At 39.3% G+C, this 1,153,433-nt stretch overlaps 2 protein-coding genes and 4 long non-coding RNA genes across 11 annotated transcripts in view; 2 read left to right on the top strand and 4 right to left on the bottom strand.

The window, feature by feature from the left end:
• TPRG1 (tumor protein p63 regulated 1) overlaps window positions 1-42,181 on the bottom strand; it is a 142,041-nt gene extending 99,860 nt beyond the window's left edge. For both annotated transcript variants that reach the window (XM_090275265.1, XM_090275257.1), the window contains exons 1-3: window positions 41,956-42,181; window positions 33,436-33,527; window positions 7,934-8,110 (exon numbers count right to left, since the gene is read on the bottom strand). In XM_090275265.1, coding sequence (XP_090131391.1) covers window positions 7,934-8,110; window positions 33,436-33,527; window positions 41,956-42,177 — 491 coding nt within the window. In that variant the 5' untranslated portion in view covers window positions 42,178-42,181. The remainder of the gene's footprint in view (window positions 1-7,933; window positions 8,111-33,435; window positions 33,528-41,955) is intronic.
• A 213,207-nt stretch (window positions 42,182-255,388) lies between these two features.
• Window positions 255,389-383,824, top strand: LOC150021066 (uncharacterized). The gene is made up of 4 exons (XR_016510624.1): window positions 255,389-255,513; window positions 344,345-344,440; window positions 370,368-370,459; window positions 383,699-383,824. It is a non-coding gene; the product is annotated as an uncharacterized LOC150021066 (long non-coding RNA).
• LPP (LIM domain containing preferred translocation partner in lipoma) lies at window positions 309,978-956,065 on the bottom strand. Of its 4 annotated transcripts, none has more exons than XM_090275238.1 (13): window positions 956,011-956,065; window positions 908,671-908,780; window positions 895,126-895,249; window positions 799,282-799,343; window positions 745,608-745,809; window positions 683,163-683,275; window positions 657,675-657,797; window positions 572,541-573,230; window positions 481,203-481,329; window positions 424,008-424,177; window positions 330,936-331,114; window positions 325,023-325,143; window positions 309,978-311,252 (listed from the first exon to the last, which is right to left on the bottom strand). In XM_090275238.1, the coding sequence occupies exons 5-13, from the start codon at window positions 745,798-745,800 to the stop codon at window positions 311,124-311,126; spliced, it is 1,845 nt and encodes a 614-aa protein (XP_090131364.1). In that variant the 5' UTR covers window positions 745,801-745,809; window positions 799,282-799,343; window positions 895,126-895,249; window positions 908,671-908,780; window positions 956,011-956,065; the 3' UTR covers window positions 309,978-311,123. The 4 variants fall into 4 exon arrangements, with proteins under 4 accessions (XP_090131364.1, XP_090131369.1, XP_090131370.1 ...); XM_090275243.1 differs by lacking the exon at window positions 956,011-956,065 and adding an exon at window positions 952,573-952,684; XM_090275244.1 differs by lacking the exons at window positions 908,671-908,780; window positions 956,011-956,065 and adding an exon at window positions 904,540-904,663.
• On the top strand, window positions 955,742-957,313 carry LOC150021064 (uncharacterized). The gene is made up of 2 exons (XR_016510623.1): window positions 955,742-956,307; window positions 956,825-957,313. It is a non-coding gene; the product is annotated as an uncharacterized LOC150021064 (long non-coding RNA).
• Window positions 957,314-1,031,161: 73,848 nt separating this feature from the next.
• Window positions 1,031,162-1,042,337, bottom strand: LOC150021063 (uncharacterized). Its single transcript, XR_016511846.1, has 3 exons — window positions 1,042,226-1,042,337; window positions 1,033,452-1,033,594; window positions 1,031,162-1,031,343 (listed from the first exon to the last, which is right to left on the bottom strand). It is a non-coding gene; the product is annotated as an uncharacterized LOC150021063 (long non-coding RNA).
• A 77,475-nt stretch (window positions 1,042,338-1,119,812) lies between these two features.
• LOC150021062 (uncharacterized) lies at window positions 1,119,813-1,139,995 on the bottom strand. 2 transcript variants are annotated; one of them, XR_016511831.1, is made up of 3 exons: window positions 1,139,823-1,139,995; window positions 1,137,725-1,137,778; window positions 1,119,813-1,119,879 (listed from the first exon to the last, which is right to left on the bottom strand). It is a non-coding gene; the product is annotated as an uncharacterized LOC150021062 (long non-coding RNA). The 2 variants fall into 2 exon arrangements; XR_016511828.1 differs by lacking the exon at window positions 1,119,813-1,119,879 and adding an exon at window positions 1,122,339-1,122,719.
• Between the last annotated feature and the right edge of the window lie 13,438 nt (window positions 1,139,996-1,153,433).

Here is a 1,153,433-nt window from a genome sequence, read left to right as displayed (position 1 = left end):
TTAAAAAAAAAAAAAAAAGCTGGCTGCATATGTTTTCCCTTATTTAAGGTAAATTCTAAATGGAAAATAAATTTAACTATTTTTAAAAACAAAATTAGGCTTAAAATCAAATAGCCTGCATTATTAAAAGGACTGAGGTTGAACTATACATGATTATATAATAAAGTTTCCAAGGCGTATCATTGGATAAAATCACTTGAAGCAAGACAGTTTATGACAAGTGTACACATTGGGTAAAATAATTTGTGTGTGTAAAATACAAATGTGGACAAACACACATATATCCATATAAAGGCATTTTTAGTCTTATACAGTTATAGACTATGTCTTACAATAACACATATAGAGATTATTGCTTTGAAAGTGCTAGGCTAAGAAGGGAGATGAGATCCAAGATGGTGGAGGAGTAAGTGAAAGCTACACTAACCTCCTCCCAGGACCAATCTGGATTTACAGCTTAGTTGTGGAGAAATCATCTGGAATATCAACTGAACAATAGCTGGAGAGAAGTCTCATAGCCACAGGGAGACAGGAAAGGTCACTTAATCACAACATGACTGGCAGGAAGTGCAGAGACACGAAAGGGCTGGCTGGACTCCTATGGGTGGAAGCTGAAGGGACTGAGAAAACAGCTCAGCAGCCAGGGGTTTCCCCTGAAGGGCAGGGTCTAAACCTCCAGCTCTGCTTCCCAGACTACATCAATAGAGTGGAAGGTAAAAGAGCATCCAGCTGTGAAAAATGAAAAGCACAGGTTTTTTTGCTGGCCTCAAAGAAACAGCTGGAGACAAAGAGCTCTTAAACAGATCATGTATGAAAATATTTTGGCACCCACTTACACTGGACTCAAGCAGAGGGAGGGTAGAGAGGACTAGAGACACTTGGGGAGAATTTGGGTGGTGGCTTTGAGGAGAGAACTGAGGGAGCAGCTGACTGGGTCCCAGTGCTGATTCATTCCGCATATTGCAGGAAGACCATTCCCCTCCAAGTGGTGCCAGCCTAAGGTGAAGCAAAAGCCCTGCCCACAGGAATTAATCTGCCCCATCCTCAGTGCTTAAGCCTGACGGCTGATCACAGATTGAATAGATTAACAACTAAAGAAGAGAGACAAAGGCAGTAGATCTCTGGTAGTCTCCAACAAGCTGCCTAGGCCCAGTCTGGTACACGATCTGATACAACCAGGAGCAGATCCAGGAAGTACAGATCAATCTAAGAAGCAGCAACAAACAAGATGAGTCACAAAAATGGGGAGATGGGGAAACAACCCACCATCGAAAGGAAAGGAGGGATCCCTGGAAAGAATGCTAAATGAAATAGAGGAAAGCAAACTATCGGACATGGAATTCAAAACATGGATTATAGAGAAGCTCAATGAGATCAGTGAGCTCAAAGAAAACTACAAAGAACTCCAGGGAAACTACAAGGAACTTACCGAGAATTGCACCAGCATGAAAAAGGACATAGACGCTATCAATAAAATCCAGGAGAAAATAAAGAATACAATCTGAATTGAAGAACACAGTAGAAGGAATTACAAGCAGGCTAGAGGAAACAGAAGATCGTATCAGTGAGTTGGAGGAGAACAAAGAAAAAAATTCCCAGACTGTGCAACAAAATGATAAAAGACTGAAAAGAATGAAGACATTTTAAGAGAGCTGCAGGACAACATGAAATGTAATAATATCCATATCATAGTAATTCCAGAAAAAGAAGAGGAGCAAGGGATAGAAAACCTGTTTGAAAAACTAATGACAGAAAACTTCCCTAACTTGATGAGAGAAAAAGTCATGCAAGTCCAGGAAGCACAGAGGGTCCCAATGAAGATGAATCCCAACAGGCCCACTTCAAGGTACATCATAATTAGAATGGCCACATTCAAAGATAAAGAGAGTATCTTAAAAGCAGCAAGAGAAAAACAACTAATAACACACAAGGCAGCTCCAATAAGACTAGCATCAAATTTCTCAGCAGAAACACTACAAGCCAGAAGGGAATGGCAAAAAAAAAATATTCCAAGCAATGAGAAACAAAGGCCTACAACCTAGAATACTCTATCCGGCAAGGCTCTCATTCAAAGTGGAAGGAGAAATAAGGGGTTTCCAAGAAAAAAAGAAGGTTAAAACAATACATTTCCACCAAACCAGCATTGCAAGAGATGCTAAAGGGTCTGCTTTAAGAAGGTGAAGAAACAGAGAGAGACAGAGAGAAACACATGTACAAAGGGGGGAAATGACAATGAATAAGTACCTATCGATAATAACCTTAAATGTAAATGGATTAAATGCTCCAATCAAAAGACATAAGGTAGCCAAATGGATTAGAAAGCATGACCCACATATATGCTGTCTACAAGAAACACATCTTAGAACAAAAGATCTACACAAACTAAAAGTGAAGAGATGAATATATATATTTCAAGCAAATGGACATGAACAAAAAACTGGGGTGGCAATACTCATATCAGACAAAACAGATTTCACAGCAAAAGCCATAAAAAGAGACAAAGAAGAACATTACATAATACTTAAGGGAAAAATCCATCAAGAAGATATAACCCTTGTAAACATATATGCACCCAACACAGGAGCACCAAATATGTAAGGAAAATTTTGAAAGACTCCAAGAAAGATATAGACAACAACACACTCATAGTAGGGGACCTTAACACCCCATTGTCAACAATGGACAGATCTTTGAAGCAAAGAAACACCAAAGATATTGAGGCACTGAACAACACCATAGATCAAATGGACTTAGTTGATATATATAGAACTTTCCCCCCAAAGAATCAAAATATACATTTTTTTCAAGTGCACATAGAACATTTTCAAAGATAGACCACATGGCAGGAAGCAAAACAAACCTCAACAAATTCAAGAAAATTGAAATTATATCAAGCATCTTCTCAGATCATAAGGGCTTGAAACTGGAAATCAGCCTCAAGGAAAAAATTCAAAAACATTCAAAATCAGGGAGAATGAATAACATGCTATTAAATAATAAATGGGTTAACAATGACATCAAGGAAGAAATAAAAAAGTTTCTGGAAACAAATGATAATGAACTCACAACAACCCAAAATCTATGGGATACAGCAAAAGCAGTCCTGAGAGGAAAGTTCATAGCAATACAGGCCTACCTAAAAAGGATAGAAGGATCTCTAATAAAAAAAAATATAGAACACTACTACTACAAGAACTAGAGGAACAACAGACAAAGCCCAGTGCAAGTAGAAGGAAAAAAATCATCAAGATCAGAACAGAATTAAATGACATAGAGACTAAACAAATAATTCAAAAGATCAATAAAACCAAGAGCTGGTTCTTTGAAAAGATAAACAAACTTGACAAGCCCTTAACGAGGCTCATCAAGAAAAAAGAGAGAGGACCCAAATAAATAAAATCAGAATTTAAAAAGGAGAAATCACAACTGATACCACAGAAATACAAAGAATTGTAAGAAATTATTATGAACAACTGTATCACAAGAACTTTGACAACCTAGATGAAACGGACAAATTTCTGGAAACATATAATCTTCCAAAACTGAATCAAGAAGAAGCAGAAGGCCTGAACAGACCAATAACAACTAGTAAAACTGAAACAGTAATCAAAAAACTCCTGGCACACAAAAGCCCTGGACCGAATGGCTTCACAGCTGAATTTTACAAAACATTTAGGAAAGAAATAACTCCTATCCTTCTCAGACTATTACAAAAAATCCAGGAAGAGGGAAGACTCCCAAACTCTTTCTATGAAGCCAGTATTACCCTAATCCCAAAACCAGGTCAAGACACAACAAAGAAAGAAAACTTCAGGCCAATATCACTCATGAACATAGATGCTAAAATCCTCAACAAAATATTGGCAAACTGGATCCAGCAACACATGAGAAAGATCATACACCACGATCAAGTGGGATTCATCCCAGGGATGCAAGGATGGTTTAATATTCTCAAATCAATAAACATAATACATCACATAAGCAAAGTGAAAGACAAAAACCACATGATCATACCAATAGATGCTGAAAAAGCATTTGATAAAGTACAACATCCATCTATGATGAAAACACTCAGCAAAATGGGAATAGAGGGAGCATACCTCAACATAATAAAGGCTATATATAAGAAACTTGAATCCAACATTACACTGAATTGGCAAAAACTGAAAGCATTCCCCCTGAGTTCAGGAACAAGACAAGAATGTCCACTCTCTCCACTCCTATTCAACATAGTCTTGGAAGTTCTAGCTACAGCAATCAGACAAGAAATAGAAATAAAAGGCATCAAAATTGGAAAAGAGGAAGTAAAAATGTCACTGTTTGAAGATGACATGATGTTGTACACAGAAAACCCTATAGACTCCACAAAAAAAACTACTCGACCTAATAAGTGAATTTGGCAAAATAGCAGGGTACAAAGTCAATACGGTAGTCCCACTCTATATCACGGTTCACTTATTGTGGTCTCACTTTATCATGGGGTTTTAAAAAATATTATATTTAATTATTTCTTGCAAATTTTTCACTATATCACAGGATTTTGTGGTACTGTATACATATGTTGTTAAAGTTATGTAGATTTAAGAGTGTAGAATAAGTGTAAGGTTCCTATTTTGTGGGGGTGTCTAGAACATAATACTTGTGATAAGTGAGGGAATACTGTATTCAGAAATTGAAGGCATTTCTGTACACCAACAATAAAATATCAGAGACAGAAACTAGAAAAAAAAATCCCATTCAATATAGCAACAAGAAAAATAAAGTACCTAGAAATAAACTTAACCAAGGAGATAGAAGACCTGTTCTCAGAAAACTACATAACACTGAAGAAAGAAATTAAGGAAGATACAAATAAATGGAAGCATATACCATGTTCATGGATGGGAAGAATTAACATCATTAAAATGTCCTTACTACCCTAAGCAATTTATAGATTCAATGCAATCTTTATTAAAATACCAATGACATTTTTCACAGACCTAGAATAAATACTTCAAAATTTTATATGGAACCAAAAAAGACCCCTAATACCCACAGCAATCTTGAGACAGAAGAACACAGTAGGAGGAATCACAATACCTAATACCAAACTATACTACAAAGCCACTGTGATCAAAACAGTCTGGTACCGGCATGAGAACAGGCATATAGATCAATGGAACAGAATAGAGAGCCCAGAAATAAACTCAGGTCTATGTGGTCAACTAATATTTGACAAAGGGGGAAAGAACATAAAATGGAGTGAAAAGAGCCTCTTCAACAAATGGTGTTGGGAGAACTGGACAGGGACATGCAAAAAAATGAAAGTAGATCACCAACTTACACCATACACCAGAATAAACTCAAAATTGATTAAAGACTTAAATGTAAGCCAGGACACCATAAAAGTCCTAGAGGAAAACATAGCCAGGAAAATTTCAGATATCCCATGTAGCAATATCTTCATGGATACATCTCCTAAGGCAAGGGAAATAAAGGAAAGAATAAACAAACGGGACTACATCAAACTAAAGAGTTTCTGTCAGCAAAAGAAAACATCAGCAAGATGAAAAGGGAACCAACCATATGGGAAAACATATTTGCCAATGATACCCCAGACAAGAGATTGATCTCCAAAATATATAAAGAACTTACACAGCTCAACACCAAGAAGATAGACAACCCAATTAAGAAATGGGCAAAGGATCTGAACAAATACTTCTCCAAAGAGGGCATACAGAGGGTCCAAAGGCATATGAAAAAATGCTCAACATCACTAGCCATGAGAGAGATTCAAATAAAAGCCACAATGAGATACCACCTCACACCAGTCATCAACAAATCAGCAAACAATAAGTGCTGGCGAGGATGTGGAGAAAAAGGAAACCTAGTGTACTTTTGGTGGGAATGTAGAATGGTACAGCCACTATGGAAAACAGTATGGAATTTCCTCAAAAAACTAAAAATGAAACCACCTTTTGAGCCAGCAATTCCATTGCTAGGATTATATCTGAAGAATCCTAAAACATCAATTGAAAAGAACCTAAGCACCCCTATGTTCATAGCAGCATTGTTTATAATAGCCAAGTGCTGGAAACAACCAAAGTACTCATCTGTAAATGAGTGGATCAAAAAACTGTGGTACATTTGCACAATGGAGTACTATGTAGCAGAAAGAAAGAAGGAACTTCTACCATTTGTAACAACATGGATGAAACTGGAGAGAATTATGCTAAGTGAAATAAGCCAGGCAATGAAAGAAAAATATCATATGACATCACCTAATACAGGAATCTAATGAACAACACAAACAAATGAGCAAATCTGAACCAGTGGGCATAAGCCTATGATCTCATTACTTGAGTGATTATCTGTATGTATAGGCCTCACTTAATCTTGTCTGCATCGCTGCCTCCTGAGACTCAACGGTTTGGCTGAACTAAGTGGATGGAATACAACAAGGATGCCAGCCTGTTAAACTAAGCAGGCCATTGTCCGGGGACAGCCAACTGACCTGGAGTCTGAAAGATCCTTCCCCATATGGGAAGGTCATCCTCTCCACTACATCCCCACTCTTATTAGGGATTTCTGGACCCAAGGGTAGGTAGGATGACAACCATGTCCAGCTTGAAGTAGCTAGAGGAGCACGAGACCTTTGCCCATTGTCTTTTATAAGATTATAAAGGGTCTTAAGTCTGAGAGGGGGGAATTGTTATTTTTTATTGTTATAAAAAATCAATCAATTAATTAATTTAAAATAATAATATAGGAAAGGGTGAAGCCAAGGACTTATATGCACAACCAATGGACATGAACTAAGGGTGGTGGGATTGCTGGGGGAAGGGTGTTACTGGGCAGAGGGGAGCAAAGGAGAAAAATTGGAACTATTGTAACATAGTCAATAAAATATACTTAAAAAAAACATATATAACTGCTATCACCTATAAAAATAATTCTGAGGAACTGAAAATCTGGAATGGGAGAAATATTTTCTGTGATGTTTAAATATATGCTTACAATGTGCACATATTTTTAGAAAATTCTGCCAGTTCAAAAAGTTAATGAACTAAATCAATTACTAACTTCTTGTTTCCATGAAAAGAATAAATAAAAAATAGGTCTTTGGTATGGCAGGTTTTGTGTAAGGAAAACCAATAACTTGATTGAGCTCTTCTTTTTTCACTCTTCTAGAAAGATTTTTCAGTTCCTATTATGTGCCAGGCCCAATACCAGGTACTTTAGGACAAAAAAAGTATACCTGACTTCAAGAAGCCCACAGTTTAATGGGAAGAGTTCACATTCAGAAGTTAGAGGAAGACTGCAGGCTTTTTGGCTTATTTCTAAAATGTTAGCTCTAAATATCTCTTTCTGAGACTGTAACAAGATCTTACTCATTTCAGCAATCCTCCTCTGTAGACCTCACCCGATCTCTGGGTAACTGTTAACATCTCTGAGGCAGTTGATGCCTCCTCTACTAAGCTTTCAGAGGAGATCCAAAGAGACTTCTTTTGAGAAGAGCTATTAGCCATTATGGATTCTGTCCATGTGTATAACTTGAATTTCCAAAAGCATTATATATTTTTCTACTTCCATGCCTTTGGTTGTGCTGTTCCTTCTACTTGGAATGTCCTAGAACTTTTGTTATCCTTCTTTGGCTGATTCTCTCCCCAATAAATGGGTTGAGAACCTTTCCTAGCATGCTCCCACAGCTCTTTCCATCCTGCATTTGACCATTTACTTATCAGGTTTTCATAGTAAAGTAAAAATTTCCTCAAAATATTATCCCTGTCTAACACAGAGTAAGGACTCAATGGTTGATGAATTAAACTGTAGAGCTCCACAGTTCTCCCCTGGGTTGTCCCAGCTTACAGAACTGAAATGACTTTGTAATTGTTTTCCCTAAATGATCCACCCCCACTGCACCTCTTTCCCAAGCCTCAGACATCATACTCACTTGTCCAGGGACATCCCAGGGAAGGCAAACTTGCCCAGGCAGATGCGATGGATAGCACTCAGGGGGATTTGCTGCAACTGCACACAGCTGAGCATAATGAAGTCATATTTGCAGATCAAGAGAGTCTTGTCTGTGACCACCAAAATCTTTTCCTTTTCATTGTTCCAGTGATCTATCCTGTAAGAATCATCACAGAGAAGTATAGTTGATGGCATAATCTTTCCAAGTTAAAGATAATGACATTTACTGAAACATCTCTAGTAACAAAGAATATGGTGAGGTTTGATCATTCAGTAAAAGAGGGGTTGAGGAATACCATCTCTTCTCTCTTTCATTCTGGCTCCATGAGCAAGATAGGAGAAGGGTAAAAGACCAGAGGGAAATGTTTTATTGCCACAGAGCTCAGAGATGATTACCGATGATGGGATCCATTAGGGGAATAGTAAGTTTGTATTTATCATGATGGGAGTCAGTTGATTCATGCTCCTCCATGCCTTCCCAGTTCTCCAGGAAACATTCATAAAGCGTGTCTTCCTTCAAGGATTCCAGAAACATCTATTTGTTCTAACACAATCTGCACCACAAGTTTTACTACGCACTAGTTTGTGCTGCTATCCAAAGATTGTATTGCTGACTAGAGGTAAAATGAGGACTTGAACATAGGTCCACTGATCCCCAAGCCATCACTACTTTAAGCTCATCCATCCTATCACATCCTTCTGGTAGAAATATAGGTAGCTGAGGACAAACTAGACACTAAATAAGTTTTTATTGAATTGTTTTGCTTCAGACTTGAGAGCATTCCAGTGCATGCATGGAAAATTCTGAGTATTCTCTCCGGCAGGGAGAACAAGAAGGAATCAGAACAATGACTTCTGGTTATGAGAAAGAGAGCATGGTCTATGATTGCTCTCACCCACGGCACTTTTCCTGTCTATTTACTATAGCCTTTAGTATATAGCACTTCATGACTTTTGTGACAATTGTTTTAGTACATGTATTGTCTTCCCTAAGAGACTAAAAAGGGTGACTTGTGATTAAGTTATATCTGAATCCCCACTACACAGAATCAATCTAATGTAAAGATAGTATGGGCACCCACTCCCATCTATGCACAGTAATGACAGTGCTATTCTGAAAATACAAAAGGAATAATATCACTCCATGTTCACCTTACTAAATAGCCTATTTTTTATCAAATTAAATCCAAGTTATCCAACTGGGCTACAGGTCCCTTAATTATCTGGCCTCTACCAAGCATCATCTCATAGCAGGCTGAGAAAACTCCTTGTCCGAGTCTCTGTTCAAGTGCCTCATCCAAAGATGATTTTATAACTCCTATATAAACTTGTCCCCCTATTACACTCTCTCAAAGCATCCTGATTTTTTTTTTCTTTATGGTACTTACCACTATTTTTAAGAAAGAATTATACGTAAAATGTTTAGTAACAGGTACCACATGGACACTGCCAAATCAGAATAGAAACCATAGTACAGAGGGTAGAGCAATGACAATAGATGGACTGAGTAACATCCATGTGTGTGTGTGTGTATGTGTGTATTTTCCATGAGGTCAGAGACCATGTCTGTTGGTCTACTCACTCTATGCAGTTCCTACCAAGTAACCTGCACCGACTAAATATCTGTAGAGTAAATAAGTGAGTGGTATTCATAATCATTTTGGAGACCTTTGGACTGGGTGAGGATGGAGATGGAAACTTTCAGCTCTATCACCTGTCTTTGGCTCATGTTCTTTATTTGTGAAATGGAGACAAGACTAGTATTCATCTCATTAGTTCTGGGAGAGGATTAAAAGACCTGATTCTTAATCAGTGTTCTACAAATCAACTTATTATTACTGGCAGTGACCTAAGTTACTAAATAATTTTGGGTAACCTAAATATATACCATTCCTCAGTATAATCTGAAGGAAAAGTGAGGTGTTAAATCAATGGGAAGAAGAATAAAAGGAGACACAAAGGAGAGAAAAAGGGAGAAAGACAAAGAAAGAGGAAGAAGCAGAAGAAGAAAGATAAGAAGGATGAGATCACTGATGGAGGTCTCATTATATGCTGGCTGTTATGTATGTATGTATAACTAGTAACTCTACATCTCTCCACAACCCTTTGAAGAAAGTCATATCTAAAGCCGCCACTTATGTTGGAGCTGTTGTTCCCAAATATTATCTCCTATTCAGTCAGTTGCCTCTTCACTTAATATCCCAAATATATAAAGAACTCATAAAATTCAACACCAAACAAACAAACAATTCAATTAAAAATGGGCAGAGGAACTGAACAGATACTTCTCCCAACAATACATACAAATGGCCAATATATATATGAAAAGATGTTTAGCCTCACTAGCTATTAGGGAGATGCAAATCAAAACTACAATGAGATACCATACGGCACCTGTTAGAATGGCTGCTATCAACAGGACAAGCGTTGGACAAGTTGTAGAGAAAAGGGAACCCTCATTCACTGCTGGTAGGAATGTATACTGGTATAGCCACTATGGAAAATGGTCTGGTGGTTCTTCAAAAAATTGAGAATAGAGTTGCTATATGATCCAGCATCTTTCTCCTGAATATATACCCCAAAACCTCAAAAACTTATATTCACAAAGATATATGCACCCCAATGTTTATTGCAGTATCATTCATGGTGGCCTAGACATGGAGATAACCAAAGTGTCCTTCAGTAGAGGATTGGATAAAGAAGATGCACATATGCACATGGAATACTACTCAGCGATGAGAAAGGACAAAATACTGCCATTTTCAACAACACAGATGGACCTTGAGAATATTATGCTAAGTGAAATGTCAGTCAGAAAAAGCTATTTGATTTTTCTCATGTGTGGAATGTAAAACTAAAACTTGTAGACACAGACAGCAATGTGGTGGTTGCCAGAGAGAAAGAGGTGGGGGGTGGTGCGGGGAGGACTAATATATGGGGAAGGAAGATAGTTTGACTTTAGGTGGCGGACACACAGTGCTCTATACAGATCTGGTACCATAGAAATGTACAATTGAAATCTATATGATCCTACTAACCAACATCACCTTAATAAATTTAATAAAAATTATTTTTAAAAATAAAGCCACCACTTAGCTAGAACATGCTGGTAGATTTAGCGGTGCAGAGTCTGAGAGGCCTGGTTTAAATCTTGGTTCCAAAGTTCCCGTCTACTTCAACAACATCACAACACATCACCGACTGAAGGAGAGAATTCTTAATGCTCTGTTTAACACTCTCAGTGTTAGTCAGAAAGAGAAGGAGACTTTGAAATGTCTTACCAAATATCTACATAAATCTCTCTAAATAGATTGCATCTACTTAGCAGCAAGTTATAAGCTTCTGCCTAATAAACCAGACTTGTTTTTAGTCTAAAAAAACCACAGCTTTTGGTTGAATGGTTTTATTGAAAATGTCAGCACTCCATAATGAGATTTATTTTAAAAGGTAAAGGATTTAGGGGGAAAAGAAAATTCTTTTTAGGAACACAGAGTGCTCTGCTTTGACACAGACTCTGCATAATTTACATTTTGGGAAATTCTGAATTTAAGTAAACACTCAGGCTTATAAATAGTTTGGGGTCATCATCTCTTGCTCCTAGATGGTGGGTGTATTTATTTAGGTTTCAATCACACCATTTTTTTCAAAGAACTTATGAAGAAAACATTAAATTTCAAATTCCTAATATTAATATAATTTGAGTTTGGTTGGTGATAATATTCAGAGCAAATACAGTAGAAATAAAAATAATATATTGTATTTGTACAGCTTGTGGGAGTTTACAAAGTCCTTGATTATCAATGCTCTCATTTAATTCTCACAACAACCCTTTGGACTAGATGCTATTACCCTCTTTTTAAAGACAATAAAACTATGATCCAGAGACCCTTAAAATGACTCTCCCAATGTTTTACATCTAGCAAGCAGTAGTGCAGTAACCTTAAATAGGTAGTGATATACCAAATTTAACCATAGTGTTGGCTTCCTCCCTAGTTTTACCCACCTCTCAATAGAGGACCCTTTAGTATGATGTAAAAATGTGGCGAAATCCACCTGTGGAAGGAGCCGCTGTGATGATATGTATCAGTCCTTGAATTGTTCTCTCTGAGAAACTTCTCCCCAGGAATTGTCCTTCTCAAACCTTATCCTCATCTAATACTTTCTGTCTTGGGGAAGAACCCTTCTTCCATTCAGTTAAGCAAGCGAGCAATATAGGAGTCACTCTGAACTTAATCCTGTCTCCTCATCTCACGTGCCAAGTCACAGACATTTTCCTCCCAGATATCTGTCAAAACCACACACTCCTCTCCTTCTCTACTTTTGCCATCCTGATCCAGTCTTCCTTCATCTCCTGCCTGGACCATTGCTTGGGCTACTGGTTCCTAGACTGGTTTACCTGTACCTGTTCTTGTTCCCTTCTGACCACTTCACCATACTGCAAGGAGGTGGACCTTCTGAAAAACCAAATCTTCTCTTTACCTCCCCTACTCTGGCTTCAACATTTAAACAGCTGTGCAAACACACTTCAACTGTTCCCCAGCATTGTTATGAACAATGAGAAAAATTATTCCCCTCGTCTAAGAGGATTTGCAGGGTTAGGCCCTATCTACTTCTACAAGCTCATTACAGGCCAAGTCTCTTCACTTCATTCTCCTTGAGTTCCTTTCAGTTTCTCGTATTCACCATGCCCACTCCTACTAAAGGGCCTTTGAACATACTCTTCCTTCTGCTGTTTCTCATCTTCTTTACTTAGTTACCTCTTATAGTGGTGAGTTCAATTATCGCTTACTCAAGCAAGTGTTCCCAGACCTCTGTGACTACTTCTCTTCTTGCCGACAGACACTTTTCAGAGCACTTCACGTTGCTCCTTCATGGTATTGTGCTTATCCCAGCTGCAGTTTTACAGTCATTTCTATGATTATCTAAGTAATGTCTGTTTCTCCTTCTATACTGCAGACTCCACAAAGACAGAGTCAGATCTTAGCATTGTGTCCCCAAGGTTGTAAAGGTCCAAAAAGTATTTCTTAAAAGAATTAATGAAGAATGAACAGTCCTTGTGTTGTACAACCCATAGCCTTGGCTCATAGAGGAATCCTATCCTCAGGTTTATACACTAAAAAACTCCCCCATAAAATAGGACATTTTCAAAAAAGAATCAGTAACATCGGAAATATGTTTATTCCATAATAGCGAAAAAGTGCAGGATAAAAAATATTACCTTTAGTGTACTTTCAGTTTTGTAATAACAGCCATAAAACACATAAGATCAAAACATTAATGCATTAGTTTGTGTGGTGAGATTTCAAGTGACTTATTTCTTTTCATGCTTTTATAAGCCAGTTTAACTTTTTTACAATGAACATATTGTACTTATATGATAAAAAAAATTGTTTAAAAAATAATAACTTTCACCCATCCTACCAGTTCTCTGCTTAAGTGCCATCTGTTCCATGGAGCCTCACCCTTACCTCCCTCTCCCCCAAAGTGGATGCCACCTCTCTCTTCTTTTAAATACACACAAGCCTTTATCAGTGCCTCAGTTGTGGCTCTAGTCACAATCTTCTCTATATTAAGTGATTTTTGTGCTTTTCCTATCATTTCCCCCACATCTGGTGCAGAGATGGTGGTGCCTTAGTCTCATCTGGGTCCCCTCGCTGTGCTCAGTAGAGAGCCAAAGAGAGAGCAGGGTCTTTCTTAGCAAGTGAGCAGAGCATGGGATAGAAAACTGGAACCATAAGATTCATTCCCTCAGTTGTGAGAGCCAGTCTTTCCTGGAAGAGCGTTTGCCACATCTCCTCTGCCCATCAGTGTTCCTCAGCACTAGTGTCATTGCCCTACTTGACAAGGAAGGGATCCTATACCCCCAATATAGGAGGGAACCTAGGAGCTTGGTGAAATTTGCAGTTTCCTGGGATGACAACAGTTTTGCCAGCAGAGGGCAACAGTGAACTAACAATGACAGGAAGGACCTGCCTGAGCAAGTTTCCAGAACCTCCACCCAGTTACTCAAACCACTCCAGATGCCTTCCCAGAGCCCCAGCCCAACACCCAACAATACTTACAGTTGCTCTTTGAAAGCTGTGTCAGATCAGTTTGTGGTTTGGAAATGATTTTCTTCCAAAAAAGATTTTTTTTCTAATGTTATCTCCCCACACACATACACACACGTACGTGCACAAACACACACCACTCAGTAGAGACATCTTTGTTGATGCTGAACAGAGTGATTACCTGATTGACGAATCTACCTTTCTTTGTGGGCCCCTCCAGCCTCTTAGCACGGCTCGACCCTTGAAAGAGGAAGACAGTATCTTGGCTAGTCAGGAATCAGCAACCCAGGGGAAAAACACTGAATCATTCACTCCACACATATTCCCTCAGTACCCACTGGGTCCCAGGCCCTGAAGAGAATCTAATTTGGGTTTGCTCTTCAAACACTAACAGATGAAAAATGCATGGCACTGAAGCAAAGCAGCCTCCCGCCCCCCATGAATTAAGAGAAGACTTATAAAACCTTTAGCTAAATAATCATTTGGTTACTCTTTCCAAGCCTTCTCCAATGTGTTTAAAACAGAGGATGCTCCAAGTAAGCACAGTGTTCTAATAAAAAGCCCATGTCCATAAGCCTTCCCTGTTACAGGTCCCCAGACTTGACTTGCTGTGGCTCACTCTTCCTCCCTGCTCCCCCAAGCAGCCAGGCATGTACCAGAGTCTATGCTCACTACTGGGGATACTGAGCATTCTGCTCTTAAGGGATATACAATTCTCTAAGATGTGGGTGAAGTCATGTAAGGAAGAGTAGTTAAAGTAGTACCCACAACTGAGATGAGACTTGATCATGGTAGCACAAGACCACAGACTCAGGCCTCACGGTTTGTAGTTCATTGCCCACAGGTGTGAGACAAAAGGAGCCCCTGGCATTTTGTTGGTGCCCTTTAAGAAGGTGCTCATCAACACTTCTTTCCTGCTGTTTGGTGAACATTTAAGTGCTGGAAATGCACAGGTTACCAATTACAAACGATTCTTTTGGAACGTACACCAAAAACAAGTGCCAGGATTATTTATTTCTTCAATACTTCCTTAATGTGCACCTCTATAGGACAGACAGAATGCCTCCATAAAACAGATAGGATGGGCCTGGAAACATCCATTTATGTATCCACAGGATTTCCTGAGTAAAAAAAATCCTATTATGAGATTTCATATTGTTCCAGTTAACTGTAGGGAAAAAAATCTATTTTTTCCTCATAACACAAAGATATATATGAGTTTAGGCACATATATATATTTGTATATTTATGTATATACATATGTATGTGTTTGTATGCCTCGTCTAAACCCTCTGAGTTCTATGCATATATGAATAATTCTGCCATACATTTTTCTTAAATTATAATAAGAGAAACCTCCATTTATGGAGTTCTTCTCTGAATCAGATCCTGTGGCAAATACTAGGTACATGTTATCTCTTTTAATCCTCACCAAAAATAATCCTGATGAAGACAGGTGCGGAAACTGAGGCTCAGAGAGGTGTTTTAGACTGAATGTTTGTCCTCACCTGATTCATATGTTAAAGCCCTAGCCCTCAATGTAACAGGACTAAGAGGTGTAGCCTTTGGCAGGTGACTAGGTTTAAATGAGTGTAGACTACCATGATGGGATTAGTACCCTTATAAGAAGAAAAAGAAACAACAGAGCATCCTCTCTTTGGGATGTGAGGACACAGTAGAAAGGCAAACTAGGAAGACACCGCTCATCAAGATCCAATCTATAGGTATCTTGATCTCAGATTTCTAGCATCCAGAACTGTGAGAAATAAATGTCTCTTGTTTAAGCCACCAAGTCTCTGCTATTTTGTTATAGCAGAGCCACCTGACTAATACAGGATGTTAAATTGTTCCAACTGACATAGCTAAAATTCATTTAAGGTAAATTTCACTTTAAACCCTTGAACTTTCTACGTTACCAAACTGCCATCCATTAGAAAGGTAATGAAATCTCTCCAATTAATCAATAAATACTGCTGAGTATCTATACTATATTAAATATATTATATAGATTCTTACCTGACTGGTTTGGCTCAGTGGATTGAGCGTCGGCCTGCGAGCAAAGTGTCGCTGGTTCGATCTTCCAGTCAGGGCACATCAGAGAAGGAAAACTCTGACTCCAAAAAACCTCCGCTGCCTTGCGGCATACCTCTTCAGGGGAAAGGCTAAGGGAGTAAACCCCGACAGAAAATCCGGAGCCGGAGTCCCTAAGGCGGTTTGACGTTGTAGTCAACACCGGCAACTCCTGCGGCGCACCTGAAGCCAAGCTGTATTGACTCCGTCTTTCCCTTGGACCCTTCAGCTGCGAAGAGAGGGGGGGCCTGCTGCATGGGCAACAGCAGACCCTCCATATCACCCTGCCCAGGCTCTGTAGCTTCAGCTTCACTGGAGAGGACACTCCAGCGTCATCGCAAGATGTCGATTCAACATGGGAGGAGACAGATACCGTGTCACTCCCGAGTCGGACTGCACAGCCATTCTCGGCGGTGCAGATAGACTCTTAAGAAGCTACACCATCGTCTCTCGAGACGGATGGCTGCCTGTGTGGATATAGATTCTCAAGACTATAAAGTTATCTACAATCGTCTTTGCCCTTAAGAAGCTTATAATCTAATATAGGAGATTAATAAATCAAGTATTATTGAATAAGAAAAAATGAGACTTCCAGCCAAGATGGAGGCGTAGACAGACACACTGCATCTCCCTACACAACTAAGAAGAAATATAACTACCTCAAAACTAGAGAAAACCAGAAATTCTAGAAAAATCAAACTGCATGGAAGTCCAGCAAACAAAGATATAAAGAAGAAACACTCATCCAGACAGGTAGGAGGGGTGGAGCCGGTGGCAGCAGTGGCAATGGGGGTGGCAGGCTGGCAGTTTGTGCAGTCACATGTTTTAAAGTCAGGAGGAGCATACCCTCTTGGGGAGCATACCCAACTCCTCATCAGGCCTAGCAGCTCATGGTCCCAGCACCTGTGAATATCAAGCCTCATAGCTTCTGACTGTGCAGACCAGTGGGGGTTGGGGTGGAGGCAGAAACTGCCAGTGTCTCAGCAGAGTCCACTTGTTTAAAGGGCCCCCACAGTCCTAGAACATCCACAGACCCACACAGTCTGGAAACAACAGCCAGGGCAACAGCTAGAGGAGTGCCAGTCCAGTGCGGAAGTAAGAGAGGTGCCTGGAAAAAGTGGTGAGTGCTGGGAAGGTGGCATTGTTCACTCTCGGACCCCTCCCCCACATACAGTGCCACAACATGGTGAAACAGGTCGCCCTGTACTGACGAATCCCTAAGGCTCCACCCCTTACAACATAACAGGAGTGACAGCTCTACCTGGGATGCAGAGGCAAACAAACACAGGAGCCTGTCAGAATGAGGAGACAGAGAAGTATGGACCAAAAGGGGAAATGAATCAAGGTTTCAGTGGGAGAACTACGTGACGATGAGATAGCCAACCTAATAGATGAGGAGATAAACAGATGCAGAATTCAGAACAGTGGTGATAAAGATGCTCACAGGTTTGACAGATATGCTTGAGTACAGCAAACGCATAAGAGAAGAAGTAAAGACTATGCTTAGTGAAATGAAGGAAAATCCACACAAAACCAATGGTGAAGGGAAGGAATGATTTGTTCCTTCCAAATGATTTGGAACATAAGGAAGAAAAAAACAGTCAACCAGTGCAGAATGAGGAAGCAAGAATTGAAAAAAATGAGGAAAAATTTCCAAATTTTTTGAAGGAAATGCACATACAGGTCTGGGAAGCATGGAGGGTCCCAGGCAAGCTGGACCCAGAGGAGACCACACCAGAACACATCATGACTGAGATGCCAAAGATGAAAGATAGAGAGGGTCCTGGGGGCAGCAAGAGAGAGGCAAAGAGTTGCCTACAGGGGGTGCCTATAGGACTATCACCTGATTTCTCAGAGGACACTTTGCAGGCAGGAAGGGATTAGCAGGCAGTATTCAATGTGATGAAAGGCAATGTGCAACCACGACTATTCTGTACAGCAAGGCTATCATTTGTAATGGAAGGGCAGATGAAGTCCTTTCCAGACAAGGTAAAGCTAAAGGAGTTCATCATCACCAAGCCATTATTATATGAAATGTCAAAAGGACTTACTTAAAGAAAAAGAAGATCAAAACTGTGAACATTAAAATGACAACAAATTCACAACTATCAACAACTTAATCTAAAAAATAAAAACAAAATCCAACTAAGCAAACCATAATAGCAACAAAATCATAGTTATGGGGATCATTTGAAGGGTTCTCAGCTGGGAGGGGGGAGGGGAAGAAATGGGGATATGGTGCCGGAATTAAGAAGAATAATTGGTACAAAATAGACAGGGGGAAGTTGAGAATAATATAGGGAAGGGTGAGGCCAAAGAACTTATACACACAACACATGGACATGAACTAAGGGGGGTGGGATTGCTGGAAGAGAGAGGGGTACTGGGGAGAGGGGAGCAAAGGGGAAAAAACTGGAACTACTGTAACAACATAGTCAATAAAATATACTTTAAAGAAGTAGTGTTCTATAGAGTGATAAACAATATGGTGGGAATTTTTACACAGTATTATAGAAGTCATGATTAATGGCTAATATTCAGTGTTTACTTTATATGAGTTTTTGCTCTAAGTGCTTCATATGCATTACCTCATTTATGATCCCAGCAACCCTCTGAGGAAGGTAGTGTCATTATCCCCATTTTAAAGGTAAGAAATGAAAGACTTAAAAGATTAAATAACCTTTCCAAAGTCATACAGCCAAGATCTGAAATTAATTCAAACTTAGAGAGTCTTCCACCAGAGCCCAGGCTTTTAATTAAACACCTTGCTCTACTGAAAGGCATCTTAAAGCACCCAGGAAGTCAGGTAAGTCTCGAGGTAAAAAATGTAGGTTTTGAAGGATGAGCAGAAGATAGCTTGATGGAGGAATCAGAATGATTAATTTTAGACAGAGGTAACAGCATATGCAAACACGTACAGGGATTGCACATGCAAACATGTATAGCAACATGTACAGAATGACTTATTAGATGAAACATGTTTATAAATTAAATAGTATGTAAATTAAAATTATGAAAATAGAATTTCCCTTAAAAAGGAGGATAATACCCATGAAGATTTTGATTCAGGATTGCTGAGATGGGATCCCAGACACCTATATCCTCTTAAAAGCTAGCAGATGCAGGTCAAGGTTTTGAAGACAAGGACATTTTCAGGAACTGATCTAGGAATTCGGGCTGATCTAGGAAAGGTGTAGGACATTTCAGTCACTCGGGTGCATCCTCTATGAGTTTAGACCTGAAGAATTTTTAGGTGGCACTGGAAGGTGTGTGGTTTACCCAATATTTTACATTGGAATACCTCAGAGTATTTGCAATGAATGCTTGTCTCATCTAGATAATCAGTCCTGACCACTTTTATTTTATCAAAAGTTTCTTAAACTCCAGGAATGAACCTCTTGTGCTCCTTATTCTCCCAGCCAGGATAACCAAGACCAGAGAGCATAATTAAATCATGTCATAGTCCCTGCCTGGTCCTGGCACAGAGACATTGCTTTGTGAATATTAATTTATTTTCTTATGTCCCTAAAAACAAACTGCAATTGACCAGCAGTTTTATTAAAACTCTTGTGAGCCTAGGGCTCATTTTAACCATATGTAAGACTTTATTTTATCTTACATTTCAAGTCCTGGGTTCCTGAGCAATCATAAGCTTCCTATCACATAGGCCCAAGGGTGGAGATGTTGCTCTGTCTTTTACTAGTTCTAAGATCTTTCATAAGTTACTTATCATTCCTAAAGTTTATTTTCCACATCTTCAAATAATAATAGTACATACCTTATAGGATTGTTGTGAACTTAAAAAATAGTGCATATAGAGCACTTAATAAAATACAAAGCACATAAAATACTTCATTATTGTTGGCTACCAATATGTAATGATGATGACCATGAACTCCTCTAAATCCCCTTTAAACAATTTTGCAACATTTATTGAATTAACAAATAAATTAATGATTGAAGTAAATTGCTTAATGAGAATTCCTATAACCTATTACATTTTCAGATAAACAAAATACCTTTATTTAAATGTCCAAAAATTAAAAGAGTAGTCATTAATGTCACATACATAAGACAGGTTCTGCCTGTTTGCCTGCTTATGTGTCTGACATAGCTGGATGTATTTGCATTATATGGGGAGTTATGTTTGAGTTACCTGGCCTTAAAATATAGACCATAATGATATGTGACATTGCCTTTATAAATGGCTGTTGCAGGAGACCAGAAGTTAAAATAAACCCAATAGGAAACCCATGAGAGCATCAACTGCAGGAGTCATGTCACATTCACTTAGATATCCTGGCCAAAGAAGCCAGCAGTGGATGCAAATATGAGCCCCAGCCAGAAGTTGCCAGGGAAGCAGCGAAGAATTATAGCTCACAGTAAAGTCATTGATTTTCAACTGAATATGCTCTCTCTGTGGCGATAGGAAGGTTTGTCTTTACAAGAGCAATACCAGGTAACAAGTCTAGAAATTACGCCCTTTAGTGATCTAACACATATTTATTAAGCAACTTCTACACTCCGAGCTCTAGTGGGATAGTGGTGAACAAAACAAGCACTTGTTCCTCTTATACTTACATTCTAGGAAGGATGTAAACCAAAGGAAACAGACACATAGAGAGAGAGATCTAGATAAAAGGGAGATGGGGAAATCTGTGAGAATAGTATCCAGGTAAAGTGAAGACCTAGTACAAAGTCCCCAAGATGGGATCCACCATGTTCATGAAACAGCAAGGCAGTGGGTGTGACTGAAGCAAAAGAAACAAGGAGACTGGAGAGAGATTGAAAGCAGAAGCCAAATCACCTGCTGGAACAACCACTTCTTTGCAGTTTATGAATGTTTTTTTACATCGAATGGTTATTCTTCCCCACTTTACAGATGAAGGAAGCAAGCCTCAATAAATGACATGCATCTGATACTGAGTGACAAAGCCAAGGCCAGAATCCTGCTCTCTGACCCCCTGCCCAGGCCACATACATTCCATCCAGCTGCTTCTCCCACTTATTTTCCTACACAGCCAGACAATTTTGCCCTCCCTACCATGCTCCCATCAGTAAGAGGATATTTTGAAAGCTACACGAAAGAAAAGAATAGGCACACCTCATCTTTCTCGTTCCCACAAATGACTGAATAGCTGTTAAATAGCTCCAGTCCACAGCACACCAGAAGCTAACAAGAGGCCCACCCCTGATTGACTTTCCTCTCTTGAATTCATTTTAGGGGATTCACTTGATCAGAAGCCAAGGAAGCTGGCATGAGAACAACACCTGATTTTGAGGAGGTGGCAGAAAGGGAAGAAATGGGGGACAAGACACAACAAATGCTCACATCTTGCCATGTCTGTTGTTTTAATTTTTTTTTTTTTTTTTTAATGAGAGAGATGTGTGCTCACTCTGTTAGTTACAGCTCTTTGGATACAGGGAACACAGGCAAACCCAAGAAGAGGAGAAGTGTTATGAAAATACTCTAAGGAATTCCACAGAAGTCCAAGAACAGGATTTATGGTTGGGCTTATGAAACCAGGAAAGCCACAAGGAATTAAAGCTACCATCCCAGGGGCTGCCTCTCATGATTCCTGTGTGTCTCTCTACACATCTCATCTCTTTTCTGTGAACCAGTGTGCTCTTTCTCCTTACTAACCATGTTTCTTCCTCTTTAATTCCACCTTGCCTTTGACCTATAATCATTTTCTTTATCTTGACTATATATGAATATTTATATCCACTCTCATAGCTAACTGGTCTCTGTAGCTCTACAGATCCAAGTTCAAATTCTCATGAGAGGGAATTCTTTTATTCCAAATCATTCCTTAGAGGTATCTTTTGGGTGGTCATAGGCCAGCTAATGAATTAACCTCTCTTTGCCTAATCAGTCATGGCCAGGGCTGAAGTTACATTGTAGAAAATAGGAACTGCCAGTGAAATGCACTATATTCTCTTTCAGAATTGTTCTACCTATTCTAATTTTTTTGTCTCTCCATAAAAATGTTAGAATAATCTTGTTTAAACCTATAAAAAAATCTTGCTGAGATTTTGAAAGCAATTATGTTAAACCTGTATATCAAATTTGTGGAGCATTGACATCTTTACAATATTGACACAGTATGACTTAGCCATTTATTAGATCTTCCTTCATTTCTTTCATGATAATTTTGTAGTTTTTAACATCTAAATCCTGTACACATTTTATTTGATTTACACCTAAGTATGTCTTCTTTCTTTGAGTAATGCTGTTGAGTGAGCATGTGTACTGAGTGGCCATCGTGTTCAAAATGACTGAGCAAGTAGAACAACAAATATGCATCAAATTTTGTCTTAATCTTGAATGCTTGTCTACAGAAACCATTTGGATGATCCAGAAGGCCACAGCTATGGGCAGGATGTTACAGGATTAAGTGCTCATGCATCATGTCTCGTGCAGAGCTTTTTGGCAAAACATCGAATCACCCGGGTGACTCAGTTCTCCTACCAGCCAGATTTGGTGACCTGCTACTTCTGTATTTTCCCAAAACTGAAATCACCTTTGAAAGGGAAGATATTTTAGAGTGTCGATGAGATTCAGGAAAATACTACAGGACAGCTGATGGTGAAAGGGAGAACTGTATGAGGTCCCAAGGTGCCTACTTTGAAGGGGACTGAGGCTTCATTGTGCTATATACAATGTTTCTTATATCTTGTAACTTCTTCAATAAAAGTTCCTATTTTTCACATTACATGGCTAGATACCTCTAGACAGACCTTCTACAATTGATTTTTTATATGTTGATCTTGAACCCTGCAATTTCCTTAAGCTCATTTATTAGTTCTGGAAAATTTTTTGTAGATTCCTTACATTTTTCTACAAAGACTAGTATACCATCTACAATTAGACCATTCTTATTTCTTCTTCTCTGATCTGCATGCATTTTATTTTATTTTCTTGCCTTATTATACTTGCTAAATATTCTAGTACTATGTTGAATAGGAGTAATAGGAGTGAACACTTATGTCTTGTTCCAAATCTTAGAGCAAAAACATAAGTCTTTTACTAATTGTATATGTTAAGTATAGGTTTTATGTAGCTGTTCCTAATCAAATTTTAAAAGTTATATTCTATTATTTGTTTGAGAGTTTTTATCATGAATGGCTGTACTGAATTTTGTCAAATGCTTTCTGTGCATGAATTGATTGAATCATGTGATTTCTCTTTTTTAGCCTATTAATATGGTGGATTACAGTGATTAATTTTCCAATACTGAATTAGCCTTTCATCCCTAGAATAAACCCCAATTAGTCATGGCATATAATTTTTTTATATATGCTGAATTCTATTTGCCAATATTTTGTTAAGAATTTTTACATTTATATTCATTATGTATATTGGTTTGTAGCTTTACGTTTGTTCTATCTTTGTCTAGATTTAGTATCAGGTTAATACTGACCTCATAGAATAAGCTGGGAAATATTCCCTTCTCTTCTATATTCTGGAAAAGTTTTTGTAAATTGGTGTTTATTCTTCTCTATAGAATTCTTCAGTGAAACCATCTGGGCCTGGAAAATTCTTTCTGGGGTTGTTTTAATTACAAATGCAATTTACTAATTGTTATAGGACTATTAAAATTATTCACTTCATATTGAGTGCGTTGTGGTCCATTACATCTAAGATGTAGAGTTGGTAGCTATAATCACTTGTTATCCCTTTGTTGTTTGCAGGGTATGTAGTGATCCCATCGTCTCATTTCTAATACTGGCAATTTGTTTTTTTCTCTCTTCATTGCTGGCAATCTTGCTAAAACTTCGTCAATTTTATTAAACTTTTTAGAGAACTAGATTTTTGCTTCATTAATTTTATGCATGGTTTTGTTTTTTTCCATTGATTTCTACTCTTATCTTTATTATTTCCTTTCTTCTCGCTTTGAGTTTGGTCTTCTTTTTATAGTTTTTTGATGAAGAGCTTAGATTGTTGTTTAAAGACTTTTCTTCAATTGATTTGAGCACTTTTCCTTTAGTGCTATAAATTTATCACTCAGAACAGCTTAGGTGTATCCCACACATAGTAATATTTTGTATTTTTATTTGATTTTGACTCAATGTGCTTTTTATTTTCTTTAAAGTCCTTCTTTGACCCTGAGTTATTTATAATTATGCTGCTTTGTTTCTAAGTATTTGGAGATTTTTCCTTTATCTTTCTGTTATTAATTTCTTGTTTGCTTCCAGTATAGTCAGAGAACATACTCTGTATGACTTCAGTTCTATTCAATTTTGTGAGGTTTGTTTTGTGTCTCAGGATATATTGGATCTTGGTTTATTTTCTGTGGGTGCCTGAAAAGAGCATGTATTCTGCTATCACAGGGCGAAGTGTTCTGTAAATGTTAATTGGGTCCTGTTGAGTTCTTATAAACCCTGCTGACTTTCTGCCTATTTGTAATATTAATTATTGACAAAATGGTGTTGAAGTACTCGACTATAATCATGGACTTATTTTTTTCTCCTTTCAGTTCTATCACTTTTTATTTTGTATATTTTTCAGCTCTGTTGTTTGGTGCATACACATTTAGAATTTCTCTCTCTTTATGGTGGATTGGTCCTTTAATCAATATACAATTCCCTCTCTTTGCCTGGTAATTTTCTCTGCTCAAGAGCTTATATTTTTATTAATTCACAAAGTACAGCACTTCAGAAGCCACAGCAACTCCTAAACTTTGTAGTTCTTTCTACTGAACAGACCCATGGAAACAGAGACTCCCTTCTCTTCACATCAATTACTCCTCCTAGACCCACTCTATTTTCCCTAATTTAGGGCATTTTGGGACAACCTAGAGACCCCATAGAGAGGAGACAATTTACTGTTTGTGATCAGGCAGCATGTTTATTCATAAGCGTCTATAACAGTTGTTTGTATAACAGCTGTATCATCTTAAATATTAATATTGATGTCTTATTTGTTTTCTTTAATAAAACACATATTGGCAGGCCCCTAAATAATCAAGATTAAGTTTAAATTATTGCAAATTATTTCCATAACCTACTGCTTTTCTAAAAATGCCAGTATCCTATTTTATACCATACAGTAACTCAAGAGAAAAAAATATGCCGATAGAGGTCATGAAGAAAACATAAATGCAGTAGTGTGTTCTAAATGGTAAACACATTCTAAAATAATAATAGTGATGATAATGCCCTGCTTTCACTTCCTTGACATAAACTTCCATACCACAACTGAATTCAGTATGCCAATGTGTGGTCATTGAACATATGGTTGAAAGGGATGCACATAGGAAGCTCTCACATGCTGGTGAGCCCACCATACAGCACTGCATCATGGGAATGAAGAGGAGCCTATGCAAGGCAATGAGGAATGGCAAGATATTGGTAAAATGGGGACACACACCCTATCCAAAAGCCTACAAGTGGCCTATGGCTCTCCGATTTGTGACTCCAGGAAAGAAGTATGATCTAAATTATTTAGGCTGTTATTCAGAATTCTTGACTTTCTGGCTCTTTTGTACTTTTCTAGCTTGTTTCTAGGTCTCTGACTCTTGATCATTATCATTCAGCCACACTGAACTGCTGTGGTTCCCTGTTCCTGTGTTCATGACTATGCATGTATTTCCTCTACTTAAATGTTCTTTCTCATTATATCTTTTTGAAATTTTCTCTTCCTTCTTTAAATCTGTCTATCCGCTTTGAGTTCTGTGTTCCTATAATCATTTGTAGGGCTATATATCAGCATGTATCACATTAATTGTGAGTGCATTTACCTGTCTCCTTCTCCACAAGACTGAGAGCTCCTATCCTGGCCAGTATGGTTCAGTTGGTTGGAGCATCATCCCATACACCAAAAGGTTACAAGTTTGATTCCCGGTCAGTGCACGTACATATGTTGCAGGTTCAGTCCCCAGTCAGTTCACATATGGGCGGCAATTGAGCAATGTTTCTCTCTCACACATATGTCTCCCCCCTAAAATTAATAAAGATACCTTTGGCTGAAGGTTTAAAAAAAAAGACTGAGAACTCCTTGAAGACAGAAATTTTGTCTTATTTGCCTCTGTATTTTTGTTGGTTAGGGTAGAGACTGGCATATAGAACAAGCTCAGTAAATACTTAAATGAATATTTGAATTAGTGAATGTGAAAAAATAATAACAATAATAAAAGTCAACTCTTATGAGGCACAAACAATGTGGTGAAAAATGTTGTATTTTATATATAAGTAATTTAATTTTTAAATTAATAACCCTTTTTTACCCCCATTTTATAAATGATAAAACTAAGGCCTAGAGAATGTAAGATATTTATACAACCAAAGTCACTTAGCTATTAAGTGATAGTGCATTTAGCACTGTGCATTTAGCTGCATCAATTTTTTCACATCTTGGCTCTTTCTAGCTCCTCCCTACTTGGTAGCAGTCTTGGGAAAACAAACATTACCAAGTACATTTGTGACTGTAGTAACTAAATGCCCTCACTGTCCTATAATTCAGGTCACTTGGGGACCATTAGCTATCTGGATAAAGCAGCTGCCATGGGGAATTAATAGAGAAAAGCAATGTGTTTAATTAAGTAGTTGTCAAGAACACCCACCCAGTATAAATGGATTCTGGCAATGAAGGTGCTTTCCTTCCTGCCAGAGTCCTGCCACAGGTCATTAACATCATGATTGATCTGAGTCACTTTTCAGCCTGAGTGCTTTCACCCAAGGACGGAGGAAGTCTCTTTGGGCTTTGAGCTGCTTGGAGGTCCAAGGAAACGGAGGCAGAACTCAATAGATGGACCCTGCTCATGTCAGTGGAACGTTTCAAACAGTTGATGACTCTATCAGAATTAAATTTAAGTCAAGTCCATGATAGGTTCTGAGATCGACCACGTGCTAGACACCATATTAAGCACTGAGAGGTAGGCACAGATAGGCCTGGAGAAAATTGAATCAGAAACAGGAATTCTTCACAATGTGCACATGAACTTTACTATGGAGTATAACATGAGCACAAAGAAGGTAGAGAAAATTATTCTGGTTGAATTATTGGAAGGCTTTATGGACATAACATTCCTGAAGGATGGGAAGGATCTGGATGAACAGAAAGGAGATTAAGGCATATAAAATAGAGCACAATGGATGAGTTCAGTAATGAGACCAAAAATTGTGTCAGGAGATTTTGGGGACAGCAAGCAGTTTAATTGTAAGTCCATGACATGCAGGGTCTTAAGAGAGAAGAAAAAGAGCATGCAGGCAATGAGGACCCACTGAAGTCCTCAGACCATAGCATGACAGTAATCTGGACTAGTACTTCTCAAATTTTAATGCACAAAGAAATCAACTGAGGATTCTGTGAAAATTCAGATTCAGGTCCTGAGGGTCAGCATTGCTAACAAGTTCCTAGGTGGTGTTGATTCCAAAACCACACTTTGAGTTACAAGCATCTACAATACATAAATGGAAGTACATAAAATTAATGGAATTGGGTAGGAGATACATTTAAGAATGTTAACTTAATTTTCATAGTATGTTTATGACTCATGACTAAAAGAATGAGAAATCCCTGATTTCCAGGTTTTTTAATTTTTAACTTTTAAATTATGAGTAGTAATACTTTTCATTATAACAATTATTTAGTGTGCTGTATAACAGAATTAGACTGTGCCAAGATAAAGTGTGATTGGCCTATCCATTAGTGACACCACCATCTCCTACAGGAATTTGACTTTTTAGTTAATTCCAGGAAAATACTGAATAAAGTCAAATAAACAGCAAAAGGCAGAGCATGATCTGGCGAGGAAAAAAGAAAAAGTTCTCTGAACCTGTCCAGTGAATCTCAAAGGTCATTTAACCAATTCAAACTGTGGTGATCACTGTGTTGGGGAATGAACAATCACAAAAGGCAGCAAGAACAGTGCTATGAGAAGACAATAAGGCTGGGTGGGAGGTCTTGTGACCTTCCTATGACCCTTAATAAGTGATTGCCATTAGATAGGTCATTTCGTCTCTGGATTTCTTTATCCATAAAATGAAGCCAATAGTTAGTTCCTGCTTGCTTTCTCCCATGGGTCTGGTTGAGGATCAAATGTAAAAGCATGTGTAAAAACAATCACATGCAATGCTGCTTTAGGGATCAGTGTACTCCAAGAGGCACCCGGTACCTAGAAAATAGTCCCCAGTCCCTGTTCCTCAACATCCCTTTGTCTCCCAGGATGCTTTTCTTTTTATTTAAACATCTAGGATGGAAGATTCTTCGAGGGAATCTTTCTAAATTAGGAAGAGATGCTCTGCCAAATACCCCACCAAGCCCAAGAATCAGAATTTTCAGTTTATCCAACATGTGTCTTTCAGAAGAACCACACACTACAATTTAATAAGAGGCACATGTGGAATCTTTGCAAAATAGCTGCAGGACAATTTTAACAAAAGTCGGTCCAGCATAGTGTGTTGGAACCCTACCTCTGCTACTTTAGAATTGATTACTCTTCTGAGCTTTGATTTCCTCAAGTGTAAATTCTAGGTAACATTTTCTACCTCAGACAATCACTATGAAAATTGACTTAAATAAAAAGCATTTTTTAAACTATAAAGTCCTATAGAAATATTATTATTTTATCCAAAATAAATGGGGAGTGCCTTACATATTTTACCTCTATTTCTAATAATGTAGTTTTACTCTGCCCACTGGTAAATATTTCTTACTTTGTGCTTCAATTTTAAAAGAATAATATAAACCCTTAAATGTGTATAGTCATTGACAATTGAGGAAATAACTGTCCAATAACAGGTGAATGATTGAGTCACTTTACAAAAATGACACGATAACCAGGAATAATACAAGGAAAAACCCAAAAGAAGTACCATTTAGAAATCATCACTTTTGTACGTATTATACTAATATAATGGCAAATGCATTGAAAGCACTTATCATGGTATTGTACTTGGGACAATTTAAGTGCTCAATAAATGTTACCTATTCTAACAATCTTTGACAAAAATACATGGAGAAAATCTGCAATAATATATACCGCAAATTAACAGTGGCAGTACTTTTTTCAAGAAGAGTGAATTTCTAGCGAACTGAGAACATATTTAAACAAATTCACTAATTAAAAAGAACAAGACAAAACCTACTCAAGTTCCACCCAGCTGCACTAATAGTAAGTAGTAGAGCAAGGATTCAAACCCAAGTCTCTGATTTCAAATTCAGCATTCTTTCTATGACACCAGGCTGCCTCATTGACTTCACTTTTATTCTACTGTCCATATATTTGATGTAGATAGTTAATTCAATTTCAAGTATTTATTATACCAAAGTCCTCAGATAGAAAACTTAGACAGATTCAGGGGAAGGTACACAATGAAACATGGTGTATTTTCTACAATGAAAAGCTAGAGTTACTTGATCCCAACCACTAAAGGCAAATCTTGTTTATGAATAAGAGGAATGAGCACAACAACCCCCATTACCACTTCACACTAACGTGCATGGAGGGAAGATCCCATCTCCTCTTGCCTCCTTAACAACTGCAGACAAAGACACCTTGAGTACTTTCCATTGAGGAGCCACTTTATCACCATCATATCACACTTTTTGAGACTCCATAGTGTCAAGATGTTCTCCTTGGTTCTGATTTAATGGATCACTTCTAAAAGGGTACACAAAATTTCTTTTAAAAGTCCTTTCCCAGATCTGGTCAAGATGGCCATGTAGGCAGATATGGCTCACCTCTTAACACAACTACATCAAAATTACAACTAAAATGTAGAACCATCAAAAATTAAGTTGATTGGAAGTCTGAATTAAAGAAACCCCATCCATCAAGATGAATAGGAGGGACCCAGACACAGAACAGGCTGGTCTCTCACCCGCATGTGGTGGATAAAATTCAGGAGGGATATCTCAGAAGTGAGGACTCCCAGTCCCACACCAGGTCTTCAGCCCAGGGTTCCAGTGCCAGGAAAATAAGTTCCCAAAACTTCTGGCTTCAAAACCCAGCAGGGACTGAGTCAGTGGAAGAAACTGCTAGAGCCCCAAGCAGTTCATCTTAAAGAACTCACACACAGACTCACCTACTCGGACTCAGTCCTTTTGAGCTTCAGCACTGGGATAGAAGCTTGAAAGGCACCGGTGGTACACAGGGAGATACTGAAGTGCCTGGCATCAAGGCAAGCAGATGCCATTGTTTCTTTTCTAAACCATCCCCTCACCAAGCCAGCAAGCTGGTGCCAGATCTGAGATTCCATAAACCTGGCTAACACTGTTTGACTCGCCTTGGACATCCTCAGAATGTCCTCCCCTCCCAAGCTGCTTACAGGCTCTCCCAAGCTGCTTTTCCATATCAATGGCTGGTCTTGGCTTATGCTTCACAACTTTCTAAATTCTATCAAACAAGTAACAGCTGGCCTCAGTGAGCTCTAGGCCTAGCAGTACCAGCAGACAGCTTAGATTCACAGCTTGGCTTTGCCTGGGAATCTCAAGCCCAGCACAAGCAGCAGCCATCTCAGATTGCTTTATTGCTCAGGCAGGTGGCCCTGAGCAAAACACAGGTTGAGGCTGACCTTGGCCTGCACCACTTGGGAAAGCCTAGGACAAGCACACCCAGTGGATAGCTATAGACCAAATTGGAGCACACCACCCTGCCATCACACAGCTGACCTTCCATGGAGGGCAGAGGTTGGGGTCAGTGGTCACAGCAAGTCCTTGCAGCTCACTGGCTGAGTATATCCTTCCCATTGATCTGCCAACAGCAACCAAGGCTCAACTGCAAGAGGAGATATATTCAGCCCACACAAAGGGTGCACCTCAATAAGCCAGCTTGGGTGATAGGGAAGACTGTCACTGGACCCTACAGGACACATAACACATTAGGCCACACTACCAAGACACAGAGTCAAAGCAGCTCTACCCAATACACAGAAACAAACACAGGGTAGCTGACAAATTGAGGAGGCAAATAAATATGGCCCAGATGAAACAACAGAACAAAACCCCAGAAAAAGAACTAAATGAAATGGAGATAGTCATCTTATCAGATGCAGAGTTCAAAACACTGGTGGTCAGGATGCTCAGAGAAATGATTGAGTATGGCCACAAATAAAGGAAGAAATGAAGGTTATACAAAATGAAATAAAGAAAAATATATAGGTAACCAACAGTGATGAGACGGAACCTGGGATTCAAATTAATGATTTGGAACAAAAGGAAGAAATTAACATTCACCCAAAACAGAAAAAAAGAAACAAGAATTGAAAAAAATGAGGAGAGCCTTAGGAACCTCTGGGACAACTTTAAATGTACCAACACAATACCTAAATCATAGGCATGCCAGAATGAGAAAAGAAAGAGCAAGAGATGGAAAACATATTTGAAAAAATAATGAGAGGTAACTTCCCTAATTTGCAAAGGAAATAGACATACAAGTCCAGGAAGCACAGAGAGGCCCAAACAAGTTGGGCCTGAAGAGGACCACACCAAGACACATCATAATTAAAATGCCAAAGGTGAAAGACAAAGAGAGAATTAAAAGCAGCAAGAGAAAAGTAGATAGTTACCTACAAAAGTATCCCCATAAGACTATCAGCTCATTTGTCAAAAGAAATTTTGCAGGCAAGAAGGGACTGGCAATAAGTATTCAAAGTGATTAAAAGGCCCAAACCCAAGAGTTATCCTGGACTCCTTCCTCATAGAGGATTAAACTCAAAGATCCACCAAGCCCAGTTATCATTTTATTGCCTCTCAGCTCTAAGTGCACTCTTTAGTTTGCCTTGGCCAGGTAGCTCAGTTGGTTAGAGTGCTGTCCTGATATGCTAAGGTTGTGGGTTTGATCCCTAGTCAGGGCACATACAAGAATCAACCAATGAATGAATAAATATGTTGAGGTGTGTGCAGGAGGCAACTGATCGATGTCTCTCTCTCTCTCTCTCTCTCTCTCTCTCTCTCCAATTAATAAATAAATGAACCCTTTAGTATGTGCACTATGATAAACAACAGAATTCTTTTAAGCATGTCTCCTTTAAAGTGTGCACCATATTATTATTTTACAGTAAAGAATGCTAGACAGATAGAACAGAAAGAAGTCCAGGCAATCCAAACAATAAATCAAGCTCTGATCTCTGGTATTTGCTGATTTCCATAATGTGATCCCTGCTACCAGGATTAAGTCTAAGCTGCCAACATGGCACCCCTGAGTTTGCAGCTGGGAAGAGACATACAGTCGCACACTACCATATAGTATTTCCACCACACAAATGTTATGGGCATAAATAACACCAAGAAGGTACATAACAACAAAAGTAAAATAATCAGAGGTATTTTGAGTGTATTACCTTTGCTTTAAACTTAATTTACTTGGTTAGAAATATTGTACCATTTAATTTTAATAATAAACAACTGACTCTCAAAATCCCTGAAGCTGTACCATTCACCTCTCATAGCCAGTGTAAAGCATGGGCGTGCTGCAGGATCAGACCCACTTCTCTCAACACACAAGAATCACTGAGCTGCTCCGCTGGAGCTTTCGGTGACCATCTTGACAAGACAGAAAACTCACTGAACCAATTAAGCCTCTGAAATGGAGTTCTAATTTTATTCTCCATTTATTATTATGGATATTGTATCAGAAAAGAGGTGTCTTTTTCCCTTAGTACATAAATATTTTATTTATTATAAAGACAATGGTATTCCTAATATTTTCTTGGTTGTTGAGGAAAAGGTCACGCAGACACTAGTTTCAGGGAAGGACAAATAGGTAACTGCCTTCATGGTTTCTTTTGCAGTGAAAGCCCTTACAGATGACATAAGATGTGGGGGTAAATGGAGCAGTTATTAAAGTGATAATGACTAAGTTTAGCCTTGGGGTTTTTTTTGTTTGTTTGTTTTTAATCCTAAATGGGCATGTGGTCTGTCTTTTCTATTCTGCATGATTTTCTTGGTTTTGCTGTTCTTGTTATCGTACACAACATAAAATTCGAACTGTATATATTGACCTTATTCATCCTATTTCTCAAATCTTTCTTTCCATTCTACTCAGAGTGGGATGGGTAGTAGCCTTATGTGGTTGAAGAGAGAGTTTTTGTAAGAGACAGAGATTGGAACCAGAGAGTTCAGTTAGGAAGTTAATGAAACAGTCCTTGATATCAATAATGAGGGCCTACCCTAAGGTAGCCACGGTAATGGTTGAGTGAAGGGACTAGCCTGGGAAACAGCTGTGGGAGTCAAACCTAGTCATACCATTGTCACGGGGCACTGTGAAACTTTACTTTCTAACTGGGTATGTCAATCAATTATCTTACATAACTACTAGAAAAAAATTATTCCAAAGGTCTATGTCCTATTCTGTTGTAATTGTGTCAAGGTAAGTGCTAGATTTCCACTTCGCTTCACTGAACCGTAACTACTCACTCTGTCAAGAGCCAGAAGCCTTGAATTTTCTCTCCAGAAGTCTTGGCTATGTGGTCTTCCAAGTCTTCCATGGCAGTCTCAATGGTCCCTGGCTGAGTAGGAAAAAGAAAATACCTATTTTAGAAAAGACTGAGTCCTCTTTTTGCTTGTGATTAGTTGTATTTCTGCAGCTTCTCAAAAGCTGAGCAAAAAGGTAGTTCTTGCACTTGCCAGTTTGTTCTAGGCACTGCTTGTTGGAGAGCTTAGCCTTGAACTCTGATTATTTACTAAACTGTTCTCCGTGGTTGGGACAAAAGCAATCCAAATACTGTCTTTCATAGTCTTAGACTTTCTCGTAGAAAGGAAGACAACCATTGCAGAGTACCAGTTTTTCTAAACAAACATTTCTCCAGTAAGTTCAAAGTATCTAGCTAGCAATCTATACATTTTTTTAAATCAAACATTTCTCTGTTCCAAGAGCACAGAATAGAGAACTTCTTCTAATATTTTGAACATAATTTTAACTGTCTTTATGAATAAACTTTTTTGTCTTCTTACCTCACTTTCTTCACCCTTCTCCAGGCAGGTATTCCTACTCATGGGCTTACCTCTAGCTTAAAAATTAATTAATTCCTGTTCTAATCAGAAATTTGTAGATCTGCCAGCTCAGTGGTTTTTTAAACATCAGTGCGCATCAGAATTACCTGAAGAGTGTTTTAAATCACAGATGCCTGGGCCATGTCCCAGCATCTCTGATTCATTAGGTCTGAAGTGGGTGTGAGAATTGACATTTTTGTCAAGTTCCCAAATGCTATTGTTGGTGTGTGACCCTGCTGTAAGAACCATTGATCTCTAGACAGTCCTTCTCAACCTTGGCTGCACATCAAAATCACCAAGGAAGCTTTGAAAAATTCTAATGCCCAGGCTGTGCACCAGGCCAATTATATCAGATACTTAGTGTATGGGACTCACACATCATTACATCAGTATTTTTTTAAAGCATCCCAGATGATGCCAATGTCTAGCCAAAGTTGATAACAACTTGGGCTTATTTAATCTAAGTCATTTCATTTTATAGTTGTAGCAACAGGGACCAGTGTGGGGAAGTAACTTGTCAAGTTCACTCAGTTAGGAAGTGGCAGAAACAAGGAAACTAGATCTTCAATTTCCAGACCTACAGTGCAGCATTAGCATCATTGCCAAGTCTGGGCTACTGACACGTAGCTTGCAAATTTTCATATATTCTCTATATGATAAAGCTTTAATACTAAACACCTTATCTTCTCTATTTATTATATTCTTAATACTCTCAGCCTGAGATCTTCTCTCACAAAGGAGGACAGGAACACTAGCCTGGCTAGGACCCATTCAAATACCTTTTCCTCTTTGAGGTGGGGTGGTGGTAGGATTTTGATTTGTTTGTCTTTTCAGTCTATAATAAAAGGCTTTGAAATATTTTGGCCACAGAGTCCATTGGTCAAGAATAATTTTATATAAGAATTCATACAATACAAATAGGAAGAGAATGGGCTGCTTCAAACAAGTGGGGGTAAAGGTATAGATAGAACTTTACCTACTTGGTTCCCTGTTTCCTCCAGTTTACTGAGCACAGCCCAACTTAGCCAGCAAAGACACAGGTCAACTCCTAAACAGAGTTCAGTGATCTGGGATCTTTATCCATATCTGTTATGAATGAATTCTGTGACTTAGGCCTTTCTTTGGCCTCTGTTTCCTCATCTTTGTAGACAAAACCAAAGCTTTCTAGGCCAACCTGGTGACCAAAACCTCCCTAACATCTTTAAGAATATGTGATCATAGCCCTTATACCAAGTTTTCTACTGAATTGGATGGTCAGACAGTGGATTGAATGATTTCTGACTCCCTTGCCATCTCCTGCTGCTAGTTAAAGGGTTGACAGAAAGATCATATGGTACTTCATGCCTACTGAAACATGCATGTCATGAAATCAGTAAGTTCTGGGACATTAATCAAATATTCTTTGAGCTCCCTCTCAAAGAGGAGGTTATGCCAACAGTTCTAGTTTCCAGTGACCCTGCTGGAAGGACTGGAGGGAAATTTCCTGTAATTCCATGACAGTTCTCCTGTCACACAATCTCAGTGCCCTGCAATGTAGCCTCACTCAACCAGGCCCACAGATCCAATTCTCTCAAAAACAATACTGTACTTTATAGGATGACATACAATGGGGATTCTTCCTTTCTCTCTTTCTATCATATAATTTATGCTGCAGCTAATATAATTTGATGAGGAGAAAACACAAATAGAATGGAAGAATAATAAAATAATCATAAAATAAGTATTTTGTTGAATGCTTTATGCCAGGCACTTTGACAAAAATATTTGAAAATAAATATAATAATGTAAAAATTTTTCAAGCCTTACTTTTCTTTATGGAAAGCAATTGGCAGGATCTACCAAAATGATCTGTTCTTTGATTTACACATTCTATCTCTGTGGAGTTATACTATAGATATTCTTGCACAGATCCAAAATGATGTGTATAAAGTATTATTTGCAGTCTTGTTGTGGATAGCAGAAATTTGAAAGCAACCCAAATATTTATCAATAGGGGACTAGGTATATATATCATGGGGCACATCTATACAATGAAATATGTAAAATATATTTAAAAATGAGGAAATATATTAACATGTAGTTATTTCAAAATATATTATTAAATGAAAGAAAAAATATTCAGAAGAGAGGGTAGATATATCAACTTTCTTGTAAAAAGAAGGAGACTGGATAAGAATAAATATTTTTGGTTGCTTGCATATGCCTAAAGTAACTTTTAAAAAGATATATAGAAATGTTAGCAATGGTTCCCGCAGGTTGGGGAAAGAATTTGATGGGTAAAAATAAAGTATGTCTTTACCAAATGGTTTGGAAGTCTCTGGAGTGATGTAAATGTCCTCACTGTCAGTGATGTTATTGGTACTATAATAAATTAACTTCAGACACTTAATATCAGAAATGAAGTAAAAGTGTGTGAACAAGTTGACTTGTGTTGAGGATGAGGTATAAATATCAGGCTTTCTGCTTGCTGTGAGACCCATGTTGAATCATTTTGTCATATATCAGTTTAACCATTTGTTAGGTGGATAAGATTACATTAGTTGTAACAACTGTTGGGAGATGTCAAAAACATTTAACAACACTGAGTAGTAAAGTACTTTATTATAATTCTTATCGATAATATAAATGGAAGGTAAATAGTTATACCAGGATTTGGGGATCAAATTGTTGCTACAATGGAACAATTAGCTCTGAGACTCCTTATAGCCTAATAGAAAATAATGAGAAAAGAATATGTACTCATCCTGTAATAAAAGAAAGCTCATCAAGGCAATACACATATAAACATATATTTCTAATTCTAAATTTTAACAAAAAACATTGGGGGTATCCTTATTTTTAAGTCACTATATAGCATAATAGATAATATTTTCTCTAATAATCTAGCACTGAATATCTTCAGTCAAAACAAATCTACTGAGAAAATTTCAAAGACATATGTCTTTGTTCCCTTGCTTTTCCTTGAACTAGACTAGCCTGAGGCCAGTTGTCACACAAACAATACTCATGTCTGCTGCTAATTTTTTCCCATGTACTGGACTCCCTAAATAGATAGTGAGAGGAGGGACTAGGAAGGAATGCACCTAGGGACTCAGACACAAAATCTGTCTTGTGACTGTCATCGTGTCAGCATGCCCAGGATAGGATTTTATTTTTATTTTTGTAAATACATAAGGTAAGAAAACCAGCTCTAAATTTCATGTGATTTATAAAGTCTAATCAAATGTGTCTTTCCCTGAATATGAAGGAAATGCATCTTATTTTATTATTGTTAACGATCTGCCCTTCAAGGGATTTTAGTACAAGGATGAAAGTTGAGAAACCTTCTGCCCAGTGAGATATATAATTCTAGACCAGAAAGAAGCTCACACAGATAATAACAATACAACTAATACATTTAGTTGTTCCCAGTGCAAGAGCAAGACACGGGGAACCCTACAGTAAGAGAAGAGAGAAAGAGAGGGAGTTCGAAAGCTGAATTAGAGTCATGAAAGCAACAACATCTTGCTACACAATGGGAAGTCTAAAACCTGCTTATTAAAGTCTCGTTGCTCACAATAGAACACAGGCTATAAAAAGGCCATGAGGAACCATTAATTAAATATTAAAAGATCAAATAGTTTTAGTCCCAGTAGTTTATATGTAATTTACATTCTCAAGTATAAATTTAGAGATAATTCCCCATCCCTAATCTCTTTCAACTTTCTGATAAGGTATCTGCAAATAGAGTCCTACAGGAAGTTTAAAAATATCTTCCCCCATGTGGATCAAGTATTGTTTCTTTTATAAGAAGTTGCCTTTGAATATCTCTTCAAAATAAAGTGATTATCATAATATACCTTGAGTTATTAGCCTTGAGGGGTACTTTTGTTCAGAGAAGGCACTGTGCCTTTTTTAGATGTGGCTAAGCAATAACAACAGAATGAAAAGGCTAGTCAAGCAGACTGAGAACAAGTGGTTCAGACCTTTATTACTGTGACCTCCCATTCATAGTCCAAGGTTAGAGACAGTGGAAGGGTGGTGGAAAGTGTCAAGAGTCCAGTCTTGGCATAGCCTCTAACTTTTTGGTTGACCTTGGGCAAGTCACATCTCCTTTGTGTGTTTCAGGGGTTGGACTAGATATCTCAGAGGCCTTTTCTGACTGAGTAAAAATGTTGTTAAACTATATCAAAAAGGCAGTGTTTCAGTAAATACATCATAGGCCGGAAGCCTGAGGGAAGGAAGCAATGTCTTGGAGTGATGTCGAAAAGGACACATGAGGTTTAAGGCACCACACTGACTCCTTTTATAATCCAGTATTCTTAACTGTGATGTAATGCATGAGGTTATGATGTTAAAAATGCCTTTGTTTGTCCAGAATTAATTTATACTTCCATATCAGTCACATCACTAAATATCCATCTTGAAACTCACATAATTGATTCCCCTTCTCATTATAGCATTAGGTATGTACTGCTGGCCTCAGAGACACTGAGTATCATTCTGTCACAGCAAGCCAAGAATTAACTTTCCCTTTCAGGTTAAAAGATATAAACAGGAAACAATCTAAATACCCAGCAAATGCTAACTTAATTGTGGTATATCTCCTTGGTGGTATAATTATGGATTTGTTAAATATGATATTTTGGAAGTACTACATTAATTGACATAGGAAGTAATATTTGCCATATAATCTTATTTTTGCACACAATGAGCATGTAAGAAAAAAAATTAAGAATGATATGTACCAAGATGTATAAATACACATTCAATATATTTTGGTTAACTTTGAGCATGGGGATTATGGTGACTTTTATTTTGATTATCCACATTTTCCAATTTTTTAAATAAACCACCTACTGTAAAATGGTTCTAAACCTTTTAATAAAATAAAATGCTTGACCAAGGAATTTCTCCACTGAATTAGGGACTGTTCTTCTGAATTTGCAACATACATGCTTTCAATTCTTATACTGTAATAAATTGATTTAGTTTTAACTGCTACATGGGATCAAAGACCTATAAACTGGGGTTTGGGAAACTGGTTCGAAACCTAGCTTTGCAATTCACTCTGCATCTTGGGCAAGTCGGTGCTCACTAACTATTAAGACATTGGACAAGTACAACCCCTCTCTGGACCTTAGCTGCCTCTGAGACTGAGTATCGTCTAGCTCCTTGGTGCTCAAAGTGTAGTCTCTGGACAGAGAGCACCAGCATTGCCAGACAGTTTACATAAATGCAGCATCGAAGGTCTCACCCCAGACCTGCTGAATCAGAATCAGCATTTTAAAAAGACCTCCAAATCATTGATTCATCTGCACAATAAAGATTAAGCAGCACTGGGCTAGATCATCTGTAGACCTCATTTCACCTCTAAGAAGTGATAATTTATAAATAATCTTTCATAGATATGAATCATTCAGAACCTTGGTCTTATATACTTATCCTTTGAGAAAATGAATTAGGCTTCTTTACTTAAACTTTTTTACTGCTGCAGATTCTATATATCTACATTTATATCTTACCCTGAAGGCCATGGTAAGGTCATGGTCAACTTAATGTCATTCATTGTGTATGACCAATTATAGAAGTGTAAATGTCAAATCAACAAAACGAAAGAGAAGGCATTTATAATAGCAATGAGATACCACTTATGAAATGTGAATAGACATGGCATGCTTTGTACTAAGAACTCTTACAAAGTTAACTTATTAAAAACTCTATATAAAACTGGTATTTTATCCACACTTGGCGGATGAGAAATTTATATATACACACACACGTATTCTCCCCATTTTCTCAAGTCCCACCACATTAGCAGATTTGTCATTTACAAGGTAGTAAAAGTGGGTCATCCCTTTATTTATTAAAAAAGAAATATTTCTCACTATAAGTTTCAGTTGAGCCAGCAGTTGCATTTTCATTATCTTCACATGCATTAAAGCACAGTCATTATACTCACAAGCTATAAGAACCCTTCATATTCTGTCCTTTGGTCTGAAAGAGAGTAAATACTCAATACCTTGGGAATTTCGCCCTCAGCACTCTTTAAAAAAGTCCTCACATCTACTTTAAACTCATTGAAAAGATTAGAAGAATGTTTTCCTTCTCAAGCTCTTGAGAACTTAGGGTTGTCTTCTACATGCCCGATGGAGATGTTCTTCACATGGATCAGAGTCAGTCACTAAAAACCCTTATAAAGGAGTCATAAACTCAATTATATATTTTAGCAGGGAGAGCACTCGATGGACAGACAGGAGATACAGAGTCTAGCCAGCTCTTTGAAAGTTGGAAGTGAAATATCAGTCATTTCCCTTACTGAAGATCAGTGCAGGCCACCAGGCACTGGGCAGCTCATCTTCACAGCAGCTGATCTCCGGGTCCAGATGACGGCATGGGGCAGCACCTGGACTTACAGATTCTTCTTGTTACAGTCAGACCTTCTCCCTCAGAGTCTCCTTCCCCTGGTCTGGGTCAGTGGAAAAAGACACCAGCTTCTCATGAAAGTGATTCATATCTTCAAGTTTAGACTTTGGAGATAGGTTCCAGTTTGTCTTTATTCTGTATTACCTATTCCCACTTCACAACTGCCAGGTGGTTGACCTCGGCAACTCCAGGCCATCACAAGATACAGAGACAGCATCTTTGCATAGATTTCTCAGCCAGTTCTCATAATTGCACCATCTTCCAAAGATAAACCCCTTCTTCTATAACGTTCATGGTTGTCTTTCTCTCATCAAACCCAGGCTATCACATCATCGATATCAAAAATAAGACACATTTAGGGGATGCCTTGATTTTCTTCACAGCTACATCTTATATTTTGTCATATTTAATCAAGTCCACATACTTTAGAAAACAAACCATATGCTCTACGTGTGCAAAAGTGCTCACACAAACACACATAATGTAGCAGCTGCCAAAGAACTTTACACATAAAAGTCCCTGAATATAGATGATATTAGTGTATGTAATCTTCAAACACACACATATACACACACCAAACACACTGAGTTGCTTTAGTTAAAACTTTATCTTCGCCAAAGATATATTTTAAAAGCTACCAAATCAGGATTCATTAGTTAAAGTTTTGTAAATAAAGTCTTGGCCACAATTTATTTATGAAATAGAGTTGAAAAAAAGATGTTAACAATGAGAGGCTCCATGTACACTAGAAAAAGAAGATGGTCTCTTTTGCCACAGCACAAAATCCTTGATTTTGACCCGAGTTGTTGCAGTCAATGAACTAACCACTGTTGTGTTGACAAGAATGTTGAAGTATTGGGAAAGAAGTATGAAGGAGAGTTCAAGACAGAGGCAGGTACTAGGAGCCGGTGAAGTACTCTCCACTGATTCAAATGCTGTAAGATTAAAATATCATTTTTCTTCATCTAGATATACAAACCCTATCCTTATTAACCCACCCATCCATTTACTTTCCCAGCTCCAATGCATAGGAAAGAGGGCTCAGCGCCACACTGCATTTACAAGTCTGAGCTTTAAAATTTCCTGCTTCTACACTGTAATATCAGCATCCCAGTATAGACCCTAGACACTCATTCAGCACATTCTCAGCAAGCCTTTCCACTCCACCACCCCAGTTTACAAAATATAACAAATACCCACTCTGGGCTCATAGTTTTTTCTTCTAGCTGCTCTGGTTCTCTCTCCATAGAACATTAACTTGTTGAGGTCAGGTTTAACCTAACACAGGACTGAGGAGACAAAGATCCATGGAGAATGGAAGACCTGCTTCTCCTTGGTTCTATCAATTGGTGATCAAAAATACACTCCCTGAAATTCAGATCCTTCATATATAAAATGGAGACAAAGATACCTGCTTCACAGTTATTATTACTATTACATGAGATAAGAAATGTGAAGAGAGTAAAAGGTGTGCTATATAAAAAGACATTAGGATTTTTAAAAGTCTTATGTAACATTTAAGAGCATAAATGATTTTACCCGTGTAACGAAGTACTTCCGTGAGATATAAGGCCGGTGATAAGGATTGGGGTAGAGTGTTGATTTGGTCACACTTGGCTGCCTTGACATCTGCCTTGGTGCTGGGTCCTTGCCTGGGTCCCCCTCCTCCATAGAGAGGTGGTCAGTCTCTGAGGATTGGTCATCTCCCTCTTGCTTCAGAGACACAGGCTGGAATCCTTCATAACTGCCTATCGCTGACATTTCTTTACCTAAAACAAGGGAAGAAACAATTTTTTCAATTACAAAAAATAATAATAATAATAAGTTACCTGGCAAAATAGTACATGAGCAAACGGTGTTTCTGAAACTGACAACCCCTCCCTCCATTAACTAAACAGAAGCATTGATGGATACAATTCCATAACTCAGACTCCACAATCCTAGAGAGCTATTCTCTGGAGAGAGAAAAGGAGGATGCAAGTAATTTCATTTTTTCATCTTTAATTCCCCCAGACAGGAAGCTGAACAAGGAAAGAGCTGTATGAAATAATCATCAGACAACTGTGTTCAAAATTTCATAGCACTTTTGCCTGAAAACACACCAGCTTGCAAGCTTATTTGAGTTAAAAGCAATGATAATGCTCCTTCTTATGTGCTTCATGGGGAGTATTAAGTGCACAAAGATAAACACTTTCTTTTAGCTGAACCATCACAATTCTAAAAATATATCCTAAGGAAATAATTTCGACAACTGCTGAAAGATATAAATACAGAGGCTGTTCTAATAGCAGAAAACTATGCAACTTTAGGTCTAATAACAAAACATTGTATACAATAGCAACATTATGTACACACAACACATTGTATTTAATACCAAAAAGGAAAAAAATATAGTGAAACTAAGTACTGTTAGTAAGGAATTGGCTAAATAAGATATATTATATCATGCTGTGAAATACAATGTGGTCATTGAAAATGTAAGTGTATATTTTTATCATGGAAAGATGTCCAAAATATATTGTTAATGAGAAAAGTTATAAAATATTGTGAATAATGTTATTCAAATTGGTAAAATAATTCAGAAAGCAAGAAAGTAAGAGAGAGAAATAAAAAAAGAAAGAAATTAAGTAAGAAAGAATGCTCAGGTGTACATACACACACACACACATACACACATACATATGATATGAGAGAGTTTAGAAAAAATCTAAAAAGAAGTAAAATGAAACATTAACAATTATTATCTCTGGATGATAGAGTTACAAATGATTTTTATTTTCTGTGTTGATATATCTCTAGTGCTTAAAAAGATAATACAGGGATGAGCAAAAGTGTTACAGAAGGGGTGTCCAAAAACCCCTAGAGCTTGCAGCTGGGGGATGGGGAGAAGGAAGCAGCATTCAGGATGCCTTCACATGCCTAGGGCTAGTGGCTAATAACTTTGTTGCACAAATGGCTTTGAAACGTCCAAGGCACAGAAAGATGGGAGGGGTCTTGGCCCGTGGGATGGTGCTGAAATAGTGGACAGAACCTGCATAGGGTTCTGTGAATGGTCAGAACTGGTTGTCACACCCATTGGGTCAGAGGACGCAGTCAGGGATTTAAAAAGCAGCTGCAGACATTTTAGCGGGGCTCTCGCCATGCGGTTTTGAGAAGGAGAGGAGATCCATGTGGTTTGCATGAAGAAGGCACTCTCTCCCCATGTGGATTAAAGAAGCTGAGTTCTCCATGCTGTTTTGAGAGGGAAACACCATGAGACTTTGAGAAAGCAGTTTACAAGGAGGCTGAGAATCCATGTGGTTCTGCATTGAAATCTGGCGGGCACCACAACACAGAAAGACCTCCCCAATCAGAATTGAATGATTGGCAGCTACCGGTAAAGCTGAACTGTGTCTAGGAAGTAGGGAAACAGTATTTCTAACTTTTCTAAAACTAGCCTGGTTTGGTAGGGGGAGGCAGAACTATGTGTTTGTGGATGTTTTAAAGAACATAAGACTTAACAGCAGAAATCCGCAAATAATCTAAATCTATATAACTGTTAAATAAACAGTTCTTTTTCTTTTCACTAAACTCTGGTATTGAGAGCTATAATTCTGGTGGCAGGCAATAGGGCCCCTAACTAAATAGCCTGTGGGTTCTGTTTTAAATGAGAGCAGCCCAGGTGTTCTGTTACAAAAATAGGTTTACAGTTGTTCATATGGGAAAAGACAATACAAATAAATAATGCAATAATTAAAAATAATACAAGAATAAACTATAAACCTATAGATGACCTAAAATAAAAACAAAATAAATTTATTTATATTTTGTTAATAAAAGTAACACAATGCAAAACAAAAGGCACATGCTAACATAGTAAAAGTGCTTCTAAATCAGGTCTCCATTTTCCATCTGAGGCCACATAGTCATCCCTATAGTAAGCACACTACTCCTAATGCCACATGGAAGGAGGGTCTCACACCAGCTTCAGCTTTTACTTGGAGCACCATCCTATTCTCAGGGATGCCTCAGTATTCTTAACCAGACAAATTCATTCTCCTTGGTTCTTGTGAAATACCAGAAAAATGAGTAACAGCCCCGATTCCCAGCAAGTTTACATTCGTGAAATAGGAATTAATTAAAGTGTCCAAGAGAGATAAAAATAGTATGAAGATATAATCCGTTGCCTAAATCTGACACTTTTGAGGATGCAAAGGGTGCTATTAACAATTATGCGAGGATGGTGGGAGAAACTGGGATTATCTCAGGTAAATGTGGACCTAGAGTCATCCTGAGGGGTGGGAAGGTAGGAGTAAACACAGCTGGTTAGAACTCAAGAGTGAAAAGCCCCCTGCAGGTCACATCACAAATCACCTCCTCTGATCCACACAGCAAGCAGCAGAGGGTGAGTTCATCTCCATTTCATCTCTGGGGAGCCCAGGATTGAATAATTCCAGAAACACTTGGGTAATTATGGCAGCACCTGGACTCCCACCCAGGACTCCCATCATGATGCATGCTATTTTACAATAGGAGGGAATTTGCTGGATTTTCACGTAATTTTGTTCAAGTTAGTTGCACAAAAGGTAGAGATTAAGTAGACCTGGCTTTTGAGAAATACAAAGCATTCACAAAGAAGCAGAAAAACGTGTGGTGTATGAGAGGAGTGGGGAGAGAGAGAGGGAGAGAGAGAAGAGGAAGAAGAAGGAGGAGGAAGAGAAGAAGGTGAGGAAAAGGAGGAAGATGAAAGAGAAGGAGGAAGAGGAGAAGGAGAAGAAAGAAGAATGAAGAAGGAGGTGGAGAGGAGGAGGAGGAGGAGAAAGGAGAAGAAAATGGAGAGAGAGATCAGTGAGACACTGGCCTCCCTGGCAGTTACTTGCTCTATTTATGCAGGTCTGCCACCTCTGCAACAGTGGGTGTTGGAAGGAAGTGCATCTCCAGAGTTCCCTGTGGCCCGTGAAGGAAGGTCTGTGCCTTTGGGGAAGGAAAGCCTGCTTCTGTATTTGCTGCACTCTGTGAACACCCGCCTAACAACAGACATCTGCGAAAGACTCCTGTGCCTGGAAAACAGAGGGAGGATTTAATTAGCACCAATTCCTCTCCCTCAGGCTGTCTTCTCTGGAAACAGTTGAGAAGGAGCAGAGCAATTTGAGACTGAGTTGTTCTGATAGCTGGGAAAGGAGGAAATTCAGCTTTAGTTAAATTCTTACAGCCGTGACTAGTGGGAAGGTTGAATCCAGTCACTTCAATCCAAAATGATCCCAGCTCTATCCCAGTCATGGGGACATCTTTTCAAGGACATGTAACTTCATCAACAACCTCCCCCATACCAGAGGAACAACATGCACCTAAGCAACCTGCTCCATTCCTCATCACCACCTGCCCAGACAATGTTTATTCCCAATTCAATAAAATGTGCCCTTTTCTTGCTGCTTAAATAGACTATTACATTCAAATACTAAAAGTGCTTTGATAGTGAAAAACATACCTTTTCACCTAATTTTCTCATTCCAGAGAATTCATGCAATGAAAATTATCCTAAAGAAGCAAAGAATTACAATATTTCTTGCTGTGGGTAGTAATAAAAAATTGAAAATCAACTAAAGACCTAATGGCCAAGAAATTGCTAAGTCTATCCAATTGATATTGTGCAGATGTTTAAAGTAACATGGGCAAGTGCTGCCTTTGCTTGGGGGTAAAGGACATTATCTTCTTGGGTGGATAAAAAAGTGAAAAAAATTTTCCTCTGGTAATGATGATTTGAATAACATTTACAGTGGTAAACACTAGGAGAGAAATGCTAAGATTTATTGAGGTAGTTATATTGTAAGTGAATTTTTTCTTTTAAAAAAAATTTTAAAAGTTTGTGCTGCCTTTCTAATAAAAAATAAATGTATGAATAAATGTGTTGGTTTGCAAACTTTGGAGCTTCCTGGATGAAATCTAAAAATGGCCCTACATGGAGGACAAAGATGGATCAAAAAAGGGACAGATCACTCCAGATTGGTAGGTGACAGATTTAACAAGCAAGGGAACTTACATAAGAGTCTTGTCTTGGGAGACCACAAGAAGAGTAGATCTTTCCACCCACACGCTAGAATCTTTACAGTTTATGTAGAGGCCTTGACTGGGTTCAGGCACATACACCATCAAGATGGTCTCAGCAACACATTGTTCTCTCAATGTCTCGTCCTTTAAAATATCTTCTACCGTGGAAACAGTGAGCAGAATGTCATTCCGAGGACAGAGAAGGGAGTGAGGGGCCTCTAATTGCTCAGATCACATCCTCTCCATGACCTTCTTCAAAAAAATTCCAAATAAACCCTTTCCTTAGGTCAGACAACAAGAATTCTATATTTCTCAGCTGCCAGCAAATTCAGAGCTAAATGTAATACTGTATTGCAGTAAATAACTTCTTTCTGGGCCCTGACCTAATTATACCTCCTCCCTTTATACATGCTTTCATTAATCTCTCTGTGACTTTTTTCTAGAAATACTTAAGAAGCATATAGGGCATAAACTACAGCTAGAGAATTAATGTCTAGTCCTACTCAGTTCATTTTAAGTATTTTAAAATACTGAGGTGAAGGGCGGTCACACAGCTAAATATAATAAATAAAAAAAAAAAAAAAAAAATGAAAACAAACTCCTGGAACTCCAGTTCACTGCTCCCTGTTGTAACATTTAGAAAAAAAAAGCAGATAAGCAGTCAACAGACACATGCATTGGTAAACTGAAGACACCTTTGCCAAATGTCTGCTTTGCTCTGGGATGGGAGATACAGCTCCCATGAAGCAGGACTCCTCCCCAGGTTCTCCTGCCTCAGCAGCCTTATACCCTGTGCTCCAGTCTTAAGCTTTCTCCTTCACCAGGGGCCAGAATACTTATCCATTAGCACAGGAGGGGCAGTGCCTGCGGTCCAAATGTATTTAGGGGCTTGGGAAATGTTTTAATTTATTTTAAAACCAGTAGAGGAAAAATTAAATCTTACAGTGGAAAGAATGTTTTAATATTTTTTCTCATATCAGAAAAAAAAAGGGAAATTTGTAGGGTACCCAATATCTACTACACCTTGCCTAAAATCAAATCCAATACAATACTGAACCATTTAAAGTTATAGAAATATATGTTTTAATATTGCTATTATTACAGTGAAGAGGTCTACAAAGGCCAACAAGTCTGGGCCTAAGGAAGTTGTAAAGCAGCCCTGACTTGAATCCACAGCATACGATTCACATCCCCTGCTTAATATTCCATTCTGGGGTTTTATCTGAGAGCATTAGAGCTTAAGGTTTCCCTAATTTCTGTTTTGGTGAATTCTATTCCACTATGTACTAGAAGATGTGGACAAGCTGTGCAACCTTAAGATAATGATTTTTGCTTTCTTAAAATCAAAGAGAGACTCAGCACAATTGACCTCAAATAATTATTTGTCTGTCCCCTGGGGAGGTGGATAAATAACTACCCTGAGATCTTTTCTCATCAGCTTGAAAGGAGAAGCTGCCCACACTAAGTGGCCACAATTCCAGCCAGAGGCAAAGAAAGAAGGAGTTTATAATAAGGAACAGTTTGGACATAACAAAAAGCATCATAGCCTTGATCAAGAAAACAGGATTGACATTAAACAGAGATACTGGTGAAACTCGGGGCTATTTCATGATAAGCCTCTTCTCAAGGGCCCTGGTGTTTTCCATTTCTTCAGCACTACTTCCTTCATTTTCCATCCCATTTTAAGAAGTCCCTGGGTTCTGCCCCCCCCTTCCTTTCTCTCTTTCTCTCGCCTACCCCCTTCCTTCCTCTCTCTCTCCCCCATCCTCTCTCTCTCTCTCTCTCTCCCTCCCCCCCCCCCCCCCGCCCTCTGGCAACCTTGCACAGTCAGGTCTCCTTTGCTTTCTTCACTTGCCCAGTGTGTCTCCTGATGTCTCCCTAAGTCTCCATGAAGTTTGTTCTAATCCTCTGCAGTCCTACTGTGGTCATGTGTGATCTCCACAAAGCTTTTGGAATATTAGTAACTGCTTCAGGGTCCTCGTACTACCTCTCTGACTCCTCAGAAAGATAGAATCCCTAGTTAGAAAACACTCATGTATTCTTACCTCCACATTTTGTAAGTAAGGAGCCTGAGGCTCAGATGGGTTATGCATCTCCATTTTGAACTTTCAGTTTAGTCACTTAATATTTAATTAAAACCAATAAAGAATGAAGTTATGGCCACCACGGGATTAAATATATTGTCTCCAGAAAAACACATGTAGGCAGGCCAAGAGCTTAGGAAGGTCTATGGGTTGTTAACAAGAATTGCTACCCTCTTACAGGTGGGGTAGTGCTGGGTGGGAAAGGGAGTGTGGGAGTTAGTTCTTATGGTTTGTGTTGAATTCAAAGATTTCACCTGGGTTTTTCTGATGTTGTCATCTCTATCCACCTGAAGGGGTTAACATTCTCCAGGCATATCCCCAAAATAAAAATCCACTTTTAATTTTGACATTTTGTAAAGGTAATTTATGTGAATTTATGTGTGCAGCCTTTCCTGAATCTCTGTGCGAACAGCTACGGGATGTGCAGTGGATAAATAACAATACTCTAACACCTCAAAACTCTCCAACAAGCCCTCCTTTGTGCCAGCTGAGATAAGAAAATTGGCAAACAATTCATCACAATTTCACATTTTGTGTATCAGTGATAACAAGCTAGCTGGGCTGCTCTGTGTCCAGGGGAAAGTGAAATTGACGGAGGGTCTCTTCCCTCCCAGCTTCTCCCTTTTGGTCAGGGCCCTCTGCTCTGCTATTAGTGCTTCAATGCCGCAAGGGGTGGGGTGAGATTATAGGGCTAAGATAAATAAATGTGGGTCCCCACTCCTGCACTTACTCACAGGGTTACCCTCGGTAAGTGGCTCCCTTCTCTGCACCACAGGCTTTATGGTTTGCAAATTATACTCCTAGAAATAACCAACTCATTTTAATCAATGGAGATCCATTTATCTGTTTCTGGACATCTTCTGAAGCTTTCATGGAGGGTGGGTGTCAAATGTATTAAAACTGGAAAGCTGTTGGACTACATTATTCCTAAGTTTTCTTCCAACTCAATCAATTCCTTAGATTTGATTAATTTTTCTTCAGTGCTCAGAATATTCTAGGTTTAAGTCTGTAGAGGTTGTTCATATAGGGTTTCCCGATCTCATCTTCATCATGCGACTCTTACTGACCCAAGAGTTCCCTTGCGATTCAAAGGCCGTGGGGTCAGAGGAAGAGAATTGCAATGGTAATCACAAATTTGTGCACCCATTGTGAAGATACCGGAGTGTTTGGCTTCTGACCTTTTGCTAACACACATGAAAATCCACATTTCTCAGAGTTGATAGGGACATCAATAACAGGACACTGAGCACCTCATCTCTGTGAGGCCAGGGCCAGACACATGATAGAGCCCAATAACTATTCTTACATTGAAGAAGGAAATAAATTAGAGGTTAGCTGAGCTCCTCAGGCATGCTATTGATTTTCAGAGTAGTTTCACCAAAAATATATATGAAAAAAAAGAATAAATACAAGAATATTGAATAGAGAACTTTGTGAGACTATAGACCCCTTGTGACTCCCTGAGATTAAATCTCCACATTTCCACTGCTCACCCAGTTGGGGTTCTAATGGCAGTTGAGTCCATGCTGTTCTGTAATCAGCATTTGCTTTCCTCTCTTTACTCCTAGGCTACGAACAACTCTGGAGCAGAAACTGTGCGATATTCATCTTTATAGCCAGTACTTGGCATGGGCATGGTACAGAGCAGGCACTCAGGACAAGTTCTCAGACAGATGAATGGATGCCCTGCTTGTCTCTCTGTCAGGTCTGAAATCTGAAGGGCAAGGCTCACACCTGATCCTTGTTGTTTCCATATTACTGCATACCTCAGACAGGAGTGATCAGTAAATGTTTGCAGACTGAGTAATGGAACTCTGTGCGAGGCATGAACGGAAACATCTTCTTTTCACACACTTACACTCACACAGATACACAACTACCCAAGTGCATAGTCTAGTGGAGGCAATGGGTGTGAGCAGATAATTACACACTTACATGATAGAGACATAGTAGGAAAGAACATGCAAAAAACACAGTAGAAACCAATGAGGGACAGGGTAGAGAGAGGGCGTTGAGGGTGTGGAGACTGCGAGGTGTGGAGAAAGGCACCTCAGATCTGAGTGTGTATCAAAGGATGGGAGAGGACATTCCAGATGAAGGAGTGAGATGTGAAGAGGAGGGTGTGTTCTGAAGCTGGTAGGTAATGTGCTATGTATCACTGAGATGTCTCCTGCCCACCTCCAGCCCCAACCCCTTGAAGAGCTGGTAACAGTTTCTCAAAACTACTGCTCTCTAACAGGGTAAACATCTCAAATTCTCCTTGCACCTCCTCTGTATCCTCCTGTCCTCTGTCACCCTCTATCCCTGCTGGAACAGTTCCCTCAGAGTCAGTCCTCATGCAGTTTGGGATCACACCGTAAGGATCCCAATGGCCTCAAGAACATCATAAGATTAACAACTTCATTAAAGCTTTGGAGACATCAGGCAGAGGTGAGTCATACTCTGTGTAGTATAACTTTGCATCATCTGTTTCTCTCTCTTTCCAGGACAACAACTTCTCTTTTGTTTGTGTCTTTGTTTAGTATTTGAAATACTATGTCTTTTACCCACATATTGAGGTCTCTCAGTTTCTCTTCTTCAACCTCCCAAATAAATGTAGTCCCTGTCCCCAAAGATAAGTCATGGAGGTGGTTATTAATATAACCTTGTACCAGGATGTGTGAGTCAGGGGGGAGCTGGCTGGAGATGTATCTAAAAAGTACAATAGAAGAAAGCCAACCTGCAAGGCGGGCATCAGTGTAGTGACTCATCTCAGGCAGCAGCCCAGGTTGTCCTACTTTGCAATCGGTGGCGAGAATCATTCAGATTAAATCACCAGCTTCCCCACCACCCTCCAAAGAAAAAAGAGAGAGAGAGAAGAGAGAGAGAGGAGAAAGAAAAGAAAGAAAGAAAGAAAGAAAGAAAGAAAGAAAGAAAGAAAGAAAGAAAGAAAGAAAGAAAGAAAGAAAGAAAGAAAGAAAGAAAGAAAGAAAGAAGAAAGGAAGGAAGAAAGAAAAGGAAGGAAGAAAGAAAGGAAGAAAGAAGAAAGAGGAGAAAGGAAAAGGGAAAAAAATAGAAAAAAAAAAGAGAAAAGAAGAGAAAAGAAAAGAAAGGAGCTGCCCAGGCTAAAGCTGTTAGTCCTGATGAAGTATTTCAGGGGCCTCTGAGTACTCAAGTATTTTTTCCATGAACAAGGGGAAAAGAAAGTAGCAGAGAAATCAAAGAATCACCCCAGGCCAACAATGCTGACTGCAGCTATCACCTTTCTTCTCTCTCCAAAGTAAATTGGATCCTTGGGTTTGAATCTGATTATTCAGAAACTAGTTGGTGACAATACTTAGACATTAGAACAAGCCTCTTTCCCAGGTATGGAGACAGCCCAGGGGAGTGTGTGGATTCTGTCCAGCAGGGATTACTGCCTACCTACCGAGCGCTAGTCCTGGTGCCAGGTGGGACCTCTAGCCCACATTCCTCAACCAGACGCTCCTGCCTGCCGGGGAGCTTTGTTCCAGGAAGTCACACAACAGCCTGGGTTTCCTGCTAGGCCAACTGTGACTCCTCATGTCCAGATTTCATGAAATTCAGGGAAAGATAGTCAACCAAATGTTGATAACATCATCCCCCTCCAAACATAAAAATTAAAGCTACATCCCTTATTATTTTAATGAGATTTTTATTAAAGTATAACATGCACTCAAAAAATCATCAATGTACTGACTAATGAAGTATCATAAAATAAGCACACCCATGGAACCATCCCATAGGTCCAGAAACACCGTGTTACTGGCACCCTTACAGGATTCTTTTTCTCCGAGTGAATGTGCAGTTGGTGTCATGTGACAGCATTGGAGCGTGCTGCCAGGCATCTTGGAGGTCATCTAACTCAACACTCTCACATTACAAAACAGAAACCAGGTGTCCAGGGTTTAGGCTTCTCTTTCCTGTCCTTATTGCTTCAGATTCCTAGGAAGGCTCAGAAGGCCTGTGGAGCAAGAGAAACCAGCTCTGCATGCAGACTTCTTTCTCCAGGTTAGCTCTCTCCTCTCCCCCCTAAAGCCAAACTCCGAAGAGCTGTCCCGAAGACATAGCTCTGAAGCTCACACGAACATCGCTTTTCCTCAGAATCATGGTATCAATGGGTGTTTTTCAAATTCCCCTTTTTTCTATTTCTATGATCTGACTGATCGTTTTGACTTGTAGCCTGTGAGATGACCATCCCCTCTTCTAAAGAGGTCTTCACTCGGATAGCGAGTGACTCCTGATTGTCACATAAGGAACTGTAGAGAAAACTAGAGAAATTCAGTTAAGAAGTGAGAAAATGTGGAGGACACTGATCACTCTCTTCAGATACTTAAAATTTCCCAGAAGGAGAAGAGCACATTTATTCCATTTGATTTTAGAAAGCACCAGGGGATGATTGGATCTCTTGTTTTTCATGACCAACCTTCTCAAAAAATGGTTACCCTTGCTATCTCGATTTTCTTTTATCTTATTCATATCTTAATCCACAGAAATCTTCTTTTTAGTGCCAGCATATCTTTGAAATATTCTCAACAGAGCTCGTGTGACTAAATCCCATGGATAACTCCCACTCTTTATTTTCCTTGATCACTTTGGCACTGTGGATTGCTGACATCACCCCTGAAATTTTTGTTTTCTTATTTTCCTTGGAATTGTAGGTTCCCATTTTTCTACTTCCATGTTCATGGATTAGAGCTCCCTTCATGGAGACTCTCTATTTCTCACAGGCTGATGTTTATCAGAGTACTCTGATGCTTTCATTAGGCAATACCCTTTTTTCTCATTTTTAAACAATTATCTACAGATCTGTGACTCCTGTGTTGTATCCCCAGCCAGCCCCCTCTCTCGAGCCACAAATTCACCTGCTCAGCCGTCTCCTAGACACGTCATCTTAGTTTACTTACATTTACTTCTAGCTCATCATATCCAAAGGTGAAATTACCATCTTCTTACCTCCCCCATAATCTTGCTCCTCTTTTTATTCCAATATCAAGGTTCCTAAGCCAGAGACCTTCCTGATTCCCTCTTCTTGCCCAATACCAACAAATCAGGTACCTAGTCCTATAGGTTTTAGATCCTTAATATCTACTTGAGTCTCTGCTTTGCTCCACTCTTACTGCCACAGCTTTAGCTCATCTCTTGAGGATCATTATAAAGACCTTCTAACTGGTATCACTCCAACATTACTCTCTCAAATTTATGCAGCACAACAGAAAAATAATCTTCGTAAAATACGAATTGGATTACATCACTGATTACTTAATCTTCCACAAATCCCATTGCACTCTAAATAAAATCTGAATTCCTGAGCATGGTAGGCAAGCCCTTTAAGATGTAAACTCCTACTAACCTGTGAAGGTTCATATCTTACCTTCTCTTCCTTCCCTTTTCTTCTCCCATCTATGTTTCAGCAGTACTGTTGTACCTTTAGTTCCAAAAACCCACCAAGCTCTGTCTCATTTCATTTACCTGATAACTCCCACTGTCTTTCACTCAACTTAGAAAGGAGCTAGGGGCTTCCCTTATCAACTGTGTCTCATGAGTTACTTGGCTTCCACTCCTTCCCCTTGTACAATACTCTTATCCTTATAATAGTACTTATCATACTATATTGTAGCTTCCTATTAGCTTGCCTTAACTTTCACATTTTGTCCACTAGTACATAAGATCTGGTAATAGAGGTAGACTTCTGCTTTCTGTGGTGTTCTTAGCACTAAGTATAGCATATAGAAAGTGATGTGTGTGTGTGTGTTTGTGTGTGTGTGTATGCTGGACAAATGTACCAGTAATTAATATCTTCACTCCATTGAGTACTCATGACAGAAAATGCAAAGGAGATATAGCTTAGAGAATCTTTCTCTTCAGATGTGATGGAACCAAACCTGAGAAGAGAAGATTTGAAACCCTTTTTTCTAAACCAGGTTACAAATTCACCAGTTTCCACAAGCTTAACATGAATGGTCATTTAGAAATGAATTTCTTCTATGTTCTGAAGACACCATGATCTTTCATCACCCAGTTCTTTAGTCGCTGCCTGTGATTGGTCTTCATGAGTAAGTTGCAAGCTCTGTGAGGGAAAGGAACCATGCCCTTATGTGTCCCCTCAGATGCCCACAGAATACTTAACCTTTTGTGCAACACAGTAAAATCAGTCATAGCCGATGTCACAGAAGGTGTCTGTACCGCTAGCGATAGACAGAACATGAAAAAACTCACTGCTTCCTGACGCAATCCTGAAGAGTAAGTAACAAATATGAAAGCCTTTTGTGAGAGCAAGCCTAGGGATCAAGGGAAGAGAGGAGAGAGGCTTATCCTGAAACCAAAGAAAAATATTCATTTACAGGCACTTAGAAGGCATGAAGCAAGACCAGGAAGGGGAGCCAATAATTTTAAAAACAGATGCGGTCTACTTCTCATCTTATTGGTCACCATAACTGAAGGGCAATTTGTGTTTTAATAGTGAAATATACGTTGAGCTCCTAAAATGAATGCTAAACAAGACACCAAATTGGGCAAAATAACTAGATATAAGAAAGTGTTAGACTAATGCAACATTGATTCATTTCCACTCCACCTAGGTGAGAATGTTAACACCTGAAATTCAGCTGGCTCTATGAGATGCCAAGAGGATTTAAATAAGTCCAGGGAGCTCACTACCTAGAGAGAGAGAAAAGGCAAGAGAGCTAGAGCAAAGGGATATGTATTTCTCATGAAAATAATGGATAGCAAAGTATAAGTATGGAGAAATAAGAGCAGTTTTATTTTATTTTATTTTTTAAGATTGACATTCAAATTCATCTGAGGTGATTTAAGAGAAGTGGAGAGTTCAAATTGCCAGAGGACAAAAAGGTTTTTTTTCTAATGTTTATATTAGCTTGTGAAGTTTGTATGGTACAAAGAACTGATGAGGAACCATAATATCTATAACAAAAAGGCCTTTTTTTCTGTATTTCAGTAAGAAAGTAAAAAGCAAAAAAACAAGTGTCTAAGAAAAAATATATAAGCACATAAGTACATAAATCAGTCTAGAATATTAAAGGATAAATGTATATTTATTTATGTGTAACTCACTACAACTACTATTAAAGCAATGAGCCACATTAGCTAGAGTAGATAGTAAATACACTAAGAAAATAAAAAATGCTAACTGTGATATATGAACATGAATCTCAATGCTGGCTTTCGGGGGGTGGTGGTAATGTTTGATAAGTAAATGTATAGCTTCACTCATAAAGCAATCGAGAGAGGAGTAGGAGTATGGACCAGAGAAACATTTATCAAAACAGTCATCAAGTGTGGTCAGTAATGCCATCTTCATACACGACATTAAATGTATATACATATATTGCAATAATACATCTCACCTTCTTTATCTGTGAAAATATGCATGTTAATGCCTGCCCAGAGTATTTCATAAAATTTTGTGAAGATCAAATGAAAAGATTGTGAAAGCACTTTGTAAATGATGGAGTGCCTTGATCTTGTATCTTTTGAAGAGCCATTAGTCTATTATCATAGAAGAAGGAGGAGGCAATAAAATAATATTGGAGCAGGGGCTCTTAGCAGTCCCTGGAAGATACCAAAGGGAAAGTGCCCCTGCCCAAACCTTTTAGGAAGGCAGATTTCTATCTTGATGAAGTCAAAACCCCTATGAAGGTGTGGAGAGTGATAGTGAGGAGAGGCAATGTGTCTAGATCAGTAATGTGCCAGATCTTCCCAGGAAGCAATTGTTTCACCTTGCCCAGGGGGCCAGATAGGAACTGAAGCCCACAGGGCCATATTGATGCTGCCCAAGCCACCTGTAAACACACTTCCTGTGTCAGTTCCTGCCTCTAGAGTATCCCTTCAGAATACAAAAACAGTGAAAGAACATCTGAGGCTTATATAATGTGGCCTATTTGTGAATGGAGAAATTCAACTGAGTGGGTAAATCTGACCGCTCCTTATTGCTTCTCTTTTGAGATGTGTCACCAAAAGTAGATTAGCCCACAGTATTACTGTTTGGCAATATCTCCATATCTAAGAACCTCAACTGTGACTCTCCATGGTGTTTAAAGAGATCACTGAAATGTTGGCATGTCTCCAAAAATATATTCTCTGCTAACCATGTTTCCTTCTCAATGTACTGGGGCCGATCTCTACTATGCAGTATTGTTCCTAGTTAATATTATCCCACCTAAATAGGCAATGTCAGGCTCCAAATGCCAATAATGTTTGACTATGGAGCATCTGTAATTCTCTCACCAAAGCCCAGACAGTGGATGAACTCTTTAGGAAGTTCTGCAGAGAGTTACTGAAACCAGCTCTCCTGTTGGGAGTGACTAAATGTAGAATCTTCAATTTAGGAGGAACCTTACTTATGCTAGTTCAATATCATATCCAATATAGGCATCTCTCAGATTGTTACTTTGATTCACTAATAATGTTACCTATCTATAGATTTAAGTTTCATGGTGAAGTGGAATTAATCATTAGAAGCTGTGTTGGTATATTTTAACACACAAAATAAAGAGATCATTTAAAACAAGTGATATTTCTAGCTATCTTTTTAACTCATCATCTTCTAGTGGCAAATCAAAGTGCATCCCTTGTGCCAATGCTCTTTTAAAAATAGCCATGCATACTACTGGGTTGGCCAAAAAGTCCATTTTTGTGTTGTTGTTATTGTTGTTCATAAAATAAAAGACATATTTTTTCCATTTTCACCAATAATTTTATTTATTTGGATATTTTGAGTATGTCAGCCATCTCCTGCTATTGACTTCTATTGGGTAGAGGCCAAGGGTGCTGTTAAACATCTTCCAATGCATAAGACAGTCACAGCAAAGAATTATTTGGCCAAAATATCAATAGTACCAAGAAACTTCACAAATTACTTTTGATACATTTGATCAATTATAGCACCTTCTCCATACACTACACAAATATTTTCTTCTATTTCAGTTGCACTTTTACCTTTGTTGAAATAATAAAGCATAATATGCCAAAAATATTGCGTATCTTCTTCCATCTTCAATATTAAAATAGCTACACAAAAGTTCACCAATTTTGAAAAATGTTTTTAATGTACACTGATATGATAGCTGTCATAATATAATCTAACAAAATTGTTTCAGATGAAGTTAAAGACAACTAAGCACTACTAGAGACACCATATGAGGAAAAATTAACTAAATTAACTTTTTGGCCAACCTAATGCTATTTTAAAACATATTTATAATAGATAAACTACCTAAGTGTATTTTAGATAAAATATGATATAGCCATTGCAATTAACACTGTACAAATATAATAGAAAGACACCTAAGGGGTGTGTATGTGTGTGTGTGATAGCATGATCTTAGTTTTTTAAAAAATAAAATATGGATATGTATACAAGAAAGTTTACAAGAACAGACACCAAAATGTTAACACTGTTTTTGGGGGGGAGGGGGACCGAGTAGGGGGGAGAGGGTCCGAGTATGGGGGAGGGGGAGGAGGTAAGCAGTAATGGATCATGGTGTATTTTCCTAATTATATTTTTTAAGTTTCTACAGTAAAATATTATAAAGATGATAAAATGAGAAAATAAAGTATTAGTTCTATTCATACCATTTGAAAACTTATTTTTTTAAGCACTCACATTTTCATCACAGATGCCTCATTTTCTAGCACCCGTCATCAAATAAATAAATTCTGTTTCATACAGAAAACATACCCAAAGACGGCCTTCAGAAATTCTATAACAATTAGAGTAATAAAAAGACTACAATTTTACCCAAATGGTGACTGCTCCTTGTACATGGATAGCTGGGCTATTAGGCAATGACTTTTATCTGCCCACTCATATGCAAAGGCTGCATTCAGGAAACAAAATCAAAAGAAGCTTTGAGAGATGGAGAAACGCACTGCCTCTTGAGCAAGCTGTATTACAAGAAATGATGAAACTGCTATATAGGCCAAGACATTATAAACTTGTTATGTAAATTACATAAGGGAAAAAGCTGGAGGAAATACCTGTCTTAGAGAAAAGTCCAATGTACTTCCAATAAATAGATTCTCTGAGAGCAAATCCCTAGTTATAGATGAACTGGACAGAGTGAGTAACTTGACAGAAGTTCTAGTTTTTGTCACAAAAGTTCATAGCAAATGATGTCCTTACTTTTGATTTAAACACAACCTTGTGGGTGATGTATCAAGATCATGTACCTATAAATCAAAGGCACAAGTGTTTGGAGAATCAGGCCAAGACTTCCACAAGATAATGGATAAGGAACAGTAATGACATAAATTGATTCATCTTATGTAATCAACTCCTGTATTGAGAATTAGATTGACAGAGTAGAGAGACATTTGGAGTCAGAGAGATCTGGGTTTTGATCCAGACTCCACAAGTTACCAGCTGCCTGATGTTGGTAGCAATTAAAAAATCCTTAGCCTCAGTTTTTTTCAACTGTGTAGTGGATCTAGTACTTTGCAAGACAGTATAAAAGTTAGAGGAGCTAATGAATCAAAAGGTTAGTGAAGAACCTATAAATTAGTAGAATTTTAAAATATAGTTTTAAAGGTTGGAGAAAAAAGGAAAGCTAGGGGAGTCTAATAATCAACTGAATCTATTTTAGAAGAACTTAAATAATTAGGAATAGAGTATATGATAACTAGTGATAGTGGGGAAAGCCTTGAAGCAGTAGGAGTCAGGAAATGTGGGTTCAGAACTAAGTCATTTCTTCTCTTTTGGGCACTTTATTTTTCAACATGGTCCAGGAGGGTATTGAACCATTTGGTCCCCAAGATTCCCTATAGTTCTACTAGTCTAGGACTCCACATGGGCCTGGCACAGAGCTGCCATTCTGAACCAAGGTGGAGAGCTAGGAAGTCATTTATAAAGTCAAATACTAAAAACAACAAGCTGGAATGTATTTATTTTTATCAACTTTATCCTAATGTAAATAAAAGCTTTACAGTCTTTGTTTATATGTACTCATATATTTAAAAATTACAAATTTAAGAGTAACAGAGATAATAAATCAATTAGATGAACAAAGTATTAGCTTGTCTTTGTTTCTGATTTCAACAAGCCAGAAAACACTGAATGGTAGGAACTTCATGTCTGTTATTAGCTGCCCCCACAACCAATGAGAGTTGCACTTCAGAGAGAACTGACCAACCTGGCATGAGGTTTCATCTAGTTAAACATGGTTGACGTGAAGTAAAATTCTCCCTCCCTCCCACCCAAACCAACATATCATTGTGGATTGTGGCTTCTTCTCTAGTCTCTGAAAGGACCCAGCTATAAGCTTCCCAGATTGCTTCACTTATGAAAATGACCATTTAAAGTTCATCTCACATAGAATGAATGGTTGTCTTTGTTAATTGACTATGCAACTATAATTCAAAGATGAATCCAAAAATAAATCTTCTTGCATGGAGTTTAGAGCCTAAGAGAGGGCATAATAATTTAAGCATCGATCCTAAATTAGAGATATTTAAACTTAAAGGTACTTATTGTATCACACTGTGTGTACAGACCCATGATGAAATATAATGCAATGCTTAAAAATCATATTTTGAAAACAATTGCATGATAGATATTGTTAAGTGAAAAAGCAGGATCTGAAGTGACACCTACTCAATGGTTTTATTTTCAAAACCTAAAGTACATATAAATAAGCAAATAAAAATACTAGAATTAACATGTTAAGATGTTAAAAGAAGTTTATCTCTGAGACAGGGAGGTTGTAAAATATGTCTGAGAATAATCCTGTAGACAAATATTAATTGACTTGAAAAAGATATGTCATTATGAGGCAGAAATAATGATTATAAAATACTATATTAAAAAAAACACACCCACACATGCATTGGAGGCACATGCACCAAAATGTTATGATTATCTTTGAATGACTGGCTTATGGATGATTTTTACTTTATATTTTTACATTTTAATTTTTTTTTCACATTGAACATATGTTATACTTATGATTGAAGGAAAAATTGTTAAGACAATGTTTTTAAAAAAGGATACCAAGTGAATATCAATTATACCTAAGGCTGTGGGCACAAAAGGAGTTTATTGAAATACAAGAGTAAAAACCTAAGACCTGAGCAATAGTGAATAAAGAGACAATTGTATAAGAAATTTCATCAAAGATAATGGAGACACAAGGAGTTTGGTAGGGTTCCATCTTAGTCAAAGATCACTATACCTGTGGACAAGGCAAATACTTGAATTTCAGGTCCACCTAATAGTTCAGTTACCCCCACTAAAGGAAGCTCTCCTTAGCCACCAAACCTCACTTAGACAGAAGGACGTCCTCAACAAAATGAAGCATTCATTGCATGCAACACAAGCAGGAGCCCTGTCCCTCCAGAGGTGCTATAAGCAACCCCAGGTCAGAAACCATCCTCTGTGCTGCTTTGCATCTCACTCCCACTGCCAACGCTGAGTGTTCTGAACAGAACAGATGCTTAATAAATGTTTCGGGTGTATACCACATATGTTACAGCAGAAGGTCAAGGGGAGAGGAGCAAGGGAACCTGGGAGTAATTAGCCTAGCACTGTCAGTGGTTCAGCAAGACTTTTGTGACTTGACAATGAGAAGAACAGTGATAACACAGGCTAAGAACTTCATTGACAGATGTTCATTTTGGGGACTGATACTAATCATTATTTGGACACATTTAACTTTGTTAATTATGTTGTAGGCCACACGTAAAAACCAAAAGAAGGAAAAGAAATCTTCCCTAGACAGTCAGCCAGTCAGCCAGTCAGAGAAAGACAAGTACCATGTGATTTCACTCATATGTGGAATCTAATAAAGAAATCTAAACTAACAAGCAAAATAGAGACAGACTCATAGATGGAGAGCAGGCTGACAGCTTTAGGTGCAGGGGGAATGTGGTGAGGTCGAGGGATCAAGCCAAAAAAAAAAAAAAAAACTTCATGGAGATGAACCACAGTTTGGTGATTGTGGTGAGGTGCAGTGGAGGTGGGAAAGGGTGTAAAGGTAATAACTGGTAATGAAAAACGATACAATAAAAAATGAGCTATTAAAAAATTATATTAAATTTTAAATAATCTACCATGCAGAGCAAATGAAAGTAAATAATTTTGATGTAAGTTCTTTCAGACTTCTACATTTTTTTGTCGATAATATCAATTTTCTACTTCAAAAATGGAGTTATGTTGTAAATATTATTTCAAAAGCTTCTTTTTCACTTATATTGAGGAGGACATTGATATTGACAATGGTGGCCAAAGCTTATTAAGAATTCACTGTGTGCCAAACACTTGGCTTTAACTGCATTGGCTAATTTCAAATTCACCGCAGCCCTAGGGTTCAGGTATAATAATTCATCTCATTTTACAGATTAGAACACTGAAACTTAGAAAAGTTGAGAAATTTGCTCAAGGTCACATAATAGTTGATAAAAGCTCTACATGATCAAAGGTCTCTGAGACCTGAAGCCTGTTTGTGCCCCTGTGCTACATCACACGGTAAATGATTTCTTACAGCAGCATATTAGAGGCTGTAGTTTTAGTTACCATAGTCAACTGCAATCTAAAAATATACACAGAAAATTCCAGAAATAAACAATTTATAAATTGTAAATCACATCCTCTTCTGAGTAGTGTCATGAAATATTGTGCTGTCTTTCTCTGTCCTGCCCAGGACCTGAATCATCTCTTTGTCCATAGAGGACTTAATAATAGCTCCAAAACCATTCACAAAACACTTATTACATAATATTATTATAATTGTTTTATTTTATTATCAGTTATTATTGTTAATATTATCCTTAACTTCTTATTGTGTCTAATTTATAAATTAAACTTTATAGGCATGTGTGTTTAAGAAAAAACATAATATATATTAGATGATAGATAGATAGATAGATAGACAGACAGACATATTTCAGACATCCACTGGGTACCTGGTGGGTCTTAGAGTATCCTCCCCCTGGATTAGGGGAGAATATGGTATGTCAATTATACCGCAATTTAAAAAAATGAAAAAAATATATATATAAAGCTCATTTTTCTTTAAATCAGAAGACAGTTTTATAACTTTAAAATATTATAATTAATGGTTTAAATGAATCCAATATTTGTTTTAATTTGTAATATATATATATTTTTTAGTTGTGAGATTGAAGGGTTGGAGTGTTTATGTATGTCTGGACATTTTATTAGTTGCATGTTCTTTGTTTTACTGATTCACAAGTTCTTCATTTATTAAATACATCAACAATGAAACCAATGTTTACCATATCAACAGCTGTTAGCAATTAATCTGGCACTACTGAGGATTGATTATAGGATGAGTAATGATAATGTGAAATTTTCAAAATGGATACATCCATTATACAAGCTTATGTACCCCTGACTACAGAGCAAAATGAACCATACCAGTTGGCTTCTATGGTTGTAAATTTTACTTGCCTAATTCATTAATTCTGCATCTAAGAATAACTTGAACTTGGGTATTCCAGTTTTGTTCCTGTGTGACAGATTAACTCTACATGCTACCAAATAAAAAATGCTCAATTTAACTCATTAATTTAAACACATTTTGGGAAAAACTTGTCTCTGTCAAGCGCTGAGCTAGGGAAAAGTGAGAGGTGGAGAGTAGAAGAAAAGAAGCAGATGCAATTTCTGATGTTAAGTAGTACACTGCCTGTGAAAGAGAAGTTCTGTAAATAGGTAATTACAGAAGGCAGGATAAAGCCCTCGATTGAATCTGCGCCAAGTGAAACAGGAGCATTCCAGGGGCACTGTAGTGTCACACTGAGCTGTCTGGATACATATGCATCTAAAAGCCCTTGCACAAAACCAAACACTAAACAGACACAGTATGACCTGCTGTGGAAGGACAATGGTTATATTGATGTTTTACTCCAGGAGCTGCCTTTTGATAGTGACAATGATGTGAGAGAACAGCTGTCACTTTAGGGGGATGGTGACAAATCTTGTGCAAACTTTTTATTCTGGACATACTGTCCAGATCAAATAATGTGTATTTCAATGTACCCCTGTTTTAAAAGGAGCAGAGTCCCAACTGAGAACAAGGTAGGTTTGAAAACCAAGAAATCTAGGTTTGGAGCTCCACGTAAACTGAAAGAACTTGAACAGAAAGAAGCAGGCAGTATTAAGGACAGACACAAATTCACCACTAGAGGAAGAGATTAACGTGAAACTCAGTCTGAGATTATACACATAAGAAATTGCATTCCCAACCTTCAGCATGCAGAGGTTCACCCTGAAGGCCTGTGTTGAGCATACTTGGAAGATTCTTCCTAAATATTGCAACTTTTCATTGATGCAAAGCCGAGTTAGTTTCCTCCCTGGGCTCCAAACACTCTTCATCTGGTATGATAGCACGTGCAGTTCGGCAGACATTGCTGGGAACTGTGAATCTCTTGGGGTTTGTGAGAGGTCCTTAAACAATGACAAAGTGAAAGTTTTATAGGGCTCTTTAGAGCAGCAGTTCTCAACCTGTGGGTCACGACCCCTTTGGGGGTCAAACGACCCTTTCGCAGGGGTCACCGAAGACCATCGGAAAACACGTATATAATTACGTATTGTTTTTGTGATTAATCACTATGCTTTAATTATGTTCAATTTGTAACAATGAAAATGCATAATGCATATCAGATATTTACATTACTATTCATAACAGTAGCAAAATTACAGTTATGAAGTAGCAGCAAAAATAATTTTATGGTTGGGGGTCACCACAACATGAGGAACTGTATTAAAGGGTCATGGCATTAGGAAGGTTGAAGACCACTGCTCTAGAGGGTTCTAAAGCTGTAAAACATATCTGTCTAGTATAAAGTAATGACACTGAAGAGAGAAATAAACTTGACTTTTAGAACCCAGCTTTGAGTTCCATCTGCTATTAATATGATCTATGATTTTGGGAGGATAACTTCAACTCTTTGACGCTTATTTTCCTTTTCTGAAAAAAAAAAAAGTAAGACCATAACCATTACCAAGGACAACTTCACAGGAGTGAAGTTACAATGTCTACAAAAGTACATTTCTGTCAGCTTGTGCCCATTTCTCTGGGTCTCTTCACAAGTAAGCTCCTTAAAAGGAATGTGCACCATCACCAACTCCAATTCCTCTTCTCCCATTATCACTCGAACCCACACCAGCCATTTGCTGCATGTTCAGATCTTCTGACAACATGTCATTCCTCCTCTGGGTAGCATCTGGGCTGCCTGACCACCCTCCCCTCCTTGGAAGATTTCTTCACTTTGCCACCAGAACACACCACACTCACCTGGAGTTTGCCCACCACTCTGGCTGCTCCTCCTCTATCTCTTTTTGCGGTTCCTGTGGAACCCGAGAGAGTAAGAGAGCTATGGGAGAGGTAGGTATGACCTGATAAAGGGGTGCATTGTTTACGGAAAATGTAAATGAAAAACGCTTTTCATTATACCACGCACTGAGGATTTTAAAGCATTTCAGTGATAAAATCCTCTTCTCTGCTGCCATGGACCGAGCCCACTGTGTCCTTTCCCCTTTGGTACATGATTAACTACATTCTCCTTGCCTCCCTGACCTAAAACCTTACAGCACCTCAAGTCAGTCATTCAACTTCTTTTTTGTCTACAATAACTCCTTTGGTGATATAATTTAATTTCATTGCTGTAAATATCAAGTCTATTGATGACTCCTGCTTTTTATGTTCAGCTCAGATAGCCTCACTGAATCCCTTTTTCATATATTAACTCACTACTTGACATCTCTAACTTAACCTGTCCAAAAGGAAGCTCCTACTGCTTCTTCAAAACCTGTTTCTCTCATGGGCTTCTCCCTCTCAGATAAATGCCCCTCCTTTCTACTAGCTGCTCCGCAAAAAACCTCGGAGTCATCCTTGGCTGCTTCCTGTCTTCCCCATTCACTTCATTACAGATCCTATCACTTGTCATCACCTCCACCATGGCCTGCTTGTCCAGGCTTCCACATCACTCATTCGGTCTACAGCAATAACTCCCTGCTGGATCTCCCTGCTTCTGCCTGCCCTCTCTCCACCACACCCTCATCTATTCTCAACACACAGGGGGATCTCTTTGAAATGTAAGTCAGACCATGTCATTTTCAAATGGTTCCCATCTTACTTGGGGTGAAAGTCAAAATCCTTATTAGGTCTTTCAGAGTCCTTCATTATTGCTGCCCCCCGCCCCCCACCATTTTTCTAACTTTATTTTCAAAGGTTTTCCCACTCAATTCAATCTAAACCTCATGCTTTGAGGTTTAGAATCATGTTCCAAGCTTCAGCACATTTGCACTGGCTGTTGCCACTGCCTGGAATACTGTTTCTCCAGTTACTTACATGGCTCACTCCCTGGTATCATTAGGATCTTTACTCAAATAACACCTTAATCTTCTCTAAGCACCCTCTCTAAAATTTCAACTTTCCAAGACTTCCTAACTCCTTTCCTGTTCTATTTTTCTCTAAATCTCATATCTTACATATTTTACTGATTGGTTCTGTTTATTTCCCATCCGTCTCATTGGGAATGTAAACTGCTTGAGGGCAGAGATTATTTCTTTTTGTTCAAGGATGTTGTTTTTTCAAACTTCAGAACACATTTAATGGATAGCTGTGAATGAATGAGACTTGAAAAGATGTCTGTATTAAACAGATGTGAAATAGTTTTAAATGAATGAACCTTGTGCACATGGCTCACTTTACTCTGTGGCATATCACCACCTACCTACTTCCCTTGAGATATAGGTACAATTCCAAGCCAATATCCTGCACAGCTCTGCATGAAAATGAGAAAAGGTTGGTTAGTTATGCAAATACCTTGGGGTATGTGTGTAAACATTGTGTGTGTGGGTGTGTGTGTGACTAGTGCAGTCCTTCACAAAACCAGAACCTTCCTTTCAACCCATGAGGAATTCAGTAAGCCACAATGGAGCACTCACATATTTGTGGAATTTTCCAGCTGTGTTTATTATGGAAGAGTCTAATGCCAGAACATTCAAGAATCCTCTATACCTCTTTGGTAAGAGGTGACTATTTCCCAGACCAAAGGTCAAAACTCATCAACTGAACGTAACTCTCTACATCCCACAAGTTTGGAATTTATACATCACATTTCTAAACAAAAGACTAGATTTTATTTTAAAAATACTTAACTATATTTTTATCCAAAATGTTTTTTACATTTGCTCAATGTATGATGAAAATATTTTTATCTTTCTAATTTAATTATATATTACCACCTTATCTCTCTCACTAAGCACCTGACACTCTCCACTGTGTTTAGAAGTGCTCAGTTCTGTTTTCTTTCCTCTTAATTCTTCTGAAACACTTAATGCCAAGCTAAGTGATATCTATACAGATTTTCTGTCACTACCAAATTATGGACTTGGATAGTCATGAGCTTGGACAAAATGTTTGGTCAATACTTGTAATGCTCTCAAGTTCACAATGCTGTGCCTGATCACTCAACACCCAGGATCTGCTGCAGACCAAATGCCAGCCTCATTCTCCCTTCAGTCTGATAGGCCCGTAAACAACCAGAGAATTCTCTCCATCCCTCAAGTACACGTCAGAGAGTACTGACTTATGAGTTCGCTTAAATTCTTCTTTTGCTGGAAGCTCATCTCATTGCTACCTATTGAAAGCTCAGATCAAATGCCATTTCCTCCTTACAGCCATCCCTGATGAAAACCTATCTAGTTGCCATGAATATATTCTTACTTAATAAAACCAACAGTAGTTGCTTGTTTTCTCTTGCAGGATTTATCCTATTTTGTCCTGTGTTATAGTTATTTGTTTATGCATTTTCAGTATTAGTAAGCTTTTTGGGGGAAGGGTTATTGCTTTTCATCCTTAAATCCCCAGGCTTAGCATGGTGTACACCATAAATGATTAAGAGGTAATTACTTTATTAGTGAATAAATTATAGAAAACACAATATTTGGCTAGTTTTAGGATTTGAGCAATTTGTTCTGAATTCAGGGCCAGGCATGTGTTAACATACATCCTAATTTCCTTCCTTGTTTTATATCATTGATCTCTTTAGTAAAAAGTGCTACCTTGTACTTGTCAAATTTCCTTTCTTTTCTCTTGGCAGGCACCTGGAGATTATGCTGAAGCTGTGTCAGCTTGATTAACACTTTATCTTTCAAGTCACTGAGACTCAGAACCTGGTTTAATATCCTGAATAGGTATCAAGGTCAATGGCATATCTTGCTGAGGTCATCATTTCTCCTCCTCCTACCCCTTAAATAATGAGAGGTTAAGGACAAAGAGTTAATTTCATCTCCTCCCAGTTCCATTGATCTGTGGCCTAGTGTAGCATCATATAGATCTAGGTTTCCTTTGAAAGAGAGTGGTTTGAACACTTAAAAGATTAGAAGAGATCAGTATTAACAAATTCAAATACCTGGTAGTTTAAATATGATCCATGGGGACTGTGGAAAATTGGGAAATACCTGCTCCATCTACAGGGTACACATGCTGCCCAGATCTAGACAATATGTTTCCCATGTGGGAATGTGGGTTCACTATGACCAGATCTCATCTCACTGAAAAATGAGATCACTGATTTTTATAATTAAGTTCCCGGATGTTAAATATTTGCAACTTGTTCAATTTTGTTTACCCCTGCAGTGCAAACAAAACACATTTGCATGCCAGACTCACTTGTGGCTGTTGGTCTGCAATCCCTAGATTTAAGAAACTCTCAAGGTCAACCCTGCCATTAGATTCTACAACTCTAAATAAAGACCAATTAGCATTACAAGATTTGCAATGGGTGAAACCTCTTTAGAAGGATCCTAGGAGATAGAAGGAAAGATCTAGATTGGTTGAATAAAATAAAGACATCATCACTGCATGCTCATCTCCCAACACTACCCATAAGGAGAAGTTCCACAATTTTTTTTTCTTTTTTTTAAAAAATTTTATTTTTTGGTTATTCAATTACAGTTGTCCCATTTTTCCCCCATTGCTCCCCCCTCCCAGCCCATCCCTTCTCCCACAATTATATCCCTCCCCATTGTCCATGTCCATGAATCATTCATATACGTTCCTTGACTAGACCCTTCGCTTACTTATCCCCCTTCTCTCCCTCCTCCCTCCCCCAAGTTCCACAATTTGACTGAAACAAGTATTCTACAAGAACCGAGTTGATAAGAAAGTGGGTTTTTATGGATAACTTCCCTACTCTACAGGGTATGATAGTTCCTCTAGATGTTAAGAAAAAGTCAAAGTTCCCTAAAACTTTTAATTAAAAGGAATCTTAAAAGCTATAGGGCACAATCCCTAAAGTGACACAGCTAATGCTTCTGTTTAAGAATGCACACACCATTCACTCCATGTCATGGGCAGTAAAGGAATCAGAGACCTGCATTTGACTTGCAGCTCTAACGATCACTGGCTGGTGGCCTTGTGCACATTATGTCATCTTTCTGGGCTTCAGTTTCTCTATTTTGAATAAGATAATTGAGTATGTAATTTCTTCAAGATCGTTACAGCTAGACAGACACTAAGAATAGTATACAGCAGTCTGCCAAAGATTATGTAGCATTTCAGCCCATGGGATGAATATTAGTACTGTCATAACAAACTCAAACACATACACAGAGAGAAAATATTTCCTTCCACAACTAAGAATAATGCAACCTTTTTGAGCATGAAGGAAAAATGATTGCTAAAATTAGCATCTTAAAAAATAAACTATGTAATCACTGAAGATGAGACCATCCTAAAACTGTAGAACAATAAGATATAATGATAGCTGTCATAAGAGAGGAAATTGCAGGAGTCAATTTGAAGGGATATAGGGGGTGTTTTTTCCTCCTGTTGAGATTTGCTTTTCCACATATCAGTCTAAGACTCAAAAGCTTAATATTTCCCCAGGACCTTTGTGATCTATGCCTCATAAAGCTGCTGCTGACATCAGGAGAGTGTCATTCAGCCCAAAGGGAAGCCTCCTAACACAGAGAGCCACAGCATGTGTTAGGCTGCACATAGTCATCTTCCTGCATTTGCATATCACTTTCCAGTTTACAATGCCCCTTTACATACATATTCTCACTTGTTCTCTAAAAATAGCCCTATTTGATCGATCCTAATCATTATAAAACCTTTTCAGATAAATTCAAACATATTTCTCCCAGCCTGCCAGCAATGAAACAGTATCTTTGGTTTGCCATTTGACAGTTCAGGAAGCCCTTCCACTTCTTTTGGCTTTTTGAGATAAGATATGACCTGCTGGGTGGTATAGTAGAGGGAGAAAGAAGGAGGGAGCAAATCTAATCCTGGCCCTCGCCTGCTGATCAGACTTGAACTAATCTTTCCAATTCACCAAGCCTCAGTTCACTAAGCCACTGAATGGAGAAAATTATACCTATGCTACTGCTTTTAAAGAACAGTTAAGATCAAAATCAATATATACATAAGTATGTCAAGTAACTGAATACAAGGAGAAATGCTGGTCTACAAATCTCATTAACCCTAGGTAGTGAGGAAGAGTGGTCACAGTAAATGATGGGCCTACCAGGAACTGCAAGGTGGTAGAAGTGACCAGCAATTCAAGTTAAGGGACAGGAGCAATCAGTTCATAGAGAGAAACCCTATCTCTTTGCAGAACTGGTGACAAGCCATCTGGCCTTACCTGACTAGGTTGTGGCTGGTCACCAAGGCTCTTCTTTCCCTTCTTGGATAAAGGGGCTCAGACCACGGGCAGCGGCTGGTAGAGGTGTGGTTGACACAGACAAAGCCACACAGGAGGGTGCCCTGGTGCTGTCACTCTCTCAGCATGAATCTCGACTCACTGAGCGGGCTGAGAGGTAAGCGCTCAGTCACGTAGGTCAATAAAAGGACTGAGGATGTTTAAAGGGTGGAACTCAACCTGTCAGGGACAGGGAACTGGGTTTGTGGGTGGGGCATTTCTCATTCTACAGTGACACACCTCTATCTCCTGTCCTCTCCTTCAAGGACTCCTGTATTCTTCTGCCACCTTCCTGTTTCATTGAAAATTTTTCAAGGGGTGAGCAGAACTAGCCTTCTGTCCATTCCTCCCTGGCATATGTGTGCCCCCAGTAAGCTGTAAGGAAGCTTAAGTCTGAAGCCTACAATCCTATTTTTAAAAAAATTTGATGATGACTTGACTCATTAGATATTTGTGATTTTGAGCATCATCATCACTTTTGTATCAGAAGTTTAGAGGACATGTAGAGTAGTTTATCTTTATGAGAATAAACACAAAAACCTACATAAGCACTTGGAATCTCTGGGCAGTAATCCTAATAAAATATTTGCTCCATGATATTGTTTTCCATTTAAGTATATGTCCCTTTCACTAGACTGTGAGCCTCTTGAAGGTAATCACTACATCATATTCTCCCATATACTCCCCAAGAAGATTAACATGTAGTAAGTACTAAATAAACACATATTGAATTAATGATGATCAATTAATACCCATTTAATGAACCCTGATCTGCCATTTAGTGGCTTTACACCCTATGGCAAGTCATGTTTTTACCATTCTGAGCTGATATTTTTGGGAGTATCAATTCTCCTTCAGAGACATTGAATTTGAAAGGAAGCATATAAAAATGAACCTAGAGTGACAATGACATAGCAACAATTGCTAGAAAATGTAACTGAAACTTAATGAATTGATTTCAAAACGCAAATAAGAGTTTTCTGTATAAGAGTCAGTATAAAGCGTAAACTGTGAAATGACATCACAAGTCCATCTGCCTTTTACATACCTCCACAATGTCTAGGACATCAGCTGATACTTTCACTCAACAGGTAGTTAACTGAGCAACTATCTTGGCCATTCTCAGTTTTTAAAATAGATAACAATAGAAAAAAAATGAGTGAGATGTAGTCACTGGCATAGATGGATTTTTGGAACAAAGAAGAGGACAGAAAAAAAAAGTGCTGTATATGTATAATTGAATTTTTATATGTTCCATCCTAAATCCTCTATCCATTCAGCAGACTCTGGCCAAGTCAGATGGTATTTATTTGGTGACTGAAGAAACTGGGGTATACTAGGAAACTACTCTGGTTGGATTCCATGCTGTTGTTTTCCTCTTTTCAAAAGGAACTTAACGGACACTCACCCCTCAAAAAATGTTGTGCAGTTTTGGGCACACTGAGGTCATGAAGAGATATTGTAAGAAATAAGGTTCAAACTGTCCAAGTAAGTGAACAGTCTACTTACATGCCTTCACAATGGCTAGGATATAATCATTTATGTTTTTATTCAATGAGTACTTAACTGAGCAACTAGGTTGGCAATTCTCAGTTTTCTGAGTAGAGAAGAAAAAAAAATGAATTAGATATTATCTCTGTCATGAGGAGTTCAAAAAGATATTTAGAAAATAATAAGCACCCAAAATAGGATAAGAACAAGAACTGTGGGAATCCAAAGGAGGGGACAATCCAGGCAGGCTTCACAGAGGAAGAGGCAACCTTAGATCTGCCCTGTTAAGGAGATCTGGCAATTTGACAGGTGAAGACATGGAGCTACATATAAATGTTAACTGGGAGATGCACGGAATCACTTGTTCCATGATCTAACTGATTTACCTTCTTCTTAACACAGACCCCTAGGATGAAAAAGGAATTTCACATAACTGATATCTAGGTCACTTCACTTCTACAGCACAAAACTACAAGGCAATTAGAAGTAATTGCAAGATAAATACTGTTCCCACTCAGCTCCAAGAGTCTTTATGATGGCTCAGGATGGTGCAAAAATGGGGGGGGGGGGGCGCGGTGCTGAGAGATGCTGGATTACAGCCTAGTCTCCTAAGAGTGGGACCAACCGATGAATTGCTGTTCAAAGTGTGTTATTTTAAAGGGCAAGAGACTCTGTGAAAAGGCATCACATGTCCACATGGCAGCTATTTCATTATCGTTACATCTCCAGTGGCTGCTGAATAATTTTCCCAGCTCATGCTGTGCACCTGTCATGCTGTACCTGGGCAATAACTGGAGCAAGGCACAATGTGTCCAGAAGAGGCACCAATGGTAGAAAGAATGCCACACAGAAAACCTGGGCCTGGTCCCTCATCTGCCACTCACTGGGATCAGCAGCTAGTAGCTTAGTCTCCCCCAAACCTCAGTTGCTTCTTTTGTGCAATGGGAATTATAATGCAGATCCCACCCACCTCCTTTCTGTCGAGGGAGAAAATGAGATACTGGAGGTGATGAATGCTTTGTAAACATGAAGTATTGGCATGAATACTCAACCCTATTATGATGGGGCCTATGATGACACATAGGATTCACCTCGTGTCTACTATTCCCAGTCATGTCATAGGCTGTGTACAGATCTGGTGAGTGATGTGCTCAATGGCTGAGGAGCAGACAATCACAGAAAAATTTTACTACATAGCTTCCTTGAGATCATTCCTCTTGGAGTCTTGTCCTTCCTCTGACTTCTGTGACAGCCTTTGCAATATATTTTGCTTCCTTTTCTACTTCAATCCTGCTGTCACTAAGAGAGAATATAGGTGTTACTTATTTAGGTTAGAAAACACTGGTTTATGGGACCCCCTTTTCTCCTGACATTTTTCAGATGGGTACTGAATGACACCTCAGTGATCACACAGCTAGCCCTCTACCTGGCCCTAGCAAAGCTGTTCTCTTACCTACATGTCTAGGGCAGCACATGGGTAAGAGAAAGTACCAGTAGGCACAGACCCTCACCAGGTCTGATCCAGAACCACCTCCACCCCAGGTTTTCCCCCTAGAGGATCATGCAAAGAAGGATTGATTCATAGACATGCATCACCAAGGGTAAATGGGCACTGTCTATAAGAATCCTTCATCCCCAGGAGTTCTTTGGGAAGAGGATCGCCATGATGGTGAATGGGTACAGGCTCCAGTTGTGGAAGCAAACAAAACCCTGCAGGCAGGTTATCAGCTGAGAGCTGTAAGCAGTATGGATGGAGTTCACAAACAAGGCAACCTGTCCTGTCCTTTTGAGCTGCCAAGGCACACAGCATGCATCACTAGTATTACACTTTATTGTGATGACTTTTCTCCCCTGATACATATCTATTGTCCTTAAAGGTAGGGGCCATGTCTTAACCATTCTTTTAGGATCTAGCACAGTAAAATGCTAATAGAGGTACTCAACAAATGTCGAATGGATGGACAAATGAACACACAAAAATATGAATTATTTTGTTTTCCTTTATAGCCCCATCAGGCCACTGGAGGGAGAACAAGCAGAAGAAGGAGAAACAATTAGTTTCTCTGTGATTTTGACAAGGGACTAAATTCAGCCCAAAGCATCTTTTATTTTCATCTCTCTATTTACTCTGGACAATCTGTCCCTTATCAGATGAGCTCAAGGCTGGTGGGAAATATGCGTATTTTATTTGAAAATATCTTCTTCGTGCAGTTTTGTTTTGCTGCCCAGACATTTGTCTGCTTTGCTGTATGTTGTATATCAGATAGGACTCAGACAAACTGCTTTGGCTTTCTAAACTGTTTTGTTTTCTACATTCAATTATGATTTATCTCATGTCCCTTCCTGCATCTCACTCTTATTTCCAAGTTCCAATTTAGCCCACAATGACACAGAACAATTTCATTGTTACTTAGCTTCACCGAGGGCTAAAGAAGGTAGGATAGATAAAAGGCTTAAGATTTAGTTCCCACCTGCCACTAACAAGCAGTATGATTGTCTGTTAATTACCTTTCCTACCTTGGTCTGCTTATCCTTTGCAAAATATAGTCTGCTCTTGACTGCCACTGGATTTAAGTGTAATTGCCTGAAACTCTCTGGGCACCAAGCCTCAATAACCAATGTGACATTTTTCACATTCAGTGTGGCTGGAGAAGAATTCTCATCATTTTTGGCTTTGGTTCCAGGCAATGGTCTGGTGTCTGTAGCCCCAGGGAAGCTCCACCTCACTTTCCACCCCAGATCCCCAACTTACTCCCCGATCCACACTGACCTGGGATGACTTCACGGGTGTGCAATGTGTGTAGCTGCACAGGACCCTGAATACAGAGAGGCCTCATGCTTGCTTTTGCTTTGCTATCACCATCTTGAAATTCTTAATAATTTTTGAACAAGGAGCCTGCCTTTTTATTTTGTACTGGGTTCACAAACTAGGTAGCCTGTCCTGCCCCCACTCCTTATACCCCAACTTCCCCAAAGCAATATAGAACTAAGAAGCATTAGGCAGAGGAAATCAATGTGCAGCTTTGCCAGCCACTAATGAAGGGCTCCCATAGCTGAGCCTTATCATGAAACTATAAAACCAAAAAAAGGGCAAGGTGGGAGAATACGAAACTTGCCACGGTCCCCACCCCTGTCAACCTTCCCCGTCTGTCTTGGGTGTATTAGAGGCCTGACTCACACCCAGGGTGTGGCTCACCATTCCTGCTAAGCAGTGGGCCAGTCCTTGCTCATTGAGCTGAGAAGGAAACGTGGGTTGCCCTAGAGTGGATGTGAAAGACACCCAGTCACCACCCCACATCACAGAGCTGGCCAGGATCTTCAGGCAGACTGCAGGCAGCCATCACAGCCCACGTTCCTTTATCAGTGAAACAACCTCTCCAGATTAGAGACTGGCCTGGCCAAGTTCACACAGTGAGTCAGTGTCCCATGTTCCCCTTGGCATTAATCCTCTTGTGGATTTCTTCTTCTTTCTATATATTTGGGTCCACAAGGAAAGAACCTAGTCCTCTGTCACACAGGTAACACAGTTCCACACCCAGGGCAGTAACCAGCAGATTCTGATGCTCAATATATTGGCCAAATTAAATTGGAGATAACCCTGATATTTTAAAACCACAATATAATGAAATAATTAGCATCAGCTATTTCTCCTATCCAAAGTTCTTCTTCTAATAGCCTGAGTCATTTTGCATGTATCAGCATGTCTCAGCAGGGTAAAACTCAAAGGAGAAAGGCAAACCTTGATAAAATTTAAACATATGAATAAAGAGTGTATCATAAAATATACAAATAAGACAAGCTTTTGAAACATTGGGACTCTAAGCAAAATCTGAAGGGCACTAGTTAGAATGAAAGGTAGCACCCGTCTGTTTGGGTATAGGGAGTTACTTCTGAGCCCTTATTCACTACCTCTCCAGGTGTACTTGGACAAGTAGACACTTGGGAATGTTTCCCTGTCTGGCCTTTGGCTTTCTTGTTGACCAGGTAAAGAGATTTGGATGTGCTCCAAGTGAGGACCCTTCCAGGGCTGGCATTTTGTGCTTCTAGTAAAAAACTGTTATCATCTTCATACCAGCACCATGACTAAAAGACTGATTTTCAGGGTTATATTATATTTTAGAATGTATGTTGGCATGGTAAAATAATAAAAACAAGAAAATAATTTAATTAAAAAGATTGAGTTCTGACTATAAAAGATGACTCAAAGAGGAAGCTGCTATAGGTTTTCTGATGCCAAATAGACAAGGCCATAACTCTGAGGTGCCAGAAACATATCAGGGTGGGTAGGTCCCAAATATCCAATAAGGGGCACAAGAACAATGTGTTTTCCCCTTCCAAGTGACTTCGTTTATACTGAACCCCATTCCAAGCACAGTTGTTTGAACAGTCATTCTGCTCTGTTGGGATGCGTGAAGAATAAAGGGGATGGTAGACCCTAAAACCAAGACCATATTACTGACGTTCTTAAACACTAAGTCAAGCATTTGTACCTTATTTTCAGCTTTATTACATGCTAGGAACTGTGCTTTGTGATTCTGTTTTGAGCTGTAATCAGACCTCAAACACACAGCTTCAGATAGTTGCCCCAGTCACATGGAGATGGAGCAGGAGTATTTTTTTACTTTTTATTGTCTGTCTTAGTTCCAGACCCAGCCACACTCCTGCCTTTGCTTGTGCAACATACAGAATTTTGCACATTGCTAACAACACTCTATAGCCATCTGGACCTTTATGCCAGGGTATCCTTTAGTGCAGAGTCCAAGGAAGACAACCTGAAGATAATATCGGGTGTGCAGGCAGTCCCTGAGCCACCAGACCCCATTCTTGTTTTACTAGGCTACAGTCTCTGGGGTTGGACTCAGGATTCTCCATATTCAGAAACTCTACCAGATGCCTCTTAAGAATCTCAAAGTTTGAGAACTTAAGTGTCACTCTTTCTCAATCTCCCACCCTAACCCTAACCCTAATATGAAAGAGGCTGTGTAAGACCCAGGGGGTAGGAACTTGTAGGATGAATCAGCCCTGCTGTGAGAAGGCTGTGGTGAAACTTGTGTGTCTGGGACATGGGCTGGCAGACCGAGTGGAGTGTGTGCTAAAGTTAGAAGACAAGTACTTTGTGCACAGGTGACCCACGACCCTTTTATTGCTGCCTTGCAATAAAAGATATGAGTTATCAGGTGAATTCTGAGTTTCAGTAGTTTTCGTCCCACATCCCAGTAACTCTCACTGACTTATTCCCACATAAGTGAGGTACTCCCTTAATAGCAATAATGGGATGGGTTGGGGAGGGGGTGGGGGTGGGGGAGAATGTAAAGGGACTGGGGCCAGAGCTAGCTGCATTATGCAAAGGTCCACAAAAGAGAAAGCATGAATGGTTTTATGAAGACAAGGTGTTAGCAAAGGCCGCCCTCACTCCCAGGGAGGCTCCCTGACATGCGAAGGCCAAGCACCCACTCCTAGAGTTTTCTTAAAGCACGTTTGGGACCCCAGGTGCTGTGGGAACTGCAGAGGGAACCTGCCATGCAACATGCCATATCCGTTTGCAGAGGGTGTTGACACCCTCCTCCCCACACCTGCTGTTGCGAAATACCAGCCTGATTTTTTTCTCCAGCCTCCTGTCTTGATGATGATGATTAAATATTCATAGAATGCTGTGATGCCAGCATACTTTGTGAAATTTCAGATACCTTTTTTTTTTTTTTTTTTTTAATGGAAGCTTCATTTTTTCTTTCTGATTATCCCAATTTTGAAGAGAGGTAAAAGAATGACAAATGTCAGTAACTCAAAAAGTAGAACCTAAACAAAAAGCCAGCATCCTAAGTTTTCACAGTTGTGTTTTAAGCCCAAGGTGTTTGCCACTTTAAAAAGAATAAAGCACAGAATTTAGAAAACATTCTAAATTTTGTTGTTCATACAGCAAAAGAATTTTCCATTTCACTGTAGGGTTCATTTAAATAGCTGTCTCCAACTCTGTAAAATACAAGTAAATGCATGTATGTATGCATGTGTCTTATTTATTATGTTAAAATAAGTTTACTTCATTTGAAAAAATGTATTTTTAAAAAATATTTAGAATCACAGACTTTTAGCTAAGAGTGAATGGTCTCATCTTAACTCAGCTGTTTTCAGAATGAGTTTCAGGGAGCCCTGAGGGTCCCCCAGAGATGCCTCGGGGCTACCGTGTCCTTCGAGAAAGGCTGAGCCCAAGAGCACAGAGTTAACAGGCACCTACCCCAGTTCAACCACAGCAACTCTACTGCTACCTGGGTACGTACTAAATGTTCTCATAATATTTAATTTTTAAGAAGTTGGTAGAAGGAGGCCCTGGTAGAACACACAGAAGCCTAATTCCTTAAGTTTACATTTTAGAGAAAAGACAAGGCACAGAGAAAAGTAACTGTCCCAAAGTCATATAATAAGTTTCAGCTTGAGCTCAGTATTTACTTTTTCATTGTAACTTGGTGCCCCATGGAACGCTTATACTTTTATTAAGGAAGCTAATTCATCTCCTAGAAATGTTATGGCTTAAGCCTAAAACTGGCAAATCATTAAAATTGCCGGGACAACTGTCTATGAAATAATCATAAACTAAAGATAAGATGCAAACCTTTTTGCTTCTCAAACAAGTCTGACATTCTCAAAGGTCTCCAGAATAGCTGAATATTGTCAGTGTTGATCACAGCTCTGTCTTGAATCATAACACAGTTAAGTTGGGCTAGCACATTCTAAAACTGTATTTAAATTGCCAACTAAAGAAAGGTGTCATCAAGCTGAATCAATGCTTCAGTGAGAAGTAGTCACTCAGAGAAAAAAGTATCAATAAGAACCCTATGTTGGATCAACTCATGTCTTAATATTTATTTATTCTAATTATTTATGTAATACCATATGCCAGGAACTGTTGTATAATGCCTTTCAAATATTAATCATTTAATCCCCGCAATGACTACATGGGGAAGGTACTATATATAATTGCCATTTTACTGGTGGGAAAACTGGGCACAAAGAGATTAAGTAACTTGACAACTCTCACAAAGCTCTTTAGTGTGACAAGTTTAAGACACTCTCCTAGAGCATATTCAGCATAAAGAGTACTAGATCTCTATCAAGATTATTTCACCAAACATCCTTGAAGTTACTCCAAGACCTTCAAAAGAGCAGAACCAGTTTGAATCTGTGCCATTAATATCATTATTAACATGTGATAATATTACCTAATACTATCACCTTGTATTCTGCCAACACAGTGTTGATGCTTTACATACATGACAATTCTATTACGGTGAAATTGTCCTTAGACCCATTTTGCAGATGAGAGAAGAGACTCAGTGAGGTGACAGAATATGCCAAAAATCATGGGAATCTAAAGGATGTTGCTGGCAGTCAAATGTACATCGTGTATATTAATAGAGGTCTTTGATTAACTCTTGGAGATTTGTTTTGTCCACAATGTTTTACTAGTTTTCTTTAACAAAATGCTAAAATCTAATAATTGAGAGGTTTCACTGAAAAATCTAGAGTTCTATTTTTCTCTCTTTAGGTGAGGCATGCATTTTTCCAAGATGCCAGAGTTCCCACCTCTTACCATCATTTCACAGCCAGCCGCTTTGTGCATTTATTTATTAGCCTGGCTCCTTGAAGCACCTTAACTATTGGGCAAAATACTTCATGAGTATCCTTTCACCGCAAGTGACCTTGGTAGCAGGCTCAGAGTTTTTCAAACTTCAGGAATGCATGGATATCTTTTACAAGGCAATAGTGCCATGAACCTCTTAGATTTTGCAGAGCCCTATTCAAGAATCTTTGAGTTAAAATGCAGCTGGATAGTTTAACTTCAATTTATTATTACATATATAAAAATGAGGTTTATATTTCAATTGGTAATTTTTATTAACATTGAAATAAGAACAAAATTAAAACTTAAATAGCATAATGTTTTCAAGGTTCATCCAGTTGTAGCATCTATTGATACTCCATTATTTTTTATGGCCAAATAATATTCTATTGTATGGCTAAACCACATTTTGTTTATCCATTAATCTATCTTTGTTTGCCAGGGGCTGGGGAAGGGAAAAATGGGGAGTAACTGCTTAATAGTTACAGATTTCTTTTGTAGCTGATGAAAAGGTCCTGGAACTAAAGAGTGGTGATGGTTGCACAACATGTGAATGTACTTAATAATTAAAATGGTATTTTTATGTTACATATATTTACCACAATAAAACAAAAACTTTAATCGCACATGAACCTTCCAAGAAACCAGACTTCAAAGCATCAGTAATCAAAGCAAGCTCATTTAGACTGTTTGATAGTCTTACAAGTACTCTGATCCCCTTTAGGATGGAAACCAACATCGTTGATATAAACCTTTGGGATCCTATCATGATATTTCCTTTAACGTTATCTTCCCAAATTTTCCTACTTATATTTGATGCTCATAGCAGCCTGGAATAATTCATTTTCACATGATTTTTGAGACTTTCCTACCTCCATGTCCTTACCCTCCTGTTGGTGTAGAATTTGGGATGCTACCATCCTCTCCCATATTAGCCATCAAAGACCCAGACAATGCCATTATCTGGCCATTGTAGAGCCAGATGTAAATACCACTTCTGATATAACTTATTGTATGTTCCTTGTCATATTATTTATTCCTGTGCTCAAAAAAACTCTCAATGTTTCTTCATTACAAACCAAACTGAGTACAAAATTATTAACCTGTCATTAAAGACTCTTAATGACAATGTTTTACCCTTATCCCTCATTTCCCTTTACATATCATATACTCCAGTCAAATTGTCACCATTCCCTAATATGTTCTCACATGCATCTACACCAGTGCTTTTTCTGAGAATGTTCTCTCTGCCTGAAGTCCCAGCCATCACTTCCATCTAGAAAGACTTCAGAGCCCCAGTACTCTATTCCAAACTTGCCTTCCCCATGAGGCTTCCTCCAGTTGTTACCAGCCTTTCACCACTCAGATGCTACCTCCCTTGACATTGATTCTTCATATCCTTTAACATCTTTCACATACATACAGTATCTGTCTTATTGTTTCTAGACTGTGTCATTCCCTGACTAATCTGTTAGCTTTTTGAGAGCAAGAACTATACCATTAATCACTGCAAGTCTCATTGTTCCTGGCATTTAATAGGTACTCAACATTTATTCCATGGAATAAAATGGTATAAAATAAACAGATAAAAGGTGAAAAAATGAATATTGCATTTAGATCTACCACCAGCCTTTTGGGTCTCGAAAATAGAATATCACATCCAGTGGTGGCACCTGAAAAAAGTCATTGGTGAGGGCAGGCAGGCAGATGTGGATAAGAAAAACAATAAGGAGAACTTGCTATTTATTAAACAGGGGGAAATACTCTGTTAGGCACTTAATGTATTTGACATTTGTATCATTTGGTTCTCACAATACCTGTCCACTTGATGGCCAAAGGAACTGAGGAGAAGCATGAGTGAATAACTTTTGCGAAGTTGCACAGGTATTTTGATTCTAAAGCCTATGCACACTGCTTCTATGGCAAACGAAAAGTGAAAGAAGCCATGCCTATTTCCTCTAACCCTATCCCATAATGATTTTACACTAGATCACCTCAGCAGTGCACTGTTGGTGGGAATGCAGACTGGTGCAGCCACTGTGGAGAGCAGCATGGAGACACCTCAAAAAATTAAAAAATGAGTCTGCCTTTTCACCTAATGATCCCACTTCTGGGAATATATCTGAAGGAGCCCAAAACATTAATTTGAAAGAACATAAGCATTCCTATGTTAATTGCAGCATTATTTATAATCATCAAGACATGGAAGCAGCCCAAATGTCCATCAGTAGATGAAGAGATAAAACAACTACAAGACATGTACACAATGGAATACTAATCGACCATAAAAAAGAAAGAACATTTTACCCTTTGAGACAGTATGATGGACCTGAAGAACATTATACTCAGTGAAATAAGCCAGTCAGAGAAAAACAAATACCACATGATTTCATTTATATGCGGAATCTAATGATCAAGCTAAACTCACAAGCAAAATAGAGACAGACTCATAGAAAGCAGGAACAGCTATTGAGGAGGAGAGGTGAAGAGGTGGAGGGATTAAGCAAAAAGATAGAAAGTCTCATGAACATGGACAGCAGTGTGGTGATTGCTGGGGGGGGGGGGAGGAGGGTATAAGGAAACTAAATGACAATGGAAAAGTTACAATAAAGTTTAAATTTTTTAAAAATGATAACAATAAAAGATAATGCCTCCTAAATGCCTATGATGTACCAATCAATTAATAGGTATATTACACACATTGTCCCAAGTTCTCCCAATCATCCCTTGAAGTGAATATTACACATCTCAAGACAGGGAATGAAAATGAAGTTTAGAGATATATCCAAGGTCATGCCACAATATAAAGCCAAAATGCAACCTAGATCTCTGTAAGATGCCATTTCAATTATGCCTCATTGCCTCTTTTGTACAGACCCAAGCCATAGGAGTATATTAAAAAGATTATCAAAAAAGCACCACCTTGAAAGGAATTGCTAGGTTAAATATGAAGAGCACAATAAGAATTTTCCAGAGACTTCTGACCAAGATGGAGGCGTAGACAGACACGCTGTGTCTCCCTCCACAATTAAGAAGGAATACAACTACCTCAAAACTAGAAACAACCAGAAGTTCCAGGAAATCAAACTGCATGAAAGTCCAGCCAACAAAGATATAAAGAAGAAATACTCATCCAGACAGGTAGGAGGGGCGGAGCCAGGGCGGAAAGGATGCAGTGTGGTGGTGGCAGCAGCGGTGGCAGAGGCAGTGGCAGGCCAGCAGAAGGCACAGTCACACATTTCGAAAAGTTGAAAGGGACACCTGGGGAGCATTCCCAGCTCCTCACCAGACCTCGCAGCTCACCATCCCAACACCAGGGAAAATCAGGCCTCATTGCTTCTGACTGTGCAGACCAGTGGGGGTTGGGGTGGAGGCAGACTGCTGGTCTCAGCAGAGTCCACTTGTTTAAAGGGCCCCCACAATCCTAGAACATCCACAGATCCACCCACTCCGGGAATGACGGCCACGGCAGCAGCTAGAGGGGCACCAGTCCAGTGTAGAAGTGGGAGAGGTACCTAAAAAAGGGGTGAGTGCTTGGCAGGCAGCACTGTTTCCTCTTGGACCCCTCCCCCACATACAGGCCACAATGTGGTGAAACAGGTCACCCTATACTGTTGAATTCCTAAAGCTCTGCCCCTTACAATAGAATAGGAGTGACAGCTCTACCTGGGATACAGAGGCAGGCAAACACAGGAGCCTGTCAGAATGAGGAGACAGAGAAGTATGGCCCTAAAGGGGGAACAGATCAAGGTTCCAGTGGGAGAACTAATCGACGAGGAGATAGCCAACCTCACAGATGAGGAGACAGATAACCTAACAGATGAAGAATTCAAAACACTGGTGATAAAGATGCTCACAGGCTTGACAGATATGCTTGAGTATGGCAAATGCATAAAAGAAGAAGTAAAGGATATGCTAAGTGAAACGAAGGAAAATCTACACAAAACTAATGGTGAAGGGAAGGAAAACAGGGTTCAAATCAATGATTTGGAACATAAGGAAGAAAAAAACAGTCAACCAGTACAGAATGAGGAAGCAAGAATTGAAAAAAATGAGAAAAACTTCCCAAATATTGTTAAGAAGATGGACATACAGGTTCGGGAAGCATGGAGGGTCCCGGGAGAGCTGGACCCAGAATGGTCCACACCAGGATGCATCATGATTGAGATGCCAAAGGTGAAAGATAAAGAGAGAGTCCTGGGGGCAGCAAGAGAGAGGCAGAGAGTTCCCTACAGGGGGGTGCCTTTAGGACTATCAGCTAATTTCTCAGAGGACACTTTGCAGGCAGGAAGGGACTGGCAAGCAGTAGTCAATGTGATGAAAGGCAACCTGCAACCAGGATTACTCTCTCCAGCAAGGCTATCATTTGGAATGGAAGGGCAGATGAAGTGCTTCCCAGACAAGGTGAAGCTAAAGGAGCTCATCATCACCAAGCCATTATTATATGAAATGTCAAAGGGACTTACTTAAGAAAAAGAAGATCAAAACTATGAACACCAAAATGATAACAAACTCTCAACTATCAACAACTGAATCTAAAAAATAAAAACAAAATCCAACTAAGCAAACCAGAATAGGAACAGAATCATAGGTATGGGGGTCATTTGGAGGGTTATCAGCTGGGAGGGTGGAGGGGGAGAAATGGGGAAATGGTGAAGGGACTAAGAAGCATAACTGGTTGGTACAAAATAGACAGGAGGATGTTAAGAATAATATAGGAAAGGGTGAAGCCAAAGAACTTAAATGCACAATCCATGGACATGAACTAAGGGGGTGGGATTGTTGGAGGGAAGGAGGGTACTGGGCAGAGGGGAGCAAAGGGCAAAAAATTGGAACTACTGTAACAACATAATCAATAAAATAAACTTTAAAAAAAAAAAGAAAAGAATTTTCCATTTGGTAGTCTAAAAGTTCATCTCCCGCAGAGAAGACTATACCTGGAAACAGGTTTGGCAGGTGAAGAAGGTAGGGCAGCACCAGCACCCCAACATTCCCCCTGAGCTTTTACCTTTCCCTGGAGTTCTTTTGTTTTGATTTCTGTTGCCACCACCAAGCTACGTCCTCATCTCCCAGGGCTGAGGAGGAGGGGGAATGAGAGAGAAGTACTTTGCTTCTTTTTCTTCTTGGTTTAAGGTAAACCTAATCTTTCTAATTGTTTTTCTCAGCATATCTGAGACAGGGTGACATATTCAAAATGAAATTTACCAAACACTGAGAAAAAATCCTAAATGGAAATGAAGAAAATAATAAGAGCACAAAACAGATGACTAATCCCAAGACTTCTAATTAAAGAAGGGATTTACTGAGCACCAAATTCTATCACATTTCCTCAGCCAAAGATCATCTTAAACAATTTACAGGCACCTTCCAGGGGGCTGTCTTGACTCCCATGTGAAATCAGTTTCCCACCATGAAAAATAAATCACCCAGTCAGATCCCCAGAGTCAACTTGCAGACTGCCTACATTTCTTCCATTCAAATTCTACTTTAGTTTCAGAAAATTCAACTCATAGGTCATTTACCAAGAGTTGCTAACTGACATCCCTCAGTCCCAGAGAGGTCTGCAGCTGACCTCAGCTCAGACTAACAACTCTGCCCACTTCCTCCTAAGCATTCAGTTGTCCCCACCCCCTGCCACCTACCCACTCATCCACCAAGAGATGTTCCTCTGGAATTTGAATTTTAGTATCTATCCTGACATTAAACATAAGAGTGTCAATCTCTGAGAAGGCCACGCTCTGTTCTCCTCTACAATACTCTCCCAGGCTGCAGACAGCATATCTTTGCAGCTCGTGAACACTACAGTAAGACACTCCATCAAACATCACCTACCATAAGAGTGTTTACCCAAGGGCTGTGGGTATGAATATGCTGGGTCTGAGTAAAATACATGTCTTATTTCTCATTTCCCATCCCACATTGCACTCTGAAGACCGAGAACAACATACAAGATAATTAAACCACACCAGCCAGTGAATCAGATCATTCCTGTTTGGGATTCTTGTCTGGCATCAGGTTGTTGGTAGTGACAAGAATACATAAGTGACAGCACAGCATTGACAGACACTGCTGCCTTACATCAGACCAGTGCTCTCTAGTTCGTGAACACTCCCCATCTCTCACAGCCATTGGGCCTCCGGTCAGTTCTAAGAAATCACCAGGACAGCAGTTATAACTCTGCCTTTCTCTCTTCCCAAATTACCCCTCCAGAATGCTTTTTTCTCACTTTCCCCCAGCTTACCCCTCTCCATTACCTTGATGCACCACACCTGTGTACGCTTCTCTACTTTTGTCTTTTCTGGTCCCCCTACCTGAGATACCACCACCATCTCTCCCTTCACCTGGTGACATCTGCCTCTCCCTGAGACCCATCCCTTGGTAAACCTTTTGTAATTCTCAGAACTGGGTCTGCCCTCACTCATCTCTTTATTAAAAAAAACAAAACCTAGAAAGAAGCTATTATCTTTTTCAAGTGTATTTCTCAGAGCAATTATCATTTTGAATATTTTTAAATGTATACTTGATGGTAACAAACATTTGTGGTACGGGATGACAGAAACCCAAGACAGCAGGGTGTCCAGGTAGTGTGAGAGGAGCACATTTTTGTCATTATAAGAATATCTGCCAGCTACTTAGAAGAAAATCCTGGAGACAATACACATTATTATCTTAACAGCTTTCACAATAAATCTTTTTAAAAAAGAAAATTGCCTTTGTCTAGGGCAAAAAGAAAAAAAGTGCCTTGATAAGCTATTGGGATAGAAAACGTGCTTTTGAGGACAGCTTCAGAGAAGTGAGCAAACATCTGTGGTGAAAATGAGAGTAATTTGGTTTTACTCCTTAGAAGAGGGAGTGTGAAAAGAAGACAGCTGAACTGTGAAGTGAAAGGAAAGAGACATCCAACAAGGTGAAGACAAACTGAACTAAACAGGGGGAGATGAGTGAAACTAGATGTTGATTGGGAAAGCCACAAGATATTTTTAAAAAGGTGATGCCTGCTCTTGCCATTTTAAGGTCTTGCAAGGCTAGAGAGCTGCTCAATCTCTCAGAGTCTCAGTTCCCCCAAATGAACAAAGTGAATAATAATGAAACCTAGTTCACAGGGCTGTTTGGAGGACTGAGTGATAAAAATGGGTAGGAGATAAGCTTAAAAACCATAGTGATGGTTATTATCTCCCATACGAGATTGTTTGTGGAATTCTCTCATGTGGATGGTGAATGACTATAATGTTGACATTCAATGTTTTTTTGATTATATTAGGTTTGGCGAGTCTTTGTTTTATAAATGGGGCCCCTGAGAACTAAACAGTGATGTAACATTTATAGAGTTCCATGGTAAACAAATAATATTCTTTTAATGCATTTACTTATTTATTCAAGCCTTTATTAGTCTATGTAGCATACATTGCACAATACATGGAACTAGTAATTCAGTCTTTGGTGTTATGAGACAGGTCAGGTTCCCTACAGTCAGAAAGAAGAGAGAACAGCAGAACTTAAGAGAACTCCTGTCACATAGACCCATCAGGTTTCCACTCGTTAACCTGGCCCAGGTTGGAAGATGTGAGTGTGGTCACCAAGCAGATCTGCCCAGCCCCCTGGGAGGCAGCAATACAGTGTTTTGTTTTATTTTCATGGAAACTTCCTCCCAAAGGATAAAGAATGCCTGCCACACTTCCTTATCCTCTAATCAGTTCCTCCTTTTCTTTTTCTGTTCTTCCTTGTCTTTGGCCAAAGGCATCATAAGGCAAACCAGAACAGAAGGTAGCCGGAACCTGGCCTGTGTGTCCGCCTCACAGAGCTCCAAGCCAGAAGGAGGGTGCCCCTCACTGAGTTCCTGACATTTGAGATTCGGTATGGAGAGGAAGCGTGGCCATCTGCCTTGGACTCTATCAAATGGAGTCTGTCTCTACTGCCCTATCCTGTGGACATGAGAATCATGAACCAATTGAAATAGAAACAAGCTGCCTAATGCAGCTTAAGCAGGAAAGGGAAGACAAGAGGAGTAGATCAGTGCCTGCTCCTCAGGACCCAAGGCATGCTGGTGGGCCCTGAGACCCTGTCTGGCTCAACACACATGCCAGCTTCTTCAGAGAGAACCAGATAAGCAGGCTCAAGGGCGCTCATGGAAAACACTGGTTCAATCACCCCCAATTTATGGATGAGGAAACTGAGGCTCAAAAACAAGAGAGTGAGAAAAGATTAATAGCAAAGCCAGAGTCAGAATCGGGCAGTCCATCTCCCTGGCTTATGGCTCCCTTCTCCACACTGATGACTGTCCTCACTGGCAGAGGATAGCCAGAGAAATGTGGTGGTTAAGTGACCCTCAGCAACGCTCAGTGTAAGAAATCTATCCCCCGGCCTGAGAACCCCATCAGTGGACTATCCACAGGCCTCTAGATAATACAGTTTATGTCAAAACAACTTTTATTTCCCAAGTGTTTTCTCAGCTGTGCCTTAAAATAAATTCTATGTGTCTAATCTCATCCAGCTCCATGCTGCCGTGCCATTACAAAGCAGTGAGGGCGTGCTGATAGAAGAGGCTTCAGAGAGAGTGTGAAACTCGGCTAGGGAAACAGGGGAGGGTAATGGCAGTGGAAACCATCTGACCCGCTGAGCTAGGGTCATGAAGCTAGTCATGAACGTTGTTCTGACTCAGTCTCTTAGCGCAGTAAAAGCGGAAAGGCCATGGCCAAGTGGATGTGGTCTCAATGTCACCCTGAATAGGTCTTCCCCATCACAGTAAAAGACATACCATCCTTCCAGTTAGTTGCTCTATCACAAATTCTAATGTTATCCTTAACTCTCTTTTCTCACACTTTGCATTCAATCAGTCAGTAAGCACTGCTGACCATAACTCCCTACTGCAGTAACCAATCAGCGCAAATGCAGTGGCTTAGAGCAACACCTGCCATTTATCTTATATTTTGGATGGCCAAATGTCTGCAAGACTGCATTTCTTCTGGAACTTCAAGGGGAAAACTTTTTTCCTTGACTTTTCTGGTTTCTAGAAGCCAGCTACATTCATTCCTAGGCTCACGACCCCTTCTTCTGTCATCAAAGCCAGAGCCTGGCATTTTCTCTCTGCTTCTTCCATCATCACATCATTGTCCCTCTTTCTAACTCTACTGCCTCCCTCTAATAAGTACTAGAGTAACCTCCCCATCTCAAGATCTTCCACTGAACCACATCCACACGGTCCCATTTGCCTGAAGGCTCCAGGGCTTAGGAAGTGAACATTTGTTTGGGGGTCATTATACAGCCTACTACACAGCCAATCATGACAACTTTCTCAGGACCTCCACAGCTGCCCCGACCTATCGTCACTCCCCTGCTTTATGGCAGTAAGCTCCCAACCATCTGCTTCTGCAGTCCCTCTCCTGACACCTCCCTCCACACGCATGGTCCCTTTTAGATACAGCAGTCAAAGTGACTTATTAGAAATGTCCATCATATCACGTCAATCTTCTGCTCAAAACACCTAATGGCCTCTGCATCCCCACATTCTAGCCGCAGTTCCATCTGGCTCTTACCTCTTCCTGCTGCTCACCCCCTTGTTCACTTGACCCCCAATCACACTGGTCATGATGTGGGTCTTTGAGCATGCTGGGTGCACTCAGGCCTCACAGCATTGCCACTTGCTCATCCCTCTCTCCGGGACACTTTCCCAGATGTTCACATGCCCATTCTCTTCTCTCCTTCAGGTCTGTGATCAAATGTCAAATGTCTTAGAGAGACTTGTTTGACTGCCCAAATTGAAATTGCAACATCTCCATAATGCAGTCCCTTTACTACTCTCCTTCCCTAATTTATTTTTCTTTCTGGTATTTATCTTCATTTGATATTCTACATGTTTTACTTATCTGTTATTTTCTGCCTCACTCCTCTTCTCTCCCCTATGCCCCACACACACATGCATAAAGAAAGGGATTTTTGCCTAGTTTTCTCACAGCTAAAACCACAGCACCTAGAATAGTGCCTATCACATAGTAGACACACAACAAATATTTGAAGAATAAATGAATGAAGGTGTTTAACCTCTCTAAATCAATAATTGAAATTATTTCTCTGAGTCTCAGTTCCCATAACTATGAAATGAGGATAACAATATCCACTTTGTGAGCTTCTCAGGAGGTGTTCCAGATATCCCTAAAGGTTTGCTGTCCCACATTCAGTCTTCCTATTTCTGAAAAATATTCTGTGTTGTGAGTTATTGATGAGATGAAGTGCCTTCCTCCCATCTAAGGATAAAAAGGTCTTCCTCACCCTCTCTCCACTTTTAGGTGCACAGATAATGAACACATGGTCTGGACTTGGTCAGCAGGTGCTTATACTCAGAGGACTGGCTTTGGAGGGATGATAAAAATTTACTGATGGTGACTATGATGATGTTCAGTGGCATCAGCCATGCTGTTGACCTGCTCAGTCAATGATGGCTAAAAGATACTCACTACACTCAGGGTCTTCTGAGACCTGGTTCTCTGGGCTCTCTAAGACTGCCTGGGCTTCTGCCTCTGGTCCAAATCTGGTCCTCCTATTACTCCTCAAATCAGTCAGTGCTCTCAACCTTTCAATCTGTTTATTTATTTATTTTTTCTTTCCTTTCCTTTTCTTTTATTTTTTCTTTTCCTTTTCTTTTTCTTTTTTTCTTACTCTAGCCTGACTCTCTGTTCCCTGCAGCCAGGCTCCCTATAGTAGCCTTGGGGGTGCTGGGCGCACTGGAGTAGATGTTGCTGGTGCCCCACCCAGATCCCATTGGCCAGCCGGTGCACCCATCTTGCAGCCACTGCAGGTGCTACAGCCAACAGCTTACACACTCAAGTTACAGAAAACTGCCCTGGGCTGATGAGAGCTGTCTCACTGGAGACACTTGGGGGTTACAATACTCCTCACTCCTTACATGCAATAACTGACTGATACAGGAGTCATAAAGTCCAGACCCTCTGCTTCAAGTTGGGACAACTCTCCAGTATAAATTATACTCTAGACCTCTGCTGAATCAGAACAAGACTAGACGTCACCTGCAATCACATTGCTACCCGCTCCTTTCTTCCCTGTCCTGTTTTCTTCATTCTTTTGGAAATCTTTTTTCTGAAGATCATGCCTTCAATAACCCATGTGTACCCAAATCCCTTTTCAGGTTCTACTTGTAGGGAACCTCAATTAAGGCAGATCTCAATGGGAGCCAGATGGTGAGAAATAAAATATTTATTTAAAACCATACTAGCCAGTGCCTGGCACATAATTCTCCACAAGTGGTAATGATGATAATTGTAAAAGTCTGGCAATGACAAACTTGCTCAGTGCTCTATCTCTGAAAAATAAAAATATTTTTCTATGGTTAAAATTATTTTCCATATTGGTTCTATTTCTCTCCTTTAGAGTGATCTAAAGACACCTGATATCCTTTCATAAAATAGCCATGCAAATATAAAAATTGCAATCCTACTCCTTTTTAGGTTTTCCCAGTAGAGTAGACATAACTGTCCTACCATCACACACCCCTTTGTAAAGGCAGCTGCCCATGTACAGTCTTTGCTGGGGCATGGGATTTCCTCCAGCTTAGAAGTAGATCTTGTTTCTGGCCAAAGATTTTTGGACCAGGAAGTAAGTATACATGGCACAAGGGTTGCCAAAGTATAGGCTAATCAGAAACTATGGCATGACATAAAGGAAAAATCTACCCAAGCAGGGGCTATGATAATTAACCACAGCAATCAGAATATGTCTCTCCATATTTTATAATATACAGTGAATGGTGAATCCTGGCAGCATGAAGAGAAAATTATAGCTTCTAAGAGAAGCAGAAACTGACAAGAGTAGCTGAGCTGCACTGAAGGTGAAGCATGGGCTTGTGTGCTTGTGTGCCCTCGGTCCCTGGAGCACATCAAAGTTCATCTGTTGGATTTAGACCACCTAGCCATTCCAGGAGCTATGAGGCCTGATGGGTAAGGTTTTCTTGACATTGAAAACCCACCGAAAAAGTAATTATTGATCATGTACTGTGAGCCAGGTCCAAAGCCAAGAGTGGGAGGTTTTTTTGTCCTTCAGAAGTTTAGAATTTAATGCATGGAGACCAACAGTCACAACTAAGTGAGGTAAGTGAGCCCTAGACATCTATACAAAGTGTGCAAAGACACTCCCGACTCTCTGCTCTTTGTCAAAGCCAGTAGGCTGTTACATTTCCATTTCCTCTAATAAAACATGGAACAGCCCCAACCCATTCATTCTAAAGTGTGATATTCACTCAGTTAATGTTTATTGAACTTGGCATTGGAAACATGAAAGGACACTGATCTGTGTGCCCTCAGGAAAATAGCAATTAACCTAAGTAATGCAGGCAAGTTTCAATGCTGAAGTAGTTGTTCAACCATGTGGACAATGCTGTGTACATAATCAAGTACTAGGGCAGGTCTTTTTGTGAAGGCCTCTAAGAAAAGATGAGGGCTGCCCTGAAAATCTGTGGCAGATGTCAGCTGCCAGATGGCAAGAAGGAGTCAGTTCTGGACACAGGCTTGAAGCAGAGAAATTAGTGTAGAAAAGTGAGAGTTCATTGACCCCATTGTGCACAGAGTGGGCAAGGCATTAGGAAAGACAAGGAGCATGGAAAGGAATTGGAGGAAATGCCTTTGAGTGGGTGGAATTTGTGTTCGGCATCTGAAAGTGTGGATTTAGAAGGGCAGGAAGATAGCCACATTGGTGGAACAAACAGTCTTCACCATCAGAGGACCAGTCACTCTCAATCAGTTTTTGGACTGAAATCACTCTCCTTGGAGTAATTGTCATCCAAGGGTGGTATTTCTTCACAGAACAGAGAGACCAGCAGATCTTGATAATTCAGACACTTATCAGAAGGCCCCTGAATACTTTCCCAGAATGCAGTTCTTGAAATGAAAGCAATAATTTCCATGCCATTAATATGAGTCAAAGAGTTCCTTCTTGGAACTCCATCATAGATGATGTGTGGGTTGAGGATGGCACGTATGTTGTAGATACTGAATGTACGTTAACACATTGGGAGACAGACAAGTGTTGCTGCATTAACACTGCGGAAATACATGGTCTCTATCCACCTCTCCACATATGCTCTCTGGCAATATAAAGCTGGTGGCTGGGCCCCAGGTGATATAGGTTGTGTGTTTAAGAAACTTAATTCATCCATAAAATTGGGGTCACCATAAAATGGGGTCTCCAGAACTCTAAGTCGCTCTAGCAAAAAGGATAAAAATGATGTCAGGCTGAGCAGTCTCTACCCTGTATGATTTAGATTATATGACATTTTGAAAAAGGCAAAACTATGGAGACAGTAAAAAGATCAGTGCTTGCCAGGGAGCTGGGTTGCGGGGAGGGATGAATAGACAGAGCACAGAAGACATTTAGGGCAGTGTAAATACTCTGTATGATATTAGAGTGATGAATACATGCTATTATACATTTGTCCAAACTCATAGAATGTACAATACTGAGTAAATCCTAATGTCAGCTCTGGGCTTGGGGTGATACTGTGTCAATGCAGGATGCACCATTTTGGTTCCAGCAAAATGGATTTATTTGGAAAGAGCAGAGAATTTCATTTCAGGACAAGCAAGCTTGGAAAAACCATAATAAGCAAGTCCAAAGAACAAAGGAGAAGGGCTTGTTTTCATTAGGTTTTAGGAGAAAATGAAGGAAGGATATTTTGGACAAAGGTTCATTGGAGAAGCACAGAGTTTAAGGTTGTGGCAATTTATCATTGGCTGCAAACGGTGGCTAGTGTGTTGTTTCTGGGGCAGGGAGGGATCTACCTCCCTTTTTCTTAAAAGCAGGAGATGAAATTTTCATGTGATTAATGTCCTCCCTTGTTAAAATAATTTCTATCTTTTTTCTTCCTGCTGATTATGCAGACTGCAACCAGCTCTACTTGTGGGAGGTGTTCCACCTTTGGGGCTTCCCACTCCATTTTAAATGAGGTTTCTTTTATTTATTTTCATACCTGCTTCAAGGACCCCAGAGAGAGGTTCTTTGCTTTGGTAACACTTGGCACCTTTTCCTTAAAATGGTGCCTTTTAAGTTATAATTATTTGTTGACATGTCTATTTCTTCCATTATACTGGAGTCCCCCAAAGGCAGAAACCTGCTTTGTTCATTGCTACTTTGTTAAACTGGCAGAGAGCCTGGACCCTTCTAAGTGTTGAGTGAACTTTTTCATTCCAACAGTAGTGACCAGTAGTGACCAGCAGTGCCCAGCAGATGGCAGTATGTAGACATTTTTCTCTTACCAATCAAAAGGCCGGGGAAGGGTTTATAGCAAGTTGACTTTCATCTCTGTCCTTTCAGACAGACAAACAAATCTCTGCAGACACCAGGATATTTGACTGGGCAGTAGAATTCCACCGCTGAACCAGAACCTCGGGAAGCCATTTCATTCCCTAGATAATGTTCACTTTCTGAAAATATTTCTCATGTAAGCTGAAAAACGATTACAGTGTTCTGTGTTGCAGGACAGGGCAGAGAAACTTGGAGTTGAGTCTGATTGTCGCAGGCACAAGGTGACCATCTTTTCAGGACTTATGAAAAACAGGCACCAACACCCACTGATTGCTGCCATCTGTTGAGTTTCTTTAACCTCTTGCCCACCTTCATCTGTCAGACCCAGACAGCAAGAAAAGTCAGCCAAACATGTCTTTTGAGTACAGCACCTCTCCTGAGTTTCTTTCTCTCTCCCCTCTTAAGAGCGCTGGGCTAGCCCCAGTAGACCTACAGGTGCTCTAAGCACCTGCTGCTTTACCTGGGACCCTGTGCTGGGCTCTGGAGCTCCTCAGAGGTGAAGGGCTCCCAAAACGGAACACATCCCCAGTGCAAACAAAAAACAGAGAGAATTTCCCAAAGCACCTCCCAGATTTAAAAAGCCCAAAGGCAAAAGGGCCTCACCTTTCCACTTCTTACCGTTTCTGTGTATCTCTCCTCACTACAGTGGGGAGAGCGGCGAACTTTCCCTCGTGCTACGTTGTCATCTCTCCTGTTGTCTTCACCACCACCCACCAGGCTGTAGCTGCTCCAAACTGGTCCTGTTCCCACAGACTTCTCCTTTCTCCTGTACTAAAGCAGAAGTTATAATGGCATAAAAGGGAAGAAGATTCCAGAAAGTTCAACTTCATTTATTCAAACAGGACTCTGAGTTCTAAGGGATCTACCCTAGAGATGGGACTCACTGGCTAACTAACACCATTTTGGGCAAAACGCTTCGTTTGGTAGATAGTAGAGTGGTTAAGACACAGGCTTGAAGTCAGCAGAATGTGGTCAGATTCTGGTTCTGTCACATCCTAACTACGTGACCTTGGGTGAGTTACTTAACCTCTCTAAATCTTAGCTTCTTCATCTATGAAATAAGGAAAATATATACATAACCTTAGAGAGACATTATACTGATTAAATGATAAGGCATGCAAAGTATTTAGCACAGTTCCAGTGCATGTAAAAATAAATGTTAGCAGTTACTCTTAGCATTAGCAGACATACCCTGCAGAAGGCACAGATCTCTGGAAGTAGATCTCATTGTTACATTCAGCACAGGTTCAGAAACTCTTAAGAACCCAGAACCTCTTCTGAAAGCACACTGGAACCCCTATTTTAAAGAAGATCCATATTGCTTTCATTTACTTATTCTTCCATTCAGTAGAACTTATGGAGTATATAAGCTGTGGCAAGCTCAGGGAAGGTTACAAAGATACAAGGATGTACAACTCATGATCTCTGCTTCAAGGAGCTCACAGTGCATTGAGGAGGCCCACCCACAAGCAATTATAATACAGCAGGATCCAGGCTTTAGAATGGGTACTCACCAGACACAACAGATGCCAAGGGAAGGTGCCTGAGCCCTCACACAGCTTCCAAGGCATTGCAGGTCCTTCATGACCTAACCCTTGCCTCCCTAACAATGTCTACTCCTAGAAATAATTGTCCTTCTGAGAAAAGAATTATGATAGTTCATACCTCTTACCTTGGCATTGACTATTATCTGTAAATGGAATACTCCCCTGTGGGAAAACTCCTTACTAACCCCACCAGGTCTCTGCCTGAAGGTAGCAGCTATGCAAAGTCTTTCTCAGCTTCTCCAAGGAGATGTAGGGGCTCCTTCTTGCCACTGGCTGTGATCTCATTGAAAGTAGAAACCACATGCTTTTACATTGGCCCCAACATTTGACCCAGTGCCCAACCAAAAACTGACACTGTTTAATTGGGGCTCACAAATGAAGCCCTCCCATGATGCACTCCTCTGCCACCATCATGGCCCAGGTGTCAGTCAGAAAGCCAGCTGAGCCCACAGAAGATCTCTGGTCCCACAGGTCACAGAGTCCCATTTTAGGACAGTTCAACAGCTACAGAAAGTTTTCTAATGTCCTCTGATGTTTCTTTTCTTTTATGCTCTACCAATTTTGGTATGGTTTTGCTATTTAGAACAGTGCAGAATAAATATGTCCATATTCTCTTCAATATAGCAGTTCTTTGTGTATATGAAGACATCAAACACATAGAACAAAAACAGCTAATTAAGCCATCATTAACACACATTTTAAGTGCCTAACATATGCTGAAGACTTCTTAGAATCTTCGAGTGTCGTAAATTTAGTCCTGATACATCCAACACCACCCACATACACATACCTTAAGTTTTTATTTGTTTTATCATATCAGATTTCATTCTGTGTTCTAAAGCTCCAGATCATTTTAGATATTAATCCTTTATTATCGGTATTAACATTGCATTAATTTATTGAAAACCTATGCCAAGCATGATATTGGGCCTTTTAAAAAATTCTCATGCAGAATAAAAACAAAAGCAACCATATTTCTTCTTTGTACAGGTGATGAGACTCAACTGTCAGAGAGAATAGCCCCTGTTCAATGTTACTTTGTGGATCAGCATCAGAGACAAGAGACAAGGTCATCCCAGCCCTCCTTCAAGGCCAGATAACACCAGGCCACCTCTTTGTACCAGATGTGGTGTTTGCTTTTCATTTTAGTTTGGTGTTATCTGCAAATCTGGGTATTCCTTCTTCTAGATAACCTTTCAAGTCATGAATTAAAAATATTGACCAGAAAAAAAGGATATTCACCAGGAAAAAAAAAAAAAAGAGGTTTTGATCCTCTCCTGAGATCTCTTTCTAGTTTACATGGAGCTGTGAGCAGCCATTTTTGTTACCCAGCTGTGAAACTAAGTGAATGTGCCATGATCCTGCTCACATTTCACTGTTGTGTGACAATCACATCACAGGAGGTTGTGTTAAGTCCATTGCTAACATTTCCTCATCCTACTGATTTACCACATTAGTGGCATAATAAGAAAAGGAAATGTGGTATGTGTTGTGTCTAGCCTAACCTGTTGGTGGTAAACGTGCATTAAGTTCTAAGGATCAGTGCCTTTTCTTCAGAATGCCCACAGATCAATTGTATAATGATAGGTTCCCAAATTTTAGCAGGAACCAAGATAAAATGCATACGATTTTCTGGCTTCTGTGTTTAGTCCTGTGATAAGGTACAAAGTAAATCCCTTTATTTAAAAAAAAAAACTGTATTTTTAATTTCTAAAGACTGTATTTATTTAATTTTAGAGAGAGAAGAAGAAAGGAAAAGGGAGAGAGAAAGAGAAACCTCGATTGGTTTCCTCTTGCATGGCCCCAATCAGAGATCTGGCCCACAACCCAGGTATGTGCCCTGATGGGGAATCGAACCAGCGACCTTTCAATTTGTGGTATGATGCCCAACCCACTGAGCCACACCAGTCAAGGCAAGAAGAAACTTTTAAGAACCTTCCAAAATATGATCAGTTCTCATATTCAGAGGCATCTTCTCCCACAGCCTCAGTTACATTATAATGCTCAGTTTGACTGAAAAACCTTCCACTTCTTTGTTTTGGAGTATGAGACACATTGGTATTTCATGTACTTTTTTCTCTTCAATAACTATATGTCACCTGGCAGAGTGCTTGGCTAAATATTCCTAACTCCAAGTTTAAAGGTTAAAATTCCTTTAAATTGTAGGAACAAATGGTTTTCTTTGAGATATGTGGATCTCAGAAGTCCACTTGCAAGAAACACCTTTTATGTCACAAACATCTTAATCTAGAAGGACACAGGTAATGTCTGGTAACCCATCATGTATTCCCAGTGCCAGGAGCATACTAAATTCTCAGAAAGTATTTGCTACAGCAAAGGATGAGAAGATGGTCATGGAAATATGCATACCTTTAGGAGAGGGAACTCAAAGTCTTAAATTCATACTAAACCGTGTATGATTGATATGAGAACCCTTTGAGAAAGCAGATCCAAGCAGAAGACCACAGGAAGAGTTTCCAAAGATGCCTAAAGGAGTATGGGAGAGCCATAGAGAGAGAAAAGGGAAGAGAAACACTGAAAGGTCAGGGGCTGAGCTGAAAGAAGTGGAACAGCCATGATGCTGAAGACAGGGGTCCCAGGTTGAAGCCCCTGATGTTCCAGCATTAGCTATTTGCCATTAATAACTCTCACACCTTAACAGAGTTCCATTTCCTATGTGCAGTGACAGAGACAAGAAGTTACATCTCACAGAAGTGCTGTGAGCATCATGTGAGGTAAAGAATGTGAGAGCATGTTATCAAGTCAGTATTATCTACACTTCAATCCGTGTCGGGGTGAGCTTGACTTGAAGACCTGAATAGAAGGACAGTGCATGACAAGGCAATATTCAGGATGGAATAAGAGACTGCCTCCTAAACTATGGACTCTTCAGCAAAGTTAAACTCTTTCTGACTTAGGAGAAACATTGACCTCCATCAGGTTGAGAAGACAGTGCTTATGCAATATGGGTGCAGCTGAGAGACAAAGCCATACAAATGCTTATCAGGCTTTGGTTCTATAGAGCTAATACTCAGCATACCCGAAGCAGAATTCAGCCTCTTTTGCAGAGAGCCAGTCATCCCTATTTCTGGTATGGACAGAAAAATATCTCAAGCCACTTGGTCCTGAAATCTGTGTCTTCACTGTCAACCCTTCTATCACTCTAAGGGCAGGGGAAGGAATGGACTTCATGCACATACCTGTCATCCTGAGAAACCTTTAACTGCTCTCAGCCCAATATTCTCATTTGTCAAATGAAGATAATGCCATCTGCCCTACTTTGTTTCAGTACTTTAGGAGAATTAACTGATTAATGTAAAAGCTTTTTAAAAACTGTAAAATGCTATGAAAAACAAAGATGTCTTAATAATTACAATACTATAGAACTAAACCTGAATCACTGCCTTCTAGCCTGTACATAGACAATTCAGACAAAATATCTTATATTTAGTAATATCAAAGATATTGCTTCAAAGAATTGTGACTATCACTTGTTAATTGTTCTACTTGTCCTCTAGCTAAATAGCTTGAATCTATGGAGTCTGATGCTGAAAGAATTAAGAAAATCATTACCACATTAAAGGTGCAAAATTTTTAGGAAATATATTAATGAGGCTGTGGGAACTGAGCTGACAGAAAAATAGGTTTGGGAGTATTTGAGATCCCTTATTAAATGGAGCTAATGAGTTTCTCCACTGAGCCTAGGTGCTGGGCTAAACAGTCTAGCAAGCTTGGATTTCTGTGATCTCAACAAGGAATGGCCAACTGGCTGCTGAAAGTATCTGCATCATGGTGTGATTCATCCTTCACACCTTTAAGTGAAGGCTTTCCAGCAGAACGCAGAATCGGGTCACCAGCCTATGCGGGGCTGAAGTTAGATCCTCCTGGGAGCTTCAGAAGCTGCTGACTCCTCATGTCAAGAGACCTTAGGAGGTCAGAAATTGCAAAGAGAAAGCCACCACAAATCACAAATCAGAGCTGGGAACAAAGTGGCAAAGAGGAGATGGGATTTAATTTAACCAACAATAGTTGAGAATGAAGGTAGGAGTGGGACACAGATACAAAATTATGCCCCTGCCCTCCTTGTAAACCTTATGAACAAGTCAAGGTGCTAGATATAATTTTAAAAAATTAAAAGATGGTTTAAAACACCCTCAGTGCTTCTGTGGCATCTCCAGATACAATCAATCCCTTGACATAGTTTCTGAAGCCATTTATGACATAACTCAGCCCCCTCTTCATTTCTGGTCATGCCCTGAACTCTTCACCCCACATGCACAATGACCATGGATGGAGCTTCCCCCAGACCTGGTGTATACTCTTGGGCATCCACCCTTCTGAATGTGCTGTTTTTCCTTCCTGAAGTGCTCTGTCTTTCCCTCTGGACATGGTCAATCTTCCTTTGTGGGACCACCTTGTCCATGGAGTATTTATGACCTCTTCCTTCCTGCCATTGTTCCTTTTGGTTCCTCAGACTCTCTAAGCTCATTTCCTCTTAGGGATCTTTGCACACTCACTTTCCTTCATCTTGTTCATTCTTATTTCTACTCATCTCTCATGTCTCCACTTACATACAACTTGGAGAAGCATTCCTGGATATCCCACCTACATTTAATTAGGACTTCATCTAACTTTTTTTAATTGAATCCTGTTTTCTTCCTTCATGACACTTATCACGGTTGTTCAGGAGGTAACAAAGAAACAATAAATTCCATGTGTACTTGTCTAAAGTTCATACCCGCAAATACTCAACTGTAACTTAGGTAAATATCAAGTGCTATCTGTTTTGTTCTTCATTTACAATTCCATCACATAATGATGCTCAATAAATATTTGTTGAACAAATTATTTCCTCAAAGTCCTCAGAACACTTTGTGTAATCTTTAATACTTCTTCCATAGGAAGACAATTGTTTATTTGCATATTTATTGCCTCTGAATTTTTGAGCAACTCAAGATGGGTTAGGTGGTCTCCCAGAGCATCCTGCATTGCCTCATACTGTAGATGTCACCACCCTGTATCTTAATTGGCTTCAACCTGTCTGCCAGCATCTTTATGGCAGGAACAGATAATTTACCTCTACATCCCAAGTACTGAGCACTGCATCTGGCATACAAATAGTTTTCGAGAGAATGAATAAATAAAATTTATTTTCTCACTTTGTCCTGATCCTCCAAAGTACTCTTCAGATGTTGGAAAAATATTATGTCCCAGGACTCTGGCATCTCATAGACCTTTCTGCTTGGAACATATCCAATAAAACCAATACAATGTCTCTAAAAGAAAGGTGTAGAGGCCTGTAAGCATGAAGGCCCTTCCATTGAATTTAAAGTATTACACGATTTATTAAAAACTGTTATTTGTAAATTTCCAAGAAGAGGTCCATTTTTTAAGGCTTGACGTAATCAAGCAAATTGTCTCCCATCACCAGGTAGGACCTCGCTGGTAACATGTCCCCTCTGAATACTGCACTCTATGCAGCATGGATACGCCCAAGCCACCCCAAGAAGGAAGCCAGGCTAGTAAGGGTCTCACTAGGAGTTGAAGGGATAAGAAGTGTGAGTGAGAATAGAGAATGCTTACAGGGTGCAGGCAGCCTCCCCAGATACCCAAAGGTTTACCACCAAATTAGAATTTTTCTGTGAGTCCCAGAAAAAAGGCTCATGGTGAGGGTAAGATTTATGTTTAAGGTCAGGAAAATCTGCTTAACAGAGTTGTTTAGGAGAGAATGAGCTGCCTTAGAAGGAATTGACATCCCAGACACCAAGGAATACAAGACCAGAGCAAGAGAACAATGGTGAGTGATGTTGTAGAGGTTATTTAAGCATCTCAAAAGGAATGGTGGGGAAGAGGTACTGAATACTATTGGCCATGGTTGACTGAGCCAGGTGCTGTGCTTAGGCATTGAACCCCCCACATCCTAACAACATCTCCATTTCACTGATGAAGAAATGGAGGCATACAGAGCTTCAGAATGTGTCCAAGGTCACCAAGCTAGGGATGGCATCAGGATTTAAGCCCAAGTTCAGCTGACTTCAGAACCTGTGCTTTTAGCAGCCAAAACTACCAAACTAATATTCTGGAACTCTAACTATTAAGATATCAGGAAAAAAAAAAAAAACAGTAAACCAGTTTCAATTGATCTAAGGGGGCTGGGTCCTTTTCCTTTTCCTTTTCCTTTGTCCCCCTACACTTACTTGTGAGTACAGAGCATCTCACGAGGTTTCGAGTTTACTGTGTGTCTCTTTGTATAGGTGAACATAGATCTGACAGAGCTATTTCATTTCAAGTAACAAAGCATGACTTTGGACAGCTCTTGTCAAGATCCAATAGAAGAGCCAATTCCAAAAATATGTTCCTTTAGTGGTTTTTTAGGGTTCTCTGCTCTGCACGGATTGACAATGTGGTAACAAGAGACATTCTGGAGACTGGATTTAATGCAACCATATGCTAGACAGAATGAGAACCCATATTGCAGCAGACCAGCCGGTATATTTCCATGTTAACAGAAGCTTGATTGCAAATTACATTTAGTCTCAACAGCTCAGTTCACTGCACACAGATGCCATGGGGGACTGTAAAGTTAGCGAGATGTGGGGGAGTACAACTAACATTTTTTTTTTTTGAAAAAAGAAATCCTTCAGCTGATAGAATGCCAACGAGCGTCAGCGCTGATGCTGAAAAGAAAATGCTGCTGTATTAGTTTTGCCAGGAAAGGAAAAATAATCATTGTCGCGAGTTGTTAGTCTAATTATGAAGACGAGCTCAGCTGGTAATTGTCTGATAATACAAACAGTGATATTAGGGCTGTCAGATGTTGCATGTGCTGTTTGACAGCTAACATGTACACTCTCTGAACGAGGAGTTGGTTCACTGATTCCAAAAGTCAGGCAGGCAGAAGGGTGGGTGATTGAGGAGAATTTCTCCCAGAATCCTGGCCTCGTGTCTAGGGCTGAATCTGGGTCAACTTCCCAAAGTGGGTCAGCAGCACCCCCATGCAGAGAAGGATCCATGGAGTAGTGAAAAGAATACAGTATGGGTCTGAGTTGCAGGTCTGTCTCTGATTTGCTATGAAACCCTTGGGTACGTCATTTAATTTCTCTGGGTACAGGTTTCTCCACTTCTAAAATGGGAATGGTAATTCTCAACTAGGTTCTCCTCCCAAGAGTATTGTGAAGAGCACAGCTAAGAATAGTAAACACCAAGTACTCTAGAAATGCTGGAACTGTCTATTTGGTTGGATTTCTTTTTGTTCCCATTTTAAGAACCCAGCTGAAATAATTTCTTGTTCATTTACTCATGGATGGAGCAGAATTTTTCTGTCTGGATACAAGTATCTTTCACATTCTTTATTCTGAGGAGTCTGGCTACAGGCACCTCTTACCTAGAGCCCATCCTGACTCCTTCATCACATGCTTTCCCCCCCAGGAAGCTAGAAGGCTTTAATCAGGTCTCCACAGGTATGCATAGTGCCCTTATTTTTTTCCACCCTCCTATTCACCAGACTCCAACCTAAGGTAGAGAATGCTCTGCTCAACAATATGTGTTCTCCTCTTACCCTCTAAATCCCAGGACACTTTGCAGTCAGGTGTGGCCATGTGGCTAGGTTCCAGCCAAAGAGATATAAATAGGGGTGAAGTATACAGGTTTCTGGACTTACCTTTAAATTACGTGTACATGATCCATCCTCATTCTCTCCGTCCATCTACCAGTAGAGCAGCAAAGACTCAAAGACCTCTGAGAGGGCAGAGCCACAGAATGGAAGGAATTTGGGGCCCTGAATGACTGTCTGGAGCATAACCCCGTGCCAACTTCATAAAATGACTGAGAAATCAAAGTCTACCCTTTTAAGCCACTGGGGTTAGTTGGATGGTTGTAAAAGTAGCTAGCCTACCTTAAAGAATAAGCAATCACCTATTTTATCTCACTTCACAAATATGTTGTTACCAGAAACACAATCAGAACCACATCAGACACTCCTGACACATCGTGTACTTTTATACCTCCAAGCTGTGACTCACATGGTGATTTTTCCCCGTGCCACCCACTTTTCTCAACTCCAACTACACTTTTCTACTGAGGAAAAACTCCTACCCTCAAGGTCCAGTTCTGAAGCTCCACCCCAATGGAGTTCTTTGTTTTCTCCTTTGGCTTTTACAAAATGTGTACATGCCTCTTATTTGGTTATAATGGAATTGTGGTTTACATAAGGCTCCCTCCTCTTGAGCCAGGGTCCCTGCCTCATTCAAACCCTTAATGAATGTCTGCAAAAGTGTTCTCTCTTCTTTTGCACTGTCTGTGGGATTAGGTGCCCAGAGCTATGAAGTGAGTGAGAAATCTTTTCTAGCTTAAAGATGGAGGGGCACAGAGGTGCATGTAAATGGCCACTGAAGTTTATAAGATCTCTTATGACGGGTCAGGGGGAAAAAAAAATCACGTCTTCCTTTCTATGCATCTACCAACCATGGCCTGCACTTGATACACACAGAGATGTGAGGAGGGGAGGGTGCAGGCCTGAGAAGTGCAGTCACGATATGTTGTGGGCATTGTGGACACCCTGATGAATGGAGGCCTCCTCCCTCTCCCTGCTCACCTCATTCTTCCTTGTCATCCTTCCACAGGCAGGAGGCGAAGCTGAGGCCATTCACTTCTGAGTCCAGCTCAGCTGGTCAATCAGAACTGCCTCTTGAAAGATACAAATGTAGAGTTCTGTTCACAGACCACGATGCTCACATCACACACTGTTTTATACAACTTATGGACACCCTTCTGGGTTCTAGCTTTTAGGGAACAAACAGCTTTTGGTTTTGTTTTCCAGTGACTACTGCCTCTCTGTAATTCCTGTTTGGGTTTTGAATCTGTTCCCTTCCCCTAATTCTGGAGTTTTCAGAACCCCGTTTATTTCCTTACTTTCTTATATTTGATCATTTCAGCTTCTCTATGTGTCATCCAGACATCCTCTTTGGCATTAGCTTTTTTAGTTAACTCCTAGAGAATGCTCAGGGTGTATCCAATGACAGTGAAGCAGAATGGTGACAGAATTAGACACCTGAATTGCAAATGGGGAGTCCATGTGAGTCCCAGTTCTACCATCCATCTGGGACAAGTCATTTCATCTTAGCCTCTTTGTCTCTTTTTAAATATATTTTATTGATCATGCTGTTCCAGTTCTCCCAGTTTTTCCCCCTCTGCCCCTCTTCTGCCTGGTACCCCTCTTCCCTCTAGCGATTCCCCTCTTAGTTAATGTCCATGGGTTGTGTGTGTAAGTTCTTTGGCTTCGCCCTTTCCTATACTATTCTTAACATCCCCATCTATTTTGTTGCTCTTAATCCCTGCACCATCTCCCTCATTCTCCCCCTTTCTCTTCCTCCTCCCTCCCAGCTGATAACCCTCCCAATGATCTCCATACCTATGATTCTGTTCCTGTTCTTGTTGTTTGCTTAGTTTGTTTTTGTTTTTCTGATTCAGTTTTTGATAGAAGTGAGTCTATTGATATTTTAATGTTCATAGTTTTGACATTTATCTTTTTCTTAAATAAGTCCCTTTAACATTTGTATAATAATGGCTTGGTGATGATGAACTCCTTTAGCTTTACTTTGGGAAGCACTTTATCTATTCTGTTCTTCAATTCTAAGTGAGAGTGTGGGTGGATCGAGTAATCTAGGTCATAGGTCCTTGCTTTTCATCACATTGAATACTTCTTGCCAGATGCTTCTTGCCTGCAAAGTTTATTTTGACAAATCAGCTGATAGTCTTATGGGAACTCCTTTGTAAGTAACTCTCTGCTTTTAAGATGCTCTCTTTATCTTTAACCTTTGGCATTTTAATTATGATGTGTCTTGGTGTGGTCTTCTTTGGGTACAGTTTGTTTGGGACTCTCTGTGCTTCCTGGACTTGTATATCTATTTCCTTCACCAAATTAGGAAAGTTTTCTTTCATTATTATTTCAAATATGTTTTCAATTTCTTGCTCTTCCTCTTATCCTTCAGCATCCCTATGATTCAGATTTTGGTATGTTTAAAGTTGTCCCAGAAGTTCCTAAGCCTCTCCATTTTCTTTTTTTAATTTGGCAAAAAATATAAAGGAAGAAATGAAGGTTACACAAAGTGAAAAGAAGAAAAATATACAGAGAACCAACAATGTAAGCTTCAGGTCAACAATTTGGAACAAAAGGAAAAAAAAGAAACATTCAACTAGAATAGAAGGAAGAAACAAGAATGCAAAAAAAATGAGGCAAGGCTTAGTCTCTTTGTCTTTAAAATAGGAACAAAAGATGATCTCTGTCCCTCTAGATTGTCAGCTCCATCAGAGCAGGGATCATGTCCACCTTGTTCACTATCATAATCCTGTACTTGTTCTGGTTCCTGGTATATTGTAGGCCCTAAATAAAAATAGTTGAGTTACTGATTGAGTGAAAGATTGTCAACTGACTGACTACTGAGCAGATCAAACAAGGTAATAGACGTAAAAATACTTTGTAAGCCCTGGAGTGAAATACACAGAGAAGTATTATTAATAAACAGTTAGGGAATGTATGGACTATCCCCAAACTGAAGAGTTACTTAGCTATATTAAGGTATTGGAAGATATTTTGGCAAATATATCTCAAATACACATGTATCCTTAGTGTACCCCAGGGTTGCAATTCAAATGGGAGATAGGGTAGAGCAGTAATTGCTGTCCTAACAGAGATGAAGAGAGGAGAAGGCAGTGGTGGTAGAAAGGTCTGGAATATTCCTAGGCCAAAAAGAGTTACACATCAGAGAGGAATCTTACAACTCGTTACAACAAAACAGCTTTTATTGTCTGGCCAAGGTCATTGGAATCCAGAGTTGGATGTGAATTTTCCCAAGAAGTCATTATTTCCTCATGTGTTTTATATTTATTTATAATTTCATCAAGTCTGAAAAATGACTTAAGATAGAACTTGTCAAAATAGACCATTCCAGATTACATATGAACAGGTCAAATAATTCATCTCATAGGTAGGAGAATGAGAGAAAGGATGTGTCTAAGGTAACTATGCTAAAGGGGATATGCAGTGCTAGCCACATTCCTAACATGGCTTTCTGAATCATACATAGGTAGAAACACTAAAAATACTGACCTATAGCAAGAATGAAAAATGAACAGATACATAGAGACAGTAAAGGCAAAAGTAGAACCACTTCTTGGATCTCCTATAGCTCTCCATCTTATGGTCTAGCTCAATTCAAGGTTTAGTTACTTTCCCTTGGGTTCTGATACCCCATATCCTTAAAATGAATTTCTCTTTGTAGCTTAGCTAGCAGTTGTTTTTTTCTTCATGGGAACTGGAAGTCATAAGCAATCCAATTACAAACTAGAAGTTCCTTTAGGGTTCATGTTTTTCCATAGCCCCTAGCCCAATGCCCTTCACAGATGGGGTACTTAGCAAATTTAAGATGTTGATACTGAAGCTTCAGGAATCTTCCCTAATATCTGCTTTCTAAAAGCAGGCCTTCTTTTCCAGATATCCTTTCCCATAAGGATCTGTACTGAAATTGCCAATATGCTTGTCCCATCTCCCTCTCTAAACTAATGTTCTCAGCATAACCCCTAGTGGTTCCCATCTAGACCCAGGCAGTGGGGGAGATGAAGAGGCTGGAGACCTCTGTACTAGAACTTTAAGCTTGCTTATTGCATCCAGTTCATCAAGCACCAACCATAAGTTATTCTACCAATCTTAAAGGAAGTGAAAGAGAACAGAATCACCACTCTAGACTTGCGACAGAAAGATGATTAGAATATACGTCCGGCCCTTAAAATGCTTAGAATATGTTGGGAGATGGATACAAACACAACAAAATAGAATATAATTTAAATGTTATAATAGACAAAAGTACTCAGTCCTCTAAGAGTTTGGGGATTATGCTGGGACTTAGGAGAATAGGAGACACTGGAATTGCATGGGATTTTCCCATATGGCAAGAGTCAGGAAGAAGGACATTTGGAACAGGAAGTAACAAATGCAGTGACAAAGAGGGGTGGATAGATATGACAATAACCAGGGATTCTAATACTTCTGGAATGGCTAGACTAGCATGTCTCAGAAGAAGCTCTGGAAGCAAAAATGTTCCATGGTCAATAAGTGTGGAAAGGCATTCTATATTCCCATTTAGAAATTTGAAATGCATGTGTGCCTATCAGGAGGCTACAAGGATAGTCAGAAAAGTATGGTGAAGGACCTGAAGGGAGACAGCGGACATGAGTACAAAAGGGGATGCATGTGAGAAAGTTCGAGGGAGCATAATTAGATTTTCCAAATGCAGAAGAACAGGTTTAAAAAGGGTGGGCTTTAGCTTGTTGGAGTGAATTCATGGCAATGCAATGTGAGAAGAAAAGAGAAGTATTTGGGGAAGAGAACACAGAGACCATGAGGCAATTGTGCAAAGATGTCAACAGATGGCTGACAATATAGGTCAGGTTCCAGAAGCGATGTTGTAGTTCAAGAAGATGGTGGACAAACATTACAAACATTATAGAAACAATCAAACACTAGACAAGGCAGTGGATTAGATAATCTCCAAGGTCCCTTTTGGTCCCTTTTGGTCCCTAGGTGGTCTCCACAACAATCATCAGAGGGACCCACACTGATGAATGTAGATGGTCTGTCCTCTTCCTGCTGACCACATACAAGTGCATAAAACCTCCTGCAGCTGGTAATGGAAGTAATGGCTGTAAATGGGAACTTGACACCTATACATCCCAACAAAACGAGGTGGTTTTTAAAGAAATGTCTTTCACAAGTAAAACTTTGTAGTGATTCTGGTAAAATGGTTCCCTTTCTTTGACATGGCCACCTTGAGGAGAGAAAATGGAAATACAAGGTATTTAGAAACAATCATATTATTTGAAATGTACCTCACTGATCCTTGCGAGGTATCGGTACAGTCTGTGAACATGGAGAGAGCACTTGGGCTGGGAGTCAGGTGGCTAAGTATCTAGTCTTGACTATGTCAATAAATCACTGTTATGTCCTTCTGAAAATTATTTTCCTCCTATGTGTTTCTATGCCTCTATTTACACATCTTTTAAGATGTGTTTAAATAATGATACCTGCATTGCTTATTCCTAGGGCCAACAGGAGGGTTCAATAAAATGGGTTTGTTTTGTGAAAGATAATGTTGGTAATGGAAACTGCATGTTCTAAATATACATTCTTAACTGTTGGATTTGGAAGGGACCCTGGACACTGAATAATGTAATATGCACATTTTGCAAGTAGAAAACCAAGGCCCAGAGAGGGCAGGTGATTTATCCAAGGTCAGACAGGCAGCAAAGTGGAGCCAACATATGGATAGGTGGATGGTCTTCCTTCCAAGGACCACTGCTTTCTAAAGACCAAGAGCAAGGAGCATGGCTGGAAAGAAATCATAGGCTGGAAAGAAAATGTAGTTGAGTAGCCAACCTGTTGAATTCAGAACCCCAAGCAGCAAACAGCCTGCAGTACGAGTAGGCCAGCTAAAACCATTTACCCCAAATTTCTCTATAAAGTGGGCAATCTGCTTTTGTTTGTGTTCAGCTGAGTTGGCCACAGCTGAGTCTGTCTGATCCCTCAGCTCAATAACTTTAACAGACACTAAACCATTTTGTGATGGTGAATGTTTTTATAATGATATCCTCAGTAACTCAATTAAAAGTTCAGACACAGTAACTTCATCCTCTCCTCTGATACCAGAAGAAAAGTTCTAGGTGGGGGACAGTGGGCTGCTTTTATTCACAAAACTTCTGACAGCAAATGTGTGTGGGAGGGTTTCCCATACCAACAAATGCTCTAATCCTCTAACCATAACTACTCAGTCAGTATAGACCCCACAGGCTCAGAACTGGTTTTCACAAGACACCCCCACTTCAGAGGCCAGCCTTGCCACCTGTACTTCTGACCAAACTCTCCTCAGCTTTGTTAATTTGCTAGAACAACTCACAAGACTCTGGAAAATGCTTTACTTATGATTACTAGTCAGGAAGAGCCAGATGGAAGAGATATAGAGGGCGACATACAGGGGAAGGAGCGTGGAGCTTCCGTGTCCTCTGAGCACACTACCTCGATGTGTTCATCAACCCAGAAGCTCACCAACCCCATTGCTTAGGGGTTGTGTTGGGGGTTTTGTTACTTTGGCATGATTGACTAAATCATTGTATTGGTGATTAAGTTGAGCTCCAGGCCCTCTCTCCTCTCCCCTCTCCAGAGGCTGGGAGATGGAGCTGAAAGTTCCAACCCTCTAATCGTTCCTTGATCTTTCTGGCGACTTGCCCAAGAGTCCCAGTTATCTCATTAGAAAAAAAAAAAAAAAAAACAACAACAATAACAACAAAACAGACATTCCTATCACCCAGAGAATCCCAGGGGATTTAAGGTCTCTGTCAGAAGATCGAAAGATGCTCTTATCAACCATTTCACTTTCAAAATTGTAAGGGTTTCAGAAGCTCCACGCCAAGAACCATGGACAATGACAAAATATATATCTCTTATTATGCCATAGAAACCATAATTTCTTTCTTTCCCGAATGGTGACAATAGTCTCCTAACTGATCTTTCTGGATTTTGCTTCTCCTTCAGCTTTTCCTCCTCACAGTTGGCATTATCTTCCCATAGAATAACTGCTTCTCCTTCTCCCCTCCCCATCTTCAGAGCATGCTGAACAAAGCCCCAAAGTCTTCATCCTGGCATTTAAATGCCTTCTAGGTCTGGTCCCAATCTCTCTGCTGAGCTTCATTTTTTCTACTCTTTGCTTATTCACTACACACCCAGCTAAACATGGACTCATTGCTAAATCTTGATGCACGTAGGCCTTTCTTCCCACTATTCTCTCAATCTGGTAGAACGTTTGTCAAGGTTCACCCCTGTCATCGATGCGTCCTAATGGTCTCATGCTTTTCCTGTTTTTATTGCCTTTTTTTTTTATTTATTGTGATACATGTACTTGTCTCACTTCTTCATTAGATGGTCCTCATGTCAATTCATCACTCCATCCTCCACAATGCTCAGCCAAGAGCCTAGAAACCAAGTCTCAGCCAGAAAAACAACTTACATTATTTGAGGAAAATTAAATACATATACACATACACTACACCAGAACTGAAGACCACTATACAAAACAAAAAATAAAATAAACACAAACAAACCAACAAAAGCACCAGCATTGGCTAAAGATGAAAGCATTTCTAGACAGCTTCAAATTGGAAATCAGAGGTGAGTAGTAGCTGGTTCTCCAGACAAACACTTGGAAAAATGGTTTTACCTATTCCCCATCTTGTCTGTTCAGTTGCTTTGAAGTCTGTAAAATGGCCAATTTCTCCAATCAGAGCAGTGTTTCCTTTCCAGACAGGAAGACTGCTACTAAGTAGAGAAGCCACACTTGTTTTTGAGGTCTGGGCAGCAACAGTGACTCATCCAGTAAAGCCAGAGGCTGTCTATTTTGATCTTTCTATGTTCAGAGTCTATTTACGGTTGTAATTTTCTTCCTTTCTTTTTCTCCCTTCCCTCCTCCAGTGACTTATCGGAATGGTCACACACATTTGACAAGCGGAACCTGTATAAAAAGAGGGAGAGAGAGCACGATGGAACATGCTTTCAGCTAAAGCCCACAAATAAATGCTTGTGTTTACAGCTCGGATGATAGGGTTCCGGTAATGACTTGGCCTTTTTCTCCTTGATTGAATATTCCCCTGAGCTTGCCAGTCTGGGCTCCTGTTATTTAATGAGGACATTGGAGCATAACCTCAAGATGTCTGCAGAAATGACCTTTTCTTTGGGCTTTTTCCAAATGCAAAGAAAAGTAGAGCCCGAGTTAGACAGGGTGCTTCTGGGACACAGCTTTGTAACGCACTCTTTCCCCCAGAAGCTCAGAAGCCCAGAATCAGATACTGTCAGAGCCGAGAGAACCATAGAGATGATCTGGCTACACATTTTCATTCTGCAGCTGGATAAACCCAGAGCCGGAGGGGAAAAGCAAGTCGCCATAAATCACATGTGGCAGGCACAGTCGCAACACACGCATACTTGGAATCTAAGTCTCTAAGTCGCAGTCAGTGTTCTTTGGAATGGTTTGAGATAAAATCTAACAGCTGACTAAATGGCTACTGAAATAAAGGGAGAGCTTCTCCTGCTTTTCTGATCACACTGTGGCAGCTTCAGGCTCTCCTTTCCCTGTGCTCAAGATGAAAGACTAGCAGCAAGAGCAAAGGAATTAGTATCTCATTATAAGCTCAGTTTCTCACTGTAGCTTTGACAACCATTACAGGATTAGTATAAGAGTCAGTGGTAGAAGGTCTTAACTAGGACTCCCTCAGAGTCCCAGATCTGCCTCATTCACTGTATATCTATCTGCATTTGGCTTCAACTGTAATATACAGAATAAGTTTATGACTGGGAACATTCTTCTAAAGTTTAAGTGAGAACATACAGTCAGAAAGTTCTTGATAATATACAGCTCTGTTCAACTTGTGAGAAGAATTATTATGTTGTTAGACTCATATCTACGGGTTTTTTTCTCCAAGATGGCAATTTTGTATTTTCATGTTAATAGAGATCCTGTAATTCTAAATGAGAGATTTTAAAGAAATTTTTTTTTGGCCATAAATTTTTCACATGATCATTGTAGTCTACTTGGAATTGAGAAACATATTTTTAAAAATAATTTGTAATCTCATTACCTAGATGTAATGACTTGTATATGCAATTAGAATTAAATTATTACAATTTTGTCTTTTTTGAGAGCTTTTTTATCAGTTCATTAAATATTTTATATATATGTATGTGTGTGTACATGTGTGAATTATATATCTGTGTACTATTCCAACATCAGAATGCATTATAATATATTGAAATAACAATTATTTCTTAACATTTAGGTGGTTTATTAGTGACTTCCTTAACATGAGTTTAAAGATTGAATGCAGCCCACTGTAATTTCTCTGAGCCTTACTATAAATAGGATGATCATAGGTTTTCTGGTCCAAACCAGAGCATTTTTTAGAGTAGAAAGTCATAACATTGATAATTATGCTGTGACAAAAAGCATAAGTATGAACTGTCTAGGACAAAGTGAGACATATGACCAGTCTACTTATAGTCATAAAAATTTTTAGAACTATTACGTACAGAGGCAACATAGCATAAGGTCAAAATCACACTCTAGAATCCGAGAAATTGGGTCCAAGATCTAGATCCATCATTTTTAGTAAAATGGCATAATGGAAATGAATCTCATTTTCTTCATCTCTAAAATACAGGCAATTACCTGCATCTCAACCTTCCTCCATTTGAATAAGACTGTTAATGAAAGCCTGTTTTAGTTGGAATAAGCTTTATTGTTTTTTGTTTTGTTTTGTTTTGTTTTGTTTTAGTGGTATTGGTGTAATGGAGCTAAGTTCTCTTCACATCAGTTTTCCTCACATGCAAATGACTGCTTCACAGGAGGTAGCCACTGACCCACAGAAGGAGAACCTACATTTACCCCTAGTTGGATCTCATGACACTTCACACAAAGGGACAATCAGTGTTCTCTTTAAAGCTGTCTTTTTGCTTTATTGACTACTGGTTAGGCAACAGTTTGAAAATCTTTGGACCATGCCAGTCCTTTATCTTCTCATGATATTTGGTCACTCGGATTATACTTTTATGGTATGTTGCAGTTACCTGTTAAGAAAAAAAGCACCAAGAATAGAAGTTTAACTTTTCCAGGTACTATGTATAATTTAATTCTCAATTTCCAAATGAGAAACCACGCTTGAATTCTCTGAGGTCCCATAACCTCTTCCAGGCAGGAAAGAAATTATGAGTCCCAAATACAATCCAACAATTATCTTCTAGCTGAGTTATTCTCTCTATAAGTTAGGAGAAAGAGGCTATAATACTTATAACCCTATGAGCTGAGGCATCAGGATCTCATATATATCATGATCATCTGGTTTGGGATGTTCTGCACCACACACTCACCTTGTCATGAGGACTAAATAATCACATTATGATGCACTGGTCCTGGACACAATCATCAATGTAATCATTTAGCACAGCGGTTCTCAACCTGTGGGTCACGACCCCTGTGGAGGTCGAATGACCCTTTCACAGGGGTCGCCTAAGACCATCGGAAAACACATATATAATTACATATTGTTTTTGTGATTAATCACTATGCTTTAATTATGTTCAATTTGTAACAATGAAAATACATCCTGCATATCAGATATTTACATTACGATTCATAACAGTAGCAAAATTACAGTTATGAAGTAGCAACAAAAATAATTTTATGGTTGGGGGTCACCACAACATGAGGAACTGTATTAAAGGGTCGGGGCACTAGGAAGGTTGAGAACCACTGATTTAGCAGTTCAATATTCAGTTGAGAAGTTTCATTACCCTTTATATAAAGAGAGCCTTAAGTATAAATCTTTGATTTATTGACCTCCTTGGGATTTTTTGTGTGTTTTCCTTTTTTTTACAGTACCTTATACAATGCTTTGTATGGAAATATATGTTTGGTCAATACTTGAGAAATGAACAAATTATTCCCATCCCCTTTCCTCTGCCCACCTGAAAAAAATCACACCTTTACAGTAACCCAAACTCTTACTTTTTTCTTCACCTGTGTTTTAGCAAAAAGAACAATAAACTTGAAATTACAATAACTGATTTTAAATGGGAGTGAAACAATAACTCTTTCCTTCAGAAGAATCCAATTAATACATGTGGAAGGAATGAGAAAAATAGAAAATAACTAGAGGACCACAGTAATTATAACAGCAAGCAAGATCCACCCATAGATACTAAAAATAGTGAGTTAGAGCTTAAGTAGAAACAGGATATTTGTGTAGTCTCAAAGTATCACCTCTCATAATGTTTAGTAATCACAAAAGGAAAGTAATGCATTTACAATGGAGAAACCCAGCAGATGCCATATTTACCAAGTGATCAGGATTAATTTCACCAATAGTGCATATCGACATAATCTGATATGTCCTGAGAATGACACATCATTTCTGTGGTATCCTTCCCAATGCCTTCAATATAATTACAAGAAAACATCAGACAAGCTGGAACTGAAGGACATTCTACAAAGTAACTCATCAGTAATCTTCAAAAGTGTTAAGATCATTAAAAACAATGAAAAGCTGTGAGGAACTGTTCCAGATGGTACAATTTTAGGAGACTAAGGAGACATGACAACTGACAATAATGTGGGCATCAGAATTGGATCCTGAGAAAGAAAAGGGACATCACTGGAAAAACTGGAGAAATCTTAATAAAGTCTGTACTTGAATGGCTAGTTCTGTACCAAGGTTAATTTTTTAGTTTGGATATTGTTCTATAATTATATAAGATGTTAATATTAGAGGGGTTGGATGAAAGGTTTATAGGAATACTCTGCATGATTTTTGTAATTTTTTGTGAGCCTAAATAATCTCAAAATAAGTTTAAAAAATGACTGAGGTAGAGCACTTAACATGGCCACCATCCGTGGCATGTCTGTAAGTAAATCACTTAACCTCTCTGAACCTCACCTTTTATCATCTTTCAAGTTAACGGAACAGTACTTATCTTTTGTTAATGTGGGGGTCAAAATAAAATAAGAAACCTGAAACACTTTTAAAACTATAAACTGTTTCTTTAAAAAATATATCATTTTTATTACTATTTAACCCCCTGGCCTTCCAGCCCCATCCACCTAGGATAGCCAGGTGAAACACAGGATGTTCAGTTAAATTTGAATTTCAGATAAACAATAATGTTTAGTATGAGTATGCCCCATATGGTGTTTGAGACATTAAAAATCACATGTTTGTTCATGTGAAATTCAAATTCTGTATTTTTATTAGATCTGGTGATCCTACCTCCACATAACTTCCAACACTTTGTCTCTTTATTTAACAGCCCCTCCTTCCCTTTTCAGCCACCTGCTGATGCTTTCAGCTCTGAGAACCCCCTGGCACCAGGATTCTACCTAAACACTATGGCAGCCCATGCTTCAGGAGCGATGACAACAGGACTCTGACTCGGGAAAAGTGAGTTCATGGGGAACGTGTGACTCAGAGGAATTTCCTCTTTCTGATTGCAAGTGTGCAAAACTTAGTTTAAAATTCTCAGGGTATGTTTATTAGCCACCTCTGATAACTGCCCAATGGCATGTCTTATGCAGGTTTTTAAGCCATAAGGACAAATTAGAACCACCAACAGCCCAGAAGACAGAACAATCTTTGGGATCTGTGGTGTGGTTTGGGTGAGGAGACGAGAGAGAAAAAGGAAGGATTTGAGCAGAATGCGTTCATGAACATCAGCTAACCCTAGAGGGAAAGAAGGCCTACTTTCACTTTCCTGAGAAATTGAGGCTGAGGGAAGACAAAGAACTTAGAACTACCTCATAAAGAAATGATCATGTTTTTTCTTACAGTCACTGACTGCATCTACTTCTTATTTTGTGTCCATAGCATCTGATCATCGAGGTTGTGCTCAAAGGCCCCTCTTGTTAGTTTTCACAACTAAATCTCCAAACAAGAGATGCTTTGTTATACTCTGACTCTCCACATCATTTGGAAAAGAACAAAGATCTTCACTTGCGGTTATAGCCACGTGTCCACATTTTATCTCCTTTTTCAGCTTTGAGGGCAAATATTGTGTCATGTTTATGTCAAGATTTCCTACATCATCTCCAAAGCAAAGATGAGACTTTCTAAATTGGGAGGTGAGAGGCCCAAATCCCGGTCCTGATTAACCACTAACATGGCATATTGGTTACAGCGCAAATGGCTGCAGGTACAGTCTTAACATTGGTAAATAGCTTCTGTTTATTCACATACATAATTGCCGAGGTGATGTCTAAGCCCCTCCCAGTTCTGACATGTGAGTAATGGTCTTGTGCTACCAACACCTAACTCAGCTCTGAGGACAACTTACCACGGGCATCACATTTCCCTTTTTGGTTGGCATACCCTTCTTTCCTTCTTCCCACCTTGGAGGTGTATCAGAAACATTAAAAGCAAGGAATTGTGCAGGGGATGTCTCAGACTCCAAGGGCTCCACTGAGCTAACAGTAACAGGATTTCTGTGAAGCAACAGCATAAAATCTTGGGGCATCTTCTCGCCCAGATCACCTTCAGGAATGATGTTTGCCGACACGAAGGGGAGATGCAATGGTAGTCGTCACAGGTACATATGTGGCTTTACAGGATGTTCCTGCTAGAGTTAAGTAGAGTAACACTTCATCTTTCCAGGCCTCCGGTTACCAGCTGTTTCACAGTGGAAACCATGCGAGTAAGAGTTGCTCTTCTTTTCTCACAGTCTGGTAGAAAACAAATATGATACAATGAGCAACCAGTTATAAAGTGCATGCCACATGCCTGGTACCAAGCACTTTACATGTATCATTTAATTTTTCTAACAGCCTTTCTAACATTGATACTATAATTCCCACTTGAACAATGAGGATACCTATGCTCAGTAAGTTTAAGCAAACTATACAAGGTCTCAGAGCTAGAAAATAACCAGTTATTATAACCCAAAACACCCATGCTCTTAACTGAATACTTCCCACTTCTCATGTGAAAATGCTTTAAAATCAGAAAGCATCAGGCACATAAAAGAATTGTCCCTTAATCCTCACAATGGACCAGAGGATGATAGGGCAGGTATTTTTATTCCCACTGTATAAATAAACCAGACCTCTAGTCTGCCAGCTAGTAAATGACAAAACTAAGAGTCAAGCCGTTTGTCTGCTTCTGTGACCAGATCTCCTCAAATAAAGAGGCATACCCTTCCAGTTCTGTCTGAAAGCAGAAAGGTTTCTTTTTAATATTATAATAAGGTCATGCCAGCTTCGAAGAGTATTCCTACACTATCAATGTGTCTTCTGAGTGAAATTGACTTATTTTATCTGGAACAAGGAGTTTTCCCCATGTCAGCAGCTCATAGTCCAAAATGGACTTTTCTCTGTCTCATGCATCATCCCCCAAATGAAAATTGCTAGCAAAGACCTGCTTCCAGAATTTTGATTGTCTATAATGACACCGTGAAACAAGGGAAAGAGCCAAGCTCTGTTCCAGGCATCAGCAGCGCTTATCATGTGGCAGCAAGAAATCTACCTTGCACTTTGTTCAGACAGTTCATCTCATATGAGACAGTAAAGATGGAATGCCATCAGGGTGATGCTGTGGCAGAAGCACTTTGCTGATCATTAAAGACATTTTTAAAAATAAAACAAAATAGAAACAGAGACCCTGTTTTCTAAGCAAGTGATGAAATTGCTCACTGAAAAAAAAAAAAGTCTGCCACAGAGAAGGATGGTCTTCTCTGAGATCTGAGACTGCCAAGCTGGCAGAATCCGAATGTTGGGCTGAAAGGTGTTGCTTCATTTGTGGCTTGTGATTAAGAAGATGTATGAATAGGGGGACCAAAGAAGGACTAAGTGGGAGAGAAGTTGTTTACATGAAAGCTGTGGCTTTTTATTTCTTTGCCAGTTTCCCACCTCTGTGGACCTCAAAAAGTAGGCAAGGTGGGACGGGAGCAGGAATTAATCAACTATAAACAAACAACCCTGGAAAAAGATCATATGATCTGACAGGTCCAGGGCTCAACAAATAATAAGCACCTTCATTTATGTGGCACTTTATAGTTCACCATACACTATCAATTAGATAATTTCTTTTGATCCTCAAAAACAGTAAGAGGAGGTCAGCTGGGATTAGTATCCCTATTTTAAACCTGAGCAAACTAAAGCCAAGAGAAGGAAATAAACGTTTCCAGGATTACACAGCTTGTGTGTAGCAGAAAAAGAATTTGAACTGCTGTTTCTGACTCTAGAATTGTTACCCCTCATTGTGCCACATTGATATCATAATGGAAATGTTGAAAAGAATAACACCATTGTTTGAATATAAGCAGACTTCTTTTTAAACTGTATACTTTTATTAATGGATACACCCATCTGATTCAGATATAAGACATTTCTACCAGCCTAGAAAGTTCCCCCAGGTTCCTTCAGGGTCAATCCACCCCTTCCCCAAGCAACCAGTGTTTTGTTGGATTCACTATCCATTAGTTTTGTCTGTTCTAGAACTTAATTTAAAAGGAATCATAAAGTATATATTCCTTTGTGCCCAGCTCAGCATAATTCCTGTGAGAGTCAACCATTAGTTAGACTTCTTTATGTAATTATAGAGAAATTAATTAAGTAAATAAAGTCTCTCCTTCCCATCCGAGGTTGGACAACAAAACTGTAAGCACACAAGTGTGGGCAGGCTCCTGAAACGTCACACACTACACTGAATCAAAGTGCATCATTTAGGGTCTCAATGTAGACTCAATTATTGCTTAGGTAGGGAATTTATTTAACTTTCAGGATAACAAACTAATGTTATAGTTTCTTTCACATGGGTATTCTATACAAACATGGGCCTAGTGTCTGCCGTTGTTCACCCCTTCTACAAATATTTAACTAGCTCTGTGCCAGTTGGTCTCATGGAGTTCATGGAGAAAGAAATAAGGAGGACTAGTCTTATCATTGGCCATAAAATAACAAATGTTTACTTAAGATAAACATTTTCCTCATATGTAAAATGGGGAAGGCATTGCCTCCTGCTACCAGGATTATTTATTGAAACATTAAAGTAGTTCATAAAGACCATTTATGTGGTCCATCTGTATTTTTTTAGTAAAGTCCTGAGTTCTGAAAAGCTTTTATGGGATATATATATATATATATATATATATATATATATATATATATATATATGAAACAAATAAAAGAAGTCTCCATTTGAGGAAAAGTGCTGTCAGAGGTCGTATGGAGTAAAAAGCCCTCCTAATCACCCACAACACCAGCCTCCCCTGGCCAGAGGCCAGTTAAAGGACCACCGCTTTGTTCACTATATAAGAGAGAGTTCTTGCCACCCTCTGAGCTCCCAGTGCACTTTGTACTTGCTTCTTTTCTAAGCTGCCATGATTTATTGTCATTAGGAATTTCCCTGTGAACCGGTTCAGAAAGATCTCCCCAAGATGTGCCACTTTGGAATGAGGATTATTTTGAGTTGAAGGTAATCGAGACCCTGCAGGCTCAAGAGTAACTTTTACCTCCCCCTTAAAGAATCTAAATTGGGACCTTTCCCATATTAAGAGTTAACACCAGAAATAACTTTTTATGATCTATCTATAGGGCAGGTCAAACTACTAATTACTTAACATCTGCTTGTCATATTGCCCTGTAAGAGGCTCGCCTTCCCTCTGAAGCTCCAGGACATCATCCTACCTCATTCCTTAGCTCAGGATGCCATATATACCTAATTTTACCTTTATGTCTCTGAACTTGTCATGAATGTGGGGTTCCAATATATACATATCTAATTAAATTTGCTTTTCTTTTTTGGGGGGTTAATCTGTCTCATTGAAATTCAATTATTAGACCAGCTGAAAGAAGCTATAAGAGTAGCATAAAATGTCTTCTTCACCACACCTATCTGCTGCCTCTACTGGACTGAGCTCTCCTTGAGGACAACTATCAGGTCTTATTCAATACCTCCATTGTCTTCCTTTCCCACACCGTCTCTGACACACTGGAGCTCATTAATTCATGTATTCTTGATAAATGCATAAATTAGCGAGTGAGAAAATGAACAATAAGGATCTTTAAGAAGGTAATAGTCTTGAAAAATTCCATCAGAACAAATACAATTAAGATAATATTCAGTTGCATTACTCTAATGCATTTCAAAACTTAAACATCATAGGGTAACACCTCTATGTTGTAAACGGAGGTGAGGCCAGCTTTGATGGGACTGCCAAGGCCAGCAAGTCAAGGTCCAAGTGAGAAAGGCCCAGAAGTATAGTTCTCAGGCACATTCCCCATCCCAAAGAGAACTGGTACTGTCAAATTATCAGCCAAATTTCTCTAATCATCAGAGGTCAAGAGCTCATACAGCAAACCATTTCTCCACTGACTTAGGCCGAGGAGTGACTTGATAGAGTGCCAGGAAGTACGATGAATGTTTTACCTTATAAGTGCTGTAGAAACAGCATGTTCCTTTTAGCATTAATTGCTTCATTCAAAATAAGCCATTTAGCATCTGAGTCTGGTCTTTTTCCTTGATGAGCAATTTCAGGCTGCCAACCAAGGCTTTTGTTTGTTGGGAAGAGAGAGGAAGAGACAGCATTTTGTTAAGGCATTTTAATTTTCATATTTAATGAAACAGATTGGGTAGCAGGTTCCTTTAATTTTATTTTTCTGTTCCCTGAATACCTCCTTGTATATTACATATTCTTCTGGAGCTTCCTGTAAGAACTTTTCTACATTTCACAAGTTAAGGTTTTTCAAATGTTACCCACTGAATCAAATATATTTCTTGCGCCAATATGCAGTTGTTAGTAATATTGTAACAGACCGATCATAAATCTCAAAGATGGAAAGGGAACATGTACTAATGTTTCCCCATATTCTCTTGAGCACATAAAATTATATAACTCTCTAAAGTCCTCTTTTTGCTGCTGCATCTAAATGTTTTGCATTCTTTACAGGAGAAATTCTTTAAAGGGGTTACTTCTCCTTAGTAAAAGAGAATTTAGCCAATCAATCTGAAATTTTATTTGTTTTTAATTAATTAAAAATGTAAAGATAAACACTACTGGATTGGCATCAGGACACAAGCTCGCTCATTTCAGCTATTATTTATCATAATGTTTTCTCTCTTTTTTTTCCTGATTAAGAAGGGCAGAGGCTTTGTCTGTTTTGTTATTATTTAGAACAAAATGAGGATGGTGCCTAGCTTACAATCAGTACCTGTGGAATAAACGTATAAAATAATTCAAGGATTTGACTTGGTTTTTCTGGGCCTCAATTTCATTGTTTATTAAAAAAAAAAAAAAAAGGAAAGAGTTGCTAATGTCTGTGTTACCTGACTCTCGTAGTTATTGTAAGGTTCAGATGAGATAAATGATGACTTTATAAAACTGTTGAGTGATGCACATAATAAAAGAAGTATCATTAAAAAGAGCAGCAGGTTTGCACCTAATCAGCTGTATGACCTTGGCCAAAACATTTCTATTCTTTATGATTTTCCTCTTCAATAAATGCACAGAATTAGACTAGATGCCCTAGATTCCTTTCCAGTGCAAATCAAGATCTTTAAACTAGTCAACAAAAACTGACTTAGTACCCATTGCATGCAAAATGCTCTTCTAGGAAAAAAACACCAAGGGATAATCAAAGAGATTTTAACTAAAAATAAAAACAATAACTCTTCTAAAATACTCTTCCTGATTTTTTGTTTGTTTGTTTGTTTTTGTTTTTGTTTGTTTTTTTAAATACACAAGCAGACCAACAGGGGTAAGCATGGGAAGATGTGACAACCAGATTTCACAAGAAAAGTTATTTGGGGTAATGAAAAATTGAGTTAGCTGCTGGTATGCATCTTGTGGGGATCATTCTGACCTTCCAAACTGCTTGTGCTACAAACTTGGATTTGACATTTGGTATTGGCTTTTACAATCAACCTAATGAGAAATATCTTCACGAAGAGCAAGTGCATGCTGTACAAAAGAGTTCAGAAAAATGTAGATCTGGGGGGAGAGGAAGCCAAGAAAAGAAGCAGCATAAATATGCCATTGTGAGTTAAACAAATTACTTTCTTTGGGTATGTAGACAACTCAAGGCAATTCCAGGCACAAAAAGAATAAGCATCTTCAGAACTCTCAGGGGAATTTATTTACTCAAGGGATGAGAAAATTTTCTCCAGAATTCAGCTGATCCAATGAACGATCAATAAATCAATAAATATGGTATAAATGATATGTAGATACTAGATATTATAGGAAATTAAATGTATAAGACAATAAAATTTACCCTCAAGAATATTTATAAGATTATCTATGATATAAAGCTAAATATCTTTCTAGCACATTTCTAACATCAATTTCATAACTTTAATTCTCAAACCTACTTTTCTCCATTGACCTATCTTGAAAAATTACATCTTAATATACTACTTTATGTATACAAACCAAAGAACACAAAAGCTTTTATTGATTCCTGGTCTCTCACTTCCTATGACCAATGAGTTATCAAGACCTATTTTCATAAATGACTCTCACAAAATCCAAAGGAGGGCATGCAAAGACCTCTAGAAGGAAAAGTATATTTGTAAGAATAAATCAGGTTTTGTATGCCTCAATAACAAATAACCCCTGAAACATCAGTGGCTTAACATAACAAACTTTTTGTTCATGTTACAGTCTGATGTACATTGACTTCTTCCAAGCCATGATTCAAGGATTCAAGATGTTTCTGCTTTTTAGCTGCAAAAAATATACTACTGTCTTCCATATTCAGTATAATATTATCATCCATATCCATCATAAAAAGAGAAAGGAAACCAGTATAGATGAGATATTTTTATTTTTATTTATTTTTTGTTTGTTTGTTTTTTTTTAATCCTCACACAAGGACTTTTTTTTTTCATTGATTTTAGGGAGAGAGGGAGAGAGGGGGGGAGAGAGAGAGGAAGAGAGAGAGAACATCTATTGGTTGCCTTCTATATGTGTTTCAACCAGGGATCGAACCCACAACCTAAGTATGTGCCCGACTGGAAATCAAACCTGCAACCTTTTTGTTACCGAACAATGCTGCAACCAAAAGAGCCAAACCAAACAGGGCATATATAAATATTTTTAAGGGCCAAGTGTATAAGTGATCTTCTACTATATAAGGCCACCTCACCAAGATTGGGAGACATAGCAGTTCTAGTGTAATAGCACCTGCATTATAGGGGTACCAGAAAGATAAGAGAGAGCAATGGATTAAGAACCTATTTTCAGGGAGAAAAAAAAAATGACTGCAAGCTTTCCTAACTTAATTGTAGAAAAAGATAACTGCAAACTTTCCTAACCTGGTGAAAATAAAAATAACACAGAAGTCTGAGAAGGGCTGAGAGTCCCAAATGAGATGAACCAAAGAAGCCCAATCAAGACACATAATAATTAGAATGGCAAAAGTTAAAGACAAAGAGAGAGTGTTGAAAACAACAAGAGAAAGACAGCTGGTTACCCACAAGGGAACTTCCATAGACTGTTAGCTGGTTTCTTAACAGAAACATTTCAGGCCAGAAAGGATTGGCAAGAAATAGTCAAAGTGCTGAAAGGAAAGAGATACAACCAAGATACTCTACCCAGCAAGTCTATCATTGAAAATTGAAAGCAAAGCAATAGCTTCCAAGATGAGAAAAAGCTAAAGGAGTTCATTACCACCAAAACAATATTACAAGAAATGTTAAAGGGATTAACTTCTTAAAGAAGGAAAAGAAGAAGGAAAGGAAAGGAAAGGAAAGGAAAGGGAAGGAAGGAAGGAAGGAAGGAAGGATGGAAGGAAGGAAGGAAGGAAGGAAGGAAGGAAGGAAGGGAGGAAGAAAAGATAAAATGGCAATGACTGCATACCTATCAATAGTCACTTTAAATGTAAATTGATTAAATGTTCCAATCAAAAGACACAGGGTAGCTAAATGAATTTTTTTTTTAAAGACATATATATGTTATCTGCAAGAGACCCACTTTAAATGAAAAGGTATACACAGAGTAAAAGTAAGGGGATGGAGAAATATATTTGATGCAAACAAAAAAGAGCTGAGATATCAATATTTATAACAAACAAAATAGACTTTAAAACCAAGGCCATAATAAGAGACAAAGAAGAACATTACATAATGATAAAGGGATCAATCCAACAGAAGGATATGACCCTTGTAAACATCTATACACCCAACATAGGAGCACCTAAATATATAAAGCAAATACTAATGGACATACAGAGAGATTGACAGTCATATAGTCACAGTAAGGGACTTTAACACCCAACTGACACCGGGAAATGGATATGTAAAAAGGAAATAGCAGCTTTAAATGACACATTAAACCAAATTGACTTAATTGATATTTTAATAGCACTTTATCCCAAAGCAGCAGATTATACTTTTTTTCAAGTGTATATGGAACATTTTCTAGGATAGATCACATATTAGGCCTCTAAACAACTCAATTCATTTCAAAAGATTGAAATCATATCAAGCATTTTCTCCAACTACAACGATATGAAACAAGAAGTTAATTACAGGGGAAAAAAACAAAAAACACACAAACATTGGAAGCTAAATAACATATTACTAAACAATGAATGTATTAACAATGAGATCAAGAAATAAATCAAAAGATATATTGAGACAAATAAAAATGGAAACACAAGAACCTATGGGACACAGCAAAAGTAGTCCTAAGAGAGAAATTCACGGCAATATAGGTCTACCTCAAAAAACAAGAAAAATCTCAAATAATCTAAACTTATACCTAGACGAACTAGAGAAAGAACAACAAACAACACCCAAAATGTATAGATTAAGGGAAATAAAGAAAATAGAGTTTAAGAAAAGAACACAACAGATCAATGACACCCAGAGGGGTGTGGGAACTGGCTTTCCTGAAGCGAGTGGATAACGCCTACAAGTACAAGGAAATCTAACTACAATAAGTTTGACCATTGAATGATGGGTGATGATATGAAACTGGCAAGTAAATTCTTCTCCTCTTTCTCTGCTCCTCCTTCCAGAGACAACCCACATGACTGAACAACCATTGGTGATTTTTATAAAGATGTAGCCAGTTTGGTACCTATCACCTTGTATTTACTTATCCCTCTTTTTCTCTTTACCCTCTTTTCTCTCACTCTCCCTGCCTGAGATTGTAACTCCCAATTAAGTATTTGTACTAAACTTTGCCTCAGGTAAAGGAAGCAAGACTGAACTGGAGAAGGAGAGATTTCCTTAAGGGAAAGTTTGAGATCTTGGAGGACAGACTACTGATTTGGGGGGGAAAAAAGATACAGCCAAGTCTCGCTCCTTTTTGAAAGGAATATATTTAGTGCTTTTAAAATATTTTTATTTTAAATTATGTTAAAATATGTATAACATAAAATTTATCATCTTAACCATTTTTAAGTGCACAGCTCAGGAGTGTTAAGTACATTCACATTGTGCAACCAATCAGAACCCTTTTCATCTTGCAAAACTGAAACTACACTCATTAAACAACTCTACATTTCTCACTCCCCCCAGCCTCTGGCAACCACAATCTACTTTCTGTCTCTGTGAATTTGACTATACTAGAGAACTTATATAAATAGAAGTATAAAGTATTTGTCTTTTTGTGACAGGCTTATTTCACTTAGCATGAAGTCCTCAAGGTTCATGCATGTTGTAGCATGTATTAAAATTTTCTTATTTTTAAGGCTGAATGATATTCCATTGTATATATATACATACCACATGTGGTTTATTCATTCACCTGTCAGTGAACACTTCAGCTATTGAGAATCATACTATGTGGACACAAGTGTACAAATATCTCTTTGACACCTTGTTTTCAATTCTTTGGGATATATAGTGAGAAGTGGAATTGCTGGATCATGTATTAATTCTATTTTTTATCTTTTGAGGAACTGTCACACCATTTTCTGTAGTGGTTGCCCCATTTTACATTCCCACCACTGTGTACAAGGGTCTCAATTTCTCCACATTATTGCATAACCTTATTATTTTCTGTGTTTTTGTTTGCTTGTTTTATTATTGTAGACAAGCTAATAGGTGCAAGATAGAATCTCAGTGTGGTTTTGCTTTGCATTTTCCTGAGAGGGATTTTTAAAAGAGATTATTTTGTTGTTAGTAGATTAAATAGGTAAGAATCTCAAGGAAGTTCCAGAGAGAAAGAGGGATAATAAGAAATAGAAGTCTTCTTTTCTTCTCCCCTGATTGTTTGCTTAGTTTGTTTTTGTTTTTATTTTCTAGATTCTGTTTTGATGGTTGTGAGTTTGTTGTCATTTTAATGCTCATAGTTTTGATCTTCTTTTTCTTAAGTAAATCCCTTTAACATTTCATATTATAATGGCTTAGTGATGATTAACACCTTTAGTTTTACCTTGCCTAGGAAGCACTTTATCTGCCCTTCAATTCTAAATGATAGCTTTGCTGAATAGAATTATTTTGGTTTTAGGTACTTGCTTTTCATCACTTTGAATACTTCTTGCCAGTCCCTTCTTACCTACAAAGTTTCTTTTGCAAAATCAGCAAATAGTTTTATAGGAATCCCTTTCTAGGTGACTCTCTTCTTTTCTCTTGCAGATTTTAAGATTCTCTCTTTATCTTTAACCTTTGGCATTTTAATTATGATATGTCTTGGTGTGGTCCTGTTTGGGTCTAGCTTGTTTGGGACTCTGTGTTTCCTGGACTTGTATGCCTAGTTCCTTCACCAAATTAAGGAAGTTTTCCTTCATTATTTTTTACCATAAGTTTTCAATTTGTTGCTTTTTCTCCTCTCCTTCTGGCACCCTTATGATTTGGTTGTTGGTACATTTAAACTTTCCCCACAGGTTTCTAAGCCTCTTCTCATTTTTTTTTCAATTCTTATTTCTTCATTCTGTACTGGTTGACTGTTTATTTATTTCTTATGTTCCAAATCATTGATATGAATCCTGACTTCCTTCCCTTCATCATTGGTTTCATGTGGGTTTTTCTTTGTTTCACCTACTTTAGCCTTCACTTCTTCCCTTATGCATTTGCCATACTCAATCATGTCTGTCAAGTCTGTGAGCGTCATTATCACCAGGGTTTTGAACTCCACCTCTGTTAGGTTGGCTATCTCCTTATCACTTAGTTCTCCCACTGGAACCTTGAACTCCTCCCTCTTTTGAGTCATACTTCTCTGTCTCCTCAACTTGACAGCTTCTTGTCTCTGTGTCTTAGGTAGAGCTCTCACACATGTTATGTTGTAAGGGACAGCGCCTTAGGTATTAGTCAGTGTGGGGTGACTCATTTCATCATACTATGGCACTATATGTAGGGGAGGTGTCTGACAAGGGACAATGCTGCTTTCTCAGCACTTTCCCCCTTTCCAGGCACTTCTCCCATTTCCCATATGGAACTGGTGCCCCTCTAGCTTTTGTCCTTGTTGTGGTTCACAGAGTGACTGGGTTTGCAGATGTTCTAGGACCATGGGTGCCCTCTAAACAAACAGACTTTGTTGAGAGACAGGCAGTTTCTTCCACTGCCCCTACCCCCACTGGATTTCACAGTCAGAAGTAATAAATCTTTATTCTCACTGGTGCTAGAACCATGAGCTCCATGGTCTGGTCTGGGGTTGTGATCACTCCCCATGTGTCCCTTCTGACTTTTATAATGTGTGATGGCACTTTTGACCAGCCAGCCACAGCCACTGCCTTGCTGCTGCTGCTGCCACAACCACCTCTACTGCTGCCACACTGTATTGTCTCTGCCCCAGCTCCACCCCTTCTACCTATCTGACTAAGTATTATTTCTTTATATATTTGTTTGCTGGACTTCCATGCAGTTCAATTTTCTGGTAGTTCTGGTTGTTTTTAGTTTTGAGGTAGTTGTATTTCTTCTTCTGGTTGTGGAGGGAGGTGAAGCATGTCTACTTATGCCTCCATCTTGGCTGGAAGTCCAGAAATATAACTCCTGTTCTCTGTTTGGCCTTAGAACTAAATGCAATTCCAAACACAATAAAGTATAACCAAATTTAGGCAAGTTTATCTAATGCTAACTGCTAATTTTGAATACAATTTAGAGACTACATCTCATCCACTCTAACTTTGTGGAACTTAGTTTTCACTTCTGTAGTTTTAAAGCCCAGACCTACAATCCTGGTAGAATAGGTAGATCAGGGAAACCTTGGTCAACCACTAATATATTAGGTGCTTGTATAATGAAGCACAACTGTATTGAACAAGTGGATGTCTTCTCTGGTCCAAGGTGAGCTACTGAGGTCCATTCTAATGCAAATCTAACTGTATGGATAAAACATGAGCCACTGCCAACCACCTACATCAAATACCTAAGATAATTTGGCTTAATAAAGTGTCAAAGCCTATACCTATTGCTCAACTATTGTGTAATATTCAATTTCTTCTAAAGGTCAGCTTCCAAATATCAACCCTTGGGACTATTTCTCAAGGTTCACAGCCCATGTACCAATGTATGGAGTTTATAGTGGGAGGCAATAAATAACACTCCTCTTTCCTTTTAGGAACTGATCTACTTGAGAAATAACTCAGGAGTTATGCAAGATAAAAAAATAGCATTTTTACTACATAGAAATGCTGTTTCTTCCTCTTCAGTTAAATGTTATATTCCCTGAATTGAGCACATACATCCTACCTTAAGCAAAGCTGGACAATATAACCAAAAACTTCTACCAAGCAAAGTGTATGTCTGTCCTTAAATCAAGTCTCTCCAAGAGTGAGTGAAGTGAAGATAAATGCTCTTTTTTTTTTTTTTACTTCTGCAAACAACAGAAATTCTTACTTCATGTACTAAGAGAGCTGCAATAGGAATAGAGCTCTCTTTATACCTTCCTTCAGCCACAGCTATGGTTTAGCTAAATAGTCCTATTGTAGTTGAGATTTTTCTGTGAGTTTTGCAGCCTATTAATGTTATAAGAAAAAAAATCTAATCAATAACTTAGTTGATTCTCACATATGCCTAATCTTTGTAGGGTTTCTGTCATCTTCCATTTTGGGGGCCAAATAACAGAAACCAAGGCCTAGTGGAAGATGGCTTACTGGGCCTCTCTCAGTGACATAGATCAAGCATGAATCTATTGTTGGCATCAATAGTTCTCTTCTTTCTGACCTTGTCAAACTCTTATTTCCAGGAAGATGGAGATGGGAAAAAAGCTCTTACCCTGGGTGTCATTCATGGAATAAAGTTAATGATCTGAATTCTCCGGACTTTACCTCTAGTTATTTAAAGAAGATATTTGAACTTAAAACACACATACACTTTATTTTCTCAAAGTATTGTCTTTGTGTTTCATGGAAAGTCATCTCCAGTACCTAAATGGTGGGAAAGGGCTCTGAAAAGCATAAGGGAGAAAGAAATATTTCTCATTTTAACATCTCAAAATACTATTTTGCTGCATATGGAAATAATATTAGAAGTTTCTAGTTGATAAAATTTATGAATTAGTTTTAATTTTTATTTAAATTTTATATAACAGCCATGACTTATCTTTAAACTTAAAAAAGAACACTGGATTTTTTTTTTTTAATTACGGTGTAGTGCTATCACTTGATCAAGTTCTTAAAGAAAATTACCAGGTTTTATGAGGCACTGTTTTCTCATCTATGAAATTAGAGAAGTACTCATATCTACTGCTTACTTTTTTAAGACATAAAGAATACCCTAGGGGAACAATGGGGAAAAAATGGGACAACTATAATTGAAAAACCAAAAATAAAATAAAATAAAAATAACAAAAACAAAACAAACAAAAAAAGAATACCCTGAATGCCTAGCACCTAGGTGTTTAGCACAAAGTCTGTGCCCAACAAATTGGTTTCTCCCTCCAAAATTATCAAAGCTTGCCTTAGAGCTGGTGCCACTGGAGCTGCATTCACTAGTTACCTCTGAAAATACACCACAGTAACATTATCTTGACAGAAGCTCCCACATGTAATAAGAGGTTTGGGTATTTTACTGCCAGGTAAGTGCAAATTCATAACAGACAAATATCTGGAACTTTTATTGTAAAAAAAATAGTTCTTAAGCAAGAAATATTACCAATTCTACATAAGTCCTTCCATCACATAGAATAGAAGGAAACACCTTCAACTAATTTTATAAGATTAGAATTACCCTGATACTAAAATCATACCTAAAAAACATAAAAAAGGAAAAGATATATACCACTATCTCTCATAAACAGAGAAAAAAAGATCAAAGATTTCCATTAAATACTATAAAATAAAATCCAATAGCATAATATATTGTGGCCAAGTGGAATTTATCACAAGCATGCAGGTGAGGCTGGTTCAACATTTAAATATTAGTCAATGTAATTCTTCATACCAACAGAGTAAAAAGGAAAAAACAATAGATACTCTTAATAGACACAGAGAAAGCTTTAGACAAAATCTGACACCTATTCTTGATAAACACTCTCAGTAAACTAGGAACAAAAGGGAACTTCCAAAACCTGATAAAGGGTGCCTACAAGAGCTAAGCTAGCACCATGCTTAATGGTAGAACACTGAATGCTTTCCCCTAAGACCAGGAGGAATGTCTTTTTTCATAACTCCTATTCAACATTGTACTAAAAGTACAAACCAAGACAACAGGCAAAAAACCAAAAACAAACAAACAAACAAACAAACAAAAAAAAGACAAAAATAAAAGTCTATTTACAGGTAACATAATTGTATAAAGAGAGAATCTAAAATATCTATTAAAAAAGTATAAAATATGTAGAAATATTTCAAAATATTTGCAAGACCTTTATGCTGAAAACTACATAATAGTGATGAAAGAAATTAAAGGACATTTAAATAAACAGAGATATATATTATGTTCATGCTTCAGATAACTCAACATTGTTAAGATGTTAATTTTCCCTATACAGACCTGCAGATTCAATACAAACCCAGTCAAAACTACAGTAGGAATTTTTTAATTGAGAAGCTGATTCTAAAATTTACAGAGAAAGGCAATAAAACAAGGGAAGTTAAAGAATTAAAAGAGAAAACAAATCTGGAGAACTTATTCTTCCTAATTTTTAGACTTACTATAAAGCTAAAATAGTCAAAACAGTTTGGTATTAGAGAAAATTACACATACAGGTCAGTGGAACACAAAGGAGTCCAAAAACAGACTTACGCATGCTCAACTGAGTTTCAATAAAAGTATTAAGTCAATTCAACAGAGAAAGGGTAACCCTTTCAACAAATATTACTGGAACAGTTATGTCTAGCTGCGAAAACAACAGAAAAGAACCTAGATCCCTTGTATCCTATGCAAAACTTAAGTCAATATGGACCACAGACATAAATGTTAAAATCTATAAAATTTCTAAAACAAAAAAAGAGGGAAAACATTGTAACTTTTGAACAAAGAGTTCTTAGATATTACACAAAAGCATAAGTCATAAAAGACAATTTGATCTATTGGACTTTATCGAATGTAAGGTCTTTTGGTCTTTAAGCCACCTGATGAGAGAATAATACGAGTATGAGGCACAGACTGGGAAACAATGTTTCTGAATAATATGTCTGATTATGAACTTATAGCCAGAATATATAAAAAATTCTCAAAATTTAGCAATTGAATTTAAAAAATTAAAAGTGGGCAAAACATTTGAACAGATAATTTATCAAAAATATAAAATGGTAAATAAGCCATGCAAATTAAAACCATTACATACCTATTAGGATAACAAATAAAAATTGACAATGCAAAGTGAAGCAAGTAGAACTCATATAGTGCTGATAAGAAAGAAAATCATTACAGTCACTTTAGAAATGAACTTGACAGTATCTTATAAATTAAGCTTAAACCACACAATATAGCAATCCTACTCCTATTTACACAAGTAAAACGAAAACCTACATTCACACAAAAACCTGCATGTAACTGTTTATAACCAGCTTTATTTGCAATCACAAAAACTGGAAACAATCATGGTACATGTCTATAGTCAAATACTACTTAGTAATAAAAAGGAACAAACTACTGATACACACAACAATTTGGATAAACCTGAATGCATTATTCTAAATGAAAGAAACTAAACTCAAAAGGCTTCAGTAGTGTATGATTCCATTTATATGACATTCTTGCAAAGCCAAAACTATAGGGACAAAAACAAATCAATAGTTGCCAGGGGATTAACTACAAAGAAGCTCTGGGGACTTTGGGGGAGAGAATTGTTCTATATCATGATTGTGGTTGGTGGTTACAGACAAATATGTTTGCCCAGACTTGCAGAACTGTGTATTAAAAAGATGCATTTTACTGTATGTAAATATTTCCTTAATTTTTTTAAACCCTCACCCAACGATATGCTCATCGATTTTAGAGAGAGAAGGGATGGAGAGAAAGAGCAAGAGAAACATTGATGTGAGAAAGAAACATTGATCAGTTGCCTCTGTAGCAGCCCCAACCAGGGACTGAACCTGTAGCCTAGGCACATGCCCTGACTGGGAATTGAACCCACAACAATTTGATTTATGGGACAATGCTCCAACCCACTGAGCTACACTGGCTGGGCTCCTTAATATCTGGAAGTGGGGGGTGGTCTTGATTATATAGCAACTAGGCCCCTCAGACACACACTTAGATGTATTATAAACATGTATTTTCTGTAATTCAGTGTAATATTTCTATCCTGAGTTTCTATCCTGCTGGGTTGGTGGACAAACATCCTGAGTTCTTTCTAAGACTTATCCCCTATTCCTATAGGTAGCTATGCCACAGGTAGGATCCCACATGCAGCAGCAAGGTGGGAGCACATCTGCAATAATCCATAGCCACAGGTCCACACGGGTTGCTGTATCCATTGTCCCATGCTCCATGGCCCAAAACATCTGGTAACTCCCCATGGTTTCCCTGTCACTCTTGGGGAAAGGGAATTTTTCCTACAAGGCTGTTGCGTATCAGTTCTCATGTTGTATTCCAGCATGAGGCAGCCATTTCCTCTTTTGGGTATAGTTACTGCTACATCGGCACTGTGGGGAAGCAGGGGTCGGGATCCCTCACTCTGGACTACAGAGCTCTCTGAGTCATATTCTCTCTCTCTCTCTCTCTCTCTCTCTCTCTCTCTCTCTCTCTCTCTCTCTGTCTCTCTCTCTCTCTCTCTCTCTCTGTCTCTCTCTCTCTCTCCCCCTACCCACCCCCGCCCCATGGGTGTGCTTTTTCCTCTCACCCCAACCCCCTCCTCCCAACCCTCTCAAATATGCACAGTGCCCAGAGGAATACTCTGCTCTCTCCTCTGCTTGCTTCTGGCCATTTTGTCTGTACCTTTAAATACCAACCTTTTACCTTCTCCACAAAACTCTCAAAATTCCCCCGAGGGCTCAGGCTTTTCCATGACAAATGTCAGAAAGACAAGTAGGCTATTTCTGAATTCAGCCCTTCATTACCTCCCCCGAGGCAATCAAACACAGAGCTATGTTGAGAAGCTGGAGCTAGTATATTGAACTAAGAATATGCAGATTATGGGATATCTGTAATAGTGTCAACAATGAAAATAAGGGGAAAAAAGAATATGCAGATTGTGACCTGAATGAAGGGCACAAGCCACCCTCCGAGGGTTTGGAGGTGGCTCCCTCAGCATTCCAGCTCCCAATTTGAGAAAGTGAAACCTACAGGGTCATTTCTATTAAAGGTGCAGTTTCAATATTCCCACACAAAGGAAGGAGAGTCACAAGCTTTATTACTTATAGATACCAGAAGCAAGGAAAGGGGCAGAGGTGCTATGGAGGGCAGTCCCCATACCCGGTCCCACATAAGCCAGAGAGAGAGGGCAGGGTAGCAGTCAATCTCCTATTACTTAATAACACTTACAAGGTGGTTGGGGTGAAGGTCACTAACTTTTCAGGGGCTTAACTCTAAGTGGTTATTTTATAAGGTATCTAAATGTCCAGACTCTGGGTGTGAGTAGGGTTATCATATTGTAAAATACCTAGACAGCAACTCAGTTTTTCTCATCACAAGGGTTAACTACACCACAAGGGTGCCGATAGAGGTGGGGGCGATGGAAATGTTACAGAAACAGGGGTGTTCCAAAAAACCCCAGAGTTTGCAGCTGGAGGATGGGGAGAAGGAAGCAGCTTTTCAGAGTGCCTCCACATGCCTGAGGCCGGTGGCTAGTGTCTTTTTTATGCAAAATGGCTTTAATGCATCCAAAGCCTCAGGTAGATGGGAGGAGTCTTGAACCAGGGGATGGTATGGAGAAAGCACACAGAACCTGCGTAAGGTTCTGTGAATGGTCAGAACTGGTTACCGCACCCACTACATCAGAGGACGTAGTCAGGGATTTAAAAATAAGCGGCAGACATTTTAGCCGGACTGACTGTGCGGATTTAACTAAGGTTAAGGCGGACTGTGCGGATTACAAAAGGACTAACTATACAGTTTACAAGGAGGCTGAGAATCCATGAGGTTCTGGATTAAAAGCTGGTGGACCCCATAACACAGACGAGGTCTCCTCAATCAGGATTGAATGATTGGCAGCTACTGGTAAAGCTGAACTGTGTTTGGAAAGTAGGGAAAGGGTTTCTCTGACTTTTCTAAAACTAGCCTGGTTTGGTAGGGGGGAGGCAAGGATATGTGTTTATGGGTGTTTTAAAGAACATAAGACTTAACAACAGAAATCCGCAAATAACTAAATCTATATAACTGTTAAATAAACTATTCTTTTTCTTTTCACTAAACTCTGGTATTGAGTTATAATTTTGGCGGCGGGCAATCGGGCCCCTAACTAAAGAGCCCGCGGGTTTGTTTTCAACTGGAGCAGCCCAGGGGTTCTGTAACAATTTGGCGACCCAGATGGGACGTTAATAATTGCCCATGGCAGGTTGACCCCCTTGAGAGACACCCTCTGAGGGCGCCGACCGCCTAAGCACGCCAGTGTGGTGAAAAGAAAATAGAACCGAGAAGGAATTAGAGAAGTAAGATTGTTTGCTAAAACTTATTTCTGAAGTATTTCTGAAATAATGGCATTGTGGATACTAGATTTGTTTGTCCGATTAGGAGAATTCCTGGAAGTAATAGAACTATGGATGCCTGAGTGGTATATATGCTTTCTGGTCTTTGGGGTTTTTCTGGTTATAGCCATTGTCATGTATGTCTGGGTCAATAAAAGCAGTTCTTGGCAAGCCCCTGAGTGCAGTCCACTAAAGAGAATTTTGGAAAATTGGGATATGTACTGTCGTTATCCTATGACTAAGAAAATGTTAATTTATTACTGTAACACTGTTTGGCCTGAGTACATTCTGGATGGTAAGAAAAGGTGGCCTGTGAATGGTTCTCTGAATTACCTTATGATTAATCAATTAAAGAAGTACTGTTTGCAATCGGGAAATTGGGAAGATGTTTATTATCTAGATGCATTTGTAGAGTTGCATAATAAGACCTTAGCAAAAATAGAGGGCCAAATAATGGTGCAGAGGGAAGAAGAGGCCAAAAAGCCTTTTCCTGAGAGTCAAACGCCGGAAGAAAGGGAAAATGAGGAGGTAGCCCTCTTTAACTCTCTAAATCTGGGAGACAAAGGCCCTAATTTGGCGCCAAGCCAGGCACAGGTGGCGGCGGTTCAGGAGGCCGGAGCTTCCGCAGCAGTGGCTCCACCCCCTCTGCAGGGGGCCCAGGCTTCCGCGACTGTGGCGCCAGCGGCAGCTCCCGGGGTTTCAGAGACGGTGGCTACCGAGGCTCAGCGCCTTTTGCAGGTGGCCGCAGCTCTTGCTGTACCACCTTCACAGGTGGAAATGCCTTCCGCGGCGCCCGCCCCTTTGCAAGCTCAAGGGACTTCTCTCGCGCCACCCTTTTTGGAGCCAGCCTCTGAAGTGACTGCAAGGTCAATAACTCCATCCTTACAGGAGGAGGAGTGGGTCTCCCCTGCCAGAACCCGCCAAGGAACTCAGTATAGTCAGGGGACCTCCCAATTCGGAGCAGGTCAATTCCCTCTACGGCAGTACCCGATAGGTGGAATAAATCAGCAAGGCCAGCCCTCTGGCTACTATTGGGCCCATACTCCGTTTTCCACTTCAGACTTGCTAAATTGGAAAAATTCTAACCCCTCATATAGGGAAGATCCTCAGAAAATGGCAGAGCTTGTTGCCTCCATTTTTGCCACTCATAACCCGAACTGGGCAGATGTACAGGCTCTCCTAAATATTCTTCTAACTGGGGATGAGAGGCGACTGGTTACAAGTAAGGCTAATGAAGAGGCTCAGCGGCTCCATAGAGAGGATCCCCATGGGACACCCGACCCAACTGTAGCAATTCCTTGGGCAGAGCCTAACTGGGACCCAAATGGTGGAGGCCTAGTCCCTTTGAAACACTACAGGAAGTGTATATTGGAAGGACTTAGAAAAGGGGTACCCAAGTCAAAAAGCCTGAATATGGTACAGACTATTCAGCAAAAACCAGATGAGGATCCTTCTGAGTTCTTAGAGAGGATCTATCAAGCCTATAGAAAGTACACTGATGTTGATCCAGAGGCACAAGAGAACATAAGAATGGTGAACATGACATTTATTGGGCAGAGTGCCCCAGATATTAGACGGAAACTCCAGCGTATAGATAGAGTATTAGGAATGAGCCCCTCTCAGTTAGTGGACATCGCATTTAAAGTTTACCATGCAAGGGGAGTAGAAAAGAGAAGACAGGACCTGATGTTCTTTAAGACAAGCTGGAAAGGCCAAAGGAAGAGACAGGACCCTAAAGAGAAGGAAAAAGAGCCATTGGGCAGGGACCAATGTGCCTATTGCAGAAAGGAGGGCCATTGGAAGAATGAGTGTCCAGATCGCAAGAAGGGAAGTAGAAATGAAAACTCTGGCCAGGCAATGTTCGGAAGGAGAAAGCAGGACAATGATGAATAAGGAAACCCAGGGGCTCCATTGGACATCTCTCAACCTATTACTATTTCCCCACGGGAGCCCCGGGTAAAGATGAAAGTGGGGAATCAGCAAGTTGACTTTCTCGTAGATACAGGAGCAACGTATTCAGTATTGAATACAAAATTAGCAAAAAAAGGTCTGAATGAAGTAACAGTTACTGGGGTGACTGGCCAGTTACAAAAACAAACATTCCTTCAACCTTTGGAATGCCAGCTTGGGGATCAAAAATTAATACATAGTTTTCTCTATATGCCAGATTGTCCCATTCCATTACTAGGCCGAGATTTACTTTGTAAGTTACATGCACAAATAACGTTTTCTCCTGAAAAACAGCAGCTATGTGTAGAAGTCCCGCTGGAGCATGCTTTTCGACTACAGGCAGTTTTGACCTATCCAGAAGATCCCAGAGGTGAACCATTCCCACCTGAGATCAATGAGCAGGTTAACAAAACTGTTTGGGCTGATGGAACCCCAGGTAAAGCAGTTAATGTGCAACCTGTTAAGATTAATCTAAAAGAAGGGGCAAAGGTCCCACGAAAGAAGCAGTACCCCCTCAAGAAGGAGGCATTAGAAGGAATCCAGCCAGTGTTGCAAAAGTTTTTAAAATCAGGACTAATTCGACCATGTCAGTCACCCTACAACACCCCCATTTTGCCAGTTAAAAAGCCACATTCTGATGAGTATCGGTTTGTACAGGATCTGAGAGCCATTAATGATATTGTACAGGATATCCATCCTACAGTGCCTAATCCTTACACCCTGTTGACCATGGTACCTGGGGACAGTAAATGGTTTTCAGTCCTAGACTTGAAGGATGCCTTCTTTTGCATCCCAATAGATGAACAGGCTCAGCAACTATTTGCCTTTGAATGGCAAAACCCAGAAACTAAAGCCACACTCCAATACTGCTGGACTGTGCTGCCGCAAGGATTTAAAAACTCCCCAACTATATTTGGGGAAGTGTTGGCAAAGGACCTAAGGGATGTTCAATTGAAGTCAGGAGTCCTTTTACAATATGTGGATGACCTATTAATAACCAGCAGCAGCTATGAGGACTGTTTGCACAATACCATTACAGTCCTAAACCATTTGGCAGAAAAAGGATATAAGGTATCACCTCACAAGGCCCAGATTTGCAAACAGGAGGTGGCGTACCTAGGATTTCAACTGAAACAGGGTACCAGAAGCCTAATGGCAAACAGAAGGCAAGCCATTGCTATATTAAAAGTCCCAGAGAACAGAAGGCAGCTTCGCGGGTTCTTAGGAATCACAGGGTTTTGTCGGATTTGGATTCCAAACTTTGGACTCATAGCGAAACCACTGTATAATTCCTTGAAAGGACTGGACTCTGAACCCCTAGAATGGACAGGGGATTGTCAGGTAGCATTTGATACCTTGAAGGAAAAGCTAGTTTCATCCCCGGCACTAGGATTGCCTAACTTACAGAAGCCTTTCAAGTTGTATGTTCATGAAAGGCAGGGAATTGGACTAGGGGTACTAACCCAGACTCTGGGAAGTATACCCCAACCCATAGCTTATCTCTCAAAGAAGTTGGATCATACAACAAAGGGATGGCCACCATGCCTCAGGGCAGTGGCAGCTACTTGTGACATGCTACAGGAAGCTGAGAAATTTACTTTGGGACAGCCCACTACAGTACTGGTACCACATCAGGTATTAACTCTGTTGGAACAAAAAGGAGGGTACTGGCTGACGGCAGGGCGCATGGGGAAATATCAGGCCATTCTGCTGGACAATCCGAATGTCACCTTACAGGTTACCACAACACTGAACCCAGCCACTCTACTTCCAGATGTAGAGGAGGACTCAGCCCTTCAGCATAATTGCTTAGAAGTTATTGAGCAAGTTTATTCCAGCAGGCCAGATCTGCTGGACCAACCGCTGGCAGCACCAGACTGGGAGCTGTATACAGATGGGAGCAGCTTCATGGACAATGGCCAGCGACGAGCTGGATATGCAGTGGTCACCATCGACAAGGTAATCGAAGCCCAAGCCCTGGCACCAGGAACTTCAGCACAAAAGGCTGAACTAATAGCCCTCGCCAGAGCCTTAATGCTGTCCCAAGGAAAGAAGGCTAACATATACACAGACTCCAGATATGCCTTCATGGTAGTCCATGCCCATGGAGCAATATGGAGGGAAAGGGGACTTTTAACTGCAGGTAACAAGGATGTTAAGCATGCAGAAGAAATCTTGCAGCTGCTGGAGGCAGTGAATCTACCAGACCAGGTTGCCATAATGCACTGCCCAGGACACCAGAGAGATGGATCCCAAACGAGCCAGGGAAACCAAGCTGCAGATAAAGCAGCCAGACAAGCAGCCAGAGAGCCGCCATGCCTAGGGGCTTTAGTTCCCCATCTAGACTTGTCAGAGTTTAAACCTCATTACACAGAACGGGATGAGGAACGGGCCTGTGAATGGGGGTTCACTAACACGGACCCCAATTCTGTGTGGAAGGTCAACAACCATGGTATGATTTTACTCCCTGAAGCTCTAGTGTATCCTGTCCTTAAACACTTGCATGAAGGGACCCATTATGGAAGGGATGCTTTAATGAACTTCATTAGGCCCTATCTAAGTGGCCCATATTTACAAAGGACTGTTCAGAGGATCACACACACCTGTCAAATATGTGCCAAGAACAATCCTAAAACAGAGTGTGTCCCAATGGAAAGGGGCATACAATATAAAGGGAAGTGCCCATTTGAGGACTGGCAGGTAGACTTCACACAAATGCCTAAGACCAGGGGCAATTTCAAATTTCTGTTAGTTTTTGTAGATACCTTCTCTGGATGGGTAGAGGCATACCCAACTAGAACTGAAAAGGCAACTGAGGTAGCAAAACTGTTGCTTAAAGAAATAATTCCTAGGTTTGGACTTCCTCGCAGCATTCAAAGTGACAACGGACCATCGTTTACTTCGGAAATCTCCCAGAAAGTTGGACAAGCATTACAAATACGGTGGAAATTACATGCATCTTGGAGACCTCAATCTACAGGAAAGACTGAAAAAATGAATCATACAATAAAGAAAACTCTGGCAAAAATATGTCAAGAAACACATTTACAATGGGACCAGGTACTTTCCATTGCTCTGCTCCGAATTAGGGTGGCACCCAGAAGTGGGCTTAAACTGAGCCCTTTTGAAATTGTTTATGGGAGACCCCTCCAAATCTCCAGTTTAGGAACACCCCCTCTGGATTTGGAACACAAGGCAAGAATTAAGCAATATGTACAACATTTAGGGCAAACACTGACCACTTTTCAAAGTTTGCTCATCGCAGATCAGTATATCCATCCGATGAACCCTTGCACCCATTCGGACCTGGGGACAGAGTCTTACTGAAGACCTGGAAGACGCAAGGTCCTGAGCAGCAACTGGCTGAACAATGGACTGGTCCCTATGATGTTTTGCTAACAACACATGCTTCGTTGAAGCTGGTAGGAATCAAGTCCTGGATACACCACACACGGGTAAAACGAGCACCGCCTGAGGAGGACACAGACCCTGCTGCTAAGATTGACACAGAAAGGGAAAGCTGGACCTGCACTCCGGAAGAAGATTTGAAATTACTCTTTCGAAAAAAAGGACAGTGAACTGAAACACAGATTAAAAGTGTTTCTTTTGCTTTAGGCATGTGCTTGCAAATCTAGAGAAATTTTAGCTGCCAAATACTGAGTTTGGGTAGAGTCCTTTACAGTGTGGAAAAGAATTGGAAATGGGTTATGGTTAAATCTGAATGGGTAAATATATGGAAAGTTTGTGAATGTTGCAGAAGGTCTGTGGAAAGTCATAAAATATGTAGAAAGGTTGTGAAAGTTTTAAACCTGGGAAAAGGGAAACCTCAACTACTTGTGGTCTAATTGTATGGTTACTGTACCCCTGTGTTGGCATTTAGCCTTGGGACCTATGAAAGGTCATTTGGAATTCCCTGTGTTGGGATTGGCTTTAGCCATTGGTGACCTAGGAAAGGTCGTCTGGAATTCCCTGGATTGGCATTAGCCATTGGGGACCTATGTAAGGTCTAGAATTCTCTGAGACCTAGGAAGGTCTGGAATTCTCTGGTTTGGCATTAGCCATTGGAGACCTATGTAAGGTCTAGAATTCTTGGGGACCTAAGAAAGGTCTGGAATTCTCTGTATTGGTACTGGCCATATAATCTGAAAGGAAAATTGAGATTTCCCAGAGAAAGTTAAAACTTCACATGTAGAAAAGTGAACAAAAGAAAGTATAAGGCATGGAAATGCAATTTTAGGGAATATTAGAAGGACAAGGATTTTCCTTCACACTGTATATTTTTCTCCCTACCTGATCCCTCCAGAATTTGGCAATTTAAAGGAGTAAGTAATTACATTAGATTTCTTTGCATAAAACTAAAAAGACCAGTTGTTAATAAAGGTATTGTTAACCAAGACTTTTGACTGGAATAACATGCCTGAAGGAGGCATGCATGGGCTCTGGTTGTCATCAGAAAGCCCTGAGGAACTGGACTTGACTTTTGAAACTACGGAAAGCCCAGAAGAGGAAAAAGGCCTGACACCTTGGTTGGTTCTGCGGTTCATGGCAGTCTTTCCAGGGAAGGAACGAAGGTTGCTTTCCTGAAGGATGGCTAGGAAGAACCTAAGATACAATGGAAAACCCAAAGGACTTGGGAAAACAGGTGTTTGCAGGCAAGGCTGAATGGCAGGTGTGTGGCTCAACTTCTGTGCCCTGATGGGCAGACTAAAGTCAACATGAAGTTTCCTTGTATAAGTTCCAGCAAAGTAGACTTAAAGATCATATGTTATCAATCACTGCTCTTGTTGTGTTTATGCAAATGAACAGGCTAAATTAAAAACTGGACTTAATGCAGTCCCTTTACTGACAAGGAGGGTGATCTTAAGGAGAAAAATTGTGACTCAAGGAAAATCACAATGCTCAGTGCAGCTGTCTATAAAGTTTGTTTTTCATTTGAAAGTTAAACCAGGTCTGTGACATTATAAAGGATGTTTAATTTACAGGCAAGAAGAATGTCAAGTGCCTTGCAACTGGATGTCTTCCCGATAAGACAGTCTCTCAGGTTTGAAGACTGGTTTGTCAATTGTGTTGTGTGATTTAACATGCATGTTCTTTCTGTTTTCATAGGGCGTAAGCCTATGATCTCTACCTGAGTGATTATCTGTACATATAGGCCTCACTTAAGAAGCCCATCTGCATTGCCACCTCCTGAGACTCAACGGTTTGGCTGAACTAAGTAGTTGAGTTGGTGAAGTATGGGGTGGTCTGCGGGCTTCACTTTAAAACTGGTTTCTTTTCTGTCCTAATGGCTTGGACAGAAAGGGCCCAGAGGTCTGAGAGGGGGGAAATCAAAAATTTATACCCCTCAGCCCAAGCTAAGTGAATTGGGCAAAAAGGCTTTGGACAGGTGTGACATGCCCTGCACACCTTCCTCCAAAGAAGCCATTCTTTTTTCTAATGTGGGACATTGAAAAATTAACTCCTGCCTTTTGTATATAGTGGTTGTAGGTTGAATTGTGTTTTTTTAACCCTGTTGCCAAATCTGTTGCCTCCAGAATACGACAAGAATGTCAGCTTGTCCAGCAGTGCCAGCCCTTGGAAACTGAGCATGCTGCTACCCAGGAACAGCCAACTGACCTGGACTCTGCAAGATTCTTCCCCATGTGGGAAGGCCACCCTCCCCTACATCCCCACTCTTATTAGGGATTTCTAGACCCAAGGGTAGGCAGGACAACGACCACGTCCAGCAGGAAGCAGTTAGAGGAGCATGAGACCTTCGCCCATTGTCCTTTATAAGATTATAGAGGGTCTAAGTCTGAGAGGGGGGAAACTGTTACAGAAACAGGGGTGTTCCAAAAAACCCCAGAGTTTGCAGCTGGAGGATGGGGAGAAGGAAGCAGCTTTTCAGAGTGCCTCCACATGCCTGAGGCCGGTGGCTAGTGTCTTTTTTATGCAAAATGGCTTTAATGCATCCAAAGCCTCAGGTAGATGGGAGGAGTCTTGAACCAGGGGATGGTATGGAGAAAGCACACAGAACCTGCGTAAGGTTCTGTGAATGGTCAGAACTGGTTACCGCACCCACTACATCAGAGGACGTAGTCAGGGATTTAAAAATAAGCGGCAGACATTTTAGCCGGACTGACTGTGCGGATTTAACTAAGGTTAAGGCTGACTGTGCGGATTTAACTAAGGTTAAGGCGGACTGTGCGGATTACAAAAGGACTAACTATACAGTTTACAAGGAGGCTGAGAATCCATGAGGTTCTGGATTAAAAGCTGGTGGACCCCATAACACAGACGAGGTCTCCTCAATCAGGATTGAATGATTGGCAGCTACTGGTAAAGCTGAACTGTGTTTGGAAAGTAGGGAAAGGGTTTCTCTGACTTTTCTAAAACTAGCCTGGTTTGGTAGGGGGGAGGCAAGGATATGTGTTTATGGGTGTTTTAAAGAACATAAGACTTAACAACAGAAATCCGCAAATAACTAAATCTATATAACTGTTAAATAAACTATTCTTTTTCTTTTCACTAAACTCTGGTATTGAGAGTTATAATTTTGGCGGCGGGCAATCAGGCCCCTAACTAAAGAGCCCCCGGGTTTGTTTTCAACTGGAGCAGCCCAGGGGTTCTGTAACAGAAACATTGGGAGAAAGAAAAAAGAGGTTGATATCTTAAAATATTAATCCACCTCATTTGGATACAACATTTTAATGGTGCTACTTTTATGGCAGTTTTCTTGCAAGAAATACCTGAGCAAACTATGCCATTTCACAAGGTACCATAATGTTGGGTTTTTATCGACTGTTAACATTATGCTATGAAATTGTTATTCTACAGAATGCAGAAACAGAAAGATTTCTGAATGTAAGGAATGATGTGTGAACCAACAAGTGAAAAGAATGTGCATAAAATTATACTGAGAAAAATTGTGGGTCTATCAGCATTCTGGTCAGTTGTTTTGAAGAAAAAAAGAGTCTAAAAAATAAAATGTGTAAAAAACATGCTGCCAAATGTTAAGTAAAAAAATAAAATCAGTGAAAAAGAGTAATTGTCTTATATTACATATTCTCCTTTTTTATCCTCTCCAATGGCAGTTGTGTATTTTTGAGGGGGACATCTGGAGACCTAAGCCCACATAAAACATTCTCTTTCTAACAAGCAGCTGGCCAGGAATCTTCATGCACTGAAAGCTGCTGTCAGCTTGCCCCTGCCTTCTGCCCCAAATGAAGTCAGCCTGCCTTGTACCAGACAGTTGAAACAATCGCACATTTGCTCCAATTGCCTGGAACACTCTCCAGAGGTCCAGTTTGCAGGGAAGCTACTGTTCAGATGTAAATGAAGCCCCATTTCACATGCTAGCACCCTGCTGGTGAGTTAAGAGGGAGCACATTCCCTCGGGCAGGCAACCATCCTGGTTTACCCCAGTGGGCATACATTGGAAGTGAGGTGGTGACTTCTCCATCACAGCAAGTATTCAAGCAGAGGACAGATGACTTTGGAGAGCATATTTCAGAGGGGATTTCAAGGCAATTGCTCTAACTTGCCTATAAAATCTCCTGCCACCCTGACCTTATGATTCTATGAAACTCCCTGTTTTCAAGGAAGTAAGAAAAAATAAACTACATTATGAAAAAGCTGTCTTCCTCAATGTATCAAAGGTTGACTGATTCCTTAGAGAAATAAAAATAAATATTTCCATATTTAGAAATTATGTAACTTGAGATATAAATCAGAGAAAGTCAACAAATTAGGGAATATTTTCAAATTATATGTCAGTTCAGTAAACTCCTTATAGTGATGTACACAATTTTTTCTTTGAATTAAGTTTGTGTTATATGACTATACTGGGATTCTATGACTTTCTGAATGCAGGAAAGTGAATAAAAAACCTTACTAACCTGAAATAATGAAAGAAGAGCAGTATGATTCAGCAGAGGAAAGAAAAGGCTAATGCATGAAATTTCTATAAAGGAAGGATGTTGCTTTGCTTTCAAGTCTACATGTTATTGCAAAGATTGTGACTAATATGTAACGTAAGTCAACAGAAAAAAAAATTTATAATAGACAAATTAGGAAACAAAAGTTATATTAGAGGAAATTTTTAATTTTTAAGCCACTGGCTTGACAAGAAAAAGTTTTTGTTGACCAATTGCTCACGTAGGAAATATGTTAAATTTGTTGAGATGGAGAAATTGTTTTCTGCCTTTAATCAATATATGTTATGAACAGCCTCTCTGAAGTTCTGTGAACCCAAAGTAATGGGTGCAGTGAGTTCTTCCCTTCAAGTGGGTCACATGAAGAAATCAAATAATAAAACTTATGGCATTGCAGGGGGCTTATTGAAAATCTCTGTATCTTTTTTTAAAATAATTTATTTGTTTGTTTTTTTAGAGAGAGGGGAAAGGACAAAGAGAGGGAGAGAAAAATCACTGAGTGGTTGCCTCTCACTTGCACCCCCAACTGGGGACCTGACATGCAACCTAGTCATGTGCACTGACTGGGAATTGAACCAGCAACACTTGGCTCGCAGGCCAACGCTCAATCCACTGAGCCACAGCAGCCAGGGCTTGAAAATTTCTGTATCTTTTATTCAACTTTGCTGTAAACCTAAAGCTGGTCTAAAAACCAAAGTGTACTAAAAAAGTTTAAAAATTTTAAAATAAAACGTCAGAAGATTGTCTTTTACTTAGATCTTTCCAGGAAGCAGATACTCGTTTATCCCAAGATTAAAAAGAAAGAAGTTACATCATGTGCATTTAAATTATTTCTAGAAGAAATTCTGTAACTTTATTTTTTAATGGCTAATGAAAAGAGCACTAGACTAAGAATCAATATTCAGTCTCATCTTGATCACAGCTCCATATGCCACCAGCTAATTGAATGTGTGTTAGTTCATTTTCCTGGACCCTTGTTTCATCAGATGGAAATTGAGACAATAATAACCACCCTTCCACACCTAAAATGACAGGAACATAAAAACCATTTGAAAACAAAAAAGCTATATACAAATGTAAGAGGGGAAGAAAAAAATAGTATGCTGCAGGAATCATACGTTCATTCATTCATTCATTCATTCATTCAGCACATATTATGTGAATTTCCACCATAAACCAGGCTCTCTGCCAGGTGCTGGGAATTTCACAGTAAACAAAGCAGACAGAATTTCAACCCTTCCAGAGTTTGCAGTCTAGTGGAGAAGACAGGTGCTAAATAATCATGCAAATAAACATATTTAAAATTGTGATGTTTGCCATAGGAGAGTTAAAAGCAGGTTGGAAAATGATGGGTGACCTGATTTAGATGAGGACTGGGGTGGAGGGTAAAAAAATCAAGAAAATTTTTCTCAGACACTTGAAGCATGGGGAGTTGAAAAGCAAACATTTGAGGTTGCAGAGAGAATTCCAGGCAAAGGGAAAAGCACAAGCAAAGACCTTGAAGTGACAGATGCTTCACATATTCAAAGCACTAGCAGAAGGCCAGGGTGGCCATTGATGGTTTTTGTTCATGTCACCATAATCATGACCTCATAGTGTTTTTGAAAATAGAACAATTATGAATATGGACACACTAATTTTTACCTAGGCTAAACTTTCTATCTTCAACAAGTTTTTTCAATTTAGAATGTCCCTATATCCAAGGCAAATTCCTAATTCTGATATATTTGGTATTTATGATGCCTAATAAACATCCTCTACTCTGTAGGTGTCAAAGGGAGTCAGCTTATTAAAATTCAGACTTTTAAAAAGAAAATGAATGGAACAGAATCTATCCTAAACAAAGAATAAACATTGATCCAGTAGCTCAGGGATTTTTAACCTTGAGTTTCTGCTAGCCTTCTGAATATGTAAGTATAGTCTCTGATTGGTGCAGATAAGGATTTTGTTCTGTGATGCCCTAAAGTCTCTCTTAGGGAATGTGGCATCTCAAATGGAGCCAAGGGAGGAGTCCTGGGCTTTATTTAGATTGATCTAGGTGTGATTAGAAGGCAAGAGGAGACAGAGTCTGATAGAGGTTTTATCAGATCATCAGATGAAATATTAAAAAGTGATCTGCTAGGATAAAGTCTCCTTAATCCCTCTCCCAATTCCAACCCACATAAGGGACTGGACATTGAAATAGCATTTACTGAGTGTTTATTATCTGCTAAGCACTACATAAGAGCTTTATTCTCAACACAAGCTTGTAAGGGAAGAAGAGACTCAAATAACTTAACTCTTTTATTCATTTCAATCATTCATTTATTGATCAACATATATTGATTAAATACCTCTTATGTGCTACAATAGGAGAGATCTATCAGGAGCTACACTAGGGCACACCAATTGTTTTATCTGTCCAATATCCCTCCCACTTAAAACAGTACCACTTCTCTTTTTTGAACTTTCCCTTTCTTCAGTCTATACGTATCATCATAATTTCCATATTCTCACCTGAGTCTACTTCCTGATCATAAGTAATGGTCAACTGACTTAGTATCTGGGGATTTGGAACTAAGGGAATAGCACGATAAGGTCTGGTCAATGGCTAAAAACTGTAAGATAAAATATTCAAGAGCTGTGATGGGTCATGATGTTTTCCAACTGAAGGACGTCCACAGTGCAAAAGAAAACTGAGGCTGACTCTATGCAAAACAGAGGAGACTGGATCCTTACAGCAGTCATATATCTGACCCATCATGTGCTTTTCCCAAGGACTTGTTATTCACCTCTTCCTTAGATTCCAGGCATTCATCCAAGGACCTAACAAAAATTGTTTCTTCTAAAGTGTACTTTTTTTGCCACGGTAGATGTGGAAGACACAAAGATGAAAAACACACAGCCCCTGCCTTATGACACGTTTAAGAGGAGTTTCATAAGGACCCATGTATGGACATAGATCATTACAACATTTTCAGTGGGATGGGGTGAGGACATGACTCACTACTGTGTGTGTGTAAATCATCCAGCTACTCCTTTTCTTCCCACTCATCCTCTGCAAAATCTTGATCCACTTCTTCTCTCTAGGCATGGACATCTTTAAGAATTTGGCTACTCCTCCAGAACTGTCTTTCACTTTTTCTCTGCTTTTCTACCTCTGTTACCTTGAAGATACAAGGACGAGGAAAGAACTGCTAGACCAAAGTTCTTGGGGAAAATAAGTAGGTGATGAGATCCGGAGCTCGGGGGGAAATTGGCCTGAAAGGCAAAGAGACGCCTCTTCCATAGAAGCAAATGTAGACAAGATAAAAAATGATCATAGCTATAATTCTCATCTGAGAACATGTACATCACTGTGAGATAGCATATATGGTGCATTGCTTAGAGTGATAGAGCCACGGGACAGAGTATTTTGGCTTTTAGAAAACTGTAAAATGTCCATTGTAAGGGTCAACTTTTGGAGACATAAAAGGTGTATCTTACAGATGTCACTGAGGGCCAGACTGAGGTTGCAACCATGAATTTATAGCAGCTCCAATATACATGGTGGCATAATTTTCCCTAATTGGCTCAGTGGTCTAAGTTCAGCATCACAGAAAAGTAGAGAGTGGAGTTGATTCAGAATGTGCAATGGCCTGGAAAGGGATTTGTGATACCAACAGGAGAATGGCCACCTAGGCTGGCCTGGATGCGCAGATGAACAGGAAAAGTGAAAAGGCTTGTTGCAGGTGGGGGAAGGTAGCCCCAGACAACACAAGCTGTCTCAAAGACATAAGAGAACCCATGAAGGGAGTGAGAGACAGAATAATAGAGATTTGTGATCAGAGAAGAAAATGCTGAAGTTTGTGAAAGTCAAGGAATTGGATAGTCCTCTGAATACTGATCACACAGAACAGCGGTAGGACATGGGGAAGGAGAGAAAACTGCATGTCATGTGCCTGAGTCTTCAGCAAAGGTGGAGACAGACTAAGAGGGTAATGTTTGACAGTGGGGATATGGGACTGGAATGTGGAGGATCAAATGGCATAATAGAACACCAGTCTTCTTTAAGAGAAACAGGAGCTTGGAGAAATAATAATGATTTGGAATGAATAGTGTATAGATATGGGAAAGTCACATTACTCTAACGTCAGGGTAAGATTTAAGAAAAATGTGTTGGTACAGCAGTCCCTCAAAATTTAAAAATAAAGGTACCATATGATCCAGCAATTTCACTTCTGAAACATAATCAAAGGAAATGAAAACACTAATTTGAAAAGATATTTGAAAACCCATGATCACAGCATCACTATTTATTATAGCCAAGACATGAAAACAACCTAAGTGTCTATCAGTGGTTGAGTAGATAAAGATGTTATGGAATATACAACATAATATTATACAGCCATAAGAAAAGGAATTCTATAATTTGTGAAGACATAAACTGACTTTGAAGGCATTATGCTAAGTGAAGTAAACCAGACAAAGACAGACTGTATAAGCTCACTTATCTGTAGAATAGAATTTTTAAAAACATCACATTCATAGGAAAAAGAGATCAGATTTGTGGTTATCAGTGTGGGTGGGTTGGAGAAGGGGTAATTGGAAGAAGGTTGTCAAAATATACAAACTCCTAATTTTAAGATACGTAAGTACAAGGGATGTAATGTACTACAACATGACTAGAGTTAACAGTGCTGTATCATATATAGAAAAGGTAAGAGAGTAGATCCTAAGAGTTCTCTTCATAATGAGAATGATTTTATTGTTTTATTTTTACAATACTTTATCTATATGAATGCTGAATGTTAACTAAATCCATTGTGGTAATCATTTCATAATAGCATATTTAATTCAAACCATCATGCTGTGCACCTTAAACTTATACAGTGCTATATTTCAATTATTTTTCAGTAAAAATGAAAAGTAAATGAATGAAAATAGTAACGATGGTAAAAAAGAAAAGAAAAGAAAAAGGTTTTGGAAGTTCACGTAAAGGAACCTTCAGACAAGTGATATCCCCCAGGGAAACTAGGTTTCATTTAGGGCAGAAGATAAGGAAAAAAACTATAAAACGACTAAGAAAATGAGAGACTACGTGGGCATGGACAGGAAGGCTCCAAGGGTGCACTGCAGAGGTTGGAAGGGCGGTACTCAGAAGGGAAAGGGAAAAGGAATCAAAGCAGAATGGGGATGTGACTAGAGGAGCAGTAATGACCCAAAGGCATGGTTGCCAAGGAGAACTGTGATGTGAAGTCTGGCAAAGTTCACTGCCTTCAAATGTCCAAAAGAAATTTTGTAATAAAGTTGTTTTGATTCTAGAAATTCACAGCATTTGCTCAGGATTTCAAACAGCATGTTGGTCAAAATATGATGCTGTCAAATTTTTTTTTTTTTTTTTTACTAAAAATGTAGCTCATGGTGGAAGCTACAGACTCTGCTGACAAATAAGAGGGCACAGAGCTCCCGTGGTGCCACCAGCTGCTGTCTGAACTGGTCAAGCAAGCTGTCCCAGCTCACAGTCAGCCAATGATAAAGCTTCTATTCAAAGCCTTACCTGATGGAATCAAAGTCTGTGCTTTCTGTACCATTTTGGTACTAAACAAATCAGACTATCAGTAACTGTTCCAGGGTCATTATTGAGAAAAAAAAAGATGAGTTAATATTTGCAAAAGTAATACATTTTGCTAGTGAAGATACACCATATAAATATTAGTCACTATCATTACCAAGTAATTTATCATATGACAGTTAGAGATGTCTACTCAAATTAAAATATGAAGTCAATGGAGTTGGGTGGAGAGGTGGATGGAGCTCATGAGGAGTGATTTGGAAGGGTTCTTGGAGGAGGTCAAATTGAACCTGGCCTTCCAAAGATGTTTCATCTCCCCCCAAAGATACTTCTTCTCAAGGCTCTCAGACACAGCCTTCTTATTGCCATTTCAGCTAAGCCTAGGTAGTTTGGCTTTCAGTAGAGAATGGAGGGAAAACCGGCAAGGCCTCACTAAGCTAACCTAAACCGGGTGTGGGAGAGAGGAAGAGAGCCCACTTACCTCACAGGCCATCATCTTCCCTTGGCAAAAACACCCCTCACCGCTCAAGCTCAGCTCTTGGGGCCTGACCTCCTTTTCCAGCCTGTGGTCAGCCTGCTTATCGGGGCTGACCTCCTCCAGCTGGATCTTGTTTTTGACTTGGCTTCTTTCTTCTCAGCTGTTTCCATTTTAGGTCTCCGTTCCTAATTCTTGAAAGTAAAAGTAGCCAAGCCCCTTCTCTCTGGTCAGACCGAGGCACAAAGATTGTTTTAGGGCACCATTGATCTGTGTGAGACAAAAGATAGGTGTCCATCATTGGTCTTCTGGTAGAGGCTTCATTTGGGTACTGCTGAGCCTCCCCTGGGAGTCTGGGATTCAGAAGAACAGTACTAGATAACCCAACAGGTAAGATCAAGCTGAACTGAGATTTCAGCAGAAAGGAAACAGCAAACACCTTATTTTCTCAGAGACTAAACATAGTGGAACCCTAAGCATCCATCGTCTACTTTTTTTCTTCTTCCAATTTTGAGCTGTTGAACTACTGAGGGAACATCAAGTCAAGCCACATTTACTACACAGCTTTTATCCAGCTATGAGGCCCAGTATGTACCTAGCCAGAAACACACAGGTACATCCTGCCAACACAGAGAAACCTTTCCCTGCATTTCTGTGCTGCCACAGATTCGAGGGTGTGCCTCCACCCCCATGAGCAAGTGGCTTCCTAAAAGACTGAAGGGAAATTTTAAAAAGCAAGACTGATTCTCCTTATTGCCCACTCTCATGCCACTGCCTTGCCTGCTCCCGCCCCCTTCCCACTCCCACCCTCTCCTTATCCCCCAGGGGCCATTGTGGAGCCAAAATCTACTTTGTCAGCGCAAGAGCAGCCTTGCTTTCTCTTGCTCCACACCCCATGTGACCCTGGAGAGCCTCCAGGGCATATTTCATCTGGCATCAGCATTAGATGTCACCGTGACCCAAAACTTCCTGCATTCTTAGGCCTGGTAGCGCCTGCCAAAGCCAGCCATGGCGGGGGAAGGAACGCCGCTTGGGGGGGGAGCTGACCAAGTGTGGTGTCGGATGCCCCGTTTGCCAGCAGACAGCAGCACTGGTTTTCCACTGCTGGCCATTCATTGGTCTTGGCCAGCTTTGCTCCTTCCCTGGGACCAAGTCAACAAGCTGAGAGCAGAGGAGCTACAGCTCTGGCACACACAGGAAGCCCTTTCTGTTTGTATGCACACCATGCAGCTGTGCTCGGTGGCCCTGGGGACTGACTTCCCACATGCCCTACATGCCCCCCCCCACACACACACTGCAGTGGGACAGGATTCAGTGGGACTCCCAGAGATTGTTGCTTCTTTTATTTATTTATTTTTCCAATGGGCGGAGGGCAACAATCATTATAGAGGCCATAAGCTTTATGTTGAATATGCTCAGAGTCAAAGACAGTGAGAGTGAACTATTGAGGCCAGAAAATGATTTTAGTATTAGTTTACAGGGTCCTCTTCCATGTAAGAATCATAAAGTTCTAGGGTTAGAAAAGATCATAAACCACACAAGTCAGTGGTTCTTCATTTAGTTTGGTGGAAAGACATTTGAGTAACCAATTAAAACAACCCACTCTCTGAAAAAAAAAAAAAAAAAAGAAAAGAAAAGAAAAAAATTCCAGGGACACACAAGATTTGGCTCATAATTTTGAAAGTAGAGGGACTGCTGGAGCCATCAGCAGATATTCTTGTCTGCCACGAGTACGATCCCTTCCCCTCTCATTTTGTGGAAGGGGAAGCATGAGACCCAGAAAGGATGTTGGCTTTTGCAGAGATCAAGGCTAGATGTGGTCCTGCTGAACGCAGATCTCCTCTCTCAGGGCTTTTCTAACAGAACGCATCAACTTCTCTCACCCCTAGAACCCATCTTTCCTTTGTCTTAGTTTCTTTACTCCTACTGTCTCTCTTTTCTTCATTTTTCCCCTTCCTAATTTATCTCTTTAGTTTTGCTAACTTTCATTCTCATATTCTTTTTGTTTGTTTGTTTTCAAACCTTTTTTACTCTCATGCTTTTTCTCACCCCACTCTTGTTTCTTCTCTCTTTCTGCACCCAATCAATTGATCACTCTTAGCTTTGTGGTTTCTCAATAGGTCACTGGCTTCTACTGAATTAAATGGCAGAATGTTTATCCCTGGTCTGGTGGCTCAGTTGGTTGGAGCATTGTCCCATGCACCAAAAGGTTGGGGGTTCCATCCCCAGTAGGGGTGTGTGCAGGAGGCAACTGATCAATGTCTCTCTCTCTCTCTCTCTCTCTCTCTCTCTCTCTCTCTCTCTCAAATTAATAAATATAACCTTGGGTGAGGATTTTTTTTTTTTAAGATAGAATGTTTAAACAGAGGAAAAAAGGAAACTGCAGAAAGTAGTGAACTCAAGAAAAAAATCTTGTTACTCTCCTCAAATCTTCAATATAGAAGTAGCACAAATTGGTCTTTCCATCCTTAGTAAAGATGGCCACATATAGGGAAAGAAATACAGAAACCAATCCTGTAGCTCAGTGGTTCTGAGTACCATCCAAGGACCCCTGGGTCTCTGAGGCACTTTGAGGGAGTTCACAAGGTCAGAATTGTTTTCACCATAATGCCATTTTTTAATTTTATTAATTAAATTTAAAATATTATTTGCCATTTTCACTGTGTTAACATTGGAACTGATGGTACCAAAACTACAGTGTGCGTTATAAAATTTTGAGTGCCTCATTATATATTCAAGCCATTGAAACCAAATTGGACCCATGGTCATTGGAATATTTACTACCATGAACAACAGTTTTAAAATAAGTAAACTTCACTTAAGAATACCCTTAAAGAAGCTGTTAAAATTATTTATTTTATTACATTTAGAAACCTGAGTACATATGTTTTTCTATTCCATGATAAAATGGGAAATGTGTATAAGGCATATGTGCTGTATACTTAAATATGATAGTTGTCTTAAAGAAAAAGTAGTTTTGCAACTGAGATATAAGCTACACCAATTACTTTTTCTAGTTTTACCTGGAAAAATGGCTGACGACTCTGGTAGTTTTAACCCATGTATTAGCAGACACTTTCTTAATAATGAACAAAGTGAGGCTGTCACTTCATAGGTACAGTTGAGGATATCATTTGCCAATCATAAAGTCAAGCTTTTGATCAAAAATTAGAATGTTGGGAAATACGTATCCACCACCATAAGTTTAACAGCTTCTCAATATATAGAACTTTCCCAGTTAGATCAGTGGTGATATTAACAGATGTGATTATTTAATTTTAGAATGAATGCATCACCATTTGAAATATCCGTATAAGTCAATGGACTAGTATGTTCCAAGTGATCAATACATGGTGTTACAAAACCATACTTTGGAAAAATATTCACTTAAAATTCAAGACACACTAGTGGGTTTTAATATAATTGAGCAGGAAATATGTATTAATGTGATTCCAGATTCCATAAAGCATCTAAACTACCATGTTTTGAGTTTTGATGTAGTAGCAAAGAAAAATATCTACAATGACCTGAAAACATCATTAAAATATTTCAGCCTTTTCCAACTATTAATATATATGTGTATAAGACAAAATTTTATGTGTCTACTCTAACTGACCAAAATATTACATATTTAATAAAATAGAAGACAAATGCCAAGTACCATGAAAAGTCTTGCAGACCTCCCAGGCTAGTAGGAAAATAAGACTTTCAGGTCAATAGCTGCACATGTGCGGAACGCTACTGGAGAGAAGAAATGCACTGCTCCACTTTGGTTGGGGAGAAGAGGAGCTATAAAAACCTTTACAGGGGAAATAACAGTTGAAAGTCTGAATAAAAACTGAGCATTCAGAAAACAAAACCAAAAGAGAAGCAGAGAAGATGGAGAGGGGCTTGTGCCTGCCAAGAAGAGGAAAAGGTATAGGGATGGAGAGCTGAAGGTATGTTAAGTGTTGAGCAAGTGTTCCACTAGGCATCACTGAGATATGGCATGCAAAGCCTCATGGGAGAAGCTTCTTATACCATTAGAGCTCAATAAATATTTGCCAGATGAATCTATGTGTGAAAACAATGATAAATAAGTCTTGGGTAGACTTAGCTGTGTCTTATCACTCCCCTCTCTCCATGGTGTACGTGAGAAAATTTTGTGGATAAAGTTGATAAAGGCCAAGAGAAGTGAAATGATTCACACCAAGTGCAAGTGAAAGGCAGAGTGGGGCCTGGAGCAAAATCCCCTCTCCTGGCTTCAACATCTCCTTCACCAGACAATTTCTTCTGAAGTCAGGCCTTGCCCCAACTTTGGAAGAACAATGAATGAATAAGAGGATTACAGACACAAGCCTTGAGATTCATCATTTAAAGCATCTCTTCTAAATACACACTCCCTGACAGGAGCAATGAGAATGCAGAAATGAAAAAGATTTTGCTCTTATCTTCACAGTCTCTTGAACAAGAAGTTCAGGGAAGAGAGATCTATGTGACCATGACTGAGAGAGCATAGTGCTACCCTAAGTACAGAGCACAGAGAAGATCTTCAATTAAAAGATGGTGAGGCTTTCAAGAAGGGATGGAGAATACGGCACTGCTTCAAGAGATCATTAAATGATGAAGACTGATTAGATGCAGAACACTCATTCATGAATTCAAAAGCTCCTCAAGGGCTGTGAGTCTGTCTTTGTCTCTGGGTCCCCAACACCCAGCACAATGCCTGTTACAGTAATGGCATTACATAAATATCTGATGAGCTACTCTGAATACAGAGGTGAAGAAGAGATTTGCTGCCAAGACCCAATTTTTTTTCACCTTGATTGAGATATAACATATGTAAGTTTAAGGTGCACAATGTGATGTTCATGCACATCTATCTTACAAAATGATTACCACAATATGGTTTGTTATATATACTTCCATTTCCTCATATAAATACCTTTCTTTGTGTGTGATGAGAACACACACATATATATGACATGTTCTTTGTCCATATATCCATCACTGGATATTTAGGTTGTTTCCATGTCTTGGCTAGTGTGAATAATACTGCAAATGATCATGGGGGATATCAGGTATTATATCCTTTAGATATACACAGAAGTGGAGTTGCTGGATCATATGATAGCTCTTTTTTATTTTTTATTTTATTTTTTTGAGGAATCTCCCATACAATTTTCCATACTGTGTGGCCCAATTTACGTTGTCACCAACAGTGCACAAGGGTGCCCTTTTCTTCACAAGCTCACCAATACTAGTTTTTATCTCTTGAAATAGCCACCCTAACAAGTGGGAAATGACATCTAATTGTGGTTTTGGTTTGCATTTTCTTTATGATTCATGATGTTGAACATCTTTTCATATGCCAGTTGGCCATTTTCAAGACCCAGTTTTGAATAAACCACATAGTATCTATGTTCTGGTCTGTGACTCCCTATTGCTCTCCCCTTCTCCACCATTGGCAACCATGTCAGTCATTGGTACCCAGAGCTTCCCTTGGCAGACAGCCTCTCTTCGACTAGTAATCAAAAGGTAAAAATGCTTCTGTTTCATCGTAGGCAGAGCCTTAGAGTCTGCCTCCCTACAGAACTCTGATGGCCCCTGAACTCAGGGATTTGATATAATTATCTTTGTGTCCCAAGGCTTGAGCCTAGACTAGGCACTTGGTATGAGGTCAGTTTGTTCAGGGCCTATATTTTGAGTGAAAAAATGAAAAATGAGCAATTGATTGAAAGTTGAGGTAGACCTGAACAAAGCCAATGTCCCAAGGGCTGCTCTGGCTGTGTCCTTTCTCTTAGTCTGCTTTCTTTACCAAGAATAATACTACCCAATCTTAATTAAAGACAATTAGCGTGGCTCCTGGGGGCACACTAAATATAAAACTCCAAATAAACAGATAAATATTAAAAAATTGGGAATGTTTTTGTTTTGCAAAACAAATACCTTTAAAAAGAGGAAAAATGTTTCTAAGGGTGTCAGCTTCCAATTTTCTACATACCAATATGTAGAAAATTAGTGGACTGAGCCCGAAATATAGATAGCTTCACCTGTCTTTCCATTGTCCATCTAAATTCTAAAACTGATGCAAAAAAACAAAAAACAAAAAAAAAAACAAAAAAAAAAAAGAAAACCTTGAGGTGAAAGATTATATTAAGCGCTATAATTAAATCAGTCAGAGTTCAAGTTTTAAATGGCTTCCTCTTTAGCTTCTAAGTAAATATTGCCAATAAAATCCTTGTAAGTAAAAAAGGTCCTTGTAAGCCCACAAAATAATAGACTATTTTGCTCAGGTCATAGAAACAACCCATACAACACAGAACAAAATGTCTCTCCAACACACTTGTGAAAATCTGCCTTCCCTTATTGTGAGCCAAAATTAATATTCCGCCTGTTCTCCTGGGTTAGATCTGCAAGGTCACTACAGCCAGAGCTCTGTCTCTCTCTGAATGTAGAAGACTCCTCAATTAATCTTGTTGTTTGCCAAGATTTGAAAATATTTAAGGAAGAATAAAAAACTAACACCAAGTAAAATCTAACTAAATTCCCCAATGTTGGGCACGTTTTGCCATCACTCATGTTCTCCTTCCCTTTTCCTTTGTTTCTTTATTCATTTTTTCTCCTCAAATTCTCATTTTTATTTTCCTCTTTCTTTTTTTTCTCTCTCTCATTTTTCTTACTCTGCTCCTTTCTCATTACACAAGGTTTGGCTGTGGGGTATTACCCAATTTTCCTTGAGTATTTGAGTTATTTTAACCAGACAAATGCCTGTATCTTCACTATCCTTCCATTTACTCACAGAAATGAAGAAAGAAAAGAGGATATGATTGGAATAAATTGTGTTCCTCAATCTAAGATGGGAATCACTGAAAACACAGAGAGGAGGAGTTGTTTAGATTTTCAGTTTGACAAGTTCTATCCATTAAATGATTTGATATATATCATACTTAAAACAGTGTCCTAGGCACTCAAAAAAAAATGTTATTTCATTGTTTCTATCATCATGGTCATTATTAGCTATGCTGATCAACCCTACCCCAACTTGCACAAAACAGTTGGTAGCAGTGGTTTTGCCCAGAAGCTAAAAGTGGGGAACGCCAGCTCTGAAGTTAGGAGGACAAGATAGAGAACCTCCACGCCTGCTACTCAAGTGTCTGTGCACTCCCCTGAGCTACATGCCTGCTCCTCACTCACAGGCATGGGAGCAGATAAGCAACAGGCAACTCTGACAACCAAGAATTCTAAAAGAAGGGAAAAAATAAAAGGAAAAGAGAGAAAAAGAAAAAATTGGAGAAAATGAATATCAGAAGAGAGACAACACAAACTTAACAAATACAGGTAATAACACTCAAGAAATAGAATGAATAGAGGATGCAGAGGAAGACATTTAAGATTCATGATTACTATCTTCATAAAGATTAAAGATGCTGTCATATCCATAGCGAGGTAGCAGCTAGAGCTGGATTTTCAAAGTGTGGTCCACCAGCATGACCTGGGAGCTTGTTAGAAATGTGATATCTCAGGCCTTGACACAGAATGACTAAAACAGAACCTTTGTCTTTACAAGATCCACAGATGATTTGTATGCCCTCAGTGTGTGTAAAACACTGTGCTAGGGAGCTTGGTGTTTGAAATTCTGATTATTGAAAGAAAGTAAGTGGTGGACAGAAAAGCAGTAATAGATTCAGTTAAATTGAAAATTAGTCAAAATCCCTGGTTGAGGTCATCATTTTTAGTACATCTGAGCTCACTGGCAAAATTAGACAGAAGAAAATGAAGGAAAATAAAATCTTCTTAGAATCCTATACTTAGCATATAAATTATTAATGAAATAAGAGCAAAATAAAGTTGTAATTAGCATTGCAAAAATTTAGAAAAGTTACCACTCTCATGCCTGTGTTGGGCCATGGGGACCTGAGAGAATTACATGAAGCACTAAGATAATAAATCAAAGAATAGATCATATATAAGGCACAAGAAAGAGTGGTGAGCAAATGAAGGAGAAAATCTAGAGTAGATTTAAATAACTATTGATGCATAATATTAAAATATTTATAACTAAATATCACAGAAAATCTCAAAGTGGCAGGTCATAGATTGAAGAGAGAGAGGGAGAAAGAGAAAAACTACTCATGTTCCTGTCTCATTTAGGGAAGAATAGAGGTATTGAAGAACTCTAGATAACACTAGCAAAACATGTTTAAATGTGTATATGCCATAAAAGACTACATGCTCCATGATTCCATTTATATTTAAGTCTAGAAAAGACAAATCTGATCCATAGTGACAGGAGGCATATTAATGGCCACCCAGAGCTGGAGAGGGTTAGGAAGTGAACAATGGGAGATACAGTACATGGAAAGTGGTGCAAGGAATTTTGGGGGTGATGAACATGTTTTTTATCTCACTTGTGGTAGCGATTAAATGAGTGTAAAATTTTAAGTGCACATTTATTTGTAGATTGATATTATCTGTTATTAGAATATCTAATTAGTAATACAATAAAAGTGTGCACCACTCATTAAACACCTACTATATGCCCAATGCATTGTATGTTGTTCCTTAATGACTCTGACAGGAGGTGTTACTATCCTCACTATACAGATGAGGAAACTGAGGATGACAGAGGTGAAGAAATTTGTTCAAAGTCACATTGCCAGTGAATGATAAAAGGATTTGAAGCTGGACCTGCCAACCCTCACAAGTAATGACATCATTATAATTTTGTGTCTAGAATCTATCAATAGAAACTTGACATAGGCCCTTCAAAGATATTTAATTAACTGACAATAGAATCATAACTTTACGAGATTTAGGAGGGATCGTTCAGATCAAATCCAAAACCTCATTTCACAGACTACAATATATAGATCTAGAGAGGGAAGATGACTTGTCCAAGGCAACAGAGTAAGCCTGTGGTAAAGCTGATATGAAAATGTGAGTCTGCTGACTTCCACTCCAGCTCCTTCTGAGGGTCCTTGGTCAGACTAGGCATCCAGCCTGTGAACTAGTCAATCAGGTAGAGTGAGCGTGAGGCACCTACCCTGGCTTTCACTCTTCTCTGAGTCCTGCTAGGTCTGCTGTCTACAAACTTCCAAAGAGAAGCCTCACTGCTACTGCTCCAGCCCTCGTCAGAACTTGACATCCAAACCAGATACGTAAAAATTTCCAGGCCTCTGTCTCCACCTCTGTGTTGGCATCCAGGCAGCACCAGTTAGAAGTGCCTCCTCCCCAGCTCAGTGCCACCCTTAGTCACCTGGACTCCAGTGGCTCCGCTTATGCCAAGAATCTCACAAAATATTTTTTAAACAGATCTGTCAGCCTCCGCCAGGCCCCCTCTCCAGCCCACACTAATTATAGGCACTCAAACCCAGTCAATGGAAAAATATAAGAAATGAGCTGTGCCATCTTCTGTCAGTTTCTTTTCTTTCTTTTTCCCAGGCTCTGTCCCTACCCAAACTTCATCTTTCTTTCCCCATCTATACATAGGACTGAATGTAAAAACAGGTATTTGCTTCATGTGTGCATGTGTGTATGTGTGTGTGTGTGTGCATGTGTGTGTGTGTGTGTGTGGTGTGTGTGTAAATCGTCGGCGGCGGCAGCCGTCCGTCTCGAGAGACTATGGTGTAGCTTCTTAAGAGTCTATCTGCACCGCCGAGAATGGTTGTGCAGTCCGACTCGGGAGTGGTCTCCTCCCGTGTTGAATCGACATCTTGCGATGACGCTGGAGTGTCCTCTCCAGTGAAGCTGAAGCTACAGAGCCTGGGCAGGGTGATATGGAGGGTCTGCTGTTGCCCATGCAGCAGACCCTGTGTGTGTAAATACAGCAAGGATATTGTAAGCAGTCAAATATTCTGCTGTGCTGAGAATTAATTTTCTGGCCTTTTTAAGTGCCAGTCACACAGTTAATGGCTGCTACAACTGCATTTATAAAAGTTGTAACCACCATAATTTACCTCTCTGAGTTCAAAAATATTCAAGGTAAATTGTAAAGCCTGAAACAAAATCAGTCCCACCAAATCTCTGGGAGCAGCAGGGCACCTGAGAGTACCTGTCTCTGTTGCTCAAGCATAAAATGTCATGGTCTTGAACTGGACTTGCAATCAGTTGTAGAAACTCCATTTAAAGGAATGTGTACAGATAAAGCCTTGAGGAGTTAGGTAACAGAATCCACCCACTGTTAACAGCCTGGCCTTATATCAAGATGCCTAATAGGTTTCTAGGTTTTGGCCTTCTTGGATGAAGTATATTAAAGAAAAGAAAATGTATATGCTTCATGTTCCACACATTTACGTTCTCTTGGTTAATCTTCCCAAAATCCATGTAAGGCCCAGAATAATTTATGATCTGTCCCAAATCATGCAGCCAGGAATGGCAAAGCCAGGCAAGGACCCAGGTCTTCTCATTAAATAGTTTGCCTTTCCAGTGCACATACTTTCTTGGTCAACTGCTTGTCCCAGACACCTTTCCACATATGAGAAGACACACCCTCTCATATTTTCACCTTGTGTGTCTCCCTTCTTGTCACTCACCACTGACACACTGCTCCTTGGGGAGATAGATAGATGGTCTGCTGTTGACAATGAGTTGAAGCCAGATGGATAGCTTATTTTCAAATGGCACCCAACTTTTTTATAAATAAATTTAACACCCTCCTAAATCTCTTTTGATCTCAAAAGAGTGATGAGTTGAACCTAGATGACTACCAGGCAAATGACCTCCGGGCAAATCCCAACCTTCACAACAGATAAATAATTCTACAAAAAGAAAATTTCATCACTATGAAATTACAGACAAGAACACCTAAAATATGTTAACACCACTAACATTCTAGGACATGACATAAATTGTGATACACTGTTTTCACAAGGAAAGAAGCAGTAGAAGAGAAGATATCTATACTGAGTGGGTGTATATGTGTGTTGGACTTTTTTAAATGAAGAAAAAATGACATTCCATTTTAAGAAAGCTTGAGAATAGAGAGGTAATCTTCATTACTAAATGATACAGAGCGAACCTAGGGAGGTGTTTTCTTGGTCTGTATTTTTCATCAGTGTTTCCATATCATTTAACACTTTACACCATACTTTTTTTCTTCTGTTCTTTCATTGAAGCACAAATTTTGGACTGCCCATTACGTGAGCCAACCTTGCCTGGTGAGCCATCTTTTCTTTCCCTGCACAGTACTGACTACGCAACATGTCTGACTTGTCTCTTCACTTTTCTTTCCATATTTCTACCTGACTTTCTACCTTTTAATTGGACTATGTTCCCTTCATTGACTCCTCTTCCTTCTTTTGTCTCTTGCCTCTTCAATGACATTTGCCAAGGCTAGTCCTTTACTGTCACAACAATCCCAACCCTTTGCCTGCTTCCTCATTCATTTTTATGGCCAGCTGAGGCCCTCCAAAACCACATCTCCATTTCTATTCTTTCAACCACATTCCGGTAATATGTCTTTATTGTTCTTTCAGATTTGTCTCTTCATATCTTGCCTTTATCTCAAACAGCTTATCTAAAGAGGAACTAAACATCTCTTACCAGAATATCTCAATCACAGTTATTATTCCAGTTATCCAGGCTGAAAATTTGGCATTATTTTTCAACTTGCTCTTCATCTTTACCTCCTAATATTTAAAAATTTTGCTAAACACTTAATCTGTTTGTTCTTCTCTATACCTGCTGTCATGACCTTGACAAGACTTCCTAGTCCACATGTGAATTATTGCAGTGACTTCCTTTGTAGCTTCCCTGTCTCTGGTTTCTTCTCACTCCAATTCTTCCTGCCTGCCCCTGCCAGAAAGTCTTTCCACACCATTTGTATCATGTCACTCTTCTACTCAAAAGTCTTCAATGATTTTTTTTTTTTTTTTTTTTCTCGCTTAACTATTCTTAAGCCCTTGGTCTGGTTTCAAAGCACAACCTATCGTGATCTAACCCCATTTGACTGGTTTAATCCAAGGACTACTCAACATGTACTCCCTAATCTACCCAGGCTGACCTTTCCACACTGCCACAGACATGCCTCAAACCTCTTTGTATTTGCTCATATGGATCTTGTTTTTAACAAATGCTTTAGTTTTGCCCCATCAAGTCTTAAAAGTCAACTTATCCTTCAAGATCTAGCCCACGTTCCCTTCACCTAGGAATGTCTGCCTGTAAATTGCCAGTTTGCCCTCAGTTCCATTTCTTCTCTTCCCTGATCTCTCTCTGTATTAGATGGAACTAAGCTCCCTGGCCCTCTAACTTTTACGTAGATTTGACCTGCAGAATGCATGGGAAATTATTCAAGAAGAATAAAAGCCAGTATTTTTCTTTTTCTAGGCTTTCTATGATGGCTCCAACAATGGCTGTATTTCCTCCATGGCTCCAGATCCTATTGACAGTCCCAGCTTTTGAGCCCCAGAAACAGTACCTCCTCCCTTTGGTCCTTCCACTCTAGGAATGGTTCTCATCCTGTGGGTTGCCTTTTTGGTTTCTCAGCTCTTCCACCACAGGTATGACCAAATTCCTACATTAAAATTTCTTCTATCTAGCATGGTTTCTGTTCCCCTGTCTAGACTTAAGAAGGGTTGAAATAGATAACTTTAAACATCCTTTCCAGCTTTGACAGGCTTTGTTCATTACCACATAATATAATCCTTTATTACGTACAGGCTAGAAGTGTGTAATATTTTTCTCATTTGTTCATTCATTCAATAAATGTCTATTTAGCTATATAATATACATTCAACCACATTAGGTCTTGAAAACTAAAAAAGGTGGGGGCACAAAAGGATGTCAGACACAAAGCATTTGTAATCTTTGTGGTAGGAAAAGATATCCACGAACAACTCAAACATCAACATAAGGCAGTACTTGGTTAAGGACCAGGTGAATGCCACAGAAAAAGCAACTGTTCTATATCTGAACTTTTTGGCCTCAGAGATGAGGTCTTAAATATGTGCTGGGAGGACTGAGTTTACAAAAGTCAATAAATATCTACTAGTTTAATTTTGCATAAATCATAAAGTGCATATGGTAATGCTGGGGCATAGAGAGTGTAGAATGTTAGTCAAGACCTTGAGAAACAAAAATATTTTTGAGAACACAAAAAATCCTTCTTTAAATGGTTATTAAGATATATTGATATAGGATTAACAATAAAAAGAGATCCCCCAAATTTAAAAAAATAGATTTATTTACCATTTATTGTTAAACTATGCTAGGTGATGATAAAAAAAAAAAAAAAAAACATACAAGTCATGGTCTCTGCTCTTGAGAAACTTATAATCTAGTATAGATAAATAAGTAAACAATAACAGTACAGCTTAATGATAATTATGCCACCTACCATGTACCAAACATCACACAGTTGTTTTACTTAAGTATAGAAACAAAACCTTTTAGGTAGAGATTATCACATATAATAATATAGCACATATTGTTATTGTACAAAAATAAATAAATAAAAACATAAAATTAGAAACAAAAAAAATGTATTTAAAGTGCCATCGGTAATATGTGGTGAAGTCAAGATGTTTAAAAACAAGTATGCCTAAATTCAGAGCCATGAGTTACTAACTAGATAATGCAGCCAAATATATTTATCTCCACTAGATCATCATCTTTTTTACAGCCCTGCATTTATACAGCAGTAAGTAGTTTACAGAACTTATTATGACAAAGGAGTTTAGATGGATGCCTTGCCAGGGCAAAGAGCCTTCACTGCTAACCTAATTTTTCTGCTTTTCTCCTCATTCAGTAGGAGTTACGTTAAAAAATTAAGAATGCATCTTTCGGATGTTTTAACTATAGAAACACATTTTTAAGGAAAAGGATTTCAGGAGGAATGTAATGAGACCAACAGTGCTTCTCAAAGCAAATTAGTTGGTGGCCGGCTTCCTGAGCATCTCTGTTGGGAAAAGGTACTGACTTTGTTTGAGGCATACTATTGAACTTGAACCACAGTACATTTGGTTCAGTTCAGGTACAAAGCCAGTAACACCATTTCTCAGTTTTTCAACTAAAAGTCCAATATTTAGTAAGAAATGCTTTGCATTTATGGGCAGGGAAATAACTATCTAACCCAATACTGAGTGCTAGAATAGTGTAAGGTGAATATTTCCTAGCCATAGATAGGTGTCACTGGATTCAGAACCTGGAACAAATCAGTTTCTCTATAGTAACTTTTTAATTGGGATATAACTAACATACAACAAACTGCACAGATCTTAAGTGTTCAGTTCAATAAGTTTTGACAGTTTTATATATCTATATAATCACTCTAACAAAATATAAAAGCAGAAACAGGCCCAGGGCTTAACAGAAATTTTCTATATGGAATTATTAAACCACTTACTAAACAGCTCTTCATGGTAATGAACCCATTTTGTTTTATTATGGAGTATCTTTTTATTTGTAAAAAACAGTATCTATAACAAATAATATATAATACATAATAATATCTTTAAAATATAAGTGATATTCAATCAGCAACCAATATCTTGTTGAGAATGGGGCAGACAAAATCTTCACTCAAAGACTATTAGAGCTGAATGGGGACCTATGGTTCATCTCAGCCAAACCACTTAGTGTTGTAGAAGAGAAGACGGAGGCCCAGAGACTTAGCTAACTTTCCAGCTAAGAATAGAACCCAGGTAAGTTTACTTACAGCCCAACATCCCTTCCATCATGTCATGATGTCTTTAGAGAGGAAAAGTGCTCTCATTCATTTACAGTCTAAATTAGAAAAGAAAGTCCAAAATCAATAGAAGTTTAGAAAAATACCAAATGGAAAAAATAAAAGCTAACAAAAAGACTGTTTGGAGTCACTAAAAAAACATGGAATTTGATGCCAAGAAAACTGGATTTGAGTCTCAGCACTTTCACTCATTAACCATGTGGCTTTAAACAAGACATTTCATCTTAATATTTTAATATCCTCAACTGAAAATTGGGGTTGAAGATAATAATTATGTTGTTATATTCAGAAACAGAACATAAGTATAAACTGGGAAGGGTATTTGAAAAAGAGCACCTGCTGCCCTCCAGAGCTAGAAACTAAAAGCAGCAGTCACAGAATAATGGGATGTAAGTGTTCCATGCAAGATGTGTGACAAAGACTAGGCTCACTGCTTGAGGCTAGTGATTTGCTATGTGTGGGGGTATATTCATGCATACAGAGGATAGAAAAAATGCCAATTTTATCTCTGGTACTGTGGTTTATAGAAAGCTGTAGTTTCAACAAAGTAAGATTACAAAAACACAACCTGATGTGAAACTGAGTTAGGCAACCCACTGACCCAAATGTTGGATCTCATTGTCTTTAAAATAACCATACAGATGAAAACTAAATTGCCATCATAAAATTAGGCTCAGAACTGGAGTTATAGGGAAGTAGTTTTAAATGCCTGCAAAACTACTGACCAGGGAAGAAGACAGATGATCCCTCTGACCCAAAATAGGCTCATCTGCCCTAATTTTAAAGTTGATTTAAAAAATATGGAGATAAGAAAGACAACCAATGAAATCAACAATTAGAATATTAACTTACTCCTTCTGAAAATAATTTTAAGAGACAGTATGACAAAGACTTTAAAATAAAAATATTAGGCTAGAAAGAGATAAATGAAGAAATAACAATTAAAATAATCCAAAGATATTTTAAAAAGCGTAAATAATGCAAGAATAGGTAGAAATGACAATAGGATCAATAAGTGAATATGGTTAAAGAGAGAGCAACACAGAAATAAAGAAATAGAAATAGGAACAATTCAGGACCATGGAGAATAAATTGAGATGTTCCATCATATACCTAATATGAGTTAGAAAAGAGGAGAATGAACTAAAATCAAGTAAAACATCAGAGAAATTTTCAGACTTAAAAATAACTTCTTAGAATTAAAAAAAAAAAACATTCAAATACCAATGTGAATTAATAAAGACAAATCTACACTACAGAACATCTTAATGAGCCAGTAGAACTCCAAGAACTAAGAGAAAGGCCAAATTCTACAGATAACGATTACAGTGATGAAAGTTTTATCATCAGTATGAATAGATTCTAAAAGTAATACGGTAATATATTAAAAGTGCTGGTGAAAATTAACTGTCAATTTACAACTGTAATCACTATTAATATATCATTCAAAAATAAGGAGACTTCCGGCCAAGATGGAGGCTTAGATGGACACGCTCGGTCTCCTTCTACAACTAGAGAGGAATACAACTACTTCAAAACAAAAGATAACTAGAAATTCCAGAAAATAAAACTACACGGAAGCCCAACATACAAAGTTATAAACCAGCAGCACCCTTTGGGCAGGTAAGAGCGAAAGGGGGCGGAGCTGTTTGCAGTAGCACCAGGGACAGCGGCATGGAGAGCAGTCTCAGCTGCAGTCTAACCCCGGCAGCTTGCGACCCCAACGCTTGGAAAAGCAACCACCAAATCGCCCCGAACAGTGAGGCTCAGAGGGCGGGAGGACGGATCAGAGTCTCCTAGCGGAATAACTGTGAGAATTCATCTTGGACCCCTGCCCTCACACAAAGCGCCACAGCGCTGCGAAATAGGCTGCGGGTAGCCACTGGTTGCTGGGCAGTGACGACAAAGTGCCACAGCGCGGCGAGAAAGGTTGCTGGACCACCGCCACCAGTCGCTGGGTTGTGACGAGTACACAGGCACAGCCCCCTATAGCCAGCCCAAGAAAACAAAACGCATCTGTCAAAATGAGGCAGACAACTATAGAAATCCCGGTGGCGCAGCTCACCAGGCAACAGATGAAGAATCTGACAGATGAACAAATAAGAAACCTGTCAGAGGCTCAGTTCAGGGCCATTGTTATCAGGTGGCTTACAGAATTAACAAAAGATCTGGAAAAAGATGAGAAAGAATTGAAAAACACTCATACTGAAAGGAACAAAACCTCATACGAGACAGATGGTGAGGAAATAAAATCCAGAGTTCAAACCAACAAACCAGAACATAGAGAAGAAGCAAACAGTCAACCAGTGCAGAGAGAGGAAATGGAAAGCAAGGAAAATGATGAGAGGATCAGAAACCTCTGGGACAGCTATAAGAGATCGAATATACGGATGATCAGGTTGCCAGAGGACGAAGAAGAAGAACTAGAAATTGAAAAATTAAGTGAAAATATAATAAAGCAGAACTTCCCAAACTTGGGGAAGGAAATAGACTTACAGGTCCAGGAAGCACAGAGAGTTCCAAAAAAACTGGACCCAGGGAGAACCACTCCAAGACACATTATAACCAAAATGTCAAAAGTTAAAGATAAAGAGAGAATCTTAAAAGCAGCAAGAGAGAAGAAAAGAATCATGTACAAAGGGGTCCCAATTAGACTATCAGCTGACTTCTCAAGGGAGACCCTGCAGGCAAGAAGGGACTGGCAAGAAATATTCAAAGTAATGAAAAGCAAAAACCTACAACCACGAATACTTTATCCAGCGAAGCTGTCATTCAGAATAGAAGGGCAGAGAAAGTGTTTCCAGGACAAAATAAAACTGAAGGAGTTCATTAGATCCAAACTACTGTTATATGAGATGTTAAAGGGACTGGTTTAGAAGAAGGAGGATCAAAACTATGAACACTAAAATGAAAACTGCATCACAAGAAACAACAACAGAAGCTAGGGAATTGAAGCAAAGGCAAACTAAATAGGCAATGAGAGTGGAAAAAGAACTATAGGTATGGGGAGCATATTGGGGGGAGGTCAGCAGGGAGGGGGAAGGGGGAGAGGGAGGGAGATGGTATAGGAATTAAGAAACATCGTAGGAGGGAATGGAATAGACAGAGAGAGGTTGAGAAGAACTATAGGTACAACCAATGGACATGGACTAAAAGGGGGGGGCAAGGGGAGGGAGGGAGGCCACCGGGTGGAGGGGAGCAGAGGGAAGGGAAATTGGAACAAATGTAACACTGTAATCAATAAAGCACATTAAAAAAAAAAAAGGATAAATTATATGAAGTAAAATGGAGTATAAATGGAATATGTTGGTAAATATAAAAAGGAAAGCACAAAAGAGAATAATGGTGACATATATGCTATTTTTAGTATACATAACAGCATACATATTAATTTTGTGAATATTTTGCATGAGAATAAAGGAGAAGTAACACATTATTGTGTCCTTATTTTTACTAAAATAACACTCTACAATGGGTGTTAAAGGACAGGGGAGAATGTGGCACTTCTTCTGAGATTACCTTTTTATAATGTTTAACATAGGAAATCATGTTAATTATCTTCAAATTAAAAACAGAATTAAATCAATAAGAATGGGAACGAAAACAGTAACACTAAATACAAACAGAAACAAATGAACATAAGTGTGGATCAAATGAGTAACATAACCACAGTAAATAGACGAGAAAAAGAACTATTCAAGTAACTTTTAATACTGTACTGTCTATATATTTTTTATATGAATAAAAGGAAGACCCATAAGAAAATCATTTTAAAATTGATTTGTTTTCACAATGTTTAAGTATAGCATTATAGAGATAATTTTGTGTGTTGCAGGATTGAACAAAAGAGTAAAAATATTAATACTTCTGTAAGGAATACAAATATGGAATGAGAAAAGGCTAGGAAGAACTCTTTGGGGGTGGAAGAAATTGAAGAACATCTTGTTGTGCCAGAAAGTTAAAAAGTACCTAACAGTTATGGAGACATATACCACAAACACACAAGCCTGCCTGAAAGGGACCCAAATACAAGATCTAGTGCAATTTCAGGACCATTGTGGATTATAACCAGCTAACCATTATAAAAATTAATGAGTCCATCCTAATAATAAATAGATGGATAAAATATCTGAGTGGGGGTGGTAGGCAGAAAGAGAGAGGGAGAAGGGAGGGAGGAAATGCTGGGAATGTTTCCTTATGGATGAAGGCCAACTAATAAATATAGAAGGGACGATGAAATTAGGAAATAATGATTTGTAGCCATTATAGTAAAAAATAAGTTCAGGCAACAAACAAACAAGCAGCAACAAAAACACACGCATTGGATCCCAGTTAGAGGAAGGTACTTTTATGAAAAAACAGATATTTTCAAAGTCTAGAGGTATGTAACTACAAATTACTTATAAATTTTAAAAGGAAAAAACTGAGGAAACTGAACAGTTTCACCAAATGATCAAAATTAACATTACAAATGAAGAGCAAACACACATAATGTGCCTCTGGATATAATGCCACAAGAGAGGCACAATATTATTTATGAAGTAAACAAGCCAAAAAATAATATCTGCATTTTATCATGAGGAAACATCAGACAAAACCACGCTGAAGAACAACCTTTAACACAGCAGACCTGTATTTTTCAACATTATCAATGACATAAAAAATAAAAAACAGCTGAAGATCTGTTTCTGATTAAAGGAAAATAAAGAAACATGACACCTAAATGCAATGCATGGCTCTGAACTGAGGGAATATAATAGTTAGAACATTATAGGGTGATTGATAATTTTGAAATACAATCTGTAGATAAAAGTATTGTATCAATGTTAAATTTTCACAAGACATTGATGAAAGAAGGACAATCCTTGAGTGATAGTCCCATTTATTATGCATCTTCCTCCAGATATTTTAGAATCCATGTTCACTGAGAATATTAAATATGTGTTTTTTCCTCCTCCGTCACTCTTCAGTCTGCCTGATGACTAGGCCCAGTATGGCCAACAATTCGCATTCCCTAATTACTCTTCCTCAGCTAATTGAGGGTTAACTTCATTCTTCATGCATATGCCAAGGAGGTGAGGAATGATACCAGACTCTACCAATGCTACAACCTGCCTGAACCCAGCTCCATGGAGACTCCTTCATAGACATCCAGGTCCTCATTGTATTTGTGGGAAATGAAACTGTAGTGAATTGAGCACACAACCTAATTAGCAGATTTTGAACTTTAGAAATCTTCATTATGTTATAATCCCACATCATCTTTTGAAACCCCAAAACAGTGTAGCTCTCTTCATTAATTTACCACAATAAGTGCATCATCCCTGCCTTTGAATACTCTGAGGCTAATGATATGCCCAAAGGTGTGGTGCAGAAGATGACTCATAAAAGGTTTCCTTCTGGGAAGATTACTCTGTATGTGCACACATATGCCACTGTGAATGAATTTTCCTGTACCTGTGTGATTGCCTCTTTCAGTAGTGTGCATGCTTGTGTGTGTGTTTGTGTATGTGTACAGGTGCACACTGGTGCTTGTAGGTATAGGTTTATGCCTCTGCGGAGGTGTATGGACATGCTCTTGTGGATAAGGCCTCTGCATTGCTATACTTCTACGTGCGGATATATATAACTTACACACTGATGAGTATAAAATTGATGAACAATTTTCCTGTTAAGGACCTCTGAATTGCAAGTGACATGAAAATGAACTAAAAATTGTTCAGCAAAAAGGAACTGTATTGGAAATAAAGAAAATTTTACTGAATTGCCCAGGGTTAGCTTTAATTTCTCATATGAAAAAAATTCTCAACATCATTAGTTATGAGAAATGCAAATTAAAAGCACAATGAGATACTACCTCACACCTGTTAGAGTGGATGATATCAATAAGACAAGAAATAACAAGTGTTAGAGAGAATATGGAACCCTTATGTACTGTTGATGGAATGTAAATTGGTATAGCCACTATGGAAAATGGAATGAAGTTCTGGAAAAAATTAAAAGTATAGCTACCCTATGTCCCAGCAATCTCTTTTCTGGTTATCTACCTGAAAAAAGTTTGAAAACACTTATTCATAAAAATACATGGGCACATGTTCATTGTAACATTATGTACAATAACTAATACATAAATACAACCTAACTGTCCTTCAACAGATGATTAGTACATATATACAATAAAGATAATGATGTAGTACATATACACCATGGATATTACTCAGACATAAAAAAAAAGATGAAATACGTGTATTGCTGTTTACAGCAACATGGAAAAATCTTGAGAGGGTATGCTAAGTGAAATGTCAGACAGAAAAGGACAAGAACTGTATGATTTCCCTCATATATGGGATATAGAACAAAAAGCAACAAACAAATAAACCAAACAAACGAACACATATACAGACAACACAAAGGTGGCTGCTAGGGAGGAAGGGTATTAGAGTGAGAATGAAGAGAATAAAGGGGGTCAAATATAGTCAGACACAAGGAGGCTAGACTGCAGGTGGTGAGCACACAATAGAGTTTACAGATGCCATAAAACTGTACACCTGAAACTCATACAATGTTATTAACCAAAGTTATCCCAATAAATTTCATTTTTAAAACACTTAAGTAAAAAATCCCACTTGGGAAAAGGAGAAGTGGGGAACCACACCTGTCAGCGACTGCTCCTCGGGAATGCTCAGGGTTCGCTGACCGCAGATCCTCACGTTGGTCAGCTCATCCAGGTGCCTCCAATGAACTCTTTCCAGACACTTTCTTTTTTTGGGTTTGAGTCTGTTTGCTTCTAAGCAATTCCAGGGGCAAATAATAAATCTAGAAGTCCTTTCAAGTCACCACATTTGAACCCAGGAGCTGATCTGGGAATTTCCGTTTCCTAGTAACAGGTGTCTCTTCAGCCACTTCCCCCTCAGCTTTGTGGCCTGTATCTTGGTTAATCAAAGGACAATTTGAAACAATGGGCACCCAGGGAATCAAATCTCCAAGCCTTAATTCAATCTCTTACCATGTTACTTGTTCATACTGACTGTAGATTACAGTGAAAAGCTCCTTTTTTTTTTTTTTTTTTTTTTTTTTTTAACACTGTTAGACACTAGAATACCTGGGTGTTCAGATATCTTAGATTTCATATTAAAGTAAAAAAGGACCTTCTTAGCAAAACTATATTGTCATTCTCTCTTTTTACTACATGTTCTTATCATTTAAATTTGTATTGAGATTATTGTTGATTTACCTGGAGTTGTAAGATGTAATACTGAGGTATCCCTTAGAAACTTTTCCCCATTTCCCCCAGTAAAAGCATTTTGCAAACTTATAGTATAATATCACAACCAGAATTTTGACATTAATACAATCTACCAATCTTATTCATATTCTCCTAGTTTTACTTGTAATTATTTGTGTGCTGTGTGTGTGCATGTCTGTTTATGACGGCTCTTCTTAGTTCCATTTCCAAAAGCTGTTCCTGAGCTGAGGCCCTGCACTCACCTTCCTTTGTAGAAAGAAGATGCGATGTGAGATGATACCCAAAGTGTTTGAGTTAATCCATGTGAAGTGCCTAGAATTTTGCCTCAGACATAGAAAGTGTCCAATATATACATTCTTATTGCCATTTTGGAGAACTCCTTATGTGCTGGACACTTACAATAATTTTGTGAATTAGAAAATATCAGTATATTAGAAAAATGAGGCTTCAAGAGATTAAATAACTTGCCCCAAATCACAAGGCTAGTAAGTCATCAAGGCAAAACTGGTACCTATCTGCCCTAGGACACTGTAATGACCCTTGGAATCTCAATGCTACTCAGAGGGAAAGACTAGATATGCTCACAGAAGGAATATTATCTAATCAGCTCTACCTTTCTTGGGAACTGCTCTCTGTGCAAATGGGCCTTTCTCAATGCCTCTGAATGTGCCTTCTAGTTAATATATTTTGAGGTCCATTTCACCAATTCAGCTTGAGCAGCAAAAGCATAAATCATCCTCAGCCTCCAGGATAAAGGCTGAGTGTGTGTTTTAAATACAGCTGTTGTAAGTTAGCCACATCCTAGGTAAATCACCTTTACAGACAACCTGCTGCTTTCCCAAGAAAGCATCAGTTTTAAGAAACAGGTATTAAGAATTGTTTTTCCTAAAACAGTTTTATGATGCATGCCTCTTTGTTGGGAATCTTTATTTGTGGAGACTGGATTAATCCTAACAGTGCCATAACACTTTCAGATCCATGGACCTACTGAGATGTTTGCTGGGCCTCACAACAGAATATATACACAGTTATAAATATACCAAATAAAAGCTAAATTTTTCACTTCCTACCTGAATATTATATTGTCCTTTGAGGTTAAATTACATTGTGGAGACTTTCTGTATCCCAAGATTACAGCTCTTGGTCACACAGATGTGACCGTTTTTTGTTTTTGTTTTTAATGGTCAGAGAAGGATTCAAGGAAAGAAAGATACCAGGTAATAGAAAGGTCCTAGGGTATTAAGTTAAAACCTTGACAATGGAAAATATTTAAATTAATACCATCCATGGGGTTTTATTTTTGTACAGCTCATGTAGGTGAGAGTGTGTTATATACTTTCTAAGGCCCCTTTCTGGCCAAAAGTCTGTGGTTACAGGTAATGGTAGCCCAAATTAAATTGGTTTCAATTAACCTGCAATGCAAAGAACAACTTTGGAGGTTGACAATAAAAATTTGACATACATATATTCTTTTGTTAATATACATGCAGAAATATGAACTGTGCTTTAGAAATGAGAATAACCTCCTCTTACCTTCTTCAGTAGGTCGTTTTGTGTGTGTGTTAATTTTTTTTTCAGTGAAAATATTGCTCAGAGTCATTAACATTTTTTCCCTTTGGGACACAAAGAGTTGCTGAAGAATTTTCAGAAGATGATAGGATTGTAGAAATGAGGACACAGAATGTAGAAGGAAAGAAAGAAAGAAGAAAGAAAGAAAGAAAGAAAGAAAGAAAGAAAGAAAGAAAGAAAGAAAGAAAGAAAGAAAGAAAGAAAGAAAGAAAGAAAGAAAGAAAGAAAGAAAGAGAAAGAAAGAAAGAAAGAAAGAAAGAAAGAAAGAAAGAAAGAAAGAAAGAAAGAAAGGAAGGAAGGAAGGAAGGAAGGAAGGAAGGAAGGAAGGAAGGAAGGAAGGAAGGAAGGAAGGAAGGAAGGAAGAAAGGAAAGAAGGAAGGAAGGAAGAAAGGAATAAAGAAAAGAAAAAAAAAGAAAAGAAAAAGCAATCATGGTATCCTCTTGCATGTGCTATCTTATTATCATGTCTGATGATTTTCTCTCCTTTTTTTCCTCTTCTGTCTAGACAAAATAGAACTGCTGAAGGTTTATAAAATAATTTCCAATCCAAAAATATTTTTTCTGTTATAGCCCAATGGGGGCATTTTCCCCTTTAATGAATGAGACCTTGAGGGATATGGTACCAGTGCAAACACAAGTAAGCACCTCATGGCTGAAGCATACATCATGTGTTGGCAAGACAAACAGTAAAAGTCCAGGGCCTTGAATGCCACTGTGGATGGAACATTTTTTGATTCACTCACTGATTCCCAAGGAATATTTTCTTACTTAGCCTGAACTGTGTTCCCAGCAACTCCCCAATCTTAATGGGCCTTAGAGGGCTTTGAGAAAGCATGATAGATGTGATGTCAAGCTGTTAATTTAGCAATGCTTCAAGGAGAAAGCAAGAGTGATTAATTCCTACACTTCAGAAATTATCCCCTTTGGGAGGGGGGAAATTCAAGATACCATTGGAAGAGAAAAGAATGTGTTGAGGTAAAACATATCAGGCACTTGGGATTATACATCTTTGATATTCACATGACATTGATGCTTTCCAAAGGATCTACCATTACTGTGATTGGTAGCGCAGACAGTGTGTCCCAAAGGAGTAAGCGTGAACAAGAATGAAAACTATAAATTCCATTCTGGTCCAGGACTATGTATTCAAGCTGTTCATCTGTTGGCAGTGGTACAATATTCCAACCATTCCAATTAGCATTTTGTGAGCCCCTACCAACCCATACTAGGTTCTATAATGGGGAATCCAACATGATTCTTGACCACAAGTTGCTTAAAATCCATCAGGGGACTTAGCACATGCATATAAATAGTTATGATTCAAAGGAAAATGATGTAATCGCAGCGGGTTTATAGGAGAGAAAGATTACTTCAACTGGAAGGAGGTTTGAAGTTCTATTCATTCATGTACTCAACATTTACTGAGGCCCATTTATTGGGCCCATCTTTTTGCTGAGAAGTCACACCCAAATAAGGATAAAGAAGAAAAAAAGAGCAAAAATATGTCTGATAATACAATAATAGAAGTAGACATGAAGAACCGTGGCTTGGTCTCATCTTTCAGGTCCTGCTTTCCTGCTGCCCTTCTAGTTGTCCCTGGGAATGTTTCCTTAAAACTGGCTTGCACATGAATTCTTGCCTCAGGGTCTTCTTCAGGGACCCAACCTATTAAGCAACATGGCAGAGTTTTTTAGAAAGAAGAAGATGGAATGTGAGACGACACCTGAAGTAAGACAGCCTCCTGTGGCAGTGATACCTTCAGAGTGAGAGTAAGGAGATGTGATCCCATAGCTACATGGTAACCTTGGAAAAGAGCTCCTTATTTCTGGCCTAAGTGTCCATACACAAAACTTTTCATTTGGTCACAGAGGAACTATATAACTCAATGCCAAGTATGATTTCATTTTAAAGAACAGTTTAGTTAAGGCAAATAGATATACTTTTAAAAGACTACACACACGCATGCGCGCATCTTGGTAACACAATAAATCTCTTCTTTTAACATCAGTTTTTATAGCATCTTTCTTCATCTACTTGGTCTTAACAGAAAGAACCACATCAGTATTTTCAGAAATAAATAAATAAAGCTTCCTGGATTCCAGGATCATCCTCTGCCTTAAATAGTAGACCTACTGGTTCCAATTCTCTTCTTCTTCTCTGGGTTCAGTAAAGAGTCATGTTTTTTGTATTGGTTTTTCTTAATGATAGTCAGAGATGTTGGTGAGGGAGGCGGTGGAACTAGTTGACTAAGAGCCATAAAACAAACATTACCTCCTCTGTGCTACTTCCACTACAGGAAAAAGAGAATGGAAATATCTTTAATTTTAAAACTGTGTAAAGGACACCAGTAAATCTTGTAGAGAAGCCCTGTTGTGATGTTTCTGTTTCACAATCTTTCAATTTTCCCTGGTTGGTCAGATGACTCATTCCCCTTTCACTGTATTTCCCTGTTGGGTTTTTGACCTAAAGAATTCCCTGCATAACAATCCCCTATGATCAAGCCAGGAAAATTTTCCTAGATACTTTCCAGAGAAATAGCTAGCTTTGCCTCATATATTCAATTGGATCTTTGCAACCATCCTGAACAGCAGACCTGACAATGATAATGATTAAAATAGCTACAGTTTAATGGATATTCTGTGCCAACTTCTATTTCATGTACTATACAGATATTTTCCCCACTTAACTGATTAAGAACTAAGTTTAGAGAGGTCAATTATCCTGTTTTAATGTCACTACTAATAACTGACGCAGTCAAAATAGAATCCAACCATCTAATTCCAATAGCTGTTTTCTTTTCCACTAATACCATAAAAAGTATAAATCCTGATCCCATTATTTTGAAAAACTTTTTTGAGACACATAGTCCTTCTTTTCCTTTACTGATGAACAGCAATTATATGTTATTCATGCAGATGAAATGGAAATTGAACCAGGATGTAGATGAATCTACAGTAATTCTTACAGTAGAGTGCTATGGAATTGTCAACTAGATCGTATTAATGCTGAAAATAAAATCATATCCATTTGGGAAGTTCTTAAGTGTTCTTAGAACTGAAACCTCATGTTTGCCACACAAGACTTTTAGTGTACTGCTTTAAAATATATATATAGGAGCATTGATTAAAAATAGGCCTTCACCAACTTATGGCATGGTTAAATAAACTCTCTAAGGGAAAATTCCTGTTTATGCTAGATAAATTAGATCCTCCAGGATAGAAGAGTTTTATTAGGTCTTTTTCCAGAAATATTAATGACTCTGACCAACTGAAAGAGTTTATTTTCTTCACTTAGGATGAGTGTTACACTTTCAAAGAGTGATTCACACTTTTACATAAAATATAACATCATGGCCCTTTTGTGCTGTACATTTACTATAGGTTGAAATGAATCAACTCAAATCCTTTGCTCTGATCATATCATGTTCCTTCTGAACATATCCAGTGGTTCTTTATTTTCTACTGAAGCCCAAAGAGTTTGTCATTCCGGTTTCTTTCCAAGAATACCATAAACTGACCTTTCAGAACTTCTTCTCTACTTCATGCATCCTAGACCATGGCTCTTTTCTACACGTATTAGTTATTTCCTGCCTTTCCTTATGCCTTTCTTAATCTGGGCATTCTCTCACTACTCCTTATCATCCTTAAATTTAAAAAATATACCTCTCCTTCAAGGCTCAGCTCAAATTCCTTTTTCTTTTCTTTTTTTTTTTTCCATGATGTCCCATCTCATCTCTCCAGCTCTGAGGTCCCTGTGATACTTAACTTATCCTCTTCTTATTGCACAGGTCACAGGCTACCTTGTATTATTAATTTATATACGTATCTCCTTTCTTTCTTTTTTTTTTTATAAGATTTTATTTATTTATTTTTAGAGAGGGGGGGGAGGGAGAAAGAGAGGGAGAGAAGCACAATGTGTGGTTGCCTCTTGTGTGCCCCCAACTGGGGACCTGGTGTGCAACCCAGGCATGTGCCCTGACCAGGATCCTTTTTTTCTTTACTATTAATTCTTTGAGGAGGTGGGCTGATTTTAGACATCAAGGTTCTTTTTTTTATCAAACATTTCCTGACATCTGCTTTGTGCTTCCTATTTATAAGAGACATTGACGCCAGTAAAACATTGATATTGGATTATTAGAAGAAAAACGAGACATGGAAAAAACAAGTTCCTTGTGAAAAGTCCTCACTACTGGGTATAGCTCAAATGCTGTAGATGGCGCTCATCATTCATACACCTTATGATTTGGAGAGAGCTGGCTTTCTCCACTGGTAATGAAAGTCACTTCTCTTAATGACATCCTTGTGGAAACTTTTGGCTCCAGTCAGTAGCCATCTTTGGATCACAACCCAACTACTAGTTTTAAAGGGTGATTCAACCACTAGCCCCAAGAGAAATGCCAATGTCACTGTGCCCTTCTCCAATTCAAAAGAGTGGGCATCACAGAATTCCAGTGCCGTTCCAGCCTGAAATTGAGGTGGTAAATGGCATGCTCTCAAGATACACAATCCAGTCCCTGAAGGCAGTTGTCGCCCAAAAAGTTTCAACGGGCTAAGAAGAGGATTGACTTTGGTGTGGGACTGCTTCTTAGTAAATCAACAAATTGTTCTTTCACCTGGGGTGAAAATATGAAAAATAACGAGAACACTTAATGTCACAGAAGGTCAAGTCCTATAAAGGGCCTGTGTGATATGTGGTCCAACTTGTTATTTTGGCACATGGAAAAACTGAGGCTTAGAAAGAAATTGCTTGTACCAGGTCACAAAGAAAGCCAATGAGAAGTGTAGAGATGGAGACTGAACAGCCTAATGCCCCTAATTCCCAGTCTCAGGGTCTTTGCAGTGCCCCCTTTTTACTCCCTTTTATCCTGTCTATATTTTTCCTCCAAGAAAAGAATGTCTTTTTCATAAAAACTTAGATACAACTAGGAATTATATTTGAGTCAAGGTTTTGTGCTTTGAGTGTACATTAAGTCTTGATTTGAATTTAGTCTGCATGTACTTTCTTCTCTTTTCTGAACAGGACCCATTTACTTGTGGCTTTAGAAGCCAGGTGAACATAGAAGAGCCTGTTGTTAGTAGATGTCACAATATTCTCCTTTGCATTACAAAGTAGTTAGAGAATAAGCAATGGATTAACAGCATGGTTAATGTCACTAGTCCCAAATGGTGATGGGTATCAGGCAATGGGTACCTCTGGCTTGTACATGTAGTTCTTGGGCCAATACCAGGTTCCAATGCCAGTTTTACTGATGAGTCACGGTGCTTCTCATGTGCTCCTCGGTCTGAAATCAGATTTCTCATTTGTAACATAAGTATCCAACCAGCCTTAGCAGGTTACATAATGTGATGTGATGTTTTATCTTAATGCTTAAAGAAACAATCTTGTTTTCTATTTCATTGCACACTCTTCTTCAAGTCAAACTGAGTGTATCAGGTTGGTGCAAAAGTAATGTCTGACTTTTTTACAAGAAAGTTTTAGGTAGTTCTTATTAAATTTGTGCCTCATCTTATAGTTTTTTGATGTCACAGTGACTAATTTATACCTTATTTTTTCAGAATATCAAAGTATTGTTCATAATCATCTGCAATATTTGCACACATGCTCATCCCATCTAAAGACCACATTAGAAATGTTTTACTCTATGGGTTTCATAAAGGTGCCAATGCAAGTACAGCAGCAAAGTCTATTCAGAGCACTTATGGGGATGATGCAGTGACTGAAAGAAGTTGCAGGAGGTGGTTTTCCCACTTCCAAAGTGGGGACTTCAGTTTGAAAAATGATCCAAAAGAGGGTCATCCAAAAAAACTTGATTATGAAATTTTGGAAGCTGTTGTCACAGAAAACTCCACCATTACCTTTAAGGAACTTGCAGAACAATTTAACATAGCCCATACAACCATGCTATGCCAACTGAAAAGGATCGGAAAGATTTCAGTAGTTGGAAAATGGGTCCCACACAAACTGTCTCCAGAGCATCTGCAACAGCGTGTTACTTGTTGTGAATCATTGCTTTTGCGACACCTTCAGGCACCATTTTTAGGTAGGTTTGTTACAGGTGCTGAGAAGTGGATCCTTTACCATAACATTAAATGCCACTGATTGTGGATCAGTCGAGGAGGAAGAAAAGTTCAACAACCAAGAGGAGGACTTCATCCAAAGAAGACTATGTTGAGTGCATGGTGGGATATGGAAGGAATTGTCCATTATGAACTGCTAGACAACAATGAAACAATTACTGCTAACCTTTACTGTGAACAACTTCACCATTTGAAAGCAGTTTTAACCAAAAGTGACCCTCTTTAGTCAACAGAAAGGGTGTCATCTTCCATCATGATAATGCTCATTCTCACACATCTGAACTCACCAAAAAATTCTTAAAAGAGCTTGGTTTGGAAATATTGCTTCATCCTCCATATTCTTCTGACCTTGCTCCTTCTGATTATCACTTGTTTCGGGGACTACAGAACCATTTTGATGGTCTTAGGTTGACATCAAGAGAAGAGATTGAAAATGAGTTGGATTCATATTTTGCTTCAAAACATAAAGAATTTTACAAGTGTGGCATTTATTATCTAGTTGACAGATGGAATGAGGTTCTAGAAAGCAAAGAAGATTATGTTAACAAATAAATATTTTCATACTTGTGGGCTTTTTCATTTTTAAAATAGACCTTGAAATCGGACATTATTTTTGCACCAACCTTATATTTTCATCAGGATCATCAACTGTGCCCCAATCATTTGAGATTGTAAAGAAGTAGTCAGACAACCCGGACCTGTGGGCCAGTTCTGACATTGCTAGCCCAGTGATTTATATAACTTCTCCAGGACTCTAGTTGCTCATCTACAGAAATAAGATAACACCTTCCCCTTGTTCTTTCATCAAAACCCATTTTCTGAAAATCTCAAATGGATCAAGGTCAACGTTAAGTTTTTGAGATCTAACAGCTATCTAAGCAATCTATAAATTATGAAGCACATTGTAGATGGAACATATTCCCAACATTTTTATTCACTCTGACTTAAAACTTCTTAGCATCTAACATATTTGGATGACCCAAAGGGGAATAAAGCATACACTAAAGCAGTAGAAAAGTGGATGCAACTTAAAAACAGAGAATCAGGGAAGAAATTTATTCTTAACAGTTCAAAAAACACATTAAAGTTACCATCATGGTGGAAAGTTCATCTTCCTTTCACTTTCTGATCCTTAATTTATGACTTAAAGAGTTTTTCCAATTTCTAAATTGAAAAATTTTGTTATAATTTTTCAATACTTAAGGCCTCTTAATAACTTAATCAGTCCTGATAGCCAGCAAGGAACTTAATTCACATCAGCCTTTGTTTATGGAGTGCCCCACTAGTTCAGAAACAGGCCCCTAGTGTCAGCACTAACTGCCCAGAACGAACAAAGGTTAGGGGAAGAAGAAGTTGATTTTTACATTGGAATCTAAATTATTAGCCTTGGGATTTATTTCTTATTTGCTATTTGACATTCAGCATCCTAAGAAAATACAGAGCTGCAGCAAAAGGGTCAAAATGGCTCAGTGTGCAAATTGAAGGGCTCTGCGCAGGGCAGGTGCTGAATCAGCTGGGTTCGCCCATTTGAAAGCAGATCAAAGCTCAGGCTGTCCAAAAGAAATTACACTCTCTTCTGCCACTAGAGGGCCCCATCACCAGGTAATAGGGCAGAAAATTCCTGTCATCTGAGTGAATGTCTCAGACCAAGAAGCTTCCACCTCCTCACTTGAAGGTGGCAGTTGAAGCTGTTATCACCTCAGCTGTGCCTTGTGTGTGCTTTGTGTTAGCTCCCTAATTAGTAACAGTAGTACCCACCACATATGGGATGTTAAATTACATACACTACTTACGTAATCCTCACAATAGTCCTGTGAAATAGGTATGATTGCCGTTCTTATTTTACAGATAGGGAAACTGAGACTGAGAGTGATTGAACAATTTAGCCAAAACCCTCAGCCAGAAAGAGACAGAGCTGGGATTTGAACCTGAGACTCTCTGATTTTAAGTTCAAATTCTTAGCTGCAATGCTCTATTTTCCCTGACTTGGTAACTCAAGCAGCTTTGAGCTCATTTTCTTGAGTTTGGCAGTGAGTTTAAAGACTGTAAGGGCCATGCTAAGTGAGAATCCAGATTGTGAAATTATCCAGTTTCTAGGGGGAGGTGGACTCCTCCTTAACTAAGAGGTGAACAAAAAGTGGGGAGAAGGCAGGAAGAGGAAGTAGAAGAGCCCAATGTGTGGCCGGTCTGTACTGGGAGTGTTTCCTAATTTTGTTTTCTTCCATTCATCTATTGCTGTGATATTATCCAGATGAGTGAAAAGGGGTCCCATACAATCTTCAAGGTGCTCTGAGCCTAGAATTGAGGCAAGTCTGGAGAAGCCCAGAGGACCTGCAGAGGAAGTGCTTAGAACTGTACAGACCTGAGGAGTCTCCTGGGACATAGCTAGTCTAAGAAATAGCTGCCAAAGCCCAGGTAAAGATGCCTGAAACTGCCTCTGAGCTGGAGAGGAGGAATGATTCTGAGAACCACCCAGTGTTTCTCCCTTATAACTTATCCAGCTCAGTTCCTAGGGACATATGCCCAAATCCTGGGGAAGGAAAACCTGCCATCAAGCCCTGAATCTTGGGTGTTTTTACCCTATTTTCTCTTTAAGGTTTTGGAAGTAAGGTGTCACACCACTGTGGGACCAGTGTAGCAAACAATGGCACAGAGGAGAGAAAAAGCTTTTGCTCATTTCGCAGACATCAGCAGCAATAGCACCAGTATCAGCAGGGAGGTACTGCAGTGTTCTTAATGGTGGGCTGAATGGCATTGCGATTCCATTGGAAGATGCCAAGGGCCTTAGCCACATAGCCACAGCAGGAAGCAGAGCAGTGGCCCAAGGTCGGATTAAGAGAGCAAGAGAGGACAGATCCCTCGGTATAACCCTTTTGGCACCACACAATGGGCACACAAGCAGCAGGGACAGTGATGAAATTACCAGGGAAACAGATACTTTGTCAACCAAGATTAAGGAGGCTTATTTGTGCATGAATATAGGTGTACCTCTAGGGGTACATGAAAATAATTGAAGGGATAGTTATCAAGAACTAGAGGCCCAACATTTTACTTTAAAAAAAAAAAATTCTAAGGGGGGAGAAAATGCTATTTAATTTTTATTAAAATTGATTTGTGTTGATGAAAAACTATTTCATTCATCCACCACAATGAAGACACCCCAGAGAAGACAAGATTTGTAAGAAATATGACCTCTCACTTCTTAGTTTCATGGAGAGAGGCAAGATCCAAGAGTTATAACCTGACCCCGGAGTAGCAAGGAGGCAGTTTTCCCATCATAGCCTCTATCAGGAAGCCCTTACACAGGTTTTTTAAGGATGGGATGATGTGTCTCAGGATGATCCATGACCTGTTTTCAATGGATTCTTGAAGTTAATTCATTAGGGAATGGATGTTTTTGTACAGAAAATTCCATAGTAGGCTTAAGTTATATTACTTGACTTTTGAGAAGCTACTTCAGCTCTAATGTTCTGTGGTTCTTTGAACACTCAAAAAACCTTGGGATGAGAGAGATATATCTGAGAATGATCTTTCTGAGGTGGCATCTGGATTGGATCAAGCTTTACCTGTTTTCCCCTTCCTGGAAATAACAGGAAAACAAGTGAACATTCTCTATTAATAACTTGGTGTTGAAAACTAGAATTATGCTAAAATTGCAAAATCATTGTGGCTCTTGGTACATGTTTTTACTGCCATATTCACTTATGGAATTGCTTTCCTTTCACTGCGTAAGGGGAAAGAGCAAAAATGTGTCTCTAAACTTCCATGAAACCTCACTCAGTGATGTCATAGATTTCTTATTTGACTGTCACTGAAACCCATATTCTACCATTTTTCCCTTTGGTTAAGAATTACTCTCATCCTATAATAACATATACTTTTTAAAGTGCTCCAATGAATTCCTAACACTTTTCATGCATTTAACTTCCTAGCTAGTTCTCACCATGGCACTGAAAATTATGCAGCATGCCAGGGATGGGAGAGTGTCTGGACCTCGACACTGCCCTAGGGCAGAGGTGAATTGGGCAATTGTTGCTTCCTGTATAGTGAAGATTCAGCAAGGAGGACAAGCCTGAATACACAGAAAGTTGGCTCTGGCTTTACTATGCTCTATTTCTCTCTGGGTGTTTCCACAGAGCAATATCTCCCTGCCTAAACTATAATGCTCTGACTCTCCTGTGTATGTCACCTATGACCCTGTGTAAGTTTCTCTAGAATATAGATCAGGAGAGAAATTTCTGGGTCATGGGATATATATGCACTCATTTTCATGACAGATTGCTCTCCAGAATGGCTCCCACCAGCAATGCATAAGGAGTCTCATTGTCCCCCATCTGTGCCAGCAATGGTCTCATCTGACTTTGTAACTCTACCAATCTGATGGGTGTGAAATTAGTCTCATTGTGGTTTTAATCTAAATCTCTCTGACTACTTGTGATATTGGGGATCTAGTCATGAGCGTGTAGGTAATTTGCATTTCCCCTTCTGTGAATTGCCTATTCAGGTTCTTTGCCAAATCGTCTCTTTTTCCTGTTGATTTTGCAGGAATTGCTCAATTATTTTAGATATTCCTTGTCAGTTTTAAATATAATTATATTCTATTAGCCTGTCCTCCATTTATTACCTTAATGTACAGTGTCTTTTATTGAACAGAAATTCTTAATTTTTATGTAGTCAGATTCATCCATTTTTCCCACTATGGTTTACTTTTTGGGTGCGGCTCAAGAAATCATTTCCCACCCCAAAGTCACCAGGGTGTTTTCCAATATTTTCTTACTGGTTTATAATTTATCTCACACCTGTGAGAATGGTTATCATTGGTAAATCAACAAACAAGTGCTGACGAGGATGTGGAGAAAGAGAACCCTAGTGCACTGTTGGTGGGAATGCAGACTGGTGCAGCCACTGTGGAAAACAGTATGGAATTACCTCAAAAAATTAAAAATGAATGTACTTTTTGACCCAGCAAACCCATTTCTGTGCATAGACCCAAAGGAACCCATAATACTAATTCAAAAGAACATAAGCACTCTTATGTTCATTGCAGCATTATTTACAATAGCCAAGATAATGGAAGCAGCCCAAGTGTACATCAGTAGATGAGTGAATAAAACAACTATGGGACATTTGCACAATGGAACACTACTTGGCTGTGAAAAAGAAGAAAATTTGACCTTTTGTGACAGTACAGATGGACCTGGAGAATGTTATCCTAAGTGAACTAAGTCAGTCTGAGAAATACAAATGCCATGTGATTTCACTCATATGTGGAATCTAATGAAGAAACTGAACTAACAGGCAAAACAGAGACAGACTCACAGAAAAAGAGTAGGATGACAGCTAAGCAGGGTGGGAGGAGGTTAGGAGGTGGAGGGATTAAGCAAAAAGGAAAACAGGCTCATAGACAGGGACAGCAGCATGTTGATTGTTGGAGGGCAATATAAGGGAACTAAATGGTAATGAAGAAACAAACAAACGTTCAGAAACAAAGAAGAAAAGAAAATTATTTCCAAAAAAAGAATATATATATATATATATATATATATACACACACACACACACACACACACACACACACACACACACACACAGTTTCTTTTTTAAATAGATGTTTGCTGGAAATTTTTTATCTGTAGCCTTCAACTAGTTAATGAGATTTTATTCTATGCCTGTTTCTGTAAATATTGTACTATTAATAGGAATTAAATTTTATAAGTATTTTTTATCTTTGCAGAATTAAGCACATAATTTGGTGCCTTAGTAAATGAATGTGCTAGTGTTTTGAATGTGGGAAACTTCTTGTGGTGCTGAGATAAAGCATATAAGATCATTATTCATTGTTTTTTTTTTTTAATAATATTTTAAGTTGTGATCTAGTGAACACTTTAGACTTTCACATCTATGTTTATAAATAAAAAAAGAGCTACAATTTTCTTTACCGTTAACCTTTTTATATGGTCTGACATCAGTATTATACTACCCTCTTTTCTTCTGTCATTGTCTAGGACAAGCTAAATAAGAAGTGGTTTTTTTTGTTTGTTTGTTTCTTTAAGCTTTATAATGTTTGTTAAAAAATCACTTACAAAGCATTTGGTCCTGGGATTGTGTGTGATGGAGCATAAAAGAGAGGTTTGGGCTGAGGAGTTTTCTAATTATTTCAGTTACTTTTATAATTTTTGAATTTGAAAATTTTTAATTTAAAATTTTTTATTTCTTCTGCTGGTTCTGGAATATTTTTTCAAAAATGTATCTATAGCACCTAGGTTTACCAACTTATAGGTATTATTAATAATGTTCATAGTTTTGTAATCTTCATCACACCTGCAATTATAATTATACAATTGGACATTACATCTATGGCTCTATCTTCTTCTTGTAACTTTTTATCTATATTTCTTTTTTTTTTATTTTTTTTTATTTTATTTTATTTTTAAATATATTTTATTGATTATGCTGTTACAGTAGTTCCAATTTTTTCCCCTTTACTCCCCTCCACCCAGTATCTCCCTCCCCCAGCATCCCCCCCAAGTCCATACCCATGGTTCGTAAAAAATAACTATCCCTCCCTCTCAGATATTAAGACCCTATGTAATCTTGTAAAGGACAATGGGCGAAGGTCTCAAGCTCCTCTAGCTGCTTCAAGCTGGACATGGTCGTCGTCCTACCTACCCTTGGGTCCAGAAATCCCTAATAAGAGTGGGGGTGTGGAGGGGAGGGTGGCCTTCCCACATGGGGAAGGATCATGCAGACTCCAGGTCAGTTGGCTGTCTCCGGACAACGGCGTGCTTGGTTTAGCAGGCTGGCATCCTTGTTGTGTTCTGGGGGCAACAGATTTGGCAAAAAGGGTTAAAAAGCATCATTCAATCCATAACTACTAGGTGGCAAAAGGCAGGGATTAATTTTTCAATGTTCCACATTAGGAGAAAAAAAAAAAAAAAAAAAGGGCTTCTTTGGAGGAAGGTGTGCTAGGCACATCTCTCCTGTCCAAAACCCTTTTGCCCATTTTATTTAGTTTGGGCTGAGGGAAATAGTTTATGTTTCCCCCCTCTCAGACCTCTGGGCCCTTTCTGTCCAAGCCATTAGGATAGAAAAGAGAATTCAGTTTTAAAGTGAAGCCCACAGACCACCCCATTCTTCACCAACTCAGCCATTTAGTTCAGCCAAACTGTTGAGTCTCCGGAGGCAGCGCTGCAGAGAGGATTAAGTGAGGCTTATGCGTACAGACAATCACTCAGGTAATGCGGTCATAGGCTTATGCCCTTTGAAAACAGAAAACACATGTTAATTTATGTAACATAACCAACAAAAAAGTCTCTAAATCTGTAAGACTGTCTTATTGGGAAGACATACAGTTGCAAGGCACTTGACATTCTACTTGCCTGCAACTTGAATCTCTTTGGTGATATCACAGATATGGTTTAATTTTCAAGTGAAACCATTTTTTAAATGAGAAGAAACTTTTAAGACGGTTAGCTGCCCTACTTTACAGTCTGCCACTGATCATTGTGATTTTCCTTGAATACTGATTTTTCTCCCTAAGATTACTCTCCTTGTCTTTAAAGGGACTACATTAAGTCCATTTTTAATTTATCCTGTTCATTTGCATAAGCATAACAAGAGCAGCAAATGATCACTTATGATCTTTAGTTCTGTTTTGCTGGAACTTACCCAAGGAACATTTAGGGTGGCCCTCAGTCTGCTCTTCAGTGCACAGAAGCTGGGCCACATACCTGGCATTCATCCTTGCCTGTACACACCTGTCCTTTCCAAGTCTTTCTGGTTTTCCATTGTGCCTTAAGGTCCCTTCTAGCCATCTTTCAGGAAAACAACCTTCGTTCCTTCCCTGGAGAGATTGCTGTGGACCGCACAACCAACCATGGCAGCAGGCCTTTTATTTCGCGGGCTTTTGTTACCTTTGAAAGTCATTCCCAGTTCCTTAGGGCTTTTTGGTAACAACATGAGCCCAAGCATGTCTCCTTTAGGCTTGACATTCCAGTCAAAGGCTTGTTCAGAAAAAGGAACCTCTATTAACAACTGGTCTTATTAGGTCTATGCAAAGAAACTTAAGTCATTACTTACTTGCTTAGAATGCCAAACTCTGGAGAGATCAAATAGGGAGAAAAATATACAACGTGAAGGAAAATCTTTGTCCTAATATTCACTGAACTGGCATTTCCATTCTTCATATTTTCATTTTCCCCCACTAAAAAAATTTTTTTTGTTTGTTTTTCCATTACAGTTGTCTCTCTTTTTTTTTTTTTTCCCCTTTTGCTTCCCTGTATCCTGCCCCTCCCTTCCCCCACATTCAGTCCCCACTCAGTTGCCCATGTCTGTGGGTCATTTATACATGTTCTTTGATTTTACACTTCCCCTTCTTACCCCCTTTTCTCCCTCCCCCCTCCCCCCTTGTTACTGTTAGTCTACTCCTTGTTTACATACCTCTGGTTCAATTTTGCTCATTTGTTTGTGTTGTTCATTAGTTTCCTGTAATAGGTGACAGCATAACGTATTTTTCTTTCGTTGCCTGGCTTATTTCGCTAAGCATAATTCTCTCTAGTTCCATCCATGTTGTTGCAAATGGTAGAAGTTCCTTCTTTCTTTCTGCTACATAGAACTCCATTGTGTAAATGTACCACAGTTTTTTGATCCACTCATCTACAGATGGGCATTTAGGTTGTTTCCAGCACTTGGCTATTGTAAATAGTGCTGCTATGAACATTGGAGTGCATAGGTTCTTTTGAATTGGTGTTTCAGGATTTTTCGGATATAATCCCAGTAATGGAATTGCTGGTTCAAAAGGCAGTTCCATTTTTAGTTTTTTGAGGAAATTCCAAACTGTTTTCCATAGTGGCTGCACCAGTCTGCATTCCCACCAGCAATGCACCAGGGTTCCCATTTCTCCGCATCCTCTCCAGCACAAGTTGTTTGTTGATTTGTTGATGATGGCCATTCTGACTGGTGTGAGGTGGTATCTCATTGTGGTTTTTATTTGCATCTCTCTGATGGCTAGTGATGTTGAGCATATTTTCATATGTCTATGGGCCCTCTGTATGTCTTCTTTGGAGAAGTGTTTGTTCAGGTCCTTTGCCCATTTTTTAATTGGGTTGTCTGTCTTCTTGGTGTTGAGTCGTATGAGTTCTTTATATATTTTGGAGATCAATCCCTTGTCTGAGATGTCATTGGCGAATATATTTTCCCATATGGTTGGTTTCCTTTTCATCTTGCTGATGTTTTCTTTAGCTGAGCAGAAACTTTTTAGTTTGATGTAGTCCCATTTGTTTATTCTTTCCTTTATTTCCCTTGCCTTAGGAGATATATCAGTGAAAATGTTGCTACGTGGGATATCTGAAATTTTCCTGCCTATTTTTTCCTCTAGGACTTTTATGGTATCACGGCTTACATTTAAGTCTTTGATCCATTTTGAGTTTATTCTGGTGTATGGTGTAAGTTGGTGGTCTAGTTTCATTTTTTTGCATGTCCCTGTCCAGTTCTCCCAACACCATTTGTTGAAGAGGCTCTTTTCACTCCATTTGATGTTCTTTATCTATATTTCTTTCTCTTTTTTTCTTGATCAGAAGTTCCAGTATTACCAGGTATCTACATATCTTATTCATCTTTCCAAAGATTCCAAATTGATTTGTTTGTTTGTGCTCACTTATATATTGTTATTGTTTCTTATTTTATTAATTTTATTTTATTGTTTCTTCAAAAAATTGAAATAATGTTATGCTGTTGCTGTTTTTCTAGTTTCGTCAGTGGAAAACTTAATTTTTGTTGTTACAGATGTATTTAAAGCACTAAATTTTCTCTAAAGGATGCTATTCAAATCTTTTATCTTTGCTTCTTTTTATGTTTGAATGAATCATTTTCCAGGATTCTCGAACTCCAGATACTAATTTATTTTCATTCTGTTATGGTTTTGCCAGTTTTCACTTTGTGAAGTTTCAGCATACATTGAAATATTCTAAGCAAATATATTGATGATTACTTTGTATTCTTGATCTGCTGTTCATGTTTCCACTACGTTACATCTATCTTTTTTTTTTTTTCCGATGATGAGTTATCATTTTTCTAATTTAGTCAACTTTGAAATTGCTATTCTGATTTAGTATCAGATCATATTTGTCTGGTATCTTTCTTATGCTTTTATTTTTAATTCTCCTCTATGGTTTTGTTTAAATGCAGCTTATATACATGGATAACATAAGAGTGGCTCTTCTTTATAATTCAGCCTGAAAGGGTATGTTTTTGGTTGGTGATTACAATCCAATTATATGTAGTTTAATTATTACTTTGTTAGAACTTACTTCTACCAAATTGTTTTGTGTTTTCTATTTATACAAATTTTATCTGTTTTTTTTCCCTCCCAATTTTTCTTTTTATTAGATAGATCAAATTTTCTTCTGGTTGCTTGAAAATTATACATTCTATTTTATATACTGGGGCTATTCTTAAATTATCAACACATATATTTAAGTCACTAACATTTCAAAAGCTAATCAATATTTATATATTTTTTCTCAACCAGACAAGTGCTCATGTACCTCTTGTCTCTCCCTGTAGTCCCCAAAGCTTTATTGGTATTACCAAGTGAGGTCCCCAAAATTAACCAGAGCCTGCAGTTGGGGGATGAGGGAAGTGGACAGCTTTCAAGAAGCCTTTGCATATCTATAGCTGGTAGCTAGTGTCTTAGTTATGCAAATGGCTTTGGTTCTTCCAAGGCCCCAAGGAGATGGGAGGAGTTTTGACCATGAATGGTGAGGAAAGAGCATACAGGGCCTGCTCAAGGTTCTGTGAATGATCAGAACCTGTTACCACGCCCACTGTGTCACAGGCCACAGTCAGGGATTTAAAAATGAGGTGGCAGCCATTCGCAGGGAGAGAACCATGCAACTTTGAAAGGGAAGAGAGAACTCTGAGTGGTTCTGCATTAAAAGCTGAAGAACACTGTGACACAGGCAACGCCCCCGTCCCCAGTCAGGCATGAATGATTGGGAGCTGCCAGTAAAACTGAACTGTGTCTGGGAAGCAGGGAAATAGTATCTCTGACTTTTCTATTTTAAAACTAGCCTGGTTTGGCCAGAGGAGGCAGAACTATGTGTTCTGGGTGTTTTAAAGGAAGTAAGATTTAATGGCAGAAATCTGCCATTAATCTAAATCTGTATAACCTTTAAATAAACAATTCCTTTTCTTTTCACCAAACTATGGTATTAAGAATTATGCTTTTGTCAATGGGCAATCGAGCCCTTCATAACTGAACAGCCCATCGGTCTGTTTCAATCAGGACAGTCCATGGGCTCTGTTTCATTGGTATCATCAATGACATATAGTATAACTGATTCTATACCATTTTTTCTTTCTTTCTTTCTTCTTCTTCTTATTTTTTTTTTATTTTTTTTTTTTAGTAAGAGGGATACTAAGTTACTTCCTTTGTTGTCTCCAATATCCATTCTCCCTCTTTCTTACAGTGATAGAGCCCCTGGGTTTTAGCTTACCATGCACTCACAGAAAACAAAGACTAGACTTTCCAGCCTCTTTTGCAGCATGGCCAAGTGATAAAATTCTGGCCAAAGATATGTGTGAAGCAATGTATACAATTTCTGGAACATTTACTTCAAGAGAAAGGAGATGACCGTTTTTCCCTCTTTCTTCATTCAGCTGCTTGAAGCATATTGTAGTCGCCAGGCATTTTTGACCATCAATGAAATCAACACTTAAATGGGAAGATTAGCAAGACATAAACAGCCAGGATACGTGGCCACTTGATAGATCAAAACCCCCCCCACCAACCCTCGACCACTTGCCAACTGATTCTTAGGAGAGAAAGTAGTAACTCATCCCATGTGTGCTAGTTTTCTATTGCTCCTATAACTAATTATCACAAATTTAATCGCTTGTATAAATGTATTATACAGTTTTGGAGGTCAGAAGTCCTAAATTCAAGATGTAGGCAGGGTTGTATCTCATCTGGCTACTCTAGGAGAGAATCTGTTTCTTTGCTTTTTCCATCATCTAGAAGATACTCACATTTCTTGGGTTGTGGCTCCTTTCTTATATCACTTTATTCCCTTCTTTCATTATCACATCTCCTTTTCTGACTTTGACCCTTCCCTCTTTTTATAAGAAAGTTTGTGGTTACATTGGACCCAGGCAGATAACCCAGGGTAATCTCTTTATCTTAATCATGCCTGCAAAGTCCCTTTTGCCTTGTAGGTGACCATATTCATGAGTTCCACAGAATAGAAAGTGGACTTTTTTTTGGAAAGACTATTATTCCACTTATAACACCTTATTAAACTAACTGTTCTTTGGGTTAGTTTTATACATAGCTCAGCCTAAATTCTCATATTCCCTCTATCCCAAACTCTGTTAGTTTCTTATTATTGTTGCTTATTATTATTATTTTCATCATTTCTTTTCTTATTGAGACATTTCTTTCAAGAGTGTTTACAAAAAAAGGTCTTTGTTTGGAAAACTTGTCAATGTCCTATATACTCTCTGCCTCCCCACTTCCAAGGGTTGCCTGAAATTTTCTCTCTTGGTCTCAACCAGCTTTCCACAGAGCCAGCCATCAATGTTATTATTAAAGAACACTGTCTCGTACATATTAATATTTCATGGGCTTAGAACACAGTATTCACTTAGTAAAAGTTTCCTGCATGAACCACTGAATTGGTTTTTATGTGACAGCCACAACAAAAAGGGAAAAGCCAACAACATTAGGGATATGGCAAGACAGATATTAGAGAAAATGCTCATCTGCTACCCTGCATTCTTGCATTTCTTGACTTCCAGAAATATCAATGTCTTCACAAAATAAGCTTGATATAAATCTATATATAGCATTAATCATACATATATCAGGTATATCTGTCCCATATATCCTGTAAGGTAGGTAAAAACTGTCTTCCCCCTTTTCAACTTTACACAGTTTTCAGTGTCTTTTAACTTTTATTGATGTTTTTATCCAGCAGTCAGTGATAAAATGCAGGCATCGATGGCAAGATCCCTCTGTTGGATAAGACCACAGACAGTGGAGCTAAGCAGTCTGGGTTCAAGCGCTGACTTTCTCTTTTACTGGCTAATGTGACCTTAATTAAACAAATTATTCAACACATTTTTGCTTTAGTATCCTCATCTGTAAAATGGGATAATGATGATACTTAATTCATAGGGTCAATGAGTGAATTAAGTGAGTGAATAATAAAGTACTTAAATAGTTTCTGGCAAATAGTTTTATATGTGCTAGTTACTTTTCCAAAAAAATTTAAAAGGCATTTGCAAAGCCTTCGATCAAGATTAAATATATGACTTAAATCTTCTTCTTAAACTTTACTGTGAAGTTTGTAGGAGTAGCAGCAAAATGAAATCCATCTCATTCCTAGAGAGATGGTCACAGGTGTTATCTGTCATTAACACTTCTTCCTGCTTCTGGGAGTGGTCAACAACTCCTGCAACAGAACAAGGTGGGGTGGGTAGGGAGGCAGGATTGAAGTATCTCCTTTCTTCTTCCCCTAAGGGTGATTGCCAGCATTTAGTTTTTAGCAAATTCATTTGGGAATAATTGTTGGCAGAATGGCCACTGAATTTGGGTTTAACTTAAAGTCACATTATTTAATCCAGATTTACAAGGGAAAATAGACAGTTAAATCCAGTGTATTTTGATTCCTAAGTCCAGTGACTATTCATAACTTATATTAGAAAGAGGTATGATTGACACTTCAGAGCTAGATAAAATAGATAGTGCCCAGTTAAATTTGAATTTAAATTTAACCGTATGTTTGGTTTGTTAAATCTGACAACTCTACTCAAGAACCCCAATAATCATCTCTCCCAATTCCCTCATGTTATGATGAGGAAATTATGAAACTGGTAATGAAATGCAGTCTCCTACATCTAGTAAATGGAATCCAAGTGTCAAAGCCAGGTCTTATGATGTCTTTTCTTAAGTAAAATACAAAGAATGTCAGAGTGGTCAGGTAAAAGAAAAAAAAAAAAAAAGGAAAGAAAGAGGAGGAAAAATCTGTTTCTACTCTCCCTGACCCAGTTACATAAAAATATCTTACTTAAATTTGAAATCCAGTTTCCAAGTCATTTGTGAAGCCCTATATTATATTCACCACCTTTTTATTTTCTTCTTAACATCATTAACCCATTCATTATTATCGTGTGTGTCTGCTCTGGAAAAGCGTATTGAGTTGTTTTTGGTTTTTGTTTTTTTTTCTGTTGGACAACAAAGGACAGCACAGAGGCAGGTAGGCATAAATTACTTTAAATCACTGTTCATCTTTATTGATGTTAATTCAGGTAGAATGTTTTACAACATCAATAATTAACACTTTTTATTCCCTGCTCTTCTTGTGAGAAGCAGCAACATCATAAAATACTGTACATCTAAATGGACCACTTTTCTACATGTCTGTTTTTGACCGTGAAAATCACATCTCACACATAAACTGATTCTCTATTCTTTCCTCTTGAATGAATTTAAATTTCAAGAAAAAGGTATTAATTTTTCTCTTTTCCTTAGCACAGGATAGCAAACATTATCATATTAACAATTTCTGGTTTAAAGGAGAAAAGAAAGGCTCAATTTTCACTGAATCTCTTCCAAAACTGTTCAATTTTCCTAAAATAAATTCTCACATTTAACCCAATAAATCCCTCTTTTTTTTTTTTCTATTGGAAACACTCATTTAATTTAATCTTCAGTGGGAAATAGACTATGATTAGGGATAACGGGTAAGTTAAATAGTCTCACTTACCCCTCTATTTCAAGGCACTTGGTGTTATTAAAATGTGGATCATAACCTGTTGTATAGGCAAGTTATTTATGAATATGTCTGCCTTGTCTTCTGGATTGGAAGCTCTCTTAAGGCAGGGGCTAGGTTGAACCCCAACACATACACATACGGCAATAATAAATTACTACATTTGTTTAGCATTTCACAGTTTACAATGACAAATGATCATGCTAACTACCATTTATTAACCCTAACACACTTCAGGCAATGTGCTCATTACTTTGTCCCCAGTACATCACAACAATACTGAGTAGTAAGAAATATTATTAGCACACCTCAATTACAGGTAAAAAAAAAAAAAAAAAAAAAAGCTTGTGGAGAGGGATAATTAAAAACAGCTAGAAAATGCTAGAGTGGGAGTTTAAATCTAAATCTCCTTGTCCTGGAAGTTTCTTGTTTTCTTAGCCAATTAGCTATACTGCTTGAGGACCACAGATGGGACAGACTGTGACCATGATCCTCTTTATCCCCTGCTTCATACCAAGGAATACAGAAGCAATGCATGTTCTTCCAAGAGCATCAGGAAAGTGACCCTATGGCCCTGGAGAGCAGGTCATTAAGTGACACCACTGGTCATCTTCCAAGGCTTAATTATCTAATCTCTCACTGTTTTCCCCACAGTGAGCAATATGAAGAATACCTGAGGGTCTATCTCAAGTGCCTGAGTTATGTGGCAAATAGGGCACTGGAATGGGGGTCAGGGAGCTGGAAGCCTAGTTCCCACACATGATTTCCTGGGCCTCATTTTCCTCATATGTAAAGTCATGAATTTGAACTATATGATCAAAGTTTCTTTCTAGCTGTATCTTCCTATAAACCACTAGGATATGAGTTTCCTTACTGGCACACAATAAGTTCTCAATAATAAATATTGTATGAAAGAGTGAATAAATACCTGATGAAATAATGAATAAATAAATGGACAATGATAAAAAATGGCTCCAATCTCAGTTTGCAGGAATCATAAATAGGTGTCCCCTCACTTCAAGGAATGAGAGAGAAAGCAAGCTCACTCTTCATAATGCTAGCACTTTATGCCTTTCTACACAATTTCATCTGGCTCTGATATTTCATTTTCCCATTTTGGAACAACTTTTCTCATTCATTGGAATCACTTCCTTTCTTATGTTTACAAAACAGATAATTAGGGGATTTTGCATAATTCATCTTAAACATAGACTAACTCAAACTGAGTTCAAGTACCATACACCAGCAGCATGGAACATTGCACTGGATATAAAAGATGTTATTCTGTACGCCTCTAAAAACCTAGTCAAGATTGTCAACTAAATACATTCTTAAGAATAATTATGTTGCCTCTGTGGGCAGGTCCGCGTGCACCCTGCATGTATTTATATTTCTAATTTCTATGCAGAGTTTATAGCGTTTTGGTTCATTAAGTCTGGTCATTCAACTGAATGTAGAAAAATGAGATTTTTTAGCATAGTTCAGACTTCTTATTTACATACCCTACTTAGTCCAAATCTAAACTTTTAGAACAGCTGCATCCCTTCACCCAAATGATTTATTGTTTACTTATAGGCATTCTGAGTCTCAGTGGGGTATATTTTAGGTTGCTTTTGGCAGAGGCAGGGGAGGCAGAGTGGGGCAGGCTGAGTGGCAATCTAATTTTTTAATAAAAGTAGGTATGAGATATGAATGTAGTGGAAACCACAGGAGTTATTAGGTAAAAAATAATTATTTTAAGATTGTTTTTTTAAAAAAATGTGTATCTGAAATTTTTGTGTAGCGTTTTCCCACCTTTACTACATAAGCAAGCAGTTATACAGCATTACGTGTCAGGTACTTTTCTAAGCACCTTACATATATTGATTAATCTAAAGCTCATAGCATCTTCATCAACCCCTTAATACTTACAAAGAAACAAAATTCCAGAGAAGTAAAGTCATTTGACTAAAGTTATTCAACTATAAAAGTGGCATAAATCAGATCTGAAACCAGAATGCCTGGCTCTGGGGCCGATGTTCTTAAATCCACACCATCCTAAGTTGCCTCTGAAATATCTGTCCTTGATACCAGTGGCCTCCTAACTGGCCTCCTTACCTCCCATCTTATACCCCTACATTCCAACTCCTCCTTTATCATTGTGATCTTTCTGTAGTAAAGCTTTGACTCATGTTATTTGCCATGTCAAAATTCTTCAGTGGCTCACAGCTATCCTCTCAAATCCAGTGATTTGTCCTTAGCCTGCTCCTCTCATACTCCACAACATTGACCCAATCTTCCTTTTTGACCTATTTTCCAAATTTCTACCCCTTCCACAATCTTATCTTTCAGCTAAACTTAAACCCTACTTGCCATTCCCCAAACAGTTTTGACTTTTCTCTGTCCATGGTTTTATCCACATGGCATAAAAAACCCTCCCAAATACCAAGGCTAATATAAACCTCGCCTGCTTTCTAATGTACAAAAATCACATGTTCTCTCTATCCCCCCCAAAGTTTATATGTTGAAACCCTGGCCCACAATGTGGCTGTATTTGGAGATAGGGCCTTTAAGGAGGTAAGTAAAAGTTAAATTAGGTCATAATGGTGGCCTAATTCAATATAACCGGTGTGCCTATAAGAGGAGGAAGAGACATCAGGAAGCACAAACAGAGGAAAATGCATGTGAAGATATAGCAATGTGAAAATTAATAGCAAAAAACCTCATTTAAAATAGAATCAGCCTAGAAGAGAGAATTTTCATGCACACATATGTCACTCAATGTACACTACTGACCCCAACAGAAAGAGCTGGAACTTGTATCTTTGACAGAAAATGATGCTACATTACTACCTTGTCAAGAAAAAGAAAAGATTTCTCCTTCCTCAGAAACAGCTCAGCCTTTCTAGTCTTTGCCTATTTAGTTCGTTTGTTTGTGTTGCTCTTTAGTTTCCTGTATTGGGTGATATCATATGGTATTTTGCTTTCTTTGCCTGGCTTATTTCACTAAGCACAATTCTCTCTAGTTCCATCCATGTTGTCGCAAATGGCAGCAGTTCCTTCTTTCTTTCTGCTGCATAGTATAGTAGTCAGTAGGGGGGAGGGGGGAGGGAGAGAAGGGGGATAAGTAAGGAAAGGGTCAGGTCAAGGAACGTATATGAATGACTCATGGACATGGACAATGGGGAGGGATATAATTGTGGGAGAAGGGATGGGCTGGGAGGGGGGAGCAATGGGGGAAAAATGGGATAACTGTAATTGAATAACAAAAAATAAAATTAAAGAAAAAAAAAAGAAACAGCTCAGCTAATGGGAGACTTCCATAACTCAATCCATGAAAAGCCATTATACTTCAAACTTGCAGTTTTCTCCAACAGATTCTTCATTTTCAACAGCTTCTCCTAAATCTATAAAAAAGTGTTCCTCTCTTTTGTTTCTCTAGCACGTGGTTTTCCATTAGATTCATGTTCAAAATTTTAATTCTTTGTTGTTCACAAATAAACCCATTTGGCTGGAGAGATACCTGGCTGATTATTTGTTTAAGGTCAATAGTTAGAAGACATCTATCTGTAAGCCAAGAGAGTTCCTACCAGAAGCCACCCCTTGGACCTCCAGCCTCTGTAATTATGAGAAAATTTGACTATTGGTTAAGCCACATACTCTGTAGTTTTTTGTTATGGCAACCCAAACTGACTAATATACTTTCCCTTATTCCTTAGGGTGGGGACTCTCAATCCTGGGTTTAATAACTATTTCGAGCGCTACAAATTTTGATGATGTGCTAGTAAAGGACTAAAAAATTGAAATAAAAAGCTTTAAAAATTGCTTTTAATGACAAAAGCAATCACTTCTGTAAAATAATAATGCCTCTTAATGTTTAAAATTTACCCACAGCTATTGCACATTCCTGGGTCATTGAACAGCACTGTGTTATTATATTTTTATTGTAGACATGTTGACTGATATGATAGTGTTTTCCTAAATATTTGAAAGGCAACAATCAAATATTCTGGGGAATATTTTAGAAAGCAAGTACCAGCTTGATTATGTTATATCTCTTCCCTGTCAGTAAGTTACTCACTATTCTTCCCCTTATTTTAGGAGAGATGTCAATCATCAAAGTGTGTATGCTCAGTTATACCACAATTTAGTTAACATACTCTTCAAATTTCATCAGCACTCCTGAGAAGACACATCAGCAAACCAATTGAGAATTATTGTATTTGGGTATTGACTATTTGAGAGTCACAGGATAATACTATAGGTAAATATTAGTAATAAATATGAAATTATTTCTGTTGTAAAAGTATTTTGCATTAATAAATGAATAGCAACAGGGACTAGAAATGTTACTATGAGGAAAGATTGCAGAGTGACTTTAGTTTCATTTTTCTTATTTTTTCTCTGGATCTCCTTTTTTTTTTTTTTTTTTTCTTTCTGATGATCAGGTATTACTTTAGAATCAGGGGAAAACAGAAAGCAATTCTCACTGAATAGAATCCCTAGCTATCCAGCCTCATGGGTCCCTCCTTATAGGATACAGTTGCCTTCTCCAGTAAGCACCATTTTTGTCCTGCTCCTTGGTCCAGCATCCACCCTCTTCTTAAGCATCATTTACATTCACCAAGCCAATGTACTTCCTTCGGTCAGTCAAATAAATTAACCACATTAATAAGAGATGAAGAGTTAATAGTTATGTGCTTCACAACCCTAATTAATATATTTGAATTTTAATCATGTTTTTAGAAAATATCCTCTAAACTTGGATTCTTTAGCCCTGGTGTTAGCCAGTGGGCCATAAAAGCATAGGTGGGGCTAGACTAGCTCTCCAACCACTAACCAGAATGTGGTCGCTGATTCAGTAGCCCTACTCTGTGCTGGAGTAAATAATTAGTACTGTGTTTTCAAACAGACATCCATAGTACAATGTCAAAATGTGAAGACCAAATTTGTTCCCACACCTCTCTCAACCAACTTTACTGACTCACTTGTTCTCAAGTTGAAAGAGTAAAGAGGCTCTAGGAAAAAAAAAAAAAAAAAAAAAAAACATAAATATTGAGATGTCCATGCCTTACTCAGCTGAGAGTAAATATGAGTACAGAGTAATGTTTAAGAACCCTATTCAAACACATGGATCTTATTTTTTTGTTTTATTTTGCTTAGCCTATTTTAAATTCCAGATGGACTTGCTCCATGACCATTTCCTTTTCCATATCCATCTGGTGCTTTCCAGAGTCCATAAACTCTGCAATCCATTGTGCATGGAGCAAGAACAGTCTCTGAAATCAAACAGCAAACCCAAAATAAGAATGTCATTACTTTAAAGCCTCCCAGGCATCCTCCCAGTCCAAGTAAGACAATAAAAAGTCCTGTTTTAGAAAGAAGAAAGAATACCAATTTATTTCTCATTGAGACATTCCACTATTTAATTAAAATAGTGTTAGAGCTTGGGTTAGAGCTATATTTTAGAAACCCAGGCCAAGTTTATCCCCACTACAGTAATGACTCTCAAACTCGACTACACATTGGGATCACCTATAAAGCTTCAATAATTACCAATGTCCAGTCACACCCCAAGAGATTCTGATTTAATTGCTCTGGAGTAAGGCCTGAGCATCAAGAGTTTTTAAAGATCCCCAGGTGATTCTAACATGCAGAGGAGCTTGCAAACCACAGATCACAATGGGCTACCTCTCCTAGTGACTAACTGTCAACCAGCTGGTTCCCATGCATAGTGAACAAAGAAATAGATGGCACCCACACTGTTCAACCCTCCCTGCTTTCTCTCCCTACTCACATAATCCAGATAGATACTTAGCAAATAAGTTGTTTATTGAACCAATGGCCGCTGTGCTCTTTTCAGAGCAAGAGTCTTTGACATTTGCTTAAAGAGTCAGTCTGTATGTATATGTGCACAAAGAACTGTGCCATTGTAGCAGAAAGTAGCTATAGAGAATGTCTAAGTAATGGGAATGTCTATATTCCAACAAAACTTTATTTATAAAAACAGGTACCCCAGCCCACAGGCTACAGTTTGCTGATTTCCAATTCAGTCTCTAAAGTATATGAAACAATTACTATTATTTTTTAATTGGAATTGCAATGATTCTGAGCCAGTGGTCTTTAGAATTCCATTAGAGTTGTTGGGTATTTGCCTGCCAGAAGGAAAGATATGCTACAGAATACTTCACCTCTGCCTATTTCTGCTGTTGAATAAGGCCATTTCTTAGAGCAGATGCCATTGCAACATACCCACATATATTTAGTGCCTCCCTGATATCCCAGCAGGGAGATCTCTCCCTCGCTACACTTCCAGTTCTTTCTCTGTACCTGTAGGACATCACTTGTCATTTTCCACACTGTTATTTTACATGTGCTATTTCCCATTTTAGATCATAAGCAATTGGAAAATAGTTACTATAAGTAATACCACTATTAATTATTATTATTGTTATTTGCATATGTATGGTGCTTTGCAGCTCTCAGTTCCTGTCATATCTACTAGTTCCTTTGATTGGGATATCCTCATAGAAGAAAGGTGGAGCAATAGTGATTATCACCTGGATGTTAAGATGAGAAAACGGAGTCTCAACAAGATTATTAAGCATTAAGAGGCAGAGCCTAAACTTGAATCCAGATCCTGTGATTACAAGAAAAGTATATTTAGTGGCAACAGGGAAACTGTGTATGGATACAGAGAGAACTCTATTCAAATTCACTTGGTATAGGCCATGAACAGAAAAGAAGATAACATCCTTGAATTCACTGTGGATGTCAAAGCCAATGAGCACCATATCAACAGGCTGTGAAGAAATTCTAGTGCATTGACATGGCCAAAGTCATAACCCTCCTTGATCAGGCCTAATGGAGAGGAAAAGGCATATGTACGACTGGTTCCTGACTATGATGCTTTCGATATTGCCAACAAAATTCAGGTCATCTAAACTGAATCCAGATGGCTAATTATAAATATAAATATTATTAACATAAAAACAGAAATTCAATTGGTAGTTTCATAATCTTGAACAAATCATTCAAATTCAGAATTTGTGTTTCTTCAGTTGTAAAAATATGAATACCAGTTAATACTTACCTTTCAAGATTATTTTGAGAATTATACACAATGTAATTAATGTTTCTCACATTAAGTGCTCAATAATGGCTGCTACCATTACTAGCATAACTACACTGTTGCTGTTGCTGATTATCTAGGGTTCTTTTCATTTTGTGTATGTTTCTACTCCCTGTTACATGCTTCATTGTATTTGGTGCAGTGTCTTTAATTTAATACATGTTCAATTAATGCTAAGTGAACTTATTAATTAGTTAGTTTACTAATGACTTTGTTATATAGGCCTATATTTAAAAGTTTCTTCCAGGATAAGCCTTTTAAAAGGAATGAAAACATCCCCTAAGATAGAGAAAAACTAGATGACTCCCTTTTAAAAAGACAATACATAAAGTGAGTTTCCTTTCCATTTCAAAGTAAATCTCCTTAGCCAAGCGTACATGCCCAGCAACATTTTTGTTAACTACTTAAAATAAGAAAACATAACCCCCAACTGATTTTCTATTCTTTATGGAATCATTAATGCTTAAAAGTCAACAAAAGTAAAGCTGTCAGCAGGATTTTCTGGATTAGTAAATGCTTAAATTTGGCTGAATGATCAGTAATAATGATAAATTCCTCCTGATTTAGAATTTTTATTGGAAGATACTCCAAAAGACCCCCAGAGAGCTCTTGAGAGGGTCAAAAGTTCAGTCTCAGAGCTTGATTTAGAGATACCTAATTCAAGCTTCCCAATCACCTCTAATCTGCTCCCCTGGGGAGTCAATGAATTGATTACTTAAGACATACTAGCACCCACTATGTATCACACATTTTCCTGGGCACTGAAGTGATGAAAGAAGCAAAAGATGTGGTCTATGAATTCAAGCAGTTTATGATCTGCTGAGTAAGAACAGATGTACAATTCTGAAACAGACTCTAAATTATGCTATGGGGTATTGGCTTCAAATTCCAGAGAGTGAGGGAGAGAGAGAGACAGAGAGACAGAGAGACAGAGAGAGACAGAGAACAGTATGGGCCAGGATAAGTGAAGAAAGCTTCTAAGGGCAAATTCCCAGCTTCATACTTGTAAGTGGTGCATGTATTAGTATTGATATTGACATCTGGGCAAACATTCATGGAAGTAAAGTCTAGAAAAAAAAATGAAGAAACTTTACCAACTGGCTCAAAAGGAGGTCTGAAAAGCAAGTTCATGAGGAGTTCTCCATGCAGCCATTGAGGGTTCACACTATCTTGTGATTGTCCCCTCCTCTAAGTCCTTGGGGTTCTTACCATTCAGTCAGAGGGTAAGTTCTAAGAGAGAAGGAATCACATGGAAGGTTTTAATGGACCAAGCTTGGAAGTGGGCATATCACTTCTCTTCTTATTCTATTGGTCAGAACTCAGTCATGTGGTCACCCTGACCCACGAGGAAGATGAAAAGAAAAAAAATGTATCTGTATGAGAATCAAAGAATATTAAAGAGCATTAGCAGCTTTCACTACAGTGTGCTGTTCCGGTCATCAAACTTCTGGTTGGCTCTCTTTTCAACAATTACTTCTTCCCCAAAAGACAGAACAAAAAGTCCCATCCAGTCACTGAACCAAACTCGAAGTCCAGGATGTCTGAATCTATTCTCTCTGTCCAGTCTGGATATATCTCCTTATGGTCCAGTGACTACAAGCTACATATAATATATAATGGTGAGATAAAGAAGAATTACCAAAATAGAAATACTCATTCAGAAAAGAGAAGAATAAGAAACACATAGAAATGACTAGATGTTGGTACTGCCGTTGGGAGGAGTTTTCCTGCCCATTTGTTTCTGCGGCCGCTGGCCATCTTTCTGGAAAGTTCTTTCTCATCCACTATCTCTGGCTACATCTAAAGCGAATGTTTGTTCTTTTGTAGAGAACACCACATCTCATAGCCTATTTCTTGATGGTAAAAACGTGAGGACTTGAAGGAAATAGAACAGCATATCCGATCCTGGATCATAGTATTTTGATATTACAATGCACTAGAAAATTTGGTAGGTTTATGATCTCTTTGCTTCTTGTCAGTTCCCCATATACATATATACATTTAAAGTCCTTCCCAGACAGTGGAGAGATAAACATTAATAAGCATTACTGGTTTCTCCTATAACTATCCATTGTGTAAAAAAGGGGAGATTTAAGAATATGTATTTGTATTTGTTTCTAATTTTAAAAATAAACAGTAGAATCATAAATACAGTGAGAAAGGAAATACAGAGTGAATAGAGACAAGGTGGAAATTGTATTTTCAGTTTATAGCTATTAACAGTATTTGGATTTTTAAACCATATAACTACATTATTATCATTTCTAAAATATATTACCATTTCTAAAAAATAGCAACTTTTAAAATGAACATAAAGAAAACCTAGTGCTCTGTATTCCTTCAACTCTTCAGCAGCATCAGTTTTCCACATGGGCTTCGTCAATAATACTTAATTTCATCAAATTTTGCTTGGACAAATTGTGAGCAGATTGAAGCAGGGGCAAGAGACACATGGTAAGATTCACTCTTATGTGTTCAATTCAATAATATAACTCTCTCCTGCTCCTCTAAGGACAGATGACAAGAACTAGTCTAGTCATATAGTTATGTGCATGTTACATGCCATTGAGTTGGCTCCAACTCCTGGTGATTCTATGAATAATGTCTATAAAGTCATCCTCAATAGTCTTGCTTGGACACTGTAAATCCATATCAATGGCTTTTTTAGTGGAGTCCATCCATCTCATATGTGGTCTTCCTCATCTCCTGATGCCTTCTATTTTTCCTTGCATTATTGTCTTTTTCAAAGAATCCTGCTTTCTCATGATGTGCCCCAAGTAAGAGAGCTTCAGTTTTTTATGTTTGCCTTCAGCAATTCTTCAGGCTTAGTTTGCTATAGAAGCTACTTGACTGTTCTTCTGGCAATCCAGGTATTCTGTAGAACTCTCCTCTGACACCATATTTCAAATAAATCAATTTTCCCCATCATTCTCCCTCACTGTCTAATGTTCACATCCATACATAGTAATGGAGAATACAAGAGTATAGATGATCTTAGTCTTGGTCTTAATGACACACCTTTGATCTCAGTGATCTCTAACACTTTCATTGCTGCCCTTCTGAGTCTCAACCTTCTCTTGATTTCTTGGCTGCAATCTCCATTTGAATTGATTGCTGAACCAAGGTAAGCAAAATCTTTATCGATTTCAATGTTGTTGTTTTTTTTTTGTTGTTGTTTTTTTCTGTAATCATGGTTTTATAGGTACCTCTGAAAGAAGATTACAGCAAAGACAACTCTTAGAAAAAATAAATAAATATAAATATTGAGCCAGGGTATTCACTAGCCTTCAGGAAAGGTCTTTTAAAAGGGTCACATTCAGATACACAAAAGAATGAGCAAGGAATTCCCAGACCAATCTGCAAGAGAGAACTCTGTGTGTGTGTGTGTGTGTGTGTGTTTGAGAGAGAGAGAGAGAGAGAGAGAGAGATGCATGCAGCCAACCATGCAAAGATCAAACTAAATCTCTAGTTCATACCCAGCCAGCAAAATTTAAGCAGGAGACAAATTGGCTTTTGATGTCAGCCATTATAGAATTCACAACTCTACAACTGCATTTTAGAATGATCAGCTACAATAGGTCTCCATAAATCTCGAAGAGTACTCAAAGAAAAAGGAAGAAAATTGGTCTGTGTAGTACCCGAGAACAAACCTAAGAGCTTGGATGAAAATTTCAGTGTTAAATCTTGTCTCCAATTAAGAAAAAATTTCAACAGTTGTTCAGAGATGGAATGGACTGCTTTGTCATTTAGAGGAGGCAGTAGTGCAGAGATGGAGTAGGGGTACACTGACTGAAGGAGCTGTAGGAGCTCTTGGAACCAGAGGGCCTCTCAGTCAATTCCAACTCTGAAGCCCTGGGACTCAGTGACTTGAGGATGACTCTGACACTCATTCTCTCTCACCCTCTCCTTCTCTGTGCCACTGCTTGAACAATATGCATGGGACGTGTGTGGAGAAAATAGTAAGTAGTACACAAACACAATCATTGTCTCTGAAACCATAGCTTTGGGTGAAAGTAGCATGTGGAAAAATGTACTTGTTTTAAATTTAACACCTCCAAGATGATAAGCTGTAGGATACAAATTACAAAATTTCATTTGGAAGACTCAAAAGCCATTAAAATATTATAATAATAACAGCTAAAATTTATTGAATTTTAACACATATATACTGGGTGAGGTTAAGTGTTTTTCACATGTTGAGTGATTTAATCCTCTTGGAGGAGGTGGCCCTTGGCAATTGCTTAAAAAATGAACAAGGTATGGACATGTCAATATAGTGGGCAGGTAGAATGTAAGAACTGAGTTCAAGTTCTGGGTGAAGATTGTTGGTTCAGATAAGTGTCCCAATATTGTCCTCAAATTCTCTAACTATTAAAGAATTCTAGTTCAATATTCATTAGATGAAGGGTGATGTCTATAGACACAAATGATGTAGATTCAGAAAACTCATTAGGGTAATCATTCATCAACATACACCTTTAGGGAAAATAAAGTAATCATATTTTTTTAAGTTATAAACTTTGGAAAAACATTTAGAGAACTTAGAATTAAGTATTATGTTCTATAGCTGCAGCTGTTAAATCTTCAGGGATAGACTTAAATAATTTTGTTGTGGTAGTTGAGCATGAAGATAAATAAATTGAGCCAACCAAATTGGCAAGACTCTTCACATTTTAACAGCTCATCTCTAAGGAACAGAAATACTCCAACTCACAAACTCCTAAGAAAGAGTTTGAATGTTGAGAAAAAAAGGAGAATGGTAAACACAGGGGTTAGAAGCAAGGAAATCCTGATTTCAAGTCCATGTTATACCGTAAGTGTTGATAACACTGGGACACAATCTCCATTTATCACATTCAGCAAAGCTCTTGCAATGGACATGGAAAGGCACAACCTTCATTCCTTTCAAGGAAGGTCTTCTTGCCCAATGTGGAATTGCTGTCACAGACACTCATCAGCTGTCAACCCTTCAGAAATTGCCTCATGCAGAGCTGCCTTGCCCAAGGGGACTTCTTTCCTGGTGTCACATATAATCCAAGAATTGACAGAGAATGGCCTGTAAAGGCCTGGCCATTACAGTCAAAGTGGAACAAATCTAATAGACCCTTGTAGCTCCAGAGCTCTTTGTGGTGTTACTTGAAGAAGCTACCAGGCAACTAAGTTCCCCTATGGCAGGTCCACTTCTCCTTCTCCCCACTCCTGCATTTGACCCCTCCCTCCCACAGGCACAGATCCCAAGGACAATTTCCAGTAAACATCTTTACACACTAATCTCTGTATCTGCAGCTGCTTCCCAGAGAACTAAACCTTTCACAGATTGCTAGTATCTGAGCTAGAGGTTATCATCTTTCAATAAAACAAAGATCACCGTTTCATGGAATGACCTTGAAAAATTGGCTTACCTCTTTGGGCCTCCGTTCCCCACTTATAATATAAGGGTACAGGATATTAAATGCATTTCTATATTATATGCAATGCAATGCACCCAGTGGCAGGCAGAACACGAAAGCCCCACCTATACTATGTGAATCCAGAAACTAAAAAATTCATCCTGATTAAAATATTACATTTGCAACTTGGTTCTCTGGTGCCTACAGTGTTTCTGCTCCATGACTTAGATTTCAAATCTACCAACACGTGAAATACAAGGAAGTACCTGTGAAATTTACACAAGTATCAGATCTTTTATAAAAATGAGATCTGGAAGGGTCAAGTAACAAAAAGGGGGAAAAAAAGAGCTTTGGTATCTGCAGAAAAGAAAAAGATTCAAAATATGAAAAAAAAAAAAAAGTCCCGAAATAAGTATATGCATAAAAGGACATGAGAACATGAGACAGGGTGGCACATGTTTAATTCTCTTTTATCTAAATCCATCCTTTTCTTCATAACCAGAACACACTAGGCTGAGTAGCATTGTGGAGCAAGCACTAAAATGCAAATGATCTACTTTTGAGCTGAGAGTTGCATTAGCTAGCTGTGCCACCCAGGCCAAATTGGGCTCTCTGAGGTAAAGTGCTCTATGTAAAATAATCATTTCAGCAATTACGCCACCTTCCTTTAAGGGTTACTGGGAGGACAAAGTGACATGTGGCTACAAAAACACTTTGATATGTAAAATAGCAACACATACATGTAATATACATTTTGTCATTTATGTATGTCCAGTCCTCACAGTCAGGAGGGATTTCTAGTCATCGAGTTCATTTTATCTTCAACAACTTTTAGTAAAACAAAAGTCTAATTTTCTAAAGAGAGAGAGGGGATTCAGGGAAGATAATGAAACAGGAAGCAACAGGAAGCTTTTCTCCCCACTTAGACAACAACTGCATTGGCTAAATCTGTTTGATGTAACTATTTTGGAACTCCGGAGTCTATTGAAGGGTTGCAACTTCCAAGTGAAATCTTAGAAGATAAAGTAAATTAATTTCAGTCAATTTCAACTTTAGCACTGTAGCAGCCACCATCCCTCACCCTCAGCCTGGTGGCGGGCAGCTTTGAGTCTGTTCCTAGAGCAGCTTGCACACAACTTAACCCCACTAAAAGCCAGGATGGGCAAAAAAGACTCTCTTCTTTAAAGATCTGTAATCTGTGTTCTGATCACTTATTACTGTTTCTGTCAAAGTTATGAAGGGAAAGAGGTGGATGACCATTGTTGTAACATCTCCTCCCACTGTCATATGCTCCTCCCCTCCAGTTGAAGTGACTTTCAGAGGACTTAAGGGGCCAGTGTCTTTTTTTCTTTCCCTTTATCTTTCTTCTTACCTTATTTGGGGTGGGGGATGCAGACCAAACATAAAGATTGGGACATTTAAAAACAACTGAATATACTGGGAAAATAAAAAAGTGACTGTGCATGCGAAAGACATAGACTCAGAAGAGACCTGAGAAAATCTTAAATTCACATCTCCTGCTAATCCTTCCCATAGAGACAATTTGCAACAATCAAAAAACAAAATAAACAAAAATAATAGCAAAAATAAAACAAAGCCAGGGGGAAGGATATAATCTGATTTCCAGAGTTACCACATTATTAGATTTGACTGTCTTAAATTAAAAAAAAGAAAAAAGAAAAAGAAAGAAAAGAAAAGAAACCACAGGAAACAGGAAAGTATGGCATAGTTAAAGAAAAGAATTTAAAAAGCTCTCCTTGAAAAACACCTCAGACAGATATACTAGGCAAAGACTTACTTAAAACAATTATTTTAAAAATGCTCAAAGAACTAAATGATGATGTGGAAAAACCAAGAAAATGGATATAAACGCAATAAAAATATCCATAGAGAAAAATATTTTAAAAGAAATGAAAAAAAAATCTGGAGCTGAAAAGTATAATAACTCAAATAAAAATTCACCAAAAGGATTAACAAGAAATTTAATCAGGCAGAAGAAAGACTCAACAAACTTGAAGATAAAACAATGGAAATTATTGAACCTGAGGTACTGAAAGAAACAAAAGTAAAGAAAAATGAAAAGAGCCTAAGTGATACATATGTTGCATACCACCAAGCAAGCAACATACACATTGTGGGAGTCTAAGGATGAGAAAAGTCAAAGGGAGTATCTGAAAAAATAATGGTTAAAAACTTTCCAAATTCATGTAAGATGAACGCAAAGAGATCCACACAGAAAAACATTATAATTAAACATTTGAAAGACAAAGATGAAAGAATTTTGAAAACAGCAGAAGAGAATTGTCAGATACAAGAGATTCCCAACAACTTCTCATCAGGAATTTTGGAGGCCAGAAGGCAGTGAGCAGCCTATATACAGCCCATCCTCAACTTATGATTGTTCAATTTAAGATTTATCAACTTTACAATGGTGCAATATTGATACACATTCATACTAAAATATAATCTTTTCCTGAGCTAGCAATGCACAGTATGATACTTTCTCGAGATACTGGACATTATAAAACAGGCTTTCTGTTAGATGATTCTGCCCAAATATAGGATAATTTAAGTGTTCTGAACATGTGTTTAAGGTAGGCTAGGATAAGTTATAATATTCAGTAAATTAGATGTATTAAACTCATTTTTTATTTATAACATATTCAAGTTATGATGGGTTTATCTGAACATATCCCTACTGTAAGTCCAGGAACATCTGTATTCAAAGTGCTAAAAGAAAAATTTGTAAACAAGAACTCCATATCTGACAAAACGCTGCTTCAAAAGTAAGGGAGAAATTAAGCCATTCCCAAGTAAACAAAAGTTCAAGGAGTTCATTACCACTTGGCCTGCTCTGTAAAATATTCTCAGGGAAGTCCTGCATAGTATAATTTTAAAAATGCTAGACAGTAACTCTAAGCCATTTACAAAAATTAACATCTCAATAAAGGTAAATATACTGAGTAATTATAAAATTAGTATTATTATAGAGACAATTTATAACTCCTATTTTTGTTTTCTACATAACTTATGAAACTAACACATTAAAACTTATTAGTTTCAAAGGTAATGCTATTGTAATTTTGGTGCTTATTTCCACATTTTTCTTTCTACATAATTTAGAAGACTAATACATTTTTAAAAGGGATTACTTTATGTTTTGAGGCATACAATGTATAAGGATGTAAATTTGTGACAATGGTAGCCAAGAGGTAGAAACAGAGCTGTAAAGAGTAGAGGGTTTTTTTAAAAAAAATATTGACGTTGAATTGGATAAACTCAAATAAGAATATTATAACTTTAGGATGTTACATGTAATCTCCATGGTAACCACAAAGAAAATAGCTACAGAATATACAGAAAAATAAATGAGAAAAAAATTTAAATGTTTTATTACCCAAAATATCCCAAAACGTAATGCAGAAAATGAGGAACAAAAATGCTTAGGTCATATAGAAAACAAACAGCGAAGTTAGAGAAGTAAGTTCTTACTTATCAGTGATTAAATAAATTTAATTCTCCAATCAGAAGAGAGAGATTATCAGATAGATAATAAACACATGTTCCAATTATATACTGTCTACAGAAGACTCACTTCAAATACAAAAAGAAAAATAAGTTAAAAGTGAAAGAATGAAAAAAAGTTATCCCATGCAAATAGTAACCAAAAGAGATTGAAGTAGTTGCAATATATAAGACATAATAGACTTGAAATCAATAAGATTTACAAGAGAAAAAGAAGAACTTTCTATATTAATAAAAAGTTCAATACAGTAAGAAGATTTAACAGTGGTAAACATTTATGTACCTATGAAAGACCATAAAAAAAAAATTATGACTGACAGAATTGAAGGGAAAAATAGACATATATATGCAGTAATTGGAGATTTCAGTACTGCATTTTCTATAATATAGAGAACAATCAGAAAATAAGAAAATAGAGGACTCAACAAATTAAACTGACTAAATCTAACAGATACATACAGAACACTCAACAACAACAGCATGTGCATTCTTATCAAGTACAGAAAAACATCTTCCAGATAGACTATATGTTAACACAAATTGTTTTAATAGATTTTAAATGATAAATTTCATACATGTTACCTACTTAAACCACAGCAGGATGAAAATGAAGTTCGAAATCAATAGCAGAAGTAAAATGGAAAAATTAACAAATCTGTAGAAATTAAATGACAAACTAAAATGAATCAAAGGAGAAATCACAAGGAAATTAGAAAATACTTTAAATGAAAATGAAAACACAACATATTGAAATGTACAAGACAAACTGAAAGTAGCGCTAAGGGGAAATTTTATAGTTATACCATTTATATTTGAAAGTAAGAAAGATCTCAAATAAACAACCTAACTTTACAACTTAAGGAACTAGAAAAAGAAGAATAAACTAAACTAAAGGCTAGCAGAAGAAAAGAAATAATGAAGATTAGAACGGAGATAAATGAAATAGAAAATATAAAAAGAAAAAAACAATAAAAATTAATATAACCAAAAGTTGATCTTTTTGGTAAGGCCAAAATAATTGACAAACATTTAGCTAGTTGAACTAAAAAAAGAGAGAGAGAGAGAGAGAGAGAGAGAGAGAGAGAGAGAGAGGGAGAGAGAGAAAGAAGACTCAAATTACTAAAAACAAATATGAAAGTGAGGACATAACTACCTATTTTACAGAAATAAAAAGGATTATAAAAGAGTACTATGAACAATTGTGCACTAATAAATTTGATAACCTAGATGAAATGGAAAAATTGTAGACACAAAATCTATCAAGACTAAATTATGAAAAAGTAGGAAATCTATATAGATTATAACAACTAATGAGATTTAATTAGACTGAATTTTAAAATCACCCAACAAATAAAAGCACCAGAATGAGAGCTTCACTAATAAATTCTGGGACATCCGGCAAGATGGAGGCATAGACAGACACGCAGCGTCTCCCTCCACAACTAAGAAGAAATACAACTACCTCAAACTAGAAACAACCAGAAGTTCCAGAAAATCAAAGTGCATGGAAGTCCAGCAAACAAAGATATAAAAAAGAAATACTCATCCAGACAGGTAGGAAGGGTCGAGCTTGGGCAGAGAGGATGTGGTGTGGTGATGACAGCAGCGGCAGCAGCGGCAGCAGAGGCAGGCCAGCAGAAAGTACAGTCACACCTTTAAAAAAGTCAGGAAGGACACCTGGGGAGCGTTCCCAGCTCCTCACTGGACCTCGAAATTCACGGTCTCAGCACCAGGGAAAATCAAGCCTTATTGCTTCTGAATGTGCAGACCAGTGGGGGTTGCGGTGGAGGCAGAAACTGCCAGTCTCTCAGCAGAGTCTGCTTGTTTAAAGGGCCCCCATGATCCTAGAATATCCACAGACACACCCACTCTGGGAACAATGACCAGAAAGCAGCTCAAGAGGCACCAGTCCCATACAGAAGTGGGAGAAGTGCCTGGAAAAGGGGCAAGTGCTGGTCACGCGGCATTGTTCCCTCTCAGATCCCTCCCCCACATACAGCACCACAACGTGGTGAAACATGTTGCCCTGTATTGATGAATCCCTAAGGCTTTGCCCCTTACAACGTAATAGGAGTGACAGCTCTACCTAAGACACAGAGGCAAACAAAAACAGGAGCCTGCCAGAATGAAGAGACAAAGAAGTATGGCCCAAAACGGGGAATGGATCAAGGTTCCAGTGGGAGAACTAAGCGATGAGGAGATAGCCAACCTAACAAACAAGGAGATAGACAACCTAACAGATGCAGAATTCAAAACACTGGTGATAAAGATTCTCACAGGCTTGACAGATAGGCTTGAGTATGACAGATGCATAAGAGAAGAAGTGAAGGCTATGCTAAGTGAAACAAAGAAAAATCCACACAAAACCAATGGTGAAGAGAAGGAAACCAGGGTTCAAATCAATGATTTGCAACATAAGGAAGAAAAAAACAGTCAACCAGTGCAGAATCAGGAAGCAAGAATTGAAAAAAATGAGGAAAACTTCCCAAATTTTGTCAAAGAGATGAACATACAGGTCTGGGAAGCATGGAGGATCCCGGGTGAGCTGGACCCAGAGGAGACCACACCAGGATGCATCATGATAGAGATGCCAAAGGTGAAAGATAAAGACAGAGTCCTGGAGGCAGCAAGAGAGGAGGAGAGTTCCCTACATGGGGGGTGCCTATAGGACTATCAGCTGATTTCTCAGAGGACACTTTGCAGGCAGGTAGGGACTGGCAAGCAGTATTCAATGTGATGAAAGGCAACCTGCAACCAGGATTACTCTACCCAGCAAGGCTATCATTTGGAATGGAAGGGCAGATGAAGTGCTTCCAAGACAAGGTAAAGCTAAAGGAGTTCATCATCACCAAGCCTTTATTATATAAAATGTCAAAGGGACTTACTTAAAAAAAAAAAAAAAAAAAAAAAAAGGAGATCAAAACTATGAACACTAAAATGATAACCAACTCACAACTATCAACAACTGAATCTAAAAAATAAAAACAAAATCCAACTAAGAAAACCAGAATAGAAACAAAATCACAGGTATGGGGATCATGTGGAGGGTTATCAGCTGCGAGGGGGGAGGGGGAGAAGTGAGAAAATGGTTCAGGGATTAAGAAGCATAATTGGTTGGTACAAAATAGAGAGGAGGAAATTAAGAATAATATAGGAAAGGGTGAAACCAAAGAACTTAAATGCACGACCCATGGACATGAACTAAGGGGGGTGGGATTGCTGGAGGGAAAGGGGGTATTGGGCAGAGGGGAGCAATGGGGAAAAGAATTGGAACTACTGTAACAACATAATCAATAAAATATACTTTAAAAAATAAATAAATAAATTCTGTCAAACATTTAAACAACTAATACCAATTCTTCTCAAAACTTTCCAAAAAAAAAAAAAAGAATACTTTCTAACTCATTTTATAACTCCAGTGTTATCATGCTACCAAAGCAAAACAAAAACAATATGAGAAACAATATTCTTAATAACACTGATGTAAAAATCCTCAACAAAATACTAGCAAGCCAAATTCATCAACATATTAAAAGAGTTTCACACCGTAATCAGATGGAGTTTATTATTAGAATGCAAGGATGGCTCAATAGGTGAAAATTGTTTAGTATAATAAAACACATTGAAAATGAAGGAAAAAAATGTGATTATTTCACTTGATGCATGAAAAGCACTTGACAAAATTTAACACCCTTTTAATAGTAAAAACAGTAAAAAGCTAGGAATAAAAGGATACTATCTCAACATAATAAAATACATAAATAAAAAACTCAAAAGTGGCCATCATACTCAATGGTAAAAAAAATTGAAAGCTTTTCCTCTAAGATCAGAAACAAAAGAAAAATGTCTGTTTTTACCACTTCTATTTAACATAGAACTGGAAGTTCTAGCCAGAGCAATGAGGCAAGAGAGGGAAATCAAATGAAATCAAATTGGAAAAGAAGAAGTAAAATAATCTGTGTTCTCAGATCATATAATCTTTTAGGTAGAAAACCCTGAAGATTACACACATACACATACAAAATAAAACTATTAGAATTAAAAAATGAAATCAACAAAGTAACATGATACAAAATCAACAACAAAAACATTACATTTCTTTACACTAGCAATGACAAGTCCATTTACAATAGCATAATAAAAAGAAAACAACACTTAAGAATTAATTTAACCAAGGAGGTAAAAGATGTACAATGAAAGCTACAAATCATTACTGAAAGGAAGGGATTATATCTTTAACAGGAAACAAAATTTCCCCCAAATTCGCAGTAGACATCTATTTATATCTCCTTGGGCAGACTGTGAACAATTTTTACTGCAAGAGAGACTAGTAAATAATTTTTTAGAGCTACATTTTGTTGCCCTGAATAAATACCAGGCTTCTATTAATAAAAAGAGAAAGGGAGAAAAGATTATGTCTATACAACTAACAATGCTGGGTACTAAATCATTACATTTACACTTTATGGGAGACCTACTACATTTGATGGTATATAAAATAATAATGCAGATTATTTTATAAAATTTAGAGCACCTGGGGATTATATGTACTTAAAAATAAAGATAATTAATAATCATGGCAATTATTTACTCCAGGTAAAATGAAAAAAATTACAAAAACTCAAGAAATCATGATTTACTATTTATCTCAACAATAAAACCTACTTTTATAATCATAATAATGTAAACACTGAAATCTGTTTGATTGGGAAAAGAAAAAAACTCAATTTAAACACAACTTTTAGAGTTCGCATTTTTCTATTCTTGCTCACTTCCTGAACTTCCCTGAAGAGACTAATAACAAGGGTAATATCACAGACCCTCTGAGTTCAAATGGACTTCACATCAGTCAGAGAACTCTCCAGTTTAACCTTCTCTACATTATCCCTGACAAGTGGTTACTTGGCTTCTGCTTGAATATATCCACTAACAGGGAGCTCACTACTCCTCCAGAAAGTCCATTCCATTCCTGGACATCCCTAAAAATTGCCAAATCATTCCCTATAATAAGGTTAAGGTCAACCTACTATAACTTTACTCTATTCATTCTTTCCTACTCCTTAAAGTCCTACAGAACATATCAAACTCCTCTTTCACCAGAAAGCAGTCAGTTATTTGAACACTGTTGTCAAGCTACCTATTCATACTTTTCCCTGTTTCAAATTCTTCTTCAGGTTCTCCAACCATTTCTAAATAATATTGTTTCACATTTCAGTGACATTTTGGGCACCTCCTTTTGGATGCACTTCATCTGGTCAATATCCCTTTTTAAATGTGGCACCAGAACAGAGCATATGATTGCCAGATGGAGTGGGGAAAACACCAAAACAAATTTCTGATTTTGACATTACATTAGGAGGTATCTTGTAATATATTTCTTTTTGAAGTCCTTTTGGGAACCTTATGACAAAAGATAAAATAATTATTTTTATAAAACTTTATGGAAAATGATGCATCCCATCCCCCAGACCTTCCCAAAATACATCTGTCCCTATTCACTGTTCATAATAATAAAAATGAGCCGAAATCTAAGCATGAAGTAAGAAAGGATGAGGTCTGGGTGAGCCATCCTCTTTCAGGAATCAAAGGAGAATTGTAAACTAAGATTCTTTTAACAATCCTGATTATCAAATAACTCCAGATGAGATCCTTTTCCAATACTCTGCCCTACCCACAAGGAGAGCATGTCCCATTTTGCCAGATTCAAACAGCCAGGCTCTGTTTCTGATCTGCAATCTATGTTAGGTTCTTTTACTTCATATCTATCTACTCATTCCTCTTCTTTATACTCATTTAGAATACACTAATGGAAGGAGTCTGCCACGTGCCTTCCTTTTTTTGCCACTTTTTCTCAGGAAATGTGATTAAAGAACTTGGAGTGGGCTGTTTTATGCACAAATATTCAGACAGTCTCTTAGCAATAAATGGCTGTCGCTTCTATTATCTGTCTGGCTTTGAGTTCTATTATCTCTTGTGAATTGGTGCAGGGCTCTATGAAACAGTTTTTAGGCAGCCTCATTACTCCCTTCTACACCTTCTGCTCCATCTGAGAGTGTTGCCGCTGTGATTGCTGGATAATGTTTGCCATTAGACAAGGCATATAAAAGAATCAAGCTATGACTAATTCACTTGGTGGCTGTGTGCCCTGTGTCATGCTCATTAACACTGCTCGACTCCATTATTAAAGAGAATCACAGGCAGAGCTCAGCAGGCTCACATTTATACTACAGTATGCTTTATTTTCCCATCTGAGTCACATTCGGATCACCAACTTGTCCTTATCACCCTTACTTTCTACCCAAAGCCAATTTCACCCTGCCACACCTAACCAGGCTTTTCAGTGAATAAATAAAGGCTTATTAGAGTTTGTTGTCAAGACAGGCCTTCAGATTATATGGAAATGGGGGTTTATACCCTCTGAATAATTAATTATTCATTCGGTTTTCAGCTGAAAAGTCATCCAGAGATGCTCCTGGTAGAAGTCCAAAGAAAACAGTAATAATATCTTTTGTAACCATTATTTCACCTAAGATTTACAATAATCCTGTGTGGTAGGCTGCAAAAATAGTACTCTAGCATTAGTTTGAACACTAGATTTCCAACTCAGAAGACATATACAAAAGACAAATAAGTCATCTATAATGCTGGGCAAAAGCAGAGAGAGAGAGAGAGTATATTTTCCTAAGCACTGATTTACAATGTTCTGACATGAGACTATGCTGGCATGATAAGATAGTTAGCTATTTAGAGCCTTAATCATTAACTCTAACTAAATAGTGATAAATCCATATGATAACCATTACAATCATTCACCAATATCTAAGTATCCTCTACTTCTGAGTACATGGAGGAGGATTGCAGTAATCTAACTCTTGAGATTAGTTATGGCCATGTGATTTGATTTGACCATGAAATGTGAGTGAAAGTGATGTGTGGATTCCATGTGGAAGCATTTAATTGCAGATGCCTGAATCTATAGCTTGTCTCTTTCCTTGCCAAGGGAATTGTAAAAGTGTGTATTTATATGAATGTACCTTAAGATCTAAGTAGCCTAAGATACCAAGTTACTACATGGAAGACAGCTGCCATGGAGAAAGGCCTGGACTTTGAGTATAATTTCACTGATTATTCAAGAAAAATTTGTTATGCTAAATTACTAAAATTTTGAAGTTGTTTGTTACCATAGCATAACCCAGTCTATACTGACTGGTATAGACTTCACTTGTTATAGATGTATCATAAAATTAAGCCATTAGTGGAAATAAGAAACATGCAGAATGGCTGAATGAGAAAATAAATAACTGAACTTAAAGTAAAAAGGTCAAATCCAATCTAAGACATGAACTCTGTCAGGTACTATGCGATGGTTGCCAGTGTAGGTTTTTCACTGCATTTGGTGACAAGTGAAGTCTGAAGTCTGTTCCATGCTCTGTACACCAAGGTCCAAGCTACACATCCTGGTTGAGAGCTGTGCCAAACAGCAGGGTAAATTTCTTTAATTCACACAAAAGTCCTTTAGGTAAGAGCTAAATCCCTGAACTCACACCTTATTTACTTTTTGGATGACCTATGAAACATCATTTAACTTGTCTAAAGCTTCCATTTTTATTTTTTTAAAATTTTACCACTTTGGTTATTAAAAATTTTAAATTGAATAAAGTATACACAAGTGCACATGTAGTATCTACAATGTAGACAGCTAGCACTTAAACCTAATTTTGATGTTGAAAGATTACATCAGTGAATGTATAAGCAATATTTGTGAGTAGGACAAATGAACACTTCCCAAAATAAGTGATTTGGGCAGCTTCACTAATGCGAGTCATCGGGCACTTATTCCCATGTTATGATAATATATATTCTGAAGTGACGGAAATCTGGAATGAACTAGTTTAGTGAAAGAGAGAAAGAGAGAGAGAGAGAGATGTTATTGTTTCACATAAACAAAACAATGTTTGAGTAAGCAAACCATGAGAAAAGGAGCAATGAAGCACATTTTGGAACAATTAGAATCAGAGACTTAAAATGACCACACCCCTCTCTCTTTCTATGACTTTTTCTTTTCTCTTTGTGTCATTTCTCTTTTATCTCACTGTAAATATTTTGTTTCCAGATAATAGGAAACACAGCTGCCAAGAGTTCTTAACTTTTCCACCAAAAACAAACAGTAACCTTTTTTCTCAATTACAATTCAAGAAATTCTGGCAAGAATTTTGATTAACTGATCTGATCAGGGAAGCCACCTTTAGACCAATAAACTGCTTACAGGGAACAAAATATTTTGATTGGTCCAACTTGAGTAATACGCTATCCATAGACCAATAGACTCTGGCTAAAGATGGAATCAGGGTCATAGGAAATCATGGTAGCCCCAACTGAACCCAATTGGTTGGAATGGGAAAACAGTTACCAAAAGAAATGAATGGTGTAGATTAGATAATACTATAGATACCTTCGTTAGATAGTAATTTAGAGCGATCAGTTGCAAAGTGATGATAACAAAAACAAATTCATTATTCTTTTGGGAAAGGGAGACCAACGATCTCTATCATGGGTCCTGCGGCCGAATTTAGTAAGGATGTATTTCTATTTGAGTAACTTTCCAGAAAGAGAGATTGCCTGGGCCAGATGGATGTTTTCTCATTTACTGTCTCTCTTATTATAGTACACAATTCACTCATCGGGGAGATTTAGATAAACCAGAAACCATCTAACCACATTTCCTAGAGTCCTCTTTGTTATATGAGTCTAGATTAGAGTTTGCCAATAAGAAAAACTCACATGAGATTTTGAAAGGCAGAAATGATTTGGGAGGTTAAAGTAGACACGTGGCAAATCACATAAGTGACCGAAGGATTTTATTGGCACTTCCCCTAAGACTAAAGAGTTGCAGTAGTTTCCTGGTGAAATTTTTTTAAATACTCACTGTAGGGTTTCAGGCTGTCTCTCTGATATTTTGACTGCACCCTTCTTGACCTTCCTTTCTCAGATGATCCTTAATTTCTCTATTGAAATATTATTCTATATTTTATATAAAAATATTATTTTTGCATTACTTAGATTGATTCTGTTTTCCTACTCAAACAAAGGCTGATACAGGTAGAGATCTATTTAGATACAAGTAAGGGATTTTAGGCTGGTTGACTATAAAGTACCTACAATGAATTTGGTAAAGATAAAGAACAAGAGAGAAAGAGAATCGGGAGATTCATTGCCTGGTAAAACAACACAACAAATCTCAGAATCCAGTATGAGAGGACATACTTTTCTGAAGTCAAGCTGTATTGACTCCGTCTTTCCCTTGGACCCTTCAGCTGCGAAGAGAGGGGAGGTCTGCTGCATGGGCAACAGCAGACCCTCCATATCACCCTGCCCAGGCTCTGTAGCTTCAGCTTCACTGGAGAGGACACTCCAGCGTCATCGCAAGATGTCGATTCAACACGGGAGGAGACAGATACCGTGTCACTCCCGAGTCGGACTGCACAGCCATTCTCAGCGGTGCAGATAGACTCTTAAGAAGCTACACCATCGTCTCTCGAGACGGACGGGTGCCGCCGCCGCCGACGACGACTTTTCTTTAAAATGTTTGAGTTTATTTTTCTTGTGTTATTAAGGATCTACATGGAACAGTTGGTAACTGTAAGATTCAATAATATTCAATATGAATTTCCTAATTTTGACAAGTGTACCATGGTTATTAAAACAATTTTGTTTTTAGGACATATACACTGAGGTTGTTGGGTTTTGCAACTTATTTTCAAATGGTTCAAATAAGTTGGATGGATAGAAAGAAAAGAAAAAAAACTGGAACTTCAAATTTATCCTGTAGTAATCAGGAGCCCACCCCATCTTGGTAGTAATAATGCAGCACCCTCCCCTCTCCATGCCCAAGTGAAGTCATAAAAAGCCAGCTAAAACAGAGATTTGAATTAGATTTGGTTTCTCATAACAAAGAACCCAAAATATTCAGTTTCAATTAAAAAAAGCACTTACACCAAGTACCTAAAAGATCTCAAAATGAACAAAGAATGTGACCCCTGTGGATATAGACTGATGTGTATTGAGGAACATATCTAAAAGCAGAAGCAATCAATTAATCCTGATCTTTTCTCTGAATCATTTCTGATGTTGATCTCTTCAAAACTGATTACACTCAGGAAAATGAAGGCATCTCAACAATCATTACATTAAAAATAGTAATGCTAATGAGTAAGAGTATCTGTGACATTCCTCCTTCTTTCTTGTTAACCAAACCTCAATGTTGCCTGAGCATTAATATGCTAAATCCCAGAGGGCCAATTACATGGCTATTATGGGCTGCATTGTGTCTCCCCGGAATATACATATTAAAGTCCTAAACCCCATTACCTCAGAATGTGACTATATTTGGAGATACGGTCTTTTAAGAGGTAGTCAAGTTAAAATGAGGTCATTAAGGCTGATGTCCTCATAAGAAGAGGAGAGTAAGATGCATACTCACACACAGAAGTGACCATGTGAAGACACAGGTAAAAGACAATCATCTACAAGCCAAGAAGAAAGTTTTCAAAAAAAGAAACAAACAAAAAACTGCTAATGCCTTGATCTTTTACTTCTAGCCTCCAGAGTCATGAGAAAATAAATTTCTGTTGTTTAAGCAACCCAGAATCTGGTACTTCATGATAACAGCCTTAGGAAACTAATATAATGGGTCTAAGTAAATCCCAAAAATTTGTTTTTACTTTGCATTTGACACAGTTATAAAAAGTTAGATATAATGGGAAGTCTTTTAGGTCTTTCAAAATGTCTCATATTGTGCTTTAGATATTATTCTATGAAGAGATGATGCTTCAAACTTTAACAGCCATCTTGAAAGCATGAAAGAAAGAAAAATTCAGGGACATTGATCTTAACCTTTGATATTGATAAGTTGCTGATCCAACTGGAGAACTGCTACTCTTTGGCATCTTGTTTTGTAAGTGTTATCAATAAATCTGAATTATTTGAATTAGTTTTGACAAATACTTTCTTATCTGCAAGCAAAAACATCAAACTGTTATATTGAAAAGCATTGCATTATCTGTTTTCATATGAAGTCAATTCAATTCTTGCTCTGAAATCTAGAAGTCTCACTGTCAGAGGTGATATAATTATAGCAATCACAAGTATGAACTTCATCATATCAGGAAGTGGAGGAAAGTGGGTAGAGGAACACTAGAAGAATATCATTAAAATATATCTAACATAACTTGGTAGAAATTACTCTCTGTCTAGCTTTGGCATATTAATTTCTTCATTCAAGAAATATTTACTGAGCCTTGGCTGGTGTGACTCAGTGCATTGAGTGCTGGCCTATGAATCAAAAGGTCCCCAATTCGATTCCCAGTCAGGGCACATGCCTGGGTTTTGGGCCAGGTTCCCAGCTGGGGGTGCCTGAGAAGCAACCACACATTGAGGTTTCCCTCCCTCTCTTTCTCCCTCCCTTCCCCTCTCTCTAAAAATAAATAATTTTTGTTTTTTAAAAAAGGAACACTTACTGAGCATTGCCTAATTTTACTGTGCTTTGTGTCATCTCCTTTGAAAGGAATATTGGGCTTATTTATACTTTTTCCTGACTCCCATTCAAAATTGTTTATTGTGTATATGGAGATTAAGTGTTTTCCTAAGACCCACTTGGCTGACAGAACCAAATGAGTGAAGTAAAACCTGACCTGTTGCCTTTGGCTCCAGAAACAGCTGGACTCTGTCCCTTCCACTTTCTGCCCCACACCATGAGAGAGAGTCCACCTATAATTAAGAAAACTACTGGCCGTACCAGACAATACCTAAAGCAACAACATCAAATGGCAGAGACAGCTGTTAGCCACGGGGGGACAGTGCAGCTGCAAGTCTCTGCTCCAGAAAGCAGCCCCACGGGCACAGGCTGCTGTCCAGAGAGCAGTACAGTTCGGGGAAGCACGCTGGCGCCACGAAGACACGGTCAGCTGCCACTCCCCTTTGAGCCTTTCTGCTCCAGATGTGAAAGAACAGTTAGCACAATTGGTGGCGAGTTAAACCATCTTTCTGAACCAAGCAATTCATAACTGGAGTGAGGAGGGAAAGGTTTTTTTAAGCCTTGGGTTTTTGTTTTTGTGTGTATGCGTGTGATGACAGCCAAGGACTCATTATTTTCCTGCCAGGTGCCCAATAACTGAAAAGCCACTTTTGAGGGCGCCAATGCTACCATCCCAGTATTGTTGTTGCCCACTGCAGGGTGGATAGGGGCTGGCAGTGGGACAGGCGGTGTTTTAATTGGCTTCCTCCTGGAAGGGAAAGAGCCAACCGTTTGCGGGATGCTTATTGGAGCCAGTTTCAGAGTAATAAAAGTGCATCTTTGATACACAGAGAGTTTATGTTCTTCATAAAAATGCTAATTGCAATCTTTGCAGAAAGGAGTGGCAAGAATGCTTTCCCCTTCGGCTTTTTAATATGAATATGGTTGTACTATGTGGATGCCCTTGTATTCACTAAAGAGGGACAAAGCTTAAGTCCTCTCTACAGCCTTTCAAAACCCACTTTAAGGATTCTGCTACCATGAATCTGAGAGCATTCAAGTTCTTTTCATGGAAAATTGGAAAGCAATCTATTTGTTTCTTTAAAAAAATCTCTTAATACAAATACACAGGGGGAGCTTAGAATATTTTTTCCTTCAGCGAGTATGTTTTTCCAAGGTCAACTTGGAGGTTCTTCCTATTTGGCTGAGAAAAACTGGAGCCTTGGTAAGTACGTTCACAGCCCTCTCTGTGGCTTGGAAACCTTCCCCACCTACAGATGCTACAAGAAGTTGCTGATGTTTTTCCAGGGCCCCACTGTTTGCTTCTCTAGCTACAGAGAAGGAAGACAGGGTGATGAGTGAGGTTTTATTTGTCCTGCGGGATGACTCACTTAGCAAGAGTTTCCAGCCCAGAATTCTTGTCTTGCTTTGCTCTGCTCATCTCCCCACCTACCCGCCCAACCTTCTGCCCCAACCCCTTTTATTTTTTAGTTTTTGGTCAGGTAGGTTTTCATTCCCCATCTCCTATCATCCCCTCCCTCAAATCTTTAAAAAAAATACTTTTTTTAAAGTTAAATTTCTGACAATTGCACTCAGTTGACTCTGAGAACTCATTTAAAGGACAGGGGTTTTGAAACATGATCAACAAAGTAATTAGTTCTGAGTTATATTAAATGGCATCCTTCCAGACTGAGCCAAGCTTTAAGAGGGAAAGCAGCTCTCTTCAATCCCTCCCACCATGAATGACACTCTGTCTCAAACACTTTTTATTAAATATTTCCCGAAATGATGCCCGTCTTCCCAATAGGGAGAGTGTGCAGTGTTTCTCAGAACCCAGTACCATCTTCCGTCCAGTGGCAGCAGGTGTCACTCACCAGCCGTGGGATTCTCCGGTGCTCACAATGTCTCCATGGCACATGCTCTGCATGCTCAGAAAGGCAGATCACTTTTTGAAAAGGAGTGGGGTGAGGGGGCACTAAATATAAGGAATTCAAAACATAGTAAACTAACTGGACAAAACGTACCATCTAACCAATTATCACTGCAGCCGTACAAATCCAGAAGAACAAATATTGAAGTTTGTGTTCATAAAATCTGATTTCTAAATTTCTATCATTTCTTTTATTCATTATAACATGTACAAGATACCATTCTTTAAACATTGTCTTTCCCCATTTGCAAATCAGGCAAAGAGAAAGAAAAAACACAGAGAAGCAATATTTTTTTTTCACAAAGGTGCTGCTGCCCAGCTATATAATACATTGCCATTTTATTCAATGTCACATAATAGTCACATGGAAAATATCTCTTCTACAAGTTCTAAATCTGGCACAGTCCAAGGAGTCCCGGTTAATAGTAGCTTCTGTGTACTTCAGATTATAGGAGGTAGTTGCTACACCAGGCTAGAGTGACCAAGATTGGGAGGCACCAGCCAAATCAAAGACCATGTGTTAGTAAAACCAGGGGATTTAACTCACAGAAGACTTGCTACAAACACTAAGTTTAGGTCAAGGGTTGTGTCACAGAATTAAGAGTTCACAACCAGACTAATCAGCATGAAATGCTATGATGCTCTTCTAAAGGTATAAAGAGTGAACAGGTACCTAATGGGTGGGATGAGGGAATGGGGAAGATGCTGGTGAGCATGTCACACTTCTGTGATAAGTGGAGAGGTCTTCCTAGATGTGTTTACACCTGCATTAATGATGGTATCTCTTCAACTAACCAAGTGAAGAATGGCTGGCTGTAGTGAGGTGAAAAGAGAGTACCAAGGGCATGGAGACAATAAACAGCAAGGTATGCAGAAGAAGCACAAGAAAATATGAATGATGAGTGAATGAGTGAATGAATAAATGGCATGAAATTAGTACATAAATAGCAAAGGGCATTGATGGCATTTGAGAAGGCAAGTGACACAATCAGATAAGTGAATCTGGCAACAGAGAGATTTGTGACTTCCTGTTTTTCCCATATGGTCACACCAAACATGCCATTTGACAATTAAATTTTTAATGTGTATCTTCCCCTACGAGAGCAGGCACAGATTCTTTTCTATCTTGTCCATGTCTGTATCCCCAGAATCAGCTAGGCGTCTGATATATAAAAAGTATCCAATCAAAAAAAAAAAAAAAAGTATCCAATCAATCTGGTGTTGAATGAATGAGCATATGGTAGATGAATATATAAAATGTAAGGAAGTCTAGGGCATTGACCACTGGGATAGAAACAGAGATAGACCCATGTAAGTGTTTATGAGATTTTAAAATCAACAGCACTTGAGAGATATATTTGGGTCAAGAGAAAGGAGGAGTCAAAGGTGACATATTTAGGATGATGCTGGTTTGGATCAGGTGTGGGAGGTTACATTCACAGGAGCCAGGGTGGGACCAAATTCAAATGGAGATGAGGTTGGCTTTGGTCCTGTTGAGTTAAGGTAGTGATGGCTATCTTGCTGAAATGTCTAAAAAAGCAGAAAATACAGAACTGGGGCTCAGAAAAGAGGTTGAAGCTAAAGATTTTACCTGTTGAGTGGTGTCAGTTAAAGCTGTGGGCAAGGATGGACTTGTCCAGAAGAGAGGACAGAGAAGAGAAAACAAACAAAGGCAGAACCTTCGGGATGGTGACAAGATGATCTGGTATCTGAAGTTTGGGAACCACTTCTCTATCTCCTGATCCAGTTATCTGATCTCTTAGCCACCAGCAACCCAGAAAACACTGCAGATCTTTGTCCCACCTAGGGAGATGAAGCCTTTAAATATGTGCTGCATTCCATCCATTAACTACAATCACCAGTTCTTGCCTCGACCATTAACAGTTACAGAGCAGCTCAGAGATTACCACTGGAGGCTGTACATTGCAAACTTATTTTTCCCTCTGATGCTATTTAGTGTTTGATGATGTTATTAAAATAAAAGGATTTTTTTTTTTTTTAATGAGCTGGGAGGGAATCCACTTAACCAAATTGTTCGTGAAAGAAATAAAAACTCATCAAGACTCTGCTTTGTGTCAGTCCACAAATATAGGAACCTGCATCACAAGAACCTTCTTATGTAAATATTTACAAGAAGAATAAAACAGGAAAGTGGTTTGGGGAGCCACCAGAAGGAATAATACAAGAACAAACTTGAATACAGTCAAAATGGGTTCTGCCTACTACAGAGCATCCTCTCAGAAATCTACTATCGCCTGGGATGAGGAAAGAAGAATTTAGAGTTAAAGGGAAAAACAGCTTCTGGCAGAGTGTCTCTGGAGCCCCATTTCAGCTTTGAAAACTGAATTTTTGTTTTTATTAAAATCATGAAAAACTAATTTAATAGACTCCTTAATAATGTTTATAAATTAATTCATCATTCATCATTCCTCTATAATAAACTTCTACTCTTTCCCAATATCTTTCAAAAAATGCCATTTTTGTGCTTGAGACCCCAAGCTGGCCCCTTTGCATTCACTTTTGAGGATGGAAGCTCTGTTCCTGCTGCTTGCACAAGGCCAGGATGCTCTCTCAGTTTCTTTTTCTCCGTCTGCCTTGAGGGGCTTGACTACAGAGAAAGGATCATTAACATGTATATCTATTATATAATGTTTTTTTACTGCTCTCTTACCCTCCTCTCCCTTCTCTCTGGGCTCCCTGATGCAATCCTCTTCCAGCCCAGAGCCCATTTGAAGCAAACTTGGCTCACAATGCACTTTGCAACTCAACCACAGAATAACATGATTGTAAAAATGTTAGCTGCAAAAGTAATAAATAAATAAGTGTGTAACCACAGTGGCTTGTCTGGCTCCTTGACCCTTTGACCACAGGGGTCCTCTACTGTCTATCCTCACTTATGGGGAGGCCAGGAAGGTAGAAAGGCACCTCGTCCTTGCTGAAGTGTCTCATAGATGAAAGTTACACAGAAATAGACTCTTTAAAAAAAATCTCATTGTGAGATAGACAGTTCTATGTCAGAGTTATCCCACAATGAAAACACTTTCAGAGGGTGGGAGAAATGGGCTGCTTGTCACACTTACCATTTTAGAGTATATAATAAGGGTCAGGCTCTCAGTCTAGATCCATTTGTGTGACATCTCTTTAATAATCCTGGGAAGTTGATATGATTAGTTCCAATATGCAGATGAGGAAACTGAAGCCCATTAAGAAACAAGTAGAGCTTAAACTACAAGCTTTCAGAGATGCTATGAAATCTCCTTAATGACTGAAGTGCTGTGGGGTAGGGATGGGCATACTAGAGATGTGTGTGTGTGTGTGTGTGTGTGTATGTGCGTGTGTGTGTTCACTTATTCTCAAGCTCTTGAGATGTCCCCATTTTCAAAGATTTGGAGATTAAGACACCAAAGTCTAAATAGCAGACTTGCCAAGTTTTTTACTTACTGTTACTTTGAAATCCTGATAGTCCAAAACCCCTTTTTATCAGAAGACCTCTGTAACCTATGAATTCTGCTAAGGTTATGACCAGGTACAAGTCAATCAAAGATGAAGTGAGAGGCTGAATGCTGGTCCTGGAGCTGAATTAATAGAGTTCAGAATTTTTAATTCAGGGCCCAGAATCCAGTATTCAACATATTTTGTGCCTCAGGACAGGGTTTAAATGTTAAGAATAAAAAAGAGAGCCCCTGATGATTAATATTTGTAGAAACAGCAGCACATTGGGCACTTCAGTCATGGCTCCTGCATCACACAGCTTTCAAGGACCCTGTTCACACTACACCCATATGAACAATGGCCCTCCCCAGTGTTCTGCAGTGCACAGGAGCGGCAGAGCCATGGAACACAGCCTTTTCCAGGGAGGTGCAAAAAGAGCAAAGCAAAAGCAAAACACAAAATAAAACAATAAAGTACCACAGGAAGTGCACAGCCTCAAGTCAAAGTTAACAATCAACTGAAGGAGACAGATGAGCATGCAGGTGATAACTAGGGGTAGGGCTAGTTAGAAGTGCAGTGTGTGGACTAAGAATGGAACCACCGGTCAGTTTATCAGTATCCCATCCATTAATGTCTTTGGTTTCCACCACTCCCTAAGTTACAGTTATTATTCCCATTTTTCCAAGTGGGAAACAGAGGTTCAAAGAAGCCACATTGGAAATGCTGTAGAAGATGGACCAGCAATAGCTACGAGTCCAACTCAGAAGGGGAGCTGCTAAAAGACACAGTCAGGGAAGAAAAAAAGAAAAAACGCTTATCATCGAGATGATAAAAAGGAGACTGAAAAAGGGGTATATGACATAAAATGACCCGTAACATTTTTGGATTTATTAAAAGTCAAATTAGCCCTGTCTGGTGTGGCTCAGTAGACTGAGCACCGGCCTGAGAACTAGATGATCACCGGTTCAATTCCCAGTCAGGGTACATGCCAGAGTTGTGAGCCAGGTCCCCAGCTGGAGGTGCGCAAGAGGCAACCACACATGGATGTTTCTCTCCCTTTCTCCCTCTCTTCCCCTTTCTCTAAAAATAAATAAGTAATCTTCTAAAAATTATTTAAAATAGAAGTCAAACCAAATTATTTCTTCTCTAAGATGTAGCCTTCCAAATGCTGAAGTTCTCTGGTTTTAATACAAATTGTTAAAACTCATTCAGGATAAAACTATTTCAAGTATGCTGTTGTTTATATTCTAAAACAAGGCATAAACAATACAACCTAGCCTTTTTAGAGGGGAAACAATCTCCTATCACTGTCTTCAGGAACTCTAATGTAAGATAATCTAGAGGACACTACATTTTAAAGAACTCTTTGACTTCCACACTCAACCCAGACAGCTGCGATTTTTTTTTTTTTTTTTAATTCTTGAGGATCTGTGGTAGGGTTTAGTTTTGTTTTTCTGTCTCCTCTCTTTTTACCAACTCATCAACCTTGTACTTCACTCCATTTTCAGTAGCCTGCCTATGTCAGCCCCTTCTCTACCTCTGATCTGCTGGTTTGGGTCTCATATAGATTTGTAGGTGACCAAGTTTATTAGCAGTTTGTATACCCTAAAATTAATCAAGCTCTGAGTGAAGGACTATAGTCCATTAGCGAACTATGTAATATTGGACACTAAGCTCGAGAACTTCTTGTGACTGTGCTCATGTCCTTTGCTTACTTTCTAGATTGACTTGCGTTTTTTCAGTGAGTGATCTTCAAGACCTAATGCAAATAAAATATCCTTTAGAAAACATGCCATGAATCCCCAGCACAAATTACATCTGTTTTTGAACTCCAAAACTGCCCGATGTGCCTTTGTGGGGTGATATCACTGTCTTCCTTGGGTTTGTTGTCAGTGGGGGTGCTCCCCCTATTACAAAGAAGGACAAGATTTGCATTTTATTTGTCTTAATATCTTCCCCCAATAAGAGCTTTGTCTAGAATTGAGACATGAAGGGAATTTCATCCTTGTAGATGGGGCAGAACAGCTTCCACATGAGGTGCCTGCGACGCGTCCTGCCTGTCGCCTGGCAGGATAAGGTCCCCAACACCGAGGTGCTGAAGCGAGCCAACATGAGCAGTTTGCATGCAGTTCTTAGTGAGAGACGCCTCAGATGGCTCGGCCATGTCAAAAGAATGGATGCAGGCCGTATCCCCAAAGACCTCCTCTACGGCGAGCTAGCAGAAGGCAAGAGGATGACGGGGCGCCCAAAACTGCGGTTCAAAGACATCTGCAAAAAGGACATGACACAATGCTCCATCAATCTCAACACAGGGGAAGTTCAAGCAGACGACCGCCTAGCCTGGAGGCTCGCGGTCAGGCAAGGTACGTCACGTGCAGAGGCTGCGCGCAACGAGGAGGCGGTCCAGAAAAGATCGAGGCGGAAGCAGCGTCAACAGCAGCAACAACAGCCATCTGCCTTCACCTGTAAGAAGTGCGGCAGGGATTGTCACTCCCGAGTCGGACTGCACAGCCATTCTCGGCGGTGCAGATAGACTCTCAAGAAGCTACGCCATCGTCTCTCGAGACGGACGGCTGCCGATGAGATGGGGCAGATATAGGGGAGGAGAAAGAAGAAAAAGTTGGTGGGGAAAGAAGATAAGAAGGGTGATGGGGAAGGGGAGGAGAAGGAGAGCTGAAGACCTTCAGTCCCTTAGCTTCCAGCATTTCTCAAGAATCTCATTGAATTCTGTCCAGTGACTGCCAGCCAAACTAGCCAACTGCTACCAGAGCTAAGACTGAGGAACCCAGGCACCCAAATGAGTCCCCAGCCATGTGCACCAGAAAAGACACCAAAAGCTGGGAGGCCCTACTGCCCGGAGGCTCATGGGAGGAGGGAGCAGCCCCAGCTGGCAGGAGACAATGCACTCCTGTGGCTGTGGGCTCTGCCCTTTCCTGTCTCCCGGCAGCCTGGCTCCATAGCTGAGCTTGTCCCGGGGTGAACTCCTCACAGGCCCTCCTCCTCTCAGACAGGTATTCAAATGAGCAAATGTTTTATTTAAAAATATTTTGTTTAAAAAAGTGATCTTAGAACTTTCTCTGTTCCTCTTGCTCTCACGCGCAGCAATGCCAGTATAAGAAAACTAGGCAAGTTTGAAATCAACAGTATCAGAGCAATTAAGCATTGGTTAGACTCCCAATATATGCCCTATGAATACCCCTGCGTAGGAACTTTCCACAACCTGTCTTCCTTTAGATTTGTTGTTGAGTGAATTGATATACCTAATGCAACATGGATTCTGATTCATCACAATATTGTCCCAAGGTGTGCAGCATACTGCAGCCACAGGGAGTGGTTGCCCTTTTAATATCTCAGAGCTTTTATTCCACCACCATCCCCCCCCTTTTTTTTTAAATAGAATTTATTGGGTTGACACTGGTTAACAAAATTATACAGGTTTCAGTTGCGTTCTTTCACAAAACGTGTGAGTTCACCCCAAGTCAAGTTTCCTTCCACCTCCTGCTACCCACGTCCCCTCAGCAATCACCACAGTGTAGTCTCTGTCCATGAGGTTTCTCTCTCCCCCTCTCTCTCTCTCTCTCTCTCTCTCTCTCTCTCTCTTTATGCTCAACCGTCCACTCCCACCCAACCCAGCCCCACAACTCTAATAACACTGCAATGAACATAAGGATCCATATATTCTTTCAAACTAGTGTTTTATGTTTCCTTGGGTAAATTCTTAAAAGTGGAATTGCTGGGTCAAAGGTAGTTCCTTTTTATTTTTTATTTTTTTGAGTTAACTTCATACTGTTTTCCACAGTGGCTGCACCAGTCTGCATCCCCACCAACAGTGCACAGTTTCCCCTCTCTCCACATCCTCACCAGCATTTGTTGTTGACTTATTGATAATAGCCATTTTGACAGAATTGAGATGGTATCTCATTGTGGTTTTAATTTGCACTTCCCTAACAGTTAGGGACGTTGGGCATCTTTTCATATGTCTATAGGCCATGTGTATGTCCTCTTTGGAGAAGGGTCTATTCAGGTCCTTTGTCCATTTTTAAATTGGATTATTTGGAAGCAGCCCAAGTGCCCATCAATAGATGAGTGGGTAGAAAAAGCTGTGGCATTTTTATACAATGGAAAACTACTCAGCCATTAAAAAATGAGGAAATCTTACCCTTTGAGACAGTGTGGATACAACTGGAAAATATTATACTAAGTGAAATAAGCCAGTCATAGAAAGACAAAAACCATATGATTTCACTCATATGTGGAATCTAATGAACAAAATGAACAAACAAGCAAGATAAGGATCTCAGAGCTTTGATTGATGAGGCTACCATGGTAGATGCTGCAGAGCATCTCTGTCATCTTGGCCGTTCCAGCACCTACTTTCTCCTATTCTGGTAACAGCACTCGACATTTCCCTTAGAAAACCACCCCTCTCACTCTCTGTCTGTGTGGTTTATGAAGAACTGACCTTACGTCTCTAGACTAACTTGTAGAGCAAATCATTGTAGCTGATCTCCCTGAGTTAGAGATGGGCATGTGCCTATGTCAGTCCATTGAGTCAACTGTGGAATTTCTTCCAGAATTATTTGGGGGGAAAATAATGTTTGGTTAAGGTTTTTAAATTGATATAAACATATAGCAGCTGAAAAACACCAAGAAAAAGAAATGCTTGATAGGAAAACCAACATAGAGAAGAGTATAGCTGATAGAAGAGAAGCATAATTATGATTTTCTCAACTGACACTTGTAATTATTCAGTTATGTGCCCAAAACGGGATTTATTTTTTAACCTACTTTTAACTGGGTTTCTGTTAGTTGCAACCAAAAGAGTCCTGGTAAATACAGGCGCAGAAACAAATGTAATATAAGATTCCTATCTAATAATGCTTAACAGTTTACAAGGAGTCATCACATGCGTTATCTCATATGAATAGCATACAAATTCCAAACATTGGTCCTTATCATGCTCCCTATTTAATACATGAGAAAATGTTGGCTAATGTACCCAACCTCTGGTGGCCAGAACTGGAATCTTCTATTTCTGATCTAAATCCAGTGGCACTCATTCTTGTTTCAAGGTGTTTACAGTCAAGTGCAGGAGACAAACTGAGCCCATGTGTAAAGCTAAACAATACAAAAACAGACAGTCCATGCAATGGTAAAATAAACCTAATGAGGCAGCATTTGCTTGTCAGTAAACCTGATGGTCCTTAGAGTAAATGATCTGTGTGTTCAGAGGGGACAGAGTAGTGAGGCTTGGCCAGTGTTAGGGGCATGTATGGAAGAAAAGAGATTGCTCTGTTGTTAAATTTCTCTACAGAATTTTAAGGCATCTTGGACTATCAGATCTGGAAAGGCCTTTAAAAATTTTCTAGTCCAATACTATTTTTTTCAGAGAGAGAAAGAGAGAGAGAAATATTTGGTTAAAAAAAGTATTATTATTATTATTATTACGACGATTATTATTGACTTCCAAGTTCCAAGCTCTATTTTATGTTCATTATTGTCAATGTTCACATAAACATTGCAAGATAAATATTATTTAGATGTTTCAGCTTTGGAAAACAAAAGTCAAAATTTCTTCCTTTGGTTTCTTTGTACAAACTGAGCACTTACCTCAAATGTCCCTTCTTTTCTTATCCAAAAGAGAAGCACCTACTTGTCTTCTAAGACATCCCTGAAGACCCCATCCATAGAGACTTTCTGTTCTTCCCCTTTACTGTACTTTTCCTCCATTCAAGCCACAACGAGCCCTATCAAAGCACAAACAGTTCATTACACTTAGAAGTCTTTGTTCCCACATCTAGCTCCACTCTACCAGAGTATGGGTTTCTTGAGGTTAGATACTATGCTTTATTTGTCTTTGTAAACCCAGTGCTCACCATAAGAGCTGGCATTGGAGCTGATGAGAGGAAACAAAGAAGAGAAAACAGAAGACACAGACTTAGACTTAGGGAAATGTCCAAAATTATGAGTCTGTGAAAGAACTGGAGAAGGCCAGGGTAAAAGATGTAGAAGAACCAGAGTAATATTGGGTCTCAAGAAATCCAAGAGAAAAGATTGTCAAAAGTATGAAATGATGGAGAGAGATAGAAGAACTAGAGGAAAGGTCAGGCAATGGATAGCCATGCTGGTTTTACAACCCGCTGGTAATTTCTTGGAAAAAATTATCAGGGGGTTCAGATTTATCAAGAGAAATGTTTTTCTCTGCCAACAATCTGGAGGATCTATGAAGTTGAGCAATGGTGTAATTACCCTTTTATATCTGTCTTGCCTAAATGACCTAGGTTGAAAGACCTCCAGGGCATAAGATTTATGTCTTTTGAGCAAGGACAGGTTGTATCAGCTTAGCTCTCATAGGGGAAAACCCAGCACAATGATGGTGAAGCATAGTGTGCCAAGAAAATTAGGTTTTAAAAACAAAGTTCAAGCAGAATTGATAGTAAGCTTCATTGGGTTTAATTAAAGTCATAGGTAAGAGATTCTTAATGGATTGCTACAAGAAATCTAGAAATCTAGGAATGTAGGGGCTACTCTCCTAATTTGGGTTGTTGCAGTCAGGGAGACAAACCAGGCTCTTCTCCAGAATGGTCTCCATGGCCACTATCAGAGACCCAGCCCTGGGGTAGACTAGCCTTGGGTCTGTTTCCAGGAGGAAGAAAGAACAATGAGTCAGAAAAGATCTAACTTTAATGCTTCTACATACAGATGTGTGATAGGTTAGGCAAGACATTTCCCCTCTTTGAACCTCAATGTTTCTAACTATGAAACAGATAGTATACTAATATTAACACACCAAGTCTGGTGTAGAAATCTGATCAGATACTGGCTTCAAAAATTTTTTGTAAACTCTAAAGTGCTATACCAATATTACAAATTTCCAGCATGGTAAAAATGCTCTTGTTACTTGTAAAAATAAAAGATAGAAATAGCCCCAAGATTTGAAAACCCCACCACATAACTCAATTGTTTTCCATATCATTAACATTCATTAATCTCAGTATAAGTATCTGCTGATAGGGACCTTCTTTTATATCCTTTAATTAACCTATTTGTTGAGTAACTATTATATGCTAAACATTGCTATAGGCACTAAAGATATGAAAGAGAACAACAGCAATAATGATAATAAATACTTACTATTCCTTGAACACTTTCTATGTTTCAGGTTTTATACTAAGCCCTTGACATGTAAAATAGCCACCCCCCACCCCTTACCCACAAGAGATGCATTCTAAGACTCCCAATGGATGCCTGAAACTGCAGATAATACTGAACCCTATATACAAGGTCTGTCCAGAAGGTATCCAGCCATGTAATAGGAAAAATAGAGACATTTATTGAAGCAGATAAAAGATACAAGAAACATTGTACATATGACAATGACACATCAGTCCCCTTCAAGACACCTTGAGACTTCACACACTTCTCCCAATCTCCATCAGCTGCCCTTTCATATTTTCCTGAATCTCGTTAATGGTCTGAAGTATCTTCCTTTTCAAAGGTGATCTTAGTTTGGGGGAAAGCCAGAAGTTGCAGGGTGCTAGATCTGGGCTGTAGTGGGCCTAAGTCACATAGGGGATTTGATAGTTCCCCAAAACTCTGCTCAAGATGTGATGCATGAATTGTGAGTTGTTGTGATGAAGCTTCCAATCACCAGTTGCCCATAGCTGTGGCCTTCTGAATTATCCAAATAGTTTCCATGGAGGAATGTTCAAGCTTAACGCAAAATTTGATGCATTTTGTTATTCTATTCACTCAGTCATTTTGAATGTGATGGCCACACTGTACACATGCTCACTCAATGGCATCTACTATCCCCACTGACTAGTACAGTGAAGTCATCATTGTTCCCACATATGCATTCCAGTCCACTCTACTTGGCTGCCAGGTTACATCAATGTCATACAAACCTTTCTCGTCATATTAACAATGGCTAGACTTTTTTCGGGAAAGGTCTCGTATAACTATTTTGTCCTACAGATACATACTTTTTCACTTAAATGGAGCACCTTGTGGCTTTTTTTTGGGGGGGGGGGGCATGTTCAAATTTACAGCATCACTACTCTTTTGCTTTGGGGCCATTATTAAGTAAAATAAGAGTTACCTGAACACAAGCACTATGGTGCCTCAACAGTCAATCTGATCATCAAGAAGGCTACTAAGTGATGGGCAGGTAACATATACAGCATGAACACACTGTACAAAGGGATGATTCATGTCCCAGGTGGGACAAAGCAAGATTTCATCACACTATTCAGAATGACACACAATTTAAAACATGGAATATTTATTTCTGAAAGTTTCCATTTAATATTTTCAGACAGTGGTTGACCCCTGATAACCGAAACCATAGAAAACAAAATTGCATATAAGTAGATATTACTGTACTGACTCATTTCATCTTTTTAAGGTCACTATGAGGTAGGTATATTTATTTACTTCATATTATAGAAGAGAAAACTAAGACTTGAAGAGTTTCAATGATATGCCCGAAGTCACATAGTAAGTGGCAAAACCAGGACTAGAACTAGGACTGGCCCATGTTGCCTATCCCTAAATTTTGTACATTTACCAAAGTGCTAGACTGTCACAACGGGCAGGATACTTACTCTCACGGAACTTAGATTCACTGAGGATGCAGACAGATCAATGGGCAACAACAGTAACTGCATCCAGTGGGGAGCACCTTGGAAGAACAACTCCCCTCAGGGAATGGGAATAGGTAAGCCTGGTCATCAGAGCCTGGGAGCCAGGTCTGATGAATAAAGCAGAACCTAACCTTAACCATACCTTTTGAATACTGAATATCTTCTTCTGAAATATTCACAACCTTTTAGATCTCCTTATAATACTACCCCCTCACATTTTTGTAGGATTTTGTGACCTGTTTACAAGGTATTTTAATCTTATGATCTCAGTTGATCCTTCCAACAGTGATGTGAGTTGGGAGGGTGTGGGTCAATTATCCCCATTTTATGTATGAGGAAACCGAGTCCTGAAAGAGAAGGCTACTGGTCTCAAGTCATCTCCATAGTAAGTGGCAGCCAAGAGACTTTAAAGCAAATCACCAGGACTGGGTTCAGGCCTCTCTGACATCCAGGTTCAAGAAAACATTATCTAGCATCTTGATTCAGAAGATTTGACAAACTAAATGACTGCTCTGGTCAAACCTGCAAATATGTTACAAGAGATCTCAGGGTAGGGTTTTAAAGTTGTTTTCCATAAACATATAATTTTTTTTTTTTAAGTAAAGCTACTTTGTAATTATACAGTGTGTTTTGTCACTTACTTGTAAACACTTTCAGGCTCAGAGTTTAGAGAATTTTATACCCTTAGCCATTGACTTTGATTGCTCCTGATCTTGTCTAATATTAGTATCTAATGTGATCATGTTGGTCATTTTAAAACATTGCTGGTACAGTCCATATCACATAGGGAGGCCTGGCACACGCAGAGCATATTGGTATCAGAAATGAACATATTTGTTTCCCAGAGCAAGGAGAGCCCTCCAAGCAGATTCTTCCAAGGGCAAGAGTTTAAGAATAGCAAAAGGTATGAAATTGATTTCCAAGTATCATGAAAAAGTCTTCAGAGACTTTGAACATGTGTTCTACATGCTGAGTATAAACCATGTAGTTTTAAATTCCAGAAGAAGTTTTTGTGAAATAATTTTTATGGCTGTTACCCTTTTAATGGAGAAAGGTACAAAATGCATCAATGCAAACGTTTGTTTTGTATACTCATTGGCATCGTGATTAGTGTAAATTGAGGAATACACAGTGTGTTAAACCTCAAAAACTACAAAGTTTCCTGAAACCTAAGATAATGGAAAGGCTCCTTAAGTTTTTATTATCATGTTTGTTAAAGTTCTAGATGATGTCTGGGGGGAAGGGGACTAAAAATAATACAAGGCTTTTTTCAGCTGTGCTTCAAGAATTCCAGTGAAGCTGTATGGCAAATGATACTGTTAGACTGTGAAATTTCCCCAAAAGGGCTTTCTAAATCACAACATCACAAACTTTAAAAGTATTTCCAATACCATATATCAAGGCAAGCTGAGTAGGTTAATAGTTTATAGACCTAGAAAGCAGTTCTATCAGAGAATTTATAAACTTTATAAATCCCATTTTTCTCCTACAGAGAAACTTTTTAAAGAGTAAGTATGACTTTAAGGATATTGAGAAAACATCAGTTTCCATAAAGCTTTAATAAACACCCCAAGGCACAAGTGTTCACTAAAATGTCACTACAGTATGCTCTTAGAGGTGCAGGTACACGGTGCTTGCAGTAAAAGGACATTTTATTTATCCCTAGTTAAAAGCACCAGGTGTTAAGCTGAACAGAGTAAGGCACTCCGTCTGTCTGTCTGTCTCTCTCTCTCTCTCTGTCTCTGTCTCTCTCTCGATCCCTCTTTTCCTTCTTCACCAAAAAATGCCCAGCCATGTTGTCAGGAGAAAGTACACGAAGGCGGTTATCTTTGTAGTGATTGACACTTGGCTAGGGACAAAAATGGGTAAAACTGACTCTTGTGTGTTTCACTGGTTATAAAGGATAAAAGGTTATAAATGGGTTCTATAGGAAGGTTTGAAAATTATTAATTTGACTTTGAGGCCCATCCTCTTCAAAATTTTATCCTTGAGTTTGACCCCTGTTGTTCCTGGGTATGTCCGAGTTTCTGGGAATAACCAAACTAAACTAGGGATTTCTTTTTTTTAGGAGGCCCAGGCTGAAATATATTGTGATTTATTTATCAAGCTCAACATTTGGCTATGAGACCTAAAAACTATGAATATTTTTACAGTGTCAACAGAGCAGAAATCCAAAGCAATCTGTAAAACCCTACCATATGATGATCACCAGGAGGAGAGGGTTTGGAAGGGGGAGAACCAGCCAGGCTGCAATTTTCATGTTTGTCTTGAGGACTCAAGAATATCAAGGCAAGCCACTGGACATAACAGTGCAAAGGAGAGTTATTGAAATCCCTATCCCAACCTCCAAAGTTATCCTTTGAAAAACACAACTCTGATCACGAAACTCAATCATTTAAAATTAATTTCTTTCCATCTAACTCCTGAGTGGCATATGTTCCTCCCTGTCCCCAAGTCATAGTACATGCTATTCCATCTACCTGAAATGCCCCTGACAGACTTTTCCCTCCCTGGAAACCTCCCTACATCCTGATCTCTGGTAAGCTTAAATGTTACCTTCTCTGAGAAATCTTTCCTGACTATCAGTACAGTTAGTTCCTTCCTCTAGGCTCCCTTAACACTGGATACATACCTCTAGGGTAGCATTAAACATGTTGCATTGCAATTTTTTACAGGTTTTGTTCCTTTACTACATTAGTCTAAAAAGCATATTTTATATATTTTCAATGTCTCACCTTAGGACTGGTATATAGCAGGCACTTAAATATCTGACAGAAGAGAGAGGAAGGGAGAAAGAAGGAAGGAAGGAAGGGAGGAAGGAAGAAAGGAAGGAAGGAAGGAAGGAAGGAAGGAAGGAAGGAAGGAAGGAAGGAAGGAAGGGAGGGAGGGAGGGAAAAAAGGAAGGTAAAAGGAAGGGAAGGAAAGAAAGAAGGATGCAGGAAGAAATGAAAGATGGAATGAAAAGAGCTTTGGTTTCCCAACTGATAATACTCCTATGAATGATTTCTCCCCCTCTCACAGATATAGAGTCCATACTTATTTCACAGTCTCTCAATTAAGTTACTGATTTGGATCTAATAAGACATTTATTGACTCTTGGTTTTTTATTGATTCTGAAGAGGTCCCTAGGAAGATTTAATAAGTGTAGAAAAGATAAATAAGTATACAGGTAATAAACTCTAGATTACATAAGCAAAGCATTACTTAATTACATTCCTATTAATATACTGACTCTGTAATGAATTTTTGAGGCATTTAATTATCAATTTGACAAGATAATCTAGGGGTAGTTAATGATTATACCAGTAAATTGTTTTTAAAAATCACTGACAATTATTAAGTTTCGTAACAGACATCAAATTGACTTGCTAAACTGTCTGGGTAAATAGACAGCAGTTAATTATGAGGTACTTACACATGCCTCAAATTTTAATACTCAAGTCTTTTGAAATTGTGTAATGTGAAAAGTGTTGTGTAAGGGAACAGCTTACCCACGGGGAATGCTCATAGTCATGCAGTGTGACCACTGGACAAGCAGGAGCAGGATCTGTGATGCTTACCCTGGTTTGTCTCACTTTTCATCTTGAGCCAGAAAAGAGAACACTCCCAAAGAGACCAATAATTGTCATATGCAGTCGGACCTGTGGGGGTTATTTAAGCACTCTCCCAGAGGGAACTATGGAAAAGTGGGCAGATTACAAATGTTTAGGTTGGTGATGGTAATATCACCACCGTATGAGCACCAACTATGAACCAGAGACTGTGCAAAGTGCTTTATACAGGCTGTTTCTTGTAATGGTCAAAAGATAGAAAATTTCATCAATATGCAGGTTTTACTTGGAATGCCTAGTGGAAGAGGGGGAATAAGAAATTACACAGAATGTAACTGAGATGACTTTATGTAGCTTAAAATGGCAGCCCAAGGCTCTGGCCACATGATCTGAAACCAGACATATGCAATGGTCCCAGTGTTGAAGAGATAAACATAGTCAAATACCATTTACTTTTCAGGGGCCTAGAGTACCTGTTTTTTGCTCTTACTTTAGTTTTTTTAACTTTTATTGAATTTACTGGGGTGACATTGGTTAATAAAATTATATAGATTTCGGGTGTACAATTTGATAATATATCATCTGCATATTGTATTGTGTGTTCACCACCCCAAGTCAAGTCTTCTTTCATCACCATTTATCCCCCCTTTACCCTCTTCTATCTTCCCCACCCTTCTTTCCCTCGGGTAATCACTATATTACAGTCCGTGTCTATGAGTTTTTTTCTTTGTTCAATCTCTTCACTTTTTCAGTCAGCCCCCTGACCCCCTCTCCTCTGACTGACTTTCAGTTCTCTTCCTGCCCAGACTCTAGTTCTGGGAGACCTCTACCAAAGCCCAAGTTTCTTGGGTCCGACTCCTCTCTGTTAGCACTCACACTGCTTCGTGCAGTGCTTACTGTCACAAATTAAACACTGAAAAGAATGCTTCTTGAGTTGAACTGAATTAAATGGAATAGGATTGGATAGGATGGGACTGGATAGGATAGCATGGCATGGGATTGGATGGGAGGGAATGGGATGGGATTCCACTGGATTCCATTGCATTAGATTGAACCATACTGAACTGAACCTTGTAAGGAAGGAAAACAGACCCCCGAACCTTATGTAACTTAACTTTTAGGCCAAGGCATGTTCAGTGGTAATAAAGTAGCATGAGACCTGTCCAGAGTCCTACGTTCAAACTTCAGTCCCCTCACTTAGCAGTTCTATGATGCAGGGTAAATCCCTTAACCTCCTTGTGCCTTCCCAGATACAGTTAAGATATTAGGAATAACTGCTTTAGAGGACTAATATCAAGAGTCCATTCAATTAATTAATTTGTGTAAAGCCCTCAGAATAATACCTGACCCATACAACTCACTATCTAGCTGTTATAAAAGTTATTTTAAAACACACGATTACCACTGACTTGTGTTCCACTTTACGTTTTATATAGCCTTTTCACATGTGGCACCTCACAACACTTGTGCACAGGAAAGATTATTCCAACTAATCCCCATCTGGCCAATAAGGAAACTGAAGCTCACAAAGCAAGTGCAGATCAAGAGGCCAAGCAGAACATAAATGGTCAGAGAACTTGAGCCTACTTCTGTCTTATTTAAGGCTATTTTCAGTTCAGTTGGTTCCATCTTAATGTATCCCTGGCAGTTTCCACATGTAGTCCTGAAGACAGTGTCTGCCAATGGCCACCTGATGAGCAAGAGTTATGAGAAGTCATGGTATCCTCAGTACTGTTGGAATAGCCTTTTTGTTGCCAGGCTTTCAGCAAAGAAAAGGATTCCAGCCTGGATTCAGGTGAAAGGTCTGTGATGTGGTATGATAGAAAATAGCCCCAGGGAGGAAGCCAGGAAATCTGAATTTGGGCCCAAGCTGAGCTAGTGACTTTTATGATGTTAATAACAATTATTTACTGAGTGCTTACTCTGTGCCATGCCCTGCACTTATATCATTCAAACCTCACAACAAACCGCGGGTATAGCTACTTTCATATATTATTTTGCAGATGAAGAAACTGAGGTATAGTGTATATAAGTAACTTGTTCAGGTCAAGTTGCTGGTAAGTGTCCTAATAAATGTTATTTGTAGAATGAGGAGATCAGGTCCATGTAACCTCAAAGGCACTTTTCAATCCAGTCCACTTATAATTGAGTGAGCTCTTGCCTAATCCTCACTCCTCTGGGGGTAATTCTGTGTTCCTGGGGAACTCTACATCAAGACACAGACATCTCGAGGACTACCAAGATACCAAGGTTGAAAAACTGGTGAATCGTTGCATAATGTGGGATTTTCTAATCATTGAAAGACTGAGACATATGAGAAACTGGCAAAAGATAAAAACATCAAGTTTTCCCCAGTCCACCAATTTCATATATACATTTATTACATTTGTAATCATGAGGTTCATTCCATATTGCATTTTTCTTCACTTAATATACTATCATAAACATTCTTCCAATAATTATTGGTAAAATTCCTCATAATTATCACTTTACAACTATGTAAATAACCAGCCACAACTACCAAATGATAAAGGGTCAAAATAACATAATAAAATGATTACCCTGTTACTAGGTTTTTAAGTAGTTTTTGGTGTATTTACTATTACATATAATGCTGCATGAACATCTTTGCCCAGGTCTTTTTTTTTATCAGTCATATTGTTTGTATAACATGAACTCCCAAGTAGAAGTTAAGGCAAAGAGCTTGTCCGTGTTCAGAATGCTCATACATTCTGAAAAGAGAGCGCATAATATTGACAGACCACAAATGACCCTGAACAGTTGAAATCTTAAGGCACTGAACAATGGATCTGGTTCCAGATATTGAGGGAATATGATAGTTTGTTAAGGTGAACAAACATTAATTTAACAGAGGTTTTAAATGCTGAATTCTTGGCACCTGGATCCAAGGCAAAGCTTACTTACTGTCAAAGAGAAAAAGGTCTGTGAGAAGTGTCTGCAAGAAACAGACTTACAGCCATTAAATGAGATATTATGGGAATTTTTAAAACATCAAACCCTGAAGAAATTAGCACTTGGGGAAACACAAGTAAACCAATTTTCTTGGGCCTCACTTTGATATTTTAATTTTTTAAAGATTTTTAAAATTGTTATTCTATTACAGTTGTCCCAATTTTCCCCCTTTGCCATCCTCCCCCTATCCACCCCCCACTACCATAGTCAATTCCCACACCATAGTCCAAGCCCATGGGTCATTCATACATATATTTTAATCTTAATCCTAAAGAAATGTTGCCCTCAGTGTCAGCTAATCAGGACAGTTGGTTCAAGCTGGGAATCATATGAATACATATTATTAACTTATGACATTCACTTGCCAGTCAGCAGGCCTTTTCTTAAGCCCACATTTTCCACTTCCAGAGTTCTTTCTCATTTTTCTTGATGAAACCACTTCTATAACATATCCTCCATTATTTATAGTTTCAGGTATTTTTGCTTTTATCTGTCTGCTTTTGTTTTGTTTGTCTTAATGGAGGAAACTTTTAAAACATGCAGAATTTTTCTAGATGTTAATGTTTTGTAAAATTTCTTATGGATACCTCACTGACAAACTAATTTTAAAGTATTTTTCAGCACCTCATCCTTCTTGAGCCCTTCCAAAGCAATTAACTTAGTTTTCATTGAAGCAACTCTTTACTTTTGCATTCATACTTCATCTGTTTGCATAATATCTAAATTATAGGTATCCCCCGTATAACACAGCACTTCTATAACACGGTTTCACTCTAAGAGGATATGACTGTAGAAGATATCCAAGAATTGCTGGTAGAAGAAGAAACTGATGAAGCAGTTTTGGTGGAAATGACATCTGGAAGGTGCCAAGATAACTTCGGGGACGATAGCACTGATGAAAACGAAGAAGTTAAACAGCTTACTCTAAAAAGTGTAAAGAAAGGCCTAGACTTAGCCAAACAGTTAGACTCATATTTCTTAAATGAAGATCCTTGCACCGAAAGGAGCACAGTTTGAGAGAACTTCAAAAGTGATTAGCACAGTATAACGACTTTTATAAAGATCTCTCAGCTAAAAACAAGCAATTTAAAATAACAGATTTTTTACAAAAAGTAGAGCACAGAAATCAAGATAATGCTGAAGAAAGTTCAGAGGATGAGGCAGAGGCGGATTTAACAGCGCGTGCCCTGGGCCCCAACTTCTGAACGGCTCCACAAAAACCTCAACTTTATACTGTTTTCTAATGACACCAGGTTTGGTTTCATTACTACGCTACATAAAATATGGTTAACATGTATTTTATTTTCCCTGTTTCTCTCTTTTTTTTAAGGGGCCCAATATTTTCTTCTGCACCCGAGGCCTCAACTGACCTTAATCAGCCTCTGGGATGAGGATATCTTGTCAAAAAGATAATGTATTTGGTCAATGGAGCTTAGTGATGACAAAGGAAACATTACTTAATTCATATTAATATGTACTGCTTTGATGAAAATTGCTTTAATAAAGATATTTCTCTTAATTATAAAAATATAATTGTATGTCTTTTTAATTTTTAGAAGCTAACTGCCCTTTTTGTACTAGTTCTTTGTTTCATATAACACAGGTTTACATAACACGGCATTTGTTAGGAACCTAACAAACGTGTTTTATGGGGGTTACCTGTATATAATTATATGAAGTAATACAAGTGACATAAATAAGTGTTGGGGGGAAATCCATTGACTCTTGGTAAGCATTCAGCTCAACTGGTGGGAAGAGATGGGCACCAGGACACCAGAGAGCAACCTACCACTCATGAGTATTTGCTTTGCTAAGGTCATCTGTCAGAATACTTCGTAAAGGGAATAGAGGGCTTCTGTTAGCTAAGTGAAAGTTATATCTACTGAATATCAGTGTTCCCGCACACAAAAGAGAAGGAGAGAGTGAGCACCAGGTTCCTGTCCCCTGAGTGCTGTCTGCTGTCTCTATGTCAATAAGGGGATAAAGACAGAGTCTAACTCTATGGAATTAGAAGTAAGTGTCAGAGCTTATGCCCTTGACTTTCTTGAAAATCTAGCTTCACTGTCTATTTTAACTCAGGGATTTTATAAATTCTTATGTGGTCCTAGAGCCTTCTGATGAAACCTAAGGAGATTTTTCTCCAAGAAAATACACAGATGCCTTAACAACTATATGCCACTTCAGAGAACTCATAGATCTCCTCATGGAGCCTGATTCTCCAGGATTCCAGGGTCCCGGATTCAGAATCCCCATTCCGAAAGGGAGGAGTACTGTTGTAATGGTAGCAGTTCCATCATTTGCCATGAATTCTGAGCCAAGACAAAATGTGTGCTCGATAGCCTTAAACATTTGAGTCACACAAGCTCTTAGAGATCGTGCCATTTCCCTCTAGTTTAATAAATTGAGGCTCATAGAGGCCAGCAGTGTGTTGAGGTGGTCTGTCCAAGACACAACGCTCAAAGAGGAACAGATTATTTTTCTATGTTCTATTAGCTTAAAAAAATAATTTCTTTTTTAATGACAGGCCCATAGGTATACTTGAAGCCCGAATATCTGACCAGCCTCCAGCTTCCCGATTCACTTGAAAGGGAGAAACTCGGGAAGATGCAGGCATTGGATCTTGAACCTAGAGAGCCAGCAGAAGGTTCTGGGTTCCACTTCAACCTTTACTACGAAGTCATTGATGTCAGGACATCATTTCTGTTCATTTGGTGTAAGTCCTCTTGTTTATGAGATTAAATCATATGACTAGGAAATTTCTAAGGTTCATTTCCAATTTCGGAAACAAAGTCTGTTTGTCCTCATTTTCTTGGGCTATTTTCCATTCAGCGCAACCCAGAGATGGTGACCACTAGGGGTCAGGCTTGCCAGAAGAAACCTAAACTGGACTTTTTTTTTTTTTTTTTTTTTGAACTAGGAAGAAACAAGAGATCTTCTAGCTTGGCAAGTAGGGCCATATTTAAACTCTTTCATCATGTGAAACTATTGTATTTTTAAATATTTCTAAGAAATAGAAGTTTCACAACATTCTTTTCTAAGAAAGTCCTCCTTGTATTTAACCAGATCTCTCAAATATAATTTTCATTTACCTCTTATTCTGGTATCTCAGTGGAGACTGGTAATCAGTGGCTACTAATCCTTTGGGTGAAATGTGTCTTCTTCTGAGCAAGAATCAGCTCATGTCTTAGTTTTCATACCAGTAAAATCTGGGTCCAGGATTAGATTTATTCTTTCATAATTATCATCTTAGTACCTGTCAGTGTTCGTAGGAAACACAAACATGAGTCAGCCTTCAAGGAGCTTTGACGATCTCTAAGACCTCTGGTGTCAGCTCCAAATTTCAATTATCAAGTGAAATTAAATGTCATCTTCTTCAGTAGGGTCTCATTTTACAGCTTTCAAAATAAGGGAGTCACAGTAAATGTCCCTTGAAACCTCTTGCAGATCGATGGCTGTAGCAATCTACTGGCTCTACCTTTTGAGCTGTTCTCACTCTATTAGTTTATTTCAGAATTCTTTCTTTCAACCGTTTTAATTACCCTTTATACTATTTTTCCCCTCAAAACATGCCCATATTTTAAACCTCTGACGATCCTTTAATCTGAGTATTCCCATTCAGAGCCACTCATTTTTCAGGCTTCATTTATCTAGTAGCAGGGAGGGTACTTGGGCACAGGGCACCCCAGGAGACATGCCTGCTCCTTTTCCCAGGCAGCACAAGACCCTCAGCCCTCTTCTCATCCCACAAAGAGTTTAGTTTAGTTGTTTTGTTTTTAAATATTTTTATTTGTTTTCCATATTTTAATATTTTTATATATGTGTAAAAATTCAAATAATGTAAAAGTGTATATTCAAGAATAAAATCCCCCATTTCCTCCTCTTGCCTTCATTGCATATCTCAGAGATAAAGGGTATACACATTTTGATGACTATCCTTTGAGAATTTTTTCTGTTTGCACACACATGCAAGCTTTTTGTTTTTACCAATCAGTATTTTCTTGGGGGTATATGCACCACTCACTGAAGATAGCTTACTAGTGGAAACAAACAAACTGTCAGGACATGTAGTTAAAAGAATGAGTATCAAAAACATTATATGAGTAAAAGAGACTTATACAGACAGTACATACTATATTATTCCATTTGTATGAAGTTCTAGAACAGGTCAAACTAATCTATGGTGAAAAAAATAAGAACAGGGTCTTCCTGTAGTTGTGGAAGACAGAATTGACTGGGAGGAGATATAAAGAAACCTTGCAGGATGATAGTTAAATGCTATTGTATATATCCTAATAGAGGTTTGGAATACACAGATGTATACATTTGACAAAACTCAGTTAATATATAATTAAGACTATGGATTTCATTATATATAAATGTGTGTTAAACGAAAAAATGGTAAACAAGTATTAAACTTTAGCTAATGATATTCATGCTGAAGAATTTAAGGAGTACCTGATCTCTGCAAATTACCTTGAAATACATAAAAATGTGGATTGATAGATGGGTGAAGTAATGGATTAATTGATATATAAATGATAAAGCAAGTTCAGTAAATGTGGGTGAGTAGTAAAAAATTATCTTTGAAAATTTCACAACAAAATAGAAAAAAGCGCTTTGAAAAATTTTAAATACATAAATAGAATAGACTATTGTTGATCATAAAAATAAGAGCTCACATTGCTGATCCCTTAAGAAACAGTGTGAGGGCAAGAGGCCTAATGTTTTCCCCTATAACTTCACAAATTAGTAGTTAATCATATGCATAAGCTCCAGGAAAAAGAAAAAGCCCTTAAGAAATAATAATAACATCTATAATTTATTGGACTCTCCTGCATACTCTAAACTTCAAATATATTATGACATTAAATCCCTTTTCTTTGAAACAAATGAGTATTAGTATTCTTATTAAAAAATAAAAAAGTAAGGTTAAGAAGGCTCAGAGTTAAGCAACTAATTCAAAATCACATGACCAGTGAGTAGCTGGGCTAGGATTCAAAATGGGTCTTACATAACCACAAAACCCATGTTTTGCTCATTGGAATACACTGTCTCTCGCATCGTGCCCTTCCTGGCCTCTGCCTGCTAGGGAAAACCCTGGACCTTGCATCCAGGAATGTAGGGGATGAGGGGAGAGGGGTTCCCAAAATTGTAATGGAGCACTCTGTGGGGCAGGTGCCCTGGTCATCGTCACCGCTGTGGTGATGGGCTGGAGTTAGCTCCAGAAACCCTTGGCCTCTCTCAGTGTAGGCTTCAACACGCAGTGGCAAATGTCAGGCTTTGCCGAGGGAGCTAATGCAGTAAAAATCAAATGTGTTCTGATGTGCTGGATCAAAACCTGGGAACGTTGTCATGGGCTCCACCCTACACCCCTCCCCCCCCCCCCCGTAACAGCTGCAAATGTTTATTTCTCTAACATCTGGCTAGCCCATGTGTAAACAGAATGAAGGGTCAGCATGCAGAAAGGATCTGAATGCCCCATTTCTCAGCCTCTTAAGGATTAGTGAAATGGGACAGAGCCTGCTTTAGGAAACTCTTTTTAATTTCATTGGGACTTGGGCAACAATTTCCAAAGCCACTTGAGGATCTCTACCTTTGAGTCCTTTTTCATGCCATCGTAGAAAGGTAATGCTGGGGAGTGGAGAGAACTCTGGATAGAGAAGAGATGACCCAGATTCCAATTCAAGCTCCTCCAATAACTGCCTGTGAACTTTTGGGAAAATTTTTCTTTTTAGGTGTCAGTTTACCATTCGGGTTATATGAGGGTAAAGTCCTCTCTAAGGTTTCATCCAGCTTTAATCTTCAATTTTTTTGGCATAATTTTAGCAGCTACCATATTACTGTCTCTGTTTATTCAATAAGTATATTCCTAGCCTGTCCCAGTGCCCACATGACACTTCAAAGATTATTAATCCCCAAAACTTTTTTATGTCAAATGTTTCACCTTGTTTTCCCTCCTAAAGAGCATGTGCCAACTATCCTCAGTGCTAAAGATAGGATTCGATTTATCAATTATTGCTTCTTTTAAAGAAGCTAATTATTTAAGCAAGGTCTGCTGCCTCCTTCAAAATTATAAGCAGGTTAAGTATGTGCTGAGCCTAATTTTAATGTGAAACACATCACTTGATATTCAAAAATACTTTCAAAATTCTCATTACATTTTTATTTCTTGAAAACTAAAGCAAAGTAAAAATCTTGTTTCGAATAAACATTCTACTGGCTTTGATAAATGAAATGTAAACAAAATAATGCACTATGGATTTATAAATATACCTTGAATGCTAAGGTAAAGAATGTGGACATACTTTAGTAGGCAATGATTGGCTGCTGAAAGCCTTTAACCTAAGAGTGATATAATCTGAGATTAGAAATTGAGTTATTCCAAAAAATTGCTCTTCGTGACCCAGCAATTAGGCTTCAAGAAAAGGTAGAATTCATAATTTTGTGCCCATTTTACTAGACCTCGTTTCCTTTCTTTCAATTCTAATTTTTATCTCAAGGTGATATTCTAGGTTGAATTACTGCAGTGAATTCTTTCTCCCAAATATCAATCAGCAAGATGAGACAAAAGAAGGAAATAGAAAGGGATGGAATGATAAATGGAGAGGCAACAGAACCTCCTGGAATAGATCCGCCTATTTTGTACTTGTGTTTACATAGGGGCGGCTTAGCGCTTCCCTGAGTGGGAACCCAGAGCTCAAGGAAAACCAAACCTCCCTTTACAGATCTTCTGTTGGCCACACTTTCAAGATGTCCCAGGCTGTTGGGTCATGCTCCAATCCAGCAGAGGGCGCGCTTGGAGCAGAATTGGGGACGGTGGTGGGAACTTGGTAGGACCATCTCAACCTCTTTCACCAGAGGGCTGGCTTGGTTTTCTCTAGGCTTCAGTGCTGACCTAAGATGACAGATCATCGCTTCTTCTTGCCTTGCCTTATAGAATTCTGCTCATTAGTCCAGTTAAACTCTGTGAAAGACCCTGTTTTCCAGCTCTACCTTCCTTCCCCCTACCAAGAAAAAAAAAAAAAAAGACTCACTGATCTTCAAGAGATAGGAAATTAGTTTAAAAAATGTGACATCCAGACAATTGCACAGAAGAGCTGCTGAAAGGTGAGAAATCAGAGAAAGGTTAATCAGGATAGGTGTATTAGAAATAGTCAAATCGGCTTAAGTAAGATCACCTGTCTACCTCTACCTCACCATCTACAAGGCAATTCATAAATTTTTTAAAAAGTGGCAGCAGATATCATGGAGCCCAAATAATGACATAAAATTAACCTTGAACTAGCAATGGGTAGCAGAAATTCACAAAGGTTTTTGAGCCCAAGAGTGACATAATCAAAGCTTAGCAACTGGATCTCCTAAGAAAAGATTTCTTCGTTGCAACCCAGAGACTGAGCTCCATCTAGTACTAAAAGAAAGCACCAAGAAACAGTGTAGGTCTAGGCTCTAGCCCTGGCTCTGAGACTTGACTTGGTGTCTTGGGCCAATTCCCTTGGGCAAGTCTCTGTAAGCCTCAGTTTCCTCAACTATCAAGTGAGGGAGTTGAACATCTCAATGTTAGATTCATTTAACATTTTATATTGAGTGTATGGGTTTCTAGGATCTCAGAATTATAATTTAAATTTTCTTTAGGGAATCCCAATAAATAAGGTTAAGGATAGTTGTGCATTCAGTCAGTCATTACAATATTTAGTTAACACCATGTCCTTCAGGGGGAAGAAGAGCTTGTGTCAGAAACTTCCAGTCACATCCCTACTCTCCTTCACATATACCTTCAGCTACCAGCAGCGAGGGCTTGGTGTGGGGGCTACAGCAGATACAGAGCACATTAAGACCTGAGCTGGTTCGTGGACTCCAAAGGGGATTGGTAGAGTTTGATCAGCCAATGCATGTAGAGTCTGACTTTTAGACAAATAGAATACAAGCTCTAAAAGACATTTCAGAGCTCAACTGCTCTCCACTATCATTTAGTAAATGCTGAGACACAGATCTTGAGGCCACAGAGCAACTGGTAGAGTAAACCTGGATTACATTGTCCTTACAGGCCAAATGTAACTTCTACCACGCAACCTCCCCAACTGCCAATCCCATAACCCCACCGAGACTACTTATATTTTTTTCTTCCAATTATCATTGGGTTCTTGTGCTGCTAAGAGATAATCACAATCCTTTCAAACTTTCTCACACAAACACAACTCAAACATAAGAGCACTAAGTCAATAGTTTGAGTGAAAGCTACTTTACCTGTAGTGCTCTAAAACTTGGATCTTTCCTTCAATTAAAGTTTGGAGGGCTTCAGTCAGTTCACTATTCATAAGTGGACTCATTTCTCCACACACTAATTTGGCCCAACATAACCCTTATTTATTACTTAATTATATAAACCTATTTGAAGAAAAAAATTGAGGAAGCTTACAGGAGCATAAATGCAATTATCCCTGAATCTAAGGGAACAACTAGAAACACCAAAATGACCAAAAAATATTTTAATTATATATATACATAATATAATTAAAATAATTATATATATTACATATATATATATGAGTTCACTGGGGGATTTTCTATGTGAGTCTTTACATAAGAGCCATTCAATAACTTAACAGATAATATCTCAATAGTACCTTCATAATAAAGAAACTTCTATGCATCACACTTATAGCAGACCTTGGTAAATGTCTCCTAAGGCAGAATTCTGAAGCCCCAAGCCATGTAGCCCTGGTTGATAGAGAGCTTCCTCGGAACTTACATAGTGAGAGATCTGAAGCATCTTGAGAAACAACTGGTTAGCGTGAACCTCAATGCAGTCTCCTCAAATATCAGCTCTCTCAGCTGGACTAGGAAGTAGAGAACAGACAAGTCTATACATAGGAGGTTGAGCAGGCCCTAAAGGTCAGATGCACTGCTTTGGGGTCTGAAGAAAGTTATTTGGCTCTGGATACACAGGTTATCTTTCAGACCTGGCTCAGATTGCAAGACTGGTCAAGAATTCTTCTAAAAAACAAGGCTTTGAGTCTAACAGAGCAGTTTCTTCATTCCCACCTCTTCTCCTCACCCAAACACACATACACACACACACACACACACACACACACACCACACCACACACCATGCAAGCTGTTTCCTTATTGTCTTTACTGTACAATCACATCATGTTACAGCTGTTCAGGGCCATCTGACCCATTTATTTTAGAGATGGAAACTGAGGCTCAGATGAAGGTGAACCACCACTCTACTGAAGGCTAAACTGTGGTGTGACGGATGCCAGCTCCAGAGCCTGCCTCTTCCTCTAATAGTCACGTCTCACTGAACACACTACAGATCATGCTCTGCAGTCACCTCCATTGACATCCTGTGGCCCTCCGGAGAGAATCAAAATTCCCAGCCAGGATGGAAGGCCTCCAAAGAATAGCTTGTTTGCTCTTTATTTCTGCCTTCCTGTTTCTTTCCTGACTGCTATGGGACCCTTGCTCCCACTCAAACAGGCCAGACTCATTCCTACCTATCCTGAGACTGATTCTTCTGCCCATTTCCAATTCCTGAGAGGCTGTGCTCAGTGAATTGAAGTATCTCAGAAACTAAGGCAACCACATGAAATGGCCTCACATACTCTCCGTGTGTGCCTCTCCAGAGAGTCAAAAACACAGAGCACATTTTTACTTTTAACAATATTATTTTGTGTAATTACCAAGGCCTCCTAAAGCCTCAGCCCCCCTCCTCTCTGGTAGGAATGGCAAATACACCCATTTTATAGGAGAGATGAAGGAAGTGAGATCCAGTGCTGAGAAAGATCATATGATTCATCCTCCAGAAAGCAGTGAGTCAGAGGAGAAGGAGAAAAAAGACCCAGGCTTCCTGACACTGTGTTCTATTCACAAGGTCAGGCATCTTGCCTGCTATTATTTCCAAATGCTTGATATCTTCAAAAATAAGTCAACAAACACTGACCCCAATTGGCTTCCTTTGGGGAAAACTTTTTATTATGATGCAAATGGGCAAGGGACCTTGTCTTTCCTAACCTCTGAGCTGTACCTAGAATGTTAACATGGTTTATTGTAAACTAGCTCTCAGTCTTCCAAGCTGTGACCTTCTCTTGAGGCAACTATATAAATGAACGTAATTCTGAAGGGTTATACTGTTGAAGAAATTAGGCAAAGTCAAAAACTCCAACTGAGGTTGTACATGAGGGCTTTATCTCACAGACCAGGTGGCCTTGTCTTCTGTTTGATACCTATTCCCAACCTCTAGCTGCTGTCCTGCTGTGTAGGGGCTGAGAAAGATGGGAAGAGTTGCAGTAAACAACTTCTTGCTGGGTCAGAGAATTTTAAAATCCTGGAAAGGCTTGTCAAAAATAAAGTCCTGGGGTCTTCGGCTGTTCTTCCCCAGGGAAGAGGAACAAAGTGTAGTATGTCCCCAGGCTGGTGAAAAGGGGAGGAACAAGAGCCCTTGGGAACTGGATAAGGAACAGTTCTGACCTGTTTTTCAAAACAGGTCATCACATTTACAGAGTCCCTACTGATGTACTTGGATAGAGAACCTCAGTAAGGTAACCATGTATGTTATTATCCAAACCAGAATGCTTCAGGGTGAGAGAGAGAGAGAGCTATTAATGATGATACCAGGACAACAGGCATAAACTAGGAAGGCAAAGCAGGATGCACAGTTGCCAATAACAAAGGGTCCCCTATCCACAGAGAAACCTTTACTCCATAAGGATATAATAAGCATAAAGGTGGCATAAGCTGGTTATATTGAAACATTATAAAAACCCAAGGTAGACTTGAAGGAGATATAATATCTAGAGAGAGGAGATGACATTTGAGCTGAGTTTTGAGGATTTCAGTTTGTGTCACTGAGATTTTTTTTTTTTCAATAACCCAGGTGATTTTTCTTTAAAGCTTCAGCCAAGGCCCAGTGGCGGGGGGCATGGGTCCTCTGTGGGGCATGATGAGGAGGCAAAATAGATCCAATGTGGCTGCAGTGGAAGGTGCAGTGAGACCGGGAAGGGAGGACCCATGAAGGGTGCTGATACCCCAGCTGGATTTGTTCTGATTTTGTGAACACCACGAGGACTGAGCTGTCCTTTCATAAGTGGGGTTGCACAAATCAGGTTTCCCTGTCTTGGACTTTGGTTGAGACTCTCCAGATGTCTAGACTCATATTGCACAGGCTGCTGCTGGTCTAACAAGGCAACCAGCTTCCCTCTGACAAGTAGAGGAGTCTCATTATTTGAGGAACCAACTACAGGACATCTTCTGGTTTTAGTACCAAACACTTTCTCTCTCCATCCAGCCACTGGAGAAGGAGGAAGTGTCTGTTTAGCAATCCAACAAGGCTAGACAGCTTGAGGGGGTGGATTTTAGGGGCTATCCCTTGTGAATAATCAAACCTTCGAAACTTCATGGTAAGATGACCACTAGTATTCTTATTTTACAGGAGTACACACAAGTCTAAGCATAGCTTTGTAGTTTGTAAGTGACTTTCACATGTGGGTCTCACAATTTTTTGTAATGTAGGTTAGGAAGGTGTTATTACTGCACACAATTGATGTATAAGAGAATTAAAGAGTAGACAAATGGGTGACGCATCCAAGGTCACACAGCAAATGACAGAGCTCGTCTCCTGGAGCCAGGGCATGCCCTCACGTAACCACACAGCCTGCTCTCCGAAAGAAAGAAACAGGGAGAGGAAGAGGTGGAGAAGGAGGAAGCGCAGGCAGAGCCAGAGGGCAGGAAGAAGGGGGAGAAAGGGAGGAGGGGATGGCAAGATCCTTCAATGTAGTCGTGGGGTCCAGGATGGACCTCAAAACTTCTCCCTTAATCCTTTCTCCCCTACTCCCTGCTTTCCTTAACAGCACAAAAAAAATGGGCCCTAGGCTGTGCGGTAGGGAAGGGCTGCCCAGTTCTGTCTTTCCAGAGGTACAACCGTGGCCCTCAGGGGTTGCGGGGCTTTTAAAGGCCACTTGTACATTGGGACTCAGCGCAGGGACGGAAGAGAGCAGGGGCCAGGAGGAGGGGCTGGGCCTGCCTTTGGTGCCTAGAAATCAAAGCAGCCAACCTTGGGCTTTTTCTTCCCCTCACACTGAGGCATTTTATTGGCGAGATGAAGGGAGGCAGAGCGGGCCTACAGTCCTCGCTTTGCTTTTGGAGGTTAATGACCCAGTTAGCAGCTCTTGGCTGCGTTTCCGACATTTTGCAGACATCAAGCTCCGCGTCTCTGCCAAGTACATTCTGTTCCCTGGAGCTCATCCAATGCATCTCAGATTACTATGTAATGCGACAAAGAGGGAGAGGTGGCTGGGAGGGGTGGTGGGGAGAGGGCGGGATGCCGGAGCTGCAGGGCGGGGTTAGGGGGACGCCACTCTAAATATAGCTGCCCCCCTAGAACCGCCTCCACCAAGGTGTTTATTTACTGCGCTGCAGTTATCCCAAAGTGAGGATGCGGAGAGCCCTGGCGTCCTGGCAATATTACTTGCAGGAATCCTGCCGCTGAGGGCCGAGCCCCTGATCCAAGGCCAGGCCTCCGGTGACTTCGGGTAAGGAGGGCGGGGAAAGGGAATGACAAGGGGCGGAGCTAGAGAACTAGGCCCCGCCCCGAGGCCCTATCCTTGAACTGCCAGCGGCTGCTGCAGCCTACGTGCTAATTATAGATGTGAATGGAAAGCTGCAGCTTTTGAATGATCGTGTTGCTCGCACTGCCTTTGGAGGCTGAGGAGCAGGTGCTGCCCTGCTAGATGCGAAGTGATTCATTTAAAAGCCCTCTGTCAAGCACGCACATTCACCGATGTACACGAATGTTCTAGCTCGCCCCAGCACTGTCTGTTGGATTCCAGAACTGGTTTAAGATGCCTGGGCCAGGCGCCGCAGGACAGAGAGTGGGGCGGGTGGGGGTCCTTTTCCTATCTTTTTCACACCATCCGTAGGAAGCTCTGCGTGAATGAGAAGAACCTTATGCGTTTTCAAACTGTTGTGAAGTATGCAGTATCTTGTTTTACAATTAAAGAAACTGAGGCTGGGAGAAAAGATGGGATGTGCTTGGGGCACATGGTGAATCCACGCAAAACTGAGAGAGCCTGGTGTCCTGGCAGCCTCTCCGTTTGCCTTACCAGATTGGCACCAGAAGCAAGTTTCACTTCAATGACATTAATTTGCAGGAATGGATCGTTTGTGTAGGAACAGCGGCGCCCTTATTTCCTGGTTCAACTCCTCCCGCGTTCTACCCTGCGCCTAGGCGCTAATTATAGACGTGAATGGAAAGCCACAGCTTTTAAATAATCCCACACAGAAAATTTGCTAATGCCAGCTGATTTTCATTGGTAGGTAGTTCCAGGTCTGGAAACTGGGCAACATGCAAACTATGCCCATTTTTCTGACTGTTATGTGTGAGTCGATCTGGTGTGTCCTCGTAAGCATAATATTGTTGAGGAGGCAGAACCTAGACTTTTCTTCCTCAGCATCTTACATGCACCAAGCACTCCCAGTTAGCTAAGTGCTCTCATGAGTATCATGACTAATCCAGGCCACACAAGCACAGCAAAAAAAGCCTTATAACCATTTTAACAAATCCCAGTAGAAATGGAGTGTTGGGGAGCGGCGAGTGACTTGCTCACAGTCATCTGATGGTGACTGGCCAAGCTGGGAGCCAAACTGTGAACTCCCACACCATCCTGATCTGTGTCCAATACTCATGCTGTGGTCTGCAAGGTGGGAAGGGGGCGGGTGTAAGGATCCATCTAGTTATAGAGAGGGTTGTTCTAAGTGGCCAGGACTTCCTCTCTCCACAGGTTTAGGGTCACTGCTCTCATACCTCCCTCCCTCTCAGTCCACAGTATAAAACTGTGTATGAACAGCTGTTGTCTTCTCTGGGGACAGAAAAAAGTCTCCAATCACTGCCCCTGACTCCAAGTAACTAGGCCAGTCCTGCTCACCTCCTGGATCTGGCCACATCCCCTCACCTTTGGTGCCACTCCAGACTTAACTCTCCCATTCCTTCAAGATCTTTTCCAGGATAGATGGATAAAGAAGCAACATTAAGTACAATGCTGAAAAAGGAAGAGAGAGGAAGGAATAGATGTGAAGGATATTGCAATTGCTTTTATTTGTCTCTTGGAAGCAAGAAGTATGTCTTAGTCTTTATAAGTCCCCACCCTACCTAACATACACAGAGTCAAGCCCAAAGCACTGAGCATAGCAGACACACAGAAATGTTAAGGAGTCATAAAGCTTTTGAGTGCCCGAGGAAGTGTGTATACAGTATACCTAGACTCGCCATGGTCAGATCTCTCTGATGACACAGATGAATGGTTCAGAACATGGGCTTTGCAGATGCAAAACCAGGCTCTGCCCTCAGTTGTATAATATTGGAGGGTTGCTTAATATTTTCTAGGTTTTAGTTTTCTCATCTGTAAAATGGGCATAAATGTACCTCATAGAGGCAATACTGAGCAGGGCTGGCAGTGCTGAGGCAGGAAAGGAGGAAAATGCTCATATGTGAATGGGTGTCTCTACAGTCACAACCTAATTTAGAGGCCAAATTCATCTATGGGACTTAGGAAAGTTTTTTAACCTCCACATGCTACCATTTCATCATGTATAAGATGAGGATTACAAGTGTACCTATCTTATAGAGTTGTGTGAATTAAGTGAGTTAATAGATGTAGAAGGCTAGAAATAGTGCCTGGCACAGAGTAAGCACAGATGACTCTTGTTTTTAATTGGAAGTGGATAAAGATGGAATGATGTAACATGTGGAATGTTCTTAGAATAATGCCTACCAGAGAGTCAACACTCAGTAAAAAACTGTTACTTTTTCCTCATCTGTAAAACAGGATTATAATAATTTCTCTTGCACAGGATTGTTCTGAGGATTAATATAGATGATATATGTGAACACTCTTTGTAAAACTATAGAGAACTATTCAGATGTTTTATTATGAGCTTTAACATTGGGGCATTGATTCAACAAGTATTGTTGTGTGTTAATTGTGCCTGGTCCTATTTGAGGTACAGTGATAAATGATATCCATGTTTTCAAGGTGGGGATGGATAAGTAGGTAAGGTCTAGGATGGATATACAAATAACTAGATAACACCATGCAGAGGGTGATGAGCACTTTGAATAACATAATAAACCAAATGCCATGACACATCAGAGAAGGGGAAGGAGATATCCTGAGGTAGGGAGAAGAGTTCGGGAATGGCTGAAGCAAGGATAAAGGACCTTGAATAGAGCATGAAGAAAGGAGCAGAATTTGAACCTGTGGAGATGAAGGTGAGAGAAAGACATTCTTGGTAAAGGGAGATGAGCGAGAATGCCAGGCAGGAGAGTTCCAAGGACCCTCACTGAGGACATGGAGGTCAGAGAAGCTGGGGATAGTCTTGAGATGATGATTTTTGGTCTAACTGAAGAATCTCATGTAGCAGAAGTGGAGACAGAATGGAGGAATGTTTCTCCAGAGCCAGACCTGAAGTGGCGGAAATTGGGGTGTTTTTATAACTCCTTCATAGCACCTCTCAGGTTTCATAATTGCATGTTTACTTTTGTGTTTCATTCTTTACATTGACATGTAAGACCATGACAGATGGAAATGGGGGTTGTTTCTTCCTTATTTATCTTTAGGGCCTGGCACAGTGACTGGCACACAGTAGGAACTTGATTAAAACTTGCTAAATAAATGAATGCTTCCTGGATCCCGAGGCCAAAAAGACCACCCAAGTGGTCAAAAGCGGTCAAACAAATCTCCAAGAAGGCTTTTCTACCTTTAACTTCAGAAAAAACATGTGGTCTCAAGGTGGTGGAAAAGAGTTTAAAATTCATGAAACAGGAGTGCAGAGCTTATTTTATGATCTCTCAGCTATATCTGTTTTTTAGAAAATAAAATCGGAAAGAACTGAGAAGAAAGGGAAAAGAAGAAAGCTGGAGCAGAAATAAAATTCCTTTCTAACTCTCCATCTCTTATCTAGTTAATCAGTCATCTTCTATTTTTAATTTACTTTTTCTTTAAAAAGAGGAAAAATAAAAGAAGAAAGGAAAGGAAAAAATGAGAGAAGGAAAGAAATGACCCACGAAAGCTATGAGTGTGGGCAACTGGTTTGGCTGTCTTCTAAAACCCGCTGTGACCTGGATACCTTCTCAGCTCAAGTTGGGAAGTAGAAATGAAATCCAGCTCATTTTGGTTGTTAAGGATTTGGGACAAGCAGCTCAGCCTGAACCTCAGACAGTAGGTACAGAAGAGGGTTCCAGAATCCTGTAGGATACTAGATCCCTGTTTCGGCCCCCTTTGCTAGACACTGGACTGCAGAGGCACACTCTGCTTGCCATCAACTTGTTGGCACAAATGCAGGCATTGCTTTTGGATACCTGAAAATTGCCTTTCTACCTTGAAGACCTTCCAGACTCTCTCTCCTTCTGCTGGGCACGTCTAACCAGGGCACGTAGCCTCCCCAAACCTCGCCCATCCCATATTCCTCCAAGTAGCCACAGCTAAAATCCCCCTGGCCAGGCCAAGTAGAACCCTGTATCCTCATCAAGGAAAATGATGAACCTGGGAGAAAAAAAAAAATTCCACACAGAGCTAGAAAAAATTCTTTTCATAGTAGAAACGTTAGCTTTGACTGACAGAAAGATTACACTCCTAAGTGTTTCCAAACTTAAATAATAAAGAAAGCCAGCCAAGTGCCAGACCGGTGTGAAGAAATTTCCCAAAGTGAGGGGGAGCACACAGTTAGTTGGCCATGACAATAGACAGCATTGTTTCTCACCAGTCATCCAGGATCAGGCCTGGGGAAGGGTGCAGGCATGCTTAGCTCTCAAGGAGTTTTTCCTTGAAAGAGAAAAAAACAAAGGCAGGATGAGAACTCAACCAGCTGTTTCCTCCAGGAGACCTGCTGAGGCAGAATAGCCCCTCACAGATCTGCCAAGAACAAAGCTTTTAAACTACTACTGACCAGGACGCAGGGGCAGAAGTTCCTAGAATTACTTCCTGTTTGAGTCGAAGAAGCAAGGGGGAAGAAGGAGGTCTGCTATCAGGTGGGAGTGATTTTGAACCCTGACTCACACTCTGACCCTTCAAGAACCTGACTGCCTCTGGAGGGAAAGGGGGATACTGCCTTCTGACTGACAATCAACATGAGTCATTTGTTCTTTGTAATGCCCTGTAGTATTTAGCTGAAGCTTTCCATGGGAGCAAGAGCATCACTGTAAGGTGAACAGCCCTGGGACTGGCCCACAGCACCCTCCTCTGCCTCTTTTAAGGATGCCCATCATTTTTGTCTCAGTTTCAAAACTCTCTTACCTTTGATGTTGATACTCTTTTCACTGCTATGGGAGGCAGCAAAATTGATGGGAAATAGCCCAAGTTCAGAACCCGGCCTGTCACTTTCAGGCCTCTTGGTTTCCCTGGGCCTCATTTTCATTAGTGTCAAAATCAGAGGCAACCCTGGCCTAAGTGGTCTCAGGTTGTTATGAGGAATAGATATTTTGTGTATATGGGAAAGGGCTGTGTTCTCCTAAGCTCTCACACATCAGAGGTTGTAATCAGGCACTGACTAAACCTGTCAGGTGAACTTTCTTCTACCTCAAAGGCTGCTCCATTTTCCCTGAGAGTCACTTGCCTTTTCAGGCTGCTTTCCCTCTGTTTCTTCCCACAATGGAACTGACATGTCTATGGAGCACAAGGCTACTCAGCTCCTCTAGTCTGTGAGAGCTGCTTGCACTGCTTATGTTGGAGCAAATAAGACTGGAAAAGAATGCTAATTTACTCCCACTATTAATAATCCACAACAACGCATAGCCAACCTGATCAGAGAAAACTTGATCAACCAACCCTGCCTAGAACATTCTCAAAATAAGGGAGCTCATTCTGATGGGTGGGAACTTGGGACCAGTTTGTCCTGGGTTCTAGTCTCAGTGGGCCACTTCCTGGCTAGGGGACTTCAGTAAGGTCACCTAACTTCTCACAATTTCTTCATTGATATAATGTGGCTAATTTTAACAACCTATGAAAAGTTATCATTGTTAAATTAAATGAGGTAATAACTACAAAAGGGTCTGTCACATAGCAAGTCCCTGAACATATGGGTTTCCTTCCTTCACCATAGGGGCAGAGAAAAGAAGTTATTATAGTAACGACAGTAGTAGCTAATGTTTATGTGGCACTTCTGAAGAAGACACTGTTCTAGATTTACTTACATTGACTCAGACTTCTCAACAGCTGCTTTCATGCTCATGGGGCAGAATCAGCATTTAACACAGGAGACCTGACACGCAAAGCACCACAGTTGTGCCCATGCTCTAGTGCTTCCCATGACCATGGGTATTAACCCAGAAGTATTCGTCTAGGCCCTATTCTGAGATTCGATACTCAGGGTTTTTTTTTTTTTTTTTTTTTTTTTTTTTTTTTTTTTCCTTATTTATATAAAATGGCTTTCTATTTTAATTCATTTTTAATATTGCAAATGTGCTTTCCTGTCATTTATAATGACTCAGCTTCTGACAAGCTGGTTAATTGAGTGTTATTTTTTTTCCTGCCTAAACTACCTTTGCAAAGTTCACACACATCATGCAGCTACGTATGGCTTGCGGAAGAACATCATATATGTAAACTGAAGAATGTTTATGAGAGTTAGAATTAACAGTGATTGATTTGATTTCACTGATGAGGTAATTGGGGAAATGAACAGGTAATTGGGTATTTACAGAAGAAGGTCAGGAGCAGTTTCTGGGAGGGGCCCGTTAGAGTCATTCCAGAAACCTTAGCTCAGCCTTTGCCTCCTCTCAAAACCACCTCACTGAGGAGCAGGAAGGAAATCACCATGTCTCATTTGCTTATGGCTGATTGACTTTTCTTACTAAAGCTGCACTTTGATCTGATTTACTCTGGCACCTCTGATGGCTCAGAGTAAAACCAAACTTCGACTGGGCCTCAAGGGTACTCCACCCTTGCCCCGCTCCAGACCACTTCTCCAATACTCTCTTTCACCACCCTTCAGACCCTGCTCTTCCCCAATCACTCTCAGAGCCCCTCCATCCCTGGGCCTTTGCATAGGCAAGGCCTGCCCCCTTTCACTCTGCCAATGTTCCAGTATGCTTTCAGAACTGTTTAAACTGCACTTCCCCTACATGTATGTCCCAGATACCCCCAATTCACAATTCATCTTTTCTTCCTCGATTTTCTCACTGCATAGAATTATATCTCTATTTTAGTGTTAATCATCGATCACCTTGCATTAATTTTGTGCATATCTCTGCTCTTTCCACCACAGTAAGCCCTTATTGGTTAGTGTGAAGGTCACATTTATTTCTGAACACCACACAGTCCTTCAAAATAAACAATTTCTGGTAAGAGGATGCTTTCAGTAAAATTCAGTTTACTCAAATTGAGCTTCTCACACAACAGAGTGGAGTCACTTTGTGAGAGCCCACTCCAAAAGCTAAACCAGCCAATAACCTTTTCCCACAGTGACTCTAAGACAGTGCAAGCTATCTATCCATCCCTGAGAGTCAGAGGGAAAACTCAGCTTTAAGCATCTAGAGATTTACTTAACCAAAGGAATCATTCCACCAGAAAGTGTGATTGTGGTTTCTTTTATTATCCAGAGTATATGTAATAATCATAATAATAAATTAGTAGCAGGAGTCATTGATTTTTAGAAGGGAAAATTGATAATGTGCAATAAAATTGTATTTATAGACTCTTATTCAGGTATTCTTTGCACATACATCTTAATAATAAGATTTCACTCTATAGCAATTTACAGTTGGTATATCAACATATGATTTCATCCTCATACCAAAACAGAGAAGCTGGACTCGTCACCAATTCATAGATAAGAAAACAGAAGACCAGGCAGACAAAGAGACAAAGAATTATTTCACACTGAAATTAGATCTTGAACTCCAGATTCCTGTCTTATCCTAGGTTCTCTTCTCCCAGGCATTATGCTATAGACTGAATGGCTGTGGCCCCCAAAATGCATATGTTGAAATCTAACCTAAAATTTGGTGATATTGGGAGGTGGGCCTTTGGGAGGTGAATTGGACATGAAGGTGGCACCTTCATGAATGGGATTAGTGCCCTTAGAAAAGAGACCCCAGAGAGCTCCCTCACCCCTTCTGCATGTGAGGACATGGCTCTCTGTGAACCAGGAAGCAAGCCTCACCAGACAGTGGCTCTACCAACACATGTCCTTGGACTTTCCAGACCCTAGAACTATAAGAAATAAATGTTTGTTAAGCGCCTCTCCCTCCCCCACCACCATCCCCATCTATGGGATGTTTGTTATAGCAGCTTAAACAGACCAAGACACATTGACAAAGACCTCAGGAACCTCCTCAGGTAAGGTTTTCAGGTGAGCAGCTTTCTCTCCAGGCCTGGGGTTCCTTGTCAGAGGTCTGTGTGTATGTCTATGCCCCCCGACCCCAGCTACACTTGCTCGAGCACGTTTTAGGTGTGTCAGTGATCTGGAACTGTTCACTCAGGTGTGTTTTAATATCCATGGTTCTCTGACAACATTTCAGGGACTTGCAATGTTTTTAGCCAAGTCCCCTGCCTTCAAGAAATAACCTATGTCCTAACTCTCTAAACTGCTTCTCCCTGTTACCTCCACCCTGCATGATAAATGCCTTCTTATTCTTTTAAATCTTCTTGCAAAGTGAAATTGGTGACATAACTGTACTCAGAGGAGAGGATGTTCTAAGTGAGCTCAATCCTTTTCTATTCTAGTAAAACATTAAATGCCAATGCAAGCTCCCTGGTTGCCTAGAACAGAGCTTGGAACATGCACAGAAGGTGCTCAATGCCTATTTATTGTTGAATAAGAGGAATAAAACAAAAAATAATAATATAAATGAGCGTATCATTTAGAGTTGTGGAGGTAATCACAATAAACACTAGAGTAAGGATGGTTAGACATTACTGCCTGTGAGTAAAATGATTGCTGGGGAGAAGGGCATGTAACAGGGGACTGTTGCCTTTATTATATGCCTTCTGGAGGATTTAAATTCTGGGGAGAGTCAACCTAATCCAAACAGAAGCTTCTTGGCCTATCTACCTGCAAACTGCACCCGCACACACGCACCTGAAAACTGAAAACCACCCACTGGGGAACACAGAGGCCCAGGGTCTGCACTTGTTTCAAGATGTGACTTTATTACTTTAATAAAAATCCAAACATTAAGTATACTTTACAAATCAGGCAGTTTTAGATTCTTTGTGGCTTGTGGTTTCTGAGTTGCATAAACAAAGGACCTAAAGCCTCCAGCAAGAGTCCTGTCTCCCATTGTCCTTCCTATAGCCTAGAGCAACAAAGCCAAATGGAAGAAATCAACCAACAGATGCCAGCAGGGGACCTCAGAGCCCTTTCTACCTGAGCCACACTGTTTCTCATGAACCTGTCCTTCCAACCACCCCCCACTTCCCACCGCCTCTCCTGGTGTTCACGTTGAGTCTTGGGCAGCCTTAACCCTGGGCAGCACAGCTCTGTAGAGAGCAGGGGGAGATTCCCTCCTGCTGGTCTAGCAGAAAGAGCCTGGGACATGGCCCACCTGCCTTCTGATTAGCCCGGCACTGAGGCTGAGTGAGGATAACATCTTCCACTGGAAATGACACAACTGAAGCCAAAGCTCAAAATAAATGGTTAAACCTGAAACTGTAGAAGAGGGACATGAAGATGTGTGGTGGTGGGTCCCTGAACAAGTCACTTCTGTGAACTACAGGCAGCTCCCACGAGAGATGAGGACACAGTATGCTTTGCTAACCTCGTCGGGTAGTTGTAATAGACAGAGGGGACCCTGGGTTTTAAAAAGCTACAATACATGGTCCTGTATATTTTGAAATATTTTTGCTATCGTACGTTGGGCTGGAAGGTGGTGGAGAAATTGTTTTTCTCCCTGGTCTGAAACTTTTGAGTCACAGAGCAGCTAAGTCAGCGGCTTTGGGGCAGACATCAGGGAGGAATTCTGGCCTGCTGCCTCCTGTCCCAGTTGTTAAATCCCAGCCCGTTGCTCCAGAACAGAAGATATCATATAGATGTAATCTTTAAGGCAAACTCAGAGGGGCCTGTGTGCTGTTCTCCAGGCCTTCCCGCGGGACCCAGGGGAGCCGTGCTGACGCTGAAACCCGTGCTTTCTCCCAGAGGCTTAACGGAAAATATTCAGAAAATATGCATTGAGAGACTATTGTTCTCTGGGAAAAAATTCCTGGCATTTAGCTGAAGCCCAACAAGCCTGTGAGGCAAATGCTATCATCACCCCATTTTCAAGATGAGGACTGAGGCTGAGTAAGATAAAGTGAGTGACTCAAGCCTACACAGATTTCAAGGCCAGATCTCCTCTGTCTGAGCTCCTGGCCTCTGTGCTGATTAGATGTGGTGCCAGAACGCCAGGCTGTCCGGCGCCAGAACCCAAGCCTCAGGCTAGGTTAGGCCAAAGGTAGTTAGACATTCCACCATCCCCTCCTCCCGCCCTGTAAGGCATGTCCTCTCTAGGGAGGTTCTAGCGGCTTCCAGGGGGCTTCTGGAATCCTGTAACAATGCTGCCAGCTAGGAGGAAGATTTGACAACTTTGCCTTCTCAGATCTGTTCCCAGTTTTTCTGTGCCAGTGGGCCTTTGCAGGGAATTGTTACACCCACAATGAATCTTTAGGGTTGTTCCTGCAGCAGTGGATACTCTTCTGTGGCATACCCATCTCCACCTTACTTGGGCTGAGTAGGCACAGCCTGTGCAGTTTTCCTGCCAGCATGGTCAACTTGAGAGCATACTGGTTCCCCTACAGATGGCTGGGGACACCTGCTTATAGGTTCCAGAAGGGGTTGGCTCTTGGTCTCTGGTTAAGGCAGGATTCAGGAAAGATGGTTGTCATCCTGGAGGTCAGGCAATTGTTATATTCTCTAAGGATCTCCTGCAATCTTGGCCTCAGTATATTCTATCTATCACATCCCTTAATAATATAGGTTTTATTTCAAGATTAGAAGATACCCATAAGGCAGAAATTTCACTGAATCTTTGGATCTGGAGAAAACTCTGGAGCCGAGGCTGGATGGAGCAGAGTCCTCTACTGGTGGTGGGCATGGGAGCCCCTTGAGAAGTACCAGGCAGTTCCACTCCTTGTTTCCCCAGAAACTTCATGTGTTATGGTTATACACACTTCAGGGCAGCATAGGGGCCTATAGTTCCCACTCTGGGCTACGAGGGGAAATATGGGCCTCAGGGGGCCTCCCAGTTCATAGCCTCATCCTGCCTTTGTGCCCAGGCCTGGAGCTTCCTGGCCTGTGTTTGGAGGAGTCAGGCTCTGTTGCTGTAGGAGCCTTAAGCTCATAGACCAGACTGATTCTGATTCTGTTCACGGGCTGCAGAAAAGCACCAGACTATTGCCCGGGGCCAGGCATGGATGCTAAAGGGCTCCTGGAGGGGCTGGGGGCAGGAGGAAGCCAGCTAAGGGCCTCTGTGGGGAAGATGGGCAGAAGACACAGCTTAGGCTCCTCTGACCTCAGCCTCTTGTCATTCAGGGAAGACGAGGGCTGGCTTCCACAGCCCCTACCAGTGGGTTGGTAGGGATCTAATACTTAAAGGGCAGTTGAATGCAGTTGGGGCAGGCAGGGGGTCCTTGCTGGGCCTGTATATGCAGTCAGGAAAGGGATGGCTGGGGCTGGAAATGGGCAGGATCTGCCTCTCAGCAAAGTGAAGGCTGCAGGTTGGTGCAGTCACAGAACTTTAAGATGCTTCAGAATCTGAGGGTTCTGGCCACCAACCTGAACTGGACGTGGTTCAGAATACGTTAATCTTCTAGCACCAAGTGGAAGGAAAAGAATCTGGTATTGCCTGGAACATGATTGGGCTCAGTTGGAGAGTTATAGGAGTCACTTCCTTCCCTGAAGCCTCCGGGTCTCTTATTCTGGGCTCTTCTGGGTCAAGCAAGAGAGGCCACTGATGGTTTCTTTTTCACAGGTGGAAGGACTAAGTTGTGAGACTGTGGTTTTGAGTAGCTGTCCTGGCCAGACAGAGAGGGAATGAACATTCAAATTCAGTCAACCCCTTCCTCCTCCACATCCCCACCTCAAAGGCTACAAAAAGCCTAGACCTGTGGACAAAAAGGAACTTGTCAGGAGAATGTAAGTCTAGGCAAAAGGAGAAGACTGCCAGGCCAGGCGCTAACTTGAGAAGGTCTTAGGAGGCTCCGGGTGGCAAGCAGAGCATGGGATCATGGTTGGGGATAAGCAGTGATCAGAGATTCAGGTAGTTATTGGGTTTGGGGGACCTATGAGCAAGTATAAATTCCCACACCTGGGCCAGGCTCAGGGCAAGGCTAGGTCCTGTTAGCATGGAGAACAGGAAAAGAAAGGATGTTAGCAAAAGGTAGGATCCATTCCAAGAATTTCTAAAGGCAGGGCCTCAGGCAGAGGAACACGTTGAACCCAGGATTTAAGTGCCTGCAGAGGAATGGCAGCACCAGGACTAAGGGGGACAAGCAGCCAGGCTGGCATGGTGCTTATTTCCCAGAGATACTGGCCCAGGGCTTCTTAAACTCTAACTTACTTTTTTCTTAGTTTAAACAAGATTTACCTACCACAGAACCTAGGGTCAGACTGAGACTTTACCAGGCCTGCGTGGAATCTAGCACAAGTTACTGGACGGAGCCTAGAAAGCCAGGAGAGGCTCTGTAGAGCCGAACTCCATGGCAAAAATCCTTGTTTGACTTTTAACAAATCCCATCACCTCCTTGGGCCTTAGGAGCCCCGGTGCAAAATGAGGGTGTGGGGTTATAGCAGAAGCTTCCACACTGCTTCTGGGAACCCCAGTGATCTGAGGAGGGCCCTCACTGGTCTCTATGGGGTCAGAAAGGGAGACCAGGAACCCCCTACTCCAACTGCCTAGAGCAGTTCCATTTTTCAGTTTAATATGTTGAGTTTGTGCACAAGCTTGTAGGTGGGAGGCACAAGAAGAGAAGGAGTGGAAAGGAAAGGGCAGGGTGAATGAAGAACAGAAAAGGAAAGAAGAAGAGGAGAATGAGAGTGCTGAGCTACATGATCTCCACACTGTCTCAGTCCTGTGGTTCTCTGACTCACCACGATGCTCTTCTGCTCACATTTCAAGACCCACTTCTGTTCCTTTCTGCATTCTTTGCTTGGAAGGATGCATATATATGCCCAGAAAAAGCCCCTGGTTAGATCTCATTGCCCAGCCCAGAAGAGCGCTGGCACAGAGAAAAGGAAACTGGGGGGTTGATGTGGGCTGGGAGGAAGGAGATCTGAGGCCTGAGCTGTAAATCAGGCTCAGAGGTTTGGGCTCCCCGCTGCGTGGCTTCAGATGCCCCTCTCCACTCCGGAAACCTGCACCCTCACTCCCAGGCCAAGGAAGTATGCCCCGCTCCCAGGGCCCACTCTGAGGAGTTGTTTTTGATTTTTCAGGAAAAACTATTCAAAGCCAAACTTTCCCTCCCCAAGAACAACACAGGCAGGGATTTTTGATGCACTTGGGACATGATGGTTCTGGGAGGATCTTTGCCCTTGCCTGGCCATGGAGACCTACAGAAAAACATCCATGCTTGAATCAGTACGTAAGCTCCATAATCCTCTTCCTTTTAGTTCTAAATAGCTCCCACTCTTGCCAAGTCTCCGGGCTTCCTGATGTATTTTACATGGTTTTATTCTACCACGTTTCATTCTGATTGTGTTGTTGTATATCTCTCAATAACCAGCAAAGAGATGTGGCGAATCCAGAATGAACCAAGGATTCCCTTTATGTGCACACGCACGCCATCCCTTGAGAGCTCTCTGCTGCTCTCCCACACGAGAGGAGGATTACTCGAAACTGTCTGAGAATGTAGGATAGTGGAATGAGCAGTAATCTTGGAGTCCAGAGAGGAACTCCCCACCCCCCACCCCCACCCCCCACCCCGAGCAAGCCCACTGACCCACCCTATGTGTGAGCATGTGAGTCACCTCCTCTCCCCAGGCCTGCTTCCTTCTCTGTGAAATGAGGGAATCCTTCACTCACTCAGCTGACATTTACCACGTGCCTGCTCACTGGTGAAGTGGTTCTCCTTGACCAAGGTCACAGCTCGAGTAATGGCATGGAAGAAAGCCACATCAGACAAGTTAACTCTGGAGATGACTAGGATCTCCGATGTTCGTCAGTTTTGCCTCTGAAAAGGAAATGGATCCAGCGCGTTCTCGTCCCTCTGCACGCTCACAGTGCAGTGACGGGGAGCGTCGTGTGGAAGCACAGTCACTTAGTGCAGTAAATGCTTCGATAGCTGTTACCCGGCTATTGTGGGAATACAGAGGGGTGCTCCTACAGTGTGTCCCAGGAGAGGTGACAGCTAAGTTGAATTTTTAAAGGCTGAGCCCCAAAGAAAAAAGGGAAGGAAGGCAGCGGGAAGAATATGGAAAGGAGAGAGTTTGACGGGTTGGAGAATTTCAAGTAACTGCCTGATGACGAATCTTTGCGGGGAGAAGGGAAGAGGAAGTAAGACATTAGGTAAACACCTCCAGAAGCATGTGCATGTCAGCTTATGAGGTTTGGTTTTTATTTTTGTTATTCCCCTCCCCTCAAGTTCAATAGAAAAACACTGAAATACAGGGAATGACATATGACCTCTTCCAGCCATCTGATCCCGGCTGTCTGGGAGGGGATGGTGTGGACAGGAAAAGAAACGGAAGGCAGGGAGATCACTCAAGAAGCAAAGCCAGAGGTGATGGTGACGCCAGTAGGGTCAGGCGCCATGGGAATGAAGAAGAGGAAGTGAAATCAAAATGTATCGTAAGGGCTACGAATAGATGAGCGTGTTCCACTTCTAACTTTCTAGGACTCCACAGCTAAAGAAATCTCCGCACACGCATTTCACCTCCCGTTTTACCCACCCCTCCTCCCACCTCCCACACGCTCCAGTCTGGCTGGCCCCTCCATCTCAGAAGGTTGATAATAGGCGTGGCAGCGGGCCCAGGCGGTCCCACCATCTTCTCCACCAGCATGTTCTGCTGCCTGAGCAGTTGGCTGCCGCCGTGAGTGTTAATTGGGGAGACATCTGAAGTGACCAGACTGGTTACGCCGCCGCCATGATAGACACGCTCCATCTGCTCCAACAAGTCGCATCCCACCGCACACAGGAGGCCAGCCTGGTTCACTGTGCCCAGGGCTTGTTAAAAGTGAGACTCAGAGTTTGGATTCACAGGCTTTTAAACTGAAAACTGCCTCAGAGAATATTGAGTCCACTCCCTCTGGTTTGATGAAGAGGGAAATAAGGCCTAGTCTTGCCTAGAGTTATGCTCAGAGCTCCCATGGCCAGGTCTGCCCTTTGTAGGTGGGTAAGGAATGAAGCTGGGAAGTAAGCTTCTAAAATCATGAGCTGACGAATATAGTTCCCTGCAGAGATCTGCTCAAACTATCCACTAACTGGTAAGTGATAAAACAACTTTAGGATGAAATTTTGTACTGAATCAATCAATTTCTTAGAAAAATTTAATTTAACTTATTCTATTATTTAGCTGGAGGAGACTTTAGAAATAGTATGTTCAATGGTTTTCTCACTGGTACTTGCTTATTTGTTTTTGTTTTGTTTTTAGTAGCTGAGCCTTTCTTAGGTGATGAAATTGAGTCTCAGAAAGGGCAGCACTTGGGCAAGGTGACATAATAAATAAGTGACGAAGTGTGACTAGACCCAAGCTCTTGGAACCCCAAGCACATATTTCACATCCATCATTTTATTTGGTCTTCACATCAACCTCACTGCCACCCACACCCTGTCCACTCTTGGTGGGAACAGAGAAGAGGAAGGTTCTGTAGTGAGTATCTGTCTTATTTCAAGCCCTACAATCTTCCAGAATAGACTCTTTTCACATTACCGATTGTTGCATGGCATTTTTCTGATTATTTATTCACATTCACGTATATGTAATCCCATATTCACTGAGAAGAACATTGTGTATGCTCATTTCACCAAAGACAAAGAGAAATGAACTGCCACACAGTTGGTCAGTGGGAGGGCCAAGACACAGCTGTCTCGGTGCTTCAGCCCCATCCAGGGACCCCCAGGTCCCGTGTAGTTACCGCTTGTTTGGAGAATACCCACGCTACTCAGTTGCTTTTGTGGACCGAATTCCAGTGGTAAAAAAAAAAAAAAAAAAAAAAAAAACAGCCCCTGTTGCTAAGCTGCCAGATTACAAATAACACTGCAACTTCATGAATTGTAGTTCATCAGCAAGGGAGATGGAAGTCATTAAAGAGACCAATCTGGGACTTGTAATTAACTAGGAGCAAAAGCATGTTGAGGAACCAGCAGCAATTGGAGGTTTCAGTGAAGAAAAGAGGGACATTTCCCTTCTGATAGTCACACACTGTGCAGCACCTTCTTCACCTTCTCTCTGCCCTTAAGCTGAGAAACTCTATGAGCCTGAACCAGTCCTGTCAAAAGGACAAAGGAAAATCTATGGCCTTTGTCTAGAGGTGTTTATGTCAGCTCTTAGAAGATTCTGGTCATCTGTAGGCCCAAAGCATATCCTCCCTGTGGATGGGAGAGAGAGGACAGGCCTATAAGAGGCTCAGAATTGGGTCAAACCCTACCCCCACAAGCACTTTCATAATAGGTAAAATCTGGCTACAGCGATCCTGAGAGGGAAAGAAAAGCAGAAGAAAATTCAGTGACAGCAGTGCCATGGCTTTTTATGGAAGGGGGTTTCAAATGCATTCTAATTTAGCCTATTTTTGATTGTATAGTGATTGAGTCACTTGGTAATGACATGCTTGATTCTTGGAAGTAACTAACCACTCTCCTACGATAATGATAGTGATAAAAAAATAAGAATAGCAGCAATAATAATTAGTATAAATATTATATAAAATAACTATTGTTACTTTAAGGACAGGTAACAGACATAAACTATTTTTAGTCTGCCATATTCTTTACTTTTCATATTGCATTTGTTTTTCACAAAACCCATAGGAGGTAAGCAAGTCAGGAAAGCAACCACACCTATTTTACAGGAGAGGAAACTGAGACCAAAGACTAGGGATGGGCTGCCCAAATTACAGGGTAAATTTGTGGCAGAGCAGCCAGGATTTGGAGATGGGAGACTGGAGGAGGAAAGTTTATAGTTTGCACCTGCTAAGTCCCGGTAAAGCAGGTCCTGCTTTCTCCTGGGAAGGTATGCATATTGTTCATCCTTCTGGGCAAGGTGACATTGAAAGGCTATATCATTGTATGGGAAGTCAAGACTCCCAGGGATCCAGCTGTGTATGTAGAATGTGACTTGAGATACTTTAAAAGGGGAGATTCTGGCACCTGGGCCCAGCAGAGTGGATAACATTTACTGACGCCTTGGCCTCCGTTACATGACAAAAGCCACAGAACCAATGGAAAGAATTAATAATTGGCTGCGTATACACATACCTCTTGCATTGCTCTAAAAGGTCACACTTACATCTCTCCCTGTTCATCCCTTCCCAGTGCTGATGGGAGCTCCTTATTGTCTTGAACTTTAACTTTTTCTTCTCTGGGTGGCTGGTGCCTATTCCATTGCTGGGCACATAGTCCAATATATGTTGAATTCATGAACACATAAAGGAATAAACAAATGTGGCAAGAACCAAATGACTTTGGGACAGAGATGTTGATTGCAAGTTCTAACTGAAATAACCTGCTCCTTCCTGCAGAGAACTTGGTCTCTATGTGTCTTCCCCTGTTAGACCACTAACATTTACTCCCCTGGCAAGTTCAGTAAGAACAGAAACCATGTGGAGTCTGAGAGATGAAAAGTTAAATAGTAGCACAAGCCCCAAGGTACCACTGAGAGAGGCTGCCTAATAAATGACACAAATTCACCCACCACATTAGGTCTGGCAGCATTACTGACCTGAAAAAACCGACGACCTAAAACAATGCCCAGGTATCAATTCCAGCCCACCTAGATTCACGTTTATAACAATTCCAATCTAGTTCTGGGACTTTACTCAAAAGACCATTTGATTTAAAGGCAAATACCCCAAAGAAAGCATTTGATTTAAATTAAAAGGCCTATTATCCATTAACATGTGCAAAGCCCTGTATTAGGCACCCAGGGGAGAAGACAATCTAATTGGGTTTTTTCAAGGTGTTTATGGTAGTGTGCAAGACAAGACAGTACCAGGTAAAAATAAATAAATGCTAAGCTGAGAGTATTAGTTTCCTATTGCAGTTTTAGCAAATTTAGTGGCTTAAAATGACACAAACTTATTACACAGTTCTGGAGGACAGAAGTTTAAAATTAGTTCACAGGGTTCCTTCTGAAGGCTCGAGGGGACAATCTCTCTTTTTACCTTTTCCAGCTTCTAGAGAACACCTGTAGTACTTGGCTTCCCTTCAAAGCCAGCAGCAGTACAGCATCTTCTCTCCTCTCCAATCTCCTTCCCCCCTGTGATTACACTGGGCCCACCTGGATAATCTGAGGAAATTTTCCCATTTCAGGATCCTTAAGTTAATAACATCTGCAAAGATTCTTTTGCCATGTATGATAATATGGTCACAGGTTCTGGGGGTTAAGATATGGTCATTGTTGGAGCCATTATTTTTTGACCACATGAAGAAACAGTTCAATGCTTCAGAAGTACAAAGGAAGCCACAGTGAATTTCAAGAGGACCAGGAAAGACATGACAAAGGAAGTGACATTTAGACTGATCATAGAGAATAGGTAGGGTTTTATAGAACAAGAAGGCAGAGAAAAAGATGACAAATAATCTGATGAGTGTGGAATATTAGATATATGTGGGTGGGAAGCTCATGATATTGTCCAGGTCAAACGGAGTTGGACCATTAATGCCACCTGAAACCATGTGTCTTCCTTATGCAAAGAGAGACCTCAAACAATTTTGAGAAATACTTTTTCCTTCTGAAAGATGCTTCTAGTAATAGCATAAAGGATGTACAAGAGAGATAGGAAGCTAAAGGCAAGGTGACTAATTTGAAGTTGTTGCAGTAGCCAAACCAATAGATGATGACCGTAGCCTTTAGTCATGCGGCTGGAAAGGGGAAGAGTTAGAGACACTGAAGAAACAAATGTGTCAGGATTTCGAAACTAATTATATATAGAAAGTAAGAAATCTGGAAAAGACAGAGCTATAAATACAATTCCTCGAATTGATACCCTTGTATTGATCATTAGTTAGATGAACCAAAAAGTACATGAGAAAAGGAGCAGGTTTGGGGAAGAATGGGGATGAATTCAGTTTAGGACAGGCTGTTGAGTCCAAGGTGCCTATGAGGCTTCCAGATGGAGGTGCCAGCAGGTAGTTGGAGTTTCAGAACTGGACCTTAGCTGAGAGATTAGGACCCCCTACATCTGTCTGCCACCCATTTGTCTGGGATAAGGTCATAGTTAACATAAGTTTTAAAATGAGTCATTGGAAATTGTCATCAATCACATGGCAGAAATTTCAGTTCTTGAAATTGCAGAAAGCATGACAAGACCCACCACTACCCTCAAGCTAGTGATTTCCACACATGACATTTTGACATGACAAAATGAAGGAGCTATTATGGGTGTTTTTTTCAGAGAAACAAGAGTAGGAACACTCTGTCCTTGTGATCAAAGGCAGCCTATGTGGGGGCTCAGGCCTTTGAGCAGAGGCAGAAAAGCGTGGGTAAGAAGACAGAATTCTTTAGGGGGTGGACTTATCCCCCTCCATATATATGTATATGTACTAATGAAACCCTTCTTCTGCTTTTCTGCCTCCATTACTTATGACCATTCCTTCTACTTAGATTGTTCTTTCCTTTTTTCCATCAAGGCTCAGCTCAAATGCCACCTCCTCTGGGAAGCCTTCTGTGGTTCACATTAAAGGAATAATGTTCTCTCCATACCATTGGTTGTATTTCTTTTATGATTCTCTGCTTCTAGTATCTATTACTTTGTATTATAATCTTCTGGGTATTTAAGACTCTCTTCCTCACCCAACTCAGAATTTCTTAAAAATGCAGATTCTGCCTGATCTATTTCTGTGAACTTGCTAGCACCTCACACAATGCTTTACACTCTATCAGCACTCCATAAGTACAGGATGAATGAATAAAAAGGTCATTTGTGCATTTATGTTATCCCCTCCACTCTCTACTACTCTTTAATAAATAGACTTTGTGTGACCTTCTGGGCAAGGGTCAGTTCTTACTAAACACACAAAGTACCTCTCAGGGATACCTTTCATGTGACAGGTGTTCCATCAATCATTATTGAACTCAGTTGTACTGATAACACATGACTTACAAGAGAGAGACTTAGATATGATTGTGTTGAACTAGCATGCTATGAGAACTTAAGAATATTTCAATCTTGGACTAGGCTTGAGGGAAATAAGGCATCTTAGACCCTGGATAGAAGATCTGGGTAAGAAGCAGGTATACGTTGGTTAACTGGGCAGACATGTGGACTCATGATTCAGAAAGAAAACCAGCGTAGGTCACTGAGTAGAGCAAAGGAAGTCTCAAGTCCTAGCTTCTAGGCCAGGGCTAATTTCTGATTAGCTCTGTGACTTTGAGTAAACTTTTCTATGACTAACTTCTTCACGTTATTCAAGTTTCTACCTATGTGTTGTTTCCTTATAAAAGCCTCTACTGAGCATTCAAGCTATAAAAGTATCCCCCCCCCACACACAGTACCTTATTTTTTGATTTGTTATAACATGAGAAGAGTACATGATATTATTTTATCTAGTTGTTTGTGTGCTTACTACCTACTTTCCCTATTAGAATACAAACAGATAGGAAGGCAGGAATTCTGCCTGTCTAGGGCATATCAGTAGTCTAACATTTTGTGTTTGGAATATTCTAGATATTCAAAATTTGTTGAGCATTTGACTACCTATAAAAAAGAGATTGGAGAGCAAAAAGAGATAATTTCCAAGAAAGTTTTGTCTCTCCTAACTGTGCAACTGTACATTTCATTCTGTATACCTCTGATGCCCTTGGAGATTCTGAAATAAAACACAAAGTTAAGTCTCCATCAGTATTATAATGGCTTGCTCTTTGCTGTATAGTTGGTGGTCTAATCCTTTCACAAGGCTCTTAAACAGGATATCAATAATATCCATATTTTTGCTGAGGACTGTAATTTAAAATGCATTTTCTCACTTGATCTTACAGCCATCTATGGGGGAAGCTATTGTTATCCTATTTTACAAATGAGAAAACACAAAGCTCAGAGGGTCACACAGCTGAGCCATGGCAGAGACTCCAGGTGCCTTGATCCAAAGTCCTCTGCATTCCCACTAGACCTCACAACATCTTAACCAACCTGTAAAGTAAATTTCTGTACTGTATGAAAAACAGTTGTTTGGGAAGACAAATTCTCCAGTCTGCAGTTGCTGACTTTTCCACGCTTGCCATATGCAGGTGGATCCACTGAGCCAATTAATTATTCTTTTTGCCAATGAAAGATCAACTCAACTATGCCAAAACACTGGGCTGTGAGGCCCAGGGAGAAAGAGATTGTTACAGTGGAGGGTGGAGTAGCACCTAGGTAATCACCCACTTTCAGCTGTTTTGCAAAGAAATGGAGAAACTGAGCCCCAGAACAGAAAGTGACTTCCTTGAATCTGGATCTTCAACTCATTGCACCTTAAATATCATCAGTGTCTCATGAAGACAGAGGCCGTCAAAAGTGGATTTTGTGCTGTAGAAAGGGGTGGTCCTGGTCTGCATTTTCCAAGACGTGGCGTGAAAAGCCTGAACTGGGGAGGCAACAAGAAACAGGAGCCCTTCTCTCAGGAAGGTGAGCAGAGGGCAAACCTAGGGCCCTCAGAGCAAATCCCACAGCAAAGGTGCTCTCAGCAGTTCCAGGGAACAGAAGCCACTGTCCTCTTGAGGAGTGAGCGTGACAGCCTGAGGGTCTCTGACCCTAGTCACACTGCTGCCTTTACCTGCACAGCAGGGTGGGATACAGACAGGCCCATAGGTAAACCTGGGTGGTGCCCTCAGGGGAGGACCTACCCCGACAGTCCTAGATCAAGACAGCCTCCAGGGGACCCAGGTGCAGGATCTGATTCTCCCTAAAGTTGCTGAAAAAGATAAGCTCAAGCCTACCACTCCCTTCTCAGTACTGAGTGTGGCAGGACAGCCAGAGGAATTCAAAGTGATTTCATCTAAAAAAAGCATGGAGCACAAAGGAACATTACCGGGCTATCTTTACTTCTAAAGAAATGGACCACCTTATCAATAAGGTTTTGGTGTTGTACAGTATTTTCTCAGTGCTTAAAGCACAGTAAATACAATCAGCATTTTGTACATTATCAAATGTTTTCATGTTCATCAAATCACTGCATCCTGCGAATAACCCCATGAGGGAGGCAAACCGGGTACTCATTTATTCACCAGGCAATTGTCAGGCAATTGTGAAGATTCGACTCTGTGCCAGGAGCTGTGCTGGATGTAGGGAACATACGTGTAAAATGTGACAGAAGGGGAAACTGAGGCTCGGGAAGGGGAGGTGATTTTGCCAAAGAGTACAGAGCTATACACGGGAGGAACAGAAAGTTGCCCCCACATCTGCCATGCGACCTGAGGCTCTTCCTTGTGTACACAACCTCACCACCCATTCCCACAACATGGAAACTCATCCCTCTCCTGTCACTCTCTCCCTCTTCCTTTCTTTTCCTGATTTACATATCGCTAAATGATGAAATTATACAGTACATAATTCCACAGCAACTCTGCTGCTTAAAAAAAAAATGGGAATGGAGTAATTAGACAGAAAAGATTCTCAATTAGGCAGCGGATTCTGTTTCTAAAGCAGTAAATGGGGAAGAGATATTTTTTAACTGTCTCTTGAATATATTGCCACAAAATGCTGCTCTGGGAGCTGCAGAGAGGCTCTAAACTGTAACCTCTGCGATGGCTTCAAAGAACTATTCTGTACTTGAGTTTCCTGACTGGTTCTAGATTCAGATTTCAGAGGGAACTTCACACTTTAGGATCTCTGGCACCAAGATAGATAGTCAAGACCACCACCTAGTTCCAGGCATCTTCTCTAGTTTTCTTTGTTTGTTTCAAGGTGTGGAATGTGAAGAGGAACATACAGAGGTCTTGCCAGGATCCTCTAAGTTGGGCAACAGCAGAAAATGATGGAAAGTACTGGGCTCTCCAGGGCTGGTCCTGAATTCCTGTCAAGCCACTTTCACGTTGGGAAGCTCTGCAGAATTCCACGTTTCTGAGCTTTAGAGAGCTAATGAACATTAGATAATCCAGCACATACAATAATAGTGAGGATGATGGGAAATAATGCAAGGTGCGAGCATATGGTACAAGTTAAATGAAAAGTTCATTCTCTCCCTTAGGAGGGAATATTCACTATATTCAAATCAATGAAGGGCTGCTGTTGGGAGAAGGGGCAAATTGTTGAACTGACTTATTCTCCGTGGCATCAGAGGATGTAACTGGAATCAGGAGGCAGAAATTCAAGTCAATTAGACCTCAGCATAAAACATTATTTTTTGTAGAGTTCTTCAACAGTAGAGTTCATTAGAGAGTCAGTTTTTCATCACTGGAGATAACCAAGAAATGGTTCAACAATTATTTGGAAGAGATGCTTTAAAAAGAATACCAGTTGCCAGTAAAAATTGAACGATTTGACCTCTTAGGTCTTTTCCAAAGCTGAATTCCATAATTCTGACTATGGTCACTTTTCTTTTGTACAGTGAGGGAAAGACCAACACCTTTCATTTGCAAGGGGTTGTCTCTGCCCCAGGGAAAATGAACTCAGATGTACAAAGTTTCTGGTCTTCCACCATTATAACGCATTACTTCTATGCATTGGTTTAACATCAACAGCATCCCATTCTGTCTCTGGGCCGTAATTTTCAGGAGATTGTTAAAAGGAACCAAATTAAGACTGAAGGCAAAGGAGTAGGACTCCTGTGTCTTTTCATGCCGAATAAAATCTGAAGGACCCCTCTAACTATGCACAGTGGAATACTGGATCTGCTTATATTTTATTTACTTGGTTGTTTTCTGGAAGACAAGTCATTTCTTGGGTATGGACACCATGAGGGAGGCCACTACTCGTTATTACAAGCACTGTTGTTCTGTCTTTGCCACGGTACCCAGTAAAATCTTCTAATTGCCTTTAATGGGTAAGCCTCACAAACCTAATTGAGTTTGATGCCAGACTTTGAGTGAGACAGAAAACTTAACCAACTCTCTGAAATCAACACATCTTAATATTTGCATGAAAAGCAGAACTTTCCAATGAGTTTCTTGGCAAGGTTCAGTCAGACTTAAGCACATGATGGGAGAACCACTGACAAGAATAATCCCTCACGTGGGCTGTTATTTCAAAACTATGTTAATTAAAAATGTATAAATACCCCCATTTTATGGTTGGTTATAAGACTTCCCCAGGAAGGGATTATAGAGTCCACATATGTGAGAACTAAGAGAATCAGAAGTCATCTATGGTATTAGTCTAAATGGTTTAGAGAAATTAGAAATGCTTCTTTTATGGTGAAGTCTTATATAAAGCCAACTCTATGTAAAAAAAGGTAGAAGTGGAGCTGCTCTGGTGCATGTAGGTAGAAAGCCAGGTATTTGTACTGGAGGAAACTGAGTTAAGATGTGACTCATTTGGGATCAAAGAATGGCAGGATCAAATCTGAGACCGTTGTCTCCTGGGAAAGCATGAAGGAACTGGTGAAAATGAAAACTAAGAAGGAAAGCCCTGTGCTTACACTCCCTGGAAGCAATGGGCTCTCCAAGTGTGTGAGAATGTATCACACCCTTCAAAACCGTGGGCCCAGATTTAAAACATCTGCTATTGTAGAGAATGTAGAAATGGAACCTAGATATTCAGATTTTAAATGTTGGCTTGGCTGCACCAATGAGAAGATCTAGACAATCAGGGAAGAGCACCTCCCATAGGGAAAGAAGAGGCACCCCCCCACCCACCCCGCACCTTATACCAGACAATCAACACCTGTTCTTTAAGTAAGTACCTTCTCTAATAGCAGTAATGATACCTTACATTTGCATTGATCTGTAGCTTTCAAAGGACTCTCACATTCACTGTTTGGTTTGATCTTCACAATAATCCTGTAAATTATTGGGGGCTGGTGTCATTATCCTCATTTTACAGGAGAAGAAACCGAAGCCTGGAGAGGCTAAGTGATGAGACTCTGGTAAACAGTGGTTCTGAGCGATAACTCAGCTTTTAAACTCCCCGTGTCGTTCTCTTTTTACACACAGTCTCCTGCTGTGTTGGCGATATGTGGGAAACAGAAGGGAAGATGTTAGAAATCGTTCTAAACATGACCAGAGAATATCTCTGATATGCTGGGAAGGTTTACACCGCCCTTCATTCCTCCACACCAGAGGCCAATGTTGTTTAAACCAAGCGGTGACAAACACATGGGTGTCATGAAAACTAATTATTTTTTACTCTTTTCCCTAAATATTATTAAGGAGAGAATTGTAGAAGGATGTCTGGCAGGGGCAGTTGGGAGCAGGGATTATGTGAGGCTCATCAGTTTTTAGAGTTTATGAGTTTTAGTCACATTTTCCAAAGGGAATACAAGACAACATGTCTAATCTTCCTAGGAGATCATCCAAAAGAGCCATGATTCTTGCTCTAGTTGGAGGATATACAGTATGCATTCAGAAACAATTAGAAAACAGATATATGAAAAAATATGTATGTAAATATCAATGTGAAAATATATATATGAAAATGTCACATGCAGACAAAACAAGTCATTCTTAATGAAGGTAATGTCTTATAGTTTTGAACAAAGTAATTTACAGTATTTATGTGTCAGTATTATACATTTTTATAATGTTATATAACAGTTATGACTAATTATTATATGCTAGGCACTATACTGCAGGCTTTGAAAGTATTGATAATAATAATAACAGAACTCATGTTTTCCACATATCACACTAGCTTGGCACGTCTGGGGAAAATGGCTAGAATTCAGATGTCAGACAGCACAAGTCAGCTCCAGAAAGATCTGAAATAAAGAGAGAAATGCCCAAACAGGACCGTGGATGCAATATGGACAAATAAGGTCCAGGAAACTGAGTAGAGAAGCAGGTGGCTAAGCAGGACCACACATTAGGCAAGGTCCCCAAATGATGTGTATTTGGATGGGAACTGAACCAAGCCAGGCAGAAGGAGTGCACACAGGCATCAGGAAATCTACAGTACAGGTATGTGCATGGAGAAGGCTGGACTGACAGAGCCAAGAAAGCGGAAGGGGCAGCTGAGCCCCTTTGCTGGTTCGACAACCCTGTAGGGCCCTTTGCTGACTGGGATTTATTGTGTGATTCCAATCTGACAGTGCTCCAACGTGGGGGGCAGCTCTGAGTCACTTGATCAAGGTCATATCAAAGGAGATTTAGGGCTATAAATAGGGCCCTGGACTCCACAGATTGTCCCTGTTGTCTGAGGACTCCCAACTCGCCAGACGACAAGGCACAGAGGGCTCCCCTTAGATCCACAGACGTGATGAGGAAGTGGAAACCAAGCCATTCGGTGTGTTGTAGCATTCCCAGCTCTGGCTTAACACAAGGGATGTGTTTCCGCTCACAAACTGGCACTGAGAGCTCATTTACATTTAAATAAGAGGCTTGTTAATGCCAGCAGGAGGACGCTGTCAATGCCAAGCCTGGCTCAGGATTCCTGCCAAGGAGTTTCTAAGAGCATTGCTCTAGGAAACTCCCCCAGAAGAGAAGCAAGCATGCCTTCTCATTAAGACAACTCCACCACAGTGACATTTGCTTCAGAGCGGTAAGCCTTTGGCTGGGCTGGAAGCAAGTTGTGGAGTCCTAGAAAGTTATCTGTTGCCAAGACAGTTGTTTAGTTTGATTTGGCTCCACACACACTCGGAGTCCACCTGGCACATGTTGGGTGGCCTGGTCAGGAGGACAGCAGGCTCATTCCTGACCTCGGGGCCCTCCAGTCATTTGGGGAGGACTGAGTGTTACTGAGAAGCACATGCAGAAGACCATATTACAACACAGAGAGAGGGCTTACTCCATTGTCAGACAGCTCTTAACATTAGAAGCTTCTTCCTGACATTAACAAGATATTTGTCATTTGCAAGGATGGTGCACTCAAATCCTACAGATGCCAAGTAGTGAACCTAGAGGAGTGAGGCAGGCAGTTTATAAACCCTCAAAAGTTGTTGGGATTCTGGTAATGTAGAGGGTACCTGTCTAGTCTAATGATGAACGTGTTATTTAGCAAGAACTGGTCTTGGGCTTTACAAACATGGATCTAGTCCTATGTAGTGTAAAGACTGATGTGGGAGTTAAACATTAGACAAAAATTTACAACACAGTTAATGGGTACTATCACAGGAAATAAAAAGTGCTGTAAGAGCACATGGGAATAATAGGGGTATATAACCCAGAATTTAAAGGTCACAAAAGAGCCGATGTTTAAGTTTAAACTAAAGGTTAAGAGGAAGTTATCCCAGGCAAAGAGAGGTGGGAGAGAGGAAAGAGCAAGTGCAAAGGTCCTGAGGCAAGAGAGAAAGCAAAGGATACTTGAGAACTTATAGAAGACATTTTGTATGGTGAGAGCTCAAAATTCAAGGTAGGGAAAGGATGGAGAGGTAAGTAGAGACTAGATTGTGAAGGGTTTTCCAAGTCACTGAAAGAGTTTGGATTTTAACTTAAGAACAAAAAGAATTAAAAGATCAAGTCTGACACTGGCTGCATCTTCTAATCGTTAAATACTTCCGGTTCTGATAAAGGAGGCATCGTCATGGTGGATAAAGAACAGCTTGGGACTTGGAATCAGAAAGCTGTGGGTTCTGGTTTTAGCTTTATTACTCAGTGAACATAGGCAAGTCTCATGGAGCTCTCCTGTAAAATGGGAAGAACACAAAGCAATATTAGTGAAATAATGAAGTGGAAACTGTCATATTCTGTTAGTAGTATGGTAAAATCACAAATTATTATTAAAGGCTCGTCAGAGCTGTTTGACAACATCTATCAGAAGCCTTAAGAATGTGCATTCTCCCGGATGCAGCAATTCCATTTCTGATATTTAGTCTAAAGAAAAAATTAAACATTGTTTGCAAATGGTTAACTACAATAATATTCTATATAGTGTTGTTTGTAAGAAACACCCCACCACCACCTTTAAAAAGTGTAATTTCAGTGTCTGCCAACTGGATATTTCTTAGATCCTTTATTCTGCTGAGGCCATTTTGGCCTGTAACATTTAAACAAGATGGGCTCAGGTACTCATCTCATGCTCAGGAAAACCCGATGGCCCCAATCCCCGTATCTCTGGTGGTTCTTCTTTGTCCTAATGCCTCTGCCTCCCAAATCTGTTTCATTTTCCATCTCCACTCTGTATTTTGCACCTGCCCTGCTGCCCCTTTTCTGTAATGGACCGCTCTGCAAAACACAATCCTTTACTCCCCAGTGCCTTGGCCACAGGTAGAGAGAGTGGTTGAATTTTACCAAGGATTTGACAGTAAATGGGTTGACCTTCAGCAGACAACTACTTTTGTCACCCACCCCTTCCCCCATTCTAAGCCTCTTCTTATCTACTCTCCTCTTTGTTTTCCAGGATCCCTCATTCTTGGCCTCCTTGGCTAGCCACCCCTCAGCTATTTCCTTTCCCTTATATCTTTCAAATTCATTTGGCTCACTACTTCTCAATTCCTATGCCATACTAACCAGAGACTCATAAATGGATTCTACTTGGTATCTTACCCATGAACAGCATCTTAAGTTTTTTCTCCTTTTCTTGCTCTTCCGTTGGTCTCCATAAGTGGAAGGATGCAGCATGAGGACTTATTTCCCCATATATATACATTATGCCAACTTCTTTCCATTTAGAAGGCAAAAGAGGCACAATAACTTTGTTTGAATATTCTTTCTATGCTTGGAAATGATCTCTGTGTCCTCAAATTGAAGATTTAATAAGCCATGTTACAACTGTGCATTGGAGCACAATGGAGAGATTAAGATGATGTAGAATAGGCAGCAACATAGGCAAAGGTTCAGGATCTATGGTTAAGTAAAAGATGAAAATATAAAACATTATACATACTACGACTCATTTAAAAATATGTATTTACTTGCATACAGGCTGGAATAAAGACTGGAAAACGGCATCACTGGTAATCTCTGTTTGTTGGTAATCCCAGTGGTGCATACTAGGAATGATTTTGCCCCTAGGGGGAATGCAGCAGTGTCTGGTCACACTTTTTGTTGCTCCAGACATAGGGACAGTGTGCTAATGGCATCTGGTAGGTAGAGGCCAAGGGTGATGCTAAACCTCTTACAGTGCATAGGGCAGTCCTCACAACAAAGGTTTTCCAGCTCAAAATGTCAGTAGTGCTGAGGTTGAGAAATTCATCTCTAGATACTAAAACTTATTGTTATTCTTTGCTTGTTCGTATTTTCCACTTTTTCTACAATAGGCATGCAGTTCATGAAGATTTCTGAAAACTATCTGAGCAAACAGCTGTATTTTTGCTATGAGTTAACTCACATGAACATACTTAGCACAGTACCTCAGGTTTCCTCACTGCCATGGTGCCTCTCTCTAAACCCACCCCTTTAAATTGGGATGAGGAGAAGGGGACCTGAAACCCCAAAAGTAGTAGATGACTCTTTCCATAACTGGCTGTACTTCTAGTCACTCTCTCTACTTGGCTCCAAGCCTTTGGCCAGTATCATCGCATAGTCGTTCCAGTGAACTTACTGCACAACTTTGTCATGTTGTGGCCCCCCAAGGCATCGTGATAGAACCACAAGTGGAGCAGGGGTCTGACCAGAAGAGACGGGTACCTGTGCACACTCGAAGTTCCAGGTACTGACCCTCCCTTCACAGAGCCATGGCTTGGGTGTGCTATTGCCTTGCAGACCCTTTGCCAGAGAATGGTTCCTGTGGTAATCCAAGTGTGTGCTCTTGGAAGTTCAATCGCTTGAAGCAGTGTTTTATTGCCCCCACAGACTCCTGTGCTGTGAACATTAGACCTAATTAGTAACTAAAATAGTGATGATTTAGCATAACCTCCGCATTTGAAGGCTGTGGTTTCTGGGCCACCAATCGTAGTTGAAAAGGAAAAGGCAATCATCTCTGCCATGTAATGAATCCTTCTTCCCAATTCCCAGGGAGCTGAAAGGCCCTGTGAGGGCTGGCTTTTCCTTTGACCCTAAAGCTGGTGGAAACTCAGAGGTTATAGAAATGACTCATATCCTGAGAAAAGTGAATTCTTCAGTTGCAAGAGGCTTCGGTTGATGTTTGGAGAAACACCGTGACTTCCTGTGAATGCATCTAGCTTCATGCAATGAAACGAGCAAAAGCTCAGGGAGGGGAGATTCTCCTGTTTGTCCAGGGATAGCAAGCATTCTCTGAATGTAGCGAGGGATGTTAAAATCTCCGCCACCTGATTGGTTAGAGAAGAGGAGAAGCTGAGGCTGTTCACTGTACAGAACCAAGCCTAAAGGTGAAAATTAATGGGGACTGCAGCTGGCAGGACTTCAGTGAAGCAGGGGCTGGTATATTTACCGGTTTAGAAGGAGAAAAAAAGTGGAGAAAATATGAGAATGAAATGTTTGAATTAGACAATTTCAGCTCTCTATCACCTGTCACTGATGTGGGAGAAGGGACTCTTCTGATCTTCCAAAGTCAGATATGATAGGTATCCTTCCTCTCTGTTTCCTCCTTTGAAGACATTCCTAGAGCTTTGGTTTTACTCATTTCTTTATTTGCTCTCTGAGAGAAGTCATTACCAACCTGCCTCTAGAAATCTAGTCCACATGGAACAGCCTCTGAATCTCTTGATATCTTTGCAAATACCACCTGTTTCCCAGACAGCAGAACTGCAAGAAATAGTCTATAGGGAGGCAGAAGAAACTTCTGGCAGTCCAAAGATGCGAGGACTTGTTTTGGAGGAAACACTTCCCTAAGAAAGAGAACATTCGCATCTAGCCTGCCTGGCTTGGAGGGGATGTCATGGTGACAGCCAATCTCAGGACAAGCAGGGGAAGTGTTGGCTCCTCACTCAGTAGCCCCGGCAAGGTCCTTCCCAACTTGGAGTTCAATATTCTTTGTTACTTTTGTGAATAACCCAGGACAGCAAACACAAAAACAACAAAATCCAAGACCAAAAGGGCTTGCTAAACTTAAGGGAACTCTTGGGTTTTCTTCCCCTTTCATTTTTTCCCTCCTCTCTCAAGTGGTTATGATGTGCAGGAAGTCATTCTGTCCAGACAGCAAAGTATAACAACAGTCTGGAATTTTTCCATTCTACTGAGTCAAAAAAAAAAAAAAAAAAAAAAAAGTGCCAGAGGAAGTAATATTAGTCAGTACTTAGTCACACTTTAAAACAATGGGATAGTTTAGGTTGGCTTGACATCACACATTTGTGTCTGGTTAGGGCCAAGATGAAGCCTTTTCAATTGTCAAATTTTTGTCCTGTGTTTGAAGGGATTTGGGTCCTCCTTCATCCCCTCCTTACACTAAAGAATACAACAGCCCCTGAAAGGAAGAGGTATTGAATACTAACTTAGAAAGACTTGGGAAGGGAAAAGTGGAGTGGAAAATATCTCAGTGGTAAGAAAGGACAAGTATGTACTAGTCAGTCTTCCTCTCCTGGGGGAATGTAATTGCCTTCCTCCTACTCTGTAACCACACCGCTCAGTCTCCATTTACTTTAAGGGACAACTCTAGAAAGAGAGCACATCTTAACCCTTACCATCCCATACAGAAGCACTCATTCACTCATCCATTTCATCCTCCACTTATTCCACATCTATTCAAGGCCTATACTTGGCTCAATACATACAGAAGTGAGGAAACGCAATTTCCAACCTTGTCAGAGGTTAATACAGATGGAATTTAGACCAGAAGAAATGTACATTTTAATTGACTATAATAAATATCTTACTATATGTGTGTTCAAAGTTGTATGAGCTTACATATAAGAGTGACAAATACCATCCTAGAACTCAAGGAAGAAAATTTCCTGGAGGAGGTAACATGGAGGCTGGGTATTGGAATGTGAATAGTTTCAAAGGTAAGCAAAGCCAGAATTAGTTAATTTAAAGTGGATAAACATTTTATTCTGTAACTACTGACTAAGAGAAAGGGCTGGGCTTTATTCCCATTTGTGCAAGGGTGATTGGGATTTTAAAGGGAGAATGAGGTAATAGGGAAGGGGAGTGAACAGGGGTTCAACTAGAGTTAGGGAAGTGAAAAATTACAAAGAGGGAGTAAGAGGTTGGTCACTAAATGGGATTAGACCAGCTGTGTCTGTCAATCATGAAATTAGGATTCTGTCCTCCCACAGAGACCAGGCAACAGAGGCCCTATCGTTTCAGATGATTTAATTTCAAAAGAATGGCTTTCAGGTCCTTAAGAAAGACTCTCCTAGGCTGCACATAGCTCAAAGGGACAGAGGCGGGCTTTAAAATTCTAAGACCTTAGTAAATGCTCTAAGAAAGGGAGTCAGGCCTATCATCAGAACAAATGGTAAATTCTTCTGACAGCCTTGAGTTTTTCAGACAGAAAGTCAAAGGGGGCCCGGGTCCCAGGGATGTGGCCCTAGGCTGCCAGCAGCCATGCTGGGGTTGGCCAAGTCTTCTTCTTAGTGCATGGGTTTGGATGGAGTTAACTGCCAGAGTTCTTTCATAGGGCTCAATGGGTGCCAGACAGGGAGGAGAAGGGGCAGTCTAAACACAAGGAAGTGAGGACAAAGACAGGAGCAGTGAGAAAGCATGGTCTGTTTGGGAATGTTGTACGGTTTAATGGCAGGACGTTGGGGGAGGAGTGAGAGTAGATAAGTCTGGAAAGATAACCTACATACTTCAAGGTCATGCCAAGAAATTTGAATTCAGTCTTGGGGAATGTGGAGAGACAGTAAGCAGGGGAGCAGCGTGGTTCTACTTCTACCTTGGAAATAGATGGCTACACTGAAGGACTGTTTGAAGGTCATGGTGAGGCAGCACGTTCAGAAAGACTGAGACAGGAGGATATGTGCGGGTTCTGCAGAAAGCTTCTCGAAAGAAATGAAAGCCTGCCTAGACTATGGCAGGGTAGACGAAGTGAAGGAGAGGTGGGTTAAGGACAAAGAAGGGACAAAAGGCGGGGAGCCATTAGTTGATAAAGTGAGAGGGAAGAATTTGGAACAAAACTGAGGTTTGGGTCCTAGGTGACCTGAAGGATATGGCGGACTTTGTTGGCATGGCTGTCTGGTGTTCGTGCTTCTTTCTATCGACCTGAGTCATTCCCGTTATAAGAGAGTTGCGGGGGAGGTGGCTCTCTGACCTTAATTTAAGAATCTTGATTGTGGTTATTTCATGCAGAATTTTGTATCATTGCTAGTTTCACGTCACCATAGGGAAGTAATGAGTATATTGTTTCATTTCTGTGCAAAATAGCCAAGGGAGAAAAGGTAAAGGTGTTGCTTTAAACTTAAATCTGGGGTGAAGTTGAAAGAGGATCAATTTAATTGCATGAGATAAAGATTTTTTAGTAGGCTTTAAAGTTTTGCCTACATGAGGTAGGCACTGCATGTCATTTTACCCACATGAAAAACCATCTGCCTTCCACAGTGATCTGCAGTAGCATCCATGTCCAGTATTAAGTTACCATCAGCGAATGGTTTTGTTCTTTATTTGTCTTTTTTATATGGAAAATAACCTGTCATAATTATTATAGCTTTATAGAAAGTCTCATCTAGTAAAGAAAATTATCTTTTTTTTGTTCTTCAAAAATGTCTTGGGTATTTCAGCATTTGCTTTTCCAAGTAAATTTTCAAATCAGCTTGTCAAAATTAAAAAAAAATCTTGGTGAAATTTAGGTTATAATTCTATTAAACTTATGGATCAACTTAGGAGGAATTTACATTTTAATGATATTATTTCCCTACCTTAGAATATGGTGTATCTTTCCACTTATTCAGATCTACTTTAATGTTTTCGGTTAAGTTTTATAATTTTCTTTATTAAGGTCTTTTACATTTAAAAAAAGATATTCTTAGGTACTTTAGATTTTGTTAATATTATATATGGTTTACTCAGAAAAAGTCTCTGTGGCTGTTACACAGAAATAAAATGGGTTTTTGTTATGTTAATGTTATAGCTTACACACTTGTTAAACTTTTTTAACGTTAATTATTTGCTTATTGTCTCAGGTTTCTATATAAAGTTTTCTATAGTTATGATATCTATCATTAACAGCAGTTTAGTTAATTATATCCATTTTTTAAAAAGATTGTATTTACTCAGTCTTAGAGAGAGGGAAAGGGAGGGAGGAAGTGAGAGAGAGAAGCATCTATGTGCGAGGGATACATTGATTGGTTGCTTCTCGCACATCCCCAACTGGGGACCTGGCCTGCAACGCAGGCATGTGCCCTGACTGGGAATCGAACTGGCATCCTTTTGGTTCACAGACCGGCACTCAGTCCACTGAGTCACACCAGCCAGAGCCATTCTTTATACATTTTATTCATGGTTCTATTATAACTACTGGTTAGAGAGTCTTCAGTACAAAGTTGAACAGAAATGGTACTACTGAGTATCTTTCTCTTATGATTTAAAATAATGACTTCTAATGTTTTACCACTTGGGGTGATTTTTGCATAGTTTTTATTCAATTAAGCAAGTTTCTTGCTATCCCTCGTCTTCTAAGGAGTTGCTTTATTTTTTACTATATTTTAATTCATTATTATTTTTATGCATCTATTGACATAGTATAAGACTTTTGTATTTTGATCTGTGAAAGTGGGGAATTACATTAATAGACTTTCTAATGTCCAGCTGCTCTCATTCTTGAGATAAACCCACACTATTTGTGGTTGAATTGCACATTGCCATATTCTTTGCTCACTGGCCCTTGCTATTCCTCACTGATACTCCTTCTTGGTTTATTTTCATTCTTCCTGAGATAAATCTTCTGGAATTTCTTTTAGTTAGGGTCTATGAACATTAAGACCTTGCAGTTTTTGTTCATTTTATATGCCTTTATTTTTCCTAGAAATGAAAACTATTGATAGAACTGTTTTACTCTCATCTACATTATTGAAGTGTCACTATGGCAGGACTGGACTGGGATCAGGAGACCAGGACTCAAGATCCAGTCTTGTTATTAAATTATTCTGTGGCCTTGGGTAAATTCCTTCTTATCTCTACGACTTACTATCTCCTCCAACCCCCACCCCAATCAGGTAAATGTTGTCTAAGATCCTTTATTTTTTTTTTTTTTCAGATTTAATGTGTTTTATTGATTAAAATATTACATTTGTGCCACTTTCCCTTCCCTCTGCTCCCCTCCACCCGGTGGCCCCCTCCCTCCAGTTGTCCCCCCCTTTTAGATTATGTCCATTAGTTGTGCTTACAGTTCCTCCCAACCTCTCTCCGTCTATTCCATTCCCTCCTACCATGATCCCCAATTCCTATATCATCTCCCTCCCTCTCCCCACTCCCCCTCCCTGTTGGCCTCCCCCCACTATGTTTCCCTTACCCACAGTTCCTTTTCCACTCTCGTTGCCTGTTTAGTTTGCCTTTGTTTCATCTCCCTAGCTTCTGTTTTTTAAACCAGTCCCTTTAACTTCTCATATAACAGTGGTTTGGATCTAATGAACTCTTTCAGTTTTATTTTGTCCTGGAAACACTTTCTCTGTCCTTCTATTCTGAATGACAATTTCGCTGGATAGAGTATTCGTGGTTGTAGGTTTTGGATTTTCATTACTTTGAATATTTCTTGCCAGTCCCTTCTTGTCTGTAGGGTTTCCCTTGAGAAGTCAGCTGATAGTCTAATTGGGACCCCTTTGTACATAATTCTTTTCTTCTCTCTTGCTGCTTTTAAGATTCTCTCTTTATCTTTAATTTTTGACATTTTGATTATAATGTGTTTTGGAGTGGTTCTCCCTGGGTCCAGTCTCTTGGGAACTCTCCTTGCTTCCTGGACCTGCAAGTCTATTCCCTTCCCCAAGTCTGGGAAGTTCTCCTTTATTATATTTTCACTCAATTTTTCAAGTTCTAGTTCATCTTCCTCATTCTCTGGCAAACCAATGATTCTTATGTTGGGCCTTTTATAGCTGTCCCAGAGGTTTCTGATCCTCTCATTGTTGCTTGCCATTTCCTCTCGCTGCATTGGTTGACTGCTTGTTCCTTCTCCATATTCCAGTTTGTTGAAATGGACTCTGGATTCCTCACCATCTGTCTCGTATGTGGTTTTGTTCCTTTCGTTATGAAAGTTTTTCGCTTCTTTCATATCTTTTTCCTGCTCTTTTGTGAATTCTGTAAGCCACCTGATAACAATGGCCCAGAACTGAGCCTCTGACAGGTTTCTTATCTGTTCATCTGTCAGGTTCTCTATCTGCTGTCTGGTGAGTTGTGCCACCGGGATCTCTATATTTGTCTGCCACATTTTGACAGATGCGTTTTGTTTTCCTGGGCCGGCTGTCGGGGGCAGGGGGCAGTGCCTGCGTACGCGTCACAAATCAGCGACTGCTGGCGCCTGCCCGTCCGCGACCTATTTCGCAGCCCTGTGGTGCTTTCTGTGGGGGCGGGGGTCCAAGATGGATTCACACAGTTATTCAGCTAGGAGACCGGGATCCGTCCTCCCGCCCCCCTGGGCCTCACTGTTCAAGGCGATGCTGCGGCTGCTCCCCAGCGCCGGAGTCGGGCACGCCAGGGGCTTGATTGGAGTCGCGCACGCCAGGGACTTGATTGCCTCCAGGATTTTTCGCCGCCCCGCCCCGCCGCTCCGCAAACAGCTTTGCCTTCTTTAACTCTTACCTGCCCAAATGGCACCGCTGGTTTATAACTTCATATGTTGGGCTTCCGTGTAGCTTTATTTTCTGGAATTTCTAGTTATCCTTTGTTTTGAAGTAGTTGTATTCCACTATAGTTGTAGAGGGAGACCTAGCGTGTCCGTCTAAGCCTCCATCTTGGCCGGAAGTCAAAAACTGATTCTAAGATCCTTTATTGCTCACATAGTCTATAAATAAGAACAAATGAATGAATAGTTGGAACAGCAGTGTTAGAATACAGAGAGCAGAGAGCCAAAGGACCTAAAGTGAGTAATTTGAAAAAAATAGGAAAAGAGTAGGCAAGGTTACATATTATATGCACTTCTTTGTGTACGACTTTCTGGCAAGAGGCTATTAATACTCTGAATCCCAGTGATTTATCCATCATTTGTTTATTTATAGATATATCTTGTATCTGGCACCTTTAAAATTGGGTGCCTCTCACAGAATCCTCACATCTGTAGTACTCAGATCCCTCAGCATTAGGAGGCTGAAACTGATGTTGGAAAGCTAAAACCCAAGGCTTAAGTGGAAAAGAGAAGTGCTACTCTCTTTTTTTAAAAGTATATTTTATTGATTATGCTAATACAGTTGTCCTGATTTTTTCCCCATTTACCCCCTTCTGCCCAGTACCCCTCTTCCCTCCAGCAACCCCACCCCCCTTAGCTCATGTCCATGTGTCCTGCATGTAAGTTCTTTGGCTTCACACTTTCTTATGCTATTCTTAGCATCCCTCTGTCTATTTTGTACTTACCAATTACGCTTCTTAATCTCTGTACCATTTCCTCATTTCTCCCTCTGCTGCCTCCCGGCTCATAACCTTCCAAATGATTCCCATACCTATGATTCTGCTCCTATTCATGTTGTTTGCTTAGTTTAATTTTGTTTTTATTTTTTAGAGTCAGTTGTTAATAGTTGTGAGTTTGTTGTCATTTTAATGTTTATAGTTTTGATCTTCTTTTTCTTAAATAAGTCCCTTTAACATTTCATATAAGGGCTTGGTGATGATGAACTTCTTTAGCTTTATCTTGTCTGGGAAGCACTTTATCTGCCCTTCCATTTTAAATGACAACTTTGCTGGATAGAGTAATAATCTTGGTTGTAAGTCCTTGCTTTTCACTACTTTGAATACTTCTTGCCAGCCCCTTCTTGCCTGCAAAATTTCTTTTGAGAAATCAGCTGATAGTCTTATAGGAATCCCTTTGTAAGTAACTCTCTTTTTTGTTCTCTTGCTGCTTTTAAGATTCTCTTGTCATCTTTAATCTTTGGCATTTTAATTATGATGTGTCATGGTGTGGCCCTCTTTGGGTCTAGCTTGTTTGGAACTCTCTGTGATTCCTAGACTCGTATATCTATTTCCTTCACCAAATTAGGGAAGTTTTTCTTTATTATTATTTCAAATAAGTTTTCAAATTTTTGCTCCTGCTCTTCCTCTTCTCCTTCTGGCATTCCTATGATTAGGATATTGGCACATTTAAAGTTGTCCCAGAGGTTCCTAAGCCTCTCCTCATTTTTTTTCACTTCTTGTTTCTTCATTCTGTACTAGATGACTGTTTATTTCTTCCTTATGTTCCAAATTGTTGGTTTGAATCCCAGCTTCCCTCCCTTCACTATTGGTTTTGTGCAGATTTTCCTCTGTTTCACTTAGCATAGGCTTCACTTCTTCCCTTATGTGTTTGTGTACTGGAGCATATCTGTCAAGCCTGTGAGCATCTTTATCACCAGCATTTTGAACTCTGCATCTGTTAGGTGGGCTATCTCCTCATCACTTAGTTCTCCCACTGGAACCTTGATATGCTTTCTCTTTTGGGCCATACTTCTCTGTCTCCTCAACTTGACAGCCTCCTATGTTTGCCTCTATGTCTTAGGTAGAGCTGTCATGTTGTAAGGGGCAGAGCCTTAGGTATTCATCAGTGCAGGGTGACCTGTTTCACCACTTTGTGGCACTGTATGTGCAGGAGGGTCAGAGAGTGAACAATCCCGCTTGGTCAGCATTCACCCCTTTTCCAGGGACTTCACCAGCTCCCTGTATGGGACTGGTACCCCTCTAGCTGTTGCCCTGATTGTGGTCCCCAGAGTGGCTGGGTTTGTGGACCTTCTAGGACATTGGGGGAACTCTGCTGAGAGGCCAGCAGTTTCTTCTGCCACTCCAATCCCCACTGACTTTCACAGTCAGAAGCAATGAGGCTTTATTTTCCCTGGCTCTGGAACCATGAGCTGTGTGGTCTGGTCTGAGGCTCAGATCTCTCCCCAGGTGTGCTTCCCAAATTTTATAATGTGTGACTGCTCTTACCTCCAGCTGGCCACAGCCACTGCCTTGCTGCAGCCACTGCCATCACCACCACATCAGGTTCTCTCCACCTGTCTGGGTGAGTATTGCTTTATATCTTTGTTGGACTTCCATGCAGTTCAATCTTCTGGTAGTTCTGGTTATTTTTAGTTTTGAGGTAGTTGTATTTCTTTTCTTTCTTTTTTTAATATGCTTTATTGATTATGCTATTACAGTTGTCCCAATTTCTTTTCCCTTTGTTCCCCTCCACCCAGTGACCCCCTCCCCACCAGTCTCCCCCCCCCTTAGTCCATGCCCATTGATTGTGTATATAGTTCTTCTCAACATCTTCCTGTCTACTCCACTCCCTCCTACTATGCTTCTTAATTCCTGTACCATCTCTGTCCCTTTCCCTTCTTTCCCCTCCCTGCTGACCTTCCCACCAAATATTCACCATACCTATAATTCTTTTCCCACTCTTGTTGTCTACTTAGTTTGCCTTTGTTTCGATTCCCTAGCTTCTGTTATTGGATGATGTGATACAGTTTTCATTTTAATGTGCATAGTTTTGATGCTCTTTCTCCTAAACAAGTCCCTTTAACATTTCATATGACAGTGGTTTGGATCTGATGAACTCCTTCAGTTTTACTTTGTCCTGGAAGCACATTCTCTGCCCTTCTATTCTGAATGACAGCTTCACTGGATAGAGTAATAGTGGTTGTAGGTTTTTGCTCTTCATTACTTTGAATATTTCTTGACAGTCCCTTCTTGCGTGCAGAGTTTCTTTTGAGAAATCAGCTTTTGGTCTTATTGGGACCCCTTTATATGTAATTCTGTTCTCTCTTGCTGCTTTTAAGATTCTCTCTTTATCCTTAATTTTTGACATTTTGATTATAATGTGTCTTAGCGCGGTTCTCCCTGGGTCCTGTTTTTTTGGAACTCTCTGTGTTTCCTGGTCTGTAAGTCTGTTTCCTTCCCCGTTTGGGAAGTCCTGCTTCATTATTTTCTCACATTTTTCAATTTCTAGTTTTTCTTCTTCACCTTCGGGCAACCCTATGATTCGGATTCAGATGTTGGCCTGCTTATAGCTGTCCCATAGGTTTCTGAGCCTCTCCTCATTTTCCTCACTTTTCATTTCCTCTTTCTGCACTGGTTGACTGTTTTTCTCCCCTATGTTCCGATTTTTGATTTGACCCCTCGTTTTCCTTCCCTCACCACTTGTTTTGTACGTATTTTCATTAATTTCAGCAGAACTAGCCTTCATTCCTTCCTCATCTTGTTTAAGAGCTGCTGTTAGGTCTGTAAGCATTCGTATAACCAAAGCTCTGAATTGAGCCTCAGAAAGATTTTCTATCTGCTGGTCCGATAGATCATATATTTGCTGTCTGGTCAGCTGCGTGATTGGGATCTCTACTATGATCCCTGCCATCCTGACAGTTTTGTGTTTACCTTTGCTTCCTGTGTGGGGCTGTCACACCTCCTCCTCTATAGGGGGCAGAGCCCTGTGCTGTCATCACTACTGGGTGACCCTTTTCACCACACTGTGGCGCTTTGTGTGGGGGTGGGGGTCCAAGATGGATTCCTGCTGTTCACTCTCCACTGAGAGACTGGGAGCCTCTGTATTTCTTCTTATGGTTGTGGATGGAGGCAAAGCATGTCTACCTATGCCTTCACTTTGGCTGGAAGTCAGAGAAGTGATACTCTCCTCTGGATTTTGTGGAAGGAGTTTCATGTACCATCTACTTCTAGTTACTCATAAGGCTTAGTGAATAAACTACTGGACTGGGTGCTAGAAGTACTGGGTTTTATTGCACATGTTACTTTTTAAAAAATGTTTAGTGAATGAATAGTGATCTGGGGGTTAACTTTCTTTCTTACATTCTCAGCATTTTAATCTATAGTATGAGGGTAAAATAACTCCAGATCCCAGGGTTATTAAAAATAATATAATAAAGCCGTGATAGCATTGAAAATGCTGTTACTCTCCCATATGTTTGTCTTTTTTTCTCTTTCCCAGAGTTATTTGCATCCATATCTATCAGCTCTTTTGGAGTATAGGAAGCAGGAACTGTATGTCTGATTTATATCTGTATACTTTAAGGTGCCTTGTACAGAGCAGATTCCCAATGTTTGAAAAGTATACACAGTACCATTGGAATAGAAGTGTGAAAAAGTCATGCAGTTGTTGGTGAGGAGTGGAGAACCCCTTGCCCCATCTCTAGGGACCCATTTACTTAGATCCAGCTTTAAAAGAGACAATGCTTTACTTGCAATGTTAAGACACAAGGAGTGATCAAGTAATTTCAGAACACCTCCAACCTTAAGACCCTCTGTGCTAACAGTAGAGGAGATTGGGTACCTCATTCTCCTGTTGGCTTCATATTTGCTTTGAGAGGCATTGTTTCTCAGAGGACCACATGGAAAGCAAATGATACAAAGTAAATGTAATAAGAAGTTTATTGAGTTTCTAAGTATAATAAAGTAGTTGCAGTTCTTTTACAGAAAAAAGAATGATTTTCATAATTATTCTTACATAGCATTGGAAAAATATAATTGATAGAAAAAACCAATAGAAGGTAGATAGAACACATTTTAATATAATTTGACAATACATAAATACAAAATACCCAAATCATTTGCTTATAATAGGTTTTATTCTCTTATTTTCATAAGGCACCACATGGGTTATTTTGGATATGTCAGTAATGGTTCATGATGTAGTAGAGAAATGCAATTTGCTAAGAGTAAAATAACAAATGGAAACCTCCATTTTAGGAAAATCATGCCTTTGTCAGTATCACATATATGAAAAAAAGGCATAATTCCTATATATTTTTTGTGTGGCTTCCCCTAAGTCAGGGAATGTTATTCTGACTAGCAGGTGATCATGGTGGAGTTATTGATTGTACTTAGTGTGAAGTTCTTGTTCTTAGTAGACACAGGTAGCATAGAGAAAACCTGACTTCTCCCTGTCTCCCACTTTTCCTAGATCTCTTCAATTGTAAACATCATTCACCATTTACATAAAATTCTCTCTCACAGTCACCATTATCAGATTGAAACCTGGAGGAAAGCCATGTTCCTTTCCTGTTCATCTTGTTTCCAGGGTAGAAAACCTATATATCCCAATGCCTCCTCTGACATTGCACAGAGATTTTTGAACTCTTATCTAGCACTAAAATATGATTATCTATAAAAGGCAAAATGACTAGTGTTCAAACTGGGTAAGGTTAAGACAATAAAGAGGACATTACCAGTAGGGGTAGACGTTTTTAGTGAAAAAGTATCACTCCTTCTCCAAGGAGCAGCTGTTTTCATAAAATGATAACAACTGAAGCAGGGTGAAATCATGAAACCATAACCTCTCCACCCTCATCCCTAGTTTTTATAGTGGGCTCTTTAGATGGAGAATGTGACTGCAATGGCACATAAAGCATCCTCCATAGCTTGGGTCCCTTTACCTCAATTTGGTGAAAACTAGGTGGGGTAGGAGATGATTTTGTGATTAAGATGTCAAGAACTTCCTTGGAGAAAGGCTAACTGGAGGTGTCTCACTTTCCCAAAGCAGAGACATATTCGAGTGAACCTGGAGCCAACTGACTTAGAAGGGAAGAGAGCACCTTGGCAAGCGTAATTTGCCAGCTGGTTGAGTCAGACAACACATTGAGAAAGACCTTTTTTGGAAGCAAGTCCTCCCTTCAACCCTTTTCCAAATATCGTGCACTGTCTATCTTGTCCTGTGTACCTGGACCCTCGCCTATTGCCACACCTGGGCAAGAACCCATCTTTCCAGGCTGTGCTGCTGCTCCATCAAAAATATCTGTAGTTATAGTGTCAGTGACAGAATGAGGAAAATGAAAGCCATTAAGTAACACGTGCTAGTATTTTAGGAGTCAAAGTAAAGATGCTCTAAAGATCTGCCAAGGACATTTGGCACCCCGAGCCTTCAATCCTCACAGCCAACACTTTTTCTTTAGTTTTCCCTGATGTTAGCCTGAGAGATAGAAGAAGAAATGTGCTGACATTCTTAACTCACCAATGTTTAGTTTATAAAACATGCAGATGACACATATCCTAATACAGGCCCTAGCTCTATTCTCTTCAACAATTTTTTCCTTACTAAATGTTCCAGTTGCATAAAGCATATATTCCCTTGAAGCAGAGTACAAGAAACCTCAGCAATATGCCACCACCCAGTAGGATACAAATATAAAGTGGCTGTATCAGCAAGGAATGCTCAGGGAATGCGTTTGTAGCCCATTTCACGGTGCCACTTGAGAGGGCATATTGGAAATGAGTGACTTTCTTCCATTTGGCAAGGTTTCCTTATCTCAGCATCTACTCCTGTAGACAGTATGTGCTTCTGAAATCTGCACAGTAGGGCTCTGGGTGCCATGTGTACATATATACAGGGGAATAAAGTTCGTGTTTCCCAGAATAGGCACTTTTTGAAGGCAGTGAATCTAAAAGTAAAGTTAATAGAGCCTATATATAGGGCTCATCTTCTCACTTTGCTGATGTGTACACTGAGCAGAAGATCACAGATTTGAGTCCGTCTCGCAGAGGCCAGAGTCGGCAAATGGCTATATTCAGAACTGGGGATGTCTTGCCAACTCAAGTGAAGCTGTTAAAAAGGCAGATTTGGAGAAGGTGCAATCGTTTTTCTCAAAGGTGACGGCACAGAAGGAGAAAAGCCTGCAACAAAGCCGTGAAATAAAAGCACGTGTGTGCGGCTCAGAGAAAATTACTATCCTCAGACTCCCCATCTCCATGTCACGGACGCTTCACAGCACAGCTTTGCTGCTCAGAAAGTTCTTTCCTTCCTTTTTTTGAGTGCATCTCATAAGTGCATATATTCCCATGAGAGAGAGAGCCCCAAATCTGTTACACTATAGATAAAGGTGAAGTTGAAGAAACAACAAAATAAAAAGCCAGAGTAAATCATTGCATAGATGGCATGGCAAACATTCGATGCTACATTCGGCTGTCAAGTTTTGCATATAAGTTTCAATTTTCATCTAAGGCACATTAAATCACATGAAAATCTTACTCATGCAAAAGAGTCAGACAAGCCCGTGTTATCTTTAATTCTATTTGCTCTTTGATGTGTTTCCTGAAAAAGAATGAGGATATAATCCAGATTCTAGGTAGGCAATATTGACTTTAATAAGGAAATAATTATTGGATAATTTGCTCATCAGCTTTCCCAAGAGAATAAATAGGTATTAAAAGAAAGTAGTTAAAAAATAATTTTTGCAACTACTTCATTATAAACTACTGGTGACAAGATCTAGTTTCCAGGGTTTTAAATGTCTTTCATCAAAGATAAACCTTAGCTGAGTTAGGCAGTTGGCATCAGCTGTATCAGTTTCAAATTGCCACCTGATGAGGGAGGTATAAGGCATTTTAACTCTTTTTGGCAATTTCGCCTCATATGCTAGTGTATTTGATATTCATGTAAAAACTAAGCAGAGGGTATATAGAATTAGTATTGTGCAGCCACTGTCCACATATCAACTCACCTTTTACTATTAGAATGTTAAAATATGAAGCCATTTCTATTATTAGTATTTAAATGATAAAATCCCTTTTCCTCTCATAGTCCATGTTTGAAGGAATGAAACACATTGGCAGATTCATTATAACCTGGCTAGGCTATTCCCCTACTTTGGATTTATTGTTATTACTAAGTGATCATCAACTGTCACCAAAAGAGAAAGAGAAATTAGAAAAAACTGAATTTCCCCCCTTTATACATGTCTCCTAAGGGGGGGTGGGCAGAAAGAAGACATGTATGCAATAAAAACCAACTCTCCCTATTTTGCATTTTCTAAACTAGTTCAGAAATGGAGTTAAATAATTTGGTTAGGAAAGACATTCAGGCTTAAGATTTACTCTCTCCTGCTGGAGGAAACGGAGTCAAGAATGCAGCTATTCAAACCTATGCCTCAGTGTGAACCAAAGCAGACATTGTACAAAGTGGCAACACAATACATCAATAACAGCCCAAGAATAGTTCTTTCCCCTTTTCCCAACAGATAAAAATATAAAAAGTGAATAAAGCAGGAGAAAAATACCTTAGTTTCCAATACCATCTCAAATTGCTTTGGAATATTTTAAGAGATAATTGGATCCATACAAAATTTAAATAACTTTTCCTTTTTGGCAGCCACAAAAAAATGGGTCAGGTCTAGAAATTATTAATTTTCTGGCCTGAAAGTCCCTGTGTTTGAAAAATAAGATTTCTTTTTTGAAGGATCAGCTTGCTTGGAAGATGTTTGTACGTGCGTGTGTGTGAATGTGTGCATGTGTGCACACACATGCATGGGGGTGTGTTTTAAAGACAACACAATTCTATTTTCCCTAAACATGGGGGACTGTATTGTGTAGAAGACAAAGAACATTTTTTATTGATGATTTGCTTTACATTATGTAAAGCTACATCAGGGTTTGTAGCTCCCTTTAATTTTTTTTTTTTAGGGGCTGCTTTTTCATATTTACTGCCTCACTGTCCTATTATGTCCTTTAATAAGATGCCACAGGTTCCACCCAAGTGAGTCTCTACTCAGGTGTACTCACCTAGATAATTCTGCAAAGTTCTCAAAATGCTGCTTCTATTAACCTGCTCCTGGGTGAGGGTACTCCATCTATTCTAGAAGAATTATTCTCCAATTCATTAGCCATAACATTTATCAAACTTCACAGACTCTGAATGCTTCCATCTCAGCCAAGGTTACTATGCTGCTGGCCCGGCTGGCCCTTCCTGTATTTTCCAGTTGTGAAGACCAGAAACAAGTGAGAGGCCATTTGTTATTTAGCTTGGCCCTCATTAATCCCAGGGAATAAACGGAGAGATGATGAGACCAGATTGATGGATGCTAAAGTAGGAAGGAAAAATGCCTAGAAAGCTTATTAGATAACATCATTTTAAAGGTGTCCTGCAGTATATTTAACTCAGATGAAGAAAGAATATTTTTCAATCACAGTCACCGATTTTAACCAAAAGCCCAACAACTCTAAGAAAGAAATGGGATGAAATAAAGACCCAAGCACACACATCAAAAGGCACAACTTCCCAAGGGAAGCAGATCAAGAGAAAGAACAGCCAGCTATTGATTTGCTATGTAGAGCACCTTCTAGAATAACACAGAGGCTTCCCAGGAAGTGTCCTGGAAACACACAGTACCAAAGTCCTGTGATAGGGCACAAATCATAAAATTACAACAGCCTCGAGAGCCCAGTGTACCCAATGGCAAAGGCCAAATCTCAGAATGGCAATCAGTCCCATAGTCTCTGTCCACGGACATTTGAAGGTCATGGGTTGTTTGGCTGGTTTGGAAATGCCTAATGCAGTGACACACACTTAGTGAGCCTCAATCGGTGTGTACTGAGAGAGAGAGAGCAATCTGCATTGTTTGCCTCCAGCAGTTTCTCCCTCTATGGGGTATGCATTATAGTCCACAGGAGAGACACTTGTCTTAAGGATAAAGTCACCCGTGCACTGCACTGAATTCTAAATGACAAGACCTCGGCTGATATTCTGAACTTCACAGTCCCAGTGCGTTTTTCGTTAATGCAAAGTAAACCAATGGTCTCTGGGGAAATTTGCAGCAGTGTGCTTCAGTTGTTTTCTCGTCACGATGGCCCTTCTCCACTGGCTTCTTCACAGTGCTAATCAGACAGAATACCTAGTCCCACAAGATGTCACAATGTGCATGCCAGCTCTATGATCTCCAATAGTGTATGCGTGGGTTTGACCCCTGACAGCTAAATGGTGTAGAATGTCATTTCCTTGGGTGCCACAGAATGCGGGTGTACAATAGTCTGTGAGCAGCTTACACTGTGCTCTGGTATTTTGTGCCCTGAGAGTGGCCACTGAAGAGAACACTGGACTTGCAAGACTGGGTATGTCCCCAAATCTGTCACTTACCAGCTGTATCATTCTTGGCAAGTCACTTAACAAAACTGAGCCTCAGCTTTCACTTCTAGGATAAAGCTATTAATAACCTTCCTCCCAGGGCTGTTTTTATGTGTGAAAAGTTTGTAAGCTCTCTTAGGAATTATTATTTTAGACCTCAGAAATCCACCACCAGGTCCTGCCCAGGAGACTGATGGCACGTTCTGCCGATAGGGCTCTCTAATTTGAAACTGGGCTGGAAGAAGCTGCAAGGCTTGTCTTCCTATAGGCCAGACAATACTATTGAAACTAAATAGTAACTCAGGGCAATAATAAAACAATTTATGCCTTTCTACATAAAACCATAACATAATATTTCTCCTTTCTCCAAGAATAATTTCCTTTCGCGTGACCAGAAGTAATGAGTTTTAGCAGAACCAGTCTTTTGCTTTTGACTTTTTCCTTGTTAGAAATAGAGATCATACACTGACAATTCCTAACATTTTAAGATCATTATCAGCAGGCCAGATTACTAGAGTGTACTGTTTATGAGGTAGTTACGGGGGAAAGCATAAAGCTATATAACAACCGACAGAACTGTTTGTCTTTTGAATAAAACAGTAAACCAAAAAAACCCTCATAAACTCTAAACCTGACCTTCATAAGGTCCTTTCACTATTTTAAGAATTTTCAAAGAAGATTTTTATAATACTCAGCTAAATTTCAAAGCCGTTATTTTAAAAGTAAATTGTTGCCAAGAGCAAAAGATATATTTTAAATAAAAATGGAGGGATGAAGTAACATTTCATTTTGTACTAAAGATGATTTTTGTGTGGCACCAAGGAGAACATAAGCCACAAAGGCTGGTTCTGTCACGGTCAAGGGGGAACTTAGAACAAAGTGTGACAGAGGAAATGTAAGACCTTAGGAAGTGATGAGCTCATTGATGCAGGTGATGTTTATGTAGGTGATGCTTAAGCCGAGTCTGTATTATCACTTAGCAATTAACCTGTAGGGAAATTTTAACACTAAATGGAATAGGTGACTGTGGAGTCCTTTCTAATTATAGACCTAGAAGCAATAGGAAAATAGAGGTGCCTTGCTCCTTCTCTTGTGGGAGTTCAAAAGACAGTGTGTTTGCTGCAAGAGCATCCTGTTCATATTGCATGCATTGCATTACATTTTGGCAACTCATACTATTTTTCAGGGATAAAGAAATGACAAAGCAAATACAAATGGAATTAGGCTTCCTCTATGCCTTTTCCTTCCCACTGACCCAAAATATCTGGAAGTCTTTTCTCCTGTTAAAGAAGTTCCATAATCTGTGATACTTAAAGCAGAGGTTCGTGTCTAAATGTAGCCTCTGCTTTCTTGTTGTTTCTGGTGCCCTAAATATTCTTCCTTCAATTCTAAACCAGTCAATGCATCAATTCAAGAATTCTTACCGAATTTTACTCCATGAAGCCTTACTGATGCCATCAGGAAGAATTACTCTTCCTGACACTGTATTCTTTCCTGGGAGTACCAATGGAACATGTTTGATCTTATTGCAATTGGCCTGAATCGAAGTCACTCAGGGGCTGATTCTCTTACAGGGATTATTAAATTTAAAAAAAATGAGTAAGGTATAAAGATGTTAGAAGGACAAATGTAAAGAGAAAGTATGGACCTCTAAGGATAGTTCTTAATTGATCATGTAGAAAAACTGCTCACTTGGTCTGAACTGCAAAATCTCTGGGTATAAACATTTCAACTGAGAAAAATTAAAGTGACTCTCAAAACATATCAGCCAGGAAATGTTTATATTGAACCTATAAAGACTCCAGGAAAAAAGGAAAGAGTTGAAGAGACTTTATGAATGTTTACCAAGAAGTGGGAGTCTCATGCATGGTATATGTATTAACTCACATATTGTTTTCAGAATGACTTTGATTTTGGCAACATCAAAACCAGTACGAGACATAAAGTTTTATACACATGGGAGATCTGTCCTCATCTAGCATTCTCTCTCCTGGGTTTGAGTCCTGGAGGCAAATTTCCACATTCAATATCAGTTTGCTTTGGGTGATTCAAATTCCATTTACTTTCAACCCTGAAGAAAGTATTTTAACGTAGCTTGAACAAAAGTTATTGCTACATTTCACTGAGTAGATTGAAATAAAATTAGAAAATACTTTGGGGTCCAACTGTTCCAAGAAAAAGCAGAAAGTTAATTGGACTTGAAACCATGTCAATAAAGGAGGGAAAATTGAAAGAATTATAGATCTCTGACATAGAGGCAAATATCTAGACATTAGACTTGTTTTGCATAAGCCCTGGCACCAGATTTGTGTTCAACATGAGGAAGAAGTTTTGTAGAAAAGAGCTGCCCCGATGGTACAATAGTACTGCAGGTCTAAGATATGGATGGTGACTTGTCAGGAAAATAACAGGAGATTCAAGTACTTAAAGGGTCATGATTCTAAGAGTCATGTTGTTCCCAAAGGTCTAGGAACAACACTGGTGTTCGGGGTCAGCTATAGCCCTCCATAGGGAACAGAGTACAAGATGACATAGGGAAAGCTATCTCATTCTTCGTAGGTCATTCTATTCCTGGGGTTGAGAACTGAATTAGAAGTACCAAGTTAACTGAATTTGAAGTGCCAAGTTGACTGAATGCGTTTGTGGATTGTTTACTAAGGCTTTTATTTGGATATATTAGGTAAATGTTTATCAAAGTTAGATAAATGAAGTGGTTTCTTGCCCCCATATAGATGGGAACTTGGAAAAATTAACAAATACATATAGTAGGGAAGCATTAATTCAAGAATCTTCAAGTTTTACAGAAGAACTAGCTGTAGGGTTTCCTCCTCTAGTATACATTTTTGCTCTTAGAATATTAGTTTTTGCTTATAACAAAGGCTAGACATAGAGGTATTTCTTAGTGTTGTTAGAGACTTCTGTATATTAATCAGAAACAAAGAGCAAAGATTTTAGTAATTTTTTGGTAACATCAAGGAGGAAATGTCACTGAGTTTAGTAAAAATGCATCTTTCACATAACTTTCCCCAAAATAAGATAATAGCACGTTGGATAACTAAAATAAAGTCACAACATTTTGGAACAAGAGCCAGGAAAGTAAAATAGAGAAAAGAATAAGTGTCTTTCCTTTCAATATTGAAAGGAAAATATGTCATTTTATATTTAGTTTTCTGTGTTTGCAACTTAAAAGAGAAAAGAAGTACAAATCAATCATAGTTTAGTTGTTAGGCAAGACATTACAGAAAGATTTGAATGGAAGAACAACAGATAAAAAAAAACTACTACTTGTGCTCACCAGGTAAGTACATCAGAAAGGCATAAAACATTGTGCGAATAGAGAAGCCTCTAACCTGCAGAGATGCTTAGGGTGTAGTTCAGATTGTTTAAAAATATGTCAGAATATGTATCATCATCTCTCAGAAAGAGGTGAGCTATGCCCCGCTCTCCAAGGGGATAAGAGGTCATGTGTTATCAAATCTCTGCTGTAGTTATGGCCAGGCATGGGACCCAGCAGCAGCTCTCAATTTACTCTCTTCCGACAGAGGAAAAACATATTGTTAGCCATAATGATTTTTAAACACCTCATTTACTTTGAAATATCTATATTTTACCTTCTTAAACAACTGTGACTGCTGATCCCTAAAACCCTTATGAAGATTTTCAGAGTTACACTGTACAAGAACTGCGTTGCCACAGTTTTAATTGTAGACTGTCTCTCCTCTAAAATTCCTCCTTCTCCACCTGAATCCCACTCTTCTTGAAGACGGGTTAACAAACAAACAAAAGACTGCCTATATATCAAATACATACTCTCTGGGACTTTTCATTAATTCTTGGCAATTTCATTTATGTATTGAATTAAGTATTATGTATTATTATTATGTTTTACTTTCCTCATATGTAATCCTCTCCAAAAGGAAATTCAGTGTCAACCTTGTGAAAATGTGTAGAAAATGAAAGTGAGGATAGAAACCAAAAAATGGAAATATAGTCCTAGAGTTATGTGCTTTTTCCAAACAAACAAACAAAAGGATACAGAGGGCCTGTGCATATTTTTATCAATATTAGCCAGAGTTCAAAAGAATCTCAGACCCAAATTTTAACAAAATACTTCAATGAGAAACCGAGACTTGTTGTTCTTAGGTTGCTTTTGTAAACTATTAAGATTTAATATCATTGTCATGGGCAAAATATTGATATGTAAAAATTCCAGAGAGACAGTAGTTTTTCCTTGCCATATGAAAAATTATCAGGTCTCGGTGGAGTAAAATAACATGCCACTACTAAAAATAACATTGTTTTATTGGTCAAAAATGCTTTGGATTACAAAAAGAAAATAAAAAAAAAGAGCCCCGAGTCTTAGAAAGATCACTTTGCATTTAGTTGAGAAAATAGGGGCACTAATTAAAATAAAGCCCAAAGACTCTATTATCTCATCTCATTTTAGAAACAAACACAATCTGGAAAATAAACCCTTTGAAAGAAAGGGTTTAGGGATGTCACATGTATTTTGTGGTTGCTTTCTTTCCTTAATATGATCATAATACCATAAGGGCCATAATGCATTGATTTATTTATGAAAAGCCAAAGTAGTATAGCATTACTAGATAGGATGGAAAGGAGGGAGGAAAGAAGGTAAGAAAGTAAGGAAGAAGAAAAGAGGAGAGGGACAAAGAGATAGGGAGAGCGGTTAATAAATTTACCAAGTTGCATAGCTTTAATCAGATAATCTTCTAAACGTTTGAAATCATATGCTAACCAAACAACAGTGTCATGAGAAAAAATTCAGTCTAGTTATCTGTAAGTAGATAACTTGACCTAAAATATTCATGGTTGTCCTGTAATTACTCAGAACTAGAATTCTAAACTTGTTCTGTCCACTATTAAATAAACACATACACACACACACAAAAAAAAACGATGGCAATTTTTAAAAGTTAGATATGCTGAGTGGCTGTTACGGGTTCAAGGTGAACTCTTGTCTTCATTATCTGACTTAAACCAGAGAAAGACCAAACATAATCACTAACAACATCCAATACATCGCCCTGTGGCCATTAAGAACGTTTCCTTAATTTAAGAATCCCTAGATACTTCCAAGACATAAGGGAGAAAATAAATAGAATAGTTTAAGATGAAGAATTCAGTCCTCTCTAGATTTTGCTGGAATTTTCTGATGAGTGCATTTTTGAGATTTGGGGATTATTATTTATGCTACAGATGCTTCAGTAGAGTATTCATAGTAGTGTAAAGATTCTTGGAAAATAATGCTCTCTGATTGTGTCTCATGAGAGTGCACCAAAAGAGCAATCTCAGGAAAGGGACTCGAGGAACATTTCACAGAGGTATATCTTTTTCAGTCTACTGGTTTTCTACAGATGGCTAAAGCGGGGTATGGAACATGCTGTCATATTTCACAACACACATGTACTGTAACTCTAGGCAACAGATGGACAATCGCTTGTTTAAACTACAAATGTGAAATACTAAGGTAGCATAGCAATATTTCTAGAAATGTACATGGAGAAAAAGCCTTTCCAAGCCAAGAGGAATGGTGAGAGGCTGTGAGGTTACATCAGTGTTTCCCTGATCTCCCTAGCAGCTGCCGTAATTTCCCCAACACCCTCTAAAACTTGATAATGGAGGCATCAAAGGGCAGCTGACACAGATTTGACAAGAGATGCCCAAACCATATCAAATAGAAATAACACTGTTATTCCTGGCTGGTTCACATTAATAGGATTTTTGCTAACTAGGAAAGCTGTTGGAAGATGTGTTTTCTGAGTCCTTTCTGTATTTCATAAAACCCTGTACTATAGCCCCAGGGTAGAAGTGCTCTCTTTCTTCCTCTGAACCCAGATAAAAACACTTGTTTATATGTAGAGTTTTATAGACCTTAAACTTCACCACAAGCATCTCTAAAGAATGTTTCAGAATCAGAAAACAATTACAGTGTTGATAACTCCACCGCATCACTCAGAATATACCCAATGAAGTAATTTTGATCAGGGAAGTTGCTCCTAAAGAAACAATTTGTCAATGGTGAAAAAAAGAACCCACATCTTTGAGTTGCAGATTTCCAGCATCTCAAAGCCTTGATGCCTTATGCTGGAACACATGACTTATTTTTAAATTTTAAAGGCAATTTTGCTTGCACATGAGACTCCACGTTGAGTCAATATGAGCTGGGGATCAGGCAATGAAGAGCTCTGATTTTGAAATGATCTGCAGAGCCCATGGCACAGTGGGCTTTTCTCCTTTTCCTGTGTCTCTCATGTTATACAGAATTACCAAATATTTGTGTTCTTGACAATTTTTAAAAAAAAGTATATTTTTTACCAACATTCTTTTATAGACTCTATGATTTTTCTATCGTTTATGAATTTCAATGTCATCAATTAAGACAATATATCCAAAGACAATAGAATTATAAATCATTAAGGTAATATGATTTTTAAATCTCTGTTATAGGCAACATTTCATGTAACTAAAACAGCAAAGAGTGATTTGGCATTGTTTAAACCAAATAGTTAATAGAAAAGACAAGACAGCAATATAAATCATATATTTAAGAAATCCTGGAATAAAATATTGTAGGATCCTTTCCTTATTATACCTTGTGAAAGAAAAAAAATCTAAATCTAAATATTTCTGCATATGTATGTGTGCACATTCATTATTATATAAAAGTATAGTAAGTCTATATTAAAAAAGATTTACTTTAAAAATCTTTGGTAAAGATACTCTGAGGTTATGTGATAAAAATGCACTATAAAGACTGTAAGCAAGTAGTATTCTGGCAGTGCCACAGTGATGGCCCTGTGACAGTATTTTCTTATAACTTGCTTTTTTCTTTTTGCTTGTAAACATTCAGTTACATAAGGACTTAAATGTAACAAACAAGTAGAATGTTATTGCATTTCATAGTATAAATATTTAATAAATTCTTCCTTTTTTGGCAAAATTTCTAATAATATGACTGCTATTCAAGAGATAAAATCCACCTCTCAATAAATTGGGCTCTTTGCTTTTGGCCTAAAAAGTTTTTCCCAAGCATTTCATACAAAACGAAGTTACTGAAGCAATTCAAACAGAGTATATTATCACCCCAATTGTCTAACAGTAAGTGCTTTTTGAGGTCATCAGCATGGTCTGGCCTTTCATTTGGAAGACGGAAACGCAGACATGCAATCGCCATTTATGCTATAATTCACATGCTGCCCAACGTGAATCCCATCGCATTTCACATTATGAGAAACTGAACATCAAAGATGAGTAGTAAGGTGAGAAGAGGACAGTGGTAAAAAACCAAAAAACAAAAAAACACTACAACTTTGGCAGTTCTAAAACAAAACTGTTTGCTGACCCAAGCAAATGAACCACAAATTAACTTAAGTTAGATGAGCCATAGTGACCACAGACTTAAGAATTTCTTCTTGAAAAAAACAGAACTATTTTTATGATTATTCTAACTAAAGTAAAATAAATTTAATTGGAATACCTGAGGCAAGGGTTGCAATTTAAAACATGCCCAAATGTATATATATTTTTTTATTTCTGGGTGTTAACAAGTATTAAAAAAATCAGTCTAAAAAACAGACTTTATCATTTTATAATGATGAAAAATATATCTGTGGAACAAGGAAGGATAAATGGGGAATGTAACTATAGTTGTTATATTTGATTTCTTAAACTGGGTGTTACAGATATAGGAACCCATTATATTATTATTCATACTTTTGTGTATATTTAAAATACTACATAATTTAAAGGCATATAAGTGTGGAAGATTTGAAGAAAGGTTTAAGAAATCTCAATCCAAAATAATTAGTTTAAAAAGTGGCAATGTGCCATTATTAAGATAAGTGTCTCCTTAAAAGAAACATGCTAGAACCTAATGAATTCTGGCTCTGCAGTTGAAAAGCATGCATTTCACTGCCCAGTAGAGTGAATAAAGTTTCCAGGCAGAAACTCTGCATATTTTTAACTCAGAAAAGTGATTGTTTTTCCCGTGATTGTCTTTGAAAATGTGGTGTAACTGTCATAACAATGATATGAAAACGTCTCCTGTAATATGTATTTTAAGTTGCAGAAGGATTAAGAGAATAATGGAACTGTGGTTTCACAATCTTTTGAAAAGCTTTTCTGTATATTTAAAATAAACTATACAATTTTATTTTGTGTGCCCTGATTTGCAATTATCAGGCAAAAAGGGCCTGGGCCTGGGCACCAGGGAAATTGAACTGCTTCTTAAAGCTATCTCTCACTAGAGTCAGTCTTGGTAGTCATATTTGAATATTAGAAAAAAGTCAATATTTACGATATGAAAAACAGGGCAATACAGAAAAAAATTATGTTCTAGAGATAATCAAGTTTTTACTGTCTCCAGGTAGTATGGAAAAGGGAAATCTTAAGATAATATTGTGGGATAATAATGGGCTTTTCAAACATACCCTCAAACAGTTTTTCAGCATATCCCACCTGTAATTTCTTTTAAAAAAGATTGAAGTTTGAATGTCTCCTACTAGTATCTGTTTTCCAATGAGTTCTTGACCATTGGTCACTACAGATTTTGGATTTGGGTGGTTACAAATTTGGGCTTGTTTTAAACTATGTAATTTACAGCTTAAGTTCTTTACAGTCTAACATATAAATTGTGCATTTCCCCCCCCCAAGGGACATGACCAGTTTAGAGCCACGGAAAGGTATACTTTTTAATACACAAAGAAATAATGGTGATCTTTTATGATCACAGGCAATGTGGACGTGATAGGATGGAGGGACGTCAAGCCTAAAAGCACCTGTTGTATGACTCACTCAGGAAAATCTGTGTGACAGCAAATACCACACTAAAAAAAGCCATTCAACCAAATGAAAAGTGAGGCAAACAGGGATTAAAAGTTACAGGAATGCAGAAGTGAATGGGATGGAGCATAATCCTTGCAAAAATGTGGAAGTCCTTGGGAACAAAAGCACATCAAGGTCCTACATGATTAAATGTGAAATGTGTAGCTGGTTAAGAATTTAAAAAGAAATCTCATCATCTATGTGTTTCTACAGAAAAGTTACTACTACGTGAAGAACAGAGATCATCCCATAGCTTGATTGCCTTTCTTCTATTTTCCTATTGCTTTTCTTCTTCTTTTTTTTGTGTGTGTGCATGTGTGTGTTTCATTCTTCTCAGTGCCACCAACTAACCAGCTGAACGGGCCACTGAACTCAAAGGTCAGTGCTAGCCTTGGCGGTCAACACCCTGATGCGGGCAGAGTTGCAGGTCTTGCAGAGGATGTGCCCATCCAAAGGGTAGCAGCCTTGATTATCTCCTTCAGACAGGAGACCGCCACAATCCTAGAAAAATAAAGACAGATGGAAACAATGTAAGTGAAAATGTAAACTACATATGTAAAGATTATATTCTTTAGCTTTCCATTCAAGGCCTCTAAAATGGGGCCACTTACCTTTTTAGTTCATGTACTACAAGGTCCCTTCAATCCATCTCCAGTGTATAATACAGTATGTGTTGAATAAAACAATTAGACATTAAAGTCATATATAAAAAGGGTAAAATATCCCTCCTAAGGTGACTTAAAAGGAAATACAGGTTCAGAAAGAGAAAAATCCAAACCTCTGGGATCTCCAATAGTAGTTTTGTTCTCTAACCCAAATAACAAGTGCAAGAACAAAAGAAAGATAACAGGTCTCTGACCATTAATTCATCATTAGTATCAGTGTAAGGATCTCTCAAAAGGAATACACTTGTGTAGGGACAACATTTCTTGGCCATTCTGGGCAAAGGAAAAGCTGTAGATTGACTCCTCCAAAGCAGAAGGGCCACCATTGCATTCTGCATACTGACCTCAATTGTAGCAAAAATAAAACCCTAAGGATTTTAGGGACTAATGATATGTTGTACTGTCCAAAGGAGACATAGTGGTGTAGAGGAATGAGTGCTGGACAGGCAGATATTCCCCTTAGTGCTGACATTGCCTGTGTCACTGCCGGTAAGTCAGTTGCCTCTCTGAAAATAATTCCTGCATTTCCAACCTTATCAAACTGTTGGGAGGATCAAAGAACATACTTTGAAAAAAATGCAGAGCTACATACCTGTAAAGAATTATATTATTGTTAGTAGTACCTCTGAGTGTTCACTTTGGAAAGTGTTAAATAATTAAATGTTGGCCCTTACTTTTAGAGAAAACAGAAGTCTCTTTAGGAAAAAAAAAATGTAGTACTTCCTCTACAGGTGCATGCCCTTGCTAATTTCAGTAGACATTCTTTTAAAAGGCCACAATTGCTGCATACATTGCCTCTGCTCTCTACCATGACAGAAATGTCATTGGGGCTTATGTTTGCCTTTGACGAAGAATGAAATATAAGTTCGAAAAGGGTGTTGCCTGGAATGCAATGTCAACAGTCACAGCAGCCCTAGTTGGGCTTCCAAGCAAGGTTGGCTTTACCAAAATGAACAAGAAGATATTCTGCAGCTCTGGAAGCATTCAAGAAACTCGGTAGTGAAACCAAACTAAGTCTTTTAACCACAACAGAAAGAAAGGAGGATAACTCATAAATTATATGCTTTTAAGGATTTAATGAGGTAACTCCTACAGTTACTGGGACACTCTAAAGAGTCGACCAATGTTGGAACCATCAATGCGCTGAACCTTAGAGTCAAAAGGAGCCATACGGGGCATTCTGTACAACCTCGTTTTAGAGAAGGAGAGTGAGGAGCAGAGAGGGGAGTGATTTGTCCAGTGGTGCAGTGACTAGAACAATGATCTTCTCTCTTCTAATTTCATGTTTCTCCTAGTCTACAGGATTGTATCTAAAGAAATTCTCAGCATTTTAAAGCAAACTGAATTTGTACAGCTATCATTTAATCTGGAAGGAGAAAAGGTACATTTCAGGCAACTCTTAACATGAAAACAAAACCATTTAAAAGTTGAAGCCTGGCGCTGCCCGCTCCCAGCTCTCGCAACCAGATACGGACTGTACCTTCAGCTGCCTGCAGATTGGGCCAGAGCCACCGCAGCTGCTGCTGAAGAAGAAAAAGCAAACAGCACCCAGCCGCTGACTGGGCAGTCCGGCCCCAGCCCAACCTGGAGTGCGGAGCCTCCCAGGCTTCCCCAGAGAGGAGTCAGGAAGAGAGCGGATCTCTGGCCGCTGGCAGAGACAGGACTTGACTAGGTGGCATTGGCGCTGAAGGACAGGAGACAGCGTGCTGCTGTGCAAGTGAGAACGTAATTTTCCTTTATATTTTTCTCTTGTGGACTGTGGAGAGGGGTGGAAAGTTTGGGGTGGAAGGACATTCTTGAGGAGCATAGGCGCAGAGGCGTGCTCATCCACTCCCCAACCCTACCCTTGGGTCACAGGGGCGTGCATAGGGAAGTGCTCTCATTCACTGGCCCAGGTGCGCGGAGCCATGAGTCCAGGCGTCCCTCGGACACTCCCCAACAGACATAAGATAAGTGCCCTAACGGGCACAGGGAGGGCCCACTGAACACGCAGAGGACCGTGCACAAAAGCACCTCGGCAGGCTTCTATAGGCACCAATCTCTCACTTCCACTGTGCCCAAGTGTCTGGGGCCCTGCCCTGAGAGGCGAGAGACCAACCCCTGAACGCGGCTTGGCAAGCCTGAGGCAAGCTCCTGGGCCACCTTGCGTGCACAGGGATGCACGCGCAAAGGCATCTCGGCTAGCTCCAACAGGTGCCAAAGGAATACGCCCTGCCAGCCACCGTAGGTGCACACCGCTGCTGCAAGCAACAGGAACCTTTGACCCACCTCATTAGACTAGCTGTGGACACAGAGAAAGAAGACAACACACAAAGGCTGAACTGAGTAAAAACATTCCTTTTTTTTTTTTCCTTCCTTAAAAGGAAAAAGGAGGAAAAAGAAAAGGAAAGAAAAAACAAAACAAAACTATATCTCTAATCTGTTTCATATAATCTCTCCCTCTCATCCTTTCTCTTTAATTGTTGTTTATTTGTTTCTGTGTGTAGTTTAGCCTCCCTTTCACTCTAAATAAATAGAATATAACTATTATATAAATCCAATATTATACAATCCCACTTTCCTACTATATTCTGCATTCTTCCCTCCTTTTCTTCTATCATTATTAACATACAATGCAAATATTACCTACTGTCTTGCATAGTCTCAACTATTATTAATCTACCATCCCCTCTCTCAAAAATCATATTTTTCCTCCCTAAAAACAACTCATCTATTCTTCCTATAGTATAAAAGCTCTAATCTCTCTACATTTATATTAATACTGGCTGGTTGGCTGACGATAACGGGACTAGAGGGTGGGGGATATTTTTGAGGGTGTGGGTTTCCTGCCGGGGCTGTGTGTTTACGTTTTTAACAGCATCTCCACAAAAGAACTCAAGACAAAGTGGATAGAGTGACTCTCAATCAACTAGCCAGAAGGAAGATCCTACCAAAGAGCATCTGAAATATAACCAGACAGCATAAACAAACGACATAAAGGGTAACCCAGGAACATCAGGCTCAGGATATCAAAGAGACTGCACCACTGAAACCCCCAGTTCTCCTATAAAGAATCTCACACCACAAAGGTGGGAAGGCAAAGCAGACAAACCCAAAAAACAAAAACAAATAAGAAGAATCCAACATTGAGATGTAGGAATAACCTCTAAATGAAAAGAAAAGAGGAATCCCCAGAAAGAGAGGTAGATGGAATAGACATAGCCCAAATGTCAGACTCGGAATTCAAAACAATGGTGGTGAAAAAGCTCAATATACTTGACAACCTTAAAAACAACTATGACAACCTCCAAGAAAGTTACCAGCAGCTCCAAGAAAATTACAGAGAACTTGCAGAGAACTCCAGCAGCATAAAAAAGGACATAGAAACTATTAACAAGAACCAGGAAGAAATGAAGAATTCAATCTCTGAATTGAAAAACACAGTAGAATCAGTCAAAAGCAGACTAAACGAAGCAGAGGATCAGATTAGTGAGTTAGTTAGAAGATAATGTAGAGAAAAATTTCCAGACAATACAGCAAAATGAAAAAAGACTGAAAAAGTATGAAGAAGAAGTAAGGGAATTACAGGATAGCATAAGAAAAAACAATATCAGAATCATTGGAATTAAAGAGGGATCAGAAGAACAAGGAATAGAAAAACTGATAGGAGAAATAGTGACAGAAAATTTTCCTGACCTGATGAGAGAAAAAGTTATACAAGTTCGGGAAGCACAGAGAGTTCCAATGAAGAGGAACCCCAAAAAATCCACTCCAGGGCACATCATAATTAAAATGGCAACATTCCAAGACAAAGAGAGAATCCTAAAAGCAGCAAGAAAAAAACAGCAAATAACATACAAGGGAGCTCCGATAAGGCTATCGATCAATTTCCCAACAGAAACATTACAAGCCAGAAGGGAATGGTCAAAAATATTTCAAGCAACGAAAAACAAAGGCCTACAACCAAGAATACTCTACCCAGCAAGGCTCTCATTCAAAAAGAAAGGTGAAATAAGAAGTTTCTCTGACAAAGGAAGACTAAAAGAATACATCGCCACCAAACCAGCATTGCAAGAGATGCTAAAGGGAATGTTGTAAGAAAAAAGAAGAAGAAAAAAAAAAAGAGGAGAGGAACAGAGGTACAAAGGGAAATGAATAAATACACGTCAATAATAACCTTAAATGCAAATGGATTAAATGCTTCAATTAAAAGATATAGGGTAATGGAATGGATAAGAAAACAGGACCCATATACTTGCTGTCTACAAGAAACACACCTCAAAACAAAAGATTTACATAGACTGAAAGTAAAGGGATATAAAAAAGTATTCCAAGCAAACAGACCTGAAAAAAAAGCCGGTGTAGCAGTCCTCATATCAGACAAAATGGATTTCAAAGCAAGGGCAATAAAAAGAGATAAAGAAGGACATTTCATAATACTTAAAGGAACAATCCATCAAGATGATATAACACTGATAAACATATATGCACCCAACATAGGAGCACCAAAATACATAAAGCAAATACTAGAAGACCACAAGAAGGATATTAACAACAACACACTCATAGTAGGGGACTTCAACACTCCATTATCAACAATAGACAGATCATCGAAGCAAAGAAACACCAAGGATATATAGGCATTGAACAACACACTGAACCACATGGACTTAACTGATATATACAGAACTTTTCACCCCAAAGAAGCAAAATATACATTCTTTTCAAATGCACATGGGACATTTTCAAAGACAGACCACATGATAGGACACAAAACAAGCCTCAACAAATTCAAGTAAATTGAAATCATATCAAGCATCTTTTCAGACCACAATGCCTTGAAACTAAAAATCAACCACAGAAAAAAAAATCAAAGACACCCAAACTTATGGAGAATGAATAACATGCTATTAAATAATGAATGGGTTAACAATGACATCAAAGAAAAAATCAAGAAATTTCTAGAAACTAATGATAATGAACACACAACAGCCCAAAACCTATGGGACACAGCAAAAGCAGTCCTAAGAGGGAAGTTCATAGCAATACAGGCATATCTGAAAAGGATAGAAGAATCTCAAATAAAAAATCTAACCCTAAAGCTACAAGAACTAGAACAACAACAACAAACAAATCCTAGGGCAAGAAGAATGAAGGAAATCATCAAGGTCAGAGCAGAATTAAATGACATAGAGACTAAACAAACAATCCAAAAGATCAACGAAAATAGGAGCTGGTTCTTTGAAAAAATAAACAAAATCGAGAAGCCTCTAGACAGGTTCATCAAGAAAAAAAAGGGAGAAGACCCAAATAAACAAAATCAGAAATGAAAGAGAAATCACGACTGATACCTCAGAAATACAAATGATAGTAAGAAGTTAACTACAAACAACTGTATGGCAAGAAATTTGACAACCTAGAAGAAATGGACAAATTTCTAGAAACATATAACCTTCCAAAACTGAATCAAGAAGAAGTAGAAAGTCTCAACAGACCAATAACAAAGAAGGAAACCAAAACAGTAATCAAAACTCTCCCTGCACACAAAAGCCCTGGACTGGATGGCTTCACAGGAGAATTTTACAAAACTTTTAGGGAAGAACTAACTCCTACCCTCCTCAAACTATTCCAAAAAATCCAAGAAGAGGGAAAAACCCGAAACTCTTTCTATGAAGCCAGTATTACCCTAATCCCAAAACTAGGTCAAGACACAACAAAGAAAGAAAATTACAGGCCAATATCACTGATGAACATAGATGCTAAAATCCTCAATAAAATTTTGGCAAACAGGATCCAGCAATACATCAAAAAGATTATACACCACGATCAAGTGGGATTCATTCCAGGGATGCAAGGATGGTTTAATATTTGCAAATCAATAAATATAATACATCACCTAAACAAAATAAAAGACAAAAACCACATGATCATATCAATAGATGCAGAAAAAGCATTTCATAAAGTACAACACCCATTTATGATGAAAACACTCAGCAAAATGGGACTAGAGAGGGCATACCTTAACATAATTAAGGCTATATATGAGAAGCCTGAAGCCAACATCATACTCAATGGACAAAAACTGAAAGCATTCCCCCTGAAATCAGGAACTAGACAAGGCTGTCCTCTCTCTACACTCCTATTCAACATAGCGCTGGAAATCCTAGCCACAGCAATCAGACAAGAAAAAGAAATAAAAGGCATCCAAATTGGGAAAGAAGAAGTAAAACTATCATTATATGCAGATAACATGATAGTATACCTAGAAAACACTATAAACTCCACTAAAAGACTATTCGATATAATAAGTGAATTTGGCAAAATTGCAGGGTACAAAATAAATATACAGAAATCTAAGGCATTTCTGCATACCAACAATAAAATATCAGAGACAGAGACAAAAAATACCTTTACTATAGCAACAAGAAAAATAAAGTACCTAGGAGTAAACTTAACCAAAGAGATAAAAGACCTGTACTCTGAAAATTACGTAACATGAAGAAAGAAATTAAGGAAGATACAAATAAATGGAAGCAAATACCATGTTCCTGGATGGGAAGAATCAACATCATCAAAATAGCCATACTACCCAAAGCAATTTACAGATTTAATGGAATCCCTATTAAAATACCAATGACATATTTCACAGACATAGAACAAATACTCCAAAAATTCATATGGAACCAAAATAGACCCCAAATAGCAAAAGCAATCTTGAAACAGAAGAACACAGCAGGAGGAATCACAACACCAGATATCAAACAATACTACAAAGCCACTGTGATCAAAACAGTATGGTACTGGCATAAGAACAGACACATAGATCAGTGGAACAGAATAGAGTCCAAAAATCAACCCAGGCCTCTATGGTCAACTAATCTTTGATAAAGGAGGAAGGAACATAAAATGGAGTGAGAAGAGGCTCTTTAACAAATGGTGCTGGGAGAACTGGACAGGGACTTGCAAAAAATTGAAACTAGACCACCAACTTACACCACACACGAGAATAAACTCAAGATGGATCAAAGACTTAAATGTAAGCCGTGAAACCATAAAAGTCCTAGAAGAAAACATAGGCAGGAAAATTTCAGATATCTCACGTAACAATATCTTCATGGATACATCTCCTAAGGCAAAAGAAATAAAGGAAAAAATAAGCAAATGGGATTACATCAAACTAAAGAGTTTCTGCTCAGCAAAAGAAAACATCAGCAAGGTGAAAAGGAAACAAACCATATGGGAAAACATATTTGCCAATGACATCACAGACAGGGGACTGATTTCCAAAATATATTAAGAGCTTATATGACTCAACATCAAGAAAACAAACAACCCAATTAAAAAATGGGCAAAGGACCTGAACAAACACTTCTCCGAAGAGGACATACAGAAGGTCCATAGACACATGAAAAAATGCTCAACATCATTAGCCATCAGGGAGATGGAAATAAAAACCACAATGAGATACCATTTTACACCAGTCAGTATAGCCATCATCAACAAATCAACAAACAACAAGTGCTGGCGAGGATGTGGAGAAACGGGAACCCTACTGCACTGTTGGTGGGAATGCAGACTGGTGCAGCCACTATGGAGAACAGTATGGAATTACCTCAAAAGATTAAAAATGGAACTGCCTTTTGAACCAGCGATTCCACTGCTAGGACTATACCCGAAAAATCCTAAAACACTAATTCAAAAGAACTTATGCACCCCTATATTCATAGCAGCACTGTTTACAATAGCTAAGTGCTGGAAACAGCCTAAGTGCCCATCTGTAGATGAGTGGATTAAAAAACTGTGGTACATTTACACAATGGAATACTATGTAGCAGAAAGAAAGAAGGAACTCCTGCCGTTTGCAATAACATGGATGGAACTGGAGAGAATTATGCTTAGTGAAATAAGCCAGGCAAAGAAAGAAAAATACCATATGATATCACCTAATACAGGAAACTAAAGAACAACACAAACAAACAAACTAAATAGGACAAAGAGCAGAATAGCAGTCAATGGGTGGGGGTAGAAGGGGGATAAGTGAGGGAAGGGTTTAGTCAAAGAACGTGTATAAATGACTCATGGACATGGACAACGGGGAGGATATGATTGTGGGAGAAGGGGTGGGCTGGATGAGGGAGAGAAATGGGGGAAAAATGGGACAGCTGTAATTGAAAGACCGTCGTCGTCGGCAGCCGTCCGTCTGGAGAGACGATGGCGTAGCTTCCTGAGAGTCTATCTGCACCGCCGAGAATGGCTGTGCAGTCCGATTCGGGAGTGACAATCCCTGCCGCACTTGGTACAGGTGAAGGCAGATGGCTGTTGTTGCTGCTGCTGACGCTGCTTCCGCCTCGATCTTTTCTGGACCGCCTCCTCGTTGCGCGCAGCCTCCGCGCGTGACGTACCTTGCCTGACCGCGAGCCTCCAGGCTAGGCGGTCATCTGCTTGAACTTCCCATGTGTTGAGATTGATGGAGCATTGTGTCATGTCCTTTTTGCAGATGTCTTTGAACCGCAGTTTTGGGCGCCCTGTCATCCTCTTGCCTTCTGCTAGCTCGCCGTAGAGGAGGTCTTTGGGGATACGGCCTGCATCCATTCTTTTGACATGGCCAAGCCACCTGAGGCGTCTCTCGCTAAGAACTGCATGCAAACTGCTCATATTGGCTCGCTTCAGCACCTCGGTGTTGGGGACCTTATCCTGCCAGGCGACATGCAGGACGCGTCGCAGGCACCTCATGTGGAAGCTGTTGAGTTTCCTTTCGTGCCTTGCGTAGGTGGTCCACGTCTCGCTGCCATAGAGGAGAGTGCTGAGTACGCAGGCTTGGTAGATGCGCAGTCTGGTTTTCTCAGTGAGGCTGGAATTGTTCCACGCTCGCCGGTTCAGTCTGGCCATAACTGTGGCTGCCCTGGCGATTCTCCGGTTGACCTCCAAGTCGACTGACAGAGAGCTCGAGATGGTGGACCCGAGGTAAGTGAAGTCGTTGACAACCTCCAGGGTGTATCCGTCGATGGTGATGCATGGGGGAGTCCCCGTGCCTTGAGCCATAACATTCGTCTTCGTCAGGCTGATGGCTAGTCCGAACTCCTTGCATGCATGGGAAAGGCAAGTGACTAGCTGCTGGAGTCCCTCTTCGGAGTGTGATGTCAAAGCTGCGTCGTCGGCGAAGAGCATCTCACGGATGAGCACCTCTTTGACTTTGGTCTTGGCTCGTAGACGGGCCAGGTTGTAGAGCTTGCCATCGGATCTGGTGTGAATGAAGACACCCTCGCTGCAGTCCTTAAAGGCGTATTGGAGGAGCATGGAGAAGAAGATTCCGAACAGCGTAGGCGCGAGGACGCAGCCCTGCTTTACTCCACTGCTGACTGGGAAGGCCTCAGAGGTTGCGCCGTTGTAGGACACCGTGCTGTGCATGTTGTCGTGAAAGGACATGACCACAGCAAGCAGATGTGGTGGACAGCCAATCTTCCGTAGCAAGCTGAAGAGTCCGCTTCGACTGACCAGATCAAACGCCTTCGTGAGGTCAATAAAGGCGAGGTAGAGTGGTTTATGCTGCTCGTGACACTTCTCCTGCAGCTGGCGTAGGGAGAAGATCATGTCCACTGTTGAGCGGCCAGCTCTGAAGCCACACTGGGACTCTGGGTAGACGCGGGAAGCAAGGGTCTGCAGGCGGGCAAGAGCGACCCGAGCGAATACTTTGCCGACGACGCTGAGGAGAGAGATGCCCCGGTAGTTGTTGCAGTCGCTGCGGTCTCCTTTGTTCTTGTACATGGTGATAATGTTGGCGTCTCTCATATCCTGGGGGATGTAACCCTCCTTCCAGCAGCGACAGAGTAGATGGTGGAGCGGCTGTAGCAGGACTGGTTTCCCGCTCTTTAGGATTTCTGGAGGGATTCCGTCGCTTCCTGGTGCTTTCCCGCAAGCGAGGCGGTCGATGGCTTTGCCGAGCTCTGCCGCAGTAGGTGGGGTGTCTAGCTCCTCCATGACTGGTAGGTCTGGGATGGCGTTAAGAGCAGTGTCTGTTACGGTGTTCTTCGTTGCGTACAGCTCGAGGTAGTGCTCGGTCCACCGCCGCATTTGCTGTTCCTGGTCAGTGATGACCTCACCTGTCTTGGACTTAAGGGGGGCGATCTTGGAGGGGATTGGGCCTGTTGCCTTCTTGATACCCTCATACATTCCTCGTGCGTTGCCTATATCGGCGGCTTCCTGAATGCTTCTGCACAGGTTTAGCCAATAGGTGTTGGCACAGTGGCGGGCGGTCTTCTGGACTTTGTTCCTGGCAGCCCGTAGAGCTTGAAGTGTACTGGGAGTGGGCGTGACCTTGTAAGCCAGTAGGGCCTTCCTCTTAGCCTCGATCACGGGTTCCATTTCTTCCCAGTGAGCCTCGTACCAGTCAGCGTTCTTCCGCTCTTTCTTCCCGTAAGCAATAATGGCGGAGTTGTATATGGCGTCGCGGAGACGTGGCCAATTGGATTCGATAATGTCATCTGCCGCCACTCCCTCGCCGAGTGCATCTTCCATCTTGTTGATGAATTGCTGGGTCTTAACTGGGTTGCTGGCACAACTGGTGTTGATGCGTGGGCGACCCTTCATCTTGGAGTGGTGCAACCTCTTCGGCATTATGCGCACCTTGCTTACCACGAGGGCATGGTCCGTGTCGCAGTCTGCACTGTGGTAGCTGCGGGTGAGGAGGGTGCTGCCAATATCTGTTCTTCTGGTGATGACGAGGTCAAGCTGGTGCCAATGACGGGAGCGGGGGTGCCTCCATGACACCTGGTGGATCTCTTTGCACTTGAAGAATGTGTTTGTCACGCACAGGCCGTGGTGACACAAAAGCTCAAGCAGTCGCTGACCATTCTCATTGATCTTTCCTCTCCCAAAGTTTCCAAGGCAGGTGGGCCAGGCCATGTGGTCAGCTCCTACTCTTGCGTTGAAGTCTCCAAGGAGATAGAGAGCGTTACTTCTGGGAATCTTGGATAACGCTTCGTCCAGTGCATGGTAGAACTGTTCTTTCTCTTCGGTGGTGGCGCAGAGGGTTGGGGCATACGCGCTAAGAATGCTGACTGGGCCGAAAGTTGTTGACAATCGGAGGGTAAGTAATCTCTCTGTGCCTCCTGTGGGTGGCTCTATGGAGTTAACAAGCGTGTTCTTCACAGCGAACCCAACACCATGCTGTCTTGGTTGGTCCGGAGACTTCCCTTGCCAGTAGAAGGTGTAGTTGGTTTCTCTGATAGTTCCGTTGTCGGCCAACCGGGTCTCCTGTAGAGCCGCAATGTCGATGTTTAGTCGTGCCAGTTCCCTATCGATGACAGCGGTTTTCCTGGCACCCTTGATCCACGGAAGGTCTGCAGTAAGTCCGGGGCACATGGTCCTGATGTTCCAGCTAGCGAGGCGAAGAGCCGGAGGCTTCTTTCTTGTTGTTTGCTTGGAATTAACTGGTGCGGGTGTTTTGTGGCCCACTTTTCGAGAGGCGCCTCTCTGATCCCCACGCACCCAGTGGGGCAGGCGAGCCATGGCGAGACGGTAGCTGTCCAGTGAGGTGCGATGACCTCTCCCACCGTCAGAGGAGACCCCTGGTGCTCGTTTCCTTCGCCAATTGGATGAGCTTATAACCGGTATCTGTCTCCTCCCGTGTTGAGTCGACATCTTGCGATGACGCTGGAGTGTCCTCTCAAGTGAAACTGAAGCTACAGAGCCTGGGCAGGGTGATATGGAGGGTCTGCTGTTGCCCATGCAGCAGACCCCCCCTCTCTTCGCAGCTGAAGGGTCCAAGGGAAAGACAAAGTCAATACAGCTTGGCTTCAGGTGCGCCGCAGGAGTTGCCGGTGTTGACTACAATGTCAAACCGCCTTAGGGACTCCGGCTCCGGATTTTCTGTCGGGGTTTACTCCCTTAGCCTTTCCCCTGAAGAGGTATGCCGCAAGGCAGCGGAGGTTTTCTGGGGTCAGAGTTTTCCTTCTCTGATTTTAGAGATGTCCTTCCTCTTTCCTCCTTTACAGTCTTGAGGGCAGCATTTACAGGCTAAAATAGAAAACTGGCAGTGTAACCTTCTAAGCAGATACTACCAATACCCTGCTTGGGTATACTCACCCAACAATAAACATCTCTTAAATGTCCTCCAAGTGCCATGCCTCGAATTAGTAAATGGCAGTGCAATGGCAGCCAAACATTTGGATCAGTTTCACTAAGTAAACCACCAACACAAGTAGGTTTTTAAAACAATAGAATAGTGTCTCATTTTATTAAAAATAATAACTATTTTTAAGCAACTTACCAGCAACACTGAATAAAAACCTGAATTGAAAGACCAAAAAATAAAAAAAAATAAAATTGATTTTCAGACAAAAAAACAAACAAACAAAGAAACAAAAAACGTCAAAGCCTACTGGTATGTGTATGAAGGATGTCAGGAAGCCTTTCTTCTTTGAGCCTCAGTCTCTCCATCTGTAAAACGATCTCTAAAGTATCCATGAGCTCCTACATGCTTATGATTCAGGTCAATTTTAAAGGTGATGATTGGACATTGTTCCTTTTTTGTTATAAAACCTTGTGTAAAAGCTGGTTGTTTTTATTATCTTTTCTCATGTTAAGGCAACCTGGGCTCTAGGAGAAAATGAAGCTTAATGCATAGAATAGGTGGCCAGTTGTTGCTAAGGCAGAACAGGGGATGAATGCAGTCCCAGGGAGCTAGCCTGGGTCTTGGGGCGGATCTTCACAGTGGGGCTAGGAGATCCAGTCTCATGAAAATGCGGAGATGAGCAAGTACATATTATCCCTCAGATATAAGAGGAAGCTGAAAACTGTTGCACTCAGGAGAGCTAGCAGGAAAAATAGAAAAGAAAAGAAAAAAAAAAGAAAACTGCTTCAATAGAGGAAGTCTGGGTAGCTTACAGAACCAGGATAAGAAAACATTTTAAAATCATTTTCTGAAAGCGGTGCCCTTTTAAGACTCAGACTGTAGGGGAAAGACTTTCTGCCCTTTGCTGTATAAATGACTACATGTCCTTTGGGAAAGAAGTCTTCCTTGTCACTTCCAGCTGGGATTACAACATTTATCTATATATCCCCATGGCACCTTGTGCGTGACTCTCCTATAGCTCTTAGCAGTCACCTGACCTCTTGTGTGAAGTGTTCAGTCAGTGCCTGCTAACTTAATGAATCTCTATGACTTTGAACATGAAGTTCCAATCCCTCTGAAAGGAATAAATTCTTATCCTTCTCAATGGGAGACAATGATACCTTTGTCCTACAGGAGAATCAGAGCCAAAGTTACAGATCCAGTACAGTAATAACTGACAACAACAATAATAACAACAACAACAATGATTTTCCCCACTAACTTAGCACTTTATGATTTATAATGTCCTTTAATATGCAATTTTGCATTTTAGTCATACAGCCTTATTTGGGGAATATAAGAATGATTCCTTTTTGGAAATCAAGAGTGAGAGAGGTAAAGCGACATCCAACATCACTAGTATTAAATGCCCATGTCAGACCTAAAACCCAACTCCCAAGTACACATCCCTAGGAGCTGTCATAGATTTAATAATTACTATGTTTATGAAAACCTGGCTCTCATGGGCCTTTCAATGCCTGCAAATGCAGCAGTTTGGAGGTGCAGACCACTGACCTCACAACGGTAGCAGTGAACATGGAAATCGCGATCCAGAGCCACAATCCGGACAGTCTCCTCCTGGCCCGGGGCTGGCATGATAGGCTCCTTGCATACAGAACATCTCGGGGCAAATTTCCTGAAAACAAAGGCATAGTTTTGGTTAGATACTGAACATAAACAATGACAAAGAGGTGAGACACAAAGATTAAAATATAAAAATAAAGCCCTGGCTGCTATGGCTCAGTGGATTGAGCGTTGGACTATGAGCCAAGTGTCGCTGGTTCGATTCCCAGTCAGGGCACATGACGAGGTTACACGTCAGGTCCCCTGTTGGGGGCGCGAGTGAGAGGCAACCACACAGTGATGTTTCTCTCCCTCTCTTTCTCCTTTCCCCTCTCTCTGAAAATAAAATAAATAAACAAATTATTTAAAAAAACTCAAAAAGAAAATAATTAAAAAAAAATAAAATATAAGAATAAAAGGTGGAAACTGAGAAAACATCTGATCTACCGGTCTGTGACCTTGAGCAAGTTGTTTTCCTTCTCTAGGTCTGCTTCCTCAACCCTAAAATAAGAGAGTTAGACTAGGTGACTGTTGAGGTCCCTGCAGATCATAAACGATGTTGGGAGAGGTGGAGGAGTGACTGTGAATTGCTGATGCATGAGAGCACCTAGGAGCCACTGGCCATGTGGTATGTGACATGGAGTTCACCTGTGGATAGACTCCATACACAAGTCCTGGGATAGCCAAAGGGGAGAACAAAAGTCCTAGAGGTCCCTGCTTGTCCTGCCATTTGCTTCTAGACTTTTATACAGAACAGGCCTGACCTCACTGTTTTGATCTGGTAACTTTGCCTCATTTCCACTTATTAAAGTCTCTTTCTTTGAAATGTGTCTCGAATTCTATGAATTAAGCCTTAAATGACTATTTTTCAATGCAGCAGAAGTTAGTGCATTTAAATACTCTTTACATTAAACTTACTGTGGTCAAGATTGCAGTTCCTACATCTTGGTTGTTAAACTTTTGTTTAAAAAAAAAGGTAAAAAGTTGTCAAATTGTCTATCCTTTAAAGGATTACAACAGGTCTGAAAGGTAAATGTATATGAACACATATATATTTACACCTACTCACACACACCTACATATCATTTTGAGGTTCTCTGTTGGTAAGGAATTTTAATATTTATTAATATCTTAATATTTCTTACTACGAATGATAGGCCTAACATTCTCTTTCTCATAACAGATTAATAGGATGCAAATAGAGGCCATGTATCCATTTATATCTTCTGGAGATTAGGGGTGGTATTTGTGAAGGTGTGAAATGAGACATGATTTGAAATGGGCATAGATAAGGAGTGAAAAAATTCAAAATAAGAAAAACAGACTGTGCAACTCCGTTTATTCATGGTAATGGCTTTAAGATTGATGATGTTAAAATTTATTTATTTGTGGTGAGACTTAAAAAGAAATAATGATAGTAATCTAATACTTTACGGAGCACTTTATGGTTGTCAAAGCATTTTTACATATATTATGCTCTATATGTAATACATATTAATTTTCCTGACAGCGTCCAAAAGGCATCTGTATAGCTGCAATCTAAATAAATATGAATTAAACAGCAGATCAATTGATTGCTATGAAAGAAAAATTAAAAGGACCATGGTAAACTGCGGCAGTAATCAGTTACTATAATTGGTATTTTGTGCAAGAAGTTTATATTCAGCGGCAAAAAATTGTTTTGGACTATCTGATTATTTTTGAATCTGGGTCAGCTTTAGTGAAATGAGCAGGCTTCTAGAATCAACAGCAAAATCTCCTTTCCCCAGACTCATTGTGACTTGTAAATTCTGTGAGAAAAGTATGTCTTTCCTATCACTGAATCCATGAGCCTTACATAATTTCCCCAAGTAGGATTACTTACTGTAGGATATGTCATTGAATTTGCTTATTATGGTAGGAATTATTTGCATATCTTTGGGATTCACCAAACTGTAACCTTCCATAACATGGGATTTGATCCATTGCTGAGTCCCCCAGAACAACCACTATGACTATTGCAGAGCAGAAATGCAGGTTATAGCTAATGAAATGACGCATGTGCCACATTTCTCTATTAAAAAAAAATGTTACTTGGGCCTTTATGTTCAATCTCAAGGTCCTTCCTCTTTGGAAAGGCAAAAACTGTATTCTTGCTGAGTAACGATTCCTTCCTACCAATTGGCCTCATTTCCATGATGACAAGAAGTAAAGAGACAGGAAGTGGTTTCTACACTCCTCACTGTGTTCCTTGGCCAGCATTTCAAGGATTGTTCCAGATCTCAGGTGGATTATTTCAACTTTAGTTCACTGAGCAGATAATAATAATAATAATAATAATAATAATATAAATAAATTTGATAACATTTTTGATGGCTAAAATAGCTACCACTTATTGAGTGCCTATTATGTGCCAAGTCCTGTTAAGTACTTGACCTTATTTTCTGCTGACAGCAACGTTATGAGGAACCACTTTTATCATTTCTACTTTACAGCCACGGAAGCCAAGGCTCAGAGGGGGGTGGTCTTAATCATCCTGTGTCCTGGCACATTCCTGGCAATCAACAAATGGATGCTGATGAAACAAATAAATGGATGAGTATAACATACTTGATAAGAAAGCACAGATAGTGGAATAAAGGTTCAATACAATGAAAGGGTCAGTTAAATAGGCCTCCTTCTCTGGGCTCACTGTGCTGGCACTGGGAATACAGACAGAAACAAGGACTTCAGCAATCAGTGAGGGAGTTTTATCTATTTCTGTATTTGTTCTATTAACTTATATATACATATCCTATTATATTGCAAAAACAACTTAAGGTGGTTACTGCAATATTTTATGTGTGTGCACATGTGTATTTTTTTTTTTTTTATTACTAGTCAGACTCTGTGAGTGCTATCTATAGCCAATTTATAAAACTCTGTAGGTCAGAAGGGGATGTAAATTGGAACATGAGGATAAGGCGGGAATGAGATCAGGGAAAGCTTCTTGGGGAGATGGCAGTTAAGTTGTACCTTGAAAGATGGCCAAGGTGAAATGGGAAAGTGTGTATGTGTGTTGGGGTGAGATACAGTCAGTCTGCTCAAACTGAGTTTGAATAGTCCTCTGAAATTATATATGGGAAAGAGTTTCTCCCTTCTAGGCTGGAGGGCTTGAGCCAACCTGGACTGAAGGTGGTTATTTAAGGAATGGCCCATTCACAAGGCCTCAAAAATAGTACTTCAGAAGCTCATTAGTCAAAGTGCACACCAAGACCACCTAGGGGCTTGTCAGAAATTCAGAACCTTAGGGTCCACCCCAGACCTAAGCAATTAGAATCTGCAGTTTAATAAGATCCCCAAGTGACTTGTAAGCATATTGAAGTTTGGAAGGCACAGATTTAAAAGACAGAATTGTAAGCAGGTGAGATAATTCTTATTCATGGGCCTCCTCTATCTCATGGTAACTTCCACTCCCAAGGTGCTCTCATAACAGCCAAACAAATCTTCCTTGAATGTGGAGACGCCTTTCCTAACTCTAAACCCTTATTTATTGCCAGAGTTACTCATTCTGCCAGGAATCTCCTTGTTTCCTACTTAGGACACTGGAAATTCTACTTCTGGAAGCCTTCTCAGAGCCCAGGAACAAGTACTTGCTTTGACTCTGGCTCAAGCCTTTGCCTGTCCTTACTGCCTGGTTTTGAGCCCTTCTTGCCTCACAGCACACAACATTCTGCACCTTCCTCCTGACAAGCTCCTTGCTGACAGAGGCTTCTTTCTATTTATCTGTGCAATGTCACCCTATGCAACTTCTCTCCTTCTATCTCTCTCTTTTAGTATTTAGTGCAGTAAGGGGCACACAGAAACCTCTTTGTAGATGAGGTTGCCTTGAATTAAAATACATTTCCTAAAAGCTCACAAAGGAAGACCTATTCAGAATGGCCAAGAACAAGCCCCCGCCCCCCCGCCCCCAATTGCTTGCAGAAGAAGGCTGTAGTTCCCTAAACTACCCTCTCCCTAGCTTCGTAGTGCCCACCCTGGGTTGGACTTTTTAGCTGCCTTGTGTTCTAGTACTTTAAAGGCTCAGAGAGTTCTGTACACTGTTCTCATATTTTGCTTTGAGAAATGGGGAAAAGATTTTTTAAAAAGCATTCCCCTCTAAACACTTGCCAGTCATACAGACAACATTATTTTTAAAAAATAATTTGTGTTTTAACATGCCACTGCATCAGCAGTGGTGGTGGGGGAGACTGTTGGGGGCTAGAGATGATTTTCCTTTCCTATTGCTCAAGTCTGCTTTTCTGGGGCATTCAGAATCACACATTTATGTCACCAGTCGCAAGTCTCTAATTATGCTCCCCACTTCTAGAAATGGAAGATAAATGCATAGATATAAACTTACATTTGTCAGAATTGATTTTCTATTTTAATTGAGGGTGTAATATATCATTCTTTATCAGCAACAGAAACATGTGTGCTCTGATTATATCTGTCAGTCTTTCTTGGATTAGGGTGAATCTAAGAAAGGAGAGACGAAGTAACAGAAACATACTCCCCATTGGTATCTTTTCAGTTCCCTTGAATAGATGCAGATTTCCTTTTCTCATGTGTAATTACAGGCTAAAAATATCAATAACGTGAAGTACAATTTATGCTGTGACTGCCCTTTCAAAGTGAGCCCTTCCTTGTCTAATTCATGTGGAGAATTTCTGCCTCTGGGGTGTTTTAATTCATTCAGCCTCAGGTCTTTTGGTGAGGTTTTCACTTTCTTTGCTACTTGGAAATTGGTAAGGAAATTCATTTTTAAACTATGAGTCTCAGGTCCCCAAACTGCTTGTGGCAAGTACCTCTTGGTTGTTGACAATCAACAGAGTGGTGAAAATTAACCCACAAGACTGCATATCTGGAGGCCCTAGAATGGATATCCAAACTGGTGAGCCATACAAGCTTAATTTCTTTGAGAGCCTCAGACTACCTAAAAAGGCACTGCCCAGCAAAGAGTCTAGATATCATATCTAAGCTTTCATACAGTTCCTAAAAATGTGACTAACAAATTAACTAAGTGGCCAAATAAAAATAAGCAAAACACAAAACCATACAATTTTCATGAAGAACCCATGAAAAAGGGACCAGCAAGTGAAAAAATTGAGGAAGTGGGGACATATTTTTCCAGGCCCATGAGTAAGTGGTCTTGACCTTGAGGCTCTATTTTCTAATCCTCCTCAAAAGACTGCACAGTGCTGTATTTATTAATTTCATTAGAAAATATCCTGCAAAATAGAAGACCTGGCTGAGAGAAAAGGTGAGGGGAGGGTATGAATGTGTTGATAATGGCATTAAGCTGTCTCTGAGTATGTGAGAGGCTTGCATTAGTAAGGACGTAATTGTTCTCTACCCGTCCCCCTATAGCTCACTATCTGCAGAGTGGTAGGATGAAGAGGGAATCCTGAGCTCTAGAGAGAATGTTGGGCTGTTATAGCTGCAGAGGTTTAAAACAGGGCCTGGTTTAATGACCAAACTGAAGAGCTCAAGAGAAACTGAGCAATTGTTCAAAGTCACACACCTTGTTCACGTTCAGGCCAGGGAGGGCTAGCCCAGGATCCTGCCTCTTTCCACTACAAACACTCTGTGGCTGAGTGAACTTTCTCACAATTAGCACCACCCAAAAATGCCAGAAACCAACCCCTAGGGAAGCCCTGAAGCGGAGGCTAGGCTGGCAAGACCACATGGACCACCTGATAGCAATTCCTGCATTGCATGAGGGGGATCAATCAATTCTTTTTAAGGTCACATCAAATCCTGAGATTCCATAGCCCTGAGAGAGAAGACCAAGTGACCCAGCTGCCAGGCAGTGAGGACAGACTGCAGAAGACTGGTGGGCTGGAGTCAGGAGGGTAGATGGCTTACTTGTGGAAGTCCTCAATGCAGTGAATGAGGCCGCCAGCATCCACGGTGAACGGGATCCCATCCAGGCTGCGGTGGCACATCACACAGGTAAAGCAGTGAGGATGATAGGCCTTACCGGTGGCTCGGAGAATCCGCTCCATGATGGGCTTGGAGCACACACTGCACTGCTCCAGGGTATTCTGGGGAGGGAAAGAAAAATGCCAATGATGGGTAGGAACTAGAGATGCTTCACTTTTGCAGTAGTTTACAGCCTGATACGCACTGTCACAGGACACACTGGCTCAGGTGCTTGTCACAGTCAGTACTTTTACAAACTTGATTATAGAGAGAAGAAAATGTACTCAGATGCATCAAGTGGTTTTTCTCCAGTCCCCCAGGTAATAGGTGGCAGATGTTGAATTTAAAACACATCTTCTGATTCTTACCCTTGTTCCACTATAGCAGGGGTGATAACAAACTTTTCTGTAAAGACCCATTGAGTAAATATTTCTGGCTTTCTTGCAACACCACAATTATACCATTGTAATGCGAAGGCAGCCATAGACAGTACGTAAGCAAATAGGCATGGCTGTGTTTTAATGAGACTATATACAAAGCAGGTGGTGCACTGGATTTGGTCCATCCAACCCAGGTTCTCCATGGAAAGAACACTTCACTATTACTTCTAAAGTGTGCTTCATCATCAAAGACCTAGTAGGGTCACCAAGGACCCCAACATTTTAGAGTGGTCTGTCTGATAACTGATACTCACAGAGTATGGTAGCTGCAGATTTCAATCAGAGCTCATCACAATCAATGAGGCTTTGATCATTTAAAGCCTTGATTCAAACACTATCTCCAAGTTTAGTGCTGTAAACTCTTAATGGAAATGTTGAACCCAGATAAGGAGTTCCAGTTTTGAGAAGTCAATTAATAAAGTGAATTTGTCTGGCTTTAAAGGTATGCTCAGTTTTAAAAATACATATCTCCATTAAAGAGAATAGCATTCATTGACTCAGGACTCAGAAATATTGATAAAATTAGTTTACTTTTCATCCTTCCCTAAATCTCATGCTCTCTTACCAAAGAACCATGGTTCACATGTTTCTACTGAGATGTCTGGACTGACTCACTGAGTTTACATCTAGAATAAACCTGGGATGGGGATCTTGTTAGAAAGATGCAGAACTGGAAGAGTTGTGGAAATTAAAAATTAATTGCCCTCTTACCACAAGAATCTTTAAACGGGCATTAGGCAAGATGTACCTGTGGGGAGATAATAAGTGTGCTAATGTCTCAACTCGTCGTCGGCAGCCGTCCGTCTCGAGAGACGATGGTGTAGCTTCTTAAGAGTCTTTCTGCACCACCGAGAATGGCTGTGCAGTCCGACTCGGGAGTGACACGGTATCTGTCTCCTCCCGTGTTGAATCGACATCTTGCGATGACGCTGGAGTGTCCTCTCCAGTGAAGCTGAAGCTACAGAGCCTGGGCAGGGTGATATGGAGGGTCTGCTGTTGCCCATGCAGCAGACCCCCCCTCTCTTCGCAGCTGAAGGGTCCAAGGGAAAGACGGAGTCAATACAGCTTGGCTTCAGCCGCGCCGCAGGAGTTGCCGGTGTTGACTACAACGTCAAACTGCCTTAGGGACTCCGGCTCCGGATTTTCTGTCGGGGTTTACTCCCTTAGCCTTTCCCCTGAAGAGGTATGCCGCAAGGCAGCGGAGGTTTTTTGGAGTCAGAGTTTTCCTTCTCTGATGTGCCCTGACTGGAAGATCGAACCAGCGACACTTAGCTCGCAGGCCAATGCTCAATCCACTGCAGCAATGGTTTCTGCTGGGCTTCCTTATTTGCATCTCCCTTCTTCCGTAGTACATCCCTGTCCCCAAAGTGACTTCTAGTTTCCTTTCCAAACCACAGATGTGACCAGATAATTTTCCTATTAGCAAAAACTTATATGGCTCCACAATGTAAAAGAGAGATAGTTCCATATCTGGCATTCAACCTCCCTTTCTAGGCTGATTCCTCTAATGCCTCAGAATGCTCACACATGTTCAAAGCATGAAAGGTGTTCATACTCCTGTGTATTGGTTAATACTTGAAGTGACTTGCAATTTGCCATTTTGACCTTTTGAGGTATGGGCCAGAAGGCAACTTCACAGCGATCTTCCCTTGATGTCCTCATTTGAAATAAACGGCTTCTTTCTCTCCCCTTCCCAAGCACTTTAGATTGCTTACAGCACTTACCATCATTCACTGTATTAATGCTATTTGCACATACACCTATTTCCTCTCTCAGACTGCAATTTCTTTAAGGGCTGGGACTATGTCTTAGATGCATTTCTCTGTCCCATAGTAAACCTAGTATACTACCTGGAATAAAATAAGGCCAGGATGAATGCATGCTAGAAGAATGAATGAAGGAATACTGTGCACATCTCATCTTGCAGCACACTGCTGCCATGACTCCCCTGACTCAGGAATCAGTCAAGATGAGTTGGTAAATCCATCCCATCATCATCCTCTCCTCAAAGCTGCGGTTGCTGCGGGTTCTGAAATTGCTTAGTATGCCTCTGGTCACAGTCTAAACTCATGGAAACTATTAACCTATTTTCACTCTATTTTGAAGTGGTGAAATTAAAATAGCAGAAAAACATCAGATGAGATCCTGAAGACAACAATGGTCTGGACAATGAGGACCTTGCTATGTTTCTACTCTGGTGATCTGAGCTAATGTGGCCAGAAACTCTCTTCTTAGGACTTGTGTTTTGTTCCTCTGTGGGTTTTAACTTTATTTTTTCCTTTAAGGCAGCCCTGTAATAGAGTTGAACAAACCAGAAAATACTGGATCAGAAAATGTTTCTGTTTGCACTGAGGCTTGGCTGTGAGATTCAGCCCATTTACTTGAAACCATCAGCAACCTATAAGGTTGAGTCAATTTCTAAGGAAATTCTTCATGGTCTATGGAAGCCCTGTTTAAAGGACAGGTAATCTGAACATTTCTTCTATAAAGGCAAAAGTATAAAATATGTTTAAAGGGAGACTATGGTAAAATGGCCATAAATCAGAAAATAAAGGTTCCAAGAATGCAGCTGACTGTGAGCTTGGGCTCGCACATGGTGGAGAACAACTTGTCTAGCTGGCTCTCTTTACTGTACTCTTCTCCTTTCAATTTGCAATTGGTCTGTTAGGATCCTTAGACATATCTTCTATTTGAGAAAAGATAAATACTCTTGCAATGTCAGAGAGGCGAGCACTGAGCATTCCTCTTGTCCAGGACTCTGATGTCACAGGTGAGAAAACAGACCTGGAGCATTGATGCAGTTGGACCTACATCATGGAGTTCAACAGGGGCAGAGATGGACTGTATCATAATTTCCTTATTGCCAGTAGTTCAGAAAGGGATCTGATGAATTCATTATGTAGCCACAGAGAGGGAAAGTTGCTAGATAAATATATATATGTGTGTGTGTGTGTGTGTGTGTGTGTGTGTGTATAATCCTTCTGGCTTCGTCAACCTGTAGTGTATGACCTTGGGTAAATAATCTCTTCTCTCTAGACACCAGTTTTCTTATAAAGCACTGATTAACTCTAACTGCAATTTTATTACTCTGTGACACATCAGTGTTAAAAACAACAGAAAAAGACCAATGTCTCCATTACTAGATATACTCATATACTAGAAACAACTAGATAACCCTTCATCTGAGATTTTAAAGGAGGTTTCATATATTAGAAACCTGGATTATATAAACTTTACTATGTCTTTTCTCTTGGAATTCCAGAAATTGCTATTGGTAGAATTTCAAGCACCATAGATGATCTCTGTGCTTTCTTATAGATGTTTATTTTAAAGCCAGATGAAAATATGCAGTTTTCATATTTTCTAAAGTAGGTTAAAATTTTTGGAAAATAAAGCCTTCAAGCAAAAAAGTTGAAGAAAGATGTCTCAAAATGTATCCACTCAAATCACACTTGTAGGTGGAGCAGGGGTGCCATGAGTGGCCAGTGGGGAGGTAGGAGGGAACAGCACACTCCAGAATAAGACCCTCAAATCCAGTAGAGTAATTCACAGGATGGTCCAGTAGAGTAATTCATGGGATGGCTCTGGATAAACCTCTACTGAGCTTTCTGCTACAACTGTAATAAGCTATGTTCTTCTACACACCCAGAGATCCTTTTTTACCTAGATAGTAATTAGTCATTCTTCAAAGTTAAGCTCAAATGTTACCTCTTCAGCAAAACCTTTTCTAAATCTCCCTCTGCTTCATTCCAAACAAAATAAGTCACCTCTTTCACTCTCATAAGATTGTATAATGCTTCTCTTATGACACTGAATATAATGTACTTGATTTAATGGTTTATGTCAACATTCATTGACCAAACCGAGCCACCTCTCTGCCCCATGAAGCCACAGTCTTAGGTTGAGTTTCCTAGGAAGCAGATTCTCAAATAGAAACTTCCCTATGGGAAGTTACTGGACAGTGTCTTTGAGATCAAGACCTATGGGAGACTACAGGAAGTTTCTGATTAGAGTAGCTAAACTGAGATGTAGTTACCACAAAAGCTTCTGATGGTTCCATGGATTAGTCTGGGGCTGGAATGGCCCTGCAGAGTTGTTCTTTGAAATCAGGGGATAGGGCCTTTACATTCCTGCATCTACTAGTCAATGGATACAGATTGCTCGCAAGAGGGGGAGTGATCTTGGGTAAAGAGGTTTCCCTCAGTTGACTCAGCTCTGCACCATTAGCTGCTAATAATCCCAGCAGATGGAGGAATGAGAGCCTCAGTCCTGAAGAGGGATCTGGGCAGTGCATTATAGAACCCACAACAGTAACCATTGCTGCCCTAGGCCTGCATAGTCCATGGAACAAAGCAAGCAACTGGTAACCAGCTATGAAATACTTTATAGTTTACTCTAAATGAAGAGCTTAGATTTTCTTCTTAAAAAAAAAAAAAAGGCATTGTTTGAAAAACTTTACAGGGTTTTTAGAATTTGTCTTGGGCAGCTACTCCAATGAACATACAGTTAAAAGGAAAAGATATTATAGACTAGCAGAAAAAGACCCCCCCCCCAAAAAAAATTAGCAGCTCAAAGACACAGCTTATAAACTTTTCTGAAATGATGGTAATACAATTGTGATTAAAAAACAAACAAAAAAAGGTAAGCAGAAATAAAAATAAAATTGTAAAAAAAAAAAATCTTGTACACAAAACTTCCCAAAGCAACTGTTTTTAGAGATACAATCTGGTTGTATCTTTTCTATCCTTGGATATTGTATAAATAACTCCTCTAATTCACAGTCAGAAGAACTAGAAGAATCATCTGAATATAAATGAAGTATATAGATATCATAAGCATTAACTACTAGTTAGATTATAAAGAAAACAACATTTCTATAATTTATATATTGCAAAGGTCTATACATGTTCAATGTTAAGTATTTTACATAAAGAGACATAAGTATTTGAAGATTCAGAAAGCTATAAAGTGTTTCCATTTATAAATGTTAAAATTTTCATTTCATAAAATTAAAATGTAATCATATTCAGTCTTTAGTTTTTTTAAGGTATGAAAGCAATATTGAAACAGGAAAGACTCTTGGAAAGATAAGCGTGACATCTCATGTTCTGGGTACAATTTTGGTTTTTGTTGGGATAAGAATAAAAAGGAAAAAAGGAGAGTTAGAATATATTTAAGGCTTAAAAGTCTTTAGTGCACTGTTGGTGGGAATGCAGATTGGTGTAACCACTGCTACACCAATCTGCATTGGGATTTCCTCAAAAACTAAACATGGAACTGCCTTTTGACCCAGTGATTCCACTGCTGGGAATATACACTAAGAATCCTGAACCACCAATTCAAAAGAACTTAAACATCCCTCTGTTTATAGAAGCACTATTTTCCATAGCCAAATGCTGGAAAAAGTCTAAGTGCCCATCAGTAAGTGAGTGGATAAAAAAAAATGGTACATTTACACAATGGAATACTATGCACCAGAGAGAAGGAAGGAACCCCTACCTTTTGTGACAGCATGGATGGACCTGGAGAATATTATGCTAAGTTAAATAAGCCAGTGGGTGAAATACAGATACCATATATGATCTCACCTATAATCTAATGAACAAAATAAACTAATGGGCAAAATAGAACCAGAGACATGGAAACAGAGAACAGACTGACAGCCACCAGAAGGGAGAAGGGGAGGGAGATAAGTGGTAGAAAGAAGGGGAAGGGACTAGTCAAGGAGCATCTGTGAGTCATCCATAGGCATGGACAACAGTGTGGGTACTGACTGGGAGCTGTGGGGTGGGCTGGGCAGAGGAGAACAAAGGGGGAAAAATGGAACAACTGTAATAGAATAGCAACAAAAATTTTTATAACAGCCTTTAGCAATTATTCTACTACAGGAATTTTCAGCTTCCTACACTTTCTTCTTTTTCCTGCCATCCTTTGTTGAGGGAAATAATTTGTCAAGGAAACAAACACAACCAAAAGAGCCCCAAATCACTTCTGGATGAAGAGTGTGAAAGGATGGAGCTTGTGGGGGATCCATATTTTATAGTTTATAAACCACAATTCTAGTCTAACCATCAGATTCAAGAAGCAAAGAGACAGAGAGGGAAAAGAGCTAGTGACAGATTTGGAGTTAGAATATAGGTCTCCTCACAGACAGAGTATGGTGGTTACCAGAGGGAAGGAGCTCTGGGGTTGTAGAGAGTAAAGGGGACAAAATATATGGTTATGAAGGATTATTTGACTATGGGTGCTGGGCACACAATGCAATATATAGATCATGTATCATAGTAATGTATTCTTGAAACCTATATGACCTTATTAACCAATGTTACCTCAAAAAATTTAATAATAATAATAATGAAAGAATATAGGTAGGTCTCCTAATTCTCCAACAGTGGAAAATCCCTCTCCTGTATCATGCTATACAGAATTCACACCATACTGCAAATGTAAGGCATTCAGATGGACTACCTGCCAGTTATATCCATATAAATAAAGGAAGGGAATGTGTCCAGATCTCAAGACATTTTGTCTACTATCAATTTCAATGGTTCTCACAGGATAAGATAGAAAACTCATTGTTGGATCTCCAGCATCTACAACAGTATCCTCTCATAAAATTGATGCTCCACACATATGAACTTGATAACGAGTTAATAACTCAGGTTAAGTACTTTACATAAAGTAAAATTAATCTATTTAACCATGCAAAAACAATTCTCTAATCCCGATCTGGCATCTCAACTGACAGGCTAAGAAACAGTGACTCAGGAGAGTTCCAGGCATGCCACATTTAGGAGGGTTAAGTGGGGCAGAGGTTTCCATGGTCCTGGATGGTCACCTGGGGCCAGGCCAGGAGAAGCCTCATTCACTTACACCAGCGTGCTGAATGAATGCCAACATTTTCCACATGAATCATGATGTAACAAGGGTGGGGAAGCACAGCTTACATGTCATGTTCCCAGCAGAACAGCAATGTGGTACCATAAAAAGAGAACAAGGCTATGCATGACTTGACAAACCTCCAGTGAATTGCCAGTGCCATTATTTGAACTCAAGGAATTATATCACCTGACTTAAATTCGGAGGACAAATTTATTCCTCATTCTGGTCATCAAGAAGGCTTCCCTGATGACAACAGTACTTTTGGGTTCTTTTTGCAGATTGTGGCATCATTTTACCTTGATAGTTCTTCCAGTGAGCTACAGTACAAAGCCTCCCAACAGCTCTGCCTCTCAGTGAGTCATGCATTTCTTATCAAAAGTCTTCTTGTACTTTCTAAGTGTCCTTCACCTAAATCTAAACCCTAATCTTAATCTGTATCTTTATCTGTGTCTGTGTTTTAAAACAGACTGAAAATAAGAATGCTAGTCCCAGTGTCATCCATCCCTGTGACTATCATGTTCAAATCAGAATAAAAATGTCTACATTATAGATGAAAATTCTAATTTTTTTTTAAAAGAGGAAAATTTTCGAGTCAATTTATTAGGTGGCATCAAACCCTTAAAATGTATTTTCTTTTGATGTCATGACTCCGACAAAAAATGACAGTTATGAAACATGATACTAAAAGTTCAGTAAAAAAAAACTTCAACTTTCTTGTTTTTTGTTCATTTCCACTAATGTTTTTGAGCGCATCTTTTTGCATACAAAGCCTATATTGCCCTCAGCTTTTTATTGAATCCCTTTTAAAGAAACTTTTCACAGGCTTTTCTGCTGAGCAGAGCTGCCTCCCCACTATATTTAGCATTGCAGAAAGCCTAAGGAGTGGAACAAAGTGTTCAACATCCTGGCAGGTACAGGTGAAGAGAGAAAAGACAAAGACACTGTCCCTGCCTGCCCTCAGAAGTTCCTAGTGTAGTGAGAGAAGTAGACACTTCTATAAATAGCTGATCAGAGGCAAAGGGCACAACAAATTGCTGTTATAGAGGCATGAGTAATGTGTGATGGGAACACAGAGAAGAGAGTAATTACTTATGAATGGTGAGGGGCCGGCAATGTGCTAGTGGCATACGATTCTGGGAACCTATTCTAGGTGGGATTTGAATTAGCTCTTGAAATAAAAAAGCATAACACTCTTCGGAGTTAATGTTGTGTTATAAGAAGAGTCCTCGTTACCTAAGTTCCAGAAACACCTATGTTGAAACAAAATTCATTTCACAGGAAGAATGTTTTAACAAAATTAGTATATTGGGTAGCACTGGTGAAGGGGAACTCAACATTGTCAGAGATGAATATCTATGTGTCAAATGAACACAAACAAAAACACATGTATAACTAGGAAGATGGAATTAAGAAAAAAAAATTCTTACAAAATTTTGTTTATATCTGGACTAAAACCAAAATTCAAATTAACAAGTATGTCTTAAAACCACAGGAAAAAAGCCAGCAAGAACGACAAAAAGATTAGGACAATTAGGTCATTTTATTTAATTTTGCCATAAGCTGCAAATTACAGTCTTCACAAAGTAAATAATGCCCTGTTGTTTATTCTGAAGCACTTGGGTTGGGATTATGAGCTGAGCTTCAGTAAATGTTTTAAAAACTCCTCATTATAGAACATTTAGTTTGTTTATACCTCAAGGCCCAGAGAGATGCTCTTTTACTTTAAAATGTGTAGCCCTTGTAGTATGCTAATTCTTCTAAAACATTACTCTTGAATGCCTCCTAACCCCAAGAAACATGATGAGAATAGGGGCTGGGACTTGATGAATGTGTCAAACCTTCATGCCAGGAGCAAAATTACAAGATCACAGCACTCCGCTGAAATGTTTGTGAGAGGAAAAAGAAGAATAAAATTCCTTTCCTATTAAGCCAAGTCAGATCATAGATTTGGCTTTACAACAACTTCAAGGTACGGTCTGTTGGGACTTGTTAAGTCAGGAACTAGGGCGAAGTCTATCATATATGGGATGAGGATTGGTGATAGATTCAAGAGACCTGAGTTTGAAAGTCTAGGCAATTTTCTTGACTTCGCTGGCCTTTCATCTCCTCACCTACGAAACAAGACTGAAATGTCTACACTGCAGTGTCACCAAGACTCAAGAAGAACACATATATGAAAATAAATACCCAGTTTTGGGCTGTATAATAAATGTTAGTTTTGGGTAATTCTTACAGATTCTAAGGGGCCTAGAATATACATTTAATTAACTTGTCATTTTGATCATTAAGTTGAATTACTATATTTAAGCATTACTTTTATATTTTTTCCTTTTTTTTTCCCCATTCCTTGTGTATTTTCCTATATTTCACATCACTATTTAAAAAAAAAAAATAGATTACTTAAGGAATCTTGGTATGATACTCTGGGACAACTGGATAATGTCATAACATAAAATGAGCTAATGAATTCCTAAGAGATTTCCTCCTGTTTCCCTGGGAATTTTGTGGAAAAGCAGTCCTTACTTCTGTGTAAACATTATTATACCTCAAACCCTTAACTTTCTTTTAGCTCTTCATGAAAGTAATTTAAATTATTTTATACTCTCGAAACAAAAATTAACAGCTTGCTCTGGTATAGTATAAAGTTTACAAACAGGAGCTCATTTAATCTTCACAACAATATTATAGTAGGAAGAATGGTAGAACTCTTATATGCCACATGATTACAAACATGGTCAGGGTTTAAACCTATGTCTTCTAACTCTGAAGACTTGTTCTTGGAGTTAGAAGGTGTAGGTTCATTCTTCTACTTCACATTATCCTTCAACTAATAAGTTTCTCCTATATCTTTCTCTCCAGTTCCAAATAATGTAAATGACACTGAATGCAGTTGTTGATCTTCAGCAAATTGCTGTGCCATAATCTTTCACGAATCCATAGTTTGCTTGAACTTGAAAAAAATTTTAAAATCATCTTGTCTGACTCTCTCACCTTATATACTGGGACACTTCATTCAGGGAAGTTGATTGTCTAATGTTATAAATAGTCTAAAGGCTGAGTTCAGAACCTAGATGCTCTGGTTTCTATATAGTGCTCTTTTCCAAACCCCACACTAGGTTCTTTCTGGAATACCAAAACATCTCTGATATTTTGGCCATTGTTAGTGATAAGAATATGACAACTAATGTTGATTAGTTATTAACATAATTATTTGCCACCAGTGAAAAATCATTAGTCTGAGTCTATTATATTAGTTTGGTTTCTACTACTGTCAAAACAAGACTGTCGCAAATTGATAAATATGGAGGCTCTCTAGCCAATAATTCTGTGGAGCTAATCCTATTCTAAACTTCATGGCCTGATATCTTCAGTCCAGCTCCCATAATTCCTGCTACTAGTAACTTGTACAGAGAGGCTATTAATAGACACTTGTATCAGTGCACTGAGGATCACTTTGTAGAGTAGCTGAACAAAATTCCATAATCTGAGTGTCAATTTTCTCATCTGTAGAATGGGATACTAATTATTCTGCCTTGTCTACCTCTCAGAATTGGGAAAATTAAATAAGATAAATATAAAATGTACCATTTAAGAATGTAAAGAGATTAAATGTAGTGTTATAATATCTTTTCTCTGGGAAAAAACAATGTACCCTGTAAGGACTGACCTTGATTCTTGTTTCTCGAGTCTCTGACTAACCAGCTGAGCCTACTTGCCATTGCTCTTGTTATTGGAGAGAAACAGACAATATGAGATGCCCACCCAGACATCCATAGCCAATGCATAGTGAATTAGGGGAAATTTTCTTTTTCCTTTCATTTTTTATTGTTTTCAACTCTTTTTATTATGTTTTTCTTTAGTTTACATAGTTGGAACACCTAATAAATAATGGAGTAGATACATATCATTCATTTAGAGTGCAGAGAAGTCTCATGGAATACATAGTTTGTTGCAGAAATACTTGGCAGGATCCATTTTCTTGACGTAACTATAATTAAGGCCCATCTAAGCCCCTGATGCCAGTGCCCATGAGTCACCATCTTGACAGTGCTCAATTATGTTATCTTCAATTTGGAGTATACAAGAGGGTCCATTGGGAAAATGGCTTACCTTTGGGTGACAACACTAACCCAAGTACTGTTTTAAATCAGAATTGTTGAAATAGATGCTTATGGAGACCCTGCATGATATAGTGACAAGGAGAAATGCCCTTCAACCATGGGTTGTCTCCTATCTTGTGATGACAAGCTACTGGCAATGATGCTTATGCAAAGCCTTTCTTCTCTGGGCTGAAATTTATTCACCTGTACAATAAAGAGACTTAAGCAACTTCTTGGTCCCTTGAAGCTCTGTGATTGATTTGAGGATTAAACAGAAGTTTCAATAGGGTGAGGTCCTATCTCTTGTTTACTATTTCACCCCCGGAGTTCACTCAACAATGTCTACTACATAGAAGAAACTCAATGAAGACTTTACTAAGCAAATAAATGAATGAATGAAAACGAATGGTCCAAACAGTCATCCATTAGCACCTACTCCCATACACATACCCAAAATTTCATCACCATCCTCAGATGGCCTTCTGTCACCACTCTATTTAAGCAGTACCCTCTCCTGAGCCATACTCTATCTCATTACCCTGTTATTTTCTTCACAGTCCTTATCACTATCTGATATCACCTTCTGCACTCTGTTGTTGACTTGCTTATTGCTTATCTTCCCGCCAGTCTGTTTGAGACACCACTGCATTCACCTCTGAAGCAGTGCTTAGTACATAACAGGCACTTAATAAGTATTTGTTCAATGAAAAATGCAAATGCCATTCAACTACCTGACATCTAAATTCTCTTCCAACTCTTGGGTTCTTCAATTCTATCTCAGCAAGAGTGTATTTGTCAAAAGAAAAAAATTAGTGTTACAAATTTTGCTAAGGATATAAGTAAGCTGAAGTTAATCACACAACAAAGGTAGGGCAATTCTCTTTTTACTTACAGTATTTGTCTACTATGGATAACTGACCCGTCCAGGGACAAAATCTAAAATGAGGGTTTAAGCAATGGTGTTTTCAGCTATGCGTATACTGCCTGCTTACACATTTCAGATCACAATTAAATCCATTGTGAATCATCCATTAGAATCAAGATCTGCAAGCAGAGACTAGAAATGTTCCCAATACAATTTTGCACACATGTCGGTTCCCTTCAGAGCTGCCTGAAACTCAGCTCTGCCAAGATGTTTATTTCTACCTGGCTTTATGAATTGCAATAATTTCCTAAATTATAGCAAGCCACAAGTGGTCTGAGCCAAACAACTAGGGTCACAGAAGGTCTTTCCTTGTACTCCTGGGGATGACAGAAAAACTTGTTTGAATCAGACTTGATCCTCTTTCAAAAGAAAGGGAAAACTTTAAGCCTCTAACTCCTGGGAGTGGCAGAGAGAACAGCCAGAGGGCCATGAGCTAACATCAATTCTCTACAGATCAGTTGAACAGATTTGGCAATGATTTGGCTTCTGCTGAAAACAAGTTCTTCTAATTATATTTAAGCCAGAAGAAGACAAAAGACAGCACCAAAGCTTAGAAAGGCCATAAAGACATGCCAACATCATGACTGCAACTGTGTAGTTTCCTTCTGAGCACTGCACTGTTGACGTGTACAAACACCCAGATCTGGAACCCATTCACAAGACTGTAACCTACTGAAGGCACAAAGAGAAGTTAGAGACGTGATTTGCTTCCCTTAAACTGTATCTTGGCTGTAAAATAATTTCTGACACTAGAAATAAAATAATCCCATATTTTTGTTTCTCTCACCACTCCCACTGTGCCAAAGTGTTTTTACATTAAGTAGGTTTGAAAGGCACAGAAAACTAGTACAGGGTTTTCTGTCCTGTAGCTGCTGAAAGACAAAGGGGACAGAACATCCAGATGTTTTCTCTTTGCTGTTGCAAAAGGGTGGTTGGAGTAACTCTTTCAATTTCTCTGGAATACAAATTTTCTGTCACAGTTTAGTAGTCTTTTTTGGATTTCAGTGCAGTGAACTAACACTTTCCTGGATTCCAAGATCTCCAAAGAACCAGATGGATGAGAGGAATTGGGAAAAAAAGAACCCACACTACTTGAAAAAGGTATGAATTTCTCACTCTGCATCTAGCCAAAAGGTCTGAAAATGAGAAGAGTGAAATCACTTTTGGTTTGTTCAAATGCATGCCATCATAGCGTTGTTTGTGGTGGGAAAAAAGGGAAAAAAAACTAAAGTGATTCGATGCTTTAGAGTCTGCGTTCAGTTTAAGCTAGGAAGCAAACTTTCACAGAGATGATATGTTTACTATCAAAGGCAGGAAAGAACATAGATGGAATGGATTACTCAAGAGGAGCATTCTATCTACTATACGCCTGTGCTCTAAAGGCAATGACTACTCTCCAATGCCAGACTTTTTAACCTGACCCTCAAGGTTCTTCAGGATATCACCTTACTTCTCATTTCCAGGCACCTATCCCATCATTCCCCCAACACAGTCTTCATTCCCGTCAACCCAAACTATTTAACACTTTACTCCTGTTCTTGCAGGCCTTTACTTCCATGGTTGCCTCTGCCTTGAACATTTTTCTAAACAACTGAGATGGCTCAACTTCTCCAGGGCCCAGGGCATGTGAATGTTATCTCCTTTATTAATCATTTCCCTATTCTGTTCTTTCACAGCACTGTTCATACCTTCATTGTAGCAGAGAGCCTGTTTGTAGTGGTACCTGTTAATATACTGATGCGAAATGCATGGCAAAGTGCATTTGTCAGGATGATGACATCATTGCATATCCCATCCCACATTCTCTTCTTTCAACATGATCTGGATGGTCCACAAGGGAGTGGTGGGGGCCTGAAAGGACATTTGTAACTGCTGGCCAATGGAATGTGGTAGAGGTGACATTATATGACTCCTAATGTTGCTCATACTATGTGATACAGTTTTCTTGAGACACATACTTTTGAAGCCCTGAGTTGCCATGTTTGAAGCTGGGTTATCCTGAAGCTGCCATGATAGAAAGACTATGTTCAGATAGAGGAAAATGCCTGAAGACCCTCATTTATTCCAGAACACCAGTTCAAGTGTGCCCAGCCCAGGTGCCAGACGTGCAGGTAAAGAAGCCTTTGGGAGACCCTAGGCTCTGAAATCTCACAATAGGCCCTAAGCCAGAATTGCTCAGTTAGATGCTATCAAATTCCTGACCCATCAAATTGTAAGAGATAATAAATGATGATCTTTTCCGTCACTAAGTTTTGGAGTAGTTAGGCATGTAGCAAAGTAAACGAAATGTAGAAACAGCCTGCACAATTGATATCTTCAAAGACAAGGAATTTAAAAACTATTTTTCTAGCATAGAAGTGGGTGAATAAAATATGGAAGAGATTCTTTGTCGAATAAATGCTTGAAAAAATAAATACTAATTTTCTGTGACATAGACACAGAAAATTAATTCATTCTAACTTCACGAAACCAATCAGGTTTGTTCAGGTAGGGTATTTTGAGCAATAATAATATTCAAACTATATGACTGCAAAATACATCTTTCTCCTCCATAGAGGGGACAGTGTTTTCAAATTCTGTAAGCTATTGTTTGTGCCCAGTAATAGAATAAGAATACACTGGCATAATATATGTATAGAATTCCTTTTTCCTCAAAAGTAGCCCATATTATTCTTAATAACTCTACATGTGAAAAGACAACAGCTTTTTTTTTTTTTAGTGTGGGCATCAAGTAATAAAGGCAAATTATCTATTTAATTGTACAAATAAATTAAGGAGCTAGAATTCTGTGTAGAATCCTGGAGTGACACCAGAGTGAGGATGACCTTAGGGTCTTCTGACACAGTCAACCTGATGCACAAATTTCCTCCGTGGCATCCCCAGGCAGCCATCAGTGCCTGTGCAGCCCCTGGAGCTGTTCGCATCCCGTCAGAGCAGATTTTCTTGGGAAGTGTGCATTTTCCTGAGAGGTGTAATTGTAGATCTCTGTTACATTGATTTAAATACCTTCTACCTCATTAGTCTTACCTCTACCCACTAAAGACAAGTCTGTTGCCTTTTTTTTTTACATAATAGCCCTAGAAATTATTGAAAATATTGCCCCTCCCTCTCTTTATTGGGATAAACACCTGGACTCCTTCAACAATTCCTTATGGGACATGATTTCTGTCATCTTGCTTCCTGATCACCTTTCTCTTCAAAAGTTCCAGTTTTCCAGCCTCCTTTCAACATGTGGCACTCACAAATGAACACATTTTAGGACCTACTGCTTTTCTTGTTATGCACCCTCCTCTTCATATGCATGCAGCCAAAGAGTGCATTTACTGTTCTGTGGTTCTACATATTATTATTGATCTTGGGGTCAAACTGTCTTTCCCACAGGTCTTTTTTATTTTTGTATTTTAACATGAATAGCTGTCAAACTAAATGACCCATATATACTTGTATAGTTAATTTTTAAAGCTAGCAACAGAATTTCACTTTTGTCTCTCTTAGATTTTATCTCATTGGATTTGGATCACTGTTCCAGATAACTGAGAATTTTCATAGCAATAGTGACCATATTTTATATATTAAAATTCCTCCCATCTTTTACCTCAAACCTATAAGTTCAGATCAGGTAAACTTCAAGAGCTATAGTCTGGCTTCTGTTGAAAGATGTTTGACATCAGATTCAGCATCAAGTTCCCTTTTCCTATATCCCATCAGGCATCAAGTCATCTTGATTTTTGTCCACTAAATGTTTTACTTCCATCCATTTTCTGTCTCTACCATATTACTTCATCACCTCTCACTTAGGTAATCATGGAAATCTCCTAACTAGAGTCTTAGCCTCCCTCCTTCTCTCTGCACCAGTCTACCACCATAGTCATCTACCTACAACATAAGAACACACCAGACTCATCAGACAGCTGTAAAAACTTTAGATTCCTGGGTCATCCCCAGACATTAAATCATACTCTCTGAGGTTGGGGCACAGTCATTCATAAGTTAAACAATTCTCTATGATTATACCAGAGCTTTTTGATTCATTTAAGATTGGCTACATAATCTTATTATACAATGTCACCCCAATAAATTTTACAAAAAGATTGGCTAGAATTTGAGTTTTCCTAAAGTAAAGAAGAACACACTATACATCTAAACAAATTTATTATGGTTATCTTAAGAAAAGTTTTGTCAAGTATATCCAGATCCTTTTCAACTACTTTCTGGAAACCTATGTCATCTTAAGGTTGGAGGAAACCCAAGAAAGGAAAGAGAAAGGAGATAGCATTATTAGATACCTACTGGTTATTAAGCATTGGGATGGGCTCTTTCATGGGTATTTTCCATTTAATTCTTAAAACAATTCCATTTAATACTTATAACATTATCACTATTTTAGAGAATAAGATACTGAAGATAAGTTTACTTATATGCACACAAAGTCACAAATTGACACATGGGAATTAAATATGGGTTTCCCTGATTCTTATCTATAAGATATAGGGATTAATAAACACAACATTTTCATAAGCAAAGGAGAAATATTGCATCTAGTATAGGTATGCAAAATGATGAACTTGTATATATTCCAAGTGGTCTTTTAAAGATTACAGCTCTATGAGAAAAAAAATCTGTGATGTAGTAGAAAGAGCATTCAACTGGGAGTCAGGAAATTGAATATTAGTCCTGGAAATCACATTTTTTGCTGTGGTACACCTTTAAAGTTGTTTCCCTATAGCTGTCCTTTCCTTCTGTCTTTAGAACCTCCAAATTTTAGCTAGGTATATGGTTGCCCAGAATAAATATTACATTTTTACATCCTCTCTAAAGTTAGGTTTGGCCATGAGACTGAGTTCTGGCCAAAGGGTTGAAGGCAGAAGTGTCCCCAGAGAAAAGGGGCCTGACCTCAGTCCACTGGAATGAAGGAACAGCCATTTTGGATGCCTCAACAGATGCCCTACTGTGAGCATGGCAGAGGAACACAGAAGGAGACAGGGTCCTTGCCTACCATTGCCCTGGCCTTCTACTTCCTTCAGTGAGAGAAATTAACATCGTCTCATTTCATCATGACTGCAAGTCCTTTCTTCACTTCATCTGAACCTAATTCTAACTAATACACTTGTTTTGTGGTTCAAGTCCAGTTATTTCCCTTCTCTGTGTTTCAGTTTTCTTATTTCTATAACAAAGAGGTTGGGTTGGATGATACTTAAGGTCTCACATTCTCTATAAGTGAATGAGGAATGCCATAAGTAAAAGATTCTGAATTGAAATTAGGATCTTGAAGAGATATCTGCACTACCATATTCATTGCAGCACTAATCACAATAGCCAAGGTATAGAAACAACCCAAGTGTCCACTGACAGATGAGTGAATCAAGACAATGTGTATATCTACGATGGAATATAATTTAGTCTTTAAAAAGAAGGAAATCCTGCCATTCACAACAACATGGATGAACCTGGAGGACATTATGCCAAATGAAATATGAGTATGTCGGTCAAAGAAGAAGAACTTTGTGATTCCACTTACATAAGGTATCTATGATGGTCAAACGCATATAAGCAGAGACTATAAGAGCAGTTGCCAGGATCACAGAGGAGAGGAAATGGGGAGTTGCTATTCAATGGATGTAAAGCTTCAGTCATGCTAGACGAGTAAGTTCTAGAGATCTGCTATACAACACAACAACTATAACAATATGGTATTGCGCACTTTGAAATTTCTTAATAGGGTAGATCTCATGTTGTGTTCTTACCACAAAACAAAACAAAAACAAAACAAAAAACCAAAGGGACACAAAGAAACTCTGGGAGTTGTTGAACATATTACTTTGATGGTAGTAATGGTATCATGGATATTTTCATAGGTCCAAACTCATCAAATTGTACACATTAAATATGTGCAGTTCTTTGTATATCAATTATACCTCAATAAAACGGTTAAAGTAAATAAATAAATAAACAATGCAGCCCTAACATTAAAAAAAGAAAATGAAAACAAAAACTTCCTTCCTCCATCAACTTGGCATGCTGATCTGCTAGTGACTGACCCTCAAAATCCATGAGTGCTGCATCAGTATCAATGGATGCTGCTCCAGAGAGGGTTACCTCCATGCATGATGCCAGTATACACAGCTATCAAGCAATTGCCTATCATTGGATATTTCACTGATATTCCAGGTAGCTTGGCCCCACCTGGAAACTCACACGACAAGGCTTGAGGCTTTGATGGTATCCACAAGTCTCAACTCACAGCTTGTTCTACGTGTATCACTCCACAGTGGGGATATACATAAGAATTAAATAGGATTATACATCTCAAATGATTAGTTATAATCACACACATGGAATCTCATGGGATGGAGAATACAGTTTATGATTTACAATCATAAACATTTATGATTTGTTGATTTGCAAAAACTCCACATTATGGCCAGGACCTAGGGTGAGGCAAGTGAGGCCCTTAGCAAAATTTAAGAAGGTGCCCACTTTCAGGGCCTGAATATCCTACAATTGGTTCCCAGAAGCCTCACTTATCTTAGTCCTGGCTTTGCTTCTTGTTTTGTATTGACTTTTTCTTTTTTTCCTCCTAAGAGATTCTACCTAATGACTATAATGCATTTAAAATATACATTTTAACATGACCCATTTATTTTACATTGACTAAACTAAGGACTGTTTCTGCAGTTTCCACTATAAAATAACACTCATAGTTATAAACCCACTCTAGGCATTTTATGTGTCTCCATTTCTGTACATGTTTTCTTGGTTTCAAGAACTGATGTTTGCCTGATAAGTTGTTAGAATTGAATATAAAGTGCATAAGGCAGACATTGAATAAAAAGTATATGACTGCTTGGGTCATAATAAGCTTTCATCTTTTAGCACAGTACTTTCTAACCAACTAGACTACTAACTTACAAGTATATTTTCAACAGTCTTAGCAACATCTTTCAGAGCCTTGAACTACAAAGGGCCACACTGAATACCTTGACATTTTTCCAAAGCCTTTTCTTCCTACTGTGTTTCTGATTGTAGGGGAATTGGACTCACTTATTAAGCAAAATAAAAACAGCGGAGTCTTCTTTGACTTCCCATCTCTCTCATTCTTTACACATAAAAGCAATCAGCCAGCCAGTCCATCCTCGCCTTTCTATCCCTGTGGCCTGCAACCTAGTTCATCTTCATCATTCATCAACGATCTTTCTGGTACTGTTTCTGCATTTGTTTTACTCCAGAGGTCTTGCATTTATATGCAAGGCCTAGAGAGGTAACGTCAATGGGTGACATGTGTATTGTGTAAGCAATAAACATTGGGGGCCACTGTGGCAAATTATAGACTACACACCCCAACTGAAGTGGAAACTACTTCTCATTTCTAGCTGCTTGTTTCCAGGCAGAATTTGTAAACTCCACTTTTAAGCAGAAACTGGAAATCTAGATTTTTATGTGAAATCTCTGAAATTTAAAAAAGTTTACAGCCAGTTTCAATTTTTTAAAAAATATTTTGAATATAAAACAAAATATATCCACAGGTATCTGGTCTGACAGCAGCCAGTGTATGACCTGTTCTTTTATTTATTTTATCAACTATGCCACCCTGTCAGGGCATATTTCTAAAGCATAGCCAGCATCATATCTCTTCCTTGCCTAGAAACCATAAAACACTCCTCCCATGCCTGTGAGGGAAATATGACTCCTTGGCAGCATGGTTAGAACTTCGGTAACTTTGATCTGCCGAACACTCAGCCATTCCTGTTATGTACACCATACACTGCAGCCAAATCAGATTGGTTGCATTGTCCTGAATGTACCCTACACTGCTCCCCCTTGGAACCCCTCTTCATATTACCCTTCTCACTTTATCTATGACTGGACCACTCAGACTCCAGTCATATGTGCCTTCTGACCCCTTCCCGAGTTAGTCCCTCTCCAGCAAAATTTGTTGCTACCTCTTTCTTCATCCACACAACATTTGCAGGATATGCTTGTGGTATTTTTACATTGTGTTCTGGTTTTGAGTACATGTTTGCTTCTCCCATCCTATTTGGGCTGCATGAGATGGGACCAAGTCTCACCCATATTTTGCTTCCCCTGCTACAAAATATAGGTGTGCAGTAAGTGTTCCTTGACCAATGAATGACTACATAAAAGCACAAATGCAAGGCAGCCTTTAAGTGGGCTCCATTGAGGTTAACAATGGGAGTTCTTATTGAGTTTGGCTAAGACCAGGATTTATAGAGTAAAACTGGGTTTAGAAGACAGAGGGAACAGGTTGGGCATTTTGGCAATAGTTATAACCATTTTGCTTAGATGAGGTAAGCAATAATAATAAACAGTTAGTCGTTATGTAGCGTGTTCCTCAGACGAGGTCTTTACTTATTGCAGATCTCCTTCACCTTGTGAGTGAATCAACTCGCTCCAGAGTGAGAGTCAGTCTCTGGCCCAAAAAACAGAAGTAAGAACTCCCAGTTCCCACGTCGATGCAGCCTGTCCCCTGCATGAACACTGTTTCCCATGTCAAGGGTACATGGCACATTCACCAGAGGATATTTATGAAGGAAGTTGGCTGTGAGACCTGGTTAAATGTGCTCCTCACTCATGTTGCATCAAGGAGAGCAAATCACAGACACTCCAAATAGCTACCTGAAGAGAGTACCAGTCCAAAATTCTAGATACTGTCTCTTGGGGGAGAAAATCCCTTTATGGTATGGACATTTTTGGTTGCTCACTAATCCTCCCTCAAACCCATTGATTGAATTTTTAAATTTCTGTTAAGCCTTTTACCTGTTCCCCTACACTTTCTAGTTATGGGGGGGATGGATTGTAGATTCTGGGGCTGTCAGAACCTCAACTGCAGAATCAGGAGACATGTCTCCCTATACAGAGGTCTTATCTTTGCAATGCAGCTCAGAGTGTGGCCACTTAATAAAATTCTGATTATGCCCCTCTGGGTCCTTCACTGGAAAACAGCGTGTGCCAAGACTTTCACATGATTTTCTGGATCTAATCACATTTTGGTAAGATATAAGGCACTAGTGTAAGGTCTCAGAAGCTGTGAGTGTGAAAATGAAGTGTTATACATCATTTTAGAAGTACCAAAGTCAGAGTTTGGAACTTTGTGCTTTACTTTTGATGTTATAAGACCTAACAGAAATGACATCTCCAAAGTAATCATGTTGCCACCATTATTGTGTTCATAATTCATGCGTCATAATTTTTTTCTTTCTTTAAAAAATTTTTAATTGTTATTCTATTATAGTTGTCCCAATATGTCCCCCTTTGCCCTCTTCTACCCATCCCACCCCTGCTTCCACAGTCAATTCCTACACTGGTGACCATGTCCATGGGTCATTCATACATGTTCTTTGACTAGTTCCATACATTTTATATGTATTATCTAAGGTCCTCAAAACAGCCTTATTATCCCAATTTACAAAGAGCACTAAGACAGGCTAAGTGATTTTCCAAAGTTGTTCAGTTGGAATATAGCTGGGCCAAGATTAAAAATTAGCCTTTCTGTTTCTCCAAGTCCATGCTTCCTCCTACCCACTGTGCTGCAAAGAATATAGTCAAGAAGGTGGGTAATAAAAATGATAGATACCCCCAAATCTATTTTTGTTTAGAGTCAGAATTTTTCACTAAATATGGGCAAATATACTAAGCTCTAAACTCCCCTAGCATCCAAAACAATTCTACCACTGTCTTGAGAAGTTGGAAAAATAACCTCATTCACTATTCAACTCCCTCCAGTTTATTTCATGCTAAGCACAGATACCTCTCTTAAAGTCAAACAAAGTTTACCTTTAAAATAAAAAATTCATAGAAAGCATTTCCTATAGGGAGGGGGATCATATTTCAAAGGGTGTTTCTTCTAAGAATGGTGAAGAGAAGGAAAGGAGGTATTAATAAGTTGAGTGCTAAAATAAAATAGACATTGCTGAATTAATAACATTAGCCTAGGATTAGCTGAGAATAAACAGGCCAGCACTTTGACCATCTGGTGCTTAAACTCAGATCACACAAGTACTGTGACAAATCAGGAAGAAAGCACTCAAGTCAATAGTTTAGAATCTACTACCAGAGACAATGATTAAAGGTAAGAGGAAGACAGAAAGAACAAATCCATAATACAGTTTTGAAGCATGATAAAAAAGTATGATTGAGTGTTATATCCCTAATTAGCTTTGAAAATTAATAATATTCTAAGAATTTCACTAATAGGTGAAAATTTAAGACCCAGCACTTTTTTAGGGAAATCTTTCTTACAGCAAGCTCACTGGACAACATTTCTTCTCAATGTTTCAAGTTTACAAAAGGAAAGTGTGGGGCTTGGGAGAGGTGAGGGACCAGATATATATTTTTGAATAATCTGATACTTTGGATACTTTACCACAAAGATGCAGAAGAGAGAAATTCAAGGACTGACAAAGAATGAGGTGTCCAGAAGCCAGAGGAGGGATTTTCAAAGGACTCTAGGATGTCTACAATCATCTAGTCCAACCATTTTACTGATGGAGAAGCTGAGGCCTGGTGATGAGGTGGCCACTTACACTTCTGAGTGGGGGCAGAGCTGTCATTGGGACCCAGGTCTCTTGGCCCTCATGCCAGTGTTCCTCCCACATCCACTTGACACTCATGGAAAGGACAGGGATTAATGCTGACTAGAATAAGCAAAGGTATGTTTAATAGTTCAGGTTAGTGTCAGAGCCCCTAGTGATAAATAGCTAAGGCTCTCAAGACTAAACAGAAGAGGAATTTTACCCAAAGATTCAACACTTATATCCCCATGTTTTCTATTTAGATAAATTCATAAATTCATGACAAAATAAAAGAAGAGGAGAATGGATAAACTATTTGGGGGTATATTCATGCAATGGTGTACTGCTTGATAACAAAAAGGAACAGATCTGTGATACAACAACATGGGTGAATGGGCAAAAAACAAAAACTTACAGGTTGAATGAAAGAAACCAGACACAAAAATAAATATGGTATGGTTCCATTTATATGAATTAAAAGAACAGACAGAAATAATTTATAGTGACAGAAGTCAGGAAGGCGTTGCCTCTAAAGGTAGCAAGTGGGAATTAGTTGGAAAGAGTCATGAGGGAACTTTCTGGAGTGATATATACAATTGTCAAATCTCACGATAGTGTAGAGGACACCACCAGAGTTGCTCATGATTTGAGTATTTCATTGTATATAAATTAAATTTAAAAAAGGCAAGTGCTATTAATAAATATATTGTTATAATATATTAATATATAATATATAAAAATAAAAGCAAATAAATAAAAATAGGAAAAAGATAAGTTTTTGGCTTATTTAACATAGCGAATGTCCTAGATAGGCAAGGGTTTAACTCTCAAGGTACAAACTAAAATTCTGCCTTTTCTTTTTTTAAGAATGGACATCATTGAAAGCAATGCACTATATTTTTGTTGCCTTAAATAGCTCCTATTCACAACTTAACCTTTTTTCATAATGAGATCTGCAGCTCTTTCAGTCAGCTCTTTCAATCAACTCTGTACACAGAAGCAGTTAAGCAACCATTTCAGGGGAGAAAGAGATATTTAAAACCATGTAGTCCAAACACATAGTTGAGTAGTTGAGAAAACAGATTCAGAAAGGGCAGGTGACTTTACCAGAAGAGACAAGACTAAATCTAGTTTTCTAAGTTTTCAGGATGGTCTCTTTTCACTGCACCACATGCCACACAGCCTTGAGAGATGCCTTAAAGCTAGCCCGCCTTCAGACATCAACTTCATAAAGCACTATCCTCAAGTATACTAAAAGCATAAAGGTACAAACTATAGAGGTTGTTTTTCTAATGCGTCTTCTATGTGGCTGACAAAAAAGAGTCCACAGAGGCTGTGACTTACTAATGCATTATTGCTAGGTTAGTTGTAGTGAAGGACTGAAAGCACAACCACAGACCTATGCTCTCCTGATTCTCCTGACAGGTCAGGGACAGTCTGATGACCCCAGAGCCCACAGACACCTCTGTGTTGAGACCTGAGAGGAAGAAAAGCAACTCAAACAGAGGACCACTTTCCCAAGTGGTCTGGATGTTCACCACATCAGATTGCGTCACTGTTAGTACAGACTGAGGCCGAGGCTGCTCTGGAGGCCTGCAGAAGTCAGAAACAAGGCTGGAAGGGAGAAAGAATGGAACTGAATTTTGGAACAGGCCAGAATACTAGCACTGGCTCATGCAATTCATATCATAAACAAGTCACTTCACTTGTAAAATGAGGAGAATGATGTTCTTTTGTGGAGTTGAGAGAACTAAATGACATCACGGAAGTCAAAGTCCAGACCTCTACAAATTCAGGGATGCGCTTTTAGAAGGGGTGACATCATGTCTTCCCCTAACCTTGGGAATAGCAATAGCGCTTCTTTCCCCATTTTCAATATCTGATCCTCTAGGTCAGAGAGGAAGGTGTGGTTGTGTGCAGGTAAAACACAGCTTCAGTGACCCCCAACGCCTTCTTGAATTCACAAGTACCAGTTCCCAAATACACAAGAGGTACAACAAAGATCTGAACATATCACTCCATGCCCCCACCAATAGCTAGACAAAGTTTGAAGGGAATCTTTAGTTTCTTAGAAAATGAGAAAACAGAAAAACATGGGACTGGAAAAAAAATACCTCTGTCTAGTGATAAACCTTTATGTCTGTGGGCATTTTAAGAACTAGGACTGGAATATTACTAAGTACCCTAAATTAACTTAATTGGTGAATTTTTCTCATATCTTACATGTAAGGCTGCAGTTTATACTTTACTATTTGTGAGTGATAAAATGAAAGTTCAGAAAAGTTAAGTACTTATTCTCAATGAGTGTATATCATTAAAGTGGTAAAGCTGAGTTTTACTTTCAGGCCTGTCTGATTCAATGCCATGGCTTACTGCCACAACCCTCCTCCCCTCTCCCCCCTTGCTGTTTACTCAAATAAATAACCGTTTTAGAATATGTGTTAGCCCAGTCTTGGGAATAACTGCCACATTTAGAAATGATGTGTAAAATGTTTGTTGTAGCCTTGAGGGCTCTAACTATAGAATAAATATTATTTATCCTTGTTGACCTCATAAAGGAGCTGTGGGTCTTGAAATCTAACCTAGAGTAACAACTGACACTTGCAGAGAGCATTTAGATATTTAGATAAGACTCTATTAAAAGCACCAATAAAACTGTTTTTCTATTTATACACCAGACTGTCAGCCTGTTTCAGAGTTTAAAGCAGCTTCGTGCAGCCCAAATGCATTTCCCTACTTGCAGGTGCAGTCAGGATGCTTTCTTTCCATGAGAATTTTAGGTAAAGAAAGAAATCCTCTTTGGTGATTCTTATTAAATTGTGCGAAGAAGTGTGAAAGATTCCACTGCTGATTGTGACTCCTCTCTCCAGTTTCAGCTTCCTCAATCTTATAAGAAATGGCATTTCAGATTTTCAAACGGAGAATGAAAACCACTCATGTGGAATGCACTTGCTTCCAACCTCAGGCTGTACCTGTTCAAGGAGCCAAGTACGTTCTAGAGAATTTTGAGAAAGAGGACACAGTAAGGGGATTGGGGTAGGACAGGCCAAGGCTTTCTATCTGACTCTTGATTAGATCCAATGTTTGAGATCACCATAACTTGAAGGAAGGACATGGGTTTCAAAGTTTCAAGATCTCTCCCATTATTTGGAAGTAAACTTACGTCACAAAGTCATTTGTCCTGCTAAAATCTTTCATTCATCTATAAAATGCAGATTACAATGCATCCAACAGGAATAGTTAGAATACTAAAGTAAAACAAAATGCTTATTTTAATACTAAAACAATATTATACAATATCAGCAAGAAGGGAATAATAAAATGATCAAGTACAGTATAAGCCATAAACTGCTACATAAATACTGGGCATCATTTGAGATCGTTATTTATTGAAAGCTACCTGATTAAACAAGACTCAGGATAAGAACCAATAGGGATAGCAGTTTTTAACAGTAAGAGTGTGCACAGATTAATCTCTGGTCCAAAGCTGTTCTGCAGTTTCTCATACAAGATAAATAGAAAAGCAAGGTCTCCAGAGTGCCTGACTCTCCTAAAATCATAAAGCTAAAAGGACTCAGCACTGGAATTCAGGCCCAGCTGTTATAGAACCAAGGCAAGGCTCTGCTCATTTCATTATCATTCTACCTCTCTTCCCTGACACTGGAGCGATGATTCCTTTATATTTCCCAACTCATTCTTACTAAGTGTATTTTTTCTCAAAGTAATGACAATATTTAGAATGACCTCAAAAGCAGAAAATATTTTGAAAAGCAAGGCTTCTGGCATAGAAAAAGCACAGAATGGCTTTAATACTCAGTCCCTGGTCATCAAAGTTGAAATAGAGGTAATTTCAAGATTTATCACAAAATACAATTAAGGTCAACAGAATAGACTGAGTTTCTGAATTGGTTATGAAGGTGACATTTCTACCTTTTTCTTTCTTTCTTTCTTTTCTTTTTTCTTTTTTGCCAAACACAACCCAATTTAGCTGTGAACATAATGGTCTTGCCTATCAGTAAGAATAGCAAAGCACTTCTCTGCCTCTAGAACCAGCCAAAGAACAATCACAAAACAGAGTGATAATACATTTTTATTGAAAAAAGTAATTTGAATCATGCAAACTTCCAATTCATTCAGTAACCATGAAGAATGTAAATATGTCAGCTCCCTCATCTGTAAATGATAACAAGTTAGGAAGCCTGAGCAGCTCTGAGAGTTTAGGTTTTTATGCCACATGAACACAGTTAGGCAACCAAACTGATCATCAAACCCAGGGATTGAGTATCATAGACCCAACGTCATGTTGTGGAAAGGTATTGAAAAGATTAACTGGAAGTTTGTAACTGGAATTATTTCATTTTCTATTCATTTGGGCTCTACTGAAAATAACACAAACCATTTACAGTGTATTAAAAAGCAAAGAGACATATGTACCAATGAAGTGTCTTATGAAAGCCTAGGAGGTGCAAGTAATAGAATTAAGTAGCTCATGGAATCAAACTGGAAAAATCATCCATGCAGTCACTCATGCATGGAGCCTCTACTGTATGCAAAGCATAATTATAAGTGCTGCAGGGATAGAGTGAAGAATAAATCATGGATGCCACCCTTGTCAAGATAGTCACAGAAATAAGAAGACACTCCATAGAGGACTAGAAAACTGACAAAACTGAACAGTCATGGAACACCAAATACTTGTTGTATAAGGCTAGGGCAAATACGACAACCCTAAGACCAGCATCAATTATTGCTATAGAAATATGAACACACAGGAATGTTTTGTGTTTGCCCTCCTCCAAGCCTGTAGACCAAAGAGAATAATCTTTTATTTTATGCTTAAAGGGACAACATCAAAGAGTTTAAGGCTCAAGATGTGGGAAAGCCAAAGCTCACACAAAGAGATATCAAAACAGTAGTTTGGCAGAAGCTTTTGATACATTTTTCTTTATTCTCTCCCTTCTTTAAAGAAAATTAAAATAAACATTTCCTGGAGTTTTGAAAAACTTAACATGATCCCACAGTTGCGGACAGAAGTCATATATGAAATTTTACTGAAATAAAAGGCATATTGCCTGAAAGCATTTGTTGCAAACTCTGGCAGACAGGTGTTCACAGGATATGTAACAAAGCCCGTGTTTCCTCATCAAAGATACAAAGACATACACAAGATAAGATGCACACAGGAGACAATTATCGGTTTCCCTGCAACATAAATTATTGTCCTTTCTGTTAAGAAAGAGCCAAAGGCTGGCCCTTGATTCCAGAAGTGGTACCTACACTAATGAGAAAATTTCTGAAAAAGAAATAAAGAAATTGATCCTATTTACAATTACATCAAAAACAATGCAATTATTTAGGCAAAAATTTAACTAAAGAGGTTAAAATATCTACATGGAAAAGTGCAAGATTATGGTGAAAAAAATCAAAGAAGACACAAATAAATGGAAAGGTATCAACATTCATGTATAAGAAGAAATAATATTGTTAAAATGTCAACATTACCAAAGCCATGTGTAGATTTAATGCAATCCCTATCAAGATCCCAATGGTGTTTTTTATAGAAGTAGGGGAAAAAAAAGAAAAAAAACAACTTCTAAATTTATATTGAATCACTAAAGGTCTGAATAGCCAAAGAAACCCTGGGAAAGAAGAACAGGTTGCATCACAATCCTTGATTTCAAGTTATACTAAACAGTTACATTCATCAAAACATTATGGATCTGAGATAAGAAACAGACAAATAGACCAATGGGAGAGCATTAAGATTCCAGAGATGAACTCAAGAAAATATAATCAATTAATATTTGACAAGGGAACCAAAACTACTCAATGGAGAAAAGACACTTTCTTTAATAAATTAGTATTAAGATAATTGGATAGTCACATGTAAAAGAATAAAATCAGACCCCTGTCTTACACAACCCACAAAAATTAACTCAAAATGGACTAAATATTAAATGTAAGACTTGAAACTATGAACCTCCTAGAAGAAAAAATAGAAACAAAGTTCTTTGACATGGGGGTTGGTAATGATTTTTTAGATATAATGCCCAAAGCACAAGCAACAAAATAAAAAATAAACAAGTGGGACTACATCCAACTAAGAAGTTTCTGCACAGCTAAAGAAACCATCAACAAAATGAAAAGACAACCTATGAAATGGGAAAAATATCTGCAAACCATATATCTTATAAGGAGTTAATATTACAAAGTATAAAAATTAACACAACTCAATAGTAAGACAACAAATAACCCAATTAAAAAAAATAGAGGACCTCAATAGGCATTTCTTCAAAGAAAGTATACAAAAGGCCAACAGTACATGAAAAGATGCTCACCATCACTAGTCATTAGAAAAATGTAAATTCAAACCACAATGAGTTATCACCACATGCCCATTAGAATGGATACCATCAAAAAGGTAAGAGCCAATAAATGCTGTCAGAGATGTGGAGGAAAGGGAACCCTTGTACACTGTTGGCAGGAATGTAAATTGGTATAAACACTATGGAAAACCACATGGAGGCTTCCTCAAAAAATTAAAAATGGAATGGCCGTATGATCCAGCAACCCTATTTCTGAGTATACATCCAAAGAACAGAAAAACAGAATGTCAAAGAGATAATATCTGCATTTCCATGTTTATTGCAGCATTATTTACAAGAGCCGAGACATGGAAACTACCTAAGTGTCCATCAATGGCTGAATAAATAAAGAAGTTCTATTGTATATAATATACCATACAGTTTATTCAGCCATATAAAATGAGGAAATCCTACTATTTGCGACAACATGGATGGACCTGAAAGGCATTATGTCAAATGAGATAAGTCAGACAGAGAAAGACAAATACTGTACCATCTCACTTACAGGTAGGCTCTAAAACAAAATAAAACAAAAACCAAACACACAGAAAAACAGATTAGATATATGATAACCAGCCATGGAAGATTGGGGAAAGGGGGAATTGAAGAAAGATAATCAAAAAGTACAAACTTCCAGTAATATGATAAATAAGTACTAGGGATATAACATACAACACGATGACTCTAGCTAATATTACTGTATGATATATAGGAAAGGTGCTAAAAGAGTAAATCATAGAAGTTGTCATCAAAAGAAATGCTTTTCTTCTTTCTTTTCTTTTTACTGTATTATACAAAAAGATGGATTTTGGCTGAACCTACTGTGGTATCATTTCACAATATATGTAAATCAAACCACCATGCTGTGAAGTGTAAACTTATATAGTAATATATACTGATTATGTATCAATAAACTGGAAATAATGGGAAAAAAACCCACTACTTTATTCCAAACACCTGTCCCTTTAGGTTAGAAAGGCCACAGCCACCCGGCCCACACAATACCTCCACTGATATCCCAGCAGGTAAAGCTGTTTGTCACAGCAGTGGATGTCCTTTCTTGCCCTCACTACTGATGGCTGCTGGAGCTGTGTTTCATTTGCCTTTAGATTACCCTCTAGTAGTGTCAGGACCCCGTGAAGAATTATTTTATCTGACACTGGATTAAATGTACCTCCTGGTGGGCTGAAGGAGGCAACTAGTTGGTGCCTGTGTCTGTGCTAAAATGAGAATAGGCAGTAAGGAAAACACACTGAACAGGGTAAGGGTTTTAATTTTTTCCCAAACTCTTCTTGGGACCTTCAACAAGACAGTGGCCCTCTCAGGGTTGAGTTGCCTCATCTGTAAAATGGGAAGGCTAGGATGAATTCTGTTTAGCTTTATGAAATGTAATACCCATTCATCTTTGAACTAGTGGGATATAATCTATCTGGAACTTGGGATCTGCCCACTTGGATTTTTAATGATCATTGATATCCTCTCACGTGATATCCCGGGGTGATCTGGCAAGATCTAGACCTGCATTATCTGGTCCATGGGAAACATGTAACTTAGTAATATTCATTCACTTAAGAAACAGAGAGTTATGAGACATCAGCTTTCTGCAAGGCCTAGTGCTAGGCATGGGGTTATAATAAACAAAATAGGCAGGTCTCTGCATTGCAAGAGCTCATGACCTGGTGGAGGAAACTGAAAAATTAAATAGAGAAATTAAAATGTCAATGGTAGGTTTTATAGTCGGTTGATGGACAGGTCTCTAAGATTAAAAATTAAAAAGCCGGTAACTTTCTTCATAAAGAAGGCTGGTAGCATGACATCGAAACCACTGAGATAATCAGCCAGAGGAACTCCAAGGAACCAGGCTCAAATATTTAATACCAGCATTGAAATGAGCAGTGGATCTCAGGCCTAGATTGGAAATAAAAAACAACAAAAAACAAAAAATACAAATCACATAAAACAAGACTCCCCAAACAAACAAACAAACAAATAAACAAAAACAATGAAACTGAAATCATGGACAAAAACCAGATTTGCTGAAGGTTGAAGATACCAAATGCAGCCCTTGAAGCCCATTTCTGTAGGTTCCCGACACTTGCTGCATGTCATGTCTCATCATGCTGACAAAAGAATAGGGTGTGTGTAGATGTAAAAATTCAGATCATGGGTAAGAAACACTTTTGTGGGACCAAAGACAGAAGACATTTGGCTGGAGGAACAATTTTTAATCTAAGTTTTTAAAAGGAGGGATTATGGAGGATTTTGGGTTTGGAAATGAATCTTGGTCTTGTTCTTCTTAATGTGGGCAAAACAAATATACAAGAGAACAGTGATACTTTTAATAGCCATGTGAACAGTGTAACAACAGAATCATAGATATAAAATATGCCCTGAAAAATACATGTATAAACATATTTTTCTCTTCCAAATGAGGCAAGTCACAATATGTAAATTGTCTATACAAAAGGAAGTTAACAGTGCTCACTGGGACATCATCAAATGGACAGATTAAACATCCTCATAATTACTTGGCTCTTGAGGATTAATTTATTTCTTCGTGGTTTATGGTTGTAGGAAGATCTCTTAACAAAAATAAATGAATTCGAGGCTGCCTGAGAGTGTAATGTGGCTGGATTTCTAAGTGAAGACATTTTGTTTAGTCAAATCTTTCATCAGATAAACTGCCAAGGCTCCAACAGCCCTTCAAGAACACAGAAACATGTTCGAGCCAGTTTTGCCTGCAGACAGAGAGACGCTTATTTCTCTACCCAGATTCTCTTGAACCTTCTTGTAGGCAGAAGCATAAAAATAGTCAAGCTGTCTACAACGCCTGTAGGATCCAGCCCCCCACCTGTGGAAAGGAATTCAAGTTTCAACTGTGTCTTGCTGCCACAGGTTTGCTTTGGAGCCTAATTACCAACTAAGTTTGATGACAAGGTAACTGGCTCCAGGGGCTTCTTGTTCTTCCAAAACAAAACAAAAACAAATTCCTGAAGCAAGACCTGAAACATACCAGAATGAGTGATGCAATTCCAAACAGGCTAGTCTCCTCCTTATCTTCCCATCAGCAACTTCCCTGGAGAGCCTGTCTCTGTAAGTGTGGACCAGCTTTGACAATATTTACTGACAAATGACAATTATTTTAATAATCGCCATTTGCAATCATTTGCTGATTTACAGCCAACAATGCTCTCATGGCCACAACTCTGTGAGGAAAGTACACGGAGCAAGGCTTATTAACTTACTTAACTGAGTGAAAGTTTACACTGCTGCTGAGTAGTAAAACTGGGAAGTAGAGGTATAGTGTCACAGACCTGTGACATGAGTTCCTTTCCAGTCCCCCTTTTTTATGAAGGAGGAAGATTCTGGCTGGTTAGCCACTTGGGACAGTCTGGGGCCAAGAGAGCCAGGACTTGTCACACCTCCCCGGGAATCCATGGCACATTCTGGGCTGCTTCTGCAGGGTGTATGACCTGCAGGAGAGTGGGACTGAACATGCAAACTGGTTTAACACTGAAATGGGCCGCCCTGTGAAATGGTAGCTCCTGTCATTGAAGATGTGTAAGCTGAAACTTGATCATCACCAACCTGGAAACTGTAGAGGAGATTCCTTTATTGGGTGAGGTTTTTCTAAACAGTATCTGTTTAGAAGGTAGTAAAGAGTCTTGTTATGAACTTTCAGTTGCTGCCTAACAATCAGAGTGGCTTAAAACAACATATATTTATTACCTTATAATTTCAGAGGGCCCACACATGGCTTTGCTCACCCTTCTGCCCAGAGCCTTCCAGGCTGCAATCGGGGTGCTAGCTGAGATGCATTCTCATCTGGAGATAGACTGGGGAAGAAGCTCTTTCCAAACATATTCAGGTTCCTGGCAGAATTTGTTTCCTTTTAGCTGTATGACCCAGGACCCTGGTCAGCTGTTTGTTAGCTATTAGCTGCAGGCCACCCTTAGGTCTTAGAAGTAGCCCATGGTTCCTAGAGGCCTTGTTTCATCTCATACTTCCTCAAGTCTACATGAAGAGTGTCTCACTCCAGTCTGCTGAAATAAACTCTGATAGAATGTACTGTAACTATGCAAGTGATATCTCAATGCCTGTGCTATCTTCTATTGATCAGAAGCAGGGAATTATACATATAAATAAACACCAGGAGGTGCCACACTAGCATCCATCTTCAACAAGTATCTATGTAGAAAATCCAAGATTCTTCGTAATGTGCCTTCTAATGTCACAGAATAAATATTACACCTTTTCATCCATTGCAACCTCATCGTAATCCAAGAGACACATATTTAACACCATATTTATGAGACTCTCCTGCACTGGTCTGAGGCATGGCAGTCATAATGCATACCACATGCATCTCAGCAGCACTGTAATGGAGCCTGTGAGACCCAGCAAAGCCATGCATGGACCTTCTGAAACTAAAAGGTAAGAAATGTATGTTGTTTTAGGCTACTGTTTGTTAGGTAGAAAGTGAAGTGCTTAGCCCATATGACCTGCAAGAAGAATGCTTTCTGAATAATATTAGGCTTCATGAAGAATGTTAAGGGCCACATAGCTTGATACATTATCATAATACAAAGAGGTGCTGCTTTGCCACAGAGAATGAAAGAGACTGAGCATCAAGACTTGGGTTCTCATCTAGTTCTCCCATGAACTCACTGTGTGATCATGGGCAAGCCACATCCAAAATGTTATGATTCTAAAATTAAGTTGATGAAAAATCAGTAAGTGCTGATAGATCTCTCTGACCCGGATCTCCACCTAGTCTATGCAGGGAATACCATGAAGGAGGAGGCTGAGGGGCAGGCCCACAGGGCTCCCTGCTTGCCATCTAGGCTCCCTGCTTAGAAAGTGTATCCTTGTCAGATGGTACAGAGAGGGAATGTGCCTGGCTAAAGACCAAAAATATCATTTTAAATCCAGGCAGGTGGAACTGGGCTGAGGTCTGGCTGCTCATTCCTAAAAGAATCAGGAATCTTTAGCAGCTGTTGGGACAACAGATCTCCCCTGATGTTGGGCCTGAACCGCTTGAGCTCTAATCCCTAATTTTGCTTTCCAGATAGATGTCTAGATGACCTTATCCACTGTGCCCCATGACTCTTTTAGTCTTTGTCCTAGCTCTGGTTTTAAGGCTGTGGGGATGTTGCCATGTCTGTGAAGATATATTGCTCATTTCCCTCTTCTCCATCCTTGCCAACTTTGACGATCTAGATCAAAGTCCATGAAGATATGGTACTTTTTCTCCCAGCACCACCTTCTAGTAGTCCCTTGTGTTATGGAGAGCATAATAGAATGATGACAGAAAAATCTAAGCATCCACACACAGATTCTTTTCACACCCAGGCTACAAATACTTGCTTCAAATACTACTCAATTTAATTTTACATAAATCTATTGAGCTCCTATTATAAAATATAAACACTAGGGGTTTGAAATTCCACAAAACTCTCTACACACCTTTAGCATTTCCAAGTCCCAAAAGATAGTTGATTTGTGACATGTCAGTCAGTTCAACAACAATGTAGAATAACCACAGAATTTGAAAAGGTTCCTGGACTCTGCAATGAACTTGGCCCACAATGTTGAACCTCTTACTATAACAAGACAGATCAACACATCACTTAGTGTCACTGAGTTTTATAGGGTGACATAGAGACCTGTGGGGTTTGCTCACTGCAGCGAAAGAAACAACCAACTTCACTGTTCATCAAGTATGTGTGTTCCTCAGGAGGGGGGCTATTTTAAAATAATATTTAGACTCTGGGGGTTGTGCATGATCTAAAAAACCTTTCATGGATTCTATGTTCTTTTTATCTTTGCCGATGACACAGTCTTTTTAGTAGTTTATTTTTTATTGTAGTTCTCTTCCATTACCATTTCTACCTCTTCCACCCTCTTCCACCTCCACCCACACACACCCTCCCCATCACAGTCACCACACTGTTGTCTGTGTCCATGAGTTCTTTTCATTTTTTGTTAAATCTCTACACCCCCTACCAAGAATTCTATATTCTTTACCAGCAGTGGCAATGCTTAGATATGACTGATAATTCTGAAGAGCTTTTGGTTTTTTAGAGTGTGTTGAAATCACAAGAAGTGTTCATTTCTTCCCTTTGCATATATCAATCACTATATTTTTACAGAGCTTATTCATACCTCTGACATTTACACATGACAATTTATACTCTCTAAAATTTCTTAACATATCTCTTAATCCTCAAAATATTGTGAGTCAGGGAGTGTAAGAGTTACTTTTATCTTATAGAAGTGAAAACCAAGGCTTTAAGTCATTTTCCAGGGTCTGTGGTGAGTAAATAGCAAAGCTGAAGTGAGAATTCGGTCATCCAAGGGTCAAGCCTGAACATTTTCAACTCAGCATTATTGCTTCAGGTGACAGGAATTCAGGTGTTGACTCTGCCATTTTTAGCCATGTGTACTTGGAGTTTCACTTCACCTATCTGAGCTTCTGGTTCCTTATTAGAAACATGCCGTTGATAATATCAGAAGTGTAAACCTTACACAGTTGTTCTAAAGACCACGTGAGAAAATGTATAACATTGGGGCTTCTGCTAGACAGTGTTAAACATTTGCAGAAGAGCATAATTACTAAAGGTTTGGGGCATGCATATAGGATTTGGGAGGGGAATGGGAAAGTCCCACTGGACGGAATATGTTAAGATTGTGTGAAGGTGGAATGAGGCTATAGCAACTGGCTGGATCCACACTGTAAAATGATCTATGAAAAGCTTATGTGAAGGAGCAGAGGAATATGTGAGTCAGTGAAACAAGCATCATGAGTTGGGAATTCTGTCAGAGGAATGTTGACTAGAGGTATGAAGGGGAGGTAGACAGAATGAAGCTCTTGTCTAGATGTGACACAAGAATGATGAGAATTAGAGACGCGTTCTAAAAATGGGCTTCAACAAAAGAAAAGGGACATCCCATTTGTTACTGATTTAGCATGTACACAGAATCCTCTATGTATCAGGTGCTCTGAAGAATATAGAGATTAATGAGACGTGGTCCCTGTCTTCAAAAGTTCACAGTCTAGTGCGAAAAAGAGACACAGATGATAATACAGGTATTTTGAAAAAATGGAATATTACATGTTAGAGAATAATACTATATATATAGCATATACATGCACATAATATAATATATAACATTGTATAAGTAATAATACAAACTAACAAGTGTTTATAGGGAAGCAGGACTGTATTAAGCACTTTACCTGTATCAGATCAATTAATCTCCACAACCACCCAAGAAGATACCAGTTTCCCTTATGATTCTTAATACATATACAGATGAGGACACTGAGGCCCAGTGAGGTCCATTAACCTGTCCAAATCATATAACTGAGAGAGACAGATTTAGGATTCCAATTCCAGTTCAAGCTGTCTGACTGCAGTGAGACCAACATCCCTTTCTCCCCCAACATCCCCTTTTCCCTCCCAGCTTCTTTCTTTTCCAGCTCTTACTACATTTCAATATTCCATATAACTTATAAGTTCTTTTGTTTACTGTCTTCTCATTCAAATGGAAGCTCCAAAAGGGCAGGGATTTTTGTCTGTTTGCTTACTGTTGTATCCTCAACAACTAGAATGGTACCTGGGACATAGGATGTGCTCAGTAATATTTGTTGAAGATACATGAATAAATGTTAGATATCACATTATCCTAGTCTGCATCACATACCTAGGGGAAAATGGGGTCAGATGGAAACATTTAAAAAAAGAATGAGATGCACCATGAAAAGACAGACAGAAAAAATGGTAAGAGAATGGAAAAAATTATGTCGATAAAGAAAGACTGAAAAGCAGGTGGGAGGGAAGCTAATGGGAGGAATAGGGGTTGTGTGCAGGTCAGTAAGGAGCAGGATGATGAGAGATTTACAGTCCACATTCCAGCAGGCACTCAGCTCAGAACACACTCAGAGATCTGAATTCACTCACGTAATGCTCTGCTACATAGTTGGAGAAAGGAATCTTTCCCCCGCCCTAACATTTGGCTCCTGCCCTCATTTCTGGCTGAAGTGTAGGACTCCCAGTATTTTCTTCCTTTCTACTCCTCTCCAGCCAGCTAAACTCCCACTTCTGTTGTGCTGTGAATGACCTGACAGACTGAACTCAGTCATTAAGTCTTTTACCAAGTTTAAAATTGAGTAAGACTTACTTCCTTACCCAAGTTTCTGATTCAGCTGTGCAGAACTACCATAGATAATAGAAGTAGTCATGTTTGACTCTTAGGTTGTTCCCATTTTGTTTGTACTATGTATATCAGCAAAGAAATAAATGTCTGGACAACAGTATGTTTATGTCACTATTATTTTAGTTTTGTTTCAAAAAAACATTCTGGTTTGGATGCCAGATGAGTTACAAATCCTAGCTCTATTAATCTTTTACTATGTGATCTGGACCAGTCACATATAAACTTTAGTTTCCTCATTTGAAAATGAAGATGGCACGACAGGGGTGGGAGCAGCTACACTGAAAGTTCCTGCCAACTCTAATATTCTATCCTATTAAAATTTCTCAAATCTCCTATGCAATCAATCTCTCTTCAATAGGCTCTTTCTATGGAACTGGTTGCATCAGCATCTATACATGGTTTTTCTTATTATTCAATCTGTAAGTATTTTTTAAACAGATACAGTGTATGAGGAAAGAAATCTACCCTAAGCCTAAATAGGGAGGGGGCAGAATGAGATGAAACAGAACCTGGTCATCATCATGAAATTTTATATCTAGTAATAGAGATAAAGCATATTCAACTAAATAACACAGGCAAAACATGATTGAGAATATCAGAAGAGAGAAATATAGAGATGACAACAGGAGTTCAGAGGATAGACTTGCCACTTCCAGGACAACTAGGGAAATACCTTTTCAGAGGAAGAGGTATTTCAATTGAGTCTTAAAAGATAGAATATACAATGGTGGTGGTGGAGGTGGTGGTGGTGGCAGAGTTGGAGGAGGTGGTGTTGTTGGAGGTAGTGTTGGTGGTAAAGTTGGAAGTGGTAGTGTTGGTGGAGGTGGTGGTAGTGCAGGTGGTGGTTGTGGAAGTAGTGGTGATGACAGAGTTGGCGGTGGTGTCATTGTTGGAGATGGCAGTGTTGGTGGTGGTGGTGGAGGTGGAGGTGGTAGAAGAGGAGGAGGTAGTGGTGGAGGTGGTGGTAGTGATGGAGGTGGTAGTAGTGGAGGTGGTAGAGGTGGTAGAGGTGGAGGTGTTGATGATGGGAAAATCTATTGCTAATATGAAGAGACTGTGAAGGACTTAGGGGAAATGGAATTAGAAATCAGATCACGGAGAACCTAGAATAACAGGTCAGATTATGGAGAACTTAGAACATCAGTTCAAGATATCTAGATAGTACATAATAGATATCATCACATCGCACATTAAACCACATTCCTGTTTGTGTGCAGTCTTTGGCCTATTAAAATGTTTATCCTCAGACATACTGATCATGTAGGACTAATAGAGCGGAACTTTCCATATGAGACCTTGAACTAATTACTGATGAAAATTAATGGGGCAAGAATCTACACTGAGGATGGCAGGATGTCTCCAGTAAGTAAATGCAGAAGCCAGAATATTTTTTTAGCCCTCGTACCCAAACCAAACATAGATTGGATATAGTCACAAATGGCAAAAAGAAAGAAAGAAAGAAAGAAAGAAAGAAAGAAAGAAAGAAAGAAAGAAAGAAAGAAAGAAAGAAAGAAAGAAAGAGAGAAAGAAAGAAAGAAAGAACGAAAGAAAGAAAGAAAGACAGAAAGACAGAAAGAAAGAGAGAAAGAGAGAAAGAAAGAAAGAAAAAAAGAATGGAAAAACTCAGTGTATAAGAAAGTTGCTCTCAGGTGCAGTCTGTCCACTGGAGAGTCTGCAAGTGCTTGCAAGTACACTTGTTCTCACCAGTCAGACCTCTGGCAGCTTCTTTTGAACCAATATAAGTGACGCACTACAGAGTACAAGCTGTACTCCATGTAGAGTGGCACATAAGGACCCAGGGGAGGAGGTGAGGGTGAGAGCAGAGACTGAGGGGGCTGGAAAAAGAAAAGAAAGGCGAGGTATGATTATGTCGCCAGGTATCCTTGGTAACCACAAAATGTCTTGTGCATTTAGCTTGAGAGTTCAGTGGCACCGGGAGAAAGACGCACTCTACTCATTCCAACGTCAGCAGCACGGGAACAGGACATCTCTGTGCCTCAGTCAAGGTGAGAACAGAGATTTCCAAGGCCCTTAAATTTCAAGCATCTGGCAAAAAAAAAGCACAAAGAGCTGAAGTGAGTGCATGTGTGTGTGTTGAGGGTGTGATACTTGGTTTGGAGTATAAAGGTGAAGAAAATTCTGCGTGCAGAAGTTGACAGGGAGATATTGTGAAGGTCCCAGAGCACTGGGGTTAATTAGTTCTGAATGTGACACCCGATTAACTCAGTTGGGTGGATATCCTGCAAGGGAAGGGCTCGACCCAAGTGTCTTACACTCTCTAGAGACAGGACATGAAGACACCTGCTTTCATCCTCAGTTTGCTAGATGACAGGGTTCTCGGGGAGAGAGAGTAATGGACTTTTCATGTCCACCAATGAGCATATTAGTCTTTCAGTAATTATGGCTCCTTAATAGCTAACACTTAAATAGCACTCACACACACATATACTCATATATGTATGTATGTATCAATATGTGTGAGTATACATATATGTGCATGTAAACACACATTCTCGTTTAGTCCTTGTACCGATCCTGTTACAGGAACTCTTACTATCCTCATTTTAGATAAGAAAACTAAAATACAAATACAATAACTTGTCAGGATCACCTAAATCAGTGTGTGGTAGAACTGAAATTTGAATATAGCTCCAGAGTCCATGCTGGAAAAAACAGTTGAAACTGCCATCCGTAAATAAAAAACAAAACAAAACATACTTTCATATACAGGTGAGATCTAGTGTGAGTATGTACGTTTACAGACAAACATACTCAAAAAAGTCAAGCATCACTGCACCTGTAAAGAAATGAACCTTAGCTATAAAAGGAGCATAGGTGGTCACCCTCTATGACTTTATCATAATTTTGTAAAAAGTCATTTATTCATAATCAGTCTAACTTTGGTATTTGGTTTTATAGTTCCCAAAGAACTTTCAAAATCAGATATTTACACAGAATGTGCTGGGTTAGCAAACCATGAACCTAAGAGACAAATGTTTTCTGCTTATTATGCAGCTGCTCCTGGTCACTTAAGATGACTTTCCACCAATCTATTATAGCAACATGATCCTCAGATGTCCCCTCACTCCTCATTCCCAGCACCACTATCCCACTTCACTTCAGGCTTCTAAAGTTCAGGACAGCATCATCACCTTGGCCTGTGATGGCTAAATTTGTAAAGGAGACTGGCAGGTTTCATTTTGGAACTCATGAGAAGCCAGAGAGATGTACCAAAGATGACACTGGACACATGGTACTTAAACATGATTCTGGTGGAATCTGGAATAAGTATGCCCACTGATTCCATTTCTGCGGTGATGCAGCTGACATGCCATTCAACACAAAGAAACCACTCCCTTGTGGAGGCCAGGTCCATGATCTTGCTTGGGGTTCAAGGAGAGACAGAGTGCGCTGAGGATGCTATACTTCCCAGCAGCTCACAGAGCAACTTAAAGAGGTACCATTTAAACTCAAACAGCAACTCCCATAACTCTGGGAAGGGACTGTCATTCTACGTCAGTAGTCTCCTACAGACACTCTACAGTGATGAAATAGTCCTTCTGTGCTGTTCAATATGGTAGTCACTAGTTACATGTGACTACTGAGTAGTTGAAATGTGGCTAGTGGGCCTGAGAAGTTGAATTTTTAATTTAAAACATTAAATTTTAAATTTTATTTAAATTAATTTAAATAAACCACGTGGCTACCATATTACACAGTGCAGCTCTGAATTACCTAGACCAGCATATTTATTTGACTCCTACCATGAATCATCTCTTATCCCCAAATGAAAGCACTTTTCAGAGGATAACACTGAGGATACAGAGTATACATTAGTTTTTCAAAATCAGCCAGTCATTCCACAGCAGAGCCAGGATTACAATATAAACCTCCCGATTACTCTGATTGTTCTCCCACTCAAACACATATTTCCGAGATGACATTGTGATACTCATAAATGGATTATTGTGAGTCAAATCACAACGGTTAACCTCCTATTTTCTCCCTAAGATTAATGACTTTGGTAGTGGAGTGTACTTAAGATCTACTGGTTTCAGGAATTAGCAACAGCAGCAACAACAAAAAGTCTGCCACGGATATTGCGTAGATACATACAGGGTGGAATATAAGAGTTATGACTAACAATTAACAAAATGGGCAACTTCAAGACATAATTTGAGGATCCTACATTAAAAATGATTATTAATAACATAATCTTTTTGGAATAATAAAAAAACGCATTAGAATCTTTGCCAACTGACTGCTATAACTTGACATATCACCTCTGTTATTCACTGGCTTTATTTAACTTCACTGGTCTTCTGTCTTTCTGTACTAAAGCAGTTATAGGTTGCCATCAAATCCAAAAGTATTTTGGAGTCATGGGAATGCAAAAAAGCCTCATCAAAACAAACTATTTTAATTTGTTTTACTTGTTCTTTTTTTATTAACATTTACAACATAGAAATTGTGTTTGTTTTTTCCTCCCCCCCGCCCAAATCTGTACCCAATAAAAATGTTTCCAAACTGAGATGCCAAGTTTCCATTCAAATCCCATTTTATTTTATATCCCTGGGTGAACTCTCCTTAAAAAAAACCCCCCAAAACAGATTTGCACTGCAGCTTGGGGGCTTACTGTTGAAACTGAGATGAAACACCCTGTGGCTGAGGAGCTTTCCAAGCCTGGGGGGCATTGGGAGGGGCTCTTCAAGGGAAAAAGGACCAGCCTCGGCAAGGCCAGAGATGTTCTCTCTCTGGCTGCTAGAGAAAGTTGCTGCGGCCTGAAGACATTTATTCTCACCCATCTCTTCTAGAAAGACTTAACAATTTCACACCTCTTTGCCACATTATCTTGATTATTATCCTGGCTTGCAGATGGGCTGAGATTTTAAACAGGAGTCTGGGAAGGAAGTAATTAAATCATAACATGTCCAAGTAAGACCTTTACAGAAACAGACAGGTCATCGAACCTGTGCCCAGGCCTTTGTGCAGGACTGTTCCCCTCCTAAGAAAGTTATCCCAGGTTAAGGTTTACAGTTTTCAGCATATATATATATGGAAGGGGGATTTACTTTGGAGGGATTTCACATTGACATAAGAAAGAATTTCCTGTACATATGGTTCCCAATTTTAGACACAATACATTCCTGGAAATTTTATCATAGAGTATATCACCAGAATGAAAGCTGTGATTATGCCTGCTTCTTTCATTCAACAAACATCTACTGAATGCCCACTATGTCCCAGGCATAATGACAAACTCTGCCCCATTCACATGACTTAAAAAATGATTAATGGATCAGAATGGGTAAGAACAAAAATAAGTGTTAGAACTGGGCATCAGAACTTTAAAGTACTCAAGTAATTCTAAAGTATGTTTATTTCAACCATATTATTTATGTTAAATATATGCATTCAAATAAGAATTTTACTTTTACTACAATTAAGTCAAATTCATTGGAATTGTTGCAACTTGAATCTGAAAAAGGGGAAGAAATAACAAGAATAAAGACTACAGACAGGAATTAAAGAGAGAACTGTACCAGAAACCTAAAAAAAACATAATAGTTACTATAGCACAGCCCTAAATTTAGCTTTGAGTTTTCTGGCAGTCAGGATAAAGAAGAACACTTTAGATGAAATAAAAATAATTAATTTTTGTTAAATTCTATGAGGAAATTATCTTGTACATGTAAAAAATGACATTGACATAGTGAAAAACATCTTCAACAACAGTTTCACACAGAAAAAAAGTACAGAGAAACCTTTTCTTATAGAAGTTTCTTATACTGGCTTCTTATAATGACCAGAGGTTAAAAAATAAATAAAAGAAGGATATGAAGTGCTAGATTTTAATTTGGTAAAAGTATTTCAGTGGCATATTTAGCTAAATGATCTGGACTTAACTAATTATAGGTAACACTGAATAAGAAGGATTACTCAAAAACATTGAAAACTAAAATATATATCTTTTTTCATTGAAATCTATATCTCAGATTTGTATTTTCTGATAGGTAAATTGATCAGAGTTAGAAAATTTAAGTTGAAATATGATGGCGTGTAGGGTGTAGTGGAGAAAAGCAAACACAAAAATGCAATAATTCATATTGGCAAATATAGAAGTAGGTTTCTGGAATGAGTATTCAATGTGAACTTTTGAAAACTACCTTCCAAATTTTATACCAGTTAGCACACACAGATTCACAGAGACATGAATAAAAAGACACACTTTCACACTTTTTTTAGTGATAACTTCCAAAGTATATTTATGAACGTTTGTCTTAAAATAACTTGACATTTTCGACTTGAGTCTATTCTAGTCTTTACTCAAGTGAACACACACACATGTACACAGATACACACAAGTTTGGAGGACAGCAAAAACACACCAGGGAGTATAGTAAAGAAGCTCTAAGGAGGAAACATTTTGACCTTTAACACAGAAGCAATGATTTATTGCCAACAGTACTTAATGGAATGGCTTTAGCAATGCGCTTACCGCACTTCCTTGGGAGAAATCTTCTAAAAACAAAACTGAACTATTACACAACAGTGAAAATAACTCAAAGCCTTGTGGAAGATCCATGAATAGTTGAAGTCACAGACACTATGTAACCTTTTGAAATCTAGTTTGTTTCAAGTTAGGGCAAAAGCTTCCTTTTCAGATAATATGGCTATATATATATATATATATATATATATATATATACACACACTTTAATCTCTGTAAACATTAAAATGGATAGTTGGCAGAGTTTGTTGCTACTCAACTACAGGTTTGAGCATGCTACTCAAATGCTCATAAACCTTTCTGTACACGCCAGAGGTGAGCTCATCATTCAGGACCCTCCATGAACCAGCACTAGATGATCTTCTACCTTTATCCCTACTTCTATCCTTTAACATTCCTGCCCCACTGGCCTAATGATCACTACCCATGTGTTGATTTACTGTATTCTACCTCTAATCCTCGCATCAGTCTCTTCAATCTTTCTCCTCCTTTCCACCCAACATTATCTGTCCAACATGCTATTCAGTCCTTAAGACCCAGTTCGCACCTTCTCCAGAAAGTATTCCCTGATCGCCTTGTTAGAATACATTTCTTTCTCACCTAATTTTATATTTCTATTATAAAATCCTTCAGATTCAGCTTTTATTTTCTACCTAAGTTTTTTCATTCTTCTTACAAATTCCCAGAGGGCAAAGCCTTGTTGTCTGGGTCTTTGTAGTCCCTACAGTGAGGCATGTACTAGGTACTCGGTACGTATTTTTAAAAATGTACTTGGTTTTTAAGACCAGGCCAATCAAATAGTCATACAGAAATAATAGAAATGGCAAAAATTTTATAAATTATACATATATACAAATAACATATGTGCAGCAATTCTCTAGAGATTAGGGAAAATAAAACCTTAAATTATCATCAACTGAATTCTCACAATTATCAGACAATTATCCTCATGATGAATTATCTTCTTTTCTTCTTATAACTCAATCTGGGTTGAAAACAGATGCTGATCATAAAAGGCTGGGAAAGAAGCTGGCACATATTATGCATTTACAAGGAGTCGCGTGCAACACCTTTATAATCCAGTAGTAACAGTACAGACTTACCCCCGTTTTTTTTTTTTTTTTTATTTGAAGACACTGAGCCTCAGAAAGGTCAAAACTTTGCCCATGGAGACATTGCTAGAAAACGGTATGCATCATGGTCTGTAGGACTTTAAAGTCTATACTCTTTTCACCTCACCATTGCTGCCTCTTACATGTATATAGTTAAGAACTTAGCTGAAGATTAGGAAGAGTGGCTCTCATACCACCTTATTTTCTGCAGGGCTTTTAGAGGAACACGTATCCAATTGACATGGAACTACAAAGCTGTGGCACTTGCTTAGAGACAAGGGAAGAAAGAGCTCAAGAGACTAAATGGCAATAGAGACTACAATTGCACTCAGAAGAGTTTGAAAATCATATATTATAAAAATAAGCACACAAATTTCTATCACCTATTAAATAGTTCTGTTAGATTACACATGTTGTATGCCATTATTCACAAAAAGCATAAGTAGATATACTAGAAAAACCAAAAAAGCATTGATTAGAAGTCATGAAATCTAGAATTTAGTTCAGAAAACCATGGACTTGCTTTGGTATCCTGAGCAAGCCATTTCCTTCACTGGGTGGTTGTTTTGTCCATTTGTTCAATTACAAGAATTAATTACACAATTTACAATATACCCTTCACTTGTAACATTCGATAAGCCTGGGACTACTAACTGAAAGACCTACAAGATCTCACTAACAATGAAGAGACTCTTCTTATGTCTGCATGCTGAATATTATTCGATGGACATCAATTTATGACCCATACCACTTTCCTAAAAATATTTATAGCTAATTGAAGATACTAAGTTAAGACTCAGAAGGAAGAACCAAAATGCAAATGCTTAAAATAGGTGTGTGAATCAGGTGACTCCCTCCCTGCTTTCCTCTGAAGTGAGCCCAAGCATCTCTCTGCACTGTAGCATCTGCTTCTTCACTTTGCATTAAGAATCGGAATTTCAGTTTTAAGACAAACACAGGATCTGGTTTTCCATTTTTGTTCTATGTACAAAGTGGAGTTACAACCTTTTCAAATGCAAGCAGAACTCCTTTTCCATCCCACAGCCCACAATAATTCTAACAGGGCTGGGTTTTGTTTTGGGGTGGGGAGTAGCGGTAGCAGCAAAAATACTTGTAAAATCAAGAAGGTGTGATATGCTGCAGAAGAGGGAAGAACTGCCAGGAGCCACAAGAATGGGAAAACCTGGCATCCTAATTGAGACAGCTGCCGAAGAGGCATTCAGTTTGTCATATTCATTTGTGTATCTCCATACTATAGAGCTAAGTGCTTTAGCAGTCCTTTTGAAATCTGAAAATGGTTTTCCCATTCATTCAGAGCTGTGTATTGGCTCAAACAAGCTCTTGTTCGGGAAGGTCATCTGGCAGGTCACTGCCCATTGTACACTGGAGTGTGCATCCAACTTTGATAAAGCTCTGTGGAAACAGGGTAAGTGCTGCTGGGAAGATCTGTATGACTTCAACATCTGCTGCAACCCAACCGCTCTGGTAGCTGTGCCCAGAACACATGGTGTTCTTGCAAACAATTACAAATAATGATGAGATGACAGGGAAGACCCATTTCCCCTAAAAACTTTAAGATGGCTTCTGTATTAGCTTATTTCAAAGTTACTTAAAAACAGTCTTGCCTTTTCAAGGAGCCAAATCTCCCCCCCTTGATTATTTACAAGTGGCCATTTTCCTGCAAAAATCAAAAAGGCAAAGTAACAGCAGGGTACTGCTTGCTTCTCATTGCTTTGTCTTAAAGGAGAAGAAAGAGCAAAAGTCGGTTTTCCTCTGTCAGTGAAGTGGTTGTTATCAATGTTTTATAAATAATTCAGATTGTTGCAATATTCTGCACCCCTAATGAATACTAAGCACTATGCTAAGTGTTGGAGATTACATAAGATTTTTACAGTATTTAGGAACATGGGCTTACTTATTTCATATAATTTGATATTCACTTCCCAAATACATTCAAGCTCTGTTCACTACACAGCGAGTAAATACAAAACATTAATTTGTTAGGCACTGATTCCAAATGGCATAGGATTTCAGAGGAGAAGAGTGAATAAGGAAGTAGATCTCAGGAAATGTTTCATTACTGTTGATTTTAATATATATGGAATGAAGTACTCGTATAAGCTCTGCCTGATTTAGGAGGTGGAATTGGGAAAGCAAGTCAGAAAAACTTTCCAGCAGAAGAGAAAGCAACCTTTGAGTTCAAGCTTAGAAAAAGAGAGTAAAAGCATGGGCTGAGAGGCACCAAAGTTCCTACAGAGAATTTTATAGTTTACCAATTATAGGTTCTGATTTAATATCAATTATCTCATTTGAAGACAAGGTCAAAGGTGGGCAGAAACTTTACTCAGTTTAAATGAAAAAATGCAAACTAAAAACTTATATGGGTTATATATATATATATATGTATATATATATATATATATTCTTATAAAATGTATTCTTGGATTCTCTGAACACAACGAAAATAACAAGTGATCTATTGATGTGAAGACCTTTAGTAACGATGCATGCTTCCCTGTGGCCTGTAGGAGCCTGCCTGCAGCCCAACATTGGATTGAGGCAGAGGAAGCAGCTAGTCTATCCTGAACAGTTGCTAAGGGAACAGCCAGCGTTTTATGACATTATGGTCGGATTAGGGAGAAACAGACTGACATGTAACAATGCCAGGGGAAGACCAGCTGTTTGGAAAATCACAATGCTTATCCAAAGTATTCTTTCAAAATATGCACACAACAACAGAAAATTCAAACCAACACATACAACCATGAAAACATTTTCTTTTGCAACAAATCCATTGTGGAGTCCTGGCCTAAACATAAAAGTCAATTACTGCTTCTTCTTCTTCTTCTTTTTTTTTTTAAAGCAGTTAGAATCCCGTTATTTTGTCTTATTCAGAGACATAATCTTAAGCCCGGGCTTACATTATTTCAACCAACATCAGCCAGAGAGGAAACCAGTCTGTCAAAGTGTTTTAAGAGCAAAACCTATGCACACTCTATATTCCTTGAACATGTTGGCTCTCATCATAAAATACTCTTGGGAATAGATGCAAAATCTAATTATGTCAATGTGTTTATGGCAATACCAAAAAAGTTATCAGGTGGCATAGGACTGGCTTGAGTACAAGATATAGGCTTGATTTTGGAACTAAATCCAAATGGCATACGAAAACTTTGTTATCTATATGGTAATGTCAGCATGGTGCATTAGTTGCACTAAATTCTAGTGCATTGAATAAGTACTTATTTGGAGCCTGGATCTTTGTAGATGTTTAACAGATGTTGGCTGAGGATAATAATAATTAATGCTTATTAAAGCTCTTACTATGTGTGAAACACTGAGTTGGCTGCTTAGCATGTGTTTTCTCATTTAATTATTATAAATACCCAAAGGGAGGAAGACATGTGATCATTGTCCCTGTTCTACAGAAAGGAGCACTGAATCATGGAGAGGGGCAGAATCAGTTGCCCAGCACCCACGGCTCTTGTGAGCCCTGCTTTTAACCACTCTATAAGAGACTGAAACAATGCAAGGATCAGCTGCCCATAGTGGGTGACAGATGAATTACACACTGTTTCTGCCATCTAAGAGCTTACAAAATAGTCTGCATTTAAGTGCATACATGTTTTTGCACAACAGCAAAGGAGGGGTCGAGAATACACAAATGTGCAGACAACTCTCATCCAAGCCAGACAAATCCAATATTACAAGACAGGAAAGAAGAATTTGGGGAACAACACAAAAGAATTCTAATCCCACTTGACTTGGTGGAAGCCATTTAATTTATTTGAAGGAATGTGGAATCCAGGCAAGGAGGCAGCTGAATGGAATTTCAATTACTAGAAGTGAGTAGAAAAGCTGAATCCTTTAAACCAGAGCCATTTCCATGAGTGTGGACTTTACTACTGAGGGGGTATAAAGAGAAAAGGGGAGGAGAGATAGTAAATTTACTCCTGGGGTACTAATTAGCTTCACCTCCACTTCTGAACTGAGTCAGTACCATATAAACGCGACTGATGAGGTAAGGTTGTCAAATTGCTCCCAAGTTGACTTCTTATTGTGGCTGGCTTTCTCACTTACTGTCTCAGTGCATAGTTTTGAGCAATGTTCTCATCTATTTATGGAGAGACCTAGACCTGACGATCTCTCGATTCAAGGCCCCTTAGCATCTCCTAAGGTAACACTGGGATGAACTTCTCACTATAGAGATTAAATGAGTGTTTTGTTAAACAAATTCCCTCAGTTACTTAATTTATTTAAAATAAGCTAGGGTGTGTGTGTGTGTGTGTGTGTGTGTGTGTGTGTGTGTGTGTGTGTGTGTGAAGCCTGGTCTGATGGCTCCAAGAGTCAGAGTGCAGATGCTGTGTGGTATCTAGTGTTATATGGCTGGGAGCTTAAACATGCAAGCATAAACCTGGCAGTATTCTCTCCTTAATGTACCCCATGGTAGCCAAGGCTATGGACACAGTACTTCTGCCATGGTGTTTTATCAGTTACTTTTGATAGTTACTCTCATTTATATTAACTTTTAGCTTTTGAATATAATAACATTTTAAATGATTGTAATTCTAGTTAATATAAAATACATTTCTAGATTCATACTACTTTGTAAAGTATACTCAAATTTAAATTGACAAGAATCTCTTATACTTTTTAAAAGTTATTTTTTTTAAAGTTTCATTTATTTTTAGAGAGAGGGAAAAGGAAGGATAAAGTGAGGGAGAGAAACATCAATGTGAGAGAGAAACATAGATCAGTTGCCTCTTACATGCACCCCGACCAGGGACTGAACCTGCAACCCAAGCATATGCTTTGACTAGGAATTGAACAGCAAGCTTTTGCTTTGCAGAAGGAGGTCCAAACAACTGAGCCACACCAGTTGCTTAAAAGTTAATCTAAAAAATTTTCTTTCATTAATTTCTTTTTGTTTCTACTTAAAAAATTATTATTTTTATTACAGTTGTCCCATTTTCCCCCCATTGTTCCCTCCTACCCCACCCTCCCTCCCACAATCAATCCCCACCCTGTTGTCCATGTCCATGGGTCATTTATACTAGTTCCTTGACTACATCTTCCCCCCTCTTCCCCCACTTTTCCCCCTTCCCCCTCTTCCTGGTCACTGTCAGTCTGTTCCTTGTTTCCATGCCTCTGGTTCTATTTTGCACATTTGTTTGTTTTGTTCATTAGTTTCCTGTATTAGGTGAGATCATATGGTATTTGTCTTTTGCCACCTGGCTTATTTCACTAGGCATAATTCTCTCCAAAATGGAACTGCCTTTTGACCCAGCAATTCTACTGCTGAGATTATACCCAAAGAATCCTGAAATCCCAATTCAAAAGAATGTGTTCACCCCTATGTTCATAGCAGCGGTATTTACAATATACAAGTGCTAGAAACAGCCTAAGCACCCATCAGTAGATGAGTGGATCAAAAACATAATGGAATACTGTGCAGCAGAAAGAAAGAAGGAACTTCTACTTTTTGCAACAGCATGGGTGGAACTGGAGAGTATTATCTTCCATTAATTTCTCGATGAATAAAATGCCAATGTTGGTTCAAAAAAAAAAAAAATGCAACTAGAAGAGGGCCTAGAACTCTGCTTCACACATAGAGTTCAAATGCATGAGCAAATGAGTACTGATTAAGAATTCGCGTTCTGGAGGCATTACTTAGAATTAAATTTTACCATTACCTACTAGCCTTTTAACTCACCAGTAACCTACTTTTCTCTTTCACTGTCAAGTAAACAATCATAATGATACTGATTTAATAGGTCATTAATACAATTAACTAAGATTGGGTATGCAAAATGTAAAACACAAAAACTAGCACAGAATAAAGCATGCATTAAGTGATATTACTGAAGAACCCAGAAGGACATGCATGATGAAATAAATGAGTGTTGGCATTACTGTAATTAAATAACCAAGGGATTTGTTTATTTCACTAGAGGCTAATAGATCCATGCATGCAAGACTATACATAACATATAATTTTTATTATTCAATTTTTAAGTCCAATTTATTAACTTTGTATATATATCTGTGTAGCACATGTCTATAAACTAAATGGAGCACCTTTTACCAGGACTGGCTCTAGAAATGGGAGGGAACAATAGAAAACTTCACACTGATTTATAAGCAATGTCTTGTACATGATCATCCATTGATTCCCCTATTTGTTGGGGTTCATTCTCCTCCCCTAGTCTTGCCTTCACTGATTGGCACTTTAATTTAATGAAAGAACATAAAGGACATTGAGAGAAGTATAAATTTTTCTCTTGATTCAAACCTATGCCTTGAACATTAGGTGTGTGGAGTAAAATTTATTAGATATAATATATAAAAAATAAAATATAAATAGCTCCTAGGGTGAAGGGAATATTGAAAAGATTAATTATAAATAAGGGGAAAAATGTCACTCTGGGGTTAGGACCTTCAATTATTTAATAGTCATATCTACAAAGAACACACTAATTTTCCCCATCTGTGAACATTTTGGAAACTATTTACTTGGTTTTTAAAATATAATCTTAAAAAGCCTTCAATATGTACAAGAGAAAGAGAAAAGTAAACACAGATGTGAAAGAAACAAACTGAAATGTGCTTTTTTAGGTCCTCCTAGTCATCTTTGCAAATTCCTTCAAAGTATGCATTTAGATCTTTTTATGTTCTGATTACATTCCCATTAAAAACACTGGGCAAAATCCCCCACTGCTACTACTGTGGAATTGAAGGTTTATGCTAACTGCAAGGAATAAGTCTTCAGAATGCTTGGGTTGCATGAAGAATGCTGTTTACCCACTGGCAGTGTAAGCACCATTAAAAGGGAAGCACTATAATGAAGCATCTCATAGCTGAAACACACAGAGGAAAAAGAGTAACCATGATTCTCCAGATTTTAATTTCTTTCCTGTTGCATAGATCATCATCTGTCTGAACTACTCTTGTTTTTGGAAAACAAACATTTAACAAAGAAATATTTACAAACATGCTCACCTTTGCCCTGAGCCATGAAGAATATAAGGGAGTAAGAATTCCTTCCTTATTTCCACAGAGATTCACAAAGTGCACTATACAAGAGATGAGTAAGACAATGTTCAACCACTCAGAGCTTTGAGAATAGCTGGGAGATTTCAATAGTACTTATTTTAGCAGAGTGCAGCCTGAGACAAATCCCTGTACCCCTGTGGGCCTCAGTTTCCTCAGCTGTAAGTGAAAGTTTTGGATCTGCCATCCCTTAATGAAGACATCTAAGATTGTTTCTTCTCAGGAAAAGACTGAGATGTCCTCAGGAAATCCTGTAATACCAGGCTATATGTTTCTTTCCTGACACAATGACTCTAAGCTCTATGAAATCTCAGAAGAAGATGACTAAGAAAAAAATTGATGTAAGATGTTGATGATGATGATGGTAGATAAGATTTCTTAAGCACTTAAAATGTGCATGGTGGTACATTATGTTAATATTGGTTGGCCAAAAAGTCCGTATGATTTTTTTCTGTAAAATAAAAGACACAGTTTTTTCATTTTTACCAATAACTTTATTGATTCGAATATTTTGAGTATGTTGGCTATCTCCTGCATGGTATAACGTTGATCTCAATGAATGTCTCCATTAGATCACTATCAACTTCAACTGGTCTACTCGACTTTGGAGCATCATCCAGTGAGAAATCTCCAGCATGAAACTAAGAAACCATTTTTGACACATTTGATCAGTCACAGCATTTCCCCCATACACTGCACAAATCTTTTTTTCTGCTTTTCAGTAGCATTTTTACCTTTCTTGAAATAAAGCATAATATGCCAAAAAATGTTGTGTATTTTCTTCCATCTTCAATGTTAAAATAGCTACACAGAAGATCAACAATTTTGATTAGATTTTTTAAATGCACACTGATATGACAGCTACCATGACACAATCTAACAAAATTGTTTTGAATGAAATTAAAGACAGCTAAATGCCACTAGGGCTATGTTAGAGAAAAAGTCAAATGAACTTTTTGGACAACCTAATATTATAATTATTCACACTTTAGAGAAAGGAAAGCTGAGTTTTACAAGCTAGGATGTTCAAAACTGCAGTTCAAATCCAAATCTCCAGATTCCAATGTTTAGCTGATATCTACACTACTATATTTCAAAATAAAAGATAATTCACTATTTTAGGCAAACACAAATTAAGAGGGAATTCATTTCCAGTAGACATACACTGCAAGAAATGTTAAAGGATGTTCTTTCAGGCAGAAGAGGTATACCAGACAGAAGCTTGGATTTACACACACAAAACATGAAGAGTTCTAGATGAGCCTAAGTAAAAAATTTTTTTCTTATTTTTAATTGCTCTCAAACTGTTTAAAGTGAAATTAGCAGCAATATGCTGTGTGTTTATAGCATATGTACAAGTAAAAGGAGTGATGAGCATGAAAGATGGCAAGGAGATTGAGAGTAGACCGCTGTAAGGTCCTGACACTGCACATATAGAGATAAAATAGTATTTGAAGGTAGACTCTGGTTAATTAAAGACGTATACGGCAAATCAAATGTCAATGCTAACATTAAGGGGAGTATAGATAATAAACAAATAATAAAAATAAAATTGTGAAAAATGCACAATCTAAAGAAAGGCAGAAAAAAGAAAATGGAACAGATAGAAAAAACTTTAAAAGCTAATACGATAATGTATTTTAATCCCACTATGTCAATAAGAGACAGTTATAGTCATGGGATTTAGTACCCCTCTCTCAGTAATTGGGTAACCAGATAGAAAGACAGTAAAAACAGACCAAATTGAACATTATTATCAGTGTATTTATCATAATTGACACTTATACAACACTCCACTCAGCAACAGAATACAAATACTTTTGAAATGCATGAAATAGTCACCAAGATAGACCACATTCTGGAATATAATATAAACCTTTACAAACTTAAAAGAATTTAAGTAATACAAAGTATGTTCATAGACAATAAGGAAATAAAATAGAAGCCATTAATAGAAAGGAATAGAAAAAGAATTCAAGTATTTAGAAATCAAACCATATATCTCTAAGTAATCCATGGGTCCAAAAAAACCACAAGGGAAATTAAAAAATACCTGGACTGAAAACCAAAGCACAACACATCATAGGGCTTATTAACTAAATGTTTATATTAGAAAAACAGAAGACCTCAAATCAATGATTGAAGCTTTAAGTTTAAGGAAATAGAGAAGAGCAAATAAAACTCAAGTCAAGAAAGAGGAATAAAATAATAGAGCAGAAATCAATAAAGTTGACAGTAGGAAAACAATAGAGAAATCTACAGAACCAAAAGCTGATTCTTTTGAGAGAAAAAAAAAATTGATAAACCACATCCAGACTGATCAAGGAAAAAACTTAGATGAGACATAAATTATGAATATGACTGAGAGAGGGGACGATGCTGCACTATCTACACACATAATATGATAATAAGGGAATACTGTAAACCATCATTGTGCCTACAAATGCAACCACTTAAATAAAATAGACCAATTTCATAGGAGATATAAACTGTTAAAGTTCACTTAAGAATAAATTAAATTTGTAGATAAAAGCCTTCTGACAAAGAAAATTCCAGATCCAGATGGCTTCACTAGCAAAGTCTGCCAAACACTTAAAGAATAATACCAATTCCCACATATTTTTTCTAGGGTATAAGAATATAAGAGAGGAAGGAACAGTTGGCAATACCTTTTACGAGGCTAACATTACCCTGATGCCAAATCCAAACAAAGACATTACCCCCCCCCCCCAAAAAAAAAGAAGAAGAAAGAAAAACAAACTACAGTTGAACGTAGGAATTAGGGACACTGACCCCCTCCCATCTTTGTGCAGTTGAAAATCTGTACATAACTTCTTTTTAGAACATAGTAAAATTGTAATAGATATAGTGTTCTGGATAGAAGTAGAATACTACTAGGGAAGAACTATTTTTACCTCAGAAGTCTATGGTAGTATGGATTCAGATAAACCAAAGTTTAAGGTAGCCACTTCCCTATTCACATTTTTCATCAGCTTTCCTGTCTTGCCACATGGAGCATGGAGGCCCATACTTAAGTCAGACCAGCTGAGGACAGCTCATCTGCCTGATGGATGAGAGAATAAGAATCAACTCCTCAACTCACAGGAGGCCACTACCACTGTGATCAAGATAAGTAATGTGGAGCATTAAAGTCATGTGTTGATTGTATGGTTCATTTTCATATTTATTTAATTTAACATCATGTGAGGCAAATAGGTTTTCTTTTTTTTTTGATAATGTTTATTTATTGATTTTAGAGAGAGAGGAAGTGGGGGGGGGAGAGAGGTAACGATTTGTTGTTCCTCTTATTTATGTATTCATCGGTTGATTCTTGCATGTGCCCTGACTGCGAAGACCAAACTCACATGCAATCTTGGTAAGTCTGGATGATGCTCTAACCAACTGAACTGTTTGGTCAGGGCTAGAATGGTTTTTCAATGTGTATATAGTTGCAGGCAAAGAAAAAAAAACTAACCATAAAACTTGTTAATTTTAGTCATCAACAGTGTAAAGCAATGCTTAGCGTTTAGAGTGCGCTAGAATACCTTAAAACTGATGGTTGTCTTTAAAATTAAAGGTTTTTCTCCAGAAATGTTTGTACATGGAAGAGCTGCCCTGCTTTTTTACCCTATTGCCATGTATGATTGTTCCTTGTGAGATTACTTAGTTACTTGGGTTGAAGACTTGCCTAGGAAATTGAAGCTGCTGCCAGGCAACACCACTCACAGTAACTCAAAGAAATTATTTCTGATTAGAGGATCCTTCTCAAAATGGAAGGGAGATGGTGGGCAACTGTTCTTGTATATTCAGATCCTTAGCAGAAAATGACTGTTTATTTCAAACTATTCTTCACTTGTACATAACTTTTGACTCCCCCTGAACTTCAGTCCTCCTTCAGTATCCACAGGGAGTAGCTCCAGGACTGTCTCCTGTATCAAAATCCTCTTATGTGCAAGTCCTTAGATTAAATGACATAGAGCAATGCATACAGTTGGCTCTCTAAATCTATGAATTATCAACTGACAACTGAAAAGACTGTTCTGCACTTGCAGTTGATTGAATCTGGAGATATGAAACCTGGAGATACAGAGGGCCAATTGTACATTTATTGAAAAAAAAAATCTGTCTATAAGAGGACCCACACAGTCCAAACCCATGTTGTTCAAGGATTAACTGGACATACCTCATGAACATAGATACAAAAATCCTTAACAAACTACTAGCAAATCAAATTAACAAAATATACAGTAATGACTACAACATGACTGAGAGGGGTTTATCTTGGGAATGTAAGGCTAATACAACATTAAACAAATTAACCAATATTGTTCCCCGTATTAATAGCCTATAGAAGAAAAAAACCATTGTGATATCAACTGATGCAGAAATTCATTTGAAAAAAATTCATCATGCTTTCACGATTAAAATCTTCAGAAAACTAAAAGACTTCGTCAACTTGATTAAAGCATTTAAAATAACCCTGCATCTCACATTATACTTTAAAGGCAAAATACTCAATGCTTTCCCCTAACACTGGGGGACAAGGCAAGAATGTCCCCTCTCATTCTTTCTATTCAACATCTCACTGAAGTCTTAACCAGTACAAGAGGACAAGAAACAAAAAAGGCATGGATTTAAAAGAAAAAAATGAAATTGTCTCCGTTTACAGAGCATATGACATTTTCCATTAACCACCCCCTTACACTGGAAAAACTAAAAAGGCTTCTGGAATCAATAAACTAGGGTAGAGGGTCAAGATACAAAAAACCTGCCGGGTTGCTCTATGAATGCCATTTATACATAGTCTTTTCCCTTCTCTGTGACTCAGTTCTTCATATATAAAATGAGGTTCAACTAGACCATTTTTGTTCCTTTCTTAAAACAATGTGAAAGTGTGATACGTCTTACACTGACTTTAGTTGGTTGAATATTTTATACTTGAGATTGAGAGAATAAATAATTGGAATCTTTGTCACTGATTTTGTAAGTTGGAATAAAGAATTAAACCTCACATCATATAATATGCTCCTTAAATGGGTCCTTAAAAAGATCTAGAAGGGTTTTAGATATCAGTGCTCTGCCATCGGTCCTCTCTGATATCACCTACTGCTACTCCCCAGCTTGCTCACTTCTTCATGGACCCTCTGGTGTTCCTCCAACACTGAAGGCATGCTCCTGACTTACTGTTTTTAGTACATGACACCTGCCTCATGGTTTTCAACTCAGGTGTTCAGAGGTCATCTTCCAGAAAAAATCTACCCCACTCCCACCTAATGAAAAACTGCAGCCGCTCTGTGTGCTGCACTCTTGGTTCCACGTCCTACTTACTCTTCTTTCCGCTGTATACATCACCATCAAATATGTTACATGACTTATTTTCATTTAGGTTTATTGCCTGTTGCATGTCTTTTCTTGCTAGAATGTAATCATGAGAAGGCAGGGATTTCTGCTGTTTTATTCTCTAATGCATCCAAAGACCATGGAATATTTGCTGAAAGAATTGAATGAATAATTGAAATGACTATAGATAAGTAGAATTTTTTTTAAAGGGGATAAAGGATGTTTCTGAGTATGCAAGAGTAAAATATAAATATCTACTACTTTCCTATTTAAAAAATCTGTTTTGAATAGTTTTTGAACAAATCTGTTACAATAAGTATTATTTAATGATTAAACTGGTACAAAGAAAGTCTTGTAGGTTACTGAAAAAATTAGGTGCTTCCTAAAAGAAAAACACAGAAGGAAGCATTCAAAAGAATGCCCTTGATATTTAGAGTCATTATTCCTTTCTTATTTCAGAGAGAATGAAAGCCATAGCTACATCTTCTTTTTTTCCCCCTCTTTTAAATCTAAAAAAGAAAAAAGAAAAAAGATACTGTGAAAAAATCAAGCCCATTTTAGACAAGACCAGAGCTAAAAAATCAGTGCTGGTCTACATGATTGGGAATGTGCTAAAAACAAAACGTTTAATTACCATAGTGACTGTTCAAACTAGCAATTCTACTTTTAACACCATAATAAAGGCAGTGGGTGCTTGGACTGTTCCTCACATCTTTATAAGGTGCTATGCCATTCACAAAAGGTGAGAACAGAGAACATTCATATCCTACAAACTCTTCCCTAGTCAGGGTGACAGGGCACACATTAGTACTTTCACCGAAAGAGAAAAGAAAGAACTGAGGTTCAAAGATGTAAAAAAGATCCGCTCAAGAGTAACCAGCAAAGAATGATGAAGTGAGAAAAATACACTGCACCAGGAGTCAGCACACTAAGGATTAGGTACCGCTCTGTTATTGACTAGCTGAGTGTCCACAAGGATTCACTCTCCACTTACAAATTTGAAAGCTTGACCCAAATCAGCTACTTACAACTGTGGGCAGCAGATTCTTGCCATGCCGAGAATTAGCAAAGTCCTCAGATGAATGCATGATCTATAGACTAAATAACACAGTGGATAATAAATAAGTAAATAAGCATCAAAATAATAATAAATAAACCCTAGGCTTATTTATGCATACTTCGAGTTTCAAAAATCTGTTCAAGCTATTATAAAAAACAAGATGCATATTAGTATTAAGGTACACATATAATTATTATATATTAGTATTAAGGTATAAATTTGTAACAATTATCTGTCATCATTTTAAATATATTAACATATATAATAGTATAGTTGGTATGATATAGGTATGTGTAATAAAATAGAAACTTAATAGTTCATCTTTCAGGGCTCTTCCTCCCACAGCAGTGTTTTTGTGATTTGTTTTTATCCCCAGGAGCCTTTATTTAATGAAGCCCAAAGTCCAACATGAAATGCAGTTTAAAGTTGGGCTACCTTGTTGAATCAGTGTTTGTGTATGGTCAGAGTAAGGAGTTGGGGGTAGGACCCTGGAGAGTCCTGGGCATCAGGCCACTTCCACTACTTGGGGCCTTCTCCAAGGAACCCACAGGACTCTGCAGTACAGCTTCAAAATATCCACTGAGAAAATATTAAAACTCATATAAAATATGAATGACCCAGGCAATGAAATGCACAAAGGATGTAAATAGGCAGGTGGCTACTAAGCATATGAAATGATGTTAAACCCACTAAAAATTATAAAAATGTAAAAAAACAAAAAACAACCCAACAACCAATAAGATCCAATTTTTAATCTTTTTACAGAAATTTAAAAGATTAAACATGTTCAAATTTAGTGAGAGTAAGTGGAATCTTATATTCTTACACACCTTTGAGAAAAATGAAGAGGTACCCCCTCTTGAATGGCTATTTCAGTAGGTATCAAAATGGTAAGGCGCATATACTTTTGATTCAACAAACTCATTCTAAAAATCTATCCCACAGAAGGTCTCAAATGTCAAAAAGTAGAAACAATGTAAATACCCACCAGTAAAGAACGGACTAGGTTATAGCTCATGAATACTATGGTAACAATAAAGGACAAAGGTAAACCAATATGTACTATCATTTTCAGAAAGATGCCAAGCATACCCTGTTATGGGAAAAAATAGTGAGATATAGAACAATATGTATGCTACTGTCTGTATGTATACATATGTACATGTATGTGCTTATGTTGAATAAAAATTCTAGATTCTGAAAGTAGACACACAAAGTGTTTCAGTGACCTCATCTAGGGAGAGCAGTTTTTATTTCAGATATTTTTGTATAATTTGACTTTTTTACTAGAAGATACGTACTTTTATTATTAAAAATAAGAACTCTGTATTGTGTAGCATGCTGGCTTTCTCTATATAAGTTGCCTAAATGAGGAAAACTGAAGCCTAAGTTAGACCCAAGCGCAAGAGAGTATTCTGAACCCTATTTACATACCCGTTTACTTAGAAAGCCTATGAAGTGAAGGCAGAATGTACATTTATGGAAAGTTTAGCGCTTACATATTCTGAAGACAGAAAATATGAAATACTTCTAATGATGGAAAGAAAAAGGATTTCAATAACAATAAAAAAGGGTTTAGTGGTATTAATAAAGAAGTTCCTTAAAATAGCAAGTCAGTGCTAAAATAATTAATAGAGCAAAGAGGACATGAAAATGGAAAGCATTAATATTGAAGCTTGGAAGTTTGCACTGACCACACACATATCATGCTTCACAACTCTTGAGAAAATCTTCTCTGAGAAGAAGTGGATCGGGATACAACCCATAAAAAGAGAGGTTTAAATTTTAAGTGGTTTTGTATCTGTTGCAAATATATAAAGGTTAAACAGTTATTAAAAGAGCATGAATTCTTTCTGATTAAATATTTATCCAAAGATAAAATAAAATGTTCAATATGAAGTAAAGATTTTATTAACAGGAGATGCCATGAGCATTCAAAATCTGACTGAGTGGGAGCTTTCATTTTTTATTTTTTTAAGCTAAAGGTGATGCAAAATTGGAACTTTCTCGCTGTGCCAGACTGAATGAAAACCTGTTAAAAGGCATTTGACTAATTCTGGATTATGTCTATTATTGAGAAGACTTGGCTTACACTGAAGGGAAAGGAAGCAAAACAACTACACACATGTAGCTGAACTGGCAATTAAATAATTATTCATCACTAACAGTTAATCATCCTTTTAAGTGAAGAGGGCGGGACCCAAACTGCAGCTGTATTTTATGTTACTGAGCAAGAAAGTTCACCATCAAGTGACGGAGTTCATAAAATATAAACATGTAGAGGCTCCACAGAGGGGGAGATCTCCCTTCTCTTAGGCATCATTCCCTTATTTCTATTCAGCATCTTCCCGGCTTAGGATTCCCAAGTTATTATAAGTGCTTGACCCAAGTCAACACATTGGCAATAGTAAGGTCTCACTGAAGTGTTCCCCGACACCAGGAACCCTGTCTTCTCTTTCTCCCACTTCCCTGAGTAATATTTCAAAGAAGCTATATCTCATACTTTCAAAGGCAACTAACAGAATTGGAGCCTGTCTAGGGTGGGGAGACCAAGAGCTGAACATAGAGCTGAAAACCTGAACTGTGAGGCAACATAGAATGGACTTGGGATATTCCCCTTGCAGAGAAGGCAGCTTATTAGGTGAAAACTGAAATTTGTATTCAAATGTCTGGGAGATTAAACAGACTTTAATATGTCCATGGACAGGGTTAGATTTATGAGTTGCACTGTCTATTGGTGATAATTCAATATGGGAAAAGTACTAAGAAAGTCAGGTGAAGAGTACAGGTTCTGGAGTCTGATTGCCTGAGTTCAACTTGCATTTCCCTTGCTGTCGTGTCGCCTTGGACAAATTAAAAAACTTCTCTACGTCTCAGTTTTCTCTTCTATGAAATAGGATAGATCAGAGTATCCATCTCATGGGATGAAATATACATATGTGTGTTTGTTGAATATTGTTATCATTATTACTTACAGAATTTTTTCTTTCTTTTTTTTGGGGGGGGGATTTCAAATAAACATTACATACCAAACACAGACAGAAACATATGCAGGATATAAAGTACCTTTTCTGATTATCTACTATAAGTAAGGCCCCAGACCAGGAGTTCTAAAATTTTTCTCACTTATTCCTTACCCATGAGGTTTTCCCATTCTCCTAGAGAAAAATGTAGATAATTAAGATAAAGAAATTTGTCCAATGTCATAAATAAATGTTTTACTCATTCAGTTCAAGTTAAACTTAATTTTTATTGACCTCAAAACACTTTTTCCCGCTCCAGGAAACAAATACAAAAATAAGCTAAAGGTCCTCCTTTCAAAAGCTGCCCTTGGTAGAAAGCACGATATACACATATAAATGTATAAGTATATATAAAGTGACCAGAAGAGGGAGTGATTACTTCCAAATGATGAGACAAAGGGAAGCCTCAGGGATGAGGTAGTGGAGTTTAGACATAAAAATGTGAGGAAAGACATCTCAATGCACGGCACAGGGAGGCAAACAGAGGGTTGGAAAGAGTGGGACTTTGGGGGGCGGGGGATGATACAAAGCACGTCAGGACAGCTGCCGTGAGAATGTGTGAAATCAGATGAGACTGGATAAATGGGTCACATGTAAGGCTTTGATCTCTCCAACTCTTCTATATCTAGAAGTCTAGTAAGAGTCCATGATTTTAATCTGTAGGAATGAATGTCATTAGGCAGCCTGTACCGGATCAACTGGATTAACTGCAAAATGCCTTACCACAATTTTAATCATCATGAATCTCAACTCTTGCATGGGATATATTACTACATACGTATTGTAATAGGTGGGATATAATCAGCTTGTGTATGAACGAGTGGAGGAGAAGCGCTGAATAGGTTGACCATGGTTTTCTAGCAAATCCACGACAAAGACAGACTCCATGTCCTGTCAGCCTCTGTCTTCCCTTGCTTTGTTAAGTCATTAAAGCAAACAATCATGAGTCCGGAGCCTAGTGTCATGTTTCCAAGGAAATTCGCTCAAGATAGTTCCCTCAAGCAGCTTTTTTATTTAGTGACAAGAAAATGAAATCAATCCATTTGTTAGGGGAGATTCTGTGGAGATGAGAGCCCTGATTTCCAATTTTAAAGTTAGTTCAAGTTTTGGAAGGAAAAGAAAGATCATTTCAGTGAGGAGAAAAAGAGACGAAGAATAAGAGACCAAGTCTGATCAGAGATGTTTTTAAGATTATGGAGAAGGGAGAACTACATTTGGGTCTGTGAGGGCAGTGTACTGAAGGAGGAATCAGAAGTCTATAATCTAGACCCATTTCTGAAAATAACTGCTGGAAAGTTGTTGATAAGACGAAATTGGCTAGCAGAGGAAAGGCCTAGAAATGTGGTTCCGAATCCAATGTGTCTTCCTACTGCATTGTGTAGTAGAAAATGCAGACAGGGCTCCCATTTACAACAGGAAATGCTGTTTGCCCTCAAGCTTGTTTCCTTCAAGTTTGTCTTACTTTTAGCTCCAGAAAACAATAAGGAGCGCTGGAGAGATGGAGAATACGTGGTGTGTGGCTAAAAACCACACTTAGCGGAAAGGTTCCACCACTCCCTTAACTTATGATGCTGCTTCTGTGTCTTCCCTATTGTCAGAGACCTTTCAGGAAAAGCCTGTGGTGGAGGAGTAGGGCGGGAAGTAATGAAACGGTTGGGCTTTCCTTTCCATTTGGGAGAAAGGCCAAAATCCTTGGCGTGATCTAAGTTCTTCATAGTCTCTCCCTGAAAACTCGCCTCGCCTCATGCTTCTCCCCCCACCACTGAGCTCTAACCACATGGGCCTTCTTTCAGTTCCTCAAATCAGCAGGCACCACTGTCTGAGATGTCTGAACTACTACTCATTCCTCACTGCTCAGTGCAGTAGCACTTCCTCAGGAATGCTTTCTTGACCCCTATGTCTAGGCCAGATTCTTTTGTTTTAATTCTTTTAAGACAATACTCTTTTATTAAAAAGTACTCTGTCCATCTTTCTTCATAGAATACAGACTTCCCAAGATTTGGCTGCTTGGCTGTCTTTGCTCATCTCCACTGAGTATCCAGTCACTGAGGTGTGGTAGGCTCCCAACTGATAATATTTATTGAATAACTGAACAGATATTTTCTTCTACAAAAATAAGGTATATCCTCCAAGTTGTGGACATGGAGGAGTCAGAGTTTAAATTATCTAGTTGGTGCAAATTGAACCTTATTTGTTATTCATTATCTTAAAGCAGATCAAGATAGAAAACAAATAGAAATAAAATATAGAACATACATTGTAGAAGAAGAATCTTTTATGTACGTTGTTAAACTAAGTAACCCAAGACGTTGGATTTGGTAAATTCCAGGAAAGTACCCTGATTCAAACTGAGCTGTAACAGTTCACTGACGATGACAATGATGATGATTAAACATGGCAGAGACTAGCTAGATACCCATAAAAGCACTTCCTCTTTGTTTGGAGTATACTTACATTTTCAAGCATTTTCTGAAACTGTAGTCAAGTCCACAGAATATGAGTACAGAAGGAAGACAATGCCACATATCCCAGTCTGGCCCATAACTCTCTCCCTTCTACCTCATGAAATCCTTGATGCTCTTTTCCTCAGCTGCCAGACACAGCGAGTCTAGCATAGCACCTCCAGGCTTTGAGGAATGGTGGGGCCAGTAGATGAAGTCCCCTGGTTCCCCAAGCAGAATGCACCTGCCCCATATCCAGTTAGATTGCATCAGATGGAAATAAACTATTGTGTTAAGTTACTGAGATTTGGGGGGTTGTTTGCTATGGAAGTCAGCTGTAAGTGCCCAAACTAATACATAAGGTAAAACATTAAGAAATTGATATTTATTTTTGTAAGTTATCTTTCTTTATAATACTTGAGATGAGAGCATCATTAGATTTGATGACTCTGACCTTCTACCATGGCTTTTCTACCCAGTGTACTGCTTCATTTTTTTCAGCAGTTGTAGATTCCCAGGGTTGGACAAGACCTTGGGGCCATTTTGTCTAACTCCTAGCCAAGGTAGAGAGCTCTTGTCATCACAGGTCACCAATAGCCTCAGCTCTAGACCTTCTAAGAGAGAAGATAGGAGGACCTCTTGAAATAGCTCTTCTGAGCCTATATTAATTGTTTAAAAAGTTTTCCATTTGCTGACTCCCAAATCCCCTCAAAGGCCTTTTCCATGAATTTTCTTCTAACACTAAAAGAAGTGAGTTTTAAAAAGGTTACATTCTTCTATTTGCCCTTCCTTGCTTTTTAATATGAGTCCTGCTAAATATAAATTGGGAGCAAGATAAGAATGGTGGAGGACAACCACAGAGTCACAATTATAGCTATAGTTATAGAATATGTCAGAAAGTTTGAGGAAAAAAATCTAAATTCACTTGTTGTGCAGGTAGAACTTGGGGAATGGGAAATTATATTCCCTACAAATGAGTCATTAAATGTCAAACTTTTACATTATACTTCATTATTAAATGATTTGAAGTAATATATTGCCAGTGTCTAGGCCCTAAGTTTAAGGATTTTAGATTTTAGTGTTCCTAAGTGAGAACATGACCCGGGTTTTTTGTTTGTTTGTTTTCTTTTCTTTTTTTAATTGTCCTGGTGATTCTAATGTGAGGCCAGAATTGAGAAACAGTGAAATACATCTCTATGTATCAACTGTTAATATAATTATCCATATAGGCATACTGTAGGGAATAAAATGTAATGTTGCTTATAAAGACATCTGTCCACAACATCCTCTAAAGTCAAGCTGAATCCATTTCTTGACGAATTGAAAATTACTTTTCCTGTCATGCATTTCACTCACTGCATCCTATGTAGGAGGCTGATGAAGAGTCTTGGTGAGAAATGCAGGGCGGGAGGTCCACTCAAACAAGGACTCGTGCCTTGCACAACTCCTCCAAAGAAAACTGCACTATTGAAGTCACTTTATCTACTACACAGGAGAAGCCCAAAGCCCCTTTCAGACATGGGAAATGGGAACTTCACATGGGAAGGGACCAGTGCACCTTGTTACTGACTCTTTTCCAACACCCACAATACCGACCCCAGTGCCTAAGGGTGCAAATTCTCCTAAAAGGTTCTTTGGAAGATACTGAAACCAGTTGGATGGGAGATCGAAAATGCTGCCCACTCACCCACATGGGGAAGGGGACAGCCTCCAAGAGTCCCTGGCTACCCTTTGCTAATTCATAAGCTCAGATGTCCCCGTATGAGTAGGCTTCAATTAGAGGGTAGGATGGTGGTTACTCTGGCTTCAGAACATCAGTGAAATAACTGCTTAGAGTCCTCAACTGGGCCTCAGTTTCACTCAGTATAATGGGAAAGGGAGATTTGACTCCATTATCCGTATGATTTTTCATCTAGATTTCTAAGTTAAAAAACAAAACAAAACAAACAAACAAACAAATCTTCTCTGTGGCTCTGACTGCTGTCTGCCAGCTCTGTGAAGCTAACGGCCACCACAGCTGGGCTCCCTGTGATGTGGGCCAGTGCCCACCAGAGGGACTAGAGTCATATTTACTTGCAGTCCACAGCATTGACTTTTCCCTGCCACGGAAGCTTCAAGATGCTGCTACTTCTACTCTTTATAAAAATTTTTCCTCATTTCAAAAAGTCAGGCAGCTTTGGACTAAACGTAGCCTCTTCTCTATCTTACACTGTCCTGACAGCTAATACTTGAATGCAATTTCCTCATGTGTCCCAAAGGTTCTATTCGTAGAGTGGGATGACTGAGCAGAGAAACTCACTTTGATTTTACTTTATTTCTGATTATAACACACGCTATGAGTGTGGAAAAGGAGGGGCAAATTAATCTAATCTCTTCTTGTTTGCCCTTTGCTATATCTCCTCTGCCTTAGAATAGGCTGGGTAGTCTGTGAACTTCTAGAAGAAACCTGAAGACTTTTAGATGGTTTCCACAGCACTGGACTGCATCAGAGAAGGTGGACCTGCCAGAAAAACAGTGGTTCCCCCAAAGAAGAGAGAAGAAGCAATTCTCAAATTCTGCTGCTGCAAATAGGAATTCTTGTCTCAAGACTCTGAATGAGAGGTTTACCGAAAAACACAAAAACAGGACACACAGCCCTGCTTCTCCACAGTGGTGGAACTAGTAGGGCCTTGCACAATCGGAGGTGGAGACTGTAATCCTGTGGTAGGAGCGAGGAAGAAGCTTTACTATATGGTGTGCCCCCCAAAACCATCAATGTCGAACCCTCCTGATTGGAGATGAAACTATAAAAGCAATTCCCAAAGTGTGAACCATTCCAGGTATTCTATCCTTTCCCTGTGAAACAAAGTCTTTGAGGATGTTAAATTGATAACTGCTATCTTGTTCTAAAAACTCTGAGAATGGGATATACAGGATTAGGCTGCACACAGCGTTTGGCTTCGGGAACAGAACAAAGGGAAGGGAGTGGGAAGAAAGCCTGGCATAGAGACAGGAGCAGGGCGCTTGGGCTCAGCAGACATTGGGTCTGTCTAGCCCAGAGCTCATTCATTCAGTACACACTAATACAGCATCTACCAGGCATGAGGCACCAAGTTATAGCGGGGGAATACTAGTGTACCCAAAATAACAAAACTTTCCCTGTCCAGAAAAAGCGGGCTACAGACAAGTGAGACACAAATCTATACTCAGAAGTGATGTGTGTGATGAAGGAAGACCCACAGAGTGCTGTGAGCAGCATGTGTCAGCAGGACAAACAATGTGGAGAAGCCAGGGAGGCTCCACAGAGCACGTGAAAAATCAGCTGAGACCTGAAGGATGGGAAAGTGTTGGCCAGCTAAAAGTCTAGGAGAGAGTGTTCTAGGCAGAGAAACATTATGCATAAAGGGAGGTGGGTAGGCCGATCCTGGTACAATGGGGGAAACTGAAAGTAACCCAATGTGATTACAGTGTAGAGTGAAGAGACAAGACTGCAGAGATCCCAAAGGTCTGTTTTATCTCCTCCACTTAGTCTCAGGAGCTCATGCATTCAGTATGCCGTTCATCACCAGCTCAAGGCCAAGGACAAATGGTCACATTAACAGGGCATATTAATTTATGTTCAGAAGTTTTGCTTTTATATACAGAATAATAAGGGACAGGGTGCATTGGGAAGTAGAACACATTGAAGGGCTTTTAGATAGGAAAGTGACACAATGAGTTTTGAATTTCAGAAAGATGATTCATTCTTCATTTAATTCTATGTTAAAAAAATAATATTTGGTATATAAAGAGGAGAAGACATTTTGGCAAGTAGCATGACTGTAAGTGGCAAAGGGGCCTGAGGGAGCGAAGAGTGGACGGACACTCACTTCTCCCAGATGTAGGGTCCTGATCTGCAGACTAAGGCTATTGTTGAGAGGTGCTCGGTGGCCTCTCAGGGGTCCTACCACTCTTAGGTCTACAGTCCATGACTGTGGACAGATCACAAGGTACAGCAAAGACCAGCAATTAGTTCCTTGCTTTCTATTAGGTTTTAAGGCTGATGGTGGGAATTCTGACTTACTGAGTGGTAGTATTACACACTTCCAACTTGAAAAGTCATATAAATCTAAAGTTGCAGTTTTGTTTTTTTCTTTTTTTTCTTTAGGGTTTTTCTATTTGGGTCATTTAAGTTGGGCAAACCAATGAAAACAATTGTAGCTCACTAAAATAAAAATAATTGCTTATGCTAGATGCTAACTTTTCATATATATATGAATGTATAAGAATCAAACTGGGACAGAAGGATATAAAGTGAAAAGTAAAACTCTTCACCAGAAGTAACTACCAAAAAGTTAGCTATTCATACAATTTTTTCTATGCCTATATATATGTCTCTCTGTCTGTGTGTGTGTGTGGGGGGGGGTACATGCACACATATACACATACATTCACATGTAATACCCATTTTCAAAGTTTACCTTTAAACACAAATGATATCCTTTATGCACTGCTCTGTACCTTGTTTTTTCTTAAACTAGTTTTTCTTGAGTATCTTTTATAACACATACAGATTTACCTTATTTTCCTAGTAGCTTCCGTATTATCAGATGAATTTGCCATATCTTATTTATTTTTTAATTTTATTTAACTAGTCTCTTTATATTATTCAAATAATGCCACAATATGCATTCTTGAACAGGTATTACTGTGCCCTTATACAAATCTATCAAATAGAACATTACTGTTTGAAATTAAATCAGTGTCAAAATGTGTGTACAATAAAATTTTTAAAAGATAGTACTAAATTTTGTTTCCAAAGCTTGCATCAATTTGTACTCCAATTAAAGGCACATGAGAATACTACATGTTTCCCCATACTTTAGTCAAAACCAAGTGTCACAGCCATTCTGATCAGGGAGAACTAGTATTTTAAACTGAACTTCTTTCAATAAAACAAGGTTTGAACATCTTTTCATAGGTTTATTAGCTATTTTCATTGCCTCTTCTATGGGTTGTCAGTTGATGTCCTAACTCTTTTTGTCTCATGGACTGACATTTAAAAATTAATTTTCATGTGATCTTTATACGTAATGAAATTGTCGGCTCTACTGTTTATTATTTTTGTTCACGTGAAAAAGTCACTGAGCCTGTTTGGGAATATGTAAGGAGTAAATAAAATTATGGCTGGGAAAGCATGTGAGAACTGTAAAGCACTGTATAGACATAAGTCTTATATTTCATAGCAATTTCTTCACTGGTGTGTTTCAAATCACTTCACATGCAAAATCCAGTCACACAGTGGGACAGGATAGGTGCTTTCTGCCGTTATCATAAAAAGACCCTTTGAAGGTATCCTGGGCAGCTCTTTGTGAATTAAATGGACAGGCACAGTCAATCAAACCAGGCAGCCTCTAGTCATTAGAGTCAAGTGGATCCAGCTTTCATAGTTTCCAGTTTGATGTACTTTCCACTAAGCCAGACGTGTTATAATAACGGTTAAAAAGCAAAACAAAAAAACCCGACTCACTATGGATGAGGTAACTTATTAGGTTGAAATAACAACTGAGGTTAGAGGGACCGCAGACTGGGAGGATCAGTAGGTCCTCCTGCCATGAGCAGGCCAGCAGAGGAGCAGCCACAAACACTGAGAGGGGCTCCCAAGGCTGATGATGCAACACTTACAGTCAGCCTGGGCTGGACCCTGATTCATTCTGGTCTATACAATGTAAGAGAGAGCTTGAGAAAACAACTAAAAAGCGTACTGGCAAGATTCAGAGGAAATGACTAAAAGGCTGGAAATCAGGGGCTGTGCAGCAGGGTCATAAAAACTGGGATCCTTTATTCAAGACATGATCATTTACCCCATAGCCACCCTTTGGTGCCTATGCATATGGCTTTGCACCAAGTGATCCCCTCTTTGTTCAGTTCAGTATAATCTATCAGTCAAGAAATATTTACTGCGTGCTTTCTATGGCATGCTCTGAGGAATAAGATATCACCCCTGCCCTTAGGGAGAGTCTATAGCTAATGGGGTATATGAGAAGAAATAGGTAATTTAGATGCAATTTTCTAAGTGGTATGATAGGGAAAAGCAAAAGATGCTATCACAGAACACTGGGGAGGACAGGTGCAAGAACCACACTCACTTTGGAGGGGAAAGTGATGTCTGAATTGAGGCTGGGGGAGGAGAGTTCTCAACTATGCGATGGAGAAGGAAGTGAGAAAGTCTTCCATTTCAAGAAGGGAAAATATCAACCCAGCCCCAGAGGTAAGCAACAGTATCTCTATTTCAGAAGCAGGTGTGTATATATGTGTGCGCTTGGGCACATGCATATGCAAATGTGGGCAGAGGCTTTTTATATGCCAGTCTGAAGGCAATATAAAGTCACTGAAGGATTTCAAAGGACTTGCCATATAAATAAAGGTAGATATAAAGGGAGCCAAGTATTACATCAGAATTCCGTGAGTGAGTGGATACAAGAACAGAGGGAAAGAAGGTCAGGAATCCAGGACAACTCCCATGCCTTTGCTTGGGTGGTGCCATTCACTGAATAGGAACACACTGGGAGAAGGCCTGAAAGGAAGAATTGTGGGCTCTGTTTTGAAAGTGTGGAATCTGTGGGCCAATAAGCCCATTTATACAGACTGGTAAACAGATAGATATACAGTCCAAACCTCGGAGAGATACCTCAACTGCAGATCTCGGCCGTGGAGTTTTCAGCACATAGATGATATCTGTAATCATGGGAGCAGATAAAATCACTTAGGAGCGTGTATGCAAAGTGAGGCCAGAAGAGGGATTAGGGAAGAACTCAGAAAAAAATATGCAATTTAAGGAATGAAGAGAAGAAATGAAATAAGTTAATAAAAACAACAACAAAAAAAAAAACAGTGGGCGCTGTGAGTAGAGAGGCAGAAGGAAAGCCCAGGAGTGCACGGTGTTACAGAAGCCAAATGAAGAAACTGTTTCCAGGAGACAAGTGTCAACAGCTTTAAATGTTGGGCTCAAGAAAGATAAGAGCTGAAAAGCCCCCAGTGCTTTTAGCACCAGAGGCCAATGGTGATGTCGAGGAGTGCAGTGTAAGTGGACACGTGAAGACAGAAGCTGGAATGCAGGGAGCTCAATTATGAGTAGGAGGTGAGAGAGCAGAGAGAACAAAGCTTATGTGTGTGCGTGTGTGTCTACATGCATGTACAAGCATCCACACACACATATTTAGATCTAGGCAATTTTATTACATGCATAGATCCTATGTCTACCACCATAGCTAAGGTACAAGAGAGTTCAAGAGGATCCCTCTGCTAGCCCTTTAAAAACCACATCCACTCCCACCTGTTCTCAGCCCCTGACTCCTCCCCTCTACACTAACCCCTGACAACTACTCATCTGTTCTCCATTTCTATAATGTCATTTCAAGAATGTTATATAAATGGAATGATATAATATGTAATCTTTTGGGAATGGCTTTTACTACTCAGTATAATTCTCCAGATTCATCTAAGTTGTGTGTATCAGAAATTCATTCTTTTTTATTGCTGAATAGTAGTTCGCGGGAAGAACATACCATAGTTTGTTCACCTGTTGAAGAACATCTGGGTCACTTCTAATTTGGGGCTATATACAAATATAGAAGCTATGAACAGATATTTTGAGTAAACGTGTCTTCATTTCTCTGGGATAAATGCCTAGGAGTCAATTTCTGGGTCATATGGTCATTACAGGTTTAATTTTTAAAGAAACTCCCAAACTGTTTTCCAGTATATCTGTACCATTTTATAGTTCCTCCATCAAAGTATGAGCTTTTCCATATCCTTTCCAGCTCTGAGATTCAACACCATCAGCCATTAGGGAGATAGAAAATAAAAACATAAAATATCACTATATGTCTATCAGAATGTCTAAAATAAAAAAAAATAGTAACAACACTATCAAGGTATCTATTTGAGATATGTTGGCATAGTGATGGTATTTAAAAGCTTGGGAGGAAACAAGAGTGATTAAAGAGAGAATTGAGGGGGAAAAGTAGCTTAGAAAAACCAGAAAGTTTCAGGGTCATAAAAGAGGGAGCAAAACAACAAATGAAACTGAGAATTAGATTAAACAGAAAGTCAGAAGGCTGAAGATGCCAAGGAATCTGGGATGGGAGCTTTGCAGGATGACATGACCATGCCCTGTTGAGCTATCAGGTCAAACGAACGCTGGTATTGACCAAGGGTTTTGGAAATGTGGGAGCCACAAGTCACAGGCATCCTCAGTCAGGATGGCTGAGGTGAGGGTGGGGTGAGAGGGGCCAGGCAGAAGGACAGATGGAATTTGAGGTCAGGAAATGGAGGCAGCATATGTAATAAATCACTTTCTGGAGTCTAGCTGTGCAGAGGAGAGAAAACGATAGCTAGAGAGAGCTGTGCAGTCAATGGAAAGAAAATACAGGTCTGCTAGGAGGACACCATGGATGAGAAAAAGCCAATCAAGAGGGAAAGGTGGGGAAGATGCAAGATGAAGAACCCCGAGGCCCTGAGAGAGCAGAGAGATGGGATCAGCACACAGGATAGGTCACTTGGCCTTTGATAACCTGACAGACTGCTGCCGCTGGAATAGAAGGAACAGAGGGGACAGGCACAAATTTGACGGCAGAAGCTGAAGGAGTGTCTTCTAGTGGCTTCCATTTTTACCGTGAAGAATGAGGCAGGTGTCCCTTGAGGAGAAGGGAGTGGGGAGGGGTGATAGTCTGAAATCAGGGTAGAGTGGAGAATGGAAGATTATAAACCGTGAAGAGGGTCAAGGCATGCCTGGCTGTATACTTCTCTCCAGCAACATTCAGCTGCTTTGATAAGCAAAAGACAAATGGTTGGATTTATCCAGATTGACGTATTGCCAGGAGAGAAAAGCAAAGGACTGAGAGGAGGAATTATTATATAAATTCTCATATTTATAATCTCTTTGTCAGAGAAGGTATGATATGGTAAGAGACTTTAGGGTGAATCTCAGTAATAACAGCTAGTGCTTATTAAACATTAATTAGGAGGCAGGCACTGTGATTGGCCCTTAACCCACATGAACTCATTTAATCTTGGTAGTTTCACAAGATAAGTACTATCAACCTCTTTTTAGAGAGGAGAAACCCTTGTTTTAGAGAACCAAAGAACCTTAATCCCTGTCACAAAGAAAAAGTGGTTTAAATCAGTGTCTCTTTGAGTCAAAGGTCAAGTGCTATGTGATGCCTGCTAGCCTTCAGGTACACAGAAACTGAGTCAAGTGGCCAGGGTGGTCCTGAATGTCATGAGACACCATTTAGATTTTTGCATGCTGATATTCCCTGATATAAATTTGCAGCTGCAGGTGAAGCTAAGTGCCCTTTAATTGCAAAATGCATTAACTAGTGTTAATGTTATTTCTACCTAGGGTACATGAATAACTGTTACTCCCAAGGAGACAGTATATAGCATTTGGGCTATCAATGCAAGCATGCCAGGGGATTCACACACAAACTTCAGGTCCTTTTTCCGTGTTCCACTTTCATGTTGGAAAGACTAATACAGGTCCTTTTCTCCACTACCCTATCCTTGACAAGAGTCCTGTCCATCACATCTCCGTTGAGTGGTTAATCTAGTCTCTGTCCATTTCCTTTCCTTGACAGGATGTTCTTGTTTCAGACGGTGTGTCCAATCTGTTTAGATAACACTCAAGTGTCCATCTTCCCTTTAATGCTGAGAGCTGAGTATGTCCCACAAATGGCACTAGCCACTGTCTGAAAAAGTTTTATTTGATATTCATAAACCCTTATAAATGTTGTTATAGCTATTTTACATAATGAAGAAACTGAAAACCTTGTTTACCTCTCCCCGTGGGTTCTGCCCAATAAATGAATACACACAGGACCAGTCTAACTGCCCTTTCATCCAAAAGCTATTCAGTGCTGTCATTCTGGGTCCAGAAGGGCCTTTCAGCATCAAGATTCAAGCTTTAAATACAACTTGAAAAGGGGATTGCTCAACTCCTTTGAAAGTGTAACCCATTGCCTAACAGCTGAAAGTGTCTCCTCCATTACTGGAATTGGCTGCCCAGTACTGGGATTACTGGAAAGGAATGTTATGATTGAAACACTTCAATAAAATGCAAATTTTTTAGGAGAATTCTGAAAGGGACAGTGGGCTCCATTTGGTAAGGATGTGGCTGCAGAAACAGAATGGTGTGATGAGAAAGTGAGGGGGCACTATGAGATGGGATGGGTGCGGAGGGGTGGTGGTGAGGTCAGGGAGGCAGTGAGGAGGCATTTTTTTCACTAGGAGGGAGGAACAAATAGAAGCCTTGGACTTTTACTGAAAGCCCAGACAGAGCACATGTTTCGGCTTTTGTCAGACTGTATCAAGCTGGTCCAAGAACCTTGCTGGAGTCTCAGAGCCCCAAATCTGAGCTCTTTCCCTGATTCCATAGCTGATTTCACTGGGGAACATCACCCTGTTCACTGAACCTTCATTTCTACCATTTGTGCTTATGGATTTGGATATAAAATGAGACTCCTGCTGGGAACCCTTAAAGAGGTCTCCGTTGTTGCCTCAGTCCTGGCCCTCCGTGACTATCCTTTCTCACACGTTGAAGATTTATTTTGGATAGAGACTGTAATGCTCCAAAGAAATGCTGCTTTAACAGCTCTCGGAAACCCGAAGGATTACTTTCAAATTTACCAAAAGTCCTTGAATTCGAATAACACCTCTGACAAGGGTAAAAAATCAAAGCACTCTCTCCTCCCAAACCATTTACAAATATATCCTATTCAGGCAGAAACCAAGGAGGTGACAGGAAACTGAGTTACACATACTTTAGTCTAAATGACAGGTTAGAACCACAATGCCTTGCTTTCAAATCCTCTGACCAGCTCTGTGTTCTTGGGCAACTCCCCTTAGCCCTCTGAGCCTTGCTTTCCTCATATTAAAAGCAAAAACAAACAAAAACAAAAACCCTGCACACCAAGCTCAATTTTAGGTTGGAAGTGTTTTACAAACTGGAAAATATTAGTTATCATTATTATAGTTGTTCCTTAATTTAACAATTAATGGACATCACCACACCAAGGCAGTGCTGAGAGCTATCGTTACAAAGGAATTAGTAAGTTATTCCTGGACGGCAATGAAACACATAGTTTAATGTAAGTTAGAAAATGACAAATGTCATAAATCTCATTTTACTGATGCTTAGAATAGATTGAAGAGAATCAGATCTAATATGCAAACTTACTAGAATCAGGGATTGGGTTATAAACTTTTCCTTCGATTTTAAGACATGCAACATAACTCAGAATCTTCTTGTATTTCTTGCTTGTTTGTTTGTCTTTTAAATTAAGTTCTAAATGGCCCATGAGGTCAATTTCTTTATATAGGGCAACCAAAATGCTAAGCACTACACTAGAAGAACAAGTGAGACATTCTAGGGATCCACAAAGAAGGGGTCAAGGTGGTAAAAGGCCTTGATATCAGGACAGACAACAAATGGATGGAAGAACTAGAATTTATTCAGGACAAGGGAAGATTCAGATGGACTTGGGATCTTTAAGTAACTAAAAGGCTTTGAAGTGGAAAATGTATTAGTTGTCTTCTCAATGGACCCCAACGAGTAGATATTGTAAGGAAACAGACTTCTGTCCAAAATAAGAAATAACTATAACCTTTAGAGAATTCAACCAAGAAAGAAAGCTTCCTTGAGAGCTAGTAAGTTTCCTGTCACTGGAATTACCTTACTTAAAAGAATATAATGGTAAATCCATTAGAAAACAGTTTTGCAAACCCCATTGCAAAAAGACTCCTTTTGAAGTGAGTAAGCACCCCTCTGTTTGTTTCTTTTATAAAATTGGTCACTTGGCTAACTGGCCCAAAATGAAAGTGAGCCTTCATGTGCCAAGTCCCACCCATAGAAAGAGAACCAAAGGGCACACTTGACGGGTTTGAAGGGGCCTTTCATGCTACTCAGTGAGCCTCTGCCATCACCGGGGCTGTGTGCTCCAGTCCACATCTGATCCACATCCCTTCCTGATTCTCTGCTGTTGGTTGTACTAAATAAAATAATTCATCATCCATAAAGTCTGCCTTACAACCCAGTTTTACCTATCAAGGGAATGTGTCTACAATATACATACACTTTCTCCAACATTCTTACTTCTTGAGGACATTATCATCGGGTACTTTTTCAGAAGGGGAGGTGGCAAATTACTTCAAACTGCATGAATTTCTTTAAGGGCAATAACATTCCTCAGTTTCTAAAGGGCATCTTTTTTTTTAAAGTTGTCATTTAAATTCAAACTCTTTAGAAAACATGCATAATAATCTTAATGATCCCATTGAGCAGTTTACATTCAAATTGTGGAGCATTTGAAATACCATGCTGGCAGCATTTTCCATAAATTGCTCTCAAATTCAATACATCCCCACACACACACACACACACACACACACACACACACACACACACGCATGCAAGCACGCACGCATGCACACACTCACAGCAATACCACACTCAAAAATCTTTAAATTACAATTTCTTTTTCTCTTGTTCCATTTAAATTGTTATTTGGTTGATAAGTGAGTACCAGAGGGTCTGCTTATAAATTTCCACAATATTTTTCAAGAACATAATTTTGTGGTAGGCATACTTCATTTTGTGGTAGGGTTCCTGGCTCTGACTTTGGTATGAGCCTGTGTTTGAATGCAAACATGGGTGTGTGTCTTAGTGTTTGGTAATTCAAGTCTAATTTATTCGTTTACCTTGTACTTCACTGTGTACATGAGTGTTTTTAGGAAATCGATTCATGTATGTTCCAATGAACTCTGTATACTAGCGTTTTTAGGAAATGCTGGGGACTGAATCCAAAGGTCACTTCAGCTAGAGGGACAGCTCATCTAGAGTCTGTCTACAGAGCTCTTATCTACAGCAGATTTGGCTAACTGCATTTAGGGAATTTAATGATTAAAGGAAGCTCTTTTAGATATATGAAAGAAAAGATCTTATTTTCACTTTATTTCTAGTATTTTGGAAAATCACTATTTGTTCATAAGACTTATCAGTAAGAGCTGGGAAACACTGTAGTAAATGGCCCAGATAAAGCAATACAGAATTCAGGCATTGTATAGCAGAATTCCAGGCTTGTGCAATTCATAAATATAACCACAACTTTGCTCAGAGGAGAAATTTCCCCGATTTTGAACATGTGGGTGTTCTTTGCCACTGAATTGCACTGAAATCTATTCCTTCCAATGGAAAACAGTTGGAATGTTTGGTATCACTTACAACATCAATGAAAGAGTAATGATTAGCTACTTGGGAATAATTAGATAATTTTTTACTGATTAAAGGCTGTTTTGATGTGTTAACAGCCCTTAATGGAAGTTCCAATTCAGAGTCAAGAAGAGAACAGTTGATACTGCATACATTGGGCATTAACTGGTTAAAATATAGTATCATTGCTGTATTGAGTATATATTTAAAAGCAATCTCACAAAACTGTTTATTTTTCTTAGAGGTAATTTTTAAAAGGCTAACTAAAATTTGTGAATTAAAGTCTGTTCTACCCAAAGGACAACAGAACACCTCTCCAGTGTTCCAGAGATCAGAGCATAAAAAGGCAGCATAATTATCAACAAATATTGACGAATGCTCTAAGAGTTTGAGGCCTGTGCAAGGAGCTTCAGGGAGGCAGAGAGACACATGATGTGGTAAAACACTTAATGTCTACTTGGGGACACAGGACTGTGACATGCTTAGATAAATAGCTACAAAATTTATCCCTCAATCTTGTGTGTCTTGCCCTGTCCGACCCTCAAGGACAGTTCACACACCCACTATGAACTTGACATTCTACATGCTGTTTGGATGACTCTCTCTCCCCAATGGTGAGCTCCAACAAGGACTGGGGATTATGCCTTTTTCAACTTTATACCCCCAATGCCCACTACAATATGTAAAAGGTAGAGGTACTCAGTAAATACTCACTGGGTGGATAAATGACTTAAGATAATTTCGGTTGGCAACTGAAAAGCAGAGGTAAGAACTCTAGACTCATAGTCAGAAAATGGATATCAGAGTCCTGTTTTAGTTTCTTATCTCTACGGGCTACCTTCTCTGTGCCTCAGTTTTCTCACGTTTATCTAGAATAACACCTGCTTTGTGGGATTGTTGTGAATATCAAATGAAAAACAGTTATAAAAAAAGTACTTTGGGCACATGCATTTAAGTATAAGGTATTATTATGCTAAGCAATTGGTATGTACAGGTGGTAAATGCTAAAAAAGATATGTAATTGACATAGCTGGAAAATAGGTAGAGTGAAGTTGCCTACCACCATCCAATGGTAACTCGGAATTGGGAGTCGTTAATCTTTTTGGAAAAAGCCTAATTAATCATTCGATTCCATGTGAAGGTAACACAGATATCATATAACAAAGTGGTTGTTATACAATTTAGGAAATTCGCATGACTCTCTCTTACCTGGAAAAATTGCGTCTTACTGGGCTTCAGTTTACTTATCTGCAAAAAGTGGGGCCTGGGTTACAGCATGCTCAAGGTCTTTTCTAGCTTCAACAGCATCAATATTGACTTCCATTCAACTCTACAAGCAAAAAGGACTTCATCTGTCTAAAGTCCTGCTCCTTTCATAGCTTTTAAATATCCACTTTTTCAGAAAAAGAAGGACAGCAATCAACATGGCTTTTTCTTTTGTTGTTATTTCTTGTGGTCCCCAGAAAAAGGAATTTGGCCTTTGTAATCAATCCCATTAATATGCCAGAGGAAGGTGATGAATCCAAGATTATCTGTCATATATGCAGAAAATCCTATGAACCTAATATTTTTAACGCCCCCCCCCCCACTCCCAAATTTTCTGCAGAATAATACACATGTGTAAGAATGTTCAATAAACCTTAGTTACCAACAGGCTGATTTCTTCCCTTTAATTCCAGATGTTTGTAAAACATGGAAAATAAATGCTTAGAAATTAGAATTGTTCTCCCCCCAACCCATCCCATGCCGTTAAATCCTGCTTCACTTCAAGGCCTGGCTCAAATGCTGCATGATCACCTGCGAGTTCTTTGAGGATGTTGGTCCATTTCTCTCCCCAGCTTTTTCTCATAGCTCTCACCAATTTCCACCCTCTCTCACTGGTAGATTTTGCCTTGTATTACAGTTGTGTGCAATGTCCAGTGCTTCTCATTCATTTAAGGGCTTTGCAAGAGCATGGACTGAGTCTCACGCTCCTCTGTCTCTCAAAGCCTCGAAGTCAGTCCTTTGCACACAGAAGTTACTCACTTAATGCTCTTACAATCAGCAATAGATTTACTCTCCAGTGAAAAATATTCAAGAGGTAAAGTTTAAATGCTCACTTTTCCCAAGGCAAAGGAGACGGTAATCACCTCCATTTCCTGGATTCTCCTCTTTAAGAATTCAGAAACACCCTTGAGCAAAATCTGAGAGTGAGTTTCACAAAAACAACCTTCTTCCTTTTATTTTACTTTGACTTTAATTAATAGTAAGGCTTAACCTGTCACCTCTTAATTACATTGGCAAGTTGATGAGGCTTATTGATCCGTACATGAGGAGTTAATTCCAAAAGAGACTTTTTGAAAACAAGCACTTTATGGGAGAACACATCGTTATTCCAGCTTTGTTGGAATGACCTGCCGACTCTGCCCAGCCGGACTCAGACCAGTCTGGCTTCCTGCCACTTGTGCCAATTTCCTAATGATTTAACAGGAATGCACAACAACCCTCTAAAGAATCAAGCCTTTCTTTTTTCTCTGGTCTTAAAAATTAGGTAAGATCTAGTGGGTAAAAGTGTATCTTTAAAGGAAAATGCAGTAGGGCTGTACAATGATTTTAAACATGAACAGGGTCCTATTGAGTGTCTAGCGAAGGTCTTTAAAAGCCATAGGATGATTAATGCACACTTGTTAAATACTTCAATACCTAGTTTCTATACCTAGAAACATAGAATATTCTAATCATTACTTTATCAACCAATGCCAATAATATATTCACAGACCTATGGCCAAAAAGGTGTAATTCATTGTTATGAGCTACATTGTGCTCCCATCTCCCAAGTTTATTTCAAAACCTTGACTCCCAATGTGATAGGATTTGCAGATGGGTTCTTTGGGAGGCAATTAGGTGTACATGAATTTATGGTGGTGGAACTCTCATGATGGGGATAGTGCTCTTATAAGAGAGATACCAAAGACTCTGCTATCTCTCTTTCCCCCTGTCATGTGAAGACACAGTGAGAAGGTGACCCCGAAAGTCAGAAAGAGAGCTCTCACCAGAAATCCACCATGTCGACACCTACATTTTTGACTTTCTGCCTCCAGAATTATGAAAAATATGTTTTTATTGTTTCAATCACTCAGTCTATGGTATTTTGTTATAGCAACTTGAGCTGACTAATACATTCATTAAAAAAAAAGTACTACATACCCCTCAGTGTGAGAGATATTGCTCTAGGCACTATTTTAAGAGATATGCAGAAAGGCCTGTGGGTGAATAGGGAAAAGAGGCACAAAGAGCAACAGAAAAAGTGAGCTTGCTCCTAAGGTCTCAGTAGTCTATGTACACAAGGGTTAGGCTGTCTGCTAACGTAAGGTGGAGAGAGTAATGGGTTAAAATAAAGGTGAAAGGTGAAACAAAGGTATAGATAAAAGCTCTGGGGATACAGAGGTGGGTGTGCTTGTCTTCAATTAGAAAAGTCTATCGAAGGATTCTCAAAAGAGTGAAAAAGCATTGTTGATTTAAAAAAAAAAAAAAAGTCCTATCAGATGACAGGCCATCTGTTAGTTTGAATGTATTTAAGAGAAAGGTAGAGTCTAAGATTTAGAGAGCCAGAGCTCAGCATTCTTCTGTAATACTGAACCTATTCTTCATTTTCCAAAGTCCTTGGTTTTCTGAAGCTTGATTTTATTACTTTGTTGAAAGGGATAGTGAGAGTTCCCACTCATCTGTCAGGAGTGAGAAAGAATTAATGTGTGGCATTAGGAGAAAATAAGACTTACCATAGGACCCCCTAGTACACGTCTTTTCCTTCATGAAGACTTGATTGGTGTATTTCTCCCTTCCTACCAGACGTCCTTATTCCTTTCCCCCAGTTCCATCCTCTGAGGCCCCAGCACTTTCAGCACTATCTATCATGTGAAAAAAACATCTGTATACTTATCGTGATTTATAACAAAATTCAGACTCTTTGCCTAAATTAGATTAAAAATATAATTTTTCACATTTTTTTATGGATGAATTTTAGAAGGTTCAGCTTTATTTTAACTAATGTATCCCAATGGCTTTATTAATATAAATTGCCTCAAATATCTTTTAACATTATTTAAGAGTTCATAAAATAAAAATAACTTCTGTGGAAGATATTTACTATCCTTCAAAAATGTATTTGATATAACTTAAAAACATATTATATATGTATGTTTGAGTTCTCAGTGTATCCAGTCAGTTGTGTCCTGTACCCCACCCACTCAACCACACGTCTTTTCCCTCTCTTGGCATCCTATTTATCCATATTGTAAATACAGAAGACTGAATTATTAAATAATATTTTAGTTGGAAAGTAAGCAAATATTTTTGAAGACCTACAATATACCTTACTTGTCACTGTGAAGTGTTCAAAAAGAGCATCACCTCTCAGTAGTGATAACACCAACCTCAGCTGGCATCCCTTGACTCTGCAGGCAAGTGAGCAAAAGGCAGATCCAGGAAGCCTATTTTTTTCTTTAAATCTGAATGTGGATGGCAATTACCGTATCCCATTCAAACTGATGAGAACATCAGAGAACTTCCACTCAAACTGCCTGGCAATTTTTATCTGTGAGTCAGGTCTGTGTGTCTGACCTTGAATGCTGCAGCTCTTATAATAATTCTACAGCTGGAAACTGGACCGCTGGCTTCATGTTCACATTGTTCCCTTCAGTCCTTTCTATTTACATCTGAGCAATGACTGATCTCAGGTTCCCGGAGCCAAGTACTGTTTGCTTCCTATACACACGCAAGAGTCCCGGATCCAAGTCATATATAAGGGCAAAGAGTCAAAGACCATCTTAGAAAACACAGGGTTTCCCTTCGACCTTCCCTGCCCCATTCCCCATAAATAGTGAAGCACCTATTGTGACGAAAACTATGGGAAAATAAAGATGAATAAAACATGACACCTTCCTACCCCCACCTAACACACACACCCTCTAAGGGTTTCAAATCACTAAGAAAGTATGTCAAACATTCAAAAAATAAAAACTGTAACTCTAGTTGTAGAGGGTTACATCCTATGAGAGATGGAGAAACAAAAACCTTGCATGCTCAGGAAAGGCCACATCTATTAACTGAAGTTCCAGGAAAGCTTTTTAAGATTGGTTGATACAGATGTTCAAAAGATGGAGTTGGGAAGAAGCACAAAAGATGGAGACAGGTAGACAGCAACCTGGGACACACACAGAGACGCCTGAAGGTATCTGTGTCCAGGAGAAGAGAGTGCAGTTTGGCCAAGTGCGGTAAAAAGTATGTGCAGGAGAGAGATGGGAAATAAAAGTGAAGTATTTGGGGACTTCTTACATGAGCTGGGCTGGAAGGACAGATTAGTGGATCTCAAACCTGAGTGTGCACAACCAACCTCCCCAAGAGTATTGGGAAAGATGTAAATTTCCTGGCTCCTTGTGTATAAGTTCTGGGGAGTGGTCCAGAACTCCACTTTTTAAATGAGGACTTCGGGACCATTCCAAAGCAGGTGACCTCCTACATGATTTGGGGAACCAAGCTTCCGGAGTGTCATGAACTGCTGCTGCCCCTCAGAAGCCGAGCTCTCAAACCAGCAGCGTGCAGGTAACATTCCAGAGATGGAAACACTGACTAATAACTGCCGTTTGCTGATTCAAGTTAGGCAAAATTCTCCTTTGCTGATTTTGTATGTATGTCCCTGGGGCATGGCCCTATGCAGCTACTTATTGCTTAAAGCCCACGCATTTTGATTTTTAGCTCAGCTCTATCAGCCTCTCTGAACCCTTATTTAGCCACAGAGGTATGAAATACTACTTTCATTCTATTTGTGAAAAAATTTAAGTTTAAAGGAAAAGAGGTGAATGCAGAATAGTAGCTGGTCAAGCTGAGTGACAACCAGGTCTAATTTTAAGTTCCATATGCTTTTTAAAACATCATCTGCTGTCTCATACGAGACCCCTAGTTGAATATCTTAACTAGTACTTTTGAACTTATTTTCAGATTTATTTTAAAGATCAGTTGTAAAGCATAATCATACACACATACACATACACTTCCCTCTGCTGCCCCAATCTTTGTTCTTCTAATTGAAAGTGATATAAAGTTACGGACATTCTTTTTCATTTTCTGAGGGTACAGAGCAGTTCAGAAGACCCTACTAACACAGATTCCATGCTGTAGCTGCAAACTTATTGTTCCTTTATCCTTAAAGAGATATAAGATAAATATGCAAGAAAATGAGGAACAGGCTCCTTCCCTATTTTCTTTCCATCCTTTTATCTCTAAAGTAGGAAGTTTACTGAACCACTGCCAACAATTCACTCAGCCTAATGAAGTGTATAAGTAATAGGATTAAATAATCTTAAACCATTATTCCCGTGGCCTGACGCTGACATTCATCCAAACTCTGGCAAACACCGAGTGGTGAGTTCATGCTTGATTTAAAAATAAACAAACTAGGGTAGTGGGAAGGTTCTCGCATAAAGTTTCAGAGGCATTATTAACCTGGACATCTGAGACTCTCCATCTTGGTCAGGGTTGAAGCAAACACTGTCCTATTTCTACACTCTCCAACCAAAATTTATGAAATCCAACATTTGCTAAGGATGTTTTTCTGGAAGCTGTAGCCACATACGGTTAAACCTCTTAAACCTCTTCGTGTCACTCCCCAAGAAAGTAGTTTGAAGGTATCATCAAGGATTATGGTTTCTATTCCTGCCTCTGCCATTAATAAACCATAGAACCTCAGGCTAATCAGTCAGCTTTCTTCAGCTTTAGGTTTTCTCAGCTATAAATGACATTTTTTAATTTCTCAGCTTCCTCTTAGACCTTAAAACAATTCTAATTCTGTTACAACAGAAATTAATGTAGTTTAGGATTGGAACTGGAGGAAAAGATTATGTTTCGCTGGGTCTTTTTCCACTTACAAGTGTGTGAGTCACCCTCTTTACCTGGGGCCACCTTGGAGCCTGCAGGGATGTGATGAGCAAGTAACTAAGATCCGCAAAGGGCTGGGGGCTATTTGGGAGAAAGGGAAAAATAAAAAACATCAGCCCAGGACTGTGCAGTAGCTATTCTTCCCCTACTCAAGACTTGCTGTTGGATAATTATAGAGTGCTAATACAAATGTCTGTGAAAGTGAGAGGTGTTTTCCAAAGCATATTCAGTCCTCAGATTGTTTTGTTCATGAGTTAATCATCCCTGTGAAATTTTATAGCATTCTTAACTTAGATCACTTATACTCTTAAAGGTTTACCTAAGTATTTTACATCTTCTGTTAATTCTCTACAAGGTTTCCTTTTTCCCTGTTACATTTTCTAAACCTAAATTTAAATTTTTATTTTGTCAGCTCACTAAATCTTTGTTATTCTAATGCTTTAGACTTTTTGTCTCAGATTTTCTAGAGGGATAATCATATCATCTGTATTTATATATCCTAATCTTATAATACTGAGTGAAAAGTTCTCAGAATAAAAGGTATGATACATTATTTGGTTAAAATTAAGAAACATTACATGCAAACAGCACAATATATTCTTAGAGCTCAGTAGTAAAAATATAATGAAATATATAGATAAAATTTAAAATTTAAAATTTCCATAGTGGCTACCTCTGTACAGAAATTTTGAGAATGACATTAAGGACAAGAACTTAAAGGATTTCATCTGAATTGCTCATGTTTTATTTCTTAAATAGTGGCTACATGGAATTTAATTATATTATATTATATTATGTTTTATATTTCAACTTGTGTCAGAACTATTACATAATAAACTGAAATGTATATATCAAAGAAAATGTTTATTATATAAAATGTATATGACATTTGTATCCCAATTTCCAGTAGAAAGACTAGAATGTTAAGAACAATATTAATATAATAGCAGTGATCCTGTGCATAACTAGAAAGATTTAGGAAGAAGGCTGGCCATTAGCTTACTTTATCTTATTAAAAAATTTTTTTTCTTTTATTTTACTTACAGCTTCTTTTTTTATATTATTGCAATATTTTTAAAAACAAGAATGTGTGATAAATTTCTAATATCATTTTGACACCTATAAAGATAACTATCTACTTTTTAAAAATTTGATAAAGCAATACAATTAATTATGTTACAAATTCCTAACATTGCATCATGGAATAACCTGGGATGTTTCATTACATGATATTCAATTTGTTAACAGTGCATTTAGAATTTCTGCATTGGTTAAAGGTTAGCATAGTTATCTTCTGCAGGCAACTTAGAGCAGGCTACTTTTACGAAATAATGTGGGAAGTTTATCTTTTATTTGCCAGGTCTTGAAAGCTGAAACAACACAGGAATCTGTTTTTAAAATATGAAAAATCTTGTTAGTGAAATTTCTTGTTTTTTCTCAGTTAGTAGCTCTATATTCATGCTTTCGAGGTTATTAAAGTTTTCTTCTATATTTTAGCTTTGTACAGAAAACACCCTCTTTTATATTAAATTATACGTAATAATTTTTAAATGTATTATACAGCTATGTTAAGTGCTTGCTTTTCATACCTAATTTTCTCTAATTTCTGTTCCTCTCTTCCTTATCTTCACTGGATGTTTATTTCATTGCTCTTTTTAAAAAATCATCTCCTGTACCTAAAAGTTCCAGTATTTTTCAATTTATCAATAACTGCCTTTGTTTAACTGATTTCTTTTTTTCTTTAAGTTGATTTTGTTGTTTTTTTCTATTTTTTTCAGGTTAATATGTTTGCATTCTTTCTTGTTGCAAGTAATGATCGTAATTTTGCTTGGAATTCAACTTGGGCTGCATTTCTTTCTCACAGTCATGCAGTGTTATTGTCACTGCCTCTGAAAATTCTTTACCCCAAGAGTGTGTTTACTTGTTTATCCTTCTATAGATTTCTTGTCTTTCTTACTGCTATGTGCAATTCTGCCATCCAAAGTAGCAACTGTCTGCTTTTCCCTTTTAGACTGTGATATGATGTTTTTTAAAAATCTTCTATAGAGATTTAGAAGGAAGGTATAATCTCTTTGATTGCATAGATTAAATCAGTCATATTATTCAGCTTCTATAATTGGTTTGTCAAAAACTGCAAGAAATGTGTTAAAAATTTATAAAGAATATGGTTTTATCATTTTCATCTCATATTTCATCAATATTTTTGTATTATAAATTTCAATGTAATGACATTTAATAAAAAAAAAAAAGACTCAAAGACTGTTCTTCAGGAACTATGACATTTATAATAAAAAAATGTTCTTTGGCCTATTTGGTAGTATTATCTTGAATTGTACTTTAACTGCTATTAATACTATGGTTAGTAGATAATATTTTCTTTTGATCTGAATTTACTAATACATCTTTTCCTATCTCCTTACTTTAACTGTTAGTTTTATTGATTGATCACTTATCATCATTATATTTGCTCTGGGTTGCCCACTCCCCAATCCTTTATTTTGATTAATTTATTTCTCTGCTGAAATATTTGAGTCATTTTTTCAGAAAGGTAACATATAATCTTTTTCAATGTCCGTGGAATATTTAAAAGGCAAAGTCTGATACACTGTTAGGTAACAAAACTAGTTATTGTCCTAATTAGTACAAATGGTATGATTCCATTGTGTGTGTGTAATCACATGTGCAGAAATATGTGGTTAGAGCTATCAACATATATCCATACACAGATACATTGAAATAGAAAAGTATGTGGTAAAGTAAAAACTGTTATACTATTGAGATGGGAGAGTTATGTACCTTTTTATATTTTTTCTAATTTTTCTGTCCTAGGGATTTAATATTTAATTTTTTAAAATCACTACCATATGAAAGATTACACTGAACTCAGTATTTCTCTAAAAATAAGGCAAAAGCTGCATCTATAAAATTCAGAGTTTGGGTTAACTATGCATATATTTTAACTTGACATTGTAACAAAATGGTAATAGAAAACAAATTAATTAGGAAAGAGAAACCCAGTAATAAGAAATGAGATTTCCAATGAGTGTTTGGTTATGTGGGAAAACTAGACTTGAGAATCAAAGGCTGAAGTCAAGACTTGGATCTGACACTCTTGCTCTGTGGAATCAAGCAAGCTGACTTTTTCTAAAACTCTCACTCCTGGAAATGAAGGCAATTATAATCGTACCTATTTTTTAGGGTTATTCGCGGGTGGTGTGAGATAAAAGAAAAGTACTCTGTAAGAGTTAAAGCACTAAACAAGTGTTAGTTATTATTATGATTATTTTTAACTTTGCACCCCCCAGGGTTAAAAATAATCAGAAAGATTTCTGCTTTCAAAGCTGAGGCATTTCGGGAAAGCCACATATAAATGCTCAAGAAAAGACAGGGGCTTATTGGTTTTCATCTGCATAAGTTCAGCATTTCAGATTCTGTAATGCAATGAGGCATAATTCATGTGGTTATTGACTAAAAGGTTGGAAAAAAGAAGACGATAATCACAGGAAGCTGTCAGAATGTACATACCTTTAGGAAGCTGAACATTAGTTTCTGGGTGGTAGCATGAACCCAGCAATATGTGTAAGTTAGAAGATCTGTTCCTAAGCTTCATATTGTCTTTTACTTTGAAAATATCCAAGCTGCATGTACATAATAGACGCTCAGAAGCGTCTATAGTTGTTAGCATAAATCTCTCAAAATATTTGACAAATTTTCACCTTGCTTAAACCATTCTTTTTTTCTGGGAGCATACTTGAGGAGCAACAGTGTAATATAAAGAAGAAAATGCCTTTGTATGTGCACGTGTGTGTGTGTGCATGCATGTGTGTGTGCTGTGAAAGACAGAGACGGAGAATCCTTGGAGATGAAACAGCGGTGGTGGGCGATTAAGAAAAGACAAGGAGGGAAGTTCATGTGGTTTTTCAGGTTTAGTCCTAACTTGCAGTTCATTTCCCAATACCCACATAAAGCCCTGGCCATAACTGCCTTTAAAACATTTTATTAGAGAGAATTGAGCATAGAAAAGAACAACTTTCCAGAAGAGGCAGAATACCTACCTCTTAATGGAGGTTGAAAAGTTAGAATGTTTTAACTGTATCTGTTTAGTGACATACAGAAGCAAAAGGCCACTAGTGTGTCGGCCACTAATGTGTCAAATTCAGGAACCTCAAAATGTTTAGTCTCCTGTGGAGTTGGCCTCCTATTTCCTGAGGCTTTTTAATCATTTGGATCTTAACTCTAATAAAAATGTCTGTACAAACTTCCACTGCTGGAGAGTTAGGAGTTGGATTTGCTCCACTCTGGGTAAGAACCCTGGTTGAGGGGAAGATCCTTGGCTGCCATTCTATAAACAGACTTGCTGAGACTCTGATGTGCTGTGTTTGTAGGCCCAGACTCCTCAGCGATGCTAAGAATACAGAAATTCTTTTGTAAATTGACACATATGGGGTAAACCTATCTCATTAAGGGCAGAAGGACACACAAGTAGGAGGCTCTGCTACTGCTCTTCATACTCATACTAACATAAAAATCTTCTTAAGCAAAGCATGAAAGTCTTCTTATATATGTCCTCATAGTCCTTCTGTGACATCTATTTATTCAGCATTTCCATAGAAACTGCAGCTATGAAATTACCCCAAATTTAGAGGATTTCTAAATTATCTCAGATAATGCCAAGGGAAAAAGCAATGATAATAATGTTATCAAAGTAAACCCTTATATTAGTAAATGATTTCATGATATACAAAACATCATACTTGTTCATTCCTTCCCTTCAAATACAAGAAAGAAGTTAGTATCTCCCTTTAATAATGTGGGTCCTAGTACTCAGAGATTAAATGACTTACCCAAAGTCACACCAGGAGAGCAAGGACTTGAATCAATATACGTAGTCTACTTTATTTCCAAAGGAAGCTTAGTGTTTTTAATTTTAAGCCCTTCATTTATACAAATCCATAAGAATAACCAAAGCTAAGCCTTTAAGAGGTCTATTACCAAAGTAGAAAAGCCTCTCATTGATTTTGCTAATAAGTATACAAATTCCAACTAAAATAACTATTAAATAATGTACTTATTAAATTGATTCTAAATAAATATCAATAAGCTTTTTCAACAGTGGACAGGTTATAGTTTAACATATTGTTTCATCACTGTGATGGTTTTGTAAACTAAACAATCTTTCTAAACTGTGTAATATAAATAAAAAAACTTATGCTAAGAAAGTAAATCAAAATAAAATGATATAAAATTTTAGTTATTTATGGGCATGCTATTTACAGTACTAGAAGATTAGAACATACGCAATACCTTTCTAGTGCAAATGGCTTTAAAATTTAGTGTGTAAGTATAATGTAAAACTAAACATATAAAAAGTTAAAAATAATGATTGCTAGCCATAGAAAACTATATACATATTATATGAAGTCAATTATTAGAACAAATAAAACAAATATATATAAAATGATTAAAGAGAACTACCCATGCCATACAGCATCACATTTGTTTAATTATAGCTATGTCTGTGGAATGATTAATGGTTTAAGAGACTATAGAAAAATATGACTAATCATTGAAACAAATATTGAGACATTATTGGTATAGTTTCCCTCAAAATTATGTTCATGTTTAACTTAAATATGATTTAAAGTTGATCAATTTAGGCAACAATAAATTAAATTTATATTAGATTGGTCTCCTTCCTGGCCTCAGAACATCAGACATGGGTGGTCTTTACAGAATAATAAGTAAATAAACCACTATCTTCAATATTCTGATTTCATTAATTAAAATAAAAACACACTGACTGATGCCTAGGGCCTGGGTTTTCTCTGCTTTGTACAGGATCCCTTTCAGACAACAGTTTCCACCAATGGAACAAGAGGCAATTTGAATGATATTGCAGGTTCTTGTTCTAAGAGCTTAGGTTCCAAGAGGGATTCACACAGCTTTTCCAATCCCCACAAAAGAAAGCTCTCCGCATTTCTAATGTGGCAGTTTATTGGACTTATGAAAGTTCAGAAGAAATTAAAATGCCAGCACATCCTTCTGGGGGCTTGAGGGCTGGGTTGAACTCTAAAATCAATACTGAACTAGGTGTCTGAGTAAAGCTTAACTGAATTCTGATAAGAATTAAATTACATTTTAGAGTCACCATGGATAGATCTCATTAAAGAAAAATAATGATTAAGGTTTCTTATGAGGGAGAGAATTCAAACAGAATGGTAAGAATTTCCATTACTGGAATTTGCCCAGGTCTTCCAAGGGACATGACTATCCCTCAAAGTGTCCCTCGTCATAATCATAGCATAGTTATTGGGCCATGGAAGTAAACAGCTGCAGCCTGAAGAAGCACAAGCTCCTGTGCCCGGAATGGAGGTAGAAACCTGAGCTTGCGCACCACAGAAACCCATAATTTAACAAGATGAGACTTCCTTCAGTCTTATTACACACTCTGGGGAGCAAGCAAAGCATTTATACTGGGAGAGCGTTATGTCTGACAGGTTCAAACAATCTCCTAAAGTCTAATGAATCTCATTGCACATGTAAGGTCCTCATATTCAGAAATACCAACTAGGCCAGAAATCGTGTCAGAATTAATCTCAGAACAGCATTCATTTCATCACCATTCCTTGAGCAAGACAAATGTGCTTTATAAGGATATCCTCATTTCTTTCTTTCTTTCTTTTTTTTTTTAAATTTAGCTATCTATCTATCCATCCTCACCTGAGGACATGCATGTTGATTTTAGGGAGAGGGGAAGGGAGGGAGAGAAATATTGACCTGAGAAACACGGACGTGAGAGAGAAACATGGGGCAGTTGCCTGTGGCACATGCCCTCACCAGGGATTGAACCAGCAACCTAGACATGTGCCCTGACCAAGAATCGAACCCACAACATTTTGGTATACAGGATGAGGCTCCAACCAACTGAGCAACAGGGCATGATTGCCTCATTTTGTATTCACAAACCTTTGGGGACAATCCTGCAAGCACCCCACTATATAGATGAGGCAACTGAGGCTTAGAAAGATCAACTAGGTCTCCCAAGAGGACAAAGGATTCAGTGAAAGAACCAAATTCAGACCTGTGCTCTTCACATCATGTTACATTGTTCCCCATATTGTTTATATGATTCTTAGCTCATAAGGGATAAAAGAAAAACTGAAGGAGGCTGCCACAAGAGCTTCATTAAAGTAGCAAGAATCAATGGGCAGTCCCAAAAGGAACAGAAAAATAGACACAAGAGCTACAAAAAAACAAGTCTGTGGTCATTTAGCGTAAGGACAAACAGCCATACACAGTGATCTCTATAGGCTTTGCTGACCTCACTGCCACAGAGCACACTGTGATAACATAACTATTTCAATTTCATAGTGGTGGTCCTATGTGAATGTCATTGCAAATGACAGTCTGCACCATCTGTTGAAAAGGCAGGGAATTTGTGATTTTCTCTTTTCAACAAAGACTTCAAAGGGCGATATTTGAAATATTCTTATTTACTACAGAGGTAAGCTTTTGTTCACTAGATTTCCCCTGATATGCAATTGCTCCTTCCAAATCTGTGTTTCTGTTCTGGACAAACTAAAACTATGTGATGTCTGCAAAAATCATGGGACTATGAGTGCCAACAAGTGAACGGAGTCCTGTCTTGGGCACTAATGACATAAGATAAGAAGGCACTTTCTTCCGTTCTGTGTCTCTGTGTTCTCATTTCTAAAGAGTTTTAGACAAGTGACTTTAATAGTTTGTTTCCAGCTGTAACATTGTATGGAACTATAATGATGCTATGTATGCATTTAAATTGCCTTTGGGGGACAAAGGAAATAAAATTGAACCTAAGAAATGCAAAACATTAAATCCTGCAAGATCTTCATCTTGAAGAGATTTCAGATCTGTATTAGCATCTCCAGGGCTGCAACGAGTTCGAGCTGTCAGGTTATTGGAAAATGCCAATGAGGCCAGAAACTTCTGCAATAAACTTGAAACTTGGATATCTACAAAGCTATGTATAATTCTCAAAGTCTTACATCGAAAGCTTCTTTTATGTTGAAATACCTAGGCACCGAGGGCCAAACCATGGCTTTTTTGTGGGTTTGCAATAAAGCACTATTTTTTCCACTAAAGTGTTAAACAAACACGTTAACATCATGAAGGAGGATAACATAGAAATTTACTTTGTATTAAAAAAAAATATGTTCATCTATTAAATTGCTCTGTCATGCAGTAGTTTAATGTATAGACTTAAATAGCTTGGCAAAAAGCTAAGATAATGTGACTATGAGTGTTTTTTAGTCACCCAGTGATGTTATTAAAGTATGATTGTTGTGTTCTTAAAAAGAAAACAATTATTAGCTCAGTCAGCATTCCCTTTCAGGTGCTCTATAATAAAGGGTTTCTCTATTTGCATCATTGAAAATCCTCTGGGTATGATAGGAAAGAAATCTTCTGGATAGAAAAGAGGTGATTCAAAGGGCCAAGGAGTTTGAAAGTCCATTGAGAGTCCAGAGGTCCTATGACATTCCTCAATTAATATTGATGACATCAAAATTCAGGGTGAAACTTGATAAGAAGAGGTGTAATGTTGCTACTTGGGAAACTCTCTGATGCTACAGGGGCAACATGCTAGCTTACACATACATGCTTGAAATCCACAGGATGATGGTCTTCCCAGCAAACCACTCCTTAGTGCCCCATCCCAACACAACTTTCTGACTTCGTAGAAACACCCGGGGAAAATTAAGCTATGCCCATTGAAGTGCACACATATTTTGAAATCTGGAGAGAAGTAAAGATCTGATGGCTACATGCTATATGGAATGACTGACACTTTGCCAAAGAATATATCTTTTCCAAGTACCCGAGGACCAAATCTGAACTTACAATGTAGCAGGGCTCACAGTAGGCTTTTTTCTCCACAGCATAGAAGGGCTGCCCTCGGAGCTTGTTGCTGCAGATGATGCATGTGAAACAATCCACATGGAAGACCTGATCCATGGCAGTGCATCCTGTCCCTTCCCCAACCACATTTTCCCCACAGCGAGCACAGCGGCCTGAAAGAAAAAAGGAATCGGCTGTTAGGAACACACCAAGGAACACTTTTGGTTCTGCTACAGAAGACAACATGGGGGGACGGGGCAGACAGCAGATTCGCAAGGTCAGCAGCAGCAGCAATAGGACCACCACTGTCGCTGTCACCACCATAAGCAAGATCACCACTATCCTCTGCATGGCCAGCACGGTGGGAATTTTACATGACTCAGTTGAGGAGTGTGACAAGACCCCACAGAAAAAGACAGAGTAGAACTCAAGTCTCCCGATGTCACAGCCAGGGCCCTGACTCTGCCCTCAGGTGGACATCCAAGGAAGATGGCTCAGGACAGTAGGAGTCAAGGGCATTGTCTAAGAAAGACTTTCTCCTTTTTGGAGAGTCTACATGTCCAGTTAAACTGTGAGGGAACACGGTCCAAACTCAAACATGAACTTCTTTTACAAAAGCCCTTGTTGTGTGAAAGCTTTGCATCCAGCTCTCCATGACAGGCAGATCAAAAGGTCATCCCTTTTATTTCCAGACAGGTTTGACCACTAGGAAGTTCTTTCTCACACTGAGTTGGAATGGTTTCTCACTCTAACTGCTACCCAAAAGTTCTAGTTCTGTCTTCTGGAGACTCATGAAGCAATTCTCTCTCATACTCGACAATCTTTAAATTATTACAGGTCAGTTAATGTTGCCTCCAGGTCTGTTCTTAGTCTGAACATCCTTAAATCCTGCAACAGCTCCACATACTATAGGGTTTGAGTCCCTCATGGCCCTGCGTTCTGTAACTTTCATTATTTTTACATTGATTCATGGGGCATCTGGACCACATATGGATATCAGGTTTTGCTTGAAAGAATTCACATTAAGTTTTAAATGACAATAAAGCATAATTTAAAAATATTTTATGTCAGGGAGAGGCATTGTAGTGGTTGCAATCTGTATCTATAGCTGGTTCTGTCGTGGGAATGTTGAGTCAGAGATCAAATCCACATCCAGTTTTTCTTCTTATTCTTTATTTCTACTAAGAAATTACAGGTCACAGAGAATGTCAGCAAGAATCTTGTAGGCTTTTACAGATAAACTATAGCAAACCTAGTGCTTCATATGTGTCAGGCATTTTGTAGGTGCTTTTTATATATTAACTCATTTCATATTTACAACAAGGTATGTGATAGGTAATGTTATCTTTCTTATTTTACAGATGAGCAAACTGAGTCACAAAAATGATTAACTAACTTTAAACTCAAGCAGTCTAGTTTCAGCGTCTCTTGGCTTAACCACTATGTAACCTTGCTTCTGCCTGGTTCTGGGCATCAGGGTTGAACAAAGATCTGAAATTTTGGAGAAATTTCTCAACGTAGACTGCTATCAGCCCTCTGTCACATTGGATTGACAACCATTTCACACCCTAGGAGGACTAAATGCTTCAACTTGTGAGAAAGGAGGCAGATATATTTCTAATCATTTGTAGTAGTATTTGGCCCTGAAAAGTATTCCACATTCTGTTGCAGGATTTGAGTGTTTACAGTATAACCCATCATTTATCCCTAAGGAATAAGAAATATCAAGTGTTAGAAAAAGAGTAATTTCCATTATAACTGATATAATATGAAGTAAACATGTTCTTGGCATTTGCTCAAAACATTGTGGCTTAATTTGTGAACTTATATCCAAGAGTTAACCTGTACTTGTTTTTATTATAAGATGTATAACCTTAGAAAGGTGTGTTTAACATTTTGGATATTCATTGTTTTTAGTAACCAAAGTAGGTTATTTCATATGGCACTGTTTTTGTGATTATTCAGATTAATTGGTTTACTAGAAAGTTCACTGAACTATGTTTAAAAATGATGCAAAAATTCTGAGAGCTTCATGGTACTAGTTAACAACATCTCATTACAGAAAACATAGTAGGGATTACAGTCAATTCATAAAGTCTAGTTTTTAGAGTCATCATTCATACTCAGTACTTAAACTTTTCTTTTTCAACTGCTTGTGCAGAATCATCACATTCATCCCAGCATAAACTGATTCATTTCCTATATATAGGAGCCTGTCCATTAAAATTTACATTTGTAATATTAATCTGAAGTAGTATTTATGGTATTATCTTTATTACTACTTTTTTCCACTTCAATGAATCATATTCCAATCACTGATCTCTTTTGATTCATATGAATAAATAATGCAATACAATAGTAATAGTGAAAAATGTAGATTTAACAATCATAGAAAAAAATCATACTAATGACAAGAAAAAATAGTCTGATCTGAATGGCACTGTTACTGCATGTTGATTAAACACCATTCAAGAGAGGTTATATGGTACATGAGAGAGATTTTTAAGAATATCATGATTATTAATGGTATGTTGAATGCCTGAGAACATTGTAATTTTAAAACTTCAAATTTAACAAATTTTAAATTTGTGAAATCCAGATCAACAAAATTATTTTTAATCATTACTCCTTTCCTTTCTAGATGCCGAACAGGATTCTCTGATAGTCCATCAAGGACTACCAATGATCTGTGTACCACATTTTGGGGGAAAAAAGTTTCATGTTATTGATTGTTGGTCATGTTGGTCTACAAGGCACATAGAGGTAGCAATTATGATCTAGACTACAGCTGTCTGAAGTGTAATATCTGGAGTCTAAGAGTCTTAGCCTACATGACTGAAAGAGAGTTTGAAAACCTGGGGGCAGATTTCAATCACTGATTATGATGGAAAAATCAGAGTAGAGCCCTAAAGTTCAATATGAAAAGATAAGCATTACACTTTACATTCTAATCAAGACATTCCCAGGTATCTACTCTTTGTCCAGTACAATATTTGGCTTCTGTGTGATGTACATAAATGAGTAGGCAAATCAGTACATTTTATGGTCATTACAAGACCACATACATTCCACAATCACATAAGAAAGCGTCACATGACAAAATGCAATGGAAATGTGGAAGGGAAATCATATCTGAGAAGGCTCTAGAAAGTTTTTGTGGAGAAAGAGGTATTTGAGCCCAATCTTAAAGCATGGAATTTTGACAGATGGGAATGGAAGAGAAAAACAAAACAAAACAAAACAAAACTCGTTTTCCAAAGGCTTATTGAATCCAAAAACTCTGCAGTGATTTGGTGCTGGCACAACAAGATTTTGCCTTCTCAGCTGTGAAAGCAGATAAACTATGTTCATAAGGAACAATCTTCCTTTATGTTTTGGAGAATATTCTTTCAGAGTGGGTCAGGCTAATATGCTGGACCCAGACATGACCAGCTCTTCCACCTCCTGTATTTTTCCTATTCTTGGGAGAAATCAGGGACACTAGGCTCGAGGGCAGTCTGGCACCTTTAAAATCACAAGCACAGAAAAAGAAAGAACACAAATTAAAAATAGCCCTGCATGTCAACAGGACAGTAAAGGTGCCCGAATGTTCCCTTTTTTTACATTAACAAAAACTTACAAACTATGCCTTTCAGGGAGGCATTCAGAATGCAAAGAAAGTTACTCAAGCATAGTGCATCCTTGCCACTACAGGGGCTTATGCTACCCATCACTGAAAGCAGTGCTACACTTCTAATGTTCTCCTTTTAGACACGTATCTCAGCACTTTCAAATGAGGACGACAAGGGGAATGGTACCAGACTCGCAGGCATTGGAGCATGAAGGAAATGTAGTTGATTAGGGGCTGATAGGAATCCCAGGGTCAAGTTCAAATGTAGGGCTGGGATGAGGAGCTTCTTGGCAAGGCTTAGCACAGTAATTTAAAACAATTCAATAACAGAGGATCATACAGCCTGGGGAGAACGTTGTCAGTGCATTAAGACACCTGAACAACAATAACAATAAAAAAAAAGCTAGTTTATATAATATTGCTTGTTATATATGTTGTTTTATGTCAATTGTGGATACAGTCGTAAATCTTTCCTCTTAACTGTAGCAACTTCTGCAAGGCCTCTGAAATACTTCCTTCCCACCACATGTCTGCTACCTAAATTGGGCTTCATTATCTTTCATGGGCCCTTGCAATGGCTTCCTGAATGTTCTGCGATCTTCAATGTACTTCCTCTTACAAATGGAAAGGCTTTATGGAAGTCTTGGTACTTGAGCAAGTCTGGATGGTTACACCAGACTTGGTCATTTTCACGAATGGCATAGGTAGGGGGTAACATACACAGGCCAATCAACACATTGAGCCAGGGAAATGGAGTAGTGGGATATAAGTTTTCATATTTAATGGTTCCAGCTTTCTCTTTTTGTAATGTGAATTTATATATTCCCTTTATAATATGAAAATAAAATGTAATTTAAAAGTATTTTTCCTGGCATCAGTACACCAATAGGTCATAGACTCTCTTTGGTGAACGATGCTTGTTTTGGAGGTGGGACCTAAAATGTCCACAGTCATTTGGATTAGGGATGACGTACTCCCCAACTTTGATGTTATTCAATATCAAAAGTAAAATAGTAAATTTATGTAGACATCAAGCCAGATCACATTTGTCTTCATGTCCTCCTTGCTACTTGACTTATAATGAAAATTTCAGGCACAAGCAAAATTAATAAACTATCTTCAAACATTATAAAAATTGAAACTTTACAAGCCAATTGCATGATATATCAGCTTTCTCATTGGACACCTTCTAAAATATATTTTGAACTAAACCCTGTTCCAAAAGTTAAGTCAATAAGTTTATATCAGGGCAGTATAATGATGGTCAGGTATACCTGGAAACAAAGCTTGCACATAATTAATATATATGGTTTGTCCAGAATGTATCCAGTCACGTAATATGAAGAATAGGGGCATTTGTTGAAGAGGATACAAGATACATTGTACATAGGTCAATGACACCTCAATCCCCTTTGAGTAGCCATCTTGGGACCTCATAGAGTTTTCCCAGTATCTCTTCCACAGTTCAAAACACTCTGCAAAATCCTTTATTGGAATTGGCATCAGCTGCCCCATCGTATTTTCCTGAATCTCATCAACAGTCTGAAGTCTCTTCCATTTCAAAGGTGATTTTAATTTTGGGAAAAGCCAGAAGTTGCAGGGCACCAAATCTGGGCTGTAGGGAGGCTGAGTCAGCTAAGTCGCTTGTTGATTGCAGCCTGTACATGTTCAACATTCTCAGGTGTTCTGCTTATTGCAGGCTTTCCAGAATGCGGCTTACTTTCAACAAATTCTTGGCCACCTTTGAAGTATTTGTGCCACATTTTTATTTGTGCTGTATTCATTGTGTCATCCCTGAAAGCCTTCTGAATCATCTGAATAGTTTCCATGGAGGAATGTTCAAGCTTAACACAAAATCTGATGCAGATTCGTTGCTCTACTCACTCAGTCATTTTGAATGTGCCAGCCACACAGTACACATGCTCACTCAAGGGAGTCTACTGCCCCCACTGACTAGTACAGTGAAGTCATCATTGTTCATGCATGCGCATTCTAGTCCACTCTTCTTGGCTGCCAGGTTACACTGATATCACGCAAACCATTCTGGTTATATTAACAATGGTTGGATTTTTTCTGGACAGGCTTCGCATGTAGCCACTGGAGTTATTGTCCTAAAGCACAGCTTCCATTAAGCTGACTCAGAAATTATTTTTCACTGAAGATGCCAAAATATATTAGAACAAGTTTGCATTATTTTTGTGATATGTCCATATAAAATTCTCTGAAGATTCTAGGCCGATGGCATTATCTAATTGCCAAAGCTTTTATTTCATGGAACCCAGCAGCATCAATGCATGGAATAAGGGGGTCTTTAAACTGCTTAATTCTAGGACAGTGATTCTCAATCTTGACTGCGTGTTGGAATTATCTGGAAAACTATTTTTAAAAAAATACTGATCTCTGGGTCCCTGATCCAGATTCTGCATTCATTGGTCTAAGATGGGATGTCCTAGGGTGGAATTTTTAAAAGCTTACAAGTGATTCTAATGTTCAGCCAAGTTGAGCCCCTTCCCAAGGGTGCCTATTTCTGTACTGCTTGTCAGGAAAACAGCTGACATGTACCGCCCAAACAGGTTTCACCTGCATGCAAAACAGTTCAGAGGCAGACTGGCAACAATGGGTTGGCTGGAAAAAAAACAAATTCTGTGGCATTATAATATATGTTGCTTTTCACCAACAAGAGTAATCTCCCTTATGTTTCGGTCTGCAGAGTTTTCAATGGCTTTCCACCCATTGATAACTACATGAACAGAATCTGCTAAGTTTTCTCCTAAACTATTATACCAGCACTGTGGCAGAGAAGGCACTTCATTTATATTAATCAGAAGCACTCCAATGGAACAGGCTTCTTTTGTGTCACAAACGGCCTTGGACAATACAGAATCTACAAAGAATGTCAACTGGTAGCCATTTAAGTAAAGGTGTGGTGTCACAAGTTACACTGTGCATCAAATTTAGTCATTATTATTTTCTTGTACTCTGTCTTTAAATAATGTAGTGATATTTAGCCTCCTATGGTTAGTACTACTGAGATCTATGAATACTTGAATCATTATCAGATTTTAAAAGCTGGTCTCTAGGACATATCCACTGTTGTCACTCTGCTTGTATATATGAGGGAAGACTCCCTCAAAAAACTGGAATTTATTTATAAAAAATTGTGTATTTATTCTCACATGTTTAAACTTCAGTCACTTTCAAAGTACTCTCCATTTTGATGCAATACACACAATTGAGATGTTTTTTCCACTGCTCAAAAAAGTTTTTGAACTCCTCAATTTTGACTCCTTTTAGTATTTCTGCTGTTTTTTGTTTCACCTCTTTCACATTGGTAAATGGTTTCCCTCTGAGGACATTTTTCATTTGGGGAAACAAAGAAAAAGTCGCTCAGGGTGAGATTGGGTGAATAAGGAGGGTGGGGCATGGGGGTCATGCCGTTTTTTGTCAAAAACTGATGAACACTCAGAGTGGTGTGGGCAGGTGCACGTGTAAATCACCCGTCATGAAATGGGCAAATGCATTAAAAGAGTCTTCCAAAAAAATTCACTGAGTGCAGCCTCTCACAACAACATCAGCTGGTACACTGATACAGATTGGTTCCTAGGACACGCACCTAGTGGGGGAAACCTGTATGACAAGGGGCCTGCTCTCCAGAAGGTAATTCTCGGTTGTTGTTTTTTTATCCCCCCTGGTACATACCTGAATTATATTGTACTACTTCAGCTATGTTGTCACTTAGGTGCATCTTGCATAAATGCTTGCAGAGTAAATGGGTACATGGATAGCAGGGAGAAGGATGGGGCAGTTAGCTATTTTTCTTTCTTTTCTCTTCCCTATACAGCACACACACACTTCCCTATACAGTACACACACACACACACACACACACACACACACCAAGAAAAGGAGCAAGGACAGATCTATTTAGTACTACAACCAGTGGTAGACATGAGACACATGGCGAATGACAAACAGCTTACTGTCTCCTGTTTCATTGACAAATGAAAGACAAAGGTAAAAAACATTTTAAGTACAAAATAAGAAACTGAGCTAGGGTGACACCAAAACAAAATAAGACAAATCCCCAAATTGTTAAAGAGAGCAGTTCAAGAACTGGTGGAAAAAGGCCTCAGTAACAAATCTGATGTGAAGGAGTGAAGGCTGAGTGGCCTATTGATAAAAGGAAGTCATAATGAGGTGATTCATTTATAGATATATATTTGCTTAGGTTGGACCTTCAGGTAAAAAGGTAAATTGGAGGGGGAGTCCCACATAGGGTTGCAAAAGAAGCATGCTTCACTGATTTAAATATCCTGCACTGTGAAGATGTATTGCAAATATATAAAAGAAAACCACTGTATTGTTTTCTGTGCCAGGCACTGCCCTACACACTCTATGTATGTTCTTCCATTTAGCTCCATCATCCCTATCCTTATCTGATAGATAAGAAACACAAGGTTAACTGACCTGACTGAGGTCTCTAAGGTAGAATGAGGTGAGGCTGGGATTGGAACTAGTTCAGACTTTTAAAATTCATCTTCTTAATCAGCAGGGGTTTTCTTATGAATATATTTTACTATTCAATCATAACTCTGATTGTCTGGGAGTGGGGTCCATCCCTACTTCCAGGCGAAGAAGAAGAGCCAGCACAGCATCACTTCTCCCCCCACCTCCCACCACCCAAGTGTCAGGAGTGCTCAATACACATCAGTATTTGCTTATGAGGGGAAATCATTACAGGTCAGGGTCCTTCACAGAAAATCGTGAGGTTTTGAACCTCAAACTCTGGTTTTCTGCTGGGAAAACTTTTTAAAAAATCTGAAACCCGAGATCCACCTGCAGAGATTCCAATGTGTTTGGTCTGGGGTGGTGCTCTGAAATGGCAATGTTAACATGCAGTGGGTTTGAGAACAATTGCTCTAAAGGGAACTGTGTGTTTATGTGTTCCACAAAGTGTAGCTTGTCCTGGAATGTTCTTAGAAAGCAAGGATGCTAGGACCAAAAGTCTTGGCCTTAGGAGCTACATTCTAGGAAACTGCACTTTGATGGGACCATGTACCCCTGTCCCAACCTTCACTAAACTAATTAACACACACACACACAGTAGCCAGGACAATCATTTTCTGACAACTCCTCTTCTCAGGAAAAGCAGCACAAATCAACCCCAAAACCAGACGACAATAAGAGCAAATTACAAAACAACGCTGTTTTGCAGTTTTGGATAATGATACCCTTAAACAAAGTTATATATAATACAACAGGGTGTGAAGGCAATCAGACAGAACTGTGGGTGTTAACACATTAATTATGGGAGCCTGAACAAGTTTCCTAAATTTCTGAACCTGAGGTCCCTTGTTTTCAAAACAAGCAACTAAGTAGATACCCTTGAGGGACAGGTGGTCTTAGTGAGTCATTTATCCAGCCATTCCATCAAGCCTTCAACAAACAGACTGAGTTGCTATTCTCATGGTGGTCACCTTTTCTCAGCTTCTGAAAAAAGGAAAGATGATGGTGACAACCTTGAAGTTCAATGAAGGCAACAGCTACAAAGTTCCTAGTGCAGGCCCTTCTTCTTTCTCCCTCCCACAACAGGAGGTGCAGGACCACTTCAAAAGGAAGATCTCATTATGACTAGGACCAGAGAGGCTCTGGACCCTCCTCTAGAGATGGTGGTCAATGTGAGATAACAGAGACAGCTGCATCTGAAAGACAGTTACGTAAGATTTATATTTACCTGTATGGTGCTCATAGAATTTAGTGCTAGAAATTCAATCCCAAACCTGAAAAAAATTTGTGGATGCCACAGAGATGATCATTATCAATATTTATTCAGCACATATTATTTGCCAAGCATTTCTTTAAGAATCTGAATGTATTATTTCATGTAATCTTCCTAACAACCCCATGAAGTAGGTAGGTCCTATTATTATCTCTACTGTAGTGGAAGAAACGTCAGTCTAGAGAGATTAAGTAACTTGCCCCAAGGCCACAGAGTTAAATATTGAAACTGGAATTGGGGCCAGAGAGTCTGGCTCTAGAACCTTGCCCTCTAACCTGGCTTATTTCTTCAGAACTCCAAAATTCCTAAAAACTCCTGTCTGGCAGGAAGCTTGTGTAAACCTTGTAACATCCCTGACAGGAACATCAGTGTCTGTTTTGGCTATAGTAAGATTTCTCTTCAAATTAAATTTTACACATGAACATTTTCATATTTCCATTCTTAATTTTAAATCTCTTCTTGTATATTTAAAATTCACTTCATGATCAATCTGCTGACAGAAAAAAGTATCAATATCTACAAGGAGAGTTACAACTGCTGCTGCAATGATTATTTTTGACTTATGATTCGAATCTGGTGTGTGGTAGCTCACATGGGATTTTGTGTTCCTCAAGCTCCACTCCAAGATGGAAAAAAAAAAAATCTTTAAATTTGTGTGGATGCTTTTAGTTAGGTAGGTAGTTAGTTTGTTTGTTTTGGTGGGACATTTCCAAATATGTTCTGGTTATTTAAGAGCAAACCTAATGCTGAGGTAACTCAAGAGGGTATTTCTAAAGTCAATGAATTTCAATGTTCCACTATAGTCACGATCTTCTCCTTATGATGTTAGCAAGCACTCCTCATGTTTCCACAGTGCTTTATAATATTAAATGTAGTTCCCACCTGACACCACCAAAAAGAGCAAAAAGTCATAACTAACATTACTTCTTTAAATTTTTTGATACAAGTTCATGTAAAACATAATTTCCATGTTCTCATCTGAATCCTACAATAACTAAAAGCTAGTTAAGGCAATTATCCTCTTTTAACAAGTGAGTTAACATAGCAATAACCCTGTGCATGACTTGAGAGGTAGGTGGCAGAGCTGGAATTCAAGCTCAGTTCATCTGGTCCCGGGTCTTGTGGTCTTTGAGCTGGACCACGTTACCTGTGCACCTGGTGCTGGACAAAGAGATGGCTGACGGTCTCACCTGACACTACGTCCCACAGAAGCCAATTAGTCTTACTTGAGTTTGGTTTTCTACTTCATGCTTAAATGCCTATTATACATTATTAAGAGCATGTAAGAGCATGTGGAAAATAGCATCCAGCCCAACTTCCTTTCCAGATACAAAAGTAAAGGCTCAGAGACAGGCAGCGCCTTGATGAAGATCCTATAGCGAATGAAGAGCAGAGGTGAGGCCTGGATTCAAGACTTCAGGCTCTCAGTATGGTGCTCTTTCAGCTGCACAAACCATCTTCCAGGGGTGCCACCTCAGGTAGCAGTTTCTTCCCACGAGTAGGTGCTATTGCCTGAACATGAGAAATTTCTCCTTCCATGTAAGGTAAAATTTCGTGGCAAATGGGGATATTGTGTGGGACGCTTTAGTCCACAAGCATGACTCCCATGCGATTCTAGAACAAGGGTAACTCCATTTCCATCGGGACCAGCACAACCATTCGATCTCTGTCTGAAACACCCGACATGTGCTGCATTGGTCTACCTCTGTGTTCTGAAAATGGAAGGCATGGCAGCAAAGTGTGGGGTAGTGGGCTTTGCAAAGGTTACTTCATGGCCAGAGAAGGCCAGAGTCTGGTCCCTGTTTGACCAAAGCTGGTCTCAACTTAATTGTTTTGTACCTTCGGTTTGCATTTACTATTTTCTTGATAGGTTTCTGATTTTATTTTGCTATTTTATTCTTAAAGAATAAACACCACTTGAGTGGAGTAAGGAGTAGATTTATAGTTAGTAGAACTAGGCTCTGATACTAACTCTATCATATATATGATCTTTGACTTTGGGCAGGCTACTTAATCCATCTAAACCAGTTCTAGGTACCTCAAGAGTAATCCCAGCCCCTAGGGGACTCAACGTGCTACTGGGAGGAATATACATATTTAAAAAAAATTGTATATATATGTACTTATAAATGACAATAAAATGTTAGAACTTACTTCAACATGTATCACTGTCAAATTTTATTATGTGTATTGTTGCATATCATATGCACAATAGAGCAAAAGGTACTTAATGTATCTGAGGCTTCCACCCAGAAATTACACTCTAATGAATGCCTAAGCAAAATCCACAAGGCAAAACTCAGTACCGAATGGGAGTAGACAGATTTTGAGGGCCTAAGCTTCTTGAAAATACTGGCAGTGCCCTTTATTTTCTCAGAGTAGGTAGTTGGATATCATCAGTATTTGACACATCAGACCTCAGAGGGAGACCCAGGCATGAAGCCTTAGCGATCAGGCCATCCCCACCCTTGCATGTCTGTAAGCTCCTCCTTGCTAAGCTGCAGTCTGCATCAATTCCATTTCCGGCACTTGCATAGCAACACTGAGCTCTCTGAGCGCTGAAGTGACGTCTGTCTTGGAAACAGTTATTAATACACATATGTATGCACACAGTATGTGCAAATAGGCAAGATTGAAAGTGATTAGTGTATTACTTTTAGGCAATACTTCCCACTGGGAGTATGCTCCTGGAAAATTTTCTCTCTCTCTCCAGAAGCTTGCGTAGTCATCTGCTATCACTTACCAGCAAGTTTGGGATAAAAATGGTGTCAATTTTAAGGAAACACATTTTTCAATTTTCTTTGTTAACATCTGAATAAAACATGAGAAGCTTCCTACTTTTCCCTTCTCTTCTTTCATTCAGAGAATAAGTCCCTTCACAATCTTGCTTTGTGTGGAGAGGACAAAAATAGTCACCCTTGTTTGCCACCTCCAAATTAGCAGAATTCACTGGGTTTGAAAGTAGAAAAACTTAATTCTGTTCAAACCAACTCCACTAGCTATAAGTTCTGAGGGGAAGCCCAATGTTTTATAATAAGAACACAACTAGAAGTCATATTTCTACTTTGTCAGAGCTTATAGCCCGGTGTGATCATAAGATAGCAGCTGAAGGCAGGCACCAGAACATTCTACAGGCAGGATTTGGGTGGGATTGAGGGAAGACTTTCTGGACCATATAAAAGAGTTTGGAAAAATGAGGCATTTCTTAAAGAAGTCACGTACCCAGGCTGGACATATACTTTTCACCTCCCTCTGTTAAAGTGAATACACTGAGAATCAAGTGTTTTTCTAAACACCTTGAATTTTTCATCCTAAGATTAATTTTATAAGATGAATAAGCAACTTGAAGTTCAATTAAGCCTGCTTGAGGGTAAGGAGGATCTGCTCAATGGTGATCTTGGGACAGCACTTTAAGACCCAATTTTCTGAAATACTATAAATGTTAAGAAATAAATTCCATAAGAAAACCAGGCAACAGGCATGTTCTATTTATGTCAGCAAAGTATTTCTGGGAGATTCCTCTTGTACTAATGTAGTTTCCATTTCTAGATTATCATATTTGGTAAACACATTTAACTTTTATAGTATGACTAATATCCAAGTGCCTAATGACTAGTGAGATAAGTTAAGGGCTCTCCCTTCCTAAGGCTTATAGGGAGCTCCCAGAAACCATGTAAATCCACAGAAACTGCACAAAAAACAGATAAGCTCAGTAACGGGTTCTTGCATCAGCTCTTGCTACGTGCTTATTTGTAGTTCTGTCTTGGGCAAGAGATAGCACATGGGGGAATGCAAAGTTGAAGGTCTTTAGCAAAAATTTGGACTGTAAATACAGCTTGGCATTATTAGCATTCTGTTAAGTTCAAAGAAGAGATAGTTACAACAAATACAGCTTGCTTTATTTCTGAAACAAAACCGCGCACATATTTGTGGCCATACTACTAATTAACCTGTAGACTGTTCCTTTCATCTATTCAGTGTTTTTCTGCTCCCTGTTCCAACATGTTGGGGTTATTTTTTCCCATCTGGAACATAATCAAACTGTTCTCTTTATAGGTACTAGAGAGTAGAATTGTACAAATGGTGAAGAGAATAGAGGAAGCAACTTGTACAAAAAGATTAAAGGAGCTATCTGTCCATAAAATGTGGCTGAAGGATGACTAAGAAGTGCTATAGTGATGATTTATAAATAGCTGAAAGGTGTAAATGCCAAGGATAATTTGGCTTGGTGCAGGTGGTACATTTGGGAGCTATGGTGTATATTCAAGAAAAGGGGAGGTTAGTATTAAAGAAAAGTCTTTAAATGTGTAAGATGTTGTTCATGGCATATAACAAAATTGGAACAGAAGGGTAGTTGAGAAAGCAATGGAATGAGAGTCAGAAGTAATGAATTTAGGGGTTGGCTTTAGCATAGATAGATGTGTGGCCCTGGAAAGGTCATATAAGCAGCATGGGCCTCAGATCCCTCTTCTGTAAATAAGAGTTTGAAGCAGAATTAGAGATTTTTAAAGTGTGTTCCCAGAAAGCTTAAGCATTCTGAGGATTCAGCTATATTGGATTCTTAAAATAAGAAGAAGAGTGGAGGGGTGTGGTGACCGACGAGAGCCCCTTTATCAGTTTCATTTCTATATCATTAATTTCCTCAGAATAATTTTTCAGGAACTTATTGGCTCAAAAAAGTTTGCACAAGAAATTTACCACCTTCAAAAGTTTGAGAAAGGTATTAGAGATTGATTTTTAGACCTGTTCCTGTTCAAAAGACTCCCGAAAAGGCAGAAGACATTTAAGTTAAACTTTTACAAAATGCTTATTGAATACATACTATGGACCAACAGAGCTGAGAGAGCAGTAAGACAGATTTGCCCTTTGGAATTCACATTTCAAATACAACATTTAATGTGGAATTGCCAAAAATTCATAAATGAATAGAGGAATAACTCAAGTAATTCCCTGTAATATTAAACACAATTAATTGCATTTAATGTTTACTGAGAGCACCAAACTACCAATCTTTAAGGCTCATGATAATGGAGAAGATCCACATTTCAATTAAACAGATATTGAATGCTTGCTGTATGTCAGGTGTTATGTGTCAAACTAGGAATCCACAATTTACATCCAAGTGGCTCCTGAGTCATCTGTCTGTGTACAACCAACAAACATTGCTGTGAGCACAGACTGATCTCACTCCAACATGCTACTATAGTAAGCTGAACAGGATCCTAAACATACCCATACCATTAGAACTTGTTATTGTAATTATGTTATTTAAATTACTATCATGTAAATTAATAAAAAAGAGCAAAAATGTTTTAATTTTTAAAAATAACATCTTAATAGAATGCTTTGGAAAAGATCCATAAGTACACTTCACATAGGAAAAAAAAATAAGTTGTTAAATTATGTACAGGTAAGCAACTTTAAAATAAAAGAGAAAAATGTTTAAAAATCACAAGCATTCTGCATTCACCTTATTTTACAGGTGTCTTTAAGTACTTACTCTCCTTTAAAGAAAGCCATACTGGAAATTGGAGAGGCCTAATTATAACATGCATTGTAACTTGACTCAGACCCAAGGCAATAGCCCTTACTCAAATGGTCTTGGTCATTTTTTGTAAGTTGTAAAGTATGCATTTTGGTGTTTATTTATAAAAATAAACTTTATTAAAAGAAAATTTATGTGTAATTAATTAACCCATTTTAAGTGTGAATTTTGATAAATTAAGGAATACATAGTCCCTTGGAACTACCACCATGATCAAGTTCTACGACATTCCTTTACTGTCTCCACCCCCCAAATTCCCTTATGTCCCATTAGAGTCTAATCTTTCCCCCAGCCTCAGAAATCCACTGTTTCCTGTCACTATAAATTAAATTTGCCTTTTCTAATATTTTATAAAATGTAATTATATATTACATAGTGTTTTGGTGGTTAGGAGACTGGTCTGGATCCTCTCATTCAGCAAAATGTTTGTGAGGTTTTCCAATGTTGCTGTACTTACTATAGCTCATTTCTTTACTGCCGATGAGTAGCATTCCATTGTAAAAGCTAAGAGCATACTGTGTCCTTTCACTTGTTGATGGACATTTGAGTCGTTTCCAGTTTTTCGCTATTGCAAATAAAACTGCTATGAGCTTTTGGGTATAACTCTTAGTGTGAAAAAAGTTTTCATTTCCCTTGGGTCAATATACAAGAGGAGGAATGCTGAGTCATATGATAAACTTACGTTTAACTTTTTAAGACACTACCAAACTGTTTTCCAAAGTGGTTGTCCCATTTTACATCTTTACCAGCAGTGTCTGAGGATTACATCTGAACCTTCCTCTAGTTAACAGTTGGTAATGTCATTCTTTTATTTATTTATTTATTTTGTTCTTTTTTTTTTTCCTTTTAGTTTTTGGTTTTTCAATTACAGTTGTCCCATTTTTCCCCCATTGCTCCCCCCACCCAGCCCACCCCTGCTCCCACAATCATATCCCTCCCCATTGTCCACGTCCATGAGTCATTTATACACGTTCCTTGATCAATGTGTAGAGGTCCCTCATGTAGTTTTAATTTGCATTTCTCTTAAGACTAAAGATTTAAAGCATTTTTCGTTTGCTCATTGGTTACTTGTGTACTTTATTTCATGATGTGTCAATATTTTGCCTATTTTTAAATGGAATTGTTTGCCTTCCTTTTGTGTTCTAAAAGGATTTTTTGTTATGTTTTGTTTTTAATATTCTGGACACAGTCCTTTGTCAGATACATATATATTGCACTTGTTGTCCCCCAGTGTATGTCATTTACTTTTTTAAATGGTATCTTTTGAAAAGCAGAAGTTTTAAAATTTTTGTGTGATTCAATTTTATCATTTTTTGCCTTCATGTTTTTTTTACTCTCCCCTAGGAAATATTTGCTTCCCCCAATGTCATAAGAATTTTCCAGGCAAAATTTTATAGTTCAGCTTTTACATTTATATCTATGATCCAAAATATGTGCAAGACCTTTATAATGAGAACTGCAAAACATAATTGAGACAAATTAAATAAGATCTAAGTAAAGGAAGAGCCACACCATGTTCATGTACTGGAAAACAACACTGTTATCATTTCTTTCCAATTTGATTTATCAAATATTTTCTTGGTATAAATTGCCAGAGTGATGGTAAGATTTATATGGAAATGCAAAAAATGCAAAACATTCCAAACAATAATGAAAAGAACAAAGTAGAAGGACTCACATTACCTGATATCAAGATTGAAGTTACTGTAATTAAGACAGTGAGGGAGTGGCACAAGGATAGACATAAAGAGAAAAATATTACAATTAAGTTATGCAATTTCTCTCTCCCTCTTAATTGGAATTCCTCAATTCAAAGTCCATTCTGATTAGCTCATTGGGCCCAAATGCATTAAAGAAGGTTCTATTTTGACATAAAATTTCAAGGCTTTAGTTTAAATAACATGTTCAAGAAAACACAGTGTTTCCTTTAATCATTTCCTTTATTATGATATTAAAAACTAGTGGGATTTTTTTTTTTTTGATGGTGCATACCAGCAAAAGCATGCGAATACCTTTTTATTTATTTTCTCCTCCAGAAGTGCATTTGTACATATCTCATCGAATAAATTGATGTTTTGCTTCAAATTTGTTTATTGGTTAAAATCTGTAATTATGCATGGTCATGGAAACTAGGAAGAGGCAGAGGATAAGTAGAGAGATTTTACATTTTATCAAGAGATCAGAATTAGTACCTGGTTTTTGATGTTAAACAAACAAGAAAACCCACACATTTTTTTTCCCCGTGGTGGGGGAAAGATGATAATCATTTTGCAACTCACAAGAATCGATTTTAAAAGTGTTTCATTATGATGAAATCATCCCTCATGGATCACTACAGAAAGATATAAATTTTACAACCTGCTGAGCACATCAAATAAGTTTAACTGTACAGACATAATCTGAAAAAAAAAAGAAGACTTTTAAGTGGTTCTTACCATGTGAATTCAGGCCTCTGTTTCATTTCTTACCATTTATCGTGCCTGAAATATTTAAAGTTATTAGGTCCTAAAGTATAAAGCACTCCTCATAAATGAAATGTTCTTCACTAATAAGTGAAAGTAATTTTTCTAACTGTGTAATTAAATATTCATAATAGATTAATGTGAAAGGATAGAGACACAATTAAATGTAATTTGTCTTTATTAAAATTGATGTCAGACATTGGGCTTAGATAGGCATCCTAATAGAAAACACGAATGTAGCAAACCAGAAAACATATTACATTTTTCTTGCAGAACTAAAATGAAAAAGTATAATCTGAAGTCTACAGGTGGATCCATTTATTCATTGCTATTATCATGCACAAATTAAAGTGTAAAATGCATGAGGCAACATAGTCCCTATGGCAAAAAAAAAAAAAAAAAATTACTGAATTACAGCAACAGAGTAATTGGCTTGATGATGCCTCTGTTAATGTCCACATTCGCTCTATATGGACAACTTGGATAAAACAGCCTTACAGAGTCTGTTAGTACATATGCAGATACATTTTGGCCTTGGGTCGACATGGATGCCACTGATAATTTCTGTGACCATTCTGCCTGAGAAGCAGAAGGCATATTTTTTATAACTTTGTCATATCAACAAACTTAAGCCAATGATGGACTTTGAATGATAGTCATTAATCATTAACCTTCATGAAATGTGAGATACAGAAGACCTAAGAAGAAACTTTCAAATATTGTTGTATAAAATGGCATTTTTGTATTATTATCATTCAGGCATAGGGATTACTCCAAATTCTAGCCTTTAGCAAGAGATCAAGATAGGATGACTACCACTGAAAGGGCTACTGCAAATTCTGGCCTTTAGTGAGCTCACAGATAACAATGTTACATCCATGCAGAACTAGTTTACTAGGATATTTTGTGGCTCTAAAATAACTAACTCGCATCTTTAGTTAGGAAGTAGCCCATTCCCCTGGATGGTAACCAAGTTTTAAGAACTTCTAGATTTATCTTACCCCCCTCCCAAGTTCCCCCAGAATTTAATTTCCTAAGGAATTATGCATTGACACACCATTTAGGATTTAAAGCCCTCCATTATAGGACTACAAAATGTGTTCCCTGTACATATCCTAAGAACCAGTACAGATCCTCCAGTCTTAAGGAAATTAGATGAGTTTCCTTTATGACTTCTCTTTCTCGAGTGTTTTCCAATCTCTTTGTCTTTGCTTATGTCATTCTTACGTTCTTCATGCCTTGCATCCCATTTTCTCCAATCACAATCATTCATTACTATCCAATGCCAATCTCAAATGCTGCCTTCTCCAAAAAGCCTCATAAGAAATCAGACATGGACAATGGGGAGGGATATGATTGCAGGAGAAGGGGTGGGCTGGGTAGGGGGGAGCAGGAGCAATGGGGGAAAAATGGGACAAATGTAATTGAAAAACCAAATAATAAAAGAAAAAGAAAAAAAAAAAAGAAATCAGTCCTTTCCTTTCCTCCTCTGCTTCCCTCCTCTCCCTCCCTCCCTCCTTCCCTTTTTCCTCTTTCTTACTAATGAATACTGAAATGTTTCTTCTTCTGTGAATTTTTTGGACCATTTTTCTATTAAGTTCTTCATGAAGTCTATCTTTATACCTTCAAAGTATGAATAAGGTCTCCCCTTTTCAAATTATTATAGAGATTTTTAAGTCTTTTTAGGTAAACACATTAATTCATTTTGTACCTACACAGGTATAGACTTGCCTCATCTCTCTTGAAAGACTTTAAGGAACTTTTATGGCAAAAACTGCTCATTTATTTATGTAGTCCACACAGATCCCAACGAATGTCACATATCAGAAGGATTTCACATAAACATATGAAGTAGCAAGTCATCATTTTTTTAAATAACTTTTAAAAACTTACTCAGGACAGCAATCTTTGCAAGAAAGGTGTCTGATATTTACGCTGGCTAATATTCTTACAGTAAAAGTTGTAAGGTACACCACTAATTGGTCTATAGGAATTATGTCTTGCTGATGTCAAATGAAGGAATAAAATGAATGTAAATTTCACAGCAAAAGTCAAATATATGTAGGATCAGGATTCCAATTAATGTTCAAAATTAGATTGGGGACACCAGAAAGCTTGGTGTAGCAACTAAGAAACTTTGTGATTATAAGCAGCCCATATTCTATCAAGTGACTGTTTAGAAATGGGGATCTCGTACACCTGTGTAAGTATTAACACAGTAAAATAAACAGCTTTAAACTTACCACTAGGGAAGAGTAAAATCCCCCAGATGGTCTAAGCCATACTACTATATTAAAAAGAACAATTAGAAGCATGGTTTCTGAAATCATTCTCTGACTTGTCACTGGGTGAATCACCTAAACTAACCTGGATATAAGTTACCTCACTGTACAACATGGACATAATTATACCTACTTAATCAGAGTTGCTGTGGGAATTATATAAATCAATGCATAAGAAGAATGTTGGATAGTACATAGCATGTGTCAATAGATGCCACTTTTTTTTACACAACCATATAGAAAATCTAGCATTATTTTCCTTGTATTTTATTTCTTGATCACAACCCCACCTTATTCCCAGAGATAAACATTACCCTAAATCATTGTTTAGCTTCACATATTTTGAATCTTATATTAGTAATGTCACACTAATTTTCACTTAACATTATGTTTGTAAGATTTCTTCAAGGGGATTTTTTTCAATGCCAATAGTACATATCACAAAAAGTGTGGTTATAGTTCTTGCTAAAGATCTGCAGATTCACTCTAGATCTTTATCATTTGGAAATAACACTGATGAGAACTTGTTTGCTATAAAATTTTATTTCCTTACAATAAGAGATCAAGATAGTGGACTAAGAACACAACTCCATTCCAAGACACAATTGGAATACAAGCATGCAAGTACCAAAAACAATAACAGCAAAAAGTAGGAAGGGGAAGAGAAAGAGAATGTGTATGCAGGAGGGAGGTTACAACAGAAAAAACATTTTAATTTATATCTGGAATGAAAAAAGCAAATGAGAACAGGCTGAATTAGTGGAACAGGCCACATGTTAGAATAAGGTAAGATGGAGCTTAGAAAGAGGTCAAAGGAAGGCTGACCATTCAAATAGCACAGATTTTTCTCAAGGGGTTCCTAGACATGCTGACCACAATTTCAGTCTGAGTCATAGTGTTGGAAAAGGTGGATAAAGCCTTCCTCAGCCCCATACCTAGAGGGCACTACCGCATTTCTTAAGGCTACTAAACATTTCAAAAGTCCACGATGGGGATATGCAGCAACACCAGAGCCAAAACCAGCAAAAATCACTCTGGTGTTGAAGTGGTGTGTGGGTCTAGAACTGTCTAAGACCAAAAACACTGTTGAATATTTGCTTTCCCATCTCAGCTGCGGCCAAGTGAGAAGGGGACAATGGCACCAGCAATTTCTCACTTCTCTTCCAGAAAAGTAAGAAAAGGTGATCAGTGAGGAGGAGTTCTGAAATTCATCTACAGGAAATTTAATCTAGGCTGCTTACCTGTCTGTCAGGGTTGGCAGACTCATGAGTAGACTAGGAAGAGCTCTTTTGTAAAATATTGGCTCATTAAATCTTTGACTCAGAAGAGACAATTTCCTAAATCTCTCTGGATTCTAGAATTTTGGTCCCTGACCCTCAATCCAGAGCTCTCATCACTCTTTTTAAGTATATCATGATTATAAAAATAGCACATGTTCATCAAAGATAACTTGAAAATTAAGAAAAAACATGGAGAAAATAATAATTATATAATGATTATTAAAAAAGTCTATATTTTAATCAATCTTCTTAAGGACTTTCTATATTTTTTTTTTCATAATTTTTATCATACTGAATGCACAAGTTTAACCTATTTTCCCCCCACAGAAGAGCATTTTCATAATTATATTAATTCATCATGTTTTATAGTATTTTAATGTCTCATCACTTGAGAGCTATATTTTATTTAAAAAGTATTTATTTTTTGTCACTTAGACTTTGTATTTGTCATTATAAATTTTTTGCAAATAGATGTTCAAATTTCTATTTCATTAGGATATATCTCTTTAATACACACATCTATCAGTTTTTCTATCTATCAGATTGAGAAACATGAAATATTTAAAGTTTTTGCAGAATATTTCCCAATAATTTTCCAAAAGGGTGGGGCCAATTTACATTCCCACTACCTGCAAATCAGAATAGGTTCTTTTCCTAAATCTTTGCTAATTTCATAGACAAAAATAAATTAGACTTCAGTTGTTTTAACTTCCATTTTCTACTAGTAGAAATAAAATTTAAGTTAATTATCTATTTGTATTTACTTGTTTAAGAATTGTTACCATCCATTGTCTTTCTCTACTGGGATTTCTGCAATTGCATAAAATTTTTTTCATGTCACATTTACCATAGTTATTGCAACTATTTATCATATTTATTGAAAACATAGGTCACATTTATTTCTCTCTTAATTTTATCTTTAACATTTGCATCTAAAATTTTTGTCGTCAAATCTATTGATAGCTTCTTTTGTGATTGTTCCTTATTGCTCTATAAGCACAAAGAAAATCCTTCCTCAATACTAGATCAGATCAATATTTTAATTTCACCCCAGGTTTTTAAAAAGTAGTTAGTTTTTAAAGATTAAATGCTCTAATCCATCTGTATTGGGTAGATAGTGTGAGTTAAGGAACTGCATTTCATTTTTTTTTTCCCCTGAAAGCACTAATCTTTTGATAAGACATAACCATTATTTTTAAAGAAGTATAAACTTTCAGGGAAGGTTTGTGGCTGGTCCTGTCTACCTCTCCTAATTAGAGAGGTAATTCCCATTGTGCTTATCCAAACCACCTGTCCCATGCAGGGTTACCCTAAATCATAATCCCTCTAAGTCTGCTAGGATAGTTAAATGGATTAATTGCCTATCTCATGTTTACCTTTGCTCTCTGGCCATTTTGACACCTGTGTAGATACACAATGATTTTCCAATTGTTGGTTGTTGGTTTGTAACCCTAATCCTTATATCTGATATATCATTCTGAAAACATTTTGGGGCATTTCTCTTTCTCTATGACTTTAAATAGGTTAGTACATTACAATAGTGTGGAGAGCAGGACCAATGAAATGGCAATGCTCCAGTCAGGTAGGATATAAAACAAAGTGGAGTCACTCATGTCAACCAAAATGGCTGGCAGTCAGCCATGATTCTTTGGTTCAAGAAGGAAACTACCTATGTCAGGTCAGGCGCCCTGCCAAATGACTGCCAGGGTAGAACACCCAAGATATTGGCACATAGGCATGTCTGCAGAAAGGGCACACCCACAAATAGAGTGCTAGGGGCTCTTGGCCCTGAGCCACAGCTCAATCAGGTTCCAAGAATTTGGGTATAATTGAGGTGGACTTCAGAGCCACCACCAACACAGCAAACCTTTTATCACTAAATGCTACTTCACACTACTCTGGGCCATGTGCTGCCAGAGACCCTGCCCAACTGAACTCTGGAACTTCCACACCACATGAAGCATCACTCCTATCAGACTGAGACACCCACTTGCTGATGCTGCCTCCCAGACCTGAGACTGAGACTCTGGGACTCAGGTTCATTAATCCCCCACTGAGTGTTGTGTGTTAACTGTATGTGATATTACAGAGGATAGGATATTAATATAATGTTGATGTTCTATCTTATGTGAACCTGAACTTAATAAAAGCTGAGTTTAAGTAACAGCTTGTGGTTCTCTGCCTCGTTCCTGGAAGCTGCTGAGTATGGACTCAGATGAGCAACCTGCTTCTCTTGAGCCAGAGGTGCACCCTGACTTAAAGGAAGGACTATAATGTGATCCTTCTTGAGAGATAGGGCCTATATGGATCATATTAAGGGTGCTTGTGACAAATAGAAATTAAATCATAGTAAAAGTGATTTAACTTGGTTAATTCATTTAAGCATTTTGTCTTGTACCTATGGTACATTTATTGTTGATATGCTTTGGACAACACCACTGAAAAATTAATCAGCCCATTTAATTACCAGAAACAACACAGAATAACCTCTGAAGAACAAGATTAGAAAGGTCAAGGTCATTAGATCAGGGCATGACGATCTGGTTTAACCAAAAGAATCAGACTCAACCATCTATTTAAATTTCTAGGTATAAATCAGATGAGCTATCTTTTAAAAACTAATTCTGCTTATAATCAAAGATTAGAACTACTCCAGTTTGAACTACATATGCATAAAACTTTCCAGGATGGCATAACTAATGGATGGGTACACATGTGGAAGATGACATTCTTGAATTCAGGCACAGGGTGACATTGACTAGCTCCAATTTCAAGAAGGACTAAATATCCTCAGGCTCTTGACCATATGCTCCCCAAGCCTATCACTGTTCCTCCTGGACTCTTTTCAAACTCAGCAAATGCATCCTTTCCATTGAAGTCATTGGGATGGATAACAATCTTCACAGGTCATCTAATCCGTGCACCTGCCTTTAGGCAGGGCTGCTCATAAAACCACCCCAGACAGATGCTTCTTTGCTGTTCTCAAAATTCCCCAAGGAAAGAGGTTCCACAGGCTGCCACAATAATCCATTCCCATGGTCCCAGTCACCCCTAGGACACTGAATCCTAAGCATTTAGTTAATAGCAGGTGGCAATGAGACAACTCTTTTTCTCTCCCTGAGGAATTGGAAATTGTCCAAATTAGCCATGGGGCAATTGCCAAAGTGTACAGGAACCCCAATGCTGCTCTGAGCTTTATAAATATCAAGTTAAGTGGAGGTATTTAGAGGTCCCAGCTGACAAAATACCAAATTCAGTAATGAGCTGGGTAAGTTTTATAATCTTCAGTCAGGAATTTATATGTCAGTAATAAAGTTCAAGGCTTATTTCTATTTAAAAAATTGAAAAAAAATTAAAAACACAGGAAATAAAATTGTAATAATTCTTAGAAGGAAAAACAACTGAATTATAAAACATTTATAATAAATTTTAAAAGACATATTGAAAGCCATGTTATATGGATAAAATCAGAGAAATATTTATAATCTAAATGTTTTAATTATTTAAAGAATAGCAAATAAATAAACTAATATACAGATTAAATTACTACAAAAATGAATAACTAAATAAACTAAAACAAAGTAGAAAGTAGAAATTAATAAAGCTAAACACTAATAGTGATAAGTTAAAAAAATCAAATTCTACACACACACACATAAACACACAAGGAAACTCTTAGGAAAGTTTAGCTAAGGGAAAAACAGGGAAAGTAGACAAAATGAAAAGAGAGATATAAATGTAGACACAGATATTTTTAAAAAATGATAAGTGAATACTACGCCTACATACTGTTAACAGTTAAAAATCTTGATGAGTGCTTTTCTAGCAAAATATAAATTCCCAAATGGATTCCAACAGAAGTAAAATACATACATACATACATACATTTCAGTATAGCCAAACAATCACAAAGAAATTTATAGGTTTCTTCATACTTTTTATTAAAATTTTTTTATTGTTATTCTATTACAGTTGGCCCAAATTTTCCTCCTTGCCCTCCTCCGCCCAGCCCTCACCCCATTCCCACAGTCAATCCCACTCTGTTATCCATGTCCTTGTGTCATTCATTCATGATCTTTGTCTAGTCCCTTCCCCTTCTTTCCACCATTATCCCCCTCCCTCCTCCCTTCCAGCCATTGCCAGTCTGTTCCATGTTTCCATGTCTCTGGTTCTATTTTGCTCTTTAGTTTATTTTGTTCATTAGATTCCTCTTATAAGTGAGATCATATGGTATTTGTCTTTTACCAACTGGCTTATTCAACTTAGCATAATGTTCTCCAGTTTCATCCCTGCTCTTGTAAAAGGTAGGAGTGCCTTCTTTCTGCTGTGTCGTATTCCACTGTGCAAATATACCAGTTTTTTTTTTTTTTTTTTTAATCTACTCATCTACTGATGGGCTCTTAGGCTGTTTCCAGCACTTAGGTATTGTAAACAGTGCTGCTATGAACATTTGGGTGCATAAGTTCTTCTGAATTGGTGTTTCAGGATTCTTAGGGTATAATCCCAGCAGTGGAATCACTGGGTCAAAGGGCAGTTTTATTTTAATGTTTTTAAATTCCATATTATTTTCCACAGTAGCTGCACCAGTCTGCATTCTTACCAACAGTGCCCTAGGGTTCCCGTTTCTCTACATGTTTGTTGATTTGTTAATGATGGCCATTCTGACCGGTGTGAAGTGGCATCTCATTGTGTTTTTAATTTGCATCTCTCTGATGGCTACTGATGTTGAGCATCTTTTCATATGTCTATGGAGAATTTTTCCATTACCATTTAACACCCTTATATCCCCCGCCCCCTGTAATTATTCCATTGTTGTCCATGTCTATGTGTCTTTTTTCCAAATTTATAAGTTTGTTAAAGATTTATTAAGAAAAAATACATGTGGCTTTAAAGCCAGTTCACCCTAATATTTATGGAAGACATAACTTCTAAATGAGTCAAACTATTCCAGACCTTATATATATTTAAGAAAAGAAGGTTTCAAACTGGAAAGATAGCCTATGCATAACACCAAAACATGATATTTTGCAAAAAGAAAAGTATGAACCAATCCTCACTTATGAATATAGGCACAAGGACTCTAAATAACTAGCATTAACAACTTGAAGCTACCAGATTATTAATTAGCATATAAACTATATATATACTACATATGTACTATAAAGTTTTACGGGTTTTATACCAAAATGTAAGGATGAATCCACATTAGTAATTTCACAATCACAACTCATTTACAAAAACAAATAAAAGAAAAATATAATGTTAAATAACATTGAGTAAATCTAAAAATTTAATAAAATGTAATGGCAATTTCTAATTAGAAAATCCAAGTAAGAGAGAAATAGAATGAAATCTCCTACAAGAAAAAGTATTCGGCTGAAACTAGTAGTAAAGATTATATGACTATATGAAATACTAAAGGCATTGCTTTTAAAAAATGAAGAGATGTCCAATATCTCTATCATTCAATAATACATTTTTTAAATATAGTAAAGCCATAAGAAAATTAGATAACTAATATAAATATTGGGAATGAGAAGACAAAATTTGTAAATAATAGTGTATGCTTGAAAGAATCCAAGTGGTTTCAGCAAAAGGGTTATGAAACTAGTAACATAAATCAGTAAGTTGTCTGGAAAAGTCAAGAACTTCCTTATATACAAACAATAACCACTTAGAAATAAAAACAAAAATATGGCACAGTAACAAAAACTGATTAATCTTGAAAGAAAGTTATTGAGAAAAGGATTATAACTTAGATGAAAAAATATAAAAATGCATTGAAGGGCACAAAACACAATTTTTAAAAACTGACTTCAGTACAGATTATGGGGCAACATGCAAACAGTAAATTATTTTTCAGAACTATTTCAGAATTCCTCAGTTTTCTACAGAGGTTTTGTGTCCTAATGGTAGCATATTAGTATGCATATATGTACACACACACACACACACACACACACACACACACACACACACATTTTTGATGAAGAAAGACAAAATTCCTAAGATGGGTTAAGAACTCTTTTCTATGGACATAGTTACTCTGCAACACAAAAATACATAACTGTTCCCTTTAGACAACATGTATACACAGTCACATAAGACTTGGATTAAAATTAGGACTGTTGTCAAAGTAAGCATCTGTGAAGCAACGAAGTTCAAATCATCCATGGGAATAACTATGGCAGAAGGAGCTAAAGAACAGCCAGTTTGAACATTTTTCCACCTAGTTTGACTTTCATTGGGATTTGCCACTTTGCTACCCATGACCAATGTACTGGCCAGTCCAACATTTCTCTCTGGCCCAGCTAAGAAAAAATAAGTTATCTCTAAGGTGAGGTAATAGAACAAAAAGGAGCAGAAAGAATAGTTTTCACTACTCTTAATAGTCAAAAGAGCATATTCACTGACATTCAGTTTGATCCCAGTACCACAGAAGATACATTGTTTACATTCATTTTATAATGAAGAAATATGAATCAGATATCTTAGAAATTTTAACCTTTTTTCTTTTCAGTAGGATACTTTATTATGATCTATACTGTTTAATCTAATTGTCATCATCAACATTAATATTGCCAATTACAGTATACAAGGGGGACAGCAAAAAAAACAAAACAAAAAAAAAACATATAATTTTCTTCTGGAAGGCAGGCCCCTCATAGTACAGGCTTTCCCAACCAGGTGAGTGTTCTAGGAACCCATTTGTATCAGTGCACCAGCTGGTGTTCTGAGAAGCAGTGTTCAGCTTCAATTAATTTTTTAAGACTCTTTCAGTGCATTTGCCCATTTCATGATGGGCGAATTACAAGTGCACCTGCCCACAGCACGCTGTGTGTTCAGCAGTTTTGACCACTGACTACATGACCCCATGCTCCACTCCCGTCTAGTCACCAGATCTTGACACTAGACTTTTTTTTTTTTGCTTCCTCTCATGAAAAAAGCCCTCAATGGGAAACGTTTTGCCAGGGTGAAAGAGGTGAAACAAAAAAACAGCACAAGCACTAAAAGGCATCAAAATCAACAAGTTCAAAACCTGTTTTGTGCAGTGGGAAAAAAGTCTTGATGGGGGGTTGCATCAAATGGAGAGTACTTGGAAGGTGACTGAAGTTTAAAAATGTAAGAATAAATACACAATATTTTTATTATAAATAAATCCCATTTTGGGGGGTTCCCCCCTCATACCATGGTTTCTAGAAGAGGAGATTTTCATAATGTAAATGCAAGTGTATCCCTGGGATGATTAGAACACATTCCCTCCTATCCCGATCTTAAAATAACTTTATTCATTTCTGAATTGTGTCTGACCTGGTTCTCACTGTCGGAAATTAATGTTTCCATTTGGGGTCCTGTTGTTTTTAAATGCCGAAAAACTATGCTTTCATGAACATGTCTTTTGCCAAAGTAAGGATTACAATATTCCTTAATTCCCTTTCTTGTCTTGCATGCGGTTTACTACTACAACCAATTCTGGAACTCCTATATTAATTATTTTCAGAAAGCAAACTTTCATGATACTGACTGGCATGGGGTTAGGACTATAAAACCTTACCTCGTGACCTCTTCTCTTCACCCATATACTCTTCATCACATATAACACTGGGGAACACAATTTTTGTCAAGTTAGATCTGACACTTGTTTTTGACTAACTTTTGGCATCTGAATCCAATAATAACCCCAGTTTTTCTCTATCATGTCAACTTTTTAAGGTCCAGTATACCCTCCTTTTGTCCCAAAAGTCATACAAAATATATATACGAAGGAAAATAAAGAAAAATATACCTGAATATACTGTTTATTTAGAGTTATTTTAGTCATATAAAGGCAATATATTGTTACTGTAAGTCAAATTGTGTACAAGTAGTAAAGTTCTGTTACCAAATATACATATTAAGGTATTTTATCTTTTCAAATGACAGGCTAGGAAATGCCAAAATGAGATACTTAAAACAGTCTCACTCAGCTGTCAAAGCTTTAACAAATTGCTTCATAAGACCCAGTTTTATGAGCAGAGGTGGGAATATCATGTTCTTCCTGTCAACAAGTGGCTCATGTAGAATGTTTGGATCACCAGGTTTGAGGTCAGAACAATTCGACGCCACTCAATGTTTCTTAAGAACTCTGCTGTCCCACATACACAGAAAACAGGGATACTTGGTGTATCCGTGTTGCTGACCAAGAAGGAAGCAGAGCATTTTAAGGTCAACACAGATGGTCCAGCTGTGTTTGTGATATTGCAACAGATCAATGACTTTCTTTATGTCTTCATATTCTTCATTAAAACAAACTGGACGGCTAATTGGGACTGCACTAAATAAATTGCCATTGTGGAGCAGGACACACTTCAAGCTCTGCTTTGAGCTATCGATGAACAGTTGCTATTCAGTTGCATTCGAGATTGGAATTCCCAATTCCTCCATTAAACCACGTATGTTATGGCAATACCCAAAGCCACCATCACTTCAAAAGTACTGCAGAAATGCACTTTCTCTTGATTGTAAGTAGGATGCCTACACTCCTTTTTCAAGCAAGTTTTTCTCATGCAGTCTTGATGCTAGGAGTTCTGAAACCTTTTTGGATAGTCCAAAATCTCATGCCAAATCATTCAACTCATGCTGATCAAATCCCTTACCAATTGAGTCATCTTTAATTTCAAGATCTTCATCGTTGCTGTCACTTAGTTCTTCACCATACTCCTGTTTTTCGAAAGAGGGTAGTTCAATGAAAACTGGCACTGGGATTTCAGCTGAATGAGGCACTGGGTGGAGAGCTGATGGCAGAATAGGATGCTCTATTTTACATTTATACTTGTTGTTATACCCTGATGTTTTCACTATACAAAAATAACAGTCACTTGAATGAACTCTGGGCTCTCGCCAAAACATAGGAATACCAAATGGCAATTTATCATGTGCTCCCTTCATCCACATCCGTAAACTCTTGACACACTGCTTGCACACCTCGTGAGGGGCCCAAGACTCATCATGATCACCAAGTTTTACTTTAAAATATGCAAAATAGGCTTGCCTGACAAATGCACTGCTGTTTGTCCTTTGGGAATAGTGAAACTGCCACAGATATAACAAAATGAATCAGGGTTGTTTAGGCACTTATGATGAGAAGTAGCAGAGGCAGACATGATCTTAAGGAAAGGAAATAAGTACATATGTAAATAAAAAATACATTCTGCTAACTCCTTGTATACAGACAAGAACTCAGACTACACTTTGGAATATAATTCACTATATAGAGCGATAGACAACCTCTCACCACACTGTCTCATATGTAACTGAATAGCCTAGACAAGTATGAACCTGTCACTGGTCTCCAAGGTCATCCCCCACCCCTCTCCACTCGAGAGAGGTTTGTTCTCAGCCAACAGGAGAGCATCAGTGCTTCCCTTGATTCAGGCTTAATCCAGCCTAGATTGGTCACTTTAAGCTGTAGAGGACTTCCGGCCAAGATGGAGGCATAGACTAACACGCTTTGTCTCCCTCAAGAACAAAGAAGGATTACAACTACTGCAAAACTAAAAATAAAAAAAAAAGTTCCTGAACATAAAGCTACATGGTAGTCCAGCATATGAAGTCATAAACAAGTGGTGCTCGTCTGGACGGGTAGGAAATTTGAACCCATGGCTGAGAAAGATCGAATTGTGCTGGAGGCGGCAGCTGCAGCAGCGAACAGTGGGGCCTGGTAAGCAGACATCTGTATTTGGGGGGAGGAGAGAAGCAACTGGGAGCCAGCCCTGGCTGCAGACCAGATCCCTCGGCTCGCAATTCCAACACCCAGGAAGGCAGACCCCACTGGGAGGTGGCCCTGCTCCTCAGTGGAGAGTAACAGCAGGAATCCATCTTGGACCCCCACCCCGACACAAAGTGCCACAGTGTTGTGAGAAAGGTCCCCAGGTTGTGACAAGCACATGAGGCTCCGCCCCAAATAGCGTAGGAGGTGTGACAGCACCCAACCCAAGAAGGAAAGATAAATGAAAAGGTCAGAATGGCAGAATTAATGACTGAAATACCAATCACACAGCTAACGAAAAAACAGATAAAAAGCCTTGACTGATGGCTCAGTTCAGAGCTATAGTTATAAGACAGCTTACAGACCTAACAGTGGGGCTGAATCAAGACAGGGAAGGAATGAAGGCTAGTCCTGCTGAAATGAACAAAAATACATACAAGACAAGTGGTGAGGAAGGGAAAGCCATAGATCAAATTAACAAATCGAAACACAGAGAGGGAACAGTCAACCAGTGAAGAAAGAGGAAACAAAAAGTGAGAAATATGAGGAGAGGCTCTGAAACCTCTGGGACAGCTATACGTGATCGAACATTTGAATTATCGGATTGCCAGAGGGTGAAGAAGAAGAACTAGAAATTGAAAAAATTATGTGAAAAAATAATGAAGCAGAACTTCCCTAACTTGGAGAAGGAAATGAACTTACAGGTCCAAGAAGCACAGAGGGTTCCGGATAGGCTGGACCCAAGGAGGACCACACCAAGACACATTATCATCAAAATGTCAAAAAGTAAAGATAAAGAGAGAATCTTAAAAGCAGCAAGAGAGAAGAGAATTATGTACAAAGGGGTCCCAATAAGACTCTCAGCAGATTTCTCAAAGGAGACTTTATAGGCAAGAAGGGACTGGCAAGAAATATTCAAATTAATGAAAATCAAAAACCTACAACCACAATTACTCTATCCAGCAAAGCTGTCATTCAGGATAGAAGGGCAGAGAAAGTGTTTCCAGGACAAAGTAAAACTGAAGGAGTTAGTAAGATCCAAACCACTGTTATACGAGATGTTAATGGGACTGTTTAGAAGAAGAAGGATCAAAACTATGAACATTAAAATGAAAACTGTATCACAACAATCAACAGCAGAAGCTAGGGAATCAAAACAAAGGCAAACTAAGTCAGCAACAAGAGGGGAAAAAGAATTATAGGTATGGGGAACATATTGGGGAAGGTCAGCGGGGAGGGAGTAGGGGGAAAAGGGAGGAAGATGATGCAAGAATTAAGAAGCATAGTAGGAGGGAGTGGAATATACAGAAAGATGTTGAGAAGAACTATATGCACAACCAATGGGCATGGACTAAGGGGGGGGGGCAACTGGAGAGAGGGGGGAGCAAGGGGAAAGAAATTGGGACAACTGTAACAGCATAATCAATAATAAATTTTTTTTTTTAAAAACGATAAGCTGTAGAGAAAAAAAACAATGTGATAGAAGAAAAGAAACTGCAGTTTTGAAATCAGCATGCTGATTTAAGTCTAAAAGAGCTGAAAAATCAAACTCAATGGGAATTATGTTAAAAATTGTTCTCCTGTGTAATTTCCCCTCATCTTTCTTCCCTCACTCTTCTTTTTTCCAGTACTTTTCTGTAAATAAAAAGAAGGAAACAAAGGGAGACAGAGGGAAAGGAAAGAAACAACAAATGAAGGAAAGAAAAGAAAGAAATGAAGGAGCCTATATGTATTGAGTGAAGGATTGGACAAGGATAACCTATGTTGAGGGAAACAAAAACTGGGGTTCTAGTAACATATGAGCTTAAATATTTGATCAAAAGAATCAAGCTTACTTGGGAATCAAACTTGTTCTAGATACTCCAAGACTTTCATGCAGTTGTTAAGTCAAAATGACCTTTCCCAGAGTGGAGCTAGCAGCACCATTAATTTTTAGGCAAATGTCAAGCTTTCCTTTACTCCAAGGTTCAAACCAACAGGAAAGTTGGCTTTTGGGGGGCACTTCCATGTATGTCCCAAGGACTAGCCTGCCATTGTTATCCGTAGAGAACCACTGGAAATTTAGCAGAAGGGCATGGTGGTATGATTTCCCAAAAGCCACCATGCCCTAATATCTGCAACCTGAGAATGTATATGACAAAAGGGACTCTCTGATGTGTCTAAATTAAGAATTTTGAGATACGGACATTATCTATGATTACCCAGTTGGGCCCAATCTAATCACATGGGTGGTTAAAATCAGAGAACATTTCCCAGCTGTGATCCAAGGGAGACAACTATTGAGAAATGGTCAGTGATGCTATGTTTTGGCTTTGAAGTTGAAAGAAGGGGGCCACAAGGGTAAAAATTGAGGGCAGCCTCTAGAAGATAGAAAAGAAATAAAATGGATGCTCTCTTAGACAATTCAGAAAGTAATGCAGCCCTGTTAGCACCTCGATTTTAGCCCACTGAGACCCATGTTGAATTTCTGACCTACAGAACTATAAAATTATGAATTTGTGTTGTTTTAAGTGACTACATTTTTGGTAATTTGTTACAGCTGCAATGGAAAACTAATACAGGCATCATAAAATAATATTGACACAACATTGTATAGCTGATAAAATATCCTCATCTCATGTCAAACCAGTTTGAGACTGAAGAAGAAAGGAGAAGCTTTAAGGTATTTTCATTTTTTTGCCCACCCATGTCCTACCCTTTTTCCCTTTTAAAAAAGGATTTGAGGTAGGGTTACATATGATAAATTCAATTATACTTCCTTACCAAATTCCCCAAATACATGTTTATTACTTCTTCTGTATTTATAAGTAAGTATCAAGATATCTGTTACCTTGAAAAATTCACTCAGTTCATAACTACTATACACTTAGTAAATAAGTGATGCAAAAACGAAGTAAGTTTTTCAAGTATTAGCCTGGGCACTGCCGGTGGGTAGTTTTGCCTTAAACGCCAGTTTTTCTATTAACCTCATTTTCTTCATCAAAGAAAATGACAGAATTAGGAGATGACTTCAAGGTAATTTCCACTCTAGACATATATAAATTCGTAAATAGGCATTAAGAGCTTGAAAAGTTTTCTCCTTGATGGTGGGACCAGTACAAACTGTACATATATCCCAAGGTTTTCTGGGGATCTGCTTATTTCTTAAAGATTAAAACTAATTTTGCAATCTATGTTAGGTTTTAAAATGTGATGGTCTTCCTTCAATTAAAACAGGTGGATTATTCACATAATAGCATTCAGTAGTAGTAGCAATGCTGATATGCAAAAATTAAAACACCCAAAAAACACACCAAAAAGTTAGTTGACTTGCATTTCTGCATACCTAGGCACTTCCTGTTTTGAACTATGAGAAAAATGACAGCAATACCTTTTTTTTCACCCTGCAATACCTCATGAAATTTCCAGGTCCATTATCCTCTGTGAAGTGGCTTTATAAAATTATCTAGGACTAGAGCATTAGTAATGTTATGCGGCAATAAAAGTGATTTTCCCCTCTATTATTTATAAATCACTAATATGATGTTATCCTCTGTTTAACAATAGTCACTATTTCCCATTTTGCACAGAAAAAAATATTCTTTCTATGATCTATCACCCCAGAGCTTTGATCATTGAACCTCAGGCTCTCTGTCCTCCCATATCCCACCACATTTCCTTCAACTCAGTTTTGCTTTTACCCCAGACAACTTCTTTATGAAGTGGGCAACATCTTACAAGTTTTGTAGTTCACCATGTTCTCCTACCTCTATAGAAATAGCACATGCTACTTCTTCTCTATGTAACATCTTCTCCCTTCTTCTCTACTTGGAAAAATTCTGTTCCTCCTTGAGAACTTCACTCAGGTATCAGCCCTTAAAATTCCCCTTCATCCCAGGGCCCCCAGACATTCTTTCTCATAGCCATATGTACCGTGCTACTTTATGACATTTATCACATAGTTAAAATAATTATTATATATATTTCATTCCTTAACCTCTAGTTTATGAGTTTCTTGGGAATAGATACCTCTTAATTTAATTACATAGAGCAATTTTTTTTTTGCCCAGAAAGGGTTTATAGCAACTCTTAATTCATCTCACCTAGATCAGTGATAGGCATATAGTAGGTCCTCAATAGATACTTACTTACTTACCAACTGAACCAAATAACCTTATAATGTACTGTGTCATTACTAGACATACTGATTCACTAAAAGAGAGAGATCACAGAAAACTTAGGAGAGAATTCTCCTGCTGAGTTTCACCATGTCTGCTATTTGTTTAGTTATCAAAGAAACAGAAAAAGACAAAAAAAAAAAAAAAAAAAAGCTAGGCAACCCACAAATCTACTATTATGAAAATGTGTATTCCATACTGATGAGCTGTTACTTAACTAGAACCAAGTGCATATGTGTAGAATAGCATAATATAAAGAATTTCTCTTCACCAACTGACTTGTTATGGGATTTCAGGCAAATCAATCACTCTCCCCTCGCCCCCCCTTTTTTTAACTTCTTTTCCTCTAGAACCACCAAGAACACTGTGCATTCCACAAAGGCAATTTTGAGAAATAAACAAGAAAATTGCCTAACACTGAAAGTCAGAAGACGCAAGTTCTACATGTAGATATGTCATAAATGAGGTGTGATCTTGGGGATGTTATTGCTATTCTCTGGTTCTCGGTTTTCATAAAAATTGATTACTAATTCTCAAACTTTCCGCCAACCCCAGCCATCATTTAACACCTGGGGAATCCGGCACATTCCATCAGCTAAATTTTCTCAGACTGATAGCATTTTCTCAGTGGAGGTGGCTCTGGTTGTGAGAATAACAGTCTATGTATGGACAAGGTAGGTGTACTAGGGTGTGTAGGTACAGTGATAAAGTTCCCTCATGTGATTCTTAGTATTCTCAGTGAGAAACAGGGAATTCCATCTATGTCTCTCCAGCTGCAAAAATCTAGAATTTCATAATTCCATGATTGAGTATTAGGAATGGCACAGAAAAGACAGTTGTGTGAAATGCAGACTAATGGCAGAATACAGTTATCAGCTGAGAATGTTTCTTCATTAAACACTGACATAGATGCTCAGAAAACAGAAACTTTGACTTGGTTTATGAGCATCAAGGCTTTGCCTTTTACTGTTTTATCTGTGTGACTTTGAATAAGGCCCTGACCTGCCTTTGGACTGAATTTTCTCATCTGTAAAATCCAGATACGAATGCCTCCCTGCACTGGGGATTAGGTGTGATCAGCTGTGCAAAGCAGTCGGCGTGGTGCTGGGCAGGGAGTCAGTACTCAATAAATGGTTGTCAGCAATTGTGAGGTCAAACTAAGTAAAATGTGCTTAAATGAATAAGACATATCCCTGTCTTTAAAGGCTAGGGTTCCTGTACTGGTTTAGAATCTCACATAACTTAGCCCAAGGGTGGACTATCAAAAACTTCTGAGAATGAAATGAATATAAAAGTTATGTTAATGTGTTATATATTTACTCAATAACCCCAAAAGAACTATTTAATATTTTAGCATCTTAATTGGAAATTCCAGAAGATCTTATGTGAGGCCAGCACCAGTGATCAGTTTCAGGTTTATGTGGAAACATACAGAGCCCAAGGAACCTACATTATGATGCTCTAATGCTCTTGTTATTGTAATAATGTAGTGAGCATTTCCTGAAAACTGTGTGTCAGACTGTTGTAAGTAATTTATATGTATTACTATTAACTTATTTAAACCTCAAACATACTATCATAAATACTATTATAATCATCTCCATTTTTCAAATGAGGAAACTGGTACAAAGAGAGGTGAAAGTGGCTCAAGGTCACTGTGACAAAGTACAAATTCAAACCCAGTAATCAGGTCCCAGATATCAAATTTTGGGCCTCTCTGACATAGTGGATAATAACAAGGCCCCTAAATGGGCTGCAAGAGAACATGAACTCTAGATCTATCTGGGTGACCTTAAATAAGTTATTTCCTTGCTAGATCAAAGGTTCCTCTATTTAAGCTGAAGGGTTTAAATTAAATCTAAGGCTCTCCAGCATTAAGAATATCAGAATTATTATCCTGGTTCAAATATTGATTATCTCTCTCCTTTCTATGATTTTCTAACTCAAACCACTCTGCAATTTGAATGACAAGGATTAGCATCTGAGAAAAGCCTCCAGCCCCCCTTTGCTATTTACTTTTTAGCTGGGTTTTTTTTTTTTTTTTTTTTTTGCTTGGCATGTGTTATGTTGGCAACACAAGCCATTGTGTATACATCTATCTGTTTGTAAATGTTTATGTTGCTATTGCTGTTTATTTCCTTTGTTTAGAAGAAAAAGTAATTTGTAAAACAAACACAAATGGAAAGGAAACAAAATTAGGCAGGCCAGATTCCATCAACAATAGGAACCACACAGTTGCATTTGTTGTATTATTTACAGTGTTAATTTCATTTCCACTACCAGTGAAGCACTCGCTAGCCCTTCTCCTGCTTAATTTTTTTCTGTAGGACATACCACCATCTGACATACTATGTATTTGACTTATGTCTGTGTTCTCTCTCCTACTAGAACAGAAGCCATTAAATAACAGGGGCTTTTTGTCTCCCTTTTTAATGGCTGCTGTGCCAATGCCTATAACAGTGCCTGCACATAGTAGGTGCTCAATAAGTATTGATGGAGGGAACTAAATTTCTTCCTGATAAGAAGGATCTCTGGGGGCTGATGGCACACCACTATTAAACTTCTCTTTTCTCATCTCACTTAATATCATCCATCATCCACCCAAGACAGAATCCCATGATTTCCTTGGTTCAGGCTCTACTAGGTCCCCTTAAACTAAGAAAAATGATACTCCAGCTGACTTCCAGTCTCCCAAATTCTCTCCTGTTTAACACCCAGCCCTTCAATAGTACCCAGACTGATCTTTAATCAATGTCTATAAGATCATGCTGGTCCCTTGTCTAAATCCTTCATGAATCTTTGGGGCTTTCAAAACAGACCTCAGACTCTTCAGTAGGAAACCAAAGCCCTTTTGAACTGACTACTGGTCATCCTTTTAGTCTCGTTATCTCTCCTATACACTATTCTCTAGTCATATCGCACATTTCGCAGTTCTCTCTTTGGTCTCTTTGTACCCACTGAATTTTTTGTCTCAAATGCCCTTAAATTCATACATTACCTGGAAAATTCCATTAACATTCAGCCCCAACATCAATTATATTTGACAACCTTTCCCCAATTTGCCAATCATAGAAGCCATTCTAACTTTTCTTCCACTACTACCTTTCACCTAATTCCAGTAGTACATTTGTCATATTGAAATTGAATTATTTGTAAACACTGTCTCTATTTTGTAGACCAATGTAGTATAGTGCTTGGTACATCCTAGGACTTCAATAACTATTGAACAAATAAGTGAAGGAGCAAACAAATACCATACATTTTTTAATCTGGAGATCCTTATCCTTTTCATTTAAAACTCAAATCTTAAACCCATACCAACAAAAAAAAAAAATTAGAATTTTCTTAGTCTTACCTAAACAAATATTGTGGCCTGTCTAGGACATCCCTTGATTTTGCAAGTGCCTGAAATGCTAAGGTCATTCCTTCCATAGGTATCTCCTTGTGTGATCTCCCCCTCAAAATCCACCTTGGGCCTAAAGACTCAGTGAGAATGCTGCAGTTACAGACAAAGTTGGGATGGTAACTGAATATACACACCTGAGTTTTATGTTCTTGATCTGCTAGAAGAGAACCGGAAGCAAAAGGATCCCCACGTGCCTGTGATCAGGGGCGTAGAGCAGAGGAGATTCCAGATGAGTAGGATGTGGGGAGACTAGTCCCAGGATTGCTTTAGAAGCACAAGAAAAGTTTTCTTTGAAATAAGGGTGTCACAACAGCTATCTGAAGACACCATGCATCCAAAATTAGGAGTGGGAACTAAGTCGAAGGAGCAGTTGATCAGTGTCTGGCTTCCTGAACCACCTTAGTGAAATAAAATGCCAAAATTCACAGATACATTGACACTCCTGCTGATGGCCTAAAATAGCAACAGCTTCCGACTTAGCGAGCCAATTGCTAGCTGTTGCATTTAACTCTTCTGCCTGATGACATGTCAATAGGGTGACCTTATCTTCAAGGTGAGTTCCTTTCTCCCTCTCTCATTTCTGCTTTGGCACTGAGACTGGACTTTGCTTTTTCCAAGGCTCATTAGACCAGAAGATGCCACTGTGGATGGATTTATGAAAATTCATAGTAACTATTGGGCTGAAGCATTGGGAAAAGGGATTTCTGGATATAGATATGCTAAAATCATAAGAACCAGATTTCAAGTTCAAGAGGGAACAGGAATAGAGATGTATCTTAAGCGCTGTTAACAAAAGGAGTATTGCATTCAGCACTTGTCTTATATCACCTGGAGTAAGTAGCTCAGCTGGGCACCATTGTAGGGGAGCCAAGAGAATGTTCCTGCAGAATTCTGGTGTAATGCAAACAGAATGATGGATTTCTACCAGCCGCCTAGTCGGTGATGGGACCCTTCAATTGGTAAAAAATAAAAGCATAGTTTAAAAAATACCTAAGAGAAGAGAGGAGAAATAAAATGGGGTTTGGCAGAAAATCAGATGATGGGCATAGACTCTGTGGGTCCATTTTTCAGCCAGGCCTAGTTAGACGACCTTTTGCAAGCTATATTAATAGGCACAGTATATTCTGGGGTTAAGAGCCAGGCTTTGGGTTCAGATTGCACCTGAAATAATTACTAGACCCTGGGAAAATTATTTAACTTTCCTTTGTTTAAATTCTTCATCTGTAAAAGAACAGTGCCTACTTTACAAGATTATAGTCAAGAAATAAGAGTATGCATATAAAACTTGTAATATATGCTATGTGCTCCATGTACACAAATCTAAAACAAAACCATTAGTGGAAATACTTAGGATCAAGTCAGACTAGAGAACCTCTACTTCAAGCAGAAGTCCGGGAGGAGTGTCATAGAGAGATCCTAAGACTTCTTCTGGCTCTATCACTTTATTTGGGGAAGAGCAAGATAAGAAAGATATGATCTTTCTCCTCAGTGACCTACAGTAAAGTAGGAGGTATAGACATATAAACACATATATTTACATATATTATATAGTGTATATATATATGTGTGTGTGTGTGTATATTTATTTATATATATGTATATATATATATATAACATATACATATGTATATATGCATATACAGGTATAAGTAAGAAATAAAAACTATACAAGTTATGAATGAAATATTACAATAACAAGAATTAGAAAGAATTAATTCTGACTTAAGAATCGGAGCTATGTTCTAGGGTAGGATATAGAGTCTCTCTGTTTGTAGAAAATTCTTTTTTTTTTTTTTTTTCCCATAGTTACACTTGCCAGTGAAGCATATCATACATCATCCGGGTCCTGGACCCCAGTAGGACAATATCTTCATTTTCCTTGATCATTCATATGAATAACCTAAGTAAGTTCAATTCACAGAAGCAGCAGTTCCCCCCATCCAGGGTTCCGTTGCTTTGCTATCTCCCTGCTCCTTAATGCCTGCCACATGGCACTGAAATTAGATGCAGTCCCAGCTAGTTCAGGATCTGACTGGTCTCTACAGAGGTCACAGGTATATTTCTGAATAATTTGGGCAACAATTGCTTGATTGGCCCCAAATTTTGCATTGGAATGTTTTAATCAAGGCAAAGAAAAGATAATTTCAGCAGACTACAGACAAAGAACAACTAACTAGGTTTTCTACTACCTACAATTTTCAGACTAGTAGTAATGCATTCATTGTTCTGCTGAAAAGACTCTATTCTGATAATGCGGTCACTGGCAGTGAAGCTGTGTGGTGGTTGGTTTTCTTTAATTTTTCTCTTCACTTTTCAGATGAGAAAGTGGGTTATGATTCATTCTGCACAATCTGAGTCAAAACTCATTTTTGTCATTTTTCAATTAGTTTTCCTGCATTCCACATAAAAAAGCAAGAGTAGTTTGCTCAGCAAATGAGAACACTGTGGTATGTCTTTGTGTGCTGCTTTCTCACACATAATGATGGAAACACACTTTTTTGTATTAGCTAATTATATTACAATAACAAGAGAACATAATTAAAAAATGTGAATTCAAATAGAGGCAAACACTAAAATTAAAAATTCAGAGGGATTGGTTATTGCAAACTAGTCATAAATGGCATAAATCAAATGAGATGCTGCTTTAGGAAGTGATACTAACGACTCTTAAATTTTTGATCTATCACGGTTTAGAATGCATTTTAACTTCTATTTATTATTCTCACAATAAGCATATGTAATAGATAGGGAAGCTAATGATTTTTTTTAAGTAGGCAAAATAACAAACTCAGGAAGGTTAAGGGGTTTTATATATTTGCTAGAAATACAGATAATATAACCCAGAAACCTAAATTAACACTTCTCTTTCATCTCTTAATCTGTCTTGGATAAACTGATTTCTCTGGCAAAATGACCTCATCTTAAAACTGGTAAAGAATGTTTTTAAATAATGCATAATACATTCTGAAGCACATTGCAAATAAAAACTGTCACTGATAATACACAAAGAAGATATGAGACTTACACTTGGATTTCCTGACTCCAGGGCCAGTGATTGTTTCACTATGCTATATAACAGAAGATGAATTATCAATTTTTGGTGGTGCTGTATTATTTACACTGTCACATTAGTATTTACCAAATGTTAATATCGCTAGATATGCCGAGTACTGATAGCAAACATTATTATTGACCGGGTAAATCCTTTAGTGATGCTAAGGTATCCAAACGAGTACACAGTATTCCTTATATTCTGCAAACCTATTTTATTTTTATTAACTGGCACTTAAAGCTAATTTAAGTTTTAAGTATATTTCATTGATTATGCTATACAGCGGTCCCAAATATACCCCTGTGCCCTTCCCCCCAGTACTCCCTTTCCCTTCAGCAATCCCCCTCGCCCCCCACCTTAGTTCTTGTCCATGGGTCATGCATATAAGTTCTTTGGCTTCTCCATTTTAAATACTACCCTTAACATCCCCCTGTCTGTTTTGTAACTACCAATGATGCTTCTGAATCACTATGCCTTCCCCCACCATTCTCCTCCTTGCCCCTCCCAGCTGATAACCCTCCAAATAATCTCCATACTTATGATTCTGTTCCTATTTTAGTTGTATGATTAGTTTGTTTTTGTTTTTTTATATTCAGTTGTTGATAATTGTGAATTTGTTGTCATTTTAATGTTCATAGTTTTAATCTTCTTTTTCTTAAATGAACCCCTTTAACATTTCATGTAATAATGGCTTGGTTATGATGAATTCCTTTATCTTTACTTTGTCTGGGAAGCACTTTATCTGCCCTTCTATTCTAAATGATAGCTTTGCTGGATAGAGTAATCTTGGTTGTAGGTCTTAGCTTTTCATCACTTTGAATACTTCTTGCCAGTCTCTTCTTGCCTGCAAAGTTCCTTTTAAGAAATCAGCTGACAGTCTTATGAGAACTCCTTTGTAGGTAACTCTCTGCTTTTCTCTTGCTGCTTTTAATATTCTCTCTTTATCTTTCGTCATCGGCAGCCGTCCGTCTCGAGAGACGATGGTGTAGCTTCTTAAGAGTCTATCTGCACCGCCGAGAATGGCTGTGCAGTCCGACTCGGGAGTGACACGGTATCTGTCTCCTCCCGTGTTGAATCGACATCTTACGATGATGCTGGAGTGTCCTCTCCAGTGAAGCTGAAGCTACAGAGCCTGGGCAGGGTGATATGGAGGGTCTGCTGTTGCCCATGCAGCAGACCCCCCCCTCTCTTCGCAGCTGAATGGTCCAAGGGAAAGACGGAGTCAATACAGCTTGGCTTCAGGTGCGCCGCAGGAGTTGCTGGTGTTGACTGCAACGTCAAACCGCCTTAGGGACTCCGGCTCCGGATTTTCTGTCGGGGTTTACTCCCTTAGCCTTTCCCCTGAAGAGGTATGCCGCAAGGCAGCGGAGGTTTTTTGGAGTCAGAGTTTTCCTTCTCTGATGTGCCCTGACTGGAAGATCGAACCAGCGACACTTAGCTCGCAGGCCGACGCTCAATCCACTGAGCCAAACCAGCCATACAAATATTTAGAGGGACAAAATAACAATAACTCAATGCTTAGAAAAATGTGTTGTGGAATACACACATATTTGAAGTACATAAATAATCATAAATGATTTTTAAAATGAACAGGAGAATGTGTAAAAACTATATTAAAATATAGCATTAAAAATATATCTTTAACCTTCAGCATTTTAATTATGATGTGTCTTGGTGTGGTCCTCCTTGGGTCCAACTTGTTTGGGACTCTCTGTGCTTCCCAGACTTTTATGTCTATTTCTTTCACCAAATTAGAAAAATTTTCTTTCATTATTTTTTCAAATAAATTTTCAATTTCTTGCTCTTCTTCTTCTGCCATCCCTATGATGTTCCTGAGTCTTCTTATACTCTCCTCATGTTTTTGAATTCTTGTTTCTTTATTTTGTTCTGGTCAAAAGTTTATTTCTTCCTTATGCTCCAAATCATTGATTTGAATCCTGGCTTCCTTCCCTTCACTGTTGGTTCCCTGTGGATTTTTCTTTAGTTCGCTTAGTATAGCTTTCATTTCTTTTCTTTTGTTTCTGCTGTACTCAATGAGTTCTCTGATCATTCTGATCACCAGTGCCTTGAACTGTGCATCCGATAGGCTGGCTATCTCCATTGCATTTACGTCTTTTTCTGGGGTTTTGTTCTGCTCTTTCGTTTGGGCCATATTTCTTTGTCACCTCAATTTGGCAGCCTTCCTATGTTTGTTTCTTTGTATTAGGTAGAGCTCTTTTGACTCCCTGTCTTAGTGCACCTGTTAAGTTGTATGTGGCAGAGACTTAGGTATTAACCAGGGCGGGGCAACCTGCTTCACCACTTTGTGGCTTCATGAAGGCAGGAGGGTTGGAGAGGGAATAATGTCACTGCCTGGCTTCAGGAGGCTTGCCCAGCACTTGCCCTGTTTCCAGTCACTTCACCCACTTCTTGTATGTGACTGGCACTCTTTTGGCTCTATATTCCTGGTTGTGATTCCCACAGTGGGTGGCTTTGAGTATATTCTAAACCCATGTGGGCTCTTTAAATGAACTCATCTGAGAAACTAGCAGTTTCTTCCACCACCCCAACCCCACTGGTTCTTACAGCCAGATGCTGTGAGGTTTTATCTTCCCAGCACTGGAACCCTGGGTTGTGCAGCCTGGCCTGGAGCTGGGATTGTTTGCTCCCAAGGTGTCCCTCCTGATCTGATTTTTATCCACCAAAAGCGAATGTGGGACTGCGCAATCCCACCACTGCTGCCACCTCTCCACCCAGACTCCCCATCTCTGCCCCTCCTACCCATCTTGATGGATTTGGCTTTTTTATTTATTTATTTATTTTTATTTTTTTTAATGTTTTTTATTGATTATATTGTTACAACAGTTCCAATTTTCTCCCCCTTGTTCCCCTCCACCCAGCACCCCCCTCCCCCAGCAATCCCCCCCCCAAGTCCATACCCCTGATTTGTAAAAATTAACTATCCCCCCCCTCTCAAATATTAGGACCCTTTGTAATCTTGTAAAGGACAATGGGCGAAGGTCTCAAGCTCCTCTAGCTGCTTCAAGCTGGACATGGTCGTCGTCCTACCTACCCTTGGGTCCAGAAAACCCTAATAAGAGTGGGGGTGTGGAGGGGAGGGTGGCCTTCCCACATGGGGAAGGATTTGGCTTTTTTAAATCCTTGGTTGTTGGACTTCCATACAGTTTGATTTTCTGGCAGTTCTGAGTGGTTTTTTGTTTTGAGGTTAGTTGTGATTCTTCTTGTGGTTGCACAAGGAGGCGAAGGGTGTCTACCTGTACCTCCATCTTGACTGGAAGTCCCCCTGCTAAAGCTACTTTAAATGCAGTGAACCTTCTCATAAACATCAAGAAATAAGAAACAGAACTAAGCAGAGTATAAACTGGTCTAGAAAATATAATTCTTGAGTTTCTTTTTCAATTTTTTCTATAGAACTCTGAAGCAAGTATTATTGTAATTCTACATGGGGCAGCTGTTTTTCTATCCACCTACATTTTAATGGTGTATAGAGGACAATAAAAAAAAAATGTATTTGAGGTAAATAAATTAAGAGGCCAAAGGATCCAAGCAGATAATGAAGTATAATCTAATAAGATGAGAGATGAGGTCAATGGATAAGGGGCTGGCCTAAGATGTCACAGCTAGTCAGTGGGACAGGGTCAGGCTCAGAATCTGGCCTCTGAATGAATGCTTGGTGCTGGACTCTTTCCACCACCACCCTGTCTCTCATGATAAAATGAAAATTCTGGGTGTCAATCATGTTTATTTCAATGGGTAGTCTTGAAGACATCACTTCATTATGGTGTTCATCAATTTGTCTTCTTGTTGAATTATTCCCACATTCCTCAATATTTTGAATATTAAGAGGATTCATGAATGAGTATTTTAAATTTAAATGATATTTAGTTTAATATCATTTAGTGAAAAAAACAAGAAGTACTTCAACCTATAAAATAAAATTATGGATAACATTGACATGGATGAAGATAAAGTAGGTCAAAAATTGGTTTAAGTAAAAATGTTAGGCAAATTGTAGTATAGATAGTTTACATATAGGGTAAAATTATGACAGTGCTTTCCAATGACCAGAGAATGGGAAGCTCTCAAACAAGATTTCTAAGTGCCTCTTTAACTTCGCCATGATCCTAAAGCTATTCAGGACACACAGAAAGGGGCAGTGGAAGTTAATTAATGGTTTCCATTACCTCCTGCCTACTGCACCATCCTAGTCTCCTTCTACAGGTCACTCTTGCCAGTGTTTCTGTTCTTTCTTGATGAATTATGGCAACTATGCTCACTTATAGATAGGAGTGGAGCCAAGTCTAGGACTTATATATTGAAGGCTTGATAGAGAACCAAATGAAGACAGAGATCAGAGCTGTGCAGTGCTGTAATAAATAAGGGAGAATTTAATGCAACATGACTGACATCAGAGTCACACTTAGGAAAAAGATCAGGATAAGGTTGTTAATTCTGACATGCTTCTGGGATCTCCTGGTTTATTGGCATTGTATATTTTAAGCTTGTTTTTGTTATAGAGAACTCAACTGTCTTTGCTGAAAATTCAAATCATAGATAGTTCATTGCCAATTGGTCTCCACTCTCTAGCAATGTTATCTCTTCACATGGACTCCTTTGGCATTTTATGTCACACAGGTCAGCTGGTAACAGTGGCAAAAGCCCCTCAACCTGGATGCAAAAAAAAAAAAAAAAAAAGTCTTTTCCAATGCCAGTCATGAAATCTTTTTTCTATTAAAACCCTTAGTTCTAGAGAATTTAACAAGTGCTTTCTCTCCTGGGCTATGATGTTAGCTTATTTCTATTATCTCCCATAGTGTACATTACAATGATTGGTGTATAGTAGGCACTCAATAAATATTTGTAGACAAATGAACTCATTCAATTAAAAATACAACAGATGCCAGTCAAGGAGAACTCCACAGATGTTCAAACAATGGCTTTGCTGACAGTCAATTAACTATGCCTTCTGACAATTCTAATGTCACTTCAAAGTCTGGAAGGATATGATTCTCTGAGTGTTTTACAGAAACTTATGGGGAAAGCGCTGGTGAGGGTGAAAAGAGTGGTTTGGAGGGGAAAGAGAGTTGAGATCATAGTGATCTGGATTTGTATGTTTCAGATCAGAAAATGCATAACTAGCACTTGTAGGTTCAGGTCTCAGTTCTCACTTTTTCTCAGTACACACCATAGACAACCTACGAAGTGAGACTTTTGTCTGACATATACTATGTATACTCCTACTGGTTCTTTTCCTTACAGAATGTTAAATTTGCCTTCACATATATTAGGCAAAGCAATTTTGATTATAAAGTAGGAATCTTTTTTCTGATTTTCCTTCCACCCTTTGATAAAGAGAATGGTGATACCACCATAACTGAATGAGTGGGTATCTGCTATTTGTATTAAGACAGTATGAAACACCAATCCTGGGTGGAGTTTCGCATCTTTGCAGGAGCCTAGTGATCTTTTAGAACCAGTTGCTATGGAAAACACATTTAACTAGGGAGAAACAATGTTCCTTTCAATGTGATTCTCTGCCTATCTGACCCAATTAGATTAGACCAGAAGAAAATTGAGGAGGTAAGAGACTGTACTGGGAATTGAAGGCTACAGAGGAAGCCCAGAGGGGGCAAAAATAGGATCTAGAACTTTAAAAAGAAAATCTTAACTATCTAACTTACCCACTGACCAATTTCAATCCTTAATTTTCACAGTAAACACATGCAAAAGAGATCAACTCCAAAGGTGTCAATCTAATTTTGACTGAAGTTCAATGAATGTAGCAAGCATGTTTTTACTCTATATGTTTTCCAATGCCTTTAAGTTATTAAACAAAGGAATGAGAAAGGCTGACTTATAACTCATGGTTCTGTTACTAACTAGTTTCTCAATCTAGAAATCTCACTCATTTTCACAGCAGTAAAAATTAGGGGTTTTCCTAGATACTCTCAGACTCCCTCCAAATCTTAACACTTTATGATTCAATAAAATGCTACATAAATACGTTAAGTCAAAGTATTGTTCCTCTGTAGTTTACTGTACACTATCTCCTTACACAGAGAATATAGAATGTCCACTTATAATTTCACTTATAGGTTCATTAATTAATTAAACAAATATTAAACCTCTCCTATAAGCCATGCATTGTTCTAGGGTCAAAGGTGTAACAGTGAACTAAACAAAATTATTGTCTTCAATCAGACTTACATTCTAATGGGGAAGACAGGCAATAAATACTACAAGTTAATAATTTGATAAAAATAAGAAGAAAAGATATTGGGAATCTCTTCAGTTATTTTGTATTTGAAAATAAAAGAAATCAGGACAGTATGTACACATAGGTCCTATGAAGCTATTGATTTTATTATTTACCAAAGTTTGAATAAGGTGTGTCCAGGTCTGAGTTCACCAAAATAGCTGGTCCTCACCTACTTTCTCACCTTTGTGCCCTGAAAGAGTCATTTGGGCTTCAGTTTTCTGAAAAATGAAAGGTTGTTCTAGATAGTTTCGATGATTAAATCTTCTTTATGGTATTATAAATCTAGGTTTCCAAATCAATGCTCAAAAACAGACTACCTAGCCAAATTAACTAAAAATGAACACGTGCTAAGGTAGAACACATTAAAATGCTTAAAATTATTTATTTAGTGATGTAAACATATATTTCCTTGAGCTTTACCAGAAATCACTACCACAAAAGGAAATATATCTAATATGTCTCATTAACTAGAAAACATTCTATTCCCACGATCCACAGATATCTTAAGCAAAGAGCTTGAGATAGACAAGACTAAGAAATCAATTATTTTCCCAAATCAATACAACCATTTTTCTAAACCACTCCTTTCTAATTTTTCTTCTAGTGTGGTTTTGGGGGTTTTAATTAATTAGGTCATTTTTTGTGTGGGGGGAAAAAAAAAAAAGATCCTTAAGGCCCCAGTTCCATCTATACTAGAGGAAGCTGCCCACCTGGAGTCATTTCCCAGTTTGTAATTAACAGGAGCACTCTGGAAACCATTTTCTTGACACAAAAATAATAATTAATAAAAATGATAATAATAAAATTACATAGTGCCTCTCAGTTGAGACCTTCTAAGCACCTTTCAAAGCAATCACACTGTTTCTAGTACTGATAAAAAAGCTTCAGCACAGAGCCATGTTGACTGATCTTATAGTTCATGACCAATCTAGCAAGATGGTGCTAGGACAGTGTCATGGGGTGGAAAGAGAACAGGATCTGAAGTGAGTAGGCCTGAACCCCAGGGCAATTCTACTGGTTAGGAAGATCTATGTTTTGTTGGGGTGGTGGTAGCCTTAGAGAGTATGGTGTCTCTTAATCACTCAGACTCTCTTTGTCTTTATATACCAAATGGAAATAAACATACTGTGTATTTTACAGGTCTGCTGTCCAGCTCAAATATGTAACAAGTATAAATGCATTACATAAATGTTAATTATAATCATGTAACAACAATGATAATTTTGGAATAGAACTGGAAATTAGATGCAAGAGGCAGATTCCCAGGCAAGTTTAGTCGGCTAAGTAATTGTATATCGACACTTGGACAGTACTTCCAAAATTGAATCTCGTAGTCCGTGAGGACTATAGGATAACCATCTTCCCCATCAAGCAGCTATTAGACTTTGGCCTAGACTCTTCCTTAATACAAATAGAACCTGCTTCTGTCTGTTAAAAACAAAGTTAATTCCTTATACTGAATGGGAATTTGCCAGCTTCCCCACACTTGCCTTTGGTGCTAACTTTGGAACCACAATCCATTCCTTTTCCACATGGCAGTTCTCCAATGGAGATCGGGGTTCCAGGATTCCTTTTCTCCATACCTTCAACTGTACCTCAAATAGTGGTTTCCAGTTTCCTTTAGTATCTTAGTCTAAGTCCTCTTGATATGCTTACTTGCTGATTGGTCTTACTAGCATAGAAATGAATTATCATCCCTGTTGTTTGGGGGACTCTGCTTCTAATTCATGAACATCCATTGGATCTCTGTTTTGCTTTCAATTGAGAAGGTACATATTACCAAATATAGTGAGTTGGCTTTATCAACAAAGTAATCACAGCACATGCCCATCTATGCCTTTCTTCTTTTGAGACTTACCACATGCCAGGTCCCTGCTGCCTTGTATCTTCCAATTCTGTCCAATTGTCCTTTGAGGCAATAAAGCCTAATTTCCCCTAGAACAATCTCCTGGACATATGCAAAATTTCTCAATATACTTCACTAACAATACTCAGAGACAAACAAAAAATTCTTAGATAAATGTCAAGTTCTCTGAAGAGAAATTACTTAGTGCTTCCTGAAGACATAAGAATTATTCAAATAGCTCACTAAACAATTTTAGGACTCACACACTTCAGCTTTCTTTTAAAAAAAGGAATAAGACAACACATTGCAAACAATGCCAAGATAATTACAGCTTTCTGCTTAAAAATAAGCTAGTAGATATTTTCAGTCCATCCTCGGATATATAACAATATCCATTTCCAGAGATACTGTATTCCAATAATGCTGTCTTCAGCCTTAGGATCTGAACAACCAGAATGAGATTATTTTGGAGAGAATCATGTCATGGTCACAGATAGACATGTGGAATCTCTCACATACAAACATGTTTCCTTTTTCAAAATGTAGGAAAGCACAATATTTAAAGGCTCTAGGTATATCAATCAACACGAAAAAACTTGGGTAAATGCAGAGATGTGTTAAGAATATCTATGTAACAAACTCATCTTAGTTTACATTCCCCCCCAAAACTGTCTAAAAATATAAACTCCAATGCTGGCAACTAAACCTTTAAGCTCCCCAATTTTCAAGCAATGATACCTTTCTCCCCCACTTATGTTGATAGCTAATTTAAATTTTTCTCTCCTACTTTATGCTCTGAAATTTAGCCTAACTTACAATAATTTATAGTTCATCATCCCTTGTTCTTTCTATGGTTTATCTCTGAAACTAAGAGTATCCTCTAGTAGTAACATACTTTTCTGGTTGTCCAGGGAAACAGGTTGTTTCAAGATGCAAGCACTTGAACCAAAGGGAAGCAGTCTTGCTGCAACTGATTCGGCCTAAAGACCTGTTGCCTGGTTAACTGAATTAGGTGAAAATTTTTCTTCCTACCTCCACCCTTCTTTTATGTTTGCTTTCTCTCTTTTACAGGGTAGTGTTTTGAGGCCCACTCAAGGACTCCATTACCATTGGGAAATTGCTACAGCCAAAACTTAGCAAAAGTAAATGGGAAATGTTCACAGCATGAGAGATTTTATCTTCCCTTCAAAGATATGGGACTTCCCTACATGCTGTATTAGGATTCATTCTTTGTGGCATTTAGCTAACACTATAATGGAAGTCAACATTTTTGATGAAGTTGGAAGAGGGAGACCATGGAAACACTAAAACTAGTACCTTTTTAGAAGAAATTATTTTTAAAAAGTACCCAGCCAAGACTCAGTTAAAGGTTCCTACTTGTAATATTTTATCAAGAATTCAATGGAAAACAGTGATGCCTTCTCCCAAGGTCAACAGCAGGGCTACAGTTGGCTGACATGGTGGACAGGAGTTCTTGTGTGTGCTATCTTCCTAAAGTATATATCTGGGCCATGGTGAAAAGCCCACGCCCAGTGTTCCATCTGTTAACTCAGGAATTATAAGTATGTAGTTAAACTATCATGCTAGTGACATGAAAGTCCCAACTACAAAACTTATGTCCTGGGCACAGGTGGTCTCTCATGTAAAGACCATGACTTCAGGAGGGAAAGGATGACACGAAGCAGGGACAGCCAACTACTGACCAGATGCAAGAAAAACATATGCCTTCTGCAATGGCCAAAAATCAGAGTGGACCTGAGATTTTTTAAAATGTTCAAATCCTGAAACTTATCAGCTTTGTGACCATGACAACTCACTGAGCCTCTCCGAATTTCTGTTACCTCATGTGAAAAATCAAGACATCACTACCAGATCTGTCAGTCAGACCATGGTTGTGAATAGGTTTTTTAAACTTGTAGAGCTCTAGGTAAATATCAGCTTTTGTCATCACCACCAAAATAGTTATCTTACCAAATGGCAAGGTTGTGTCACCTGTAGAAAATAGAAGAAAACAAAATACACAGGAAAGAAAAGTGTCAAAGATCTGTTGCAGTGATTAAAACAATCAAGTTTAGAAAATACAGGAATATGACTTTTTCTACTTTACCACCCAAGAAAGGAGTCTAAGATAATCCATTTGTGACAGGCTTCAATACATTTTGGGGGAAAACAGAGTATCCCATGAAGCTGTGTATTAATAGCATCTCTAGTGGTTTTAATGTGAAGTTTATTCTGCCCTCCCCCAAAATAAGTCAGTCTGTATCTATCTATCTATCTATCTATCTATCTATCTATCTATCTATCTATCTATCTATCTATCATCTAGCAAGACTGTTCCAAAGTTATTTCAGATATCATAACATTGTACCCTAAAATCTTGAACATGTTGCTTCAAAAAAAGATATTATTGTCCTATCTAATCACAATGTCATTACCATAGTCAAGAAACTAATATGAACGCACAATATTACCGAACATATAATTCATATTCAAATTTCTCTAACCTTGACACAAATACTTTATAGTTTCTTTTTAAATCCAGAATCCAATCAAAACTCATGGCTTGCATGTTACTTTAATTTCCTTTAATCTAGCAATCTTTCCAAACATTGACTTCTTTCAAGAATTCAGGACAACTGTCTTGTAGAATGTTATATCATCTGGATTTGTCTATTTCCTTATGGTTGGAGTCAAATTTAATCTTTTAGCAAGGCTATTACATAGGTATGCTGGGTACTTCCTACTATATTATATCAACTGGCACATGTCAATATGTCTGATTACTGGTGATGTAAGCTTCATTATTTGAATTAAGAAGATTTCCTCCAGACATGTACTTCATAAAGTTACCTTTGTTGTACTTAAGTCATCAGTGCGATAAGGTTTTGATAGCCCTCCTTCTACTTTTCAGCATGTCATAATAACAGTTCCTTAGTTATAAAGAATAACTGTTAAAAGTTATGAGAATCTCCATAAAGAAACCAATCAAACAAATAAAAAACAACAACAACAACAAAAAAAACATATTAATGAATCAGTTCACTCAAGTTAAAGAAAGGGAGGGCTTCATGGAAATAAAACAACATGACTACAGGGGACCTATTCCATTTACACCATTTATTTATATTTGGTTCCCTTTCTCTCCCCAGTGCAGCCTGTAATTTAGCAGGAGATCTTTGACAGGAAAGCACTTACTGAATTTAAGCAAGTCAGCTATGGTATCAACGAAAATCCCAGCATTAAACAGGCTAAGTGATGGAAAAAGAGAGTAGGTGATGGGGTTAGGTAGAGCTGGGGATGATAATGCAAGAGCTTGAAGTTCTTTTAGGGTGGTGCTTGGCGATGTCATTTCCTGGCCAGCATGAAACTAAGGTAAAATTCCGATAGAGGGCAAAAGAGGACTCTTATCCGTCTCTGCTGGGTCAGACCCTCCTACATACACATTGATATGTGGCCCTCCTTCCCTCATCTCCAGGCAGACTTATGGGCGCTGTCCTCTACTCTCACATGGCTTCAGGCAGACCCAACACGGTGTTGATAATGTGCACTGACATCCCTGCCTCTCTCCTGTCCTTCCCAGGAACTCGTGGACCCTGGGAGGGTAGAGCCTCTGCATCTACATGTCCCTAACATGTCAGCACAGTGCCAGGCATGGGCAATATTCTAAGAACATGTTTAATGTTTAGAGTGGAACAATAAACAATAGCTCTTTTAGAGGTAGGGCTGAATTTCAAACCAAGGTATTCGGGCTTTGGAACCCACATTCTTAACCACTATTGATGGAACAGTTCCTGTAGCATTTGATCTCAATGAGCAAAGGCTAATTATGTGAGATAAAGTCTCTAGCCTTTAGTAAAGCATTAAAAGTCCTCTCCACAGTAAGAGGGTTCCTCAAAAAAATTAAGAAAAACTACCTCATGATGTAGCAATTTTACTTCTGGGTGGGTATATATCTGACAAATTCTAAAAAACAAACCTGAAACATATATGCACTCCTATGTTCACTGTAGTGTTATTTACAATAGCCAAGATATGGAAGCAACTCAAGTGCCCATCAATGACAAGAGGATAAAGAAGACATGGTACATATATACAACACAATATTACTTGGCCATAAAAAAGTATGAAACCGTGCCATCTGGGACAGCATGGATAAGCCTAGAGGGTTTTATGCTAAGTGAAATAAGTCAGACAAAGACAAATACCATATTATTTCACTTAAATGTGAAATATAAAGAATAAAGTAAACAAAACAGTAATTGTCATAGATACAGAGAGAAAACTGAGGGTTGCCAGATGCGTGAGGGGTTGGGGGGGTAGGTAAAAAAAGGTTAAGGGATCAGAGGTGCAAACTTGTAGTTATAGAACAGTCATGGGGATGTAAAGGGCAGCAGAGGGAATATAGTCAATAATACCGTAATAATGATATATAGTGCCAGGTGAGTACTACAATTATGGGGGGGGGGTCACTTGATAAATTATATAATTGTCTACCCACTATGCTATATATACACCTGAAACCAATATAAAATAATATTTAATGTCAACTGTAATTAAAACAAACAAACAAACAAAAAAAACAAGAATAAAAGTCCTTCCCATATTGCTCCCAACCTACTTCTTCAATCTTATTTCCCAATATTTGTTTCTTCCAGCATACATGATTCTCTTCAATGGTTTTATTCCTGATATGTTAAAAATTCCCCTTATCAGAAATAACATAATTTCTATAATGTTGTCTTACTCACAAGTTTCTATTAGCATAATTTCAAAGACTTGACTCAGAGGCTGACTACTCCATAAACACTTTCCCATTCTTGCTTTGGGATGTCTGTTCTCCTTTTCCCAAATTCTCAAAGAAGGTTTGGTTGAACTTTAAGCCACATGTCACTGTCTGTCTTGAGTTATGATTAAGCTCCATTACTCTGTAGACATCCCCTATTAGACTATAAGCACCTTTAAAGTTAAGAACCATGCTTACCTATCTTCATGTGCAAACCTGCATGCAATAGGTACTTAGTGTTTGCTTTCCACATAAAATAAAATTCCTTGAATAATTCTGGCTGCAACTCATATTTTGTTCATTGTATCTACTTAGAAGAGAATACCCTTTTGTTATTCTCCATCTGTCCAAAACTAATCTTCTCCATAAAACCTTTCTAAATACCCATCCTAAACCTTTGGAGGTGCCAGATATGTTTATAACTTGGATTGTGGTGATGGCAATAGGAGTGTATAAATACATCCAAACCCACCAAATTATATACATTAATTATGGGAAGGTTTTTTTTTTTTTTGAAAACCTCAGTAAATCTGGGGAAAAAAATCTTTTAGAAGGAAAAAATGTATAGGCCTGGAGCTTGGATTCTAATCCAGTTCTGAAATTTATTAGCTGTTAATAGGGACAGATTACTTAACATTTCTGTGCCTCAACTTCCTAATTCCTAATCTGGAAATAATAATAGCATTTACTTCAGAGGGCTATATTTTGTCCAGTAAGGGTTAAATGAGTTAATTTTGATAAAGTACATACAATAATGCTGCCATATTGAAAGTACTCAATAAAAATTAATAATTATTTTGCATTTTTCTCACGGTTTGTAAACATCATTTGGCAATAATTAGTTATCAACTGGTGATATATGTTCTATTTTTGATAGGAACTTAAAATTAAATCAAGTACAACATTATTAGTTAATTTTAAGGGGCATATCTTGTTTTCTTTAAGTATGGGATAACTCTGATTACTGATCGTAGCTTGGCTAAGTGCTTTCTAGAAATAGAAATTCATTCAATACTTACAATAACAGTGTGAGATAGCTGTTATTTCCATATTATAGATAAAGCAAAATAAAAACAAATATTTAGAGAGAGTAAGCAATTTGTTAAAGTTGTCTACGCTAGTAAGTAGTAAAACTAGAACAGCTCTTGAAGGCAAATATAATAGCTAATTTATCTGTTTCCCAAAGTGCTTAATATACTTATGCTCATTAACACAATTTTCCTTATTGATATGTATTTTTTACTATGATATTTGAAGCATACATACTTGTATGTTTACTTTTTATTTTAATATGCCTAAATAGAGAGAATATAATTTTCACTTTTAACATGCTTATCTTAGACTCCAATATAAACCTTCTTCTTATACCAATGACAAGAACATACTATACTTATAGTATATTTTAATATGACTAAAGACTTTTTTTTACCATTCTCCATGTCTTTGTGCTAATCTCTATCAATTTATGTTTAGCTTTCAGCTCTGTTATATTTCTTTGGATTGATGTTGTTTCCATATGATCTTAATAGTATAAAAGAAATGCTAGAGAACATTTTCTCTACATCTTTGATTTATCAAAGTGGGAAACTGAACTCAGGCAGATGGGGAACATGGTAATATAGCTGAGTCAGCAAGGGAAAGAAAGGGACAGGACCAGAATTCTTTATTCTCACTGTTGTGGTCTTTTAGCTAAGCTATGCTGCCTCCTGAGTGTAATTAAATGCCATGATTTCACACCCTAGCCCAGTCCATCTACAATGTGGCTGTGTACCAGTGCTTTCAGTTTACCTTTCAATGCAAATTCCCAAACAAGAAGCAAGTGGGGAGACATGAAAATAGGAAGTACTTGAAAAAGTAAAAGCCCTGTGCAATTTCCCACCTCTGTACCTTTCCACCCCAATGATCCCCAGATAGAATATCCTTTCTATTCATGTGCTTAAAGCAGCACTACTCAAAATGAGGTCAACAGATGGGTGTCTGACTATGAAATGTTTATCACCCTCTGATGAGGCAAGTACAGAGAGTATTTAGAAAATATTACAGCAATTTAATAGAGCAATTTATCCTTGTTAAATCTAATAATGGTAAAACTTAGTCTTCCATTTTGTGTTTTTAAATTTCATTTTCTTAGTAACTGATTTTAATTGTACTCTATAAAAATATTAATCTCCAACAGATTGGGGAGGAATCTTTCATAACAAACAAGCAAGCAAGCAAACAAACAAACAAAACAAACAAACTTGAGAGGCACTGCTTTAAGGATCCAGATTCAAGTGCCACCAATTTTTCTATACAGCATTCCTGATGTTCCTGACAAACAGACCTTTTAAATTTTTAACATTTGACCTAAGCAAGGCTCTCTCATGCCCCTTATAACTTTCTATCTATGTTAGTAATTATTTGTATTTTTATGTCTTCTGAATAATTACCACCTCCCGGAGGACAATTATGTATTCATAACACCTCATAATTGGCATATAATTCATAAATTCACAATACGCTAATGGACTGGATGGACTAATTGTTCATAGTTATTCATAGGTTTGGAGAGGGAAGAAGTTAATATATATATATTTGAGGATCCAGATTCAAGGGAGCATCTTTTCCTGAACTTGGATAGGGAAAAAATTGAGAGCACCAAGTTTAGACACTACCCAATTCTACACCTTATATATTACTATTTAGGCCTGAACACACACAAAAGCCCTATTTCTTCCTAATAAGAAGCTAATAAATTGTCAAAAATTAAAGTCAAACTTGTAGTCTCATGAAATTGTGCAGTACCTCTGAGATTTTAGTCTAAGCCAAACAGACTCTCAAAAAAGCCATTTCCAGAACACTCAACTGTGTGCACATGAATTATCAACTCCAATAAATCCAGACTCAAATCCTTTATCATTGGAGCTGATAATACTCCCACTTACTAATTAAGGAAAATGTTGATAGAACAGGGCATTTGCTTCAGAAGTCAGCTCTAGAACCCACTCACCAAAGTATTCATCAGCAGGTGGATTTTCCATGTCATACAGCATCTTCTTGGTCAGGTGCTCCAGCTCATCTTCTGGGCGGAATGAGGGGGGAGCAGTTGGAGGTCCCTTTGACCCTGTTTGTCCACCCTGTAAGGCAGAAAATATATAGTCCTTTAAGTGCAATCTAGACATCAACCAAGGCAATCAGGTAGTCTTTACATAGTGGAGGAAAAAGCACTGGACATGGCTATTAGGAGTCCTGAGTTTTAGAAATGTTTTATATCAGTTATTCAGTGTCTGACCTTGTACAGAACACTTGCCTTTTCTATGGAAGTCATCTATCAGGATTTACAAATCCAGTATGACTCAACTTCATTCAATAATTGCTAGAAGTCACTATGCACCAGTTGAATATTTATTAAAAAGACAAATACCACTGTAATCAAAACAGTATGGTACTGGCATAAGAACAGACATATAGATCAGTGGAACAGAATAGAGAGTCCAGAAATAAACCCAGGCCTCTATGGTCAACTAATCTTTGATAAAGGAGGAAGGAACATAAAATGGAGTGAGAAGAGCCTCTTTAACAAATGGTGCTGGGAGAACTGGACAGGGACCTGCAAAAAAATGAAACTAGACCACCAACTTACACCACACACGAGAATAAACTCAAGATGGATCAAAGACTTAAATGTAAGCCGGGACACCATAAAAGTCCTAGAGGAAAACATAGGCAAGAAAATATCAGATATCTCACGTAACAATCTCTTCACGGATACATCTCCTAAAGCAAGAGAAATAAAGGAAAAAATAAATAAATGCGATTACATCAAACTGAAGAGTTTCTGCTCAGCAAAAGAAAACATCAGCAAGATGAAAAGGAAACCAACCATATGGGAAAACATATTTGCCAATGACATCACAGACAGGGGACTGATTTCCAAAATATATAAAGAGCTGATACAACTCAACATCAAGAAAACAAACAACCCAATTAAAAAATGGGCAAGGGACCTGAACAAACACTTCTCCGAAGAGGACATACAGAAGGTCCATAGACACATGAAAAAATGCTCAACATCATTAGCCATCAGGGAGATGCAAATAAAAACTACAATGAGGTACCATTTTACACCAGTCAGAATGGCCATCATCAACAAATCAACAAGCAACAAGTGCTGGCGAGGATGTGGAGAAACGGGAACCCTACTGCACTGTTGGTGGGAATGCAGACTGGTGCAGCCACTATGGAGAACAGTATGGAATTACCTCAAAAGATTAAAAATGGAACTGCCTTTTGAACCAGCGACTCCACTACTAGGATTATACCCGAAGAATCTTGAAACACCAATTCAAAAGAACTTATGCACCCCTATGTTCATAGCAGCACTGTTTACAATAGCTAAGTGCTGGAAACAACCTAAGTGCCCATCTGTAGATGAGTGGATCAAAAAACTGTGGTACATTTACACAATGGAATACTATGTAGCAGAAAGAAAGAAGGAACTCCTGCCATTTGCAACAACATGGATGGAACTAGAGAGAATTATGCTTAGTGAAATAAGCCAGGCAAAGAAAGAAAAATACCATATGATATCACCTAATACAGGAAACTAAAGAACAACACAAACAAAGGAACTAAATAGAACAAAGAGCAGAATAGCAGTCAATAGGGGGGAGGGGAGAGGGAAAGAAGGGGGATAAGTAAGGGAAGGGTTTAATTAAAGAGCCTGTATGAAAGACTCATGGACATGGACAACGGGGAGGGATATGATTGTGGGAGAGGGGGTGGGTTGGGTGGGGGAGAGAAATTGGGGGAAAAGGGGACAACTGTAATTGAAAAACCAAAATAAAAAAATTATATAAAAAGACAAGTAGATTGAGCCTCCCTCTTAAGGAGCTTATACTGAAATGAGAGATAAAGGCACATCAATAATTAAGGATAAAGCAACTGCAGAAAGTGCACAATCAGGATACAAAGGTGACCTCTCCCATAGCCTGAGAGGAAGAATCCAGAGGACAGGTGGTGACAGAGACTAGAATTTATTCAGCTAAAAGAAGATCCTCACATTAAGGTGGCATAAGGAGCTCCTGGCAGTTGTGCATTTCTGGATTATTTATACGGCTTGAGATAGAAAATAAAACACATCAATTGAATATAGGTGTCCAGAAAGTGAAGAGCCTTCCCTATTCCAGTCAAGAAGATTGAGTAATGCGTTTCCAGCCCTGCAACCAGCTAGATCTCACATGGGGAAGGTAAATCAGTAGCACTGACACTGGGCTGGGGTTTCCATCAGTGGGTGAGCCAGAATTCTAGCAATGCAAGGGAATCCAGTGTCCAGGAAAGAGCACTTCAGGTGACTGACCAAGAATTCAAAGTTAGTAGAGAAAAAGGAAAGGCCCGATGCCAGATGTAAAACAGCTTTGGGCTGTGTAAATAGAAGGGAATTTATTATATTTCCCTTTGCTATATTATGATTTTGATCATTTCCCTTATCTATCACACTCCAACATATTTAATTAAAGTGTTGAAAACAGAAAGACTGTTACAAAATATTTATGAATGATGATGATGTCCACCATAGCTACAGGGTAGAGATGCGAGGGGAGATGTTCTTCCCTTATGTTTATGCATTCTTAAAATTGTTGACCAAGAGTTTCTCCTTTCATGAAGAGTTTCCAAGAATTAGTTCAACAAAACTTGCATATTCAGTCGCCAGTTATCTTCATTGTACCAAATGAGGACTTGGATGTGGTATTCCATCAAAGTACTAATCCCTATATAAATGTTTTATTCTTACTACCAACATTTATTTCAACAACTCCAAGATGGACACTGATTATTTGTGTGTTATATAGGCATGAAATGCCTTCTAAACATATGCAAAATTGTTGATTGCTCCCTATTTGCCCTTTTTCTCTAGATTTGTCATCCAGTTTTAGATTTTTAAAATGGACAGGAGGTTGAAGTACAAGTGGTTTGGTGTTTAAGACAGAAGGCTGAAAATGCCAAGAATTTTGTATGTTTGCCACTAACATCACCCCTGGGATTTTATTTTACTGTTGGACGATTTGGATTGGAGATTCAAAGCAGTGAAAATCTATGATGTGTAGCAGGCGACAGAGACAAAAACTGGAGCTGCCTGCCAGGATCTGAAGAATCATTACCTCAGTCTACTCATTGTGAGATAACACTGGCACCCAAAATATTCAGGGCAGGGCTAATTCTGATAAAGCCAGGATAAGAGCCCATCTTAGACTCACTCATTTATTCAATAAACATTGTATGTTAAACTTAGGGCCTCCTCTAAGTTGCAAATGATGTCTGCCCTATAGAATTGGTGTGAGAGTTAAAGAAACTATTGAATCATCCATTTATTCTTTGGCTTATTAGTGTATCTACTCATTCTTAGTGTCTTGTTCTGTGTACCCTCTGCAAGCACGGGGAAGGGACACAAAGATATATTGCACAGTCTTTGCCTTTGAGAGGACTGGAGTCTAGTGGGGGTGAGAAATGTGCACACATTATTAATTACAAAAAAGCACACTCTGCTGGTAGGACTGTATGTAGATATAAACACTGGAGGAACAATTTGCTGGTATTATTAAACTTTAAGTTGCACATATGCTACCTATTTCTAGGAAAATTTTATAGAAATACTTATATGAAAACATAGAATTATATGACCAAGGCTGGTCACAGGAACTATATTCGAGAATATCTATCCATTGGTAAGATACCACCTAAATAGACAATGATAGATACATACAGTGGAACATGAATAAGCTTTAAAAGAAAACATTGTAAATTTATTTATTTTATTTTATTTTTGTTCAAGTATAGTTGCTCCAATTTTCCCCCATTGTTCCCCCCTACTCCCCCAACCGCCCACTCCCACAGTCAATCCCCACCCTGTTGCTCATGTCCATGAGTCCTTTAGAAACATTGCAAATTTATATGTACAAGTATGAAAAAATGACCTCGCCATGTTATCAAATAAACAGACCCAGTAATAGAATATCTAAATGAAAGTCTCATTTTTGTAAAGAAAGTGCTGTTTAATTATCTGTAGATCTATACATAGAAAAAAATAGAAGGCCTAGAAGACCTATACTCAAGTGTTAAAGGGGATTATCTCTGAGGTTGGAATCCTGGCAGGCTTTCACTTTTTAAGTTTGTTTCTTTATTTGACAGTATGAAACTGTACTTCTGCAATCCATGAAATACAGCTTTTTAAATGTGATGGATCAAATGATCAAAATGAACTTCATGAACAGGCTTCTAAGAGGGATTAAACGGGGAACTTGGAGAGGAGCAAAAGGTCAGATGTCACAGGTCAGGAGCAGATTGTTGTGGGAGGGGATATCTGCAAGAGGTTTGGTGTTTAAGACAGAAGAATCAGTTAATAACTGCCATGCCACACCGAGGGGCTCAGGGCTCCCCATGGGCCAGGTCTACAGGCCTGTGTGAGATCAGGGACAACTCTGAAATTAGATGAGCTAAACTCCCTTTTGGCAGAGAATGGCATCCTTAAAGTGACACCTTATATTTCAATTTACAATTATAAACTGTGATTATTATTATTATAATTACTTACAACTTCAATGATAATTACTTATAATTTCAGAAATTTCATAGGCCACTGGGATCATATCTAAAGACCCTCAGCTAGCAGCACCCAGACATTAGAGACTGCAGTAGAAATTCTCAGCAGGGGAGGGAGCTCACAGATTTACCAAGCTCTCTCTGAAGTGGAGGGTTGATGGGAGGTCTATGAGACTGGAGTGAGATATAAGTCTCCCATAATATATTTGTGGCCAGTAACAGTGAAGAGATATACTATGCCGCCCTGCCATCATGGTTAGAGACAGAGATTTAACTATGATACAAACTAGGTGAGCTTCTGAACCTTTCATAACTTTAGGTTCCCTTCTATAGAATGGCCTTGCTAATGTTACCTCACAGTCTGGGTGAGACTTAAAATGAAACAGCTTGCATCTGATGCTGTATAGAGAGCATAACTACTCTCAAACCAGGGTAACAAAGGGACTCTCTTTGGATTGCCCAGCTGGCCTCGGAGGCAGGGGATTATCTTAGTTCAGGTGACAAATGAAGAGGAGGATGAGGAAATTACTTACATTTTGTTTCCGGACTTGCAACTGAAGTGAGAACTTGAGCCCAAATATTGTGTCACCTGACTAAAGTCCATGCATTTTTTTTTTCCAACCAAACATTGCATCCCATAGAATAATTGCTAGAAAAGTATGCGATATTAATGGTGATGTCTGTTCTAATATAAATCAACAACTATTAAAGAAAACCTGATAATTCTTGTTTCCAGGCTTAGAGTGGGCCCTTCAAGAATAGACACATTTTGTCATCGTTTGAGCCTAATGTCTGCTTCCCTTTCAACCTAAATAAAGGCAGCAAGAAGGCTAAGTCTGTCCTCTATAAATCTAAGCAATTCAAATACTGCCCTTAGCATTTACATTTAAAGTAGAGCTCTAATTTCAGAGTACTTACCTTGTCAGTATTTCACAGATTTTAAGAAAAATATATCAATCATTTTATTCACCAAAAATTTCTTCCTATTTGCTTGTGTTACTGTTTCTGAAATAACACATTTGCAGACTCTTTTTCTTTTAGATTCTAATCTCATATAATGCTGACCTTGGATTCCTGGTATTTCCTATGAGGAAAGATCCCAAGAGATCATCTCTTCCAATGTTTCTGAACCTTATTTGGCTATAGAACCTCCCCCCACCCCCAACAACCACACACACATCCAATGCATAATACGTAACATCCATGGAATAATATTGCTAAAAACCCGGGCTCCTCAGTTTCCAGTTGTTTCTTACACCGAAGAAGATGTAGCCTAGAACTTTCTTCAGGATTCAAGTTACTTAAGTAGTAGTTTAGTGCTTTTCTCACTGGGATGAAGAGACCCCTTCCTTTTAATTTCTCTCTCTCAGTAGTGCTTAGGACTCACTGTGTCCTACGAAATGAATAAATGTGTCCAATTTATTTTTACTAAATAGCATTGCAGCTGGGTAAGAGAGCACACTTAAAAATGTATGTGGTGAGAGGGGTTACAATATTTTGTTTTATTATTTTTTTCAAAAGTAAAAAGGCACATAATATCAACAGTCTACTCACTGTGGCATAACAATAATTCCTCATACTTGTATGCCCCTTTTCAAGTTGCCTGCTTGTAATCTTAAGTGTTTATACAACAGCCCCACATGATTTGTGGTCCTATATTATGAATGAAAGAACTGAGGCTCAGAGAAGATAAGTGAGCAATTGTGGGAAGTGCCACCCCTGCAAAGAGCCCTGACTGAAACCAGGTGTGCCACGTTGGGCGCATTTCTGCTTCACCGCGGTACCTCTCAGGGTTCCTTCCCACCGCCATCCTCTCTAGGCTCATCTAGCTCTGTTTTTCTGTAATAACTTGGATTTTTATCAACTGACTCTGTTATCTAAGCGAAGTTTTCAGAGTGGAGGTTTACTGTTAAATAGTGACACAACAGCATCTTAAAAATATATATATAAACAAAGCCTCTAACCTTTTCTAAGAAAGAGACATTCTTATAAGTATCAATATTGATCATTAATGTGTGTGTTCTTTGATATAACTAAAGGCAAGATACATTACGTGATCCACAGATAAGTTATTGAGAAATAGATTTCAGTGAACTCCTTTAAAATTATTTTAACATACCTTTTCTAAGAAATTTCCAAGTTCCAAGCACTATCATTATAAAGGCAAATTATTCAGGATTCCTCCCTCTGACAACTCACAGTTTAAGAAGAAAGAGACACGAAAATAGATAATTACAAGAGAGTGTGTGTACTAAAACACAGATATAAATTCAGTGTTCTGAGATGGGCAAAAGTTGCCAAAAAGCAAATGGCCTCTTAGTTTGATCTTGAAGGGTAAATTGGATTTCACCAGATATAAGGAAGGAGAGGGAGAGAAAGGGAGAGAGAGAAGGGAAGGGAAGACAAGCAAAGTAAAGGCATTCCAAGGACAGTATGTATAAAATAACATGTATATTAGCATAAATGTTAAGAAATAGAAGAGGGCCAGAACAATGGGCTATGGTCAATGTCAAGACTGACTTTATTAGAGCCATGCTTCTGAAATAAGCATATTAGCAAACATCTCAAACACCATGGCCAATGATTCCTTTAAAAAAATGCAAGCAGACATCATGGTATTTATGGGTAATTTAATGGCTACTATGTTTAAAAAGGATTGTGATATTTACAAAGTGAGGTGAAGATTGCTAATGGCTCACCAAAATCTGTTGCCTCTTCTTTCTGAGCACACGACTAGACTACACTAGATGTTGACATAAGAGGTACAAGAAGGAAGGTGCTTACGTGTGGAGGAGAGTCATCCACTGTCCAGCCAGGCCTGGCTCAAACGGGTTACTTACAGAAGGGAGACTGGACAGAAATATGCTCGAAGGTCAATGGTCGAAGGTGATGGAACAGTGGTTTATATCCTTTTTACATTTTTGTTTATTTTCCTTTCTCTACAATAAAGATCTTTTTTTCTTAGATACCGAGAACATACAATGTTTTCTCCCTGACACTTTTGTGTCAGGAATCCAGAAATGATCAAGTATGTGCACCTAGTTCTTCTCTGCCATGGTTCTGTCCTTGATAGGGGCCTACTTGATTATCGTTTCAGGGAAGGTTTAATGTGAACATTGGAGCCAAACATGGATCTAGGTCCCTGGTAAAAGTCATGGGTGAGACTGTGCAAAAATGAGGACTGTTTTTGCCAGCAAAGTATACATGGGCAGAATCATCCATGAACAAGAAAACAAGCAGATTAAGAATAACACGAACAGCAATATCTGTAATATTTATATAACACTTCAAGGTATTCTTACAAAGGGACCCACAAGTACAGAATACTTGTTTATTTCTCTAATCTTAGCTCTGCCTTTAACTTGCCCCATAATTTTGATCAAACCATTTCTATTTCCTGGCCCTTAATGTACTTATATGTAAAATGATGTTTTCAATGATCCCTTTGATTATACTCTATTATATTTTTGTGCAGGGAACAAAATGATAATATGTGGGGCACATGTCATTATAGATTTTTATAGTGAAATCACAGATATTCATATTATGGACACTTTATAATCTATAAAAAGAGTCACAATGAGTAAGTGGAAACCTCATTATTACTGAGATTTCCATTTACAAGAGAATTTGAATCACCTGTCAGCATCCCATGAAACAATCCAAAACTTCATTCAGCATTCTGAATCTGAGTAAGCAGCCAGCAGGTCACAGAGTTTCTGCAGCCTACTGAACTTTCACTACACACAGGACATGAGATCAAAACCATACAAAGGTTAACCACACTCTCCTACCACCATGTTCCTTGGGTGGAGAAAAAAGAATTCCACTGTCCCACCGAAAGAGAAAAGGAAGCATGGTATACAGCCAGTACTGATGTGCAAACAGGGAACACCCCTGAAAGAACACCCATTGCCTTGCATCTTTGTTACCAGCAATGGAACTATTTTAATATATGTTGGTAAGGATCCATTTCACAAAATGGCTACCCAATATCTCTTGTGTTACTCTGATATTGACCTCAGTGTGGGTCATTTTTTTTTTCTCCTGTGAGTCCTTGCCTGTAATTGATTTCCTTGTTACATGGTGTTAGATTACTTAAATTTACTGCAAATCTGAACCTCATCAGAAAAGCATGGCCCAGGCAGATAAAATACTGGGAAAAGGTAGCCAGGATATTCAGAGACATTACATGATAATGAATACTCTATCACTCTGGGTACCAGAGCTGCTCATTTTTCTCGTCCGTTCGTAATGGTGTACAAGAGGTTTCTTCTCTCGGAGGGAAAATAACTTCAATTATATGTTCTTGAAAAAGAAACATGGAAATTATCTTTTTTCAAAAGGTAGAATTAGCCCCATTTTGGAGCTGAAAACCTGCCAGAAAAAATATATTTCTGATATTTTCATTGTTTTTTTCCCCCTCCTACTTAACTGTGTCAAGTTTGTTATTTGCAGTTTCCTGAGCCTGCTTCTACTTTCTGATTCTCACTGAATTATCCTCCTCTGTTCTCAATGCCTCACTGTTTAGTGGAAGGAGCAGCTCTTCAGACCAAGGGCAGAAAATTTGCCGGACATACTTTCTGCTTCAGGTTAATAGCAGTGGTCCACAGAGAAGAAAGGGGCAAGGTAAACCATCTATTAGCGACTAGAAACCCATAAATGAACATTCCCCATAGCTTCATAGGAGTAGAAAAGCATGCTTTTAGTTATTCTAATTACAAGTTCCATTTTCTTGGAGAATAAAATCGTAAGCGCCCAATGAAAAAGATCCAGCAACTTTGACTTTGAAAATTTGATTCTAGCTTTGAAACCTATTCCAATTAGTCTTCAACTTTCACAAGCTTGGTTTTCTTACAACCTCTTTTTCATATTCCCTTTCTAATGCCATGCATTGATGCCTCTACATCACCTTCTCTAAGCCAAATTTAGAATCAGAGCCGACAAGTAATAATTCTGAATTACAGCATGGTGAAATTGCTGGATGCTACCCGCAGCCAAGAGGAAGTACTGGGTGTCTATTAAGGGGTCTATGTTGTTTGCACACAATGTTGTCATGATGACGTAGGCTGAGCTGAGAGAAAGTGGCCCCTCCTGACACCTGACACTCTCAGTTTCCATGTGTCAAGGCATCCTCAGGGGTGCTTGGCTTGGAACATTCTTGTTTCTAGGTCTGATGAATCGGGAACCATTTCAGGTCCCCCAAGCTTTGATTCTCATTATTGATTTTCTTATCTCTGTACGAGAAGATAATGATATCCAATTCATGTGAAGAAGCTTTGTAAAATATTAAATATCAAGTAAATGGCAGTAATAATTACTGGGATGACCAGCTTATAAACCATTAGCAAAGAAGATTTTTTTCTTGGTAGTGGAATGTTTACAGAGTGATAACATTTCTTCAATAACACTCCACTTTCCTATTTGCTAATAGAGTACTTCAGTGTAGTATATCTGAATTCCACATTGTTTTAGCAAGAGATGTAGTTACTCAGCTTTTAACTATAAGTCTTGAAATACATGACATTTGGTGACTGTATGCTCTGCGGCTTCTCCAAATTGTCAACCTTTCTACACTTAGCCTTTGGCACCCAAGATAAAAAGTAAAGCAGGGCTCATGTTTGGCTATTCAGAGCAAAGCAGCCTCCCCTTATGCTTTCCTAGATGAGCTTCAGGCAGAAAAGGCACAGCCATGGATGCTCTCCCACCTGGTAAGCAAGAAGTAGGGAAGGCAAGTAGCAGGAACCTCAGAATTCCAGCTGCCATTCAATGTTATTTTATATCAGCGTCAGATTTACAGCTATTGAGAGTGCCTCACAATGCTTGCCATTATCATGTTAAAAAGAGGTTGTTAAAATACACCTGATCATTACAAATGCATTAAAATATACCAGGTGGGGCAAAAGTAGGTTTACAGTTGTGAGTACGCAAAACACAGTTTATACTTGTATTATTATTTATTGTTTTGCATTATTTTTCCATATGAATAACTGTAAACTTACTTTTGCCCCATGCTGTATAGGTTAGAGTGCCCGTGTGTTGTCTTTGTGGATATATAAAAACAAATGCTAGAAGGAAATACACCAAAAAGTAACAGCTCATGTGGGCTAATGGGATTACAAGTAATTTAAATTTTCCCTTTACAATTTTTATTTTATTATCTTTCAAATATTTCATTTATTTATTTTTAGAGAGAGGTGAAGGGAGGGAGAAAGAGAGGGAGAGAATCATCGAAGTGCTGGAGAAACATCGGTCGGTTGCCTCTTGCACACCCGCACACCCCCAACCAGAGACCTGGCCCACCACTCAGGCATGCGCCTCAGCCAGGAACTGAACCAGCAACCTTTCTGTTCGTGAGACGATGTCCAATCCACTGAGTGACACACTAATCAGGGCTTTTCTTTATAATTTTTAAATTATCTAAAAATATATAGTAAAAAATGGATGACCCTTAGGAAATAATAAATTTTCATTATAAAACATGGGTTTTTAGTCTTTTCTTTTGTATTTTCAGGTAAGAAGCCAGGAGAAAATGGAGAACCTGAAGTGAGGACAATTAGTTGAAAAAAACAAAGACACCAAGATTTTCAGTCTGATATGCAAAGATACACTTTCCTACTATATAAGCTGTTTCTATCTAGTGGGCTTGGCAGATGCCTGAACGTGACAGCAGACACCGAAATACCATGCAAATCAGTTTTCGGTTTTAATATGCAAATATGACGCTGGTACATCACTTTCCATGGCTGAGGTAGATTTCTGGTTTTGAGTTTTTCGTGGGAAATGCACACCAGCAAACAAATGGTTAACTCCCCCTATTTCACCTGACACAAGGTGGTTTTCATTTGAGTCAGAAAGGTTCTTGCTCAAAGATCCAAGTAACTTTGGATGCAAAGAAAGGACATGCTTTTTGTTCAACAACAATGCCACCTGTGGCAAACAAGTGCCCACTTTGACGTGCGCACTGATCACATTGGATTTCTTGGCCTTGGAGGGGAGGCAGGCAAAGTGTCTCAGTGAGAATAACAGTGTTTTTGATTGACCTATGAAAATCAAATCCATGAAAACATGGTGGGAAGATTAGCTTTTAACCGAAGACAAAGTAGAGGAAGGAGTTAAAAGTCCTCACCTCCAGAGTACTCCAATGCCAGACATCAAGATACGTGCGATATACCCAGTTCAAGGAATATGTTGGGTTGGCCAAAATGTTTGTTGGTTTTTTTCCCATAGAACAGCTCTAAGAGCACTTAGTTGCCTTTCACTTCATTCAAAAAGAATTTTGTTAGATTGTATGGTGACAGCTGTTCTAGCAGTGTGCATAGCAAAAACAAACAACAACAAAAAAAAAACTTACCAAATTCGGTGAATTTTTGTGTAGCCATTTTAATATTGAAGATGGAAGAAAACAAGCAATGTTTTTGGCATATTATGCTTTATTATTTCAAGAAATACAAAAATGCAACTGAAACACAAAAGAAAGAAAATATTTGTGTAATGTATGGAGAAGGTGCTGTGACTGATTGAAAGTGTCAAAAGTGGTTTGAGAAGTTTTGTGCTAGAGATTTCTTGCTGGGTGATGCTCCACAGTCAGGTCGGGTAGACCAGTTGAAGTTGAGAGCAATCAAACTGAGACATTAATTGAGAATACTCACCATTATATCATGTGAGAGATAGCCAACATACTCAAAATATCCAAATAAATAAACTTATTGTTGAAAATAAAAATGTGTCTTTTATTTAAAAAAACACAACACTAAATGGACTTTTTGGCCAACTCAATATTATTCGGTCAGGAAATCAAGACACATGAGGGAGAAAGAAGAACAAAGCAGAAAATTAACTATTAATCAATATGATGATAACCAGTATGGCTTAGACACTTGAATAGAGTATAGGCTCTAAGAGCTACCTGCATGGGTTTAAATCCCACATCCACTACTTACCAATTATGTGACCTAGGGCAAGATGCTTCATTTTACTAAATATTAATTACTTAATTTATAGGATGATCATATACTCCATTTACTGCCTGCACTGATTAACGAATTACTTTCTTTAAAGATACGTATAAAGATATGCTATGTCCTATAAATATCATGTGAACATATTAATGGATGATATGGAAACAGAAGAAGGAGGATACAATGGCCTGAAGCTTACCCAAAACATGACAAACAGATAAGGGGTATAAATTAGAATTTGAAGGAAAGAGAATACCATTCACATGTCTATGTTCCCTTATAGGCAACAAGGAACCCCAGTGCAATGCTCACACACACTAGGTTTAATTGAATATTTTCCACAGCAAAAGAACATGTTTTTTTTTAAGTAAGGGAATAAACCAAGTTCGTGGTTTTGTTAAGTGACTATGTTAAGTGACTTAGCCAAAATCACACCTATAGTAAGTACAGAGCCAGGAGTTACACATCAGTCTTCTGATCCAAGCTCAGTGTTTTTCCACTAATTTACAGCTGTCTCTATGTACTCATTTAGAAATATGAAACTTACATGATCTATCATAAAGTTTAATCAAGACAGTCAACCTCACTGATTAAAGCATGATGCTAATTATACCAGAAGCTGAGATCAATGTGGCCCCTTTTACTTTCAGAAACATTGATTGTGGTGTGACGGAGAAAGTGTAGGCTTCGGAAGCAGAAAAAGCTGGTTCAAATACCAAGTTATAGCACTTACTTTGTATACATTTCACAAGTTTTTAAAATTTTCTCTTAGCAGTAGTTTTTTTCATCTGTAAAAGAGGTTGGAAGGGGAGAGGGAATGCCTCCATTGAAGGGCCATTGTGAGTAATGCCTAAGATGATACATGAAATGTGCTAATATTTAAGAGGGGCTCATAACTTGTATCAAATGCTCACAAACAGACTGCCAATACTGAGCTATGATTGCCTTTCAAAGGTGGCAGGAAGGTGGATGAGGAAATGTGAATGACTCAGTGTCATCACTTTGCACTGCATCAGAGTGGAAAAGGATCATGCTCCGATACCAAATCTAAAGACTAGTGGCATTTGACATTTCTTTCTGATCATCAACCATGATTCAAATAATATTAATTCTATTGAAGAAACATCCCTTTCCATGAACTCTGAAAGGCCGAAATGTATGTGTTAATTTTGTACATTAGTTGATTTATAATTTATGAGACTGAAAATAATTAAGGTATACTGGTTATATATAGACAATGTTCAAAATAGTTTAACTCATTTAATCACCACAGCAGCCCCATAGTGTGGTTACTGTTTTGATTTTACAAGTGAGAACATTGAGGCACAGGGATCACCTTGATAGTAAGTAGAAACCTGGGATCTGAATCCAGTTTCCAACTCCAGAAAGTGCACACTTAACCAACACATACATGGTCTCAGCCTCTTAATCCATTTGCATTTTTTCCAGAGGGATTTTATTACCTATCTACTTATAGGTGATAACATTTAGGGGGATTTAATCATATACTACAAAGTCCTGAACTATCAAAGAACCTTTTCTTAGGGACAAGTCCTGCTTTTTATGATATAATAGCTCCTCCATGGAGAAAAATGGCAGCCAATAAAAACTAATCAGTTTTCTGGATAATTCTGATGGAGGGGACTGAGAACAAGACTTTGAGAGACATGGTTATTTTTGATGTCTTCACAAATGATGCAGCAAGAGGAGAAGAAATGTTGTTCTAAAGACTGCTTCCTTTATCAATCTCTGATATGAGCTGGAGGGTTAATGCTAAATCTTAAAATACTAAAAGGAAATGACAAATGTCACTGTACTTCAAGGTAGGCAAAGGGAAAAATCATGTAAAAGACACCAATACCCTTTCATATGAAAAGATAAAAGATAATACCATTCCCTAGTGACCAACATAATATTTTTTTTCTATTGGATTATGGTGTACCCACAAATAAAAGGCTGTAAAATATTCTATTCAACAAGAACTTGGGCCTCTCCAAATGTGTCAAGCATTAGTCTATTGGGGAGTAACTCAGTATCTCCTGTACTAACTGTGAATTTCAGAAAGAAGAAACACTGGAGATCAGTTAGTGGTAAATTAAATCCCTTTATTAATGGAAAAGAAACAAGCAAACTAAACTGAGAGTCAAGGAGGGGACTGAGTTGTCCAAGGTCGTCTAGAAAGTGAGTATAGAATCAAAAAAAAAGCTCAAATCAGGAAAGCAGGTCTAATTTTGAACTAGCTTAGCCCTTTTTCCAACATAAAAGATCCTCTCAAAACACTGATGTATTCTTGATGCCTTATAAAGCATGCTCATTTTTGGCAACAAATTTTGGGAGCCCTAATCTACATTTATGCAGTATTCTGAGATCCCAAGATGGAAGTTGCTGTAAAGTGAAAATCATTGCTGTTATTCTTGGCGAACCTACACAGACTGACAACAGCTGGCACAAACAGATGTGGTCCACAGAGGATTCTACCAGGCGGTGCTGTCCCTGTGCAAGTCTTCTTTTCTCCATCTGAAAAGGGGACTTTTTTTCTTACTTTCTGTAGACCCCTTGAACTTCTTGTTATAGGTGATTCCACAGTTCTAATCAAGCTGGCCTCAATCTATTCTCTCTCCTTTTGAATTAAGCACAATTTCCTTTGAAAAAAAGCAAACAATCTAATTTAAAAATGGACAAAGGACCTGAGTAGACACTCCTCCAAAGAGAAATTTACAGATGGCCAATCGACATACGAAAAGATGCTTAACATCATAATCATCAGAAAAGTACAAATTAAAACCACAATGAGATATCACCTCACCTCACATCTGTCAGAATGGCTATCACCAATAAATCAGCAAAGAAGAACTATTGAGGATATGGAGAAAAAGGAACCCTCATGTACTGTTGGTGGGAATGCAGATTGGTACAGCTAAATTACCTAGAAAAATTAAAAATGGAACTGCCTCATGACCTAGTGATTCCATTTTTGGGAATTTATCTGAAGAAATCCAAAGCACTAATTTGAAAAAAATATATGCACTGCTATATTCACTGTAGCATTAATTACAATCGCGAAAATATGGAAACAGCCCAAATGTGCATCAGTAGATGAGTGGATAAAAAAGCTGTGGCGCATTTACACAATAGAATACTCCTTGGCTGTAAAAAAAAAAAAAAAAAAAAAGGAAATTTTATCCTTTGCAACAACATGGATGTACCTAAAGAGCATATGCTAAGTGAAATAAGCTAGTCACAGAGAGACAAATACCATATGATTTTACTCAATGTGAAATCTAATAAACAAAATGAACTGACAAGCAAAATAGTGACAGACTCATAGATAGAGAGCAGGCTGACAGCTGTCAAGGTAGGGAGGACTGGCTGAGGGGTGGAGGGATTGAGCAAAAAGATAAAAAGAGAGAAAACTTATGGACATGGACAACAGTATGGAGACTGTGGTGGGGAGAAGAGGGTACAAGAGGTGGAGGAGGATATAGGAAGGACAAATGGTGATGGATGGAAACTTGACTTGGGGTGGTGAACACACAGTACAGTGCACAGGCGACGTGTTGTAGAACTGTGCATCTGAACCTGTATAATTTTGTTAACCACTATCACCACAAAAAAAATCAATAAAAAGGGAAAAAAAAAAAGTATGTAACATAGTGCTTGACCCAGGTCATTCAGCAATGTCTCACCCTCTTGACAATGCTTAATGGACAATGCTTATGGACTTGACCTCCAACATTTACTGAATATAGAGAGTCTTCTGGATAAGAACACATTATTAGATGTTGCAGTACATAGAAAACATTAAGGATCACCTTGTTTCACTTATGAGAGGCAACCTTACAAGCTTCTAATCAACAGAAAAACTAAATAACTGAGGAGATGACAGAAAAATAATACATTCATGCTGAGTGCCTAGAACTAGTATTAAAGAAATAATTGAGACATGATCCTCCCTGTAGGAGACATAGTAGAAAACTTTAAACATCTGGAAATATACAAAAGAAAAATATACAAAAATATCCAAAGTGAAATCTTTAATCATTGCCAAAACAACACAGAGGAAGAAGAAATGGCTTAAGTTGGGGGGATGAAGGGGGACTCACAAGAAAAAGTGGTATTTTAATTAGGTCTTAGATGAAAATGGATTTAAACATCCAGAGATGAAGGAAGAAGGACATTCTAGGTGAAGACCTCAAGAGGTACGAAGAGAGTCAAACTGAGAAGTCCTCACCTTTCATTTCAGGTAAAAATATCTGTAACTGACCTCCAGCTCTTATGTGTCCCTCTGTGTCCCTTTGTTTCATTGTCTACACTGTGCATGAAAATGTCAGTATAGTCAACCCATATATATGGCTGCATGGGGGAAAATGTCCACAGATCAGCCCAGGACCCTGGCATAGTAGGTCAGCTAGTCCAGAGTAGGACAAACACTCACAGAAATGCGTTTTTTTGCTGATCTTAAAAAATTATGGTTTTCATGATATGCTAAAGACATGGAACATCAAAATGGCTATGGTGAATCCTGATGCTAGAACTCAATGCTTAGAAGAGGGTAGGGTAGAGAAACATGAGTGCCCATAGGTTTTTTTTCAAGGGCTATGGGGACACACAGGCATGAGGATCATGACGGAAGCTGTTTTTGTTTGCTTGTTCATTCATTTGTTTGTTTTTTCAGGTCTCATAAAGGTATGTGCAATCTTTACGTAAAGTCACAGCTGTGAGTTTCCAGGAGTCCTCTCCATTTGCTCCTCAGTCATCTGGGTTCCAGAGGCTATAAGGCACTGTAACAAAGTCAGCACTATCATAAAAGCCACAGAGAAAAAAACTCCATGTGCTTCACTGTCTCTGTCACTTCATCCATAATCTTAGAGGGTAAATAGGAGTCGAGAATTTCTTTTTCCAGCTAAGAAATATATATAAATATAGAGAAATAAATAATAAACATAAATAAATAATATAAAATAAGGACAGAGAAGCCTGATTGTTCTGAGTTCTAGGCCCCTCTTTGTCATAAATTTGTTGGATGCTATTTAGTTATTCATTTCATACCTCAGGGCCTGGTTCCCTTAAATGGATATATCTTCAATCTCCTAATATACATGTCTCTAGTGATAGACTAAGGGAGCAGGAGAAGTAAAACTACTCAAGCAGTTTGTGAACAGCACCATGAATAAAGGGGACACAGAAATCATCATCATCATCCTTGTCATGATCATCCTCATCATCATCCCAGCTAAAATTTAGCAAGCCAGACACCTATTTTAAATGCTTCAAAGGCACCTCATCTTCTCAACCTCCTGTTAGGTAGTTAATCTTATTGCCCTCATTCAACGATGAAGAAATTACAACAGAGTTGTAAGTAAAGTGCACAGAGTATTGCAGTCAGGATTCAAACATGACTATATTCCATGGCCTTAACTGCTACATCATCTGTGGTGCTATGTGTTGCATTGTGGGCATTTGTTTTTTCTTGTCTACTCTCTACACTTTTTAGCTATGTTGGTATGTGCTTTCATACCTGAAAATCAAAAGGTGTTAATCCAAATTGTATATATTGAGCAGGCACAAGGTGGCAGATACTGCAAAATAACCCATGACACAGTAGCTTAAACTGATGTTAAATGTGGCTGATACAATTTCCTCTCTATAGAAATATCCTCAAGGATAAAGGAATGGGTCTTAAATGAAGATAAAAACAGTGATAAGAAGTAACCATAATTACTAACTAAAAATGTATAGCCATTGTACTGAACGGATGTTTTACAAATTGCATGCAGTATCATTAAGCTTCCTTTTGCAAATGAATAAACAGAGGCCCAGGAAAGTTAAACAGGTTCCCCAAAGTCTTGCAGGTAGTACAGGAAGAGCCAAGACTCAAATCCAGGTCTGTCTGGCTCTACTGTTGATGTTCTTAATCACCAAAGTACCTTTAGAAGAGGGAGAATGATGTGGAAGGAGAGAAGAATGCTTTGCCTATTCTCTTATTTTACCTGGTTTTGACTACAGGGATTTTGGTCAGTATTTATAGAACCCATCTATATTTTACACTGCTATTTATCATCCTTTAAAATGTGTTATCACTTGTGCTCAAAGGTAACACAGAAATTAGGCCAACCTCTCACTTCCAACTTGTAGATTAAAGAAAATTCAATAAAAAGGAAAAATAATAAATTAAAAAAACAAACAATGCTTAGATGTATATTTATACATTTAAAAAAAACTTGGAAAAAATTTTTGGACTTTATAAAAATTAAAGATAAAACTAAGAAGTAAATAAAAATTTATCTTCAAACAAGTAAAGCAGTCCCTTTGGATAAACATATTATTTTTCACTTTAAAGGGTAGTACATACTTGCATTTTTATAGCAAACTTAGAAGCTTATAGGTTTAGGTTTGCTGAGCTCTAACATCTAAAGAGAAAGCATAACTCACAGCAAACAGCAAGGAAGTCAGATTGAGACTAGGAAATCATATACTATAATAAATACTGGATTCAGAAGGCAGAAGACTAGGATTTAAGCCCCAATCTGTCCCATATTAGACAGATGACATATTATATGTCATATCATCTCTCTAGACCTCACTTGCTCACTCTGGAGCAGATGGGTTCTGTCTCTATTGCACAAGGAAGGTTTGAAGATGACTGCCCTTGGAAGTACTATACAGTATTCCCTCATTTATTGCAGGTATTACATTCCAGACACCCCCCACACACACCCCCCGCGAAGTAGGAACCTTACATTTATTCTACATTTTTAAACCTATGTAACTTTAACAACATATGTATACAGTACTGCAAAATCCCACGATATAGCGAAAAATCCACGATAAATAATTAAATATAATATTTTTTAAAATCCCACGATATAGTGAGGTCACGATAAGTGAACCATGATATAGTGAGGGGCTACTTTAAATATTGACGAGTTTGTCAAATGTAAATGTCTTGACTAGAAAACATGACCTGTGATGGAATAGGTTTACCTATGATCAAACTCAGGGGAAGAGACACAGTGATTTCACTGGTCAGAGAAGCCTATGAGTCTTAGAAATCCTATTCTAAATTTCCTCAGCTCACTCACTGAGCCCAGACATGAGCTCAGATCTCCTGATATACCATCACGTGCTGACCAGACAGAAAGTGCTAATATCTTTCTTGCAGTTTTTCTCCTGTAACAGCAAACCTCCTACAAACAGATGGCATAAGAAGCCCTATGACTTTGGTCAAGTCATTTTATTCTGTGGGTCTCAATCTCCCCAGTGATTGAATAAATGTAGTAAAGGGTACTCATTTCTACTACGCAGACCCCAGAGAGACTTTACTAGGAAGCAGCGAGATGATATACTGTGAATATGCTCTGAAAACAATAAAAAGTCAAACAAAGGCCAGGGGCAGCCAACACCTCCTCTCTAAGCCACTGTGAGGACTCAGTCACTTGCAAATACAATTGATTACACAAGCGTAGGCAAAACAACCTCTCCTGCCAAAAAAGATTTGTTGCTCTTTGTGAAATAATAGCATTTTGGCTAGAGAGGAAATTTTGTCATTTTCTTTTGACTTTGGTTCTGACTTTTGCAAGATGCATGCCTGGAATCCAGGAACTGAGGCTCTAGAACCCAACACAGCCTAGAGTAAGCAGTTTGATCACTAGTCAGCTGAGGAGGGCTCTGCTAGCTACAGACCCCAGACTGAAATCCTCCCAACCCTGAGGCACCAGAGTACACAGGCGCCCTAGCCAGCTAGGCAGCAGACAGGACTAGAATGCCTGCTACATTCCAGGCGCTGTGATACAGGAGGCAGGCACTATGCAGCCTAATCTACAGATCAGTTAACTGAGGTGAATATAGTAAAAATAATAAAGCTAGGATTATAATCCAGGTTTAACTCTGAAAGTTGCACTTTTTGTCAGTTGAACAAAAGTGCCTGCCCTCCAGGAGCTCACAATCTAGTGGGAAAGTCAGAAAGGCAACTCAATAGACTGTGAGCTCCTTGAGGGCAAGGACCATGTTTCATTCTTTCTTGTATCTTCAGAGCCAAGCATGGTGTCTACCACGCAGATGGTGCAAAATTAGTGTTTGTTGAATGAATAAACCACAATCTGATGTTTTCCCACTTAAAGTATTAATCTTATTATGTTACTTCTCTGTGCTCACAAACCTCTGCTCACTGCTCTTTGCCAGTGACATGAGCATTTGCTTAAAGGAGTCCTTTGTAGTCCTACCTTCATAACCTCTACTACAACTCACTCCCTTCCACATCCCCTGGGCACCACCTCCACATCCACCAACTGCTGTGCCATGCTCTTCAACAAATGTTTATTGAATGAACAAACAGATAGGAGGAGAGGGAGAGATCTGCACTACATGAGGCACTATATCCCGTTGTCGGCAGCCGTCCGTCTCGAGAGACGATGGTGTAGCTTCTTAAGAGTCTATCTGCACCGCCGAGAATGGCTGTGCAGTCCGACTCGGGAGTGACACGGTATCTGTCTCCTCCCGTGTTGAATCGACATCTTGCGATGATGTTGGAGTGTCCTCTCCAGTGAAGCTGAAGCTACAGAGCCTGGGCAGGGTGATATGGAGGGTCTGCTGTTGCCCATGCAGCAGACCCCCCCTCTCTTCGCAGCTGAAGGGTCCAAGGGAAAGACGGAGTCAATACAGCTTGGCTTCAGGTGCGCCGCAGGAGTTGCCGGTGTTGACTACAACGTCAAACCGCCTTAGGGACTCCGGCTCCGGATTTTCTGTCGGGGTTTACTCCCTTAGCCTTTCCCCTGAAGAGGTATGCCGCAAGGCAGCGGAGGTTTTTTGGAGTCAGAGTTTTCCTTCTCTGATGTGCCCTGACTGGAAGATCGAACCAGCGACACTTAGCTCGCAGGCCGACGCTCAATCCACTGAGCCAAACCATGAATATGCCATGAATATAAGAATGCTTTGTGAACACCAAGGTTAGATCCATTCGGGAGCTTCACAGACGATAAGAAAATTAATTTGGGCCATCTAAATCTAAAATCCCAAAGGCCAGATGGCACTGCATAGGAAAAATTCAATCACATTTTTTTGCTATTAATTAGACAAATGACATCAGAAGAAAACATTTTTCTTTAAATCAGAAGAAGAGCTGTGCCAGATTCTATCTTCTCCTAAAGGATATGGGTGTAGGCCAAAAGCCCATCATATACATTATTGTTTTTCTTCTTCTAAGTACTTAGGGAAAATTAAGTCTCATTTGGCATGTGTGGTTCTCAGCGAGGTCATGGTTCTTCTGTAGTGGTGCCCGGGGCAGATAAGTAAGAGCTATGTTTTCAAAAGCAAGAAACTTCAGCCCTCTTTGAAAATAAGACACCTGGTTAGCCGTAACAGCATGGGGGTATTCAGGGTTTTGGTCAAGAAAGCAGAAAGTCAGTAAGAAAGTTGGAGACACCTGCACTCAATAGCGAGTGGCCCAAGGTTTACTTCACGAGGAGGCAAGGAGATCTGCCTGTGTCGTGCTGTGAGGTGTCGAGCATCACTCAGTTTGCTCATCTGTAAAATGCGGCAGCTGGAATTGAACTAGATAATTTGCTGTAATTTGGAAACTGAAAATGAGAAAGCATGGCGAAAAGAGATAAGCTGTAATGAAGCATATACATTCTAAAGAATGCCACACAATACCTTTACTATCTTGACAATAGGCAAAGCCAAAAAAATCTCTGTCCTTTCAGAGCCTGACAATGAGGCTCTCACATCAGTACATCTCAGTACACATATACCAGGTGTTTTTGCCATTGCCCCAGCTAACGTCTTAAAGCTCCTGCCTAATATCTATTTGAAGATTAGAAGTGCCTTTCACATCCTTGATACTGAGCTCCTCTTTATTTTTTCTGTACTGTCTGTAAATGCCGCACTGAGATAAGAGCTAGGGCAGAAGCGAAGCTTCCGCTAGATCAGCGATTTCCAACCTTTTTCATCTCATGGCACACATAAACTAATTACTAAAATCTGCAGCACACCAAAAATTACATGTTTTACTGGTCTGATCAACAAAAATAGGTATACTTTGATTCATCCACATGGAATAGCTATTGTTGCCTTGGGTGTTGTCATTTTATATTTGATATTCTAAGGAAAAAGAGGTCAGTGCTCCTGACTAAATCATCAAGCACTGTATGTTTTAAAATTTTCTGGTGCACACCAGTTGAAAATCGCTGCGCTAGATGAATACTTGTTGAGTCTATTTTGCACTGATTCTTCCCACAGTTGCCACCAGAACATTTTCATTTCCTCCCTCAGCAGGCCCATCCCCTAAGTCATGGGTTCCTTATCCTCTCTGCCCATCAGAATCACCAGGGGAGTTTAAAAATTAATAATGCCCACCCTCCCAATCCCAACCCAAGAACAACTAAGTTAGTATCTCTGGGGCTAAAGCTCAGAAATTGGGGTAGTTAAATGACACCCCAGATAGTTCTGGTGAGCTATTGGGGTCAAGAACAAGTGCTAGATTACATACTGGAAGTTATAAACTATGTTGACTTCTCACCTTTTTTAACTGGCATTTATTTATCTGAGGAATTGTCCCTCCACCTTACATCCATGATATGACCATTAGGTTTCTCCGCAGAGACAGCTATCAGGGTCAGAGTTGCAAGAGAGGCTATGGGGACAAGTGGGAGCCAATCACCTTAGTTTAAAGCAGCCTAGAACTTTCTATCCCTTCTCATTATCATCACTGCCATTGGTACAGGTCTGTGGCTATATAAAATAAAATAATTCAGAGGGAAAGTCATGTACTTTGACTAACATGATTCATCCTCAAAGCTTCATGTTATCAGTAATAATAATGGCTACATTTATTAGACCATTATTATGTGCAGGGCACTGTGTTGAGTATTTTATATAGACTGTTACATTTAATAATACAAAAATCCCCATGAGGTAAGTGCATTTGATATAACCATTATCCAGATGAGCAAATTGAGGGTCAGTGAGAACAATTCATGACACACTGTGGCCAGGGCTGCCCGATTCCAAAGCATGTAAGATACCCTGATCTCATTGCTATCTTCACAGAGATGGAGGGAGAATGAAGCTCTCTGTATGTGAACATTTGACTCCAAGGGTAAGAAGTCGCCCTTTGGTCCTGCTAATACCCATAACTCTGGCCTAAAAAAATGTCACACTGCATGAGGAAAAACGGTGTGGTGTTTGGTGGAGGAAAGAGACCTTAAAAACTTTACAGAAAAATCGGGTGGTAACTTAAGAAATGTTTTAAGCACAGGTGTCAGGGTTGGCTACTAAATTCAGCACAGGCAGTGATAGCAAATGTTTTCCCAAGGGTTCATGTAGCATCTGAAAAAGTAAACCATGCAGCTTCCAGACAGGGTATCTGTCGTGTTGTTGATCCAGTAAGTTCCCTGGAGAAACGAGAGGAGAGGAGCAGAGGCTGCGTGAGCGATTGAAATTGGCGCCCAGGAGTGCCAAGGCGCTTTCCTCGGCATGTCGCCCTTCGGTGGGCTTTCTCTTCCTGCCTCTCTCTTCTCAGCAGAGATTTAGCCTCACCCAGGATGGGGCAAACCAGAAATCATTCTCTTCAAGAAGAGTAGAGAAGGTGCCCAAGGGAGCAAGAAGAATGTATACACCTCAGGAATCCTTGGTTCTAATGGGACACAAGATCGTACGAAGCAAACGGGTTGAATGTGAGAAGCTTTCTTCACCAACAGAGTGGTGAATACTTCTTAGGGAAATGCCCAGCTTGCTTCGTGGGGTTTATGCCTCTGCATGGGTTCTCTCTCAGAGCTGTAGGCTTTAGCAGTTAGCTTCTGGACCTCAAGCAAAGGCTGCCGTGGACACAAGGCACGCTTTTCTTGCTGTGCTGGCTCACACCGCCAACTGCCTAGTGGCCCCACTTGGACACATTAGATGAGGTAGATGGGCTCTTTGTTTGACTTTCAGGGCACTTCATATTCTGGCACTAAGCTTTGCTTTCCATCTTATCTCCCACTTAGCTATACTTCCTATTCCAGACCAGTCCACTTACTATTCTCTCAACACAACTACAGAGGCCTTTTTCCACTGCCCATATTATGCCCACTGTTATGAATGCCAAGAGCCAGACATTCCTGACCATCCTCTGAAGGGTCAGTGCAAATCCTAGTTCACATGCGTTGTTCCTTGATCCACATATAGCAATTTCTTCCTCTTCTTGCCTGTCAGATCATATCATAGTGGTTAAGAGCACACACACCAGAGCCCTTTGCCCAGACCCACTGACCTTGGGCAGATTACTTACCCTCTCTGTGCCTTAGCTTCCTTGGTGCAAAAGGGAGATAATCATAGCCTCTACATTTCCTAGGGCTCTTTTGAAGATGGCAAGGTTTAATAAAGTACATGAATCAGTGCTTGACATATAATAAGTGCAATAAGTACTTGAAAAATAAATAAGTACCTCTTCTGAGGCACCAACTATTATCTAGCCAGCGGTGTAGGTATATGCTCTCAGAACATCATGGGGACTCTTAAGTGTTTGTTACATTAATGGTGTCCATACTTTCCACAGCATGGGCCCAGCATCTGACCTTGAGAAGGCAAACAGTAAATGTTCATTGAACTGAAATGGGCGGAACTACTGAATAACAATATTGCACTTTTATGATTCTACAAACTGAATACCAAAAACAAAAACAAACAAAAAAGAGGCCTTGGCTAAGTTAGAGCACCTTCATTATTCTGTTCCCAATAACACATGCACACACAGATAACCAGTCAAAAAAAATTTTGTTTTCCTTTCAGTGTTGTATAATTTTGGTCACATATTAACATGCCTTGGGGAATAAAATGTGTATTTACATAAAATTTTCTGGTAATGGCATCTTGAGAAGTAATTAAATGAAACAATAGCTTTTCTCCGCTGAGGGTTTTATTTCCTACACTCGGTGTATGACAATGTCCTGAAGTGAGACAGACAGTTGTTCCCCCCACAGCCTTTAACCATGAGCCACAGTGAAGGACCTGGCTCACCTATGACTTCGGGAACACAAATATCTTAGGAATATGGAAGAATTTAAGCAGTCATTAGGTCCACTGACATAAAAACATGTGCGAGGTAAATATAGGTGTTTCATAATATAAGAAAACATACTTCCTTCTCCTGTGCCAGCTTTCTCTCCCCAGAAACACTCATGAGAGATTTTAGCAACTAAGAACCTGGAGAAGATTTTAGAAATTGTTTAGTTTAATGGTTCTATACGCAATTGCCCCTGGAGACTGACATGTCCATCATACCTGTATATTAGAGCTTCAGGGGTTGATTTCAAATTTTAACGAGCCTAAAAATAGACAAGCATTTATCTGGGATTGGGCTATTTATTGTTATATTAACGTCTCAGTGCAGTGACATTGGTTATGTCACTCAACACAGTTCTGCTTGGTCAATGTGTATACGCCTTAGAGTATAAAACCCAGGAAAAAAGAATGTATATTTAGTTCATAAGTACAGGTTCTCTTATAGAATCTTTAGCACAAAGGGTCCAAGTTCCAAAAATAAAATTAGGTCCTCTTGTTGATGAGAAGATCCAGGATGAAATTTAAATGATACAAGAACTCAAATTCCCTGGCTTCAGGTCTAGGGTTTCTGTAACTATGTCATAGCTGATACTTTCGACAGGAACCTTTTGCAGGGTTGTTATTGTGTCGTTGTGTCTATCTTTGTATTTTATATGTACTCTCTTTGCATCTCTAGAACACGGTTTTTGACCCTTCCACTTTCACTTACACTGTCTTTCTTATTTTAGTAGGCTCAACATATAGCCAACACTAAACACACAAACACAAACAAGTACCTTCCCCACCCCCATGTACAACAGCAATTTCCTAACTGACCATTCATTTACATAAACTTATTTTTAAACACATTTCAAGGGGCTTTCCCTCATTTTGGGCTTTTTGCCTTCCTGTAAGATTATGAAATAATCAGGGTGTACACGCAAAAACCCAGACGGGCAAAGCAGATGGACAGAAAACAGCAGCTTTTACAAACTGTTTCCCTAGGAAACCAGGCAAAAAGCAGAAATAGAACTGGCAGTCAAAATGTGGAAATAGAAACTTTGAGTCGTGGATGGTGGGAAACCCCAACAGACCATCTCTGCAAGCCACACACAGGAGGTGAAATCAAAGTAGAGGTGTGTTTCATTGGGTGAATCCAGTAAGCTCAGAGGCTGTGCACTTCCACAGTGATAATTCTGGGAAGAGGAGCACACATAGTTCTCCTATGAGTCTCCTGAGTCACTGATGAGAAAGGAAAAGGGAAAGAAATGAGTTCTGCTACCACCGAGAAGCCTGAGTCCATGGACTACAGTGTGACTCACAGTCAAATGCAAAATCAGACTTGGGAGTTTGGACAGACATCCCTTTCACCTCATTAAGATTTGTCTGAGTGAATATGAAAAGAGGCCTGGGAGAGTTCCTGGTACTCACTGCCATTGCCACAGAATCTGTGACAACACGTGACTTAAGATCTTTGTGCAGTTTTTCACTGACTCATCCCTACCCACACAGGCTTTAGATGAACATGAATGATTGTACTTTAATGTAGGATCCTATATCACCGGACACCTTGTTCCTCTTTGGAGTCATCCTGTTTTAAGATAAAGGAAAACAGAGAGGTGCCTAAGAATAGAAAGTAACAGTTGCTACAACCTTAATTTTGCTGCCAAGTATGATGTGCATATCCTCAGTTCCTTCCATGCATCAGGGCCTCAAAGGGCACCCTTTCCAGGCTGATGTGTATGTGCAATGATAGGGCGAGATTGCATGTGGGGTCTGGCTTCTGTTTCGGCAAAAGATGGTATTTTATTTGAATTTCAAGGTCATTATTGGCATCCTTGGATATTCAGTATAACTTAATAATTCGCATGGGTGTTTACTCTGCTTGCCAATGTTAGCTACAATTAAGGTGAATATAAACTTTTTGCAGCAACAACCCAGCGGACTCCTGCTCCTGAAATGTCTGTTGTTCTTCTTCACTCAAGCTCTTTGCACTTGCCTAAGTAACCATAACAAACCCTGTTGCATGTCTCTTGGCCTTGACCTTACCAAGAAACAGCCTTGACAGGCACCGGGGATGGTCAGGGTGGGAGAACCTACAAAGGAATTAACAAGAGACTGGACATGTACAAACTAAGAGCTGCACAGTATGTGTGCGTGTGTGTGCACTGACACATGTGACAATAAAGCCAAGAGGATTGAAAAGAAAGGTGTTTCTTCCTAAAAGTCACCAAATTTGTGTTTCCATTGGATTGAAAAGTCAATTTCTTGTGAGCGCATTACAAATTTAAATTTGGAAATAAATTTTCTTTGTGTGACATTTCTAGCTTTTGCTATTAATATAGCAAGTTCCCAGAAGACAAGAATATAAAAATAGAGAATCTGGGTTTAAGTCTTGGTTTGGCCAATAACTAGGTATCTGACCTTGAGCAGGTTTCAAGGCCTCAGTTTTGCTACCTTCCAGAAGGAGCATAGAGTATGCATACTATATTCACTTCACAAGGTTATGGTGAAGAGCAAATGACATAACCTTCATTCATTCATCAGGAAAATTTATTGAGCTCTCCCTCCTTGTCAGGCACAGTTCAAATTGTTCAGGATATAGTTGAACACAACAATATCCTTGCCCTCACAGAGCTTTCATTCATGTGTATCTGTATGTGTGTGTGTGTGTGTTTATGTGTGTGTGCGTGCACGCGCGTGTGTGTGTAGTTGGGGAGAACAGGGAAAGTAAGCAATACACACACACACAATAAAAAGATACACATGCATACACACACTGCATACCCATACACACAATATCAGCATAGTGATGACTGTTATAGAAATAATGTGAAAAAAATCTATAAATAGTAAAGTGGTCTAAAAGTTAAAAGTATTATTTAATATTATTGCATTAGGACCTTAGATATAAGCTTTCTGTAGTTGGACTCTTTTCTTCTTTCCCTCCATCTTTTTCTTTCCTTTCCCTTCCTTCCTCTTCCTTCCCTCCCTTCCTCCTTCCATCATATTGGTTAAGACTATATTTTGAGAAGTGCATTAGGATACAGTTAAGAAACACACTGGGGTGATGCATATCCATAAGGAAGGAGATGAATTAGAAGCTGATCCTGCCCTCCAGAAGCTTGCAGATGGCACAAATACAGGCCTTTATATAAATGACTATTGTCCTAGGTACATCCTGTTAGGAGTAACAGAGAAAAATGGTCTCAGCCATGACAATGCCTCCACAGAGAGATCATTTTCCACTTGGGAGGGAAAAGGTTGAGGAGTTGCCTCCTGAAGGTGAGTGGAATCAAGAGCCTGGGCTGGGGAGGGCTGTCCCAGGCAGGAAGGAAGGAGTAAGCAAGAGGAGAGGATCCTAACATGGCCTGGTAACACTGTTTGGCTCCCAGTGTACAAAAGGGAAATGAACCTGGGAAGACTGAGCAGGGGATCTGTCAGCTCCCCCACAGTGGAGAATCAGCCGAATTTGTCTTCTCAGCTCCACTTTGTAACAGAAAGTCCTCACTTCTGCTGGGAAACTCAACTTTTGAGCCTCCAAGTTCTGCTCTTAACCAGAGCTAAATAAGACCTGTGTTTAGTAATGAGATTTTCCCTAATTTTGAAGTTTTTGGAACCATAAAGGGTAATAAAGGCACAATGATCCTTTCGACGATAATTTCTAAGTACAATGATAAGTAAAGGCATCTTCCTCTATTGGGTCTGCAGCTCTCCATACTTCCTAAAGACAGGTTTTCCAGAAAACCAAGGTCTTTCTTACAATTTTAAGCAAGTGATTGTTTTTCTCTTTGCTGTTCAAGTCCAAATGCATCACTGTTATTTTCTGCTGCTGATTTGGGAATAAGGTCAGGCAGTAAGAAAATATTCTTCTGTTACTGCAGGCATCTGTAATGTGAAGTTAGAGAAGTTAAGTTATGCTTTTTGGCTTTATTTCAAACACCCTTTTTATTATGAAGGGTGTGAACTGGAAATAAAGATGTCTTCTTTCAATCGGAAGATGGTGAGCATTCTTGCTTGATAGTCCAAATAAATGGATGGGAGCTGCCAACAATATGTGGCTTCAAATCAGCGCATTCTTAAAGCTATAGAGAACTGAGACAAACTGAAATGATTCAATTTAGGAACATTCCTTTAATTGTTAGGATTTAAGAACAAAATCTGAGCAAAAGGTAAGAAAGCATATAGTAATAGTACAAGTTACCAATTTCCCTGAGAGTTGAAAGAGGAAAGAAAAAAATAAATTGATGATAAAGGAGGAGGAGCCTCAGCTCTATGTTTGTAAAATAGTGATAAAAAAAAAAAAAAAAAAAAAGCCAACTTGGGCTGCTGTGGCTCAGTGGATTGAGTGCGGGCCTGTGAACCAAAGGTCGCAGATTTGATTCCCAGTGAGGGCACATGCCTGGGTTGCGGGCTAGGTCCCCAGCTGGGGGCCATGCAAGAGGTAACCATACATTAATGTTTCTCTCCCTCTCTTTCTCCTCTCTTCTCCCCTCTCTCTAAAAAAATAAATAAAATCTTAAAAAAAAAAAACCAGAATAAAACCATTCTCCCCTCTGATGGGTGCTCTTTTAGTAGCAATAAGTATCCAGTGCGTATTGACTCCTATTCACCAACAATTCTAATGATCATTTTGCTGCTTCTTCCTCATAGCAGAAGAGATTAGAACCAATAAACTTTAGAAGGTGGTGGGAAAGACTCTGAGATGCAGTGCAGTGACAGCAGAAGTGGCAGCTGACAGCCTGAGGGGACAGCAGAGGAAAGTTACTGAATTTCAGCCGAGCACAATACTACAAGATCATGATGATGACCTTGAATCATCAAGAGGTTTCAAATGGCTTCTATGGAAGAAAAAAAAAAATGAAATGCATTTTAATAAGGTGTTCTTCCAGAGCCATTAAAACTATTTAATTGTTATTATTATTAATTTTGTCTCTGCTAGAGGAGAAAGCTTAAACTTTGTGCAGAAGTCAGGTGTAAAATATAGTGACTATACAGAGCATCTATCGTCGTCGTCGACAGCCGTCCGTCTCGAGAGACGATGGTGTAGCTTCTTAAGAGTCTATCTGCACCGCCGAGAATGGCTGCGCAGTCCGACTCGGGAGTGACACGGTATCTGTCTCCTCCCGTGTTGAATCGACATCTTGTGACGACACTGGAGTGTCCTCTCCAGTGAAGCTGAAGCTACAGAGCCTGGGCAGGGTGATATGGAGGGTCTGCTGTTGCCCATGCAGCAGACCCCCCCTCTCTTCGCAGCTGAATGGTCCAAGGGAAAGACGGAGTCAATACAGCTTGGCTTCAGGTGCGCCGCAGGAGTTGCCGGTGTTGACTACAACGTCAAACCGCCTTAGGGACTCCGGCTCCGGATTTCTGTCGGGGTTTACTCCCTTAGCCTTTCCCCTGAAGAGGTATGCCGCAAGGCAGTGGAGGTTTTTTGGAGTCAGAGTTTTCCTTCTCTATATAACACATTTATGTGCACAAAATAATTCATCAGTTCCCCATAGAGGGCAAATACACACACACACAATTATAGTATCCAAAGTCTTACCTAACTAAAGCAAGATAATGACAAAGACTAAAATGGTTATTTGCCTAACTAGAGCAGAGACAGCAATGGCAAAAGGAATGCCATGGTCTTAAACATAGGTGAAAGGACACAATCTTAAAGAAAGTGTCTCCTATTATACAAGTTGGGGCAAAAGTAGGTTTATAGCTGTTCACATGGAAAATAATACAATAATTAATAAATAATAAAAAAATAAATTCTTTTGCATACTCACAACTGTAAACTTACTTTTGCCCCACCCTGTATTCTTGACAGTAAAAAAAAAAAAAAAAAAAGTAAACTTTTCCATAGATTTTTAAAATTTACACCCATAGCTGTGCCATTATCTGCATTTTTTCCTAACTACCTTCTAAGGTGAGCTTTCCAATGATTGCCATTTAATACCTGACCAGTCCAAGATGTCTATGCAGTTAGTAGTTGGCCCATAGTCACAAGGTCACTTGGGTGATGAATCCGGCTCCATTGATTTGCAACCCCACATACCTTCTGCCCAGCTTTCCTAACTTCTTTTGTCAGGGGCTTTTCTGTCTAGAGACACTCAAAAGTGCATGTTGTTACTTATTATGGGTTGCCTGTTAAATGTCAGCCACTTCCCATGTTTTCTCATTCAGTCTTCCCAACCAATTTGTAATGAAGAGATTATTAACCCCCAAAGCCCCATTCTTCACATGAGGAAACAGTTCCTGGGAAGGTCAAGTTACCTACCTACATCGGTAGCTTTATAATCTATGCGTACTCATTTAGTCTGGCTTTTTTTTTTTTTTTTTTTTTTTTTGTCTTCTTTTTCTTTCTTCCCACAAATCTCATGATTAACCCAATTTAATGATCTTTTTCCTTCTAAGAGCACATGTAGGCCTTATTCATCTGCATATCCTTCATCATATCTAACATGGTACGTGGGACAATAGTGGTGCACAGAATATGTTAGCTGAATATGTGTACATGAATAATGGGAAGAGTACGTATAAAGTTCAAAATCAAAAAGACTAGGATTTAAATCTCTTCCCTGCCATTTCTCAGCTTTGTGTTCTTAGGCAATTCCTCAGGACCTTCGGGTGTCCCTGCTCACTAGTGAAGCAGAACTATATGATATATTCTTTTTTTTTTTTTTTTTTTTTGATATATTCTGACTGGAAAATATCAAGTACTTTCTTTGTTAAGATCCAACTGATTTCCCATATTCTTTTGGGTGACCTATTCAAAATATTTTAAAAATATGTTCAACAAAATGCTCGAACTATAAAAACAAATCTGAGCTATATATAGCTCAAATGTACCATCCTTCAAGGAAAAAAGAAATGGATTTGTTACACTAATACTTAATCATCTTATCTGCTCATTCTCTCACGCAGGATTGAGGGGCATCTGCTGTAAGACACAGTGCCATCATGGAAACTGAGGCTCCACAAAAGAGAAGTTCTGCTGATATTGGCACGGAAACTAGAAATATGTGATAAGAGTTATGAAGAAGATGTAGGAAGGTAGGAAGTGCTATTTCTGGGAACTTTCCCAATAGCTTTTTAATTGCCAGTTGATTGGATGAGTAAAGAAATGCTAGAGAGCATAGTAGAGGGATTGGCAATTTTCCACAGTAGTAGCATGACTACATGGGGGTCACGTTTGGGCCACTCCAGGGCTACAACTTGTTTTAGAATAGCAGGATTCTCTGTCATTGCCAAATGGTCAAGTCTTTGTCTTCCAGCAAACTACACTAGGGTCACCTAGGTGAAAGAGGCAGCTCTAATATAGATATTTCTAGTATTTAATGGTTCTAAGTTCCTTGTGTGTTCAATTGCCCATTGTATGACAGACATATATTAACTATTTTAATATGGCCAGTTTGGGTCCCTGCTCCACTTCTGTAACATTCTTCAGGCTGAAGACTAACCTTGTAAAATGACTGCTTTATTTGAAGTCTCCTCTGAATGTGATTTTTAACTTAATTTTACTAGTATGCAAATAAGAAAAGCCTGAAAGATGACCTTCCCACCCCATTTCCTAACAGGGGAAGTTCCGATATACCATCTATGGTGTAGCTACAGAAAGACTTATAATATTTTCAGAGAAATTCATCTTTATAGAATTCACTGGATTCAACAAGTATTTACCAATGATTTTGAAGGTTATCCACCATCATTTTAAGGAAGAGTCAAGGGGCATCTCCATTGAGAAGGTACCAGAAACTGAGGGGCAAATTGGCACCCTACACAAAGCCACAGATAAATCAACTTTTAAAGTACTCGTAATAATGTTGAGGAAGATTAACAAGTCACATTCACTCCAGTAACTAGTATGTAGAGAATAAAAGATGAAGAAAATGGTGAGTTCCAAAAACAACCTGAGTGTATCAACTATCTATTGCTGCATAACAATGAAAACTTTGTGGCGTGAAACAACATACATTTATTATCTCACAGCTTCTGTGGGTCCTAATTACAGTCATGGTTTAACTGGTTCCTCTCCCAGAATATCGTAGTGACTGCTACCTATTTTCTCTTCAATGTGTAACCTTTTCTAATGTTTTCCCTTAAAAAATAATATATTTTTATCAAGTGTATTTCAAGTGTTGAATTAGAAATGAGAAGTTTTTCACTTATGGTATTCTTTGTCTTAATAAAAAGAGGGATTTCAATCATCAAAGTTTAAAGCTGGCTTCCAATTTAAGAGGGAGGAACACTGCAGCAGAGACATTAAAGTAAAAGCTAGAAAACCAAATATTAAGAGTTCTGAATACAATTAAATTTTCTGAATACATTCCAGAGTGTTTTCTATAACAAGGTCAACGTTTAGTATTTTTGAGGAGAATAAGCATCCCTCTCTTGTTGCATATTAAAGTAGTTAATATATGTTCATGTAATGTACTGGGCAATTAGAGCACACTAAGAACTTTAAAATCACTAAATGCTATAGTTGAAATAGAACTTGATGATCATTCAGCCCCATTCCTACAATTTCAGGAGGGTACTGGGAGCCTGAGAGGTTGTATGACTTGCCTAAGTCCTGACAATAATTCAGTGGTAGACCCAGAACTAGAATTGTAGTGTAGTAGCTTATAAACTTAGCATATTTTGTCACCATCTCATCTTGATGTATTGTCCTTCATACACAAATATACGTACATGATCCAGGATATACAGACTTGGTGTTATTTGCCTGAGCAATTTCTTTTCCTCTCCTCTTTCCAGCCCTACCATTCTCCTTTCCTTCCTCCTTCCTTACTGTGTTTTTCTATCTACTTTTTGAACAGCTAAAGAAGTACATTAATAAATATGAAAATTCAGAATACCTGTTCATGTTTTATCATTCTTCGGGACTTGTTAAAACCACCCCACTCCTTCTGTCAGGCCTTCTCAATGCATCTCAGCCCTCTCTGACTTGACACACTGCCTCACTTCTATTGATAAATCTAACCAGAACCATAAGTCTGAACAGTTTAGTTATTTAATTGTTTCAATCCTTCCATCTTTTTATCTTCCATCTGGTAGAACTAGCCTCTGCTTTCATGTTATACAAATAACTAAGCCTAACATTCAGTATGAAGCGATTGCTTAAAATTATTTCTAGATTACTCCTATGACCTGAAAATTATAATTATTCTAAATAACCCAGGATCACTTCTTGGCCTTTTGGCTAACACCAAGTGTACATAACTCAGGATCAGAATGGCACCAAAAGGTCATTTTGCCAATGACTTACACAATTCTAATATTTCATTCACACATCTTTAGTTGCTAAGGCAGTATGCATGCTCTGGGACTGTAAACTTTGAAGTAATAAATATGTTATAACCTCTGAAGTTTCCACCTCCTGCTCTGCGAGATGGAAAAAGCACAGACTTTGAAGTCAGACATGCCTAGGTTCAAAGCTCAGCTTTGTCACCTATCCTCAGGCAAGGTATTTCATATCTCTGGGCTTCAGACCCCATATTGCAAAGTGGAATTGTAATCCGCACTTAGCAGAGCTATCATGAAAATTAAATGAGAAATTGTATAAAAAGAAGGCTAGCCCAATGTCTGTTGCAAACTAGGCACTCATTATATATTATATATTAGTTTTCCTTCCTTCTTTTTTTTGATTGATTTATTGTTTTTCTATTAGTTGTCCCACCTTTTCCCCCATCACTCCCCCCTCACCCTGCCCACTCCTTCTCTCACAGTTGATCCCCAGCCCGTTGTCCATGTCCATGGGTCATTAATACTAGTTCCTTAGTTTTCCTTCCTTACTGTCACTATGTGCACGGGATTAATTTAACTGAGCTTGGGCACCACAGTGCCAACAAAACCAAGTGAGGTTTGTATGTGACACATTTCCCTATCTAAATTATGCTATGGTATGCTAAAAGATTTATTAAATGGATTACTGTATACTCAAGGTGGGCTGGAGAACAGGGAGGAAAGTCAAGCCATTTCTGCTATGAATAAAAAGTGAGAAGAGAGAAGGGTAAAAAATCAAGCATAAAGTAGTGAAAAATTACTTTACGTGTTCACAGAAAAGAAGTTGAGAAATAAGGAGTTTAAGGATAGTACGAAGAAAGAGTATTATGAACTTCAAAGTTGGGAACGCCTTTGTCCAAAATTGAGAGTTTAAAAGTTTCTAACTACATTTTTGGAAAACTGTTATAAACTTAGTATCCCGGAATATACTAAGTGAACACTTATCCAATATAACGGGTTCAGAATGGGGCAATTAAAGAAGTAGGAGGGATTTTAGGTAAATTCTGTCAATGAGGAGTCAACATACTCCAAAAGGCTGCTGTGTTTGTTATGAAAGGCCCGCAGCTACAATGGATTGGGAACGTTCTTCCCTACAATATACAGGAATAAGATGCAAATGACCAAGGGGGCATAGTTTACCAGTCATGTCCTGGGAAAATACAACTTACTCAATCTTCTTTGAAGTCAAGACAAAGAAAACAATGATTACCAAAAACAAAAGCAAAAAAGTCCTTAGTTCTCCTCAAGAGAGTGGGTGTTGGTCCAGCCATATTTCAATCTGCCTCTTTCCAGTCACTCAATCAATAAAACTCGCCCTCTGGTTACAGCACGACATGCTAAGTTTTCACTTCCTGTCCTCAGTACGGAGAAGGAGCAACTTGGTCCTTTTGCTCTTTGTCAGGAGGGGTGAAGTGGTTAAGAAGGTGCACAGAATCCAGAACCATAGCTTCAGGAAGAGAAAGAATGGTCAAGATCAGCACAGTCAAGTAATTCTGCCAAATGGCTCATCCGTGATATTTGAAAAAACAAAGAAAAACAGAAAGCATGAGTTTACTTATCATTGAAATTGGGAAATCTCATAGAGAAAGTACTACGTCTATTAATTATAGAGGCTGTATATTGGCAAACCGTTTTATAAATAATTAATAATTTATACTGATGTTGATGTGGGTGACACATCTTTATGTTTCTTTGACTCTATTGTACAGTTGTTTTTTGTTTGCTTACTTTTTTACATGTAGGGATCTTAGTCATTCAAGATACAATGTAAGCTGACCAAGCTCAGAGGAGACCTTAGAGTAAAAATAAGAAAAGATAGCATCCTTTATTCTGAATTTGCCCAACTCAAATTGAACTTCTCCTGCCTTGAAATAAGCTTTGTCTCATTTGAATCCTCCACAGGTTCTTGTATTTGTACCTTCCTAAGTGAACTCATCCCCTGTAAAAACATTTTTATTTTATTCTATTTCCTCTACTTAAACAGATAGACTGTTTGCATCCATATTAGTCCCACATGGAACTTTCTTTCTTTTCTTCTTTCTTTCTTCTCCTTCTTCTTCTTCTTCATCTTGTTTTTTTTTTTTTTTTTTTTTTTTTTCCAATGGAAGAAGAAAAGCAATTGTCATTTTACTAAACAGAACTTAAGACAGCTTGGGATTCTCAATGAATGAATGTCGAGTGAAGCAAAGCAAAGAAAAAAAGAAAAAAATTAAAAATTAGATTTATCCTTGGATATGCAAGTTACAAGTTAAATTTTATGTAACAAAATGCACAGTGAACAACTGTATCAACTCATTTCCTTCACTTGCTCTTCTTCCAAGGTCCAGAGATTGAGAAGTGAAATCATGCTATTTGTTTAACAGCAATTCTAAGAGCACGCCTAAAAAGTTGTCAAAGCAGTAGAGAGAAGTGAATAAACTTTTTTTGAGGAAAGAACAAAAGATTCAAGAGCAGTGTAGATGCAAACGTTCCAAGGGGTAGGGTTGGGGGCAGGTAGGTGAGTAGGTGGGAGGACAGGGGAAGCACCTGCTTGAAATTCTCCCTGTTAGGGAGCAAACTGGCTACACTAAATAGAAAGAAAATGGTGCACATAAAATCCGTTCGTCCCAGACAGCACAGACACTAAATGTGAGCAAGCAGCAAAGACAAGTGGTTTTTATACTTTTCACACTGCCTGTCTCCATACAATAAAAACAACAACAAATGAAAAGATTTGCATATGGTGAAACAAAACAAGAGTCTAGAAGAAAATGTAACCAAACTTAACAGCGTAAGCCCTGAGGATTGAATGGAGATATGGATGCCCTTCCATTTTTTCCCTCATATGCTTTTGCATTGGGTTTATTAAAAAAAAAAAAAAAAAAAAACAAAAAACTTTTATAACAATTAAAGAATAAAAGACAAATAGCCCACTCTCCACAGCATTTGGAAAATGGACTGTCTTTTATTAGTAGCATGAAAGAGTAATAAACCTGAGTTCTGCCTTCCAGGAATGCAAATAGCTTCCTCATTTCTACTCCTTCTAGTTCTTACTTACATTCTTGTACAGTCAGTTCAGACTCATTCAGTCCCCTGATACCTAAAGTGCAAGCAGGAAAGCAATCTAAATGCAAAAATGAAGATTAATGGAGGATTTCTAAGCACTTCTGTTTAAACAATGTTTCTCACAGAACATATTCTTGCTTTTTCGTGGCAAGGGACCGCTGATGGTTACATTTTTTTTTTCATAATTAGATATCCCACAAATGCAGTAAATGGCAGAAAAGAGCACAATGTTCAGAGCTGTAATTTATCATTAAATAATTAGTCAATATTGCATTCAAACTCTACCTCTAATATTACAGCTATTCTGGACCTCAAGAGCTCTGTACTTCCATCGAATGTTGGGGATGATCATAGCAATTTGTCTAAAGTAGACTTATTGGTTTGGTCAACCCCCCTACACCAGTTACATTTAAACATGAAAATAAGGAACAGCAAATAATTGTTTGTTTTTTCACAAATAATATATGCAACTGCTTCTTGATTGCTTTTCAGTAGGTATCTCCTTTATTTACTCCCCACATAAGCATATATACACATATGTGTGCACACATGTGCTAAGTAAAAGGGTTATTAAATTATCTTCAGAAGAAAAATCATATTTGGCATAGGGCAAATCATTAAGCAACTCTTGAAAAAAAAAGGTGACATATGGGTATTGGGATTAATTCACTCATTCATGAAATATTTATTGCACCTTCACATGGATGGAAGTGCAGGAAGAAGTGTCCAAATTCAGGGACAAGACTAGTATATAAGCTTCAACACAGGGTATGTGTATGCCATGGCTATCTTTTAGTTTCTGGGTTTCCCCAAAACTCAATTATTACTGATAACACTAGATGTAAAATAGTAACTAGTCTTAAACATCTCTAAAAGTACTACAGGATCTCAGAATAAGAAGGCACTCTGCCAGTTGCACATAGAAAATGTGACATCTTTCATTCTTCACTTTTTGAAACATAGCCACTATCTAAGCACTTCAGCTGATACCACCTTAGTCAGAGACACCATCAGCTCTTGCTCAGTCTATTGTAATAGGCTCTTGTTCTCCTGCTTCTGGCCTGTACCTCTACAGTCCATTCTCCACAGTACAGACAGAGTTGCCCGTTAACACTAATCTGAAAAAATATATATACATCCCTATGTTCATTGCAGCATTATTTACAATAGCCAAGATATGGAAGCAACCTAGGTGTTCATCGATAGACAAGCGGATAAAGATGATACGATATATACAGGGTAGAGAAAAAGTAGGCTTACATTGTCCCTATGAAAAATAATAGAATAATAAATAAATAATAATAAAAGGATAAACTCTGTGTTTTTCATACAAATGTAAACTTCTTTTGCCCCACCCTGATACACACACACACACACCCGCACACACACACACAAGGCAATATTACTGAGCAATAATAAATAATGAAAACTTGCCATTTACCACATGGGTGGACCTAGAGGATATTATGCTAAGTTAAATAAGCCAGAATGAGAAAGACAAATACCATATGGTTTCAGTTATATGTGGAAACTAAAAACAAAGCAAAAGAAACAAATAAGACAAAACAAAAACAGATTCATAAATACAGAGTTCAAAATTGATGATTGCCAGAATGGTGGGAGTAGGAGATGTGTAAAAATGATGAAGGGGGATATAATCAATAATGTTGTGATAAGTTTGCATGTGACAGTTGATTACTAGGCTTAGTGAGATAATAACATTGTAAGGTATATAAATGTTGAGTCACTCTATTGTACACTTGAAACTAATATAATATTGTATACCAACTGTACTTAAATAGAAACTAGTAAAAATAAAATAGGTTTGCTATTAATAAAATCAGTTGGCTTATGTCATGTCTCAGCTTAAAACTTTCCTATATCTTCTTAACTCATTTGGCATTAAATCCAAATTCCCAGCATGGCTCATAAGATCCTACAGCTTCCAGTTCTTGGCTGCCTCCCTGATTTCATTGTCTGTCACTCTCCTCCATCACCCTACGCCAGGCACCTGGGCTTTCTGTGCCTGCATATTTCAAATCTGTTCGTACCTCTGAGCATTGCACTTCTGTTCCCTTTGCCTGGCATGCTCTTCCCACATACTTTACACATCCTACAGTTCATTCAAGTCTTGATATAAATGGCACCTAATCAAAAACAGCCTTTCCACAATCTAACCCACTATATTCCTACTCCATCTTTTTATTCTTTATTTTCCTTTTTAGAATTTATAATCATTGAACCCAGTGTGCATATTATTACTTTTTAAATTTTCTTCTCTACCCTTTATATTTTACATCCATGAAAGCAGGGACTTTATTCTGCTCTCTGTTGGGGTGAATAACTTGGCACCTAGGGTGATGCCTACCACATGGATGGAGCTGGGTAGTTAGAAGATGTAATGATATAGAAATTTAGGTTTTTAAAGGATGGAAGGATCTAGAAATGTAAGTTGGAGATGTAAGCAGCATCCAAGTCATTCAACCAACAAACATAAATCGAGTCCCAATGATCTGAGGCCATTCAGTCATTCAAACTGTATATTAAGTGCCAACAGTGTGTGAGGTACTGTGGTTCTCTATGCATAAAAAGTCCAAAATGGGAAATAACAAGAAGCTGGGAGCTGTCAAGACACCTCTGAAGGAAACTGGAATCTAATTAAGCACTAAGTTTTATAATGTCAGTTATCAGTTAAAGGAGGAGGCTAATAGCACCTAATTTATTAATTAACAGTGACATCAATCTAACAACCTCACTGTTCTATATCCTTATGACACCAGGGCTGCATGGTGCCTCACTAACCCTCTTGACCAATCTTCATTTCAGTTGGCACGAAACTTACATTTTCAGAACACACCGCTTTACTTCCACTGCCTAATCAGGCAGTTCCAATGGAGAAGCTGTGAGATTCACCCAGGTTTTACCTTCACCCAGTTATGAAGAATAATCTAGGTCAGGTTCTTAGATTCATGAATTGGTGGGTGAAGGGGGCCATGAGGCAAACTAGTAACAAAACCATCTCCTTTGATCATTTCAAGGTGTAATTCTTCCTCTTGTTGTGAGGGAATAAAAGGGGGGAAGCAATTATCAATCTTGTGATTTTTGTACAGAAAAAGCTGTTTTTCTTTTCAATTTCAATAAAGTAAATGTTGAAATGTGGAAAAGTGAAGGAAATGCTGTCAGCTCTGCCAACACATCTGGATGTCAACTTCTATAGTTTTTAACTTTATGCAAAGTAAGTCATGTGAAACTTTTAGGAATAAGGGATGTTACGCCAAAATAATTTATTCCTCATATACTTACTAAGTGAAAGAGGAAGTGCTAGTTCTTAAGGGATAGTAACTACAAACACAAACTATTTCTCTTTTCAAGCTTTGGATACCTACTGTTAGTTAAATAACTATAATTCAAAGCAGACTTTAATCGATGCTGTAAAAGAGGCAGAGCAATTTTAGGTTGGGTGGTACTTGATCTGAGACTTAAACATCAGAAGTATTTTGAAAGGCAGAGAGAGAAATCCAGGAAGCACTAAGTTGCATAAACAAGTATTTGGAGAAGAGATATTTTGTATGAAATATGTGGGGGGAATTGAAATTGGTCTATTAGGTTAGAAATCTGTAACTGCTAAGAAGTAGCAATGGGAGCTAAGTCCAAAAAGACAACAAAAGACAATTATGGTGATGAGGATGGCATTAGTCATGGAACTGACTAAAATAAAAAGCCTGAGGCTTTGAGAAGTGACAGGTCATAATCTCTTGTTTTCATTTGTCTCTCCACTCCTACACCTTTCTAACTATCCAGTTTGGAGGCAAAGGAGGCTGCAACCAAAAATAAGTCTAATCTTCAAGTATGTTTGTGGTCAAAGCTTCTGCACTGACCACATGTGTTAAATCCAATAGCACAATTATAAAGGAGAAGAGGAAGTGATGCACGTGCCAACATGGATGTGAGTTTAGTTTAACAGGAGATCCCTGTCTCATAAAATACTCTCATCTGGAAATGATTCAAACTCCACCGCTGGCCTGAAGTGGCCTTGGGTAACAGTGGACACCAATACAAAAAAAAACTAAAAGTGGAAAGACTACTAGCTTGAATGACAAGAAATCTGGGTTCTCATCCTGGGTATTTTCTATTAAATAATGGTAAACATCTATGTGACCATTGGTAAATCCCTTCCTTACTCAGACTCTTGTTTTCCTCATCTGCACACAGAGAGCTTTGGCTAGAAGATTTAGGGCATGTCTTTCAACTTCAATAATCTGAGGTCACATTCTGCCTACTCTGAGAAGATAAGACTCAGGTTGGACCCAGGATATGAAATAGCTTCTTCTGTATCATGAGCCCATTGTTTCTGCCCAGTATCAAAAGGCTCCCTACTGCCCTTCTTAGTTTTTCTAAAATTATACCTTCACATACTCCTTCTCTACTAGTTTATATTCCCCTTAAATATTGTACTGGATTCATGTTTGCATTTGAGAGCCTCTAGTGCAGGGTCTTACAAATAACGATCATTCATTAAATGTATGTGGAGAAAAGGGATGAATGAAACATCAGCGTTTTTGAGTAATGTAGCCAGTTATATTCATCCAAAACAATTTCCAGAAAAACCTTAGAAGAAGTGGTAACATTAACATCAAGGAACATCACATATTGCTACTCCTATCATTTTTCACTTTTGAATATGTATTAGAAACTTGTCACAAAAAGAAAAAGTAACTGTCCCATGGAAAAACAGCAAGTCACTCAGTGATCTTGAACTTCTGTGCCGGGCTGAGATTCCAGGCTAAAGTCTTGATCCACAGAGTCACACAGCAGAGAGACAACCATGAGCCCTGGGGATCTAACTTCCAGCCTCACCTCTTAGTGCTCAGGGCCTAGTAAGGAGACTGCTTACATTGTGGCTGTTTCTGCGCCGCAGTTATTCGGGGATTGAGAGTCATTCAGCACTAAAAATTACTTGCTTGTAAGTAATTGTATATACTGTACTTTCTAAGTCATCTAACAACTCTTTAATATCTGAAAAGTTACACAGTTCACAGAGAAACCGTACCGCTGAGGGCAGCATGGAACTTGGCTACCGTGTTTGCTACAAAAACCTCCCAACACCCGCTCTGCATACCCCGTGGTAGGTGCAAACTAAATGACTGCACATTGTACATTGTTCATGTCACAGGCATACAATTATAAGAGTTTCCATCTTCAGAGCAAAAAAAAAAAAAAAAAAAAAAAGAGGAAATAGAAAAAAAAACTAATTTAACACATCATCTTTGAGAATAAATGGGGTTACAAATCTACATTTGGAAGAACAGAATCTAGTCCATATGTACAAGATACCATTTTTTTTTTCAAACTCAAACTCCGGATTCCAAAATGCATACTCTTTCTCTATACTGAGGCAACAGCTTGTCAGAGAAACATGGCATGCAGCAGCAGGACTAGCACAGCAGATGGGTAGTATTTTTATACTGGCTTTTAAGTGATAATGTGAGTTTACATGGGGTCATCCTAAATATTGTTTAAGTGCACGGAATGACTCGAATCACTCTCTAACCTTGAGTAGGCTGTTTTGCTTTCAGATCTTGTCTAAATTTGCTGCCTTCAAGGCTTCATCGAGACAAGTCTATTCTTTGAAATAGGAACTGCACAAATTTCTCAGGAACTCTTCTCAGATTTTTCTGTATGTTTTAAATTGACATTAAAAGAAAACAGCCAGGAAAACTTCTCTGGTTGACACAGTGGACTAAACTCAGTCTCTGTCAATAGGACACAAATGATATGTGTTTCAGGAGGGGGAAAATACACTAGATAGTGGTTGGAAGCACTAAATTTTAATTTCAGCACCCCTGCTAATTGCCCCATAGCACCCCTGAGCCTTGATTTCCATATCTGAAAGATGTGTTTGCCAGTAACTACTTTACAGTGTTGTAAGGGTAGGAAGTGTCAAATAAAGCATCTACCAAGACTCTCAAGGTTCACGCCCTTCCCTTGAGGTCAGAGCCTAGTTCACTTCAGATGAAATGGATGGGACATTCTTGCTGACCTTCAATTTCAAGTTCGAAAGATTTTACGGATTTTAAAACAATCATATGTAACCAAAACACAATTTTCACTTTAGTTCATTCACAAATAATGCACATCAAGGTTAAGACAAATCTTAAGAACACCCTGAGATAACTCTTATTACTGCTTTTTCTGTGCAGGCGTACCTGAGGGGTATCACATGCAACGACTAGAAACAGTGGCTTCCTTTAAAGCAAGACTCAGTTGGGATGGGTAGATTGGAAAAGAGGAGAGTGGAAGTTTTAGCAAGTTATTAGGTACTATTTTCTTTGAAAAACTAGGTATCCAGTATAATACAGTCAGAATATAAGCACCAGGAGGCAGGTATTTTTTCATTGTTTTTACATTACAGTTGTCCTATTTTTCCTTCATTGCTCTCCCCTGCCCTGCCCTCATCCTCCGTCTAGGAGGCAGGTATTTTTGATTATTGTGTCCAATACTGTATCTCCGGCACCCAGAAAAGTGACTGGTACATAGTAGGCACTCAAAATATTTACTGAATGACTGTTGAATAAATGATAGGCTCTTTCAAACACATCCCATTTGCTCTTCCCCTAAAACATTATTGTTCTAAAGAGGTCTGTGATGTAGAGCCTTCCCTTATCCACTCCCTCCTCCACCAAACAAAAACAACAATTATAGCAAAACACTGTGTTCATAATTAAGTATCTTACCTAAGTTTACATATCTAGAGAGTGCCTGAAGCAGATGTCACCCTGACCTATAGCTCCCTATTCTTTCTACTAAGCCTTCATGAACATGAGAAGCTGAAAGGCATAGATTGACTGATTTGACCATGAACAAGGCTGTGAATCCTCTGACTTTTCAAGTTCCACACCTGTAAGAGTTGATGATGGACTACTTCAGAGATTCACTGGATCAAAAGAGGTCAAGTCACACATGAGTAAATGGTGACATAAGAATGTGTGATTTTGCTTTGTACATTTTAACACACTGCAGGAACACTGGTAGTTACTAACATTATGATGCTTAGTTTATAAGTTTCGAGTCAGGGTACTTATTCACCTACTTATGAATATATTGACCCTTGCTTGATAAATAATGTCTGGCAAAGCAGGTATTTTGAAACTGAATGACTGTAGAAATGAATAAGAATGACTGAATCTTAGAGGGATAAATATAAATGGCAGCATTTCTGATAAATCGTTAATTGTAGAATTATAAGATGAGTCAGATCCTGCCAAACAAGGCAGAGGCTAAGTTAAAATTAATGCATTAAATACAAAATTCATAATTTCCCATTTACTTCTTCAACAAAACTGATTCACATTATAAGGTAAAGACAAATTGATCTCAAAACATGCATTTTAAAAATTGTATTTAGAAACAAAATAATATGTTAGCTATCTTTAGAGAGGAAATTGTGATTTTCTAATAGGACAGTAACTATTCAAACATGAATTGTAGAAACTATGATGGAATGTAAAGTGATTTGCCAGACGTTTCTTTCATTTGTCATAAAATCCTACACTTGAGATTATCTGGAAATTTTACTTTTTCAAGAAATTAACAATATTCAGCACAGATAAAGGGCTGTGTATTATTTGCAACAATTCAACACATTCAGATCCATTTAAATTAGATTTATATAGGTCACACAAGGCACAGAACAGCAAAATTTGATGTAGAGAGGGGCGGAGGGAAAGATAAAATCAGCACAAGACCCTCAGGCAAACCTGAATCAGTCTTATAAGTGGACCACCAATCTAGACAGTGGTTCTCAAAGGATGTGGGAGTTAGAGGGTACACTCTTCCAGGGAGCTTACTGCCCTGGAGGTATTTTTGGTCTTCAGTCACAGTGGGTGTGTGTGTGGCGAGGTGCTACTTGTATTTAGTGGGCAGAGACCAGGGATGCCACGCTCTGGACATTGCCAAAAACTGAAGATTCTCTTGCCTTAACTGTGAAGAGAACCAGTTTAAAAGCACCAGCCTCTTCTCTAATTTACATGCACCCTCACCTGGTTTTCCATAACTTTGATCCCTGGTAGTCGTTCTATGGCTATTGTAATTGTTAATTTTGTGTCAACTTACTTGACCGGGCTAAGGAATGTCCAGAGAGCTGGTAAAACATTATCCTGGGGTGTGTCTGTGAGAGTGCTAGACAGACTAGCATTTCAATGCGTAGGCTCTGTGAAGATTGGCCCTCACCGACGTGGGTGGGCATGACCCAACCCACTGAGGGCTTGACTAGGACAAAAATGGAGAGGAAAGGTGATTATGCCCTCAGCTTAAGCTGCGATGTCCACGTCCTCCTGTCTTTGGGCATCAGTGCTCCTGGTCCTCAAGCCTCTCAGCTCTGGATTATACTATGAGCTGCTTCTCCAGCTGGCATACAGCAGACTGGAGGACCTCTCAAAATCTCTCAGTCTCCATAATAGCTTAAATTAATTCCTATTAGCTAGCTAACTACTGACAGTTTCAAAATTATTTAAACATTTTCATTATTTTAGATAATGAGAAGGCTGAGCCAATGGGCCAATTAATCTCTCCCTTTCATATGCAGGAATTCTCTCAAATGATAAGGGTAGGTAAAATTTTACAAATGTTTTGATCAGGCCATTGAGTAAAAGAAAGTGTTAGAATATACAAAACTTGAACTTTCCAGTTGTTTTAATAAAAGCAGAAGTCTTTCAATAGTCAAAGAAACAGGTCGACTTGAAATGCCTTGTGTAATTTTGTTTGTTCATTCATTCAAACAAGGTTATGAGTTGCCTCCTAGGTTTTAGGCACATGGCAGCACACCAAAATGAGTCAGTAAAAACTCAGTTTCACAGAGCTTTATGTCGAAGAAGGCTGTGAAGAATTCAATTTCAATATAAAGCAGAAAATTAAAACTTCCATTAAAGGTGAATGATTAAAGGCAATAGGAAATTCAGAGGATGGACATTGACTTTCAGCTCAAGGATATGAAAAGGCTCCCAGGCAAGACGCCACCTAAAAACAAATTGTTTCTGCTCTCCCCTCCCTGCCACTCTGAGTAGAGCATGTGGCAACAGGTGGCTTGTAATGGATTTAGTGTCATAACAGGTAATATTAAACGGTAAAAATTCTACAGCCAATTCATTACAATACCTTACAAAATCATTTGCCCCAAATGTAGTCCTCAAATACATCATCATGAAGGTACAAATGACAATTTTTTTGTTTTTTTTCTCACTTAGGAAAGTTTCTCTTATCACATCAGAAAACAGTGTCATAACCTTGTGCTCTGAATATATGTATAACATCTATCATGTGAACACATACCACACATAATAGCGCCCTACTCTCCACAGTTTTAAGCAGCAATGTGCTTGATACTTAACATGACGAAATGGGGTGAAGAAAGGAATAAACTTGTTTGAAAGGGTTTATTTTTAATTTATTGGGTGCAAAGAGTTTTAGAAAGCAAAATAATATAGCCTCCCGTGGAAACATTTCATTTATCTAACAGCTTGAAATCTTTACTGAGGATTATCTTGTATATGAAGCTCCCTGATGCCTTTTTGAATTTGTATATTGCATTTAAAGGAAATATAAGCCTAACTGTTGGGGACACCAGGGCCCCTTAATCATCCAGAGCCGAGATGCATGCACACGGCACAAGAGCAGGACATCTGTGCACATACAAATTACTGCACAGCTTCACGTTTAGACAAAGATGCCTTCCAGTGATTTTTACCCTGCTCCCGTATTCCTCTCCAAAACACACAGTCTGTTGTGGTTTTTTTCTCCACTCTTGCTTCTCCTTTCCTTTTGATTTTTCTGGGGATTTAAACTGTTTTCTGTTCTGTCTGATGACACCTTGTCATTTAGATGCATTCTGTTCAGGCCAGAAGTTCATTAAATTCAGATAACACATTATTCTTGCAAGGTGACTGATGTTTATTAATGTAACATGTGAAATGGCTAATTCAGCAGGGAATTTGAGTCTTTCTTTGCATCACTCACACACCTAGAATAATGCAGTGTGTCTGGAATTCATCAGGGGACTGTAATATTTTTACATATTTAAAGAATACTTAAAAGTCACATGCCTTTGAGAAATTCAGGAATGTGTGCACTGGGCAAAAATAAATCAGATATAGGCAACATGCTGATTCACACATCCCTAAATAGCTTTGATTTTTGTGCCTGCATTGTGGGGGATGGAGAAGAAAATGGTTAGAGCGGAGGCAATATTCTTACTGCTCCTGCTCTTTATGTGAGTAAGCCTTGGGTTTTTAATGGCTTTATTAACAGTCACATCAATATTAATCTTTAAATTTAAATAATAAGTGCAATTTCCAAATTTTTCCCTTCCTATTTGTTATCTTGTTAAGCTGGGGTTTTCCACTATGTTTTTCTGAAGAATTAAAGAAAAAAGAAAACCATGAATAAAACAAATTGATCCGACAGCCTTCGTCACTTACATAGTGTCGTCAGCAAGAAGGTCTTTCAAGTACATGTGATAAAAGAACTGAAACTCATAGAAATGCATCTAGTACTACCGCCTATAGGGTTCCCACAAATCTTTCTATCTTTTATGCCCGTTGAGCCCACTGAGATAAAGACGGTGACAAGAAGCCTAATAGTGTCATAACACTTCAGAATAAATAAGGCTGGCCAGCTCAACTCAAGAAACACTGTTTAAATGCCTCCTATCGGCTGGGCACTCTTAGCTACTATGAGATAATTCCCTTCCTCTTAGGGAGTTCATACTTTAGGAAGAAATAAACAAGTAGAACCATGTCTGCAAAAATGACAGAAATTATCTGAATGTTGTGATTGTTTCAGATAAGTAGAGGATTAAGCCAATGGTTGTTCCTTCTTTCTTTGTTTTCCTTTTCCTTCCCCGCAACCTGCATCACTAAGAGTAGGTGTTGAAATGTCAGCAAGTGTATACTGTACAAGCACATTGCAACAATAGCCAAGAGTTTTACTTAAGAGTTAATAACATTTATTAAGGATCAAAGTAGTCTTTTACCTCTAAAGTCTGTCTATTGAAAGAAAAAAAAAAAAAAATGAATGTAGCATTCCCTAAGAGGAGCCAGTTGCTATCAAATTAATCTTTTAAACCTATTGCAAGATATGCTATAGATGAAAGAGTATAGTGGAACAAATATGATTGGTCAAAAACATATCTTTGTCAAGAGAAGGAGAAAACAAGATACAGATGGAAATAAAATATTTGCAAAAGACACATCTGATAAAGGACCATTATACAAAATATTAAAAACAAACAAACAAACAAAAAAAAAAAAACCTCACAAAACTCAACAATTCTAAAAGGAACAACTTGGTTAAACAATGGGAAAAGACCTGAACACATAGACACCTACCTCACCAATGAAGACATACAGATGCCAAATAGGCATATGAAAAGATGATAAATACATAATGTTACTAGGAAAATACAAATTAAAATAACAAGGAGATACACTATCAGAATGACCAAAATCCAAAACACTGACAACACCAAAATCTAGCAAGGATGTGGAGCAATGGGAGCTCTCACTCACTGTTGCGAAATGCAAAATGGAACAGCCACTGCGGAAAACAGTTTGGCAGTTTCTGACAAAAATAAACATACTCCTGCCATAAGACCCAATAGCCACACTCCTTGGAATTTACCCAAATGAGTTGAAAACATGTCTACACAAAAACCTGTGCATGGAGTTTGTAGCAGATTTATTCATAATTGCCAAAACTTAAGCAACCAAGATGTCCTTCAGTAGGTGATGGATAAACTGAGATACATACAGATATTAAAATGTTATTCAACACCAGAAAGAAATGAGCTATCAAACCATGAAAAAACATGTAAGGAATATAAATGCATGTCACTAAGTGAAAGAAGCCAGTCAGGACTGGATGAAATACTGTACAAATCCAACTACATGACATTGTGGAAAAGACAAAACTATAAACATTAAAAAGACAAGTGCTTGCCAGAGATTTGGGGAGGGGGGAAGAAGGGATAAATAGGCAAAATGCAGAGGGTACTTAGTGAAGACTTTCATCAGTGAAACGATTCTGCATAATAGAATAATAGTGGATACATGTCATTCATATACATACATCCAAAAACTGTAGAATGTGTAACACCAAGTATGAACCTCACATGGATTTGGGGGATTATGATGTGTGAATGCAGGTTCATTGCTTGTGACAAATACACCACTCCGGTGCAGGGACATTGACAGTGAGGAAAGCTGTGTGTGTGTGGAAGCAGGGGGTATGTGGGGACTCTGAAAACTTCATACTCAAAGCATTGTGAACCTAAAACTACGCAGAAAAGTAAAGTCTTTTAAAACACACACACACACACACACACACACACACACACACCTTTGGAAACCCATTTCATGCTGGGAAGAGGAAGAATTCCTATAATGCTTAGTATTGGAGTCTGGTATAATTGAGAGAAAGAGGGATTTCAGACAGAAAGAATGAATTTGACTCATAGTTCAAATCTTTACTAGCTGTGTAACAACTCCTCTGTCTACACATCTGTAAAATGGGAACAAATACCTGCCCATAAGGAGTTTTGTGAGCATGAGAACAAGATGATGGACACAAAATTGCTCCACACATCTGTAAAATGGGAACAAATACCTGCCCATAAGGAGTTTTGTGAGCATGAGAACAAGATGATGGACACAAAATTGCTCCACACACTTTAAAGAATGTACACATTATTGACTGGTTTTGCTTTTGGGTGGGCGAAGTAACTTCCTTAAAGAATTGGCTATTAAGAACTTAGGAAGAAAGAAACAAGTAGAGCCATGCAACTAGAAAACAAATATCATGCTGTTGTGTTCATTGTGGGGACATACAATTAGAGTAGTGGTGACAACCTTGTTAATGTTAGTCTTAGGAGAATGTTCACACATTCTGAGGACAAGGTGTATACACAAAAGCAAAAAAAAAACAAACACAAGCTGTGCCATTCCAAACTTCCATCTATTCTCATATCTTTATGTCTTAAGTGGCCTAAGCAATGTAGTCCAGAATAAACTCATTTCTGTTATATGTAAAGTGAAAACACTTCCCTAGAAAATGAAGAATGAGGGGGAATAGATTAAGGACAATAAGGATTTTTGGATTGAAAATTTTCAATATATAGCAAAATCTTTTCCAGCTCTCAAATTTTGTGTTGTGTGAGCATGTGTATGTGTGTGTGTGTGTGTGTGTGTGTAGAATACAAACCATAAGGAGAAGCAATACTATACAATTAAAACTGAATAAACTAATCAAATATTTATTTCTGCAATGGATTCCATGCAAGAACCTGATGGTAAAAACCATTGCCAAGCTGTGAGAGGGAGCAAGGGTCTGGAGCAATTCTCATGAAGGAAGGAGCAAGACTGGCTGTACTTCTAGGCTTTAGTGGGGTCTAAGCTGAAGCTCCCAATTACTTGCCGATCTACCAGACTCTTACTGAGTGTAATCAAACTTTGCAAAAGTGTAAAAAAAACATTTGTTGAATAAATGAATAAACAACAACTACAGTAAAATATATTAAAGGCCACTCCAGTATTGTTCTTCCTTAATAACTTATGAGTTACAAAGATAACCAAATATACTAACTTAGTTGATTGATACACAAAAATGATTTCAGGGTAAGAATTCTTAATCCTATTTTACAGATGTGAAACTGAGGCATTGAGAGAAGATGCAACGTATGAAAACTCCCTTTGTTATAAAGCAGCTGAGTCCAGATCTCTGGACTTTGATATAACATTTTGTCCATAGTCTCATATCATAGTCACCCCCTTACAAAAATAAATTAGTCAGAGAAATAAATAAAAAAAATAATAATTAATCAAATGCTGAAGGAAAATTTTCCCTGATAACTAGTAGTTATTTTATACCAAAAAAAAAAAAAAAAAAAAAAAAATCATCAAGGTACACTATTATGCTTATTAAGCGTTTAAACTATATTTGTTAACAAAGTTGAGATGTGGATAGGCTGTTGTTAGTTTTGTGGTCACTAAAAGCACCTTGTATTTCCTGAAAGAACAAAAATGTCCAAGTCATTCTATCGGTATGTCTATAAATCCACTTTTGCAACATTCAAGCCTAAGTGTTGTGTGGAAGTGGGGTTCTAAAGAATCTTCAAGTAACCTGCAGCTCAAAGGCAACCGTAATCAGCCTGAAACAGCAGGGCGGTAGGCCAGCAATAAAACCAGCAGCAAGAAAGGACCCAGCATACACAGTTGCTTGATTTTGGAGAGAAATGGGCTAAATGTCCCAAAAGTAGGAGGCTCTAAAAAGTCAAACACACATATAAAACAATACAATACTTCTTGTATTGTTAATCCATAAATAATATCTAAAATTCATGAATCCACACATAGAAAACATGCCTTTTTTTGAAATATGGAGCAGTGCAAATGCCAGGCAGAAGCATCTGAGAGTGTCTTCTGAAGTAGGACTGGGAAAGTGGGGAGGGGTGGGGTAGAGAAGGAATATTGTTTATTACATGTTTATTAATCCTATTAGACTTGTTAAGCTAAGAATATGTGTTATTTAAATTAAGAATAACTAGAGAACTATGGAACATTTATTCACATGGTTGAAGGAAAAGAACATTGGTTGCTTATTTATCATCATCGTCTTTGTTCTGATTAATAAACAAATATCACATAACCCCGAGGAAGTCAAGAAGAGTAGAACTTAGCAGGGATATTAAGATTGCACTCATGTAAGCTGCAGCATTATATATTCATATGCCACTGTTCACTGTTCATTCATAGGGCTATAAGAGAGATTCAATACACTGGGGAACACAATTTTCATTAAGCTAAATCTGATACTTGTTTTTGACTAACTTTTGGCAACTGAATCAAAAAATGACCGCAGTTTTTCTGTATCACGTCGATTTTTTAAGGTACAGGATACCCTCCCTTTGTCCCCAAAGTCATACAAATGTATATACAAAGGAAAATAAAGAAAAAAATTACCTAAATATATTGTTTATTTAGAGTTATTTTATTCATATAAAGGCTATATGTTGTTACTGTAAGTCAAATTGTGTACAAGTAGTAAAGTTCTGCTACCAAACATAAATAGTAAGGTAAAAATGTACACTTATAGCATTTTGAAACTCTCCAAGAGTTTCTGGACAATTTGGTGTAATTCTGTACTTGTGTATTTCCAAGAAAGTCCTCGACAAAGCTTTTGAATGAGAACCAAGCATTCTTTTGGAGTTCTGACATTGTCCTGATGAAATATTCATCTTTAATGAGATGTCGAATCTGTAGTCCATTAAACACACCGGCCTTTATCTTTTCAAATGACATGCTAGGAAATGCCAAAATGAGATATTTGAAACAGTCTCCTTCAGTTGGCAAAGCTTTAACAAATTGCTTCATGAGACCCAGTTTTATGTGCAGAGGTGGGAATATAATATTCTTTCTGTCAACAGGTGGTTCATGTAGAATGTTTGGATCACCAGGTTTGAGGTCAGATCTTGGAGGCCAATTTGACTCCACCCAATACTTCTCACAAGCTCTGCTGTCCCACATACACAAAACACAGGGATACTTGGTGTATCCACGTTGCTGACCAAGAAGGAAGCAGACCATTTGAAGGTCAACACAGATGATCCAATTGTGCTTGTGATACTGCAACAGATAAATGACTCTCTTTATGTCTTCATAATCTTCATGAAAACCAATTGAATTGCCAATTGGGACTGCACCAGATATATTGCCATTGTGGAGGAGGACACACTTCAAAATCCGCTTTGAGCTATGGATGAATAGTAGCCATTCAGTTACATTCTAGATTGGAATTCCCAATTCCTCCATTAAACTATGTATGTTATGGCAATACACAAAGCCACTATCACTTCGGAAGTGCTGCAGAAATGCACTTTCTCTTGATTGAAAGTAGGATGCCTACACTCCTTTTTCAAGCAAGTTTTTCTCATGCAGTCTTGATGCTAGGAGTTCTGAAACCTTTTTGGATAGTCCCAAATCTCATGCCAAATCATTCAACTCATGCTGATCAAATCCCTTATGAACTGAGTCATCTTCAATTTCAAGATATTCATCATTGCTGTCACTTAGTTCTTCACCATCCTCCTGTTTTTCGAAAGAGGGTAGTTCAATGAAAACTGGCACTGAGATTTCAGCTGAATGAGGCACTGGGCATATAGCTGATGGTAGACTAGGATACTCAGTTTTACATTTATATTTGTTGTTATATCCTCACGTTTTCACTATACAAAAATAACAGTCACTTGAATGATCTCTGGGCTCTCGCCAAACCATAGGTATATCAAATGGCAATGTATCACATGTTCCCTTTGTCCACATTTGTAAACTCTCAACACACTGCTTGCACACCTTGTGAGGGGCTCAAGACTTACCTTCATCACCAAGTTTTGCTTTAAAATATGCAAAATAGGCTTGCCTGACAAATGCGCTGATGTTTGTCCTTTGACTGGGAATGGTGAAACTGCCACAGATAGAACAAAACGAATCAGGGTTGTTTAGGCACTTACAATGAGAAATAGCAGAGGCAGACATGATCTGAAGGAAAGGAAATAAGTACATATGTAAATAAAAAAAATAAATTCTGCTAACTCCTTGTATACAGGCAAGAACTCGGACTACACTTTGGATATGATTCACTATATAGAGCAGCACACAACCACTTACCACACTGTCTCATGTGTAACTGAATAGTGTAGACAAGTATGAACCTGTCACTGGTCTCCAAGGCCGGCCCCCACCCCTCCCCACCTGAAGGAGGTTTGCTCTCAGCCAATAGGAGAGTATTAGTGCTTCCTTCAATCCAGGCTAGACCCAGCCTAGAGTGGTCGCATTAAAGTAAGCTGTAGAGAAAAAACTTGATGTAATAGAAGAAAACTAACTGCAGTTTTGAAATCAGCATGCCTATTTAAGTGTAAACAAGTGGAAAAATCGAACTCAACAGGGATTATGTTAAAAATTGTTCCCCAGTGAATGTGCTGTGGCTATGAAGAGGAAGAAATTATTTCCATTGGAGGAAGCTGTGAAGGTCTCACAGAGGTGGCATCTTTAAGCTTAGCTATCCTAGATTTTTAAAAAGGGCCTTCTACACAGAGTGTCAAAATGATTTAACGTAGAGGAAGGAATGACAGGGGTTGTACATAGGGTCTGGCTCTGTGTTTGGTCTGATTAAACTGTGGGGGTTGTGAAGAATGCAAGGAAAATAGACTGGAGGGGTAACAAGAAAAAACAAGTCCATGGATATCAGTTGTACAAACTTGATTCCATAGTAATGGCAAGCTGTTTGAAGCTAAATTAATGACAGCAAAGTGACTAAAGTAAACTTAAGAGCATATAAAATATAAGGAAATTAGTAATGTAGTGATCAATGGTATGAAACATCAAGGAAGGCTAGGCATAGCAAATAATACAATAGCATAAATGCTGTAATGATAGTTTCCCCTGGCTGGTTTGGCTCAGTGGATTGAGCGTCGGCCTGCGATCTAAGTGTCGCTGGTTCGATCTTCCAGTCAGGGCACATCAGAGAAGGAAAACTCTGACTCCAAAAAACCTCCACTGCCTTGCGGCATACCTCTTCAGGGGAAAGGCTAAGGGAGTAAACCCCGACAGAAAATCCGGAGCCGGAGTCCCTCAGGCGGTTTGACGTTGTAGTCAACACCGGCAACTCCTGCGGCGCACCTGAAGCCAAGCTGTATTGACTCCGTCTTTCCCTTGGACCCTTCAGCTGCAAAGAGAGGGGGGGTCTGCTGCATGGGCAACAGCAGACCCTCCATATCACCCTGCCCAGGCTCTGAAGCTTCAGCTTCACTGGAGAGGACACTCCAGCGTCATCGTAAGATGTCGATTCAACATGGGAGGAGACAGGTACCGTGTCACTCCCGAGTCGGACTGCACAACCATTCTCGGCGGTGCAGATAGACTCTTAAGAAGCTACACCATTGTCTCTCGAGACGGACGGCTGCCGACGGACGATGTAATGATAGTCACACAATTTCTTGCCTTCTCTCATTGTTTCTTACCCAGATCAAAGTAAATAACTATTATGAGTGTTTTGTACCCTCTGTTGTGAGATATATGAGTACATTCCTTGAGAGCTTCGAGAAACTAGTACAACACTACAATATTAAGGAGAGTGTGCACACTGGAGGGCAAAGAGAAAATAATTGAATTCAGATATATCCTGGAACAACTTAAACCCCTCAAACAATTAGACAATTAATAAAAATACCTAAAAACTTGCAACCTCTCTCATGGCAATGGGCCAACATAGACTATTTGGAAAGCACTGTGAGAAAGCTGGGATCTGGTATTATCTTCAAAGGATGTAACAGAATCTCTTTTTTAAGAGCTATTGAATGGGTGGTTAGCTCGATGCAGGATCATATAGTAGAAAGAACAAGTGATACGATACTGGAAAACCTAGGCTTGAATTCTCACTTCATATATTACTGGTCCTGTGGTCTTGAGCAAGACTCTTCTCTAATCCTCAGTTTCTTTACCTATTTGATAGGGCTGGTGTGAACTCCCAGTGACATATTTCCAGTGAATGTGCAATGCCAGTGTTAGTTATAATTCACTACTTTTTCCTCACATGGAAAACTTTCATGGAACCTTCATTCCAAATGGAGAACATGAGCTACATTTGCTCAATATCACAGTGCTAGCCAATGAAAACCCCCTCCAGATTTAACCACTAGAAATAGTTCACCTGTCAGTAGGACACAGTCTGATGTCATCTGCTATAATTTGGCAAAAACAGAAGCTTAGCAGCAAGCCCTTGGCAGGTGAGCAAAATGGTTGTTACTGTTCCCCACAACCCGGACACATTGTTTTTAAATGTAATTGTTTGTTTGCTTTTTTTATTTGGGTCTACACAATCTGTTCTTTGATTTAGGGTCTTCAACAGTTTGCTATTGCTTCATGGCTTTGAAGATCAGCTTTAAGAAATGAAACTAACGAGCTGTCACAGACTCTGAGCATGAAAGCAGCTGATATTTGCAGACATTGCAAGTGGGAGGAGTGCTTAGGTTTGTCTTCAGAACCGTCACCTAGAGGCCTGGCAGCACCTGAGGACTTCTTGGCATGGGCCCTCTTCTTAGAATCAAAGGGTTTTCTAAATGTGAGATTGTTACTGCTTACTATTTGGACAAGGAAATATCAACATCAAAGTCTGATGTTTTCCAAAGTCACAGTTTAAAGCTATATACAGTAGGTATTGCCTGAGAAGTTCAGAGCAATGTCTGCATTATCCAATTAAAATCAACTGGCAGATGGACCAATTCTCTCTAATTTCCAGCAGATACCTCTCTCCATCCTTCAAGAAGAACTCATTTGAAACACTATACTTTTTGAATCCTCAGGTTGGAAACAACCTCCTTGTTGGTCTATTTGACCCCCAAGCTCTGCTTCATTCGATGACTGAACCCCCCTTGCAACCTTCCAGACTTTCCAGGAACGACAAGTTCACTATTTTCTAAAGCAATGCAGTCTTATTTTGGAAAGCTATATTTTGGTTCTCCTGTCATTGAGCAAATTTACATTTTTTCTATGCACCTTCCATGCATCACTATTATATTGTGACATTTATTAAACAATCTCCCTAATTCTGTCTGTAATTTTGTCTTGTTTAATTCTAATACCCACCTTAAGCTTTATTTCTTCCTTAGAGCCCAGAAAGACTACTTTGTGCTTTTCTGATGTCTCTTTCCTCTTCTTGAACCTCATAGCATTGGCTACTAAGCTCTGGGCTTTTTTTCTAGGTGCTACTGCTACTGGGAACTAAGCCTTTTCTTCCAGGTACATTATTTCCTTGTAGTTAAGAGAGAAATAGGGGTATATTTTAGACCCACACTAATATTAGGTGACTGGAGTGTGTAGATGTGTCAATTAAGACTATAGAAATAGTAAATCAGACCTTTAACTACAAAACAAAACACAAGCTTAAGAAAAGTTCATTTTGCATCTTCTATTCATAGTTAGCTTCCCAATGGTATGCCTACCTTCACCCAATTAATAACTGTACCATTTTATTTTATACATGTATATGTTTTGCATAAAATTACTTGCCCACCCCACTCCAGGAGAATTTTCTCCTTCTTCAGGATGTGGGCCGACTCGGTGAAACCCTTGTGTTATTCTGTTGTATGAGTACCATTAGGATTGTTTCCTCTTTGCTGGTGTGGAACCTACGGTACTGACAAAAGGTACAGCAGGTTGAAATGGTCTGGAGTGATCCTTGTACTTGCAAGTACAGAATCTCCTATTCTCCACTACTTATCCAGGAAGGACAGGCTAGCTATTAGAGACCACACAGAAACTCAGCAGGACTGAGAAATATTGATGGACTACAATATTTCACTGAGTGCAGTGCTTAAGCATATAGATATTTGCAGAAAATTGTAGAAAATTGCTCCATTTAGTATTGTCATTGATCTGTGGAAATGTGGAATTTGTGTGTGTGTGTGTGTGTGTGTGTGTATACACACACAATTCAGAAAGATTTGACTGTGTTCATTTTAAGGATGCTATTGATTTTCACTCTGAAGTATGGAGGAATCTTGACATGAAATGTGGCTACATTAATAAAATGTACCATTTTTAAGGCGTAAAACAGATATACTCTCCAGAATTTCTTTTTTATCATCCATCTTTTTACATTTATTTTTTCATTTTTTTACTGTTGTTCTATTACAGTTGTCCCAATGTCCCCCCATTGTTCTCCCCTGCCCTGCCAATCCCCACTCCCACAGTCAATCCCCACCTTGTTGTCCATGTCCGTGGGTCATTTGTACCTGTTTCTTGACTAGACACTACCCCTTCCCGCCTTTACATCTCTCTCTCCTCCCTTCTGGTCACTGTCAGTCTGTTCCCTGTTTTCAAGGCTCTGGTTCTATTTTGCTCATTTGTTTGTTTTGTTCATTAGGTTCCTCTTATGAGTAAGATCATATGGTATTATTGGTCTTTCACTGCCTGGCTTATTTCACTTAGCTTATTACTCTCCAGTTCTATCCATCCTGTCCCCAAATGAAGGAGTTCCTTCTTTCTTCATGCTGTGTAATATTCCATTGTGTAAATGTACCATAGTTTTTTGATCCATTCATTTACTGATGAGCACTTAGGCTGTTTCAAGCATTTGGCTATTGTAAATAACACTGCTATGAACATAGATGTGCATAGATTCTTTTGAATTGGTGTTTCAGGATTCTTTGGGTATAATCCCAGCAGTGGAATTGCTGGATCAAAAGGCAGATCCATTTTTAATTTTTTGAGGAAATTCCATACTGTTTTCCACAGTGGCTGCACCAGTCTGCATTCCCTTCAACAATGCACTAGGGCTCCCTTTTCTGCACATCCTTGCTAGCACTTGTTTGTTGATTTGTTGATGATAGCCATTCTGACCTTTGTGAGGTGGTGTCTCATTGTGTTTTAAAATTGCATATCTCTGATGGCTAGTGATGTTGAGCATCCTTGCATATGTTTATGGGCCCTCTGTATGTCCTCCTTGGAAAAGCATCTGTTCAGGCCCTTTGTCCGTTTTTTAATTGGTTTGTTTGTCTTCCTGGTGTTGAGTCCCGTGAGTTCTTTATATCTTTTGGAGATCAAACCCTTGTCTGAGTTATCATTGGCAAATATGTTTTCCTATACGGTTGGTTCTCTTTTCATTTTGATGATGTTTTCTTTAGCCATGCAGAAGCTTTTTAATTTGATATAGTCCCATTTATTTATTCTTTCCTTTATTCCCTTTGCCCTAGAGGATACACTGGCAAAAATATTGCTGCAGAGAATATCTGAAATTTTACTGCCTATGTTTTCCTTTAGGACTTTTATGGTGTCACACTTATGTTTAAATCTTTTATCCATCTGGAGTTTATTCTGGTGTGTGGTGTAAGTTGGTGATCTAGTTTCATTTTTTGCATATACCATTCCAGTTCTCCCAACACCATTTATTAAAGAGGTCATTTTCACTGTTTTATGTTCCTACCCTATTTGTCAAATATTAATTGACCATAGGCATGGGTTTATTTCTGGGCTCTCTATTCTGTTACATTGACCTATGTGTCTGTTCTTATGCCAGTACCAGACTGTTTTGATTACAGTGGCCTTGTAATATAGTTTGGTATCAGGTATTGTGATTCCTCCTACTTTGTTCTTCTTTCTCAAGATTGCTGAGGCTATTCAAGGTCATTTTTAGTTTCATACACATTTTTAAAATAATTGTTCTAAATCTGTAAATATGTTGTTGATATTTTAATAGGGATTGTGTTGAATCTATAGGCTGCTCTGAGTATTATGGACCTTTTAATGATGTTAATTCTTCCAATCCATGAACACAGTATATGCTTCCATTTATTTGTATCTTCTTTAATTTCTTTCTTTGGTGTTCTGTAGTTTTCTGAATACAGATCTTTTACCTCCTTAGTTAACTTTATTCCTAGGTACTTATTTTTCTTGTTGCTATAGTAAAAGGGATTTGTTTCCTACTTTCTGTTTCTGATATTTGATTGTTGGTGCACAAAATGCTTTTGATTTCTTGACTTTGTATGCTGCTATTTTGTCAAATTCACTTATTAGGTTGAGGGTTTCTTTTTTTTTTTTTTTTTTTTTGCTTTTTTTCTTTTGGTTAGTGTACATAGAAAATGCCACGGGCTCCATCATGTCATCTGCAAACAATGGCAGTTTTACTTCCTCCTTTCCAATTTGTATGCCTTTTATTCCTTTTTCTCATCTGATTGCTGTGGCTAGGATTCCAATACTATGTTGAATAAAAGTGGTGAAAGTGGACACCCTTGTCTTGTTCCTGACCTTAGGGGGAAAGCTAGTTTTTGCCCATTGAATATGATGATTTCTCATATATGGCCTTTATTATGTTAGGTATGTTCCCTCTGTTCCTACTCTGCTGAACATTTTTTATCATAAATAGTGCTTTATTTTATCAAATGTTTTTTCAGCATCTATTGATTTGATGTGATTTTTGTTTTTCATTTTGTTTATGTGGTGTATTACATTTATTGATTTGCAAATATTATACCATCTTTGAAGCATTCCTCGAATGAATCTCATTTGACAATGGTGTATGATCTTTTTAATGTATTGTCGTATCCAGCTTGCCAATATTTTGTTGAGGATTTTAGCATCTATGTTCATCAATGATATTGGCCTATAGTTTTCTTTCTTTGTTGTGTCTTTACCTGGTTTTGGAATTAGGATAATACTGGCCTCATAAAAAGAGTTTGGGAGTCTTCCTTTTCTTGAATTTTTTGGAATAGTTAAGAGGCTCTTTGTGTTTCCAGCTTTCTCTCCCTGGCACACAGAAACCCTGCCACTTTTTACAACTGGATGTTATCTGGGTTCCTTTCTGGCTCTGGTGCTCTAGGCTGGGGAGCCCAGCTTGGGGTTTATACCCCACATTTCTCAGGAGGAGCCCCCCAGTCACTAAAATTTCCCTCTGGCACTTCCGCTGCCCTCCCGTGGGAGCCCAGCCAGCCCTCTTGCACTTTCTCTGCACTGTATACTAGATATGTTCTGGTGAAGTATTTTCTTCTGTCTGTGGTTACAAGGCTTCTCTCCAGCTATTGTTCAGTTGGTTATTCTGGATGATTTCTCTACAATTTAGTTGTAATTCCTGATTTGTCCTGGGAGGAGGTTAGTGTAGTTTCCACTTACTCCTCTGTCATCTTGGATCTTTCCAGAATTTCTTACCTCCCTGTTTCCTTGTATTATTTCCTCTATTAGGAATGTCACACTCTTAATACTCCCAACCTCAGTTGACAAGATCCAATGAACACCACTTTTTTCTGAACCTTCTCTCAACTACCTAAGGCCATTGTTCCATGCAGCACTTAACACACTCTGCTTTTTATACTCATCAGTGTGTTGGTGCAAATCAGTTGGATTTATTTTCACATAAACCACAATAATTTTACTTGTTCCAGTTATGAGAGGTTCACCAGAAAAGCTTTCATGACTTCTATTTCCACAGTATTAAATCAGGGTCATTGACATTTCACAAAGCAAACAATGGAATACTTTCATTGAGCCTGAGTTCTCAAAGGACAGGAGATGTTTGTATGGTAATCTATCACTCCACTTTACACCACTCAATGATTGCAAATGTGGCAAATCACTAACTGAGTTCGGTTTACAAGTTTGAGCACAGATATGACAGGACAACTAATTATAGATTTGTGAATTTTATATCCAGACTCACAGGCAGATGCCATCCAACTACTGACTCTCATTCCATATTTAATAAATAAATAAATAGACAAGGTCAAAATGCAAAGAAGCAAAAACCAACAAGTAAAAATTTTACTTCATAAACCAAATGATTGAGGACAATATACATGATCCTGATTGTCTACATTGGGGCAGATGCATTAGAAATACCATGAATGCAAATTCAAAAGTACTGTACATTTAGCAAAAACACTTCTGCAGATTTTCAATAATTGTTTACTATTAAGCTCCTTCTTCAAGTTCGACCATCTCTTATAGATGAGTTATTTAATTTCAACAGTTTCTTTGTAACTCATGTGTTTGAAATACAGGAATTCATTCTTTCATAAAAACAGTGTTATAATTAAATATCAGGTTCCAAGTCTAATCCAAAAATTCTACTAAACCCATGATTATGTTAACCATATTTTTTGAACCCAAAATGGAGATGCGGACTGAAAAGTTCAAGCACAAAAGAAAAATAATGATGATGATGATGACTAAAATTTTCATAGCAAGGAACTGTTTTAAAAACTTAACATGTGCTCATTTAATCCTTAACACATCCCACTATGTAGAGTTCAAGTTTAGAGAAATTAAGAGAGGTGCTAAAGGTTCATGAATATTAAGTTAAAGAGCAAGATCAAAATACTGATTGTCTGATTCCAGAGCCCATGCTCTATGCTCTATTAGTTCTGGTTAAGGGGAAAAAAAAATGTACTGAAATCTCCAACTTATTTTTTTCAAGATCATTCTTGTTGGGGTAAGAACTGGCAGAAGAAACTGTTCCTCCTCTAGCCGCAGAGGGGCAAGTGGTGAAAAAGATATTTCCAACACACATTTCCAACACAGTGTTAGAGGTTTCCATGGCCAAGGACAGAGAACTATGGAGAAAACAGAAGTCCTGGGGGTGAAGAGCTTGAATATTTGGAGCTGGAAATCTGAAGAGAATACTGAGAAAATAAATGTAGAAGAGGCCCCCAGTACTTGGTAGGTGGAATGAGCATAAGGAAGGGGGCCTATGGTTGCCAGTATTGTGATAAATGGGACTTGATGAAGGGTAGGACTTGAGACCCCTCCCTCTTCTCACACATATTCTCCCCACTCTGTCCAAAACTCTGTTAATGAAGGGGGAAACTGTGGGATGAGGGTGCACAACTTGTAATAAACAGTCTATGAGATGACGTCAACAAAAAGGAAGCAGGGAAGAAAAGGAAAGTAGATATATTTCGAAGGAAAGCTGAGATTAAAAGAGAGTCCCATGACAATCTAATGAGGGCACCCATACATTTGTTAGATGGAAGCATATGAAATCCAGACCACTATTATTTCAGCTAGCAGCATGTGTGAGATCACATACAAAAAACATTTCCTGGCAATGCCTGAAGTAAAGCAGGTTACTCTAGTGCAGACAAAGTAAAAGGCCCTTTTCTCTTGTATTTCAGACTAATTACAAGTTCCAGGGAATATTTGTAGACTTAAGCCAGGCAAGTTTGACTCAGGAAGACAGTCCTGTGTCATCTTTGGAGTGCGAAAAATAAAAAATAAAAAAATAAAATTAAAAAAAAAATAAAAATGATCAGATCAGTTTTATTGTTTATAAGCAACAGAAACTTGTGCAACTAACTTAACTGACCTTAGTTCTTAATAAATTGTAGAAAATTATTATAACCAACTTCCACTATAAAGACCAAAAGAGATTATGGATGAGACAGTATTTCATAAACTGTGATGTGGTTCTTATCATGACAAATATTTCAAGGTAAAGTTGAAGCTTCTAGAAATAAAACATTTATTTCTACCCTTGCTCATCTATCAAGGCTCATCCTTTCAGACATAGGCTAGATTTCAGCAAGCCTATGATATCTCTCCCAGAATTCCAAAAAGTCAGACAAGTCCTCCTCCATGCCCCTTCTCTGCATCTTAAGTCTGTCTGCTGCACACCATGTATCACTAGAGGTGTTTGCTGATCTGCATGACTGTCTCCACTAAGAGACTGAAAGCTCAGACCGTGTTACATTTGCCTGAATATCCAGCATCTGGCAGAAAATCTTGAAACATACAATACCCTCAGACCAAGTTGGCTAAAGAATAGTGAGTATTATATCCTATAGATTCCTTGTTTATCATTTCTCAGTTCAGGTTTTTTTTTTTTTTTTTTTTTCTCTTTTTAATTGGTCTGAGTTTTATTAATAGCATTTCAGAACACTATGTTGTATAGATGAAAAATATGATTAGTGATATGTTATTTTTATTTTTCTTTCAGAGATTTATAACTTTTCCTAGATCGGCAAACTTCTTCTATAAAGAGCCAAAGAGCCAAACAGTGAATGTTGTAGGGTTTGTGGGCCATTTGATATCTGTCGCAGCTACTCAACTGTGCTGTACATAGAGCAATCAACTACAGACAACATATAAATGAATAAGCATGATGAGTTCTGATAAACTTTATTTACAAAGATGGGTAGAAGGCTGGACTTGGCCCATGGACCATAGTTTGCAGCCCCATGTCCTTGATACATAACTCAAATCCCCTTTTCTCCTATTTCTAGCAGTTCAAAGTCACTTAGACAATGTGACATGCTATACATCAAATGCCCTATTGCTCTGAAGACCAGTTCTAAGTTGCAACCAAATGTTTAACACTTGTGAAATGCTTGTGCTTCTGCTGTTTATTTTCTCACCTTCTTGAATCACCTGGTATATGTTCATTGAAATTCAACCACAAGGACAGAAGATAAAAGGTAAGACAAATAGTGGAGCCAATGTGTACACCCCTTGGCTATGATGGACAGAAGCAAAGGTCCAATCACAATGAGAAGCATAAGGATTAGAAACAACGTCTATCAGAAGATCACACATCCTTACTTTATGCTAGAACAGTGTCTGACGCCCAGTGCATGCACAGTAAACACTCATGGAATACATGATGAGAAAACGTGATGCCAACTCACAGCTATCATTCTCAGCAGGGACTGTTTATGATTATAATGAAGTCACCTTCAAGAAGCTCTCCATGCCTTATTCTTTAACTCTTTATGGATTCATAATGTCTTCTCAGTTGTTTCTGGTACCATTACTAAGCTACATATTACTGTCTAAGTAAACTGTGACTCTGTTTAAGACACAGCAAAACATCTGTCATATATAAGGCATGAAAGTTTGTAGAATGGATGGATGGATAAATGTATTGATGGATGGATGGACAGGTAGATGGATGGAAACAAAGTACCAGTAAGACTGTATTGCTGAGTAAGAAATCGCTTCTAATCTGCAACATGCCATTAGGTGGGAACTTGATAGATGAATCAATAGATAGATAGACAGACAGATAGATAGATAGATAGATAGATAGATAGATAGATAGATAGATATTAAGTGTCACTGGAGGTTCATAAATGGGAAAAGATGGAAGCGAAAATAATAATTATTACCTATTATGCCTGAGGCAAACTCCCTCAGGAAAGATTCATCAAAGCCATCCATGTGCTTCCTTGGTAACCCAGTTCATTTTATTTAGTTTACAAACTTGAAAATTGGTACTTACATATCTGTGCCCCTTTCTCAATTATGAGCCCCTTGAGGACAGGAATCATAGTCGATGCAGGAATCAGTGAATTCATCTCTCTCCCTCTCTCTCTCTCTCTCTCTCTCTCTCTCTCTGTCTCAGACCCCGTCGCTGCAAGGCCTTATAGAGAGAAAGCCTTCATATTATTTGAGGACTAAAAGATTCTGGATGCCTGACAGAGGAATGTAGGGACTTTGCTATCATCTCAGTACCAGTAGGAGAGTCTTTATCTGGCTCACACTTTCACCTGTGGCTACCACTTCTGACAGAGGCTAAAATTTCACTGCAGGAGTTCTGAGTTCTCTTGTGGTTGAGGCCAATCTCCTTGAGGGAGCTCAGGTGAGGGGTGGTTTGGTTGTAACTGCTGAAACTAGAGAATAATTAAATTGAAGTGCCTCAGTTGTCATCTAAAACCTGGAGGCCATTTTGGTAAATAGCCCTATCTCCAGGGATTTTTTTTTTTTTTTTTTTTTTGCATGAGTAGTTACAATGTAACAGTAATCTGAGTTAAGCATCATCTTTTACCTGTGAATGGTGCTGTCCGAGAGAGCATGATGCAACTGGGCTTTGAGAAATATAAAATTCATTACCTTCTCTCATTTTTTTCTTTTGCATTTGAAATTTTCTTTGTTGAATTTACTTAAACTATGGAATATCCTCAATACAAATAAAACATTCCTGCTATTAAGCTGAAAATGACAGTGACGATAGCACCCTGACACTATAACAGAACAATAAAGACATTTTGTAGCAAACATTTTATAAGCCCAAATTATAATCAAACATATACTCTTCCCATACTGAAACATGTTGGAAAAAAGAAAAGACCGTTTTAGAGAGAAAGAAAACATAATTTTTGACCTGTGCATCTTAGCTTGGTTACAAGAGCTGAGAAACCAACACAACCTAGCAACATGCTGGCCCAAACTGGAAGACAATAAAACAGAAAGAAGAGAACATTAACCTCCAGTGCCAGATCTACCTCAAATGGAAATTTTCTTGAGGCTTGAGTACCAGAATCATCAGTAAACTCTGGAGAAATTTGCCAACCTCAGGATTAGTGGAAACAAGTATCCAAGTAAGGGTATCATTCATTTAAAATAAGGGTACCGTGTAGAAAATTGTTTCAAGATACATAGGGGCTGGAGAGAACAGGAGAAGGAATGGAGAAAGAAGAATAAAGTTGTTATTGCAATGCAGCAAAGCTGATGTCCTGATGAGAACTGATTAAGGCTTACAAACGAACAACTCATGGTTCCCCACCAATCTTCCTCCATGAGCATTCATTATCTGAAAGTAAAGACACCAGAAGCCAGTCATGAGCAGTAACTGGGATCTAACTTCCCATCCTAATTTAGCATTATGTAAACCCCTGTGAGCTCAATGATTTCCCAAGGGCCTGGGCTCGTCATCTATAGAGTGGAAATAGGGCACAGTCCCTTGGGAGTTTATGCCAACGATGGAAAGAGCCCAACATCCTTTGTGCAGCCTACAAAGCCCATAATATCACTCAGATAGCTCATTTTCTCCAAATAATTCTTAGGTAAAGTTAAATCTGAAGTCAACTACATCAAATGCTTAGATCAACTACCACTATAATGCAGTGCCAATTTATTAATGGAACATGAGGGAAGTCTAATAAAAATTTTTCCTGCTTACATAATAATCTATAGCTTATGAAGGACTTTCTCATTAAATCTCACATTTAAACCTCACAAAGGAAGAGTGAAACAGTAAAATATATTTAGCCCAGATTTCCAAATCAAAATATCGAGGCCCAATAAGACCAAATGACTTACTAAAGTCCTATCTTCTGAGCACAGGTCCTGTGTGTTGGGCACCAAACCACACAGCTTCCTTCACTGGTGCTGCCTTGTCTTTAATTATTAAAAGTAACAAGTTTTGAGAAGGGAAAACCATGCCAAGGTAGGCAAGATGGAGCAGAGACGGATCAGGTCAGGACAGCAGTGATACGCTGGCGAAACGACCGGCAGTGACCCTCTTATTCAAAGAATGTGCTTGAGGTTAGCTCGGGTGCTCCTGTGGCCTCTCTTAAATGCTTGTGGACAGAGTGGAGGTGGTGCTTGTTCTGAAGTCCCATAATAACCAGGGCTCATGTGAACACATGCTCTGTCTCACACCCACACCCTTTTCATTGTCACTTAAAGATGGCCAAGAGGAAACGGGTGGGATGGCAGAGAAAGGTTTCTCTTAACCTTGGAAGGGCCTCAGTACCTGCTGTGTCTTAAGGTGTAAACACATGAAATTAAAAATTAAGAGAGGGAAAGAGAAAAGGAGTAAGTGAATCAAGTCTTCTCTTCTGTTTACAGTTCCTCTGGGCAAATATTTTGTTACTAATGAAAGATCCATTCATGACGCCCTATCTCCCAATTAGGCAGGCACTTTCAATCACACTCTGCAGTGGTAGCCCTTCAGTTGGATCAGGCCAGGTCTCCTGTTACAGGAGGCACTGTATGCTAGCTTCCCAAGATAGGCAGTGTCCCACACAGTACAGGCCCAGAGCCATCACGACGGGGCCTTGGGGTGGTTACACAGGAAAATCCAGGGTAGAAATTAAGTTCAAAACAGCAGTCCCAATAGCATAAGAGGAGGAGTGAGTGAAAACAAGGAAGCATATATTACTTGATCTTTCATTATGGACCAAGCATTGGGCCAGACACTGATTTACTATCTTGCTTTATAAGAGCCAAGACCCTGCTCGGCACATATCATTCACAGTGAGGCTCAGGTAGGGGAGAAACCTAGCCAGACAGAAATAACCAGGCAGTGGAAATGGGATTTGCATGGAAGTCACAATGATTTCAAAGACTGTTTGGTCTTTTTATAGGTTCCTGGTGATTTCCTGGATTTATGCATCCAACCCTCGGCACAATGTGATATAAAGAGAATGTGTGTTTTGTTCCCAGTTCAGAAACTTTTTGGACCTCTTCTGTCAAATGGGGGCATCAGATAAAATGATTTCTAAGGAACGTTTCAGATGAGGAAATGCTCCAGTTCTGTGGAACTCCAGGGGCTTTCTGCACCTGAATGTAGCAAGATAATCGTGGTTTTGAGGTTGTGTATACAGCACATCAGATCACCCTGAGAATCCCTATTTGGATTCCTTATCTTTGTGAACCTTACTTGTATAAGTTTTAGTTGCCTCATGTGAAAAACAAAGACAATAATAACTCTGCCTTAACTAACTCACAAATGAGTTTTTGTACTTTGTACGGAAAGACTTATTTTGCAAATAATATCCGCACTCCTGCTTCCCAGAGGTTAGATGGTAGGGTTCCTGATCATTCACTGGTAGCCAGAATTGTATCAGTATGCTGAATGCTGGGTATGGTTTTGTCTAAGGTATTGCTGTTCCAGGTGACCCACTGAGCTTCCGATGGCCATCCTTGGCCACTCCCCTGGATAACTCCTGAAGGAACATGGAGGGCAGGTTGATATCAAAAAGAATCAAATGACTGAAGCCATACAAGCATATTTCCCTGGCATATGGCCTTCTCATATTAACAGTATCATCATTCCTTTCTGACATCAACCCTCTGATACAGGGAAAGAATATATTCTCCACTTCACAGGTGAGAAATTTATGCAGTATCAAAATCAGAAGAAACACAGGAGATAATTTAGTTTGACTTTTCTGCTTAAATTTAAGAAAACTGAAACCCAAGTTTTTGGAGCTATGGGCAGAAGAATAAGATATAAAGATGCATTCAATACTAAACATTTACCAATTGTTAGAACTTTTATTTTCTCTGAAAATTTTGTTTAAAACCACATTCATTCTTCTGATCTAAATTTCTTTTCTTTTTTTTTTTTTTTTAAGGATTTCCTTTCCTTTTTTATGTTCAAGGAATGGTATTTGGCATTCAGGAAAAAGTGGACTATCTAATCCTTTCAGGGTAAAGGAAGTATAGAACAAATTTCTTCTAAATGTACTAACTTTTTACAAATATTATCCTATGAGCAACATAAGAAGGGCTTGACCTGTTTCTCTAAAGCTACCCTCAGTTACAAAGGACCATATGGCAAAGTTGATGTTAGAGAGAAGTGATTCAGGTCCCTACACAGTGGAAACTATTATTGGGCACCTCTCATCTAATAAAAAGTAAGTGATAATCCGCCCCATGGGTGAGTTCCCACCACAAAGACAACATTGGAATTTGAGCCCTACATTTCTTCACAGAGTTGAGGGCAATGACCTAAATACAGATGGTCCTCAAAATCATATGAATGAATGGTTGTTTAAGGACTAGTGATGGCCTCCTAGATGAAGAGAGTATTGGAGGCATCTATAAGTATTGTTTTCAATATACCAACAGAAAGCCGAGGGCACAGGGATGTTTGTTCCTTGCCTTATCTGTATTATATGCCAAGCCACAGTCATGTAGAAGCAGATCTTTAAAATATATACAAGGTTCAGAAGAACTGGTTGTCCTTTTGTTGAGTTAATTAATCTAGGTTATAATCAGTTTTATGTCATCCATCACCCACCAGCATGGCACTTCCTCCCAATTGTTAATTCCTTGAGTTAAAGACACCATAAAGCCATATAACAAGCCTCACATACCTAGCCAACATACCCCAAATCCTTAACATTAAAAGTTAATCTCCGAAACGGAGACCTTAGCAAACACTGCATGAGGACATTTATTCCATTTCTTATTCTGGCACTGTGTGTGGCTTCAGGAAAGTTGTTGACTACTAAATGTTAACCAAACATCCCATTTTTAGAAGAATATTTAGCTCCATCTTTATAGTGTCTGGACTTGTAACTACCCATTTCTTGAACATTAAGCTGAGCCACACAAGAAAATTACTACAGTGATAGTATTTCCAGGGCACACTGAGTCACTATCCAATGTCTAAAAGAAGAAATAATAACTTGTGAGGATTTGCTGGCACAATGAGAAGGAGGGTACTCCACTGTTGGTGTTCTGGAGCAAACCTCAAGGTCTAACATGGGGCAAATGCTCTATTTTTCCCCAAAGTGGGCTGTTAACTTTTTTATACATATATACTTCAGGCTTAGGAACAAGAAAATTAGAGTGGGCTGTGGTCAGTATCACCAATAATTATCAAGCTTAACTGCTATAAAAGCAAGGATACCACTTGCTTCTGATGGCAATTGGCCTCCTTGGAAGAATGAATGATCAGAGCCACTCCACCCAGTGACCAGCGAGGAAAGAGGCCAAGGACCAAAGGCCTCTAGATTCAAAGGCCAGACCACACAGAAAGAAAGGGGTTCCTATCAGAATAGCCCAAGTGTCACAGCTATTGTGGGAAGTTGCCTGGTCCCCATTTGAATGAACAGAAACCTTGTGTTTGTACTTCATGCCCATCTGAAGCCTTCATTTGCTGCCAAAGAAGAAGAAGAACAAAAGAAGGAAAACAAAACAACCCCAAGTGATTATAGAGGCAATGGTAATGTACCTGTCTTCATTGTGGCCAACGTTATTTTGATCAAGCCTAAGCTCCTTTTAAGATCATTCTCCAATAAATATTTCTCTGCAACTTTGATCTTTTCATAGGTGAAAAGAAAGAAGAGGATAAAAGAAACAAACAGAATTCAAAATACTATTTACTTTCCCAACAGAGCAGCATGGTATAAACAAAAATAATAGTTACACTTCTAGGTTCTGAACCCTCATAGAATTGCTGCAGAAAATAATGTTAACAGTGAACCAGAGAGTCTTGTAAAACATGTACAAAACCATAATAAAATGAGATACTTATCCTGCTGCTCCGATTAGTCCACTTACATTCACTAGTTGTAACTAATGACTTGTTTTTCAGCTGGTATTAGGGGCCCTATTACTGTGCTAAACATAACATACCTCATTTTGTCTTCCTAGCCATGCTTGCCTCTTTCACTGATGACTACAATTCGATATTTATGAAATCACATAAAAATAATGTGAATCCTCTCTATAACCCCTTCTAAATTGTAGAAAATTATTCAGAGGACAATAGATTAATGTACACTCCAATGAATGTGTCCTCTTCTCTAACCACTTCTAAGTCACAGTCTCTCTCTCTCTCTCTCCCATGCGTGTGCTCTCTTTTTTTTGCTCTCTCTCTCTCTCGCTGTGGCTACAGAACACACTGTACTTTGGAGATAATTGACTGTGGAATATGATGATGTTTATTCAAAAACAGGTCACACAGACTGCAATTTGAGAGTCTTCCTTTATCCTCCTTACTTGGTCTCATCTAAGGGAAAAGCATACATAACATTGTTTCCTGCAAATCAGAAATGCGGAGTCTTAATTACTTCTTTATATTTAACCTACTGAGAAAAATCCACTGCAAATGTACCCTCCCCTCCCTTGAGATTGGCAACGTTTAAAAAAACTAAATTCAGCTTACTCATTTAAAACAAACTGGGGTGAGATACAGTGCGCATTCATATCATCTTAACAGTATGTCCTCCTGTTGCTAAAAGAACACATTATGGAATTAGACTTTGTTTTCTCAGCAGTAATAAAAATGGACAGTAATTGCTGGGTGAAAAGATGTGGTTGAGAAAAAAATCTCTGGCTATCAATAATATCTGCCATTATATAGACATGAAACCTGGTCTCTGCCCTGAGCTAGAGCTTTTTCTCCAGACTGCTGCTAGTTACTGTCATTCTGACTGATTCAAGTAAAAAGGGAGTTGTCCAAAAGGGATACATGGTAAGGCAATGAGGATTCTGCCACTGGAAGCGTGCCTGTGGAAATCACATATGCTGTAAAAGAGATACCACACTAAGTGGCTTGAATTTTCAGCCTTTAAGGTTAATTACATGGGATGTCTTTAGGGATCTAGTTCAAGTAATACCATTCAACATTCATTTCTAAGATCTGGCCCAGGCATTGAAACACTGGATAAAGCATGTGACTAATGGCATGTTATCTCAAAAAATAAGATAAAATAAAACAAATAAAATAAAAAGAAAGAAGGAAAAAAGAAAAGAAAAGAAAAAGTTGTGTCTTAGTATAGTCTAATACAGACCTGTGTTTACAAAATGGGGAATAATTACAATTACAATGATCTCATTCCACTGTAGTCACTTAATAAATGTTTATTGTATACTAGCTAGTTCATCATAAATGTTAGATAATGAGATATAAACCTAAGTTTGGCTAAAAGAAGTTAAGACCTGCCTACTAATTTACATTTAACACAGCTCTAGTGATATTTCTTTCCATGGTATCTCTCTTAGAGTTGTTCTTGATTGATATTAAGCATGTAGATTCCATGGGCTCTTTAGAGCCATATAAAAAGAAAGTAGTCCAATCATCTATTTTACAAAACTGAGGAACAGAGAGATAGATGACTTGTCTTAAATCACTTATGGGTTATTAACTGGAACTAGAGCCCAGCACTCTTGACCTGCCTGGTTCTCATTCCTGTATCCCACACCGCTTCATTTTTTATCAGTGTGGTCACTTAAATCTCTGCAAGAGTGAACACAAATCAGGTAGTAAAATTCACCCAGAGATATCTGTTTAAATGTTTATTGGGCCATTTGAGAGAGTCTAAGTTATATAATACATTTTCATTATTTCATCTCAGATACATATCAGCCTTCCATCCTCCAGGGCATCTTCTCATTCCTCAGTGTATCATATTACCAGAAAGAGGACTTCTAGATTCTGCTATATTAGAAATAGTATACAGGGTGTTCATTTATTGAGGCTGTTACCCCACCAAAGTGGAGTGGAACTCCCTAGAGTTTCAACAGTGTTGTCTATATTTCCCTCTTAAGCAAATGTTTAGTTCTCACATGGTTCACAATGCCCTCTCTGAGCATGTCATAATAGTCTGACAATGTTCATTCTCACCATATTTCTGGGGAGACTAGAACCAAAAGTACTGATAACCTCTTAAGAACAAGCTGTTTTGTAAGATTTCTGCTCCACAATTCAAATGCAGGGGCTTTAGAAATACATCCAAACTGTCTAGATACAACTACAAGTCCCGAGAAGCATAATCATAAAAGAGGACCTCTTCAACAACCCAAAAAGTGAGATCAGAGGCTTTTGAGAGCTTAGAGAAGCCTGAAATGTATTATTTCTCCTTCCATATGTCTATAAAATTAATATTGGACATGAAATGTATAGCTTAAGCATAGGGTTTCAACGTGGAGTTCATGAAATTTGTAACAAGGAACAAGAATTACTTCAACCCAGCTATATGTTCTCTGCTATGTCCTGGGTTAAGGAGATGTAGTGGCCAAGGAGAACCAGAACTGAATGGTGGGCTAGGAGGTGTTTTGCTAGTCCCTATTCTATCGTTTATATCTATAGACACTTCAGTAAATCCCCCTAGTCCTTAGTTTCCTCATCTATTTCTCCACTCCAGCCCCCCACTGAAATCTTTGTGAGTAGGAATTGTTTTCTGTCTCGATATATGTAATACCTAGTGCGGGGCCTGGCACATGATAAGGGCCTAACAAATGTCTGTGGAACAAATGAAAAGAACAGGCCTTGAACTAGATATTATATAACCCCCTCTTCATGCTAATGTTTAGTTTAGCCAAGAAAAGGGATGAAAAGAAGAAATCTTTGATTCCAGTATCTGAGGCACTAAGTACTTCCTGGTACTTTCTTTTTATTAAGATTTATGTAACTACACTTAACATGGAACATTTGCATTCAGCCTTTTCTAGATCCCCTAACTATATCATGTATTGAACTGCTACATTGATGAAGCAGGTAGTGCAATTCTGGTCTCATTTGCTATGCTGTGTACCTGATAGTTCTATGGCAGACTGAATAAGCCATGTCTAGAACAAAACAAAAATTGAGATCAGAAAATTAAAAGCCGCCAAATAAATTCTCATGACTAAAAGCAAAAGAGTAAAAACAAAGAGCACACTATTATATAATATTGATGAGGCATCAACAATAGAATCACTTGATAAGTGATAAACAAATATATATTTTCCATTGTATCCTTGACATTTTATTTCTAAATATTGTTACTATGTTAGCTGTCATTTGTCAGAAAAGTGATTGATTCTTGTCATTGTCAGGTTCCCCTCACCCCCACCTGATTTTATTTTAATATGCTCATGCCATTAGAAGTTATCTGGAAAAATCATGATGGGGAACAAAATTGTGTAAGATCTAAATGTGATTGAGACAAATGTGTTCATTCACTATAGCCTTTCTTTTTATTATTATTCTTAAAAACTTAGTATACAGCCATTCCCACCAGAGAGTGACATTAATAGTATTCACAGGGATGCTAACTGCAACCATTAAACCTTACAAAGCCGGTTACGTCGGTAACTGATCTATCATTACCTTTACTTATCAAATTGCAGTAACAGCAGTCATGGAATCCATGGCAAAATCAACTCAATGTTTACTAAATACTTGCACTATGCAAATAATTGTCTGTCAACAGTGAAGTGGGAGGAACTGGGTTCTGTTAAGATTAGTTGGTGCCTGTGTACTACCACTCATCTTGATATTCTGTATTTTACTACACAGTTTCTTGTCCTCAGGAGCCTCACAAAGCAGTGTATCGGAGATGAAATACCTTTCACAAAGATTAAACCAACCAACAGGTCTATCTGACTTGGTAGAAGTATGCAGATTCAACATTCAAATATTTCTAGTGGTTCTGTCACCAGGCCACAGTGAGAGGTGCTGGGTCAGCCACTTGCCTCAGATTGCATGTGAGTGAGACACTTTGCTAGATTCCTCTCTCTGGGCTGAGGAAAGATCAGAATGGTGGTCATAGCCAGGCTATCCTCTATGGGAGAAAGAAGAGTCACTGGGATAAACAGAATAAAAAAGCAAATTGAGGGTTATGGAAAAGGACAGTGAAAATAAATACTAAATTTGGGAGAGCATTTAGGACTAGAGAGATGCCCAAGGAGCAAGTCAAAGTGCAGCATCAACCTTGTAACCAAATATCACTGAGTTTACATGCCATTGGCCTAGGGGTGTACATAGTGAAACACAGGGTACTAGTGAAAGGGTTGTCTGAAGTATATTTCTGGTGAAGTGGATAAAGCTGCTAATAAAAACCCATCAAATGTTGTCACAGAAACTGCTTATGAGATTCCCAGAAAAAAGATGTGATCAGATGTTCTGAATCTTAAGTTAAAAGAGGTATCAATGTCCGAATGACCTTTCTCAAAAGCAATGAGGTAACCGCCAAGTCAGGGATTTCCTTTAGCTCATTTGCGATGGACATGTAACCAAATAAAACTTTAAATGTTACAGATTAAAAAAAGAAAATGTCGAACTGGGAATGACTTTCAAGGGAAATAAAAGTCCGTGAGATAAAAGGCCTGGTACCATGGTTGGTTGTGCGGCCCACAGCAATCTTTCCAGGGAAGGAACGAAGGTTGTTTTCCTGAAAGATGGCTAGAAGGGACCTTAAGGCAAAATGAAAAACCAGAAAGACTTGGAAAGGACAGGTGTGTACAGGCAAGGATGAATGCCAGGTATGTGGCCCAGCTTCTGTGTCCTGAAGAACAGACTGAGGGTCACCCCACATATTCCTTGGGTAAGTTCCAGCAAAGCAGAACTAAAGATCATAAGTGATCATTTGCTGCTCTTGTTGTGTTTACGCAAATGAACAGGATAAATTAAAAATGGACTTAATGTAGTCCCTTTAAAGACAAGGAGGGTAATCTTAGGGAGAAAAATCATTATTCAAGGAAAATCACAATGATCAGTGGTAGACTATAAAGTAGTGCAGCTAACCATCTTAAAAGTTTCTTTTCATTTAAAATATGGTTTCACTTGAAAAGTAAACCATGTCTGTGATATTATCAAAGATATTCAAGTTGCAGGTAAGTAGAATGTCAAGTGCCTTGCAACTGGATGTCTTCCCAATAAGACAGTCTTACGGATTTAGAGATTTGTTTGTGGGTTATGTTACATAAATTAACATGTGTTTTCTGTTTTCAAAGGGCATACGCCTATGACCGCATTACCTGAGTGATTGTCTGTATGTATAGGCCTCACTTAATCCTGAGACTCAATGGTTTGGCTGAACTAAACGGCTGGGTTGGTGAAGAATGGGGTGGTCTGTGGGCTTCACTTTAAAACTGGTTTCTCTTTTCTATCCTAATGGCTTGGACAGAAAGGACCCAGAGGTCTGAGAGGGTGGAAACCTAAACTATTTCCCTCAGCCCAAACTAAGTATAATTGGCAAAGGGGTTTTGGACAGGTGAGATGTGCCTAGCACACCTTCCTCCAAAGAAGCCCTTTTTTTCTTTTTCCCCTAATGTGGAACATTGAAAAATTAATTCCTGCCTTTTCTCATCTAGTAGTTATGGATTGAATGATGTCTTTTAACCCTTTTTGCCAAATCTGTTGCCCCCAGAACACAACAAGGATACCAGCCTGTTAAACCAAGCACGCCGTTGTCCGGAGACAGCCAACTGACCTGGAGTCTGCACGATCCTTCCCCATGTGGGAAGGCCACCCGCCCCTCCACACCCCACTATTATTAGGGATTTCTGGACCCAAGGGTAGGTAGGACGACGGCCATGTCCAGTTTGAAGCAGCTAGAGGAGCTTGAGACCTTCGCCCATTGTCCTCTACAAGATCACAAAGGGTCTTAATATCTAAGAGGGAGGGATAGTTATTTTTTACGAACCATGGGTATGGACTTGGGGGGGTATTGCTGGGGGAGGGAGATGCTGGGTGGAGGGGAGTAAAGAGGAGAAAATTGGAACTATTGTAACAATATAATCAATAAAATACATTAAAAAAAAAAAGAAAGAAAATGTCTTGTAGAGGCGCAGTCATAGGCTGTCAGCTCTCTCTTCCCAGTATCACCAATGCCAATCCCAGCCATCTTTTAGGCCAGATCAAATGACACTTCCTCATAAAGCTTTCTCCAATTGCTTAGTGGAATGGGACCCCTAAGTCCAGTGGATTGTATCTTTAACAGCTCTAGTAACCAAAAACTTTATACCCATGCTGTAGAAATCATATGTGTCTTAACCCTCTCAATGTAGGTTCTGACATGTGTTATGCATCAAATCAATTTTTAAGAAAAAGAGAGGGAAGGAGGGGTACTGAAAAAAGGGAATAACTCCCCAAGCAAGGATCCAATATACCAGAAACACCCAAACGTGGATTAACAAGGAAGTGAATGAAGCTTTAGGGCTCCTCGCTCGCTTCGGCCTCTTCTAAGGTTCCGGAGCACCCCAAGCCGTGTGTTTGTTGCCCTCTCTTTCCACTCTGACTGCCCTCTGCCACACACGCGTGGAGCAGTATTTGAATGATTGTGGGGATTTGGGGGTTTGGTTAGGGGAATTTCAGTATGAGGATATGTTTAGTTGAGTATAGAGGGATACTACATTTACATGGTTTTCAATCACTATGGTGTGTGCTTAAGCCATCTAGTTATCATTGTGCGAAAATGAGTTTATGGAAATGCTCTTGGGCCTACTACCGTCCTAGCTCTGGGACTCAGAGCTATGGAGCTAGAAGTCCTGTGACATGAATACATCCTCTAACACCCAGAAAATGGATTATGCTGGTAGAGAAGAGAAGCAGGGCATGAAATGTATAGAGTAGAAGCTAAGTCAGTTAAATAATTTACTGATTATCAACTGTGTAGAAGAAAACACACGAGGAGGTGTACTCAATACTCAATGATGCAAAAGGAGATGCTTTCTCTTAGCATGAATGTGCTCAGCAATGTACTAGAAGTAATTAAACATGCACCACAGACTTGATTTTGTTTTGAAGCAAATTCCACAAAATAGAATTTACCAATATTGCAAGCATTCTTTTAATAGCTTACGAGTAAAAGACAGTTAATAGCAGTTTCCCTAAATTTGACAATCATCTTGGTTTCACAAAGTTACCTATATAAAACGTTGTAAAGATTACAGAAAGTTTTCCAAACTTTCAATAATAACATATTAAAAATGCGTCACATTTGCTTTTCTCATTTGAAATAAATATTTATTTTCATACAGAATTATTATGGGATGGATTGCACTACCTCCTAAGATTCGAATGTTGAAGTACTAACACCCAGTACCTCAGAAGGTGACTGTATTTGAAGATGGGTCCTTCAAAGAGACAATTAAGTTGAAATGGAATTATTAGGTTGGGCCTAATCCAATATGACTGATGTCCATAGAAGATGAAGGGCAAGAGATTAGGACATAACTAACACAGAGGAATGACAGTAATGACATAACACAAGGTGACCATCTAACAGCTTGGAGAGGGGCCTCAGAAGAAACCGACCCTGCCAACACCTTGATCTCAGACTTCTAGCCTCCAGAAACATTAAAAAATAAATTTCTCCTGGCTGCTGTGGCTCAGTGCATTGAGCATCGGCCTGCAAGCCAAATGTCGCTGGTTCGATTCCCAGTCAGGGCACATTACTAGGGTGCACGTCAGGTCCCCAGTTGGGGGCGTAAGAGGCAACCACACAGTGATGTTTCTCTCCCTCTCTTTCTCCTTTCCCCCTTCTCTAAAAATAAATAAATAAACAAACAAATAAATACATAAATTATTTAAATAAACAAATAAATTTCTGTTGTTTGAACCATCCCATCTGTGGTACTTTGTATGACAGCCCTAGGACACTAATGCAATAACTTTCAGATCATAATTTTGTATTTTTTAAAGAGGTCTCCCCAAAGTTATAAGCTTCAAAGTTTTAGGTTGCACAGCATCTGAATATATCTCCACACACAAACACACACAAAAAAACACAATATGCTCACTGTTGACTGTTGAGTGTATGAACTGTAGTAGTTAAGGGAAATGCATTTTTTTTTGTCAGAGACTCTTACTTTTTATACATACTTTTTAAATAACACATTGCATCTTGAGAAGTCATTTATATTGTAGTAACTATCAATATGTATAATAGAATTGAGCTATTTAATCAAACGGTTTGTTTGGCTTCTGAGGTTTGTGTAACCTTATCAACTATATAGTCATTATCTAGAGACTCTTAAATGGAATACTAAAGAGCACATAGATATCACTAGATATCAACCCACGCCTTTTATACCATGTTCTGTTTAATGAATTATCTATTTTTTAATCTAAATAAATATTTAGCAAGTGCAAGGGGCATTCTGCAAACAGAAAAGCTAAGAATTGTGATGTTTTTTAGTTCATGTTTACCCTGTGGCTTTTATAGACAAGGGATAAAGATTTTAAGATTTATATAGTATGAGAAATTGGGGAAATGCTTGACTCCTATAAAACTGTCATATTCTGTAAAAGAGAATAATCATTCATTCTCTGTCCATCTCGGTAAGGTTTTTTTTTTTTTTTTCTTTTTTCTTTTTATTGAGGGTCAAATAAGAAGATGTGTTGCATTAAAATGCTCAATGTTGTTTTATAAAAAGCAATGATAAGGCACTATCAAGTAGACATAGAGTCATCCTCAATCTCCCCAATTTAGAGAATTATGTTAAAACACCACCTCTGCTGTGAGGCCTCACAGTCATTCTCTGAATCTTACTGTTCTGTGAGTGGACAAGAGGCTCCTTAGAAAAGCAAAGGTAACACATTTATTTAGTCTCTGACAACCTAAAAATTTATGGCCTCCCCATCACTAGGCAAATTTTTTACAGTAATTATTATATTCCAGAAGACTATTAGGAAAGTTTGTTTTAATTTCTAGAAATTCTTTTTGACTTCATAAGTAATTGACACTAAGCACAGGAAACTAGACCTGTGTTTATACTAGGGAAGGTTAACATTAAGCAGAGATATAAGCATTGAAAATGACAATATAGTCCTGGCTGGTGTGGCTCAGTGGTTTGAGCACTGGCCTTAAAACCAAAGGGTCACTGGTTCAATTCCCAGTCAGGGCACATACTTGGGCTGCGGACCAGATCCCCAGTTGGGGGCGCATGAGAGGCAACTGTACATTGATGTTTCTCTCTCCCTCTTTCTCTCTCCCCTCCCCACTCCCTAAAAATAAATAAAATCTTTATTAAAAAGAGAAAGAAAAAGAGGATCTAAAATGGACATCCATAACTTCCTCACCTGATAACCTCTTGATAAGAAAAAAAAATGTCTTTTTAAATATGATCTAGGCATTTAAAATACATGCACACACACAAGAAAGAAAGTGGCAGCAGCACACTCATGTCTGACTCCCTATTAATAGCTTGGTACTAGAACTCATAGAACTGCCACAGAAGGCTGAACAGTCCTGGGTTTTTCACGTGATCAAGTTCACATTTCCACGATTCTCCAAATAAGGCTTTCCAGACACACTTGGCTTAGACTCGCTCTGTGGCATTTCTCCTGTAGAAATGAAGCTCAATGTTCTACCCACAGGTTTTAAGAATGACAGTTTTAGACATTTATTAATTTATATAATTATCTTTCAATACAGGCTCCTTTTGAATTAGTGGCAAATATGATTAGAAATGGAACATTCTCTTTGTCTGACTAAATGCTGGATGTAAATGGGTTGGATTTTACAATGTATTTTCACATTTTCTTCTTCTTTCCCCTTCTCTGACTAGGTCTTCAGTGATGATACAAATTATTCATGCAAATGTACAAAACAATGTTACCCCAAGCATTTAGCAAGCAGTTCACATTTAGGGTGAAACTATATCACTCGGAAAACCAGTCATTGTTGGTTTTGCTACAAATCCTCCCTTCCCACTTGGAGACATTGCCCTGACCTAGTACTTTGAGGAGGTCTTCAGCTTGTCTTGCATCTCTCAAAGTTCAGTAGTACTTCCTTCCCTGAGGTTCAAGGTTATTGGCTAGACTGTATCTCTTCGACATTCTGCTTAGCTCCATTCCACCGTTCACTAATTACATCCCTCACACTGCCAGTTGCTTCATTGGTGCCTGGCAGGACAGAGCGATAGATGAAAAATGAAGAGATGAGTCTAAGTCTTCTATTAGAAAAATAATTAGGAAGCTTCTAGCAGATACCCTCCCAATAGCCTCATACCAAGTAGAGGAATTCTCGGTAGTTTGGCATATGAGACCTACTCAAGATCAGAAGAGTATGTGATTTAAGTTTTAAAGCTGGGTTGCTGTACGTTTTAGTGAGGATTTTGTTAATATCCTTTCATAAAGAGGCAGTGTAGTATAATGGCTAAGAGTTTGAACCATTTAGACTTGGGAAAGGAACCTAATCTCCCTCTATCTCAGTTTCCCACTCGGTAAAAAATTAGGGTATTAGTAGCATTTTCTTTGTAAACTTTTTGTGAGGACTAAATAAGCCAATGCATATGAAGGCATCACAAGAGAAATAATACCTTATCTTGGGTGATTTCTAGCATCCATACTGGAGATCAGGTTTTAAAACTTCAGAACACATGGCCATTTAACCACCATATATAGCATTTTAAGCATGAAGTTCCCTGAGTACTTTGAATATGCTTCCTAAGGAACATGGGCCCCCAATAGCTAAGAATCCCTGTTACAGAAAATACAGCATTGCGTTAGGTGTTACTTACCTACTAACTTTGGCAAGTAGCAAAAAGTTTGGTAGGGTCTTCACATGCTTGCTCGCTTTATGCTATCACGTGCAAAAATATAAGTAGTGAGCCAGCCTTAAATGTGATCTTATTTTTAGAGGTAGATGGCCATGTGTGAGGAAAATCAGAAAGGCAATCCATTCATATTGGGGTAACTCTAAGTTAAGGAAGATTTTTAGATTTTAAGCCATTAGAGGTCCTGGACAATTATACAATCTCATCTTATCTATTTTCCAGTGATTGAAGACTAGTGCTGGTCACATCCTACATAAAGCTTTGCAAAATTAATTCTATTTACCACTTCTGAAGATAACTAGAATATTTTCAGGGCCTTTCATTTAGCACTTCTACAAATCCTGTTTGTGTGAATAATTTTTCCATATGTATCGGATCACGAGGGGAAATGCTTTATTGTCTAATGTAGTGGGGATATTAGCTCTATATATTTTTATAGTATATCACACTGGTGAATAAAAAGGTAAGAGTGGTCAGAGGTCAGTATCACTGATAATACATATCTATCTTCCCTATCGAATTTGAAGCTTTTGAGAATGTGTTAAGTCTAGTTGATGTTTGCATATTCTTTTGGATTCCAAGGATGAAATAAAACAAACATCATATTATATGCTAAGACTATACCTAAAAGTTGGGTTCTCCATATTCCAGAAAATCAAAGAGCTAAAATAACAAGTAAATAAATGTTTATTTCTGAGACAATGGCACTTTTGGAAAGTCAAGTATTTGATTTTCACTATGGGATACTTCCTAATACTGTGTGTGTAAAATCTTTCAAAATGTTTATATTCACCACTAATCATGATGCATCGATAATAATCAAGTTTCTTTGTTTGCTGGGAAAGAGAACAACTATAGCCTCTCCTTTGAAATAGGAGAATCTGACTGTTTGCAGCTGGCTAAGTAGGAAATGAGATTCCTAGGGGGACATATTAATGAGTTGGGAAGTTGTTTCATTATAGAACTAAGATAAGACAAAGCAAAACACTGGCAAATTGAAGTGAGTTCTCTCACCTTGTAAACACACAAAAATTACATTTTGCTAGAATGATTTGTTAAAATTATTTACTTGTCTTTCCAGGAAGGTTAAGGACCTGGAATATTCTTAAGTATCTAAATCTGTGAAAAGGATTAGATGAGAGAAATTACTAAATAATCACAGATACCTTAGCACACTAGGACATCCACCTTGATAGTAACTCTTAAAATCACGAAAAGAAGAAATTATGATATTAGTCAAAATCATATAGACTCTAAGAACAAGTGTCTTCACAAGAGCAACTGCGAGACAGAACAAGGATCGTTAGAATGTTGGCCATTTTCTATTACTCAGAGGCCTTACAAAGGCTACGGGAAAAACTCCCTTTGGTAACAGGTATTATGCCTTTTAAAGGACCTTTAATACTTCTGACCTCATGGTCTTGAAGCAATGTAGAGAGGAGTTGTGGTATGCAAAGAATTGTTGGTTTTCTAATAAAATCTGCCACGTACTGACTGTCACTCTCTAGGCCTCAGTTTTCTTATCTGTAAATTTGAGGGATTATAACCTAATGATTTTGAAGGTTACTTCTATGCCTGACAGTTTCAATAGCCTGGTCTAGAGAAAAAAAGAGTAAAGGTTTATTATTTTCCTAATTTACATCCTTCAAACGAGTAGGAAACTGTTTCTTCTTCAATCAAGAAGTAAATCTTCCAAACACAGAAAGTTGATAGATGGACATTTATCCATAAAGAAAATGAACAACTAAATCAACAAGTTTTTTCAGATAAAATGGTTAGGTAGAAAGGTACAAGGAGTCTTTAAAAATACCTAGTAAAATACTAACTTTAGCAAGTCATAAGATACAAAGTCAATATAAAATTAGTATATTGTATTTCTATATACTAATGACAAAATATTGCAAATATAAAATATAAAATGCTTAGGGATAATTTAACAACATCTATGCAAAGCTACAATAAATTGTTCAGAGAAATTAATGAAGCCATAATAAAATGAGAGATATACCTTGTTCATGGTTGGTTTGGAAGACTCAGTGTTGTTAAGATATCACCTATTTCAAATTGGTTTATATACTCAACAAAATCTCAATCAAAATCATAGCAGTTTATTTTGTGGAAATTGGCAAGCTAATGCTAAAATTGATTTGGAAATGGAAAGGACTTAGAATAATCAAAACACTTGAAAGAACAAATACGGAAAACAAACACTGTCTGATGGCAAAACCTATTATTAAAGTGAGTGATCGAGGTAACATAGCATTGGCCTAAGGATGGATAGATAAGCTAACGGAAGAGAATAGAGAGAACAGATAGACTCGTACATATATAGCCAATTGCTTTTTGTCAAAGGTGTTTAGGTAATTCAATGGGGAAAAGAGTCTTTTCAACTAATTTTTATGCTGGTCAAACTAGATATCCCAATTAAAAAAAAAAATGAACTTGAACCTTAAACTGAGATGAATCATAACCCTGATTTATACTGTTAAGCATCTAAAAGAAAGCACAAAGTAAAATATTTGTAATCATGAGTAAGCAAACACAGCTAAGGAAACAGAAGGCACAAATTATAGATAATAAAAGTGATAAACTGACCTTTATCAAAATTATGAACTTCTGCTCTTCAGAAAACAATATTAAGAAAATGGAAAATCAAGTCACAGACTAGGAAAATATTGGCAATTCATAAATCTAAGAACTCTTTCAGAACATATAATGTACTCTTACAACTCAATAAAAAGAAGCAAGCCGATTAAAAAATGGGCCAAACATTTGATGACACTTCACACAAAAAAGATATAAGTATGGCCAATATGTGGATAAATAACTGATCCAGATCATTAGTAAAAGAAAAATGTAAATATAAGCCACAGGATATATATTTGTGCAGCATGAAATAAAAGAGTGACAATAGCAGGATTGGGGTATAACTGCATCTCTCATGCACTGCTGGTGACAACGTAAATGACATATTTAGACAGTTTCTTATGATGTTAAATAGTTACTCCATGACCCATCAACTTCACTCCTAGATATTTATCCCAGAGAAATGAAAACTATGTATGTACAAAGAAATGTCCCCGAATGCTCACAGGAGCTTCATTCATAACTCAAAATGTAAAAACAAACCAATGCCTCAAAACAAGTGAATAGATAAACAAAATGCAGTATATATCCATGTAACACAACACTACTTAGCAACAAAAATGAACTATTGAAACACACAATAACATAAATTAATCTCAAAAAAAGTTATAGTTACTCTGAGTAAAAGCCCAGGCATGAGAGTGCATACTGTATGATCCCATGCATATGAAATTCAAGAAGGGATCAAAACGATCAATGTTGGAAAGCAGACTGGGGCTAAAAGTAAAGGCAGTGTCTGCAACGGGGCACAGGGAAGATCGGTGGGTAGTTGAAATGCTCTCTATCTTGATTGTGGTGGTGATCTCACAAGTACATACACTTGTAAAAAGTGTCCTGCCTTATACACTTAAATTGGACACATGTTATGGTATGTAAGTTAAACCTCAAAAAGTTGACTAAAATATGAGTCAACAAATTCCATGGACATTTGGCAAGTACATAATATATAAAAGACTGTGTACGTAACAACATACACATAAACATATGTATCCCAGATGGAAAGTAAAATGTTGGAGCAACGATGAACCTGAGAAATTACCTATCTGCTCTGGATACTGATTTGCTGATGTGACAATGCTTGCGTTATTGAGGTCACCTAAACTGATGTGATAAAGTAGGTTTTGGTTTTAGCATTTTGCTGAACAGCCTAAGTTCTAAAGCAGAGCTTTCTCCTTATTTTAGGACATAGGAAGTTTCTTCAAGCACCTTCATTAAACACAAATGCATTATGCAATGTGTTAGTTACTCTGGGGAAAACAGAGTTGTTCAGATATCATTCCTGCCCCATAATTCTCCAGGTCTAATAGACACTGGGACATAGATTTGTGGAAGACGAGTATATAATTGATTCTAGTATAGCTAAGAGTGTGAAAACTTCTACAAGAGTGGGTAAAATAATGTACAACTCAATTTTAGGACAAGGAAAAGACTTCACAAGAGAGATCAGAACTTTAGTTCAGCCTTGTTGGATCATATTTGAATGTGTAAATATTTTATTTATTTCAGGGAGGTATGAGAAGGCATTCCAGAAAGAAAAAAAAAACTCCATGGCCAAAATTACAGAGATGAGAAATAACTAGGAATGTAACACTTTAGCTGGAAGCCCAGATGCTTAAAAGGGTAAAATAATACTGAAAATCCAGGCAGAAGTTTTAGTTCATTCCATAAGTGGCTGGAAACTTCTGAAGGTTTTTTTGAAAAAGACAATTAATGACAAGGGCAGAGCTATATGGTAGAAAGATTAATCTGGTAGCCCGTGTGGAATGAACAGGTGTGGAGAGAGATTGGAGGTGGAGACACCCATTAGGAGGACATTCCAAGGGTGCAGGTGAGAAATGAGAACTGAATTAGAACAACCTCAAGTGGGATTTAGATAAGAAAATAGACTTGAGATATTGTGAAGTTAGAAACTTGGGACAAATTGTGCATGTGTAATGAGGAAGAGGAAGTATAGCTTCAATGCCTTAAGCCTGGGTGATTGGCAGGGATTTAATGGGTGCTTCCCCTCCAAATGTTGATCTCACGACACTGCACCACAACTGCTTGAGACCACTCAATGTCTGCTTGTGACATAGGCCACATGGAGCCACATCGAGGGGCTGGTGATGCCGAGATCCACGGTTTTCCAGGGAGGAAGCATGAGGACAATCTTTAGAAGACCTGGCTTGGAATTGTGGCTCTCCCATAAATTTGACAAGTGATCTTGGTTCAATGACTCTCATTACTGAGCTTTTGAACCCTCAACAGTACAAGAGAGATAGAAACCTCTGTACTTAACACGTGTGGATTTGGTGATGTACACAACAGATTATGAAAACTGAAAAGCCGTGTACAAAAGGAAGAAATAATATTACTGTCACCAGCTTTCTCAAGCATTCCCATCTTCACACATGGGTACTACCACGGGCCTGAGGCATTTATCTACATTCATCCTTGTCCTCATCCTAACATCTCTTCCTTTCTGTTTCTCTAATCCTGGAATTGAGAGAGATTTAGCACAGGAATTACCACAAAGACAATTCTCTCCAAAACACCACCAATTCTTTGCAATACACCCAATATCTATGTCCTCTTTTCCACAATTAAAAAAAAAAAGATTAAACTTTTTAATATTACTTGAATGTTTGAAATGCTACTATATCAATATTCTCAAGTATTTTCTTAATCTTAACAAATTGTAGGTTTTAGGGACCCTTCAACGCTGACCCCAGGCATTTTATTACCTTGATTCTCTTCTCTGCCTATTAAATATCCTGTTTCAAAACTAAATGAAGAACAGTGATCTCTTCTAACTCTGAAAGAGTGAACAACTTTTTAAGTGTATTGAAAGGTAGTTTCTTGTTCTCCATGGTCTTGCCTTCCTGAAGAATTTTGCAAAGAAATTTTAATAATAGATGTTTTTAGAATTTAATCTGACCCCCACACTAGGTGGACCTCTATGCCTTTCCTGGGATGCTTAGCTTCAGTGCCTTTCACACAGTATGTGGCAAACAGCTGTCTCTTTAACTGCCCTGTGGCAGACAAGGAAGTGGGTGCTAGAGCCACCCTGCCACTCTGGACCTGGGAGTGATGACTGGCTTTATCTGAACATTGGAGAAAACACACATTCCACTTCACAGGGGTATGAAGATAATGCCTGGGACAAGAGTTCTGAGAACTACACAGCAACATGCAGATATTAGCTTCTATAAAACAGCAAAGAGAAAAGATTCCACTGTTTCTTTAAGAGGATTTTCAGTGAGAAGGGAACATTTCTCCCTTATAAAGACTTGCTTATAACAATATTTTTCAAGGAACTCAGCTCAGATGGTACAGGAAACACATTATGGTCTACTGTGGCATGCAAATTCACTGCTCAGCACATTATAGGAACACAAATATAATCACTATCCCCCAGCCTTGCAGGTTCTGATTTTATCTCCTTTCCTTCTTCTTTCTCTTTGTCATGCTTTTCTTCTCTTTTTCCTTTTCTTCCTTTCCTTTTTTTCCTGCTTCCCTTCCTCTCTCTCCTCTTCTAAATTGCACTATGATGTAGGAAAATTAAAGCAGTTCATCTTGAGTACAGGGGGGATTTACTTTTTTCATTTAAAATTGTTTTTTCCTTAATGGGTTAAATGCCAAATTCCTTAGAATGTCTCAATCTAACAAAAGATCATTGTTTTAAGGCATGAAGGTAAGTTTTCCATCAGTGACTAAAAATTGGAAATAAAGGAAAGCCAGTAAAAACAGTCCTCACTTGGCAATTATTCTGCCTTTGGAAATTTCCAGGCCATTTGCAATCATTAATTAATTAGAGAAAATGATGTTCCACTTTACTGAGGCTAGAAGCGTGACATAAAGTGGTCTAGAGGCTTTCCTTAAGCTGTAAGTGGAATGTCACGGGGGGAACTGGGATTCGATGTAGAAGCTCATTTCTCAAGCCAGTAGTCACATCACTAAGCCAAGCAGAGTCAATATTGGGACAATAAGGTCCTCTGTGCACAGGTGCAGTTGAATACAGCAGTGTTCTGCTCAAAGACTAACTGTGAGGAAAGCCCATCCCTTCCTTCACCCGTACCCCCACCACATACAGATTATATCTGTAGCCTCATCAACCACTTTCCCCTTTCCCAAAACATTGACAGATGGCTAAATATCAACCTCTAACCACTCTCCTTAATAATCACAGAGAAAAGTACATGGCTTGATTTTCAATTTTAAAATGCACAATGTGATTTTCAAACACATGACACTGTTGAATAACAAATATTTCAAAAAAATGTAAATGACATGAAATTCACTGATACTCAGAATCCATAATAATGTAAAAGATCATCATGAATAATTACTAAAAGAAGGAAAATAAATTATCATGCCTTTTGGTGAGTGGTTAATAAAAGGTCATTCCATCACCCTGAGTAGGTTGGTGAAAACCAAATGCTAGTGTTGTGGCTGGACGCAACTTGTTAGATTCTGGTTTTGCACTGGGTGCTAATTCTCTTCCTACACCACTGGATCACTTCCAATGTTGAATGAAGAGGGACTGTCCAAAGTGCCCAGTGACATTTGGGAAAACAAGAAACTCAATGACTGGCTCAGTACTTCTCACAAGATTATTCCCTCCACCTAAACATTTTGCTCTATCTCGTTTCTGTTTCTGAAGGTGGGGTGGTAGGATCCTTAAACAACTGAAAGCCCATCCTTTTCCATTAGGATCATCACTCAGCCAGCTGTTCTAACAGGCTGCTTTGGATGGAGCAAAACTATATAGGTATTTGAGCTTAAATGTTGATGTCAATTATCTCAACCTAAACTTTTAATCTCCCATAGGGTAAGTTATTGCACTTGCACCAAAGTGAGGTAAAGTTGAATAATCCAATTTTTTTCTGGATTGCTTCCTTTGGGGGCTGGAAGGACAAATACAAATATACTGTAATGTTAACAAAGGGTGAGGGTATCAGGACTGGCCATTTTGGACAAATTATTTAAAACAAACAAACAAACAAACCTATTAAAATTTATTTTCATAAAGGGATTTTAGAAAGAAAGGCTTTCCAAGAGCAATGTTTTGAAAACACAACATTTAAACCTGGAAGCTTTACGTTGGAAAAGGATCATGGCTGGCCTAGTTTCATGTAAGAGGTATTCATAAGTGCCCCCATTTTGGGGAAGAATTATTTTCCTCTGAGCAACTAAAAATTCATTTTGGAGCACCATTAATGCAGCAGACACTTTCATGTGAGAATAGTGATTTAGTAAACACACTACTTGCAGACCAAGGACCTGACAGATTTTGGTTATAATGTTGAAAATGTGAATGAGTATGTCTATAAATTGACAATGTCAAATGTGCTAAGTATTCAAAAAAAAAATATATATATATATATATACATATATCTTCTACCCAATTCATCTCCCCAAATTATCAGATTCTAACTTTTTCTGATGTCTACTTTTCACAGCTTTAAATGAAAGACAGTAAGAACTTTGTTCCAACCCAATGTCTGGAAACTAGCTGGGTGTATCCATTTCACCCCTTCCAAGTAATTTTCCTTGGTTCCTCTTGTGATGGTAAAAGGAAACATCATGCTGGTTCAAGTACTCATGGAAAATCAAAGTTGTAGGTAATTAGGCATATGTAATATCATATCTTAGCTATTGAAAGGGAAATAACTGAACATGTTGACTTAAAAGACATACATGCTTGCAAGTAAATCAAACAGTGAAAAAGATAACTGTCATAAAGGATTTTTAAAATAGTCTAAGAGGATTAAAGTCTAGAGACTAAGATTCTTCTTGGATGATCAGTAATAAGGATGGACAAAAGACAATGAACAGTGTCATCATACTGCAGCAGCCTCTTCCCAAAGGAAACTAGACAAGATGTTTGCATTACCTGACATCCCCTCGGCCTCATCTGTCTCCTGGGCTGTTGGCCACTTATGTCCTAGCAACCACTGTGGTTACTGACTTTGCTTGGGTCCTAACCACTGTCACATATGTCCAGCCTGACAGCAGCTCAACTCACATTTTCCCTCCATGCCTCTCACCCCCAGGTGTGTTGAAGTCCTGAACCTGTGAGGCAGGAGATACTACAGATCTACTTGGTACCCCCAAAAATGTAATGTCTATGTATGAAGAAGTTTCTGACACACAGAGAAGCTTGGTTCAAAAAGAGACAAGAGCTGGGAGATAAATTATTTTCCCTTTTCCCACCACAAAAAGATTATCCTGAGCTGCTACAGTTCATATGCTCTTGGGAGATGAACATTCAAGACTGAACACGCAGATGCACTTGGTACTAAACAATAACCTTATCAGTAGCATGACTCCATATCCCCAGCAGGATCTCCATCTTTTTCTATGGCACTCATGCTTCCTTGGGATTGTACTTTCTAATGCAATAAAAGCAGCACATACACTTTTGCCTTAGATTTTGCTTTCTGGGGGATAGCAAGCTGAATAGGCAGTCCCTTATTCACATCGTTGTGTTAATGAGTTTCTTACCTTTGGTTGCAGTGGTGGTACAGAGGGTACTGGAGCAGGATCTGTGATATAGGTCTTCTTGGGACCAACAACCGGATACATCCCAGTGGGGTGCTGGTTTCCTGTCCCAGAGGGAATGTACCCTTGTTCCCGCTTCCAGGTATTGGGGTGACTTTGTTGACCATAGGCAGGATCAGAGTCATTTTTGCCCCCATACGCAGGCCCCACTGGGCAATAGGCTTCATAATAGCGTCCTTGGTTAGGGCCATACCCATACCCAGGCTCAGGCTGAAGTCCTGGTGGTGGAATATATGCATAATCCATGCCTGCCCGTGTTGAGGAAGGTGGACCCTGCCCAGAAATAGGAACTGGTTGGGTGTTATAGCTCTGGTGCCCTGGCCCTGGGCCATAAAATTGCCCTGGTGAAGGGGCAGCCATGTAATGAGAGCTGGGCTGGGCTGACTTCACTTGCACATTGAAGGTAGGCCTTGATGGGGTGGATGCTGTAGTGTAGGAGGCTGGGACTGGCTGAGGCTGGGGTTTTAGTGTTCCAATTGGAGCCACAGGGATGGGTCCAGCCTGAGGGGCAGGCTGTGGTTTCAATGTAGACTTTTTGGTTGCTGTTAGTGGGGGTTGGTTTGGTATGACCATTCTCTTGTGCCCTGTGACAGGGGTGGAGACTGGAGGAGAGGCTGTTGCACTAGTAGAGCCCTAAAATGGGAGAGAGAGAGAGAGAAAAATAAAGGACATTAATTACTGCCAAGAAAAAATAAAAGAACATATTAAAACCGCCATCTATTATTTTTGTATTAACTCTGCAAAATTCAAATCCAGCATGGTTCCTGCCTTCTAAGAGTTCAGAGACTAACACAAAAATCAGCTATGTTTTTATGTTCTATCAATGAACAATCTGAAAAAGAGGTCAAGGAACCACTTTCATTTATAATAACATTAGGATAAAAATACTTAGGAATAAACTTAACCAAAGAAGTGAAAGACATGTATATTGAAAAGTACAAAGTGTTGCTGAAATAAATTAAAGAAGATACACATAAATAGAAAGACATCCTTGTTCATGGGTTAGAAGATTTTATTATAGTTAAGATGGTAATATTACCTAGAGCAGTCTATAGATTTAATACTATCCTTTACAAAATCACAAGTGTACCTTTTTTGCAAAAACAGAAAAATCCATCCTAAAATTCATATGCAATTTCAAGAGACTCTGAATAGCCAAATCAATCTTAAAAAAGAAAAACAACATTGGAGATTTCAAAATGCCCAGTTCCCAAATTTATTATACAACTATAATAATCAAAATAGTGTGGTGATGGCATAAAGACAGATATACAAACCAGTGAAATAGAACAGAGAATCCAGAAATAAACCCATGAAAGCATGATAAATAGATTTTTTACAAAGGTGCCACGGCCATTCAATGGGGAAAAAAAATAGCCCTAAATATAATAGTGCAAACTATAGTACCCTTAAAAAAGCATAGGGAAGAAGCTTCACTGCACACCAGGCTCTCAATCAAAGTACCCAAAGATTTAGTCAGCATAGTGCTAAAAGGAGGTGCTAGAGAAAGAAAGCTGGAGGACTGGTCAGTGGGACTGACAACAAAAAGAAGCAAAGAGGGTTGTTATGAGAAATGAGCAAAACAGCACAACAAAGAGTTGCTAAATTTTAGATCAAAGGTTCCTGTCAAAGACTAATTTACTAAAGATAATCTAAATGCAGCCTCCTCTTCCTTTTGTATCTCACCGACGTCTGTTGTATTTATTTGTTCAACTCAGAAATACTTACTATACAATGGAATATTACTTGACCATAAAAAGGAATGAAATTTTACCATTTACAACAACATGTACAGACCTCATTGGTATTATGCTAGGTGAAATAAATCAGGCAGAGAAACAAATACCATACGATTCCACTTATAGGTGGAATCTGAAGATATTTAGCTTTCGTGGCTGAGCTTTCTGGAGATCTAGACTGGTCCAGAGATAAAGAACAAAACAAACAAACAAAATAGAAACAGATTCATAGATACAGAGAACAGACTGATGGATGGCAGATGGGAGGGGAATTGGGGGACTCTCGGTAAAAAGGGTGAAGTACAAATTGATACTTACAAAATAGTCATGGGGATGTAAAGTACAGCATAAAGAATATAGTCAATAACATTGTAGTAACTATGCATGGTGCCAGCTACTACACTTATTGGGGGATCACTTTGCAAGTTACACAAATGTTTAACCACTATGCTGTACACTAATATAAAATAATATTGAATGTTAACTGTAATTGAAAAAATAAAATAAAATATAATGTTATCTTGGCATCACACACAAAAATATACTTACTGAATGTCATAGAAGTGTCCTAATGAGAGAAAGACGAAAATGCCTTCCTTCTGAAATATGGGAGGCAATAATTATGATGGAAATAAGTAAAGGCTTAGGGAAGACTTGGATGTCACAAAATTTGTCCTCAAGCATTAGTCTGTTAGGAACGTGCATTTATGCAAGTGATACAATGTTTTAATTTTGATAAGATTTGTTAATATAACAAATAAGTGACTACACTAATTTTGTTGTTTATTAACTTCCAGGCAAGTTATAGGATGGATAGAAAGACAGAATGTGAGCCTTATATTACTCTATTGTCATTTACCCATGCCAACCCACAAGAGATGACAGACATGTGGGGTAGATGCTGCTAACTGCCTCCTCATCACAACACACTCCCCTTCTTCATTACTCAAAGAAGTTCAGTTTTGTTCAGGGCAGCAATGTGCCCACTTAAAATACTTCCCAAAGCTACTTTGTAAGTAGAAGTTGCCATGTGACGCAGTTCCAGCCAAAGAGATGTGCACTTAATATTTTTGTGAACACTCGGGCTCTCCCGACATAAGCATCATCCTTTCCTACTTTTCTCTTTTCCTCTTTCCTTCCTGGAAGGTGGCTGTGGGGCCGTGAGTGGTTCACTTATCTTGCTCCACCAGCACAGATATTTAGCTTTCATGGCTGAGCTTTCTGGAGATCTAGACTGGTCCAGAGATAAAGATGAAAACATTCCCAGGGACATTAGGTTAATATTTCACTTCCGGTCCTTGTTGCCTAGAGAGGAAATAACCTACCTACTGCCCAGGGAAATTTTAGAAATGAATGGAGGTATGCATTTTATTGTCACAGTGATTAGGTTATGGAATTATTGTTGAATTGACGGAGGGCAAAATGCAACATTGTCAAAGCCAAATTAACAATAGTGCCCCGGTGGACATTGATAGACTCTTGGGACACATGTCTTCTGGCAAGCTGTGAAGTTTCCAGTTGCCAAGGAAGGCCACCAGTCCTCTCTAGGACTTCTCCTCTACAACGCTCTCTCTCTTGGTTCAAATAACTGTTCTCTCCCACAGTCCCCTTGGGCCTAGAGGAGATGACAACTGTGACTCTGCTAGATTACTGCTCTGTTCCTATGGCTTTTCTGTACTCCAATGGGCCTATGTACAGAATGCCTTTATAATTAACTCCTAGAAAGAAGCTAGTTCAATTGTGTTATTTTTTATGGGATTCTGACTGTTACAGCTATCTTTCCCATGTATCATTTGTCACAATTGCAGTTTCCTAGGGATTTTGCAATTGTAGATTTAGTTCTGCTAAGTTACAGGAGCTTCTTGAATAGAGTCAATCTCTTTTCCCCTTTTTTAAAATAAAAGTCTTACAGGGGCAAGATTTGCAATTTTGTAATTTAAGCAACCTGAATAGTCTTGTCTTGGTAGGGCAAACTTTCCCTTCTGCAGGAAGATGATCCCAGTAGTACCCAACAGAAAGAGATGCAGTTTTCTCATTAATAAACTTATTAAGAAACTCTAAAATAAACAGTTAAGAGGGTCAGCCTGTTCTAGCACACCACATCAATCTTTAAAAATGTGAGCATAGATGGAATTGAATGGAAGGGAAGGAATAAAGCATTTATTTGATGATTCAAGATCAGCAGAAACTCAGAGTTCCTATTTGGAATACTTTAAAAACCCAACTATAAATGAAGACAGTGACTGAGCAACTGGCTCATGACAGGCATACTCTCTGCTACAGCTGTGAAAAAGTCTGCCCCCAAAACAGATGCCTCAAAAGTCACATATTTTGAAAATGAAAACCAATCACCTTCCTAAGGTGAAAAAAAGGATTTATGTAGATCTCACACTTGAGAAGGAGCTTTATCACAAATATCTTTTTCTTTCTTGGTGAATACACATACACTCACTTGCACTGGACCGTGTGCACATGTGTAAACACACACACGCACAATACAAACATCCCTAACGTCTTTGAAGGAAGGCATCAGGGCACAATTTCAGAAGCCATTGCTTTCTTCTAGGAAATATCTTGATAGTAGAATTCTCTTCTGGGGATAAGAAGGTTTCTCACACTGTATTATGAATTCTGCTGTGTACGTGCCGGCATGTTTATAAGTATTTTCTCTATCATAACTATGTGTGTGAAAATAGCACATTTAGCTATATTTTCTCCTTTTTAATTTTATATTCTTTATCTCATTGGAGATGGAAGTGGTAAAGAACAGGAATCATTTTAAAGCATATTTATTTTTGTTCCTCATGGTTAAAGAAAGCTATGGCAACATTTTCCTGGGCCACATATTCAAGTAAATGCATAGTGATTTTTTTTTTTCTACTTAACTGGATTAGTTGGTGCTTCCAAGTATGTATTTTTGGCATTTCATTTCTTTTTCTTTGCAGGAATCCTTAATGTTTTTATCATGATTTAACATTTTCATTTTGAAAACCAAGTACATTTTAAAATTCAACTCATATAGATACGCGGCTATGTGTATACGTGTATTTTCTTCTGAGATTTGAATCTATGTAGCAGTATTTTTATGTGGTTATTTATCCGTTAATTATTTTTAAAACATTTTCAATGTATAAAGCTCTGTGAAGTTCATCAGAGGAAGACAGTATCCTAATATCGTTCATGTCTCCATGTCCCAGTTTATGACATGGTACAGGGGCTAATAGGTAATTAGTAGCAGTTGAATGGCTGTCTTCACTACCAGGCAGAATCAGTGTGGTCATGAGACAAAAACAGAAAACGGGTTACCTGAGCACCTCATGCTCATTTCTTAGAGCAGGTCCTCAACTTCCTTTTAGCCCAAGTCAGAATAACATCTTACATTCCTCTCTCTCTCTTACTCCTGCCCATCCTCCCTTGAATACACCTGTATGTACAAACCCAAATACACACACACATACACCCCTACTCTTATCTATCTATAACCCTTGATTATCTGATCTCACATTCCTGCACTTTATTCCAGTTTTGCTTTCTCTCCCCTGAATCTGGCCCTCATCGCCACTTCCCTGAACCATTTAATCCAACCTCTCTTCTCTCAATTTTCCTCCCCCATAGGACCATGATGATCTCTCTAACATGAACATCTGATGGCGGTTCTCTGATGATACAAATTTGACTTGTGTTGAACTCTCTGCTTTTTTATTTTCCACATACTTTATAAAGACTTTTATGATCGATCTAGCCCTTGCCTCACTGTTCAGTCCACTTTTCCTTCCTCACTCACAGCTGCACTCCAGCAGTATTATCCTTGTGTAGAGACTGGAATAGACCATACACACAAGTCTGTGCTCCTATCTGTCAGCCAGGACCTCCTACTATAGTCTGGAATCCATTCTATACAAATCCACCAGGCTTCTCCCATGCTGCTCAAGCATAGTCATCTTCTTCCTAAGAGTTCCCTGCATATTCTTTAAGTCTCATATCAAATGGTGTTTCTTTTGTAATGTTCTTGACTCTGCTGGAAGGATGTTGAAGCTTTTTTTATGGTTCTTCACTTATGCTCCCAATAGGTTTTATGCATACCTCCATTAAAATAACCATATTGTGTTTTAATAATTCACTTGCATGTTTTATAAGCTTGGATGAAGTCAAACTGTAAGCTATAAAAAATCAAATTATCATGGTTTTAAACAGAGATATTTATATTCTGTAATTGAAAATCCAGGGTGTAGACAGTCAACAGCTACTATGTCTGCTCAATGGTGGCAGCAGGAACTCAGGCTCTTTCTGCTAAAAGTACTTTTCTAATCTTTCTGTAAAGTTGCTACTGATGACATTAGCCAACATTTTGCCTAATGGCCACTGAATAATTGTCCTCTTTATCTGACCCAGGATTTCTTTTCTCTCTATTCACTCTCTCCAGGACCATGTCCACAACTTAAAGCTCCTTCCCTCTGAGGGCTCTCTTGAATTTCTAGCTCTAGGATTTGTCTGTATTCTGAATGCTAAGCCCAAATACTCAATTGTCTTTCATGTGTCTGCTGAATGCCTCACATGTCTTTCAGTTTCAACGTGTTAAAAATTGCTCAGCACCTTGCTTGAATCTACTTGTCATGCTTGTGTTCTGGTTTTCTAATGCAGGTATTGCTCAAATGAGGACACTAGGAGTCATTCTTGAGCCTCTCCCTCATATCCTTTTCAAATACTAAGTCCCTGTTGATCTTATTCCCTAGATAGGAAATTCTATAATTCTCAAATATGCCCATAGTTCACTATATATGCCCATATATTCACTGCTGCAACCTTATTCCAAGATACAACCACCTCTTACCAAGAATGCTCCAATATTGCCCGAACTATTGTCCCAGTATCTACTCTTGTTCCCCTCAGAGAATCCTTCATTCTGTAGCTAGAATGATTCTCAAGTGGAAATTTGATCACATTACTTTCCTGCTTAACAGTCGTTGCAGGCTTTGTGGAATTATTTGGATGCAATCTATCTCTCCTGCCTCTCCTTGGGAGTTACACAACAGGCCGCTCTCTGACACTGACTTTCTTTCATATTCAATGTGCCAGGCGTTCTGCCATCTCACGGATTATATTCATGTGCTTCCCTACCTCTCTCTGATTTCTATGTCTAGCATCACTTAAGTCTCTTTTAGGTCTCAACCTGAGTATCAGGTTCCTTAGTGAACTTTTGCCTGAATCCTCTGGCACAGTGAACATTCTTTACTCCTCCCCTTCTACACATATCACACTTGTATATGTCTGTTTTCACAGGGTTACAGACTGTCCCTTATATTCTCCTTTCCCAGTGGCTTTTTCATACCGTAGCACACAGTAGGTGTTTAACAAATATTTGAATCAATCAATTAATAAATAAATAATAGTCTCTAAAGAAAAAGGCATTTCTCTTTACAGATTATAATGTATAATATATGAGCTGCCTCATTTCTCTTATTACTTGACAATCAAGAAACTCTGTGGTACATTTAATGCATATTTAGTAACAGTAATCTCATTAGTCTCTCCCATTAAATATTTTAATGATTTTACTTTTTGAATTCATTAATAATGCTATATTTCAAAATAGCATTCAAGACACTTATTTTCATTTTAATGGTCATTGTATACATGACTTCTATTTGATGCTGGCTTAAATCTCTTGCAAAAATAGTCAAAGAAAACAAACATACCTGATGTATTTAAAATTTTTAATGACATTTACTGAAACAAAATGCATTTTAAATTAATTATTAAGTGATCACAATGTCCCAATCCTTAGGAATTTAATTAGTCCAAATTATTCATTGAATAAAAAATATTGAGTTCTCCTAGGGAATGAACTAGATGTTAAAGCCACAAAAAGACAAAGAAAATCAGAGTCACTGCACTCAGAGGATTCTTAGTTAATTCAATTTTTTTACACAAAAGTTGGTTTATTGAGTGAAAATGACTTCTACTTGAAAAGGAAACTTTCTATGGTAACAAAAGCATACAAAAACTAAGGCCCTATGTATAAACAGCAACGTAAAACTCAAATCCTCTTCATTACATTTAGACTTTAGCTATGCAATGACATGGAAAAATGCTTAAGATGTTAAATGTAAATGTTAAATACAGAACGTTAAATGAAAAATACAGAATGTAAAATCAATCATACGTGGAATACAGCTGAAGCTACATAAAATGATATTTCCATATGGACAAGGCATAAACAAAATATGGAAAGGGAGATGGTGACTTGTGAGAAAATGGGATTATGAGTAATTCATCTTCAATTTTATTTTCATTACCATTGTTTAAAGTTATTTAAACAAAACCTGATGAGCATTTTTCACTTGTAGTTATTTACTCTTATCTGTGCATCTTTGTGGCAGAAAACACAAACTAAAATACCTATTAGTGATAAAACATGTATAATAATACCAAATATATATGTAGCATTTACTTTGTGTGAACATTTTGTGTCAAACATAGTTTACACTTAATCCTCACAAACATCTTTGAGACATGAAGTATAATTATCCCTATTTTCCAGAAGAAGATATTGAAGCATAGAAAAATTAACCAAGGTCACATTGCCGGCAGTTGGCAAATCCAGGAGTCAAACCCAGATAGCTTGGCTCCATTGTTCGGGGTTTTACAAACCATTCTATCTCTTAGGTGAAGAAAGAGTGAAATAGATTACATTAAAATAAAGAGAGATTTTCTCAGTTTATTTATGGTTTTCTTGTGTTCAGGAGATGTGCAATCAAGATACGGGTATAAAAAAATAATTCTCTCCTAGAAGAAATAAAATGAAGTTAACGGGATAACAGATACTTTGTGACACTATATGGGAAATAGTAGAGTGACATGGACTGTGTAGAACTGAAGAGTTCATCTACCATCTAAAGGCAGCTTGTATACTGTGACAGCTGATTGCACCCAATGAAATATGAACCCGATGTTCCTCTCCTGACAATTTTTTTTGCAAACACAGGGAAGCTAAATGAAGGAGTTCTACAAGCCAAATATAGTGCATGTGGGGCACTTGCAACTTCCAATCTAAGTTAAGAACACCAGCAAATAGAAATATCACCAGGGAGGATAATCAATGAAATTGAAGGGTTGTGCACTAGAATGCAGGAGAAAACATAATTCCAGGTTTGCCACTGTTCAGAGTTATGTGGCATTGAAAAAGCCACATTAACTTTCTAGATTGATTCCTCATCAGAGCAACAGAGGCTTAAAAATACTGTTTTGTTTTGTTTTGTTTTTTTTCCTGGTTTTATAATGAGTCTTTTTTATTTTCAAGTCAAAGTGTTTCTACAACCCAGATAAAAGATGAGCTTCCTGGATGATTCACAGGGTTGAGAGGAGACCACCCACATGTTTCTTGTTCACCTAATGCTATTTCTTTGTAAAAGAAGACATAATGACATTCAAATACCGGTGATTTCAAGAGTAAATCCTGAATATATGCAATGAGTTTTAATGGCCAATAAGAACTCAGTCTCATCCTTAATGATTCACAACAGGTGGGTACTTAATAATCACTAGATAAATGAAATGGATAGACAAAGATTCTCAGTTGGTACACTAAGAAAAAAATGCAAACACAGCTTATCTATTTTAGTTGTAATGCCATGCATTTTTTTTGATACTTGTTCCTTGCTTAATAAAAGATTACTTTATCATTTTTTCCAATCCTTTAACTTAAATACAACTTAGTTTTGCCTTCTTGAGTCCCCTCACTAATTATATTCCATACTTCAAGGTTTGATACTAATAGCTCCATTCCTCACTTATTCAGGCAACTCACACTATCCACTTGATCAATGACTCCATGTGCTAGAAAACAACCTAGCAGATTGAGAGTACAATATATGAACATACTACTATATATTTAGAGAAGTACTTATCAAATCTGGCTGTATGACAGAATCATTAAGGGCTTTTTCAAATACAAATTATCTTTCATTTAAGGCACTTAAAATACTAACTGTCTTAGACCCATGAACTCAGAGAGTAAAATATGCAAATTAAAAGAGAAAGGGATAAGTGATTCTTTGTTAAAACCAGAGTTCAGCCTGGACCAACGTGGCTCAGTGGCTTGGGCATCATCCCACAAGCGAAAACATCACCGGGCAACTGACTGATGTTTCTCTCGAACATCAATATTTCTCTCCCTTTCTCCCTCCCTTCCCCTCTTTCTAAAAATAAATAAAATCTTTATAAACAAGAAAGTTCAGAAACAACTTTGTAGGTACTATTGTTAAAGCAGAATAGGTAATCCTACCTGGACAAGGGCTAGGAGTAATGGAAGAGGGTTACCCCAATTGTCTTCAAAGAATAATCTTTAGATGATTTAGATTAGGGCCCAAGGTAATGTTTGCATGTTTCTGTAAACTCCTTATGGACAATCTGTCTGTGGATTATTTTAGTGATATGTATCATAAGCACTAGAAAATCCATACATTTTACTTCTAGGAAGTCTGCCTAAGTAAATAACTACAGATGGCATAAATCTTTAGTTTTAGGAAATGTTCTTGCCAATGTCATTGGTAAAAATGAAAGGCTATAAGAAATTTAAATAATTACACATAAATTGGTTAAATAAATCATGGGATATTCATATAATGGAATACAATGCAACAATTAAAAACTAGATTATTAACATGCTTTAAAACCTATCAACAATCCAGCAATTCCAATTCCAGGTATATATTTTTAAAAACTGAAAGCAGGAACTGAAACAAATGTCTGGACACGCATGCCCATAGCAGCATTTTTCACAACAGTCACAAAAAGGTAGAAGCAACCCAAGGGTCCCTTGACAGATGAATGGATAAAGAAAATGCGGTGTATACATACAATGTTGTATTAATTAGCCTGAAACAAGAAGGACATTCTGACACATGCTAAAACATGAGCGAACCTTGAAACATTATGCTAACATGAAACAAGTCAGTTACAAAAGAAAAGATACTATATGATTCTAATTATATAAGGTACCTGGCTTAGTCAAATTAATGAAGACAGTAGAATGTGGTTACAAGAAGGGTAGGGAAAGGGAGAAATGGGGAGCAGTTATTTAACGGATTTGAAGTTTTAGCTTCAGAAGATAAAAAAAGGTTTTGAAGATAAATGGTAATGATTGTTGTACACATACCAATGTGAATGTACTTAATTCCACTAAAATGTATTCTAAAAAATGGTTAAGATGGTGAATTTTATTATGTATATTTTACCACAGTAAAGAAAGAAAGAAAATAATTTAAAAATGAAAAATTTTATATATTTTAAAATCAGTTTAGGAAACACTGTTTTATATCTGTTAATATATGCATCTCTTTATATCCCTCATATGCACATACATAAATACATAGCTAGAAAGATTTAGTCTCAAACTCATAACAGCTTATTTTAAGGAGTCGATTTTTGGATGTTCTGTGTACTTTTCCTGTTTTCCGAAGTTTCTAACACAACCACATACTACTTTTTTAATCAGAGGAAGATACATATCTTTATATATATATATATATGCCTGAATATATATATTTAAAATAACATAAGAAATATATAATTTTTAAAACTAGTACACACCATAAAATAGTATTATAGTATCCCAACTTGTGTACGTGTGTACATAGACAAAAAAGAAGAAATATACTAAAACATTAATTTAATTTTAAAATATTTTAAAAAGTTAAAAATTGCATCAGCTAATGCAAACAGAACTTTTGTTTTCACCTTTATATATTTTCCATACTTTCCCCATTAAAATGTTACCTCATAAATGATAGCAGAACACTGATGAATGGTTAAAATGATCTCACAGATTACTCTTAAAATTAAAATTACAGGATTTTAATGTGTGCCACTGAGTTTAAAACTCTATGCACTACACTAATACACTAATTTTCCATCACTGATGGGCACCAAAACCACACACACATACACACATACAATCTCACAAGTCCCACAAAGACTTCTTGTGAGAGAGATGCAGACATAAATATCTTACACCTATGCGCTGGGTCAGCACTTGCTCATTTCACAGTACAGTGCCCTGCAATCATGTAGTACATGTACTATAGCTAGTGAGGAGCAGAAATAGCAAAAACCATATGTCTTGGGGTGGCACTCCAGAGCAGTACTGGTCTTAGAAGCTTTTCTATTTAATTAATTCTCACAACACTCTGAGCAGGTATAAAATACTTTGAAGACAAGAAGCTTCCAGGACTACTGAACACACCAATGCCATTAGGTCAAGATTTTTTCCCACACCAATAAAATCAAGCCAATTGGGAGCACCAAAATGCTATCTTGAAAATCCTCATTTCTTAATCCCTAACTATTGAACACAGAGGCAATGATCCAGGTGAGGTCCTGCACTTACAATGTCCATCAAACTAACCTGTCATCATGTTAAAAACAAGAAAAGCGGTATTTTAAAGAGTGTTCCTCCACCCAAAATAACTGTTAAATGAGAATGGTATGTCATCATTTTCGAACATGAGAGGTCTCTGAGGCGCTTGTTTATACAAATACCCATACAGCACAGTACACTTAGTCCCTAGCATGCATGTGGCTGGCACTGGATAAAATGCCATTGTGATGAGGGTCAATCCAATTTTGAGTATGTTCTATAATCTAGGAATGTGGTGAGAAAAGAGCCTATTTCTACAGCAAGTGACTTCATACACTGAATCATCCCCTCAAGGGCCTATGCAGTTTTCTCCAATCAAGCCAGGGGTTTAGTGAAAAGCACTGAGAGTTTCACCAAATAGCCAAGAAATAATAAAACACACAAATCTTGGTGAGGCTATCATAGATAGTACATGCACATTTTACATGGCTGGTGGCACTGGAAGCTGAAATAATAATATTGGTGGATAAACTGGCAATGAAGAGCTGATAAAATGTCCATAATTTATTAATCACTTTTTTTAAATTAGAGGGTGGTTGAGGAAGTCATGGGTCATTGATCTGATGAGATGTTACGAAGTTGTTAAGAGAGGGAAGAATCATTTAAATTAATAGTCAATAAAGAAAGTTAAGATAAGAGTACATATGTATGATAACAAAAATTTTGTAAACTAGTAATATTTTAAGGTTAGTAGACTTCTCAGAAAGTTATTGTAACATGATTGAATGTTATAAATATGGCTATAGGTACTATGTTTCCCTTTGTATTAGATAGGTTGTTGATTCTATATCCTAATTACCTTCAATCTTTTCAGTTTTCACTATCAATATACTGATACCTTAGTTCAGTCCATCATCTTTGATGCTCTAGCTTACTGCAGTACATGAGGCCTGTCCAGAAAAAGTCCAACCATTGTTAATATAATGAGAACATTTTGCAAGACGTTGATGTTACCTGGCAGCCAAGGAGAGTGGACTAGAATGCACATGTGTGAACAACGATGACTTCACTGTACTAGTCAGTGGGGGCAGTAGACACCATTGAGTGAGCATGTGTACTATGTGGCTGTCACATTCAAAATGAATGAGCGAGTAGGGCAACAAATCTGCATCAAATTTTGCATTAAGCTTGAACATTCCTCCATGGAAACTATTCAGATGATTCAGAAGGCTGCAGCTATGGGCAACTGGTGACTGGCAGCTTCATCACAACAATTCACCTGCTCATGCATCATGCATCATGCAGAATATTTTGGCAAAACATAAATCACCCAGGTGATTCCGTCTCCCTACAGCCCCTGTGACTTCTGGCTTTTCCCAAAACCAAAATCCTTTGAAAGGGAAGAGATTTCAGACTGTTGATGAGATTCAGGAAACTACAATGGGGCAGCTGATGGTAACTGGGAAAACTATGTGAGGTCCCAAGGTGCCTACTTTGAAGGGGACTGAGGCATCATTGTCCCATGTACAATGTTATTAGTATCCTGTATCTTCTTCCATGAATGTCACTATTTTTCATATTGTATGGCTGGATACCTCTGGACAGACCTTGTATATTGATTGCACACATATGCACATACGCCTATGTATGTATTTTTTTAATGGATCCCTTATGTCCTCTAGTACTTAGTCTATGTTGCAACCAGACTATTTCTAAAAATCACTGTAGTTATTGAAACCTACCAAAGAACAACACTCTTAGAATGAAGTCCAAACTCCTTTCTGATAGAGCTACTGCTTAGCTTTCTAGTCTCCTCTCCTACCTCCTTCCCCTTCAAACTTGGTGTTCCTGCCTTCCTGTGAAACACTTTCTAACCTGCTCCCCTTCCAATTCCTAAATAGTACGCATCCTTCAGGTCTCAAATGAATGACACTTCTGGGAAGCCAGCCTTGATTCTAGAAGCCTAGGTAAAGTGTCCATTACTGGTGTACCATTAACAGACTATACTTACCTTATGATAACCCTTGTCCATTATTTTGTAATTCATTCTTTCATGTTTCTTCCCCTCTAGCTTCATATGGACGAGGATTTTGTCTTTCTCATTCAACATGATACCCTCAGTGTCTAGCAAACAGATACCCCATAAGTATTTGTTTAATGAATGAAAGTTATTTCAATAAAGCATTATTGACAAATTCCATGAAAGCTATTTAATAAAACAATACCAGCATTAGTTGGCTAAATTAAAACTGCCCCACACTCTTCTCTTTCCCACACCAGTTTTGTAAAGCCAAACCCTTATTCATCTAAGAATTCTTTAAGTCAAGTAGAGGGTTTCGTAACTCAACCTAATTTAACAAAATATTTTGAGTTTGTTTATGCATTTTAGGTTTCTTAGCTATAGGTAAAAGGAAATATTGTAACTGTGGTTCATTAGTTTTTGGTTATAATCAACTACTATAATGAAACCAACCATTTGTAGTCTATCATTGTTATTCAGAGACCATAAATAAAAGTATGATATCCTTTCTTTCAAGAAAATCCTAAGTCCTACAGGGGTTTCTCATTACTGATATTTGCTTGTTAGCAGTAGAAGTTAAAACGTGTCCATATTTGAGATAGTTTGAAAAGAGTGACCTGGAGCAGACAGAGGCAGGCACAAAGGAATTCTTAAAAAAAAGAAATAAAGTTGATTTATTTGTGCATGGTTAAAATATATAATATTCTTATGGAACCATGGAGTATTAGAGTTTGAAGGACTCTGAAGGTCAAATTTCTACCTTCTCCTCAAGAAAACAAAGCTTTGGAAAGATTTGCCCCAAGTAGCAAGGTCTTGACAGGGTCAGAATTAGAACCAAGTTTTCTGGATTCTAAGAACAGCATTCTTGCCATTATAGACTTGGTTAATAAGCCTACAAAAAGGCAAAGGTAGGTTTTGTTCTTTTCAACAAAAGTGAATCTCATGTATAGACATCAGGCAGTGCTGCATGGAAATCACCAACAAGTCTCAATGGGAACAAGTTTGGTTGCTGTGTTTTCATACAGGAGTTTCCAAAATAGTAGTGGAATTCAGCAAGGAAAGCCACCAGTGTGAGCAAGTGGCTATATTTGCTTCAGTGGAAACAAACCGACATTCGTTCACATATTTCTGAAGGAATTTGGGTGACTGAAAGCAAAGCGAAAAAGGGATAGGTGGTGTGTTATAGTCCTTAGAGAATTCCATGAGCAATATTTGCTTAGATTTATCAAATATTCCAAGTAAAATATTAAAGGAACACCATATTTACAGGACATTAAGCTCATAGCAAAGTCATTAGATGTTTCTTCAGCCTTTTTCTCTTTTTGCGGAAAGCATGCTCATTGTTACATAATCAATGTATGAAGATTTAAATGCACATCATCCACATTATATATTAGGGGAAAATAAAGTTTCACTTCCCCTAACTTATTTGTTCTCAGAAATGGAGGCTGTCTGTCCACTTACTGTAGACAGATAAAGGGGCTAAATCACAGAAGGGTATAATTTCTAAGGAGAGTGCACTTTTGCTACAGCGTAGGAGGAAGGGTAGAAAATGTTTTCATAAAAAGTGACTATTAGGGACAAATAAGAGTTCTATTCACCAAACCTGTACATATCCCTTTATCCTTGTAAAACAAGCTATGAAAGCACATAATGACTAACTGTAGCAAAATTACTCACATTCTATCTTTGCATAATTGCTAAAATGGTTCTGTTTTTTTAACCCTCCCCCTTCAACAATTCTACACTCTTAAACTTTTTTTTTTCAACCACAGCACAAATGGTTATAGCAAACGAGTGTACCAGGCACATCTGCTGTTTCAGAAAGAATTCACTCTCCTGTGCCAAATCCACGTCTATCGGAAGAAATAAAAATAAATTGAGAGCAGGTTCAGCAAACGCCCAGATAAATCCTGCAATGACCACATGGGATACATTCATTTCTGGTAGCTGGTGTGGCTTGCAACAAACAGTGAGGTGCTGAAAATGATCTCAAAGCAAAGGTGCCTCCCATGCCTGTCTTTGTCACTCAATCACAGAGCACATAGTTACAGTAGCTGGTAGCTCTGTTCTTACTGTCTCTGGGCAACTATTTAGATAATAGGATCAAGATAATCTCAGAGGTGATGGCAAATTGTTTTGCAACATATGAATAGTATTCTAAAAACAATGGCAAGAACAACAATAGTCTTAGTGTGGATGGTCCCCCAAAGCACCCTTTGCTATTTTGCCCACTTATGTGTTTGAAAGCTTTGTGGACATGGTCCGTTTGATATTGTAGATTATGCACAGCATTATTTACTACTAAAATTCAAAGCAGTAAACAACTTATTTTCTACTTTTAAGATAACCACTGTCAGCTGAAATTTCAGGATGGCTTGTGGGAGAGACCGCCGCTATTTTGGCAATGGCACAGGGTGACCAAGCTCCATGGATGGAAGAACAAGGGGATGGTGGGTAGGCAAAGAGCAGGGTATCAGCACCGCTACTGTAGCCAAGAGGTACAAATCACTTATAGAATTCAATCATTTGGGACTTGTCCCTCCAGTGGAACCTCCTTCTGAAGGTAAAATAAAGTTATTTCATCCTTTGCTCTTTTGTTTTAGAATTACAACATAGTAGACAATAACAAATTCAAAGGGACACAATATAAAATTGAGACAACAAAGTCTGAAAGTCCTGGCTCAAAACAGATTTACTTATGTTGTTTTCTGGCTCTCAATTTCCTCCTTGTAAGATTAGGGAATTTCATCGGAAAAAATCAAAGACCCCAGGTAACTTAAAGTGTCTAACACCTTTGATCTCAAATAAATGCTGATACCTGACGTACTTTGGAATGGCATTTAAAGTGACCCTTTTCATTCTGATACTACTTTCAAGACTGACTTTGATAAATCTCAAGATTTAAACATTACAGAATGCTCAATCCCCTTATGCTATAATGTGACGTGAAAATAACAGGGTATAAACTTAAGTACAGAGCATGATTCAAGTCCAATGTCTGAATAAGATTAAAAAACAAGCAAACAAAAGAATCTGAGTGGTTACTCTAGGAATATAGGTATGTTTCTATTGTTTTCTTCCTTCATTTTCTGTTATAAAGTGAGCATGTATATTTATATTTAAAATAAAATAACTTTATTTACAGAAAAATACTATATCTCCGAATATCATTTCCTTTCAGAAAACACACTGCATTTTCCAAAACCATCTAAAAGCAAAGAAATATGATATTAGTTGTCTCTAAATATATGACTTTAGAATGTCTTTTTGAAAAATGGTGTCATTCATACAGTCATCAACCATTAACTGACCACCTTCTAAATACCGGGAATTTTGTCAGCTACTGGGTAACAAGTTACCGTTCCTGGTCTCAACGAATTAACTATAGTTGGGGAAATAAGCAGAAAGCCAGTGGAAACTTCTCAGATTCCCAGAAGTCTGACAAATTCTACTTGGAATACAATGTTCTACTTCAACCCATTCATTTTTAAAAAATTGAACTGAGTTTCAGCTAGCCAAAAAATATTGGCTGAGGAGGCCAAGGACCAGGATCCTTCACTGTGCTCTGTAACTACTGGATAAAATTAGGGTCCTACACTGTACTCTGTAAGTACTTGATAAAAGTAGGCAAGTTCCGATTTCCTCTGTTACTTAGCTCCTTCCCCTTCAGAATGGGTAAAAATGTTTCTTCATACCTAACATGGGTAACTGAACTCAAACACCTTCCCCTAGCCTGTTCTTCCTGTGACACCCCATGCATCTCAGAGAAATGCCACTCATGCACTCTCAACTTTGACAATGATTGTTCAAAACTGTATAACTCTCGAGTAGGAGGACCATATTCTAATAGTCACCTACTCATCCTTTCATAAGACTTAGAACATGGTAGGACAAAGATTAAGCCACAGTAGGTTATCAAAACATCACTGAGGAATGAAAGCATCAATGAATGAATGTATTCAAACATGAAGTTGTCACCCATTTTCTGAAAGTTTATGTGTGTATATGTGCATACCCTTGTGCATTTTAGGAACATGATAAGCTGCAGCATCTGTAGTTAGTGAGAAAGGAGAAAAATCACAGAGGGAAAAAAAAAGAAAAAATTATCACAAATGAGAGGTGTAATCTATGGAGCTATTCGTTTATTCATTTTATTGCTAGGTTTCTTCACTCAATACCTAGGAATACCACCTAGAGAGGATAGGCAACAAAACAATTCAGGAAGATATTTTGCTATTATACAAAGATAATTCAACTTTGATTGTATTTATTCGTGTGCCACTCATGATCTTTTAATGATGTTTGAACAAAATGATATCATTCACTGTTTCTTAGAGTTGTGAATGAAAATGCTAGGTGAGCCCATTTTTTTCATTAAAACAGTAATACTCACTATAGAAAATATAGGAAATATTAGCAAAAGTAACAAACAAAATTGAAAACAGCTACAATTCAAATTCTTAGTGATAATAACTTAAATTTTGGTTAATTTCTAAGTTTTTTTACATGCATTTACATATGTGTGTATGTGCTTTTGTGTGCACACAATGTGTATGATTGGTATGGGTGTTGGTGTTTAAATGTTAAGGCTTTTTTTTTGCAGTTTTATATATATTTTTATTTGAATATATCATAGATTACATGTTTTAAAATTATTCAAACAACCTGTTTATAGTGTGATAACCAGGTAGTCAATCTGCTTTAAGAGATACAAACACTCAAACACTATAACCTACTACTTATCATATGTGTTTAATTGCAAGGGCAGGGTGCATAATATTAGGATTTTCCCACTGTCCTGAATTATACTATACTCTCTTCACAAAGCAGTTTGTTTCTGATAACAAAGATTTGAGGAGGTGCAAAGATATATCAAATTATCAAGCATGCACTTTTAACAAAATGTCAGCCCTCCACCTACTCACTTCTCATGTATATCAGATGATCTTTTAATCATAAACATGCAGTCCAGGCATATGCCAAATGCCTTAATGTTAAACCCTCTGATATTGAATTCTAAATGCTTTGTTGTCTCAAGACATTTGATATTTGAGATGGAGTATCTAAGAGCACTTATTTATTATTATTGTTATTATCATTAGTACCATTATCATTTTCACATCCCTTCTATCTCTATAACATGCAGATCATGGGGGAGCCAGATGTAGAATGAAATGATCAAGACTGTGTTGAAGAAGTATTAATGAGGAAGATATACATTTATAAAGGGCATAACAGGGGCCAAATAAGAAGCTACTATCATAAGCAAGGCAAAAAATGACGAGGCCCTAACAAGGGACAGAGCTTGAAGGAAAAAGGCTCCTAAAGCATTAACTAGAGAGTTAGTACCTGTACAAATGTTGTCCCAGTGTATCTTTTCCAAGAACCTTATACTTTGCACAATGATATTTTCAAATCCGCATAGACATGGAGCAAATGGCCTCCACTGGTGTGGCTGATTTGAAAGATACAAAGAAATATGCTAGAAACAATCATTGCTAAGACAGATACTAACCCGGGGTGTCAAAACAAAGAGAAATGGAATTGAGGAATTCCAGTGTTAAAGTTGAAGGCCTCAAACCTGATAGTTAAAATTAAGTGGCATTATTTACATTTAGTAAACTGTGGCTCCTTTAAAAGAGAATGATTTGTTTCTTTTGGGAAATCCAAGTATTACAGTACTCATGCATGTGATTTAGCAGAGGGGGCTAAACAATTTTGTGAGGAAGCATAACATATGTGTCTAAGTGACTTAAATAATTTGACTTCTGGCCAGGAAGTTATCATCTAGCTGTGGATATTTCTGTGCGAATCCTCACGTTGAAGCAGAAAATAACAACAAACCCCTCAAATTATACAGTATTTGTTTCACATACTTATTAGCCTTTGTCTAAATACTTTAACTAAAATTGGAATTTGGGTTTTGAAAAGAACCACCAATTTGGCCTTGTTAAACAAAGTCCTAAATTGTTTTTTCAGGGTTGCCAAATCTCACAGATTGAAGGACTTAGAGGTCATGGGCCATTTAACTAGAATGCAGTCCCAACAACACCAAGTCTGCATCTCTCCTGCATCTTGGGTTAAAGCCGCTGTTGTCCTCAGCACACCTGCCTTCCCCAGTAAAGGGCCAGGTGTCACCCACTTATCTCCCGCTTGCTCTAAGGCCTGTCACTAATAAAGGGTAATGTCAAATACTTATTTTGTGATGACTTGTCTGTTTAAAAAATGAAAAGCAATATGGAAGAAAATGTAAATTATGCTTAGGTGTCCTCTATGTAAAAAACAAAACAAACAAACAAACAAACAAAAAAAGCATCCTATGAAAGAGAGACGATATCCTAAAATACCATAATAAAACAACCACACTTTTGGTCTGCTTCAATCACTTACATAGATCTGTGATATGGCAATTATGACCCTAGAATAAATAAACTGTCATTCTGCACTAAAGGACCAGAGAGATAATCTAAGTCTATTTACAGAGTGTTGTGCAGAGCAAAAGAAACAAGATGCAGACATGCTAACGATGATGCGAAAACAAACCAAACACTGAGAAGAGAAAACAAACACAAAGACAAAACCAAGCAAAAATACTGCAGGTAACAATAGCAAAACCTTGGTATTTTCAAATGAAGTTATGCATGATATACATTTCATGTCTTCTATTCAAAATCTGTTTTTGTTTTTGTTTAATAAAGTCTTCAGTCTTTAAAAAGTCCAATAATACAATACCCCCAACAGAATTTGTGAAACTATCATGTTTTATTATTTCATGATTTGTTTTTAAAATCTGATCAAGTAAGTAGATTCCATGTATACAGACTATTTTGGGCCTCACACATTTTTCAGCCATAAAGTAATAATGCAAAATAACTTATATCATGGAATCTAGAGTGTTAAAACTATTTTGGAGTATAATACTTTTAAAGACATAACAGCATTAGACTTTTCAGAATATAACTGCTGATTTTTAACCCACATAAAAGTGACACACACAAAAATCATCCAGGTACTGAGAGTTTCCTGCACAGCTTTCATAAATAAAGTATATATGCAAATAAACTGTATTAGTATCTAAGTATTCTATTTATCTAATTATACATTGATAAAGAATGCCATTCATGTGATAGAAGTAGCAGATCTGCTTTCATTTTCCTTTACAGAAGGCATTTCTCATTCTTTGGCAAAACTACTGAACTACTGAGAGCTGAATGAGGGAAGGAAACACAAGAGGAACTCACATGTTGCTTAAATGGACCAAACATATTTATTTTTGTTCCTCCTAACTGTCTGACCTTTGCCAATGCTCAGAAGTGATAAGGATTAGTGCAAAAATAAAAGACCGCATCATGTATATTCCAAAGTGTCTAAAATAAGGCACACATAAGGAAAAGCACTCCCCACTAATGAGATAAGCAGCAGATCATAAGGAACTGGGGTCTCTGGAGTAGGGAAAAATTCATCATGTAAGTTTCCTGGACCCAAGGAGTTCACATACCAGCAAAAGAGACACAATGACACTAGTGGCTGCCGATAGTGCAACAGATGAGAAAACTAAGCAACACGAGACATATATTAAGGTTTCATATGGAATATTCCCAGACTGGTAGGCCGAGAGAGGTTCTCTGGGTTGTCCTGTGCAGTGGATAGAATTAGAACATGTGTCTGCATTACAGGAGAAGAAGGGTGGATTCTGTTTCAAGCAAATTATGTGAGAAGAGGCACTGACAAAGGGTAGACAGAGCACATACGGAGCACAATCAAGTTTGGTAGGGATTTATTAATAGCTGAGGATATACCGTGTGCTAGACCTTATCCATGTACATTACATATAACTGGGAAAGGGCTTGTCATTGTTCCCGTTTTATAGATGAGGAAGCTGAGGTTAGCTTACTGAATGAGCTTGAGCAACTCGTCCAAGGTCATAGAATAATCTAATGTTGGTATCATAATCTAGACTTTGTGTTTTCAAAGCTGTTTCTTAACCACTTCTACACTCAAAGCAAGTACCCAAACCAAGGCTGCAAAATTAGATCAGGACAGATTGCGGAGGGTAACATCTGCTTTTAATTTTAGTTGACAACTAGTTTGATAGAATTAAGGGACAAATACTAGGGCAAAAGAAGGGCAGGAGAGGGGCTCAGTGCTGAGGAAAAAATACATTGTAAGGAAAGCAACTACTCTCTGAAGAGAAAGACTTTCATTAAGAGTAAGAACACACACACACACATCTGATGGAAATTACTTCTGTTTAGCTGAAGATGATATTTCAGTCTTGAAAAAGGTAACTTACAAAATGTTATTTTATTAAAGCCCTATTGTCAAGGCTATGTCCACTCTTCTGTATCCACATATGATCTCAGTTTAAATGATAGTATTATTTTTAAATATCAATTTTTTCTCTATGTGTGGTAGCATTTAATTTTTTTTTTCCTCATAGGACAACCAAGGGAATTTAATTATCATGTGAACACATTGAGAAAATTAAAACAACATCAATGATGGTCACAGAACCAGGAGCATGACCTCCCATTCATTAGGAACCATCACAGTCCAATGTACTATATTTGAAATGAACAATTTTATATTGCTTGCAGTTTTTAGAAGGAGTTAGAGGAGGTGAATAGCACAAAGCAAAGAGGTGAATTATTCTCTAAATTGGCTAAATAGTAGGCTGCTAAAAAGGAAGAAATCTACTTTATTGTAAAGGAAGCAAAATAACACTAGATCTTGAGTACATTGTATCAGATAATTCTGGCCATCAATCTTTTAATCTAAATTCAAATTTAACAGACACAAAGCACATAATCATTTTAGGAAAGGCTGTTTCAAAACACACTGCCTTTTTATTAGCCAATTATACCAAAATTATGGTAATTTCTTAATGAAGTTATGGGAACAGGCCACATTATTAATTGTATTGCAAATATAATATTTAATTAAAGATACATTATGTTGATAGCATTTCACATCTGGCGCTTGGGCTTTGCAGACCGTATAGGGGAACAACATGAAAATGATCGCTACAAATGCCCTCTGTGTTCCAGTGCTCAGTACAGTCAACTTTCCTTGGAACAACATTTAAAGTCCATTATATTTTGTGAAAAATATCTAGGATGAGGGAGAAACTCATCAGCCTCTGTCATATATGATGTCACCCAGCATTCTGCAGGTCCATTTCTCTTAGCAGACGTAAATGGCTTGTCTGCGACCAGGTGTTAGTGAAATGGGTGCTGCTTTTGTGGTCCCACACACACATTATCCACTATTTCTAATTTTTAAAAGACTCCCTAATGACCTATGTGTTTAACACCAAGTTTTTTATTTTTTTATTTTTGTTTTTGTTTTTTTTTTTACATATACATTCCAAAGTTTTCCAGATTCCTTTCTAATGTCAATTAAACATAGTCAATGGTGAACTAATGAGACTGATTTAGGAGTGATTCATAATTTACTGCACTTGTACTATTCCCTGCAGGGCTTTTTTCTCCCACTAAACTACAATCATATCTCATTACTGTTGCTTCATGACTGCTTTCTGGTCTAAATTTTGTCACTGGCATTTAGTTAAAGAAAAAAAAAAAAAAAGAGAGAGAGAAAGAAAGACTTTTTCCATAGTATCTATAGAACTGTTTCCTTTTAAAAATGTCAAAGCATTTCTAACTTCAAAATACTGCAGTCAAATTAAGACAGTTAATCTCAGCAACAGTAAAAACAACAACAAAAAAGTTTTTTTTTTCCTTCTGGTTTAAGTGTTATTGCTGTGACAAACTGCATATAGCCACTTCTGTGGGTACCAGTGGCCAAGTGCAGTGTAAAGTATCTCCATACCTCATCATCCTGCCCCAGGAAGACCCCTCCAAAATTGTAGTCTTTTATTACAAAATGCAGTATGTGACAGCATCTTGAAAATGGATGAAGAAAATGTAAAACAGTGTTAGCTAATAATGCTACACTTTATATAGATTTACATATGTATATGTATTCATGTGTGTATATACATATATTCCACACACATTTCATTAAAGGGGAAAAAATTATCTTGGCCTCTCAGATATAAAACAAGTACATTCATATGTTCTCAATTTGTGCCCCATGAAATACACACATGAATATACAGTAATAGCAGGTTTTTAATTTTAAAGTTCTGACATTTTCAACTTCAGAATTTTTAAAATTCTGAATTTAAATCTGAATTTTGTGGCCCACAGACAAAAGTGGTGTGTATCTCTAAACCTGAGGATTCAAAGAAGAATGCCAAGTCCCCTAGCCTGGTCTCTTCAGTTAGAGGAGGTATTTCTCTTTTCTCTTCCCTTCCACACTGGAAGGCAGTACCACCAGAGTTGTGAGAACCCTCTCTCTACTGTAGTCCCATGAATCCATTCAGTTGCCAAGGGAATGGCTGATGCTCAGAAGTCAGTCCTCAAAAATAAGGAGAGGAAGAAAAAAAAAGTTATGTATCCTGACATACCCTAACATAAAACGGTGAAGCTAAGAAGTGGAAAATTGGAAATGGAAGAGGGTCAAGCCAGTGCATTTTAACAACTCATGTGAACTTGCGATAAAAACCAGACATTAAAATGCTAAAGGCATCAAGTTTAATAAGCTTCTATCATGTTATTCTACCTTTTTGAGGACTCTGATTTTTCTACATGAGTCACTGGTTCTCTGTGGAATTATAAAAAAGTTAAGTTATGCCACGTGACTGGTGTATTTATTTGTTCCTTTAGGTTGCCAGCTGAAATGTGATGTCTCTAGAGAAAAGTTCAAGTGACATGTTTATTTGCCAGAACTCAGAGGAAAAGCTTTACATCTCAGTCACTTTTAGAATAAAACAAAAAATTTTTTAGACTCTGAAGGCAATAATGTTTCCTTTCAAAGTTTTAAAAACTGTTCTGTTACACAAACGCAATTTTTCAGAGAAAGAAGCATTTATATCATAGAAGGAACTAGACCATCTTTCTCAGTTTTAATGATTAAAAAAAGGTGGTGTTGAGAAATAAGATGATGTGAGAAGTATTAACAAGTGTGACCCAAATATAAAAATATGAAAGGGAAAAAAGTGAAGGAATGGGATGTAAAAATGAATAATTTAGATATAAAACAGGAGGAATGAACTTTGCCAATAAATAGACATAATTTAAATAGAAAATGTCCTATGATGGTTTTAAGTCATGATCAAATTCACACATGCACAGACCAAAAGTAAAAAGCACATAAACCTTTTTTTCTTTTTTTTTCAGTCTTAACTGGAAATAGAAGCCTTACTTTTTCAAGAAAAAAATCCCTCATTTAATTCTTGTTCTTATCAGAGAACCTTCTTCTTCAGTTTTTAACAGCAGATTAATCACTTTCGCAACCTACGGAAAAAGTTTTCTGGAAAGCATAGCAGCTTGCAAGTGTAAATGACAGCATTACTTTTCCTGCAGCTCAGCCGCCTACAAATTCTCTCTCATCCATGACTCAGCATGAGGTAAAAGGAGCTAATGAAAAGGGCCACATTTCCTTTTAAAATTTGTGAACTTTTTTTTTTTTCAGCATGCAGAACTGTTAAAAAAAATCCCCCAAAAGCTCCATAGAAAAGTAAAGCAGCTCTTCATAAATGTTTGTCATTTATATACATAGAAACTTCCATGTAATACTAGAAATAGGTTTGTTGTTTGCCCCCACACCTGAGGCCTAATATTGTAATCTATTGGGGATTTGGTATGTACACATTTCTATATTACATTTATAAGGATTACAGAGAGGGAAGGATAAAAATGTTGCTTTGTTGAAACCAGAGTTTTAAAAGGAAAAATAGAAAACATAGAACTCTGTGGTCAAGAGAAGGGACTTGTCCTGGGGCTTTCCCTCCTAGTAAAATACCACTTGATTTGAGTGTGTGAACTGCTCTCTAGAAGCAGTCAGGTTCCTAGGGAGCCATTAGAAAGGTAGAAGAAGTATATGTTATGATACATTTCCTCCTACGGAAGACAATATGTGCTTACTTTGTTGGAAATGTATGTGAGCTAATGAGACAGTCTCGTTTATAAATACTCACCAAATATTCACCAAGTGTCTGGTCTTTGCTAGACAGTGTGCTAAGCACTGGGCAGCAGGGACAGGAAGCTTAACAAGATGGTCAAGGTCAATAGTCAGTGTCCTCATGGAACTTAACAGTGGATGATGGTAAGTAGGTGATCAAGTGGGGAAGGAAGCTGTGAGTAAAGGAGCATCTGAAGCACAGGGTGGCAAGTGTGGTGATTAGGACGTTCAAGAAGAAAGATACAGGACCACATAGCAAGGACAGCTGAATTAAATAAGGACAGAGGAGGTTGCTGATCATTTCTCCAGTGAAACCCTGAATAAGGCTACTGAAAGAAAGTCGGTAGCAGGAAAAGTGATCTGAATTATTGAACCATAGAATCTTAGTTGGATACAAAAAGAAAACAGACTCAGGCTGATGGGAAAATAGAAATAAAGGTAATAAAAGCCAAAGATGCTGAAGAAGAATGAGAGCGGGAGAATGCGAGGTTAAGTTCAGAAGTTTTTATTTTGTTTTGCTTTTAAATTTTATGATTAAAGAACCAAGTAATGATAAGATCCAGGGAATAACCCTGGGAGTGATGGCTGCAGCTGAGATACGAGTCACAGAAAATAAGAGGTTCAGAGACTGAGAAACCAGTGAGTTGAACTCTGAAATCTTGCAACAAGACTGAAAGCCTGGACACACTGGGGAGGGAGATAGTGAGCCATTGCCAAGTGGTCAATGAGGAATAGCCAGAACCAAGAGATTATTGAATGATAGCAATATGAAGAGAAAAGTATTCTAGTCAAATGCTTGTAACCTTGAAGGTGCATGTGAACATAATACTACATTGCAACTCAAGTTAAGAACGCAAAAGAAGTCATCATCAGCTCTGCTCTGTGTAACTTAGAACCAACACAAAGAACTATCTGACCAACAATAGCTCTACTCCCAAGCCAATGAGCAAGCCTTTTTAGGTCTCAGTATATGCCTGAGGTCGAGCACTAGTCAGTCCACATTTACTGTACCCTATAGCTATCATCACTTCCAGCCACCATCCGCAGTGATGACGTTGGCATTATCATTGTTCCTCCCGCATCTTTTCTGCTTTTCCTGTTTCTCACCTCCAAGTGTCCATGGCTTCTCTACCATAGACTGATTTTTTGAAGAAAATAGCCAGCTGTCTATGATGGTCAGTTTTCTGTGTTAGTTTTGCTGCGCTACAGTTCTGTTATTCAAATACTAACCTAGTCTTGGCTGTGAAGGCATTTTGTGGATGTGAAGTTCATAATCAATTGATTTCAAGCAAGGGAAATTACATAAATCTTAGTAGGCCTGATTGAAGGTTGAAACAACAGGGCTGAAGCTTCTTCAAAGGAGAAGAAATCCTACCTGTAGACAGTCGTGTCCGCTCCTGCAGCAAAGTTCCAGCCTTCCCACTCCAACAGAGTACCCTATGAATATCGGGTTGCCTAGCCAGCCCACACAACCACAGAAGCTAATTCCTTATAATAAGTCTCTTAATATCTATCTCCTACTGGTTTTGGTAGAACACTAACTAATAATATATCTTTGTTAAACATCATCAGTCACACTGGCTGTTCTTTGACTTTTTAGTAGAAAACAAACCATTCATTCATAAGGACTGCTAATATTGCTGCACGACTAAATGGAGACCATGCTTGCTGCATTATGATTTCCACCCTAAACAAGATTGTAAGACTCTTTCTGAAAAAATATGTTTTCCCACTGTAAATAAAAAAAAACACGAGGGATTTATTTATCTCCTCAAGGGCCTTTCAACAGTATGGGGACTTCCTGGATCCCTTGGAAGATTTCAGCTGTCCCAAAAGAAGGGAAGCAATTACATTACACAGAGGCTACCAAAAATATCTTAATACCTTACATAAAAAATAATTAAAATCATGTGTGTGCGGGGTGGGGCATATGACTGAAGAGGCAGAAGTCCTAGACATTACTGGTACATCCATTCTTTGTAGGTTATATTTGCCTACAATTATAACTAAACATTAAATGCTTTGGGTCCTACTTTTTAAAACTGGGAATGGAGGAATCCATTGAGAAGAACAATTTTAGCAGTATTATGCTCATGAAAAATATGGCAAAATTATGTTACCTTTTGCTAAAATAACTTAGTGCCAGGTCAATTGTATTGCATATAGTATTATAGTTTATACAAGCCATAGTTTGAACCTGAGCTCTTAACTCAATAATGTCTTTGGAAATATTTTTAAATGTAGAATTGTAAATAAAATTAAATCTTAACTAACTAGATGTACTTCTTTTTTTCCCCATTTTTTACATATGGGATTGCTTTTGTTCTTTTCTAGCTTAGTCTGGTTTAGTTTTAACACAGAGACATGAGGAACATGCATGATCTTTCTGTGTGAAATAATCAGAAGCACAAAATGTCCATGATGAAAGATCTTAGAGTGTCATCCTTATTTTACACACGATAACTGAAGTTTCAAGGGAGGTAGGCAACGTTTCCAATACCATAGAGACCAGTTGGGATCAGATCAAGAATGCAGGTTTCCCAACATCTTGCCAGTGTTCTTTCCACTACACACTGCTGGATAAGAGCATTTTAAAACATATTCACACACGCACCTCCACATCCCTTGCTTTCCCTAACCCTTAGCAAAACCCAGGGGATGCTTTTGGCAGGATGCAGAGATTGCTTTGGCAACTCTAACCACATTCCTGGAATCCATTTGCATATGCTGGTCAGCAGAGCCTGCTTCATTCCCTTTTTGGTATTACTCAGTCTATAAAGGTTAAGTGTATGTGAATTATTGTAAGTTTATTTTTATTCCCCCAACACCCCCATTTTTTGGTAAGTGATCACTGACTACCAGGCATAGGAAATACATTTCACTGAATGATTTTCTAAAATCAAAACTCCAGCTGGGCTTGAACTGAGACAGACTTAGGGATGATCATTTATAACATTAACACCAGTTCACACTACGCCATTAAAAGACAATCAGGGTGGGAGAAGGGTCTCTGCATTTTTCTGAAAATGCTTCCCCGGGCTGAGTCTCGACGACCCCACTATGGACTGCGCCGTGTGCAGCAGCAGCAGCATAGGCAGCTGGTGGTCGCATTGTGACTCAGTGCACCTTGGGGAGGGGCCCTATGAGGAACTAAGTCAGAATTGTAGAACACAAGTCTCAACTAGCAAGTACTAAATGTGGTCTTCTGAGGTAGACAGATCAAATTGAAAAAAGAAAAAAAGTGACAGGATAGACTGCTAACGTCAGTCTCCTATGAAACAGTGAAAAATAACATTTCCCCTGAAAGCACTTGGAGAGACACACAAACACTTGTGGCCTTCACTCTGGATTAAATTAATATCTTCATACTAAAATTAACAGTATCATATGGACTGATGAGGAAAACATTCTATAAAGAAAAAGGGATAAAAAGAGCAGGGGTGGTCCCAGGAAGAGGGAATACAATTTATGACCATAGCAGACATCTGGAGAGAGAAAATAAAGCATATAAGCTTTAGCTATTAGGACCCAAACTCCTGGCTGTTACAAAGCTAACCGAGATCTAACATACAACTTACAAAGAAAGGAAAAGAAATCATAATGGCCATTAGGAACCATAACGGCCATTCAGGTTAGAAGTGGGTTACTGTAACCTCCAGACTTGTGTTTAAGTGTTCTGTTTTCTATCTCATCAGGGCGGTTGGGAAGGAGCGTCCCTCTATTCATTAAATACTGAAATTAGTGTTAAAAATCTTAGTTAAACTTTTGTTTTGAGTTCAAGTATCATACCAATGTATGGATACAAGAAGAAGCCATCTCCTCTTAGTAAACTCAGCCTATTTTTCTAAATTTTCTATATTGAAGATGAAGGTTGTTTCATTTTCTATTCCAAAAGATGCTTGGTGTGGGGGGAAGAGAGAGGGAGAACAAGGCATAAAAGGAAAGAGGGAAGAAAAAATATTAAGTTTTAAGATTTGCCCTTGTCAATGTTTATTGCTAAAAGGTGTTTTCAAAAGACTGTGTGTATATACATACAAACATATATTTATATAAATTCATTTAAAAATATACATTACATATATATACATTTATAAAATCATATAGATTATAATATACATGTAAAACAAAAGCAAAGTAGGCTTATTATGGAAACTTTAAAAACATGTAGAAAACTATAAGAAAGAAATCTTATTTCCCAAACCCCAGAAATAATTATCACTGAATAGCCTTAGAAATGAGCAAGGTATCTCTTCTAGCTTTACCTCTACCTCCTTTATAAAATGGAGCCAATAATAGAGCTGATTAGAGTAACAGAGGTAACAGGTAATGCTCCTGGCACAGTATGTGATATGTGGAAGGAACTAACACAACTATCTATCAGCCTACCCGTTACTATCTAGGGGAGTGAACTGACAACCAACTAAAATAAAGAACGTCATTTCCTCCAAGCTGGTGCCACTGGACTGAGCACTAACTATATTCTCTCAGTTCTATTTAAACCATGTATTTGAGGAAAACTCACCCATTGGTTTAAACCAAAGCAAATTCTTAGTCCACCAGAAGCCTCTAAAGGGCCAGAGAATACCAGAACTATGAGTTTTCCTGAAGTAAGTCTGAATACAAACCAGTGGCCTGGAGTAGAATAAGAACCACTTAAACAGAAGAACACCAGCCTCAGCCATTCATATCAGGGCCCTAACTGAAGAGACCACTGCAGGGTGGGGATGCCTACTCAGAAGCAGGCAGGGTTCAGTCCGGCTTCTGTCCATCCACTTCACACATCTCCAGCAACTGCTAAATCCCCATGATACAAAAAGACAATCCCAGTTTAATCCTAAATCCAATCAATCACCCAAAGAAGCATTTTTGTTTGGTTGTGTTTGGTGGTAGGAGAAAATGTTCCCAAATGGTTGTAAGAGGCAAGAACAACTGATGAGAACCCATTTCTCAATCTCCTTCAATCAAGAAGTCCACAGCATCAGCGATGCTAATTTAATAAAACTGGAGCCATGGTGCTATAATTGGACTGCCATTCTAGCTAGTGGGTTTCCAGGGTAACTGTGTTCTTGCCAGGGATAAAATACACCTAGTAACATAAAATGAATGGTTTGGGAAGAGTCAACATGAAAGAAGAGGTGAAGAATCCAGGCTGAAGAGAGATACACGGAAAGCAACATAGTTATAGTGGACTGGATTCAAAGTCCCAGCCCTGCCACACGCTAGCCGCATGAGTTCAGAAACATTATTTCACTTTTCTCTAGGCCTTGTTTCTTTACCTGTAAAATGACAATAACCATGGTGTCTTGTCTCACAGTGTGACCATAAGAATGAAACACAGAGTGTAAAAGTAATTGTTACATTTTAAAACCTGATTAAATGTTTAAAAACTAAACTTAAAAAGCTCTGATAGATGCCCCTAGACCTAGATATTCAGAGGTCTGGAACAGTAGAAAAATAATTTTTGTTTTCTTTTTTAATTTACCACTTCGGGGGGAAAGTCCCCTGAAAGCTCCCGAAAGCAGCCAGAGACGGCTCACACAAGCGTGCAGTCCTCGACCTGTACGCGCGTTATTCCTGCTCCCACGGCCCTGGCTTCTGGGAATACCCTGCCCTGTAAGAGGTCCCTCTTAACTGCAGAGGGACCCAGCTTTTCAGGCCACAAATTAGGGGTCGGGAAGTTGTCCTTGCTTAGGGCGTAACAGCTAACTGGAATGTTTCATAGCCATAAATACAGCAGGCCTGTTTAGCATGCTTCCCTTCAGGGAAAAGACTCAGCTGCTGCAAAAGTAGCAGTTATGAAGAAAAAGGGGAATTTTCCTTTTGAATGGAAAAAAGGGCCAGGAAAAAAAAAAAAAAAAAGCACTTTGAAAGATTCTTTAATGCATGAATTTCAGGGGGGTGGTACCTTTTGTTGTGTCTATTACTATTAAAACGGGTATCTAAAGGTGAATGCCAAGAATTACCTTCAGCTGTAAAATCCATCATGCCCTCCCCCCATGGGAAACGGAGCCGGAGATGGAGAAAGAGAACTATATTAATATATGCCTGTGCTCACACTTGCAAAACAACTTCCAGGCAACAAACAGCCAAGCAGTGAGAAAGATGAAGTTTGAGAACAAGAACATGCACACACACAAAAAGTTTTTGTCGTCCTAAGATTAAATGCTGAGGCAGGAAGAGATACTATTCTTGAATCAAGTGAGAAAAGATGGTAAAGTGCGATATTAAAATGCAGCACACTGGAATAAGTTTGCCTCTATAAAAACTGTTATGTTCTGTATGTGATTTAAATTAATGCCTATATTTGTTGGAGATAAAATTAAAATGAAGACAAATGGTGCCAACCTATAACGTGTTCGCTGGAGTGATAAATAAGGCAGTGAAAGGTACTTTACATTTCAGTCACATCTATCCAAAAGGGGAGCTCAAAGCATTTGAGGAACATTTGTTAATTAAATGCCATAATAGCTTTGTGAGGCACCCAGACTGTTAGCATATACTCTGTTAAAAAGAGACAGGGAAGTTCACTGGCCCATGACCTTTTGGGTGTTGCTGATGTGGATGCCAGGGCTGGGAACACACAGCTCTCGTGTCTCTGTCCCATAACAGACCTCAGATGCCTCACTCTCTGTTTATTAACTACCTCAGGGCTGGGCAGGATTAGTTTTAGCTGGAGATAAAGGCAATAGTTTTGATATACATTAACAACAAATCTCTCCTTTCCACCTTTACCTTGAGAGAATGGCCCGTGAATGATTAATTAGTGTCCCATCATTTATTCGCTGCTTGAAAACTTGTCTGAAGTATTGATCTCATCAGTCCTGTCCTTCATGAGTCCTCTCTCAGCTTCCCCAGCACAAGGCCACCAGCTGGTCAAGAGCTTTCAGTTTTGTGAGTCCTGTTCTCTGAGTACCGCAAACCCTAGGAACACAATCTGTGTTCAAAGCTCTGCGGGGTAGGCAGCCAGATCAACCTGAAAAAAGTGAAACCAAGCAAGGCTGGGTGTGCATGGAAAATTGTGCATTGACGATGGATAATCTGGTTCACTTCTCCTTTAACATGTGTTTGATATTTCTCCAAATAGGAAGTTCAAATAAGTCAAAAGGAGAGCATTCATGGAAACTTGGGCAGCACATCTCCTGAAACAATAATCTTGTCCAGAGCTTTTAGGGAGGGTGCTGGCCAGAGGAGGGCCCTGGCTTCGTAAGAGGAGGCTGCAAAACCTTTTCTGCAGGTCATTTTTGGTTAATCCTGGTGAAATGTTAACGGGCCTTAAGAATCACCTATTCCACTCTTTTTTTTTTTTTTTTCCAGAAGAGTTCTCAACAACATTGCATCTTCCTTTACAGTTAAAAAAAAATGCATTCAATTCCATTAGAGTCTGATATACATATCAATGCAATAGATGCAAAAGCCCTGCTCTGTCCCCTCTGCACCTCCCTGTGCACCTCTTTCTTAGTGTACCACTCTGTGCCCTGGTCATGCTGATATAGCTGCAAGTCAATTTCTCTAGACTTTTGGTAAATCCAAGGTATTCTTTCAAAGCACTCTACTCAGGTTCAGTGCACCTTTGACAGTGTACCTACCCACATTACTCTCAACCCAAATGCTAGTTAGAATTGCTAACATTTAGTGAGTGCTTAATACAATATCCAATAAAAACGATACCATATTATAAAACATCATTGGTTGTTGCACCACTGGAAACAGAAAATACTGCTAATTAAATTATGACCATTTTGTTATTAGTTAACAATTGTTATTATACACTTATTGAAAGACATGTCTTTAAGTTATTTAGACATAGTTTTATTAATCATGTCACCCTGCTACACACACACACACACACACACACATACAAAACAATAAGTGAAACAAATTAAAGCATTGCTAAAGCTTCTTCATATTTAGAGTTCAACACTTAAACCAGTTTTCAACTGAAGATCATGGAAGTTCTATATTTTCCTCATAATGCTGTCTTCTGGGCCACCATGAGTAATCATCAAAGAGGGATTCACTACATTCTCTAGGATTTTCTACTACGCAAGTTTTGATGTACATTTGCAGCAATACAGCCATGTCATAATCACCATCTCAGTAATAGCAACAAGTCAGACATGTTCAGGATATGAAATATGGGTCTCAGAGTTGGCAAAATATAAGTATGTGATAGAAAGAATACTTTATTATCCTATGTATAATACTGATTTATTCCACAGAACAACTGCATGGGGATATGTATTATATTTTTAAAGCATTTTTAAATCAGGACCTGAGGCCTGAAGAGATTACACTGGTCGATGAAGGTTGCACAGCTAGGGTTTTCCATCCAAAGTCGTTGAAATCTTTAGAGTAACTGCTTTCAGCAACCACGCAGTCCAGCAGTCCAGCTTATCACACTAGCAATTAGATCAGCATTTTTGTTTGTTTGTTTGTTTGTTTTTTGAGAGAAGGCACAAGAATTACAAACTCTAAGGAAAGTGTTCAAACACTTATATCTCTTAAAATTTACACATATTTATTTTGTTAAATGCAAACCAAAGGGAAATTGTCCCTCGTGTCACTGCTGAGTCCTTTTTGATATAAATGAACAAGTTAGCAAAGATCTGGGCTTCATTCTTGAAAGAATTATTGTGAAGATATCCACAGGGGCATAACTATTGAAAATACTGGGATGCATGTGCAGTGAACACAGGTATTGTATGTATATAACATCTATACCTACACGTGTAGACATGCAATAAATCTTAAAAAACATTTTTATCACATTTAGTTTTATCACTATCTATGTTTCTACAGGGATGTTATTTTTGGAAAGGCAAATAAATCATCATTATTAAATATTCAAAGACCGAATGTGGGCTTGATCATCATGGAGCTTGAAACTCGACTTGATCTACATCCACAGGTGAAAGGGAAAGTCTTATTGAACTAGTATAAGAATTGCTTTTTTTTTTTTTTTTTAATCAGTGCTTTATCTCTTCTCCTTTTTGAAGGACAGTTAGCACAACTGAACAATTACTTAGGAAGCATAATGCAAAGCTTTGAGTGCTGCTCTTTATATACTTATCAAATGAGTATTATAATTTGCTATAATTCTTCCACCTGATTATATACAGTAGCTATTTCATTTTAGAAATAAAATCTTATACTTTTTTTTTTTTAGAAGTTAGTTAAATTGCTTAGGAGAATAGTAGGCTCAGTTTCTTTGAAGAGTAATACAGTGGGAGTGACTGTATAATTATCTCCACTGGGCTCTCACCCACTATACAATATCGTCTACTGTATCTATTGCTTTCCTGTTGAGAGCTCCAGTTAATCCTGCTAACTAGCACACAGGAAAATCAGGCAGGCAGATTTTATTTTTATCTTGGGACTGAGAGAATAAGAGAAAGAAATACGAAGGTGGATCATATCTGGTGCATTTGCAATTTTTATTTTAAGCCATTTTAGATATATGAGTTACCAAATAGGTGCAGTAACTCAGACGGTTACTTGTGCAGCAGTGCCCTGTATGGTTTTCTCTGACTGAGGCCAATTGTCCTTTAAGCGACTCCACAGCTGGGCTATTTTATGCTTGGCAATTACTAGTCTATTCTGGATGGAGAATTGTATTTCATTTAAAACTGATGTGAATTTTATTTTCAAAATGCCATGCATTCCAAATGCTTCATGTATATTCGATCAAAAAGAAAAACCCCACAATTTGATGGTTTCCAACAGAATGAAGTTTAACACAAGTCTTTCAACAAATACATCAAGATTTCTAGAAGAATTTCATTCTCCAAAGTTGTTCAATAATGTATCTATTTAAGGTTCTGCTTCTGCAAAAGACCTATGGAGAACTCGAGGGTGGGGACTGGGGCGGTCTTGCCCATGTGCACATGACCAGTGACCAACACAGCACCTGGCACTTTTACCCTCTCAGTCCCAAATGATGAATAGAGAATATTAATTGCATGCAGATGCTCAAAGCGGAAACTCAAATTAATCTTTAAAAACTGATTACCACTAAAGTATTGTCGATGTTACCTGGGTTAGAGGTGACACTAGAGTAACTATAAATGATGTGAGATTTCTCTTTTGAGGAGAAGAAATGTTCTAAAATTATATTGGGGTAGGAAAATGGTTGCAAAATCACTGAGTCATTCTGTTGTAAAAACAAAACAAAAACCTGCTCCTATTCCCTCTTCACTCACAAAATTAGTATTTTTTATTGTGGCTGTGACTGATCAAACGTGTCAAAAAGTGATTTGCTAAGTTTCTTGGTACTATTAACATTTTGGCCAAATAATTATTTGTTGTGGGGCTGTCTTATGCATTGGAATGTTTAGCAGCACCCCTGGCCTCTATCCACTAGAATACAATAGCAGGAGATAGCCAATATACTCCAAATACCCAAATCAATAAAGTTATTGGTAAAAATAAAAAATATGACTTTTATTTTATGGAAAAACTAAACAAACTTTTTGGTCAACCCAATATGTGTAAGATGCTCAGTTATGTTAGCTGAGATTTAATAAAAATGGAACATTATGCCAAATTCTAAGCCATAGATGTCCAATTTATATGATGGTCCTTAGGTAAATTGATAGTAATATCACAAATCTAAGCCAGAAAATTCATTTACTTCAATGTCTACATTTTATTAATAAGATATTAGGTTCAGTAAAAAAGTGAATCACCCAAGATCTTGTGATAGATCCAAAAATGCCTCTTCCCAAACCAATATCATTAATGGTGTCTGACTTAGAAAGACCCGTGTCATCAGTAAAGTCAGATTTACTGTTAGGAGTATGGACTATGCAAGCACCAAATACTGGTGCTAAAAGCTCTGTCTGAAAATAAGTAGATCATCAGTTTTGTTTTTTTTTTTGCTTTGTTTTTTAATATGACCAGATTAAACAGGTGTTGATAATCATGAAAGGAGAAATAAATAAATTCTTGGCTTGACATGAGTCATTATTTGATGGGCTATTTCAAGACAGAATTGATGTTTCTAAACAGCTGATACTAAGAGAGGCAATACCAAAGGACCACAGAGGTGGAAAAAATCACTAATGATTTCTTTCATGGAAGAATTCCATAGACTATGAAAGTTACCACTTAAGGATTCATAGTATTGGAAATTTCCACTCGGAAGATTTTAAGAACCCTCCAAAACTGACCCCTAAGAGTAAGTATATGACTCAACTAGATTATCACTATCACTGTACAACATTATAAAAATAAATAGGGAAAATGATTTCATATCCTTGTTCTTCAGTATGCTCTTCTAGAAAAAAAAGGATAAAAGAATTCATGTGCCCACATCTCTCCAGAAGCACCAGAAAACACAAGCTTATAAGGTCTGGTAAAGAATGCAGAAATCCTTTGCTCCTGAGATTTAAAACTCAGCATCTGTTATCTGAAACCTAAAATCACAGCTATCTATCTCTCTCTCCCAGGACTACAGGCATCTGTTCACCTGGCCCACACTGGCTCATTCCAGTACCTTAAAAGATCTAAGCTCACTCCTGCCACCAAGTACATGCATTGTTCTGCAAGTACAAATGATCAACTTGACATTGAGGTGTCATTTCTCAGCAAATATCATTCCAGATACTTTCACCTGCACTTTTTGTCCTGTTTAAACCTGGATTTGTTTACTGGCTTATTGTTTATATATTTACATTCCCCTAATCTCTCTCCAGAATTTGAGGGCAGTCAAAGAAAGAATCACACTTGCCTTAGTTATTATCCCTCAGCCCCTGTACTCAGAGTTCATACAATGCTGTAGGACTCAATAAAAGTGTGATCAAAGGAAAAACTGAGACAATTGTAATAGCACAATCAATAAAATATAATTTTTTTTAAAAAATGTGATGAACGATGTATAAATAAAAACAACCTGAGCTCATGACCTAGGTCTTTCATTTACTAGTTGTGTGATCTCTGGCCATCTTCCAGTCTCTTTTTACTTAAATAAGATCAGAAATCATAAGTATGTCTGCCTATAAGTGTAGAAGTCAATGAGATTAGGCTCAAAAGTCTTGCAAACCACACAGACCCATTGTGTACCAGGTGCTATTCTAATAACAATAAGCACCTTATACATGCAATATGACGCCTTTGGTTGTAAGTACCTTATTTTTTGTTTTTATCACTAAGAAAAAAACAACTGGTGACAGTTAATTTATAACACAATGATTTTTAATCATACCAATTATAAGATGTACTTCAATCACAAATAAATTAAACCATGAAGTAGAGATGCTTCATTAAATAGAAGAAATACAGCATCATACATTTAATACTCCTAATAATCCTATGAGATAGGACCTATTACCAACTACATTTAACAGATGTGAAAACAGGCACAAAGAAGTTAAATATCTTATTCAAGGTTACATGGGTTTAAGTAATGATGGGAAAGATTAACAAGAACACATGAAGCTCTACACATTCAACTCTCCATAAATAACAAAAGTTAGGTTTGTTCTTTCTATAACCATTTATTCCCCTTTACCCTCTTCTACCTACCCCCACCTCCTCCTTTTCCTCTGGTAATCACCATACTGTAGTCTGTGTCTTATTTTTTTCCCCTTAATCCCTTCATCTTTTTCACCTAGCTCCCTAAACCCCCTCTGGTAGACAGCTGTCAGTCTGACCTCTACCTATGAAGTTTGTTTCTAACTTGCTTGTTTATTTTGTTCATTAGATTCCACATATAAGTGCAATCATATGGTATCTGTCTTTCTCTTATTGGCTTATTTTACTTAGCATAATACTCTCCAGGTCCATCCATGCTGTTGCAAAAGGTAAGATTTTCTTTCTTCTTCTTTTTTTTAACAGCCAAGTAGTATTGTATTATGTAAATGTACCATAGTTTTTTTTTTTAATCCAGTCACCTACTGATGGGCACTTGGGTTGCTTCCAAATCTTGGCTATTGTAAATAACACTGCAATGAACATAGCAGTGCTTATGTTCTTTCAAATTAGCATTCCAGGTTTCTTCAGGTATACTCCCAGAAGTAGAATGCTGGGCGGTGAACACACAATATAACATATAGATGTTGTATGATAGAATTATACACCCAAAACCTATATAATGTATTAACCAATGTCACCCCAATAAACTCAATAAAAAATAAAAAATTTTTAAAAGAAGTTAGGTTTGCTTATGTAAATAATACAGTTGAACCAGGAAATGTTCCTCGGTGAAGTGTACGGTGTTCGGAGTTCTAACAATTCACATGGCAAAGCATTATGAAAATAAAAATAGAAAGAGAGCAATTTTAAGTATTGAACTTTGAGATTTTTAAATTTGTAGATTCTTTGGATTTACACACCAAGTTTTTATCCTACCAATTTGCACTTATTTAGATTTTACTTTTAAGTTTTCTTAACCCTTCCACTTATCTGTCTTCTGTATGCATAAATGTGCTGCAAGATATTCTGGGAATGATAGTTATTTGTGTTTACATCTGCTTCCTACCCCTCTCCATTCTCCAGTCTCCTTGCTCTGAGCTTAGTAGGCATTAAATAAATGTTTATGACTAATTAAAAGCACAAGAGATCCAATTTGGTATCATATCCCACAGCATGATATTAAAAAAAAAATACAGTATTGTTAGCTTCTCAAATATGATTAGTGGCAATGAAAGTCAAGATAAGATATCCAAAGTCAGCTGTGAAATTCTAACACTTAACAGAAAAGACAAGCAAGGTATAACTCCTTTGATGACATCTTATAATCTTGTAAGGGAGGATTAAAAGGAAATACAATTGTATATTGTCTAATTGTTCCTGATCAAAGATCTTAGCTAGTTCAGAAGCTATTGAGAATTTAAAATTAAATCTTACTCATCCACTTTTATATTATATGAAAAGTTCTATTAACTATACTATAAATATTCCTTCCTCACATACAGGCTAAGAGCTAGAGGATGTTTCAAAACCTCTTTGTCTCTGAACCCTAAGTGACAGTATCCAATCCTCCACTCACATCATCTCTTAATGGCAGGTAGAGATGACTAGCATACTCTGGCAAAGAGCTCTATCCATATCTGCAAAACTTTGGAAGTTTGTGAGTAAAGGAACTTCTATATCATTTCCAATAGTGCGTGTATAAAAACAACCTTAAGGCATAGTAAAAGTTCCTTTGAGTCATCAAATATTGAATGTTTTCAATTATTTTAATATTAAGGATGTTTTATTCCATTTGTTTTTTTTTTTAAGATTTTCCCTAGACACAATATGCACATGACAACACATTTATGAACAAACAAAAATCCTATTCTGGATCTTTAAAACTACTCGAAATATTAGCTTTGAAGGGATAGAAATAGATGTTTTTAAAATGTATCAAAATGCTAATATCTTACAGTTACCTTTTAATGAGCTCATTGCTCTGTTAATTTTGCTTATCAGAAATCCGTAAAATATAAGTGTGTATTGCTAATTTTTCCTTTTAAAGGACTGTTGGCACTTTGAAGGCGTGTTTACTTGGACAAGCATTTACTTGCCGCATACTCTCAGGTGTGTTTGTGTATGAAGGGGCATGTGCTGTGAGGAACGTGGCATTAGGCGTGATGTGATGCAATAAACAATGTAGAAGTGTCAAGGGAGCCAGCTTCTCCTGCAAGGATTTTACTCTATGAGCTTTGGCTAAACCTCTTTGGCTGCTAGTTTATCCATCTGTAAAAAGGCAAATACAAAAAGATGTTCTTGTATGCCTTAAAGAGTCATTAACATGTGAACATTACTTGAAACATAAACCATTAGTAATAACAGTAATCTCCTTTATTAATCTTGTTCTTATGGGAAGATTTCTGTTTTAGATGTTAACTATGTTTCACCAAGGCTATACATCAAAAACCAAAGCATTCTTTTTAATGTCTGGATCAGTCAAAATGATTATTTTACAAACTCATTTTACAAATCTGTCAAAGTAGGTACAGCTTATTGCAGATAAGGGAAGTAGGCTATGAAGTAACGTAACAACTGATGGAGGCAAGCCCACATGAGCTTTTGTATAAAGTTGACATTAGGAACAATCACATGGTCCACAATGCTCTTTGGCTAACATAAAACTGGTGAGAGAGCTACCCAACCTAGTTATAGATCAGCAGTTTTTAGAACCAGAGTGAAAACTAAGTACTACTAGAATATGGACCTAGAATCCAAGGCAGAGGCAGTAGAAAAATGAGAAAAGCAGAACTCTATGTTACAGAATTCATTAACTTACAAGCACAGGGGGAAAAAAATCCCATCTCAGATACTCAGTTCACTGTGACGTTATAAATTCTCACTCTGTCTTACCCCAGGGACCACTAATTTCAGATCTTACCTCCACATATCACCACACCACCTCCAGAATATGTTCCCTTATCAATCATATCTGTCTTAGTCATGTGGAGCCTCTCTGCCTTCACAAGACATCAAACCCCACCATCTTCATCTAATTTCTGAAACCCTGTTTGGTTATAGCAGACCGGAGGCTAGATCCTTAATATCAACACCTTGAATGATGCTATCATTAAATGAAGAGGGAAAGTTCATTCTCTACTCCTTGGGTTTCCCATGTGGGAAGGACCTTCCTTGGAGAAGAATTCCTGGTATGTTTATTATGCCTCATTATTCTCTTGAGGAGAGACAGGTATTAAAACAGACAGGTATTGTTCAGCTCCTTTCAGAGTTTCACTCACAGACTATTGACTGTAAGATCATGCTTTTCTCTACATTTTCAGAGTCTAATTTGTTTGTGAGCAACCCTATTTCAGGAAAAGCCTATAGGCGACCAGTGTACACCACTATCAGGAGAGAAATCTGTCTGTTCAAAGGTAAAATAGTAGTAATTTCCCTTGACCTGAAGCTAATGCCAGTCATCCAAGGTGTTTTTCCCAGTCGTAAGGCTGACGCTGTGGTCTCCATCTGTTCCTCAGTGGCTACTGATGTGGGTAGAAAAGATGGGTACTATTTATTGTGTCCCTCAAAGTCACAACAATTAATACTCAATTAGCCTTGTTCTCTTCTTTTTTCACCAAGCCTTTTCACTAACTTTTAACTAGCAGTCATTCACCAGTTTTTTGTTTGTTTGTCTGTTTGTTTTTTTGTAGCTGTGGGATTGTGCATTCTTCAGAAAGCCAAGAAACAGCACAGACCTGATCATCAGATTTCAAGGAGGCCTCAGTGTTACCCCATGACCTTTCCATGAATCGCTTTATGTTTATGTCACATCCCAACTGGTCCATCTAACTGTCCTTGGCTTCACATACTTCCATGCCACCTGCACCACTCATAACTTTCCTTCCTACTTTTAAGAGTGATGTATATAGCATACATTTTCTCCTTTAGATAATCTCTTCACATCAACTTATTTCTGTTTCTATAAATGTACTCTTCTCTCCTTACAGGGACAGAGGAAGAGATGTTCAATCTCTGTGCTAAGTGAATCCTTCTAATCATGTTCCTGAATCTAGTTCCTGCTGTCTTCTCCAGAACCTTGTCCCCTCATTCATTCCCTTCTTACACTCACTAGTATCATCCATGGCTCCTATTCAGCAAGTACCTTCGCTACAGCATTTGAACACAGGTTTCACTTTTACTTAAGGGTGGAGGACAGCGCGCACTTATCTTTAGTCCTCCTCTTCCCATAAGTCGTTCTTTTCCTTTTATACAGCAAACTTTATAAAAAGATAAAAGAACTGAAGCTTGGAGATGAAATATAAACACAAAGAAAGTTCCAGGGCTGCTTTAATTAATGTCAGGATCAGAAACTAAGTCTTCTGAATGTCTCTTGAGTATGTGGACTTTAATGCTGCATATTCAGAACTTTCTATTGGGCTGAGTTAAAATTATTCACTATGAGAGAGACGTGCATAAAATCTTGAGTCTCTACCACATCCACAGCTCTGTTTATGGAAAGGGCCTCATAGATTTGTTTGTTTCTAATAAATACATTATCGCAGCTTTATAAAAGGTAATTATGAATTCTGGCCACCACTAATTGGGTCAGAAAATGAACCAAAACCAGATCCATGAGATGTGCTGGAAAAAAAAAAATTGTTTCCCAATTTGTACTAGCAGAACCAGCTAATACAATGGGTCCTATCACTTCAAGCATTTAAGGGCAAGCCATACAGAGAAAGAACAGCTGGTAGCAGAAATAGAATAGCACAAAAAAGCAAAAGATATACAGAGTAGTATAAAGAAATCCTGAAGCAGGAGAGGAGATTTTATAGTGGAAATCATGGTGCCCAGAAGAGGACTAAATAAAATTACCGGCAAGAGTAGCAACGGGAAGCAGAAAGGAAAACTGAGAGAGGTTAAGTCATAGGCATGGAGACCCACTGGATAAGGAAACACTGGGTGTTTACTTCTTAGGGGATGACAAAATCAGCTACTGTTGTGTCCTCAATAACATTCCAACTTTCCATGAGGCTGGGTTGCCTGGCTGCTGACATAGTTTCTTGGACTTCTTTCCTTCTCTTTGTGTCCTCCTCATAAATTCTCACCATCTAAAGTCATCCAAGGTAACTTGAAGCACATCTTGGCTTCCTGAAACCTGAAAGGACCTAACTACAACAGACCAGAGAAATAATTTCTTTATCCTAAAAGAAGACAGGCACATATAATTCTGACCCACACTGGTATATCATGGTTTAAAAAATAACTAAGCCTTTTGACAGGCTGAGAATGAAGAAGAAAAGAGTCAGATGGGGGAGGTAGTTTATTTTGTGTCTCTGGTTGCAACACGTTAGCAGTGACGTGGGAAGTAGCTGTGAGAATGCTCTTCTGCAATCTAAATGCCATACAAGCCATTCCGATTAGCTCCATTCTCTTTCATACCCATATTTTCAGATTTTAGTGTCTAGTAATTACCTTTATATAAATACAAAGCAGCTGGGACACGTGAAAAGAGCTGATATGGCTTGAGAGATAGAACTGACCCTCTGGGCCTTCCCATTATATAATCAATACAAAAAGTTTAATGATATTTTCTTAAAAGACTGACTATGTGAAAACACTTGTTTCTTAACAAAGGATCAGCTAAAGATATTTTTAGTGCATTGCATCATTTGCATTTTTAATTATGGTAGTTATTTTTATTGCATTAAGTACCTTTTTCTAGCCAAGTAAAGAGCGTGGTTATTTGAAGTAAACAAAACTGTCATAGGAATGCCCTCCTCTTCTTCCCTGGTGAGTGCTTGCATCCAAACCACAGAGCCATGGAAAAAACCTCCCCAACATTTACTCTCCTAGCCCCAGTGTCTGTTTAGAAAAGTGTCTGGATTGGTCTGAACAACAAACCACCAAGCAACTAAGTGGAAGTTCAGGTCAATAACATGAGCTAGTATGAGAATTCTGACATTTGGAATGGCGGTTGAAACTGGCTTTGAACAAACCTTCAAACCAAAACAAAACAAAACAAAAACAAGCAATTCTAATTCCAAATATTTAATTCTGAATTCACACAAACACAAAGACACATGTGCAGGGAAGCTCATCTTAACATTATAATAAAGAAAATCTGGACCACTCCCCTAATACCCATCAGTATAGAAAAGATTATATGATGACACACTCATTCTATGGAGCACTGGACAAATGATAAAAACAATATGGTATGTAATCAATATTACTGTAATAATTAAGCATGGTGTCTGATGGGTACTAGACTTATTGGGGTGATCACTTTGTAAGTTATATAAACGTTTAATCATTGTGTTGTACACATGAAATTAATATAATATTGTATGTCAATGGTAGTTGGAAAAAGTAAAATTTTTAAAAAATAGCAAATCCCTGTTTACTGACATGGAAAGTTCTAGAAGGAAAGAATAAATTGGAAAAAACAGATAATATCTTACCATTTATAGATATAAAAAATGTTGCTTGTGTCTCCATATCCATATATATCTATGTATTGGTAAAAGATTGGAAAGATGCAAACAAAGAGACAAAGTAATAACTTTATGAAAAATATGGAGTTGGAATGTGGGGGTTAGTGAATAGAGTGGGCACTGAGGGAGGGCTTTTAAGTTTTATGCTATATACTATAGGGGTCTAACCAGAAAAAGTCCAGCCATTGTTAATAAATATAACAAGAACGGTTTGTGCAACATCAATGTAACCTGGCAGCCAAGGAGAGCGGACTGGAATGTACATGTGTGAACAATGATGACTTCACTGTACTAGTTAGTGGGAATGGTAGACGCTTCTGAGTGAGCATGTGCATTGGGTGGCTGTTGCATTCAAAATGACTAAATGAGTAGAGCAATGAATCTGCATCAGATTTTTTGTGAAGCTTGAAATTTCTCTGCAGAAACTATTCGGATGATTGACAAGGCCATAGCTATGCACAACTGGTGATTGGCAGCTTCATCACAACACACCTGCTCATGCATCATGTTTCCTACAGTGCTGCAGAGTTTTTTGGTGAAACATCAAATCGCCCAGCTGACTCAGCCTCCATATAGCCCAGATTTGGTGCCCTGGGACTTCTGGCTTCTCTCAAAACTAAAATCACCTTTGAAAGGGAAGAGATTTCAGACTGTTGATGAGATTCAGGACAATAAGACAGGGCAGCTGATGGTGACTAGAAGAATTGTGTAGGGTTCCAGGGTGCCTACTTTGAAGGGGACTGAGGTATTATGGTCCCATGTACAATGTTTCTTGTTTCTTCTTCAATAAATGTCTCTTTTTCATATTATATTGCTGGGTACTTTCTGGACAGACCTCATGTGTGTGTGTGTGTGTGTGTGTGTGTGTGTGTGTGTTAATAAAGAAACAGGACACCTACAATATATTGCACAATACATTTGACTGGAGAAACCATGGAATTCAAAATGAATAGGACCAAGGGTGAGACCCAGTGCTACCACTTTAGAAGCAGGATTTGGGTCAAATCATTCAACTTTGTGTATAATACTGAAATAATAGTTTCTGGCCAGGCAAGCTCACAGACTTGATGTGATAATGGTGGAATGAAATGCAAACCACTCTGTAAATCAGCTTTTATGGTTATTATTGTTTGTATTTGACCTCCCAAGTTTCCCTGGAAAGAAACTGATGTCCGTGATAACAGATAATATGTTTTAAACACCTCCATTTGAGTCACATTGTTTTATCCTCTCTGCCTCCCTTCACTAAGGCCTGAAATTTAAACAAACATCAAATGTGGCCGTAGGGTTTTATTTTATTTGTCACATGCTGCTGTCATTAAACACAGTTGAGATGAGTGGGTTTAGTTCAAATGAAACTGCTTCTTTCCCAAACTCAACAAACACAAAGTGGGGAAAAAAGGAAGCCTGCACTTGAATCATGTTCAGAAGCACTATACGTCATATTTCAAGAAGAAGCCCCATCTGGCAGGCTGACACAGTAATAAGTTCTTTCAATTGTCAGGTCAGGGAGATTACAGATCCAGGCTCTCAATTCTTTCACTGCAGTTTTATTTTGTTATTGCTAGCTCATTAAAATAATTCTTCTTGTTATTCTATATAAGAAAACCTACCTTCCTTCCTCCTTAGGAATTTAAGCAGGCAGCAATTCAGTGCAACAAGCATTTACTACTGGACACCAGCTATGGTGAAACTGTGCTGTTGGAAATTCAAGAAAGAATTTTTAAAAATCCTGTCCTGCAGGAAGTCACAACCAACAGAGGAGGTCAACTCTTACAACCCAAAATAACACTCATATCAATCAAATAGCCTGGTACACTTTTTAAAGAAGTTCTCTCTCAAATGTACAAATCTGCTCAATCTTGACAGTTTATTTGGGTGCTAAAGTAAAAACAGCAACAGTCAGGAGACCCTGAAAAGCCGTGTGTGTGTGTGTGTGTGTGTGTGAGAGAGAGAGAGAGAGAGAGAGAGAGAGAGAGAGAGAGAGAGAGAGAGAGTGTGTGTATGTGAGAGAGAGAGAGAGAGAGAGAGAGAGAAAGAGAGAGAGACAGGCAGAGAGAGAGAGAGAGTGTGTGTGTGTGTGTGTGTGTACAGTACATGGAGATCCTTCAAACTCAGGCCAAAACACCCTTCTTTGCAATTGTATCTATAATGCTCTCTTCCATGTGCTATCAATTCTCAGTGATGCCCCAATTTCATGAGAGCCTGTACTTTCAAGCTACCATATCTCGACTTTTGCAGTTTCTACTTCTGGATGTCTCCCTCCTCCAAACTTCCACTATATTTTAAATATATTTCACCTAGTCAGTACTCAATAAATAGCTATGGAATAAGTAAAGCCTCCAAATTTTATATGCAACATGCATTTCTTAGCGACCCTCCACCCCACCTCTCCACCCCCCACCCCCACATAAAAGCACAGTATTTCATTGAATTAGGAAGAAGAACATGCTGGAGAACTTATCAAACATTAGAGTTGAAAAGAACTTTAGAAATGGCCTACTGCAACGCTTTATAAAATATGGACTAGATGCTCAGAGAAGTGAAGTGATTTGCCAAAGTCAAATAATTAGTGGAAGATGAGGGTTTGGAATCTGCTCTCCTGACTTTTTAGCTCAGTGCTCTTTCTACACCACGCTCTTCACTTACATTTTTGAATAATGACCGGGCGTGTGCTGACAAGCTCAGTGTATTACTAAGAATGGGATAGCATTCCATTAGAGATGAAGGAAAAATCCAGGGAGCTTATTAAAACAAGTGTGCTTTCTTTTACGATGACTGCCTTTCAAGACAATGGGCAATGAAGTACCAAGCAGACCTCTCTTACTGACCACAATCGAGAAATGTGTGCGACTAAGCTCTGCAGAACCCAGTGGAAACAGCTGATTTCAACATTGGAGTAAAACGTTCTTTGACACTAACAAAGATCTTAAGGTTAGAAATATATTAGTAAAGGCAGGGAATATAGATTCTATAGACTTAAGAAAATGCTTAAGAGTTTCATTTCCTTCTCATTTGAGAAAAGGCAGATTTTTTTAGGGACTAATGAGCACACAGACTTCCTACCTTCGGTTGGGAGTCCCATTCACACTCAGAACAAAGGCCAGTACATTGGTGTGGGAGAAGAAGGATGTTGCTTAAAATCTAACACTACAGGGCTTCTGAGCAAATAAATCACCACATCTCTCAGCCTGCTTCCTCTAAACTGTGGATAAGAATTCTCATCTTCAGGAGTTATTGTGAGACTTCCATACTAACAAATCAGTAAGAGTACTTTGTCAACCCTAAGGTATCAAGCAAAAGTGCTGATTTATTAGCAAGCAGGAAGACTGGTCCTTAAGGGGCTCTGGATCAGCTAGGCTGAGAAATGTTACTTGGTGACTATTTCAGGGGTAACTGGGCACATTGAAACTTTGAATCCCAGGAAAGAAAGGAGGCACAGAAGAGCATGGCTCCCAATGCTTCAATATCCAGTAAACTAAAGTATAACTGAAGGAACCCGGACAATTTAGGTAGTCCAGAATGACCTAAGAGGTAGGACTGTCATTTAAATATATAGAAGGAAATGACTTGGCAGAGGTCAAATAGCAGGTTAATCTGAGGGTTGAGGCTAGAGTCCAGGTCCTCTGAATCCTAGACTACATTATGTAGGAGACTATAAAATGAGAGAAGCATGAGAGACACATAAGAAAATCTACAGCCCAGTACTGCAGAGATTGCTGGGTAGCAATGTGAAGCCCCATTAAATGGGACGGGAATCTTGGGGGCGGGGGGCTATTGGCCTTTCCGCTCCTTATCAGGGCAGTGGAAGACCCCCTGAGAGCACCATAATGCAAAGGAAAGCCAGGTGAAGCCACAGAGCCCCGAGCCACCTACAGGAGAGAAAGGTGTCAGTCTCTGGTTTGGATGCTCTCTATGCATTCTCTCTTGTAACTCTAGCCATGTCAGAACGGAAACATAATGTATCCTCTCTTCTTGATGAGGAAATTAGGGTCCAGAGTAGCTAAATACCCTCACAGCACTCACAGAGCTGCTGAATATTAAACCAAAGGTCTAGGTCCCGAACACCCAGGGTGTGACCAGGGCCCTGTCTGCTTTGCCAGGTGCGGGCCTGTGCACCCACGAGGCAGCCCAGCAGGCGGGAGTGAGGTGCTGCAAGTAGGAGGTCGGGAGAGTCACTGGTGCACAGTTGGCATTCAAAGGGGAGAGTGGTTTGGGGAACAGTGTTGCATTCACATTTTTCTAAAGTGAGTTTATGTGAGGTAAGTGTTTTCATTTTCTCTAATGAGAGATGAAGGGATTCTGGGTACCTTTTTTTCAGAGTAAAACTATTTCTCTTTGTGGCAATGGCATGGCAAGAAAATAACAAATATGCCTAAATATGAAAGGAGCTGGTGTGGGTGAAGAGTCAGAGTGAGGCGGACAAAGGGGTTAATAGAGAACTTTGTTCCTGGGTTTTGAGCGAAACTGTTTACTCTGTGAACATAGAAATACAAGAATGGAAACAACACATTCCCATTGGTTTTCCTTACTACACACAGCACTCCATACTCCAGCTCCAGGCTTCACATAACCGGAGATCTTATTAGGCCATCACCCCTAACTCATAAAAATCAAATTATATTACTCCATTTTCATAATATTCTAATGCTTTCTGGCTTGGTGCATATTTCACATATCATTTTACATTCGAATGAGATCCTGAATAGGTTACATTACATATACATTGGAGAGAATATTTAGGATTCAATATTCACCATCATTGAACAGCTTTCTGCAGCTCATACATTCAAAAATATGTGAACAATCAGGTACTTGCAGTCATGATGGTGGGCCGATCAAGATCTGAAGGTTGGGGCCTCTGTCATTGGAAAGAATCACTCCACAACCACAAGCTGAAGTTCCAGGGCAGTATCCTATGGCTCAAAGAGACACTGACAATTAACTACTTCAGCTGCCTCATGCTGCATCTGGGGAGACTAAACCCCGGAAAGGGGGAGGGGCACGTTGAAGGTCACATAGCTAGACAGAGGCAGAAGTAAAGCATATACTCTTATAGAATCCCTAATATCTGTAATACCTTCCTGCCTCCCACTTGAGACAAAAAGCCACTATCAGTGACTCCTCTTGTCCCCCAGGAACTCAGACTGGAACAAAAGCACGGCCACTCTGAGAAAAGCAGAGTCAGAACACATGTCTCTCGGCAGGTAGGAAGTTAATCAAACGATCAGTGTAACCCCATTGTCCTTTAAATAATTACACTCATTTGTGACCCTCAGAAAACCTGTGGTTTTCCTTCACTTTTATTTAAAACAGCAAGTGGGAGGTAAAAATGGCCAACTAACTATGGCCTGGAAGTCACGGTAACTCCATTCACTGAATTGTTTTCAAGAATGTTGAGGGTTTGATTTTTTTCCCCCCATCTGTCTTCATTTGTTCAGCAAACATCCACTGAGTGCCTAACCCATACAAGGTACTAATGCATTAGATACCATGGAAAACTCAGAAAGAGAAGCACACACAAACACCATTCACAAGTTTCCAGCCTAGTCAGAGAAGCAGCATGCCTACAGCTCACCACAACTGTGATAAGAATGCAGAAGGTAACATACTCCAGAAGAAACGTGTACCTCAAGTCCAAGGTAAAGGGTGAAATGTGAGTCAGTGGCAGGTAGATAGTGATTAGTGACACTATTGGTAGAAAACAGTAATAAAGGGAAAGAAAAGAGCTGGAAAATAATAAAGCTCACAGGAGAGGTGTGCAACGAGAGGAAGTATGAACTAAATAAATGACAGCACTGTGAGGTAGGAGGAAAGGTGTGAAAATATGGGTTTTCATCCTGGCATGTTTAATATATAATCGTTTACCCCAAATCAATTTTGATTTAAAGGAAAAAAGAACTGAGGGACAAACAAGGGACTTGCTAGACAGGACTAGAAATGATATTTTGTCTCCGTGTTTATGTGGCAGTAAATGAGCATGTACACGTGCACTCACACGTTTGCTGCTCTCTTCTCAAGGCTATTGATACTATCTGTCCTGTATTTATTGGTAGGGTCTTACACAAGTCAGGGCACTTCTCTGCACCTGTTAGATGTACGACATGAAGTGCTGAAATGGGGCCCTTTCAAATCCCATGTCTTCTGATGTTTTGCTTATTGTGTAATTACAAGAAAATGGAACACCAGGACATTCATAAGTACATTCTAGGGATTTGATAATATCTTAAAATTATATGATTAGCAACAATAGGATGTAACTTTTACAACCCATGGCTTTCCTCAGGTGTGTCTTGACTCTTACCCTGACTCAGGAAAATATGCTAGCCCAGGGGTCCCCAACCTCCAGGCAGCAGACCACTACTGGTCCGGGTCTGTTAGGAATCAGGCACACTGGAGAAGATGAGCCTGAACATAAGGCGCTTGAATCATCCAGAAACCAGCCCCCCTCCCCAGTCCATGGGAGAAACGTCTTCCACGAAACCGGTCCCTGGTGCCAAAAAGGTTGGGGGTCACTGTGCTAGCCAATGGACTATGGTTGTGACACAGGTTGCACAGTGTTCTGAGAAAGGACAAGCCAGTGGGAAGAGTGGAAGTGTGGATACAGCTTCTTCACTAGAAACTTACCTTTACCACCTAGATGATATCTATGTCAGAAAGGCAAGGAACAGGTGATGCCATTTTTTAAACTGATAAATGAAGGCACAGGAATTGGAGCAGATGTATGCTCATGGTATCTCATCCTGTCCATAGGAACCACTCTTAAAATGAAGATTCACTGCAGGGATTGGTGCTTAATGTATTCCTCCTGGCCCAGTGTGGATTTAGATTTCAAAACCTGCTTTAAGAAGTGCTGGAAACAGCTTACGTGCCCATCAGTGGATGAGTGGATCAGAAAACTGGTACATTCACACAATGGAATACTATGCAACAGAAAGAAAGAAGGAACCCCTACCTTTTGCAACAACATGGATGGAACTGGAGAGTATTATGCTTAGTGAAATAAGCCAGGAAGTAGAAGACAAATACCACATAATATCACCTAATACAGGAAACTAATGAACAACACAAACAAAAGCACAAAATTGAACCAGAGGCATGTAAACAAGGCATAGACTGACAGTGACCAGAGAGGCAGGGAGGCAGGGGGGAAAGAAGGGAAGGGTCTAGCCAAGTAACAAGTATGAATGACCCATGGACATGGACAACAGGGTGGGGATTAAATGTGGGAAGGGAGTTGGGCAGGGTAGCGGGGAGCAATGGTGGATAAATGGGACAACTGTAACAGAAAAACAATTAAACAACAAATAAACCCAATAAACACAGTTTTTTTATATTCCAAAGTTGCCTTTTTTCATATATTTTGAAGAAGAGAAAGGAAATAAATATCGCCCTCCCTTTTTTTTCTAATTCATAAAGGTACTTCTAAAACTATTAAAGGTATCATTATCTGAGCTTCTGGAACTATGAATGGGAATAATTAAAAATGAGTGTCTCTTTTAAGTTCTAGGTACAAAAAAAAGGAAATACATTCTCCATAGTAATACCCACAGAGGCAAGACTACTAACCCCAACGGTCAACTGTCCTGGACAATAATAGTTCAGAACCCCTTATAGGCATGAAAAAATGATAAGGGTTTATTTATAAAATAATTGATAGGAGAAGGGACTGATAGATACTAAAGAATTAAGATACTAAAGAATTATTTTAGAAATTAAACTCAGTGTATAAGACATTCCAGTAACTAACAGCCTTTCCCAGCATTACTACATTGACCATGCAAGTGATTCCTGATCAACTACTAGTGCATTCATATCATTTTAACTCCAAGCCTGAAGTGCCAGAAGTGTCAAGCCCAGTGTTAAGTTATAAGAAATGAGCAGGATATAACTTCTCAGGAAGTTCAAAGTCTAAGTAACTAGAGTACAATGTGGTTAATTGATGACATAATGAGAAAACACACACACAAAAACGGATGATATGAAATATAGCAACCAATTCAGGCTCAGCTCTGGTGAGTAGAGAGATGTTATATGATTTTCAGGATAAGAACAAACTATAAGGCAGGCTTAGTTTTGTTCATTTTACCGATTATATTTTATTCTTGGTCATTAGAGCTAACACTTATTGGTCATTTACCATGTGATAATTCCTGTGCTAAGTGTTTATCTCTTTCAATCCTTCCATTAACCTTAAAATGTGGATGATATTTCCCCCCAGGCCATGAAATACCATATTTCTTGCATTTAACCGCTGTTCAGTGTGGGCTCCACCTGGACGAGAGGAAAGTAAAGCAAATGTGAGCCAACAGTTGAGAAGAGTGGTGATAGCTGTTTTTGTCAAGGTACCTCCCACCAAAGATCTAACTCCAGGGGTCCATTTTTTGTTTTTTAATCCTCATGGCTTTTGATCCAGCAATGTAGATTACCTGCTCACTCCCTCACTCGAGAAGCACGTTTTTCATTTTATTTCTGGACAGCACCATCCCGTGATTCTCTTCTGGTCTCTGTTCATGATATCCTTAAATGGTTCCTCTATCTTTTTCCCTGAGACATCAAAATATTGGCCCCAGAGATTAATCCATCACTTTAGATGATGTCACTCAGTCTCAAGATGTTGAATTTATATCTACTGACTCCTGAATCCCTATCAAGCAAGAGTTTACCCTCAAACCCCATACACAAATATATACCTGTTTATTCAACCATGACTTGGAAGTCCAACACATAGCACAAACTTACCATAATCAAAACCAAAATTTTTAACATGTTTTATCCTTTCTGCTCAAAAAAAAAAAAGACAAAATAAACTCTCTTGCTGTCCCCTAACATCTCCATGCCCATTATTATCATTCCTCAGGTTACAAACCAAGAACCATTCTTGGTTCTTCTTTTACTCTCATATTCTATATCTAACTTGTCCAAAAACTTGTTGATGCTACCATTAAAATATACTCAGAAACCCACTACTTCTTAGCGTCTGCCCCATTCCTACCAACCATCATTTCTAGTTTGGATTATCACTATGGCCCACATTCTATTCTCCACAAAGCAGCCAGGGTGCTAACCTAACTCTGATCATATGACCTCAAATGTCCCCCATCTCACTCAGAGTAAAAGCCAAAGTCCTTATAACAGCCTACAGGGTGCTTTGTGGTTATCAGGGTCTCTTACCTCCCTGACATCATCTTTTCTCATTCCCCTTATGATCATGCCTCCAGCTACCCTCACCTGTTTGAGATTGCTGCTCAAATTATCATCTCCTTTATACAACTGCTTTATATAAAGGAGCAACTAGTACTCCACAGTATTCAAAGCACTCTCTCACCTCTTTATCATGCTTAATTTTTTTCTACAGCATTTAACTCCATCAGACTTAAGTTTACTTGTTCATCTGCTTATTATGCCTCTTCGAAGATGAATATGAACTGTTTCAGGAAATAGACTTTGTTTTACTCACCCTTTAAAAGAAAACTTGCCACGCAACAGGTGTTCAGTAAGTTTTTGTCATAATGATGAATAAATGGCTCCTCTAGTTACTCTTATTACAGTTCTAGAAATAAGACTCAACTTGAAGAATTGGATGGTGTAAAAACTAATGCAAAAGTGTAAGCACTTCTAAAAGTGGTTTGTTGATTTAGAATCAAAGTAAAATATGTCACCATAGATTTGGACTGTGAGTCATAGACTATTAAACTTGGGAGGCAGCTGTGCTCAGCTAGAAAAACAGTAACAGAGAGTCAGGTGACAATGGCTCCAGTCCTTGCAGTGCCACTGACCTACTGCATGACCTCAAACAAGCAGTTTCATCCTTATGGGCTCTCCTAGTTCATCTAAACAAAGAACAATTCACCACAAATCTCTAATGTTCGATGGTTTGGTATGAATATCCCCACCAATCATTCAAAAGATACTCTTTCTGAGTTTGTACAGAGGAAATCATTTCTTGCCTCAACTCTACTTGCAAGTAAGGAAAGCAGTCACATTTGAAATTATGTGATTTTTGGAAAGATTAGGTCACATCTTTAACATTTGAAGTGAAAGAGAGGAGGCTCTTCTTCTCATAGAACCACTGTAGATGTCAGTTATTATCAACTACAGCATAGAAGAAACAAGTATTCAGGATGCTAAAGTCCTCCAGAAAAAAAAAAAATTAAATAATAATAATAATTAAATAAATAAATTTCACAATTGAAAATGACTTGCAGTTTTCCTTCAAATGCTCTCAGTTCCCATTCTTGATAGATGCATAAGATGTGTTTTCTCATAAGTAGTAGAGATAACCTTTAAAAATACACCCCCCTCTTGATTCCCCAGCCTGAAATCCCATGAAGATCAAAACCAGTTTGTTATTCTGCATTAACATTTCTGTGATCAGATATAATGCGGGCACTTTGATTCTACCTGTGTCAAGACATCTTCACACAAGTGACTCACTCTGTAGGAGCTCAGGCGTTTGGGCATTGAACACTGCTCTGACACCATCTCCTTTGAGGCTGATTCCACCTTAGTAGTGCCACAAGCCAATATCCTGTTTATCTGCTTTCCCTTGCAACACAACAATGTAACTGGAACTGACTGAAAAATAAATCTCAATTTCCCTGTTCCGCCAGGAGTATCTTTCCATTTAGGAGGCTCCTTCTATTTACTAGCTCTCCTCTGCCTGAGAATCATTGTTGAACAAGCACACCAGTGAACTCCCCACTCTTACACCAAAGGTACAGGGAAACAGTGTCAATTCTTTCATTAGACTCCCTAGGTATGTTTCTAAGGGACCCAGAGAAAATTGGGTGTTGCTCCTTGGTTGAATATATGAAGAGGCCATCCACCTCCTCACTCTGGCTATGTCAGTTCCGAGAAGCGTGAATTCAATGTGCTGTTGTTTCATGAAACAGGCACCTCTTTGTCTTCCTAAGTACCCCTTGTTGCTACCAAGTTCCAGTTTCCAAAATCTGAAGTAACTTTGCCCAACGAAAGAGTTCCTGAACTTTTACCCAACAAGTCATAGCCCCTAAGTGGCATTCTCTCAGGCTCCAGAAAAACCAAGTAGGGGAAGAGGGGAGAAAAGAACGTGGTAAAAATAAACATTAACAATACCCACATGGCATTGTAATGTACCCCAAGTATACTGAATCAAAAAATAAATTTAAAAAATAGACTTAATTCCCCATAGAAATAAATGTCAAGGGACGCTGGACATAGAGCTATTTATTTCAACAGCTAAACTTATTATAGATTAAATACTCTCATGCTAAAAAGAATGCTATAGCACCCTAGTGCCATAAGGACAACTATACATCCTTTACGATGTGGCTGCTTCATCTCTCCTCACTCACATCTCCCTCTCTACGCCAAAAAAAAAAAAAAAAAAAAAAAAAGTAAAATAATTTATATTCCCATAAACTAATTGTGGCAAGGGAATTAATGCCCCCCACAGATGGCCACCCTTTAATTCCTGGAAGCTGTGAATATGTTAATTTACTTAGCAAAAGGGACTTTGTAGGTGAAATTAAGTTTAAATCTTGAAAAGGAGAGATTTTCCTGGATTATCTAGGTGGGGCTAATCTAATCACAGGACTTCTAAAAGTGGAGAACCTTTTCCAACTGTGATGAGAGGACACCATGACTATAGAAAAATGGTCAGAGAGAAGCTATGGTGCCATCTTCGAATTCAGAGGAAGAGACCACAATCCAAGGAATATGGGCAACCTCGAGAAGTTAGAAAAGGCAAGGGAACTGATTCTCCCCCAGAGTATCCAGAAAAAAATGCAGCTCTACTGACACCTTCATTTTAGCTGATAAAACCTGTACTGGACTTCTGACCTATAGAACTGTAAGATAATAAATAAATGTGTTGTTTTTAAGTCACCAAGATTGTGGTGTTGTGTTAAGCAATATGGAAAATTATTATGTACACCAAGCTCATTTCCACTTATTAGACTTTGCTCATGCTTTCTGAGCAGGTAACAGTCCCCACAGCCTCCTCTCCTTATCTCTCATAGAGTTTGCCAGATCATATTTAGATCAGTAATACATGATTTTCCCAACCCCAGTGCCCACTGAACTTCTTATTTCTTGAGCTTATTCAATGTCTGTCCCCGATATCTAGCATGTACTACTATATACTTATTGTACAACCCACTCCCATTCTCCTATAAATATGTATTGGATAAATAATTCTCAATAGGAGCTTAATATGTATTAACTTAAGGAATTATAAAGCATTGGAGATCAAAGCCACAGCTCCAGAGATTCAAAATTAAAAACCCTCATTTGAACAGATGGAGAAATTGAATCTCAGAGATGAAAAAGTCTCATGGGCACAAAGTAATTTTCTTTCAGTTAATCAATTAATATTTAGACTTTTTTGGTGTGAGCTCCTCCTCCAGACTTGCAAGGACCTCCAAGATGGTATCACTTGTTTCTAATTTGGACTTTTTACCATGCCTCCCTTATTGCACTCCACTCCCGTGACAACATTAAATTGCTCAGGATTTCCTGAAATGGTTTATGCTAGAGATCTCTGCTCTTAGAACATCACCTCAACTAGTATTATACATTGCCCAAAGTTGAACAGAAAAAGAAGGCCAGGTTCAGACATGACTTTCTTCAATGGAGAACAATCTTCTGGGCAGAAAGTGACTATCCAACAGCCTCCCGACACACATGAAGCCATACATTCCCCTCTTACAGACTGAAGTTCCTCCTCTATTTTCTCTACTATGCCCTGCATTATAGTTTCCCTCCTGAAAGGTAAGTTCCTGAAGGGAAGATTTATTTTTTATAGTCTAGTGACTAACATAGCATCTGTAAATATATACCTATTATTTTGTTAAGAGGTCAAAATGTGGAAAAAAATTGGAAATATTAGACACTTTATAGGCAACTAGGTTTATTAAGTTTAATAATGGAATATGAAGTCTCTCTAAGAGTTCAAAGTTTGGATATAACTTCTCTATGTAGAAATTTATGCAATTTTTACTAAAAATATCCTACAACCCAATTTTTTCCCCCCTCTGCAGCTATAACAAGTTTCCTGAAGCTCATAAGGGTACACTTTGCCAAAAGAGACACGAATACCACCTAATGTCTGGGGACATAATAAAGCACTTTCACTGATATCATCTCATTCAAAATGCAAGTCAGGCATGAGCTGGAGAGCACAGCTGACATTGTCTCCGTCCTAGAGACGAGGACAATCTGTTCATACAACGTTTCTCACTATGAACTATATGCTTTACCACCTCAAACCAACAGCCTATCCAGTCAGCTCACCAGTAATCTAAAGCTTGCAAGTACAGTGGATCAGCAAGTATGTGCTTTTCAAGGCTCTCATCCACCAAAAATAAATGAGTGCTTGTTTTATTTTTCAAAAACTATTTCATTGCTAGCTATTATTTTATTTAATTTCTTATTCTGCTCTATTGTGAATTATATCTTTTAAAATTTTGTACAAGTTGCTATTTATAACAGAGGTTTTTATTCAATTAAAAAATTGTAGTGTTTCTGTTAAAGGGGTTTCTGCTAAGATTTTGATAAAGTAAAATTGCCTATGAAATAGCTTGCTTACATTAAAACCAAAACAACACCTTTTTTTCTTTTAAAAGTATCTTATCATAAATACTATAAAAGTATTCTGTCAACACACTACATTATCTGAGACATGAAGTTTGGGAAAACTTTATGACCAGAGTACAAACTGATGGTGAAAATATGGTAACAGAGGCCACCAAACACCACTTTCTACCCGAGTGGAAATTAATGTTTAGCGCTAATACTTTAAGGTACACAGACCCGAAAGCTTTGTATGTCCATCAATCTTCAAGATAGAAGTGATGAACTACTGGAAAAAGAACTTGATTGGTAATTATAAGTCCAGTTTCTACATTCCCAATCTTCTAAGCATTTACCTCTGTGACTATAAGTCAGTCGCATGGCTCAGTTTTCAGTTTTCTCATCTCCAGTAAGCACAGCATATGTGTGGCAGTGCTTTGGAAAAGATGATGCTTAATAGGCCTAAGATACTAGTTCTTGCAGTGAGAGGAATTGTACACATCAACTAAGAATTGTGGCTTGGTTCAGAATATCCGTGCAATGAGGTAAGAGTGAAGCCATTCCAACTGTTTGCTAGAATAAACAAGAGGCCACTGATGAGACCTGGGATGGCTCCCTTGCCCAGGCAAAGAACACAGTGAATGTGTCAGGAGTAGAACATGGTGTGAGAGGTAATAGGACAAAAGTAACCATACTTCAAATACAGATAATTCTGCATGTTTTGTAGCAGGTCTCTTTTGGTATCATCTCAACAGAGCTTAATTATAACTCTACGAGAATATGAATTGAATTATTTTCCCCATTTTACACACCTGCCCTAAATCATCAGAAAGAGACAGGGAAAGTGAAAAGGACCTAGATGTTCAGATTTCTAGTCCAGATCTGTTATATATCCAGTGTAATAAGTCATCTTCCTATCTAGAGAAGTCACTCAATATTATTGTGCAAAACATTCTGGTTTATTTGGAAGATTCTTTCTTGTAGGGTTCACATCTTTTCTGAATGGTATACGGAGTACCACGGTGTACTAGATAGGAATATGGGTATTGGAATTAGACAGCCACAGCTATAATCCCTATTTAAACAGTCATGAGCTGTGAGACTTTGGGAAACTCACTCCACCCCCCATGCCTCAATTTGTTAATCTGCTCTATAGGGATACGACTAGTACCACCTCTTAAGTGCAAACATTAAATAACATAATACATGAAAAATATTTACCAGAGCTCCTGACAAATAATAGGAACTTAAGCAATAACAACTATGACTACTAGGTCCTCATACACTAAAGACTATATCTCTATCTAGTGCTCAGCATGTATGGGTAGCTGTGTGTGTGTGTGTGTGTGTGTGTGTGTGTGTGTGTGTGTGTATATATGTAACAGGTATAGGAGTGTGCACATGTGTATGGGTATGTGTGTGTGAATGTGCATTGCACGTGTGTGCATATGTGTATGACTATGTGCACAAGCATGTGTGCATATATTTGTGCAAGTGTGTGAGTATTGAGTATTGGGTGTACGCTTATGTGCACGTGGGGTCAGGGGGTGCTAAAAAGGGGAAGAAGAAAAACTTAAGAGAACTCAGGGTCAGGTAGATGGGAAGAAGCTAGTTTATAAATAAAACTAAGATCTTGACAGATAACAGCTTTATAAACACATATCCTGACAAGCAGAAGGGCAATTAGAAAGGTATGTTGTATCAAAGATATGACACATCTTCTGATTAAGTTTCCAAATCTGTTCTCTCCGTCTAAGGCCTTCTCTTCCCAGACATTGCTGAACAGGGACAGACATGTGAGCCTGTACATGTTTACTGTTGCTTACCAACTTCAAGAAAGGATGTGAGGTGGTTATAAGAATGCAAACTCTATCTTTAATGAAAAACCCCATTGGATTTATCAGTCTTTTCTGCATCTCAAATGCTATGCTCTAAAGATAATGAGATAAAGCACAATGCTGCAGCCTTCAGTGGTAAAGCCAGAGGGTTATTATAAAGCATAATCTTCTGGTAATCAGGTTCTAAACTACCACAAATGCATAAGCTACATAAAAGTACTTAGAAAAAAAAAATCATTGTTCACAGATCTCTCAGCCAATATTCTTTAATTCCTTTAGTGCCCACCCATAGTACCAAAAAGGGAAAAAAAAAAAAAAAAAAAACTTGGAAAGGTAAAAGCACCACATGGGCTCCATCAATTTATATATTTATATCTTCTTGGATTTTTTTTAATGTACCTTTAATATATAGGAGGATAATATTATATATTTCAGTACTGCAATTATACCTTAGTATGTCTCAAGAAAAAAAAAAAAAAAAAGAAAGAAAGAAAGAAAAGAAAAAGAAAATAAATCAATATATATAACAAAGCAAAAACAAAGTCAACATCCAACTTACAAGAGCAACTGCTTTGTATTGGGAAACCTCATAATTATTTTCATAAATTCAAGGTTTCTAAACACATCAAGTATATTCCAGGAATGACAGTGGAGCCTATTGTTATCAAAATGGCACGCCCATGATTTTCTTTTCCTGTCATTCCTGTGGGAGTCTTGGTTTCTTCTCAACTAGGTCTGACCCTTAGTGCCAAGTGACTGTTGGTGACTAGGTGACCCAGAAAGCAGGCCAAAGCAGTACTGGGGCACCTTGGGATAACCTGACCCCTGCACTCACTGCTCCCTAAAAGAGTGTATTCTCTCTGCATTACCCTGTGACAGGGAAGTATGAGAACAACGTGAGTCAGTTCCCTGCCTGAGCCTCACTGTCCTCCGTAAGATTGAGGGACTTGATCCAGAAGACCTCCAAGGACACTTCCCACATTGAAGTGTTGGAGAGAGGAAAGTGGGGTCATGCAGCCCTTTACAAAGGGCTCTACTATCAGTTTCCTCTATGCCTTTCCTGCTTTCTACCTGTCATTCTTCCTACTTTTTAAATTTGAATTGAATCCATCCTGATTCTTCTAGAACAAAAGGCACAGTGGCTGGTAATTTTTGTACCCTTAGCCTTCCTTTTCTATATTTTCCCTTCTTTTCTTCAACCCAATAATTTCCTCATATCCAAGGCAGCAAAATGAAGAAGACATAAAAAGTCTAATGAAATGTTTGAACCCATGAACAAACATTTGAATTCCTACATGATGACAACTGCCCAACTCACCAGGCCAAGCTCCTTTTTGCCTTTGAATATAACACTTTCAGAACAACTACCACAGGAATTCATGAAAGAGTGCGTGAAACACTAGGGTTGATCCTCCTTTTGAGGTTTGAGGCTGGACAAGCTATGCATTTTCCTCAAGGAATGAAGGCCTCATGGAATATTTTCTATCTATACCTGAGGGGAACTGAAGCCCAAATTCTTAATGTGTAAATGTAAATGCAGCACAAGAGAAGGGTAGCAGCTTGCCTGATAAAAATCATACAGTACTTTTAGGGCAGAATTAGAATAAGCATTCACATGCTCTGCCTCCTTCACTACATTGCTTTCATCATCTTCTGGTACTTTTAGTTTCTTCATTATTCTCTTATGGGTTAGGCTTTGAACTACCGGGACTCATAGTAGAATCAGTGGGAATAGCGTGGCTGATACCACATGGGCAGTGGTTTGCTTCCCACCATAGTCCCACCCTGGGCAGCAAATAATCGTTAGATCATTCCTGAGAGCTCCAAGGTATGACATGAATAATTATCACAGTGCAACAAGGCTGGTCTTCACACTTGAGATGAAGACAACTCAGAGCGGCCTCTAGAGTGAGCAGGGTAATTCGCAGCAAGGCTCCAGAGGCCCAACACCATTTTCAGGCAAATCTGTTCCACTTTAGCCATTTTATGTATCAAGCTTACAATTAAAAGTTCCGCAGCACAACACTGGACTTGGCGGTAGTTGAGTCACTCTGGTCTGGTGGTCGCCCAGGTAGTTTTTAGAAATCTATTTAAAATATTGTATGTATCTATTACTGTTTTTTCCCAAATATGCAGTGTCAATAGTGTAATTTGCAATGCAGAGTCCATGGCAATAACTTGGTTGTGTATTATGTTAAAAAACACTGGAAACCGCGAGCACCACGGATTCTCCTTCCCCTCTTGGAGCAGTAACGTGGACTCTGAACTCGACACCGTCGTGTGGTTGAAGCAGCAGTCTGCTATGAGGACTGTCACCAGTGCCTCACCCAGAGATGCTTGGCCTTCATCCCAAGGGACCCTGCCACCCGGCTCCCACAGGCAGCGCCTTCGCACTGATGGACTCTGCCATAGACTGAAACCCTTTGTCTGGCTGCTGTGGTCTGTCTGTAATGACCTGACATGTTGCATTTTCCCCATTTGGATGAATAAAAATAAAAGCTTCTGTCTTAAAAAAAAAAAAAAAAAAGTTCATTTGACCAGAGTTCCTGCCTACAGAGGTCCACTGATGTACTAGAAATATGTTGGGGTTGTAGACAGAAGATGTAAACTTAAGCACCAAATTATCTAGTTTTCTCTTTGTGAACATTAAGCAAGTCATTTCACATTTCTGGTCCTCAAATTTGTCATAGATGGGTTAACAACTAATTCATATACACTAAGTAATACAAGAGATAAAGTTTTGTAAATGTGCTTTGTGTGCGGTAAAGCACTTCCAAATCATGAATATTAACACATGATACTGATATAGACAGACCCAGAAGATATGTAAAGAATGTTGGGAAAAAAGAAGGCTGGTTTATTATTCAAAGTGACTTATGATTGGTGTGATTTTACTCTGACAGGACACAGGACTTTCTAGCCCTGAACTGGACTGTTTTCAGATGAGTTACTGGTCTTGAAGTATTTGCACTAAGGACAGATAGATAGAGGGGTCACAGAGAAGTGTAATACCATGTACATTTGCTGTTTGTTGCCTGAAAGTCCTGGCATTGATTCATCAGTGTGTATATAAGGTAGATAGACAGAAGGAGAGAATACATTTGCAGAAATTTATATACTTACCTTCCTTTACAGGCTTACTTCACAACGTTCATCCTACATGTCCTAATATCCAACCAGGTTGAATTATTTCATCCCTTTATGTATATACTTAAATACCAGCACTGGAAAGCCTCCTTGGACTTCTCCAGAAGGGGAATGAAGCATCTTACTCTATGAATCTATAGCACTTTGTTCAGACATTCATCACTGTATTATCATATATTCCTGTCATCTGTTTACACATCTGTACACACAAGTCTGTTGTGTTATGGGAAGTTAGAAACTTCACTCCCTTTGATTTTAATCTGCTGTGCCAGAATTCACTAGGGTCTAAACAATTGCTGGTTAAATAAAATATATGATTCAATGAATGAACCAATTTTAAAAATTCATACAAAGTAGCACATAATTAACTGTGTTCTTCTCAATGTGTGGGCTGGACTCTGATAAAAAAACATTAATATAAAACTAGGAAAATTTAATTCACTGAACAAATCTCAAGGTAGAATTCTAGATAGCTGAACTTTTATGGAATGAAAACAGATGTCCCTTAATTTCTTTACTTTTCATACATTGGCCCTAATTTCCCATTTTCTCTTTTTGGTCTATTTCTCCTTACTCAGCTGCTTTCCTTGAATTTCCCCATATTTCTATACGTCTTTTTAATTTAAAGGCAAAATCATTATGGCCACCACAAACTCTGCTCTGGATCACTGAGGGAGACTCATAACCATCACTTTCAGAGGTAATACTGTTCTTACCTGTAATCCCTCCCTATTCAGTCTGCTTCCCCATATAGTCACTCTTTCTAAAATAAACAGATGGGGATGGGGGTCTAAAAGACAGGGGATAAGAGAATGGTATCGCCATGATTTCAGATAGAGATATAAATAAAAACACAGAAGCAATATGAAAGGCAGTGGTAAAAATACAGGCTGCAGAACTTGATCACCTGGATTTGAACCTGAACTTTGCCACTTATAAGCTGGATTGACCTTAGGCAACTCAGTTTTCTCCTCTGTGAAAATGAGAGTAATGACTGCCTCCCAGGGTTGTTGTGTGAATTAAGTGACCTCAAAGAGAATTTCAAAACTTATAACACGTGTGACACACAGTAAATACAGAACAATGGAAAACAATATAACATAAACTATTACCATATGATATAATAAACTATAATACAATACAATAGCACAAAATACAATGGCAGATTACATTTTTCAAGGAGGGCCACAACATAGGCTCTTCTAGAACCTTTTGACAATGCCATCAAAAAGTAGAGTCTATGTCCCCTGGCCATGAACTTAGGCAAGTCTTTGTTATTATCTCAACCAACAGTATGCAGTGAAAACAACACTATACATAATTTCTAAAACTAGGTTATACCAATGCATGTATCTCCACCATGTTTGTATGGGATATTTGCTCTTGGAATTCAGCCACCGTATTATAAAAAAGCTCAAACAGTCTTTGGAAAAATCCAGTTGGAGAGAAACCATAGTCTCTGATGCACAGATCCAGTCAAGCTCCCAGCACTAACCTCTGGCCATTAGTCATGTATCTCAACAGTGAATCCTTCACACTCAAATCAAGCCACCTCAGCGGAGATAAACCATACTTATGGAGCACTACCCGAAATGTCAATTTGTGAGCAAAATAATTCTATGTTTTGGTGTAGTTCACCGTGTAAGGATGACTAATATATGAAGTTCATCATCAATAAATGACTGATACAGATATCAATATAGATAAAATTATCTGTATTTTTATGAACTTGAAACTCATTCATTCAGGCAAAAGAGAGTGCTTAAAATGCCTCAAGCTATATATTATTAATTTCAACAAAAAATATGCTTTTTTCAAATAATTGTTATAATTTACAAAGAATTTTCACAAACAAGAGTTAATATGTTCATCAGACATGAATATATACTTATGTGACAAAAGATAGCTCCACATTATAGACCATATCTCAAGGAAGTAATTTGATCAAGGTCACATGGCTACTGGAGGCAAATCAAAAGTTTCAAAGTCAGATCTTTATACTCAAAATCCAGAGCTGTTTTCATTATATCAAAGGGAAAGAAAAAGGTCTGGACGAAGGAATGTGAGGATTTTGACCCAACTCTTGACTCAGCTACAGTCTCTGTGGCTTGAGAGTCCCACTATAAGCCTTGGACTCCTTGAGAAAATGAGGTGGGTAGTTAGATCGAAAGACCTCTAAAATTCCATCCAGCCCTAACATTCTCAGAGTGTGGAATTGCTCCCATATCTGTTAGAGCCTTTCATTCCTTAGTTCTTCCAGTTGTATTCTTACCATGATGTCCCACTTGCCTCCTCCACTCCTTGACTTGACAAAGCCACCAGTATCCACAAGCAAGTTCATATTTGTGCTAAAGCCCTGTGGATGATAAGTCTAACTTCACACTCTTCTGTGATGGGGAGGTTTCTAGAATAGACCCCAATGATCCCCACCTCATGGTATTCATACCTTTGCATAATCCCCTCTCCCTGAGGACAATCTGATCCCAGTCACTTACTTCCAACCAACAGAATCTGGTAAACATGTTGGAATGTCACTTTCCCTAATTAGGCTGCAAAGGATGATGACTTGCATCTTGTTAGCAGACTCTACCTATTGCCTTCTCAGCTTCCATGGTTTTGATGTAAAGAGATGCCATGTTGGAGAGGTCACATGACAGAGAGCTGAGGGTACTCACCTGCCAACAGCTAGCTAGGAACAGAGGCCCTCAGTCCAACAACCCAGGAGAAACTGAACCACCACAACAACAAACACCTAAGCTTAGAAGCAGACCATTCTCCAATCACACCTTCAGATAAGATGGTAGACTCTGGACCTATACCATGATTGCAGACTTGTGAGAGACTGTGAAGCTGATGGTCCAGCTAAGCTCTTTCCTGATTCTTGGCCCACAAAAGATATGGCAAAGTGTGTTTTTTAGCACACTTTAAAGCTGCTAGTTTTTAAGCAATTTTCCTTCAGCAATAAAGAATTAATATTTCTTACTATGTATTAATAAGGGAGAACCTCTGAATATCACTAAATGGAGAAACTTACTATAAAAATGAAAGCTTTCTCCCTGTCCCCACTACCTAACATTTCTACTCCAGAGGATCAGAAACAGGACGTAGACTTCTTACAGGTTATTCATATCAACAGAAACACAAGCCCAAGAGAGTCCAGAGAGGCTCTGATAAAGACACTAGAATAGACCCAGGTCAATGTGGACTCCCTGCACAGAGTTGCTCAAGAGGGTAAGGAACTCTATTGTAAAGCTGCCTTATAACTCCAATATCATCAACACTGAGAGTGAAAGAAATGAGCAAGAACTGGCCTCATTGACAAATGGGGATCTGAAGCTTAGAAACAGGAGCTGACTGACTTTACACACCTGTTAATTGCATAACTGGGAGGAAAATCCATATCTCTTGGCTCAACTCATATCTTTCCAATGCAAATGCCAAAAAAAAAACAAAAAACCTGCATTTCAAGCAAAATAGGAAATCCCTTATTTCACTCTTAATAAATCTGACTTGTTAAGGACACTGTGAAAAAATTCATAAAATGTGCGTACTTGTATCATATGTGTGACCACATCTAACATATATGTGTGTATTCAGATGCATAAACAGCTGAAGGACAAGTTCGAAATGTTGATTTTTAAAAGCAAATTGGAAGAGAAATGAATGTAGGAAGGAGATAAAAGAATTCTATACAAAAGGTGACAAGTTTATAATGCCCTATTTCCTCCTGAAAAGTTAGAAAAGTCAATATTTACCGTAGATGAGTGAAGAAAGAATGTACTTATCACAAAATATATTACGTTTAACATATTGCATCTGATAACTGAGATGAGTGTAAAAAACATTTGTACAGTGTTTCATACTTTAAGAAGCAATTTAAAGCATAGTATGTCATTTACTTCTCACAAAACTATATATGGTAATCCTACGACGGAAGAAAACGAGGTATGGAGAAATAAGACAACTAAATTTCATGCTTCTAAAGATGGCAGAGATTGGAATTCTAGTTTTCAACATCTAAAGGCTTAGTCCAAGAATTGCAGATGCAAATCATTCTCAAACAAAAGCTTTCTAGATTCTGTCAATTTACTATGAAACCAGGGAAAGACACTTCACTACGTTAGGGTTTCCTCCCCGCCAAAATGAAGACATTAGACTAGTGTTTGTTCTTGACACTGGATGGAGCTTTAAGAAATAAGAGGAGGAAGAAGGTGCTGCTGACAAAACAGTTGACAAGTAGCTTTGAGGATTCTTCAGGTGTGGTCCCAACATAAGCACCATCTGGAAATTTCTTAAAAATACAGATTCTTGAGGCCCACAGCAGACCCCCTGAATCAGAAACTCAGGGAGTGCAGTCCACCATTCTCTGCATAATAAGCTGTCCAGAGTATTCTGAACAGTCACTTGAACCAATTGTGACAAGTTCATAATCTATGAATCATGATTTTTTTTAAAGCCAACCTAATTCAGTTATTAGAGTGATCACCTTGTAATCCACAGAAATAGATGTTGATTCATGCACATGACAAGACTGTTTATCACTCTAGCTTCGGCTTTAGAGTCCATGCATCAGAAGCCACGGAAAGAAGCAAAAGGATTAGACAAAGGCTCAGGAAGAGCTAGACCCACACACTTTGGAGTATTATAAGAATGATGTCTAGTTTACATGAGACAGGTCATCTGTTTCAGGGATTTGCAGTGATACCACAGACCAAATTTACATTTCAATCTTATGACATAAAAACAATAACTCAGACAATTTAAGAATAAGCATCCATCTCCCAATAAGATCTGATAATGCAAATAGTGTTAATGATATGCCAAACACGGTTCTATGCGCTTTACATTTGGTAACTCATTTATTCATCATTACAATTTTATGAGGTATATAGCATAATTATCTTTATTATAAAGATGAAAAAACACAGGTATAAAAAGCTTAAGTGACTGATCCCAGGTTACACAATTAGAAAGTAGTACAACTGGAATTTAAATCCAAGGCAATCTGGTCCTAGAATCCATAATTTTAATCACTACAATATACTTCCTTTAAAATAATTTTAAAGGTCATGAGGTTGGTTCCAAGTCATCCTGAATACCACCAATTTAGGTGAAAATTACCTTAAAGAACATGGACATGGCCCTTCAATGTGCTGATACTTCCCTCTGGTTGCACATGATTACTCCCATTAACTTCAACCCCATCTTAAAGAAAAATCTTCTATAGTGAAATAATAGAAGCACTGAAGTAAAAATCAGAATAGCTTTGCTTTTGTACAGGGCCAAAGCCATACCAACTCAATATTCAAAACACCATGAGAGATCATCTCATTCCTCAAGTCCAATTTATAGATACTGAAACAGTCACAGAAAGGTAGGGACTACCCACTAGATAGCTGGACCAATCATGGAAATTCTGGACCCGTTAAAGCATCTTAAATAATTGTTCTCAGAATTCTAACCAAGTTATTTCAGTTGCTCATTTTTAAGAGATAATATGTTCTTTGCAAGGATTAGGAAGTCAAGTGTCCTCCTGCTTGACCCTCACACTGTTTCACATGAAACCCAATTCAGTGTTCATCCAGAGGTCTACTGATATTCATAAAAAACATCTTCTAAGGTCATTGGAGATTTTCAATAACAATTTTAATAAATAAAACATTTGTATCAACTCCCATGGCAAATGGCACTGAATGGTTTGAGGCTGAGTAGTTCACCTTCGGAACAGGAATAGTTCATTTGGGGACCTGGAATTCAATCAAGGTATTCTGTCCTGTTTCCCTAAGTTTTATATCAGGGAACAGAAAACTCCAAGCTCTGTAACCAAGAATGAGAGTATCATGAAATCCTAGCATCATTCAAATCAATTCACTCATCTGCTGTCTGAATTCTTTTCCCAGCATTGTTGCCAAAATTCCTTTGATAATGATGATGGTGGTAAAGCAATGTAGTAATAGTGTTATTATGTGCAAGATAGTATATTCACACATAATACACACACCCATTATTTCATGTGGTCCTCATGTCAACTCTGAGATGTGTTATTAACTCAGGTTAATAACTGAAGTTTGGAGAGTTTAAATCACCCACATGGTAAATGCCAGAGTATAACTTCAAATGCCCACAATAAATGGATACTTGCCGTCTTCTAAGACAGCCTACATTGGACTTCAACTGCCCTTACTGTTAGAAAGATGTTGTCTTTATATTATATTGCTGAATGCTTTTCTCAGCTTCTAAATACTTATCTTTCTTCTGCTCTCTAAAGCTGCATAGAAGTCTGATTCTATCTATAGAGATTCCTATTCAAGTAAGGATAGGAGGCACAAAGAGCCTCTATGGCATCCAGGCAAAGTTCTATCCCTTCCTCTTCAAGCAATATCTTATATTTACTTCCCTGGAATGTATTTTCTGTTCTATAACTGTAAGTCTGTATTCTCCCAATAGACTGTAAATTTCTATAAGACGGGAGTCATGTACAAATTTATGTGTGTATTATGGGCACATTTCTTAATAAAAGTATTTAAGTTTTTGAGATATAACTCACATGTCATAAAATCCACACTTAAAAATGCATAACCAGTGGTCCTCAGTATATTCAAGAAATTGTGCAATCCATATTATCTAATACCAGAATATTTTAATTATTCCCAGAATAACTCCTGTACCCAATGGTAGTCACTCATATTCCCCTACAATCAGCCAGTGGAAACTACTAATCTTTCTGCATCTATGGTTTTGCTTATTCACATAAATAAAATTATATAATATGAAGTATCTTCTGTGTAGTTTCTTTCATATGGCATAAAGTTTTGAAGGTTCATCCATGTTATAGCATGTATTAATATTTCATTCCATTTTATGTCTAAATAATATTCAATCTTATGGATATATTACATTCCGTTTATTCATTCATCAAGTAGCATATATTTAGGATGTTTCAATTTTTTGGCTATTATGAATAATGCTGGTATACACATTAATGTACAGGTTTCTGTGTGGACATACATTTTAATTCTCTTGGGGATAAGAGAAATAGAATTGCTGGTCATGTAATAACTCTATGTCTAACTTTTTGAGGAACTGCTAGAGTTTTTCCAAAGTGGCTGCACCATTTCACAATCAACTAGCAGTGTATGACAGTTTGAATTTTACTACATCCTTAGCAAGATATTTTCTTGCCTGTCTTTTTTATTGAACCATCTTAGTGTGTGTGAATGGGTATCTCATTGTAGTTTTGATTTTACTATTTTCTAGATGACAAATAATGCCAAATATCTTTTCTTATGCACATCATCCTCTCAGGTAACTTTGAAGAAATGCCTGCTCAAATTTTTGTCCTTTTGTACTTGGATTTGTCTTTCTTTTATTGAGTTATAAGAGTCTTAATATATTCTAGATACAAATCTCGCATCATATATATGATCTGTAATGTAATCTCCCAGTCTCTGAGTTACTTTTTTTACTTCCTTCATGTCATTAGAAGCACAACAGTGTTTAATTTTGAAGAACTCTGATATACCTATTTTTTTCTTCAGATGTTTGTGCTTTTGGTGTCACTGAGTAATCCAACATCAAGAAGACTGTTCCTACATTTTCTTGTAAGAACTTTACAGTTTTGTCTCTTATGTTTGTGTCTGATCCATTTTAAGTTATTTTTTATATATAAGGTAGGGATTTAACTTCATTCTTTCACATATAGATATCTAGATGTTCCAGCATCATGTGCTGGAAACAGCTATGTATTCCCCATTGAATATCTTGGCACCTCTGCTGAAAATCAATTGGCTATAAATATGAAGGTTTATTTTTGGACTCTCAGTACAATTTACCTGATCTATATGTATACCTGATTCCAGTACCACACTGCTGGACTCCTGAAAATTTGTAATAAGTTTTAATATTGGGAAATGTGTATCTTTGTTTTCCTTTTTCATGATTTTATTGGTTATTAGGAGCCCTTTGATTTTCCATATGAATTTTAGGATCCACTTGTCAATTTCTACAATGAAAAAAAACAAACAAACAAAGCTGAAATTCTGATACAGATAGCTTTCAATTTGTAGATTAATTTGAGAAGCATGCCATCTTAACAATACAAATGACCTTTGAATAACACAAGAGTTAAGAGTGCTGACTGCCCACCTAGTCAAAAAATACACATATAACTTTTGACTTCCCCAAAACTTTACTAAAAATAGCCTACTGTTGACTGCAAGCCTTCCTGATAGCAGTCAATTAATACATATTTTGTATATGTATTAAACTAAATAAATGTTACTAAGAAAGTCATAAAAAAAGAAAATACATTTACAGTATTTATTTTTAAAAATTTATATATCAGTAAACCTGTGCAGGTCAAACCTGTGTTATTTAAGAGTCAACTGTATTATGTTTTCGAAGCAATGAACAGAGGCCATTGCCCCACTTATTTAAGCCTTTAATATCTTTCAAAAATGCCAAAACTGAATCAAGAAGAAGCAGAAAGCCTGAACAGACTGATAACAAAGAGTGGAACTGAAGCAGTAATCAAAAAACTACCGGCACACAAAAGTCCTGGACCGGATGGCTTCACAGCTGAATTTTACAAAACATTTAGGGAGAACTAACACCTACCCTTCTCAAACTATTCCAGAAAATCCAAGAAGAGGGAAGACTCCCAAACTCTTTCTATGAAGCCAGTATTATCCTAATTCCAAAACCAGGTCAAGACACAACAAAGAAAGAAAACTATAGGCCAATATCGTTCATGAACATAGATGCTAAAATCCTCAACAAAATATTGGCAAACAGGATCCAGCAACACGTTAAAAAGATCATACATCACGATCAAATGGGATTCATCCCAGGGATGTAAGGATGGTTTAATATCTGCACATCAATAAATGTAATACACCACATAAACAAAATGAAAGACAAAAATCACATGATCATATCAATAGATACAGATAAAGCATTTCATAAAGTACAACACCCATTTATGATGAAAACACTCAGCAAAATGGGAATAGAGGGAGCATACCTCAATGTAATTAAGGCTATATACAAGAAACCTGAAGCCAACAGCACACCCAATGGACAAAAACTGAAAGCATTGCCCCTGAGATCAGGAACAAAACAAGGGTGTCCACTCTCTCCACTCCTATTCAACATAGTGTTGGAAGTTCTAGCCACAGCAATCAGACAAGAAAAAGAAATAAAAGGCATTCAAATTCGAAAAGATGAAGTAAAACTGTCATTTTCAGATGACATGATAGTGTACATAGAAAACCCTATAGACTCCACTAAAAAACTACTCGACATAATAAGTGAATTTGGCAAATAGCAGGGTACAAAGTCAATATACATAAATCTAAGGCATTTCTGTACATCAACTATAAAATATCAGAGATAGAAAATAAAAATAAAATCCCATTTACTATAGCAACAAGAAAAATAAAGTACCTAGGAATAAACTTAGCAATGAAGAAATAAATCAAGGAAGATACAAATAAATGGAAGCAAATACTATGTTCATGGATGGGAAGAATCAACATCATTAAAATGTCCATATTACCCAAAACAATTTACAGGTTCAACACAATCTCTATTAAAATATCAATGACATATTTCACAGACCTAGAACAAATACTTGAAAAATTTATATGGAACCAAAAAAGACCCTGAATAGCCAAAGCAATCTTGAGACAGAAGGACACAGCAGGAGGAATCACAATACCAGACATCAAACTATACTACAGAGCCACTGACATCAAAAGAGTCTGGTACTGGCATAAGAACAGACATATAGATCAATGGAACAGAACAGAGAGCCTAGAAATAAACTGCAGTTTACATGGTCAACTAATATTCAACAAAGGGGTAAGGAACATAAAATAGAGAGGGAAGAGCTTCTTCAACAAATAATGCTAGGAGAACTGGACAGGGATGTGCAAAAAAATGAAACTAGACCACCAACTTACACCACACACCAGAATAAACCCAAGATGAATCTAAGACTTAAATGTAAGATGTGACACCATAAAAGTCCTAGAGGAAAACATAGGCAGGAAAATTTCAGATATTCCACATAGCAATATTTTCACTGATACATCTCCAAAGGCAAGGGAAATAAAGGGAAGAATAAACAAATGGGACTACATTAAACTAAAGAATTTCTGCTTAGCAAAGGAAAACATCAGCAAAATGAAAAGGGAACCAACCATATGGGAAAACATATTTGCCAAAGATACCTCAGAAAAGGGATTGATCTCCAAAATATATAAAGAACTTATATATCTCAATACCAAGAAGACAGACAACCCAATTAAAAAATGGGCAAAGGACCCAAACAAACACTTCTCCAAAGAGGACATACAGAGAGTCTACAGGCATATGAAAGAATGCTCAACATCACTAGCTATCAGAGAGATGCAAATAAAAACCACAACGAGATACCACTTTACACTAGTCAGAATGGCCATCATCACCAAATCAACAAACAACAAGTGCTGGCAAGGATATGGAGAAACGGGAACCCTACTGCACTGTCGGTGGGAATGCAGACTGGTGCAGCCACTATGGAGAACAGTATGGAACTTCCTTTAAAAACTAAAAATGGAACTTCCTTTTGAACCAGCGATCCCATTGCTAGGATTATACCTGAAAAATCCTGAAACACCAATTCAAAAAAAAACTTATGCACCCTTATGTTCAGAATAGCAGTGCTATTTACAATAGCTAAGTGCTGGAAACAGTCTAAGTGCCCATCTGTAGATGAGTGGATCAAAAAACTGTGGTAAATTTACACAATAGAGTATATGTAGCAGAAAGAAAAAAGGAACTCCTGCCATTTACAATAACATGGATTGAACTGGAGAGAATTATGCTTAGTGAAATAAGCCAGGTAACGAAAGACAAATACCATATGATATCACCTAATACAGGAAACTAATGAACAACACAAATAAATGAGCAAAATTGAACCAGAGGTATGTATATAAGGAACAGACTAATAGTTACCAGGGGAAGGGGGGAGGGAGGGAACGGGTAAGTAGGGGAAGGATTTAGTAAAGGAACTACTATAAATAATTCATGGACATGTACAATGAGCTGGGTATTGACTGTGGGAGAAGGAGTGGACTGGCTAGGGGGGAGAAGTGGGGGAGGGAAGTGGGGCAACTGTAATAGAAAAACAATAAATTAATTAATTAAAATTCAACAAAAATTTTATGTTCAACTAATAAAGAATAAAAGAAAAAATAGATACGTGAATTAACCAATCAAAGACTAAGAGAATCCAACCAGCTCTTGGAAAACACAATCACAATGACCACCTTTTTGAATCCAATGCCCTTCTCAGAAAGCCATCCTTTACCAGTTTTAAAGATACATTTCAGTTTTCCTCTCAGATCTTCAGCCATAAATTCTATTGTTCTTTCTCTTTTGCCCATTTGAGATGATGGACATTGGTAGAGAGGTGGTGGTCTGAATAACACATTTCCATTCACACACTCCCTTCTCTAGGAAACATGTCCTAACACAACTGCAAACAGACCACCTTGATTCTGCCTCTTTTTTCTCCTCTTGCTGGTTGTAAGGCATGATTTACAAGTGACTGTAAAAGTAGACTTCACCATGAACAAAGTTAAACATCTTAACTTTTAACTGTAATAGGCTGACTGATGAGAAAAGGCGCTCTAAACTTAGAATACATAGAATATTAAGTCATCCAGGATGCTGTTTATAAAAAGCGTTTCCTGGCTTTGACTGTCTTTGTAAGAATCAATTTAACTTGTCGGCCATTTGGGAAATAAAACATCACTTTGTGTAGGTTGGGTGGCTGAGAAAGCCAAGAAGATTCAATATTGCTAAAACAAACTTAGCACCTCTAGCAATACCTGAGAAGTATCTCTTCCAGCATTTTCTTATAAGTACTATAATATCAAGATGGAATTAGGGGGAAAGAAAAATCAGCAGACCAGGTAGGGGCTAATGTGTCTGACTGCTAGTACTTCAAGCTTTCTGAAATACCACATTTTCTAAAAGGAACAAATAAATATTCTATCTCTTTAAGCTACTTTAAATTTTATATTTTATTTATATTACTTAATATATTACTATAATGTATCAGTTGTTTCCCACCAATATAAGCAAAGAATCCATTTAGAATTAAATTTGATTTTAAAAAAAACATCTAAAGTTTACATATTTCAGGATGGTCACAGGCACATATAGATATAAAGTATATTACCATTCAAAAAAGCATGAGTTAAAATTAGGCAATTTGTTTTGAAATGGCTTATAAGTAGCATATACTTATGACATATCAAATATCAGGTCAGGAGACACCAAAAACAAGGTGGTAAAGGGAGAACATGACTCACAGAAGCTCACACAGAGTCATATGATAATTCTGAAGATACATTTATTCTGAAAAAAGGAAGCATATATCAATTCATCAGTCAGTCACTAATTGTCTTCTATCATTGAATCCAATATTTTATTACATTGATCTTTGTATTAGAAAATACTGAGTAGCAGTAATTAGAGAATACAGAAAAGAACTTAATGTTTATTTTTATATCATCCTAATAATAAAAGACTAGATATAGTATTGAATTGTAATCCAAGATAACATCTCAACCAAGTGCATTGCTTTCAAGTGATAGAAGGCAACACAGTGCAGAGATGAAGCCAGAAATGTCAGCTGAATCAGTGGCTAGCATTAAGTTGCCCTTACAAAATTCATCTACTTCAGTTATACTTATTTTTATTGATGCCCTTACAAAATTCATCTGCCTTAGCTACACTTATTTTTATTGGTGCAAATACATGCTAATTATGGAAAAATCAGAAAGCAAGTATCCTTTGTTGTACACTAACTCAATGTCAATCCAGACTGGGTTCTCTAGCAGATTCTAAGGTGTAGATACTTACGTCTTTACTAGATTTAATGATAACATTTATTTATGTATTTATCAGGTATAAATTTGCATGCTTCTTGTATGTCAGGAAACAAGAGATAATCTTGCCTTAAGAACTTCAGTCTGGTATTTATCACAATTATTTCTTAGCTGTTCAAGCTTAAGGCATTACACACTTTTATATTGTCTCTATAATGTATACTCTGTGAGGCAAAATTATTAGAATTTTTACTTTATATTTGCGCAATTTGTGATTTAGGACAACAAAACACAATCCAATTCCCTTCGGTCTTGAACCCCGATATGACAGCATAACTTAGGTGCATAATGGAGTTAGAGCTTAGGAACCGAAGAGAGACAAATTCTAAAATGTACAAGTGGCCCTGTTTTCAGTTACAAATGAAGACAGCACCAACTAGCAGTATGTGCCCACTGTGTATCTTTCATTTCAATAAAATTCCAGTTTACAGTTTTACAAGGAATATGTAGGCTCAAATAATGAAACATAACAAATTAAAGTTTCATATTTGTAATTAATATATTAACCGAAAGTCAATGTATAACTGTCTTTGTAATTTTTCCACAGCAGTTATACGCCAACATGCTGTTTTGTGTGGAGGACAGACCAGTTACTCACCCTGACAAATGGTGATATCTAGGATTGGTTATAGCCACCTCCAATCTGCTGTCTACAGAGACCTTTGTTATCATCATTATACTTTCATTTGGCTATAAAGCAAGAAATGGATGTCGAAATGGACAAAACAGTGACAAACATCTTATCTAAGGTATGGCTTTGTCTTTTAAAATATAATACTCCTATGTGTTTGCCATAATGAAGTCTAATCATCTTGAGTAAAAAAAAAAAGTATATATATATATATGTATTTTGTTGTTTATTTTTTTCATGTCAAAAGAATGGATGCAGGCCGTATTCCCAAAGACCTCCTCTACGGCGAGCTAGCAGAAGGCCAGAGGATGACAGGGCGCCCAAAACTGCGGTTCAAAGACATCTGCAAAAAGGACATGACACAATGATCCATCAATCTCAACACATGGGAAATTCAAGCAGACGACCGCCTAGCCTGGAGGCTCGCGGTCAGGCAAGGTACGTCAGGCGCAGAGGCTGCGCGCAACGAGGAGGCGGTCCAGAAAAGATCGAGGCGGAAGCAGCGTCAACAGCAGCAACAACAGCCATCTGCCTTCACCTGTAACAAGTGTGGCAGGGATTGTCACTCCCGAGTCGGACTGCACAGCCATTCTCGGCGGTGCAGATAGACTCTCAAGAAGCTACGCCATCATCTCTCGAGACGGACGGCTGCCGATGATGACGATGATGATTTTTCTTAAATTATAAAGTGGGGAACCATGGGGTTTCAGACCAAGGCTACTACCAAAATAGATACTTAAACAGTGGGAGAAGAAGAAAGAAATAGGGAAACCAGTCCTAACAAGAAAACTCTTTAATTTTGCAAATGTGATATGTGGTTCTGCACCAACACAGAGCTAATTATCTCTCCACTAAGATGCTGTTATAAAATGAAGAAGCTCTACAGGCAGCCTTGTGCATTTCTTTTAAACCTGTGCCTGAATTGAGCAATTCAGTGACAGGTAACAGTCATCTCTGAGTCAGGGTCTTGCAAACAAATCAGAGCTACTAGGCTACCACAGGACCCCAGCCAGAGTACCAAAGAAGAAACCCCCTGCCCTCCCCAGGCTCCAGCAGAGCTGGTTTCTCCAAGGTAGTCAGCTACAGCCACCTGCTCAGCTCCCTCCGCTATCACTGCTGGGAGCTAACCTACACCATACACACTGAGCACACTCGTAGACTAGGGCAGGCGACATAAACATTTTTGTGGAAAACTTTTGTAAAGGTGCAATCCAAAGTAGATTTTCAGCCTAAATTCCCACTTGAAAATGTTACATTCAAAACAAAGATTTAAAGTTACCTTGATTATGCTCGTCATACATGACAACAATCACCGGCTTTATAAAAAGGAGGGGGTAAAAATGTTGTGATGCAATTATATAGAATCCAAAAATTAATTGCCCTTCATCAAATGCTGGGCATGTAGTTCTGAGTCAGCTAACCAGTCCTCCACCCCCACCTCATTGTTATTTAACTGCTGAAGTTTTCTGGCAGGTCCAGACTAATTCAAAATTACCTACCTACATGAGCATTGAAAGAATTAGACCCTTTTTGTCTTAAAATGGTACTATCACACGTTTCATTTTACTGTTCTCCCATTGGTATCTTATATATGAGTTTTCTACAATGTTTCAACTTTTACCATGGCTCTCAAATAAAGCTATCAGCCCTGACTGGTGTGGCTCAGTGCATTAAGCACTGACCTGCAAACCAAAGTGTCACCGGTTTGATTCCCAGTCCGGGCACATGCCTGGGTTGCGGGCCAGGTTCCCAGTTGGGGGTGCATGAGAGGCAACCACACATTGGTGTTTCTCTCCCTCTCTTTATCTCTCCTTTCCTCTCTCTAAAAGTAAATAAGTAAAATCTTTAAAAAAATATGAAAGCTATCAGCAAGCAGATGGCGCAGATATATTGACAAAATTTTTTTTTTCCAATAAATCACGATATACTCCTAAATTTTTCCCAGAAGAATACAGGAAGAGGAGGATGACATGCTCCATATCTATTTTCCTTTTCAACAGCATGAGACCCAGTTCCAATCTCATTTACCAGGAAGCCAAATAGAGAGCCAGCAAGATTCCAATCTACAGGGATGGTCCATACGCATCTCGCCGCGCAGCATCAGCGTGTTGTAGCTTCCACCTCCCATCATCCTACATGTTTGGGTTGCACTAAATAATATGAAATATTAAAAATTTAATTACTAATTAATCCTCCCTGCAGCTGCTCATGACTTTTGCAAACTAGAACAGGAAGCACAGGGGAATAGAAGATCCACGGCACCACAGACTCCACCCTGATTATTCTGCCTGCAAGCCCGTGGGCCATGTGCATTCCTAACAAAAAGCCTGCCATACAACACGCACACACACACCTGAAATAAGCTCTTAAATTGCCTCACAGATTATTGCTCTATGAAAGGAACTCAGCGTGGGAGTGCTTGAGATTGCAGTTAAAGACATTATACATGTGACCAAACAACATTTATGTACTCAGTTCCCAAACAGACTAAAAAGTTACAATTCTTTTTAAATGCTTTAAATGAGGAAGACAAATACAGAATTTATAGGGTAGCCAGCATTCAGAAGAGTTAAGCTCTAAGCCTTCAAAGACCTGAAGCTTTAAAGCAAGCTCCGGACTCAAACTAATAATCCCAAAACAAAATGGGAAGGATTGAGTGAACTATTGCGTAAAGCCAACATCTTATTTCTTGTAACACTAGAGCAATATGGTATTTATGCAAAGGGAAACAGTTGTAATCACCATGTCCATTTTACAAATAAAGGAAAAGAAGCTCAGACTGGTGATGGGCACAGTTCACACAAACGGAGCTCTTTTCAGAGATGTGACTGCACAGAATTGAGAAGACAGTGCTCTTACTGGCAGACTTGGAGTCCCGGGTAGCTGACTATGCTCAACCTGATCCTCATCCCCAAAATCTCTCCAATTTCTTTTTTTGTACTCATTTAAATGAGGATAGTAAAATTGCATATGACCAATTCAAAAGCAACTTGATTCGAAAATTACTAAATTTCCCAGTTACCATGAAATATTAATATAAAATATCTGAATGTTCTTCTAAGTCATTTAGGCACCAGCTCCAACCAAACACTGCAGGGAAGAAAAGACAGCTCTATACTATGAATCAGAAGACCAGAACTCTATCCCTAGCTCTGCCAAGAGAAGAAGAAAAAATCATAAATCCATGATTTATCCTTTGTCTTCTAAGAAATCAAATGAATTTCAATTTGACCTCTTGTGTAGCCTTGCCAAAACATCTAAGCTGTACTTGTACTAACAAATGATACCAGATGGATGGGGTCCAGATATATACTAACTCAATGACACTACACTGCCACATGCTTTCTGTATCTCTTTGAGTTACATTTTTTTTTTATTTATCTACTTTTTTATTATTATGTTTCCAATACATCTTTTAGAGAAAATACTACAAAAGAGAAACATTTCGGAATAAACTAATTGAAATGCTAAGGGGAACCAAACTACTGGTTGCTGTTATCACCCACAGAGAAGCATGAGGTCATATTTCAGGAAAAAAAGAAAGAATCAGTTCTCATGCTTCTAACTGAGTCTCACTGAGTAGTGCTCTCTTTCTCCCCCTCAGCAAAAACTTTTCTTCTGTAGAGCAAAAGTTTGGCTATTGGACCTCAAAGGCCCACCTAAACTCTCATATTCTCTGACCTTATTAGGTCTGCAACTCACCCCAAAACCACCTCCGCACTTCTCACATCTATTCTTTTAAAAGTACTCCTCAATACACACAATTTAAAATGGTTAGAAATTTTAGTTCCAAATACTAAGCTAGTTTAATTGCATAGCTCTGTGCAGGTGTATATTTTTACATCTAATTTAAAATTTGCTGAAGTAGTCAGCCCCACACCCACAGTAGCCAGAAACACTATCACCTCTAAATCCCTCCTCTTGCTATGAGAGTTTTGGGCATCAAGAGAGCTACATGAGTAGTAAGTGCAAGTGGTTTCATCTACCTATCCCCTTTGCATTCCACATACTCAGAATTGCATTTGAACTAACATGTACTTTGAAGAAGACATTCACTTTCATCCCTGACTGGTGTGGCTCAATGAATTGGGCATCGTCCTGCAAACCTAAAGACTGCAGGTTCAATTCCTGGTCAGAGTACATGTCTGGGTTATAGGACTGGCCCCTGGTTGGGGGTATGTGAGAAGCAACCAATCAATATTTCTTTCACACAGTGATGTTTCTCACCATCTCTTTCTCACTCCCTTTCACTCTCTCTAAAAATTTTATTTTTTTTAATTTAAAAAATAAAGAAAAAGATATTCACTTTCAATATTCCTTGATTTCCTCATTACTGTTATTCTCAGACCTTGAATCCCATGCCTTTCCCGCGACAAAGCCAAGGAAACTCACAGGCTCTCTGCTCCGTGCAATCCTCCCTGACACTTACCTAGAAAAATATAAAGTATAATGTTGATATTCCTATTCTTTTACTTTACAACACCTTCAGCATCTGCTGAGTCACATGATAGTCTAAAGTAGCACAATGAAGCCCTTCTTTTGTGGCCTTTTGAATTGCTTATGTGCTTGTCTCCTCTGGAAGAGTAAGAATTACTCTAGAGCAAGGACATGCTGATACTAACTTTTATGTTTCTGATGCCTGATCCACAATGGGATCTCAATAAATGTGAGGTGAATGAAAAAATATATAAAATTAAGCCCCACTTTTCAGTAAAAATACAAATAAATAAGTGAACAGAACTAAAGTTTGGAAATCTCAAAGCAGAAAAGAAGTTTCTTTAAAAAAATGAGAAAAATGCCCCATAAATCTATTTTCAAGTAGTCAGACATTTTTCAAAGTTGTTATGTGAATAGAGCTCCTTTAGACCTCTAACTATACAAACATTCCACAGGTGTTATTATTTTCCCCTAAATCCATTAGTCAAAGCAGCCTTACAAAGATGATTCAGAGGTGGGTTCGGGAAAGCACATAACACACACTTGAATAATGAGAAATCATAGACCTACTAGCCTACTTTAAGTAGTCAGGTGATTCACCAGGCTTTGTAATTTGCTTTGGATCAAAAATGAAAACATCAAAGTTGGGCATTAACAGTCTACATCTCTAGGAGTTTTCAAGTATGTTTTAATTACAACACAACACAATCTACTGCAGACATCAGCTTTTCTGGCACATATTTTTAATATTTTAGGTGTGTGATTATCATTCTCACAGCATATAATTATATTAACCAATAAATACTAACACATCTAATTCAGTTCTACCAGAGTGGAGATAATTCAGAAGCATGAGTTGTAGCTCCCAATTAACTCTTGCTTTCCTAAATTAGAACAATAAAAAACATTAGAAAGGATTACTCTTTAATTTCTGAATGGAACAGGCTCATCAAAAGTAGATTTTTACCTTAACTCTCTACTTGCTCTATTTAAGGATTATTATTATTAGTTTTTAAACATTCTGAATGTTTTTCTTTTAATGTGAAATCCTCAAGGGACATTGTTACTCATATGGCTATTTCACAGATTTTGTCATTGACGAAAATATTTTTAAAATACTGACACCCTCAAAAAAAAAATACTGACATCCTCAATATGGTCCTACAACCTAAAATCAAACACAGGTGTAAATTCAGGATCTAACTGTTCTCACAATGCAGTCATATGTCCTTATCTGCTAAGTCTGAGTTTCCTCAACTACAAAAGAAGCTCATCATCAACACCTCAGAGTTGAGATATAGCTTTGTCTTACTCAGGTGAGACTATACGTGAAAGTGCTTTACAATCACACTAAAGCACTGTCCAAATATCAGTGACTGTGAGTTTGTGTGCACAGTAAGTTTGTGCAAACAAAAATGTAGCTGCTGAATAAATGCAATAAAATTCAAAGGTATATGGGAGGCATATGTAGTCACAGCCTTAAGGAATGAAGGCTATATTAAGCAAAATCCTCTAAGCAAAATCTTCCCAGTATACATTAAGGTGTAAGAACTGAGGAGAAAATAAAAAGATTAATTAAAAATCCTATTTACCCTATTTTTTTAAAAAGGCCGGGGGTCATACACAGGTGATTCCAGTGGCAAACTCAGTGGCCCTGCTGTCCCAGAAACCGAGCTTGACGCACATAGTTGAGTGGAATAGACAAAAATGCGTAACATCACACAATGGTCGGAAACTACGAAGCAAGTCTTACTGGAGAATTTCTCAGACGTGGGCCCATCTTCCTGCACCTTTCCAGACTTCATCATGTTTACTATGTTCCTTTTTTGGAATGAAATGTATCTTTCTTCTGCTTGAGAACCTCCCACTATTTCCCATTATCTATAAAAGACAAGCCAGAATCTGAATCTGGCATTCAAACTTGCTCCCAGGCTGTCCGTAGGAAAACCTGGTCCTATAGCCGCTTTAAGCCTGGCAGCCTGGACCTTCCTCTTCTAAGGCTCAGGCTCTTCTCTATCATTGTATCCATCATTGTCCCCATCCCTCAATGTGAACACACAAATCTTCTCATAAATCCTCTCAGCTTCTGTCACCTTCAAAAGTATATGTTACTCTCTTCCTTATGTTTCTGCCATAGTTTAACATATAATATTATGGGCTTCTAGAAGATGACAATGGGGTTCTATGTTTCCCATTCAATCACCCACTTTTATTCTATTGGTTCCCTCAAAAGACCACAGTGCCTGCTACGTACCTGCAGCTCAATATGTTGATAAAAATGAAGTGCATCTCCACTACCAACACATCTGGTGGGACCAACCACAAAGGCAGCTATGGAAGAACTAAGCTCTAGCATGTTTTGCTTGTGCCCCCAGACAGCTGACAGTCTCATTATAGGTCTAGGAAAAGTGCTGAGAATATGTCTAAAAGGGAAAGCACTGCCACCTTAAGTGCAGTTCAGTGCTGGGATGACTGACAGCCGAGAAGCAGGGCCTGTTTTTAATTCATGACAGAAGCCATTGTGAATATAGGAGCTGCTGCTCAAGAACTGGAGTGAAACTCAGCATGCTATACACACCGTCGCTTTGTCAGGCAAGCATCACACCAGAGTCTAACAACACAGTGACGATAGTGCCAGTGCAATGTTTGCACCTAGAGTTCTCCTGGCTGTCTTCTGAGGATAAGGAGCCCAAAAATCAACTTGCCATTACCATCGTAAGACCTGAGAGAGACAGGAAATGGCCACTAGCAATGGAAGCTCAGCTTCTAAATGCAGATAGTAAATGCCAAGCTCCGAAGTAAGTAAAAAAAAGCACAACAAACAGGTGACACAGCACCCACTAGCACTTAAATAATATAGATTAATGGCTATCACAAAATTCTGGTGAGATGGAGGAAAAACTGGTATATTCAAACTGCCAATAATAAGCTATTCACCACCTTTGGAAAGAGAAGTAAAGTGGTCACACTCCTCAGCATAGAAATCCCACTCTCAGAAATTTAAGGCAGGGAAATATTGCCAAAGAAAATATGCATGAACATGTCCTTTGTAGCATTACATACAACCACAACCAAAAAATGGACGCCCACCTCACACATTCAACAAAAAGAATTTCTTTACAAAAGATGTAGTCCTTGCCTTAGCTTTAACACAGCCATGCTAAATTCTATTTGTGACGATTATAGCAACATGCAATAAAATATCCACATACTCAAAGCCAGGAAAAGAGCCAGGAAATAGAACAAGAAGAGATTTAATTTTCGTATGCTTTTTTATAAAGTTGTAGTAATCTAAAGACAATACTAATAAAATTATTTTTTTAAGTTTCTATCCGTTAACTAACATGTAGATATTAAATAAAAAGACAACTTAGACCACTGACTCTGAGAAGATTAAAAGCAGTGGAAAAGCTATAAGCAACACCTTGTCCTTTCAGCTCAGTGTAGGCCATCTGCAGCTGGCAGTGTGGAGACCTTCCTGGACGGCTCTTACCTGGGGGTGCCGAGGCTTGTAGGGGGAGCTGCTCTCAAGGTCAGCCAAGATGCTAGTCAGCGAGTCAATCTCAGCATCCAGGCTGGAGCGTCTCTCCTCAAGGGTCTTGCCTCCAGGATTTCCCTGCCAGAAGCAACACAGACATGTTCAAAGGAAATTTTCAGTTTCTGTCCACATCAGTCTGACTTCAAATTCCTCAAGTTATAGTGTGGGTTTGTCCAAGGCTTTCTGTATCTTTTCCCCCTTTCTTATAAAATCTCAGTGAGGTAGTCTGAGGTAGAATTATGCCTTTTTGACAAATAAAATAAAATAAAACTCGGAGATATAAGGTGATTTCCTAAGGCCACACACTTATCTTTTGATGACTATAAAAATAAAAGTAAGTAAATGTCTCCATCCTGTCCTCAAGGAGCAGGTCCAACTGGAAAGGCATTGCAAGTGCTTTGTGTTCAGAAACCAAAGTTTATAATGATGACATTTTAGTTGGAACAGGAAGGGCAAAGGTGGGAGACTTATAGTCCAGGGAGAGAGGAATCAGTGGGGGATCAATGGACATTAGGTGTGTCTGTGTGACAGACAGAGATGGTAAGTCCCAACCAATGAGTCTACAAAATGAACTGGAATGTAACTGGTCAGGGTTCTGGCCCAGGGTCTGCAGAGGAAATATGTGGCAGAGGTCCCCAATGTAGAAGCTGGAGCTTAATGGACTTCATAGTTCAATGTCCCAAGTTATAAGAAGCACAGACATCTACCTGCACTCAGAATCAATAAGATGTGAGCAGAAGACAATACTACCACAAGGCCATCCATGGGCATTGCGAGAAGGTTCAAGAAAACAAGCAGTTACCCTACAGTGTAAGGTTAGAAAATATAGAGTGAGGTGGCCCTTTTACAAAGCAATAGTGGTCATGGATTTTAACGGGGGGGGGGGGTCTCTTAAGACTCTAACAAGAAACAAAAATGCATCAGCAGCAAGATCCAACATAAATAAAATAATGGGAAACTAGTGTAAACTAATAAACCTTATTGAACTTGTCTAAGACAGTTGGGAATCACACTAGTGTTTGGAAAAAGTTAGAAAAAGCATTAGCCAAGAAACCAGAATATCCTCAGCTTCAACAAAAAAGCAGGATACTCTGACAAGCTAGCATTAAACCTTACAATCCTCTAAATTTATCTCTCTAGTAAATATGGTGTATCAGGCGATGATAGCATAATAGAATTGTCTATTAAGACCAGTAGTTCCTCTTCTCCCTCACCAAACCACCTTCCTTGAGCCCTACAAGTTATTTGAATCTGTGTCAGACAGCCCTAAGGGATTCGGTATATCAGTCTCTTGTGAATTTAGCCAGCATGAGTAAATCCCTGTGGACTTACCTAACCTGGGCACAGAGAAAACACCCAAGTCTATGAAGCTGTGGCCCAGGCGCCTTGCAGCCAACCCTGATGACTGCTGCTTGCCCCAGGGGGGAGCTGGCATCCCTCCTTCTGAGCCCTTGTAAACAATGGGTCTCTTTTATCACATTACCTAAAGCAGCCTTCTCATCATTTACTCCTTCAGGTGTATTTGCATGACCTCTCTAGGGCACTCTATCCCTTCACCTGTCTTACATTTCTTATATTATCCATCACGATCTAACATTACTTTTTATGTATATTTGTCTATCATCAGCCTCCCTTAGGAGAATGTAAGCTTCATATGTATAAGGACTTTGTCAGTTCTGCTCCTTGTTGATTCCCTAGAATCTTGCTGAAAAGCCTGACCCATGGAAATGTTCAGTAAATATGTTTAAGTACATAAATGAATGGACAATGACAGACATTGCCATAGGTCCAATCAGTAACCCTTGTCATATCAATATATTTTGGGTAAAAACAGCTAAAGGTACAATAAGACCAGTGGATGCTCTAGTAAAGAGAGTATGTATTATTATAGAAAAGGTGTATATGCACACCTGTGTGTGCCTGTGTATTTCATACTGTATGGCCCAGATTCAGATTTGAATGTTGCCTTTGAGAAAAATGAGAGATTTTTCTCAACTCTGTTGCCACAGCAAAAATGGAAAGAGAGAAAGAAAGAAGGAAAGAAGGAAAGAAAGGAAGGAAGGAAGGAAGGAAGGAAGGAAGGAAGGAAGGAAGGAAGGAAGGAAGGAAGGAAGGAAGGAAGGAAGGAAAGGTAGGAAGGAAGGAAGGAAAAGAGGAAGGAAGGAAGGAAAAGAGGAAGGAAGGAAGGGAAGAAAGAAGGAAGACAAGAAGGAAGGAAGAAAGGATACAGGTCAATGATGTTTTCTCTGAGCCTGAATTCCCACTTTGACCTAACCCTATAAGGACAGTGGGCCTTTGTCTAAGAAACAGATGTTTTGAAAATGCCAATCTCTCTATCAGAAGCAATCTCATCTTTATCCATTTAGTATTAACAACTATGAAACACTGTGGTATTACTAAGAAGAAAATCTCTTACACATTTAGAATTCTTGTGAATATTCTGTCATTGGGTCCTGGTACAAAAAGGAAAGGGATGACATTATTGTAATGGAAGGCAACTGAGAAGTGTGGGAACCTGTTCCTTTACATGCAGATATAAAACATTATAATAAATATGAGTTTGATAAGTGCATTTCCATATACCCACAGAAAGCACAATATACTGATAAGGGAAGTGGATTGCAGGCTGGTTAAATTCTTTCCTGGACCATAGTTTCCTCATACAGAAAACAAGGAGAATATCACCTGCCATATCTAAGCCAGAGGGATATTAAAAGATCCAGAGAAAAATGGATGGGAAAATACTTTGTAAATTATAAAGTGCTATAATTATGATAATTTTCATAAATAACATTAATTATAGCAACCAGTAACTATAAATTAATATGAATAATACAACTATTGTTAATTATTCTTCTTCTTAAAGGGAGCATCATTTATTAAGTGTTCCCTACGGTATCAGTAAAGAGACAGGATTTAATAAGGGCTACAACAACATCTGTACTCCAGCATCTGTACTGCCCATACCTTAAGTCACTGGGATATCTATCTAACCACAGGGACTCAAAATCACAGAATTACCCTGAGCTATACAATGAAACAAGTAATTATACTACACAACGAGCCTGTGCATGCAAGACTTTAATTGGTATCCAGCCTCTTTATTATCCCATCCTTCTAGGTTAGGACTACTCCCCATGTTTAGTTTCTCATATTAAGTTGATGCAATTTAATAAGTTCCAGCCTCATGCTGTGGAATTTTGCACCAAGACCCCCTCTGTTGCCTTACCTGACCTAAATAAAAAAGCAGCTTAGACCACTGACTCTAGTAGAAATGTGACTTTATTGAATGAGACTCAATATGTTGGAAGAGAATAAAAATGTTTTAGTTCATGTTGACTTGTGCACCCTCCTTTCCACTCATTTAGTTGTAGGACTTACCTTTCCAAAATCCACTTATCTATCTTACCAAATGCACTCTCCTCCATGAGACATTACTCATAACCCAGCTGATCTGATAGCCGAGTTCTCTATGTCTAGTTCTTTATGATAGCGAAGTTCATAGGGAACTCTCTTGCTGGTGTGTGTGAATGGGTCTTCTCCCATGCTGCTCTGTGAAAATAGTTCGCCCTAAGTAGTGTGCAGCCTAAAGCAAGCATCCAAAACCTCAAGAAATTTACAGTTTACTAGGTAATACTACTTTCACATCTGGGTAGTGATATCAAACACACCATGTTCTTTGTGATTCTTTGCAAAACCATGCAGAGGATACAGAGATTTAAATATTGGGTTGGCTAAAAAGTTCATTTTCCCCCAGTAAGATGGTTCTAGTATCACTTAGTTATCTTTAACTTCATTTAAAACAACTTTGTTAGATTGTATTGGGACAGCTGTCATATCAGTGTGCATTGAAAAAAAAGTTTTCAAAATGGGTGAATTTTTGAAACCATTTTAATATTGAAGATGGAAGAAAATAGGCATTTTTGGCATATTATGCTTTATTATTTCAAAAAAATGTAAAAATGCAACTGAAACACAAAAAAAAAAGATTTGTGAAGTGTACAGAGAAGCTGCTGTCTCTGATTGAACGTGTCAAAAGTGGTTTGCAAATTTTCCTGTAGGATATTTCTCACTGGACGATGCTCCACAGTCGGGTAGACCACTTGAAGTTACTAGCAATCAAGTTGAGATGTTAATTGAGAACAATCAATGCTATACCATGCAGGAGACAGTGGACATACTCAAAATATCCAAATCAATGAGGGTATTGGTGAAAACAAAAAATGTGTTTTTTATTTTCATGGAAAAAAAAATATGAACTTTTGGCCAACCCAATGCAAAAATTATTCCCTTGCCTATGAAGCTTATAATCTAATGGCTAGCAAAATACAATTACATCTTTCCAATGTGCAAATATGGGCTAAAACTCAAGGCTCATTGTTATCTGAGAAGATTCATTTACACCACAAGTAAAGGGCACTGGGGAAATATGCCTCAACGTGCCATCTTTGGAACAAACACTTTAGCATTCCAAATAGAAGTAATGTGTTCACAATTCAAAGTGGAATAGTAGCTTGACAACTGGGAACATAGCATTAAATAAGAAGAAAACAAGGTGACAACAGGAGACAGAGTTTTCCATGGTACTAGTACATTTGAAGAAAAAAAAATCAAGATAAAACGTAAACACTGGCTCAATATATATCTCATTTTTACCCCCCTTCACACTCCTTACCATTCATCTTTTTCAGCCTAATACATTCTCCCAAAGCTGGTAATGTTTGGTAAACCCACATCTCTTTAAAGAAAATGGCCTTACCCTCAGCCTTTGTTGCCAAAAAAGCCATGTTTTGAATCATGTGATTCTACTTCAAAACACGGTGACTGTGACCCACAGAAGAAAGGCTGGACATGTGATCACAGGTGCATAAAAGGCTGGTGAACTTATATGTTAGCCTGTGACACAAAGATAAACTAGACAAATAAACCTTCTCTTTTAAATCTGAACTAGACGAATGTAAAAGAACCATCATGAGAGTGAACTGCAATTAATGATAAAGAAAAAAGATCATGTCCCTTGCTAATTATTAATAGTCAAAACATGTAAGGAGATAAGAAGCCAATTGTTGGTTGAAGAGAGAATAAGAAACATGCAAATAAAAGAGAAGCCGAGGATCAGAGAGTAGGGGGCAAGGAGGGAGAAGTAAGGAATAAGAATGAGAGAGAGATGGCACCATTGATGAGCCCTTAGATGTCAGATTGTATCCACATGGATCCTTGTGATGAACCTGTTCATGTGGAGATAGCACGAGGGGCCTCCACTCCTCATTGACTCTGCCAGCACAGCACCCAGTCATTCACAGTGATATCAGCCCAAAGCCAGCTCTACCTGTGATACCATCAGGCAGTCACTTCTCCTTTCTGAATCTCAACTTTTACTTCGCTAAAATAAGGGATATAAACCTGCCAAGTCTCCCGTTATTTTGTGTGTTGTGTGTTCATATTGTGTGAGTCTATAACAATGTTTATCAACTTGCCTGTCACCATCTTAGCTGCCCACTTATATCCAAACTCCAACTCACTAAATTTAAAAAAAGAGTGTCAGGGTCATAGCTAAGGTGGTGCTTCATTACACACAAGCAGCCTCATTCTTCACTGTCCTATTCATATAAGAGAGCAAAAAACAAAACAAAACAAAAATAGGTAACCTTCATTTCTTACTGTGTTTACCTACTCACTGCATTATTTCTACTGAATTCTAATCACTATAAAATAAAAATTATATTGATAATATACTATTAAAGTAGCCCCTTGCAATTAAAATTAAGTCAATTTGCATAAAGACAGCTAAATGATAATGTGGAAAAATAGATATATTATCTATCCATCCATCAATATAATAAGAACCTTAAGATTAACCACAATAAGATTAATGATTTGAAGGTAAAATTTTTTAAAGTAAAAAAGCAAAACCCTGTGGTGAAAAAAACAAAAAACAAAAGACATTAAACCCCATTATTTGAACAATATAAAAACAGTCACTGTGGTTCAAGTACAAGCAGAGGAAGCCTAGGTTTCTACCTACTGGGTCCTCCCCATTGTCTCCAATAAGGACTTCTAAACATTTTTATAAAAGAGCTCAATAATCACTGCTGCAGATTTTCTAGGAAACTATAGATGAAGAAATAGGATCCTAAAGAGCCATGTTGTCAGTCAGGGCACACACATAGTTTAGCAAACACTATACCAAACCTCCTTTCCTCCTTTTGTGGTGTGTGTATGAGAGAGAGAGAAAGAGAGAGGGAAGGAAATACATCCAGTTGAAATATCTATAAAGGCATATATAAAATAATCTGGATCATAAAAAACATCTCCAAGAATGCTTTGAATAATACAATTAACACAAAATAATACTAGCAGAAGTTTTAAAATGTAGAGAACAAAAACAGTTTGACTTCCCATTTAAAAAAAAACATTAATGGGGGAGAGGTAGAAAAACAGAAGTTTGAACCTACAAATTAAATAGACTGACTAAAATATTCTTGGTCCACATTGTAGGATACAGTATAAAATAGACCATGCCAGATATTTTTGCTAGTGATTTTTATTTAAAATTCCAAGAAAGACAGTTCTCTTATTTTGCATTTTGATAATGCAGGATCAGTGAGTTAGGGCATGATAAATTTCAGAAGCCACTTCCTCACATTCCTCTGCAACACAATAGAAATAGCCAGAAGCAAATGTTTAAAAACTGAGAAATTTGAGGTTCACTTGATATATTGGCTCATTATCCTCAAACTATATTTTCTTGAATACTTTCATGACTCCTCAAAATGCTACCAAGGTTGAAAAACAAAGAAGGTGTTCAGTTCCCATGTCCAGTTTTCCATGTGAAGCAGCCAGAGCCATAAAGCAGACATGCCATCAAAGTGGAAAAGGAGTGATACATTTTTTTTTTAATTTTATGAAATTATTTTTGAAGAAAGGGGAAGGGAAGGAGAAAGAAAGGGAGAGAAACATTGATGTGTGAAAGAAACATCGATTGGTTGTCTTTTGCACACCCCCAACTGGGGACCTGGCCCACAACCCAGGTATATGCCTTGATCTGGAATCGAACCAGTGACCTTTCGGGTTGCAAGATGATGTCTAACCCACTGGGCTACACCAGTCAGAGCAGAGTGAGAAATCGCTTTTAACATTTGTGGTTCTGAATCTATGTGCTAAGCATCATCAATCAGGACTTGCATATAAATAATGTTTGGGAAAGTATAAATAGATTACAGATGATTAGCATAGAAGAGGTAACTCAGGCCCTTGAAATAACAGAACTAGAAGGAGAATTTAAGCAACTACTCCAACATTTTAATTTCAAGATAATAAAAAATTGCCCCAAATATGTCTAAGACAATAATTCAGTAAAGGGACTGAGATAATACAAAAACCTGAATAGCCTACACTGTGAAACATCTTCTCCAAAGCAATATGTCATGCATTATCTCAAATGTTCTTCTTAAGAACCTGTGAAATAGCAGAAAGTTTCTCTCATTCCATCTTCCAGGTGAAAAAACTTTATGGAGGAGAGCACAGGCACTGTCCCAGGATTTTTTTTATCTCACTTTGAGAAAAGGTCAAGACAATTCGGGAAGGAGTAGGGTCCATCCTCCAGCCATCCAGAAATCTGTACTGACACTGACATCTAAACAAATGATACAGAAATGTCAGAATGCGTGGAGACACTTAAATTTGTAGACAGACATTGGACATGGGAAGAATCCCATGACTGAACCAATAAGTAACAAAGAACCAGAAAGCTTAAGTGATTTACTAACAGTCAAACAGTTAAGACATAAGGTTGGGACAGGAAAACATGAAACAATGCTTCTTACTCCCAGCCATTCTATTCAAAACTCACTCTCAAATAAAAAAAGACAGTATTTCCATTTTCTCCTAAAAAAGATTTACAAGTATGCTAATGTCAGAAGATGACTCTGACTATTTAGAAATGTTGACTCAGAAAAGTGATACTTATTAACTATCCAGTGTATCCACAGAGTCATCTTTAGTGAACAGGGGGTGGATGTGTAGGCAAGGAGAGTAGAGAAGCAATAAACTCGGCATTTGCCCCAGTTCTGCCATAACTCAGTAGGGTGACACTGGGCAAATCACTTTCTCTTTCTAAGCTTGCGTTTTCTCAACAGCAAAATGAGGGATTTAGACTCGATCTTCATGTTTTCTTCTGGAATAAAAAGTCTGTTATTCTAACATATTCACATAAATGTAACCTACCTAAAATTTTCAGAAGATGAAAGGCTGTTTGTTTATTTATGTGGATGGTGATTTTTTTTTCACTTACAGCTTATTGTTTCTATTTAGTTTGTGTAATTTAGATAGTTGAAAGTACAGAAGATATAGAACAGATATTACCAAAATGCAATTTGAAATACCCATTTCAAATATAGTCACTGATAACATTATTGAGGAAGCTGCATTCAGTTATTGTTTTGAGAGTCACTAGCTGATTAATGGAAATAGAAAAAACACAAGTAGGAGTAGCAAGCAAGCAAATCTTAGCAAGATGGTGGGAGAGGAAAAGACAAAATATATATCCAGTCTTATCTCAAAGTATAAGAAAGGATGAGATATGGAGAAACTATCTACAATGGCAGAAATCATATTTTTCTAACAATAAAAGATGTATCAGCTCCCCAGTAATCATCCTAAATCTTTTCATTGCTTTTTCTTGGTCAAGATTTTGGTTCTAAGAAAGTACGTGGAAATATCCATGAGACCATTACCAGTCCACTGTACACAGCCTGGACACAGTTAATTCTGGGAACATGGGAAAAGAAAATCATGGCTTTCTCTGCATTGCTATTATCAACAGAGAAGTGCCTAAGTTCAGAAAAGCACTTTCTTAAATACGATCTAATTGGATTCTCCTAGCAGTCCTAGAGATCAGTAGGTATTATTACTCATAGTTTACAAAAAAGGATAGCAAGGATCAAAGAAAAGGGGGCTTTCCCAAGTCACTCAAGTAATAAATAGAAGAATTGGGAGTTTGGTGTTAAATGTTTTCCTGCACCGCTCTAGCTCTGACACTTCACATAACACAAAACAGGAAATGCAAAAGGGAAAGGTCTTGCCTTTAAGTATCAAATGAGATTATACAGGCCAATTAGGTCAACATGAATTAGGGAATGGATGTAACTACAGTTAAAAATTCAGCTCCAACACTCCCTTTGCCTTCTATCTCTCCATTTAGCAGTTTTCATTCACTTTTCCATAAATATTTATCAAATATTCAAGATATATTGATATGAAGGATAGGAATTATTAAAAGGAAGGAAGGAAGGAAGGAAGGAAGGGAGGGAAAGAGGGAGGGAGGGAGGGAGGGAAAGAGAAGGAGAGAGGAAGGAAAGGAAGGAAGAAAGGGAGGAAAAATCAGTGGTTTTCTGCCCTGCAAGTGAATTACAGAGGTTAGTTTCTCCACAAATAACCATAATATAGGGCTGAATAAGGCAGGTTAGAATCAAAGTATATGTAATACAAAATGCTAGAGCAAACATACATACAAACACGAGAGAGAGAAGGGGGGAGAAAGAGAGAGGTGTGGAAGAAGAAGGAGGAGGAGGAAGAGAGAAGAGGAAAGGAGAGGAGCTAAACAGAAAAATCAGAGAACTGCATGGGTGCAGTGAGAATTGAGAAAATTTTAGTTAGAGAAAACATTTAAGTATTTACCACTTGAGTATAAATATATAGGAGGACCTGCAATAGGCAGTGCTGGAAAATAACACATGTTCCTTTGTAAAAATAAAGGGTCAGCTGTGCTCAGATTATGCAGGTGTACAAGCCCTAGGCATAGAAGGAGCTAGGCTAGTATCCAGAGAACAGATATCTAAAGGATAAACATGATCCCCATGACAAAGGAGAGTGGGCAGAGGTAATTGTATCTTAGGACTTAGTGTTGAATGTGGGAACAAACACATGGTATGAATCACATATATTTTAGACAGTACACAGAAAATTACATTAATAACACTTCCAGTAGGAATTCCTATTTTTATGAAGAAGGTTGCCATTGATAAAAAGTAAGGACCATGTCAGAAAGCTATTGATCTCACCTTAATCAGGAATGAATATGAATCCACAAGACAACAAACTTTTCTACCTTCAATCTTGGGAATACAAATTAAAAAAACTACTTTGAAAGGACTGTTCTTTCCATAGGTAAAGGCTGAAAAGAATTTAAAGGAAGCAAGAAATAATGCTGTCTCAAGCCTCATTGTTCTTACCTCAATTTAAAAAGCCTTTCTCCATTCCAGAATTTTATTCATGCCTCATTTCAGGCTTTCCCAAGAAAAGTTTTCCTTTTCACAAAATATTCAGAGTCAAGTAATAACTCACATGACTACTATTTACTTAATCATAGTTTAGTACCTACTCTATATTAAAGAATCAAGACAAATAAAAACAGAAGAATAAAAAACTGAACTGGTCATTTCCAGCTTTCCTTCCTTCCTCTCCCCTATTCCAATGTGAACTTTTACTTTATGATGAATTCCACTTAAAACAGTTCTAGTAGCTCTGTCCCGACCATCTGTGGTTCGTACCTGAAATAGAATCTGAGTCCCTACCTGAATTTAAACCAGGAATATTTAAAGCAGTGAGATGGTTGACCAAGTCATACCCCCTCTCAGTTTTAGTGCCCTCCCATGACATAGGGGAGTGAAAATACAAACTCCACAGGGATACGTTGAAAACCAGGGGGCATAGGGTCCTTGGAACCACATGTCCAGTAGAATGCTATGTGTACAACAGGTCTTCTATAAATGTTGGCTAATAGTATGTACAGTAAATGAGGGCAGTATAGGATTATACAAGGTGAGTTCCAGGAGACTCCACAGCAATGAAACGAAAGTCTTGGTCTCAGAGTGAGGCTACATTTTCGTGGCCGAAGATAGATTCTCTAAGGAGAAAAAGGGGGTAGGGTTTTAAAGGGAAGCTGAGCCTTCTCTGAAGACAGAAGGCCTTCAGATGCCCATTCAAAGGGAAAATTCTTAGTCCTCCTCCCAAACTTACAGAATCTGAACCTTTGGGAGCGTAGCCTAATAATTTGCATTTAACAAGCCCTTAATCCTCCCCATTCTTTTCTACACTCCACTTGAAATCTGCTGGCCTAGAATTTGGTTGCCTGGTGTTAACATAAGTGCAAACAATAACTGGAAAATTTTCATTAAAAATCCCAAAACTCTGAAAGTATTCAAAGAGAAGTCTTTACTAATGTATTCTAAACTAATCCCCGGGAACAGGGAGAATAGTTTTCTCTCATTCAACAGCTCTGTGTTCTCACCCACACTGCCAACAGAGAAAACACAATCTACTTCCCTTCTCGTTTGTAGAAATGGCAACGTTTCCCACCTTGAAGGAGTGCTGTGAGTTTTCATTTATTGGTGTTTATAATTTCTTCTGAGTGTTCTGAAAGATCAACTCTAAGTTGGCATTATTCATAGCACCCTGTTGGAGCTTAATACATATTCAATTATAACACAATGAAAACAATACAGCAATATCCACAAATTAGCATTAATTATAGCAAAGTATTATTCTCACCCCACTGCTACAATTTTATCTAGTCAGGACTGTTTATGTCTGAAGACTATATAGTCCTGCTCAAAAAACAGGGGCAATCTTTACTCAGTGGTATCAACATTTCCTCTAGTAAAAATTCATACCACCCTTGACTCAAAGTTCTGATTTTTTAGAGGATCTTCCTATTTGACACGTGCTAGGAGAGAAAGCAAATACCTCTCCTCTAAAGAACATCAGGATCCTCCACAGCATCCTGGACTCCTCAATTTCCAATAGCCCTCCCAATTTCAAATTGGTCTGGGCTCTAGCTCCCCTTCATCATGGTCATGGTCATCTGGTTCAGGCCCTCATCTGCCTCACTAGATTCCTACAGTTGACCCCAAGCCATTCAATCATTGCCATTTCTGAATAGTCAAGTCCTGCTATGTTACAGAAATCTATCTAAATAGAGATCAAGTGATTTTATTCTCTTTCATAAGAGACTTTATTGTCCCCTAATGATAACTAATAGAGCCTCAGATTGGGAAAATCCCAAAACCATTACCAAAGCTACTAAAGAAAAGTCATTTATTTGATTTGGGGAGTGGCTGTAAGATACTCAGAAATACTTTTACCAAAGACAGACAGCAGAGAGAGACACTCGGGCAGAAGAAACAGCTTAAGCAAGGGGCTGTAATCCTGTGTGTCTATCAATGTAGTTCAAGTTCACTTTCTTCCAGGGGACAATGATATGGTAGCTGGCCAAGCCATTCACTGATCAAGGAGTGCCATCATTCCCTCCCCTTGCCTTCCCTGCCCTGACTCTCTCGGCCACCAGAACACATCTTGCTGTAGGGTTTTGCTGACTCTGCATGAGCCTTTGACATACATAGTTGAGGTTGAGGAATCTGTGCCTAGTGGGTTTGAGGTTTCATCAACAAAAAAAGAAGGAACTTGTGTGATTTCACTGAGTAACTATTTTCACTACCAAAAAAAAAAAAAAAAAATTCCCGTATTTATTTTTCCCCTTTTTGAAATGGCACTAAGGAAACACATGCCAGACTGCTATGAACAGATCTGTACTTTCCAAACAGTAGCAAGGACTAAAAATAGAAAAGCTTGATTTGTTCATGATGTATATAACTTCCTTCCCATTTCCTTTCCCCACCACCCTAAGCCAGTGCAAAGAAGTGGTACATGTTAAACCCTTTCACATTGAAACAGCTCAAAAGGTGGATAAGCCCATGTATAATACATACTTCACAGATTTTTCAGAGAATTCCTATTGCCAAGACAGACTCAATCAATAAATTAATCCAAAAATATCAACCCAATATCCCTCAATGAGATAAACACTATAGGTGATAAAGGAATATAACCTTTGATTCAGGCTTCAGGCAGTTTCTAAAGGAGTAATAAACAAGAGGATAATAAAATGAGTTCACACCTATGAGTCCTAAAAGTTCCAGTTGTGGTTGGGGCCAGCTCTCCTACTAAGTGTGCCACCTTGGGTAGTTCACTTAAGAAATGTTGCCTGCCACCCCACCCCCCACACACACACACCATTTCCTCATCACAAGAAAGATGGCCTGGATTAGGACCTTTTCAGATATAAAGCACTATGATTTGTGATGTTTAATGCTTTCTACAGCAGTCTCCATGTCAAATTATGATTCTAGATTTATGATATATAGTTTGGAGGCAATATTAATGCACATGATATAATTACATCAGTCCACACACACACAAAAAAAACATCTATTAAATGTCAGGAAAATGAAACATCATTAACTGATTTACCCATTAACTGATTCATGGTAGCTTTTACTATGAACTAGATATTACTGAATACTCCATACTCTTCTATCTTAATTAATCCTCAAAACACTTCCCTAAACTATTTCAAATTTTGCTTGTGAAGATAAGTAATGCAACTGGTAAGCAATAGAGCAGTCTTCCTGGTAGTAATCCCTAGACTTCTGTCACTACACCACACTACCCAGTCAACAGAATCAGAATGCAGAGGACGGAGAGTTGGGATGAGCTGCTGGTATCAGAAGCTGTGAGGAGGAAAGTGAAATATTTCTTTTAAAAATGAGAAGGTGGACTTCCAGCCAAGATAGAGGCATAGATAGACATGCTTTGCCACCCTCCACAACCATAAGAAGAAGTACAACTACCTCAAAACTAAAAACAACCAGAACAACCAAAATATCAAACTACATGGAAGTCCAACAAAGAAAGATATAAAGAAGTAATACTCATCCAAACAAGTAGGAGAGACGGAGCCAGGGCAAAGAAGACATGGTGTGGCCGTGGTGGCAGCAGCAGCAGTAGCAAGGCAGTGGCTGTGGCTGGCCAGTGGAAAGCACAGTCATACATTACAAAAGTCAGGAGGGACACCTGTGGAGCAATGCCAGCCTAGACCAGACCATGCAGCTCATGGTTCCAGCACTGGGGAAAATAAACCCTCATTGCTTCTGACTGTGAAAACTAGTGAGGGTTGGGGTAGCAGAAGAAACTGCCAGTCTCTCAGCAGAGTCTATTTGTTTAGAGGGCCCCCACAATCCTATAACATTGGCAGACTCACTCACTCTGGGAACCACAACAAGGACAATAGCTAGATGGGCACCAGTCCCATATGGGAAGCTAGTGAAGTATCTGGAAAAGGGGCAGATGCTGAGCAAATGGCATTGTTCCCACTCAGACCCCTCCCCCACATACAGCACCACAAGGTGGTAAAATGGGTTGCCCCGCACTGACAAATACCTAAGGCTCTGCCCCATATAATGTAACAGGTGTGACAGTTCTACCTAAAACAGAGAGGGAAACAAAGGAGCCTCTCAAGTTTAGGAGACATAGAAGTATGTCCCAAAGGAGGGAGCAGATCAAGGATCTAGTGGGAGTACTAAGTGATGAAGAGATAGCCAACCTAACAGATGAGGAGGCAGCCAACCTAACAGACATAGAGTTCAAAACACTGGTGATAATGATGTTCACAGACTTGACAGACATGATTGAGTATGGCAAACACATAAGGGAAGAAATGAAGACTATACTAAATAAAAGGAAGGAAAACCCACATGACACCAATGGTGAACAGAAGGAAGCTGGGATTCAAATCAACAATTTGAAACATAAAGAAGAAATAAACAGTCAAACAGTACAGAATGAAGAAACAAGAAGTGAAAAAAAAAAAGTGGAGAGGCTTAGAAACCTCTGAGAGAAGTTTAAAAGTACCAACATCCAAATCATAAGATGAAAAGGAAGAACAAGGAAGGAAAGGAAGGAGGAAAGGAAGAACAAGAAATTGAAAGCTTATGTGAAAAAATAATGAAGGAAAACTTTAATAACTTGGGGAAAGAAATAGACATACAAATCCAGGAAGCACAGAGAGTCCCAAACAAGGCAACCCCAAAGAAGACCACACCAAGACACATTATAATTAAAATGCCAAAGGTTAGAGATCAAGAGAGAATCTTAAAAGCAGCAAGAGAAAAGAAGAGAGCTACCTGCAAAGGGGTCCCTATAGGACTATTAGATGATTTCTCAAAAGAAACTTTGCAAGCAGGAAGGAACTGGCAAGAACTATTCAAAGTGATGAAAAGCAAGGACCTCCAACCAAGATTACTCTATCCAGCCAAGTTATCATTTAGAATGCAAGGGCAGATAAAGTGCTTCCCAAACAAGGTAAAGCTAAAGGAGTTCATCATCAGCAAGCCCTTATTACATGTTATATTAAAGAAACTTATTTAAGAAAAAGGAGAAAATCGAAACCATGAACGTTAAAATGACAACAAACTCACAACTATCAATGACTGAATCTTAAGAATAAAGCAAAAACAAACTAAGCAAACAACTAGAATAGGAAGAGAAAGATAGGTATGGGGATCATTTGGAGGATTATCAACTGGGAGGGGGAAGGGGGGAGAAATGGGGAAGTGATGCAGGGATTAAAGAGAATAATTGGTAGGAACAAAATAGACAGGGGGATGTTAAGGATAGTACAGGAAAGGGTGAAGCTAAAGAACTTACATGCATGACCCATGGACATGAACTAAGGGGGGTGGGGTTGCTGGAGGGAAGAGAGTATTGGGTGGAGGGAAGCAAAGGGAAAAAAATTGGGACAACTATAACAGCATAATCAATAAAATATACTTAACAAAAACAAAAACAATTAAAAAATAAAAATGGGGAGGATTTCTGATTCATTGAGAGATAAGGATACTCCAGGCAGCAAAAAAGACACAGGAAAATTAACTCAGCACTGGAAGCTTACAGTGAGAACATTAGCCTCACAAGATCACAAGAGTAAAGACGGCAAAGAGCACAGTGGGAAATAAGGTATACTTTACAGGGTGCCATAGGTCATGAAGTAGCATGAAAATCAAGCAAGAAAGGAAACTTAATGAGGTAAGTAATAAAAATGCATAGGAAGAAAAATAACATTTTTTGAAGACCGATTGCTTAGAAATATGCAACTGGAATAGGGTAAGGGGGTGGGGGGTGGAATCAAAGCAATAAGTCTATTGTGATAAGGAGAAGAAATGAGCTAGGACAATGAATTGGAAAATGACACTAGAGCAAACCTGAGAGTCATCTTTGAACTAAAAAAATGTGACATCTTGGTGAGAGATATATCAAAATTGCAAGACAATGACCCCGGAGTTTAGAGTTTGAGAGACCAGAAAATACAGTGGTACCTCTAACAGAATGAAAGCCTTGGGAGAATGCGATGATTAGAATATGAAACAAGTTAAATGTGAAGAGACAGAAGGTTTTTCCTTCGGGAAAGATCCTATGGATAACCACAACATAAACTGCCAAAGGAAAACACAGGGCCAAGAGTCATAACAGTTCAAGTCATTAAAGAGATCAAAGTTGAGAAGATAGAAGGTCAAAAAGAAGAACACTGAGTGCACACCTAAATTTAGGGTCAGTGAAAGAAGAAGGGGGATCTGGTAAAGAAGAGAGAAAAGAAATAGCTACAAATATAGCACATGGATGAAGGAAATTCTGTTCAGTGACAATTGGAGGAGGAAGAGGAGAGAGAGGCTCAAATCATCAGGAGTGTTAACCTGCCTGAAAGACACAGAGGAACGTGGCTTAATAATAACAGCCCTTAAGGAATCAGAGAAGGTGGTAAACAGGTGCAAGGGCCATTTCCGTAGAGTTGAAATGAGTTAAGTTCATGTTAGGTGGCTTAAAACCCAGTTTACATGAAAAATGTGGTGGGGCAGAGGGGTTTCCTCATTTCATGAATCTGGAATGCTATGAAAATTCTTCTTTGTAATTGCCATGGCCCTCAACTAATTTTTATCCCCACTGGGTCAGAAGAGAATTTCAATGAGCTAAAAGGAAGTGATAACAATCCACAATCCTCTTAGGCACATTTCAACTTACAAAATGGCTTGATGTAAAATGATAATAAAAGGACCTGACCAGGTCGCTCAGTGAGTGAGAGCGTGGTCCTGATATAGCAAGGTTGCAGGTTCAATACCTTGTCAGGGCACATACAAGAATCAACTGATGAATACATACATAAAAAAGTAGAACAACAAATGAATCTCTTTCTCTCCCCCTCCCTCTCTCTCTAATAAGCAATTTAAAATAATAATACAATGATGGAGTCTCCTGAATGTGCACAGTAGTTTGCCATATTTTTTTTATTCATCTCTTCATGGAATACCTAAGTCTGAGCCTACTAGGTACTCTATGATGTTCTAAGACAGGTCTTTAGAAATCAAGACCCTGACTCAGACATGAATATACTGTAGAATATATTGCTTGAATCAATACATCTTTGTTCAGAGGATAGTTTGTAAATCTCTTTCCAATACATACAATACCAGCAAATATATCCTCTAATGATCATGAAAGTATTCATCGCTCTATGTATGGAGGTGAGTTAATTTTTAATAGACAGACTTAAAGCTCAATGATGTAGCAATAATATTACAAAAATTATTGGTAAGGTGAATTCTTTACTTACTGATTTAGAAAGTGCTTTCAAATGGGTGATTTTCATTTGATCATTAAAAAAAAAAGAAGAAAAGAATTTGGATCATCATACTAGCTCTATAAGTAAGGAAAATGAGATTTGGTTTATCGGGATGATCTGACTGAGATCACATATCATCTTAATGTGTCATCTACAGTTCAAAACAGAAGGTGGTTGTAAGACAGGTCCAGACTAATTCCAGCAATAAAAGGAATGAGATAAATGCTGGGCATAGAAGGGAATTTCTGAGCTCTTGCAATGTCACTTTCATTCTTCCTTATTTATTTGGGGGTGGTGGGGACTCAAGCTAAATCCTTCACTTCAAAAATGTAAATTTTCTCTTTCCTGTATCACCTAGTCCCCATTTTTAAAAAAGTATTTATTTGTTTGTTTGTTTGTTTGTTTGTTTGTTTTGGTTTCATTTTTTAGAGAAAGGGGAAAGGAGAAAGAGAGGGAGAGAAACATCACTGTGTGCTTGCCTCTCACTCGCGCGTCCAACTGGGGACCCGACATGCAACCTAGTCATGTGCCCTGACTGGGAATCGAACCAGCGACACCTGGCTCGCAGGCCAATGCTCAATCCACTGAGCCACAGCATCCAGGACCTCATCCTCATTTTTAAAAGCTGCATAGAATTTTTTATTTTTTACACCAGGTACCACCAATTTTACTTTTTTCTACAAAAATAAAAATAACATCTTTACTAAAGATTATTGGTAAAAATACATATAAAAACAAACCAAAATTATAGAAAAATTTCAGTTTAAAGGTGTATAAATAGCTTTTTTATATCTTCAAGCCAAAGCACATCCATCCATTCCATAATGGTACAGATCTTTTTTTTTTTTTTTTTTAATGCTGAAAACACTATTGCAATAAAGGATTCTACAACAGAACCTATCAAGAGTATTAAAAAAAAAAAAAAACTTGGAGAAGAAAGGGACAGTTGGTAGCTTGTGTTCTTCACTGAAACAGAATATAAGGGCAGAGTAACAATAAAGCTGTGATTGTAAAAGAGATAGAAATGGACTGGATCAACTCAGAAAAATGTAGGGTGTCATCCCTGCCTATGATGCTTAATGCCTTGGAAACCTAAAATATTACTTAACATCTCTGAGCCTCAGTCCCTTCACTAGGACAAGGTGAAGAATTATCACCACACTTATCTTTTCATAAGTTATTTAGAAGCTCAAATGAGATAAAGTATATGAAATCTTTTATTTTAAAACAAAGTCAATTTTGGAATGTATGGAATTTACAGGGTAAGAATCTTGGACAGGTCAAACTCACAAAACCTAATGATACAATAATAACATCTTAACATTTTAAAGATTGATATACATACCACACGTAAGAATACTATATTTTTTTATCTGTTAGAGGTGCATAAGTACTTAACTTTTGAATGGACCAAGCACAAAAAACCTTCCTAAAACATTAGAGATTCAGAAATAAAATATGAGTTAAATCCCTAGGTTTTTTGTCTTAACATCCTCTACTCCCTCTTTTCTCCCCTCTTTCAGATCACATCTTCTTGTGCCCCTGTTGAATGAGTTATGTAAATTACAAAGGGAACTCCAAGTTTGTAAGCCCAAAGGGGTTTCCATTCCATGGGGTTAGCAAAATATACTGGAGGCTGAGATGGAAGATCAGCTTCTTCCCACTAAAGAATCACAAAGAAATCTATCTCAATGGAGTCTGGCCACTAACCATAAACACATATTGATGACTTGGGCTGCTTTTTGAGAATTTAATATCATCTGCCTTGTCTGATTCATAAGGGGATTGACACTGAGCCAAGAGGCTTAAAAATCCCCAAAATGCATTTTGTTTTTGTTTTGGTTCATTTAAAAGTAAATTACTGTTTCCCTGATATTTGCTGTGAGATCTAAACAAGATGTCTTGATTCTTTGAGACTCAACTTTTTTATTTGTTATATTATCTTTGTGCTTTTCTTATTTGTGAAAGTTAAATATAAAGTATTTTGCAATTTTTAATTAATATAAAATTATAAAGAGGTAATATTTTATTACCAAGGCACTGCATTTTGAAGCTCTAAGAGACCTAAAAGATGATTTAATTCAATCATTCATTTTGCAGAGAAAGTTTGTGGGAGTGTTTCTTTAGCAAAAAGACAAAGTCTCCAAGCAATCAAAAGCAAGGAATGGGATCACTGGTTAACTTTGGGAAGGTGTGATACAAACCAAATGACAGCAATATCTGCACAACTCAGCAAAGGACCAACTACCCCAGAATGACCCAAGAATAACAGCATCAACAGCAAATATCTACTAAGCCTTAGTAAATGTCAAGGACATACAGTATTCTTATGTGTATTATCTCTTTGAAACCTGCACTGACTCAGAAAGAACCAACTGCAGTTCCACTTAACATGGAGCAAAGGTAATTTTCTGAAATATACGGTATTATCAATTATTCCCTACTAACAAATCCAAGAGCTGAAGCAAAACTACCCTTACTGGTTATCTCTATGTACAGCAAAACTGACCACAACCAGTTTTCCCATGAGACTTTTATTGTCCAGAGGTTAACCAATTTTTCACTGTAGAGACCATACCTGTGTCCTAGATTAGGTAGCAGCATCAATGGTAACTGAGTTGAAAAGGGTGAGTGTGTGTGTATACACACTCCACTATCAATCCCAGAGAAAAGGTTTGCCTCTTTAAGTCAATGTTTAAAAAATAAGAAGAGAAACTATGTCATTCCACGAAAAAGGTTCAAGTTGCTAAATGAAACATTAGAATAGTCCCTTGTCAGTTCTAGGACCGCTACTTTCAAAGAAGTTTTTACAAATCTAGACACCCAAAATACCTCTCTCTTCTCAACTGAATACCCGATCAGACGATGATTCAGACTGAAAGTCAAACAGAAAAACTTTGACATTTGCTTCTAGAAAGTAACATCGACCAGAACCAGCTACATGCCTAAGAACCCACCAGTCCTGCTAAACATACCATGACCTACATAAGTGAGCCATAAAAGGAGGAGATAATGGCAAAGCAAACTACCGCTGCTACTGCTGTTGCCAGGGTCACAAACAACCCACACAAAGCAACTAGGGCTCGATAACCCAACGCCCAAGGGAGTAAGGCAAAGGGCCAGGAAGAAACAAGCATCTCAATCACTCCTTTGGTATGTTTCCATGTATCAAGATATTCTTACATCCTCACTGAATAGAAAGGACAAGCATTTCAGACTGGAATCAAGCTTTCACTGACCACTTTGGTTTTGCTCTGACAAAATCGCACACTACATTACCTCTATTCTCAGCCTTTAAAGCCTGGGCGTGCTCCTCTTTGACCCAGCCTCCTCCCTTCTCCCCTCACTGCCAGATGCAGAAGGGATGACACCTCTAATAGCGTGTGCCTACACCATAGAAGCAAGTCCTGTTGCCTCTTTTTGTGGGCTCATGAATGAACATGGCCACGACCTTGGGCCTGAGTTTTCTAGGCCTAAAAGTAAAATTATGACATTCAATACCTGTGGCCAGGACAGTATTAGACTAACGTTACATGTCATAGAACACAAAGTCAATACTAAAAAGTTCTACTAAAAAGTCAATAGATTTTTTAAAGATCTCAGTGATAAATGAAATACATTAAATGGCTAAGTGGATAAATGACTAGAATCCACCATTCACCCTATCCATATATGAGCTTTAAAATTGTTTTGACAAGAGTTGGCCTACAAATTTTTGAAGACTGACTCTAAGCAAGACCATAAATGATTTCAGAATTTTCTCTTCTCTCTTTTCCTTTCAACTAACTCTGGGCATTTCCCCAAGATCAATGCACAGTGCACATTACACTGTTCTCACTTTCTGCTCAGAGAAGTCAACTCTTTCAGTAGCTTCATTGATCAACTCTTTGGGGCAGACACCATCTACCTAGTTCCTGGCCCGATGGTTCCTTTGAATGTGCATCATTTTCTAAAAGGGTAGGGAGAAAATCTGTGTGAGGAAATCCAAAAGGGACAAATTTGGGTTCAAAAAAAAAGGAAAAAAAGAACATTAACTTTGGAGTAAGGAGCAATGGAAAAAAACAGTCTGTTTTTTGAGCTGGAGGGATAGCAGTTACAACAGCAAATGTGGCCACCCTGCCCAAATGAATAGAAGAGGAGACGTGAAAACTGAAAGTGCAAAACCACTGGATGTAGACAAGTAAAAGCGAGCCACGGGACTGAGTCACAACGAGAGAGGTAAAGTTAAAAGTTGTCAACTGGAGGTCATGGGGAAAAAAAGCCAAGCAAAGGTATAAAAAGAGGAAGTTAAATACAGGGCACCTGAACTCAAAGCCATCAGGTATCAGCAAATAAGTCCCTGAGGAGCTCCAGGAAGTCCACCAGACAATCAGAGCTGTCTGCATGGGGTTTCCCACAAGTACAACCTATTTTGCCTGATGGTGTGTTAAAAGCACCACTTGGCTTTCAAAACAGACCCGGGTATGTCCTTCTCATATTTAAAGTAGCGACAAAGACCTGCAATAAATTGTCCATGATTCCAGAATGAAGGGCAAATTCCACAGCCAGAAATGCAGATTTGTCACACTTATTTTGTGCTTCTCTTCCTCTGCATTCTTTTTATGACTTCCCTGATAAAAAATTCATTTACTCATCTGAAAAGTAAGGTTTGACCCAGCCATTAAAGTGCAGTTCAATTGAAATTGTTTCCCAAAATCTTTCCTGCATATCTCTAGTCAGTTTTTATGTCCCTGACCCTCTACCACAACATAGGACTTAAGAGTGTGCTTCTGATCAAAGCATGATGACTAAGGCATAAATTACCATAAAACACCTTAATTTAGAATATATATACATATATATATGTATATATATATATATGCATTTATTTAGAATATATATTATATATAATATATATTAGAATGAATTAATTTATTCTATTAATTAAATAAGTTCAGTAAAATTAATTAATTAAATTATTTTAGCTTCTAAGTTTGATCCAGAGGTAGTAGCTGATCCATCTCAACCTTCAGTATTGCCTTACCTAAACAGTCATCCAGATGGGAAAATTTAGGCATCAAGAGTTCCCAAATTCATTTAAGAGTTCAGTCAGAAACTGCACAATCTACACCTTCTTAGATCTCAGTTTCCCCACTTGTAAAGAGAGGGACAGAAGTCATTATCAAATGCTGGAAAAGGGCTTAACCAGATGCCTGGTGCTGAGTTGGAGTACATTATCTCTTAGGTCCCTTCCAGCTCTGAAGATCTTATTATTCTTATAGCCACACTTACTAGACATTCTATTGGCTTGAACCTGAAAATTTTGCTGGAAACATAAACAGGGTTCTACATAAAAACACACATTTACCAGCTATAATTTGGTCTTGGCAACAGGAGTTTTCACCACGGCTAAGAGGGAAAAGTATAAAATTTTCTCCAGTGAGTATATCACCTTGAGACACATTATTGCACCCATCTAAAAGGTGATACAGATATGGCCAGAGCAGGACCAAGTCATTATCGTATCACATCACTACCACGCCAGGGAAGGGCAGAAGGGCATGCCCATTCTCTTCTTCACTTGCCAACAGCCTTCCGTATAATCAAGAATGGCAGGCCTCTCCCTACAAGATTTGTTCTTTTCCATTTGGCAAACTCTGTTTTATTTTTTATCCTTCTTCCTTCTGTTTTTCAGAGAACATAAGCCAACATGGCAACAGGCTTTTTGTTTATTTCCTTCATTTTCAAAAACAAAGTCGTGGTTTCAGAACAGTTATCAGGACAAGGTCTGTACAGAACAAGACTTTTTTGTAATTTTAGAAAAACCCCATATTTGAATTTTCCTTAAAGAAACACTTTGGCAAAATCTTATTATTATTCTTGCTATTGCTATTTTTTATCCAATAATAATTATAATAATAAAATATCTATATAGACATCATAGTTCAGCAATTTCAAATCCATCTGTATTTCATTTAATTATCAGACATTGATACAGTTACCTTAATTTTAATTATGAAGAAACTGGGACAGTGTGACTGGCTCAAAATAGTATAACTAGAATAAGCTACTCAAGTATCCAAACACAAGTCTTTTGTCACAAAGTCAAACAAACTTTTTAGAAATACTTTAAATGCAACAAAATAGTTTCCATAATGACCCAAGAGAGATTGACTAAGCGAAGCTTTTAATTGAGTAAACTGAACATGCAAAGAACCAACACCAACAGAAAAAAACAAAAGTATACAAAAGGCAAACTTTAAAGGTTTTCTTTTCATTTTAATAAAAAATGACTAAAAATAATAAAGCTTGATCATATTGTTTTTATTAGCAAAGGATCTCTCTAGTGCACAAAATAAATATAAACTTTGTAAGGCTCCTGTCCATTACTGGCATCTGATTTGTTTTCACTAGCTTACAGCAAGATAAAATGTAGGGAGTTTGTGACACACATACTAAGACAAAAAAATTGGAAGAGCCCTTATTAAGATCTATAACCTCCAAACTGAACTGGAGCTTACTGGTTATAACAGGAACTTAATAATTTCTACTGATCAATTTAAGAAAAAGCTTCTTCTATTTCCTAAGATCTACTATATGTAAATATACTACCAAGAAATGCACATGGCTCATTCTCCCCTCTCCTACTCCATGTTTTTTTTAGGTGTCACCTTATCAGTGAAGTCTTCATGGCCATCCCTGCTCTAAGTAGGCTGTACCCCTTACCCTTTCTTTGAGCCATAGCACTGATCCCATGCTGATGCACTCTGTCTTGCATATATTTTATTTACTTCTACTAGTGTTACTAAAATAAATTATCATGAGAGCAGAATCCTTTCTGTTTTTTTGCTGTCAAATTCCTGGTGTTCTAAGGGTGCTCACACAGAAGCACAGAATATTTGTTGAATAAATGAATCATTTCTTCCTCTGTCTCCCCCAAACCCAAAATTTAGGAGAAAGAAAGACTGACAATGGACTGACTGAACTATTTAAGGGATTATTTTCTAAGCTTTTCCTCTTTAAAACATATTATAGGCAAATTTAAAACATATAAAGGTAAACATACAATAGAATAAACTCCTGGCACTGAATAATTATCAACTCATAACTAATAATTTTTCACCTATATTCTCACTAACACTCTACTTTTATTATTGTGAAGCAAATACCAAACACCATTTTACTTCTCCTCAAATAGTTCCAATATTTTTTCTAAAAGATAAGAACTGTATTTTTTTCTTCACCCTGTCTAGAGTAACATAATCACATTTAAAAAATAATGATTTTGTTTTTTAAGTTTCCTGCCTGACATGAATAGCATTTGGCTGCCTAAGTGGTGGCACATGGTCCCCAGAACCCCTACATGATCACAGGCTGAGAACTGCTTCTAATGTTGCTTCTGATTCTAGCCAAGTACTTTGCAATCAACACTCTCCAGAGCACAACAGTTGTATATAATCAACACATACTATAATGTGCATTCTTAACCTCATGCAGAAGAGAAAATCCTAAAGATGTTTGCTGCTGTTTTTGCTAGAAAGATGTTGCTGACCAATTAGTACCCACAGTGACTAACCAGAGCCTTAAAATATCACTCTTACTCATGGAGAATGCAATGCCTGCGGACAGAGAAAAAAATAAGAAATAAGAAAGTATGGCTGTGTGTCCCAGGATAACAAGAACACGTGAACTTCTCAAATGGCATTCCTAAAAAATGGCTTTCCGTTTTAAAACAAAGTTAGCAGGGGAAAGGATTTCTAAGGCTTTGGAGTACAAGCTGGCAGAACTCTGAAAAGCTTGAGTTGGGCATTTTGCCTTAAGGTGCCTTAGTTTTTTTGTGAATTGTAAAGCTCTCTGTAGGCTCTGGATAAATGTCTATCCACCACAGAAACCATCACTGACTTCATGAGCTTCTGAGTATGGCTTATAAACATGACTTCAACCACAGACCTCACCTGTGCCCTGAAAGCACCTTCATCAAGCGGTGGTGGAGGAGGGAAGTTTCCAGAGCCAGACGGAAGAGCACCAGGATCATCCAGAGGTGGGGGTGGGGGTGGAAGAAAATCACCTACGGAAAGGAAACACAGAAGTTACTATGGATGCAATTTTATAAGAGCTTTTCAAAAACACACATTAGCTGGCATTCTGCAGCTTTCTAATTGGCATTGACACATAATTTTTGCCTTGCATGACAATTATTCCCTATTCTACTTCTTGTCACTTTAATTATTAGCCTTGACCTTCTGAAGATTGAGGGCCAGATCTGATACTTCAAAGTGACAAGAAAGCTAGTCTATAGGGGTCAGGTACATTTAGCCAGAACAGGGAAGGTGGTTGAGGTAGTGAATTGCTGAAGTATATAAGACTGGTCCTTACCCTCAATAAATTTTCAGTCAAGTAGAGGAGGTAAAAAATGAGCACACAGTACGGATAATATGAGATGCAATTTATAAAGATGTACAAACAAACAGTTTCTGGAAGCTAAGATGAAGGAAAGTTTATGCCCAGGTAGAGAAACAAGAAAGGCTTTACTGAGCATTTAAATTGTCCCCGAACATTATGATATGGAGAGTACTTCAACTCTAGGCAGAGAGAGGAATAAAGACATAGAGATATAAATAAAAATAGAGTCTAGGGAATAAAGAGCAAGTAACAATATAGCACAAAATAAACTAGTAGCTTATAAAAATCAAACCAGTGACAAAAAAAGCTTTTACGTGTATTGTAAAACTAGCAAATACCTTGAATTCTACCTTGCATGCAGTGGGGATCATCAAGGATTTCTGAGAAAGGAACACTTGGATGCAATATGATATACTAAAGACTAACCTAAAAGTACATGTAGGGCAGGTTATGAAAAATTGGAATGAGAACTATTGATTTGGAAATCTATATTCAATCTCAGTAGGAAGTAATGAGGCGTTAGGACACTAAGAAACCCCAACATTGCTGACCAACAATAACAGCACACTGAAGTCAGAGTTGTTGGCAGAATGTGCCTGATCTCTAAGATTTGAGGTATCAATATATATCCAAAAGCTCTAAGGATTCATGATATAGAATCTTTTTTAAATACTCTGCAAGAAATTTATTAGGGAAAGAAAACTCCTATTTCAGATGTATAGGGAAAATACTCTCCTCTATTTATGGATAGTAGCTTTCCCTTGCATTTCAGCTGTTCACCATTCAGTGGAAGGGCAGTCGTCTCTATCACTCAGTGACTTGCTTTTGGACCACACCACAGCATCGTAACTTAAGTCTTCAGAAAAAGGATGGTTGAAATTACACAGTGGAAGGATGGTGACTTGAACTGGTTGGTCTGATACACCTTTCAGATGCTTACATGAGCTCCATTTGCCTTATGAATAACAGCCTTAGAGCTGGAAGAGTAGCTGACAGCTGTCGTATTCAAACTACCAAGCAGTCAAACACTTTCTTTAGAGTACTGTGCTTTTTGGACTCACAATGCACCAGGCACTGAGCTAAGCTTTTCATACACTGCCTCTTACTCCTACAAAACTCTCTATGCTGGTGGTTCTTAAACTTTGGAGTTCATCCGGATCCCTGGAAGATCTTGTTCAAACATAGATTGCTGGGCCCCACCCCCAGACTTTCTGATTCAGTAGGACTCGGGCAGGGCCCAATCATTTGCATTTGTAATAAATCCCCAGGTGATGCTGATGCTATCGGTCTTGGAACCACACTATGAGAAACACTGCATTAGGCAAAGTAGCATTCTGTTATTCGTACCTTAAACCCCATAGGGTTAGTAAGGTTCAATGATTTGTGTCATAAGGAAACATTTCTACTTCTCTTACCCTTCTGAGTATACACACTTCAAGACTTACTATCCCCATATTCTTATCAGGATTGTACGTCTCATAAATCTTTATTAACCCCACCCAGTAGTTCTAGTTTTCCTACAAACTAGAGTCACCAAGGAAGCTTTTCTGAAGACATTGATGTCAAAACTCCATCTCAGCCCAATTCAATTAGGATCTTGGAGATAGGGGAAAGGGAGTGAGGAGGAAAAGTCAGATGCCAGTATCGCTTTAAAACTCAGTTATTTCTAACATACAGTCAGGATTGAAAAACCCATTTGGTCTTCATTTGATGAAACACTGCACTAAAAAAAAAAAAAAAAAAAAAAAAAAAAAAAAAAAAAAAACAATTATAATACCTGTTTTAAATACAAAGAGTTGTCACCAAGTCCTTTTATGTCTTTTAAAAGTCATAATATATGAGAAGTATGTACACAATGATATCTTAAGTAATGAGTAAAGGATATCAAGGAGACTTGATTAACAAATTCTAGTTCACAGCCTAATTTTCAGGTTCAAATTCCCTATCCAGATCTATGTCTACTTCATACCCCACTTAAAAGAAAATTTCTGAGCATCTTCTTCTACTTCAACAGACCCTATTATGTCATAGAGAATTGTCAGCATTAAACAGGATTAGAACTGAATGAATATTGGATGTCATATTATACAGGCAGAAACAGAGGCCCACAAAAAGCACAGGAACGGTCCAAATTTTCATAGAAAATTAGTCTGTGACAAGAAAGTGCAACTAACTGCCTGTCCTTGAGGTCCCTTCCAACTATGTCCTTCTTGACTATATTTCTGCCATAGAAATAAAACTTAGTAAGGCGCAGGTTGATGATGCTCCTGCAAGGCTAAAAATAAATAAGTTTTTTAAAGCAATAAAGAAAAATAAAATATTTTTAAAAAGAAATTATTTGAAAACAAATGAATCTATACTATTCCTGGAAAAATTAGGTAGATTTTTAAAAGCCCTAGTGATAACCTCATAATAATAATCTGCTTTATTTGGATCAGTTATAAAGTTAGATCACAATATTCAGTTCTTCAAGCTCAACCATCATAGGCTTCTTACTGCATTCTTCAGTGTGGAGCTCACATTTTAAAATATAGAAGAATGGTAAGTGTCTTGAAAACAGATATACTCGTGATAAAGAGATATTGTAGAATAGGCTATGAGTCTTTTGGAGGGAAGCAAAACTAGTGAAGATAGTTGGACTAAAACATGCTTTGTAACTATCTTGAATCAGACTAAGAACTACTATGAGAATTTTGACTGTGGCACATAAACAAAAGAAAATGCCTCTTAGTTGCAGTAGGAATAAGTTCAGCTTAAGAAAGAAGGCAAACTTCCCCAGTTTAAAGAAGACGGCAAAATGGAAAGAACAGTGTGTGTGTGTGCACGCACGTGCGCACACATGTGTATGTCTGTGTGGGGTGAGGAAAGGGGGATCCTCTCTATTACATTTTTTAATCCAAGAAGATTTGCCTTAGATGCTTAGGTGGTAACCCTTGTAGAGTAAAACAGCTGAACAGAATCAGCAGGAGTACCTTCCAACTAATCAGGTTAATCTGTAGACTTTCCCATTAGTGCATACCCTGTCTTTTCTGCTGCCCAGGGAAATCCAACTTCAACTCCCAGACCCTGTGTATTACAGGAGCATTGAACAAATCAAACAGGCAAGCCAAAAAAAGAACACCGCATCAGGCAACGAGGGCAGTGCAGTGATACATGAACGCTAAGACAGAAACATCTGGTTTTAGAAGAAGTGGAGTAGTCACAGACAGATGTCTATAAACCTGGCTTCCTCTTTACCCTTTTCCTCACCATCCAAAACCTACCACATGCAAAATACATTCATTCATCAATTACCAGGTGAAATGGTTCATTCAAAGTTACACAGCTAGTGAAATACAGAGCTGGAAATGGACCCTCCCTATCCCTTGGCGAGAAGCTGGAAAGGAACTTGCTTAATTTCCTCCAAATCATCCCACATCATTCAGCTCATGTTCAAAGATTTTTTTTTCTTTGTGCCAGAGGTAGCACCATGAGGCAGTTAAAGGGTAAGCTGGGCAAATAAAGAATTATGTCCCTGATTCCCAAATGCTACTTTATGCCAATTAAACTTCAGAAAATAGTCTGTTAGGCAAACTATTAACTTGAAAAGGGAGTGAGGAAAAAAATTGAAGAACCCAGCCAGCTGTGCATATTTTTTCAAGCTACTCCTTCTACTCTAGAGGTAAAAAAGCAGTGACACGGAGAAGCAGAGGTGGCTACCTGGTGGTAGCTGGGCTGTCACCCACTGTAGTTACCCTAGTAACATGGGTTGAGTATATATGAAAGGCACCTGAATACAGAGCTTGCTATCCCTTCATGAAATAATGGCCCCGATTAGAGGAAAGAAGTAATAAGACCTTATCAGCAAAAAAGATGGTAAGGTGATAAGGTACTGGTTATGTGTGACAATAGTGGAAAAACACAAGGAAGTCATTAAGCTCAGCTCATCAACTAAAGTCTGGATTCATTTACTATATTTAAATATATATTATGTATATATACATATATAAATATATATATAATCTTTCTTCTTCATACAAACATCCATGTAAACCTACACCCATACATGGATATTTAGATAGCAGCCCCCTTTTTGCTTCATTATACAGTTGTATTATAGCATCTCTAAACTAGACTGCATTTATGGGCTTATGGTCATAATCTCCTAGTTAGAACTGAAGCTTCTAACAAGCAGAGCCCACTCATAACTCATCTTTCTACCCCCACCACTTGGGCCATCGTACACTCTCAGTAAATGCAGGATGAATAATGAAATAAATAAAAAGCCATTTAATCACTCAGTTGATATATATTTTTAAATGACCTGGTGCTTTCTCAAACATCAGTGTCAAATGACCAATGGGCTCTAGATAAAGGCAGACCCTTATTCAGCAGCTGTGTAGTGAGGCCTGAGTGTCTGCATCCCCAACAGGCTCCCAGAGGATGGGGATGTAGACCTGTGGACTCTGCACAGAGTAGCATGACTTGAGGACTCTTCCACTGGCAGCTGCTTGTTCTCCAACTTTCTTATGGGGAGAATTTTCTAATGTTTAAGGAAAATCTAAATGTTAAGGTAAGTATAAGTGAAATCACTCAGGGACTTCTCAAATTAGGAATTTAAATTATGAGTGCATAAAAGACTGGGTAGAAACACACACAGGTTCAAAAAAATTGAATTATGGTGAGCACATAATAAGCTCTAGGTAAAGATAGTTATTCATTTCCATTAATAACTAATAAAGAAATGAAATACGTTCGAAAGAAATGAAATACGTTCGAAAGAAAAGAGTACAAAATGTCAAGTCCAAAAGTTAAAATACAAGCCCCACTTCAACCCTTTACTTTGGAAAATGCAATGCCACCATTTCAGGTTCAATTTTCCTCACCTATTAAATGAGGGTAACAATATTCACTTCATGGTGTCACTCTGTGGATCAAAGTAGTTAAACAGTGACTTTGAACTTCTTTAGACCAAAAACCGAAGTAAAAAATTAACCCTTTATATAATGATGCAATACTATCTGGACATATGTAAGTGCATGTGTATCTGAAACAAGGGTATCATGAAACCATATTTGCTACATATAGTGTAATACAATGAAAATGCCTATATTTACTTATATAAAAAGTGTTGGTTGTGACTCACTTAAGTGATAGTGACCCATAAATGGGTTCCCACCCACAGTTTGCATATCACTAAGCTGAAGTACGTGTAAGTGACTTGTACAGTATCTACATGATGATGACAAGTATTCTTTCTTTTCACTTACTCACAAAAGAGCAATTGATTCTAAACTTGCCCACTCAGTACAAAAGGCCAAATATAAGAAGACGAAGCTCTCGAATGAGGTTGAGTAAAGAGAACAAGTGAAAAAATGAAAAAAATCCAAAGGGAGTGACACTCTCCATAAGGTGATTGATTTATGTCACAGCTATGGCATTCTCCTCGTGGATTAGAGGCTACTGATGACAAAACCAAGCAACTCTGAAGACCTGGTTTACAATTTCATCCTCAATGGCATCTCCAATTCACTTAAAACACGTATATCACCAAGAAAACTACACCAGAGAGCACACTGAGTGAAATATTTTAAAAATGAAGCATTCAAAGTTTAGGATAACATATATAATAATGTTATAATTTGTGTGATAACATACATCCATATATCTTGTACCATCAGGGAGTATCTTTTAAATGGATTCCCAAGAAACTGCAAATAACAAGTTGCCTCTCAAAAGAACCAGAAAGAATTATGGCACTGGAAAGCAAGAGTTGATGAGAAACTTATTTTTCATTACTTATACCAATATTAATCTATTGCTATTTTATCTATTTATAATTTTAAAATAACACACACACACACAAAACAAAATGTGTCACCTGGAAATGTAAAACTTAATAAGGTTTTTAAAACCATCAGGCAACTGTGGGATATGACAGAGGACAAGCAACCCTTGAGGATATGTCCCATTTAACGCATGGCGTCTTGGTCTTTGCAACCTATTTATTATTCATTGGTTATAACTAAAAATATGAAAGGAATTTTCCTGAGTTACTCAACATGCTTTTCCTATTAGACATAGGATAAAATTCTTGCTTATTCATAGAGCCAAAGGCTCCACACCATCTCAGTGGGAATACAGAGCTCAGTCCTGGAGAGAGATTAAACGCTGCTAATGAGGCAGCTCCTGGATTCCCGTTTTGTTCCTGTGTCTTGAGTGCTCAGCCCCTTTGAGAACTCTCCAGGAGCAGTGATGATTATGAGGGTAACGCTGTGCACTCTTGGCTTCCTGGCCTTACTGTCATCAACATAGCAACAGCACATCCTCCCTTCAATGACACGTTGTCATCTGTAAATGAGAAGAGATGTAGCCCCGAACAAGAAACTTCAATTCTTTAGTTCTCACATGAGACATGTCTGGAGTTCAGGCTTTTATTATACATAATTACATGTGAGAAAAGTAACCTTTGTATTTTTATTTTATTTTCTGCTGCTTAACTGAAAAATAAATTGATTCTGATATAAATGTCTAAGCAATGGCATTTAAATAGAAAGAGTAATATTAAAAATAGCAATGAAACACAATATTGTTAATGGCACAGTAACATCAGCACTCTTATATCCTACAGGTGTGTGTGTGTATGTGTGTGTTAAAGATAAAACTTTTCTCAAGAAAAATTAGCAACAGATATCAAACATCATTATAAAAATATTTATACACTGATGGAGCAATATTACTTTTAACAAATTATCCTATAATACTAAAGAAGTAATGGAAAAGTAATATAGAGGGAGCATGTTAAAGAATCTTTATCGAAATGAAATATAAACAAAATAATCAGAATGTTCTACTGATACAGTATTGATAAAAAATATCAATTAGTCAGTCAGACATTTAAAAATCATGCAGCCATGAAAAGGATGATGTTAATCTAGATCAGATACCTATTTCTTCATTGATTGAGTTCTTTCTCTATGCCAAGCGTTATTCTAGGCATTAGGGGGAAATCAAACTAATTAACTAAATAGTAAAGTAAATACATTTTTAAAAAGTGCTACACTCATGGACTTGATACCCTATCAGGAGGAGTATAATACTAAAAAAATTATTTAAATAAAAAATATTTAATATAGGTGATACATACTACATAGAAATATAGAGCAAATAAGGAAGAAGAGACTGCCAGGTTGGTGGAGGAATGTTGCAATTTTAAAGAGAAAGGCTTGGAAATGCCTCATCAAGGTGGTAAACAAAGATTTCAATCTAGCGAGGGAGTGGGTCATGGTGTACATGGAAAAAGAGCATGAGAAACTTTCTGTTATATTATCATGTGAGGAAAAATGTGGGCTACTGAATAGTGTTTATAATATGGTCCCTTTTTTTGTATAAACCTGTACGCTAACAATGGTTGCCTATAGCTTGAAAGATGATGAGTTGATTTTTTTATTCCTTCTGAGTTTAACTGTTATATAAAAATGTGAATTATAGGCATGCATTTTTAAAAAATCAAAATAAAGATACTTTGGAATGAATTATAGAATCTACCCAAAACCCAGTGTTTAATTTTAATGTGCCACTATATTTACCCAAACCAAAATGCAATGTCTTCGTCATCTTTCTAAATAACTTAGCTTGAAATACTCTTTGAAATTCTCAAATTAAAAGCAAAAAGAATTATTATCCTAAAGTAGATAAAGTCTCCCTGATTTTCAACTGGACAGTTTCACTCTACATTTAGATCATACAGAATCCCTGGGTCTTCATTGAGTTCAACAGTCAATCCTCATGTTAAAGCACAAGTTAATAGTCTGGTTCAAGGTGAAACACCTTAGTGCCTCACATCTTACCATACTCTATTTCTCTATTACACAGTGGATTCTGCTTGCTGGAAAAACAAATTCAATTCCTTAGTCAAAGACATTGAATTATTTTTAAATAATATGAATTTAGGACAGTCTGGTTCTACAAATGGCCTAGAACCAAATAGCATTTTTGAATCTACCAAGTGTCATTTGTCTTACAAAAACATGCTAAATTGCTACTCAAACAGCCAACCACATCACTGAATACCAAATATGGGCATTCAAAATACATAAGGCAATGAGTTAAGCCTAAGCATCAGTCTTCTACTAGCCATTGAGATATCCTCAGCCTCAATACCAAAAAGTGAAATGCCCTCAGTTTAAAAATGATTTTTTTTTTTTTAATCCATGATGTGGACAGAGAATGAGGCAACAGTCCAGGGTAACAACAACAACAACGAAAATCTTAAATCTACCACTGAAAAGAGAAGCTGGCAAACAAGTATCATAGTGATGAGAGACTATTCCAAAAATATCCCTTTCTTTTAGAGCTCGGACATCAGCCTGGGGTGGCCATTGAAAACAGAAGCCTATCTTCCTTCCAGAAATGGTGATGAAGCTTGAGGGAGTGTGGTTCTGCAATAAAAATATGTTAGGGAGCTCAATTAACTTACTCACCACTGCTCCTTCTTGACTTAGCTCTTTATTAGAGCACATATTCTGCTCTTTGTTAGTCTAATTGTAAATCAATTTGTTTCTCCTATTAGACTATATGCTCCTTGAGGGAAGGTGCTCTGTTTTACTAATCTCTATAGAGAGCACTAGAACACATAGGAGATGCTTAATAAATGGTAATACTACCATTATTATAAATTATTATTATTCCAAATCTCTATCACATTAAATTGAATTGAACTCTGAAAGAATGAACAAATGTATTTTGCCATGGAAAACTTTGTCCCTTTGTAATTATTAGCATAAGGCCAATACATTCCAATCCTGGTGGGTAACAGGTCTTGCATGACGCTTAAAATCGCACCGTTAATAACATTAAAGTAGCCACCATTTTCCTGTTGTTGTTGTTGTTGTTGTTGTTACACATAATTTTACTCAGATCATGTCTTCAAATACAGTCACTAGGTCTTCATCCCAAAGTCATCTCCTGGTTATGAGGGCACCATAGTCTCTAGGAACATTGCAATCATATGTACCACACTTGATATTTCTTCCACAGTGAAAGATCTGTAGGGAGGTATTAACCTTATGTATATTCCAACTTATCTTAGAAACTCCTTCATATCCTCCAGGAATTTTAGAGAGCCAGATCTTCTCTCATCAAGGAGAGGTAGGAGTGAAGGAGGAGCAGGACAATGAAGAAAGAAGAAGCAGAGATGTCACATGGACAAAATCTCAGATTGTTAGTGCTTGAAGTGCTGAAACTTGTCCCACTTTCAATTGAGGGTATGCATCAAAATCTCATGGGAGCACTTTCTTCTACTACATACAATCAGGCCTCATTCTGCAATTCTTAAATCAGAATCTTCGGGGTTGAGACACAGACAGAAGCATCTTGACAAGTTTCCTGGATAATTCTGATGAGGAGCCCTGGTTGAGATTCACCGACCTTCATGAAAAACAAACTAAGTCTGAGGAACTATTCCAGAATAAGGAGAAATGGCAACTAAGTAACTTGTGATTCAAGGATAGGATCTTAGACCAGAAAATGGATATGAATAGGGAAATTGATAACATCTGAATAAAATCTGTATTTAGCAAGTAGTACTGTGTCAGTGTTAATTACCTGGTTTTGGTAACTATACTGTTGCGATTATGTAAGATATCAACATTTAGTAAACTTGATAAAGCCTAAAAGAGAGCCCTTTAAACTATGTTTCAACATTTGTATAAAGTCTGAAATTATTTCAGGATGAAAAATCAAATTCAATTTTTTTTAATTTTAAGATAAAACAAAGGCATTGACCTAGACTAATAATTGTATTTTATAGATGGAGAAATGCTCAACCATTATGGTAAGTTGAAATAGTCAGATAGGGTAGAAGCATACCAAGAAACCCACTGTAACCCCAAATCTCCTAACTTCTAGTTGAGAGCACATTTACCATAGTACATGGCAGATTTAGTGTTACAAACTGAGATGTCTTGGGAAAGGGGAGGACTACAAAGAGAGAAGAGGTTCTCACTATGAACCTCTTGAAATAGATGATCAGAAGCACATGACACATGCTCAAGAAAATCCAAACTGAATGGAACTTGGATTACCCAGTAATCTTAGCTTGAGGAGCAGCAAAATCCCATGAAGCTTCCTTTCCCCACCACTTGAGACCATTCCCCTACCTCAGGAGACGCCCTGAAGATGGGAATGGCTATATGAGACCAGAGGCCTTCTGTGATTTCTCCAGTCTTCATCTTTTATACACAAATGCCTTCAAATTCTTCTCACTGAAAAATTCTTGTTCCTATTTATATAAAATGATGCCAACCATTACTCACTCTCCTTCAACCTTGCTGTTTCATGGAGTCTGAGGCTTAGCAAATGCACAAATGCTTTTAAAATAATCAGACACTCATTTCATTTCATTTCAAGGTGGTTGTTTTTTGGCATGTTTTTTCCTTTGCTTTTTTTTTTTTTTTTTTTTTTTTTCCCAAAAGGGTACTGGAGCTGACAGGTACTTGCTCTAAAAATTTACTTTGCCACCTGCTAGCTGAAATATTGCTTTCATGGATTTATATTGTATTAAAAGGTCACTGGCTGTTTAAGTCTTAAACAGTTTTAATCATTCTAAAAGTCTCTCTCAACAGTAAGAAAAGGAAGCTCAGAACAAACAGCAGCAGGGACTCTAATTAAAAGGGCCAATTCATCTAATTTTATTTGGGGTTAATTATTCAGGATTCACTCTTTCATGTGTAAGGAATAGCAATTAGTAATTTTAGTGATTTGAGAATCATTGGAGGTGTAATCAGTTAAAATGAGTGAGTGTTTACAACACAAGATGGTGAATTAGTCTCTCTCAGCTGGAGAACAGGAACATTAGGCTCCAAGAGATCAAGGCTAAGGATTTCAGGCCCTAGTAATAACAGCCACTTCAAAATAAAACACGTGTCAACAGCATCTAGCATTCTGTTTATCTTTAGCTAAGACGAGGCACAGAAGCTCCATGAATTACCTTTAACTAAGATTTCCACCTTTGCCGCTGTTCCCAATCACTTCCGTCTGTTTGGCTCTTGCCACCATGGTAACCATAAATGCATGACATTAAAAAAGAAATTCTAAATGAATATATCACTTATAAGCAACCCAAGACAGAGAATAACCATAGCACTCATTTATTCCATGTCTGCACCTGTGATTGACGGCAAGGCATCTCCACCTGCACCTCCAGCTAGCGCTATGTTCACCCATAAACTGCTTACCTCTTATGCATTCTCTATTTTTACTATTTACTTCATTAAAATTCTCCCGATCACGTTGGGAGAAAACCCTTTTCTGTGTTTCTGTCCCACCTATCCACACTGAGTAGAGTGAGCTATACCAACTTTCTGAAATCCATTTACTGCTCCCGAGTTCATCTTTACTGACACCAAAATACTTAATGCCTACTTACCTCATATCTAGACTTAAGAAACAGCCTAACCATTTCCATTCTTACTAACCTAACGGTCTCCAACTAATTGCATACATTGTTGCCAGATTGAAAACTTCCATTGCCCCCAAATATCCAAAACAATCTTGAAAAAGAAGGACCAATTGGAGGACTCTTCCTTCCTGATTTCAAAATTCACCACAGATCAAAACAGTGTGGTGCTGGCACAAGAACAGATATATAGACCAGTGAAACAAAATAGAGAGCCAGAAATAAAATCTCATGCATATGGTCAACTGATTCTATGGTAACTGTGCTGGAGTTGTAGAGAAGGATGTAGGGGGTACTAGCCCCATGGTGAAACTTCTGCTCTGGACTTCCCAAGATGTAATAGGACCTCATCCTGGACATGCAGAATCCTGAAATACGATGGGCCTTCTATGAGGAAATGGAGAACAACTTGACAAGCTCAGTTCACCCTCCTAGAATGCTCCAGTGACTGAATTCTCTGAGATTACTGCTGCAAACAGTAGCTCTGGAAGTTCTGCACTTCAGATGGCTCTCTTTTGCTAAGCCATCTCCTCAGTAATTTGCCTGACTAGCAGCCTTGACTCCAAGAATTTGCTCTTTGACTCTGCTTTTCTGACTCCAAGAATTTGCTCTGTCAGGACTTTGCTCTCTACCGTTTCTTCATACTGGAACCCAAGCTATTTTTGGAGGTCCAGGTCACCTGCCAAGTCTACAGAGCCTTCCTTGGCTGCCCTTTGACGAAGGCACCTCCCCACCTCTCACCCTCTGTAGCATTTCTGGAATACATTCACAGGGTAACTTGCTGAGAATAAAAGAGCCACTTGCCTTCTGCACCCTGTGTTCCTAGAGGGTGCCTATCATGTATGATTCATCACTCAAGCCCAGCATCACCTCTTCTGTGACTTAGAGGGTTAAAAGAATTAAGAACATATTTGCCAAGTGGATACATGTATGAATTTTTGACAACTACAAGTTCAATCCTAGCCCAATAAATTAATTCTTTGAAGGAATAACATGAGAAATTGAGTAAATATCAATTTCAAACTATTTGCATGTATTTGGGGTTTGTGTGCATTTGTGTGTGTGTGTGTGTGAGAGAGAGAGAGAGAGATAGGGGGGGCAAAAAGAAAAAAATGAAAGATTTGAAAAGGGAGACTCCATTACATTGAATGAACAACCCCATGGAGTTATTTTCTACAGAAAAAAAACGTTCTTGACTTGATCAGTAACTCAGTTAGGTCACTTCAATGTATAAAATAAATAACACTGTGGTATTAAAATACATCATTTCCACTAACACCTGAAACATTTACTTGCTGTGAAACTTGGGCAAATCATGAAACTTCTGAGCCTAACTTTTTTTTCCTTTGTAAAATGGGAGTAACAGCACTCGTCTTCATACTGCCCAGGGTAAATTTAAGAATACTTTTACAAACAAAATGTCCTACACATTATAAAGTATTTTTATTGTGAAGCAATTCTCTATGTGATTTAACCATAAACCCTTTCTTCACATTTAGAAATGCTAATACAAAACATAATCATTTACTGAGTGAGAATGTGCTATATACTTAACATGGTTCTTCCGATACAGCAGTTCCAAGGACTTACGGTAATGACAGAGACAAAAGGCATAACAGTACAGCTAAAACAATAGCAAAATGGAGTTCTTGCCAAATAAATAAATATTCTTCTCTGTCTCTGGAATATTTAGAAATCTTGGAAAGGAACCATGGAAGGAGCCCTGAGGAGGCACTAACTTGGCATATCAAGTGCTTCTGCAACTGATTAACCCGACATTTCCTCGGGTCTGGGAGTATTACTGGGTCATTTTATTTTTTTAATGGACAAACTGTTCTTGAACAATTTGCAAGACATAAACAAGCTATTGTGATGAATCAATCAAAGAAGACAGTTTTGTCTTCAAAACCCAGTGAAATTGCCAAGTCAAAACAACCACCACAACCAAGCAGTCAGACAAAAAAAATCCCAAAATCCCAATGTCTTGGCTTAGCTCTGGATGGCCTTTTCTTTGCCAGTTTTGATCTGTAAATCTACACACCCATATCTATAATAGGCAAGTCCCACTCAGTAGCAACTTTCAAAAGGCCTCCAAAATCTATTGGATGCTTATCTTCTTTCAACTTATGTTTTCTGAATTAGAATAGAGAATTCAACAAGTAATCTCTTGAAAATCAAGTGTTGTCTCTAGGGAAGCACTCCAAGAAAAACCTCATTCCTTGTATTTCATTCACTCTGCTTTCTTCACTCCCTCAGATTAGGAAGTCATGTGATGGAAGACAGTCCCAAATGCAAAGTCTGTGACATGTTCTGGGCAGAAGTTCAGGCACCTTGTTATTTTAGCAGACCTGATCTGGCTGCCCAAAGACATAATTTAGCTGAGTGAGGAACCGGTCCCCTCCTCCCGCTTCATTTGGCCAGCTGCCTAGGAAGGTCTTTCATTCCGAGGGCAATGGATTTATTGCTCCCTTTTATTTCTCCAACAGTAGTTCCAGTTCTCTGAGTTTCAAGTTCAGTGAGCTCAGCCTTGGCATTCAAGGATCTCCTTATGTCTCATCCTTAAGAGCATTTGTCCCAGGTCTGTTTGCCAAGGACATGGTGGCAGTTCCCTTCTTGGCACTTGAGTCTGCAATATTATGCTTCTGCTTATAAACAGACCCATCCCAACACTTGAGTTACCTCTCCAAGTCTTTCTGGCACCGTCATGGCTTAACTGGAATTAATGGTATAACTTAATAAACTCACAAAATTATCAGATCAGGAGGGAATTAGAATGGAATAAGGAGGTGTGTTAGTCTTCAGGTCAACAAACAATGGCCAAATTGCCAAATTCAGCTCATTTCTTGTTTTAGTAAATAAAGTTTTATTGGAACACAGCTACAGTCATTAACTTACTTATAATCCATGGCTGCTTTTGTCTTCTGTTGACAGAATTGAGCACGTGTTTCTGATCAGCAAACCCAAAATATTTTCTATCTGGATTTACCAAAGTTTGCCAAACCTGATTTAGTCCTTGAACTCATGTTACAGATAGAAAATTCATATTTAGTCAGGTTAAACAATGTTCCTAGGGAATAAGTAAAGTTTTAAAAGCACTATAACTAGGGCAGTGCTGGGCATATGGTACATACACACTCAATAAATACTGGTTATCTCCAATGTGTAATGGGAAATTTTATGTTCCTTCAATGTAGAACACTGCTAAAATGATTTTTTAAGGCAACAATGTTGCCCTTGAGAAATTCACTATTTAGAAGAGAGAAAAGACATATATAGGTAATTTCAAAATAATATTGTATGTATTAGTTGTCTGTTGTTGCTGCAACAGATTACCACAGAAAATTATTTAAAGCAACACAAATTTATTATCTTATAGTTCCATAAATAATAAGGCTGTCACAGTTATCACTGGGTTAAGATCAAGGTGTGGTTCAGGTTGCACTCCTCACTGGAATCTGTAAGGAGAGTGCATTTTCTTGCTTTTCCATCTTCTAAAGACTGCCCTCATTCCTTGGCTTGTGGCCACCTTGTTCCATATTCAAGGTCAACAAAGGCTATTGAGTTTTTTTCATATCACATTATCCCAAAGTCTTCTCCTATCTCCATTGTCTATACCTAAGGACTCTCCTGATAACACTGGGCCCACACAGATGCTCCAGGATAAATCCCCTACCTTAAGGTGAGCTGACTTAACAACTTTGATTTCATCTGCAGCCTTAATTCCCCTTTGCCATGAAACCCAGCATATTTACAAGTTCTGGAGACTAGGGCATGGGCATCTTTGGGGTGAGGAGAAGGGAGTATTATGCTCACCATGGGTGCCATACAGAAAGGAAGTGGGCACAGTGCTTGCTGTAAACCTGAAGGGGCAATTCATCAGCTCAGGGGCACAGCATAGACAAGAGCAAGAGCTCTTTCATGGCACACATTCTCTGGAGTTTCCTATAATTTCTAAAAATCGCACCACATTTCAGCATATTTTTTAATTTAAATATATTTCAAAATTCCATTTCTGCCCTATAGACATTATTCTTTTCTTTTTATAACTATCATCTTGATAACACATTTAAGAATAAAAAGAAACCTATTAGATATTAGGTTAAGAAATTTTAGGAAGCAGTTTTGAGTTAGAATTTTACTAAAAACAATTACAGACTCTCCTCATGGAATTACTTTTCTCAGGTCCATTTTGTGGATAAGAAAACTCAAAAAGATGAGAAACCTGCCCACAGAGACCACAGCTAAAGCCTAGAGAAAGCTACTTGACTTCTCTGAAGTTCATAATCAGAATGAAATACATTAGTGAGGCATTTTTGTGATGGTCTTTGTGGTGATGCCTTAAAAGGAGGAAGGAGTATTAAAACCTGTTTGAGAAAAATAAATGCTATGAGTTTGCAAAAAGCTGGAGCAATGTACAGCATATACCTGATATGATGGAAACATTTTATTACAAAAGTATCTAACTCTTCAGATAAAAATATAACTGATACTAGAAGACATAAAACTATGATCTTTCACTGCTTTTATGACATAGAAAAATTGTGTTTGTTTAGAAAAAATAGGAAGTATTTCACAGAAATATTAACCAATATATATAGAGAGTGTAACTGCACATGTGAATCCTGAGGCATAGCAGTGAAAAGTGAATGACCTGGTTTGAGAATGTGTCTGTACCCAATAACTGGAAGTATGCAAGTAAAGGCAAGACGACTATTTGACAGGAATATCATAATGAAGATATAAGTTTTATAAATCCCAGAAACCAGGAAAATGGTGTGTAAAGGCCTTTCAACATTGATAGTATATAATTCCATGATTCAAAGTACAAGGGCCAGTTACTGGCAATAAGAGACTCAGGTTTCTTTTTAATAGGTATAGTCAGAAACCCCTACCTCATGTCATGACAGGAGTTATCCCAACTGCAAGTAGGTGCTTCCCAAGCATAGGATATAAAATTAATTCTCTAGGCAAGATCCAGCAAAACAAAACAAAACAAAATTTGCAATGTGGACAATACCTGTGTATGACCCTAACACCCACATCTCACTATCCCATTGAAAATAAAGTTCTTATCTCCAGAATGTCCAAAAAAACTCCATTCTACTCACTGTCAGGCCATGATTCTACAGAGGCCAAATATGTGCTCACCTAGTGGTATGAAGTCTAGGTTGTCAATTCTTGTAAATCGCACTTGATGCCATATCTATAAACTTGCTTAATCGTAATAGTCTATTCCTTTTGACTAATAGGTGTAAAGATCTGATATAAAGCCTGCAATACATGTGAGAACTTTCCTATCTGGCCCTTGTTAACTGAGATGGAGGTGATGCAACACTATTTCTTAAATTAAGGTGTACACATTTCCACCTTTTACAATAAAAAACAAGTAAAATACCAAATTACCAAGACGGAAAATTCCCACCACAAACAACTAGAGCTACGCAGGAGAGAAAAACAAGACATGCAGTCACAAGAGCTAAATGCCCGCCTGTTAAGAGAAAATATACACACATTCCCACGCAGAACACTTTCCTTGTGAATAGAGCTAAAGGTGCAGTAAATAGTTTGATGGAGACATTATATTACTTAGACAAAACTGAACCAGATTATCTGTTTGTTTATTAGATTGTGGTTTTAGGCACATTGTTCTTCACTAAGAGCTCCTGACATGAGCAGACACACACATTCTCTGGAATGAAGGCTTTTGTGAGAGTATTTTATGGTGCTTAGGCACTTGAAAAGACTTATGAAAGCTGTCACACAGAGGATTAAACCCAATCTTTGGGGCCACCACATTAGGAGGGTCCAGGTCACTTCACACAGCCTTAACTAGGACATGTGAGCTTTCTTGGACATAATACCAAATAGTCCCAACTCATTCAGTGTGGAATTTCTCATGTTACCCCCACCCACAAAGCAAACACAAAATTCTGAGTACCGGTGGATGAAAATAAAAGCAGAGTACTCTAGAAATGGAATTCAACTACAGTTCATTTCTGTCATTAAAAGGCAAAAAGATACTCTTGGCTTAATTTTTATTTAATATCCAGTCAGGAATGTTCGTAAAATGATAAATAAATTCCTATTCTGTTTCCATATTTTCCTAACTGAATAAAAGATTACAGCATCCCCTTGGGTCCTAGTTTGTTTTTGTTTATATGTTTTCAGAGTAAAGCTTTTAAAGCCTCAAACTGGATCTGAAATTAGACCAACATGTAGAATTCACAGTCTCTTATTTTAAACTTTCTTAATATTTAAGAAATGCAGAATAGCAATTCATCCTCAATCAATAGATATATACATGTGAAAAGACCACATGTTCCTAGAAACAGAAGGCCTTCCCATACTTCATTTAAACACCTGTGCCCTTTGTTTCTCCAATATTTAATGTGTTGGGCTGTGAAGTGCCCATTTAGCCCATCAGCTATAAAATAGGTATCATAAGTATTGATCCATCCTTGTAGTCAACGATTTATCTATCTTGCTGTTCTAATTATTGTCAATTAAATCATTTGAAATCATATCTCAATGTTTCACGAATCATCAATATTTTAAAGAAAAGTTCTTTGCATTAAAACTGACAGAAACTAATAAAGTATACCTCAGTACTTGCTCTTCCTTTTTCTTAAATTTTCCATTTGTAGAATCAAGTAGACTAATGTTCTACAATGGAACTTTTTACAATTTTGGAAATGTTCTCTACTGTGCTAATATTTGCCATGTGGAGCTATTGAATGCCTATGTTTTTTTTTCTAATTAAGTTTAATTAATTTAGGTTCAAATTCAAATTTGTAGCTACAACATTGGACCTTGCAGATTTAATCATAATATACTTAAAATGTTTCATTTTATTCCCCAACCTCCCCCCAAGAAATATCCACTATAAAAGAAATCTTTCTGTATAACTCAAGATTTGGATAACAAATAACTTACACTATATTAAGGATTTTAGATTAAGAGTTAAAACATGAACACACACTTGCATTTCCATTTATTTACATAGGACAATACCTCTGGGAAAAAGAATTATGCCTTACTTTCTCTCAAAACTCCAAATCCAACACTGTGTCAAGTACACATACGAATGGGCAACTGTGAATGGGAACAGTTTTCTTAGCATGCATCGGTAGAATGTAAAGTAAAGGCAACACAGTGAAAAGCCCCAGGTGCCAGTGCTGGTGTTGCCATGGGCTTGTTGTAAACCTGGGACATTCATTCCAGAAGAAAGTTCTCATTCTTCATGAGGATGTTATGAGGACCAAGTTACAGAGAGGATGCAAAAGTTTCTTATGAAAGCCTACCATAGAATAGGCAATGCATAGAAGCTGGTTAAGGTCTCCTATCCTTCTCACCAATGAACAAGTGGGTTGTATAGCTGTAAAATTTCTGCTCAGGCCCCATCCTAGCCATGACTAGCTAGCATGCTGCTCATGTTCTGTGACAGAGAGGTTGGAATTTAATAAGATTAAGTTGAGCAGAACTGAATTCTTTTGAGTCCCCTTTCTTTTTAAAGATACTATAAAGGCAGCTAAAAAAAACTCTAAAATGAAATTGGTGGGGAGGTGTTTATGCAACAACATGCAGACATTAATGGAATGAAACATGCATACATACACACTAAATATACAGTAAAAGAGATAGCAAAATTTATGAGTCAAGGTAAGAGTATTCAATAAATGGAGTTGGAAAAATATATAAGCCATTTTTTTAAATTAATACATTTCTTCACCTTAAACCAAAAGTAGTTTTGAGCTTGATTAAAAGCTGAATATTAAAGAGAATTTGAAACCAACATGTACATGCTTGCAAATTAAAACAAAATTGAAAATAAATACCCAGTACTGTAATATACAATACACGCATTCACGTATATAGAAAGCTCACACATATTGTCAAAACACACTAATACAATAATATGCAAATTATTTTTTTTAACCAATTCAATAAAAATGACAGACATGTGAGAGGCAGTAAAGTATCAGGCTGAAGACTACACTGTTAGAAACCATGATAGTGATTTTCTTCAGGATCCCTGACCATTGTCTTCTTAAAGCTGCTTTACAGCTTCTTTCAACAGTTCTTCATATGATATGGTGTCAAGTACTCTCCCCCCAATCTGGCTGGTTTTCTCTGGATGACATTATCTGTATTATACAGTGGAGTGCTCAGAATTAAATACCTAGTTTCCAAGTTGAAGTCTGCTTGAGGGAGAGAAAACTTAGACATGAGGGAAAACCCACTCCATTAATGGACATCCCTTGCTCTGCATTGCTAATTCATATCAAGGCTGCCCAAGGAGCACACTCCTAATCACTCAGTCTCAGGCATCACCAAGTGGTTCTTTATCATGTTAATCTTGCTTCATGTTTCAACACTTTACCAATGTTCTTTCAAAGCAAAAGCTTAGAAGTAAAACTTGCATATATGGTTTCAGAAACTAAAAACATGTTTTCCTGAAATTTTACCATGCTTAATAAGTCATAAATGAAGAAGCTGACATAGTCTATGTCCCCACATGAGAAATAAAATCAGTGCTGATACTGGGGACAACCGATTAAGTAGAGTGCTGCTCCGAAGGTAACTGTCCCTGGAAAAAATCAAATTTTCTGCAATGAGCAAAGCCAGGTTTTCAAGCCCTACTCTCCAGGAGGAAATAATTAATCTGGAGATTAATCCCTTGAAGTCTTCAAAGGCCAAAGCAGAGAGAATATCTAGAGTTATCTTGATGTAGACCTTGGTATAAGATAGGTGATACTGACTCTAATGTGGAGGTGCCATCCTCAAGGGCACATGGATGACTTGTGAGACGAGCACTAAGCAGCCTTGATAACTTCATTCCAATCCCAGCCAAGTCTAAGAACTATGTGCCCTCTGTTTATGAATCTTGTTCAGGCACAAAAACAGAAAAGGCAGCCATATCTAAGAAAGTTGGTGTTAGCATTCATGAACATACAGATACCTTAAAATTAATGAAGCAATTATTTATTTTCCAAGAATTTTCATCATAAGGCAGACAAAACTGAAGTCAGAATTTTTAGACAGTTAACTAATTTACTCAATGTGCAGAAGTGATTTCACCAAATTGTTGCTAAAAAAAAAAAAAAAAAAAATGGTCATACATCTCCCCAATCATCTTTCTGTGAATGTAGACATTCCAATTTCAAGCAAAAGGTTCATGAAAAGGTAAAAACTTGTCCTTCTCTGACTGGCTTATTTTACTTATCATAGTGTTCTCCAGATCCATCCATACTGTCTGAGAAAGACAAAATAGCATTTGATTTTACTCATGTGAGGAATCTAATGAACAAATCGAACTGATAAAGAAAATAGAGACAGACTCACAGATAAAGAGCAGGATGACGGTTGGGTGCGAGGAAGGATAGCAGGTGGAGGGATTGAGCAAAAAGGAAAAAGGACTCATGGACTGGGGCAGCAGTGTGGTGATTGTCGGGGGAGATATAAGGAGACTAAATGGTAATGGAAAAAAAATACAATAAAAAAAATTTTAAGAAGCTAAAAACTATTGACAAAGGCAAACGTGGACATGCAACTGGGGCATTCCTTTGATCTCAAAATTAAGGATGCAAAATGAATAATCAACATTTATTACTGAGAAAAATAAGCATGCCTGTAATCTAACTCTATTGATCATAATCAGATATTAAATTCAGAACTACGTATGGTGGGAAATATGAAACCCTATGTCTCCTTTGAGGTCACATTAGACTAGAAAGGGCCCCATGACAATGGACTCCCAAAATTTCCTTTTCCATGGTGTTTATTTTAAAAACTAAAACCATACTTATGAGAACTATTTTAGAAAACAGCTAATAAAGCAAGTTTTTTTTTAGAAAAGTCAACAATGAACAGAAAACTTGGATGTTGAACCATGGGAATTGAAAATTAGTGCATAAATTCTTCTCCCTTCCTCCTATTAATGGACTATTCTGTGACACACTCATGTGTGAGGAGTTCATGAAAATGTATTGTGAAAGCGAGCAATCAGCTGCACTCATTAGGAAGTTGTGACCAGTTTGGTTAAGTACCCTTTTGTAGTAGCCTCTCCCCTTCTGCGTCCCATTCTTATTTTTCCTTCTTTCCTGTGTACCTTGGGTATGCTTCTCCTTCGATCAAGGGCATAACCTTCTGCACCAAGCACTGTTTTCTCAGTAATCTAGTCTAATGCAAACACCTACATTGTACCATGTTTGGTTAACAAAGACTCACTTCCTTGACTTAGGGAATGGGAGAAGTCATTGTAATAAAAGTACCAGAGAGTGTGCTTAACCAGAGCTGATTCCAGGATCTAGACTTACAGAAATTTGTAAAATAAGACCACAACTTTGCTATAAAATAGAATATTAAATGATATTCTAAGTAATTTAAGAATGTCAGTTGTTTGGGCTCAGTGCAAAAGTATCACTAAAATTAATCTACTTGAGATAATTCTATGATAAACTCAGACCAATCTGGGATGTCTTCCAACCAAATACACCCCTTGGAGTTTAAGCCTTGAACCAAAAACAGTCCTACATCCAGCCCCCAAAGCTAAGCCTACCTTCAGAAAATAGTGAAGTAGGCAAATAAAAGACTGCATTTTCTCAACCCCTCTTCCACCAAACAGTAGCCACGCCCATGCTCATGGAATAGCTACATGAGCAATACCTTCAAAAGAAGCCTTCTACCATGTTCTCACGGTGGAGAAAAGTATTTTAGACACACCCACTAAAGATTAAAATTTACTACAGCAATTAAATGATATGATAATTAGGGTCAGCGTCAAACTAATCTTAGATGAGGGAAAGGAACAGGTATAAAGATAAAACAAGAACAGCTATAAGTCAAATCATTGCTGAAGCCAGATAATATATTTGTGGATGTTCATTATAGTATTCTTGCTACTTCTAGCTATGCTTAAATCATTTCATAATAAAATGTTTTAAAATTAAAAGTATAGATTTTTAAAGTTATAATAACAACCCGCACAATCCTAAGGCTAAAAAAGTTATGCAACTTAACTGTGTTCATTTCATTTCTTAGTTAAATGCACTACCCTCATCTTGTTTTTCTAAAATAAAAAAGTAGACAACTCTTTAGGGTCAAGAAAAAGACCATCTTCAAGCTAGTCTCAGCCGGCATGTTTAATGTTTCAAGTGGGTTGGAAGTGTCTTAATCCCTGCTGAACTTTTTATATACATGCACAATTTAACCCATATCTGAGTCCTCCTTCAATTATCTCTTCAGAAACTTTTAAAAGGTGCCTAGTGGATGCAAAATTAATAGTAGCACTTGGTTCAGATTTACTGGAAACTGTTTATACTGGAAATCTAACTTGTGAACGCCTGAGGTAACTGCACAGTATAATATTTGCATTTGCCTAAGGAGATGAACTAAAAATACAGTATCTACTCTCTGAATATCAGCTCATAGCTAAATACCAATATGGTGCACATCAATAATACCATTATTATTTGTATAGCATTAATGAGTGACCTCGAAGGACAAAGGGAACACTATCAGATTTTAATTCTCAAATCATCCTCCTGAGGAGTGCCAAGGGTGGGGAGAACTGACTCTCAAACAATGTGATTCCAAACCTGGGAGCATTTCACATGCTCAGACCAATCACAACGAAGAGACAGGATTTAATTCTCACTGGAAAAACTATACCTAGGCAAATTCTATCATTTTAATACATTTTTTTGTTCCTTAAAAAACAAGATGCAATTGAAATTAGATTGGCACCCAAATGTCCAGTATCCCAGTATATTTTTCCCATGTATCGGAAACTTTCAAGAACTATACTATTTAACTATACAATAAGATATCAAGTTGTGGGGGAGTGGGCATTGTAGAGTAGGAAAAGATCTTAATACATGTCACCAACCCGTTACTTTACTGATATATCTTTCCGCCCAGATCTCTCGGGAACCGCATTGTCCAGATTCAATTTAAAGTCTTCATTCAGCCCCTTCTAAGTAACCCTGCTCCATTGTTTAACAAGACCAAATTCTGGGGATGATTCTGCTATTCCAAAACTACTACCCATATGCACTCTGAAGGTTCACAGACACAATTGAGTGTTTTTTATAATGGTTTTCAAATGAATCTTTTCTAGATGTAAAATTCTGTGACTCTAGGAAATGTCTACTTTGGATACCAAAAGGAGGTAGTGCCACAGTTTCTAAAGAGTTAATGCAAATACTAGAACTGCCTAGTTTTCTGCAAGGAGTAACTCCAGCTCTGGCTACCTACCTCTTGCCCTTTCCTCAAAGGATTCGGTAACTAAGTGACTGCTGCATCCTCCATAGAAGCAATCATAAAAGTAATTATAGGCTATTATCATGTCACTTTATGCACTTTTCTTGCTTGAAATTAGCTCATTTTCTTATAAATCAACAGGCATTTGCTAGATCCTGACTCCATTTCTTTAGCTTACTTATTTGCTCAATGTGCTCACATTCTTCTTCAACTCAGAAGCCAAGGTTGGCTCTAGCATAAGTGGTCAAAGGACATGCAATGCTTCTTTAAAATATCCTGGAATACTTTCATGCCTATAAGCATACTGACACACACCAATTTCTGTCCTAACTCCCACATACCAAACCCAATTCAGAACTAACCAACTCTTCAAGTCCAGCACCACAGTAATCAGCACAATTAAGCCTTTACCGATTTCTTCATTTAAATTATTTCCTGTTTTTATTGCTATCTCATAGTAAATATTTGTGTCTCCCTTATGGGAGGACAACTTTCTACCTTATAACTCTATCTAAACCTACTACCTGTAAGCTCCCTGCTCAAGAAAACTATGGTTCATTTATATGTACCCTATAGCAGTTTTTCAGATATTTTTTACCATAGCCCAGAATAAGAAATACAATTTACACTGAGATTGGGCATGTATGTAAGTACATGAACACACACACACATGCACAACTGAAACAAAAGCTTTCCAAAATAATACTGACCTCAACACACACGAAGTATTTATTTTTGCTGGTCATATCATAATCCATTGATTTGATTTAAGACCTACTATGTGACCCAGTCTGGTAACACTCTCAGAGTACACAGTACAGGGTTTCTTACATAGTATCAATGAATGCTGAACAAATAAACAAATCAGCCTACAAAAAGAGATTTAGTTTTTTACAACCATATTTTCCCCTTAATAAAAAGAATCCTGATAAAATGCTGGACAAAACCATCATCCTCTTCAAAGGTTAAGCAACAAGATCTGGTTTTACAATCTTCAGAGCAGGTCACGTTCACTTTTTGCGCCCCCCCCCCCCCAAACTCACCAACATTGCCCTTCTTATTCTCCAGTCAGTATATTATAATAAAAATTTCACTTTTGTCCTCGCTTTTAAGTCAAGTACACATGTCTACTGTTTTCAACCACAGTTTATGCCTTACATAGAGCAGGTGACTGATAAATGACATCAATTACTTCACCAATCAGGGAAACCAAGGATTTGAGCACTCTTCCTCTGATTGTGTTTTATTTATTTCAAACATTAATTGAGTCCTATCATCAGAAATGTATAAAACCTAGTCTTCAGTTTGAGGAAAATCACATTCTCCTGGGTGTGTGTAGATTCAACTTTACACAAACCATTTCAGAATCTCTGTGGAACTAGGAAGCCAACAATATCAGACCAATACAGTCCTTTTCCCTCCTTACATGTCCGTCTGATGGCAGCACTTTGCTCATCCCCAAATGTTCTTATTAACACTCACTGGAGATTTCATCAGGAGCTCAACTAAAAATGTAGTCTGTATAAACTGCCCTGACACCATCCAACTTGATGAATTATGTAAACCTATGCTAGCTATTAAACTGTCTTCCACTCATTCTGACCCCAGAACTCTGATTCTGTTCGAACTCAGCTCTTATAAAGACAAATATGAAAACAGGGTATCAGCAATTTGTGTCATCGCAGTTGTGTAAAGGATGCTTCTCCAGATGCTCACTGCTTGAGTTGTTTTTCCAATGACATATTGCGAATACTTCTAGAATATAAGATAAGCAGTTAGCTCATCTTTGTGAGTAATATCCAAATCTGAAGTTGTTTTCAAATAATACAAATAAAAGTTTACAGCTGAATTATTTCCCGGTAGAAAAGTTTTAGCAATTAGTTTATCTCAAATTATAAATTTTAGATGTCCATAACTAAGTAATCTTTGAAAAGATTAAAGTCTTGAAAAACAAATCAAAGAGATGCGTTAGTTTTTCATTGAGAAATGTTACTAAAAATTATCATAGCCCACAATTCTCAAATATTATTAACTGAGAATGTCCATAGGCTTCCATTATAATATTGAATAGGCTGAGCACTGAAGATACCCAGCCCACTTTCCTGTGTGGTATAGGCTCAGGAATTCTCCCCACCACCCAGGACCACACTAGTCAGCCTGACACATCAATTAGAGTAAATGGTAGTAAATGTAGTAGACACTGCATTGTTCCTACTGCATTGTGTTGACTGTAAATCAGGAGCCACGTGCTCTTGTCCCTATGCTTCGGGAACACTGCTATGAGAACCCTGGGCAAGTCACTTTTGCTTTGAACTTTATTTCCTCCCTGTAAAATCAGGTGTTGAGATGAACTCAGTATTCTCAAATCTTGTTTCGCAGAATCACATGGGAAACTTTTATAAAGTATTGATGATGTTCAGGCCCAGTGCAGAACAATTAGATCAGAACCTCTGGAGGGCAAAGTCCTGACATTTGTATTTTATAAATTCTCTACTCCTGATTCTACAGCATAGCCAGGGCTGATGGCCCAGATGATCCTTGAGGTTTTTCTCAACACTTTCCCTACCCAAGAGAATCAAAGAGTTAGACCACTCAGGCCACGACTCTCACAAGCTCCCACATTTCACAAAGGCTCTTCAATGCCAACAGCTGAAGAAGAGATGCCACTCCCCTCCCAATAATCATGTGGTCACCGCATCTGAACTTTGAAAGCATCTATGAAATAGCAGTAGAGTGGTTTCATGGTCAACACATCATTTCTAGAAACCCTAGAAGTGAAAATTAGGGCTAAAAAAAATGACAGAAAAATACAAGGAACAATAAAAAATAGTCTAATCCTACTCTAGACAACTACCTCATTGTCGTTTTAAAAACACATATTTTGGCAAGCGAAAGGTTTTTGAAGAAGGAAGCAGTGGGACTTTAAAAAATTGCAAGGAATGCAATGCACCAAAGAGAAGCTGGTAAATTCTGGAATAAGCCAAGTATTTCTGTCAGTCAGTGAAAAATTTAGGAAACTCAGGGAAATGCAGTTAGAAAAGTAGAGAAGGGCTAGATTATTAGAAAATAAATTAAAAATAAGAAATAAAATCAGAAAAAAAATAGGATAAAACCCATATACATTTTCAGAGATCATTGTAAGAGCAGTCACTTCAGGAGCTAAAGACAGAGAAGTGAGGTGTCATCCACATTAACCAACAGGCTACAAAGGACTGAAATGATCTACTGTCCACTTTATGAAGTGTTGACCCTGGCAGCCCACTGGCACAGAGCCTAGAGAGTGGCAGAAAGAGACACAGTTAAGAAAATGTAAAAGTGAAACGCCACCTGCTACTTTCACTGGTTCACAAAGGCCACGTGAGAATTGAGTGGCAAAAGGAAGCTGAACCTGCGGGTTCACTTCAAATCATGAGACAATTCCAGCATGCTTACTAAACAGAGCTGTTGCCAGTCATTTCAGTGGTGCCCTGCACGCTTTTTTAAGGTAAGTATTGTGGACAGGACTCTCCTGAGATTATTAAGCACAAAACACATGGTCAAGGCCACTACCTTCAAGCAGAGTATGAGAAAGTTGTTTTTACTGAAAAATATAAGCATTAGGTGTAAAAGTGGCAGACAACTCCCACTCCCCACCAGATGGGGCATGAAAGAAGCAAATGAGATAATTTGTTATAAAAAGAGGACTGTAAGGATGACGGAACTGACAGCAAATCATTGCATCTGTTCTGTATCACAAATGACCTGGGGATTCTTTAACCTTTTAAGTGACTTTGTGTGTGCATATATGCCTGTGTGTTTGTGTACCACTTGAGTCATTATATATTTATTTCTTGATGATAGTCTATTTTCCTCCTTTCTACAAGTCAAAATGCAGAAGGTCAAGGGCTTTCGCAGGCTAATTCCCAGTCCTAAAAGAGTACCTAGCACATGGTGAGTTCTCAAACATGGCATGACTTTCTGAATGAATGAATGAACAGATTGCTATTCTTTTTCTTTTCTATCATGAACTTATGCATTCATATTTTCTTTCACAAAAATCCTGAGAAAAATCTAGTTCAGGTAGGACAATACATGTTTTCCAGTTAATATGTAATCAAAGAAGCAGACACAACCTATTGATGTCAAGTGTAGGATTTAGATACATAGCTAAAGTTATGGCTATTTTGTCCATAATTGTGTTTTAATTTCTCCAAATTTACCTCTATACCTCTTAGCTTTTCAAAATATGCATGCATAGACATATAGTCAAACACACATAGAGGTAAACTGATTGTTTGTATTAGAGGAAGAATAAGTAGCTCGACCACATCAGTGCTGTGCTGGGCAAAAATGCCACCCTTGTAGCTTAAAGTATTGAAGTCATTTAATTGTTCTATTCCCAAGAAGTAAAAAGTATCTGAATTTCCAAAGATGAAATTTCCAGGTTGGAATGTTCTAATGGAGAAAGGAAAAACACAGATTCTGAAGAGGTTTGAGGCAGATTTAAAGGTGTATTTTAAAATTATGCACTGTATTTTCCAAGTGAAGAATCTCTAGGGAAAGGGAATAGGGGGAGATGGAGGAGGGTTTTTTGGGGGATAAATGGTGATGGAAGGAGACTTGGGGTGGTGAACCCACAATACAATATACAGATAGTGTATCATAGAATTGTACCCCTGAAACATATATCGTTTTATTAACCAATGCCATCCCAATAAATTCAATAAAAAATAATCTCTCCTTAAAGTACATTCTTTATACACATGCTGACAAAATTAAGGACACGTCATCCTTTGCTGAATGAGAGTTTATTAGAAGTGCCAGCGTGTGAGCCACTTCCTTTTGTTCCCTGGAGAAGAGCTAAAGCTTGAAAAATACTCTGTTAATGAATCATCTTAGGCTTGCGAATTTAAAATTTAAGTCAGTAAGATTGATAAATTAAGGTTCTGATGGCAACACGATTCTTTCCTGTCGTGCACATGGTAGAGCTATAACAAGAACACTTGTTTCCCTCCTAAGGATTGGGGAGGATTGATACAAGGCTGAGATTTGGCATTGCTAATTAAGAATGCCTGCAAAAGAAGTTCTGAAGCGCTCCGAGCTGCTGGAGCCAACATAGCAGAGAAAGGTACATAAGGCTCAGGCTACCCTTCTCTCCTTAGCCAGGGGGTGAAATAATAACAGCCCTTCCTATCTGTTCAGCAATTGCAATTTACAATTCACTTTTGCACACAATATGTCATTTGAAGTAGAATCGCCAGCCAATACTATTTATCCCCATTTGATAAATGGAGAAACCAACTTCAATTGGATAAGTGACGTGTCCATGTCACAGCCTGCAAGTGATGAAGACAGGCCTCGAAAACCAGGCCAGCACTTTGTTCCTGTTTACAATACAGCATCCAACTGCAGCGATGTAGGCAAGAACTTGCCTTCTGCTCTCTTACTTCATTTACATTATTTTCAGTAACAAACAGGGATTTCCATTTTTATAGTTGGGATGACGGTAAATGAAGGAAAATTAAGTGGAGCCCAGGTACAGAAATGGCTTTTCTACTCTGAGCAAGCACTATGTGTTCCTTTGTGTATGGGTGAATCAGTCATGAAAGCATGCAAAATGAACTTCAAATAGTGGAAATCAGTTCTGAGAGGACAGATCACAAACATGTCTCCAATGCCTTGTCCACCTACCTCTATCTTGCCTTTGAAAGAGAAGAAAAATGTATATTTCTTAAAATGTTTCGTGTCATCTCCAAAATGGTTTTACAAATAGACACATAAACCCTTCTATATGCTCTTAAGCAAGGAGGCCCCGGGAGCCAATCAGGTTTCTCTGGGTTACCAGGATGCTCTGCTACTTTGTAAAGAAAATTCACACTCCAAGGGCAAAACACCCCAGTCTGACATACAAGAGTAAAAAAAGAGGAGGCAGGTTGGCAGAGAAGTTTCCATAAAAGGGGGATTATATTTTTAAAAAGTGCATGCACAGAGCTTGATTTTTAAGTTCAGAAAATTCCCCAAAGTGGAAGCATGAACCAAAGTCACGGTTACGTATCTATCTGAGCAAGAAAAGCACAAGAAGCCTATTTCGGGAAGTATCTCACTCGGCCTCATGCAACAAATTACAGAGTATTGTGCTGCCCAGGCTGCCCATATGTCACATTAACATATGGACAATGTCAGGTTTTGCAGCAAACTATTCACTACCTAAGCATCAGATTTTGGCAAGAAAGACAGAGGGAGAGAAGAGTAAGGGAAAATGACAGCATGAATGGTTGAGAAAAGGGTTAAAGAAACATAATAATTAGTGGAAAAAGAAGAAACAAGAGACACATTTAACTTTGCATAGTCACTCTGAGCCCTGGCATTAGTGCTCACAACTCCCATTGTCCTTCCATTATGACGCAGTGATTCACACCCATGATCCATTCACTAAATATACTATCCTTTCCTAACACCATCCTCATTCACAAAAAAATCTACTTTCCAAGTTCCAGATGCAATACATCTCCAGGAAGCTTTGCCTAATGTCCCCGATCAGAAGTAATATCTTATCTCTCTTCTGTTCCCATCAGGCTTTGCCTAGTGCTCTCTTGTAATTCATTTCACATAATCATTTCACATATTTTAAATGTTCTCCCATTAAATTATTGGGTTTTGATGATGGAAATCATGTCTTGTTTCTCGATAAATGCCAAAGCATCTGACTGGAATAGAGGAGGTTTTTAGTAATATTTCATTAATTTGAATTCAAAGATTAAAAGACTCCTTCTAGCACTAACATGCTGGATTTAGAAGCCTGTGTCTATCTCACTTAATCATTTATCCATTCACCCATTAAGCAGTTATATACTAAGTACCTATCGTCCATCACACGTTTTGCATAGATCCATAAGATACCACTGTGCCCGGAGTTAGCAGCTGAGTCTGGGAGGAAGGAAGGCAGTAATCAAATAAGCACATACATATGAAATTAGAAACTGTATGATAACTATTGCAATAGATAAACTTAGGAGAATTTAAGAACATCCACTGAATGCTAACACTGTATCTTTCAGAAAACAGTTATCAGAACACAAAAGCAACTGTAATAAAAGGATGAGTGTGAGGGCCCCTACGTGATGTCAAATGCAGGTTCATTATAGTTTTGTTTTTATTAGAAACTTAAGCAACATTACAAAAGAAGAAGTGAATGTTCAACTTTAACTTATACTCATGCTTCTAAATTATCATCTGATATATATCTTGGTGAAAGACTATAATTGCCTTAGGATTCAGTCCTTGCTCTACAACACACTACAAAGTTGCATCTGCTGAAGTTTCCCTTCCATAAAATGGAGACCATAAGCTCAACTGTAACAAGAAGAAAAGGTTGGTGTGTAAGGATTCAATGAAAGTGGAGCAGAAACACATTTTGAAAAGTGTATATTGCTTGTATGCAAAAATATGTCAACCCCAAAGCCTCATATGCATAAACATATATGCTTATATTCACATATGTATGTATTGTATCCCTGGCTGGTTTGGCTCAGTGGATTGAGCGTCGGCCTGCGAGCTAAGTGTCGCTGGTTCAATCTTCCAGTCAGGGCACATCAGAGAAGGAAAACTCTGACTCCAAAAAACCTCCGCTGCCTTGCGGCATACCTCTTCAGGGGAAAGGCTAAGGGAGTAAACCCCGACAGAAAATCCGGAGCCGGAGTCCCTAAGGCGGTTTGACGTTGTAGTCAACACCGGCAACTCCTGCGGCGCACCTGAAGCCAAGCTGTATCGACTCCGTCTTTCCCTTGGACCCTTCAGCTGCGAAGAGAGGGGGGGTCTGCTGCATGGGCAACAGCAGACCCTCCATATCACCCTGCCCAGGCTCTGTAGCTTCAGCTTCACTGGAGAGGACACTCCAGCGTCATCGCAAGATGTCGATTCAACACAGGAGGAGACAGATACCGTGTCACTCCCGAGTCGGACTGCACAGCCATTCTCGGCGGTGCAGATAGACTCTTAAGAAGCTACACCATCGTCTCTCGAGACGGACGGCTGCCGACGACGATGTATTGTATATATGTATATATGTAGTTGGATTTCTCAGAGAAGGAAAACTCTGATTCCAAAAAACCTCCGCTGCCTTGCGGCATACCTCTTCAGGGGAAAGGCTAAGGGAGTAAACCCCGACAGAAAATCCGGAGCCGGAGTCCCTAAGGCGGTTTGACGTTGTAGTCAACACCGGCAACTCCTGCGGCGCACCTGAAGCCAAGCTGTATTGACTCCGTCTTTCCCTTGGATCCTTCAGCTGCGAAGAGAGGGGGGGTCTGCTGCATGGGCAACAGCAGATCCTCCATATCACCCTGCCCAGGCTCTGTAGCTTCAGCTTCGCTGGAGAGGACACTCCAGCGTCAGCGCAAGATGTCGATTCAACACGGGAGGAGACATATACCGTGTCACTCCCGAGTTGGACTGCACAGCCATTCTCGGCGGTGCAGATAGACTCTTAAGAAGCTACACCATCGTCTCTCGAGACGGACGGCTGCCGACGGAGTTGGATTTCTGATTATGTTACAATTATTTTTCATTGCAGTAATTTTTCAGTCACTCTATTGCCATTCTTGGCACAACATTTTCTCTGCCAGCAAAAGGTGGGATAGGAGGCAAGAGGATGTCAAAGCCTTTCTGCCAGTCTCCTCCGCTCACAGCCAGGATAAAGAAACAAGTGAATAGGACCTGATAATGATGGCACAGATTAACATAATCTCTGCTAAAAAGGGTGTCAGCAAGAAGGATCAGGAAAAATTCTGAGACTTAACAATACCATGACTTGACATCGAGGGGAAAATGGGAGCATAATTTTACTGAATGTTCTGTCAGCAATCACACAAGAGTCTGAGATGTATACAATGGTTGAAAAAGCATATTTACATATAGTTTCCTACATAAAGGAGGCTGACGTGAAATCCTAGACTGCATGTCTCTTCTCTTTGAATCATAAAGAACTATAAGAAAACCCTAGAAGGAAATGCTGCTGCTCCATAAGCTGCAATAAAATCACTTATTAATTATAGGATTCAGTAAATGCTTACTAAAGGCCAGACAATATTAAAAGAACTTTCAATATAATACTTACCCTTTACAACAACCTAGAAAGTAGGAATTATTATCCTCTTTTTTATAGAAGAGAATACCGAGACTCAGAGAAGTTCTAAATTGTCTAAGATTACACAGGTAGCATAGGCTGAAGAAACTGAACAGCTACCTAGCAATATGCTAGGAGGCCAGAAGAGGCAGGGGAAGGTAAAGTCAAAAGGCACACATCCCTGACCCAGAAATAAGCCATACACTGGTTCTACCCAATTTTCAGAGGAACTAAGACATGGACATGAATTACCATAATCTAAGGCAGGAAAATTTAAGTACCACAAGAAATGCACAGTTAATTCCATACCAGTGTTTATGTGTTTGTGGGCAAAGGGTGGGGACAAATGAGATTAATTCTACATGAAAATAAATAACTAAATTAACATGAATAACCTTATTCTTTGCAAGTTACAAATGTCAGCTGGGCTTGATTCCTTTAGGAAAAGCCTATGGGCTATGTATTCTCTAGGTCTGTCTTCCTTCTTTGGTGAGGGTGGTAGGGGTAGTGGTAACTAAGTAATACGGTTCACAGTGAACAGACTGGCAACTTCCTGAGAGCAAGGCCTCTGTACTGTATCTTCAGTGCCTAGGATAGTGTCTAGAACTCAGAGGTGCTCAAGAAACAGCAATTCAGACATTGAAGAAATTAATGTATAAATTAATTAAAAAGTGAGCAAATGAATGAGTACAAAAACATAAAGCCAAGTGTCCACCATTAAAATGTATAAACAACAATGGAGTCCATAAACTCTAGTTTCCTGTTGGCTAAAGCCCCATCCCCGAGGTATCTTTGCAAAGGTGAGTGCGAAGGCACTTTTGCTAGACAGCAGGTGGGAGTTCTTGGAACAGAGAGCCCACGCTGGTGACCTAAGTGGTCTGTGATTTCAAGAATACCAAGAAGCAAAACATGAACTTTTGTTTTATTCACCATGGTAGCAGGAAGCACAGCGAGAACCACAAAAGCGGTATTATCTAGAACTTTCTTGAGAGCTATAAGGTAATTCATTTGCAGAAGTTGTTCATTTTGTAAAAAGGACTGTTTGGTGAGATTGAGGAAGCAAATGATGGTTGACTTCCTGGAGTGAGTCATGGCTATAACCCCCTTTGACAGTATTAATAGAACGGGGAAAATTTCCAGGAAACATCAATTACCACAACCACCAAAATAGAAAAGGCAGCCAGTGATTTAATCACTAAACTTTAGGGGAGACTACTCCCTTTCTTTATCAGAAAAAGACAACAGTAAATCAAACTAACACATTTTGAAACTAGTTAACAACATCTTTTCACAGAATTATCTTTTAATCTTACACTAAGATTTTGCTTTAGCAAAATGACCATATATACTCAGGGCTAATTACAGTTGAACAAAGGTTCTGAGGTCAAGATTAGACCTCCAAGAAACAGACATATACATTAAGTGATTTATTCATCCATTCATTACTTCCTTCAAACCTTAAATAGATAGGCATGAAATAGGCACCTACATTATGTTCCAGATTCATACTCCCTACGATTCAAAGAACTAAATAATAGAAGTAATAACTACAATGAATACCCTCATCTCTTCTACTCTTGTGGCTACATTCCTTCACACTGTTTGTAGGTTATACAGACATTAGGTTAAGAAATGAGTTCTGTTCTCTAGTCTCAAAAAGTGCTAGGAAATTTGGGTCAATCCAATAGGTCTAATAGCCTAAGGAATTTTAATACTACTTAAAAGTAAGCCACATCTGCCTTTGTAGCCTCATCACCTCACAACCTGGGCAGTAGCTATGTGTTCAATCTCTGGGACCACATTGCCTGGGTTCAAAGTCTAATTATACTGTTTAATAACTACTTGACTTACAGCAAGTTATTTCACTTCTCTCTGCCTCAATTTCCTCATCCATCAGGTGGAAATGAATAGCGTTATTTCACAAGATTATTGAGAATTAATTAAATTAGAATAATTTAATTAGGAGGCATATACATATAATGCCCGAAATAGTACTTGGAGCATAATTAACACTTCGGAAAATTTTACTGTTATTCTCACTATTATTATGGTTACTACAGTTAGTCCTAGATTAGAGATTTTCATTGTTCTGCAAAGGAACAGAATCAGCTCTCCCAGCTGCAAGCTATGGCTCTGCTCATGTATGCCAACTGATCTGTCTGCTTGCTCTGCCATCCTCACTGGAACAAAACTACACAATGCAGCCCAAAAGAAAATTTTAATATTCTAATTAGACCACTTCTTCTTCATCATAGCTGATTTTCTTCCATTGTCTATTTAAATTCAATATGTGTGCATAAAGCATTGCCTGCCCATCCCATCATCATTCACCTCCAACACATTAAAATCTTTTAATCTAATCAGTTCCAAATATCTTATCTGGCCCCCAAGTACTTCACCACAGCTGTTGTAATTAGTGCAGAATGAAATTTAATTAAAAGGATATTTTGGCAAGTACTAGTAATTAGCTGGTAATAAACATCACAATTTCTTCAACATGCTATCTCCTCAAAAAGCTAGAGCCATGAATACCTTCACTGTGCTCCCTAACAGAAACACACAGAAAGTAACACACCTGACCGACAATACAGCAATAGTCAAAAAAATTCTGGAATGTCCATTCCATGGACTATGCCATTGCTAAATGCAGTGGGAGAAATTCTTATTTTATAACATTAAGTTTAAAAAATGCAAAATTATATCTCTCCCTGATTACATATAAAAACTATAGATGCATATTGCTAAAGACTAAATTGGTACATAGAAAATTGGGTTGATGTATTAGGGTGACAACATTGTGGGTACACATTTTAAGTGAATTTGTTTTCTCGTTCTTATAAAATAGATTGTGCACATTTTTAAATGTATGGAAAATCTTTTATTTACCTAATTGTACAAAGAAAACATATCCAAGAAAGACTTATCTCATTGAAATATATTAGAAAATTTCAAGTGTATAACAAATCATCCTAAGAGCAGGAACTTTTCCTTCTGAAGGATACATAAGCACTCCCCAGATGATATCCAGGCATTACTTAACATGTCACTCAAATACCGATACTTGAAAAGGAAGTTCTCATATCCTCCCAGATCTATTTAGGCCTAAAGCCTACAGAAGAAGCAATGTACCTGAGTCTCCTTCATCAGCAGCATCAAGTGCTATTTCAAAAGGTTGCTCACATCAAAGAATATCATCTTAATTTCTAATCATTACCAGCTATATAAATGGTTGAGTGAGATGTGGTCCCTAATTCCAAAGAGATTACATCCTTAACTCACAGTATGGTTCTAGGCCCCAAGCTCCCGAAAGGCTGGGACAGTCCTTAACCTTTCCTCTCTTTGACCCTCCCTTCTACACCTAAGAGACCTAGAGCTCCTGGTGGCCTATGCACCTCATCTCATGCTCCCATCACAGTCATGTGGCTCTATATCTGTGAACCACTCCAACACTGCCTGCTTTCCACTGATCATCCCACCTGCCATTACTCACCCCTTAGTGAATCTGTACCTTGTCCTCTCTTTAGAACCCAGGTATTTTTGACTATCCAAACCTGAAAATTAACATTCTTTTTCAAAAATCCTACTGAACTCAGTGTCTGAATTAATTTTCTAATTGGTTCATTATTTTTTAAATCTAAAAATGAAATATACTTTGGAGCCTTTAAAATACAGATTCCAGATCCTAAGTTTTTGTTGTTTTTTTCCAAGGCAATTAATAGTACTGGATATATATTGGGTTCTTAAAAGAACATTAACTATATGTAGATGTCAGCAACTAATAGGAGTTATTTATTAAATGCAACCATACTTCTCAAGTAATATCTGAACTGAATACTACCATGATCAGAACAGGGGATATGGAGAGTGTTAAATCTGTGAGATACTGTGTTAAACACCTCAAACAGAATAAAAGATCTGCCTCTGTGTACTGAGCTCCGAAATACTAGTAACTCCATGTCTCTCAGCCTCAGTTTCTTCATCTGGAATGAAAAGTATTCAAAGAGATAGTCTGAATTGTACATGAGCGGTGACCTTCCATGATTCACCTAACCTCCCTTGGGTCAGGAGTCAGGAGCCCTATTATTCAGGTCTTGGCACTCAGACTTGACAGGTAAGGGACAGTAGGTGACACTACCTCTGGATACTTCAGCTTTATCCTCTACAAGATGGGAATAGTAACCCTGCCATCTACCTATAAAAGAAGAGTTTTGAGGGTCAAATACAAGAACTGTGAATGTGTACTATGAACATAAAATACCATGTGATATTAAGAAATTTTATTTACTTCTGTCATTGCTATCAGTACATTTCAGACAAAGAAAATATGGGGAGTACAATCTGTGGGAACATTGCTCAAGAGGAGGCCTGTGGAGAGGAAGCAGGTCAGTAAATGAATTTCTAGGCGGCACTACGCCTTTCTGTCTCAGGAAACCAAAGGGAAAGCTTTAGAGAATTGGATGGATGAGTAAAAAATGTGAGAGCCTGGAGCCTGCTCAAGGAAAGGCACAAAATGGAAGCAAAATTACAAACACAAAGCCCTCAACATCATTCTGGATTTTGCACTAATTTCACTTAACTGACTTGATAACCAAATCAGTCTTGTTCAGAAAGTGACATCACTGAGAACATTATTTCCAATATCCCAGTAATTCAGGATATTTCCATGATTTATAAACTACTAAAATATCAAACTAAATTAGCCCTGCCTAAAGGAAAAAAAGAAAAACATCCAAGCATTTTTTTGTTCTGAAAATATCACAGGTATTAGTTTGTATTTCCTTATTTACCTTTTTTTTTTTTTTTTTTTTTCTGATTTGGCATAATACTTCATAGTTTCCTAAGCATGTGTCTCCTAGCCTCGGCCAGTACTGTGCAGATATTATTTAGGCAAACTACATGTTATCACTAGGCAGTAGGCAATAAATAGATCACTATTAAGGGCTCGTGTTAGTTGGGAAGCAAAAAATCACAAAATATACAAATTTTCGAGAGTGGAAAAACATCAAGCTTGTGAATTCAGTGAAGTCATAAAACAAAATTCAGAAGAAACAATCAAGACTCCATTCTTCCATTACTGACGTCTAGTCTACCTGGAATGTCCCACCATCATCAGCATCTCCACGTATAAACCATTTGCTTTCCTCAAAGTCCAGCTGAAAAGTTTCCTTCTCCTATACAAGTGTAGTCTTCAGCCTTTATCTTCCCAGTCAGATTATATTAACCTTCTTCTGAGTTTTTACGTTTTAATTCTGCCCTGACTATAGTGTTTAACAAACTGTGTCTTTTCTTCAACTAAGTTTGTACATGCACATCTTGACTCTTATTCCAAAGTGAGATATCTGAAGTAAGGAACTAACAGTCGATCTTTTGTGTACAATTTTATTTTTAAAATTATTTTATTAAATTTATTGGGGTGCCATTGGCTAATAAAATTATACAGGTTTCAGGCATACGATTCCATAGTACATCATTTGTATATTGTCTTGTGTGTTCACCACCCCAAGCTAAGTCTCCCTCCATCACCATTCTTCCTCACGAGGAGCCTTAGAGGAAATAGGGATGTTTTCTTTCTAGAACTGAATCTTATAATTAAAGAGATTAGACAGGATGATTTCTGGAGCCCCTTCCAGCTGTAAATGCCAAGATATTACAGTCAAAATGAAGTTACATTATCTAATTTAATCCCATCATTAAGCAAGGGGCTCAACGTGAGAAAGGGATGTGTCCAAGTTCAGTCCAGTGCCTCTTGGCCACACTATGGCACCTTTATAAACTGCTGACAGGCCAAGAGGAATTGCCTCAGGAACTTTTTCCTAAATTTCAAGCCAGGATCTTAGAATTTATCTGCTTGACAGATGACAAGAAAATATTTAGCTTAAATAACCATTACTCAGAACAACACAATGCTGGCCAAGGGCTCTTCACCATGACTGAACTTGACGCCTGGCATCATTTTAATAAAATTAAAATGGAATGCAAATGCTGACCCTAGACTAGTATTTTTCAAACTATAGAAGGAAACTCATTAATGGATAATAAAATCAATGTACTGGATCTCCAAAATTAAGTTCTAAAACTGAAAAAGAATAGAAAACATCACTGTACATCATGTAAAGTAAGAGTATATACATGCTACTGTGTATCTGTGTCTGTGTGTATATGTAATTATCAATGTAAAATTTATTTCTTACTGCAATGTGGGTCAAAAAAGTTTTAAAGCCATTAAGTTGGATCAATGTCTCTAGTGATAAATATTAATAGCTAACTGCTACACAGTTAACCAGCAGGAAGAGCAAAAGCAAGTTTGTAAAACTAATAATACCAACTCTAGACCTCACATTCCTATTCCTTGGAAGAGCAAAATAGACTTCAGTTGGGCACAACGAAGTGACACTAACCCTCTCTCCTTCAACATCCTCTTATGCTCTGGACTAGCAAGTTCCTGTTTTAGGAAACAAGGCCTCTTTGGGCCCTGGGCTTTCTGTGTGTGTCTCTGTGTGTCTCTCTCTGTCTCTCTCTCCCTCCCCCTCTCTCCCTCTCTCCCTGTTTCTCTCTCCCTCTGTTTCAAGGGAGACCCAAATAAGCCTAAAGGAGCTACCACAAAAAGCCATGTCCCTAAGAAGTTTCAGCAGACTTTCAGAATATTTTTTATTTCTATTTCCCTGGCTGAATGACTGGGTTTGAGTAATTTTCTCTTTCTCCTGGGGTTGGTTGCTAAGAGACACTCAATTACTTCTCTTTCTCTTATGAGCCGATTACTGTGATCAGCAAAGACTGACAGTGTGCAGACAACATCCTGACATGGCTTATACAAGACCACTGGGTCTGGTTACAAAGCGATGGGCTTCCTTAACTCTCTCACAATCGTTAGACCAAGATTTCCAAATATCTTTCTTTCTTTTTTTTTTTTACAAGCGTCTAAGGACTTTTCCATCATCCTTTAAACGGTGGTCTTGATGAATCAACTGTATCTGTCATTATCGCAATCAAGATTCATAATAAAATATATCAAGGTTCAATGACACCTCATTATTTTCATATTATTTATTTATTTTTATTTCAAAGGTAAATAAATTGACCAAAAAAATGTTCTGAGTTCACCTCTAGCATGAATCAAAACAAGGATGCAAGGGAACACTTACATTCTGGCTTCTGAGCCAGAATCCTCCAGCCTCCCTCCCCCACCTCTTTTTTCTAAAGTACACAACCAAAGTAAAGTTCACATCTTGTTTATCTCTAATTCTACACAGCTCTTAGCTAAATACCTTAAATGTTACAGATGCTCAGTGGATGTTTGCTGAATGAATAAAAGAATGAATGTTCAGATTAAGCTCTTCTTCCCATCCCTTGAGGCTCCTATCCACTCCCCCAACACACGCATTTCAGTTAAAAAAAGAGAAAAGAAAGAAAGAAAGAAATGGTTACAGGTTAAAGGTTTGATGCCTTAGAAACAGACTAGGAACCTTTTTTTTTTAAAGTAATAAAGATTTTGGATCTGTTACAGAAACAGGGGAGTCCAAAAACAAACCCCAGAGTTTGCCGCTGGGAGATAGGGAGCAGGGAGCAGCTTTCAGGATGCCCTTGCATGCCTGGAGCTAGTGGCTGGAAACATTGTTGCAAAGATCCCCTTTACTTCTAAGACTCAGGTAGATGGGAGGGGTCTTGGACTGTGGGCTGGTACAGAAGAAGCAGACAGAGCCTACATAGGGTTCTGTGAATAGTCAGAACTGTTTGCAACACCCACTGCGTGAGAGGACGCAGGGGGAGAGAGGAGGCAGGGAGGGAGAGAAGGAGCTGTGGATATTTTTGGGCTGGCTCTGGCCCTAGGAGGCTCTTGCTCTCAGGCTCTCTCTGGCCCTCACGCCCTCACTCTCTGGATCTTGTGGGCTCCCTCCATCTGGCTTGGAGCAGGGGTCTCCAGGCGGCTTTAAGAAGAGGTTCTTGCCAGACTGCTTTGAGAAGGAGAGGAGATCCTTGCGGTTTACAGGAAGAAGGCAGTTCACAAGGAGGCTGAGAATCCAGGTGGTCCTGCATTGAGAGCTGGAGGGCACCACAGCACAGAAAGGACCTCCCCAATCAGAACTGAGTGATTGGCAGCTACTGGTAAAGCTGAACTATGCCTAGGAAGTAGGGAAACGGTGTTTCTGACTTTCCTAAGACTGGCCAGGTCTGGGAGGGGGAGGCAGGGCTATGTGTAAATAAACAATTCTTTTTCTTTTCACCAAACTCTGGTATTCAGAATTATAATTCTGGCAGCAGGCAATCGGGCCTCTAACTAAACAGCCCGTGGGTTCTGTTTCAATCGAAGCAGCCCAGGGGTTCTGTTACAGATCTCTGTCCAGTGTATTATACCTTATACTACTGGGAAAATTCAGGTAGCCAGCCTGCCATTTATTTATGTAGTATATTTATTGTACACTCCTCCTCACTATAGGTTAACTTGGAAGAATTTTTATTGTAATACTCTTTTTGTACCCCAAAGCTAAGTGCATATATCACCTACAGCATATAACCAAGACATCATGATCCCAAGAATCTTCCCCTAATTGATATCTAAATGCTTACCATTAGAATTTCACACCTTCAGCTTAACGTTCTGGCTTCTATTAAAAATAGAAGTCCTCTGGCAAGACTTCATTTTGACACACTCTCAAAGATATAGACATCTCTCTGGTAGACAGATAGGTAGATATGAATATATAGAGAGAGATAGATAGAGATATATACCTATATATCAGTATGAACACATATAACAACTATTTTATAGATTTTGGGAGCAGCATACAAAATACAACAGAAAAAATAATGAAATTCAGATTTAGATATAGCTGAATTCAGATCAAAGATTCATTATTTATAAACCATGAAACATCACACAACTTATGCATTATCTTTCTGAGCCTAATTTCATTATGTGAACACTGACAATATTAGTGTCAAATACCAAATAAAGAGAATATATCAGATACCTGGCATATAGTAGTAACAAATAAAATGTTAGGTCTCTCATGAACTGTATGTAGTTAAGAACATGAATGTATATTTTGTTCTTGAGTAGGGAGCATATTAGCCTAAAATGGAAGAGTTGACAGGATATGGGGGCGGCAGAGGAACACACTGAAGGCGCACAGAATATAGCACCTATGGCCCATGTCACAGTATAACTAAATTCATGATATTTAATGGGAATAATGTTACTCCGTGCCTTTCAGAAATAACAAATTTTACACAATTTCTGTAGCTGAATCACAGTTTCATACAATTTTAGAGCAGAGAAAAAGAAGAGATAATATTGTTCAATCTCATTGTTTCACAATTAGGGAGACCAGCCCAAGATGGTTTTGTGATGTCCATGCATTAAGTGTGCAGGAGAGAAGAGTCCTTTCCGCTGGGTCATGTCACTTAGTTAGCTCATGCCATGTGCAGGGTTGCCTTCCTGATTGGCTGCCACCTCCTTTACAGTGTAGCTAAGGTAAAAAGTCCTTTATTCTAGCAGGCCCTTTTGTTCACCCCTTTCAGTTTAGTACCCACACACACTTCTGAGATCGTACTCAGAACAAAGTCAAACTTTGCTATAGGTCATAGCTATTAACTAGGAATCATATCTTTATACTCTGTCTGGGGAAGAAATAACAGATGCTACTAGGGTTGGGTTTGTTTCTAAAAACAGGATGTTTGAGGAACACTTCATGCATGATCCCCAGATCCTAACTACAAGCCTTTTGACCTGAGATTTCTTCTGTGACTCTAGCTTTTTCCTTCCTCCTCTTCTAGAAATGCACTTGTCTATTACCAACAATTGTCCTGGCAGCTGTTCCAGAGAAGGAAAATTCTCTGGTAGTATCCAAAAGGGGCACAGGTCCTAAAATGTCTCCTTCCTCAACCACGTACAGACACTGTTTTCTAGGATAAGAAGCAATATATTTCTAATGGCAAGTTCAGTCTAGAACTGAATATCTTCATACAGGTTTATTATTATCTGGGCTATATCTAATATAAAAGTAAACTGCATAAGAGAGACTACTTAGGAATGCTACAAATTCACAACTTTTTTCTTCAAAAAGAAACCACCTATTTTTAAAGGGAAGTATGGCTGAAGCTCTTTGAGACAAGAAAGCTATTAAAAATTCAGGAAACCTAAAATAGGAAAAGAAAAACTTAATTATGACATGGCTCAATGAATTGAAAGGGAAAATCAGAACAAGTAAAATTTATATAACCAAAAATATCAAAATTGGGACGGGGCAGTCAGAGGACTCAAACTTATCAGTGATAGTATGAAAGAAGTGTTTTCAATTTTATTGAACTTAACCTCACCTATTGGGCTTTGAATTATGCCTGTGTCCTCTCTGATTGTTACAAAAAGATTTCTAGAAGTTCCAGGAGCTGATCTTGCCAGTGCTTCCTCTCCAGATAGTCATGGGTATTGAATTGCCTACCTTTATTACTCTATGTGTTCTTTACATTCTAAACAAACTCATGCAATAGTAACTCAAAAAGGTAAGTATAATTGTGGAAATACTGGTGCCACTTCATCACCTTAATTGTATATATTGTGTTTTAAGAGTTTTGTTCACTTTTCCAATTAACCCATGCTCTCGGCAAACTACAACCAACTAGTGGTGGCATGTATGTGTAACACCCAAGTCACAAATCATTGGTACAGTCAGAGGGAAAGTAGCACATTATCCTTATTATATAAAAAATAAAATAAAATAAAAAGTAAACAGCTATAAAATAATTTAGACTCATGAACAGAATAAGCCAGGAAAATTATTGCAAAACCTAACCACGTAATTCTGATTTTTTAATAATGTAAGGTTTGCCTTTACTATTAATTCTAAATTCTAGTGTTTCTGATTTGTTTCCTCAAAATTTAGTCCCGTTTGGGTTCCAAAAACTCCAACTTATTATTCAACTATAAATCCTACTTCTCTTAATTCAGCTACTTAATCTAATCACAGAAAAGGTCTAAATTTGTTTATTGACCTTATAACCCTTCAGGGACTCTATTCTTTTCTATAACTGGGGGGTGGGGGAGATTATTTTCAAAACTAAATGCATAAGTTTTTTGTTGTTTTTTTTTAATGTGGTGGGTGTATCACATTTATTGATTTGCAGATATTGTAACAACTTTGCACTCCACTTGCTCCCACTTGATCATAGTGTTTTATCCTTTTAATGGGTTTTAATGGGTTGCTAGATCCAGTATGCTAATATTTTGTTGAGGATTTTAGCATCTATGTTCATCAGGAATTTTAGCCTTTTTTTTTTTTTTTTTTTTCTTTGTAGTGTCTTTATCTGGTTTTAAAATTAGGATAATGCTGGCCTCAGAAAATGAGTTTGGGAGACCTCCTTCCTCTAGAATTTTTTTCTTTTTAATAGTTCTAGAAGGATGGGTATTTTAGTTCTTCATGAAATGTTCGGTAAAATTGGCCTGTAAAGCTATCTGGCCCAGGGCTATTGTTTGTTGGGAGTATTTTTGATTACTGTTTCAATTTCACTAGTTGTAATCTGTCTATTCAGATTCTCTGGTTCGTCCTGATTTAGTTTTTGAAGATTGTATGTTTCTAGGAACTTATCCATTTTGTCCAGATTTTCCAATTTGTTAGCATATACTGGTAGTTGTTTCTATAATTTTCTTACAATCATTTGTATTTCTTTGGTGTCAGTTGTAACTTTTCCACTTTCATTTCTGATTATATTTATTTGGGTCCTCCCTCTTTTTTTCTTGATGAGTCTGATTAAAAGTTTGTCAATCTTGTTTATCTTTTCAAAGAACCAACCAACTCTTGGCTTCATTGATCTTTTGTATTGATTTTTTTTAGACTCTATTTTGTTTATTTCTGCTCTGATCTTTATTATTTCCTTCCTTCTACTAACTTTGGGCTTTGTTTGTTGTTCTATAATTGAATCTGACAAACTGCTAAAATTGGAAAGGCAGTTCTTCATACTTACACTTTTGTTCAGGAAAAAGAAATCTCTTGGAGAATTTTGCCATTCTCTATGTGCAGTCAATAATGACATTATGTTCAAGTACAGGCCCTGACAAATGAGGTTTTCTAAGACAGGTTGAATAAAATAATTAAAAGCTTTAGGACCCCTGCAGTGGAACAGTTCAGCTTGAAGGAGGGAAAGAGAGTTGGGTGAGAAACTTCTTGGGAGGCTTGAAGGCCTCATACAGGGAAGAGGACTTGTTCTTTGCAATCTGCAAGGGCAAGAGCTAGGACCAAAGGTAGATTTCGGGAACAGTAGGTTTTACCGAAGTATAGGGAAATTACCTTTTAATCCAAAAGGAACATGAGTAATCCTATAAATAAAATATGCTCCCACCTCCACCTTATATTTAAGTGAAAGCAAACTTAAGATTGACTAAGGATATATCTGCACCAGAATGATTGCTACCAAGTTTTATGTCCCTCCAGAAAGCTTGGGGATTTTTTGTTTTGGTTTTGTTGTTTTTCTTAAGCTATAAAAGTTTCATACCTCTTATTAAATGTATGCCTTGGTATTTTAAGCTTTATTCCTTCTGCAAAAGGGACCTTCTCCCACTATATTTTCTTAAATATTGTTACATTTAACACTATCAGTTTTGAATATTAAAGTTGAACTGAGTGACTTCAATAGACTTATAATTACTATTTATTCCATAAATAGTTATTGAACCCTTCCCCCATGCCTCAACCATGTTAGGTAATGTGAATTTAATGGTGACCAGCACAGGGTTGCTGATCTTAAGGCCAAAATACCTAGTTGACAAGGTAACTCTGATTTTGCCTCACTAGACTGAGTTCCTGTTTTATTTGTTTGCTCTTCACCATTCCCTTTCCAGAGTGGTGAAGGGAGAGCTCCCATTTAATGAGGACTGGGTCACAATTATGAAAGTATAATCACATTGCTATAGTTTTTCATTGTTTTGTGTTGTTGTTGTATGTTTTTTTTCCTTTTTCTCTTTTCTTTTCTTTTTTTGGAGGGCAGATGCTTATAAGTAAACTCCAAGGCTAGAGATTATAAATATATTAGACTAAAAGACATGCCCATATTTTATGAAAATGTTAAATCAAAATAAAGAAAAACTTTTTTAAAAAATCAGAATTATCCAAGGACAGAAAGGCAGTTTCAGTTTCCTGCACTAGAAATAGTGAAGAAAAGCCTGGCAAAACCTGTGTGAGATGGGATGAGTTCAAGTATCAGGTGAGAGACTGACCTACCTTCAATAGTTCCAAAACTTGGGAAGTTTAAAAAAAAGTAAGTGCCCATCCCAGACCAATTATATTAGAATATCTGAGGATGAGGCCCAAGTTTTGATATTTTTTAAATCTCCCAGGTAATGAAGTATAGCGAGGATAGAGAACCACTGAGAGATATTTGAAGCTCCCAGAAATATAGCACTGGATTTAGTCTAGAAAGTTGGTAGATTTTTAAGTCTTAAAGTAACAGAAAAATGTAAGAAGAGACATTGGCATAACCTTTTTCACTTTAGCAGGTCATTGAAGAAATAAGCGAATGCGCTAGAACAGTGGCTCTAATAAAGGAGTCCAAGTTCTAAAATGTGCTCATGAGGGAGGAAGGACAGAACTATCAATCTATCAATAAAGCATTGGATGAAGACAGAGAAGAGGGGGAACACACTTTTGAAATTCCTAAAAACCATTACTCTATCAGGCTCTGCTCTATTGAGTAAGATAAGCATTGTAGGTTTTAGGGGCTCTTCTTCTTTTCCTCCCTTCCTTCCTTCCTTCCTTCCTTCCTTCCTTCCATCCTTCCTTCCTTCCTTCTCTCTGTCTCTCTGTCTCTCTGTCTCTCTCTCTCTCTCTCTCTTTCTTTCTGAAAACTCCTAATCACATCACTTCTTCCAAAGCTTCATTTAGGTTAATAAGATGTTTGCAAAATTCACTGGGATTTTGGGAACACTTGCAGGAGAGAATGTTTTGTAAAATTACTACATCAAAAGAAAACCTATAGCTTTGGTATTGAACACACTTCTACCTAAAGCATGAAAGCCAAAAAAAAAAAAAAAAAAGAAAGAAAGAAATAGAATGTTCTCATTGAATGTCTGTGATATCCAAGTACCATAACATGCTAACAGTAGAAAACAGCCTATTTTTAGTACTCAAGGTTGTTTTTGAAAATCACCATGACACTGAACCTTGTTTTTTTCCCTTTCAACTACATCTTTTCCATCCTTTCCTAATTACTGATGAGTATTGACCAAGATCTTATAGCAAACAGGAATAGTGGTTCCAGGTTGGCAGAACTTGAGAAAGCAAAAATTCATGTCTACCCATCAGCTGTCTAGAGGAAAAGAAAGGTAAATAGGGAATAGAAAGGTAAATGCATTGGTCAAGGCCAGAGTGAAAGCTGGCATTGACCCCAAGAGAAAAATGCAGAAGTTCTGATTCTCTGCCCTTATTGCAAACCACCAGCCACTTTCACTTCCCCTGCCATCAGAGTTGACTTTTGTCAGTGAGGGAAGAACCAGTTTCACAAACAATTATCACAATAAGAAACAAGGGTGGGGTACTAAGGGATCATAACCATGGTGGGTTGCTTGTTAACTACAAGACCACAGTCAAGTTTAAGAAGAAATGCATTTGCTCCTTCAACAATTTACTAGATCCGTTCATAGTAAAATCAAATTGGTAATGTTGATGGTACTGATGTAGCTGAACCTTTTGTCCAGGAGTACCAAAAGCTTCCTAGGATGGAGAGAGGCAAACTTGATCTGAACAGTTAAAGTTAACTTTCACAATATTAAAACTGCCAGAGAGGCACCACATATAAGCCAGGGCAGAAAAGAGGGAATTTTTCTACAGCCATTAATTGCCATATCATCATTATTATCATTATATAACACAGTAGCATATGGGGAGCATTAAATGGTGTGCTTTCCAAAAAGGCTCTAGCCAACTGGGTTAGGCAATGGCCTCCTTGAATCAAAACCTATTGCTCCTTGAGGCTTGCATAGCTGCCTTGATTAAACCCAGCGGCAGGCTCCAGTTGAAGCAACGATTCTTCTTTTTTGAAGGGAGGTAGAATAGAGTAATTGCCAGATGTTTGCAATTTTAGCTATAAAAAGATGGCTGCTTTCCATTCCTGAGTATGTTGAATCTTTTTTCTTTCTACCCAAGCTATTGTGGTTCACTAAAATAGGCCATTGCACTGATGAATCATCATTGAAAACTGCAATAATGGAAGCAGAACAAATATGATATTTTAAATTCACAAAAAAAGAAACAAATTTAAAAATATATAGGGAATCGTATTGGCAGCCGTCCATCTCGAGAGACGATGGTGTAGCTTCTTAAGTGTCTATCTGCACCGCCGAGAATGGTTGTGCAGTCCGACTCGGGAGTGACACGGTATCTGTCTCCTCCCGTGTTGAATCGACATCTTACGATGACGCTGGAGTGTCCTCTCCAGTGAAGCTGAAGCTACAGAGCCTGGAGAGACGATGGTGTAGCTTCTTAAGAGTCTATCTGCACTGCCGAGAATGGCTGTGCAGTCCGACTCGGGAGTGACACGGTATCTGTCTCCTCCCGTGTTGAATCGACATCTTGCGATGACGCTGGAGTGTCCTCTCCAGTGAAGCTGAAGCTACAGAGCCTGGGCAGGGTGATATGGAGGGTCTGCTGTTGCCCATGCAGCAGACCCCCCCTCTCTTCGCAGCTGAGGGATCCAAGGGAAAGACGGAGTCAATACAGCTTGGCTTCAGGTGCGCCGCAGGAGTTGCCGGTGTTGACTACAACGTCAAACTGCCTTAGGGACTCCGGCTCCGGATTTTCTGTCGGGGTTTACTCCCTTAGCCTTTCCCCTGAAGAGGTATGCCGCAAGGCAGCGGAGGTTTTTTGGAATCAGAGTTTTCCTTCTCTGATGTGCCCTGACTGGAAGATCGAACCAGCGACACTTAGCTCGCAGGCCGACGCTCAATCCACTGAGCCAAACCAGCCAGGGATATAGGGAATAGGTATATGCTAAGCAACAGGGACCATGGTGCAGTATAACAAACTCAAGTACCTCCTCTTGACTACTTTCTACCTGTTGGACCAATACAAGCAGTCACATCACCAAGATTCCATTTGTTCAATTTTCAAATGGGGATAAGATCCTGTGTGGCCTCCCTCTGAGAGGAGAGAACCTATGCCTTATCCATCTCTCCTTGCATATGCACTGCCTAGAGGAGACGTGCAAATATATATGAAGGTGTATTGAAACCACATATAATGATATAACTGGTTGTACACAATATACATTATATAGTATATGCATTATATTTTTTATGTAATTATTACAACCTCAACTACTATCACTACCAAATATTCAGTTCTCTCTTAAGACATTGATTGCCTCCTAAATTTAGTGAGAAGCAAAGGGAAACCTGGCTTTTATTTAAGCAGCACTAATATAACTGGCCTGGGAGACTGCTGACCTCTTATGCAGGGCGTGTTATCTTTCTTAATGAGCAAAGCATATCTTTGAGGGTTTGATGACATATGGGCCCTTTCCCTGTAAAAGATATACACATGGACCAAGTTTAAACACAATTTCAGGAGACTGGCTAAATCCCAAGTATGAATCACAGAGAGGAATGGGATCCAAGATGAAATTCCTTAAAATAATTATTTTCCTGCAATGATATAATTAGTAACATCTTTAAAATTTATATGCCTTATTTGATACTTTGAAAAATAAAATATTTTTAAAATTAATTAAAAAGTCACTAGTTTATATAGTTTGTTTTACGTTCACGTACATTATCTGTAATAGTTCAATAATACAAAAAATGCTTCTTCTTAAAGAGATACTATAAATGTGAATGTATTATTTTTTTCCACATTAACATAGTTCATGTAAAGTCTCTCTCTGAGGAAGGTGAAATTAAGCAAAGTCAAAAGAGGACATACGAACACATAACAATTCTAGCAAGGACAAACATAAGACAAATCAATCCTAAAATGACAATTAGTAAAACACTACATTAGATCAAAAAAAGGATAAAACTAAGGTTCATTTAAAAACTGGCCAGTATAAGTCATATTTGAACAATTATTTAAAATCTATGGATGAACAAAACTATGGGTTTTGACCCTCTTAGCCAACATTTACTCTTTATTTTTAATAATAGCAGTACGAATAATGGCAGCTCCCATTAGTTTAGCCAATATCTTGTGCCAATTTATTTACTTAATTTTGAAAGCAATTATCTGAGATACACATCCCTAGTTTAACATAAGAACAAGTTGAGAGAGCTTAAGCAGCTACTTAACCAAGTTAGTCCAAGTCCCTAGGGAATAAGGGAGAAAATCCAAACTTGAACCCAGATCTATCTCGTGCTGGAGTCTACATGCTTAGCCACTGGCTCCCCTGTGTCTTCCCCTCTTTTATCCTATCAACCCTGTTGTGGCCCCAAGTAAACTGTTTTCCTGGATCTTCCGAGAAGTTAACCATAGAGCCACTATACAATTTACAGCTTTATGTTGTTAGTTAAGCGGTCATTTTCATATGTTGTTAGTTAAGTGGTCATTTTCATATGTCAACTTCCTAAATGAAATATAAGCTGTTTGAGGATTGTGTGTGTTTATACCCTTGTCATATCTATTACAGAGCCCTGCTCAATAAAAAGGGTGTGGTGGGCATCTGAATTTGTCCCAGTAGAGCAAGCGAAGCAAATGCAGAGGGTGAGACATAAAAAAGTAAAATCTATCTACTGAGGACCACAGTGAGTGGGCACGTATGACATTTCAAGGACACTTCAAACATTAATATTTCTAGATAGACTTTAAATAACCTGGAGATTTCTTTCCCAGTAAATAAGTTTCATGAAGAAAACACTTAATAAAGCTAAGTCATTATAATATATATGAACAGGTCAATAACAAAATTATCAACTAATTTAAGTGTCATTTTAATTTCATCTTAGGGTCAATAAATCTACCAATGATATCTAACAAGTCTAAGCAAGATGGCATAAATCACCTGAATTAATGGATATTTCAAATGGCTATTTCAAAAGCTTTCTGAAATAGTGTCTTCTTAGTAATGACTTCTAGAGATTACTTTGGCTGTTTTATATATTAGTACATCATCCCATATACACCCATACACAGGTGATTCTAAGCAATTTTCACATGTCACTTGGAGAAATTTAATTTTCAGACTCTTCTGAATGGTAATGATGAGGAGAAATAACAGCGAGAATTTTTCTTCTTTTAATAAAAAATAATAATAGCATTAACATGAGATGAAGAGTAGTGCTGAGGAAAAGCGCTAGACTTGGAGTTAGGAGGCCAGGGTTCAAATCTCAGCTTTGCCCTAAGCTGCTTTTTCCACTTTGCATTATCTTCTCTGCAGATTGAGGGTGAAGATATCTATTTTTCATAGTGTTGCTGAAAAGATTGGGTTAAGAGTAAAGCAAAGTGGACTCGAGATGAAATAAACTTATAAATCCACTAATTTTTTTTCATATCCTTACAAAGATGTTTTTCCAGAGAAATTGTTCTAGTAATAGTAATATCAGTGATTGTTATACAGTGATTATTCTATAGTGCTGGTACTTTACTTAAGGGAAAAGGCTAAAATTTGGTGTTACTGTGGCTTCTACATTCATAAGCCTCACTGCAGGTCACCTGAATGTCAGGTTTTGCATTTGTGTCCAGGAACCATAATAATGTAGGAACCATAATAATATTACAGGATATTGTGGTGATTAAATTAGATATTATGTGGGAAAGTGCTTCGAAACTATTCTCACACACACATCTTTATTTCATAATAAAGTCCTTCTTTCATTGCTTCCTGTTTCTCAGGATCACCCCAAACTGGAGAGAAGTTAAAAAAGTAAAACAGAACCAACAAACAAACAAAAAAAAAATTTCCAGTTGGCTCACATCTCACATTCCGAAGGGTGTGTATTTTATTAGGTAAAAAGGCTGCTTTGACCTAGTTTCTGGAGAATTGCCTTTTTGCACTTCCTTTTTTTTTTTTTTTTTGTCTTAGCATCTATATATACAGCAACATTTCATTCTGCAGCATGATAGATGCTTGGGGAGGAAAGGCGTGATTCCTCTGGTCAGGACCACCACCTGGAAGGTGCTTCTTGCCCAGAGTGATGAGATTGGTATGCACTTGTTTCTTGGTGCTTCCTCCTTGTAGCTACCCCACCTCCTGGAGCTATTCCTAGAGCTATCTTTCAGAGCATACTAGATGTCTGAGTGCAATCACGGTGAAGTCACCCTGCTCATATTGCAAAGCTGCTCCCAGGAGTCCAGATGTACTGCCTAGGGACATCAGCAAAGAGCAGCCAACATTATAAGGGTCAGAACAGGCACCTTTCTCTGCTTTTGCACACACTGTTCCCTTTGCTCCAACGCCCTGTTCTGCATGACTAACAATTAACTCATTCTCCCAGCTCAGCTCAGATGTCCCCTCGTCTGTGCAGCCTTCTTCAGTTCCTCCCTCCCATAAGACTGCCTTCATTTTCTTTTATGGCACTTAATTTATAGAATGCAACTTTATGGGTTCTGGTAGCTAGTATATGTCTATCTTGATTAGTAGGCTGTCTATTCTGTTTGAAAATAGCAACATACAGTACAAGATAAAGAAGGGATAATAAGGGAAAATGCTGAATATCAAAGTGCTAAAAGGGTGGAAGCGTCACATCTCAGGAAACTTTCCCTGCTACTGTACTTAACTGTCCAGTTTCCGACTACAGGAAATTCAAGGAAGGATAATAAAAATGTAATACCATGAGTTACCTTTTTTATTTACAGCTTCTAGAGTCAATCATTGTTCCAAGGTATGGTTTCTTTCTATGGTATATTTGCCCAAAGGCTCAGGGGTCAGGTTTATTTTTATAATATCCATAATGAATCCACTTATAGATGATTTGCATAGACCTGTCATGACCCAGAATCAGCTGAGATCTCAGGCATCACTACCTGAAGTTACACAACAGCAAGCACTTGGGTATCACTGGGGCATTCTAAAAGAATCCATCTCTGTTTTTGGATCCCAACTAAAATTCCTTGGGACAACATATGCAGAAAACTGGTGTTTATGATGAAAGCACAGAGAGGAAGCATAGAAATATGAAGGAGGATTTCAGTCCCTAAACCTCTACAATGTTTATATGATAGAAGAGGTATAAAACCTCCAAAGCCACATTATTAACTAAGCCCAGAATGTGTACCCCAAGACTTGGAGAAGGTTCACAGGGCATGAAAATACTGGATGCTGGAGTCATTGAAATAAACAAATGGTTTCCAAACTTTGGGTGATCATCAATCAGAATTACTTGGGGGGCTTTGTTTTATTTTGTTTTGTTTTCATGCAGATTCCTGGGCCTCAATCCCTAATTCTGATTCTGTATGACAAACAAGAAGCCTAGAAACTTTTTTTTTTCTTTTTTAAAAATGTTTCCTAAGTTTTTTTGATGTCTGGACAGTTTTGAAAACCACCAGTATAAACCATGCACTATAAGAGCAGTCTTCAAAGTGTAGTGCAGGCCGTTCAGTGTGCATGCAAGATGGCATCTTAAGAAGGAGAAGCAATAATTAAGAAATCTGTGTGCAGGTATTTATACTATCATTATTAAACATTTTATTTTAAAACAGAGACCAACAGGAAGTTGTAAAGATGGTATGAAGGGTCCCATGAACTGCTCACCCAGCATCCCCCAGTAGCAGCATCCGATATAGATACAATATCAAAGCCAGAAAATTGGCATTATTACATTACTATTAACCAGCCCTTATTTGGTTGGCATCATTTTTTAGCTTGCATTCATTGTTATGTGTTTATAGTTCTTTGCAATTTTATTTCATGTAGCCACCACTACACCCAAGATAGAAAACCGTCCCACCACCACAAAAAGGCTCCCTGTTGTTTTCTCTTGGTTTGAACACCTACTCCCTGCCCCACTCCATCCCCTATTTCTGTGCCATAGCAACCACTAATCTGTTCTCCCAGTCTATAGTTCTGTCATCTGAATAATGTCTTATAAATAAAATCAAACAGTATATGCCACCTTTTGAGATTGACTAAATATTTTTATTAAGGACAACACCCATGAAGTCAGCCAGGCTGTTGCATGTATTAATAGTGCATTCCTTTGTGTTGGTGAATAGTATTATTCCATTGTATGAACATACCAGAGGCTGTTGGAGTATTTACCCATTGAACGTCATTTAAATCTTTTTCAGTATTTTGTCATTATGAAAAAGTCATCACGCACATTCATGTACAGGTTTATGTATGAACATAACTTTCCATGTCTCTGAATTAAATGTCCAGAAGTACAACTGCTGAATCACATGCAGTCGTTTACTTACACGTTTACTTTGGTAAAAAAAAAAAAAAAATGCCAAAGAGTTTTCCAGGATCGTTATACCATTTTACTCATCCCTACCAGCAATGGATGAGAGATCCAGTTTCTCCACATCCTCTGTAGCATGTAATACAATAATTTTTACTTTTACTATTCTAATAGATGAGTGGAGATATTGTATTGTGGTTTTCTGTTTATTTTTACTGCATTCTTGAAAAACACTTAAGCTAATTCAGACTTAAAATATTAGATGACAATAGTGTTGCACACTTATATAATTGAAAAATAAAGAAGATTAAAGAACACTTCACCACACAACATTGCATTATTCACAGTTTCTGAAGTCAGACAAAGATAAGGACTCCACCACCTTATCAAGGAATTCACTTCAGTAGTTAAGCTGACATATTACAAAATGAAAGAGATTTTGTCAACAATATATAAACTTCTTTTTGTTCTAAAACATCTAATCTACTCTGTTCACATATACTAATTCTGTCACTGTAGCTTCTAAACAAATCACTGAAAACACATCAGTGGCACAGAACTGTGGCAACCACAGAAGGACCCACAGATCAAGGCTCACTTGTGCCACTTACTATTTGGTAATATTGAACAAGCCATGTGACCTCTCTGAGCCTCTAAAGTCGGCATAATAACCCTTGCCTGTATTCAACAATTTTGACTTATTTACAGCATTCCTAGAAATATATTATTGAATTAACTGGTCTCATCTAGGAATTGAAGGGGTTATATTAGATTAATTTTTAAAGTTTGGTTCTAGAATTTTATAGTTTGGATAATACTGAGGCACTGTGATTCCTATCACTGTTGTTAGTTTTATCAGCATTTGTCCATGCTATACTGATATCACTGTTTATCAGTATTTATTAATAATAATTATATTTATATGACTACATACTCATTAGTCTTATAGTACAAGTATTACAATTTAGAATCATTATTAGTAATAGTATATATAAGATTGTGAAATGCATTTAGTAAGTGCATACTATTTTATGATTATATCAATGTTAATTATTATTAATAAAAAGTTGCTTTTATTACAGCAAGAAGCATGTTCCATGAGGGCAGGGATTAATCTATGTTTTTCTCATTGTCATTATATTAGCACCTAGAAGAGTACTTGGCACAAAATCTCTTTCAAGTAAATGATGGTTGAAGAGCTATATAATAGTAATTCCTTAGTATTGTAAGGTATTGTATGATTTATAAAACATTTTCACACTCATTCTTGTATTTGATCCTCAAAACAATCTTGCAAGGTCATTATTATCAGCTAATTTTATAAATGGAGGATATGTGGAATAGTAAAATGTCATGCCCAAGGTCAATGAGTAACTGAGGCTTCAGTGTGAACGCCCTACCAAATCAGTGCTGAACCCTGTCCCTTTTGAGTCACTAAGGCCTATGAATATTTGGTAAGCTCTGATGTCACCCAAAGAATCACAAGTTCTTTTCAGGAGTAAGACCAAATTAATACAATATCTAACCCTTTAATGAATGAACAGTTTGACCTTGTCCCCTCTTGAGGCTCTGAAAATTCAAGCTCACATGCTGCACACCACAGTGATAGGTGAGGCTCAAGGTGCTTACCCTGAAACAGAAGAGGGGTATGCCAGTCAAGCCTGGGTCTCATTAGAGTTACCGACGTTTTAGTGACTTTGTGACTGTCCCCATGACAGACCATGCATAATGAAAACAAACATCTGAGAAACTATAATTGCTCTTCTGTGATTGCTGGCAAGCTAACAGAACTGTCAGGACTACATTAAGAAGATGTTTTCCATGTGTACCTCTAAAGTCACAGTCCAGATTCACCTTTCCTGGCAGGGAACAAACTCTAGCACTCTGGAATGAATGCAAAAAGGGCACAAGCTTGGCTGTCAGCTCCATCATGGGAGACTCAGTTGTTCCCAGTGGTATTTTGGTCTAATTACTATGTCTACACTAAGTTAGCATTCACCTGTAACCAGTACTCCCCTCTCCGTGGAATGGATTAATAAACTCAGAGTAGCAAAAAGACCAAAGAGAGCTAGTAAAAAAAAAAAAAAAATTCTCCTTCATTGAATAGAATTTATTCCACCCATTCTCATCTAACTTTACAGGTCTAGGTGAAGCAATACAGGCAAAGATTAAAAACAGAGGCCTTATTTATATTACATAGTTGTATATAAGGAAATATATATAGGAATACTATATAAAAAGAGCAACCATTTTAAAATTAATGTCAAAAAAGGATAATGAAATAATAAAATAATGGAATTAAAATCCACAAGGCTGTCTAGCCCAACCTCCAATAAATAGAACCCTTTAAAATCAGCAGGAGTCCTAGATGTTAAGAGTAGAGCCTAGCTCTACTATTTCATTAGCTACATGATTATTGAATAAGTTATTTCACTTCTGGTAGGGTATCACTCAGTAAAATGGCAATAACATCTGTTCCACCTAACTCAGAGAGCTAGGATAGATCTCTTTTGAGAACTGAATGGCATTGAATATGGAAGTGCTGTATGAACTATTAAAAAAAAACTGTATAAATATAAAGGCATTCTACTTACTGTAAGGGTCACCCTTGAATCTATACCCTATGAATTTATATTTTCAGAAATCTTATATTAAAAGTGTTTTGTTTTTTAAATTAGAGATTGGAGAACGTCAACTCCAGGCCACAAGACAACTCTGACTTTACAAACTTGCAAATTTTAGAAATCATTCTCTATGATAATCTATTGTAATAATGGATGAAAAATAACAGGTAAATGTCAAAATCACATCAAGAAAATAATGCATAAGTGAAGTAGAAAATATTACATAGTTTGATCTCTACTGAAAGAACAGAAAAAGAAAGATATATACCTTGCCATCAAAGTCTAAGGTTTTGTTTGATTTTTGTTTTTTCTGTTTATTTCTTTCTTTCTTCAAATTTGAGGCAGGGACAGTAGGGCTCAGATTATAGGATAAAGAACACTGCTGCCTAGTACCTTAAAGACCAAAAGAAAAATCACATGATCCCTTGCCCTCATTAGTCTATAATAAAAGGTGATGAGACAAAACTGTACATACATACATAGCAAAGTTTTCCAAAAAATGACATAGTAAAATTTGTATGAAGATAAAACTTCATAAAAATGTATACATGGGCTCATAAGCACATAGTACAGGGCACAAAAGGGCTTTAGGGAATGCAGAGGCATTCCAAACAGGTGAGAAACAAAAGTTGTTAAACGAAAAGCAATGAAAAGTACGAGGACAATGGTAATAAAGTGAAAAGACCCTAAGGCCTAAAGAGCTGCTAACTGGGGAAGAAAAAGCACACCCTACTTTAAAGTATGCCTAAGCCCTTTAGAGAAAGATTTTTAGCAGAATACCTTATAAAAGAAAATTTAACATATGGTATCACATAAATAAATATAAGTTGATGTGGAAAACATGTGAGTACTTTTCCACTTTCACAGTCAGAACTAAAAAATGAGAAGGCAAACCCCAGAAATGACAGATACAATAACCAAGGTGAGAAACGTAATCGGTAACTTCAAGGCTGCAGTGCTTTAAGAAACTCCTGAGCTAAAAAGCTCAAGAGACTAAAAGTAATTCAAACACGAAGGTTGAGCTGCAGAACAATAAAGCCTAGTAAGTATTTGAGAAGCTAGAACCTGTGCCTGGATAAGCAGGTTTTTGTTGCTCTGGCTTAACTATTATCTCAAACATAGCTGAGTACCTGCTACGTGTCAGGTCCCTTGCTGGGTGCTGTTGGGAGTAAAGGCATGAGTCAGGCAGACCTGCCTCCAAGTGTCCTGAGGGAGATAGATTTATGTCCAAGTAAGTCATTTAGGAAACATGTGGTAAGAACGGTACGAGATACATAAAGATGTTAGGCTGTGGTGAAAAAGAAATCTCACTAGAATATAATACGAGATCCTGGATAACTTTGGACTCAGAGGGCACCTGAGGTCTAGTGCCAACGGGGGCCCTGAGCAGGCTGTGCATTCCTGAGCAAATAGCTTACATTCTGCACTACAACTCTCACATTTACAACAGAAAAAAAGTGGGCTCTGCGATCTCTATTAGTTCTAACTTTGTCTTTTTGATTGGGTTATTGGGGGCCAGTCTTTGAATTATCCTATGAATGAAAAGGCTTTATGGTACAGAAATTCAGGAGAGTGTATACTAAAAGCAAAGGATAGCATGAGCTGAGGCTTAAGACTCCGGCATCATCAATTCACCCTGTAAATAAAAACCAATACCTGCATTGGCTGGTGTGGCTCAGTGGATTGACCGCCGGCCTGTGAACCAAAGATCGCCAGTTGGATTCCTAGTCAGGACACAGGCCTGGGTTGTGGGCCAGGTCCCCAGTTGGGGGCGCACAAGAGGCAAACCACACACTGCAGTTTTCCCCCCTCTCTCTCTTTCTCCCTTCTCCTGTCTCTAAAAATAAATAAAATCTTAACAAATAAATAAATAAATAAATAAATAAAATCCCACTACCTACTCTGGGGATTTCACTAATGGTGTAGAGCATTTTAAAGGTACAAAAATGAAAAAGAAAATGAATATACATTTTTAAATGTATAAAAATTTAAACAAAAACAACCTGAATTATAAAAGTGTTTAGAGTAACAGAGAATACACTAACGCTTAGATTAAATATAAAGTAAAGCAAGTCTTATACTTCTAACAAATATCATATCATAATATACAGCAGATGAAAAGATGTAGCTTCATTTTAAAAAGTCTGAATATCCATAAACCTTTCCCTGTATTTGTCTTTAAAATGTATTTATGCAAAGGAAATGTCTTTCCTTCACGTATTCAAAAAAAGGTTATATTAAAAAGAGATTGGCAGAGTTGCAAGAAAGAATCTAGCCTTCAGAAATTAAATGAGACTAAGTTGCTTCAAATGAGGATGCCGTATTCCAAACTGTTTATTGTAAGAAAAGAATTACTGAGTGCTGCATTCACCCACCCAGCCATCCGCCATCCATCCAAATATATACACACATAGGAACATACAGACATACATTTGACCATACACAATCATTCCTACTAAAAACACAGTAGCATAATAAGAGCCAAGAGGAACATAAGGATGAGTGAGAAACCATGTCTTGTTGCTTAAATGGGGAAACAAAGCTTGCATTCTTATAAGGAAGTAAGAAAGTATGTATCATATGGACCCTGAGCGCCACATATGCCATGAATAGGACAGCACATTGGGTAAGGACAACAGCCTCGTTTCAAAAACTTAGAAGCCACAAAACCATAGAGAGTAACAGCTCTCCTCTCTAAACTTACATTTCTTTATGTGAAAAAACAGTTACTTCATAGGGTTATAGGAGAAGACAATGAAATAATGGTGAAAAAGCACAGTGCTCATATAGACTACATGTTCCGTACCTGACAGAGCAAAAGCAAGCAGGAGAAATAACAAAAGTAAAAATTTTATAGTTGGAGGAAGATGTCTGTGGGAACTCTGAGAAGGAAGTGATTATAGTTCTGATCTAGGCCATGCGCAGACGTTTTAGAGAAGGTGGTACAGTAAGATTTTGATAGATGACAAAAGGGTGTGGAATGACATGTTAAGAGAAGGAAAAGAGTTGAGCAAAGAGATGCAGAGTATCAGAGATTACACCAGAGTCCCTAAAGAACAGGATAGACAGTAAGGGAACCTCACATAGTATAGTGAAGAAGGTGGAGCATCTCAAGGCTGGGAAAGTCACCCAAGATCTAACTCACCTCAGAGTGAAGGAGGCTGAGGGAGACCATGATATGCTTCTCTCCTCCCTCTCCTGCATACTATTATTAGCCGACTTAATATAGAATACAGTATTCCCTCACTTATTACGTTCTAGAGCCCCCGCGATAGGTGAAACTCTGCAAAGTAGGAATCTTAATTTATTTTAGTATTTATATATATTTTAAGGCTTTATAAACCCTTCCCACACACTTATAATCCATTCCCAGTCCCTTATTAACCTTTCCCACTCCCTTACTCACCTTTTCCACACTTTTATAAACACTACTTATGTTCTTAAACATACTCTACACTCTTAAACCTACATAACTTTAACAACATACGTATACAGTACCACAAAATCTCACGATATAGCAAAAAATCCACAATAAATAATTAAATATATTTTTAATATATTTATATATTTATATAGAGGAGGGACTACTGTATGTCTCCACCTTGATCCTTGAGTGTGCATCAACTGTCATACCTACTAAGACTTCCTCACACGTTTGTCCCCTACTCCATAAGGGATGCTCTCTCTATTCCTTTCACATTAGAGGGAAGTACATTTTAGCTCTCCTCAAAAGTTAGGGGACAAAATAACAAACCCCCTGGTGAGTGGACCAGGGGAAATACTGAGAAAACAAATGAGAAAGCCAACATATGGCTCCTCTTATCCTTGTGAAGAGGGATTCTCTTCCAGATCCCATTCCCTAGTCCTGCTATCACTAAGGAACAATGAGCCCAAGAAAACCACTTCCACGAAATTCTGTTTAAGTGCAAAGATGTATCCTCCTTCAAGACCAACATAACTTCAGGCACTGCCATGGAGAGCAGTAGTGCACCACAGGCATTGTTTATGGCTTTTCCACAGCAGCTCTCTGACGGTCCTGCCATTGCCCTTTCTGGACAAAGGATACTGAAAGACAGCCACAGCTCACCGTGCCTGCTGGTGCCTGGCCTCCCCACCTACCTCAGCATCCAGCCACCTTACCCAGCTAGACATCTGGGCTAGGCTTCTGACTTCTGTCCTCAAATACTAATAAAGTGTTGACTAGGGGCAGGGAGAGGACTAGAATGAGAAGAGAGAGGCTGAACTATGTCCCACAGCATGAAACACTCTCAGACAAAATTGCTGGGGGCAGAAAAAAAAACAATAACACAGCAACACCAATCTAAGAACAAAGTAGAAATGTCCTAGAGAGAATGCAGTAATTTTTTTTTTTTTTTAAAGCAGAATGAGGGAGGAAAAATAGAGAAGGGGGATATCTGAATCTCCTTTCACTACCTCTTCTCTCCCAGCAACCAGAAGCCCAATGGTCTTCTGTTTGTTAATTATGAGTTACGGGGTCACAGGTTTGCATGAACTGCTGACATTGATTGGCAAAAATGTGGACCTTCTTCAACCAAACAGTACGGCATTCTTTATGCTCCCTGTTGGTTTCAGTGTGTGATTGTGCACATACGTACACACCTGACATGCTGAGCTCATGTTGATCTTCAAACTCCATTTGATGTAAGCTGAACGCACTGCTGTTAAAACCCCTAACATGAGGCTTCACTCACATTTGTCTCTGCACTTCAAAAAATACAGATCTCACAGAGTTCTCTGGGCAAGTCTATCCTACAGCAGTTTAGAGGAGGAACAATAGCCAGAGAATCAATTCCAGATGCCTTATTAGGTTCACGCCATAGGGGCGTCCCTTTAGACCACTACGTAGCAGCATTTTGAGACACTCTCCAATGGCAAGAGGGAGAGTCCACTTCTGGGTAGACACATTTCTACAGGACAAGGAAGGGGATAGAAGAGAACTGAGCAAAAGGACAGTGAGCCATAAATGAAAAGACCAGGATTCTAGTTTCGGCTCTAGCCCTAACTCATTGTGTAACCATAGCCATATAACCACGAAGATGTCTCAATCTCCTTGTCCGTAAAGGAAGAGTTAGCTTAGATGGTTCCTAGCTGCTCTTTATCCTTTGATAGTCAATAAACTCTGAGAAACACGCTAGAAATTCTGGAGCTGCCGCTTCCCGACACAACACCGTGCTGTAAACCACTTTTATTATGTTGACCTCTCCCACTTTGGCCACCCAACTCTGAAATCCCTGCACTTACCTTCCCCTCCAGGTTGCTTGTATGGGTTGTACTTCGGCTTCGGAGCAACTACTGGTGCAAATTTTTTTGGTGGCTGTTGTGTGGACACTGAAATGCTGGGGGTCCCAAAGGAATGGGTGGTCTCCATCCGTGCAGGCACATGGCCAAGGGGCTCCCCAGTGCTTTTGGGTGGCAGCCAAGAGGGGTGAGACATTGTTGGAATCTGGAATTAAAAAAAAAAAAAAAGAAAAAGTTGTTTTTAAGGAAGCATGAAAATGGGGGCAATAGAGCTCCCTTCATTATTATTTCATCTTCAACCATACTTCATGAAATATTGAAAATTCTCTCTGAGAAAAGGAAGAAGAAAGAAGATGGATGAAGAAAGAAGAGGAGGGGAAAGGAAAAGAAAAATTGAACCCTCCTACTAACTAATCTTAAATAACTCTTCTAACAATTACCTGTTTTAGTGCCTAGCACTCCTCCAAAAATAGATAAAAATAAGAACTAATCCCTAACCTAAAGGAATTTCTGTGGTAGGAGAATGTTATGCCAATAAGGTTGAAAATAAACTTCAATTGTATTAATAATCTATTAAAATAATAATCACATCCATTAAATGATATGTACCTAAATGAGGTGATAAGTAAGGATTTAAAAAGTGTTGCTGCAGAAAAAGATAAGATCACTTCTTGCTGGCAGCGACAGACCACAGACCTAAAATGTGGATGGGAGCAGACAGTTTTGCATGCAAGCTTGAGGAGTTTAAACTTATTCAGGCATTAAGGGACTTCCAAAAGTCTATTCTTGAAATAGGACAAGATACTTTAAAATGGTCCCTCTGGCCGGAGTAGCTCTGCTTGCCACCGACGGGCACTTGGAATCTGGAGGATGAGAATATTGTTTGCCACTATACTAGGTAATTACTGGCACTGCGTGGCCAGGGGCCAGAATATTCAATAACTGTAATGCACTGGTCAGCCCCACGTGACAAAGAGATGGCCCATCAAGAGCTATGCTGACCTGATATCATACTGGACCTTTATGAAAAACTTAACTAGAAAGGGGACAAACCAGCCCAGCCCAGGTGCTCTTCCAATCAGGTTAGAGTACATGATGTGAAGGGGAAAAAAAATGATGCCTTGCGTGTCAGAGTGAGCCAATCAGCCCTGCAGGCAGCCTGTGGGCTGGGGCTGAGCCTCAGCAACTGCTGCTGAGGAGGGCCCTCCAAGCCTGATTGCAAGAGCTCTCCAGCCCAGGAGGCCCCGGAAGGCACCCTATACCCGCTCCATCCCCAAATCCACCCAGCAATTTATTAATTGAACTGAATTAATTGAGAGGGCTACATGATTACCTCCAGATGTCTGTCAAGACAGAGAGCACTGGAAATGCAAGAAAAAATAAAGGCCTCAGCATGAGGCATGGCAATGCAGAGATGGGGAGAAGGGGACTGCAGGGGTACAGTGTGACTTGGGTGTTAGTTAGCATAGGTCACACAGGATGGGGGGCATGACCTTGAGCAGCCTCCCTGGACCCATCAAGTGCCTCAGGTACTTCCACAACCTCAAAATTAAGATAAGAGCCCTGTGCTCCTCAACTCATCCTCAGAGTTTTTACCACAACCAATGAGATAACAATATTAAAGTGTTTTGCAGATTGTGAAGTGTTATTCAAAGGGTGAAGAGGAAAACTGTTGGAAGTATAGTTTTCTCAATAGAGAAGGGTTCTTATCAATGAGAAGAACTCTAAATTGACAAACAGGAGGCTTTTGTTACAGAAGCCAGCAACACTGGCTTTTCGGACTGGTTACAAGGTCTTTGTTCTCCCCTTCGTCCCCCGTATCTTGTGTACACACTGCGTATGGATACATTTACTAAACTGCGAGTCCCTTGAAAGGGCAGGGAGCATATTTTATATAGCCCTAAATCACCATTACAAGGCCTAGCACAAAACCAATATAGAAAAGCAACTGTGCACTCCTGGCTTACACATGGTTCCTAAACCTAGGTGCATATTTAGAATCAGTTGAGAAAACCAAAACCAAGCCCATCTCTCAGGTTGAGAAGCACTGATTTTCATTATGCTTGTGTTGTTGTTGTTTTTAATTGATTCTCGCTCATCTACTAAAAGAGGATAAAAGGGTCTGTTCTGCTTTCAACATGACTAAAGAGAGTATAAGTGGGGAACAAGTAGAATAAAATAAGATTTGAAAATTTTACTTCACTAGGGACTTTTGTATCATAAATTTTATTTGTACATTTAAAAAATGGATTAATATGATCATTGCCACTTCTCCATAACTTTAAAGTTATTCCAAAGTAGAAGCTTTAATGAATGGGTGAATACAGGAGACAGTGACTTCAAAAGCAAAGAAGCACATTTCCCGAGCAAGCCCACATTGCCAACTGACTGAGGCATCCTTCTGGTAGAGTAGGAAAAATGAAAGCTTAAGCATCTGTATGCAAACCATTGACTGCACCATCTTTTCATCATGGAGGCACCTCCAGCCCCACCTCCTCAGAAGGCCAGGGTCTGGCCAACTATCTGTTTGCAGATAACCTTCACAGTATATTCTCGTATCATTCTTCAGTATGTCAACAGTGGCCCAGTGACACCATTCCCAGGGTTTATAGTGAATGTTCATGACCCTGAAACTGCTCATGCCATTTCACCCCCTTTACTTTCTACAGAGCCTCTTTTTTTATCTTGACACAGTTCGAATGTCACTGATGCTGTAAACATTTCCCCTAAAATGAGTAGCTTAATTCAAGCCTTCTCTAATACTTATTTCATATTTATAACAGTCCCACAGAAGCTATTTGTTCACCTGCCGATCAGCTCCAATAAGCTGGAAGCCCCTGAGTGGTCTCACTACACCAGCACAGTGCCTGGTTAGGAAGCCCTTAGAAAGTATGCTATGCATGAATGGGTGAGTGAATGAATGCTTATCTCCTTGGTTACTCATCCCTTTCTAGGCTCTCTCTGTCTCCCTCCTTAACATCCACTGATACAATCATCTCTTTTTCCTTTCCTTAATTTAGTGATGTAATGAATCATACTGCTAAATTTCCAGATAGTGAGCCAGGTTTGCCCTTCTAGAAAAAAATCCTGCTCAATCTTAGTTGTAGTGTTTTGATATACTAATGAATTAAATATGCTATTTTATATAGAATTTTTGTACATATAAGATCATTCTGTAGTTCTTTTTTTAATACTTATTTTACTTATCATTTTAAGGTTTTTATATGAGGGTTCTGCATCTTTTTCTACTCTTTGTGTTAGTTTAATGATGAGAATGAAATTACGGAATCATTAAATGTTTATCAAAATTTAATATAAAGTCACTTAGATATGATAATTTCTTAAACAACAGATCTTGATCATTATTTCCAATAACTTCCATAATTGTAGCATTTTATGTTTCTTTTGAGGTCATTTCTCGGCATTTACATTCTGCTAGAAATTCTATTGGATCTTTGAGTTTTATTTCTGTCCCCTTGTAACCAAGCTAACTCCCAATTAAAAATGATGTCTATCGACTGTGCATCATTTAGATCCTGAGCATCACTTCCTACTAGTCCTTGAAGACATAATTCACGTTCTCTACCCTCCAGTGCCAGTTGCACACACTTTCACTGAACTTCCATAGCACCTGCAACACGGCTGTCACCACACTCATCACACACACAGAGCTCTGCCTCTGTGCTTGCCTGTATCTCAAACTAAACTCTTGAATCCTTGAGAGGAGAATTAATTATCCTTCTCCAACCCCAGGGCCTAATACATGATAGGTACTCAGTAAAAATGGCTGTTAATTTAATGAATGAATAAACTTATTTGTCTGCCACTGGAGCTCCAGATGAATCAGATTCTCATCCTGTCAAGAAGCTTAAGGCTTGCCTGAGGGAGCTATATTTATATATGTGAAAAGAGAAAGAGAAAAACACAAAGCATTAAAAAAAACAGGGTGTGTCACAGAAGCTAGCACAGACTTGGCAGGGGAAACCCTTAACAAGGACCTTGAAAGCTGGATGCATCTAAAAGGCAAATGGAGAAACAAGGAAGAAACAAGGCACTTCTGTGAGGCAAGGAGCAAACCAGTTGTACTAAAGAATAAGAGGCTGAGGAAGAATACTTAAGGAAAAGGTGTGGAAGATAAAGCGAGCTTATGTAGCAAAGGTGTTATACAGAAAAATAAGCTAGAACTTTGATCTTTGAACAAGAATCAAACAAGAGTGAAAATTGTAGGTAACAAAAATTAATCCACTCAGGATGGATCCAAGGAAGGCGATAAACATGATAGAGTCCCTATGGCCCTAGTTCTAGTCTCACCTTTGCCAGTGTGACCTTCAACAAGAAAGAATACTCGTTTGCAAAATGAATGTCTGTAAAGTCTCACTCAGCTCTAATATTCTATAGCATTTTCCTTTCCTGAAATCTTAATTACAGCTCTTCACTGTGATAAGTGGATTCGAGGAAACCTCATAAGTTTAATGAAGGAATAAACTAAAACATGTCAGCTGGGGTTTCTCAGCTTCTCAAAGAGACACCCAATGTAAACACAGAAAAGCAGTGCTGAGAGCTGGTTTTGCTGGACCAAAACTTACTCTGCTCTTACTTCCTCTGGTTCTAGATCGGTTTCACTCTAAGCTTATAATCATCATGAAAGCAAGAAGTGAAAGGAAAGATGTCCACAGAGGCTTTTAAAAAAACACAAACACAATGAGAAGGGAAGAAAAGAGAAATGGCCCTCCTCCAAGCAAGATGCCTACTGTTGAAGGGAGTCAGAGAGATAGGGTGCCCAAGCACTGGTCTTTTAGGAACTATAGTCAATTGCAAAGAAATTAAGAAGGCCCTAAGGAGTTCGGATCATTACCCTCTCTGTTGCTCTTCTGCCTCCGCCTAGCTGTTCAGCAAGTACAAGAACGCCACCGACTGACAATAATTAACAACTGTTTGCCAAGGACTTACTATAGGCTAAGCAATTTTCTAAGGGCTACATATTCTTCATAGACATTATATGAGGCAGTGTTAGGATTATCCACATTTATCAGATTTGGAAACTAAAGCTTTGAAAAGGAATGTGCTCAAATATCAAGGCTTAAGCTTGAGCAGAGGTCTTCAACCATGAATTCATGGTCTTCACCATGTACCTACCATCCTTCTGGTTGAAGGATAAAGGAAAACACCACAATCCAAAAGAAGCCATTACTTACAAAGTATAGATCGTGCTCTTATCTCCATGTGGATCTTACTTGCCATATGCCTTCAAACTTAAAACATGAGCCACAGGATCACAAACCAATGAAGGCAATAATCTGACCACACAAATCAAGGCACAGCAGAACACAAAAGACTACAAAAGACCATGTGGTAACCAAGACCCTTCCTCTACAGGTGGGAAAACTTAGGGCCACTGGTAAAGTGACAATAAATACTAACAAAGCTTCTAAGCCTCTCTAAAGATACTATAGGACTGTCATCACTGTCACATGCATCAATAAAACTAACTAGTGTTTGCTCAAGTTTTCCTTCTTCCCTAAAATCAATATTGAACTCATTTTAAACATTTACATAGATCATCAAAATTTTAAAACAACCAACCACTACATGGTATCATCTAACACTAAGTGCAATAAGCTTGAAAGAGTGGTTTTCAAATTGTCTGTATACTTGTAGATCTTTGTATATACATTTTGATTCAAGGGTTGAGAATAATTGACTTTGAGCATTTATAGTAATATTTAAGTCATGTTGTGTTAGTCTCTAACTCTCTGTTGGCAATTAACCCAAGACCTGGCTCTTGGTCAATGTTTGCTGAATAAATGAATGATACTGAAGGAAGACACAGGTATTAATATCACTATTAGTGGTACAAAATTGAGAGACTAATGCTATTATGTGACTTAAACATCAGAAGTAACTGATGGCAGACTAAAGTTTAGGATTGATTTCCCTTAGCAAGTTTCATCATTTAAACAAGCAATTAAGATTTAAATAACACTTTTCTATAACTTTGAAGATTTTTCATTATCTTTCCTCCTTATAGCAAAGCCAGTACCTTCTTAGAATTTCAAAATTGCCCTTTTAATGAACTATTAAAATGGTATTTTTTTTTTCCTATGTATGCTATAGCTATTCATCCTTTACTACATCTTGGTATGCAGATAAAGGATACCTGATCTGAATTCAGACTCACCTTACAGTCTTAGATATGCAGTGAGGTCAGAGTGCAACCTTGGTGCTCTCTGGGATCACAGTGTCCTCTTCTGAAAAGGACACTGAAAAGGAGGTGATGGTATTAGATGAGTACTAATGACACCTCTGCTCACAACTCTTATGAATCTATGAAAGATCCTGACTGTAAAACAAGCCCCCCAAAAAGCAAAAGTCACCCATGGAGATTCCGAATCATCTCTAATTTTCTTAGTACATAGTGAGGAAGCACTATGTACTTCTTTTTCTCTTTTTATTTTTCTCTTTTTATTTTTCTTGTTTTTTGTCACCTGTTTCCCTAACTCTTTAGTCCTCCCCAATGTGGCAGGGAGTTTCAGATTGATCTCAGAGATTACCAAGGTATCAATCAAGATTTATTATGTATAAGTAAATAAGTACTTTAGGCAAACCTTTTCCAAATGATGTAGGTAAGTCCCTACCAGTGTAACTATGAAGCAAATATGCCCTGGCATGTGATGGAAGTGTGGGAAGATAATGTTAAAAAATAAGGCAGGCTGAAAATTACACACAATTGTTAGCTGAACTGAACATGTATCACTCTTCCACTGAAGCATCAGGTCAGATGAGAGCCAGAAAGGCAAAGCAGAATCTGCCATGGCTGAAAATGTCAATGTATTCACTCAACTTCTCTTTGCAGGCAGCTTTGGCCCAGCCTGGCTAAGTGCCCCACTCTCTGCATGGACAGCTGGCATTACTCAGAAGGGGTGCCTAGAGAACAACTCTACAGAAATGCCAAACCTTTATATAGACTATCTGAGAGACAGTTGGAAATACTGGAAAAAGCCCGGGACTCAGATGCAGGGGACTTTGGTGCAATTTCTAGCTCAGCAACTAATGGGCTCTCTGATTTTAATCCCTAGACCTCCTTGAACCTCAGTATCTCTTCTTATCTGTAAAATAAAGGTTTCATGCCTGCTACCATTCCTTCTAACATGCATGCTCCATGATTCCTCCTAAAAGTCTGCAAGCTGAGTGAGCTTAGATTTCTTACAAAACTACCTTAACTCCCAGGAGTCCCACTGATCACAGAGTATAGAGTGAAAGGAGGCAGGACAGGAACCAACACATTAAATGCCAACATGACTTGCACAAAGTTAATATGGATACAAGTTAATGCTGGGCACAGTCCTCAATACTGACAACACAGTTGGTTGCCAACTGCATGTGAAGGTCCCAGGTGATGAGAAGCAACAGGGAGAGAAGCATGAGCCCAGACAAGAAAGCAATTGTCTCTTATAAAGAAGTGAGGAAAAAAGAGACATCGCCGCATTGCACCTTCACATCAGATTCAGAATGTCATGTGAAAAGGGAACAATCAGCTTGGATAGGGAAACAATATCAGAAAGACCAGGCCTCTCAGGAGGAGGTAAAGGAGAGAATGGAACTAAATCAATTACTAACTAATCTTTGTGGTCATAACTCCTATCAGTCAAGGAAAAAAAGACACATGAGGCCAACAGCCAGGACAGGATACTCAATGGTCAGGAGGTCATAGAGTCCCAGCTGGGATAAACTGTAGCAATGAATTTCTTCCTTCTAATTAAAATATTCAAAAAACAGGATTTAGAGAAGCTGAAGTGGTTTATCTAAGCTACCACAGCAGCTAGTATATATCAGGAAGCTGTATTCAAACCCAGATGTTCTTTCAAAAAGTGTTTACAGTGGAAAAGTTTCACTAAACAAGCTAGTAATTTTATTGATCGTTAGATGACAGTTAAAAAGAGTGGGTAAAAGTCACTGAAAAGAACAAGGAGTAAAGAGCTACTCTCTCAAAAGAGTCAGTACTCATGCTATTGAAAGTAAGTACAGATGTCATGTGACCCCAACCTTGCACTCTGGGTCACATTTAACAGCAATGATGATACTTGGATCAGGGACAAAGATAATGCTTACCCTCTCTGGACCTCCATTTCTTCAGCTCTACAATAATAAGCATTAAGAAGATGTAAAAAAAATGAAACTAGACCACCAACTTATGCCACACACCAGAATAAACTCAAGATGGATCAAAGACTTAAATGTAAGATATGACACCATAAAAATCCTAGAGGAAAACATAGGTAGGAAAATTTCAGATATCTCACATAACTATATTTTCACTGATACACCTCCTAAGAAAAGAGAAATCAAGTAAAAAATAAACAAATGGGACTACATCAAACTAAAGAGCTTCTGCTCAACAAAAGAAAACATCAGCAAGATGAAAAGGGAACCAACCATATGGGAAAGCATATTTTCCAAATATACCTCAGACAAGGGATTGAACTCCAAAATATATAAAGAGCTTATATGACTCAACATCAAGAAAACAAACAACCCAATTAAAAAATGGGCAAAGGACCTGAACAAACACTTCTCTGAAGAGGACATACAGAAGGTCCATAGGCACATGAAAAAATGCTCAACATCATTGGCCATCAGAGAGATGCAAATAAAAACCACAATGAGATACCACTTTATACCTGTCAGAATGGCCATCATCAACAAATCCACAAACAACAAGTGCTGGCGAGGATGTGGAGAAATGGGAACCTTACTGCACTATTGGTGGGAATGCAGACTGGTGCAGCCACTATGGAAAACAGTATGGAATTTCCTCAAAAAACTAAAAATGGAATTGCCTTTTGAACCAGCTATTCCACTGCTAGGATTATACCCAAAGAATCCTGAAACCCCAATTCAAAAGAACTTATGCACCCCTATGTTCATAGCAGCACTGTTTACAATAGCTAAGTGCTGGAAACAGCCTACGTGTCCATCTGTAGATGAGTGGATCAAAAAACTGTGGTACATTTACACAATGGAATACTATGTAGCGGAGAGAAAGAAGGAACTCCTGCCATTTGCAACAACATGGATGGAACTAGAGAGAATTATGCTTAGTGAAATAAGCCAGGCAAAGAAAGAAAAATACCACATGATATCACCTAATACAGGAAACTAATGAACAACACAAACAAATGAACAAAATTGAACAAGGAACAGAGTAACAGTTATCAGGGGGGAGGGAGGGAAAGGGGTAAGTAGGGGAAGGGTTCAGCAAAGGAACTAATATAAATAAGCCATGAACATGGACAACGGAGTCAGGATAGATTGTGGGAGAAGGGGTGGGCTGGGTGGGGGGTAGCAATGAGGGAAAAAGTGGGACAATTGCAATAGAAAAACAATTAAAAAATAAAAAGAAAAGAAAAGAAAAAAAGAAGATGTCCTCCAAAATGACTTTTGCAACAACACTTTATGCTCTATAGTGATAGTGATATGGCTAGCCTGTAGAATGCACTGTGCTTTCAAAAAATGTATTCTTAAAAAGGTTTCTTCTATGTCTCTGATTCTAACAACAGGCTTTTCCTGTACAAAGCTGAGAGAAAGGGGCAAACAATACCTTGAGCCCTTTGAGTTCTACATCTACTTCAAAAAGTAAAAATCTGGATTTCTAAAGGCAAGGTTCTGAGTGCCTGATTCACAAGGGTTTTACACTCCCAGTTTATATCCTACCCCTCTACCAGGATGAAAACGTGGCAGTGGGAAAAATCACCAATATAATCTCTAATGAGGCTTGGTAATCGTTTTGGTGATATCTGGAATTTTCTCATTCCAAACCCACTGTTAGTTAAGTGGGTAAGTCCACAAGTTAATTACTACTCACTTGTCTGCATTCCCTTGACAGCTTGTTCAAGCTTGTATGAAAACACACAAACACTGAATTTTAGTTATCTCTTTGTTAGTCTGTTTTGTCCATGAGACAGGCCATAAAATTTTACTAGCACTTGAGGCATGTTTTAATAGATTTCAATTTTTAATAATTTTATTTTCCTTTCTTATAAATTCACTTTGGCACCCCAATAAAAGTAAACAGAATGAAAGGAAACTAATTATATTTTAGATATAACTTGCAAAACTAGAAATATTTAATTCTGCCTTCAATGAATGAGTCTACTTCTGACAAATCTCGAGTTACACTTACATATGATAATACTACATGTGACTCTGTGAAGCGATGCTTTTTCAGGTAACATAACCTGTGAAGAGAAATCATAGTAACAAGTAATAGAGCTAACTATCATGATTCAGCCTTCTAAACATTATATTGCTCAAAAAACTTTCACCAGTCAACTGTGTTGTTTGAATCCTATTGTCACAGCTACTGCCGTCAACTAGTTTAGAGCCTTTGCATAGTTTGGATACTGTAATTTGAATTATTCTTAAATTTATGTAATAATATTATTAAAATGCCAAGCTTCCAGTTTAATATTTGCTCCTCTAATACTTAATTTTTAATTAAAATTTAAATTATTATTAATTTTTAACAATTAATTTTAACAATCCAAAATCTACTTCACCATAAAATTGAAGTATAATGATATTGCTAAATTAAATTAAAATGCCCAGATATTGGAAAAATAAAAAGAGAAAGAGGAGAGAAACAAATTTACAACCTTCTAGGACCATGAGAATAGTTTTAGAAAACAAAGAGATTTAACTTCATGCATTACATGTGCTGAAATGAAAATTTTTCTTTAACACCAATCCAGGAGCCTGAAGAAATTTCTCAGTATTTAAAATGGTATGAAAACAGAAAAGCTTCTCATTAGAATGTGTCATACATTCAAATTATGTAGGAGAAGTTAGTTGTGCAAGTTCACATTTAGCAGCAAAACAACCGAAACCATTTTCAACTGGTGACCTTTTTTACAAGTCATGTTAAAAATTGTCCACTTTTATTTCAAGATTTTGAAACAGAGACAAAAACTGTATGTATATGCATTGACCAATGGCAGCTGAGTGAAAACAAGCCAAGCTGTTTCAGATCAGTTTCAGAATGACATCAGGGAATGTTATTCCCTTCTAAATTTCTCTCGATGAGAATATGAGTGTTGTACCTTCTGCTTTTTTATCAATCCTGGGGAACACAATTTTTGTTGAGTTAGATCTGATACTTGTTTTTGACTAACTTTTGGTATCTGAATCAAAAAATGACTGCAGTTTTTCTGTATCACATCAACTTTTTAAGGTACAGGATACCCTCCCTTGGTCTCAAAAATCATACAAAATGTACATACAAAGGAAAATAAAGAAAAAAGTACCTGAATATACTGTTCACTTAGAGCTACTTTATTCATATAAAGGCTATATATTGTTACTGTAAGTCAAATTGTGTACAAGTAGTAAAGCTCTGCTTCCAAACGTACATATTAAGGTATTTCATCTTTTCAAATGACAGGATAGGAAATGCCAAAATGAGATACGTGAAACAGTCTCCTTCAGTTTGCAAAGCTTTAACAAATTGTTTCATGAGACCCAGTTTTATGTGCAGAGGTGGGAATATAATGTTCTTTCTGTCAACAGGTGGCTCATGTAGAATGTTTAGATCACCAGGTTTGAGGTCAGATCTTGGAGGCCAATTAGACTCCACCCAATGCTTCTCACCAGCTCTGCTGTCCCACATACACAGAAAACAGTAATATTTGATCTATCCACGTTGCTGACCAACAAGGAAGCAGACCATTTGAAGGTCAACACAGATGATCCAATTGTGCTTATGATATTGCAACAGATCAATGACTCTCTTTATGTCTTCATATTCTTCATGAAAACAAACTGAATGGCCAATTGGGACTGCACCAAGTAAATTGCCATTGTGGAGGAAGATGCACTTCCTCTGCTCTGAGCTATCGATGAACAGTCACCATTCAGTCGCATTCTAGATTGAAATTCGTAATTCCTCCATTAAACCATGTATGTTGTGGCAATACACAAAGCCACCGTCAATTTGAAAGTATTGCAGAAATGTACTTTCTCTTGATCGAAAGTAGGATACTTTCGCTCTTTTTTCAAGCAAGTTTTTCTCATGCAGTCTTGATGCTAGGAGTTCTGAAGCCTCTTTGGATAGTCCCAAATCTCATGCCAAATCATTCAACTCATGCTGATCAAATCCCTTATGAACTGAGTCATCCTCAATTTCAAAATCTTCATTGTGCTGTCGCTTAGTTCTTCACCATACTACTCTTGTTTTTCGAAAGAGGGTAGTTCAATGAAAACTGGCACTGGGATTTCAGCTGAATGAGGCACTGAGCTTATAGCTGATGGTAGACTAGAATACTCTATTTTACATTTATTTTTCTTGTTATAGCCAGACGTTTTCACTATACAAAAGTAACAGTCATTTGAATGATCTCTGGGCCCTCGCCAAACCATAAGTATACAAAATAGCAATTTATCACATGTTCCCCTCATGCACATCCATAAACTCTTTTTTTTTTAAATTATTTATTTATTTATTTGCTTGTTGTTTTGTTTATTTATTTATTTATTTATTTTTAGAGAAAGGGGGAAGGAGAAAGAGAGGGAGAGAAACATCACTGTGTGTGGTTGCCTCTCACCTGTGCCCCCAACTGGGGACCTGACGTGCAACTACGTCATGTGCCCTGACTAGAATCGAACCAGCGACACATGGCTCGCAGGCTGACGCTCAATCCTTGAGCCACAGCAGCCAGGATCGTAAACACTTGACACATTGTTTGCACACCTTGTGAGGGGTCCAAGACTTATCTTGATCACCACGTTTTACTTTAGAATACACAAAATAGGCTTGCCTGACAAAAGCGCTGATGTTTGTCCTTAGACTGGGAATGATGAAACTGCCACAGATAGAACAAAACGAAGCAGGGTTAAGCACTTATGATGAGAAATAGCAGAGACAGACATGATCTGAAGGAAATAAGTACGTATGTAAATTAAAAAATAAATTCTGCTAACTCCTTGTATACAGACAAGAACTCAGACTACACTTCGGAATACAATTCACAGTACAGAGCGGCACACAACCTCTCACCACACTGTCTCCTGTGTAACTGAATAGCCTAGACAAGTATGAACCTGTCACTGGTCTCCAAGGTCATCCCCCACCCCTCTCCACTTGAGAGAGGTTTGCTCTCAGCCAATAGGAGAGCATTAGTGCTTCCCTCGATCCATGCTCGACTCAGCCTAGAGTGGTCGTATTAAAGTAAGCTGTAGAGAAAAACTTGACATGATAGAAGAAAACTAACTGCAGTTTTGAAATCAGCATGCCTATTTAAGCCTAAAACAGCTGAAAAATCGAACTCAACAGGAATCATGTTAAAAATAATTCTTCTGTGTTACTGGACACCCTGCAAAAAAAGACAATGCAATGTGTGAAGAATGTATTGAATTGGTTAATATTCTTGGGAAATTTAAATGCACACACACTTACTGTAGACATTTTTAAAGTAGTAGTTAAAAACACCATAGTCACCAATGGAGAAGTTTAATATCCAAACTATCAACAAAGATATGTCTTCTAATGTGGAGCTTACGTTGAAAATTAACCACCATTTGTAAGTTTGCTTGTACATATCCAATGTCCAGAAGCTCATTACCTCACAAGGCAGCCCCTTCCATGGCAGAACAGTTGTTAGTGCTAGAAAGTTACGTGTAGCTGGAACCTGTAACCCCATAAAAACCACCTACCTGTCCAACTTTTGCCCTCTGTAATCACAAGTGCTCTTACCTATGGCAGCCCTACAAAAATTTAAAGTAATTCTTAAGTTTCCTATTCAGTTATTTTCCTTTGTTCCAAGTTTAAAAAGTCCAATTCTTCCTTCTGTTGAACAAGTCTTAAAGCTTGAAGACAATAACATAAAATTTAAAATCTTAAACCAATAGTTTTCAAACATTTTTTCAGTAAAAAATTTTTTTCACGCCAAATCTTTAAGAAAATCCCAAGAATAAATTAGACAAATTGATAAAACAGTTCCCCAGACTTTATTTAAATCTTCGTCCTTTGGCAGAATACATTTCACATGTAGGGGAAGTATAAAATGCATTACTGTCATCTCTAGGGGGATTGGTTCCAGGACCCCACTCAGATACCAAAATCTGCAGATGCTCAAATCCCTTATATAAAAAGACACTGTATTTGAATATAACCTATCAACATCCTCCTGTATACTTTTAAATCTCTACATTACTTATAATATATTATACAATGTAAATTATATGTAAATACTTGTTATACTATAATGTTTAGAAAATAATGACCCCCCCCAAAAAAAAAGTCTGTGCATATTAAATGTCCTAACTACATGAGTACACATCAGCAACAAGACAACATTTAAAAAAATATTTTTGATCCACTATTGGTTGAATCTGTGGATGTGTAACCCATGGATATGGAGGGCTGATTATATTCCCCTTGCCCTATGAGGGCTCTGCTATAAGCCAGGTTGAAAATCCACTGCTCCAAAATATTACAATACTTTTCAGTAAAGAACAAAGATGCTATGTTCCTGTACTTTACTAGTGCCTACTACAGAGTCTGTCCTGTCATCAGAACTTAGCAAGAGATTATTAGATAAAAGAGAAGGTAAACTTAAGAATTTGGGAATACAAAGAGGCAAAAGCTGCTTCTGAATCATGTTTGTTCACATTTCAAATATTGTTCCCTACAGTTCCTTATAATTAGGGTAACCATACATCCAATTTATGCCTGCTGTTTCAGTGTGATTATGAACAGTGCCCTTTTTCGTTCTCAAAAGTTTAGACGGTAACTCACAGTTACTTTGCTTGTAACACTGTGACAATAGGGTTTTGATCACTGAATCCAAGAGAATCTTGAATATGTTCCCGTCCTCTCCTAAAGTCTCCATATGGTCAAGGACCACCCACACTGTGAATTTACTACTGAGTGGCTAAGAGGGCAGCACAATTTACAGAGGAAAGCAGGGAGACTTTGGAGGCTTCCCTGCTCCAGAAGCATGTGTTTTCCAGTAAGTAGGGACAAATGTAGCAAAATGATTCTGCAAGAGCAGAAGGATGCAAGACACAGAAGGAATCTAGCAGAAGCTAGTATCAACTACCCTACACACTCAGCCTCTTTCTCCTGAAACAAAGAATATCACCTTTTCTAAGAAAATCAAGGTATGTACTTCGATTATGTCTTTGCCAGCTGCCCACACCTGTCCATACCCCCATCAATATCACCAGCAATTTTATCATGTCTACTGGTTCCAAGTATTAATAGAAGGATAATGGGTTTGTCTGATTCTTAATTTGAAACAGAAAAATAAGGGAGTCGACAAGAAGCAGAAATAAAATGCATCCAAATTTTTTCACTAGGGTACAAGAGTAAAGGTAGAGGGGATTTACTTATAATTGATCTACATTTCCAAATAGGGGTTACAGAAGAATTAAGGGAGATGAAGTCAAAATAATTCAGTACAGGCTCACAGGCTAGATGTCTACTTAATTTATTTTAAATAAACTATTTTATGTAGATTTCCATTGCAAATTCTAAATATATATTTCACAGGGGTAGGGAGGGGGGTGGGGAGAACATACAAGATGGGAAGTTGACAGCCCTTGCCAAAGATGGAACTCCCCCCAGACATAGTAAGCACTGTTATATCATAATATTGCATGTCTCCTTGTAGTACTTTCCAAGCTGTTTGAAACCAAAACAGTTTAGAATACTCTCCCAGCTCAGGATCTTCCCTCCTTATGGCATTTTTTCTGATAAATAGGAATTCCCCTTAGGGATTCCCTAAAGTAAAGCTATCGCATTCCCTTCTGTTATATAGTTAAATGCACTGACAAATAGAGATCTAGTAGAACATAATAGTAAATCCATTCTCAATTTAGTATCTACTACACAGAGAGCGTTATGAAAGACATGTCCAAAAAGTGACAACCATAACACTTACTGTGTTGGAAATGGTGGATCAGCACTCAAACTTGCCATATCACAGAGGCTGCCTTGCCAGTAACATTTGATTGCAAAAGAGAGTCTGCCGAAATAAATGAACTGGCTTGAGATTCGGAAGACAAAGTAAGATGGAGGCCATGTTCCCACTGCTTAAGATGTTTTCTGCTGGAAGACTGGCCATGGACATAAAGACTAGGGATTGTGCTATATCCACAGTTCCACATTTAGTCTTCAGCCTTGTGGTTGTTAAGAAGTAGCTGCAGCAGAGGGAGTAACTGGACTCCATGTCTCAGGGTCCAGTTACCACCTTCCCAATCATGGCTTCTTCATACCTGGTTCACAAGTACAATGCTGTATTCAGTTGCGTCTTAGCCTCACAATTCCTTACTGTGCTGATTGTGGAAAAGGTAGTGACTTTGTATGGTTTTCGGGATTTGTCGCTGAAAACTCAGCCTCGAACCTGCTCTGTACAATCCTTCTAAATTTTTGGAAGTATCTAACATCCTGAATTAAATTATTTCTGCTGAAACTATCTAGAGTGGTTTGTTTCCCAAAGTAAAACCCTGTCAACATCGTTAAAATATAATTTGCCATGTTACCAACAGGACACGGGTTCAAATCATTCACTGTGCAAGCAAACCCTGAGTGCCTATACAACATGCTCTGATCATCACTTGGGAGCAGAGTCATGCACAGAGAAGACACAGTGCCACCCTCTCCGAGCCCCAGGTCTGATGGGAAGAGGCACTCTACAATAGGGGAAGCAATAGTGATCTGGAGCAAACTAGTAGGAAGCCCAATCTGATCTCAGCATTCTAGCCTCAGCTCTACCACTAACTGACCATGTTTTCTAATCAAGAGGGCTAGATGGATGAAAGTCCCTTTTTAAACTCTAACATGCCACAGCACTATGAGAATTTGTACTCATGAGGGAATTTACTTGGATTCAAGTCCTAACAAAACTTCCTAAAGTTCCAGTTCCCTAAATCTGAAGGTCAGAATCCAAAGGTCACAAAACACACAAACCTCACATAGTTAAAATAGGAACAGGAATCAGCGACCCCCGAATGGTATGCACTGCAGCAGCCTACAGCTGGAAAACCTCAGGGAGGAAAATCCAAAGTCAGGGTTACAGTGGTCATTACAAATACCAGAGAGCAAACCCAGTTTCTTTGGGATGTCAGTCTTCTTTGAAAATGGCTGTCTCATAGTCTGAAGACAAGGGCAACATTTACATGTACTGTCTTCTCTGAAAGTGCTCAGACCAACCATAGAGTGAAAGAAATATTAAGCAAATGCAGTAATGCTTAGCTGTCTCAGGAAAAATCACTAATGCCTTCATGTCATGAACAAAAACATCACTGATACTCATAAAAGAAGCAGTTTCATGGACAAGGAGAAAAACTGCAGGAGAGACAAGGTCATACATCTGATGGCAGTTTTGGTACCGGCTCCAAAGGTGGCCTGGCCAGGGCCTCCCAGACCTCATTGGGCCTTAAGTTCCTTGTCTGTAAAACGGAGACAACTGTATCTGCTCTGCTTCTCTCATAGGTGCTTATTAGGGTCAAGTGAAATACTGAACACATAATGAACACAAGAGCATTCTGTAAACAGCAGATTATGTGTGTGTGTGTAAAAAGAATGAGTATTAATAAAGGAATTTCAAAGGAAAGCTAAGAATGATACTTCTCAGGGCCTGACAGCAAAAGGAAATATAAATATAGCAGTGATTTTACAATTTCATAATCTGGGGGAAGAAATGGTGATCAGAAATGTGACAAACAATGATGCCCAAAAGAGAAGAGAAACCAGCTCAGCTCTGTCATAATTGTCTCAGTTCCTGTAGTATACACAATGGAAAGATTGCAGGGAGGGGCAGGAGCAGCCTTTGTGATTGGGGCACACCAGGGACCTGGAGACACTGGACCAAAAAGAGGACATTTCCACCTCAGTAATTATAATAATCTCATAGCATGTTTCTCTAAGAATTTTTGTATGACTTCACTCATCACACACAGATTGACAAAGAGTTGAAAGATTCAACAAATACATTCAGGATTGGATGTGTAGGGAACCTAACACTCACAATACGTAATGTTTTCTTTTTTTCTAATAAACAGAGGTGTTCTCTATTTATTTATTTATTAGACATATGACTTGTCTGTGGCTACTTTGGTGCTACAGGGGCAGAGTTGAGTGGTTCTGACAGAGACCATCTGGCCTTCAAAGCCTAAAATATTCACTACCTGGCCTTTTACTAAAAAATTCTACAACCCCCAGTTATAAATGAAATGAATGCTATTGATTTCAGTTGTTACAGATATAATGAATCTGTTCTTTTCTTCTTCCTTAAACCTTTTACTAGCCTTTTTTTTTTTTTTTAACACGAGCTTTCATTCATATGAGGGTCTATTTCAATATATATTCATGATATAACTATTCATCATTATTGCCTACCAATTATCCCAGTGCCATTAGAATAATCCTTCCTTTTTAGAATATTTCGAGGTGGTCCCTTTACTGCATAGTCAATCACACATGCAGTTGCTCTGTTTCTGGATGGGTTACGTTACTGCAATGGTCTCCAACTAGTCCATCACCAATACGTCATCATTTCAATTGCTTTGCAATGTGCTATAGCATCTGACCAGCTGGTCCCTGTAGCTCATTACTCTGTGTTTCAAATTTCTCTTAGCTATTTTGCCTGTTTTTTATCAAAACAATTCTGGATTTTTTTGTTAATATTCAAGAAAAATTAACTTGAAAGTTGTCTTGAGATTACATGGAATGTTGGGGGACATAACTACTTAACAACTTTTATATTTTCATTGAGGAATGAGATACATCTTTCAATTAATTCAAGGGGTCTTTCATATGACTCAGAAAGTTCTAGAACCTCTTTATACAAGCCACGCATAATTCTCATTATATTTACTCTTTGTTTTGCTGTGGCTAGCTTCCCAATGATTTCCCAGTACTCATTTTCCAGTGCCAAATACAAAATATACCTAGAAAGGAGATGTGAAGAGACATGTTTAACCTTACAATAGCCAAAGAAATGCTAATACCAAAAAACAAAACAAACAAACAAAAACAAATGAATCTAGTGCTAGCACAATTGGGAGATACTGACTCACACATTCCTGCTGCAAAGTTAAAGAAACGTCCCTTTTAGAAGATGTCATCAGCAGATTTGAATGACCATAAAATGTTAATCTCTGACCCTGACATTTAAAACCTCTGACCTCATGATCAAGACTTCAGTCGGATTCAGTCAAGATGGCAGCATAGGCATACATAGCTCACCACTTCTGACAAGCACATTAAAATTACAACTGAAATATAAAACAACCACCTGCCAGAACCATCAGAAGTCAAGTTGAATAGAAGTCTGACAACTATGGAATCAAAGAAACCACATCCATCAAGAAAGGTAGGAGGGGTGAAGACACGGATCGAGCTGGTCTCTCATTCAAGTGTGGTAGATAAAACTTCAGGAGGGATATCTCAGGAGTGAGGAGTCCCAGTCCTATGCCAGGACTCCAGCCCAGGGTTCCAGTGCCAGGAAGATAAGTCCCCACTACTTCTGGCTGCAAAAATCAGTGGGGATTGATTCGGTGGAAGAAATGACTGGAGCCCCCAGCGGTTCATCTTAAAGAACCCACACATTGACTCACTTACTCACACTCACTCCCCCTGAGCTCCAGCACCGGGGTAACAGCTTAAAAGGCACCGGTGGTACACAGGGAGAAACTGAACTGTCTGGCATGAAGGTAAGTAGAGGCCATTGTCTCTTTGCTAAATAAAACTTTCCCCAACAGAGCTGGCAAGCTAGTGCCATATCTGAGACTCCATCAGATACACTGTTTGACCTGCCTTGGAGAGTCTGCTGCTTTTCCATATGGATGTCTGGTCTTGACTCATGCTTCACAACATCCTAAATCCTATCAAACAAGCAACAGCTGGTCTCAGTGAGTTCCAGGCCCAGCACTACCAGCAGCCAGCTTAGATTCACAGATGCCTTCCCCTGAGAATCTCCAAGCCCAGCACAAGTAGCAGACATTTCAGATTTCTTTATAGCTTAGGCTGGGTTCCCCAAGTAAAACACAGATGAAAGCTCATCATGGCCTGAACCACCCAGGAAGCCCAGGCTAGCACACCCAGTAGACAGCTACAGACCACATCAGAGCACCACCACCCTGCCCCTGAACAGCTGATACTCCACGGAGGGTGGAGGTTGGTGGTCAGTGGTCAGAGCCAGTCCTTGCAGCTGACTAGCCTGGAAAAATCTCTACCACTGACCTTCCAACAGCAACCAAGGCTCAAGTACAAAAGGAGGTTGTACTCAACCCACACAAAGGACACACCTTGAGTACGCAGCTTGGATGATAGGGTAGGCTGTGCCACTGGACCCTAGAGGACACCTACTACATTAGGCTGTACTACCAAGCCATGGAGTCAAAGAAGTTCTACCCAATGTATTATAGAAACAAACACAAGGAAGCTGCCAAATTGAGGAGGCAAAGAAATATGGCCCAAATGAAAGAACAGAACAAAATCCCAGAAAAATAACTAAACAAAAAGGAGCTAGCCAACCTATCAGATGCAAAGTTCAAAACACTGGCAATCGGAGATGCTCAGAGAAATTACTGTGTATGGCCACAAAATAAAGGAAGAAGTGTATGTTATACGAAGTGTAATAAAGAAATATATACAGGGAACGAACAGTGACAGGAAGGAAGCCATGATTCAAGTCAACAATTTAGAACAAAAGGAAGAAAAAATATTGATGTGGACCAGAATGAAGAAACAAGAATTGAAAAAAAAAAAAAATGAGAGGACTAAGAACCTCTGGGACATCCTTAAACATACCAACATCTGAATCATAGGGGTGCCAGAAGGAGAAGAGGAAGAGCAAGATTTTGAAAACATAATGAAAGAAAACTTCCCTAATTTGGTAAAGGAAATAAATATACAAGTCCACAAAGCAAGGAAAGCCCCAAACAAGTTGGACCCAAAGAAGACCACACCAAGACACATCATAATTAAAATGCCAAGGGTTAAAGGTAAAGAGATAATCTTAAAAGCGGCAAGAGAAAAGTGTCAAGTTGCCTACAAAGGTGCTCCCATAAGACTGTCAGCTGATTTCTCTAAAGAAACTTTGCAGGCACAAAGGGGCTGGCAGGAAGTATTCAATGTGATGCAAAGTAAGGACCTACAACCAAGATTACTCTATCCAGCAAAGCTATCATTTAGAATGGAAGGGCAGATAAAGTGCTTCCAAGAGAAGGTAAAGGTAAAGGAGTTCATCATCACCAAGCCATTATCACATAAAATGTTAAAGGGACTTATTTAAGAAAAATAAGAAGATTAAAACTATAAAAATTAAAATGACAAGAAATTCACAATTATCAACAACTGAATCTTAAAAAATAAAAAAATAAAAAAATAAACAAACAACAAAATCAGGGACAGAATCATAGATATGGGGATCATTTGGAGGGTTATCAGCTGGGAGGGGGATGGGGAGATAGCGGATAATGTTTCAGGGATTAAGAAGCATAATTGGAAGGAACAAATAGAGAGGGGGATATTATAAATAGTATAGGAAAAGGTAAAGCCAAAGAACTTACATGCATGACCAATGGACATGTACTAAGGGGGATGGGACTGTTGGAGGAAATAGGGGTACTGGGCAGGGAGAGGCAAAGGGAAAAATAGTGGGACAACTATAACAGCATAATCAATAAAATTTACCTAAAAAAAGATTTCAATAGACTAAGTTATGTCTATACATAAAAATGTTAATCATAGCAATATATGAAAATAATGAAATAATTAAGATATGGTATAACCACTCAATAAAATATTAAACAGATATTAAAATTTTAATCATTCAAGAATATGCAGCAATATGGAAAATGCTTAATGTATGATGCCAAGTGGTACCTAGCACCATAGTAATTTATGCTAATAGCTACAGATTGGAAGGAAATACTATGCACACACACACAAATAATAGACCGCCCCTATATCGAGGTCTTGGAATTATGGGTGACCTTTCTTTCTACTAAATGCTCTGAGCTGGACACAAAGTTGCAAGAATATTCACATAAGTTTTTTTAAGAAGTGGGGACAAATTTTTAGGTGTCTTCCAGATCTAAGATTTGCAACTCTTTTTCTATTAAATGGGGGAAAATGAGGCTCAGGCATGTGAACCAATTTTACAAAGGCTTACAGATGAATCCGAGGCAGCACTGGACATAGAACCCAGGTCTTCAGACTTGAGAAGCAGTATTCTTTCTTACACAGTATTTGTGTTGTCATTTTTCTAAGGGCTAACAAATCCTGAGATCATTTTAATATTTTTATATATTTTTTTATAGATAAGTACATGAAAATAACAATGTTTAATTACTGCTCTAAGATAGCAATGGCTATAAAAATCCTACAAAATGCTTTGATGTGCTGGAGTTAAACTTGTTTTCTAAATAAGGCTATTCAACAGAGTAGAGGACATCAAAGTATGTCTCTTCTACAAAAGCAAGTTTTTGTAGAAATAGTCATTTCCTCCTAAAGTCATAAAGCAATTTTAGTGCTAAGTTAAGAATTAATGTAATATAAAGGTAAACTTTGGCACTGCACATTCACTTTAGAACCTGCAATTCTCCACTTGCAGTGTTACCACTCCAGGGGGAAAATACTCCTTCAAAATTAAAAGCTAATGAGAACTATTTCCTTGACTTTTCTCACTGCAGCCTGACAACAAATTTGGCAGAAGAGTTGTTTAGATGCCTATATACACAATGGATAACCATAATTAGTGTCTAATATTCTATTGTGCCTAAAGATAACATTTGGAACCCATATATATTCTACTGCTTTTTGAATATTGAGAGGTTCTAATTAGATCCCAGTGGAGGTAATATTTAGAACGGAACAACATAAAAGAAATAATCAGATAAAAGATAGTCAAGAATAAATGGTTAATAAGGCAAAGAGTCTGTGTGTATGTGTGTGTATGTATATGTGTGTGTGTGATTTAAGAACTGTCTACAGAAAGCACACTTGCCAAGAGTCTCATCAACCATCTCTAGTGACTAGTGAGAGAGTTTCCTATTTCCTGATACATGACAGGCCTTTCTCCTAATTTCTATGGTTTTCTAAACATTGATACAATCAAGTATCAATCATCAATCATCCCTCTTAATATTTTTGTTCACCTTCTGAAAAAAAGCATACATCTTTCATTCCTCTTTGCTATTATTCAAATCATGATAAAATAAAAATTGTAGGACCAGAAGTCTGTAAGCGGCAGAAGCCAGGTAAAATTTTCTGTACCAGAGGAATAGTGGGAGACAGGACAGTAAAGGATAAAGGGTGTTCAAATACGTGGTGACGGAAGACTTCGGGTGCTAAGCACACACTGCAATATTCATATGATATAGTATACATTTGAAACCTATTTAATTTTATTAATCAATGTCACCCCAATACATTTTTAAAAATTTAATGCAAAAGAAGAATCATCTTGGCAAAGACAGAATTTGAGGGTTACAGGAACAATGAAAAATGAGTATACTGGCAATTTCCTGCAAGTCCCTACTTAGGTTTAATCTTTTCTCCTCACATAGTTCTAATATATACTTTGTACCTTTAATGTTGAAAGCATCCTAGCCCAGTTAGTATTAGACCTCCCTGTTAAGATGTCTGTCTCCTCTACCAAATGCAAAGCTCCTTGAGAATGAGAACCACTGTTCAATCACCTTTTTAAGACATAAAGCATCTTATATAGTGCCTGGTAAAAAAAAAAAAATTTATTAAATAAATTGTATATCTCTGTATAGCAAACCATGATAAAGAGGTGAGCATAAAATAGAAAATATTGAGAATAATATTAACCCACAAAGTTAATTAAACTGGATTCTGTATGTTCATGAGATCTACATTCAACATAAAAAAACAAACTTACTAAATATTCTAATATTACATGGCAAAATACTTTCTATATCTGGTATAATTCCTGATTATATCTAGGAACAAGTGTGCCACAACAGGATGAAAAAGAGAGTGTAATTTGAGCCAGAGTAAAACAGAATTAGATTCAAAAGTAGACTACTCATCAAATTTTAATGTGACAAATGTCAATAATTTCACCCTAAATTTTTTTTTTTAAAGGAAGAAGACACTAAATAGCAGTGAGCATTACTGGAAAGCATAGAATGGGCATCTTTCATGAACCAACAAACATACTGACCTGAATCAAATATACATGAATCCTTTCTAGGCCTTCATATTCTCTGAAGCAGTTGAATCCTATATCCCTATAGGGTTTTAAGTGCTGGCAAAAACACTAATGTCATCATTGCTGGGGAAGAGTAGAGTATCAGGAGACTCTTAGATGGTTGGAGGGCAGCACATGTGCAGAGGGTAAGTCATAAGACAGGGGACCAGAAAAGTCAATGAATAAATTCTATAAGAAGTTAACATCCCACTAACTTCCAGGAAAACTCTTCAAAAAAATGCTAAAAGGACAACAACAACCCCTCCCCCAAAACAGAGCAAAGGAAGAAAACATAATAATAAGCCTCTAATTAAAATCATGCATATGAACATCTAATATACATAGCATTCATTGTTTTACCTACTGAGGAAGCTATAAGAGAAGTGTATGCAAATTCAAAGGACTTTCAAGTGTACACGGAGAGTGAAAACATACATCACAGTTACTCTATGCAGATGTAGGAAAAGGTGATTTCTTTAGAGTCCCTTTGAAGAGCTTTCTCTTCCATCACCATAGTCAAAACGTAAATACCAATTTTTGAGATAGTCAAGGTAGACAATATCATTAACTTCATTTTACAGACTTGGAATTTGATGATAGAAAATCAATCAATCACACAAATAGCAAATAACGAAGCCTGGACTCGAATGAGTATACTAACATCTAAATAAATAAGGGCTCCCCTCCATTCTGTTACCTCTCTTCAGCTTTAGTAAATATACATACAACCTGGATGAACACATAATTAAGGAAAGTTATAGGAGTTCAGACTGGTGGATATTGCCCAGGTTAGGATCAATTAACAAGATTTATCTGGGCAAAGGAAACTTGAGGTAGGTCTCACACTCTAGAAGAAAAGGAAAAATAAGGGTTGTGGCTTTTTTTTTTTTTTCTATCTCCTCAAATGTTCCTTGAACCATCTCATCTACTGCTATGACTGCATTATATTTTGACAGTCCCTGACCCTAGTCCTAACTTTTCTTCTAAATTCCAGCCTTGAACATCCAGCAATACATTTACAAAACTCTCAAATCTGAAAAATTGAATAACTACCATTTGATTCCATGTGTACATAAAAGTGGAGCTTCCTTCAGTATTGCCTGTTTGAATGAAGGCTACCATCCAGTCCCCAGAGTCAGAGATCAGGAAGCCTACTCAGTACCAAGGTGAGGCACTGGCTTCAGGTACTTGGCTGTCCCTCAACATTGTTTCATGTGTGACAGCTCCACTGAGAGCCTTCTAGAATAAAGACATGTTGTTGGCTGCACAGGAGTAAAATTATCCCCAGGTCTCCTCACCAGAAAACCATTTTCAGATCATTAAAACACTATTACTAATGACTACATCTTAGCTCTAAATCATGTTGAGTGCTCAATAATGCCTGTTGAAGGAAGAAAGGAAAAGGTGAGAAGAAAAGACAGAAGGAGAGGGAAGAAAAAGAAAAAGACAAGAAGAGAGGGAAGGAAGAGGAGAGTCAGCGGCAGAACCAATGGTCAAATAGGAGCATTTTTAACTTAATTTATTTTATCTTTTATTATTTGACTTAAATATTAATTTTAATTTTCATTTAATTTGTTGGGGTGACACTGATTAATAAAATTATATAGGTATCAAGTGTAATTTAACTTTTAAATATGTCTTAAAGTCTCATGAGTTGACTTTGGGTTTGTTTGTATAATTGCCACATGTTGACAACAATGTGCCTTGAATCACAGTACCATCTTGAACATGTTTCACTTTTCTCTGACCCTCTACTATCTATTTATTATAAGAGGGTCAATCAACTTCAGAGTCTAAAAAAGGTAGAACAGAGTAATGCAAAGGGCATGAGGTTAAGAATGAAAAACTGTGAAGAGCCTGGGTTCTGGCATCAGGCTGCAGCGTCTGAGTCAAGGTTCTGTCACCTACTGGCTCTGTGACCTTGGGCAAGTTGACTTCACTGCTCTAGGACTCAGTTTCCAAATCTGTGAGGATCAGTTGTAAAGATTGAATTATATAAGTAAAACGCTCAAATTATTATATGTGATTCTTCTTCTTTGAAGAAACATAAAGTACTTGAGAATCTTACGGAGGTGGTGATGAGGAGGGACTATATCTCCACACAAATACAGAGAACTGTGCAAACAATTTCAGGAAGCTCAGGGACCACTAACTCTTAATTCAACAGCCTTTGAACCAGATAACCATTAAAATCCCTCCCCTTGCAAAATCCTGTGACCTGAGCAGTTCAGAAATAGGCAATGAAATGCCTAGACTTCAAGAAATGCAAATATAGATCAACTACACTTGGGATACTGATGACTTCCATTTGATTATCAGGAATCTGTCAAATGAAGATAAGGAACACATCCAAGGCAATGAGTCCAAAGGAAACCTAAGCAAACTAAGACTCTGCTACAGATTGGATTCCCCCACCCCTTAAATTCATACATTGAAGCCTTAACCTCAGCATGATGATATCTAGTAATGAGATCTTTGGGAAGTAATTAGGTTATGATGAATTCATGAGGGTACGGCCCCGATGAAGAAATTAGTGCCCGTATAAGAAAAGAGTCCACAGAGCTGACTCTCTCTCCACTCGCCCTGTAAGTACACGGTGACATGGTGGCCTTCTCCAGTCCAGAGACAGGTCTCACCAGAATATGACTATACTTCCACCTTGATTTCAGACTTCCAACCTCCGAAACTGGAAAAATAAATTTCTGTTGTTTAAGCCACTCAGTCTTTGGTATTTTGTTATGGCAGCCAAACTGGCTAATACACACTCTGCATCCAAAACAGCACATTACAGGGTCCTGCAGAGACAACCAAATGGGACAAAAGGGCCTATTTCTTCATGATGTAACAACACATACACAGTGGACTTTATCATGAAAAGGCTGCCTCATCTCAAGTGCTAAAGAAATAGCATTTCTAACTATAATCTATAAATGTTTATTTTTCACATGCTTCTGATAGTTCAAACATAAGTGTAATGAAAAAAAGTCACCTGTGCTTTTTCTATTTGCTCCACTTAACAAATGTAAAAAATAATAGGCTGTGAAATATGAAGAAATAGTACTTGCAAATTAGGTGCTCTTGATTTCACATGTGGCTCTCCACTACCAACCTGGGTGACCTTACTGTTTTAATTATCAATTTTTTTTTCAAATTATACACATTGAGTTATCTTACTTTCCTTTTGAAAACACCTCTATCCTGAAAAAAGTTCAAATTATTCCTAATTCCATAATCTGCTAACAAATTATATTTCCAACTACTTTGCCCATAAGATCCCCCAAAGGTCCTACTCTGAGATCCAATGTTCTACTTTCAACCTAAAACTACAGCCCATACTTTCTTATGAAGGTTATTTGCTTAGCTCACTATAATGCATCATTTGGGGGTAAACTTCCTTCATTCTCCAGAAATCAAAAACTAGCCCTGGGCAGGTAGCTCAGTTGGTTAGAATACTGTCCCAATACACCAACGTTGCAGGTTTGATCCCCAGTGAGGCCACATACAAGAATCAACCAATGAATACATAAATTGGAACAACAAATCAATCTCTCCTCTCTCTCCCTCTCTCTCTCTTCCCCCAAAAATCAATCAATAAAAACATTTTTTAAAATTTTATCATGCCACAACATGGATGAAACTGGAAAATATTCCAGAATAGGCAACTCTAAATTTAGAGCAGAAAGTAGATTAGTGACCGCCAAGAGCAGGTGAAAGGAGGTTTGGGGAAATAAGGATTGAATGCCAGTGGGTACGGGGTTTCTTTGTGAGGTGATGAAAATGTTCCAAAGTTGATTTTGGTGATGGTTGTACAACACTGGGAATATAATAAGACCCACAGATGTTTACACTTTAAAAGAGTTAATTATACAATACATGAATTAGAAATCAATAAAGCTATCATTTAAAAATAGAAAAGAAAAACATCCAACCAACTAGTTTCTTCAAATATTATATAAACTTATTCTCCCTGCTCTATCAGTTAAAATCCTTCTGTGGAGCCCCCTCAGAATGTTAGTTGTACCTTTGTACCTCTGGTTAACATATTTCATCCTTGTTGGCAACATAATTATGTTTAGTTATTCCCCGTCTGCCTCCCACACTAAAGTATGAGTGCTTTCAGAGAAAAACAAACCTGTATCAGACATTTCCATACTCGGCCTCTCTAACCATTAGGATCTTTTGTGCACATTAGGAAAATCCGCCCAGTCTTGTCCTGGTGAAGTGGAGGGAGGACAGGACTTGAGTTCTACCTACCCTTCCGCCCTTCAGCAAGACATGTCTGAATGGCAGCAAGCAGCAGCTCTGCCCACACCCTTCTCCTTCTCTCTTCTGACAGTCCTGCAAAGTGATCCACGGGAGGCACTCTCAATGAATGTGTAAATACAAGTGGAACAAAAAGAACACGCCCGATGCGATTTCTTACAACCAGACCCTCTGTCACTTCGGCAGAAAGCTCAAGATATTCATATTTAGGTTTTTCTATACCAGTGGTTTATTTTTGCATTACCTAATGACATGAAAAGTGTTTTTCTTACTAATCAGATTCAAGGACTTTGGGTGTACAGATGAAACATAGTGAATTATTTTAACACATTTAGGGAGCAAGGAAAAACAGAGAAGTTTATTTCTTAAGTAAATTTACAGCAGTTAAAACAGGTCATGATACTATGAAAGACCACCATTTACAGAGGGGACCGCAAGAAAATACACTGAAAGGGATTTTATCATCAACCCAGTTTTTAAAAGTTCTTCTCTCTCACCTCCCACAGGAATTGAGCTGAGCACTGATCACTTTCCACTATGTGATAGGTACCCGGCCCAAACCCTGTCCCTGTGCACATCCTCACCTGGCTAACTCCACTTCTTTCAGGAAATGTACCTTGCCCCACAAACTAGGTCAGCAAAAGAAAGGAAAAATGTGGTTTAATATTCCCACAATACCTTGTACTTTTCCTTGTGGCACGTAACACAACCATAATCGTATAATTACCTGTGAAATTATGAAGGTGGTGGCTGCCACTCTGAGACCAGAAGCCCTGTGATGAGAGGGTTTGTAACTGCCTGGCAGCCATGGTTCTGGTTAAGGGCCAGATACCCGGCCACGGTAGGTGGTCAAGAACTACTTGTTGATGGAATGAATGAATTCTCCCTACTGTACCACCTTAGAATATTATTAGGTCCTTGAAAGCAGGAATTAGGTCTAATTCATTTTGATATTTCTATTATGCCTGGCTTAGAGTCTGATAAGTTTATATCAAAGAATTCATATGTAGATGAGTAAATAAATGAACTCCATAGTGGACCAATTATGGGGATTAGAGAGGCTATTCATGGTGCAATAATAGTAAAATAAGCACACTGAGTGGATTAGGAGTTAAAGTCAACCATCCAAGAAAGCTGGTCTCAATAAGAAATCTTGGAACAGCACCACACAAAGAAGGAAGACAGAGTCAGAGATGAAAGATGGTCGTGGATTTATGTCAATTTCCTTGGGCTCCAAGAGTCGATTTTCACCCTATTTCAATGGGTGTGACTCTTTCCCAGATGCAACTGGGCTACAAATCTCATGTTGTATCCAAGCAGAGCCCAAGAAAACCAAGCCTTAAGGGGGAAAATATATATATAACGACAAAGAAAAAAACAGCTGAAACAGCCAGAAGACTCGTAAAACTCAGCAGCCCTAAGAAAGTCTGCGTGAACACACCATGCAGAAAACAAAGGCTGCAACTTGAAACTGGTCTCCCCTGTGGAGACTTGTCCAGAGTTGCACCACAGCAGCCTCCTCAAGGGGTTTTTGATGAGAAAAGGTCATTTTGCCAAACACACTTTTGGTAGATGCCAATAGCAGACCTCCTGAGGTGTTCAAAGAATCTAAAGTTTGGGCAGAAAACAAACTGTACATATTAGGAGGCACTACTGTGTGCCAAACCCTGCTTAGGACACTAGAAATACACATTCCGGTACCGAAAACCTGCAATCAAGACACAGAAAATCTAACTGTGGAGTTAAATGTCAACACCACCGAAACCTTAAGAGCTAAATAATAATTACTGATGCTGATTAGATGGGGAGTCTGGCAATGCAACACACCTGGGGTCACTGGTGAGTTCTCCACATCTATCTGCCACCATTCTGGCGCACTGGTACAGGGTTTGAATCCTGGCTCCACCACCGCTCCCTGGCTGTGCAGCCTTGGTAAAGTTATATGAGCTCTCTGTGCTTATGCGTGAACTCGTCTGTAAAATGATTATGTTAGCCCTCAGTGAAATGTGAGCTCTAATTAATAATCAGTGGCTAAGCCTGTGAGGGTCAAAAATCTGCCCTACACAAATGCCAGAACAGAGGGCCCTTACATTCATGTGGAGTCCAGTGCTTCCTTTACAAAGAGTATCACTCAGGCCCAGGAAGGGAAGGGACCATGGAGTAAAGCACAGCTGATCCAGGAGAGCAGCCAGGCCTGGTGATTCACGATGGCCGGCGCTATTCACTAACACATGGAGCTGCTGTCTGAAATCAGTGCGCTAATGGATGGACTGTGTTTAAAATGGTACCTGGCTCAAAGGCAGCAGTGTGTATCTGTTTGCTATGATTATTGATAATAATAATGCCTGCCACATATTTATAGGGTGTTTCATAGGTTATAAAGCCTTTTTATATCAATTATCTCATTCCACACAACAACTCCAGGATCATGACCCTGCAAGCCCAAAGGAAAAGACTGCGTCAAATGAGGCTCAGTAAGGTCCCTTCATTTTCCCAGGATCCCGTAGCTAGTTGATGGAAAAGTGCAGCTCAGAACCTGTATTTTCATTAATGAGTTTAATGCACTTCTCTTCACATGATACTACAGCACAGATAGAGATAGCACCATATTACAGAGTCTTAGTATATTTTTAATGGATAATTTCCCATGATCCATAACCTATCAAATCCTTCTACCTAAAAGAAAAGGGAAAAACAAAAACAAAAAACTCAGAGGCATGAGAATTTTATTTTGTTTTGTTACAATTGGGTTAAACCTAGCAGAAGGAATATCTGCTTTCTTTCCTGTCTACAGAGATACCCCCCCTCCCCCCCGCTGAAGACAAAGCAATGGAGAAAAAAGAGGCTGAAGCTGGAAGAAAAGGGGAGGGGGAGGAGGGAGAAATAACCACACAATGATGAATAACGAAGCCATATTCCTTAAGCTCTTGGTGATAAGCGAGATGTTCTGATGTCAAAAACTTAAACACCACCTTGCTGCAGCCATCCCTCAGCCTGCCTGAAACAAGACAGACTGATAAGATGTGGGGCAGGACCCTCTCACACAAATCTCTTAAGTGAGTATGTTTCTCAAGTGAACAGTATCAAAGGACTGGCCTGAGGTAGGTAAAGTGCTTTTGGAAAAGAGATAGCCAAGGGCCTTTAGAGGGTCTTCTTGCCATGAGGGTAAAAGAATTTGTAATTATGGGTATTTTCCTATCTTCTATGTATGTATGTATGTATATATGAATGTATGTATATATGTATCTATCTGACCTATGATCATCAAGAGAGATAATTGACCCTTTTTTTTTTTAACAGCATATACAGTAAGAATAAAAAGGTACTGAACAAGTAAGTGAGAGACCTGGATTTTAGTTCTGGTTTTGTCACAGGAAGAGAGACTTGGAAAGGCCACTAAAGCTTTCTGGGCCTCTGTTTCCGCATCTGTCAAGTATGGGCTTGGAAATGATCAACAAGGACCTTTCCAGCCTAAAAGGAAAAAAAAAAAAGCTAATATTCTAAATAAACAGGAAAAAAATGACATGATGGTTAAGCCAACTATTTCAGAAAAGTTAAAGTAAGTGTTTGTTTCCTCTACAAGCACTGGTTTTAAATGCAAGAAACATATCACAGTTTAAAATCACCCATATTCATGGCTTCGATGGTGAAAAGGTCTACCACCAAAAGCCAACAAAGTTTTGCTTAAAAAACAAGCTATTTTCAGGAACAACTCTCTGAGTTAAAGCCCTAATTCAGAAAATTGGTTTTGGCTGCTATAACACTGTCTTCTTTCTACAACTATTAGGCTCTAAAATGTGTGTGTGCATATGTATCTTTTTTTTCTCCCAACAACATTTCATATCAAAAGTGTTTGATCCTGAAATAAACCTGCAGTTTTTCCTACGAAGAAGGAAGGGCAGATGAAGGTCTACAATTCAGCCCAAATGGCTTTATCTTTCACACAAGATTATTATAAGATGACAGATGTGAACCTTAATAATTTTAACAATAAAGTCCTGCTATCCAAAGAATGTTCCATAGAGCGCAGTCTGGGAAATCATCCATAAAATGGTTCCATTATAAAATAAAATTTGACCAAACCTGAATTTAGCAAAACAGAAAGGAATATTGTGGTTATTGTGTTTACCTATCGGACTTCTCAGAGTTAATCGTGCTTAAGATACATGGAGGATCTTCAAGACGAGTGCTATGACAGCAGCTGATCCCTAAACTGATTTGACCATTAGTATTCTACGGAGCACTATGAAAATGACAACAAATTATGACAAGGACATAGCTTTATCCATGACAGCATCCCTGCCCCTGGAAACTAAGTTATACCATCCAATTAGGAACTTGCATGTTTAACTCTTTTTTTATCTACACCAGATTTTATAATAAATACAATACACAACTAAAAACTTTGACAGTCAGAGTAATTTCTATTTCTTGAGACTTTGTTGTAATACAGAAGGTGCCCCATCCCAGGAGGGAGGGCTCCCGTTTCCCTATACGACAGGCATTGTGATACTAGGCAATGTTAAGGGGAACGGCCCCCTCTCCCATCCTTCTCTCTCTTTTTATTCCCAATTACTTAGAATCAATTATATTTAAAGCACAGAGACAATGAAAAGATATCGGGCAGAGAGCTGACAAGATAACTGAGAACTGATGCTGCCCCTGTTTAAAGGAAGGCCAGCTAGACACATCAGTATTTGTCATGGACCTCTGTTTTCTCACATTTGGAATGAAGTCAGTGGGTTTCATGACCTCACATCGCATAATTGATTCTATGACTTTTGGGGGTGGCTCATCGTTATCTCTGAAGGCAATTCCAAAGATGTTTTGCGCAAAGGCAGGAAATTAGGAGCACGTGTTTCCTGGGCAGGAATGGCACCCCACAAGGAGCACTGCCTGGACAACTCTACTACTTGTAAGTTCATGTTCCAGGGCACTGGCCAAGACTCCAGTCTCGTGACTCTGCAGCTATGTCATGTAATATTTGGCTAGCAACATGCACATTTCAATGCCTCATCAAGTCACTTGCTAAAAGTGACAGTAAATTTTAAAACACCCTCACGTGGCAGAGAGCTGAGGCAGGGCAGCCATGGTGTTGAAACAAACTCAACAAACCACCACAGTGTTGCTGGTGGCATTTGACTTATAATGACCCTCTTCTAGAGGAAAAGTGTTTATACATCCAGACTTACTGCCCAGAACACAATGTATTCCAGGAAATACTCTCTTGCCTACCTGCACTCAGATTCATACTTTAGGAGAGAGGACAAGAGTGATTTTAACACTGGCTCCTCAGAAAAAGATGAAATAAGAAAAGTGACACCTTCATAACAATTTTATAAAGCGAAATCACTTATATCACCCTTAAAAGTGATCTGAGGGAGAAAATAAAGAGCACTCAATAGCCTTCATCATAATCACTCTACAAACACCCAACATTTTCTGCCTTTGTCTCTCTGATTCTTTCTCTCTCATACCCCCACCTACTATAAAAACAAGCCCCCCCTTACAAACATTTATTAGAATGCACCAGGGGGCTGGCTCCTCTCTCCATTTTTCACACATGGACCTGGAGACTGAGAGCCTTACTCACACAGTCCCTGGTTTTCCTACTGAGGTTCCACCTGCAATAACAGTTTTCCGAAGGGCCTGGATGGTGGCCAGAGGGCAGCATGAGGGATATGTGAAAAATGAAGTACAGCTCACACTCTTCACTTAGCCTGGGAAGTCTTTTCCCCTCTTCTACCAGCTTAGATTCTACCCTGTGTTCAAGTTACAGATCAAATCTCTCCTCCTCCAAGAAGACTTCCTTCATTTTCTCCACATTTGCCTCTAATCCCAACCAACATGAATGTCTCTCTCCTCTAGTGACCACAAATCCCTTTACTGCACATCTGTGTATTTATAAATACTATCTAAATTTATTAATTCTTATTGAGATATCTCTAGTGTATGAACTTTCACCCAACTCACTTCCCCTGGGCACCCCCAAAAAGAGAAACATCCCTAGGGGCAGTGACTGGGTCTAGTTGAATTCAATGAATATAAAGATAAAATCTGTCTAAAGAAAGGATTAAGACAAGTATATATGTAATCATCAAACAGGAAAGAATCTACTAAAGACAAGGAGACAAGAGTAGATTAAGGATTCCAGGCTGGAAGTTAAACAAGTCCATGCCGAAAGTGTAACAAAGATCACACATGGAACAATACATTGCCTTAAAAAAATGGAGACAGTTAAGATTAACTGAGCATAAATTATGAGTCAGGGAGAGCCTTAATCATTCTCCCGGTATTAACTCTTCAAATCCTCAAAGTAACCTTGGAGATAGGTATTGTTGTTCTTTCCATTTGCTAAGGGGATGAGGCAAATGAGTTGCAGAGAGTCCATGTAACTTACTGAAGCAAACAGAAGAGCTGTCTTTAAAATTCAGCCAAGAGACTCCAGCTAATGTACCGGCCCATCATGCTCTACTCCTTCTAAGGAAGACTATTAACATCCTACAAAAACAAAGAGGGACATGGTACTCTCTAGAACCCACTCAAAAGGAGGGCATCTACGAAAGGACTCAAGAAGTGCAATCACACAGATGAAGAAAAATATAAGAATAAGCATCACATTCTATAGGTCTGCACCTGCATTTAAGGAAAGGTGAAACTCTTGGAGTTTGAAAGGGGAAGAATAAAGCTGCAACCTTTTTTAGTTTACCTGACTTCCTCAAATTAGCACTTACTCTTTGCTAAGAGCAGTGAGGCTGAACTTCCAGTTGCACTGTTACTTTGTGAGTGACAGAAATGTGATTGTCACCTTGACTACTGACTTTAGAAATGCTTTGTGGTGATTTGGCCAGCCTTTTCCTTCCAGAAAAGGTTAAAGACCTTTTAGCAAAAAACTGGATGTGAAAAATCAAACTTAAATGGCCAAAGAGAGCATCTTGTGGCCAATCTTAATGATACTTAATTCTCAGTTGAGAAATTCTATAGTAAACGAACGCTTGATTCTGTGCAAAACATCTTTAATCTCATGCCCTGCTAATCACACAGCTGTTAAATTTCCCTTCCCACCAGTTGTGAAAAAATAAATAGATAATAATTGTAATAATTATTTAAGAAACAGTTGGGTCTCAAACAAAAATTGAGCTCAAATGAATTTTCCCATCTGGAATTAATAATGGAGCGGATGGTAAATTGACTGGATTCAGTCGATGTGAACTTATATTACATTATTGTTAAGTATCAAAATACACGTCTTTGAACATCAAAAGCTTCTCACATCCTGCCACAGAATGTAAAGTCTACACTGCATTCTCAGACAAGCCTGGCACCTGATGTTTCATTCCAGCAAATTTTAACAACCTGTTTCCCTTCACTGTGACCTTATCTCCGCTAGGTCGCAATAGGTACTATATGCATGTTAAGTACTGACTAGACTTAGGCTTGATGATCTGGAGCCAGAAGGGAAGATCAGTGTCTTCATATTGCAAATATGTTACTCTAATCAATTCAGGGAAATAGAAAAGAAGCTATTGTTAATGCTGCAAGTCAAAACAAGAACCCAGGAGTAAAGGACGGAGGAGAATTTTAAATATTTGGAGGCAGGAGAAAGAGGCGGTCTAAAGGAGTGTGGTAGTGAGGGTGAACCAACTTTGCAGAAGAGATAAACTAATGACCAGGAAAGAAAACTCAAAAAGGGGAGTGGTAAAAAGAAACATTCTGTAAAGACGGAGGGGACAAATATACTATAGGAAATAAAATAAGCAAGTATAGTCAGATGGATAAGAAGGGAACTGGTTTAGTCAAGGAGATGGGAAAATAAGGAGGCTCAGAATCCAGAAAACTAAAAATATGTCCACAAAGAAGGTCTAGAAAAATGGGTTATAAAGGAGGAACACTGTTAGTTAAAGGTCTGGCTCTAAAGGTTACCATGAAGTCCTGCTGCACAGAATGCTAAATGCAGACAGACAAGAGCAACATAAGCACATGGACCCCAGAGTCACTCAGACCTGAGCTGTGACTCTTAAGAAGAGAAAGCATATAGACCTAAAGAACAAAATCATCATGCAGTTCAGGACTAGAGGTCACACGGGGTTCAGGGGAGACTCTTTTACAAGCTGAAAGAACATGAGTTCACCAGATAGGTGGGGAAAGGAACATGGCACAGGTCCAAGAGATAAAACATGATCTACTGTGACCAGTGAGGTACCCTGGAAGTCGGCATCCTGACCTGGAAGAGAAAAGGTGAACAATCCTGACCCAGTCAGATTGTTGAGGGGATTAAGTGATGGAGCCTAACACAGCATTCAGCAAGGAGTAGACACTCAATGCAATCCACTGCCTTTCTTTTCCATTCAGGCCAATGCAGGGGAAAGAAGGAAATAGGCATTATGCCCTCTCTGGGGCTAGTGGGTAAGCTGCTGACTTTAACAATGTTTTCTCATAAAATGTTCACAGGGCAGCCCGCTAAAGGAGTTCCTGTGGTTGGTAATTATCACACTTAAAGACACATTCCATTTCAAGACCTAAGCCTCCCTCACTTCCTGCTTCTCACTCTTACTTTTTTCAGAGGGGCTGCAGGTTCTCAGGTTTATCTTGAGCACAGCTTTCTTTCTAAATGACACATAACAGCTTCCACAGGCACAAGTACTGTAACTTCTTCTTTCACAGTGGGGCTTTTGGTTGCCCTGAGAACGAATCCACTTCTACTCTTATATGATCTCTTGGAAAGTGGAAACAAATCAGTCCAGCTGGTTAGTGGGAGATCTTCACGTATGTCTTCTAGAACATGTTAACTAGGGTTGCTCAAAGAAAAACAGAGTCCCAGAGTCACATGAAAGCAAGCTGATGGCAGTCAATAGCTAAGAGGATGCCAGATTAAACAGCATTTTTCAGGCTTATTGATCACTTGTTTCAGAGTGTTGTCTCCTTAGACTAGTATTTAAGGACCGTGCATGGGAAAATGATGTGTCAAAGCATGATATAGGTAAGACAGGGATCATCTATTTGCCTAGAGTCAACTCCCAGAAAGACTGTAGACGTGGTAAAGAATTTCTGGTATGCTCTTTCACCTTCCCATTCACCACCCTACTCACTGTTTTCCCTCCTTTTTCCACGAGCCCCTTTCCATGCCCAGTCCGCAACGCACACTGGTTTGGAAAGACTCTGCTTAACTAATCAGCATTCGATGAACTAACGCCTTCTTTTTCACCACCCTGCACATTGGTACCTCTAGTCCATCACCAGTCCATTTGCTTAGAAAGCATCTCCTTTTATCATCATCCCACTCATTCAAGACCAATTCAAATGTTACTTCCTCCACAGAGCTTTCCCTGATCCCATACCCTCCACCCCAGTTGGAAATAATCATTCTTTCTTCTCTGAACTTTCTCAGCATCAAGTTTCTACTTTCTCCTTTATAGTTCTTTGTGTGCTGTCTCATTTTCACAGGTTAGTTCACCTCTCCCCTAATACTTGCACACCTATCGTCTTGTTTCAGCATTACAACATGCCGGGAGGTAGAGCCGGCAGGTATGAGTATCTCATTGTCCAGAGACAATGTGGCTGAGTGTTTAAAACCAGGCTACCTGAGTCCAAGTCTTGGCTTTAGTTTTTATGAGCAGGGTGATCTTGAGTAAGTTGCATAACATCTCTAGCTCCCAATTTTCCATCTGTGAAATAGTGGTAATAACGGTACCATCCTCAGAGGGCAGTTGTGAGGATTAAGTGAGTTAATGATGCAAAAGGCTCAGAATGGTCCCTAACTCAATAAGCATTAAGTGAAAGACCCAGGAAGTTTAGAAGTGGCTAGGTCAGACTTCTCCAGATTTATGCCATGTCTCTTCCCTCAATAATGCTGTATTTCCATATAACTCTTCTATTCAGTAAATATTTACTGAGCTCATAAATAAGCCAGGTGTAACTCTAGGCAATTGGGAAACAAAGAAGACAGACAAGGTTCTGAACTCAAGAGTCTTACATGCTAGCAAGGAGGAAAAGGAGGCAGGACATCCATGCAGAAGCAATGTAACTAAACATACAAGAGAGCAAAGTGTTTTCTGTTTTGGGCTGTCCTTGTGTCATCCTTTCCAAACCAAAAATCCACTATCCCATTTAACTTTGACCGAAATCCTATACAGAATGCTTTCTGTTTGATTTCAAGTGTACTTCTAGAGTTCAACATTTGTTTCAAATATTTTGCCTCATGTCACCAGTTTCTTCAGATAGTGAGCTAAAAATCACCCCTGGATTATTTTTCTAATTATCCTATACACTTGTTTTAGAACATCCCCTCCTCCCCAATAAACACAAGTGCACCCCAGTGGCTGATATTTGTCTCAATAAAAGAATATTCTATCTTGTCATTCAGCAACTGCTTCTGGATTTACAATGTTTTTATGAGATTTCTTACCAGAGGGGCATTTCCCTACAAGAGAGTATCATGCACAAAACTACTGACTTGACCATTCTCTCCCCTCTTCAGAATTTCAGCTGTTAAAGGAGTTAAATCAAAATAATCCCATAATTTAATTCCTGAGGAACTTTGAAAATGATGCTTCTGAATCTAGCAAAATGGTCATTTATCTTCTCTCCCATGTTTAGTGCATCCTTTTTTTTTTCTATGAGAAATATTTTTTCCAATTTATTATGTTCCAACCTAAAGACTTTTCATGTTCCTCGATCGTTTGTCATCCATACAGTTTCTACGTGGATTTGTAATTCACAATGTTCTTATTTTCCTGCCCCACCAATCTGGGGGATGCACACAGAGCAGTACCCTGCATAGTGGATAAAGGTGGTAATGGTTGCATGTGTCTGAGATGGAAGGAAGGTGAAAGTGATGGATTAATTTAAATTTGAGGTGGTAGGTGTCTACCCTCCTCCCCAAACTGGCTGTAACTCTCTAGCTTAAGGAGTAACACTCATATCCTTAACCAGAAGCAGATGAAATATCTGCCAAAGCTTCTATACCTTCCTACGTCTGTACTTGTTCTAACTAATGGTCTTTGCTGACCTGAAATCTGTTAAATTGTAAAGCTTAATGGGACTAAAAAGATGTAAGGATTAAAATTAGACATGGATGTGATCTCAGTTAGTGGCCCTTCTTTCAGATCTCAGTCTGGAGAATCGTTTCTTTGCACAGAAAGAAGTTCCATGGAGACCTCACGAATGCACAGGTGGAACCTGAGGCCAGATTAGCCAAGAGCTGTTGCCATGGTTGCCCAATGGAAACTCTCAGGAAATGAGCCACAGAGTCAGAAAATGCTGGCTCTAAACCATCTCACAGAGTGGTTGCCAAGAGGTAGGCAAGTTGGTTGGTTACGCAGTCGAGTCTTTTATTTAAATGAAATAGTATGTAAAACTAAATTAAAACAAATCTAAAAGTGGAGTTGCTCGGGTAGAGAGCCCAGAGTTCTCACAGCTCACTCTACATCCCACCATCTGAGATCATACATCCCCCCAAAACCCTAGGGCTCCTTGAAGCTAAGTTTAGAAATCAATGATCTAATCTCATTTCAACATTAACAATTCCTTAGAGGAAACTAAGGCCTGAAGATAAAGAGTGGTCCATGGACATAAAGACAGTAAGTTGCATAGCCATATTCTCCTGCAAGAAATCATGTTGCCTTTTTCAAAATATAAAATATGTATGTTCTATAATTCTGCCCTTTTAGTATGATGAAGAACTTGGTAGAATCATTGTGTCAAGCAAAATTTTAAAATGCAGCCAAGGTGAAGGAGTGGGCAATAGTACATCTAAATTATACCTTGGGAAACCCAACTTGGAGAAATACAAACCTCCATTCTACATGTGAAAGTTTCATGGGATGGTTCTGTAGTGAAAATAACAAAACAGCATAGGAGAAAAAAAAATTTTAGCTGCTATACATAAATGTGTCAGGCACAAAATCAAACCACTGTAAAATGATGTGAAATCCATTCAATTCTAAGTACAGAAAAACACAGCAGCATTTATGTAAGGTGTGGGAGACACGTAACCTAAATGTGTTCCTTGGGTTTGTAACTTAAACTAGGAATTCACTAAAAAAAGGGCGAGAAGCCTACAAGAAAGAGCATTGAGCAAAAAACATTGTAAGACACATTTGATATAATAGTCATATGATTAACAAACTGTCACATCAAACTTTCCCACAACGTGGGAACACTTTGACACTTCATATTTTTAAAAACTGACATTTTGATTCATTACTGTAAATAGCACTTTGGGTAAAATATTGTGACAAGGAGCATATCATATATATGTACATATATATGCACTCTATATTTTACATGTGTATATTTTTCCTAGCTCTGTAACATTTTAGAATATATAAAAGTTTTTCTTAAGTGACAGTTTTGGCCAGTATGTAAACAGGCTATTGCACTCCTAAACTACTCATTCTCTTGTAAGTAGGCAGATGGACAACGTTTCCTCATTCCCCAGAAAGTCTATGAAGCAGAGGGATTTCAAAAGTAATAGGATGACTTTCTAATGAGATTCTGAATAAGCCTGACAACTACAAGCAAAAGATGTTATAAAAGTTGTTTTCATTTACTGCACCTGAGTTCACAAAATTCATTGTCACAAGCATACATAAAACGTTTCTCTTGTCTTCAGGCTGTTCCTAATTTACTTAGAGAAAGAAAGACACACACACATGCAATTCTAAAGTAAGGCTGACTGCTTCCAACATTCAAAAAAGGTTCAAAGTGCTGCTTTTCTCCCTTTTTAGTTTTTCCGTTTTCATCATTTAGTGTGTATGGACACTGCTTACAATAAATAACATGGTATCTAAATCGTTGTTCAGGGTAAACTGATTCAATTGAATTAAAGTATGTGCATCAAAGGGGTCTGCAGAAATTTAGGAAGCTTGCAAGAATAGTCAGGTTCCCAAGACAAACTTTCTTCTCAAAGAATATATATAGTGTTAGAAACCCACCTAATACCGAACAACACAATTTTCTAACTTTCCGTTTTACCTACAACTTTAAACCAGAAGATAAAATATCCTCCACCACCCCGAATGTATAAGTTTCTGTTTCAATTTTTTTTTGTAATTCAAGTTATTATGCACTTTCAAACTATAGACAACTTTATAAAAAGACACACACACGGACACATACAAGAAGGAAATACACAGCATATTTATCTTATACATTTTCTCTCTGGGCATTATACCATTACTATTCAACTCATCCTCTTCCTTAAACACCTGGAAAGTTAGAGACTAAAAGAAAACAGAAGATCTATATATATATATATATATATATATATAGAGAGAGAGAGAGAGAGAGAGAGAGAGAGAGAGATATTATACTCACTACAAATAAGTTTTGCCCCTCTACTAAAATTTAAATTAGGTAATGATGTTCTTCCTTAGCATATAATTTAAAAAAAAAAAAGACTGTTTCACATTTATGGTTTTTCAGAAAGGGTGCAGAAATATTATCAATCACATTACTCAAATCACATAAAAGTTAGAAAAGCATAATAGATATTATTTAATGAAGATGGCAAATATTGAGGGAAAACCTACAAAACATCAATATCAACCAAAATCTAGGCTTTAGCTTCAGCATTCAAAAATTCTTGCATCCCTCTTTTGTAATTAAAAGTGGTCTCATTTTGTTCTTAACTAGCTTAGTCAATTGATTTAGGTCAGAAAATCTTTTCTCCTCATATTCTGAATGCATCCAGATTTATTTAAAGTTAAAAGACTCATACACTATTCTGAAGTCCATTTCAACCCAAAGGATGTAGCAAATAAGTAAATTAAAGTACACAGTACTGTTTTTTCCCTTGGCTTATTGAAAAAAATCAGCTAGAGTGTTGTTCAAAGTATCATAATACTGTTCAAATCTCAGTCCTCATAATTATTTTCCCAAACTCTGAAGGGGGTAGGTTATAACCTCAAAAGGTTGGAGGCTCCTTCATAGAAGCTGAAACCATTGTCCATAGAACAATACCTCTTCAATAAGTACTGGGAAAGAATTGAAATAACATCATAATACTTAAAGACAGAAGACCCAGATGCAAATAAATCTCCACCATATATTATTACTTGAAGTGAATCTGAGCAGCTCACAACTTTAGTTCCTTCATTGTAAAGTGAGGCTAATATTAGCATACTGAGTTTTATGAAAATTAACCAAGAATGTTCAAGAACTATTAAGGAATCCAAATTGGAGAGAGCACTATTCCCCCAAAATCATAATTTGCCAACTTTTACTGTCAATTAATAAAAATTTTGAGAGGTCCCCTGAATTCAACTCAGTTTAACTCAATAAAAAATCTACTTGATGTTCAGCATGTGTGATGTAAGACTATGCCAGGTGTCATGTTTGAAAGGTGGGGTAGGGAATGTGGAGGTGGAGTGAAGGAAGGAGGCAGGTCCACTCCTGGCACAACTTCTGTCCTAGGACCCTGTGTTCTTGTGGAGGAGACAGCGATTCACATATGAACTACCTGAAGAATACTTAACACTATAAAGTCAAATAAAAGAAAGTGGTGCTGAAAATGGCTTTATGGTAGTTCAATGCGAGATCTTACATAAGGTCAAAAAAGGAAGCAATAGATAATGTGAGGTTGTTTTTCCCCCTGCCCCTCTAAGCATCTACGTCTCAATAACCAATCTGTGGAACCTGATAGGAAAGAGTCTCTGCAGAAGGGCACTGGTGAGTGGCACCTTGGCATTTACCCTGGGCATCTCTCACCCCCACACTATCCATAACTCCCCTCAATTCCTCATTCCCTCCTCTGCACTCAGGTCCCATCCCTCTCTTCACCTACTATGCCCATTCCTAGCAACAGTGACAACCAAAGGCCTGGCTTATCTCCATCCACAGCCTTCTGGGATGAAAAAAGCGCTCAGGCAGGGGTAAGAGTGACAGAGCTCTAACATCGGAGGACTGTGAATCCTGAGACCTGAGTTCCTATCCCAGCCTTGTCCCTACTTCAGTCTGTGACCTTGAATAAGCCACTTCCATTCAATGAACTTCAGTAGCTTCACCCACCCAATGAGAGTGGAGGATATTTAAAAGCCTTCCTTGTTCCTAACATTCAACATCTGTGTCCTGACTACAGCTTCTAACAGTCACCAAGTGACAACTGGGGGCTCAGTAGTCACACAGCTCCCAAAGAGGGACTGACATGACCACATCAATGGTTTCTATTGTGGGGAAGGTCAGGGGCTCCTTCAGAAAAGAGCTGATCTAAACAGAGCCCGGGAGTGCCATGGCAACACTGCTCCAAGCTGCCAGAGGTGGGAAGGAAAAGCAGCCAATATGCGTGTGCAGCTGCCACATTTCAGAACAGCACTCAAAACTCGTTAATATCATCTTGCTTAATACTGACTCCCATAGATCATAAGCTATTTTTGCTGTGTATTTAACAGATTTGGGTATCGTCTTCCCTGCCAGCATTTTCACAGTCCAGTACAGAGGCCTCTGCCATCAGACAACTTTCAGGACCTTAGGCCACCCAGGTTAACTAAGGAAAAGGAGGGAGGGAGGGAGAGAAGAAAGATAAATAGGAGGAAGAAAATACTCTCAGTGGGGTTGGAGGCTAGGAGGAGGAGGGAGGAAGATATAATAAGAGCAAGTAGAAGCCAATACTACACTCAAGTGTGAGGCGCCCAAGTCCCAGCCTCCAAAGACTCAGAGCTGGGTGTGTCAGGGAGAGAATGGGAAAGCCGAATCCTCTCTTATACCTGGATCAACACACATCCTGCCACGGCAGTTTTGATCACAACCTCTGCTAGCTTTCACTGATCTTCACAGCCTTAGAATCATCACGTGTGCCTCTCTGCAGAGCCCAACGCCCATGTTTTAGGAGGTACGCACAGATCAGCTACAGTGCACTCTTCAGAGCTTTTAGGGAGGGGCTTCTGCTAAATGCACTGTTACAACAATTAACCAAGCTAATCTATGTGAGAGCACCTGTTGCACAGGAGCTACACAATAACCGTCTGCTTGTTTCCATCTGTTTCACACAGCAATACAGCCACGTGTACCAGTCTTATTCCCGTTATTCCCAATGGTCTTTACAGAGAGGAGGAACCCAGCCAAGGCCTGCTCAGTGGTGAGCAGGAACTAGGGCCCCAAATATCCCTCTATTACTTGGTCAGATGGGGGCACCAGTCTCAGACCTGCTGCTAACTGGGCAGGTAAAGTAGTGCAAGTCATTTCTTTCCTGGGAGGAGGCTCAACTAGACAGATAGCTTTTAAGTAAGTTCCTTTCCAGTTCAGAAAGTCTGTAAGCCTGTATGTCTCACATCCATCTTAAAATCAAGCAACAAGGAGAGAGGAAAACCATTGAAGAATGCAGTTATGTGCTTTTTTATTGAGCATAATGTCTATCTAGGGCACTGTGCCAGAAGCTAAAGGAAATTCAGAGAAGCAGAGAGTAGTCCTAAGATTCAGAAACCTTACAATATGTGTGTGCAGGGGTCAGAGGGAGAGAGGGGAGGAGCAAACATGGAAAGGTGACAATACAAAATGAAGTTTAATGATAAAATCAAGTCCAATGCAAAGACTATATTTCAGAGCCAAGGGGCAAAGAGAGAAGCCTTCCTGCGGAGGAAGGATATCTGTGCTAGTCCTACAGGAAGGAAAGCAAGGCCCACACAGACAACATGGAGAAAGGTGGCATTTTATCAGCGCTAGCTTTCTCCAGGGAAAGGGTCATCAGCATCTAAGGTGATTAAATGTTTCATTTGTTTTATATCTTAGGTCATTTTTAAATGTATTCCATACACTAAAATCTATAATAATCATGGTCACCCCAGCCACCCATCTTCGTAATGCTATGTGGGGTAGTGGGAAGAGCACTGGTCTAGGGAACAGGACACTGGGTTCTGGGCCCCGCGCCACTGCCACCACCAGCTGCCAAGTTTCAGCTAAATGGCTTATCTGGCTGTGAGATAGGAGATCTTGTAGAATTCCAGCTGGAGTTCTTGAGACTTCTTGAGAACCAAACTGTCTAAAGCTCGTGTTTTGCAGATACTAGAGGGAATGAGGCCCACCAGAAAATGAGTGATTTCTTTCACATAACACATGTCTGTCATCTATGCCCAGTTCTCTAGATGTAGCTGGTATCTACCTGCGTCTGGGTCTTGTCTCAAGTTCATTCTTGCCTGCCAGAGAATTCCACTCAAGTCCCGAAAATATCCCATCTAAGTCCATGTAATCACTTTTCAAAGCCAACTCCAGTCCCCAGTTTGATAATATATTCCCAGGTAGAAAGAGCTCCTGCCCCCACCACAATTCTCTCATCGACACTGAGTCTTGGTCGACCCTGAATCAAACTCACCTTGCACACCTGCCAGCTCCCTCCTTCAATTTCTTAGCAAGCCACCTAGTTTGGTAGGTGCTAAGTAAATGCTTATTAAGTCAGCTTGGTCTGGAACCTCGGTTTTCTGACACCCAGCCAAGCACCTTCTCAAACATCATGCTGACTCTAATCATCACAAGCCAAGGTGTGCACAATCCTCAGAGCAGCCAAAATAGTTTTAACTACCTCCAAATCCATCAAGCTATTTATCAAACCAACTAAATATACAGCAAGAGAGAAGAGACACAAAGGAAAGGGGACAAGGAGCAAAGGGCATGTGCTACAAATCGAACAAACAGCCAAGCCTGTGAACTGAGGAGCACAGCTATTGTCCTCCCAATTTCACAAGGAAAAAATGTGCAGTGCGGAGAGTCAATGGCTGGTCCTGGGTACCCTACGGGGCCCCCGGTGGAGCAAGGAGGTCCAGTTCTACAGTCCCCAAGGACGCTGCTTTTCCCACCTGCAGTAAACTGTCAGATAGACAGTCTCAACATGGAGCCATCAGCTGGGCAGGCCCATTCAGTCTGCTTCAGAGGGTGAGGGACCTCAGAAAAGAAGAGCATGGAAGCCACTTAGAGCAAAGATTTTATACCGAGGGACACTCGGCCCGTACTACAGGAGTGAAAGCATGGCAGAAAGATTGGTGAGGCAGAGCTGTGTAACTGCAGAGGCAACTCAAGGCATGCATCAGATGGGGATTTGAAAAATCTCTTTAAACCACAAGGACTCAGATGGCAACACACGCAGCAATGGCCCCAGCCAGACAGCAAAGGCATATTGGCACCATTGCAATTTGTCCATTCACCAATATGCTTCCCGAAAAACACCCATATGCTTTCTTTTAGCTTCCATATGCTTTTTAGCAAGGAAATGAAAATATTTCATTAGTTTTCAGTAATTAATAATTACTTATTTCACAATAGTCACCCTCATTAAAAAACGAAAATAACTGATTAAGCTGCAGGATCCTGGCTTTCAACTCAAGTTTTAAAATTGTTTTTTTCCCCCTCTAGAAATTGAGTAATAGATTAAAACAGCCAGTGTAGAAATATTCACACTATGGGGAATGAAGACTTATCATACACACAGCCCGGCATTCCTCTTGACTGAGACATCCTGGTTTAATGAAAAGAATATGGACTCAGAGCAGAAAGACTTGGGATCCAATCCCAATCTGACCCCTGGTGAATAGTACTTCTGAGGAAATGCAGGGCGTTGAAAAGATAAAGCCTGCTGGATGCCTTCAGCCAGCCTCCCATTATTCCCAGGGAGCAGCTTCACAGGGCTTCCTCTGGCTATCTCAGAGCATGGGTAAGGCATGCCCAGAATGCTGGCAGTCTGCCCACCATTGTCAGCAGGCTATGGCCAATAGCTCTGAAGTTGGTGTCAGGACTAAAGCAATTCTTCTCAAACTCTAAAGAGCAAATGAGCTACCTGGGGATCTTGTGAAAATGCAGATTCAGATTCAGGAGGTCTGGAGTGGAGCCTGAGATCTGCATTTCTAACAAGTTCCCAGGTGATGCTGATGTGCCTGGTCTTCAGATCAAAATGTTGAGAAGCAAGGATCTAAAAAGTATCAAGATAAAGTTAGGAAACAGAATCTGTAAGAATAGAACAACTCTGCTTATCTCATTGGGCTATGATGAAGATCATTAATATATAATGATGCTCCTGAATATTGAACAGCACAAAGGTATTTCACTTATCATCACAACAGCCCTGTCAGTCAAGTACGATTTCCATTTTACAGACATCAAAACAGAGACCCAAAGAAATGAAGTAATGCATGCAAGGTTACACAGCTGATACGATGATTTCCCCATTCAAGTATATCTGCCTGTCAGAGGGAATCTAAGTCAAAGAAAGACAAGGTCTGAAAAGTAGATACTAGTGTAGAGTGCTGGAATGAAGTCTGGGTCTTGTTCTGCCTCCATGTCTGCATGTGTAAGGTAAAGGTGTGGCCCGTGACCATCTCTCAGGCCTCTTCCATCTCTGACACCAGCTTGCCTTCTCACGGCTCCCACATATTCTCACAGTGGGTCATTAAGCACTGAGCATGAGCTTCACACATGTGGCAGTCATTACATCTTGGCACGATCCAAGTCCTAGCTGCTCACATCTGCATTTGTGCTGATCTACGCATGGTCAGAAGTCTTTCTCTGTTAAAAATCCCATGCTCAATATAACAGAGAGAAAACAACAAATGGATTCCCCAAAGCATTAAATTTCCAGTTCAGTTGATAACTGACACTACAGCCCTCATCACTCTTTGTCTCCTCTTCATTTTACAAAAACGAAGAAATTGAGACGACTAACCTGATAGAAATTTTTTAAAAAGGAAAACTATAAGTTATTCATAACACATTTTAGACAATTGTCCAACATTTCTTATTCTGTCTTAAGGTGCCAGATAAGCACTTAATTAAATAACTATCATATAATTGATTTCTAAGGTTTATAGAATTGTCTCATTGTTCCTCTTCACAATTCAGTATTATCACTGCAGGTACTCACATAATTTGGAGCAGACCTAGATTTAAATCCAGACCGTGCTATTTATTAGCTGTCGTCGTCGTCGTTGTCGGCAGCCGTCCGTCTCGAGAGACGATGGTGTAGCTTCTTAAGAGTCTATCTGCACCGCCGAGAATGGCTGTGCAGTCCGACTCGGGAGTGACATCGTATCTGTCTCCTCCCGTGTTGAATCGACATCTTGCGATGACGCTGAAGCTACAGAGCCTGGGCAGGGTGATATGGAGGGTCTGCTGTTGCCCATGCAGCAGACCCCCCCTCTCTTCGCAGCTGAAGGGTCCAAGGGAAAGACGGAGTCAATACAGCTTGGCTTCAGGTGCGCCGCAGGAGTTGCCGGTGTTGACTACAACGTCAAACCGCCTTAGGGACTCCGGCTCCGGATTTTCTGTCGGGGTTTACTCCCTTAGCCTTTCCCCTGAAGAGGTATGCCGCAAGGCAGCGGAGGTTTTTTGGAGTCAGAGTTTTCCTTCTCTGATGTGCCCTGACTGGAAGATCGAACCAGCGACACTTAGCTCGCAGGCCGACGCTCAATCCACTGAGCTAAACCAGCCAGGGCCTTTATTAGCTGTATGACTTTGGGAAAATTACTCAACCTCTCTGATCTCAGTTGCTGCATATGAAAAATGGGAAGTATATATAATATATATATATATATATATATATATATATTATTTCATGAGGATAAATAAAATAATGTATTAAAATAGCTAACATTTAGCAGATTCTACCTTATAAGTAATTTGAATGAGTGAGTGAATGAATGAAGGAAGGAAGGAAGGAAGGAATAAACATACCGAGCAGAATAAAAGCTTCAATGTGAAAAAAATCACTCAACAGTTTGTGACATATAGAAGTCCAGAGCCATGTTCATAAATAAGGTGGATACCCGGAGTAGAAAAATAAGTGAATTGTGAAAAAAAGCCCACAGCAACAGGAAATGTATGTTACCCAAATGCCACCTCTGACTTCTCATATTAAAATTATCTTTTGCTTAAACTAGAACCTACGTCAGGCCTTCAAACAGTCTACAAAACTAAAATTATAAACAGCATCCTATGTACATGAGCGTTTTCTAACTATTCCATAGATCCATATATGAGTTTCCAAATATTCCATAATCCTCTCCCCTACTCCCAAGCACACACACTCACATGTGTGTGAACATGCATATGCAAATTAAGAACAACAGTGTTAGGCAAGTCCCTTGACAGAAAGGGACCTGTCAACTGAGAGAGAAAAATCTTATTTAATAAAACAAGGCTGAGAGATGAAAACACACAATTTAGAAAGTATGAGCAGTGGAAGTTATCACAAAGATAACTTCCAAACCAGAGTAAGGGGGTCTGAATTCAAGACCAGGTTCAGCTGCAAACTTATTAAAGGACTTTGGGCAAATCAGAGACTCATGAAAATAAGGGCTGGGGGAACCTTTACCCTCAGCTATTTCACCCCCCTCCTCCTATATCATACATGGAGAAACTGTCGTTCAAAGGAAGATCATCCCTTCACCAAAAATATAGCAAATTAATTAGAGGCAGGATTTGAACCTCAGATGCAGTAAAATGATTTCCACACTCCGTGCCTCAGTATTAGGAAGACTGTGATTAGTATTTACATCTAGTGGCCTCTAAGTTATCTTCTAACTAATGGATAATTACAACTCTCTTCTCTGGACTTGGAAATGTCATGAAAACATGAGTTTGGTTTTGGCAAAGATCATTCCAGCTGCTTCTCAGTCCCAGCCCAGTCCCACAAGAACAAGGCAGAAAAGTCTAAAAGAGTGAGAGATGCTGCTATAAATCTTGTGTAGCACAGCAACTGGGAATTGCAGGCCTTGAACTAGATTTCACTATGTTGGTTCTTATTTTCCTGAACTCTTGCTTATTAATCCTTCATCTGTCTTCTCTTTATTGATGTTCCCAACTATGCATACATAGCAAACAGTCAGTGAGGCATTCATCCTCAGCTTCCTATCATTCATTGGATCAGAAAAGGGCAGAAGACCAGAAGACATGTGGAGGAAAGAGTGGTGGTGTCAGGGTCAAGTTATCTCTTATAGAAAAGACTGCAGGGGATTTCATAAACACAGAGAACTGACGCCAGCCAGAACCCTCTATTCCATTGTCCCCGAGGGATTAATGAAGATGCCTAGAACCCATTTATGTTTTAAGGGCATCTCCCATTCCAGCATTGACTCTGGTTTAGCCTAAAGGACAATGGCTTTAATTTATCGCATTATGAAAGAACAGTTTGGAAAGATTTCTCTTCCAAAATAGAGCTACAACTATAAAGTCAGAAGAAAGAATTCTAGTTGAGGATCTGCTACTAATACCTCAGACCAATTGGATTTCCTCCCTGACCCCAATATCTTTATTTCTGAAATGAGAGAATTTGGCTAGATTGATTCCTAAAGTCCCCTCTGGCTCTGATATTCTCACCTCTCCTTACAGGTCAATGATTCAACCTGGAAAAGTCAAACAACAGAACAAAGAACAAATCAATGCTACCAGTAGATAATTTCATCAGATCCTCTAAGAATAAGACCAGATTATAGAGTTGAGAAACATGGAGAAAGAAGAATTTATTTTTCCTTTCTAACCAGGAACTAGATGCCACTGGAGCTAGTGGATGACTAAAACATAAATGTCCCATCATAGTGTATAATTCAAATCCCTAACTGCTCTTCTAATATATTACAGAATCAAAAGCTAAATAGACGAATAACTTTTTCACAGGCTCTGTAGTAGAGTCCTAGGAGTTTCCTATGACTTTGAACAAGTGTCAGCCGGAGGGAGAAAAGACGGGCTATGAAAAGAAAATCGCAGAAAATAGGGAATTTGAGTGGAAGTAATGCCACGATCTGACTCCACTTGCTGTGAGATGCTGAAGTGTAACTTGGAGACAGAAAGTGACTTGCTCAAGGTGACACAGCTCAAGATGGGATTAGAATGAGAGTCTCACGACTTCTGGTTCACATATCATAACATAAGACATACTGCTTCACTCTCCAAAACAATGATATCCTATCCAGGCAGCTAAAAACATAATAATAATAATTTAGTTTTAAACTACTGCCTCTACCCCCACCTCAGAAAGCAACTGATTAATTTGATTTAAGGCAGACTCGGGTTATTCCATCAACTTGTAACAAACAAGTCACTCTAGCAATATAGACAAGTTCATGAGAATTCAGTGGGTATTATTCATCCTTGCTAATGAATCACACTGTTGAATACAAGAATAATCAACAGTCTACAGAAGGCCAGAAGCCTGTTCCTGTTCAAGTACAGATCTTGCCTATTAAAGAACATTGGGTATCAGCTCTAAATAGTAAACAGGGTATACCATTTCAGATTCCATGAAGTGCAGCTTTAAATAGATTTGGTTTGGAAATGGGACAGAGAACACACCACAGTCAGTGGATCAACGTTAAGAGCAGAGAAAAACAATGATTATACTCATTAAGTGGGTGCCTGTTGACACATCTACTGTGAAGTCTAATTATTTATTTAAACTGTTATTTTTTTCTTCATACTGCCACTGATACCAATTATTACCACAAGATTATTTTAAATTCTACAGCATGCCCCCAGAATATTTACTTCTCGACCTTCCAAAGTTTACTTGAGAAGTATTTATCCTTCCCTCCCCACTATCTCCTACCTCCAAAATATAGAAGGCGTACAGAAATAGATGATAGATAGATGGATAGAAAATCCCTCCTTCTAATGAATAATTTCTCATGATTTTTCCAAGCTTGATTAAACTCCTCATTGTAGTTTCAAGATGGGTTTCAGTGGAAAAGAAAGGAGAGAGCAGTTAACCACCTTTCAAAGCTTCTTCTATTCATATTTAACAATTTAAGCATTTGGAGAAAAGTTAATATAATACCTACAGTTTCTAAATGAACAAGTTAGATCTCTGCCTAACAGAGCTATCAAAAACTCATATTGCATGTCTACAGTAGATTCTTTTCTGATAGATTTACCCATGAAAATGCATGAAATATATAAGGAAGAAGATTTTTTCCCGAGGGCATTTTATGGACTAGAAAGGGACCAAATGATAGGCAGGAGCCATTCCTGTAACTTTCAGCCACAACTTGTCTTGTAACTCTCTTTTTGTAGTCATAAGAATAAAAGTTAACCAAATAAATGGCTGCTACATCTAATCTAATTATAGAGGAGCTTCACTGTCCATATATCATCCACCTTATTTGCACATGATATATTTTTTATCCAATGAATATAGTGAATATTAGCTTTGAAAACCATATTAATGTAACATCATAATTTCCACTTACTTCTAAATCACTATCTCCTACAAATACAGGGCAGTACCAACAAACTTCAGTTCTTTTCAAGACCTATGTAACTAAAGTCACATTTACAAGCTCAAAATCATGCAAGAACATATCAAAGGAATTATCAAAATATTCAGCAGGACAAATGTTTACATTATTTTTATGTTGCTATCAGATCTTAGACAAAGATGTTATTCTCCAAATCCTTCAATTAAGAGTACCATATTGACTATTTTGCCTCTTTGTGCTAAAGACTTCTAAACAATGACAAAGAACATAGCAGAGCGAACTTGGAATTGCAGATATCAACTGGTTAGCAGTAGGAGAAAAGTCATATTTTATAAATTTTACAGCTCTCATGCTTTTTTCCATTCTTCTTTTCTTCTGGCCTCCATGTTTTTGACAACTTTGAAAAGAATGCATTCTTCTGTGAAAGACCCATCTTCTTCACACTGGTTCCCCTGGATACTATGGGTCCTGGGTTTCAAAAGACTAACTCATTTTCTTATTTTTAGGCATGTTTTGTTGTTGTTGGATTACATTTTTGGTTTTGTTTTTTTTAGATGCCTTTTTGGGCAGCCAAGGGATGGTCATGTATCTAACTCGTAATGTTCAGCCCCATCAGAGCCTAGTAATACTGGCAGCACAATGTAGTGAAAATACACTCAAAAAGGGGTCAGGAAACTAGAGAGAAAGCCGTCCTGCCACATACTATCTGAGCATACAAGAATACAATAGATAAGAAGATTCTAGTACATGGTGTATTATAGATACTTAAATACTCAACAAATCAGATCTGCCGCACAGCTTATATTTTTGAACTTCTGGTATTCAACCTTAAGGGCTAAGAACTGAAAGGAAAAATTAAATCAAGAAGACATGAAAGGATGGCAGTTCATTATCTTGGCTATTTTTCAATTTTGGTGTTCGTGAAAGACCTTTGTGTTTCTTCTGTTGGGAGTGAAATCAACCTTAAACATTATTGGCTAAGATGCCTATTAGAATTTCATAAGTGTGAAGACAGTCCTCTCTTACCTCAGATAATAGTTCTTGGAATGGTCAGAGAATACAAGGTTCAGCAAACTGCACCAGTAGGTCTGTAAATGAAAATTAGGTAAAAGTTACTCTTAGGTATTAAGCTATATTTATTTATAAATATCATAAGTTCATAATTACAAGTGATTTTGCCCCACCCCTACCTGATGAAGAAGCAGGAAATGATTATTCTACTGACTTCATAGGGTGAGGAAACAGAAGCTCACATAGGGATAGAGAAGATGAGAAGCAAACAGCCATCTGTCTCACAATTAACTTCACAAACACCATGTGAAATGGGTATCACTGTCCTCATTTTACAGATGTGGAAACTGAAGTTCAGAAAAGGCAGGTAACTTGCCACACAGTGTAGTGCACGGCAGGGTGTGAGTTTGGACTCTCTGGTATAGTAGTCTTTTCTTTATACCACAGTTCCTCCTAAGACATTAGGCTGGGAGAGCACAAACAGCTCACTGACTTGATCCACAAGGCTTGGTGGAAGGAGGGACAATAAAGTAAAACCAGCTATTTGACTGACATGAGGAAATAGGATACACACACACAGGATTTAGAGCTGGTTGGACTTGTTTTCCTCTTATAAATAACCTTAGGCTAGTTACTTAAACTATCTGAGTGTCAGTTTCCTTATATGTGAATGAGCATTATAGTATCTACTTCATAGTAAAAGCGCACTTAAACATTATATGTACGATTTTCCTCCATTATTTCCTACCGATAGACGTGGACAGCGGTGGTCCACACAACTATAATATTTCTTCTTAGGACCCTATATTTATATGATCAGAAAATGATATGATAAGGACACAATGCTAGAGCATATCTCTGGGATGGGTATTTTGTGCCCCTAGTCTTAAAAAAAAACAACTTTTGTCTATGTCAGTCTCAGACGGCCTCTCTTAACAACACCACAAAGAACGATTATTCTAAAAGGCAAAGCCCCAAAATTAAAAATCAAGTGACTTCTCAACCACCAAATGCAAGAGATGCTGCTTTAAGACCACAGGTGTGTCTAAAGTCTCTTAAAGTTTGTGCTTATATCGTACCTTACGTTCAGAGAGATGGTGCTTCCAACAGGACTGCAACAAAAGCATTTGTTTTAAACAGTGGAGAGATTTACTGAGAAGTATAAGACCTCTGGGAAGTTCTTGTAATACATCCCATTTTCATAGAAGATTCAAATCATATTAAAAAAAGAACATAGTTGATAAGATACTCTACAAGAAATTCTTGTTATACGCCACCAAAATTAAAACATTAATCATCTTTTAGCCATATATTTTATACTGTGAAAAATATTGCATGACCATTTTATCTCAAATCACCCTCAGTACAACCTCAATGAGATCTCTTTGCTCCAATTTAACCAATAAGGAAACCAAACTTCAAAGATTACATAGTTAACATGAAACAGGTAAAAATTTAACCTTGTACCTTGACACCAAAACCAAAAAGGACCCTCCTAACTCATAACACAGCCTCCAATTTTGGAATGCTCTATTTGGTGGGAAAGGGAAAATGAGTACATACCATAAAAGTCAATTTCCAAGGCCCCAAAACATTAATACCCAGTCCTGCTTCATTGTCAAGTGAAAGGGGAAAGAGAAGACTTCATATCTGTGGTCTAACCAGAAGGTAACACATTACTAAGCTGCTGATGCAGAAGCAGTGTTTGGTGCAGGGTTACCATAAACACTTTCTCAGTTCTCCCCAGTGAAGTACCAAAGATGCAACATTCTTGTGCAAGCCATCAAAACATAAGCCACAGAAACAACAGAAATTGACACCATTCAGTTTTTGTGAAGAGGCCTTCATCAGTAAGTCTCATCTTATGCAGTAGAAAAGCTGAAGCCTTCCAGCTAAGTTCACCAGCCCTATTCACATGATTTGAGTGTCACGTGTCCTCAGGCGGGAACTCCTGAGTAGTTCCTAATGCAATGGAGTTCTTCACTAGACCCAGAAAGACATCTGGGACTACAGCCAAATCCCACTCTAGTGTCTTGGTAATGAAGCCAGTTATCCTGTGACTACTGAAACAGAATCCGGCATGTCCGTGCCCTTTGTCAAACCACCCACCCACCCCATCCTCTCCCAAGAAAAACGTTCATCTCTGGAAGCAATTTCAACCAAAATTACAAAAAAAAAAAAAAAAAAAAAACTTGTACAATCAACCCCTAACTTACAAAATTTCAATCTATTAACTAGAATCTATGCAAAAGCAAGATTTGCCAAACCTAGTCGGTACTGATATATTATAGAATAATAGATAATTTCTACTATATTTTGGGAAAAATAGGAGGAAAAATATTAAACCAGGAAAAAAATGAGAGTGGAACAAATGATGCAGAATAAAGAAAGAAGCAAAAAAGAATAGAATGATGTGAGAGATGAAAAGCACAGAAAGACCTGTTTCATCAAGCTTTACACAAACCACAGTTTCTCTTGCATCAATCACTGTACCCTAGGATAATTTTTAAGCAATATTCCACTAGAATGATGATTCTAACATTATGAACAAAAATTCCAACCAACTAGCATTAGATTTGCTGAGACCATGTAAAGGCGCCTCATAAGATTCGATGTGCGTGCTATATATTATTAAGAAATATGATAGAACCTGTTAAAACTCCCATTAATCCCATAAATGGGTAGCTCTTCAGCCCTGCGGTCCCTGATGTTCCTTCTGGATAGAGGGTGTTAACTTGAAGAGAGCACCTGTATGTGGATTGCGGACCTGGGATATGTTTTGAGCCCTCTGATTCCCAAATTGTTTGAAACAAAACTTACATGAAATATACATTTTCCTGTTGTTTTTTTCACAGGTCTTGACCATGGTTATCTCTAATCAATTCTTTAAAGGCCAGCAATATTTTTGTCTATGCTTTGTTCATTTTGGTAATTTTTACACGGTGGTGAAGGTACTGGTGAAAGGATTACTTATACTAAGATTTAAAAAAATTAAACAGTGTCATAATCTTAAGCATGATTATTAAGACATCTGTTCCAAAAGCAATTGGAATGTTAAAAGGACATTAGATGACAAACATGGAAATGTCCTCACTGCCGTTATCAAATCCTATATGAAGAACATTTTTAAATGCACACTCTCATCTGCCACCCTAAGACACTTATCATGAATACAACATATTCCATGCTTATGAATGATTTGGTTGTCTCATTAAAGTAATGTTTGCCAGAATTTAATTACTTCCCTCCCTGATTTTAATTTCCTCACCTGTCAGCATCTATCAGAGACACTGAGATCTTCTGACATTCTGGCTGATTGTGTTGAAATTAATCAGATTTTTGAAAAGCAAATTGCTTTGGCCTAAAAGTAATGCTCAACTTCTCCATGTGATATTTATAAGGGTTCTATGAAAAGAACTTATAATCTAGAAATTAAATATGAAGTTTCAGGAATCCTAAGCAAAAATATCAGTAGTACATTTTAAAAAAATAAACCAACAAGTGCTTATTGAACATACAGCACAGAAGAGAGGAAACAATAAGTTAACTCAGAAAGTTTAGAGAAACAGATAAAAAATAACTAATTAAGCTGAATTCACCTTGGCTTCAGTAGCTGACAATCCGGTCACTCAAAAGGTGCATTATGTATTCACAATTGTGACCAGTTATAGACATTATGCTCTCACACAGATTAATGATTTTACTCTTCACCTCAATCCAGGAAAGTAAAATTGGTGCTATCGTTAGCGGTACTAGCAATATTCCCATTTGACAAGTGACAAAGATGCCCCAGACAGTGGAAAATACTCTTTCCTAGATACCTGCTTCTGGACCAAGCTGGTCTTTTGATCTAAATATAAAATCAGAAAATGTAGCATGATTACTTTGGAATAAAGAGAGAAAAAAATTGTTGCTAATTTTCCATACATAATTGTTATTGCCAATTCTTGTGCTAATGTCTATCAGTAAGAGTGCTTAAGACACTCAGAAAACCCATAAGGACTAGGTTGTTTACAAGAAGTAAATAAATGGTGGATGAAAAAAGACTCTGTAATATGTCCTACCATCAAGAGATCACTTGTACATTTATATGTTATTGTTTCTAATTTGGAAATATGAATGTATGCATTCATGCAGTAATTATGTCCCAAAAGTGAATCTGTAACATCATCACATCTATCTTTCAGTTATTCTGATGACCTAAGGCCCCTAAATGAAACAGAAAAGTAAAAAGCATTTCATGCATGCAACTGCAGGGGGCGAGGGGGTGTGGTCAAGGGTAACACATGGAACTTAAGAGGCTGGTTTTCACAAAAATAGCTTTATAACCAAACGTAACCAAACCCTAGTATGGGTCTTATTTTTCTAGTGGACTATGAGACCCTATTTAACCTGTAAGCATCTCCCCTGGTGCCATATCTAGATCACTAAAATTACCACACTCTCTTACGTTTTTGTTTGTGCATGTTGAAGAGAGAAAGCTTGTCTCACTTAGTTTGTTATCTCCAAACGCCCAATCTAGAATATGGGCATTAGCAGATAATCAAGAAAAAGTCAACTGAATGAATGTATGAACAAATGAAAAAAAAAAAAAAAAGACATTCTGTGCAATTTTTATAGCGTCTAGATCAATGTGTCGGCAGCAGCAAAATGAAAATAGTACCAGGTGTTAGACCAGTGGAGTCAAACCACTTGGTTCAGCAACCTTGGTACTTGAGTTCTGGCTAAGAAAGAAGTCAGAGCCAATACTCAAATTATAAGAGAAAGTATACTTGGAAAGTTACAGAGGTAGAAGAAGTGAGCTGTAGAAAAAAATGGGCTCAGGAAACAAGTTACACAGGCAAAAGAAGGGCCCTTGGCGCTTAGGGGTAAGAGAGAGGCAAGGAAAATGTGCCTGGGCAAGGGGGTGGGAAAGGCTTGAGGGTGTACCAGAGTTAGGGGGAGAGAGGAGGAGGGAAAAAGGGAGCGAGGAGGAGAAAAGGGGAGAGAGAGAGGAGCATTGTTATCGGGTCCTCTCTTTTGAGGGTATTTATCTGGACTTCTCAGGGGAGGATACCAGGAGAATATTGATCAGCTTCCCAGGTGTGTCCTTTCAGGGTCCTGGTCTCCACTCATTGGTAGGCCTCAGGGCAGGGAGTCATTAGTCAATGTAGCTGATCCTAATGTCAACCTTGGCATTGCTTGTCTGGTTTTGCTGCTTTTCTGGAACTAAAACACAACTGAGGCCTAGATGTATGTGATGTAGGTCAGAACCTCAGTATCCTGGGGGCTTAGTGCTTAAGACCTAATTCTCTGCCCCCTTTGTTTGTTCTCACTCTAAGAGGACCTAATCCACTTGACTAGCAACATGCTAGGAGAGGAAAGGTCAGGGGAGGGTCTGAACCACTTAATCGCTTGACCAGATATGAAAGGTCAGGAGTTCTAAACAACATGACCAATGATATGCTAGGGGAGAAAAGTTACCCTGGGAGCAAGGTCCTTATTGTCCCAGATTGGCCCATTGCTAGGCACCTGAAGTTTCTGCCCCGGGGACCTTCAGTACCTGGCTCATTTTCCTTGCTCTGCTTATGTCTATCTAACTGCCCACTATAAGAAGTGCTTGGAAAATGATGGTTGGGTTGTAATTAATTGAATATTTAATTTTAAAAAATACTGTTCAATTAAGTAATTCTGAAAGCTACTAAGAGAGGGTTTCATTAAGGAGTTAAGTAATCTGCAATGACCAGTCATCCTTAACCCATTAAAGGGTAAAAAAAAAAAAAAAAAAATGTTTTTCACAGAAATAATAACAAAGGTTGAACTCATGAGTAAACATGAAGGCAGGAGTTCATAAAATTCATGTAAAGAAAAACATTACTTGTCAAGAAAGCCATGTTAAGTTTGCATCTGAGTAAACCAAGTCTTAGAAATATTACATAATCTAATCGAGTTTACACACCTCATAAGTTATGGTACCAGTATTTATATCACACCTTTAAGACCCACAAACTCATACTGTTCTCAGTATCTAACAGAGAGAAAAAGTGGACTTCAATGAGGACTTAAAGATGGATGGCCTGATGTGGAAATAGGGAAGGTGTAAAACATCTAAGCTTATAAACCGTTTTAAATCTTGGGATGTAAACAGTGAGAAAAACACTAGAGGAGGAACTGAATGGAGGAATTACTATCTCCAAGTATCTAAGGATGTGTCATGAATAAGCCATGTACACTTTTGCAAAATATGCAATCTAGACTATCAGGGTTGAGACCATGGACACTCTAGTTTCAGAGCTATGTAAAGGAGAACTTTAAACCAGAAGCTGCCCAGCAATAGAACAAATTGCCTCACAAAGAATTGGAAGTGTTCAAGTAGAGGCTAAGTGGCCATCTGTCAGGAAGGCACGTGTGACATCCTAGTAGTGGGAGGGAGTCTGCATTAAAAGACAGACCAAGGCAGTTGTGTTTCGGAGATTTAGCTGCCCAATATTTAGAGATAAACAACATCTCAGATCTCAAGACAAAAATTTGAAGAATGCCCTTTGAAGAAGAGACCCTGGATAAGCATAACATTCATTTTCATTCACTACATCCATGGAGCGCCTGCAATGCACTAAGCACAGAATAGTCCCCATGCTCCAGAAGTTTAGACAAGAAGACAGAAAACACATTTTGAAGAGTTAAAACAGAATTGCTGCTGGGCAACTTGTGGGCCTACTCCACGGTAAGGAAAAATCATCACTAGAAGTCTAAAAAAGGAAGAAAAAAAAAAAAGAACCTAAATGGTTTGCAGGTAAATAAAGGCAGGAAATAGCAGTTTTGTAGAAAGAAAAGGAAGTCATCAAAGGCCTAGGTTTGGGGGAGAGCTGATGCACAGGGGAGACCAAAGGTCAAGTCAGATATCACTTTTGAGTAACAAGGCCAGACATAGAGAAAGAATCAGAAGAGTGTTGGAAAACAGGGTTTAACTCCAAAAACTCATAGGTGAGGAAAAGCAATGAAATGGTGGATAAGAAATAAGAAAAAATTAGATATTGCAAAACATATCCAACTTATTTGAAAATAAGAAAACAATACATTTGAGAGCCTGCAAGCCTACTTTCATAGTTTGGCAGATTTACTCATGTCCACCCATTGCAACCTCTCTTCAGACCCAAACCCCAACCCCAACCCACTCTAAAACAGGAGACAGATATTAAGGAGAAAACGTAATATCTGGGTCTGAGTCTATCGCTTTTCTCATCATTCTTCACTATGATTCCACAGTCAGAACAGTCTTTATTAAAGAAAACAGATCACTTAAAATACTAACATAAACAAAAACAAAATTAAGAGCAATTTTCTATTGGATAATCTCCCTCGCTCCCACAGAGAAGAAAAATAAAAAGAGAGAAGCTTTCATAGAGAACTGGGGGTGGGGTAGTAAGTTTGTTGTCCAGTAATGTGTAGTAATATAAGGATAACAGTTGTGTGCATAATCTCCCTTCCTGTGAAATTATACACACTAATTTCTAATTAACTAATCTAGGTGAAGAAGGTAGTAGCTGCTTCAATCCAAACTCACTTATTTTTTCCCCCACAATGCTGGAATTCTAAACCAAAAAATGAACAAGCAGTCAACTCCACATTCAACTTCTCAGACTTGGCTGAGACAAAGCATTTTATGTTTAAAAAGGCAGCAGTGGTTACTACTAAAAACCAGAAGAGAGAGCAGTGGTGCAGTGGTAAGTGCAGAGCAGGGGAAATATGCAAAGGGTTTAATATGCCAAAAATATGGAACTCTTTCTAAAAGAGTTCAGTCTTCTCATACACACACACACACACACACACACACAGATTTTTTTTTAAAGTTCAGAAATATCTACCTTAAAACTCCTGAAACTGAAGCAGGAAATCAAAAGGGAGAAGAAAAAAGCCAGAGGAACGCAGTAGCAAGTGGATTCCTGTCCGAGCTCCCCCACTAACAAGTGTTGTCGTCCTGGATAGGTCTCTTCCAGCTCTCTTCTTTTATAAAATAAAAGGGCAAGGTGGAGGGAGGCTCTAGAACTCTTGAAGGGTTTGCACATTCATAATGCTACTAATGTGTGATGGTCCTTTTTCAATGTGTTGACATTTACAAGAACAGCGCAAAAGCAATAGTGGGAAAAAATGGAGTTTTAATATGTATCAAGACAATGGCACCAAAATGTAGTGGTAGTTATTGTACTTTTTACCACCAGGCACCCACAGGAAAGGTGTGTGCAAAAGCTAGTATAATTTAAGACTATCCATCATGCACTAAATATTATGAATTTTATGAAATCCCAGTCCTTGAATACACATCTTTTTAATATTCCATGTGATGAAACAGGAAATATGCATGAAGCACTTCTGCTGAATCCCAAACTGCAATTGTCGTCTCCAAGAGAAATGCACTTGGGTGATCGTTTGAATTAAGAGCTAAACTCTCAGCTCTTTGTATGGAACACCATTTCTATTTGAAAGAATGACTGACAAACCATGGTCATTCAGACTTGGGTTTTGCTGGGTATTTTCTCAAAAATAAAGCAAGAGAGCCTATCATTTACAGGAAAACAATGAATAGATTTTGTTGCCAATGATAAAGTTCAAGTTTTAATGTGAAAATTAAAATTTTGTAAATCTTGCATCTACTATGGTACATTTGACATCTTCCTAAATATTTAAAACACTTTCTTGATGAAGTTAGTAATAAAATCACTGGACATAATTTTTTTGTGTTATATAATAAAATGTGTAAACATTTGGAAGATTTGCATAACTCAATATTTTCCAAATGGACAATGCATAATGTTACAAAATCATAGGTAGAAACCCATTCAAAGTAATAATTAGACCTCTAGATTTTAACATAACAGAGTGTAAAATGTTTATTGATTGCAGATTTCACATTTTAACTAAACTTTAGAAAACTATCACTTGTTAAGTTCTGGTATAGCATCAAAGAAGAAAACCTATGATTACCTCCTTTTTCCTTCCTTTTCTAATGCTTTTTGGAAATCTTTGCTGGATCTTCTTCCTTCATAAACTTGAATCAAAACATATATCACAACAAATTGAAAGCAGAAGTGAGAATCCAGTTGCCACTTTTCTTGATAATGTATTTTTGGTCTATTTTGGAAAATGTACTATTTTCATACAAATATTTTGCATTTAATAATCTCTTTCAAATTTCTATTATAATTTCTAACATAATGACTATCATTGGCTATAACTTACATGAATAAAAAATTAGTGTTTAAGAGTATAAAGAGATCTGGAGATTGATGCACTGGCCTGAACAGGATTCATATGTGTTCCCTTCTTGTCAAGTACTAATGTCCCTTTGGTGGTTCTAAACCATCAGGAAAGACAGAGAGGCTCTGCTCTACTTTCAGACCCTGCTGCCTGTTCACCTTTATGTAGCTGCTACTTCAGCGAGCATTAGGAAACACTGCAACTCTCTATGACTTCACCATAGAGCAGGCCATAGTTAGTCAACAAATACTGTGTTCCTTCCATGGGGCAGGCACTGATTCTGGGCACCTGAAACAGAATCCAGATTCTGCTATAACTCAAGGTATACTCTTAGGAAAGATAGAAAATCTCTCTAACCCAGTTTCTTTAATGTAAAATGAGAATGATAATAGATCCTACTTCCTAAGCTTAGTGTGTAGCTCCAGTGAAATGATCCATTAAGGAGCTTACTATATACACAGTGCCTAGCAAGTAATAAAAACTCAGTAAATCTTACTCATTGTTATTATAAATAGGCTGCTTCTTACCATTATTTGCAATGTACATGAAAGAAATCAACAGTTTAACCATATTATCAAGGGCTCAAAATCTATCCCAGGTACTAAAGCACTCAGCTCCATAAAAACAGAGAAGCAAAACTATCCAGGAGTATTTGTTTCTCACCTCAAGAGAAGAGAACTATCTTACCCAGCCACTGCGTAAGTTCATAAACTTTCTGTGGTCAAATAAGCAGTTCATGGGCAACATCTTTCTCAGCACTACAGTGACAGGACAAAGGACCACAGAAAGTGAAAATTCAAACCCATTTCCTGATTAGACAAGAGAGAAGACTTTTACTTTTCCTTTGTTTGGGCAAAGAGGCATGTTCATTTTACCTCTTTATTCCCCTTTCACTTAAAACTCTGAAGGAATGGAGTTGGAGAAAAATAAGGATACTTGTTAATCCAAGTTAGGCCCCCAACCCCCAGAAAAAGGTGTTCATATTGTTAAGAATAGATTGTGATTAGGAGAGAGGAGGTCCTTGATAAATTCTTTGGATTAAATACAATATAATCTGGAGGAATAGATGCATGCACACTTACCTACAATTTCTTTATGAATATATAAAGGAATTAATCATTCAATTACTTATATTGGTAAGGCCCAACTTCATTTTTAAAGGAAAACAACATGCCACCTTTATTTCACGTTATTTTGTCAACTGTGAGTACAACTACTTCAAGTGCCAATATCTTACTATCCTGATAAGACTTTTACTGGTGATTTAATAGAATGATGTAAGTTATGCTTCCAGAATAATGTATAGAAATGATCATGCCCCCTTAACAGCACTTGTATCTTCAATCAGGAAATTCAATTTTAGCAGCAAAACTATGTTTTGGCAAAAGTGCAATTGAACTCAGTGTACTTGTCACATTTCTAAATATAATCCGGTCACCATGACAACAAGGGAGACTGATGGATCACTTAAAAGAATACGGTATATTTAATTGTCAGCATTTTAAACTGACTCAAAAAAATGCTGTGTGATAGGTCTACTCACCATTGTTACTGCTGGCTAAATCCATAATAATAACAGGTCCACATACACACCCTGACCACGTGCGCAAGAGAATGTCCAGTCAGAGGCCTTGTATTTTCAAACACACCAAATGCCAAACTTAAGCCTTGTTCTCAGTAAGGTGCAACTCAAAACCTCTCTTCCAGTCAGAATCTGCATCTGCACCCAGGGTCACTAGAGCAGACCCTTAATCAGATTCCAAAGCCTACTCCCTTTCTTAGACCTTATCTTAAAGATAAAGGTGAACTTAAGGTTATGTTCTCTGAAACATATCTGGAATAGGGGATGAGAAAGACTTTTTCCCTTCCATGTAGACCTGTCCTCAAATGATAATCTTCCAGGAACCAGTCATTCCCTAAGCAGCCATTTCCTGGGCAAGTACCTCTCCTATGCTGGGCAATCTTCTGAAAGCTGGGAATCAAGTGGCAACAACCAGACGTGGTCCCTACCTTTAGGAAGCTAAGATCCTAAGACAAGAGGAAGACAAAGATGCAAATAAATAATCCATTAAAGAGAATGAAATAATCCAAATGAACTGATCCATTAGTTTACTATATACAGTGCCTCCCATAGAGCAGACATCCAGCAAAACTTCATCATTATTATTACTCCTAAGATGCCTCTCAGCAAAAGCATTTGCAATGTACATAAAGAAAACAAAGACACATTAACCATTATCTTTCAGAGAACTATAAGTAGTATGTAGAATATAAAACAAGATAACGTGAAAAGCGATAAGGAAGTAAGAGGTGTGCTGCTTTAGCTAGAGAATTCTGGATCTTCCTGAGATGCCATATATACTGAACCTTGGAATGTTGACTCCAAGCCAGCCATATATAGAATCAAAGGAAAGTCAGGGAAACAAACTTGGCTTACACACAGCACAACACAGGCCAGTGTGTCTGAAGCCAGTGAAATGGTTAGGGTGGGAGATAAAGGAGAAGACATGGCCCATCCGAAAGAGCCTTGAAGGACACAAAAAAGGTCTTTCAAAAGTTAGATACCGTGGAAACCTTGTATGGTGGGGGTTTATAGGATCCAATTAACAACCTTAGATCACTCGATGTGGTATGGAGAAGGCCCATAAGAAAAAGCATTAGAGACCATTTCAGATACTCTATTGCCAAATCAAGGTAATGGAAGGTGACTTGTATTGAACCACTCTACTCTTACTCCAATGCTCTTCCCTGGCCCCTCGCTTATCCTCTCAACCGCCTCTCACAGAGTGATCAGAATCAGGAAGTACTCTGAAGGCAGAATCCACACACACATACACACACACACGAGCCAAGCACAGACTATGAGCAAGAGTGGGAGCATCACAGGTAGGCCCACAGCATGATGGGAAACATGCCTCGTGATTCAGTAAGTCTGGGTGGGGCTTGAGGTCCTACATTTCTAACAAGTGGTGAGGCTTGATGGTGATGCTGCTGCTCTGTGAACCACATTTTGAGAACCAAGGGTATAGGGGGTTCTGGAGGCAAAAACACCAGGAGAGCAGGAGGCAATGAGAGCTCGCTTGGCTTAGGGTAATAATAGGTGAAATTTTAAAAAATAATTAATTAATTTTTTAGAAAAAAATCCAAAAGATGTAGCAAAATATTAACTATTGAAGACTCTAGGATAAATAATCCATAAGTAAATATTTAAAAGAAGAAAGTGGAGTTGATTTTAAGCTTTCTTTAATGACATTATTCATTATGTAGTTTCTATCTCTAGTGCAAAGCATTATCACAACTACTATTTCCTGTAGCCACAGTCTATCCCTACAAGAAAGGGCAAAGGGAAAGTAATATGGTTACAGGTAATAACAACAATAATGCCAATCATTTAGTAAGAGCTTATTCTGTACCAGGCACATTACAATATACACCCTCTACAGTTCTGATGACAATCTTATTCTTATTTCACAGATGACAAAACTGATATTCAGAGACATTACATAGCTCACCCAAAACACTCCTGCTTCAGCTGCATGCAAACCCGGGAATGGACCCCAAAGCACATGACCCTCACCTCCACCCCACCTGAGAAGTTACAGATATAGGAGAATTAGATACCCACATGGGACATTCATCCTCAAAGTCAGGGTCCCCTTAGGGTCTGACTACACCTTATGACTGAAAGTGGCAAAACTTGATCCACGGACTCTGGTAGCATAGGAGTGAAGTCCCCAAGGCCATGTGGCCAGTCAGTAGCAGAACTGTGGCTCATTCCATACCCTTACAGAACAAACATACTGAGTGTCTCTGTGGTCACACTCAGAGTCATGTGCACTCCAGCATTTTTCCATGGTCCAATGCTTACACTCTTAACTTTATTCTGTTGTGTTTTTGTTTTTGTTTTTTTACCACTTTTTCTGCCCAGAAAGTAACTGGTTGTCTGCATTTAATGTGAGGATGTGAAAAAGAGGCCCTTGTTTGTGAAGAAGCATGGTGAACGGTAGTGGATATTGACAAGGCATCAGGAGATAAGAAAGATGAGCTTAGACATTTCCCCAACCCAGGAAGTGGGTAAGCACTAAGCCACAAGATCTTCCTTCTAGTCACCCACACTGTGTTTTCCCAGGATGATTCACAGGTACGGCTCCACAGACCTGACAAAAAGGACCATCATCAGAAAGATAAAAGGATGTTTTTATGCCTGCTCTCTTTTTTTTTTAATTGTTCCTTCTTGAGTAATAACTATTAATTGTGCTATGTGGGCAGTACAGAGATGAGTCTACCGGGAAGCCAGCACAAATCCATCAAGTGCTTTTAGCCTGAGCTTTTTAGAAGCAATTGCTTACCACATTTTCCCTGCTCTTTTTCGCAAAGCTAGAATTAAAGTGGATTTTACCACACAGTCACCCCATTGCCTTTCTTCTCCACCTCCAAAATGAAGACAGAATATGGCTATTGGACTATAACTGGCAAAATCATGAGATGCGTGAAGAAACCAGTTCATTCAGTGTTTATAAAGCCTAAGTATCAGTCCCTAAAATAGGTACTCAACTTACATTAACATATGTCAACCCTGTGAAGGAGATATTGTCAAGTTTGGAAAGATAAAAGTAATGAATGCTCAGAGATGATATGTTTCTTGACAGAAACCAACAGCTAGAAAATAGGAGAGCCAAGAAGTAAACACAGGTCTTCTGACTTGAAAGCCAATCCTTTTTCACTTATTACCGCTGCCCACTTCCAAGAGTTTCCACGATCTTCTATTCTATTCTGCAGAATGAATCAAAACTTCAAATATTTCTTAGAAATATGGACATATATAACCTTTCAAGAGGTCTTTTCTAGAAATCATAAGTGACAAAGCCATCGTAGATTTTATAAGCATTGCGTCTAACCAAGGCAACATGTTCTTGACCCTAGCTGGATTCACAGATTAGTTATAGTCTGCACCATGCCTAACCTGGAATCATAAAGGCTCTTGTTTTTCCCAGTACAGGATTTTGAGCAAATAACATCATCACACAAAGCCTGCTCCCTCACCCAACTCCAGGTCTTGTACTGAAGGAGGAAGAAAGAATCAGGGGAGTAGAAGTAGTAGAAGAGTGAGGGCTTGTAAGTCATCTGTTCACAAAAGTTCTGGCTCATTAGGAAGTAGATAAAATAAAAATGAAAAGGTAACATAACTAAGATTCAACTCATCTTTCATTATGATTCCCACACCCTCCATAGTATAAATAGGTGCTGGAAAGGATCAAATGAGAGGAAAAATAAGAATAATCCAGTCTTCAGACACTTAAAGGTAATACATAAACAAGGTGAAAATTAATATGTGTAAGCAGCATTCTTTTTGGTCTCCCCTTATCCAGCAGGGTGGTGAGGTGAAGAATTCTGAAAAGATTCTTTATCATAAGCAGAGCTAACAGGGACACCTGAGGAGAATGGTAATTAAATCAAGAAGTATAAACATTTGGATCAGTGTTCTTTACTTTTGGTGGCCGACTTAAGAAAAATGGATGCCTTATAAAGGTGTATATTTCTCTCTCCCAACCATAAATATAGGGTAGCTTCACAGGCTTCCTCTTTTTTTAACGTTATTTTGTTTCTCAACAAATGCCAGTTAACCACCTTCTATGTGCTAGCTGGTGTGTGGTTTTGGGAAAAAGGATGGTAGAAAGAGAAAAGGACACAACCCCTACTTTCAAAGAGCACAGAGTCTGGAACCTAAGGCCAAGCACAAAATGTTGTGATTTTTTTAAGTCAGCAAGTTATGTTCTCAATTATGAAAATACCAAATGTCAGATTATTCTCCAGTCCAAGCAATAAAGTAAAATGAGCCAATTCTTCTGAATCAGACATTTTTTTTAATGAAAATTATGACTCTTGAAACTTTTCTCCTTAATGCCAACATTATTAGAACTCAGAGGAAAACACAAGGTCAATTTAGTGTGCGCTATAATCTTCCCAGGCGCTAACCACTGTCCAGTAGAAATGTAATGTGAGCCACATATGCAAGTTTAAATATTGTAGTCACCACATTTAAAGAGCATAGTAAAAAGAAATTTATTTTACAAGCATATGCAAAGTATTACCCTTTCAACGTGCAGCACTGGCCACATTACAAATGCTCAATGGCCACATGTGGCTAGTGGTTACTATACTGGACACCACATCGCCAGACGCTCCTCAGCCATCACCTCCCAGTAAGTGAACAAGAATGAAACATTTGTTGGAGAAAGAAGACAAGTTTTATAATAGTTATCAAAATAAATGAACACCCACAGGTATTTTTCTGAACCCTATAGCTCAAGACCAAAAGATTGCAGGACCCTGTGGTGGCAAATGCCAGAGAGGGAAAATGGCTCCATCCCGTATTTAAATATCAGGAGAACCAAACAGGATCAAGGATTACTACCAACAAAATGGCATCTGAGACACTCGACCCATCAGGATACTGATATCATTACACACAGGACATGAGACTCTTCCCTCAACTCTTTTGTGACTTGAATCAAGTTCATTTTCCAATTCTAATCAATGATACTTCCTTTTCCCAACCCCACTGTGCATCCTCTGAGTATAATACAGGGTAGGTATAAACTCAGTAAACGTGTAATGCATCAATGCATGAAGCTACCAAAAAAAAAGAAGAGAAGAAAAGAAAGAGATGAGAAACTCTTTACCTTTTTATACTTTGTGGTATTGGTTCATAGATATGAAAAATTCTGTGTTCTTGTCAAATAATAAAGAGCCAGCTCTCCTTCCATCATTCTCCCTCACTCTTCCTCCAGGATAGGAGGGGATGATAACAGCTGACATTCATTAAACCATATTATTAATCAAGGGGAAAGATTATCTCCTGGAGTCATCTGGAAGGATGAGCAGAGTCCATCTCCCACTGTTTCCGACTTTCCCTACTGTTCTCGTTTTCTGTTGGAGATTTGGTTTCTAAGGTGAGTTCCAATTCCTGTGTTTTTCACTGGGTAAAAATACACAAAATTAGCACTATCACTAAACTCTTTTTTCAGGAAGACCCAGGGTTAGAACTGGAGGGCAAATCCTAGCAAGTCTCAGTGTGGGATTCAGGTCCAAAGAACATTTTCTAACCAAGCTTTGGGAGCCACCTGGTTTGGGAGTGTTAGCCTTTCATTAGAATGAGACTGGCAGTTTGAAGTCTAATCTGTGACTGTCATAACTGAGTTGCAAAGGTGTTAGAGCATTAATAGTCCCAGACAACTGGTCTTCAGACAAAACATAATAAAACTGATCTGCAGCAACATCAATATCCCAGTAACAGGTTGTGTTCACGCCATGTACCCCCTGATATAAAGCCATGAGAATGCTTCAGCTCTGTGGTGATCTTCCCCAAAATCCACATCCCCAGTCCAGTTATGATTAAACATCAGATAAATTCAAATTCAGAGATACTCAATACACTTTAAAGTACAATACACTTCCAAAAGTGTCAAGATCATAAAACAAGGAGAGGCTGAGAATGGTTACTGAGAAAAGGAGACGAAGCAGACACGAGGAGAGAATTCAGAGAAGCATCCCAAACTGGACTGCGGAGCAGACAAAAGGTATTTGTGGAAAACCGAGGAATTCCAAATAAGATCTGTATTTTAATTAATCATGTTGTACTGATGACAATTTCTTAGTGTTGATAAATATTAACATGAGAGAAAGCTGGGCGAAAGGTGTACAGAAACTCTCCCCTTCTTTTGTAAATCACCACCAACAACAGGTAACAATTACTGGGAACTGAATATCCTCAGGCTGCTTCCAGCCAGACCAGAACTCATCAGGGACAGGGCTGGCAACGAGGAACTACATGAAAAGGTATTAAAGTGACTTCTCCCTTTTTGTTGTTCTTATAATAAATTAAAAAGCATTTCAATGCATTTGGTTAGTTAAAAGGTACACTGGAAGCTAGAAATTAGCTGAATTAAACCAACTTTTTTAAATGAAAATAAGTGAATAGAGGCACAGAATGAGAAAGGTCAATTTTTCCAAAATAAGAAATTGGTAACTGAAAATTTTACATTTTTGCTACTTGCAGAAAATGTTTATTTATTTATTTTTTTATATTTGGACTCTCATTATATAGAAAATCATCTTCCCAAACTACATTTGAGGGTTTCAAAGATTATACTGGCTCAGTTTTCCTAGGAAACAAAAAGTCCATCTCCGTCAGTGCTGGGAAGGAAAAAAGCTTCCCCAACACATTCGCAGGGCTTTCAGAGATTCAGTACGTCCAGACCTGTGCTTGTGTCTGTGAAACTATGTAAGCCAGCCTGGAAAAAAATCCTTTTCAAATATTCATGTTACTTTCTTTTCAGATTTTTTTTTCCAGAATCCAGTTTTCCTTCAACTCAGTTTACCTTATTCACCAAACCAATCAGAGACTAAAAAATAAGAGAAATTTAATTTTACCATTTTCCATAGATAGGTGGATGGATGAGTGGATGGATGGATGGATGGATGAATGAATGGAAGGATGGATGGATGGATGGATGGATGGATGGATGGATCAACTGATCAATAAATATAAAGGCTAAGATTATCTGAGCTAGTGTATCAGCTGAAGTCCTCTGCTAAAGGAAAAGGAGTTGAGGAAACATTTTACTCCTTCTCGAAACTTCATCACTGTAACAAAAATATCAACATATTTACTGAGTAGATTTTTTAGTCATAGTTTTAGAAAAATGTTTTCCCTTCAACAACAGTAGTGAATGTTATAGAATGGCACCCAACACTTTCTGGGTGAGGAAACTGTGAATCCAAAAGAAAAACAGAATTACGCAACTCAGCTCTTTCCTATGGGAACCCCTGCTAAAGATTCCTTTAGATATTCAAACCTTAAAATAAAAGAGGCCCGAAACAATTAAAAAAAAAAAAAAAGAAAAGAAAAGGCAAGTTCTATGAACCAAGTGCCATGTAAAAAGCAGGCTGCAGAGACAAATAAGCCAAGGCTCTTCTTGGCCCTCAAGAGCTTGCTTTGGAACTGCTCCTACCCTCCTTGGAGGGTACGAAGGGAATTTGGAGGGATTTCTTGGAGATGACTCTTCTCTGAAGATGTTGTTTTCCCTGCAGCCTCTCTATTTATGTCTGCCTGTCCTCCTACACTCCAGATACACAGGGTCCAAAGCCAGAGCCAGTGTTTTTCTAACTGCCTCTTGTTGTCTCTCCATCACTACTCCACTATTACAAGCCCTGACTCTAGCCTCCTATGCTATGTTTATTTTTACTGCTTGAATGAGATTTCCATATCCTGAGATCCTCTCTCTTCTTACAGTATGACATCCCTTCATGGCAGCATTGTTTGCCTGGTTCAAGGTAGAGCCCACACACTGCAACATTTCAGGCATCATTTTGGTCATTTCTCTGTTACCTCCCCGATGTTTGATTACTACAACAATCTGCCTTCCCATTGCTCAAACCTACAGTATTTGACTGTACTACAGTTAACAGAAAGTTAATAGACTACAATATCAACAATGCAAAAATAACTTCAATAACTAACTTCTTGATTTATACTGGAGAGTTAATAAAGTATTTCCTTTCTCATTATTTCATTTGAGTTCCCCACCCTAGTACACGAAGGACAAGAGACCTGGATGTCCCTTTAACAAAAGGGAATGCGAGTCGCAGAAATGGGAAATAACCTCTACCAAGGGCTCACAGGGAATTTTTGGCACTGCTGGAACCTGTACCCAAATCTTCGCACACCTGGCCCAGAGTGTCTTCCATGACACTATGCACTTAAGATTCTATGATCCCCTGTGCGTGTGTGTGCACATGCCTGTGCACACATGCACACACAAATTACATACCAGAAATGTCAAGGACAAATCCTTAACCTACATCAGAATAAAACCAGTACTTTTTAGCTGAGTTAGAAAGGAGAATTAAAAAAAAAAAAAAAACCATAAAAAAAAGTTATTCATCGGATTCTGGTAGACGATTAGCAGAAATATCTTGCAAAGAATGTGGGTGTCCTGGAGATTCACTGTCGTCATCATTACAATTTCTAATCATGCTGTGTGGGCAGGTGTCCATGTAGCAGAAACACCATTGGCACCCAGATTAGCAGTTTCATCAGGAGACTAGAAACTAAGTCTGCAATTCTTAGACCTCAGAGCCTGAATCACAACTTTCCCCTCAGGAATCAGCAAATATGCAGTCTGTGCCTCAGCCAGGATTGTGGGGCCTGCCGAGGGAGCTCATCAAATATTAGGTCCATGAAAAAGTGCACATGGAACCAAGGTACAGGAGGTTTTCTGGGAGCCTGGAAACGTCATTAGATGCAGACAGAAGGCCACAGTTGCAGTCCCACATCATGCCTCTAATTTGCTGAGTAATTTTGAATGAATCATTTGCCTTCTTTGCATTTTGTTTTCACTCCCATTTAAAAATTGAGAGTTTTTAAACTTAAACTACTGGCTTTCAAATGAGATATAGGAGGATGTCTGGAGGGAAAGCGGCCAGCGGCAGGGTTTTGGGCTTCCCCTGGCTCTGTGCCCTCCCCCCCATGACAGCAGGCCTGTTTTTATCATTTTACATTCTGGACTGGAGCCACTCTGCAAGATTTAGCTTGAACAAAGTGTCTGAGTCTACAAAAATCGTGGATATGATCTCTGCTAACCCATCAGTTCTAACCCTCTGATTCTACTCAAATATGCCTTCCCTAGGATAATCTTTACCAAGATCCTTTTACTCAATTTATTTAATTTGGAGAAAATAGTATTGGTAGAATTTTAAAATAAATTTATTACTAACATAGTCTGAAAATGTAATGTGAAGCATATCAATATTTTCTTATGCCTCCACGTTAGTAGAAACCTAGAGAGATTGCCCAAACGCAACAGAAATGAACCAGAGCAACAGCAGAAAACCCACCACGAATGCCATAATTATTTTACAGGGATTGACTTCTTCATATAAAAATATTTATTAAGCACCTGCTATGTGATAAGTACTATGGTAAACTTGAAATGAATAAACAAACAAGGTGCTTGTCCACATAAGGCTTACATTAAATCAGGTCTGACATTTGTTTTTAATTGTGCATACTCAAATAACTAAATCAAAATCACTGCTTAACAAAATATGTGGCATACAGCTAAAGCAATCCTTATGGGAAAATTTATATCTTATTTATATTAATAAAAAAGCAGAAATTAAAATATGGAATTAAGAGTCACATTCTGACAATCAAAAAAACAACAAAATAAACTTAGGCAAACATAAGAAATGTATTACTGAAGATTTTAAAGAGAAAATAAAGAATAGCAAGCCAATAATAAAACTTTTGCTTTTTTAATAAATAATAAACAGCTTTCTAAACTAATCAAAATGGGACAGAAATAAATTTTTAATAAAAAACACAAAACTTTCAATAATACTGTAGAAATAAATATAAACCCAGAGGAAATAAAAATAATTAGAAGAAATTAATCAACTCCTTGCAAATCAATTTGAAATAAGTGACTTCCCTAAAATACAACAAAAGTATCAATAGAAGAGATATAAAACAAATTAGTCCAATTACAATAGAAATAACATGTTGTTAAAGAGCAAACACCTCCACTCCTCCAAAAAAAGTATCAAGTCAAGGCAGTTTCATAGGAAAATTAATTTATATTTTTAAGGAATAAATCATATAAGTATTATTCAAACTATTTCCAATAAGAAAAGCTAATACTAGAACCTGATAATGCTAATACACACAATTTTCAAAAAATCTCACTTATGAAAATTGATGCAAAAATTGTTAATCAGTGACTGACCTCTAGATTCCAATGACACTAAAAAATAATGCACAAATTATGACCCAGTGGCTATTATTTCAGAAACACTAGGATGATTTTCTGTTTGAAAAACGTATTTACATATTTCACCAAAGGTATATATAGGAGAGTTTCTAAAAAAAATAAGACAAAATATAATTATTGCCATAATTTCCTAAAAGGTATTAAAGATTTAATAACCATATCTATTTTAAAAAAGAAAAATAAGAAAACACTCTCAGAATAGGAATAGATAGTTTTTAACACAATATATTTCTCAAACCAAAACCCAACATCACAATTGATATGGAACATGAGCATTCCCTATAAAGTCAGGAAGAAGAGGGCACTCACTCTAACACTGCTATTTAATATTTACTCTTCTAGAAGTAGAAGAAAATATAATGAAAAGGAAGTTATAAGGATTATAAAAATTATAAAGGAAAGGGTAAATTATAGTTATAGATGAAATGATTACTTAACTAGAGGCTCAAAGAAATTCATCTTAAAATTATTCAAGTAATGAGAGAATCCAGGAAAATGGCTGGATAGAAAACTAATAATCTGAAATAAATAACACAGACTCACACACACACGTACAAATAGTTAGATGTAGTGTCAGGTGAATGGAAGAAAAGGTCCCCCAAATGATGCAAATTCATAAGGATTAAATCATTAACTAGTTATGCATTAAGGATTTAATATATAATAGAGGTGGCTTTTCAAAACAGTGTTGAAAAGATGTACTATACAATAAATAGTGTTTGGATAGACTGATCTGAAAAATATCAAAATAGACCCTACCTCACATCATTTGCCAAAATATAATCTCAATGAATCTCAGTGCTGAGATAGAGAAACACACACACACAGAGAGAGAGAGAGAGAGAGAGAGAGAGAGAGAGAGAGAGGAGAGCCAGATGAAATAATTAGAAGAAAAAATGAAGAAAAAAGTGTTTTTAAATAATCACAAAGTAGAGAAGGCATTTCTAAGTATTACATAGAACCAAAAAAAAAAAAAAACATAAAGCTAAAAGCCTAATTGACTATATAATATATTTTAATCTGCAAGTTTAAAAGACAAATGCAAAATAGGGGGGTTTTGGCTCCTACCATCATAAACTAAGGGTTACTTTTTTTGACTGTTATAAAACAATAAGCAAAAGTCCAGCAATCCAAGAGAAGAAAAAAAAAAAGGCACCAGGCAGTTCACAGAAAGAAAAACAAATGAGTGTAGCCTATTAAAAATGATGTTCAAAGTCATTGATGACAACAGATGTAAGAGTTAAAACTACAAGATACCATCAATAAGACTCTGATACAGAAATGATCATCTAGATATGTAATTCTATGAGAAGACCAAAATGCAAAATAATGTGTAAATATTTTATATATATTGGAATATAAAGGAACATAATACATACACATATGCTTGTTTATGCCAACTTTATTCTAGATGGGGATATAAAGAACTAATATCCTATGAGTGGGAAAAGTAGAGGGATGAGACATTGATAGGAGAAAGATTTATTTTTCATTACACTTTTTAATTTTGTGCTATATTTTTGTGTGGGTTGTTTTAATTACTTTTTCATTTTCTTTAAAGAAAAGTCTGGACAACAATGCATCAGTGAGAACGTCAAGTGTAGGAGAAGGGAGCCAGCTAGATGGCCTGCAGCTTTCCAACTCTTCCATTTATTATGGCATAGTGGATTGAGAATGACCAAGATATCAGGATTTGAAACCTAATGCAGCCACTTACTAGCTCTGACTTTTTGGAAGCTCTTTATTCTTGCAGTGTCTCAGTTTCTATAGTTGTGAAACAGAAAGCTAAAATTTACACTTCAACAGATTGTTGTGGAAATTAAATATAATAACATACATAAAGCACCTAAATCAAGGTCAGGCAAGAAATATACAGAGGTGGGCAAAAGTAGATTTACAGTTGTTCGTATGGAAATTAATACAATAACTAATAAATAATAATACAAGAATCAACTCTGTGTATCATGTACTGACAACTATAAAGCTACTTTTGTCCACCCCTGTATGTTCAGTAAATGTTAGTTCTCACTAGTATAAGGATTCTTCCTAATAATAGTTATTATGATTATTATTATTATTACTATCATTATTATAGTCCTGTTCTGCTTAACCACATGTACTGAACCCAACACTTACCCCCAACCATTCTGGTTTCAATTTCCTGTACCATTGCCACAACATGCTAAGCCCCCATGAGGCAAAAGTTGAATAAATAATTACCAATTCTAAACCCCAGTTAGGAGAATAACTGGAAAACATCTATTTCAACTCCCACATCTCACTGAGAAATACGCAGAGGCCAGCTGTCGTTAAGTAGCTGGCCAAAGGGATGGAAACTCAAGTGTACTGCCTCTATTCCACAGATTTGACCACGTCTCATGTGTCGTTAAGGAATGGGCCTCTTTCCCTCATCTTCACTGGCCCCTCATTTTATTTTTATTATTATTTTTGTTTGCTTGTTTTTAGAAAGAGGGGAAGGGAGAGGGTAAGAAAGGATGAAAAACGTCAATGTGAGAGAGGCTCCTAAGCGCCCCAGCCAGGGACCGAACCCACAACAAAGGCATGCACCCTGACGGGGAATTGAACTGGTGACCTTTTGCTTTGCAGGAGGACACCCAACCAACTGAGTTACACCCATCGGTCAGGGCATGGCTCCTCATTTTAAAGGTCACTGTTTTACTTCCAGAAAGTTCCATCTTTACTCTGAAGCACTTCACTCCCCTTGTGAACAAAAATAGCCCTGGTATACACGAACTCATCTTCAGGTTCCCAGACACATCAGATATCAAAATTACCCTTCTTGCAGTATGACAAAAGGACAACTTTGTCAATCTTCCAAAAAAGAAAATAATAATAATAATGAAGACTATCCTGACAGACAAAAATCTGGGCCCCTTTGTCTAGAACCTGGTGACTTAACAACGGATAGTTAGAGACCATGCATCCTGAGAGCAGCGGGCTTTGTTAGTGGTGATGGTAGTGTTAAGGTCTCTGTGTTTGCTGTATTTCTCTTTTTTTCTGTTTGGTCTTTGAGAAAGATTCTATTATGGTTGCTATCAATTCTCATTTAAAGAAATAAGGACAATGGTATTAATAATGAAACAAAAGTACTCCTTTTTTACTCTCTGTGGTCTGCAAGGAGTTTCACATTTCATTCAGATCAGAACTCCATGTTTTACTGATGTGAAAGTGTGTGGTTTTGTGATAACTAAGTTCTTCTAATATTCAACTTTCTGTTGTTTCTTACTTGCAATTTACAGTAAACGTATCCCAATTTTTTCCCTTTGTCAAAATCAGCCCATTTTTCAAAACAAGCAGGCACCCTTCAACGTGGCACTTTTCATGAGTATCATACGGGCACGAGCCCATTTAGACCTAGTTTATTATGTTAAATGATCTCAAACATGAAGTAAACTGCCCAAATGTTATCTTTAGACTCCACAGGACATTATTCTGGGGGAGCACAGAAGAAAGCCAAGTTCAGTATTTGCTTATCTCCCATCTCCTGCAATGTCCTCTCAACTTTCATTTTTGGTTAAATTTGAATAGAGAAATCAGGGGTGGTCAGTCTATAACATCACTTATCATCATTCCCTTAATTAATCATAACACTTACATGGGATGATGATTCATTTTGAAAAGTTCCTTCATAGGTGCTTGCCCATCCTATCAAACCTTGGAAATAGAGGATGCCAAAATTATTCTCCCCTAACTGTGTACTAGAAGAAACTTAGGCTCAGAAAGAGCAAGTAAATTGTCCAGGAGCCCCCAGGAGCCCCCAGCAATAAGTGGCAAGAACAGGCCCTCAGCCCAAGTTTTGTCATTGTAGAAGAACATTTTTCATTCCCTGCTCTTCCTAAGGAGAGAGCCCAGAGATTTTCTGAATCCTCTGTACATTATGGGTTCTTAGCCTTTTGTGATGATACCCTATAGTTCATCAGCAAGGCTCCCTATCAGCTTGTACCTGATTGGGTACATTTTAATTGTTCAATGCCTAGGCCTAGCAGGGGTTAAGCATTTTCACAATCACCAGGGTCCATCAATTGTCAGATCTGTCACATGTAATTTGTTACTCATCATTGTTAATAGTCCTAAAGTTCCAAATGATTTGTTATTTAGAGGCTAGCTCTCTTTGAAGGTTATCCCTACAATATTGTCACTCACACTCCCATTTACTTTAAGTGAGACAATAAGAGGCAGACTTATGGGTCTCCAGTTATTCCACATAACCTCAGCCTGCCTTCCCTCAGTCACAGCCCACAGTGTGCTGTTATATGAATATTATTCACCATAAAAGTCTTTGATAAATAAAGACCAAGACACACTGCTGTAGATGGAGGGGCAGAGTGACTGACAGAAGATGGCTTTCCTAGAAATAAAAGAAATTATCTGAATTCTCTGTAGACTGGTTAAACCTCTACCATCAGTCCTGAGTTTGTTCTATGGCCTGAAGTTTGGATAACAAAACTCAGAGTGCCCTGCTTATAATCCCAAGCCATCTCACCAAAACAGTATGCCCAAAGAGAGGTAACATGAGTGTCTTATCTGCTACTCAATTTACACAAACACACACACACATACACAAAGCACATAGAACACAGAAAGGACACAGTCTAGTGCTGCAGGTGACCAAAACTGTCCCACTGTACACTCTGTACATGTCAAGAAAATTTTCCCTAATGCCTAAGAGATAAATAGCAGTCTTCTAAGTTTTACTGAAGTCAGCTTGGCCATCATTGTTATCAGCTTATCTCATAGAACCAAATATGTATTATCCATCTCCCTCACTGGACTGAAAATTCCCTGCAGTGAAGGATCAATTATTCATTCAAATAAATATTTACTGAGCAAATACGCATCAGACACTAATCTAGATGGTAGAAATACAGCAAAGAACAAAAAAAGGACTAAATTCCTACACTCATGGAGTATATAAACCTGTGGTGAAGGCAGAAGATTCACAAACAGGTAAATGAACAGAGTTTTCAAAGAGCAATAAATATGTTTCGAGCAGTTAGGGACTGCTTGATGTGGGGAGAGGGGTTGTTATCTATATAACTTCTACTTCGACCCATTGAGTTGGAGCTTTTAAAAAAAGAAAATACTCATGCTTGGCTCCCATTCCAGATATTCTAATTTGTTCAGTTTGGAGTTGCTCTTGAGCAACAGTACTTTTAAGGGTATTTCAGTGATTCTAACATACCGTCAGGGTTGAGAACCACTGGCATGCTTGGTTTTGAAGGTGAACAGTCCTGGGTTTGAAACCCACCTGCTACATATCATCTGTCTGATCTCAGGAAAGACATTTAATCTCTCTGAGCTTCAGTGACCTTACCTGTAAGGAATAATAGCAGTCATGCATACCTCTTTGGATTACTGTTAAGAATTAAATGACATATGTAAAATCTGCAGCAGAGTGCCTAGCACAGAGAAGGACTCAGTAAGTGCTGGCAATAGTGTACTGTTACCTTTCTCAGTTAAAAATATACAGGAGACACGAACCAGAGAGCTGAAGGTCAAATGTGGTCCTTAGACGGTTCTGTTTTCCATGTACAGTGTGGACTTTTAAATAGCTTCGTTGTTGCTTTGAGCCAAAGTTGATGTTACTGAGATCATAAGTTGAATGTTTTCCCCTTCCATGAAGAAGCACCTCTTACAGAAGTTTAAAAATATTTTAATGGGCCAAGATTTAAAAACTAAAGATTTCATGTCAAAATCTGACAAAGCATTCCTATATGACAATAACTGATTAGCTCCAGGCAGCTGCCACCTTTTTCAGAGGGAGCCTTCTGGAGTTTTTCCCATCCAGCACCACACCCAGCACTCCCTCCCCAAAACACACACTGAGACCATGGCTGAGGACCAGTCGCATTTCATCAGCACAACTGCCCTGTTATTTTCCCTGCAGTAAAAAGGAAAACAAAATATTCCCTGTACCCAAGACTCTAAAGTGGAAAAAGGAAAGCTAGATAAATGAGCTTTGTATTTCAAGAAAAAGGACTGGAAGAATTTCATTGTGGAAGTGAAGAATACCTCTGTGAAGTAACTTTGCAAATTCAGTGCCTCTGTGTCAAAAGCATAAAACATACATGTCACCTGCTCACTCTTTTACATAACATGGCCCTGTAGTTGGATGACGCATCATGACCTGGGTATTGAAATAGGAGATTGGTAAACATTAGGTCCTTTAATCCCACAACTCTGTGAGGTACTTTCCATTATCACCATTCTCAAGGATGAGGAATTTGAACCTTGAAAAGGATAAGCAATGGTTTTAGGTCACATAAATAATAAATGGCAAAGTTAGGTATGGAACCAGAGCTATCTGAAATCAAAGTCGAAACTTCGTCCACTATACTATGCTCCTTCAACCCAGGGACCTATTTAGTGTAATTCAACTATTGAGGAGAAGAACTAGATGGGAAAATTCTTGGAAAGAACATCATTAGTTTAGAATAGTCCAGGTAGGACAAGTCCTCAAATAACACCAGTTCCTTCAAGGTTGTTTCCTTATTAACGTTGACGAGATGTAGGAATTTAACTGATGTTTATATCAATTAGCCTATGGTAAAATTGGTTTCATTATATGTAATTTTAATTAAAGTCACAGAGCCAATCAATGATAAGTAAGTGAGGACTTATTGTATATCTCTCTCTGGCCAATGTACTTGTTCTCCATGCCACTAATAACAAAGACCACCCCGATAATTTCTAATAGCTGTGTCTTTCAGACTTTGAGAAACCTGCAGATTCCGATGAAACCTGCTCCTCTCTTCTGTCTCATGTAAAGATAGCTCTACTCTTAAATCTATAGTTCAAGCAGGTTGCCAAAAGAAGAAAATATTACTGTGTATGTGTGTGTGTTGTGTTGTGTTGACAAAGATCAAAACCGATACCTGAAATGGAACACCAATACACATTTAGGTTCATCACAAACATTGTCTCTTTGCTGAAGCCGCCCTTGGTTCAACCTGTCAGAATTAACCTGCCTCCAGATTCTAATACAGGTTATTTGTATCTATTCTTGATTTCTCCATCACACTATATTTAGGTGTTATGTGTTAACATCCCCACCAAAGTAGGATTCTCTGCAAAAAACATCTTTTGTTCATTCTATGCCCACCCAAGTCTAGGCTCACCACCAAAGCTAAGAACAAAACATGGCAAAAAGTTAGATGAAAATAAGATTAAATTAAGTGAATAAGTGAAGATAAGATTGACCATTTTCTAACCATGTTTCTTTAAGTAAATGTATATTTAGTATTAGTAACTACAGAGCTAGGCTTTGTCCAGGTGCAGGGATTAATTTTTTAAAACTTTAATTCAAGATGCTAACCATTTACTGAAAAGAACAAATGTACATATATAACCACAACACAAAAGCAATAAAAATTAAGCTTCCTAAGAGACACAAACAAAAAAATGTTCTGGTACTTGAAAGAAATGTTCAAGATATGAAATTTCTCAGGACTTTGCTATAATCTTTCTTTTAAGTAGTCAATTAAAATACATCTATCCAAATAAATATGAAATTTCTTTATCTGATAATTTACTGACATTTCTTTTTTGAAGATGCTGACATTTAACTATCAAAAGAGTTGTTAAGAAAGGTCTCAGCCACAAAGGGGAATTCAACTTTTTTTTTTTAATTTAAAGGAGATTAAGAGAAAGTATCTTTTTTCTTTCAGCAATTCTGTAAGAGCTTGACTTTTCTGACAATATAACTGTAAAAAACACCTTAGTTAAAACACATAAGAAAGGATAAGATGCTCAAGCTATTTATGTCTACAATTATTTGCTGAACATATGCTAATTGCCAGTAAATATGTTAAACTCTCCAGGAAAAAAAAGAGCTCACTCTTTATGTGGGGTAACAGTGGGGTACTGGTCCAGAGGACATTAGGATATAACTTTATGATAAGCAGCATAGAAAAGGTATGGGCAAAAGACTATGAGATTAAAGGAGGAGAGAAATTATGTAAATTAGAAACTTTATTGATAAATGAAGCATAGCACTATAAAATGAAAACTAAAAACTAAATTGAGTATGTTGGCATTTGCATTATATTCATAGTCATGCCAATAATTTGTTGACAGAACTTAAGCAAATCACTGCCTACATTTTAGAATTGTTTTCCCCATCATTAGGAGACATATGGCCCTCCCAGTGGTCAGTCTACAAACCTATAATACTCTTTTCTGAACTGAAATTATAGTAAGAGAAGGCAAGTTTTTTACTGTGTCATTATAATCCATTTGCTCTCTGAGATAGTTTGTCAACTGAGAGATCCAAAAGCAATAAATCTAGTAGCTATACATAATATGATAATTTCATTATAATTTACATGACTTACTGAATTACATACCATTTCATCACAAAGGCTCAAGTACTCTTACAGGGGACATAGAAGGCAGGCCGATAAGCAGGGTGGAATTTCCAAGAGCGTTCCCCACCCATTCCATGGCAAAGAATGTACAGGGCAATTCTAGGTCCAGCTGCCATAGTCAATACTGGCTATGTTGGTAAGTACTTTATTTCACATCAGAAATGACCCCAATATATCTTTCCAGTGTCGTCTCCAACTAATACTGCCTTTCATATCTTTATTTTATAAATTACTATTAGTCAAACTTTCCTTTCCAAATCATAATCTGCAAGGAGGGTGCTGGGAATCTGTATTATCAATAATAAGAGTTTTCAATAATCAGACAAGTCTGAGAAATCCCACTACAGAACAACTGAACTATGTATTATTAACCACAGATGTCCTGCTTTGTGTCCCTTTTGGGTGTGTCTTTAGCCTGCCTTATGCATCTTTCATTTCTGGCTGGTGACATATGCTTAGCTATCTTTCAGGATCCAGTTAAAATACCACCTGATTTCACTACTCTCCACACTCTCATACATATACTTTGTATTTCTTACCTCCTTACTTTGATTATGACATTTTCAAGATCAGAGGAGTCTGATTCATTACTTCATTTTTTCAACAAATAGCTACCATGTATCTACCATATGCCAGGCACTAATGTAGGCATTGGTCACAAAACTAAGTTCACTATTTTCAAGGACATTCAAGTACAGCTGTTGGCAAATCATAGCTCACAGACCAAATCGGGGTCACTACATGTTTTTGTAAATAATTTTATTAAAGCATAGCCAAAATCAATTGTTTACATATTGTCCATGGCAAATTTGAGTATTTTACATATTGCTTCATAGAGTGAGTAGCTGCAACAGAGACCATATGAATCCCAAAGGCAAAATATTTACTGTTTGTTCCTTACCAGAAAAATTTGATGACCCCTATTCTTGTATACTCTCTCCACAGTGCCTAGTAGACAGTAGGCAGTTAATAGATAGTTAAGAATAAAATAAAGATAGAAAGTGAAAATAAGATCACATAAGACAAGGCCAATGGCAGAATCTCTTCTACCCAATCTCCATCTCTAGCATCTAATTATGTCAAAACTAATTTTCATCCAGGATATAATGTTATTAGCAATGCTACAGTTCAGCATAATAAAAAGGAGGCTGTGGCAACTTTCAAACCTATGAAAAGTTAAGAACTAAATAAATTTGCTGTGTATTCAAAAGTCATTACTATTTCAGGCTCATTTGTGATCACTACAGCTGGCTTGGCAAAACATTATTACAATAGCTGTCTTTTCTGGCTTTCAGAGCTTACAAAAGTTTGAGGGCAGTTGTTATTGTATTTCATTGGTTTGTTTGCCTTTATCAGATGCGTCTAGTGGAGGGGACCTTTGTGCCATTTGGATCAAGCTGACTAATGAGATTCAGGTTAAGTCATTCACAAACACAGAGTTGCACATTAGGAAAACCTCATTCTGTCAAATACCAAAGTCAACTTTATAGAGTCAAACTAATATCCATATCCTAAGAACTGTCTTCTTCATCACGTCCATATGAAAACTTTCTTATCTTTCGAGAAAAAAACTGAAAACAATTGGGGTCTTTGCAGGATCCTTTTCAGAAGCTGAGTAAAAGTAAAATTTAAAGGGTAGAAATGATGTACAGTTAGGGTTTTACAAGTCTTCTGCACGGCATCAGTATGGTTTACTGCAGAGAGTAACCATTTTACAGTTAAACAAGTCGTGATTCCACAAAAGCTGTGCCACTTGTTAACCACAAAACATGGGCAAGTCATTTAGCTTCTTTGAGCCTCTGCCTCTTATTTGCAGAATGGGAATAATATGACATACATCACGGGGCTGATGGAAGAATTAAATAAGATAGGTAAGTGCAAAGCTGCTTTCTCAGAATCAGAACAAAGGAGGTTTTCAGTAACAGTTGTTTTTTTTCTTTCCATTTTATCCAATAACAAGTACAACACAGGTCCCCACACCTCAGAAACCCCTCTGTATAATAAAGCTAAATTCCCTGAAAATGTTATAGTATATTTTTAAGTCAATAAATTTAGAAGGATATCATTTGCACATCTTTGATTCCTAGTGCAAACTGAAAAATGTATTTCCCTTCTCAATTTATTACTCAGAAGGTATATAATACGTCTTGTTTATTCTATCTCTAGGTGGTTGATTTCAAAGAAAATATTAGTTGAAATAATGGTTCCCAAAGTGCATTATATTAAGAACATCCTGAAGAGCATCACAGAGTGGATAATCAGGTTTATTCTAAACACCCCACTGATTTCAACATGAAACAGAAATGGTCAAGTTCTAGTCATTTTTACGTCCTGGTTCTTGTGCCCTTGGCCACTGTGATCACCTTTGTAAAAAAGAAATAAACATATTCCTGTTACAATAGTCTTCATTAACTCTGCAGGTAGATATGGATAGGTCGTCGTCGGCAGCCGTCCGTCTCGAGAGACGATGGTGTAGCTTCTTAAGAGTCTATCTGCACCGCCGAGAATGGCTGTGCAGTCCGACTCGGGAGTGACACGGTATCTGTCTCCTCCCGTGTTGAATCGACATCTTGCGATGACGCTGCAGTGTCCTCTCCAGTGAAGCTGAAGCTACAGAGCCTGGGCAGGGTGATATGGAGGGTCTGCTGTTGCCCATGCAGCAGACCCCCCCTCTCTTCGCAGCTGAAGGATCCAAGGGAAAGACGGAGTCAATACAGCTTGGCTTCAGGTGCGCCGCAGGAGTTGCCGGTGTTGACTACAACGTCAAACCGCCTTAGGGACTCCGGCTCCGGATTTTCTGTGGGGGTTTACTCCCTTAGCCTTTCCCCTGAAGAGGTATGCCACAAGGCAGCGGAGGTTTTTTTTTTTTTTTTGGAGTCAGAGTTTTCCTTCTCTGATATGGATAGGTGACTTGATGGATATGGATGACGGATGAGATGCAGAGAGGTAGATGAGAGGGGCAGTAAGAATGGCCAGAGGAGAGGATAGGCAGTTAGAAGGATGACTGGATAGAGAGGCAGAAGATAGATGGGCTGGAGGATGGACAGATGGAGCGATGGAATGCAGGCAAATGTAGACGACAAGATGCTAGGCAGACACACATAAATGCAGAAAGAGAAGTAAAAAAGATAAATCCATGACAAAAAGATCAATCTCAGGACTGAAATACTAGCACAATTCCCTATCTAACCTACTGCTCCTTAAATCTCTATTTAAAAAAATACCTAAAGGTCTCTCTTCATTATTGTCAACACATCCAAATATGTGGAAACTACAATATGATGTATGTCCCCAGCAATGGAAAAGACCCTTCGGGTAAAACAAATTTACCACATCCTCCTAATAAGAGACAATTAAAAGCCTTACAGAAGGCATAAGGCAATTTATCTAATGCAGTGCATTCATGAGACGAATGATACTATTTTCAATGTTTCTCTAATTAATGTTATGTTAATTAAGAGAACTTGGCCTAATAGACTTTTTAGTCAGAATTTTCTCTAAATTAACAATTCTATAGGTCTAACTTTACCCTAGAACTGCTATTTTTTTTAATTTATTTGTTGTTTTGTTTATTTATTTATTTTTAGAGAGACGGAAAAGGAGAGAGAGAGGGAGAGAAACATCACTGTGTGGTTGTCTCTCACTTGCGCCCCCAACTGGGAACCTGGCGTGCAACCGAGTCATGTGCCCTGACTGGGAATCGAACCAGCGACACTTGGCTCGCAGGCCGATGCTTAATCCACTGATAGAACTGAGATCTTAACTGAAAGTAAGATCTAAATTCCAGTCCAATACATATTGATTCAGAATGAAATAAAATGGCAAGTTCCTCTACTAAGAAAATCAATATCAAGTCCCCCTGTTTTGTGTAAAGCAGCACTTAATAATGGAAGCAATGGTGAAATATAGCACAATACATGCAAATACATCACTCATATAATGCAACATTTTGCAGTGATTAAAATGTATACTTTTAAGTAACGTTTAATGTCATGGGAAAACAATTACAATATAATACTATGTAAAGAAAATATGTAAAACTAAAGATGTGTAACATGACCATACACACACACCCCTTTTAAAGAAGAATAAAGTGGTCCTCTGTGTAAACTGTAACAGTGGTTATCTCTGTATAATGGGTTATGGGTGTCTTAATCTGCTGCTTCTTATTTTTGTGCATTTTAACATTCTAAAGTAAGTGCCTATAAGTTTCATAATTGAAAAGGAAATGTTTGTTTTGTTTTAGGGAAAAGGCCAGCACCTGCATTAAGATAACAAATAGGAAGTTGTTTTATTTTCCATTTACAGAGTATTTTCATCAGATGAGATACATTAACTCATCTGATCCATTCAACAACTGGGAGAGATGGGTTCAAGGCTCTCCATGGACAGGCAAGCAGTCAGGTTCACACAGTAAAATATGACACAGCAGACCTGACTCAAGGTTTCCTGGTGCCCTGCTGCCTTCTTGACAATGCCCATTCATTTATTTCAGTGAAAGAGTTTTGTTTTTAGTTTTTTTTTCCTAAGGGGGTTCCAAAACTCTTGCTACCCCAAGGTACCAACATCCCACGTGGAGAAAAAAGAAAAAAAAAAAAAAACTTGCACCTATAAGCCTCTCTGGGCCCCTTAACACCTTGCCCACAGTGGGAGGGGTAGACTGTTCAAGAATAACATTTCCTTCTGTTGCTATTTTCAAAAACGTATAAAGCCAATTATCCTAAGGGGACCAGTCCAACCTATTAAGGGGATGTCCAGGCACAATTTAAAAAAAGACACAGTCTGACCTAGATAAGGAAATCAGAGACAAAGATGAGAAAGCTGCTGAAGACGGCGGAACTCGGAGGGTGGTCTGGAGTCAGCGTGAAGAAGGACCGCAGTTCAGATGCAGCTGGTCTGGGGATGACTCACCGCTGCGGGCTGCGTCCTGCCCCATTCATCACGCAGGTTTTTCCATCAGACTTTACTGATGACATGTTCCCCAGGAAGGTGCTAAGATCACTTCTGCAGTTTTAAAATAGGAAAGATATGACTGAAAAGCAATAACACTGATTCCACACGGCACACTCAAAAGAGCCCAGGGAGAGTTATGATGACGATTGTAGGAACATTGGCCTACATTTCACCTCTGCCAGCAAGCAAACCTGCCACAGTCTGAATGGTCTGCAAAGTCTATTAAAGTTAACTGACTGACAAACTGTGGTTCATTGCTAAAGGTATAAGACAGGTTAATTATGTAGGGAATGTAATCGGGAAAGGGTGGACCTTCTCAGGATCTGCGGACAAAATGAGAAGTTGGATCTTTGTGGAAAGGTTGGAACCTATACAATAAGATAGAACATCAGAAGCGGCCTAACTTTTAGTGGGGCTAAGCTAAGAACTCATCCCCTTAGTCTCCCTCCTGTGGAAACGTCTAGAATAGAACCCATAGCATACATGTAGGAACAACAAAAGTATTGCTGGGGTATAAAAAGAGCAGATGGTGAGAACACTGAGCCTTTGTTTCCTTGTAGCATTCATCCAGCTTCTTCTCCAGCTGACACTACACCCTTTTTGAGACCTACTCGCTCTCTTTTCATGCCCTGAGTGTGTCTTTTTCATCCAGGAAACAATGGATTAAATATCTTTTTTTAAAAAGCCTTTACTCTATGCATGGCACACCATAACTAAACTGGTAACAGTAGATGCCCATCAGAATTACTTACAAAGTTTTTCAAGATGCAAATACCCAGGCACACAATCAAAGATTTAGGATGCAGACTAAAAATTTGAATTTTACTGAAACTTCCCTAAGTGAAGCTGATCCCCAAACTCAGGTGAGAACTATTACTGATTGGAGCCATCATCAACATGGGTATTAAAGAATCAAAGATAAGGAAAGTGATGAGGTGACTGGGCTCCAGGCTCCAGGAGGATCAAGAGGAAAGTAAGTAACCTGTGTTCAGGGTAGACAGCGGGAACAGAGGACCAGAAAGTGATCAGGTATCCCCAAGGCCAAAAAAAGCTGTCCCCAAGAGAAGTGCAGTGTGATCTGTGAAAGGTCTCCAGAAAAAAGGAACTACTTAGGGGTCTTGACATGTGGTAAACAGGGAAATACCACCAGGATTTGAGTTTGCAGAGATGGGTTTGCAAAAAGTATTCACCTTAAGAAAGCAAATTCATCAATCTACACAGTATATTCGGTTCATTATCTTCAAAAAGATGACACTAAGTGAAAAGTAGATGAATGTATTGCTTTCGATGTTGTTGAACAAAAAATAGGCTCTAGGGAAACCCTGAATTGGAAGGAATATGTTACAGACCCCAAATAAGAAGATGCATAATCCATCATGACTACTAACTGTCTACAACAGATCTTTCAGTCAAAACAAGGCAGAGAGTTTAGCTAATGACACCTCCTTTATTCCTTTGAATGTCAAAATCAAGTCCAATTCACTTGTCTTGTGGAAACCTATAAAGAAATCCTGCTGTTTCACTTCAAAATGAAATATACATTATAAAATAAAGTATTAAGCTGGCTAATAAAACCTAGTCCAAGTGTCCTTGGATAATGATCTTTAAATTTGCCTATTTCTTCTTCCATAAAATGGAAATAACAGACTTTTCTCAGCTGAATGTAACAAGAAATAATATTCTAGGCAGCTGTTAAATAATGAAATACCTAGTTCTAACTGCTAAATAAACTATCAACTTACATTTTTTTAAATCTAATATGCATTTTTGTTTTCTATAAGCAACATATAGTTCCTAATTTGCATCATTCACCTATTTGAATCTTGATTTGCAAGAATCACTTCTGATTTATCCAAAATTCTAAAGATGGAGTTTATCTATGCAGCTGGACTCTCCCACCCTATGGATTTCTTTATCCTATAGCATTCTCTAAACAGAAGTCTGAGAGGGAAGCAAAGGGTCTGATCAGTTTACATGAGATGTCTGGAGTTTTGCACTGAGGGGTGGTTGTTATTTCTGAAATGGAGACTGATTCTTGCACCAGTCCTTGACAGCATTACATGGGCCCTTGTTTACTCTGGGTTGAGTTGTTTCATGTGTCTCTCAATTGGTATTTCCTAAATAGATTAACCAGCCTGAATTACATCATCCCCTGCTCAGCAAACTGTCCCTCACTTTCACACCATGGCCCTGTCCTGCCTTCCAGCTTCCCTTTTTTTTTTCCCCCCCAAAGGAACCCGGCTGGGATCTGAGTGAGAAACGAAGGCAAGGCTCCTGGTGGTGACAGAACACTTCCTGTCCACCTTGCTTTCTGCCTTTTTGTGTTACTCTTCTCCTTCCATCCACCTTGTCAGCAGGGAAGGAGGAGGTGAATTACCCAATTATTGACTTTGGAGAAGGAACTAGGCCTGTGCAACTCAGGTCCTTCCTCCCAGCCTTGGGACTTACCTGAAGGCTGAAAGAACATATGCTCTGCTGCTCAAGGTAAGGAGTTTTACAGGCACAAACTCCTCCAGGGAAGCAGTCACAAGCAGTTGTCTGAGAAAGGGTAACTGATTATTCAGGAATGCCGTGTTAGCAAGCCCACTGAGCTGGCAAATTTAAAGTCCATTCTACTGCCTAATATTTATTTCCACTTACCTGATTGCAGTATTAACTTTCAAATGATTTCTAGATGGGTACCAAAGAATGAGAGGCAGAATAGCAACTAGAGCTGAGACTGAGTCTTGGGGGCCAAGGCAGAGGCTAAGTTCAGTCTCAATTAGTCCCTCAAACCCAGACATATTGTCTACTATAACCACACTGAATGTGCCCTACCTTGTGCCGGGGTACATCTGGGCCTCTGCCTTTGCTCACGCCCTTTGTTCATCCCCAAACTATCTCCTCAAACCCTCATTCACCCTACACTGACCCACCAGCCAAGATCGCCCAGCCTTCTCAGATGCCTCCAACCACAGGGATCTCTACATTCCCTGAATCCTCACAGCTCCCTCCAAGCTTTTGGTCTCTATCACTCTGTCATTATAAACATCGTAAGTGTAAAGCCAATATCCAGGAAAGTCTAAGTTTCTTTGCTGTTGAGCCCCACTCACCTCCATACTCTCCTCCCCAGCCCTCCTCCACTGACACAAGTTAACTAACATCGACTGCGAAGTTCTATGCACCAGGCAAGAAAGTAAGAGCATTATATTCATTATCTTGTTTAATCCTCCCTAGGAAGTAGGTACAGCTACCACTCTCTGAAAGGAACAGCGTCTGTCTTCAGAAAGGCTCTCCATTCCAAGAAGATCTGGCTGTCTCTGGTGTAACTATGGGGATGCTTGCAGACTTGAGGCAGAAGAGCAGATGGGGATGGGAAGTGAAGCTCAGAAGCACTAAGTTTAGTTCAAAACTGAGGGTTCTACTTACACTGCCTTGATCTTCACCTACACGGTCCCTGGGTTTAAGGAAGAAAACAATTCTCACTTTAAAAAAAGTTAAAAAAGGGAAGATGGAGAAAATAAAATTCCATATGAACACAGCTCCATGAAAGGCCTAATTACTCAATGTGATCAAGTCTCCCCATTCCCAATCTTTGCTCTGAAAACAGAGATCTGGATAATGGTGGTTTTGTCACTAGATGAATAATAAGCCCCAAGGATTGCTAGAATTACAAGGCCCAGACCAGATCCACTCAAATATAGCTGGAAGCTTTCTAGTAACTCTAAACGTGCATGGGGAATGAGCTGCTCAGAGAAGTGAGTCACTTACTGGAATCCGTGCTGCCTGCATTACTCAGCTGATATTAATACACCCACTTGTTCATTAAAGTTTAATTGGAGTTCATGTGAATTGGTTTCACTGGGTACTTAATCAAAGAGAAATGTTTGTGTATGAACGGTTCATATACAAAACTAGAAAGAACAACATTTCTTCAGCCTCTACACACATCCAGATAGTGAGACAGTGAGAGAAAGGTAGAATAATGATCTTGAAGGAGGAAAGGAAAAAGCTGTACAGACAGACACAAGAGTAAATGGAAAATCCTCTGTGCAGCATGAGCCACAGTTCCTAGTTCATCAACTGTAGCATAAAATCAGCCGGGACTCAAAGGCCAACTCCCACACAGGAACTTCTTCCTTTCTGGGGTTTGCTAACAAAGCTGCAGGCTTCCTTTCCTCCCTGCCTGGGCACCTGTCTCCAGCCATACATCTTTATTTTTAAAATGGGTGGATAAAGAAAATAACCATCATTCAACATAATCACACATTTCTCTTGTATTAAGCAAACAAGGAACACAACCCCAAATTCCTATTTATACAGTCAGGGCTGTCAGTACTCTGCTATTTCTTATTGAGTATCTCACTGATCAACATTTCTGGAAGTATAAATTTTAAAGCTCCTGAAAATATTGTGCCTGAAGTTGAGATGAAATAAATTTCAAGTCCGGTAGCTCTGGTTGTGTTCTCAGTTTTTCCTTAGGCATGGTCATCAGTGTTAAGCGTGTATGATTTCTTGGCCCAAAACAAGCCAAGTGAGTTAAAAACTTGATGCTATACACCATTTGACCCCTCAGAACTTGTAGATTAAAAGGTAAATCTGCTTATTTCTTAATGAACTTCATTGAGATAAAATCACACACCATGCAATTCACCCAGATAAAGTCTATGATTTAGTTTTGGTGTATTCACAAAGTTGTGCAAACATTTCTACAATCTAATTTAAGAATATTTTCATTACCCCCAAAAGAAAACCATTCTTATGAGCAGTCAGGCTCTAACCCCCACCCCACCCCTGCCAGCAACTACTAATCTATTGTACTTTTTATCTCTACAGACTTTATGGGTTTGCCTATTATGGATATTTCATATAAATGGAATCATATAATATGTTGTCTTTTGTGATGGGCTTCTTTCACTTAGATAATGTGTTCAAGATTCATTCATGTTGTAGTATATATCAATACTTTATTCTTTTTTTTTGCTGAGTAATATTCTTGATGGGGGTGTCACATTTTGCTTATCCATTCAGCAATATACCTTTTGAAAAATAAATAGACCCCTATCTATCAAAGAAGAGCAAATTACGTAGCACACAGCTTGAGAGATAATGTGCTTATCCCTTCCATGGCCCATTCATGACTATTCCATTACACATGTGAAGGGAGTGGAGCTATGTTAGGGGATTCTGAAAGGTGAGCAGAGACAACAGAGCCTGTAGTGGAAGCCATTCTAAAATTCAGTCTCACCAAGATGACCCATGTGTGCATTGTTTCACTGCTTGCAAGGTGCTCTCACTGCAATGACACAGCCAGATTGTGGCTCCCTAAGGAAGGAGCCAGGGTGTCTGTGTCTCTGGCTTTCATGAGGTGCCAAACAGCTTAGAATGTGCCACAGGAGCAACTTTCATAATCATCTATCCCTCGAGAAAAGCCACCTTTTCCAGCTTCTTCAGATATGAACCAACTACTTAGTAACAAGCACCTACTATGTGCCAGGCATCATCATGGTGATTAATAAGATATGACACCTGCCCTACAGGATTTCAAAATCTAGCATAAGACACCAAACCAATACGCACAGGACAAATCAACATCAGATTAAACAGAATTAAGAGTGACAGAAACTCAGAGAAGAGACTCTTTAGCTTGTTCTCTCTCACTTGCTACACTAGTGATTTCATTTCTGACCTTATTTGTAGAGTGGGTGATAATTATTACATGAGAAACATAGATGGGACATGGCCATTCATGGAGATAAAGAATTCATGGCTATCTGTGTCCTGAAAAGGCACAAGCTGATTTGTATCTGAGCATAAATCAGGGCCAATCTCTACCCCCACATCAGTAACATCACCAGATGATATAGAGGGAAAAAGAAACCATCAAAGATGGAAAGTCAAAGGGGTCATCTACCAAACCAAAACATGGTCATTATCCTTCTAAAGCAGGCTTTTCAAGACACTATCAGGAAGCTGGCAATTCACTCAAAAGTAGTCACCTAAGAAACCATGTGGTGTGAAGTAAAGAAACAGGCTTCCAAAATACATGTAATCTAACCCACACTCCAGTACGTGAAGCTAATAATACAGCATCGGGTTTATTTGGTGCCATGTGTTCTAAGGGACTCAAAAACATTTGCCAAAGAGAACTCAGTCCTTCCCACCTCCAGCAAGCATAGCATCGACTCGGACTCATAAGAAGCTCAAAAGCATCTTCCATTCCTCTGTTCTGTATTTGGAGGACACACCCTAGATTCCAGATAAGGGCACCTTGCACTCAAAAATAGAGGTCCAACTGATGCTTCTGCTTTTTGGAGTGTACCCCGCCTTGGTCCAACTCACAGAACAGATTAGTTTTTCATGCAAACCAAAAACGACTGACACACTTAAGGAGAACTTCTTTCACTTATAATATCTATCAGCATGAAACCCTCTGTAATACACGTATCCAGTTTGTACATCGGTGCAAGGGTTCCTCTTTAAATTTCTACAGCAAGTTCGCACATCCTGTTTCCTAATGACTTCATACAAAAAAGGAATAGTATGTTCACCTCTCTTATTCATTAAAGTAAGTTTCAGGAAATACTTTGACATTTGATTTTTGAAAAACACATGCTGGTTTAACAGAAAGTCCTAGACATTCATTGCTGCTTATACTGGGGAAAAAGCAAGTTAATATCAAATCATAGTTAATTTTTTAATCAATGGAAAATGAAGGCAAGGATTTTTTTAGATTTATTACAACTCTATATAACCTGGGTAGAGTGTGATAAGAATGACCTCATTACACTCAAAGTCAGGTAAAAGCCAAAAGCACCCCAGAGTTAAAGGTTCTGGGTTGCATCCATCACTGCTTTAAGAAAACTCGCTCTATCTCTCTGAATCTCAGTTACATCATCTCTAAAAGGGAAATAATAGGCTCTGGTTTGTCTACCCCATAGGGATACCATAAAAAATGTGTATTTAACTGCTTTGAAAACCACAAAGCCCACGTATAATATAAGGTATTATCATAATGCCCTTTCCTATAAAGACATGTTTAAATGACATGAACAAATATTTTTGCCTTTCTAGTTCTATGTTGAATAAGCAAAAAATCACCCCTAAAATCAACTCCAGGAAGCCACACACACACACACACACACACACACACACACACACACACACACACACACAAAGCTTTGTAAAGATATTTGTTGTTTAGGATGATAAACCCAAAATCCTGAAGAATTATCCTCAGCAGAACAACTTTAAAATTAAATGTCTTTGAATGTATTCTTATTTTTTGAAAGAGTGTGAAGTATATATTTGAGTATATCACCTTTCAAATAGTGGTATGCTAAAATTCCCACCCACTTCCTTCTGGTGCAGGAGAAATAGTCCCAGGCAGAGATGGCCCCAGTATACTGATGCCCTCTAGAGAGGAGGAAAATGGGAGGAAGCTCTGAGGACAGGACCCAGGCACAAAGCAGACTGTGGGAAGACAGAATGAGGCTGACACAGAAAAAACTACACCCTACAGGTTCAAACTCATCCTCGGTAGCCACGTGACAATTCTGCAAATGAGCTTATCAAAGATGTGGATGAATTCCACTCCCCAGGCACACCCATGCTCTGAAGCTTATTCTCTCAACTATCATCTGCAGATAAGCAAGGGTCCAAGGATGGAGAAGCAAAAAGCCCAGAACTTTTCCAAGGTCATTAGTGTCTGTGCAAATGCAACTCCTATGTCCCAGGCCACACTGGTTCACTGTCCTTGAATGAACAGGCCACAGTCCTAAACGAGTCCTAACCTGTTTATGTTCTACCTGTTCTTCTTTATCATTGTAGTAGTACGATGGAACAACAAGAGCTAACATGTATATAGGGCCTGCTATTTCAGGCACCATTAAACATATTTTACATACACCTTTAACTTATTTTTAACTTAACCCTTTCAATGATTCTATGAGGTAAGTCCATTTTATATATGAGAAAGTTGAAGTACAAAAAGCGAAGTTTGCCCAAAGTCATACAATATTATGTGGTGAAGCAGATTTAAACCCTGGCAATCTGTCTTTAGTGGCTGTTTCTAACCAGTACACAAAACTGCCTGCTTACGGGTTACTTCCAACACTGGCCAAACACCCACCATAAACCAGGAACCTTTGGAGAGCCTCACATGCATTTTTTAAATTTATTCTAACAATGAGAGAGATTTTATTACCCCTAATCCAAAGAAAGGCACTGAAATTATAAGAGATCATTTAACTGAGGATTTATAAACACCAAGAAACATACTAAGATTTGAACCGCTGTCAAATTTTAAGTTTAGTGCTCTTTGTAAATATTCACCAACTCTCACATCAAGAAATTACACAGTCCTCTACTCATCATTTGCACTGTTCATCTACCTAGCAATCTATTGATTCATTTGTTGCCAAGCAGTGCTGTTGAAAGAATAGAAGACTGGAAGACCACAGAGGGTCCGTTACTTATTAGCTGTGAGACTTGGACAAGTTACTTACCCTCTTTCTACGCTTCAGTTTCTTCAGCTAACCAATGAGACCAATGATCCCAATACCTACCATAATTTCATAGGAGTCTTATAAAAATTAAGGTGATGCATGTAAAATACTGACAGTGACTGGTACATAACAAGTGCTCAATAAAAATTAATTCCATGAATAATTGAGAGAAACATTAAGATTAAATGGCACAATCTAAGAAAAATTACTACTAGCATTCCTGTTATATAACAGCTGCTCAAAAATAATATTCATTTATTGTTAATATCCTCTCTAATGGTCTTAACATGTCTTGAATCTTGCTGCCCTGTTTGATCTAGTCGATAAATCCCACAGTGCCTTGCATATTAGAGATGCTCAGAGTCGATGATTATATGCATTTTTCTGAATTTACCAAGGGGAAAAAAAATCTAAGATGCTAAGATAACTTCTCTGAAAGTCTGAGAGTTTCTGTTGTCCATTTTCATCCCAAATTTTATTATAATTTGGACATTATTACCCACAATTGAAGACTAATACACACTGAAAAGCTTCAGTTTAATGTTCTTATTTATTTCTAATACATTTCTCAAAAATAAAGAAGGAAAGTAATTTCCCAACCTCCTTCCACATTTTTAAATCTTATTTCTGTCTTATCTAATGACTGTCGTGTTATTCATGACAGTCATCACAGATGGCAATCACAAGTGTTTTCCTAAGTCAATCAATAAAGAGAGAGAAAGAAAAATGGGATAAATGTAATTAAATAACAATAAAAACTTCTTAAAAATAAAGAGACAGTTGTAAGTGCAAGAAATGGAGGAAATTTCCTATTAAGAAAAAATTATTATAGCAGAATTATTTCAACTAAGACATCAAAGGAAAACAGCTACAAGAATACATCATTAAATTTGAGGGGGGAAAATAGGTGTCTATGTGTATAGATGTGTGCATGTGTGTGTGTGCATGTGCACACATGTATGAGGTCTGTCCGGAAGGTATCCAGATTTGTAATATGAAAAACAGAGACATTTACTGAAGAAGATACAAGTTATAAGAAACATTGTACATAGGACAATGACGTCTCAGTCCCCTTCAAAGTAAGCACCTTGGGACCTCACACAGTTCTCCTAATCTCCATCAGCTGCCCCATCATATTTTCCTGAATCTCATCAATGGTCTGAAATCTCTTCCCTTTCAAAGGTGATTTTAGTTTGGGGAAAAACCAGAAGTAGCAGGGTGCCAAATCTGGGCTGTAGTGGGGCTGAGTCACCTGAGTGATTTGCTATTTTGCCAAAAAAAACTCTGCACAAGACATGATGCATGAACAGGTGCATTGTGATGAAGCTGCCAATCACCAGTTGCCCATAGCTGGAGCCTTCTGAATCATCTAAATAGTTTTCACAGAGGAATGTTCAAGCTTCACGTGAAATTTAATGCAGATTCATTGCTCTACTCATTCAGTCATTTTGAATGTGAAGGCCACACAGTGTCCATGTTCATTCAACAGCATCTACCTCCCTCACTGACTAGTAAGTACAGTGAAGTTGTCATTGTTCATGCATGTGCATTCCAGTCCACTTTCCTTGGCTGCCAGGTTATATCAATGTCATGCAACCATTCTTGTTATATTGACAATGGCTGGACTTTTTCTGGACAGATTTCGTATATGGGAAAGAACTAGGATGAAAACCATCCACCACAGGGCAGGAGAAAGAGTATCCACACCAGGATCTAGGGGCGATGGTGTGAAGGGTCACAACCCTACCACAGGCCTGGGGCTGGATGAGCTGATCTTGCAGCTCGGCTCTGCTGTTCAACTGCCTCATCTGGGAAAAGTCATATCAACTCAGGTCTTCTCAGAATGGAGCTTTCACAGGACCAGTGGGAGACTTAAGTGAAAAAAGAGATGTGAAAATGTTTTCGGAAACATCTGTACAAACATAAATGGGCATTACTACCCTTTTATTCCAATGCCACAGAAAGCAACTTCTGTCTGAGCCAACGTGCCTCACAAGTGGAATCTATTCTGATCACAGGCTGCTTTCGGCAAAGAAAGAAGGGATGCAAACAATTTTCCAGGGAGGCAGTGTTTTTTAATTTCTCTATTATTTCCAAAACAAAAAAGCAAAATCTTTCCCCCTCTCTTTTGTTTTTCCAAATAAAAATAAATTATAACCCTAACTTGCTAATAAATGCAGGATGGAGCTGTCCTTAAGTAAAAGCTTTTGATAACAAATTGCCTGCACTAACTGCTATTTTACTGCTGAATTTTTTATTGTTGCTTAAGCACAGCAATTATGCTAATAAGCCTGGGAGGATGGTACATCGAGTATTGAATCTGACAGATAAAATACTCAATAAAATGCTAATCTCACCTGAAAATTGGAATCAGACAGCCTTATTAGTATTTATGGATATGGCATCTTAAACATGTTTTTTTAAAGATGGATATATATGAAATCAATGTAGTCTCTTAATGCAAACTGCCATTTCTAGTCCTCTATGTGCTTAAAATTCAAGGTGACGATTGTTCATTGACTTAGCTTTGTGTCTTGACACAGAAATGAGAGCTAATTGGTCGTCTCTGCCACATAAAGAATCAGGCAATAAAATGTTTTTCTTCCTTCATTCACCTCCCTCCCTCTCTGCCCACCCCACCTAATCTCTCCAAAAAGGGAAGGTAAGAACTGTCTGTCTGAATAGAAAGAGAAAGCAGATTTGACAGCAACAAGAACCATTTGTCAAACCATCTGGCTTCTCTCTTCACCTGACAGGAGGGAAGAGTGATGTGTCAGAAAGAGCAGGGAATTGAGGATGCAAAGAGCTGGATTCTCGTCTTGATTTTTGCCATTTCCTCAATGTGTGGCCTTAACAGCCTCTGCTTCCTAAATAAGGACCTTCTAGAGCCCAATGATCAAGCCTCTATAAGGAGAAAGTCTTTATGGGTTGCATGAAAAAATGGGACCAAAACCCCAGTGTCCATGAAGAACTGAATATTATAAGTCAAGGAAGATATGTCAGGTGGCAACGTAAGATTCTGGAACTTGTGCTTTATTTACATGGTCCCTTCCTCCCGTGCATCCCCAGTATATATTTGAAATCATCCAGGCTAAAATTCAAAGACACCAAATCATAAAAAAACTGGACTGCTCACTAACTGTACTCAGGAATTTAACGGGTTTTCTTTTCTTTTTTTTATCAATACATTTACTCTGGGAGGGGGCAAAAAAGAGAAGTCAGCTGCCTGTTTTAAGTAACAAAAACTAATGGTATCTGAATACTGCAATATTATTTCCCCCCAAAAAATCTCTCTTTTGACTTCCATACTAACCCCATGAAGCAGAAAGAGAAAAAATTCTCTTCTCCAGAAATTGCCATAAACAGGGCAACTGAGGATCAGAGAGGACATTCTCTTCCATCCAGAGCACGTGGGTTCTGGGGTCAAGACTAGCAGTTTTGCCTGCTGACTCATCCCAGCCTGCCGCCAAGCACACCACAGGTCCTCTGGGTCACAGGCCTGTTGACTCACCCAAAACCCAAATACCCAAGTAACTAGTCACCACTGAACACAAGAGGCAGTGCACAGGAATCTCAACACCTGCAGCAGCAGCCACTTTCTCTCATCCCCTTTAAGACTTCAAAGACCTGACACCCTTCCAGAAGTTTCTATCTGACCCTGGGTAGGTCTTAGGTATGGACAAACCAGGTGTACACCGAATGGTGGAATTTGACATGTTGTGACAAAATGGGCATGAGTCCCAGAACTCTGATTCACTCTGGGGCCTTAGAAAGTCACTTTCCTCTATAAATCTCAGTTTTTTTCCTCTGTACCGGTCAATCTTTTCAAGACCAAAGATGTCCCTTGGACATTAGCAGAAGACAGAAGAGAAAGGGGGCTCCAAAAAATGCAGAGTTCAGAAGAACTTACAAAATGTCTTCTCCTTTCCTTCCAGCCAAGCCTCACAATGCAGGCAAAGTTGAGCTGATGATTATCCCCATATTGCAGATGAAAAAATGAAAGTCTAGAAGTTCATAAATTCTCCCAAAAGAATACAGAAGCTGCTACAAGCTCTGATATTAGGGATCAGCAAAGGACCGAATAGAATGATGCAGTCAGTAGGTTCTAGTCATTAACCACATGTTCTAAGACCCCTGCCCACCAAACACAGGTGCTGGTATTACCAGGATATTAGAGACCTGCACCACCCACAGGTGCTGATTGATTAACACCTCCTCCTACTGCTTCACACACACAGAAACGACCCAGTCCAGACACCCCTTTATCATTATTGTACTATCACCAACATCGTAATTTGCAAAACACTGTCACAAGTTTACCAAACAGAAATCATTTTCCCAATTTTCAGGAGAAAGAGTGGCGGGACTAAGAAGTAGATTCTCTTGCCAAAGTCTCTAAAGGCAGGGCCAGCACTCAGATCAGGCCCCCTAACCCTACATGCCCTGTTCTGGGGTGACGTGCCTCAGAGGTGCTTACTGAGGCTCCCCTCTATAACCACATTTTCTTCCTGTATTCTGGTCACAAAACCTTTCTCTCTAGAAACCAGACCCGTAGAACAGACCTAGTAAGGAGATGCTGCTTTTAGAAGGCAGAGACCATTCATAGCATGCATGGAGAAGTGCAGCCAGCATGGTGAAGGCTGTTCTTACAGCTTTCGTATGAAGAGCTCTTGGAGAGTTGGCAGCGTTTTACCCAGAGAAAGATAGATTTGGGGTGGGAGGGGAACGGTGGTGATTGGTGATGGAGAGATGAGGTAGTGCCTGTCTTGGGTGGAGGTGAGCCAGCCTAACCCAGGACAGTAGCAGGTGAGGATGGGACGTGGGTATGGCAGGAGGGCCTGAGCAGAGGAAGGAGGATGGGAACTAGGAGGCCCAGGGCAGAGGTAGAGGGTTCTGGTTCGAGCATTGGGCGCAAAGGCTGGAGACACTACATGAGTAACCAGGGTGTAGCTACAGCGCTTTGCAGGACAGAAAAGACAGAGGCTTTCTATTGTCAGCATCCTGCTAGGTAAATGAAGAGATGCTCCTAGGTGTGTATGTGCATGTGTGTGCACCTGTGTATTTACATGTGCATGTGTGTATGCGTATGCATTAGTAGTAACAGGACCAAAGAAGTTGGGGACTTACCCAAGGCCAAAGAGCTAGGAAACATCTTTCATTTGCTTGAAGTACTGAGTTTAGTAATGACTGTGAGTGACAGAAATGGGCAGGGGGAGCACGTAGGGAAAGGGCTTTGGCCCCGTTTCCTGCTCCCTCCCAGGCAGGTAGTGAGTAGGAGTTTTAGGTTTCACTGTTTGATAGCATCACCTCCTCTGCTTTCCCAGAAATTATTCCTCGAAGTATGACTCGAATCATTACTCTGTTGGGAGATGTCTCAGTTCAGAGCTGACTTTCTGCTCTGGTTGTTTACTAAAGAAGCGGTGGCACTGACAATTCAGAGGTGACCTACCAAGGTGGGCAGTGTATCAATCCCTGGACCGGACACTGAGAAACACCATTATGCTAGGCCTATTACAAGAATCCTCTAATCTTTACAACTTAGCATGCAGGCTATATTTAGTCCCAAATAAAATCCATTTAAACTGCGACTCAGGTTTAATAACTCAGCCTCACTGAAGTTATCTAAATCATTCCTAACAGCTATTGGAACTGGGCTCACAACCAAGTCTCTGCAACGTCACTGGCATATACCAGTGTTGATAAGTGTCAGGTATTCTGACACATGCTTTAACTAAATAATCTCAGTTAGCTTATATACAACCCTTCTTTATAATTATTAGTGTCCTCATGTTACAGATCTGGAAACTAAGGCTCCACGTCACCCAATATGTCTCTGACAGAGTTGGACCGAAACCAGGTATCCTGGGCTTTCCCTTTTTCTCTTTCTTCTGCATTATGCACCCCATTTCCACATAAATTCTCTTATGTGGCATGGTAAACATAAAAGTTTTTCTGTGCATGAGTCACTGGAAGCAACATTCAGCTGTGCATGTAGAAGCTGAACTGTAAGGCAGGAGGAGAAGGTGTTTCACAAGCAGCAATTGAGTTAAGATCCCAAGATGATGGTAGAAAGTGGATTTACCAAGCACAACATGTGAGCACAGCTGACCCTGGACTATTCCCAAAGGTCAGAGTCACAAAACAAACTGGAATTTCACCCAGTTTCACACATGCAGCACCTTGGCACGTATGCATTCCTTGCAACAGGGACAACTGCAAGAAGGTCAATAATCAGAGTCAGAAATTCAGAGGCCATCATGTAAACCACTTCCTCCTCTTCAAAAGCTAAGCTCTTCTGACAGAAAGAGGGTTGATGCTCTGTGAACTTGGAAGCTAGAAGAAGAGCTGGTACATGCTGACCTAATCTCATCAGGAATGTCACCAGGACCTTCAACAGACACCACCCTTTTCCCTCTATCTCTAGAGACACAGGATTAAGGAGCCCAGGGGAAAGCTGAGTACTGCTCATAAAAGCTGTATGCTACTAAGCCAGTTCCCAGGGGCCCTTCTAGTTCCTTCAGTTAACTGTAGTTAACCTCCCAGCCCCTCAGGCCTCCTGAGTAATTCAATTTTAACACACATTCACAGGGTGCCTATAAATGCTTGCCACTGAGTTAGGCTCCAGAGGCTCAAGATACTTGCTCTCTGAGATCAGAGATCTGAAACAGATCCTACTCCTTAAACTACAAGGTGGTCTGTGAACAAGTTTCTGAAAATACGAACCCTGGGATAGGGAATGTAGGAGGCAAGAGGCTGATTCCAAATGGGGAGCTGATGTCTCTGAGAAGGTGAAATCTGAGAAGCGTATGGAAGGATGCTGCCTGCCAGATCTGGCCATCCAGGATGGCTCTCTGTGTGGGATGAAGAGTAGGAGGATGGGGTGGATAGGAGGAGTCAAGGAGCAGGGAGAAAGGTGTCCTGGAGTCAGATCACGTAGGGCCCTGAACAAGGTTATTACTTACAACAGTGATACTGGGAGGCCAAGAAAACACACCACAAGTCTCATGACAGAGGCTCTGAACCCTCTGCTCTCCCAGCACCCCACCAAAGTTAAACGTGCATGTGTATGCAAGCCAACCTCCTATCACCCTGCACATAGGGCAGGAAACTACAGAAGACACGGATCACTCAGGCCCCAGCCAACATGGCCTCTGGAGGCTGGACAATGGCATCACAATGCCCAGTGTTAAAGACAAGGAAACAGAAGACCAAGAAAGTATATTGGTGAAGACCTGATGATTCAGAGCTGGAACTAGGTGAACAAAGCCCACTTCTCCAAGGACCTATAACATCATTGTAAATGCCCACTCATTGAGACCCTTTTTAAACCAAGGACAAGAGATTTAAAAAATAATAAACAGAGGAAGAAATGTTGAGAAGTAGACAGTGAAATGGAGGGAGGGTTGGGGAGGGAAGGTAAAGGAAGAAAAGGGAAGGGACAAGGAAGGTAGAAAGAAAACAAGAACGAAATGTCTCCCGAAGGCCATAGTGACAAGAAGGGAACACAGTAAAGGCACCACTCTTCCTAGGAATGTAAGGACAATCAAATGTGATTCAAACATGGTATGCAGGTCAAATGACTGTTTCCACTCTGATAGTCCTGATATTTTCTGAAAAAAGAATGTAAATTTTGTACAAGTAACTTTGGAGTTTTTATTACCAAAAAATATATATTTATATGAACAGAAATGTATGGGGTAAAATCAGACACACAACAAATTGTTAATCATTATTACTTCTTGAAAGAAAAATGGACAGGGGAGTGGCAAGGGGTTTGGTAAGTTGCAGAAATGGTCACAAACTCTCCCCCTCCCTGAATCCTCATCCTTGCAATGGAACTTTGATGTTTCTCCCATCAAGAGGAATTCTTTCTCCACTCACATTACTAATAAGTGTGTATTTCATTCTTGGGCCCATAAAATCATCCACTGCTCATTCCATAATTCAGCTTACATGTCTCCTTCTTATCCATAAATACGTATGCTTTTAAATGCTTTAGTAAATCCAAACGTCTTCCTAAGAGTAATGATAGAAACATTTATTGAATGCTTAATATTTGCAATGTGTTCTTTTAAGCACTTTCCGTGTATTATTTCATTTAGTCTTCACAGCATCCTTTTCAGTCCTAGAATTAACCCCATTTCATAGAGGAGAAAGCTGAGTCACAGAAGTTAATCCATTTGCCTAAGGTCATGGGCGTACTAAGCAAGGGACACTGGATTTAAACCCAGATCTTTGAACTTCAAAGCCTGCACTGTCTACACTGTGTCCTGATGTTACCCTTAGACACCAGCTGGCTAACACAAACAAAAAGGGAAATAGCTAAGTGACCCTTTCCTGGGTCTGGTGAGCACAGCTTCCTTTCAAAGACTCATAAACCACCTACAATCCAGTCTAGAATTATATCAGGAATCACAACAAAGTCAGCAGATTCTAGACTCCGGATACCTGTTTTTTTGATAACTGATATCTATTTCCTCATTGCTCACTTCTGGCATTTCTGCTGATTTCCAGGTTTCCTCAAAATAACTGGCAGTCGATCCACAGTCACCATCAGAAGTACTCCTCTGTATCATGAGATGCAGGGTGGATGGCCCACAATCTCTGCAATCATTTGGTAGAGCTGACTGCTCTACTCTCTCTTAACTCCTCATCTGTCATGGGCACCAGTTTCTTCTTAATGATGTCGATTCCTCCCCCTCCCATGATAAAGATGACTGACAGAGGCAGAAAACAGACATGCAGCTCCATTTCCTTGCTGTCACCTGGGACTTGACATCACCATCCCCTGCTTACAGAAATGCTAGGTATCCCTACAAAAGATCTCGCTGTCCTGGAGCCCGCTCTAATCCCACTCCTGCCCAGGAGGTAACTGAAAGTGAAAGGCTGTGATTGGCTGTCAGTTACATCATTGCTCTACAGGCCTGATTAAGTTCTTAATTAATTGAATGCCACTTTACTGGTACACCTGACTCCATGGACAAATAAATAACCACAAAGAGAACAACACAGGGTGAAGGCAGTAATAAACTATAGCTTCTGGCTCAGGCAGGAAAGAGGAATCATTTGCTGGGGTTACCTGTCATTAAGAACGATTTGGTCACCAGGTGGGGACATACAGTTCTCTATATTAAATTAGAGGAATGATTCAAAGGGGACCAGTTTCAGCTGACAAGAGAAAAAAGAAAATCAATTTCGGGTTGCCAGGACAACTAGACTTTTCCTGCAAGAATAAATTTGATACAGCCCTAAAATCTGACAACTAAATGTTTCTTCGCATTACATCACATCTCTAAAACGTGTGTGGAACCAGTGAGATAATCAAGCCTGCTAATTACTTTCTACAACACCCATAAGATATAGGATTGATGGTCGTGGCTTTAGCCTGACTTTTCTGTAGCAGCTCCACTCAGTTTTCTCGATGTTAGAAGTGGACAAAAATTATGTGCTTTTAAAATGAGTCTGAAGGCATATCGCCCTCCGTTAGTCCTTGGAAAGGGTGAGGTGAGCATCTTTTTAATACATACCCCCTAATGGTTTAGACCTATAACTATGTTCTCTGTCCTATAATGCATTGGCTACCCCTTCCAGTGAAGGCGCCCAAAGTCATAGAATTATATGTAACAAAATGTTGGATCTAAAGGGACTTGGGAGAGAACCTTTGTTTTACCAAAAGGTAAAGCCGAGACATTGATAGGCAAAGCATTTGCTCAAGATTAATACAGCTGGTGAAATGCAGAGTCAGGACTGGAATCCAGGTCTTTTGATAATGTCTTCTATGCAATTTCCTTAAATAGCTGCCATCATTCCAACTCTGCCTTACAGACTCTGGAAGCTGAAGTTAAGTCCACTTGATCTCCTATTAATCCTCAGGAGGCAATGACCCCAAATGGCCTTATCCCAGGAGTTCAGAGTCCTGATCCCAGATCCAATATCTGATGAGATGAGCCTTCTCTATGCATTTATGTTCTCAGAAAGCTGAATATCAACTTACTCCGGGCGTATTAAAAACAAGAACAGCTAATAAATCACCAGAAAGCACTTTGCAAATGTAAAGTAAAACATAAATGCTAAGCATCAACCATATAAGTACCCCGGGCTGAGGCAGTTCCCTGGAGAGTGTGTTGATTCCAGTGGTTATGTAGTGCTCGCCATCACCCACTGGCAGCGGGGAAGGTCATGCCTCTCCCCAAGCCTCCCTCTCCTCTCTTAGACTGCTCCCAAATTCAAGTATGCCTCTAGATCTTTCTATGAGATATTGTATTAGGATGAACATGCAGAAACGTACTTGTTGTCAATTCATATGGTCATAGGGTCTTTGCTAAGTGTGGGAAACACTGAGAGGAGATCCGAATCCAAAAGACAAAAAAGCAAATGTCAAGCTGTCCCTAGCTGGTGATAAACCAAGTAAACCATGAAATACAATGAACCCATTAGAAGGTGCTTGTCAGCGAATTCAGCCTTGAGAGCCAATTTACAGAATCCGGTGAGAGGGCAGAAGAGTGTAGCTTGCACTTAAGCTCTGGCTGCAGGTGTCCACAGGAGAAAGAAGTAAGAACAGAGCACTCTTTCCAGCCTCTGCATGGTCCTTGGTTCTCATATGAGGACCCAGCAAGGTAAAGAAAAAGAGAGAGAGAGAGAGAGAGAGAGAGAGAGAGAGAGAGAGAGAGAGAGAGAGAGAGAAGGACAGGAGAGGAAACCAGGAGTGAGGAGAGTAATTCAGAAATCAAAACTGTTGTCAAAGAGATTAGCCTTCTAACCCTGACCCTGCCATTGCAATTACATGACATTGGGCAAGTTCCTTAAATCTCCTGAAGTTTCAGTTTCCTTTTCAACATTAGGTGGATAATATGCAGATGCACTGTGCAGGCTGGCTTGGAGGATCAAATGAAATGAAGTATAGAAAGTAATTTACTCAGTGCCTGACATTTAGTACGTGTGCAATAAACGTGAGTTATCATAGTAACCATGCACGATCGAAAGAGAGGCTGGAGGCTGGAATCCAAGCGCAGAAACAACAGGCAAGAAGCAAGCCCTAAATTTAGAGGCCTAAGTCATGGGGACAGAAAAGGAAAGCTCTATCCCACAAGTTCTACTCTGTCTCTACTACAGAATTATCATTGGTCCCATTCCTAAATGTCTAGTTTAGGGGTGAACGACAACAGCCCAGGAATGGTCAGGCACCTGAAAACCTCAGGCCTGAGTGAAAATCTGTGGCACTTTAGAAATTCAACCACATGGTCACTATAGGGGTCAGCTCGTAGCATTTGAGCCACTAAAATCTAGGATTGAGTATTAAATGAGGCCCCAAGATCCTTATCGCAAAACAAGGAACTAGTTTTCATAGGAAGAAAATGCTCATCAAATTTGAATCAGACTGACTCACACCCAAGACAAAAAAAAAAGGCAAACCATTCCTTGCATGAAACCCCAGGAGAAAATGCAGGGCATCTCTGTGAAAACAGAGGGTATCTGGGGAAAGGCCGCCAAAGAAGCCAGATGATCTTTTACTCTGAAACTGATGGCTCAAAGCCAGGAAGGGCCCTAGCCATTCCACTGTCTCCTTTGGAGAAAGGGCCCGTTTCCACCTCTTGAGAATACTACATGCTCTGGAACTAAAATAGAGATGACTACAGGTTCTTTAAAAGAAATAGCAGCTGAGGAAGAGGACAGGATCTAGAAAGGACCCGATTTAAGCACCAAATAAAAAGACTGAATTGAAGTCTTGCCTGGAAGACTTGCCTGTCAATTTTCATGGTGTTCGTTCAGGCCCTCTACTAGTGACATTCAGAAGGATTAACTCCTAGGTGATTCAGAAAGCAAGCTTTGCCCATAACAAGGAATGCCCAGTGACCTGGAGATGAAAGTGCTAGTTACAAAACAATGAAAGGAGTCAATGTCAACCATTTCATCCCTCCACTGTACGGTCTACCGGAAGTTTCCACAGGCTGCAAGGTCAGCCGGCACTTCTTTCTTTGGCTGTGCCTAATTTTGAGAGACCATTATTGTTCATGACACATGAAGCACTTTCCATCTGCATAATGCTTTGGAATCGCTTTTTATTAGTTACTCAGCATTCTTAAAGCTAAACACAGCTAAAACCCTAGTGGAGGGCAGCAAACCCCACGATCTACATACTCACCACACTCAAGGGGTCCACACATCTCCTCCCAGTGATTGAATGGGTTGAGTAAAGGGCAAAGAAATCACTATAAGTGAGAAATCCAATTCAACCCAACATTCATTTATCGAGGGCGCCTGGCACTGAGCTAGGTGTTTAGAGTCGTTGCAAGAGGAGGTACAGAAATAAATGTGACGCAGATCTTGACCTCAAGGAATTTTTAGTGTAGGGTTATTTGAGAGACTATATGATCCCTTCCAACTTGAAGATTTTGTGGTTCCATGAAAGTATAAATAGGTTTCAAATATGATGCACAGGAACATGTTCTTACATGACTCAAAATTTGAACAGTTATACAGATATAATTCTAGTTCCAAAAAATTGAATGAAAGGGAAAAAATACAGCATGTGTTTATGTCAGCAATTTTCAATTTCCAGAATCAAGATAGACCACCTCACATCAAATAAGAAGAAATTTTAGTACATATGAGTTAATAATGTCTCTGGAGAACAAACAACCCAAGAAACTTACTATCAGAAGAAAGTACAAATTTAACAGAAGGGTTTAGTTTTCATAAAACACTTAATGGAGGTATAAATAACCATGATGGATGCACAGATAATTTGTGTGTATCTTTAAACATTAAAGGTTACAGCCTTTGGAGCAAATACCCTCCCCTCTACTATAAGATATCACATAAAATAATCAAGTACAATTGGACTTACCACCTGGCAAGAGTATAGAGAAACGACTGAAGGATGAGAGGGAAGATGGGGTATTCTACATAAATTTTAAAAGTCCTTTCCAACCCTTGTTCATGGTTCACTTCCATCGATCAGCACCTAGCACAAATCTTGGCACATATTAAATGTGCAATAATTATCAGTTCTCTGTTGCCTTAAATAAATGAAAACAAACATGCAAGAATGGACAGTCAGAAGCAAGAAGTCCTCAATGCCATTCTCCATCTCAGTGCCCTCACTGATAATCCAGCTGTGAAAGTGAACTGACTGACACATCACCCCACTAATCACCAGGACTGAATCACCAAATATTATGGCTCACATGATTCACGACTAATTAAATCGCATCTGCTGGTGGAGAGGTGAGGGTGCATGCATGTGTCTGTCCTGTTTTACTGGCTAGGCTAAAGCTTCAAAAGTCAGGAAATACGGTGCAGCCATAAAGGCATTAGACAAATCTTTGCTATGCCATCTCTTTATCATGTGAGCCTGGGCATCTTCTTCACATAATTTGAGCATCACTTTGTTCTTTAGTAAAATGAGGATAATATTCCATAACCTGACACCTTCATGGACCTGATGTGAGGATCTGATGAGTTAATGGGTGTGAAAGGGGTCAGCTCCCTGCAAAGCCCTGTATAAAACTACATCATATAATCATACTCCCAAAGGATCAGTCATGGTCAATAAATTATTACTGTTCATATGATTTGGTCTCGCCTGTGGTTTTCTCATAATAGCACCAAGCATTTGTAACCATTAAAATGTATGCATTTTACTGAAGCATAAGACATATTGTGTCAGTTTCCCTAAATCTACCCTAAGTTACTGATAAAGTCTATCACAAAACCCCAGAACCCTGATTCATTTCTTCTCACTTGCACCCCTGACCCAGCAACACTGCCATTTATCCATCATGTGCAGTTTCCGCTTTGTATTAGCATACCTGTCTGCCTGCATGGTGCCAAGGAGGTCACAGTCAAGATGAGTGCCAACGTGACACACAAGACTTCTGCAGGCCCCATCCCCCGAAACTAACAGAACAACCAGTGAGAACTAGATTATGAAGCAGTTGACTGCTATTCTAAAGAATAGGTTGTAATATTATGGTGAGCAGGAGCTCACAGAGGGGGCATCCTGTTTTTGTTCTATTTGACATTAGAGAAGATATGGATGGCATGAGCAGAACTTGGTGCAAGTTAACGAGCTCACTGTTAATGGGGCTACCAAGTAGGAGACATGTGAGTCATGCATATATATTAAATTCATGCTTTAAGAGCTAGAAGAGACCTGCACGGCCCACTATCACTTCACTTTCCAGATGGAGAAATGAAGATCCAGGGACTTGAAGTATCTTGTCCATTACAGGGCAAGCTCATGGCACAGCTGCCATCAGAACATTCACCTTTTAGCTCCTCCCCTCTCTGGAGTAATCATACTCTGTATTATTACTATTTGCCTGCTTCTTTCTCCTCCTCCCAGAACTTGGAGGTTGTGTGGTAGCCAGCTGTCAGCAAGGGGCATTGCAGTCGAGCAAGGTGGAGTTGTGCCTGGTTCTTCAGCCTCCCAGAGAGGAAGGGAAACTCCTCTGGGCACCTACTGAACCACGGTGGCTTCCACAGAGCAGTATCTTTCCACATTGTTCACTGTGCTGGCGGGTACGGGCCGCCACAGCCTGAGCAGGCATGGTGGGCCCCGCTCTCAGACATTAAAGCCCAAGGGCTGGACTATTTTGTCAAGGAACAAAGAAACCTCCTTTTATCTCAGTTGAGAAACCAAAGCCATTCTTTGAGAAAAAAGAGGAGGGGTCAACTTTTAGAAGGAGCAGAAATTTACCAATTTCTGCAACAACACTCTTGTAGTCTGTTGACAACTGAGTACAGAACACGTAAACACAAAGGTGACCATTAAAAATCATGCTTATTCTTATAAAGTAGAAATAACTGCAGTCCTCGCTAGGGCCAGAATTTTGTATTTCAGTTTCTTCTGAACCTTCTTAACATCTGTGACAGGCAAGTGACTCATCCAATTACCAACACTTCAGTTTCACATCCCTAGTTCCATTTCTTAAGGTGTGAGGAAGCTGTGGGATCTGCCTCCTGCTGGTCCCACTTCTCCTATAGAGAAGGCCGAATTTTTAAGAGACTCAGGCAATTAACAAAGCCATCACGAGGCTGCCTTTGCTAGGTGTACGCTTGTTCTTACAACTCTGTTGGGCACAGTGCTATATGTTCCCCAACCACAAAGAGGACAAGTGGAGAGGGAAGACCATGAAGATGCCATAAAGATATTTATCTCCACCCTGAACACAAAGTTATCTGCCAAGTGAAGGCTAATAATGTGTCCAAAACATATTTAAGGAAATCACAAAGAAAAATTCAGGAGCAGAGTTTTATTTCATCTTTTTAAGTTCAAACCACAGAAAGTATTTGAAAGAATTAGAAACTACTTTCTGTGGGGAATTCCACAGGAACTGGAAAACCTAAGGCAAAATTAGAACCAAAGAAAACAGAAATAGTAGAGATCTTGGAGATCATCAAATCCAGTCCTGCCACTTTGACATTGAAAAACACAGTCCAGAAAGAGTTTCACAGCTGGATGGCGGTCGCATTGGGCTGAGAACCCACATATGCTCACTCCAAGAATAATTTCTTAGTCCTCATTCCATACTAGCATTGACATGAACACTGTCTGCAAATTAAACCTACATGCAACTGAAAAGAAAAGAGAAAATAAACGGTTCTCTGTGGCAGAGGCTGGGAACACCGGCTTCCTTCTCAAAACTTCACAGTTCATGTTCCGCAGAAGATGGAAAGCAGTGAGAGTCCTGTTTTGTCAGTAATGAACGCACATTTCTTAGGAATGCATTCTATGTCTGGTATTCACCCTCAACTCCCTCTCCCTGTCTCTCTATTTGCCATATATGGAACTAAGCTCCAATGTCTGGGTCACAGAACTCAGGCCTGGGGTATGAATGCAATCTGGTTTCTGAGCTGTTTGTCTTTACTGGAAATTCAATGAATCCATCTAGGAAACATTTACTAAAATGCAAAAGGCAGGGAGAATTGACTCACACCCTGAACTTGGCACAGAGAATAAGATTTTTCTTTTGCTCACCCCAAGAAAGGTATGCTAACCAGATTCTGTGGAGAAAGTGACAAGTTTAACAAATGTAGAAGGCTTTCTTTCTCAAGAATTTTGTATGTGCACACACACATATTCACATATGTGTTGGGGGGTGATGGGGAGGAGAGTCATTCTAACATGAGAGGTACAAAGACAAAATTGACACCGAAAGAACACAACACAACCAGCTAGCCAATTAGAACATATACTAGGCATTCATCTTTCTTGATATGATTTAGTTATCTCTTTATGTGGCGTCTGCCTTTCAAAATGTTGCAAACTGCATTTCAGAAGCAGAAAATTTCTTTGAAAACAGGGATAACCTGTAATTGGCATTCCAATTTAACACAAGAATTAAGTATCTACAACCCCACACAATATGTTCAAAAGGAATTATGCAAATTTAATGCAATAGACACATCCCTTAGACATGTAAAACTTAGAAGGATAGGACAGAAGAATGACAGAGGGGAAAACCAAGGACCCAAGAATAGAAAGGACTTGCCCAATGGCACACAGTTCAGTAGGATGGAGAACTCATCATTTCAGCGAGGAACACAAAAACCTAAAAGGAAAGTGGAAGGGGCTTAGAAAGGCCTTACGAAAGAACACAGCCACTCATTACCCCTTAGCAGTATGCTGCACTCAATGTAGCATGTGGTGGTCCACACACTAGCTTTGTTATTTTCAAGAGTGAACTTGTATCTCCTCTTCTTAGGAAGGACTGAGGATGGACAGTATCCTGTACTCGAAAAGCCTCTGGAAGCAGACAGTCCTGGCTAGAATTTAAGGTCTAACAATTCTGTGGAGCAGAACTTGACCAAATTATCTATCCTCTCAATATGTCTACTGATTCACCTGCTAACTGGACATAATCACATCTACCTTATAGGGTAGTTGTAATTGAAAGCATTAAATGGGTTTTTACAAAGTGTCTACCTAGCAGTGTTTGACATATAATTAGGCACTTAATAAATAGTGTCTGTTAATAGCATACTCATTCATAATTCCTGCTACAAGGAGAATGAATGATTTGGGGCAATGGCATGAGTCAGGAAGCCTAAGGTTCAAATGTCCGTAATTCTTCTCAACCTGTGAACTGTGAGCCTACCTATGATTTACATGTAAAATCTCATTGAGTCTCCTTTGCCCAAGTTGTGGGGAGGCTCAAATGAGACCTTAGTTGGGAATAGCCCTTTCTTTCGAAACTGTCTTGCCATATGAAAATGTACAGTATGATTATAAAGGTCAGAATTTTCTTTGGGAACAGTAGAATGTCAGATGAATGTAGGTGCTGTATACGTATCAGTGGAAGAATGAGAGATGACCCAGCCTTTACTTTTATTACTTGCTTTACTTAAAAAGCAAACTCAGCACTTAAAAAAAAAAAAAGTTTCCTTTAAAATAGCTTCAGTGCCATGTTACTCCTCTAATAAATGTTACTGAGACAGAGGCTGTAGGCCCAGAGCACCAACCATGGTGGCAAGAATTTATTGAGACTACCACTCAGAATAGTGTAAGGAGTGATAATAAAGTGGTGGCCAAGGGGTGCCCAGACTCTGGCAGGGCCTGGGGACTGACAAGGCCTCTAAGAAGAATCAGCTCAAGTGAGCAAGCTGAAAGGCCTCCATCAAGTGCAATTTCAAAGCCGCTGTAAGGAAAACAGCAAGGGTTCTGTCTCTCTCTGGGCCCATTTTCCCCAACTGTGTACCTCGAGAGATGTACATACAGAGAGGCAGAAGGTTTATAGAAGGCAGAAACATGGTCATTGAGGCTGCCAGACATCTTGAAGGGCCCCCAGTAGAGTGGTTTTCAAAGAGGGTTCCACAGAGCCCTGGAAGGATAACTTGGTCCTGAATGGAAGCCTATGGGATCTTAATGACAGCATCACCATATAACTACACTTTGGTTATTTTACATATTGGAATTTCACATCATATTTCATGAGGGAAAAAGAGAATTCCACAAAGGAAAAAGATCTGAAAACACCAAGGCCCCAAAAGTACTGTCAAAGGTCATACAGCCAGCTAATGCCAAGTGCACACAGAAGGCCTGGGAATGAGGGGCTAATGAGAAGCAATCAGTGGTGGTTAAGAACGATCGAAGAGCACGTGCTGCAATTACAGAGGTCAGCAGAGGCCTCAAAAGGCTGGAACTCAATAGAAGGGCTTGAGAAGCAAAAAGTGAAGGATCATGGGAGACAGAAGGAGCAGGTATCCCGGGTATGGAACTGCTTTAGCTTCTCTCCAGGCCCACCTCTGGTCTTCACAACCAGGTAAACTGCTCTTGAGGAAGGATCTTCTGCTTGGTGGTAGGACCTTGAAGGGCAAAGCTGGAAAGAGGAGAGCACACACTTTTATTCTTTTTTTTTTCCCCTGACTCCTGAGGTGGTACACTGGGGCCTCAGGTAAAATCCCTCCTGGGCAACAATGGACTTCAGCTTTTCATTCCTCCATCTTTCCAATGCCAAATAGGGACAAGGAGATCTGCATCAACCCTCGAGTATTCTGGTAAATGTGCAGGGAGAACTCTTCAATCTGCTTAGTAACAGCAACAGAAAGTGCCAAATAAGTGAGTCAAGAAATATTTCTGGAAGAGCTATTCAACTGGAATGCCTGGAGAGCCACCCGCATTGCAATAACTCGATCTGTCCTCATCTTTTAGAACATACATGAGCCCAGGTTTAAAAAAGGACTTCACAGCTCCAGAGGCAGCCAAATAAATAAACACATAGAAATCTCTCAGTGGTTTATGGAAGTTATTAGTGAGAAAGTTATGTGTACAATAACGATGCAATTTCCCCTCTTTCTCTCTCCTTCTCTCTCTCTCGCTCTCTCGCTCTCTCCCTCGCTCACTCTCATTTCACAACTTTTCCCAACCACTTTTGGTAGTTGAGCAGTTTGTCATGTTTCCAAGAGAAGCGATGCAGTCTCCTGCACGGCCGATCCGTCTAAAAAACATATCATCTGTCTGTGCGGCAGAAAGCCCAGTTGGAATAAGCAAGTTCTGTGCGTTCAACTAGAAAACACTTCTTGTTCTCACTGTCAAAATAATTCTGTATTAAACTTCTGGGATATGTGACTAATGTGCATAGAACCTTTTGGAACGATTGGTTTATTTATTTTAGGGAGGGGAGTGCGGCTGCTGCTGGTGGGGGTGGTGATAGAGAAAGAGGAGGAGGAAGAGAAAAGAAGGGGAGAAGGATGGAAAACAGTAAAGAACAGGCCAAGAGCTGCTCAGAGACCTCACATCAGCTCCAAGTGGCTGCCACTGCCACACTTCATTATTAGAAGCCTGAGAAGAAACAGAGCCAGGCCGGAAGCAAAAAGACAAGACATATAAAGACAGGCAAGAACGCATTTCCCAGAGTTAAGGTTGCCTAACAGTTCCTAAAAAGACTAGGAAAATTAAAAGTAAAAGCAAAACAACACACACACACACACACTCACCCACACCAGAGTCATCATATCACAGCTCTTTCTAAAACCAGTAACAGCTCCCTGTTGCTTATAGACCAAAAGTCCTGAACGTGATGGGGGGCAGTTAACAGGTCTGTGATGTGGTACAGATGCCTCACTTCTGTGCACCTTCCAGACACAGCCTGCCACTTCACATTCTCTATACACCTTCAGGCCTCCACTGATCCTTTTGTCTTAAGGACTCATCTTTCCCTCCCTTGTTGAGTAAAACCCTAGCCATCTTTCAAAGCCTAGACGTCCACTGCCACCACCACCCACCCACCCCCACGAAGCCTTCCTCACTGGCAGCAAACAGAACCCCTTGCCCTCCAACACGCTCCTAACCCAAGCACTGATCGCTTCACAGCCTGCCTCCCCATGCACCCGTCTGCCTATTTCCTGGCCTACCTTCCCACCCTAGAAACCAGTCTCCCATAGCACAGACATACAGTGTGCACATGCCACATACACACACCACACACACCGTCAGAGGTTCCCTTTTTCTCTCTGGGTGCATACACCAAGCACTCAGCCAATGCACACCCATCACTGACCCGTGGTACATGTCACAGCGGTAAGTTCAAGAGACGTAAAAGGAGAGCTAAACAATTGTCAGAAGAAAAAGGCCAGGAATTTGCTCACGCTAAACATCTCGAGTCAGCACTTACGGGCTGCCCTTCTCCTCCTCAATCCAGCTGTCCGAATCCCCTCTCCCACTCTGAGCCACAAAGTGGGTAAAGGCGAGAGGACTAAGTGAGGAAAGGAGGCAGGAGGGAGGCTTCTGGTGGAAAATAGATGAGGTGACCACATAAAAAATCTAAAACACATCATTTTATAATCTGGCAAATAATTGGAGGTTGAAATCATCTGCATACTTTGTATTTTATGTTATTTTCTGAAAAAAAAAACTTCTTATTTGTAATACGTATATGAAGAAAGAAAGAGTGAGAAAGAGAAGGAAGGAAAGAGAGAGACAAAGGAAGAAACAAGCAAACAAACAGAAGCATCTGGAGGTGGTGGATAGTGACGAGTGAGTGGCCAAAGAAAGAATATGTGCTGCTGGTGAGCCTTGGCGGGCTCTCTGTCGAACCCTCCCTCCAGAGAGTTATTTGGCAAAGAGAGCTTTAGAAAACAATTTTCTCTTTTCTTCTCCAAAGCCCACCTCCCTCCCCCACCTCATTTTAAAAATCAGCCGCAACCTCCTAAAGAGGAAAAGAAAAAGTGAGACCCAACTCACTTCACATTTTATACCACTTAAGGAAAACCATTTCTTGGAGGAAATGCCATATAAGGTTCAGAGAATAACCTATTCTCTCATCCCGTTTCTCTCTACTTCCGCAGCTCTTCTCTCATCGTGGTCTTCCTGCCCTTCTTCATCTTGGAAGTGGTCCTTTGCCCTTAGAACCAGTCCTTTCCATTCGAAGTGATGAACACCCACAACGGCTAACTCTTCATTCGTTCATTTATTCATTACTAAGTACCTACTAATAAGCACCTATTCTCAGAGAGCTAATATCCTAGGAGAGGAGATCAAACAAACCCACCAGAAACTGTGAAGCAAGATCAGTGATGGTATGTCACAAGAGAAGCCCACGTGGGAGCAGTAGATGTTCCCTAGCCTGGGAAACCATGAAAGCCTTTCTACATAATGCACCTGGCCCCTGGCCTCTATAAAAAGTTGTTAAAGGAGTGAATGAAGAAAGAAAGAAGTGGACAAAGATACATTTGAACCCAGCCTTAAAAGAATGAGTAAGATTAGGACAGGCAGAAATGGAACAGCAAACATTTTAAAGGTGAGGTCACAGCTATACAGAGGCCCGAAAATTAGGGAACTGTCTTAGAAATGACCAGAAGTCCAGTGCAAAGGGAAATGCTCTCAGTAGAGGATCTGGAAAGGTATCTACTTAATAAACTAACAAAGTGCTTCCTAAGTAATGGATTACGATCTAGTCACTGGTAAACCTTTACATGTCCTAACTCACTGAATCCCCTTAACAACCCTATTCCCATTTCACACACAAGGAAACAGAAGCACGGGAGAGATTCAGTACCTGCCTTGGTAAGAATGCCAGTTGGTGGTGAAGCATCCTGGCCACAAAGTCTGTCTCTTAAACACAACGTTATTATACCTCCACATTATATCAGTATCTGAGAGACAGATCATAGAGGGCTTTAAATGCCAGATAGTGAAGTCCATGCTTTGTTCTATATGCAAAAGAAAACGAAAAGAAAAACCTAAAGATTTTGAGAGGTAGAATAGCAAAGCCCTATTGAAGAAGACTGAATAGTTTGCATTTGTGTAGAAGACTTATCAGAGCTCGTGAATGGATCAGAGACTGATAGATGAATCAACCGCAGCATCACCCCTGTCCCCTCCGGACCTGTCACACCCGGACTAATCACTGTTTCATTGTTATGTGCATAGTCCAACAGGATGCACAGTAATTTTTTTCTCTGTACACTCAGACCCTGAATTTGATTTTTATATTAGAATAGTCTGTTCCTATCTGGTTTCCAGGCCGAGGATTCCACGGAGCCAGCCATGGAGGGACTGCATGCCCGCAGTTGGCAATGAATGGCCTCTCAGTCTGACTGGAATGCTCTGAGAGGCGACATTGCACATGTACTGAATAGTCACAAAAATAGCTCAGCTAAAGGACACAGGGGAAAAAATGCACTCCTTAGAACTGACGTGTTTTTCCTTTTCTCTCTCCCCACTGCTTCTATGACCTAGTAAGGAGGTATCACTGTAGAGTACTAAAAGCAATGGACCAGAATTCGGGAGTCCTAGGTTTCAGTGTTAATCGCCACTTTTTTTTTGCATGATCTTGGACAGGTTCTAGGCCTAAGTACTTATGTCTGTAAAAAGAGAGCTTGGTGCTTAACTAGAGTGATCGTTCCCCTTTGCGTGTGCGTGTGTATGTGTATGCAAGAGACACAAGTGCATTCTAGTTGAGAGAGGACTTTTTTTATTTGAATCTTTTAAAAATATTACATAAAGTGGAGCTGAGAACTAGGTTGGGGAGGGTGAGTTTAGATGAGTACCTGGGGTCAAAGAGCCAGACTTCCACAAATAAAATGTTCTAGTAGACACCTGCAGAGGGTGAGATTACAGATGATTTTCTTTTTTTTATACTTTCCTGTACAATCTAAATTTATAACATGAGTACGTACTACTTTTACCATTAAAAAAAAGACACTATTTTTAATATTAATATTATTAATTAATTTTAATAACTCAGAATCCCACTTGTGGGAAATATCAGGAGAGTCAAGCAACTCACTAGCAATGTGGGAAGCAGCTTTCTCATGATGGTAAATGAATAGAATGGCAACTGTCGTCACCGCCTCGGCGCTCCTGAGCCTGCCCTGGGGCACAAGCATCTTCTTCATGTCCCCACTTCCCAGCAGGCAGAGTCTGCGAGAGCAGGAGCAGCATCGTATGCCCTTGTAAATCCCAGCACCTCGCACACTGTCTGCCCCATTCTAAGTGCAATAGCTCCTAATTTATATACGACCTTGCTAAGAACTACTACAGTGCAAAATGCAGATAATATCCAATTATGTCTAAAGAATTGATTTTTTAAATCATGAAGCCATACACACACATATACATACTAAGTATATATATCTATGAAGAAGATTTTCAGTTTTACCACCAGTTTTTTAAGAAAATCGCACTTTATGAATCTGAGACCTCTATATTCATTAATATAAATTTTTAAGCCAAGTTGTTGAATGAAAAAGCACATTACAGAAAAGCCTGAAATTATTTATGTAATGGTAAATGTAGTCGTGCATGTCAATATTATGTGTGTGTGTGCATCTACACACACACACACACACATACATTTATGCATATATACAGTATATATATGCAGAGAGAGAAACTTTAAAAGGTATTTTCCACAGCTTTAACAATGATTATCTCTGAGTGGATTTGCAGAGATTTTCATTCTCTTTTTAGTCCTTTTCTGAAGTGTTCATATTCTCTTCAGTGATGGGAAAATGTTTTTAAAAATAATAATACTATTTAAAAATAGAAGGCAACAAGATAAAAACCTAAAAAGAAGAAAAAGCAAAATAAAAATGCACCCACCAGCCCCACGCCTTTGCCCAAACACTTTCTAAGCACAAATCTCACTGCCCACCCCACCCATATCCAGGGCACTTATGATACACTGTGGGAGGGATCCATCAATCTTTAAAATCACCTCTTCCTTTCTTCTTAATTAGCTGAAATCCATAACTATGTAAGGAAAGGTTCTGTGAGGGCAATGGATACAAAGACCTCGGGGACTGCTGCTGGCTCAGGGCCTCCTGCCGTAGGACAAAGCCCAGGGACCTCTCACCTCCGAGGCCCCACCCAGAACACCGCCACCACACTCCAGAAACACACTGTCTTTTTCAACACTGACTCCGCTGATTTCATCTGCGATGTGGCTTCTTCCCTCACACAGCTGTTGTTGAGGCACAATTGCTAAAAAAAGACCACAAGCACTTTGTAAATACAAGGTGCTTAATCATAGTGCATCCCATGAAATCTTTCTGGAAGCAATAGCAACTGTGACAATATCTATTTTGGTTTAGCTTCAGTGACGATATTGATGATGATAATTGCAGCAATAATAAAAAACAGCCCACCCACTGGACATACTGGCCTTGCTATCAGTTATTAAAAATAGACAGAAGCAAACTCCTTTCTCCAAGCATAGGACACCCTTCACTATCATGCACTGTTCACATAGGACAGGTTTTATTAATGATAGATAGGTGGAGACATTCGAGGTCCTTTTTATTTTCTTCTTTAACCCTGTGAAATGTTCTGCATTTTCCACATGAGAATGCATTGCTTTTATACTTGAGAAGGGAAAAAAATGGGGGGAGGCTAATTTTAAAAGACATGGAAACAACCACCAAGATAAACAAGCCAGGCTCTCCTCTCACAAATTTTAAACAGGAGCCTTCCTCATCAGTGAGCCCACAGGGGATCTGCTGTAAGTAGGTCACAGATTTCTCTCCATCACAGTAGACCTCTCCCAACGTTCACCAAAGCTACCAGTATCTCACAAGGTTCATGTTGGACAACTGCTGAGTTGAAGTAAAAGTAACAGATTTGTTCAAAAAACAGCTAGGGAATATCGCCAATATTCTCAGGTCAACAGGAAACACCAAAATTAAGAGGCTGCCCCACTCTCCAGAAGCCATCAGAGGGGGAGCATTCAGAGATAGTCATAAATAAGAACAGCTCTAGCTCAAGGGAAAGAGTGATAGGTCTTAAAAGTATTCCCACTCAAAGCAGTGTAGGGTTATAGGAAAGGAAAGGTTATTTCTAGCTGCTGGAATGAAGGAGAGCTTCAGGACAGAGGTAATGTTTCAGCTAGATGAGACCAGGAACAAAGGCAGGAATGGGGTGGACATTGGTCCAGGGCACAGGTTAGCCAACTGAAGCCAACCAAGGGACAGTAAAGAGTGGCCTTATTCTGGAGAGAAAGACAGGTGTCAGGTGGTGGAGAGAATGCTAAATGCCAGGCTGGGAACCTGAGTGAATGCCCCCCGGAGGAAGGTAGTGTCTCTGTCTGCAAACTGTGTGCCATCGTGATTATTTCGGTTGAAGTCATTCTTTTATATGTAGTAAACTAAAGTAGTAAAAAAAAAGTAAAGAGGCTACCAACAAATATCCTACTGTAAGAAAGCCATAAAACATTCTGAAATAAAACCACCATAAGTGATTTTGAATATCCCATCAAACTAAAGAACACTTATCTTCAATGATAAAAATTTGGTGGGATGGGGAGAATGAATTACAAGGAAGATGGCAAAAGTCATGGCTCTGTCTTTTAGTTGTTCCCAGTCGTTTAATGGTTCCCAGTGCATTAGCAAAGTATCCCATTCCCCTCCTTTGGGGCCACCAAAGTCAGCATCTCAATGGCCTAAGCTGCCTCAACAAGCAGGAATGCTCCTGGCGAGTAAATTCTACCTCTCCATGGAATGATAACATCAAATTTTTGAGGGCTCAGTGGAGTCAGAAAAAAAGCATATCACATCAACAAAAGAGTGAAGAAATAGCTTTTCTGCCCCCTGAAGCACTGGTTCTCATGCCTGATGGACATTCAAATGAAAATACAGTAGTTATTATTTAAAAGCTCCATAGGTGATTTTAACATGCACCCAGGACTAAGAGTTGCTGCTGGAATCTTGAATGAAATGCTCAAAGGAAAGCAAGATGTCATATAAGTGAGAAGAACTCACTTGCTGTTGAGCTCCAGCATCACAATAATACCTCATCACACACAGGTTCCTTTTAAAGGCATCTTTCCCTCTGGTTGGCAAGTCCAGGGTAAGCTCTTTCTATGGGTTTGTCAGGTTCCCCAGGGCCTGTGAGCAGGTGCCATGGGAGGGTTGTCAGCATCATGTAATCAGTGAAGGTGTGTCCCCGCATTAGAATACAAGTCCTTTAATCTCTCTGAGCCTAAATTTCCTGGTTTGCAAAGTAGGAATTAGAATATATGCCTTGCATGTTGTTTTTCTCTTAAGATTAGGAATAATGTGTATACATAGTCTGGCACATACCAGGTGCTCAATAAATGACTGTGAATACATTATTATTATTGCTGAGCAAATAAACCAATCTGAAATTATCTCCAAAATTGAATTCCATGACCCAACTGCAAACTGAAGACAAAAACGAGAAATGCATGTGGTAGACAACGAATTTCATATCTCATAAACCAGAAAGAAGTGTTATTTACGCTTCCAATGGCAACTAAAAACCAGCCTATTCAAACTAATGTGTCAGTTTATTTCCCCCAGTCGTGCTTCTCAGCAAATACATACTGGCTTGGGCTTCAACAGTTGTTAGGCCTCGCCTTTCCTCTTTGCAGCACTTATCACAGGACAGAATGGCAAAGATAAAAGGACTCTGGAGGCAACAGGACCATCATCCTCACTGTGCAGGTAAGAGAAAATCCAAGACTGCTAGGGCTACATGGTGCATCAGGAGCATGGACATCCTCAAGAACATGTGCAACTTTAATTAAACTTAAAGTCATTAGCAGTCAGAATAAAACTAGAATAAACACAGCCCTAATTAATGAGTTTGCCAATAATTCTTCTCATGTGACAGTCAGTCTGAAAATTAAATGCCTTACTCTCTCTGTGCCAGGAATAGCTCTAGACCTAGGCCTACAAGCCAAGGATGGAAATGGCATCAGATGCTCAGGCTCCACCATTACCTGGTAACACAACTAATGTCCTTCACTTCTCTAAGCCACGTATTCTCTCTATTTAATAACATGATTCTCGCTGACATCTTTCAGATTACTGGAGAATTACTGGATGGTGATGATGGAAACCATTTGTATACAAATTAATGGTAGGTAAAGGTGAGGGGATTTGTTCCAGTCTGACCTTGACACATCTACATGTTGGGTCCTGGTGAAAAAGCATAAAAATCCACTGATAAATTTGTACGCATTACCCTTTTTGGACAAATGCCAAATAGCTGAGTGTTAAAATCAATACTAAGCTAAAGCTGAGGCTGAAATCTATTGCCATCATCATCTGAACTTCCTTGACACAAGAATAAATATGAAATTTCTCTGAGTTGAAGATAATTTATCATTGATGTTGCCGTACAGGATTTTGGAGGTTTCCTTGATCATGAAATGTTGAGGGGACAAAGCTGGCATTCTACTTTTAATTTATCTTCAAAAAATGTGAAAAATTCTTAAACAGGCATTTTCTGGAAAGATTCGTGGCCTTAAGTAAAATAAAATAACTGAGGCTTAAAAATAGTTCTCAATGATTATTCTTGTCAATGTTATAAATGCATTCACCAAGCAATCATATAATAATTAGGCTTATGATATAATCTAATCTCATAATAATGCCTCTTTTGCAATCTGTATCTTTATAAACACTTGTTAGCTAAGAAAGAATATGATGTTCTTCCCAAAGTAACCTCGTTAATGTGTTCTACTAAGGTGAAAGTAATCTAAGACTAGTATTAACTACCAATGTATTTTCCTGATTGTTTAACTATTTGAAAGTTCTTAATAATTCCTTTACTCATAACATAAATAGCTTTCACAATCACTATTAAATATTGTTGCATTTTTACCCTTATAATATATACCTTTACATTTCAATTAATTTATAGACGCTCAAAGTATAAACCACTTTAACAAGATCCTTCACTACCAGTTACATGTGAAAGACTCACCAAAGTTTTAAAGCAAATATCTGGAAATTAGCTTAATTTTCCAGATATTAACTGGAAAATAATATCTAGATATATACAACAAATCTGAAATACATTTTTTCATACTACTAATGGTTTTATGCTGATGTGACAGTAACTTATGTGATGTTAGCATCATTGACCATGCACCCAATCACTTACTTCCTGCATAAACTTGGAGATGCCCAAAATGTTAATGAAGTAGGTACCTGACTCTCTTACCCTTCCAAAGGCTGAAGCAGAGATCTAAGCCAAAGAGCAGCTGTAGGGCAAATATTAAAGCAAAAAACAAAGTCAGTGTATCCTTAAAGGTAACTGAGTTGCCTAATTCTAAGATGGCACTTCTGGATCTTTAGTGCCTTAGCCTGAATGTACAATATGGGGCAAAAAATAGAAACTTTAATACACAGGTCTCAAAACCCTCCAGAATAAGACACTATACTAAGTAAGACATCTAGAAGAGCTCACAGTCCAGCACTGGAGACCAATACATACACAGCTAACCATTATAGTGTTTATAGAGGTCTGTACACAGGGTGTGTGTGGTGGGGAGAGGGATGGGGTGTCAGGGAAGGCTTCACAGAATAGGACATTCAGGCCCCACATGATGGCTGCATGCCCAGAATCTATGAATAAGAGAGAGTGATGCTCTGAAATGACATGTCAGGTGGCACAGTGTAGAGGCAAAAAAAAAAAAAAAAAAAAAAAAAAACGAAACAAAACAAAAAAACACAGACTGCATTGCCTTTCAGAGTCCTGTGACTACTACCTCTGTGACCTGGGAGAGTCTCATAAAGGCTCTGAGCCTCAGTTTGCTCATCTGTAAAATGAGGGAGTATCTATATTTTGAGTGGGTATTGGAAAGACTGTATGAGATATCCAATGAAAGCACCTGGCATGACCCAGCTGTGGACATGGCATCCCATCACCTCTTTGCTCCTTTACCAGTAGGAATTCACACACTCAGTAGTAGATGCATTCAGCCAACCAGAGAAAACTGCTATCCTATGACATGGTTCATAACCTCTTCGCTGAAGCAACCAGGAGGCTGTCCACATCTCCATCAACAGAGAGTACTTTCCCAAGAAACTATGACAGGAATAATAAGTAAGCCACACAAACATCGTGTGACTTCGAGGTAAGAGTGAGTCGGAATGTGAAGGTTTAATCTGGATTTACCCACCATGACACAGAGGAGACAGACTCTGTGCTCAGACTGGTGAGTATGGCTGAGAAAGACAAGGCCTTCAGGGTTCTAAATATTTAGGTGTCAGTCTCTGTTAGAAATTCAGTTGGGAGGTGACATGGCAGGAAGGGCATGCTCCTTTAACATCTGTTGCCCCGGGTGATTTTTGATCATTCAGCTACACATCCACATCTTTCACCTGAGGAAAGGCATTGAAAGAATTCTACCCAGTCTGTCTGGTGGGTATGAATTTTTGGGTCCCCCAAAGAGGAAGATGCCTGTGGAGCAGGGAATAATCAATCCCCTTTAGATCCTGTAAACTCTTTGCTCTGATTCTTGCTTAACCATGCCATGCCTCTAACAACCAATTCCATTTCCACAGCACCTGAGCCACAGCACAGACCCTAGCAAGCCAATTAATGCAAAGCTCTTGCTCCCAGGCATGGACAAAAGTGGAATTGAGTGATCCTGGGCCGCCTTATGCACCTCACTATTGCAAGCCAATTTCCTCCCCATCTCACCAATGAACCCTGATTTGCTATTTTAAATAAGGGCATGGGGAGTTCCAGGCTCAAAATGATGAGGACCAGCTACAAATTGTGCTGACCACAAAATAAAGTGAGGCCCTGTCTTATAGCCGGCAGACACTTCCAAATCACTGCAGGTAACACCTCATGAACTGGTAAAATCTTAGAAAACTCTTCCTGACCTTATAAGGGCAGCTTCAACTGTTCTGGTTCTCACCTTCTTTTGTAGATTTGGAATGCGTCACTTGTAGAGTTTAACTTCTTAAGAACAGGTGGGCAGATCCAATTCTAGTTTAATGTCTACTTACTTAAATTCATCAGGTGTTTATTGAGCAAAAACCATGAGTACAGAGGGCGAGCCCGGAGCAAGAGCCTGAAAGTGCAAAGGTAAATTAAGGTACAATCACTGAGTGTATAGCACAATGATTAGCCTTGTAGGCACTAAGTAAAGGTTAACTGTTGAGCATTGCAATACAAAATTATAAGTATTAATTTTAATGTCAGAAGTACAGGATGTACTTAACAATGGAGGACTGCTTTATAAAGCAAGACCCAGAACAACAGTTTGTAGGGTATGTATACACACAGACACACACACACAATGGAACGTTATTTCTTGTAATGTATTCTGGAGTAATGGAATTACAGGCACTCTAGATTTTGTTCCTGATACTTTTTGATGTTTTCTTAATTTTCTACAACGAAAATTAATTACTTATATATTCAAAAAGAGCACCCAAAAAATGTTGAAAATAAACAAAGAACACGAATACCCTCAGAATTCTGAGCTCCCAAATTACTCCTGTATTAAACCTAGATATGTGAGTTCCTATCTCACTCAGAAGTGTGCATGTGTGTGAATGTGTGTGTGCACTCATTTACATGCACCTAAGCCCACGTGTATGGTTAATACCAAGTAACCTAAAACATGGGATCTTTTGTGGGATCCTGGTTAGGATGTGATGAGGAAGGAAGGAGAATTGGACAAGTTCCAGGAGATAGGCCATCATCTTTCACAACAGCTCAAAGAGGAGTTCATCAGAGCAGCTGCTGATCAGAACAACTATTCAACACAGAAGCCACATGGGACAGAGAAAGCCACCAGTGGTTTCCAGTACGCATCCTGAACTGAGAGAGGCGGGCAGAGCTCCCAACTGCAGGCATGGGCCTGTGAACTAGCTGCTTCTCCCAGGGGCAAATCCATGTGCCTGTTCCCGGGCAAGAAGCTGCAATGATTAAATCACGTATTCATCATGATTCATGACTAAGCCTCACACCTCTGGAGAGGCCAGGAAGTCATATACATAATTCTTTGCAAACATGTTTATCTGATTGTTTAGACTAAAAAGGAAGATACTGCTGCTAAAAACATATATTGGTAAGGGAAACCACACCAAAAATACGGCAAAAAAGCTAAGTGAGAGCTGACAACTTCCAGCTCAGAAATACTTAATGAACACCTACTACATGCCAGGCACTGTGGTGTGTGTGCCACAGTAATGAATAAAACAGGCGTAGTCCTTACCTTCACAGAGCTTAAATTTAGAAGAATTTAGAAGGTAACAATAAAGCCAAAAGTAGGCGTGAAATCCTGGTACTATATGATACAATACCACAGCCCTATAAACTTAATGATGCAGATCAAAGTATCAAAGCTATTAATAAGTATAAGGGTAGGGAGGACAGATTTTTGTTCCTGATCAAATAAATTTGACAAATTCATACCAAGAGCCCTGAAATCCCACAGAAATGAAACATTCCTTAAGTTGACATTTCCCAAACATGTCTGACCACAAAAATCCCACTTTTCATGGAATACCTACCTATCAACAGATCAGACAAGACTAATATTTAGCCAAACTCAGCTTGCAAAATTCACTATAATGGCTGTGCCATCAATAATAAATTATCATCAGTTGAGTTTTTTTTTCAAAAGAGAGAAAAGTTCATTATGCTTTCTATAAAAATTTTCAATTGTTTAAACTTTGACTTTAAAGGTATGAAAACCTATTTGTTTGGAAGTCATCATTCCCCAAAATATAGGAGAAGAGACTTTGGTATATTTCTCATTTGGCAGAGAATTTTGGACCTGTAAAGCCAGCCCCACCCCTCCAACCCAAAAACCTCTAGAGTCCCCTTGTCACCCAGTGCAGGAATGGGCTACAAGTAGAGGCGCCTCTGCAACAAGGCCATTTGGCAGAAGAGGGCACAGGTGAGTAATCAGCATGTGACCAGGTGCTAGAGACAAGGGAAAGAGTCACAGGTGCTCACAAAAATGTAGCCAAGTTCTCACGATGTGTTTCAGGATGAAGAAGTGGTTACAGATATCAGTAAGAAAAGGAAAAGCACAGATAATTCCTTAACACTTCCTTTGTTTTAAATTAAATATGTTAACCAATTTGACAGGAGAAACGGGTCAGAGAGGTTGAGTTGTAAGAGGGAGAGAGTTCTGGGTTAAAAGTTAGGAGATTTAGGTTCTAATTTGTTCTAACTCATAATCTAGTCAGAACTTCATATTCTTCTACTCACCCTGTTCCACTGTTCACCATCATTCATTGTCCTTCATGTCTAGTCATGATGTAGGTTAAAAAGTAACCATCAATCTCAAACCAGCGAGACAAAGAATTTTTGTACTACATACTTGGTGTTGGAACACTAGATAACCATTGGTAAAAAGATACAAGTAGATCCATTCATCACAGCAAACACAATAATAAACTACAAATAATTCAGAGATCTACAGGTGAAAAATGAAACTGTGCAGGTAACAGAAGATAACAAGAGTGAACATGGTGTTGGGAAATACTCTCTAACTATAAGCAAAGTCTAGAACCAGTAAAAGAAGAGATTGTTAAATTTTTCAATATACATAGGAAAACTTGATTGCAACTTAGTCTCAAAAACTTTAGAAAAAATAACATATAGTCTGCATGTGTTTATTTAAAATTATATATATATATATATATATATATATATATATATATATATATATATATATATATATATAAATGTATAATATAATGTGAAACCCTGGCTGGTTTGGCTCAGTGGATTGAGCGTCGGCCTGCGAGCTAAGTGTCGCTGGTTCGATCTTCCAGTCAGGGCACATCAGAGAAGGAAAACTCTGACTCCAAAAAACCTCCGCTGCCTTGCGGCACACCTCTTCAGGGGAAAGGCTAAGGGAGTAAACCCCGACAGAAAATCCGGAGCCGGAGTCCCTAAGGCGGTTTGACGTTGTAGTCAACACCGGCAACTCCTGCGGCGCACCTGAAGCCAAGCTGTATTGACTCCGTCTTTCCCTTGGACCCTTCAGCTGCGAAGAGAGGGGGGGTCTGCTGCATGGGCAACAGCAGACCCTCCGTATCACCCCGCCCAGGCTCTGTAGCTTCAGCTTCACTGGAGAGGACACTCCAGCGTCATCGCAAGATGTCGATTCAACACGGGAGGAGACAGATACCGTGTCACTCCCGAGTCGGACTGCACAGCCATTCTCGGCGGTGCAGATAGACTCTTAAGAAGCTACACCATCGTCTCTCGAGACGGACGGCTGCCGACGACGACGAATATAATGAAACAGAAAGGGAGGGGGAGAATGCAAATGAGCTAAAATGTTAACAGTAAATGAATCTGGATAAAAGCATATGGATATTATTTGGATTATTCTTATTCTTGTGACTTTTTATGCTTGAAATCACTTACATTAAAAACATTAAAGGAAAAAATAAGAAAAAACATAGTAACTAAGAATTAGTACTATATTCTAATAGTATTTTTAAATTATAAATTAAGACCAAGCTACTTCATTCCATATAATATTATATGTACATATATTTCATGGCTGCACAAAGAATTTTGTATATTTTAATTTCTTGCCATGGAGAAATACTCTATGAACAACACCTAAGAGGTCCAAGGACACAGCGGATCTGTAACCAGGGCTACAATTACAAGATCTCTAGGTCAGCTCAAGCCTCTGAAATTCCAGTTCACCACATTTGCAATCCGAGTACTATTTCCCTTCTAGAAAGAGCAAGTTTAAAACTGGAAGATAAACTATATCTAACAAGGTTATAGCTAGCATCAATTTTTAAAAGTCTATCTTCGGTGGCCTGTGAGGTTAAGTGTCACCAAATGGATGGGGGTGGGAGACAGGGAGCACTCTTTTTGTCAGAATATGGATTAGGTCACATGTGTCGCCTTCCGCTATACACCTGACCTTCCCAGCAGAAGAAAAAAAAATTAGTGACTCAGGCCTTGAAGTTTCCTTCCTGGATAAGTTTGGAGAGGGGGAGAAAAAGATATGACGGTTAGACATTATGAGGTCAAGAACCATCAACCCAATGGAACTTGATGTTTAAACTAAAATGGGTAAAATATCTGGGAAGGTAGCAAACTCTCAGTCCTCTGACTCTAAAACAGGCTCTGCTGACTGAAAAAAAAAAAAAAAAAAATTATACTGCAGCTGAATATCAGGTATTGTTCCCTTCCAAAAAAGCATTAAAATATAAAGGTCAGTTAGCTTAAATGGTATTTTATTGCACATACTTCTAAAAGGCCTTGAACAATTAAAGCAATGAAATATACTCCTTGCTATCATTTTTTAACATTCTTAGAAGCATAAAAAGAAGGCACGTCCCAAGGTAAAAACATTAACTCCTTCTCTTCCTTTATACAACATTTATTGCTTGTCCCTGCAGAACCCAGGAGCCTTTTCAGTAGAGTTCCCAGGGCATTCATGTCATTTGGGTGAAATTCTTGGTTGTCCAGAAGTTTTCACTCAGATGTCAAGGAGATGATAGCACAGATGTGCAGCCCATGGAGTAAGATGTTAACCAAAATTCCATCAAAGACAGAGATCTAAGATCCAGACTAGATAAGGGGTTTTCCCAGGAGCTTTAAAATAAAACTCAAACGCTGACCCCATGCAAAGACTTCACAGTTCAGGTGAGCAGTTTAGGAACAGTGCATATTTTTAAAGTCCTCTGGGAGTTTTAGTTAAGTGGCCAAGATTACAATCCACTAGACTAGAAGATACTAAACTCCTTTGCAGTTCCTAATTTCTAGAAAAAGCTTTGGCCATCTGCTGTTTTACAGTGTCCTTAGATTGATAATGATAACATCATTTTATTTCTCTCCCTGGTTCAATTTTCACAACAACAAAAAAATGACAAACCAATTTCACTAGTCTATTTAAAAAATGTTAAAGTACTTTACATATGTGAACATCAATTTTATCACCTTCCTTTTATAATATATAAAACTATTCCCTATCTTTACAAAGATATTTCTATCTTACCAACTAGTCTATAAATAGTTTAAGGCTCTAAAAATGGCCTCAACCTTTTTTCCACACCAAAGTACCTGGCAATTAGTACCTTGGGTATAGGTTTTAATTGCTCAAAAAATTACAGATCCCAGGGTAGGAAGAACTCTCCAGAAGTCACCTTAACGCAGAAAAAAAGTCATTACCCCATTTCACAGTTGGATCAAGTGAGGCTCTTTCTGTTCAAGCGATGTGAGCTTAGTCACACTGAGGACTCAACACTCCACAATGACATGCCTCTCTGATTTCTGATGGTCGAAGACTTTCCTATTAAACCTTCAAATACAGGCTGAATATAGTTCCTGTTCTAGTTCATCTGGGTGACTTGAGACAGCTGAAGTCCCCACTCCAGCGTTTAGTTCACTAATGTCTAGCAAAGGAGGCCAAGTCGCCAGAACCTCACATCTGAGATTGTAAAAAGTGAAAGAAAAGCCTTAGATGTCAGTAAATTGTTAAGACACTTAATGTGTTAAGAACTTTGAGCAAGATATTTAGTGCAGGAGGGAAAGAATTCCTTATGATAAAATTTCAAAACCTAAGCTTGGGAAATGAGTAGGGGCAGAGGATATTAATCACAAATAAATTAGTGCAATGGATTGCAAAGTGTCTGGTTCCTAGAGGGTTCTGTAGTTTCTGAGGCTTACGATTACAGAGATTTATGGGTCATCATTCCCACTCAAAGGGCAGAAAAATGAAGTAAATGTTTAGAAATATATGCATATTCCCAAAGACATCAGGTACCATGGATTTCATGTTAATAATGAAAAGGAAGACTTGTGGAGATCATCTTGTTCTATAATCTAATTTTGGTGATAATGAAATAACAAGGGACAAAGAAACTTGCTCAAAATAACACAATGATTTTAAGAAGTACATAGCTCATCCAAGGCCATTTTAATACAAATCCTCCTGTCATGTCACACTGTTTTGGTATCAGCCAAAAACTAAAATGGAAAACTTTGAAAACATATTTCAACAATCACAATCAAGGAACAGTAATCTTTTTGTTTTCCTAACATACAAGGTATGTACAGAAAGTATCCAGCTTTGTAATATGAAAAATAGACATTTATTGAAGAAGATACAAGAAACATTGTACATAGGACAATGATGCCTCAGTCCCCTTCAAAGTAGGCATCTTGGGACCTCACACAGTTCTCCCAGTTGCCATCAGCTGCCCACCATATTTTCCTGAATTTCATCCACAGTTTGAAATCTCTTCCCTTTTAAAAGTGATTTTAGTTTTGGAAAAAGCCAGAAGTAAGCTGCAGGGCACCAAATCTGGGCTGTAGGGAGGCTGAGTTACCTTGGTGATTTGATGTTTCACAAAAAAATTGCACAAGATGTGATGCATGAGCAGGCACATTGTCGTGATGAAGCTGCCAATCACCAGTTGCCCAGAACTCCGGCCTTCTGAATCATCTAAATAATTTTCGCAGAGGAATTCTCAAGCTTAATGCAAAATCTGATGCAGATTCATTGCTCTACTCGCTCAGTCATTTTGAATGTGATGGCCACACAGGGCACATGCTCACTCAACCTCATCCACTGTCCCCACTGACTAGTACAGTGAAGTCATCATTGTTCACACATGCGCATTCCAGTCCACTCTCCTTGGCTGCCAGGTTATATCAATGTCACACAAACCATTCTTGTACATAACATTAACAATGGCTGGACTTTTTCTGAACAAACCCCATATTAAAGAGCTTTCGTGGACAATGAAGAATAGTAAGGGCAGCAAGTATATTAGTATTATATGATTGTTTAAAAATCAGGCACACTCAAAAACAAAGTTATTTTGATACACACACACACACAAAATGTGGAATTTGGAGAAAGAAACACGCTTTTTTAAATTTGATTAAGTTTACGTTGTAGTCTTCATTGTATGAGTGGCATTATTACACAAGCTGGCTCCTAAGAAAAGGTGAAAGACAGTAGGAGACTTAAGGCAGTGGAATGAAATTCAAGTTCACAGACATTTACTGAGCATTTTCTCTGTAGATGGCTCTGCCAGAATCCATGTAGAACAGGGGTCCCCAACCTTTTTGGCACCAGGGATTGGTTTCATGGAACAATTTTTCCATGGATGTGGGGGTGGGGGTGGAGCTCAGGTGGTAATGACAGCCCTGGGGAGTAGGACGCAGTTTCACTCACTCACCGCTGCTCACCTCCTCTGTGCAGCCCGGTTCCTAACAGGCCATCGACTGATAGCAGGTTGTGGCCCAGGGGTTGGGATCTCCGATGTAGAGAGCACAATAATTACAAGAAAACACTAGCCTTGCCCGCAAACTGTTTAAAATCAAATGAAGCAGCACTACGCAGACAATTTACCCTAATTCAAGCCTTGAATAATGAGCTCAAATAACAGGGGGAAAATGTCACTTGCAACAGACCAAGGATAAGAGACAATCAGTAGCACAGCCAACCAAACCAAAGGGGTCTGCATGTGGCAGAGACAGACAAGCAGACATTCAGGAGAATAAACTGCCCACACACACCCATGGTGCTCAATCAGAGCTCTATGACCTCTGTCAGCTGAGTTTTCCAAAGATACCCAATGCAACCAAGCTGAATGGTTTATACTTAAAAGTGCCTTCTCTGCTCCAGATCCATCTCTAGTTCTCTTCAAAGCAATTCAACAAACAGCAGCTGATTACATACTGCATTCAAAGCCTTGGGCTGGACACTTGGTGACAGAAAGAAATTCATTAGACATGGTCAGTGCCCTCGAGGAACTCATGACCTGGTAAGGAAATACAAAATCATCCATCCACCCTGCATTCACTCAACTGACATTTATTGAACATTTACTATATGTCAGTTACCAAGGAACATGCTGAGGCTTCAGAAATGATCAGGACACAGCTGAGTCCAGTCTCGGGCACAAGGCAAGCATAATACCCAGTAGGTGCTGTGTGGTATGGTTGGACCAAAGGAGAGGTATGTGCACCTGCAGTTCAAGAAAAAAGGGTGGGTTTCCAGGAACGACATGGAAAGGGTCACTTATACAACTAATAATTATACTTCTAACTCAGATATAAGGTAGAAAGAATTAGGTGTCTAACTAAATGCCTCCCTGTCTGTCACCCCCTTGGGTGACTGTGCATGTGTAGCACACTGTGAGAGGACCCCAAGGAGTACTCTGAGCAAAGACTTGACCTTGAGGGCAGAGTACATTGTCTTCTCATTGCTTTGGTAACTCACAGACCAACCAGTGAATCAGATATGGAGAAACCTTCAAGAGGGTCCCACATGGTGAGGAACAGAAAGTGGGGCTAGAACCCAGAACTCCAGACTCTAGAGGTGCATCCCCTAATCCCAGCCTGCTGCCTGTCGGACTGAGGGAGCCACCCCCAACTATGCCACCCTGACATCAGGGGCTGCCAGTGGCCTGAGGGACAGTTTCTACAATCCCGCTGAGAGAATAGTTGAGAGGTTCCCACCTCGGCAATGTAGACTTAACTGTTACTATTGTCTTGAGGCATGTTTGTTTTTAAACACTCCCAAATGAAAAGCCATTACCAGCCTTCCTACGACTGTATACAAAACAATGTGGACCTGAAGTCAGATTAGTGTCAGAATGAACATTCTGGTTAAGCTCATTTTTCCACAGTGAAAAAAAAAAAAAAAAAAGACAAGGACCAGAAAGACTGAGGTCACCCTGACCAGTAGCACCACAAGTTACACAGCACCTGAACAGAGAGTCAGCCTGGTGGCCTAAGACTCATTCTCACAGCCCACATGTTTGGTCAATTCAAGAGCCATAGGCACCTGAGGGAAAGGATCATGCCCAATGGATGCAGTAATGAACTGTGTAGTGCAGAGACAAAGCATAAGAAATAATTAAGAAATAAAGGAAGAGAGCTAGAAACTATTTCACAACTCTTTTCTCAAAACCTTGTCAAAGGTCTTTCCTTCATCCCACCTTCCACAACATCACTGCAGGTCCTCGATGTTTGCTCTCTAATTAAACTACCCCAACTCACAGAATTCTCTATCAGCACCCAACAGCAAAGGTGGGAGAGGATTGCCAATTTCTGATGAATCCTTAAGATTTCCTAAATTAGTCATAGAAAACTGAAGTCACTTGGGGGGCAGGGATGACTTCAGAAAGAAACAGTTTTAAATCAGTTCCCTCTAATTTGTTCCTCTGTGTGGTATAACTCCTGAAGACAGGACAAATTACATTTCTAGAGTTTATGCAAAAATGGAAGTTTTTGCTGGGTTGTCAGTTGTCACTGTGGCATTTTTTATTAGGATTTTTCTTACTGTCATTTCTTTGTTATATTAATTATAGTTTGATCAGTGTAGGAGCTATTTTCAATCCATGGGACTTTCCTAACCAGATTGTTTTGGCATTGTAAAGTCATTCAAATGCAGGGCCTAAACAATATGGCAAGTATCTCTTTTTCTCCTTTATACTCAAATTCTAAACAAAGCAGCCATCTGGTCTCTCTGAAAACATTGGCCCTTGTTTTCGTTTTTCTGTTAATAATAATGCCTCAAACTTATATCATGTCTTTCTCCAAGTTGCTTATTAAAGCATTTTGTACATATTGCTTCATTCATCTTCAGCATCACCCCCTATAAACTGGGAGAAGCAGGAACTGTTTGCCAATTTTCAGTCAGATAAGTGTTTATTGGATGTTTAACAAATTTTGTACAAATGAGTGCATCATGATAAAGGGACCCTGGCATCCTCTAGCCCAGTTCTAGGTCTCACATATATATATATATGTAAAAAGATAACCACAAAGGAGAAGTCACTCGTGTTCTATTTGTGAAGTCAGCTCTCTACCCGCCCCTCCCCGTAAATAGCAAGGATAAGAACTGCATATTATATGTTTTTGTATCTCCAAGACGTGATGTGTAAAAAGGACTCATTTAAATATTTGTTGAATAAATTAAAATGTTTGAATAGTTCCACAGGTGGTTGTGGCAGAGCTCAGCTCCCCTGCCCTCTCATTTCTTGCATTATTTTAAATAATACCATATAGAACCGAATGCTAGAATAGAGAAACCCAAAACTGGGGTAGGGAATGTCTCTAAGTAAGAAATACATTGAACAAATCCAGCGGGAATCCCTGAGTTTTGCCATTGGCCATGCTAAAACTTAACCCAGGTTAAGGCTAACTCTCTAAAAGCTCTTCATGCCATATGTACTCCCTGTAGTTGGGGATTTGGAGGAGCTATTCCTGAATAGTATCACGCAACTGGAAGAAATGATGTGTCTTAATGCCAAAGGACAGCATGTCTCCGTAACACCCCTGAACCTACTAATAGAGCATCCTCTTTCCAGCGATTTACCTTCATCATCCCAGTAACTCGAGAGCATTCACACTTGGGGTCATGAAATCCACCAGCCCAGGGTTTTCCAATGAGTGGAGAGGTCACTGAAATAAAAACCTTTTTCCATGTGCCTAGCTGGAAACCAGCAATTCATTTGGAATGGTTTTCTTCTTTTCAGAACACCCTATTCCCTACTGCTACTCCTTGAAGCTAAAGGAAAAATAAATTGTTGCTAGTAAAGCAAGTTAAAAGTGGGATTCTGTCATCTGAATTGCTTCTATAGTAGCAGTTCCAACAAATTCAATAACTCCCTAAAGATTCTTCAAAAATACATTGTGTAGATGAGAAAGCTGGAGGTCTGAGAGAAGGATAGCACTTTTTAAAGTAAATTACTTATATGAACAGGAAACAAATTAGTTACAAAATAACAACAACAACAACAAAAAATCAGCATAAATGAACCTTCAGACCACTTTGAAAACTTTGTTTTTTCAGAGGTGGAGGTAGGTGAAGTTGGAAGAAAAGGAGAAGAAAAACACATTGGTAACAAGTCCGGAGACACATCAACCCCAAACAGGCTGTGTCTGACGGGGACACAGAGGCTGCCACTGGTGTCTGGGATTGTCGAGCACACTGTGGGGAGCACTTATACCCAGCCACGCAGCATCTGCAGGAGGAACAGACACTGTGCACTTCAGGGCACCCATCTAGAGCAAGGCCCCTGCACAGGGAGCAAACGCAGCAAGTTGAATTCATACTATATCAACACTCCTTTCCTTACCCTCCACTCCCTGCTCCTAGAGGCCCTCAAAATCAAGGCTAGCCTGTCCCAAGATCATCTGTTACTCTTGTGGCCACAACACAGAATGGTAATCCTCTCCCAATATGATCCTGATGAAAGTTTTCCCTTTTCATACATACAGACCTTCCTGTTCTCAAGCTACCCCAAAAAATATCATCTTGGGCCCAGTATACATAGCCCATCATTCAGCATCTTAACATTTGACGCTTAAAAGTGACAGGTATAAATGAGCCGTGGACATGAACAACAGGGCAGGGATCGACTGTGGGAGAAGGGGGTGGGTGGGACAGGTGAGAGCAATGGCAGAAAAATGGGACAACTGTAATAGAACAACAATAAAAAAAAGAAAAGAACAACAAAAAAAAAGAACAAAAAAGCGAAAGGGTCCTACTTTTAAGAATATATAAAAGATACACAAAATGTTTCTTAACTGGCTTTGATCTCCAAATCTAACTTTTTCAGAGGATCATTTGTAAGCTAGCCATAGGGGTAGTTGGCTAAGTGTTCATTTGATGTCTGATTTTGTGTCTGTCATGTCTGCAAGGACAGAAAAGCTCCTGTCATGCCCCTCCTGCCAAACCCAGGTCTGAGGAAGGAACTCCAAAGAAGGCAGACACTTCCTCTCCCCAGAGCAGCCCTGCCAGCTAACTAATGCCTACAATCTGAGTGATGACTGGTACATGTTTCTTTCCAAGGATGTTGCTGGTTTAAAATGCTAATTACTCAATGTTGAATGATTTGAGGCTAGGCTCTCAATCTCTCTGGACATCAGTTTCTTTTTCTAGAAAATAAAGCAATCAATTCGGTAAGTTTTGGACTTCCTACTGAGTCTGAAATTCTGTGTCTAATTATGAAGCTCCTGCTGCCAAGTGGTCTGCCCCTGTCCCTCTTAGTTTTTTCATCTGCTCTCTCTCTCTCCCTCACACACAAACACACACTCGCACACACACACATGCACACACATACTTGCCCTCTCCAGTCCACTGCCTTAGAAGGCAAGATGCAAGCAATCCCTACTCACATTCCCCATCACTGTTTCTCCGCTTGAGATTTGACACCAAAAAGATTTTTAAATCAGTCTATGAGATAAAAATGAGATACATGGACATTACTTACACACAGACCTCACCTTCAGATGAGATCCTCTGTACACTCCAGCAGCCTCTGCATCAGCCCAGGCCAGGGAGGCCATCATCTGCCAGGGTCCCAGATGCTCAAGTCCAATGGCTACCTTGTACTCCCTGAGACCTTGAACAAGTCATTTTACGTTTCTGGGCCTCAGTTTCCCTAACTATAAAATAAAGTGTTTGGGATAAAATAAATGCCAAAGTATCTGCCAATTCTGACATCCCACTCTAGAGCTCTGAAATTTCATTAGAAATCAAAAAGCAAACAGTCCCCAAAGCCCTTTGTCTTGCACTGGTGTTTACCTACAGGGTCCCCAGATAAATGGAAGTGACTTTTTGCATGATCTTGCACAATAAGTAATAATAGCACATTAATAGGAGCAAATAGTTCTAATTTGTGTTTGTTTATTTGTTTATTTCCAGGCTAAAGAAGTTGCAGGCACCACCTGTCAATGGCCTTTGGAGATTCCATGATGCCGCACCCCCGTCTTTTTTTTTTTTTTTTTTTTTTTTTTTTTTAACAATAGCGCAGAAGTTCAGAAACTAAAAAGGTGAATGTGTAAATCACACAGTAAAAAAATATGAAGCCTGAAATATTGAGAAAATGATTTAGGAAAACATTAAATAAATAATACCGCATCTTTCTTTAAAACGGTTAAGATGTTAAGAAGGGCTGACATGAAGTAAAAATAAAATAGACCACAGAAAAGACTGATTTGCCTAGGATCCCTTTCAGCCGTGTCATCAGCGGGAATAGCAAATACTCATGTTTCTATTTGTTGCCCTCAACTGACATGCTTGGTCGTTTGTTTTGTTTTAAATAAAATGGGGAAGCAACAAATATATTAAATCTATCTGCAAAAACCCATATTTGCATGTGAAAAACACAAGTGGGTGCCTGAATGGGTGATTAGGCATGCAATTGCCCATCTGCACCCAGGGCCCCAGCCTCCCCGCAGGTGTGCCGATTTCGGAAGCAGAGAATCGGAGAGTTCTCCACCATGGAAGGTGACACAGAGGAGGGAAACCAGTAACCTCCGCCATGGGACCTGTCCTGAGCTGCCCACCACTACTGCTCCAGCTCCCTGTCCACTGCCCTTGGATCTTAAAGTTGAAAACAAGAAGCCCCTTCATGTCATCCTTTTGTTAGATTTCTATAGATTCTTTAAATCACATAGGCAATTTTTTTTTCTGAACATCTTCAATGTGTGCTTAAACAAACATTTGTTGCTGCAATTATTTTTATGAGCATGAGTGACCTCCTCTCCTATACTCTTCACCTTGGTCACTGCACTCCAGCCAAAGTGGCGCCTCACTTTTCTGACTTTTCCAGAAAGTACCCAGCATGCCTCTGCCTTAGGGCCTTTGCTATAGCTTTCTCTCAGCCTAAAACATTTCCCCCCTCTTATCTCAGGTTCACTGCCTCAAGACCGTCTCAGACCAATGAATTTAAACCTGTGCCCTCCCTACCCTCTGTACCCTTAACCTGCTTCATGGTTCTTCCGAAAAACAGATTACAACCTAAATATTACATACTTACTCCTCGGTTTTGTAAATTATCTGTCACCATCAAATAGGTTTATTTGATTTTGTTCATGGTTCTGCTCCCAGCACCTGGAAGAGTGTCTAGCACACCGTAGATGCTCAATAAATAGTTGTTAAGTTAATGACTCATCATTATCATTTGCAAAGCACCACACTTAGCACCAAGAGTCTGCTTACAGAATAAGACAGGATCCGTGCTCTTAAGTTTCTACAATCTAGTGGAAGAGGAAGCCTGAAAATCTACTTCTGTAGCAGAGCACAGCGACATGAATGTTCTCCAGTGTATGCACAAAGCACTCTGATAGTATGAAAAAGCAAGCTGTTGGCAGTTGAATGCTAAAGGAGGGACTGAGGAAGGCCAACGGAACAGAATTCTCTGGAAATATCTTTTTAAAAAGCACAGAAATCATCCTCAAAAATGCATTCACTACAAAATATTACTAAGACATCCTCAGCTAGCCTCCTTTCCTTCATCAATAATGCTAAATGGGACAAAAGACTGCCCAAGATAAGTCAGCATTTATGTGTGCCAACACCATGGAGAAACGAAGAATCACTTTCATCCACAAAGCCTTCATTTTAAAAAAGAAATGATTTAAATGCACACAAAATGTTCCTTCTGAAAATTCCAGACTCTCCAAACTCTACAGACAGGAATGACCTTAATGAACAAGTAGCCCAACTTCTTACTCCCTCTACAAAGGACCTATCGGCATCAGCTTCTGCCTAAATACCTGCAAAGAGTCTGTGCTCCCTTCGATGGCAGAGTCTTGCTCTGCTCCTGCCTCCTCCCTCCCTTCTCTCTTCTCTACTCTAACCACTTCGGATTCTCCTTGTATCACTCAAAGGCTCTGGGTTCTAGTGCTGTCAGCCATCCTAAACTGCCCTCTTCCTTTCTCTTCTCTGTCTCTCCCACTGCTCCAGGCATTTTTTTTTTTTTTAATTGCAGCTGACCTAGCAATTTAAACTGCTTAAGCAATTTAGCATTCTGCTGAGAACTAATTTTGTCTAGGGTTCGGGGAGGGGCACAGAGAATCCAAAGGATACATAGGTTAACTCCATGAGCCCTAACCCAATAAAACCCTGGCAAAGTCAAATAACTTTGTGACCTTGATCTTAAAATACCATCTTTCACAAAAATTAACTCTTTGGAAGCAAAGAAAACAAAGAGGTAAAAAGCATCTCCTGACCCACTCCACCTCAAAAAGATACCGAATTTGGGGAGTGTTGTTCATTGAATAAACAATGACCCCTCTAGTAGTGTTTATCCCAGTTTCTCAACTCCCACAGCCAGCCTATACAGATAAACACAAGATTAAAATACGTAGTTTTTAACTATTGTTACCTGAGAATTGGGTCTAGCCACTACTTGCTGTGTCACCTTGGGCAAGACATTTCAAGTCAGCAAATCAAAGTATCCCAGAAAGTAAAACAAAAAAAGATCTCCAAATATTTAATCCAAAAATAGCCAAGAGACCTCTTGTATGCTTCTACCCTCCCTTCCCCATCCACAGTCATTACAGATATTGCTAATGATCATGGACTCTTTCCTACTCAGTCAGGACACAGCTTCAGGTTCCTTCTCAACACAAAACCTCAAGGGGCCACTACCAATACACTATACGGCCACATGAAATGAAATCCAAACCATGAATTCTTCAGATAAAGAAATTTGACGCTCAAAGATGGGCCATGACCTCCTCACGTCTCAGGGTTAGGAGCAAAACGGGAGCTACAAAGGCCCTCCAAAGTCACTTTTCTCCCTAATGTTGATGTTCTGTTACTCTTCCTGAGAGTAGGGAAGAGGAGCTTGTTATCATATTAAGTTGTAAGAAGTACAACTTAAGAAGTAAAATATAGGGTTTCTAAGCAGAGGCTGAAGCTTCAGAGAGGCTTGCAGGAAGAGGAGCATTTGATCTGGCCTGAAGAAGTTTGCTATCTGTAGGAACCAGTGCACTGTATGTATCTTTGGCAGAAGAAAAGTCCGAATCAGGGAAGCATTTCCAACAGAAGGAATAGTAGCATAAGCAAAGAAATGGCAAGGACTGCTCTGTGCTGAGAGGACCCCATGGGCTGCTGAGCAGAACAGCAGCCATAACAAAGGCCACGGATGAAGGTAGGGGGAGGAGGAACGAAGATGATAACAAGATCATAAGAGTCACCCAAAGTCTTTGTTGTGTTTTAAATGCTGATTTTTTAAGTTGATTTAAAGACCTTGAGACTCATAAATAAGAAAAGAAGACAAGGGGAAAGTGGAGGAAAAGTAAAGAATATATCACTATTTTCAATGGGAAAAAAGAAGAACCTTGCTATGAACTATATTACAGGAACACTTTCATTATGTAAAAGCCTATTTTGTTTTCTTGTCATTCTTAGATTACATCATAGAGTGGCTACAGCCATCTTGTACCATATTATAAATAAATCACTAGCTTAATCATGGAATGAGCCAGGGCCCTAGATTTAAGAGGAAAATATTAGATCATTTTAAATAACTGATATAACTCAAGCCAGTTGCCACTGAAGCAGGGTGAAGTGATGTCATCCTCAAGAAGTCCAGAGAAGAGCCAAAGAACGTCAGTGCTGAGCCATTTACAAAGGAAGAGGAGGCTAAGGGCAGCTGAGTGGAGCTTGCCCTGTGGACTAGACAGACAATCCTGTCATGAAAGCCAATATTTACTTTTAAAGTAAGGATCCCCAAGAGGCCTTCCTCATGAACCATCATGTATGAATATTTTGCTCCCAGAACTACTATATTTCCAAATACCAGAAAATGTGAGCATATTATGATGTCTGTATTCATATGTTGGAAGCAAAAGTGTAAAAGTTAAGGCTCTTTGTTATTCAGGAAAATATGAAATCAGGGTCACATATGCAAATGCCACAGGTCTGGTCCAAGCCAAGGGGACAGTACAAAGCGGGGGCTTTGAGATAATGGCCTGACAAAGAACTGACGGTGGTTTTTAGCAGGTACAGGCTATGAAGGACATCAAAAACTTAACGTCTAATGGGCACCAACTATATACTAAGTACCATACTCAGAAACTATAAATGTTATGCTGTTTTGTGAGCACTAAAAAAACTGTCAGGCAGGTGCTATTTGCTCCATTTTTTTTTTTCAAGTATGAAAACCAGCTTAAAAAATAATTGACAGGTAAAATTGTGCAGTTTCCTACTCCAAATTTTGCTTTACATTGTTACCTTCACCCAACGAAAACTATTCCCTACTAGGGACTTCTAATAAAAACAAATAATTAATAAGAACACCTTGAAAGCACTAAAAGTATAAAAAATGTTGAGAGTTGAAAGGGGCCATGAAATTGGGGAATAGCATAAACATTCTGGCCACAGACAGTCTCAATAGCCAAAGTTGGTTTGCCTTATTTTGGCAGTATGCTACTAATAAGCTTGACCATTATTTTAAGTCTTCCATTTCCATTGATGTTTTTTTAGGAATGTTAAGGTGGACTCTCAGGGAACTTGTCATCGTCTATAAAATGCACTGCCAAGCTTGGTTTAATAAAAAGCCTGTTTTGGTAGGGGGAAGAGATGGATGTTCTGGAAAAGAACTTGCTGCCAGACAGAAGGTATTGGCCGAGGTTTTATGTCTGATCCTGTCACTCTCACAGTAACGCTGTATATTGGCTCACTGTTCTTAATACAAATGTTATTCATAACTGCAGAGACACACTGTCTGAGCCAAGCAGTACTGATTTATGCAACTTTTCAGGACATAGCAAGACCCAACAGGAGATGGAGACCCTGAAATTTACCTAAAGGGACAACATAAAGGCTTAAGGCTGCAAAGTTTGACTGCTTCTCTCCATTGAGTTTCTAGGACAAAGTAGAGGCTACAGAAGCAGAGAAACATGCCCAATGGGTATACAGACAGATTTTGACACACAGACTGAGCAGAGAGGTAGATGAGAAGCATTGAGCCAGAGTCAGAAGAGTCTTAGATGGCTGTTTCCATGGCTGCCAAAGCTCCATGATCCTGAAAAAGTCTGTCCCCTCTCTGGGTCTTGGTGTCTCACCTGAGTTCAAGCAAGAACATCCAGATATTTCCACCCAAAGCTAAAGAGGGTAAAAATGTAGAGGTATGGCAGCACAGCATTAATTGAAAACTTGTATTTTTCCTCTGAAAAACCATGCCAATTTTGTACTCTATACTATTATATATCAATTTTATACTGAGATTTTAAATGGAACTTAACCACCAAAAGCCTTCAAGTGAAACTGATTCACAGAAGTGTGCTGAGTTTATTATGTGGACCCCAGGTGACTCCCACACCACGGCACATGACACACAACCTAGGCAGCTCCTAAGCTGGCCCTGTGTAAATCTGCCCCTGGCATTCATGCTCCTCTGCAATTTCTCTCCCCGACTGTGGGCTAGATTTAGAGACTTGCTTCTAGCAAACAGAATGAGGCAGAGGGAACAATGTGTCACTTCCAGGATTAGGTCACAAAAGGCTTTGGCTTGCATCTCTCGCTCCCCTGCTCTGAGGGAAGCCAGGGCCATGTTGTGAGCTGCCCTATGGGGAGGCCCACATGGCAAGAAACTGAAGGCGGCCTCCAGCCAGTAGTCAGCAACCAAGGCTCTCCGTCCAACAACCAGTGAGTAACGGAATCCTGCCCACAGTGCTATGAGTGAGTTTGGTATAAGTCCCTGCTCCTTCTTCCTCCCTGAGCCTTCTAAGGAGACTGCAGGTCCAGCAGACACCCAGACTGCAACCTCGAAAGAGACTGTCAGGCACCCACCTGAGCTACTCCCGATCCCTGACTCACAGAAACTGTGAGATAATAAACATTTTTTTGTCTAATTTGGGGTAATTTTTATGCAGCAATAGATCATAAAGATAGCATCTGAGTTTGACATTATTTTAATGGCCCATACCAACTCCACCACTTTTCATGAGGCCTGGGGAGTAGACTATGGAAGATTCACTGTCAGAAACTCTGAGAAGGAACTTCTTTGCCCCAGAATGCAGACAGTTTCTAGTCTGGTAGCATATACTCAGGCATGCTCTGGCCACACAGAGATGACGAGGGAAATGTCAGTGCAGCTCGAGGTCAACATGACACTTGCCACTACAGAACATTGATTGGAATGAACTTGCAAGGCTAGAGACTCCTTATCTGACCAGCTTTATTCTGCTATTAGCTAAATCCACCCTTAGAAACTGTCTAGCCCTTGTGAGCCAAACTCTGGCCAGAGGTACAACCTACCAACCCCCTAGGCTTATGTCGTAAGACTCCAAGGCTCACTGAGAAGTTCTGGGATCAAATCTCTTCCTGGAAACCTTTCCCAATGTTACCAATTCTTTCCATTCCCCAACCTTTCATCTGAGCCCCATGAGATCGGAGGCTATAAATTACTTACCTTGATGTCCCAATCACCTAATGTGAGGCATGAAACATATGTGGTGATTAATGAATGTGTATTGTAAACAATACTTTTCTAAGATATATTTCATTTTCATGCATATGTCTTTCTAACTAGACTATAAGCTTCCCAAGGTCAGGGACTGTACTTAATTCACCGAGGTATCCTAAACATCTTAAAGTTCACTGACTTCCAGGCAAAGACCAGAACACTTGCTGTAAACCAGAAGTAGACAGTTGGCAGCAATCTACAAAGGACTCAGAGGCTCTGCCTTCATTCAGCGTCAGATCCTGTCTACTGCACAGTAATCCAATGAGGGAAAATCTGAGAATTCCCCTGACTTCCCAGGGCCCTCCCCAAGATAGAGGTATCTCCACTGTGCTCAGGTCAGGACACAGAAGAAAGGGGAATTAGGAGGTAGAAAGCAAGAGCAGGAAAGAGAGAGATAGCTCTTCTTTTTATATTCATGGGCAGCAAACACCTCATACAAGACATCCTCAGGTTACAGAAGAACAACAAAACCTCGAGAGGCTGGACGTGTCCCTGCTCAGACCTAGCAAGTCCTTTTGCAATTTTTGAAGCAATAACATAACGGCAGCAAAAGCTGACTAAGCAGATGGTCACACATGCCCAAAAACCACCTGACCAAGTGATTGTAGGGAGCCAAGACATTCACCTGTGAAAGTCAAGTGGAAGTGACCTATGCTTTGCTTCCGGTACAGACTAATAACCGATTCTTCTGAGAACCAAAGAGGAAATATTAAAACTGAAAGCCCTTGGCTACCGTCAACAATTGTACACTACTATCAACAGAGGGAAATAATTTCCTTCCTGACTCCCACTGGGCCAGTCATGCCTGGAGCAAAAGGTGTGATTAGCTAACCAAACAAACAAGAGACAACCAGGCTAGACCGTAGCTTCTAGGAGAGTTCTCAAGCACTGACATTGTCTCCCATCTACCTCTCTCCACCTCTTACTGTCTAGAGCAACCGGTGTGCCACAAGAATTTTTAAAACATGCAATAATACCTGACTCTTTAGTCCAGATCACAGACTTCTTTTCCCTTAGATTGTCAAATTAAAAAACGACAACAGCCAACACAAAATTAGTCATCCCGTGTGAATGAATCAAAATTATATTTATTATTTTTTGGTCAGTTGGGAAAAAACTACATTTTTTTTTCTGGTGTGCCACAGAATTTTAGTAATTAGTTTATGTGTGCCATGAGATGAAAAAGGTTGAAAATCACTGGCCTAGAGCAAAAACAAATATGAAAAGTAATACTAATACATGATTTCATGTCAACTTCAATCAGCTTCATTAAGCAAGATTTCAAATCTAGCTCCTTTCCAAGACTGAGAGCAAATCAGTACCCATTCACCCCTGGGGATGATGGGGTGAAAGATTAGGAGAAATGATGTACACTGTGCACCACACACCAGACAGGGTGTTGAGGACTGCATGTGAGATCACATTTTTCTCTGTATTCAAGATGAGCCTTTAAAATAAAGAATGAAACAACTATAAAAACCTACCACATATGGACCACACTTTACAGTTTGCAAAACAGGCTGTCATCTAATGACCCGCTTGCTCTAAACAAGTACAAGAGGTAGACAGGGTAATGATCAGGGAAATGAAGGCAGAGGGATCTTGTTCTTTTAGGACTGCACATCTCTTGTAATAATTGTAAAACCTTCTGATTCCCATCCCGCCATACTTGCTGCCTTTTTGTGAACTCACAAACTTCTTAAGCCAGACTGGTCCCCAAAGCCTCTCTCTGTCCAGTCATTTCTTCACCCATCTGTGCTAGAATTCCTAAAATGCTCCAGTAGAGAACTGGCCAGTGCCTGATGAACACCCTCCGGAAAAGACACACAGTACCTTCGGATTTTTGCTTTCTCTTCATGAAAATGAACTGTGCACCTATCATGTGCCAGAGATTCTACTAGACTCGGGGGAAACACTCATGAACAGGAGATGCAGTCACTCTTCTGCCTGGGTTTTATCATCGTAAAGGCCATAAACACATGTGCCCTGCATTCCGTCTTCTCTAGGATCTCATTCCGGCAATAGTTCCTGGTGGGACATCATTTCCTGTCCTCTCGGCATCCTTGTGTGGAGTGTCCATAGTCCGGTTGCCTCAAGTTCCTTTCAGAGGATGAGGTAAGGACTAACTAAAATCTGACACTTAGGGGAGCTCTGACAGGACGGTCAAAAGGTTTATGATCGCCCACATAGCTTTAGTTCTATCTCCTTCCTAATAGCACCCAGATATTCTTTTGAGGAACCACCACTTCTCCACTCTGTAGATGCCATGAAATTAGGGTAGGAAGACTTCAAAATTCAGAGCAGAGCCCGGCTCACACATGCCAGTTAGTACAGTGTCTTTCTTGTGGCCTCGATGACTGATACAGAAGTATGCAGTGACCCAAGTCTTGGGCATATGGCAAATAGGAGTCTTCTTCCCCAAATGGCAAGGGGACAGCCTACAGCCCAGGTGGCAGCAAACAGCCATCTCATGACCACAAAATAAATCATCCAAACAACAAACCCAACACAAAAAAGAGGGCAGAGCAAGAAGCCCAGGAGAGACAGAGCCGAGCCCTGCTCAAACAGGACCTGACGCCCACATTACCTCTGACCTGCTGGTTGCCAGTGGATACCCCACCCACTTTGTTGTCAGTAACACACTCTATCTAATGTGCCTAAGGCTGCATCAGTGTTTTAGTGACAAAATCCTCTGCTGGCTCATAATTAGTTACAGTCAACAAGAAGTCCCATGTCTCTTCCAGTTCACTCCTGTGTGGGTTCTCCCTTCCACTGTCATTACGCACTAGATTTTTTTTTTTTTTTTTTTTTAATCCAAATGTAAGCCTCCATGTTCATCACAATTTAATTTCAAACCCTGAAAAAAATCCAGGAGGTAGAACAGGTAACAAAGATTCACATTTGATGCTTAAAGTGTATGCTTGGGGCAAGGCTTTCAAGACCATGTTTGAAATTTAAACAGGCTAAACTGTTTAAAAATCAAACCAGTGGTATCCAGCCTTTTACATTATGCAGATCCGTAGGTGCACAGAAAAGAACCATGTTCTTTTAAGATGTATTGATGAAGAAAACTATAAACTGAGCCACATTTTTAAACGAAGTTAGGTTTTATCAGCCACAACAGCATCTTCTTTGTTTTGGAAATCTGCATCATAAATATGGCAATAGGTATATTTTATTCAGTATAAAGCCAGTGCTTGGGGCTCATATAGACTGGCCCCGAGGATGGGGGCCACAGGTCTAGAATTCTAAATAGAAGCCTTTCTCAGAATCCTCCAGTTATTTTCCTCAAGTCTCCTCACAGCCCAGGGTAGCCCACAGCATGGATTCTCTTTCCCACCCCTCTTTGCTAGAACATGATGTTCTAGTCTACCCTCTAAACACAGAGGAATTCCAAAAGACAAGGGGAAGCTTACCTTACCTCGTCACAATTCCTTTTTCTGAATGTGCAACAGGATTCAAATTCAGATCCCAATGAAGTTCTAGCAGGCCTTTTAAGACACAGTTTCAACTCTTTGCCTCCCCTAAGCAAAGTTAGCCTCCCCTACCTCAAAGGATTGTTGTGAAAATAAAAGGAAATCACAGAAGAAGCATCTTACACAGGGGTAAACTCAATGATATTATTTTCTCTCCTCACAAATGTCCATAGGACTGTTCATTGACATTTTCATTTTGGTCTTCAATTTCAAAAATACCTCCCTCCATGCCAAAGAAGAAAGAAGGAAGCAGTACAATTATTGGCAACCAGAAATCATCATTACTCCAAATTTTATTCCAATCTCTTCACGCCAACTTCCAAGAGCTGAGTCCTGCCTTTTCTTTGCCACACATTGTATTAGCATTATTATATTTTGGCCATTGCCAATAAAATTAAGAAAAAAAGAAAGAATATTTTGGTTTTTCTGTAGTTCTTAGTCCACGCTTGTTATTAGTGTCATGTTTTATCTTCATTGAAACCCACTGATTTTTAAAACTTATTAAAACTTGAACATTGATTTTTTTTTTAAGTTTTCTTTTCTGCATAGGACTCACCAATTGAGGAAAAAGTATCTTCCCTCCAACGAGTGCCCAGTAGAACAATGAAAAAAACCCTAAATCAAGAGGCAGATGAGTGGATTCCAACCTCAGTTCTGTTTCTGAACCCCAGTGATCCAACCTGGAAGAAATGGGAGAAGGAGATTGTTCGTGAATCTCTAGGTTGATACCAAGCTTGAAACCCACAAATCCTGTGGCTCATCTCTATTCCTCCCAAGCCCCCAGTCAGCTCCTGGCACATTTATTTCACTAATTTGTCTCAGAATGGTGGGGAAAGAAAATGCCAGTACCCTAGTGTTCATCCTCAGCTCTCCAGGAAAGCAGCGTCACAGTAATATCAGAGATGAAAGAGACTGATCAATTAGTTAGATATATCTTAGACAAGAAAAAAAAATTAGCAGCAAAATCTGAACTACAATAAGTAAAAAGAAACAAGGAATATGAGCTTGGAGACGAATTTCTAACTATAGAACCTAGCAAGCCCTCCGAACCTTAAATTCACTTGCCTGAGAAGTAATAGCCTATAAGTAGCAGACAGCTCGACAATCTTGACACATCCCAGTAAGTCCACATTACAGGTTTTATTTAATTAAGAGCTATTACTTTTTTACTAAAGATGATGCAATATATATTCCAAAATACACAGATGCCAAAGCAGTGGGCTATTTTAAATGTCATATATATATATATATATGCAGGAGAAATCCACATACAAGAAAAACTACTACTCCTACTTTCATTGTTATTAAAAATATTATTAAATCAATCATACAATTGTTTCACATATATTTTCTCATTCAGTCTTCAAATATCCATATAAGATCAAAGTTGAGAGGGACCTTAAAAAATGACCCACCTCAACTCTTCCAATTGACAAGAGGAGAAGCTGGGGCCAGAGTAGGGTAGGGAGGTGGCCACTCCAGAAGCCCACCATGAGTGGCAGGGCTCCAATCTGGGGCTCCAATCCAGAGCTTGCTCCTCTGGACCCAGTTGCTACCATTTTGACAGAGAATAAGGGGACTCATTGGGCAGAGGTACTTTCCCTTGGTCACACAATCAGCTTTGGAGCAAAACACCAAGTTCCACACCCAGGCCTCTGAACACCTGCTTCAGGGCCCTCAGAGTACAGCCAGAGCAGAAAGAAATTAAATTAGGAAAATGGAGCATAGTCAAGATGAACACAGCAAAGCAATGCATTCATTTCCTGAGAGCTAACGGTTTTCAAGGACAGTAGAATTCTCAAACATGCCCTGACAGTGTGGCTCAGTTGGGTGGCATTGTCCCACAAAGCAAAAGTTTGCTCATTCGACTCCTGGACAGGGCACAAGCTGGGTTGCGTGCCAGGTCCCAGGTTGGAGGTGTGTGCAAAAGGCAACAAATGGATATTTCTCTCTCATGTCCATGTTTCTCTCCCTCTCTTTCTGCCCACTTTCCCTTCTCTCTAAAAATAAATAAATAAAATCTTTAAAAAAAGAAAAAAAAAGAATTCTCAAAGCCATTCCACTGAAATGAGAAAAAGGCATAATTTCAAACTTGCTAAGGAATCAAGTGTTAGCAGCATTGGAGCCGCGGACAGTGCAATCACACATGGAAATCAAAAGACAACCCCCACCCCCAGGGCCCTAGGAACCTAAGCTTTCCCTTGCAGAGGGAGATACAAATCACAACAGTTTCTACAACAGCCACCAGGGATGTCTGACTTCCTTCCCCATTTGCTGAAAGGCAAGGCTCTCCACCTTGGCCCTAGGGCAATCTCTCACACTTGCCAGCTTCCCTCTGTGCACAAATGAAAGTGGCCTCTCCTTTCCATAGTCAGCTTCTCTTTTAATAATGTTTTTTTCTTTTTTTCCATAAAGAGAACAAGCAGCTTTGCTAAAGAACCGCTGTGAAATGATTGAAGTTCCCATGCAAACAAACCATTAGCATAGTTCAAATGCAATTTAAATTACCAGTTGTTAAAGTGCTCCTCAATTTCCTGGTAAGTTTCCAAGGAGAATTACATGCTATATACTATTTAATTGGTTGTTTTCTATTTTTTAACATCCATTTATCCCCCCTACCACTCTTACATTTCAGAAGTGTCTATAAAAGCTTCCCTTTAAAAAATTATACATTGTTGAATAGATTAAATCTAAAGATTGAAAGGTATCAGAGAAACAGCTGCAGAATTATGCACCTCAGCAACATTGACGGTTTGACACCATAAAACATGCAAACTTTTAAATCTTAGGAGTCATCTCGTAGTGCCGTCATTTTTCACAAATGAAGACACTGAGACTCCGACGGGGAGAGGAAGGGTTTGCTCCACTGGTCAGTGGCACAATCATGAACGCCCAGCCCTGTGCCTCTTCTTCCCACCACCACATGGTTGGAGAAGATGCGGGAAATACTCAATGAATTTTCCAGTCACCGTTTATTACAAGAAAATACAAAGTCTTCTTCAAATACATTCCTGACCTCAAAAGCAGAGACGAGCAAAGGCAAATATCTCCCCAAAGGGAGAAAAAGGAAGTAAAGGCTGTTGAATGAGCACAGTCATAGAAGTTTGAAATGCGCAGTTCTTGGCAAGAGAAGTCAAGACATTCATCTAGATTCATTAATCAGGTCATGAGGCTTCAAGACTGATGGGTTCCACTGCATAATCTAGCCTGGGATGAGAGAGCCTGACCCCAGAATGAGAGGCTAAAGGATCAACAAAGTAAAGTCAGGTCTTGTCACATCTGTAAATAGGAAGAATTTCTGGAGGCCATCGTGGGTACAGGATGAGAGGTTCATGGCTACATATCAAACTTGTGTAAGTTTTTACCCCCTCTGAGCTCAAGCTTCCCCGTCCACAAGACGGGGCTAATACCACCTATCCATCAGGGAGTACATAATCGTGCCCTGGGACTCCACATCCAGCATGCACTGCAAAGAGCCCGAACGAAGACAAGCTCATGGCAGGCATAGGTCACTGTCTAATTATGATGGGCCCTGGTTTCCAGGGGAAGGGGTTTTTATTCAATGCCAAAAATGCTATAAAAATGTTATAAATGAAAATAAATAAACTTATAGTCAGGGACATACAGCTGAATATACTAGGAAAATAATGACTGTTTCAAAGCAGAACTGTGGCATAGTTTCAGCTTCACTTGGGATTCTGGGCTCCAGTGCTAAGGCCATGTATTGACCTTTCAGAACCTGTGCCAAAATCAAGAATAGTAGGCCTTCAGGTCCTTTCAGGTCAAAGTACAGAGGGACATTGTTCTCTGGCAATGACTTTGGGAGTTCGGACTTCTATACCTAATTCATAGATCCTGATCTTCTTGAGAAGAGGCCCTATAGCTCATTAATTTAATTCTGGGCCCTAGCTGGAGCAGAAGTGCCCCTAGTTGATGACTAGAGCATAGAGAACAGGATTGGAGTCACAGTATCAAAAGACCTGCACTTAATTCTTGGATTCTCTACAAATTAACTATTCAATCCTGAGCCAGACATTTCCTTTTAACAAAGGCACAGTTTCCTTGTTTGTAAAGTGGAAACAATCATACTTACATAGCTAGGTTCCTGTGAGAATAAACAATTTATTTGTGAGATCATATATAAGGATATATGTTTCTACAAGCAGGCTGACATGTTTAGAATAGGTGCTCTCCTTGAAAGCCACGGTGTTTAATAGGGGTAGTGGAAAAACTGCATAATCCTCCTGGTGAAGTATCTAAATCTGGAGTTGTCAACAATTTTTTTCCCCCGTTGAAAATTGAGCTGTATTCCCCAGGCAAGTCATTACATCTTTTTGTGCCAAATTGTTTTCATCTTTTAAATGACCCAGTAATCCCACTTTGGGCAATATACAACAGGGAATAATCCAAAAGGAAAAAAGACGGCAATTTGTTCGTAGATGTTATTCGTAGTGCTATTTCTAGCTGTTTCTATATCCTTCCATTACAGCACTTATCTCACTGTGCTGCAATTATCCACTCCCCTTCCAAACGCCTCCAAATTATCTTTGAATCAATCCCCAGCACCTACCACAATGCCTGGAATACAGTAAGAACTCAATAAATGTTTGTTGACTAAATGAATGAAAGTTTCAAAGAAAATCAAGTGAGCAAAAAACAAAATAGTTTTTAAGAGATGATATTAAAGAACCTTTTTAAAAAACTGGTAGCTATAGACTGCAAACTATTCAAAGAGGAGTGTGTGAAGAAGCCCCAGGAGCAAATCCCAAATGATTTAATTTCTGATCTCTGAGCATCTCTAGGCTTGGGCTGAGTGTAGTACAAGATCACCATGAGACCTCCAGGGGTGTGAGGTCACATGTGAGCAATACCTTACCTGGACTAAATTGCCTAACTTCTCTGAGACCAGTTTATTCCAGGTGGAGCATTTTCTGGAAAGCCCAGCACATTAAAAGGAATTACGGGGAGCAGGTAAGGGCCAGCAAGTGTAAATTCACAGGTAAATGAAAGAGGAGGGCTGGAAGGTGCCCTTGGACCAGGGTCTTGAAGCCAAGGTGGGGATTTGAAGTCCCAGTTCTTTCTGGACTCCCACTAAGCCTTCCAGATCCATCTTACAGGGTGGTTGGTTGAAGCCTCCTCACCAGGGAACTTACTGGAGGCAGGAATCTCTACAAGAACAGACAACACATCAAGGAAAAACACTAAGTTAAATATGGCCCATAAAGTCAACATCGCTCTGAATGTCCTGTATTCTTGGTGGGAAAGAATGCTTTATACAAATACCCAGGGAAAGCAAAGGAAGCGGCTTGTTCTACAGGGCTTACTTGGGGGCATTCCAGCAGCTCTTAGCCAGGAAGTCAGAGGCAGGAAGCCACTGCCCTCCATTCATTGGCCAGAAGCTCAAGGTTAGAAATCAAACCAGGGAGCACACTGACTCCTTAGTCCAGATCAGCTGCAAGTCTGTGCACCCCCCACTGTATATGCTTTCACCTTCATCAGGATCTCCCAGAGTCCTGCCCATTGAACTTGACTTCTCTCAAGGATACTGCACTTGACATCCTGTAGTGTAGACAATCCCTCCAAAACATGTCATGAACCCGTTCACTTCTCTCTGACTCACTACTGCCATAATCAAAATAACTACCACCTCCCAGCTGGATGATTTCGAGTCTCCTCCTAACCTTCTTGCTTCTACTTTTTTCCCTCCTTGCAATCTGTTCCCCCCACAAAAGCCAGAAAGATAAATCAGGTGTTTCCCATCATGCTTAGACTCAGGTCTCCCCCAACCTCCACTCTAGCTTATGAACACCGCCCAGCCCCTCCCAGCTCTTGTCTCAGGCTTTCCCCCTGTAGCCGATGACTTCCTAGCACACTGGACTCCTCCTGCTCCTCAAACACAAACCCATTCTCACACCACGGCCCCAGTATTGACCGTGGCCTCTGCCTGCAGTGCTCTTCTGACTTTTACATGATTGGCTTCTTGTCACTCAGATTTCAGCTTAAACAATCACCTCCCAGAGCCCTTCCTCCATTCACGCAGTCAGAGTGCCTTATGTGAATCCTCCTAAGAGTTACTTAATCATTCTCTCCTGTTTATGTGTTCATTTATTATCTGCCTCCTCTGCACACCCCTGCTGGAATGCAAGCTCCAAGGGATTGTTGTTGCCTCTGTCTTTTTCTTAAACCCAGTGCTGGAACAGCGCCAAGAACAGTACAAGGCACATGAGTGGGAACCCAATAAAGATTTAATAAAATTAGAAAAATGCATGCCATTGATGAAATATACCTTACAGACTACTGAAGGGCAAGTAGCCCAGAACTGTGGCTAGCATCCCAGGCTCCAGAGTCAGACACGGATCACTAAGGCTTGCACTCAGGAGCTGTAGTAGTTTGTGCAAGTTTTCCCACTTCTCTAGGCCTTACTTTTCTCAGGTAAAGTGGGGATAACAGCACCTAGTTTGTGGGAGTGCTGGGAGATTTGAAAGTAATAAATCATGTATTGTGCCTAGCATAGCACTCAGCACAGAAGAAATGTTCGCTACCATCACCAACAACCCCATCTTCCAGGTGGGAAAATCAAGACTCAGAAAGGAGCACGCATCATCACCAAAGTTAAACACAAGTGAGCCCTGGCTGGTGTGGCCCAGATGGTGGGGCATCGTCCCATAACCGAAACGTTGCAGGTTGGCTTCCCAGTCAGGGCACATGCCTAGGATGCAGGCTCAATCCCTGGTTGGGTATGTACGATCCCTGGTCTGGGCACGTACAGGACGCAACCAATCAATGTTTCTCACATTGATGTTTCTCTCTCTCCCTTTCTCTCTTTCTTCCTCTAAGAAGCAATGAGAAAATGTCATTGGGTGAGGAATAAAAAAACCAAAACAAAACAAAACACTGAGTGAGCAGCAGAGCCAAGTCAGAAACTCAAATCTTCAATCTCTGTCCACAGCCCAGCTGTTCCTTAGACATAACGACGAAATACCTGATATCATGTCACTGATTTATGTATTTTGCCTTGTTCCAGAAAGGATCTAAAGTACCTGACAAAAGATGTGCACCATTCATGATCTTTTCTTATAGTGAAAAAAAATGGGGAGGAAGATGGAAAAATAAGATGAAGAAAAGGGACCAGGGTTACAAAAACTAGGAGCCATAAGTCTCCTATTCTGTTATAAAAGGGCATCATATTTTGGCCCTGAGATCCCCAGAAGTCAAAACAAAACAGAGGAAAATACCTGTGGACATTCCTGTAGGACACTTGGCTATTGAAATAGCACCACAATATATGAAAAGAGGTGCCACTATCTAGTTGAGAAACACACTGGTTTTTCACACTCTTGTCAGCTAAAATCCAATGTCCGCTCACTCCTGATCACATGCCCTCTGAAGTCACACTACTGGGCTCAAATCTCAGCTCTGCTACTGATGGCATGACTTTGGGCAATTTACTTAACACCTTGAAGCCTCAGGTTCTTCCTTTATGAAATGGAAGTTAAAAAAATAGTAACTTAATGGGTAAAAGAAGGGGGGTGAGGGTATATATGTACAAGGGAATGTTATCCTTCCTTAGAAAGGAAGGAAATCCTGACACATGATACAACAGGATGAACCTTGAAGACATTATTCTAAGGGAAATAAGCCAGTCACTCAAGGACCAACACAGCATGACTGCACATCTATGAGACCCCGAGAGTAGTCAAATGCATAGAGGGAGAAGGTAGACTAGTGGTATCAGAGGCTGTCGGGAGCACAGAATGAGGAGTTAATGCTTAAGTGCGTATAGAGTTTCAGTTTTGTAAAATGAAAAGCGTTCCGGAGATTGGTTGCACATGTGACAGTATTTAACCCTACTGTACGTCCTAAAATGATTGAGATGGTAAATGCTACATTTTGTGTACTTTACCAAAATTAAAAATAAAATAAAATAAATAGTATATATCCGTGGATAGCTGTAGTAGTGACTTGAAAATCTAGGTCAAGTGCTTAGCACCATGCTTAGTACCAGGAAGTAATTGATTTGTATCAGTTCTCCTTATTAACAAGAATAGCGTTCACATTGGTACCACCAACCCTAAACTCTTAGTGCCCCTGTCCATCAGCACCACAGCAGAAAAATATCCCAAGCCTTCATTCCTCAAGGCAGCCTCCTCCCACGCCTGAGCAGGGCGTCCAACCCCCACCCAGCCACAGGCCATGCATACAGGTACCTGAGAGTCTCTCCCTCCAGGGCTCCAGAGTAGCTTAGAAAGCCACATCCCCTCTCTTCAACACTGACCAGAATAAACACAACTCTCAGAGCACTTTTCCCTACTCTATCAAAAACTGCAACCCAATGCCATCGGCATCAAAGTTCTTCCCCAAAACATATGTCTATCATCTTCCCCTGTATTGGAGTAAGGGACCCCCCCAAGTTGACTGGAAACTGAACTGACCACATAGAGTTACTCATTATGGGATCTGGTGAACTGAACTAAAGTGGTGCCCTCCTGGTCTCTGTCAAATGCTGGCACTGCATTAAAGAAGGCTAGAAAAATGAGAGAGAGAGAGAGAGTGTGTGTGTGTGTAAAATCTACTCGAGAGCCCTAGCTGGTGTGACTCAGTGGATTGAGCGGTGGCCTGCGAACTAAAGGGTTCGATTCCCAGTGAGGGCACACGCCTGGTTGCGGGCCAGATCCCCAGTTGAGGGCACATGAGAGGCAACCACACACTAATGTATCTCTCCCTCTCCTTCTCCCTCCCTTCCCCTCTCCCTAAAAATAAATAAATAAAAATCTTTAAAATCTGCTCAGAATCAGAGCTCAACTTTGAATGGGAGGGAAAAGTACTCCAGCATTCTTGCAGCTTCAAGAATACTGGCAGAGGCTTAAATGGAAAGCCTGCTCAATTTCTTTCAAGACCCATTCACAATTCCCATGGTCACAGATAAAACTGAAATGAAGGGCTCCACTATTCAGCTCTGTGTTTTCGACAAGTTATCATCCCCTTTCAGAAAAGGAAAAGATATAGGCAGCAAAGCAGATCAGAAGGCAGCAGCTCACACTCAGACAACATTCGCATGATCAAAAGCAGAAAAAGATAAGTAGAAAACAAAGAAGGGGAAAAAGTAAAAGTTTCAAAAATATTTTCAGGCATCTAAGCCAATGTAACATGATTGAAAGAGGTCTGAACGGGGAGGATGTGGTTCCAGTTCTCAGTTTCTCACCAATTAGATCAGTAAATGTGGGCAACTCTGGCGTCTCTGACTCCCAATTTCCTTGTCTGCAAAATAGGCATATTTCCTGCCTTTGCCCGAAGGAACAGCTTTTGTGTAGTGGAAGGAAGAATGGACACAGGGTGAAATTTGTGTTCCAATCCCACTTAATTAGCTATGTACCTGCAAGGCAAGTTAGCTGGGTACTCTGGGCCTCCACTGCCCTCTGTCATGCTGTAAAATGAGACAGGACAACTGAATAATCTCTAAGTGTCCTTCCACCTCTGCCAGTCCATCAAAAATACACAGATGTCCCACATACCAGGTGTTTTTTCCAAATTGTGGATGGTGTGCAAATGCTATATAGCAACATGCCGCATATTCTTACATCCTACCACAGCTCTGTCTTTTGAGCTAAAACTATGTCTGCCCAAGCAACCCCAAACACCCCTTCTGTCTTCTTGTTTTAGCCCTAGCAATCAGACAGACAACACTCCCAAATTATCTCTCCACCCAGTTCAAGCTCAGCCTCAGGTGGGAGAAAATATCTAATTTTTTTTTATACACAAATAGAATGTTTCCTCAGGCATAGCCTTGCTCTGAAACCCACTATGAGGAGTAATCCCCTGAGAAAGCAGCTGTCCACACCCCAAATAAAAGCACCAGTGCTCTCAGCAACAAGTCCCATCTCCGGCGAGCGAGCCAGCTGTCTGTCAGGGCTGTAAGCTCAGGGTCTGGGAGCAGAAATGTCATTCGCTCTGGCAATAATGAGGTACTCACGCGACGTCAGGCCTCACAGGCAGCTGGCCATCCACTGGCGCTCACTTCCTCTCACACACCCCAAGTCCCATTGCAAGAAGGTGATCCCAGGGCCAGAGGGGAACAGCACTGAGGCACTCTCTTCTCAGCTTCCAGAACAAGGGGCAAAGGAATGGAGGGGAGGGATGCAGGCAGAGAGGGAGGTGGGGGAGGGGAGCAACTTTGTTTCTGGAAACAAGAATTCAAATCCTGCTTCTCCTAAACCCTGAGTCACCTCCTTCTCTTCCAATAGATCAGTGTGGTGGGTAAACATTTCCATATATGGGGAAGCAGGCTGGAGGATGTCAGAAAAATCACCCTTCTGTCCTCTGGCACTTGAAGAACATGCCCCACTTAAGATAGAATTCCTTACTGGGAGTAAATGATTAACCCCAAAAGAAGTGGAGTCTAAGCTGTTCCTCACGCTCCCCAGCCCAAACAAGGAAGGGACTGGTTTGAAAGTCTGTAAGTTCACCTTAGGAATGGGGTCACCTAGAATGCAACTACATTTATGACATCAATCTATTAATTCAGGGTAAGGGGAGGTATTTGGGGGGTTTCACCTGAAGAGGTCACCGAGAATCCAGTCTGCATTTGTTTTAATGACAGTTGAGTTCCTAAAATAATCCCCACTCTTGGACCCCAATCCCTGACTCTCTTGGGCAGAGAATCCTCCTGAAAACTTCGTTTTGCATGAGTTCTTCATAAGACAGACACCAGGCAGGAAGACCCGGAATAAAACCAGACTCTCAGGAGAACCCTGGGTGGGGGTGGGGGGAATAGAAGGGTGGAATGCCCAATTTAATTTGTAAGATCAATTTCAATCTAAGTTCCTGAGTAGTAACGCAATGACTAAATTGGACCAGTGAAGTCAGTCAGGAATGAATCTGGTCTAAAATAACTCCAGACTAATTTAGAGAAGGAAAAAGGAGAGGGATGAAATGTAGCAGGAAATGGTGGTATGGGTAAAGAGAGGTCAGCTCAGAGACGGAAAGCCATACCTTGGCTTCCTAGTAGTTCTGTTTCTTAGCATGATCTTATTCTACTTTTGGCTGTAATGGCTTTCATACATCAGATGAGCCATTTTAGAATTATAGCCCACTTCCTGGTCTTTGGTCCTATACCATGAGGCTCCTTGTTCTCATCCTCAGGGAATCTTCTAGTAACAAAGAGCACTGGTCAGAGAGTAAGGGAACACCAGCCCTAAGTCTAGATCAATCACTCCTTAAAATCTGGGACAAATCCATTCTCCTCTTGCAGCTTATATTGTCTCATCTACAAATTGGGTAGCTATCCCAAAATTGTCCAACAATGTGCTCTAAAAGCAATCTCTACTTGGTCTAGACAAATAGTCATGACACATTTATTTTGATTACTCGTTTTTGCAAGCACACCACAAGTACCTGAAAAAATTGCAAACATTTAATATTTATCGCATGCTTAATCAATGAACACAAATATAAGTGACTATTAATAAGATAACAGGATCACAGTACCTACCCCCACTAGAACCAGACAGAACTCAGTATAGAATTCTCACCACCACAGTGTCCAAGGGGGTCCCAGAGGCAGGTCTGAGAGGGTAAAGAGATGGTCCTCACAAGTAACTCAGAAGACTAGACCAGCCATCAGACTTAGTGGTTCTGTAGAAAGATTGTCATCTTATCAAGAGCTCAAAGCCCTTTCTAATATTACAATAGGTAGATTTTAGCAGATGAAAGAGATATTCCATGAAAAAAAGCTGCTCATGGATGGCCTGGTAATTCTGTAAACCAAGGACCGAGGAGGGAGCTACAGGGATAGTTATGAAAACTAGAATGATAAAATCTGCATCTACCCTCCATTTTGCAAGTAGCATTCAGAGATCAGTGTCCACATTCACAAAGGGGCTCTTCATTCCCTAATGTAGGTGTACCTCTCTTCCCCTTGACCACTGAAAACCACTGGATCAGGGATCTCCAGAGGAGAAAAGACCATAAAGGCCACTGAGTCAATGCTCCCTCACCCCACCAATGAATCCCTCCATGGTATCCCTGAGGTCTCCAGTGAGGTGAAGATAATCTCCTGAAGCTGCAAATTTCATCTTTCCAACAGAAAGTTCTTCCTTATATGGAAACAAAATCTGGCTCCCTATGGAGCTATCTAACATCTCATCCCTCAGTTACTCTAGCTGTTTCCTGGCCATATCACATTGTTAGCTCCTAATGCATTTGTTGCCAACTTGAAATCCATTCTTCTTAGGTTTTCCAATAAGTGTACTGCTAAGGACCCTGTTCCGCATATATACTGCTGGCCTTATGGATTCACAAGACACATCCTATTAAATCCCAGTCATTGCGAAATGGGAGGAGTTAGGTTTTCCAGAGCAGTTCCTCTCCTGCCTCTACCACATTGCCATGCCACATCCCCATCCTGCGTGGACAAAGTTCAGGAGCGCACATCCCATTTCTGCCTCCCCACTCCTGCTCTCCAGTCCTGCCAGATCTAAAGCTGCCTCCCAGATACAAGACTGTTCCAAGCCACAGGAAGAGAGAGCTCTGTAGAACAAGGGGGGCTTCCTAACACAAGTGTTCTCAGCGGCCTGCATACAAGAGAGCAGGGTCACTCCGCTGACCCACGGCGGGGAGCTGGTGATCCTTGACAGCTCCAGCACCACTCTGGACCTTACTTACACACAGGGGAATATTCTTTTCTGTCATAGTTCTGATGGCACTATTTGGATTTAAGGTATAAGTAGCAATGATGCCTCACCTTAAAAGCATGCTTTACTGGTTAGTAAATGCTTTCCCAGAAAGTCTTATTTTCAGTAGTCCCTCTCTATACCACGGTTCACTTATCGTGGCCTCACTGTATCATGGGATTTTTTTAAATATTATATTTAATTATTTATCACAGATTTTTAGCTATATTGCGGGATTTTGCGGTACTGTATACGTATGTTGTTAAAGTTACGTAGGTTTAAGAGTGTAGAATATGTTTAAGAACATAAGTAGTGTTTATAAAAGTGTGGAAAAGGTTAGTAAGGGAGTGGGAAAAGTTAATAAGGGACTGGGAATGGTTTATAAGTGTGTGGGAAGGGTTTATAAAGCCTTAAAATATTTATAAATACTAAAATAAATGTAAGGTTCCTACTTTGCGGATTTTCACCTATCATGGGGGGGTCTAGAACGTAATACCCACAATAAGTGAGGGAATACTGTAATCCCTCTGGCAATTGCCTTTGGAGGCAGCCTTCTACCTAATTCAGTGATATGAATACTGTGACTCAGAGAGGTTAAGTATACTCCCGAGGTCACAGCAAGAGGAAGTAGTAAAAGGAACACTACGTCAGATTCCAGGTGCAATGCTCCTAGCTGAATGACCTCTAAACAACTGTTGAACTTTCCAAACCTGGGTTTCTACCCCTGAAAATTAGATTAAAAGAGACACTCTGTCTACCTCTCAGAGCAGTTGTGAGAATCAAAATGAGATAATGTGAGTGAAAGCCCTCTGAAAGACCAGGAAGGCGGTACAAAAGTGTAGGGGATCACCGTGTGATTACTTGTAAATGACTGCATTCCATTACAAATTCAAAAAGCAGCAAAGTCATTTTCAAGACAAGGAAACATTAAGGCTCTGGGAATTAAAGAGTAATAATCTGATGCTCTACAGGGTTATGTCTATATACTACTCACTCTTGAAGTTGAAGGGCAGCAGTGACTGTGAAATTTTCAACTGCACAGCACATATGTCGACAGGAAAGCTCAAGACAAACTCTCCCTTTTCAGCCACGAGCAAATGCCAGGCCAAAAGGAGGCAAGAGAGATGGACGTTTGGAAGACCCCTGACAGTCTTAGTTGCGGAAACGTGACTTGCAATGTTTTCCTTGGAGAAGCTGTTAGAAGCACAGGCTCCAATCTCTCTGCAATCCTCCCGCAGGGAAATATGCAAACAGTAAGGAGCTATTTACCAGAGAGCACTAAGGAAGCTCCCAAGCATGAATTATCAAGGACACAGGATATTTCAAGTTGCAGAAATCAAAAAGATAGAAATTCAAATCCACTGAAAACCTCACAGCCACTCCTTAAGATTTGGGACAAAGTCTTAGGACAGCAAAAAGGCCTATTTACATACCAGAGGTCCTGCTGCAGGTCACCTGGGACCCAGAGGGCCCCCAGGAAGTTCTGATCTGGCTTCCTTCAGTCCTCTCCCAACACAAGAGTAATCAGGATTCTCTTCAATTTCTGCAAAGATCCAAGTCATTAATGTCATTATGAAGGGGCTGGATTTTCCCCAGAAATCCATCCCCAAGGCATATGAATACAGAGCTCAATGATGATTGTTTTCTGCTTTGCATTTTATCATTGGTTTCCTTGTGCTTAATGCTGGAGAAAAGCACTAAATTAATTTGTGACACAGGTGTGTGAGCACTAGTGGGCGAGGTGGACAGTTGGGTGGAAACAAACAAGAGATAACTCGGAAAGGTAAACTGAAGCCAAATACCATAATTGTTGCCGGTCAAGACGATTATAGTCTATTTCTAAAAGTAGAGTGCTTTTTTGAGAAGCAAAGCTCTAATCACACCACTGATCAGTTTAAAAAACAGTCTCTTTGGCTCTTCACTGCCAAATAATAACAATAACAACTGTAATGAGTGTTTGTACTGAGCATTGGACTAGCAGCAGGTTGCATGCATTATGCCATTTAATCCCATCAACAACCTGGTGAGCTGGCCGGTCTCATTCCCACATTACAGATGAGGAAAGGAAGACTTAAAAGAAAAATTAAACTGCCAATCCCAGAGATAGTAAGTGGAAAGTCACAAAACAAGCAACCCCTTACAATTCTTTCCAATTTCTGACCTTTCCTGTTGCCTAGCCTCTCCCTATTCCACTTCTTTGAGATGAAATCATCCTGATGCAACTATCACACATAATAATCATATATAACAAACATAACTATCTCCAAAAATACTTGACAAAAGTCCTTACTTGTTTCTGCCTCCTCACCAGTCCCCTGACGTCAGCAACCTCGCCTGTGTTCTCGCCTCTGTGTACACAGTGAACACTCGATAGTCACAGGTATTCAGTGAGACAATATGTTTGCAGGTTGGGCCAGGGAACTAATCTCAGTGAGGTTCCCAAGGTCCAAAGGGGTGACGTAGCCAAGTTGAAAGACACAGGTCAAGTATCGTGCACATGGGGCAGCCTGAAGCTCCTGATGGAAGCTTCACAGAGGCTGCCTTACCTTTGACCTTGCATCCAGGTGCTCCAGAGGCCTCAGAGAGAGGCGGACAGGAAGCATATCTCCTTGAAAAAGAGGAAAAGTTCCAAGACCCCTCACAACAGTGACTTGCTAAGCCACCTCATCTCTCAGACTTAGTAAATAGACAAACGAGGCTAGCACAGTGGGTTCAAACTTTCTCTAACAGCAGAGCTCTTCAGTTTGCAAAGTAAATAACAGCAGAACCACTCAGACTGGACTCCAGAACTTCCCTCCTCTTCTCTCACCATGTATCACCTCCAATCCCCCACCCATCCCCCACCCCAGGCCAGAGCCCACTCCTGCAGTCTCTCAAGCTCAGGGGAGCACCGCTTGAAAACCACCAGCTGCCTGAGCTCTTCACAGTACCTTCTGGCTCTGATCCCTGTGACCTCCAATATCTGAGACATGCCTCCTTAATAAGCAGCTCCGCACTTATACCAGTGAGACAGGCCCTGTGTAGTGTAACAGGGGAGAAAGGATTCTGCAACTAGGAAACCTGGATTATAGTCTACTTAGGAACCGTGTTCTCACAAGGAAGTTATTTAAATCTCACTCAGCCTCAGTTTTTCCCATCTGTAAACTGAGAAATAATATTGTTAGCAACTGAACTAGGTTTTTATGAGGATTAACTAATTTAATATGTATATAAAATAAGCTACTTAGCAAAATGCTACAGTAAGTACTGTGTTACAATCACCTCATCTATAAATTTATCTAGGTCCACAGACAGAAAAGCATGCAGCACTGTGTCTGGAGCAAAGATGTGCAGTAAGTGGCAGGAGCCCATTTCTTTCCTTCCTTGTGCTCATGGGCATTTTCAACCTGAACAAACCCTGACAGCTATAAAGAGCCAGAGGGAGGAACACACTTTGTGTTCCAGATTCCCTACAGCTTATCTTTGAAAAATCTTACAACGTGTCTCTGGGACCTTTGAAATTCATGGCCATCATAGGCTTCCAAGGATGTCAACCAACAGAGTCAAGGGTGAAGAAAGTGAGTTTGAGAGGACCACTGAGCCAGACAATTGGCACAGGAGGGAGTATTAGATGTGGCATCCCACCTCCCAGCTTCCACACTGACCAGCTGAATAGTCTGAGAAATCCCATCTGTTCTCTGAGTCTCCATTTCCGTATTTGAAAAAAGGGGCAAGAACCCCATCTTCCACCTCCTCATGATGCTGAGCAGAACCAAGGAGCTGAGGGGTGTGAAAACTCTTGAAACCTTCACAGCCCTATACCTGCATAAAATAATATCATTCTTATTATAACCTCAAGTCAAAAAGTTGAACCACTGTAAAAATTAACTGAGAAAGTGCCCAAAACGTGGAAATCATCACATCTTGAGGCCTCTGCTCCAGGTGCAAGATTCCCTGTCTCTCGCCCAACTTTTGGCCCAAGTTCCCTGAACATCCTGAAGGTGCTGCCAGGTTAACCCCCATTTCATCACCAGCTGACTCCTGACCAGCGCTCTGAACTACACGAGAAACAACCTGCAACTGGCCTCGGGCCAACCCTCCAGGGCTCCAGGAGAGGCCCTGCCCCATCTTTTCAACTACATCTCCCATTATATCACCACATGAGTCCTGGCTCCACGCAAGAGTGTACCTACCCTCAATTCATCACAACTCCAAGATTTGACCATGCTTCCCCCCAGTGCTGTGCTTAGATATCTGAGCTCAAAACCTCCTTACTGTGCAGCGGGGAAGCAGATCCCTTGGGAGGGCTCTGTGACTGAGGAGTAGTCAGCAGTTTCTTCAGCATCCCATCCTTTTTCTAAAGATGGTCCCAACAATTAGTGCCCCACCTTTTTGAATGCTTAATGCCACCCATGACCATGACATCCATTCTATTGATGAGGAGCGGAGCCAGTAGCTGAGTGCAGGCCTTTGGCTCCAGAGCCTGGGCACATGACACTGTCCCTCAGCAGCAGCGGACCATGGACACCCTGCCACAGAGGGTGCTGGCCTATGTCTCCTTCTCTGAGACATACAATGAGGGCTCTGGGGTCATGCCACATATTCACCCCTTTCTCTCTCCTCCTGGAAGATCTCAGAAATGAAACCTTAGAGAAGAATTAACAAGGTAAACCATGCCAACATACTCATCTGTGTTTGGTCAATTCCACCCCAAGCTTTCCTTCCTGACCTCCAAAGTCCATGCAGTAAAAAGAAAGAGGGACTGACCCGAATGCCACCATAGTGCTACAGGATGGCACAGGGGACACCGTGTGATAGCATCACCATGAAGACCAGCAAGCTGCTCCCCAAGAACAACTGCAGTTGTGGTCACAGCACAATCAGCAAATCACTGGTTCGACTGGCAATTTTTAATAAGTTCAAGATGTAAGGGCATTAACGTGGACAGAGCAGTATGCACCCAACACGCCTCATGCCTGTGAGCTCCATGAGGGAGGGCAATGAAAGAAACCCTCTTTTCTTCAGGATGCTTAATACAGTAGCTTCCCTCTTTATAGTGCAGGCGACTAGGACTGCTGCCTGACCACTGTACTCTTATTTGGATGTGGAGACATGATCTGCGTAGCGGGCTGCCATGCCCCCTCCTACTACTCTCCTAACATCTAAATGTTGTCTGCTAGGTTATCCCAGGGCCACCAGATCCCAGAGCTGTCAAAATTCAGGTACCAACTAGTCCAATTCCTGTAAACAGCCTCTCTAGGGCACTCATTCATTCCAAAAGCATCCCGCTGTGCACCGATGCACAACAAGAAGGTAAGGCTAGGTTTCTGCTTTCAAGGACCCTGCACCAATATCTTCAGTGGCTTTCCAGTGGCAATAGAATAAGTTCAAGTGCTTTCTCTAATGGCTCGAGTTTCTGAATAATGCAGACTCAATCTTCTATTTCCACTATAGACTCCCTTCCACTGCCACTCAGCACTCATTCTTTGCTTATTCAGACTGAACTCGTAACTCCCATTATTCCTTACTTGACCTACTTCCCCTCCCTTCCCTGAGATCCAGTATAGAGATATCCTATACAACCTTCAAGGCCAACGGTAGTTCTTAATAGGAACAGGATTGCTCTTTAAAGAAAGGCAGTTATTTCTGCAGGGTCTCATGTAATAACAGGACATCTAGCATCTCTGGAGCACTACATGGCAATGGTGGTCTGGTCTCCAGAACCAAGTCAACATCAACAACAAAACACACTCCAGCACATTTGGAAATACCCCATACAGAGGTGGGACTGCCTCCAATGGAGAGTCCCTTGGCCACTGTCACTCAACAGGAAACCTCCCTTGTTTTATAGTCCAGTCAGAATAATCTCCCTTCTCTAAATTTGCTTACCTTGCTGTCTAGGACACCGATTATAACCTTCCTTGTACTAGTCTTCCTATGAACTTGACCTATTCCCTCTCTAGATAGGGTTTCCAATGGAAGAAGCCATGACTGACCTCTGCCCAAAGTGTTAAATCTAGCCCAGCGCTGGGCTCATAGTAAGTGTTCAAGAAATTTTGTGAGCAAATTAACATAAGCAGGACAACTGTCCAAAGCAAGACCCCCCAGAGGAGATTAAACTGAACTAAAAAAAAAAAAAAATTACAAGTCAACCACTGTTGGCAAAAGGAAAAAAAGAAAGAAAGAAAGAAAGAAAGCAACCCAATTCATGAACTGAGTTTGGACAAATGGCCCACTTTTTCAGGATACTGAGTATATTAATGTTACATATTTTACATAAATAAACACACAGTAAGTAGGATATTATACTTAATTATACTACAGTGTTGTAATTAATTGTACATATTAAACATTCTGGAATAATAACCCCTGGGTGTTTTAAAATTAATGTGTTGGTGGCAGACGTATCCTCTCAACTGGCTCAACCAGAGCTCTTTTCCACTCTCTGCAGAAGCAGACTGATAAAACTACATTTCCCACACTCCCCTGAATCTAATAAATTAGGTTCCAGCAATAAGATGCACTTGTGTTAGACTTAGAAGGTGAACATGGAGCTAAATCACCCTGCCACTACTTCTACTAGCAAGCAGCATTTTGGAATCCTGAGTCAAAATGCCACTCCATGAGGCAATACTATGTCCTGCCACCAACTCTCTGGTTCTGGAGGCTCAGCATCGGCTTCCTAACGTCATCTTCTTTGTCCCTGCGTTGTGACTTTGGAAAGAACTCTTCAACTCAATAGTTGCAGATGTAGCCTCCTGGCTCCCTCTGCTCCCTCCTTTCCAACTTTTCCCCTGAATTAATCCCTTCCCACTTAAATTGTGTGAAATGTCTTCCCTGTACTTAAGCCTGATAGATCCAAGAGGGAAAATAAAAACCAACAGATCAATTAACTGCTCATCCATTCCTCTATTGTTTGATCTGTTCAAGTAAGATGTCTGTCTGTCTGTACCTAGGAGCCTCCCTTGCCTGTGAAGGGAAAATCTCTCACTTTACTGCAATGAGCCAAACAGAACTTTGGGACATAAGTGGCAGGTGGCATAAGCTGATCAGACCTGCACAAACTAGCTCATGGTCAATGTAAACTAATTTCTACAACAGGAAGCACAGCTACAGCACAAGTACTAACTCTTTCCTGAGAATGCTTGACTTGACCTCTTTCTTTTGCAGATTTGCCCCTGAAAACTTCAGTACCTCAAAGGCGTGCAGGCTGCACACCTCGCCCATCTGCTCTGTGCAGCCCCACAGAGTCAGCCTCCAGAACTGTCTGCCCCTGTCCTTGTTAGCTCGTTTGTACATTAGGGTTAGCAACAGTACCTTCTTCTCAGGAGTGTTTAAAGGATCAGATGAATCACTATGAATAAAGCAGCTACAGCAGTGACTGGTACAAAGTGATTGCTTGCTAAGTGTCACCCAGTCTGTAAACCAAGGAGCAACCTTAGGACACAGGTATACATCCTATTTTACAAATGAGGAAACTGATACTCAGAAAGTTTACAGAACTTGCCCAAGGTCAGACGGCTACTAAGCATGGGGTGGAGGCCGGATCCAAATCCAGCTCAGCTACACAGCCTTTCTTCCACAAAATCTGGAGCTCTTTGCTCTTCAGCTTCCTGCTTGCTGATATGCACACCTAATGGAAAAATGTATTAAACTGCAGGAGGAAAACAGCCCAGACATAACGGGGCTGTGCCTTGGGAGCTCTCTGGGCATCACAGGATGATAAGGCCAATGTCATAAGCCCTACCCTTCAGCACAGTCAGCTCCTGTGGGTAAAATTAGCTCAGCGCTGCTCCAGTGCTGCCTGGAGCCCCGAGGCAAAACTCACCCTGGGCACAGCATAACCTCACCTGACCCTCAGTCCCAGGAAGGGTCCCTCGTGAGCCTCATTAGGGCCTGAGATGACTCAGTTTGCTCCTTCCTGTCTCTGGCTACTGAGGTCACCTCTCTGCTATCCAGAAAGGCAGCTCCGAAAGAGAAGTTAAAAAGAAAATGCCAGAAACCATTCTGCTTGTCTTTCCTCCGGGACAGCTCGCGAATAGGATAGGGTGCCTGCTGACATGCCAGCTGTGTATGGGGGAAGCAGGCTCCGCTGAGACAGATAACCCAGCTCAGGACCAAAGACAGACACTAGCCCAGATGGACTCCTAAGATATCCCTCCTTATTCTACTCTGAAGATGATGGTACCGGCCAGGGGAAGAGCCTAATCTATATTCTGTGTCCTACAGAACACAGCACACTGATGACGACCACCAGGCTCCCCTCTGTACCCTCCCAACTCAATGCCACTAGACTGGAAGGGTGAGCCCAAATGCCATTTTTCCCTGCTCTCTGTCCTACCTAGCTAGAATTTCCATCACAAATTTTCGAAATGCCTTATCTCTACCTTTTATCATTTGGCATTTATTTGTCCAAGAAATATCTCTTGCATACCTGTTTTGGATTTGAGAATACAGAAATGAAAGGAATGGGCATTGCCTTCAAGGAAATGCAACCAACTTCAGTAAATAGCTGGAAATAGGGGGGTGTGGAGATATCAGGGGTCAGAGGTGTATTCTAAGCAGAGGTGATGTCAGAGAAAAGTTTGAAAGGCACATGAGAGCTTCCCTGAAGAGGTGGGGAGAGGAACAATGTTTCAGTGGGGGAACAGTATGTGTTAAGTCACGGAAGCTACAGAGAATCCCATATTTATTCCTGGAGCACAGGATCTGTCTCAGAGATTAGTGAAATGAGGGTGGAAAGAGACAAGGGCAAAATTACCAAAAATCTTCTGGTTTATGCAAAGGAATGGGTTTCACCCTGGCTGAGAAAATCCTTCTAGGATTTTAAAAACTGAAAGATGGCAAGAACGGATGTGCACTCTGGAAAAAGAACAGAGAATGGGATGGAGAAGGGTAAGACCAGAAAAGAAAGGCAAAGTGAGAATTACCGAAACACTACAGAGAGAGGTGCTGAGGGCGTTTACAGAGGTACGACAGTGAAGGTGGAGAAGAGGTAGATAGGAGCAGTCACTGTGGGTAACTCACTAAGGTCTGAGGAGGATTAGATAGAAAGGTGAGGGTAAGGAAGGCATCCAGAATGAGTCCCAGTTTCCAGGTTTGGGGGTTGAGTACATAAAGTGTGATATCATTTGCCAAACTGGCAATACAGAATGACAGGTTGAGTCAAAGGCTAAGGTGCTTACAAATTCCAACAGGTATGTCCAAAGGGCACCAACCTACTTGGGTCTAGAGCTCAGGAGACACCCCCTCCCCAAAGGATTCATGAACACAAATATAATAAAGAGGGCTGAAAACAAAGCTCTGTACCACTGACATTTATGGGATTTGAAGAGGAATAAGAGCCACAAAGGGAGCTTAAGGACAGGCCAGAGAGATAAGAGAAGAATCAAGGAAGCGACAGTAGTCAACAGGGACAATGCCACAGAGGCCAGGTCAGAGCAGGGCTCAAAAGAAATGATCTTGGCCCCCATGGACCTGGATGAGAGCGGCTGCCATCAGAAGGAAATGGATTAAGAAGCCAAAAGGAGGTGAGAAAATAGACAAGTGTAAAGGCAGAGAAGGAAAGAAGAGGACGTCCTGTGGTCAGGGAGGACACATGGGTGCCTATCTTACTTCCTCCACCGGACAACAAGCTTCCAGAGCAGTGTGATCAATGGAAATAGAATTCAAGCCACAAATGTTATGTCATTTTCTAGCAACCACATTTAAAAAAAAAAAAAAACAAGACAAAACAGGAAAAAATTAATTTTTATTATATCTTTTGTAACCCAATATAGCCAAAATATTACCACTTCTTAAGCAGTGAACTTGAAATTTATTAATAAGATAAGTTATACTATGTTTTGTACTGAGCCTTTGAAATTGGGTGAATAGTTTACACTTAACAGCTCATCTCAATTCGAACTGCCTACCTTTTACATCCCCAACAGCCACCTGCCTTTCTGGCTTAACTTGGATGAAACAGGGCTCAGCTTGAAGCTGGCACACTGTACATAAATTTTAATATGATAAAATGAATGGTTAGGTGATGGATGGAAGGATGGATAGATGGATTGCCCTTCCTCTGAGAAAGTTAGTGAACTCTCCACGGCTTCTTTCCCTATATCAACCCTACTTTAACTTTCCCATCTTGAGTCAGATTGTGACTGGAGCCTTGGTATAGCTCAGCAATTTTCAACCTTCTGCATTTCATGACACACATAAACTAATTACTAAAATTCTGCAGCACACCAAAAAATATATTTTTGCCAGACTGACAAAAGTAAATTGGTATAACTTTGATTTATTCACACCAAACGGCTATTGTGTTGGTTGTTACCATTTTTTTTTTTTTAATTTGACAATCCAAGGGAAAACAGTCCTGTGTCCCCAACTAAATAGTCAAATATGGCGTGTTTTAAAAATTCTGGTGACACATCAGCGTGTCATGGCACACCAGTTGGAAATCGCTGACATAGCTTAATATAAATAGCATAACTTTCATTCCTTCTAAACTTATTCCTTCAAGAATCACAAATAATGTTCTTAGTCTTTCTAATTTTCTTAGAACAAGGCAAGCCTATTAAAAATTAGTCAAAAGACCTACCACTTACATGGATCTCAAGTAGGCCACTTTACCTCTCTGAGCCCCTACTTTCCCTACCATAAATATATAACCCCAACTCTACAAATCACATAAACTCATGGTAAAACTCAAAATAGTGGAAATACCAAAGTATTATACAGAAGTAAGGTATCACCCAAAAGTTTCTCTATGTTATATAAATCGTACAAGATTAAAATATTACAAATTTTAATCATGTTTACATGCACACATACATAAACAAATAAAACTCTGTGTGGCTATATTAACATTAGTATTTTAATTTCCAACATCACTATTCTTCCCTTCACCCTTCAGAAACCAAAGAAGATATGGTCACTCTGATTTTTCTAGGGAAAACAACTAGGTTTTCCCTGAGTCAATACAATCTAAGGTTTGCAGAACTAGGTAAAGATTGCCTACAAAGCACAAACTAAGAAATGCCGGGGCAGGACATGAGCAAGCCTGGGAGATGGCATGGTTGAGGCTCAGTCGCCTTCCCACAGATGGGACACAGAAAATGTCCTGTACAAACAGACATCGCTTAAAACGTGATAGTTAAAATCTTCTCCACCCCACACAACTTCCAAGAGCTGAATGGTAATGATTATTTAGTTTCATTCACTTTTTGAGCATGAAACACAGAAATATTTTGGGGACTAGAAAGGTGTGAAGCTGAAATCAGGACTTGCTAGAGGCACAATTGTCAAGAGGAGAAGGAAAAAAAATAAGATGATCAATTTGTGTCTTTTGCTGGCCAGAGTCACCATCAACAGATCTGATTTTTAAAAATCTCTCTCAGCCCTGGCTGGTGTGGCTCAGTTGGTTGGAGTGTCTTCCTGTAGACCAGAAAGTTGCAGGTTCAATTCCCAGTCAGGGCACATGCCCAAGTTGAGGGTTCAGTCCCCAGTCAGGGCATATGCGAGGGCATATGCGAGTGGCAACCGATCGATGATTCTCAAGTTGATGTTTCTCTCCCCCTCTCTCTCCCTGCCTTCCCATCTCTCTAAAATTGATAAGCATGTCCCTGGGTGAGGATTAAAAAACAAAAACAGAACAAAAAACAAACAAACAAACAAAATACCTCTTTCAAAACTGCAGCTAACATACCAAGAATACTCACAGATCCTAAAGATAAAGTTCATGTGACCATTCAGCACCCTAATTTTAGCAAGGAAAAGGCAAACAGAACAAGAAGAGTACATGGATGCTCAGAGAGTGGGAGGCGGCAAGGGGACTTGCCCACAGAGACACTATTCATGACTGGTACAGCACAGCCTTAAACCCTGTTGGTCAGAATCCAAGTCTTTGATTGTTTCTTTTTATGTGAGTCCTGATTTTTTTTTAAATCTGAAATTAAAAAGTACCCACTAAGTGACCCAGCCAGATAAAACTATTGATACATAGGCTGCAGACTACAATGCCAGGAAAAACTTAAAAAGAGATAAACTCAGCTGCAAATTTTCTTTAAGTTCTGTTCTATCAGAAAAAGATAAATTATTGTTCCCCTTGGTATTTCTCAGCCACACGTTCTCCACAGCCAGTGAACTTCTTGTGGCAAAGTAGCTATCACAACCAGTCTCCACCAGACCACACACATGAACATGTCACCCTTCAGTGCCAAACCACACACAGTGGAAGTCAGACTTGTGCCCTTACCAACCAGGTCTTGAAGAAAAAACAGAATGCTCTAGCATATCACGACACGTGACATCTTAAACAGCAGTGGAACACAGGGCCAGTGCAGAAAAGTTTCCTGCTGTTGTTTTACAAACACTCCTACAGCACTTATTTGCCTGTCAATGTTCTAAGTACTTTACAAACGTTAATTCATTTAACCTTCCCAACAGCCCCTATGAAATAGCTACCATTATCATTATTTCTATTTTACAGATGAGGAAACTGAGGCACAAAAAGACACAGAGCTAGACAGTGGCAGAGCTGGGCACTGAATCTAGGCAACTGGGCTCCAGGTCTGTGCTCTTGACCATCACGCTACGCTGCCACTCAGCTGGTTCTGTTTGTCTTCCCTGTCTGTATTGTTGGGGGAGGAATACCAAAACACAAACATTCACGTCTAGTAAGAAATATGATAGGCACACAGACTGACATGACTAACACAGTCTCTCCCTAAAGTCAAGTTACGGAAGCCAAATCATAACTGTTATTGATTTACTCTGAGAAAACCCTGTCACAAGACCAAAAATATGCAGCATCCATGTGATCAGCGTATTCTCACTGTCACCATCAGGAGATGGTCTCACAAGAGTGACAGTTGAGTCAAAGGCTCAGGCACAGCAGGACAGACGGACTGAAGGAGCCATCTCCCCACACGTGGTCTTGCAGAGGGGACAGCAAGAAGGCACCTGATCCTTCCTGAGTGAGTCCAGCTGATACTTGGAGCAAGGACTGCAGTCCCCATTTTGCAGAAAAGGACACTGTTTTTGTTACAAGCTACACTTCTATGCCAGAAAAGCACCCTGTTCCTCATGGTTGTAACTATAAATACACAGGACACAGAGATGACCCAGTATAGGAGTAGAAAGTTCAGGCTTTGCAGTCAAACAAATCTAAGTTCAAATCCTGTTCCTGCCATTGTGTGACACTGTGCAAGTCACCTGCTGACCTCTGATTTCTTCACCTGTAAGATAAGGAAAGAATAAAAATCCCTCCCTTGAAGGGTTATTGGGAGATTAGAGACAATACTAACAAATTGCCTAACACCTGGCACTTGGCAGGTATTATTTAAAATAAAAGTAAAAACAGCAATTGCCTGCCTCCCTGACTCGGGGTCTTTCCCCTTCCCTCATGGCTCAGATAAAATGGATGTGCTCCTTCTTCCTTTCTTCCCTGCTCTTTCATTGGTCCCGCTGTGCTCACAGTCCCCTGAACATAAAACCCCTCAACCCCCAACCCTTCAACCACCCAGTGAAGTTTGGTGTTCTTTCACATATTGATGTTCTTACCAAGGATCTCCCTTTTCCCTAGAAAGTTCTACAAAACCCAGCTCAAGCCTCACTGACCCCACGAAGCCTTTCCGATATTCCCCTCTGTGCCTCATGTGCGCATCAGTTATCGCACCAACGATATCAAAGATAAATGAATAACCACATGCAAGGCTGATATTCACTAGTACACAAGAGATACGGCAACAAGGATTGCTAACATATTTAAATGTCTCCATTCCCATTGGTAAACAGCTTCTCTTCCAAGGCCCTCAAGTGTCCCCACACCACCCTAATTTTCCCAATCCCTCCCTAGGACCCTCTGAACCTCCCCACAATCCAACAATGAAAAGGTTTTCCCTGGCAAGGCTGGTACCCCTTCAGTACAAGGTATTATACACATTTAAATATCATCTCCTTCTTTGTGGATAGCTCAACCACTAAACTAAATGTTGATACACACACTTTTTGGAACAGGACAGATACTATGACTAGGCAGGATGCTCACTGAGAGCCAGAAGAACACAGCCCCTCGGCAGCCAGGTCTCTCCACCCAGGGCAAGCTCACAGCCAACGATGAATTGATTCACGAGGTCTCCTCTGCTTCTCCTTCCTCAGCCATCACCAGGCACACAGCTGTCCCACTCTATGCAAATCTCAAGTCAAACCCAGTTTGACTCCCACCTCCTGCAGCTACCCAATCATCTCCTTGCCCCCAGCTGCGGCTCCTCCAGGCCATCCTCATCCCCTTCCAGTGACATGACCTAGAGGCTCCCCACCTCCAACGGTCCTCTGATGCTGACTGGTCCAATCCAAAGTCTCCTGAGACTTGCATGGGGTGGCAGGTGGGGAAAGGGGTCCTCATTCTGACCCCATCCCAGGAATATGGAAACATATTTCCTCAAAGCACACAAAACGCAGTAAATAAATATAAGAAGTCATCCTTCTAAAAGTTAACTAAAGCTGCTAAAAAAAAAAAAATCCTCCTTGTATTTTTATAACCTATTTAGGTTTTAAAAACAGCTGCACATCACAATGATTCACTCCCTCTTCCCTCCGCACCCAGTGAAGTAGGAGGGCAGGATTGACTTTCCTCGACATTAATGTTGGGGAGGTGACTCCTCCAAGTAACAGAGTTGGTTCACACCATGACCAGGGCTAAATTCTAACCTCCAGCCTCGCAGCCCACAGCCGTCTGGAGTCCTCGGGTCAGCTCATCTCATTCACGCACCAGCGTACGGACTAGGAGGTAAACACACACCGTGGAACTCTGTCACTCGCCCTTCCCTAATGCTGCTGTCTCCACCTCCGTAGCACTTTCCACTCTCTGAAAGGATGGGTTTGTGTACCTTATTCTGTCTTGCTTTGTAGACTGCAAGCAATACGAGGCCACGACTTAGCCTGTGCCCTTCACCACTGCATCCCTAGAACCCAGAGCACAGCACACATACTTGACTGTGAAAAGAAAAGGGGATTTGGAGTCAGACCCAACATTGACTCGCTCCACCCTCAGTTACCAGGAGCCTACCCATAGATAAATAACGCCTCAATCTCTTCATCCTTAAAATCCAAATAATGACACCTACTTCTCCGTGTGTTTGGAGGAGTTAAAAAATACTCGCCAATAGTCCATACAAAATAAGCAGTCAATAAATGCCTGCTTCTCCCTTTTTCTACTCCAGCTGTGCTTCCTTCTCCAGCCACCCACCCCCAAATGGCTTCTTCTTCCATCAATCACCCCTCCTTCCCGCAGCACTTAGGACCACAGATACGCCCTTCTCCACCTCTGAGTGTCAACCCCTCCCAACAGACCCCTTCTGAGACAGGTGTCCACAACTGGGACCTACGCAGAGCTCACAGCTGAAGCCAACCACATTTTCATGTCTGCCAAGCTTTGACCTACTTCCCAGCCAGAACAAAGCAGGTGATGTTGGTAGTGATTCAGCATGGTCTTGTTTTTCTGTTTTTTGTTTTTTTCTTTTCCCAACTCATCTTAAACATGGGACATAACCCAAAATCATGAACTCACAGAGCTCAGAGCTGAACGGTCTACAGAGCCCAGACCATCAAGCCCAGCTCTCTTATCTGATAGATAAGGAATCTGTGGTCTAGAGATTGGCAGTGTCTTAGCCAAAAACAAACTCACAAATTCCCCAAAGATCAGAAACAACAGCATGCCTCCAGTTACATCCTAAGAAAGGGCCTTGGCTTGCCTATCACTTTCTCTCATTTCAGAAATGACTCCTTATGTATCAGAGCTTAAATTCTTTCTGATTCCATTCCAGGCAAATGCAATCTCTGCTTTATTTAATATGCTGCATCATTCTATATGATGGAAAATTCTGTAATTTCCAGTTCCATGAACACAATTTACACACCTAGAAATAAAATTGCAACTGTTTCAAAGTATAAGAGATGGAATAAGAAAAGAACAACGGACTAGAAACGAGGCGATATGGAGTCTAGACTTGGTCCTGCCACTACTTACATGACCTTGAGTGAGTCCTTCTTCCCCTCCAGATCCCCTTTTTCTCATAATAAAAAAATGGGGTTGTTGGACCAGAGCCTCTCCAAGTTGCAATATGCTGTGTCTATGTTTCTCATTATCACCTCCAATACAATATTATCACCCCCTATCTAAAATAATTAGATGGTGACTCATTAAATTCAGATTCTTTCCATAGTGCAACTGGGTACATATGCTTTAGCACTGATCAGTGTTCATCAATGAGTTCTAATAAAGCTTTTCAAAAACAAGTGTCCCATTTATGTAATAATGTCACACAGCTTTGTAAATACCATAGCATAAATGTTGCCAGACTGAATTTTATATTAATGCAATGCTGCAAGGTGACAACAGGGCAGTCTTTTCATTATCACAATTTAGGCTTCCCGTGACTGTGGATTGCTTCACAGTGGTCCTTTTGTTCTAATAATCCTGCAGTCCCTCAAATCCCTGCCTTATAAACTATGTGTAGAAGCAGCAGCTATAGCTCTTATAGAATATTCATAATGGGAGTACCTCTTTGATTATTTGAGAATCATTCTGATTTTCCCAACAGTCACTGAGCGACAATTTCAGTGAATAAGAGCGGTGATCCAGTTGGAGGTGATCATGTGGAAAAGATTTGGCAAAAAGAAATTTTTACATAAAATTCTAGGGTGATAAAGAACATTGTGAGCTTAAGTCACAAAGCCTGAGGCTGACCCCAGAGGACTCATTTAAAGAGAGTGATACTCAGTAGATTTTTAGACAGAATAAGGCTTGCGGTAAGTCACACTATCGCTCCCTAAAGATGCCAGAAAACGCAATGCACTGATTCAGAAATGGCACTTCTCTCCTGTTTCCTATTCCAAAAAGTAATAATAATAAGAAGGAAAAATGCCAGGTGATCTAAGCACAGTCACTGGAACATGTGCTTAAAGAAGACAGCACAGGTTTCCCCGTTTTCTTTCCTTACTAAGCACTCACAAAATAAATTAATGAAAAAGACCTTGTGCATCAAAATGCTCAGGATAGTGTTATTTATAAGAGCAGATCATTGGCAATAATCCATATTCAAAAACAAGTAAAAGGCTGAATTTTTAAAATAGTGTTCCACACAATGAAATATGAGAGTAGCCATTAAAAATATGAGAATTATAAAATAATTTGGAAATGTTTATGAATATTCAATGAAGAAGAAGAAAAACAAACAAAACTGCCTAGTAAGAATATGTATAAGGAAACATTGGTGGACAATATATTAATAATATACCTTCTTTTAAATAATGATGATAAACCAGCAGCTAATGGCATACCTCAGGACTCCTCCATGAGAGTATAGAAATATCTGAAGCTATGATAAAGATATAGTGGTTTGAATAGAATAAAGCAATCAGAAACTCCAGAGGGAAAAAAAAAAAAGACTCATGAGAAATCATGAGCCAAATTTAAAACCAGTCCAAAATAAAAGAAAAGGTTAATGGAACTTCAAGAAGAAACCCAGAATAGATTACAAGTAGGCAAGAGAACAATTAGAAAAACAGAAGATACAGGTATTGTAGAAAAGACTTAATTTTCTTCCCACCACCAAAATAAAAAATAATAATAATTACAATACACAACACACACATACATGCATATATAGCTGTTCAATGCATATATATGAATATATGTATGCATATATATGTATACACACACACACACACACACGTATGCAAGATGATCATTATAGAACTCAAACAAATAAAACCTGTGGTAATTTTGAACAATTTAAGGATCTGTTAAATTTTTATGCTAAGGGAAAATTCAGTCCCCTGTAAGTGGCTTAAAGGTGGTGACCTCAGAGGCCTAGAAAAGGAAATGAAACCACAGCACATAATGTAGCCCTGTATTGAGCAATAGTTACCTAGAAATCATAGTGTAAGTGTTGACTGTTTTCAGCTTTTGAAATCAACCCACAGAAACAGCCGAAGACTCAGTTATGATTACAAAACTTTACAGAGATGCTTACATACATGTATCTATTATAAGCACTGATGCAAAAAGTAACATAAAATGTAACTGACAAATTATAAGAGTAGAAGTCAGAGAGGAAAGGTGGAGAGAAGCCCTGACACCATCTTCTCACAACAAGATGAGTAAATAAACACTGTTGGAAGCTAATGTCACATAGTAATGGAGGTTTATGCATATTATATTAACTTACAAAGAAACTAATAGAGAGGTAAATCAATCGAAAATTAGGAAGGGGAATGGGAAGTGCCAGTGGGTGTAAAAAGCTAGTCCGTGCCGATCATGAACGTCAACAAGCGTATAAAAAACTAATAACCCAAAAACTGAAGATACAAGACTATTATTAGAGATATGCCAATAACCACTAGAATTAAAAAGTAAAAAGAGTTACAAGTAGGGAATGGGACTGGGACGGGGAGAGATGGGACAAGAAATACTTGGTTATTTTATAATTTTTTTTTGCATTATTTGATTTTATTTTTATTATGAGCACTTACCTTTTAATTCTTCAAAATTTAAAAGAAAATAATATTCCAATGGAAAATAAAATAGCTGCAAAGAGCATGACCGAGAGGTCACAAAAGTCAAATGTGAAGGGACTTTCTTGGGAAACCATCACAAAATGTCACTAAATGCTCAATGAGGTCCTCTTTTAAATCACTTTCCCACCTTTTAAAAACTCCCCTGTTCAGCTTTTCTCCCCAAGCTCTGTAACTCTCTCCTAACATCTTCCTATAAAATCCTCAACATTTATGCCCCTCAACTCTCTTCTCTGGCTTCCAAATAAAAAGCAGTCCCTAATGAAAACTTGAAAATGTAAAGAATCCCTGAGGAAACCCTAAAATCAACAGACAGCTCAGGCTGCAGTCTGTGGCCTAGAAGCAAAGCCCGGCAGGAGGTTGGAGCTATAATTAGCTGCTTCTGGGCAGACAACAAGGACTCCTGTTCCCTGGAAAGGAGGTAATTAAAGGAGGCAGTTTTAGGCCTGAGGTGGTAAGTCTCAAGGAACTGTGGCTCCGGGCAATCCCAACCTGCACCCTGAATGAGGAAATAGGAACCCGCAGGCCTGACACTCCATTCCTGAACCATTTTTAATTCTCTCTGGTTTCTAAAGCCAGGGGAATGCCAGTCACCCACCAGATCACTTCTTCTTCCTTTTTTTTTTTTTTTAATTGTTTACCTAAGATCTATTTACTGGGCACCCACAATGTGACAGGTATTGTGCTCAGTGCCACAAAGTGGGCAAAGGTGACTCAGACCAAAAGCCTGCCCTCAAGAAGCTGACAGGTGAGATGGACGTAAACAGAACTCATAGCTCCTAGCGCCAGGTAAGGGACGACCCTCACCAGAAAGAAGGGGGCAGCTGCCTGCTGGGATGCCTGGGGAAGGCCCTCTGGAAACCACGCAGATGCTTAACCTGAACAAGTGGAAATAACAGGGACAAGTGAAGGTGAGGTAGCTTTCTGGAAGGTAGAAACCACCTCAGCAAAGGCACAAAGCCTGCAAACTGTGGGGCATGTGGGAGGAAAAGAGACTTATCCACTGCGGAAGAAACAAGGGCTGGTAAAGAAGACGAATGTTCATGACCCTCCTTTATGGGATGCCTCCCACATGCCGGCACAGACTCTTGGTAGACATTCTCTCCAATCCCAGCAACTATCGTACAGGGTAAGAATATTCCTCCCACTATTTTACAGATGAAGAATCTGGAGCTCAGTGGGGAAAGACAATGTCCCCAAGGTCAAAGAGCATAAAGTATCGGCACAAGCGCAAAGCCAGGTCTTTTGGGGTCTAAAACCCAACCAAAGGAGTAGAAAAAGAAGGTGTCTGTGCAGTCAGGGCGGGGGCTAGGCCAGGGACTGTGTGCGAACGTGTCTCAGAGCTCAGAGCAGAACTCTCACAAGCTCCCATTTCAGGATTTCCAAAACTTCCTAGTGCTCCTGTGCCCATGTTTAATGAGTCCCTCTCAGAATGCCCGAAAATGTAGCTGTTTCGCGATCTCAGCATTTAGAGCCTTTCAAAATCTGGGCCTAGATCTGACACTACTCTCCCAGAATTTCACACTCCACAGGGTCCTTGCTTTGTTAAGGCGAATAAGATCACACAGCTCGACCCACCAAAAACCCACAGCTCTGAGCTCCATCGCCAGGCGCCTGGGAAGTCAGGAACCCTGGCCACATGCCCTTGTCTCCCTTCTCGGCAACCATCCACCCGAGACGCTCCACATGCAGCCAGGCTTCGCAGGCAAGTGGCACACGGCAGCAGCTCTGCCTGACACATATCTCAAAACACTGATGGGGAGGTCTGCCTCCTACAGTTCTGTATCCATCTGCTTTTTTCCCCACTTAGTCACCAAAAACAGTCCCTATAAACTTGACAGGGGTGACACCAAATTTCCTCTGTTTGGGAGGGGAGGCTTCAAATAGGATTGAATCATGACCTTGTCATGAGAAAAAGATTTGAGATCCAACTCAGCTACAAGATAAACCAATTTCCCCATTACAAGTGTCCCCATGATTTAGGGACATTGCTTTGCTAGTCTTCAAAACAAACAAAAAAAGTTTGGAATTTAAAAAAACAGAATTGATCTTCCTATATCACATCCACTGACCATTTTCTCTTGCCTCAACCGTTCTTGTAGACACATGAACACTGGACCTTTACTTGGATATCATGACATATGAACCCAGATTGGTACTAGGATTCACTACTTAAACATAGCTGTGTGCTGCATGCCTTGGCTCGTGTTTGTAAGTTTGCAACACACTGGCAAGTGTTCACCTGGCTACCAGCTATTCAGATACTCCCATGAGAATTTTCCATGAATTCTTCAAAATTTCCCAGCTTATGAATTTAAGGGTACTTTCCAGGCATTCTCTCGCTCATCCTTAACAGCCTTACACTGTCACAGAAGGTAAGAAATAACTTACACTGGAGAGAAGCATATGAAGGCAGACGAGACAAGTCCTCTACTCATACATCTGGCAAATATCTTATAAAGTAATTAGTTGGCATAGGCACTACGTTGCGTCAAGTGCCCGGATAGAGAACTGAGTAACACCTGGAGGTTGCCCTCAAAATATTCAACCTGTGGCCAAGTAATATTCCATTGTGTAAATGTATCATGGCGTTTTTATCCTCTCATCTATGGATGGGCACTTGGGCAGCCTCCATAGCTTGGCTATTGTAAATAATGCTTCAATAAACATAGGAGTGCATATATTCTTTCAAATTAGTGTTTTGGATTACTTCGGATATATGCCCAGAAGTGGAATCGCTGGATCATTAGGCAAAATCATACCATTTACAACACTGCTAAGTGAAATGAGTCACTCAGAGGACAAATGCCATATGACTTCACTTAAATATGGAATCTAATGAGCAAAATAAATGAACAAACAAAACAGAAACAGACTCATAGACACAGAGAATAGATTGATGGTTACCAGAAAGGAGGGGGGTTGGGAGACTGGATAAAAAAGGTGAAGGAATTGAGAAGTACAAATTGACAGTTACAAAATAGTCGTGAAGATGTCTTAAAGTAGAGCACAGGAAATATAGTCAATAATGTTGTAACAGCTACGTATGGTGCCAGTTAAGTACTGGAAGTATCAGGGGAAACACTTTGTTAAGCATATAATTGTCTAACCCCTATGTTACACACCTGGAACTAAAACAAAATAATATTGAATGTAAACTGTAATTGAGAAAAAAGAATTTAATTTAAAAAATATTCAACCAAGCAAGAGAAAATGGACAAGTAAATTATTAAAGAAATGTTAGTACATCTAAAATCATGCACCCAGTCCTGATTCCCGGGCTCCTCAGCAGCAACCATGTTTATTTCCCATAAGCCAGCATTCCTGGACTGTTCTGACAAAATGCTAAAACAAACTCTCCTATTATCTCAGCACCGCAACCAGCTGCAAGCAGTCGGAGGAAGATAAAGTACCTGATAGGTTAGTAATACACAGTGGAATTATTTCATGTGGGAAGGAGGGAGGAAAAGATAGAGATAAAAGAAAAATTTTTCCAAGAGATTCAAGTCACTCCTTTTCCTGGGCTTCCAGTTACTAGAAGGTACCAGACTGGGCAACAGAGACTAAAGCACTGAGAATTCCCCAGCTCTTTCTGGCTCCACTCACCAAAACTCTGAATCCAGGCCCTCCAGCTTTGTCAAGATCAAGGAAAACAAAGATTCAGGAGACCTTTCCACACCCCCAGCCCACTGTGATAACCAAGTCTCACCCACACCTTTATCTACACAGCTTCCTCTTCTGGGCAGACCCGTTGCCCGCCCCTTCCAGCTCACTCCTGCTCATCCTTAGAGGTCAGCTCTGCTAGCTTCACCCACAGTAGCCACACAACAAATGCTTATGGAATTAGAGAAGGCACCCCTGCTTCCCCCCACCCCAACCCTGCAAAAAAATGGCTTAACAGCTCCCTCTTAACTTTAGGAAGAAGCCCAGGAGACATACTCTTTTAACTCCTTATCATCCCGGGTTCTGCACTCCCAGGTCGCACCTGCCCTCCCTCCCAGCACACAGCTCAATGGGCTCAACCTGAAGGCATCTACACATCCTTCAAAGCCCAGTTTAAGCTCAATATTTTAAAAACACAATTTCCTGCTCACAGAACCCAACCCTTCTTCTAAGTTTCCAAGGCACACTCTTGTCACTTTCCCCATACTGTCTAGTCTTAGGTAGTTTATTTTTTCATGAGCACATGTTCTCCCACTCCTATTGGATGAGGAGCTCCTTCTGGGTGAGCCTTCGTGCCCAGAACACCTCCAGAACCTGATGGTCATGGCACGCCATGGACACTCAGAAACTACCAAAGCACAGTGCTCATGGCTGGAAGTAGGCCATGCAAGATGAAAATCCAGTGCCTCACCAGTGCCCAATCTACACATTTTCACCAAATGTGCTTTTGTGACTGGTTCCTCCAGTTAGATTCACATCTTGGCCAGTCAAATCCCCATCTGAGGGTCTCCCACCAAGAGGCCAGGAATTTCCTCAAGGCTCTCGTGGCTGTTAGAAGAATGGAAATATAACTCAAGCAGTGTTCAACGCTTTGAGCACACAACAAATGGCAGCTATCATGCTAATTAGTTCTATTCCTGTCTCCCATTCCCACTTGCCACGTAACCAGAGCGCTGATCACACCCCTGAACTCTCCATGATGTCTGTACACCCATCCGCAGGATATTTTTGCAAAGCCTCAGCCAACAGTCCATTCTGTTTGCTGCTGGTTGGCATGACTGGAAGAAAGAGCTCACCAGGCTTCCCATCCAAAACCCTGGCACTAAGGGGACAGTGGAAAAAGAGAGAAATGTAGATTCTTGGGCTACTGCCTGTAAGGGCACTGTCCACCGCTCTGCAAAGGCGACAGAGGACACCAGATGCCACAGCAGCTGCCTCAATAACTGGGAGCTGTCAACAATGCTCAAGCCTCTCCAATCATAGCCCCAAAAACAGACGACAGGAAGCAGGGCAAAGGTGGAAAAGGAAAGAAAGAAATAGCGCGTGACTCGGTCTCTGTTCTTCAGAGCCAGGCTGCCGAGTCACCTGCCGCTTTGTGACGCGTCTGCCTGAAACACCAAGGACGAGGATGCAACCTCTTCCCCCAGTTCCACTTCCTACTTATCACTGCATGTTGCTAGCAGCTCAGGATGCTTAGAAAGTATGTTCTCGGGCAAAAGACATGGGATCCAGTCCTGGCTGTGCACTAAAATCTTTGTGACCTTGGGAGCCTAGGCAGAATGACCTCTTTGAGGCTCATTTTCTTCCTCTTTACAACAGGATATTAGCCTGGACTGCTGGTTCTTTAAATGGGGATGCCTGACAGAAACACTTAGGCAACTTTTTTCTAAGTACTCCTGCCCAGGCCTATCTCTCAGAGATCCCGAATCAGAACAAGCAAGGGAGGCATGTATACACTTCTTACATGCTCTGGTTATTTCTGAAGGTTCAGAATCATCGATCAGTCTTAAAGGTCCCTATGCCAACTTCCACTGAGATCATCATGCCTCACCTTAGAACCTGGCACATAACAGGCACAAAACAAATGTTTGCTCCTTCCACCATCACATCCACCCCCGGTCCAAAGCAAAGGGAGCCACATAGGTTCCACTAGGCAAGGTGGCAGCTGGTGCCACACGGGAAACTAACTGTGTTGGCCTACCAGACCCATTCCTGAACTTAAAAATACCCATGGTCCATTATCAAGAGGTTCCCACCAATGGAAAGAATGGGGAAGAGATGTAAATAAGTACATGCCCAAAAGAGCAGAGCAGAGCAGAGCTGAGCTCTACAATAGAGCTCCCCATACTTACTGTGTACACACATCATTTGTGAGACTTGTCTAATGTAGATTCAGGGGAGGGGCTAAGATTATTCATTTTTAAAAGTCCTGTGTGATACTGATACTACTGGCCCAAGAAAGAGACCACGAATAGCAACGTTCCGAGCACAGTCATGATGAAGGGGGAAATTTGCACACAAATATTCGGCATCTGCTACATGCCACTTGGGCACTACTCTGGGGCTGGGAAGACAGAGATGAATAAGACACAGAAAAGAGACATCTCAGGATACATTCTCAATAAAACGTGCTTTAAATTCTTTATCAGAGGCATAGTTAAGGTTCCATGAGCATTCCAGCAGAAAGCCCATTTATAATATTTGGACAGCATGAAACAGAAAACCACAAGGGACAATAAAGAGTAGCTACTTTGCAGAGGGGAAACATTACAAAGTAGTACATACAGTATGGTCTCACTTGGTGGTATAACCAGGTCGGCAAGCTGTATTTGTATGACGCACTAGACGGGGCAGTTTTAATATTTTTAAGTTAAAAAAGAGAAGAAAAAAAAGAAGAACATGTGATAGAAATTGTACGAGACCTGGAAAGCCCATGTTACTATCTGGCCCTTCACAAAAAAGGGTTTGCTAATCCCTGGGCTAGAAAAACAGAGATATACAGATACAATTATACACCAAGTTTCGTGTCGGATATCACAAGTGGCTACAAGTAGTTTTATTTTCTTCTCTGTGCTTTTCTGTGTATTCCTAATTTTCTTCAGTGACCATAAGTTACTTACAAATCTAGGTTGCAAAAAAGTTCTTGCCCTTTGAGCAATGCGCTTCATGTCTGAATAACCTATCTTAGAAAATAATCGGAGATGCAGATAAAGAATTTGGTGAAAAGGAAGTTCATCACAGCGCAATTTACAATGACGAAAAATTAGAAACTCAAATGCCAGCTACTAAAAATAGATGATTAAAAAATATGATATATTCTTAAGATGGAATAATATACAGTCATCAAAAACTACACATATGAAGAATTCCCAACGCCACAAGAAAGTGCTCATGCTCTATGGCTTGGTGAAATGGCAACAAACAAAAAAAATGTATATACTGTAAGATGTCAAGTCAGTAAAATGCAAATGCACCCAAAAGTAATGAAAGGAACTACTCAAGAATATTGGAACCGTAAATAGTGTTTGTATCTAAAGAGTGGATGTACAAGTGATTCTCATTTCCCTTTTCATTTGGTTCTGTATATTTGACATATTTTATTAGGAGCACAAACTACTCTTCGAGCAATACCACACATAGTGTAATAAAATTTGGGTTTGTTTTTGCTTTCAATTCTTCCTGAGGGATTGAGAGGAAGTTCAAGGGGAAGAGACATCTGTGCTGCATTTTGAGGAAGGAGCAGGCTTCAGCCGGAGAGAAAGGAAGGGCCCTCCAGCCAACAGGAAAGCACATGCTAAGCCTCACAGGTGTACAAGACGGTGGGACCAGCAATACACTCAGGGTAGCTGAAGAACAGTGTGATGGCAGTGTGCGGTAGGACACAATCTGGAAACCAAGGCAAGGTCAGCTGATGGCACGGGAAAGGATTTTCCCACAGGCTGTGGGAGCTGGTGAGGGAGAAGGCAGAAGGCCAGCTGGGATGCTGGAGCGGGGACACTTTTCCCTAAAGTAGAGTCAGGGATCACCACAGGTGCCTGTGCCGAGCAAGAGAACGGAGAGGTTAAGTGTCTTCCACTAGTTCCATGCATAAACTGGTTCTCTTTCACTTTCTCTTAATGGGACTGTACCTATATTTGTACCTAAGAATAAAATTAATTGGGAAATCAAACCAACCCATTCTTATCATCTCAGGCATTTCCAGAGGGCCATTCTGACGTCCTCCTAAAATTAGACATAGCCAATCCTTTCCGTTGCTTCACAAGTTACTTCTGACCACCAGGCCCAGGTGCCAGACAAAAGAGAGCAAGGCCATCATCTGTCCAATGGACCCAAGACAGGATGAGGCTGAGCATAAGAGGAAGAAAAGGAAGGCAGCCTCATACATGGGGGACAGGGAGGGTGACGTAAGACAGGGCCAGGATGGTTACTTCTGCAGCGGAGGCCATGAGCCTGGAGAAGAGAAGAGGCTGCAGAGAGGCAGTGCTGAAGTCCCCTTCCCACTGGATTCCTGGCAGGATGAGAAATGGGCTTCCTGTAAGTGAGAGGAAGGCTGCTGGCAGAAGACACTTAGGCGTGCTCAAGAGGGTTATAAATGGAAGTGTGAGAGCGAGAGGAACCTCTAAGTGCTGAACAATGTGTTGAGCAAACAAGTGTGTCCCAGATACAGGTACTACAGAAGGGCAGGGGCTCTGGAATCACAGGAGAAACCAAGGGAGAGAGAGAGACCAGCCTGGACAGCCCTCTAAGTGCCCAATGGCACTGGGTCTGAAACAGGAAATGAGCTGGAGAACTGAGGCAGGGCCCTGGGAGGAGAAGATCGCAGCGCACCGACACGGGGCTGCCTCTCAGAGGTGCACACATAATAAGCCGGGGAGGGCAGCTCCACTGTGCAGATAGAAGCAAACTAAAATGAGGCTGCTGTGGAAGACTTAGCACAGGCTTCAGAGGTGGCAAAGTCAAGGGCATGGGGTCAGCATGCTTCCATGATTAACAAGGAATGGGGAGACTTCAAGCTATGTAGGGCCCACATCAAGGCTTTCAAAATGTCTCTCTCTCTTTCTTTCTTGGTGGCCAAACATGCCAATATGTCCACAGAGCCATCAAACTGCAGCCCTGCTGGTGGGACATTTCCTCTGCACATTGTGCATACACACCCGTGCAACAATACTTCACCCGCTGCCCAGTTTGGTTTGCATGGCTGTTTCCTGTGCAGACCACAGCCTCCTAGACTCAGACATGGTACCTTATTCACCATATTCCTCCAGTCTCTGGAATGACAAGCCATGAACATGGAAACGACCAATGTCCTTCATGCTGCATAAGTCAGCTACGACTCTTCCAGCAAAAGACAAACTGTCTAATAAACTCTCACTAACTGACCAACAGTGTGACCCATAGTTAAAGGAACCACAGAGGTGATTGATTATAAGAGGTTTAATTCCAGTCAAAAAAAAAACGGTTGGATGTAGTGGGCAGAAGGCAAATGTTGGAAGAACGACGCTATATTGTCTTGAGTTATGGCCTAAAGAAAAGAAGATTCTGGGACCTTGGAAAAGCAAATGGTAGCCACTAACCAGCAAGGTGCTCTGAGTAGACTCTGAGCAGCAGAGAAAAGAGACCAATGAAAGTGTGCGGGAAAAAGCAAAACATGAGTGATCAGCCTAACTGGAGTACAGGGGTGCAGGGTGGGCAAAGGAGCTAGGAAGGCCAGAGAGGGGAGAAGGAGCTGAAGGGAAGGGGCTGTGGAGCACTCACTATGGACAGACTTCTCAGCGTGCCTCGTTCGCCCCATCTGTGAAATGAGCTGAATCCCTGAGTCCCTCCAAGCACACACAGGCTAGGGAGCCAAGAGAGAGCCCGGACCCTCAGGAGCTCCATCTGACACACTGACACCGCTATCCAAGTGAGACCACAAGAGCCTCGCTTTTCTCACACTTGTGAACTAAGGGAGCGGCAGGGCCACCCCATCAGAGCCCCCAGAGCCACCCATGCCAAAAGGACATGAAAGCAAGACTGTGCGCTGAATTGACCCCAGCTCGGCAACATTTTCATGGAGTCTTGTACCCTATGCACTTGTCACACAATCCCTTCCTCCCGGCATCCATGACCCTCCTTGGGCAGCAGCCATCACATTTCTCTGAAATGACTTTCCTGGCTCCTGTGGGCAGCCCACCTGTCTCTCTTTCTTCTCCAGCTCCTTGATGCTTCCCTGTAATATAAACACCATGCACTTCTCTGGTATTTAGTAACCATGAAGTGCCTTCCTAGCAACCAGCAAGGTGTACTGGTACTTTAATCCTTAATAGATAACATCAGCATTCCTATTTTACAGGTGAGGAAACTGAGGCTTGTGGAAGAGCTCATATCCATCTTTTCCAAGACCACCGCAACTTCTAGTCAGGCCTCTCTAGCTCCTGAACCCATCAAGAAAGATACAGCAATCATATCCAGTCTTTTCTAATCTAATTTATTTGCAGCTGAGTAAACCCAGTAAGCAAGGTGCCAAGGACAAGCCTGGGTTTTTGTCACATCACTATCTTTCACCCTCCTGTGCTGGTCCAGGGTGCGGAACCATGAATGTGCCTCAAAGCTCCAGTCCAAATAAGATGCCATGGCCCTGGCGAGACTCCCCAGCCATGCTCCAATGCTAGCACCTACCTCACTTGAACTGGTCCTCCCTCCCATTTCTGGAGGTTCTCCACTGGTGGGGACACTGACATGGGAGTGAGGACATCTCTCCTGCACTGCAAGCAAACCCCTCTCTGGGCCAGACAACCCAGTTAACCATCACTGGACCAACCCCAGGTCTGCTGCCCCTTTCAACACCAAGCTTGGGCCACCCTGCTCCTTCCACTTGTCTCCTCCTCAGATCCATTCCCCATCAACCCCAGACTTGTACCTGGTAAACAGGTTTGCATCTTTTCCCAACTTCCATCTTTCCATTTATTCATTATGGTCTTCTATTACTAGTCTTAGTCAACCTGCTTCAAATTACAGCGCAGAGAGGCCAGGTGACTTGCCAAGACTACACAGCTAGTAAGTACCAGAACTGGGACTTGAACCCAGCTTCCCCAATTCCAAGTTTCTCTCCATTGCAACACTCAGGAAGCCGCCTATGCATGAGAGGATGGAGACCACATCTTATTCTCTTTAGTAACAATGATTGCAACAAGAGCTATCAATCACGAAGTGTGCACGGACAGCCAGGGACATGCTCAGCACTTTACATACAGCCTTAGGAGGTGTCATTGTCCTCGTTTTCAGGTAAGAAAAGGAAAGAGCAATTCACCCAAGGTCTGACTAGCTGGAGCCCATGCTTTCAGACTACCACACTGCTATACTATACCACACCTCTCGTTGAAATGCAATTCCTACTGCATGCCAGCGGTCAAAACTGAATAAGAAAACGTAGCTGAAGACAACCAAATGGAAGGTGCTGAAAAATAAGTTTGCAACCAGATCAAAGCTGATGAATGCCAGCTATCACTCTACAGTAGAACTAAAAGTCATATTATTCTTAGACAGTTTCCAGTGACAGTGAGGAAGATTCTGCAAGTCAGAATTCCTGCTTTGACTCTAGCTTTGCTCCTGACAGCAGTATGACTCTGGGCAAGTCCTTCCCACCTCTCTCTGATCTCATTTCCTCAGCTATAAAAAACAAGCAAACCAGCAGCTGGACTAGGTCAGTAGTTCTCATCAACGTTGGCACCATCCATGAGCTTGTCAGAAATTCTGCACCACAGTCTCTGGGCTGGGACCCAGAAAACCCTCCAGAATGGCTCTGATGCTCCTTCAAGTTTGAGAATCACTAGACTAGATGATCTCTATGGTCCTCCCAGCTCTGCCCCTCTGAGAACCTTAAGTTTCCTCAACATAGCAGCATGGAACTCCTCCCAATTTTGCCACTCTGATTTTGATCTAGTATGAATTAAGACAACTGGCTCTCGCATCTGGCCACATCTGAACTTCCTCCCATGATTAATACAGAAGGTCCCAAGAAACAGTTAGGCTACTGCACTTTTTTTATTCATTTACCACCTCAGCAGTATGCATTCTGTCACTGTATTAAAAAATAAAAGTAAAGACATTAGCAAGGAAGCCACACTATGAGTGCTGTGTCATCCTGGCACCATCTTTTTTAAAAAACCAGAAAGGGGGTTTATCCTGGAGACAAGTCAGTAAGGAATTGCCATATAATCTGAGACGATGCCTTTCTAAGCCCAGTAATCTATTTAGTACAAACCAGCTGAAGGAACGAGAGAGCATTTGCTTTGTACTCCAGTGACACATGTAGATGAAACAAACCATTTCATGTTTATATGAAAAAAGAAAAAAAAATCCCAGATAAACCTTACAAGTATGAAAACACATCCCAAAAAGCACTATTTTCTCTGTGCAGACTATCAAGAAATGGACTGTTCATTGCTGCAACCCTGAAATAGTTCCTGAAAGTCTGTTGTGGAATGTGAAGCAACAAGTGAAAGAATGAATGGATGAGTGAATGAATGAATGAACAAGTGATGAACGAATGACTGAGAGGGCACCTTCTCAGTGTGGTACTAAGGCATGTAGAGATGAGCAAGCTAAAACTCTAAAGGAACTAAGTTTGAGTGTAGTGTGGGCGACGTCAAACCCGTCCACCCATCCATACATCCATGCAACTGTCCATCCACTCAACAAGTGTTCATGGTGCCTCTGCCAGATTCCAGGCAGGAATGAGTGTTTTAGAGAAGTAAAAAGCCTAAAATGAAATAGGCACATATGTAACTATAATAGAAAGTGGAAAGTGCTCAATGCCACACAAGCACTGCAGATAAAGGGCCATGGGAGATCACAAGTGGAATTATTTCAGCGTAGGGGCAAAGTGTGGAAATCAAGGTCAGCTTCACGGAGGAGGTGTGGGACCCTGAAAATCAATTTGGATTCAAACAGGTGATGGTGGCAGGGAACAGCAATCCAGAGTGAGGAAATGTGACAAAGGCAAAAATGAGGGAAGACCATGATAACAAGGTTCCAAAAGTCAGTCGGTCCCCATGCATGGCAGGATAAAGAGGATATACACACAGATGGTAAACAGATCAGTGGTTGCCAGGGGCTGGGGTGGAGGAGGGATGGATGAACAGGTGGGTGACAAAGGATTTTTAGGGCAGTGGAAATACTCCACATGACAGACAGATAAAGAACATGTCATTACACATCCGTCCAAACCCACAGACTGCATGACACTGAAAGCGAACCCTAATGTAAACCAGGGACTTGAGGTGATAATGATCAATTGTGACAAATGTACCACTCTGGTGAGGAATCTTGATAACGGAGAAGGCAGTGCACGTGCAGGGGCAAGAGGAATATGAAAAACCTCTGTACCTATCCTTCGATTTTGCTGTGAACCTAAAACTGGTCTTAAAAAATAAAGTCTTTAAAATGAAAAAAAAAAAAAAAAAAAAAAAGAATTGTAAAAACTATACAGAAGATTTGCTTCTCTGGGATTCTGCCACTGCCTTCGGTGCCCTCAGCTTCTCCCTCCCAAATGGAGACGGGCTCCATGCACCTCTCCTGGCATCGAGCACGGCGCTATGCACCTGTTCCCCCACCTGGCTTCCCAGCTCCCATGCCTTATCAGCACCTCATCCACGTCTTCCTCCTGCTATCAGTGCCGGCCCCAGGCTTAACTGTACTTACTATGCCACGTCTTTACACTACTGTTTTCTGTAATTTATAAGACACATACTGCCCACGAGTGTGTATTTTTAACTCCTGTAAGAAGTTTTGGGATGCAATCTGTGTGAAAGTCAGACTGCAACATAATGTGGTATTGTATGATAAAAGCCTCCAAGAGTAAAAACAATGCATCCTGCTTATTAGACACTGGTTCCATTCCTGGGTGTCACAGATTTCCTTATGAATGATTGTTCTTGGTTTTGCATCAATTTGTTCCAGTCTTCTAGAAATAAAGTTTCCTAATAGTCAAGGCTTCTTTTCTGAAACATTTACTGAGAACCTACGCTATCCTAAAATTAAGCACCTTGGTTCACTTAACTTTTACAAAGTGAAACTATGGGGCTTTGTGAGCATGAAGTACTGTGAGGTATCACTGATCCCTGAACCCACTTTAGAGATAAGGAAAACTGATAAGGAGAATAGCAGAAGAGCCTGAATCCAAATCCAGCTCCTTCAGTCTCTGACTGTTGCTCAAGTATCCACTCAACAGCAGAGACAGGAGCAGGGCACTTCCACCAGCCTTTTTTGACCTTCTCTGGGCTCCCAGCTTCACCCAGAACCATCACTCCCCATTTGGAAGCCTCAGTCTCCTCCTCAGAATACAAGGAGGCTGCAGTGTGATGATTTTTAAGCCCTGCTTTGCCCGAGCCCCTTCCAAAAAAAGGAAAAGCAGAGGAGTGCAAGAAAAGTGGGTCCCATTCTGTCCCACTTCATCCACAGCCACGTCAGTTTAGTCATTCAACATTATAGATTGATTGTAACAGGCTTCTCTATAAAGAATCCTTCCCCAGCTATTTTTTTAATGAAAGTTTTAAAGCCACAGAGATATGACAACTAAATTTTATTCTCATTCGACAAATACTTATAGAACACCTACTTGTACCAGGTGTTGTGCTGGAGGATGAGGATACAACGAGAACAAACATGTGTGGTCCCTGAGTTCATGGAGCTCCTATTCTTGCCAGGGAGACAGACTATAGAATTACAATGGTGGTAAGTGGTCGTAACACGTAGAGCACTAGAGAGACACAACAGGGAAGAAACAAACCAGCTTTGGGGCAGGGTTCTGGGATGGAGGGGAAGAGGCTGCCAAGTTTTAAAGCTGATTAGAAATCAATCAGTCAGAGGGACGGACATGGAACCCTGGACTGGATCCTGGAAAAGAAAGAGGACAATAACAGAAAAACTAATTAAACCCAAATAGAGCCTCGAGTTTAGCTGACAGTAACGTACCAATGGCAGTTTCTCAGTTTTCACAAATGCACCATGGTAAGGTAAGATGTCAAAAATGAGGAAAACTGGGTGAGAGGTGTATGAAAAGTTTTCTGCACAATCTTCACAACTTTTCTGTAAACCTAAAATTATTCCAGAATTAAAAGTTTCTTCCAAAAGATGACAAAAAGAACACACTCATCTCTACCATCTTTTTCAAATCACAATTTTCTGACTTTGTAAGGACAGCACATAATAACAGTAGCTAACATTAAATGGGGCTTACCATGTGTCAGGCTTGGTTCTAAGGGCTTGATATGTATCAGCTCATTTAATCCTCACAACAAGGAGACAGGTAATTTTCTTATTCCCATTTTACGAATGAGGCAACAGGAGCCCAAAGAGATTGAGTAACAAGGTGAGGTATTAAATGGTAGAGCCAGGGTACAAACTAGCTCCAGAGCCCAGGTTCTTAAGAACTACACGTTAGGTCAAAACTTTCAGAATGTTTCTGGATATATATTTATATCCAAAGGATTAATCACAAAGGTTGAAAGGTGAGTATTACGTTTAACGCAACAAAAAAGCAAAGGAACAATCAAGGTAAATTCCTAACTTTTGAAAATGTTTACTGGAGTGGAAACCAAACCCCACTGCCATTACCAATGGCCTCTTTGCATGTAAACAGTATCTCTGAGCTGGGCTGTGTCCTGTGCTCTCTGCCACATCATTCTTAAAGATTTGTCCCACCAGCCCATGTTATGCCCTCCAGTCTGCCACTGTCAGGCTGCCCGCTGACATCTTCACCCCTGAATTGTCTGCCCAGGAATATGGTGAAAAGAAACATGCAAGCCACCAAGGTCTTCAAAACTGACTTAAGCTTTCCAGGTGACTAATTTTCCTAGATGCTCAAGAATGCATGTAGAGAGCCTACCAGTTCTTGCCTCAATTCTGAAAAGCAAACAAAAAGTCCTTGTCTCCATTGTATAATGTTCCCCACTGACTGTGGTTTCCACCAGTGTCAGAGAAAATTCAGGAAGCTTCTCAACTCCAATGTGGGGTCCCTGAGGGAAAAACTTGATCTCATCCATTAAACAATGTTTATTCAATAAAGAAATGGTTCTGAAGAACAGATTGTCTCCTGTAAAGATATGCAGCTAACAAGGGCTGCCACACCCTGATCTTCCCCAATATTGTAGTCATTTGCCTTTAGAAAGTTCTGGAGTACACACCCTGCATAGGCAGAGCCAAAGGAGGAAAAAAAAAAAAAAAGAATCCTCAAGAGATAGAGAGCAAGGGAGCTACCCACCTGAAGACTGGGAAGATTGTAGGCAAAGAGGTAAGCTTCAGTAGCAAAAGAGATGGAGATGTGACTGAAAAATAACAGACAATAGAAAAATAAAATGAGTCCAAGAGGAGGCTGGAGGTAGAAGAACCAGTTTCGCTGAATGCCCCCTATGCATAGACAGGGAGCTTTGCTCACTGCACACTTCTTCATATCGCCAGGTTCAAAGATATGTGTCTGATCAAACAACCCAGATTTACTTCAGTTTAGGCTGGCTTAGCAAATGTTAGCACTCAACATTTTTAGTTGAAAGGTCTCTAAGAGTACACCTATCCTACACTAACATTTCATAGACTGAGGCTCAGACAGGGGAAAACTCATTTCCAGAAATAGAACCCAGATCTCCCCATTCCTTGCCTGTGCTCTTTTCTGCACAGATAAGGATAACAAGGTAAATACTGAAAGAACTCAGCCTGAGGTCAAATCTCCTACGGTTCAGTGGGCCAGATGTGTAGATTATCCTCTATTTCACCTAGTATGTTCCATCTGCTGATGATTAGTGGAGAGGAGAAAATCAGTAGTACTTTTTAAAATAAAGTAAATGACCTCTCAAGAAGAATATAAAAGAGTAGCTTGCCTTAGACAAAAAGTATGATACAAATGATTGAGGATGATTTATCAGAATATGGGTATCTAGGGAGGATGGAAAGGTGGTGAAAAATGGTATGTCGTGGAGTAAATGGAAACTAGACCCGCTAGAATCAAGCTCTTCACTGAGAAACCAAGACCCACTCTTAAGAGAGATTGTGATTCACAAGGCAGAGGCTCTGCCCCAAAGGGACAGAATGTCCTACTAACATGAAGGCTTTTGTAGATGGGCCGTCAGGCGGAACAAGGCCTAAAGCAGAGTTCTGTACTGAAAAGCCTGCTCACCACTTACCGCTTCAGAGTGAGGCTGTAAGGAAAATTGGTCGAAGTTGTACCCAAGTCTTAGGATGTCTCAACCAAATCCATCACATCAGAATTTCACAGTGGGGCTATTCCCAGTGACTCTGTGGCAATCCTCCAGGCCTCGCTCCTCATACAAACTCCATCTCTCTCACAAGCCCAGCTCTTTTGCATGAGGAAAGCCTGCTCTGATTTTACACCCTCAACCCCAGCCCGAAGTCCCTATGTCTGAAATCACTCACTTTACCTGCACACCTTTCATACAAATTAGAACTTCCAAACCTGCAAGTTTCTGAGGTGCATGCCTGAGTACCTCTCCTAGGCTGAGATGCTGGTAGACAGGATCCATGGCTCACAGAAGCTTTTCCAAAAGAACATTGGAACACCAAGCCCAACCAATGTCCTGGGGGGAAAATGGAAGTCTATGATCCAATAACTTGGGACCTCTTAGAAGGTCATAATGTGCATCAGCTTGCTAAAGGCTCAGAAAAGTCCAATGATAAAAATATCCATTTAATTTTGTTTAACTTGGACTTTTCCAAACTTATTTGGCTATAGGAACTTTTTGCCATAGACCACTCTTAACACTCTGGGAAACACTGTCTTAAGAATCACAACATTTAAGGAACTTCAATGCTGCTGGTGCAGCACCTTATCCAATACTTGTACTACTGCACCTCTCATACTAGACCGCATGTCTTCCATAAAAGCAAGGACACCCAGCAAATTGCTTTACAAACTTCAGGCCAATGAATGTGTGTTAAATGAATGACCTAAATCCAATCCTCTCATAGCTTAAGATGAGAAAATAAAAGTGAATATGTCAGCATGACCTCCTCTGTATATTCCTAAGTGTTTAAAAGAATGTCTTACACAAAGAATGGGTTCAATAATTCTTGAAAAATGGAATGGAATGGAATGGAACAGAAGTTTCTTAGCTGTGCCCAAAGCCAAAATTTCCCATAACACTATAAACTCCTGCCTCTTCAATTCCCTCACCCAAGTTGGGTGTCAACCAAAAGAAAATGAAGATGACAAATCAGAAGGGGAAAGCCAAGGGAAAACCAAAGGCCCTTTGGGGTGGGACATGGGGAAATGGTGCTTGCAAACTGATGGTGATAAACAAAACCTGTCTGTATCTTATCTAGACTTAATAAGATAGTTTGCTGAATGTTAATTAAATACTCAGTGGTTGTTACCAACTGTGGTGATTAACTTAATTTTGAATTAAATAAGCAATAAATGCTTAACTGAAGTTCTATCAAATTTTACCCAGCAAGTGAGGAATATGAGGCTCATAATTGACTTTAAACAAGATAGTTATGGCAAGTTAGTTGAATTTTTATTACCTGAAGACAACTGCCTTATTAAATCTAAATTGACTATTTTATTTGATAGAGAAATGTGTCATCTGTTCTTCCCAGTTACCAAAAATGTGTCCATGAAGGTTCACAGTTGGTCCAGACTACTTGAATCTGAATTATTTTGTGTTCTAGTTCTGTTTTAAAAATAAGATTAATTATTTAAGAATGAATAAATGTAAGAGGAAGGGCAATCTAGGAAGGAGTTCTATATGAGACTGAAGAACCAGGTAATCATATTTTCTAAAGTAAAAATCAGGCCTCTGCTTTCTCAATATAGACATGGGGCAGAGATGTTGTTTAGACATCACTATCCAGAACTTTCCCAGATGTTTCCATGATTTAAAAGGCTACTGATATTAAACATTTCAACCACAGTTGCTGTTCAGATAGATGGTTGGCTCTGCTATGAAACACGTTGTATGACCCTAGGTAATGAACCGGACTCTTCTAGGTCTCAGCTACCACCATGTTAAAAGAGGAGGTTGAACTGGAGATCACTGACTTTATTCATTATTTATTTGTTTTGTAGTATGTATAGCCCCTGGAAGAGTGCCTGGCACACAGTAAACATAGACTAGACAAATGAATTAATACATAAAGTTTAGGCAACTCAAAATACTAAAAATTTTCAGTCCTTTCATAGCAAGCTTCTCCAGCCCAGACCATTGTTAAATATTGCCATTTGACAATTCACACAAGGAGAAACAAACCCAAGCCCCTCTTGAGAAATTTCTTCAGTGATCAAAAGAACACAATTTTAAACAATTATGAAATATCATTTCTTACATGCAGGCTGGCCTAGGACATAGGATATCCCTGGTAGGTGGGTATTAATTTACTGACACCAAAATAATGGTTCCTCACTATTCCACAAGAAGAGTAGTCCACTGTTCTTAGTACCTAATCATCCATTTTTAACACTCTCTGCCTGTTGTCCAACTTTGCTAAAATGATTCTGAGAAGCCAAATGGGTAGAGGACCTCCAGGTAAGATAGGTATAGTATCTTTTCCAAAGAAGGAAGGAAGAAAGGAAGGGAGGGAGGAGAGAAAGGGAGGGAAAAATCATGTTTGATAGACCTCGAAAACATTCTAGATTAAGTCTTTAATTGATACCTGAATTTTCACTGTACCATTTCAATCAGACACTGCTTAGAGATCTCCAGTGATGAGAGCTTCAATAACTCTAAAAAGAGCTAATTCCATTAAGAATCAAGAGGTTTCGTGGAATTATTGGAAGAGAAAAGTGGATGGAGAGCATCTCCTTGACAGATATCTAACTCAACAGCCATGAGCTCTGTCGTGTGTCTAAAGACACCGGTCAGAGGATGGGATCACCTCGGGGTTATGCTGGCACCAAGGCTGTGGACTTTGCACATGTCTCACTCAGAGTCTGGGGTTACTCTTGTTTAAATGAGAATGGGTGACTTCTATTCTACCTCTGAAATGTTCCTCATATCCATTTCCCCAACCCTGATTCAGCTTTGTTTTATCTCTTGCCTGAGTTACAGTAAGTCTCACCATCTCCACTACTTACTCCTACAATCCATCCAACGTATGAAAACCAGTTATTTTCCTAAAGCACAGATCCAATCACCCCACTTCCATACTTGATGCCTTTTTCACAGTGCAGTCTCAAGTTAATGCAGCAATAAAGACCTTTATCAATCTAAGTCCCACACTCAGCTCCATGTCGTCCCCATTGACTCCAACTTTCCAAAGCACCATGCACTTTCTCACCCCTGTGTCTCTGTCCATGGTATTGCCCTTGCTTAACTACCTTCTCCTCCTCGGGCCCACCAAACAAATTCCCACTCATCCTTCAAGGCCCAAATGACAGTGTTTTCATTTGTGATGTTTCTCCCAGGTCCCTAGAGTTAGTCACCGTTCAGTTACAAGCCACCAAATATTTGTGCACATACTTTTACATATGGTACTGATTTAAATGACCTCCTTGAGGTAGGGATCACATCCCCCAAAACCAGATTAGATTTCCAGTCAGTCATTCACAAGTACCCATGGCACACGGTGTTGTAGAAATAAACACAGGATTGTGTCAAATAAATGGATAAATGCATCGTTAGGGTTCTGTCCAGCTGCCATTACTGGAACCCTATTCTCAAGTAAAGCTGCTAGGCCAAGAAGAAAGATTTCCAGGTTGGAAATAACCTGGAAAGTTAGCTGACCTAACTTTCACCTTGTTCTAAGAAAAGGTGTTGCTTGCCCTCTGGGTCACAGCAGAGTTTGCCTTTCCCATGCGTCAGGGTAAACCCTACCCTCGGGGTGGCAACTCCCTACTGCAGTTCCTAAAAGTGATTCCTTTTTATAGCAAACAAGATAGAAGCTCCAGGTACATGTAAGTTTTATTTTGTTTTTTCCTTCCTGGGAACTAAACAAGAACCATTTCGGTAGGAATTCATTAGGTAGAGTAAGTACAAATTACTCTGTGACCTCTTGGCACAGAATTTAGTACCACAATGGGTTATCACAGTTCAGTTATAGTTAGAGATCTTTATCAAGATGGGCCACTGAAGGTAAAATATTAGATTAAAAAATTCTGCTAAAGTACACACTCATGTTTTTTAATTCTTAGTAGACAGAGCAATTTTAGCTGCCATGTTGCATCCTGGATTAAGCTTTCCTGTCCTTCTATGTCAAACCCAAGACCCAGCATTTCCAACAAGCTTCTGCTCACCGAGTGGACTTGCCCACTCCATAAGTCCTTCATTTATACCACTCTCATGGCACTTTCTTCTATTTCAAAAGGTATTGACATGTTTTTATCAAATCTAATAAACTTTAAGTGCCTACAATCTAGACATCCCCTTCAAACATCCTCAAAGTTTACCTTTATGAATGTAGTTCACTGAACAAACATTTATTGAGCACGTAACATCTCCTCTAACAAAAACAGTATATGGGGATTGAGTCCTTACCTTAGGCCTGGACTTATGTATATACTTATACTACCTCACTCAATACTCATCTACAGGTGACCGTATCATTTATCCTTCAAAACAGAACACCTCTAAGAGTAAAAGGGGGACACTACGAACACTATACCAGGACACAGGCATAAACCAGGACTGTCCTTGAAAAGCCAGAAAGAAGAGTCCCTCTAATTTTTATGCAAGTACTATTGCTAGAGCCATTTTTACAGACAAGGAAACAGAGACTAATATTGAGGACAGGAATCTCCTAACATCCAAAACATGGTCTCCTTGAGATGCCATGGAACTCCCAGGACATTTGCCCATAGCTATCTTCTCCTAATGGGGAAGTCTGTCTACCTCCTGAAGCCCTGACACATGACAGGTGAGCTGCTGGTCAATGGCCTGAGTGACTAAGAAATGCTGAGGATGGCTCTGGTAGAAAAAGTGCCCCATATGGAGGAGGAATGAGGCCAAAGCACATTTCTTGAAGGTCACTAAAACAGCCCCTGCCCTGTCCTGATCCTTTGCTTAGGTGCCACCACAAATTTTTCAAGAAGACCTGATACTACCCGTCAGCACCTTTCCCATTTGAACTACATGGCGCTTGCTTTGGAGTGAGGTCATAACACAAGCAATTGCTCCAATAGAAGCAAGCCCTGCAAGACTGAAAAACACAACACAAACAAAATCCAAGAGAGTAAGTAGTTACAGTGGAAGAACGGACACTGCACAGCCATTCACTGGTGACAAGAAATGCCTGTGAATGTCTGTGGCTCTCACCTCACTTTGCAGAGCATGTTACTTTCAACAGCGGTGCCCTGCTAATAAAAGGTCTAAAAATTAGTAAGTTGACAAACCAAATCGTGCCAGTGACTAACCCAGGGAGCACAACTAGGATTTGAACTTGGTCCTGTCTGGGTCTAAATCCCACAATATCTATTAGAAGGGAAAGGTGCCATCTCTGTGTGACAGGCACCACGCTAGGCACAAGGAATTGCCACATTACACACTACATTACCTTTTATAAAGCACTATTATGCACATTTCTTGGCTTTCACAAATGCACTGTAATATAGCATATAATCTCTATTTGAAGGTAACAGGCTCAGGAATATTCTGAAATTCGCTTAAGATCACAGAGTTAGTGGGTGGCGCAAACACAGGCCTTTCTTTTTCCTATACCAAAAACCATTGGTAGTGGAACTGCCACAGTGATAGCATAGTAAAGCCCAGATCCTCAGGAATCTGGAGTCTCCCCAAACTTATTCTCAGTTGTCTTCCAAAGTCACAGACACAGGCAGCCAATGCTACTAATCAACACACAATGAAATAATAACAATGCTTCTTGCCTATGCATAGGGTTTGCTAAGGACTTTCACATCAATTTCTCGTGCTCATTTACAGAAGCTACGGAACAGGACAGGAGCTTTTGAGACCAGAGTCTGATTCTCTCTCTGCCACTCCAGGCAAAGCACTCCGTGGGGAGATTTCTTCACCCCTGAATTCTTGCCACACTCTGAGAGACAAGATTGATCCTGCTGACCCTTCTCTTGGACTGCAGGTGGAAGCTGAATCATAAAAATGATTGTAAAATGTATTTGCCACATAAAAAGTGCTCTGAAGGCTATGAAATCCTAATGAGTTCTGTGAGATGGGTTGTGTGTGATTGGCAGGTTTAAGAGGGAGGGGAAAAAACAGAAGGAGCAGATCGAATATTGGCAGCCTGAAAACCTTCAGGCAAGCAAAAATGAGTAGAAATAAAAGGGGAGTGCCGGGGTGGGGGCGTGGCTGTCACAGGGGAGTCAGAAGCTTGGTTCTTGCAAATAAGCCACAGGCATAAATGGCAGTGAAAGAAATAAATCCACGAACCACACACAAACTCAAACTGAACCATCTTAATCACTTTGTTTTCAAAGTGCAAAGCACAAGGTTCAAGCGTAGTAACAATGATCTCTAAGTTACATCCCCTCCCAAATTCTCTTGAGCAAAGCCCCTGGGGGTGGGGGCGGGCAGAGAAGGAATGTGTCAGCCCAGGCTCAGCAGAAACAGAATCAAAAACACCTTTGAAGGAGAGCTGGCCAGAGCCCAATTCCAGTTCAGCTGACAAGGGTGTGACAGAGCAAGTTTGTCCCTTGGGGGGGTGGGGGGGGCTCATTTTCCTCTCCAGTACAAGGAGGAAGCAGGTTGCTCCCGCCACCAAGGCCCCAGCCTGCACTTCCACGGCAACCGGCTGCCAGCTCGCTGCTTCTCCTACTGCCTACAAGCTTTGGTCCCATAAAACTGTTTTTCCAGCCAGCGTTGATAAGCTAGCAAATACTTACAAGGACAAGAGTAAGAACTAAGCTGCCTAATGTGATTCTAATAGCAAACAGCTTCCAGAACCCATTTTTCTCTCTCCGCTCTGCTGACCTGGTACAGGCCCAGCATCTCCTGCCCTGGGACATTTCAGCAGCCTCCTAAGCAGGTCCCTGCCTATGGTTTTGACCACTATCGTTCTGCTACCAGTGTGCTCTGAAGCAAGAACACAACAAGGCCCTCCTTTGCTGGAAAAGTAACAGTAGCCCTCCTGCCCTCCCCAAATGGCTGTCCTCACCCTTAGCTGTCCTAGCAGCCTTTACCATCTAACCCTCAGGGCCATCTTTTACAGAGATCACCAAGCACCCCTTTCTATTCCCCAAGCACCCTTAGGCCTCAGGCTTACACAGATATATCAAGGTATCTATGCCTGGAAAGCTCTTCCACCCCTCCTCTCTCTTCAAAACCCAAGCCAAACTTTTCCATGAGTATCCATATGTTCTTCCAGGTGCTTGGTCACTCCATTTTTAGTGCTGCCATTAGCCTTTGTTAATAAGGCCTTATGGCATTCTATTTCAATCTCTCTCCTATGCTAGAATCAAAATCCTCGAAAACAGGCCCTTGTCTTTAAAAGCCAGTATCCAGCATTTCTGTCTAGCATATGGTAATCACTCAGTACACATGTGCTGAACCAAATACAAAAGGAAGGGGGCAGGGTGCTGTCACAAGCAAGGAACCTGGGAGACATCAAGGAATCAGAAGCTTGGTTCTTGCAAACAAGCCACAGGCATAAACGGCAGTAAACACACACACACACACACACACACACACACACACACACACACACACACAAATCCACAAACCGCACACAAACTCAAACTGAACCATTTTAATCACTTTGCTTTCAAAGTGCAAAGCACAAGGTTCAAATCTAGTAATAATCATCTCTAAGTGAATATTGCCTCCCAAATTCTTCTAAGGAAAGCCCCTGAGGCAGGGGGCAGGTGGAGAAGAGGGTGAGCTAGCTGTGATCACACACATATGTGGGCTAGAAGGGGGAAAGGAGTCCGGAAATGGCTTCATGGCACAAAATAGGTTTGGGCTTTGAACTTCAAGCATCATAGGTCTACAACAGGCAGAGAGACGATGGCCAGGCCAGGGACTCCAGGCAGAGAAAAGAGCACAGGCAAAGGCATGGATAAGAAAACAGAAGAACGTTCAAAGACAAGAGAACCACCTGTGTGAGAGAAAAGTCAAAGAGCAGTTTCAGCTGCGATTACTCTCAAAAGAGCTAGTTTGACCCTGACAATAGAACTGTGCAAGGCCCTCTGTGGCAGGTACCACATAAGTCATTATCAGTGGAGTCCCGTGCCACAGGCCCAAGCTTCTAGATCAGTAAAATGAGTCCCTGCCCTCAACACTGTCATCCGTAGTTGCAGGGAACTTAATCCCTTTCTTTAACGAGAGTGCCTACCACGTGCCAGGCACTCCTCTGGGTGCTGGGAACGTGACCATGAAGCTTATTTTAAAGTGGAGGGGCGACAAAGACAAGCAAACATTTGAGGGGAGACCCCCCCAACATAGAATTATCTGCTGGAGGATGAGCCCCTTGTAGTACAGGCTTCGCCTGCTAGGTGAGTGTTCTGGGAACCCAACTGTATCAGTGGGTAGCTGGTAGCTGGTGTTGTTGTGGGAGGCTGCGTTCAACTTCAGTGAATTTTTTTTGAAGACTCTTTCAATGAATCTGCCCATTTCATGATGGGTGAGTTATGAGTGCACCTGCCCACACTGCGCTGAGTGTTCAGCAGTTCTTAATTAAAAATGACATGACCCCCATACTCCACCATCCCTATTCACCCAATCTCTTCTCCCCGGGTAGATTTTTCTTTGTTTGTTTGTTTCCCCAGATGAAAAAAAGTCCTCAAAGGGAAACATTTTGCTGATGTAGAAGAAGTGAAACAAAAAAAAAAAAAAAAAAAAAAAAAAAAAAGGCAGAAGCACTAAAAGGCATCAAAATCGACGAGTTCACAAATTGTTTTGAGCAATGGAAAAAAATCTCGATAGGTGCGCTGCATCAAATGGAGAGTACTCTGAAGGTGCTTGAAGTTTAAACATGTAAGAATACACTTTTTATAAATAAATTCTGGCGGGGGTGGGGGATGGGTCCCCCGTCATATAAGGTGATCAAGCGGTGATTTGTGCACATATTGTTTCAGTTCATTCATTTCATAAAAAGTTACTGAACACTTTCAGGGCACCAGAGATTATAGGGATTGAAAGATGAGAAAATCAAGGTCTCATTTACTTTGCTGGATGCATTCCTGAGGTCTCTCCCAAGAAAATGCCTGCATCAGTGAATCATCAAAATGCAAATGACCCACCTGAGGCAGGTAGGCCACAGGAAGCAGTTGAGTCCTGAGCCTGCAAACCTTCAAGGAAGGAGTCTGCAAGACCCAGGGAGGGCAGGATCCTATAAGAGCTGTTTAGCTCAGCTCCAGAGGACATCTAGCATTTTCCCAGGAACGTGTATCAAGGGCAATGACTAGGATAAACTCCCTCCATCATAAAATCCTCACCACCTAAGTACTAGGAATGTAATGTAAAACTTGGTGACTACAGGTAACACTGTTCTATAGTAAATCCCAAATTCTCACTATAAAGAATTTTTTTCTTTTCTTTTTCTTTTTTTTTTATTCTGTATATGAGAAGATGAATGCTAACTAAACTTATAGTGGTAACCATTTCACGATATAGGTAAGTCAAACTATTTTGCCGTACACCTTAAACTTATACAGTGATGTATGTCAATTATATCTCAATAAAGTTGGGGAGAAATCCTTATCACTACAGAGGACTGGAAAGAGGGTAATACTGGGGAGGCAGCAGATGGTTTGCTAGAGAGGCTCTGGCTTTTCCAGTTAGGTTTGGGGAGAGAAAACACCCAAAGGATAGAGGGAATGGTAGTATCTTAAGACAGGGAATGGTGAAGACTGCTCACCAATGGAAACTTTCACGATCCCGCCAGGGCCCAATGAATGTAGACTGAATTAAATGCCAAGGAAGAACACTGATAATCAGTGTCTGTTTGAACTTTTCATTCTGCGGGCACATAAAAAAGTGGTGACAAGGCTATAGATCGAGCAAAGGTGGGAAACTGAGCGCTGTCACTTAATAGTGGTGTAACCTTATTTAACCAAACTCATCATCTCATCTACACAATGAAACTGATAATCGTAAAACCAACTTTAACAAATCAGTATGAGAATTACATAAGCACATGTCAAACACTCAAAAAATTTTCAAAGTTATATTATTATTACTATTATGATTAAGAAAGAACACTAGGAGTATTAACATTTTCTAGACTCAGTTCTGTGGTTCAGCTGCTTCCAAGCATGAATCCCATTAACCCTCTGGCCACCCACTCACCCTATTTGAGGAAAATCAGAAGAGATGAAGGCCTCAAGGATACAGCTGTATCCTTTCTCATTTCTGTGACCTGCATTAGGAATGCCCGGGCCATTTCCCCCATGCTTCCAGGAGACCTAGAGCCGGGACCCACAACACACTTCCATTCTCCCTCATACATACCTTCAAGCCCCGGATTTCCACCCAGACAGAGGAACTTCCTGTATCCAGCACAACTTTACCTCCCCTTCTCCACCTCGGTTTCTTCCAGCAAGGCACAGCCTTCCGAACCCTGTTCCAAGAAAAGTCCCCACCCACCAATGCACACACAGAGCTAAGACTCCTAATTACCACCCAAGGTCAAAGTCTCAGGTTCATTCAACCAATTACTGAAGTGTGTTACTATGCTTCCTTCATGACTATCCAAATAACTATTCCCAGAGATGATTTCAGAGCTCCTGCCCAGGCTTGTTCTGTGAATCTCTAGAGATCCATTTAATGGCCCCTATAGCCTACAAGATGAATTTAAATCTACTTAGCAAAAAATAAAAGTCCTCCCGTTTCATCAATTCCCACAGCACGCTTCATGCTAGTCATTCAAAATACAGCTTCAAGAATAAACGTTCGAACATTCCGTATGTCTCCATTTGCCTTCCACTTGGGCATCTCCTACTTAGCCCGCAAAATTCTCTTCGGACACCACTCCCTCTGTGCTGGCTTCCCTGAAATCAACCCCGCTCAGTGCAGAGCAGCCAAAACATAGCCAGAGAATAGCGTGTGCACACGCAAAGACTAGTGCTCCTGAGGAAGAGGGACCCTGTCCTCATCTTTGTCCTCTCACGAAGAGCCAGTTCTTGGTTCACAGTAGGTGGGCTCCAGAACTTATGTGCTTCCTGCACTGATCTTCCCTCTGTGTAAAAATATCCATGTGTTCCATCCTCTGGATTTACCATGTCACCTGGCATCTTTCATAGCCCTGTCCATTTTCCATTAAATGCAGCCAATTTCTGGCCTAAGGGGGCTTCCAGTCCCTGTGAGTTACACCCTGCCCTTGGCCAAAAACCTGTCATCATTCCAGTATCTTAACCAGAGTTCTGAAATCAAATCCAATCTGACTCACCCCTGGTTCCCCATTAACCCATGCGAGTTCCACAGAAAGACAAAGTCACATATTAACGCCAAAAGTCAAAGTTCTGGGTTGTAATTTTGAGCACATTCCTAATTAGCCAAGTGACCTTGGGCAAGAGTTACAATGGAGATGAAAGTATCACCAGGCCCAATTCTCAGGGGATTTTTGAGATTCAAATGGAAGATCTGATGAGAAAGTGTTTTATAAAGTACAAAGCACTATACATTCATACAGGAAATGATTAACAAATTTTATCAAATCTAAACCATTAACTGTAAGATGTACCATCATCGACTTAGAATGAAAAATTGCTCAACTCTGACACATGTGTAAAATTTGAAAAAGTGTGTCTTAGAATTGATGAAATAAACTTATTTGTCTCCAGAATACACGAACATGCTGTAAAATCTTATTTGCCAATGACACATAATAGGTAGTAATATATGTCAAGTAAATGAGTGAACACCCAATTAATATTCGTAGGCCAAATTACTGCTTCTCTCACTAGAAGTGAGCAGCAGAAGGCTTCCCAATGCCAGTCTCTCCCCCCTCAATCATGGCCCAGCTTGCTCAGAACACTCAAATGATGACTTCAAGTCATAACCAAAGTCCCAAGCCTGGCATTTTTAAGGCCCTTCATAATCAAGCCTTCTTGTCCCACCAACCCCTGGCTGAAACTGCCTACCTCCCCGAGAGCAATGACCTCTCCACCAGAATATGTCACCTCAAGGGTCCTAATCAGTCCCAGACATAGTAACCAGCGCAGCCACTCAGCTTCTCCCTCTACCCATCCCAAAAGCCAACTCTAGCCAGCTGCTTACAGGGAACATGACCCTGGGGAAATGCCTGACTCAAAGGTCCCCCAGGCCTGCACCCCTACCATTCAGACAGCTAGTCCCAACTACTTATCTTCCATCTACAGTCTACATTCCAGAATGTAAAGGCCTGGGAGTGGGAGTTGAGGAACTGTTTTAGAAAGATTAAATGAAAGACACACACTCTTCCTTTTAACAGTCTCCAATGCTGACAGGACCCTGGAAGAAGAAATGCTAGACAGGGGATAAAGTGAACCCTATGGGAAATTCTGGCCCCTACCACCACCATTCATTGTAGCACCCACCTTCTCTAGGCCTTTATTTTTGTTTCCCTGTCTGTAAGAGGGAGGGTGAGGATTGGGGGGGGGGGGAATGGGGGAGGGCAGGCGAGTGAGGTTTTCTTAAAATGCACAAGATCTGGGAGAGGTAAGCCATTAAGTCACTAACACCTTAGTGAGAATAAATTTATTGGGAGGGAAACGATTTAGAAAGGGGATGGAGATGGAAAGAGAAAGAAAATTGGAAAAAAAATAAGTCTGGTATTAGGAAAGTAACTCAAGAGATGATCCTAAATTTTTGCATTGTGTGTTGAGGGCTGCGTGGATCCCTGTGAAGGAAAGGGAACCCAGAGCGATCTTTCTGGTTCCCCTAGGACCAGAGTCGCAACTGCGCTATCAGAGTACTCAGGAACAATTCCACAGATTATCTCATCTCATGTGCGCCCTCTCTCCAACTCCGTGTCCCCAACATAGAAACATTTAGTTTCACCTCCATTCTCCAAGTTTTCTTTAGTATTCTCTGATCTATAGTGCCACCCCAACCCCCAACCAGCCTCACCCTCCCCACCCCACCCCGCACAGCTGGCCTCCCTCCACATCCCTGGCTGGCTTCATAAAACTCCCATCCTTCAAAAAGCCCAGATCAAGCGCAAACCCCCTCCAAAGGGCCATCTCTGTTCCCTCTCCACGGACCAGGAAATCAAAGTCCTTTTCCTGAGCCCCTTAAAATGTTATCCATGCCTTTTCCCCAGCACTCAGCACTTTCTTCTTGGGTCAGGTTTGGCGATGAGGAGATCTGAGCGCTCCCTGAGGGCAGGAACTGGCCTTACCTGCCTCTCTCACCTAACAACCCAGCATAGCGCCTGGCACATAGTGGGCGCTGGAGAAATGTTTGGGGAAAGGAAATTTAAAATCGAAAGCCATTTAGTTTAATTACAGCTAGACAGACTTCGAGGGAGGCCCTCCTCTCTGGACCTCAGTTGTCCCATCTGTAAAATGGGAGGGGGGGGGGGCTTGGATGACTGGGTTCCTAGGCCCCTGCCACAGTGACAACCGGGATTCCGCGAAAGCTCTAAGCAGCTGGGCGTGGCCCCGCCCCCTGGGGGGGCCCAGAATAGCCCAGGCAGGGGGCACGCAGGGAACGGCTCCAACCCCGCCCAGCCCGCGATCTGAGCTTCCCGAAAACCTCGGGGTCTCTCTTCCACGGCGTGCACCCCGTGATTGCGCCGCAGCCAGCACTTCCGCACCGCGGGCCCTTCGGCCCGGGCAGGGCGCGCACTCCACACCCTGCGCTCGCGCTCCTGCCACCCCAGAGGCGCTCGCGCCCGGGGAGGCTGGGGGTTCCCGAAGTACCCGCGGGCGGAGGGTGGGGGGAAGGAAGGAGGATTTGCAACAATACCTCTGGGAGGAGGCAGCCGGGGCAGCGGCGGCGGCGGTGGCGGCTGGAGGCGGAGGCAAAGGCGTAGGAGGAGGTGCCCAGGCACTCCCCCTCCCATTGTCCCCAGCCCCGGACTGGCCCGGCCCCACGCCCAGCACCGTGCCCCGTGCCCCGGGCCGTGCAACCAGCCCTTACCTTGCAGCACCCGGCTGTCCCCCTGCTCGCTAAAGCTACTTATCCCGGGAAAGCTCGCGCGGGGCCCGGGAGCGAACCCACAGACAAAAAAGTGAAACTTCGGCAACGCTGGAGCGGCTGCTGGTTGGTGCCTTTCCCCCTCCTTCCTCCCCACCGTCCCCACCCCCTCCCCTCGGTCTCCCGTGCGGTGCCCTGAGAGCTGGAGGCTGACGTCAGGGGCCTGAATTCCTGACTTTGCCTGCACGCATTTGTCCATGTAAGGTATGGGAAGGCGGGTGCCCACGGAGCCGCCGCGCGACGCTCTCCTGGTGGGGGAGGGTCGCCCGCGGCGGGCAGTGGCTTTGCCAAAAGGTGGGCGCACAGCGGGCATTTTATTTCCTGGGAAGAATAGGAGGGGACGCTGGGATGCAGGGAGCTTTCAAAGGAGGAAGAGAAAGAGGGAGGTGTGGAGGCTTTGCCTGCACTGGAGGAAGGGGAAGGAGACGTAGAAGGAGGAAGTGGCCGAGTCGAGGGGCTGTTTAAGTAATGGGAGAACCTGCATCTGCTCTTAAAGGCGCCAAGGTAGGGCTCTGAGTCTGAGCAGCTGAGATCCTGTCCTGGAAACCCCTCGCTTCTGAGCCTCTCTCTGCATTCCCAGCAGGACTCACAACGTATTGGCAAAGACCAACTTCCAACCCAGCCACTTCACACATGAGAAAAGTGAGGGTCTCGAAAGAGAAATGACTTGCACAGGGTTGTACCCTACACGGACCCGGGCATGGGACCTGGGTGCTCTGACCCCCAATCCGAGTTCCCGGCGCCATGCAGGGCTCTGACTCCCTTCACACGGAGCAGTGAACAAGGTTAGATGTCAGCGGGCCACGCAGACCACCCAGTGAAGAGATTTCGAACTTCCTTTGGCCCAGAGCCAGTTCCTGGAAGGTCTGATTGACAACCCTGAATAGCAAAGTCTTCAACTGCTTCAGGGTTACTTCCTCTGCTCGAATAAAGGAACCCATGGAGTTGAACATTTATTTCACAGTCTGGTCCTGAAGTCCAGAAACCGTATTCTATGCTTATAGCTGCAAAAAGAAATCAGCGAACTGGGTGAACTGGTTTGAATAAAGGCAAGCCTGTTCTTGGAAAGTTAGAGTTGGATTTTTTTTTTTTTCCTGTCATTTGTAAATGTGAGCAATCATGAAAACCACCGTTTTACTATGCCGAGGCTGGTGATTTTGTTACCTTGTATTTCTATTCTATTGATAGCTACAATAATAATCCCTCACTTCTGCACATCATTGAAGCGCTTTCTCAGTGTTAGATTGGACATAGTATAGTCCCCTTTTTACATTTGAAGAAAAAAGGTAAAGTGACTCACACAACACAAAAGCACCTGAACTTAATTCCACCCTTCCTAGTCACCTGACTAACCCCACGATGTTTCCACCCAACCCAGAGGCCCTGACCTTCATCAAGCAGGACTTAATTCCCATTCATGAATACCGAGAGGACACTTTGAGTTACCTATTCATGAAACCTCCCAAACCTAGTTCTGGGATTTGATGGGATTTTTTTAACCAAGAATTAAATAAATGTAGAAACATATATCATTGCACTTAACATTTATTTAACACCTTCCTTGTGCAAGGTCTTTGAATTTCTGGGTTCAAATTGCTTTATCTCTCTTCCTCTCATGTTCTCATTTACACATAGAAAAATATGAAGATAATAACAGAGAAATATGGTCAAGAGTACCTATTCCATGCAATAATGAAATATTTTTCTCTTTGCAACTAACGTAGTTAGATATAGGAAAAAATGAACTTTTAAAAAAGGTGTTGTGGGGCTTTGAAAAGATCACATGCTATTCCAACACAATTCATTTACTCTGCCCTCAATATTTCAGCAAACCCATGTTCTGAGGGCTACTGTTTAATATGAAAAACACCTGATATCACACAAAGTAAGAATGGATTCACCCAATCCTCATCAAAAATAAAAGGACTTGACCAGCATTTCTTTTTCTCCCATTATCCCACTTATAAAGAATAATAGGGTTCTAATGAGGATTAATAAGATTTAATAAGGTATAATTAGAGTCATTCATTTCCTCCATCATACACATTATAAGAGTGCTGTGTTAGATTCAGAAATACAACTAATTATGTTGAAACTGTTATATGGCTGTGTTGGGGAAGATCACTGTGTTTCTCCTCCTAAAATATCTATGAATTTCTCAGGTTAGCATAAGCATTATATAAAGTTAATCACAAAAGATGATTTCAACTCATGAGGCACTCACCAGGAGTGTTAGAGGTAAAGGAAATTGGGTGCTTAGCAAACTGCATGCACTGTTGTCATCAGTGGCAAACTCAAATCAAAAGCCTCATTGTCATTTGCTGGTCTGGTTTCTTTTGTATTCTCACTTTTCTCAACATCCCTGTTAAAACCTGATGTGTGCAGGGGGTTTGGGAAAGAAGAGAAGGGTGTTTAAATTTGCAGACTCGATGTTAGAGAAATACAGATTTACACTTTGAGAGACTAAAAGAAGCACAGAATTTCTGCTGAGGCAGAGGTCATGTGATCCTGGGGTTGCACTCTGGTGCCCTACAGAAGCATTCTGATTGGTCCAGTTATGACACACAAAACTTCGAGGAAGGCCTGGCTGTGGTCCTACCATTTCCTTGCATCCATTATGGTCCCCTACCCAGAGGCCTTTGTAGAACTCATGTCAGTCTTTTCTTTGTGCTTATGCTGTGCCAGGCAATATTCTAATGATTTTTCATATACTTTTCATGGAACCCTCACAAAGCCCTTCTGAGGTTGGCATTTTCATTTTCTATATTTCATCCATGAGTAAAGTAAAGCCCAGAGAGGTTAAGTAGCTTGCTCTTATAACAGAGCCAGTATATGGGTAAGCTGAGATTCTCCCTGAACCCAGGCAGCCTGGCACTTGGCTCACTCACTGCTGAGTGACCATCTGGTCTCAGCTGGAATACTCCAATGTGCAGAACTCATAATCTCCCAACAGCTGACCAAGATGAAAAAATATGAAGAGGCTACTGGAGAAATAATAAGGATAGGAGGGGCATGGAAGATAAACACCAACCTGATGTCCCCTCTCTGCAGCCTCACCCCCATGAGGCCAAACTCCTTATTGTGGTTTGCACAGCTTTTCAGACATTTCTGCTGGTCCTTCACATGCATTCACCCTCCAGTCAACAGAAGTTCTAGTGGTTTCCCAAACACATCTTACCTGTTCATGCTTATCAGCCTTTACACAGGTTCTTCTTTCTCCCAGGAACCCTCTTCCTTCTCCCTCCATCCAGTAACTCTTACCTAACCTCTTCAGACTCCCCTTAAATATTACCTCCTTCTTGAGGCCTTCTAGCCCTTCCCACCTCCTCCAGTGGACACATTACCCTCATAGAGTGCTCCCATTACTCTGCTTACTTCAATCCATATGACTGAATAATGTCATTGATCACCTTGTTTTTTCCTGCTACTGAACTGAGACTAATTCATCTCTGAGTCCTTAACACAGTACTTGTCTTGATCATTGTAGATATTCAACTGTTTCCCCTTCTTCACCTTCTCCTTCTCCTCATCTTCTTCTTCTTCTCCTTCTCCTCCTCCTTATTCTTCTCCCCCATCCTCCTTCTCCTCTCTCTCCTCCTCTTTCTTCTTCTTCTACTCCTCCTCTTCTTCTTTTTCCCTCTCCCCCTCCTCTTCCTCATCCTCCTCCTTTTTCTTCTCCTTCTCCTACTCCCTTCTTCATTTTTACTACTCTTTCTCCTCCCCCTCCTCCTCCTCCTCCTTTGCACTGAAGGCAGAGGAAGATGCACAAGGTATAGAGCCTGAGCATTTAAATAAAATCACATAACTTCCTCAAGAAATGAGGCCTGGCTGTAAGAAGACCAGTGGGAAGGGAAAAGAAGAGTCAGAGGAGCCCAACCATTTAGAATTAGAACCAGGATTGCTATGAGAAGGCAAAGGAGAGGAAGGTTTTTAATCCTTTCCTTCCCCTAAAACTGCTGTGTAACTTCACGGCAAGTCACTTCCTTTCTGGTCTCAGTTTCTTTCTCCATACAATTAGGTTCTTAGATTTTATGTTCTCCGACACTCTTCCAGCTCTTCTATTTGATGCTACTTTCAACCTGTTGACCAAATTTTCTTCCCAAAGGATAGCATGCCACATTATGCTCTGTTCTTGGCCTTCTCACATTTTTATTTTATAAATTACCTAAGGATATAATTCTGCTCTGTGAGTAAACAAGGAATGAAAGCAATGGTTGTTTGGCAGCTTTATATTAAATAAATTCTTTTAAAAAATATCCAAGGTCGCTTTTCTCCAAGAAGAACTAAGCAGAAGTGACAGTTCTAATATTTTATATACCTAGCTCTCTATAGTTGAGCTTATTCTTCTCTCAAGGCTATTGTACTAGCATGTGATGCAAACATGACCTCTGACCTGGTCAGAAAAGCATTGGCCTTTTGTAAAGAAATGAAAACTTGATATGGTAAACATTAGTGATAGACTTTCAGTAATGCCTCATTAAAGGTAATGAAGCAGTTTACAGAAGGTTTATTTACTCTCTGTTCTGCATACTTCATTGTACCATGGGAAAAAGAATGATTACAATGTAAACAAAAAAACACATCACTGCTCTTCCAAAATGAATATTGTCTCCCTTTTTTGAGTATTAAGTTTTTTCCTTGAGGGGAAAATAGTGTCACAAGCTACTTTCTTTATTGGTTTAGAGGATTCAAGCCAATGTGAACAAATGATGACTTGTATCTACTCTGGGTTTCTGCACAATTTTATGCAGTTTTCAAACCCAGTGTTCAGCCAGTGGCTGTAGAGCAATCCCTGTTTGCATTTTGCCACATCACAGAATCAGACTACCTGAATATATTTTGGCCTAACCCAACTCAGCCACCTGTACAAGTCTGCTGAGTTTTCACCTCAGGTGAGCCCAGAACATAGAAGAGTTGTGACTGTGCCAATGGACCTTCAGAGGTCGGGCAGTCCAATCTAACGGGGGGCCAGTCTTTGGTATCAGAAATATTCATGGATGGAGCTTTAACCTCTCCTGGGTTCACAGTGACTGAAAAGTTTCAAAGAGGCTCAAAGACAAAGGGAGACAATTTATACCACTTTTTTTTAAATAACAACAAGTGTCTACAATGCATCTATTAACTGTATTTTGTCTTGGAATACAGTGTTGAGGAAAGTAGACACAGTGCCTATCCTACATGCTAACACAAAGATAGTATAGTTTATGCTTGAACAACACAGGGGTTGGGGTGCTGACCCTCGAATGGTGGAAAACCCATGTATGACTTTTGACTTCCCAAAAACTTTACTAATAGTCTACTGGAAGCATTACCAATAACATAAAGTCAATTTGTTACAGAAACAGAGGAGTCCAAAAATCCCTGGAGTTTGAGGCTGGGGGATGGGGAGAAGGAAGCAGCTTTCAGAATGCCTCCACATGCCTGAGGCTGATGGCTGGTGTCTTTCATTATGTAAAATTGCTTGGATGCTTCCTAGGTCTCAGGTGGATGGGAGGAGTCTTGAACCAGGTGATGGTATGGAAAGCACACAGAGCCTACCTGGGGTTCTGTGAATGGTCAGAACTATTGGCAACACCCTCTGCGTCAGAGGACGCAGTCAGGGATATATAGGCAGCTGCGAACATTTTAGGGCGGGGGGGGGGTGCACTCTGGGGCTGTCTCCCTTGCTGGCGGGTGTTCGCAGGGGTGCTCTGGAGAAGGAGAGGAGATCCACGCGGTTTACAGAAAGAAGACAGTTTGCAAGGAGGCTGGGAATCCAGGTGGTCCTGCATTGAGAGCTGGAGGACACCACAGCACAGAAAGGACCTCCCCAATCAGATTGAGTGATTGGCAGCTGCTGGTAAAGCTGAACTGTGTTTGGGAAGTAGGGAAACGGTGTTTCTGACCTCCCTAAAACTGGCTAGGTTCGGTAGAGGGAAGGCAAGGATATGTGTAACTGTTAAATAAACAATTTTCTTTTCACTCAACTATAATATTCAGAGTTGTAATTCTGGCGGCGGGCAATCAGACCCCTAACTAAAGAGCCCATGGGTTTGTTTTCAAGTGGAACAGCCCAGGGGTTCTGTAACAAATTAACACAAATTTTGTTTTTTATATGCATTATATACTATATTCTTACAAAAAGTGAGCTAGAGGTAAAATGTTATTAAAGAAAATTGTAAAGAAGAGAAAATACTTTTACAGTACCATACCTACTTATTGAAAACAGTCCCTGTAGAAGCGGACCCATGCCATTCAAACTCATGTTGCTCAAGGGTCAACTGTACAGTACATTGTTAAAAAGAAACAACAGACCCAAAATGGAGTCACTTATGGTAAGCCTCACCAATACTTAATTTCTAACTTAATTGCAGTTTCAGTCTCTCTCAGGGGTGGAATTGTAAACGACTCAGTCTGAAATTTCTTAATCAACATAAGCGAGGTAATCTGCCCAATAAGACCTCCTGCCTTCCCCTAACAGAAGGTGACCTTGTCTGAAATAACCCAATCCTTTAACCTCCTTTTCCCCACACTGCTTCTGCCTATAATAACTTTCAATTTTGTATAATACCTTGGAGCTCCCTTCTATTTATTAGATGGGATGCTGCCTGATTCGTGAATCATTTAATAAAGCCAATTAGATCTTTATATTTACTTGCTTAACTTTTTGTTTTTTAACAATATCAAACTAACTCCAAGGGAAAGGGTTGGTGAGATAGCTTGGCTGAGGCCTCTCAAGGGACCCCTGGATGGGCTAGATTGACTGCTTCAGCTCCAAGCCTTTTTTGATGGTGATGGAGCAGGCAATGATGAACCTAGAAACATACCCCAAGGCTTTACGGGCAAACACAAAGATGGAACACAGTTTTTGTCTTCACACAACAGCCAGGAGGTGATAAAGGATGATGTGCAAGGGATCAATGTCTGCCTGGGTCATGGTGACCTCACTGGCTCCTTTAGGAAGCTGTGTAGAGTTGTGTGACTCCTGAAGAAGATCTGCTGGTTCTTGGTGATCTCAGCACCTGGGGATAGGCTTTAGGATGTACTTTACCTCATTTATGGCTGCAATGCACAGCCTCATCCACTCCTGGAGAATTACATCAGATATGAGGGAAGCAGAGAGCATCTCTGCCCAGTGATAATGAATTGATTAGATTTATACAGGGCTGGGGAAAAGTAGGTTTATAGTTGTGAGTACATGAAACAGTTTTTTTTTGTATTAGTATTTATTAGTTATTGTATTCTTTTTCCATACAAATAACTGTAAACCTACTTTTGCCCCACTCTGTATTTCCAACTACAGTTTTAGGTTAAATAAAAATAGATTCATGATATATATTTTTAATTTAATTAAAATATAATTTATATGCCATAAAATTTATTCATTTTAAACATTTATAAAATTGTTTTATAAAAAAAAATTTATGAAATTGTTTAGACATCACTGCATTCTGACATTAGGAAAGTTCCATCATCCCAAAAAGAAAGCTTTAACCCATTTACATTTAATATTCCCCATTCCTAGCTGCAACCCCGGGAAACCACTGATCGATCAACTTTCTGTCTCTGTGATCTGCATATTCTGGACATTTCATATAACTGAAATCCTACCACGTGTAAACTTTTGCATCTGGCTTCTTTTGGTTTACATAATGTTTTCAAGGTTCATCCATGTTGTAGTATGTATTAATACTTTGTTCTTTCTATGGCCAAATAATATTCCATTGTATGGATATACCATTTCTGTTTATCCATTCATCAATTACTGAATATTTGGATTATTTCAACTTTGGGGCTAGTTTCTGCTAAGATATATTTTGAAATATTTAATGAGATTTTTACCCATATTTTTAACTTGTGGCCTTTTACTCATTCTATTAGCTTAAGACATTCTGTGTTAATGTATTCCCAAAGAAAGGATGGGGTAGATGTTAAATTGAATGAGAATAGGTTTTTCTTTCTTTACAGATTAAATTTAATATTAACTGAAAGTTTCCAGTTATAGACAATTTTCAAATCTTTATTTCTTGCTTTTGAGTTGCAGATTAAAATTAGAATCCTCTATAAGTTATCCAACCTTTATTTGAGAAACCTTATACTCAACATGACTAAATTAAACATGCCTCAGTCCTCCATTCTCCACACCCTCCTATTTCCACCAACTTCCCAGTCACAACCCAGGATCATTCCTCACTTCTCTCTCCCTCCCCAACTCCCCTCTTCAATCAGTTGTCAAATCTGGACAATACTGCCCTAAAAAGTTCTCTCCAATTGTCCGCTTCTCTGAAGCTAAGGTCTCGTTAACGCACAGTCCCATCATTTTATGCATCTAACATTCACACATTTAGAATGAGTGCAGAGAGAAGAGCGAGGTAACAGTGCAAAGGCTGCCAGCGCTCCTCTCCTCCAGGGCTCTTGTGAGCAGGATATGGCAGATGTGAATCTGCTGCCCCACGGCGGGTCTCCCAATATCTGCCCACTTTCTGTAGTGTGCTCTCACTTCACTGATTCTGTCATTTAAAGATACCCATTTTATTTGTCTGGCATGGCCCCCAATTAGATCGCTGCTTCTTCTGGTACTCAAGCAATAAATATCCATTGGTCCCAAGCTGGAGGAAAAATGGGCCATGCTGGGCTCTAACATGACACCTTCCGAGATATTTTTTAAAGATAATTTCAAGCAAAATTTTCCACTATATGCTTTCATTTCATTCACTAACATTAACATAAGGTGGGGTTCCACTGGTCACTAGGAAATTTCAAAAGCATTTTGAATGCACAATATTAGCCCAATTCTAAAAAAAAAAAAAAAAGCTTGAATAAAAATAGATATACATAGAGAACAATAGGTCAGTAGTTTATGCTTGCATTCCTAAAGTGATTTTTTCAACCAAAGGGGCTAGTGTTTCCACCTTCCATTTGAACCTTATAGAGTCCCAGTCAGGCATGTGGTATTTTTTCATCTGTCAGGTTGACTTGTGTAGCACCACACAACCTTAATATCTCACCTAAAATTCTGACCCCCTTTAGTTCCAGATCCCCCATGTGGACACAGCTGCGTAACTTGGTGCTCAGACACATGCAGGGCATAGAGAAGGCTCTGGCTAAATATTTAGCTTCCTTTTAGCAGGCTAGTTAATTATAAGCTTTCTCTGTGCCTATGACAAATGGCATAATAGACAGGCAGGGGAAGAACCAGAACCCTTCAGGATATACTGAGCAGAAATAAAAGCGGTGAGAATGGCTTTGGTGGCATCTGCAAATTCCAAGTAGGACAGGTCACATTTCTGTAGGTCTCCAATACGATGCACAGATAAAGCACAGGGGAGGATGCTCAGGCTAGGAGTCAAGAGACTTGGTGCCTTGTACCAACCCTGCCAATAAAGGTATGGCCTTACGCAAGTCCTTGTCTCTGTGAGGGCCTCAGTCATTCAGTCATTCATCTAATGGATGGGGATTTATTGTCCCACATTCCTCTGTATCTTTATGGTATGGATCTCAAAATGCTAAACGTAAAGTACATTGCAAACTGTAAACACTATGGAACTATTGTTATTGGAGTTCATAATTCTAACACTGCTTTTCCTATCTCCTCTCAACATTTTCAACACAGCTTTCAAAGTTAGCCTCCAGTGTTCTCTCATTGTCTATTTTGCCCTTAATTTGTCAATATTGATAAAAATGGATGTACTAAACCACAAAATGACTCAAATGTAATATATGTTGAGGCTTGATTTCCCCAAGTAGAGAACGGATGAGAGGACTTTCTAGGATTACACTCTTAAATGGATGATTACTCAACTGATCTCTAAATTCTCTAAGTGTTTTTCTTTAAGTAAAAAGAAAGTGATGCTGCACTGGGATGATGGCTAAATCTCCAATTAAATTCTTTAAAGCACATGATTTTGACATTTTATTCCTACCTCTGATTACAATTAAAGGATTATGCTTGATCACCATGGCAGAGGTAGGAAGAAGAAACAGATTTGATTTTGTTGCCTTCTATTTTATAATGATTAATTATTACAGTACAAAAATCATCTCAAAGGCAATGTCTTTCATTCCACATGCCAAAAGACAAGTAGCACTCATTGGGTAAAGAATAAAGAGAATCCAAACTTCTGGGCAGTCTGTCTGTCCCTGTCACTAACTCACTGCTACTGTTTGACTATGAGATGATAATCTTTCATACTCAGTTTGTCCTTCTAGAAAGTAGGTATAATCCTGGAAGCTCTCCTGACCCATCATCTCCTATATTAAATCAAAGTCTACAAAACAACTGTTAATGATCTGAAAAAGGGGTGTTGCTAGGTAAATAGGGTGCTTGTATGTCCCATTTGCCCAGGATAATCCTAACTTATGCCTGTTGTCTCAGGGTAATTATTAATAGCACTAACTTGCATTCTCAAAAGTGGCTGAATTTGGACAATTGATTTTTTTGTTTGTTTGCTATATAGCACCGGACATCTCCAAGTAAATATTTCTTGAGTACTTATTAATATGGAAGCCCCTGAGCATGACATTTACTTGAACCAGTCATGTAACAAAATCCAATATGAATATAAATACTTTCCACAAAGTTGAAAGTTGTATTTTAAGGTGCTATTCATGTTCGTGATTGAGGGGAAATTACATTTAATTATTCTTGTACTCTTTCATAAATATTTTCAAGTACCTACCACAAGGCAGGCACTTGACTAAATATTAAGGATGCAACAGAGAATAAGACATAGCTAAGAGGGTGACTAGAGGCTAATTAGGGTTATAATCAAGGGAGAGCACAGAAGGGGCACATAGTTCTTGGGAGGAGAAGAACAGAAGAAGATTTGCTGAATGAAACAATGGGTAAGATGAGATCCAATAGAAGAGCAGGCATTAGTTAGGTGAAGAAACATAGGGCAAGGAGCAGTGCTCTAGGAAAACGATCCAGCACAAGCAGAGACTGAGAACTGTGAGATCATGGTAGGATCAGGGAATTAAAAATAGTTCATTATGGCTTGAGAATAGAATGCGGGGAGAATAAGAAAAGATGAGTTAATAAGGGATGAGGCAACAGAACTTGCAAAATTTGGACTGAGTTGGGGGGGGCATAATTCAGAGTAAGGAACAGGGAAAAGCATGAGAGGTGTAGCAGAGCAGTAGGCAATCTGTCGTAGACATTGACGACTTCATCTGAAGTCCACATAGGAATTCTGAGCAAGGGATGGGCTGCCCAGAACTGTGCTCAGGATGGTTTGTTCTAAGCAGTGGGACTGGGAGTATTCAAGTTCACTTCCTGTCTCTGGTCCCTCCTAGCTTGCCTCATCACCTGTCGGTCAACCCACCTACGTATACAAGTATGTGCCTTTAGAAAACACTGAATTCCATCCTTCAATTTAATATGTGAGGAAACTGAGCCTCTGGGCAAGGTCTGTACCCTACAGAGTACTGTGCAGCTATCACTTTTCCCACTAAACCTCTATTTCTAGTTTCTCAGAGCTAGGAAACCCTAGCCCCAACCAATAGCCCTGTGCAGAATGAAAGTCTGAAGACACCAGGAATGAGGCCAGAAATGGAGTATGACATCCAGCTCTCGTCTGGGAATGGGGTTGACCAGGACCCAGGTGGAGAGGGTAGAATCAAGGGTCTACCATAAAGAATAGCAGATGACCACTCACTTGAAGAATGGTATGTAGGCAATAAGACCATAAGGGAGCTAGTTAAAAGATACTGATTGTATCATACAGCATTCTTAGTTGTCAGAAGTGAATTAAACTCTAACAATATAAAGTAAAGGTTAAGTTTATTAAACAGATATTGAGGAGTTCCAAAGTCAATTTTGAGACTGAAGAACAGGTTCAAAAACTACACAGCCAGGAACAAAGCTGTTTAACCTGCCCTGCAGTGACACTGTCAATGCCACCACTGGCCTGTACCACTGGCATCCCCAACACTAGGTGCTGGCTTTAGAACTGGCACCATGCTGACTCTGGGAACTAGAGTTGGTCAGTCTGCTCTGCTTCCTTGAGCTACTTGTGTAGTCAATGCCTGGAGCAAATACATCAAACTGCAAGAGCCTAGTTCACATGTCATAATTGTAAAGAAGACTGAGAAATTGAGTTTCTGTCACTTTCAGTTTTTATATGGAAGACAAGCTTTGCTTCATAACATGGGAGAGTCTCCAAACATGGGAAGAGGGAAGGAGGAGATTCGGATGCTGAGATGCAAAAGGAATGACAAATGTTCATTACACTTCAAAACAAGGGAAATGAGAACAGTATCCTAGAAATACAAAGGAAGAGCAACCTACTGGATACGATTCATCTGAGGAACCAGAAGAAAATGATAAAGAAGTTTTTGGCATTCTCTAAAAGTTTAAAGGCAACGCCTTTTTGAAACAACAACATAAGTAATAAAGAGAGAGTCCAATATGAAAAGACAACAGAATAAGTAACATGGGAAATGGGAAAAATATTTTAAGAAACTTAGAAAGTGCTGTAGCAGAATTAGCATCCTCACTGGGGACAAGAACTGAAAGCAAAAGTGACCTGGAAAAATCTAGTCTATGATATAGAGGATAAACTTGAATCTTTTCTAGATGACAGAGAAAAACTTAAAGAGATTAAAGTAAAAAGAGAAAATTATCTATGTAAAACAAAGATCAGAGATCCAACCGGAGAATTATTGAAGGTCCTGAGGGAGCAAGTAGGAGCTTGGTCAGAGACAACGATTGAGGCCATAATTAGAGGAAACTTCCCTGAGCTACGAAGAGTTCACCTGAGTCTTCCAACCAAAAGGTCCATTGCATTAAAGGCAAAGTCAGAGACAAGAGAGTCATACTTAGACAAATCAGGGAGAAATTTTTGAAGTTCAGGAGTAAAATGCAGCAGCAAATCTTTTACATAGCCACAGGGGAAAAAAGTTTACCTAGAAAGGAATAAAAACCACATTGGCCTCAGTTTTTTCGGCCACAAAAAAAAAAAAAAAAACGACAAAAGTAAATAAAACAATATTTACATAGATGTGTGGGAGAAAGGTTTTGACCAAGTGAATTTATTTTACTCCAACAAGAAGACATCTGAGGTATGAAAAAGAAAATATTAAGACCTTGCTTCTCAAAGTGAGTTTTGCGGAATGGTAGCATTGGCTTCATTTAGTGGTTTGTTACAAATGCAGAATCCCCAGCCCCTCCTTGACCTACTTATTAGAATCTGCACTTTAACCAGATTCCCAGGCAATTCCTATACATGCTACCATCTGAAAAACACTGATTTAACACCTACTCTACAGACCAAAAACAGAACCAATGTAAGAACTCAGGAAAGTGAAGTGATGACTCAAACGATTGACAGACTGCTCTGTGAACTGTCAACAGAGCCCCTGCCTCATTGGGAGGTCCCTGAGGAGCATGGTCAATATCTCCAGGACTGAACACATGTGACGTGTCTCTACAAGAACACGGAGCTTGGTGCCCTCTCGCAGCAGCATCACTGTGGCTTTTTCTCTTCTGAGACTAACCCTATACTTGGACATAAGAAATTGCTCTCGCAGGACTGATTCCTCATGGGAGGCTTAACGTTATTGAAGTAACTAATCAAGCATGATAAAATCATTTTTAAAAATCAAAACAGCTATATCTGTTAAAAAATATTGGAAGAGCACATCATTACATAATAAAAATTATTTCTTTTTAAGTCTTTATATTATTTAAGGTTTCTTGAATGAGCTGTTAAGCATAGATTTATAAAAATAAACTTGAACAAAATATTTTCTATGATCATGAAGATAAGATATTCAAACAGGAAAGCAAATCATAATTCATATGTGGTATTTTCCCTAAGCCCTTCCCTTTCAGCATTGTCCCTCACTGTTCCCCTTTCTACACTCTGTGCTCTAACAAGCCTACTGCGTGCTTTTCTACCTTAGTGTCTTTGCTTACTAAAAAGCCCACCTCTCCCAGCCTACCAAAAATCTCTGTGGGTATAAATTTAATAGTCCTTCAAAACCAGAGCAGGAGACACCTTCTCCAGGAAGAGTTCCCTGATAGAACCATTGGTATTCTAAACTTCTTTCAACTCTCTGGATATCTCTTCAAGCTTTTAACACTTACACTTTTTATATCATATCATTATATCATTAGTAGTAATAGTAGTAGCAGTAGCAGTGATATTCTAATGCCTTGATTACAGTAAGCACTGATAGGTGATTTTTAAATGAATGATTAATGATTTGTCCTAAGAGCTGAAGCAGATCCAAAAGATTGTGGGAACATAATGCCTGCCATTTCTTCTCTGATTTTTACCAGTTGTGTAGCATTGAATTGAATTTGGTTAATAGAGCAACCCAGTTTAACTATCAGTAGCATTTTAGGCTTGGCAAATAGAAATCCCAAGAGAATACTTGTGTTTTTTTGTTTGTTTGTTTGTTGTTTTTTTCTTTGTGTGTGTGTGTGTGCTTTGTTTTTTTTGTTTTTGTTTTTGTTTTTTTGAAAAGTAACAAAAGTACATGTTGTATATTTATTTATTTAGAACAACTTAGTATCTTACTGTGGGCAACTTGCTTCCTGGGTTCCAGAGGAAATGTTTGCTTTAAGATCAGAAGAAATGAATTTCAATTAAGAGCTCTCAAGGCCCTTTTCAAATCTAACCTTCTATACTCCTAAAATGACTGGCTTTTCAGAATTTCAGTTGCTGTACTCTAAAGCATTTTAATGTCAAAATGCCATAACTATTAATAATGCTTAATATTTACCAAATGCTCAATCTGATGTGTTCTTGATTCTCACGTCAGAACAATCTAAAGCCAACGAACTCTCCCCTGACGGTTTGCTTTCTCAAGTGGAGGCACGCCTTCTGCAAGCTGTCCTCAGTGAACCTTCCTCTTAGCTGCTGGTGCTGGCGCCCCCGTGACTCAGCAGTCCCAGCCTCTGAAAGAGCCCCGTCATCACGACCAGCAATCAACAATTTTATTTCCTCGCACACTCATTCTAAGTTAGGCATTGTCTTCACAATGTGTATCTCCAGGTCCAATTAAATAACCAAATTTTAATACATTCAATGCAAATTTTATCAATAATTTATAATGTACACTGTTACACCTTGTAAACTGTGGATAATATGTAACACATAATCTACTATAACCCAGACAACTAACATTTATTTCCAGTTCTATGTTTCTGTGTTGTTTGCACATATATACATATTATTCCTTAGAATTCATAACAATGATTGCTGAATTGACATTTTTTTAAAATTATTTATTTATTTGTTTGTTTTATTTTATTTTTAGAGAGAGGGGTAAGGAGAAAGAGAGGGAGAGAAACATCACTCTCGCCCCTAACTGGGGACCTGATGTGCAACCTCATCATGTGCCCTGACTGGGAATCGAACCAGTTACAATTGGCTCATAGGCCGACGCTCAATCCACTGAGCCACAGCAGCCAGGCTGAATTGACTTTCAGATGTGTTGTAGTTAAGAAGTATCAAGAGAGGCTTGCTTTGTTGTGGCCAACAAAGAGCAGAGTCCAATAGACTGCAGGGCTGACTGCACAGAGAGAGATGGAGGCTTTCCATTTGCTATTCAATTATAAGTGATCACCCAGTATATTCATACAGCATCTCAACCACCCAAGTCCTAATCAAATTTTTTCTCTATGAAACCTTTCTAGACTGCTACCTTTCCAGTCAGAAATACCACCCCCTGTGCCCCGCCGAATATCCATAGGACTTTTTCTATACATCATCTATTAATTTTTATTCTTATTATATTTTACAATTTTTTCTTCCCATTCATATTTTATATTTTATACTACTCTAAGAATACCTACCCTATACCCACTAAATCTGTAATTTTACAAAGCTCATGGTTCTTATGTGGAGCCAGGGACATCTGTGTTATGGGTAGAAACTGCATGCATACATCAGATGTCCTTTGAGACACAGCACAACATAGTGGTTAAGGGTCCAGGTGCTGGTATGTCAGACTGCCCAGATTCACATTCCAGCTCTGCCACTTCCAAGTTAGGCCTCTGGCAAGTCACTTAACCACTGTGAACTTAATGTGTAAATGGGAATAGAATACAACCTGTCTCCTTGGCTTATTGTGAGATTACATGAGTCAATATGTGTAAGTGCTAAGAGTGCCTGGCACTTAGTATGTGCTATGTGTGTCAGCTGTTACTGTCTCCTCTGGTAGTTTCTGCCCAGGACCTGCTTTATAGCTGAATATATAAAACCATGCACACATAATCCTCTTCATGCGAGGCACAACAACATGCATATTCTATCACATATTTGTCAGGGGATTTAAGGGAACTAATTGATTTAGCTTAATAAATCAGAGCCCCCTGTGATCTTTATAAATCATACATACTATCGATAGTACATGCATTATTTAATTTTTGTGTTTTTACAGCAATTGACCACTTTCTTCTTTCTGGGACAAAGTTCATTCATGGACCACGTCGTTGTTGTCAGCAGGCAACAGGCACAGGGCATTTCTGAAGGCTTCACTGGCCCAACTATGTCATGGGTTGAGATTCCCAGAAGAACTTTCATGGGTCATTTCCCAGTGACATGAGACAAACTGGAATCCTAACAGATGCCTCAGATGAGTGAGGCAAGTGAGTGCATAGGTCAGACATGAGGAAGCTGTGGGCAGGAGTTTAGGCTTTACAGCAATACAGACAAATGTAGAACGCAGATTAACTTTCATTTACTCTACAACTTGTATATATATTCATTCCCAAACTGGATTTTTCATACACTACACATTGTTTAAATATCAGGGAATAAGAAATCCAAATGTAATACCTTTGAGCAGAAATGAGTACAGTAGTACCTCTCTCTATTGCAGTTCACTTTTCCCGGCCTCACTGTATCGCAGGATTTTTTTAAATATTATATTTAATTATTTATCACGGATTTTTTGCTATATCACGGGATTTTGCAGTACTGTATACATATGTTGTTAAAGTTATGTAGGTTTAAGAGTGTAGAATATGTTTAAGAACATAAGTAGTGTTTATAAAAGTGTGGAAAAGGTTAATAAGAGAGTGGGAAAGGTTAATAAGGGAACTGGGAATGGTTTATAAGTGTGTGGGAAGGGTTTATAAAGCCTTAAAATATATATAAATACTAAAGTAAATGTAAGGTTTCTACTTTGCTGATTTTCACCTATCATGGGGGTGTCTAGAACGTAATGTCCATGATAAGTCAGGGAATACTGTATTGGTTAGTGTCGTAGCATGTTAGCAAAGTGGCCACAATAATCTTACCTATCCCTGTATACACACACCTTTGCGATGTGTCCTTGCAATTCCTCCCATAGAGAGGTGGAGTCTGCTTTATCCATCCTTTGAATCTAGGCTAGCCTCGTGACTTTGACCAATGAAAAAGTACAGAAGAAATAATATTTTGCAACTTATGAGCGTAGGCTTCAAGATGTGCAGCATCAGCTCTTACCCTCTCTGGGTTTAGAACTCAACTACATGTGGAAAAGCCTGAGCTAGCCTGCTAGATGCTGGAGACACACAGCCTGACCAAGAGCCAGCACCAATCAGCTCCAAAGCAGACCTGCCAATTGACTGTAGCTGCATGAGTGTACCCAGACAAGTTCATCAGAATGATCATCCAGCTGAGCCCAGACCAAATTACCAACCAAAAATTTGTGAGCTAATAAATGACCATTTTAAAGCACTAAATTTTGGATTGGTTGGTTCCATAGCAAAGACTAACTGAAACATAATAAGGCATGTCACTGAAAGAAAAATCTGCCCTTTAGATCAGTGAAGATATTTGGACTTTTGACAAGCCTTCTAGGCCTTTTAAAAAGGCTCTGCAATCTAAGCAGCCATTATAAGAGAATAAGTACAAACTCACCACAGAGAAAAAAAAAGTATATAATGGGTGGTTCCAAGGGACAGAGTTTTCACTGCAGGGGCTCTGTTTTTCTGTTTGTTTCTGTTTTTGTTTTTATTTTGTGTGGAAGGGGGAATAACGTAAGTAAATACTCAGGATTTACAAAGAATTGGCTTTGCAAGAGAATTTATAACCTTTACATTTACAGTCCAATTTATAGGTTACCAAATATTTTCACCTATAATATTTCTTATGGTTTGGAATAAAAAAGTTGTTAGAGCTGACCAGGACCATACATTCAGGAGGTTTCGAACTTGGCATCATAGAGTTAGAAATGGCCTGGGGCTGTCACCAACCTTTCCAGACTTTTTTACTGTAGACTCCACAGCTCCATTGTACACTAATCCTCATTTTCCACAGATGAGTGACCCAGGCTCAGATACTTGCTTGAGATCATTCAGACTGGGCAAGGCTCTCAACAACTTTGCTGATTCTAAACCCCAATCTTTCACCCTTGCCAATGATATTTGGGAACTGGTAATTCTGTTGAGCTAAAGCTCAACCACAGGAAAATTATACACTGTGTAGTACAGGTAACCCCCATAAAGCACGGTTGTTAGTCTCCTAACAAATGCCATGTTATGTGAATCTGTGTTATATGAAACAAAGAACTAGTACAAAAAAAGGGGTTAGGTTCCAAAAATTAAAAAAGAAATACTATTATATTTTTATAATTAAGAGAAATATCTTTATTAAAGCAATTATCATTAGAAGTATTACATATTAACATGAATTAAATAATGTTTTCTTCGTCAACACTACTAAGCTCCATTGACTGAATGCATTTTCTTTTTGACAAGATATCCTCATCCTCTGAACTTTCTTCAGCATTATCTTGATTTCTATGCTCTATTTTTTGCAAAAAATCTGTTATTTTAGATTGCTTGCTTTTAGTGAGAGTTTTTTATAAAATAAGTTATACAGTACTAATCACTTTTGAAGTTCTCTCTTAAACTTTGTGCTCCTTTCAGTGCAAGGATCTTCATTTAAGAAATATGACTCTAATACTCCATGAACAAAATGGGTTTAAAATTCTGATTAATTTTAAAATTCTACAGGCAAATCTGATACGACATACACGCTCAAATGAAAAATTTTAAATTAATTATTTTTTGCTCTTAAAAGCTTTTATCCCATTCATTAGTGCACTGGGATTTCCCTAATTTCATGTTATACAGGAGTTTTCCCCAATTCTTTAACTGTGTTAGAGCGAAACCGTGTTATATAAGTACCATGTTATAAGGGGGATACCTGTATGTATGATTGCCCACTTGTGGTCACCGTAAACCAAGTTCATGATTCATTTTTAGGGAGTGAAATAGCCTATGTTTTAACAATCTGTAGAAACCCTTTGCCCTAATGTTTTAGAAAAGTGATGGCTTTCTTCTTTCAGCAACCCACAGAAGAGGAACAAACTTGTCCTTGTGACCCCAGAGATATAGAAGTAGAATCAAAAGTTGGAAGTAGCAAGAGGTAGGTTGTAGTTTACATTTCAAAAAAGTGCTTTAACAAAAAACAAACAACCTAAGCGTTACCATAAAATCGGTATCTCCCAGCCCTAAGGTGTCTAGAACAGTGCAGCTGGGCTAGTTAGGAGGCTGGATAATCTGACATCTAAGATTCCTATAAAGAAGTTTATGAAAGCTCCTATGTCTGGTGGTAAGTAATGAAGATTACCACATTTATTGACTCTCTGAGAAATCTTGTCCCCAAAGTAGAGGCTTGTCACATCTGTTTCTCTAAACACTGAGGAACCCTTTACCCAGGACTCTTTTAGAACATAAAGAACATTTGTTCTGACCAATTAGCCTGGCACCTGAAATTCACCAGCCCTTCAGATGAGCACACTGCTTTCCCAAAAAGATTTATGATAGGGTCTGCAGGGGTCTCGAATGCCCCTGGCCAAATGTCTTCTGTATTGGGGAGACAGCCTTCTACAAGAGGACAAGTCTCCTCATGGTTTTGTCTATTTCATTTTGCTCACACATGCCAATGTAGGGAGAAGTGAGGTGGGGAAGGGGAAGAAAGGAAGGAAAATTGTACTGATCCTCAAGGGTACTCCAGGCAATGGGCTAGAGGCTTTGTAAAAGTTACCGTCTTTAATCCTCCAGACAACCACAGAGACAACGAGTTTTATTCTGTCTATTTTGCAGACAGGCAAATGGAAGCTCTGAGAGGTTAACTTGTCCAAGGTCACATTGCTAAAAGGGATACACAGGCTCTGAAGCCCCCACCTTTCATCCCAGCAGCCCCATAGGAAGGCTTTGGTGAGAGTAGCTCAATTCCTTTACTGGAGTTCAAAAGAACAACACATTAGTAATCTTTAGCCACTTAATCTTTGTCATACACGCCAACCCTCACCACCTCAGGAAGCCCCCGAGGAAGGGAAAACTGTTCTATTTCAGCGGAAAGCCCGCTGAGCTGACCAAAAGCCCTTCTCCACTCAGAGTTTGCCCACTTGTAAAGAAAGGGATTTTGACTATTTGCTTTCTTAGGTCCTATTTCTAGCTCTAAAAATTTTCATGGAATCAGTCAAAGAAATTATTACCTGAGTAATATGTGTTAAGGAATTTCTTTCAACACCAGAGTATCTCTACCTCTTAAGTTTCAATTTAAAAAATTTTGTTTCACATGCTTACTTGGTGCCAGTAGAAGTGAATACCTTTACTTATTCCCAGGGTGTTTTTGCCATAAGCAGGGACTATAGTGAGAGCTTCCTGCACACAGGAACCTCACAGACACCTCTCCGAGGGGCAGGAGTAGAGCCCCACTTGCTGAGAAGGTAGCAGCCTGCCAGGTGGAACTGGAGGTAACAGGGAATATGGTGTTGGAAGACAGATGGGAAGAGCACAACATTAGACGTCACAAGATGATGTTCTAGCATGGACCCCAACTGTGGACAAGACATGACTCTTTCAGACTTCCAGTTTCTCAGGTCTAGAAGGAGGCACTCAGGCGGACAGAGGGCTAAGGAACTTAATAAGATGGTCTGTGCATGATTGTGGAACTTCATTCACTGGTTCTAGACTTCAGTCCCTTAGAGTTGGGTATGAAAACATGCCTTTTTCACCCTCTTTCTTCTTCACAGATCATCTTGAGCTAATCTAGTCCACCTATGAGTTAGCTACCTTGTGGATTATCTGATTCAAGATTTGAACCTCTGGAACAGAATCAGATTTTGTTTTTTACAGAGCAAAAAGACATTACTGAAAATGTACAAAGAACCACATGGAAAGCACCTAGAATTAGACAAGAATGGGTCTGGGGAGATTACCCATGCATCACTGAGAATGGGGTTCACTGCCACAAACAATCTAGATTGATCTAGATTTAACTGAGTCTTAAGGAGACCAGAGGAAGCTGCTAATTGCAGCCCTTCCCACTGGTGCTTAGATCAAGTTTGTAGTTTTCCAGCCTGATAGCCTTCAGTGGGTCACAGCCAGCTGGGATACATAGCTGGACGGAACCATGGGTCGCTAGCACTTGGAAAGCATTTTCATTAAACCTGTTGATGAGACTCTACTCCATTCTCCTGCCAAATCCAAGAATCCTTCAAGACATGTGTCCCTGACAAATGGTTGCTCGTTCTGTGTTTCCAGCAAGTGGAAACGCATTGCTTTAAATGAGGTAGCTGGACCCATTCTTGTGCAGCTACCAGCTAGAAAGTTATACCATGATAGCCATCTCTTCATAACTCAGTACAGGATGTCATTCTATATTATTCACTTGTATCAACCTTCCTAAGGAAAGAATTAATTAAGAACTTCAGAACTAATTAAGATTATTGGCTGCAAGTACCATAAACAAACTCTAGTTATCTCATATGGAAAGGTCCTATGTTGAAGTGATATTGAGGATCACAAAATAAGTGGAGGCTAAAAGAATGAGCTTGGGCAATACTCAGGTTGTACAGTCAAGGTCATATGTCAGACAGTCTGGTTCATGTGTAGGTGCTCTCATCTGCCTGATTTTCTCTATCTGCTCCTCATTCACTAAAGATTCAAAGTCCTGGGTGAAAGTAGGCGACTGGCTAACTTTAAGCCATGCAGTTTGGACTTAGTGAGTTTATAAGTTAGTTCTTCTTCTAAAGGAGTAATGATAGAGCTTTTATCACTGAACTCTCTGAGCACATATATGCATATGACTTACTTTTTTGTACCCTAATTGTGCCTTGCACAGATGAAGTACCCACCACCTGTCTCCATAGAGACACATAGTTCTCCTCCAAATGACTATTTTGGAAAGGCAAAGAAATAAATTTGGCAACCAAATCCAGTTGTATCTTGCAGCTTATTAATGGCACATATAACCTTTCTATTACCTGAACTAAAATACACCAGTGTCGCTTAATGAACTTCTAAATTGGCTCTTTAAAATAGTAATGCAATCATGCTCCTCATTTGATTCACACACAAAAATCTGTACACAGGATGAAAGGAAAAATGTGAATCACAGTTTAAAAAGATACTTGTCAACTGCTCTGTAAGACAAACAGATGTATTAACTAGCACATACTTTAGGGCATGTTTTATACTTAAATGGAGGAAGGAGGACAGAATATCATCACAGCCAAAGCAACAAGAAAGATTTGAGCTCTGATCCCAGAAACAAAATGGCATCTTGCTTTCAGAAATGCCTAGTTCTGAGAACAGTGAATCAAGGGCTTAGAGTAAGGCTCTGAGGGCCTGAAAAAGCCAGAGAAATGATCTCTGGGTTTATGTAACAAGGAGGCTGTTGTCTAAGAGGCACATAAGAAGTAGACCACAGGTTTAGTAATGTGGGGAAAAGCGTGTAACAGAACAGTATGAAGAAATCCAGTAGCCATAGAGCTAAGCCATTTTAAAAGGTCTTTAGATACACAGTTGTGCTATTATATGCCCAAAACCTAAGCATAATAAGATTTAGACTGAGGGTAGAGGTGTAATTCTGGGTGTACAGACTATTATGCTGAGTGTCATTGAGATAATAAAAATGACAGGGTCCCTACCTTGCACATTTGAAGGGAACACATAGACATGGGCATTAGTTCCATGTAGTATGTTTTCTTATTATGATAAATTAGTGTGTTTATTTTAACTAAAGGACGAGAAGAACACTTTTCCTTAGAATGATGATCATGTGATGCTTCTAGAACTTGTTTGGCATTCGCCCCCTCCCACCTGAGGTCATTATTGTGGGTAGGTCTTATCTTACTGGGCTTCAGGCACAAGAAAAGGACTATATTCCATTCCTTCCTTTTTCTTTCCCCCCACAATGCTTGCCTAGCACTAGAGGATTCTCAGTATGTGCATGCTGAATGAATAAAGAAGACACAGGCCTCCTCTAGTCCAGGTAAAATTCTCCCAGGTCACTTCAGACAAGCTGTGTGAACTTGGCAAGTAAATTCATCTTTCCAGGGCTTTCCTATAAAATGAAGGGGGAAAGTGTTGGCTAGATTGGGGATCATAAGTAGTTTTCACTTTAGGTGCCTGTAAGATTGGTAGTAGCTGAATTGAGCTCTAGTTTGAGAAGAATTTGGAGGCCATATCTAGGCTTTGCCAAGAAGGGGACTGTGATTGATTAGCCATGCCTGGCATTGGAGTAGCAAGCGGACCTTTTAACTGAGGGCTTCAATGGGAAAATAAGAGAGAGATGAACCAAGAAGATAGTCAACTTCTCTGGGCCTTTAGATTTGATGTTCTCTTTGGTCAGATTACACACCACTAGCATAGGCAGGCAGATTCCTTTGGTCAGATTACACACCACTAGCATAGGCAGGCAGATTCTTGCATGGTGGGGAAGAAAGAGGATATTTGGAAGCTTCTGTGTATCTGATAACCCATATTCTCTGCTCACCTCTTTGTCGCTGTATCTGCATTATTTCATAGAATGAGAAAGTTAGTGATTTGTAAAAGAACAACATTAACAGAATGCAAAAGTTATGGAAGAGTCATTGCCTGACCTTCCATGTATATATCTTCTTACCCTTCATGTGGTTCCCTTGGAAAATCATGTTTATCGGGTAAGCAAGTGAAACTGAGCATGGGAGATTGAATGAGAGCAACCACTTAAGATGCCTGTTTTAGATACAGCTTCCCAGGTCCTACCTAGATTAAATGAGTCAAAGTCTTGATTCAGGAGAAATATTAATGCTAAAACATTTCCATGATGATTCTCACATGAGTCCAGAGTTGGAAAGCACTGTTTCTGATGAATGAATCATAGTCCAAAAGTTTCTGTAAAAGTTGAGCAAACAAGATAAAATGTCAGAGACAAATGTAAATTTCTCAATTTTACAATTACAAGAACTGGAAAAACCTAAGCTGACAACATCATGTGTAATAAGTCTGCAGTATTTATGTGTCTGTAAGCTCAGCATGAACTAACCCCGAGACAAAACCCGCCACAGTTCTGAGGGTGTTAGGCCGAGTGCTTACGAATGCAAGATTCGAAGCCAGGGAGAAGATCCCCCTTTCCTAGTTAGTACTGCTCAGAAGACAATAGATTGTGTTCTTGATTTAATAGTAGAAATTATTATTTTTAGTAGTAGTATCTAGTAGCAGTAATAATTTTTTTTTTTGATGTAGCACTTCATCATTTACAAGCTTCCTATGTCTGATATTTTATTTACTCAAAATAAAAACTTTAGTCCATCTGTGTTGATAGAATCTGGCCCATTGGTGGATGAACAACTCAAACCTAGGTCTTTTATCCCCCCAAGTCTCACATCATGCTTGACAATTTGAAGAATTTCCAGACCAAGAGAGTAAGATAACTGAAAACCATTCCCATGAGTTGAAACAGAGTCCCTTATCCTGGGAAGACTTAAGGCCTTTGCTGTTGTCTCCAAAGTCTTGTGACTTTCCATAGGGAAAGGAAGAACAGCCTTGCCATTGGAGGCCTCAGAGAGCAGACCTGGCCAGTGGTAGAAGTTATAGAGAGACAGACCTTGACCCACACTTTGACACAAGGTATTTCTTATAGTTAAATCTCTCTAAGATGCAACAGGTTATCTTCAGGCAGAGGCTAGAAAACTATTTATCAGGAATGTCCATGTAAGAGGTTTGGATTTGGTGATTTCAGAAGTCCTAAAAGGGGCTTGGGGTTGTTGTGAAACCCAAGACCATCCATAGCTGATCCGGAGGCAGGGATTGTGAGGGAGAATGGTGGCCTCAGACCTGGAAGCTCCCACTATGTGTCCAGTTGGCCAAGACCTCCCCCTTTTACCCTTTCACTTGTATCAGAGAACCTCATGCCTTAGGCTGAGCTGAAACACTGGGAACAACCTGATTTCCCTTATGCTGTAGGCAACCATCTGTTTAGTGACCCTGATGTAGTCATTCCCAGAGCTAGAAGACACTTACTGAGAAGACCATTTGGTCCAGCCTGGTCACCTGAGAGATAGGAAAATGAAGTGAAATGTGTGACCACAAACACCATTAAATATGAGGGTTGCAAGAGAACCTTGGGGACCCTGTGGCCATGCCCCCTTATTTTCCTAAGATGTGAGAAGAGGAGTGATTGATTGCCTGTGATCACAAGGTAAGTTAAGACATGGTTGTGGCAGTCCCTTGTCTCTCAACATGGTGTTCTTGTTGGTTACACATGTCACCTCCTGTTTTTCACTGAGGGTCTGTCTTTCTATCTGTCCTGCTAGAGACAATGCCCTCTGCCATGAGGTGGAGAGTGGCTAGTGCTGCGCTCACAGAGAGCCAGTCCCGTCACGCACAGTGCCCCTTCACTCCATGCTGGGCTTTGGGAAGGTGCTCAGCATTACTGTGACTCCAGGCAGAGCTCTCTAAGCACACAGAAAAATGTTTTATAAGCTGCCACATCACTGAGTTTTCAAATAAACAGACTACATACTAATTCTACATACTAATCTTTCCCTGGTTAAGTTTTGTGTGTATTCAGGTGTTGGAGACCAGAGTTAGTATTATGGGTGGAAAATCGAATCTAGAATTGAATAGAATCTATCATTATAATAGTTGAGCATTTTTTAATGGCATGAATAGAGAAACAGCATTTGGCAATTTTCTCCTCTCTCCCTCCCTTCTTTCTTTCCTTCCTTTCCTTTTTTTTTTTTCCCCCCAACTGCAGGTGTTTATCAATTGAACAATGACTGTCCTCACTCTAAGAGCTAGTATGTATTGTATGTCTCTATGTATGGATGCTGTATGTATTCTGCCTTCCAACCTCTTTGCCCATCCAAGAACACAACTCTAGAGAATACAGCTCAGACATTTTTCTTTATGAAGGTCTGTACCCAAGGCCAGTGCAAAATCCCTCTTAGGTCTGACTAACACACTCATTTGTTCTGAAGTTATTATCTCTGCAAGGCCTAGCATCTGTAGTAACTAATACCAGAGGTTAGCAAACACCTGTCCTGTCTGTTGCAAAATTTCTCTTTGCAATTGTTCACTGCTCTTTGATAAATTTTTCTTTCTCCACTGGAATTTTCCTTTAAGTGCTCTACCTAAAGGTGAATTTTTCTAGTGAGGAAATGCAAATATTCCATTTACAGGATCCCCTGCCCCTCTTTTTAATCATGACTATGTTTGCCACTTCTGGATGGAAAAAAATTCCCAAACCAGAAGACCCAACTCTCCCACATCTAATTGTCCTAGGAAATGACTCTCTAGTGTAAAAACAGCTTTCCCTAAATGTACTCAAGAAAGAAGAGTTTATAAACTAGTCATGTTTTCTCCTGAGAAAACGGAATAATTGTGAAAGAGCAGGGGCCTCCTTACGATGGAAGACCTGAGCTTATCTCCTATTTCTACTCTTCATAACCTAGACTGCAAGGTCTACCATTTACAAGCTGTGTGGCCTTGAGTAAGTGATTCAACCTCTCTGTAACTCATATAGGAATAAGACTTCTACATAAATCTGTTGTGAGAAATATATGGATAGAAAGCATGGTAAGAGGGCTTCCCTGGTAACAGAAGAGCAAAGCAGAGGCCTGGATACTGGAGTGAGGTGGGCATGTGTGGGTGGCAGGACAATGAGAAGAGAGGGCATCTGATCTGGGCAAGGCTGTCACAAAGAGCATTTGGGCATCAGGAGGTCAGGCCTGGCCATACCTCTTTGGAATTATCAACTTAACAGAGGCAGCATAAAAAAGCTGAACTCCCTCTTCTCAAAGGAAGAAATGGAATTCACAAGTGGGCGTAGAAAGTAGGGTCAATTAAAATTTTAGAAATTAAACCATATAACAAATTTCCAGAATTTGGAAGAGCATCACCTAGAAGATAGAAGATCTCAACCTCATCCCAGCATACTAGGAAATTGTTACTTAACTGTGAGCAAGTAACTTACTTTTTATAAGGCTTAATTTCCCTGTTGCTCAATAAAGCAAGAGAGGCTAGATTACTAGAATATCTCTGGCTCTGATATTCAGTAGTTTCTTATTTGTGAGTGCACTCCTAGTGCTTAGCAAGGAGAGAAAAGAATTATGCTGAATTGTAACAAAAGAAAGAAAGAAAGAAAGCCTTAAGATTTTATAGAACTAATGAACTGTGCACCATTTCTAGCAATTCCTGGCAAATGTTTCATAACAGTAGCAGCTTGCTTACCCCCTTATGAAATATTTGTAGAAAAGGAGGTACAGATTGTAAGCAGGAAGACACTCAAGATGTTGAATATCTTTGAATGTCTGATAAGAAAAGGGAAAAGGGAAAATTGCACTTGATGTTAATTTTATTCACTCAGTAAACATATGTCAAGTGCACACTGTGAGCCTATGCACCCAGCCCACGTGGATCGCACTTGCTTTGGGTCCTAAAGGAGTCACAATTTAGAAAAGGAGACAGACATATAATTTACAAAAAATTCACTCTATAGACTTAGTGAAATAAGAGCTGAAGAAAGGAAGGATTTATTCCAATTGGGGGGATTAAGAAAGGCTTCATACCAGGTGACATTGAACTAGCCCTTAACAATGAGTAGATTTGATAGATTGAGAATGAGGAAGAGGGGGCATTCCAGGATGAGTTAATGGTGTGAATAAAGGATTACAAATAGAAAATCTGGGTTTTTTAGGGCACAGAGGTAGGCCACATTGCTGAAACACAGAAGCCTGGGATATCTGAGGGAAGGGACTAGGAATGTCAAATTTATCTGCTTTTATTTTGTTTTTAAGTTGGTTTCATTGTAATTGTCTTTTCTAATGGTCTTTATTAGAGAATTTTACCCAATATTATTTTGAGAGGCAAAGAATCATTAATAAGATGCTTGGAAGGATGATGTGAATATTTAATAATCCAGCCAATGTGTGATCTGCATGTTTGGAGTACGGAAGCACATGGAAATTGCTGATATTCTTAAGAAAGAGATCTTGGTTTTCATTCTTTGGCTTGTTATTAATAGTAAGAAGTCTATTGTGCCCAGAATGACAGATTGGGGACTCAGTGATTGCGGTATGGGCATTAGGAGAAGTCAATTTATATCTCTAGGTCTATCTAGGTGAATGACCTGGAGTGAGTTAAGGGCAAATTTTAAAAATAAAAATTCTGTGGCCACATATTCAAAGCTAATCTGGCCCTGTCACAAACAAACTCTGTGACCTCAGGCCCAATCAACTGACCTTCGTTGTCTTAGCTTCTTCCTCAGAAAACCATGGCAATGCTACAATGCCCTGAGTCACTTTGGGAGGCCCAGGGAGGGGTTCAAGAAGCAACAGAGCCAAAGCCGGGAGATTGGGCTGCAGGGAGGTGCTTCAGGTAAGTCAGGTAGACCTCAGGCTTGCACAGATCTGCACGCAGAGCTGCTCTCCCCATTGTAAGAGCAGTGAAAGAACGGTCTGTGGCAAGGCCTTGCATGAAAATTAAATAAGGTCATACGTATGTAATTAAAACTGTAACAAGACTACAAAAATGTCAGTACATGTGATTATTTTACAAGCCAGTTCCTTGGCCTGGGGGTGTCCTGGCCTCTACCAGATTACTTTCCTGATCCGTTTCTCAACACTCCAAGAGAAACCCATGCCATCAGTGAGCAGGTCCAATTGTTAAAAGAGATGTGGCTCTTTCTTGGTGGTGGTCCTGGTTCTCTGAGACCATTATTGACTCTGTGGTCTTAGGCCCAATTAATTGATATTCAGAATCCTAACATTACAGAGCACGTCTTTCCTGCCTTTGATTTGTTTATCCTTCAGACACATGGAACCCCAGAATTATGTTTTATTTTTCAGCTAATTATCCCCAGCTGTTTCAGGCATTTCTGACTTCATCCTCTTCCCAAATCGTTTGTTGTGCTGAGACCCCTCTCTTACCTTCTGATTCAGCCACCTTTCCTGTAACACCTTCCTGAGTCCTCCCATTCATAGAAGCCTGGACCCTTTCTCCAAGACACTTTTCCTGATCCCAACCTGTAGAAATAATCACTCCTTCGTTCAGGCTCTGGTCTTGCTCTACTGCCTACCATCTTCACTTTCTGCCTTGGCTACATTTCTCTGACCAAACACTGGAAGGCAAGACCATACTCACTTCTCACTGACCCACATTTTCGGGAGTGTTGACTTTATCATTCACCTTTAACTTGAGGTGTATATACAATTCCTTGTGGATAATTATGCTTCTTAATATTTGCATCCATGGTGGGAGTATCAGGAAGAAAGCATCATTTTCCCTGGCTTACTGTTATAAGAAATTTATATGCTGTTATGAGTACAAACCAGAAGACATACGTATCAGAAGATGGACAATCTTGGGTCTGTTGCTTAACCTTCCTGTGCCTCATTTTATTTCAACTCGTAAGATATGGATACTATCATCCCCAAGATAAGGCTGTTTTGAGGATCAAATCAGCTACGTCGTGATAGTGCCTGGCTTATAGAAACTGTTCCATAAATATTAGATAAAGTCAAATAAAGTTGAATTGAAATTCAGTATGACCCTTTAAATTAGAGAGATTGACATGAATGTACAGGATTATGCTTAATTGAAGGAAAATGAGTTCTCTGACAGAAGGAGAGTAAACAACTGTTATACAAGATGAGGGGAATGACTGCATATGCTCAAAATAAATATCAGAGCACCATGCAAATATCAGGAGGCATTATGTGAAGAATGCAAAATGCAGAAATTAGTATAAGTTAAATATTATTTAGTGATACATTATTATCAAAATTCCTTAGGCCTTGTTCACAATTCTTTGTCTCAACATTACAACTGTATAATCTTAAGCAAGATCATACACCTAAGAGCCTCAGTCTTCTAGTGTACAAAATCTAGATGTTTGGAAGAAGTTATCTCTAAGATCCCATCCAGCTATAAAATTCTCAGACTCTAGTATTTTTAACTCATTGTAAAAACTCTTGAAAATCTTTTTAAGCCTCCAAAACCCCACTGCATTTATGTGCAATGGCTATTGGGAAATGCACGGAAGAACTATCTCAATATGGGTCACTAGGCATCAGAAAGGATATTACTGTAAGAGTGTGGTGTGGGGATGTGTATGAATAGCTTTTTTCCATTCCCGCTGAAGACAAAGCCAAAGCAAGCACACTTAAATTGCATAAGGGAGGTCTTTCCAACTACTTGGGGTGTGTAACCCAGAAACAGTTACCAAAGAGAGCTTGGGAAATCAGATCCTTAGACACAGCCAAGCAAAGGGTTCCAGCAAATGGCTCTGTGAAGGTCTTTGCAGCCCATGTGCTAGGTGGGCTGTCAGGCCCCTCCTGGCTCTGTATCTTGGCCTGCTTCTGGTTCCCCTCATTTTCACTCAATTCAGAGCCAAATGGGTATGCAACATTCCTAGTTGCTCAATGTTTTATTACTAGTAGTTGGATGACATTGTATATGGTGCTAATGTGCTTTACAATGAGTTTTCTTAGCTGCTCCTTGCAATTATTTTGCTGTTTTCCCATTTTTGAAGATGGGAATGCTGACACCCAGAGTTACAGGGACCAAAATCAGAGACGGTACTGAAACGTGTAAACTCCCAGGCCCGAGCCCTTACCTTGGTCTGATACCCATGTTACCTAGTAAGGCCTATTAAGTCCTAATGGTTCCCCATTTAACAAACATGAGGGTATGAGCAGCACGAAATGGATAATCTGCATGCAAGAGGACTTCCACATGGATATCCCAGGGAAAGAAAGAGAATACAGACAGTCCAGCCAAATGCTGTAAACGTTTGGTATCACTAGAATTGTTGTGATAGAGGTAAGCATGGTCTTCGGCCCATGCTAAGGTTTATGAGCCGGGTGCCTGGCACCACAGAACTGTGGGAGTATGTTCAACACATCTTTCCTTAAAAACCCAGAGTGGCCTGTGGAGAAGATGTGATGTAGGAATGGTGTTCAGAGAACTGGGTTCTAGTCCTAGTGATGCTGTGAAACTTGCTGTGAGAATTTGGGAAAGCTCCCACCTGGCTCTGGGCCTCAGTTCCTTTCTCTGTGCTGAGACAACTCTGCAGGAGCTGTGGTCAGTTCATAGGTGAGAAGCCTCTTTTGCTTCCATGGCAGTGAGTGATGTGTGGACCTGTGGATGCTTCTGGAGTCAGGCGGTGTTGCAAGCTGGGTCTCACAGCTTCTGGAGGGTCATGAGCATCGATATCCATCAGGGTTGTCAGAGTACATCTGGCACCCCAGGAATGGCAATGCCATGTGTAGAGGGGGTATCCAGCAAATGTCTGCCACAGGAATGCATTAGGCTCAGCTGTGGCCAACAACGACCTGAAAAGCAATGGTTTGTCCAGGAGAGAAGTTTATTTCTCTACCATTGAGGCAAAGCAGAACAATGGCCTCACAAAGATGTCCATGTCCTATCCTAATTCAATCCTGAGTCTGGGGGTATTTTCAGTTGCATGGAAAAGGGAAATTAGGGAGACAGGTGGCATTAAGCTTGCTAATGAACTGACCTTAAAATATAGAGATAATCCTGCATTACTAGGTGGGCCCAGTATAATCTCAAGGATCCTTAGATAGTGGAAGAGGGAGTGTGAGCAGAGAACCAGAGTGATGTCAGCATGAGAAGGATAAGTCCGCCTGGGTTGGCTTTGAAGATAGAAGAAGAGGGCATGATCCATGGAATGTGGGCAGCTTCTAGAAACTGGAAAAGACAAGGACCCACATTGCCCCCTAAGCCTCCAGAAAAGAATCCACCCTGCTGCCACTTAGATCTTAGACCAGTGAGATCCCTGTCAGAATTCTGATCTATAGAACTGTAAGATAAAAACACAGTTTTTGTGTTGTTTTAAGCCATTATGTCTGTAGTGATTTGTTAAAGCAGCAATTAGAAACTCACACAGTCACCTACACAGTGTCTGAGGTAGGCAGCCTAAGATGGAGGGTTCAAGTCCCCTGGATCGGAGACATAGGCCCGTTCTCTCTTGCTGCACTGCTGTGTAACTTTCACTTATAAGGACACCTCAAGGTCAGTGATGGCTGCTGCGGGAGCTCTAATCATTCTGAGTAGGTGCAAGGGTGAAAAGAGGAAAAGTGTTCCCTCCAAGGAGGGTTCCTGGAAGTCACACACACAACTGCTGACTTCTCACTGACTGGGACTTAGTCATGTAAGCACACCACGCTGCAGGAGAGGCTGGGAAATTCAGCTGACTGATTTTGTGCCTCGTCACAAACCAGGGTAGTTACTAAATAGGAGGCACTGGGTGCTGGGAGGCAACTAGCAGACTCTGGCACAATAATGGCACTTCTTTTTCTCTCTCTAAAAGGATCTGAATTCTACTTTCAAAACCTGCCTCTGGGAGAAAGCACACGGTGCTCATTGTGTCACTCACATGTCTTCCAACCTTTACTTCTTGGTCCAACACAACCTCTCAGCATTTCTCTCCACTTAGCTGCCTTTTGGAGCGTATCACTCTCTGCCTTGATTGCTCCTATCTTGGTGCAGGCAGAGGCTCCTCACCTCTCATCCGGATTCCTTCTGAAGCATAAAGCACTCTGTTGAAGTAGGAGCAGACAAAGAAAGTGTAATTATCCCCAGCAAAGAATTAACCCAAATCATTCTGAATAAAAAGTTAAATTGGGGAGTTCAACACATTTTGAAAAGGCTCCAAAAGTTATTCTAATAGGAGTGCTTTCTTATATGTGTCCCTGCCGCTTGCCCTGAATCATATCTGTGTTCAGGGTATTATCTGTGTGTGTGCCTCTTTGCCCTGCTAGACTAAACCCTTAAAGTGCGGGATTGTGTCTAACTCCTCTCTGTCCCTCTACCCTCTGGCAACTTGCATGAGTCTCGCATTCAGAATATGAAACACAAATGAACGAGATGTTAGGGAGGACTGCATGCTGTAAGTCACAAAACATCATATTCTTTTTTTACCCAGAGCCAAGGAATATTTAGAAAGCCCAACCTCTTGCCTCTGTCAGAGAGAGCGCTTTTAATAAAGAGAATGCTTGGTTATATTTTAAAAAAAAAAAAACAGTTTTGAAGCAAAGGCCAAACATTTCAAAAAGCCAGCAGATGGGCCCTGCAGGTAGTATTCTGACTAACCTGGGTGATTTCAACTGCTCCTGCTAAAATTGGTGCTAGGGGCTAATGCCTTGCTTGTCTTGCCTCATTAGAAAGTCTTTCTCTTTCTAAGGTGTGTTTCAGGAAAAGAAGGAAGAAAAATGAAGGGGAGGGAACAAAAAGACAGCTGCTAAGTTGCCACCTGAGGGAAACGGTCTAAAGTTGAAGACTGTCGTTGAAAAACTGACTGATCCATCTGACCTTTCATCTCTTTTTATTACTAGTCCACACTTCCATGTCAGGCTTCATTTCCTATTAGGATCCTTCCAAAGAAAGGAGCTTGCCTTTCTTTTGCCTGCGTTAAGCTTGCAAAGGCATTTCTGATCTCTTTAGCTAGATCTAGCTGAGCAGGGCCACGACCTCTCTCTTTCCTGCTGCTCTGAGGAGGAAGAGAAAGCCGAGAGGGTGACAGGCTGGTGACCTACCTTGCAGAGGGAGTAGGAAGTGCTTTGTCCATATTAGCATCACAGAGAGTCTGAGGCTCTGCTCTCTGATTCTGGCATCAGGCTGGTTCACAGTGGCAGTCTGGAGCCCTAAAGGGATGCTGTAGGGGTGTGGGGAAGAGAGGTAGAAATAGCATTGCAGTGAATTTACCATTCCATACAGAGAGAGAGGGCAGAGGGAGGGTGGCAACACCATGATAAGGAACAACAAAGAGTGGATAATTCCAAATCCACATACATACACATCTGCTAAAGCCTGGGCAGAACTGGCTGGGGGTCTCAAAGAAACCTGTTTGGGAGAAAACATTGTTACTGATTTTCCCCAAAGTGGGTGAGTGAGAATTTACCCTGTTGTTTGGACAAAATATAATTGAGTAATTGTAATATTCTTCTTTCTACTCTCTATGGCTGAAAGAACACTTAATTTGGGGTTGCTTGCCTTGATCTTAAACTCATCTTCCCCCTTCCATCCAGGGAATAACACACTGGATTGAAAGGCAGGTCAAAGCATGCCAAGAGGAATTGTGATGATCTGTTCTAGGAACACTGGTCACACCATGAATTTTTAGGCACCCTGGACCTTACTCTTTTGAGTCATTGACAAGCCGAAGAGACATCTAGTTTTTGGCTGGTTTGGCTCAGTGGATTGAGCGTCGGCCTGCGAGCTAAGTGTCGCTGGTTCGATCTTCCAGTCAGGGCACATCAGAGAAGGAAAACTCTGACTCCAAAAAACCTCCGCTGCCTTGCGGCATACCTCTTCAGGGGAAAGGCTAAGGGAGTAAACCCCGACCGAAAATCCGGAGCCGGAGTCCCTAAGGCGGTTTGACGTTGTAGTCAACACCGGCAACTCCTGCGGCGCACCTGAAGCCAAGCTGTATTGACTCTGTCTTTCCCTTGGACCCTTCAGCTGCGAAGAGAGGGGGGCTCTGCTGCATGGGCAACAGCAGACCCTCCATATCACCCTGCCCAGGCTCTGTAGCTTCAGCTTCACTGGAGAGGACACTCCAGCGTCATTGCAAGATGTCGATTCAATACGGGAGGAGACAGATACCGTGTCACTCCTGAGTCGGACTGCACAACCATTCTCGGCGGTGCAGATGGACTCTTAAGAAGCTACACCATCGTCCCTCGAGACGGACGGCTGCCGACGACGACGTTTAGACTCTGGCCAGTGCAAATGTGAAGACCATGTCAAATTCACAACAAAATCATGCCCTCTTCATGGGGATATGATGAGGTGGCAGAAGCAGGAGTTTCCTCTGCAACACACCAGGTTCCGTCCTAGAGGAAAGACTCAACAGTGGCATTGGGCCAGGGAGAGGTACACTCACCACACAGGCACAGCGCTCCTCCAGCACAGATTGCTAAAGAAAGCACTGTAACCAAAACATAGGACTATTAGAAGAACCTGCCAGGAATCCTCTATCTGTCTATGGACATATACCACACCTGGAATGACTACTCCCTATTGGGAGATGAGGGAAGAGAAAAAGTCCCAATATAGGTTCTTCAAAAAAAAAATTCTGTTCTGAGAGAAGGCACACATTTGCAAAGAGTTGCGGTTGGACCTCAGGTCTATAGTCATTCCTGATGTGCAGCCTTCTTGTACGAGGCTGTGGAACCTGGAGCCAGCCCCCGCAGAGAGGCAAATAAAATCACGTGGCATTAGGGGCCATCCTAGGGCATGCAGGGAGGTCAGTCAATAGCCAGTTTAGGCTCTCCTTGCTCTATCACGTGGTATCCTACTCTCTCTAATGCAGGCTGCTTTCACTGGGAAAAGCCTTGCTATTGTAGTGTGGGGACCTCCATCTTCAGTCTTGCCTCCCTACCATCCCTGGAGCATGGACCCTGTACTCATGGTCCAAGATGGCGGCTAGAGTTCCAACCATCACTTTAATATTCAAAGCAATATAAAAATGGTTAATGAGCTGGTGGTCCCACTAAGTTGGACCACACTTCTAAGCAGCCTTAGAGAATATCCATTCGTGGGGGGAGATTAAGGAGTTTATCTCCTGGCTTATGTTTCCCATTGGTTAAAAGTTTACTCCACAAGATATTAAATTCCCTGTGCTTTAGTTTGTGCATGCATATTTTGGTATACTGACCTAGTCCTACAGCAATGTTAATAAGAAAGGAGCTGTGCAGCGTTCAGGATGAACAAGAGACTGTCAGTTTGTATCTGTACAGTTCACCAGAATCCACACAAAACTGGAACGAGAAACACATGAGTCCAAGAGTTTCTGCCCTGCTACAAGCAGTGGGCTATATCAGACATCAATTATGCACCCCCTGCCTATCTGTTCATTCTCCTTATTATAGCTGGCTCCCATACTTCAATAGGGAATAATCTTTGAAGCAACAAAATGTTTCCACTTTTTTTCTTTTTATGCGGGGAGAAAGAAGTTCAATCAGTCAGCTCTTTTTCAAGATGGTCTTGAGACTCGTTAGAGCTCTCTTTAACCTCTCTTTCTGAATTTCTCTCTCCTTGGCTAGCACTTCAGCTGCTTTGGTTTGCATGCCTGGTGGAGTGACCAGTCACATATCTCACTTTAATGTCACAATATACCCTCCAGTCACACGCGAGCTATTGCCCTAGTTCAGATCTGCCTCCTCTCATGCCTCAATTATTGCAATAAATTTGTTTACAAAGATTTTACTTATTTATACTTGGCGAGGGGGGAAGAGAGGGAGAAAGAGAGGAAGAGAAACATCAATGTGTGAGAGAAACACCCTTCAGCTGTCTCTTGCACACGCCCTGACTAGGGACTGGGCCCACAACCCAGGTATGTGCCCCGACTGGGAATTGAACCAGCGACATTTTGCTTGCAGGACAATGCCCAACCAATTGAGCCGCACTGGTCAGGGCTGCAATAAGCTTTTAAATGATCTCCCCAGCTTCAATCCCTTTAGCTCTCCATTTCATAACACAACTATTACCAGATGAAAATTTATAAAACTATACAGTAGTCTGGTTTATATAATTCTACACACATACGCACATACACACAAATTGCTTCCTATTATGCCTGGACTCTTTAATTGTAACTTTAAGGCCTTGTTAATTATGATCTGACCCCTACCCAATTCTGCAGTATTACCTTCTCCTTCAGCATTCCATCTAATCCCAGGTACTCTGATCCGAGATAACCTCTCTGATTCTGTGCTTTCCCATTGCCATGCCCTTTCTCATGGTGTTCTTATCACATGTGTGCATATCCAAACTCTACTTATCTTCTGAAACCCAACACAAGATACTAAAGTGGGGGTGAGGGATAGAGTCAGTGTGAAATTGAGAGAGCATCAAGGGCCATCCCAGGGCACGAAGGGAGGTCAGTCAGTAGCCAGCTTAGGCTCCCCTTGCTCTATCACTGGGTATCCTACTCTCTCTAACACCCCACCCATAATGTTCTTCTTATGAATTTTTGCTTTTAACACACTTCTCTGGTTTTTATACATCGTTCATTGTTTAGGTCAAAGTCTTCACAAGGAGGAACAGATTTAATGCTGAAATTTAGTATGCAGTATTTTAGACTAGCAGAATAAAAATAATTTCTGTGAATTCTTTGATTTACAAGGGAAATCACACAATTATACTCTCAGGTTTAGTCAACTATGTCACCTAAACAACTTAGTTCTATTTTTTTTTTTTTTTTTTTTTTTTTTAGATAGGCTAACCCAATAGGGAGATTTGAAGACTTTCCATATATGTGTGCTAGAATTTTTCATGAGAGCATATTCAACAAAATAACAACAGTTATTTATAGATTAGCTAGTATATTGCAGGCACTGTAATAGTGGTTAATATAACAAACACTTTGCCACTCAGGGGCATAAACAGTAGTCAATAAAATAGACAAGTGAGCAGATAATTAAATAAAATTGGCAAGTGAGTAGAGGAAACATGTTGCTATGGGATTTTTTAAAATTGTTGATCTATTACAGTTGTCCCAGTTTTCCCCCATTGCTCTCCTCTGTCCTGCCCCCTCCCCACAGTCCCACAGTCCATGTTCATGGGTCCTTCATACTTGCTCCTTGACTAGACCTTCTGAAGGACTATTTGCGAGGCTAGCAAGGGGATAGGAATGTGTGACACCTGGACAGGGAATTAGAAAAAGTGATAGGTGAGTTGTGTCAGTCTAAAAGTAGGTCTCTGTGTCAACTATTTATTCCTTTCTCTCTTCAGTCATTATTCAGTCACTCACTTTTGTTTCTTCATAGTGCAGACCTGGGCAGGATGAGAGCTGTGGCAAATGGTCTTCATTGATTCAACTTTCATTTCCAGCCCTTTTCTTCCTAATCACCTTTCAGTCAAGGGTGGCCATTTGACTCAATTCTAGCCAATAAGGTAAAAGGGTAAAATGGCGGCAGGGGTCCTAAAAATATTTTGATTCCCTCATACAGATGCCAATATTTTTCTTTTCTCATTTTCCTTCATTGGATTACATGCATGGTGGTTGTAGCTTCCGCAGCCAGAATGTAACCATGAGGGGAAAGCCCAGATAATTTCAACTTAATGGAAATGTAGTGACTTCATCCTCCAAACAAATACCAGCAACAATGTACCTCTGTATATTTTATGTGAGAAAAATAAACTTCCATTTGTTCAGTAATTGTAGTTATGTTTTCCATTACTTGCAACTGAAAGCATTCTTAACAAAGCTGGGAGTGTGCTTTGGGCCAGGACTTTTGTTTGGCGAGATCTTCATAAACTTGTCTGTTGCAAACAGCTTAAAAACAAGAGCCCACCACAAAGGAGCAGGTGATAACATCTCTCCAGTTGCTCCTCTTCAGTGAATGAGGCAGTAAGATTTATAACTGGGAGACCGGGACAAGAGTTATGGGTGTCAGCCCCGCCTGTCTCAGCACCACCGTATATTTCTTTAATGAAGTGTGAGACCAGAACTCCATAAATTCACATAGTAACAGAAGTGGGCAGCAGCTCGTCAGAGGAGCTATTCAGGGAGCCCAGCATCACTCTTTGCGTATTGGAGAAGTTCACAGCTGGTTAAAAATAGGCTTGGAGAAAAGTCGCTTTTAGATCACAGCTCATTTTGGATTTCTCTGGAGTCCCATTCTGGGCCACAACGTGTTTCCTTTTTCTTTTCGTTCGAGTAAAAGCACCCAGGTGGCTCAGAGACAATACATATATGGTTATCTTTTGGTCTGTTGTGTACTGAAAGCAGAACTAGAGAGGAACAACAACTGGACCCCCTGGGTATATGGAGCGTTACAGCTTCAAGGACCAACACTGACTGAGCCTTTACTATGGGCCAGGTTTTGGGTTTTTTAATCTCCAGAACAACCCTATGAGAAAAATAACATTAATCATCTCCTTTCTCTAATGAGGAGCAGGAGGTTTAGAGCAGAGAAGCAATTTACTTCAGGCTACACAGCTAGGAAATAGCAGGACCAGGACTGAAACCAAGGTCTGTGGGATTTCACTCAGAGCCTCTGCCCTGAGCCTCCCTGCTCACACTGGTCAGGCACGGCTTCTGCATCACTTCATTCTGATCCTCAAAGAAGCCTTGGGAGGGAGGCAGGGCAGGGAGACCACCCACTTTACAGAGGAGAAAACTGAGGACCAGTGAAAGGATCTGCCATGGTCAAGCAGTAAATACACAGTAAAAGTAGGACTTGAACCACACCTTCTGACTTTGAGTCCTCTGCTCTTCCAGTAGAAGCTGCATGCTCAAGCCTCTGAGTTCTGAAAGAACCTGCTGAATTTTGAGGTGGCAGGGGAGGGGTTGACTTCTGAGATTCAATAACAGGCCCTGTATCAAGGAACCAAATATCCTAGGGCTAGGCTGATTTATTCAGTGTCTCTTATTAATGAGTTCCTCTGTTCAATGATATTATGACATTTGGGTACTGACATTTAATATCCCCAATATAATACTGTTATTCCTGATAACTTAACAGTCCTTCAACTGATGGGAAGAGAGTGACCTGGAAGGGCTAGATGTCTTTAATAAGCACTGCTAATTTAGCTGATAGAGCTAGCAAAATCTCTTTGAACATTGAAATTATTCAGTGACAAGGAAGCTAAGAATTAGCTTATAAGAGGAAGAGCTAGGTATTGTACAGTGAATATTTTTTTAAACACCTGAGTTTTGAAATATAAAAGTGGTCTGCCCACATTTATAAGCATAGTGGTAATCAAAAGAGAGCTCCACAGAGCTAATAACACCTTTTATTTAAATACGGCTCATCTCCAAAGAGCTCACAGCACTCTATAATCATTTCCTTATTATGGTTCTCAAAACTTCCTGGGTCAAAAAGTTACAAAGTTTATATCTTAGTAGTCCGGCCTCAGTTTCCTCTGGGAATTTGACCTGGAAAAGCCGGTTCTTGTCTAAGAACTCAGTCAGTGACAAAATCTCCCCCACTCTCTCGACCTAGCCCCTCCCATCTCTCCCAGACTCTGTCTTTGTCATCCTACTGCCCTATTTAGCCTATCTTTTATTTTTCTGGATCTAACTGCTTACTCTCATGATATAGAACCGTATAATATTTTAATTAGAAGAGGGTCACTCCAGGGAGCTGTAGGCAGAGCAAATAGTTCCAGATTGGGGTGGGAGAGGGTCCCTGTATTTCTTTCTCTACATTGGAGATCTGCATGAGATTTCATCTTTAGAAAGGACTTTTGGTGTTTAAAAAAAAAAAAAAATTGAATCAACTAATCCAGTTTAACACCTTCATTCTGATGGAAAAACAGAGGTCCCGAGCAGGTGAGTAACTTGTTCCAGGTTCCACTCCAGCTGTTTGGTGGCCCATCTGTCCTTGAACCCTGGTCTCCGGGTGCCTGTCAGGAGCACTCAGCAGGACACCAGGTTGCTTTCCCCCCAGTTGTCATTTTCACTGACATAACCCCAGTCCCAAGTGTAGACCTGCAACTATGGGTTCTTACCTAGTGTGATCTGAATGCTTCTGACAGAACAGAATCTATTCCTTTTTTTAGAGTTAAAGGACTCATTTTACACGGGAACATTAGACCAGACCATGCAGGAAGAAACAGGTAGAAATAGTATGTGCCATTTTCACCTAGTCCCAAAATGGTTCTCCACCTCAACTGGGTCATGAAGAAAAAAAGTGTAAGTACAAACATACACATAAATTAATATAGCTACTGCCTTCCAGTGAGCGCATGTGCACACGCGCACACACACACACACACACACACACACTTTATTCTATATTAGTTCTCCTAGGGTGAAAAGAAGAGCACACATTACCATTTTTCAGTCTCATTTTGCAGTAAGGAAACCAAGGCACAGAATAAACTGAACTTGGCTCAGATCATGGCCTGAACCTGAGGTGTTAACAGAAGAATGTGTAAATATTTGTTCTATCATGTTGTGTTTGAGGAACAAAGTCTGGGAAGTTGAGGACTCAAGCTCTAGACCTGTGTTGGGTCGAGACCTTGGGCAAGTGCTTCACCTTCAGAGCCTCAGTTTCCCCATTTGGTGAATGGATAGAGAAAGAGGTGTTGGCTATTTTCTCCCTAGAGCTTCTTTCTTTGTACTGGAAATTACTTGTGTGTGGATAGGTTAAAAGGAGTGGGGCCAAGCCTGGAGCATCTGCCCTGGATGGGATGTGGCTGCCGCTTGCTTCCCTAACCCTGGGTATTAGCCCTTGTGGAGCGTGCAGCATGCATTCTGTGGCACAGTTTTGTTGGGGACCTGGTCCAGACCACATACCAAGGGTTGGGGCTGCTCCATAAGTAGAATACAATCTCAGATGCTGCTATATAATCCTGAGGCTGAAAATGAGACTGGTGAGTTCATTTGTGTGTGTTGGGGAAGCATTGGTTGGGGAGGAGCATTCAGTGGGTGATGCTTTGTGGGCCCAAAGTTGAAGGCATGAAGTTGCCTGAGTGATTCTGCTGGTGTGGGGTTTGACACCTGGCTTCAAGGAGGCAAACAGGAGTAAGATGAGGGGGCCCCACAAGTACCCTGAGAGTTAATAATTTTGAGTTATTTTTAGTTTATTTTCTTTTCATTATTCCTGGAATACTAGCCACCTCATTAGAAGTTATCTCTGACCCTACTTCAAGGAAGATACACAAATAACCAATAAGCACAAGAGAAGTTGCTCAATATTATTAGTCAACAGGAAAATGCAAATCAAAACTGCAAGGTGATACTACTTCCCCTCCATCAGAATGGCTATAATATTTTAAAAATGGAAAGTAACAAGTGTTGGCAAGGATGTAGAGGAATGGAACCCTTGTATATAGCTGGTGGAAATGTAAAATGTTGCAGCCACTGTGGAAAAACAGTTTGACAGTTTCTCAACAAGTTAAACATAGACTTCATGTAATCCAGCAATTCCACTCTTGTGTATATATACACCCAAGAGAGTTGAATACAGAGACTCAAACAGATACTTGTACATGAATGTTCACAGCTGCGTTATTCACAATAGTCAAAAAGTAGAAACATTAAGTGTTCATCAATAGATAAATGAATCTACAAATTGTAGTATAGATCTACAGCGGAGTATTATTCAGCCATAAAAAAAGAACTACTGTAGCTTTAGAAGTGTGCATCAGATAAGATTAGATTAGATTAGATTAGATTAGATTAGATTAGGAGGAAACAATGTCTGCCTCTAACATTTGTCAAGTGCAAGGTTAGTGTATAAATGAATCCCCTGACTTATAGCTTGCCTTTTTCTTTTCTCACCCCTGCTTGCTAATGTCGTTTAAGTGCCTGACACACAGGCAAATGAGCTTCAGCCTTATGACAAAGATTCACCCACAACCCAATCCCTACCCCAGCCCATCCCTGCACACTGCACACAGCTGCCCCTTGGCCTAGGGATACACATGCAAGCATCATGTTTTGTCCTCCACAGGACACATGCAGGGAAGCAAGGTCCCAGCAGTGGGTTTAGGGCCACATTGTCAGGAAATTCTGGAGTTCTGAGTTTAGGGTGGGTGGTCTAGAAGCTGAATGTATCTCTGGGTGGGCATGTCCCCTAGGCCCTGTACACTTCTTGCCCAGTGGAGAAGAGAATACCTGGAGGAGGGTGAGCCTTAGGCCTCAAAAGTGCAAGGTCCTGCTACTCAGGGGCCCAGTTGCTCCAGTCTAAAGCAATACTGGAAGGAACTGTGATTTATTGAGCCAGGCCATGGAAGGCATTTTTGTTTGTCATTTGATTCTTATTACAATCTGAGAAAGTATTACTTGCCCCATATTATAGATGGGACCCGTGAGAGTAAAGGGAGTTATTTAGGGCCACAAAGTAAGTAAGTGACAGTGATTCTAACATCTGTGATCTTTTCAAGAACTATGTTTTTTAAAAGGTATGTTCTCTGAAGAAGGTGCCAGAAAATGGTAAGAAGGTTTTCTAGAAAGAGATGGTACTTTTGCCATCAGAAGTCATTCAGGCTATACTGAATTCCAGGGAGTCTTCTGTCTTCAGAGTGACTTGGAGTGTCTTTTTCAGACTTCCTCTACTGCTCTGCTCGGATCACCCAGGTCATGTATGGTCCCAGCAGTCCAGGTTGACAGACTGACAGTGAGTTGCAGTGCAGTTGCATCTGTCCCAGACCACACAGCCTTCTGTCTAAATACTTCCACTCGGCACAGCTGTGCAAAGGGCACCCTTGAGTCCTCTGGTACACAATGCAGGGTGGTTGCCTTGGTGTCTTTCCATCCTTCTCAGTCTCTTAGGTGATTATCCACATCCCAGTCCAGAAGCTAGAAAACCTCTGAGCAGCACAGAGAGATGAAGTATACTAGAACTTTCCTTGTTCCTTATGAAAAAGTTTTCTATTCTCTTATGGTGCCTAGGTACTGACTTTGTATGATGACGTGCTTTAAAATGTGTTTTTGTTGTCACTTCTTAAATAATCAGAGCTGTTCAAGTTGGGGGGTGGTAGGTAGAATGGGTTACCTGGGAGGTAGCTAGTTCCTCCAAAATATAGATTTTTAAACAGATGACGGAAGATTTGGCAATGGTGTGTGGAAGATTTAAGAACTAAATGATATCTTAAGTCTCTTTTGGCCTTATGACTAAATTATAAATATTCTTCATTATAAAAGAAGAGAAATTGTGTTAAGCACCACAAAGAAGCAGAGATTGGGCCCTTATGAAGATATTATGTAGAAGAGGTGGTTTCTGGCTTGGGGAGTTGTAGAAGGCTTACTGGAAGGGATGTCATTTGAACTTGGCCTGGGGAAACAGCTAGCACTTGATGAGAAAAACAGCAGGACCAAAGGTGTAAAGTGTGGGGCAACAATGCATGAGGATTATTTGGACAGTTAAATGAGACTAGTTTATTCTTTTTAAATGTGATTCAGAAAGTGGAAGATATTGCTGGTTTAGTAACTTGAGGTCAGATAAGATGGAAAGTATTTTAGTCTAAGACATTTTTACTTTATTCTGAAAAACATAAGAAGCTATCAGTTTGTTTGCTTGTTTGCTTTTTAAGCAAAATAGTAATATGATAGACGTTAATGCTATTCACTGACTATTTCTGGATCCACACCTTCTGGATACATGATGGGATTGTACATCCTGGCCACCTGTGGGTGGGGTCATGAGATCAGTTCTGCTTAATAAGCTGTGAGCTTTTGTCACCTCCAGACAAGCGTTTAATTATCAATGAGACCATCTAGAATCTCCTCTCTTCTACAGCTTAAGCAATGTTTCTTTTAATGGCTTGTTCATAAGCCTGGGTCTCAGAGTGGAGAAAATGATACTGTAGAGCTGAATCCTCAGCTGCCATGTAATGAGAGTGAGAGATAAGTCTTTGCTGTTTAAGTCAAGGGCATGTTGGGTTTGTCTGTTGCTGCAGCATAGCCTAACCTATACTGACTAGTATAAGTAACAAGGTCAAGAGTGTAGTTTAGGAGTGTTAAACTTGTTGTGGTATGCAAGATGGTTGACTTTAGGAGAAGAGTTAGGAGAGAGTGCAATAGGTCAAATAAGAGATCATGAACATGAGACTTCCGGCCAAAATGGAGGCCTAGACAGACATGCTGCATTGTCTCCCTCCACAACTAAGAAGGAATACAACTACCTCAAAACTAGAGACAACAAGAAGTTCCAGAAAACCAAGGTGCATGAAAGTCCAACAAACAAAGATATAAAGAAGAAATACTCACCCAGACAGGTAGAAGGGGCAAAGCTGGCATGGAGAGGATGCAGTGTGGTGATAGCAGCAGCTGTGGCAGTGGCAGGCTGGTGGAAAGCAGTCACACATTTTGAAAAGTAGGAATGAACACCTGGGGAGTGCTACCAGCACCAGTTCTGACCACACAGCTCATGGTTTTTAGCATCAGAAAAAATAAAGCCTCATTGCTTCTGACTGTGAAAATCAGTGGGGGTTGGGGTAGAGGAAGAAACTGCCAGTCTTTCAACAGAGTCCACTTATTTAAAGGGCCCCCATGATCCTAGAACATCTGCAGACCCACCTATTCTGGGAACGATGGCCATGGCAACAGTTAGAGAGGCACTAGTCCCATACAGAAGTGGAAGAAATGCCTGGGAAAGGGGCGAGTGCTGAGCAAGTGGCATTGTTCTCTCTCAGATCTCTCCCCGCCCCACAGTGCCACACCGTGATGAAAGAGGTCACCCTGTACTAATGAATACTTAAGGTTCTGCCCCTTACAACATAACAGATGTAACAGCTCTATCTAAGACACAGAGGCAAACACAGGGGCCTGTCAAGATGAGGAGACAGAGAAGTATGGCCCAAAAGAGAGAACAGATCAAGTTTCCAGTGGGAAAACTAAGTGATGAGGAGATAGCAAACCTAACAAATGAGGAGATAGCCAACCTAATAGATGCAGAGTTCAAAACACTGGTGATAAAGATGCTCACAGACTTGACAGATATGCTTAAGTATGGCAAACGTGTAAGGGAAGAAGTGAAGGCTATGCTAAATGAAATTAAGGAAAATTCACATAAAACCAATGGTGAAGGGAAGGAAACTTGGGTTCAAATCGATGATTTGGCACATAAGGAAGAAAAAAAAACCAGTCACCCAGAATGAGGAAACAAGAATCGAAAAAAAATGGGGAGAGGCTTAGGAACCTCTGGGACAACTTTAAATGTGCCAACATCCGAATCATTGGGTTGCCAGAAGGAGAAGAGGAAGAGCAAGAAAATGAAAGCTTATGTGAAAAAATAATGAAGGAAAACTTCCCAAATTTGGTGAAGAAAATAGACATACAAGTCCAGGAAGCACAGAGAGTCCCAAAGAAGTTAGACCCAAAGAGGACCACACCAAGACACATCATAATTAAAACGCCAAAGGTTCAAGATAGAGAGATAATCTTAAAAGCAACAAAAGAAAAGCAGAGAGTTACCTACAAAGGGGTGCCTATAAGACTCTCAGCTAATTTCTCAAAAGAAACTTTGCAGGCAAGAAGAAACTGGCAAGAAGTATTCAATGTGATGAAAAGCAAGGACCTACAACCAAGATTACTCTATCCAGCCCAGCTATCATTTATAATGGAAGGACAAATAAGGTGCTTCCCAGACGAGGTAAAGTTAAAGGATTTCATCATCACCAAGCCATTATTATATGAAATGTTAAAGAGACTTATTTTAAAAAAAAGATCAAAACTATGAACATTAAAATGACAACAAACACACAACTATTAACAACTGAATCTAAAAAATAAAAACAAAAAGAAACTAGGCAAACAACCAGAACAAGAACAGAATCATAGGTATGGGGATCATTTGGAGAGTTATCAGCTGGGAGGGGGAAGAGGGAGAAATGGGGAAATGGTGCAGGTACTAAGAAGCATAATTGTTTGGTACAACATAGACAGGAGGAAGTTAAGGAGGTAAAGGTGAAGTCAAAGAACTTATATGCATGACTCATAGACTGAACTAAGAGGGTTGGTATTGCTGGAGGGAAGGGGGATACTGGGAAAAGGGGAGCAAAGGGAAAAGAAATTGGGATAACTGTAACAACATAATCAATAAAATGTACTTAAAAAAAAAGAGAGAGAGAGATCATGAACATATGAAGGAGACCAGTGGGGAGTGGCCAGGAAGATGGAATGGAAGTTATAGACAAGATGACTTTCAAAGGTGACTTTGAAAACAGAGCAGTCATAGCACCTGGCACACAAATCTGCAAACAGAATTTTGACTATATTCAGTGTCCCACTCTGCTGTAACAAGTAGGACTCCTAAAAAAATGTCCCTGGGAATTTATTCTGGAATGCCTGGACAAGTAATTCTTTGGGACCAGAGGCTCCCAGTTCTCCCAGCAGGAGGAGCAGCACCCAAATTCAGCTTCCAGTGGGACCTGGCAGGAGTTTTCCTCTCTCCAATAGGAGGGTCTGCTGCCAAATCCAACTTCCTATGATCTCTTGGGTTTCCGGGCATGTTAGATAGTTAGTTTTCATAGGTAAACATCAAAACTCAGTGGCATATAAAAACCAGACAGTCTGACAACCATGCAATCCACAATGCCCCCCTTCACCAGTCCCCACCCTCACCTATGCTCTGAAGTGTAACCTTTAACAGGAAACAGGCAACTATATCAGATAGAGCATGCATTTAAAAGTAAGAGATTGGTCCACATGCCTTCTACTAATGATGACCTTTATTTTGTAAGTTTTCCTAATAAACCCTGTTCTGTAATCCATAATAGGTCCTGAACCTTGTTGCATGTGGCATGACAGGTGTGACAACAAAGAGACTCATCATGCACAACCAACCATGAAACAGTTTTACTGTGCTGCTCCTCAGACTAGGGAGATGGGAGAACAGACATGCAGAGGGCTGGCAGGTGTGCTCTGGGCCCCAAGTCAAACAGGAAGACTGTAAAGCCCCAGATGAGAGAGAGACAGAGCGCCTCAAGTACCAACAGAGCAGTCCTCCAAGACAAATACTCCATTCCACATTGGTAAAAAATTCTTTGATTGAATTTAATAAATCATCATTTTTCTTTGAAAGTATGTTTGTGTTAAAAATAGTAAAACACACTCGAGTAATTTAAAATATAGGGTGGTGTTTTTGTTTAAGTTTTTAGGTGGCACATGGGTACATGAAAACAGAAGATGAAGGTATCGATAGGGACTTTAGAAGAATTTCTCAAGATAACTTATTTTCAAGGACTTCAAGGGGCTGATGAAACAGGTTCTTGGTAATGCCTTTCTCTTGGGTTATCATTAGCACTACACTTAGGCTGTCAGTCTGAGAGAGTGATTAGGGCTCACTCCAGACTGGAGGAAGGAGAAAGAAGGAAGAAGAGAGATTTTCCTGTGGTGAATGGGAAAGGGATGGACAAGAGACAGGAGGAAGGGGCTGGAGAAGCTGTGTTTGTAGAAGTTAAAGAGAAATGGCTTGAGGGTTGTTACCTCAGTGGAAGCTGATCAAAGAGGAAAAGGGGACGGTATGGTGAATGCAAGATCCCCTGAAGGTGAAGAAGTCTTGTGGGAAAGAGAGTCCCACTTAGCTCTTCTGGATTCTGTTAGGGAGTGAGATGAACGAGAAGCCTGGCATGTGAGAATGTGCCACAGGTGGCAGGTACATGGCATTTGACAGACTTAAGTTCTTATCCTGACTTTTCCTTTAATTCACTAAATGTACAATAAATGCCTGCTATGTGGCAGGCCTGGTGACAGGTGCTGGAGGATCAAGAGTGAGCTCAGCATCTTGAGGAGCTTGGGTCTGTCTGATGAGGACACCAGCCACCCCCACCTGCTGTGTTCCGTGGTTGTGTCACTTAGCCTCTCTAGAGAGTGTGGCTTACGTCTATAGGCAAGTGGACTTCCAACTTCCTAATTCCAAACCCAAAATTATGTTCTTATTCATCCTGCCACCAGCAGGGCTGGACCATTAGAGGCCTCTCCTGTGTCCAAGGCCTCAATTGCTACATTTACACTGGGACAAGAGCAAGAACATATGTTTTCTGAGGACAAGCTGAAAAGGAGAGGAACTGGACAAGTGCACAGGTCATGATCCCACTTCCAAAATGACCCATCGGAGAAGTCCTTTTGGTGCTCTCCACTCATGGATGTGTGCGGAGTCCAGGGGTAGCCCATCTTTGCAGTTCCCAATGCTGAAGGAACCATTAGAATGGAAAAAAAGGAAAATGTCTTCCTCTCCCAATGGACATATGGTAGGGGCATTTATTCTAGGCTACCACCGTCTTACCAATTCCTACTGGGATAACAGTCCTCTAAATTAGACAGGAAATGAGAGCACAATGGGACCATAACACACACACAGTGAAGTATGCACTTCAAATTCAGCACATTCTAGTGGGAAAAAAAAATTAAATGCTGACCAAAAGATGGCTCCAGTGTCTACCTGGTTTCAGAGTATTATAACAGACATAACTAATATTTACTAATTTCATTTAAAATATAATAGCTTATCCGTTTGCATGTCCAGTTCTAATTCTTTTTGCATTTTATAAAACTGAGCAACAAAGTTCCTCTAAACTGAAATAGATTGGAGTCTTGACATGATCAACAAAAGAAACTTGACCACAAAATGTCCTCAAGCTGTTGGAGCATAAACCTCAACTGATATAGTGTGTCAGTTGCAATTTGCTTTTATTTATCCATCGGCATCTTCTCCAAACTAAATATAAGTGTGTGTGAAGAACAGTCGCAGGTATAGACAGGCATTGGGGTCTCTAGAATTATGAAGAATCATTGGCCTGTGAAATACCTGTTTAGAAGTTCTGACTTCTCCCATGGGGTACTTTTCATATTTTATTTTGATAACTGGATGCAAATGAGCCTCATTAAATCCCTTCTCACCTGTGTCTGTTTATTACAGACTATTAACAAATATATAGCCCAGTTTAGATTTATACAAATCAATTGCATTAGAGCAGTTACCAAAAAAAAAAAAAAAAAAAAAAAAAAAAAAATTGAAGGTTAAAAACAAACCTATCTTTAATGCAGCTCTGCTAACATTTGGCTTTCTATAATTATTATGATTGTAACACTGTGTAGTTCAAAGGCAAGAACTCCAACCCAAGAATGGAGAGTTTGTGTCCAGGCTCTAGCCCTAATGAACACTTGGATCTGGAGCAGTCACTTCCTCTCTGTGCCCTTGGGGAAATTTCGATAAGCGTCTTCTCTGTGCTTATCTTTCTGGCTTACTGACAAGCTTAGAGAACAGGATAGATGTGATAGTTCTTGGTGAGAGAATCCTAACACGAAAGGAGGAGCATGACTTTGCTTAGAAGAAACCAGGAGAACAAAGAAGCCCATCTGGCTCGCCCTAGGAGCTGCATGGACACTGAGAGCTCTGAGAAAAAATTACCTTGCCTGTGTTTTTAGCCATCCTCATCATTTGGTTACAGAATGACCATATGTAATAGTAATCCCACCTCTCCTTATTAGGTGCCTCATACATCTTGAATATATTTAACTCAACAAGCACTGATTAAGGGTCTACCACCCGTGCCACCATTAATGACCACCAGATACCATTTCAGGGAATACAGATTTGGGTAAGAAATGTTCTTATAGCACGCAAATAACTTCAGTGAAAGGCAGAGTGCCAATAGGCGCTTGTAGCAGCACAGTCTCTTTGTTGAAGGACAGGTGAATTCCTCTGGTGGTGGGTTGGAAGGTTGCTCATGGAAAAGATGGGATTTCAGCAGTCCTTAAAGGGCCTGACACAAGTGTCTACTAGATATTTCCCAGGCGAATATACAAAATAATCACTTTCAGCATCATGGTAAGCTCAGTTGGCCTTGGCTGGCAAACTTGCTGCAGTCTTCTTCCTTCTTTATTTCTGAATGCCTGGGGTTTAGCAAAGGACCAGCACATATAGGCACTGAGCAAATGTGTCACGAAGGGAATTACCAGACAAAGTCATATTGTGTTCGGAGTGTAGTTGAGTGGCTCAGATACTAAAGAGAGGGAGTTCACCTTGCTCCAAGACCTTGGCTAGGTCATTTTCCTTCTTTACTCATCAGGACACTGGAGAGCCACATCTGATATGACTTATGGGCTGTGAGCAGTTTCCTGCCTGTGATGTCTCTGGAACTGACTGCCAATAAGCAACCAAGAATAAAGCAGCTTCCTGGAAACATGCGGGGGGGGGGGGTGCAAATGACTATCATAAGGAGTTGGAAATGGGAAGAGCATCATAGGGAGCAGCCATCACTGTTCTGTTAGGAGAACTAACCTGAACACCAATACAAGAATAAAAGGAAAAGGTGATTAACAAAGGTAATTGTCTATTGTGTTGAGGAAAGCTTCCTAGGGCACTTTTCTTTAACGATGTTAATTATCTTCATAGATAGTTAGAATATTAGGGTTATTAGAGGGGGAAAAACTGCTGATGTTTAATCTGTAATTATTGATGGCATTCTAATGAGTTGATTGGCCCAAAGGCTTAACATAGGAAGCTCATTGTGGAAAAACAGAAAGGGGGTTGGCCAACCCTTGAGTTATGTCATGCAATTATCAGGTAGTCTATGCTTCCTGTTTTAGCAGAGGCAGCACCTGAGATGTAGGCAGGGGCTCGCACGCACAATTCTTGTCCTTCTGAGGGGGTCTCTGAAAGGTGCAGACAACATTGTGAAAAGTAGCCTATGCTTACATCCTCACCCACCTGCAGGACTAATTTGGTCTTTGTTTTGGCTGCTAGTGGAGTCTTTCAGCTGCAAATTTCCCATGCATACAGCATGATGTTTTATAAGTATGTAAAACAGTTCTGTATTTTTGGATTAGTTTTGTCCAGTCTGTAAATCAGAGAAATGTTGCTTGTCTGAGGCTATGGGAGTTGAATGAAATGGAGAAATGGAGTAAAGCCTCTTTGTGGCTATGAGGCTGGCCCTTAGGCTGGTAGGTAAAGTTTGTTGCTCAGTAAAGGTCTGTTATTACCAAATATACTCATCACACACATGGCTTTCCATGAAACTCCATCACTGAATTTTTGCCATCTTGACTATCCCAACTGAACATTGGTTCCTAGGGTAAAAGTAAAGATGTTGGTAATCACAAAAACCCAGAAGTGCCTTTGTTCACATGAAATATAGATTGTAGGCAAGACTTGTCATCTCTGGGGAGGACAAGTGTTATCAATTTTGTTCTTGCACTTTGTAGTAGTTGTCTGTTACTCCAACTTTTCCACGCCAATCCCACTTCAAATAAAATTAAAACATGCTTACATATGACCTTGTACTATGTATCCAACATAAGGGATAATGTAAGCTATCCTTGTCTGAAGTCTTAACAGAAAAACCAGATGCCAAAATAAATAATTACAACCCAAGGTAGACCACAAAAGAAGTAACAACAATGTCTATCAATAGCTTTGAAGAAGAGAAATGACATCCCATTGGAAGGCTGAGGAATGATTCATGTAGTCTATCTCCAAGTCCTGTGGTTCTTGGATGAAGTCTCTTTATTAAGGGAAAAGCCCTCCAAGGTTCTTACAGAGCTTGTGGACCAGTGTAGAGAATGCATCTTCAGGACTCTTTCTTTCTCAGAGCCTGGGAATAGCACTGTCAGATTGTCCCAGTTGTACTCACCCTGTGAGGCCCAGAGCTCTGCACAGCTGAAGTTTGAAATGCTTGGCCTTCTAGAATCTTGGTGGGGGAGCCCTAGGCAAGTCCCTTGATTCTAAGTTTTATCACTTGGAAAATGGACATAATCATACTTACTTCAAAGGGATGTCATAACATTTAATTGTTATTTGCAAAACCTTCTGAGATCTACAGATGAAAGATCTTGGAGAAAAACATAATTATACAGGAATTTATCCCTTCATCAGCCTTTGGGAGTTCTTTCTTTGTTCAATCAGTACCCTTTTGGGGGTGGGGGGAGGTCACTGGACTGTACTTCCAGATGCAAAACATTCTTATAGGAAATAATGGTTCTTGATTTCCTGGTCAACCACTGTGATTTTCTCAGCTCAACATCATCCCTAGACCATCACCTTTTCTCTTCTTTTTTCCCCATTCTTATGGCAAAGGTCTTGCTCCTTTACCCCTCACCAATGGTCAGCATGCTATGAGTGAGAAGTTGACTCATTAGTAGTAAGTTTGCTAACTTCAAAGACTCAGTGTTTTCTGCTTTTCAATCCATGGAGGAAATGTCATGCCCAGTCTTGGATATCAGTAACAGCTTCTTAGCCCCTAGGAAAATAAATCTCCCTTGTTTGAAATCTGATATTCTTCATCTCTTCATTCTGAAAATGAGATGAATGTTCTTGGCCTGTGATTTCACAGTGGGAAGAGTGGGACCCCACTGAAGTCTAAGGGTTTCCTTTGATTTTATCACTGATTTGCTTCTTTCAGCCTTTCCTTTCTTTAGATTCCTCAACTATAAAATGAGAATAATAATTTTTTTATTAATATTCTCAAAAATTTGTCCTGAGGAGTCAATGAGATCATGTAATTGCAAGTATTTGAGAATGCTAAGGAAGTGTAGATACACAGAAGTGAGGCAGAGTAGTATATGATCCATAATACAGAAATCAATGGGTATAGCCAATGCTTGTAGGAGTAGATTTGGAATAAGAAGTAAAGTCCTTAATATCAGCCCACTGCCCCAAGTTTGCTGAAAAATCTCCTCTACAAACTCTCTGTCTCTTGATCATCTGGCCTCTGAACACCTCCGGCAGTGGGGAGCTCACTACATATTGATGCATTCTATTTCATACTTGGAAGCTTCTCACTGTTGAAAGTGCATCTTTTCTCCAGTTTAGATGACATCAATCTACCTGTCATTTTTAGAACAGGTTTGCAATTCTGGTTCCTGGCTTCATGAACACACAAAGAAACTCAACCTTCCTTCCCTATAATGGTCCTTCAGATTTGTGAAATCAAGGATCATGTAGTTTCTGGGTTCTTTCCTCACCAGGTAAAACTCCCCAGTTTCTTTCATTTTTCCCATGACACCGTTTCCTTGCCTTTTACCATTCCAGAGTTAGGATTGGTGATTTGCCCAACAAATGTGTGAAGCAGAGCTCCAGGGTGAGCAGTGGGAATGTTTGGATATTTTTGTACTCAACGTTGCAAGAAACAACATGGAAAGGGCATTTTTATCACATACTATAGCTGGATGGCTCAGCATCCAATATTCTCAGGGTCTTACATACAGTTGGAGCTGAATGAATAAATACTGTGATTGAATAAAAACAGTAAAAGCTTTGTTGTCCATCATAAATTGCATATTTATTCCTCCAGAATATTGTAAGTCTTTTAATAATTTTTCAGCTGCTATATCACTATGCGGGGACAGGACAGATTTTAGTTTCTTTCTCAACCCTGAGCTATATTGTATCTCTTATATACTTGGTCTCATATTTTAGGTGCACGTGACAAAATGAAGTATGACGGCAAATTGGAGAGTGGTTCAGACGGATGTGTCCTCCCAAGACCTCTCTTACTGCTATTTGTAGCTGTTTCCATTCCTAATCTTGTAGTGACAGAACTTTTGGGCTGTAACAGAAATGAGGTCCCATAACATTAATGATGAGGTGGGGCCTGAGTCACAAATCCAAGTGGAAGGTCATTGGATGTCAGCCAATCCAATCCAGCACCTGGTGATTGATCTCCATTATAACACGGGATTCCGATTTGGTTACTATTTACTGAGCAACTGCAGTGTGCTAGGCATTGTGCTAGATGCTTTTATACATAATCTATTACTTAATCTTCCCTTCTATGTGATCAGAGAGGTGTTGGGTCTCCCAGAGTTGAGAGAGATTTAACATCAACAATACTGACCTGTAGTGAGTTTTCTCCTTGTCTCCTAAGGGAGTGTGTTTTATTAATTCATCAAGAACTATCTATGAAACCCTCAGCAATGGTTCCCCCCATCTGGATTCTTTTAAGCCAATGGAGTCATTACAAGAGAATCTCTGAATCTATATATGTCCTCAAGATTTTCGGCCAAATGTATGCATATTTTACTCACATGTACTGACATTTCTTAAGTGTATGTGGGTGCTGTTGTGATTAATAAAATATAATTTTTAAAAACCATGTTACTAAAACCATGGTGTTTTTGCCATATATTTTATCAGTCATTAGAATTTTTTTATTCATATACATTATTTCTTGAACAGTTTTATGTTTACAGGAACATTGAGGGGAAAGTACAACAAATTCCCATATAACCCTTTGCCTCCCTCTACCAAGTTTCCTTATTATTAACTTCTTAGATGAATGTGGTGTAATTGTTATAGTTAATGAGATAATACTGATATATCGTTATTAACTAAAGTCCATAATTTGCATTAGGATTTACTCTTTGTGTTGTACATTTTATAAGTTTTGACAAATGTATAATGACATTTATCCATCATTACAGTATCATATAACATAGTTTCACTGTCCTGAACATCCCCTGTGCTTACCAATTCATCCTTTTTTTCCTCTCCCTGAACCACTGACCATTTTGTTATCTCTATAGTTTTGCCTTTTCCAAAATGTCATAGAGTTAGAATCAGGTAATGTGCAGTCTTTTCAAATTAACTTCTTTCACTTAGCAATATGCATTTAAGGTTCTTCTGTGTTTTGTCATGGCTTGATAGCTCATGTCTTTTTATTACTGGAAAGCATTTCATTGTATGGGTATACCATAGTTTGTTTATCCATTCTCCTATCAAAGAACATTTTGGTTGCTTCCAAGTTTTAGCAATTATTAAAAGGTTGCTATGAACATCCGCATACAGATGTTTGTGTGGATATGTGTTCCACTCATTTGAGAAAATACAAAGAAATGTGATTGCTTGATTGCATGGTAAAACCATGTCTGCTTTTGTCAGAAATTGTCAAACCTCTCCCACAGTGGCTGTATCATTTGCCTTCTGACCACAATGAGTTTTGTGGTTCCTCTTGCTCCACATCCTTATCAGCATTTGATGTTCTCAGTGTTCTGGATTTTGGCCATTCTAATAGGTGTATATATTTTTTTAATTTGAAATTCTTTATTGACACATGTTGTTGAGCATCTTTTCATGTGCTTGTTTGCCATATACATATAGATGTTTTGGTGAGATGTTTGTTCAGATTTTTGCACGTTTTAAAATTGATTTTTTTTTTTTTTTTGGTTCTAATTGTTGAGTTTTAAGAGTTCTTTGTATATTTTGGGTAAGAGTCCTTTATCAGGTATATATTTTGCTAATTTTTTTCTCCCACTGTGTGGCTTATCTTTTCATTCTCTTAACAGTGTTCACCACAAAGTAGAAGCTTTTAATTTTAATAACGTCTCACTTATCAGTTTTTTTCTTTCATGGATTGTACTTTTTGCTGTTTTTAGTCATCACCAAACCCAAGGTCACCAAGATTCTCTCCTATGTTTTCTTCTAGTAGTTTTTGGTTATATTTAAGCCTATGATCAATTTTGAGTTAATTTTTGTGAAAGGTATAAAGTCTGTATCTAGGTTCACTTTTTTTGCATGTGAATGTTCAGTTGTATCAGCACCATTTGTTGAAGACTATTCTTTTTCTTTGAGTTGTCTTTGCTCCTTTGGCAAAGATCAGTTGACTATAATTATGTGAGTCTATTTCTAGGCTCTCTCTTCTATTTCATTGGTCTGTTCTTTTGCCAATGCTACACTGTCTTGATTAGTGTAAGAGTATTGTATGGCTTGCAGCTGGGTAGTGTCAGTCTTCCAACTTTGTTCTTCTTTAATTTGTGTTGGTTATCATGGGTCTTTCACTCTTCCATATAAACTTTAGAACCACTTTGTTGATATCCATGAAGTAACTTGCTGAGATTAATAATCCCTTAGTTGAGATTGCATTGACTTGATAGATCAAGTTGGAAAGAACTGATATCTTGATAATATTGAGTTTTTCAATTCATGTCCATAAAATATCTCTGCTTATTTAGATTTTCTTTATTCTCTCCTCAGAGTTCTGTGGGTTTCCTTATATAAAGCTCAAATATACTCTGTGAAATTTATACCTAAATCGTTCAGTTTTGGGGGTGCTGATGTAAATGATGTCATTAAATTTCAAAAGTTTAACTAGTATTAAGTGGTAAGTCTGTTATATTTTTCAGGTTAAAATGTGGTCTGCACAATGAACCTCATCACTACCTTTCTGTAAAATTTCCTGATGCCTCTTTTGTAATCTTTCCCTCTTGCTCCTCCTATCACCCCATCCCCAATAACCACTGATCTACTGTCTTTCATTAAAGATTAGTTCGCATTTTTTTAAATTTATATAAGTGGAATAACATAGTACGTACTTTTTATTGCCTGACTTCTTTTACTCAGCATAATTATTTTGAGTTTCACCTGTGTTGTGTGTTCATTCCTTTTCATTGATGGGTAGTATTCTATATACTATGGATGTGCTATATATTGTTTGTGAACTAATGAACTGACCTTTGGGCTGTTTTCAGTTATTACAAATAAAAGTGCTATGAATATTCATTAAAAATGTCGTCTGCATAACCCAAAAGATAAAAGACTGGTGGCATCCATGATGTTGGATATGAAGTAACTAACACTAGGGCTCTGAGCTCCTGCTGTTAGAAGGGTATCTAATGCTGTTACTGTGGCAATGTCATGGTACACTGGAAAAATAAATCTCATTTTCCACTCAGACTTTAAGAATGAAATAACTTTTTCTATTCAAAAAAGTTTAAAACTTTTATGCCTTGCCACAGACCACATAGGGAGGAATGGGCAATGAATAGCCTGTACAGAGGGTGCAGGTCAGAGAACAGAGAGTTCTAGCATCATGCACTATATGTATTTAAATGAGCAGAGTAAGTAACTCATATTGCTTGTAGGATAAAGATAAAAATTCTTACCATAGCTTATAAGTCTATAATGACCTGACCTCTTTCAACCTCTTGAACCATATGGCCCCTCCTCTACTTGGCCACTCTGACCATACACATGCTTTTCTTTGCCTCACTTCTTCCATGGGACCTTGACTTACGCTGCTTCTTCCCTCTTCAGCAAGGCCATGTATCAATCACATCCTTGATCGTCCCAGGCCAGGCCTCTGAAAGCACTGTATACTTCTGAGCACTTGCCGCATTGCGATTTTACCTCTATTTATGTGATTAGATGATTACAAGAATGTAAGTTCCATGAGGAAAGGCACTCTGTCTGTTTTATTCATGACTATGGTCTGTTGTCGAGTGAATGGATGATTGGTAGGATAGCTACAAATCAGGAAATGCATATATTTCTCACTCAACAGTATGGGGACCACTCAATGAATCATTTCCTACAGGTCTTTTCTAGGTATTATGGTGTATATAGATGCCTGGTATGGTGGTTTTCCCTCCAAACACTATAACCAACGTTCTGGTTCCTAGAGCACTGAAAACTCAGTCAATAGATTTCTTTATAGAGTGTTGACTTAGTGAAGTTTATTATAGTTTGAGTTAAAATTAATTTGATATTTAAAGAAAGTTTATTTAGCAAACATTTACTAAAAATTCACCCTCTGCCATGCACTGTTAAATGAGAATGATGCATATAACTGTTCAGTCATGGTCTCCATTCTGGAAGACTTGTGTTACAGTGTAGGCAAAATGCTCATCAATTCCCTGCCACACTGAATGCTCGGGGTGGAGTCATAATAGGGGCTGTCAACTCTTGGCTCTGGGGTCTCATCTGTATGGGTTGTTTTGGCTCTGCATTCTTTCTGAAATTTTGGACCTAAAGGCCTTAGGCAGGTCCTGCATGTTTTGTTCCCTCTTGTCCTATACCTGGCTTGGAATTTCTTGGGTTTCCACTACCTGCCTTGTCCTTAGATGCATATTGTTTGTGACTCCTGGTTGAGTTCACGCCTCCTCTGAGGTCAGTGGTTGGCCAGTGAGAAAGACTGCTTTTCACATTCCTATTCTGTACAAGGAACTGTGGGAGCCACACAGCTGGACCATACAGGCCCCGATGAAGAACTCACAGTCCTAGTTAAAGGAAGTGACATAGAATCCCAGAGTGTTTACAAAAACAGCTGTGAGAGGAACAGCGACTAAAACACATGCTTCTGACTTGGGTGCTTATAGTCCTGTGCACAGCATGGTGGAGGGTGGGAGAAAGTAAGGCAAAAGCAGCTATTGGACCCTCATCGTGTCCTCAGTCAGTGAAATTAGGTTCTGTTTCTGTGGGGCCCTGGGCACGTTACTTCAACTTTACCCTTTGAATCTCAGTTTCTGTAACTATAAACTGGAAGTGATATTAGGGTGCAATAGGGTTGTTATGAAGTTTAAAAAAGAATGCATATGAACTTTCTTTGCATAATGCTTCATATAAAAGAGACAGTCAATTATTGTTACATCTGAATCCTGTTTTATAGGAACCTCTACACAGACTATTGCAGAAAATGTTTTGGCAGCTCTTGGGTCCACCTTTCATCAGAAGCCTCAGTAGGAGACCAGGCAATCCTTTTCCTTGCCCAGCCATCGGCTGCATAGAACATCCTGTGCCGACAGCAGGCCTGGCCATGTGACCTCTTCTCCTTCTTGGCTGTTCCCACTGGCAAGACATAAATAGGGAGAGAGGCACCCTCCACGGTGCTGAGAGCTTTTCCCAAGGAGCCCAGAGGGAAGAATGTTCTGTGTTTTTGCAAAGCCTGACCCTCTTCTAGAGCCAATTCTGGTGGAGATACAGAGAACCTAATTGTTTTATGTTCTTCGGGTGGCCTCCATTGGTGGCCACTTAAGCTCTCCTTTCACATGATGAATGAAATACTTCAAAGGGCAAGTACCCGACAATCTCAGCTGCCAATGGTCACAGGAGCACACAGACTTTCAGGTTTACAAATTCAGAATGTCAGAGCAGGAAAGTGCCCTGAGCTTATTTGTCCAACACTCACTTTCGTCGTCATCGGCAGCCGTCTGTCTCGAGAGACGATGGCGTAGCTTCTTGAGAGTCTATCTGCACCGCCGAGAATGGCTGTGCAGTCCGACTCGGGAGTGACAATCCCTGCCGCACTTGTTACAGGTGAAGGCAGATGGCTGTTGTTGCTGCTGTTGACGCTGCTTCCGCCTCGATCTTTTCTGGACTGCCAGAAAAGAGGCAACAGGCCCAATCCCCTCCAAGATCGGCCCCCTTAAGTCCAAGACAGGTGAGGTCATCACTGACCAGGAACAGCAAATGGGCGGTGGACCGAGCACTACCTCGAGCTGTACGCAACGAGGAACACCGTAACAGACACTGCTCTGGTATTGAACTTGCCAGTTCAGATGCAGTCAGTTGATGTGGGGCCAGAGATTCTGCATTCCTAAGAAGCTCCCAGAAAGGCATATTCTTCTCCTTGCGTTTTGAAGAAGTTGGCTGCTCAGAAGTCAAGTGTCTGACTTCTCTGGTAAACTGGAATCTGGGCCATCAACGCCACAGTCAGTGTAAATGAGGACCTTTGCCAACCCCAGCACATAAGCAATGCTCAGTACTTGCCTCTCAGAGCTGCCAGTCTGCAGGCCCAGGCATTCTAATCTGAAACCCTGGTGGCCAGACATGTTTCAGGATTCAGACTTTCTGGATTTTAGCAAAGAAATGCAGACCATACAAGCGCAACGAGGAGGCAGTCCAGAACACTCACTTTACAGCTATGGAAATCAAGGCTCCAAAAGACAAAGTCAGTGATAGACCTAGCCCGCTTGCCTGCCAGGCCTGGGCTTCTGCCGTGACACCACACTGCCTTCCATTCATGGAAGGAACACTGACCATGAATGTGAGTGTGTGGTTCCATTAGTGCTGTTATTGGAAATGATAGTACAACAAATTGAGCATCCCACCCCACCCAAAGTTTATGTGGGTAGGAGAAATTTTTCAGCTTGTATAATTAAGACTTCCAGGAGGAAGATGGAAGATTTGATAACCATAAGAAACCATTAAATTTAATGTTACCCATGGAAACACTATTGAGTTCATTTTTCACTTTGGGGTAAATGAGCTTATTTCCATTTGGCAGTGTTCTTGTGACTGGTTTTGCTCTGTCCATCTTGTAGGTCCTCCTCCTTCATATTATTAAACCTCCACTGTACGGCTCTCTTTTCGCCCATGAAGTCTGAAGTTTCCAGGGCTGAATCCTTTCAGGATCATGTGCCATGGGAAAATATGAAAATTCTCTGTCCCAGCCTTCTCTGCAAAAATTTTAAGGGTCACTCTGATTGGGTTTCTTGTATCATGTGCCCTGCTGGAAGCCAATCACAGGCACTGGAGTCTGCAATGTGTGAACTGACGTGGGCCTGGGCCATGTGCTCTAACCCAGGGCTGGGAATGGGGCCTGCTCAGACCCTGAGGGACCAGAGTGGGTGCCACTCAAACATGGAAGTAAGCTTATTTACCCAAAAGTGAAAAATGTCTTTTGTGCCTCAATAGTGTTTTCACAGGTGACATTAAATTTAATGGTTTCTTAGGTTTAACAAAACTTCCATCTCCTCAAATTAGGGAGTACTTTGCTCTCTAGCAAATAGTGCAGTTGTGGCTGTAGAAATTAACTCAGAAGATGCTATAGCATTTCCCTGAGTGAAGCTGAGGTCCACGCTTAGGTAACATAACATCCCCTTGTTGATCAGTTAACCCAGGTCTTATTCTGTTTGTGCTTTTATTAAATAAAAAATGAGACAAGTAAATGAATCAAAACCAAAAACAACCAACACACAAATAAACAAAAACTCAAGGCCTAATCTTGCAGATTGCTAAGAGAGCCTGACTAAACATATTCCAACCTAAGGAACACTTTTATAACAACTATTTCATAACCTGACAAAGGCAAAATACTGCCTATCTCCACTGTACAGAAAGGAAAGTTAGGCTCAGAGAGGTTGAGAAATTGTCAAAAGCCACTCAGCTTATCAGTGGAAGGTCTAAGGTACCAAACTGAGTTCTCTGACCACAGAGACCTTTGTTTTTCAATTTGTCATGTTTTCTTGGAAGAAGTTTAACACATTTTAAGTGTTAATACTTGTTATCATTTCCCATTTTAAAAAGAAATATATTTGAAATGCAAATTAACATCAATAATGTATATTATTTTTACTATAAGATTGGTGAAAAAAATTAACAGGATTAATGGCATCAAGTTTTAGCACCAGTATAAGAAAATAGGTCCTTTCATAAACTGTTGGCTGGTATGAAAATCAATACATTATCTTTGGGGTAAAATCTGGCAGTTATCTTTTAGAATGCAATATACAGCATTGTGTATGTGTGTGTATGTTTCTAAGTGGCACATACAAAAATGTTCATTGCAACATGGCTTAACCATGGTGTACTGATATGATGAAATACCAGGGAAGACAGTACATGTAGGGCCACTAAACTAGCTAGATCTGTACCGCATATTAAGTTAAAAAAAAGGTAGAACAATACATACAACATTAATCATTTATATAAGGTACAGACTGCAAAACAAATCAAGTGTTTCTATATACACATATAAGTAGTTGGGTAGAGTGAAGGGTTGAAATGATACTGTTAAGTACTAACAGTGGGAGCTGGGTGAGGAAAAGGAAGAGGAGGGCCGAGCATTAGCAGGGAGTGGGAACTAGGATCAGGAGGGGATCAAGCAGATATTTGCTTTTAGATACTTGAAATTTTTGCAATAAAAATATCTTTACATTCTATTTGTGTAAGTTATAGTGTTCAAATATAAAATATGATGAGGTTCCTACTAAAACATAGCAAGTCATTTAAATTAAGAAATGTTTAATTGGAGCCCTGGCTGCTGCGGCTCAGTGGATTGAGCATCGGCCTGCAAGGCCAAGTGTCGCTGGTTCAATTCCCAGTCAGGGCACATTAGTAGGTTGCACGTCAGGTCTCCAGTTGGGGGCGCAAGTAAGAGGCAACCACACAGTGATGTTTCTCTCCCTCTTTCTCCTTTCCCCTCTCTCTAAAAAATAAATAAAATAAAATAAAATAAACAAACAAATAAATAAATTTTTAAAAAAAATGTTTAACTGGTACCTGAGTTTAGAGGGAAAGACTGCTGACTCCTTTCAACAGTTTTCTGAACATAACACTTACCAAAAGCCTCCCCAGTACCAGGTAGCCTTCAATCACTTGATAAATTTGCAGCTGTATAGACCATAATGCTACAAAGAACTTACAGATCACTGGTGTCCACCTGCAGAGAGGCGGGACATTGGGGCCTAGAATCCAGTTACTTTGCTACTTCTTTTCCAGAAGACCCAGTGGGGAGGCAGGTCAGGGCCACATGAGTGAGACTCCATCCCTCAAAACCTCAGGTTTTCCCTCTGTAGAGAGGAAAGGACATCGTATGCTTCCTTCTCTGCTTTCTTATAAGAATTAAAACAGCCAGTGATTACAAAATTATTAGGGAGCTGTCGAACATAATAAAAAATATTAGCGAATGATGTCATGGCTCTTGCCTCCATTTCTCTGAGCCACAAAGTTAAAATGATTTACCCAAGGACATCAACCTTTGTCACATACTGATCATGCTTTGCAATAGTGCTCATGTCACCTTGTCCACAAATAGTGAATGTGCCTGTGTTCCCTACTAGGGGGAGTGTTCTGTGAAGTCAAAGACCAGCTCCCAGTCATCTTCTGTCCCAGCATCTATTGAGTATCTAATGTCTAGCAGGAATGTGAGTTATGTGCAATACTTTCTGGACTCAGCTTCTCTTTCTCTAAATAAAGAATGTGGGCTAAGTAGCTAATATCCTTTTCAGCTGCAAGGGTCTGTGACTTTAAGCTCCAAGTCTCACTTTAACAGCATTGTTCATCTTTAACCAGATGGTCAACTCCCCCGACATCCTCCAAAGCTTGAGGATTTCAGCTGGATGAGATGATGAAAGATCAGCTCGTCTTTCCATGTGCAGGGAGAAAGGAGGTTTCTGCAGGAAGCTTAACTGTGATATCCTTGGCCGATGTGGGCTTGGAAGTAATAACACCCTATGTTTATGTAGACTCTTGCTTCTGAGGAGCTCAAAGGGCTTCCCAGACATTATCTCACTGTTTCTAATTATCATTCTCTAGCACACCTGGCAACAACGGGTTAAGTGGTTTTTCCCACAACCCTCTGGTGGCCGAGTCAGGTCCAGGACCCAGGTCTCCAGACCTTCTGGCCTTCCAGCCTCCTTGTTGCATCATGCAGTTTCTAGGATCAGTGACCTGCTCCATGGGGAAGAGATGATTTACCGTAACTGTTGTAAGGTTTTGAGACACCTGCTGGGGAGACCTGGTAGAAAAGACTCCTCTCTCCTGCTCCAGGCTTATGAAGTTGATGACCTGTAAACTGATTATAGAGAAAAATTTGAGCATTGGGTGACTCACCCTCTGGAACAATCTGGCACTCAATTAGGAAACATTCATCAATGCCAGAGTGAAATATGTGGGGACATTGGAAGCCCAGTGCTGTGGCCTTATAGGCTCCGTGTGTATTATGCTTCACTAATGTAACACCAGAAACTTTAGCTGGACCATCCAATCCACTCCTTTATTATTTCCTAAATGGTGCGATTAATGTATGGAAGCAGGGGGAAAAAAGAACCGGTCTTATAGTCAGGAGATTAGGCTTTCGTTAAAGTGTATTACGTGTTCTGATGCCAAGTGCGACTGAGGAAATGACTGAATCTCTGTTTTTCGCTTTTCCCATTCATTAAAATGGGCAACACCTGCTTCATCAGCTTGTTAAAGGGGACAAATAAGAGACAATATAAACCAGTCATGGTTTTCCAAACAATTGAGATACTTGATAGTGGCAGGGAGTATTCAAAGCCATAGTGATATCAAGTTTAACAAAGACTTAGGAGAAATTACTTTTATATTAAAATAAGCTCAAATTTATTATTAAATAACAAGATAAAATGGAATAAATTAGAAAAATAAATTTTACCTTGCCCCAGAGGTGGAGGAAGGCATGATTGAGCCTGTATCTCCAATACCCACAGAGTAGAATTTCACTCTTCTCTGACATTAGGAGCTGTTAGGAATACTAGGTGAAGAAGTTTGAGATGTGTTGGTCTAAACAGTCCATTTCTTTGATTTTTCTGAGTTATAGTTTTATATCAGTTTTGTCACTTAGATGTTATTAAGTTAGGTTCTTATAGCAATAATTCACAACTTTTTAAGATATTGTGTCATCAGATTTTATCGTGTCTATATAATAAACAGTTTTATGAAGAATGATTCCATATTGCCTGCAAAACCACTGCTGAAGATCCGGTTCATTGTGTTACATACTGTTGCTTATATAAGGGTACAGGTGATAAAACTCTTCTTCAAATATTCTGCCAAGTAGAAGGTTGTCTCCTCTGAAGCATAGGTATTTGTACTTTTGATCACATAATAATAGGCAAGTAACTCACCACTTTTCTATTTTAGCTTTGGCAGTCAGGAGGCTTGGTGCTGTTTTAGTCTTATATTTAGTAAAACTTGTATCTGAGATTCCTGGCACGATTGTCTCTTTTCTTTCATACAGTGGCAGGTCTGTATATTTAGCCATCTGGTGCTTTTACTATAAGACTTCTCCAGCTTTTTTTTTTTTTTTTTTTTTTTTTTAAGAAAGAGCTAGGGTATCAATGACAAGGAAACCAATTCTGAGATAGCTTTATTTGAAGCAAGTAGATTCACATTTAAAATATAAAATCACATTCCTCCAGAGGTGAGGCCCGAGGCAAGTTTGGAAAGGAGCCTGGGTTTGCCTGTAGGCTTTCACAGTGACCATTAGACAGCTCCTTCTTAGGACCAGCATCACCACTTAATGGTCTGCTCTTCTTCACAGGTATTCCTGAGGGCAGGGAAGAGTAGGATGTGATGGCAGACTATCAATGACACCTCCATCCCTGGACCACACCCATCCTAGGGGTGTGCATCCTGAGACTGTGAGCTGCCCTGATGCTCACTTTCTTGGGTTCCATGGACTTCTTGCCCTGTGGGGAAGGCCAGAGCTAAGCTCCCTAAGGCCTTGGGCCCAAAGTGGGGGTGACGGTTGCCTGTGTCAACTGTTTCCTGGCAACACTTGTGCTTAGAAAGACTACCCTTGTCATCAAAATCCACCTGCTTTATGTCCCTTTTGGTTATAGGATCCTGAGTATTAAAGATGGAAGTGACTATGAAAACCAACTGTCCAACTCCTCATATTAAAGATGAAAATATTAAGAACTAGGAAGTAATTAACTGGCTCAAGTTCTTTCAATTATTTTCTAAACATTTGTACTAAGTCCTCCAAGGATGGGGGTTAGAGTAAGGAGGTAGAGAGAGATTTATAATATTATATAACAGTAATCGCATAGTCAGATCCACTGGGTTTCATACATGTGCAATTAAAAATTTCCAGGGGGTAGGGTAAATAAGTATGTGAAATGAAAGGTGGGAGGAGAAAAAAAGTTGTATCCAACTTTCACCATCAAAAAAAGTATTTTTTCCCCTTGGACATATTGTATTTACTGAAATGTGCTATTGCACAGCAGAGATAAAAATTAATAGCTTTGTTTCCTGTGATCTCTTTATCAGCCAAAGTACAGGACTATGGCTCTCAGTTATTTTAATGGAAAAACAGAGGTTGTATTGTCAGGTGATAAGGCTGTATCAGGCATTATTTTATTCTTTTATCTCTCTTATTCCAAGGGAAGTGTTCTAGCCCTGATGGATGAGCAGGGCTGCCATGACTGTGATGCTCTCTGTGCCTGACCTTACACCACCTTTTCAGACAACGGTGCCACGTGAGAGTGGGGTCCGCTGATACTGAGGACAGATCCCAGGGAAGGCTATGATGGCTGGGGTCCTTGTCCTAGCACAGGTAGCTTGAGGGCCTTGCAGATTCTGTCACATGGCCTAGGTAACCAGGCACTGCAGAATCTTTCACAACTCCTTCAGGAGAATTTATTCAGCAAGCACAAGCTGGTGATTTCTGATGTTCCCAGTGTAGTGTCTGATGGGAGGAGAAAGATGAGTCATGCAGGTTCCTGCTGCCCTAGGGAAGCTCATGCTGACAGAGGTTTGCAAGTTTGATCACACGGAAAGGACACTTAGTCACATCCTCCTGCTCTGGACTTCCAGAGTACATCTACCTATCTGTGTCCAGGCTGCTGTCACGGTGTGTGGTCATTTATTTGTCTGAGTGTCTCTTCCTTCCTCTATTAGAATATGTGTTCCTTCCTCTGGGGCCGAGATCAGATCTTAGACATGGTCTCAGGTCCATCTTTAATGTTCAGCTGAAACAAGCAATGTTTGTATACTAAACTAATGTGTGAGCAGATTCATTCATTCATTCATTTATTCTCCAATGTCTATTGTTAACTTCCATTACATAATACTTCCTTTGGTCAGGCCTGTTACTGATATCAGAGATTTCAAAAAGGAGTAGCTATGCTATGAGTGTCAAGTATGGCTTTTGAGACAGGACAAAGAAACCTACTGCCTCAGTTTCTTGTTATTCTTGCAAAGACCCCTGGCTTCTCATCCCCTATGAGCCCTAGCTAGCAGTGATTCAGAACTGGCTATGGACAAGAGAGACCCCTCGGACAGGCTGGGTTATGCCTAACCCTGTTCTGCCACTTCTCAGATGGGTAACTGGGGACAGGTTTCTTCCCCTCTCTATGTATCAGTTACTTCGTTTGAGAACTGGGGATAATACAACACTGTTCTCATTTTCTTCACAAGGTTTTTGCAAAATACATATGAAAATGGCTGTGAATGGTAAAATTACAGCAGGGAAAGCAAAAATTATTAGAAACTAAGGCAGCTCCCTCTACCTACCCAAGGACCTTTCATGTGCTTTGGAAGAAAGCCTTTCCTTCAGCATACACCCTGCCTTCCTGTGCATTTAGAATAATTATTTCTTCCAATTGTTATGTTATCGAGACTCTGGAGGAGTGGTCTGGCAAGCAATGGGACCACATCCTCAAACTGCCATCATATAAGGAATCCACATTCCACTAGGAGCTCAGCTGGAGCTCAAAGAAGAATGCATCCCCAGCAAGGGCTTTCTTTGGGGATTTTACAGTTATTGACTAAAATTCCAATGAAACAATGCTCAAAAGCCAATGAAAATCCTCCAGTCCTGCATGACTCAGCTCCAGGAGAGGCTCATTCTAAGTTAAAATCAGGGGATGTGCTGAAGCAAGGCAAGTCACACGAAGCTGTCAGAGATCAAGGACAGCATCTGTCACAATGAATTCCAGACTCCTCCTCTCACTCCTGTGGGCGTAGAATTGAAGCAATGATGATATTTCCTTTCAGCTGCTCAAAGTCCTGAAACCCTGGGTCCTGGGAACGACTCTGCAAGAGTGATCTTGGACAAGTCCTTGATGTGTTTAGTTTTCCAGGCTCTTACCTTTCAAAGGAGCAGGTTGATTAATTACCAAGTTCCCAGCTCACTTTGACATTTGGTGATTCTATGATCTCCAACTGTTTTATGATTTCTGCATTCTTGGAAGTGAATTCACAAGCCTGTGGCCCTTGTGTTATGATTCTCCCAATGTACCCCTGGGTGGCCTGAGCCCCTGTCTCCATGTGAGGTCCCGCATATCCACTAGCCGGGCCTGGGGGACCCATAGCAGCAGCCCTACTCCTCCAGGTCCTGACCCTGCATCAACACTCACCCCTGTTGGGTTTAAGCTGGTCATTGGACCAGGAGGCAGAGCATGAGTTCTAGTCTAGGTCAGTTGCAACTCAATCCCTTTAAGGCCTGCCTCCAGGAATTCTCTTTTATGGAGCTTTCTCTTTTATCAAGTTTTCCCAGAAGATTCTGTCCCTCCCCTGTCCTTTTTGTGGTCTTAACCAGTTTCATGGGTGTCAGCAAACCCATTTGGCTTTCCATAGATCCCAGGAGAGTTTTGTACACAGTAGGTGCTCAATAAAGATGCATCAGCGACCTGAGGAATTTGAAACTGAGATTTGAGTTAGATATGGATCTGGATGGTACAGAGGTGACGTATACATTTTGATGATCTCCTTGGTGCTTGGTTAATGATTCACAAGCAGGAATCCCCGGACCCAAGAGATCTGTTTAGGTAGTAATGAGGGCAAGAGCAGAGTAGATAGAACTATTTGATTGTAAGAGACAAAAGCCCAGCTCAAATTGGCTAAAGCAAAAGAGGGGTATTTCTGGGGCAGATCTGGTTTCTGGTTTGACAACAAAAGCACCTGAGCTGTTGTTAGCTTCGGCTCTCTGTCTCTCACCTATGCTTCCTTCTGGGTTGGTTCTGTGCTCAGGCACACTGATGTAGCGGCAGTGTGTGTGGTAGCAATCCCAGGGAAAATGAAAACTCATTTATTCCACATTTTCAAAAGAGTGCTGCACTAACAATACTTGTAGCCAAAGGGGATGTAGGCTCTGACAGACTTCGGTCCAAGCCCATCGCTGGAGCTGGGGAAGGGTGTATCTAGAGGACAAGTAAGCAGAGCTGTGAACAGAAGAGGGAAAATTGATGCTCAGGGCAACAACAATCAAGTGTGTCTTCAAAATTTTGCAGTGTTCCAAAAAGCCCAGCAGAAATAGCTTATTTACTAAAGCCATAGAAGCTAATGAACATGTCAAGTGTTTTTGCCTTGTCTGAAATTATGTCAGTTCAGTTTGGAACACTGGATATCTCTTGTTGACCAGAAGCTCTCTGCCTCATAAACAATAAAAAGGGAAATTAATTTCTACCATACCCCATTTAATAGTGTTGATTTATTTTAATAAATGAATTTCTATGAAAAGTTTTCCTTAAAATTATCATTTCATACATATCAAATTATAAATATTTCCACTTGGGATTGGAGGGCTAACATGTGCTCCCATCCAATAAGAACTGAATAAACTTGAATGTGCTCTTTCTGCCAGCAGTCATTACTGCCCTGCACCACAAGTGGCTCTCAGCCAATGGGCATGCCAACTGTGTTTTGAGAAATGAGGAAATTGAGTCTTTGACAACTCTGTTCCCCTGCCACCAGGTCCTCTTTTTCTGCCATATATGTTGTGCCTGGTCAACACCTGCAAAGGTATGGGGGTATAATTACTGGAGGCAGATGAAGAAACAAAGTTGAGTAACTCACTGAAGCTTAAAATGCAAGACTCAAGAGGCCTCCAGAGAAAAGGTCTGGAGTCAAGATATGGAAGCAATTAGGCTGTGAAGGAAGTCTTTTGACTTTAGGGAGGGCAGGCCTGGTGAGCTCACCTGAGCCCAATGGGGAAGAACTCATAATTATAGGTAGGAGAAGCCAGGGCTAGGACAAGTCATAGCTTCAGGGCATTGGAAGGAACCAGAAAATCCATTGCCCAGGGGAACCAGAGGCTGGAATCAAGCTCTTTCTTGAGCCAACCTATAGCAGTTGGCTCTCCAATTTTGAGGGTTTACAAATGTTAAAGAAATATTCTGTAATTGCTTTATGCAATCATTAGACTATGTTAAGAGAGGGAAAAAAGAACATCTCTCTGCCTAGCATCCCTTATCTTTAAGAAACTCACTCTCTTTTTAGGTTTTGTTTTTTCTGTGGTGATCGATTTGAGTAATCTGGAACATCATCCTGTGTAGTGGGCTTAAGGAGGTGCATGTAATGGGCTCCAGATCTGAGGCATGAATAGGCACTTCCTAGACATTCCTGTCCAGGGACAGACAGTGGATTGAGGCAGCACCATGGAAGAACCTGCAGTTGTGAAGAGGAAAGTAAGTCACAGAGAGCACACTATGGATATGGAGAAAAATTGGAGGGAACCCCCTGAACCCCTTCATGGGCCACATTGAGCTCTGTGTGAATGAGTACTTGCATTTCAGTTAAAAGCTTCTGTAAGCGCCTGGCTTGTCTAGGCTAAGGATGTAATCCATAGCAAGGCAGGGACCCAGGCTGTACCCAAATGGTAAACTTTCCATTGCCTGAATCAAGAAGAGATCTCAGAGATAATGCTTGTCAAATGTCCTTATTATGAAACACATGGGGAAATTGAGACTCAGAGAAAAGAGGGATATTTGCCTATAGCTGTCAGGGTTTTGGTAGGTTTGTTCCACCAAAAGGACCAACCAGGATTGTTGGTTAAAATACTGATTCTTAGATACTCTGAAAGTGTCTTTGGGAATCTGCATTTTAGGAAGTACCCCCAGGTGATTCCTAGACACTGCAAGTTTGCAAAGCACTTGTCTAAGGTGCCATAGCTGAGTTGTGAGTGACTGTGTAGAAGAGCTCCTGAATCCAAACTCAGGGCTCTCTCTCTCTCTCTCTCTCTCTCTCTCTCTCTCTCTCTCTCTCTCTCTCTCTCTGACACCGGAGGCCTGTAGGAGATGATGACGGTGGAGAAAGTCAGATCCTGGAGGGGGAATAGAGCTACAAAGAGTGAGGTTTTGTTTCTAATGTTTTCTGCAATTTGAGAAGGCCTAGTGGCATCTTTTCAGACTAGATGTTAAGAAATTGAACAAATGATTCCTGTTTGCCTGTCAAGCACCATGATGTTTAAATGTGTATGTCTTGAAACTGTTAGTTTCTAAGCTCAACTGATCACTTGACAGGTGAAAAGCCTCACACAAATTCCTCTCTTTCTTTTTTAAAGTTAATTGTCTCTCTTCAGTCTCCAATCCGTTGGGTGAAACAGTTGAGCAGATTGGCATGCACCCTTCTATGGCTTTCACATCTCAAACAAACTTGAGTTGCTGAAAACCACAAGAATTAATCTCTAAATCTTAACTACAACAATTAAAATGAGAATAATCAGTTCCTTTTGTTGGTTTTAAAATTACATGTTTTCTTACTTAGCATTAAAATAACATTTACCTTCCTATAAACTGGTGTTTATTGTCTTATACTTCATTATGTGAAGACTTCTCTCAACATTTTAAGCTGGATTCCTTTGGGGTGTCCTAGGACCCCAATATAACTAGAGGCTAGTTACTAAAATTTTATTATTTTATTATAAAAAGTCAATAAATAATTCATCAAGGTACTAATAAAGATTAAAGAAAAGAATAATGAGACTTCCGGCCAAGATGGAGGCCTAGACTGACTCGCTCCATTTTCCTCCACAAGTAAGAAGGAATACAACTACTGCAAAACCAGAAATAACCAGAATTTCCAGAAAATAAATGGAAGTCCAATGTATGAAGTTATAAAGAAGTGGTGCTCATCTGGATGGGTAGGAGGGGTGAAGCCAGGGAGGAGAGGTCAAGCTGTGCTGGTGGTGGCAGCAGTGGCGATGGCAGTGGGACAGCAGTAAGCACAAACACCCATAGTTAAGAGGAGGTGAGAAGCACTTGGAGAGTACCCTTAGCTGCAGACCAGACCTGTCAGCTTGCAATTCCAATGTCGGGGAAGGCATACCCCATTGCCTCAGACTGTGAGGCCCAGAGGGTGTGGGGATGGCGGAGGAGGCTCCCGGTCTCTCGGCAGAGAGTGAACGTCAGGAATCCATCTTGGACCCCGATCCCCACAGAAAATGCCACAGCGTGGTGAGAAGGGTCATCCGGTTGTGAAAAGTGCATGGGGCTTCGACCCCTGTAGTGTGGGAGGTGTGACAGCCCCACCCAGGAAGCAAAGGTAAACACAAAGCTGTCAGGATGGCACAGATCATGATAGAGATCCAGGTGATGCAGCTGACCAGACAGCAAATATATAATCTAATGAAGCAGCAGATAGGAAATCTTTCTGAGGTACAGTTCAGAGCTTTGGTTATAAGAATGCTTACAGACCTAACAGCAGATCTTAAACAAGACGGGGAAGGAATGAAGGCTAGTCCTGCTGAAATGAATGAAAACACATATGAAACTAGTGGTGAGGGAAAGAAAACCAGGGATCAAATCAACAAATTGGAACATAGGGAAGGAACAAACAGTCAACCAATGCAGAAAGAGAAAACAAAAAGTGAGGAAAATGAAGAAAGGCTCAGAAACCTTTGGGACAACTAAAAGCGGGCCAACATCTGAATCATAGGGTTGCCAGAAGGTGAAGAAGAAGAAATAGAAATTGAAGAAGTATGTGAAAAAATAATGAAGCAGAACTTCCCTAACTTGAGGAAGGAAATAGACTTACAGGTCCAGGAAGCACAGAGCGTTCCAAATAAACTGGACTCAGGGACAACCACACCAAGACACATTATTATCAAAATGTCAAAAATTAAGGACAAAGAGAGAATCTTAAAAGCAGCAAGAGAGAAGAAGAAAATTACATACAAAGGGGTCCCAGTAAGACTATCAGCTGATTTCTCAAAAGAAACTCTGCAGGCAAGAAGGGACTGGCAAGAAATAGTCAAAGTAATGAAAAGCAAAAACCTACAACCACAATTACTCTATCCAGGGAAACTGTCATTCAGAATAGAAAGGCAGAGAAAGTGCTTCCGGGACAAAGTAAAACTGAAGGACTCCATCAGATTCAAACCACTGTTATATGAAATCTTAAAGGGACTTGTTTAGGAGAAAGGGGATTAAAACTATGAACATTAAAATGAAAACTGTATCACAACAACCAACAACAGAAGCTAGGGAACCAAAACAAAGGCAAACTAAGTAGGCAACGAGAGTGGGAAAAGAACTATAGGTATGGGGAACATTAGTGGGGGAGGTCAGCAGGGAGGGGGAAGGGGGAAAGGGAGGGAGATGGTACAGGAATTAAGAAGCATAGTAGGAGGGAGTGGAGTAGATGGGAAAATGTTGAGAAAAACTATATGCTCAACCAATGGGCATGGACTAAGGTGGGGGGGGAACTGGAGGGAGGGGAGTCACTGGGTGGAGGAGAAAAAGGGAAAAGAAATTGGGACAACTGTAACAGCATAATCAATAAAGCATATTTTAAAAAAAGAAAAGAATAAGATAGTTTTTCTCTAAAAAAAACTCAGCTTGTACATAGCATACATTTCTATAGAACATTTGACTGGGCTTCCAGACAGGGATCTGATGCTGGCTTTGCTCTAAATATGCTGTGTCTTTTTGAATAAGGCACAACCCTTCTCTGGGCCTCAGTTTCCCCCTCTGTAGAACAAGGGGGTCAGACAGGTGATTTCTGAAGACCTCTTCAATGCTGAAAGTTTCAGGGTAAAGTAACAAGGGGTTATGAAATGTCCCACAGTGTGGGAGAGAATAAAAATGTCATGATTTCGTTCCAGTATAATCTGTTTCGCATTTGGTATATGGTAGTCCAACCTGTGATAGGTCCTCTGTGGAACACAGATGACTCACTTCCTGTCCTAAGTGGATCTTCTCTGAGGTGTAGAAAAGATCCTTCCTTCACATATCAAGCCAGCCAAGAGAGTCAAGTCTATGAGCCTCTGGCCAAGTTCTGCATGTTCTTTATTGTGTCAAATTAATCCTGGTGTGTGTGTGTGTATAAAAAGACACTCTTAATGCCACAGGCTCCTAAAATGTTAGAGCCAAAGGGGACTCTGAAATGTCAAATCTCCTCCTCTCATCTTTATCACTTGCTCATCCATCTACCCATCCATTCACTCATTCAGTTAACAGATATTTATTTAATGTTTACTACATGTTAAGCACTATGCTAGGATAAAGAGATAGAGCAAAAACAAGGCATAAAAGTTTCCTACCCTCATGGGATTTATATTTGTTTATCGGGAGGGGCAAGCCATAAACAAGGAAACAAGGTATGTGATAATTGGGAGACTGATGGAATGGGGAATTACTGGTCAGGGAGAGAGAGGCAGGATAGGCAGAGAAGACTTCTGTAAGGAGGTGATATTCAAACAAGTACAGTATCTGAAGAATGAGGAGGAGCTAATAATGGCAAGTGTTTATGGATGGAGAGAACAAATGACTCATAGAGACTGATGAAGAGGAAGAGTTGAGAGAATATTTTGAGACCTGGAGGGAGGAGAGGTTAAAAAAGGGGCTGGATTAGGGCTATTGCAGTGAAATGCAGGAATGTGGATGGTTTAAGATAAATTTTGAAGGTGGATACACAAGACTTGTTTCTAGATTAAACAAGGGGGCTGAGAAATATGAAAAATAAAGGGTGACTCCTTATCTTTTAGCATGGGAACTGGATGAAGGGTTATTTATTGAGATGGGAAGATTGGGAAAATGCAATATACGAAATCCAAGAAACCTGTTTTGGATGTAGTGAATCTGATGGTCTTATTGGACATTGAATCAGAGATTTTGAATAAGGTACTGATTCTTCTCGAAAGACCCTATAATTATTTCAAAGGTGTTAGCTTTATCTTCTGACCCAGACCAAAATGCCCCTGAAGGTAGGCATGGCTTATATTTTATATTTATTCTGTCTTCTCCATAGAGTTCAAAGTGAGAGGAAAGTAATAAAATGTTTATATTCCCATGTTCTGGAATTAGATAGACCTGTTGTGTCGAGTCTTCTTGTACTGACTTACAAGAGTCAATTGCTAAAATTTCAGAAATGTTGTGAGTCATTAAATCATCCTTGCATTTAGCTACGGTTGGGGTACTCCCACCTGAAATTTGGCAAACTGTGCAAATCAAGACCTTTTTCTTCATAGAGTCAGGTTACTAGTACATCACAGGAAGATCCAGAGTCACCAACTCAAATGCCCTTTGGGGAATGAAGATAACATTTGTAAGTGATTTGTTTAGGTCTTGAAACAATAAAATATCAAAGCATGCCAGGCCCTGGCTAGGCTAAATTAATAGCTATTTAAATCCATAAACTTATATTAAACATATATCTATATATGAAATTTAATATATGTATATATTCAAGTTGTTATAAAACATTCAGCTCCCCTCTCACCCTCTCTCATAAACACTTTAAAATTCACATGACAAAAAACCATGATGGACATTGCCCTTGAATTTATGAAGTCTGTCTCAAGATGAAGCCAAATGTTCTACTTTAATTAGAAAGACATGCATCCCCTCTAAAAGAATCTAGTTCTAATATGTCAGTTGTCATTATAAAATTACAGCCCAGTATTGCTAGATCTTATGCTTTTTCAAGAAAAACCAGGAATCTGGGTTTTAATGAGAAACTTACCAGCAGTTGAAAATTGAATTAAAGTTTTTTTAAAAAGCACTGTAGGCCAAACTAAACACTTTCACAAAATTTCATTGCATCCAAGGGCCACCAGTGTGATACTCAATGTGAAGTTCTTATACATGGTCATTCATATGGGGGTGGGGAGAAGGCCCTCAGAATATGCCAGAAGTCAACTTTCCTGTCAGCCCTGGCATGTGGGAGCCACATCACATTTATTTGATTCAGAAACATTGTTGAAGTAACATATGCTGTACTCTAGCATGGTGGAGCAAATCCATCACAGGTATATTTGTTTTCCCAGCTTGGTTATGGGCTTCTCTAACCAAGCACCAAAATTGCATCTCTTATCCTCTAATATTATAGCACTAAAGACAGCAAAGAGGATCTTGCAATGGAAGGAACCTTACAGATATATTGCCCAGTCTGTTGAAGAAACATACCTTGACCTGATCCTCAGTAGTGCATTAGTAAAGAGTTGAAACTAGAACCCAGATATTTAAATGGTAAATCCTATGGCTTAAAAGGACCTATGGTTTTCAGGAAACATTCACTGAATTAATGAGTACATAGAGTAATGGTAGAATCAATGAATCTGTGAATGAGTGAACACAGTCTGAAATAGTCAACTAATTTATGGATCACAATTTAAAGTAAGAATCATATGAGTTGAGACTTGTTTGTGGTTCTTCCACTAACCACCATGTTACCTTAGCCATGTCCTTTATCCTCTTTGATTCTTGACTCTCTTATCCATAAGCTGTCTTGACTCTCAGTGTTGTTTCAAAATCATCAACTAATAGTAATAGTCAAAATAATCAAGTGCTATATGCCATCCATTGGGCTAACTACATGGATTTTGTCAATACTTATAATAGTTCTATAAAGTTAATGTTATTTTTATCATCTCCATTTCATTAGATGAAGAAACAGATGCACAATCCTGTAATAACCTGTCCAAGCTCATATAGTTTGCAAGTAAACTGTGGATAGGATTTGAAGCTAGGCATTTTTTTCTGGAATTGTAATAACAATAAAAATGCTACAAAAAATAAACAGATGAAGCAAATGTATGAACACAACATGTTTGGGAGGTTCCAGGCTGTGGCACTCCTAAGACTCTTTAAAACAATGATGATCAAAATTGAGCCTTTTTTTTTCTATGTTTTACAGTGAATGATTATTTTTAGAATCACCTCAAGGATTGGATTAAGTGACTTCTGAGGGATTTTTTAGACTAATTTAGAAATTCCTGTAACTTCTTTGGGTAACCTTGACAAATTCTCTATATGTATACAAAGGACTCAGACACATTAAGAGTTCTTTCAGTTCTGATATCCAAAGGCTGTAAGGGAAATTTAATAAGAAGCTAAAAGGAGCCACGGTTCTTTTAGACTGCAAATTACAAAAACCTAACTCAAAATAACCTAACCAAAGAAGGGATATATTAGCTCAGTAATCAAAAAGTGGAATTGCAGGCTTGTTTTATGCTTGGCTTTATCCAGGTGATCAGAAAATATAGGTTTTCTTCTCTCCAGTTTTTGCCGTATTGGGCAGGATAGTCACCAAAAAGACTCACATTCTATCAACTAAATAAATGCAATGGAGAAAAATGATGACCTTCTCTGAAAGCAGAAGAATCATGATGAGGAATTGGATTGACTTACTTTGGTCTCATATTCACCTTCATTGAGGCCTTCATCTTCAAACGGGGACCAGGCCCAAGACACAGTTTTGCCTCTTTGGTTATGTGGAAAGAGTTGTCTCATGCATAATACATGGGATGGGTTTTCCACTGAATAAGAACTTTCTGTATGAGAAGAAAGAGAGAGGGTGTGGGAAACTAGAAACACAGAAGTTGACTCCAACCAGCTTCACTTCCCACTTAAAAGGAAGAGTGGCAGAATGGGTATCCAAGGGTCTGAATCTTCAGCTCAGAATCACAATTTGTGTTGTTGGTCCTCAGTATTAGGAACAAGTCAGTGCTATATATGTCTTTTCCTCCATCTTCCAGGCCATGTGAACTCAAGTAGTGACATCAATGAATATTGTGGAGGTGTTATTTTGTCTTGTAGTTATAGCTCCTTAGAGAAATATATGCAATGATGATCTCAGAACAGTCAATAAATTAAAAAATAAATGATTAGGCTTTGAGCAACCAGAACTGTATTAAGTTATGAGGAATCAGTCAATTAGGCAACTTGGCTAATGCTTTTAATTTAACTTAACACCTTGGTATGTACTGGAGAAAGTGACCAGCCCCTTGCTTCTTTTGGCTAGCACAGGTAGTTACTTGCACTAATCAGCAGTAGGGAAAGAGGAAAAGGGCAAAGCGGTAGGTAATATCCAGCAGCAAGATGTGGTACAAAACCTCTCCTGGGCAGCGACTCCTATGAGACTAATGAACAGAAAAGAATTTGATAAGCCCTTCAATCAAATCTACACTTACAGTTTGGGTACTCACAGCCTATAAGAGCTAGCAGAATGTTTAGACATGACCTAATCCAACTTTTTTATTTTATAAAGAAACTGAGGCCCAGATTGAAAAAAATAACTTGGTCAAGGTAGTGCTGCAAAGCAATCGCTGAACCTGAACTTAAACCCAAGTCTTCTTATTCATTTTCTAAGTGCTCATTCCTATATGACAAGCTCCCTTTGGTTTTGCTCTCAGGACTCTGATAGACATTTTGAATTGTGGAAAATATGCTCATGAAAAAACTGAATTTAATTTAATCTTCACTGGAAGTGCAGGGAAGAGAAATAAGTGGCCATTACAATACCTTAGACTTAAATATTCTCAACCCTCACTTCCACAAGCTAAAGAAAGGAAGTAATATCTTGTGGCCCTTCAACATTAGAAAATCAAAAATAATTTAGGAGCCTTTGGAAGGTGGTGAAGGGATATATCATGTATATTTGTGTTTAGTTAATATTGAAAGAGTGCTAAAGGAGGAGTTTGGAGATCTAAATTCTACTTGGATGTGGGTCTTAATGAATAATCGTGGAGAACTCATTCTCTCTGGGATTTGGTTTCCTCGATGGTTTTTAAGATGCTGGTCAACCTCAAGCTTTAGGGGGTCTAAAAAAATTTCAGTGCTTTGAATATCATTGTTATGGATAGAGAAGGAAATTTTGGAGTGGAAGGTGGCTAGCCTAAGGTCAGTCTGTGTTTGCAAAGTATCTCCTTACTAATCGGGCCCAATGAAATAAGCACAAGGCTACGAGTCTAGGATATGACTGTATTTCCCTTTGCTCCATGACCTTGGGTAAGTCTTTGACTTTTTCTAGGCCTTTAAAAAAAGTCTCTAAAATGGGATTAACACTTTTGCATGCTCATCTCACAAAGCTGTTGCATGGAGATAAAGAATGTAGAAATGTTTTATGATAGGCAGGCTCTTTATATACAAGGGGTGGGCAAAAGTAGGTTTACAGTTGTGTTGCAACATTCCTTTAAGTTAATAAAGCTATTGAAATAATCATAATGTGCATGTCATTTTCCACCCAAACAACTGTAAACCTACTTTTGCCAAGCCCTGTATGTGACTTAATATGGAGTTTGCCCTTGGTGAATGAAAATAATGTAAAAACAACCTGTAGAACCAGTAAATTCAGTGTGGCCAAGATAACACTGAGGGACGAAACTGAAATTTCTTTTTCATGAGGTCATTTTGTTTTCCCACTAATAGTGCAAGTTGAAACAAGCTTTGATAAAACATTCATACTTCAGTTTGCCTGGGACAGTCCTATTGACCATGTTCATCCTAGCACAATTATTAATAATACATTTTTCACTTTCAAAGTGTTTTTTGGTCAATAAATAAAATTTTTACCCCTTAACTTAAGTATCATTCTCTTAAACCTCTTCATTTTACATACTGGAAAATAGAGGCCTAGAGAAGAGAAATGACTTCCCAATTCACCCAGAGTTTGTCCAGAGCCTGGACTTGGCAAACATTTTCTCTTTCTACCTGGGAAGAGAGGGAAGGGGAATATAGAGTGAGAGAGAATGGCTCCCTTTGTCTGTTGTCCAACATCTTGAAGTCTTGAAGCAACTCCTTAGCAATAACAGTCCCACCCCACCCTTCATTTCCTGGAAAGGTAATGTTATAGGATCCTGGAAAAGAAAGCATTTTTTCTCTTCTGTATCCAGAAGGACAACCCCAAGGGATGAACCTCTGCCTATTAATAATTAGTTCTTATTTAGACAATATTTTATCACTCATAAATCACTTTCATATCCATAATCTTAATTGATCTAATTCTTACTGCCTTTGGAAATAATCTTGGAAGCACTATTATTCTCATTTTGTAGCTGAAAAACCAAGACCTACAAAGACAGTTTACTTAATTTCAGTTTCCTAGTAAGTGTCAGAGTAGCGAGCAGAGCTTGATCTCAGATCCCCTGGTCCAGTCAGTATTCCTTCTACTTATTATCTTAGCTTCCTGCAGGGTCTGCCCTTAGGCATCTTCTAGGAGAAATATCATTATAGTAAGGACTTTATGGTATTTAAGTAACTTAATCTTTTTGGATGGAGCCCAAGGAAGACCCACTTTATATCCTCAATTTGGCTTTGTGGAAAATAGTGTTAGAACATGGTTCATGATCAACTGTGAGCTTTATTCTACAATTGTCATTTCTGATAAAATGAGTATGTGGACAGAGACAGTGCATTTCATTCTGGAATGAGATTTTTCTCTTTATAATTGTTGCTAGGATCACGAGGAATAGAGTCTTACAACAGTACCTAACTGTGCTGTGCTTGCAAATCACTGACCCGATAATTTGCAGAATCTTTATTTCAGAAAGATTTGTTCTGGCAGCAACCTGAAATTCTTTATTTGGAACTTGAAACATCTCAGACCCAAAAGAAGTCAGCTTGACAATATATGTAGCTACCACCATCATCACTCTGCCCGAGGTAAGCAACTATGAGGGTGCTAGAGCTTAAATGGGCAAGAGTCAGGGACCCCAGGTATGGTCCTGATTTTCCATGACTCATGTGATGTTAAGAAAGCCACTTGTTTTAAGGGGGGTTAATTTCTTCAACTGTTAGATGTTGAGATTGGATTAATCAGCATGCTTCTAATTCCTAAAGCTACTAGATACTTTTTTCTAAAAATGCTATGGGAACCTAGAATGCATAAGTGGTCAGAAAGGTGAGGATAAGAAGTTGGAGCCCATTCATTCAATCCACATGTGTGGCCATGTGACATGTGCTTGGAAGAGGTCAGTGTGGAAATAAATAATTTCCAAAGGTCCTTTTAGCCCCCACCACTGGCATTCTAAGGACCAGCAATATCTTTTTTTTCTTAAGATATAAACATGGCTTTTTATTTAGAGAATTTAACAAAATTTTAAATGTTGATAAAATCACAATTGTCATAAAATCCAAAAAGACTGCATGTAGATTAATTAAATATCTGCCATACTTCCCTACTCTTTTTTAAAAACATGTCAGGAGTTTGGACATTGTTGATATTAGAAGAGTTACACTTTAAAAATGTTTTATTGAATTTATTGGGGTGATATTGGTTAATAAAATTATATAGGTTTCGGGTTTACAATTCTATAATACATTATCTGTATACTGTATTCTATGTTCACCAACCCAAGTCAAGTCTCCTTCCATCATATTTATCTCCCCTTTACCTTCCTTACCTCCCCTCAATCCCCTTTCCCTTTGGTAATCACTATACTGTTGTTTATGTCTATTAATTTCTAACTTTATACTTAAAGGAACTAGAAAAATAACAAACAAACCTCAAAGTGAGTAGAAGAAAGGAAATAATAAAGATTAGAGCAGAAATAAACAAAATAGAGTCCAAAAATGTACAAAACATCAATAAAGCCAAGAGCTGGTTCTTTGAAAAGCTAAACAAGATTGACAGACCTTTAACCAGACTCATTAAGAAAAAAGGAGAGGGACCCAAATAAATAAAATCAGAAATGAAAGAGAAGTGACAACTAATACCAAATACAAATACTTGTGAGAGAATATTACAGACAACTACATGACAACAAATTTAACAATCTGGATGAAATGGGTAAATTCCTAGAAATAGACAATCTTCCAAAATGGAATCAGGAAGAATTAGAAAAACTGAAGAGAGAGATTACAGCTAATAAAATTGAAGCAGTAATCAAAAAACTTTTAACAAACAAAAGTCCTGAACCAGATGGCTTCACAGGTGAATTTTACCAAACATTGAAAAAAGAATTAATACCTCTCCTTCTCAAACTATTCCAAAGAATTCAAGAGAAGGGAAGATTTTCAAGCTCATTTTATAAGCCAGCATTATCCAAATCTCAAAAGCAGATAAAGACACTACAAAGAAAGAAAATTAGAAGCGAAAATCCCTGATGAACATAGATGCTAAAACCCTCAACAAAATATTAACAAACCAGGTCCAGTAATACATTAAAAAATTCTACACCATGATTCAGTGGGATTTGTTGCAGTATGCAAGGTTGATACAATATATGCAAATCAATAAATGTGATGCACCACACAAACAAAATGAAAGATAAAAATTACATGTGATCCTATCAATAGTTGAAGAAAAAGCATTTGATAAAATCTAGTACTCATTTATGGTAAAAACTCTCAGCAAAGTGGGAATAGAGGGAACATACCTAAACATAACAAAGGCCATATATGACAATCCCACTACCAGCATCATACTTAAAGGACAAAAACTACAAATGTTCCCCTTTAAGATTAGGAACAAGAGAGGAATGTCTGCTTTCACCTCCCTTATTCACATAATACTAGAAATCCTAGCAATAGCAACCAAACAAGAAAAAGAAATGAAAGGCATCTAAATTGGAAATAAAATATTAAAACTGTCATTATTTACAGATGATATGATATTGTATATAAAATCCTTAAAGATTCCACCCAAAAAACTACTAGAACTGGTAAATGAATTCAGTAAAGTAGCAAGATTCAAAATAAATATCCAGAAATCAGTTGAATTTTTATATCTTAATACTGAACTATCAGAAAGTGAAACTAAGAAAACAATCCCATTTACAATTGCATTAAAAAAAATAAATCCTAGGAATAAATTTAACCAAGGAGGTAAAGTACCTGTTTTCAGAAAATTATAGGAAACTGAAGAAAGAAATTGAAGAAGATACAAATAAATGGAAGCATATATCATGTTCATGGACAGGAAGAATTTACATCATTAAAATGTCCATGCTAACGAAAGCAATTTATAAATTCAACACAATTCCTATCAAAATACCACTGGCATATGTCATAGAACTAGAACAAATATTCCAAAAATATATATGAAACACAAAATAACCCAGATAGTCACAGCAATCTTGAGAAAGAAGAACAATGTTGGATGAATCATGCTACCTGATATCAAACTATACTACATGGCCATAGTAAACAAAACAGCATGGTACTGGCATAAAAACAGACATATAGATTAATATAACATAATAGAGAGCCCAAAAGTAAACACACACCTTTATGGTCAATTAATTTTTGACAAAGGGAGCAAGAGCATACAATGGGGTAAAGATACTCTAAAATTGAAAATACACATGCAAAAAAAAAAAAAAAATGAAACTAGACCACCTTCCTATGCTACTCACAAGAATAAACTCAAAACGGATTAAAGACTCAAATGTTAGTCCCTAAACCATAAAAATCCTAGAAGAAAGCATAGGAAGTAAAATCGCAGACATTTCCTGTGGCAATATTTTTTCTGATATATATCCTAAGGCAAGGGAAACAAAAGAAGATATAAACAAATGAGACTACATTAAACTAAACAGTTTTTGCATAGCAAAGGAAACCATCAATAAAATGGGAAGACCACCCACTGAATGCGAGAACATATTTGTCAATGATACATCTGATAAGGGGTTGATAACCAAAATTTATAAACAAGTTATAAAACTCAACACCAAAAAACCAAGCAATCCCATTAAAAAATGAGCAAAGATGGGGGAATAAGGGCTGGGTGGAGGTGGGCAGAGGAAGGGAAGATGGGGGACATCTGTAATAGTGTCAACAATAAGAAAAACTGGCAAAGGATCTGAGTAGACACTTCTCCAAAGAGGATACACAGAAGGCCAATAGACATATGAAAAGATAGTCACATTCACTAATCATCAGAGAAATGCAAATTAAAACCACAGTGAGATATCACCTGTACACCTGTCAGATGGCTATCATCAATAAATCACAAACAACAAATGTTGTCAAAGATGTGGGGGAAAGGTAACCCTTAGGCACTATTGGTGGGAATGCAGATTGATACAGCCATTGCAGGAAGCAGTATGGAGTTACCTCAAAAAATTTAAAATGGAACTGCCTTATAATCCAGCAATTCCACTTCTGGGAATATATTCAAAGGAACCCAAAACACTAATTTGAAAGAATATATGTACCTCTATGCTTATTGCGGTGTCATTTACAATAACTAAGTTTTGGAAGCAGCTCAAGTGCCCATCAGTAGATGAGTGGATAAACAAGCTGTGGTACATTTGCACAGTGGAATACTACTTGGCCGTAAAAAAAGAGAAGGAAATCTTACCTTTTGTGACAGTATGGATGAACCTGGAGAATGTTGTGCTAAGTAAAATAAGCCAATCATAGAAAAATAAGTACCATATGATTTCACTTAAATGTGGAATCTAATAAACAAAGTAAACTAATAAACAAAATAGAAACAGAGTCATAGATACAGAGTACAGACTGACAGCTGTCAAAGGGGAGGAGACCTACGAGGTCTGGGTGAAAATCGTGAAGGGATTAAGAAAAAAAAAAAAAAAAGACCAGTAAGATTAATGATAGATGTTAAGCACCTGAGGGGATGTAGTGAGCCTGGAATCCAGGATACTGAACTTGGCAGGCAGGAAAAGGGGTTCTGATAGCATAACAAAGGGTGGAATTGGTGGTAGAAGGCAGCATGATATGGTTGTTGTCCTTCACATGGGCACAACATTTTACAGTTTGCCAAGTGTTTGCACATCAGTTGTCTCTTTTGAGCTTGCCCAACACTGTACATACAGGCGTTTACACCAGGATCTTTCATGAAGTCCTGATTACATGCTGGTTCTGCCATAGAGCTCAAGAATATAAAAGGAAGAGAGTATTTGATCCTCAAGAAGATCACTCATCATCTGATAAAGGAAAAGGCTTGTAAACAAATCGTTGCAATTGCAAAACAGAAAGCTTCTAGGAGATATGCATACAAATGGTGAGGAGAGAAGAGAAAGGGGATTCATTTTTCCTGGGGAAGGAAGAAGTCATATTTGGGGTGGAGTCCTGCATGTTGAGTTCTTTAGGTATTTACTGGGGTCACTCCTTATGCACAAAGCCTTGGCGGCCTGAGAAAGAAACATGGTGCCCGCCCCTCCTGAGAGAGAGGGGAAGGGTTTGGGGAACCTGACCATGAGGTGAATCTGTGAAGGAAGCCTGACTGGGAAGGGCTTTGAATGCAGTGCAAAGAATCTGGATCCTGTAGCAATTAGATCTCCTGTTTTCTAGGTGAAGAAACAGACTCACAGAAATCTGGAACTTCGGGAACTTTGCTGAAGCCTCAGGCACTGGTAAGGTAACTGCAGGGCCACCGAGCCCTGTGTCCTGGTGCTCTTTCTGCTACCCTGTGCTGCCTCCAGCAGGCTTGAGCTGAGGCAGGCCCGGCATGGGAGAGGCCTTTGGCCTGTTTATCCTGCTCAGTGGAGCTGGCTCTGGCAGGGAATGGAAGTGGGTGGGGTGGGGGCCATGGAAGAGAGGAGGGGCCTGACAACAAGGGCTACATTCAAGGCCTGCACTGGAGCTGGGTGAGGAGAATGGAAAGCTACAGTCTGTCAGAGCGTCCAGCCTTGGCAAGGCGGCTGGGGCCTTATAAGGAAATGTTGTTCTCTCCCAGCCAGTGGGGCTGGGACGGAGCCCTGTGCCCACAGGACAGAGCTGCCCTTGTGGTGGTAGGCTGGGTGCCCCCCGCCCCTCTGCTGTGAGAAGGAGCTCTCAATGGGCCACTTCTGCAGGCTCAGCACTCCCTCTCAGCCCCAGTGTGCATGCAGCCCCCACCCCCTGGATGCCCTCCCACTCCCCAATGGCTTGGGATGATTGGAGGAAAGGAAAAAAACAAAACAAAACAAAGATTTGGCAAGATCCCAGGCCTCATTGCTGTTTGATGCCGAATTACCCAGAAAACAGGCTCAAGTCAAATTTAGTCTCTTCCCTAAAGGGCGCATGAGCAAAGGAACCACTCTGCCCTCCTTTCCTACCCTGCACCCCTGTCATCTCCTCCTTGTGACCACAGAACTCTCAGCCTGGGTCCTGTCTGCTGCAAACAGGCAGGACCTGAGACAGAGTGGGGAGGAGGAACTCTGGTGCTGGTGTCTGAGGGAGGGCAGGAGCCACTGGAGCACTCCCAGGAGAAGGATGACTGTCTTCAGACTCCTTACCTGTGCCAGGCAGGCCAGAGAAATGAGAGACTCTGGAGGGCGAAGAGGAAAAACACAGCCTGCCCAGAGAGAAACAGACAGCGCTCCTTGGGAAAGGCTGGACAGCATTAGTCAGCGCCTGGAAGGAGTGCCTTTCCACAGCATGCCATGGGGGTGATTTAAAGCTTCGATCCCCTAGGGATCTCCCTGAACCTGAGATTGGGGGTAGGAGCAGAAAAGATGCTTAGTGTGGCCTTTTGCTTTGCCTATTCATAGACTCATAGACGCATAAAACCCTGGAGCTACAAGAAAACAGGTCAGCCAGCCCAGCTCTCCACCTACAGCAAATCTGGCAGACGTCAGCTAGCCTGTGCTCTCCCAGTGACCATGAACTCTGGCCCTCAAGTCAGTCCCTCCAGTATCCACAGGTGACCTCCTGAGTATCAAGTGTTATGGGCAGCCCTGAGGGTACCTTCCAGAGAAAGCTATGAGAAGCACACAATGAACAAAATATGAAGGAGACAGTTATGAACCCCCCTCCAAAAAAACAAAAACAAAAACACACACACAGAGAAAGAGCTCTTAAAGCTGAGGTGAGAAATTCTTCTTGACTAGGTGTGCAGAGCCAGGGACAAGTCAAGGTGTTGTTAAAAAGATGACATTGGGGTGAAGAAAAGCCAAGGCTTCAAAAATGACATTTTGAGAGCTTGGAAAGTGGGGAAATGGTTTCCAGGGGAGGGGCTGGCACGAACATGGGTGGGAAGCATGAGGCTGGCTTGGTCCCTGGGCATGGCTAGGTATGGACAGAGGAGGAGGAGGGAGTTGTGGTTGGAAACGGGCTAACATTAGATTTTGGAGACCTTGAATGCCAGAGGGATGAGTAGACTTGAGTAAAAGACAGCCAGAGCCGCTGAAAGTTTTTGAGTGTCCAAAAGAGTTAACCAGTGCTGTAATGGAGGGAAGGTGATCTGGTAGCAGGTGCAGGAAGAATGAAAGGGGGAGACATCTTTTTTTTTCCAGTTTAGCAACATCAGGGAAGTGTTCCCTCCCCAGGCAGCTCTGGTGGGTCCTATTTACCCCTTCTCAGGGTCTACAGTCCCAGCTCCCCACACGGCCACCTTAACCTCAGATTTCAAGTGTTGCTGGATCTCAGAGATGCTTTTTGAACAACCAGCGACATTTCCCTTAGGAGAAGATCAGGATGAGCCACTTTGGTTCATTTCTCTTTTTGCCTCAAGGCTTTTTGTACACATTCATTCTGTTCAGATGGGGTTAAGAAACCTAACCCTCGGTTCTTTTTAATGGAAGGTTATCAAAGAGCACCCAGGACTGAAAGGCAAAGGCACCGTGATGCCATCTCATCTCAGGGAGGCTGTCCTTTGTTAGGCGTCTACTGTTCACATACCTGCACTGTCCTGCGCTGATAACAGCCCTGTGGCCTCCTCCCTTAATTTCCCTCTATTGCTTTCCTCCTCTTGTTTTTGAAGCCTGCCTCCATTGTGGTACCACCACGCCAGAGGCACGTGGCCTTTGCAGAGTGCCCTACGAGGAGAACAGGAATACCTAAGGTGTTCTTCAGCATAGCAGTGGGGTGTTCTGGCCCTGTTTCCGGTCAGTCAGGCTAAGCTTGGCCCACTGCCCAGCATGGCTGGCTCTGCAGCAAGATCCTGAAGGACATGAGCTTGATCCTCATACCTAGTTCCTGCCTTGTGGCCATGGGGGCTAAACCTGAGGAGCTGATGCTGTGAATCTCAGTAGTAAATCTTGCTTCCCACCAACTTTTTCTTCCTCCACAGTGTGGATTCTGACCATCTGAGCCACAAAAAATAGTCATATGATCCCAGTCATGGAGGAACTGGTTGCTGCTCCCTTGCCCCTCCAATAGGTAGGATTCATTTTGGATTTGTATTAGATAAAAATAAATTTCTTTCCTTTTAAGGAATATATGAGCATTTTTATGGTGAGACATTGTCTTCACTCTGAAGAGTGAATTTCAAATAGCAAACTCATGATGGCTGGGGTCCTATTCTGTGAAGCGGGAGTCTTTATTTTAGTGGCCCTTAATTCTTAGTACCAGACTAGCCTCAGTCTCCAAGTCAGGGAAATGTCATTAGCAAATCTCGGTAGGTTTTTATTTTATTTAATTTTACATAACTGTTCAGTCATTATTCACCCACTTATTTGAGTTGGTAATGAGTGGTTGAAAACAACAGAAAAATAGAAAGGGGACGCAGTAAAAGTTTTCCTGTTCCTCTTTTCCCACGTAGCCTGTTGTCCTCCCCCAAAGCAGCCCGTGCTGCCATTTTCTTGCGGCTCCTTCTCCTCAGTGATGTTTTTAAGGGCTTTCCTCATCTAGTAGACATAGCTCATTCAGAAGGATGCAAATGTGTTCAAACAAAATTCTCAAGGTCAGTTGCTCTCCCAAATTTGCCTGCTCAGGGTGCTGAAGCCTGATTCTAGATGTCAGGTAGCTCTCACCTGATCCAGGTGTCTAGGGAATGCCCCTTATGTCCTTCAACCTGGCCCTTTATGATGATGGGCTGAGGATGCCTGAGCACACTCTTTTCGAATGAGATTATCCTTGGCATGGTCTTATAGAAAATGAATACTACAGAGACTTGACCGTGAGTTCTAGTGCCAGATTCGGAAGGATCTAGGGGGATCTGGCCTCCAGGTGGGCAGGGATAGGAGAAGAGTCCCTGTGGGGCCAGCATTCTTTTTTCTGGACCCACCACTTGCTCTACACCTCTACCTACTGATCAAAGAGGGATCTTAGTCACCCTGGGGCTGGCGCCTCCACCAGCCCTGGTGCTCACTGATTGTGCTGGAGCAGTATCTTGTTCACCAAGGTGCTGTAGCTGCATTTTCTCAGGGGAGAGCAGGATTCATCAGCCCTGGCAGCTCTGGTGTCTGGCATGCTCATTGCTGGGAACAGTTTTAAAGCCTTTTGGTGGGAAGAGTTTCTTCCTGATCCAAGTCCAAACTGAAAACGGATCCTCCAATGCAGTATCATTAAACATCTTCCAAACAACAGCAGTCTGGAACTTCTAGCTACTTCTTGCCCAATATCATGTGAGTTTTACTTACAGAAGGATCTACACAGCAAGTGATGTAGGAACAAGTCAGCACAAACAGAACTATAAATATCTTGATAGCGACAGATGCATGAAATCTAACTGGGTGGGGAAAGCAGATGTAGATAAACAGCTAGATAAGAATACAGGTTTGAACCTATTGGAACACTAAGAAGAAGTTATAAAAGGTAATATTAAAGGAAAAGTTACCTATGGTGCTTTTACTTTTTGCAACAATTTTTATTTTGGGGTAGTTCTTTTAATCTTCTTGTTCATATACAATGCACATTTCTACGTAGTTGCAATTTTGTTGCAAATGCAATTCACAGTTTTCACTTTATTATAAGCACTTGCCATATTGCTGCAATCTTTGTTTTATGGCTGCAGAAATGTCATTGTGGTGATTCACATGACAATTGCAACCTATTGTTGCACTGTTTTTTGTCTCCAGCTGCTTAGCGTTACTGGATAATTTTGTAAAGGACATCTTTGGATATTTAGCTTTGTGATTTTGTTGATTTCCTTAGGATCAAATTTAAGAAGGGCACTGATTTGGCCAAAGGGTACGGAACCCCTTAGGAAGAGAAGCATTCCCTGTGGTAGCAAGCTAAGTGTGTCTGACAGAGCTCTAAGCCTCATGCTGATCTTACTGGCTCGGTGCTCTAAGTCTGTCAATAGCATGTCACCTGGCAACTGACCAGAAGAGCAGAGGTTTACCAGGCCCTGAACAAGACCTGTTACTGTACAAGTTTTCTACTTTTAACAGTAGAATATACAGAGGTGCCATTCTAGGTGTCTTCCTTACATGCAAAAGTTGTTCGTGTGCAGCTGCCATATAAAGGCCTCCAAACCAAGAACTGAAGGGAGCAACAGTGAACCAGTGTTGAGATCCCAGTTCTACTGTTGCTGCAGGGGTGAGGGCTGCCTCAGGTTCAGGGGTGCTGTGTCGTTGTACTCTTGCTGCGAGGACACTGACCCTCATTTGTGGCACTGCCTTTGTGGCAGATGTCCAGTTATGTGCAACCCAGATGTCAGTCAAGGCCCTTGGGGATCTGATTAAAGTTGACTGAAACCCCAATGCCAAGCCTCCTGAGAGCCTTGAATCCACAGCCCAGTTTCCACGAATGTGTGTGTCATACCCCTCGCTCAGCCTTCATGCCCTCCTGTCTGACTGTGCTGCCCGGTTCTGCCCCACATGAGTTCAAGGAGCAAAGGTCAACTCCTGCCTTGGGCTTCACAAAAATTCACTTGCATCCAGGCTTTAGCAAGTTTGGTGACTACTGAGGATGGAGTGTCTCACGGAGGGAGACCTGGCAGCCTTTGTTGTTGTTGTTTTTTACTTAAAAAATGGTTCATTTTCTGTTAAGTGATATTCACTTTAATTTTTGTAAAAGGAAAAATAAACCAACAAACAAAAGTCAGGTGTGAATTCACTCTCCTGCCCTCTGCTGTATCCATTCTTGCCCGGCTGCAGGTCATGATGTTCCCTCAGTGCACACAGAATGAGAATGTGTGGACTCAGTTTTCAGTTCTGTCACTTCCAAGCTGTGTGGCCTTGAGAACTTTATGCCTCTCTCTGGATCTCACCTTCCCAATCTGCAAGACGAGGCGATTGTCCCAGATTTTATCCCAAGTCCCTCCTAGATAGGCTTTCTGGGATCTTGAGGGCAGAAAGGGGATGGGATTCAATGAGGGGAGGGAGGCACCCTCTGTTTCCTTTAACCTTTCTCTTCTGGGTTGGCAGACAGCTATGACTGTTAATTTCCTCTGTCCCCAGGCGTGAGGGAAACAGTCACCCAGAAGACAGCTTTGACTCTTGACCTGGCTGGTACTGCTCAGCTCCCACCACGTTTCACTGAGCAGCGTGAGCCCCTTGGTAATTCTGTTAAGCAGCTGGGGCAGTGAGTCATTCAATACCACCCAGACACCTTCCTGTCGTGTCCTGGCAAGGAGCTGAGCCCGAACACTGAGACTTGACCCACAGCAACATTGTAAACATAAACTGGAGCTCTGAACTGGACTGTGACTTGGAGACCAACATGCCTCAGTCAGTGTCCAGTAGAGCTCAACTTGTGCTCATTCATCCACCTGTTACCCCTTTTCTGAACACCTGTGACATCCCAGGCACTGTGCTAAGCTTCAAGAACACATGGACACATCACAGCCTCTGTCTTCAAGGAATTCAACCTCCTCTGGGACAGATTTGCAAACAGGAGGGAAACATAGTGAAAAAAAAGGTATAAAACAGGATGATAACCTATCTAGAGGAGAGAAGCATCACCTCTGCGGTGGGGAGTGAAGGGCTGGGGTGGAGAGTCAAGGGAGACCTTTACCGATGAAGTGGCACCTAGGCTAGTCTTGGAAGGATGATGGGGGCTCCGTGTTATCGTGGTGCCACAAGCAAGTGTGATGTTTAAAGTAATGTGCCTGAGTGGGAAGAAGTCTTTATCATTGTCAATGTTTAGCATTGCCAGAGCAAAGTGACAATAAAAAGAAAGCTACATAATAGTTTCATTACTGATTTAAAATGCCTACAAACAATGCTTCCTTTTATTGCTTAGACTGGGCTAGATTGCCCCCCCACCCTTCCACTACTGCCAACCACACAAGGTGGGAAAGGGCATTTGAAGCAGCAGGAGCAGCATGTGCCCAAGCATGGCAGTGTGGCACTTTAGAATGTATTACAGGAATGGCAAACAATTTGGTATGATGGGGCATAGGATATTTGGGGGAAAAGAGTGGGGGAAGAGTCAAAAATGAAGTCTCATTTTCTGAGGGCCCATTTCTTCAGTGTGAAGTCTAGACTTATTCTAGAAGGCAGTGGTGAGCCATTCAGGATGGTAAGCAGGAGCATGATGTAATCAACTCTGTTGTTGATGGAGCACTGGGACAACTGAGGAAGGGTAGAACAGGGAGGAGCATGAAGGAAGAAGACTGGGAGACAGAGGATAGGGGCTATACCAAAGCTGGCCATGAGTGTGGAAGACAGAGGTTGGGGTCTAGGGGGACGTGGAAGTCCAACTCCAAAGGCTTAGAGTCTGCTTGGAGGAAGGTCTAAAGGATGACTCCTACTTCCTGTCTTCTGCAAATGTCAGCATTTGAGAGACGTTTTGGACCACCTGCTCAACTGTCATTGCGGCTCACAGAAGTGCAAGGTACTCATTGCCCAAGCTTGGGAGTTGCTGGCAGGGTCAGCACAGAATCGCAGTTTCCTAAATCCCCAGAAAGCTAGAACTTTTTCTTCTGCTGTGGTCACCCTTCTTGTGCCACGACTCTGCCCTTCGATCTACCTCTGCTGGCTGAGCATTGCACCGAGCAGAGGAGGCTTGCATTCCTGCCTTAACACTGCCTTATGCTGCCCCTAAAACAGTGACTTTGAGGGAGACCTTCCATTCTTTGAGTGTCTGTCTTCTCATCCCCAAAGCAAAGGCCTGCAAATGTGGGGCTTCTCCTTTCTTTTCTCTTGCTTTCTGGTTTTCGACTTTTTATTTTGCTACAGTCCCTTGCCATTTCCTCTTGCCTTACATTAGGCATGCTTCACACATTTATACATATCTGCCTGCACCTCAGGGCATTTGTGCTTCTGTGCACTTGGCCTAGGTCTACTCTGAAGTCTCTTGGTCTTGTCTCCAGCAGTCAGGGCTTGTCTGGGCAGAGGAGATCCTCTTCAGAGATGCACTCCTGGGGCCAGGCCACTGCCCCCTCTCTAATTCAGAAAGGCTGACTCTTCCTCTTCCCTTGCTCCCACAGAATTCTCTGCCCCTAGAGCAAAGTCACCAAACATGGGCGATGGTGTGGATCTTTCACAGTGTTTGCTGGGCCCAGGTGTGGCTCTGGCCATGCTCTTTCAGGAGGAAACTGCTTTGGGGTCTGTGATCCGTGCACACAGGTTCCTCCATGTAGAAGAGCCCACCCTGCCTGCTCTCTGGGGCGAGGCAGTCTCCAGAGTCCGGTGCCTTATGGGCAACTCTTAAGGAGAGAAAGTGATTCCGGTGGGCTTCCCCATAAAACCCCCTTCCCCTCTCCTCCTGTTTCCCCTTCCCAAGTGGTAGGAGTTGAGAGAGGTTCAGAATTGCAGGGGAGAGGAGGAGTCATCCTTCCAGCCAATGCAGAATCCCCACTGTGGCTTTCCTCTCCATTAGTCTCCTAGCCTTCATTTAAACACTTCATACACTTCATGTTCCATTGTGCAGGGCAGCTTGCCCTGTCCTAGTTAGAACTGTCTTCCAGGTAGAGATGAAAACTGTCTTCCTTGAGACAACATAGATGGACCTAGAAGGTATTGTGCTAAGTGAAGTAAGCCAGTCAGAAAAAACAAATACCATATGATTTTACTTATATGTGGAATTTGAAGAACAAAATAAATGAACAAACAAAATAGGAAGACACTTGTAAACACAGAGAATAGACTGATGGTTGCCAGAGGGGAGGGGGTTGAAGGGCTGGGTGAAAAAGGATTAAGAAGTACAAACTGGTAGTTACAAAATAGTCATGGAGATATAAAGCAGAGAATAGAGAGTATAGTCAATAATATTATAATAACTATGTATGGTGCCAAGTGGGCAATGAAAATATTTGGGGGGAACACTTTATAAAGTGTATGATTGTCTAGCCACTATGCTGAAACTAATAAAAAATCATTTTGAATGTAAACTGTATTTGAAAAAAACAAAACTGCCTTCCTGTAACTCCCAATGATTGGTCCCCTCAGAACATACTGAAACCCTCTCTGGCAAGACAGTCTTCTGGCGTGTTTGAGGTAAGTCCATATATTCTGCTCCCATTCAACTTCTTTCTGTTCTGCAGGTTATCACATCTCTAAGTCATATAGTTGCCATATTCTTAGAATATGGTGCCTCTAAAATGCAAAGATGCCAGACACGGGTTGACTACCTTTTGCAACAAACAAGCCAGAAATGTCAGTGGCCTAACACTAAGGAAGTTAACTTCTTCCTTATAAGAGTATAACCAGTCTTAGGTTCCTCCTAACTTGGATCTCCATCCCCACCCCCAAGCCACCCCACAGGAGCAGAGCCCTTTCCATCCTGCTGGCCAGTGGAGGAGAGAAGGTAGAGAAGACACAGAGAGCCCTGCCTGGAAGACACATGCACCCTCCACTCTCATTCCACTGGTGAGAACCAGAGATGTGGTGTCATCCCACACTACTGTGAACTGAGAAATACAGTCCCTAGCTGGGCTGTTGACCCTTGGAGACACTGCAGTGAGACAGCTGGAGGGCACAGGCCACCTTTGCTGCACCAGACTGATTCTTCCATCTCTCGCTTCTGGCTGCCAGTTTGGGGGACATGGCAGAGACTGAGGTTGGGGCCCCTTGTGTTTCTAACTGGTAAGCAGTGTTTTCCTAAATTTCAGTTCTATAAATGCCACTTTTGAGATTTTGGCTCTATCTATGTAACACCTGTACTTAATATTTTCTTTAAGTTGATTCACTTTTTAATTTAGTTTCAACTGAAAAACTAATATCTGGGAAGTCATCGTTTTAATGTGCTAATTATATTTTTCCTAATATATGCCAAAATAAGTTGATAATTATTCCAATAAAAATACTGGCACATATAGCATCCCAAATATTTTCTCACATATGGGTGGTATGCAGTGTGCATTTTAGGAAATGCTATGATTGAGTCTGTATCAAGCACTGCATAACCTGGCCCCTGCCTTTCTCTCTGTACTCATTTTCTGCCCCTTCCCTCTTCATGTTCACAGACCTTTTTGTTTCTCAAACCTGCCAAGCTCATTCCCACCTCGGGTGTTTGCACTGGCTGCCAGAAACACTTCCCCCACATCTTGACATGTCTGGCTCTTTATAGATGCTAACGTCTTAGCTCAGATGGCTCCTCCGCAGGGAACCACCTTGTTTAGCTGTCTCCTAGACACCCCATTCCACCATGCCCTGCACAGGCACTCCTCATCTCAGCCCCTTTCAAGAACTTTTCAGGACCTGACATAGTCTGCTTGTTTGCTGATTTATTTATTCTCTGTATCCAGTAAAATGTAAACTCTGTAGAAGAAAGAATCTTATCTATTCTTTTTACTTCACTCTTCCAGCACTTTGCACAGGCCCCAGCATATAATACATGCTCCATAAATATTTATTAAATAAATAAAAACTATAGAACACAGACACATAGGTCATTAGTAAAATGAAGATTAAAACAAAGTTTTATCAACTGCTTGGTAATCCCTTATATGCATCTGGTCAACTGCTGGAGAAGGCAGCTTGGAGGTAAGGCCACTGTGGGGCGTGCAACTCTTTTATCTCTGTAGTTCATAGGTATACAGGCCACCTGACTTACCCACCCAGCCACAGACAGAGAAGCTGGATAAGGGAAAGCTGGAGGGCAAAAACCCACCTCTAAAAGACATTTACAGCACAGAGCTAAAAGATGAGGAGGGAACAGGCTAAGGACCAACTATTCATGCTTGGATCCGCAAGCACCCATGGTGAGAACGCACCTCAGGAGCACGTGATCCAGAAGATGTCAGCCTTTACCACATCGGATCCTGCCCCTCCTCACTGGGGGCCCTGGGGCTGGAGATGGCGGTGAATGTCTAATTTACATCTTGAAATTGGAAACAGAAATTGGGAAGGGGAGGGAAGTCTCCTTACTTATGAAGACAATGGACATGGTTTTCCTCACAAAGAGAATCTCTCCATAAAAGAAACCCAAGGTGAGAGAAAGGACCAATGTTCTCCATCTCCCCTTCTCTCCAGAAATAAATTTGTCATGGATGCTGTAATGCACCTTCCAGATCCCCCTTCAGAGTCGAGGCACTCATTCCTGCCCTTCTGTTCTGCTAGGATCACAGCTGAGTCTCTTCCCAGGAATTGTCCTAGGCTAAAGGGGTCTGCCTTACTCAGAGTAACACCCCCACCCTGGGGACGGTTCACCTTCAATGTCTAGACTGTGTAGCATACAAAAGCCTGACCCTGCTTTGATCAAGGACAGCTCTGAAGGGCCATGCCTGCTCAAAACCAACCTTGTCTGCTATGCAATCCCTCTTCCTTTATTCTCCAAAAAAACTCCCTGCTCACAAAGTCCTATTTTGGAGTCTCTTTCCCAGAGAACTATCTTCTTTTGCCTTTCTCTTATAAGAATGGCGTTTAGGGTCCTCTTGCTTAACTTAATTACATCAGCAAAGACTTTTTCTTTTCCCCAGAAGGAAAGCATTAATAAATTTCAGGCATTAGGACTTGATATATTTTGGTTGCCATTTTTCAATTTACTATACTATGTTATAAGCCACTTTTTCTGGAGACATTGGAGTGTCCTTAAACATGCTTAAAAAACAGTTCTGGGTGTTTCTTTACATTACATTATCTGTCTTATCAGCTGGTTCTCAGGAATAGTCTGGGCTGTAAAAGTGGCTGGAGCCAAGCTTTCTGCTTATCCAGAAGTGATCTAGAAAGGGCGCCAGGGTGGAATTTGCTCCACCTCATCCACCTGGCCTCAGGTATGGGAGAAGTTCTCTAGCACGTTGTTGGGATAGTGACATGATTTCCCCTCTGCTGGCACCACAGAGGACACTGAGATTCATGGCCAGTGTTTGAATTTTCAGTTGCCATCAATCACCCTGATCTAATATTTATATTTTGTAAAACTATCTCATGGCAAGTTTGGGGGGAAAGATTTCTCCTAATCACAAATATTTGAAATACTTGACCTTATTGCACTTTGGCCAGTGATGTTGAAAAACAAGTCATGTGTAGCCCTGTGGTACCCTACAGGCATTTTTGTGTGAACAATTTACAGACAACGCTGTCATCTGAGGCCTCCAGTGGAGATTACAGAGGTGCTGAAGGGAAAAAAGAACAAGCTATGACTGACTGAAGGTCCAATGCCATGCAGAGAAAACCTCGGCAAAAACCAGCTTTCTACTTTTCTTTATTCTTAGGCAGCTTTCTCTCTCCATTTTCCTCAGGGGCTTCATCGAATTGCACTATCTTCTTCTAAGTTTCCTACCCAGTTCCCAAGTCCTTGCTTCCAGAAGTCAGTATCACTTCCAGTTTCTGCAAAATTGAGTCACCACAATTTTCCCTCTATGCCATCTGCAAGCCTACCTTCATACCCATCCTTTATGCCTTCTCTCAGGCTCAGAGCCATTCTAAGTTAGGTCTTCTGGTGGCATGAGGTTTAGCCTTTTTTATGGCCTCTAGGACTTCTTTCCATCGATTAATCCCCTACCTCTTTAATAACAGTTTTTATTAAGATATAATTTACATACTGCAAAGCTTTTGCCTTTAAAGTATAAAATTTGTGTTTTTAATATACTGATAAACATTTGCATTTATTACCACTGTCTAATTTTAGATTATTTTCATCATCACAAAAGAAACATCACACTCATTAGCAATCTAGCTTCATTCCTATTATCATTATTTCCACATTCTCAACTTCATTCCATTGATGTATATGTCTAGTTTATGTCAGTGCACACAATCTTAATTACTATAGCCTCATCGTATGTTTTGAAATCAGGACACATAAGTTCTTCAATTTTGTTCTTTCTTAAGTTTGTTTTGGTTATTCTGGGTCTTTTGCATTTCCTTATAAACTTTAGGATCAACTGCTAATTTCTGTAAAAAACAGCTGAAATTTTGGTCTGGGTTGCAATGAATCTGTAGATCAGTTTGGGGAGTATTACCATCTTAATATCTAGTCTTTTGATCCATGAACATGGGATGTCCTTCCATTTATTTAGATCTTATTTATTTTTTTAAACAATGTTTTATAGTTTTTAATAAAGAAAACAAGCCTTTACTTCTTCTGTTAAATTTATGCCTAAGTATTTTCTTCTTTTCAATATCCTAAATGGAATTATTCTCTTAACTTCATTTTAGATTTTTTTCACTATTAAGTATAAAATATATAATCAATTTTTGTAATTGATTTTTTAATTCTGCAACTTTGCTGAACTTGTATTTGTTCTAATAGTATTTTTGTGGCTTACTTAGGATTTTCCATTTACAAAATTATATCAGTTCTGACCAGAGGTAGTATATATAATAGCTTCCTCTTCAGTATGAATGTGTTTTACTTCTTCTTGTGTGATCGTACTGGATAAAACCTCTAGTACAGTGCTGAATACAGGTGGTTAGTGGACATTCTTGTCTTATTCCTCATCTTAGGGAGGAATCTTTCTGTTTTTGCAGGCTGTGGGTTTCCATAAATGTCCTTTGTCATGCTGAGAAAGTTCCTTTTATTTCTAGTTTGTTGAGTGTTTTATTTAAGTCATGAAATGGTGTAAGATTTTGTCCAATGCTTTTTCTGTGTATATTGAAATGATCATTTTTTTTATTAGTCTATTAACATTGTGCTTTGATTTTGTATGTTGAACCAAACTTCCATACCTGGGATAAATCCCACCTGATCATGTTTTATAATCTTTATTATGTATTGCTAGAGTCTCTCTTTCTTTTATATTTTTTGTATTTTTTCTATTGATTTCTTTTCTTCAGTTCATAAACATGATCAAATTTCTTTCATAAAAACAGAGAAACAAACAAACTTACCTCTTGGGCCTTATGCCCCTAGGCTACTGCCTTATCTCCCTTCCAATTTTCATGCTTTGGAAAAGGTTGTTCTCTGTTTAATACCATTTCATAACTTAACCAAAATGGAAACTGCTTTCATTAAGATCATGAAGAACTTTCCAACTGCAAAGTATTTCAACGGTTTTTAGTCCTTTTTTTTTTTTTTAAGATTTTATTTCTTTATGTTTAAGAGAAAGAAAGGGAGGGAGAAAGGGAGAGAGAGAGAAACACTGATGTGAGAGAGAAACATCAATAGGTTGCTTCTCACATGCCCTCAACTGGGTACCTGGCCTACAACCCAGGCATGTGCCCTGACTGAAAATTGAATTGGAGACCCTTCGCTTTGTGGGACAGTACCCCACCCACTGAGCCACATCCATCAGAGCTTTAAGTTCTTTACTTCATGGGACTTATATAGTATTCTAGTTTCCTGCCTCCTTCCTCTTTGAAACTTCTAATTCCATGCTTTTCTTTTTGATTATAGTTTTTTGCTTTCCTTTGTGGGCCCCCTTTTCCCTGCCTATAAAATATGAGTATTCTTAAAAGTTCTGTCTTCAGTGCACTTTTCTTCTCACTTTATACCTTGTCTGGGAAATCTCATAGACTCATCATTTTCACTACCATCTGTACGCTGATGAGTACTTACCTTTTCTCAGATACTGTCAAGTATATCCAAACACCTCCTGGGCATCATCAGTTGAAAGTCCCATAGGCTTGTCAAATATAAGAAATCAAAACAAACATGGAAGCCTTGTTATTCTACCTAACCTGTTCTTCTTCCAGCTTGAAGGAAATCTGCGGAATAGAGAAAAATGAAACAGCATTCTCTATGAGGTGAGTCAATCCTGCCTTTTCATTCATGTGAAATACTATGTAGCAGAGAGAATTCAACATTTTACCCTACCCTCAGAGGGATTTTGCTCTTAAGTAACAGGCAGGAACAGGAAAAGATATGGCTGGATGCGTTCCAAGGCTGGTTAAAGAAAGTGTGTCAGCAATGAAATGAATGCTAATAAAAACTCAAAGGACAATGACCTCGATTCTGCCAGGAGAGGTGGCAGATGGGAGTGGGAACACCTCCCAGAGATAGTGACTTCTGAACTGGGATGGGAAGGTGAGTGGAACTTGGACCAGGCAGGGTGATAGAGAATTGGCTGAGTTGTCATGGGGGATAAAGCCAGCATATGCAGGGAGGAGCATGCAATTTGGCATGTCTGGTGGGAGACAGGAGGAAAGTAGCAGCTGTCCAGGTAGAGGCCAGGATTTAAAGTGTCTTGAATGCTACTGAGGAGAATTTGAGGTTTTATTATGTAGACAGGAGAGACTCAGTGAAGCCGTTAAGCAGAGTAGTGACAGGGTTCATATCATAATTTAGGAACACTCAAGGAGTTCCATGCATCTCGTGCAGACACGCATTTACAAAAAATTATTTCTGAGCACTTCGGAGTTAGTAAGTGGAAAAAGACTTGAGAGGTCACCTGTGCTTGTTCTTGCTCTGGTAAGTGTGGTGCCTATACTTAAAAATAAAAAGACAATGAAGTAGCAACAACCAGTAGCCTGCCAAAGCTTGGCCATCTCTGCCCAGGGGCTCTTTCTCTCCACACTCTCTGGCATTGTCCCTTGAGTGAACTGATAATGTGTGTCACTGTGTTCTGAAGGCAGGAGGAAAAAAATAAACATGAAACAAACAGGAAAAAAAAAGAGGCACAAAGAAAAACCCACCAACAGCCATACATGGCAGGTGTACAGACTCTTCCCCATTCAACAGCCCTCCCCAACCCTATCATCCTGTAATGACGCTGAGACTGAAGTAGAACATGAGCAAGCAGAGGGCTCGTCAGGGTATAGAACACAACATTCTTAGAGTCCATGACCTGGGTTTCAGGGTTCCCTCTTCCTTGAAGACTCTTCTGCTTTCAAAAGACACTCTGATATCTGTGAGGTTCTCATGGCATTTTTTTCTAGGACTGAATGTGAAATCCAAGGGGAGAACTGTTATCCATTGCATTATTACTCGTGGTGTCAAGTGCACAGTCCTGGGCGTCCAGGCCCTTCACAGCAGCAATATGCAAAGTGTGCACAGCATGGGTGTGTAAAGGACAATCTTTTGGGGAGTGAGAATAAAGTATTAGAATTTCATTTACTTTTTTTCCTAACTCTAAGAAAGAACTTTATTATTCTTTAACGTATAGATTGATAAGAATAGGTACATATGAAATATAAAGACATTTATTGGGAGGAATACTCAACACTTTTTGGTGATGAGGTTTGATTTTAAAATGTTTAGGACCACTGGTCTATGTGCTGAATTAATGATTACTCCATGAAGTAACTCCAAAGTGTATAACAATAAATAGAAAACTATTGCCCAAGAAGAAAATGGGTCATTAATTTATTCATTTATTTTTGCCAACAAACATGTACAAACATTAAATAGTGACTTCTTTATACCAAGCAATGTGCTAGGCTCTGTAGATTGTTTTTTTGTTCACAAATGAGTACGATATATATAGAAAGACTTTGAAGAAGTTTTAACTACACATAATAAATTGCAGAATATGAGCAGGTCTATAGGGGAGCATTTTGGGAAATAAAATCCCTCATTACCTCTTGGGGGTATGGGACATTTGGCAACCACTCTTCTGGAGGATCTTTTGACCAACATGTCAAAAACCTTTAGAAAATTCATACCGTGACCAGCAAATCTCTTCCAAAAATTGATCTGAACTATAATTAAAGATTTGTGCAAATATTTAGCTGTGAGAATAATTATTATAATATCATTTCTGATATTGAAACACAGAAACAATTCAAATTTCCAACAACATGGGAATGCTTGCTTAATATGTTATATTCATTCAGTGGAATACAGCCCAACCATTACACAATGATATGTAGATGTACATATAGTTACATTGAAAACATTTTAAAGTTACATTGAGTTATATAGCATTATCTAGTACATGTATATGGGAAAAGGTTCAGGTGCAGTTGTACTAAGACTTTTTTTATTTTAGTTTTTACATAGACATACTGTAAGTGCAGTTATATGAGTTCTAACTATGTATACATTTGTGTAACCACTACAACAGTCAGGATAGACAGTTCTCTCACTTCTTTAAAAAAAAATCCTTGTGCTGCTATTTATAGTTAAATTCAAATTCCTGGCAATCAACTAATATAGTCTCTGTTGCTATAATTTGGCCATTTCCAGAATGTCAAATGAGATACTATATTATCTCATTTATAACTTAACTTAAAAACTGACCTCATTCACTCAATGCAATGCCTTTGAGATATGTATGGCACAAATAGTACCCTTTTATTGCTGAATAGTATTCCACTGTATGGCTGTACCACTGTTGTTTCTTCATTCACCTATTGAAGATCACTGGGTTGTTTTCATTTTGAGGGGTCCCATGAATAGAACTGCTATAAACATTTGTGTACAGGTTTTCCTGTATTCTTATCTTTTGCTGGTTTGTGTGGCAAGTGTATGTTTTATTTATGAGACCCAACAAACCATTTTATGAAGTGTTTTATTTTAGTATTTTCTCACCAGCAATGTAGAGTACAAGTTGCCTCTGCTTTCTTGCTACCACTTGATATTGGCAGATTATATTTTTTCTATCTTAGTCATTCTAATAGGTATGTAGTAGTGATCTTTCATTCTGATTTTCATTTTTATTTCATAATGGCTAATGATATTGATATTTCTTTATGTGCTTATTTGTCATTTATATATCCTCTATAATGAAGTGTCTATTCAAGTTTCTTGTCCATTTTGAAAAACTGGAATGTGTGTTTTCTTACAGTTGAATTTTGAAAGTTCCTCATACATTTTAGATGTAAGCCTTTTGTCAGATATGTGATTTGCAACTATATTCTCCAAGTTTTTAACCTTATCTTTTCATTCTTTTAATAGTATTTTCTTAGAGAAAGGTTTTTAGTTTGTATAAAGTCTAATCAATTTATCAATTTTTTTTCTTTTATGAATGGTGTTTTTAGCATCATGACTGATAAATCTTTTCCCTAATTAACTTCTAAAAGTTTTATAGCTTTGCATTTTATATTTATATATTTGGTTCATTTTTTAATAAATTGTTTTCTAGACTTACGGTCAAGATGGAGGCATAGAAAGACAAGCTGCATCTCCCTCCACAACTAGGAAGGAATACAACTATCTCAAAACTAGAAACAACCAGAATTTCCAGAAAATGTAACTGCATGAAAGTCCAGCAAACAAAGATACAGTATACAGAAGAAATACTTATCCGGACAGGTAGGAGGGGCAGAGCCAGGGTGGAGAGGATTCGGTGTGGTGGCGGCAGCAGCGGTGGCAGCAGTAGGCCAGCAGAAAGCTCAGTCGCACATTTTAAAGTCAGGAGGGACACCAGGGGAGCATTCCCAGCTCCTGACCAGACATCGCAGCTCACAGTCCCAGCATCGGGGAAAATCAAGCCTCATTGCTTCTGACTGTGCAGACCAGTGGGGGTTGGGGTAGAGGAAGAAACTGCCAGTCTCTCAGCAGAGTCTGCTTCTTTAAAGGATCCCCATGGTCCTAGAACATTCGCAGACCCACCCACTCTGGGAATCACAGCCAGGACAGCAGCTAGAGGGGCACCAGTCCGGTGCGGAAGTGGGAGACGTGCCTGAAAAGGGGGCTAGTGTTGGGCAGGTGGCATTGTTCCCTCTTGGACCCCTCCCCTACATACAGCGCCACAACATGGTGAAACAGGTCACCCTGTACTGACAAATCCCAAAGGCTCCACCCCTTACAATATAACAGAAGCGACAGCTCTACCTGGGACATGGAGGCAAACAAACACAGGAGCCTGTCAGAATGAGGAGACAGAGAAGTATGGCTCCAAAGAGGAAACGGATCAAGGTTCCAGTGGGAGAACTAAGCGACGAGGAGATAGCCAAACTAACAGATGAGGAGATAGACAACCTAACAGACACAGAATTCCAAACACTGGTGATAAAGATGCTCACAGGCTTGACAGATATGCTTGAGTATGGCAGATGCATAAGAGAAGAAGTGAAGGCTATGCTAAGTGAAACAAAGGAAAATCCACACAAAACCAATGGTGAAGGGAAGGAAACCAGGGTTCAAATCAATGACTTGGAACATAAGGCAGAAAAACAAACAAACAAACAAAAAAAGTCAACCAGTGCAGAATGAGGAAGCAAGAATTGAAAAACATGAGGAAAACTTCCCAAATTTTGTGAAGGAGATGGACATACAGGTCTGGAAAGCACGGAGGGTCCTGGGTGAGCTCGACCCAGAAAGGACCACACCAGGACGCATCATGATTGAGATGCCAAAGATGCAAGATAAAGAGAGAGTCCTGGGGCAGCAAGAGAGAGGCAGAGAGTTTCCTACAGTGGAGTGCCTACAGGACTATCAGCTGATTTCTCAGAGGACACTTTGCAGGCAAGAAGGGACTGGCCAGCAGTATTTAATGTGATGAAAGGCAACCTGCAACCAGGACTACTCTATCCAGCAAGGCTATCATTTGGAATGGAAGGGCAGATGAAGTGCTTTCCAAACAAGGTAAAGCTAAAGGAGTTCATCATCGCCAAGCCATTATTATATGAAATATCAAAGGGACTTGCTGAAGAAAAAGAAGATCAAAACTATGAATGCTAAAATGACAACAAACTCACAACTATCAACAACTGAATCTAAAAAATAAAAACAAAATCCAGCTAAGCAAACCAGAATAGGAACAAAATCATAGGTATGGGGATCATTTGGAGGGTTATCAGCTGGGAGAGGGGAGGGGGGGAAATGGGGATATGGTGCAGAGATTAAGAAGCATAATTGATTGGTACAAAATAGACAGGGGGACCTTAAGAATAATATAGGAAAGGGTGAAGCCAAAGAACTTATATGCACGACCCATGGATGTGAACTAAGGGGTGTGGGATTGTTGGAGGAAATGGGAGTACTGGGCAGAGGGAAACAAAGGGGGAAAAATTGGAACTACTGTAAGAACATAATCAATAAAATATACTTTAAAAAAAGAAAATAAATAAATAAATATATAAATAAATTATTTCCTATAAGGTGTATGGTTCAGTTTGAAGTTGTTCATATATTTGCAAACAGATGTTTAATAATTTCAACATAATTTTTAAGATAAACTAAATTGCATTTGAGTCTCTATAAAAAAATCAGTTGGCCATACATGTGTGTCTATTTATAGACTCTACTCTGTTCCAGTGGTTTCTGCTTCTACCTTTTTGCCAACACCACACTGAATACTTGACAATGGGTCTGAAAATCAGGAAGAATAAATTCTTCAACTTTATTCTTCTCTTTGAAGTTAATTTTTTATTCTAATTTTTTATCTTGCCATGTAAACCTTATAATCAGCTTCTTTATAGCTACGAAAAAAAATCTTGATGGGATTTTGATTGGAATTTTATTATTCCTATCTGTAAGTTCATAAAGAATTGACATCTTAACTACATTGAGTGTTCCAATACATGAGTATGGTATATATCTTTACTTGCGCTAAGTTTTTAAAAAACTTTTATGGTTGGATTGTGATTGACTTTTTTGCTTATTTGCTTACTTTGAAAGTGTCATACTTTTAAAATTTATTGTTATCTGTAATTTAAAAATGGAAAAGGCCTTTCAGCAGGCAATAGATAGAGTAGATCAAGAGAGTGAAACTGGAGATTAAAGATGTCCATCACGGTGAGGTGGGGGCAGACCCAACTGCCAGTAGGAAAGGAACTCCGGTAGATAAACATGACACCTGCAGAGTCTGGTAAGACGGGGCTACTGTTCAGGATTAAGGAGTTACCAGAGAGAGGTGGAAGTTCCAGCAAAAAATCAGCTAGTGATGAACAATTTCACATGCACCAGAGTCTAGCATGATAAAAGGTCAGAAGCAAGGTCCTAGTTATTGGGATTCATGTGGGGGGATATCCAGTCTCTAGTGGGAGTGGAGGTAGTAAGGGTCCTGGGATGGGTAAACAAGTGCTCCAGAGTCTAAAATTGGAATGCACACAGGGATCTATGGGAGAAAAATAAAGTGTGATTCAAATATGGACTCAGCATCACTGTGAAAAGACTGGCCAGGTACATTAATTCCAAGTGTTTTGAGAATCTGGACTAAGATCCCTGAAATACTACTTGACTAAGTTCTAAATTGGTTTTAGGAATGATACAGTGTTGAGCCTGCAGGTGAAATTCAAGTGATCTCATTCTTAGAAGAGGAGGAATGTTAGGGTAGGAAACCAGGTAAAGCATTGTTCATTTGTTCACTTATTCACCCAACATTCACTACATGAAAGGCATTCTTACTGCTATTGCTACAGTCCATGGTAATGCTGGCTACCTGTGGAATGAGCAGATAGTATGCCTACACACGCCTGAACATACCCACCCATTCACACTTGCATGTGCTCATGTACACATGCATGGGTGGTTGCACAGGAGGAATGGTGAACCCTGGCCAAATGCCATCTGGGAAACCCATGGTAATATTGAGCCTCAGGCACTGGGAGCCCCATGGATCAGTTCACAAGGTAGCCGCTAACATCAAAGAGTGCCAGGACTGTTCTAGAACTGGGACAAAGGGTAGCTATAACCCTGAGGTCTTGTGACACCAGTAAATTGATGCATTTCCTTGGGATTTTAAAAAAGTCTAGGGGGCCTTGAACAGCTGAGCCTAAGAACACAACAAATTGGCCAAAGAGAAGATGGCTTATAAAAAGTATATGAAATAGTTATTGATTTAGATAGAAATATGAGTGGAGTTCTGCTTTTTTTTCAACAGAATTGAGGATCAGCACCTTCTTTTCAGCATGTAAGAGAAAAAGACAGCCAGTTTCTTGGACTTGAAGTTGTTTATTAGAAGCCCTTATCATAAACCATCACTCTCTGTGTATTGATTTCTAGCCAATGATTAACCAGATGTGACCTTAGAGTCTTGATAATAGCTAAGGAACTCATGCAACAGAGGGAAGCCTACTAATTTATGGACAAAGCAGGTATTTACAGACCCCCTTCAGCCTCATGTGAGTACTTTTCCATCCAGGTGGCATAAAATGTCACAAAAATAGAGCTCTGAGGAGCCCCTGAACATGAGCCTGTGCTGACCATCTGGAAGTGTAAGGAGGTCTAGACCTGATGGGAGATGACTCAATGCCAAAATTGTGAGACTAGCCACCTGCTTTGGAGGGTTGAATGCCTATGTCCCCACATAATAGGATTACTGATAATATTGCCGTTCACTGATGCATACATTATACTGTACAATTGGTTTACATCCATTATGACAATTTTTATGTATGATTTTATTTACATAAATTCAAATATAAACTAAACTATATGGTTCAGAGATGCATACTTAAGTGGTAAAACTACACAGCAGATGAAGGAAATGATAATAATAATGTGAAGAAAGCTGTGGTTTGGGGGGATGGGGGAGCAGGTGTGATTGGCAAGGGGTATGTGAAGGCTTTCTAGGGTGCCATGTTCTATTTCTCTACTTGGGTGGAGCTGCATAGATTCACTTTGCAATAATTTAAGCTATGTGTTTATGAGTTATGCACTTTGTGCATGCATACATGTTTTATCTTACACCCATCAAACAAACAAAAACAAAAATGAAAGGAAAATCAGTTCCTTCTTTTGTGTCATTCCAATCATGACTGATTATTTGTTGTAGAATTCTAGGTGCAAGATGGCTAAAGCTATGCCTTGGTGGTATTTCAATGAATTGGCCTTTCATATCTTTTATTTAAAAAAAAAATATATATATATATATATATACATATATATATATATATATATATATATATCGTCCCAGTCTGAGAGTCCCATGGAAGGACTGAGGGAGTTGCTCAAGGTCACCAGCTAAAGTCACAGTTAGAACTTGACCCCAGGTGTTCTGTCTCCACATCTAATGCTCTTTAGTGATGATACTAATATTCTACTCCTAGCTTTACAAATTCCACAAATTTCAGCATTTCAAATACGATTGAGTTGGGTATCTTGACTAATTGTGGAATTGTCCATTGGTTTTCAAACTTGTTTTAAAAGGTGGAGAATATTTGGTTCTGAACTAGTTGAAAAGCCAAAGTTTCATTTAGCACAGTGAGGTGAGCCAATAGAGAAGATACACTGAATTTTCTAGTAACAACAGCATCTTGAAAAATAAAAATATTTTACACATAAAATTCACTTTTATTATAACATTTTTGTACAGCAAATATATTATGTGTTCATTGCTAAACATTTAGAAAAATTCAAGAGAAATAAAGGAGGAAATAAAAAACACCCACAATTTCAGCCTTGAAAAATATTAAATTTTTTTATGTCTTTAATCTATGTTTGTTTATATAAGAGTTGGCAAACTGGTATCTTAAAAATACAGATTTGATTTGAAACTTGCTTTTAAAATAATCTTAACAGTATATTTTGAATATTTTTAGTATTACTAATTCTTCTGTAATGTAATTGTTAAGCCTTATGTAATATAACATTGAATAAATGAATGTCTTTTTTTTTAAAAGCCAATTTCATTTTGTTGGCTATTTGTTTTTTCCCAGTTGCTGCTCTTGTAAATGATGTCACAATAAACATTTTTGTAAGTAAATCTTTACATACACCCAGTATTATTTCCTTAGAATAAATTCCTAGAAGTGAAGTCATTGGGTCTTGGTCAAAGGATCTACACACTTCAAAGGCTTTTGATATATTTGCCAAATTGTCTTTCAGATAGACTATCTCAATTTATGCTCCCACAGGAGTTCATAAAAGTGTTTCCCCAAGCCCTGCCAATATTAGATATTCTCATTTGAAGTGTAATTTAAAAAGATTTTGTTTATTACTAATTTTTCATCTTTACATGTTTTTTTTTAGCCCTCATGTGATTGCTTTAGTCTTTTGAGTAAACTTGTATATTAGCTCTCCTATAGGAGTCCTGATGATCAAGCATAAATTACAGAACTGAGATACCTCACATGCATGTGCACATCAAAAAACTTCCACTTAAAACATGAAGGGAACCAATTGTTAAGGAAAAGGGGAACTGAATCACTTATTTACCTAACTAATGCTCCATTAAGCGTTCTAAGCACATTCACATACACGTATTGTTAAATACCTAACAATCATTCATAGAAACGGGAAGTCAAACAAGTCCAGGGTATCAATTTGCCAAACTCAACAAACTCCTTGGCAATGTACTTACAAGACCCTATGGGGGACAGCAATCTTGAATGGTTTAGACAGCCTATTCGCTTATGAAAAGGGTCGTCAGTGCAATCATAATCTGTTTGCCTGCATTTCACTGACATTTTTTTCTGAGCTTATGGTGACAGAAAGCTATTTCCCACATTCCTACACAGGCACTCAGCAGAACAATGGGTAGGTTAAATCCTAATAAAACAAATATTGCTATAATGCAAATCTTTCTTTAACTGAAAGAATGTTGGGCCCCAGTTGGAATTCCATTTATTTGAAATATTTTTTGATATGATAAAATTCAAACACAACAAAATAATTGGGACAATGTATTGGCCTACATTCTACAGGGATTTGACTTATTAGTGATAGCTTGATTAACAAGGCTTCTGGAAAGAAATCTCCTTTGGTTAAAACATCAGCCTGGGGGAGAGCAGTTTGGGAGGAGTATGGACTTATCCTTTGTTATTCCAGAACTCTAGATGGTAGAACTAAGGTCAATGGGTGAAGAAACAGAGGATCTGGTTATAAATATAATAAGAAATAAAGTTTTAACAATAAGAGTGGTACCAAGAATGGCTGTTTTTTGAGGCAGAGAATGCCTTTTTTTTCCTTTAAGGGTCCACCCCACTCACTGGAGAAGTGGTCCAGGATGTTGAAGGGCTGTTTCCTTAATGTGGGGCCCAGGGTCTGGGTTGTCGGAGGGGATCACATGGACATAGTTGGGGTGGGTTGCTCTACCAATGACTGTTTGTAAGAAACATGAGGATTTACAAGTAAATATTTTTTAAGTGGCTTATATTTTGAAGATATATTAGTCAAATACAAATTGCAAGGGTGAGGGCTATCATCAGTCAAGTTAAGCCAAAGTGTTAAATAATCAGCAGTCCCCAACCTTTTTGGCACCAGGGACCGGTTTCACGGAAGACAATTTTTTCACGGGCCCAGGTTCGGCAGGTTGGAGGAAGGGGGGACAGGAGGTGGAGCTCAGGCTGTAATGTGAGCAGTGTCCATGGTTGGGGGAGGAAGAAGGTTAGGGACCCCTAGGATAGATGGTTTTACACAATTTTCAAGAGCATCTATTTCTGTCTTATAGAAACTTCATTTAGGGCCAGATTGTTCTCCAAGGCAGCTCCCTTTCAATCAGTGACTTAAGGATCATCTACTTCAATTTTGCACCACCTCAATCTCAATGTATGACTTCTAGAGTTCATTGGAAGGAACGAGAAAGTATGAAAAACTCACATAGACTTTTCTATGCTTCTACTTATATCATTTCTACATATTGTTCATTGTTCAGAACTAGACATATGGTCCATTTTAGTGGCAAAGGAGAGTGGGAAATACAATATTTCTATGTCCTTATGAAGAAGTAAGTGAAATATTATTGGGAACCTATAGCATTATCTTTTGCCAATGTGTTGATGGGTTTTATTTACTTTCATATTCTACCTTAAAAAATATGTGAAATTTGTTCCATCATAGAACAAACTGTACATGACTTACGCCTTACCACGTAAACAACTGATTTCATGTAGTTTTAGCAGTTAATTTACTTTCTTCACAGTTGCAAAAAAAAGTGTCTTGTCAAGAAATCGGGGGTATGTATTCCCCAAGTACTCTCTCTGGATGCTGTGTTTATTTGGAGCAGGGCTATCAAAGATGGTTTCTGAGACTCTAGTATAGTTCTAACATTTGTCTGACTTTAAGCTCTGGGTTCCTTAGTGCTGGGCCTTCTTACACTCACTGTTGAACAAGAGGAGTATTTAGTTTGCTAGGGATGTCGAAACAAAGCACCACAAACTGAGTAGCTTAAAGAGCAGAAATTTGTTTTCTCCCTATTCTGGAGGCTAGAAGTACAAGATTAGAGTGTTCCTTTTGAGGGCTTTGGGGAAGAGTTGGTTGCATGTCCCTCTCCTAGCTCCTGGTGATTTGCTGGTAGTCTTTGGCGTTTTGCTTGAAGAAACAACTCCCTCATCTCTGACTTCATCTTCATATGGAGTTCTGCTTGTCTGTGTGTCTTTCTCAGGGTCCAAACTTCTCCTTTTCTATAAGGACACCAGTCATATTGGGTTAAGGGTTCCTCTACTGCTCTCATTTTAACTTGATGATCTCTGAAAAGACCCTATCTCCAAATAAGGTAACATTTTGAGGCAAGAGACCTGAGTTTAAACCTACTTTTCCTTTTTGAGCCATTGTGCTTTAATCTGTAAAAAGAGGGGGGTGGGCTAATGAATTGTGAAGCTCTAGCCCACTCCGACCTTCTGTCATACCTTTGGCAACACTGTAAAATATAAAGGTATCATGATGTAAGTACTCATGTCTAGCAGAGTCTACGAGCCTTTCTGGGTCCCTAATCTCTTACTACAGCACGACTTAGGCACAGGGAAAAGGGGCCATGAATTGTGATGTATGTGTTGAGGGTCTCATCCTGGCAGGCAGGCCTGAATGGAGGCTTTCTCTCTATCTCTCTCACACAGATATACATATATGCATCCAGCTTTGTTTCTGGCTAGAGGAAGGAGATACTTTTAATAGCAGAGTTCTTTATCTCCTCTTTTTGTTTTCCTGGAAAAAGATGAAATCATCCATTTGTTCTGGACCAATTACAAGCACTAGAAAGCACAGGAGGAGCAGAAAGCTTGATCACAAATAAATATACACTGGGGGCGGAGGGTGTGGAGGAAACTGTTATTGATTGGCCTTGTAAAATATGCCGCTGAATCGATAGCAATTTCTGGAAATGCCAGACATTTATTTTGTGTGACTTGAGCAGCAGAGATAATAATAAGCATACTTATGAAGTGGGTCTCTTGACACTATTTTCTTGAACCCCTTATAATAATATACATACATACTAGCTATGATAGGTATACATGCTGCAGTGAATAGACTTCAGATTTAAAACCCAGGCTGAGTTGCCCATCAGCAACCTGTCCTTTGAGTTGGACCTAGCATTCAAATAACTCTCTAACAAAGAAACAGAGATAACCCATCTACATGAAGAGATAACTATGGGGAAGTAGGCCTGGGCTTGTTCTGATGTTCAGGGAAGAAAATCAGATGCTGAAACTATTGGATCCTGCCCAGCCATTCTGAATTTCTGGACCTGCTGTCTCTCCTGTACTTCACACAGCCTCTCTCAGAGCTCTGTTCATTGTTCCTTTCTAACAATGGGCAGCTAAACTTACATGGATGCTCCCTCACCCCCACCCTTCATCCTTGGTTAGTCCCTTCTCCTTATTCCCTGTGCAAGGGCATTTGAGAATCTTGCCAGGGGTGTTAGGCCTGAGAAAAGACTCAGGAGTGTTTCGGGAATACAGAAGTTGCTCAGTGTGCTACAACACCTACTATGTGCTGTTTACTCTACACTCACAGCCTCATTTATTTTTCCACAAAACCCTTTGAGATATTATTATTATTCTTTAAACAATTTTTTTTGTAAAAAACTGAAGCTCATCAAAATTAGATAAGTTATCCAAGATTGTGAAACTATCACAAGAGTGAGCTAGATTTGAACTCAGATGTAATTTTAGATTCTATATTCTTTCCATTATGTTCTTGCCACCTTTGTGTGTAACTGGGATGGTGGGAGGTGAAGTTATAATATGCAGAGGGCCTTGTATGCTTGCTAAAGGCATGTCAATATTATTCCTATGCAATGGGGAATGTATGAAGGTGTCTCTGAAAATATAGAAGGTACAATCAGAGTTACACTTTAGGGAAACCATTTTGGTGCTTGGCTTTAAAATGGGTTGATGCAGGGAAACACACAGGCTGGGAGGCCATATAAAAGGATACAGCAGCCCATATGGTAGGAGGCAAAGAGGCTCAGACTAGGGGAGAAACAAAGTTATCATCACGAGGTGGCTATTGACAGTCATAAGAGTAGGGAATGTCTTTTCTTCTGCCCAGTTTGCTTCATCTCCATCTCTGCCTCTCTTCCTAGCCACTTCACCTTCTCCTATTTTGAGATAGTGGGAGGATTGCCTGGAGAATATTTATTCCCAGCAGGGGCCTCAAAGTCAATCTCAATGATATTGTTGGATACAGTTGCCTGCTGAGCTTGGGATAGATGGAAATCACTTTTGCATCTTGTTTCCTTAATACATCTCCATTTAGTATTGTGCTGCTAAGGAGAATTTGAATTACTAATTTAGATGGCAGAAGAAGGTGAGAAGGTGTTCTTTCTGTAAATTGGTAAATTTCCGGAACTCTGGCTGAGTCCTATCTCTTCATAATGAACCTGTGGGTTTGTGAGGCAGTTTTTATGGCCCTGAGATCCACAAGATATTTTTCCCTTGGGATCTGGCTTGGTGCTGTGAGTGATTCTTTCCCTCCAACTATTCAAAGAACCAGCTGTCTTCAGAGGCCAAGTCAACTCCTGTTTCAAGAGCAGGTCCTGAAAAATAGCTTCCTAAATACCTGAAGATAGGAGGTCAAAGGACTTCTTGGTTGGATTATTATGCAAGGTACCCTGTGAGTTAATCTTCAGATGTCCTTTGTACACGTACCTTGTGCTATACCCTGTGCCAGGGCCTAAGAAGGAAGCCAAGGAAAATCATACAGGGTTTAATCCCTCAAAAAAGCTTACAGTGTAGTTGGGCCATTAGTTCATTTTCACAAACACCCTCTACACAAGGCAGTATCCAGTCCACATAATAGAACTGCCACAGGAAATGTAGGCCAGATGAGTTCAAAGGGAACTTGGAAAGGTGGCCTGCAGTTTTGGAATGGCCCTTGAATGAGAAATAAATCACTTTTGAAACTTTGGGATATTCAGGTGTATATCCCAAATAGCAATGTGAGGCAGTGAGAAAGCGCTGAGTGTGCAAAAAATCCCAGCGATGAATCCAATTCACCGAGATCCCAATTCACTGAGCTTCACTGAGCTTGTTGAAGAAAGAGATTGAAGAGGTGGGTTAGGGTTAGGTAGAGAAAACCCTAAGTACCTGGCCCATGTGAAAATTCTACACACAAAAATTTGCCAACGTGAATGAAGTAAACCAACTCCTTAAAAAAACTACCACAACTTACCGAATATGAAATAGATCATTTGAATAGCCCTATAACTACTGAGAAAATTGCATTCAAAGTTTTTAAGAATTTTAGAAGGGAAAACTTCAGTCCCAGATGGTTTCACTGAAGGAAACTTTCAAACATTTAAGGAAGAGTTAACAACAATTTTACACACTTAGAAAATAGAAGAAGGGACAATACTCACTTCATTTTATGAAGATAATATTATCTTGATAATAAAAGTAGACAAAGTACCAATAAGGGACCCTATCAACTAGACTAACATCTCTCATGAATATAGAAGCAAAATCTTTTTTTTTTAAATAAATGGAACAAAATAGAACAAGATATAAAATAAAATTCAACAATTATGAAAAGAATTATGCACCATGGCCAAGTAGTATTTATTCCAGAGATTCAAGGCTGGTTCAATATTAAAAAATCTATTTGTATTAATTCACCATATTCAATGTCTAAAGAAGAAAAGCTACATAATCATATCAGTCAATGCAGAAAAAGCACTTGACAAAATTCAACATGCATTCATGACTAAAGCACTCAGAAATCTAGGATAACAGAAAAATGTCTTTATCTTGAGAAAGAGGATCTACAAAACCCTATAGCTACTATTATACCTAATAGTGAAAGACTGAACCCTTTGCCCTTAGATCAAGAATGAGGCAAATAAATTAATTTTTTCTCTCTCAAAAATCAATAAATAAAATTTTAAAAAGAAGGTAATTAAAAAAAACTTCTTAGAACTAATAAGTGAGTTCAGCAATGTTACAGGATACAAAATAAACACAAAATTTTATTGTATTTCTATATACTACTAATGAACACATAAACATTGAAATTTTTAAAAATCATTTATTCCTCAAAAATGTAAATGATTAAATATAAATGTAACAAAAACATGTGCAGGACTTGTACACTAAAAAGTATAAAATGTTAAAGAAAGAAATTGAAGGAGAGATAAGTAAAGGGAGGAGACATACCATTTCTGTTCATTGATTGAAAGACTTAGCATTGTTGTATTAGTTTCCCATTTTTGCTATAAAAAATTACACAAACTTAGTGGATTAAATAAATGCAAATTAATTATTTTACAATTCTGTTTTTTTAAAGCCTAGTATGAAAGTTTAAGGGGCTAAAATCCAAGTGTTGTCAGGACTGGTTCTTTCTGGACACTCTGAAGGGAGAATCTGTTGGGTTGGCCAAGAAGTTTATTTGTTTTTTTCTGAAAGATGGCTCTAGTAGCACTTAGTTGTCTTTAACTTCATTTAAAACAATTTTATTAGATTGTACTGTGACAGCTGTCTTGCCAGGATGCATTTAAAAAAAAAAACTTACCAAAACTGGTGAATTTTTGCATAGTCATTTTAATATTGAAGATGAAAAAAACGCAACATTTTCAGTATATTATGCTTTATTATTTCAAGAAAGGTAAAAATGCAACTGAAACACACAAAAAAGATTTGTGCAGTGTATGGAGAGGGTTCTGTGACTGATTGAATGTGTCAAAAGCGGTTTACAAAGTTTCATGCTGGAGATTTTTCCCTGGACAATGTTCCACAGTCGAATAGACGAGTTGAAGTTGATAGCCATCAAATCGAGACATTAATTGAGACCAATCAATGTTATACCACATGGGAGATAGCCAGCATACTCAAAATATCAAAATCAATAAAGTTATTATTGAAAATAAAAAATGGGTCTTTTATTTTACAGAAAAACTAAATGGACTTTTTGGCCAACCCAATACTTCCTAGCCATTTTAGCTTCTAGAAGCCACCTGCATTGTTTGATTTATAGCCCCTTCTTTATTTCAAAGTCAGCAGTGGAGAACCTCTCAGTCTTTTTCTGATTTCTGCTTGCATTGTCACATGTTCCTTCCTCTGACTCTCACCCTCTTACCTCCTTTGTCATTACATTGGATCCACCCAGATAATTCACATGAACTTTCCCCTCTCCAGATCTTTACCTTAATCACATTAGTAAAGTCAACCTTTATCATATAAAGTAATATTTTCACAGTTTCCAGGAATATAGAAATTTTTGACAGTCCATTATTCTGTCTACCACATTAAGAAGGTTGTCAATTTTCCCCAAAGTGATATACAGATTTATCACAAATCCTCTGAAAATCTCAGTAAGATTTTTGGTAGACATCAACAAGAGTATTCTAAACTTTATATGGAAGGGCAAAGAAGAATAAAGTGAGAGGAACTTGTCCAACTGACTTGAAGATATATTATACAGCTACAGTAAGCAAGACTGCATGGTATTTGCTGAAAGATATACACACAGACCAATAGAAAAGAATAGAAAGCCCAGAAATGGACTCACACCAATATGTCCATCTGTTTTTGGAAAAGGTGCAGAAGCAAGTCAATGGAGGAGATGTTGCCTTTTCAACAAATTATGCTGGAGTAATTGGACATTGATAGACAAAAACAAACAAAAAAATGAAGGGACAAACCTCAGCCTAAGTCTTATACTTTATATAAAAAATAACTCAAAATCGATAATGGACTTAGAAGTAAAACATGAAAACTACAATTTTTAGGAGAAAAAATCTCCAGGATCTCAAACTGGCAAAGAGTTTTCAGACCTAACACCAAAAGTACAACCCACAGAGGAAAATACTGACAAATGAAACTTCATCACAATTTTTAAAATTGGTTCCACAAAATGCCCAGCTAACAGGATGAAAAGACCAGTTACTGACTGGGAAGAAAAGAGTAAATCATCTATCTAATAACTGATATATGGAATATACACAAGATTTTCAAAACTCAACAATCAAAAAACAAAAAATCAATTTGAAATCAACAAAAAATGTGAAACGACATCCTACCAAAGAATATGTACAGAGAGAGTCACACATAGAGAGATAGTCAACATCATTAGTGATCAGGAAAATATAAATTAAAAACACATTAGTTGTCACTATACATCTATTAGAGAGGCTAATGGTTAAAAAAAAAATAATGACAACACCAAGTGCTAGCAAGTATGCAGAAAAACTAATACACTCATACATAATTAACTGGTGGGAATGTAGAATTATATACATAGTCTCTCTAGAAAATATTTTGGCAGTGTCTTGAAAAGAAAAAGTAAAAATGCAATGCCATACATCTGAGTAATTGCACTTGTGAGCATTTATTCCCAAAGAAATAAAGATTTATGCTTACACTAAATCCTATATACATTGTTTATAGCAAACTTGTTCATAATACTCACTCCCAAACTAGAAACAACTCAAATGTCTTTCCGTGGGTAAACTGTGGTACATTCATACATTGACTACTACTCAGTAATTAAAAAAAGAACAAAACATAACTTGATAAACACATGACCTGAATGAATGTTGTAATAGGAATTATCCTGATAGGAAAAGCTAAATACAAAAGATTCAATATGATATAATTCCATTTATGTTACATTAATTTTTTTTCAATTACAATTGGCATCCAATATTATTTTATATTAGTTTCAGGTGTACAGCATAGTGGTTAGACATTTATATAACTTAGGAAGTGATGTACCTGATAATTCTAGTACCTGCCTGGCACCATAGTTATTATAATATTATTGAATATTAGAAAGTAAAATATAATACATTCTTGAATTGACAAAATTTAAAAAATGGAGAACAAAATGGTGGTTACCAGAGATTTGGGAGGAGGGGGGAGTGGAAGGGAAGGTTTGAGGTGATGGAAATATTATCTATCTTGATTGTATTAATATTAATATATTGATTATATGTTATATTATTGTTTTACGAGATGTTAAAATTGGATAAAGAGTACACAGCCTCTCTCTGTGTTATTTCTTACAACTACATATAAATCTAAAAGTACCTCCAAATAAAAAATTTTAATTAAAAGAATAATTCAGAGTAGACTCAAATCAGGATGGTGATGGTGGTAGGGGCAGTTTCCAGGGGAGGTGATGGAAGAAGGCATAAATGAGAGAAACAATATAAAGAGCGATATTAGCTGTTTTTATTCCTCACCCTTGATCATATTGTCTGGTGTGACTGGGATTGTTCATATGTCACTGAGTGACAGACCCTCTCTCTGTTTGTTCACTTACTTGATGAAGAGAATGGTGAGAGACTCTTCCACCTAGTTTCCATGGTTGACTTGGAGTATGTCCTGTTCTGATCTATGTCAGTGACTCCTGGAGGCAAATCAAAGAGACAGTCATTAAAGGCTTTGAAGGGCCGAACTACCTCTCATTGGTCCCAGTGTCCATGTTTGAAGAAAACACACAAAGAAATTTTCTATAACTCTCCAAGGCAGTGGGGAAACTGTAGTGGAGGAAATTATGGGCATGAATTGAATGCGAGCTTGCCCGTTAAGCCCATAGGCTTAACAAAGAGAAAGAACAAAAAGGGAAGGAACATTGACTTCTAGAATGAGTGTGAGATTATTCTGTTCACTCTCCTTCACATCATGTCCATGTCCGCATGCACACTCCACCCTCAGGGATGAGTCAGGTTCAAAACAAGGGTATTATAGACTCCTGAGTCAGGGAGGGAGCTCTTGTAGGGCAGAGCTGATAGCTTGGATGTTCTGCACCTGGGAAAGCTTGGGCGGAGAAGGGTCTGGAGGGCTTTCTTCTCCCTTCATCTTCTAGCCTAACCAAGAGGAGGCCTGACAGTTCCTAGTGGTCCCACTCACAGGAACCTAGCTGAGGTCTAGGGCCCAGGCGCAGGCTTGTGGTTGTAAGTGGCCCCTTGTTCTGACTTTGCCACTGCATAACTCTCTCAAGAAGTAGTCAGCATGGCTGGCTTAAGGATTTGAATTCTGGATCCAGATTCCAGATGTTGAAGAAGAGTTACCAACCTTCACCTCCTTTACATGCTTCTGTTTTGTTTTATTTTGAATTTTACCCCTTTGTCTTGTTTTATTTTGGTTTTGTCTGGTTGGTTTGGTTCTGGTGTTAAGTAAATGAGAGCAAATTTTCTTAAGCCAGTTCCAAGTCTTTATATAGTAATGGTCTACAGGATCGCTCCCCAACCTCTAACCACTGCTTCTTCATCTTTCCCCACTTTCTCCCTCCAGTTCAGCCACACCTCACCCTGTACTCTTACTTGCACATACAGGGAAGCACTACCTCAGAGTTTTGGCATTTACTTTTTCTTTTGCTGACTCTCCCCACCCCATATATCCACGTGGCTTGCTTGCTCACCTCTTCAGGTCTTTACTTAAATGTCACATTTTCAGGGAGATTGTTGCTGAACACTCAATGTAAAATTCTATCACCCCCACCAACACTTCTTACACGTCTGTTTTCTCTGTTCTTCAAAGCACATGTAACCATGTAACTCGCTAACACATGCTGTATTTTATTTTTGTCTCATTTACTGAGTTCCTCAATGAGAATGCAGCTTTTCCAAAAACAGAACCCTTTGTCTGTTTTGTTCACTATTAAACATGTCTAGAACAGAGCCTGGCATAGAGTAGGCAGTCAATAAATATTTAATAAATGAGTGAATGGAATGAGGGAGTAAATAAAATTCTTTCTGTTGCTAAGTAGGACATAGGTATGTATAATACATAATTTTAATATTTAAATTAAATATATCATTAACTTAATAGTTATTAAATATACTAAAATAAATTCTGCAATACTTATTTGTTTGTTTGTTTATTAAAAACCTGTGACCTTGAAATGAACCTTGACCTGGCATTTGAAGAATTGGGGTCACTCTGCTTCTTTAAAACAGATCTAACAGAGAAGAAGCATTTCATCTCCCTGTCTTGGTACAAGCACTTGTGAAATAGGTGTAATATTTCCTGTGTACCTCACAGGATTATCATGAGAATTTAATGAAATATTGGGCAGGGATGTGTAAGAACTAAGAGCAAGTCACACATACACTCAAACCTCTGCAAGGTTAAAACACTGTTATATTAATGTTTAGTTATCATGTAATGAAAGAATTCAGAAAGTGATCTTACTTATCTGAATGGCGATAGAAACACATAATATGACCAGACTACTCTGTAGGACTTAATCTTCATGAGATACTGTGAGGTTCTCTGAGAAACTTATCTTTTGAAACCTGAGTGTTATTTGGGAACTTATCAGGAGTGTTTCATGAGGGAAAAGGAGAGCAGAGCTCAGCCGTGTCATGGAATATTCCTCTCTTTCTTCCATTTCCCCCAAGCCCTGTGCTGTTGCATTTCTTGCTGTGTATTATTGACAGAGGAAATGCTGATTCATGGGTCTGAGTTACAGGAAACCTTGTTTCCTGGTGAAGAAACAAGCTGGGGGGTGCTGCCAGCATGCTCCCCTGCCAGTTTCTGCCACATGTCCTTCTCCTGGGCCTGTACCCAGGCTGACCGAGAAGGGGTAGGGCCAACATGGTCTTAACCAATGAGGTCACTCTTCCTTGGAACTGAATTAAACACAGGCTCCTCACTGTGCCTTCCTAGACCCTTCAGCTGTGACCCCATGATACCTTTCCAGCCTATTTCCCACTGCTCTCTTCTTGCACCCTGTGCTGCAGCCACACATGACTACTCCCGGTTCTTTTTGAACACCTTGTATTTTTCAGTCTCTATGCCTTGGCTCATGATGTGCCCTGCCTGGACTGGCCTGTGACCCAGTGTTGACTCATTGATATTCTGCCCATGCTTCAATTCTGCTCAGCTGCTACCTGCTCTATGTACCCCGAAATCCTTCCATTCATTTTTATTCTTTTTAGTAAGGGCATTTTCAAATATGCAGAAAAGTAGACAAGAGCTATATAAGTTCCTCTGTACCCATCTCCCAGCTTCAACAATTAGCTGAGTTCTCTTAAATAGCACTTAGTGCCTCCTTCTTTGAACTCTCCTAGTAGCTCTTCTGTTGCTACTTAACCCGTATTTACTGAATTAAATGGGAAGAAGGTAAATCAGTGTATTTAGAATGCTCTGTTTACTCACATCCCACAAGAGATGTGGGCCCAGAGAAGTAAAGTGAATTGCTGAATGTCAAAAGACAAGCAGTGAGTGGCAAGCTGAGACCAGATACATCTGAAGAGCCTCACAGTCTAATTGGAAGGCGTGGATAATATGCTCATAACAACTACATACTACTGGGTCTTGAGTACTATAGGAGTTCAGGTTAAGTGATTAATAAGTGTGTGTTGAATGAATAAATTAATCTTTTCTCTAGTTGATTATTAAGATGACCTCTTAAGCTTGGCATCGAGCAGCTCCCTGGTCCTCTCCATTTTATAATTTGATGTCATCATGCTAAAGATATTGGAGATACCTGACTTATATATAGAGAAAAGCCATCTAATTAATTACAAAGGCCAGTAAGAGTTAGTGAAAAGTTTAAACTGATAAATATTGTAAAATAAATTTTATCTTATTACTACCTGAAGTAGAGAGCATGTAATCTGTATCTGAGGATCCTAAATGCTCCTGAGTTAACTTGAACTTGAAAGCAAGAAGAGACATTAAGGGAGCCTTAAGTTGGGTAGTTTGGAGTACTTGTGCATTAGATAAATTTGGAGGAAAGCATGAAAAGGAAGTGTGGAAAGGTAAAGCAAGAAATAAAAGCCTGCGGGGGAATAATAACAATTTTTCAAGTTTATCCAGATCTGGCTCAAACCTAGATTTTGGAAGTATGGCATGAGGTCATCTAGATGTCCATTCTGAGTTATGCTGAATTTACTGTCAGAATAAGAGGAGGGGTCTGGTCGTGAGCCAAGAGACTATTTTCAGTGATGTGGAAAACGAAAAGTGTCTGTGGGTTATCCCCACAGAGTTGAGTTAAAATACAATGTGAGATCCTCTCCTTGAAAAAAAAACAGTACAGTGCCTGATCACTGCACTTCCTTGGGAAAACAGCATGCGCGAGGGGGAAAGAGGTGCAGGGGACTCAGATCAGGTGTCTACCAGGCACTTTGTCTGCACTATCTCATTGGCCCATTAAGAGGTTGGCAGTCATCACACCAGCACCTAGGTCACAAGAACGTTCTGAGGTTTACCAAAGTGATGGGCAGAAACTAATTTGTAAGCTGTGAAGTTTCTTATTAAGGTCATGACACCTACCATTGCTGGAAGGACAGTAATAGTAGCTGATGACAGGAGTTATTGCCCTGAGGGCAAGATGGGAGACTAAGGAGACAGAGAAGGGTTAGTAGAAGGATGGGCTCACATTATACATATTAGTGTGGCCACGCCAGGGACCTGGGTCAGGAGAATGTAGGGGAGAGTTCGGGAACTTTAGCCCCTTTCCTGCATTTGTCACTCTGTTGATGTCCCTGTGAAGACTACATTAAAGGTGTCAAAATGAAAACATGTGGCCTGTCTGACTATTTTAGAGGCACTGGGATAGTGCCTACATCCTGTAGGTAGTCTGGAAAATGCATGGAACCTATCGATCTTGTAGGGAGAAAATAGGATTTAAAGTTTAGTGGGCTGAAGGATGGGCTGTATTCCCATTTGGGCTGTGGGAGTTCTTTTAAATACAAGCATGAACAAAATGCTGCTAAAAAGGGACCCACAATAGGCAAAACCTATAGATAGGACCCCACTTTAACAAATGATGACTTGCTCTCTAAAATCCATGAGAACACATTTCCTTGTAAGAAAAAATATCCCTTCCTCCATCCCACCACACACAGGCTCACACACCGCTTTAGTTACTTGAGGAGTCTTTCTTCGAGGATATGTAAAGCTAAGTGTGGTTCAGCACTAACTCAACACAGCAGACTCCAAACGTGGTCCTAGTTATAGCCAATCTGAATTTAACACCACTGAGGTGCAGGCCACTTGCTCAGGCCTCAGAGGTACACAAATTTGAATAAGATTTGAGCCCTCAAAATGCTTACACCTCAGCACACTTGCGTGGTTTAGACCCTTCACAAAATATAATGAAAGGCAGGGCTTCCTTTTTCACCTATAAAGGAGTCATCTTCTCCCACACCCTCTTTGTTACAGGACCACAGAATTTCCAAGCCAGAAGCAGGAGTGGTGTGAAGGGCATAGTCATTTAAGGCTTGGAAGATTTCCATCAGAGAGCTCAGGGGAAGGCCTGACCCCTGAAGCCTGCATCACCAGGAGGGAGCCCCGCAGGAAGAAAAGGTTTTGGCTGGGCCAAGCAGATCTCATTAGTGGTGGGGTTAATCCTGAGGTTAATGTATATTCATTAGACTGTTTTGTTTCCTGGTGTCATGTTTCCATTCCTGAGCTGAGAGTCGTTCCTAGACTTTGGCATGGATTTAGCTGCCTTCTCACTGAAATGCAAGGCCAGTCTGTGTACATAAGAAAACTTCTGAGGTCTTGCCTTTAAAGAGCTACACTTGAGTGTTTGGGGCAGATAATCTGGCCCCAAGAAGGTACAGAAAGAATGGAAGATCTGCACTGGTGTGCCTATAAATTCTTAACAAGCAACTTTCCAGGGGAAAGGGCCCTTTCATAGGGTTGCCTACTTTCTGTGGTGTAAACTGTCCTGTGAAGGCCGATTTCAGGCTACCAATATGATGGTCACTGAATGTGGAGGTGGGAAGAGCTGCCAAGGGTCAGCTTGTATGAGCAAGCAGGAGCTGCTCCAGCATACCACCAGCCAGCCGTCAGAACAGACCAGCAGAATGTCCTCAGAGGAGCAGGAGGAATTGGAACTCAGAGACCAGATGACACCATTAGGTAGGCGTCGGTGTGGGCATGATAGCAGTGCATGAGGCCAGGCAGGAGGTAATCAGCCAGGTGGCAATCAGCATCACGCCAGCCATAACAGATGATTGTCCAGAGAAAAAGAGCTTCTGTTCACTGAGCAACACTCTTTGTCAAACTATCTTCATTTTCACCCATTCTCACCGCATCTCTGCCAGGGAATTTGTATTCCTATTTTACAGATGAGGAAATGGGGGCCTAGAGGGATAAATGGCTGGCCATGCAAGAAGTGGTGGATTGAGAATTCAAATCTGGAGCCTGTTTCCACTACAGCAGAGGGAGGCTGGGAGAAAGTCCCGTTCCTGAACATGCCAGACAGTCTATGTGGCTGCTGGTGGCCAACTCTAATTCCTGGGAGGGCGGACAGCTTTATAGGAAGGAGGGCAACAGTAGATGATTAAACTAAAAATTCAGTGTCAGGGACAAGATGAGTCACCGGACGTAGTGTGAAAGGTCAGAAAGGGTGGATTTGATGGTGGGTCACAGTAGAGGCCCTCAGCCCTGGAGTGGAGCTGAACATTAAATTGGGAACTCTCCGCATGTCAGCCAACGAGAGTACCAATCACCAAGTCCTTTTCTGAACCTCTGAGGAAGGACCCTATGGAGGGTGACTATGCATAGCTCTTTTGTATCAATATGGCATCTACAATACTTCAAATTGTATTCAGTCTATGGAGGTCAATTTACCACAACCAACTTACGAGGTATGTCTTATTGTTATTTTTATTTTAAGTCACAGAAAGGAAATGTCACCCTGCTAATAAATGTCAGAAGGAAGATTTGAACCTCAGATACTCTCCAGAGATGAACTTATGTTCTTAGAGCAAACTATCTAAAATGCTCTTTCTTTTAGATCTTTTAGAATGAATATTGGTCATTCCATATCATGTTATTTTGACCCTCTGGGTACTGAGAGTGTCCTAGAAGCAAACAGACCTTGCTGTTCCGGTGAGCAGACCTAGTCATCAATCTCAGCTGCATTGTGGTGTGCTGTCTATTTTCTCATATGCGATGCCAGCGGTAACTTTTTTCAGAAGCAAAAACAGTGATGAATGTGTGAGATTTTCAAACCCACAGAAGTTACTTGGTTTCCCTTCAGATAATGGACACTGGAGAGAGACCTAAAAAGGGCTTCCCCACACTGAGGAGCTACCTGTAGAGAGCCAGCATGATTCCTGGCACATGGTGTTAAACGAATGTTGACCAAAGAACTGGTACTCGTGTAAGATTTCACATTGAGATTACATAATAATCCTGCTCTTCCCTGGTGAGTATACCACTCACCAACTCAACCTCTTGGCCCAGGATTAAACTTTTGGGTCAGAGCAGATTTTGGCAGGGCAAATGGTGCTGAGGTGGAAGAGTCAGCACTTGCCCGAATTGTTCCTCCACTGGCTGAGCCAGGTGACTTCAGGAACATTGCTTACACTTCCGAGGGCCTCTGTGAAGTGGGAAGGCTTCTTCTTTCCAGCTTTCTCTCTAGATAGTTGGAAGGATTTTAATAGCTCAGAGAAAGTAAGTCTTTGTGAGCTGAGCTTAGAAAGAAAAAACAAAAACACTGTTTGAAGTAGGAAACAAAAGCTTTACTCTTGTAGGAAGAAGAGGGAGGCAACAGGGTGACTAGCTTGGAGGTCTGGAAAGGTTCACCATTAGTGAGATAATGAATGGGTCAAAGGGGAGAGTGACAAAGCACTCCTGACACTTTGCCCAAACCTGGCCTAGTGCCTGAATTTCTGCTAAAGCCACATTCCCGAGGCCTCTGCTTTCTGACTCAGTGCCTTCACCTGCTGCAAAGGGTGATTAGTACCAATGGCCACCCTCACAGCTGTGGGCTTCCTGCCCCTGCCTGTCCTTGGGCCTCTCTGAGTGTCATTCCTCCAGTCCCTCTCCCTTTTCCCCTTCTGGAACAACTGTGTATAATCCCCTCTCCCCTTACTTCCCCCTTCCCCAACACACCCACCTGCCCCTTCTGATTCTGTGCCAGCAGCTGGTTGGTGCACAGTGCCAAACCAAACAGATGTGGGTGGTATTGGCCGGCACGTGTTAGCAGGCTCTCTGTCCAGCCCAACCCTGACCAGGTCTCTCCCTCAGCTGATCGAAGGCTGGGCAGGGTCTACGCACAGAAGTGGTCAGATGCCCTTACTTCTTACTCTCTGTGTCCCCTCCTCTTCCTCCAGAAATTCCCTTTCTTTCTCTCCATCCAGTGCCTCTTTCCCTTCTTTGTTGCTTGTCTTTTTCGTGTTGTTTTGTTCTCATCTTTCCTCATTAAAAAAGCTCATGACCCTTCTTAAGGATTACACTGAAAAAGAAGGTGAAAACACGGTCTTTTAAAACAGGTTTCGAAGTTCAGATTCTCCTCGATTTATAAAAGACATCACAACAGGCCAAAAATCAGCCAGAAAAAGAATAACAGCTGGTTGCCTTCACCGCAGCCCAAGCCCAGGATCTTAAAGATGTCACTTCCTTCCTTCCTTTCTTAGTCAGTGGCATGCAAAATTCACGGTAATTCTCAGAAGTAGGTGCCCTTGCAAGCAAGTGTCTTTGATTTTTCTGTACAATGGGTTATTTCTACTCCCTCCCACCTACCTGTTTAAGCGGGGATGACTTGAGAACAACAGCAAGTAAGCTCTGGAGCACTGAAATCACATTGAAAAGAAAATTAGCAGATCTAGCATCATGATATAAAGATTGCTCAGTGTTTAAGGTATATCTGCTTTTTTTTATAAGCAGTAAAACGACTTGCATTCTCCCTAGCTTCTAGCTGAGAAACAGTTTCCACAGCAATTAAAAAGAATAGAAAAAGTACTTAATAATCTATACAAATTTTTACCAAAATAATGCTCTTAAATGTTGATAATGGTTAGCATGAATATCTCAAAATTTCACAGACGTTCATGCCTTTTAGATTTGTCAGTTGACTAGAAAATGCAAGATTACTGAATTAGGCCTTGCCTAGGCTTCTTTCTGTGCATGGCTTAAGAGAGTGTCAGCATTTAAGAAATATTAAATTATAGTAATGTGTTTCTCATTTCACCTAGACTTCCAGGAAGCTTTGAGATGAATCCAATGCTTAACCCAACTATTATATTAGCTTTTGCCATTTTTTTTTTTTTTTTTTTTTTTGCTTAAGTGTAAATTTCTGGTTCTACCTTTTTATACCTCAGCGTATATCTTCTTTTATGTGATAAATCATCCAAAATTATTTTTGAAAAAAGGATGGTATACTAAATAAGGGAAACTCCATAAAAATGACTTCTAATAATGATGATGACAATTCATGACACTTTACTTTCTACCTTTAATTAGTTATTTATGTACTTGGTGTAAGGCCCTCATTAGACTGCAAATTCCCTGAGGGCAGAGCCTGGCTTCCTGTGTCCCTGTTGGTGGTTAGTAAGGTTCTATTGGATCAATACAGCCTTAGGGTTAATTTTAGAGGCAACAGAATGAAGTTTCCTTCCCCGTTCTTTTCCAGTGCTTTCCTTTCCTTTCCTTTATGTGTTCTTCAGAGTAGACTCTATTGATGTAACTTTCGCACTCAGGCAGCTCTGAGTTAATATAGGAGGCGCTTCCATGGTGCCAGGTGAGAAGTTATTTTCTCCTCTTTTCCGTTTGAAGCCTATCATAATTTTGTTTTCTTTCTCTACATTGTTTTTTCCCTATTCTTGCATATTACCCAGTAATGTTCTCCTTCATAAATAATGGCTGTGCATATTTAAATAAACACTAGTAACATTGGCACATTCTTCCCAAAAAGGATTTAAGATGGACATCTTAGAGGATTTTTAAATCTTATATCACACTCTCAGATGCTGCTGCTGCTGTTACTAGGTAACATTTATTGGGTACGTACCATGTGCCTTGCTCCAAGCAAAGGCTTTTTGTACACTATCTCATTTAGTCCATACAGTAATCCTATGGAAGAACTAATGATAGTGTCCCCACCTTCAATCTGAGGAAACTGTGAGGCTCTGGAATTTGCCCAAGATGGCATGGGCAGGAGGGAGCAGGACTAGGATTTGAACCTTGACCTCTGTCTACAAAACTCAGACTCCTAGCATCTAAATACAGATAATCCCTTTGGGTCATAACTTCAATCCAGTGAGACAGACAATGTGGGGGGTGATTATCTTTCTTGTGCAGATGAGAGGAAAGAAGAAGCACAATGTTTATTGAAAGCCGGGATGTTCAGGGCAGCATGCTTTACTCAAAATCACTCATTTGGTCCTTCCAGTCATCCTACAATGGAACAGCAATATCTGTATCACAGATGAGGGGACAGAAGGTGCAAATACTCAGCTAACTTGCCACTGGGACAAGAAGGCCGGGTTTCACCCAGGTCTGTTTGGCTCTAAAGTCCTTATTTTTTCCATTGTTCATGTAGAGAAACCAGCTCAAGTTAAAGAAGAACAACACCAGGTTTGGTTGAACTAGAGTTCTTTCAACCGCCCTTTTTAGGTTCCGGTGTCCTTCTGGGGTCAAAGAGTACAGTGTCTGTCTGACTCCTGAGTGTCCTTCTCCATGTGACCTTGGGAGGGGGGCATCTTATTATGACTTGACAAGGCAAATGCAATTGAATTTCCATCTCATTCAGAGCAGAGAGAGAATAGCTTTGGGAACGAGGCTAGTTTGAAACAAGGGTTCCTGAAGCTAATTAAAAACTAGGCTGGAGCTGTGCTCTTCATTCCTTAAGAATGTTTGACCTCATTAAATAGGAAAAAGCAAGCGGCATTTTCTGATTTTTCTTTTTTTCTTCAGGTTCTGCATGGGGTGGGGACTCTGAGAGACTGAGACATACACTACAGCTTCCAGTCTGCTCATTGTTGTAAACAGCAGCACCGTGGTGGTGAAGACCTATACTCTGTAAGTGCTTCTCACCCTGGGAGGATTGTAAGTTGGTGCAGTAGATACAGAAGGACACTGTGGCTGCCGCTTCAGGCTTCCAGCCCCCTGTACAACCTCCTCCTGCATCACAGGGTGTGGTGGCAGAGTAGGAAATGGTTGGTCTTCATAAAGTCCTCCCTGGGGCTCTTTCACAGACACCTGGAGTTAACTGGGCACAAGGTTCCAGCCAAAACAAACAGAAAACTTCATAGACTTTCCTTGTGACCTCTGGATGAAACAGAAGAGTCTAAAACATTATTCTAGTGTCCAGACTTAGAGCTCACAGTGGCCAGCAGTAAGTCAAGGGTCATGTGCTCAAGCCACAAAGGCATCTGGGATTGCGAAGACAAAAAAGCAAGCTGGCAGAGGCTTAGACTGGACGTCTTCAGGGTTTTGTCTGAAAACCTCCATTTATGGGGAGCCTCCTAGATTCCAGGCACTGTGCTAGCAGCTTTGCATATGCTATATCTAATCTTTCCAGTCACCCTTGAAACTCAGTTATTACCCTCATTCTAGAGGTGAAGAAGCAGAGACTCTGGCTATGATCTTTCCCTTCATGGTTCTTGGTTCTGGCTTAATTAATTGAGAACAATCAAAGAAATCCTAGTTTTGTCAAGTATCAGAGCTGGAAGGGATGTTAAAGGTCATGTCTACCTTCTGAGAATAATGATAAAAAAAAAATCCAAAGCCAGAAATATAAATTAATTTCCTCAAGAGCACACAGCAGAGTGGGTGCACCTCCACCTGGGTCTCTGGGCTCACAGTGTGGACCTGTACTTTCTTCTCCATAAAACAAACAGCAAGAGAACACAGAGATGTCTTTGCCATCTGGGGTGAATGGAACAAGTGTTAGGGCCTCTTTTGCCTCTGTCCCTAAGCAGTGATTGTTATAGACATGGCAGTTTTCAAAGGGCTTCTCACTTGATCTCTTCTGTGTCCCTAAAAAATGAGGGAAGGGGAAGATTTGAAGTTCTGGAAGATTAAGCAAGTTGCCAATGATGAGAACAGATATCTATGTCTAAAAAGGTTTGAGCCCCTCAGAAGAAAGGTGCAATAGGAGAGTAAACTGCTTTGGTGTTTTCTTATTTTCATTGTCTTGCGGCCCGAGGTGTCACACACAGTTAAATCTTCCCTCAGCATAGTGACAGGTTTGCTTCTCTCACTCCTTGGTTTTCTCTAAATTGTTTCTTGTTCCAGTGGAAAGCTCTTCTAGAGATGTCCCTGTCTTATCTCACAAAGTCTCTAGGGAGCGCGTATACTGCATTCATTTCTGTAACATAACATAACACCACTTTCTGAGCCACACACAGGATTGCCTAGACTCTTGCATTTCAGAACTCAGAAAGCGTTCTAAGGGCTGGGGTCTGGTTGCAGCACCCGCAGGAGGGGCAAGGAGCAGTAGGGCTGAAAGACATCGTAGAGGCTATTGCAAACTCCTATCTTCTGAATCAAATCATACCTGCTCTTCATTTGACCGGTGACCTTCAGAAACTCTCAGACAGTAAACCTGCTGGTAAAGAGGTCATTTTCAAGGACACAGAATAAGCAGTTTAAATGCTTGGTTTTACTCTATAGTTTGAATGTTCTTTATGAGCCAGTTTCTTTTTAAAACGATTTTATTTATTTATTTTTAGAGAGAGAGGAAGGGAGGGAGGAAGAGAGAGAGAGAAGCATGGATCTATTGCCTCTTTTAAGTGCCGGCCGAGTAGGCAGCCCAACCAGGAATCAAACTTGCAACCCTGGCACACGCCTCAACCTGGAATCAAACTGGCGACCTTTTGCTGTATGGAATGAGGTCCAACAAACTGAGCCACACTGGTCAGAGGTATGAGCCAGTTTTATTTACCTGTTAAATGAATAAAATAATGGTTGAACACATGCTTTTAAATTGAATAAAATATAAAATTTACATACATTTGAGGGCCTCTCTAAGCTGGTCTTAGTCATTCTCCCCATTTCTCAGCCACTGGATGGCTTGCTGGGCCCTGAATATGTCATGATATTGCCCACTTGAAATAATACGAAGTTTTTCAATTTGCCGTCAGTGCTTTACACTCTTATCAAAAGAAATTGGAAACTTTGAGATAAACTTTCACATATATTTTCCCACTTAATATTCAAAAGCACCTTGTGAAGTAAACGGGAAAGGGATCTTTATTCCCATTTTGCATGTAAGCTATCTGTGACAAATGCAGGTGAAATAACCAACCCAAGGTGACAAAGTCTGTTAGACATGGGAACATGGGTCTCCTTAATCCCATTCCAGAATTCCTTCCCTTATTATGTGTGGGATAATTGCTTACCTCTCCCAGATTGGAGTATATGTTTGGCCACTAATGCTTTCTCCCAAGATGGCAAAAACACCTGGCTGTTGCTCGCTACACCACAATAACCACCTAATGTGCACCCAAGCTTCCCTGCCTTGACTTGTTCTGTTCCTTCTGCTAGGTACGCCTTTCCTTCCCTGTTCCCAATGATCAGTTCCCCCTAATGCAGTTTAAGGTCAACTGAAATCATACCTACTCTGCCCAGGTTCCTTGAGTAATTTCCTTTTCTGTGTCTCCACAGTGCCTTGCAGACCTTTGCTACAGTGTGTCAGTGGGCACTATGCCATAGCCAGGTGTTTCTCATGGAGTCATAGAGGGAGGAGAACACAGCGACCAACTAGAGGGGAAGCTTGTTGAGATCCAGAATCAGTTCTTTATTTTTGTATTTTCATTACTTACCATAGTGCCTGGAATATAGTAGAAAATTAGGGTAGTTCCTAAAAAGAAACAAGGTTGCAGACAGAGTAGTGTAATGAAAATGGAAACCAGAATCCCAGCCTTCAGATTTCCAAGTGGGTTTTCTGGGGCTATGGGTAACTTCCTGCAATGCCATGTTTCTGGTTATGAATGCTTCTGAGTCTGAGGGACACTTGGAACCCCTATTGAGATGGGTCTACCAGCAGTTCCTGTTCTGAGTGAGCGTGACCTCCCTTAACTAATGCCTTGAGAGCTGAATGCTGGTGTCCCACATACTGTCGCCTTAGCCAAGAGTTTTCCTTCTAGATATCAAAAACAACTTTGGATGGAAAAAATGAATTGGGGTGGGGGAGGAATCCCTGAGTACCATTTTGGTAATTATTTATCTTATTTAATTGTTAATTTTGCAATTAAGGAAGAGTACTTCATATGCCTGAATGACCCATGGATTGTATCTTAATTACATGAACGTGTCTGTAACAAGACTGATTCACTGTGCAGCTAGGAGAATGACAATAATGCAGAGCCCAAGTTTTCACTCTCCTTTCTCTCTCCTCTCCCCACAAAACCCTCCAACAAGAAAGGTCAATTGAATGAAAGCCTGTTGTTTTGATGACTGCCATGAGATTCTATTGGTTCAAAATGTGAGAAGGCTGGCTACCTCCTCTCAACCCACTTCAAACCAACTGTATGTATGTGTGACAGTGCGTGTGCATGTTTGGATGAAAAAAAATGTGGTTAATTTTTCTTGTTGTATACTTCCTGCCATTGACATTTGTTGCTGCTGCTGTGTAATGAGGTTGAGGCTGGGTAGGAGACTCGGATGCAAATGACCTATATATTTATTCCTCAATTATGACTACCCTTCTCAACTACTATTCTTGGAAAACCTGGAAAGTAGGAAAAGGTGATCAAGGAAGCCAGCTAGACATTGCGTTTCCCTGAAGCAATCCCCTAGGACTTTAGGTAACCTTCGTTGAAAAGAAATTTGAAAAAGTATGATTCTGTTTAATAAAAGGACATGCACTTTTAGATTATAAATCATAAAAGATTAGAGCTTAGGCTTTTCTGGGCTCTGGTCACCAACTTTTATGGGGACTTAAGCAATAGTTTTCCAATTTTATCCAATTCATTTTTCACAATGAGTGGGGTAATTTTTTAAAAATGTTAATCAGATTACATGTCTTCCCTGTTTAAAGCCCTACAATGATTTCCCATTGTACTTAGCACTTAGCATAAAATTCAAAGTTCTTGCCATGGTTTAAAAGACCCTACATAATATGCCCCATAGCCTCGCCCTCTGACCTTCTTTTCACCCTGCCCTCCTTGCTATATTGGCTACTTGCTTTCCAGCCTCAGGGCCTTTGCACAGGTTGTCCCTGCTGCCTGCTTGCCCCTCTGCTCCTTTTCTAGTTCACAGCATAATGTTATCTCTTTCAGACAGGATTTCCCTGACCCACTGATATAAATTATGGCATTCCTGTTATGTTTCCTTATACTTCCCTATGATTTTCCTCTCTTTTGTATCATAAATTATAATTTTATATTTAGTTCTGTACATAATTTTTATTTAATGTCTATTTTTTCACTAGCCTGTAAGCTTTATGTCTGCTTTGTTTGCCACTATATCTAGTGCTGGGCATATAATGGAGCCTAATTAATAACTATTGAAAGAAAGAAGGAGCAACCTATTAACTTTTATAATACTTAAAATTCCTTAGCCACAAAATGGCAGTAGTCATCTTTATTCTACAGCTAGCTATGAAATTCATTTTTATAATTGTCTTACACTGAATTTTCAGATGTGAGAATATTGGTTAGACATGGAAGAAATGGGAGAGCAAGGGTTTTATTTTTTTGTTTTCTCCCTCCATTCAAAGTTCACCAGCTCATGTATAGGGATTAGACACAGCCCTAATTCTTTAACACATACTTGGCAAGAATAACCATACCATTACCTCACCTCCTTTCCATAAACCCCTTCAGTCATTGTCTCTGCCTTTAACAAGCCAAGTAAGTCAGCGGGAACAAGTAAGTCAACAGTCCAAGACTCACTTCTCATCACTTGCCCTTTCCTTAGAAGTTTCTTGTTGTCTCAGTAACCTTGGAGACTTTAAAAGAGATGCTCAAAAATTGCTGGAGAAGAAACTCAGTGCAAAATGCCCATGTTCTCCCAATCCTTTCTTAGAAGGCTCCAGATTCAGCCCCTCTACTCTCTGTTTGGCCTCTCGTGCACTTTGTCCCTCCCAGTCCTGAGATTCTAGGCCCTAGAGTGTCTCCAGTGTTTCCACAGAACCCATGGCTGGGGTTTCCTTCTAGCTCCTTAATTTCCTCCAAGATGGATATAGGAACTTGAGAGAAGGTGATATTGAAAAGAATAAAAAGGAGCTCCATGTCTTGAGGAAAGCCAGTGAATAGTTCTGAACTTCAATTTGTCTATAAAATGTGATTTAAAAATACCAAACTTTGAGTATTTAAAACTAAATTAAATCACATATGTAATAGCATTTTTACAATGGCTTAAACTCTATGCTTACTAAATATCAACTGATCATTAATATAGCACTTTCACCCCTTCCTGTTCTTTTTTGGCCACTCCAGAAATCATGCGCTTCCATTAGCCCAGGAGGAGAGAATAGTATCATTATAGTTGGTTCACCTGTTTGTCAAGAGAGTGTGAAAGTGGGTTGAGCATAGAAAATCAATCAGTTAGGAACACTGACCCTGCAGTGTATTTGTGCTAGATTTCAGCCTCTGGAATTCCAGTATGTGGAGGAATTTTAACAGTAAGCAAATTCAGTCTTCCCCACTCATTCACAATGACCAATTTAGTGAATAAAGCAGTCTTTGGTAGAAGTACCCCACTGTCTGATTTTGTAAGCATGCTCCATTTCCACTCCTCAAGGGAGAAAATCTTAGAAAGAATGTGAGATAACCAGAAAAGGAGCAAAGAAAATGCAGCCTAACTACTGGCAAATCCCACCTCCAAAATAAAACGCTAAGCTTATTATGTTGGCCTAGAGAAAAATAGCTGAGTTCTCAATCAAGGAGGGGTTTTTTGCTTGTTTATTTTTATTAAAACTATCAATTTCCATAAAACAAGTAGGGTCCTTGACCCTCCGCCCCAAGCCAAGTAAATAGGAGATTTGGAAAGATGCTTACAGAAGATCAAGGATCCACCTTGGCCAATATGATGCCTGTCCGGAAGACACGACTAGGCTGGCAACATTTGGAAGGGATTTCCAGCTGTTTCTCTACAATGCTGTGTCTTCTAATCGAACTGGTTTTGACTCTGTTGTCTTTTTTTCCCCCCTATGTCTGCCCTGCATGATTCTTCAAAGGTTGTCAGGCTGGGAGAGCGCTTCCAGCTCTCAGTCAGACTCCTCTTCTGGGGCTTCTACTCCTTGAAAGGTGCCATCCTGGAAGCAAAGAGTTGGCCAGTTTCAGTTGGTAAGTCTGAGTCCATACACGAGCTCTGTCATTTACAGTGGCGTGACCACCCCGATTTACTCTGGCTATCTGTGCCACAGTTTCATATTGGTAAATGAAGAAAAATGTCATCTCCCTCTCAGAGTTGTTAGGAGAGATTGCGTAAGACCTGGTGCTTGGTCAACAATCAAGGCTATTTGGCTCGCTTCCTTGCCCTGGGTCCCCATACCACCAAGTTCTGTGCTGTCCAAGGAGCCTAGCAAACATGAGGAACTATGAAGAAGGTGAAGGAGAAAAATTTCAGGGGGAAATGGTCTCAGGCACTTTAAGAAGGAGGTAAAAATCTCTCTCTATCAGGTTAATTTTGTACATGAAAGGATTTCATCTTTAGAACTTGTACCAAAGTTTGGATGCACAGAATTGAAGCCTGGAAATAAAACTGAAGATGTAGACAGCTTTTCTGGTCTGGATTTATGCTGTTATTTCAAAATATGCCTGTAATCTCAAAGGAAGAATTCCATTTCAAAAACAAATAATTTCTTTTGCCTTTTGCTAAAAGTGGTCTTTTCAGCAAAGGAACAGAGCATTGAGGTTTATGAGTCAAAGAACTCATGTCATGTTAATATTAGAGCAAATAAGAGATATACCTGCTATATTGCTGCTGACTTTCAACAGAGCTGACAGAACATTAAGTAAGTAATATCAATAAATTGAGCAAGTGCCCAGAGAACACAGAGCAGGGCCAGCTAACCTAGTTTGGTGATGGAGGTAGTGGGGGTGGGGGCAGGTGTGGTCAGGGAAAGCTTGCTGGAGGAGTGCCACTTAAATTAAGACCTGAAGTGTGAACAGAGGAAATCCACATGCAGAGAGGCAGAGAGTTCCAGGTAGAGAAACCAGCATTCACAAAGGCCCCAGGGGAAGGAGCATGAAGCGAAGTAGAGGGCTGTAGGAAGTTTGGCTGAGCTGGAGTAGAGGGTAGTATGTGGGGATTAGTGAGAGAAGTAGCCAGGGTCCAGATCATGAATATTCTGGGAGGCCCAGCTAAGGAATTTATTTATTCTAAAATCGTACAGCATTTTGCTCGAAGAGTGATCATAACCAGTAATGCTGGCTGCTGGGTGGGGAATGTCTAGACACATGTCAAGTAAGAGCTGAAGGTGGTCTGGACTCATGCAGTGAGGATGCAGAGGGAGGGAAGTGGAAGTATTGAGAAATGTTTAGGGGGGACATTCACAGAACTTGGTAATGGGTTGGAAGCAGGGATCTCAGGGACAAAGGAGGTGTCAGGGATGGTATCCAGGGATTCAGCTCTGGGTGAGGTTCTGTGAGGAGGTAACTCAGAGCAAGTAGCAGGTGTTGGCAGACAAGGCGTGAGTTCCATGTATGAGCTAGGTTGGCGGATTTAGTTTGTAGACAAGAGCTAAGATGGAAATGAAGATTTGGGGCTATCTGAATGTAGGTCATTGTTTCTTAAATTATATTGTAGGTACCACCTGCATCTGATGCACCTGTGGTATTGGATGAACAGAGATTACTAGAGAAGCCTGGGATAACAGCTAAAGAATTAAATATATGGGGTGGGCAAAAGTAAGTTTACAGGTGTGAGTATGTGAAACAGTTTATTCTTGTATTATTATTTATTAATTATTGTATTATTTTCCATGTGAATGACTGTAAACTATTTCCATCCATCCCTGTATTTTGCCCATAAGCAGAGCACAGAGAATAAAGATTTGAACATTCTTTTAAAATAAGTGGCGTCTGAAGTAATGGTGTCTGTTTATTCTTGGTGTTGGGGTGATGGCAAAACTACTGGGAAGGGTTCCTTTTATTTTTTCCTCTTCTCCTCTTCTTGTCATCCATGCCCCACCCCGTTGCCCTGAGCATACACTATTTTGTTTTGTTTTTTGAGGGGACGAATGGTACAAATGAGGCCCAGCCCCACTTTTTGTCTTTCTTTCTTTCTTTTCTTTCTTTCTTTCTTTCTTTCTTTCTTTCTTTCTTTCTTTCTTTCTTTCTTTCTTTCTTTCTTTCTTTCTTTCTTTCTTTCTTTCTTTCTTTCTTTCTTTCTTTCTTTCTTTCTTTCTTTCTTTCTTTCTTTCTTTCTTTCTTTCTTTCTTTCTGCTTTTAGTCTAATTCAGGACAAAAAAAAAAGCTTTCACCAGAAGAACAGATGTCATCTGCTTTGGTCTTTTGTGGTGGTTTTATTTTATTATATTAAAAAATACTCCTGCAGATGAGGCTCATTTAAACATAATGATGCAGCAACAAAAGAGCTTGCACAGAGGCGCTTCACATCGGTCTGGACTCAGGAGAGGGAGGCCAAACAAGGAGAAGTCCTGTCCATTTGGCTCCCCCCTGTAGGGCCTCAGCAGCTGCATTTCAGATGCAAGTGGGAGATGAGGGTGGAGGACAGGGGAGGGGAGTGGAAATGCCCTGGAAGCTGACGTGCAGGTGCTGAGGATTCCAGACATCGCTGCCACAACAGGCTCTGAAAACACAGAGCTCAAAGACAGAGTGGACTTGAGAGCGCTTGCTCGGAGGGCTCAAGTGGACCCGCAGCTGCACTGGACAATCCTTTTCATAGCCATCAATGGGCCCTGTATTGAAAATACGAGAGCCAGCAAATGCCACATTCAAGGAAAGGAAACGCTTCGGAAATGGAACAAGCGCCAGGCTAAAGGGGCTTCCCCGTGGCCTCGCTCATTATTTAAATCCATGTACATGCATAAAATAGATATTCGATACATGACACCAGCATGAGGCTGGAAGGAACCCATGAAATCATCAAGTCCATCCCTTTCATTCAATGGATGAGAAAATGTGTGCGGGGCACTCAGTGACTTGCCCCAGGTCCCACAGCGCCTGAGTGGAATGAAGGCAGTGACACCTATTGAGCTCTCTCTGTGCTAGAGACTTCAATATTTTGTGTGCATGATTTTATTTAATTTTCACAACAGGGGGAAATAGAAGCTTCAGTGAATTGAAAACTTGTCCCAAGTCAAAAAACTAGTAAGTCAGTCTGCATTCGACTCTACATTCACATGCCTTATCCCATAACTCATGCTTTTTTCATTATACTTTTTTTCTAAACATACACATACACAAACACATATGCACATATGCAAATATTGTTTCTACTCCCATATACTACGTAAAATGCATGATTATGCATATATATTAAAACCTCAAAACAATACATTTGACATCAGACATATGAATATTAAGCTACATCATTATTGACTTTGATTATGGAATAGTTATGGTTAAGGCCGATGATAATCCCTTGCACTGTGTCTGGCCCAGAATATGTACTCAATAAATATATGGATTTGAATGATTTCTTTATATTTGCAAATATATTATGTCTCTTTTCTTTAGATACAGACTCTAGTGTCTACCAATATTATCACTTGTATGACTCCTAAAATTTTTCATTGTGCCTGTGTTTACAAGACATATTCACATGCATTCTCAGTTCATTGCATCTTGGTGATACATAAGTAAGGAAGGCAAGCAGGGCCACTGGTCCCATTCAGTAGATGAAAAAACTGAGGCTCAGGGAGATCAAATAATTTTCCCAGAGAGAGCAGGAAGTTGAATTCAGGTCTGCTCATACTTGCAGAAGCTGTTCAGAGGGACAGAATGATGTTGAAGGTCTGAGGAGGACAGCCATCTGCATACAGATGCACCTGCCTCCACTGCTGAAAGATGCTGTGGTCTGCTGCATAAAACTCCAGACTTGCAGACCAACAACCCACCCAGCACTCTGTGGGTGTGTGAGTGTGTAGGTGGTACTGGGAGGTGTGGGGATCATGGAGACAGTGACATGGGGGAGGTGAGACTGCGTGGGTGGCTTCCTTTACACAGATGTGTCACTCTCTGTGCCTGCCTGGGGACTGTGACAATGCCTGTATGAGTGCTCACCAGTAAGTACTCATGCTGGTGGACAATATCCATGACTGTGCTGGGGACATGGCCGGAGTCCCAGCCTGTCTTGGTGTGGGTGAGGGGTTTCTAGATCCCTATGTAAAATACGATTTTTGAGAAGTTCTCTGACTTTAATTGGAGCTATTGAGTCTAGCCATTTTGCAGGGTAGGTGAACCCACCATCCAGCTCCTTTCTTGGAAAAAATAACTCAGCAATATCTCCTGCTAATGAGTGGGCCAGGAATGTGAGTGTATATTTGAAGCGTATATTTGAATGTAGTATAAAATCTGAGGCTAGTAGACCTATAATGAACATCGATCAGATATTTTTACATGTATGAAAACACTGAGGATCAGGGGACAGAAGTGGTTATTTATTACTCCATGCCTGTCTTTGATATTTTATTTATACAAAACACATTTGTTGAGTAGACATTCTGTGGAAGGACTTACCTTCGAGGGTCTCCCAGTCTAGTGAAGAGAGACATCTATAAACAAGAAGTCACAATGCCAATGGGTGCTTAATAAGAGTGACCATACTTTGAGAGAACTCAGAGAAGGAGCTACCAACACATTTCTGGGCCACACATCTCTGGGCCACACATCACAGATGATATTTGAACTGAATATTGGAAATTAACAATTTTGACAAAGTCATGGAAGTGTTTACCAGTGTGAAGGCACAACATGTTCACCGACCCAGGAGTGGAAAGAGTGGAGGCTCACTGGAATCTAGGGTGTGTCTCTGTACATATGGGATTGTGGGGTAGGGTTAAAGGTGACCAGGTGCTGGATCATGAAGGGGTCTGGACTATTTCCTGGAGGAACTGGGAAAGCATTGAAAGATGTTAAGCAAGGTGATAATAAGATTAGAAATGAGGTTTGAATATATCATTCTGCAGAGAGTCTGAAAAATGGACTCAAAAGAGATTGGAGGCAGGGAGACCAGTTAGAAGACGCCAGAAAGTCATAGTGGACAATGATGAGGCCTGGTCAGAGTCAGCGGCAGTGGGAAAGCAGAGGAGGAAATAAGTGTGAGAAGCTCAGGAACTAGAATTGACATGGACATCGGAGTGATGGGGACTATAGATGAAGCAGGGGCCCAGATGTCTCAAGGCCTAGGTTGAATGAGTAGATGGTAGTACAGTCAACCAAAATAGGAGCTGAGGGAGGCAAGTGGGGAGGGCATGATGTGTTCAGTTTTAAACTGGTTGCATGTGCAATGTTTGAGGATGTCAAAGGAATGGTGTGGGTGGAGAAGACGGTCTGGAACCCAGGAAAGAGGCAAAATTTGGAAATCAGGGAGCTATCAGGATTAGAACCCATGCACACTGATTTCAGTGATATGGAACACTTTAAAACAAGTTCATCCAAAATGGTATTCAAATTTGTTTCAGTACTTGAGCTGAAAACCTACAGAAAGCAGAAGGATGACCAGCAATTACTCTGAAAGGTCCCCCAGACCTGACAGAGGGTTCATCATGAAGCAAGGTGGCAACAATCATGGGAAAACATTCAGGCCCCTGCTGGTCTACACCATGTCAGGGCCAGGAACCAACTAGGGCCAGATCCTTTTATCTTGGAGTCATTCTTCATCAGATATAGTGTTCACTCATTTCCTCTCTAGCCCCCATGCCCTTCCCACCACCACCTCCTCACCTTAGTCACTGTAGCTGAGTCATCTTTTGAGCCTATTCCTGTCACCTCCCCTTCATCAGAATGGAAAGCTTTTAGACAAAAGCCACTGGGCATAGGTATTGCCACCTTCTGGTGAGATGAGAACAAGGGGAAGGGGTCCAGACTCTGGGTTCCAACTGTCCTACCATTGTTTGCTTCTCAGGAGGTGGAGGAGTGAGGTGAGCCAATCTCTGTCACTCCCAGAAGGAAGGGAGAGAAAAGGAGCTGACACGGATGGAGCACCTAGAGAGTGCCAGGCAAATGCCAGATGCGTTGACATTCACTTCTCATCACAATGGCCTTAGGGCAGTGGCATTATTGTCAAATGGAACATGAGGCTCATGAGTTTAAGCCAATTCACCCGAGGTCACATAGCAGACATGTCTGACAGATTTCAAAGTCACACTATTTCCACTACATTGCTCTGCCACCCTACATCATCTCTGGGGGAGGATACCATTCACTCAACTCATGGTTGAGTACCACTATATGCAAAACACTGCACCAGAAGTACTTAATAGAGCTGTCCTGCTCTGGAGAGGTTCAACATTTTATATTGGAAACCCTTGATGCTTTGATTCATGCACTCAGTATTATCTGAGCAGTTTCTATGAGCTGAGCCCACCCAGAATCTATGAGGAGAGATGATCCAGGGTCTCAATCCTGGCATGTGTAACACTGACCACAGGATGTGGGGGTAATACGGAGGAAGGGAAGATTTCTCAGTGTACTTTTAGATTGACATTGAAGTTTGAGGCTTTCATAGACAAAGAATCTGGAGAAGGGAAGCCAGGGCTCTAGAAACTGTAAGCACAAGGCATTGAGGATGTACAGGAAACACAGGTGTTGAGAGTAGCATAGGCTGGCAGATGGTGGGCAGTTGCTGGGTTGCAGAGACAAGCTTTTAAAGACCTAATAACAAGAGGTGTAAGAGTCTTTGTGTGTTCATCTATTGATCCATGAGCTCTTTATTGCATTTACTTCCTTTATTGCTTCCTTGGTACCAGATGTTGGGCTAGGGTTTTGGGGGTACAATGGAGAGTGAAAAGCAGAAGCAGTCCCTGTCAGATGGTCACAATTCAATGGATGTTTGAAAACTTGGAGAATATCAAAAAGAAAAGGAAGATGATGTGAGAGACTATGGAATAGGAGAACATGTTTTGGGGGTGGGTGGGTGGGAAGGACCTCTTTGAAGACATAACTCTTAAGCTGAATCTAAAAAAAAGAAAAAAAGGAAATGAATAAGAATAATTAGTCAAAGGCAGACTAAACGAAGCAGAGGATCGGATTAGTGAGTTAGAAGATAATGTAGAGAAAAACTCCCAGACAATACAGCAAAATGAAAAAAGATTGAAAAAATATGAACAAGATGTAAGGGAATTACAGGATAGCATGAGAAGAAATATCAGGATCATAGGAATTAGAGAGGGAGAAGAAAAGGAGCATGGAATTGAAAAACTGATAGGGGAAATAGTGACAGAAAATTTTCCGAACCTGATGAGAGAAAAAGTTATACAAGTTCAGGAAGCACAGGGAGTTCCAATGAAGAGGAACCCCCCAAAACCCACTCCAAGGCACATTATTGTTAAAATGGCAACATTCCAAGACAAAGAGAGAATCCTAAAAGCAGCAAGAGAAAAACAGCAAATAACATACAAGGGAGTTCCAATAAGGCTATCAACTGATTTCTCAACAGAAACATTACAAGCCAGAAGGGAATGGTCAAAAATATTTCAAGCAATGAAAAACAAAGGCCTACAACCAAGAATACTCTACCCAGCAAGGCTCTCATTCAAAATTGAAGGTGAAATAAGGAGTTTCTCAGACAAAGGAAGACTGAAAGAATACATCTCCACCAAACCAGCATTGCAAGAGATGCTAAAGGGAGTGTTCTAAGAAAAAAGAAGAAAAGAACAAGAGAGGAGAGGAACAGAGATACAAAGGGAAATGAATAAATACATGTCAATAATAACCTTAAATGTAAATGGATTAAAAGACATAGGGTAACGGAATGGATAAGGAAACAGGACCCACATATTTGCTGTCTACAAGAAACATACCTGAAAACAAAATATTTACACAGACTGAAAGTAAAGGGATATAAAAAAATATTCCAAGCAAACGTACCGGAAAAAAAAGCCGGGGTAGCAGTCCTCATATCAGACAAAACGGATTTCAAAGCAAGGACAATAAAAAGAGACAAAGAAGGACATTTCATAATACTTAAAGGAACAATCCATCAAGAAGATATGACTTTGATAAACATATATGCACCCAACATAGGAGCACCCAAATACATAAAGCAAATACTAGAAGACCACAAAAAGGATATCAACAACAACACACTCATAGTAGGGGACTTCAGCACTCCATTATCAACAACAGACAGATCATCAAAGCAAAGAAACACCAAGGATATACAGGCATTGAACAACACACTAAACCAAATGGATCTAACTGATATATATAGAACTTTTCACCCCAAAGAAGCAAAATATATATTCTTTTCAAATGCACATGGGACATTTTCAAAGATAGACCACATGATAGGTCACAAAACAAGCCTCAACAAATTCAAGAAAATTGAAATCATATCAAGCATCTTTTCAGATCACAATGCCTTGAAACTAGAAATCAACCTCAGAGAAAAAAATCAAAGACACCCAAACTCATGGAGATTGAATAACATGCTATTAAATAATGAATGGGTTAACAATGACATCAAAGAAGAAATCAAGAAATTTCTAGAAACTAATGATAATGAGCACACAACAGCCCAAAACCAGTGGGACACAGCAAAAGCAGTCCTGAAAGGGAAGTTCATAGCAATACAGGCATATCTGAAAAGGATAGAAGAATCTCAAATAAAAAACCTAACCATAACGCTACAAGAACTAGAACAACAACAACAAACAAAGCCTAGGGCAAGAAGAAGGAACGAAATCATCAAGATCAGAGCAGAACTAAATGACATAGAGACTAAACAAACAATCCAAAAGATCAACAAAACTAGGAGCTGGTTCTTCGAAAAAATCAACAAAATCGACAAGCCTCTAGCCAGTCTAATCAAGAAAAAAAGAGAGAAGACCCAAATTAACAAAATCAGAAATGAAAGAGGAGAAATCATGACTGATACCACAGAAATACAAATGATAGTTAGAAATTACTTCAGACAACTGTATGACAAGAAATTTGACAATCTAGAACAAATGGACAAATTTCTAGAAACATACAACCTTTCAAAACTGAATCAAGAAGAAGTGGAAAGTCTCAACAGACCAATAACAAAAAAGGAAATTGAAACAGTAATCCAAAATCTCCCTGCACACAAAAGCCCTGGACCAGATGGCTTCACAGGCGAATTCTACAAAACATTCAGGGAAGAACTAACTCCTATCCTCCTCAAACTGTTCCAAAAAATCCAGGAAGAGGGGAAAATCCCAAACTCTTTCTATGAAGCCAGTATTATCCTAATCCCCAAACCAGGTCAAGACACAACAAAGAAAGAAAACTACAGGCCAATATCACTGATGAACATCGATGCTAAAATCCTCAATAAAATATTGGCAAACAGGATCCAGCAATACATCAAAAAGATCATACATCATGATCAAGTGGGCTTCATTCCAGGGATGCAAGGATAGTTTAATATTCACAAATCAATAAATATAATACATCACCTAAACAGAATGAAAGACAAAAATCACATGATCATATCAATAGATGCAGAAAAAGCATTTGATAAAGTACAACACCCATTTATGATGAAAACACTCAGCAAAATGGGAATAGAGGGAGCATACCTTAACATAATTAAGGCTATATATGAGAAGCCTGAGGCCAACGTCATCTCAATGGACAAAAACTGAAAGCATTCCCCCTGAACTCAGGAACTAGACAAGGTTGTCCACTCTCTCCACTCCTTTTCAACATAGTGTTGGAAGTCCTAGCCACAGCAATCAGACAAGAAAAAGAAATAAAAGGCATCCAAATTGGGAAAGAGAAAGTAAAACTTTCATTATATGCAGATGACATGATAGTATACCTAGAAAATCCTATAAACTCCACTAAAAGACTACTCGATATAATAAGTGAATTTGGCAAAATCGCAGGGTACAAAATAAATATACAGAAATCTAAGGCATTTCTGTACACCAACAATAAAATAGCAGAGACAGAGACAAAAAAGAAAATACCATTTACTATAGCAACAAGAAAAATAAAGTACCTAGGAGTAAACTTAACCAAAGAGATAAAAGACCTGTACTCTGAAAATTACATAACATTGAAGAAAGAAATTAAGGAAGAAACAAATAAATGGAAGCAAATACCATGTTCTTGGATGGGAAGAATCAACATCATCAAAATGGCCATACTACCCAAAGCAATTTACAGATTCAATGCAGTCGCAGTCGGCAGCCGTCCGTCTCGAGAGACGATGGTGTAGCTTCTTAAGAGTCTATCTGCACCGCCAAGAATGGCTGTGCAGTCCAACTCGGGAGTGACACGGTATCTGTCTCCTCCCGTGTTGTATCGACATCTTACGATGACGCTGGAGTGTCCTCTCCAGTGAAGCTGAAGCTACAGAGCCTGGGCAGGGTGATATGGAGGGTCTGCTGTTGCCCATGCAGCAGACCCCCCCTCTCTTCGCAGCTGAAGGATCCAAGGGAAAGACGGAGTCAATACAGCTTGGCTTCAGGTGCGCCGCAGGAGTTGCCGGTGTTGACTACAACGTCAAACCGCCTTAGGGACTCCGGCTCCAGATTTTCTGTCGGGGTTTACTCCCTTAGCCTTTCCCCTGAAGAGGTATGCCGCAAGGCAGCGGAGGTTTTTTTGGGGTCAGAGTTTTCCTTTTCTGAGATTCAATGCAATCCCTATTAAAATACCGATGACATATTTCACAGACCTAGAACAAATACTCCATAAATTCATATGGAACCAAAAAAGATCCCGAATAGCAAAAGCAATCTTGAGACAGAAGAACACAGCAGGAGGAATCACAACACCAGATATCAAACAATACTACAAAGCCACTGTAATCAAAACAGTCTGGTACTGGCATAAGAACAGACATATAGATCAGTGGAACAGAATAGAGAGTCCAGAAATAAACCCAGGCCTCTATGGTCAACTAATATTTGATAAAGGAGGAAGGAACATAAAATGGAGTGAGAAGAGCCTCTTTAACAAATGGTGCTGGGAGAACTGGATAAGGACCTGCAAAAAAATGAAACTAGACCACCAACTTACACCACACACGAGAATAAACTCAAGATAGATCAAAGACTTAAATGTAAGCCATGACACCATAAAAGTCCTAGAGGAAAACATAGGCAAGAAAATATCAGATATCTCACGTAACAATCTCTTCACGGATACATCTCCTAAAGCAAGAGAAATAAAGGAAAAAATAAATAAATGGGATTACATCAAACTAAAGAGTTTCTGCTCAGCAAAAGAAAACATCAGCAAGATGAAAAGGAAACCAACCATATGGGAAAACATACTTGTCAATGATATCACAGACAGGGGACTGATTTCCAAAATATATAAAGAGCTGATACGACTCAACATCAAGAAAACAAACAACCCAATTAAAAAATGGGCAAAGGACCTGAACAAACACTTCTCCGAAAAGGACATACAGAAGGTCCATAGACACATGAAAAAATGCTCAACATCATTAGCCATCAGGGAGATGCAAATAAAAACCACAATGAGATACCACCTTACACCTGTCAGAATGGCCATCATCAACAAATCAACAAACAACAAGTGCTGGCGAGGATGTGGAGAAACGGGAACCCTACTGCACTGTTGGTGGGAATGCAGACTGGTGCAGCCACTATGGAGAACAGTATGGAATTACCTCAAAAGATTAAAAATGGAACTGCCTTTTGAACCAGCGACTCCACTACTAGGATTATACCCGAAGAATCTTGAAACACCAATTCAAAAGAACTTATGCAGCCCTATGTTCATAGCAGCCCTGTTTACAATAGCTAAGTGCTGGAAACAACCTACGTGCCCATCTGTAGATGAGTGGATTAAAAAACTGTGGTACATTTACACAATGGAATACTATGTAGCAGAAAGAAAGAAGGAACTCCTGCCATTTGCAACAACATGGATGGAACTAGAGAGAATTATGCTTAATGAAATAAGCCAGGCAAAGAAAGAAAAATACCATATGATATCACCTAATACAGGAAACTAAAGAACAACACAAACAAAGGAACTAAATAGAACAAAGAGCAGAATAGCAGTCAATAGGGGGGAGGGGAGAGGGAGAGAAGGGGGATAAGTAAGGGAAGTGATTAATTAAAGAGCCTGTATAAAAGACTCATGGACATGGACAACGGGGAGGGATATGATTGCGGGAGAGGGGGTGGGTTGGGTGGGGGAGAGAAATTAGGGGAAAAGGGGACAACTGTAAATGAAAAACCAAAATTAAAAAAAAGAAAAAAAAAGAATAATTAGACTGTGCACATGCATGTATCAGTGTGTATGTGTATGTGTTGAGGGAGTGGTAGAGCTAGGGGGCAAAAAATGTTGTCCCAGAAGGGTGGCATTAACAAGGAGGAGAGAGGAAATATGACAAGAATTCTAGCAAAAAAAAAAAAAAAAACAAAAAAAAAAAAAAAAATAAAACAATGCAGGATGGTTTGGAAACTCCTGGCACCTTGCTGGGTTACTGAAACCATGCTGTTGTGCACATCTTGAGAAACAGAAGCTGAGTCCTGCTCTTGGATCTTTCAGTGACTTCCACTCCTGGGTTTTGCTCTGTAGTAACAGGACCTTCATGTCTCAGTGTCTTCACCTGTAGAGTAGAATAGAACACACCTATTTCCTTTCAGGATATTGATACTAATAAGAAATGACAACATACAAGTTGTCTAGAGACATTCACTCAAGGGTGAACACTTTGGAGTTGATGCAAAAAGCCTGAAAAGAACTTCACAGTGTTAATTAAATACACACGTATACACAGCCCGGACTTAACTCTCGTCAGCCTCTAGTCAACAGGTGTGGTTTTAGCTTCCATATTCACTTATCTCTAAAGGAACAGCAGGGCTTTGAAGAGATGCAGGATACTAATGCCATCACCGTGCTTCTTGTGATATTCCTGAAAAGAGAAAGCTGCTCTTGTTTTCCTTAATTTCTAGCACCCCTTTTCCTTCCTGGGCTACGAAGGGGCTTCAGTTTGGAGCCAGAGCACATGAGACGCAAGAATTTGTGCCTGAGCAGGGAGTAGAATCCAGATTTTTACAGCACTGAACTGTGACTTTCCAAGAGCTGAAGCCCTGGCAGAGTTTCCCAGTTTGTTGTACAGGAGCCTAAGAATGCTTAGACTCTGCAAACTTCTGAGACAAATTAGACAATGCGTGCATGTTATTCAATATGTTCCCATTCCTGAGAGCTTGAAGGGCAATGACAATCCTCAAAATGACTGTGGGCATTTGGCCTCCAGCCTCAGTTCTGCCACATACTGGCTGTGTGACCTTGGACATAGTCATTCCCCCAAACTGAGGCCCTGTTTCCCCATCTCCAGAACAAAGTGGTTGGTGCAGGGTTTCTGAGTCTCTGTAGTCCCTGACACATTGTGTTTCCAGGACTTAAAACCCTCACAGGAAGATGCTGGGTAGTGTTTAACCTGGTTTGGGATCACTGTTTGCCTGTGTTTGTTGCCTAGAAAGGCCCTCCTTCTTAATGCTGCCTGATCACCTAATCCCAAGCTGCAAATAAGTTTTCTCCACAACACCTTCAGTACCTGCACTGCATGATGGCTTCTACCCATTTTCAAGATTTTCTGCTGATGAGGGCCCAGTGAGTCTGAAGTGATGCCAAATTAATTTTGATTTATAATACAGGCAATGTGGTGATCAATCAGAGTAGGCCAAGGGAAAGGTGATGGATGGCATGATCAGAATTAGCTGGGGTAAAGAGGGGCACATTGGTTTGCTCCAAACAACCAAAATTAAAGCTTTTCCCTTCACCCCCGCTATCCGGTGGTCTCCTTCCTGGCTCCTAACTGAGAATGAACTCTGAAAGTTAGCAGTTTGCTTGTTAAAATTAGTAACTTAAAAAAAACACATTTAGAATTATGTATGTGTCTACATATAATACACACATACATAAATTCATACTATATCACTTGATGCCTATATATTTCCTGATTTTGGTAAATTTTTGATTCCTGGGGGAGGTACAGACCGTACAAAAAGAGTGAGAAAAGCCTTAACATCATAAGAAATCCTATTATTGTGTAGCTTTTTTTATCTTCCCTACACGAAGTACTTCTGAAAAATAAGAAAGTAGACTTTATTCTCCCAACTTGATCAGGGCAACTCCCAGCTCACATCTTTCTTTGGATGCTCATGATTACCCTGTGAGGTGGGTAAGCCTAGATGAGGAACAAGAGGCTCAGAAGTTTACCCAGTTAGCAAGTTTCACCACTAAAGCTCAACTGCTACCTTAAATAAAAAAAGAAAAAGAAAAAAGAAAGAAAGGAATGTGTAACTGTATAGTTCTTCACTATGCACCTATTAATCTGATTTTGTAGATGAGGAAGCAGAGGCTCCAAAGCTAGACTCCAGTGTCCTCTAGTTCGTGATTTGACTGGGCTCTTTGGAGGACTTGGACAGCTTCCCATCATGTGCTGGTACTTCTTTTGCGCCATTATGAGGGTTACCACTCTGGTGAGACAGTTTTAGTCACGGTTTGCATGTCTGTCATTCTCTGTCCCTTTGAAAACCCATTTCATGGTCCAGTAGAGCAGAGTTTCATCCAATAGCACTTTGACTTGGTGGCTTCAAAGTGTGGTGCCCAACACTGCCCCCCGCCCCTTCCAGGCTGGGTTGGAGCAGTAATGCTTAACAGTCTGGTAGCTAAATTAGAAATAACAATAACACAACAGGTTTGGTCAATACACTATTACCCAACCTCACGCTGTGAGTGGAATAGGTGGAAGTAGATGGGTGGATTTGTGATTCCTCCGTGGAATTTCTGCCTTGTTCTTCCACAACCAGGCAGGGCAAGAAAACCCATTTAGTCGTGGATCAAGACATTATCCCATGATTAACAAAAACTTGTGCTTTGTAGACCACTAATCAAATCTTAATGCTGTCAGGCTGGACATAAACTAGAATAATTAATTCTAAAATTATCCCCAAAAATCAGCCTTTATTTTCACCCCCAAAGGTCTAGGTTGGCTTAATGTCTAGAGTGGGTGCTATCTGATTTTTTCTTCCAATGATTAATGAGGTTATACATCTAGCTCTCACCTCCAAAGTTCCAGGGTCCTCAGAAATGGAGTGTCCTAGCTCATGTCTGTCCCTTTTCCAGGTTAGCTCTTGCATGTGCACCCCACTGTGATGAGGCAGTGGACTTTCAGAGTTCAGTACCCTCAGATGCTCCAACCAGAGCAGCTTGGTTTGCGGTTCACCTCAGGACAATGCAAACTGAACTATGCATTTACTGTAATTCTAATCAGATGAGTCTAAAATTGGAAGAACACCAGTGGCATTCTGTCTTTGGAGTCTTCTCCATTAAGCAACTGAACAAGAGCCAGGGGACCTTTGCCTGCTCCAAATGCAGGTCCTGATAGAGACTTTGGGACCTGGGTCCTATGTTCCGTTCTGTAATAGGATCAAGTACTTTTCTTCTTGGTAAGATTCTAAATTAATCTGGAATTGGCACATCATGTGTATAGCAGTCATTTCCCCTCTGTTCTCAATAAATTCTGGCTAGTTGCTCTTCTAACAGTGAAGAGCAAATGAAAAGAATAAAGTATGTATCCCTGTGTGTGTGTGTGTGTGTGTGTGTGTGTGTGTGTGTGGAGGCTGTCTATAAATATGCTTGATAACAGTTACTGAATATTTTAGGTAAACATTTGCAACTCTAGATCATAATCTTGTATAGTCATAATAGTTGTCTAAAATAACAAGAACAATAATTTAAATTTCTTAATTTCTCTGGATATCTCAGTTAGCAACAAAAAGAAACATTAAAGGTAAATGTATTGAGAAACCAGTTTGTGTGGTAGGAACTTTGCAAATTATTGTGTACTTTGGGAAATATAGAAATGAATCAGACCTAGGCCTTGACCTTGAAAAACTCATAATTTAGAGAGGAAGGTAAATCATGCTCATAGAAATTACACTCCAAGTTAGAAAGTACAGGGCCTGTGGCACTGGGATTTAGAGGAAGGAAAGATCACTCTTTGGTAGGAAGATCCAGCTTGGCTTCTTGGAGGAGGTGTATTTTGAGCCAAACTTTAAATAATGGGAGGGATCTGGTTCTGGGAAAAACCAGGGGTAGAGATCATTGCAGGAGCAAAGGTGAGAGGGGAGATGTCAGGATGTGGGGACTGGTGAGTGTTGTCTTCAGGTAGCAGCATAAGGACTTTCCTACCACGGTCAGGAATCTGGGTCATATTCTCTACATCAGTGTTTCTCAAAATTTATGTGCAGGCTTCTGGGAGCTTATTAATATACAATTTCTGATGCAGTAAGTTTGGGGGAGGAGCTTGAAATCCTGCATTTCTAATAAATTCCAAGGCAATGCCGGTGCTGCTGGTGTGCGAACCACTCTGTGCAACTGGGATTCACTGAAGATTTTAAACAGCAGAGAGGGAGTTTCAGCTATAACCAGCCTTACACATCTCTTTGATATTCTACATATGCACACACAAACGATTGGTACAGCAAGTGAAGTTCATGTAAGCATTTGCTTTGTATCTTCCTTTCCTCAGCTGTACTGACTCAAATTTTAAAAAAAATCTAGTTAGAGGGTGAAAGTGGACATGGGGCAAAAAGATACAAAAGACCTGGATTCTAGAAACCAGGTACAACGCAAACCACAATGTAAATGCTATTCTGGTTTCAGAAATAGTTTCTCCTCTTAAACTGTTTATTGAAGTGCAGAAGTGAGCTAATGAGGGCTTTTATAGTTGAAAGTGATTTCAATACTGTTTCTCTGGCTTAGTTACTAGTATAATTTTATAATAAGATGATAATATTTTAATTGTACTGTGAAGAAAGAACCAGAATTAGAATCCGAAGATCTGACTGTAAGTCCTTCAACCTTTCTGGGCCTCACAAGAACTCCCTCATCTAGAACCTGAGAGAATAATCCTTTCACTGGTCACCTCTCAGCTCTTCATAAATATCGAATGAGCTAATGGTTATGAAAGTGCTTTGTAGGATGAGAAGTGCCACACAGGTGAAGTGCCTTGCAGGTGTAACGGCCACCTCCTATTACAACAGACATTAGCCTTTTTTCTGCTCCTGGAAATTGCTGGTAGAATGACTTAACAGCTATGGGGAGAAGCCTGTAACAGCCTCAGAGACAAGGCCCCAGGTAATGGGGTATGAGAGATCCTCCAGTGGATCTCTGCTGCAGGATGCACCTGGACCCTATGGGTCAGACTTACCCTTGCATATGGCTGTGTAGCTTCCTGTGATCTCTGGGGGAGTATTACAGCAGTCACGCTATCGTGCAAAGCACCCTCTCTTAGTGACTTGTGGGGCCAGCCTCAGGTGCCCATGAGTTATTTCCTGAGTTATGTCCTGTGCAGGTAATAATGCCAGGTAGGGGCAGGTGTTAGGTAAGGAGAGTCAAGAGCATTAGGGCACCAAGGGCTAATGAGAAACAGGCAGAACCCCAAAACAGTCTTTCAGCAGGACAGGGAGGAAAGCAAACAGGTGGCAGTCAGGGTGTGTGGGAGACCAGGAGGTAACTCCTGAGAGTCAAATCTGCAAAGTCAATAACCTGGACCACAAAGTAGGGTTCTACTGCATTTCATACTTGATAGCATTTGGGTGTTCTTAAAACAACAAGCATTAGAAATAACCAGATACAAGCCCTTCCCTTTCCACATGAGGAAACTGAGGTATTGGTGATAAGGTGCTTTCCCTGGCTACTCTGAGAGAATAGAAGACCCCAGGGTGAATGCCAGGTTTCCTCATTCCTTCTCTATGGCCTTCATAGAAGCCCCATACTTTTTGCCTTTCCTCGTCTCAGTTTCTTCATTTGGAAACTAAGAAACTGGAAGAGCTGTTCTCTCCCTTCTGTACTCATCCAGACCAAATTTGGGATGAGTCCCAGGGATCCAGGTTTCCATCTGGGCCCAGTGTCTCCCCTTCTGGGCCCCAGACCTGGGAGTCTGCAGTAATGCTCAGCTGGTGCTCCCAGACTCACTTTCACAAGAGGAAGTCAATCGATTCTTCAAGTGGTGGGACCACAGGATGATGCCTAGGCCTATTTTGTCAACCAGGTGGCTCTGATGAGGGAAGTTGTATGAGTCATTTTTGGCCAGAAATGTAAATTCGGCCTGAGGCTTCCCTTGCAGCAAAATTTAGGTCATTAATAATAGAGAATGTCTGTACAGCACGTTACAGTTACAAAGCCCTTTACATACTTCATTTGTTTATCACAACTATTCAGAGATGTGTTATTATTATTCCCATTTTACAGACAAGGAAAACAGACGCCGGAGGTATGCTAACTTGCCCACGGTGGCAGGAAGTTTGAGTGAAGAACTGAGACTTAGTTCAGTCTAATCCATGCTCTGTGTACCACACCTCTTTGTAGCAAGCTTCCTATTGCTTGCTTAGCTTCTGGAAGGAAAGAGTAACAGGGAAGTTCGACCTGCTGGAGTCATTTACATGGAGGTCTCGTTCTAAAGAAGGGATCATTGCAGCATCAGTGGGGGTGTGACAATCATGGGGATGGGTCCTGGAACAGAGTTACGGGGCTGACTACCTCTGTCGATCCCCTTGCCTCTCTCACCGTCTGTTGCTCAGACAGAAGCCCAAGCTGCCTGATTCCCAAATCACACAATTGTATTCGTAAATGAGATCCTTTTCTTCTCATTTGGTAAGTTATGAAACATAATTCAAACATGTAAAGAAGGATGGTGAGGACTATAACAAATGCCCGTTATGTTAAACTTCCTTGCTGGTAGCCAAATATTTCCAATTCTTCCCACTTCTGGACTTGTGGTGAAATTGCACTTCTAGCCCCCCGAAAAGAAGATGACTGTGTCACTTCTAGGCTGGGGCATGTAATTCCTCTTTCTTTCCCTCTGGGACAAGCAACAGCATGGAGGTGGTGGCTGCTCTCTCAGCCTTCGTCCCTGAGTGACAGTAAGAGGCAGAGTCCTTCAGCCGATCCACCATGCTGGAGCAAAACACAAACCTTTGTTGTTTAAGTCACTGAGATTCTGGGTGTCTGTTACAATAGCAAAACCTAACCTATTCCGACCTTTACATTCATATTCCCTCCACTTTTAAAATGTTACTATTTCCTTATACCTACTTCAGCTTTTTAAAGAAACACACATTACCAAAAAACAACCGAGTCCCTCTGTAGCTCCCCTCTTCCCAGCCCTTTTCCTTTTCCCCCAGAACAACAACCACCCCAAAGATGGCATGCCTCTGTCCTGCCTATATTTTGTTATGTGTCCAGAACAATATATAGTGTCGTTTCGTGTTTCTAAAATTTGCATGAATAATACTGATTCATTCTGCAAATTACTTTTTTCATCGGTGTTATTGTTTTAGATGTAATGCTATAGGTACATTAGTTTTAGTTCATTCACTTTAACTTCTATGTCATACCCTTTTTAATAAAGGTGTCAGAATTTATTAAGCATTTCCCTACTACCAGGCTTTTAAATTTCTTTTTCCTTTTATAGACAAGGATGCAGTGAATCTCCTTGTATAAATCTCTTTGTGTACATTTGCAAGGATCTCTCTTAGTTGTATACCTGTGAGTGGAATTGCTGCAATATAAAGTATATGTATCTCAAATTTGGTAGATACTGCCAAATTTTCCTCCAAAGAGGTTGAACCCATTTGCAATCCTATCATCAATGTGTTTGTGCCTTGCTGTTGCTCTATATTTTCATATAAACACTTTATATTTTCAGACTAAAAATTTTGGCCAACCTAATATATGTAAAATGACATCTTTTAATTCAAAACTTTGCATGTCTTTCATTGTTAGTGAAGTTGAGCATCATGCCATATGTTAAGAGTCATTTCTTTTTCTGCAATTGGCATGCTCATATAGTCTGCCAATTTATTTCTATTGCTTTTTCTTCTTATGAAGGAGTAGGACACCCCCCCCCCCACACACACACACATTCTGGGCATTAATTCGTTGTCAGTTACATAACTTGTAAATACCTCTGTGACTTGCTCTTAACTTTGTTCATTGTCTTCTTCTCATTCACTTGCAAGTCACTGGCTGCCTGCTTTCTCACACACTTGATTTTCAGATCTTGGCAACTACATGGTGAAAAGAGCTTGGAGATGTATTTTGAAAAGCTGATGTGAGTGAATGTTCCCTGACTATCTGTAGTTGGCTACAGATAGTGTTCTTACAAGAGGATCTGTGAAGGACCTATTTTGCATACTCAAGGATCTCATTTGCTAGTACAACTGTGTGATGAAAGCAAAAGAACCAGGTGTAAGTGGAAAAAACCTTACTCACTAAGGTTGTTTGGGCTGCTCCGTGCTAAACATCAAGGGTGACTGGTTCCCCCTGGCCACGATGGACCCTGGCGTGATTTGCCTGGCTGTTTTAACAATTTACAGATACAGCATATGTGGGAAGACACCTGAGAGCAATTTCATACTCAAGTGGTCTCTTCTCTCTTTATACACACCTTAGAGGGTCTTCTCAAGGGTGCAGTGATGGGAAAGTGGAGACACATTCATCAGAAGTAGGGGAAAAAAAGGTGTCCTGGAAATGCTCTTAGGTTTCCAATGGGGAGAGTCACTTTAAAGCTTTGTTTATCTCTCAGTGCCTCAGTTAACCCCAAGAGAAATCCTTAACTCAGGACAGGAACCTCAGAGCACCCAAAAAGATGACTGCACAACTCGGGACTATTTATCTTTGCCTCCTACATTTCCCTCCAAGTTGTCCCCCGGAGGGCCAGCTGTGCGGATGTTCCCAGGGAGCCTGAATCTACCATTACTCCCTAGGAAACCAAGAGGTATGGCAGAAACCGAACTCTGGGACCAATTATGCTGGTAAAACTACAAAGGAAAGGGGTGAGTTAGAAGTGTCGTGGCTTAGGAACTACTTGCTGTAAAAAGACTTGATGTTCCCAAGGGGAACCTGTGGCCCCAGGGGAGGTGACCCTGGATGTCTGGTTGACCACCCAGAGCTGGGCCTGAGGAGCCAGGACACACCTACTGTTCCAGCTGAATTACTTGAATGGCAAATTCTTTTCTCCCTCACAATCCTCTTCAAAGAGAATTCCCCACAATGCATTGGCACTTGGGCAGGTGTTGTACTGGCCCATTAGGTAGACACAGGCCACAGCCCCAGTGAGCATGCTAAATGAGCTGGAGGATGGCAGCTGAGACCTGTTAACAGCTCCCGCAACTGTTTTGAAGCACTTCTATAAACCGTTCAGACATTTCAAACTATTTGTGTGTTGCGCCAGCACATATCCCATTGGTTTAGCTCATTCTATTCCCTTTGCCTGGAATGATTTTCCACCGTGTCTGCCCAACACATTAAGATTCAAGCCCAGGAAGAACTGACAGCACTGAATTCTGTGTGTCCCTATAGCACTTTCTGCCATTGTTAATATTGAACATACCACTTTACACCAGAAGCATCTGCTTACATGTTTATCTCCTCCAAAGGACTCTGAATTTCTTGAAGATGGACTCTCTGGCTTATTCATCTTTGTTTTCCCAGCAAGAATTTAGCAGGTGCTCAGTAAATATGTGGTGGATTAAATGCAGCAAGGGCCGCAACTCATGCTTTTATCTGAGTCTACCTTGTGGCATGACTAGAAGCAGGTCACATCTCTTTGAGCCTTTAGTTTCCTTCTCTATAAAATGGGTGGTGGGAAGATACATGAGAAAAATGGCCTCTAAGAGGTTTTCTGGCTAGCCCTGTTGTCTATGAGTTTTAAATTATGGTCTCCTAGTAAAAAGCCGAGAGTTCCTCATAACTTTTTAAAAACCAGGGTGATGTTTTCATTTACATGTATTAAAGGACTTAGTATTTCCTTCCCACAGCTAGTCACCTTTTAAAAATGTGTATTATTCAGCATTTTGCAAATTCACTCACTAAAGTTTCAAGAGGTTTATGGAATTCACTGATTATAAGAAGTGTATATTATCTTCCCCGGGGAATAAAATTGTTGAATTAACTGGTTCTTTGAAAGGAATTTCTGATTGTATTTTCTGATGCTTTTTGTCAGCCTGGATGCATTGGGAGTGGTGTCACTGTGTAGCTGTGTGTGTCACCCAGTCTCCCCTTTCTCACTGATGTGGGACATCCTGCCCGTGTTGTGCCCAGTGGCACCTGCCCCATGAGACCCATGCTTTTACTCTGCTATATCTCTGCCCCCTGAGTTACAGGTTTACAATTTTCTGCCTGGATAGAATTGAATATCCCTCATATTCTGAGGACACATTTATAAGATGTTAATAAAGTTTAACTATGATCTTTATAACCAGCCTGTGAGGTGAGGTTACTATTGACCCATTTTGCATATTGGACTAAGACTCAGAGAGGGGAAGTGACTTACACAAGGCCACATGGCTAAGATCTGAGCTTAGTGAGACCTATTTATTCTTCACCATTCTAAATTTCACTGATGCCTTTGAAAACTGTTTAGGTTGCTGCTGTATTGACTGGCTGCTCTGAGGCCTGTTACCTGGTGAAACCAGAGGCAGGTGAGTTCTGTAAGGAAAGATGGGGTCCTGAACCACGACTAATTCTGTGGGACCAAGCGGCTGCATTCATTAGTAAAGAGGGAAGTTAGATTAGTTACAACTGTCCATATGGTGGTTTCTGTCATTAGCATCTCACTATGCCAGTAATTGAGTTGTTGAAGCCTGAAGAAGGGCCTCCCTCTGAAAGCTTAGAGGAGTGCAACCTGCAGGGCACAGTGTGTGTGTGTGTATGTTTGTGTGTGTGTGTGCATGCCTGTGCACATGTGTATAGGGATGGGATCCTAATGTCCTTTCTTTAATTCTTTAAAGTCCTGCTCAGAGGGAACACAACTTACTAGTGCACCTCTCTGAGGCTCAGTTTTCTGTATCTATGACATGGAGATGATAAATCCTCCCCAGCTTGCCTCAGGGGGGTGCTTGTGAAGGTCACATATTACAATGGACGAGTCAGTGTTCTGGAAACTGAAAGTGCTGGTAAAAATCAAGCAGCATCATTCTTACTCTTGTTATTACACGTCCTTATCTATGAATGGTCTAAGCAGAGGGAAGAAAGCCCAGCACCATGTTCTTTTCCTACAAGTGGCTCCCAGAAACATTATGCAAGAACACCAAGCTGTAAAGAGTGAATAACCACAGTTCCTGCCTCACCTACATGTCAGAACACTGATGAGGATTAAGTTAGATAATGATGTAAGGGCTCTCTAAATTATAACAATGCTATTGTTATGACATATTCTTTTCCTGCAGAGGTTAATGATATCCCTTAATAACCTGAAAGAAATTTACCCAAATCCTTTGTGATGCTATTTATGTGGGGACCCTGCCTCATCTTGGGAGTGAAGCATTTTCCTTGGCTGTGAAGTAGGAAAGGGGCTGCGTTGGAACTTGTCTGCTCAGATTGTGTCCCTCAACCTTTTGGATGCTCTTTTTGAGTCAATGGCTTTAGTTTCTATTATGATCTGTAAGCTTCTGGCCCCCTAGGCTCTAACTGGTCCCTGAGGATAAATTCCCTTTCCAAAGAGAGATTTTTTTTTTCTTTTCTTTTTTTTTTTTTTGTACCTAGAGAAAAACAGTTACTGTCATAGATTGTAAAGAAAAACTCCTATTCAAGGGGCTTAAAAATGTTTGAGTGGATAGCGCCCAACCTTAAGTTTATAATGTCAAGTGAAAAACATATACTTCTCTTTTCATTATTTTAACTGTTGTTTTATAACAGTTGTTTCATTTTTTTCCCCCTTTGCTTTCCCCTGCCCCTCCTACTTCCTACTTCTCCCACAGTCAATCCCCACCCTGTTGTCCATGCCCATGGGTCATTTATATTAGTTTCTTGACTAGACCCTTCCCTTTCTTTTCCCTCTTCTCCCCCTCCCCGCTCCCCTCTGGTCACTGTCAGTCTGTTTCTTGTTTCCATGCTTCTGGTTCTATTTTGCTTGTTTGTTTTGTTCATTAGGTTTCTATACTAGGCGAGATCATATGGCATTCTTCTTTCAACCCCGGGCTTATTTCAGTAAGCATAATACCCTCCAGTTCCATCCATGTTGTCGCCAAAAGTAGGAGTTCCTTCTTTCTTTCTGCTGCATAGTATTCTGTTGTGTTTTTTGATCCACTCATCCAATGATGGGTGCTTAGGCTGTTTCTAGCACTTGGCTATTGTAAACAGCTCTGCTATGAACATAGGGGTGCATAGGTTCTTCTGAATTTGTGTTTCAGGATCCTTTGGGTATAATCCTAGCAATGGAATTGCAGGATCAAAGGGTAGTTTCACTTTTATTTTTTTGAAGAAACTTCATACTGCTTTCCACAGTGGCTGCACCAGTCTGCCTTCCCACCAAGGGTGCACTAGGGTTCCCTTTTCTCCACATCCTCACCAGCACTTGTTGTTTGTTGATTTGTTGATGATGGCCATTCTGACTGGTGTAAGGTGGTTCTCATTATGGTTTTAACTTGCATCTCTCTGATGGCTAGTGATGTTGAGCATTCTTTCATATGCTTATGGGCCCTCTGTATGTCTTCCTTGGAGAAGTATCTGTTCAGGTCCTTTGTCCATTTTTAAATTGGATTGTCTGTCTTCTTGGCATTGAGTGATATAAGTTCTTTATGAAAAACATATACTTTTTATTTCCAAAGAGAAGTAGTGGCAGCTTATAATATGGGACATACACTGAGGAAATTAAATTGCAAATCAATAATTAAAGTCATTAAAATGGCAAGAAAGCAATATGTTAGTTAAAAAGTTTAGTATAGTTATTGTAATTGAGCATTAAATATAACTCTGAGCTTCCTTGCAGGCAGGACAAAAAAGTAAATATGGTGACTTACATAACTTTATTTTATTTTTTTTTCTGATTGCAGAGTGTCTTGGTTGCTTGATTTTTTTTTTTCCGGTACTAATTTTAAAAAAGAATTTAACACTGAGTAACCTCAAAGGCAATGCATATGTTTTTAGCAAGAGTTGTATGTTTAATGCAGAGAATTTCTAGTATTTCCATCTTGTTCCCCTTTTTGAACTCCAGGTCCATATTAACTACTGTCTAAATTTCTTCACCCAGCTACTTCAGACTCACTACAAACTGAACATATTCCAAACTGAACTTGCTAACTTTTTTTCTGATAGTACTTCATCCCTCTGTGTTCACTACCTCAATTAAAGCATCAGATAGACAAGCCTCCAGAAAACTCCCAGGTTTTTAGATGATTCCTCACCTAACTTCCAACCCAAACTCAATCAATTCGGAAGTCTCTGTCTCCCAGATTTTGTTTAAACCCCTGTTCTCCTCTCCACCTCCATCACCACTACCTTCGGTCAAGGCCTCTCCATCTTTCACCTGGGCAATTGCAATGGCTTCTTAACTTGCTTTCATATTATTTCAACCTGTTCTCCACACTGCCTCTCTGATCTATACAAAAGTGTGAACCTGTTCTTTCTGAAAAACTTCCAAAGGCTACCTGTTGCCTTCATGGTGAAATATAAACTCCTGACCTGGCAATTGAAGGGTTTCACCTGCTTATTTTCCAGCCCTGTCTGCTGTCACATCTCCTACAGTTTCCCTAACACAGGCATGCATGATTGCTTATGCCTCTGTGCTTTGCACAGGTGATTCCTTCTGCCTAAAAATCCCTTCTCCCTTGCAAACTTGGTGCCCTTCACTCTAGGAAGTTTTTGACATCTTTTAAACCCACCAGAGTTAGGTTCTCCTCTCCAGTGTCCTCTGACACCTGGTTATGTCTCAGTTATACTTATTACATGGTGTTATATCTGTTTGCTTAGTTTCTGAATCCTCCAAGAATATTAACTCTTCAGAAACAGAAATGGAATCTCATTCATTGTAGATATCCAGCTCCATTTATATGCCTGACATAGTTGGAGTCTGTTAAGTATTTGCTGACCAAATGAGTCAATGAAAAGACAGAATACTGCTTACACAGCCCAGTGAGGTTGAGAGTAGGATGTGCTGACTAGTGGGATAAGGATTGAATGAATGAACTTTCCTTCCCCTTTAAGGTATCTGGAGGAGTGGGTGGATAGAGAGCACTTTAGATAAACCTCTCTGAAATCGTCATTCTGTCCTAGCCTTTGAGAGCTGCTGGTAGTAGACAGTGAATGGTTTTGCTCTTTACAAAGCCTCAGTGGCTGTTTCTATTTGCCTAACCAGGCAAATCTATATACTCTCCCCATCCTATGTGTGGGCAGGTGTGTAGTGGCAATAGTATTACGTTAAAGGAAGGGAGAAGCCCTGCCCAGGGAGCATATTATAAGGATGTTTTCCTGTACACCTAGGGTTTCCCTCAATTAGAATTGCTTTTATCAAGGACCTGGCATAGCATCAATGAAGAATCCCTTCCAAGTTTCCTATGATATAAAGTATTTGCTAAGTGCCTCTGAATTAGCTGGGGTACTTGTGTTTAAAATGCAGAGTCCCCAGGTAACTCCTGACAGACCCTGCCTCCAAGTTGGCCCCACAGTTGGCTGGGGACATTCTTTCCAACAAGCCCCCTTGCCTGGGTCCTCAGTGGTATTGTTATAGCTCTAGATCGACAGAGCTGGGGCACGATCTTGTTTTTAACCTCCATGAGCCATTTGGTGTGAAGGTTTGTGGGCACAAGCAATTTCCAATGCCTCAAGGCCCAGCTCAGTGGAGGCAGGTTGCCCCGCAGGCCCTGGAGACCAGGCTTCTCCTGTCATACAGGCCCCAGCTTGGGTAGCCCTACCTGCGTTTCAGAGAGAGGATGGCAGCTCCAGTGCAGGGCTTGGCCAGTGCTGCAGAGAGTGATAAGTATTATAAATAATATCTGGCCATCAATTTTGGAAGTAAATAACCGATCAAAGCCAAATAAGACTGCTATTCTCCAAACTCTTGCACTTGGATTACTTCCCTTGATCTCACCATAGCCGTCTGAGGCATGCACATGAGTGCTGTCCCCATTTTGTAGATACAGAAACTGAGATTTGGATGAGATTGCTGACACTGGATCCCAGGTTTTCTGACTCCATTTTCATGCTGCGTTCCATTCCACCATGCTTGCCCATTTCTTGTGTCATTGGATTTGAAAACTAAAGAAGAGAAATATTACTAAAGATGGTAGAACTATATTTTAGGGATCAACCATGTCCATAAAGACATTTGCAATTATGATTTGCTATAAAAATGCTAAGTACAATTTAAGTAAAAATAAGTTCCCATTTCTGAATTATTTTAGGAGCAGACACTGTGGCTGCATGTTAAAGTTCGGGTCCCATGTATCAAGAAGGCTTCTGAAGTTCATTAACCAACCTAAACCTGTAGCAGCGTTTCTGTGGAGTGCTGGAGCTGGCTCACACCCACTAGTGAGAGCCCATTGTGGGTGTCTTTTCCTCACTCTGGTTTAGCAAAGTCACATTGGTAGCCTGAAATCAGCCATGGTGCAAGAATTTACATGGAAATCAGCAAGTGCTACGGGTCAGGGTTTTTTGTTTTTTGTTTTTGTCCCAGAGAACCAGCACACCACTGCTTACAGCTAATCATGATTGGCACAAACTAAAGGTTCAGAAGTTCTCTGTCATCTGCACAGGACCATCTTCAGTGTTGATTTTGCTCTAACCACAAGTCATACCCCATTCATGGGGCCATGCCATTCCTTAAATAGGAGATTCTTCTCATCTGAGCTTGCAAAATAAGATGGATGGGTTTCTACTTAGAGTTTCTCATATTTGTGTAGTTTGCAAAGTGTTTTCACATCCCTCATCATTTTGAGCTATGTGTGGTCTCGGCGTACATCCCCTCTCCTCTTGGTAGAAGATCTGAGAAGTGATATGACCACTCCCAGGGTCATAGGACTCACCAGTGGCAGACAGACAGGGGCTTGGACTGGGTCTTCCACCTCCTTGTTCTGTGTTCCTTCCACTTGTACCAGGCCCCCTCCTTCTCTTAGGACACTGCAATACTTGCAGCTCAGGCTTCTATCTGAGGCATAGAGAAGCGATGCCTAGGAGGAGTCTGGGATATAGCTTTGTCTTAGCCCTTCACAGAAAAGGTCAGACTTGTTACCTTGGGACTAACAACTGTTAGCCCCACTTTACTGATTCCCTGCATGGAAAGGAGTCTACTTTTACTGCCCCTCTGTCCTTGGTTCTCTCTTTAATTCCTCAAAAATAACTTTAATGGGGGTGTTGTATCTTTGGGTCCTGCTGCATGTCCTGCCCTCAGCAGGAATTTGGAGCCTCCTGAATGGCCTGCGTTAATGCCCAGTTTCCTCTCTTGCACAACTCCTAGCTTTTCTACTGCCTGCGATGGAATTATTGATTGTAAACATTTCACAACACATTTTTAAAACATGCCAAAGGTCAAGACTTAATGACTCATGAGCAGTCACATTTCTGACTGCCTTGGCCCCTCAGTATGACATTGGAGAGGTTGCTTAATGGAAGTCATTGGAGAAAGAGAGGTAAAAGTTAACTCTGTCCAATCTTGGCCAGCAGAATCACTCAGTGGCTTGAAAACGTAACTCTTAGTCTTCTATTTAGTGCTTGATCTGTTGACTCACTTTGGTTTCCAATACCAAGTCTCTTGAAAAAATATAAGATGGGAAATAAAGAATTTAAGTGCTGATTTTGCCACCAACTCATTTTAGAGTCCCAGAGTCCCAGAGAGGTACTCAGCTGAAGAAAAAGGCTTAGGTGATATTGGGAAGGGGCAGGGGGGGAGCTTTGCTGCTCTGGTAGCCTGTGATTCTATACCAGTCCTTTAGAGAACAAAGACATAATCCTCATTCCTGTGGTGTAGGTAATTATTCACCTCTCTGCTTGAGGCTAAGGAGAGCTCCCTGAGGGTCAGTGTGAAAGAATGTCTCAGAGCACAGCAGCAGAGAAAGTTCCAGACCAGGAGGCAAGGGACCTGGGTTAACTTGCAACTTGGCTCCCCATAAACACACTAACACATTGTTCGACCTATTAGAGCCTCAGTTTCCTCACTCGTAAAATGGAGGCAGCAACAAATCCTTTCTTTCAGAAGGGTGTTTCAAAGATTAACTGGCCTTAATGTGTGTAAACTTTTTTGGGTACAAACATTAATGCATGGGAAGACCCACACAGTATGCTTTTTCATGGGCTAATGGTAAGTTTTATGGGAAAAGAATATTAAGGTGATATATATTTTTTCCTATACAAAAGAGCAACCAAAGTCTGAGAACTGAGAAGTGACTTATGCAGAGTCCCACAGGCAGCGTGGGTCAGAATGAGGACTTAAGCATCTGTCTCCTGACTTCTCCTCTCTTCTCTCTCCATGACAGTGTGTGGAGAAAACACAGAGAACTTAGAAAAAGAAAGAAAATATAGATCATGTTGAATAAATATCTTGGGCTTCTGATTTTCAAGGAAAGTTTTATGATTAATTGTAATGATGCTTCAAGGGCTATGCTAGCTAACTTGACTGAACTTATAAAAAAAAATTTATCCCAGAACACGTGTCATCAAACACCTGCAAGGTCTGGGCATTAGCACCAAAGCTGCTTTCGCTGTCAAATAAAAGAGGGGTGAGGGGAAGAACTTAGGTGAAAGAAGCTCTCAGAATTTAGAGTAAAAGATTCAGAGGTAATTTTGGAGAAACAGGAACACATTTCTGAAGGCTTTTAAAATTTATTTAAATGTGACTGGGAGAGTTTAGTAGTTAAAGAAGTAATGAGCACTGAGTGCCGTCTGGTGTCCAAGGCTCTTCCAGACTTGTCCCTTCTTTCTGCCTTGGTCACAGAGTCCTGAAAACCTCAAGGTGGGCTGGCTACGAGGTTGTCCCATACAAACACATGCCAAAGAACTTGTGGTTCTCACTGGAATCTCTTCTCATTAGCAGAACATGACCAAAGTTAAAGAGACATGGACCATTTGTTTCTCAATTTGAGTTCATTCATAAAAAATGGATTCTTGTGGGGAAGAGAGGGAAAGAAGGGGAAGGGTCTAGTGAAGGAACTAGTAGAAATGACCCATGGACATGGACAACAGGGTGGGGATTGACTGTGGGGGTGGGGTAGGGGAGAGCAATGGGGAAAAAATGGGACAACTAATCAAAAAACTAAAAAAATAAAGATAAAAAAGAGGACATTAGCTAAACAACCTGTGGTATATCCCTATAACTCACAGTTAGTCAAAATTGGGATTTAAATGTGTATTAAATTATATGGAAATATGTTTAAGGTATAATGTTAGATAAAAAGACACAACACACACACACACACACACAAAGTGGATTCTTTGGCCTGTTTTGGAAGTCAACCTACACCAACAGAATGGTACAGTTGGTAAATACATGGTCGCTTCCCTTTAGCTACCCATAAATTTTAAACTACAAGATCTGTTCGTTGATTTACTCATTTAACAGTTATTTAAGCAGAGCATTGGACAAGAAAACCTGTTGTTCTTGCAGGTGTAACAAGCTTTCTGAACCTCAGTTTCCTAACCTGTAGGATACTATTCATTGTCTGCTTTGCGGAATTCACTTGGTTGCTGTGAGCATCAAATGAATAAAACATGAAGTGCTGCTTAAACTCTAAAGCCTGCCATGAGAGTGAAGGATTGTTGCTACTACTCTGTGCCCAACAGTGTGCTAGGCTCCAGGAGGGTTACAAAAGAAATGTGAGAGTTGGTCTCTACCCTCCAGGAACTTACAGCTCTGTATTAGGAAACCAGGATACACCCAAATGAAAGAGATATGTAACAGCTCAAGACTGTGTTTACTACTTAAAAAATGGATAAAGACGGAGACTTCTAGTAGTATAGACAAGGAGGAGATCGTTAACAGCTGGAGAAGTTAGGAATGCCTCCTGGAGGAGATAAGGGTTGAGTTGGTGATGAAGTAGACAGAGAAGATAGAGAAGGTCTTTATGCGTGTGACACGACTGAGGCAACCGGTGGACGGTTTTCATGGTAGATCGATTTACGTGGAGTTTGAACTCCCAGTCAAGCTAGAGTTACAGATTTAAGATTTGAGGACACTTAGAGGAAAAAGAAAGTCCGAGCAGTTTTTAGACCAATGATAGGTTACAATGAAATGATTTGGAGGAGTCGTGAACAGGATAGACTTGCGGGAGACACAGGAGGAGAGAGGGCTGCTGCAAGAAGGAGTCCGGGCTGGGGGCGCTGTGGTCCTGGACCAAACCAATGGAAATGGTAAAGGAAAGAAATACACGTATGTGAAAGATAGTCCTATTTGTAGGGGGCATATAAGTCTTATTAACCTTTCCTCCACTCTTGGTGTCTAAAGTTTGGAATTTAAGTTCAATTGGGCAAGAAGAGACAAAAAGTAGGGATCATCTTTCTATGGACATTGGAGGATTCTTGAAAATCCAAGTTGATCTCACAGTGTCTATTTTTTAATCAAAAAAGAATTCAAGTTAGCCCTGGCTGCTGTGGCTCAGTGGATTGAGCGTCGGCCTGCGAGCCAAGTGTCGCTGGTTCGATTCCCAGTCAGGGCACATGACTAGGTTGCACGCCAGGTCCCCAGTTGGGGGCACGAATGAGAGCCAACCACACAGTGATGTTTCTCTCCCTCTTTCTCCTTTCCCCTCTCTCTAAAAATAAATAAATAAATGAATAAATAAATAAATGAATAAATAAATAAATAAATAAATAAATAAAATAAATAAAAACAAATAATTAAATAAAAAATAAAAAGAATTCAAGTTGCTGGCTGACCCATAAAATGAGAGGTTTTCAGAGTTAGACAAAACCATAAAGAATACCTGGCACATGCGTGGCCAATTTCAGAATTTCTGCTCCAATATTTCCAGCAAGTGCTCATCCATCCTCTTCTTGTATCTCTCTAGTGATGGCAGTTCATTACCACCTAAAGATTTTTCCCTTGGTTACATATGTTGGTGGCATCACAAATTTTTATTCTGAGTTTTTGTGAATTTTTAAATTTTCCCCCAAAGTCATAGAGTATGTGAAAGTCCTCTCACATCTTCTTTATGCGGCCATTTAATTAAAGATGCATTCTTGTTTTCCTGAGTTTTTCTTAACACCTTCATTTATAAATTATCCTCCTTTACATTAAGTAAAATGAAAAAAAATCTCATCACTTCTATTTTTATCACTTGACCCAAAGACAAGAGAGTTCAATTCTGGACCTTGTAGAAAAAAAGGAAAGGAAAAGAAAAGAAGGGGGGGGGGAGAAAAGAAGGAAAAAAGAGAAAGAAAAGAAAAGACTGTGGGAATCTTTATACTTCTTTACTTCAACCAGGGATCCCCCCAACCCCTTGGACAAAAGTCAATTCCCATTAACCCATGAAATAGATGTTTTCATCTCTTTCTTTTCGAACAGATCAGCTGGATATCTTTTCAGGGATTTGGTGTCAGAAATCAAATCCAGTGCATGGGAAGTTTGACTAGATTCAGAACAGTCTTGCCAAATAATCAGGCAGAGTAGGTGAAGTCAGGTCAGCTGGAGGGGCAGCAAAAATAAGATTTATAATGGATGTCCTGCATATTTGGATCAGGAAAAGTCTTCAGTCTAAATTTTAAGCACTTCATTTCATCAGTCAGTAGTGGATGATATTAATTTTAAAAGCTAATAATAATAATAATAATAATGATAATAATAATAAACAACCAGGGAAGCCCTGAAACTTCTTAATTAATTCAGAATCCAGGAGATTTATACAAACACGCCATTGCCCTAGGATGGTCTTGTATCATTGCCTACGCAAATTATATTGCTATGGTCTGTTTCAGGCTGTGTTGCAGAAAAACATTGGCACTCTAAAAGTTTAGGGTCGAAAAGAAAATCTTTAACAGAACATCGAAAATACTCCATCAGAACAAAACAAACAAGCAAACAAATAGAAGCAGGTCAGTTTTCTCTTTCTGGCACTGTGCAGGACCATATGCTACCAGAAATGAGAATTTATAAATAGCCTGTCACACACTTCATATTGTAGCCCTGGGACATGGTGGGGGTGGGAACGATTGCCTCACACTTAATAATAGTGACATTTCACATTTATACCAACCTCTTCTCAAAGTACCAAAGTTATTTTTTCCCTTAAAAAAAAATCTAATCTTCCTGATGCCTCTGTTAGTTGAGTAGGAGGCGGTACAATCCTTCCCACTTTACAGAGAAGATGACTGAGGTATTGAAAGGTGAAGTCACCAACTCAGGATTATAGGGTGACTCAGAGATTAGTCTTGTGCTGTTCAAAACACACTGGGTTGCCAAGTGCAGCAATATCCTGAGCTGTGAGGGCCACGAATTCCTGGGATGTTGCACAAAAAGGAGAAAGTTGTTTCCCATCACTTCCGTTTCGAAATGCACTTGCTTTTCATTTTAAGCTTTTCATCAGTTTCCAATTTTCAGGCAAATTTTTTATCATCCCTGGTGATCTATATCTGCAGACCAACCTACAGAGTCATAATAACAAGGTAATTATTCACATCTCCACAATTCCTTACACTTGAGCTGGTTTTACAATCACCGTCTCATCAGATCTATGTAACAAGCTGTCACTTAGGCAGGGCTAGAGTTATAATGAAAAGAAACAGAAGCTCAGGGTGTGAGGGAACTTTCTTAGCTGGTAAGTGCAACAGGCACTGACCAAAACCCATGACTTCTCTCTGCAGTCTGGGGTGTTTCCCTGCCAGCCACACTGCCTCCTGGGTCTAAGCAACACGGTGTGACTTGGCTGCAGTGTTTGTTACTAGGAAAAAAATGTCTCCATCTGCACTCAAGAGTGACTCTCCCACCCATTTTGATGCCTGATAGTTTCTAATTGGTTGCATAACCTGAAGGGTGAAGTCTGTAGGTAGCAAAACCTAGGAGAAGTCATTAGTAAGTTCCTTTTATAGAGGAAGGAAAAGAGTCTTGGTATACTGATGATCCAGGTGGACAGCTTAGAGATATGTGGAGTCTCTGAGGTGTTGCTGACTAGCCTTAACCCTTGTTCTGACTCTAACTCTATCTGCTCTGTACCATAGCCACTCTTTTTCCAACACCTTCAATTCCCTTGCTTTCCCCTTCATTGGGGAAAACCCCAATCCTGGTGAAATGTCATGATCATCTCAGCATCCAAATATGCCTTTATAACAACCAGCAAAAAACAACTCTCCATTGATCCTACATGTCCCTCCAGCTGCTTTCCCTTTCTTTGTTGCCTTCATAAAGTTCTGCCAAAGTAAAACGTACATTTCCATCTTCCCCTCCATCAGCTCCCGTCAACTCTGCTCCCATCTGCTCTGCTCCCTCAGCTCTGTTCCACTTTTCTTTGGGTCCTATCATCACTCCACTTAGACAGCCCTTTACAAGGTCAGTAACAATCTACATGCTTCCAAAGCCAAGATGTACTCAACTTAATGGGATGTTCAGTAGAATTCAATATGGTTGATCCTTCCTACTTTTTTAAATGTTTTCTTCTCTAGCCTTCTCTGATTCCACACTCACTGGTTTGCTCTTGCCTTCCTATCTCCTTGTATGACTCTTTCTCCTTTATATCAGATTTTGGAGATTCTTGTCTTTATTCTTTTTACACTATTCCTAGATGAATTCATTGAGCTCCATGGCTTTAATGTATTATCTATATGCAGATAACCCCAAATCTCTACCTCCATCTGACCTCGTTTGAGCTTCTGAGTTGATAACTCTAATTAAGTCTGAAATATCTAATAGGCATTTCACAAAAACTTTGACCCAAACCAAACAATTGATTTACCCCTATCTTACCCCCAATTCCTCCTCTCCAAGTCTTTCCTATCCCAATGAGTGGTATTGAGCCTTATAGCTATCTCTTCATAGTAAATAACTGAATCGTTCTGTTTTATTTTTCATTTTCTTCAAACCATATGTTTGACTATATGTTAATTTAGACTATTTTTCATCATCTCCACTGCTGAGCATCTTATTATAACTATCATGTTCTTTCTGTCCAGACTTTTGCCCCCATATCAGCTTTTCATGCAGTAACCAGAATGATGCTTCTAAATCATAAATTATAATGTCACCTCTCTGCTAAACCTTCTTACTATGAACTGTAAAACTCTACAGGGCCTGGCACCTGACTGCCTGTCCAGCATCATCTCCCTCTACTCTCAGCCTCATCCACAAAGTTTACTGGTCTTTTTCTCTCTCAAACTTGCCAATATTTTCCAATCTGAGGAACATTGCACTCGCTTTTCCTTCTGTTTGGATGTTCTTCTTTCAGATGTCCAATGGCTGTTTCATCTTGTCATTCAGGCCTCAGAACAACATCACTCCCTTAGAACAAATCCACATGGCCAATGTTGCTGAGGTATTCTTCTTTAGGATTAAGTAAATAAGTATTGTACTTCCACCCTACCCTGCTCAGACAAGTGTTTTTCTTTGGGTTAATTTTGGTGAATTATACCTTTGACTTTTACAGTGAATCAATATAAAAATTGACATTGAAATTTGTGACTACACTGTTTCTTGTGGTTTCTGAGGACATTATTTGCCATGTTATTCTAAAAGCCCCAAATGAGAAACTTTTTTTTAAATAAAGATATAACTCTTTTTTCTAAGATTATTAAGTTATTTATTTTAGGCGAGAGAGGAAGAGAGGAAGAAAAACATCAATGTGTGGTTGCCTCTTGCATGTAACTGGGGACCTGGCCCACAATGCAGGCACATGCTCTGACTGGGAATCAAACCAGTAACTCTTTGGTTCACAGGCCAGTGCTCAATCCACTGAGCCACACTAGCCATGGCTCAAATAAGAAATCCTTTTAAGTTTAAGTGCTAAAAAAGCTTTGCTTCCTTTGAAGAACTGGTAATGACACAATTGACTTTGCTCTGGCGTTTTCTTTACTTTTGTCTCTTTTAAAAATTTTTGCTTTACTAACACAAAGCTCAGAGCCAATATTTTAGCTGAATTACAGAAAATATGTGGGACTATAGTTACCTATCTAGACAGCTTGTCTAACAGAAATTTCTACAATCATAAAAATATTCTATATCTGCAGTATCCATCAGTAGCCACTAGCCACGTGTGGCTACTGAGCACTTAAAATGTGGCTAGTAAACCTGAAAAACTCAATTTTTTATTATATTTAATTATAATTAATGAAATTTAAGCTTAGTGACTACTACATTGGACAGCATGGACCTGAATACCCTATAATCTGCCTCTAAGATATTAGAGTTTATTTTTATGAACATTTTGTTATTCATTACTGTATTTCCAATAAGTTGCCTTATCCTTTGTGGCTGGTAGGAAAAAGTATGAAGAAAATACATTTTTAAAAAATTGATTATGCTATTACAGTTGTCCCAATTTCTTTTAGCTTTGCTCCCCACTGCCATTTACCCCCTTACCCTCCAGCATTCCCAACCCCCTTAATTCACGTCTATGGTCATGCATATAAGTTCTTTGGCTTTACCCTTTCCTATACTATTCTTAACATACCCCTGTCTATTTTGAGCCTACCAGTTATGCTTCTTAGTCCCTACACCATTTCCCCCTTTTTTCCCCTTCCCCCTCCCAGTTGATAACCCTCCAATTGAATTTCCACCTCTATGATTCTGTTCCTATTCTGGTTGTTTGCTTAGCTTTTTGTTTTTTATGTTTTAGATTCTGTTGTTGATAGTTGTAAGTTTGTTGTCATTTCAATGTTCATAATCTTGATCTTCATTTTCCTTAAATAAGTTCCTTTAACATTTCATATAATAATGGCTTGGTGATGATGAACTCCTTTAGCTTTACCTTCTGCCCTTCCATTCTAAATGACAGCTTTGCTGGGTAGAATAATCTTGATTGTAGGTCCTTACTTTTCATCTCCTTGAATACTTCTTGCCAATCCCTTCTTGCCCACAAAGTTTATTTTGAGAAACCTGCTGATAATCTAATAGACACCTTTTTGTAGGTAACTCTCTGCTTTTTTATAGATGCTTTTAGGATTCTCTCTTTATATTTAACCTTTGCTATTTTAATTATGAGGTGTCTTGGTGTGGTCCTCTTTGGGTCTAGCTTGTTTGGGACTCTGTGTACTTCCTGGAATTGTATGTCTATTTCCTTCACCAAATTTGGGAAGTTTTTCTTCATTATTTTTTCACATAAGCTTTCAATTTCTTGCTCTTCCTCTTCTCCTTCTGGCACCCTTATGATTTGGATGTTGGCACATTTAATATTGTCCCAGAGGTTCCTAAGCCTCTCCTCCTTTTTTTTTTTTTTTTTTTTCAATTCTTATTTCTTCCTTCTGTATTGGCTGACTACATATTTCTTCCTTATGTTCCAAATCATTGATTTGAACCCTGGTTTCCTTCCCTTCACCCCTGGTTTTGTGTGGATTTTCCTTCATTTCACTTAATATAGCCTTCATTTCTTCCCTATTGTACTTAATTTTGTCTGTCAAGTCTGTGAGCATCCTTATCACCAGCATTTTGAACTGTGCATCTGTTAGGTTGGCTATCTCCTCATCGCTTAGTTCTCCCACTGGAACCTTGATCTTCTCTCTCCTTTGAGCCATACTTCTGTCTCCTCAACTTGGCAGCCTCCTGTGTTTGCCTCTGCATCTTGGGTAGGGCTGTCGCATCTGTTACATTGTAAGGCGTGGAGCCTTAGGTATTCATCAGTGTGGTGGTGACCTGTTTCCCCACGTTGTGACTCTGTATATGGAGGAGGGGTCTGAGAAACAACAATGCCACCTGTTCAGCAATCATTTCTTTTCCACTAAACATACAGACTCTGCCGAGGGACTGGCAGCTCCTTCTGCTACCCCAACCCCCACCGGTTTTCTCAGTCAGAAGCAATGTGTCTTTATTTTCCCCCAGTGATGGAACTGTGAGCCTACCTGTCTGGTTCAGGGCTGTGATAGTTCCTCAGGTTTCCTTTCTGACTTTTTAAATGTGTGACTGCATTTCCCACCAGCTGGCCCCAGCCACTGTGCTGACACTGCTGCTGGTGTGGGTGTCGCTGCTACTGGTGCTGCCATGGGTGTTGCCACCCCTGTTCCGCCATCACCGTCTCCAGTGTTACTGCCCTGGAGCTCCATCCCAGCTCCACCCCTCCTACCTGTCTGGATGAATATTTCTGCTTTATTTCTCAGTTGGAGTTCCCTTCAGTCTGATTTTCTGGAACTTTTGATTGATTTTTATTGTTTTTGAAGTAGATTTATTCTTTTTTATTTGTGAAGGAAGATGCAGTATATCTACCTGTGCCTCCACCTTAGCCAGAAGTCCAGAAAACACATTTAAATGAGTGACTGACCTTGTAGGGCAAGTCAGCATGTTTACAGGCTGTGTGACATGGTCAGTGTGTGCAGACATAAATCTTATGTCTCTTTTTGAGCTCTGGAAAGAACACCATTAGCGAGTCTGAGATTCAAGTTCTAGTTCTCATTCTGCTGTTGAGCATGAAGTGTGGCTCTGAATGAACCAGAGATTCAATATGTTCACATGTAAAACTGGACTTCTGGGTTGATATGGTACCTTTGGCACCTGGGGTGCCGGATGTGTAGGCACTGTGCCCATTCCTCTCTACCTTCTGAAGCCAAGGAAGTTGGCCCTTGGCTACCTGCTTAGAATATGAGGGAAACCTTCAGAATGTCATCTCACTTATGCCCATGCTTGAGACAGGATAACTGGTAAACCACTTCAAAATTGATCAGAGAAGAATGACCTATCCTAAATACTGAGGATTTGGATTTTTAAAAATATATAGAGAATGATGCATTATTCCCTTTATTATATAAAAGCACAAGACTGAAACTAGAGGACTTGTATTCTAGTCCCAGCGCAGTTACTAAGTAGCTGTGTGAGTCTGATCAAGTCAAAGTTTTCTCTTCTCTCAAATGAGAGTATTGGACCAGATGACCTTTAATTTCCTGTCTCACACTAGCCGTAATAATAATAGATAACATTTACTGAGTTCTTAGAATGTGCCGAGGTATATTATCCTATTTAGATCTATGGAGGTTGAAAATATTGTTTCCATTTTCAAGACAGAAGAAACTGAGCTTTAATGTTTCCTGAGGACATAGAGTTGGGCAAATGGTGGATTCTCTATCTAAATATCTTTGTTCTGGTTTCAGTACCCACATTTTTACCTGTCCTGCCCTTTCTAAAATGTTGTGTGTGTGTGTGTGTGTGTGTGTGTGTGTTTTAAATAGGCCAGAACACCACTGTTTTTCTGGTTAAACAAGAAGTTGTCTTAATCATTCCAACCAAAACTTCCTAAACCTGGACCCCAGCAGGCCCTTGGAGGCCACAAAGGACCTAGCACAGCCAGAATTAATAGGTTGTTGCCACAAAACTAGAGCAGCCTTGTTCATTTGCCCAGTATGCCATACAAATAAAATCACTTTCTAAGTATGCCATGATATGAAAAATGTTGGGAAGCATGTGGGCTTAGACATATGTTATGACTCACTAGCAAGGTTTAGCTGGGACTTTTCACAAGTCATACCACACACATTTCACAATTCTACCCTGAGGGGATGCTTTATCCCACAAATCTCAATCATCATTCCTTGCCAGTGGGATATCTCAGTCATCCCTAGATCTCCAACATGTTCATCTCAGTAACTGACCCTAAGCTGATCCTCAATAGAGAAGTTATCTTGTTATACAGCACTGTTCCTATGTTGGTTAGAATCCTAGAAAGTTAAAGTCTGAAGGGACTTTAGAAATTTTAAGTCCAACCCAAAGAGTGTAGAGGGTCTTCTCAAGGTCAGTTTCCAAGTTGGAAACAAAACTCTGGTCTTTCTCATGCCTAGTCCAGGGCCTCCCTCTCCCCTCGACCCCCAACTGGTAGTCAGAACTACTTCTTTGGGAGATGCTGCAGAGAAAACATAACTGAAATTTCATCTTGCCTCTTCAGATGTCAGAAGCAATGGAACCTCAGTGGTAGGAGAACCTACCTCCCCTGGCTCTATCAAAGGCCACAGACGCATGAGAACCATCCAGCCTGGCCTGAGCCACATGCCTGAAGGCCACAGCAGTGCTCAGGAAAGTGAGAGGAAGTGGAAACGTGCAAGCAGAAGGCTCAAAGCAACGGGCTCACCACCGGAAAAAAAAATAAAAATAAACTTGCTCAGAAATAGTGTAATTGATATGCAAAGAAGATCAAAACAAGGGTTTTAAAATATCTTGTCTGCTTTAGAAGGTGGGGGTGGTAAATGAAGCGAGGTTGCAAATGCATATTGGGGAGTGTTAGTGCGATGGTTCTCTGCAGGCTGCCAGGCTTTGGGAGCTTGGGACTCAAGGGTATTTCAGATGAAAACATGGAAGGTAGACATTTTTATGGGTAGCTCAGGGGCAGAATTGGATTCAGCAACAAGAACCCTGGAGTCCTCAGCCCCAAAGTCCTCCCTCCCCAACTCCCTTGCTGTTCCCTGAGACTCTGCCCATTTGGATTCATGGACATTTATCTCAGGGCAGGGCATTAAGGGCATTAAGAATCAGATAAGCCAGCAGTGGAGGCACTCGGAAGTCCACCCAACCTGGCTGCACTTCAAGGCTCAAGTAACAGTTTGGAACCAATATTCCAGGGTTAAGGGCTGGGGCTTAGCAAACTCATGGATGACAAATTCCCTGGTCTTGCAAAGTGCAATTCTCTTTCCTCTCAGTGTGTTGTGAAGAACTTCAGAACTTCACTCTCTTTAAAAGAAAAGTTTTATTTTGAAACTGGTTCCTGAAATAGGAAACCAAAAGGCTAGTGATGGCCTTGCTGACTGTTTATAGCCAATGTAACCATCCCTAATAATAGCTCGAGAACCATGGGCCCTTTCAGCATCAGAGGGCCACCAGTCAACAGCGTAAGTACAAAAGGGAGCATTCACTCCTCTATGGGTCCAAGGGGTCTCATGGACTTTAGTAGAGGAAAGACACTAGGCAGGAGTAGAAAGAAGGGAGTAGCCTGGTCTTTGGAAATTAACTATCCCTCATTTAAATCCAGCATTTACACTAACAAAGCACAATTACATCCATTATCCAGTGAGGTAGTCTGGGAAGGGGCAATCACTCACATTTGCCAGTTGAGGAAACTGAGGGTACTCTAGAGACCCAGAATGCTGGCACTCTACTCTCAGTGCTGCATGTTCATTATAGGAACCTGAGATGCGAACCAGGCCCCTTTGATTTGAACTGGAGTCATCCCTTTCCACTCCCTCCTCCTCCTCCCCATTCTTCTCCTCCTTTGACAAAGGAGGGCACATTTAATAGTTTAGTATTTTTGATCCAACATTTTTGACTGTTCCTTGGTTGGTCATGAGAAGTCAAATCATACCCCACACTCTTCTTGAACCTGATATCGTAGAGAAATACCAATAGATGCAAGTGATGATCTTTTTCCAACATGCAAAGCCCAGCCCTGGGCCAAGATGAAAAATGGCAGGTAGAATCTACCTTCAATTCCTACTGATGCAGGTTTCTTTCTAGGCCCAGAGGTAATGTGGTTAATACAGGCTGTGGAATTTCACAGGACAGAGTTCACTGTGGACTGAGGGTGTCTAGGGGAGACTTCTAGCAGGAGGTAGCCTTCAATGAAGCAACATCTTGAAGGGTAAATCAGGGTTGAAGCATGGGGAGGTCTAAAGAAGCAACAGGATAAAGGTACAAAGGTTTAAAAAGTGCATAGAATATTGTAGGAAATTCACACAGACCAACCTAGCTGAAGCCATGGAAATAATTCTGGGGAGACACTTTGGAGTCACACTGAAGAGGTTCTTCAAAGCCCAGCTGAATCATTGGAATCTTATCCTGCAGGCATATAGGAGTCTCTGAAACTTTGTAAATGTGAATAATCGAAAAAGAAGAATATTCTATAAATTTCTCTTTAGCTGGGTATGCAAGATGGATAATAAGGAAAAGAGCTGGGAGAAGGAAGATCACAAGAAACACTGGACTTGGAGTCAGAGGTTGACTCTCCTTTCTAACTACACAAACTTGGTCAGATCAGTCCCAGATATATGCATAAATACATATAATTATCTCCTCTTTAATGTGAACACCTGCTCTGCCTATCCTTCAGGGGGGTCTTGGACATCACATGCAGTGAGGTTAAAATGCTTTGTAAACTATAAAACTGCAGAGCAAACATGGGAGATAATGACCCAGACTGGCAGGATTCCATGGAAGCATGTGTTGGTTTGGTGACCCTGAGGATGAAGGGTTGGGGGAGGGGAAGATTGAGTGAATGGTAAGTCTCCATTTGGGGGCATCTTCCCTCTTGGGAGATATCTTGGTTCTCCCTGGCACCTGCTGTGTCACCTGGAACAGACTAGGGGCTAACAGAAGATGGAGACATGTCAAGATGGTTGTCAGGAGTCAAAGAAATCCCTCAGGTGCCTAGTAAGTTCCTCAAGGGAAAGGAAAAAAAAAAAAAAAAAAAAAAACCACAAAGCTAGCTTTTCAATTTCAAGCTTGAAATAAAAATAAACAGTTGGGATACTGTTTTGCAGAGTTGCTGAGTAATTGTGAAAGGCAAGGAAGAGTCAGTTTGCACAAGGTGATTGCTCAATGGCAAGGTCTTGCCAGTGGAGGTGTCAGGAAGGTGCAAGCAGAAGTCAGCTCAGCTATTCTCAGTGGCTGCTCACTGGAAGGCAGGCCATGGCATCTTGGACAAGAAGGGTTAATCCAAATGAGTAGAGTGAAAATTGCTGAACTGATACTAGGTTGGAAGGGTTGGGAGAGAACCATCTGGGCTTGCAGCCAACTCTGGGCTTCTAGTAGAAGCATTTCACAACCTCCTCCTTTCTTCATGGTTATGTCCTTGGATTAAATAGCCAGTAGGGGCATTTGGGGGCCACGGACAGTGTACTGGACTGAGGGCCAGGCCTGGCTTTATCACTGCCTAGTCGTGTGACGCTCCCTCTGGGGGCCAGGTTAGACTAGACTGCATGATCCCTGGGCCTCCCTTCATATCTAGACTCCTGGGAGGCTTGGGACAGGCCAGTTTGTCTTTTCAGGTTGGAATTCAGAGAGGACAGCTACTGTGAGTAAACTGACCTACAACCTAGAGCGTCTGGATCCTGTGACTAGGCTTTAGCTCTGGCCATGACAGCAACATGGGGAATTTCAAATGAGGTCAGCTTGGGACAGGGACAACTGTGCGCCTGCCAACCAAGTCTTGTGGTTCAGATAAATCAGAAAGCTGGGACCCCTCTGAGTTCACCTTCATCTAGCTGTGGAGTTCCATGTAACTGGGAGTAGAATGTCCCTAATCAATTCCATATAAAGGGCAGTATCTTCCCTCTGAGTCTGGGAGAGAATAAGTCCCAGATCGTTCCACTCCCACTCCTATTTTTCTTCTCCAAGTCCCATAAAAGAGGATTTTTTTTCTTCCCTTTTCCTATTTCCCAAGCAGATTCTCAGCAATTGGGATAAATGCAGCAGTTTCTCAGAATCATTTCTCCTCTCCCCACCCTGTTTTTCTGTGACTAAGAATAGCCCTGGTTCAGACTTTGAAAAGTAGAGTGTTGGGGTATGAAGATAAAGTTCATAGAGCTGACCAGCTGGTCCCTCTGGTTGCCCAGGCTGTGCTGTGTGTCCATGCAGACAGAGTTTACAGTGAGCAGTTATACCTCATTTCTGAAAAGAAACCCATTACTCCCAAGTAGCTCAGGATAACCACCTACTTTCTCTGGCCCAAATGAAAGAAATATTTATTGAGAACCTACTAAATGCCAGGATCCATTTTTAGATGAGACAAGCGAGCCAGCAGTAGACGAGTCAGAGTCCCTGCTTCCAGAGAGGAAGACCAAGATAAGTGGAAAAACTCTATAATGACATGTAGAATATGGGAGTGGCCATAAGCACAGGGAGACTTCAAAAGAAGGAGAGAGAGAGCTGTGTGGAAGGGATGGCTTGAGATAGAACAATCATAAACATTAACATCATTATTATGGTTATTATTATAGCTGTCTTTTATTGAGCTCTTACTGTGTTCACGATACTGTGCTAAGTCCTTGTTTATCTTAGTTTCTCTTTAGTAAAGTCCTTCCTTCTTAGATAGCATCATTAGTTGAGGAATATGAAGCTCAGAGAAGGTAAGTAACTTTCCCAAGGCCACCCAGCTAGTAAATGATTAGAGCCCATGGTTTCCATGGAGGTGAGGTATTCCTAATGGAAGACAAAAAAATGACACTTTGGAGTGGAAAAACAGAACACAATTTTGATTGAGTAGGGGAGCATGGGCAATAAGACTAGTGCAACTTGAGGGCCAGTGAGGAGTTTGACTTTGTCATGGAGGCTGTAGGGAGACTGGGAGTGTTGGAGCAGGACAATGGCATGATGAGAAGCTGGTTCTTGGAGTGGTAATTTAGCAGCAAGTGCACATGGACTTCATGAAGTATCAAAGGCAAAGGGGTGGGGGAGCTGAGAGACTGGAGTAGAAGATGAGAGTGATGAGGGCTTGAGTTACAATGGCAGAGGGACAGAGAGGAGCAACCTGAATCTGAACACCTGCCCATCCTTGCTCTCCTGTGAGGTGGCTGGCACTTTCCTCATCTTCAGCAAGCAGTGCATTTTTTAAATTACAACTCTTTGTACACATCCAATTTGTACTCTTTTTCCATCACTCTCTTCTTCCCAAAGCAGCAGAACCAAATGAATCAGAGTTCTTTTAATGGAATCAGGGTCTGAAGGAAAATATCTGGGTGGAACCAAAGGCATGATTCTCTGAGTCCTCAGCCACCTTCAGGAGATCATGCAGGTGGTGGGTCAGAGAGAGACAGAGAGGGAGTGTGAATGCAGGACTGCTGGAGGACTCCTCAGCAGGAAGTCTGACAGGAGCCCCGAGGACACTGCCAGTGGGCACCCTCTCTATTTCCAAGCTCCAGGGGGGTCGCCTACAATGGCTTTGACTAAGACCAAGGCATAAATGAGGGTTGCAGAAGTTTTTGCCTCAGGTAAGTATAGCCACTGTGCTCAAGGTCTTCCGGTTCCTTCCAAAGACCTGTTTTGACGTCTTAGAGGACAGCGCAGGGTAGCATTTCCAGACCTAAATTTCCCAGCAAGAAATGCTATCACCATGATAGTGGGGAAAAAAAACAAAACAAAACAAAACCCTAGAGACCATTTAATCCAATCCATGATTGTTGAGAATATACATGATTCACACCATCTCCTGTCTTGGTTTGTTTATTTTAAACACACAGTGCTTGTTATATCCCAGGTACTGTTCTATTCTAAGCACTTTATAAGGCATTAATTTTCAATTCTCAGAACAATCTTTATAAATATATTTACCCTATTTTACTGATGAGGAGACTGAGGCACAGTGACTTAAAGTAGGTTGGACAAGGCTCATAGTGATTGGTAGAACCAGGATTGAGCCCAGGCAGTTTGACTAATGGGCCAAACTCTGAACCCTTACACTTTGCTACTCTTTATTCTAAAATTCTAGAATAGAGTCTTCGTACAAAATAAAAAAAGGGGGGGGTGTCAGAGCAAATCATTTCTAAAGTTGCACCAAGCTCTAATACTTTGTGATTCAGTGGAATCAGTAAGTGGGTAGGGCTTAGGCTGTGAGTAATCAGTGGGCTGTTAAATATGCTCTGATGTGACACAAATACCTGGTGTCTGTTAATTTCACTGATCTCTGGCATTGGCTTGCCACCACCCCAGCTGTGAATTGGGTGGGTGTGCTGACCCATTGTGGAGCCCCATATCTTCACATTAAGGACCCACAGATTTTGCACCTGTTTGCAAACCTCTAGAAAATGAGATTGTGAAAATAGTGCTCAATCCAAGTAAATAAATGAGATGAGGAAGTTAACTGTAAAGATTTGGGTTGCAAGGGTTCAGTGATTCAGCAAGATAAGGACAGGAGGAAATACTTGGCCTTGCGTAGTGGGCATGGAGGTAGGCCAGAGGCTTCAGTTTCCTTAGAGAGGAGGGTGAGGAAGATGATTAGTTGTTGGCAATGGGGTTACTTAAGTGGAAGAAATTTAACCTTTCTAGTGGCCCAAATGAGAAAGGCTCTGTATGGGAATACAATCTCAAATTTCCTAGTTTGTTTAAACATGCAAAGGGGATATGGCTAAATTCACATTGTGGATTCCCCAGTGATGAGGCAGTTGGTTGAATGGAAAGCACATTGGCATGGTATTGGGCCATCTGAGTTCCCACCCTGGATCTGCCAACTATGTAAGAAACAGTAGATAAATCACATCCCACTTTGGCCTCAGTTTACCTATAATAGCATGATTATTTGTTAAGTACTTGGCATGCTGGAAACTGTTCTCAAAGCTTGACATGTATGACCCTATCTTATTCTTTTACTGGTACCAAGGGGGAGGCACTATAATTATCACTGTTACCCAGAAGAGGCAAAGGAGGCTCAGAGAGGTGAAAGAAACTTTCCCAAGATCATACACTAAGCAGTAGAGCTGGGATGGTTCCCACATTGACTAACTACCTCCAATGTTCTGCGATACCACATTGTACCATCCATGTCTTTATATAGAGAGTGATGGGCTCTCTGGATGTACTACATACAATTCTATTTAGGATATTTGTGTTGAAGATGGCCCTTCCAGATGCATTCAATGGCTTTGCTCAACATTGGGCTCTGGATTCAGTTCATCTTTGCTACCACCAACTCCTCTGGCAAGTCACCTCTCTATTCCTAGTGATAAGCACTGTGCCCAACATGTAGTTGGTGCTCAGTGAACATTTGTTGAACAAATATATAGAGAAACAATTGAAACTGTTGGAGCAAAAAAGCAGTTGAAATAATGGGAAATACAAGAGAAGCAGAACAGAATTAGCTCAGTGGAGTGTTAGGTGGTCCAGACAGGCTGAAAGCTAGAGATCTCCAGCTTTTAAGAGTTAAGGTTTTTGCTTTCATATTTCAGGCTGCAGTGTGGCATGTGATCCCCTTGTAACAAACTTTTCATTGAGGAGTCCATGTATGGAAGTGTCTGCTGAAATCTGCCCCATAGGGTCCACCTGCTGAAGAAGGGCCTTGAGAGCAGAGAGCCCAATTCTGCCAGCTCTCAGGGTGGCCTTGGCAAGCCCATCAGCCTCCTTCAGCTGCCTTCCCTCCTGTATCCAATTCATCCTCAGTCCATGTGGGGTTGAGACTAAGCCCTCAACCTGTTTCGCTCTTGCCCAAGATTTTCTTTCTTCACAGGGAGCATATCAAGCTTTGGTCTTTTCTGCCACCCACTATCTATGACATCTTACCTGTCCTGTGTTCTGTGCCCTCAAGGTCCTGTCCTCTGCTAAGTGACATTTATCCTGTTAACATAAAAACAAAAAAGCCTTTCAAACTCAGGGGTAAATGCGCATTTACTTGAGATCAATAACAATAGCTACTTGGGAATTGTTAATTCAGGCAGAAGTCCAGATAATGTTCCAATTAAGAGAAAAAAGGAATGGGTATTTATGAGAAGGGAATGGGAAACAATTACATCAATAGAAGGGAGGTGTTTCTATTGGTGCAGATACTAAACAATGATGTAAATTTTCAGTCCAATAGTCATCAGTCCAGTAGTCATGACTGCTTTTTTGTTATCTTTTCAAACAATTCTTTTGTAAGGCACAAGGTTGCTTAGGCCCTGTATTAACATTCCAAAGATCTGAGGCATAAGATGTGCAAGGCAGTCCCTCTGGACTGGCAACTCTAGCTCCACTTTTAAGTGACTCCATTTATATTATTGTTTATAATTCTCAGCTACTCTGATGAACACACACACTTGCTGGAGAGCTCTTGGATATTTATGTACTCTGTGCTGGTAAAATATTCACACTTTACCATGCCCTTGAAGTCATAGTTAATGATGGGACTTTTCAGCCCTGTGGTAGGTGTGTGGAGAAAATTTTTATTAATTAAAATCACAACAACCACCAATACAATGGTGGTTGTCTTCTGTCTCATTTGACTGTCATGTGCAAAGGCAGGCAAGAGGGTCACCATGGGACTGTGAGAGAAGACCTGCGTGGCCCCAGCTCTGCCACTAATTGCGTGGCCTTTTCCTCGGTTTCTTCTTTTTATATGAGAAGATTGATGAGATGATTCTAGGTCTTCTTTGACTTTCACCTTCCTCAACTATAGGTATTAGGAGCTGTGTTTTATAGACAGCAAATGAGATTTTGGTGGCCCAACCTGTCCGGAATCCATGGCATTCTTATGTGGCTCCCCTGTGTGTAAGTGCTGCCTGTCCTGAGACAGGAAGTACAGGGATTATTATTATACTCATTTCACAGACAAAGACACAGAGACTCAGATGAAATGAATTGTTTAGGGTCACACACAGTAAAATGGAAGAACTCTGATTTAAACCCAAACCCCAGAATGGCCAACCTTTCCTGTGGGATTAGTAGGGTTGCCCTTGGTCTGGTTTGTCTTGTACACTCCCGAGACCTAAGGCCAAATTGGCTCCCAGAGTGCTGCAGCTGAGCTCCAGGGTGACTCCACTCTGGGAGGACAGGGCTCCCACTTCCCCCTCAAAGTTCAGCCCCTCAGACTCAATGCCATGCCCCCGTTCACCAATTTCTTGGCTATCATAGCTACCAGAAGCTATGTGCTAGCTGTTCTGTTGGACCCTTCACTCTCCCTCCTTCTCTTCTCATCTCTCCAGGAGGTTAATTTTAATGGAGACCAGTAGGTTCCCTGCCCGCTGGTTGAATTAGCCCAGCACTAATCGGTGATTGGAGGGTGGGAGAATGGAGAAGTGAGGCTGTTTCTTCCTCTAGTCCCTTCTTTGCTAGCAGTAGGTTGGCAATAGCTGTATGCCTCTGTCGAAGAACATAGCTCCAATCAGCCCTGTACTAGTTTACAAACACTAAAATCTGGTATCTATCTCTCCCTTTGCCCTTTCGGGTCGAGGACTGGTGACCGGTCCCAGTTGTTGTTAGCCTTAGGGTGCATCACTGTCTCTTGGTTTCTCTTAACGCTGCCCACGCCTTTGTAAATTACCCTTTAATTAATCTCTTTGGTCACTCTCTTTTGAGTGTGTCCTCTGCTTTCTCCCATGACCATGACTAATCTGTGCTGCCTCATTCTTCTTTGCCTATAGTCTTCTACTTCTTAAAAGTATCTATAATCCCAGGCTTTTAACATGAAGATCTGCAGATATTGATTCTTGCAATGTTTAACCAAAAAAAATAAAACCAAGCTTGAGGAAGAAACAAAAAGTTGGGGTTGCATGGGGGTATGGTAAAGGGCACAGAGTTTAAACCTGGAAACCGAAGACCCAAGTTTAACACTTACTAGCTCCGTCGTTTTACCAACTCACCTGGCCCTTCCATTAAATAGAAATAAGAATATTTTCTGCCTTACCTTTCCCATGAGCCTCTTGGGAAGATCAAATGAGGCAATGTCAGCGGAAGTACGCTGTAAATGATGAAGCATTTTCTGAGCTTTAGGTGTTAACTGTTGTTGTTTTTAATCATACAGGGCAATTGAACAAAATCCTCAAAAGGCCATGTGCTGCATTTTCCATTGCACTCAGATTTCCCTGTCGCTTCTGTACCTCCTGGATTAGAAGACCTGGCATTTGTGGAATCCAAGATTAACATCCAGGGAGGCTTGGCCAAGCATGGGCCACATGCGCATAGCTAAAAATACCTCTGACCGCAATGGGAGCATCTCAGTCCTAAAGTGGGGGTTTCTGAGGGACAGGGATGGTGTGTGAGGAAAATGACTTCCATCCTCTGTCATCTGGGGTTAGGAGAGGGCAGAGAGAAGGTGACTGTCACAAGGCCATCCTTTTCAAGAGCCATTGGGAACAAAGGATTTATTTCTCTGTCTCTCTCTTCTGTGTTTTTGGGTGGCAGATGGGGGTGGAGAGAAGTTTCCTGAACCTCTCGTATTTTTCTGTTAGAGTGAAGGCTATGCCTTAAACCTCTTCTTCACGGCTAAGCCTCTTAGGAATTTTCTCAGACTACCTTGTGGAGATAATAGATAGCTACAGCTAGAGGGAGATAAGAAGGAGATAATCCTAGGATCTTGATGTGGAGCTGATTGCAGAAGCTGACTTCAATTGAGAAGAGGAGAGTCTAATCTAGGCACCTCAATTTAATATCTCTGGGGATAGGGAGTGGTGAGGCTCATAGTTTCTCTGTCCTAAGAATCGGTGGTTTTCAAACCATAACCATTGGAGCTCTAGACCCTTGCTACTTAGTAGGGCCCATGGATTGCCAGCATCTATATCAACTAGAAGATTGTCAGAAATGCAGAGTTTCAAGTCCCATCCCGGACTTCTGATAAATCTGAGTCTGCATTTTAACTGGATCCACTTTGCACATTAAAGTTTGATTAACAATGTTCTAGAATCCCTCTGAAATACCTTAGGGGTCACTAATAATGCTCTCCATATGGGGTCCCATAAGACAAAACATTTGGAAAAAGAGTTTCATTTGCAGTAAAAAGAAAAATTTTTTAAAAGGTTGAAATCAAAGTGGTCTTTCACTTCTTTTGGTAGAAAAAGAAATTCTGCTGATATAGGACCCTGCTCCCTGTCACTCCAGGGACCAGCACCCCCCCACCCCACTTCCGCCCCTACTGCCCTGCTTTTCCCTTTAGCTCCTTGATGCCTAACACAAGTTTGGAAAGGGGGAGGCTCCGTAAATGAAGGGCTGTATGAAGAGACTAGTGGGACATCAGAGTGATTCTCAAATCCTCTCAGAGGGTCTAGACTTGACAAGACTGTCTGGTGAGGCATTGGTGACAAAAAAGAAGCTTGTCAGGACCTGGGAATTTAGAACCCTTTGAAAGGGGAGGGCAGAAGGGTGCAGAGGTTTCTTCTCTGTAGGTGGAATTATGCAGGGTGCTTAGTGTTCATTGTATGAAGAACAGCCTGGCAGGAGCTGTGAAGAGATAAGTCTGCTTCCAGCTGGGATCTGGGCACAGCCCCGTGGCAGCAGGTTTTCAGGATTTCCAGAGGGAGTGCTTGGCGGCCAGCAGCCCTGTCTTTTCCGTTTCATTTTGTTGCAACTGTAAATATCTGTGATTTGCATTCCCTTCACATTCTACCTTGAAGGAGCTCAATGCATTCTGCTGTGACCCCCCCCCCCCAGAACTGTTCAGGGTTTCCATTTTACAGAAGGGAAAATTAAAGCTTTAAGAAGCCACACAAGGGCATCACCTACATCTGGGCTGATCTGACACTGACACTCTGGGAAGAAACAAGTGCCTTAGTGCAACCTCAGAGTCCTTTGAAGATCAGCCACAGACTTTCTGGCCTCAGTTCTAGCCTCTTCTTATCCTGCACCCTACCCTCAGCTGAGACCATCCACCCTGAACACACTGGCCCTCTAGTTGTGTGGACATGTTCCTTTCTTCACTGTCCCAGCTCTATACCCCAGAAACATATCTGTGACTCTCTTTGGTAATAGGACTGTCCCCCTTTGATGAGAGCTGACAATGTGTTGCCCACCACCACATGCCTTCATCAGCCTTCAACATTTTGATGGCAAAGGTATGTTTTAGCCGTTGGGTCCCAGCACAGTGGCACCCTCAGAAAATGCTTGTGTAATAATGAATGAACCAAAAGACATATGGACTAGTGGATGAAGCGGAAAGAGAGTATATTTCATGGACTCTCCTGGGTGCAGGGGGCATGCCGTTGGACAATTCTGATCCTTTGCAGGGACCCATGTGGAAAAAGAGATTTGGAGCAGAAGCTGCAGCTCCCTACTGAAAATCTCCCTGTGGTTTACAGAGGTCTTAGGCACAAACCTGACATGAGCTTGTGACTTAAGATACTTGAGTTATCTGAGTCTCATGGGGTTTTGTTTGTTTGTTTTTTAACTTGAAAATGAGGGTAATAAGATTATTTACCACTAGGGTTTTTATGAAGATGAAATAAAGTGTGGTATATGTAAGATGTTTAATGGAGAATTCGCATCTCAAAGCCCTTGATACTTGTCCGCTACTAGCTAATAGGAAAAATCTTCCTTCTTTCTCCTATTCTGGAGCCCACTAATGCCTGATGAAGAAGGTAAAAGTCTAATAGGCAATCTCAAACTGGGAGCTGAGTCTTTTTTTTTTTCCTCAGGACATGAATACTCTGGATCTTAGAAAATGCTTACCTAAGATTCTAAACACAATTTTTTTTTGTTTGTTTGTTGCTTTTTTTTTTTTTAAGGATCTGATCCACCCCACACTAAGTTCTTCCTTATTCCAACTATCTAACTCTTCACCAGTAATTTAGGAGGTAAGCAAGTACAGCCCCTGGGTCAGTGGTGTCCATTCCAGCTTCAGTTCGGAGAACCAGAAATATGGGGTAGAAACAGAACTGGCCTGAGATCCTCAGGATCTGGGTTTGTCCTCTGAACTTACCTTGTTACCACAGACCATTCATTCCCTCTTTTTGTGCCTCAGTTTCCTCATCTGTCAAATAGGAGACTGGACTAGAAACTTCATACCACCAATCACCTTAGATCTGTTGTGGAAAACAGGGACCCCACAGCCTCTGTTCTTTAGGCACCTACATTTCTTTCTTCTCTGCATGTCTATCTATTCTAAGGAGTGGGGCCTGAGTTGAATGAAAATAAGCCTATGAAATAGTGTTTTACATACTCAAAGTAGGCACATACCCGTTACGTTATTTTAGTTTTACAACCAGCTCAATGGAGGCAGATAATGTGGGTGTCATAATCTTTATTTTATAGACCCAAAACTGAGGACCAGAGAGAGAAGGTCACTTTGCTCAGTACAGGCAAAACCATGCCTCGGCCATCCCATTTCTGATTTTCTCTGCCAGCAATTGCCAAACTGGTGGTGGTTATTCTGCAAGGTTGGTTCCCTGGGCCAACATGAGTCCCTCCTGATACCTCCCTATCTCTTCCCCCATACCTAGCCTGTGTCATCCTAGTCTTTGCTTGACTTTGCAGTAAGACAGGGATGTGGTGGACCTGAGTCAAATGTGCATACACAAGATGAAGTCCAGTGAGGGTTCCGTTCTACCCCCTCTGCCACTTTGCCACATCCTGTGCTAATGTCCTTGTCCAGGTTTTACCTTCCAACGAACCTTGTTTTGAGGGCACAAGAGATTTAGAGCTGTTGTTCTCCGAGTACGCAGATGAAGGTTGCTGAGGACAGAGACAGCACAAGGGAGCAACCTAGGCCAAGTGCGACAGTGAGACTTACGAACGACACGGTTGAACTGCTCTGATGGGTTGAAGACAGGCAATTGGGCAGAAAGTCATGCACTTGAAGATAAAAAGATAAGCTTCCAAAGAGGGAGCAGAGAAGGTAGTATGATGCCGGCAATGAAAATGGTTGTATGAGTAATTGAGGGGAATTAGTCAAGGAGATTTGAAGGAATTTTGGCAGCTCAGTTAGAACAGCTCTCATACCCATTCCTTCCCTCCATTTTCACTGCCACCACCCTCTTACTTCTCATCCAGTAGATTTCAAATGCCTCTCAACTGGTCTCCTTACCGCAACCCCCTCCCACTTTCATCCACCCCCACATGAATCTCAACTTACCTGTTGAGCCATATTCCTCAGTGCTTTGTCTGAGCATGCAGCCCTGCAGCCCGGGAGAACTAGTCACTCTTCCTGGTCCTGTACTTTTCCACCTCTGGGTTCTGCTAGAGTTTTTTTCCTTCTGCCCAACTCTCCCTGTGAGTGCAAATCTAGCTTCACTCTTTGAGGCCCATTTCACCACCACCTCCCCTCTGACATATTTCTTGGTCCTGCCTCTCCACTCTCCAGGGGGACTGAGTATACCTCTGAATATATGTAATACTTAGTGGTTTTGTCTTTTCTTTAGGGCTTTTATTGACATCTCCTTGGTATTGTGATTATGTCTGCATATGTCTTAGCTCCGTTACTAGACTGGAATCACCTTGTAGTCAGGAAAGGGATCACTTTCAAATTTGTACCCTTCAATGTCTGGGTTGCTATTTAGTTATTTGATGAATTAGTATAAACATAAGTGAATGAGTACTTGTTGAGACTGGAGACAGAAGAGTGCTCACATTTGAGCTTCAAATAAAGTTAACCGAAAAACCAAAATTAAACTGTCAATGTCATTTTGAGGCACGTTTGGACAGAAATGCAAATAAATACATTCAAAAGAAGGCGGATCAAAAAGAAAAGAGCCTGGCACTGGGGTGCAACCCAGGGGACTGAGAAGATAGGTATGAGGGAAAAGACAGTGTTTGTTTTATGCCTGGTAACAGGAACCATCAACAGAAGCTGGAAGAAGCATCTTAGGGTGGGACCAGATGAATCATAAAGCTTCTACTTAACTCTTAAATAGCCCCATAAGTCTTCCCCACAGTGGAAACCATAAGAAAGAGCACCTGACCTAGTCATGGGCATCAAGAATTATTGAATTCATCCACATTTTAGTATTTATCATGAGCCAGGCCAGTCAGGAATATTAACATGGGCAAGACACAGTCATTGCTCCCGATGAGTTTGATCTATTTGGAAAAACATGGCATGGTTCAAAACATTCCATCAAATGTGTACATGTATGTAAGAATGTATAAAAAATGTGCCATGGAACAATGGAAGGGGCAACAAGTAATTTTAAGTAAGGAAAGGGGAAGACAGGGACAAAGATGAGGAAAGACATTGTGAGAACATGTCTGAGAAGCAGAGACTTCAAGAATGGGCCAAATTTCTACTGGTCTCCAGAAGTAGTCTGTGAGGAGGCATCACAGTATGAGTTAGCCAGGAGTTTGTCCAAGGAAGGCAAATTTGACTTGGTCAGAGCAATGAGGACTATGACCATAACGTCTAATTGGCAACAATGCTGGCCTTTCTCCTTCCCCCCAAACCAATGGGTATTGACTGGCCAGGGTTTATATCTTAGACTGACTAAAAATGGCCACACTGCTTTTGCACGTGACTCTGCGTATGTATATGTGCATGTGGTGAATAAGACGGCTAAACAAACTATAAGATAGAAAACACTACTGAGAAATGAAAGGTAATTTCTCCTTATCCAAATCTAGTCCTACTTGGCTGCTCTGAGCTTACAGAAAACTGAAAGGCTGAAAAGAACGTGAAGAATGAGGAGCTTTTCGCTCTTTGCATACCTTGTTTATTCATAGCCTCATCTGCATAGGTAAATAAGAGTGGTCAACAGTGCAAGGTGAGGCAGCTGTGGCTGTGCAGCTGCAGGGAGAAGCTCCTGCAGCCGCAGTGGTGGGGAGTCCCCGAAACCACTCTGGGCTCCCCGGCCTGCACTGTTTGGGGCTGGGTGGATGAAAAGAGGGAATAATGTGATGAGAGAGGAAAAGGGCCCTGGTGCCATTTTAGCTAACTCCTTTATTTTACACACGTGGTAACGAAGTCAAGAGGAGCAATATGCTTATCCATGGTCCCCTAGTTAGTGACTGTTGGGACCTTGGCTAGAACCCACATCTCCTAACCTGAGGTCTAGCACTTGTTTCATCCTGTCCCCTTGCAAGACTGGGGTAGAGAAGAGGAACAGACAAGGAAAATGATTGGAGGTGAACCGCCCTGGGCTCCCACAAGATACTGGCACTTGCTTCTGACTAGCTCTTTTCTGCAGATCAGCTTCTGCCTTCATTACACTCATGTTCCAAGCCACCATTCTCCCAGGGCCACAAGAAGTTTGGGTGGGATATTTCCTCCATAAGAAAACATTCACAATGTTCATGAAAGTTGCAAGCTGTTTTTTTTTTTGTGTGTTCAAATTTAGTGGAATCCTTGTAAATCTCTTCAATGGTGCTTTCATGGGCAGAACATTTACAGTTACCAGTTATATCAAGTTTCAAATGGCAAAAAGATGAGCAATAAGAAACTTATACTTGTTTAATAAATTCTACTTCATGTTTTAAACAGATTAATCCCAATTTTATTTTAGGTTTTAAGGTAATTAAGCTGAAAGGCAGCTGTTCTACCGAGAAGAGCAAGCGCTAACCTTGACAGCAGAAAACCTGGCCTCAAACACTAGCTCTGCTGTTGACTAACATTTTTAAAATTTTTGTCAAGTCAGTTTATCTCTCTGAGCCTCAACTTTCTCATCTTTAAAATGAGGACAGTAATGTTAAAGAGTCTTATTTAAGAAGAAGAAAAGGAAGAAGAAGAAGAAGAAGGTAAAAATATGAACAATAAAATGGCAATGTATACATATAAAAACAAAATAAACAAACAAGCAAAACAGAAACAGAATCATAGATACGGAGAGCATTTTGATGATTGCCAGATGGGAAGGGGATCAGGGGGGTGGGTGAAGAAGGTGAGGAGATTAACAAGGACAAATTGGTAGTTACTGAATAAGCATGGGTATGTAAAATACAGTGTAAGGAGTAGAATAGCCAAAGAACATATATGCATGACCCATGGACATGGACAATGGTGTGGAAACTGCCTGAAGGAGTTGAGGGTGGGGGCTAGATAGAGGGAGGTAAGGGGGGTAAAGCTTGGACAACTGTAATAGCAAAAACAATAACATATAATTTAAAAATATAGGAAAACAAAACCTTACTAATTACTATTAAATAATTAAATGGGGATAGTAATAACATTAATGTTAATAATAATATTAATAATTTATTAATTTACTTATTTAAAAATATTTAACATACATTTATTGAGCTCCTATCATGTGCCAGGTGATGTTCTTGAGACTGAGTTAAAATCACAAACCAGACAGCTGAAATCCCTGCTCCCACAGAGTTTATATTATGATGGAAATTAAAGGTGATAACATGTGTTAATGAGTTTAGCACAGTGCTTGGCATGCAGTAACTGCTTAATAAATTAAAGTTAGAAGTCTCATAGCACTGGGTGCTAGGAGAGCTGTTCTAGTTTTAGTTGTGCCATTCGCTGGCTGGGAGACCTCAGGAATCTCTGGACACCTAAGTGCACTGACCTGTTGGCTAATGTGACCTTCTTCAGCACAACTGCTTGGGGAACCTCCTAAATTTCATCATTCTTATAGGGTTTCATAGACAGAAAATTCCTTTGCTCATGTAACTCCCATTCATGTAAGAACAAGGCCAGGTCATTGGCCCTAAACTTTTCTATTGAATGGTCCTTGTATCAGTTTTAAGATCTGAAACTCAATTTCTAACTGTTCGTCCTGTTTGTTGCTTGCTTCCTACTTATTAACTTTTCTCTGGCTATTAGTAAGCAGCTTTGGTGAAAATGAACAAGAATCTGATGAAATCTTTTCTATCCTTAGATGAATCTGTTTTCACAGGGAATGGGGGTAAAGGAATAAGTGACCAATAATCATGGTCAATGAAAGTTCCACCCAGTTTTTTGGGGCTATCTTAAGGGACTAGTAAAACTCCTTTCCAGTGATGACATATTGAAGAAAGTTCTGGAAGTAGATTTGGGTCTCATAATCACCAGGCCAGAGAATCAGGGACAAAAGGGAGAATAAGCACTATTTCACTAAACCTGCTTATCTTGAAGTTAAAAAAAAATGTGGTTTATTATTCACAATAGCCAAGACATAGAAGCATAGATAAAGAAGATGTAGATGGATACACACACACGCGCACGTGCGCGCACACACACATACACACGCACAAATGCACATACACACACAAATGAACATACACATACACAATGGGATATTTTTCAGTTATTAGAAAGAAAGAAATTATGCCATTTGTGACAACATGAATGGACCTTGAGGGAGTTATAAGTGAAGGAAGTCTGACAAAGAAAGACAAATACTATATCATCTCACTTTTATGTGGAATTTTTAAAAGCCAAACTCATAAAAGCAGAGACTAGAATGTGGTTACAATGGATTAAGGGGTGGGAAAGAGGGGAGATGTTGGTCAAAGAGTACAAACTCCTGGTTATAAGATAAGTAAGTTCTGAGGATCTAATGTAAAATAGAGTAATTATAGTTAATAATACTGTATTATGCACTTGGAAGTTGCTAAGAGCATAGATCTTAACTGTTCTTATCACAAAAAGGAAATAGTAACTACATGACATGATACAGGTATTAGTTTATGCTATGTTGGTAATAATTTTGCAATAGATAAGTGTTTCAAATCAAACAAAAAGGAGTGTATGTTGGGGTGGAGGGTGAATTTGGTATTGGACATACTGGATATAAATTGCTTGCTCCACCTGAAAATAAAGATATCCAAAAATCAATTGAAAAATGATTATGAAGTTTAAGGTGCAAGGGATGTGTTTTTAAAAATAAAACACCTCAGAAACTGTGATCCAGAAATGTGAAGTTCCTGCTCTCTAATATCCATTTGCCGATTAATGGTACCTACTGTGAACTTCGTATAAAAATTCATAGAACCTAGGTCTCCTGATTTCAGTCCAAGAACTTGTCTCTTTAGCCCTCTCAAAGCTGGAAATGCCACATTATAATCTTCTTTTAGAATTCTGGAAGTCCGCCTAAATGATTGCTGTCTAAATATGATTCTGTTCATGATATTGACTTTAGCCAGTAGGAGTAAGAGCTAGATCTAAATATATGTTGGAATATAAAAAAGAAGGCTTCAGATTTGTTGTGTGGACTCTCAAAGGCCGATATAGAGCCAAAATTGCTGTACTAAATAGAAATAAGTTTTGTCTAAACCTAAGAAAAATATTTTTGACATGCAGAGGTGTCAATAGCTGGAATGACCTGCCTTGAGAGAATGTGAGTTCCTTGCCACTGGAGTTGACCAAGTGGATGCCCATGAGGTAGCAGGTAAGGCCAGGTGATCTTTAAGGCCTCATATATCCTTAATAAACCCACGTGGGATTTATGTGTAATTATGGCATTTAAATAATCCATTTTTAAACCCATTTGTGCATCTGCACTCCCAGCCAGTTTCTATCTCTTGGGCGTATTAAGTTTACTATTTACTATGTAAAGTAGTATTTCTTTTCATTTGCTCTAAATTTAACACTTGCAAACTTTGGGGTAAGGAGAGAGTGGCATAGTTCTGTTTTTCTGAGTTTTGCTGATTAAGTTCCTTGTTCCATTCTAGTGAACATTGTATCTCCTCTCAGTCTTCTCTTTTTTGATTGAGGAAATATAATTTCATTAAGTCTTTCTTCATACCAATAAGCTCCATCATATTGGTGATTTAAATAGTTCTCTGTCATTTCCCCACCTCCCCAGCACCTCTGAATTTTTCTTGAAGGTCCATGAGTAGAACCAGCACATTTTCCCCAAGCCCACATACTGCTTTCATTTGAATGTGGGGTAATGCTTTTCTATTTGGTCTGTGGGGAACCCGCTCCTTGTGGTTTTGGGAATTGTAACTCCGGCCATGAGCCAGACTTGCCCACACCCCCACCCCCCTGCCGGTTTTTCTATAAGTCTTAACAGAACACTGGAAGGCTGTGTGGGAGACATGCCCGAAGGCCATTCAGAAGATTTCTATGGAATTGGATTTAAAGAATGCTTATTATGCTTTGGAGCTTGCTCTGTTTTCTTATCTCTTAGTTAACTATAAACAATCTCTAGTGAGGAATGTATGAACCCTTGCACTGAATGCTAGTGTGGCATCAAGATGTTTAATAGACCCTGACACAGACTGGTCACTGTGCCTTCTATATTGGTACTTGTAATCTGTAACTGTCAACTGTAATCCAGGTGCCTAAAAGCTATTGACGATTTATGAATTTTGACCTTGTATCTCCCATGCATACTCTTCTCAATAAAAAGCATGAGGGATGGAGGTCTTACACTTTCTCCACTAGAGGGAACAGCCATCTCCTTTTCCCCCCAAGACTAAACACACTGTCCTGGATAAATTTGTTTCACCATGGTCATGAAACCTCTGCTGGACAGAGTAGTTTCCAACTGAGCCGGGGCGTTGGAGGCAGCTCCACCTCACTTTCTAATGAAATCCAATATTCCCATGAGTGTCTTCTACTGGAGTTCAGATTTGTCAGAGCTGATTGCAGTTTCTGCCCTGCTACTTATTAGCTGTGTTACCTTGGACAAGTCACTCATTTTCCTTTATAAAATGGGGAAAACAGTATTCCAAAAAGTTGTTAAGAGACTCAGAAAGGAGAAGCTCAATGCAAGTGGCCTGCCTGGTTCCCAGTACAGAGTCTGTGCTCAATACTTGTTTATGGAAGTAAAATGACATAAGTTTAAATGCATTTTCTGAGTTGGGTGATACATAAGTCCATCATTTTATAAATTGAGACAGGGTATATTTTATACAAGAGTACTGCTTTGTATTTGCCCAAACTGAAGCTCATTTGTTACATTTCCCCCCTCATTTTCCTGAGATTTAAAGTCAAGGGACTCTCATTTGAATCCTTTCTCTGTGATTTATTGGCTCTACAATTTTGGTTCATTAACATCTCTAATTCAATCTCCTCAGCTATAGCACTGAGGTAATAGAAATAATTGACCTAGAAACACAGACTTTGAACCAAAGTAGACTTAAGATTCAGAACTTAGCTCTATCAATTTGTAGCTTTGTGACCACGAGCAAGCTGCTTAACCTTGCTCAGTTACCTAGTGTACAGAAAGGAAAGATAACACCCACCATAGACAGTAATTGTCATAATTCAGTGAGACAACTGTGTACACCATCTAATAGAGTTCCTGGTCTATAGCTCTAAGACAACGTCTGGTCGACAGCATCTAATACAGCTTCTGGTCTATAGCATCTAATTCAACTTCTGGTCTATAGCATCTAATACAGCTCCTGGTCACACACAACAGGTTCTCGACAATGAGTTGTATTCCTCCCTATGTCAGAGTTTCCCAGATTCACTGTAAGTTCTACAGAAGTGTGAAGATAGAACTTGTCATTTGTTGTGGCAATCCTTTACCCAGAAACAACGTTGTGTTATGGGAAGAGCACTGGATTTGAAGTCCAACTGGGATTCAAGTGATACAAACTTTGGAAAGACATTCTGCTCCCCAAAGCGTAGGCCCCTCATCTCAAACAGGAATGATAGGCCTGTGTCTGCTTACCTCACAGGTGCACCTTGAGCATCTAATAAATATTAATGGAAAAACCATTAAGAGGGTTTTAAAATGAGACACCATGATGAATAGAGATGTTCAGTGACACTTGCAAAGTGGAAGCTTCACTATTTTTTATTTCTTCCATATCTTTCATTAAAATCCTGGTGCATTATGATTTCTGGAGATCTCTTTGTTAATATTATCTTTTGGGGGAGGCTGCGACAATATTACCATATTATTTCCACAGTCTTGGTGAAAGATGACCTAGTGCCATGCCAAGCAATTTTAGATTCAAGCTTCTCTTTGATGTAAAACTCCAGTCACATAAATTTTAAATCTATGAAAAAATGAAAGCATTGTTTCAATAGTCCACTTCTTAGACCCTAGCCCTAGCCTCCTAGAGAACATGGGCTTGTTAAAGCCTTCTGGATTTTTTTGTTTGTTTGTTTACAGTAGTAAGTTATGTTTGTTCCATTTCCATGATCTCAGTCCTTATTATAACTTCCAGACATGGCAGTGAGATTTAGGAGCTTATAGTTCTCAGGTAGCCCTTCATATGTGTGGAAAACCCATTGGCAGTTTACAGTGGCCATTTATAATGACACGATGTGGCTTCTGGACAAGAGCTCCACAATTCTACAGAGGACTTGCTCCAGGATTCTGGGGTAAACGTCATCTGGCTCAGGTGATTTGTTTATTTATTTTGTCCATTGCACTTGGTAGAGGAGGGGGCAGGAGTACATTGCATGGAACCCTGACTTGAGCAGCATGAGATATAATCTTTCTCCCCAAATATGCTACTAAACTGGTGGATAAACCCAAGCAAGTCATTTCTCTCTATGGCTCAGCATCCCCATCTGAGACTTAAAGGGGTTGGATGAGGTGATCGCTAATGTCTCCTCTAGTTTTGTCATTTTGTGATTCTAAAATATGCTGTCATTCATAGTTCTTCCTGGCAAGGTTCTTAAGGGGCAAGGCTGAGGCAGTGAAACATCTGATAACACATCTCCCTTGTCTTGCCACCACTCAGAGGCTCTCCTTCAAATAATCTCTAGGTGAACTGAACATCTTAAATTAAGCACTCTAGATTCTGTGGAACTCAGCAACTAGAATGGCAACTTAGATCAGACAAGGGCTCAAAGGAGATGATGGAAAATCATTTGTATTGATTTTCTATTAGTCAAGTTAATTGAAAAAATACTCATAAATGAAATTTAGAGAAAAATAAAAAAGGGGAAAAGATTGTCCTGCTCATTTCACAGTCTTGGCACTGAAACTATATCTTCATTCAGACCTTGTACAGAAGAAAAGACCTTGAGTTAGTCTACTAAGTTCCATCCTGGTGGCATGGTCTTGCTTTTGACCTTGGGTAGGTATAACTTTCTTTTCTGAGGCATTATTTCCTTCACCTGCTAATGAGCACCTTAGGCTAAAGTGCTTCTCAAAGCATAACATGCATGTGAATAATCTAGTGATCTTGCTAAAAATGCAGATTCTGATTTTGTGAGTGTGAAGTGGAGCCCCAGATTCTTCAGTGCTAACAAACTCCTTGCTGATGCTGGTGGTGGTGTTCCTTCACTCATTGAGAAGCAGCGGACTAGATAATTTTTAAGGCCCTTCTTGGCTGTGAACACTTCATGATTCAAATAGTCCCTAATACTAAGGTGGGAAGCAGACTATGAAGGTCTGTCTAGATGGTACACCGCCTATATTAAAATATCCCTTTTTTAAAAGAAAAGTTTAAGAATAGAATTCCTAAGTCTAGGCTTAAGAAATATGGAAAGTGGACACCGATGATAATATTTGCTATGAGGCCGAAGACAGTCTGAAAAGGTATTGATGCTCGAAAAGAAGGGTGTGGAGTGAGGCAGAAAGTTTGCTTCAGGCAGGTAGAAAAGTCAGGGAACAACCGTCCACAGAAACCACAAGTGATGGTGTTGGAAATGGTCATAGAAATGTAATAAAGAGCTTAATTCTAATCCCACAGGAACACATGACCAGTCCTGGGTTTTCTAGACATAATCTCCTGTACCCTCACAGCATTCCTGCAG

Source organism: Furipterus horrens, unplaced genomic scaffold (genome assembly GCF_987537825.1).
Source record: "Furipterus horrens unplaced genomic scaffold, mFurHor1.1.pri manual_scaffold_1, whole genome shotgun sequence".
NCBI lineage: Eukaryota > Metazoa > Chordata > Mammalia > Chiroptera > Furipteridae > Furipterus > Furipterus horrens.
This window is presented reverse-complemented; position numbering and strand designations above follow the sequence as displayed.

Coding starts and splice junctions, on each gene's coding strand:
- LPP (XM_090275238.1), bottom strand. CDS start 745,800: ATGTCTCACCCCTCTTGGCTGCCACCCAAAAGCACTGGGGAGCCCCTT. Junction 657,798..683,162: donor AAGGTGCTTTCAGGGCACAG/GTGAGGTCTGTG, acceptor TGCTTCTGGCAG/GGAAATCCTGGAGGCAAGAC. Junction 311,253..325,022: donor TTCACTGCTACCGTTGTGAG/GTCAGTGGTCTG, acceptor TTATTTTTCTAG/GATTGTGGCGGTCTCCTGTC.